General features: G+C 54.1%; 149 protein-coding genes, 6 long non-coding RNA genes and 6 other non-coding genes across 335 annotated transcripts in view; 56 read left to right on the top strand and 105 right to left on the bottom strand.

Moving 5' to 3' along the window:
• Positions 1 to 32,438: 32,438 nt before the first annotated feature.
• Positions 32,439 to 40,146, bottom strand: LOC133163706 (cGMP-dependent protein kinase 1-like). 9 transcript variants are annotated; one of them, XR_009716435.1, is made up of 23 exons: positions 40,032 to 40,146; positions 39,243 to 39,483; positions 38,998 to 39,139; positions 38,690 to 38,756; positions 38,490 to 38,589; positions 38,311 to 38,424; positions 38,080 to 38,185; positions 37,949 to 38,012; positions 37,783 to 37,860; positions 37,540 to 37,634; positions 37,390 to 37,455; positions 36,909 to 36,983; positions 36,741 to 36,837; positions 36,533 to 36,672; positions 35,644 to 35,733; positions 35,372 to 35,513; positions 35,116 to 35,279; positions 34,908 to 35,030; positions 34,528 to 34,590; positions 34,390 to 34,456; positions 33,915 to 34,055; positions 33,272 to 33,418; positions 32,956 to 33,205 (listed from the first exon to the last, which is right to left on the bottom strand). XR_009716435.1 is itself a non-coding variant. In XM_061293866.1 (22 exons), the coding sequence occupies exons 2-21, from the start codon at positions 39,463 to 39,465 to the stop codon at positions 33,957 to 33,959; spliced, it is 2,115 nt and encodes a 704-aa protein (XP_061149850.1). In that variant the 5' UTR covers positions 39,466 to 39,483; positions 40,032 to 40,146; the 3' UTR covers positions 32,439 to 33,021; positions 33,915 to 33,956. The 9 variants fall into 9 exon arrangements, 8 of the variants coding, with proteins under 8 accessions (XP_061149850.1, XP_061149852.1, XP_061149846.1 ...); XM_061293866.1 differs by lacking the exon at positions 33,272 to 33,418 and having other exon boundaries at positions 32,439 to 33,021; XM_061293868.1 differs by lacking the exon at positions 33,272 to 33,418 and having other exon boundaries at positions 32,439 to 33,021; positions 33,943 to 34,055.
• Positions 40,031 to 45,349, bottom strand: wdr45 (WD repeat domain 45). 2 transcript variants are annotated; one of them, XM_061293873.1, is made up of 12 exons: positions 45,280 to 45,349; positions 45,034 to 45,175; positions 44,583 to 44,657; positions 44,413 to 44,517; positions 44,248 to 44,353; positions 44,071 to 44,165; positions 43,915 to 43,994; positions 43,630 to 43,838; positions 43,434 to 43,535; positions 43,209 to 43,354; positions 42,933 to 43,132; positions 40,032 to 40,149 (listed from the first exon to the last, which is right to left on the bottom strand). In XM_061293873.1, exons 2-11 carry the CDS (start codon positions 45,080 to 45,082, stop codon positions 43,023 to 43,025), a joined length of 1,077 nt encoding a protein of 358 aa, XP_061149857.1. In that variant the 5' UTR covers positions 45,083 to 45,175; positions 45,280 to 45,349; the 3' UTR covers positions 40,032 to 40,149; positions 42,933 to 43,022. The 2 variants fall into 2 exon arrangements, with proteins under 2 accessions (XP_061149856.1, XP_061149857.1); XM_061293872.1 differs by having other exon boundaries at positions 40,031 to 40,146; positions 45,034 to 45,324.
• On the top strand, positions 41,884 to 42,853 carry LOC133163709 (EKC/KEOPS complex subunit LAGE3-like). The gene is made up of 3 exons (XM_061293875.1): positions 41,884 to 41,978; positions 42,165 to 42,293; positions 42,361 to 42,853. Exons 1-3 carry the CDS (start codon positions 41,935 to 41,937, stop codon positions 42,563 to 42,565), a joined length of 378 nt encoding a protein of 125 aa, XP_061149859.1. The 5' UTR covers positions 41,884 to 41,934; the 3' UTR covers positions 42,566 to 42,853.
• A 439-nt stretch (positions 45,350 to 45,788) lies between the features above and the next one.
• LOC133163705 (zinc metalloproteinase nas-4) lies at positions 45,789 to 47,345 on the bottom strand. Of its 9 annotated transcripts, XM_061293857.1 has the most exons (7): positions 47,204 to 47,345; positions 47,059 to 47,128; positions 46,884 to 46,998; positions 46,639 to 46,811; positions 46,225 to 46,306; positions 46,030 to 46,151; positions 45,789 to 45,951 (listed from the first exon to the last, which is right to left on the bottom strand). In XM_061293857.1, the coding sequence occupies exons 1-7, from the start codon at positions 47,240 to 47,242 to the stop codon at positions 45,809 to 45,811; spliced, it is 744 nt and encodes a 247-aa protein (XP_061149841.1). In that variant the 5' UTR covers positions 47,243 to 47,345; the 3' UTR covers positions 45,789 to 45,808. The 9 variants fall into 9 exon arrangements, 7 of the variants coding, with proteins under 7 accessions (XP_061149841.1, XP_061149840.1, XP_061149839.1 ...); XM_061293856.1 differs by having other exon boundaries at positions 46,884 to 47,128; XM_061293855.1 differs by having other exon boundaries at positions 47,059 to 47,246.
• On the bottom strand, positions 47,289 to 60,040 carry slc4a5b (solute carrier family 4 member 5b). Of its 3 annotated transcripts, XM_061293848.1 has the most exons (29): positions 59,838 to 60,040; positions 59,612 to 59,662; positions 59,140 to 59,210; positions 58,459 to 58,719; positions 56,908 to 57,037; positions 56,651 to 56,811; positions 56,393 to 56,548; positions 56,159 to 56,257; positions 55,657 to 55,712; positions 55,269 to 55,426; positions 54,859 to 54,946; positions 54,624 to 54,778; positions 54,401 to 54,529; positions 54,161 to 54,335; positions 53,963 to 54,096; positions 53,699 to 53,879; positions 53,538 to 53,628; positions 53,312 to 53,343; positions 53,050 to 53,241; positions 52,448 to 52,561; positions 51,973 to 52,086; positions 51,695 to 51,856; positions 51,398 to 51,576; positions 51,241 to 51,313; positions 50,949 to 51,017; positions 50,676 to 50,849; positions 50,257 to 50,427; positions 48,156 to 48,188; positions 47,289 to 48,083 (listed from the first exon to the last, which is right to left on the bottom strand). In XM_061293848.1, the coding sequence occupies exons 1-29, from the start codon at positions 60,014 to 60,016 to the stop codon at positions 47,991 to 47,993; spliced, it is 3,681 nt and encodes a 1,226-aa protein (XP_061149832.1). In that variant the 5' UTR covers positions 60,017 to 60,040; the 3' UTR covers positions 47,289 to 47,990. The 3 variants fall into 3 exon arrangements, with proteins under 3 accessions (XP_061149832.1, XP_061149833.1, XP_061149834.1); XM_061293849.1 differs by lacking the exon at positions 51,973 to 52,086 and having other exon boundaries at positions 59,838 to 60,037; XM_061293850.1 differs by lacking the exons at positions 51,973 to 52,086; positions 52,448 to 52,561 and having other exon boundaries at positions 59,838 to 60,036.
• Positions 60,041 to 61,970: 1,930 nt separating this feature from the next.
• scarb1 (scavenger receptor class B, member 1) lies at positions 61,971 to 67,473 on the bottom strand. Of its 2 annotated transcripts, none has more exons than XM_061293852.1 (13): positions 67,285 to 67,473; positions 65,305 to 65,465; positions 65,057 to 65,198; positions 64,790 to 64,993; positions 64,504 to 64,599; positions 64,243 to 64,358; positions 63,981 to 64,147; positions 63,690 to 63,808; positions 63,221 to 63,294; positions 63,050 to 63,101; positions 62,801 to 62,950; positions 62,566 to 62,629; positions 61,971 to 62,328 (listed from the first exon to the last, which is right to left on the bottom strand). In XM_061293852.1, exons 1-13 carry the CDS (start codon positions 67,402 to 67,404, stop codon positions 62,321 to 62,323), a joined length of 1,473 nt encoding a protein of 490 aa, XP_061149836.1. In that variant the 5' UTR covers positions 67,405 to 67,473; the 3' UTR covers positions 61,971 to 62,320. The 2 variants fall into 2 exon arrangements, with proteins under 2 accessions (XP_061149836.1, XP_061149835.1); XM_061293851.1 differs by lacking the exon at positions 67,285 to 67,473 and adding an exon at positions 66,343 to 66,735.
• A 2,732-nt stretch (positions 67,474 to 70,205) lies between these two features.
• Positions 70,206 to 77,792, bottom strand: LOC133163634 (seizure 6-like protein). 3 transcript variants are annotated; one of them, XM_061293711.1, is made up of 17 exons: positions 77,631 to 77,791; positions 75,943 to 76,076; positions 75,668 to 75,860; positions 75,050 to 75,235; positions 74,793 to 74,964; positions 74,568 to 74,737; positions 74,149 to 74,343; positions 73,873 to 74,011; positions 73,529 to 73,716; positions 73,254 to 73,448; positions 72,830 to 73,021; positions 72,500 to 72,697; positions 72,003 to 72,038; positions 71,831 to 71,942; positions 71,639 to 71,747; positions 71,506 to 71,575; positions 70,206 to 70,956 (listed from the first exon to the last, which is right to left on the bottom strand). In XM_061293711.1, exons 1-16 carry the CDS (start codon positions 77,701 to 77,703, stop codon positions 71,546 to 71,548), a joined length of 2,322 nt encoding a protein of 773 aa, XP_061149695.1. In that variant the 5' UTR covers positions 77,704 to 77,791; the 3' UTR covers positions 70,206 to 70,956; positions 71,506 to 71,545. The 3 variants fall into 3 exon arrangements, with proteins under 3 accessions (XP_061149695.1, XP_061149694.1, XP_061149696.1); XM_061293710.1 differs by lacking the exon at positions 71,506 to 71,575; XM_061293712.1 differs by lacking the exons at positions 71,506 to 71,575; positions 71,639 to 71,747; positions 71,831 to 71,942 and having other exon boundaries at positions 77,631 to 77,792.
• Positions 77,793 to 78,579: 787 nt separating this feature from the next.
• On the bottom strand, positions 78,580 to 80,578 carry rpl17 (ribosomal protein L17). Of its 2 annotated transcripts, none has more exons than XM_061293721.1 (7): positions 80,511 to 80,578; positions 80,172 to 80,223; positions 79,949 to 79,989; positions 79,427 to 79,561; positions 79,118 to 79,216; positions 78,832 to 79,023; positions 78,580 to 78,655 (listed from the first exon to the last, which is right to left on the bottom strand). In XM_061293721.1, exons 2-7 carry the CDS (start codon positions 80,209 to 80,211, stop codon positions 78,608 to 78,610), a joined length of 555 nt encoding a protein of 184 aa, XP_061149705.1. In that variant the 5' UTR covers positions 80,212 to 80,223; positions 80,511 to 80,578; the 3' UTR covers positions 78,580 to 78,607. The 2 variants fall into 2 exon arrangements, with proteins under 2 accessions (XP_061149705.1, XP_061149706.1); XM_061293722.1 differs by having other exon boundaries at positions 80,372 to 80,514.
• On the bottom strand, positions 78,725 to 78,789 carry LOC133164556 (small nucleolar RNA SNORD58). Its single transcript, XR_009717050.1, has one exon. It is a non-coding gene; the product is annotated as a small nucleolar RNA SNORD58 (small nucleolar RNA).
• Positions 79,334 to 79,399, bottom strand: LOC133164555 (small nucleolar RNA SNORD58). The gene has a single exon (XR_009717049.1). It is a non-coding gene; the product is annotated as a small nucleolar RNA SNORD58 (small nucleolar RNA).
• On the bottom strand, positions 80,063 to 80,126 carry LOC133164557 (small nucleolar RNA SNORD58). The gene has a single exon (XR_009717051.1). It is a non-coding gene; the product is annotated as a small nucleolar RNA SNORD58 (small nucleolar RNA).
• A 258-nt stretch (positions 80,579 to 80,836) lies between the features above and the next one.
• On the bottom strand, positions 80,837 to 85,888 carry mfhas1 (multifunctional ROCO family signaling regulator 1). The gene is made up of 3 exons (XM_061293708.1): positions 82,153 to 85,888; positions 81,338 to 81,505; positions 80,837 to 81,265 (listed from the first exon to the last, which is right to left on the bottom strand). Exons 1-2 carry the CDS (start codon positions 85,565 to 85,567, stop codon positions 81,381 to 81,383), a joined length of 3,540 nt encoding a protein of 1,179 aa, XP_061149692.1. The 5' UTR covers positions 85,568 to 85,888; the 3' UTR covers positions 80,837 to 81,265; positions 81,338 to 81,380.
• A 451-nt stretch (positions 85,889 to 86,339) lies between these two features.
• On the bottom strand, positions 86,340 to 89,014 carry ppp1r3b (protein phosphatase 1, regulatory subunit 3B). 2 transcript variants are annotated; one of them, XM_061293719.1, is made up of 3 exons: positions 88,868 to 89,014; positions 87,715 to 87,841; positions 86,340 to 87,286 (listed from the first exon to the last, which is right to left on the bottom strand). In XM_061293719.1, exon 3 carries the CDS (start codon positions 87,250 to 87,252, stop codon positions 86,515 to 86,517), a length of 738 nt encoding a protein of 245 aa, XP_061149703.1. In that variant the 5' UTR covers positions 87,253 to 87,286; positions 87,715 to 87,841; positions 88,868 to 89,014; the 3' UTR covers positions 86,340 to 86,514. The 2 variants fall into 2 exon arrangements, with proteins under 2 accessions (XP_061149703.1, XP_061149704.1); XM_061293720.1 differs by lacking the exon at positions 88,868 to 89,014 and adding an exon at positions 87,994 to 88,612.
• LOC133163635 (serine/threonine-protein phosphatase 2B catalytic subunit gamma isoform-like) lies at positions 88,897 to 92,586 on the top strand. Its single transcript, XM_061293713.1, has 14 exons — positions 88,897 to 89,033; positions 89,743 to 89,940; positions 90,006 to 90,130; positions 90,208 to 90,319; positions 90,652 to 90,797; positions 90,877 to 91,016; positions 91,118 to 91,195; positions 91,280 to 91,374; positions 91,467 to 91,592; positions 91,674 to 91,751; positions 91,817 to 91,901; positions 91,969 to 92,066; positions 92,153 to 92,179; positions 92,251 to 92,586. The coding sequence occupies exons 1-14, from the start codon at positions 88,985 to 88,987 to the stop codon at positions 92,397 to 92,399; spliced, it is 1,506 nt and encodes a 501-aa protein (XP_061149697.1). The 5' UTR covers positions 88,897 to 88,984; the 3' UTR covers positions 92,400 to 92,586.
• Positions 92,586 to 96,592, bottom strand: hsdl2 (hydroxysteroid dehydrogenase like 2). 2 transcript variants are annotated; one of them, XM_061293715.1, is made up of 11 exons: positions 96,436 to 96,592; positions 95,414 to 95,577; positions 95,243 to 95,341; positions 94,757 to 94,871; positions 94,493 to 94,596; positions 94,191 to 94,289; positions 93,919 to 94,113; positions 93,763 to 93,834; positions 93,543 to 93,689; positions 93,343 to 93,471; positions 92,586 to 92,746 (listed from the first exon to the last, which is right to left on the bottom strand). In XM_061293715.1, exons 1-11 carry the CDS (start codon positions 96,450 to 96,452, stop codon positions 92,637 to 92,639), a joined length of 1,251 nt encoding a protein of 416 aa, XP_061149699.1. In that variant the 5' UTR covers positions 96,453 to 96,592; the 3' UTR covers positions 92,586 to 92,636. The 2 variants fall into 2 exon arrangements, with proteins under 2 accessions (XP_061149699.1, XP_061149698.1); XM_061293714.1 differs by having other exon boundaries at positions 93,763 to 94,113.
• A 416-nt stretch (positions 96,593 to 97,008) lies between these two features.
• ugcg (UDP-glucose ceramide glucosyltransferase) lies at positions 97,009 to 101,261 on the bottom strand. 2 transcript variants are annotated; one of them, XM_061293717.1, is made up of 11 exons: positions 101,047 to 101,261; positions 100,479 to 100,914; positions 99,637 to 99,769; positions 99,447 to 99,549; positions 99,153 to 99,254; positions 98,959 to 99,071; positions 98,657 to 98,835; positions 98,298 to 98,384; positions 98,126 to 98,233; positions 97,958 to 98,036; positions 97,009 to 97,890 (listed from the first exon to the last, which is right to left on the bottom strand). In XM_061293717.1, the coding sequence occupies exons 2-11, from the start codon at positions 100,574 to 100,576 to the stop codon at positions 97,720 to 97,722; spliced, it is 1,173 nt and encodes a 390-aa protein (XP_061149701.1). In that variant the 5' UTR covers positions 100,577 to 100,914; positions 101,047 to 101,261; the 3' UTR covers positions 97,009 to 97,719. The 2 variants fall into 2 exon arrangements, with proteins under 2 accessions (XP_061149701.1, XP_061149700.1); XM_061293716.1 differs by having other exon boundaries at positions 100,479 to 101,121.
• An 11-nt stretch (positions 101,262 to 101,272) lies between these two features.
• Positions 101,273 to 102,660, bottom strand: LOC133163640 (molybdopterin synthase catalytic subunit). Its single transcript, XM_061293723.1, has 6 exons — positions 102,539 to 102,660; positions 102,332 to 102,481; positions 101,916 to 102,048; positions 101,695 to 101,851; positions 101,474 to 101,597; positions 101,273 to 101,391 (listed from the first exon to the last, which is right to left on the bottom strand). The coding sequence occupies exons 2-6, from the start codon at positions 102,353 to 102,355 to the stop codon at positions 101,290 to 101,292; spliced, it is 540 nt and encodes a 179-aa protein (XP_061149707.1). The 5' UTR covers positions 102,356 to 102,481; positions 102,539 to 102,660; the 3' UTR covers positions 101,273 to 101,289.
• Positions 102,661 to 103,901: 1,241 nt separating this feature from the next.
• On the bottom strand, positions 103,902 to 107,172 carry wu:fi75a02 (uncharacterized). Of its 2 annotated transcripts, none has more exons than XM_061293769.1 (11): positions 106,798 to 107,172; positions 106,421 to 106,504; positions 105,874 to 106,101; positions 105,420 to 105,723; positions 105,119 to 105,340; positions 105,005 to 105,028; positions 104,808 to 104,934; positions 104,529 to 104,617; positions 104,389 to 104,460; positions 104,198 to 104,328; positions 103,902 to 104,133 (listed from the first exon to the last, which is right to left on the bottom strand). In XM_061293769.1, the coding sequence occupies exons 2-11, from the start codon at positions 106,500 to 106,502 to the stop codon at positions 103,976 to 103,978; spliced, it is 1,437 nt and encodes a 478-aa protein (XP_061149753.1). In that variant the 5' UTR covers positions 106,503 to 106,504; positions 106,798 to 107,172; the 3' UTR covers positions 103,902 to 103,975. The 2 variants fall into 2 exon arrangements, with proteins under 2 accessions (XP_061149753.1, XP_061149754.1); XM_061293770.1 differs by having other exon boundaries at positions 105,119 to 105,307.
• A 301-nt stretch (positions 107,173 to 107,473) lies between these two features.
• apc (APC regulator of WNT signaling pathway) lies at positions 107,474 to 117,613 on the bottom strand. Of its 2 annotated transcripts, none has more exons than XM_061293765.1 (16): positions 117,373 to 117,613; positions 115,499 to 115,657; positions 115,306 to 115,393; positions 114,956 to 115,097; positions 114,782 to 114,890; positions 114,533 to 114,646; positions 114,394 to 114,456; positions 114,233 to 114,286; positions 114,072 to 114,158; positions 113,826 to 114,003; positions 113,509 to 113,709; positions 113,331 to 113,426; positions 113,020 to 113,159; positions 112,735 to 112,929; positions 112,436 to 112,650; positions 107,474 to 112,370 (listed from the first exon to the last, which is right to left on the bottom strand). In XM_061293765.1, the coding sequence occupies exons 2-16, from the start codon at positions 115,634 to 115,636 to the stop codon at positions 107,720 to 107,722; spliced, it is 6,471 nt and encodes a 2,156-aa protein (XP_061149749.1). In that variant the 5' UTR covers positions 115,637 to 115,657; positions 117,373 to 117,613; the 3' UTR covers positions 107,474 to 107,719. The 2 variants fall into 2 exon arrangements, with proteins under 2 accessions (XP_061149749.1, XP_061149750.1); XM_061293766.1 differs by lacking the exon at positions 117,373 to 117,613 and adding an exon at positions 116,284 to 116,433.
• Positions 117,614 to 117,952: 339 nt separating this feature from the next.
• Positions 117,953 to 123,113, bottom strand: lmbrd2b (LMBR1 domain containing 2b). Of its 2 annotated transcripts, none has more exons than XM_061293768.1 (18): positions 122,948 to 123,113; positions 122,078 to 122,319; positions 121,911 to 122,011; positions 121,735 to 121,833; positions 121,380 to 121,547; positions 121,079 to 121,289; positions 120,787 to 120,861; positions 120,604 to 120,714; positions 120,349 to 120,532; positions 120,062 to 120,243; positions 119,556 to 119,689; positions 119,369 to 119,474; positions 119,184 to 119,281; positions 118,912 to 119,015; positions 118,784 to 118,830; positions 118,603 to 118,708; positions 118,409 to 118,538; positions 117,953 to 118,278 (listed from the first exon to the last, which is right to left on the bottom strand). In XM_061293768.1, the coding sequence occupies exons 2-18, from the start codon at positions 122,249 to 122,251 to the stop codon at positions 118,215 to 118,217; spliced, it is 2,094 nt and encodes a 697-aa protein (XP_061149752.1). In that variant the 5' UTR covers positions 122,252 to 122,319; positions 122,948 to 123,113; the 3' UTR covers positions 117,953 to 118,214. The 2 variants fall into 2 exon arrangements, with proteins under 2 accessions (XP_061149752.1, XP_061149751.1); XM_061293767.1 differs by having other exon boundaries at positions 122,078 to 122,302.
• A 276-nt stretch (positions 123,114 to 123,389) lies between these two features.
• slc25a46 (solute carrier family 25 member 46) lies at positions 123,390 to 126,560 on the bottom strand. Its single transcript, XM_061293771.1, has 8 exons — positions 126,143 to 126,560; positions 125,585 to 125,627; positions 125,454 to 125,511; positions 125,305 to 125,382; positions 125,070 to 125,170; positions 124,944 to 125,000; positions 124,767 to 124,824; positions 123,390 to 124,501 (listed from the first exon to the last, which is right to left on the bottom strand). The coding sequence occupies exons 1-8, from the start codon at positions 126,417 to 126,419 to the stop codon at positions 123,908 to 123,910; spliced, it is 1,266 nt and encodes a 421-aa protein (XP_061149755.1). The 5' UTR covers positions 126,420 to 126,560; the 3' UTR covers positions 123,390 to 123,907.
• A 244-nt stretch (positions 126,561 to 126,804) lies between these two features.
• Positions 126,805 to 130,452, bottom strand: slc31a1 (solute carrier family 31 member 1). Its single transcript, XM_061293774.1, has 5 exons — positions 130,128 to 130,452; positions 128,434 to 128,573; positions 128,263 to 128,335; positions 128,016 to 128,184; positions 126,805 to 127,618 (listed from the first exon to the last, which is right to left on the bottom strand). Exons 1-5 carry the CDS (start codon positions 130,435 to 130,437, stop codon positions 127,417 to 127,419), a joined length of 894 nt encoding a protein of 297 aa, XP_061149758.1. The 5' UTR covers positions 130,438 to 130,452; the 3' UTR covers positions 126,805 to 127,416.
• Positions 130,453 to 131,065: 613 nt separating this feature from the next.
• On the bottom strand, positions 131,066 to 132,551 carry atp6v1g1 (ATPase H+ transporting V1 subunit G1). Its single transcript, XM_061293775.1, has 3 exons — positions 132,370 to 132,551; positions 131,594 to 131,694; positions 131,066 to 131,516 (listed from the first exon to the last, which is right to left on the bottom strand). The coding sequence occupies exons 1-3, from the start codon at positions 132,449 to 132,451 to the stop codon at positions 131,343 to 131,345; spliced, it is 357 nt and encodes a 118-aa protein (XP_061149759.1). The 5' UTR covers positions 132,452 to 132,551; the 3' UTR covers positions 131,066 to 131,342.
• Positions 132,552 to 132,945: 394 nt separating this feature from the next.
• fktn (fukutin) lies at positions 132,946 to 135,880 on the bottom strand. 2 transcript variants are annotated; one of them, XM_061293182.1, is made up of 10 exons: positions 135,634 to 135,879; positions 135,196 to 135,255; positions 134,851 to 135,036; positions 134,641 to 134,787; positions 134,136 to 134,266; positions 133,929 to 134,061; positions 133,722 to 133,851; positions 133,496 to 133,629; positions 133,294 to 133,418; positions 132,946 to 133,236 (listed from the first exon to the last, which is right to left on the bottom strand). In XM_061293182.1, the coding sequence occupies exons 1-10, from the start codon at positions 135,733 to 135,735 to the stop codon at positions 133,023 to 133,025; spliced, it is 1,362 nt and encodes a 453-aa protein (XP_061149166.1). In that variant the 5' UTR covers positions 135,736 to 135,879; the 3' UTR covers positions 132,946 to 133,022. The 2 variants fall into 2 exon arrangements, with proteins under 2 accessions (XP_061149166.1, XP_061149165.1); XM_061293181.1 differs by having other exon boundaries at positions 134,641 to 135,036; positions 135,634 to 135,880.
• Positions 135,881 to 135,923: 43 nt separating this feature from the next.
• Positions 135,924 to 137,873, top strand: capslb (calcyphosine-like b). Of its 5 annotated transcripts, none has more exons than XM_061293184.1 (6): positions 135,924 to 136,042; positions 136,211 to 136,426; positions 136,708 to 136,901; positions 137,101 to 137,278; positions 137,352 to 137,561; positions 137,669 to 137,873. In XM_061293184.1, the coding sequence occupies exons 3-6, from the start codon at positions 136,726 to 136,728 to the stop codon at positions 137,768 to 137,770; spliced, it is 666 nt and encodes a 221-aa protein (XP_061149168.1). In that variant the 5' UTR covers positions 135,924 to 136,042; positions 136,211 to 136,426; positions 136,708 to 136,725; the 3' UTR covers positions 137,771 to 137,873. The 5 variants fall into 5 exon arrangements, with proteins under 5 accessions (XP_061149168.1, XP_061149169.1, XP_061149167.1 ...); XM_061293188.1 differs by lacking the exon at positions 135,924 to 136,042 and having other exon boundaries at positions 136,184 to 136,325; positions 136,397 to 136,426; positions 136,765 to 136,901; XM_061293185.1 differs by lacking the exon at positions 136,211 to 136,426 and having other exon boundaries at positions 135,942 to 136,042; positions 136,765 to 136,901.
• A 186-nt stretch (positions 137,874 to 138,059) lies between these two features.
• Positions 138,060 to 150,320, bottom strand: myo5b (myosin VB). 4 transcript variants are annotated; one of them, XM_061293177.1, is made up of 39 exons: positions 150,107 to 150,320; positions 147,886 to 147,996; positions 147,649 to 147,820; positions 147,426 to 147,570; positions 147,073 to 147,229; positions 146,705 to 146,848; positions 146,529 to 146,610; positions 146,288 to 146,395; positions 146,027 to 146,136; positions 145,329 to 145,594; positions 145,168 to 145,249; positions 144,936 to 145,076; positions 144,620 to 144,742; positions 144,302 to 144,385; positions 144,085 to 144,213; positions 143,917 to 144,014; positions 143,682 to 143,768; positions 143,318 to 143,429; positions 143,016 to 143,227; positions 142,726 to 142,882; positions 142,410 to 142,649; positions 142,094 to 142,348; positions 141,935 to 142,028; positions 141,704 to 141,834; positions 141,522 to 141,641; positions 141,313 to 141,447; positions 141,151 to 141,246; positions 140,865 to 141,077; positions 140,658 to 140,755; positions 140,365 to 140,563; positions 140,185 to 140,278; positions 139,973 to 140,122; positions 139,682 to 139,833; positions 139,537 to 139,623; positions 139,300 to 139,450; positions 138,915 to 139,218; positions 138,632 to 138,806; positions 138,451 to 138,531; positions 138,060 to 138,379 (listed from the first exon to the last, which is right to left on the bottom strand). In XM_061293177.1, the coding sequence occupies exons 1-39, from the start codon at positions 150,317 to 150,319 to the stop codon at positions 138,194 to 138,196; spliced, it is 5,694 nt and encodes a 1,897-aa protein (XP_061149161.1). In that variant the 5' UTR covers position 150,320; the 3' UTR covers positions 138,060 to 138,193. The 4 variants fall into 4 exon arrangements, with proteins under 4 accessions (XP_061149161.1, XP_061149162.1, XP_061149163.1 ...); XM_061293178.1 differs by having other exon boundaries at positions 140,871 to 141,077; XM_061293179.1 differs by lacking the exon at positions 150,107 to 150,320 and adding an exon at positions 148,820 to 149,152.
• A 464-nt stretch (positions 150,321 to 150,784) lies between these two features.
• On the bottom strand, positions 150,785 to 153,613 carry cfap53 (cilia and flagella associated protein 53). Its single transcript, XM_061293614.1, has 8 exons — positions 153,460 to 153,613; positions 152,684 to 152,960; positions 152,449 to 152,622; positions 152,044 to 152,347; positions 151,694 to 151,912; positions 151,374 to 151,596; positions 151,195 to 151,297; positions 150,785 to 151,131 (listed from the first exon to the last, which is right to left on the bottom strand). Exons 2-8 carry the CDS (start codon positions 152,893 to 152,895, stop codon positions 150,870 to 150,872), a joined length of 1,497 nt encoding a protein of 498 aa, XP_061149598.1. The 5' UTR covers positions 152,896 to 152,960; positions 153,460 to 153,613; the 3' UTR covers positions 150,785 to 150,869.
• Positions 153,614 to 162,269: 8,656 nt separating this feature from the next.
• dmtn (dematin actin binding protein) lies at positions 162,270 to 166,458 on the bottom strand. The gene is given in 16 exon segments (XM_061293943.1): positions 162,270 to 162,726; positions 162,857 to 162,937; positions 163,238 to 163,306; positions 163,408 to 163,415; positions 163,527 to 163,566; positions 163,684 to 163,739; positions 163,843 to 163,963; positions 164,035 to 164,117; positions 164,265 to 164,461; positions 164,463 to 164,517; positions 164,590 to 164,698; positions 164,772 to 164,816; positions 164,888 to 165,031; positions 165,117 to 165,176; positions 165,293 to 165,321; positions 165,984 to 166,458. Coding segments are annotated over 15 exon segments (1,191 nt in total). The 5' UTR covers positions 165,302 to 165,321; positions 165,984 to 166,458; the 3' UTR covers positions 162,270 to 162,612.
• Positions 166,459 to 166,530: 72 nt separating this feature from the next.
• Positions 166,531 to 167,969, top strand: pbdc1 (polysaccharide biosynthesis domain containing 1). The gene is made up of 6 exons (XM_061293939.1): positions 166,531 to 166,623; positions 167,012 to 167,077; positions 167,159 to 167,218; positions 167,289 to 167,429; positions 167,552 to 167,663; positions 167,760 to 167,969. The coding sequence occupies exons 1-6, from the start codon at positions 166,594 to 166,596 to the stop codon at positions 167,849 to 167,851; spliced, it is 501 nt and encodes a 166-aa protein (XP_061149923.1). The 5' UTR covers positions 166,531 to 166,593; the 3' UTR covers positions 167,852 to 167,969.
• Positions 167,970 to 168,146: 177 nt separating this feature from the next.
• On the bottom strand, positions 168,147 to 176,463 carry xpo7 (exportin 7). 2 transcript variants are annotated; one of them, XM_061293928.1, is made up of 27 exons: positions 176,284 to 176,463; positions 174,722 to 174,868; positions 174,555 to 174,648; positions 174,254 to 174,486; positions 174,073 to 174,177; positions 173,782 to 173,947; positions 173,408 to 173,481; positions 173,204 to 173,323; positions 172,982 to 173,128; positions 172,714 to 172,886; positions 172,387 to 172,580; positions 172,193 to 172,298; positions 171,981 to 172,116; positions 171,835 to 171,908; positions 171,670 to 171,750; positions 171,436 to 171,499; positions 171,177 to 171,288; positions 170,925 to 171,031; positions 170,769 to 170,857; positions 170,569 to 170,676; positions 170,346 to 170,428; positions 170,039 to 170,253; positions 169,799 to 169,937; positions 169,539 to 169,696; positions 169,357 to 169,455; positions 169,152 to 169,279; positions 168,147 to 168,994 (listed from the first exon to the last, which is right to left on the bottom strand). In XM_061293928.1, exons 1-27 carry the CDS (start codon positions 176,314 to 176,316, stop codon positions 168,865 to 168,867), a joined length of 3,315 nt encoding a protein of 1,104 aa, XP_061149912.1. In that variant the 5' UTR covers positions 176,317 to 176,463; the 3' UTR covers positions 168,147 to 168,864. The 2 variants fall into 2 exon arrangements, with proteins under 2 accessions (XP_061149912.1, XP_061149913.1); XM_061293929.1 differs by having other exon boundaries at positions 171,177 to 171,285.
• Positions 176,464 to 176,924: 461 nt separating this feature from the next.
• On the bottom strand, positions 176,925 to 180,041 carry dusp11 (dual specificity phosphatase 11 (RNA/RNP complex 1-interacting)). The gene is made up of 9 exons (XM_061293938.1): positions 179,844 to 180,041; positions 179,125 to 179,200; positions 178,908 to 179,039; positions 178,374 to 178,497; positions 178,229 to 178,289; positions 178,079 to 178,125; positions 177,924 to 177,996; positions 177,693 to 177,809; positions 176,925 to 177,449 (listed from the first exon to the last, which is right to left on the bottom strand). Exons 1-9 carry the CDS (start codon positions 179,870 to 179,872, stop codon positions 177,191 to 177,193), a joined length of 918 nt encoding a protein of 305 aa, XP_061149922.1. The 5' UTR covers positions 179,873 to 180,041; the 3' UTR covers positions 176,925 to 177,190.
• Positions 180,042 to 180,412: 371 nt separating this feature from the next.
• On the bottom strand, positions 180,413 to 184,177 carry LOC133163730 (transcription factor 7-like 1-A). The gene is made up of 11 exons (XM_061293931.1): positions 183,310 to 184,177; positions 183,166 to 183,238; positions 182,538 to 182,653; positions 182,378 to 182,455; positions 182,163 to 182,271; positions 182,011 to 182,092; positions 181,635 to 181,703; positions 181,373 to 181,529; positions 181,190 to 181,297; positions 181,050 to 181,098; positions 180,413 to 180,956 (listed from the first exon to the last, which is right to left on the bottom strand). Exons 1-11 carry the CDS (start codon positions 183,493 to 183,495, stop codon positions 180,592 to 180,594), a joined length of 1,392 nt encoding a protein of 463 aa, XP_061149915.1. The 5' UTR covers positions 183,496 to 184,177; the 3' UTR covers positions 180,413 to 180,591.
• Positions 184,178 to 184,372: 195 nt separating this feature from the next.
• On the bottom strand, positions 184,373 to 187,949 carry LOC133163729 (drebrin-like protein B). The gene is made up of 14 exons (XM_061293930.1): positions 187,790 to 187,949; positions 187,658 to 187,713; positions 187,470 to 187,582; positions 187,281 to 187,355; positions 187,074 to 187,217; positions 186,885 to 186,962; positions 186,465 to 186,616; positions 186,271 to 186,325; positions 186,122 to 186,178; positions 185,950 to 186,055; positions 185,605 to 185,877; positions 185,183 to 185,340; positions 185,053 to 185,116; positions 184,373 to 184,978 (listed from the first exon to the last, which is right to left on the bottom strand). Exons 1-14 carry the CDS (start codon positions 187,870 to 187,872, stop codon positions 184,842 to 184,844), a joined length of 1,551 nt encoding a protein of 516 aa, XP_061149914.1. The 5' UTR covers positions 187,873 to 187,949; the 3' UTR covers positions 184,373 to 184,841.
• Positions 187,950 to 188,230: 281 nt separating this feature from the next.
• prpf38a (pre-mRNA processing factor 38A) lies at positions 188,231 to 189,931 on the bottom strand. The gene is made up of 2 exons (XM_061293937.1): positions 189,342 to 189,931; positions 188,231 to 189,241 (listed from the first exon to the last, which is right to left on the bottom strand). Exons 1-2 carry the CDS (start codon positions 189,722 to 189,724, stop codon positions 188,671 to 188,673), a joined length of 954 nt encoding a protein of 317 aa, XP_061149921.1. The 5' UTR covers positions 189,725 to 189,931; the 3' UTR covers positions 188,231 to 188,670.
• Positions 189,932 to 190,050: 119 nt separating this feature from the next.
• On the top strand, positions 190,051 to 191,735 carry mrps18c (mitochondrial ribosomal protein S18C). Of its 3 annotated transcripts, none has more exons than XM_061293940.1 (6): positions 190,052 to 190,516; positions 190,591 to 190,646; positions 190,733 to 190,816; positions 190,974 to 191,088; positions 191,157 to 191,216; positions 191,600 to 191,735. In XM_061293940.1, the coding sequence occupies exons 1-6, from the start codon at positions 190,444 to 190,446 to the stop codon at positions 191,674 to 191,676; spliced, it is 465 nt and encodes a 154-aa protein (XP_061149924.1). In that variant the 5' UTR covers positions 190,052 to 190,443; the 3' UTR covers positions 191,677 to 191,735. The 3 variants fall into 3 exon arrangements, with proteins under 3 accessions (XP_061149926.1, XP_061149924.1, XP_061149925.1); XM_061293941.1 differs by having other exon boundaries at positions 190,071 to 190,516; positions 191,031 to 191,088; XM_061293942.1 differs by lacking the exons at positions 191,157 to 191,216; positions 191,600 to 191,735 and having other exon boundaries at positions 190,051 to 190,516; positions 190,895 to 191,039.
• LOC133163731 (BRCA1-A complex subunit Abraxas 1-like) lies at positions 191,473 to 194,515 on the bottom strand. 4 transcript variants are annotated; one of them, XM_061293934.1, is made up of 8 exons: positions 194,074 to 194,512; positions 193,691 to 193,781; positions 193,310 to 193,346; positions 192,961 to 193,224; positions 192,789 to 192,899; positions 192,648 to 192,732; positions 192,159 to 192,270; positions 191,473 to 191,957 (listed from the first exon to the last, which is right to left on the bottom strand). In XM_061293934.1, the coding sequence occupies exons 1-8, from the start codon at positions 194,152 to 194,154 to the stop codon at positions 191,728 to 191,730; spliced, it is 1,011 nt and encodes a 336-aa protein (XP_061149918.1). In that variant the 5' UTR covers positions 194,155 to 194,512; the 3' UTR covers positions 191,473 to 191,727. The 4 variants fall into 4 exon arrangements, with proteins under 4 accessions (XP_061149918.1, XP_061149916.1, XP_061149917.1 ...); XM_061293932.1 differs by having other exon boundaries at positions 191,473 to 191,964; positions 192,160 to 192,270; XM_061293933.1 differs by having other exon boundaries at positions 191,473 to 191,960; positions 194,074 to 194,511.
• Positions 194,516 to 194,669: 154 nt separating this feature from the next.
• On the bottom strand, positions 194,670 to 209,964 carry LOC133163845 (uncharacterized). 4 transcript variants are annotated; one of them, XR_009716457.1, is made up of 7 exons: positions 209,798 to 209,964; positions 205,965 to 209,314; positions 203,330 to 203,539; positions 201,994 to 202,157; positions 199,763 to 199,868; positions 194,898 to 195,025; positions 194,697 to 194,809 (listed from the first exon to the last, which is right to left on the bottom strand). It is a non-coding gene; the product is annotated as an uncharacterized LOC133163845 (long non-coding RNA). The 4 variants fall into 4 exon arrangements; XR_009716455.1 differs by having other exon boundaries at positions 203,330 to 209,314; XR_009716456.1 differs by having other exon boundaries at positions 203,330 to 209,097.
• A 1,268-nt stretch (positions 209,965 to 211,232) lies between these two features.
• Positions 211,233 to 214,644, bottom strand: LOC133163539 (homeobox protein Nkx-6.1-like). The gene is made up of 3 exons (XM_061293562.1): positions 213,912 to 214,644; positions 212,744 to 212,919; positions 211,233 to 212,452 (listed from the first exon to the last, which is right to left on the bottom strand). The coding sequence occupies exons 1-3, from the start codon at positions 214,540 to 214,542 to the stop codon at positions 212,186 to 212,188; spliced, it is 1,074 nt and encodes a 357-aa protein (XP_061149546.1). The 5' UTR covers positions 214,543 to 214,644; the 3' UTR covers positions 211,233 to 212,185.
• A 597-nt stretch (positions 214,645 to 215,241) lies between these two features.
• LOC133163869 (unconventional myosin-XVIIIb-like) lies at positions 215,242 to 228,206 on the bottom strand. The gene is made up of 42 exons (XM_061294145.1): positions 228,065 to 228,206; positions 225,891 to 226,022; positions 225,462 to 225,605; positions 225,031 to 225,396; positions 224,753 to 224,816; positions 224,570 to 224,682; positions 224,333 to 224,500; positions 224,003 to 224,204; positions 223,758 to 223,900; positions 223,587 to 223,687; positions 223,309 to 223,372; positions 223,090 to 223,234; positions 222,653 to 222,823; positions 222,262 to 222,352; positions 221,931 to 222,126; positions 221,737 to 221,817; positions 221,524 to 221,644; positions 221,298 to 221,445; positions 221,046 to 221,229; positions 220,822 to 220,972; positions 220,583 to 220,692; positions 220,456 to 220,521; positions 220,231 to 220,359; positions 220,007 to 220,150; positions 219,770 to 219,859; positions 219,581 to 219,700; positions 219,400 to 219,505; positions 219,093 to 219,217; positions 218,860 to 219,014; positions 218,628 to 218,751; positions 218,371 to 218,565; positions 218,189 to 218,299; positions 218,006 to 218,110; positions 217,760 to 217,918; positions 217,565 to 217,678; positions 217,384 to 217,500; positions 217,227 to 217,310; positions 216,962 to 217,099; positions 216,707 to 216,892; positions 216,514 to 216,647; positions 216,300 to 216,431; positions 215,242 to 216,217 (listed from the first exon to the last, which is right to left on the bottom strand). Exons 2-42 carry the CDS (start codon positions 225,927 to 225,929, stop codon positions 215,389 to 215,391), a joined length of 6,165 nt encoding a protein of 2,054 aa, XP_061150129.1. The 5' UTR covers positions 225,930 to 226,022; positions 228,065 to 228,206; the 3' UTR covers positions 215,242 to 215,388.
• A 568-nt stretch (positions 228,207 to 228,774) lies between these two features.
• On the bottom strand, positions 228,775 to 238,925 carry grk3 (G protein-coupled receptor kinase 3). Of its 6 annotated transcripts, none has more exons than XM_061294109.1 (22): positions 237,318 to 238,925; positions 235,648 to 235,724; positions 234,609 to 234,682; positions 234,401 to 234,520; positions 234,256 to 234,330; positions 234,070 to 234,131; positions 233,917 to 233,968; positions 233,660 to 233,754; positions 233,479 to 233,578; positions 233,334 to 233,412; positions 233,125 to 233,255; positions 232,972 to 233,066; positions 232,793 to 232,900; positions 232,644 to 232,710; positions 232,473 to 232,573; positions 232,340 to 232,406; positions 232,150 to 232,245; positions 231,893 to 232,055; positions 231,687 to 231,823; positions 231,502 to 231,543; positions 230,920 to 231,033; positions 228,775 to 230,717 (listed from the first exon to the last, which is right to left on the bottom strand). In XM_061294109.1, exons 1-22 carry the CDS (start codon positions 237,428 to 237,430, stop codon positions 230,553 to 230,555), a joined length of 2,133 nt encoding a protein of 710 aa, XP_061150093.1. In that variant the 5' UTR covers positions 237,431 to 238,925; the 3' UTR covers positions 228,775 to 230,552. The 6 variants fall into 6 exon arrangements, with proteins under 6 accessions (XP_061150093.1, XP_061150094.1, XP_061150095.1 ...); XM_061294110.1 differs by having other exon boundaries at positions 233,660 to 233,751; positions 237,318 to 238,924; XM_061294111.1 differs by having other exon boundaries at positions 234,419 to 234,520; positions 237,318 to 238,924.
• Positions 238,926 to 239,935: 1,010 nt separating this feature from the next.
• Positions 239,936 to 243,595, bottom strand: cryba4 (crystallin, beta A4). 3 transcript variants are annotated; one of them, XM_061294137.1, is made up of 6 exons: positions 243,298 to 243,595; positions 241,036 to 241,081; positions 240,822 to 240,940; positions 240,609 to 240,750; positions 240,393 to 240,535; positions 239,936 to 240,217 (listed from the first exon to the last, which is right to left on the bottom strand). In XM_061294137.1, the coding sequence occupies exons 2-6, from the start codon at positions 241,072 to 241,074 to the stop codon at positions 240,070 to 240,072; spliced, it is 591 nt and encodes a 196-aa protein (XP_061150121.1). In that variant the 5' UTR covers positions 241,075 to 241,081; positions 243,298 to 243,595; the 3' UTR covers positions 239,936 to 240,069. The 3 variants fall into 3 exon arrangements, with proteins under 3 accessions (XP_061150121.1, XP_061150119.1, XP_061150120.1); XM_061294135.1 differs by having other exon boundaries at positions 243,212 to 243,594; XM_061294136.1 differs by lacking the exon at positions 243,298 to 243,595 and adding an exon at positions 241,281 to 241,416.
• On the top strand, positions 242,059 to 243,105 carry LOC133163868 (beta-crystallin B1-like). Its single transcript, XM_061294144.1, has 3 exons — positions 242,059 to 242,219; positions 242,702 to 242,839; positions 242,946 to 243,105. Exons 2-3 carry the CDS (start codon positions 242,720 to 242,722, stop codon positions 243,066 to 243,068), a joined length of 243 nt encoding a protein of 80 aa, XP_061150128.1. The 5' UTR covers positions 242,059 to 242,219; positions 242,702 to 242,719; the 3' UTR covers positions 243,069 to 243,105.
• LOC133163866 (beta-crystallin B1-like) lies at positions 243,585 to 244,424 on the top strand. Its single transcript, XM_061294142.1, has 2 exons — positions 243,585 to 243,990; positions 244,117 to 244,424. Exons 1-2 carry the CDS (start codon positions 243,905 to 243,907, stop codon positions 244,304 to 244,306), a joined length of 276 nt encoding a protein of 91 aa, XP_061150126.1. The 5' UTR covers positions 243,585 to 243,904; the 3' UTR covers positions 244,307 to 244,424.
• A 96-nt stretch (positions 244,425 to 244,520) lies between these two features.
• On the bottom strand, positions 244,521 to 246,684 carry LOC133163865 (cytochrome c oxidase subunit 5B, mitochondrial). Its single transcript, XM_061294141.1, has 4 exons — positions 246,525 to 246,684; positions 245,378 to 245,448; positions 244,994 to 245,093; positions 244,521 to 244,764 (listed from the first exon to the last, which is right to left on the bottom strand). Exons 1-4 carry the CDS (start codon positions 246,643 to 246,645, stop codon positions 244,652 to 244,654), a joined length of 405 nt encoding a protein of 134 aa, XP_061150125.1. The 5' UTR covers positions 246,646 to 246,684; the 3' UTR covers positions 244,521 to 244,651.
• Positions 246,685 to 246,934: 250 nt separating this feature from the next.
• LOC133163861 (stanniocalcin-like) lies at positions 246,935 to 250,659 on the bottom strand. Of its 5 annotated transcripts, XM_061294130.1 has the most exons (5): positions 249,903 to 250,659; positions 248,458 to 249,761; positions 248,223 to 248,365; positions 247,838 to 248,049; positions 246,935 to 247,561 (listed from the first exon to the last, which is right to left on the bottom strand). In XM_061294130.1, the coding sequence occupies exons 2-5, from the start codon at positions 248,579 to 248,581 to the stop codon at positions 247,267 to 247,269; spliced, it is 774 nt and encodes a 257-aa protein (XP_061150114.1). In that variant the 5' UTR covers positions 248,582 to 249,761; positions 249,903 to 250,659; the 3' UTR covers positions 246,935 to 247,266. The 5 variants fall into 5 exon arrangements, with proteins under 5 accessions (XP_061150114.1, XP_061150117.1, XP_061150116.1 ...); XM_061294133.1 differs by lacking the exons at positions 246,935 to 247,561; positions 247,838 to 248,049; positions 248,223 to 248,365 and having other exon boundaries at positions 248,588 to 249,480; positions 249,572 to 249,761; positions 249,903 to 250,117; positions 250,239 to 250,659; XM_061294132.1 differs by lacking the exons at positions 246,935 to 247,561; positions 247,838 to 248,049; positions 248,223 to 248,365 and having other exon boundaries at positions 248,588 to 249,427; positions 249,572 to 249,761; positions 249,903 to 250,117; positions 250,239 to 250,659.
• Positions 250,660 to 250,812: 153 nt separating this feature from the next.
• ythdc1 (YTH N6-methyladenosine RNA binding protein C1) lies at positions 250,813 to 256,424 on the bottom strand. Of its 4 annotated transcripts, none has more exons than XM_061294116.1 (17): positions 256,229 to 256,424; positions 255,731 to 255,832; positions 255,270 to 255,565; positions 254,750 to 255,152; positions 254,629 to 254,676; positions 254,442 to 254,536; positions 254,136 to 254,244; positions 253,908 to 254,025; positions 253,712 to 253,796; positions 253,460 to 253,614; positions 252,002 to 252,084; positions 251,820 to 251,856; positions 251,705 to 251,744; positions 251,573 to 251,635; positions 251,307 to 251,495; positions 251,077 to 251,240; positions 250,813 to 250,952 (listed from the first exon to the last, which is right to left on the bottom strand). In XM_061294116.1, the coding sequence occupies exons 1-16, from the start codon at positions 256,254 to 256,256 to the stop codon at positions 251,082 to 251,084; spliced, it is 2,010 nt and encodes a 669-aa protein (XP_061150100.1). In that variant the 5' UTR covers positions 256,257 to 256,424; the 3' UTR covers positions 250,813 to 250,952; positions 251,077 to 251,081. The 4 variants fall into 4 exon arrangements, with proteins under 4 accessions (XP_061150100.1, XP_061150101.1, XP_061150099.1 ...); XM_061294117.1 differs by having other exon boundaries at positions 252,008 to 252,084; XM_061294115.1 differs by having other exon boundaries at positions 251,573 to 251,744; positions 252,008 to 252,084.
• A 400-nt stretch (positions 256,425 to 256,824) lies between these two features.
• ufc1 (ubiquitin-fold modifier conjugating enzyme 1) lies at positions 256,825 to 257,692 on the top strand. The gene has a single exon (XM_061294139.1). The coding sequence runs from the start codon at positions 256,984 to 256,986 to the stop codon at positions 257,494 to 257,496; it is 513 nt and encodes a 170-aa protein (XP_061150123.1). The 5' UTR covers positions 256,825 to 256,983; the 3' UTR covers positions 257,497 to 257,692.
• Positions 257,693 to 257,952: 260 nt separating this feature from the next.
• Positions 257,953 to 261,464, bottom strand: prpf4 (PRP4 pre-mRNA processing factor 4 homolog (yeast)). Of its 2 annotated transcripts, none has more exons than XM_061294122.1 (15): positions 261,310 to 261,464; positions 260,656 to 260,839; positions 260,365 to 260,551; positions 260,191 to 260,278; positions 260,038 to 260,117; positions 259,874 to 259,967; positions 259,695 to 259,789; positions 259,570 to 259,628; positions 259,371 to 259,497; positions 259,205 to 259,294; positions 258,864 to 258,986; positions 258,650 to 258,757; positions 258,448 to 258,566; positions 258,231 to 258,337; positions 257,953 to 258,096 (listed from the first exon to the last, which is right to left on the bottom strand). In XM_061294122.1, the coding sequence occupies exons 2-15, from the start codon at positions 260,825 to 260,827 to the stop codon at positions 258,010 to 258,012; spliced, it is 1,536 nt and encodes a 511-aa protein (XP_061150106.1). In that variant the 5' UTR covers positions 260,828 to 260,839; positions 261,310 to 261,464; the 3' UTR covers positions 257,953 to 258,009. The 2 variants fall into 2 exon arrangements, with proteins under 2 accessions (XP_061150106.1, XP_061150107.1); XM_061294123.1 differs by having other exon boundaries at positions 259,371 to 259,494.
• A 107-nt stretch (positions 261,465 to 261,571) lies between these two features.
• On the top strand, positions 261,572 to 263,015 carry cdc26 (cell division cycle 26 homolog). The gene is made up of 3 exons (XM_061294143.1): positions 261,572 to 261,760; positions 262,291 to 262,382; positions 262,475 to 263,015. Exons 2-3 carry the CDS (start codon positions 262,302 to 262,304, stop codon positions 262,661 to 262,663), a joined length of 270 nt encoding a protein of 89 aa, XP_061150127.1. The 5' UTR covers positions 261,572 to 261,760; positions 262,291 to 262,301; the 3' UTR covers positions 262,664 to 263,015.
• On the bottom strand, positions 262,943 to 269,169 carry fer (fer (fps/fes related) tyrosine kinase). The gene is made up of 20 exons (XM_061294108.1): positions 269,010 to 269,169; positions 268,379 to 268,501; positions 267,720 to 267,851; positions 267,450 to 267,623; positions 267,083 to 267,182; positions 266,829 to 267,012; positions 266,496 to 266,633; positions 266,271 to 266,390; positions 266,069 to 266,191; positions 265,776 to 265,974; positions 265,601 to 265,699; positions 265,174 to 265,380; positions 264,958 to 265,080; positions 264,822 to 264,878; positions 264,556 to 264,674; positions 264,358 to 264,452; positions 264,157 to 264,280; positions 263,918 to 264,072; positions 263,518 to 263,640; positions 262,943 to 263,459 (listed from the first exon to the last, which is right to left on the bottom strand). Exons 2-20 carry the CDS (start codon positions 268,448 to 268,450, stop codon positions 263,323 to 263,325), a joined length of 2,481 nt encoding a protein of 826 aa, XP_061150092.1. The 5' UTR covers positions 268,451 to 268,501; positions 269,010 to 269,169; the 3' UTR covers positions 262,943 to 263,322.
• Positions 269,170 to 270,936: 1,767 nt separating this feature from the next.
• Positions 270,937 to 273,154, top strand: rnf224 (ring finger protein 224). The gene is made up of 3 exons (XM_061294140.1): positions 270,937 to 272,280; positions 272,390 to 272,590; positions 272,685 to 273,154. The coding sequence occupies exons 2-3, from the start codon at positions 272,399 to 272,401 to the stop codon at positions 273,000 to 273,002; spliced, it is 510 nt and encodes a 169-aa protein (XP_061150124.1). The 5' UTR covers positions 270,937 to 272,280; positions 272,390 to 272,398; the 3' UTR covers positions 273,003 to 273,154.
• An 87-nt stretch (positions 273,155 to 273,241) lies between these two features.
• pisd (phosphatidylserine decarboxylase) lies at positions 273,242 to 276,519 on the bottom strand. Its single transcript, XM_061294127.1, has 9 exons — positions 276,411 to 276,519; positions 275,640 to 275,683; positions 275,426 to 275,559; positions 275,024 to 275,158; positions 274,792 to 274,893; positions 274,554 to 274,677; positions 274,147 to 274,326; positions 273,866 to 274,026; positions 273,242 to 273,771 (listed from the first exon to the last, which is right to left on the bottom strand). Exons 1-9 carry the CDS (start codon positions 276,452 to 276,454, stop codon positions 273,547 to 273,549), a joined length of 1,149 nt encoding a protein of 382 aa, XP_061150111.1. The 5' UTR covers positions 276,455 to 276,519; the 3' UTR covers positions 273,242 to 273,546.
• A 183-nt stretch (positions 276,520 to 276,702) lies between these two features.
• On the bottom strand, positions 276,703 to 281,368 carry wdr36 (WD repeat domain 36). The gene is made up of 22 exons (XM_061294107.1): positions 281,057 to 281,368; positions 280,936 to 280,963; positions 280,763 to 280,863; positions 280,580 to 280,697; positions 280,348 to 280,480; positions 280,193 to 280,247; positions 279,977 to 280,109; positions 279,725 to 279,897; positions 279,545 to 279,659; positions 279,409 to 279,474; positions 279,174 to 279,263; positions 278,956 to 279,104; positions 278,763 to 278,880; positions 278,537 to 278,702; positions 278,334 to 278,442; positions 278,178 to 278,257; positions 278,011 to 278,118; positions 277,706 to 277,937; positions 277,504 to 277,614; positions 277,346 to 277,427; positions 277,073 to 277,263; positions 276,703 to 276,928 (listed from the first exon to the last, which is right to left on the bottom strand). The coding sequence occupies exons 1-22, from the start codon at positions 281,204 to 281,206 to the stop codon at positions 276,779 to 276,781; spliced, it is 2,658 nt and encodes an 885-aa protein (XP_061150091.1). The 5' UTR covers positions 281,207 to 281,368; the 3' UTR covers positions 276,703 to 276,778.
• A 782-nt stretch (positions 281,369 to 282,150) lies between these two features.
• Positions 282,151 to 285,484, top strand: actr1b (actin related protein 1B). Its single transcript, XM_061294124.1, has 11 exons — positions 282,151 to 282,286; positions 282,937 to 283,001; positions 283,087 to 283,162; positions 283,324 to 283,449; positions 283,522 to 283,646; positions 283,746 to 283,962; positions 284,178 to 284,270; positions 284,341 to 284,515; positions 284,612 to 284,673; positions 284,748 to 284,788; positions 284,945 to 285,484. Exons 1-11 carry the CDS (start codon positions 282,239 to 282,241, stop codon positions 285,045 to 285,047), a joined length of 1,131 nt encoding a protein of 376 aa, XP_061150108.1. The 5' UTR covers positions 282,151 to 282,238; the 3' UTR covers positions 285,048 to 285,484.
• Positions 282,573 to 291,115, bottom strand: LOC133163858 (oocyte zinc finger protein XlCOF6.1-like). Of its 2 annotated transcripts, none has more exons than XM_061294125.1 (4): positions 290,468 to 291,115; positions 288,662 to 290,310; positions 287,734 to 287,803; positions 282,573 to 283,990 (listed from the first exon to the last, which is right to left on the bottom strand). In XM_061294125.1, the coding sequence occupies exons 1-2, from the start codon at positions 290,628 to 290,630 to the stop codon at positions 289,208 to 289,210; spliced, it is 1,266 nt and encodes a 421-aa protein (XP_061150109.1). In that variant the 5' UTR covers positions 290,631 to 291,115; the 3' UTR covers positions 282,573 to 283,990; positions 287,734 to 287,803; positions 288,662 to 289,207. The 2 variants fall into 2 exon arrangements, with proteins under 2 accessions (XP_061150109.1, XP_061150110.1); XM_061294126.1 differs by having other exon boundaries at positions 290,549 to 291,110.
• On the top strand, positions 286,275 to 287,267 carry LOC133163750 (radial spoke head protein 3 homolog). Its single transcript, XM_061293966.1, has one exon. The coding sequence runs from the start codon at positions 286,275 to 286,277 to the stop codon at positions 287,265 to 287,267; it is 993 nt and encodes a 330-aa protein (XP_061149950.1).
• Positions 291,116 to 291,326: 211 nt separating the features above from the next.
• Positions 291,327 to 293,770, bottom strand: LOC133163860 (gastrula zinc finger protein XlCGF8.2DB-like). The gene is made up of 2 exons (XM_061294129.1): positions 292,834 to 293,770; positions 291,327 to 292,446 (listed from the first exon to the last, which is right to left on the bottom strand). Exons 1-2 carry the CDS (start codon positions 293,012 to 293,014, stop codon positions 291,530 to 291,532), a joined length of 1,098 nt encoding a protein of 365 aa, XP_061150113.1. The 5' UTR covers positions 293,015 to 293,770; the 3' UTR covers positions 291,327 to 291,529.
• A 100-nt stretch (positions 293,771 to 293,870) lies between these two features.
• grk5 (G protein-coupled receptor kinase 5) lies at positions 293,871 to 299,116 on the top strand. The gene is made up of 16 exons (XM_061294121.1): positions 293,871 to 294,026; positions 294,451 to 294,540; positions 294,635 to 294,747; positions 294,935 to 295,012; positions 295,085 to 295,182; positions 295,479 to 295,571; positions 295,649 to 295,712; positions 296,115 to 296,255; positions 296,326 to 296,516; positions 296,707 to 296,744; positions 296,971 to 297,060; positions 297,135 to 297,343; positions 297,963 to 298,100; positions 298,200 to 298,337; positions 298,420 to 298,551; positions 298,827 to 299,116. Exons 1-16 carry the CDS (start codon positions 293,975 to 293,977, stop codon positions 298,911 to 298,913), a joined length of 1,752 nt encoding a protein of 583 aa, XP_061150105.1. The 5' UTR covers positions 293,871 to 293,974; the 3' UTR covers positions 298,914 to 299,116.
• A 173-nt stretch (positions 299,117 to 299,289) lies between these two features.
• On the bottom strand, positions 299,290 to 303,885 carry ash2l (ash2 like, histone lysine methyltransferase complex subunit). The gene is made up of 17 exons (XM_061294119.1): positions 303,737 to 303,885; positions 302,920 to 302,986; positions 302,715 to 302,851; positions 302,490 to 302,578; positions 302,316 to 302,410; positions 301,902 to 301,997; positions 301,729 to 301,824; positions 301,560 to 301,644; positions 301,469 to 301,486; positions 301,288 to 301,396; positions 301,002 to 301,219; positions 300,643 to 300,810; positions 300,304 to 300,497; positions 300,139 to 300,231; positions 299,940 to 300,038; positions 299,700 to 299,759; positions 299,290 to 299,505 (listed from the first exon to the last, which is right to left on the bottom strand). The coding sequence occupies exons 1-17, from the start codon at positions 303,793 to 303,795 to the stop codon at positions 299,398 to 299,400; spliced, it is 1,791 nt and encodes a 596-aa protein (XP_061150103.1). The 5' UTR covers positions 303,796 to 303,885; the 3' UTR covers positions 299,290 to 299,397.
• Positions 303,886 to 304,666: 781 nt separating this feature from the next.
• aebp1a (AE binding protein 1a) lies at positions 304,667 to 311,021 on the top strand. Its single transcript, XM_061294105.1, has 20 exons — positions 304,667 to 305,062; positions 305,519 to 305,710; positions 305,792 to 305,866; positions 306,703 to 306,753; positions 306,813 to 306,872; positions 306,953 to 307,021; positions 307,122 to 307,199; positions 307,271 to 307,380; positions 307,544 to 307,683; positions 307,796 to 307,880; positions 307,945 to 308,089; positions 308,181 to 308,260; positions 308,346 to 308,469; positions 308,547 to 308,743; positions 308,816 to 308,989; positions 309,058 to 309,183; positions 309,341 to 309,590; positions 309,663 to 309,802; positions 310,125 to 310,224; positions 310,303 to 311,021. The coding sequence occupies exons 1-20, from the start codon at positions 304,840 to 304,842 to the stop codon at positions 310,851 to 310,853; spliced, it is 2,970 nt and encodes a 989-aa protein (XP_061150089.1). The 5' UTR covers positions 304,667 to 304,839; the 3' UTR covers positions 310,854 to 311,021.
• Positions 311,022 to 311,212: 191 nt separating this feature from the next.
• Positions 311,213 to 314,559, bottom strand: ddx56 (DEAD (Asp-Glu-Ala-Asp) box helicase 56). The gene is made up of 14 exons (XM_061294104.1): positions 314,370 to 314,559; positions 313,889 to 314,050; positions 313,647 to 313,801; positions 313,381 to 313,551; positions 313,192 to 313,282; positions 312,853 to 313,094; positions 312,626 to 312,757; positions 312,426 to 312,539; positions 312,270 to 312,364; positions 312,116 to 312,189; positions 311,915 to 312,004; positions 311,734 to 311,839; positions 311,558 to 311,664; positions 311,213 to 311,494 (listed from the first exon to the last, which is right to left on the bottom strand). The coding sequence occupies exons 1-14, from the start codon at positions 314,424 to 314,426 to the stop codon at positions 311,420 to 311,422; spliced, it is 1,671 nt and encodes a 556-aa protein (XP_061150088.1). The 5' UTR covers positions 314,427 to 314,559; the 3' UTR covers positions 311,213 to 311,419.
• Positions 314,560 to 315,224: 665 nt separating this feature from the next.
• Positions 315,225 to 321,052, bottom strand: LOC133163846 (myocyte-specific enhancer factor 2C-like). 2 transcript variants are annotated; one of them, XM_061294102.1, is made up of 10 exons: positions 320,322 to 321,049; positions 319,310 to 319,401; positions 318,594 to 318,706; positions 318,118 to 318,321; positions 317,090 to 317,239; positions 316,849 to 317,011; positions 316,452 to 316,585; positions 316,224 to 316,344; positions 315,955 to 316,093; positions 315,225 to 315,787 (listed from the first exon to the last, which is right to left on the bottom strand). In XM_061294102.1, the coding sequence occupies exons 3-10, from the start codon at positions 318,645 to 318,647 to the stop codon at positions 315,502 to 315,504; spliced, it is 1,251 nt and encodes a 416-aa protein (XP_061150086.1). In that variant the 5' UTR covers positions 318,648 to 318,706; positions 319,310 to 319,401; positions 320,322 to 321,049; the 3' UTR covers positions 315,225 to 315,501. The 2 variants fall into 2 exon arrangements, with proteins under 2 accessions (XP_061150086.1, XP_061150087.1); XM_061294103.1 differs by lacking the exon at positions 319,310 to 319,401 and having other exon boundaries at positions 320,322 to 321,052.
• A 537-nt stretch (positions 321,053 to 321,589) lies between these two features.
• cetn3 (centrin 3) lies at positions 321,590 to 323,437 on the bottom strand. 2 transcript variants are annotated; one of them, XM_061292652.1, is made up of 5 exons: positions 323,277 to 323,437; positions 322,575 to 322,704; positions 322,312 to 322,426; positions 322,041 to 322,232; positions 321,590 to 321,789 (listed from the first exon to the last, which is right to left on the bottom strand). In XM_061292652.1, exons 1-5 carry the CDS (start codon positions 323,288 to 323,290, stop codon positions 321,746 to 321,748), a joined length of 495 nt encoding a protein of 164 aa, XP_061148636.1. In that variant the 5' UTR covers positions 323,291 to 323,437; the 3' UTR covers positions 321,590 to 321,745. The 2 variants fall into 2 exon arrangements, with proteins under 2 accessions (XP_061148636.1, XP_061148635.1); XM_061292651.1 differs by lacking the exon at positions 323,277 to 323,437 and adding an exon at positions 322,963 to 323,079.
• Positions 323,413 to 327,497, top strand: LOC133163074 (hyaluronan and proteoglycan link protein 1-like). Its single transcript, XM_061292641.1, has 6 exons — positions 323,413 to 324,768; positions 325,537 to 325,677; positions 325,881 to 326,041; positions 326,114 to 326,312; positions 326,553 to 326,855; positions 326,961 to 327,497. The coding sequence occupies exons 2-6, from the start codon at positions 325,566 to 325,568 to the stop codon at positions 327,260 to 327,262; spliced, it is 1,077 nt and encodes a 358-aa protein (XP_061148625.1). The 5' UTR covers positions 323,413 to 324,768; positions 325,537 to 325,565; the 3' UTR covers positions 327,263 to 327,497.
• Positions 327,498 to 327,556: 59 nt separating this feature from the next.
• On the bottom strand, positions 327,557 to 332,985 carry LOC133163065 (aggrecan core protein-like). Its single transcript, XM_061292621.1, has 13 exons — positions 332,788 to 332,985; positions 332,206 to 332,500; positions 331,814 to 332,140; positions 331,529 to 331,703; positions 331,329 to 331,456; positions 330,913 to 331,215; positions 330,069 to 330,452; positions 329,654 to 329,817; positions 328,833 to 329,505; positions 328,668 to 328,750; positions 328,397 to 328,541; positions 328,140 to 328,322; positions 327,557 to 327,817 (listed from the first exon to the last, which is right to left on the bottom strand). The coding sequence occupies exons 1-13, from the start codon at positions 332,983 to 332,985 to the stop codon at positions 327,663 to 327,665; spliced, it is 3,213 nt and encodes a 1,070-aa protein (XP_061148605.1). The 3' UTR covers positions 327,557 to 327,662.
• Positions 332,953 to 335,270, bottom strand: xrcc4 (X-ray repair complementing defective repair in Chinese hamster cells 4). 2 transcript variants are annotated; one of them, XM_061292644.1, is made up of 8 exons: positions 335,118 to 335,270; positions 334,660 to 334,839; positions 334,333 to 334,517; positions 334,053 to 334,219; positions 333,781 to 333,912; positions 333,615 to 333,712; positions 333,344 to 333,470; positions 332,953 to 333,160 (listed from the first exon to the last, which is right to left on the bottom strand). In XM_061292644.1, exons 2-8 carry the CDS (start codon positions 334,799 to 334,801, stop codon positions 333,079 to 333,081), a joined length of 933 nt encoding a protein of 310 aa, XP_061148628.1. In that variant the 5' UTR covers positions 334,802 to 334,839; positions 335,118 to 335,270; the 3' UTR covers positions 332,953 to 333,078. The 2 variants fall into 2 exon arrangements, with proteins under 2 accessions (XP_061148628.1, XP_061148629.1); XM_061292645.1 differs by having other exon boundaries at positions 334,660 to 335,247.
• An 877-nt stretch (positions 335,271 to 336,147) lies between these two features.
• On the bottom strand, positions 336,148 to 338,204 carry zcchc9 (zinc finger, CCHC domain containing 9). Its single transcript, XM_061292647.1, has 6 exons — positions 338,052 to 338,204; positions 337,319 to 337,691; positions 337,029 to 337,179; positions 336,869 to 336,961; positions 336,564 to 336,632; positions 336,148 to 336,342 (listed from the first exon to the last, which is right to left on the bottom strand). Exons 2-6 carry the CDS (start codon positions 337,664 to 337,666, stop codon positions 336,230 to 336,232), a joined length of 774 nt encoding a protein of 257 aa, XP_061148631.1. The 5' UTR covers positions 337,667 to 337,691; positions 338,052 to 338,204; the 3' UTR covers positions 336,148 to 336,229.
• Positions 338,205 to 338,736: 532 nt separating this feature from the next.
• On the bottom strand, positions 338,737 to 343,587 carry LOC133163070 (arrestin domain-containing protein 3-like). 2 transcript variants are annotated; one of them, XM_061292637.1, is made up of 8 exons: positions 342,970 to 343,587; positions 341,368 to 341,455; positions 340,669 to 340,816; positions 340,495 to 340,597; positions 340,071 to 340,327; positions 339,724 to 339,877; positions 339,414 to 339,644; positions 338,737 to 339,293 (listed from the first exon to the last, which is right to left on the bottom strand). In XM_061292637.1, exons 1-8 carry the CDS (start codon positions 343,247 to 343,249, stop codon positions 339,226 to 339,228), a joined length of 1,329 nt encoding a protein of 442 aa, XP_061148621.1. In that variant the 5' UTR covers positions 343,250 to 343,587; the 3' UTR covers positions 338,737 to 339,225. The 2 variants fall into 2 exon arrangements, with proteins under 2 accessions (XP_061148621.1, XP_061148622.1); XM_061292638.1 differs by having other exon boundaries at positions 339,490 to 339,644; positions 342,970 to 343,583.
• Positions 343,588 to 343,769: 182 nt separating this feature from the next.
• On the bottom strand, positions 343,770 to 347,353 carry acads (acyl-CoA dehydrogenase short chain). Its single transcript, XM_061292639.1, has 10 exons — positions 347,161 to 347,353; positions 346,537 to 346,691; positions 346,319 to 346,468; positions 346,065 to 346,176; positions 345,766 to 345,917; positions 345,527 to 345,697; positions 345,094 to 345,231; positions 344,920 to 345,015; positions 344,785 to 344,841; positions 343,770 to 344,631 (listed from the first exon to the last, which is right to left on the bottom strand). The coding sequence occupies exons 1-10, from the start codon at positions 347,192 to 347,194 to the stop codon at positions 344,482 to 344,484; spliced, it is 1,215 nt and encodes a 404-aa protein (XP_061148623.1). The 5' UTR covers positions 347,195 to 347,353; the 3' UTR covers positions 343,770 to 344,481.
• Positions 347,354 to 347,807: 454 nt separating this feature from the next.
• LOC133163080 (dual specificity protein phosphatase 26) lies at positions 347,808 to 349,918 on the top strand. The gene is made up of 4 exons (XM_061292649.1): positions 347,808 to 348,098; positions 348,400 to 348,568; positions 348,943 to 349,157; positions 349,279 to 349,918. Exons 2-4 carry the CDS (start codon positions 348,405 to 348,407, stop codon positions 349,512 to 349,514), a joined length of 615 nt encoding a protein of 204 aa, XP_061148633.1. The 5' UTR covers positions 347,808 to 348,098; positions 348,400 to 348,404; the 3' UTR covers positions 349,515 to 349,918.
• A 337-nt stretch (positions 349,919 to 350,255) lies between these two features.
• ppiab (peptidylprolyl isomerase Ab (cyclophilin A)) lies at positions 350,256 to 351,866 on the bottom strand. Its single transcript, XM_061292653.1, has 5 exons — positions 351,682 to 351,866; positions 351,499 to 351,529; positions 351,113 to 351,201; positions 350,866 to 351,038; positions 350,256 to 350,716 (listed from the first exon to the last, which is right to left on the bottom strand). Exons 1-5 carry the CDS (start codon positions 351,748 to 351,750, stop codon positions 350,581 to 350,583), a joined length of 498 nt encoding a protein of 165 aa, XP_061148637.1. The 5' UTR covers positions 351,751 to 351,866; the 3' UTR covers positions 350,256 to 350,580.
• A 338-nt stretch (positions 351,867 to 352,204) lies between these two features.
• zmiz2 (zinc finger, MIZ-type containing 2) lies at positions 352,205 to 360,592 on the bottom strand. Of its 6 annotated transcripts, none has more exons than XM_061292624.1 (19): positions 359,997 to 360,592; positions 358,769 to 358,850; positions 358,090 to 358,207; positions 357,737 to 357,954; positions 357,477 to 357,624; positions 356,964 to 357,224; positions 356,662 to 356,841; positions 356,507 to 356,590; positions 356,173 to 356,350; positions 355,960 to 356,101; positions 355,641 to 355,851; positions 355,430 to 355,535; positions 354,992 to 355,149; positions 354,839 to 354,906; positions 354,699 to 354,767; positions 354,366 to 354,607; positions 353,841 to 353,956; positions 353,252 to 353,416; positions 352,205 to 353,170 (listed from the first exon to the last, which is right to left on the bottom strand). In XM_061292624.1, exons 2-19 carry the CDS (start codon positions 358,816 to 358,818, stop codon positions 353,063 to 353,065), a joined length of 2,622 nt encoding a protein of 873 aa, XP_061148608.1. In that variant the 5' UTR covers positions 358,819 to 358,850; positions 359,997 to 360,592; the 3' UTR covers positions 352,205 to 353,062. The 6 variants fall into 6 exon arrangements, with proteins under 6 accessions (XP_061148608.1, XP_061148610.1, XP_061148609.1 ...); XM_061292626.1 differs by lacking the exon at positions 359,997 to 360,592 and adding an exon at positions 359,866 to 359,889; XM_061292625.1 differs by lacking the exon at positions 359,997 to 360,592 and adding an exon at positions 359,598 to 359,859.
• A 1,274-nt stretch (positions 360,593 to 361,866) lies between these two features.
• On the bottom strand, positions 361,867 to 363,982 carry nudcd3 (NudC domain containing 3). The gene is made up of 6 exons (XM_061292643.1): positions 363,593 to 363,982; positions 363,207 to 363,493; positions 362,814 to 362,949; positions 362,551 to 362,694; positions 362,268 to 362,456; positions 361,867 to 362,209 (listed from the first exon to the last, which is right to left on the bottom strand). Exons 1-6 carry the CDS (start codon positions 363,788 to 363,790, stop codon positions 362,099 to 362,101), a joined length of 1,065 nt encoding a protein of 354 aa, XP_061148627.1. The 5' UTR covers positions 363,791 to 363,982; the 3' UTR covers positions 361,867 to 362,098.
• Positions 363,983 to 364,160: 178 nt separating this feature from the next.
• Positions 364,161 to 365,635, top strand: mrps24 (mitochondrial ribosomal protein S24). Its single transcript, XM_061292650.1, has 4 exons — positions 364,161 to 364,414; positions 364,594 to 364,659; positions 364,732 to 364,843; positions 364,920 to 365,635. Exons 1-4 carry the CDS (start codon positions 364,307 to 364,309, stop codon positions 365,201 to 365,203), a joined length of 570 nt encoding a protein of 189 aa, XP_061148634.1. The 5' UTR covers positions 364,161 to 364,306; the 3' UTR covers positions 365,204 to 365,635.
• On the bottom strand, positions 365,615 to 369,514 carry gnsb (glucosamine (N-acetyl)-6-sulfatase (Sanfilippo disease IIID), b). The gene is made up of 13 exons (XM_061292636.1): positions 368,883 to 369,514; positions 368,306 to 368,365; positions 368,038 to 368,241; positions 367,895 to 367,960; positions 367,718 to 367,816; positions 367,487 to 367,654; positions 367,342 to 367,424; positions 367,157 to 367,275; positions 366,976 to 367,079; positions 366,786 to 366,887; positions 366,599 to 366,709; positions 366,409 to 366,519; positions 365,615 to 366,314 (listed from the first exon to the last, which is right to left on the bottom strand). Exons 1-13 carry the CDS (start codon positions 369,021 to 369,023, stop codon positions 366,162 to 366,164), a joined length of 1,521 nt encoding a protein of 506 aa, XP_061148620.1. The 5' UTR covers positions 369,024 to 369,514; the 3' UTR covers positions 365,615 to 366,161.
• A 157-nt stretch (positions 369,515 to 369,671) lies between these two features.
• On the bottom strand, positions 369,672 to 373,261 carry ved (ventrally expressed dharma/bozozok antagonist). Its single transcript, XM_061292648.1, has 3 exons — positions 371,040 to 373,261; positions 370,565 to 370,779; positions 369,672 to 370,148 (listed from the first exon to the last, which is right to left on the bottom strand). Exons 1-3 carry the CDS (start codon positions 371,215 to 371,217, stop codon positions 369,804 to 369,806), a joined length of 738 nt encoding a protein of 245 aa, XP_061148632.1. The 5' UTR covers positions 371,218 to 373,261; the 3' UTR covers positions 369,672 to 369,803.
• A 46-nt stretch (positions 373,262 to 373,307) lies between these two features.
• Positions 373,308 to 374,992, top strand: LOC133163077 (transcriptional activator protein Pur-beta). Its single transcript, XM_061292646.1, has one exon. It carries the CDS (start codon positions 373,308 to 373,310, stop codon positions 374,229 to 374,231), a length of 924 nt encoding a protein of 307 aa, XP_061148630.1. The 3' UTR covers positions 374,232 to 374,992.
• Positions 374,644 to 381,793, bottom strand: LOC133163068 (metal transporter CNNM3). Of its 4 annotated transcripts, XM_061292635.1 has the most exons (11): positions 381,037 to 381,793; positions 380,470 to 380,804; positions 380,212 to 380,388; positions 379,928 to 380,085; positions 379,684 to 379,827; positions 379,449 to 379,607; positions 379,202 to 379,371; positions 378,872 to 378,968; positions 378,669 to 378,799; positions 378,421 to 378,568; positions 376,366 to 377,796 (listed from the first exon to the last, which is right to left on the bottom strand). In XM_061292635.1, exons 1-11 carry the CDS (start codon positions 381,790 to 381,792, stop codon positions 377,726 to 377,728), a joined length of 2,346 nt encoding a protein of 781 aa, XP_061148619.1. In that variant the 5' UTR covers position 381,793; the 3' UTR covers positions 376,366 to 377,725. The 4 variants fall into 4 exon arrangements, with proteins under 4 accessions (XP_061148618.1, XP_061148619.1, XP_061148616.1 ...); XM_061292634.1 differs by lacking the exon at positions 376,366 to 377,796 and adding an exon at positions 374,644 to 375,390 and having other exon boundaries at positions 378,669 to 378,968; XM_061292632.1 differs by having other exon boundaries at positions 378,669 to 378,968.
• A 596-nt stretch (positions 381,794 to 382,389) lies between these two features.
• Positions 382,390 to 389,212, bottom strand: LOC133163067 (metal transporter CNNM4). Of its 4 annotated transcripts, XM_061292630.1 has the most exons (11): positions 388,984 to 389,212; positions 388,531 to 388,917; positions 387,597 to 388,202; positions 387,281 to 387,521; positions 386,806 to 386,949; positions 386,556 to 386,690; positions 386,182 to 386,351; positions 385,945 to 386,041; positions 385,543 to 385,632; positions 384,752 to 384,915; positions 382,390 to 384,681 (listed from the first exon to the last, which is right to left on the bottom strand). In XM_061292630.1, exons 1-11 carry the CDS (start codon positions 389,188 to 389,190, stop codon positions 384,313 to 384,315), a joined length of 2,610 nt encoding a protein of 869 aa, XP_061148614.1. In that variant the 5' UTR covers positions 389,191 to 389,212; the 3' UTR covers positions 382,390 to 384,312. The 4 variants fall into 4 exon arrangements, with proteins under 4 accessions (XP_061148614.1, XP_061148612.1, XP_061148613.1 ...); XM_061292628.1 differs by having other exon boundaries at positions 388,531 to 389,212; XM_061292629.1 differs by having other exon boundaries at positions 385,543 to 385,629; positions 388,531 to 389,212.
• A 687-nt stretch (positions 389,213 to 389,899) lies between these two features.
• Positions 389,900 to 392,559, bottom strand: sec14l7 (SEC14-like lipid binding 7). The gene is made up of 12 exons (XM_061292640.1): positions 392,490 to 392,559; positions 392,229 to 392,304; positions 391,733 to 391,776; positions 391,564 to 391,626; positions 391,309 to 391,497; positions 391,151 to 391,246; positions 390,925 to 390,985; positions 390,776 to 390,859; positions 390,600 to 390,706; positions 390,397 to 390,536; positions 390,132 to 390,301; positions 389,900 to 390,041 (listed from the first exon to the last, which is right to left on the bottom strand). Exons 1-12 carry the CDS (start codon positions 392,541 to 392,543, stop codon positions 389,932 to 389,934), a joined length of 1,194 nt encoding a protein of 397 aa, XP_061148624.1. The 5' UTR covers positions 392,544 to 392,559; the 3' UTR covers positions 389,900 to 389,931.
• A 103-nt stretch (positions 392,560 to 392,662) lies between these two features.
• Positions 392,663 to 400,016, bottom strand: zfyve16 (zinc finger, FYVE domain containing 16). Of its 2 annotated transcripts, XM_061292619.1 has the most exons (18): positions 399,649 to 400,016; positions 398,982 to 399,081; positions 397,152 to 398,734; positions 396,772 to 396,868; positions 396,260 to 396,439; positions 396,055 to 396,179; positions 395,818 to 395,986; positions 395,622 to 395,747; positions 395,408 to 395,563; positions 395,105 to 395,329; positions 394,954 to 395,036; positions 394,702 to 394,806; positions 394,360 to 394,510; positions 394,191 to 394,271; positions 393,957 to 394,119; positions 393,721 to 393,826; positions 393,493 to 393,642; positions 392,663 to 393,404 (listed from the first exon to the last, which is right to left on the bottom strand). In XM_061292619.1, exons 2-18 carry the CDS (start codon positions 399,049 to 399,051, stop codon positions 393,243 to 393,245), a joined length of 3,732 nt encoding a protein of 1,243 aa, XP_061148603.1. In that variant the 5' UTR covers positions 399,052 to 399,081; positions 399,649 to 400,016; the 3' UTR covers positions 392,663 to 393,242. The 2 variants fall into 2 exon arrangements, with proteins under 2 accessions (XP_061148603.1, XP_061148604.1); XM_061292620.1 differs by lacking the exon at positions 396,260 to 396,439 and having other exon boundaries at positions 399,649 to 400,015.
• Positions 400,017 to 400,257: 241 nt separating this feature from the next.
• On the top strand, positions 400,258 to 401,628 carry LOC133163084 (ubiquitin-conjugating enzyme E2 L3-like). The gene is made up of 4 exons (XM_061292654.1): positions 400,258 to 400,503; positions 400,849 to 400,944; positions 401,021 to 401,207; positions 401,274 to 401,628. The coding sequence occupies exons 1-4, from the start codon at positions 400,477 to 400,479 to the stop codon at positions 401,426 to 401,428; spliced, it is 465 nt and encodes a 154-aa protein (XP_061148638.1). The 5' UTR covers positions 400,258 to 400,476; the 3' UTR covers positions 401,429 to 401,628.
• Positions 401,629 to 401,839: 211 nt separating this feature from the next.
• Positions 401,840 to 405,802, bottom strand: ckmt2a (creatine kinase, mitochondrial 2a (sarcomeric)). 3 transcript variants are annotated; one of them, XM_061292874.1, is made up of 10 exons: positions 405,652 to 405,802; positions 404,644 to 404,806; positions 404,381 to 404,579; positions 404,187 to 404,282; positions 403,747 to 403,968; positions 403,271 to 403,356; positions 402,788 to 402,911; positions 402,387 to 402,521; positions 402,085 to 402,210; positions 401,840 to 401,995 (listed from the first exon to the last, which is right to left on the bottom strand). In XM_061292874.1, the coding sequence occupies exons 2-10, from the start codon at positions 404,790 to 404,792 to the stop codon at positions 401,882 to 401,884; spliced, it is 1,251 nt and encodes a 416-aa protein (XP_061148858.1). In that variant the 5' UTR covers positions 404,793 to 404,806; positions 405,652 to 405,802; the 3' UTR covers positions 401,840 to 401,881. The 3 variants fall into 3 exon arrangements, with proteins under 3 accessions (XP_061148858.1, XP_061148856.1, XP_061148857.1); XM_061292872.1 differs by lacking the exon at positions 403,271 to 403,356 and adding an exon at positions 403,029 to 403,114 and having other exon boundaries at positions 405,652 to 405,800; XM_061292873.1 differs by lacking the exons at positions 403,271 to 403,356; positions 404,381 to 404,579 and adding an exon at positions 403,029 to 403,114 and having other exon boundaries at positions 404,187 to 404,322.
• An 18-nt stretch (positions 405,803 to 405,820) lies between these two features.
• On the bottom strand, positions 405,821 to 413,472 carry rasgrf2a (Ras protein-specific guanine nucleotide-releasing factor 2a). Of its 5 annotated transcripts, none has more exons than XM_061292855.1 (29): positions 413,036 to 413,472; positions 412,415 to 412,521; positions 412,113 to 412,260; positions 411,903 to 411,992; positions 411,587 to 411,840; positions 411,450 to 411,529; positions 411,127 to 411,320; positions 410,941 to 411,050; positions 410,739 to 410,857; positions 410,504 to 410,658; positions 410,354 to 410,420; positions 410,124 to 410,260; positions 409,962 to 410,044; positions 409,645 to 409,893; positions 409,461 to 409,553; positions 408,902 to 409,371; positions 408,690 to 408,827; positions 408,521 to 408,610; positions 408,336 to 408,442; positions 408,150 to 408,262; positions 408,014 to 408,074; positions 407,911 to 407,940; positions 407,715 to 407,818; positions 407,308 to 407,392; positions 407,032 to 407,229; positions 406,867 to 406,946; positions 406,675 to 406,792; positions 406,525 to 406,593; positions 405,821 to 406,455 (listed from the first exon to the last, which is right to left on the bottom strand). In XM_061292855.1, the coding sequence occupies exons 1-29, from the start codon at positions 413,321 to 413,323 to the stop codon at positions 406,360 to 406,362; spliced, it is 3,933 nt and encodes a 1,310-aa protein (XP_061148839.1). In that variant the 5' UTR covers positions 413,324 to 413,472; the 3' UTR covers positions 405,821 to 406,359. The 5 variants fall into 5 exon arrangements, 2 of the variants coding, with proteins under 2 accessions (XP_061148839.1, XP_061148840.1); XM_061292856.1 differs by lacking the exon at positions 413,036 to 413,472 and adding an exon at positions 412,659 to 413,022; XR_009716347.1 differs by lacking the exons at positions 405,821 to 406,455; positions 406,525 to 406,593; positions 406,675 to 406,792; positions 406,867 to 406,946 and having other exon boundaries at positions 407,090 to 407,229; positions 407,715 to 407,814.
• A 949-nt stretch (positions 413,473 to 414,421) lies between these two features.
• Positions 414,422 to 418,414, bottom strand: oclna (occludin a). Of its 2 annotated transcripts, none has more exons than XM_061292866.1 (9): positions 418,127 to 418,414; positions 417,530 to 417,620; positions 416,780 to 417,443; positions 416,488 to 416,655; positions 415,561 to 415,691; positions 415,337 to 415,495; positions 415,087 to 415,258; positions 414,916 to 414,957; positions 414,422 to 414,759 (listed from the first exon to the last, which is right to left on the bottom strand). In XM_061292866.1, exons 2-9 carry the CDS (start codon positions 417,577 to 417,579, stop codon positions 414,661 to 414,663), a joined length of 1,485 nt encoding a protein of 494 aa, XP_061148850.1. In that variant the 5' UTR covers positions 417,580 to 417,620; positions 418,127 to 418,414; the 3' UTR covers positions 414,422 to 414,660. The 2 variants fall into 2 exon arrangements, with proteins under 2 accessions (XP_061148850.1, XP_061148851.1); XM_061292867.1 differs by having other exon boundaries at positions 415,561 to 415,688; positions 418,127 to 418,406.
• A 358-nt stretch (positions 418,415 to 418,772) lies between these two features.
• Positions 418,773 to 423,130, bottom strand: marveld2a (MARVEL domain containing 2a). Of its 5 annotated transcripts, XM_061292862.1 has the most exons (11): positions 422,962 to 423,130; positions 421,868 to 421,920; positions 421,686 to 421,748; positions 421,176 to 421,410; positions 420,390 to 421,108; positions 420,091 to 420,311; positions 419,942 to 419,977; positions 419,710 to 419,870; positions 419,477 to 419,648; positions 419,356 to 419,406; positions 418,773 to 419,269 (listed from the first exon to the last, which is right to left on the bottom strand). In XM_061292862.1, exons 4-11 carry the CDS (start codon positions 421,391 to 421,393, stop codon positions 419,150 to 419,152), a joined length of 1,698 nt encoding a protein of 565 aa, XP_061148846.1. In that variant the 5' UTR covers positions 421,394 to 421,410; positions 421,686 to 421,748; positions 421,868 to 421,920; positions 422,962 to 423,130; the 3' UTR covers positions 418,773 to 419,149. The 5 variants fall into 5 exon arrangements, with proteins under 5 accessions (XP_061148846.1, XP_061148847.1, XP_061148849.1 ...); XM_061292863.1 differs by lacking the exon at positions 421,686 to 421,748 and having other exon boundaries at positions 421,835 to 421,920; positions 422,958 to 423,130; XM_061292865.1 differs by lacking the exon at positions 421,686 to 421,748 and having other exon boundaries at positions 422,958 to 423,130.
• A 187-nt stretch (positions 423,131 to 423,317) lies between these two features.
• Positions 423,318 to 436,500, bottom strand: pi4kaa (phosphatidylinositol 4-kinase, catalytic, alpha a). Of its 5 annotated transcripts, none has more exons than XR_009716344.1 (53): positions 436,297 to 436,500; positions 435,619 to 435,735; positions 435,455 to 435,548; positions 435,271 to 435,359; positions 435,116 to 435,188; positions 434,779 to 435,056; positions 434,439 to 434,505; positions 434,227 to 434,375; positions 434,093 to 434,158; positions 433,913 to 434,009; positions 433,634 to 433,825; positions 433,452 to 433,552; positions 433,209 to 433,337; positions 433,000 to 433,139; positions 432,828 to 432,923; positions 432,585 to 432,768; positions 432,404 to 432,504; positions 432,167 to 432,335; positions 432,032 to 432,082; positions 431,849 to 431,957; positions 431,623 to 431,759; positions 431,406 to 431,539; positions 431,261 to 431,343; positions 431,121 to 431,191; positions 430,687 to 430,811; positions 430,535 to 430,616; positions 430,378 to 430,461; positions 430,089 to 430,298; positions 429,914 to 430,006; positions 429,689 to 429,845; positions 429,482 to 429,609; positions 429,248 to 429,406; positions 429,013 to 429,164; positions 428,828 to 428,935; positions 428,483 to 428,703; positions 427,691 to 427,855; positions 427,547 to 427,626; positions 427,268 to 427,467; positions 427,118 to 427,205; positions 426,879 to 427,046; positions 426,727 to 426,780; positions 426,535 to 426,655; positions 426,305 to 426,434; positions 426,161 to 426,231; positions 426,016 to 426,088; positions 425,669 to 425,849; positions 425,495 to 425,599; positions 425,293 to 425,418; positions 425,088 to 425,208; positions 424,847 to 425,006; positions 424,682 to 424,771; positions 424,530 to 424,594; positions 423,318 to 424,394 (listed from the first exon to the last, which is right to left on the bottom strand). XR_009716344.1 is itself a non-coding variant. In XM_061292853.1 (53 exons), the coding sequence occupies exons 1-53, from the start codon at positions 436,393 to 436,395 to the stop codon at positions 424,343 to 424,345; spliced, it is 6,408 nt and encodes a 2,135-aa protein (XP_061148837.1). In that variant the 5' UTR covers positions 436,396 to 436,500; the 3' UTR covers positions 423,318 to 424,342. The 5 variants fall into 5 exon arrangements, 4 of the variants coding, with proteins under 4 accessions (XP_061148837.1, XP_061148836.1, XP_061148834.1 ...); XM_061292853.1 differs by having other exon boundaries at positions 424,530 to 424,613; positions 433,000 to 433,132; positions 433,208 to 433,337; XM_061292852.1 differs by having other exon boundaries at positions 424,530 to 424,613.
• Positions 436,501 to 436,555: 55 nt separating this feature from the next.
• Positions 436,556 to 440,406, bottom strand: slc25a1b (slc25a1 solute carrier family 25 member 1b). The gene is made up of 9 exons (XM_061292880.1): positions 440,024 to 440,406; positions 438,658 to 438,765; positions 438,485 to 438,584; positions 438,258 to 438,396; positions 438,099 to 438,183; positions 437,915 to 438,019; positions 437,716 to 437,831; positions 437,577 to 437,650; positions 436,556 to 437,508 (listed from the first exon to the last, which is right to left on the bottom strand). Exons 1-9 carry the CDS (start codon positions 440,136 to 440,138, stop codon positions 437,394 to 437,396), a joined length of 957 nt encoding a protein of 318 aa, XP_061148864.1. The 5' UTR covers positions 440,139 to 440,406; the 3' UTR covers positions 436,556 to 437,393.
• Positions 439,634 to 443,763, top strand: zgc:56235 (Voltage-dependent anion-selective channel protein 2-like). 4 transcript variants are annotated; one of them, XM_061292877.1, is made up of 9 exons: positions 439,634 to 439,752; positions 441,514 to 441,584; positions 441,660 to 441,709; positions 442,214 to 442,366; positions 442,433 to 442,485; positions 442,571 to 442,792; positions 442,873 to 443,023; positions 443,097 to 443,154; positions 443,241 to 443,763. In XM_061292877.1, exons 1-9 carry the CDS (start codon positions 439,697 to 439,699, stop codon positions 443,330 to 443,332), a joined length of 906 nt encoding a protein of 301 aa, XP_061148861.1. In that variant the 5' UTR covers positions 439,634 to 439,696; the 3' UTR covers positions 443,333 to 443,763. The 4 variants fall into 4 exon arrangements, with proteins under 4 accessions (XP_061148861.1, XP_061148862.1, XP_061148859.1 ...); XM_061292878.1 differs by having other exon boundaries at positions 439,725 to 439,752; positions 441,660 to 441,889; XM_061292875.1 differs by lacking the exon at positions 439,634 to 439,752 and adding an exon at positions 440,525 to 441,004.
• A 96-nt stretch (positions 443,764 to 443,859) lies between these two features.
• Positions 443,860 to 446,658, bottom strand: tor4aa (torsin family 4, member Aa). Of its 4 annotated transcripts, XM_061292868.1 has the most exons (4): positions 446,453 to 446,658; positions 446,294 to 446,340; positions 445,110 to 445,535; positions 443,860 to 445,009 (listed from the first exon to the last, which is right to left on the bottom strand). In XM_061292868.1, the coding sequence occupies exons 2-4, from the start codon at positions 446,309 to 446,311 to the stop codon at positions 444,194 to 444,196; spliced, it is 1,260 nt and encodes a 419-aa protein (XP_061148852.1). In that variant the 5' UTR covers positions 446,312 to 446,340; positions 446,453 to 446,658; the 3' UTR covers positions 443,860 to 444,193. The 4 variants fall into 4 exon arrangements, with proteins under 4 accessions (XP_061148852.1, XP_061148855.1, XP_061148854.1 ...); XM_061292871.1 differs by having other exon boundaries at positions 445,646 to 446,658; XM_061292870.1 differs by having other exon boundaries at positions 445,868 to 446,658.
• Positions 446,659 to 446,795: 137 nt separating this feature from the next.
• brap (BRCA1 associated protein) lies at positions 446,796 to 450,412 on the bottom strand. The gene is made up of 13 exons (XM_061292860.1): positions 450,067 to 450,412; positions 449,623 to 449,793; positions 449,368 to 449,536; positions 449,072 to 449,261; positions 448,868 to 448,981; positions 448,646 to 448,794; positions 448,368 to 448,443; positions 448,167 to 448,305; positions 447,985 to 448,094; positions 447,830 to 447,919; positions 447,648 to 447,751; positions 447,427 to 447,566; positions 446,796 to 447,232 (listed from the first exon to the last, which is right to left on the bottom strand). Exons 1-13 carry the CDS (start codon positions 450,143 to 450,145, stop codon positions 447,003 to 447,005), a joined length of 1,761 nt encoding a protein of 586 aa, XP_061148844.1. The 5' UTR covers positions 450,146 to 450,412; the 3' UTR covers positions 446,796 to 447,002.
• Positions 450,413 to 451,111: 699 nt separating this feature from the next.
• On the bottom strand, positions 451,112 to 457,747 carry naa25 (N-alpha-acetyltransferase 25, NatB auxiliary subunit). 3 transcript variants are annotated; one of them, XM_061292857.1, is made up of 23 exons: positions 457,591 to 457,747; positions 456,241 to 456,326; positions 456,022 to 456,160; positions 455,815 to 455,933; positions 455,656 to 455,730; positions 455,457 to 455,564; positions 455,295 to 455,373; positions 455,120 to 455,231; positions 454,950 to 455,039; positions 454,704 to 454,876; positions 454,477 to 454,589; positions 454,205 to 454,403; positions 454,037 to 454,126; positions 453,685 to 453,965; positions 453,455 to 453,606; positions 453,201 to 453,326; positions 452,883 to 453,129; positions 452,689 to 452,812; positions 452,541 to 452,606; positions 452,348 to 452,445; positions 452,160 to 452,270; positions 451,952 to 452,092; positions 451,112 to 451,827 (listed from the first exon to the last, which is right to left on the bottom strand). In XM_061292857.1, exons 1-23 carry the CDS (start codon positions 457,646 to 457,648, stop codon positions 451,705 to 451,707), a joined length of 2,910 nt encoding a protein of 969 aa, XP_061148841.1. In that variant the 5' UTR covers positions 457,649 to 457,747; the 3' UTR covers positions 451,112 to 451,704. The 3 variants fall into 3 exon arrangements, with proteins under 3 accessions (XP_061148841.1, XP_061148842.1, XP_061148843.1); XM_061292858.1 differs by lacking the exon at positions 457,591 to 457,747 and adding an exon at positions 457,314 to 457,559; XM_061292859.1 differs by lacking the exons at positions 451,112 to 451,827; positions 451,952 to 452,092; positions 452,160 to 452,270 and having other exon boundaries at positions 452,414 to 452,445; positions 452,689 to 452,834.
• Positions 457,748 to 458,316: 569 nt separating this feature from the next.
• On the bottom strand, positions 458,317 to 463,951 carry pitpnb (phosphatidylinositol transfer protein, beta). Of its 3 annotated transcripts, XR_009716348.1 has the most exons (13): positions 463,907 to 463,951; positions 462,820 to 462,850; positions 462,582 to 462,727; positions 462,410 to 462,501; positions 462,120 to 462,127; positions 461,770 to 461,844; positions 461,594 to 461,677; positions 460,996 to 461,073; positions 460,822 to 460,926; positions 460,595 to 460,717; positions 460,439 to 460,527; positions 458,697 to 459,902; positions 458,317 to 458,617 (listed from the first exon to the last, which is right to left on the bottom strand). XR_009716348.1 is itself a non-coding variant. In XM_061292881.1 (12 exons), the coding sequence occupies exons 1-11, from the start codon at positions 463,930 to 463,932 to the stop codon at positions 460,480 to 460,482; spliced, it is 816 nt and encodes a 271-aa protein (XP_061148865.1). In that variant the 5' UTR covers positions 463,933 to 463,951; the 3' UTR covers positions 458,317 to 459,902; positions 460,439 to 460,479. The 3 variants fall into 3 exon arrangements, 2 of the variants coding, with proteins under 2 accessions (XP_061148865.1, XP_061148866.1); XM_061292881.1 differs by having other exon boundaries at positions 458,317 to 459,902; XM_061292882.1 differs by having other exon boundaries at positions 458,317 to 459,902; positions 460,448 to 460,527.
• A 191-nt stretch (positions 463,952 to 464,142) lies between these two features.
• Positions 464,143 to 475,460, bottom strand: ttc28 (tetratricopeptide repeat domain 28). 5 transcript variants are annotated; one of them, XM_061292562.1, is made up of 32 exons: positions 475,261 to 475,459; positions 474,491 to 474,791; positions 473,261 to 473,408; positions 472,918 to 473,190; positions 472,732 to 472,862; positions 472,344 to 472,565; positions 472,043 to 472,243; positions 471,881 to 471,977; positions 471,496 to 471,692; positions 471,260 to 471,413; positions 471,018 to 471,189; positions 470,758 to 470,926; positions 470,511 to 470,671; positions 469,948 to 470,439; positions 469,674 to 469,866; positions 469,271 to 469,604; positions 469,096 to 469,205; positions 468,889 to 469,018; positions 468,625 to 468,822; positions 468,403 to 468,553; positions 468,149 to 468,262; positions 467,955 to 468,069; positions 467,294 to 467,892; positions 466,985 to 467,232; positions 466,805 to 466,929; positions 466,645 to 466,722; positions 466,418 to 466,571; positions 466,210 to 466,286; positions 465,999 to 466,134; positions 465,814 to 465,921; positions 465,321 to 465,732; positions 464,143 to 465,207 (listed from the first exon to the last, which is right to left on the bottom strand). In XM_061292562.1, the coding sequence occupies exons 2-32, from the start codon at positions 474,752 to 474,754 to the stop codon at positions 464,382 to 464,384; spliced, it is 6,789 nt and encodes a 2,262-aa protein (XP_061148546.1). In that variant the 5' UTR covers positions 474,755 to 474,791; positions 475,261 to 475,459; the 3' UTR covers positions 464,143 to 464,381. The 5 variants fall into 5 exon arrangements, with proteins under 5 accessions (XP_061148546.1, XP_061148545.1, XP_061148544.1 ...); XM_061292561.1 differs by having other exon boundaries at positions 465,999 to 466,286; positions 475,256 to 475,460; XM_061292560.1 differs by having other exon boundaries at positions 465,999 to 466,286.
• A 907-nt stretch (positions 475,461 to 476,367) lies between these two features.
• ptpn11a (protein tyrosine phosphatase non-receptor type 11a) lies at positions 476,368 to 481,972 on the bottom strand. Of its 2 annotated transcripts, none has more exons than XM_061292566.1 (16): positions 481,686 to 481,972; positions 480,980 to 481,102; positions 480,696 to 480,890; positions 480,436 to 480,628; positions 480,247 to 480,366; positions 480,035 to 480,148; positions 479,856 to 479,952; positions 479,694 to 479,791; positions 479,459 to 479,617; positions 479,232 to 479,363; positions 478,976 to 479,130; positions 478,833 to 478,900; positions 478,620 to 478,771; positions 478,330 to 478,448; positions 478,180 to 478,266; positions 476,368 to 478,112 (listed from the first exon to the last, which is right to left on the bottom strand). In XM_061292566.1, exons 1-15 carry the CDS (start codon positions 481,697 to 481,699, stop codon positions 478,197 to 478,199), a joined length of 1,809 nt encoding a protein of 602 aa, XP_061148550.1. In that variant the 5' UTR covers positions 481,700 to 481,972; the 3' UTR covers positions 476,368 to 478,112; positions 478,180 to 478,196. The 2 variants fall into 2 exon arrangements, with proteins under 2 accessions (XP_061148550.1, XP_061148551.1); XM_061292567.1 differs by having other exon boundaries at positions 479,241 to 479,363.
• Positions 481,973 to 482,661: 689 nt separating this feature from the next.
• Positions 482,662 to 485,883, top strand: tmed2 (transmembrane p24 trafficking protein 2). Of its 2 annotated transcripts, XM_061292568.1 has the most exons (5): positions 482,662 to 483,020; positions 483,906 to 484,098; positions 484,223 to 484,243; positions 484,597 to 484,704; positions 484,823 to 485,883. In XM_061292568.1, exons 1-5 carry the CDS (start codon positions 482,841 to 482,843, stop codon positions 484,945 to 484,947), a joined length of 627 nt encoding a protein of 208 aa, XP_061148552.1. In that variant the 5' UTR covers positions 482,662 to 482,840; the 3' UTR covers positions 484,948 to 485,883. The 2 variants fall into 2 exon arrangements, with proteins under 2 accessions (XP_061148552.1, XP_061148553.1); XM_061292569.1 differs by lacking the exon at positions 484,223 to 484,243 and having other exon boundaries at positions 482,664 to 483,020.
• A 440-nt stretch (positions 485,884 to 486,323) lies between these two features.
• Positions 486,324 to 489,662, top strand: ddx55 (DEAD (Asp-Glu-Ala-Asp) box polypeptide 55). Of its 2 annotated transcripts, XM_061293778.1 has the most exons (14): positions 486,324 to 486,620; positions 486,697 to 486,747; positions 486,869 to 486,955; positions 487,112 to 487,203; positions 487,275 to 487,337; positions 487,415 to 487,564; positions 487,646 to 487,838; positions 487,917 to 487,999; positions 488,141 to 488,272; positions 488,339 to 488,431; positions 488,496 to 488,610; positions 488,673 to 488,841; positions 488,909 to 489,207; positions 489,284 to 489,662. In XM_061293778.1, the coding sequence occupies exons 1-14, from the start codon at positions 486,513 to 486,515 to the stop codon at positions 489,407 to 489,409; spliced, it is 1,761 nt and encodes a 586-aa protein (XP_061149762.1). In that variant the 5' UTR covers positions 486,324 to 486,512; the 3' UTR covers positions 489,410 to 489,662. The 2 variants fall into 2 exon arrangements, with proteins under 2 accessions (XP_061149762.1, XP_061149763.1); XM_061293779.1 differs by lacking the exon at positions 486,324 to 486,620 and having other exon boundaries at positions 486,694 to 486,747; positions 487,045 to 487,203.
• Positions 489,406 to 491,200, bottom strand: eif2b1 (eukaryotic translation initiation factor 2B, subunit 1 alpha). The gene is made up of 9 exons (XM_061293780.1): positions 491,034 to 491,200; positions 490,745 to 490,846; positions 490,535 to 490,671; positions 490,335 to 490,451; positions 490,145 to 490,257; positions 490,008 to 490,076; positions 489,866 to 489,941; positions 489,680 to 489,805; positions 489,406 to 489,590 (listed from the first exon to the last, which is right to left on the bottom strand). Exons 1-9 carry the CDS (start codon positions 491,044 to 491,046, stop codon positions 489,435 to 489,437), a joined length of 909 nt encoding a protein of 302 aa, XP_061149764.1. The 5' UTR covers positions 491,047 to 491,200; the 3' UTR covers positions 489,406 to 489,434.
• Positions 491,201 to 491,588: 388 nt separating this feature from the next.
• LOC133163594 (cytochrome b-c1 complex subunit 9) lies at positions 491,589 to 492,199 on the bottom strand. Its single transcript, XM_061293646.1, has 2 exons — positions 492,027 to 492,199; positions 491,589 to 491,880 (listed from the first exon to the last, which is right to left on the bottom strand). Exons 1-2 carry the CDS (start codon positions 492,165 to 492,167, stop codon positions 491,833 to 491,835), a joined length of 189 nt encoding a protein of 62 aa, XP_061149630.1. The 5' UTR covers positions 492,168 to 492,199; the 3' UTR covers positions 491,589 to 491,832.
• Positions 492,200 to 492,673: 474 nt separating this feature from the next.
• ap3b1a (adaptor related protein complex 3 subunit beta 1a) lies at positions 492,674 to 506,183 on the top strand. The gene is made up of 27 exons (XM_061293645.1): positions 492,674 to 492,976; positions 494,656 to 494,731; positions 494,847 to 494,921; positions 495,033 to 495,128; positions 495,199 to 495,359; positions 495,422 to 495,488; positions 496,654 to 496,836; positions 496,916 to 497,077; positions 497,581 to 497,678; positions 497,749 to 497,803; positions 497,889 to 497,960; positions 498,042 to 498,104; positions 498,190 to 498,322; positions 498,404 to 498,513; positions 498,583 to 498,759; positions 498,834 to 499,020; positions 499,087 to 499,217; positions 499,283 to 499,421; positions 499,505 to 499,688; positions 500,160 to 500,289; positions 500,361 to 500,409; positions 500,558 to 500,676; positions 502,585 to 502,813; positions 503,413 to 503,497; positions 503,579 to 503,676; positions 503,733 to 503,871; positions 505,881 to 506,183. Exons 1-27 carry the CDS (start codon positions 492,858 to 492,860, stop codon positions 506,044 to 506,046), a joined length of 3,303 nt encoding a protein of 1,100 aa, XP_061149629.1. The 5' UTR covers positions 492,674 to 492,857; the 3' UTR covers positions 506,047 to 506,183.
• Positions 506,184 to 511,308: 5,125 nt separating this feature from the next.
• Positions 511,309 to 513,763, top strand: tbca (tubulin cofactor a). 2 transcript variants are annotated; one of them, XM_061292884.1, is made up of 4 exons: positions 511,309 to 511,456; positions 512,613 to 512,718; positions 513,384 to 513,470; positions 513,565 to 513,763. In XM_061292884.1, exons 1-4 carry the CDS (start codon positions 511,404 to 511,406, stop codon positions 513,643 to 513,645), a joined length of 327 nt encoding a protein of 108 aa, XP_061148868.1. In that variant the 5' UTR covers positions 511,309 to 511,403; the 3' UTR covers positions 513,646 to 513,763. The 2 variants fall into 2 exon arrangements, with proteins under 2 accessions (XP_061148868.1, XP_061148867.1); XM_061292883.1 differs by lacking the exon at positions 511,309 to 511,456 and adding an exon at positions 511,492 to 511,635.
• A 1,288-nt stretch (positions 513,764 to 515,051) lies between these two features.
• otpa (orthopedia homeobox a) lies at positions 515,052 to 518,771 on the top strand. Of its 2 annotated transcripts, none has more exons than XM_061294007.1 (3): positions 515,052 to 515,088; positions 515,736 to 516,187; positions 518,250 to 518,771. In XM_061294007.1, exons 1-3 carry the CDS (start codon positions 515,052 to 515,054, stop codon positions 518,769 to 518,771), a joined length of 1,011 nt encoding a protein of 336 aa, XP_061149991.1. The 2 variants fall into 2 exon arrangements, with proteins under 2 accessions (XP_061149991.1, XP_061149990.1); XM_061294006.1 differs by having other exon boundaries at positions 515,052 to 515,127.
• Positions 518,772 to 520,685: 1,914 nt separating this feature from the next.
• On the top strand, positions 520,686 to 523,972 carry wdr41 (WD repeat domain 41). Of its 4 annotated transcripts, none has more exons than XM_061293814.1 (14): positions 520,686 to 520,850; positions 520,984 to 521,061; positions 521,366 to 521,481; positions 521,882 to 521,930; positions 522,043 to 522,156; positions 522,223 to 522,285; positions 522,352 to 522,463; positions 522,551 to 522,613; positions 522,721 to 522,822; positions 522,899 to 523,086; positions 523,163 to 523,284; positions 523,371 to 523,456; positions 523,521 to 523,654; positions 523,755 to 523,972. In XM_061293814.1, exons 2-14 carry the CDS (start codon positions 521,014 to 521,016, stop codon positions 523,893 to 523,895), a joined length of 1,338 nt encoding a protein of 445 aa, XP_061149798.1. In that variant the 5' UTR covers positions 520,686 to 520,850; positions 520,984 to 521,013; the 3' UTR covers positions 523,896 to 523,972. The 4 variants fall into 4 exon arrangements, with proteins under 4 accessions (XP_061149798.1, XP_061149801.1, XP_061149800.1 ...); XM_061293817.1 differs by lacking the exon at positions 520,686 to 520,850 and adding an exon at positions 521,545 to 521,655 and having other exon boundaries at positions 521,036 to 521,061; XM_061293816.1 differs by lacking the exon at positions 520,686 to 520,850 and adding an exon at positions 521,545 to 521,794 and having other exon boundaries at positions 521,036 to 521,061.
• A 367-nt stretch (positions 523,973 to 524,339) lies between these two features.
• On the top strand, positions 524,340 to 525,456 carry orai1b (ORAI calcium release-activated calcium modulator 1b). Its single transcript, XM_061293824.1, has 2 exons — positions 524,340 to 524,641; positions 524,842 to 525,456. The coding sequence occupies exons 1-2, from the start codon at positions 524,519 to 524,521 to the stop codon at positions 525,394 to 525,396; spliced, it is 678 nt and encodes a 225-aa protein (XP_061149808.1). The 5' UTR covers positions 524,340 to 524,518; the 3' UTR covers positions 525,397 to 525,456.
• A 361-nt stretch (positions 525,457 to 525,817) lies between these two features.
• On the bottom strand, positions 525,818 to 527,934 carry morn3 (MORN repeat containing 3). 4 transcript variants are annotated; one of them, XM_061293819.1, is made up of 6 exons: positions 527,666 to 527,934; positions 527,271 to 527,505; positions 527,048 to 527,193; positions 526,808 to 526,967; positions 526,511 to 526,677; positions 525,818 to 526,391 (listed from the first exon to the last, which is right to left on the bottom strand). In XM_061293819.1, the coding sequence occupies exons 2-6, from the start codon at positions 527,431 to 527,433 to the stop codon at positions 526,329 to 526,331; spliced, it is 699 nt and encodes a 232-aa protein (XP_061149803.1). In that variant the 5' UTR covers positions 527,434 to 527,505; positions 527,666 to 527,934; the 3' UTR covers positions 525,818 to 526,328. The 4 variants fall into 4 exon arrangements, with proteins under 4 accessions (XP_061149803.1, XP_061149805.1, XP_061149804.1 ...); XM_061293821.1 differs by having other exon boundaries at positions 527,271 to 527,416; XM_061293820.1 differs by having other exon boundaries at positions 527,271 to 527,419; positions 527,666 to 527,933.
• A 10-nt stretch (positions 527,935 to 527,944) lies between these two features.
• tmem120b (transmembrane protein 120B) lies at positions 527,945 to 531,903 on the top strand. Its single transcript, XM_061293818.1, has 12 exons — positions 527,945 to 528,112; positions 528,903 to 529,021; positions 529,100 to 529,216; positions 529,314 to 529,373; positions 529,457 to 529,552; positions 529,738 to 529,827; positions 529,912 to 529,977; positions 530,068 to 530,129; positions 530,291 to 530,383; positions 530,502 to 530,566; positions 530,655 to 530,723; positions 530,900 to 531,903. Exons 1-12 carry the CDS (start codon positions 528,050 to 528,052, stop codon positions 531,014 to 531,016), a joined length of 1,017 nt encoding a protein of 338 aa, XP_061149802.1. The 5' UTR covers positions 527,945 to 528,049; the 3' UTR covers positions 531,017 to 531,903.
• Positions 531,904 to 531,979: 76 nt separating this feature from the next.
• Positions 531,980 to 535,099, top strand: LOC133163694 (uncharacterized). The gene is made up of 2 exons (XR_009716432.1): positions 531,980 to 532,133; positions 532,211 to 535,099. It is a non-coding gene; the product is annotated as an uncharacterized LOC133163694 (long non-coding RNA).
• Positions 532,286 to 536,018, bottom strand: rhof (ras homolog family member F). The gene is made up of 6 exons (XM_061293825.1): positions 534,721 to 536,018; positions 534,436 to 534,634; positions 534,241 to 534,328; positions 533,571 to 533,680; positions 533,068 to 533,202; positions 532,286 to 532,922 (listed from the first exon to the last, which is right to left on the bottom strand). Exons 2-6 carry the CDS (start codon positions 534,571 to 534,573, stop codon positions 532,758 to 532,760), a joined length of 636 nt encoding a protein of 211 aa, XP_061149809.1. The 5' UTR covers positions 534,574 to 534,634; positions 534,721 to 536,018; the 3' UTR covers positions 532,286 to 532,757.
• Positions 536,019 to 536,354: 336 nt separating this feature from the next.
• On the top strand, positions 536,355 to 549,210 carry setd1ba (SET domain containing 1B, histone lysine methyltransferase a). Of its 5 annotated transcripts, none has more exons than XM_061293811.1 (20): positions 536,355 to 536,584; positions 537,049 to 539,854; positions 540,079 to 540,224; positions 540,396 to 540,494; positions 540,693 to 540,963; positions 541,425 to 541,546; positions 541,657 to 542,790; positions 542,878 to 543,621; positions 544,025 to 544,201; positions 544,282 to 544,375; positions 544,616 to 544,824; positions 544,966 to 545,032; positions 545,106 to 545,447; positions 545,541 to 545,957; positions 546,219 to 546,711; positions 546,931 to 547,096; positions 547,172 to 547,297; positions 547,384 to 547,503; positions 547,708 to 547,845; positions 548,004 to 549,210. In XM_061293811.1, exons 2-20 carry the CDS (start codon positions 539,794 to 539,796, stop codon positions 548,175 to 548,177), a joined length of 5,100 nt encoding a protein of 1,699 aa, XP_061149795.1. In that variant the 5' UTR covers positions 536,355 to 536,584; positions 537,049 to 539,793; the 3' UTR covers positions 548,178 to 549,210. The 5 variants fall into 5 exon arrangements, with proteins under 5 accessions (XP_061149795.1, XP_061149794.1, XP_061149792.1 ...); XM_061293809.1 differs by having other exon boundaries at positions 536,356 to 536,584; positions 545,541 to 545,666; positions 545,796 to 546,711; XM_061293812.1 differs by having other exon boundaries at positions 536,357 to 536,584; positions 545,541 to 545,666.
• Positions 549,211 to 549,400: 190 nt separating this feature from the next.
• Positions 549,401 to 552,800, top strand: plrg1 (pleiotropic regulator 1). The gene is made up of 15 exons (XM_061294081.1): positions 549,401 to 549,564; positions 549,734 to 549,840; positions 550,174 to 550,310; positions 550,391 to 550,447; positions 550,642 to 550,735; positions 550,811 to 550,901; positions 550,986 to 551,084; positions 551,167 to 551,259; positions 551,365 to 551,514; positions 551,597 to 551,698; positions 551,762 to 551,864; positions 551,940 to 552,048; positions 552,144 to 552,283; positions 552,355 to 552,548; positions 552,632 to 552,800. The coding sequence occupies exons 1-15, from the start codon at positions 549,556 to 549,558 to the stop codon at positions 552,689 to 552,691; spliced, it is 1,545 nt and encodes a 514-aa protein (XP_061150065.1). The 5' UTR covers positions 549,401 to 549,555; the 3' UTR covers positions 552,692 to 552,800.
• Positions 552,801 to 554,978: 2,178 nt separating this feature from the next.
• Positions 554,979 to 561,925, bottom strand: dgcr2 (DiGeorge syndrome critical region gene 2). Its single transcript, XM_061293025.1, has 10 exons — positions 561,501 to 561,925; positions 558,254 to 558,376; positions 558,088 to 558,174; positions 557,796 to 558,006; positions 557,638 to 557,714; positions 557,385 to 557,561; positions 557,105 to 557,308; positions 556,825 to 556,977; positions 556,514 to 556,750; positions 554,979 to 556,431 (listed from the first exon to the last, which is right to left on the bottom strand). The coding sequence occupies exons 1-10, from the start codon at positions 561,580 to 561,582 to the stop codon at positions 556,217 to 556,219; spliced, it is 1,566 nt and encodes a 521-aa protein (XP_061149009.1). The 5' UTR covers positions 561,583 to 561,925; the 3' UTR covers positions 554,979 to 556,216.
• Positions 561,926 to 561,975: 50 nt separating this feature from the next.
• On the bottom strand, positions 561,976 to 565,177 carry ess2 (ess-2 splicing factor homolog). The gene is made up of 10 exons (XM_061293035.1): positions 564,778 to 565,177; positions 564,336 to 564,498; positions 564,183 to 564,260; positions 563,928 to 564,100; positions 563,615 to 563,732; positions 563,379 to 563,512; positions 563,130 to 563,232; positions 562,932 to 563,041; positions 562,758 to 562,873; positions 561,976 to 562,539 (listed from the first exon to the last, which is right to left on the bottom strand). Exons 1-10 carry the CDS (start codon positions 564,925 to 564,927, stop codon positions 562,266 to 562,268), a joined length of 1,419 nt encoding a protein of 472 aa, XP_061149019.1. The 5' UTR covers positions 564,928 to 565,177; the 3' UTR covers positions 561,976 to 562,265.
• A 142-nt stretch (positions 565,178 to 565,319) lies between these two features.
• Positions 565,320 to 566,961, bottom strand: LOC133163312 (homeobox protein goosecoid-2). 2 transcript variants are annotated; one of them, XM_061293102.1, is made up of 4 exons: positions 566,568 to 566,961; positions 566,247 to 566,459; positions 565,920 to 566,164; positions 565,320 to 565,477 (listed from the first exon to the last, which is right to left on the bottom strand). In XM_061293102.1, exons 1-4 carry the CDS (start codon positions 566,635 to 566,637, stop codon positions 565,394 to 565,396), a joined length of 612 nt encoding a protein of 203 aa, XP_061149086.1. In that variant the 5' UTR covers positions 566,638 to 566,961; the 3' UTR covers positions 565,320 to 565,393. The 2 variants fall into 2 exon arrangements, with proteins under 2 accessions (XP_061149086.1, XP_061149085.1); XM_061293101.1 differs by having other exon boundaries at positions 566,247 to 566,961.
• Positions 566,962 to 567,100: 139 nt separating this feature from the next.
• rnf185 (ring finger protein 185) lies at positions 567,101 to 569,223 on the bottom strand. Of its 2 annotated transcripts, none has more exons than XM_061293122.1 (6): positions 568,700 to 569,223; positions 568,444 to 568,462; positions 568,190 to 568,302; positions 568,052 to 568,106; positions 567,811 to 567,880; positions 567,101 to 567,684 (listed from the first exon to the last, which is right to left on the bottom strand). In XM_061293122.1, exons 1-6 carry the CDS (start codon positions 568,882 to 568,884, stop codon positions 567,587 to 567,589), a joined length of 540 nt encoding a protein of 179 aa, XP_061149106.1. In that variant the 5' UTR covers positions 568,885 to 569,223; the 3' UTR covers positions 567,101 to 567,586. The 2 variants fall into 2 exon arrangements, with proteins under 2 accessions (XP_061149106.1, XP_061149105.1); XM_061293121.1 differs by having other exon boundaries at positions 567,763 to 567,880; positions 568,700 to 569,222.
• Positions 569,224 to 569,296: 73 nt separating this feature from the next.
• LOC133163279 (chemerin-like receptor 1) lies at positions 569,297 to 575,215 on the bottom strand. 2 transcript variants are annotated; one of them, XM_061293043.1, is made up of 4 exons: positions 575,026 to 575,215; positions 570,857 to 571,064; positions 570,058 to 570,750; positions 569,297 to 569,907 (listed from the first exon to the last, which is right to left on the bottom strand). In XM_061293043.1, exons 2-4 carry the CDS (start codon positions 570,868 to 570,870, stop codon positions 569,601 to 569,603), a joined length of 1,014 nt encoding a protein of 337 aa, XP_061149027.1. In that variant the 5' UTR covers positions 570,871 to 571,064; positions 575,026 to 575,215; the 3' UTR covers positions 569,297 to 569,600. The 2 variants fall into 2 exon arrangements, with proteins under 2 accessions (XP_061149027.1, XP_061149026.1); XM_061293042.1 differs by having other exon boundaries at positions 570,959 to 571,064; positions 575,026 to 575,213.
• Positions 571,436 to 573,158, top strand: LOC133163324 (iron-sulfur cluster assembly scaffold protein IscU-like). The gene is made up of 5 exons (XM_061293129.1): positions 571,436 to 571,599; positions 572,346 to 572,459; positions 572,543 to 572,653; positions 572,720 to 572,798; positions 572,900 to 573,158. Exons 1-5 carry the CDS (start codon positions 571,498 to 571,500, stop codon positions 572,980 to 572,982), a joined length of 489 nt encoding a protein of 162 aa, XP_061149113.1. The 5' UTR covers positions 571,436 to 571,497; the 3' UTR covers positions 572,983 to 573,158.
• Positions 575,216 to 575,942: 727 nt separating the features above from the next.
• On the bottom strand, positions 575,943 to 577,885 carry LOC133163275 (mucin-2-like). Of its 2 annotated transcripts, XM_061293037.1 has the most exons (3): positions 577,696 to 577,885; positions 576,205 to 577,595; positions 575,943 to 576,133 (listed from the first exon to the last, which is right to left on the bottom strand). In XM_061293037.1, the coding sequence occupies exon 2, from the start codon at positions 577,593 to 577,595 to the stop codon at positions 576,231 to 576,233; it is 1,365 nt and encodes a 454-aa protein (XP_061149021.1). In that variant the 5' UTR covers positions 577,696 to 577,885; the 3' UTR covers positions 575,943 to 576,133; positions 576,205 to 576,230. The 2 variants fall into 2 exon arrangements, with proteins under 2 accessions (XP_061149021.1, XP_061149020.1); XM_061293036.1 differs by having other exon boundaries at positions 575,943 to 577,595; positions 577,696 to 577,881.
• Positions 577,886 to 578,063: 178 nt separating this feature from the next.
• coro1cb (coronin, actin binding protein, 1Cb) lies at positions 578,064 to 584,093 on the bottom strand. 4 transcript variants are annotated; one of them, XM_061292966.1, is made up of 11 exons: positions 582,780 to 584,093; positions 581,067 to 581,266; positions 580,709 to 580,831; positions 580,515 to 580,644; positions 580,192 to 580,373; positions 579,997 to 580,116; positions 579,786 to 579,890; positions 579,498 to 579,643; positions 579,371 to 579,428; positions 579,014 to 579,274; positions 578,064 to 578,855 (listed from the first exon to the last, which is right to left on the bottom strand). In XM_061292966.1, exons 1-11 carry the CDS (start codon positions 584,077 to 584,079, stop codon positions 578,733 to 578,735), a joined length of 2,748 nt encoding a protein of 915 aa, XP_061148950.1. In that variant the 5' UTR covers positions 584,080 to 584,093; the 3' UTR covers positions 578,064 to 578,732. The 4 variants fall into 4 exon arrangements, with proteins under 4 accessions (XP_061148950.1, XP_061148952.1, XP_061148951.1 ...); XM_061292968.1 differs by lacking the exon at positions 582,780 to 584,093 and adding an exon at positions 582,145 to 582,719; XM_061292967.1 differs by lacking the exon at positions 582,780 to 584,093 and adding an exon at positions 581,867 to 582,087.
• Positions 584,094 to 585,711: 1,618 nt separating this feature from the next.
• Positions 585,712 to 590,240, bottom strand: ssh1b (slingshot protein phosphatase 1b). The gene is made up of 15 exons (XM_061292981.1): positions 590,109 to 590,240; positions 589,482 to 589,519; positions 589,243 to 589,343; positions 589,110 to 589,174; positions 588,932 to 589,047; positions 588,793 to 588,861; positions 588,647 to 588,712; positions 588,388 to 588,582; positions 588,182 to 588,275; positions 587,974 to 588,102; positions 587,852 to 587,898; positions 587,630 to 587,776; positions 587,344 to 587,544; positions 586,656 to 587,235; positions 585,712 to 586,584 (listed from the first exon to the last, which is right to left on the bottom strand). Exons 1-15 carry the CDS (start codon positions 590,175 to 590,177, stop codon positions 586,210 to 586,212), a joined length of 2,292 nt encoding a protein of 763 aa, XP_061148965.1. The 5' UTR covers positions 590,178 to 590,240; the 3' UTR covers positions 585,712 to 586,209.
• LOC133163346 (uncharacterized) lies at positions 589,178 to 590,600 on the top strand. Its single transcript, XR_009716369.1, has 2 exons — positions 589,178 to 589,373; positions 590,096 to 590,600. It is a non-coding gene; the product is annotated as an uncharacterized LOC133163346 (long non-coding RNA).
• Positions 590,601 to 590,694: 94 nt separating this feature from the next.
• On the bottom strand, positions 590,695 to 594,640 carry svopb (SV2 related protein b). The gene is made up of 16 exons (XM_061293022.1): positions 593,858 to 594,640; positions 593,649 to 593,782; positions 593,502 to 593,587; positions 593,337 to 593,435; positions 593,172 to 593,243; positions 592,949 to 593,073; positions 592,816 to 592,879; positions 592,601 to 592,726; positions 592,406 to 592,534; positions 592,252 to 592,328; positions 592,088 to 592,164; positions 591,915 to 592,019; positions 591,680 to 591,791; positions 591,516 to 591,597; positions 591,361 to 591,450; positions 590,695 to 591,271 (listed from the first exon to the last, which is right to left on the bottom strand). Exons 1-16 carry the CDS (start codon positions 593,917 to 593,919, stop codon positions 591,110 to 591,112), a joined length of 1,602 nt encoding a protein of 533 aa, XP_061149006.1. The 5' UTR covers positions 593,920 to 594,640; the 3' UTR covers positions 590,695 to 591,109.
• A 1,805-nt stretch (positions 594,641 to 596,445) lies between these two features.
• myo1hb (myosin IHb) lies at positions 596,446 to 602,352 on the top strand. Its single transcript, XM_061292948.1, has 31 exons — positions 596,446 to 596,689; positions 596,997 to 597,112; positions 597,175 to 597,370; positions 597,431 to 597,511; positions 597,568 to 597,747; positions 597,821 to 597,919; positions 598,015 to 598,128; positions 598,190 to 598,261; positions 598,333 to 598,452; positions 598,517 to 598,584; positions 598,831 to 598,936; positions 599,011 to 599,091; positions 599,169 to 599,260; positions 599,321 to 599,415; positions 599,472 to 599,518; positions 599,590 to 599,670; positions 599,736 to 599,841; positions 599,915 to 600,032; positions 600,115 to 600,228; positions 600,300 to 600,376; positions 600,440 to 600,508; positions 600,583 to 600,667; positions 600,726 to 600,888; positions 600,958 to 601,041; positions 601,108 to 601,201; positions 601,282 to 601,328; positions 601,399 to 601,534; positions 601,601 to 601,671; positions 601,733 to 601,830; positions 601,892 to 601,991; positions 602,068 to 602,352. Exons 1-31 carry the CDS (start codon positions 596,564 to 596,566, stop codon positions 602,092 to 602,094), a joined length of 3,063 nt encoding a protein of 1,020 aa, XP_061148932.1. The 5' UTR covers positions 596,446 to 596,563; the 3' UTR covers positions 602,095 to 602,352.
• A 421-nt stretch (positions 602,353 to 602,773) lies between these two features.
• Positions 602,774 to 607,763, top strand: susd2 (sushi domain containing 2). The gene is made up of 16 exons (XM_061292977.1): positions 602,774 to 602,872; positions 602,938 to 603,136; positions 603,209 to 603,360; positions 603,427 to 603,594; positions 603,685 to 603,856; positions 604,024 to 604,225; positions 604,325 to 604,410; positions 604,478 to 604,746; positions 605,560 to 605,694; positions 605,753 to 605,902; positions 605,995 to 606,243; positions 606,404 to 606,587; positions 606,751 to 606,845; positions 607,160 to 607,351; positions 607,433 to 607,526; positions 607,631 to 607,763. The coding sequence occupies exons 1-16, from the start codon at positions 602,818 to 602,820 to the stop codon at positions 607,665 to 607,667; spliced, it is 2,439 nt and encodes an 812-aa protein (XP_061148961.1). The 5' UTR covers positions 602,774 to 602,817; the 3' UTR covers positions 607,668 to 607,763.
• A 782-nt stretch (positions 607,764 to 608,545) lies between these two features.
• Positions 608,546 to 612,265, top strand: taok3b (TAO kinase 3b). The gene is made up of 7 exons (XM_061293038.1): positions 608,546 to 608,964; positions 609,406 to 609,642; positions 609,705 to 609,833; positions 610,039 to 610,242; positions 610,312 to 610,551; positions 610,636 to 610,848; positions 610,959 to 612,265. Exons 2-7 carry the CDS (start codon positions 609,457 to 609,459, stop codon positions 611,304 to 611,306), a joined length of 1,320 nt encoding a protein of 439 aa, XP_061149022.1. The 5' UTR covers positions 608,546 to 608,964; positions 609,406 to 609,456; the 3' UTR covers positions 611,307 to 612,265.
• A 2,850-nt stretch (positions 612,266 to 615,115) lies between these two features.
• m17 (IL-6 subfamily cytokine M17) lies at positions 615,116 to 617,010 on the top strand. The gene is made up of 3 exons (XM_061293090.1): positions 615,116 to 615,323; positions 615,433 to 615,575; positions 615,644 to 617,010. The coding sequence occupies exons 1-3, from the start codon at positions 615,131 to 615,133 to the stop codon at positions 616,094 to 616,096; spliced, it is 789 nt and encodes a 262-aa protein (XP_061149074.1). The 5' UTR covers positions 615,116 to 615,130; the 3' UTR covers positions 616,097 to 617,010.
• On the bottom strand, positions 616,125 to 618,962 carry tescb (tescalcin b). 4 transcript variants are annotated; one of them, XR_009716354.1, is made up of 9 exons: positions 618,826 to 618,962; positions 618,311 to 618,380; positions 618,070 to 618,150; positions 617,833 to 617,972; positions 617,684 to 617,745; positions 617,510 to 617,617; positions 617,390 to 617,437; positions 617,159 to 617,302; positions 616,125 to 616,882 (listed from the first exon to the last, which is right to left on the bottom strand). XR_009716354.1 is itself a non-coding variant. In XM_061293110.1 (8 exons), exons 1-8 carry the CDS (start codon positions 618,887 to 618,889, stop codon positions 617,225 to 617,227), a joined length of 651 nt encoding a protein of 216 aa, XP_061149094.1. In that variant the 5' UTR covers positions 618,890 to 618,962; the 3' UTR covers positions 616,999 to 617,224. The 4 variants fall into 4 exon arrangements, 1 of the variants encoding a protein (XP_061149094.1); XR_009716355.1 differs by having other exon boundaries at positions 616,125 to 616,574; XR_009716356.1 differs by having other exon boundaries at positions 616,125 to 616,542.
• A 103-nt stretch (positions 618,963 to 619,065) lies between these two features.
• cabp7b (calcium binding protein 7b) lies at positions 619,066 to 633,437 on the top strand. Of its 6 annotated transcripts, XM_061293115.1 has the most exons (8): positions 619,161 to 619,444; positions 622,773 to 622,834; positions 629,199 to 629,343; positions 629,662 to 629,983; positions 632,076 to 632,219; positions 632,293 to 632,405; positions 632,473 to 632,620; positions 632,689 to 633,437. In XM_061293115.1, exons 4-8 carry the CDS (start codon positions 629,875 to 629,877, stop codon positions 632,814 to 632,816), a joined length of 642 nt encoding a protein of 213 aa, XP_061149099.1. In that variant the 5' UTR covers positions 619,161 to 619,444; positions 622,773 to 622,834; positions 629,199 to 629,343; positions 629,662 to 629,874; the 3' UTR covers positions 632,817 to 633,437. The 6 variants fall into 6 exon arrangements, with proteins under 6 accessions (XP_061149103.1, XP_061149099.1, XP_061149096.1 ...); XM_061293119.1 differs by lacking the exons at positions 629,199 to 629,343; positions 629,662 to 629,983 and having other exon boundaries at positions 619,066 to 619,179; positions 619,343 to 619,444; XM_061293112.1 differs by lacking the exon at positions 629,199 to 629,343.
• LOC133163345 (uncharacterized) lies at positions 628,747 to 629,325 on the bottom strand. Its single transcript, XR_009716368.1, has 2 exons — positions 629,183 to 629,325; positions 628,747 to 629,069 (listed from the first exon to the last, which is right to left on the bottom strand). It is a non-coding gene; the product is annotated as an uncharacterized LOC133163345 (long non-coding RNA).
• Positions 633,438 to 633,500: 63 nt separating the features above from the next.
• Positions 633,501 to 635,509, bottom strand: zmat5 (zinc finger, matrin-type 5). 2 transcript variants are annotated; one of them, XM_061293124.1, is made up of 5 exons: positions 635,374 to 635,509; positions 635,252 to 635,314; positions 635,097 to 635,177; positions 634,230 to 634,338; positions 633,501 to 634,158 (listed from the first exon to the last, which is right to left on the bottom strand). In XM_061293124.1, exons 1-5 carry the CDS (start codon positions 635,498 to 635,500, stop codon positions 634,020 to 634,022), a joined length of 519 nt encoding a protein of 172 aa, XP_061149108.1. In that variant the 5' UTR covers positions 635,501 to 635,509; the 3' UTR covers positions 633,501 to 634,019. The 2 variants fall into 2 exon arrangements, with proteins under 2 accessions (XP_061149108.1, XP_061149109.1); XM_061293125.1 differs by lacking the exon at positions 635,097 to 635,177.
• A 150-nt stretch (positions 635,510 to 635,659) lies between these two features.
• Positions 635,660 to 638,658, top strand: ttc33 (tetratricopeptide repeat domain 33). 2 transcript variants are annotated; one of them, XM_061293072.1, is made up of 5 exons: positions 635,660 to 635,794; positions 635,875 to 636,157; positions 637,213 to 637,294; positions 637,371 to 637,502; positions 638,144 to 638,658. In XM_061293072.1, the coding sequence occupies exons 1-5, from the start codon at positions 635,761 to 635,763 to the stop codon at positions 638,510 to 638,512; spliced, it is 900 nt and encodes a 299-aa protein (XP_061149056.1). In that variant the 5' UTR covers positions 635,660 to 635,760; the 3' UTR covers positions 638,513 to 638,658. The 2 variants fall into 2 exon arrangements, with proteins under 2 accessions (XP_061149056.1, XP_061149055.1); XM_061293071.1 differs by lacking the exons at positions 635,660 to 635,794; positions 635,875 to 636,157 and adding an exon at positions 636,194 to 637,022.
• Positions 638,659 to 638,836: 178 nt separating this feature from the next.
• ptger4b (prostaglandin E receptor 4 (subtype EP4) b) lies at positions 638,837 to 642,026 on the bottom strand. The gene is made up of 2 exons (XM_061293040.1): positions 640,518 to 642,026; positions 638,837 to 640,454 (listed from the first exon to the last, which is right to left on the bottom strand). Exons 1-2 carry the CDS (start codon positions 641,313 to 641,315, stop codon positions 639,975 to 639,977), a joined length of 1,278 nt encoding a protein of 425 aa, XP_061149024.1. The 5' UTR covers positions 641,316 to 642,026; the 3' UTR covers positions 638,837 to 639,974.
• On the top strand, positions 639,841 to 653,437 carry map1b (microtubule-associated protein 1B). 2 transcript variants are annotated; one of them, XM_061292917.1, is made up of 5 exons: positions 639,841 to 639,978; positions 646,257 to 646,358; positions 647,324 to 647,406; positions 647,469 to 647,609; positions 647,700 to 653,437. In XM_061292917.1, exons 2-5 carry the CDS (start codon positions 646,283 to 646,285, stop codon positions 652,593 to 652,595), a joined length of 5,196 nt encoding a protein of 1,731 aa, XP_061148901.1. In that variant the 5' UTR covers positions 639,841 to 639,978; positions 646,257 to 646,282; the 3' UTR covers positions 652,596 to 653,437. The 2 variants fall into 2 exon arrangements, with proteins under 2 accessions (XP_061148901.1, XP_061148900.1); XM_061292916.1 differs by lacking the exon at positions 639,841 to 639,978 and adding an exon at positions 643,909 to 645,249.
• Positions 653,438 to 654,016: 579 nt separating this feature from the next.
• Positions 654,017 to 656,203, top strand: ptcd2 (pentatricopeptide repeat domain 2). Its single transcript, XM_061293051.1, has 10 exons — positions 654,017 to 654,155; positions 654,272 to 654,364; positions 654,512 to 654,641; positions 654,710 to 654,827; positions 654,920 to 654,998; positions 655,066 to 655,157; positions 655,288 to 655,401; positions 655,491 to 655,565; positions 655,640 to 655,756; positions 655,828 to 656,203. Exons 1-10 carry the CDS (start codon positions 654,038 to 654,040, stop codon positions 656,047 to 656,049), a joined length of 1,158 nt encoding a protein of 385 aa, XP_061149035.1. The 5' UTR covers positions 654,017 to 654,037; the 3' UTR covers positions 656,050 to 656,203.
• A 275-nt stretch (positions 656,204 to 656,478) lies between these two features.
• cacfd1 (calcium channel flower domain containing 1) lies at positions 656,479 to 659,064 on the top strand. Its single transcript, XM_061293127.1, has 5 exons — positions 656,479 to 656,889; positions 657,268 to 657,340; positions 657,461 to 657,586; positions 657,658 to 657,765; positions 658,199 to 659,064. Exons 1-5 carry the CDS (start codon positions 656,778 to 656,780, stop codon positions 658,275 to 658,277), a joined length of 498 nt encoding a protein of 165 aa, XP_061149111.1. The 5' UTR covers positions 656,479 to 656,777; the 3' UTR covers positions 658,278 to 659,064.
• Positions 659,065 to 659,254: 190 nt separating this feature from the next.
• Positions 659,255 to 667,849, top strand: si:dkey-34e4.1 (carboxyl-terminal PDZ ligand of neuronal nitric oxide synthase protein). Of its 4 annotated transcripts, none has more exons than XR_009716351.1 (11): positions 659,255 to 659,691; positions 660,710 to 660,781; positions 663,647 to 663,739; positions 663,798 to 663,856; positions 663,941 to 664,049; positions 664,124 to 664,360; positions 664,602 to 664,772; positions 665,077 to 665,281; positions 665,459 to 665,657; positions 666,365 to 666,529; positions 667,192 to 667,329. XR_009716351.1 is itself a non-coding variant. In XM_061293016.1 (10 exons), the coding sequence occupies exons 1-10, from the start codon at positions 659,584 to 659,586 to the stop codon at positions 667,640 to 667,642; spliced, it is 1,704 nt and encodes a 567-aa protein (XP_061149000.1). In that variant the 5' UTR covers positions 659,257 to 659,583; the 3' UTR covers positions 667,643 to 667,849. The 4 variants fall into 4 exon arrangements, 2 of the variants coding, with proteins under 2 accessions (XP_061149000.1, XP_061149001.1); XR_009716352.1 differs by lacking the exon at positions 666,365 to 666,529 and adding an exon at positions 665,754 to 665,845 and having other exon boundaries at positions 667,192 to 667,311; XM_061293016.1 differs by lacking the exon at positions 666,365 to 666,529 and having other exon boundaries at positions 659,257 to 659,691; positions 667,192 to 667,849.
• A 3,378-nt stretch (positions 667,850 to 671,227) lies between these two features.
• On the bottom strand, positions 671,228 to 672,071 carry LOC133163342 (uncharacterized). Its single transcript, XR_009716365.1, has 2 exons — positions 671,804 to 672,071; positions 671,228 to 671,639 (listed from the first exon to the last, which is right to left on the bottom strand). It is a non-coding gene; the product is annotated as an uncharacterized LOC133163342 (long non-coding RNA).
• On the top strand, positions 671,536 to 689,391 carry garnl3 (GTPase activating Rap/RanGAP domain like 3). Of its 2 annotated transcripts, none has more exons than XM_061292946.1 (31): positions 671,536 to 671,877; positions 677,576 to 677,645; positions 680,504 to 680,578; positions 680,698 to 680,797; positions 680,895 to 681,013; positions 681,202 to 681,266; positions 681,494 to 681,557; positions 681,674 to 681,700; positions 681,770 to 681,845; positions 681,915 to 682,013; positions 682,105 to 682,208; positions 682,283 to 682,391; positions 682,457 to 682,502; positions 682,605 to 682,711; positions 682,792 to 682,907; positions 683,410 to 683,514; positions 683,586 to 683,660; positions 683,735 to 683,849; positions 684,030 to 684,056; positions 684,157 to 684,273; positions 684,828 to 684,944; positions 685,011 to 685,168; positions 685,252 to 685,410; positions 685,533 to 685,599; positions 685,673 to 685,780; positions 686,005 to 686,123; positions 686,219 to 686,354; positions 686,428 to 686,487; positions 687,161 to 687,388; positions 687,466 to 687,595; positions 687,682 to 689,391. In XM_061292946.1, exons 1-31 carry the CDS (start codon positions 671,780 to 671,782, stop codon positions 687,836 to 687,838), a joined length of 3,153 nt encoding a protein of 1,050 aa, XP_061148930.1. In that variant the 5' UTR covers positions 671,536 to 671,779; the 3' UTR covers positions 687,839 to 689,391. The 2 variants fall into 2 exon arrangements, with proteins under 2 accessions (XP_061148930.1, XP_061148931.1); XM_061292947.1 differs by lacking the exon at positions 671,536 to 671,877 and adding an exon at positions 674,485 to 675,325.
• Positions 676,683 to 678,148, bottom strand: LOC133163344 (uncharacterized). The gene is made up of 3 exons (XR_009716367.1): positions 677,824 to 678,148; positions 677,554 to 677,733; positions 676,683 to 677,426 (listed from the first exon to the last, which is right to left on the bottom strand). It is a non-coding gene; the product is annotated as an uncharacterized LOC133163344 (long non-coding RNA).
• A 1,342-nt stretch (positions 689,392 to 690,733) lies between the features above and the next one.
• On the bottom strand, positions 690,734 to 692,442 carry ptges (prostaglandin E synthase). 2 transcript variants are annotated; one of them, XM_061293132.1, is made up of 3 exons: positions 691,693 to 692,045; positions 691,444 to 691,526; positions 690,734 to 691,380 (listed from the first exon to the last, which is right to left on the bottom strand). In XM_061293132.1, the coding sequence occupies exons 1-3, from the start codon at positions 691,801 to 691,803 to the stop codon at positions 691,131 to 691,133; spliced, it is 444 nt and encodes a 147-aa protein (XP_061149116.1). In that variant the 5' UTR covers positions 691,804 to 692,045; the 3' UTR covers positions 690,734 to 691,130. The 2 variants fall into 2 exon arrangements, with proteins under 2 accessions (XP_061149116.1, XP_061149115.1); XM_061293131.1 differs by having other exon boundaries at positions 691,444 to 692,442.
• A 111-nt stretch (positions 692,443 to 692,553) lies between these two features.
• Positions 692,554 to 698,473, bottom strand: usp20 (ubiquitin specific peptidase 20). 6 transcript variants are annotated; one of them, XM_061292963.1, is made up of 25 exons: positions 698,209 to 698,467; positions 697,901 to 697,991; positions 697,761 to 697,814; positions 697,628 to 697,690; positions 697,392 to 697,553; positions 697,230 to 697,326; positions 697,106 to 697,175; positions 696,906 to 697,019; positions 696,770 to 696,848; positions 696,284 to 696,710; positions 696,079 to 696,219; positions 695,832 to 695,944; positions 695,599 to 695,771; positions 695,434 to 695,528; positions 695,306 to 695,339; positions 695,175 to 695,220; positions 694,926 to 695,106; positions 694,697 to 694,823; positions 694,456 to 694,625; positions 694,309 to 694,390; positions 694,141 to 694,249; positions 693,978 to 694,080; positions 693,845 to 693,913; positions 693,568 to 693,772; positions 692,554 to 693,450 (listed from the first exon to the last, which is right to left on the bottom strand). In XM_061292963.1, exons 2-24 carry the CDS (start codon positions 697,976 to 697,978, stop codon positions 693,615 to 693,617), a joined length of 2,745 nt encoding a protein of 914 aa, XP_061148947.1. In that variant the 5' UTR covers positions 697,979 to 697,991; positions 698,209 to 698,467; the 3' UTR covers positions 692,554 to 693,450; positions 693,568 to 693,614. The 6 variants fall into 6 exon arrangements, with proteins under 6 accessions (XP_061148947.1, XP_061148946.1, XP_061148943.1 ...); XM_061292962.1 differs by having other exon boundaries at positions 695,599 to 695,944; positions 698,209 to 698,468; XM_061292959.1 differs by having other exon boundaries at positions 693,568 to 693,913; positions 693,978 to 694,249; positions 698,209 to 698,472.
• A 219-nt stretch (positions 698,474 to 698,692) lies between these two features.
• rpl7a (ribosomal protein L7a) lies at positions 698,693 to 701,232 on the top strand. Its single transcript, XM_061293089.1, has 8 exons — positions 698,693 to 698,725; positions 699,313 to 699,433; positions 699,622 to 699,771; positions 699,864 to 700,004; positions 700,369 to 700,448; positions 700,648 to 700,778; positions 700,854 to 700,923; positions 701,091 to 701,232. Exons 1-8 carry the CDS (start codon positions 698,723 to 698,725, stop codon positions 701,193 to 701,195), a joined length of 801 nt encoding a protein of 266 aa, XP_061149073.1. The 5' UTR covers positions 698,693 to 698,722; the 3' UTR covers positions 701,196 to 701,232.
• On the top strand, positions 699,475 to 699,549 carry LOC133164553 (small nucleolar RNA SNORD24). The gene has a single exon (XR_009717048.1). It is a non-coding gene; the product is annotated as a small nucleolar RNA SNORD24 (small nucleolar RNA).
• On the top strand, positions 700,225 to 700,297 carry LOC133164550 (small nucleolar RNA SNORD36). Its single transcript, XR_009717045.1, has one exon. It is a non-coding gene; the product is annotated as a small nucleolar RNA SNORD36 (small nucleolar RNA).
• On the top strand, positions 700,489 to 700,566 carry LOC133164551 (small nucleolar RNA SNORD36). The gene has a single exon (XR_009717046.1). It is a non-coding gene; the product is annotated as a small nucleolar RNA SNORD36 (small nucleolar RNA).
• A 140-nt stretch (positions 701,233 to 701,372) lies between the features above and the next one.
• LOC133163297 (surfeit locus protein 1) lies at positions 701,373 to 703,374 on the bottom strand. The gene is made up of 9 exons (XM_061293073.1): positions 703,063 to 703,374; positions 702,910 to 702,976; positions 702,645 to 702,763; positions 702,466 to 702,548; positions 702,217 to 702,408; positions 702,083 to 702,155; positions 701,844 to 702,006; positions 701,663 to 701,744; positions 701,373 to 701,584 (listed from the first exon to the last, which is right to left on the bottom strand). The coding sequence occupies exons 1-9, from the start codon at positions 703,120 to 703,122 to the stop codon at positions 701,518 to 701,520; spliced, it is 906 nt and encodes a 301-aa protein (XP_061149057.1). The 5' UTR covers positions 703,123 to 703,374; the 3' UTR covers positions 701,373 to 701,517.
• A 24-nt stretch (positions 703,375 to 703,398) lies between these two features.
• Positions 703,399 to 705,508, top strand: surf6 (surfeit 6). Its single transcript, XM_061293044.1, has 5 exons — positions 703,399 to 703,615; positions 703,805 to 703,978; positions 704,166 to 704,339; positions 704,500 to 704,582; positions 704,658 to 705,508. The coding sequence occupies exons 1-5, from the start codon at positions 703,531 to 703,533 to the stop codon at positions 705,363 to 705,365; spliced, it is 1,224 nt and encodes a 407-aa protein (XP_061149028.1). The 5' UTR covers positions 703,399 to 703,530; the 3' UTR covers positions 705,366 to 705,508.
• Positions 705,509 to 705,626: 118 nt separating this feature from the next.
• LOC133163749 (kynurenine--oxoglutarate transaminase 1-like) lies at positions 705,627 to 711,431 on the top strand. Its single transcript, XM_061293964.1, has 25 exons — positions 705,627 to 705,865; positions 705,949 to 706,007; positions 706,365 to 706,512; positions 706,571 to 706,720; positions 706,789 to 706,875; positions 706,958 to 707,083; positions 707,145 to 707,265; positions 707,351 to 707,427; positions 707,484 to 707,573; positions 707,644 to 707,830; positions 707,891 to 707,967; positions 708,028 to 708,114; positions 708,196 to 708,255; positions 708,867 to 708,935; positions 709,015 to 709,054; positions 709,305 to 709,424; positions 709,544 to 709,703; positions 709,784 to 709,873; positions 709,951 to 710,000; positions 710,134 to 710,264; positions 710,330 to 710,402; positions 710,469 to 710,567; positions 710,637 to 710,739; positions 710,801 to 710,948; positions 711,034 to 711,431. The coding sequence occupies exons 1-25, from the start codon at positions 705,803 to 705,805 to the stop codon at positions 711,097 to 711,099; spliced, it is 2,481 nt and encodes an 826-aa protein (XP_061149948.1). The 5' UTR covers positions 705,627 to 705,802; the 3' UTR covers positions 711,100 to 711,431.
• st6galnac6 (ST6 (alpha-N-acetyl-neuraminyl-2,3-beta-galactosyl-1,3)-N-acetylgalactosaminide alpha-2,6-sialyltransferase 6) lies at positions 711,166 to 713,985 on the bottom strand. 4 transcript variants are annotated; one of them, XM_061293066.1, is made up of 6 exons: positions 713,283 to 713,598; positions 713,035 to 713,084; positions 712,513 to 712,719; positions 712,016 to 712,431; positions 711,790 to 711,897; positions 711,166 to 711,678 (listed from the first exon to the last, which is right to left on the bottom strand). In XM_061293066.1, exons 2-6 carry the CDS (start codon positions 713,044 to 713,046, stop codon positions 711,492 to 711,494), a joined length of 930 nt encoding a protein of 309 aa, XP_061149050.1. In that variant the 5' UTR covers positions 713,047 to 713,084; positions 713,283 to 713,598; the 3' UTR covers positions 711,166 to 711,491. The 4 variants fall into 4 exon arrangements, with proteins under 4 accessions (XP_061149050.1, XP_061149053.1, XP_061149054.1 ...); XM_061293069.1 differs by having other exon boundaries at positions 712,513 to 712,645; XM_061293070.1 differs by lacking the exons at positions 713,035 to 713,084; positions 713,283 to 713,598 and adding an exon at positions 713,769 to 713,985.
• A 69-nt stretch (positions 713,986 to 714,054) lies between these two features.
• On the bottom strand, positions 714,055 to 715,940 carry st6galnac4 (ST6 (alpha-N-acetyl-neuraminyl-2,3-beta-galactosyl-1,3)-N-acetylgalactosaminide alpha-2,6-sialyltransferase 4). 2 transcript variants are annotated; one of them, XM_061293075.1, is made up of 5 exons: positions 715,750 to 715,940; positions 715,494 to 715,652; positions 714,933 to 715,342; positions 714,729 to 714,836; positions 714,055 to 714,608 (listed from the first exon to the last, which is right to left on the bottom strand). In XM_061293075.1, exons 1-5 carry the CDS (start codon positions 715,759 to 715,761, stop codon positions 714,542 to 714,544), a joined length of 756 nt encoding a protein of 251 aa, XP_061149059.1. In that variant the 5' UTR covers positions 715,762 to 715,940; the 3' UTR covers positions 714,055 to 714,541. The 2 variants fall into 2 exon arrangements, with proteins under 2 accessions (XP_061149059.1, XP_061149058.1); XM_061293074.1 differs by having other exon boundaries at positions 714,055 to 714,612; positions 715,750 to 715,936.
• Positions 715,941 to 716,336: 396 nt separating this feature from the next.
• miga2 (mitoguardin 2) lies at positions 716,337 to 720,603 on the top strand. 2 transcript variants are annotated; one of them, XM_061293013.1, is made up of 15 exons: positions 716,337 to 716,698; positions 717,313 to 717,519; positions 717,660 to 717,870; positions 717,939 to 718,054; positions 718,186 to 718,324; positions 718,397 to 718,527; positions 718,591 to 718,708; positions 718,805 to 718,917; positions 718,993 to 719,105; positions 719,213 to 719,285; positions 719,450 to 719,536; positions 719,668 to 719,766; positions 719,842 to 719,976; positions 720,049 to 720,219; positions 720,331 to 720,603. In XM_061293013.1, the coding sequence occupies exons 2-15, from the start codon at positions 717,424 to 717,426 to the stop codon at positions 720,520 to 720,522; spliced, it is 1,794 nt and encodes a 597-aa protein (XP_061148997.1). In that variant the 5' UTR covers positions 716,337 to 716,698; positions 717,313 to 717,423; the 3' UTR covers positions 720,523 to 720,603. The 2 variants fall into 2 exon arrangements, with proteins under 2 accessions (XP_061148997.1, XP_061148996.1); XM_061293012.1 differs by having other exon boundaries at positions 718,802 to 718,917.
• A 1,189-nt stretch (positions 720,604 to 721,792) lies between these two features.
• On the top strand, positions 721,793 to 725,547 carry dolpp1 (dolichyldiphosphatase 1). The gene is made up of 8 exons (XM_061293103.1): positions 721,793 to 721,951; positions 722,777 to 722,877; positions 722,951 to 723,035; positions 723,122 to 723,221; positions 723,340 to 723,438; positions 723,516 to 723,644; positions 723,763 to 723,852; positions 723,935 to 725,547. Exons 1-8 carry the CDS (start codon positions 721,876 to 721,878, stop codon positions 723,969 to 723,971), a joined length of 717 nt encoding a protein of 238 aa, XP_061149087.1. The 5' UTR covers positions 721,793 to 721,875; the 3' UTR covers positions 723,972 to 725,547.
• A 4,124-nt stretch (positions 725,548 to 729,671) lies between these two features.
• On the bottom strand, positions 729,672 to 759,591 carry ntng2b (netrin g2b). Its single transcript, XM_061293018.1, has 8 exons — positions 759,200 to 759,591; positions 757,177 to 757,684; positions 750,670 to 751,313; positions 742,861 to 743,033; positions 742,332 to 742,361; positions 733,072 to 733,239; positions 731,773 to 731,907; positions 729,672 to 730,743 (listed from the first exon to the last, which is right to left on the bottom strand). The coding sequence occupies exons 2-8, from the start codon at positions 757,453 to 757,455 to the stop codon at positions 730,517 to 730,519; spliced, it is 1,656 nt and encodes a 551-aa protein (XP_061149002.1). The 5' UTR covers positions 757,456 to 757,684; positions 759,200 to 759,591; the 3' UTR covers positions 729,672 to 730,516.
• LOC133163308 (histidine-rich glycoprotein-like) lies at positions 735,767 to 738,340 on the bottom strand. The gene is made up of 7 exons (XM_061293093.1): positions 737,398 to 738,340; positions 736,983 to 737,322; positions 736,712 to 736,906; positions 736,553 to 736,633; positions 736,375 to 736,458; positions 736,211 to 736,297; positions 735,767 to 736,117 (listed from the first exon to the last, which is right to left on the bottom strand). The coding sequence occupies exons 2-7, from the start codon at positions 737,188 to 737,190 to the stop codon at positions 736,008 to 736,010; spliced, it is 765 nt and encodes a 254-aa protein (XP_061149077.1). The 5' UTR covers positions 737,191 to 737,322; positions 737,398 to 738,340; the 3' UTR covers positions 735,767 to 736,007.
• A 28,489-nt stretch (positions 759,592 to 788,080) lies between the features above and the next one.
• rapgef1b (Rap guanine nucleotide exchange factor (GEF) 1b) lies at positions 788,081 to 803,938 on the top strand. Of its 10 annotated transcripts, none has more exons than XM_061292927.1 (27): positions 788,081 to 788,465; positions 794,495 to 794,640; positions 794,706 to 794,887; positions 795,139 to 795,295; positions 795,367 to 795,455; positions 795,544 to 795,690; positions 795,864 to 795,929; positions 796,399 to 796,513; positions 796,578 to 796,761; positions 796,824 to 797,330; positions 797,735 to 797,937; positions 798,991 to 799,152; positions 800,176 to 800,316; positions 800,647 to 800,739; positions 801,151 to 801,239; positions 801,323 to 801,419; positions 801,795 to 801,870; positions 801,964 to 802,052; positions 802,131 to 802,219; positions 802,303 to 802,488; positions 802,566 to 802,650; positions 802,728 to 802,822; positions 802,893 to 802,971; positions 803,045 to 803,146; positions 803,232 to 803,329; positions 803,407 to 803,535; positions 803,641 to 803,938. In XM_061292927.1, exons 1-27 carry the CDS (start codon positions 788,438 to 788,440, stop codon positions 803,789 to 803,791), a joined length of 3,585 nt encoding a protein of 1,194 aa, XP_061148911.1. In that variant the 5' UTR covers positions 788,081 to 788,437; the 3' UTR covers positions 803,792 to 803,938. The 10 variants fall into 10 exon arrangements, with proteins under 10 accessions (XP_061148911.1, XP_061148916.1, XP_061148915.1 ...); XM_061292923.1 differs by lacking the exon at positions 788,081 to 788,465 and adding an exon at positions 790,526 to 790,686 and having other exon boundaries at positions 795,864 to 795,914; XM_061292922.1 differs by lacking the exon at positions 788,081 to 788,465 and adding an exon at positions 790,526 to 790,686.
• Positions 803,939 to 805,551: 1,613 nt separating this feature from the next.
• Positions 805,552 to 807,707, bottom strand: uck1 (uridine-cytidine kinase 1). The gene is made up of 7 exons (XM_061293084.1): positions 807,477 to 807,707; positions 807,135 to 807,294; positions 806,952 to 807,048; positions 806,709 to 806,851; positions 806,550 to 806,644; positions 806,423 to 806,471; positions 805,552 to 806,273 (listed from the first exon to the last, which is right to left on the bottom strand). The coding sequence occupies exons 1-7, from the start codon at positions 807,567 to 807,569 to the stop codon at positions 806,080 to 806,082; spliced, it is 831 nt and encodes a 276-aa protein (XP_061149068.1). The 5' UTR covers positions 807,570 to 807,707; the 3' UTR covers positions 805,552 to 806,079.
• Positions 807,708 to 807,796: 89 nt separating this feature from the next.
• On the bottom strand, positions 807,797 to 808,784 carry dnlz (DNL-type zinc finger). The gene is made up of 3 exons (XM_061293137.1): positions 808,648 to 808,784; positions 808,438 to 808,563; positions 807,797 to 808,259 (listed from the first exon to the last, which is right to left on the bottom strand). The coding sequence occupies exons 1-3, from the start codon at positions 808,749 to 808,751 to the stop codon at positions 808,112 to 808,114; spliced, it is 378 nt and encodes a 125-aa protein (XP_061149121.1). The 5' UTR covers positions 808,752 to 808,784; the 3' UTR covers positions 807,797 to 808,111.
• Positions 808,785 to 809,097: 313 nt separating this feature from the next.
• lrrc8aa (leucine rich repeat containing 8 VRAC subunit Aa) lies at positions 809,098 to 813,448 on the top strand. Its single transcript, XM_061292978.1, has 3 exons — positions 809,098 to 809,385; positions 810,136 to 812,266; positions 812,335 to 813,448. The coding sequence occupies exons 2-3, from the start codon at positions 810,146 to 810,148 to the stop codon at positions 812,611 to 812,613; spliced, it is 2,400 nt and encodes a 799-aa protein (XP_061148962.1). The 5' UTR covers positions 809,098 to 809,385; positions 810,136 to 810,145; the 3' UTR covers positions 812,614 to 813,448.
• A 143-nt stretch (positions 813,449 to 813,591) lies between these two features.
• On the top strand, positions 813,592 to 816,391 carry phyhd1 (phytanoyl-CoA dioxygenase domain containing 1). Of its 2 annotated transcripts, none has more exons than XM_061293076.1 (10): positions 813,592 to 814,122; positions 814,477 to 814,635; positions 814,951 to 815,026; positions 815,101 to 815,204; positions 815,293 to 815,355; positions 815,443 to 815,464; positions 815,537 to 815,665; positions 815,728 to 815,844; positions 815,936 to 816,062; positions 816,127 to 816,391. In XM_061293076.1, exons 1-10 carry the CDS (start codon positions 814,090 to 814,092, stop codon positions 816,173 to 816,175), a joined length of 879 nt encoding a protein of 292 aa, XP_061149060.1. In that variant the 5' UTR covers positions 813,592 to 814,089; the 3' UTR covers positions 816,176 to 816,391. The 2 variants fall into 2 exon arrangements, with proteins under 2 accessions (XP_061149060.1, XP_061149062.1); XM_061293078.1 differs by having other exon boundaries at positions 814,477 to 814,654.
• On the bottom strand, positions 816,259 to 819,463 carry dolk (dolichol kinase). Its single transcript, XM_061293024.1, has 2 exons — positions 819,324 to 819,463; positions 816,259 to 818,897 (listed from the first exon to the last, which is right to left on the bottom strand). Exon 2 carries the CDS (start codon positions 818,815 to 818,817, stop codon positions 817,240 to 817,242), a length of 1,578 nt encoding a protein of 525 aa, XP_061149008.1. The 5' UTR covers positions 818,818 to 818,897; positions 819,324 to 819,463; the 3' UTR covers positions 816,259 to 817,239.
• A 332-nt stretch (positions 819,464 to 819,795) lies between these two features.
• Positions 819,796 to 830,887, top strand: nup188 (nucleoporin 188). Of its 2 annotated transcripts, none has more exons than XM_061292919.1 (43): positions 819,796 to 819,896; positions 820,208 to 820,262; positions 820,604 to 820,677; positions 820,740 to 820,824; positions 821,691 to 821,771; positions 821,862 to 821,906; positions 821,994 to 822,086; positions 822,164 to 822,283; positions 822,366 to 822,577; positions 822,670 to 822,784; positions 822,867 to 823,067; positions 823,132 to 823,212; positions 823,299 to 823,391; positions 823,480 to 823,599; positions 823,697 to 823,823; positions 823,908 to 824,066; positions 824,646 to 824,772; positions 824,843 to 824,930; positions 825,006 to 825,082; positions 825,165 to 825,279; positions 825,373 to 825,493; positions 825,579 to 825,645; positions 825,718 to 825,843; positions 825,924 to 826,164; positions 826,247 to 826,453; positions 826,561 to 826,730; positions 826,817 to 826,886; positions 826,965 to 827,032; positions 827,202 to 827,400; positions 827,481 to 827,558; positions 827,630 to 827,715; positions 827,781 to 827,926; positions 828,007 to 828,185; positions 828,255 to 828,455; positions 828,527 to 828,619; positions 828,700 to 828,852; positions 828,964 to 829,101; positions 829,181 to 829,255; positions 829,417 to 829,629; positions 829,717 to 829,848; positions 829,912 to 829,985; positions 830,068 to 830,197; positions 830,310 to 830,887. In XM_061292919.1, exons 1-43 carry the CDS (start codon positions 819,868 to 819,870, stop codon positions 830,505 to 830,507), a joined length of 5,262 nt encoding a protein of 1,753 aa, XP_061148903.1. In that variant the 5' UTR covers positions 819,796 to 819,867; the 3' UTR covers positions 830,508 to 830,887. The 2 variants fall into 2 exon arrangements, with proteins under 2 accessions (XP_061148903.1, XP_061148902.1); XM_061292918.1 differs by having other exon boundaries at positions 825,361 to 825,493.
• Positions 830,888 to 831,952: 1,065 nt separating this feature from the next.
• Positions 831,953 to 832,552, bottom strand: part of cdk5rap2 (CDK5 regulatory subunit associated protein 2) — a 26,638-nt gene continuing 26,038 nt past the window's right edge. For all 9 annotated transcript variants that reach the window (XM_061292904.1, XM_061292912.1, XM_061292911.1 and 6 more), the window contains one exon: positions 831,953 to 832,349. In XM_061292904.1, the coding sequence (XP_061148888.1) occupies positions 832,291 to 832,349 (59 nt within the window). In that variant the 3' untranslated portion in view covers positions 831,953 to 832,290. The remainder of the gene's footprint in view (positions 832,350 to 832,552) is intronic.

Raw genomic sequence — 832,552 nt, 5'->3', positions numbered from 1 at the left:
ACCCTCCCCACCCCAACACCCAACCAACACCCACACCCCACCCCACCACCACCCCACCCACCCACCCACCCCACCTACCCACCCACCCACCCACACCCCACCCCACCACCCCACACCCCACCCACCCACCCCACCCACCCTCCCAACCCACCCACCCCCAACCCACCCCAACCCCACACCCACCCCACCCCCAACACACCACACCACACCCCACCACCACCCACCACCACACCACCACCCACCACACCACCATCCACCCCCACCACACCACCACCCCCCCCACCACCCCACACCCACCACACCACCACCCACCCACCACCACACACCACCCACCACCACCCCTACCCTAACCCACACCCCACCCCTACCCACCCAACACCACACCCCACCCACACCACCCACCCCACCCCACCCACCCTACCCCACCCACCACCACCCACCCCCACCCCACCCCACCCCAACCCCACCCACCCACACCACCCCACACCCACACCAACCCCACACCCACCCACCCCTACCCCTCACCCAACCCACCCACCCCAACCCACCCCACCCACCCACCCCACCCACCCAACCCACACCCAACCCCCAACCCAAACCCACCCACCCCACCCAACCCACCCACACCCAACCCCACACCACACCACACCACCCTCACCCTACACCCCCAAACCCAAACCCAACCCAACCCCACCAACCCTACCCCACCAAACCCTACCCACACCCCTACCAAACCCACACCCTACCCAACCCTAACCCAAACCCAAACCCAAACCCAACCCAACCAAACCCAACCCCCACCCCAAACCCAACCCAACCCACCCAAACCCACCCTAACCCTAACCCAACCCCCTAACCCACCCTACCCCACCCCCAACCACACCCAACACCCAACCCACACCCCTACCCTAACCCACACCCCACCACACACCCACCCACCCCTAACCAAACCCAAACCATAACCCTAACCCCTAACCCTAACCCTACACCCACCCCAAACCCAAACCCTACACCCTCACCCAAACCCTAACCCCACCCACCCTCAACCCTAACCCTAACCCTAAACCCAAACCCTACCCAAACCTACCCTAAACCTAACCCACACCAACCCTAACCCTACCACACCCCAAACCCTAACCCTAACCCTACACCCAAACCATCCCACCCTAACCCTAACCCTAACCCAACCCTAACCCAACCCTACCCTAACCCTAACCCTACCTACCAACCCCAACCACTAACCCTAACCACCCAACCTAACAACCCTACCCCACCCAACCCCCAACCAACCCTAACCCTAACCCTACCCTACCACCCTAACCCTAACCCAACCCTACCACCCCTAACCCACACCCCCTAACCCTACCCTATCCCTAACCCTAACCACCCTAACCCTAACCCTCCAACCTAACCCTAACCCTAACCCTAACCCCAAACCCTAACCCCAAACCCTACCTACCCTAACCCTAACCCTCCACCACCCTAACCCTAACCCTACCACCCCACCCTACCACCCCACACCCTACCCCTAACCCTAACCTCACCCCTAACACCTAACCACCAAACCCTAACCCTAACCCTAACCCTACCACTAACCCCTAACCCTAACCTAACCCAACCCTAAACCCTAACCCTAACCCTAACCCTACCCTAACCACTAACCCTAACCCTAACACCTAACCCTAACCCTAACCCTAACCCCTAACCCACACCCTAACCCTAACCCTACCCTACCACCTAACCCTAACACCCTAACCCTAACCCTAACACCTAACCCTAACCCTAACCTAACCCTACCCTAACCCTAACCTAACCCTAACCAACCTAACCCTAACCCTAACCCTAACCCTAACCCTAACCCTAACCCTAAACCTAACCCTAACACCTAACACCTAACCCTAACCCTAACCCTAACCCTAACCCTAACCATAACCTAACCCTAACCTAACCCTAACCCTAAACCCTAACCCTAACCCTAACCCTAACCCTAACCCTAACCCTAACCCTAACCCTAACCTAACCCTAACCCTACCCCTAACCCTAACCACTAACCCTAACCCTAACCCTCACTAACCTAACTACTCGAGCTCTTCTCTCTCTCCTCTCTCTCTCACACCCACTTTTTCCCTCTGGCGCTCTCTTCTCCTTCTTGCTCTCTTGGGCCCTCTTGCTCTCTCTCTTTTTTTCGGTGTGTCTCTCTCTCTCTAACCCTAACCGTAACCTTATCCTAACCCTAACCCTCTCTCTCCTCTCTCTCTCTCGCTCACTCCTCTCTAACCTAACCCTACAACCTTATCCTAACCCAACCGTAACCCTCCTCTCTCTCCTCTCTCTCTCTCTCGCTCTCCTCACACTCTTGCACTCTCGTTCTCTCCTCTGCGTTCTCTTTCTCCCTCTCTTTGGCCCTCTTCTCTCTCTCTCTCTCTCTCTCTCTCTTTCTCTCTCTCTCTCTGGCGCTTTCTTTCTCCCTCATGTGCTCTCTTTCTCCCTCTTGCGCTCTCCTTCTCCCTCTCACCCTTTTTGGCCCTCTTGCTCTCTCTCGTGTGCTCTCTTTCTTCATCTTGTGCTCTCTTTTCTTCTTGCTCTTGCTCTCTCTCTCTCTCTCTCTCTCTCTTTATTTTCTAGCTATTGCAGTGTTATTGTTGTTGGGGAGGAGTTGACGGACAGAATTGACCGGGTTAGCACGATTAAACTATTCAAATCGATTTTTATTCGATTATCATCATTTTGTGGGGCGATTTTATTAATGTTATTGTGTACAGGGAGCCTCTATGACGCGCCGCGGGGGCTTATGGGTACTTCCGGTTGGCTAATGCTCCGATTAGCTACAATACGGGTAAAAGGATTCCATTCCATATATGCAAAACTTTGAGAGTTAGGGATCAAATTCACGAATAAATGAAGCCGGGCGACACATTTGGGAAGTACCAAGGCATTGAATCGAAGTTTACTCGAGTCTTAGCGGTTTATTTGGGTAACTTTGAGAGTGTTAATGTTTGCCGGAATTGCCATGACACAGCACTGGGCTTGTGGGTACTTCCTTTTTGCTAATGCTATGTTAACGGCTGCACGGCTAACAAGAGTTCATTCCGGAAATACGTTGTAATTGACGTTCGAGATTTGATTCACGGTTTAAGGTGAGCAGGCGGCGCGCTTGGACGGTGGCGTGGGGTTGAAGGGGAGTGAGCTGGCCGCTCTGCGAGTTGGAATTTTAACAACGTGGTAAACGATAAAATAATAGGCTAGCTAGCAGGGGCTCATGGGTAGTTTTGGTTCGCTCTTACTTATTTCAGTGACGGTCCGCGTAATGCGATTTAAAATTGGGAAATTTATTATCGTTATGGATTAAAATGATGGATAAAGGAGCCCGACAAATACATTTCAACAATACTAATGTTTTCAATCGGACTTTATTCGGCTCTTATCAATTTTTTGACATGTGATGGTTTGACGAGAGCCGCCATGATACTTAGCTGAGGCTCATGGGAGTGGGCGATTGGTAGTGGCTCCGTGACTTGAGAGAGTGGCGCTGGCAAGGGATCCCCCCCACAAGGTAATATGCATCCATTTTGTATTTGTTCCATTATCAAAGAAAGGTTAGCAATCCCAACTATGCAATAAATGCCTAAAAATTAAATGATAAAGACAAACGGAAACAAAAATAAACCAAAAGTTATAAAACTAATAGCTAAACTTTCAATATATCCAACAGACGGACCAATTGATCTACTCTGTCGGCGTTAAAGCTAGACAGTTGACTGGACAGATAACTGAAATTTCAATTGACGAGGTAGACACACTTCGGGGCTTGATCCACCCCGGCGGGGCCTCCCTTGGGCGAGGGTGTCTTGTGGTAATGGCCGAAACACTCGGTGACCCCAAGGTCCACTACTGATGAGGTGTCTACAAAATTTTGACGTTCAAATTACCCACAACAATGATGACTTAATGGGACCCTTTCTAAACAAAACAGTTGATTTTGTTAAAAAAATAGATGTAAAACATTTTTATTAGTTCAACCACAATTTTGAATTAGACACAATTTAAGACAAGGGTGGTCTGGTATTTAAGGCAAGGGTAGTCTTGTAGGTCTGTACTTTTCTGTCGCTTTTCACTGTTTTTCCCATCTTGCAGGCCGAAGACCTGGGTAGCGCCTCAGCTACTCGGGGGAGGTTCTGGTTGAGGTGCACTTTCACTTCGCCGGCCTTCGTACCCACTCCAACATTAATGCGACCTTGATACGGTGAGGTTTACTGACGGAGACATGCGCCGGCCTGTGCCCTCCGCTGCCTTCTATCTAACCAACTGGATCGGCGGATCCTTTGGGGAATGTGTAGCGAGATAACCTCAGAAACCTAACCCGCCCGAGCCTATCGGACATCCCAGTATTACCTTAAGCCAAATTATCGGGTCGCATACTTTTCCTATTTTGTTCTCTCTCACCCTCATCTCTCCTCCCCTTTTCTGTCCTAGGGGGGGAGAGGTATAAGACCATGTGTCGGGTCAGAAAACTCGGGGTTTTGGTTGAGATGCAGTCCCATTTCCCATTACCTATCCGTGGTCTCTCTCCCTCGCTCGCTCTCCCGCGCTCTCTCTCTTTCTCTCGCTCGCGCGCTCTCTCTCTCTCTCTCTCTCTCTCTCTCTCACACACACTCTTTCTCCCTCTGGCGCTCTCTTTCTCCTTCTTGCTCTCTTGGGCCCTCTTGCTCTCTCTCTTTTTTTTCGGTGTGTCTCTCTCTCTCTCTAACCCTAACCGTAACCTTTATCCTAACCCTAACCCTCTCTCTCTCTCTCGCTCAATCTCTCTAACTAACCCTAAACCTTATCCTAACCCTAACCGTAACCCTCTCTCTCTCTCTCTCTCTCTCTCTCGCTCTCTCACACTCTTGCACTCTCGTTCTCCCTCTTGCGTTCTCTTTCTCCCTCTCTTTGGCCCTCTTGCTCTCTCTCTCTCTCTCTCTCTTTCTCTCTCTCTCTCTGGCGCTTTCTTTCTCCCTCATGTGCTCTCTTTCTCCCTCTTGCGCTCTCCTTCTCCCTCTCACCCTTTTTGGCCCTCTTGCTCTCTCTCGTGTGCTCTCTTTCTTCATCTTGTGCTCTCTTTTCTTCTTGCTCTTGCTCTCTCTCTCTCTCTCTCTTTATTTTCTAGCTATTGCAGTGTTATTGTTGTTGGGGAGGAGTTGACGGACAGAATTGACCGGGTTAGCACGATTAAACTATTCAAATCGATTGTTATTCGATTATCATCATTTTGTGGGGCGATTTTATTAATGTTATTGTTTACAGGGAGCCTCTATGACGCGCCGCGGGGGCTTATGGGTACTTCCGGTTGGCTAATGCTCCGATTAGCTACAATACGGGTAAAAGGATTCCATTCCATATATGCAAAACTTTGAAAGTTAGGGATCAAATTCACGAATAAATGAAGCCGGGCGACACATTTGGGAAGTACCAAGGCATTGAATCGAAGTTTACTCGAGTCTTAGCGGTTTATTTGGGTAACTTTGAGAGTGTTAATGTTTGCCGGAATTGCCATGACACAGCACTGGGCTTGTGGGTACTTCCTTTTTGCTAATGCTATGTTAACGGCTGCACGGCTAACAAGAGTTCATTCCGGAAATACGTTGTAATTGACGTTCGAGATTTGATTCACGGTTTAAGGTGAGCAGGCGGCGCGCTTGGACGGTGGCGTGGGGTTGAAGGGGAGTGAGCTGGCCGCTCTGCGAGTTGGAATTTTAACAACGTGGTAAACGATAAAATAATAGGCTAGCTAGCAGGGGCTCATGGGTAGTTTTGGTTCGCTCTTACTTATTTCAGTGACGGTCCGCGTAATGCGATTTAAAATTGGGAAATTTATCATCGTTATGGATTAAAATGATGGATAAAGGAGCCCGACAAATACATTTCAACAATACTAATGTTTTCAATCGGACTTTATTCGGCTCTTATCAATTTTTTGACATGTGATGGTTTGACGAGAGCCGCCATGATACTTAGCTGAGGCTCATGGGAGTGGGCGATTGGTAGTGGCTCCGTGACTTGAGAGAGTGGCGCTGGCAAGGGATCCCCCCCACAAGGTAATATGCATCCATTTTGTATTTGTTCCATTATCAAAGAAAGGTTAGCAATCCCAACTATGCAATAAATGCCTAAAAATTAAATGATAAAGACAAACGGAAACAAAAATAAACCAAAAGTTATAAAACTAATAGCTAAACTTTCAATATATCCAACAGACGGACCAATTGATCTACTCTGTCGGCGTTAAAGCTAGACAGTTGACTGGACAGATAACTGAAATTTCAATTGACGAGGTAGACACACTTCGGGGCTTGATCCACCCCGGCGGGGCCTCCCTTGGGCGAGGGTGTCTTGTGGTAATGGCCGAAACACTCTGTGACCCCAAGGTCCACTACTGATGAGGTGTCTACAAAATTTTGACGTTCAAATTACCCACAACAATGATGACTTAATGGGACCCTTTCTAAACAAAACAGTTGATTTTTTAAAAAAAATAGATGTAAAACATTTTTATTAGTTCAACCACAATTTTGAATTAGACACAATTTAAGACAAGGGTGGTCTGGTATTTAAGGCAAGGGTAGTCTTGTAGGTCTGTACTTTTCTGTCGCTTTTCACTGTTTTTCCCATCTTGCAGGCCGAAGACCTGGGTAGCGCCTCAGCTACTCGGGGGAGGTTCTGGTTGAGGTGCACTTTCACTTCGCCGGCCTTCGTACCCACTCCAACATTAATGCGACCTTGATACGGTGAGGTTTACTGACGGAGACATGCGCCGGCCTGTGCCCTCCGCTGCCTTCTATCTAACCAACTGGATCGGCGGATCCTTTGGGGAATGTGTAGCGAGATAACCTCAGAAACCTAACCCGCCCGAGCCTATCGGACATCCCAGTATTACCTTAAGCCAAATTATCGGGTCGCATACTTTTCCTATTTTGTTCTCTCTCACCCTCATCTCTCCTCCCCTTTTCTGTCCTAGGGGGGGAGAGGTATAAGACCATGTGTCGGGTCAGAAAACTCGGGGTTTTGGTTGAGATGCAGTCCCATTTCCCATTACCTATCCGTGGTCTCTCTCCCTCGCTCGCTCTCCCGCGCTCTCTCTCTTTCTCTCGCTCGCGCGCTCTCTCTCTCTCTCTCTCTCTCTCTCTCTCACACACACTCTTTCTCCCTCTGGCGCTCTCTTTCTCCTTCTTGCTCTCTTGGGCCCTCTTGCTCTCTCTCTTTTTTTTCGGTGTGTCTCTCTCTCTCTCTAACCCTAACCGTAACCTTTATCCTAACCCTAACCCTCTCTCTCTCTCTCGCTCAATCTCTCTAACTAACCCTAAACCTTATCCTAACCCTAACCGTAACCCTCTCTCTCTCTCTCTCTCTCTCTCTCGCTCTCTCACACTCTTGCACTCTCGTTCTCCCTCTTGCGTTCTCTTTCTCCCTCTCTTTGGCCCTCTTGCTCTCTCTCTCTCTCTCTCTCTTTCTCTCTCTCTCTCTGGCGCTTTCTTTCTCCCTCATGTGCTCTCTTTCTCCCTCTTGCGCTCTCCTTCTCCCTCTCACCCTTTTTGGCCCTCTTGCTCTCTCTCGTGTGCTCTCTTTCTTCATCTTGTGCTCTCTTTTCTTCTTGCTCTTGCTCTCTCTCTCTCTCTCTCTTTATTTTCTAGCTATTGCAGTGTTATTGTTGTTGGGGAGGAGTTGACGGACAGAATTGACCGGGTTAGCACGATTAAACTATTCAAATCGATTGTTATTCGATTATCATCATTTTGTGGGGCGATTTTATTAATGTTATTGTTTACAGGGAGCCTCTATGACGCGCCGCGGGGGCTTATGGGTACTTCCGGTTGGCTAATGCTCCGATTAGCTACAATACGGGTAAAAGGATTCCATTCCATATATGCAAAACTTTGAAAGTTAGGGATCAAATTCACGAATAAATGAAGCCGGGCGACACATTTGGGAAGTACCAAGGCATTGAATCGAAGTTTACTCGAGTCTTAGCGGTTTATTTGGGTAACTTTGAGAGTGTTAATGTTTGCCGGAATTGCCATGACACAGCACTGGGCTTGTGGGTACTTCCTTTTTGCTAATGCTATGTTAACGGCTGCACGGCTAACAAGAGTTCATTCCGGAAATACGTTGTAATTGACGTTCGAGATTTGATTCACGGTTTAAGGTGAGCAGGCGGCGCGCTTGGACGGTGGCGTGGGGTTGAAGGGGAGTGAGCTGGCCGCTCTGCGAGTTGGAATTTTAACAACGTGGTAAACGATAAAATAATAGGCTAGCTAGCAGGGGCTCATGGGTAGTTTTGGTTCGCTCTTACTTATTTCAGTGACGGTCCGCGTAATGCGATTTAAAATTGGGAAATTTATCATCGTTATGGATTAAAATGATGGATAAAGGAGCCCGACAAATACATTTCAACAATACTAATGTTTTCAATCGGACTTTATTCGGCTCTTATCAATTTTTTGACATGTGATGGTTTGACGAGAGCCGCCATGATACTTAGCTGAGGCTCATGGGAGTGGGCGATTGGTAGTGGCTCCGTGACTTGAGAGAGTGGCGCTGGCAAGGGATCCCCCCCACAAGGTAATATGCATCCATTTTGTATTTGTTCCATTATCAAAGAAAGGTTAGCAATCCCAACTATGCAATAAATGCCTAAAAATTAAATGATAAAGACAAACGGAAACAAAAATAAACCAAAAGTTATAAAACTAATAGCTAAACTTTCAATATATCCAACAGACGGACCAATTGATCTACTCTGTCGGCGTTAAAGCTAGACAGTTGACTGGACAGATAACTGAAATTTCAATTGACGAGGTAGACACACTTCGGGGCTTGATCCACCCCGGCGGGGCCTCCCTTGGGCGAGGGTGTCTTGTGGTAATGGCCGAAACACTCTGTGACCCCAAGGTCCACTACTGATGAGGTGTCTACAAAATTTTGACGTTCAAATTACCCACAACAATGATGACTTAATGGGACCCTTTCTAAACAAAACAGTTGATTTTTTTTAAAAAAATAGATGTAAAACATTTTTATTAGTTCAACCACAATTTTGAATTAGACACAATTTAAGACAAGGGTGGTCTGGTATTTAAGGCAAGGGTAGTCTTGTAGGTCTGTACTTTTCTGTCGCTTTTCACTGTTTTTCCCATCTTGCAGGCCGAAGACCTGGGTAGCGCCTCAGCTACTCGGGGGAGGTTCTGGTTGAGGTGCACTTTCACTTCGCCGGCCTTCGTACCCACTCCAACATTAATGCGACCTTGATACGGTGAGGTTTACTGACGGAGACATGCGCCGGCCTGTGCCCTCCGCTGCCTTCTATCTAACCAACTGGATCGGCGGATCCTTTGGGGAATGTGTAGCGAGATAACCTCAGAAACCTAACCCGCCCGAGCCTATCGGACATCCCAGTATTACCTTAAGCCAAATTATCGGGTCGCATACTTTTCCTATTTTGTTCTCTCTCACCCTCATCTCTCCTCCCCTTTTCTGTCCTAGGGGGGGAGAGGTATAAGACCATGTGTCGGGTCAGAAAACTCGGGGTTTTGGTTGAGATGCAGTCCCATTTCCCATTACCTATCCGTGGTCTCTCTCCCTCGCTCGCTCTCCCGCGCTCTCTCTCTTTCTCTCGCTCGCGCGCTCTCTCTCTCTCTCTCTCTCTCTCTCTCTCTCTCACACACACTCTTTCTCCCTCTGGCGCTCTCTTTCTCCTTCTTGCTCTCTTGGGCCCTCTTGCTCTCTCTCTTTTTTCGGTGTGTCTCTCTCTCTCTAACCCTAACCGTAACCTTTATCCTAACCCTAACCCTCTCTCTCTCTCTCTCTCTCTCGCTCACTCTCTCTAACTAACCCTAAACCTTATCCTAACCCTAACCGTAACCCTCTCTCTCTCTCTCTCTCTCTCTCTCGCTCTCTCACACTCTTGCACTCTCGTTCTCCCTCTTGCGTTCTCTTTCTCCCTCTCTTTGGCCCTCTTGCTCTCTCTCTCTCTCTTTCTCTCTCTCTCTCTGGCGCTTTCTTTCTCCCTCATGTGCTCTCTTTCTCCCTCTTGCGCTCTCCTTCTCCCTCTCACCCTTTTTGGCCCTCTTGCTCTCTCTCGTGTGCTCTCTTTCTTCATCTTGTGCTCTCTTTTCTTCTTGCTCTTGCTCTCTCTCTCTCTCTCTCTTTATTTTCTAGCTATTGCAGTGTTATTGTTGTTGGGGAGGAGTTGACGGACAGAATTGACCGGGTTAGCACGATTAAACTATTCAAATCGATTTTTATTCGATTATCATCATTTTTTGGGGGGCGATTTTATTAATGTTATTGTTTACAGGGAGCCTCTATGACGCGCCGCGGGGGCTTATGGGTACTTCCGGTTGGCTAATGCTCCGATTAGCTACAATACGGGTAAAAGGATTCCATTCCATATATGCAAAACTTTGAGAGTTAGGGATCAAATTCACGAATAAATGAAGCCGGGCGACACATTTGGGAAGTACCAAGGCATTGAATCGAAGTTTACTCGAGTCTTAGCGGTTTATTTGGGTAACTTTGAGAGTGTTAATGTTTGCCGGAATTGCCATGACACAGCACTGGGCTTGTGGGTACTTCCTTTTTGCTAATGCTATGTTAACGGCTGCACGGCTAACAAGAGTTCATTCCGGAAATACGTTGTAATTGACGTTCGAGATTTGATTCACGGTTTAAGGTGAGCAGGCGGCGCGCTTGGACGGTGGCGTGGGGTTGAAGGGGAGTGAGCTGGCCGCTCTGCGAGTTGGAATTTTAACAACGTGGTAAACGATAAAATAATAGGCTAGCTAGCAGGGGCTCATGGGTAGTTTTGGTTCGCTCTTACTTATTTCAGTGACGGTCCGCGTAATGCGATTTAAAATTGGGAAATTTATCATCGTTATGGATTAAAATGATGGATAAAGGAGCCCGACAAATACATTTCAACAATACTAATGTTTTCAATCGGACTTTATTCGGCTCTTATCAATTTTTTGACATGTGATGGTTTGACGAGAGCCGCCATGATACTTAGCTGAGGCTCATGGGAGTGGGCGATTGGTAGTGGCTCCGTGACTTGAGAGAGTGGCGCTGGCAAGGGATCCCCCCCACAAGGTAATATGCATCCATTTTGTATTTGTTCCATTATCAAAGAAAGGTTAGCAATCCCAACTATGCAATAAATGCCTAAAAATTAAATGATAAAGACAAACGGAAACAAAAATAAACCAAAAGTTATAAAACTAATAGCTAAACTTTCAATATATCCAACAGACGGACCAATTGATCTACTCTGTCGGCGTTAAAGCTAGACAGTTGACTGGACAGATAACTGAAATTTCAATTGACGAGGTAGACACACTTCGGGGCTTGATCCACCCCGGCGGGGCCTCCCTTGGGCGAGGGTGTCTTGTGGTAATGGCCGAAACACTCTGTGACCCCAAGGTCCACTACTGATGAGGTGTCTACAAAATTTTGACGTTCAAATTACCCACAACAATGATGACTTAATGGGACCCTTTCTAAACAAAACAGTTGATTTTTTTAAAAAAATAGATGTAAAACATTTTTATTAGTTCAACCACAATTTTGAATTAGACACAATTTAAGACAAGGGTGGTCTGGTATTTAAGGCAAGGGTAGTCTTGTAGGTCTGTACTTTTCTGTCGCTTTTCACTGTTTTTCCCATCTTGCAGGCCGAAGACCTGGGTAGCGCCTCAGCTACTCGGGGGAGGTTCTGGTTGAGGTGCACTTTCACTTCGCCGGCCTTCGTACCCACTCCAACATTAATGCGACCTTGATACGGTGAGGTTTACTGACGGAGACATGCGCCGGCCTGTGCCCTCCGCTGCCTTCTATCTAACCAACTGGATCGGCGGATCCTTTGGGGAATGTGTAGCGAGATAACCTCAGAAACCTAACCCTAACCCTAACCCTAACCCTAACCCTAACCCTAACCCTAACCCTAACCCTAACCCTAACCCTAACCCTAACCCTAACCCTAACCCTAACCCTAACCCTAACCCTAACCCTAACCCTAACCCAAAACCCTAACCCAAAACCCAAAACCCTAACCCAAAACCCTAACCCTAACCCTAACCCTAACCCTAGCAGCACTTTGAGCAAAACAACAGCACTTTGCATGAGCAAAACCCTAACCCTAACCCTAACCCTAACCCTAGCAGCACTTTGAGCAAAACAACAGCACTTTGCATGAGCAAAACCCTAACCCTAACCCTAACCCTAGCAGCACTTTGAGCAAAACAACAGCACTTTGCATGAGCAAAACCCTAACCCTAACCCTAACCCTAGCAGCACTTTGAGCAAAACAACAGCACTTTGCATGAGCAAAACCCTAACCCTAACCCTAACCCTAACCCTAGCAGCACTTTGAGCAAAACAACAGCACTTTGCATGAGCAAAACCCTAACCCTAACCCTAACCCTAACCCTAGCAGCACTTTGAGCAAAACAACAGCACTTTGCATGAGCAAAACCCTAACCCTAACCCTAACCCTAACCCTAGCAGCACTTTGAGCAAAACAACAGCACTTTGCATGAGCAAAACCCTAACCCTAACCCTAACCCTAACCCTAGCAGCACTTTGAGCAAAACAACAGCACTTTGCATGAGCAAAACCCTAACCCTAACCCTAACCCTAACCCTAGCAGCACTTTGAGCAAAACAACAGCACTTTGCATGAGCAAAACCCTAACCCTAACCCTAACCCTAACCCTAGCAGCACTTTGAGCAAAACAACAGCACTTTGCATGAGCAAAACCCTAACCCTAACCCTAACCCTAACCCTAGCAGCACTTTGAGCAAAACAACAGCACTTTGCATGAGCAAAACCCTAACCCTAACCCTAACCCTAACCCTAGCAGCACTTTGAGCAAAACAACAGCACTTTGCATGAGCAAAACCCTAACCCTAACCCTAACCCTAACCCTAGCAGCACTTTGAGCAAAACAACAGCACTTTGCATGAGCAAAACCCTAACCCTAACCCTAACCCTAACCCTAGCAGCACTTTGAGCAAAACAACAGCACTTTGCATGAGCAAAACCCTAACCCTAACCCTAACCCTAACCCTAGCAGCACTTTGAGCAAAACAACAGCACTTTGCATGAGCAAAACCCTAACCCTAACCCTAACCCTAACCCTAGCAGCACTTTGAGCAAAACAACAGCACTTTGCATGAGCAAAACCCTAACCCTAACCCTAACCCTAACCCTAGCAGCACTTTGAGCAAAACAACAGCACTTTGCATGAGCAAAACCCTAACCCTAACCCTAACCCTAACCCTAGCAGCACTTTGAGCAAAACAACAGCACTTTGCATGAGCAAAACCCTAACCCTAACCCTAACCCTAACCCTAGCAGCACTTTGAGCAAAACAACAGCACTTTGCATGAGCAAAACCCTAACCCTAACCCTAACCCTAACCCTAGCAGCACTTTGAGCAAAACAACAGCACTTTGCATGAGCAAAACCCTAACCCTAACCCTAACCCTAACCCTAGCAGCACTTTGAGCAAAACAACAGCACTTTGCATGAGCAAAACCCTAACCCTAACCCTAACCCTAACCCTAGCAGCACTTTGAGCAAAACAACAGCACTTTGCATGAGCAAAACCCTAACCCTAACCCTAACCCTAACCCTAGCAGCACTTTGAGCAAAACAACAGCACTTTGCATGAGCAAAACCCTAACCCTAACCCTAACCCTAACCCTAGCAGCACTTTGAGCAAAACAACAGCACTTTGCATGAGCAAAACCCTAACCCTAACCCTAACCCTAGCAGCACTTTGAGCAAAACAACAGCACTTTGCATGAGCAAAACCCTAACCCTAACCCTAACCCTAGCAGCACTTTGAGCAAAACAACAGCACTTTGCATGAGCAAAACCCTAACCCTAACCCTAACCCTAGCAGCACTTTGAGCAAAACAACAGCACTTTGCATGAGCAAAACCCTAACCCTAACCCTAACCCTAGCAGCACTTTGAGCAAAACAACAGCACTTTGCATGAGCAAAACCCTAACCCTAACCCTAACCCTAGCAGCACTTTGAGCAAAACAACAGCACTTTGCATGAGCAAAACCCTAACCCTAACCCTAACCCTAGCAGCACTTTGAGCAAAACAACAGCACTTTGCATGAGCAAAACCCTAACCCTAACCCTAACCCTAACCCTAGCAGCACTTTGAGCAAAACAACAGCACTTTGCATGAGCAAAACCCTAACCCTAACCCTAACCCTAACCCTAGCAGCACTTTGAGCAAAACAACAGCACTTTGCATGAGCAAAACCCTAACCCTAACCCTAACCCTAGCAGCACTTTGAGCAAAACAACAGCACTTTGCATGAGCAAAACCCTAACCCTAACCCTAACCCTAACCCTAGCAGCACTTTGAGCAAAACAACAGCACTTTGCATGAGCAAAACCCTAACCCTAACCCTAACCCTAACCCTAGCAGCACTTTGAGCAAAACAACAGCACTTTGCATGAGCAAAACCCTAACCCTAACCCTAACCCTAACCCTAGCAGCACTTTGAGCAAAACAACAGCACTTTGCATGAGCAAAACCCTAACCCTAACCCTAACCCTAACCCTAGCAGCACTTTGAGCAAAACAACAGCACTTTGCATGAGCAAAACCCTAACCCTAACCCTAACCCTAACCCTAGCAGCACTTTGAGCAAAACAACAGCACTTTGCATGAGCAAAACCCTAACCCTAACCCTAACCCTAACCCTAGCAGCACTTTGAGCAAAACAACAGCACTTTGCATGAGCAAAACCCTAACCCTAACCCTAACCCTAACCCTAGCAGCACTTTGAGCAAAACAACAGCACTTTGCATGAGCAAAACCCTAACCCTAACCCTAACCCTAACCCTAGCAGCACTTTGAGCAAAACAACAGCACTTTGCATGAGCAAAACCCTAACCCTAACCCTAACCCTAACCCTAGCAGCACTTTGAGCAAAACAACAGCACTTTGCATGAGCAAAACCCTAACCCTAACCCTAACCCTAACCCTAGCAGCACTTTGAGCAAAACAACAGCACTTTGCATGAGCAAAACCCTAACCCTAACCCTAACCCTAACCCTAGCAGCACTTTGAGCAAAACAACAGCACTTTGCATGAGCAAAACCCTAACCCTAACCCTAACCCTAACCCTAGCAGCACTTTGAGCAAAACAACAGCACTTTGCATGAGCAAAACCCTAACCCTAACCCTAACCCTAACCCTAGCAGCACTTTGAGCAAAACAACAGCACTTTGCATGAGCAAAACCCTAACCCTAACCCTAACCCTAACCCTAGCAGCACTTTGAGCAAAACAACAGCACTTTGCATGAGCAAAACCCTAACCCTAACCCTAACCCTAACCCTAGCAGCACTTTGAGCAAAACAACAGCACTTTGCATGAGCAAAACCCTAACCCTAACCCTAACCCTAACCCTAGCAGCACTTTGAGCAAAACAACAGCACTTTGCATGAGCAAAACCCTAACCCTAACCCTAACCCTAACCCTAGCAGCACTTTGAGCAAAACAACAGCACTTTGCATGAGCAAAACCCTAACCCTAACCCTAACCCTAACCCTAGCAGCACTTTGAGCAAAACAACAGCACTTTGCATGAGCAAAACCCTAACCCTAACCCTAACCCTAACCCTAGCAGCACTTTGAGCAAAACAACAGCACTTTGCATGAGCAAAACCCTAACCCTAACCCTAACCCTAACCCTAGCAGCACTTTGAGCAAAACAACAGCACTTTGCATGAGCAAAACCCTAACCCTAACCCTAACCCTAACCCTAGCAGCACTTTGAGCAAAACAACAGCACTTTGCATGAGCAAAACCCTAACCCTAACCCTAACCCTAACCCTAGCAGCACTTTGAGCAAAACAACAGCACTTTGCATGAGCAAAACCCTAACCCTAACCCTAACCCTAACCCTAGCAGCACTTTGAGCAAAACAACAGCACTTTGCATGAGCAAAACCCTAACCCTAACCCTAACCCTAACCCTAGCAGCACTTTGAGCAAAACAACAGCACTTTGCATGAGCAAAACCCTAACCCTAACCCTAACCCTAACCCTAGCAGCACTTTGAGCAAAACAACAGCACTTTGCATGAGCAAAACCCTAACCCTAACCCTAACCCTAACCCTAGCAGCACTTTGAGCAAAACAACAGCACTTTGCATGAGCAAAACCCTAACCCTAACCCTAACCCTAACCCTAGCAGCACTTTGAGCAAAACAACAGCACTTTGCATGAGCAAAACCCTAACCCTAACCCTAACCCTAACCCTAGCAGCACTTTGAGCAAAACAACAGCACTTTGCATGAGCAAAACCCTAACCCTAACCCTAACCCTAACCCTAGCAGCACTTTGAGCAAAACAACAGCACTTTGCATGAGCAAAACCCTAACCCTAACCCTAACCCTAACCCTAGCAGCACTTTGAGCAAAACAACAGCACTTTGCATGAGCAAAACAACAGCACTTTGCATGAGCAAAACAACAGCACTTTGCATGAGCAAAACAACAGCACTTTGCATGAGCAAAACAACAGCACTTTGCATGAGCAAAACAACAGCACTTTGCATGAGCAAAACAACAGCACTTTGCATGAGCAAAACAACAGCACTTTGCATGAGCAAAACAACAGCACTTTGCATGAGCAAAACAACAGCACTTTGCATGAGCAAAACAACAGCACTTTGCATGAGCAAAACAACAGCACTTTGCATGAGCAAAACAACAGCACTTTGCATGAGCAAAACAACAGCACTTTGCATGAGCAAAACAACAGCACTTTGCATGAGCAAAACAACAGCACTTTGCATGAGCAAAACAACAGCACTTTGCATGAGCAAAACAACAGCACTTTGCATGAGCAAAACAACAGCACTTTGCATGAGCAAAACAACAGCACTTTGCATGAGCAAAACAACAGCACTTTGCATGAGCAAAACAACAGCACTTTGCATGAGCAAAACAACAGCACTTTGCATGAGCAAAACAACAGCACTTTGCATGAGCAAAACAACAGCACTTTGCATGAGCAAAACAACAGCACTTTGCATGAGCAAAACAACAGCACTTTGCATGAGCAAAACAACAGCACTTTGCATGAGCAAAACAACAGCACTTTGCATGAGCAAAACAACAGCACTTTGCATGAGCAAAACAACAGCACTTTGCATGAGCAAAACAACAGCACTTTGCATGAGCAAAACAACAGCACTTTGCATGAGCAAAACAACAGCACTTTGCATGAGCAAAACAACAGCACTTTGCATGAGCAAAACAACAGCACTTTGCATGAGCAAAACAACAGCACTTTGCATGAGCAAAACAACAGCACTTTGCATGAGCAAAACAACAGCACTTTGCATGAGCAAAACAACAGCACTTTGCATGAGCAAAACAACAGCACTTTGCATGAGCAAAACAACAGCACTTTGCATGAGCAAAACAACAGCACTTTGCATGAGCAAAACAACAGCACTTTGCATGAGCAAAACAACAGCACTTTGCATGAGCAAAACAACAGCACTTTGCATGAGCAAAACAACAGCACTTTGCATGAGCAAAACAACAGCACTTTGCATGAGCAAAACAACAGCACTTTGCATGAGCAAAACAACAGCACTTCGCATGAGCAAAACAACAGCACTTCGCATGAGCAAAACAACAGCACTTCGCATGAGCAAAACAACAGCACTTCGCATGAGCAAAACAACAGCACTTCGCATGAGCAAAACAACAGCACTTCGCATGAGCAAAACAACAGCACTTCGCATGAGCAAAACAACAGCACTTCGCATGAGCAAAACAACAGCACTTCGCATGAGCAAAACAACAGCACTTCGCATGAGCAAAACAACAGCACTTCGCATGAGCAAAACAACAGCACTTCGCATGAGCAAAACAACAGCACTTCGCATGAGCAAAACAACAGCACTTCGCATGAGCAAAACAACAGCACTTCGCATGAGCAAAACAACAGCACTTCGCATGAGCAAAACAACAGCACTTCGCATGAGCAAAACAACAGCACTTCGCATGAGCAAAACAACAGCACTTCGCATGAGCAAAACAACAGCACTTCGCATGAGCAAAACAACAGCACTTTGCATGAGCAAAACAACAGCACTTTGCATGAGCAAAACAACAGCACTTCGCATGAGCAAAACAACAGCACTTCGCATGAGCAAAACAACAGCACTTCGCATGAGCAAAACAACAGCACTTCGCGGCACGTAGAAAATAACCAACGGCACTTCGCGGCACGTAGAAAATAACCAACGGCACTTGCGGCACGTAGAAAATAAACAACCGCACTTGCGGGACGTAGAAAATAAACAACCGCACTTGTGGGACGTAGAAAATAAACAGCGGCACTTGTGGCACTTGCGTAGAAAATAAACAGCGGCACTTGTGGCACTTGCGTAGAAAATAAACAGCGGCACTTGTGGCACTTGCGTAGAAAATAAACAGCGGCACTTGTGGCACTTGCGTAGAAAATAAACGACAGCACTTGCGTAGAAAATAAACGACAGCACTTGTGTAGAAAATAAACGACAGCACTTGTGTAGAAAATAAACGACAGCACTTGTGTAGAAAATAAACGACAGCACTTGTGGCACATAGAAAATAAACAGCCCTTGTGTAGAAAATAAACAACAGCCCTTGTGTAGAAAATAAACAACAGCACTTGTGTAGAAAATAAACAACAGCACTTGTGTAGAAAATAAACAACAGCACTTGTGTAGAAAATAAACAACAGCACTTGTGTAGAAAATAAACAACAGCACTTGTGTAGAAAATAAACAACAGCACTTGTGTAGAAAATAAACGACAGCACTTGTGTAGAAAATAAACGACAGCACTTGTGTAGAAAATAAACGACAGCACTTGTGTAGAAAATAAACGACAGCACTTTTGTAGAAAATAAACGACAGCACTTTTGTAGAAAATAAACGACAGCACTTGTGTAGAAAATAAACGACAGCACTTGTGTAGAAAATAAACGACAGCACTTGTGTAGAAAATAAACGACAGCACTTGTGTAGAAAATACACGACAGCACTTGTGTAGAAAATACACGACAGCACTTGTGTAGAAAATACACGACAGCACTTGTGCAGAAAATAAACGACAGCACTTGTGCAGAAAATAAACGACAGCACTTGTGGCACATAGAAAATAAACAACAGCCCTTTTATAGAAAATAAACAGCCCTTTTATAGAAAATAAACAACAGCCCTTTTATAGAAAATAAACAGCCCTTTTGTAGAAAATAAACAACAGCCCTTTTGTAGAAAACAAACAACAGCACTTGTGTAGAAAATAAACAACAGCACTTGTGTAGAAAATAAACAGCACTTGTGGCACATAGAAAATAAAGAACAGCCCTTTTATAGAAAATAAACAACAGCCCTTTTATAGAAAATAAACAACAGCCCTTTTATAGAAAATAAACAACAGCACTTGTGTAGAAAATAAACAACAGCACTTGTGTAGAAAATAAACAACAGCACTTGTGTAGAAAATAAACAACAGCACTTGTGTAGAAAATAAACGACAGCACTTGTGTAGAAAATAAACGACAGCACTTGTGTAGAAAATAAACAACAGCACTTGTGTAGAAAATAAACAACAGCACTTGTGGCACAAAGAAAATAAACAACACCCCTTTTATAGAAAATAAACAACAGCACTTGTGGCACATAGAAAATAAACAACAGCCCTTTTATAAAAAATAAACAACAGCACTTGTGTAGAAAATAAACAACAGCACTTGTGTAGAAAATAAACAACAGCACTTGTGTAGAAAATAAACAACAGCACTTGTGTAGAAAATAAACAACAGCACTTTTGGCACATTGAAAAACAAACAGCACTTTTGGCACATTGAAAAACAACAAACAGCACTTTTGGCACATTGAAAAACAACAGCACTTTTGGCACATTGAAAAACAACAGCACTTTTGGCACATTGAAAAACAACAGCACTTTTGGCACATTGAAAAACAACAGCACTTTTGGCACATTGAAAAACAACAGCACTTGCGGCACATTGAAAAACAACAGCACTTGCGGCACATTCCGTAAAACACAATTATTTGATTTTTACACCATACCCCAAAATAAAAAGAAAAAAATAAATAAAAAAACCGAATACAAAAGGACACGCAGGGCAACAGCACTTGCGTACAAAATAAACAACAGCACTTGTGTAGAAAATAAACAACAGCACTTGTGTAGAAAATAAACAACAGCACTTGTGTAGAAAATAAACAACAGCACTTGTGTAGAAAATAAACAACAGCACTTGTGTAGAAAATAAACAACAGAACTTGTGGCACATAGAAAATAAACAACAGCCTTTTTATAGAAAATAAACAGCCTTTTTATAGAAAATAAACAGCTTTTTTGTAGAAAATAAACAACAGCCCTTTTGTAGAAAATAAACAACAGCACTTGTGTAGAAAATAAACAACAGCCCTTGTGTAGAAAATAAACAACAGCCCTTGTGTAGAAAATAAACAGCCCTTGTGTAGAAAATAAACAACAGCACTTGTGTAGAAAATAAACAACAGCACTTGTGTAGAAAATAAACAACAGCACTTGTGTAGAAGATAAACAGCACTTGTGTAGAAAATAAACAACAGCCCTTTTATAGAAAATAAACAACAGCCCTTTTATAGAAAATAAACAACAGCCCTTTTATAGAAAATAAACAACAGCCCTTTTATAGAAAATAAACAACAGCCCTTGTGTAGAAAATAAACAACAGCACTTGTGTAGAAAATAAACAACAGCACTTGTGTAGAAAATAAACAACAGCACTTGTGTAGAAAATAAACAACAGCACTTGTGTAGAAAATAAACAACAGAACTTGTGTAGAAAATAAACAACAGAACTTGTGGCACATAGAAAATAAACAACAGCCTTTTTATAGAAAATAAACAGCCTTTTTATAGAAAATAAACAACAGCTTTTTTGTAGAAAATAAACAACAGCCCTTTTGTAGAAAATAAACAACAGCACTTGTGTAGAAAATAACCAACAGCACTTTGCGGCACGTAGAAACTAACCAACAGCACTTTGCGGCACATAGAAAATAAACAGCAGCACTTGTGGCACATAGAAAATAAACAGCAGCACTTGTGGCACATAGAAAATAAACAACAGTTCTTTTATAGAAAATAAACAGCCCTTTTATAGAAAATAAACAGCCCTTTTATAGAAAATAAACAGCCCTTTTATAGAAAATAAACAGCCCTTTTATAGAAAATAAGCAACAGCACTTTTATAGAAAATAAACAACAGCACTTTTATAGAAAATAAACAACAGCACTTTTATAGAAAATAAACAACAGCACTTTTATAGAAAATAAACAACAGCACTTGTGTAGAAAATAAACAACAGCACTTGTGTAGAAAATAAACAACAGCACTTGTGTAGAAAAAAAACAACAGCACTTGTGTAGAAAATAAACAACCGCACTTGTAGCACATAGAAAATAAACAGCCCTTTTGTAGAAAAAAAACAACAGCCCTTTTGTAGAAAATAAAAAACAGCCCTTTTGTAGAAAATAAAAAACAGCCCTTTTGTAGAAAATAAAAAACAGCCCTTTTGTAGAAAATAAAAAACAGCACTTGTGTAGAAAATAAAAAACAGCACTTGTGTAGAAAATAAAAAACAGCACTTGTGTAGAAAATAAAAAACAGCACTTGTGTAGAAAATAAAAAACAGCACTTGTGGCACATTGAAAAACAACAGCACTTGTGGCACATTGAAAAACAACAGCACTTGTGGCACATTGAAAAACAACAGCACTTGTGGCACATTGAAAAACAACAGCACTTGTGGCACATTGAAAAACACAACACAACAGCACTTGTGGCACATTGAAAAAAAAAACACAACAGCACTTGTGGCACATTGAAAAAAACAACACAACAGCACTTTTGGCACATTGAAAAAAACAACACAACAGCACTTTTGGCACATTGAAAAAAACACAACAGCACTTTTGGCACATTGAAAAAAACACAACAGCACTTTTGGCACATTGAAAAAAACACAACAGCACTTTTGGCACATTGAAAAAAACACAACAGCACTTTTGGCACATTGAAAAAAACACAACAGCACTTTTGGCACATTGAGAAAAACACAACAGCACTTTTGGCACATTGAAAAAAACACAACAGCACTTTTGGCACATTGAAAAAAACACAACAGCACTTTTGGCACATTGAAAAAAACACAACAGCACTTTTGGCACATTGAAAAACAACAGCACTTGCGTAGAAAATAAACAACAGCACTTGCGTAGAAAATAAACAACAGCACTTGCGTAGAAAATAAACAGCACTTGTGGCACTTGTGTAGAAAATAAACAACAGCACTTGTGGCACAGAAAATAAACAACAGCACTTGTGGCACAGAAAATAAACAACAGCACTTGTGGCACAGAAAATAAACAACAGCACTTGTGGCACATAGAAAATAACAACAGCACTTGTGGCACATAGAAAATAAACAACAGCACTTGTGGAGAAAATAAACAACAGCACTTGTGGCACTTGTGTAGAAAATAAACAACAGCACTTGTGGCACTTGCGTAGAAAATAAACAACAGCACTTGTGGCACTTAAGTAGAAAATAAACAACAGCACTTGTGGCACATGCGTAGAAAATAAACAACAGCACTTGTGGCACATGCGTAGAAAATAAACAACAGCACTTGTGGCACATGCGTAGAAAATAAACAACAGCACTTGTGGCACATGCGTAGAAAATAAACAACAGCACTTGTGGCACTTGTGTAGAAAACAAACAGCAGCACTTGTGGCACTTGTGTAGAAAATAAACAGCAGCACTTGTGGCACTTGTGTAGAAAATAAAACAGCAGCACTTGTGTAGAAAATAAAACAGCAGCACTTGTGGCACTTGTGTAGAAAATAAAACAGCAGCACTTGTGGCACGTAGAAAATAAAACAACAGCACTTGTGGCACGTAGAAAATAAAACAACAGCACTTGTGGCACGTAGAAAATAAAACAACAGCACTTGTGGCACGTAGAAAATAAAACAGCACTTGTGGCACGTGGAAAATAAAACAGCACTCGTGGCACGTTAAAAACAACAGCACTTGTGGCACATAGGGAAAAAAACAACAGCCTTTTTGGCACATAGGACAAAAAACAACACAGCAAATGAAGTAACATGAGATCTATTCTCATCTACACACAGCACACACAACTTTGGATATTTTGAATGAATGAGTGAGTAAATGAATCTTATTTGTTCATTTAGTCAAAGTCAAAGTCAGCTTTATTGTCAATCTCTTCACATGTCAAGACACAAAGAAACCGAAATTACGTTTTCATTATCCCACGGTGACAAGACATATTACACTATAGACCAGGCATGTCAAACTTAGTTTGGCTCTGGGGCCGGATCCAGAGTTTCTTTTCTCAGGTGGGCCGGATCAGTAAAAGAATGTCAACTCCAACTATTTAGCTTTGTTTTTCAGTACTATGCTTTATCATTCAGCCTACATTTGTAACCTACCCTACATATTATAATCACGGATGACAAGGGATCTTTTCTAAGCATAACACATTTATTCACAAACAATGGAGAAAAAAATGATTTTCATGTTTGGCAGTGAATGTGTTAACAACTGGTTTATTTTAACAGTTGAGTGAATGCAGTTTTACACCTGAACCAACTCACCACACTAAACAAACTCAAGTGGGAGCTAAGAAAAAAAAATGTTTTGCCTTAATTGTCATACTGCTTTGAAATAATAATAAATAAAATGACAAAATAAAGGTTTTAGCAGTGCATGGGCAATAAGATTAGACTACATCAGCTCAAACTACTAGGCTGGGCCTAATGAAGCTGAGAATATACTGCACAATATTAATTGTCTTTAATATGAAACCATATTAATCTTATTTTTAATGATCTGTATTCATGCGTGCAAACAAATGTCGTGTCATCACACTTTTTTCTCTCTCTCACTGCACTCCTGCAGTCTACTTGCTGCTGCTGGCTCCTGAAACTTGGCATTTTTTGCTTTTACAAGTGCGTCGATATCAGGTGTCAAATCCTGAGTAGCAGCACATTTAACAATGTCATTCAAGTGTTCATTTGTTAACTTTGAGCGCTGCTTTGTTTTATTATTGTTCATCACGGAGAACACCTGTTCACAAAGATAAGTAGTCTCAAACATGGAGAGAACCTTTGCAGCCATGGCTGTTAATTTGGGGTAACCTGGCACAAGATACTGATAAAACGTATCCAATCCCACGGACCCAAATGTATCCTTCATAGCGGAATCGCACTGCAAGTCAATAAGCTCGAACTGAATGTCAGCTGGCACACCAGAAGGCTTCACTGTAAATGGCGAGCGAAAAAAGCCGAACTTGTTCTCAAGTTCACTGAAAACCTGAAACCTCCGCTCAAACTCTCGCAGCAAATCTGTTATGTTGTCTTTATATTTATCCAAATCGGGACGATCCGGTGCCTTCGGACGCACAGCTGTGAGACATGAGAAGTGCATGGTGAAGCAAGCTTGCCGGTTTATTTCTAGTTGGACACATCACGTTGCGAATGTTTATTTCCTGGTACTAACTCGTGTCAGTGCCGCATGGTGGACGTGAGCTCTTTTACACATTTACTGCCCTCTAGCGGCCGGAGGGAACATTTGAGTTGTATTTATTTTAAAGAATCATAACTTTTGATAGAAATGAGCTAGTGACTCGCTTCTTTTTTTGACATACTCAGAAATTTATGACGGGCCGGATCAAATCATCCAACGGGCCGGGTCCGGCCCGCGGGCCGTATGTTTGACATGCCTGCTATAGACAAACAAGTAAACGACATAATATAAAAACAAGAAAATGATGACTGTGTTAATACTAGGTATAAACAGAAAATCTCCTGCACAGAATGCCCAGTTTACTTGTTTGAAAAGGTGTGTGAACAAGTAATCTATCCAATTTAAGACAATTGTAGGTATCTCTAACAATGTGTTACTTTAGCTATTGTTGTCTTTTCCGTGAATAAAAAAAGGAAGGAAGGACTCACCGGAGACGTGTTCGCCAACGTGCAAACGTTGTACTTTGTATTTGTATCCTTCAAACATACAGGCAACGAACACTGTGGAACCTAAATGGAATGAAAGAAAACTTTATCATTTGGCCTCAACCAATAATCGCAAATACGGCACCAATGGCACCAATGGCACCTTTAGCTTGCTATGTGCTAAAGGTGCTTTTTATAGCGCACCTTTAGCAACATAGCAAAATAGCGCACCTTTAGAAACATAGCAAAATAGCGCACCTTTAGCAACATAGCAAAATAGCGCACCTTTAGCAACATAGCAATATAGCGCACCTTTAGCAACATAGCGCACCTTTAGCAACATAGCGCACCTTTAGCAATATAGCGCACATAGCAACATAGCGCACATGGAAAAATAGCAAAACAGCACACACAGCAACATAGCGCACATAGCAACATAGCGCACATAGCGCACATAGCAACATAGCGCACATAGCAACATAGCAACATAGCGCACATAGCAACATGGCGCACATAGCAACCACCAACACCGCATCACTGACAAAGAAAGCCCAGCGCAGCCTGTACCTCCTGCGGAAACTCAGGCGAGCGAGCGCTCCTCCGGCCGTCATGACTACATTTTACCGTGGCACCATTGGGAGCGTCCTCTACAGCTGTGTTGCTGTTTGGGGTGGCGGCTGCACTGATAGTGAACACGGCTGGTAAGATTATTGGTGCTTCGCTCCCCTCCTTGAAGGACATTTACACCTCCCATCTCACCCGCAAGGCAACCACGATTGTGAATGATGTGAGTCACCCCGCTCACTCTTTGTTCGAGCTTCTGCTTTCTGGGAAGAGGTACAGAAGAAGCACAAGAGCACAGCGCGCAAGGCAGCACACAGCGCGCAAGGCAGCACACAGCGCGCAAGGCAGCACACAGCGCGCAAGGCAGCACACAGCGCGCAAGGCAGCACACAGCGCGCAAGGCAGCACACAGCGCGCAAGGCAGCACACAGCGCGCAAGGCAGCACACAGCGCGCAAGGCAGCACACAGCGCGCAAGGCAGCACACAGCGCGCAAGGCAGCACACAGCGCGCAAGGCAGCACACAGCGCGCAAGGCAGCACACAGCGCGCAAGGCAGCACACAGCGCGCAAGGCAGCACACAGCGCGCAAGGCAGCACACAGCGCGCAAGGCAGCACACAGCGCGCAAGGCAGCACACAGCGCGCAAGGCAGCACACAGCGCGCAAGGCAGCACACAGCGCGCAAGGCAGCACACAGCGCGCAAGGCAGCACACAGCGCGCAAGGCAGCACACAGCGCGCAAGGCAGCACACAGCGCGCAAGGCAGCACACAGCGCGCAAGGCAGCACACAGCGCGCAAGGCAGCACACAGCGCGCAAGGCAGCACACAGCGCGCAAGGCAGCACACAGCGCGCAAGGCAGCACACAGCGCGCAAGGCAGCACACAGCGCGCAAGGCAGCACACAGCGCGCAAGGCAGCACACAGCGCGCAAGGCAACACACAGCGCGCAAGGCAACACACAGCGCGCAAGGCAACACACAGCGCGCAAGGCAACACACAGCGCGCAAGGCAACATAGCAAAACAGCACCTTTAGCACATAGCAAAACAGCACCTGTAGCGCATAGCAAAACAGCACCTTTAGCATTTTTAACACATAGCAAATTAGCACCTTTAGCACATAGCAAATTAGCACCTTTACCACATAGTAAATTAGCACCTTTAGCCCCTTTAGCACATAGCAAAATAGCACCTCTGGCACCTTTAGCACCTAGCAAAATGGCACCTCTGGCACCTTTGGCACCTAGCAAAATGGCACCTCTGGCACCTCTGGCACCTCTGGCACCTCTGGCACCTCTGGCACCTCTGGCACCTCTGGCACCTCTGGCACCTCTGGCACCTCTGGCACCTCTGGCACCTCTGGCACCTCTGGCACCTTTAGCACCTAGCAAAATGGCACCTCTGGCACCTTTAGCACCTAGCAAAATGGCACCTCTGGCACCTAGCAAAATGGCACCTCTGGCACCTTTAGCACCTAGCAAAATGGCACCTCTGGCACCTTTAGCACCTAGCAAAATGGCACCTCTGGCACCTTTAGCACCTAGCAAAATGGCACCTTTAGCACCTAGCAAAATGGCACCTTTGGCACCTAGCAAAATGGCACCTTTGGCACCTAGCAAAATGGCACCTTTGGCACCTAGCAAAATGGCACCTTTGGCACCTAGCAAAATGGCACCTTTGGCACCTAGCAAAATGGCACCTTTGGCACCTAGCAAAATGGCACCTTTGGCACCTAGCAAAATGGCACCTTTGGCACCTAGCAAAATGGCACCTTTGGCACCTAGCAAAATGGCACCTTTGGCACCTAGCAAAATGGCACCTTTGGCACCTTTAGCACATAGCAAAATAGCACCTTTGGGACCTTTAGCACATAGCAAAATAGCACCTTTGGCACCTTTAGCACATAGCAAAATAGCACCTTTGGCACCTTTAGCACATAGCACCTTTGGCACCTTTAGCACATAGCAAAATAGCACTTTTAGCACATAGCACCTTTAGCAGATAGCAAAATAGCACCTTCGGCACATAGCAAAATAGCACTTTATAGCACATAGCACAATAGCACTTTATAGCACATTGCACAATAGCACCTTCAGCGCATTGCACAATAGCACATAGCACCTTCAGCACATAGCACAATAGCACTTTTAGCACCTTTAGCACAATAGCACTTTTAGCACCTTTAGCACCTAGCACAAAACCACCTTTAGCATCTTGCACAATAGCATTTTTAGCATCTTGCACAATAGCATTTTTAGTATCTTTAGCACATAGCACAATAGCATCTTTAGCACATAGCACAATAGCACCTTTAGCACATGGCACAATAGCACCTTCAGCACAATAGCACCTTTAGCACATATGCACCTTTAGCACAATTGCACTTTTAGCACCTTTAGCACAATAGCACCTAACCACATCAGACCTTAGCACCTAACCACATCAGACCTTAGCACCTAGCCTCTTAGCACCTAGCCTCTTAGCACCTAGCCTCTTAGCACCTAGCCTCTTAGCACCTAGCCTCTTAGCACCTAGCCTTTCGCACTTTACTTGTTTGAAAAGCAGTAGGAAGTAAGACTTATTTCATTTATTTAAAGGGAAGAAGTAGGACGTCTTTATTTAATGGGAAGAATGGATTTGCTGGGATTCCAAATTTCCAAAATGGTTGAATGAAGTCATTTCAAATGTGATTTCTGATAAATACTAGGTGTGAACACAAAAACTACTGCACAAGATGGCCAGTTTAATTGTTTGAAAAGGACTGTGCAGAAGAGAGACTTATTTCATTTATTTAATGGGAAGGAATAAGACTTATTTAGTTTGTTTAATCTATTTTTGTTCCCAGGCAAAATTGGATTTGCAGCAATTGCAAATTTCATCAAAGCACAGTGCCAAGCCTTGACTTGAGACCTGATAGGACGTATTAAACGCTTGGATAAATTGATAGAAGTTGGTCGTATGAGCGAATGGAGTAACATGAGACCTATTCTCATCTACACATAGCACACACAACTTTGGATATTTTGAATGAATGAGTGAGTGAGTGAGTGAGTGAGTGAGTGAGTGAGTGAGTGAGTGAGTGAGTGAGTGAGTGAGTGAGTGAGTGAGTGAGTGAGTGAGTGAGTGAGTGAGTGAGTGAATGAATGAATCTTATTTGTTCATTTAAATGATGACTGTATAAATACTAGGTATAAACAGAAAGTCTCCTGCACAAAATGGCCAGTTTACTTGTTCGAAAAGGTGTGGGAACAAGTAATCTATCCAATTTAAGACAAATGTAGTTACCTCTAACAATGTGTTACTTTAGCTATTGTTGTCTGTGACTTTCCCATGAATAAAAAGGAAGGAAGGACTCACCGGAGACGTCTTCGCCAACGTGCAAACGTTGTACTTTGTATCCTTCAAACATACTGGCAACGAACACCGTGGAACCTAAAGGAATGAAAGAAAACCTTATCATTTGGCCTCAACCAACATTCGCAGATACAACACAATGTGACGTGCGAGGTTAGGGTTAAAGATTGAGGGAGGGGCCCTCGTTTTAAACTACTTTTTTGAAAAGGAGTGGGGAATAGCAAGACTTATTAATTTATTTAATGGGAAGAAGTAAGACTTATTTAGTTTATTTAATTTATTTTTGTTCCCTGGCAAAATTGCATTTGCTGCAATTGCAGATTTCAACAAAGTATGGTGCCAAATCGTGACTTGAGACCTTATAGGATGTATTAAATGCTTAGTTTAATTGATAGAAGTTGGTAATAAGAGCGAGTGGAGTCACGGTGGTTGAATGGATGAATGAATGTTGAAAGTAATTTAAATTATGACTTTGTATAAATACTAGGTATTAACAAAACATCTACTGTGCAAAATGGGCAATTTACTTGTTTGAGAAGGAGTGGCAAGAAGAGAAGTAAGACTTATTTAATCTGTTTGTTCCCAGGCAAAATTGGATGTGCTGCAATTCCAGATGTTACCACATGATGGTGCCAGATTTTGACTTCAGCTCTGATAGGCCATATTAAACACTTAGTTGAATTGATAGAAGTTGGTAATAAGACCGAGTGGAGTAACATGAATGTTCTGAATTAGACAGTTTGAATATGCTTTTGAATATTTTTAGGTAAACAGTTTAGCTTCGCTTTGAGCATCATTTGAGCAGTCTGATAATCAACCAAATCTTTGAATTGAAGAATTTAGGATTTAAGAGTTAGCTTGTTATCATGTTCAAGGTAATCAGATTTGTTTACAATTCGAATGGCCTTCTTTTAAAAACTATTCTGGATTACTACTTTGGATCTTTCTTGAATGGATGAATGAATGTTGAAAGTAATTTAAATTATGACTTTGTATAAATACTAGGTATTAACAGAACATCTACTGCGCAAAATGGGCAATTTACTTGTTTGAGAAGGAGTGACAAGAAGAGAAGTAAGATTTATTTAATCCGTTTGTTCCCAGGCAAAATTGGATGTGCTGCAATTCCACATTTCACCACATGATGGTGCCAAATTTTGACTTCAGCCCTGATAGGCCATATTAAACACTTAGTTGAATTGATAGAAGTTTTTTGAATATTTCTGGGGTAAACAGTTTAGCTTCGCTTTGAGCATCATTTGAGCAGTCTGATAATTGACCAAATCTTTGAATTGAAGAATTTGGGATTTAAGAAATAGCTTGTTATTATGTTCAGGGTAACCAGATTTGTATATAATTATAATGGCCTTCTTTTGAAAACTATTCTGAATTACAATTTTGGATCTTTTCTTATATTACTTTGCAACAATATACTCGGTGACAGATTACACAGTATAATCACATATGTTAATTTGAGAGTGCCCACACTCAATTTACTTATGGTTATGTGTTACATTAATTACTGTTAGACATGAAATAGTGTTGAACATAAATGGAGGAAGAAAGGGGTACTCACGGTTGTGATCAATGAAGCAAGCCTCCAATTGATTTGTATAGGCATTCTTCTTACATTCTTCTTCTTCTTCTAACAGTGGAAAACATACAGCAAACAACGTTGAACCTAATGGAATGAAAATAAACGTTAACATTTAACCTCAACCAACATACGCAGATGCAACGCAACTACGTTTCAGCTAGGGTTAGCTACTCAGCTACACATTGCTATTACACTGGACGCTAGCTACATCGACAACTTTAGTCAAACTTCACAAAAGTAAATCTCTTTAAACACTACGGCCATCTGCTCCTGGTTCCCGGTTCGGCCGGCGAGTCAAAAAGTTTGCCCACCCCTGCTCTAGACGGTCCAGTTGCAAGCAGAAATTAAAGATATTTCTGTTGATAATCGCCGAGTTTGTATTCGCGCCCACGAATTATAATCTCGGCGGGAGTAGCGCCAATTGAAGTCATATCGGCGTCACATGACTGCAACGTAATATTATCTAAAACGGTAAATTAGAGTTAAATAAAGTTCACTTTTTTATTCAACGCGATCATTTACAACCGTTGACCAGGGAGAATCGTCGAAATTCGGCCTCTGTGGTAGGCCGCAGACGCAGAGTTCGACGTAGCCGGCGCACTCACTCGCTTTTCAGGGCAACAAAAGTACTTCTTTTTAAAAACAATGAGTTGTATTTACCGTGTACGCTCTAGACGGTCCAGTTGCAAGCAGGAAATAAAAATATTTCTCTTGTTAGTCGTCGCTGCGTCGCGTTTCTCGGCATTGCCGCCGTCCTACGTCCAGTTGCAAGCCGCGTCCTCGGATTTGAATTTTGGCGGAAGCTCCACCCACCGACGTCACGTCCGCGTCACATGACTGCGGCGTAATATTATCTAAAACGGTAAATTAGAGTTATATAAAGTTCTCTTTTTTAATCAACGCGATCATTTACAACCGTTGACCAGGGAGAATCGTCGAAATTCGGCGTCTGTGGCTGAAAGCAGACGCCGAGTTCGACGTCCCGCCCAACCGCCACACTCACTCGCTTTTCAGGGCTACAAAAGTACTTCTTTTTAAAAACAATGGGTTGTATTTACCGTGTGCGCTCTGGACGGTACAGTTGCAAGCAGAAAATAAAAATATTTCTCTTGTTAGTCGTCGCTGTGTCTCGTTGCTCGGCATTGCCGTCTTCCTGTCGCGAGCCGCGCGCTCGGATTTGAATTTTGGCGGAAGCTCCGCCCATCGACATCATGTCCGCGTCATGTGACCACAACATGGCTGACATCCTATAGCAACCGCTGTTTTGTTTAGTAGACTTACAGTTGTTATGCGTTGAAATAATGGCGCAAACTCAAAATAGATTTAAATACATTAAAAAAGTCTTCCTATTTAATGACCAGCTCAGTGGCAAGATCCGCCCTTCAACGTCACGTGACCACGGTGTGGCAGACGTCATGACATGAAAAATTATGAATCATAACACACACGACATGTCATATTGTACCAATACATCAGAATGATGAGTTAAAAGTTAAATTCCCAATGATCGTCACACACACATCTGGGTGTGGTGAAATTTGTCCTCTGCATTTAACCCATCCCCGTGTGATCTTAATCCATCCCCGGGGGAGAGGGGAGCAGTGAGCAGCAGCGGTGCCGTGCTCGGGAATCATTTGGTGATCTAACCCCCCAATTCCAACCCTTAATGCTGAGTGCCAAGCAGGGAGGCAATAGGTCCCATTTTTATAGTCTTTGGTATGACTCGGCCGGGGTTTGAACCCACAACCTTCCGTCCGTCTCAGGGCGGACACTCTACCACTAGGCCACTGAGCTGGTCAAATAAGATGATCCTTTATTATTCCCTCAATGGGGAAACTCCTGTGTAAGCAGCAGTACACTTAACATATACACACACACACGCATGTGGAGAAGGGGGTAAAAGATTTTAAAAAGTAAAAGATATATATAATTAAAAAAATATGGACAGTATATACACAATATAAATAAATATTAGATAGAAAAATAGTGCAAAGGAAGAAAAAAAAATGTGCAAAAAATAAAGCAGGTAAAAAGAGTATGAGGTAGACAGATATTGCACGTTAATATTCTTTGTGTGTCTTGACATGTGAAGAGATTGACAATAAAGCTGACTTTTGACTTTTTTGACTTTTTGATTATTGCACGTAATTATTGTCCGTTAGCTACAGTGATAAGCCTGGTTGTCCAGTCTGATGGCAGCAGGGAGGAAGGACCTGCGTGCGATGCCTCTCGGTGGGTCATCGTGGGTGACGAAGCCGGTCACTGATGGAGCTCTCCAGGGCTCTGACAGTCTCATGAAGGGGGTGGGAGATGTTGTCCATGATGGAGGACAGCTTAGCCACCCTCCTCCTCTCCCCTACCACCTCCACACGGTCCAGACTGCAGCCCAGGACAGAGCCGGCTTTTTTCACCACCTTGTCCAGCCTCTTTGTTTGCTACTTGGCACTATGATCATTTAGTAACTGTGTAGCTAAATTCCCTTGTCTCCTAAACATACGCATGGGTCACTGTTTATCTTGGAAATTGGCCGCACATTGCTGCAGGCCGCATTTTGTGTGTGTCGCTGGAATTACCAAAGCCGTGTGTTATTATTTAATAAATGCACCCTGTGTTCTATTTCCTGTCTTACAGTCTTAAGTCACCGAAGCGGAATCCAAATGTGAGAGACCTCCTCTGCTTGCGGTTGGAAGTCACGTTATGAAGACGTCACAGCTTGGCTTTGGCCAATTGATCCCTCAGCTCCAGCCAGGCGAGGGTGGAATAGCTGCAACTGATACTGAGTCCGACGTCAGCGCCACATATACTCACTGAGTCGACAGCGGCGGAGGCCGAAGATTTCGATGCATTTAATGATTTGGAGTGACACGGATGTTTTGATCAACGTGTTATTTATGTTATATTTATTTGAATAACTGTTCATTTTACGTCAGTTCCTCGTTTGTGTTTATGTAACGTTACAATACCGTATGCGTATCGTTTAGGCTGTTGTTGCCTATTCGTGTCTGTTCTTGATGTTGGATTTTATCGAATTAAGTTCCGCCAAACATGCGACTTACGTTTTTTTTCTTTTTTATTATGCATTTTATGGCTGTTGTTGCGACTTGTACTCCTGAGCGACGGAAAACACTGTAGTTAGCAATCAGTAGACCAGCTTAAAAAAAATGTATGTTGATGTAACAGAACATATGTCTATACACGCGGTTGAAATGAAAGAGTGGGTTGTTAACACAAATGAACATTGAAATATTAAACATTTCTTTGAAGTTATGGACCTTGTGCGTTCTCCATTGAGCCTCTGACCTGGCCAAGCTGTTTCAGAACTCCAGGTCCCAGCCTGACTCGTCATCAGGGGGAGGGCCCTCGGTGTCCAGGGGGAAGTCATCAAAGTTGCTGTTGTCCAACGGGCCGTCCACCTGATGGCAAAAGCGTACAGCGCCGCAGAGCAAAACACCTTGAGCGGCGGGCGGTTTGTCACGCTCGGCATGCCGCGTCTTTGACGACGTCACAGTTGCTCAGCTGTGATTGGGTTAACTGAACAACCGTGACATTATTTTTCTGCAAGCAGCAGCAAAATGCACAAAGCCCTCCGATGGATCAAAGATTTGGCTGTCGCGTCATATTCTTCGAGCTGACTGCCTCTCGGAGCTCACGTGCAATCTTGGCTGGGGCTACCGTGGCGAGCCCTGCAGACGGCAAAGCGCTTCCAGCCCACGCAACCGAGGTGCCTCTAAAGGGGCGCCAACTCACCCTTGGCATAAAGGGACAGTCCAAGGTTCCCTGGCGGAGGCCATCCCAGTTGAAGCCCTCGAACCACCTGATTGCAGGAAGAAGAGGAGGGACAATGAGGGCGCGGACGACCGCCGGCCTGCACGTTATGTTACTCACTTGTGCTTCTGAATGTCCTTTACGCCGTTCTTCTGGTTCCCGAGACGTTCCGAGGGGTTGTCCCTGACACACACACACGCGCTTGCTTACGACGGCCATATTCAGCACTCGAATTCTATCATCTCCTCTACGTCTGCTCCCTTCTCGCCCAAACAGCTCTGACGTGAGCCGACTGTGAACGAGCCGCAGTCGACACCAACTGGCGCCCCGATGAGCAATTGGACGTCAATCCAAACGGAGCGCGGCGGGCGAGAAGAGCGCCCTAAGTGTGCCTTCTGTGAGCGCACAATTTGGGGCCGCTGCGCAAACTGGCCCTCTTGCGACCCCACCTCTCTTAACTAAGAAGGGCAAATACTTGGTAGCCTTTGCTGGGCCACAACCTGCAGAGTCTCTTGATGAGGTTTGCGGCACTCTTGGTGATCTTTTTGGGGAATTCCACCATGTCGATCCCCCTCAAGATGATGTTGTACGTCTTCATGGGGTCCGAGCCGGAAAACGGCGGACTGCGGGACCGACCGGGAAGGGATCAACGCGCTGCCGAAGCCCGCACGATCACGCCAATGCGCACAAGACCGCCCACCCACCTACCTTCCGCTGAGAAGCTCAAAGACCAGGATCCCCAGGGACCAGCAGTCGGCCGAGCTGTCGTGACCTTTGTTGAGGATGATCTCGGGGGCCACGTACTCGGGGGTCCCGCAGAAGGTCCAGGTCTTCTTCCCCAAGCCCACCTTCTTAGCGAAGCCAAAATCCACCTAGCGGCCGGACGCACGCACGCACGCACGCCCGCGCCGCGCCCTCCGTTAGCGTCACGCCGCCGCTGTTGACGAGCGCCTTGAAGACTCACCAACTTGGCGTAGCCTCTGTGGTCAAGGATGATATTCTCCGGCTTGAGGTCTCGGTAGATGATCCCTTTACAGTGGAGCTCCGCCAGAGCCTCGATAACGCACGCCGTGTAGAATCTTGTGGTCCCGTCGTCAAAGGAGCCCCTGGTGGCACAGAAAGGGACAGCACGCTTGCGACGTCGGCGTTTGGGCCCATCTTTGTGACTTTCAAAGAACGCGGCCGGCGGTGCCTTCGCACACAGCGACAACGTGCTCATCCCGACCCGACACCCACCTGTCTCTTAAGAGCGTCCACAGCTCTCCGCCAAGACAAACCTCTAGCAGCATATACAAGTATTTGGGGTCCCGGAAGGTGCGGTACAACCTGCGGACAGGGACGCATTACTGTGCTTCAGAACAGCTGGCGGCGGCCACTTATGAGTAGGGGTGTGACGATGCATCGATATAATGCTCTACGATTTGTTGGCATCGATGCTAAACGTAAACATCGATCTATATCGCCCGTTTTTGACCTCAGACATTAGACGCGACTTTATTTTGAAATCCAGTTCATTGTTGCTTGCTTCCTCTTTCCGGGAGCAGCGCGCGGCTTGTTGTGTTGTGAGCAGAGCAGGCACGTGAAAGGGGAGCCGACAACTACGCGGCTCCTGGGCTGGTGCTATGTGTCCAAGAAGACAAGGACATTCGTTCCCCTTTGGGCTTCAAGTCATTCATTTGGAAGCACTTTGTAATTTCCTAAATAAAGAGTTTGCAGTACCTTGTTGATTTTGCGTATGAATTGTTATAAATCAGGATATTGTTCTATATTTATCGTAGAGCACTATATCGTGATGTATCGTGAATGAATCACAGCAGGCTTTAAGATATGAATTGTTATAAATCAGGATATTGTTCTATATCGATCGTAGAGCACTATACCGTGATGTATCGTGAATGAATCACAGCAGGCTTTAAGATATCGGCAAATATCGTATCGTGGTTCTTTGTATCGATATATCGTATCGTGACAAAACCCGCGATTTACACCCCTACTTATGAGGGGAAAAGAAACAATGGGCTTGAGGCCGCTGGCACGCGGGCACCTCAAACCTGCGCTTGGCACCCCACGAGCTGGACTTGTACTTTGCCTGCTTTGGACATGAACGGAGGGACTAAACAGTGACCTGATGATGAAGGGGCTGTTGACTTCCATCATGATGCGGCGTTCCGACAGGATGTGCTCCTGCTGCCTGGTGTCCAGAATGTGGCGCTTCTTCAACACTTTGAGGGCGAAGGAGCGCCCGGCGTCTCTCTTGAGCTGCACCTGAAGGCGACGCGGCCACACGTCACCACGCGTCGGCACCACGGCCGCCGGCGCGGGGACCCACCCACCAGCTCCACGCGGCTGAAGCCACCCATGCCCAAGGTGCAGACCACGGCAAGGTCGTCGAGCGTCACGCCGGAGAAGAAGTCGTCCTCAGCCGGGCACCTGCGCACGTGCGTTAGTGCATCGTTGCCTCGACGTCAATAGAGAGTTCGTCGGCGATGTACACCACTTACTTGGCTTTGACGTGCTCGTCGTCTCCCTGCTGGCGGTCCACTTCCTCTAAGCCGCCGATCAGCTGCTTGAAGGACCTGCGGAACAAAGGAGAGTGCCGTGAGGCAGCATGAACCCGACTGAGGAGCGGCCTCACTCCTTCAGATGATGTGGAAAACACACAAGGACGGCAAAGACTCTGTTTTTTAGGACTCTAAATATTCTTTTGATTTTGCTTTGTGTCGAGCAAGTTTCTGCCGCATTTGCTTCCGTGAAGGCATGACAGTGGCTGCTGGGATAAACAATGACTACTCAGCCATGCACGATGTTTGCCTTGTCTGATGTGAAAGGATGGAACGTGGGAGGGGGAGGGGGGGGGGGGGGGGGTTGTAGCCTTTGCATTGCCTGTCTGGAAGAGGGGAATAATGACAGCTGGAGGGAAATGTTCATCTCGGATTCCCAGCCCTGGCCACCCCGGCTTCAAACCAAACCACCAATGCTCACTCTCTGTCTACCACCAGACAGGTGACGGCGCCCTCTGCTGTCACGCTGGCCGTACGCACATCTTCCCTACGAGACAGGAAAGGCAGCACGTTAAATGGATGGCGGGAAGGCACGGGCGACGGCGACGTGAACGGCGTAGCGCGCTTTCACCCTTTCAGCGCTTGCTCGCCAAACCAGTCGCCTTTGGACAGCGTCTTCACCGGCACCTGCTGACCATTGGGGGCGGTCTGCTGCCACACCGTCACCTGCACATGCTCACAAGTGAGATTTTGCACGAAGGAAGCCAAAAGTCATACCTTGTGAGGCCGTGCAAAGTAAAAGTGAGCAGACTTTGCCCAATCCACTTTGGCAGCGCACCTTACGGGCAGGCACGGAACGAGTAGAAAAGCTCACCTGCCCTTCACTGATAATGAAGAAGGTGTCTCCCGTGGCGCCCTGCCGGATGATGTAGTCGCCATTGCTATAGTGAGTCTGATGTGCGCAGACACACACACACACACACACACACGGGGGGGTCAGATGACCAGAGAGTGACACGTGCAGGCGGGTCTGGACTCACCTCTTCCAGAACATCAGCCAGCTTGCTGAGAACGTCCTCTGGAAGGGCCTGGAAGGACGGAACGCTAGCGACAGGGAGACGCCACGTCATTTGGACGTCAGGCTGCTGCCATGTCACGACGTCAAGGTTACCTGCGCAGGAAGTCCGTGTACTGGGAATGCTTGATGAGGCCGGTCCTCATCATAATGGTCTGAAAGCCCTGGCGATCAATGGCCCACAACTTGATGTCGGTCAGAGCTGCACACACGCACATGTGCATGCGCGCACACGCACGCACGCACACGCACACACACACGCTGGAAGATGACGCCTCGACTCCGGTCCTAGCTTCAGGGGGCGCTGTCGTGTGCACTGTGGTGTACCCGTCACTGTAGCCGTGCGCGTGCAGTTGTACAAGATGGCGAGCTCGCCAAAGACTTTGCCGGGGCCGATGGTGCACAGCTTTTTGCCTTCTTTGCTCACCTCCACCATGCCCTCTGTGGACGGACGCAAAAGGGAAAACGGGAGCCGTGACTCGGAAGCAAAAGCTGCAGTGACCCACCCTCCAGAACAAAGACGCTAGATCCGTCGTCGCCCTCCTGGATGACGCAGCAGCCTTTGTCCAGGCTGGTGGGCCGCATGCAGTCCAAGATGGTGAGGATCTGGAAACGGGGCGGACGTCAAAGCGTGAGCAAAACAGACGCCAAGTGGGGGGTGAGGGTGGAGGTGTGGTGGGGGGGGGGGGGGTTGGGGTCTTCTCACCTGTCCATGTTCCAGATGCTTCATGAAGTCATTGTCCATCAGCGCTCTCTGGATCAGCTCGCTGGACCTGCACGCAAACACACCCTGGCTCCAATGGGGCAGGCACCTTTCTCAGGGCCGGCCTTCTCGGTCTCCCACGACCCCGACCGAGAGGCAGCCTCGGCTTGAGGTAGGAAGCGTCGCCTCTGCGCAACACACACTCCTCACGGCTCTTTTTTTTTTTCACAGCGGAAAGGAATGGTCCGAACCGCAGATGTAACGATTGAAAAGAGTCTGCAAAACACAGAACAAAAATAACATAAGCTCACTCTTTGCTCTTGCAGTAGCTGGTGAGCGTGACGTCGGTGAGTCGGGCAGGATCCAGAGCGCTGGGTTCTGCCGATATGGCCTGTCTCTTGGTGCGCTGAGGCTCATCGAGTGACGGTGCTGGCATTGCTGGAGCGCCACCTGCTGGATGCAACAAAAAAAGGTGAAGAAAATGTTAAAAAAAAACATAACCTCCGCCCGGGCGGACCTCAACAGTTCAGTGACTCAGGAGAACGTTTTGTCACACCTGCGTCGGGTGTCTGTGCAGCGGCAGTATCGTCGGTGCCCGGCATCAAACTACGATGACGGTCCAGCTCGGCCCGCAAATGGCCAATCAGGAGATCTTTGGCATCCAGTTCTGACTCCAGCTCCTCAATCAGCGCGTCTCGCTCCGTCAGCTCCTCAATCTTCCGCTGCAACGCCACCTGCAGGTCACGCAGCATGCCGCCGCCTCTCTTTGTTGCCGCCATCAGCCGAGTGCTCGTGCCCTACAAGAAAGAGACTCTTTGTTGCCGCCATCAGCCTAGTGCCCGTGCCCTACAAGGAAGAGACTCGTGTGCAGTCAGACGCGCGCAGACGTGGTTGCACAGGTCAATCCACGGTTTCCATACAAAGGAGCTGATGAGGAGAGCTTAAGTGTGGCTCGGAATAAAACAACTTAGTGTAGGCGCAAAAATAATAATAATGCATTCAATTCATATAGTGTTTTTCAAGGATCCAAAGACGCTTCAATGCTCTGTCTGTTGGTTTTCATTCAGCCTGACCAATTCCGGCTTAAAAACAGCCCAGTTTGGTTCTAAATTGGACCAACCCAAGTACAGTGAAACCTTGGCTTACGAACATCTATGTATACTTGGCAACTTTTTGGGGTCTCGAGATGGTTTTCCCCCTCTGAGTCATTGTCTCCTTTTGTCCTCCCTCTATCGTTCACAGAGTCCTTTGACCATGTGTTGGTTGTTGGGTTTCACTTTCAAAGAGGACTAAGTAAAAAAAAAAAAGTTTTTTTTAAAGAGGACGAAACAAACGCCTGCCTTACCTCCTTGTTGTGACTTCAGCACGCTTCTGGAATGAGGATTTGGAAGAATGTTCTGTCGGCGCGTCCTCGGATGAGCTACTCACACGTGCATGCGCACAGGTGACTTTGACAGCTCCTCCTCAGAAAAAAGAGAAAAAAAAGAGCAAAGAATCTGCCACAAATCTTTGCGTTGAAGAAACCGAAGAACTGTGAGCGAAACATTTAGCTTGTGTCAGAAGTCATCAAAGATACAAAGCGTGTATGATTTGGCAAAGGATAAACATATCAACCCACCCCGAACTATAGGCCTGGGACTGAGGTCCGCCACAAGCTCACACAACTTCATAGTACATACATTTGTGGTCGGTCACTCAACCGCGCAGAAGAAATAAATATCCTCCGAACCATGATCCGAACCGCCATGATCCGACAAATTACAGACCCATATGTCTGACCTCGATCGTTTGTAAGGTCATGGAAAAACTACTAAAGCGGGCTCTACAAAATCACCTGAACGAGCTTGACGTGCTAACTGCTGCTCAGCATGGTTTCCAGGAAGGACGTTCCTGTGTATCGAATCTCTTAGTAGCCAGAGAGAAGTGGGTAGCTGCCGTCGACGCTGGTAAATGCCTTGATGTCATTTTCGTGGACTTTAGCAAAGCCTTTGACAGAGTACCTCACATGCGTCTCCTGCTTAAACTCCAAAGGGTTGGTGTAACTGGGAAGATCTTATCCTGGATTGCTGACTTTCTGGAAGGACGTTATATGCGAGTGAAAGTCAACGACGCATACTCAGCGCCTGTGCTTATGTCTAGTGGAGTGCCACAAGGATCGGTCCTTGGACCCGAACTCTTCAAGCTCTATGTCAACGATCTCCCGCAAGAACTGAACATTGAGTGTTTACTGTACGCGGATGATTTAAAACTTTGGGCTGAAGTTACTAGCGTCGAGGATGCTGACCGTTTCCAAGACGTGTTAGATAGGCTCCAAAGTTGGACGGAAAAATGGCTGCTTCCAATAAACCATGCCAAATGTTCAGTGCTCTCCATGGGAACTCAGAATCCACTCGGGGCGTACCATATTGGAGGATATCTCCTTAAAAACACCACAAGTGAGAAGGACCTTGGTGTCATAGTGTCGTCAGACCTAAAGACTAGTCTTGACACCACGAAGAAGGTCACCGCTGCCACCAGGATGTTTGGATCCATCAGACGGTCTTTTGCCCGTATGACTCCTGCGATTTTCAGACCCCTGTTTATCTCTCACGTGCGTCCCATTCTTGAGTACGGACTGCCTGCAGTATTCCCATTGACCAAGTACGAATCCGATATGCTGGAGCGAGTTCAACGTCGCGGTACGAAAACAGTTGCAAAACTTCACCAGCTTTCCTACGAAGATCGACTGGAACAGCTGAATCTCTTCTCTCTGGCCTACCGTCGTCACCGAGGAGATCTGATATATACCCGGCGCATTCTCCGAGGCGAACTTGGTGAAGACCTGAGGGAGTATTTCATCTTAAATAATGATACATCGACACGTGGTCACAGTTTGAAGCTATACAAACCGAGGAGGTTACGCATCCATGGTGACGCCACTCTCTCTACCCGTGTAGTTAATAGCTGGAACCGCCTACCCGAATCATGTATCACAGCCCAGTCAGAGGAAAGTTTCAAGAGAAGTATTGACGCAGTGTTTAAAGTCTGAAAGGTGATGCTTGGTAGCATCCCTTCAACGTCCGGGAAGTGAAGGAGCTGACAAGGGATTCTTCCCTCTGCTTTCTACCTCTCAATGAAGTCAATGAATGAACCCGATGGTCGACTTTTGTGCGCTGTCTGCTCTGCCGCTAGGGGGCGGCCGCGCGGGAGGGCGACCAACGAGTGTGCTCCGATTACTCGGACGAAGAAGGCTTCCGCAGACAAATAACATGGCGGCGCCCGAGAGCGGCGAGCAAGCGAGCCAATTGGAATTGTATCCTTGGATTGCAGTGATGTTGAAGCGTCGAGAGTTCCCTTTGCAGTTTCAGCCAAACTAGCAATAAGGTTATCGCGTCTCCGACGTCTCTGGGCCTGATTCTCCGCGAGCGAGCTTGGCTTCTTTCCTGAGCGCTGACGTCGAGTCACTCGCACACGTTTCCTTGACCCTCCCCTTTTCTAGCTCGCTGCAAGTTCCCTTCCAGTCGGCGCGCCAGGCCGCTGTGGCTCTGCGCTCGCTGAGTCCCGACCGCGAGCCCCGGCGAGGAGGCGTCCGCAAGCGGCTGACGCTCGCCGGGAGTGTGCTCAGCGCGTGAGGAGCCTTCGCCCGGCCCCGCTGCCGTCGCCCACCCGCCAGTGACCTCTTGTGACCTTTTCAGGAAGTGGCGTGCAGAGCAAGCTCGCGTCCTTCGCGTATCCGTCAACTCCTTCCTGGAGCACCTCGGCCTGGTCTTGGAGACCATGCGTGCCTTTCCCGCCGACGTCGGACAGGATCCTCACAGCGTTCTTGGTCGTCCACCTTCGATGGACACGCGAGGGCCCGCCTTCATGGAAAACTTCAGCGAGCCGATGCTGCGTTCTTGATTTAAAGTTTTTAGCGTTAAGCATGTTTATCCTTTTTTTTCCTAAGTTGATTTCATCGCGCGCTTGATTACTGGCGTCAGCTATTGCCCAAAATGTCGCCACGAGCTGCTGTAGACGCAAGGCAGCCAAGCCAGCGCTCCGTTGGTTTTGCTCTGACCATTGTGCTCGTCTGCGTTGGGGCAGGGTATTTTTGGTTCTTATTTAAATGTTTTTCCCCTGATCTCACGTGTGCTTCATGTGTAAATGTACGTATCATTTTGCTTTGAATAAAAACAGAAGTCGCCTGCCTTTTTCTTTTTTTTTCTGGTTTGCTTCCTTTGTTCAGTTTGTGTCAAAGTACAAATGCAATCGCAGGGGTGTGACGGACCTGCCGAACCGCAAAAGGTGACACCTGGCTTCACTTGAAGTGTCCTGCCGTTTCTTCCTTGGGTCCTTCCCCGTTTCCTTCCGTCCTGGATCAAAAGTCGTCGTCGTTGCAAATGTCCAAGTAGACGTCAAAGGCTTCTCGGTTGCAGTTTCCGTCGGGCGTGAAGACGTACTTGTGGAAGGTGCCGTCCACGCAGATGGCTGCCATAGAGAGCAAAGGAAATGTTAGAGGCGAAATGTGGCCGGTGCGCAGCAAACGACGACCCCTCCCTCGGACCGATGACGGAGTTGACGTTCTTGGATGTGTTCTTCCCGAAGGCGCAGATGCAGGCGCACTCGGCGGGCACGGTGAAGCTGGCCAGCGACCACTGGCTGTCCACGTACTGGCCGATGACGGGGCCCACCTTGCCCACGCGCGCCAACCTGGCAGGCGCACACGCACGTTGAAGAGGGAGTGGGCGAGGGAGCGGGGCGGCGGCCTTACGCGGAGCGGCGGTCTTACGCGGAGCGGCGGTTAAGTTTGGTGTCTTTCAGGGCGAAGATGTGGACCGTCCCTTTGTCACTGGATGCGCACAAGAAGGACGAGTCGTGACTGAAGTTGAGGCTGTGCAGGTGCGGGGAGGGGACATGGTCAGCGGTGAGCAAACCGACAATTCAAAAAAAATGAAATAATAAGGGGGGGGGGGGGGCACGCTTACCAGTAGAGCGTGGCGGGGTCGGTGCCTCGCCGCAGCTCCACCAGTTTGTCGCGGCTGCTGGTGTCAAAGAGGCGTATGAGCGTCCCCTTGCGAGAGGCCGAGGCGGCCACGCTTCCCGGCTGGTTGAGCGCCAGGCAGGCGATCTCGCTCTGGTGCGCGTTGATGGTGAACGGCGCCGACGACGTCCCGGGCTTGCTGTTGGACAGGTCCTGGAGGGCGGGAGCGGACTAATGACGGCGACGCAGGCTCTCCCGCGTACGCTTGGAAGTGTGAGGGGCAATTTACCGCCAGCTGCAGACTTCCACATTTGTGTCCCGGGAAAACCAGCAGCTGCTTGTCCAGACTCGGACACAAGTCGCACAGACCTGGTGGAAAAGCAGACGCTAATAAAAGGAAGCCGCGCGACTGACTGGCCGAGCGCTCGCTGGCTCACTCGCTCACCTTTGGGGTTGTCGCGCGTATCAAACTCAAAGAGCTTGAGCGGCTTGTCGGGAAAGCTGTACACATAGATCCTGTTCTTCAACACCATGACGATCCTGGGAGGAGGCAGCCCGCCAATTTGTTTGCTTTCAACGTTTGCGCTCCTCTCGGCCAGTTTAGCGAGCCGCCGCCACTCACTTGTCGTGTCGCATCCGGACCGCCAGCACCGGCTTGGTGAAGGTGAACTCCAGGACCAGCTTGTCTTTGGCGTCTCGGGAATCGCACGCGTCATCCCAGATCAGCACTGAAAAGTCACACCGGTTGGCTTCATGGTCGTGCTCGCCCAATTCAAAAGGCACCCACCGGATATCTCAGAGAACTTGGGGCTGACTCCGCCCCCGACCACGGCCAGCAGGTTGGAGCGATGCAGCATGGAGCACGACGCCACGCTGCCCACCTGCTCGTGATCTGCAAAGCAGACGGCGGGCCACGTTAGCAGGCGCCCGGCCAGCGCCGAGCAGTAAGACGCTCACCCAAGTGGCCCTTCTCCATCAAAGGCTCCACATTGTAAATGCGCACACCAGACTCCATGGAGCAGCAGAAACAACCTAAAAGCAAAGCAACGACTGTCACATCTCCAATCCGGTCATGCATTTTCAACATGGCGTGTGGCGTTCAGGACTCTCGGCCTAAATTGTCAGTCTGTGGGAATGGCCCGTTGTCTACTTGGTTTCCAGTCCTTGCCCAAAGACAGCCGGGCTAGGCTACAGCGATACCTGTTCTGCGGATGGACGAGTAGGGGGCACACTGCAAACGATTTTGGAGCGATCTGGCAAAAAATGCCCGTCGCATGTTGATCAAATTTTCTTTGAAACATTGCTCGTGCCTGCAAAGACTGGCTGGAAGCGCGTTACAAGCACTATCTCCTTGCAGAGTGCGAAATGTTGAGGTGCCGACGTCATGTGATAAGCTTCTCTTCCTTACTGTGGTCCTGGTTTAACTGCAGACTGAGGACTCCTCGGCGCTGGGCCATGTCTCAACGTTCCAATCTCCAACGGCTGATCCAAAGCGCAAAACGGGAGTTAAGAGCTAGCTAAGCTAAACTTAGCTATGCTCGAGTGAGCCGCTACAAGACAGACAGACAGATAGAGTATTTGTTTTATTCGCAGCTCCACTTGCCCGTCGCGACAGTTGTGAGGGGAACCGCCAGCAGAGCCAGCGTGCACGTACCAAACGGCAAACAACAATGTCGCAACAGGAAGAGGTTTAGTTTGATACGTGACGTCACAGTGACGCTTTCCGGTTCGCTGCCGCCGAATCAAAACAATAAAAAGTAAATGAACGTGAGGAGGCGTTTTTCTGTTGCATCATCATTTTTGGACATACATAAACGATGAAACGCTTATGGATCAGATAAGACAGTGTTCCTTAATGGATTTTTTTTTTAAGCTACTTTTGATGTATTCCACGAGGGATACAATTGACTCTTACACCATCGTTAAGGGTGCTTATCGAGCAGTTTCCGTCGTTGCGTTACACATCGACACACACGCACACTTTAAAGTTCTGGGTCAAAATTCATCCAAGCGCAATCCATTGCATAATTTGCTGTGGATCAACATTCATATCGATTTGGAAATGAGTGAACTTCATCTTTACTCGATGAGCATCCCGAAGCCCATCATCCGTGCATCATCCTCGACTGACGCAAATTCAAAGCAAGGCACCGTTACAGTGAGGACAAGGGTAAAGATTTTATTTAGACGTCGGAGACTGTTGAGTTGCGCTTTCTGGCGCCACGCAGCAGCGACAGCGTGGTATTGCGGGGAAGGCCGACGAAGTCATAAATGTACGCACTGAAGATAGGCGCTGGGGTAGGCTCCGCCACATTGCCCACTCGGTCTGATCAAGCCGGCAGATGAATAGGTCAGGGCACGTTTCCGGCTAGGATCTGAAAGGTGAGCAACATTAGCGACTCACCGCAGTTGTAGAGCAGACGAACTCTTTGGACGTCAGTGTGCGTCATGGTGATGCGCTGGCCCATGTTGTCATCCCTCACCTTGGCCACGATGGTAGGCTGCCCGTTAGCTGAGAAAAAATGGCTGCGTGCCCAATGCGATCAACGGCCACAATGTCAATTTGAGCGAGCGAGCGAGCGGGCAACTGGCGCCTTACCTGCCGTAGTGCATGATGGAGGGCAGGTCGTAGGGAAGCTGGAACGTTTCTCCCGGCTGAATCTGGAAGTTTTTATGATGTCCTTGAAAACACAAAGCGAGGCTGGAGCCGACGTCCCACAAACTGGCACGTGAAGCCGCAATCGCGCACGGAGAGCTCCGATCGAAGGCAGCTGGAGGCCCCGCGACAACGCCAGGCTCAATGTTTGTGCCGAGCTCAAAATTGACAGCCTACCTTCACCACGACGTCAGGCGTGCGCAAGTCTTACTTGCAACTACACGAGAGGGCGAGTAAATTCAACAAACTATCGGCATCGACGGCTTCCTCTCATTGCCGACAGCCCAATCTCATTTCATTTGACAGAGCATCCGAGTCCGAAACGCCACGGTCGAACGAGAGGTCCCGGTCGCCCACCTTGCATGATGTTGCTGGACAGGATGTTGATGTATTTGCCACGGTCCAGCCTGGTGTGTTCATGGAAGAAGCCCAGCGCGTGGAGGACCTCGTGAACGATGTTGCCCACCTTACAGGTGGCGGCCACGTGCACTTCCTGCTTGCCGCCCATGAAGCCCACGTAAGATGCGCACCTGCGGCATGGCAGCAAAGACTTCCCAATGGCTAATCCTCAGACCAAACGACAAAACAAAAACTTGGCGCACCCGAAGCCGCTTTTGAAGAAGATGTAGTCTGCCTCGCTGGTGCGCTGGTGGAAGGACAAGCAAGTGTGGAAAGTGATCATCTTCAGGGCGGCGTCAATGTCGTTGGTGCGGTCGCCTGTGGGACGGACAGCGCTGGTGATTAGGCTTTTGGGCCAGCGGCGGCACTCGCTCTCACCCAACTCGTAGTCAATGCGGTACGGGATGTGTCTGGAAGGCCACGGGCGGTTGGCCGCGTTTCGGTAATCCTGCAAGGCAAAACGATCGATCGGTTGGCCTTGGCGGCGCTCGAAAACGCCGCGGGAAGTCGAAAATACACTCACTGGGAGAAGCATGTCACCTTCCGCCACCGCATCGGCCATCAACCCTGTCCACACGTTTGCACAACAGCACTTATGTTTGCTTTTTCTTTAAACCACGACACCTGCTTAAAATGCAATCATTGCATACTTTTTGATACTTTCAACATTCATATGATCTGTCGACCAGTCATCCGTTTTTTTAGAGCGAAGCTACATGGCAATATTATGTTCAGCATGCACTGAAATGAGCTCTTCACACTTTACTATTAAAAAGACTTGTGGCCTTGAAAACGTTCTTCTCGTACAAGTGCAAACAAGTGACGGCAGAGGGCGCCAAGTTACCTCGTTTAACATGACGTCAAGGTGCAATGCAACGCAAGTGGCTCGCGCTTCAAAAAACACGCGATATTTTTAGGGTTGATGGTAGACTAATGTAAATCCGGGCCAGTTAGTGAACTTGAAAAAAAGTCATAACGTTTGGAGCGAGCGCCATCATGAGCTAGCCCTTTCCCATCCGTCGAAATGCCATGGCGGGTCATTTTGGGACCGCTTAAACGCGCACACACCAACATCTCTAGCAAACGGACACTTAAAGACACGCTGTCACGTTTGAGTACGTCAATAAAAGAGGGAGTTCTAGCACATAGCAAGGAGGGTGACCGGACGTCTTCTTTCTCCCAGGACATGTCCTACTTTTGAGATGTCTGGGGGTCATTTCGAATTTGTCCGGCATTTTGTTCGATTGCCGCCGCCGTCGGCGTCGCGCACACCAACAGCACCAACCCAAATCTGGTCACCCGAGTTACTCTTAGTCATTAAAAGAAGAAGAGAAGGCAAAAGTGCTGGCCTGCGAGCGTCTCCGGGTTGTTCTCGGTGTACTCGAGCGCTTGGGCGACGATGTCTGCGTTGGATGATTGACAGGTCATTAGCATTAGCCAATGTCGCTTGAGCAAAGCTAACATACAAACAGTACCTGGGTCCTGGAGCGGCAACGGTACGCAGCGGCCTGAAACAAAAGAGGTCCCATCAAAAAGCCGTGCAGACAACAAGTTCCACAACGAGTCGCCGTCTGCGACGTTTACCCGCACGCGGAAGGCTGGCGAGGCAGAAAAGTGCAGCGAAAAGCAGCAACATGGCGACGACGCTGGCTCATTAGCGATCAATGCCTCCACCTGGGTGACGTCGCCTTAAATTAGCAAATTGTGCTGATTAACCCCGTAGAGGGCAGCACCTGCCCCCTGCTGTGTGGAGGATTGAAGTGCAAGCCGTCAAAAGAAACGAAAAGAAGAGAAAAGAAAAGAAACAAAAAAAAGGCCCTTTGTGGAGATTGCGAAAACGGGAATCGTGCATTTGGAATGGCTAATTAGCCATAGACGTCTGGTCTCATATAGACCTAATTTAGACGTGTAAAATTGGTTACGGTATAGACCAGGGGTGGGCAATTCCGGTCCTCGAGGACCGGTGTCCTGCATGTTCTCTATGTGATGCCAATTTGCGTGGAATTTTAAATGGTCATATACATAGCTTGCTTGACTCGTACCGGGTACATATTTACAACCAATTAGTTCTTTATTGCAAGAATGAAGGAAAGAAATGGAAAAGTAGACAAAGTAGATTTGAGTGGAAGATAGAAAACGTGGCAAATAGGACAGGCAAAGTAGGTTTGAATGGAAGAAAGAAAAAGTGGCATTTTTGCACAGGTAGATGTGGCGATGATGCCCATGTTTGAAAGGCCGCTGGCGAGGTGCGGCGCCCACGGGCGAGCCCGACTGGCCGGCCGTGGCTGCGCATCTGCTTCTCGCCTTTGTCCACTGGACATTTGAGAGATGGGTGGGCAGGGATTTTGTTTTTTTTCCAGGACGTGTTTTGCTGTCCCCTAATTGGGTCCTGACGAGTTAGCCGCTAGCTACGCACGGTGTTACGCTGACTCCGATGATGGCATCCTCATGAGTCTACCAAATGTTCATTTGAGGAGGTCACATCAGTGTAGCTAAGGGCACGGCTCATGGTTTAGTGTCTTGTGTGCCGGCACTAGGAGTTTGATTCCTGCATATGACAGTGTAAAACAATTTGTGTCGCTAAATGGTTAGCAGGGCGAGTGCAAATGGTTGTTTGTCTCTGTGTGCCCTGCGATTGGCTGGCAACCAGTTCAGGGTGTCCCCCGCCTACTGCCCGATGACGGCTGGGATAGGCTCCAGCACGCCCGTGACCCCCGTGGGGACTAAGCGGTACAGAAAATGGATGGATAAATGGTGAGCAAGTGCCACTAGCCACCAGCAGTGTAACAAGTGTAACAAACAAAACAAAAGCAAAGTTTTTCTTAGAATTTATTTGTGAGTAATACGACACATGAGCGGGTGGGATTCACTGGTTGAGTTGGGGGGGGGCGGGGGGGGGGGGCAGGACGGTTAGTGTGGGCGTGGTCAGGTTGCTCCATGGGGACCGCAGGAGGCGTGGTCACATAGAACGGGAGGAGTCAACATGCTGAGTTGAGCCAAGCCCCGCCCGCATCAGACGAGCAAAAAAGAGATCACCCTAAAGTGGTGTCAGCCCGCTTTCGGGTGAACGCGGGACGTCGCCGCGGACGCGCTTGTTGTCGTGGACACGAACGCAGACAAAAGGCCGTGGCGTTGTGGTCAGGGAGAAGCAAGCGGAAGAAGAAACTGCAGGCAGCAACGTTAGCAACACTGCAGGACAAAGAACACAAGGCACATGAGTCACGTCGCATCAAAGCGCCGGCCGTCGACCTCCGTTGGCACTTGCTCCATTTTGCTCCTCTTATTTGTTATGTTATTTGTTTATTATTTATTCATCACTCTTATTTATTCATTGTTTGTGCCTTCTTGTTTTGACTTTTTGTGTTGTTACTTGTATGTATATTGTGTACTATGTCTTGTCACCGTAGGATAGTGGGAACGTAATTTGGGTCTCTTTGTGTGTCTTGACATGTGAAGAAATTGACAATAAAGCAGACTTTGACTTTGTAGAGCGGAGCTGCCGGTGTGTTTTGACTGGCAAGGGCGTCGGAAGATGCTTTGCCAGTCAAAAGCTCCGTCGAGGACATTTTGGCTCACCTCCTCGTCGCTCTCCGCCTCGGTGGCGCTTTTCTTCTTCTTCTTCTTCTTCTTTTTCTTGTCATCTTCGTTTTTCTTGTCTTTGTCGGGCAGGAGGTCATCCAGCCAGGCCAGGTCATGCTGGGAAAACATCATATCTAGAAGCTTCCGCACCACCATCAGACCCAGGATCTGCACAAGGGAACAAGTGGACCCACCGTGAGCAAGCTCATTGGTGGCCCTGCTGCTGCTGCTGCATCGTTTGGCTAAGGGAGACTACCGGCAAAATATGGGATCGCGCGGCACGCTGCACTTTGGGCGCAACAAGCGGCCGGTGAAAGGGGCGGCTCGTCACGTCCGACCGACTTGCGAGCGCGGCGGCGGCTCGTCCGTTTGTCGCCGACCCGAACTCTCGGAAGGTAAACCGTGCACAAGCTCACCATCACGGGGAAGATGATGGCCAGGAAGGTGGACTTGAGGACCCAGAGGACGGCCAGGCAGGTGATCTGGACCAGGGTGAAAAGGTGGACTCGGCGCAGAGGGACATGACGCAGGAAGGCAAAGTCCGGCTGGTGCTTGGGCGGCATCAGGTACAACTTGATGCGCTCCCAGAACTGGTGGCCAAGCGAGCAAGCAAGCAGGCAAGGCAATTACACACAAACACACACACACAGCCGCCACGGCGCTAGCTGAAAGCTAACGCTGCCGCCGACCTGGATCCCGCTGAGCGACGCCACGCCCATGTAGAGGAAGACGCCGTACAGCACCGGCATGGGGATGTACTGCAAGGTGACAATTGGCGTGGTTAGCGTGCCTTGGCCTCATGCTAACGTTGATGGATAGTGAGCATGCTATGCTAAGACATCGGCCTCAAGAGTGCAGAGCGTGCATGCTGTGAAGCAAATTGCGTGAAGGGAGCGAGAGGCTCGCTTTGTGACAGAGGATCATTGAGCCCGGCCGCCTGGAGGAAATCAGAAACGGAGCCAATGGGCCCTCAAGACTGACCTGCAGGACGGGGGCGAGGAACACAGAAAGCCCCGTGAGGACAAAGACCAGAGTTCCGGTCAGCCTCTGCTCGCTGGCGCCAAGGAAGAGAGCGGGCGAGTTAACGGGGACGCGGAGACGTGGCCTGCTGACACCTGCGGGCGGGCTGATGTCTTACCGGACCCCCAGGAACTGGGGCTGCTCCCCGGGGGCGCTGGACTCGCTCTCCATCTTGAGCGAGTCGATGTGCGCAATGGAGATGACGGTGGCGGCCACGTACCACGGCAGCCCCATGAAGGAGCACACGGCCATCAGGATACCCACCCAGAACAGGTCCAGGTGGTACCCGCAACCTTTCTGTGGGGGCGGAGGATGAGAGCGAGAGAGGGAAAGAGAGAGAGAGAGAGAGAGAGAGAGAGAGAGAGAGAGAGAGAGTGAGCGCGCTTTTTCCGCAAAGCCCCAAAGGCCTTCAGACCTTGAGTTTGTTCTCCTTGCGGTTGACGATGACGGCGCTGATCTGCTGGTCCATGAAGATCAGGATGGTGACCAGCAGCGCCGGCACGAAGCTGGCCAGGTACCACCACCACGGATTCCTCCCGAACGGCATCACCAACCAGCCGCGGTCGGCGCGCGTGGGCTGCAAAGCAAGCAAGCAAGCACCGTGAAGCCTTTCAGGAACGCGTTGTGACAAGTTTGCAAAGTGGAATTGAAGTAGCGTGCCACCAGAGCGGCGAGGTGCGTGCGTGAGTGTACCTTCAACTCAGTGGGAACGATCAGTTTGGGCGTGTCTAAACCCATCAACATATCCAGAGCCACAAAGGACATGATTGACATGAAGATGGCAAAATCACTGATTAGCTTCCTTAGCTTAGCAACGCACAAACACAGTGAAGAGGAGGGAGAAAGGCAAAAGAAAGTGTCAGTTAAATCACTCTGATCAAAGACTGTGATTACGCTAGAAAGAAAGAAAGAAAGAAAGAAAGAAAGAAAGAAAGAAAGAAAGAAAGAAAGAAAGAAAGAAAGAAAGAAAGAAAGAAAGAAAGAAAGAAAGAAAGAAAGAAAGAAAGAAAGAAAGAAAGAAAGAAAGAAAGAAAGAAAGAAAGAAAGAAAGAAAGAAAGAAAGAAAGAAAGAAAGAAAGAAAGAAAGAAAGAGGGAGGGAGGGAGGGAGGTAGGGAGGTAGGGAGGGAGGGACACGCTACAAGGGAAGCAAGGGTCACGTGCCAGGACCTTGATGTGCATGGGAATGTGTAATTTGGCCGTGTCCAGGCCCAGAAAGGCGTCCAGTCCGCAGAAGAGAAGGATGGAGATGACGATGGCAAAGTCGCTGATCAGCTGACGCAGCTGCGGAAAAGGGGCGGGGTCACGGCATGGCACGGGGACAGCGTGCTCTCTGAGACGGTCGCCGGGTTACGCTAGCACGGAACAATCCCGTAGCTTTGCCACTTTGGTTCGCTCGTCTTCATGTCGTTGGAGCCGTAATGCCTAAGACAGCGCTGCCCACTCAATTCCATGGTGAAAAGCCAATGGGTTGACTGAGGTGACGCGTCAAATTCTCTTTCCACGGGAGCAATTCACGGCAATCGGAACCGTCGAGCGGCACCCAGGTCGTACGCTTGTCGGATTGGAAGGGTAAAAAAGCCTCACTTTTGCAAAACAGGACCGCAATTGGACAATGTGACAGAGTCTTGTGCTTTCTCCAAAATGTCTTTGCCATTATCGGTGCAACGACATGAAATCGATGTGCCCGTCCGTCATCACGGTGCGTTCAGTCGTTCATGCTGGAGAGATGTGAGGGTCGGTCGGCAAAGAAGATGGGATTCCCGTCTCACCTTGGTGGGGAAGTAGCGGCTGAACTTGAACTTCTTGAGCGCCACCGTCATGGAGTAGGTTCCGAAGAAGAGGATGAAGGACATGAGGGCCAGATCCGGCACGTACTTGCACGCGTTGCCCACCAGGGCGCCGCCGTACTCCACGCACTCCGTCTTGCTCAGCCGAGTCCAGTCCAGATCACTGGCGTTGAACTGCGGCGCCACACGTGCGACAGCGGCTCGAGACGCGACATTGGCGGGCGCCGCCGACGAGCTCACTCACCGGAAGCGACGCGTTGTCGTCGGCCAGAGGAGCTGAGATGTCGCCGGCGAGATCTACGTAGAGAAAGAGGCCACTCTCGCAAAAGAGGCAAAGTGACGTTGAGGAAGCGGCGCTGATATTGGTACTCACGTGTTCAAGGCACGTGGCCGCCAGCGAGGAGGGAGGAACACAAAAGATGAACGTGAAGAGCGAGGTACTCTTTGGGACCTGTAGGAGGAAAACTCACCCTGGTCTGGAGGCACGCAGTCGCACTTGTAGGACGTGGCATAGTCGGGCTTGAAGGAGCGGTTGATGGGGTAATACTTGAAGGCGCCCATCTGCACGCACACAGGCACATTAACATCATGTCCCGTGCTCGGCTCACATTATGGCGGAGAGCGATCAAACCATCTTTTTGATGGCGTCAGAGATGAAGATGAAGGAGATGAGGCTGGAGAAGCCTTCTTCCGTGAAGCGGGTCATGTACTGGATGATGTAGCTGGCGTCGGACAACACCAAGATCAAGCACTGCAGGCACGAGTGGATCCCGATCCACAGGCGCAGCTCCATGTAGTCCACGCTGTTGTTCCTGCAGGCAATGGCGCAAAGGACTGGCGCTGCTCGCTCGCCGGCTGGCTGGCTGGCTGGCTGGCTCTGCACCTCGGCACTTACTTGCAAAACTCGTAGAGAAGCTTCTCAAAGATGAGAATGGGGCCGGTGGAGCTGAGGATGATGAGCGGCTGCCCGCCGAACAAACAGAAGACGCTTCCAGCCAACGCCGTCCCCAGGAAGCTCTCCATCACGCCCTGAGGACGGAGGAGGGCATGCGTGCTTTCAGGCCTTTCCTTTTTGCCTAACTTTTTCCTTCACCTGGTAGTTGTCGGTGGCGTCGCCCAGCAGGCCGCCGAAGGTGATGGCGTTGGTGATGCAGCCCAAGTAGATGAAGAGCACGGCTGAGATGCTCTGGATGTGGAAGCCGTCGTAGATGTCGCTGCAGTACCACGGCGTCTTCCTCTTCACGTCCAACCACAGGCCACCGCCGAGCCTGCGGGACGGCCGGGTTAGGCTCGCGCCCGGCGGGCCTCCGCCGCCCCCGCTCGCTGTTCTTACCTGCCGGTGAACTTGAGCTCTTCGCCGACCGCGTGCTGGACGGGAAGTTGCTCGTCGTCACCGCCGGCCGCCCCCCCGGCCGAGCCGTTGGTCTGAGCCGGCGGCTCGTTCAAGTTCAGCACAGACTTCCTGCGGGCGGAGCGAAGACAGGACGAGGGTTAGGCGAGGCTTCGGGTGCCCGTCGGGCGTCGGCGGGCGCGCGCGCGCGACCGTCATCTCCTGCCTCATCTCCGCCGACGGAACCTTCTTGGGGGGTTCAATGCGGATTTTGGGGTCCCATTCTCCCGGGGGCAGCACAATGACCTCATCCAGAAACTCGTCCAAGCCAGCAATAAGGTCCTCGCGCTCCCGCGCTTTGTAGGCTACGTCGCTGAAAAGCTGGAGGCGCCGCCGGGACACTTTCGCTCAGACCAGCCCAGCCAAAGACGATGGGGGAAGAGGATGGCGGAGCAATTTACCTCGTCCACCATCAGCGTGGCGATGGCGCGCCCGATCTCGTTGTACGACTTGGTCTTGCCCGGAGGACCCAGGAGGATGAAGAGGAACCTGCAAAAGATGCGTCCGGCTCACAAAGGGCAACGTAGCACTTGCTTGCGCAAGCCAGCCAGCCAGCCAGCCAGCCAGCTGCGGGGTCATGTCGCTCGGCCCGGCCCACCCGCCCTAAGAGGGCAACGCTGGCGCAACGAGAGCTGGGTGCTTTTGTGCGTCGCGGGCCCCCAATGTGTGGCAATGCTGCTTCTGATGCTCGAGGCCCATGGTTGCTCTGGCTGCAAGTGGTTTGCAAAATGCCATCTGAGTGGCTTTTTTTATGGGCCAGGCTTTGACTGGATAGGTGCTCTGAGCGGGCGGGCAGGCGGGCATCACCCACCTGGTGGGCACCGGGACTTCGGTGAGGCCACCCAGCGTCGCGGCCTGAGCCAAGCGCACAAAGGACACGAAAGGCTTGTCCAGAAAATCCACCTCGCCGATCAGCACGTTGGACGCCTCGGCATCGCGGGGAATCTTCTTCATGAATTTGTTCCTCATCTGCACAAGGAGCAAAAGCCGGAGCTGAGCGACGCAGGAGCCGCCCAACCTCTAATAGCACGTTTGCCCTCGCCGCTCGCTGTTCACGGGTGCGCACAAACCTTTCACACAATTGCCTTGGTGAAAGCAGAGCGCGAGGTCTGCGCAAACGCGCGCACGACCCCAGATAAGGCCCCGCTTCGGGGCTTTGACCGCAGCAAGACAACGTACGGCGCGGCGCATTGAGTCACCTGGTCGGAGCTGGGCGTTTCCGAGATGTCGTTCATGCTGCGGCTCTGCGCGTGATCTGCAAATGCCACACAAACACGCAAGCTTCATTTGAACGTCAACAAAGACAGCATTGTGTGTGTCGACACGCACCGATTACATTCTTAATGATTCGAGACCCCGGCCAAATTCCTCCATAATCCTTTTCACGCCAAAACGACTTTTGCAAAGCACCTCCTATCTTTGCTTTGCCCATGTACGGCTTCAATAAACTTTGCGGAAAGAGAAACGGGTATTTGACGATACCAAATGTCAAGAAAAACATCAAAGAGGACAGCACAAAGGCTCCCTTCACTTGGCCTCAACTCGACATCATTTGAGAGAGAATGGAGCGTGGTGTCGGAAGGCACCACGAAGACCGCCCACGTCTAGCCAACGCAAAAGCGCTCTCAGCAAAGAGTTGGTGTGCTAGCGTGTGATGCTAAAGCCAGCGAGCTAGCGAGCATGCGTAACTACGCGACTCACGCAGGCCTCCCAGGGTGCCGGCGCGTCGCGTCGGCAGGTCATCAGTGGAGCGCCGGACGGCCGAGCTGGTGCGACTCAGGTTGGCCTGAGGACTACGGTCTTGGGGTGAAGAGGTCGGTCGGGCGGGCGGGCGGGCAGGTCGGTCGGTCGGGCGGGCGGGCGGGCGGTCAAGCAGCACCGCGTTAGAAGCCCGTAGAGGGTCAGGCACAGAGGTCGCGCGCTGCGCTGGCTTACTGGTGCCGGCGGCGGACGACTTCCCGATGTCGGCCAGCGAGCGATGGATGGGCTTCTTGGTCTGGTGACGGTGTCTACGCAGAAGCACAAAGACGATCTTGTCCTTCACCTCCTCTGAGATCAGGCCGTCGGCGATCTGCCGCTCCACCATCTCGTCTGCGGAGACGCCACGACGACACGTCACGCCATCGATGACACAGAGCGGCAAAAAGCCGCATTTGGCCCTAGGAAAGCCATTCCTTCCGCCCGGCGACTCACCGACAATCTGCGCTAGGGAGAAAGCCTCCAGGTCCAGGAGGATGCTGCCGGTCTGCAGACACGTGCGCAGCTCAAAGAGGCTGTGCAGCGTCAGCGTGGACACGTGCGGTTTGCTCCAGCGCTCGCCGCCCTCCTCCACCTTCTCCTCGAACTTCACCCACCTGTCGATCGCAAGGGCACCAAACACAAGGGGCTGTGCCAAAGTGGAAGCTCACTTGAGGCGACAGAAGAAGACAGAAGAAAGCGGCGGCGCTCACCTGGCCGACTCCTTCCACTCCAGCTCGCCGCCCTCCTGCTGCAGCGTGTCCATCTCAGTGAAGATGGTGGGCGTGGGCGTGCCGTCGTCCTCCCCCAGGATGTGACGAAGCCTCTCGGCCGCCGGCGACACTGCCGACGATAAGAGACGTGTGGAAGCTAGCGGTTGAACTCAGCTAGCGACTGAGCTAAACTGCCTGCTCCGTTCAATCTTGCGCATTTGCAAGAGACAAAAGAGGAGCCGCAATTGCCCTTTGGTTCTCTCTCGCTTTGCCTCGCTATCCCTCAGGCGCTCTTTTGACTTCTACCTTTGGACTTCTCGCCGTCTCTTTCTGTCTGTCTGTCTGTCTGTCTGTCTGTCTGTCTGTCTGTCTGTCTGTCTGTCTGTCTGTCTGCCCGTCTGTCTGTCTGTCTGTCTGCCTTTTTTTCTTTCGGTTCCAATCAACAGCGCGATACTGCTGCAACAAAGAATATGACTGTTTCACATGATATTTGTTAGAGGGTGATTATACACTGTCCCATCCGTCCGTCCATCCATGCATCCGTTCCGTTCTTCCGGCGGGTGGGAACAGTCTGCCATTAACGAGCTGCTCTAATTAGTCTCTGCGGATCGATGGAAAACGATTGGCGAGCCTGGAGGCGCTCGCCACGTGTGCCCATCACGCACGACGTTGCACGACAGTTCAATTAGGCTGAGCGAGAGCAACTGCCGAACATTTGTGGATTAGTTGTCCATCAATTGACGATCATCAATTTGACAATTTAACAATCGCCAAAAGCCGTCGTGGATGTCGGGAGCCTTTGTCGACAGTGTCAATCGACAAACAAAAGAGAGTCGGGCCTTCCTGGTGGCTTACGGCCGGCACGCTCGCTGTTACCTGTGGGAGGGCCCGCCAGCGTCTGGCGGGAACAAGCCATGACGGGAGAGTGTCCGTCCGAAGCCCGCGCAGTTCGATCGCTTGCTCGCTCGGCCTAGACTTGGCTGGGCCAACAGCAACGACAGCACGGCCTGCCACGTCTCGCCTCACGAGGTTGCCGCCCCCAGCCACCCACCCAAAGCGCGTCGAGTTTCACTCAGGCGCTTGACATGCATCAAAGAACTCTCCTCCTCCTCCTCCTCCTCCTCTCGCCCACATGCACGCACGCACCTGACCCAGGCGCACATGCACGTCTTTAATCGGCTTACGGCCTGAGACAGTCGGGCGGCCCGGAGCGGCAGAATGCGGCGAGCTGATGGGACATCAGACGGAGGCCACCCTTCCTTCCGCTGCACAAATGGACAATTTGGTGACAAAGTTTGTCGCGCACCACGAGTGGGATACATTTGACGGACGGACGGACGGTCGGACGGAGCAGCAATTTGCTGGGATTTTCTCTGAAAGCAAACATGCTACGTCCAAATAAGCAAAGGTGCCGCAATGGATTGAACTGACAGCGGATTGAATTGGGTGCTTTCTTTGCGTGCCACTAGGGGAAGCCTGCGTATGCCTTTTGAGAATCTCTGGCCTCTCGCCAACAATTTGGAGCAAAACCCAAGTCGGCGGGCGGCTCACCTGAAAGGTCGGCGGGCGGCTCGCCTGAAAGGTCGGCGCGCTCAACGATCTGAGCGTGGCGGTCGCGGCATTGGTCGTCATCGTTGTCGCTGTCCCGGTAGAAGGCCGGCCGGGCGTGCTGGCTGTGCTCCTGGCAGGCGCGTCGCTCGTAGTGAGAGCGGCGTGCGGCGTGCTCGCCATCGTGCCGGCGTTCCGATGAGCGCCGGCGACGTCGCTTCTGCCGGCGGGAAGCCGGACTGCCCAAGTAGGATGCCTCCACGTCTGCGCACGCAACACATGTCACTGCGGGGTTGTCCGAGGCCAGAAAACGGCCAGCTGTCTTTGACGCCTCCGCCGCCGCCATGCTAACGGTGGAGCTGACCTTTTATTAGCTGGACTGCTTTGGATGTGGAAAACGGCAGGCAGGCAGGCAGGCAGGCCTTGGCATCTGACGCAGGCGACGACCGTGTCAAAGTATACCGCCGTCTACTGCCGCGAAGGACCGGTCCAACTCGGTCCGATATTATGATTGCCTTAAACATCAATTTGGGCCGTCGGCCTTTTGCGCAGCATCGTCGGAGCATTTGGCTAAATGACGGCGGCGGTCACGTCTAATGACGGCGGTGACACGAATCCGATATTGCGCGACAGTGGCATTCCACCTGCGCGATTCGAATTTAGCTTGCGGCCACGCCTACTCACCCTCGTCGCCGTTGTCGTCGTAGCGACAGTGACCCCTGTCTCTGGCGCGCCGCCACTCGAGCTGATCCATCCTGCAAAACAAATTGGACACGTAACGGGTGGATGAGTGGGCCGATGTGACGCCAGCGACCCCTCGCCACCATTGCTACTCCTCAACTCCAACTGTTTCTTCACCATTGACTGACAGGTGCTGCTTCTTTTTTTTTTTTTTTTTATATCTTTGGTACGAGCGGTGGGCAGCTCAAAAATAAATGGCACAGAGTCGTACGATTAGGATTAACGTCAAACATGCGACCCATGTCGGTTCATCTTTAACAGTGACGAGTCGGTGCGATGGCGGAAAGCGGCCCCCCGCCACGACTTCCTGTTTGGGCGCGATCGATAGATGTCATTTGGGATGGCTGAGCCGCCGCTGAAGCCCGCCCGGTCAGCCACCGTGAAGGTCACGTTTCCATGACGAGGCTGAACTTACGTTGATTTTCTGTCAGCTGACCTTCGGCCGCTCACCGTGACGCTCTTAGCCCTGTTACGCACCAAAGACACGAGGCCAAAGGTCAAAAGCAGACAGTCTTCAAGAAGGTTGCCGTTGCACCGACGCGGCAGGTGGGGTCCGAAGCGGCCGCTGGCGGGTCGTCGTGACACACATAATACACCCGCCGCAATGCCAAAAAGAAACAAAGTGAGCGAACGGCACGTACCTGCGGAAGAGCGGAAATGAAAAGGTGGGAAATGCGACGACGTCAAACAAAACAAGAGCAGCAGCAGCAGACTGGCCCGATGGCGTGCTCAGCCGACAGCAGCCGGCCGACAACTGACTCGACTCACACACTGACGAGACGAGGTGCATGTGTGGGCACGTGCACCCCAGGGCATTCATTGATGTGCACTTTCCATTTTCAACTACGCCTCATTGATTGACAGGATTTCCCCTGCGCTATGTTTCAAGGGACACGATTTGGGTTAAAGTGCAAACATCCTGCAAAACATCCTGCAAAACATTTTCAGAAGCGCAAGATCTTCACCAGGGCTCAGCCCACCAGTCTTTGGGGCAGTGGTACACCCTGAACCGGGCGGGCGCAGTCGTGTCTGTCGTTTGCAGCAGCAGGCCAACCGCCGCGGGAACCAGCTTCGCCTCACTCAACTGTAATCATTCTTCAAAGTTCTAGTTTCGTCAACTTCAAAGGCCCGCTACACATATTTTCAGAGTGTGGGGAATTTCTTCTGTGGTGCCCCTGGTGAAAGTGGCTGGCTTGGGGAGGGGGAAAAAAACCCTCAACACACAGCTGACTAGAAAAATATTTTATTTTACAAGCAAGTGTGTCACGTCCAGAGAGAGAGAGAGAGAGAGAGAGAGAGAGAAAAACTAATCGTCCACTAACAAACACGCTAGTTACTGTCCATAAAATCCAAAACACTGCAGCGAACCTTGGGACCATTTCAGAGGTCTCACGTAGAAACAATAGCGCGTCATTGCGCTGCTCGCTCGCTCGCTCGCTCACCCGGGCGCCCAGCGAGTCTTCTCCGATGGGTTTACTTCAGCACACGAGGACAAAGTCCGGTAAGAACGCACATGTCCAACGTCCGGGTGGGTTTCACAAACGGCCGGCCGGCCGGAGATAGAAGCTGAAATCTTTGAGCGCTCTTTTTCCTCGTCTGGGAAAGACAGTTGAAAACAATGCTGCAACTTGTTATGTTTGTTAGCAACGACGGCGAACGGTCAAAACTGTTCAAAACCTCCGCCCAGTCAAGCCAAACCGATCGGGACCAATGGGAGCATTGGACCGGAAGTCTCTTACCGGAAGTTCACCACATTTCTTTCCCCGCAAAACCACCCAAACAAACGGAAAAAAAAAGAACGTCTTACAATTTCGATCTGGATGTTTTCCTCGAATTTACAATGTTCAAAATCCTACAAATGATTTTTAGCCATCAAAAATTTAACACCTGTGTTCAAAATGAGTTTTGAAACGACTCACAAATATTTCTATTAAAGCAAATAGAAACAAAAGGTCGACGTTCTTGTGCTCTCTGTCTCTGCGCATGTGTAGGAAGATGCTGACTTTTTTTCTTTTTTTCTCCGGGGGCGGGGGGTATCACTCACTCTTTCTGGAATTTGTGTAGTTTTGTTTACTTTGAAGAGGATGACCATTGTGCAGTTGCGACATCTGGCGGCCATTTTGTGTCAATACAACGACTTGGCAGTGCGGCGGACAAGTTCAAACGAAAAAGTTTCTCCTCGTGTCCCGTGAATTGTCGAGAAAATAAGAGGCCATTGGAATCAGCTCTGGTCCAAGTTCTTCCCTTCGTCACGGCGTCAGTATCTCGGGTGTTCGGGAGAATACTTTAATTGAATTGGCCAACAATTTGTTGTCTTGTAATTCGGAGTTCACGCAACCTTTTTCTTTTCGTTTGCATTTTCAACACTTCAGGTGGTTGAGTAAGTCAGAAGAATAAGAATCCGCCCGCACGTGTGGACAGACTGATTAGGGTTAAAAAAAAAAAAAAAAAAGTATCTTTGGCAAAACCGAGAAATTGGTTCCTGCCCAACGACACTAGCATTTGCAAGACTGATGTTGTATATCGAATACTTAATGAGCCGCAAACGAGTAATAGTTCCTTCCTTGTTGCGGGATGAGTGCGACACAGCGCCACCTTGTGAAAGCAAGGGGAACGGCTCCGGTCACAATACGAGGCACACCTGACGTTATTACGCACAGGAACTTTTCATCAAGTCCTTGTTTTTCATGGGCTCGGAGTTACAAGCTGTGCCAGTATCTGATAACAAGGGCAAATTTCATCTTGTGCACATTTGACAAATCATAAAAGGCAACTTGCGGCATCGTCACAACGACGTTTATTGTTGCACAAACGCGCGTGCTGTAATCCATACAAAAGGAACCGGAAATCTCATAGCCCCGGCCCCGGAAACAACTTTCAAAAATTCAAAGGAGCAGGTGAGGCGGTTGCGTTTCATCACCGTGACCACAGTCTCAACACTCGCCATATAAAAAAGGATAACGTCGCCCAATCGGCCGCTCCAATTTATGCTCCTTCCCACGGAGACAAAACAAGGTCGGGCGTCAGTCAGGGTGCCGGGAAGTGAATGCCACGCGCGTGCGTGTAGGTCGTAGCGGGCGTCTGGGCTGGGCGGGCGCTTCTCAACGCGTTGCCGCCGTCGGCTTCACTCGTCTATCAAAAACAACACAACGGCTGTGAGGGGGGGGGGGGGGGGGTTCCCAAAGCAGACGAAATCCAATTTTGTTTCCTTCTGCCCATATACGCCACACGTGCGTTTGAAGCCCTTTGGGATTGCAGTAGCTGGCGTTAGGGGGAGGGGATGACACGGGCATCGCAAAGCGCAGCGGCAACGCATGCCGCAAACTCCAACCTACGTGTGTGTGTGTGCGTGCGTGTGTGCGTACCCACCTGAGTCTCCCCGCTTGCTTTTCTGCGGGGCGCCATTGCCGTGAGCCAGATCTTGGCAGGCCACCTGTAAGACGAGCGCAGCGTCTCAGACATGGGAAAAACGGGACGGGACCTTCGTGGAGCTAGGGGAATGGGGAGGACGTACGATGGACCGGGGGTGGGGTGGGGAGGGCTACAATCGGCCTCGGCGCGATGGTCGCACACGTCAGTCAAAGCGCCAGACGGCCGGGCCTACCTTACGGCTCCTGTGCCAGACGACAGCGGCGACGGCGGCGGTGACCAGGCCGAGCGTGATGAAGCCGTACTGCGTGACCTCCATGACGGCGGGCAGCACCACCAGGTTGGTATGGAAGGTGTCCAGGACGGGCCCGTCCATGTAGCCGCTCTGAGGACGGCGAGCAGACAAACTCAGGGTGAGAAGGCCGGGAAGCGGCATTAAGCGGGCCCGGGATTCCCGTGGCCCTTGCCGCGCTGGCTCACCCACCTCCTCAAACCAGATCATGGGCATGACGGTCTCTGGGATCTTGCCCGTCTCGCTGCCAAGACAGGCGGCCGGGCGAGCGGGAGAGAAGAAGAGGAGGAAGAATGGCGGGGGTTAGGCTTTGCGGTCAGCTCGCAAACAGGAACAAGAAAAGCACTCGGGAAAGGCGCCTACGTAATTCCTGACACTCGCTTGACGTAAAGGTTGAGCTGCAGGCGGATGGACACGTTGAGCGGGACGCCCGTTTGCTGCAAAGACAAAAGAAGCACAGCGGCGGGCGGGCCGAGGCGCCGGCCGTTAACGAGGCGCACGGGACCCGCAAAGCCGCGCATACAAAGAGCGGAAGGCCTGCGCCCGCGCGCCATCGCCACTTCCTGCTTTCACACTCCAATTGCCGTCTTTGAATGGTCAGCGAGCGCGTCCGCTGTTATCCAATGAGCTTATCTGCCAGCCACTTTGGTCAACAGTCACGGCCGGCCGGCTTTTATTGTGCTTGTTGTCAGAAAGGTGCTGGTGAACTTTGACCTGCGGCCCTTTGCCAAACTATCTTTAGTAGCGACGCCCACACTAAACACAAAGTCTGCACCGGCACATGCCCCCCCCCCCCCCCATAAAGTTTATCTGGACAAAGATAACAACTCACCGGGTGGATGTCTATGAAGAGTCCGTGCTGGTCCTCGGTGGGCTGGAGCCCGTGCACAAAGTCCAGCAGGACAGGGTCAGCGTTGAAGAAGTGCGGATGCGAAATGAAGACGGGAGAATCTGAGAAAAACCGACAAAGAGACGGACAGCGTCAAAATGTCACGTTTGCTGCCTTTCTCTTTTCACGTATGTCATGGTCACTTTTTGATTTGCGCCAGGCATCCTGCAAACAACCCAGCTCATTTGCATTCTGGGTTCTCAAATTGCCCCCCCCCCCAGAACTACTACTGACTGTGGCGGCAGCTGCTGACGTTAAGCAGACCAGACTGGCGGCAGGGGCAGAATCCCTGGTTGGGGGCGTAGTCGCTGCCGTTGGCGAAGAGCGTCTTGGGCGCCACGTAGCGGTACAAGGGGATACCCTTCATGCTGCCCGCCCGTTGGTACACCAGCTCCATGGACCTGCCGGCGACAAGCGGAGCGTGGCCAAAAAACGGGCTGGGAGCCAGCCCACGACTTGGTTGAAAAGGGTTGGGGTTAGGCGGCAAGGCGGCGACCTGCACGCGTCGGGGCTGTAGAAGGCCAGCGTGGAGTCTCGGGTCATGAAGGGCGGCCACATCTGACCCGCCGTGCCGTTGATCATGTTGCACTGAGGTGTCCGCCAGTAGCTCAGCTGACAAGAGACAAACACGCCAGCGAGCGACTGTTGTTGCACGGGCTGAAGGTTCGAAACGCAGTCGAAGCCAGCGCAAGGCTGGAAAGCTTCACGCGGGTGAAAGCAGTGCAAGATGCGACACCAGGATGCCCTTTGACCTTACCTCAGTGAGGCCATTCCAGGAGTCCACCCTGTGCACGTTGCCAATGTCGTCCTGACCCGTGAAGACGGTGAACAGGCCCGTGTTGGAGTTGTTGAACTGCAAAAAGGCGGGGCGGGGCGGAGCGTCGGTCACTGGTGTCGGTCACTGGTGTCGGTCACTGGTGTCGGTCACTGGTGTCGGTCACTGGTGTCGGTCACTGGTGTCGGTCACTGGTGTCGGTCACTGGTGCCGGGCCGGGCCGGGCCGGGCCGGGCCTCCGCGCGCGCGCGTGCCGGTGGCATCTCACCTCGCTGAAGAGTCCAAATTTGCCGGAGGAGGGCAGCGTCCCAGGCAGGTACTTGTTGAGGAAGTCCACCAGGCCGCTGTCGTAGCCCCACATGAGCTCGCCCACCGTCTTGGTGAGGAAGGGCCCCTCCTTGAACGACTTGAAGGTGGCGCTGATCATCAGTCGCAAAGCAAACGGGAGGTTCTCCATCATCACCGCCGCGCCCTGAATGAGACGGGCAGGGTGTTAGTCGGCTCAAGTCCACGCCCCTTCCAACGCCCCACTCACCAGCACCAGCATGTTGGGGATGGTGACCACGTCAGACTCGTTTCCGGCCGACATGCCGGGCTCAAAGAAGTAGCGCCGGTACTCTAGGTAAGTCACCGTGTTGTTGGCGTGGAACGTGATGTTGTCCTTTTGGCAGCGCTTCCTGCTTGTCGAGGTCACGGGTCGACGTGGGGTCAGGCCGTGGTGTCACGTCGGAGGGTTAGGGCAAACAAACAAACAAACAAACAAACAAAGGTAGCCACTCTGACCTGTACACGTAAGGGCCTCGCTGCTCCAGCATGGGCTTCTCGCCGTTCAGGACCTCCTTGGGGTTGAGGACGTGGAAGAAGTAGACGGACATGTAGAACGGCACCGGGATGTCCTTCCACATGCGGTACGTCATCTGGTTCTGCGGGTCGATCACCGTGTTCTGCGCCCACCACACGCTTTGGGTTTGACGCTTGCTTTCATGCCCGCCGTACACTTTTGGATCGGTCGCAGTCTCGGGGACGCCGACCTTGCGGCGGATCCACGATATGGGCGGGTGGGGGAGCGCGAGCGAGACACGCCCGCTACGGCAACTAATCTAAATGAGCTTATCGGACATGATGAACGGAGGGAGATAAGCAAGCAAGCAAACAACTCCGGAGGGTGAGGGTTCGTCTTACGTGGCACATTGATTGAAAATAAAGCAAAGGGTCTCCTCAAAATAACAGACAGTTCTTCCATCAATTTCAATGAGAGTTTCGAAGCATTCCCTTTTCTTTCAGAAAACATTTCCTTTTGTTCTGGATTCTCCATGGCTGTGTGCGCTTTCCAAATGTTGACTTTGAGACTAGGTTCCTTGACTTGTTTCTTTACTTATTTTGCATATGCATAAAATGGCACGTGTTTTCTTTCGGATCATTGAAGACATCAAGTGTCTATTTCAAAAGGAAAATGAGTCAGTGGAACGCCGTTCCACTCCTCCCTACCGGTAGAGAAACAAACTTCTTGCTGACTGACACATCGCATCGCATCCCATCCCATCTAATTCCGATGTCCATTTTAATCATCACCTGCACGGGAGCATTTCAAGCAAAATGTGGAACGATCACGCACTGACAAATGCACCTTAACCCGGTCGAAAGGAATGCAAAGAAAAAGGTCGAGGCGAATTGCGCGCAAAGAAAAACGTCGAGGCGAATTGCGCGTCGGAAGCCCTCCGAAGTTTGGGATTGACTTGTTGCGTTCACGTGCCGTAGGGCGGCCGGACTTTTCCACCTCTGCGGCCGGGGTTCAGTTTCCGTAGGGAACGCGGGACTCACTTTGACGATCTGCTGGTCGATGATGAGCGGACCCACGATGGCCAGGATGGTCCCAAAGACCAGCGCGAGAACAGTCGCAACCACGAAGCCCCCCGCCACTTGGCTTTTGCACGCCGCCATGCCTGCACTTGCTCTTGTTATTTTCCTTGAAGCTGACTGTTAGCCTGCTAGCGGCCTCGCGGGCCGGCTAAAGAAACGTGCGCTTGAGCGCGGAGCTCGTCTCAAGTGCTCGTCTCGAGTGCTCGTCAAGTCTTCCCACCAGCTACTTTTCGTACGAACGAGTTTGAGGTGCCCGTCCGTCGCCATCTCATTTATAGCCGGCCAGCCGCGGCAACCTCACAGCTGTGTTGGCAGCGCCCGACCCTCCTTCCCGCGAGGCATCCTGGGAAATGGAGTTCACCACGCTGCGCAGCCGCGTCTCCTCTCCGACCAAAAGCTAATTCAATGGTTCTTAACCGGGTTGCGAGAACGCTTCCCAGGGGGTGCGAGGATACCCTGGGGGAAATATACAATTTTTCAGGGATAATGGTGGGGTAACCGAAAAAAGTGAAAAATTCTGGAAATCAAGACGTCATTGTGTTAATTGGCATTCGAGATATGCTGATTAAGCCTTATAGCTGTAAAGTAAACCAATTATTATTATTATTATTATTAGGGTTAGGGGTGCGAGAAGTGGTAGATGATTTGAATGGGGTGCGAACAAGGAAAAAGGTTAAGAACCACTGAGCTAATTGGATCAATGCGCTTGCTCTTTTACCAAACTTTCCCTTGCACGAATGTGGGAATCAAATCTACGAAGCGAAATTTGCCTTGCTAGCACCCCGAACCTTGAGATCCTACAAGCAGCCGCACCCGATCTGATGGGCAGGGGGTTCTCTACACCCCCCCCCCCCCCCCCCCTCGCTCCTTCCCGCACGCACGCACGCACCCTTGCACGCATACCTTGATGATCTGATCGTTCATGACGGCCCGGCCCACAAAAATGAGAATAACTCCGGACAGTGCGGTGAGAATTCCGGCCGCCATGAAGCCCAACGCCACCTTGGACTTGCCCACGGCCATGTCGGAGGGAACCGATGGAGATCCGGAGATAGTTACGGCGGAGGACGAAGCCGCGGTGTCCGGGCGGGCGTCGGGCCGTCATCTTTATACGCACGACGTCGTGGGCGGCGGGCAGGCCGGCTCCGCCCCGCCCCCGACATCCTGCGAGGGAAAGCCATCTACAACTTGTCTTCAAGATTCTCTCGCCCGAAAAGAAAACCTTGCTTTCAAAACAGCTCATTGCTATTTCTCGAGCGCAGTAAATGGAAAGATTGCGTGCGTTCTATCTTGAACGTTGAAAATCAAATTGTCACGGTGCGGAGTGGAGGAATATAGAGCAGGGCGACCAAGTGCAGCTTGGACCAGGATTTATTGAAGCAAACTCAAGAAGACAGACTCGGCAAACTGACGTGACCTACAGGACTGATCGACAAAGACGTGCACAGGAGCCAAACAAACCTCATGACAGTGCCACATGCATGCATGCATCGTCAACAGTGCTCCGACAGGGAGTGACACACAAACAGAACTTAAATACAAGACAGGTAACAAGAGGCAGGTGAATACGATCACACTAATCATGGTCACACAGGAAGGGAGGGGCGAGCACACAGACACACGGACATGAGCACACAGACAGACGGAGACGATTTCAACCTACACACCTAACAAAACTGGGGACGAGACATGACACAAATCCCTGCGGTTGCTTTCTGGCGGCGCGGCGCGGCGCGCGTCTGGCCTTTCGCACGCACGGCGTCGACGAGCACACCGTGCACGGGTGCATGCGCGTGCAGCATGTGGTGAAATGCGCTTTAGTAAAAAAAAAAGAAGAAAAAAAAAACAAGCAGCGGTCGTCTTCCCTTTTTCTCTGATTGGAAGGAAGGAAGTCACATTGTAGTCAGCTGCAGCAGAAACTGCCTTCGCAAGCAAGGCTTTCTTCCTGCATTGCGATTGCGGCCATATGTTGCGATGACGTGCGCAGAGCCCCGCTCCGCGTCCCTCGCACGCACGCACGCACGCACGCAGGTGGCTCCGGTTGACTCCAAGGCCGCTTGTCAAACCTCGCTCATGGCCTGGCCATGCACGAGCGCAGCTCCCACCAAATTGCCCATTCAAGTGTGCCCGCTATGTTGACAACGACCACCAGCAATGGGTGGGTGCGACACGTGTGGCTGTCCTCGGTGCCTGTCGTCAGGCCCGCATCTCCGCCATTTGGACGCATGTCTCCATCAAGCCCTTTCTTGACATCAGTCGTCGGCTTGCATCCAAACGACAGCTGGCAGCCGAGGAGAGTAAGTGTTGGGGCGGCCACGTCACGAGCGTCTCGTTTGGGCAGCGCCCCGCTTGGGCAGGGCGGTCCGGTTGTCATCGCCGCGCCTTTGGATGGCCAGAGGTCACGGCGAGCGACGGAAGCAGGGCCCTCGCGGGTACGTGGCGCCGAGCTGAGACGCCACCAGCCCTACGGCGGCCGGCCGCGTGCTTCCGGCCGGCAAGCGCGCACGCACAAAAGGGTCGAGTGTGCGCCAGCGCAGCCCCACCTCAGCGTCTTTCTCCACGGATGCGCCGCATTTGACGATGAAGGGCTCTTCTCTTGCCCGCCGTGCACATGACGGTCGGCGCGCTCGCTCATCTGACACTGCGGCAGGAAGGCCAGTGCCACCGCTCCCGGGCTTGCCTGCCTGCCTGCCTGCCAGCCTGCTTTCATCCTTGCTTGCTCAACTCAGATATACAGTCCAGTCACTTATGGTCCACCTAGACTCGTTAGGGGTGTCCAAACTTTTTGCAAGGAGGGCCATATTTAGTAACGTGAAGGCCAATATTTTTTTTCGGTTCTCTTCCGGGGGGGTGGGGGGGCTAATGGGACGTCGAACGCTTCGCTTGATTTCATTTGTGTGGCGGGCTCCATCTAGTGTTGAAACTGAAAAGTGCTCAAGCTTCTTGTGCGGGCCATATTCAATTACGTTTTCAGAATTGAAATCGTAAGTAAGGGAAGACCAACGGCAGATTTGCAAGGATTAATTCAAAGTACGGGCCTCCCGGGACGGACTACAACACGTTCGTTTCAAAAGGATTGGTACTCTAACAAAGACTTCATTTACAAGTAAAGGTAAGAATACTGCAGTGGTGTGTTTAAAATGTTACCTTTTTTTTCCCATGTATAATGCGCAAAATTAAAATTAAAATCTGGGCTGCGCATTATACATGGGTACATTTTTATTTTTTTTTAATCCGGATATCATATGGAGGCCGCCATTACAGATGCGCTTTCTTCTCTGCTGTTCACTTCAAACACGCTTCATACGAACACAATGCTCTCGTATCAGACGCTTGCTCAATCACCTGCTCCTTTGCTGTCACAATTTATATAACATGCGGCTGTTCCCAAAGATGATCTTTTTTCTGAAATAATTTTACGTTTACGGACTTAAGTAGGAGTCGAAATTTGGGTGCGTATTATACATGGGTACAGGCTTTTTTCCAGCATCAACATGTCATTTTTAGGGTGCGTATTATACATGGGGGCGCATTATACATGGGAAAAAACGGTAAATTTAATCATGAATGGGATAACAACCATGTATGCTTGTAAATCTGACTTGTGAGTCAGTGCCATACAAACGTACGTAATTTAATTTACAAACTTTTTAAATCTGACTCTGAGTCAGTGCCTCACCAACCCCAAACCTCACCGCACGTCACTGGCAGGCAGCAAAATAGGCGTTCGTCGAACAGAAGATGTGTCAGCGACGGGACCATCGCAATCGTCTGACGGAATGCTCAGCTCGTTTTCCGGTGACGTTTGACAGCTTTCACGCTCATTTGTAACGAGGTCGCATTTATTTCTTTTGTCTCCTGCTCGAGAAAAGGTACAGCACAGCAGTCATCATCACACGACATGAATATGAATGACATCATGAGGAAGTCTTCAATTCCTCGCTTGACACATTTACATGACGTCCGCCAGCCCCTTCCTCAACAGATTCTTTAGCAATCCCGTTGGCTCAGCATCGCTTGCTTGCTCAAACAGACGGACGGCTCTATGGGAAGTGGCTTTCCATTCATTGCACAGGAAGGTGTGTAACAAGAAATAAGGTCATCGTAAGAGCTCCTAATTTGACAAATATCCTTTCAAAGCACCCTCATTGTCCCAATTCTTCCCCGAGTTGCACTTGGCGACCGGTCATTTATTTCTATTTTTAAAAATCACACTTTGATTTAACACGAGTATGCTGCGAGTATGACGCACGCGCACGCACGCACGCGCACACACACACACACACACGCACACACTTTTTAGTTGGGCACGACTTCTTCACCGCTTCGAGATTCACGCAAATGTGTGCCGAAAACAGCTCAGGATTTGGTTTTCGATTTTTCTCGCCTGGTGGCCGAGGGTTCGGCTCTTCGGGTCGTGGTTCTTTTGGTTTGCTGTTTCTGGGCGGCACAAAAACACAACAACAACACCTGCAGGTCATCAAGTGAAAATGATGAGAATCCGGAAGCGTGGTCACGACCACGCCAACGCGATTGCAGCGCTCTTCAAATGGACACTTCATACTCGTGAGAGTCCTGCACACAAAGCAGAAAAGGGGGATAAAGCAAGCTAAACCAAGACATACAAAGTTAAGCTAAGCTAAGCTAAACCCAAGTTAAAGCCAAGGTAAAGCTAAGATAAGCTAAAGCCAAGCCAACTCAAGCTAAACTAAGGCAAAATAAGCCAAGTTAAACTTCAGCCAAGCCAAAGCTAAGCCAAGCCAAGCCAAGCCAAGCCAAGCCAAAGCTAAGCCAAAGCCAAGCCAAGCCAAGCCAAGCCAAGCCAAGCCAAGCCAAAGCCAAGCCAAGCCAAGCCAAGCCAAGCCAAGCCAAGCCAAGCCAAGCCAAGCCAAGCCAAGCCAAGCCAAGCCAAGCCAAGCCAAGCCAAGCCAAGCCAAGCCAAGCCAAGCCAAGCCAAGCCAAGCCAAGCCAAGCCAAGCCAAGCCAAGCCAAGCCAAGCCAATAATACATCAAAGGTATATAGCGCTTTTTTGGACACTCAAAGACGCTTGTACTCAAAGCGCTCCCACTCTGGTGGTGGCAGGCTGACAGAGTGTTAGGGTTAGCCGGCTGCATCATTCATACCCAGTGTGAGCGGCACTGGAGGCAAGGTGCCACACGGGACTCAGACAGAGCTGGGTCGGAATCGCCAACCCTACGGTCAAATGAACGACCACGGGCGTCAGATAAGCCCAAGTTACAGGCGGCGCCCGCTTACCGCGCCGCCCGCCTCGTAGATGGCGCCGTCAAACTCGCCCTCCGCCACAATCTGCCGGTAACGGTGCGGGTACATCAGGGGCAGACCCAGGTCCGAGCCGGGGCGACACCTGACGGGAAGCGACGTCACGCGCAGGTTAGGGTAGGGCTCGCCAACGGGAGCCGCTTCGTCAGTTCCGGCGAGAATCCCCACCGAGTGGCCACCGCATAAATGCCTCCCAGGAGCGCCGAGATCAGCAGAAGCAGGACTAAGGCAGCCAAGGCCAAACTTGCGCCATCCACTGCCGCGCCGCCGGCGTGTGACACTGACAACACACGTTCGCAGTGGCTAACGAGCCCACTCGCGCGCGCACGCGCACACTCACCTTCCAAAGCGTGGTTGGCGAGGCAGGGAGGCTCACCTGCAAGACACAGAGTCAGACATCAAGTCAGACACTTCCTGTTTATGGCTCTTGGCGCTGTGTGCGCCACGACCAAGCTCCCTCCGGACTGGCCCAAGCGTCCTTTGAGAGCCTGTTTTGGAACAGACTGAACCGTGACGTCAGTGGGACTGCAGATGACACCAGACCGAGCGTTCTCGTCCAGGCCGAGTCAAAGGTCAAGCTCGTTAAGGGCCACTTTCTCCTTCCACAAATGCAACCGAGGCGGATGGACCCCTGGACGTGGAACGGACTGATAAATCAGTCTCGGAATGGCAATCCCTGCCTCCCTCCCTCCCTCCCACCACTCACAAGTCAAGCATCGGTTCTTTTTCATTCATTGATACGGCGAGTGGCCACCGTATCCCTCCACCGTCGTCACAAATGCAGCAAAAAAACCTTCAGCATTCACCAAGAAGACCAACGACGGATTGCCGGCTCACCCCTGCAGATGGGTAGCGGTCCGCTCCAGTAGGAGGGGGTTCCCTGGACGCACTCCACAGCGTCGTCCCCAACCAGCTGGTAGCCGCGGTAACAGGCAAAGGTCAGCGTCTCCCCGGGCAGGAATACGCGCTTGGATGTTGTCAGCGAGTACCCGTTGTCGGGGACGCCGGGGTCAGCGCACGTCAGCGAGTACTTGGCTGCAATGCAAACAGACATCAGGAAGCCCTCTTTAGTCAGGCTGCCAGCCGGGCGGCCTGCCTGCGGCCGAGCCGACTCCCGCGATCTGCAGGCTTCACACGCGGCGGGGTCGCTCGCGGCGACTGACTCACGGGCGCATCGCGGGAGTTGCGAAGTCCACACGGGCGTGCCCGGCTCACGGCCGTAGCAGGTGATGGTGGCGCCGCCCTGCAGGATGTAGCCGGGACTGCAGCGGTAGCGGACGGTGGTCCCCACCAGCAGCTTGGTGTCCGACAGGGAACGAGAGGCGTGCTCCACCTGACCTGGGTCTGAACAGTACATGACTGGCACAGCAGAAAAAGATCAAGGTTAGACACACGCACGGGTCGCTCAATGGGCCAGATCGCTTGAACAAAGCGACGGCGGACTCGTGCCGATGACCGCGTTTGGGAGGGTTGGCTCGTTGTCCGATCGCTCGCACCGTTGCGAGCCGGTGGGCGTTCCTCAATATGAAGAGGGCGTAATGGCGGAACAAAACGCATCCGGGGATATATCGATTGACAAAGAGCTACTGACTCTTTTGACAAGATGGCGGCCGCGCGCTCCACGAGAGGTCCGGCTGGCACGTGAGGGTGGCGCCGCCCTGCAGGTCGTATCCCGGGTCGCAACGGTAGGTGACGCGGGAGCCGCGGCGCGCGGCGCCGTCCGCACGTGTCCTCCAGCCGTTTTGGATCTCGGGCAGGTCAGCGCACGAGTCGTTGCGGGAGACCTCTGCGGAAAGGGAGAGTGAAGGGGCCAACCGAGGACAACGACAACAACAACTTGGCTTCCTGCTTTGGCTGGTGCCTCACCCATATAGTTAATGATGAAGCCCTCCCCTTTGCCCAGCGCCGGTCCTGAGCGGAAGGTGACGCTCAGGTCGGGGGTGGCGGAGAAGAGCTTGAAGGGAGCGCGACCCCCCGAGTAGCGGCCCAGCAGGCGGGCGCCGCCCTCGTCGCCATCCGTCACCGTCAAAGAGTCCCCTTGGCTGATGTTGAGACTGACGTGGGAAGGAGAAAAAGCTAGCGCTCGGCTTAGCTTCGAGAAGATGCACGCTATCGCGGGATGCTTTGGTGTCGGCTCAGTCCGTCTGTCAGTCGGTCCGTCTGCCTGTCAGTCAGTCAAGTCAGTCCGCGGCGGGTGTCGTTGCCCTCACAGCTGCACGTCGACGAGCACCCGCTTGTCTTCTCCGACGTGGATGTTCCACGCGCACTCCTCGCCCTCGCCGTACCACTCGGGCCAGTTGGGCGACAAGATGACGCCGCCCGGTCCGCTCAGGTCGCCGCCGCATTGCGCTGACGCAGAAAGCAGACCCGGTCGCCAGGTTGCCTCAGTGCCGCCGCTGCTCTTTTCTGGGCTATCTCGCTGCCGTTCTTGGCCGCTCGCTCGGGTCACCCGGCTTCGGTTTGTTGCAAGACGCCAAGTCGTTTACCTTTGCAAAGCGGTTCCGTGTCGTTCCAGTAAGGGTCTCTGGCACCGATGCACTCGATGACGGGCGGTCCCTGTTCTAGGGCGTGACCCGGGTCGCAAGCGAACTGGACCACAGCGCCCACGCCGTACAGGGGGTCCGATGTAGTGAAGTTGCCATTCTGGAGGTAGGGCTCATAGCAGCGACCTCGCTCGAAGGCTGTGTCGGTCGGTGCAAACGAGACGAGGTGGGCTGCCGTTAGAACCCGGGACGACCGTCCAAAGCGCTACACGTACAATTGGATGGGAAGCAAAACTGGCAATTTTGCAGAGTGGAGCGATTCGCTTTGGGGCGCTACCGGACTGACAAAAGCCAAACAACGTCAGCTGTAGGCCCGCCGGGGCCGGCGGGTCTGAAACGTCGGTGTCGGTCTTGACACAAACCTTCGTAACGGATGTCGAATACGCCCGTGTTCTGGTCGGGCCGCTCTGTGAAGAACTGGATCCTCACGGCAGGACCCTCGCTGATCAGCCCCTCAAAGGGGACGCGCGAGCTCCGACCCGAGTCGAAGAGCACCGGGGAAGTGGCATCCAGGCCGCTCCGCAGAACCAGTCTGAGCGGGAGAAGGCACTGTCAACGATCGTTTGGAGGCCGCCGTTCCGACCCACCTGTCGGCGGGTCCCAGCAGGAGGCGCTCCAGGTGCAGGTGCAGCTGCTGCTCCCCTGCGGCCTCCAGGGACCAGGAGCACGTGCGGTCCCGCCTGGGATCGGGCCCGTGGCGAGGCGAGGGGGACAGCACCCGGCCCAGGGTGGCGTTCTTCACCGTTCCACCGCAGAGAGCTGGAAAGAGGACGCCGCGGCGGCGGCGACACTGAGCTGCGCTCATGGGAAGGGGCAGGGCATCCTGGGCGGGGGTGCCACCCACCTCTGCAGGAGGGCTCCTTGTCGCTCCATGCCGGCCGTGAGGCGTTGACGCAAGTGAGCAGCGCTTGCCCCTGCAGGTGGTAGCCCATGTGGCAGTGGAAGCGGGCGGTGCCGCCGGGCAACAGGTCCAACACGGACACTTCCCCAAAGTGGGGCCGCTTGGGGAGTAAGCAACTCAGGCGGAAGACTGGCAGGGCACACAACAAGGAAGAGAAAAGCCACCCAAAGCGTTAGCCTTGACGTTTCTCATGCTGGCAGCTAGGACACCATGGCTCGCTCGCTCGCTCGCCTTTGCTTTTTACAGCAACAGCAGCAGCAGCAGCAGCAGCAGCAGCAGAAAAAGAGGATTCAAAAGAGGAAAAAGGGGATTCAAGAGTTTTTATTCGCCATGTTTGAGCGTGCCAAATTTGGCACGTTCAAACATGGCGAATAAAAACTCTTGAATCCTCTTTTTCTGCTGCTGCTAATTGGCAGCATAGGTCCTCCCTCTCTTCTCTTGCCCCACGCCTTAGCAGCTAAGCTACGATTTCCTGTCATGCCTCTTTGCGCACGCAGGAGGCATGACAGGAAATCACAAAGTCGGGACGAGATGTCGAGAGCCGTCGCAAACGGCACCTACTCTGGTAGTGCAGCAGGAAGGAGCCGACGGCGTCGCGCGTGGAGCTGAAGAAGACGGCGAGCGTGTTGCTGGGGCTGCGGATGACTTGGCCCTCCACCAGCAGGGTCTGATTGGCCAGCAGCAGCCAGGCCCCGCCCTCGGCCACACCCCGGATGGACAGCAGCTCGCCGTCCGACAAGTTGACGCTCTTTACCTGAAGGCGCAAAGGCAGGCAGGCAGGCACAAAAGTATTGAGACAGCTGGGAACGGCTGCGTCACCACCACGTGTCACGTACCTGCAGCTCCACGCCGTAGCCCGCGTAGACACTGATGGTGTACGTGCAGCGCACATGGCCAGCTGGGGGAAGCGCCTTTGACGAGTCGATGTAACCTTCAGGCTGCTGGAAGGTCGTCGAGCAGCTGGAAGTTTCTGAAGGGACCGAAAGAGCCTTTCACGCAGCAAGTGAAAGTAGTTTGCCATCGTCGTAGGTTTTAATCCTCTGGAGGATTACGCTTGCAAAGATTTGCTGTGCTGTGACTCTGTGTGTGTCCTTGCATGTGTTTGTGTCTGCTAGTTGAGGATTTTGAAAAGAATTAATCTCACTTGCAGTGCGTGCAAAGTTCCCGATTAAGACGAGGTAAAGATGTGGCCTAAGTGCGCCCACGCTCGTGGGTCGTGGACGCCTTGTCGAGTCTGCACACAGCCTGCTTCAGACTTGCGAGTCAACAACGCGTGTGCCTTTGGGCTCATGTGAGACTTTGTTGTCTGAATATTACGGGTTGTTCGTGAACATTTTCTTAGAGGTCTTGAAAATATACTGTGCAGCTATTTTTGTTTGTAAGCACCAAACCAGCACAAGATTGTCATTACGCAAATGATGCGCTAATCAAACATCATTTAGTCATTCTCTCTCCACTCAGGTGTGATGGCGAACACGAGCCAAGTGCACTTATTGCGCGCGCACACGCTTAGCCCCACGTGCACATGGGAATAGAAATGGGAATTGATGTAGCTTAAGCAGTCATGAAGCTCTTTACCAAAAGATAAGATAGCACAGAAAATGTCACATTAAACATTCAAAGCGAACGATCACTCGGTATCACTTCTTTCAAACGGACAATTTGGCAGAATACAGCAAGTCAAACTTGTCCGTCCGTCCATCCATCTATCTATCTATCTATCTATCTATCTATCTATCTATCCGACCGACCGACCAACCAATCCATCCATCCGACCGACCGACCAATCCATCCACTCAAGGCATCGACGTCAAGTTGACGCTAATTCAATGATAGGTTTCTCCGCCGCGGGCTGGAGTTGCGCAACTTGCCGAAGCTCTTCAACCGGAACCCTTTCCGCCGCGTTTTCTCGCAGCTCGCTCACACACGCACAAAAAAAGAGGATGCAAAGGTTTACACACCCCAGTTCAAATGCCAGAACCTTGTGGTTTTACAAACAAGCGCAAGAGAAATCAGACGATCTCTAGTGAAGAATCGCAGTGAAGCTTTCTGAGAGGCTGAACTCAAAGGAACAAGAGGGCTGGCAGGGGGGTGTAGTATTTCTCTATCCCCTGTATATGGGCAGTCGTATTGGCTGATGACCGACCACTAGTGCAAGGTGAGGAAACTAGCTGGCTGTCTGGCTGGCTGGCGGGGTTCCTAATATTGCGACCTGTGGGGGGGTCTGCGATTGTTAAGAGATGGACCGGAGTCACTCAACAGATGCTCGATAACACACGCACAATCGCGCTCACCGCAGCAAGTGTTGACAACCTCGCGCACGCACGCGCGCGCGCGCGCGCGCGCGCATCCGTCCCACGTCGCGGTGAACACGACGCAGAGCAGAGCAAAGCAGGCAGGCAGGCAGGCAGGCAGGCATATGCGTCTAGGGTTGACGGGCTGGCTCCACGGGGATGCATGCCACCCCGTTCAAACGAGTGCAGCTAAACGACCGACCATAGCAATTAAGCAGAGCGTGTCTCACCCGCACGCGGCGTAACGCAGCCGCAAGCCAACAACAGCAACACGCACGTCCGCCGAGACATCAAGACATGCATCAAGGGCGAGGATCCTCACGACGGTGGACAGGCTCCTGCCGCACGTGCAAGCTACAGTCGAATGAGTGCTACAGCAGCTTCCGGTTACCTCCTCACTCACTCGCCCCTCCCCTCGCCCTCTGCCTACACGTCTTTCTTTTGGTCTCTCTGGCTGTGTTGGGCCGCAAGAGAAAGTGAACCAAAGGACGGACAGGTGCCTCAAGCGGCAAATGAGGAGCTTTTATGCCTTTCTTTTGTCTTTGGGACCGAGCGAGTGGATGCGTTTTTTGCCTTTCTCCTGCGCTGTTTGTACTTTGGACTGAGCGGATACGTTTTCATGCACAAAGCTTGCCCCTGCCCTGCAGAAGGAGTCAGTGGCAATCGTGTTGCAATATTTGAATTTGCCTTGCAGCTTTTGAGGGGGGCCAGACCTCCAAAGTGGCCGGCGGCTGCCTCGTGCCGAGCCGGCCAGGCTGCCAATCAGCCCAGGGGACAGCCAGCGGTTGGTCCCGGAACGTCGCGCCTTGGGGCGCCAGGATGCGTGGCGTGCTGCGAAAGCACATTTGCCAGCCAGCACCTGCCTCCTGGTTGGATGTCAATTTACAGGGGTCACTCGCGTCTACGTTGAAAGCTCACATTCATTTCTCTTTGGGAGTTATCCCGGTCTACTCATTTTGGACCAGGACACGTTCCCCGGTCCGTCTCGGTGACACATGGCACGTTCCACCTTTGAGGCACACCTGGGTCCAGATCAAGCTCATCATTTCATTTTGGGATCCGGCGACCTTTTGAAAGCAGACTCGAGCGACTTCGTCCTTTTGGGAAAGGCGTCATCACGCGACCGTTTGGTTGCCGGCGCCAACGCGACTGGATAGAATGGACACGTGAAGTCGGTGGCAAGAAGGTTTTTGCTTTTTATTGCAAGCTACTCGCGTGACATCAACTTCTGCTTCTTCAGCTTCTTCTGGGACACCTGCATGCGCACACAAGACAAGAATTAACACGGCAGCCGCTATGACATCACACGGCGGCGCTCAGCAGCGTCGCTCAGCTTAAGAGTTTTTTCATTGCTTAATCCAAAGGTGTCCTAAGTAGTCATCACGGCAACACAACTTTGCCCCAGCACCCCCGAAATAGACGCAGACCGACCTTCTTCTTTTGCGCCACCTCCTCCTCGGGCTTGGGGACGATCTGTTCCTTCTCGGTGAGGATCATCTCGATGTGGCACGGCGAGCTCATGTAGGGGTTGATGCGGCCGTGGGCGCGGTACGTGCGCCGCCGCATCTTGGGCGCTTTGTTCACCTGGATGTGCTCGATCACCAGCGAGTCCACGTCCAGACCCTGCGAACGCCCCGCCACATTGTCCAACAAGTATTACGAGGGGAACGTCGGGCAACTCGCTTCCGTTCACGGAAAACACGCCGCGTCCACCGACCTTGAGCTCAGCGTTGCTCTCTGCGTTCTTCAGCATGTGCAGCAGGAACTCGGCGCTCTTCTTGGGCCATCGGCCTTGCGTCCAGCCGAATTGCTTGGCCTGAAGGAGATGCAAGTCTTGAGACAGAGCGACAGACAGACAGACCGGCAGGCATACTGACAGATACATAAAGGCATACATAATACAGGCATACATAACCCCCCCCCCCCCATTACAGCCGCTCAGAACAGAGTTTTGTCTCATGGTCAATCCAAAGGTGTCCTAAGACTGTCATCACAGCGGCCTGCGCCGTGGTCACCCTCCACTCACCTGAGCGCAGCGGCCCACGCCGCCGTTATAGCGTCGGAAGGGGACGCACTGATGCTTGACCACCACGTCCCGCAGGTACTTGTTGGCCTTGCGGATGTGCATGCCTTTGATGGCCTGGGCGGTCTCACGCGTGTTCTGCAACACATTAGCACGAGTCTGTAGCCACAAACCTGATGAAATATGGCCAAACAAGATGGACATCCATTGGAATGGAACAGGCGCCACGAGCTCAGGCAGCTTTCTCGCCACAAACGCAAAGTCCAGCCAAAGCGACCCAGCTGTTATGGGCCGCCACCATTAAAATCCAGCCACCCACAACAAGTCAGATAATCAAGACCATGCTCGTTGAACCAAATGTTCTCCAACCGCGCCCGCGAGAAGCATTAAGGTTTGTGCTGAAGGTCCTCCGTCGATTCACTTTCTGATAGAACGTGATAAATACTGTGAGCTTGACAAGATGCGGTCATTTCTATGAAGGTTCGTCAAGGCAAGGTGTGCTCCAGGGTGTTGCGGCCGGCTCACCTTGAAGTGGACCCGCAGGTTGGAGCCTCTCGACTTGCATGCTAGGAGACAAAAGTTGCCGTAAGCAAAGTGTGCTTTGCTGTATAGGCAAAGTGTACGTGCGGTCGGGTCAATGGCGCTCAGTCGCAAGGTTGTTTTCATGGGAATCCAAAGGTGTCCTAAGTGGTCATCAGCGCGCCACCTCCCGACTCGGATAATAACACGGCTTTTTGGGGGTACTCACACTTTGTGGGGTTCTCGGGGTCCAAGGAGTAGCGGACCATTTTCACTCTTCTCTAAGACAAAACAAAGGAAAAGCGGTCAAACACAGAAAAGCGCTCTTCAATGAAACGACTTGGAGCGCGGAAGCACCCGAGTGCGGGCCCGGCCAACATGGCGGACCTTCAGCAAACGTTGACGACAAAATTCATGCCAAATTCCGACCTTTCACGCAAACGGGCGAAGCCGACTGGCGCAGTCGCGTGTCTCAAACACTTCGAGAGCGTTTACAAGGAAGGATGGAGACAATTTGCACAAGATTTCCAAAGGATTGCGTGCCGGCGCGTCGGCTTATCGTCCTTACCGAATAGTCCGCGACGGGAAAAGGAAAAGGCGGAGCCGCAGCCAAGCGCTTGTGCGCCGCTTGATTGGCAGCGCGCCCTGGTGGATGGAGGACGAAACATCGGCTTTAAGCGTGTTCCACCCAGATAGGCATGCAACGAAGGCGAGCTTGCTCCCTGTATCTCCCAACAACTTAACTTGTATGTCTATCGCGTAATATGTCTTGTCACCGCGGGAGAGAGAAAACGTCATTTCGATCTCTTTGTGTGTCTCGGCATGTGAAGACGTTGACAATAAAGCAGACTTTGACTTTGAACATACATGAAAACTGAACTCACTTAGTGGCGATTGATTTGATGATATGATAGAACTTTATTCATCCCACAGTGGGGAAATGTACTTGTCACAGCAGCGCATACGAGTGCAAGAAAACAAGTGCCAAAATATCAAAAAGGATAAATAATTCTTTCTTTTATTCACACGCCTCTCTTCTGATTGTGTAGCAAAATAAAGGCTTTATTTCCATGAAAAAGGCCAGTCATCCACCAGGCACTCTGTCACGTGTCGCCACGGTAACAACGAGGTTCCGTCACAATGACGCACAAAAAGACATTTTGCTCATCTTTGGACACCAACTGAGGAGTAAATAGTCGCGTCGCCTGATGGAGCGTGTCCGGGACGCATCGATCCGTTCCTCGCCGTGTTTACAGCAGTGCGACGCTCTGGCGTCAGGTTCCTGAGAAAGCATCCCCGAGCCCTTCGCAGCAGACCGACAACCTGAAAGCCACACACGTCGCAACGTACGTGCTAGCTCAAAGAGAGGGTCGTTAAGTAACGTGCCAATCGTACCGGCGTGTGAGGTCGGTCGGAGTCTCTGTTGGGTGTGGCGGGGTCACTCGGGCCCAATGTCTGTGGGTGCGGGCGGGTAGACCAAAGCCACGTTAACTCGCTCAGAAGAATTCTTGGGACACGTCAGCTCGCTAACGCCTTCGGGACGCCGCTGGGACAGAAGCTCTCCTGAAATGTGGACACACGCCGTCATAATAAAGTGTGTGCGCGCGAGCGAGTTTGTGTGTGAACATGTTTGACACGCTGGACCAAACTGTCCCAATTCAAATGATTGACAACGCCAAGGCACTTAGAGTGGCCGTGGTCAGGGAGCTCACACGAGACGTTAAATCTCTGGCGTCTGTTCACGTGTGCCACGTAAATCCAGCGTGCGTGCGTGCGCTAGATCAAGGCATGTGGCTGTAACAGGATGGACTTAAGTTGCCATCACTGACACGTGGCTCCGATTGATGCCTTAGCCGTGCGGTCCTGAAAAGTCCACACGCACCCTTGTTGAATTTCTTTCTGTGAACTAAAACAAGGAGACCCAGATAAATCATTTGTGACCTTCAAAAGAGCTTCTGCATGACAGTGGCTTTCGATTTATGGTTAGGGCTTTTTTTTTTTTTTTTTGTACTTCCGTTAGTTTGAATGCAGGCTGCCTGCTTTTGACGGAGTATCTTGAAATGATTTCTCCGGGTCTCAGCTTTTGGCACGCGGTGGATGATGTCCCGAGTTGGTTTTGTGGCCAGATCTTTTCAGGTTTGAGCGAGCGAGCGGTCGGGCGGCCGGGGAAAGTTGCCCGTCATCCTCTGCAACGTTTGCGGCGTTCTTACCGGGGAAGGCGTGCGGGCTGGCCGAGCCTCTTCGCAGGCACTTGGCGCACAGGATGTGCTTGTGGTAGTGCAGACCGGGCCAGTCCTCCAGCAGGGCATCCAGCTCGCGCAGCAGCGGCGTGACAGCCTGCCACGCAGTCCACATGTTGGGCAGCGCAGCGCGGCTGCTGATGGACAGGGTGTGGGCCTGCGGTGGCGCCGGCCGGTGGCTGATGACCACCGGGACTTTTCCGCGGTACGCCAGGACGCAGCGCCGGCCGTCCCACCTGCGGACCACGTGTCGGTCGATGCGTGCGGCCAAGCGGGCGAAGATCCCGGGCGGGAGCAGGAAGGGGAAGCTGTAGCGGATCTGCAGCCGCTCAGCGGCGAAAGGGGGGCCGGGCGGCGCCTGGCCCCCGTCGGGTTCCGAGCTCCCGCCGCCGAGTTTTGTCTCAAAGGCGCCTCGGGGTGGGCTCTCGGTGCTCCCGCCGCCGGCTTCCGTCTCAAAGGCGCCTGGGGGGGGGCTCTCGGGGCTCCCGCCGCCGGCTTCCGTCTCAAAGGCGCCTCGGGTTGGGCTCTCGGGGCTCCCGCCGCCGGGTTCCGTCCCAAAGGCGCCTCGGGGTGGGCTCTCGGGGCTCCCGTCGCCTCGGTGGACGTACCCGGGGAATTTGTACCACAGCTCGGTGGTGCCTTTGGGGGGCTTGCCGCCGCGGGCTTTGTTGACGCAATAGCAGACGCCCATCTTGTCCAGGAGCTCCAGGACCGCGTCCACGTCCCGCTGGGTCTGGACGAGAGGGCGCAGCAGCCAGGGAATGGCGGAGGACGGCAGGAGGCCGTGGCTACGGAAAGCGTCCAGGTGGCGCTGTAGCTTCTCACCGTCCTCATCGGGCGGCCGGGTTCCGGCGGCGGCAGCAGTGCCCGTCCCGTCTCTCTGGAAGAAGACGTTGAGGATGGCGAGGAGGCGCGGTGGCTTGTGAAAAACGTAGTCCTTCAGGGCGGGGCTGTCCTCCAAGTGCAGCAGCGCCCCGCTGCGGTGCAGGTAGGACAAGGCGCTTTGCAGGCGCTCCTCCCCCGTCAGCCCGGCCTGCTGGCCCAGACGCGCCGAGTCGCGGCGGGTCAGCCAAAACTGGGGGGACCGGCGGAGCAGCTCCTCCAGTGTCCGCCAGGACCCGGGCGGCGGCCGGTAGAGCTCGGGGAAGATGTCGGGGTGGCGGGCCACGGAGGTCAGTTTGCGGCAGAGGCGCCAGATGTCAGTCTGCTCGCCGCCAGGCGCGCCGCAGCTGACGCTCAGCAAGGGGGAGAGAATCTGCAGGCGCCGGTCCAGAAGCGCGCGCAGGCCAGCCTTCTTCCGCCGCAGGTTGCTGTCGGAGACGGCGTAGAAGGGGCTGTGCGGACAGGAGGCGCGCGCGGCGTAGCCTTGCTGCAAGGCCTGCTCCACCTTGAGTGCTGAGCCGGCCAGGACCTGGATGTCCCTCCTCTGCTGCAGGCCCACCTGCCGATGGACGTCCAGCTTCTTTTCCTCCAGCTCGGCCTCCCCGCACAGGTCGGCGTGCGTGCCCACCAGCAGCACCACGGCTTGGGGCACCTTGGCGCCCAGCAGGTGCAGGAAGTAGCCCACGTGGCTGTAGAAGCTGCACGGAGAGTAAGCCTGCAGGTTGACCACCAGGATGTAGAGCGCAGAGGGGGACAAGAAGAAGGCCTTGAGCGGGTCCAGCTCGGGCTTTCCCGACAAGTCGTAGACAAGGAAGGCCGGGCCGCCCTCGGCCGCCCAGGTGCTGACTTGGATCCCCTGGCTGGCGTGGACGCCTTCGCTGTCGCTGAGCTGGCTCTCACTGTCGCTGAGGAGCAGGCTCTGGCTGAGCTGGCTCTCGCGTTGGCTCTGGCTGAGCTGGCTCTCGCGTTGGCTCTGGCTGAGCTGGCTCTCGCGTTGGCTCCGGCTGAGCTGGCACTCGCGTTGGCTCTGGCTGAGCTGGCACTCGCGTTGGCTCTGGCTGAGCTGGCACTCGCGTTGGCTCTGGCTGAGCTGGCTCTCGCGTTGGCTCTCGTGTTGGCTATCGCGTTGGCTCTCGCGTTGGGTCCCGCGTCGGGTCTCGCGTTGGGTCTCGCCGAGCAGCCGGCTCTCGCGTTGGCTCTCGTTGAGCAGGCACCGGCGCAGTCGCGTCTTCCCGGCATCCTTCCGTCCCACCAGGACCACTTTGAGTCTGGGCCTGGCTTGCACCTGTGAGCGCGCCGCGTCCCGCTGGTACGCGGCGATGTGCGGGATCCCCTTCATGCACACCTCGTACGGAGGCCGCACCAGCGGGTTGTCCTTCACCTTCCAGATGTTCACCTTGGACAGCCTGCCAAAGTGGTCAGGAAGGACGGCAATTTGGTTGCCCTGGAGAACCAGCTCCTCCAGGTCCACCAAGTCCACCAATGAGGCCGGCAGGTAGGCGATGTCGTTGTTGTCCAGCCAAAGGTTGACCAGGTTCTGCAAGCGCCCGATTTCCTCGGGCACCCGAGTCAGTTTGTTCCTGCTCAGGTAGAGTTCTTCCAGCCCCAGAATGTCCAGAAGAGCCCCAGGGAAGTCAGTGAGCTGGTTGGAGGACAAGTTGACCATTCGGAGCGTTCGCAGGCCGCCAAAGGCGTGCGGGAGCGTGGTCAGGCGGTTCCCGTCCAACATCAGGCTCTCCAGGTTCTGCAGATGGCAGAGCGTGTGGGGCAAGGACTTCAAGCGGAGGCTGCTCAGCCACAAGATCTTGATGCTCTTCAGCTTCACCACGTCCTCTGGCAAAGCTTCAAACTGGTTCCCCGAGCAGTCCAGTTCCTCCAAGTCGCCCAGCGTCAGGATCTCGGGAGGGAACCTGCTGAGTTTGTTGTGGTCTACGTCCAGCGTGCGCAGCCGGGCCAGGCCGCGCAAGGACGCCGGCATGTCGCAGAGCTGGTTGAAGCTGACGTCCAGTTCCTCCAGACGCTCCAAGGCGGCCATGCGCTCAGGGAGCCGCTGAATGCTATTGTGACTTACGCTCAGTTTCTTCAGCCGGCTCAGCCGGCACAGGCCCTCGGCCACGGCCTGGAGCCGGTTGTGGCTCAGGTCCAACTCCACCAGCTGCCTCAGCTCGAAGACGGCGCACGGCACGCTGGAGAAGCGGTTCCTGCGCAGCACCAGCACGCGCAGGTTGCCGAGACTGGACGCCAGGCCTTCGGGCAGCTCCTGCAGGAGGCTGTTTCCCAGGTTCAGGGCCTCCACGTGGGCCAAGTCGGCGGCCAAGTCGGCGGTGGCCGCCGCCGCGTCTTTGGGCTCGGGGGGCAGCTGGCGCAGATCGTTGCGCAGCTTCCTGGAGCGGAGGGCGGCGTCCCGCCACAGCTGGGCTGCCTTCACATTGCTCTCCAGAGGGCTCGGCGTCTGCTCCGCCTCCTCCCCCCGCTGCTTGTTTGTTTCATTCGGAGTCTTCATGGGTCACCCCTCAGCGAGCGAGCGAGCGAGCGACCTGCTGGCGGGCGGCGACCGGCCGGCGGGGAGGCCTTGACTGAGAAGGAGGCGGGGCTTCATGGCCGCCGAGGCGGATGCTGCTGACGTTTGGTCACGGAAGGAGAAAGTGAACATTTACAAAGACGAAAGTGAGGGGCCGCGGCGTCGACATGGCGGCAGGCAGGCAGGCAGGCAGGTTGACGAGACGCGCTCCTGCGCTCCTACTCTGATACTCTTCCTCTTCTCCTCCCCCGTCTTTTCCTGCTGCTGCTGCGGAGAAAGTCGACGTCATCATCTCCCGCCCCCGTCCCGCCCCCCGTCCGTCAGCTTCCTATTCCCAGACACCTACGTATTTTGATTCATTATCTGTTTCCTGGAGTCCGGTTTGTTTGGGTGCGTGGCGTCGTCCTCTACAATGTGTGTGTCAACGATGTCTTCCTAAACTTTGCCCATTTCTAACAGTCATGTTCGCCTATTTTAACGACTGTTATTTTTGAGAACGTGACGCCGTCGGCTTCCTCGCGTATGTCTTTTTACGCTCTCAATAAAGCACAAGGCATTTGTTGAACGGAATTGGACCGCTTGAGTCAAGTGGGGAAGCCGACACTTGCGATTTTTGGTTTGGGGACGCATTTCTGCACGACCTCTAGTGGCCTTCGCGTGTCACTGCAAATTCAAAAGTACAGAAAGTGACGTCACGCCATCGCCTTGCATTTGGAAGCAAAATCTTGAGCCGGTCACGTGACCGGCTCCTTGACACATTTCAATGAGCTCGCCTTTATTATCAAGGATCCTTTCTGAAATTCATTGCGACCTTGTTTCGTTTCAATGAGCACACGCGTGCAAGCAGCGTTTGAGCACTTCATCTGTGTTCGTTCCTTGGCTCAGCCCCTCCGCTCGCTCGCTCGCTCGCTCGCTCGCTCACTCGGGCTTCAGTAGTAGGGGGCCACGTTCTCGTAGCTGGCGTAGCTGGGCCACTCGGGAAGGATCCCCCGTCCACAGGTGAGGCTGCCGAAGGCGTCCAAGCCCGTGCCAAAGCGGCGCCCGCCGTCCCGCCGCTGCTTATCCTTGGCCCAGAGGATGCGGTAGTTGCGCCCGTGGTTGCTGTCCCAGTACTCTGCGCCAGCCACCCGGTAGCAGATGGCGAACTCCACGTGGCGCCGGGGCGCCAGCAGCTGCAGGCTCAAGCTGAAGGAGAAGGTGTCAGCGGAGGCGCTTTGGTACGAATCCCGGACGTAGGCGCACTCCACGTCCGAGTGGCTCGCCCACGAGTCAAAAGTGACGCGCAGCCGCACGCGTTTCTCAAAGGACAAGTTCTTGACCTTGACCGTGCCCGCCAGGGTCCGCTCCCTCAGCACGCACCTCTCCAGGCACACACACTTCCTGTCCACACTCTGGCGGAACAGCACGTAGTCGGACGCCGGCTGGGCGAAGTCCAGGACCAGCTCGTCGTCGTCGTCGTCATGCCGGTCGGCCGGCGGCGCAACGAAGACGCTGGCGGGAATATAGATGGCGTCCTTGAACTGGGAGAAGACCTTGACGCTGGTGAGGGGCAGGCCTTGGTGGTCCGCAAAGGTCACCCGCTTCTTTCTGGAGGCGGGGCTCTGGTCTCGGGGACTGCTCCGGTCCTCCTGGGACAGGATGAGGGGCAGCGCCATGTCCGTCGGCATGTTGGCAGCGTGTGCGCCTCAGCTTAGCATCACCCTAAGGAACAAACGGGGCAAAAACATTAGCTTGACCTTTTGGACGCAAACCCAATGACGTCTTTGAAGAAGCCGTCCATTTGATGGCAAAAACAAGGTTGGCGTCACTCCACGTCAGAAAAGACTTGGACCGAGCGTTTGAATGTGATGGACATTGATTTCCTTCCCAGCCAAAGCAGCAGCTTCAATATCACGCACATAGAAAAAGAAAACAACAAAGAGCAGATGTCCATATACGGGTTGGCAGTATATTTACCTTGACGCGTCCCTGCATAAGTTTGAAAGTTGCACTCAGCCCTCTAACCTCGATGACAACCTGCGCCCCCCCCCCCCCTCTCCTCCCCCTCAATCACTCATGGTGCCAATCAAGTCAACTTTGGAATTGGACCCAAAAACCAACCGCACAGCATTAAAAACAAGTCACCTGACCTCGAGTAACCCGACGTCCACGCGTGGCCTCGACGAAGTGTACGTCCATTTTTCGCCAAAAGTCCTCTCCAGCCAGCCAGCCCGCCCGCCCGCGGAGACGCACATGCAGCTTCAATTCAGCGGCCTTCTGCGGAATAGCCAAGAGCAGAAAGCAAAGAGTCGGATGGGCCAGAAAAAAAGGCGAAAGTGCAGAAAGTGTCAATATTTGTGTGCAGGCTGAAGTTCAACAGAACAAAAGCCACACGTCCGCACGGCGCCGTCCTTGAATGCGGCGCTCACCAGCTGCTCAAAACAGCCGCCGCAGGTGTCAATGGTGAATCAAAGCTGATCAAGTCTATATGCCTAACCCGAATTTGCACGCTCAACAAGCTCAAAGTTGGCAACGGCTTGGTGGAGAAACAAGATGACAATTTGAACAACGCAATGAAGCAAACCAATGAGAGAGAGCGCTTGTGTGATGCGCACTGCATGGGAGGATGGCTCGCAAAACGACGGACTCCACCTTCAACTTTCACAAAGCTTATTTGTTAGCGCTGCAAAAACACGCATGCGCAGAAAGCCAACGTGACGCTCCAAAAAGGTTGCACGCTGGCTCCCTCTAGCGGGAAGACCACGAATGAGTGGCGCAGTACGTGTCACTTGGATTGACTTTACGCATTTCGAGATTGATAGGCTAAGCGGATGGCTGAAGGAAGGAAAAATAAAGAAAAAGGGAGGGAAAAAAACAATCACAACGAAAGATACATCTAAGCGATAAACACGATGGTGTACTGAACGGGAAGCTACATCCAAGGGGTTAAACACGCACTGGCAATGTGCTTTCATGGCGGAGGGGGAAAACATAACATGGCTGCCCTCGGGCAATGCCGTTTGGAAAAGTTGGGGGAGGGGGTGGGGGGGGGGGGGGCGTTCAGGCCAGAACAATCAAGCGCGGAGCGCGGAGCGCGGAGCGGCCGGGGGTGGGGGGGCGGCGGCCGGCCAAGCCCCTCCCCTTTTCTTTTGCTTGCCGTACGCGCTCCCTCCCCAACCCGGCGCAAAATCAGGAAGTCGTCGAATCCATCGGGTACCGGACCCTCCTGGCCCCCACACTCCTCCCCGCCCCTGGACTCAAGTCGAACTCCGTCTCAGCTCGGCTCAGCACGGCTCGGCTCACCCCTCGGCGGCCTCCAAGTGCGGCGGCGGCGGCGGCGAGACGCGCGGAGCCACGGCTAGCTCCTCGGCTAGTCAGGGCGTCAGTTCCCCGAGTTGTCTTGATTCGTTTGGGCGCAAAATGTCCACCAGAGAGTACAAAGTATCCACCACGGAACGGCCCATTAAAGGTGACCGCCGCATTTTCCTCGTCTCCTTCTTCGACGGCTTTATTCGTGTGGCCTAGCTGCGAGCTGGCCTCGTCGGCCGTGTTACGCGCACGATTATGACGTCAGTGGCGTCGACTGACCGACACGCCCCAGAACACGCTTGAATCGAAACAGTCGCTTTAAAAAGATTCCAGTTTTATGTTCTAATGGCATAAAGTTCATCTGCATTTGTCAAAGGACACTTTCCTCTGGTTCAGGTCACCACCTTGAAAATCTTTTTCAAAACTGTATATTCTTTAGAGGAGCGCTACGTAAAAATAGGTGGACGCCAGCCACTGGATTCAAAAATGAGGGTGAAAATGGAGGGTACTTCACGCGGGGTTCATTCCTAGGACTTCGTTTTATGGGAGCCTAAAAACAATGACCATGACTGCCATGCCATCAGACACGGAAATGAATGCACTACTGAAAGTTTCAAAAGGAATTTTTAGCAACACTACTCCTGCGTGTTTGGCAGAGAACTGGCTAAATTATTGGGCCTGTACTGCATCATTGTTTTCGTATCCATAATATTTGAACCAATGTAAATTCCAAGCATGTCAAGTTGAGGGTTTTATCTTCGCATGACCTTTCCTGGCATTTTAGTCATTCAGCCACGGTACCAACGTCCCAATTGTGGTGTTCTTTGGCGCTTGCACCTATGTGTGTGTGTGTGTGTGTGCGTGCGCAGCGGTGCCGTACCCACCGGGGACGCGTCTGTCGGTGACGGAGTTGTACACGGACGGGAAGCCTAACGTGGAGGTGCTGAAGGCGCATCTGCTGAAGGAGGGACGGCTGGAGGAGGAGGCGGCCCTGCGCGTCATCAATGAGGCCACCGCCATCCTGCGTCAGGAAAGCTGCATGCTGGATGTGGACGCACCCGTCACAGGTACATCACTGGTACACCACTGGTACACACGCCCGTCACAAGTTGTAACGCGTGTGTGTGTTTAGTATGCGGCGACGTGCACGGGCAGTTCTTCGACCTGATGAAGCTTTTCGAGGTGGGCGGCTCCCCCGGCAGCACCCGCTACCTGTTCCTGGGCGACTACGTGGACAGGGGCTACTTCAGCATGGAGGTAAGCGCTGGCCGAGCTGCAGCGCTGGCCGGCCGGCCGTCTCCCCGGGTGACGGCGGGCCCCGTCCCTCTCCCCAGTGCGTCTTGTTCCTGTGGGCTCTGAAGATCAACCACCCGGACACGGTGTTCCTGCTCAGGGGAAACCACGAGTGTCGACATCTCACAGAGTACTTCACCTTTAAACACGAGTGTGAGTGTTTCTCATGACGGCAACTTGGCAATGTGTTTGGACTTTGAGTGGGTTTGAAGAGCAGCTCGGAGCGCGGGACTTGGGCAAAGACCCGTCCCGGGCTACTTGACGCCAGCTCGGGAATCTTTATAAACGCGCTGCGGTCCGTATTTGCTTCATGCTGCTCAAGCGTGCTCACGTTTGACCAATGGAATTGCTCGCCACAAGACGGTGGAGTCATGAACCTACCCATACACACAAATACATTTTCCTTGGTTGTGATTTACAAAAAGATCTTCATTTTTTGGGGGGTCAACTTAACCTGGGCCGTGTCCGCCACCCCGCACGCGCAGGCAAGATGAAGTACTCGGATTGTGTGTACGAGGCGTGCATGGAGTCTTTCGACTGCCTCCCTCTGGCGGCCTTGCTCAACCAGCAGTTTTTGTGCGTCCACGGGGGTCTGAGTCCTGAGATCGGCAGTCTGGACGACATTCGCAAGGTCAGCGCGCCGGCCGGCCGGCCCTGCCCTGCCCTGGGCCCGGCCACGTAACGCGCGTGTGCGTCCTCTCTGTGTGCAGCTGGAGCGCTTCAAAGAGCCGCCGGCCTTCGGGCCCATGTGCGACCTGTTGTGGGCCGACCCCGGCGAGGACTACGGCACAGAGAAGAACCGGGACCACTTTAGCCACAACAGCGTGAGGGGCTGCTCATACTTCTACAGGTAAGGTACAGGTGGCGGGACGGACAGGCGGACGGCGCGCCGTGAGCGGCCAGAGCCTTACCTTGCCACACGGCACCCACCTTACCTGTCTGCGCGCGCAGCTACGCCGCCGTCTGCGACTTCCTGATAAACAACAACCTGCTGTCTGTCATCCGGGCGCACGAGGCGCAGGACGCCGGGTAAGGAGCCCACGTGGCCGACACGCGCGCGTGTTGTCCGTACGAGCGCACGTTAACGTGCGCTCGTACGGCTGGTCGGGTCAGTTACCGCATGTACAGGAAGAGCCAGACGACGGGCTTCCCGTCCCTCATCACCATCTTCTCCGCTCCAAACTACTTGGACGTGTACAACAACAAAGGTGAGCCCAAGCGAGCCTCCTGCATTTCTACTTTGTCCGGGAACTGCCGATGCTGCCGCTGCTGGCAAAGTTGTCCTTTTGCCCTGCGTCAGCTGCCGTGTTGAAGTACGAGAACAACGTGATGAACATCCGTCAGTTCAACTGCTCGCCACATCCTTACTGGCTGCCCAACTTCATGGACGTCTTTACGTGGTCGCTGCCTTTTGTCGGAGAGAAAGGTCAGTGGGAAAGGCGCGCCACCCGCCCTGCAGCGGCCCGCCCCACCCCAGCACCCCCTTACATCCGTGCCGCGCCCCCAGTGACGGAGATGCTGGTCAACGTGTTGAACATTTGCTCCGACGACGAGCTCATGACAGACGCCGACGACGCAGGAGAAGGTGCCGCTCGCGACTCACAATGGTCTTTTACAATGGTAAAAGACTCAAAGCATTTCCCCTTGCAGGCGGCGCCCCCGCTGTCCGGAAGGAAGTCATCCGGAACAAGATCCGTGCCATCGGGAAGATGGCCCGAGTCTTCTCTGTGCTCAGGTCAGTCTTAAGTGTGAAGGCTCACTCCGGCCCGATGGGCTGGCCTCCTTGACGTGCGTGTGCGCAGAGAGGAGAACGAGAGCGTGCTGCAGCTCAAAGGCTTAACGCCGTCCGGAACGTTGCCGCTCGGCGTGTTGTCGGGAGGCCGGCGCACCCTGCAGAGCGGTGAGACTTGACCCGACACGCTAACGCGCTAACACTCGCCCTCTCTTTCTTTGCCGAGCGCGTCTGACTCGTCTTTCTGGCCGCAGCCACGGAGGAGGCGGAGGAAGCCGGAGGTAAGCGCGTCGCCGCTTTGGCCCGTCGCCACGTTACGATTACTCGACTGACACAGGTCGTCGCCCGGCAGGCGGCGACAACGACTTCAAGCCGCCGCCGCGTAGGATCCAAAGTTTTGAGGAGGCGCGAGGCCTGGACCGCATCAACGAGAGGATGCCGCCGAGACGAGATGGCCCCCGGGCCGCGCCGCTCGGTGACAGCGGAACGGACGAGGTTTAGCCCCTGGAATCTTGCCCCGCCCCGCCCCACCCCACCACACACAGTCTCACACACACACACACACACACACACACACACATACACAGAGTCACACACTTCCTCATCCACGCTCGGACGCCGGCGGTGGACTTTTTGGTTTGCACCGGCATATGCGGTTTACATCCTCAATAAACAAGGCTAAAGCGCTTCTCGTTTTGACTTTTATTGACGTGAGGATATCATCGTTACCTGATGACATCACAGCTTGGCCATGCGGCCCATCATCTTCTCCAGCTTGATGGCGAGCGTCATGTCGCCGGCGATGCGAAGCTTCCCCGACATGAACGCCATCGTCGGCTTCAGCTTGCCTGCGCGTAGGTGGGAGGGAATACGTCAGCGTGGAAGGGAACGCATCAATCGACCACACCGGCCGGCTCATGGCAAAGAATGCAGTACAAAATGGTTACCACGTGTCCACAAAAACACAACAGAAAGGTGGTCATGCGGCGAGACACCATGGTTACCTACCATGGACACCAGTTAGGCCCTTTAGCTCCTCAACACTGCTAGCACGCAAACAGGTTTCGCTGCCAAATTCGTGAGAATAGCTTAAGCTGTTTCCACTCTGTCCCCAGCTGCCGCTGCGGACGAACCGTGCGTGACGAGCGCCGAGACACGGGCGGGCAAAGCACCGGGGCTGCCGTTGCCACGCAAGACGTGTCACTTGACCAAACGTTGCCAGTCACGGCGCACACAGCAAACTTGGGTGGCCATAAGCAAACGTGGAAACATAACTTCAACTTGGAGATTCTCCGTGCTCGAGTGGGAACAACGGTCATTGATTTCAAAGAAATAAACGGCAGCGCTCCCCCTGCACTGACATCGATTCAAATTACGGAGGAAAGTGCCAGCCGGACGCCCAGGACACGTTTGCGTGCAGAAAGGTTGCCGTGGAAACGCTCACCCGCAAACATTTTGCTAAAGTCGGCCGAGTCCATGGTCATGACCACGTCGGGCTCGGCATGCGGCTGGCCCGGCCCCGCGCTGCCCGCTCCGCTCTTCAAGTCCAGGAACCAAACCCCTGCGTGTTCTCCTGCCAGAGAGGGGGGGGAACAGGTGAGAGAGATGTCCCATTTTCATGTGGGCGTCCAACAGTGAAATCACCTGAAAGGTCAAACCGGTAAAGCGCCTTGGTGGACTTAACCAGATCCTCGTTGAGTACGCCTCGGATCACCTCAAACGTGCTTTCTATGGGGCCGCCGGGAGAAGACGTGGCCGACGCGGATGGCGGCTTGAAGGCGGGTGTCGCCCCTAGCAACGAAGCAAACACTATCAGCTGCCAATCATCCAAATTCAGCAAGCAGGCAAGCGCGACCACCATTACCGTGTTGCTCCATTTGCTGGGCCAGCGCCTCGGGGGTCTCGTCCAGAAAGAAGTCGGGCAGGAGCGGGTGACCTGCGGACCAATCAGTAGGGCAGCGTGAGACTACGGCGGACAGGGCAAGGCAGGGCAGGGCAGGGCAGTCTGCGTGCAAGCGACCTGGCTGGACGGCGTACTGATCCATGTCTCGCACCCCCTCCTCCCGCAGAACGTCCTCATCCACCAGGAAGTGACCGGTAAAGGTTTTGGGCCGCGTCAGGACAGCGTAGGCGGCGTCAGCCATGATGTCCGCAGTACGACACTGCTTGGCCACGCCTTCGCCGCCCAACATGTCCATGGCCGCCGTCTGGATAGCTGCGGCCACAAAGCCACGGCTGCCGTTAGCGCTCGAGCGCCCGGCGCGTTAGCCGAGGTTAGCGCGCCTCGCTCACCGGTTCTCGGCCAAAGGGCGTTCACGGCGATTTGACCTCTGAACTCTTCCGCCATCCCCAGGACGCACATGGACATGCCGTACTTGGCCATGGTGTAGGCTGAGTGCGACACGGGGGCAATGTCAACTCATCATCATCATCATCGCCGCCACGACCCTGGCCGCTCGTCGGGTCTGTTGCTATGGTTATGCGTGCCAGCCGTACCGCCGGTCATTAGCGCAGCCGCGCAACTTCCAGTGCGTCCGCGGTCACCGGTGCATCAGTCGCTCGGGATCCAACAAAAAGTGGGTGGCCTTGCTCACCTGTGTGGTTCTTGAACCAGACGGGGTTGAGGTTGAGAGGCGGCGACAAGTTGAGGATGTGTGCAGACGAACTCTTGAGCAGGTGCGGAATGACCATCTTGGACCTGGTACCCCAAAATTGGTCAGTTACGGAGGGCAAGAAAATCAGAACAGGACAGCGGGGTGAAAGTAGCAGACTCCTAATGGACTGAAAGTGACGTCAGGAAAAGAGGCTGGCTCGCTCACGTGCGTGCGTGCGTGCGGTGCGTGCGGCTTGGTACGTACGTCATGTATGTTCCTCTCAAGTTGATTCCTAGCATGAGGTCCACCTTCTTCATGGGCGTTGACAAGGTTCCCGTCAGGCTGATGGCGCTGGCGTTGTTCACCAAGATGTCGATGCCTGGCGACCGAGATGACAAAGCCGGCAGGCACACCGCGTTAGCGATCCCTCCATATCGTGGCACTTTTGTACAAAATAAAAATCACCGTCGACTGCGCAGTGAGTCGCCGAAGCGAGTGGCAAGCGCACGTTAGCGTATGAGTGGGTAATTTGAAATGGCTCTCATTTTTGTGGGCAAATCATCTCAAGAGCGGACGGCTTCAAATGGATGTTTTGTCTCTACTCGATTCATCGCTTCGGTCAACATATCGGAACCATGGAGCGGACGGACGGACAGCCGCGGGCCCGTCGCCTCTGCGGTCATTTGCAATATCAGCCTGGTTCCCCGTTGGGGATTCGCGGCCCGTTTTGGAGTTCAAAGCCTTCCCGACCTCCAAACTTGTCAACGGCTTTCCGAACGGCGTCTTCAACTTGTCGCTCGTCTCGGATGTCCACCACGCACGGCAGCGCTTTCCCGCCCAAGTTCTCCACTGCAGAGGAAAAGGGCCAAAAGGTCAGGTTGGGGCCTAGCCACGCACACGCTCGCTCACGGTCCAACGCACCCTCCTGCGCGGCGCTATAGATGGTGCCGGGCAGCTTGGGGTGAGCCTGCGCCGTCTTGGCGGCGATGACCACGTTGGCGCCGTCTTTGGCGGCCTTCAGGGCGATGGCCTTGCCGATGCCACGGCTGGCGCCCGTGATGAACAGCGTGCGGCCTGCCAACTTCCTGCGCAGAAACGAGACGCGGGAGGGCTATCACTCGCGAGGGAGGAAGGAAGGAAGGAAGGAAGGAAGGAAGGAAGGAAGGAAGGAAGGAAGGAAGGAAGGAAGGAAGGAAGGAAGGAAGGAAGGAAGGAAGGAAGGAAGGAAGGAAGGAAGGAAGGAAGGAAGGAAGGAAGGAAGGAAGGAAGGAAGGAAGGAAGGAAGGAAGGGCCACACCAAATTCTTCTTTGGCCATATAAAGCAAGCCACAGGCCTTTGGTGCATCCGCTTGAGGGCTCTCAGAAAACGAGCCACAGTCAGAAGCAATGCCGAGCAAATAACCGCTGCAGAGCAAAATTGCTACGAGAACGTACATTTGGAACTATTTTAAGAAAAAAGGGGAAAAGTTCTCCTGATCTGCTTGGCTCATGGAAGCCTTCAGTGTGGAGACGATATCTGGGGTTTTATTTTGCCCCGTCCCTACTTGATGTGCCTTGGCGATCAATACAGGCTTGGACGGACGTCAATCACCGGTGACAAAGCGCACCTGTGCCCATGAGGACAAAGCTATTGCTAAAGTCATGCGAGCGAGCACGTGCTTCTCAAAAGGTGGCGGCGGGGCGCGTCACCTCATTTACCATGTTAATGAGATTCAATTTATAGTCGTTGAGACAAAAGGGGGGGGGGGTCTTCTTCCTGCGGGGGGCAGCAATTGAAAAGTACTGTGCTAGCCTAAGCTAAGCCTGAACGACTCGGACACTCGGTGCTAACGTTTAGTAAAAGCACAACAATCATCAGTGGCAGCCTTGCTTGACACTCATGAGGGTGATTTGTCTGTTGTAATCGCACGTGAAGTTGTCAAAGAGGGCGGCTGCGAACTTACCCGCCGTTTGGAAGCATGGCTACTCCGAAAAACAACCGCGGGGCGACGGTGAACAAAATACACGGGAGGGAAGAGGACAAACGACTTTTCGTCCACCTTTCACCCAGTGAAGGCAACCGGAAGTCCGTCCCTCCCGGCCAGCGGGCTCCATTTCCGGTCTCCTGCCAAAGATCCCCACGATTCGTTGAGACGTGGCACACGTTCACGAACGCGCATCCAAAAGGGAATCAAACAAAGGGAAAAGACGCACTTTGAGCTGGGCTGCGGCCATTCTGTGTGGTGGGTCGCACAATCATGTTGGCAAATGTCACGTGCACACGCAGTGAGGGTCCTTTTTAAAGAAAAAACTTTATTGCTGGCGTGACAATTCAATTGTGCAGTGTGATTGGTCGATAAGCTGAGATGTGAAACGTCTCATTGGACGACAGACAGCCTGGCACGTTCAAGAGTGATGTCATCAGACCTGGTAGCTCTGCTATTTGATAAGGCTAACTCCCTGTGACACTCGACCAGCACTCCCCTCGACCTGTTCCACATATGTCAAAATGGAAGGATGCAAGTGCCACTTCAAAATTCATGGGCAATAGTTTATTCCAAAGGCTAAACTCAATCAAGCAAGTAATGACGCTTCTCGAATTAATTGGAGAAACTGCTGGATAAGCGCTTTCAGTTGACACTGCACAATGGATGGCAGGCGCGTTGTCAATGGTCCCGGAGCAGTCGTTTGGACATCCCTATTCTAAACCAATTGCCCGTCATCTTGTGCTCCAATTGTTTTGCCGCCTCTGCGCTGGCTGGGTTGGCGACGCATCGCTCTCCAGCCGCAGCGGCCAGCGCATTCGAACCCCCGTGAGAGTTCGCAGTCAAGCGGCGGCGGCGGCGGCGGCCCCTCGGCAGCGCTCCGGGGAGGCCGCCCCACTCTGCTCTACACTGACCCGCGTACACGCGAGTTAGTCGCCATGAAATGATACGACACATAACACTGCGCGCGGCGCTCCTCACACGAGCGTAACGCCGTCGGAATAGTTTAGTTACAAAGAAAAGACAAATACAAAAAGACGGCTGACAGCGCCGCCTCCTGATCTGACTGCTCGGGTGGCGTCTTGTCCCTTCACGTTGTTCGGCGTTTCCACGCAAAGCGGGGAGTACCGTGGGCGGGCGGTCAGGGCAGGGCCCACACTCTTGTGCCACTGCTTCTTTGCTAACATTAGCACCAAAAGGAACATAAATAGTCTCCAAAAAAAACAAAAAGAAAGAAACACGCAGGGGTCTCCGCGACAGCAGCTACACGTCCAGGATCTCCTCGGCCGTGCCGCCGCATCGGAGCCGGTACCGGCCGGTCCGCCAGCTGATGGTGGGATCCCAAAGTGCTGACAGGAAGATCTGCACCGCCATGGACTCGCGGATGAACCACGCCACGGCAAAGTCCAACTTGGAGAAGCTCGGCGGCCCGCCCTGCCCGCCCGTCAAAACACGATGAATGACAAATAGCTTCGGCGAGGCGGACTCATCGGGTACGCACCTGAACTCCGGTCAGTTGGACGTAGTCGGCGATGAACCACGCCAAACAATGACACATGAAGAACACCATCATGTCCCATCTACACAAGCGGACACAAACAACATTTGAATGACCAGCGGAGTGCGACAGAGCGCTGGCTCGGTCTGGCGGCCGGCCGGCAGACAAAACCTGAAAAGGTGATGCGCGGCCCAGCCAATAATGAGGCTGGCCAGGAAGCACTCGGAGACGGGTTCCAGCACGGTGCCCGGAAGCATGTTGATGCGCAGCTTGGTCCACCTGCCGTGGACCAAGGGAGGAAGTTAGAGGGCCTCCGCATGGTCATGATGCTCACGGCGTTCACCTGATCAAGCGTGACTGGAACTGGCCGATGGAGTAGGAGCCCGAATTCTGCAAGGCCACCTGCGTCGCCATGGAGAACTTCCAGCCTCTGCGCAAGACCAATCGGGCCGGGGCCCCGCCCGCAAGCGCCGCGTTAACTTGTGTAGCGGACACGCACCCGATTCCAATGCAAAACGCTTAACAGCGTTGCTGCTGGAGATGCCGGCCTGCGTACATTCTCGTTTGGAGTGTGTGTGTGTGTGTGTGTGTGTGTGTGTGTATAGAAGAGTGTGCGTGAGCGGGGGCGTTTGTGTGTGTGTGTGTGTGACAGAAAGCCAGTCAGTGCATGAAAAGAAAGAGCCCGAGCGTGTGCGCGCGTACCTGTCGGCGATGGCCTTGGCCATGAAGTAATCTTCAGCGATGTACTGCGCAAAAGCCACCAGTCCGCCGGCCTGGTCCAGGACGTCCTTGCGCATCAGACACGACATGCCCGTCACGCACTTGATGCCCATCACGTTGGCCGAAATGTACGAGCGAGGGTGCGACGTCCCGAAGTAGACCTGCCGACCAGTTTGCCTCTCGTTAGGCGATCTCGGGCCGCTCCGCTAGTCACCCTCACGGGAGTTAGCGCGGTGCTGATGCGCCTTCTCAAGCTAACTGGGCGTCCCGCTGACGAGCCTCACCTGCTCCAGCGTGGCGGCGAAGCCCTGGCGGTCGGCGACATACGGCAGGCCGTGCACAAGGCCCACCTTCTCGGTCATCTGATTGCTCAGATCGGTCAGGGTGTCGGCTTTCACTGCAGTCACACACAGTTAGCATTGGCGTTAGCACGGGGCCGCCGCTCAGACGGCGCAGGGTCAAGGTGGCGCCGGACGACCTCGGATGCCGCTGTCGCAGATCCAAACCAGGCCGTATTTGGCGCTCTCGTAGCCTGGCATCAGGTTGTTGATCTTGGGGTTGATGCCCACTTTCTTGCCCCCTGCCAGAGACAGGCGCTGGGTCAGGTCCACATTTGGGCCAAAATGGAAACTTAGTTGGCCCAGTTAGATGGCCTCAAATTGCTCAGTACCGAGGGCCTGGAAGGGCCGCCCATTAAGACGCAGACCGCAGACAGAGCGGGCCGTACACAGGCAAGAGAGCGTTTCAATGTGAGGGCGTCGTAAGCGGTTACCGATGAAAAGGCGAGCGTCCACGTTGGGATATTTGCCCAGCAGCTTCTTGCATACGTCCACGGCGGGGTCGTCCTGGTCCTGAACGCACATCAGCACCTCGTACTGCACGCACACACACGAGATTACAACATGCGCGTACGCACACGGTTCCAGCGGTTGGGGGGGGGGGGGGGGGAGGGGTTCAGTTACCTTGGGGTAGTCCATGGTGAAGAAGGTCTCCAGGTTGGAGATGAGGTTAGCGTCCACGCCCTTGAGCGGCTTGAGCAGGGACACGCCTGCCGGCGGCTGAACCTCCGGCCTCGTCTTGTGCAGACGCAGGCGCCTGACAACAGACGGACGGGGTCAGAGGTCGTTTGGAGGACGGCAAAGGCCTGTCTACTTATCCATTGGTCTGCCGATTGTTTTCGCCACGACTCAAAGAATTTGTAAAAAGATCAGGTGAAAAAACCACAGTTCCGTTGTTTTGAGAGTGAGCCAGCGAGCGAGCGATGCATGGCTGACAAAGCCAAAAGTCATTTGTCCCCCTCGCACCATACAAAATGGGTACAAGATGTTTACTAATAAATGTACCTGCCTGCCGTTTGGCTATTCAACGTAGCTTCACGTCTTAACGCGGTTCGGTCGGGCTACCCTACCTTAGAGTAGTACTTAACGCTTTATAGAAAGTCAGCAAAGCATTTAGGTCGGCTTCAGCAACGCCGATGTCCAAAACATTCACTCGGTATTCACTCGACAGAGGATGAAAAAAAAATCTCCGTCGGCCGGCGCTGACCGACCGGCTAGCTACCCTACGCCCAGCCCCAAACATAATGACACTTTTTTTTTTTAAATGTCCGTTTTATCCAATGTGAAAACACAAGGTCGGAGCACTTCCAGCCAGACCAGCGGGATTTAAGTTAGCTAGCGGTGCCGGGCGGCCAGCCCGCGGTGGGCTGGGCTCGGCTAAGCTAACATAGATAGAGTAGGCTAACGTAAGCCAGCCTAGGCTAGGCTAGGCTAAGGTAGGCGAAGGCAGAGCGTGGCGAACTCACACGTAAATGATGGACATGAAGTGCATGAGCCACAGCACGACGAACAGCAGCAAACCGAACACGGCAAGGCCCTGCATGGCGACCTCCGCCAGACCCATGGTGATACGCAGAAGGCGGGGAGGGAGGCACGCCGGACGGGCGTGTGGATGGACGGCCGGGCCAGCCGGCCGCCGGGAGCAGGAGGAGGGAAACGAGGAGTGGGGTCCCGCCCCGGGCAAAGGTGCGCCGAGCGAGCGCAGCTGGAGACTGAGGTCAAAGATTCGGCCGACAGATCCAGTCTTGAAATCCACTCGACACCAAGCGGCCAGTCCGGAGATCCGAGAAGGAAGACAGACGAGACGCCGACTCCGTCCGCCGTGGACCGCTCTCAGTCCCACCGCGCGCGGCCGAGCCGAAGCCGCTTGACAGTCAGCAGACCCGCAGTTGATCAGCTGACCTGCGTGGGCGGGGCGGTGGCGATGAGCGAGCGTCACGTCTCGTGACGTCACGCTGCCACCTTCGTCCACGCCCCCCGCCGGAAACAAACAAACGAAAACCTAAAACTAAAAAGAAAGACAAAAAACTCAACGGAGGCTTGGCGGGGAGGACGAAGAAGAGCTCTCTCTCGCCTTTCACTCCTCCGACGCGTGATTTTACTTTTCTCTCATGATGACACGCTGGCTGTCGTTTGCGACTCAATGTGATGTGACAAACAGCTGCACATGGACACAGGGGGCGGCCACTGGTCCCAGGGCAATGTCCCAATCTGCATGACAACGGACTTGTGTGGACAAACAAGTGATTGGCCGCCAGAATGACAAGTTTGCCGCCTTTATTGATCCATGGGTGTGGAAGCGGTGTGGCTGCCGTGGCAACTGGCCCAGGCACACTCAGCGTTTTCCTTCCAGCTGCTCCCGCGATCCTCGTACACTTCCTGCGGAGCGGGCGAGAGGTGAGCTCGGGTGACCAGACGGGTCGAGTCGGCCGGCCGGCCCAGCAGGCAGGGCCATCCTGACCTTCTTCCACACGGGCACGTTGGCCTTCAGGCCGTCCAGCAGGTTAGCGAGGGCCTGCTGGCCTTGGCGGCGGTGCGGAGACGAGACGGCCGCCACCACGCTGGCCTCTCCCACAGCCACCCACCTGAGGGAGGAAGGAGCGGAGCAGAGCAGAGCAGAGCAGAGCGCCGGGTTAAGAGCGGAGCGTTCACGGCGGCCCGGGGTTGCGGCGTTGGTGCGACCCGAGGCGATGGTGCACGCAGATGTGCACGAGGTCGGGCCAACGCGCCCGCAGGCGCCGGCACAGCTCGGCCAGCTCCGACCGGACCATGGCCTCGTACGCCTCGTACTCCAGACCGATCACCTTCCCGCCGTCCGAGCGGTCCTGGCGCGTGGTACCTGCGACGAGGGACGCCGCATCTTATCCCGGGCCTCGGCAGAGAGCAAGCGATGGCACCAGTACCTATGAAGAGAGAAATGGCGCCGCAGGAGGCGCTGGCGACTGCTGCCACTACATTGTCGACGGACAGCCGATGGCGGCTCAGCTGGAAGATGTTCCGCGCCTCCTCTGCTGCTGCCGCCTCCGCCGCCGCCGCCTTGCCAGGGAAGATGGCGGATGAGAGGAGGGAGACAATTAGGGCGCCATTGTTACCACGGTTAGCTGATGGACGATGATTGTGGCAGCAAACGTTTGTCAGATAGCATTGTTGCGGACGTGCCGTGCCCTCTGTGAGGAGGGGAAGGGAGGCGGCGCTCAGAGGCTCTTACGACGGTGTCCGTGTTCATTGTCAGCAACGTTGCGACGCAAAGACAATGAGTGTCCTTACGCCGTGTTAGCATGTTGCGATTCTTATTGCGCAATGAAGGGAAGAAACTCACGATGGGCGGCGATGGGCTGCTCATCCTCCGCTCAGCGGCGGCACCACGGCGATCTCGTCTCCGTCTCGCAGCGTCAGCGGCTCCCGGTCGTCGACGGCGACGTACTGATGGCGCACGGCCAACACAACGTGCCCCTGCAAGGCCCGCAACCTGCGCGCACGCACATCAGACGCACGAGGCCCCCATTCCGCTGCGCTCGGCTCCAACCTGGGGTGTTGTCCTAGCAAGCGAGTCCAAAGGTCCCGACTGCTGATTGGCGTGTCCACTTGTAAGGGCTCCTCACGCAGGCCGCTGAGCTCGGCGCTCTCAGCAAAGTACAAGACGCACACCTAGAGCACGCGCACTTGGTCACGCGGAGGTTCTCCAATGCAAGCACAACTGCCAGCCAGGCAATCGGAATGATTGGCATTTCTTTCAGATATGGCTTCCATTGGGCCGTGGCAATCATTTGCCGCAATATTTGAAAAGAATAGACGGAATTGTGCAAAACTCTTCCTTGAAGTCGCCGTTTCCTAAAAGATGACTTTCGCAACATTTCTAGAGAAATGCCCTGAACAGGGCCGCCCTCACTCACTCACTCACTCACTCACTCACTCACTCACTCACTCACTCACTCACTCACTCACTCACTCACTCACTCACTCACTCACTCACTCACTCACTCACTCACTCACTCACTCACCTCACTGCCTCACTGCCTCACTCACTCACTCACTCACTCACTCACTCACTCACTCACTCACTCACTCACTCACTCACTCACTCACTCACTCACTCACTCACTCACTCACTCACTCACTCACCATGCGGTCTTAGGAGAAGCACAGCGGTGTTCATTTCTTGCTCATTGGAGACATTAACATCACCCGCGCGCAGATCTCGCGCTTATCTCGTGGACGCTCACGCCACGTTATCTCACTTCACGTGAGCCAATGTTCCGTTTTTTTTTTTTTTTTGCAACATGCAAAAGTGCTCAAAGTACGCGACGTTGTTCGGAGTTTCGGCTCCTGGTTTGTTCGACTAGCATCAGAATGCAGTCGAAAGACAAGAGAAGAACCTTTTGGACTATTTTAAACGCGTCGCTGGCGGCAATCAGAAACTCACGCGCGCAGTCATGGAGAGGAAATGCGCCTCCGGTCATCTGGGGACTCCGGGAGGGATAAAAATGGATTGATTTCAAAACAGAAGAGTTTTAGGGCTAGTGTCCTCACGACAGTCTGCGTTTCTATTGGCTTGCGCGATTTCTTCCACGACCCTTATTTGGGTGCTATTTGGCGCAACACCACCCCCTGGTGTTCAAATGAAGAACAATGCCAACTAATTCGTCACACCGCATTTCCCCCCCCGTCCCCGTTGATTTGGGAAACCAGTATTCAGTGTTGCCCCCCCCCCCCCTTTAAATCGCCACCCCCCTCCACAAATATCAGCGGTCGACCACACCATTCTTTGTCACAATGTGCTCTGAACTTGACATCGACCGGCAACCAATCCATTTCTTGGTCTGCGCGGGTCCCCATCTTTTCTTCAATCTGATGGAGATTCCTGAGAGAAGCAAGTTAGCGAGTCTGAGACCACTTGAGCAAACTTTATTCATTCCAGAAATATACACGTTTCACTTGAACAACTTTTACACAGGAAGTGCGCTCACACGTCCAAACCCTGAGCAGTCAGGAAGTCTTCCAGCGCGCTCAGTCTCTGCACCAGCATCACGTCCAGGTCCGACTGGTCGTCGACGCTGCGCCCCGCGCGGTACTGACGCCGAACGACGCGTTTTCTGGGCACCGCGACGGGAAGTCCAACACCTGCAAACAAAATTGATACGGCAGGTTGCGGCAGGTTGCGGCCGGTCGCGGCAGATTGCGCTACCTTGCGCTCGTTTCCTCTTTCTGGGTTGAGTGAAGTCCGGGAAGAGGAGAAGCCTGCGCCGCCTCTGCTGGCCAATGAGGAGCAAGGCTCCGTCCTTCTCCCGAGGCTCCTCAAAGATGGTCTCCAGAGTCCTGCAGAGCAGAGAAGGTGGCAGCGGGGGAATGGCGGCCCTCCCTCGCCGCTTTACCTACCTGTTGTTGGCGGGACATTTGTAATTCTTGTTGGTGTAAATCTCCTCCACGCTGAACTCCTTCTTATTCAACCTTAAAGGCAGACAAAAGGCCAGCGTGAGGCCTGCGTCGTCCCCGGCGGCGGCGACCTTCTCGCTCACCTTTTGACCTTGGGCAGGCCCATGGGCGTGAGCGGGATCTCTCGCGGCGCCGCTCGGCTGATCCGGATCCGCGAGACGCGTCCGGCTTTCTGACGAGAGACGTAGACGTCAAGCTGCGCTGCTCTTTTGCTTTCAAACAGTCGCCAAAGTGACTGTTGCCATTGGTGGTAGGACAACACCAACAAAATGAAATGGACAAAACACTAGCAAAAATCCCAAAGTGTGAGGAGAAGTTGGCCAGCTGGACATTATGGGCCGGACAGATGCGCACTGCCACACCTGCTTGCACCCACTTGCCGACTGGGCGACCGGGAGCGGAGGCGACGCGACCGCCTCGGCGCAAGGAGGAAGAGGCGGGGCGAGGAGGCGCTTCCGGGAATCGGCTCTTCTGTCTGCTTCTGGCGCCCTGCGGTCACGTCCCATGGCGTGATGAGACCAAAGGTTGCAAATGAACACCAAAAGATATTTGTACCGACCTGAGGTCAGCTTCTTGGATGTAACTGCCAAAAAAAAAAAAAAGGAAAGCGCCCGTGAAGGCGGCGAACACAAACAATCAATCAACCGATCGATCGACCGACCGACCAACCAACCAGTGATCGACGGCGAGACTGGGTGGGGCCGTCCAGTCGCTCAGGGGCCGCCAGAGATTCCAGTGGGTCCCGCCCCCGAGCGTCGCCAGGGCCGTCGCAGACAGACGTAGCAGGGAGGCGGCCGAGCAGGGCAACAGAGGGGGCGGCGGCGTCGAGCCGGAAGAGCGGCGGCAGGCCGTCCATCGGCCGCTGGTGGATCGCAGCAAGTCAAAAGGACAGAAGCTGCGAGGACCCAAGCGTCGCTTTCAGCCTTTCATTTCAGCCAAATGGGTCCAAAAGTGTGCCCAGCTCCCATTCCCACCTGTAACCGTTGCGGCCCAAAACCAGGCTGACACCCTTGAGCGATTGGCCACCTTGCTCCGGACTTCCGGGCTCCAAGTTGAGGAGCGTGAGGGTGGCCCGGTCAGGAGCCCCGTCTCCCGCCGGGCGGACGGCCAACCGGCCTACGAACCTCCCGAGTCGCCGGTCCCCCTCTCCTCCTCTGTGGTTCCTCCTCCTCTTGACGCCCCTCCCCTCCACTCGGCTCTCGCCGTCCCTGGGACAAAGCGGCGGCGAGCTCTCCGGGGCGACGGAAGAGGACGGCGGCCTGGGGAATGGTGCCGGCCCTAAAGACAAGGAGAAGAAGAAGAAAAGCATGGATTCCCAACACAACCACGGTAATGCGGCGGGCGACCCGTGTACGTACACCGGCGGGCGCCGCTATGGCACCGTCCTGACCCGCTCGATTGCTTCGAGGGGGCCTCTGGAAGCATTACCTCTGCGACAGTCAGCTCGCGGCACGGCGCGTCTCTCGGGGCTCTTCCTCCTGCCGCCGCCAGCCGTTCGCTCCAAAGCGTCCACTCGCCGGGCCAACGACGCCAGCGCCCCTCGCAGGAGACGCCGCACTTCCATCCTGTGGGTGGCCAGGAGGCGGGGCAAGAGCGCCGCGCAAGGACAGCTGGGCCGAGGGCCGGGTTGCCGCCGCTGACGACCCTGAGGAGCGACTGCAAGAGCCCACGCAATTTTCATTCAATCTACGTTGGTCAATTGGTCTACAGGCAACACCCGCACGAGTGCTTTTTGCACTCAGTCACGGGTCCCGTCCCGCATGTGCACGTTCTCTAAGACTGTTGGGCAGAAATCTTCTACAAATGGATGCAATCAGTGCACGAGTGTGTTCAGTTCACGTACTCTTGTCTAATCAATCAGAACAACGTGTACGTATTTCTACAGGCAAAAGCTGTTTTGAGACTGTTCAAGTGTGTGTGTGACTGTTTCTGCCACGATGACTGAAAACGTTCTCATTTTGGCTCACACACTTACTCGCTTGCGGGGCTCCGTAGACATTGTTGTCAGCTGATGGGGGTGCAGGTGGCGTCACTTCCGGCGGGGGAAGGGCCAGCATGACTGCATGCAATAGAGAGGTGGGGGTGGTTAAACCGGTGACGTCATATTTGACGCCAAACATGGCGTAGACTTCTCGCGAGACCTGGGCCCCGCTAAACTCAATCCGAGTAGCACTGAAACTAACATAGTTCAGAAGCATGTGCTCAAAGCGTTTTTGTTCCTTAATTACGCATTATAAACAACGCAGGAGCGGGTGAACGCGCGTGCGCGCACGTTTGTAGCACAGAAAGCCACAAGGCGTCGCGCGAGAACCTGCGGCTGTCTCTCACTCATTTGCATTTGACAAAATGTACCTTTTTCGATCCTGGCAGCTCAGCAAACTCCCCGAATTGTCTCGAATGTCATTTGAAGACGGTCAGGGGGAGCAAAGAGTCAAATGGAAAAGGATTTTTTTCCCAGGAAAATGGATGAGTCCAGCGAAGCGGCGTTGCGCTTTTCCGAGACAGCGACCACTTCCGAATGTATTTCGAAATAAAAGATTAAACCAACATGAATTCTGCCACAAACAATAGTACAGTGACCACGGGTTGAGTAAGTGTAATAGTTCTGTAAATAAATGAGCAAATTTCACCACAAGTGCATTTAGAACCCGTGGGTGTTTCGTCTCGGAAGTCGTTTCCAGTAGGTTTGCTCTCTCGGGTGTACGCATGCGCAAGGGGGACGGGAGGGGGAGGGATTACCTTGAGGTTGCGCTGCTTAGCTTCTTCTTCTTCTTCTTTTTGAATTGTCCGGCGGTTGGCAATCTAACAGGGCATTACCGCCACCTACTGTTCCAGATACTTGCTCTCTTCTTTAACTGCGACATGGTTTCATTTTAATACCGTCGGCTGCAACACTGAATCCATTTATATCTTGACGTGAAAGTGTTGCGCTAACGTTTCATAGCGTTGGGACAAAAACACGAGTATTTTATAATGTAACAAATCTATAATGATGGGGACTTGGCAGTCCCAGGATGCACGACAAGTGTTGAGCTAAAACGTCGACTTTTATTCTTGCGTTACGTCGCCAAAAACATTTAAATTAATAAGTTAGGCGTTACAGTGTTTGTCAGTGAAAACATCCACAGCGTCCACACGAACGGAATCGTCTCAAGGGAACGGCGTCTTCTTTTGGGGTTGGGTGGGCATGCGGGAAGACGAGCTAAGCGCTACACATCCTAAGTGGTAGAAAAAGATGACAGCCTGATTGAGCTTTCTGAAACGGAGGGGCCTTTCATACCGACGTGACAATATAGGAGCCGTGTTCGCCGCCGCCGCCGCCGCCGCCTCCGCCAGCACAGCCTCCTTCGCCACCCTTGGGCTCCCGCTTTTTGGTGACGGGGGTAGGGATAAGCGAGGGCCTGGCAGGTGCAGGTGCGCTGGATGTGGCAGCAGAGGGTGATGTGGAGGCAGCCGAGTCAGGGTTGCTCTTCCTGGGACTGGGCGTGTAGTTAAAGGGGCTGACCCTGGCGGCCACGGCGCCACTGCGCTGCTGCTGCTGCTGCTGCTGAAGGCGCTGCTGAAGGCGCTCCGGCGCCGCCGCCGGCTTGTCGTCCAAGCTGTCGCAGCTGCGCCGTAAGTTCAGGTTGGTGGAGGAGGTGGACAAGGAGGAGGAGGAGGAGGGGATTTTGGAAGGGACAAGGCCTGGAATGACAGGCGGGGCGTTGGGAGAGCGCGCCGAGCACGAGGACGCCGAGCGCGGGTTGTTGACGGGACAATCTTCCAGGCGTACCCACACTTCCTCCGAGTCGGCGGCCTGGCCGGCGGAGTCCGAGGTTTCCCCCGCGCCGGTGCTCTTGGCCCGCTGCCACGTTCCTGTGGCTCGGACACCAGGCTCCTCCTCGCTTCGGGCCTTCTCGCTCGACTCGGACGAGGCAGAGAGGACCGAAGAGGAACTTCCGGTTCGCTTCCAGGTGCCCACGCGAGGCAACGAGCTCGAATGTTTGCTCTGCCGCTTCCAGGTTCCCGTACGACCCAAGTGCGATGACGACTCGGCCGCGCTGTCCTGGGGACGCGACGGACTCTCCGATTGCGAGCGGACGGCATCCTGTCTGCGAGACGTGGCGGCGGACTCTTCCAGCTTCCTCTTGAGCGTGGGACTGGGCACCTCCTTGATGAACGTGGACTGGCGGACGAGGGCTGGTTTCTCCACTTCCGCCTTCTCCTTTTTTGAGACATTGTTGCGGCCGACCTGACTGGCCGCGGCGCCAGGTTTGGCGGTGGCGGCGGCAGGCGACGCTGTGCGCGGCAGCTGCGAGGGTCTCCCTCCTCTATGAGAGGAACGCGACGGCGTGGAATCGCGAGACGAGTCGCCGCTCCCTGGCGCCTTGGCGGGCGCTCTGGGTTTGCTCCTCCCCCGACCCGCCATCTCGGCCCTGGGCTTGCCGGTGATGGGGCTCCGATAAACCTTCTTGCCACCCCTCACCGCCGCCTTCGGCTGGTCTTCTTGGCCCTTCTTTTTGTCCTCGGCAGACGGTTTGACCACCCTGGCGCCCGGCTTGGACTCGGCCTGCCGGTCGGGGGCGCTGCTGGCGGGCCCGACCGGCAGGCGGAACGGCGAACCCACCGATTTGAGGGAGAGCACAGAATCGGAGTCGGATGAGCCTTGGCGGGACGGCGATGAGGCGGCGGCGTTGAGGCTGCTGACGACAGAGTTGGCACCTTCTTGAATGGCTTTCCAGTCGAAGGACTCGGAGTCCGGGGAGGCGGGGCTCTGCGGTACATCCAAGGGCTCCTCGTCAGCCAGCATATGTTCCTGCGCTTTGGCCGCAGGAAGCGGCGTGGCAGGGGCACTGGCGGCGGCACTCTTCTTCTTCTTCTTGGGCATGGCCGAGCTGATGCACTCCTGCAGGAGGTCGTCTTCAGAATCAATGCTGAGCGAGCTGAGCGAGGAGTTCCTGGAGAAGCAGACGGGCGTATCCTCCACGTGGAAGGCTTTGGGCGTGTAGGCGCACAGGCGCGGCGGCGCTTTAACGGGCACCTGCGCGGGCTCTGGGCTGCCGCCCTGCTGCTCATTCAGCCGCTGCGGCGGCGGCAGCCGGGGGGCCGCAAATTCATTGTTGTTGTTCTCCTGGTCGATGTCGCTCAGCGAACTGAGAGAAGAGTTCCTGGAGAAGCAGACGGGCGTGTCCTCCATGGCAAACTTCTGCTTTTCATCCGAGGCGGGCGGGTTGGCGCCGCCGGCTTTACTCGGAGGGAAGGCCGCCGCCGCCGCCGCCGTCTTTTTGTCCCGCTCGCGCCGTTTGCGGACCTCGTCCCGCTTGCCGTCCTCGTCCCGCTTCCGCTCTTCGTCCTTCTCGTCGTCGTCAAAATCGAGCGAGCTCAGCGAGTCGTTGCGGGAGAAGCAGCAGGGCGTGCCCTCAATGGGGGTGTAGCGATGCGGCGAGTCGAAAGCGAAGCCCGGCTTGACCTTAGCCGCCCGCTGGGTGGGCTTGACCGGGGAGGTCGGCTTTAGCGGCGCGGCGGCCGACGAGGGACGTCCCGTGGGGTTCTTGTGCTGCTGGGGAATGAAAAGGGGCGGGGCCGGCTCGCCGCCGCTGGAGGATGCTCGAACGGGCTTGCGGGGTTTGGCTTTGGGCATGGCGGCGCTGATGCACTCGGCGAGAATGTCGTCGCCGTTGTCGCCCTCTGGAAGTCCGGCGCGGTGTGCTTGCGAGGAGGAAGAGGAGGGGGGCGCAGCGGCGGGATTGGCCTGCTCGTTGGGCGGCGAGTCGATGGTGAGGTCGCTGAGCGACGTGGCGGTGGAAAAGTTGAGCGGCGTTCCCTCCACACAGTAGACACGGGGAACCTCCTCGCTCGGCGGCTCCTTCTTCTGTGAGGGGAGGAGCTTGTAGACCGGGAGCTGGGTGCCTTTGCCTGGCTGTTGCTGCTTCTTTGGTTTCCGTGACGACTTGGGCATTGCCATGATGATGCACGCCTCCAGGATTTGAGTGTCGTCGTCGTCGCCGTCATCATCGTCGTCGGACTCTTGGAGCACCCGCTGAGATGCCGCTTCCTCCTTGCCCGGGACCCGGCCGCCGTTTTGGCTTTGGTCCCGGCCGCCGTCCCGCTTGGCGTCGGCTGTGATGAAGGGCTCGTCCATACTGAGCGCGCTCAGACTGGAAGCGTAGGAGAAGCCGTGCGGCGTGCTCTCGGTGGCAAAGTGCAGCAGGACATCGGCGGCGCTCTCCTCCGCCTCCTTCTTGGCGGCCTTCTGCTCTCCTGCAGTCATGGCGGAAGGCGGCGGCGGCACCGTCTGCGGCGGTGGCGGCGTCTTGGCGCGGCTGGGGGGCATGGTTTGGCCGGGACTGTCGGGCAGGTCGCTGGGGCTGACCACGCCGCTGGGCATGCCGCTGCACGGCTCGCTGGAGCGCACGGAGCTGGCGATGGAAGAAGTGGAGAAGCTGTCCAGCGAGCTGACCGACGTGCAGCGACTGAACATGAGCGGCGTTTCCTGAGCGTACTGCTGTTCCGGCGGACTCTTTGGGGTGCGGGCGCCCAAGGCCGGCTGATGCTGATGGGCATGGTGGTGGTGATGGTGGGGGTGGTGGGCGCGCCGTCCTCTCGCCGCCGGAGCGGGGACAACGGCCGTCTGGCTCTCCACTTCTTTGCGCTGTCGCTGCTCGTCCCCGGCCGCTCGCCTCTTCCTCGCCGTGTCGGCGTCCTCCTCCTCTTCCTCGGGCGACAACGACGACAGCGAGCTTCCGCCAGAGAAGCAAATGGGCGTGTCCTCAACGCAGTAGGTCTGCGTCGACTCTTGATGACCCTTGGGCTGCAGGTGAGGCGGGGGGCACGGTGCAGAGGGGGCGCTTTCGGGGGCCGGGGCGTCTACAACCTGGAAGGGAGGCTTGCGGGAAACGTCGCCGCCGCCGCCGTATTTCAGGCTGTAGTCGATGGGCTGCTCGGGCGCGGCGGGGTCGCCGCTGCCATAGCGGGAGGCCGGCGGGACGACGTAGCGGGCGGGCTGCGCCGGCGGCACCCGAGCGTTGGCGCCGTCGCTCCTGATCCTCGTGGCGTCGGCCTGCTCGTCACGCCGCTCCGCCTCGGTCCTGCCACGGTGGCTGGGACTCTGCCTTCCGGAATTGAGCTGCTCGTCCGAGTACTTGAGGCTGTAGTTGATGGGCGTGTCCACCTCGGCACCGTCGTCGTCCGCCATATGGTTGACGCTGCGAATCTTGTGAGCCAGGTCGGCCGGGTACTTCCTGTAGACGCAGCACCTGCCGGCGCCGCCGCTGTCGTCCGAGGAGTAGAGCGGTTCCGAGGACGGTTTGGTTTTGCCGCGGTTGCCGTAGCCGTCGGCGCTGGTTACGCTGTTGATGCTGTCGCTGGACGCTCGCACGCTGGCGGCGAAGACGGGCCGCGCGTACGCCGCCGACTCGTCCGCGCTGGCCTTGGAGACGTCGGCATTTTTTGGACTGGACAGAACCGGCGTGTTGGCGTAGGAGCGGGTGGCGTTGGCTCCTCCGCCGGCACCGCCGCCGCAGTCCCGCGCCTTCCCGTGCGCCTTCCCGTGCGCCGCCTTGGGGCTGAGGTTGTCGATGTTGTCAAAGGTCTCAGAGAGCTGCTGAGCGTCCAGCTCCTTGAAGAGCGCCTTCTGCTTGCGGGCGTGCAGCGAAGGCGCCCCGGCGCCCGGCGAAAGCACACTGGCGTCCTTGTAACGAGCCGGGCGGTTGGCCATCAGGTTTCGCAGGGCGGCGGCGCTGCCCATGGCGATCATCTTGTGGCGGGAATGGATGAGGTTGCGCAGCATTCCCACGGCACCCAGCTCCCACAGGGCCTCCTGATCCTTGGCGTCGCGCGCCGAAAGGTTCCACAGGGTTCCGCAGGCGTTGGAGACGATGGTCAGGCTGTGCGATTTGAGGTGCTGCAGCAACGTGGGCAAGCAGCCGTGCTCCCGCAGGATGCGTCTGCGAGCAGATACATCCATCCATCGATAAATAGGGTCAGCCGGCGGCGGGCCGAGCCAACTCACCTGTAGGCCTCGTTGGTGGCGATGAGGCTGGAGACGTTCCTCAGGATGCCGCCTCCGCTCTCGATGATGGCCAAGGTGTTGGTGTGACTGCGGTGCGTCAACGTCCCCACCAGGAAGGCCAGCGCGCCGTCCACCGAGCAGATGTCGCCCTTGTTCTCCGTGCAGTGCGCCGACAGGTTCCAGAGCGCGCTCAGGACCGACTTGAGCGTGGACTCCTGCCCGGGCGGGTGGGTGGTTGGTTGATTCGGTTGGACGGACGCACGCACGCTCAGCGGCTGGTGGCCGGCACCATGACTCACCTTCTGGACGTCCAGGGCGCACCCCACCAGCGCCCGCACACTGCCCACCTCCCGCAGCGTCTGCTTGCTGTTGACGTCCGCTCGCCACGATAAGTTCCTCAGCACGCTGGCCATCACCTGCTGCAGGTCTTCACTCTCAGACTTGAGCTGCTTGACCATGGCGCGCATGCAGCCCTTCATGGAGCACAGCGTGGCCTGGAGGGCACAAAGGGCGAGGGACTCGAGATGACTCAAGACGCCAGCGGCGGGCCGAGCTACGGGCGCGGCGCAGCGCGGCTGCCTGACCTTGTTGGCCACGTCTCCAAAGGTGAGGTTGGTGAGCGACATTCCGGCGTAGCGGCGCAGCGTGACGCTGTAGTGGTCTCTGCTCAGGTCCAACATCTCGCAGTCCACCTGCAGCAGCTCGGCCACCGCCTGCAGGCCACCTGAGCGTCACCGCACACACGTTAGCTAGCGCTGTGCTGTGCTGTGGGATTTCTCATGACACCGCAGCTAGCACTTGTTTCAACTTTTCAGTCCTTGGCTAATTGCGACCCGCCTTGCCCACCTTGAGACCTTCCACCCTCCCCAATCACAGTCATCTTTTGCTCGCTCACCAAGCTCGTTCATGGCGTGCCGATGCTCCTCGTCGAAAGAGAGTTTCATGAGGACGCAGACAGCGGGACAGATCTGATGGTCGACGGGAGAGGGCACTGCCGCGCACGATGAGGAACGGCAGATGAGACGGGGCCATGGCGGCGGCGGCGGCGGCCAGCTGCTCGCTCACTCACTCACCGGGGTTGTCCTCCTGCTCCGCGCCCCTCTCGTGGTTCTCCTGCCAGCTCCAGCAGGCCTCGCAGTAATGGCGCACCTGCTCCAGCAGGTGGAGCACGCGGATCTCCCGCCGGCCCCGCTTGTCATCCGGCTGACTGTGCACAATGTTGTGCAGCGCGGCCGAGGCACGGGCGCGGGCCTCCTTGCTGCCGCGCGAGTTACCTAGGCAACAAAAGGAGAGGGCCGGCGGCTCAGGCGGGGGCTCAGGCGGCGGCTCAGGCGGCAGCTGCCAGCGGCTGCCAGAGCCTCCCGGCTGAGCAACTTGTGGCCTCCGCTACCTAGCAACAGCGAGTCCTTGTCATTGCCGTGCAGCAGTTGGATGAGCAGCGGCAGGCAGCCCGACTGTCGCATGGCGATGCAGGAGTCCTGCGAGCTGGACATGGCCAGCAGCGTGCGGGACATGTCGTCCTTGTCGTGCGTTCCCAGCATGGACAGAAGGCTGTACACCATCTCCACCTGCGGGGGACAGGCGTTGTCAGCCTTGGCGGTGGGCGGGCAGGCGGGCGGTCCAGGAGCTGGCTCACCTTTGTTCCCAGGTGGCTGGTGATTCGCCGGGGCACAGAGTAGGCCGTCTCGTTGGCCGGCTCACGCTCCGATCGAGAAGCGGCGGTCTGCGGACCGAGGGCCAACACGTCAACGCTAGCTGGGAACGTACCCTTTGCAAGACAGCCTCTTTTTAACTGACCTGGGAGACCGCCAGAGCGCCGCCGCCTTCGTTGGAACCGCGGGTGTCTTCCACCTGCACACGCGCACACAAACACACACACACACAGCGGCGGTGGCAGCAGATCAACTGCAGATGAGCAACTTCGGAGCCACCTTCGAGACAAGACACAAGCTGAGCACCTGCGGTCGAGCGCCTAGCTTGCCGATGTCCTTTTCGATCTGGTGGATGCGAGCAGCGCGAGCCTGCAAGCGCGCGCAGGGGCGGGCACAGGTTGAGGGCCGGCCAAACAAGGCACACAAGAGGAGGCGAGCGACGCACCTCGGCTCGCTTCTCCATTTCCTGACGGGACCCCAGCTGCTCTTCCATGGCGGCGTGGATCTGGCGAGCCTCAAACTCCAGCTGACGACGACTCATGTCCGTCTGCAGCGTGAACTGGAAACATAGCAACGTACGTCGTGAAGATGGGCCGGTGGCTTTTCGGGGGCAGTCGGGCGAGCCTGGCGAGCCTGGCGAGCCTGGCGGGCCGGCTGCCAGCCGCCTCAATCCAATTTGAAAGGGGGCGCTTACATTTTCACTGAGAGGCAAACTGTCAATCCTCTCGGTCAGATTGAGAAGTTGAGCGTAGTACCATCCTTTCTCCTTCTCCTCTTTCTCCAGCTCGGCCAATAGGAGAGCTCTGCAGGGCAAGCAGCCGCAGCCAATCAGAGAGAATTGCTAAAGCGCTGGGCGACCGCTGCCCACCTCTCCTTCTCCAGCTCCTCCAGGCAGCGCTCGTGGTAGCCACCGTCTCTGGACGCCGACGGCCCTCTCCGCGCCACCGCCACGCCGGACGGCGCCGGAGGCCTCGGCCTGGCTTTGAAGCCGCCGGGGTCCAAGCTCATATCTGGGCAAACACAAAGGCGAGGACATTTGCTAACCGCGTGCGTCTGCTGCCACAAGCAGCCTCTTTGGCCACGTGGCTTGACGGCGCCGCGACCCTTCTCTTGCTCCGGCCGCAGATTGTCGAGAGAGAAAACGGGCCACTTTCAAGGGTGCTTTGCGTGCCTGCCTGCCTGCCCGCCTGCGTGCCCGCCCGCCCGCGCACCATTCACCTTTCAGCCTGACCACGAGCTCCAGCTGGGATCCCGGCGCCTCCTCCGAGTCGTCTTCCACGCTGCCCTGAAGCTGCTTCAGCGCTTCCTGGTTCACAGAAAGACCATTTGGCGTCAGAGCCCAGTTGGAAGGGTGATGGCTAGGAACACCCTGGTGGAGGCGGGCCCGGCCCCGCCCGGCGGCGACACGCACCTTCATGTTGGACGCCTCAGTCTCCAGTTTGGTGAGGTGGTTGGAGTTGTCCTGCAGCTCCTGTCGTAGGTTGGAGTTCTCCATCTTCAGCACCTCCACCTGCCTCAGCAGCTGGTCGTACGACGCCCCTGCCGACATCTTGTCCCGCTGGCCTCTGACCTAACCCGCGATGACATCATCAAGAAAAAGACGTCAAAGAGCGCTCGGCCGAGAGGCAATTCTGCCAGCACGCAATGGCGATGACGGGCGCACGTTCTCTGGGAGCGTGCACGTGACACCGAGGTCGTCAGGGCGGCACCTGCATCCGATATTTGTCCACTTGAGCATAGGCGCGCAGCAAAGAGCGCAAGGAACGACGGGGCCGCAAAGAGGAGCGACGACGTGAACTATGGCTGCCGGCGTTTCAGAGCGCCCGACCGACAAGGTGGCAGTAGTCTTCACATCCGAATCACAAGCATCCATTTTAGATCGCTTGGGACGACGACTGCATCAAATGAGGCAACTCGCGTCCTCCGTCTCCTCCTGGTTGTCATTGGCGGTCAGCCATTTTCTCTCTCCCCCCCCCCCCCCCCCCCCCTGTGCTGGCTTAGTGAGGCTCGCACAACACCGACAGAGCGGAGACAATGACGGGAGGCTGACAACCCCCCCCCTTGATATCTGCCGTCGCCCTCCCCCAAGCCCCCTCCTCTCACATCCTGCCGGCAAAGCTCGACTTGGAACAAAGCGCAACCCGAAGCAGATGTCGGGCACGAGAAGGCGAATAAAGAGAGAAAATGGCAGCTCACCCCATCGCTGTCGCCTCCATCGGCTCCTCCGCCGCGTCTGACACAAGCGTCAGCCGGACCCGGCGTCAGCCAATCGGGAGCCGCGCTCGCCCGGAGGAGGGAGGGAGGGAGAGAGAGGCTTGGGAGGGAGCGAGCCAGCCAGCCAGCAAGGGAGGGAGGGAGGGAGGAAGTGAGATGGATGCCCCCCACCCCATCGCGCGCTCTCCCGCCATGCTTAGCGAGTGACAAGTCAAAGATGGTGAAAAGGGATGACGGCGAGCCCCGCTATTGGTCTGATGCCGGCTATAATTTGCTTTGGAACAAGTGTGGCGATTACACCAAGAACCATTTGCCTCCCACAAACAAAACAGGGCTGATACTGCAAACAACTTTGTAGTCAATCACAAAAAGGTGCAGGTTTGCAGACTGTGCTGCAAAAACAATCCAGCCAGTGAGCTCTGTCTGATGGAGCAAGCCCATCGCTACCTTCCGAGTACAAATTGTGGACACAAGCATCCATGACTGCATGTTGTGGGCTTGCGGCCGTGTTGCTTGGTGGCCCAACGCAAACAGTTGGTCGTTGACAGCTCACTACCGCTCCCCCTACTAGATCGAATGGAAAAGAAGAGAATGCCTTGATTGTCAACAGCTATACAACCAAACTGGGACTTCCGCACATACATAAGCTGACACGAAGCAAATCCTAAGCAATACAATCGCTTACGTCACGACCACACCATCCTCCCTCCACACTTTCCTCGGCAAAACCTGCGCCAGTAAAAACTTGACAATGAGAAACCTTGAGCCGTGCTAGCACTAGGATGAGAGCGAGAGAGAGCCGCTCCACCGTATTGTGGAGCAGTAAACAAGAGGAGGAGCGCCAGACGCATTAGCAGACGGGCTACTAGCTGCTAGCTGCGCTGCGAGCGACAAGAAGCGCATCACGCCGTCGAAACGCGTCTTCAGCGTGCGCATCCCTACACAAGTATGACACAGTGCATTTGGTGCGCGCTACTATGCTGATGCTAAACGACGTTAAGATCGGCGAAGCTAAGCCAAGCAAAACTAAGCCAAGGCAAGCTAAGCTAAGAGCATGCTGTTTGTTCTTACCTTGTGTGCTCCCGAAAAAGCATCAAAGTGCGGTTAGCGCAAGGCACGTTGACGTCAAGTTTAGCGACGAGAGGTTAACGTGTGAACGGAAGGCGCCCGGAGCGGCGGCGGCCACATGCCACGCCGGCATTCAAACGCTGCGCTAGTCCAACTTTTCACCCAACTTTTCACTTTTCGACTCGGCTACTCGGGCCGCCATCTTGTTTCTGAGCTCGCTCGCTCGCTCGCTCGCTCGCTCGTTCTGGCACTCGCACGCTAAGACTGCGCTAATCGATCCTCGATCAAATCGATAGTCGCAAGGATTCCGAACAGCTGCTATCGACCCGCTACAATTATTTCTAATTTCTCATGGGTTCTTCGAGCAAACGTTTTTAGTACATGTTTATAAGTGTCTGCGTCTACTTACAGTGGCTTGAAGTTACCTGCAGGCCAAGTAGAAACCTAAAAACCTAAATGAAACTTAAACATTGTGTCTGTGTATTGACTCGGTATGGATCGATGTCACGCTGCTCAAAGAAAGAACATAGGAGGCGTCGGCCGTTGGTCGCCAGCCCGCCCGCCCGCCACCCTCAGCCGAGCGTCGATTGACCAGCTTTATTAAAGTTCGACAGCACAAAGGACAAATGACACCTGCAAACGTTAGCTAGAAATATCAGCTCAAACTACAGCTTGTGTGGCACATGGACAAAGGAGAAGGGGACACGCCCTCACATCGAAACTTCTAATCTGTTGGCGAGTGCGTGTCCAAGACGTGGAGGGCAATGCGGACAACGCCCTCAGCGGTCCCGGCCCACGGAGGTCCGAGTCGAGTCGTGGCTCTGGCGCCGGCGCTGTCTCGGGGCTCAGACGTCGTCGAAAATACGACTGCGAGACGACGACATGGACAGGTATCGGCCACCCGTGGCTCTGAAACGCAACGCCGCGGCAATTGGTCGCAGGGGGAGGAGCGAACGACTGAAGCGTGGTGTCGCAATCACATCGCCGTGCCGTGCCGTGGACGGCGGGAGCCCGCCAGGGGCGGTATCTCGCAGCTCACCTCCCCGCGCCGCGGTCGTCCGCCGCGTCGTCCACCGAGGAGTCAGCGTTGTAGTCCAGAGGTTCCTGGTCCTGCAGAAGCTCCATGCGATCGCGCTCCGCTCGACCGGCCGAACGGCATAACTTGCCCGCTAAACAGAAGCGCACGGCTGCGTCAACCAATGCCAAGTGGCCTGCGCAAGCGAACCAACGTACGTCCGCTGTCGGCGTCGTCCGAGTAGCCGCTCTCCTTCATTTCGTGGCCGTTCCTGCCCCTGGCGCTCAATTCCTCCCTGGCGTGGCCGTAGCGCTCCTTCCACTCCTGCAACGCGCGCACGGGGTGGTCAAAGCCGCCGCCCGCCCGGCCGCCGCCTCAGAGGGGGGCCACCCTACTCACACGTCGTCTGGCCTCGCCATCTTCCGTCCTCTGGCGCTTTCGCTTCTCTGCGGGCAGAGACACGCACGGTGGTTAGCGTGCTGGACGGTGGGGCACGGTGGGCCACGGTGGGGCGCGGCGCCACCCACCTCGGCGAATCAGCTCCTTGCCCTCGTCCACCAGGTCCGACGTCAGCTCGCTGTCGCCCATGAACTGCTGGAAGCCGAGCAGGTTGAGCAGGCGGGTGCCCAGGCTGAGCGTGGACACAAGACGGCCGGTAACCGTCCACAGCATCACGGCTCGGGCGCGCGCTCATTCCCAAGCGCGGTGACTTGACGGCTATCTAGCGGCACTGCTGTGCCCGAGTGCTCGCCGCTCCCCGGACATCCTTGCTTTGACAGTTTCCGGCACGTGGCCTTACCTGAAGTAGGTGGCGATGCACAAGATGACGATGAGCATGGGGTAGTAGATGTAGAAGCCGTCGGCCACGAAGGAAAGCACGCGCATGGAGCCCATGATCTGTCACGCACGCAGACGGAGAGCTGAGGGTTAGTTAGGGTTGGCAGGCTGGCTGGCTGGCTGGCAAGAAAGAGGGCGGTGGCTTACCGAGGTGTAGGCCGTCTGCTCTCTGTGCTGGTGGGAGATGGCGGCGTCCATGTGGATGAGACCCAAGAAGTTGAGGCACAGCGGCGGCGTCAGCCGGCAGAAGAGCCTGAAGGAGGCCAGAGCCGGCCGGGCGGGCGAGTCAGACAAGACCCAGCCGGAGGCAGCGGGCCAGGCGCGGGTCGCTCACATGCCGCTGAACTGCAGGCTGTACGCGTCCGTCTGATGATGCGGCGCCAAGTAGTAGAAGTTGAACACGCGGATACGGAACACGGTGGAGTACACGCACGTGCACAGGAAGAAGATGGTGATGAAGCACGCCACCTGGTGGGGACGCACAGCGCAGCAGCTATCGGGGGAGCGAGAAGACCGAGTCGTGCAGTAAATGGGCCTCCGCCACGGGTTCACACCAAAATGTGGCTCTGCCAGAGCCTCCCGTTTCAAGGGCTGTTATTGCTCTCTCGGCCGCTACATAAAGGTAAACCCCCAATGATTGTCACACACACACACACACACACACAACTGGGTGTGGCGAAATTTGTCCTCAGCATTTAACCCACCCCCGAGGGCTTTGAACCCACAACCTTCCAGTGGCAGATGGCAGCAGAGCATTTTGTTTGACGGGGCGTACGATCGCAGCAAAAGGTTCGCCCACACGTTTCTCAGCCTACACGGCGCTCTGGGCCGGTTCCTCACCTGGATGTACAGGTAGTTGTAGTCGCGCTCGGCCAGCCGGATGAAGACGGCAAAGAGCGACAGGACGGGTTTGGTGCTGAAGAAGGTGCACTCGGACCAGACCACGGCGCCGCTGAGCAGGCCCAGCAGCACGGCCAGGACACGGTAGAAGACGCGCTTCAGCAGACACTCCCAGTACCACTCTAAGGCAGAACTTCTATTTTGGCGAGCCGCACGGCACGAGGCGAGGCGCTCGGGAGCCTGAGGACCGCCGCCACTCACTCCCAACTTTTTGCTAGCTCCCATACCTGCGCTGGGCGTGTATACGTATCTGCTGAACCAGCCCGGGGGCCGGGCGGGGGCGAAGCTGCGGACGAAGCGTCGCGAGGGGCTGCTTTCGTTCTTGGCCACGTCCTCCAAATGGAAGGCTTCCTGCAGCAGCATGTGCCACTGCACACGGGTGCGATGGTGTCGCTGAACGGCGTAGATCACCTGCGTGGACGCCAACAGGTTGACGCCGACCGACCGACCGACACGGGGCGCTCAGCCGGACGCAAACTCACCCGTTTGTGGAGCTTGACCAGACTCCTCTCGCTGGGGAAGGTCTGCTTGTCCTCAAAGTCCTCGTAGTCATCCATGTTGCGGCCCAACTTGTCCTGGTAGTCCGTCGGGCACTGAGGGACGAAACCCGGGTGGAAGGGGTAAGGGAAGGGGCGGAGGGTGGCGCCGCGTGACACGCCACTCACCTTCCGGAGGATGGTGTCGACGCTCGTCCTCAGAGGATGGTTGTACTTGACGGCCTCGCTCACCTTTCTCAGCTCCTGAGGGCAGCAGGATGAACTGGGGAATTTACTGAAGCGGCCACGGTGCGGTGGCCCGACATGGGTTTCAAATGGACAAGTATAGTTTTGAGGCAGAGACGTTCCCCCCCCCCCAAGCCTTCCTTACAGTAAGAAAGGATCCGATTCAATTTTGTCTGGAGTTCATTTAATAGGCACGGCATGGCACTTGCTCGGAGCTCCCACACTGCATATTCACCTCCATGACGTCCTCCAGGTTCTCCTCGGCGTCCGCCTTCTCCGTCATAAGCTTGGAGGCCTTGAAGTAGGTCTTGAGGAGCATATGTCCGTGTCTGGAGGAGTTCCAGTAGGAACGCGGGATCTCCACCAGCCCATAGCCCAGCAGCAGAACCAGCAGGAACAAACCCCAGGTGTTGGCCGCCGTGATGCCGATGGTCTGCAGCTCGTACCTGACGGTCGACCGGCAAGCACACGCTCGCCTTAGCGCCGGCGGGGTAGGTGAGACCAGACCGGACGCCGGCTCGGAGTCGGGCTCTGACCAGGACAGGCGCCACTCGGGGTGGACGGCCACGTAGATGAGCAGCGAGCCGAAGATGAGCAGGTAGCTTCCGTAGTAGATGGCGTTCTCGATGAGGGCCGTCTGGACCTTCCCGGCCATGGAGAACCCGCCCGAGCGAGCGTACGACTGCATGAACGGCAGCAGCAACCTGGGTGACATGGGTGCGCCGTCCGTCATGGCCCGGCCATCAGCGGCGAAACCGTCGCTGCCCGCCGTGCCCCGATGGCCAGCCACCGACGTCAGCCCCTCCCTACCTCCCTCCCTGTCAGCACCCGCTGAGCTCCGCCCACTGATCGCCACCGCAGCCACCACCCGGCGCCCTCGCGCATACTGACCAGGTGAGGCACTGCGACGTCCAGTAGACCACCCGCCAGAAGACGGGCATCACGCCGTCTGGGATGTAGCTCCACGGCTCGTAGCACGCCACTTGCGCACTGCGGAGAGGAAGTGGCGTTACGCTGCGCCGAAGCGCGCGCCATCGGGGTGGCGTAGCGCGGGCGCACCCACCGACCTCTGAGCGGGCGCCACAGACGTGTTGCCTGACGTCTGATTAGCCGGCGGCATGCCGGCGGCGTGATCCCGACGGTCCGTCTGGCACTGCTTGTAGATCGTCTGCAACGGGACACGTTTAGACGGACAATTGGCAAGCAGGGCGCCGCCAGAAGAGCTCGGGCCGACCGTGGTGACGTCCAGCGGCAGGATGAAAACGATGAGGAAGCACAGGTACCAGGCCAGCAGCGTCCCGAACAGGACCATGCGCTGCTGCTTCCGGAAGTCTCCGTAGCGATGCAGCAGGAAGAGTGCCAGGAAGAACACCACCACCATCTCCACGGCCAGCGCCGCCCCACTCATCCTGACGCGCCGGCCTCGGGCCACGTCCTGCCCCACCCACTGGCAAAACGCCTGCCCAAAACAATGAGCTGAAATCCAAATGAATTTGAGGTGGCCGTCATCTGAAAAACATGCTAATGGAGGAAAAAGGCACCAAACAGTGGTGCTTTTGCACGTTTTCTGGTGAAGGCGGGTCCTTCGACATGTTTGACCACTCCCCAGTTGGAATTGACCGCAACGCAGACAGCATAACAATTGCATACATAATAAGCACACACAGTAAGTGTAGGTCATTGGGAGATGATGAGATTGTTGTTGTTGTTTTTTTTCAATTGCAATTATTTGAAGAGTGTTAGTATTACTCTTCTTCATGCAAGTCTATATTCTGTTGTTTTAAAAGATATATGTGACCCCGACTCTTGGGTAGTTGAAGAAACACTACATTTCGAAATCAATGAATCAACGTCTTCAGTAATCACATAATATTTATCATTCCTCGCGAAGCGACATGACTGCTGACGTCACCACGAAACGATTTACGACGCGATAGAAATAATTCGTTGGGTTCGTGCCAGTGCGGGTGATTACATTTGATTAAGCAGAAGACAAAGTGAGAGGACAATCTGAAAGAAAACATTCCTGCTAACTCGTTAGCTAGCTAGGTAGCTAGCATGGCATAGCCAGCATTTCATCAAGTGAAGACGTTCAGACTCTTACCGTTGATTATTTGTCCGCTCGAGTCAAAGCGACCACGTCGCCTCGTGGAACGCTCGTCTGCACTCGAATTCAAGCGATTCAGAGCGCAAACACAACGCAAAGCGGAGCGCAAGCTGTCATCGGCCGTAACATCCGGGTTGGCCAGGCGACGTCAAGACGGAGACGCGCATGCGCAGTATTGAACTCCTCGCGAACAAGGCGGGGGGGGGGGGGGCACTACTGATGATGTCCATCATTGTATTTCGCTTCCTTATATATGAACACTTAATTCTGCGCACGGCCCCAGTACTTCCGCGATCCTCGGCTCGTGGGGATAAAGCGGTTCAGATGGATGGATGGAAACACGACTCGTGGAATTCGGGTGTGCTTACACCACACCACACCTTCCCATACATCAACGGCTCCCCTCTTAGTCTGAAAATGATTGAAAAGGAGAGAGTAGTGACATTTGGATTTGAATTTATTCCACTTTGGCTTGATGACCATTTTGCAAAGGTTATTGGCTTCATGCGCTCACACAGACACATGGTGAGGTCATTGTGCTAAATAACAGCGTTGTCCTTCTATACACAACAAACATACAGCGCGGGGAAAACAATGAGAGCAACAGATTTGCATTGGGCAAGTAAACATTCTAAAGGACAATATTTGAGTGTGGAAGTGCCATGAGTCGATCAATGCGGTGGGTGAGCCACGTTTGCGCTCGTGAGGATGGAGGTTTCAACGCGCGCAGTTGCTACGACTGTGTGAGGACCCCCAGAGAAACGGCGCTGCCCCGCCCCCGGCCGGCAGAGCAAAGCCAAAAGAACGGGGTCGTTTTTGCGCGTCATTTGTCCCGACCCAATGACACACAACGCTATCTTCTAGATAAATGTATGACTGTACACACGTGGACCTTTGCCGTTTCCAGGGTGGCGTGAGGAGGACGAGCGTGCAGCCGCCGCCGCCCCTGCGCGCCCTCTAGCCCAGCTTGGCGTCCAGCAGCAGCCTCAGAAGCGTCCGGGCGGCGGCCAGCAAAGCGCCATGCAGCGCAAACTGGGCCGCCAGCGCTCCGAAGCCGCGGTAGAAGGCGACCCAGCCCTCCTTGCGGCGGATGGAGTGGAAGCAGTCGGCCGCGCCGTCGTACTGCGTGTTGACGGGCAACACCAGCGGGCCGCCGTCTCCGCCCGCCACGCCGTCTGTGGCGTCGATGATGGTGCGGGTGCCCTGCAGGCTGAGGCGATGCAGCGCCGTCTCCAGCGGGAAGAGCAGCGCGTCGGCCACCAGCGAGCCCAGCCACGCCGCCGCCAGCTCCGGGAAGTGGGCCTCCAGCGGGTCGGCCGGCGGATCGGCCAGCCGCCGCCCCTCGACGCGCCGGTGCAGCCACAGGGCGGCGCGCTGGACGGCGGCTGCGACGGCGTAGCGCAGGACGGCGTGGCACACGGCCGGAAGCAGGAGGCCGCTGAGGGGGAGCAGGCGCCGGCTGTAGGGGGCGCCCACGCCCAGGAGGCGAGCCAGACCTTCCCGCACGCAATCCAGCAGCCCCGACGACGACTCGTCGCGTACGATCTCGCTCTGCGGGGTCACGGGGACTCACGTCAGCGAGATGCGGGCGGAACGTGCCACAGCTGCAGACGTTTTAGAAACACGGCCTCCGTTTGGCCGCTTTCCGTCCCTCCGTTGGCCTAGCTGCCCCGTGCGTTTTTTGCAATCGGCACAATCCGAGCCCGGCCGACCCACTGACAAATGCCGCGGAGAGTTTCTAATTTGGCATATTTGCCTGACTCCTGCGCACCTGATTGAGCGGAGAGAGAAAAAACAAAAAGCATGGCAACATCACCTGCACGGTCTCGATGAGGCTGGAGCAGTAGAAAGGGAGGGCCGCAGCCGCCGTCAAACTGCCGACAGAAAGTAAGTCAGGCTCAGAGAAAGAAGACGGCGGGAACAACTCGGAGCGAAATTTGGGCCAACTGAAAGCACCTACGACAAGAAAAGCGAAATGAAGAATCAAACAAACCCCTTGAGCAGGAAATGACCGGCCAGCTGCTCCACGCTCCAGCGGTGAGGAATCTCCCTAGGAGAGCACAAAGGCCTTAACTGAGGCCAACTGAACGAGCGGTCCGCAACACAAGCTGCCGCTTACCGAGGCAACGGCGTCAACTCGCCGATGATGCCCTCAGCTGCCAGCGTGACGCCGTGCACGATAAAGGTGCTGCCCATCCCCTTCCACAAGGCCCGGGGACCCTAGAGAGCCACAACGGGGTTGCTGCATTCTCTTCTTTTGGTTGTTCAATCGCAAATGATTGACACCACCTTCTTCAATTGCGCTCAATCAAATGAGCATTTCGCCACAAAACATTTCCCCCGCAGCCATCTACCTGAGCCTTGCCGATGGCGTACATGACGGCGACGGCGCCAAAGGGCGACAGGTGCTGGCAGCGCGCGTGGTAGTTGACCTGCGACACAAAGGTAAAGGTTGCGGGCGCGTGGAGGCGGCGGCGGGGGAGGCCGGCGCCGGCCAGCTCACCTGGCACTGCCGGCGGAAGACCACGCACGGATGAGTCAGCACGTTCTCTGCAAACAGACTGCGCCGGCACGCCGGCGGGTTAGCGGCACGTCGACGACACGCCGGCGGCGGCGTGACGACGTCGTCATCACCTGACCAGTCCGATGCCGAAACCCGCCAGGCGATTCAGCTGCTCTAGAGAGAAAGAGCAAAAGCTCAAATGGCTTGCCAATGGCCTTCCAGTCAAATGCTTGGAGCAAATGTGATGAGTCCCTTCCTAAGAATGCTGCATTGGCCTCTCTCATTTTGGTCCCTAGAAAGAGAGCTCAAATAGAAAAGAAAAGACAAAACTTGAAAAACAACGATGGAAGGAAACCGAAACGTCCTTCCAGCTAAGCCAGTCAAGGATAACTGCCCTCAGCGAACGGAAAACAATCTAGTTATGTTGCCTTGGAGGAAGGTCGGAGGTCGGCCGCAATGGTCGAGTGACGTTACCGTGTCGCCCGTCGGTGGTGAACTTTTGTTTTACCAACGTTGCAATTTCGAACTAAAAGGCATTTCTTTCATCCTTGAAAAGGCTGTCCTGGTGCACTATTACTACTTGAAAGACGCAAAAGCCCCTTCTCGAATCTTGACGGTAGACAACCTACTGGGCTAGGTAGGCTAGGCTAGGCTAGGTAGGCTAGGCTAGGTAGGCTAGGTATCCTCACCAGGCGGAGGCGGGCCGCCGGCCGACGCCGCGTTCCAGTCGCGCTCCCCCGCGGGTCCGCCGGACGCTCCCGGAGCCTCGTCGTAGAGTGGCGTCCGCTCCCCGGTGTGCAGGTTGCGGCTGCCGGGGATGTCCGGCGGCGTGGTGACCCAGTGGAGGTACTGCGGTGGCGGCGGCGGCTCGGCGCTCCGCGTCGAGTAAGCCGCCGAGTAGTGAGGCTCGTCTCGGCCGCCGCGGTACGCGAGCCCGTCGAAGTTGTCCGGTCGTCTGGACGCCATGAAGAAAGAGGACCAAGAGAACCGACGAGGACCACCGCGGTGGGAGGCGGCTCGTCAGCCCGTAATCATGGACAGGACGACAGGGAGGGACGGACGGACGGACGGCGACCTGGCTGGCTGTTACCTCCGACCCGGAAGTGGTAGCACGAAAAGCTCGCGTGCCTCTCACCCTTCAGCGCCACCTAGCGGAGCGTGCCTTCAAACACCACGATTTCTCAACCTGTACAGTACAATTGGGGAAATACATGTGCGGTGTTTTGTGATGAATGTGGAGGTATCAAAGTTCAAATTTGGATCAATTGCCGCCAGCTGACTCCCGTCAATGTATCAAAATGAAGGGAAAATCATTTAAGTGGGATACTGATGCAGGAATGCAGGCAGAATGTTGACACTTACAAACTTTATTCGTTTGAGTGATTCCAGCATTTCTTACTCATTCATGTTTGTTTGGTCCCTTCTTTCGACAACAAGACAATGGGAGTGGCATTTGTCGAACGACAAAATCGAGACTCCCTCGTTGGCCACGTTAAGGCGGCGTGTTTTTTTAAGGCCCGTTTAACCTTTCACGACCTCTAAAAAGTAAACACAGTGGATTCGCGACATACTACATTAAAAACAATAAATCCGTCTGATTGTATCAAAGCCGCTAAACAAATAGATAAAATGTGTAATGGTCGCTTACTATGATCAGCTAGTTAGCATTAGCGTCTGTCATGGCACCAGAGAGCAAAAGAAGAAACACATTTAACAAAACACTCTTACTTGACATAATTAACCGCTGAGACCAGCGTGTACGCTTCTCCTCAAAATGTTTGCAAATTAGTGACCGACTGGGGCGTGCAAATCAAGCTACAAGGTGCACTTCCCACGCCGTTGCTTCAACCACACCTGCCATCTCCCCGAGGTCTGCGCGTTTACCGTCTGACAACCGAGTTTGCTAGCGTAGCCGCCGCCGCCTAAGCAACCCGATGACAAGAAGCGGCAACAACGACGAGCGCTAATGACAGTGCTCCGTGATGTCCACGACCACCGCCTTGCGCCAGCTAAACAAGAAGTAGCCGGCGCCCGCGCCCGCCGCCACCGCCATGCACAGGTAGGCGTTGTACGTCATGAAGACCAACATGAGGAGGTAGCTGACCACCACCTGGATGATGTGCAGCAGCGTCTGCAGGAAGTGCGAGGGGCTTAGCATCCTCTGCCTGATAACACAACAAGATGGCACTCGTTGCTGACAGCGTACGTCTTTGTAACAGAACACAAGAACCTGGACTACTCCTAACCCGTTCAATCGGCAAAGACAAGTTAAGCCACGGACGCAGATAATTGGACGAATCGTCGCATGTCCTCGAGTCCTTCCTCTGAGGAGAATCCAAAAGTGTGCGGCGGCGCTCTGGGTTGATATTATGGCAGTGTCATAGCACCAAAAGAAAACCTAATAATAATCATCTTTTCCCGTGCACCGAGCCTTACACGGACGCACGGACGGACGGACGGGTCAGGCGAGACAAAGGTCTTGCGATTATCTTTGCCTTTTTTTTGGATTGTTGGAACTTTACAATAGACGAGTGTCACGCTACTAACATTGGCGCGGCATACCCGACAGTCTTGTGCGTCTCCATGAGTACGGTGCCGTCGGCGCCGGGCAGCGGCATGCAGTTGTAGCGCACGTTGACCTGACTGCGCCGCAGCAGCGTCTCACGGCCCATCTTCAGACCCTCGTACAGGACGGCCAAGAGGAACACGCCGACGCAGGCGCCCACCATCTCTGATTGGAGGGCAGAAGACCGGTGGAGTCGAATGGAGGCAGGAAAAAGAGGAGGCGTCAAAGCGGCGGGACGCTCACCTCCGACAGAGTTGATGAGAAGTCCGCTGAAAAGCAGCTCCACCTTCTGGTAGCCAAAGTAGAAGGTCATCGCCTAGGCAAGCGCCGGCGCGCGAGCGTTAGCATGTGCTGAGTGTTGGGCAGGCTAACAAAGAGCACGCTAGCTAGCGTGTGGGCATAGGCGCTCCCTACCATGCCTCCGTGTCCCCCGTGACCCCCTCCGGCAGCGCCGCCTCCGTGGTCATGTCCGCTGGCGGGCGTGGTCGCCATGGCGTGGTGGACGTGTTGAGCGTGGTCGTCGTGGTTCATCTGCATCGAGCTGTGGTTCATGACTGACACGACACGCAGGCGCACAACTGGACTTCAACACCTTTACACTCGAATCCAAGTCCACTTCAGTGTAGTCCTCCAGTCTGGTCCTCTTTGGACCTTTAGGTGGTCCGATCCGTGGCTCGAGCCAGTCGAGCCAAGACTAGTCCTGTCAAGTCACGCACGTCCGCTCCAATCTAGTACAAGCTAGTCTCGCTCGCCCAGTTTAGTAGAGTTCACTCCCGTCTTGTCTCTGACCTGTAACAAAGACCACCGGGTCAGGTCTCCACAGAGCGGTCCAGTCTACGTCAGTCGAGGATAAACTTTGAGAAGGCAAGAAAGTCACCGGAGCAGGCCCAGCAGGAAAGTAGAAACGGGAACGCGCCGACAACGTGCGACCGGACGGCGGGGAAAAACAAATTCAAATGAGGCGCAAGTCCAAATTAACCTTACTTCCAGCAGCCAAGCAGAGGCCCTCATCGTCGTCCTGGCCCTCGTCGCCATGACGATTGAAGATGACGCCACCGCATCTTCAGCGACACGGCGCAGGCGCTCGGCCGTAATGCGATTGGCCGAGCGGCCCCGGGCAAAAAGCGGGCGACCGCCGATCTTATCAAAGCTCGTTAAGAGAAGAGCACGCCTCCCTGTAGCCGAGAAGCGCCGTAAGCACAAAATCGTCTTTTATTGGGACGAGGCAGAGGTCGCGCCCGTGCGTATCTTGGCATACAAAGGCTGTTTGGAGAATCGGTCACTTATTTCATGTAGACAATGGGTCAAGAAAAAAAAAAAAAAGACAAAATCCCCCCTTTTATCTGAATGAGTCATCCGCCTGCCATACTACAGTTGACCTCTAGGTGCACTTACTGTTCCTGCATCAACCTTTAACCTCTGAAAATGCTTACAGTTGGTGTATCAGGTGGCAGGAAGTGATGTCAGCAAGTCATCGGGTTCTTTGAGGCAGTGAGCTGTTTCTTTGATGATTCGGTACAATAGAACAATGGCTGTAAGATCACATCGTATCTAAAATTCTAAATATTTGTCGACCCTATAAACACTTCTATATTTGCATTTTTGGTCAATGTGAGAAGATGGAATACGCAAGGCTTCTTTTTTTTTTATTGACTTAAACCAGCTTTAGGTTTCCGAGATATTTAATGGCTATTTTTACTTGGGAGTTTCTATTGTTTCCGAACCCCGTATTTTACATCCAACACGAACCATCCAGATTGCTTTCTGTGTTTTTCAGATGATCACACGTTTTGTTGGTTTGCTTCAGATTTCGGGATTTGACATGAGAATCTGTTCTCAATTTCCCCGCTATGTTTTATCGCACTTGATGCAGGGCTCCATGAATAAAAACGGACCCCTCCGTGACGTCACCGATGCGAAGTTTGCCGACTTCTGGACTGAGAAAAAAGGGACTCATTACAACAGGCTAACGCGAATGCAAAATTGGCCAAAGTGGACAAACTAACCTGTACTCAACTAGTCAGTCAGTCAGTTAGTCAGTCACACACAACAAACACGACGTAAGCGTGCAGAGGTCACTGACACGAACACAAACTCCACTGACCTACCTGCAAGGCTTCCGGGATTTCTTTTCCGAATTCTGCGACGAAGAACACAAAAAGGGAGCGTTGCGTTTTGGAGAAAAGGAATACAAGCAAAAGTGGCCAAAAGGAGCGTGATGCGGCCGAAGGAGTTATGAGCGTCGTCCGTCGCTCGCTGTCTGAGGACCGAGGGGCCGCTTCCGCCTGTGACGTCATCGCGCAGGGCGGACAGGAGGGGCCTGACAAATAAATGGACCAATCGGAAGACGAATAATGCGCCCCCGATATGAGCCGAGCCACGTCGCCGAGTGGCTTTGGCCAAATCACGTGACTTCATTTGGCTCGGAGGGCTTTTAACGACGACGGTTGTCACAGCGACGGATTGGCGGCGGCGGCGGCACTTTGCAATCGCGCTCCACAACCTGGAGCTAGCCATCTTGCAAACAAATAGGCAAGACGCCAAAAAAACATGTCCCCCGTGAAAACAAAAGTAAGATTGGCAAGTGAACACAGTGACGTTTAATGGCAGGAGACTTCTTTCTCCTGGTGGCAAGAACACACTTGGTGTTTGTCAAGAGAGCCCAAGTAATATTCAAGATTCCCATTTCTTTTTTTTCTGTAGCCTTTTCAATCCTGGCCATTGCTTTGGAGTTGCAAACGTACCATAAGTAAAGGCATTACACCGTACACTCCTCGTGTACAGCGGAAATGTCCTCGTCGAGCCGGTCTCGCCCCCCCTCGGTGTCTCGCGACTTTATTGCGCGGATCGTTTGAACGTGGTGTTTGACAAAGAAAGGCTGAGGCTCGCTCGACTGAACCCGGCGGAGGGGACGGTAAACGTACGCTACCGTATGCGTAGGCACTTACATTTTTGCAGCTCACTCCGTCGGTCTATGACAATGAATGGGGGGGTGCTCACTTTTGCTTGATGCTCAAGTGCGTTGAATGATTTGTCTCTGCTTCACTTTTGTTTCAGCACCGCAATGTGAGCCGGTTCATATTTATTAACACCTCAACATGGGCGCCACCCACCCACGCATACAGGAAGTCACTTTGAGCCGTGGAGGAGAACATCACTTTTACAATAAAAGGCTCCAATCGGCAGCCAATCGGGAGAGAGGAGAGACAAAAAGGAACAAATAACTTAATTGGACATGTTGGGGAAATACCACTTCAGCCTAAAATGAACATAAACAGCAAGCAACACATAGGAAGGAGCACTATGCTAGCGAGGCTAACGCATTAACCGGCCACGCGATAATTGGCGTGAAACTCGGGCTTGATGTCACACACGCGGCGCAGGAGGTCACCCAGCACCGAGTCGCGGTTGCCACGGTAACTGGCCTGGATGCGGCCCATGCGCTCTGCCGTGTCGCGGTCCACCTCCACCGCGCTGTTGCCGTGGGAACCCAGCGCCTGGACACAAGCACATGCCCAGCTGTGGCAGCGTAGAACAAAGCAAAATGTCAAGCGTCTGTCGGCTGCGTCCTCACCGCCGCCTCTTTGGTCTTAAACTCTTTGTCTCGCTGCAGCCGGTATTGCTCAATCTCAGCTTGAGCCTCCTCTTTGGCTTGCTTCAGACGCCGGTTTTTACCTGCGATGACATCATTGTGACGGGAGTTTGAATGCAACAGATCTACTTTTCACTTCTTGCTAAGATGACTACGTGGAGCTACGTGCCACTTTCCAGTCTAATTTCCAAATGCTTGCCTAAGTGTCTTTGAAAAGCACTATACAAATGGAATGATTTATTATTAGATATTCTTTCCATTTCTTAGCGGCATTACTCACAATGCAGACAAGTGACTCGTGTAGTTGTTTGCCACTTTGATTCGGCTCAAATTGTACACTCTTGGGTTCAATTGAGCGTCACCCCGCGCGCTTGCACATCCGCCTCATTCTACCCAATTCAATACTGTAGCAGGTCGAGCTAGCCGGCTGGCTGGCTGGCTGGCCGGCTGGCTGACGCGTTTCACGGCGCCTAAACCCGGAGCGAGAGAGGAAGCAGGCTCACGTGACCCAATGCTCTGCACTCTCTGCTGGCTGAACGAACTAATAAATAGTACCAAATTACAATATTAAATGCAACCGGAAAGGTCCCGTCCGTGTCTAGTAGGTGCTGTTGTTACGCACGAAGGACGGATGGAAGCGTCCCATTGCGTTGCGTTGCGTTCCGTCGCGGCCTCCCCCCGCCCCCGCCCGTACAGCGGCTCGGGTTTAGCTTTTGGCTAAGGTGGTTTGCTTTAGGTTTCGGCTTGGATCCACTCACGTTTGCGGGCTTCAGCCACTTTCTCGGCAGCTCTCTTCTCGGCCTGCAGCAGCTGCTGGATGCCCTGCGACTGACTTGCCATCGTGGGAAGAAGACGAGACGAGACGAGTTGACGACGACACGGGACGGGAAGCTCAAGCGACGTCCTCGATGCACTCAAGTCAGCTGACGCGCGTCACGGCGCCTGTCACGTGAACGGTCACGAGACGCTCACAAGGGCCCGGATGTCTCGTAGCCACGCCCCATTTTTGCAACGCGCGTACAGAAATGAATTCGCCGCGTATCAGCGGGGTCTTGTTTCATTTTTTGTGGGAGGGGGTGCCATTTTTTTTAAACCCCCTCCATACCCGAATAGCATGGAAACTTTCCATTTAATGTTTCCCGGAATTGTTTTGTGGATGATTCCCCCCCCCCATTTCCACCCCAACACTAAGCGTCCCTATTGCCCCGAGTAGCGGGGGCGATTGCACTTCATTCCCACATAGCCAATCGTAACACTATACTTAGATACATCCACGATTGTACAAACGTCTCTCAAAATGTTTTACTATGAACGGACTTCAAGTGTGGCTGCAGTTTCGTTTGAAAATGGACAGATTTTATTCAAAATGATGGGGGGGAGAAAAGTATGTGTTTTCAATTTATTTCCAGTGTCAATACACTTGAATAAGCTCCTCCCACTGTGCCAGAGGCCACAGCCCATTTTCTTGGACGTTGCTAGGTGACGACTTCCAGTCCCACATCCTCTGCGGGACGCGCCACGCCGGGCCATAATTGGCCATCACGTAGTCCAGCGTCTCGCAAGGGACTCCCACTCGGACCTCCGCCAGCTCGGCCCAGCACAGCGAGAAGCGAGGGAACACATACCTGCGGTGCCAGAAGACCTGTCAGCACCGCGTTTCAACGCGGCCGCCGCCCACCTACTTGAATTTTCTGCCGCTCTTGGCCTGCGTGCCGCCGTTCCAGATCAGGTCACCGTCCTGGTAGAAGAAGAAGATGTCCAGCTTCACGCCGTCCTTCACAAAGGACAATTCCAGGCTGTCCTCCACCTGGCCGCCAAAAGAAACGCCCACGTGCGCACCGGAGACATTTCCAAACACAAGTCATCAAGTGAAAAAAGGGGCACCTTGCCAAACTTGTGTTTGAGTGACAGTCCGGCATCCAGGAAGGCAGCGACCATGTCAGGGCGGAAGTCGCTGATGAAAATCCCCATGTCCACGTCGCGGCTGTACGTGATGAAGCCGCACTGCCTGAACCAGCCTGCGGGAGGGGAACAGCCGCAACGTTGGCCGCCTCCGCAAGGTGCTCGACCAATCCACGCGGTTCACATCGTATCGAGGGCGTCTCGCTACCTAAGCAGGTTCCGCTGCTGATCCAGAAGGGGATGCGCAGCCGCCCAAGGGTTTTGGCCGCCACTCCGAGCAGAGACTTAGCTTTGCTGCGAAAATCCAGCGCCTCAGGAGACGGGTCGTCGGGGTAGAGCTGCGCACGCGCGTGCACAAACACGCACGCGTCATTGTCGGCATCGCCTGAGCGAACCAAGAGGTCAAAGGTCGGACCCGCAGGAAGCGTCGCGCATCCCGGTACGGGCACTCCAGGAAGCGAGCGCGACGATGCTGAGCCAGGAAGCCGGAGATGTTGCGAGGGACGGCGATGTCCAGACCGTCCACCGCCGTCAGTACCAGCTGCGGCCTGAGGGGGACGCAGCAGAGCGCTGTCACGGGCCGTCGCGGGCGGGCGGGCGGGCTCGGCGCCGTCGCCCTCACCTGTCATAGGCCCCGGCGTGGCGTCCAAAGGCCATCTGCGAGAAGGGCGCAAAGCCACGGTCCGCGTTGGCATGGAGGCGCAGCGGCCCGTGCCACAAATACTTGCCGCTGCGCTCGTACAGAAAGAGCACCTAAAAGGAAAAACAAGTACTTGCCGCTGCGCTAGTCTAGAAAGAGCACCTGCAGAAATAGAAGAGCGCACCAACGACGGCGGAAGGCCGGACAGAGGGAGGGAGGGATGGATGGAGGGAGGGAGGGAGGGAGGGAGGGAGGTAGGGAAGTAGGCGGCGCCGTTCAAGCGAGTCACTTTTGGGATGGACCCTCCTCGACTCGATGCCTAAGGCAAACAAGATCTTCTCGGAACAAAAGTCAAAGACATCCAATTCCGTCTATGCGGCCCCACCAGTCCAAACGTGGCTTTCTCGCGACCAATGAATCGGGCGGCGAAATGTTGCCGCTCTGCTAAGTACAACACGCCCGGCCGCAAAGGTTTGGTCTGGCCCACCTGGATGACCGAGCCATGCCGGCGGAGCAGGAGATGCAGGGGGATGTCCTCGCCTGACAAGAAGTCCAAGCTGGCCAATCGGGGGTCTGGGCCTCGCACCTCCAGCAGCTCAAAGCCTTTCTCCTGGGCGGCCGACAGGAAGGCAGCCTGCCCACAAGAGAAGGGGCGAGTCGGGGCGACGGAGGTGGCGGGCGCGTCGGCGCCACTCACGTTGTAGGTCCACGCGTTGGCCAGCAGGCCAAAGGACGCCGCCCCCGGCCCGCCGCACAAGAAGCCGCAGTGAGCCTCGCGCTCCGGCGAGGCGCCCCGCGCCAGCAGCCCGAGCGAGGCCGGGTCGGCCAGAAACAGCGGCAGGCGGAAACGCCGGGACAGACGCAGGAAGGTCTTCACGCTTTGCTTTGCACGCACGCACGCACGCACACAGCACAGGACAGGACAGGACAGCACACGAGTGCACACTTAGCCAGCAAAGCACCTTCAGCGCCTCTTATATGCACCGATCGAGCGACTTCCAGGGGAACCCAAAATGAACGTGTCTGTCCTACGCCTACTCACCCACTGCAGGTCGCTGGCGGTCACCTGACCCGGCGTACGTCTCAGGATGCGCGAGCCAGCCTGTAAAAGACGTCACTTGTCACAACGAGGCCGGCACCCGTGACTGTGGATCGCCCACTATTTCTTCGTTGCTGACGCCCTTTCTATTGATTGACACAAGAGCATATTCTGCGAACCGTATACTGAGCCAAAGTGCTCAAAAAGGGCAATCCTGAAAGCAGCTGCTAGCATTTGGTCAAACACACATACTAGTCTTGCGAGCTCAGTGCTTGTTACGGACCTTTGTTACGGTCCGTAAGTCATGCGACGGCAAGCACAGAATGCTTTTTCTTTAACGACAACAACGAGTCCAAATTGCAATTTTCGAATCTCTAGCTTGAATAAAGTGCGCGTAAACAACAAAACAGCTTTTCATGATACTGCACGACGTCGTCTGACCTCGCTGACGTAGGTCCGGTAATGGCGGAGTTGAAAGAGTAGAAAGACGAGGCTGCCCGCGACGAGCAGCCACAGTAGCGCCGTCCGGTTCACGCGAGGCATCCCCGCCGCATGTCTGTCCGCCGAACTCCACTTCGGCTTTGGCTGCGAATACAGCAAGAAAGTGTGCGACTTCAGCCGGCCGCCATCTCAATTCTCAGTCGTCACTTCTGCTTCCGCTTGGCTCCTTCTTCTTTAGGGTTGAAATGGCGGATTAAACACCTTTCCGTTGTATTACCGCCACCTACAGAATAACTAAGTCGCTTCCGGTTTCTTCCTCGGTCACGAGAAAATGATCAAACGTCGCAGTTCCATTCCAAGTTACTTTTATTAGCAAATGAAACAATCCTGTATCGAGAAAGTCCTCACGGTATGTTTTTTACCGCCCCCCCTAAAATTAATTAAAATATACCAGAATGTTCTTAATTAATGACATTAATATTAGACCAGGTGATTTATTGCAAATCTGAAAACAAAAGATTAGTAAACGCAACCCTCGTGAGGATAAGTTTCAAGAGCGTCTTTTTGTCCAATCAAGCGCTCATTCGCCGAAGAGCAGAAATGCAGCCAATCGGGAGGTTAGGAAGGCGGTTGCCAAGGGCAGGTTCCCATGGCAATGGCGGTGTTTCTGGGAGCGCACGTTCTCTCATTTGGTGTGACCATTCGTCGTGTTTTTTTTTCCTTTTCTTTTCTTTTTTCATTGTTGGAGACTTCTTCTCGGCAGGAGAGTCTTCCGGCGTGTTGAGCCGGTCAGGTGAGCCAGTCGGGACATGACAGCGCTTAAATGTTTTACAATGCTAAGGAAGGGTAATAAAAAAAAAAACTGGCTGTTTTTTTGTTCTGTTTGTTTTTAGTTTAGATATATACATATGTGTAGATATATATATATCTACACATATACATATGTATATATATTTATATATATATACATAAGCTATCGCCCTGCTTCTGATTGACAACGGAGACGCTGTTGATGCAAATAGTTTGTTTCTTCTAATAAGTGACAGGGACAAATTTGATTTTTTTTCCCAAAAGGAGGGGTGGTGGGCGTGGATGCAGGGTAACGTCACCTTATTTGTGGTGGCGGCACAGATGGCAGGAACCTCCAGACACGACCGAGAGATGGCACTCAACGCGAAACGGCAGCTGACGTCATGCTCCGACCCGCTAGAGAGACTCCGCCTTCAATGTCTGGCCAGGGGCTCGGCTGGCATCAAAGGTCTCGGAAGGTGAGCGAACTTGAGAGCGATGAACAAGCGGAGCGGAGGGAAGTCGGCACCAATCTAGTCCGGAAGCTGTTCAATTCCGTCAAGCCGAGACCGGTTTGGATCACATCGTTGGCTAATTTGCTGTGCTTTGCTTTGGAGAAGCATAGGGGCGGGCATTCTCTGCCCGCGTGCCAGTGCGTTGCTTTCATTTGTCCCCCAGAGTGTTCCGCATCATGGATGACGACGCCAACCGGTCGCTGGACTTGAAGGAGTTTCTCAAGGGCATCCATGACTTCGGCCTACCGATGGACAGGGAGGAAGCGGCGGCCGTCTTCCAGCGCTTTGACCGCGACGGTAACGGCATCATCGACTTTGACGAGTTCCTAGTCACGCTGCGGGTAAAGGCGCTACACGAGCACGTCCGACGCCACGTCCGCTCTCCGGCGATTGACGGTGACCTGTCCCGGGCAGCCCGCCATGTCCAAGACCCGCAGAGACGTGGTGATGCAGGCCTTCCACAAACTGGACAAGACCAAAGACGGCGTGATCACCGTAGAAGACCTGAGGGGCGTCTACAACCCTAAGTGCCACCCCAAGTACCAGAACGGCGAATGGAGCGAGGAGCAGGTCTTCAGGACCTTTCTGGACAACTTTGACTCGCCGTACGACAAAGACGGCAAGGTAGAAAGCGCAGATGAGTGAGACGCGGTCCGGGGAGGGAGGAAGGCCACGCCGACGACGCTCGGCCCGACCCGAGCTGACGAGCTGTGGCCGTTTCCCTCACGCAGGTGACGCACGAGGAGTTTGTGAACTACTACTGCGGCGTCAGCGCCTCCATCGACAACGACGCCTTCTTTGTCCTGATGATGAGGAACGCGTGGAGGCTCTGAAACGGTGACCCATCGCGGCGCAGCGATTTGACGGCGTGGAGCCAAGGCAGGTCACCGTTGCCTACTCGGCCATCGCTTACGGGCGCGTTGAAATAAAGTGGAAAGCAGTCAGTGAGTGGAATGCGTTCAGCGGTGGGTGGGTGGTTGACCGAGACGATCGGCCCGTCGTTATACGGTCGTCGAGCGAGCGGCGTCCCCGGGAGTCGCGGAAACCGAACGGCGACGTGCGTCATCCCATTTTGAAAGCACGGACGGCACAACGAGGCAGCGGAAGCAGAAGGGAACAGAGTTGCGCTAAGACCGACCACCTGGCTGGAAGCCAAATGTATTTTACAAAATGAGTACAAAGGTGAATTCGTGATTAAGGTCAAAGTTGGTCCCTGTAAAAATTGGTCCCCGTGTTCCCGCGGGCGGGAAGTCAGGTCAGACCCTGACCAGGAAGTGCAGTCCCAGCGAGGCGGGAATATGGAGCGTCTCCAGGCCCAGCGAGGACGGCGCGTACGGGAAGAGCAGCGGCAGCGTCTGCTTGGTGTCCACCAGCAGCTGGGAGGCCTCCTTGGCCACGGGCCCCTCCTGAGCCTCGCTCGCTTCACGCTCCTGGAGTTGTTTCTGCACGGACACGCTCGTTACACGCTTGCTCTGCAAAGTCTCACACGCTTGCTGCGCTTTGAGCCAATGACCTGTATGTTCCTGATGAAGGCCACGGTCACGCGCTCTTCAAACTCGTTGAGTGGCGTGTACAAGTTGAGGATCTTGACTATCTGCGCGCGAGCACAAAGGCAGAGGAGCTCGTCATCAGTTGCCAGGGGGAGAGGCGGGCGCTCGCTAGGGCAAGCGAGTGTGTATGTGCGGCGGCGCCACCTGCTGGGAATTGAGAGCAGTGCAGAGCGAGCAGATGGCGTCGGCGTCCTCCGAGGTTTTCTTCTTGACTTGCAGCAGCTGAGCAATTTGAATGATGGGACAGAGCGTCTGCGCCGCCCCAGTCTGGTATAACTTGTTAGCGCGCAGCCATTCTTCCATCTGGCTCGTGTTGTACCTGCACGCACGCACAGCACAGTCATTGACTGACCTTGCCTGACTGACCTTGCCTGACACATGTGGAGCCGCCACCGCCGCCGCCTCCTCCTCCTCCTCCGTCAGTCACCTTAGCTGCATGCCCGTGCTCCAGGAGCAGACGTCCTTGCGCAGCAGGATGTTGTTAAGCGTGACGGCGTTGACGCAGTGAAAGAGCTGGCGGACCACCTGGCCGGCGATCTCGGGGTCCAGGCCGTGCTCTCGCATGATGCCGTCAAAGAGGCTCAGCTGGCGGATGAGCGCCTGCAGCGTGTAGCCGCCAGACGGCGTGCCCTGGCCGCCGTCCTGGTCCACGCTGGACGAGCGGTTGCGATAGCCGGCGGGCTTGACCCCGGCCAGGCTGGGGATGCTCTCGCTCTCCAACATGGCCGACACTGACGAGACACGACGACGGGTTGGGTTGGACGGGCTCCGCGTTTGAAAGGAATACCTTGGGTCGGAAAGAAAGCGCTGACCGATCATAGGCTGGATGGCGGCCTCGGCGATGCGTACGAGCTGCTGGTAGATCTGAATGGACAGGTCGCTGAGCACCTGCCGGTACTCGGTCAGGTCAAAGTTCTTCAGGCAGTGCTCGTTCTGCTTGGCCGTGTTCTGAACCACAAAGGCCTGCGCGGGAGGGAGGGAGGGAGGGAGGGAGGCGCACGTTCACAAGGCCGCGCCGTCACCACCGGGAGAGGCTCGCCGTGCCTCACCTCGTCTCCGCTGTATTGCTTAAGGCAGTGCAGGAGGCGGCTGGTGTTGGCCAGCCAGAAGGACGTGGTCTCAAAGTCCTCGTTCCTCTGCGCACAGCCAGGGTCAGGCGGGGTCGTGGCGTGGCGTGACGTGACGGGCTCTCACCTTAAGGACGCGCTTGACGGCGTTGATGGTGGCGGTGAGCAGAGACTCCACCTTGCCGTCGTCGTTAACGTAATCGGCGTGGCGGACGCACATGAAGAGGATGTACGCCGGGAGACACGGTACCGTCCCAGACAACATACTCGGGCGCATGTCTGCAAAACATCAACAGCGAGCGCCTTTCCTTTCTGCGCGCCATCTAACCCGGTGAAGTCCGACTTGCACGACTCGGGCTCTCCTCCTCGCCGCATGCTCTTGGAAAGCAAGATGCGTGGGGAGGAAGTGAGCTCTGACCTGTGACGAGCATCTGGATGAGCAGAGGTTCGTCTTCCCGGTCGTACTCCAGCATGCCCTCAAAGTCTTTCTCCTTGCGTTGAAGCGTCACGTGACGACCCAAGTCGGACTTGGGATGGCGGTGGCCGCCGGCGCCGGCGCCGCGACTCGCTGAGAAAAGGCGCCGCCGTGAGTGGAACGGCACCGGCCGGTCACGTGAGGCGCTCGCTTACCTTGCAGCTCCTGGACTTTCTTCATGTAGATCCTCAGCTGTTTCTTCAGCTTGCGCTCATTCTTCTCTAGTTTCTCCACTAGTTCCTTCAGGTCCTGCGCGCAAAACGTGACGACACGAGCCGTCAACGAGGACATGGCGGCGGCGGCCAGTTATCAGCGGTCCTTTGATTGGCGCTGACCAGGTTGTCGTCAGTGAGCCTTGTGATCTCCAGCTGCACGCTGTACTCCAGCAGGGCCTGGGGCGACAGGGATGTGGCATAGTTGAGCACCTCCTGCTTCTTCTCTACGTCAGCCTTCAGCGTCTCCATCTCAGCCCGCAGCGCGTCCACTTCCTGGCCGTGCTGGCGCGCTTGAGACTGAAGCTCATGCTCCATGAGCCTAGCGCACAAAAAGAAGGAGGAGGAAGAAGAAGAAGAACGGCGACCCGTTGGGGGAAGAGCCGGGGAGCGAGGCTTTGGGCCTGGAAACCTACTGGTTGGACTGGCACACCTGCCGGTAGAGCGTCAGAGCCTGGTCCCTGTCTGACGGCAGCGTCGCCACCGCGTCGACCCTCTCGCCGCTTTCCGTCTCCTGTGACACGACAGCGGCAGCCGATAACGCAAGGCTGGCCCGCCCTCCCTCAAAGCGCCCCAAGTCGCGCGCAATTCCATCTTTGTGACCCGCAAGGCTTTGGACTAACCAGCACCTGCTGGTGCGTGGGCGGGGCAGCGCTGACAAGCTGCGTCTTAAGCATGACCACTTCTTCCTTGCGCGCGTCCAGCTCCTCGTTGGCCGCCTTCAGCTGACTCATCAGGACGTGGTAGCCGTCACGGGGCGCCTCTCGGCCCACGCTGCGACGCAGCTCCTCCAGGTGCTCCTTCAGCTGCCTGTTCTCCAGCTCCAGCTCCTCACGCTGCACGCGTGCGTCCGTCAGCAAACAGGGCCGTGACCACACGCGCGGAAAAGCTTCATGGACTCCAGGTTACCTTCAGGTTATTGTAGGCCAAGTCAGCAGCCGCCTCCTCCGTGAGACTCGCCGCTGCCGCTGCCACCGCCGCGTCTACCGCCGCGTCTACGCTGTCCTGCAAGCAGCATCCATCCGGTTGGAGCACAAGAGTGCCTTTGATTTTGAAGAGGGAAGGGCCAACCTTGTTTTTGGCCACCTCGTCCATTTTGTCCAGGCTGGCTTGCAGCCGCTTCCGCTCCTGTTCCAAGTCTCGCACGCGCTTCTGCAGCTTGACGAAGATGCCGATGTCCATGGCCGCCTTGTCCGCGCCCACCTCCTGCGGGAACAACATGGCCACCGTCCAGGTAAGGAAAGCGTGCGCACGCGCGCACGCACGCAAGTCTCCGAGACCTCCACCAGCTGCAGGACATCATCGGCATCTCCCGCCTCCGAGGTGGAGATGGACGTGTAGTTGGAGTCCGACTCCAGGCTGCTCTGATTGGACGAGCTTCTGTGGTGGCCCGGCTGGAACTGTGCAGAGTTTGGAGGTCAAAGGTGTCCTTTCTACCATAGGAAGCGACAGAGCCTCCAACCTTGGCCAGAGAAACTTCCTCCTTCAGGTTGTCGTATCTCTGCTCGAGTGCGGAATATTCCTTCAGGAGATTTTGGTAGCGACGTCGTTCGGCGTCCATCTCAGCGCGCAGCAAGGCGCTGCCCACGTCCTCTGCAAGCAATGCCGTAGAGCGTCGGTTGCATGGCGAGGCGGGAGGGCCTCGCCTTGCCACGCCTCGCCACGCCACGCCACGCCTCGCCACGCGGCTGACCTTGAGCGCGCTTCGACTGCTGTTTGATCTTCTGGTTGAGTTCTTCTTTTTGGCTCTTGAGCAGCGCATTCTCCTCCTCCAGCTCAGCGACTCTCTGGCGAGAAAGACGCCGCGTCACGGTCCTGCTAGCGGGCGCGGAACGGCGGTGGGCGCTCTCACCTGGGTCAGCTCCAGCTTCTCAGTGCGGTGGCGCTCCTCCGTCTGGCTCTCGTGGGCCCGAGCCCCCTCCAACTCCTTGCTCAGCGCCTCCAGCTCGGCTCGCAGCGTCGTGAGCTGAGCGGCGGCTGTGGCGCCGCCCTGCTGGCTGCGCGTCTGCTGCAGGTGCTGCAGCTGCTGCTGGACCCGGCTGAGCTCCGTGCCCAGGCTGGTGTTGGCGCGCAGGAGCTGCTCGTTCTGCTCGCGGTACTCCTTACCCTGCGCGAAGGCCACCGACATTGGCCGGGAAGGAGGAGCCAATTGGGCGGCGAGGCGCTACCTGGTCGTCCATCTTTATCTGCAGCTGCACAATCTTGTTCTCCATGCCGGCGTTGAGCTTGGTCAGGCGTCGGGCCACGGGCGCCTCCGTCTTGAGCGTCCGGAAGCGGCGCTGCGCTCGAGAGCGCCTGAAGGCGCACTGCAGCACCACGGCGGCCCGCCGCATGCGGCGGTAGCGGACCCTCTGCAGCCAGCCGCGGACACACCTCTGGATGACCAGCGCCTTGTGGTGCAGCACGAACTGGCGACGAGCGCAGCGAGAGAACGTCACCGTGCGTGCGTGCGTGCGTGCGAGCGAGCGAGCGAGCGAGCGCTACCTCCTGGAAGATCCTGCGCGTGAACATCCCCCGTGTAAAGGCCTGGATGGTGACGGTGGCCCGGCGCAGCTGCAGGAAGGCGCGGCGCTCTCTGGCCATGCGGTAATTCTTCTGGCACACCACGGTGGCGCGCGTCAGCCGCAAGTATTCGGCGTACCTGGGGTCAGAGGTCACGCGACGGCCGCATTCTCAATAAGTGGCTGGCCGTGCACCCCTCGGTTTTGCAACAATGAAATGCAAAAAAGAGAGAGCAGGTGTGCGAGTGCGTCTGTGTGTGCGCGCGGACCGACCTGCGCGCCAGGTAGCCTCGCCCGTATCGCTGCAGCAAAATGGCAGATTTGCGGATCTTGCGGTAGCGCAGCCTCTGCAGCCAGCCGCGCACCGTCTTCTGGATGACCATGCAGGCGGCGCGGAACTTGTCGGCACGCAACTTCTCCAAGTAGGCCACCTGACCGGCCCTGAAGAAGATCTTGCTCTTCCCCAACTGGAACATGTCACCTTCCTGGCCCATCCATCCATCCATCCATCCAATCGTCCATTCCGCAGGCAAGCAATTAGGCCAAAGCGCTGGCACACTTTTGCCGCTTCTCACCTTGATGAGCGTCGCCAAGAGCGTCTGGCACACCGACTTCTTATCCGGGCACGATACGTCCGACTTGCGCATCAACACGCGGTACCTGCTGAAGAAGTCGACGTAGGTCCACCTGCGCGCACGCACACGCAAGCTTCATTTGCGATCCTGCCAGTTAAATCTGTGGATTTGCCGGCCGAGCGATAAAAAAAACCACCATTGTCGACCGATCCATCTTCAAATGGATCATCGACCCGAAGCGTTTTAAACATATTGCAAATTGTCGCTTTCCCCCTCTCGAGCGCAAATGGTGTTCCATCAAAGTGGACTGCTTGCTTTTTTTACCAAAATGGTGGAAAAGAGAGCGCAAGGAGGAGGGCATGACCTGGACGGGTATCCGGCGGCGCTGATGCGGATGGTCTCCAGGACGCCGCACGCCCGCAGCTGCTGCACAGCTCGACCAGAGTCAAACCTGCAAATGACTCGTGTTATGTTAGTTAGCTCAGATGGAAGGTGAGGAAGGCGAGGGCAGTTGTCTTTGGTGGCCAGCGTCTCACGCTTCCCTTGGGGCGGGGCGGGCCAAGGCAAGGCAAGCGGGCAGGCGGGCGGGCGGCACTCACGAGAAGGCCTGCTTGTCGTCGTTGGGTTTGATGCAGCGCACGTAGTGAGGCGTGGTGGCGTTGAGCGTCTCCATCAGAAGATGCAGAGAACTGCGGAACTGGACGCGTACGTACGTCAACACCGGGCTGGGCTGGGCTGGGCCGGGCAGGCCAGCTGGCATTGCTCACCTGAAGGCCCACGCTCTTCCTGTGCTCTTTGTTGGGCGGTCTGGGCGTGGATTTTGCGGGCCGCACGTTGACCCTGGACGATTTGGGGCCGCCGTCCTCGGTGGCAAACAGGTCGGCCACCAGCTGAAGCTGAGGACGCGTCGGGTGGTGACGTGACGCGCTTTGGCAGACGGGCTCCTCTTTCTTTCGAGCCGTTTTTCCGGACCGGGAAGCTCACCTTACTGGCCTTGAGGATGTTGATCTGCTCGTCGTAGACGGTGTCGCGGTTCTTCTCCAGGAAGCCGGCGCACTCGTACGCCACCTGGGGGTCAACAGGCTCAGACAGGCCAAGCTCGCACGCTCGCACGCACGCACGCACGCACGCACGCACTCTTTGGATGCTTTAGTCAAAGCACTATTACTATTGACACTATTTACAGCAGCACTATTTGCAAGCTCGAATGTGAGCGCTGAAAATTGAAAATGTTCAGTCAAGTCGATCCAACTATCGAAGCAAATAAGCCGTTCTCCTGTTTTGTTCTGGGTTTACACTCACCTGATCGGCAAAGTGGAGAATGACGAAAGCAGAGTTGGACATTCGAGGCTTCTGAAAGTGGGCGTTGGAGGAGTGCCGCTTGTACAGCTTCTGGGCCCAGTTCTGATCCGTTCCTTTGGGGACCTGCGAGGCCGTGGAGAGCGAGCGCGTCAGACGTGAGCCGATCCCGCGGGTTGGGACGAGAGGCCGCAAAAAGCAAAAGTCGATTTTGTTGACTCATCCCACAAGCAGAACGGTCACAATGTCGTGGCGTGCCAGAACCGGAGAACAACGTGAGGGGAAAATGCCGAGGAAGACTGCCAACGAGCCCACTGACTTTGCACTCCTCGTCCAGAAGGTCAAGCACGCCCAGTCGCGCCTCAATCAGGTCGATGCACGGCTGGTTGTCGTGGAAATCGATCAGGGTCCACGGGATCTGCTCCTTCATGTACTCCTCCTGCTCCAACTTGAACACGTGCTGCGCACATATGGCATCATCAGCACCCGCCAGGCCAGGCCAGGCCAGGCCAGGCCAGGCCAGGCCCGGCCCATCTGGCGGCGCGCCTCACCGAGTTGAACTGCTGCTGCAGCTTCTCGTTAGCGTAGTTGATGCAGAACTGCTCGAAGCTGTTGACCTCGAAGGTTTCGAACCTGCGGGCGACAGCGTTGTCAGCCGGGAAGGGACGGGGCAGGGCAGGGCAGGGCAGGGCGAGAGCGGGCCAGACGGTACCCGTAGATGTCGAGGACGCCGATGAAGGAGCGTCGCTCAGAGGACGCGCGCAGCGCCAGGTTGATGTGCGCCACGATCCAGTCGAAGACGCGGGCGTAGATGTGCTTGGCCAGGGCATCGCGGGCGTTGGCCGCCCGCTCGGCCGACATGTTCTTCACGTAGGTCTCGCTGGCCGTGGCCAACTTCCTGTGGCACAGCCAGTGCTCCATTTGCGGGAGCTCCAGGCCCAGGAGCCGGCAGAAATGAGCCAGGTGCTCGTCGTCGCTCTGAAAGCACAACGGCCCGCCGTCACGTCACGTCGCCTGGCCATTTGCCGCCAGATGATGTGATGGCGACGGGCTCTTGTGGTTTGCGCGCCTCTGCTCAAGCCCGAGAAAATAGAGGGAACACAAGCTCGGCCGTACGTGCCCGCCGCTTTGCCAGGGGTCGGGACCGCTGAGCGAGAGGCGAGGACGCTGACCGGGAGGGACGCCAGGAAGCAAGGAAGCCGGGATGCAAGGAAGCCAGGAAGCAAGGAAGCCGGGAAGCCGGAAAGTGAGGAAGCCAAGAAGCCGGGAAGCCGGAAAGTGAGGAAGCCAAGAAGCCGGGAAGCCGGAAAGTGAGGAAGCCAAGAAGCCGGGAAGCCGGAAAGTGAGGAAGCCAAGAAGCCGGGAAGCCGGAAAGTGAGGAAGCCAAGAAGCCGGGGCGCGAGCTCGCACCGACACGTGGCAGGACTCGCCGTCCCTCTGGGCGCAGATCTGGACGTTGCCCAGATGCAAGATGGCCGCCAGCACCCTGAAGACGACGATCTGGCTGGCGTCTTTGATACCTGCGGCGCACACATGCACGCGTGAAGGACCCCAACGAGGCCGTCTGCCCCCTTTGCTGCAAAAGCAGGCACTTTCTTTTCTGAAAGGAGTTGTAGGGGGGGTGCCGTTCCGCGCCGCCCCGCCCCGCCCCGCCCCATGCCATGCGCTCACCCAGCAGTCTAAAGGCCCGCCGCGTCCTGTCCAGCTCGTTGGCGTCGTTCACGCCCTCGATGAAGATGTTCTCGCCCGCGGACGTGTAGGCAAAGTCCTCGGCGCTGGCTGGCAGTGGCAAAAGCACAGACGTCGGAACCTTCAAATTGAGTCCAGTCATTTTGTCCTGGATGAAGAGCACGGCGCCCCCTTTTTGTTTTGGGCAGGCAAAGTGGAGCGCAGCCAAGCCGGGTCGACTCACCGAGGCCGAGGTCTCGCAGCTCCGGCAAAGAGGCCGAGGCGCACAGCTGGTAGAAAATGTGGTAATTGCGCTCATCTTCAGCCTGCAAGGCAAAAAAAAAAAAAAGTCAGCGCGCACTTCCGGCCAGCTCCGCCGCTTGACAAAAAACAGCACGGCCACCTGTCGGGCGGACCCACCTGAAAGACCACCCGCGACTTCTCCAGCAGGTACGTCCGCATGTTGGCGCCAATAATGTGGTAGCTGCGGTCGAAGCCGATCTCAATGTACTTGCCAAAGCGGCTGCTGTTGTCGTTCCTGGTGGTCTTGGCGTTGCCGATGGCCTGGTGCAAAGAAAGGAAGCGCGGGGTCGAGGCGGGGACAGAAGCCGCCGCTTTCTTTACGCTGCCCGACCCCGAGGAGACCGAAAGGGGCTCATGGCGGACGAGCGGAGACCAGAGTGGACCGGACCGGCCTGGCCTGGCCGACCTCCGTGGCGCCACGAGCGCCACGACTGCACTGGTGAGACCTGCCGACAAGGCGGCAGACTGGACGGATGCGGACTGACCTCCATGATGGGACTGGAGGCGAGGACTTTCTCTTCCACGTTGGTGTCGTTGGCAGATCCTCCCACAGTGGCAAAGAATCTCATGGCGTACTTAGCGGAGACGGTCTTGCCGGCTCCCGATTCGCCGCTCACGATAATGGACTGGTTCCTCTCGTCCCTGGCGAGCGCAAGGCGGTGGGACGTGACGGCCCGCTGGCGCTACTGCCCGTCGCCGCGCTGGCGCTACTGCCCGTCGCCGCGCTGGCGCTACTGCCCGTCGCCGCGCTGGCGCTACTGCCCGTCGCCGCGCTGGCGCTACTGCCCGTCGCCGCGCTGGCGCTACTGCCCACCCGGCCAGCTTTCCTCCCTCCCACCTGGCCATCTGCTTGTAGGCTTCCTCGGCCACGGCAAAGATGTGCGGGTCCATGTCGCCCATGTTGCGACCGCTGTAGGCGTTGATCACCTCCTCGCCGTAGATCTGCAGCTCCTCGTACGGGTTGATGGCCACCAGGACGATACCTGCGCTCGCACGAGAGATTTACCGTCGCGCCCGCGCCTTTTCAAGCGGGCCTCCTCGGCCGAGCCCTGGCCACTGACCGCAGTAGGTGTAGATGTGGTTGGACTCCAGGAATCGCACTCGGAGGTTGTGCAGCACGGCGGGCTCGTGAAGATAGCTGAGCGCCGTCAGGTCGTTCTCGCCCACCAGGATGTCGGGGTTGCGCAGGAACGGCATGGGGTTGCCGGCGGGGCCCAGCGGGTATTCCAGCGGCTGCGAGGGCAAAGGCCGTTCCCGGTCAGGACTTTGTCCCCCATGGGGTCGCCCGCCCAACTCACCGTGCCATCCTCCAGGCAGAGATGGAGCACAGACTCTCCCTGCTTGAAGTCTCGGCTGATCTCCGCTGCCCGCCACACGGTCTCCGGGTCCGGGATCCATACTCGCGTGTACTGCATGGAGCACAGACATTGGTTACATTTCATTGTTGCTGACAACATGATGCTGAGGAGACTGGGTGTGCGTGTGTGCGTGCGTGTGTGTGTGTGTGTGTGTGTGTGTATGCTTTCAAACCTTTTCATGGCAATGTTACAAGAGCAACGCGAGCTTCACACTTGACAAAGGACCAAAGTCACCATCAAGAAACCACATTGAAAGCAAATGCTTGTTCATTGTTGCTTACTCCCGGTCAGAATTGATAAGAAACCCGATTGCGATCAATCTCTGCGAGTGTTTCCGTCGACGACGTTGCTGTCCATTGGCTATTTCTGATGATTGGTGAGGAGACGGCCGTAAAAATGGCTCACCCACCGCTGCAATTCCCTCACAATGTTGTTGAGCTGATCATTTGGAAAGGTCGACGCTGGCAAACACGTTTATTGGAGCAAATATGTTACTTCCAAAGTGTCAGTACCGTTGCGACCCAAGACGCTTGCTCGCTCGCTCGCTCCCTCCCACTCGCACAAAGGCTAGAGTAACTCAAGTACTCTTACTTGAGTAGTTTGATGGAGTGCTCGCTCTCGCTACTCAAGGCAGCAACTTCCTCAAAACCGAGCAGAGTTGGGAACTATGGCGTCATCTTTCTTCCCTGTTTGCGTCGCCCGCATCTCACGGCAGGTGGGCACTAGCCTCCGCCACCGCCGCCTCCGCCGCCGCCGCCGCCGGTCTTTACTCAATCAACCTGGATCATTGCGAAGCTAGCTAGCGACAACTTGTTCCCTCCCGAAGCAACGAGCTGACTGACTTGTCGAGTGCTCGCTCGCTCGACTGGCTCACCTTCGTGAAGAGCTCGTTGACGGACATGTTTCTTGTCGCTCCTCGACAACCGCCAAAGTCCACAGGTGCGTGCGCGGCGGGCGGCCAACCCGGAAGCCGCCGCTTCCCTTACGACAGGTGCATCGCGGCAGGTGCTTCCGCAAGGGCGGGCGACGGGCGACCTCCCTCCCTCCCTCGCCTAGCCCTAGCAACTTTGCTCTTATCTTGCAAAGACAAGAGTCGACTTGAATTGACGTCAGCGTCAAAGTCCGTCCCGTCCCGTGTCGGAGTTTCTTTCGCGGACGGCACCGGGTTGACTTTGTTGACGTGCACGCGCATTGCTTAAAGCGGCAGTGCACGCTCGAACGCCACGCAGGTGCTCGACAGCCGTGCGTTGTGATTGGAGGGGCGCTGTGACGTCATCGCGGAGGTGGGCACAACAATGACTTCTTTTTTGAGCTTCGAAGTCAACGTTTTCAATGTTTTCAATTCTTTTGTCATATGTCATATTAATAAGCCGGTCAACCAACAAGTTTTATCCTGACTTTGGATAGAGTGATTGCTTTTGTTTTTCTTTATTCATTCTGTCCTCAACTAACCTTTCAAGTTTTCATTCTTTATTCCGGTTTGTTGACCTTTTTAAACTGCTATCAAGTGACAAATTGTAACTCTACATTTACTTTTGTTTTTTAAATAGTATATGAAGCTATTCTCAACCAGGCCTCCTTTTTTTCTTTGAAAATCCTAATTTAAAAAATAAAGCTCCCTCAACAAATGAAAGCATACATCATTCCTTACGAGCGTATTTAAATCACTCAACCAACCTATTAACTTTTTATATATTTGTATAAATAATGTATATATTTTGCCAGCAACATTTGACCTAAGATTCTGAGAGTTCGAATCATAACTTTTCATTGATTCTTTATTGAGCTTCAACTTGATTTTATTTTTTTGGATCATATTTTTGTTGACTTAACTGACAACTTTGACGTTGTTTATATATCTGCGTTGTTTTATCTCTTAAAAATCTTTTATTCGCTTATGTTTTGACCTTATTCGAATCACTTGAACGTTCTCTTATTTAATCCGAACTTTCCAATGTGTGTTTTTTAATGGTTGTTCTTATTTGAAATCAACCTGAACTTCATTTTGTTACTTTTCATTTGAACATATTTGGACTATTTCTATTGACTTTGAAGCCATTTTTGAGCTGTTGTTAAGAAAGTGTGGTCGCTAATGTTGATCCTGTGTTTCAAATCGCTTCCATCCATCCATCCAGCCATAAGGAATGAAACGAGCGCTTACCTTCTTGTAAGGGTTATAATGTGCGCTCATGTTCCTTCCTTCATATGTGGTCTCGACGTTGGCGTGACGCGTCTCGCGTGTGGGAAGCCAATCGTAGGACGAAAGTCTTCCTCCCGCTCCCGGAACACTCCCTCCGCAGGTATGAGCGAGCTCATTCCAGCCGGCCGAGCCAGAACTACTGCCGCCCGCCGCCCGCGCTGCTTTTCCCCTCATGCTGAAGCCAAGCGTCTCATCAGCGCCACCCTGTGGTTGACATGTGCCCTGCGCAGGATCCGCGCGCAATTCCACATCTGCGCATCTCAATCTCGCATCGTCCAACTGATTAAGACTGTTAGGAAAGAGACAATAGCGGTTCTCGGATACCTTGGGTCGTCTTTCACGCTCAGTCCGTCCGTTTGCCAGGCCAAAGGCTCCAAAGTCACTTTTGTGGTGAAATAGAACACGAAAGAATCGCCGCAACGTATTGACAATGATTTGCAGACGCTCGCTATTGCCACGCCTGCATGGCCGCTTCGTATGGTGTCCAGCTAGAAGGGCACGGCTGGGCAGGGCAGGGCAGGCCAGGGCAGGGCACAGCTGGGCAGGGCAGGGCAGGGCAGGGCAGGGCAGGGCCCCACGCGCGCAGTTTTCAGTCGCAAGGACAGAGTGAGGCAGACCTGGGCCACGTACATGGAGAGATTTTAATGACCGTTGGCTATTTTCATCCAGTGTGAGAAAAGCACGCAAAGGACAAAGGCGAGATGGAGCTCCAGCTGCAAATTCCTTAGTGCCAGGGTGAGTGGCCAGGAGTCGCCAAAGCCTCGGGCCGCTGCTCCTGGGCGCCGGCCGCTTTCCGAAAGGGGTGCATGATGCCGTCGTTGGGCCGGGACAGAACCCGGTCCTTCCTCTCCAGCTTCTCCTGCTCCATCTGCTCCAGATGCCGCTGCTCCCTGCGCTCCTCGTCCTCCCGCTCCCTCCTCTGGCGCCGGAGCTGCTCCACCTGCGCCTGGAGCTCGGCCTGGTACGCCACGTAGGCCCGCCGCTGCCTGCGGGGGGGGAAGGCAAGCGTCACTCGCGGCAGCGCCCGAGAGCGCCGACGACGGCCGCACCTCTTGGACAGCTCCTCGTCGGCCTGCTTGGTGTCCCGCAGGGCGGCGTCCACCTCCACTCGCTCCTCGGCGATGTCGGCGCGGCGTTGAACTTCACATTGCTCTACACGTGCAATCAACTCCAGCAACGTGGAACGCCTCGACAACTTCCGGCTCGCGAGGAGAATCGGGCCACTTACGTTTCTGTGCGCTCTGCAGCTGGTGCGACTCGGCCAGCTCGCGCATGAGCCGGTTCCTGGCGTCCTGCTGCAGGCGGTTCTGCCGCTCCCGTCTGTCCCACGTCTCTTTCATCTTCTCGCCCATCATTTGCTCCATCTCTTCCTGGTCCTTTTGGCGCGCCGCCATCTGGTCGGCCAAATACTGGCGAAAGCGCAGCTGCTCGTCCCTCAGGTCGGCCTGAGGCTGGGGGTGGACGACAAAAAAAAAAAAAATCCCCCGCTGGCAAATGCTTCATCGGCGCACAAGCGTGCCAAGAAGTTCCGCCCTATCAGCGGCCTACCCGCTTGTCGGCCGTGTCCCGCTGGGCCTGACTCTCGTCCTGGAGCGTCTGGCGCAGGATGTCCAAGTCCAGCTGGAGCTCGTCTTGGTGCTCCTTGGCCACGCGCTCCATCTTGAGACGCAAGCTGTCGTCCAGCAGGCGGCGGCGGGCCGCCTGGCCCTGGTGTCGCTGGCCGCGCTCGCGCTGCGCCTCCCGCTGCAGAGCCTGGGTCTGCTCCTCCTGCAGGCAACAAGTCACATGCGCAGATTGTGGCCCCGACCACACGACAGCGGCGGCGACAGCGGCGGCGACAGCGGCGGCGACAGCGGCGGCGACAGCGGCGGCGACAGCGGCGGCGGCGTTTGCAGGACCTGCTGTCGCGCTTGCTCCTGCCTGTCGCGGCGCCGTCTCTGCCGCAGGCTCTCGCCGTCGTCCAGCTGCTGGCGCAGGAACTCCATCTGCATCTGGTCGCAGCGCCGAGCCTGGGTGGCCTCGCAGCGCTCGCGCTCCTCCTTGGCGCGGGCGTCGGCTCGCCAAAGCTGCTGGAACATGTCGTCTTCGCGCTGGCGGGCCAGGGCCAGCTCCCGCTGGCTGCGCAGCTGGGCGGCCCGCTCTTCGCAAACCTGCAAAAAGCTCCGCTTACTCTGCCCCTCGCGGAGTTCATGGCACTGCTCCCTGAAGGCCCAAACACAACGGAATGGGGCAAGGGGCGGCTGGTGTCAAGCCCGGCCAGCCAGCCAGTCAGCCAGCGACGGATGTGGAGGCAAGCGGCTGACCTGAACTGCTGCTCCAGCTTTTGCGCCACCACTTGCCGGCGTTGCGCCTCTCTGGCGTCGTGCAGACTTTTGGCTCGCTCGCGCATCTGCGCTTGGCTCCCGGACGGCTTCTCCCTCGCCAGGCGGGCCGACAGCACCAGCTGGCGCTCCTCGTCCTCCAGAAGCTGTCGCAGCCTGAGGACGGGGAGTTGAGGCCGGGCCCATTCTGCCTGAATCCGCCCACGCGGGTGGTCACCTTTGTTGGCGCTGGTGCACGGCGCAGCGTTGCTGCATCATGACTTCATCCACGTCCCTCCGGACGGAGTGGCCCGCGTTGCGAGCCTCGCTGGTCAGCAACCAGCGATTGTTGACCCGGCACGCTTCGCGCTGGCGGGCGCATTCGCTGGCGCGCCGGCGCTCCTCTTCCTGCCTCTGGCAAAGCAGCATGGCGCGTCGGGCGGGAAGCATGCCGGCTCCCGCTGCAGAGTCGTCCTGGCCGTCTCCTCGTCGGCGGGCAAACGCAACAAAGGCGCCTTGGGAACGAGGCGGAAGCAAGGACGTTTGTGTCTGTCCGCTCTGCTTCTCAAATGTCAACAGAGAGTGTGAGCGAGCGAGCGAGTGAGCGAGTGAGTGAGTGGCTGGCTGCTTGCTGCCTTAGGTCTGAAGGAAAAAGCTGGGGAGACGCTACTAAGACCGTAGCACTGAGCAAATGTGGCCCCAACATCCCGTGAGCGAGCGCTTCAAGTTGGCCAAGAGAAGCATGCTTTGACAACACACACACACACACACACACACTCTTCCAAAATGGTCCCCTTTTGTGGGCGTTACGCTAGCGCGCTGTCTGTGGCAGTGAAATGTTGAGTGAAGGTTGCGCAGCGCACATGACGGACGGACGGACAGACAAGCTCTTTTGTGGCTTTCACACTTGTTGCTTAACGCTCTCAAGCTCGCCAATCATGCATTCACGTTCGTTTTCACACTGCGAACGTCTTGGGTTTTTTCTTCGGACGAGCTGCTGGCCAGTAGACTCACCTGGTCGTGCTGCGTGTGCGTGTGCGTGTGCGTGTGCGTGTGCGGCTGCGGCTACGGGTGGCCTGGCCGGCTTTAGTTCCTTTTAGCTCGGCCGCGCCGCCATGGTGACGAGTAAACGGAACCGATGACGTCACTTGCGAACCCACAGACATTCGCCAGCTTTGCGTCGAGAGCACGTGACGAGGGCGACGTCGCTGACTCATTTGCGTGCGTGCGTTGCGGTCGCTGTCCGGCGGGCCAATCTGACCACCCGGTTATTATGATTGGTCTTTTTTTTTTTTTTTTTCTTTTTTCTTGCCCGACTGGGCGTCGACGTTAGATTTGTCAACTCGAGTACTTTCTGTAATTTAAGGCTGAGTGAAGAAAGTTGACTTGCCAAACCTAGCTGTCTGGGCAAAAAAAGCAGAGTGAAAGCAACAAACGCAAAAGAGGAAACAAGACCATCAAAAATGGACGTGGAGACATTAGGCAAAGGACAAAAGCAAACAGATGAACTCAAACGAGGGCACATTTTCCTGGTTTGTCACCGCAAGGTAGAGCAGGCAAAGGCATGCGGCCGCAACGTGACTTGCCATCCATCAAATGTCACCACTGAAAGCCTGAACTTTATTTCACTTGTTTCTTTGTAGCCAAGCCAAGATTGTTGACAAAAACAAAATAGACCTTTATTCTCAACATCCCCTGATCTTAATTAAAGTGGCACATTTTGGCATTTTCACTCGTTAGTTGTTTTTTGTGTGTGTCCTTGGAGTCATTTTGTTGACGAAAATAACCTGGATTGAGAGAGTCGAGCTTGTCGCGGCGTTATCGATTTGACAAAATGTTTGTGCAAGTTTTCGTGTTGATAAGAAGGCAAATGCTTTGTGCAAAACAAACCAATTGACCTGAAATGATTTGGGCTGAGTTTATTTGACGGAAGCCGAGTTAAAATCATTTCAAAGGAACCATTTGGCCCACCCCGACGGACTCCGATGAAGACCGCCGCCGTCGTCGTCCCCGTCATTTTTGGCAGCCTTGGTCACCGCCCTTGTTGCGACCTCCCCCGCCTTCAGCGCCCTCATCTTGAACATGTGACTCGTCGGGACGCCTCACCTTTGGCATGGTCGCTTTGCCTGGCCAGCCTCATCTTTGCCATCCTGCTCATTTCCTTGTGGCCATGTTGGTCTCCTCCGCCGCGTCCGCCGCCGCCCTCCTCTGACCCGGGAGCCGGCGCTGAAGCTGGACTCCCAGTTGTTCTAGGTGTCGATACCGGAGTCGGCGATTGGGAGAAGATGCTCGTGGGACGGACTTTGTCGGAGCTGCGGCGGCTGTGCTGCTTGGGACCTCCGCAATGATCACCGTAAGCCCTAACACTTCTGCGGCGGGCAAAGGCCTTGAGACCTCTGTGTTGACCAAAGCCCCTGCGACCTCTGAAGCGGCCCTCAGAGGTGTAACCCCAGCGAGGGCCCTTGTGACCCCTGTGGCCGCCCTTGTGACCCCTGCGGCCGCCCTTGTGACTCCTGCGGCCGCCCTTGTAACCCCTGCGGCGGCCCTTGTGCTGGTGGTTGTAGCCACCATACATTTTCTTCAGATACGAAACGATCGTAGATGGCGGCGCTACAACTACTCTCTCGTCAGGGAATTTTGAGGACCAGGCAGCAACAATTGGTGTCAAACTGCCGATTGTTTCACGACTTGAGACCGGAGAAGTGGGCAGAAATGGAAAGGTGCGGTGATCCTTGTGACTGCGGTGGAGGGGACCTAGTGTTGGAGTCCGATCGCTGGCAGTTCCATGAATTGAGACGGGAGAAGTTGTCAGCAACGAAGAGGGAGGGATGTAGCCCTTGATTCTTCTAATCGTTGCCGTGATTGGTGAAGATGTCCCAGGTGCTGCCACCACTGGAAAGGCACTTGACAGAGTTTGAGAGAAAAAGGTGGTTCCTGAAGAAGACCGTGTTGACTTGGTTGTTAGGGATGAATCCAGACTTGTTGCTGTGACACTTGATGCAGTCACTGTCCAAGTTGTCCCAGCTCTTGCAGTCACTTGAGAACTTTCAACGGTTACTTGAGAAGCGGTCATTGGGGTTTGGAACAGAGTTCTCGTCGGTACTGAGGTTGGCACGGGCGAAATTGCAACGACCAAAGTAGAAGGAGCGGTCTTTGCTGATGTTTCCGTCACTGCAGAAGTAGACATTGGCGCCGCTGGAGAGGGAAACGTCTTTCTCGGACGCAACGGGATTACGCTTGGAGTCGGCGCGAGAATCGCTCCGAGTGCCACCGCAGCCTCTGGAGACGTTGACCCAGATGTTGCAGTCACGCGAGAGGTTGTCTCTGCTGCTTGGTCGGGAATTCTTCTTGCTGAAGTGGCAGTGCTTTGTATACCTCTGCTCGGCCCAGGTGTCACGGTTGCAGTCCCCGGAGAAGTCGCTGTGAGAACCCGGGAGCTCGCAGTTGTCGTCGTCGCTAAAGAGGCGCTTTTCGACAATACGGCAGTGGTCGGAGCTGGACTATTGCTTGAATTTGCGCTGGGCCGAGACGTTGTGCTTTGTGAGGTTGCGGTCGTCGTTGACGAAGTGGCGCTTTTCGACAATACGGCAGCTTTGGGAGCTGGAGTGACGGCTGCCGAAGTAGTTGTGAGAGCGGCCGTTGCGGTCGGAAGCAGCACAGAGGCCGCTGGCGTTGTGGGTACAGGACGTGATGAGGTAGCAGAGCTACTTGTTAGCATTGTATTTGGAGCAAGAGCAGCCTTCGTGGGAGGCCCACGAGGGATTGTTGTGGTCAAAGCAGCGCTTCTTTGGACCCATACAGGAGAACTTGTGGGTGATGGGCTTTGTGTGAGGCCAGCAGTGGTTGCAGGGTGAAGAGGTGCGCCTCGAGAAACATATGCCATTGAGGGTACAACAGTCCACGGCCTCTGGAAAGAGGCGCTCGCTGGCATCGTAGTTGCGCTCGGAGTAGGAACGACCGCCGGAGCTGTAGGAAGTCTACTTGAAGCACCTTTGGTTGCGCTTCCAGTAGTAGACATCCTTCGAAGTGAAGCAGTTGGAGCGATAGCGGGCACATCAGTAGATGTCGCTGGCAAAGTTGTTGTGGTTGCAGCAAGAGTTTGCATGGCGTCAGTAGAAACGGCTGCAGCAACGGCGGTTCCGGGACTCGTGCTTGGAGAGATAGTAAAAGTGTCTGATGGAGCTGCGGCTACAGCAGTCGGGGTGGTTTTGGCCACAGTTGCACTTGCGCTACAAGACATGCGTGTGGAATTATCAGCAGAGCTCTGAGTTGGTGAAGGCCTTGAGAGGGCTGTGGGTGGAGCACAGGTTGTCACCGTGGCCAGAGATGCTGCAGTGGTCAAAGAGGCAGTCGTCGAGACAATAGAGGTCGAGGTCCCGGCAGAGGCGCTTGTCGGCACACTAAGAGAGGAGCTCGGTGTGGCTTGTGAAGCGGCCATGATAAAAATTCTCATAGTCCTTGTCGGAAGTGAACTTGAAGCCACTGCTGTTGTCTTAACAGAGGCGGTTGTGGGGGGGGTCGTAGAGGGACTTGGAATTGTGGCTACAAGAGATGAGCTTGGAGCAATACCCGTCATTGTGCTTGAGAGTGTCCTCGTGGCAATACCCGTCATTGTGCTTGGGAGTGTCCTCGTGGCAATACCCGTCTTTGTGCTTGGGAGTGTCCTCGTGGCAATACCCGTCTTTGTGCTTGGGAGTGTCCTCGTGGCCGCCGCCGCAGCAGCCGTGCAGGTGGAAGTAGGTGCAAGTAGACTTTTGCTTGGAGAAATGGCAGCAGTCCACGGAGAAGCCACCGCCGCTGCCATTACAGTGGATGTGGTGGGAACTGAGGTTTTGCTGAGCAGTGTGGGAAGAGCTGCGCTCGGAGTAGAAAAGGATAGGCTTTGTGGGAGTTCGGTGCTGGTTGAGGCTTCAGCACCTGTGCTTGGAAACACTGAAGGCGTGCCTCGTACACTTGTGGGTACAACAGTAGGTGAGATCTTCCAAGAGGTGCTCGGGGCTATTGTAGTTGCGCTTGGAGCAGGAATGGTGAGCAGAGAAGGTCCACTTGAAGTTGGGCTTCCAGCGATCAAAGGACCCAAGGTCGGAGCAGCGGTGGTGGTGGTTGTGACGGTAGATGCGGCCAGCGCCTCAGTAGTCACGGCCAGTGACGGCCTTCTCACAGTAGCCGGCATCCCCGTGGCTATAGCTGAGGTCGTGGCCATAGTGAAGGTGCTTTTGTACATGGTAGATGTGGTCGGAGGAAGAATTGGCACTGTGCTTGTAGCCAGCGTTTCAACCACGGGACTGGTGCTTTGAGTCATAGAGACACCATTTGCCTCTGCACCCGAACTCGCCGTGTCCATTCTTTTAGTAAGGGTCCAGGTCAAATTCGAGCTGCTCGTAGTTGTCCTTTTAGCACTAGCAGTGCTTTTGGTAGGAGATGAGGTGAGCGCAAGAGGAGGGCCGCTCGTCGGTGGAGCCCACCATCCCGTCGGAGGTACTGCAATTCCCCATGTGCTTTTCGAAGGCCTCGTGGCGAAGGCAACATTTGAGGCTCCCAAAATGGACGTGCTTGTGGGCAAAAAACGAGACGTCGGCGATACTGCAGTGGACATTGGCGTAGGAGGACTTTTGCTTTCAGAGTAACTTGACGGAGACTGCCGCGGGGCCAAGGTGGTTGCAGGTACAGGAATTACGCTCGGAGAGAGCCTGCTTGCGGGCCGTGGAGAAGCGGCCGTGGCGGTAGATGAGGACGTCGCCATTGCGGCAAGAGTTGTCATTTGGCTCGAACGCACCATCGTGGTGGCTTCGGCAGTCGCTCCTGAAGTTGTGGCGCCAACCGAAGGCGGTGGTGCGAAACCGCCATTCGTGTCTGTCCGGTCCTCATTAAAGAGACCCCGGGGAATTTCATCATAACCCCACAATTCAAAGATGGGGGAGCCCTCCTCGTAAGACGCCGGCGGTGGAGCGCTGGCCTTGCACCGCCGTTGACAGTCGGAGTCCACGTCATCCTGCGCGGAGCTCGGCTGAGCCTCGTGCGCTCTTTGAGTGTCCGCCAGCCCGGCGGCGGCGGCGGCGGACGTTTCCCCCAGAGAGGCAAAAGACATTTCTGCCGTCAAATCCTGTAGGAGAGAGCGAGAGCCAGAGCCAGAGCGAGAGCGAGAGCGAGAGAGAAACAAAAGCCAGTCAAGGTGACGACGGGACGGCGTCCGTGGCTGCGCCTGCCTTGTCGGAGGCTTTCTTTACCATCTTGGCTGCAGCGGAGCTGAGCACAGACGCAGAACCCGCAGAATGACCGACTCCAGCTCCGCCGTCATCCACACCTTGGACCCTGAGCACTTTGGAGCCCAGAGGCAGCTGGAGCAGGATTTGCGTGGCTCCGCAGAGGATCAACGGGGGCGGCGGACGAGGGGCAGTGGATGGATCTTCGCAGGAAGCCAATGCCACCACGTTGGCTTGCATCAGAGCATCGAAATAAAACACCTCCAGCTGGTGGAAGCGTCTTCCGTTGGACACCTGCGCCAGGAAACGCGTCTGGTCACAAGGGCTGTGCTTTGCCACCGCTCGGAGTCGACCAAAAAGGTCGCTAACGCGTGGCAATGTATTGGGGCCGGGGAAGCCCATCAAGCCGGAGCGCCCGAGCGGCCGGGTGTCGCGTTTACTTGAAATTTCCTTTTCCGCTCCTAATCTTTTCTTAATCAGCTGTGCAAAATGAGGCTCGTGTCAACCAAAGCGATCAAGAAAAGAGGGCTGCCATAGAAATGTAAAACACTTGGAAGTGAGTGACACACAGGCTGCTTCTTTGGATGAAGAAGGGGAGGGAGCGCTGGGGGATGCTCTAAGCAACGTGCTTTGAAAAGGACGCAGCAAGTGCTATGGCTACAAGAGTGGGCGGGCGGGCGGGCGGGTGGGCGGACGGACGGACGGACGGACGGGGGCCTTTGCTCGAAAACGCTCATGGAACAAAATAAACGGAAGCTGACAACAGAGTGAGTGAGTGAGTGAGTGGAGGGGAGGGATGGAGGGGAGGGGAGGGATGGAGGGGAGGGGAGGGATGGAGGGGAGGGGAGGGATGGAGGGGAGGGGAGGGATGGAGGGGAGGGGAGGGATGGAGGGGAGGGGAGGGGAGGGGAGGGATGGAGGGGAGGGGATGGGATGGAGGGGAGGGGATGGGATGGAGGGGATGGGATGGAGGGGATGGGATGGAGGGGAGGGATGGAGGGGAGGGATGGAGGGAGGGATGTAGGGAGGGATGTAGGGAGGGATAGCGTGCATGCGCGGGTGCGCGCGCCTACCGCCAGCTGCAGGTGCGCGCTACCGTAGGGCAGCTTGAGCAGCAGCACCGAACCGAACCTCCGAACCGAAGCGGCAGAGTCATCGGGCAGCCCCAGCAGCCGAATCCCGCCTGCACACATGCACGCGAGCGCCACAAGCTGCCTGACACGCAGAGCAGACAGAAAAGAAAAAGAAAAAAAAAAGAAAAAGAAAGGAAAAAGGCGAACCGGAAGCCGCTCACCTGCCAGTCGCGCTTTGGAGTGTCTGACGAGAGACAAACGGACCCAAAGCCTGTCGTCGCTGCAGCACAACTGTGGCCGGGCGAGGTCCAAAGAATCGTCACGTCCTGACGCCGCGCGAGAGCGCACACCACCACAACACTGGCATCGGACCTTTTGCGCTTTGGCTGCGTTCGTCGGTGTCGGTTCCTACCTGCCATGAAATTCCACACGGGGACCGGGAAGAACACGGTAGGATCGCGTGGCCTCCGACGCGCGTACCCGCCGGTCCCGTCCGCTGTACCGAGGCGGACTAGAGTCACCGCGGTGACGCAAAGCCAGACCTCAAGCCACCCAGAAGGTCCCGACATGGTCCGATCGGGTCGGGTCGGGTCGGGTCGGGTGGAATCCGGTCTGTTCTGTTCGATTCGGTGGTTCGGCTTGAGCGTTGCTGCTGGGCTCTGCAAAGAAGACGAGGCAAGCCGCACTTGGCCCGTTTGAAACCGAGCACGTTGGTGCCGATTGGATGATTGGAACCAGAAGTGGGTGGGGACCAATTAGGCCCCGGTCCTCCCACGTAGGTTCTGAAGGAATGGGGTCGAAATACAAAAAGTCCTACAAAAACAGATTTGCTCAAACCTCATTGAATAAAGTACATAAGCAGAAAAGTATATTCACATATTAAGGCAATAAAAGAAATATTTTAAGCATATAATTATACCTACACGCCAAATCAATGAAGAAGACATAAGTAGACATTTTTGATAGGTGGTAATGACAAAGCTTTTTATATCTCGACGATCTGATATATATTTCTGAGCACTTTGAAATAACAAATGTTTTTTGATATACTGCCTTAACAGTTGATTGAGCCTTAAGCAACTCTTTAATGCACGCCTGATGATTCCCTAAATCACGGACACTGCCAGAGTCGTCTAAAAATGTTCAGAACGTGATTGTATCTGATGTTTTGACTCGTGCTAGACGCCAGTTTTTGATGACTACTGAACGTTCTGGACAGAGGGAAATATTTTGCCTAACAAAGAAAAGATACGGTCGGAAGCAGATTAAACGAAGAATAGGATGACCTAAGCAAGTACATGGAGTATCAAAAGAACAAACAAAGAAAGAAAACATGGTAAGTGGTGAGCACAAACTTTGCATATAGTCAGGGAACATTAATAGATTGATGAGGTCACAGCCAAAAGCTCACATCATTCCGTACAAAATGACAAAATTGAAAGAATGATGAATGGATGAGGTGCGACAGTGTAAAACTAAGAATGGAGCAGAATGTTTACAGGAAGGTCACTTGGAGATAAAGCCAGCAGGTGCCAGAGGGAGACAGCCAAGGACCCGGCCAAAGATGATGGCCAAGGCCGAAAGACGGGATGGAAGACAACAGCAACCACACACACACACCCGTCACCCATAATCAGCAACAACCCCCCCCCCCCCCCACGGCGATCTTGCCCCACCCCAAAGACTCATCAGCCATCAAAGTCGGCCCACACCGACCGGCATGTGCAACTGAGCTGAGCAAAGAACCTTGAACGTTGCCTTTTCTGAATGGAGACTTTCTGCTCTTGAAAGGCCCAGCGCTGTATTGTACTTTCCTGAAAACAGAGCTTTCTTAACAAGAATTGGGATTGAACTCAACCAACCTGTGTAAGTGTCATTTCGGCTTCAGTGTCTTAGCATTTTGCAACATCTGAGGAAATCAGACGAGCACGCAATTGGATAACAGGTGATTGGCAACGGCTTTTGCCGTGAGGCGCACATAGCGCGCTCCCTAAATTGGGGACCAAATCCAACAGTTCCAATCTCCTCGGTGGCCACGTGTCACGCAGAGCCCTCCCTCCCGCTTTGTCTCATTGACGAGAACTCGTTTTTTTTCTTTTACATGGACAACAACATGAAAAGTCGAGACTGGAGGCAAAATCCGAAGCGGCCAGTGTCAGCGTAGCGACGCCTAGTGGCCGGCTTGAGAACTAACTGGATTCGCTGCGCCACTCGTGTTGCGTTCGCTGCACTGCACGCAGACAGTTGATCGATTGTCAAGGCAATCCATTCCAAGTTGGCCATTCCTTCTCTGCTTTTGGCTTGCAAAAAAGAAAAAGAAAAGAAAGGAGCAAATGACGGTTGAACAATGTTGGCCAGCCAAGCGAAGCGAAGCGAAGCGAAGCGATGCGATGCGATGCGATGCGAAGCGATGCGAAGCGAAGCCGTTGTAGACCCAAGTATACTTGGGTAGCGTCCAGTACTTGGGAGAGAAAAAAACAAAACACTTTTTGGGCCCCCGAACAAAACGTTTCGTCCCTGCTTGGGATTGAAATGAGCAGCAAGGCCGTTGTTGTGATTTCTTGTCTTTATTACAGAGACGCATATCGGGAGAGTCCACTAGCAGAAAAAAAATGTCAAAGTGGCGAGACGTCGGGCGTTTTGGGCTGCGGCCGCCACTTCCTCTTGCTCCTTTGCGGAGTGATGATGTCACGTGCGCCATGGCAACCCATCACTTCGCGAGCATTCTGTACGGTATATGTCAACGCGCGTTCACATGACAGCTGTAAGCATCGGCGTTGAGGGCATGTTTGCGTGCGTGCGTGCGTGGGTGGGTGCGCGCGCATGGCAAGCTCTGCGTACGCGTGTATGTGAGCGTCATTTTTCCGGCGTGACCGTGACGTCACTTCCTCTCAGAAGAGCGAGGCCTTCTTCTTGAGTTCGTTCCGTTTCCAGAGCGACAGGCGCTCAAATTCCGAGGCGCTCATTCCGAAAACTTGGGGGAACTGCTGAGGGTCCAGATGTCTCTGTGACGTGCCAACGCACACACGCACGCACCGTTAGCGACAGCCGCGCGCCCCTTGCCGGGGGGGGGGGGGGGGGATTTATTGGCTGATTGGTTGGTTGGTTGGCGGCCGCTAACGGCGCGCCTCTCACCTCCAGTCGGGTTCGGTCCACTCCGGGAGGAAGTTTGCAGCGCCCCCTGTGGGTCACCAGCAGCGTTTCGTAGGGATACACCTGCCGACGGCAACGACGGTTAAGGTTAGGGTCAGGTCCCAAAGCACACGCACAGTTGGGTCCTTTGCCTTCTAGAGTGTGAGCAGCGTGTGCTTTTTGTGTGTGTGTGTGTGTGTGTTGCGCCTGCATCTCTGCTGTGAATTTGTCTTCACATTCAGCACCAGCTTGGGACTTCAAGTCAGGCCGGGCGCTAATTGCACAACCTTACGCGGGACTCGTGTACGGGTTATGTTTTTTCTTGGATTTGTTTGGGGCCAGGCCTCCTTTCAAGTTCTCCGCCAACACCTTGCTCGTTCTCACCTTGCGCTCCAAGATGCTGGGCAGCGATGTGCCGCGGTCCAGACCAAGATGGCGCTGCGGCTCGCCGTTCTGCCCACACACACACACACACACAATGCAGACGCACACACCAGAACCAAACACGCACACAGACGGCCTAACCTTGGGGTCACGCACGCACGCACGCTCACCTGTGCCACTGCGGACACACACGCATGCACCCACACACACGCGCACAGTCATCAATCAATCGCTCCGGAGAACTTGCGATTGACAACACGAGACAGGAAGTTCCGCTTGGCCGGCTCACCTGCCTCGTCGGCGGCGGCGGAAAATTCGGCCGACTGTCTCTGTGAACGCAAACGGAGCTTCACGTCAGCATACGCTGGTCAATCATCTAATTCTCACCAAGGCGCATGGAGGAGCATCCAAACAAGATGCAGCCACGAGAACCGCCAAGCACTCACTCTGCTCAGCCCGGAGGCGGAACGCGACGGCGATCGAGACGCGCCGCCAGACAGGCCTGCGGAGAGAGAGAGAGAGAGCGAGAGAGCGAGAGAGAGAGAGAGAGAGCATACGGGAAAGGTGGGCCGAGAGCTTAGGCGGGGCGGGCGCAGTGCGCGCACCTGGGCTCTCGCCGGCGTGCGGCGGGTGCGCCGGCTCGGCCTTCTTCCGCACCAAGCCCGGGTTGACGCCTGTCTCCGCCTTTTCCTGGCGCAGGATCAGGCGACCCAAGTTGGACTTGATCTGGACACAGCGTCGTCGGTCAGGCGCGCTCGGCCACGTCGTCATCATCCGTGACGTCGTCTCGCTCCAACCTTTTCCAGCTCCTGGCTTTCGTCGCTCAGCTCCTCAACATTGTCCTCCGCTTGCTCCATTTTCTTCTTGCGCCACTCGATTTCTGCCGCGAGGCAACAGGATGGCTTAGGGTTAGGGTCGGTGCGGGCGACTCGCCGATGGGCTCTTCCTGGGACGAGGTGGCGCGAGCCCGGGCGAGGCGGCGCGAGCTCGGGCGAGGCGGCGTGAGCTCGGGCGAGGCGGCTCTCACCCATGGCGGCCAGCGATGGGGGGCAGGGCCAGAAGTCAGTCTCTATCTTGGACGGCTGCGTGGGGTCGGGGGGCTGAGCGGCGGGGAACTTGGCCGCTTGGATGACGCCGCCGCCACCCAGTTTGGAAGCTTCTGCTGGACAACGTTGCGAGGCGGACCCACAGTGTGGGAGACGGCAAAAGGAAGAAGAAGAAGAAGAAAAACTCACCTTGTTTATAGATGGGAGGCTTTGTGTAGATGTTGCTCTCGTTATCTGCAAAGCAACATTTCAGCGAGTATCTCTTTGCGTGTGCATGTCCGCATGTTTGTCGTTGCCTCTGCCTACCTGGCCGGTGGAAGTGCTGCAGGCCGGTGCCGACTTTGCGTCCGGCGTGCAGTTGCAGCGTGGAGCCTCCGGGGGAGCCGCCGTCACTTTCCGCTCGCCGCCCTTTGGCCTGAAACGGAACGTCGCGCCTCTTGAGAGCGTTCGGGGGGGTCGCCGACATCGTGCGAGCGCGTGGCTCTTACCTCCGGAGACATGGCCGGCGAGGTGGCGGGCGGAGACAGAGAGCGCTAAGGGACATAAAGCTGCGTCGTGCGCGCGCAAGCGAGTGAGCGCAATGAGCTAGCTGGCGATGTCTCACCTGTCTGCGCGGCGGGTCCAGCGGCGAGAAGCTGAGGTGAGGCTGGTAGGTCATGAGGTCAGGTCGCTCCACCTGCAGGATGGCTTTGTCACGGGGAATGGCCGCCAGGTCGCGGTACGCCACCGCCAGCTCATCCACGCGTGCCTGCGCCGCAAACGCACCCACATGCCAGCCACCACAGACTTAGCTTAACAATAGTAAGGTTTAGGGTTAGCATGTAGCCGTTTACCATGATGGCAACGGTGGCGGGAGACGACGGGACACCGGGAGCGACGACGTGGGCCTCCACCTGACGGCAAGTCGCATCAACCCCCAAAACACACAGACAGACAGACAGACAGACACACAGACAGACAGACAATGCAGCTCACAAAGGTATTGGCTCATGCGGGCGTGGCTTCTCACCTTGTTCATGATTGGTGATCAACGTGAGCCTGCAAAAAGAAACACATGGCACATGACAAACAACTAAATCTTCATGTAGGAAGAAGGGACATTTGGACGTCACAATGTCAGGCATTCACAAAACAAATCAGCGATCACGTGACAAAAGCGACACGCGCAAGTTACACATGTTGCCGACGACAGAAAATGCACACGTCACACAAAGCCAAAATCACGTCACGCCACGCACGCACCCACGCACATGCATGTTGCCCTCCCGCCTTCCCAAAACATGCTAGTATGCTCCTCTGCACAGTGCACACTAACAAATTGGACATCGGTGGGAAGGCGTGGTTTTCCAAATGGCTGGCGACCAATCCGTTTGTTTGCCTCACACGGACGCGCACGAAGGGACACGCAGACGCGCGCACTTGCAGGGCCGCGCACACATCAACAATAGAGCTTGGGCGGTAAACAATCATTTTAATCAAGAATTGGGTGAACCCAAACAGGGCGAATCTCTACATGAGGCACGACAGGAAGATTCAAGATTCGACAGGAAGGATGAATGGTGCGGCGCGCGCGCACACGCAAGCGCAACGCTATCGAAAGCATCGCAGGCTTCGCGTGATCCACAACACAAATGCAAATAAGGAGGACAACATTCAAAACATCCCGTTCGTGTATGCGTGCAGTGCAAAAGTGTTGTCACCTGTGCAGATGCGGGCGGAGAGAGAGACCGGCGTCGGGGATGCGGACAGAACGACTGTCAAGTATCACGTGACCGCGGGAGGAGAGGAGAGGAGAGGAGGGGAGGGGAGTGGAGAGGAGGGCGTTTGACGTCACGTCTACGCCTGTCCCAACAGACACATCATTTGGACTTGTTTTGTCCATGATTTCATGTCATATCTTTGACGGGTTTAAGTGGTATGACGTCACCCCGTCAGAATTGTTCAAGGATTGGAAACAAACAAACAAACAAACAAACAAACGAACGTACAGAGAAGCTTACAAACACCAGTGCCTTCGTCCCGACATTCGTCGTTGACTTGGTTCAAGATGAACTATACATTTTGGACGGGTTGAATTTGTGACGTCACGTAAAGTCAAAGTTGGACGAAAGGAAAGACGTTCGCTCAGACACACGCGAGAATGCAGTCAAAAAAATGTATGCATTATACCAGATTGTTCTATCTGAATTGCAAGTTGAAAAGATTTAAAAATGAGGGATCAAGGTAAAGCTCAACATAACCGAGGATGTCATTCTTGCCCGGAAATGGGTGGTGAATGTTCGCTGAATAGACGAGCTTTGCCGTGGCAAGATGGCGTCGAGCGATGGCCTCTCGTCTTTGGTAAGAGAACGAAAAAACGTCAACAAAACGCCCAAAACGTGTCCACAATAGGTCCAGGCGCGACTGGCGGCCCTTCCATCAATCATGGCGCTGTCGTGTTAGTTAAGGTGGCCAGTGCTCATCGCCCGGGAGCTCGGCACGTGTAGTCGGGTGGGCGATCCGGAGGTGCAAACCGGAGGCGCAGCACGTTGCAACTCCGGATCGCCCGACAACCCCAAGGATCCTCTTTTGACTCCCCTCCTTTAAAAGAAAAAGGCAATTTGCAAAAACTACTTGTTTCCTTTCGGGGATCTTTGTGAGCCTAATTTCTAACTTTGTGGAAGTGAGCGTTTTCCTTCCTACCTGTGAAACTGAGCGATGTCAGGTTGAAGTCACTTTTCATCTTCAGGGTCTGGAGGGAGCTTCGGCTGCCGCGCACGCCCTGTCTCTTCCCGCCGAGGCCTACGGGAATGACGTGAGTAAGGCGGCGAGGGAGCTCTGTCAACTCATTTCTTCCCCCGTGCATGTTAAGCTGACATCTGGTTTTGTGTTTCAGGAGCGGCTGGAGGCCATGTGGGCCATGAAGGCCTACAACCACGCCGAGGTTTACTACAACGTGAGCGCGGCCGCCGGGAACGAGCCCATGACGTTCGAGACTTTGAAAAGTTTGTGTTGTCGTCATTCAGCTCATCTCCTCCGTGGATCCCAAGTTCCTCAACTTAACCAAGACGGACGACCAGATCTACTCGGCCTTCAGGGAGACCTTCGAGGACCTGGACATCAAAGTGCTCGACCCCGAGGAACTCAAGTCGGCGGAGGCCAAAGAGGTCGGCCGCGCGCGCCCGTCTTCCGTGGCGGGTGGGGTGGGGTAGTGCAGCGGCTGTTGCGCCGGACCGCCCTGGCCGAGTCCCGAGCGGTGGCTTACTTGTGAAGTGGCGCTTGTGTCCAGAGGTGGCGCCCTTTCTGTAACCGCTTTGAAGGCCTGGTGGAGGACTTCAACTATGGGACTCTGCTGCGACTGAACTGCCAGAAGGATTACACCCAAGACAACACCATCTTCGGTGGGTTGGCCGTTTCAGTCGCGCCCTTGTCGGCGCTCCAAAATGTCTTTGAGACTTTGAGAGAAGCGTCTGCAATTGTCCTTGCTGTTGTTCCAGCCACCAGGATCCAGTTCTTCGCCGTGGAGATTGCCCGAAACCGAGAAGGTCTCAATGACATGGTCTTCGCATCCAAGTCTTCCAAAAGTTAACTTACAAAAGAAAATGACTTTTGTTATGATGGCGAGTGGAAATGAAAGTGTGTCCTGGAATTTGCGTCTTTGTCATTGAGGAAAATAAAACAAAAAGGTGCGGTGCATCAAAACTCGATCATAGTTTGCGCGTGCGATGGCCAAATAGAAGCAAATCATATCTTGCAAATAGTAGCTAATAATAGCTATGTCCAAACGCGGCTTTGGGGTGAATATCACCTTTGCGGCCAAAGAACAGAGCGGGTCCATCCCGGGCTGCCGCCACCGCCCAACCCGTCCAAAGTCGAGGCGCGTCTTGTAAAAAGGGTGAGGTTTATTTGCAGTCAAACACAGCGGCAACGCCACATTCACATCAGTCACAAAGCAGGAAGTGGACGCGTACCTGAGCGCCTTGCCTTCCTGCTTCCGGGCGGCGCCAGTGTTCCTTCCACACAGCACCGTGGCACGCGCACACCACACCAAAAAGGATTACTACCTGGTCCCAGGAATCCACAAAGTAAACAAAAAGTTGGAAGGAGCACGCTCGGGTAGAGACGAGGCCCATCCGTCTTTGGGAAAGGACCCGGCCCAGGGGGATGCCCGGCCTGGCCCAGCCCGGCCCAGCCCGGCCTCTGCGCACTCTTGTGTGTGTTTCGGCGGAGTGCAAAGTGGACGCGCCTTTGAAGACTATTTACACCACGTCGGTCTGGTTTTCTTTTCGTCCGTCCCATCACTATCATATAAACATGACTGAAAATGTTAGCAAACAAAATGTACACTGGACTTTGTGGTCTTCTGTACAAGGCGGGCTAGCGTGTTGGACCATTTGGCCGCCCCCGCCGCCACCGTGCGTGCCCGCCCTTCTCTCCGGCGTTAAAATAGATCTGTATATATTTATATTTGCTCCTATCAACAAGGGGACGGGGCGAGGCCTGCCGGGGCCAGGCCGGCCGGATGGGACGGGTGCTGATGGGCTGCAGGTGGCGGGCCCGCGGTCTGCCCGGCGCCAGGTGGAGACGTGTCGGCGTGGAACGTCAGCTCATCATGTCGTTGCTGTTGACGCCGCCGCCGCCACCACCGCCGCCGCTGCCGCCGCCGCCGCACGTGGAGTTCTTCATGCTGTCGTTCACCTCCCGCCGGAACACCGACAAGTTCTGCGTGAACCTGCGCCGCCACCCGCACGTCGTTAGAGCCGGCCACAAAGTGGCGTTGAACGTCGGTTCAGCGTTTGCCTCGGTTCATCTTTTGCGTTGGTTGAACTTTTGCGTCGTGGCTCATCGCCGGAGGGAATTTAGTTCCGAGAAAACGACGGCTGTCTCACCTGTCTCTGTTCTTGGTGAGCAGGTTGCGTTCGATTCCCTCCATGAGATTCTCAAAGCAGAGATGCATGGCCTGCTGCTTCTCCGGGGGTTGGCTGTTCACGATGCTGTTCCGCACGTCGGCAAAGTACTGCCGAGCGCAAGGAGCTCTTGTCAACGCGCCATCCGGCGTGGGGTGCGTGCGTGCGTGCGTGCCGGCCGCAGTACCTTCTCGTTGAGGAGTATGAGTCCCAGCAGCGGTCGGGACATGGACCACTGGTTGCGGCAGTCCTCGAAGATGATGATGTTCAGCACGGTAGACAGCATCTGCGTCGGGCGTCATAACCACGTTACGTGGTTGGCCGCTCCACGTTTTCCTTTGCGACTTTGCCAGGCGGGGGCAACATTACCTGCTGGATCATCTCGGGGTGCTGCTGCATGATGTGGAGGAAGCGCTCGTCGGTGGCCATGGGCGTGGCTCGCTTCTTGGTGGAGCGCGACAGCTGCTTGAACAGATACGTGACCATGTGGTCCAAGCTGGAACAGCAGCCCGTGCACACCATCGTGTCTGCGGGAGCACGCCAAACGCACGCACGCACACGACAGGACAGAACGTCAGGCTCCTTGAGCGCGATTTCTCTTTGATTCCTTCCGACTTTGAGCCACGTACCGAGTGCGGTGAGGCCTTCGGAAATGGACGACAGGATGTACATGACCATGTGAGGCTCCAGGCTGGCCAGAAAGTTCATGTGGTCTTGAGTGAGGACCTCCAGCAGGGAGTAGAAGGACTGGCTGAGCTTGGGGTAGTCCTGCGTGTGTGTTTACAAAGAGACGGACGGGGTCACAGCGTTAGGGTTGTTGCTCGCAAAAAGGTCACAGTGAGGAAAGGTGCGTGCCCAAACGCACGCACCAGCAGGTCGCTGTGAGGGATGGACAGCAGCAGCTTGATGAAGGTCTGCAGGGCGTTGTCCAAGGCGTCGTCGCCGTACAGGCGGAAGACGCCAAAGTTGACGTAGTTGCCGCTCAGCACCGCCTTGAGCATAGCGAAGCACACGCTGACGCCCTTCAGCTTGACGGCGTACGCCCGATCTTTTGGCACGTCGCCCAGCGTCAGGATGCGGTTGCCTGAGAAACAAAGGCGACAGACGGCGGCGCCAAACCTCAAATGGTGTGCTCGAGGACGCCCTCCCTCAAAACCTTTGCAAATGCCGCCTCACCGTAGGTCGTGATCATCTTGCTGGTCTCCCGGAAGAGCAGGATGCCGTTGGGCGACGACACGTCAAACTGCAGCCTCTGCGACCTGTGACGAACGAGCCAGTCGGCGGCGGCGGCGGGCACACTCAAAATCAAATATTGGCTACGCCGCCTGCGCGCGCACACGCTCCATGAAGAACACCATGCCGACACCCAAACCAGCAAGCGCACAGACACACAGGGCACCTGTTGTGAACCAGCTCGGCCATGAGCTTGAGTACGGGCGTGGTGCACGCCGGGTCGTGGTACCACAGCTCGACGGCCCGCTGCAGGATGGGCATGTAGGCCGGGTATCTGCCCTCGCTCGTCAAGGACGCATCCGGCACCGCTTTGGCAAACTGGCGAGGCTAGGCTAAGCTAGGCTAGGCTAAGCTGGCAAAGGATACATCCAGTCAAAGAGCATCATGAAGCTGGTCTTGGCGTTGAAGGCAAACGCGATCCCTCGCAAGTCTCGGACCAGGCCCACCAGCGTCCTCTGCCAGACACAGTGCCACAGGGCTCGGCGCTAGGACCGCTGACACTTAAGCAAATGCGCGCCTCACCTTGGCCTCCTGCTCGTTGAAGGTGTTGGTGCTCAGCATCTGGGCCACGGCCTCAAAGGCCACCGTCAGCGGCAGCATGAACTGCTCAAACTGCTCCTCGTCCTCACCTGCATCCAACATTTTCCATTCACGCTAGCGTGAGACCGTGTTTGACGTTCAGCCTTTCAAGCCCTCTTGCTTTGCGCGACGCGAGCTCGCAAGTGACAAAAACCATCTTTGGCACCGAAGCGCGCCCAGACGACAGCCGTTTACCCAGATCCACCATGAGGAGGCGCCCCAGCGCGGTGTAGAAGGTGGTGCGGCACCTCATGTCGCTCAGGTTGGATTGGTTGTTGACGCCCAGGAAGGAGAAGTGCTCGCTCTGCTGACAACGCATGAGGGAGGGAGGGAGGGAGGGAGGTAGGTTGGGAGGCAGGGAGGGAGGGAGACACCAGGGTGGGGGGTGGCCGTGTTGCTTTTTACATCTATATATATATATATATATCTTTTATTTTTTTGCGCCAATACTCACCGTGTGATTGTTGAGCATAAACTGCACGGCGCTCAGCTTGACCAGCTTGCGGACGCTGCTGTACGTGCACGTGGCTGTCAAGGATAAGCAAAGTCCAGTGCTAGCCTAAGTGGCCAGGGCAAATTGAAAATGAGCGCTTCTCTCACACTCTGCTCTACTCTCCCGCAAAGTTGTCAAGCTACCCTCGCGCCAACAAGTGGTTGTTTGTCTCCACGCAGCACGTGCAAAGGATATCCCAAGGAGAGGTCGTTGAGAAGCTGCAGGGTCTTGGAGGTGATAGGTTCACACTGGCCCCAGTACTTCAAGTTGGTGATGCTGGAGGGAGGGAGGGGCCAAAAGGCAGCGTAAGCAGGCGCGTGCGCAGCCGCCATTAGCATCGTCACGGGCGGGGCCGCTCACATTTTGCCGATGAAGACGCTCAGCACCATGGTCTCGTCATTGAGGCCCAGCACCTCCGACAACCGCCGATACAGCTGCAAACAAAGGCGAGAGAGACGGACGGTGTCATCTGGAGCCCGCACTTTGGGGCTTTGAACTTTTCTCACCTTGGAAGATTTCTGCACCTGGTCGCCGATGTAGATCTTGCGGAACTGCTCGAAGAAGCTGAGCACGGCCAGCTCCAGCCTCTCGTTGCCGGCCTGAGCCAGCCGCGAGTCGGTCAGGTTCATCAGCTGCAGCACTCTGCGGGACGCGAGCGGCACAAAGCGCCGGCCGGGTGAGGCCGGAGCCCGGAGAACAGTGACAAGAGGCCACGTACCGGCAGACCAGCTCGCCGTCCATGGCGTCCTGCTCGTCGGTGCTGGCGAAGGACACGCGACCGCCGATCACCGCCCCGATGATGTACACCAGCCAGGTCAGGCGACCTGAGACGGCAGGAGAAGAGGGGAGGAGCGTATCAGCGGTGGCCCACTCAACCCTCCCCCCACACACACACAGGCACACGCAACGCACCCTCCTGCACAGTGACGTCGGCGGCGCCCGAGTTGGTGGACTGGAGCAGCTCCTGGTAGCTCTGCGCCGCTTGATCGAAAAGCTGCACCAGCAGAGCGCACGTCTTCTCATACTCGCACCTGCCGATGGTGGAGAGCTGGTCCAGCTGCTGCTGAACCAGGCCGGTGTCATCCAGCGGGTCCTCCAGGCCGTCCCTGCGCACACGGCCACGGTTTAGACGAGCGCCGGCTCAACCCGGCGCGCACGCTTCTGAAAGCCAAACCCGAGCGCAGCCCAGCCCAGCCTAGCCCAGCCTAGCCCAGCCCAGCCCAGCCCAGCCCGGCCGACCTGAGGATGACGTGGACCGACTCCAGCCGCGACGTGATGTAGGCCTTGGTGACCTCGGGGGTGTACGTCTCCAGCAGGTGCGGCTCAGTGGCCTTGACGTAGGGCACCGAGGCGGCCAGTCGCTGCCACAAGCTCAGCAAGTAGTGAACGCTGTTGGGGGCAAACTCCCAGTGCTGAAAAGACGCACACCGTGGCTGGGTCACGTGGACAGCAAAGGAAGGGGACAGGCAAAAGGCTCACTTTTTTTTCTCCATATAGGGCGGCTCACCTGCAGGCTGGTGACGGTAAAGTTGGCGATGAGGCGGATGACTTCAGGGTAGTTCTCCACCTTGACCAGCTCGCCCAGCTGGTAGTTGCTCTTGAGCCGCGCCAGCAGCCGGCAGAACTCGTGGTAGTTGTTGGGATCCGGCAGACACTGGGAAGGGGCGGGGCACAGTCACGCGCCCATCTGCAGCGACCGCACCGGCGAGGGGCGGGCAAGCAGACCCACCTGCGGGTTGGCCAGTATCCTCTTGACTCCGTCCACCAGGTGCGACAGGAACTTGGCTCTCTCGGCGTTGTTGAAGAGGGACCTCCTGACCGAAGCGATCTGGACCAGACACGACAGCACCTGCGCGCACACGGACGGGGACTGGGTTGGCGCCGCCGGGCCGGGCAGGGAAGGGCAAGGCAGGCCTCCATTTGTACCACTCACCAGCGGGGAGAGAGAAGGCGGGATGGAATGGTAGAGGTTGAAGAAGAGCTGCAAGGTGGACGAATCCAGGAAGGCTGCTCCAACGGGGCCGAAAAAGAGACACAATTGTGGAACTTTAGCCTGGGCGATGGGCAAAATCCACGGCTGTGCATTTGAGAGGCTGAACGCGGTGGCCGCTTTTGGATGGAAGGAAGGAAGGAAGGAAGGAAGGAAGGAAGGAAGGAAGGAAGGAAGGAAGGAAGGAAGGAAGGAAGGAAGGAAGGAAGGAAGGAAGGAAGGAAGGAAGGAAGGAAGGAAGGAAGGAAGGAAGGAAGGAAGGAAGGAAGGAAGGGAGGGAGGGAGAGAGAGAGAGAGGGATGGAGGGACCGGCCTACCTGAGCGCCACGACGTGGGGATCTGCACCGTGCACAGGTCGTCGGACGACTCGTCGGTGGATGTCCCGATGAAGTCGTAGTTGAGGCAGTTGTAGCTCAGCTTGAGCAGCTGCATCAGCAGCCCGTGCTGAGACTCGTCATTCAGGTTCAGGTTCTTGCCCGAGGCCTGTCGCGCACAACGCAACCGTCAGCGCCCCGGACCTGGTCCCGAGCGAGCGAGCGAGCGGAATGGCTTTTTTGCCCCATTCAAAGCAACCAGAGTTGATATGGGCGCTTCCCCACATTTCTGACCTGTTTGAGGAGGTTGCAGGAGAGCGTGAAAATGTCCAAGAGCGACGAGTCCCTGAAGGACGAGGCGATCTTCCTGTGCTTGGTCAGCGGGTGCGCTGCATCCGCCTGCCGACAGGACAGAGAGCGCAGTGCGTGGTGAGGCGGCGCCGTCGGCCAAAGGCGGCCCACAGGAGGTGCCCACCTGGTTGATCTCGTTGGTGAGCTGCGACAGGATGGTGACGCCGATGATGCAGTGCTCCACGCTGTCCCGCAGGAAGCGGGTGACGTCGGCGATGACGTTGCGGAACACGTAGTCGTCCTTCTGCGAGTCGAACCAGCCCAGCTTGGTGATGCGGGCGTACAGCTGGATGAGCGCCTGCGTCACGAAGGCGGCCAGCTTGGGCCGCGTGGCCAGGTAGTTCAGCACGTAGTTCCCTGCCGGCCGGACGGACGGGACACATTTTTGCCTTGCCTTTCCTCCCGTCCGGGACGCCAGAACTCACGGATGTCGATGCGCTGCTCCAGGGGGAGGGGGTTGCTGGTCCTCGACACCAGTTTGGACAAGCAGGTGGCCGCCAGCAGCTGCGAGTACGACGACTGCGGACGCACAAACGCGCCGGGTCACGACGGCCAATCGGCCAACCCGCCTCCAGGTCGGCGGCCCACTCACGCTTCCTCTCTCGAGCAGCAGCTGACACTTGCTGAGGCAGTCGGGCCCGTTGGTGAACTCCACCAAGGCTTTCTCCGCTTGGTGGCGCACGGCCGTGTCGGCCGTCTCATACAGCTGCTTGCAGAGGATCTCCAGCTGGGCGAGGCCCTGCCGGGACACGGGCGGCGCTTATCAGCACAAAACACGCGCGCCGCATCTCCGAGACGCCGAAGCCACGTTTCGGGGCTTGTTGAACTATACTTTCAAGTTGGGCTCCCTTCCCAACTTTGGGCCTCAACTCGGTACTTTGGAGGGTGACACAAAAACGAGAGCGAGTCCGCCTGAGCTGACCGTTGAAACGCCCTGCCCTTTGGCCGGCCGTCACTGTGGCGAGCGAGCGAGCGAGCGAGCTCATCTTTGGAGGGAAACCGAAACAACCTGTTGTTTGCACAGCGTTGCGCTTCCCCTTAGCACACACTAATGCTAATGCTAAGGAAGGCTGTTAACAAGACAGGTGTGCCGGCTGGCTCCGATGATGTCTGACTGCCAACCAGACGACATTTCCTGATGTGATCGAGTGCGAGGGAGAAAAACCAAACAAACACACACACACACACGCGCGCGCGCTCACGTTGACTGAAAGAAAGCAACGTGGGGCGCAGCCGAGGCACTTGAGCGAGCCTCGAACGCCCACGGACTCGTTTGACCTGACGAGCGTGTGGACGCTCGTGGACTTCAACCGAGCGGAGCGTCCCGCGACAGAAAAGCAGCAGTCGCGGGCGGCAGTTAGCGTAGCCTAGCCACCCAGCGGGCTAGGTGGCCGACACGGCGCTGCTTAGTAACCAACATAAACAACGCGGGAGGAAACGGAGCCTTTCGCTCGCTCCAAGCTTGCGACAGCACACGAGCGCACGCCCGCCCGCACGCCCGGTGTCTCGTTTAAGATGACGATGCCAACAACAACAACAGCAACGAAGCAATGAGAACGAAACGGCTTGTTGGCAATCGGGCGGGAAGGGGTGATGGCTCGGCTTATGCTAACTTTAGCATGGCTAGCTCGCGACTCCGAAAGCGCTAGGACGAACCGCGGAGAGAGAGGGGGAATGGGAGAGACATCCAAAAATGCTCAATTGAGGCTTCCGATGTCAGTTGTGCGGGTCCGCCGAGCGACGGCGGCATCCTCGGTCACGAGCGAGCCTGCCTGCAGCCGGGCGAGCAAGACGTAAACGACCGCTTAGCCGAGCTCCAGTCACCCTTCATTGTTGTCTCGACGAAAACAACGGGCGCTCCTCGTCCACGAGCACACGCTTGTCGTCTGCCCGGGGACCCCTCGCGCCGAGAGCCCGCGCGCGCGAGGCCTGCGTCGGGCTAACGTTGCGACAGTAGGCCACGCAGCGGCGGAGCCGGGCAAGGCGGGCGACGACGGCGGGCAAGCGGCAGGCAGCAGCTTCCTCCACTCCTCCGGACGCCGGGCCTTCGCCGCCCGCAACCTCCCCGCCGGGGGCACCGACGCTCGCGGCGGCCTCGGGTTTCCGTACGCACCGACGTCGCCGCGGTCGCAAACATGCCAAGTCCCCGCTCACCTGCACATGATCCGCCATTTTTCCCCATTTCATGCACCTCTCACTGCGCTTATGGCTAGAGCGGGCTGCGACAGCGCCCCCAGTGGCGGCCCGCCACACCGCCGCCGACTTGAAGCCAGCCGTCTCATTTCATCGTTCTTCCTTCCCTGTTGCCGCGTGCGGCCACTTTGAGACTTGCTTGTGATTGATAGACAGTATAAATAAATAACTAAATAAATGAACGAACTTGACTTTCACTTGGCCGTCCCTCCCATTTCATCGTTCTTCCCCCTTTGCAAGAGTGGCCAGCCACTTCCATTTGGCCGTACGGCCCTCCCATTTCATCGTTCTTCCCTTTTGCAAGCGTGGGCGCTTTCATTTGGCCTATTTGCTCTGTTGAGGTGCTCCTCAGTAGCGGTATGGAACGTGCAACACAAATCAAGCTTATGGCCCTTTTCTCACCAGGTTGCAGCATCACGCACAGGAACAGAAGCTAAACGGTCCAGATCCCCCATTTTGCATCATCACACTCCCAACTTTAGGCCGAGTCTATGATTCCATTCTCCTTCAACAGGATGTGACTGATTCAAGACGTCCCAAAAACAAAAAAATCTCTCTTCACACGAATGGATGGGGCTAAATGTGCCAGGACTTGGTTATGGTTCCGTCTGAAAAATCTCTTGAGCCCCATTTGGGGGAGGGGGCTCTCAAGTGGGCATTTTATTTGATTTTCTTAGCGTGTCAAGCTACCTTCAGTTCTGGGAAAGGAACAATCCCAGAGCCGCGGATGCGTTCCAATTGTCCACATTCCAAACGTCTCCATAACTCACATGTTTCCGCTAAAAATTGCACTCAGACGTAAACCACCTTGCACAATAACAAACATTCCAACATCAATCCTCCACTGGGCCAGAATTCAAGATGCTTTTCACAGTCCAAAAGTGCCAGTCCAGCAGGAGGAGGAGTTGTAGCGGGGCTGGGCGGCCAATGGGCGACCAGAAGTGCTTGCGTGCCAACCCCGCCGGGTGGCGCTGCGGGGCCACCCCCGTCCGTTGGATTTGCCGGCGGCATGTGCGGGCGGGACGGCGTTGGGGCCTCCGCTTCTTGGGGGCCCGTAATGCTGGGGGCTGTCGCATTGGGGGCGGCCCCGGTACGGTTGTTGCCTTTGGGCTCTTGGCGGACAAAACCTGCGGGGGTTGAGTGAGTGAGTGAGTGAGTGAGTGAGTGAGTGAGTGAGTGAGTGAGTGAGTGAGTGAGTGACACACTGGAATCTTAGGCACACAGTGCGCCGCCCCGAGCCTTGCAATTTTGTCATTCAATTGCTCTCCCGTCCCGTTCTTACGAGCACGCTTGTGGCGAGGAGAACCCGATTACTGAGGGGTGTGTGTGTGTGTGTGTGAGAGTGAGAGAGCGAGCGAGAGACCACGTACCCGTGGTTGTGGCCTGCACCACTCCAATGTGCGTCTCCAGGCGCGGCCGGCGTCCAATGGCCGGCTCGACCTCGCACCGACGGTGGCGGACGACTGGCCATGCCTGTGATCGTGTTGCTGCCCAGACAAAAGTTTGTGAGAGCGGTCGGGGCATTTCCACGTAAGTGATCAGCAAAACAGCAAAGTAAGCGATACGTAAGACCCTGGCTGGCTGGCCGGCCGGTCGGCTACCTCTTCGGTCTGCTCTGAAGGTCCTCAATGTAGTTTTGTCTCTCGATGTTGTGACCGCGACTTGAGTTGAACACTGAAAAGTACACAGCGCACATTGACGTCACCTGCAGGGGCGCTTGCGCGACCGACCGACCGACCGCTTGCGCGCCACTCACGTCTGATGGCCTCGGTGGGAGCCATCTTGTCCACCTCGATCAGGTACCTGGCATGGCAAAAAGCACAGAAGGTGTGGCGGAGGTTAGAGCGCCGGCTGGCTGCACCTGAGCGGCATGCGCACACGGCTGCACATCATCTGGCCCAGGCACCTGCAGATCATGTAGCCGGTGCGGTTGAGTCCGTGCGTGCAGTGGACGCCAATCAGCTTGTCTGCAACACAAAGCAGATAGGCCGGCTCAGTTGGGCCGCCTGGGCAAAGGAGGCTCAGCCGCGTCGTGAAGCGGCGACCGCCACCGTTGCAGGCGTTGTCTCGCAGGAATTGGCGCACAGCTCTCTTGAAGGTCACCACCACGCTGTCGGCGGGGACCACGTGACCCGCCGTGGGGATCTTGATGAAGCTCAACGAGTTGGGGAGCTCCTGCGGCGGGAGACAGAGCGTGCTCGTCAAGACACCCGCTTCAAAAGTGGCCTGCCTGCCTGCCAACAATCGGCTGGTCGGGATCAGGACCAAGGTCGCCTTTGCAGCAAAAGGTGGCGTCTCAGGCTTGAGGCCTCTGGACACTTTCAACTCTCTTGACTGCTTGTGAAAAAAGCCGGGGAACCTCTCGCAAATGAAGTCCCGCACTCAAAGTTTCCTTCCCCTTACGGTCGGGGAACCTCCCGCAAACGAAGTCCCGCACTCAAAGTTTCCTTCCCCTTACGGCCAGGGAACCTCCCGCAAATGAAGTCCCGGTTACAAAATGACAATAAATAAAGTCGGTCTAAGTCTATGTTTAGGCGTGAAATGGGCGAGCGAGCGATAGAAGGGCATCGGCCGGCCGGCGGTACCTGCGGCGAGTAGTAGCGCGTGGTGTAGGTCAAGTCGATGATGAGGCCCAGTTCTTGCTGGTCTTCCCGCATGACGTCCAGCAGCTCCTTCGGTCCAAAGGCCTGAGCGGGCGCCATATTTTGGGTCAGCGCCTGAGCGGGACGACAGTTAGCATTGCCCGCCGTTAACATTTTGCCTGCTGTGATTTGCCGCAATTTCGGACGGCGGAGGACTCACCTGCTTGAGAGGAACTTTGAAGGCCACAAATCGAGTGGTGCCCAGTCGCTTGCCCACCGCCTTGTAGTCCAGCCACCTGCACGCACATGAGAAGCGCGGTTGGGCCAAGTCCACGCCAGGCTCGGCAAGAAACAGAAGCTCGGCGGTGGTTAAGCCATTACTTGCAAACCAAGCCAATGCAAGCGGTAACCCTTCAGCGAGCGGAGCAAGGGCTCGCCGCCGATAGAGGAGATGCCCGTGACGTCACAGACCGGCTGACGGTTGGTTTGTTTGGGTGGCAAAAAGCCACGGCGGACGCTGGCTGGTGCTAATAGGGCCAAGGCTGGATTGAGCTTTAGAGATACGTGTACTGGGGCATTGTTGTAGCATTTTATCGGTGGAACGAACGGTCAGTCGTAAGAAAAGCGCGATGAATCGTCACCCCAATTGCCACCCACATCAATGTCGTTTTGCTCTATTTCTCGTCTTGATTTTAGCATTAGTGGAGATGGCCAGTGGTCACACACGTTTAGCTTGATGGTAGGTTCCTGCCATTAAGCTTTTTTCTTTCCTTCTTTCTTATTTTACGGAGGGGGAAGCGTAATATTTAAGGCCCCTCGAGTCCAAAAGTATCGGTGCCGTGGTTGATTTGTTTGACATGAAGCCTTTTGGACTGTCCCGCAAAGCTTTTTCAAATCTCAAGCTTGAGCTTGTTTGTACGATCAAGTCGGTCGTGTTACCTGTCGGGAATTTTTTGGAAGGAACGCATCTTTCACTCGAATTTCTTTTCTTCCGTTTCCACGTCGACGAAATTCAAATCGAAGACGATTCCAAACCAACTTTTATTCCTCGGGTCGCTTCGGCCACATTCTTTTCTCTTCTCTTCCTGAGCCACAGCGAGGAGTGGGACGGACGGACGGACGCGTGTTGATGGCGTCAGCAGTTGATGGCGTCAGCAGCGGCCGGAGCTGCTGCGTTCACGAACTGCTACAGAACGTGGGACATGTGACGTCGTTGAGCGCCATGATGACAATCGTCGCTGCTTTTTACTCTACGACCTATTATGCCATTTGTTTCTTCACTTCGCGACTTGTTGGCTGCTCGTACCGAAGCTGGTCGATTATTTTCACTTCACTCCACTTCACTGTATGGAGAACGTTCACCCCAAAGTGTTCTCAAGGGCACTTTCTGGAATAAGCCATCAAATGGCATTGTGGTTGTTTCGTACTGCCGCAGCTCACACACACATGCACCACGCAAACTAACGGGCCAGGTCCACCCACGTACGACATCAACTTCATGTATGCTCTTGCTTCCATTGAGACTCTTTATTTGGGTTTACAAAAGTCTGGATGGAGTTCAAAAGTCAACATGAAGGAAATCGAGTGACGACTTAATATCCATTTATTAACAATGTCAAATATTGACCACTAATTTGCCAAGGGCAAGAAATTGGATTTAAAAACGCTTTGGCGTGTCGACAGTCGCTCAAAGCCCGTGGCTGGAGGTAGAGGAGGTCCGCAGGTCAGAGGTGGCCGCGGGTGGGGCACGCGCCCTCCCGCGTGGCGGCGCATGAGTCGTGAGGGCGAGCGGCTGGTCTGTCGGCGATACGCGGCCGCCCCGTGCGTCCGAGTGTTCGGTGAAGGTGGGTGCCGGGGCGGCGGGCGACGCCAGCGCCGCCGCCGTGGCCGGGGAGTCCACCGAGGAGGCGGGGCTGGCCTGGGACAAGTGCGTGTGTGTGAGATGGGAGAGCGTGTACGGGCGCAAAAGGTGAGCGCTGGTGCCGGAGGGCGACGTGAGCTCGTGAGGCGCCTCGTGGGGCGCGGGCCGCAGCGGGAAATGGTCTGCGGCAGCTGAAAAAAAAACAAGCGAGATACTTGAGTGGCAACAACACCACGCATCGTCGCTCCTTGTCGGACGCGGCCGTGAAAAAATGGCTGCCTTACTGTCTTGGTGGCTTTCGCTCTTGCATTTCTTCCTCTTCTTCTTCTTGCCCTGCTCACGCCACACACACACACACACACACAGACAGGATGATTGAGATCAGTAAAGCAGATGCGAGCGTGCCACAAGTGCATGTACGGACGTAGTTGTCTCTGGCCGACCAGCCGGGGTAAAGTTGCGAGTGGAGCAGCCGCTCTTTCCGGGCCAGCTCGTAGTACTTGGCCTGCTCGTCCTTGCTCAGCGAATGCCACTGGAGATGCATTCCACACCGAGGCGTCAACATAGCGACACGCGCGCACGCACGCACAGGCGGGTGGGCGCTGACCCGCTGTCCCAGGATCTGGTTGATGGTGGCGCTCTCCTTAACTTGGCACTGGGCCACCACTTTGGGCCGCTCGTCCCTCATAAACAACATGAAGGCGTTGAGAGGTTTCTTGATGTGACCTTTGGCCTGACCGCCGCCGTCCCGCGCCGGCGACTTCCTGGGGGCGGAGCAGTCAGCAAAGGCATCAAATCGAGCGGGAGCCAAATTGGGTTCAGTCAATCCCCCGCAAATGGCTGTACCGCACCCAAACATTTGACGTTACCTCGGCGGGCTGCGCGGGCCGGCCTCTCCGGGTTCCCTTTTGACGGCGCTCAGCGGGCCGGGGCACGGGCTACTCCGCGGCAAGTATGTCAGAAAACAACACAAGAAGCGCACGATGATGTCGGGGAGCGAGCGCGTCGGAAAGAAACAGCGAGACGCAAAAGAACGCGCATCACGACGCGCGGAGTCGTCACGGAGTCGAGCGAGGACGCGGCACGGTCGGCCGCCGCCGCCACCGTCGTCACAAGGCTCCAGGCCACGCCCATGTCTCTTTTCTCAGTGGAAACATTCCAGGTCAGGGGGTCAGTCCGAAGCCCTGACTAATGTCGGCTGCTGATGGAGGAGGGATAAAAAAAAAAAAAAAAGGTTGTACTCACAGCCAATCAAAGGCGTGCGCCATCTCAGCCACGGCTGCAGGTGAGACGAGGTGGCGTGCGACCTGCGGCGGCCGGGACGAGCCTGCCGGGGCACATGTGACGCGTGTTAGCGGGCCGGCCGGCCGGCCGGCAGGGCGGCAAGGGCGTCTCACCCGCGTCGGGCGAGAAGTTGGCTGGCACCCTGGAGTGCGGCGAGGAGGCCTCGGGTCGGCGGGAGAGCAGCGGGTGGAGGTGAGCCACAAAGGCGGGCGTGCCGCTAGACTGGAGCCGCACGCACACGTGCGCGCACACACACACACACACACACACACACACACACGAGTGAGCTAGCTGCGTCACACCACCAGCAGGCGCGGGCACGGCTTACCGGGTGAGCGGGCACGGGCGAATCTCTCCCGGCCGCTCCGGCGGGCACATCCAGCAGGGGCCACTGCCACGGCAGATACTACGCGCGCGCGCACACACACACACACACAGCTTGGCCAGTCAGTCACTGAAGCAGGCCCCCGGGGGACCCAGGGACTTACCGCACGCGCCAGGCCCCCGCCGGCCAGATACGAGCCATAAAGGTCAGGAATCATGAAGAAGGGGTAGCCCACGAAAGCCGGCGCTTGGAGGACACCCCCGGAGCGCCGCCTCAGCGCTGCGACAACACGTGGAAGACACACATATCAAAAGCAGGCTCGTGACAGGTCGGGCGGGCGGGGGTTGTCGCCAGACTTGATCTCTGTCCAGTTCTCTCCGTTTGACTTTGTCTTTGTTTTCAATTGGAGTTGGATCGCAAAGCGCATTCTGCCAAACGCATTCTTAACCCGTCGGGGGACAAAAAAACAAAGACAAGCCAATCAACTAGATGGCATCGGCCGACATTTGAATGTTGCAATTGGCCCTTCCTGACGTCTTAATTGGCCGTTTAGATCAACATCATTGGATATGACAACATACATACTATACATAAGCAAGGTATTAACTTTTGATGACCAAAGATTTGTTGGTGACTCCTCATTCATTTAAAGAGTGGCTTCCCCGATACAATACACCTCGAATCCGTCCGATGTTGACACACGTGCGGGGTTGCGTTCACGGCCCTGTCCCGGTTAATGGCCAACTAACCGACCGACCGACCGACAAACCAACCAACACGACGGAGCGTACCTTCGCCAAACGGCTGGCCACGTCCGGGCAGGCCGGCCGCGTCCGGCTGACGTCTGGCTCGCCTGTCCGCTGCCTGCCCGGGGAATAGCAGAAAGAAGCGGGGCAAAGCAAAAGTTGGCCGCCGGCGGCGGCTCGCTCGCTCACCTCGGAATCCGACGCGCTGTGGTTGGTCTCGGACTCGTTGACGAGGGACGACTTGACGTCGTCCAGGTCCCGCTGAGCGGCGGTGGCGGCCGCCGCGCTCGTCTTGTCGTCGTGCTCGCCCTCATCCTTGAACGGGATCAGCTCGTCGTTGGCGCCCAAGTCGCCATCGTCGCTCAGCTGCGGCATGCTAGCGAGCGAGTTAAGCCGCGGACGGAGCGCACTTTCAGCAGGGAGGCGTCACCGTCGGCCGGCGGCTCCGACAAGGCGACTTCGCCTCCTCCACATGCGGCGCTCCACTCGGCCGCCAAACGCGCGTTGGGAATCCTCGCCGGCGGCAAGAGCGAGCGAGCGAGCGAGCGAGCTAGCTAGCTAGCTAGCGCCTAGCTGCTAGCTTCCTGCTTGCGGCGTTCACGGTCGGCGCGGCGCTCGCTGTGGGACAAGTATTACGCGTAATCCGACCAGACGGGACACGCACGACACGTCCAAAATCAAGTTCGGTTCGTTAGCGTCACGAGATGATCGTGTGGAAAGGATCCGCGCTTCAAGTTGGTGCCGAGAAAGAAAAAAAGATAACTTTCCCACATTGTGTGCACTTCTCACAGCGTCCCCGGGAAACAGTACGCGCACGTCCGCGTTCCACCGAGCGAACGAGCGCGCACGCCCGTGACAGTGAGAGGAAGAAAATGGAAACAAATCAGGTGTGACAATCGGGGAGCGGGACCCGTTGCTCACAGCATGCCTGCCTCCCTCCCGCATGCATGCATCCGTCCGTCCGTCGCGCAGATCCGGGATAGGGAACAACAAATCGGTTGGCGAGCCCCGATCGAGGGCCACACTTTGAGGGAGGGAAAAGGCGCCCATCCGGCCGCACGCCCGCCCGCCCGCCCGCCTTCACGGCCCACGCTGCACTTTTTGTTATTTGAATTCCAAAATGGGAGCTGGTGCATTCATTCCATCCTTTCCGTGGCAATGCTGAGTCCGTGCACATGCTCCTTCCCTCCCAGATGGCACGCTTGAAGCCGTCCGACACGTCACGTTCACGTACGAATGCTCGAAGCCAAAGTTTCCTTTGATTAGAATGTATTTGTTCCTTTGTCAAATGGATTGAAAACAAAAAGAATCTGGTGTTAAGTATAAGCTACGATCGCAAAAGCTGCTTTTGACACAGTAAGCCAGGGTTGTCCAACTCATTTTTGCCATAGTTGCCCTCGGAGGGCCATTATGACTGGCAACGTCTTCCCCATACATACTAGTAAAAACATTTCCGAGGACAAATGCTAATTGCCAGCAATGTCTCTCGTTTGTTTTTGTTTTGTGAAGACATTTGTCATTTTAGTAATAACGCAAAGTCAATGCAAAATTTGTCTTGGCGGCCCCCATAAAATGATGCGGCCGGCCGGGGCCCTGGCTGGCTGCCCCCTTGCGTTTAGCACCTATGCAGTCAGCGCTAGCTAGAAGAACATGCGGGAAGGGAACGTTTGGACTTGCGCCGTGCTATCGAGCAGCTCGCCGCAGACGCAACCCAAGCGGGATCACACCAGTTCCACATAATTGGCGGGGAACATGCCGAAACGGCCGTCGGGGCCGAAACCTCGCCACCAGCCTTCGTCCACCATCTCGATGCCCGTGATGATGTCGTCGGGGTCGAAGGTGATCTCCGTGTCGTCGGCTGCGGAGGGCAAAGAGCGCTTGATGGGAGCAGCTCGTTTGTGGTGCGTGCGTGCCAAGTGCGTGCCAACGTACCGGCCTGGTAGTCGTACACGGCTCTGGCGCAGACGTTCATTCCCGCGTCGGTGGCATCCTGGCCCTGAAACGTCATCAAATGTCACGAGTGACGTGCCAAAGATGAGCAATCCCCTTCCTTGCGACTGACCGTGCTTGCATCCCCGCCCACGGGCAGCGGCACCGCGTACTCGTCGTCTCGCGCGTCCGTCGGAAACATGGCATCTGCGAGCGACCTGAGCCGCTGGTCGCCCGGCGGCGCCTCGTACAGGTCTTCGTCAAATTCGTCCGACCAATCGTCGTCCTCCGCTGCAGAGACGTGCGGCAGGCAGGCAGGTTACTCGCTTCAGTAGACTCAAATGTATTTATAATGAATGACACAAAACATCTCAAAGGGCTTGAACATGGCCACAGCCTTAAGCCTTATCCATCCCGCTGCATTGTGGCCCAGCCCGAAGCATCGGGCCGAGTCTTTTTCAGGCCAGGCCCACTTCCTGTCCACCGGTAGCGCCGTCCGCTTTACTAGCCCTCTCCTGCCCAACGCTCGGCCCTCGTTCGCAGAAGGAGACGCACCTGCAGGCCGGGCGGCCGCTCCGCCAGGCGAGGAGGCAGTGGCGGCGACCGCTCCCGGGCGCCCGAGGAAGTCGTCGCTCGTGTCGGGACGAGGCCAGAACGGATGGCTTTGGGGACTGGCGGGAAGCTGGACGGGCTGGAAGGGATTCCGGGCGGACGGAGACTCCGGCGGCGAGACGGAGGCGGGCTCCGGGGGTTGGAAGGCTCGGTGGCCGGGGGGAGCCGGAGGGCTGTCCGAAGCCCGCTGGCACAAAAAGGGGCTTTGCAGCTTCCCTACGGCAAAAAATGGAGCTCAAGGAAACAAAGTCAGGAAAGTTGGGGTTTTAGGCCGGTTGGGGTGCTTACCCGTTCTGGGGGCGGAGCCTCCGTAGGCGGGCGCCACGGCGGTCTCCCGCTGCTTGAAGACGTCGCGAGGGTTGAAGGAGCGCTGCGAGATCAAGGCCTCGGCCTCCTGACGCACACAAGCGCCCGCGTTAGCCGAGCGTGGCGCTTCTAAGCTAAGCGTGTCGGCTCTCACGTTGGCGGCGCGCGCCGAGCTGGCCCGCTTCGTCTCCGCGTCCGGCGCCTGGAGCTTCTGCCGCGCAAAGCGAGGGCCTTTGCTGAGTGCCGCACAATGCAGCCCATGTTTTGGATTGGGAGGGAGGGAGGGAGGGAGGAAGCGCTCACCCTTTGCTGCTGTTCTTTCTCCCGCTCTTCTCCTTCTCGCTGCTTCTGCTGTAGTCTGCCAAAGAGCACACAAGTACCACCAAAAGACACGTCGGCCATCTTCCAGTCTGAAGCCAGCGCCACGTGACAACGGGGGCCCGCCGGGCCGGAGCTAAGAGAGGAGCCGGCGGGAGCCCTCTCGACGGTCACCTCACCTGTTGTGGTCGATGGTCATGTTTCGCTGCTGCGTTTTGATCTCTCTTTCCCGGGCGAGTTTGTCCTCCAAGTCGCGGCGCTCCTGCTCGACCGCTTGCCTCTGGAGCTGCGCCTTCTTCACCTCCTCCTGGCGCCGCGCCTCCTCCTCCCTCTGAGCACAAACGCGTGCATACCTTGCTTCCTTTTTTCAGGGGTAGCCAGCCATCCATTCCGGTCGGGAAACAAAAGCAGGAGGCTTTTTCGGCCAAACGTGAGCACGCGTGAAGGGGCCGCTGGTGCCCCGGAGCTTATTAACGTAAGCAGCGAAAGAAAGCTTGTCACACGGACGGAGCTCGGCCAAGTGTCCAAACGCGAGTCGACGGACGGACGGACGGACGGCCAGCGGTGGCGGCGGCAGGATCCTTCTCACTCGCCCTTACCTGCGCTTGGCTCCAAAAAGAATCTTTGTTGATTTGCAGCATTTCGTCCACGGCGTTTGTTTTGCAATAAACGGAACCCTGAGAGCAAGACACACGCAGTAAGCTTTTTGCCTTGGCCTACGTTCCTCCCTCCCTCCCTCGCTTGTCTGGCGGGCGCAGACGCCGCCGGCCGGCCGGCTTTGCGCTCACTACGGCTCCACGGGGGAAGTCCCCGGCGGACTGCGAGGCCTTGCCAAAGTTGTAGTTGGCCCCCGACGCTTTGGACACTTTGGACAGAATGACGTCAGGGTCCACGTCGTCCTCGTCGCGAGCGTTGATGGTCACGTGGGCGCCCTGGGTGCACAAGGTCCAAAGGTTCCACAAGAGCAGAGCAGAGCAGGCAGGAGTGTCTCCCACCTTCAGGAAGTTGGCCACCGTCCCCAAGTGATTGGCGCACAGTCCTTTGCGCGCCTCCTTCACACCTTCGCCTGTCTGCCGCCGCAGCAGCAGCAGCAGCAGCAGCAACAGCAACAAGTCAGTGGCCGGCCGCAGCCAGCGAGAGCGCAAAGCTTCCATGGCAACTACTTGACACGGCGTCTCACCCACCCAGTTGATCAGCACGTACTTGGGCAGGCCCGAGTTGGGCTCTCGCACTCGGCAGAAGGCGTACATCACCTTGCCGCTGTTCAGCTCCTCCAACATCTCCTGCAGACTGCCGTCTACACCGCGCAGGTCAAAGGTCAGGTTATGGGAACCAAAGGCTCACCCCGCTCGAACCCGCCCGCCGCCCTCACCTCCTTTTGCCGCCAGGCGCATGGTGTTGCTGTTGCCCTCGTAGGTGAACAAAACCCTGAGACGCACGCTCACAAGTTAGGCGGGCGCAAGCAGACCACAGAGGGGGCGGCCGGCCGGCCGGCGCCACCCACCAGTCTATGGCAGAGCGTCCGTCCAGCACGTCCTGGTAGGCCGCCTTCAGCTCAGCGCCGTTTTTGCTCATGTCCACCGCCATGTCGCCCGGATGAGGCAGACCCAGAAAACTGCCGGCGTCTTGGCTCCTTCCCGTCGGCCGAGTCGGACCGGTTTGGCTGCCGAGAACCCGCCGGGCCGCATTCTCTCCGGGTGGCTCCTCCTAAATCCCGCCTCCTGCTCCGGACGCACGCGTACCGGACCTGTGCAACTTCAAATTTGCACGCTGGCTCTCTGACCAACTCTCCGGAAGCTCGCCGTCCGTTCCTGGGTTGCCGGACAATTTCAACAACTCTGAGAAAGGCTCTTAGTTGAGAGTGGTGGCTTCTTTAAGAAAGCGCCGCAAAGCGCCTTTTCGGAGGAAGGATCAGGGGCCGCCTTTCAAAACAAACCAACAGCTCTTGATTTGAGCGCCTTTATTCAAAGTCGGCACATGCTTTCAAATTGACAAGCTTTCTCACTTTGCCCCCAAAAAGGTGCTTTTGTTCCTCTCCGCAGGATAGCAGACAAAATGAGGAGGCATGGCTAAAACAGCTAAGTGATAGCGACAAGGAGTCGCAGGGCCAGCCCCTTTCCTCATTGGAAGCCACAAAATGAATGGAGAGCACAGCCAACCAAAGGCATCCAAACCAAGGCTCGTCATTTTGGGGAGGGAGGAACATCAGCACCAGCAATGAGCAAAAAGCTCACTCGGACGCTCGCAAACGCACCGGTCGGTCCAGTGACAGAATGTACCCATAAAAAAAACAACAACAAAAAAAGGAGGACATGGCTGATGTGGAGCAGTCCCGCGCCAGTCACCCTTACCTTTGGGTCGCCCCTATCTTTGGCTCAACCCTAGCTACGGGTCGCTCCGGCGACTCTTCTTGCGACTCTTCTTGACGCTCTTGTCGGGGCTCTTGGAGCGGCTGCGGTGCCGGCGGCTCCTGCGGTGGGCGGCCGGCGACTTGGAGCGGCGCCTGCGCTCCCGGTGGCGCCGCGGGCTTTTGCTGCCGCGGCGGCGCTCGCGGCGGGCATCGGGGCTCCGGCGGGCCTTGGGCGAGCGGCTCCTGCGGCGTGGCGAGCGGCTGCTGCGGCGGCGGCGGGGGGGGGAGGGCGAGTGGCGCGGCCTGTCGCGGGGGGCCCGCCGGTGCGGCTCAGGACCGGGGACCCCGTCGGGCCGCCCGCCGCCGCCGCCGGCCTCGTCGTCATCGTCGTCGTCGCTGCTCTCGGCCTCGTCCAGGTCCTCGTCCAGGTCCTCCTCCAGGGCGCTGACGCGCGGCTCCAGCATCTCGGCCTCCTCCAGGACCTGGCGCTTCTGCAGCCGCGGCAGGATGATGTCGCACATTCTCTCCGAGTGAAGCAGCTCGTGGATGAACTCGTCCACGTGCATCAGCTCAAACTCGCCGTTACGGTTCTGCGACTTGATCTTCCTGCGGGCATTTCGACGCGTGCGCGAAAAGGAGCGTTGGAGGCCATTATGTATGGCGGCTCTGTCATTCAACAAAGTATGCGTCTCGCAGCCAGTCCTACCTGTAATCGTTGTAAAGCGGCTCCAGGTACTTGTAGCAGTCGACCGTCGTGCCGGTGAGGCGCATGTACATGGCGCCGAGCAAGCGCACGTACTTGAAGTCCTCGTTCTTGATGAACTCGACGATGATGTCCTTCTCGGGCTGGATCTGCAGCAGCTTGAGCACGAGACACAGGAACGGCGTGGGCTTGATGTTGCCCCCGAACACGCCGCCTACGTACTTGAGCTCCATGGCCTTGTCGACCACCAGCTCGGCGGTCAGCCCAAAGCATTCCTCTTTCCAGTACTTGCACTCGTAAATGCGGGTTCGGATAATCTTCTCCACCAAGTACTGCGGGTTGGTCCCGTGGATGCTGTTTGCGTCTTTCACCGTCCTGTTGGCCATTTTGGGCGCCGCGTCAACCGCCTCGTTCTTTTTCGCTGGTTGCCGCTCAAATTGCGCTCGGCTAGAAAAATCCAAGAGCCGGATAGGCGACGCGCGGTTGATGCCCGGTCCAAAGCGGCCAACTTTCGAGCGTTCGTCGCGACAACAGAGGAAGCCGGGGGAGAACGACTTGCACTTCCGCTCGGACGCCCGCGGGGACCTTAGCGCCACCTAGCGAGCTGGGGTGAAGCTGGGTGGGAGGCGGGGCGAGGCTGGGTGGGAGGCGGGGCGAGGCTGGGTGGGGGCGGGAGAAGCCCTCCTCTTCTTCTTTTACTTCTTTGTTAGCAAAGCAATCAAAGAAGCCAAATGTTAGATATACAAACTATTGAGGAAAAAGTCCAGCAACAAAGCTAAAGCAGTCTGGAATCGAGATTGTAAACACACAGGGATGGCTTCAATGCAGAGAACAAATTTCACCACACCCACATGTGTGTGTGACGACCATTGGGACTTTTAACAACATGCGAAAATGTTCTTCCCTTCATTTAGCTAGCTTCCAGTCCGAGTGGCCTTGGGATTCATTGTTTTTAAGTTGAGTTCAAACACTGTGAAGGGAGTTGAAAGAAAAAAAGAAAAAAAAAAAAACAGGGGGAAATACAAATGTTTGCAACGGGACCTTACAGGAAGTAGATGAGTACCACTTCCGAGTCGCATTAGGTCTAAAAAAAAAAAAACAGAAAATGTTGCCTCTCAAGCGAACGTATTTCTTATTCGGGGTCTTTTCGCGCCTCCGAAACGCGAGCAAAGCTGCAGGTGAACAACGTAACTTAGTGGGAAAAGACAATGTTGGTTGGATCGTGCTAATCCTCAGTCTGGTTGTGTTGCAGCTTGCACGGGCAGGCCCGTTTCATCCGATGGCCAAGACCAAGTGAAAGATCACCCGGTGAGTCGCCCGCTGCTCCTTGGCTTTTGGACAACATTCATTCGAGACGTAACCACGCGCTCGCCCCTTGTCATCTGCCATGGCAGTTTGTCAGGATGAACAATCCGTACAAGGAGCCGCACAAAGGCTGCGTCCTCTGCGACGTCACCGTCGACTTCAAGAACATCCAGGTAGGTGCTGCATGCGCTCTCCATCCAAAAACCCTCAAGTCAGGCGACAACCTCAGCGACTGACTCTCCTTTTCAAAGCTCTCGGTTCGGTTCAGAACGGCGACTCGACTCGGTCAAAAAGAACACCTCACTTGCACGTTTCGTATTGTGCCCAAAGCACGCATGTCCGCCGCTTTCTCCGTGGAAGTGTAAACGCCGCGGCGTTTGTGTGCAGCTTCTGTCTCAGTTCATCTCGCCGCACACGGGAAGGATCTACGGCCGCCACATCACCGGTAAGGCCCGCCCAATGGGGCCGGATGCCATTGGACGGGCAACCAACTTACAAATGTGTTGATGCCAGGCTTGTGTGGGCGCAAACAAAAAGAAATCTCCAAGGCCATCAAGAAGGCGCACTCTATGGGTAGGTGATAAGACACCACGCAACTGTTTGCAACTGGTTCTTTCCCCACGCACGCAGCTGTCCTTTTTTCCAGCCGTCGTTGTTTTGCTCTGGCTTGCTTGCTCTTCAAAGAGCCCATTTGGTATTCCAGGCAAGCAACTTCCTCCAGCTAAACGCTGGCACCTCATTTGAGGTGGCCTGATGAACATTTGCACACCAGCAGTGGTGCCGTGCAACACATGTAGACAAACAAAACTGGCAGGCAAGTCAAGTCAAGGCATGGCATTTCCTCTCCTTTAAATGGAATTGGCAGCAGTGCCACAAGATGGCGCTAAGGCAAAACATAGCTCACGTCCATGGGCCAAACAAAACAACAGATTGTGTGCGTGCATGTGTTTGTTTAGGTTTCATGTCAGTGACGCACAAACACCCCGAGTTGATGCGGGACCCCAACATCTGCAGCTTCAAACATGCGGATTAGCCTGGCCTGGCCTGGCCTCCTCCTTTTCGTCGTCGGCCAATAAATGTAAAGTCAAACAACCGCCGACGGTGCCGTCTTTCTTGACATCACTTTGTGGCGTCGCTTCCTCTTGGTTGACCGTTTGGCCGCCGCGACGGGTCGGCGCTTCGTCCCGTCGCACGCAGCCTCCAGCGCGGGAAAGGCGTCGCGCGTCAGAGTACACGAGCCAAAGAGCGGCGAGTGGGCCACCAGTGCGCCGATGGCCAGCCGGAGGCGCAGGTTCCCCGTTGCGACGGCCACGCCTTCTGCCGGGGACAGTCAACAAGTGCATGGTGTCCACCTTTAGACCCACTTCTACCAATATGCCAATAAACTCCAGAACACAAAAGCATTCGTCTTAAAAGAGAAGAAAAGCCAACGAGGCTCGGGCAGCGGCGCCAGCGACTTTCCGAGCGCCGGCGCACTTCCCCATCCTGCCAAAGATTGATACGTTTCAGATTCACCTTTGCTGGCCGCGGCCGACTCGCCGTCACCGAGCTTCTTCCTGAGGGCGCAAACTTCGGTGAGCGTCTTCTGCACGGCGTGCTCGCTGTCTGCCACGGCGCCGCACGCCCTCTGATTGCCCCAGGGAAATGGGAGGGGGTCAGGAAGTGAGGGACACACAGACAGCACAGCACAGCACAGCGGTTGTATTGGGATGGCTTCCTCGCTCACTATGTCGACATTTCTCCAAAGCCACTTTTAATGGAGCGCAAGAAAGGAAAAGATTTTGTAGCGATAGGCCGTCACTCACTCAGAAAGCGCTGTGCCACCAATGTGTTCTTTTGTCCCTAAAAAGCCCCAAACTGAAAGACTTGCCCTCCAGTAGGAAGCTGAAGGCTCCAAGCTAGTTCTCCCTCAACGTGAACGTAGCAAGACAAACGTCGAGTCGATAAAAGGGCCCTGGAAAAACGGCCCGCCCGAGCCAGGTTTCTGCGGGCCAGCTAGCTCACCCGAAGCTCGTCTTGCAGCGACTCGTTCATGCCGTTGACCGCCTCGGCGTCCGCCGCCCGACCGCTGGCGTCCAGCAACGTGGAACTGGGAGAGGAAAGCAAGTCGGGAGCACCGGCCGCATCGGCGCCAGCGCTCCTTACCTGTGGCGCCCGATGGCGCGGCGGTAGCCTGGCGTCCGGCACGGCGGCGACGCTGTCCAGTACGCCCGATGGTCCAGCGACGCCAAGTTGGTGACCACCACGGGGACCTGCCTTCGCACCACAGCATCACGTCAGAATGACGTCATCGCACCGCCGCGACATCCTCCCTCACCTGTTGCCGGAGACAAAGGCAGAGTATTCGGCGCGGTGGGTGGAGCCGGCCTCCGCCAGCGCCGCGGGAGTCACCAGCAGGAAGATGGCGTGCGGCACGCCCAGCGCCGCCCTAAAGTTCTCGTGCACCGCTTTCTCACGCATTGTCATTCGCCGCTCAGAGTTCCTGCGTTGGCGGTACCACCCGATCAGGAGATCCCGATGGTTTGCCCCCAGGAGCCTGCCAACCGCCTCCTCGTCCACCCTGCCCGCCGCGTCGTACCAGCTGCGCGCGCGCGCACGCACACACATAGTCACAGAGTCATGACGTGATCTTTTTTTCTGGCCTCAATCCTGTGACGTGGACTCACGTGTCGAGTTTGTGGCAACACACGTGTTTGTGGACGCCTGCAACACATCGGACAAGTTCAATGAATGAAAGTGGACATGTTATTTTTGACGTCAAAAGTACAACATGGATTTGCACACGTGAAGTGTAATACCGTCATGTACCACAACATGCCGGGGCGGCACTGAGCTCTTTTTAAAAACGCAGCATAATAAAATGGAAAGCACAGACCTGTGGCATTTCACAGTGTTAGCAATTAAAAGGTTATGGCTTGGCTCAACATTTGGATGTCTCAGTGTGCAATTGTGAAGTCACATTTCCACAGGGGCCGCCATCTTGTTTCATCTGTTCGCATTAAGATAGCAGATTGTGCGTGCACATGGCGTTTTCCTGCCGTGCTTACTGGATGTTCGGCGGAGGTGAACGTGGTCCTCTTGCGTGTCGCTGATGGTCACGTGCTCCTCCACATGGTTCTCGCCAAGGATCAAACCTTCCTGGCCAACAAACCGACATCAAGTGCAGCTCAACCGGAGCGCTCTACTTTCACACGTCACTCTTGTTGAGGCCACAAGATTAGAACATGTTATTTCGCGTCAAAGTGCAATGGAGAGTGACAAAGACCGCAAGCACAAACAAACAAACAAACAAACAAACAAATATCGCGACACGTCACTTTCCACGAGACTTTAGCGACCTAAGCGAAAGCATTGTGATGCTAACTCGGCGAAGGCCTGGACACGGCAAGCCGCTCCATACAAAGTGCCAATTGCTCGGCTCTTTCCTCACCACGTCCGAGTCTTTGTTGATGTGCTCAAACAATAAAGAAGACAAAACAATTCCGGGGATTCGAACCGAGGGCTCCGCCATCTTCTTTGCGTTGCTGGGATCACTCGACAGCCTCACTGAGCCGCAAAAGAAACGCAGTCAACCTAGCGCTGAACTGCGCGCCGCTCCGCCCGGCTGAGACAACGATGCGCCAATTCCCGAGCAATCTTGCTCCAGCCACACGCGTTACCGCCACCTACCGTGTTGGAGGGTGAACCAAAGTACCTACCATCCATTATAAGTTTGACAATTTACCTACTTCTTCCCACCAAACTTGTCGATTCTATTCTCTAGAATAATGTCCTACTCTGTATGTAATATGAGAATTGGATGGTTGTATAACAGACTTCTTTTCTTTGAAACGCGTGTTTGAGCGTTTTGGGTTCAGGAGGTGGCGCCACACCACCGCACATGGGTCACGTGACGCGCGCTTGCCTGAACAGGACAAACTGTTGCGGCGGGGCGGCTTGAGGCGGGCGGGGCGGCTTGAGGCGGGCGGGGCGGCTTGAGGCGGGCGGGGCGGCTTGAGGCGGGCGGGGCGGCTTGAGGCGGGCGGGGCGGCTTGAGGCGGGCGGGGCGGCTTGAGGCGGGCGGGCGGCTTGAAGCAGGCGGGCGGCCGGGCTTTACCTTGCAAGCCAGACGTCAGCTTTGGAGTGATTGGCTCGTCACTACTCCCAATGTGGCAATAGCATGATGGCTGGAGAGAAAATATTCATTCGCATGAGCACATTAACTTTGTTCGTCAATGACTAAAAATCAAGAGTATCGTCCTTCAAGGTTCTCACGAGTGTGTTGCATGTCTCAATGTTCCTCGACACTGGTTGGCGTCCAGTCCATGTTTGTGTCCACAAGTTCTTTGCTAGTAGACGACGCCCGTCCCCGGACACTTGCTGGTGACCACTCGGTCGTCTGTCTTCATTTGATTTACACAAGTAAATGGAGAGGTTTTGTTTTTAATCATCATTCTCATGCTGGTTTTCCGACACTGGTGACCACTCTGTTGACTGTCTTAATTTGATTAACAGAGATTTTTATTTTATTTTTTTTAAATCATTTTCAAGCCGGTTTTTCGAGCGCGGCGCAGGAAACAACAGCTTTGGCATCTTTTCATTTCACAGCGCGAGTCCGCCTCGCACCCCGGCGGCACGGCACAGCGCGGCGCGGCCCCGCCCCCCGCGCAGGCCCTCCTGATGGATGAAGTTTTAATGCCGCTCAAAGGATTCATTCTTTCATTCTTTGGTCGGTTTCACTTGCTGGATTTGCATAATGGGCAAAAAAATCTCCCAGCCTCCTCCTCGCAGGTGAGGCGCCGCCGCCCCCGGAGGTGAATCAAGTGGTCCAATCGGACGCTAACGAGACGTTGGCTGTCGGCCATCTTAATTGATTGGCGATCACTCGAGATGTCGACAGGGAGCGGCGGCCGGGAGGACGCTGGAATCATTCTCCCGCCAGATTCATCATTAGCCGCCGAGGACGGGGTGCTGCGGGGGGGGGGGGGGGGGGGGGGCGCTGCGTCCTTTATCCCGGCCGGCGTGTTTTCATCAGCGGCGGGCGGCCCCGGTGAATTATTCAGATTTGTGCAAATGACGACTTTTCATTTTCCGCCGGCGCGAGTGGAAATTGAACGTGACCCCGGCGACCCGCGGCGATACGGCTGACGGCGCGTAAGGTCGGCGAGACGGTGCGGCGCCGCCGAGGCGGTTAACCCGCTTTGTTAACCCCACCCCGACCCGCGCTTGGCCCTTTATGAGCACGCTTTAAATATTCTTGACAGAACAAAAGCAATCGTGTTGGCACAGCGCCGCCGGGTCAGGGGGCAGCGCCCGACACAAGCCGCACTTACGGACAGGAAGTAGGAAGATGCTCGGCGAGCGTCCCCGCGCTCGGCCCTTTGACTCGATCCTCGCGGCAGCGGCGTTTGTTAGCTTGCGGTGGCGCGGTTTGAATATCGGAGCGATAAGACGTGCTGCGCCTTTGTCCCGACGCCCGAACCACTCTTCAAAGTGAAACAAATGTCAGCGGCACGACAGTATGTCGTCGCCGCCGCAGCGTGACGCGTCTTGTGTGCTCGCATGTATTAGTGGCGTGTAGTCAGCGTAGTGGGAACAACCGGCGACGGCTGGTCATCGTCTAAGCGGCCCGTACGGCGGGCAAAGGCTTGTTGGTTGCGCTGTGCCATTCATTCCCAGCTTTGGGCAAATGTCCAAAGCAAACGCCGCAAGGTGCAGCGCGTTGGCCAGCCAGCGCCACGTCCACGTCGGGGTCAAGTGGCCGTAATGGCCTCAGACGCGCGCGGCCGGGCTGATGGATGACACGCCGCGTAAACAGGAAGCCAAAGCGGCGCAAACAGGAAGTGAGAGCAGGTGTCTCATATTAAAAAAGGGAGGGCAGAAAAGACGCCCGGCAAGGCGACGCTTTTGCGCACGCTTCCTTGTCGAGTGGACAAAGTGGCGGAGGAAATTGGAGCGTCTCGTAGATGGCGGCACGTCGGCGGGGGCGGCTGCTTCTGCCGCATTGCACACGCATTGTGCTAGCCGTGTTGTCGACGCGTGCCGTTGTGTTTGTTGTGTCGTGCCGTGCCGGGCCGTGCCGGGCCGTGCAGCTGTGTTGCTCAGGTTGTGCTGCGTCTTTGCGCCCCGGTGTGTTGGCAGTCGTCCGCAAGGCATATGTCGTTGTGTGTACTTGTCGCACGTGTGTGTCGGTGTAGTTGGGAGCGAGCAGCATGTAATTGAATTTGATGCAGCCTGGAACATTTCATTTGACGCCCCCCCCACCCCATCCCTTTCACGTGCACAGATCCCTTCATGACATATTTATTCTTTTTTCTATTAGACACTTTGTGGGTTTGCCCATCTTCTGCGTGTCTGTTTGTGTGTGCGTGTCACGTTTGCGCGCTCCTAATTTGTGCGCATGTGTTGGGGGCGGGGCTTAGCGCAGCGCATTAGGAGCGCGGATCAGCGCAAATGGTGCTTTTAATTTGGAGGGCCGATCGATGAGGAGACTTGAGCGTTCAATGAAGCTTCTGATGAGGTCTTAAGCCGCCCGGGCCCCCGGGGGCCCGAGGGGGAGCCCGAGGGCGGGGCCGTCCACGGGCCGTAATGAAGTGCGGCTATGCGGCGACATGCGGCGGCAAAATAGATTGAAGATGACGAGCTCTTCAAAGTCATTCCTCCGCCCTCCGCCGTCCCGCCCGCCCGCCCGCCCGCCCGAGGCCCCCAACCCCGGGCCGCCCCACCTGCCGCGGATTTACGGCGGCGTTCCGGAGCGAGATGCAATTTTTATGACCTTATTGCTTTTCTAGCACGCTAATCGCTTCGCGTTTGCCGGCAGACATGTTGCCCCCCGAGACCGCCGCCGGGTCATCCCATCATTGCCTCCGCCCACGCGCACCGCCACAATAAAAGCCTCGCCGCGTGTGTGTACGTACGTATGTGTGTGTGTGTGTGTGTGTGTGTGTGTGTGTGTGTGTCCACTTTAAAATCGATGGGTAACGGCCTAACGCTTCCTTCGGCGAGGAGGCCGCACCGATCGACGGACCATCCATCCATCGATTGATTGATTGATTGATGTCAAACATAGCCGTGTTAGCATTAGCCACATTTCTGTTAGACGCGCTATTGATCATCAGGCCCACTCACGTGATGTTTAATCAATGGGTAATTGAATCATCCGGTCGCCGGGACAACCGTGAAGGGGGCGGGGCTACATGCCACCCACATGTTCTTACGAGTTTAGGTCAGCAAAGGTGCGCGGCGCGGTTGCCGACGGAATATTAGCAAAATGTTGGAACAATGCTAATGCAAAATTAACAACACACTAGCACAACGACATAGTTCACAAATGGTTAGCACAAGGCTAACGCAGCATTGTCACAATATCAGAAATTTGTGACATCATCGGCACGGTTAGCACAATACTATCACGATACCAACAAATTGGAAGGCCCATGCTAAGGCGACGTTGGCACGAGGCTAGGAGAAGACTCACCAATTGTTGGCACAAGGCTGACGCAATCTTAGGAATTTTGCCACTCCATACATAGCACAATGCTATGCAACATTAGCACTATATTGGCAGAATGCTATGCCATTGTTGATTGGCAAAGTGACACGCACAACGATAATTAGCATCAGCTCAACGCAGCGGGTTGTCGGCCACCGTAACCCGGTTGGCACCACACCAGTGCAACGTTAGCACCGGCCGCCGGTCTGGCCTGCTGTCACGACAAGCCAAGGGCCTCTACGTTGCCTATTTTGAAGGTCGGCAAAGGCAAAAGTTGGACTCGGGTCACACGAGCGCGCGCGCGCTCGCTCGGTCCGCGGTGAGCGTCGACCTCCGAGCTTCCCAGAAGCTAACAGCTAATGAGATTAGAACGCTAACCAAGCAGGCAAATGTTATTAAATCACGCTAAGTGCTTCTTAATTGATTGATGGCCGCTAACGAGCGCCGCGCTGCGCCGTCGCTTGGCCATGACATCATCTCGCATTCCCGCTCGGCTTAGCCTCAATGCTGCAGCCTCCCGCCCGCCGCCGCCGCCGCGGCCGCCGCACACGTTTGGCTCCGATAATATGTGTGCTCACATGACAATGAAACAGTGAAAGGTGTTTATTATTGGAAGTGATCTCATTTTTGTATTTATTTGAAAGTGTGCGTCTGTAAATGTGTGTCCACGTGTACGTGCGGACGTAAGCGTGTGCATATGAACGGGCCCGTGTGCCTTTTGGTTTGTGTGTGTGGTGATAGAAGTCAAAAGTGTAGAATGTGTCTGCGAGCGTGTTTGTGTATGTACACAATGTGGGTAGTGTGTACATCAGGAGAATGTGTGTGTGTGTGTGTGTGTGTGTGTGCGCGCGGGTATTTGTTAATTGCTTGTGTAGTGTGTGCATCCATCTGCGTGTGTCACATCTGTGGGTATGAGAATGTGTGCGAGGTTATTTGCGCACTGAATGTATGTTCCGCATGTGTGTGTGTGTGTGTCCATGCGTTGCTTTTTGGGACGTCTGTGCTTTTCGCCGCGTGTGCGTGTGTTATGATTGGCCCATCTGGACTCTGACAGATTGTTAATGTTTCTTTTTACCATAAAAGTCCAATCGCCCAGCGAGTCGAGCGAAAGTACAGGGCACGCGTGCGCAAATGTGTTTGACCACACGCGCCGCCGTCTCCCTCACGCCGTGTTGAGACGTGCACGCTAGGCCGAGGTGGCGGCGGCAGCCGGCGTGTGCTCGACTTTTCTGTGTTGACTTCGCTCACGGCGAGTCTGACGTCAGACACGCAAGAGACACAAAAGAGGTTTATTTGAGCACGGCACACCGCGGCGGCGGCGGCGGCGGCGGCAGGTGGGCGTGCATGCGTGCGTGCGGAAGCCGCTGTTTTAAAAGATCACAAAGTCAAATAAAGCATCTTTGTCTTTGACTAGTGGTGGGCGGGGCTGGCTGGCTGGCAGTCCAGCGCTTGTGGGTTTGAACGCCAGCTACGGCCTTTGCACGTGCTCGTTTTAAACGCTCACGTCGCAAAAGCGTGTTTGTCGAAATGTGGCAAGCGACCTGTCTGTCCCTCATTTGATGGCCTGCCGACCAGTCCGTTGTACATCCCTGACGCAAAGTGAACGGAATGGCGACCAATCCTTTGTTTGTCCGCGCAGCGCTCTTACCTCGACTGGCGAACGGCCCATCCGTCGTCATTTGACCACGTGCCCGTCGTCATCGGCGCCGTCACGTGACCGCATGCCCGTCCTCGTGGTCACGCGCTCGCCAGACCTGTTGACCAACACAAGTCAGACACCAGCTTCTGTTGCTCTTTTGTTTGCACCTTAGCACCTATGTGCATTTACATTTCAAACCAACAAAGCCCTGTGTGTGTTGAGTCGTCGCCATGACGATGCATGTGTTCATTGTCTCTTTGAGAATGAGGTGTCACGGGGTCATAGGTGACGAGGTGGTCATCAAGCTCCATTTTGCTTAATGGCGACGAGCAGAGTTGTGTGGGCGCGGCCCGAGGTTAACATCCCCCCGTGGATATGTTTCATCTTTAATAGGTCGATTAATGCTAACGGCAAGTCGGAGCGGCACGCCTCGCCCGAGAGCCGATGGTCATCCGTGACGGTCGTCCATGATTGGTCGTCTCGCCGCGTCTATTTCAACCTTGACGGGGCGGCGTGGAGGTGCTAATGAACAAGCGGAACGCTAATGAAGACGGACGGCGCCTTAATGCAACTATGGCGCTAAGCTTAAAAGCCACTTTGTCTTCTGCTTCATCCGCTCGCTAAAAGCGAACGCCGCGCAACTCTCGACCTTTTGCGGCGGAGGGGCGGCCGGCAAAGTGAGAGGGTAGAGTCCGGCAAATAAGAGCGCAGCCGTCCATTAGCATAATGCCAAGTCAACATTGTCGCTACGCTAACAGAAGGCGCGCATTACACTGACATATTAGTAAATGCTAACGCAGTATTAGCATAGACTAATGCTAACACAACAATCTCTTCACTATGCGCAATGTCAGTGCACTCGTTAGCGTGTTTCGCTAAAGCCCTGCTGATATTAGTGTGCTGGTAATGACGTACTATATACGATCTACTTTTGTGCCTACATCGTGCATAGACTGTGTGCTACTAAACATTTGTTGCTAACCTTACCATAAGCTTATACTGCCCTAATAGCATTAGTGGCGGAAAGTGGCGAAAATCAAGTGTTTGTGTTTGACAAAAGTGGACAAGGTGCTTCATGCTGTGCTCATAATAATCATCATGAAAAGACATTAGAAGACAACAGCTGCTGGAGAGCAGCTTAATAGGACACGTCCATCATTGTCAGCATGGAGATGTGAAGACGTGGACATGGAGACGTGGCCGTGCGTGCGTGCGTGTCTGTGTGGGGGAGAGGGACGGATCAGGGAGGAAGGGGGAGAGGGAGGTATGGAGGGAGGGAGGGGGCCGCCGCCGCCGCCGCCGCCGCCGCCACCGCCGCCGCCGCCGCCGCCGCCACCGCCGCCGCCGCCGCCGCCGCGTGGGACAGATAACGCCGCTGGCGTTGCTAACGCCGTCTTGAGCGCTTCCTGTTTTTTGGCAGCAGCTGTTTGACGCCTTGGTTTGTACGCTGACTAACGAGACCGCTGCCGCCAAACGGTCCCCCGACCCCGCCCATTTTATCTCCCGCAATCTGCACGACGAGGTTATCGCAAACGCAGAAATGGCCGACAATCTGCTGCCATTAAGATGCTCACTAATGTCCCCTTTTCACAAGGTGCCATTTGATACGCACGCACGCACGCACGCACACACGGGCAAACACGCATGCACACGCAAACACGATTGTACAAAGTGCACGAGCAGAAAAGATGGTGTGGTCCACAGGTAGCGCAAGACACGACACTGGCTACTTTTCCAATTGCCGATTCCATGCAAAAAGGCAGGCAATAAATTGTCTCCACTGGCGCTGCGCAAAGATAACAAAATGTTGCTGAGCTCAATGGCTCGTGTTGGGGCACAAAGAGCAACATGTGTTGATTGACAGCTCCTTTGTCCGCTGACCACGCCCACTCCCCCCGGAGCAATAAAAATGGCCACCCTCCATCATTTGTTATCCCGCTAGGGCGCTAATTAGCCGCCACAACAAGAGCATTGTAGCCAAACGGCGGGGCACGCCCCCACTAAACGCCTGCCTGCCTGCGCTGCGCCGATACACTTGTTGGGAGCGCCTTGTTAGCGCGTCGCCACGCCAACAGCGCGACAACGGCCGCGTGCGAGCCAGCGAGCACACACACAAAATGCGCACGACAGTAGGAAAACACGCTCACGCATGACACGCATGTCTTTCATCTGTAAGACTGGAGTGCGCAGTGTGTAGGTGTAGGGTGTCTGTTTTAGTCTGTTTGTATTTGTGTACTTACTGATTTTGTTTAGTGCGTGTCAGATTCTTGCATGCAGGTCTCGTGTTGTGCGTGTATTGCTGCAGACCAGCGTCTACGTTTGTGTAGACACGCATCCTGTTTGGGCGCGTGTTCTTGGCGTGTTGTCGGCGCTCATGCTAATCCACATTTTTAGTTATGCACCGCTGTGGGGATGAAGGCAACATTTAATTTCATTTTCATCCTCGCTGACTCGCTCGCTTCCTTGCACACGTACACACACACACACACATACACACACACACACACACACGTATACACACACACACACGCGCGCACACCCGCATCACATAGGAATTCATGACTTTGTGCCCATTTCAATCCAACATTCAAAAGACAGCTGAACACACGCTCACACTCAGACTACTTCCTGTCCTCCTTCTTGTACTTCCTTCCTGTTTGCTTGTCATGTGACAAACGCATAATGATCCTCACCACCACCACCACCACCACCACCACCACCACCACCACCACCACCACCATCATCACCACCACCACCACCATCATCACCATCTTCACGTGACTTGGACATCCACTTTTTCATTGATTTTCATGTGTTGTATTAATTGTGGCCTCTCTGCATCCATTGCAGCCTGGTGATCCTGAAAGGGGGGATCCTTCCATCTGTCAAGGTTTCTCATTTGGGGGTTTGGGAGTTTTGGACTCCTTGCCCTTTTGGAAGCTTAAGATCAGGGGATGCTTTGGGAAGAATTGTCCATTTCTGTCTATGTCAAGCCCTTTGAGACGGCGTGTGATTTAGGCCGATACAAATCAACTCCACTCGACTTGACGTTAGCCATTTACAAGCAGTTGAGGCATGAGTGACTGACTGTGAGCGTCATGTCAAAAAAGTGCTCATGTTCTGTGGTCAGCTGCTTTGTGCCGTCACCTGATCTCCGGGAATCCCTTGGGGTCCCAGGCAGCAGTGACAGTGAGGATCTGTTTGTGTGCGTGTGTGCGTGTATGCGTGCGTGCGTGCGTGAGGATGCTAACGACTTTGCAAGGTCGCTCATTAACTTTCTGTGAGCACATGCGTTAACTTTATTATTGACTAGACAGGATACACAAGACGCAACCTCTGACATGCACACTCCATCTATACGCACCCACCCACACACACACACACACAAAATCACACACCAAATGGTAAACACTCCATTGATGCGCACACACACACACACACACACACGCGCAAGTCCCAAACAGCAGTCGCACACACGCACACATTATATTTCTACACACACACACGGGCAAAGCAACAACTCAACACACGTGTAAAGAAGGTGAAATAATACAGCAACTATAGTGTCAAACTCACGGTGCGCAGATCGTCTGACTGTGACTAGCGGCACGTGTGACATCACGCTGGAGAATCGAGCTCGTGTTGCGCCAACGTCGCTGATGTGCGAAGGTCGATGCCGTCAACGCTACAGGCCCGGCCCGGCCCGCTCTCTCTCTCTCTCTCGCCAATGGACACGGACAACGCGTTGGACAGGCCGGCGGCTCCACTCTGGCTGCTGTCACGCGCCTGCCATACACACGCACGCACGCACGCACGCACGCACGCCTCACTCCAAGCGCTATCACACGCATGCGCACATGCCTCTGACCTACATGCTCGCTTGAAGGTCACAAGAACACGCGTAGTCACGCGCACACACACTCGAACGCGTTGCACGCACAATCATGCGCATCAACGTAAAGATGCTTTCGCTCACGGCACGCCAGGTATGAGTGCACGTGGTCTGGACAGCGGCAGGATTGGCCCGCCAATGAGGCACTCTGGCGCCCGCCGGGTCCCACCCCGAGCGTCCCGCTGTCGAGGCTAACGGCCCCCGATGGCGCGATGACATCATAAACACGAGACCTCCCCTTCGAGCCTTGCCGTCAAACGTCTTTAAACGGCTGCCGCGCTCACTAATCGCCGCCAATTGCCGTCGTCCTTCTTGACATTTGTCGGTGAACGCGGGGAGGGGGGGGGGGGGGGGTTAGATACCTGTCACTTTGTCAAGGACACTGCCGCAACCACAAGTTGTGTGTGTCCGTGTGTGTGTGCTTTTGTGTATGTGTGTGCTGGGATTCAAACCTGCTCACTCAACTAGGAGGAGTGGAGCTCTTTACAAGCCCTAGGCTTCGTCTCCCTCCTTGCACAGTTATTGATATAATAATATGTGCTAAACAATAAACTAAACTAAACTAACTGCACACACACACACACAATAATGTACGTGGGAAAAATGACAAGGGCAACGTGAGAATGCGGCTAACGCGGTTCATGTGCTGAGCGCCATGTGATGCGGCAACTTTCTCAGCATTCACCACTGGACGTGGGAGGTCGCGACCCCCCCCTCGGTAGGCATGAGGCGTGTCATCATCAAACGTTAGCACAACATTCTCACTAACTGCACTAACACCAACGCTTGTTGTTATTAGCATCAAAGACACATTGAGAGCATGAAGAAAAGAAACACAAAGATTATTTGCATGCTGCTAATGGACACAATTAGCCCACATAGCGGCAGTGTGTGCGTGCGTGTGTGTGTGTGTGTGTGTGCGCCTGTGCGCGCCTGTGCATGCGCATATGTGCGCGTGCGCATGGTTTACACAGCTTGGCGGCACACATGGCGTCAGAGCGTTGAAGGCCAATTGTAATATTTGGACAAGTTTTCAAAGTTTTGGCAAGTCACAGACAGAAAGTTGGGGAAGGGGGGGGGGGGGGGGGCTACAGGGCATGTCTTAAAAGCGTGTCATTTCCTGACACGCCGCCCGCGTCACGCTCAGCGGGTCGGCGCCGGGTCACAAGGACGGCCTGGCCGCAAACACGCTAGCTTTTTAAAGAAGGATTGGTCGCCGCTCGTACTTCCTGCCGTTGTCTCGTTTTTCCAATTGTGTTGTTTTTAGCATTTTTGCAAAAGATGCATTATTCCGTTATGTTATGTTCGCAATGTAAATGACAACAATCCAAAAAGAACACAAAAATGGCAACATTGCACTAATGCACTGTGAAAGATTCTCGTTAGCATTTTGAAGTACTGTGCCAGCATGGTGATCTTGTTCAGTTAGCGTGATGCTAATTTTGCGATCGCATCCTGCGTTTCGCATTCTCCTAAAGTTGCTTTTAACATTGTGCAACTGTAATGTTAGCATGATACAATGTTGCAGCACAATTCCGTTAGCTTTTCCCCTTCCCTTTTTGCTAGCGTTGTGCCAGAATTTTTTGTACGTCGAAGGTTGGCATTGCGTTAGCGTCGTCGTCGTTTGGCTCCCCTTGGCAATGCGTGGCAAAGGCCTCGCCGGAGTGTCATTAGCGTAGCGCTACGTTCCCACCTCGGCGGCGTCAGGACGATTAAGGAGGAAAGCGGCAAGCAAAATAAAAGCTAACGACGACGTTTACGGAGCAGCTGCAAAAAAGCCGCCGCGCTAACGATCTTCATTAAGTCGTTAATCGCGCGGTGACATCGTCAGCTGAGGATTACGGGCCGGTCCCCGGCGGCTGGCGGGAAACAGGATGCGCCAGGCTCCGTATGAATCCAAATGAGGAAAAGTTCATTTCCTGTTTGAAGACGAGAGATGACTTCCCCGATTGGGAAGAAAGAGGAGACGATTCCCGGCCGGCCCTCTTTCCTCCATCCCTGCCTGGCCGGCCAGCCAGGCAGCCAGCGGGCGCGGCGGGCGGGCGGGCAGGCTACCTCGGCGCGGCGCTCCCGAGCTTTCCCGCCGGAATTGACGGCACGCTGATTTATGGGCCTTACTGCGCCGCATAATTAATTTTATGCATATGACTTCCTTTACAATTACCATGGCGACCCACGCCACGTACATCAAGGTTTCTTTAATTGCACATTCATCACGCAAAGTCCCTAAAGTCGCGTGCACGAGAGGCTGGCCCCCGGCTGGCCGGACACGGAGAAACGGAAAGCGGGCGCACCGCTGGAGGAATTGCGCAAGCTCACGGTGGGCGGAAAGCTGATGGCTCCGTCGTGGCTCCGTCGTGGCTCCGTCGTGGCTCCGTCGTGGCCCCGTCGTGGCCCCGTCGTGGCCCCGTCGTGGCCCCGTCGTGGCCCCGTCGTGGCCCCGTCGTGGCCCCGTCGTGGCCCCGTCGTGGCCCCGTCGTGGCCCCGTCGTGGCCCCGTCGTGGCCCCGTCGTGGCCCCGTCGTGGCTCCGTCGTGGCTCCGTCGTGGCTCCGTCGTGGCTCCGTCGTGGCTCCGTCGTGGCTCCGTCGTGGCTCCGCCGTGGCTCCGCCGTGGCTCCGCCGTGGCTCCGTCGTGGCTCCGTCGTGGCTCCGTGTCGTGGGGGCACGTGTGGGCCGGGCCAAGCCAAGGCGACTTCAACAGCGGTCCAGATCTTTGCAAAGGCCAGTTGGCCATTGCGTGCGCCGGCTGCGAATCCAACCCCATCTCATTTCATCCCATCCCATCCCATTCTGTGGGCCCAACGCACCAGAGCGGATTCAAACACACGTGCGCCGCCGGGTCCATTCATCACGCGGGGTCCCGACAGTGACGGATGGTCCCTAATGGGGGAGGGGGGAACGCCTCTCCCCCACGTTGACAGGCGAGCGACACGCGAGTGCCGCTAGCGAGTGCGGCCATTAATAATGGCGGTGTTCGGCCGGTGTCACGGGCGTGTGGCCGCAGTCACGGCGCGTGATCTTTAATCAAGTGCGCGGCGGCGGCGGCGGCGAGCGCTAATGAAAAGATGGCGCCCAAATTGGAGGCGTGCGCTGGCCGCAGCCACGCGTGACACCGGCCGCCGACCCATCTGCGTGAGCGCCTTTCCACGACAACTCATCATCATTGACACCTGCGGCCCCTTTTGGCCGGCCACCTCGGGCCTGTTTGCCATGCCCCCGCCGACCGAGCCGCAATGTTCATGCTGCACGCGGATGGGATTGGGAGCATTCAAAAACAATTTGCACTTTTGGAAGTTGCTCATTATTTGACTTGACCTTTCACGCGACTTTGCGGCGTCAAACATTGAAAAGCTTTGGAGTGTTTTCAAATCCAATCGCCACGCTAATGACAAGAGCCGCAGAGCGGCTAATCCCCGAGCGACGCCACGCTCGGCGTGTGGTTAGCGGGAGGCGGAGCTTCCTTTAATCACATTGCGCCCAGCTAATTGACTTACAAAGCGCAGTCGCTAACTGGCGCTGGTGCTAGTTTGCCCGTCCGTCCGTGGCGAGACACCTTGAGCGAGCTTGATGCTAAGCCTGGCAAACGAGTTCCTTCACCAGCACAATGCGACTTTTGCCTTGTTAACAACTGATCAGCGTTTGCCCACCGCAATAAGCCCAAACGAGAAGAAGGAGACGTGCTCGTTAGCCAATGAGAGGCAGCGGCGGCGGCGGTGGCGGCGTGCCCCCATCGACGAATGCAACTGAAGTGCAATTAGCGTCTATTGGCCTCAATTTGGCTCTATTAGCAGCGTGGTCACGGTGACCAGCGTCCGCCACTTTGTCTCCTCCTCGGTCGGTCGGTTAGTAAACATTGGCGGGGCGGGGCGTGCCGTCACGACCGCCGGGGACCATCGGGACCATCTGCCTTAACTCCCTTTAACTAAGCCGCCGCCCACTTGCCTTAACTCGCCCAGCGCCATCTGCGCTGGCTCTTTTGTGCGGGCTGCAGCGGCGTTCTCCGACCCCCAGCTACCATTATTCAAACGCAACCTGTTAGCAGCACTCATTTATTCATTGCCTTTTCACTGACACACCCACCGTGACCTCTGAGCCCCGACATCCTTTGACTCGCTACACTGGCGTCAAGCCGCCAACTGCCGCCGTGTATCACCTTGTAACCATAGCGACGGCTCATCAATACATTAGGAGACACTGCGAGTTCCCTTCAAAATAAAAGCCTGATCATCTTGGCCAAGATACCCACTCGCGTTGTCAAGGTGCTCCATTTACTCCAAGCAAGACGCCAACACAAACAAAGACACAAAAGGCCCCTAAAGAGACACACGCGCGCGCACCCTTGTCATCTCGTTCCACGGTGACGCTTTGGACGTTGGGAAAAGGGGGCGTGGCTTGGGCCCAATCAGCTGCTAACTGGGCCCTCTGAGCGTTATTTTGGTGCTGATGGCGAAGCGGCCAGGACGCCCGCCGATGCAAATGTGGCTCTGGTATTTCCACGGAGGCTTGCGCAATCTTTTCAATCCTCCATTTAGCAAATGTGAGCCATTGATCCCGCAATCCGGATGCCCGTCAGGAGCCTCGTCACGCATGTCATTGCCAACGCGCACACGCCGACAAACATGCACACTCACGCAGTGTGTGTGTGTGCGCATGTGTGCGGACACAAAAATATGACTGGTGCAAATCCACCTAAACACACACACATTTGGGTGCACGTCACGTTAGCTTCGTTAGCATGCAAATGTTTAGCTACGTGCGCAAAATGTCCAAACAAGGCCGCCGTCGTCTTCTTCTTCTTGAGTTCAATGACGCTAACGAGCCTTTGATGCTCTCAATTTGCATCATGGACCTCTTCATCTTTCCGCGCACACGTGTGTTAAACAGATTCACGGCCGCGCGCAGTCAAAGATGCTAATGGGCGGGGCCGTGTTGGGGGGGTGGCGGAGGATGAAGGTGCGCGCGCAGGGGTCAACAAGGTTGCACCAGCCGTCAAGAAGGCGCTGCGATGTCATCACCATCATCACTAAACACGCACGGCCCGCGACACAGGAAGTAGCCGTGGGGCGACAGGAAGCAGTCAGGGAGCGAGCCGGCGGCGGTCACCAGGTCATGAGTTCACGAGGTCTGCTTGCGGCCTTGCGGGCGGAGCTTATCGATCCCGGTGAGTGCCTCTTGGCAAGATGTCAAAGGTGAGCGTTCCTAGGAAGCTTTCAAAGCACCGGCGACCCTTCGCCTGCCTGATCAATACGGCCAGACCGCAGCGCCCGTGATGTCATCCTGCGTGCTGTGACCCGCTTAGGCTAGGCTCGCTCCTCTCCATGTCGAGCCCAGCCCAATCCCGTTTCTTCCTCTCGCCCTTGCCCTGATGACGCCAACGAGGCTTTCACGTGTGCCCGCCGCAGTTGACAAGTACTCTCGGGACGGTTTGACTTTTTTACTTCCGAGACGCCGACTTTAACGCCAAACGATATGAATTCATTGAATCGGCAGTGGGGAAGCGCGGGTGGGCGGGCGGTTGGTCGCAGACACATGCGCGCGCGCACACACACAAAAACACACACACACACACAGCTTAAGATCAGGGGATGCTTTGAGAAGAATTGTCCATTTTTGTCTATGTGAAGCCCTTTGAGACTGCTTGTGATTTAGGGCTATACAAATAAACTTGACTTGACACACACACACACACACACACACACACACACACACAAAGAAAACGTATTAATTTGACCAGCCTTTTATTATTATTACTACTACTACAATTAATAATAATAATGAACATAATTATTATTATTTTTTTATGACTATTATTCGAGTCCATGTTCAATCACGCTTGTTAGTTTTTAATCACATTTCGTCAGCCTCATCTCGTTTTTATTTAGTCAGGTTTGACCGCGAGTGATCGATGAGGTCCTCTCGGAGTTGCCCGACCAAGCAAGCGAGCGAGCAAGCGACCGAGCAAGCGACCGAGCAAGCAATACGACTCGCCGCTCTGCGCCGCGCCGTGACGCGCCTCAGTTTGCACAAATTCAACTGCACACACAATTGTATCGCCAAGTACATGTTTGAGCATTGTAAGGCGCAAGTGTCATGCGCCGTTCTAAAATAAAAACAACCACGAGCAGCAGCAGCAAACTTTTTTGCTAACTTACCACGACAATGGCTTTGGGGTGAACTGCGACGTGTCTTTGGGCTTGTTTCCATGTCTTCCACTGAAAGCAAGCATAAGGACTTTTTTTCCTCCACTTCCATGTAGCGAAAAAGTGTCCATAGATCACGGTGTCTGTTTCTCCGCCGTTGGCACTTAACAAACGTTATTTCCCCCGTGGATCTCGCGAGAGCTTCATCGGGACAGTGCTCGTCGACATAAACAATCATGGAATTGTCTTGTGAACTAAAATATATGAAATATATCATAATATAATCAATACATATAATATAATGCGTTACATGTATTTTAGCCTAGTCTTTTTAATCAAACTACATTTCCCTCCTATGTTAAAAACGCATATTGTTTATTGATGGAAATGTGAGCTTCCTCTCGTTTTGTGTTCATAAATGGCAAATACAGAGGCCTAAAAACGCTCACAAGCCACAGTTGTGCCAAATACCCGGCTGGCTCGGCTCCACTCCTGCTGCTTGACTTTTGTCCCCCCCATTCCGGGGCAGCAATGAAGTCCCAAGCAAGGCAACCCCGTTATCGATCAATTAGCACGACGCATGACGTTAACAAGTTTCGCTGAATGGGCGGGGCCGCAAAGCTTCGGCGCTCATTGGCTGAGCGATTGCCCCCTGCTCACCCCGCTCGCCCGCTGGCTTGCCCATGCCCGCTTGCCCACTTGCCTCAACAAGGCCCGCCTGCCTATCTCCCTCCCTCCCAACCCGCTTGCCACTGCCCGTTCGGAGCTAGCCTTTAATCGGAGAGAAGCCGGCCGTTAATGGCGCCGCGCTATTTGCATAGAGATGAAAAACGGCACGGCGCGGCGCGGAGTTAAGCTTGACGTGACTTTTAAAAGATGATTGAGGGCGTTATTAGGGCTAGGCTAACAGGTTATTGCAGTGCGCCGGCCGGGCGGGCGGCTAAGGCACAAAAGCCTGCGCTGACCTTTCATTACCTAGCCCCGCCCCCCGCAGTCACCCCCGCCGTCCATCCGTCACCGAGAGGCCGCGACCGCCAACGTCGCCGCCGCCGCCGCCATCCATCACTTTCACGGCTCGGGCCGGCCAGAGGGCGGGGCCAACGATCATGTGACAAGAGAGACACAAAAGCAACAATGAAGGCCGATAAGCGCCGGGAGACGCCCACTTGAACGCCCGCCCGCCCGCCGGCCGAACCCGCCAGCCCGCCCGCCGGCCGAACCCGCCAGCCCAACCCGCCCGAGCACACAATGGCCAACAGGTGCCACACTCGCCAACCGCTAACAGGTGGCAGCCGAGCAATCGCAAAAGCTAGTCCTGCCAATTGAAGTCATTTCATAGAGGCTCAAAATGAAGCTTTCAAAGAAAATGGCTTCGTGCTCAACAATTGCAATAACAAGTGCTGCATTGCTTATTTCATTCCCGCAACATTTTATTTCATCATAAAGACGTGTTTTAGTCTCGAATGACTTAATTCATGCTTTTAAACTTTACAAATGTGCGCATTCGATGTCGTACCATTTTTGGATGACAATTGGGCATTTCTTTTGGAATGCAAACAGGAAAATCTCCGTCTTACATTAGTTTGGAGAAACGCTACGAGATCCAATTGATGCATGCATGGCGACGCGTCGTCATTCGCGAGCCAAAGAAAATCGGAGGTGCCGGTGACGTCACCTCGAACCCAATTCCAATTCCAATTGTTTGAAGACGCTCTACTTTGCTTTCCATGGCCGTGGCCTCGTCACGTCACGTCACGTCACGTCACTAGAGCGTCACAACACTCCAAACTTTCCATCATTAGAATGATGGTCAGAAGTATTAAGCTATTTTTATCCTTATTCACATATCCGTTACATATCGAAATTAAATCAGCAGAGTTGTCTTATTAACGTGACACGGCGCAGTTTAGCCCTAAATAACCTTATTTCATGATTACTAATAGTCTAATCCGTTGTAAAAATATTCGGTGCAGTTTAGCCCTAAATAACCTTATTTCGTGATTACTAATAGTCTAATCCGTTCTAAAAACATTCGGTGCTCATTATAATCAGCAATGGAATTATGGGCCCAATGAGGAAATATTTTTAGAATCATATTTTTTTCTGCGCAAGAATAACGCTCATCATATCTAATAACACTAATAGTAGTAAAGACTGTTTATTGAGTGAAAGTGCTGACGTTACATGAATTAAATTAAATTGAATGACGTGTTGCGTTCACGTGTTTGTACTCATCGTCAAAACATGTTGCATCATCGTCGCAACAATGATAATAACAACAATAATAACAACAATAATAATAATAAGAATAATAAAGCACGTGTGTGTTTCTATGTACAGTCCCAACCGTATTTACAAGTCAAACCAAATGGAAAAAGTCTTTTTTTTTTCTCTTTTTTCTTAAGAGGATGAGCCGCCTGGTTCGGGTGTGTGCACGACGACGAGCGCGTGCTCGTGGAGGAGGCCGTTGAGGTGGGGAGGTTCGTGGTGGGGGGTGTGGTCAGGGTCCAAGGGTTTGTCGTAGTCGTCGTCGTCGTCATCGTCGTCGTCTTCCATGTCCGTGCTGACCTTTAACCTTTCCGTCTGCGAGTCCTGCTTCTGCTTGGCGGAGGCCATCTCGGCCGCGTGCTTCTTCCGCCATTTCGTGCGACGGTTCTGGAACCACACCTGGCGCGTGCGCACGCATGCACAAACACGGGTGATCGATCATTCATCAAGAGTAAAAAAAATGATAGTCTTATAGAGTGGCCGAGAAATGTGGACGCCGCGCCGCAACGCACCGCGCCGGGTCGCGCCGGGTCGCGCCGCGCCGCGCTGCAACGCACCGCACCGCGCCGGGTCGCGCCGCGCCGGATCGAATCGCGCCGCACCGGCTGGCCTCCGGGAGGGAGGAAAACATTCTGTCATGCACTAGCTGCTAAATTGGGATATGCGCGCGCGTGCGCGGCGGCGGCTTACCTTGACCTGGCTCTCGGTCATCCCCAGAGAAAAAGCGAGTCGCGCTCGTTCTGGTCCCGCCAAATATTTGGTTTGTTCAAAAGTTTTTTCCAGAGCGAAAATTTGCTGTCCGGAGAAAGTTGGTCGCGTGTGTTTGCGCTTGCCGTCCTTGCCTTCCACCAGAACGCAGCTGTGCTCTGAAACGCAGCACAAAAAGCAAATAAATAAAGACATCAATAAAAACAACGCACTGGACTCAAATAGCGATCGACATCATCATCATCATGACCAGGATCATCCACGACACACTTTTCATCGAGGTGGTGTTAACTTTTTCATGATGATCATTTTGGTCGCGAGCGATCATGAAAATGCTTTCCTGCCTTTGCGCTTCCACAACATAAATCCCAAACGGCAAAACAAGATCAAAGTAGACTTTCTTTTCTTTTTTTTTTTTTTTTTTTTTTTTTAAACTATCCCGGTCATTAGGATGATGAGTCATCAACACGCAAGCAACTCCCCGAACATCATCGTCACTGTCCGTCTCTATTTTGTGTGCTTTGCCCTTGGCCAACGAATTATTTGGATGAAGAAACATTAAAAGTATTTAATTATTTTTGAACAATGCAGCCGCAGCACCTTCATGAAAATAAGAATACACATTTGAACTACTTTCCACACCATCGTCAACATTTCCGTTTTGCTCCGCCGCAGGCCTCAACCCAATCTCAAGTCATTTCTTTCAAAAAATAAACAAATGTTTGCAGTTGACTATTTTCGCCGTACGAGACCCGTATTTTTGAGCATTTTGAATTAACATTTTGATATTCATCACTTTTTTTCCCCTCCCACATGCAGCCCTCAAACGCAACTGCTTTTTAAAATCCGACGGCGTCAAAATAATTTCAATGTCCGTCATAGGATCAAGCAAAATAAAATGATTGTCATTTACTGGTTGCGTTATAATTTGCAATTAAATAGAGGAATTATTTGGCGGGGACATGCATGAATGAAAACGCGTGTGAAATGTAAAATGTTGTTACAATGCTAGCCATCCACAATTCAATTTAAAAATATGAGAACCATCAAGACGGTACAATGAATAATAAATAATGCAATCATATAATAATAATAATAAGTATTATTATTATTATTAATTATTATTATTATTATTACGAACAAGACTCACGGGGCGAGCATGACGCGAAGCGCGCGTCCCTCCAGGTCGTCCCCTGCATGACCCCCGGCCAGAAGATGGGGGTCCTACCGGGCAGCTCGCTTTGTAGCGGCTTGGGGTAACGGACCATGGCGGCGGCGGCGGCGGCGGCCGCCGGCGAGAAATAGAGTCCGGCCGAGGGCAGCGGCGGTGGTGGGCTGAGGGTGTCGAAGCGCGGCTGCAGGGCGCTCAGGACCCCCATCGAAGCCGAGGCAGGGGCCGCGCGGGGCCGGTTGAGGATGTCGTTGATGCCGTGGGGCGTCGCCGACGAGCACAGCTGCGGCGAGCCCAGGCTGGAAGACTTGAGGCCCGGCGACGCCGCCGCCGCCGCTGCCGCCATGCCGCCCGGGTTGGGCGAGGTGGTGGTCGGGGACGCGCACGATGAAGCGGCGGCGGGTGCCCCGGCAGACGGCAGCGGGTAGGCCGGGTACTGGGACTGGCACTGGGACTGCGACTGGCACCGAGACCGCGGCCGGGGCGGTGGGGTTTGCACGTCAGCCGCCATGCCGTGCAGGGCCGCCAGTGGCGGGGTGAGCCGAGGAGGTGAGAAGCCGCCGCCGAGGCGGGATGAGATGTCCTGCATCGCGGGAGCCGCCGCGAACATCGTCCGCTCCCTGCCTGCGCCGGCGACGGGGCAAAGTCTGCCCGCCGCGCAGGCGACCACCGCGGCTCGGGGTCAGGGGGCGGGAAGTGAGTGTGTGTGTGTGGGGGGGGGGGGGGGGGGGCTGTGTTGGGGGGGGGGGGGGGGGATCAGTGATGTGTGTGCGGGGGGGGGGGCTGCCAGAGATGAGCAGGAGAACGAAGAGGAGGAGGCCTCCTTCAACAAGTTGAAAAAGTGACGTCCTGGAGCCTGAGGTGGAGGGAACGGAGGAGGGCAACTTTGTGCTCTCCTCTGCGTTGATTGGACCGCCCCATGTGACGTCACGTGAAACGCTCTGCCTTGCTATCGATTTGTGATCACAATCAGCATCTGAAGTCATTAAGCAGCGAAGGGGAAAGTCATTACTACTGGACGGGACACTTTCAAAATAAAAGTCATCAGCGCTTAATTTATATTAGGCTTCTTCAAAACAAGTCAGCTCAGAGGACTTGACACGTGGAGACACAAACAAACACCCTTCAAAATAAAAGCCACGTCAGCCAACAGCCAGGAAAAGCAAGCTACGGGGCAATAAATAGTTTGTTCCGCTCGCTCGGGTTTCTTCCGTACGGCAGCGCTCCCTGGTGTCCGTCCACAGAACGTCAGTGCACCTCGATTCCAAAAGTTATTTGGATCCGGACAAAAAAGGATGGGCACGTCAACTCGGTGACAAAAAGGTTTGCTTTTTATTCCATGCGCGACAGACATCAACGTCTGCTTGTTTAGGCGCGCGCACACACACACACACACACACACACACACACACACAGACAAGACGTGAGTGACGCTAACCAACTTGCCAATAGCTGCTTAGTCGCTTTCCTTGTTGAGGTACTTCCTCATGACGGAGGCCACGTCGCCGCCCTCGCTGCCCTCAGCTTCCAGCCGCTCTCCCCTGGGCTGGCCCGAACGCCGTCGGGGCCGCGTCGGCTCCCCACTTTCCGCCGAGCTTCCGGACCCGGACGACTCCGTGGCGGAATCCCTGCCATGCCGAGTGGAGGGAGGCAGATCCCCAAAACGGACGCTGAGCGTCCGCCGGCCGCCACGTACCGAGCCGACTAGGCTGCCGGTCAGACTTCCGGCCAGGCTGCCGGCCAGGCTGCCGGCCGACTGAGCTCTACGGATGGCGGGCGGGATGTCAGACAGGTCGGAGGCGACAGATGCGGCGTCCCATTCGCCCAGGAGATGCCGGTTCTGGAACGTCACGCCTCGGGGCAAACTTGGGGAGCGCTGACGTTGCTCTTCTGGGATGCCCGGGGAGGAGGGGCACTGGGCCAGCGAGGACGCCAACAACGAGAGGCGGGGCAGCGGCGGTGCCGTTGAGCCGCAGGGCGGCATAGCGGAGGATGCGGCGGAGCGGGGCAGGAGCGGTGAGGTCGGCTTCAGAATGCCCGGGCGCGCTTCCGGAAGTTCCCCCGATGCAACGGAGAGCGCAGAGGCCCGGCGGCGCAGGGCCGCCGCCGCCGTGGGTTGACAAACGCCAAGCGAAAGCGCGCCCCCCACCTCGGCAGTGCTGCCCACTCGCCGCTTGCGAAGTCCTTCCAGAAGCTCGGACAGCGCCGAGGAGGACGCCGCCCTGCCGAGTCCTCCTCCCGGACGCCCCGCGCCCGAGTCGGTCTCGTCCGGGTCCTCCAAGGAGCTGCACGTGGCAAACACCGGACCCGACTCACCACGGTGAGCGCCAAAGCTGTCACTCACAAACTACTCGCACGTGGTCTTACCGGAAAGTGCGCGAGCCGCAGGAGTCGGCCGGCGAGCGGCGCCCCGCCTGACTGGTGAGGGTGTCGCTGCCGCTGCCGCGCGGCGAGTCCGTCCCTCGCCAAGCCAAAGCATCCTCCGCCCTGCTGGATTCCCTGTCAGCGCAAAGACTTTGACTGACGAGGTCCCTGAGCAAAGGTCAAGCCGCTCGGGCGGAGCTCAAACGTTTCACGTCACCTGTCGGAGTCGCTGTCGTCGCTGGAGCGGACCTCCTCCAGGGCGGCCTGCAGGTCCACGATGCGGCGGATGGAGGTCTCCAGGTCGGCCTGCAAGGTCTGCCGGATGGCCGTCAGCTCCTCCACCTGCATCTCCTGGTGAGGTACGGAGGTGAGGGCACGGCCGGCAAGCAAGGCTGCGTGGTGGGCCTCACCAGCTCCATGCGGCGTCTGCTGCTCTCCTGCTGCCGTCGGTCCAGCTCCTCCATTTCCACCCGCAGGTCCTGGAGCCGCTGCTGGAAGTAGCGAGCGGTGTCGCGCTGGCGAGCCTCCGACTGCGCGCTCTGCTCCAGCTCCTCACCCAGGCGCACCACGCTGTCGCGCAGCCGCAGCACCAGCACCTGTTGGCGGGTGTCAAGAGGATTCCGGCTCGAGCGGAAGTCGTGCGGCTGGCGACCCGATGGACTCACCTCAAACCTTTTGACTTGACCTTTGCTGAACTCCAGCTTGTTCTCGAGGTCACACACCCGCGCTTCCTGCTTGCTGACAATGCTGCGCCCCACGGTGGACGACTCCAGGAAGTGCATCCTGGACGCCTGCTGCTGGAGCTGACAAGAGGGAAGGAAGGAAGGAAGGAAGCAAGGAGGAAGGAAGCAAGGAAGGAAGGCAGGCAGGCAGATGACGACGCGATGGCCGAGAAGGCGGCGGCTGCACGGTGGTGGTCGCGGCGGCTACCTCCTCCTGGAGCCCCTGTCGCTGCTTCTTCACCTCCTCCAGCTCCGCCTGCAACTCTCGGATTTGACAGATATCGCCGGACGACTGGCGGGACAAAGGTGAGGCTTGAGAGGACAAGCGGGCAGACCAGGGAGGCGCCAGTGTGCTAGCTACCCACCTGCGCAATGAGCGCTTTGTGCTTCTTCATGAGTTGGTTGAGGTCGTCCTGATCCTCTTCCAGACGCTTCAGAAGGTCGACTTTCTCCCGCCGCAGGACACAAAGCTCCTCATCTGCCTGGGAACACAAACGCGACTTCCGGTTCTGGCTCTGGTCTATGGATGGCAAAGATATTTCTGACCAGAGTCTTCTGCTTGCAGATGTCCTCCAGTCGAAGGTGAAGGTCCTCCAGCTCCTGCGTGGAGGTGCTGTGCGCGGCCTCCACCTCCCGGCGTCGGGATTCGCTCTCCTCCAACTAGAAGCAGATCCAGCTGGACTATGCATCCATGGCATCCGGCCGCACATCCCGCGCACCGCCAGCGCCTGCCCGGCAAACCTGACAGTGGAGTCTTTCCAGCTGCTCGGCGCTCCCGCCGTCGGGAGTCTTGCGGCTTTGGCCCGCGCCCAGCAGGGTCTGGGCGTCAGCCAGGAGAGCGTGAGTCCTCTTCAGGTCACGCCTCAGCTTCTTCTCCACGTCAAAGTCGCGGTGGCCCACCTGGAAGAGGCCAGGCCAGGCCAGGCGAGTGGAGTTGAGGCGAGGCGCGTGAGGCGTCACCGCTCGGGCGTGACGTGTGCACGAGACCTGTTCGCACAGCGTGGCCACCAGCGCTTCCAGGTCCTGCTTGTCGTGAAGCACCATCTGCTTCTCCTCGTATTCCTGCTCCAGCTGCATCTCCAGCTGTCTCAGCTGGCGTGATGACAAAATGGCCTTCCGTCACAGGCGGGCGCTGACCGACGATGCGAGCGAGGGCGGCCGGCCACCCACCCGCCTCTGAGACGACCTGTGCACATCCTCCAGCTCCTCCTCCTTGTCCTCCAGCTCCTTCTGGTGCATCTGCTTCACCCGAGCCATCTCCAACTCGGTGCGCACGTGAACCTGAAGAGCAGCAGCCTCGTCCGCTTATCTCTATGCGGCTCCGCTGGCGTCAAGCCAAAGGTGAAAGTGACCTGCCGGTGGCGCTCGACGGTGGCGCTCAGCGCGGCGATCTCTTCCGCCCTCTCGCTGGCCACGCCCTCCAGACAGCGCGCTTGCTTCTTCAGCTCGGGCAGCGACTCGGCCGTCAGATGGACGCTGAGGTCGCGGATCTGACTGCACAACTCGTCCTTCTGCCGCTGGAGGCGGCACGCCTCCGCTCCGCTCTCCTGCCGAGGCAGGCAAAGGGTCGCGGGCGCGTTGGATTGTGCGGGTGGTCCGGCGGGCTCACCTGGAGGTCTCGGCGCAGCGAGAAAATCTGCACCCCCAGCGCGGCGTTCTCCTGCAGGCTTTTTTCCTTCAGCTCCCGCTCGCCGTCTGCCTCCGCCAACGCCGCGGCCAGCTCGCCGTCAAATCTGAGAGCGTTAGCCTAGCTCACTGACGTTGGACTGCGCGTCGCTTCGCCAGTTCACGTGGAGCCCGGCGTGGTCGGAAAGTGGCGAGGTGACGCGAAGGGCACGCACCGTCGCTGTTTGCGTTCCAGCTGGTGGGTGCGATTGCGCAGGTTGTCGCTCATCACCCTGGCGTCGTGCAAGTCGTGGCCCAGGCGCCGGTTGTGGCGCTTCAGCTCTGTCGCCGCGCGCTTGGACTGGTCCAGTTGAGCCTCCAAGGATGCCACCTGCGGGCCGCAGGCAGCCACGCAGGTCAGGCGTGAGACCTCGGATTCAGGCCGGGTACTTTTGGTCGGCTCGCCGACCTTGGCGTCCGCCTGCTGCCGCGCGTCCCGCTCGCCCAGCGCCTTCTCTTCCGTCTGCTGCAGACGTCGGCGAAGGAAGTCGGCCTCCGTCTGGCAACAGTCCAGCTGCAGGGCCAGCTCGCTCTCTGCGGGCCGGCAAATAAAGGCCAGCTTGAAATTTGGTTGTCAGCTAATGAGCTAATGCAAGCTCGCAAGAATAGGCGGCGTCCGTGTTTCTTTGAGGAACACCGCCGAGTTCCATCAGCGAAAGCGAGAAGTCAACAACAATAAGCAAGCGACGCGGTGCCGCCGCCGCTCAGCAACCGACCTGTTCCCGCCAATTGCCGACTCTCCAGCGTGCGAATCTTTTGACGTTCCACTTCCAGATTCTTCTCCAGTGCCTCCATGGCAAGCGCGCACTGGTCCAGGCGAGCCTGTGGGGTGCAGCATTTACCGGGTGCTGCTCGCTGACAGGTCGCCGGCCGGTGCCGGCGGCGGCGGCGGCTCACCTGCAGATCCTTGTTCTCCTTGCTGAGCCTCAGCCTTTCCGCTCTCTCCACGTCCAGAGCCTGAGCCACGGCGTCGCCGTGGAAACGCTCGTCGCTCAGCTCCGAGGTCACCGCCGTCAGCTGCGCGTACGCCACCGTTATGCCAGTGCGCACGGCGCCGCCTGAGCGAGCCAGCGCCCGACTACTAACTTTGGTTTCGCAGGCGTCCACCGTTTGTCGCAAGTCGTTGCGCTCTTTCTCGGACTTTTCCAAACGTCTTCTCAACCCCGAAAGTTCCTCCTGAAATGGTCACGCAGGCTTGACTTGACGTGGCCAGCGCGCGGCACCCATTGGGAATGGGCTCGGCCGTGCGCGTCTACCAGTGGGTGGTGACGCCGCCTGCTTTTTTTGCCGTGTCTGCATGTGTGTGTGTGTGCGTGCATGTACTTCTTTGGCGCGTAGCCTCTCGTTGTCCATGTTGACGTCCAGCAGGGGGCGCACCCGGCAGAAGAGCTTCCACCAGCGCCACTCCGACACGCCGCGCAGCACCCGCAGGTTCCTCTGGAGGCACTGCACCGCCGTGTGCTGCACCTACACGCACCCACAGGGGCCAAAGGTCACCTGTGACTATGTGCCACTCGGGCCGGCGTGTCTTGGCTGCCATGGCCGACCTTGAGCGTGCGGTACTTGCGCCTGGCCAGGTGACCGGCGCAGGCCGCCTGAAGGTGGACTAGCCAGCCTGTCACCTGCAGGTCCCGCTGGGCCTCCAGGTGGCGCAGCACGCCACGCTTCATGAACACCTGATGTGAAGCAAAACAAACAAACAAACAAACAAACAAAGAAAAGGAACAGTTGAGAACGTGACAGGAAAGCCCAAAAACGGCCGGCGTTCACACCCGACTGGCGCCGACCGCCACGCTATTGGGCTCCAGGTCCAAGTCAGCCAGCAGCTCGTCCACGGCCTGTAAAGGACGAGAAGGCGCGGTTGGCCGAAGAGCGTCCGAGGAGTCCCGCGTGACCCACCTTCCTCTCGTCGTGGCTGACAAACATGGAGGCGTAGCGCTTCATGATGGGCGGAGACAACGCCTGGAAGTGGCAGCGGAAGTCGCTCAGAGCCATGTGGTCCGGGTAACCTGGTTCAGGCACAAAGTCGCCACTAGCATGTGAGCGTGACGTGGAGGCAAACATGCTGGCTGGCCGGCTGGCTGGCCGGCTAGCTGGCTAACTGGCTGGCTGGCTGGCTAACCGGCTGGCTGGCTGACCTGTGCGGTAAGCGCGCAACACGGCCAGCGTCTGCGCGGCCTCCAGTTGCGCTCGGAGGCGGGCCACGTCGAAGGCGCCGGCGTCCGCCTCGGCGCCCATGCACTGCAGGAAGACGGGCCTGGCCCGGCGCAGCACGTTGACCAGGGCGTCCTGATGGGGCACGCACGCTCAGACAGACAGCGCAGGAGGCGGAGCTTAGGTACGTGGGGCGGCGCCCGCTTACGGCCTGCAGCTTGACGCCGATGCACGGCGAATGTCTGCGCAGCGCCGCCGTGCCGGCGCTCAGCGTCTTGCGGACGATGCTGCTCCTCTGCAGGGAGCGCTGGCTCCAGCCCTCCAGGCCGCACACGCCGCCGCAAGCGGGATTGGCGCGCCCGCTTGGCGTGAACAGCGACTTGACCGGTCCGCTGGGGAACACGCACGCAATGGCGACATTGGTCGTTTGGTGGGTGTGCGCAAATTTGCCGCTACTCACATGTGGGAGTTGCGCAGCAGTTCGCCGGCGTTGCCGGCGGCCGGATTGTTGCGCAACCTGTCCAACCATCCGCTGAGGTCGTAGCGGACGGCATCGCTTCCCGCTAGGTGCTGAACTTCACAGTGCAGAGGCTGCTCGCATTGACGCACTGGAGCCACACGCGGGCCGCGTCGGCATCAGCATCATCACAGTCATGGTGCTTACGGTAGGTCACCCTAACGCTTACCGCTGTCGCTGAAATGGCGGCACACGTGCTCCAAGGCGGCGCCCTCGTCAGACGCAGGCGTCCACATCTCTTCGTCCAGCGCCCACAGCAGACCGCGAGGGGCGTCGCCTGCTGCGCGCACCTAGCAGGCAGGCAGGCAGCCAGGGAGGCAAAGGTCAGCGTCACTCACGGGCGTGACGCCATCATGGCACCGATGTTAGCTGCTCTGCACACCTGAGGAGCCGGCTGGTCGATGGCGGACACCACGTCGGCCGGCTTGCTCTCGGGAAACTCCAGCTCCACCTGAATGTTCTCCTGCACGCAATCCGCCCCCAGTGCCAGTGTGTGACGGAATGTCGGTGTGTATCTGTCACGTCTGCGTGAATGACCAGCATATCTGTGGCCACGTGTGCGCGTGGCTGGCTCACCTGCGCATAGATGTCCTGGCTGTTTGTGAAGGTGTGAACGTATCGATAGTGCGCCAGTCGTTCTTGCAGGTAGTTGTGACAGAAGTCGCTGAAGTCGGCCGCTCGTTGGTGCGCCGCGTGGTGGCGAGGGTTCCTCAGGCCTGGCGCGTCCGCCACCATGACCGACGCCAGCGCCAACTGCTGCCCGCTCAGTGATCTGCGTACGTGCACATATGACACTAACGAACAGTTGTATGGGCAGACCCTCACGCGAGCACACGTACACACTGTGACGAAGATGCACGCACACACGCACACACACGCGCGCACACACACAGCCTTTATCAGCCACCTGTTGATGAGCGACACGACGGCACTGAAAAGTTCTTCGTAGAGAGCCGACGCCATCCCTTGGAGGCACTGCGCCGCCGTCAGCCTGGGACCTGACCACAAGATGGTCATCACGAGAATGTGGTCACGTGATCACCGCGAAGCGCCAGCGCCTTGGCACCCGCAACCTCAGCCGACCGGCCGCTAGCACAAATGCTACATTAGCATGAGGCTCACCCTCTTCAGCCTGGGACACGCCGCTGTGCTCCCTGTCGCTCCCGGTGGCCTTCCGCAGCAAACGCCTGAGGTGATGCTTGAAGACCAAGGTGTGAAACTCCTCGCTCTCGCAGCCTAGCACAGAGCTGGCTGCCTGAGCGCTGCTAGCACAAATGCTACATTAGCATGAGGCTCACCCTCTTCAGCCTGGGACACGCCGCTGTGCTCCCTGTCGCTCCCGGTGGCCTTCCGCAGCAAACGCCTGAGGTGATGCTTGAAGACCAAGGTGTGAAACTCCTCGCTCTCGCAGCCTAGCACAGAGCTGGCTGCCTGAGCGCTGTCAAAATTCAAAAACTGTCTCCGCCCCACTGGCAACACACACACACACACACGCACACGAGCGCGCGCACAATTAGCCTTCGGGTGAGCGACCATGAAAGTAGCCGACAAAGATCCGAAAGAGAACGAATGAGGATGGTGGAAGCCCCAAGGGACGCGCGATGCCAACATCATCGAGGCGGATGCTATCAACGATGCTAACCGTAATGCTCGCCATTTGGATGACAAAGCAATGCTCCTGCTCCCCAGGACGGTGGCGAGACCTGCTGCTTCAGGACCAATCATCTGCAATTACCTTTGCAGGCCCCTGCGGCCCCCAGATGGTAAATCCCGGCCAGCACGTGCCAGATGGCCTTCTGCTCGCTGGCGCTGAAGCCCAGCGTTTCCATGGCGACCAACAGCTTGGCGAAGGCCACGGAGGCTCGCTGTTTTTCCTCAACCTGGCGACAGACGGACAGATGGCGGCGGGACGGCGGCTCAACGGGCGCCGACGAGGCCAATGCCGGCCGGGTACCTTGGTAGGAGGGGCCATGCCAAAGGCGTGCTGCTCCGCAAGCTGATGGAGCTGCAGTTCCGACCTGACGAGGAAGCCGAGCGTTAGTCTTGGAGACAAAGAGACAAATCTTTTGCCCTCGACATTAGCGTCGTTGACAAAAGCTCGCGGCGGCGGCCGCTCCGATGCTACGGCCGCTCCTATGCTACGCCCGCTCCGATGCTACGCCCGCTCCGATGCTACGCCCGCTCCGATGCTACGCCCGCTCCGATGCTACGGCAGCCCTTGTCAGCACTCGCCTCATCTCCGCGCTTAGTCCCGCTAGCAGCTGCGAGAAGACCAGGAAGTTGCTCTCTCCTGCCGTCACCTGACAAACTCGCCATTTGTCCAACATCATGGTCTGAGGCGGAAAAAGACAAAGGTCAGTCTCGACGTCCACGGTCAAAGGCGTCGGCGACGCTGTTGCCCGCCTGCAGGTGTCCGGCGGCGGCTCGTCCGGCGTGGTCGAAGTCCAAAGAGAAAAGCGTGGCGAAGCGCGACGAGGCCTCGCTGCGCGCCGAAGTCACGCAGCCAAAAGACTTCAAGACCGTAAACATGGCCTGCACGCGAGCCACTGGAAAAAAACACAGCAGCTCCAGCAGCCTTCCCAATTTCCCGTCACGGCCCACTTCCCGCGCGTCAAGTCAACACGTGCCGTCAGCGTCGGGGCACTGACCGCTCAAGTTGGGTCCGGCCGTTCCGGCTTGCTTGAGCAGCGCCACGGCGAAGGCCCGGCAGGCGGCCGTCTTGCCGGTGCCGCTGCGACCCACGGCGCAGACGCAGTGGTCCCGACGGGAGTCCACGAGCGACACGTACACCCGCTTGACCAGGGCGGCCAGAGCAGGCGGTGCGTCCCACCACGCCTCGCCACTGCGAGACTTGGGAGACATCACGGACATTTGGGAAAATGAGGCAGAGCCTGGGTGAGCCTGGGTCCCCAGCCTGGGGCCCAGCCAGGGTCCCAGCCTGGGCCCCAGCCTGGCTCACACAAAGCGGCGTGCGTCACCTTGCTGGAGGTCTGCAGCGGCGGCCACAAGTTGATCAGGTTGGGCCCGGCTTGGGTTAGCGGCATGTTAGCCTTAGCGCGGCTAATTAGCGTGTGGAGCACGCTGCTCTCGTTGACGCTTTCTAGTTCGCTCAGGTCCTCGCACAGGTCCAGGTGGGGGGGGTTGCACTGGGGGTGTAGACATTTGTTCAAAGAAGACTTTCCAAAAGAATAATACGTTAACAGCGTCCCACCGACTTTGTCAACGCTGTCTTCGGCCACGTCGATGAGCGAACCGTCAACGTGGAGGCGGAGTCTCACGTGGCCTTGGGGGAGATCGGGTGTCCCTTCGTCAGGCTTCAGCAGAGTGGCTGAAACGCGGGCAAAGGATGCTCACGCGCCTATGATGGTCACCCTGGCACAGAGAGGCCGTTTACTTACCCGGCGCGAATCCGTCTTTGTGCACGTACCAAACGGCGCCTGCCTCGTACCACACGTCCTTCACCTGACAAGCGCACCCAGTTGCTCCGTGTTTTGATCCGTCCAAAGACCAGAAGGCCTACTTTCTCTGGCTGATACCACAGACGACGAGTGCATGCAAAGGAGGAGCGCTCCACAAAAGCTAGCGGCGCGAAGCGAAGCGAGCGTCCACATTGGAGATCGAGTACGTACTTGTTCTGTGTTGTTTGGGCTGGGCACAATAAGAAAAGAAGAAGTACCTCGCGCCTGCTGTCACATTCCATTCCAGCCGTGTCCGCTGGACTTCCTTCGGGTTCCTGACGTTCCTCCATTTCCTCCTCCCGCAGACCGGGCTGAGGCGCCTGGCTCTCGCTTCCGGCGGCGGACGCCTCCCGTCGGCTTTTCGTCTCACCGGCGCTCCTCTGGGACGAGGGTGGGCGGGGCGAGAGGGTGGGGCCGGCGTCGGGGCCAGCGGCGGCAGGGCCGGCAGGGCCGGCAGCGGCGGCAGGGCCGGCAGCGGGGCCTCGCTTCTCGGCTCGCAGCAACATCTCTGCCTCCAGGATGGGCGGAGTCTGGTCGGGAAGCAAGAACTGCTGCACCAAGTCGTCGCTTAGCTTGCTCGGCTGCTGGAGGGAAAACAACGAGCTTCTAAGATTTGTCCACGTGCTGCCCCACCGCCACCGCCACGCACCGTTTTGTCATCTTTGACGTCGGGCTCTTTTTGCTTGCTTTCCTTCTCGGAATCTCGGACCAGCTGCTTGAGGGAGCCGCCCGGGGGGGCCGAGAGAGGCGGCGGGGGGACGGGGGCCGGCGCCGGATGCTTCTCCTCCTGAATCTGCGGCCACATCACCCGTCAAAACACAAAGCAGTAGGATGCAGGTCGATGATTAGTAGTAGAGGCTTGCCAGTCGCAAGAGCACGCTAGCGAGTTAACGTTCCAAAGCTGTGACACTTCATCCAAACAGACACAACGTTATTGGGATTGTTTGGAACGTTGACCTCGTGGCTTTCGAGCTGGACAACATGGACCTCATGACGATTGGATTATTGGTGGGACGTGCACGCACGCGCCCACACGCACGCACACACACAAACATGCGCATGCATGGAGTGCGCGCACCTTCCTTTCCCAAAGTTTTAAGCGTGATGACAGCGCCATATTTGTGGGGCAGTCACGGGTGGGGTTGAAGGAGTGCAGGGGGGGGGGGGAAGGCAGGGTCAGAGGCACGGCCGTCTGGTGGATGTCACAGACCTGACGGTGACCACAAGTCACACACGTATGTCAACAACATCCCAGTCATGCCGCTCGAGTTTCAGTCAACACGTTTTTAGCTGCACGCCACTTTGATCCTGGAGGGGCACTCGTGGCGACCCAAACGACATGGTGTCAAAGTCTGGTCTGGTCTGGTCTCTTCTCGTCCCGTCCCGTTCGGAGGCTTCATTAGCTGTTTCCAATGATCAGGTGGGTTGTGAGGCTCATCTAGGCCCTCAAGAAAGAGAGCCGCGCGTTGACAGATTGGATTCTTTTCTTGATCATTGGGACTCAAGATTCCGATCCGTTTGGAATTTCAGATTGTTTCTTTTCTTTTCTATACATATACCGTTTTTTTCCGTGTATAGTGCGCCCCCATGTATAGTACGCACCCCTAAAAATGGCATGCTGATGCTGGAAAAAAGCTTGTACCCATGTATAATACGCACCCAATTTTTATGAATTTTTTAAAAAAAAAAATTTTTTTTTTTTTTTTTTTTTTTAAGTCCCAATGACAGTCACACACGCAGGGAGGCAATGGGTCCCATTTTTATAGTCTTTGGTATGGTCTTAACTAGGCTGGATGTAATTTTTTTTGTTGGCGTTGATTTCTCCGACTGCCCGTAAACGCACCACCGCGCTCCGTGCGCATGGAGCGTGTTTGAAGTGAACAGCAGAGAAGAAAGGAACAAGGCAAAGTGTTGTGAAATAAAATATTACCTGTAATACGGATTTAGGTAGAGAACTGAACTCTCGCTCTTTATATAGCTGACGTGTCTTGCTCATCCGTTCTGCGCATCTGTAATGGCGGCCTCCGTATGATATCCGGTTTGCGTGTGTGCGAGAGCGAGAGAGAGAGAGCGCGCGAGAGAACGCTCAACCGTAGCGCGCCGCCGACCGCCCAACTGCACCGGGCTGGTCGATTAGTGTGACAGAGCCGTCGCTGAAATTTAGAAGATATTTTTAAAGTCCTGCTGTACTTTCTAAAATTTGAGTGGACCTCAGTGCGCACTGCGCAGGGAGCTTAATTTGGTGCAGCGCGCCGGGCGCTCACTGTCGCATTGCTTAAAGAGCGCCTTTGTGTTTTAGGATGAACAGCAGAGACCAAAGGAACAAGGCAAAGTGTTGTGAAATAAAATATTACCTGTAATACGCATTTTGTTATTTGCTGATTGAAACTGCTAATTAAACTGTGAATTGAAACTAATAGGAAGAAAACAACTCTCGCTCTTTATATAGCTGACGTGTCTTGCGCATCCGTTCTGTGCATTTTATTTCACAACACTTTGCCTTTCTTCTCTGCTGTTCACTTCAAACACGCTCCATGCGACCGCAATGCTCTCGTATCAGACGCTTGCTCGATCACCTGCTCGTTTGCTGTCCCGTGCGCGCACGAAGCGCGGTGGTGCGTTTAAGGGCAGTCGGAGAAATCAACGCCAACAAAAAAAATTACATCCAGCCTAGTTAAGACCATACCAAAGACTATAAAAATGGGACCCATTGCCTCCCTGCGTGTGTGACGATCATTGGGACTTAAAAAAAAAAAAAAAAAAAAAATTAAAAAAAATTTTTTTTTTTTTTTTTTTCTTTTGTACCCATGTATAATGCGCACCCCGGATTTTAGGACAATAAATTAGTAAAATTTTGCGCACTATACACGGAAAAAAACGGTATCCCCGGCAAGGTGGAATTGTGACGCCAAAGGCCCCGCCCCTTTTTTTCTTTCTTTGGTGGCGGGCGAGCGCCTGTCCGTCCGTCCGTCCGTCCGTCCATTTTGTTAGACCTTTGCTCCTCGAGGTTGACACTTTGCTCATGGTACAGGCGCGCGCGCGCGTGGCGAAGTTTGGAACTAAGGCGGACTCTTTCATTTGGGCCACTTGGCTCCTCTTACTTGACCCACCGGGTAACCGCAACCATCGAAAAATCCCAATCTCTCTCTCTCTCTCGGTCGGTCTGGCCGCGAGGAAAGCCCGGCCGTCGGCCAAAGTGACAAGTCGAGTCAAAGTTAATGGCAGTAGAAAGAATTGAACGAGGGAGGTTACCTTCAAAGACGTCTACTTGAGGAGAGGATTCCAGGATTGGACTGCGGGCGGAGCGGGCCGTTCTGGTGCCTGGCGTGTCCGAGTGGCGTGACTCTCGACAAGCAACACAAGTGTCCTATAAATAAAGTCCGAGGGAGGGGGGGCTGAGAGCACTTTTTTGGGGGGGGGGGCGCCAGACGGGTGCTCAGGGGACTGCTTTAAACGTGAAAGCGTCAACACGACGACTGGGGAATGTTCGAGAAGGACGAAACAGTCCTCATTTGCTTCATCAGACATTTGACGACTTTTGCCTCCTTTTGAGGGCCGACGCTCGGCATGTTTGCTTGCCCCGTGGACGGACGAAGGGCTCACATTCAATGAGTGACGGCCGCAGCCGGCTCACGCGAGGAAGGAAGGAAGGAGGGAAGGAAGGAAGGAAGGAAGGAAAGGCGGGGTCATGTGAGGCAGCTGCGGCCCGCTTCTCACGCGCACGCGCACTGCTGCTCATGAGCCATTCTTATCTGATTGACAACATGGTTCATAGATAAAAGATGAGGTGTCATTCGATTTCGTTCACTTCAGTGCTTGACAAGCGACACACGTGTGCCGTATCCCAGACAGAACCGGTTTGAACCCTCCGACTTGACACGTTTGGACCTGATAAGCTGGCGGGGACTAACCAATCAAGTGGCGGCCAACGATTGAACTCGGATAAAAAGGGCGCAGGAGGCTTTTGTTCTGAAAGTCTTTATGTGCAAGATTGATCACCACAAACATCTGAAAGAAAAATCACAATAAAATTCCCCCGATTTTCTCCGCTTTTCCCTACATAAAATCTCTTAAATAAACCCAAAGCTTTCTTATACACATATATTTCTTTTCGTCTCATTTAATTAAGCTTGAATTTCGTCGCTGTGCTCCCGTCACGTCCGGACAGCGTCAAGGGGGCGACGATGGCGCCCGATTGGTCACGGTTTGGCTTCCCGAGGCCGCCATCTGGTCCCGCTGGCTCCGTTTGGCACATTGAGACTAGCATGTAGCGAGTTAGCAGGCGATGCTAGAAAAAGGCGCGCAAATGCTCCAAAAGTCAAGTCGTTTTGAGAGGCGAGCACCCTTGGCGCCGCTCAACCCTAACCCACAAACCGATCCTACAAGCGGGTGAGCTGGCGAGCGCGTGCTAGCTAAACACTCGTCAGGCTAACCACGCTCACAAAGTCCTCGGGCCGTGCCGACGGCAGCAGCCCGGAGAACACTGGGAAAGACTTGGAATGCGGTAGAGCACTCATCCTGGAATGTCGGACAGCCTCGATCGAGCGTTCCAAAGCCTGAAAGTCCCGCGACAGGCAGGCAGTCTTGTTTGCATTGGGATTGCGCAATCTTAACAGATTGTACCACTCCAATGTCCTTCCCAGGTTGTTGTGAAAAAAAAAACATTCTAGAATGCTGCACATCATTCCAGACTCTTTATTTTGGACTCCGCTACAACATTTGACGACGACATCTCGGATGTTTTAGGATGGTGGGAAACGCACGACGACGATGATATTGCGGAATATTTGCTGATGGAGATGGCGGCCTGCGTGCGCGCGTACGGACGTACATATTATGGGCCGGCCGCTGTCATTGCAAAACGTTCATTGGGAGCTTGCGGTGGCCTTTGACCGCGCTGCGGCAAGGCGCGAGAACATTCCGGGAGAACGTCTCAGGACATTGGAGTACACGTCGGAATGTTTGGACCCTCGACACCCAACGGTCACGGGACGGACCGCTTTTGTCGCTCGCACCGCACGAGGTGAAGGTACCCTACTCGACACCGGAATGCTCTGTTACCTTCTGGTAACCGGCCGGCACCGCATGTTGTGCAACATTCTAGGACATTGTCGACAAAGCATCGGACGAAGAGCGACAAGCTCTCGGGGGTTTCTTAGCATTGGCTAGGTGGCTAACGTGGCTGGCTAGCGCTGGGCGTCACTCCGCTCGCCGCCTTTCAGAGCTCACTTCCCTTTTTTGGAGGGCAAACGGCGCCGCTACTTGTGACTACTTCCTGTCCCAGTCAGCCAGCCCCCCCCCCCCCCCCACAGCTGTTGATGCAAACACTGACGACAAATATACAAGTATCAGTTTGTATAGCGAGAGGCTGCAGGGACAGCTCTCCAGTCCGTCCACTTCCTGCTTCCCGCAGCGGAATGTTCCACCCGCCCCGTGAGTAAGAGTTGGCACTTGATGCACTTGGAATACACGGAGAGAGAGGGGCGGGGCGGGGCGGGGCCGGCCAGGGGTGTCCGATGCCCCCTGCGGCCTTTGCTTCAATGATGGGAGGGCAGGGATGTTACGGGTGTCCCGCTGAGGCGGTGGGGCTTCATGCAAAGTTCTTCACATGCTGCTTCCGCTCCACGACCGGCGGGAAAAATGAGCTAGTGTGTGTTTGTTTGTGTGAGAGTGAGTGTGTGAGTGAGTGAGTGAGTGAGTGAGTGCATGTGTGTGTGTGTGTGTGTGTGTGTGTGTGTGTTCACAGGCCGTTGCTGTTGCGGTGCGTGAGGGGGGGTTTGGAGAGCTCCACCACTCCGGCGGTGCGACTCTTGCCGATGACTTTGGGCGCGCGGCGCAGCAACTTCTGAGCTTCGCTGAAGGCCTCCGTCAGCTCCTTCTTCCACTGCACCAACTCGGGGTCGCTCTGCGGCCGACACGCGTCTCAGTCTGGGTGCTCGCCAACACATGCCGTTTTGGGTGCGCGCGCGCATTTCTATGCATAGCGGTGTGAACGCGTGCACAAACGCGTGCACGGACGTGAGTGCATGGACGTGAGTGCGTGAGTGCGAGTTAGTCCAAGCTGAAATGTGTGTGTGTGTGTGTGTGTGAGAGTTTGTGCGCGTTACCTCACACTGCAGCACAAACTGCTTGCCTCCTTTAATGCGCAGCAGGATGCACTTCTTGTCTTTAATCTGCGTCTCCTCCACCGAGACGATTTGCTCCATGGTCAGAAGGTTTTGCTGGGAGGCCAAAAAGAGCCCGTCGGTCACGTGATCACGCGCCAGCTAGCATAAAGCGCGACCGGCGGCGCAGGTGCCAGGCGGGCCAAGACAAGCCAAGCCACACGCTAACATTGGAGCCGCTCAAACGCAGCGGAAGCGGCAGACGCCCGATAAGTGGAGACTTGTCCAGGGGCTTTTGGGGCCCGAGCGCTGGCTACGCCGCTCTCGGAAGGAGCGGCTGGCTCGGTCGGCCCTCTCGTTGCTTGCCAGCCTGAGCTCGCTTGGAGCCAGGTGTCAAGGCTCAAGAGTCCAAGTCTGACTTTGAGTAGGGGTCAAAGGCGCCACGCCACGCCACGCCAGGCAGCTGTTGCGCTAGCTAGCGGCAGCATGGGGAGGCAAGGCCGGGGCGTGGCCGGCAAGGCCGGGGCGGGGCCAGCAAGGCCGGGGCATGGCCGGGGCTGGAGTCTACAAACCTACAACACTCACCGAGTCTTTGAGTTGCGTCAAGTGTTTGGCCAGCCATGTTTCCTTTGCGTGTTCAATGCGCACACACACAAACACACACACACACACACAGAGACACACAGAGACAGACAGACAGACAGACAGTGAGAGCGTCTGCACTCGCGCACAGCACAGACGTCGTCCGTGAGCGGCATGCGGCGACTCACCCGTGACTCCCCCTCTCCCCGCCACTCCACGCGGTTGGGGAAGAGATAAAAGTAGCGCCTCTGCCACTGCGTGAGGAAGGGGTTCCCCAACTTCAGCATGTAGCCGTGCATGATGCAATCCTTGCCCAGCGCGTAGTCTGCGGCGAGAGAAGGGCAGGTCATCCGTTAGTTCCGCCGGACTGCGTCGGAGGCGGCCGGGTCCTGACCTTCCTCGTGTCCCAGCTGTTTGTTCTTGGCCCTCTTGCGGGCCTCGTTCTTGTCCGTGTCCGAGTTGACGGCGTCGTAGACCGTCTCGGCCACTTCCTGTTGCCAACGCTCGGAAATGACCAGCGGGAAGTTCTTGTACAGCTCCTGGTCGCTGTCCAGCAGCTGAAGACACAAAGGCGCACGCACTCGCTCGTTTGTCGTGCAAATGACGCTCAGACTTTCTTTCTCTGCTCCTTTGTTTGTGCATCCCATTGACCTTGATGCCCTTGGTGTCCTCCTCGTCAAAGGAGCCGATGTCGAAGGCGTCGGCGGCGTTGACTTCTCCTCTGGGCGGGATGAGCGGCGGCGAGTACTGCGCGCACACGCATTGCGGTTGAGCCAGCGAAGGCCGAGGGGGCCCGCCGAGGGGGCCCGCCCCGTGCGTGTGTGCGTGCGTGCCTGCGTACCTTCTGCAGGTAGACCTGCTGCCAGTCCAGGCCCTTGAAGAAGGGATGTCCCTTGACCTCCGAAGCTCTGATGGACAGCGCGCGGTGGGTGAGCGTGACTGAGCTGGCGAGCAGACATGAAGATTGGGCTTACCCTCGTCCCTGGCAGCCCAGCCTCTTGGAAACGTCGCGCTGCAGGAGCCCTTCCAGGAGTTCCTTCAGTTCCGCGGTGAACGAGTCGGGGAGCTCCACGTTCTGATGCGGGCGGGAGAGGAGCGAGATGAAGAGCCGCAGCTAAAGTTCAGCTCGCCACAGTTTCTCTTACCATGGTCAGCGTCATCCTGTCGATCTCGTGTTTGTCTTTGGTCTTGTGCTGCCTGAACGGGCTGTGCCTGAGGACACACACGTGACACTCTGGATAAAAGGTTTCACTCCCGCGCTCCAATTTGGTGGTCTTCTTCTGGACAGACTTACCCTCGAAGGAGCTTGAAGAGCATGCAGCCCAGCGAGAACCAATCGGCGCTGCTGTCGTACGCCGTCCCCTTCTGCAGAACCTCGGGGGCCATGTAGCCGTGGGTGCCCCTGCAACGGGCCCAATCTTAGCGCACCTGCCGCACGCGCCACCTGGCCTTCCCTCCGGCGGCCCCACTTACACGCTGGCGTGCGGTTTCTTCTTGGAGAAGTCGCAGGCAAGGCCCAGGTCGGAGATGCGGACGTGACCGTGCTCGTCCAGCAGGATGTTGGCGGGCTGCGGGACAGAGGCGTGGGTGGGCCGTGGGTGGGGCGCGTTTGTGGGCGGGGCCTACCTTCAGGTCCCTGTAGACCACAAAGCGGTTGTGCATGTGCTCCAGGCCCAGGATGATCTCGGCGGCGTAGAAGCGCATTTCCTTCTCGCTGAAGACGCCGTGCTGCGACAGGTGGTAGTGCAGGTCGCCGCCTGCCACCGCCGAGCGCAGACCGGGTTCAACGCGACGGCCGAACGAGCCAGCGACTTTGGCGATGTTGCCGCGCTTACCATTCATGAGGTCCAGGATGAAGCAGAGCTTGTCGGGCGTGTGGAAGGCGTACGTCATGCACACGATGAACGGGCAGTCCTGGCAAGAAGGCGCAGGTTAGCCCCGCCCCCGTCGGCCCCCCCGTCGCCCCCCGGCGCGCCTCACCCCCGTGCTGACGAGCGACAGCATGATCCTCTCGTTGAGCGCCAGCGTCTCGCCCTGCTTCATCTTGATGCGCTTCTTATCCAGACACTTCATGGCGTACCTGCGTCAGGAGAAACAAAGCGCGTCACGGCAGAAGGCGCGACCCACGTGTAACGAGAGCGGCCGTCCGAGCCAGGCTCACATCTTTCCCGTGTCGGCCTTCCTGCATCCGTACACTTCGCCGAAGCCGCCGCGGCCGATGATGCGGTGGACGCTGAAGTCGTTCATTGTCAGCTGCTGACAAAAGACACCAGAAAGGCCAGATGTGGCGCTTGACTCGGACGTGCGCAAGACACGGGCGGGATGGGGTGTTGACGCCCTGACGTGGCCCGGCGTGGCCCGGCCTGCCCCGGCCCGGCCCCTCCTCTCCCCGCCAGCGAGTCAACATGCGCTACTCACGTGGATGTTGAGCTCCACGTTCTTCCACTGGCAAAATCTGGTGAACTTGTCGCTGCGGACGAGAGGAGGAGGAAAGAGGAAGAAGGAAGGAAGGGGTGAGCGAGAACAGAGGGAGATATGGCGGCTGGTGGGGCTCTCCCTGTGTCTCACTACCTCTCGATGAATTTGAGGAAGATGCTCCCCCGCAGGCTGTCGCAGATCTCCACGATGTAGGGCTGTTGGACACAGCTTAGCGTCATGCCGGAGGGGGGTGAAAGGAGGTGTGTGTGTGTGTGTGTGTGTGTGTGTGTGTGTGTGTGTGTGTGTGTGTGTGTGTGTGTGTGTGCGCGCGCCGCTTACCTGGAAAAGGGCGGGGGGGACCAGCTTCTTGGCCAGATGACCCTGGACGTGGTCCACGGCTTTTTTGGAGAAGGGCTGAGAGGGAAAGCAAAAGGCCAAGGGTCAGTCGGGGCCCCCGAGCGGCTCTACCAGAGGGCGGCTCTACCAGCGGGCGGGTCCTCACGTGCGAACACGACAGCAGCTCCTTCATGATGTAGCCGTCGTAGATCTGACGACTGCGACTGAGTCTTTCCTCCTCCGAGTCCAGCTTCTCGTACTCTTTGATCTGCGAGAGAGAGCAGAAGAGGGACGGCAGGCGGGTCAGCGCCGAGGGGCCGGGTCCCACCCAAAAGCAGAGCCCGACAGTCACTGACTTCCTCATAGAACTTGAGCTGCGGGACGGCCTCGTCGATCTCGTTGGTGCAAAAGTCCTTGAAGAGCAGGAAGCCTGCCGACAAGTCACGCGACACGGTCAATCCGCCGCTCGGACCTGAGTGACAGCTGGCCCGAGGCATTAAGACGGCCAGCGGACACGTGTCGGCCCGCACAACCAAAAACACACACAGGTGGCGAAAAGCAGACAAACGCAATCACAAAACATGACAAGATAAAACACACACACACACAAATAAGACAAGACACGCATGCGCAGTCGTTGCGGTCCCAATGGGTAATCAAAAAAAATGGACGTGCCGCTGGCTGCCAAAAGAGGACGACGCGTTGGCTCGCATGCGGAAACATTTGGTGTGAGCGAGCGCACTGGCCCAATTGAGAGTCCGCAAATTGCGCCTTGTCGCCGGCGCCCGGCGGGAACGACTTGACACCTAACGCCCGGCCGGCTCCGTTTGCCGCCGCTCCCTTTTCCTCATGGCTTGATTTGTCTTTCCGTCAATTTCATTTCTCCCCATCGACCGGTTAAGACACGCGCGCACGCGTTCTTCTACGGGTCCCGTCGCCGTGGCAACCGCAGTTGCCTGGCAACCCACGACTCTCCATCATCCATTCCACAAGTCTGACAGACGGAGAGGGGGGATGCCAAGGCAGACTGAGAACAAGAACAACAAGGGGGGGGGGGGCACAGAAAGAAAGAAAAAGAAGAAAATGCACAGAAAGACAGACACACACACTAGCGCAACATGAAAAGATGGCGGCGCGCAGGGGCACGGACGTAGCGGCACGTAGCTCTCCCACTACTTCCAAAATGTATTTCTTCAGCACTCAAATCAATTGTTTGCAAATAGCCGCAAATACGATGCGGTCGAAGCGTACGTCGTCAGGCAGCGGGCGGGCGGGCGGCGGCCTGCACAGCAAAATGTTTTCCTCCTTCTCGGCGGCAAATGTTCAACTTCCCCTTGCGTAACGTGACACGGCCGGTTACAAAAGCGGAACAGCAAGGCCGCCAGGGGCACTCACCAATCTTCTGGTTGAAGATCTTGTCAAAGGTGAGCTCGTCACGCTCCTCCAGATATTTCTGCATCACGCTGCGGATGCTGAGGACACAAAAGGGAAGCGCGTTTCAGTCGCCATCGAGCGGGACAGACGGGACCCGCGGCTGGCTGGCTGGCTGGCTGGCTGGCTGGCCGGCTGGCCGGCTGTGACCAAAATGGCTCGGAACATTGACAAAAACGGCCCGGCCCCTTTTGGCTGACAATAGGAAACATTGTTATTGTCTGCATTTTCTGGATGAACACACAAACTTCCTCTTTAGAGATAGTCGCCAAGGCAACAGCAGCCCCCCCGCCCCCTTTGATTGACAGGCCACCGAGCGGTCACGAGACGACACAGCGGAAGCCAAACGAGCCGTCGTCGTCGATGCCGCCGCCTTTCTTCCTCATTGCCATCATCCACCGGCGCCGGAAGTCGTAGCGCAAAATGGCGCCCGGCCCCAAAGTCGTTGAAGAAAGACAAACAGCGAGCGGCTCGGCTCGACTCGAGCCGAGCGTCAACAGGCCAGAGGCGCCCGGACCGGTCGCTGTGCAAACGCGCCTTTCAATATTGACACGTCAAACACATGACGCTGGCCGCAAGAAGGCCGTGGAAAACAATCAGCGGCCTCCGTTTGCCCGCGGGTGCACCTTTCTGAAAGCCTTCTTCTTGGTTCAGGTAGACGCGCCCGTTCATTTGCTGCTCGACAAATCGGTGGGCCTCCGTTTGATGGGGGGCGGGGCCTTTTCTGGGTCGCCGTTGGAAACGAAGGACTCTTCAAGCGCAGGAATCGCGCAACAGAGGAAAAGACCATCGCGCAACGGAGGAGAAGACCATCGCGCTTGCGGGTGCCGAGAATAACCTCGGCGCGGGCGCTCTCGGCGATTAGGGCCCGCCGTGCGGCTAATCCTTACGACGCCATTCCATGAGCACACCGGCGACCTGTTGCACGTTATTGGCTCAACGTTACAGAGCAAGAGAGAGAGAGACGCAAGGAAGGAAGGAAGGAAGGAAGGAAGGAAGGAAGGAAGGAAGGAAGGAAGGAAGGAAGGAAGGAAGGAAGGAAGGGAGAGAGGGATGAATGGGTGGTGGAAGCAAGGAAGCAAGCAAGAAAGAACGAGACGGAGGGAACAACCAAGCAAGCGAGGAAGAAAGAAAGGGATGGAGGAAGCAAGCAAGGAAGCAAGCAAGCAAGGCATCCTGCTATTCCGTTGCCAGGAAGCCTCAGATCACGCAAAGCCGTCGGGCTGGGTCCAATCCGGGTTGTTCCGTTGCGGAGCGTATATCGATCGGCGTGTGGTTTGCCCCCCCCCTCCCCTTCCTGTGACTAAACTTGCTCGACTTTGGCGCCGTTTAAACTTCCAGCTGTTGGCGCCGCACGCAGCCAGGCAGCTTTCCCGATGTGCTGTTGTTTGGGGTGCAATTTGGTCGCCGTCAAATTATTTCCAGTCATGTATTGAAACGGATCAAGCAACGTACGGGCCAGAGTCACGGCCTGGGCCGCCGGGAAATGGGCGGGATACAAAGATAGCCTCCGTGTGTGTGTGTGTGTGTGCGCGGTGTTAAAATGCGCACATATGCGTGCAGCGCCTCATTTGGTGTCCCCAAGACAATGAAGATGCAAATGACCTTGGCGTACAGACAAGTTTGACTCGTACCTGGGCTCGGGCAGGATGATCTTCTTGCTGGCTCTGGCGGCAGGGGTCGACTTGCTTTTCTCCATCGCCATCAAGTAGCTGACGTCAGCCAGCACAGCCTCCAGGTCAGCCATCTTCACGCTTGCTCGACAGTCGTTCACAAACGCGGGGCTCCTCCGACGCCAGATGGGACCAGCATCTGGGGGGTGGGGGGGGGGGGCGTTTTGTTGTTGCTGCTGCTGCTGCTGCCGCTGCTCCTGCTGCTGGGCTGGACTGAGTTCCTGCGAATGTCCGCGGCTTGCTCACCGTGTCATGCCGCTGGCGGTCTTCAGCGAATGTTCAATCGGCGATCTCGTAATCCCATTAAGTGCCCTGAGGGATCCTGGCGGCTCGATACAGCATGTGTCTCCTTTCAAGCCCCGAAGACAAGGTCCACGCCGGCCGGCCGGCCGAGCTGCTGGCGGGCGGGCGGGCGGACGCTTTTTCACACGGTGCGCGTTTGCTCCGGTCGAGAAGCTGAAAAGATCCGCCAGCTGCTGCGCCTTTAAAGCAACCCCCCAAAAAAAGGAAAAAATAGAAAAGATTCTCGTCGTAAAGCAAATGTCCCCCAGCGAGTAAACACGCGCGAGGGAGCCTCGTTTGCATTCCACAAACAGTCAGTCCGTCCGTCAGTCAGTCAGTGAGTCCGTCAATCAGTCAATCAGTCAGTCAGTCAGTCAGTCCTGCCCGCACCGACTTCGCCTCCCGGGCCGCGTAACGAGCCTGGTCCTTCTTGCGAGCTCGCGTCAGGATGCTAAACACGAACGACAGCGATGCTCGCTGAGCTCGTTAGCACGCGGCTAGCCAAGAAGCTAAACGTTACGACGGCGATGTTGCCTTAGCATCGGGGCTAGCCAGGATGCTAAGGCGCCGTCGCCCGCCTCGATAGCGTCGCGTGCTGAGCACAATTTGTCAATAAAGATTGCCACTGAAAAAAAGCTTGCCGCCGAGCTAACACGCTAGGCTAGCGGGCTACCCGGCAGGCAGGCAGGCAGGCAGCTCGACGTATGTGTTCGGTTTGGGGGGGAATCGGGCGGCCTGCAAAACGCGCGGGCGTCCCAAGCGACGTCAACGGGGCCAGACAGCTTCCATGGCGCTTTGGGGAGCTTCAGGGGCGACGAGAGGCTGCACTTTACTTGCTCAACTTTGCCTGCCTCCGCGACGCAAATGGCGGCGAGAAGAATGAGAATGTTTAAAAAAGAGCAAAGGGCGGAGGGCACCTGGGAGACCACCGGGGCTTTGGGCGGCCGCGTCCCGACCGACACACGGGAGGGAAGTCTAGGGGTGGGGTAGGGGGGGCTTCGTGCTCCGCCAGCTCCCCGCGCGCGACTCCTTCCGAACGGCTGGCCGAGCTGGGGGCGCCTCTGTCCGGCTCGGGTTCCGTGGCTGGGATTCGGTTTTATCCGTCGGGCTCACCAAGCAGATGCTGGTCGCTGCCCGGTTCCGGTAGCGAACATGTCTCGGCGGCAGTGGCAACAGCTGCTATCCTGCGTGTTTTGGTCAATTTTCGTTCGATGGCGCGGCGGCGGCGGCTGCTGCTGCTGCAGCCGTTTCTGGTGCCTTCACTTCCTCCCACTGCGGCGGAAGAGGACGACAAAACACGGAGTGGCTCATCAGACGGAGCCGGATCAGTGTTCGCTTCGGTAGAAAACCTTGTTAAATGGGACTTGCGTTGCGCGCGCGCGCGTGTATGTGTGTGTGTGGGGGGGGGGGGATGCATCAGACACACGTTATGTTCACCATTAATGTGCAAGAGCCTACTGATGACGTCATTTTCGAGCGTGTGTTCTAAGCATCCTTTTTGGTCAAAATACAAAAAGAATGGAGACACCGGTGGATCCTGTTCCCTTCCCAATGTAAAGGTGACTCGTTCAAACCCGTCCATGTTGAGCCGCTCGGCAAAGTCAATAGGGAGGGAAAGTTCAATACTGGGAACAGGTGTCGGCACAGCACCGAGAAGCAAAGAACAAATAAAAGACAGGAGGAACCAGTTTCCAAGTCCTCGAGCGTGGCTCATTTTGATTCTTTCTTTTTGTCTTGCATACATCAAGTGGGACTTTTCCTTCTCACCAGCACGGACGGACCTTACGGGTTCGCATATTCCGTCGACAGACAAATGAAATGAAAATGTCAGCATGCAGGGGTTGACTGGAGTCATTCATTCCTTCACCCACCGCTAGATGGCAGACATGGCTCAGTAGCGGCCCTCTACTGCAACGTGAGTAGGACTCATGATTTGGGGGCTGCTTTTGAAGTGACAAGCAGAACAAAGAGAGCACACTTGGAGTGCATCGTAGAAAATGGAGTTCTAACACTTTAGGTCGGCTTCTGGTCCAGCGGTTTTGTGCGAGCGAGCGAGCGAGCGCTCCTCATCGATCAATGTGCCAACCCCCGCTCCGCCCCGCCCCCCACGTGTTTGGCGTTTGTGGAACACCGGCCACAAAAGAGAAAGCGCCGACCGACCGACCGACCGACGCTTGTGAGTTTGCCGGCCAACCGGAGGATTCCATCTTCCTCCAAAGTTAGCGAACCCTCAGCAGCCACGGGCGGGATGGAGCGCCCTCGAGCCCGCGCGAAGGACAACACGAGAGGAGCACAGGCATGTTTAGGAAGGACGCTTTATTGTGCTTGCGGGAGGGGAGGGGAGGGAGAAGAGGGGAGGGGCAGCCAGGCCGGACTGGGCTGGGCTGGGCCGGGATGGGCTGGCCCGGGCCGGGCCGGATCGAGCGGGCCTCTACTGCTGGATGCGCCTGATGGACTGGATCTGAGGCGTCTGGCAGTGCGAGCCGAACTCCTTGAAGTGCTTGTATTCGCCGCAGTGGCGGTCGCACTCCATAACGTACTGGTAACCACGGTAACCGGGGTACTGGTAGCACACGAAGCTGGCGACACAAGGCAGCGAGCGCAAGGAGATGGTGTGAGCCGAGGACGGCTCTGGCTACCTCGAGTACAGAACGCCGACAGTACGCCGACTGTTCCACCTGCGCACGCACGCACGCACGCACGCACGCACGCACTCTTTTGTTTGAATCTCACTTCATTTCTTTTTTTACTCACGCTCCAGACTGGACCTTGAGGGAGCCCACTTCGTTGTTGCACCAGCCCATGGCCTGCAGGGAGGGGTAGTCGTCGCTCAGCTCGCCCTTCCGAGCCAGGAAATTCTCACGCTCAAAGATGGTCATGCGGCACTCTCGGTGGTTCTGCCGGACACCAGGCGCACTCAAGCCGGGCCTTTGCGGCAGAAGCGGGCGCTTTTACGGGGGCGGCACTTACCGCGCAGGCGACGGGCCTGAAGGAGGTCAACCTCTCGATGCGGTAGGCGTTGCTGCCCCCAAAGGCGTCGCTCTGGGGGTACTCGCCGCGCTCCAGGACCAACTGCTGGCCCTGGAAGGAGGCGTGCTCGTAGCCCACCCAACTGCAAAGAGAGCAAACGGTCAGCGCGTGGCTGGCCGGCTGGCCGGCCGGCCGTGTGTTGTGCGCACTCACGCGCCGCTCTCCACGCGCAGCGAGCGCACCGTCTCGAAGCCCAACTCCATCACGTTGGCGCACTCTGACGTGAACTCGTGGCGCCGGCCCTGGAAGCATTCCTCGTCGAACACGATGATCTGCCGCATTGTCATCATCATTTTGCATCCGTTACTACTTGTTGGTCATTTTGGGCCACACGTCACGTGATTTGTTGCATCTGCGGCGCACTCACCTTCCAGTGGCCGGAGAATTTGGTGCAATGGTGCGTCATGTTGTAGCTGTGAGGAAGAGCCGCATGGTTAGCCTTACGCCAGCGATGTCAGTTTGTCTGTCATCCTGCCTGCCGCTGAGATTCCCGTTGGCTTTTTGTTCGCAACGTGTTCTTACTGCTTGCTCAAGAATACACCATGTGATGGAAGCGTGGCTCGCTTGCTTACACTCGCTTGCTTACACTCGCACAAATGAGCCAGGACTCACCTCCTGAGCGGCGGATGCTCTTTGCTGCCGATGAGGGCGAATGAGAGGAACCGGGGGGCCCCCCGCTCTTTTAAAGCCTTCCCTGGCAGGGGGCCACCGCAAAAGGCCCCGCTCAGCAAGAAGAGCGGCCGCTCGCTCCTACTTTTGTGTGTGAGCCGAGGCGCCGGCCGGCCGGCCGGCCGGCCGGCCACGTGATAGGACCGCTTCGCCGCATCCCAACCAGGCCAGGTGCCGCCGGAGCGAGTACACGCCAAAGAAATGGCCTCGTGAAGAACAGAAGCTTCAGGCGCACGCAAACACTATATGATCATGCTAACTAGCAAGTAGCGCTCGGGAACTAGCAGGCCACTGGCGCATACTGCTGTAGTCGTTAGCGGGCGAGGCGCTAAGGGAGAAGATGACCCTTTTGCTATGCTAAATGCTAGTGTTGGAGTATAGACAGGGGGGGGGGGCTATTTCCGTCCTCGGCGCAAATCTAGCGCAGTTGAACTTTTCTTTCTTTTGCTATCTTAGAAGGAGGAGGCCCAACAAAACACTGAAGTGTAGAAGAGAAGCTAAAAAGGACACAGGTTTTGGCTTTGCCGTCACTCATTTGAAAGAAAACAAATGCAAAACAAAACACCACTGCTACTTTGTGGAGTTTCTTTGGGGGGGGGGGGGGGGGGATAAACGGCTGACGGAGGGATGACCTCATTGTACCCCCGCAGCGACACCCAACTAACCCCCCTATACATTCTTTCCCTGTCTGTCAAAACAACAGCATCAGCGCTTTCCTCACAGGGGTGGGGGGGCTTCCAGGGCTTGCCACGACCCGGCCCAACTGTGTGATGACGCGGCGTTTTCTTTCTGCGGGCCCTCGGCCTTTGCCAGGCTATAAAAGCGGCGGCGCCGTGTCAAACGTGAACGACGCCGGCGAGACCGCTCCGACGCCACACGCAGGTAAGAAGACGCATTCGCGCAGCAAAACCGATTGGATGGAAAATGTAACTGCCCAAAGCAAAAAAAAAAAAATAGAAAACTGGCAAAACGTCGCCATCGTTGCGGTTCCCCGTTAACGGCGGGGTGGTGGAGAAGGTCGGCTCCACGCCTGCTGGCCTTGCGTGAAAATTTGACAAGAGTTCATTCAAGCCCCGTCCCGCCCCTAAGAGCCCCACCTGACCAAGGTTCCTCCAGCGTCCATCCTCAGATGGACCTGTGCTTGCAAATTCTCTCTTCCCCCCATCCCAACATCCTGCTTCTTTTTGCCCCCGCCATAAAATTGATTGCAATCACGACAGTCGTGGATGTGGTATATCCCTCCCTCCTCTCATGATGTCGTTGAATCCCAATGTTCTCCTGATTTGTGTTCAGTTTGAGATACCCTGTGTTTATTTTCTCTTTTGCCTTCCAAATTTGAATGAGCCTCGATTCACTCCTTCCAGCGCCCCGCCCCGCTCGCCATGTCTCAGACCGCCAAGTCCGCTTCCAGCCAAGGCGCCGACGCCAAGAACAAGGGAGGTGGACCCGCCGCCTCCAGCAAGGTCTCCAAAACCGCCGGGCCCAGCCAGGGAACCTTCAAAGTGAGTCGGACGAGCAGTTGGCACGAGCCCATCCATCGGATGAGCCGGCCGGCTTGACCGTATGGCCAGTAAGCACGCTTGCCAAGCTTGGCATTTTGTCTTGCAGTTGACGCTGTTTGACCAGGAGAACTTCCAGGGCCGCTCGCTGGAGCTTCAGAGCGAGTGCTTGAACATTTGCGAGCGAGGCCTGGAGCGAGTGCGCAGCATCATCGTGGACAGCGGCCCGTAAGAGCCGCACATCTGCCGACGTTACCTTTCTCCGCTCATTGCTCTTCCTCAACCTTTCGCCGCCCGCCCGCCCGCCCGTCGGTCCGACCGCCCCCTCCACCTGCCCCCCATTCTTCCAGCTTTGTTGCCTTCGAGCAGACCAACCTCCGTGGGGAGATGTTCATCCTGGAGAAGGGAGAGTATCCTCGCTGGGACACCTGGAGCAACTCGTACCGCAGCGATTGTCTCACCTCGCTCCGGCCCATCTCCATGGTACGCACGGTCAGCATATTCCCACGGGCTCGAGAGGGTTCCCCTTGTCGCGGTTGGGGCGTGGAGAACTCAACGAGCGTCCCGACGCCCCGGTTCGGACGCCCTGCGGCCCCGGTTGAAAAACATGGAGCTTTTTCGATTCTTCATTTTCATGCCGTTTTTTCTTTCGGTCTTGCGCGAATGTGCTTGCGCTATTCTATGCGCGCGATGTTAGCCATTCCCCGTTTGCCTCCCTGACCCGGATGTTGTTTTAGCCATCAGCGAACGGCGTGGGTGACGTTAGTTTTTCTTCCCTGTGGGCGCGCGCCCCTACTGGAACAATTCCTGGCTACGCCTCTGCTGGATGCTATGGCTAATTGCAATCCAAAGTCAAACCAAGTGTGCTTTCACGTCAATCTCATCACATGGCAATAAAGCGGACTTGACTTTGAGTTCAACGAGGCGGCTCGACGCAAACGGCAGCCACTATCGGCATCGCGCTGGCTGATCGAAAGGACATTGACTTAGCGCTGGTGCTGATGTTGACAGGACAGCTTGGAGCACAAAATCTGCCTGCATGAGCTCTCTGACTTCAAGGGCAACAAGATGGAGATCCAGGAGGACGACGTTCCCACCCTGTGGGCGCACGGCTTCTGCGACCGGGTGGGCAGCGTGAAGGTCCCGGGCGGAGCGTAAGTACACTACGGTACAGCGCAGCGCTAGTCTGCCACCCATACATTCGGGTTACCATCTGCGCCGAGCTCGGGCTGGAAGGGGAAGGTGGCTGCACGCTGGCTGAACGCCGGCTGGGTCCGCAGGTGGGTGGGCTACCAGTACCCCGGCTACCGAGGCTACCAGTACCTGCTGGAGAGCGGCGACTACCGGCACTGCAACGACTTTTCGGCCATCCAGCCTCAGATCCAGTCGGTGCGCCGCATCCGCGACATGCAGTTCCACCAGAGGGGGTGCTTTGAGCTCACCCCCGCCGCCGCCGCCGGCAGCAAGTGAAAGGGCCACGGCCCGCATTTCTACTGACTCCTTCATCCGGCCGGCGTCCAGCTGTCACGGCGCACTCGGCGGGCCGGCTTTCTGTGGTGCTGGTTAATAAAAGCTGTTTGAAAAAGGCTGCAAATATTTCTCATTTAGCCTACGTGAAGCGAAAACAAAGTTGGCAAAAGAGGGAGCACATTGCTAATGCAAATAGAGGCGCAGAGGCGACAACCACCGTTCCACACACGGGCCTTTTTATTTGAACGTCGGCAAGGAGGGAGGGAGGGAATGAAGGGAGCAAGGAAGGAAGATAGGAAGGAAGAAGCCTTTGCCACAACGTCCAGCGAGCGGGTCGGTCCCGTCCTAGTGGGGGAGCTGGTGGGCCACCAGTTTGTAGTGGGAGCCGCACGAAGGGCAGCGCTGGGCCTCGCCTTGGTGGAGCCAAAACCAAACCACAGTGGTGTTGTCCTCCTCGCCTGCGCACACAAGCGACCGACCCGGTTAGGCTCGCTCACTCGCGTCATCGGCATGGGGAGTGCTTGACGGCAACGATGAGGCGCGTCCGCTCTTTGGCTTTGCCTTGAGCTCCTTTCAGCTAGCTTCTCGCCCGCCCACGCAAAGGCGCTTTTCCTTGGGCCGAGCCACCCCTTGCCTTGTTTGGGGTGCCGCGTCAATTTTTGTGGGGTGCAGGGGCTCGCTACTTACACACGCATCCCACGATCCTCTTGTCGGTGATGGAGGGCACCAGGTGAGGATCCGCTTTGGAACCGGCGTACTCTTTGGGCTTCAACATGCTGTAGGGATCCTGAAGCACAGCGCACGTGGTTCCGCCATCACAACAGCAAAGTAAGTTTGCTCCGATACCGGCCCTCTAGTGGTCTGTGGCGGTATCGTAGGTTTGTTCCGCCAAATGGAATACATTTTCCAAACTCAAACGGCTTTAGCATTTGTGAATTATTCACCCATCCAAATGAGGAGAAAAAAAGAAGGGCATTCATGAATTGGCCAGTGAATCAGTTATTGGGATTTCCCTCTGCTGCCAATGATCAGCGTGTGATTGCAAAAACGGCCTGGTTTGCAGATTCTTACCGAGCCTTCCTTCATGGCGTTCATGATGATCTTCTCCAGACCAGTGGCTTGCTCCTCGTCCGTGGGGATTCCTGAAGCCACACGGCGCGTTAGATCTGGCGCCGTTTGGCTTGACGCCGCAACGCTCACATTTGAACAAAGTGGAAATCATTTGGATTCAGCATTTGACAATCGCTGTTGCTATCGATCGCACGTCGAGCGCGATCGAGTTGGATGTTGAAATAATTGGTCAATGTTTTCACCCAATATAATGGCAATTCCCTCCATTTATTCTGAACAAGCCACGGAATGTGCGATGGAGGTTTGGGTCCTCTGTGCTAGCTAAGAGGATGCTCTTTGCCGCTAGCTAAGAAGATGCTCTTTGCCATTAGCTGTCATTTACTCCAATGGTCTTACTTTGCACAGGACTAAAAGGAGGGAGGCCTTTGGGATTGAACAATTCACCTTGGTTGGACTTTTCAAATGCTGCTTTTTGCGCTCTCTCCCGGCCGTTCCAATGACGGCCGGCCGGCCGGCCGTGCGTTCCAATGACGGCCGGCCGGCCGGCCGTGCGTTCCAATGACGGCCGGCCGGCCGGCCGTGCGTTCCAATGACGGCCGGCCGGCCGGCCGTGCGTTCCAATGACGGCCGGCCGGCCGGCCGTGCGTTCCAATGACGGCCGGCCGGCCGGCCGTGCGTTCCAATGACGGCCGGCCGGCCGGCCGTGCGTTCCAATGACGGCCGGCCGGCCGGCCGGCCGTGCGTTCCAATGACGGCCGGCCGGCCGGCCGTGCGTTCCAATGACGGCCGGCCGGCCGGCCGTGCGTTCCAATGACGGCCGGCCGGCCGGCCGTGCGTTCCAATGCGGGCCGGCCGGCCGTGCGTTCCAATGCGGGCCGGCCGGCCGGCCGTTCCAATGACGGCTGACTAGGGCCCTCTTGAAAGGTCGAGCCCCTGCTGCACGCAAGTGCCAACTCCCTTGGCATTATTTCGGGACGGCAAAATGACACTGACTGTTGGACTTCAGTGACGGCTAAGGAAACAATCGCTGTGGAAGCCATTTACAAATGAATGGAAAGGCTTGGAGCGAGCGCAGTAGCTTCTTCGTCCTTGTCGAGGACAAAGCTAGCCGTGCGGCTTGTTTCAGGTTCCGCGGCTCGGCACTCACCTCCTGCCGCCATGCTGCGGCTCGGCGCGGGCACCAGAGCGGGTCGGTGGTGGCCCACCAAGCGCCAGGGAAACGAAGAAGCTCTCACGGACCAACGCGCGAGTAACCTTGCGGCCGACATTTTGATTCTGTTTGGATGCGAAAAGGGCAGAAGAGGCGAAGAAGAAGGGAGGCGCCACGAAGAAGAAGACGACGAAGAAGAAGAAGAAGACGAAGAAGAAGACGGGGCCCCGACTACCCCTGATGGTCTTTTTTTTTTTAAACTAAAAAAAGTCTTGCCATACATGGCCTTTTTTTTCTTTCTTTTATTTAATTAAAAAAAGCCTTACTATGCATGGCATTTTCGTGGAAGGGGGGGGGGGGGGTTAACAAGCGTCTTTTGGGTTTTTGAAAAGCGCTATACAAATTGAATGAATTATTAATTATTATTAAAACAACCTTGCTATGCATGAGCTATTTTTTTAAAGCCATTTCTTAACTTGTATGATCAACCCAAGAATCAATCCCGCACGCACCCACATCCACACACGCACGCACCCAACACACACAAGTGAAGTAAGTGTAGCCCTTTCCTACATGCATTTTGTGGTTTTGATGAAAAAAAAAAATCCCTCATTTTTCGAAGCCTTGACAATATTGAATTCAAACGTACGTTATTTTGATTTCTTATTTTTTATTTTTCTGATTCTGCTTGCTTTGTTGTCCTCCCAATACTCCCACATAGTAAGTACAGCGGCATGTTCTACCCGTGCCGGCCGGCGGGTCCCTGGCGGTCCAGCGAACGCTTGCGGGCGAAGAGGTGGGTGGGGTCGCGTCCCCGGAAGCCGGGCTGCACGTTGAAAACGGGCACGTTCCTCCAGGCGGACGGGTCCTCGAAGGCAGCGGCGGCGGCTCCGCCCGCCTCGCAGTCTTTGTTGCGGACCATCTGCAGGAAGGTCTCCACGTCGGGGCCCAAACGGCCCAGCAGGCCCGTGCGCACCGCCGCCACCGTCTGCTCGTCGCACGCCTGCAGCGTCTGCAGCAGCGTGCTGTAGTACCTGCGCATGGCACACGTGGTGGCACGTGCTGCTATTGGCATTGACTCCAAAGCAGGCGATGGACTGAACAAAGAGCATTTGTGCAAAGGTCCCGCGCACCAATTGGGAGCCAACGTGCGTGCGGTCGGTCGGTCGATCGCAAGGGAAGACCGGCCCGTCCGTCTCAGCCACGCGAGACTGACGACAACGCATTGGCTCGAAATGGGGACGTGACATGCAGCGTGCTCCGACTGGCGAGTGAGGTGAAGGCGGGCGGGGGACGCGAGCGCTGCCAACCTGTTGGGGAAGTGCGTGGGCACTTGCACCACGTCGGCGAAGGCTTGCGGGTTTCGGCGCGCCGCACCGCAGATGTCGTGCGCCACCAAGCATTCCTCCTGCACCTCGGCGATCATCCTCTGGAAGATGTTGCAGCGGCGGATGGTCTGGAACACTTTGCTGCCGATGCCCTGGGCCACGCAGTGCAGACTCTTCTTCACAAACGTCTTGCCCTACGAGCACAGGTCAGGCGGGGGCGCACAGGTCAGGCAAGGGCGCACACGGCAGGCGGGGGCGCACACGGCAGGCGGGCGCGCACACGGCTGGCGCGCACAAGCCGGGCGCAGCGTTTGTCGCCACTCCCATTGCCAAAGGAGCCTCTGTCACTCTCGCCGGCGTTGGTCACCTCCGTATCGAAGGTGGCGGCAGCTTGCAGGAACAGCTCGCAGATCTCGTGCATCCCATCCGTGTCGCAAGTGGAGTTTTCCAGGCAGGAGAAGAATCCGCAACCCACCGCCACCGCGCCGTTCAGGCAGCGCGCCACCTCCGCTACGGCCACGCAAACGGGACGTCAGCATCGCGTCGGACACGGCGGCGACGGGCGTGCGAGCGAGCGAGCGAGCGAGAAGCAAAGCGCTCACCGGGGCTGTTGGAGGAGAAGCGGGCGCGGCGCGGACCCGCCTCCGCGCTCTCTGGCTCCAAGCACCACGCCGAGGACGCCACCACGGCCACCAGCAGCTGACAAGACCACGACGAACGCCACATCTTTCAGCGGGATGCGGGTCGGCGGGCCGCGCGGGCCTTTTAGGGGACGCTCGGGCCAATGGGAGCGCGGATCCTTGCTGACGTCACGGGACGAGTCCAGGGAAGAATGTTCCGTTGGGCGCCCGTCACTTCCCGGTCGTTTGGATTCTGCTCACGTTCCTCTCAAGGGGGGAGTGGGAGGGAGCGATGTGGATCCCGCACCATTTGCACAAGGAGACAAACCTGCAGTCACAATCCTTGAAACTGCACAAATAATCCAGCACAAACAGGCGCACACGCACGTTTCTCTGACAAAGCACTCCGAGTTTATTGCGCAACACTTTGGACTGGCACCTCAAGCGTTTTTCCGCTGGATTTGTATCAGTATTATTAGCCTACTTGGTCACAAATCATTTGGTGGTGTCGGGAAAGGTCCCAGGTGAGCGTGGAAAAAGGGCTGCGTGCCTTATCTGCGCCTCCAAGAGGAAGTGGCGACCCGTGCTGCGGCGGGGTCAGCGCACACACGCAACCCATGCACGGCCGGCCGCAGCCAGCACTGAACAAACTGGGACCGGATGGGACGGGATCCTGCACACGTGGCTCAGACTAATCCGGCCTGTCGGCACATTTGGTAAAAGTGTCCTTGTTGGCGGATGAGCCGCGCGGGGGCGTCCACCTCCACCACGGCGCCGCCGCGCTCCATCACCATGATCCTGAAGGCAAAACGGAGGCGCAACATTCAGCGCTGGCTGCCTGCCGCGCTCACCTGTCGCAGTCCATGACGGTGCGCGATGGTGAGGACGGTGCAGTGGCGGAAGTGGAGGCGGATGGCCGTCTGGATCAGGCATTAACACGTTTTTGGCAAGCCTGCCCAAAATGAACATGGAAATTGTTCTTCGGGCTGCTGTGACTTTTGGCAGCTGACAAAAGGGGAAGGCGTGGGGGGGGGGTCATGCCTGTCACCATGGCAACAGCCAGGCCCACTTGTGTGTTGAACCAGGTCTTCCATACCTGCTCAAGGAGCTGCTCAAGTCTCGCAGAGCGGAGGGGCGGGGCCGGTCGCACGGACGGGACACACCAGAGTGAAGCATCGAACCAGCAGGAAAACGGCGTGATGCTGCTGGAGCTCCTCCTCTTTCTTCTTCACCAGGAGGTCGAAAATCTCCAGGAGGCTCATGGAGGCCAAGGTGAAGCTCAGCAGCTGCGAGCGAGCAAACACCGCACGCATCCTCACGTCAACAAAAAAGTCCTTTTCTTGGCACGTGAGCTAGCAAGCTATCTATCTAGCAAGCTAGCTATCATCCATCCATGCACCCCACCAATATTCATCCATCCATCCTACCATCTTGGCGCAGCACAGCAAGGAGAGCGGGAGGGGCGGTCGGCGGGGCCGCAGGCGCAGGCAAAGCAGGTGGACGGGACAGCTCGCCCACAAGAAGACGCACGGCAAGCAAACCAGGACGGTGTGCTGGAAGCACCGCGTCAGCTCCGGCTCGCTGCTGTACCACGTGGCGTTCCAGTCCTGACAACGTACGAGTGGGACGCGGGCCGCAACGACTGGGCAGACGCCGCGCCACGGTGCTCTTCACTGCGCTCCACATGAGCACTTTCTTTTGTCGTTGCAATTTACACAGTCACAATTGGAAGAAAATGGAAATGCAAAGGTCTTTCAACTCACCCACAGAGGATCCAAAGCGCCCAGTCAGTCGACACAAATCCTCCATGGCTGCCTCGTCCCGAGCGCTTCCCAAACAATGTCTCAGCTTGGCAGCTCCCCACTTTGTCACACCCTGGCGCCAAAGAACGTGCATGCGTGTGTCACACGCCCGTTTGGACCTCATTTCTCCGGTGTGTGTGCTGGGTCGGGCAAAGGCCACAGACAAAGCACTTGCACAACCCTTTCGTCTTGCTTTGAAAGCACCTTGACCACCAACGCAGTGTTGACACGCTACTCGTCCCATGCCATCCACGTGCCACGGAACGCTTTCAGAGCTAAATAGCGCTTTGCCACCATCTGGTTGCTGTACACGGAAGCCCTCTACAGCTGAGAAAGAGCAAGGGATCGCGCGGAAGAACTTCAAGCAGACAAAAGGAGTACTTTACCGCCATCTCGTGACAAGCGTAGCGGTCGGGCGGCTACCGAGGACTTTGCAGACGGCGGGCCGTGCCGTTTAAGTCACGTGATGCCGCCGCCGCCGCCGCCGCCACGCTCCTCCTTCTTCTCGGAAGAACTTAAGACGCGTGCAGGACAGTTACGTGAAAGAACACAAGTCATTTATTTGGTGTTGGCCAGGCAGGGACAGGCATTTTGCAATAAAACAAGCGGAGGTGACGGACAGCAATCCGTTCAGTTGCAAAGCGGCCCCATTTTTCTTCCGTGATGTCACTTCTCCTGCACGGGAGGGAGAAAATGAGAGGAGGGGAGGGGAGGGGAGGAGAGGCAGGCCATCATCAACAAGCAAAAGACAGACGGACGGACGGACGGACGGCGGCGGCAGCAGCATGCAAATGCTCACTTCACTCATCTGCGGTAGCGGCCCCGCTCCTTGTCCCGCTCTCGCTCTCTAGGTCGCTCTCGCCTCGGCGGCGCTCGCTCGCGCTGCCGCTCGCGTTCCCGCCGACTGCTCACCACCGCCTGCGTCCGCCTCAGGAAGTCGTCCACGCGCATGTCGTAGTCGTGCTGGCCGACCAACAAGCCCACGCCGGTCAGTTCCCGCTCCCGCTCTTCACCACAACGGAGACTCACCGGACTGGACGCAAAGGCGCGATGCGGCACCGCCGCCGCTCGCTGTTTGTCTCGGAAGCGAGGGGGCGGGGCCTCGTGCGGCGGCACGGGGTGATGATGATGGTGGTGATAGGCCTGGTGCAGGGGCGGCGGGGCGTGGTAGTATGGAGGGTGGTGGGGGGCGGGCGCCTCCACGCCGGGGTACGTTGTCTGTCGGCAGCGCAAGCGGGTCAGTCCCGAGGCAGGCGGCCGGCGCTGAGAAACAAAGACTCCGCTCCGCGGCTTACCAGGGTCTGCCAAGGAGGCGGCGGTCCCACGTTGTGCTGATAGTCTCTCATGTAGTCGTAAGACTGGCGGGAAACACAAGCCCCGTTAGCCAGCGCCGACGCTTGCGGCCGGCCGCGACCTTTGCCACTCACCCCGTTGAGGAAAATGTCCCGCCTCACGTTGGTAAAGCGCCTGCAAAAAGAACAGCAGCGTGCGTGAGCTTTGCACGGCCCGGCGCTTTGGCCGCTTCTCGGGGCCGGCTCTCACCTGTCCACGGGCTGCTCACGCAGGTCCGGGATGAAGCCTGCCAAGGAAAGCAAAGGAGATTGCTCCGTGAGCGCGGCGACCGACCGACCAGGCCGGGCCGGGCGGGGCGAGCCAGCGCCGCGCCCCGTCCCGACGACACGCAAAAGACAACATTTGAGGCTTCTTGGCCCGGCCTCTCATACCACAACCTGATCGCTGGTCGAAGTCCGGACACTCGGCCCGAGGTCGCTTCCTGCCGTGGAGGTCGTACTCTTGGAGACGACGCCTACGTGGACAAGTTGACACGTAAGACGCACGCATGCTCGCTGCTACGGCGAGGACGAGAGGACGTGTCTTTTGCAAAGAAGTACACCACCTTCAAAGCACTTTGACAAGCCCGGCCGGCGGCCGGGTACAAAAAAACGTCTCGGTTTGGAACGCAAGGTCCTAAAGTCCACGTCTTTGTCTGACTGTTGCCATCGGGTTGGTCTTCCGCCTTCCCGGTCCAGGTCTCTACCAGGGTGTTTATCCCAGTCTACCCTCGGCCGGTCTTTCTGGTCCACTTAGTCGGTGGGAATTAAAGTCAAAGTGATATTTCTTACTGTCGGTCGGGATTAAAGTCTTACTGAGGCTCGAGTCAAATTTGGTTGCTTTGCGAGCCTTGCGGGACGCTTGCTCGAGTCTGCGTAAGGAGTTGACAACGCGTCGGTCGACAATGGCGCGCACGGTAACGCTTCCGAATCTTTGCGAGAGTAACAACAAGAAAAAGTGTCATGGTAGACTTGCAAAAGAAAATCAAAGGCCAGGCAGGGGTCAACATACCGCTTGAGGTGTAAAAGTGGAGTCTACAAAGTTTCTTTCTTTCTTTCCACATCCGCGTCCACCATGATAACGGCTTGTTCAAACAAAGCCTCTTACTTTGAACGGGTGAGGGGGGGGTGGGGGGTCTGCAGTCCTGTCAGTCCCCAAAGACAAGCCCCAACCCCCCAGACTCTCTTTAGTCCATCAAATACACACTTTAGAGTTCGGCAGAGAGCAACACACCCGCCCGCCCGCGCACGCACGCGCACACACACCCACACCGCGACAAAACGTCCTCGTTCGGTGCGTTTTCAAGTGTTCTCTCTCCCTCATTGGGAGGATGCGGGGTCGTTTGATCAGGTCCATGGGTTACCAGACTGGACAAATTGTCCTCCCCCCGCACCGCCCTTTCGTGGGATAGTCCAGTGAGGCCTCCCTGTCCCCCCCCCCCCCCCCCCCCAATCAAATGAGCAAGGCCTTGAAAAAGAAAAAGGCAAAAAAAGAGTCCAAGTGGAGATGGCAGTCCCTCTCCCTCTCTCTCTCGCTTTCATTTTTTCCCCTTCCCTCGCCCCCTCCTGCTTCCTTCCATCAGTCCAGCCAATGCTTTTATTCTCAACAGTCCATCTAGATTTGGCTAGCTTCAACTGGCTACCAGTGAACCTCCTGCAAAGAGACAAAGTCAAACAAACATATGAAACCATTTGGACTCCCACTGAGCAAAACTCCACAGCGAGCCCAGCCAGGCCGAGCCAGGCCGAGCCACGGCTGCCGGGCCCGGCGAGCCCATCGGTCGCCGTCTCCGAAGTCCGGCAGCAGAAGAACAACGGCAAGTGGGAGGCGGGGCTCGGCGGTTGGCTAACCTTCCCGGCTCGCGCAGCGGCGGGCGGCCGCGGGGTCGCGTTTCCGGAGGGGTCTCACGCTTGTGGCGAACGCGCCGGGCCACCTGGTGGATGTCCACGCTTTCGTCCAACGGGAACAGCGCGCACAGCTGGGCGCCCACGTCTGGCTGGATTTCCTGACAAAAGCGTGGCGGCGGTGGCTGAGCGTGACCGCTCTCTCTTTCAGCAGGCCCTGCCTTTCCCTTCCCGAGGGTACAAACATGCAACTCTTACTTGTCCGTCACGTCCGATCTTGACGGGCTTGTGCTCGTTCCAGGGATTGGAAAGGTGAGCCGTCTTTGTGAAGGGGAGCTCCCGCCTGCTGACAGGGAGGGAGGGAGGGTTAGGGCAGACAAAACGTGCGGCGGGCAGGGTGAGTGAGGCAGCCGAGCCGAGCCGAGCCGAGCCGGGCCGGGCCGGGCCAGGTCACCTGCACAGCCAGTCGATCTTGAAGACGCCACCCAGCATCTTGGCGTTCATGCCGGCCGGAAGCACCCAGTGGATGGGCGAGCCGCCGTGAAGAGACTCGGAAGCCAAGCGGGCAAAACCTGCAAACGCGCGGCAGGCTGTCAAGGCGCTGTTGCGGCCGGACCAGCTGGCGCCGTCCGTCCGTCCGTCCGTCCGTCGGTCCGCCCGCGCGACTCGTCCTCCGCCTCACCTTGAAACTTTCCGCTCTCCCTTACGGAGAAGACCAGGATGACGCTGCGAGCCGAGCGGAAAGCCGCGTTCAGCTTCTTCTCGTTGACAGGCAGCGTGGACCACACGCCCTGAAGCGGACGAGGAGAGCGCAGGTCAGCGAAGCCACGAGGAACGTATGCAAGCAAGGAGAGGACAGGAAGAAAAGGACTCCGGCTCATTCATTCAAACGTGAAATGAAAAGAAAGAGCTAAAGAGGCAGTCATTCGTCTGCGGCCGCTTTTCAAAGAAAAGAAAAGAAAAGGCAAAGCAAAGGCGAGCGGCGTACTTTGGCTTTGGCCAGCGAGACGTTCTCGTGGTTGTTGCTCTTGATGACGAAGAAGCGCGAGTCGCGCAGGATGTAGCGAAGGTTGCTGGTGGGATCTGTGAGACAAGGGCAATTCAGCACGCTCAGCCAAAAGAGGAAGCCAGCGAGCCAGCGAGCCAGCGCAGCCCAGCCCCATCGGCCCACTTACTAACAGCGCGCACCGACGACGAAAGCTTCTCCCGCTTCTTCTGGGAACCTGTGAGGACAGAAGGCGCTCACAAACGGGAAGCCATGGCGGCGGTGGCGGCGGCGGCGATGGCCCTCCCCACCTGACGCGTCCGAGGCCGAGCGTGCCGACTCGCCGTCGGAGAAAGTGACGGAGGAGGCCGAGCGGGAATCTCCCGCCTCGCTGCGCGTGTCGTAGTCGTTGCCCTCGGCGCGCCGCTCGTACTCCTCCTCGTCCTCGCCTTCCTCTTCCTTCCCGCCTTCCTCCTCCTCATCTTCCTCCTCCCCCTCCTCCTCCTCCTCGCCGTCCCCCTCCTCTTCCTCGTCCTCCTCACCCTCCTCTTCTTCCACCACCTCCTCCTCTTCTTGCTCTTCGTCGTGCGAGGTGGCGGCGGCGGCGGCGGCCGGGGAGGAGCCTCCGGAGAGCTGCTCCGACGCGTACTCCGGCGCCGCCTCCTCCTCCGATTGGTTGTCCTCCGGATGGTGGGAGGGGCTGCTGGAGCGCTTCTGCGTTGCGCCAAAGAAACAAATACAGACAGATATGTGACATGGATGTCTTTTCCGGCGCTGTTAATAGTCTGTCAGACAGCGGCGGTGAGGTCACGCCCAGCGAGCTGTTAGCACCTGCTTGGCGGCGTCCCTGGGCGAGCGTCTGCATCTGGCTCTCTCGCCTCCGCGGCTGCGCCCGCCGGCGTCTTTCATCCCTCGGCGGCTCTTTCGCTCGTCGTAGTCGCCGCCGCGGTAGCCGCTGACGTGGCGTCTGTGAGGACTGCTCGCCGACCTCTTGGAGGACGAGGAGGAGAGGGGCGCCCCCGAGCCTCGCTTATTGGCCGAAGACGACCTGGAGGGGGCGTGGCTGGAGGAGCCCCGTAGCCGCTTGCGGTCGTGGCACTCTGAATGCTCGCTCTTCCGCTTCGTTCCTAGCGCACACGTGCCAAAAAGAACATGGATGGTTGGATGGATGGATGGATGAGAAAAAAAGACACTTACGCGCACACGTACGCGCACGCGCGCACACACACACACACACACACACACACACACACGTACGCGCACACACACACACAGCACAGCACAGGCGCTACCTTTCTTATCGGTGATGTGTCGCTCCGTCTGAGGGTTGTACAGCTCGTCGTCCTGATCCGGCGCTTCCGTCAAAATGTCCTCTAGCACGGTGAGTTCGCCATCTATCAGGTGACAGAATCAACTTAGGCAACGGGCGCTCAAATTCACAACAAACCCAAACCAGGTTGGACTCAGCACTTCTAGTAAAAGTCATGTCGATCGATGTAGATCCTCCCTCAGGCATGAGACGGCAGCTATCTTTTTTCGATTTTTGGACAATTGGGACTCAAAAGAGTTGCATCTTATCAACATCAACAACAAGGTTGGTAGGTATGCAGGTAGGTGATATGATCAGTGTTTTCCTTGAAATGAAAGCCGGTGCAGTTGAGGAGACAACACGGAGGCTAGAGCTAGATCAATAAGGTGAGTAGCGAGAGCACAACAAAGACAAGCTAACGGGCCAAGCAAGCAAGCGAGCGAGCGAGCGAGCGAGCGAGCGAGCGAGCTAGCCCAACTACCTTTGTCCTCGCGGCGGTCGGCCGCCATCTTTGCGCCGACGCGAGCTCGCTACTTGTACTCGATGGCGACGTGTTTGGTTATCGTCGAAGATGAGCGAAAAGGTGAACAAGTCACAAATTCGAGAGGAACGATGAGAGAGAGAACATGGGAAGATGGCTGTCTGGTCCGGAAGTTCTTCTTGTCTGCTCGGTGACAGCTTCCGCTAAATTTGTGGCGTCACCAAACACTTTACGGCATTCTTACGCGTCACCGTGTACTGCTGTTGTTGTTGTTTTCTTTGATTCTTATTAATATTATCGTCGTGTTGTTGTTGTTGGATTGGTGTTATGTGCACTTTGTTAAAGCCGCATCTGTTGTGAAATGCCAAATGCTGTCGTCATAATAATCGGCCAGAAAACATAAGTGCTCAATATAAGAATATATATATACATATATAAAGGAAATCCTAATTGTGAGTTTGAATTTGTTTGCGAGTGCTTGTTGGAATGATTTGAAGTCGTCGAACAACAAGCAAGTGAAGTCAATAAAGGACAATTCTTCATTTGGGTCGTTTTCATTTAATTCCCAACCCAGGCCAGTAGGTGGCGGTCATACGCCGGAAAGCAGAAGGCTGAAGAGGAGAGGAAGCGGCCGGCGGCCACAAACGTGACGACACAGCGGAACTCTGGTCCACGTCAGCGAGCGTCGCCGCGGATCGTCCCGTTTGTGCTGGCCCACCACATCAGTTGGTCCGCTCGCTCGCTCACTCGTTCCGATGGCAGACGAGGGCACGCGCAAGACGGTGTCTCAGATTCCTCTGCTTAAAACGAAGGCGGGCCCGCGAGAGCGCGCCCTTTGGCCGCAGCGCCTCAAGGAGGAGTACCAAGCCCTCATCCGCTTCGTGGAGAACAACAAGGCCGCCGACAACGACTGGTTCCGCCTCGAGTCCAACGCGGACGGGACGCGCTGGACCGGCACGTGCTGGTTCGTACACGAGCTGCTGCGCTACGAGTTCCGCCTGGAGTTCGACATCCCCGTGACGTACCCGGACACGGCGCCGGAAGTGGCCCTGCCGGACTTGGACGGCAAGACGGCCAAGATGTACCGCGGCGGCAAAATCTGCCTGACCGATCACTTCGCGCCGCTGTGGGCCCGCAACGCGCCTCGTTTCGGCCTGGCCCACCTCATGGCGCTCGGGCTCGGCCCGTGGCTCGCCGTCGAAGTCCCGGACCTGATCGCCAAGGGGCTGGTGATCCACGCGGAGCAGCAGAAGGCGGCGTCGTCGTAGTGACGCCACGCGCACGCGTCAGAACGTTCTGCGTCACGCACGTCAAGCGCTGCCCTGCAAACTTGTTCACCATTCAAATCAAACCCGAAAGCAGTCCTCTGCCAAAGGCTATGTCAGTAAAGCATAGGTGGTGGAGGGGGTGATCATGACTTCAAACGATGAGGAAATAAAATATCCAATCATTTTCAAAAAGAAAGGAACTTGTTTTTCCCCTCACACATTGCACATCGCGCTGCCTCTTCTGGCGTGCCCAATAGTCTCTGCAGAGGATCAAGAACATGTGTAATATGCTAATTGTTAGCCCGTGTTATTATGGCGGGACCGACCATTTCCAGCGAGATAGAGGCTCACTTGGATCTGAAGGCAACTCTTGTCTTAAACCATACAAGTTGTTCCATTGAAGTGCTTTCCCCCCAAAACAATTGTGTAAGAAGTTCAAAGTATGTGAACAGCAACTGAAAAAAGATGATTTTATTGCATAAAGAAGCAGAACTAGGAAAACAAGCAACTGCGTCACTCTGACATCCAAAGTTTAAAGGTTCTGTCGTAGGAGCACGTGGCGATGAGTTTGCCGTCGGGAGAAACGTCCACGCCCATCACCTGGCCAAAAATGAGCTGTCATCATTTATCGCCTTTTTTTTTGGTTGCTTTTTTGCTAAGATAGTAAGGGAGCGCTGAATCCGAGACGCGCTCGTGGCTACTTTGGGGTTGGACAGAGAAGAGCAAAGGTCTACCTTGCCCTCATGGCCGGCGAGCGTCTTCAGCGGCATCCAGCCGGGGTGACTCCAAACCTTGGCCACGTTGTCGTACGCGCACGTCAACAGGAATTGGCCGTCCGTGGCTGCGCACGCACGCACACATGCACGCACGCACGCGCGCACAGGTTGAGAAAAGGCAATCAAGTGGCTTCATGGTAGCGAGATTGAGCAGAAACGGAGCGGCGGCACTTACGCTGGAATCGGACGCCCGACAAAAGGTTATGGTGGGCGGGGATTGTGTAGAGACACTTCCTGTTCCTCAGCTCCCAAACCTTGCAGGTGTTGTCTCCACTTCCTGTGGCCAGGTGGTAGCTGAGTGAGAGGGGGGGAGGTCACTTGTTTGCCATTCTTACAGGAGAAGCGGAAAAAAGGTTGCCGTGGTCTGATTGGCTGACCCGTTGGGGGAAAAGTGCACGCTGTAGATCTCCTTAAGGTGTCCTTCCAGGAAGACCACGCAGCGCCCTGTGCGGAGGTCCCACACTCTGCCAAAGGCATCCAGGCCCCTGCCGCGCAAGACCAAGCCCGTTCAGACGTGTGCCGTCCGTCGGTCACCTCGTCCCAAAGACGCGCTGGCTCCGAGCGCTCGCCTACGTCCAACTTGGCGCTTACCCGGTAGCCGCCAGCGAACCGTCGGGATGGAAATGAAGGTCGTGAACGCCTTTGCTGTGGCCTTCCTGGTGCAGGATCTCCTCCTGCACCTCCATGTCCCAAAGACGCCACGAGTGATCGTAGCTGCACGGCGGAGCAGGGAGAGGGGGAGAGAGAGCGCACCATCATGAAACGAGCAGACCGTGAATGCAGTCACCATGATCGTTTGGCCTTTCTGCAACTTCACCGAAAGCTCGATTAGAAGAAGAAGAAAAAAACACATTTTGTCCGATTCGTCGGTCAGCGGCACTTTTGTGTGCCACTTTTGAGCATGCGCGGCGGCGGCGGCGGCGGCAATTTACCACGTGGATCCCAAGAACCTTCCGGACGGATGCCAACACACGCGGGCGACCCGCTCGCCGTGGTCGTCGATGCTCACCACCGGCTCGTCGCTACGACCGCCGCACAGGAAAGGCTGCCGTTAGCTTTGACTTTGTTTTCCCCTCGACTCCGCCCCGCCTGGTTTACCTGAGCAGGTTCCACAGCTTCACGGAGCCGTCCGCCGCGCACGAGGCCAAACTGACGTCCGACGGGTCGAGAGACACGCCGGCCTGCGGGCGGAAGACCACCGCGCCCACGTTGGTGTTGTGACCTGCTGACAGAAAGGGGCGGAGTCTTGAACAAGAAGCCACAAAGCGCGACGGCGTTCCCCAGCGGCCCGGCCCACCTCGCAGCGTGCGAATCAGGTTGCAGTCGGGGACAGACCACAGCTTGCACAAGCCGCTCCTGTCGGGCAAGTATCGCGTTAGCGTAGCATTAGCTGCCAGCTTCTGCGCGCGGCGAGTATATCACCAGGAGGCGGTGGCCAGCATTTTGGAGTCGGGACTGAAGTGGCAGAAGCTGATGGGCCGATCGTCGCCGATCTGACTGCAGAAGTTGTTCAAGTTCTGAGGAGGAGCGGCACATCAGCAACAAGTAAAAGCCCGTCCGTCCGTCCGCCCGCCCGCCCGGCGATGGCAATTGGCGCTCACTCTCAGGCTCTTGTTCAGCTCCTGCTGGCGGATGGTTTTGGTTGCCTCGCAAATTTCCTTTTGGCCCCGTGCCACCTCCAGACGTTTCATCGACCTGCCAGCCGGCACACGCACGCGCTTCTCATATTTGCACGTCCACTTTGACCGAGTCGTTGGCCACTCACCTGGGCAGAGAGTAACGAGCCAACCAGAGGCGGGCGTCCTTGAGAGAAGCCGGGCCTTCGTGGTACCACGTCTGATGGCACTGTCGAGAAGGCAAAGCAAAAACACGGGCGCTTTGCATCTTCATACACATGGACGTGCCGATTGCTGCTAACCTCCGCCTGGGATCGCTTGGCTCGCTCTTCGTCTCTTCTGGACTTCTTCAGCGCATCTGGACCCACCACGGACAAAATGCCACGCAGCCTGAAAGGTGGACAAGACAGCGGTCAAAGGAGAGGGATGAGGCAGGGGATGCAAGTGAAAGCGCACAGTTGAGGGAAACGGCTAACCTCTCCCGCCGATCCGCCGGCCCCTCCCCAAACAAGGTGATGGGCTCTCCGAGCGCTCGCAGCCCCGCCTTGACCTCGGTGTCGTCGGTGGATACGGTGATCTGCCGCGCTCGCCGCCTTCTCTCAAATTCGGCCAGCGCTTCCTGTTGCCTCTCGTTGACGTGCTCCTCCAGCTCCAGCGTCTCGGCTGCAAAGCAAAGGGGGACGCGGGTCAGGCAGCGGGACGCGGGTCGGGCAGCGGGTCGTGCGGCGGGCGCCCTGCGGCGGGCGTCTTCAAACGGCGTCACCCACAAGACGAGATGTTGATGTTTCCCGCTTCAATTCCTGCCTTGACGCCATCGGATCCCGTCGTCAAAGCCCCGGCGAGCTCCGCGTTCAGACGCTCGCGCTCTTTTTCTTCCAAGCTTCCGTAGAACACGCGACCTTTCTTCGGGGCAGGGGCCAAGTCCTCCTCGTCTGACATCTCGGAGCAAAGCTTCACAACAAAAGAATGGATTACTGTCATGCCTGTGCCAACGGCTAACATTTTACAATCACAGATTTAGTGAGGGGGCACAACAGGAAGTATTTTCACAAGGAACGTGACATGCTAAGACATGAAGGAATACTAAAAGTATGACCATAGTACACCAGCTACCTACCTACCTACCTACCTACCTGCAACAAACAAGTGTCGTTAAACCCAGCATTCACTGGAGCATAATGGTTTTAGAAAAACAATGACATTTTCGCCAGCATTTGAAAACGATGACAACAATGAAGAGCGAGCCTATCAAACAAACGTGCCCCGCTACCGTTCGCGGCTAGCGTTAGCATTAGCCACATGGAGCATCAAAGGAGCGCTGAAATTTCACATGACAACATCTGACCTTCCTTTGAGTTCGTAGCCGCTAGAGTAATGGAAGCCAATCGCGACAATATACATTGAAAAGTCAGGAAACTCACATTTGTACAAAAGCGATGAGGCGCAGTACGAATGGGAGATGGCCCGGATGTGAAAGGATACGTCACATCCTTTGGAGTTCAGAGGTTACACTTGTCGCCGATGAGATGGGCTGCGTCCAAATTGACAGGCTGGCTCAGCGGCCGGTGTCCAAAGTCACGTTAAGGCCGTCCGAATTCGAGAGCGAGCGGGACTGACGTCATGCGACCATCGCAGAGTTTTAATGCTCGCTCGCTCGCTCGCTAGCGATTTCTTCCATCTTGTAGCCGTGGAGGGCAGTATTACGCCGCGTTACGGCTGCACTGCGGAAAATCTGACGGAAGAAGAAGAAGAAGAGGTTGCGCTTCCTGTAGGCGCTGCTACAGCAACGAAAAACGACAACATCTCAAGCCGCAAAAGACTACAAAAGTCATTTCGGCGAGGACACAACGCAACTTGGAATCAATTGAACAGGTACATTTTTGCGTACTTGTTGCGTCAAAGGCGGGAGAAAGCACCCTTTTCGCCGCGTTCACGCCAAACGTTGGGAAATGCGTCAGTCAGCATGGGCTAAGCGCTAGTGTCAAGCGCCTGCCAAGCTCTTCAACCGCTTGCCAAGCTCTTCAACTCGGTGGACTTCTTTGGGTTACTCAAGTAATGGCGTACTTAGAGAAGTTAAATTGCAGCAAACACCCCCAATTCCCATGTTTGGCTGACAAGCATCGAATCCATACGTACGTACGTACATACATACGTCAGCAAGAGTAAGATGCACAGATATAACGTAAGACCGAAACTTATTAAGCCTTATAAACACTTTCACCATTGTAAACTTGGGCTGAAATGGCAGATTTTTGTCAATGATGACTTGACTATGAATATACTGTACATACACAGCACGTAAAGCAAGGTAAACATACGTTCGCACATTTTGAACGATTGAAGATAACCATCGGGATTGAGTCAAGCTCGTGGCTGTTGATTTGTACTGACATTTTCACCAGCTTCCGAAAAGATGTTGAGGAGAAAACCAACTCGTCTGGAGCTTAAGATCGATGACACGGACGAGTTTGAGAGCATCAAGAAAGAGCTCGAGGTCATTTCTCCATTTGCCATCTGACTCACTCTGGTCGGGCAAAGCAAAAGAGCGCATTTGGATTCCCTGCTTGTTGCTTTCCTTTCCTGCAGGCACGGAAACGGCAACGAGAAGAGGTGGAGTCGGGAGCCGGAGTGGGCGGGGACTCTGTGGGCAGCACTGACGTCATTGAAACCCCGCCCAGCTGTACCGCTGCGTCGAGGGCGGAGCGAATTGGCTACAAACCGCACCCCAAAGCCACCACCCTGCCCACCCTCTTTGGAAGTTTACAATTTTCATAAATTCACTTGAGTTGCAATTAGTCGACATCACTAAGGCCTGAATTGGATGTACTTTGGGGTTTTTTTTAAGCCATTATCTTTCGGGAGCTGCTGCCGTAATGGAGCTACAGCCCCGCGCTGTGATCAACACGCAAAGGTTTGATTTACGTCCTAAATGCAGCAATTGCTTTCTAAAAGCTTTCATTAGTCGGCGGGACTAGCGACGTACGGAAAGGCGGCACCGGGTGGCCACTCTGTCCTCTCAAGACTCATCACATCAAGAAATAACATGATTACTGATTGTCTTTTCAAAGTTTTTTAAGATTTGCTGAGAAACAAAAAGAATAAATACAAATAAAAAGTAAAGCATGAATGTACACACATATATATATACTGTATATAAAGCCATTAGTGTGGTTGCTGTGGTTACAGGGTTAGAAAGGAAATCAATTAGTTTCATGTGAAAACAACATTCTAACTGATTTTATTTGTTGTCATTATCGATGAAAGCGCGCACGTTTCCTGTTTGATTCTCCTTTGCCGACGGGAGTCACGGCAGCTGGCGCTAAACCCATTTGGTAGCAGTGCCGCGCAAACGTCCACGTCTGACATTGGTACTGTTCAAATGCCACACGCGCAAAACAAAAAAGCACCCACCGGCACCAAATAAGGAGGCCCCGTCATTTCTTCTTGATGGCGGCCAGGTCTCGCTGCAGTTCGGCGAACTTGGGTCGTTCTTCCGGGCTGTACTGCCAACAGCGCTGCATCACCTTGTACACGTCGTCTGGGCACCGCTGAGGACACGCCATCCGGTAACCTAGCGACTGCAGGGTCAGCGGGCGGGCGGGCGTATTGCAGCGGGAGACAATGCTCACCTTTCTCCACCTGCTCACGGGCCTGCTGATTGGTCATGCCCGGGTAAGGGCACACCCCCAGACTGAAGGTTTCCCACAGCAGGATGCCGTAACTCCACACGTCGCTTTCGGAGGTGTAACGACCTGCGGGTCAAAGGGCCGCCCTTCACTCGCCACTCGCATTGCTTGTCATCAAGCTTGGAAGACGGATTTGATGGATTAAAAAAAAAAAAAAAAAAGGCCCAATGGCTTTGCTCGACGTTTTTAACCAAAGGTTCTTCCGCTTGCGATCGGGGCTTGTCAAACCTTCCTCCAAGACGTCAAGAGTCGGAAGCCGGTGGGGATTGGCCGTCCAGCCAGCCAGCCAGCCAGCCGCCTTTCGAGTGCTCACGACTGACGCTGAGAATAAATGCTTCCTCACCGTAGTTGAGCGCCTCCGGCGCGGTCCACTTGATGGGAATCTGCTTGAGTCCGGACGACGAGTAAACGCCGTCGTCTTCCTGGCGACTCATCCCGAAATCGCTGATCTTCAGCAAAGTGCCTTCGCCCACCAGGCAGTTCCTGGCCGCCAGGTCCCTGGCAGGGCGCAGGCACAGCACAGCACAGCACCGTGTGAGCGAACAAGCGCCAGCAGGGGGCGTGGTCATCGCCGCCACTCACCTGTGGATGCAGTTCTTACTCTCCAAGTAGGCCATGCCCGCCGCCGCGTCCACGGCCAAGCGCAGCAGCTGCTTGGTCTTCAGCTCGTCCTTTTTCTTCCTGAGGAAGGACAGGAAGTCGCCGCCTGACGAGGCGGCCGAGAGCCGGGCTCACAAAGGACGGAGAGGCACGGACAGACGGAGGGACGGCGCGCCTACCTACCTGGAACCAGCTCCATCACGATGTAGATGGGCTGCCTCTGAGTGCACACGCCGATCAGCTTGACGATGTTGGGGTGGTCGTACTGTTTCAGGATCCTGAACACAGGAGGGAGGGAGGGAGGGAGGGAGGCATCAAACGGAAGCTGGCCATGGAAAGGCCCGCCACCACCGCCGTCAATCTGGATGCGGGGGGCCCAACCTGGCCTCTGACAGGAAGCGGATCTTGAGTTCCGGAGGCAAGTCTTCTTTGCAGGTTTTGACAGCCACCGGCGTTTTATCTCGCAGCAACGTCCCCTTGAACACCTCGCCAAAGTTGCCCTGCGGGAAGATCAAGACGGGTTCATCTCCGGCCCGAGCTCGCTGGCGCTGGCCCTGGCCCTGGCCCACCCGCCATTGCATCAATGTGATGAAAACTGTTGTTTATTTTGCTTTTGCACGCGTGTTCTTCATTCATGTCGCACTCACCTTGCCCAGCAGCTCGCCCAGCGCCACGTCCTCGTGGTTGAGGATCCACTTTTTGTCCTGCGCAGGTGAGAGAGAATACACACACGGGTGACACACCTGGGCGACGTCATGGAGTCGCTTGCGGGCCATCAGGTACCTTGACGACGGGGTTGAGGAGCACCACGCCGGACTTTTTGGTGATGAGCTGCTTGGTGGAAAAGTGGTGCTCGATGAGCTGCGGGATATTGGCGAAGCCCGTCCCCTCGAAGCGGTACTGACTCTAGGCAACGAGAAAGACGGCCAGCGTCAAAGCGGGGTTAGGGTGAGCGCGCATCGGTTCCGACAGCGGGCACGCACACACACACACACGTACGTCGGCAAACTGGATGATGAAGTGTCGCCGCTGGTCGTCCGAGAAAACGGACAGGACGTACTCTCCCGGTTTTCCGTGGCTCTCCCTCACCAGGAAGTCACCCTGCTGCCGAAGCAGCTCTTGGGCCTCTGTGCGCGGGATGGCGCCGTGGTACCACTCCTGCTCCGCCAGGGGGCGCTCCGACGACGGGACGACGTCGAAGAAATGCTGACAAAAGGGAACGCGTCATTTGGAAAAGTAGATGAAAATTTGGCCGCTTGAAATGTTTGGCAAAAAAAAATCTAACTCATGGAAAAGACTAGTATGGATCCAAAAATGGGGGAGGGTCCATGATCCATTTTGACATGGAAGACCGCGTGCGTGATTGTTGGCCAAGTGCGGGATTTTGGGACGTGGACGGACGGCAACGTTTTGGAGGGCGTCTCACCGAGGACGAGGAGGCCAACATGGCTTTTGGCGAGCGGATCATTCCGGCCAGCGAGTGACGCAGCGTGTCCAAGCGAGAGCTCTTCTCCTTGCCTCTATCCTGGAAGGAGCAGAGACAAAGCAAGGCGTGAGGCAAAGCGGGCTCTCTCTCTCTCATCGGGGATAAGCGCCCTTACGGCCGAGCCCAGCGAGCGGCTGTCGTCCTCGTAGGGCGGAGCCGGCGGCGGAGGAGGAGGCGGCGGCGGCGGGGCGTCCGCCATCGTGGCGTCCAGCAAGGCCTTCTGGGAGGAGAGGCGGGCTTCGGAGCTGCGCAGCGATTGGACGCTTTGGCGCAGCTCCAGGAGGGACAGCTTCTGACTGAGGAGGAGCACGCAGCTGAGGACACACACACACACACACACACACGTAGATCAGACAGACACACACACACACAGACAGACAAACAAAGAGGCACGCCGCAGACACTGACTCGGACTTCCTGTCCGCGTTCTGCTGGCCACTGCTGATCTTGGCGTCCAGGTCGTCCGCCAGGGCCTCTTTGGTCCTCAGATTCTGCTGAGTCAGCGCCAACTCCTCCGTGGCAGACGACAACCTGTGCACGAGGCAATGCGCAAATTAGGAAGGATTTTCTATTTGGGGGCACAACAGGAAGGATCCTTCCGGCCGCTCACATGGCCCGAAGACCGTCGGCCGTCAGCGTGTTCCAGAGGATCTCGTCGGCCGACAGGTGGTCCGCCTCGTCCAGCAGCGACGCGTCGAACTCCACGCTGGCCTCGGGGCTCTCGGGAGACCTGCGTGGCACAGGCAGGCAGGCAGACCGGCAGGCAGGCCCGCGCGCAGGTCAGCGGCGCTGCTGTCGGGAAGCCCCAAAAGGCCAATCCACCCGCCCGGGCCACCTGTATGCCTCGATGAAGTGCTGGTACTCGGCCAGCGGGTCGATCTGCTGCACCGCCGCAGAAATCTCACGATGGACTTTGACGACCTCGTCAGTCAGCAGACTGCTGATCTCGCAGTACTCTTCCAGAATGTTCTTCCTGCACACACATTTGGCACGGGTGGTGAGCACCCGCCCGCTGCTCATCTATCCTATCCCACCTTCTGGCAATTCCCCTTGCCATTGGAGAGGAATGCAAGGCCAAGCAAAAGAAAGCAAGCGAGCCGAGCGAGCGAGCACTTCTCTCAAATGTTCCCGCCTTTGATGGGCCACACGCTTTGCGGGCGATACTCACAGCGCCAGCGTCATGTCTTCCTGCATCCTTTGGAGGGCGTCGAGGAGCGCGGGCGCCGCGCGCCGGCGATGTTCTTCCTCCGCAGCGCGCGCCCCGCGCACGGCCACCACGTACTGGTTGTGCAGGTTGTGGAGCTTGGCCGTGGCTTTGTCGTAGCGCTCGTGAGCCCGCTCCGCCTCGCGGCCTGCCCAAAGAAATCTGAAGAGACCTTTCGGGGCGGCCCAGTCAACTTTTCGGCCGGCACCAGGGCAAACCTTTGGCGAGAGCTTCCCGATACTTGTCCTTGGCGCTGTTGGCGTCGCGGCTCAGCTGGCGATACGTCGACTTGAGCTTGTCCAGGTCGCTCCTGGTCACCTGGCAGAGAGTGACGTTGCTTTTTTCTCATTTATATATCTCGGCCACTTCCCACAGCGGCTTCATTCGCTTCGACGACAACTTTGGAAAGATTGGGAGCGTTTGTTGAGCGCAAGATTTAAAAGCAGAAAGAGAGAGAGCAGGTCGCTCGGTGGAAAGGGCTATTTTGAAATGCAGCACAAATGACGACGAAAAAGTGCAATTTGGAAATCCCGCAAAAATCAAGGCCCATGAAATGGGAAGCCCCAAAAAAGATTTGCGGCAGACCTTGTGCTTGTGGCTCTCCAGCTGCTGATGAAGACTCTGGTAGCTCTTCTTCACCTGCTGCTTGTCTCTGATGAGCGTGGCCAGGCGGTGCAGCGGACCCGAGTTCAGGTCATCGGCGTGACCCCGCATGACGCGACCCAGCGCCTCCGTCTGACGCACCACCTGCGACCACGACTGTAACGAGACGGGCGCGGCGGTGAACGAAGGTCGGCGGCGGTGACCGAAGGTCGGCGGCGGTGACCGAAGGTCGGCGTCCGCCTCGCCGCTCACCTTGCTGACGGTGCTGACGTAGTCGGCCGCTTCCTGTTTCTCCACCTGCTGCGTCAAGCTGAGCAGCAGGGCGGCGTACTCCTTGTCGCTCTTCACGCGCAGGGTCATGAAACGCTTGACCGTCTCTAGCAGCTGAAGACATACACGATCGGCGTCAACGCGGACGCCGCAGCTGGCGTGACGTTGCCTTCCAGGTGGTGCAAATAATCCGTTCATTAGCAACTTGACTATTTTAGCCGTGACCGACGGTTTCCAAACTCACGTCGGCGATTCCGATATTTGGCACCACAAAATAAAGGTCAGTCAATGAATTTGCAATGAATAAAAGACTTTGCATAGCGCACCTTTTTGTTTGACGAGACAGCGGCAAAGAGCGGACGAGATCAATTTGTTTCAGACATTCGCTTTCTCTTATGTTGTCACTTAGTAACGTGAAAAATCTTTTAAAAAAATCATCCAATAGAATCAGTCAGGCCCTACGTCAAATTGTCGGAATACTCTGAATTTGAGAGCACACAACTGAAATCCTTGAGACATTCCCATGCCACATTTTGCTCAGACTTCTTTTGCGATGATTGTCCGCCGCGGCCCTAATTCCTGCTTGCGAGAAGGAGGAGGAAGAGGAGGAGGAGGAGAGTGTGTGTAAAAGGCCTACATACCTTTAATTCCCAATCCTGCAGTTTGAGTAATCCCTCATGGGAATTCCTTAGATCCCGACCGAAGCCCATCATGTGTCAGGCGGCGTAACGGCAAAGTCGACGGGGGGAAGTTTGCATGATCCACTGAGGAGAGACCCCCAAAATAAAAGAAAGGGAGAAAGAGAAAGAGAAAGGGGGGGGGGGGGGTGTCAACAACGCTGACTTAACCTTCTGGGCACTTGTTGGAATTGGTTTTCATTTCAAACAACTTTCATTCTTCCAATATGTCAACGTGAGATGAACGTGTTAAGTGCTAAACACTCCCTCGCGGTCATACGAATGTTAAAAGCGAGCAACAGCAAAGTAAAGCACATCACAACAATGGCTGCTCGCCCCTGGACCAACTCCCAAGCTACTGCTGCGTCTACAGCAGCCGGAGCCCCAGCCCCAGCCGGAGCCCCAGCCCCAGCCGGAGCCCGAGCCCGAGCCCCAGCCGGAGCCCCAGCCAGAGCCCCAGCCCGGCGACAACACCGAAGCGCCGGCTGCTGGCAAACTAAAGGAAAAGTGCGTGCGGAAGGAGTGAGTCGAGTCCCCGGGTGGGACCATCCGCGCGCGTCTTGTGGCTCTCCTGCCTGCGGCGGCGCCAACGCACCCGGAAAGCGGCAATTGGGTTAGGGTGACACACTCGGTGTCCGGTCACCGCGGTCCTCTGCGGTCCCCGTCCGCGCTCATCTCGCCCCTTGAGCAGCTTTTCTCCTCCGTTTCGCACTTTCTCCCGATGCCGTCCTCCGCGGAGCTAAGAGCTAAGGCTAACAAGGAGGAGCTTCCGCCGGAAACGGAAACGCGATACCAAGACGCCATTTTGCTTTTTTTTCTCCCTTCCAAATCCACGAGTTGATGAGTTGTTGTTTTTTGTCAATCCTCCGAATCGATACTCGTAGACGCAATCGATAGCCAACAGCACACACGACAAACCAACTGAAATACGATATATACTGCAGACGTGGCAAAGTGATCATTTCCAAGCCCAACAAAAGTCTGAATATCACTTTTAATTCTAGTATTTTGCTGCTGGAAGAAAAAAGAGGAAGGGAAAAAAAAAATTGGAAATTGGAAATAAATGTGACTGAACATTCTAAAGTCGTGTCACTCAAGATGCCTCTGCTGATGTGTTTTTCCAAAAGTCCCATGCCATCAAAATGTTGTTGTTTTATGCATACGCCAAAGGAAGCCCCTCCAAATGAGCAAAATATCTGTGCAGGTTGCCACAACCGAATCCAATTGAAAGCTTTCCTTCTTTCTTTCGACGGCAGACGAGGAAATTGCAAGGGGCCCGCCCGACACCCTCATGGTCGAAGGCGTGCGTCCCCTTGGTTGTGCTACGGGCCCACCGGACTCAGCAAAGCTCAAGCGGCGACCGTGCGCCTGAGCAAAGCTCCCAGCCGCTGCCGATGGCTTCAAATTTATTTGGGGAGAAACACGACAAAAGCGTTCGGGGACCTGTGTTTCGTGGATGGGCGTGCAAAATTCAGCGGGCCTTGGAGTGGGCCCGCTGAATTTTGCCACGGCCATCTTGCCGCCGCCTAACGGCGAGAGCGAAGCTGTTTCCAATTGAGGAGAACAGCCATCCATCCATCCAGCCAATCAGAGCAAAGCTTATTGACTAGCGAGTGAGTCGAAAGTGAAAATGCCACCGTGGGTAAGCCTTCTTTCCTGGCTTAATTATTGGCCACTCATATTGTCAACATTCCACCTGTTACGCAAAAGGGGATGGGATGTTGGTGCACTCCGAGGAGGGCGTGTCGTCCGGTTAAACAGGTCCGGGCGGTCGAGCCAGCTTCAAGAGAGAGAGAGGGGGTGAGAGAGAGAGAGGGGGTGAGAGCTTTCCATTGTCTTTTGCCACAGCTCAACTTTGGTCCTGAAGACACGTCAGCTTCAACAGGCAAGTCACACTTTTCTCCCTCAAATCGGACTCCCGTTGCGTCTTTTTACTCCCATTTGAGGCATCCTCATTGCGGGTGGTGAGCGGGAGGCCGCCGCCAAGCCCTAAGCCGAGGCCGAGGCGAGCCTCCACCGTTGCGGAACGCCGTTGGAATCTCAGCCAGCGACTTTTGGAACAACGGCAATAAAATGTCCCATTTGAACAAATTGGCACAAGACTTTGTCAATCATTTGGTGACAAATCTCAGCAGTCACCCAAACAAATTCAGAGCCATCCTTATTCCAATGTGTACTACATTTTGTGGTGGGTTCAACTTTTGTGCCAGAACCAAACCATAAAAAAGCAATTGGCAGACAATTGGAATCAAGAACGGCGGCATCGGCCCAATGTATGGGGTCATGGAGGAGGCCGCTGCCGCCGCCGCCGCCGATACCAGCTGTCGATACCAGCTGCCGATACACACTGCAAGTACAGCAAGCAAGACAGTGGCCCGTTTTTCTTCTCTCTCCTTCACACAACGATTCCATTCGGGTTTCCATCGCAATTTGCGCTGGCTGGCTGGCCGCTCTTACTAAAGACACGGAAGTGCGACCTTTGTTCAACTCATTTGTGACATTTCTCGTCCGTCTCTTGTCAGCTCGCCGGCAGCACCATGTCGTCCAACATTCGCGTGTCGCTGGACAACCCGTACGGTCAAGTGACCATCCCCCGCGCCCATCTGCGCACGTCGACCGACGGCGCCACGGTGATTGGCAACCCGGCGGCGCTCAACGGCAACGACCCCTACGTGGCCCCGCCGGCGTATTTGGTGAAGGAAGCGGACGAGGACGGCGCCGGCGGGCGCTGTGCCTGCTGCTACCGCTGCAGGAGGAGGAAGTGATGTCACTGCGCCGCCGCCGCTGATTGGCCCCGTGGATGGACGATGCCGCCGACTGAAGAGATGTGAAACGGCCGCAGCTTTGTTAGGCTGACCTACCTGCTAGTAGCTAGCTGCAAACGACTACACGCTAGCGACTGCGGCGCTAACAGCTCGCCACTAACGACTAGTTGCTTCCTGCTAGCCGCTAACACCTAGCTGCTGGGTGCTTGCCCATAGCAACTGGGCCCTAGCAGCAGACAACAGACAGGCCTCCCTACCTCCCTCCCTCCCTCCCGTTAATGCAAAGAAAATGAAAGACTGAATGTGTCACTTGGTGTTCTTTCGCCATCCAAATATTGATTTTACGATGTTGGAATGTTTTCAGTGTTTTTATCAGGACTTGACTGATTAACTGGCTGGCTGGCTGGAGAAGCTTATTGGATGATATGACCTCAAAATTGTATTCTTGATGTTGCGATTGTTTCTTTACACACAACACTTTACCCCCCCCCCCCCCCCCCACACACACACACATTAACACACATGATATAATACAATACAAGACAAAGGACATTTTGTCCACTTGGCCGAGTACAAGACTAAAAGTCCAAATCCTTCAAGTGATGGGTTTGTCATTCATCTTTGTCAAAGAAGTTATTGAACAGAATGAACGAGCTATTTGTTTGCTGAATCGATGGATGATGTTGTGAACGGCGTTCTGCCAGACAGAAACATCTGCAGCGCGCATCAGCGTTCCTCGCGACCGTTCAAGGATGTCACAACGGGCTCATCGAGTTGGTCTTACAGGGAAGCCCAATTTCAGTCGCCCTTATTGATCCCAGTCTACACGTGTCCGCTAACAGATGGGATGCGTCTACCGACAAATGCAATTGGGATCAATTGGGAAAAGGATCAACTTGCGAGGCCAACTGCGTCCGATCACAGGCGACGCAAGCCCCTGTTGCCCCGGTTGCTCGGCAACCGCCGCTTACGAGCGCAACCTGAGAAGCGGCGGCCAACGGAAAGAAACTCCTTGAATATTTCATCCAAGCGGCGTGACGGCGAGCGAATGAGCAGGATCCCGCCGCCACCGCCGAAACGGCTAGGATGTGACATCACCCGGTATGTTTGTTTTCGGGCTTCTGGTGGACCTGCACTCAACGCCGCGCCACCTCTAGTGCCATCTGGCAACTGACACGCCGTCAGAATCTCGCCGCACGTCTGCATTTAGCTCATCAGCATGTCCAGCGAAGCCGAAGAGGCGGGTGGCGGCGGAGGCAGCCCGGCGGCGGCGGCGGCGGAGGCAGCCCTGCGGTGCATCGTGTGTTTCGGGCGCTATGACCTGGCGGCGCGGCTGCCGCGGCGACTGCACTGCGGCCACACCTTCTGCCAGGCGTGCGTGAAGCGACTGGACGCCGTCATCAACGAGCAGGTGAGGGACTCCTGTCGGCGGCGGCTACCATCGACTCGGGGTTCCTTCGTTATGACGTTTGGGACTACCTCGCCTCCCATTTGCTCTCGCTCAGGTATGGATCCCGTGTCCTCAGTGTCGCCAGAACACGCCCCGTCCCCGGGGGGGAGCCGCCGCACTGGACCTGGACTTGACCTGCTTCCTGGCCCTCAAGACGCACGCCCACTCTGCCCCTTGCGTCGCCGAGACGTCGTCCAGCGGCGAGGGGACGGCGGCGGCCGGGAAGAGCGCTTGGGCGGGGAAGGACGCAGCCGGCGCCGAGGCGTGGTCGCACGGGGGCCTCGCCCAGCCACGCTTTCAAAGCCACGGCGAGTGCTGCAAGCCGCTTTCCTATTGGCTGTGCTGCTGCTGCTGCCGCATGGGGCGGGGCTAAAGCAAGGGGCGGGGTCAGACCAGCATTGAGACCGTTCAAATGGACCTGATCTTACCGCACGCTAACTTGACTTGAACTCCAAGCCCCGATCGGCTTTCACATTGACAGCGCACGGCCGGACTTCCGATTGCAAATAAATCTATTGAATGAGAGGTGTGGAAACCATGGCCCACCGTGACACGTGACCTATTGCGACGGCAGCGGTGGCAGCCAAAAGCGCAAATCCACTAATAACCGACTTTCATTACAATCCTTTTTTTGTTTTTATTGCAAACAAGCAGAGCGTGCATTCCGACGACACTCATGCACTCGCCCTTTGTCCGTCCGTGCAAGCAAGAAATGCAAGCGAGATGCCCAGGGTGGCCCGCCCGCACACGTCAACCAAACCGCAGCTCTTCATTGAAAAAAAGTCTTTCAGGGGCAGGCCTTAAATCACGAGGCCTTCCAAAAAGCTTCCAAACAAGGACAATTGCGACAACAGAGCCACCGCAAGGCACTAGGGGAGCTCACGCCCTGATATTTAGCGGGCAAAGTTGAAGCCAGCTCAAAGGCTGCCCAGGCCCTCGCCCACCCTGACGCTTTGTCCCGGCTCGACGCTGAAGGTGAAAGCTTTCGGGGCTTCGAAGAGGACCACCACGGTGGAGCCCAAGTTGAACTCGCCCACCGCCTCCCCCCGCTGCAGGGCCACGCCCCCTTTGGCCGGCTCCTCCCCGTAACGCAGGTCGTGGAAATGGCCTTTGAGGTCGCCCGGCGCGTTTGTCCGCAGCTCCTGAAAGCGCCACAAACAGGACACGGCGCGCCACGCCTTAGCCGCGCATTTCCCTAGCCGGCGGCTTCCATATGTGCCTTGGGCGACCACCCACTCGGTCAAAGTAGATACGGATGGAGCCCACGTTGGTGGCGCCCACGGCCGTGAAGGAGAAGAAGCCGTGGCGCCATCGGCCGCTCAGAGCCACGCGCTCGTTGAGGCAGAACAGCGCCTTCACGCGGCCCGCCACGCCCGGACTCACCGACAGCAGCGAACCTGAGCGCACAAGTTCACTCCGTTCATGCCGCATACGTCACGCTCCATGCCTGACGAACTTTGCAACCTTGACTGACACACACACACACACACACAAAGCGGGAGGGAGCAGGAAGTGACCTGTGAAGTGTCGCCTGAGCGCCACCGTCCAGTCAGCCGGCGAGTGGAAGCAATGATAGTCGCCGGGGGCCAGGTACACCACAACGTGGAACAGGTCGTTGTCGGGACTGGTCAGGAGGCCGTCCCGGAAGGACGCCGCCTCTGCACGCGTGCTCAGGCTGGCTGAGAGAGCCGCAGTCACTGGGAAAGAAAGGAATGGTCATTTCGAGGCGGTCACTTCCACACACACACACACACACACACACACACACACACGTGCCTTCCATCACACTTTCAGCCTCGCTAACAAGAGTCACTACGGCTTGAGAGCGACTCACTCGAGGCGCAGCCAAAAGTATCTTGGGGAGTCGGCGGCGGCCGCGGCTATCCGTTTCGAGGGTATCCGACGCAGACGTCGCCCGGCTCACCTTTGTCTCGGCCATCTTGCGGCCCCAAGAAGTCTTCCAGACTGTACGTGACGCCCTTCACTTGCTCCACCTCCGAGCTGGACACGCGACCCAAGTGAACGATCCTGCCGTCCGCCGGAGACACCTGACATCAATCACAAGTCAACGATCATTTCCATCTCGGTTCGTTCTTTTGAACTGCGCCGCCGCCGCCGCAGCAGGAGGAGGAGGAGGCGCTCGTAGCGGAAGGAAGTCTCACCAGGCAGGAGGCGGAGCAAAGCGGCCGCGCCGACGCCTTCAGACGGCGCCGGAAGAACTCTCCCAGATTGCGGTAGTGGCGCAAGTCCTCGACCGCCGCTTCCTATTGGACGACACCAGGGTCCGCACTAAGGCTGCAAATGAGACGGCTAAGGCACGCTCCGCAGCTTCCCGGCACGTGCGAGCGTCCGCGGCGTCAACTCAAAGTGACAAGGCTGGTTGCGTCTTCTGACCTGCATGTTGACTCCAAAGGTCCAGATGTAGAGCGAGTAGACGGGTTTGCGGAGCCACGTCGGGAGCTCCACCCCGTTGACGCGACCCCACGCTCGAGACAGAAGGCGGGTGGGGAAGGAGCGATAGAGGGCCACCTGCGGGACAGGACGCACGCCTGGTCACAGCGGCTAAACGGGGAGCGGTCCAATGACGTCAATCGGTGACTGACTGACTGAGCGAGCGAGCGAGGGGAAGGCAATCTGCCAGCAACGCCAGCCAGGAGGAAGGCAGGCAGGCAGAGCCAGGTTGACCGTGCGGGTCCTCGGCCACTCCAGCCCAGCGAGCGTTCACTGGGCTTTTCAAATAGCCGTGGGGCCACTTCGCCGCCCGCCTCCTTCTGAGGCAAAACGGCAACTTCTCACCTGAGTGGGCGTGGCCAGTGCAGGCGGGGCTCCATCCGCTCGGTCCCGCCTTTTGTATTGCTGGTAACCGTAGTAAGCGCCGCCAGTCGCCACCAGGACGGGGAGGGGCCGGTAACCCGACAGGAAGCCGCGACCTGACAGAAGGGAGACGGATGATTGACCCGCCCTCAGTCTTCCCCGCCTCCTTTCAATGCTTGGGCTTCCTTCAACTTACCAGAGTTGAAGAAGCGTCGCTGGCTGCAGCTCACAGGACTAAATCTGAAACGTACACCTTAGCGTTAGCGTCGCGACAGACACCCCATTCGAGGGCCATTGATCGATGGGATTCTGAAACTGCGTGATTTGTGTGTTGGGTCCATCTTGCGCAACTTGTGTTTAGTGCTTGCTGTGTGTGTGTGTGTGTGTGTGTGTGTGTTTTGAAGTCGCTTGAACAATTGCTTGTAATATTGTTCAATTCTGTTAGCGAACTGCTGAGGGAAATGGATGGCAATAAAGCAAGGACTGACGACTACATGGAGCCAGCCAGGCCATGGGGAGCCAACTCCCGTGTGTTGCAAGACGGAAAAGTTGCCCATAGCCATGATTCAGTGCTACTTGTGGACGTAATCTTGAAGCTAGCTCACAAGTCCAATGCACACCACATCAGCTTTGGACGTCGCAACAGACGTCATTGCATTTCTCGACGGCCAAATGTAGACAGCCGGATGAGCCTTCGTCCACGATGCTTCTTAACTTCACCCTCACTCGTTTCGTTCAGCGGTACACATTGTGATCAATGCTATCGTATCAGATCATACGGCCAGCGATGACTGCATAACGCTCACGCGACAATGACAGGCGCAGATCTAAACGACGTCTTCGACAATGACAAAGAGTGAAGGTTGTCGCCATTCAATTCAGTGCGTCGTCTGTCATTCATGTTCGATCGCACTGCTGCCTCTTGCAAGCTTTTCAAAGCATGGAGAAGAGCCCAAAAAAGAATTACCTGCAAATCGTCCGGCCGCGCGCCGTCCACGAGGACGCCGCCATCTTGTGTGTACGGAAGTGACGTTGGACGAGGCGGGAGTTATGTCCGTTGCACTCGAAGTGACGTCAATGGGATTGAGCACATCGTTTAGGAAAGAAATGGAAAGCTTGACTTCATGCTTCTCTTGCCATACGGGTAACTGGGTCCAATTCGACATTGCCTGACATAATTGATTGCAAAAAAACACTCCGCCCGCTTTTTCCTGCTCTTGGCTGGGTTCAACAACAGTAGTCCTCAAAACACATTGACGTCAAAAGAAACATTTTTGCTTTATTGCTAACAAAGCAGCACATAGACCTGCACATTGACCTGCACAAAGCGCATCTTCACAAAAGTGCGCTCTTGGCGTACGTCAACAAACAAAGCGACTGATTGAAGGATGCGCGGAGCTCCGCCCAACCCGCCTCCAGCCGCGAGGAGAGGCGGACCAACGCTTCCATGGCAACGGCATCCTGGGCCACCGAGCGAAGGTGAAGCTGTCAAAGAAAACACGGTTGCAGAAAGAAAATCTCCCATTCGACCGACTAGTCCTTTTCTAGCCGAGTCGCCGATTTGAGCGACCGGCGCGTAATCAACGAGCGAAGAACTTAGAAATCGAAACCATTCCTAACGCAGTTTACCTTGAGAAAGAGCGACAGGTAGGCGTGCGCCAGATCAAAGTCCCGCCCACTGGCCAGCATGCTCTCGATCATGCGAATGAAGGCCAAAAAGAGGCCGCCGCTGGCTCCGCCCCCTTCAGGCGACAGCCCGGCGAGCTCGACCGACACGGCAGACGGACCGAAACTCTTCAACAGCTCCGCGGGGACGGTGACTGGATAAGATGAAAGAGGAGGCAAGGCGACTCATGACGGAATCGTGACGCACCCGATCCGATTTCGTGTCGACGCACTCACACGACCCCTCGCCGAGACCCGCCTCCAGAGCACAACTGAACTTTGAGCCCCGAGATGGCAGACTGCAGCTCGACACCTTTGACTAACACAAACACACCAGATGATCAATGCGAGAATGTGTCGGGACAAAATTGTGCGCCCGCCCGCCCGCCACCAACCTGCCTTTCCTGCTGCAGTTGGGAGAAGCGCGGCGTCAAGCCCGGCACAGTGGGCAGGAAGAAGGGCGCCGACGGCCCCGACACGGGAGGCGTCGCCGCTTTGTTCCTTCTCTGAAAACACCCGGTCGTCACATTGTCGTCACGGCGGTGTCGTGCGTGACGGGAGCCGCGGCGCAATGGTCGCTCGCAATGATGCGTTCACCTTGATAGTGTCCAGGCACAGCAGATGTTTCCATCTGGACTCCGGCAGCTGCGACAGCGTCACGAGCTCCGCCCCCAACTGCTCGGCCGAGGCGTACGCCTCCTCGTCGGCTCCCTCCTCCGATGTCTCCTCCCGCTCGGCCTCCGGCGCCCCCGGCAGAGTCTCCGTCTCTGGCCGGTAGTCGGGCGGCAGCGGGCGGAGCCCCACGGGCCCACGCAGGCTCTTATTGGTCCTGAGGAGGAGAGGCGCGTGGTGATTGGCCGCGCTCATTTGCGTGAAGAGAAAGCCAATGTTTGGCGGCTGACCACAAGCACACGCCCAGGCTGTCCACGTGCGAAGTCGCCAGGAAGTCTCCGGTAGGGGACATGGACACGCCCACCGGCGCCACGGGAACCAGGAAGCAGTCCACCAGACTGGGGGGGAATGCAGACTTTGATTCCATGCACTTGTTGGAGACGAGCGGGACTCTCACCTGCCGGACGGGAGGTCCCATGTGCGAACGGCGCAGTCCATCCCGACGGTGATCAACCAGCGGCCGTCCGGGCTGAAACTCTGACAAAGGCGAGGCGGCCCCTCAGCAACTTGGAAAAACCTAAAGGATGCTTACGGCTCGGCCCGTCTCGCTCACCATGTCGTTGGTGCTGCCGAGGTGACCCGCAAACTTGCGGACGGCTCGCCTGGTTTCCACGTCAACCGCCAGCAGCGTGAAGTCATCCAGAGCCACCGCCAGCATACCGCTGGTGGCAAGGAGACAGGACCCGACGCCGGTGAGCGACACGATTGGCCGGCGGCACAAAACAAATGTGCTCACGCGCAAGCGTGGCTAGCTACCTTTCCCTGTGGAGCTTCATGCACGCGGGCGCCGTATTTAGCTGGATTTGGTCTTCCAGTCTGCGGGTCTTGAAGCGCCAGAACTTGAGGAGCCCATCGGCCGCGGCGGTGACAGTCTGCTGATTGAGCGTGTCGGTGGCCACGCCCCGCACTGCGCCGTCGTGAGCTTTCGGGAAGGGCCAGCGTCAACGGGAGGGAGATACGCGCAGAGGGGCGGCGGACTCACCTTTCTGCTCGTCCCCATAGCAACCACGGTGAAGCCCGGACTGCAGGTTGTAAACGTCGACGCGGCCGCACGAAGACCCCACGAGCGCAAAGTTCCCGCAGGAAGTGATGTCGACGGCCTGGGAAAGCAGACAGGCGGCAGCGGCGGCATCAACGCGGGAAGGCCGGCGGCAAGGCAAGAGCGCCGCAATTACCGTGGCGACGGCGCCGCTGCCGCCGCACCCCGGCGGCGGCCTGAGGTGGTGCTCCCCCATGGTGCAGCGCTGGTAGCTCCAGGTGGTGGTCGCCAGGCGACCACGGTGACACGCCACGATGCCGTCCCAGTCTGACCGGCGAGCCGCCGCTGTCGATAAACGCGGATGTCATGTTGGTCATCTCGACCCCGAGATCGCATGAGTGCGTGTGCGCCAACCGCAGGAGAAGGCGGTGACAGCGGGCAGCCGCAGCTCTTCGTACGACAAGCCCTTCTTCTTCTTCTGCTCTTTCTTCTTATTGAGCGAGCCTAAACAAGCAACAACAACAACAACAACACGCATAAGCAAGACAACACAAACAGCTCATCAGAAGCACACGCGGGCGCACACACGCGCGCACACACTTTAAGAATGGATCAGGTGGTGCGCAAGTGCAAGTGGGTGGAGTCAGACCGTGTCCGAGGTTCTTATTGAGTCGCTCGTGGACGGTCGAGAAAGACTGCAGTGTCCCGTCTTGACCTGCAGGGGGGAGACATTTTCTTGTGAGCGGCAATGGAAATAGGCCGCTGTCCTTCGTCAAGCTGCTTACCTGCGCTGAGGATGTTTTTCCCATCGTAATGACGGATGACGCTGGGCGGGGCACTGTGACCCTGGCGATTCCTCAGCAACCTGGCTCCTCCCCCTTCCTGGTCCAGGATCCAGACCTGATGAAGAAGCAAAGAAAAAGGCGTGAGGCGGTCGGAGGAAGCGCCGCGGCGCCGGCGCCGACCTTGATGGCGTTGTCGGCGGCGGTGGTGATGAGAAGCGGCTCGCCGTGCAGGAAGCTGGCGTTCACCGCCGTCTTGTGGGCGTGTCTCAGCTGAGCCGCAAGCTGCCGTCGCTCCAGGTCCCACAAGGCCAGGTGACCTTGAGGGCTTCCCGCCGCCAGCGTGGGCGGCCCGTCTGCGGGCGGGTGAATCAGACGTCGGATCAGACACACGCAAGCAAACACACACACACACACACACACTCGCTCGCTCACCTGTTCGAAAAGCCAGCGACGTGATGGGGCCCCAGTCCTGCGTGAAGGCCATCAGCGTCTCGTCCAGTCGGATGTTGTGAATGACGATGCGGCCCGTCGCCGTGCCGACAGCCACCACGTCCACCGCCGGGCTCTGTGGAGGTCATTTGTCAGTATTGGCAAAAATGGACCCCCTACCACACAACCTTAACCCAGAGGGAGCTGCGCGCCACTCACCTGCTGCAGCACAGTGACGCCGGCCGACCAGCCGGCAAACGTGTACAGCAACTTGCTGAAGGCCGCGCCACACGCACAAAGGTAAAAATCCCAACGTTAGCGTGAGGACGGCGACGTTTCTTCTTGGCTTGCGCTCCACTCGACTTGGCGCTCACCTGCTCTTGAGGTTCCACAGCTGCAACGGGCCCTGGCAGCTCCCCAGCAGGACTTTGTTCAGGTAGGTGCTGGGGTGCATCATGGCCGACACCTCGAAGGCGCCGGGCTCAAAGTGCAGCTGCGTGTACACTTCTGCCCATAGGAAGAGCACGACGCGTTGTGGCGATGCAACGGCAAGCATAGCCAGACACACACACACAGGGGGTGGCCCTTGGCCGCGGCCTCACTCACCGCCGCTTTGAACGTCCCAGACAACGAGGAGCCCGCCGCCATCGACCGAGATCAGCTGGTCGCCGAAAGGAAGCAGCAGGCGCACTTCCTGTTTGTGTCCACGGTAACGCATCACCACCTGCGTGCAGAGAACACTCCAGTCAGTCCCTGCTCGAGGACCGTCGAGCGAGTCAGTCGCCCAACCTCTTTGTTCTTAGCGAAGGCCAGCACCAGCGAGCCGGCGGCGGCAAAAGTCAACATCCTGTCTGCCGCCAAGCACGTGATGTCATCCTGGACGCTGTTACCTAGGCGACAGCATCACACAACGTCAGCCAATCGCGGCCCTCACTTTGTTCCTCAACCAGAACAATACTCACTGATGGCCACGATGCCCAAACGATTGACCTGCAGCGTAAACAAAAGCACAAGTCAGAAGGGAACCACACACAAAGTCCAAGTAGGGCAGCGAAAGAAGGCCGTAGCGGCTCTTGTTCTTACGTTGTACGTGTGCAAACATTTGCCCACTGAAGTCACCAGATAGAACTCCCGATGTTTGCGATGGTAGCGGAGCACGTGCGGCACGTGGTTGCAGTAAAGCCCCAAAAGCCGGAATCCGCTGAACAAACTACTTCCGCCTCCTCCCGCCATCAAAGCCGAAAACGTCGGAGCCCCGGTCCAAGAGACGACCACGACCAAGACCAAGACAACGACAGCCAAGCGGGAGAAGACGAGATAGAATTCAGATGAGCCGGAGGAAGACCGGAGAGGAAACCGGGGAAGTCGGCAACACAAAGGGCCCGTGTGGGAAACTGCAACACCAAACCGAACGTTCCGCTCCGCTCATTTCAAGCTAGATCAAATACGTCACGTCACGTCACGCCGGCTCCACTGAAATCCAAATTAGGGGGAAAGATTTGTGTGTCTCAGTGTCTGTTGTATATTTATAATTTTATAATTTTAGATCTTTTTGATTTTGCCAGGTTCAGTCCTCCAAACAAGTTAAAATTCTCATTTCTCGGAGTTGATAAAACCTCAGAGAACGCGTCGACGTTTTACAGTAGTCAGTGCAATGCAGCCTGTTCTGTTTCTTCTTTTTAAAGATACCAACTAAATATCAGTCATCCTCTTCAGATTGTATCTGGAATCTGACTTTACGCTAATGTCCAAGCTGTATATATTACAATACAACTTCATCGAAATCCGTGCGTCACATGAGTTTTATTAAACAAATACAACTCAAATAAAAAAAAATTCTGCAGAGACCGCATCAAAACTAACCAGTCGTATTGCATCTACTTTTTTCAAACAGAGCAGCTAGCTACGACCGAGTGGAGTGGACGGACTAGAATCAGTGGCGGTCGGAAAGCGATCGGAATTGCAATTGGTTCAGCCTTTCGTGTGCTTCGCTGGATGTGATTGGTGAGAGCGGATGAGAGCCCGTCGGGGCGACGTATGGCGGCGCTGGAGGGCGGGACGTGGAAGGAGAGGAGCGTCGGTCGGGGTCGAGCGGCTCAGCGAACCAACCAACCAACCAACGAACGAACGCGAACGAAGCGACGAAGGAACGGGCGCGAGGGCGGGCGGTCTGTCGATGGTCTTTTTTTCCTCCTCACGCCTTGGTCGTCATTGAGCACCGAAAGTGGACGCCGACAGCCGCGCGCTTCAACATTCTCGCCCGTCATGGAGTCCTATGACATTTTAGCTAATCAGCCCGTGGTGATCGATAACGTGAGTGTGATGACGTCATTCACCCACACCCAAACCGAGGCCGTCGAGGGCTAGCTATTAGCTTAGCAACGTTATTGTTTTGGGGCTCGCCGCAGCAGCTTTTTGCTTAACCGCCCCGCCACCCTATTGTCATTGTGCTCGTTATTATGTGCACCGACAAACAAACACGACGAATGACGATCAGCATCAGTGAGGGCTAGCCTCGAATATTAGTTGACCGGCTTCTAGCTAACCTGCCAAATGACAGACAACAAACGCTAGCTAGCGATCGAGCTAGCTAGCCGCATTTAGCTTCAACGTCACAACACATTTATTCTATCTATTTGAAACACTTGTTTGAACATTCACCATCACAACACGTTGCAGTTGTATGTAAGGCATCAGGGATCGGAAAGCTTCCGTTCTCAAGAGACAGTCATCGGAATTGGGGCGGGGTAATGCAATGCACCGACGAGACGATGTTTGCAGAAGCGACCGATCATCGTGTGCGTGCGTGAGATTTGCTTGAAGGGATGCGATCCAGCACAGCTAGCGCGAGCGCGAGGAGGGACAAAGTGGTGGTTTGTTGTTGCGTGGCCTGCAGCCTTGTCTCATGAGCCTCCTCTTCCTCACACACTGTACATTTCATCTTTTCACAATCGTGTGCACAGGGTTCAGGGGTCATCAAGGCTGGCTTCGCCGGAGATCAGATCCCCAAATATTGTTTTCCCAACTAGTAAGTCGGGCCGGCCTGCTCGCTCGCTCGCTTGCTCGCCCTTCTTCGGGTTTGGAAACAAGCATGTGCTGATTGTCTCTTGCAGTGTGGGGCGTCCCAAACACGTGCGCGTCATGGCGGGCGCCTTGGAGGGAGACCTTTTTATCGGCCCTAAAGCAGAGGTAATCCCTACGCGCTTGCGCCATTTGCCAGCCTTCATTGAGCCAAAAATGAGAGCGAGCCGTACCTTGACTTACAAGTCCAACAAAGTCTTGCATCAAGGCGGCGAGGCCGGTTCTCAATGCAGGTGCCTTGTCCCTCCCTATGTGCCTCGCCACCCCAGGAGCACCGCGGGCTGCTGTCGGTGCGCTACCCCATGGAGCACGGCATCGTGAAGGACTGGAACGACATGGAAAGGATCTGGCAGTACGTTTACTCCAAGGAGCAGCTGCAGACCTTCTCCGAGGAGGTGAGCTCGACGGCCGTCGTGCCGCGGGCGGGCGGGCAGGCCTTGTAAAGCTGTCGGCCGTCTGTTTGGCAGCATCCCGTTCTTCTGACCGAGGCGCCTCTCAACCCCAGCAAGAACCGCGAGAAGGCGGCCGAGGTCTTCTTCGAGACCTTCAATGTTCCCGCGCTCTTCATCTCCATGCAGGCGGTCCTCAGTTTGTAAGTTTGCGTCACAGATCAGCGCTTGCTTGTCGAAATTCCGAAAGGCTCGGCGGAATACCCGTGGTGGCCAACGCCGCCGGTTGTCCTCTCGCTCAGGTACGCCACGGGCCGCACCACGGGCGTGGTACTGGACTCGGGCGACGGCGTGACGCACGTGGTGCCCATCTACGAGGGCTTTGCCATCCCGCACTCCATCATGCGGGTGGACGTCGCCGGCAGGGACGTGTCGCGCTACCTGCGCCTGCTCCTGCGCAAGGAAGGCTACAACTTCAACACCTCGGCCGAGTTCGAGGTGGTGCGCACCATCAAAGAGGTAGCTGGCGCCATGTCCCGAGGGCTGCCTAAAAACACACAAGCGTTAAAGACAGCGTTGAAGTTGCCGGCACATTGCACAAACAAATGCTGACATATAGTGGAAATTAGCCTGATGCTAACCTTTCCAACAACTGCCAACTAACAAAAACAACAACAATTCAACTGGCCAAAAAGAAGCGGTGTGACTGACGTAGTGTCGGCTTTTGCCACCAGAGGGCGTGCTACTTGTCGCTGAACCCTCAGAAGGACGAGACCTTGGAGACGGAGAAGGCTCAGTACGTCCTTCCGGATGGGAGCGCCTTAAACGTGAGCGGCCGCCTCTCGGCCCATCCGCCTGGCCCATTCCGGCGCTGACCTATCCCGCCCTTGCGTCCAGATCGGACCGGCCCGCTTCCGCGCCCCCGAGCTGCTGTTCCGGCCCGACCTGGTGGGCGACGAGAGCTCGGGCATCCACGAGGTCCTGGCCTACGCCATCCAGAAGTCTGACATGGACCTGAGGCGCACGCTTTTCTCTACCATTGTGCTGTGCGGGGGGTCCACACTCATCAAAGGTGGGAGGGAGCGAGCGCCTACGAGTGAGTCGGTCTGTCTGTCTGTCACCGAGCACGGCCTGACTCACTGCTGCCCTCCCCTCTCCTCCCCCTAAGGCTTTGGGGAGAGACTACTGACTGAAGTGAAGAAGCTTGCGCCCAAAGATGTCAAGATCAAGGTCAGACTTAGTTTTTCTTTTACGGTTCTTCTCTATTCTTCTCCCGCCACTAAAGCTGCTCCACGTGTTCCCAGATCTCGGCGCCCCAGGAGAGACTCTACTCCACGTGGATCGGGTACAAACTGATTTCTTGTTACCGTGGAGTTCCGTGTTTGCGCGCCCATACAAAGAATAGAATTTAAGATGGAACGACAACCCAGCCCGGTTTTGAGCTTAGTGTTGAGATGAAGTGTTTGTGTCGCTACTAATGTGTGGCCCCGCCCACCCGCAGAGGCTCCATCTTGGCGTCGTTGGACACCTTCAAGAAGATGTGGGTGTCCAAGCGGGAGTACGAGGAAGACCGCGCCCGCGCCATCCACAGGAAGACCTTCTAAGCTGGCGCACACTGACAAGAGCCAGACCCCCCCCCCAAAAAAAAACCTGCTGAGGATGGCTCCCGCCGCGAGAAGGCGTATACGCAACGCCACGTGACAATTAAAGTCCAATTCTTTTTGTTTGTTTGTTCTGCTACGGTTCCATTCCAAAGTTTTCTATGGTGTGAAAAAATTGCCGGCGCTACTAGGGCCCGCTTTGGCCTGAAGAGTTCAAGCTTGCCGGCATCCTCGGTAGCCAGCTCAGGTCCACGGCTGGACGGGTACCCCCTCTGTACTCGCGCCAAAGACGAATAAATTGTGCGCCTGTAAACACCCAGCGGTTCATTTGGTCCACAAAAAAAACATGGGTGGCTGGTCGCTCCCGAAGCAATTTGTTTCCGCAAGCGTTTAAGCGTCGACGGCGGCAAAGGGCCACCCAATAAAGGATATCGGCATTATCATTGTTGGTTCTTGTCATCCCCGTTAGCTAGCGCACACATGCTAAGCGCAAATGTGCTTCCCCTGCCAACGTTGCTGGGAAGTGAAATATTGCCATGGATTGTTTCGGTAGGTTTGACTTAAGTCAATTAGGACTTTTCCTCATGAGAAAGCCAAGCAATTGTTGATGTTCAGTCAATTGCCGCTCGCACCCTTGGGCCTGCGTTGGACAGGCGGGACAAAAATGACATTACTGAAGAGTGGCAACACTGAAAACAGCGACAAATCAAGACGGAAAAAGAACACAATGATTCAAACGCCAGCTTTGCTAGCTTTAGCCCTCGCCCGCCTAAAAGGGTGCTTGCATAAACCAAAACTAGGCGGCAAGGATCTGCCTACGACCGAGTCACACCTCTTGAATGGGAAGCATTCAAATGAATGAACACAATCTGACGGCCAGAGGAGCTCACCAGAGCGCAGAAGACAAAAAAAAAAAGCAGGACCACAGGCAAACGCTGCCGGCGGCGTCTTCGCAGACGCGCGCGACAAAGTTGGGCACGAGAGCCGAAAATTCAAAACCAAGAGGCACAAGTGACTAAATGACATCACAAGGCGTCGCGCGACAGACCAAATGATGTCACAAGGTCGATGCAAGTGGTGACGTGCCGGTCGTACAAAAGCTAACGTGGCTTTTTGGGAAGAGCGCCAACGACCAAGAGGCAAATCCTCAACCGGCAAAGGGAGGGGCAAACCTCGTTTGTGGAGCCAGTGGGTCGCTTCGCCTCGCCACACCTCGCCACGCCTGCCGCCATGGCTTCCCTTTCCCACGCTCAGCGGGAGAAAAACCCAACGTACGTGTTCTCCAGTCGGCCCAGGCCGCTGGAGAGCCGCTCAAAGTTGAACGCCTCGCCTACGGACAACAGCGAGTACGGCAACATTCTGTACGATCGGCGGGTGATCAGGGGCAACGCTCAAGGTCGGAAGGCGGCGCCCCACGCGGCCGACATTCAGCAGCAGCGTGGATTCCGCAGGCGATCGGTGGACTTTGTGCGGTCCAGGGACCACGTGTGGTTCAAGACTCACGACAACCTGCCCGGACGGAAACACGTGGACGTCCAAACCGAGTCCTACCTGGAGGAGCTGAGTCGCATCTTGGTGACCAAGGACAACGACTCGCAAACGGACCCTTTCCTGGACCGACCGGCCACTCCGCTCTTCATCCCCGCCAAATCGGGCGAAGACGTGGCCACCCATATCGAGGAGGGCGACTTGTTTGACTTTGACCGGGAGGTGACGCCGGTGCTGGAGGTCCTGGTGGGCAAGACCATCGAGCAGTCCCTGCTGGAGGTGATGGAGGAGGAGGAACTGGCCTGCCTGCGGGCCCAGCAGAGGGCCTTTGAGCAGCTGCGCAATGCCGAGCTGGCCGAGGTCCAGCGGCTGCAGGAGCAGGAGCGCCGGCGCGCCGAGGAAAAGGAGTGCCGCATCGCCCAGCAGAAAGCGGCGGTGACGAATGAGAAAGAAACGGCCGAGATGATAGCTGCCCAAGCCTGCGCGCAGCAGTTCCTCTCCAAACTCTTCCCCGCCGTCTTCGCCTCGCTCAGGAGACACGGCTACTTCTACGACCCGGTGGAGAGAGACATCGAGGTGAATTTCTTCCAGTGGCTGACGGCCCAGGTCAACAACAGTCTGGAGAAGAGGAACTCAGCCAGGCTGCTCCTGGATGCCATCATCCATGACATTGCCCTGGAGAGGAGGGATTTCTTTGCCCATCTGCACTCGCAGCCTGCCGACCCGGACAAGTAGCGGGTGGGCCGCGCGCACCTGTGCCCTCGCTTGCCCGCCGGCTCGGAAAGCTTCCTGGCCTCCGCTCCCGGTAGCGTAGCCAGCGTTCCAGACACAAGACGCGGCGCACGCTAACGTATTTGGGCTCACAAACGTTCTCACTGAGGGAAAGCGGTTGCTTTGGCAACATTTGGAGAAAAACCTTTTGCCTGCTCAGAATGCAGCCATTGACAGACAGACAGAAACCTTTGTCTCTGGCGAGGATGACGCAAAGAGCCTCAAGCTAGCTGGGCAGAACGGCAGCGCTTATTGGCCGCACCCCCGACCGACCTGGTGGGAAAAGCCACGTGCGCGCCAACTCTCAATCGCGGCAAAAACATTGACGGTGTCGCAACCGCGACGGAGCGGGAGCCGGGCTCAGCGCCGGGCTCAGCGCGGGAAGCAAAATGAGCCCAAGTGTCTTTGGGCAGGCGACAGCGCCTCTTACCGCACTGAAGAAGGACTGCAGCGGCTCGTGGGCTCTTCCGTCGTCATCCCGTCCGTCGCTGGCGTGGCATCTGTTTATGCAACAAGCACATCGGACGCACAAATGTTATTGCGGGTCAAAAGCAGTCTGTCGACATTCAAGGGTGGAATCGGCTGGGGTCCTATCATTGGTTTTTGATTTTCGTCGGGGAGTTTTGGGGGAATTTGTTGCTTTGGCTGTTTGTCTGTGTGTGCCGGCGACCAGTTGAGGGTGCCGGCGACCAGTTGAGGGTGTCCCCGCCCCGCCCCGCCCGGCCCGCCATCCCACGACTGCCGCGAGGGCACGCAAAACGAATGCGTTTGTCCTGAGGGCACAGTTTGCGTCTAGTTTCTTGGAGTTTCCTTTCATTGGTAGTCATCGTTTTTCATTGATAAAACGAATAAACAACTGACACAAAGATGCTTTTAAAAGTCCGGTTTAAGCACTTCAGCTCTAACGCATTTTGCTTTGAATTTTCACTCCATTGCCGTTTTTCAGTTTGAGATGCTTCTTATTGGAAACGCAGTGGACCGACCGACGGACGGACGGACGGACGCTCAGTCAGTCACTCAGCAGGTGGCCGTTCGTTCGTTCGCTCGCGGCGCGGGAAATGCCTGCCAGCCAGCGGATTACCAGCACTCCTTGAAAAGACGTACGAGCAGAGATATAAATACACTCTCATTGCAGGTTTCACTTCATTTCCTTCTTCTTTTCCTTATGCTGCCATGAAGTTCGCGGCTAGCTATTAACATGCTAATACAAACATCACAGTTCCTCCTCAGTTGCTTGCGAGGGGCATAAATAAATAAATGAACCAATAAAAACGGCAGGGGCGCACAAAGGGCAAGAGCTTCTCAGTCAGAGCAGACATTTGTGCGAAGGAAAAAAACTTGAAAAAGAAATGAGTTACCTGCAGCACCTCGCGAGGACACACCGTGGCTGAAAGGAAATGACGTCGGACGTCACCTGCGATGACGTTCGCAGGGGGGGAACGTAATCTCGCGTGACTTCATTCCGTATCGCGAGATGACTGCAAAAAGCCGAATCTCCCCACAAAAGAGCGTCGAACGATGTCGTATAATGGGTGACACAATGGAATCGTTTACCCATCAAAGAGATGCATTCAAATGTTTCCTTTATATTTTCCATTTATGTAGAACGAATGGAAACGATGCAATTTCATTCCAATACATGGATGGCTTGGGGGTAAAATTCTGACAAAGAAAGCAAGTTGGCGAAAGGACGCAACCTGCAGGACAGGCATGTGGACGGAAGCCGCACCCAAATCAAGACAACCGCGCATGGATCCAAAAGGTTGAAAGGTGCAGAAGGAGGGACTTTGTTTACAAATGTGCAAAAATGACCAGCTTTTGCCAAAGCAACAATCGATTGTAGGCCCGACGCCTGGAGAGTCGGCCGATGGACATGTCCGTCCGAGGCCTCGTTGGCCGGGCGGCTAGCGCGTGTGCGTTTGGGCGTGGCTCGCCAAATGGTCTCGTCGAGTGAAGGTCTGGCCGCAATCGGAGCAGGCGAAAGGTCTCTCCCCGGCGTGGATTCTGGTGTGCGTTGTCAAATGGCCCTTGTTGAGGAAACGGTTCCCGCAAACGGTGCAGGCGTAAGGCTTCTCGCCAGTGTGCGTCCTGGCGTGCTGGCGCCAATCTTCCTCTCGAGAGAAGCGCTGGGCGCAATGGGAGCAGGCAAAGGGTCTCTCTCGAGCATGCATTCTGCTGTGCGTGGTCAAATTGCCCTTATTGAAGAACCCTTTGCCGCAAAGCGCACAGGCGTAGGGCGTCTCGCCCGTGTGCGTCGTCGAGTGTTCTCGCAAGTACTTGTTTGCGGCAAAGCTTTTGCCGCAGACGGTGCAAAGATAGGGTTTCCAATTGGCGTGCGTCCGCGTGTGTACTTTTAGATCTTCCTTGCCGGGGAACCTGTCGCCGCAGACCGAGCACAAAAACGAGGTGGCCGCCGCGTGCGTCCGGGCGTGCAGTTTCAAGCTGCCCTTCTCGGAAAAGCGTTTGCCGCAGGCCTGGCAGGCAAAAGGTTTCTCCCCGGTGTGTGTTCGCGTGTGTATTGTCAAGCCCCCCTTCTGGGAGAATCGTTTTGCGCACAGTGGGCATGCAAAAGGTTTCTCTCCAGTGTGCATTCTGGTGTGCTGCTTCAAACTGCTCTTGGAAGCGTACGTTTTGCCGCACACGGAGCATTTCCAGCGCTCGTCCTGACGACGAGCGTGAGGAGGAGAGCGTGACGGAGGGTGGTCGCCGCCGCCGCCGTCCGACCGGGGCGCCGCCGGATCGCCGTCAGCACCCGGGTGGTGACTGCCGCCGGGAAGCTCCGCCCCTCTGCTGGCCTCGCCTGGATCTTTCTCCTCGCTGTCTTCATCTTCACTCTTGAGAGGGACTCCGGCGGATGGCCACTTGGTGACGTCCTCCTCCTGCTCTTCCTCCTTAACGCAAGCAGGCCCCTGTTTCTCCTCCTCCTCTTCTTCTTCTTTCACGCGAGGGGACTCCAGCTCATCTCCTCCCCCTCCATGGGACTCCAGCTCATCTCCTCCCGCGACGTCTGCGTGACAAACAAAGACAAAATGTGTGCTTTGCTGCACTTGTGTATTTGACTTGAATTTGGTGTTGACGAAAGCGGTTCGTATAATAGCTGGATGAACACATTGAACTTGATTTTCATGAAGTCCTTGGATGACGTCTGCATGTGCTTTGCTTACACCTTAGCGTTCCTCCAAGAGTAGCAGAAAGTTGCCCTCGTGGCGGTAAACTCGCGAACAAGAAGCGCGTGGTCAGCAAACCTGCGGTGCTGGCTGGATTGGCGCTGTCGTCCTTTGCTTCCCAACGTTCCTCCTCGAATTTGGCTGTCGCTCTTGTACACATTTTGGCTCGCTCCCGCACGCGCGCGCGCGACGATCACATTTGCTAGGTGCTTTGTTTGCCACTGAGCTGAGCTAGGCTAGGCATGCTAAGCTAAAGTATGCTACGCTAAAACACCGTGCACCGAGACGACGACGAGACTGAACCGCTGAGGGAGGTCTCCTTCACTTGACGACCAGCGCGGAGGGAGGCTTCGCTACGTTCACCGATGACGCATATTTCATTCAAGTTGGGTGAAGCGCGTGTGCAGGCCGCTCGCTCGACCGGCCGGCCGAGTGACAAGAGGAAACGACCGCGACCTAACATCGGCAGCGGACGATGTACGGCAAGTCCGTCGGGACAAACGGATGCGTAACCCACGCGCGCCGCAAGGGCGATTCCTAAAATAATCGATGCATCAGGCATCGATGCACAGATAAGAACTTAAAGTGCGGAAGACAATCGCGAAAAAATCGGAACAGAGCAGCGACGTATGAATTTTGCAACTCGGCCGGCGCGGCTGAGCACCACGGCGAGAACTAGGTTGAAAGCTCCCGCGTGGAAGGCCAGTTGCCCCCCACCCCTTCCGAGAGCAAAGGAGGATTTGGCGCCGACGGCAGCAGAAGCGCAGGCTCCATTTTAAAGCCGTGTAATCGGTCCAATTCGGCAGCGGCTCACGCACGCAATGCGCATCGGTTACAAATACACAGTCAGTCAGTCTCAGTGTTTGAAGAGTTGGATTTTATTAAGATGAGCTCTACAACCTTTTCGTTCCCGGTGCATCACGTCACGTGAGCGCTGGTTGCTCGTCGTGTGAGATTTGAAGAGGGTCCAGCCACCACTAAAAGCTAGGGGTCCAGACGTGTCCAATGGCCTCCTCCTCCCATCCCGGGAACGAACGAATGACTGATTGTCCAGCCACATCAGACAAAAGCTCTCTCCCCAGCGTGTATTCTGGTGTGTGTTGTCAAATTTCCCTTATTAAAGAAAGTGTTGCCGCAAACTGTACACGTATACCGTTTCTTGACAACGTGGATCCCGGCGTGTCGTTTCAAGTCTTCCTTTTGCGCAAACCTCTGACCGCAATCCGAGCAGGCTAAAGATCTTTCTCTAGCGTGCGTCCCCGTGTGTCGTTTTAAGTTTCCCTTCTCGGGAAATCTTTTGCCGCAAACCGAACAGGCAAAGGGTTTCTCTCCTGTGTGGGTCCTGGCGTGTGTCGCCAGGCTTCTCTTGTGAGAAAATCTTTTGCTGCAAAAGGCGCATGCAAAAGGTTTCTCTCCGGTGTGTATCCTCGCGTGACTGCTTAAAGTTCCCCTCTGAGAAAAGCTTTGACCGCAAAGTGAGCACGCAAAAGGTTTCTCCCCGGTGTGCGTTCTCGTGTGCAGTTTTAAGATTTTGGCCTCGGAGAATCGCTTCCCACAGTGTGAGCATGCAAAAGGTTTCACTCCGGTGTGCGTTCTCACGTGCTGTTTCAAACTGCCCTTATAGGCGTAGGTTTTGCCACACTGGGAACATTGCCAGCGTTTGGCGTCAGCGCGGCACCTCGCGTCATCTTCACAGCCATGGTCCTCCCGAGCGTGAGGAGAGCGTGCCGCCGCCGCCGCCGCCTCTTCGTCGTCATCGCTACCTGACACCGGCGCAGAGAGTCCCTCCTCCGCAGGGGACGATGCTCCGTCACCTTGCGTTGTCACACGTCGTCGACTGGACTGGCTGCCGCCGGGAGGCTCCGCCCCTCCGCCTGGACCTTCGTCTCCATCGCCTTCACTCTTGAGCGGGACACCGGCGGATGGCCACCTGGTGACGTGCTCCTCCTGCTCTTCTTCTTTAACACGAAGAGGCCCTGTTGGAGGGAGGGAGGGAGGGACATTTCAATGTAAATGTTCCTAATAACTTTGCTAATAATTGTCAAATAGAAGGATGCACTCCAGCATCAATGGTAAATCAGTGACATTTAATTAAATATTTTTTTTAGGAACAAATGGTCATTTGAGCCATGAAACAATGTGGTTGGTTCTCGCGGGCGGGCCACACCTATCTGGCCCCCGGCCGTGCCTTGAGTTCGATACCTACGCTATAGTGCTGGTTAAAAGGGGTGCACGCGGCTCACTCGAACTTGAATTGTCCGATGCCCGTCCAACTCCAGGCAACAGACATCTGAAACGGGGTGCGGCTTGCCTGACTGACTGTGGGAGAGAGAGAGAGAGAGGAGGAAGGCGTGCAAACAAACCTGCGCTGTGAACTCTTGGCTGCGGCTGCTGCGGCGGCTGCTGATGCTGCTGCGGCTGCTGATGCTGCTGCGGCGGCGGCGGCGGCGGCGTCTCGCAAACGGCGCCGAGCCCTTGTCGCTCCTTGTCATCTTCGGCCCCACAAATGCCCTCCTTGCACTCCGCTGTCCTTGTTGCGCACATTTTCACACGACTTCCACTGGAGTGCCGCCCGGTGGCCGATCACAAGGGTAGCAAGCCTGGCTAGGCTAGGCTAAGCTAAGCTAAAGCAGCTAAGCTCGGCCGGGCGAGACGCTTCAGCGGCTTCCGTCGAAGCCCAACATTTGCACAATGCGGTCGCTTCGAGGCGAGTCGGGATTGGGGCTCTCATGCGCCTTGGCTTCTTTTGACGTCATCAACTCGCGCCCGCCCGCGGTGGTGAGGTGACGTCAGCAAAAACACGGACGCTGACGGGATTTCCGCCATAATTCAAAGTCACATGATTTCTTACCGTGTTGAATTTGAGTAGCAAAAAGAGTGTTCAAATCAAGGATTCCGCTTCCTTCCACACCACGACCAAACACTTTTGGGGTCCACAAGTGTGACAAGACTAAGAAAGAGCAGTGCTTGAAGGGGCACAAAGTTATTTAGTTAAAGTCGCACTGATCGTCTCACACACACACACACACACACACACACACACACACACACGTGGGTGTGATGACGTGTCCTCTGCATTGAAGCCATCCCCATGTGATTTGGATCCATCCCCTGGGGGGGGGGGAGGGGAGCAGTGAGCAGCAGCGGTGATCCAATTCCAAGCCTTAATGCTGAGTGCCAAGCAGTGAGGCAATGGGTCCCATTTTTAGAGTCTTTGGGGTTTGAAGCCACAGCCTTCCAGTCTCAGGGCAGACACTCACTCTACCACTAGGCCACTGAGCTGGTATGTTCCTTTTAGCCCTGTCCACACCCACCCCACCCCACCCAAAGGAAAATGTGCTGCGCCTTCCGCGCAAGGTGTGATGAGGAGAACAAAAAATGGCGTTTCATAGCCAGGTGTGGGGGCGTGGTCCGCCTGCGAGGCCCCTCCCCCTCCCTGGCGCAGGTATTTGAAAGAGCCACACACTCGTCCGCACGCACGCACGCACGCACGCATATGCCTTGATGGAGATTGACAGTCTGGTGGCCAACAGGGCTCTCGTCAGGGCCAGAGAAGGTACGTACGACGCAGCTCGTTTGTCCGATGGCTTTCTTCGGATTGCTAACGCTTCAAGGCGCCCACATGGGGCTGGCCGCAGTTCTTCCGCGTTACCATTGCCGTGGCCCACAAACGGCCAGCGTCTGCCAACTTGACCTGGTGACCTTGTCACCTCGGTGACCTGCTTCCTTCCTTGCTTCCTTCGGTCCTTTCTTCCTTCTGTCCTTTCTTCCTTCTGTCCTTTCTTCCTTCCACGCGTGTTAAAAGCCTTACATTTGGCTTTAGATGTCAGCAGGGCATGAGACAATGTCACGTCACGAAAATGTAGTCACGCAGGCTCGACCTGAGAGGCTAAAAATAGAACGGGCACAGCCAAACTTTCTCGCTGTGTCTCGTACGTTACGGTTTGGGTGTGTGTGTGTGTGTGTGTGTGTGCGCGCAGGAGGCGGGACCAAAGGCCGAAGCTGGAAATGGCAGGAGATGCTTCGCTTCCCGCACATCAGTCAATGCAGCAACCTGGCCGCCAGCATAGGTGCGTGCGTGCGTGCGTGCGTGCGTGCGCCTTGGAGCTGTGCGCACGTGATGTCACTTTGTCACTTTGTCTATGTGTGCGTGCGTGCGTTCAGTGCGGGACTTCTGGGACATATGTGTGGTGCAGCCCATCGGACGAAAACTCTTTGACCAGTTCTGTCACAGCCGAGGTGAACTCCGAAAGTACGGGGAGCTGCGTCAGGCTCTGGTACAGAAACATAGCTGCACACACACACACACACACACACACAGGCACGCACGCACCCGCACACACGCAGGCATGCCCGACACTCCGCAAACAAGGCCTTGAAGTCAGCATTTCAAATGACAGTTGCGGCGTTAGCTTTTTCGACTTTGCTGCGGGTCATTTGACACACGCTTCCTTTTGTCCGCAGGACCAATTCAAGTTGAAGCGGGATGAAGAGAGACGAGCATTTGGACTTGCCATCATTCAAGAGTTCTTCACTATTCATGTGTGTGTATTGGTGCAAGCACGTCCTCCCGCGTGTGTGCAGGTCTTCACCTCTTTGCACACGTGTGTTCAGACGGCCCGCTTTGTCGCCGAGGTGTCCAAACACAAGCGAAGCTGCATGTGGAGTCTGAATCACGAACCCTCCAGCGACGTCTTTGCGGGCTGCACCGAGTACGTCCTGGCGGGCGCTGCCGCCGCCATCGCCGCCATCGCCGCCATCGCCGCCATCGCCGCCATCGCCGCCATCGCCGCCATCGCCGCCATCGCCGCCATCGCCGCCATCGCCGCCATCGCCGCCATCGCCGCCATCGCCGCCATCGCCGCCATCGCCGCCATCGCCGCCATCGCCGCCATCGCCGCCATCGCCGCCATCGCCGCCATCGCCGCCATCGCCGCCATCGCCGCCATCGCCGCCATCGCCGCCGGGCTTTACAGGCTGCTGTTGACGGACGCCTTCTTGTGTTTAGCGATCTTCACGCCTTCCTCAGCCAAGAACCTTTTGAGCAGTTTCAGCACAGCATGTACTTTGACCGCTTCGTCCAGTGGAAGATGCTGGAAAGGTGAGCGAGCCATTGAGCCATTCGTTGATTGACCGACCGATTGCTCGTCAAACGATCCACCCGTATTTGTCTTCCAGGCGCCCGGTCACCAAGAACGACTTCCGGCAATACAGAGTGTTGGGCAAAGGAGGCTTCGGAGAGGTGACTTCCTCATTCCTGCTCTGCTCGTTAACTTTAGGAAAGCACTTCAAAGGTTTAGGGCGCCAACACAGATTGAGAGCGTCACGTTGAACTTTGCGGCCTGGCTTCGGTTTTGGGCTTTGAAACCAGGGAGCGACCCCCTGCAGAGCCCAAGTGCCTTCTCTCAAGTCGCAATACTAAATACTTAGAGAGTCCCTTCTCTCAAGTGAGGTGATGTCACATCCGAGCAAATCCTACTACCGTATTTTCCAGACCGTTGGTCGCTTCGGAGTTTAAGTCGCGCAAGCCACGGCGGCGCTTCCTCTTCTACGCGGCTTACGTTAGACTTGATGCTCAGATGCCGTTCCGATTATTCCACAGGCCTCGGCTGCGCGCAAAAATCTTGACATGGCCTTGCTTTAGGTGTGGGCGTGTAAGGTGCGGGCCACGGGAATGATGTACGCCTGCAAGAAGCTGGAGAAGACGCACGTGAAGAAGCGGCGAGGCGAGGCCATGGCGCTCAACGAGAAGGAGATCCTGGAGAGCGTCAACAGTCGCTTTGTGGTGAGAGGGCAGGCACGGCGGCGCTGGGGTGCCGTTCTTGCCGGAGACTCTGACGCGGCCTCCGCCTCAGGTCAACCTGGCGTACGCCTACGAGACCAAACACGACCTGTGCTTGGTTCTCACCATGATGAGCGGCGGCGACCTCAACTTTCACATCTACAACATGGGCCCGCCCGGACTGGACCCCGAGCGAGTGGGCTTTTACGCCGCTGAGATTTGTTGCGGCCTCATGCACCTCCACCGCAAGTCCATCATTTACAGGTGAGCCTCGCCGACCGACCGACCGCCGGACGGACAGATGGATCCCCGCGAGAATCCTTTGCAATCGTTGTCGGCCATTTTGGTTTTCTTTCCTTCTTTCTTTTTGCGGGACACCCGTCATCTATGCCTGCACGCCACCTATAGGTGCATTCCACCGGCCTCTGACAACAAACGCCATCTTGTCTTTCAGGGACCTGAAGCCCGAAAACATCTTGTTGGACGAACACGGTGCGCAAACACGCAACTATTTTTAGCTACGACACTGCCACGTTTTTCTTTCTTTCTGTCTTTCTCTTTGTCTCTCTCTCTTTCTCTCTTTCTCTCTCTCTCTCTTTCTCTCTTTCAAGGCTAAATTGGGCGTGGTGGCCTACTCTAATTGCCACGTGTCCTCGAAAACACTCGAAGCTCACATTCCCGCTCAATTACAAGGCAACTCCCTCTTCTCTCTGCACAGGGCACATCAGGATCTCGGACCTGGGCCTGGCCGTCCGGGTGTCGGAAAGCGGAGTGGTGCAGGGCCGCGTGGGCACGCTGGGGTACATGGGTCAGTGGGTGCGCTTTGCGAAAGGCTGAAGCGTGCTTGCTTTTCCCACTCCAATCTTCCTTCCTTGCGTCCAGCCCCGGAGGTGATCCGCCACGAGTATTACGGCGCCAGTGTGGACTGGTGGGGTCTGGGCTGCCTCATCTACGAGATGACGGCGGGCCGCCCCGTCCTCAGGATGAAGGGCGAGCACCCCAAAAAGGACGAGATGGAGAGAAGGATCGAGAGCGAGCGGGAGGAGTACGGCGAGCGCTTTGGGCCGCACGCCAGAGACATCTGCTCGCAGGTCGGTAGTGGTGGTGGTGGGAAGCGTTGAACGCTGGGAACTGGACTCTTGGCCGTTAATCCTAAAGTCAAAGTGGCACACAAAAGTCAAGGATTTGGCAATCGTCAATCTAACTCCCGAGCGAGCGAGCGAGCGATCCGACGACTAATTAGTAAGGAAACGACCAAGGTGCCACGCATTCAACCGACTGACTAGGTTATTGAAAGGACTGGTTGGTTCAGATCATTTGGCCATTTTGTCAAGGACTTAGTTGACTGCTCAGCTGATGAGCCGCTTGAGCGATTGGTCGCTTTGGGTAAGAGTTGTCCGTCCGTCCGTCCGTCCGTCCGTCCGTCCCTGGGTGGGGGTGCGCTCGCCAGGCCTCTCTTGACGGGCAGCCAAGGTTGCTCCCGAAGGCCTCGTGGCTTGAGGTAGTCAATTCATCCATTTGTATTGAAGGTGCAGCGCAAGTGCAAGTGCAGTTGGCGCCGCTCAGCTTTGGGGATTGTGCCTGCCTGGCTGCCTGCCTGGCTGCCTGCCTGGCTGCCTGCCTGGCTGGCTAGCTGGCTGGCTGGCTGGCTGGCTGGCTGGCTGGCAGGACTTGAATGAGCCACGCTCCACTTTGCCCTCTTTTCTCAAGCTGCTGGTCAAAGAGCCCAACAGGAGGCTGGGCTGCCAGGCGTCAGGAGGCCGAGACGTTCAGATGCATCCTTTCTTTCGGGAAATCAACTTCCGCATGCTGGAGGCGGGGCTAGTGGAGGCTTCCTTTAAGCCCGATGTAAGCCACGCCGCCGCCGCCGTCGCCCCCCATTTGGTGCTTTTCCCGTAGTCGTGAGTGAGTGAGTGAGTGAGTGAGTCCCTTTGCGGTGGCGCGCAGCCCCGGCTGGTTTACTGCAGCGACGTGCAGGACATCGAGGAGTTTGCCACGGTGAGGGGCGTCACCATCAACCAAGACGACAACAACTTCTACGCCAGATTCTCCACGGGAAGCGTTCCCATCACCTGGCAGAACGAGGCCAGTCACCCTACGCCCGGCATGGCCCGGCCCGGCCCAGTCTGAAGTTGACTCGGTGTCCCCTTTCCCTCCTCTTCCGTAGCTCATCGAGACGGGCTGTTTCGAAGACCTTAACTTTTTTGGACCCGACGGTTCGCGACCTCAAGACTTGGAGTGGACGCAAGCGCCTGAAAGTCCAAAGAACAACCTGTTCAACAAGATCTTCCGCAAATTAGTGAGTTGTTTTTTTTTTTTACCTTCCAATTCCACTGACACGCCTTCCCACGACGAAACAAGAGTCTGGGATCCTCTTTCCTCCGTCAAGCCCTTGGGCCAAGGCTCCAAATCAGAGATGGGCGGGAAGTCGGAGCTCCTCTGACCCCAGATGAGTGGGGGACGCAAGCGGTCTTGTTTTCATTTGCAGGTTCTACTGTCCAAAAGTGCCGGCGGGCCGGCCTTGTCAGGATGTCTTCAAATTGCGTCCACGCTCATGTGTGTGTGTCCCCACAGCACCCCCCAGAGGTGCCAGAGGAGGCACGGCGCAGCCCCACACCCAGCAACTACATCACGTCAGGAATGGTGTGGGCTCCTAACTGAAGGCTTTCCAACAGACACGCGCCATTTGTGCTGTTTGCCGCACTGCTTCGGAAACGGACTAGACAGCGACGGCCGAGGGAGGGCTTGTGTTTCCTTCTGCGCTTCTTTGTCACACATTGCTTCTATTCATGGTTGAAAAGTTCATTTCAAGCTCCTCTTCTCCCGCATTTAGCCTGGCCAATAAACGATTGGATTGGAAAGTGCGCCGGCAATGAGCATCATTTACACGTCCCCGCCTTTTCTCTCGCTCGCTCCGATGTCAAACATGGGCAACTTGAGCCACGTCTCCGGACCTTCCGTCCGTCCGTCCGTCCGTCCCTCACGCCAGAGATGGCTCTGCTCATTTTTCAACCGGCTCCAAATGATCCCATTTGACTTTGTTGCTCCGAGAGAAGTATTTATTTACGACTACGGCAGCGATGTACACAGACGGAACATTGGAAAGCTTTGGTTGGACATTCCCGCACTGAGCCGACCAACCGGCTCATCCCTCCCAGGGCGGGCTGCGTCGTCCGTCCACCTCCGTCTCCACGTGGTACAAGGCGTCGGCCAGCGTGTGCTCGATGACGGCGCCCCAGCCCATGTCGCTCATCTGCAAAGCACAGAGTGTGAGGGAGGAGGAGGCGCCGCCCTACCGCCCTAAGGCCAAGATGGGCGGCCAAGGTGGGCGGCCAAGGTGGGCGGCCAAGGCCAAGGCGAGGCGAGGCCAGGCCAGGCCAGGCCAGGCCAGGCCAGGCCAGGCCAGGCCAGGCCAGGCCAGGCCAGGCCAGGCAGGCGCTTGCTTACCGGCTGGAAGGCCACGTCCTCAGGGGCGTGCTTGAAGCGTGGCCCAAAGTTGACCGACACCTGAAGGGTTGCGGCGCAAGAGTTGACAAGGAAACGTTTGCTTAGGATGATTGGTGCAAGACGGATCATTCAGTACAAAACAAAGACAAACTCCATGTAAACCACAAACAGAATGGGGGGGAAGAAGCGTGAACTATTTTTGTCATGCAACGTTGAGGTGGACTCCCGGTTGGCACCCACCGTGCAGCTCTTGTAGAGGGAGATGGCCGGGAAGTAGATTCCTTCAAACAGGTTCTCGAAAGCCACGCCTTGGCTGGCGCCGTTCTTGTAGAATACCATCTGCCGGTAGGCGGGTCAGTGACAAGCGCCCATCGTCAACTTCTTCTCATTCAGCGCCAAAAATGTTTGCTGAGCAGCGGGCTGGCTGGCGCCTTCTCACCCTGCTGGGGCTCGTGGTCTTCAAGCTCTTCTCGGCTTTGTCCACGTAGTCCTTCTCCTCAAAGTACAAGTAGCTCTTGAACTTGATGAGTGCCTGCAAACAAGAGAGCAAGCGGTCAGGTTGGGGGGGGGGGGGGGGGGGAGTAGTTGCTCCAATGGATTTGACCTTGTCCTTGTAGGTGTCGGGCAGCGCTCGAGCCGTCTCGGTGCGCTCGGGCAGCACAATGAGGAAGCCCAGAGTGTCTCCTTGGCCGTAGCCCGCCGAGTAGCGCTTGCCCAGGGACTGGTGGAAGCGGGTGCCCTTCTTGCTGCGCCACGAGTAGCTGAACTTGTCGTAGCCCAGCGGCGCCTGCAGGTTACCTGCGCACGCCGCAACTTACGAGTGAGATTTCCTTCCACGCTCACAGACAGGCGCTACGTCTCGCCTCGCCTAGCCTCGCCGGCCGTTTCAGCTCCTCGGAGCACGGCCCGGCCATCCCGCAGGCGCCGACAGGCAGCAACTCACCCAGAGGCTGGGACCAGCCGAGGCGGGCGGCCGTGTCGGGCGGCATGTCTTCTACGGACACCTCAAAGTACCAGGAGCCCTTGCGCACGCCGTGGGAGGCGCGCACCATGGAGTAGCCCTTCTCGCCCGTCACCGTCAGACGGTCGTCGGAGATCTTCAGCTGGGGCGCTTTTGGGGAGGAATCATCAATCAAAATCAGGTTCCGACAGGAAGAGGAGCCAGAAGGCGGCCCATTCGAAGCTTCCATTACGGTCGACCAAATCGGCCGCCACACACAAACTCTGCGGTGCTGAGTCAAAGAGCTCCACTTAAACAAAAGCAATGCTTTGGCGCCCTAAGCCCACATTCATTTCATGAACCTCGGTCGTGCAGAGCCAGCAGAACGCGCTCGTACAGACAGGCCCGGTACAGGTCGCCGGGGATGGGCTTGCCGGCCCAGCAGTCCAGCTCCAGCTTCTCGGGGTCAGGGGCGTGCGGGTCCGGCTCGGCCAGGATGTAGCGGTAGCCGTCCTTGTTGAAGGGGTGCTCCAGAGGGTAGCCGTGGGGGGGCAGGCGTTGCGCCGAGAAGAGCGGGTCGCTGCGGAGGAACCGCACCGCAACGCACGTTCACCCAACGTCACCTTCAAAGCGCGGTGGGCGGCGTACCTGCGAGTGCGCTTGGTGGCGCCGGCGGTGGCGCCCTCTTGCTGCTGTTGCTGCTGCTGCTGCTTGCGCTTGGCTCCTCGTCCTTTCCCCGCCACTGCAGCCAGAGCACCTTGGAGCCAGAACGGCGCCAGTCACAACATTTGCCTTTCCAAACGTCGCTGGCGTTGAAAAGAGCCTTCACCTGAGTAAGAGGATCCACCTGGAAGACACAATCGCGGTCAGTGGCGTCTTCCCGCCAAAGGACACTTGTACTGACCGACCGACCGACCGACCGTTGAGGCCTCCGGCGGCGGCGGTGCCGGGCGCAGGGGTCGACTGCCTCTGGGAGTCGTAGGAGGGGCCGATGGTCCCCAGGTCCTGCGCCAGAGATGACAACAATCAATTGGGGGGGGGGGGGGGGGGGGGAGGAGCCTTGCACGCCCGCCGGCCCAGGCTGGTTACCTGGTCCAGCAGGCCAAACTTGGGGTAGTCCTCCTCGGAATCTTTGCTGCCGGGGTCGGGGTGTTCCTTCACCAGAAAAACGTCGCGCTCTTTGCTCTGGAACAAGGGCAAAAAAAAAAAGCAGCAGCGTGAGGGCACGGCGAGGATGCCGAGGACGGCCGGCGAGGCGCTACCATGGTTTTCACGATGTTGTTGGGCCACGTCAGCTTGCCGGGTCTCTGGCGGGTGGTCATGCACTCCCAGTACTTGTCGATGAACGGAATGATGTCCTGCGCGGTCAACCGACATGACAAGAAAAAACAAGCCAGTCCCCCAAAGCGGACGCGAGAAATGAACTGGGATCGGCTTGCTGCTTTTGTCAGAAAACATGCAAAAATGCCCGCAGGTGTGTGTGTGTGTTGTCATCCCAAACAAAATCCTTTTTTCTTTTTTGGGATTGGACATTTGCTCAGCTCAGAAATCGGAGACTACGTATTTGAAATCCACAGCACTCAAAATGGATGAGCAGGCATGTCGCCCTCTGGTGACACACGGTGGTTATTGCTCAACTCCAAACGTTGGCTTTATTCTCTTTTGCAGACACTTACCTTGTCTTTGGAGAACATGGTCTTGGGATGCTCGTCTTGGCTCCTGGACCTCCAGGTCAGGTTGGCCAGTGCCGTCAGGCACATCTCCTTCAGGTCTGCGGGCGCAAAAAGCCGGTGAGCCGCCGCCGGTGAGCCGCCGCCGGGAGGAGCGAACGGCGAGGAGCGCTGACGCACTGGCTTGTTTCCTGAGGAAGTAGGTGTTGCCGCTGTGGTGGCAGACGTTGCAGTGGAACGCGTAGTTGGTCATGAAGGGCAGACAAGTCCTGCGGAGGAGACGGACAGACGGCGGCGCTCATTTTGGCTGGGCGGGACGGGAGGCGAGATCCTTTGCGTTGTGAAAACGCAACGGTGCCGTCACGGCAAGCGTTTGACCTAGCGCGGGAGTTGCGGTCTACGTACGCGGTGTTGATGGCAAAGGTGTCAGCGGTGAACCACTTGGTGCACAAGGCGCACTGCAGCTCCACCTCGCCCAGCTGCCGCCCGCTGTCCTCATCCCCGGAGCCGGTCAGCGCGTCCGCGGCCTCGCTCGCCCCGTCCTGCGGCGGCACGGCCACCCGTCACGTGACGTGGGCTCCAGGCCGGCGGGCCGTGGTGGGATACTTGCCAGACCCTCCTTGCCCCCGGAAGCCTCCGCGTCCATGCCGACCGCAAGCTCCGTCGACGGCGCCTCGCTGCAGCAGAGTGGCCCACTTTTCATCAACGCGTAACAACAACCTATGACTCGGGTCTTTTGAGATCATTAATAAAGAGAAAACTCAGGTTCGTTAAATTGCATGCAAGGTAGGACTCAATATTCCGCTCCAATATTGAGACTGAATTGGCTTCTTTCTTTCTTTCTTTCTTTCTTTCTTTCTTTCTTTCTTTCTTTCTTTCTTTCTTTCTTTCTTTCTTTCTTTCTTTCTTTCTTTCTTTCTTTCTTTCTTTCTTTCTTTCTTTCTTTCTTTCTTTCTTTCTTTCTTTCTTTCTCCAAGAGTCGGGCTGATTGAGCACGTCAATGACTTACTTGTGCGCCGTCATTGAGTCAAATAAATCAAGATGTTGAAAGCGCATTTGTTCGAGGAGGAAAAGTGATTCTCCAGAAGGAATACAAGCGCTCGCTCCACCTCGGGATGAGCAAAAGCAACTCGACGAAGACGGCAAAATGACCACGGTTGATATTTCGCTCAAACTGCCGGTGCCGTCTTCGCCTGAGGTCACTTTAGCGTCACGAGACGACGGTGAGCGAAGCCATTGGCACCCCCTCAAACAAAGCTGGCCACTTGGCCCACCGCCGCCAGCCGGCAGGCAGGCATCTTCTCATCTCATCTCATCTCCTGCACTCACTACGACGACGTCTGCTCGCCAGCTTCAGAGGCCGGACGGCGCCGAGGCGAGGGGAGGGTTACATCTCCCCATTCAAATATGTCGAAAAGCAAACGTACGTTGTGGCTGCGTCCGCTTGGCTCTCCGCAGGGATGCCCGCCTCTCCTGCTGACGCCATGTTTGAATTGGTTGAGCAGGAAATCTGGCGAGAGCGCCAGACGGGACGCGCGAGGGACCCGCTCGGCTCCACAGCGACACCCTCGACGCGGAGGACGAACGGCACTTTTATTTTTTTAGGTTGTGCGGGGGCGTCACGTAAGAAAAGGTGGAAACGTCAGAAGAAACAATCAAATCCCCCAGTCATGACGGCGTAACGAAAACCACAAGTTTTTTCAGTCTCTTGTGAGAAATGGTTGAAATATCCGGCCAGTCCAGCTAGTTGCGCAATGGGTTTTTTTTTCTTCCTCTGGCGTGACAAGAAAAAGTCAGCAATGAGAAACAGATGAAGACCAAAGTAAACAAAGAGACTGACTGCTAGCTTGCATGAGAAGATGCGATAAGCAGGCAAGGAAACGAAAACAGCACGCACATGTCTAATGTTGCATCAAAAGCAGAAGAAATCCAACACAACAATCTACACCGGAGCACATTTAGGGAAGCCTCATTTCAAAGGTGCCTAACCCCGACGTCATTTTAAAAAGCCATCTCTGGCTCAAATCCCTTTAGAAAAAAAAAAGGCCAGTGTTGAAAGCACATTTTGAAAACCCAAGCTTTTATTTGAAGGTCAACGTTGCCTTCAAATTGCAATTGAGGGTCGTGCAGTGAGGAACCGCCTCGATCTTGATTGGAAAATTGATGTGCAAGTCAAAAGCCCGAGCGAGCGAGCAACGTCCATCTTGCCGTAAAAGAGCTAAAGGCATCTTTGGAAAGCAAAAGCAGCAAAATTGCCGAGAGGAGGGCCTCGCTCGTTCTTTTCCAGATGACTCTGCAGTGTATGGGTTTTTTTTTTTTTCTTCTCCCCGGCTGGAATGTCTCGCACGCCTCCGTCCGCAAGCTCCTCCCTTGTCTCTTGTCTGAAGAGGATAAGGAGGAAGAGGAGGCAGCTCGCAAACTTGAAAACTCTCATCCCCTGCGAGGGCCTCACGTCCGCCTTGTCTAGGAGCACATCTGGCCCTGCTGGCTCACTCGCTCGGCTTCTTTCTTGACTTTTCTTCCTGCGGCCATGAGGAGCGTTTGGGCGGCGACCTGCTTGCTCCTGGCGCTGTGGGGCGTCCTGCTGTGCCCCAGAGAGGCCGACGGGGGAGGGGGGGCCGAGGTGAGGGAGGCCCGGGGGCTGGCGGAGAGCCGGGGCACAGCCCGCCCCCGACCCGAGCCCGGGGCTGAACCGGCGGAGGCGGTCCAGCCCAAAGCCAAGAAGAAGAAAACGCCGCAGGAGGTGGAGGCAGGTGAGGGCCATCGAGTCCTGGGACGCAGCAGGCTGGGCGGGCGGAAGGCAGGCTGGGCGGGCGGGCGGGCGGGCGGCAGGCTGGGCGGGCAGGCGGGCGGGCGGCCGGCGAGCGCCTCGCCAATTTCATTCCGGCTACATTTGCAATCAAATCCAGGCCAAATTTCAACCAAGCTCTCCTTCCGCGTTCTCAGACATTGTCAATTGCGTTGCTTCTCGGTACGCCGGCGTGCGGGGCTAGCCAAGGCGAGCCGCTTCCCCAATTGTGGTGTGAAACGCTGGTTTGGAGCCCCCGCCTGCCTGCCTGCCTGCCTGCCTGCCTGCCTAACCGCTCACCCGCCCGCCCGCCCGCTTGAAAAGCAACGGCGGAAAAGCACAACCTCGGCTTGGAGCCCCAATGGGAAAGCTCCAAAGTCTGATTCCAAAGCCGAGCCCGACGTGTTGTGCTTCCGTTAAGCCAAAGCTAGGAAAGCGGCAGAGAAGGAGGCCAAGGCCAAGAGGCAGAAGATGCCCAAGCCTACCAAAAAGCCCAAAGAGCCCAGTAAGAAACCCAAAGCCTCCAAGAAGCCCAAAGCGGGCAAAAAAGCCAAAGGCGCTACAACGGCGATGCCAAACACCAGAGCGCCCACCGCACCCGCCACAGACGCAAGTACGTGCTCTTTGCTGGCCCATCCATCCGCACGGCAGCTGAAGACGGCGAGTGACGACAAACTTGCCCTTTCTTCCATAGCGACCCGACACTTTTCCACCGTACGGCCCATGTGGGAGGAGCCAGAAGAACCAGACCTGGTCAGGAGGATCCCAGGTGAGCGTGCTCAAGTCCCGGCGGTTCTCTCTCTCTCTCGCCCTCTCTCTCGCCCTCTCTCTCGCCCTCTCTCTCGCCCTCTCTCTCGCCCTCTCTCTCGCCCTCTCTCTCGCCCTCTCTCTCGCCCTCTCTCTCGCCCTCTCTCTCGCCCTCTCTCTCGCCCTCTCTCACTCGCCCTCACTCGCCCTCACTCGCCCTCACTCCCTCACTCGCCCTCACTCCCTCACTCCCTCACTCCCTCACTCCCTCACTCCCTCACTCCCTCACTCCCTCACTCCCTCACTCCCTCACTCCCTCACTCCCTCACTCCCTCACTCCCTCACTCCCTCACTCCCTCACTCCCTCACTCCCTCACTCCCTCACTCCCTCACTCCCTCACTCCCTCCCTCCCTCCCTCCCTCCCTCCCTCCCTCCCTCCCTCTCTCCCTCTCTCTCTCTCTCTCTCTCTCTCTCTCTCTCTCTCTCTCTCTCTCTCTCCCTCCCTCCCTCTCTCTCCCTCCCTCCCTCCCTCTCTCTCTCTCTCTCTCTCTCTCTCTCTCTCTCTCTCTCTCTCTCTCTCTCTCTCTCTCTCTCTCTCTCGCTCTCTCGCTCTCTCGCTCTCTCGCTCTCTCGCTCTCTCGCTCTCTCGCTCTCTCGCTCTCTCGCTCTCTCGCTCTCTCGCTCTCTCGCTCTCTCGCTCTCTCGCTCTCTCGCTCTCTCGCTCTCTCGCTCTCTCGCTCTCTCGCTCTCTCGCTCTCTCGCTCTCTCGCTCTCTCGCTCTCTCTCTTTGATGACCCCCTGTGGCCAAATTAAGAAACGCAGCTCGGTTTGAGCTACGGCCCGTTTGCTCGTTTCAGGTGGAGACAAATCTGAGCTGAGCACGCTGGAGCCGATGGCGTCCATCCCAGGTATTCACCTGACTCTCTGCGCTTGATTGCCTTTGGAGAACCTTTTGCTGGCGTTGCAGAAGAGCCCACCGAGGTCCCCTTCGTCATCCCCTGGTACGAGGAGTACGACTACGACGACCGTACGTCCGCTGCCGCCGTCGCCGCCACCAGCTGGGACCAGGTCCTTGGACATCATCAACACATTTTCTTTTCTCTCCAGTCGCCAAGAAGAAGCAAGAGCAAGAGGAGGAGCAAGCGCGGCGGGAAAAGGCGGAAAAGGCGGAAAAAGGTCAGGGATGACCATCTCTGGCATTTTTCAAGGTGGGGAAGAGGGAAAGGACGGCGGGCCGCCACCGCTGACACTTGCATCTCTTGCGCTTCCCACCAAGCCGAGCGCCAGAGGAAGTTATGGGAGGCGGAAGAGGAGGAGAGGCTGAAAATGGCCTCGCAGGTGCCGGAACCCAAACGTAAGGTCACGGCCAGCAACGTGCGGACGGGGACGCCTTGGAGTGTCTGAAGCCCGTGCTTCCGTGTCCAGAATGTCCTCCTCTGGGCTTGGAGTCTCACCGCGTGGAAGACGACCAGCTGCTGGCGTCCTCGCAGTCCCAACACGGCTTCGGCGCTCACAGGGGAAGACTCAACATGCAGGTTGTCTGTCGCCCACCATAAAGTGACCGTCCGTCCGTCCGTCCGTCCGTCCGCCGCATCACAACGGAGCCATCCAAAGCCAATGGCGTGACACGTGCCGGTCCACCACGGTGGAGCGGGCGGCAAACTCCACGCTTGACTAACGCCGGTTGTATCCGCGCAGGCTTCTGCAAACCAAGAAGATCTTTACGGGGGCGCCTGGTGCGCCGAGCCCGAGGAGACCAACAGCTGGTTGGAGGTGGACGCTCGACGGGAGGTGGAGTTCTCGGGCGTCATCACGCAGGGAAGGAACTCTGAGCAGCTGTGAGTCTCTCAAGCACTTTTGCACTTGAACCAAAGCGGAAAGCAACCAGAGAAGAAAGCCCGCCATTTTGTGTTTTTCCTCCTTCGCTTCCTTGCTTCCTTCCTTCCACAGCGACGACTTTGTGTCGTCCTACTTTGTGGCCTTCAGCAACGACAGCCGCGACTGGAGCGTCCTTCACGACGGCTACGCCGAGTGGGTAAGTGGCGGGCCGGCTCCGCTTTGGCGTGGCGGCGAGAGAAACAAACCGTATTCCATTGCAGTTGTTCTACGGGAACGTGGACAGAGACACTCCGGTACTGAACCAGTTTTCTTGGCCGGTGGTGGCGCGCTACATGCGGATCCTGCCGCAGAGCTGGAACGGCAGTTTGTGTCTCCGAGCCGAGATTCTGGCCTGTCAGCTTCCCGGTCGGTATGCCGAGAAACGGCGGCTGTAAATCCTCGCGGCTCCATCCAGGCGCAGTTGACGGACGGCAGGTGTATGACTTTGGCCTTCCAGACAGCCACCGGAGCGAGGAGCAGGTCCAGTCTTCCGACGAGCTCGACTTCCGCCATCACAACTACAAGGACATGAGACAGGTGGCGGCGTCCTTTGAAATGAAGTGTGTCGGCCCGTGTGCCGAGAACACCGTTTGAGCTCGCTCTTCTTGTCGGCCGGCTCCAGATGATGAAGGTGATCAACGAGGAGTGTCCCGACATAACCAGGATCTACAATGTCGGCAAAAGCTCCCAGGGTCTGAAGATGTACGCCATGGAGATCTCCGACAACCCCGGGGAGCACGAGACGGGTAAGAGAGCGATGGCCGGGGCGGGGCGGGGCGGGGCGGGCCAGCTGGTCCAAGCTGACCGAGCGGGGCCTGTCCAGGAGAACCGGAATTCCGATACACCGCGGGTCTCCACGGTAATGAGGTGCTGGGCCGGGAGCTGCTCCTCCTACTGATGCAGTTCCTATGCAAGGAGTACAAGGGGGGAAACTCTCGAGTGCGCCGCCTGGTGGATGGAGTGAGGATCCATCTGGTGCCGTCCCTCAACCCCGACGCGTACGAGGTGGCCTTTGAGGCGGTAAAGTGGAGCGCGCTCCCGTGCCCCTCGCTCGCTCGTTCTCTCGCTCGTCTAATCAGGTCTCTCCTTCAGGGATCTGAGATGGGCAACTGGGTTGTGGGCCACTGGACTGCGGAGGGCTATGACCTTTTCCAGAATTTCCCAGATCTCAACAGCATTCTGTGGGGGGCGGAGGATCGCGGCTGGGTCCCGCGCTTTGTACCCAACCATCACATTCCCATGCCGGAGCACTTTCTCAACGGATCCGTGAGTTGCTTCCCGTTGCGTTTGCTAGTCGGCGACTCCAGCGGGCCACTCTTGCGGCTGCCTTTCAGATGGCTGTGGAGACCAAAGCCATCATTTCCTGGATGGAGCGCACACCCTTTGTGTTGGGAGCCAACCTGCAAGGCGGCCACAAGCTGGTCACGTACCCTTTCGACACGCAGCGGCCGCAGATTTCGGTAAGGCCCCCAGGGGTGGGGGGCGGGTGGGGGCGTCACTCGGGTGTCTCCGCATTTTGAGGCGGGATCGCCGCGATCGGCAAAAAAATCATTTGAATGCGGCTTACGCATTCCTCGGAGCCGTACGGTGGGTGACCCGGGTACGTCCGTGTCCAAGATGAGCGACGACGGCCGCCGCTGGAAGGACGGCGACGAGATGAACGAGGAAACGTGGGCCCGCATTCAGCGTCAGAAGGAGGGCGCCCTGCGGGAGACGCCCGACGAGGTCATGTTCCGCTGGCTGGCTATGTCCTACGCCCACAGCCACCTGACCATGACCGAGGTCCAGCGCGGCTCCTGCCACGGCGACGACGTCACCGGGGGCCAGGGCATCGCCAACGGCGCCGGCTGGAAGCCCGTGGTGGGAAGTAAGCCTCCGTCTTGACATTTGGGCTGGCTGGCCGGCCGGCCCTGTTCATGCCCGCGGGCCTCGTCCGCAGGCATGAACGACTTCAGCTATCTTCACACCAACTGCCTGGAGATCTCCATTTTCCTTGGCTGCGACAAGTTTCCGCACGAGAGCGAACTTCCTCTGGAGTGGGAAAACAATCGCGAGGCTCTGCTATCCTTCATCGAACAGGTCAGAACCAGGGCCGCGTCTTCAGACGGACACAAATGGGCTACAACCTAACTGAGAACCTGCCCTCGGCAAAAAAAAGGGCTAGCGCGAGGACTTTGCGGGCCGGTTCACAAGTGGGACCGCCCGACCGGGATCTCAATGATGGCAAAGCTCCCTCCCCCGAGCACCGCCAATGAAGTCATCGGCTGCCGAGCCAGTTGATAGCTATGACGTCTGGAACTGTCAATGAGTCGAGGACCTCAAAGAGCTTTTGATATTCAGTCGTTTGGGAGACAAGCGAGCGCTCTGGAGCATTGCCTTTCAGCTCTCCTTTTTGTCCCAGGTGCATCGCGGCATCAAAGGTGTGGTCCGAGACACGGAGGGCAACGCACTGGGCAACGCCACCATCTCCGTGGAGGGGATTCGCCATGACGTCATCGCCGGTAAACAGACACCCCAAGAAAGTTCAAAATCAGCACTCATGCCGCCCATTCAAGAAAGTTTCATGTCTCTCACGGCAGCCCCGGGCGGCGACTACTGGCGTCTGCTGAACCCCGGCGAGTACCGCGTGACGGCCAGGGCCGACGGCTACACGTCGCAGACCCGCCTTTGCGTGGTGGGCTACGACGCGGGCGCCACGTCCTGCAGTTTCACCTTGGCCAAGTCCAACTGGGACCGCATCAAGCAGATCCTGGCGCTCAACGGCAACCGGCCCATCCGCGTGGTGGCCAAGGCCGCCGCCACCCCCACGGCGCCCGGCGCCACCGTCTCCCCGGAGGAGAAGCACGCCTCCGCCCAGCGAGCCGAGCGGCTGCGCCGGCTGAGGATCCTGCGGCTGCGCCGGCTACGTCTGGAGAAGCAACGGCCCGGCCTCAGGACCCCGCCCCCGACCACGGCCGCGACGAGCGCTGCCACCACCAGCAGCAGCCCCACGCGGAAGCCCCAGACCACCACTTCCTGGTACGACTCCTGGTTCCCCGTGGACAACTTGTCCACCGAGAATCCCTTTGACAGCATCATCTTTGACTCGGGGCCCACCGAGGACTACCCCTTTCACTTCACCATCGACTGAAAGGAAAGACAACTGGCCATTTCCTTTGCTCATCTAAGCACGCCACTCGAATCAATCGACATTTCACTTCTAAAAGCGTGACGCAAGCTCCACCCGGCAAGACCTCTCCGCACCGCACCGCACCGCACCGCGTCACTTGAAAAACAAAGATGGCTGTTCATTAACCAACCAATGTAACCAATGTTGCTTTTTTGATGCAGTTACTCAAGATTAAAAGAGAAAAAAAAAAAGAGTCCGCCTGCTTTCACCAAAGACTGCTGTCGAGACAATCTCAAGCTAGCGATGCGGCGACAGGACGGGGTGAGCGTGAATGAACCGGGACACCTCCAAACAATGCAAGAATTGACAAATGAACTGGCTCAGGACTCAAATGATTTTACTTGGTTCCATCTGGAAAACGCAATCAAATGTGCTGCAGCGAGCGAGCGCCTGCGCACACACACGCACGCACACACACACACGCACGCAAGCAGGTGGGCAGATGTTCTCTAAGCGTCGCCGCAGCAAAGCCAGACATTTTGTTCCATCTGAAAATTGGCCAATGTTTTTGTGAGGAGGAATGCAGCTCATTCCAGCGAATGGCTGGGCTTTTTGTTGCGCTCCCTTTTGGTGTAGCGGAAACTCCTCAGCGGATTCTTGCCCTTCAACAAAACACAGCAGGCGCCAATGAGTCGGCATAAGGGGTGGGTGGGCTCGCGGCTCACCTTCAAGCTACTTTTGGCCACTCCGTGCGGTTTGGGCTTTTGGCTTGGCCCTCTTCGCCTCCTCCTTCTGGACAGAGGGTCCACCACATCCCTCAGAGCTTCGGGGACTGCGCAAAGTTCACAAAGTCAAGCGAGCAGATGAAAGCACGCTAGGGAGCTAACGTGACGCGACTGACTAAGGTATTCCGGGATGTTCTTCAGGTGAGGCTTGATGACGGCGGGGTGAAGGTCTCGGTCGTGCCGGAGCAGCTGCAGGTCTCTGGGATTGTCCTCAAAGTACGTCTGATTGACAAGCAGAGGCCGCCCGCTCGTGACCTTTGATAATACGGAGCGCTTGCGCGAGCGAGCGAGGCTCACCTTCAGCTTCTCCGAGTTGAGCAGTTCCTGCTTGATCTCTTTCAGCCGAGCTTCTCTCACCGCCTGCTTGGTGACCGATCGCATGGCGTCCTTTGGTGGGTGGCAGATGGCAACATTCATACGTGAGCTTCCTCGGGGCTCTCATTGTATTGTGGGTGACGGTGGGGAAAAACGACGACGACAAAAAAAACTCAGACTCACCCTGCACCTGTACCTCAAACCTTCAATGGTCTCCATCTTGAACTGGTACGGTTTCAGGGCCGATTCTGCGTTGTCTGGAGACAACAGCGAGACCGTTACGCCAACCATCCAATGTGAAAAGGTGCGCGTGCCACTGCTCTCTTGATGGCCTCACCTCCTGTCAGCGTCTCCTCCACCTCGGAGAGCAGAGCTGTTTCCGTGTGAGCGACGAAGGACAAGGCCGTGCCCGGGTTGTCGGCTCTCGCCGTCCTAGAGGAAAGCTAAGCGTCAGCCTTCGGCCTCGCGTGGACCGCGCCGCCGGCCGGCGTACCTTCCCACTCGATGGATATACGACTCCACGGTGGCGGGGAAATCAAAGTTGATGACGTTGGCCACGTTTTGGAAATCCACACCCCTGGAGACGCTGTATTCCTTCGCTCTAGCCCTAGCAAGGCAGCACAGCACAGCACAGCACAGCACAGCTGGAGTCTGCTCAGCCCTCAAGAGTTGTCTTTCACTTTGAAAGAAGACTCACTGCCCTTGCTCTTCTTCTTGCCTCTTCCGGCAGGCTTTGGAGCGGCGCCAGGCTCGGCCAGACTGCGTTCGTCCGTGGCGATGATGTAGTCGTAGAAGCCTTGATTGAACTGCGTGATGATGTGAGACCTGCGCGAGGAACACGGTTTGCGTTTTGTTTGACGGCCAAGCGGACGCAGGTTTCCCCTTCTGTTTCACGGAGTCCAATCCCAGAAAGGTCTGACCTGGACCGGACGGGCAGCTCCGAGTTGAGCACGCAGGCGGGAATGCTGAACTGCTCCAGGAAGAGCTTGAGGCGGTAGCATCGCTCCACGGCTCCCACAAAGACCAGCGTCTTGCCCCGCACCAGCCGCAGCTTGAGCAGCGTGTAGATGAGCAGGAACTTGTCCTCCTCCTCGCAGCGGATGCTGAACTGCTGCAGCTGGCTGCAGTCTGGCAGCTGGGAGCCTTGCAGCTTCAGGGTCACCTGGGGACGGACGGACGGAGGGACATTGTTTTCTTGGTCACGTCGCGTGCTTCACGAGGGTAACCGCCGCTGCCGCCGCAAGACCGGCCGCCTTTACGGGATTGTGCAGCAGAAGCTCCTTCAAGGCCTGAACGTCATCACTGAGGGTGGCGGACATGAGGACGGACTGGTAGATCTTTGGCAGGTGGCTGTAGGGCGGTTGAGCACACAATGTTAGCATTAGCGCGCCATGCCTTCCTCCCTCCAAGCCTCCCTCCCGAGGCAAAGCCCGCATGGCCTCCCTCACCACAGCAGACTCTTCAGGTCGTCCTCGAAGCCGAAAGAGAAGAGCAGGTCGGCCTCGTCCGCCACCAGCGTCTCCAGCGAGGCTCCCAGGGTGAGATTGCGCGCGTTGAGGTGGGCCAGAACGCGGGACGGCGTGCCCACCACCACGTCGGGCTTCTCCATCAGGACGGGCCTGCCGGCCGACAAGCAAAGAGCGGCAGAAATGGGCAGCGGTCCAAAAACGAGGGGAAATACAAATATAACGCTATCGGTTTTCTTTTTTGGGACCTTTGAGCAGACACGTCGGCTTTCCCGGATATGTCGGCCACGCGGACGTCCCTGGAGCAGTACGCGGTCAGCTGCCTCATCATCGTCTGGACCTGCTGGCCCAGTTCCTTGGTTGGCACCAGGATAAGGGCCCTCACGTCCTGCTCGCGAACACTCTGAAGAGGACAACGAGACACGAGCGCTGGCAGCCGGACGGACTTTGGATTGTTCCGGGGCTGCTCGTTTGTTTGTTTGTTTGTCACCTGCTTGGAGGCCAGGATGCGCTGGATGATGGGCACGGCGTAAGCGGCCGTTTTCCCAGAGCCGGTCCGGGCCCGAGCCAGGAGGTCTTTTCCCTCCAGAGCCAGAGGGATGGCCTTTTCCTGGATCAAGGTGGGCTGGGACCAACCCAAATCGGCCACCGCCTAAAAGAGGACATCCCTTGTGTTACACTCACGGGCATTCTCTTCTGGCGCTTCATGACCAAAACAAATGAATTTAAGGGAGCTTTAGGATGATGTGCCCTCAATTGGGCATTGACCTTTTTCTTCTCTATCGTGTCTGCGCAAACAGAGAACGCTGTCTGTCGTACCCGGCCTTATTTTCCTACCGTGTTGACGAATGGCGGCGCAGAGGAAATCCGACATTTTCGAGCGGCTCAACTTCTCGTGGCGCCTTAGCATTCTTCCATTTGGCTTTAACTCGCATGCAAACACGGAGCGGAGCCGAGCGGAGCTGTGTTACCTTCAAAAGACGGTCGTCAAGTCCCATTTGGTGGAATTGGAGCCTCTCAGTCGCCATTGCAGCAGTACCACGGCACGCACACGTGCGTCGCACTGTTACCACGTCACGTCACGCGCATCAAGTAGGGATGGGCGGATCGATACCAAAATAGCGATATATCGATCCAGGCTGCTCATTGTTGAGTATCGAACTCCCTAGCTAAAATATGGATACTTACAATTATTTAGTTCTATTTTTTTCCTCCTTTTTTTCTGCTCCAATTTGACGACTTGCACTCATGCTAGCACTACTTTTCCTTCCGCCTGCTGCACCGGCGTGATGTGAAATATGTCACAAAACCATTCAATATTGTGGCAGGCAACAGCACAAACTTAACAAAACATTGAAGTAAAATTCACCCCACGCTTCATGAAGAGCTGCAGTTGAAACGTGCCGCAGACACTAAGGCAGCGACACCGAGGGAGGCTAAGGTACCAAAGTACCTTAGAAGCAGCGTTTCAGAAAGGCAAGACATATCCAGGTATCAGGTGCTAACCAAAAATCCTAAGCATTTGTGCTTGATGTGCTGCTATTTGAAGCAATCATTACTGCGCTCATTTAGAAATCAAGTTTTCCCCTTTTCAATTTGTGGTCGAACGCCATACGTTGTTTTATTTGTAACTCCGCTTCCTATAAACAACACGAAAGTATTACAATGTTAAATGTAAGTATCCAGTGTCTTTACAAATGGATAGTTTTGCTGCTCATGACCATTAAGCCCTGGATCTCTGTTGGTACCACGTCTCTTTTTACAATATACTAAAAGACAAAACTTTTTCCCAACAACAGAGAGAGAGAGAGAGAGAGAGAAAAAAGTAAAGAATAGCTCCTTTTAATTAAAGTGGTACTATTAATATGCATCTTCCATTCATGGTTTTCTAAAAAGGTTAATAATTCATGTACACTTCCGGTATCGATATCAGATCGATATCGGGTATTTTTGGGCAGGAAATACTTGGTATCGGATCCAATCAAAAATGATTGGTATCGCCCATCCCTACCCCCCCCCCCGCCCCTGTAGTGACGAATGATGGCTTCCAAACGCAGCCAATGAGACACTGGCCTACAGGTGACAAGGCGCGGCCCGTCGGTATCACGCGGCCCAGCCCTCCGTCAGTCGCGTGCGCTTGACGGACGGGCTGGACCGCTCGTCCAGATTGGCCGCCGCCGCCCGTAGGAGAAAGTCGCCGCCGCCGGCAGTGGTTAGGGTTAAGACACGGCCGCCGCCGTCGTCGTCGTACGAGCTCCCGCAGCTGGACGCGCTGCCGGCGGGCGAGCGCCCCGGGCGGGCAACCACACGCTCCCCAGAGGGAGAGGCCGGCTCCGACTTGATGCGGAGGTCGTGGCCCGACGGGAAGTTGGCGTTGTGACACAAGTGCCTGCGAGACACAGAGTAGTCAGCACGGGTGCTGAACAAAGCCATTTTTCGGCAGCGCTGACGTCCAAGCATCTAGAGTTCTTCTCGCCCAGCTTCACAGACTGCTGCCTTTCCATTTCAGCTACGAAAGGGAGGAACGCACTAAAGTGTCTTGTTGCTTTCACTCACCCCATGTGAGCGAGCGGCACGCTGCGCAGGTCGTGCAGGTCGCCGACGGGACGCTGCGGCTGCAGCCAGCCTTCCACGGAGCCGAGCCCGGCCGACCCGAAAGCGGTGAGGGAGGTCAGCTCGCCCGCCATGGAGAAGTCTGAGAAGCGTGGAAAGGTTCCGCTTCAGCTCGGGCTCAAGATGGCGCCGGCCCGGCCGGGCCTGGCCCGGCCCGGCCCGGCCCGGCCCGGCCCAGCCCAGCCCAGCCCAGCCCAGCCCAGCCGACTCACCAGCGCCAAAGGAGCTCAGTGAGGACGGTTGGTAGCCTCCCGCGGCGGCACCGGGAAAAGACACGCACGCGGCCGGACTGGACAGCGTCTGCGCCGTCTGCGAGCGATTGATCATGGCGCTCTGCGGAGACATGAAAAAAAAGAATGGCGACCATCACGACCGCTCGCTCGCTCGCTCACTCGCGCGCTCTTGGCCCGTGCTGGAATTACACTCGCACCAACACTCACCATGGCCACCATGTTGCCGCTCTTGTTGTCGGGTATGTGGCTCATTGGCGGACTTTTGTCTTGGAGGCTCTGAGACACGCCCCCTGGTGACATCTTGGCAGGGGAGGGGCACTGGTTGCTGTAAACGCCATTTCCTGCAGGAGGAGGAAAGAAATGCTTTTCATTGCTCGTCGCTAAATGGCGACGGCGGCAGACACGGCGAGCGTTTGTTTGTCAGCTCAAAGCCCAGCAGGCCTCTTTTTTTTTTTGGACTTGCAATTTCTCATTTAGTCAATGTCAAGCCAAAGGTGCTCCAGAAAGATTTGAGAGTTGCCTGTTAATTGGCCCAAATCTCATTTTGAAGACGTGACAAAAATGACATGCGGAGACTTGAACAGGTTGCCACGCGGCCGCTGACCTTCTTCTTGGCTGCCGGGGGGCCGCTGGGGGCACGCGGCCTTCCTCGGCATGGAAGCGTGATGGCTAGGCGGCAGGTTGTGCTCGGCTGCGGCGCCCCCTATGCCGGCTTGCGGGTACAGCAGCGAGGAGGCGCCCATCTCGTAGCCGGAGGCGGGCAGACCCTGCGGTCGGGCGCATCATCAAATTGCAAGGAGGAAAACGATTTTTTTCAGGTCGTCGCCACGACAACGGCAACTCACGCAGACCGGCTGTCTGTTGAGCATCAGGTGGACGACGTCAGTGCCCATTTGGAGGTACTTGTCGTGCGTCTCGGGGCTCTGGCCGGCAGAGTCGTCGTCCGCCTCCATGTCGGGACTTTTGCTGCCGCTGAGGCCTTTCTTGCGCAAGGTCTGCACACGGGCACACGCAAAATATTCAAATATTTACTTTTTAGGAAACTCTTTTGGGACATTATCATCATTATAACTCTTTCCATCCAATATACGTAGTATGGATAGTTTCTAGAAAACACAACATCTTTTTGGGGGTCAAAAATCATTTCTTCGGACAGAAAGAGTTGCCAGCTTGACGAGAAGTTCATTTTGAGCAATTAGTAAGTGAAAGGCGTCAAATAAACATGGTGTGTTGTGTCAAGCGCCGTTTGGACCGGATGAACCACGTCCCCGTTTAGTTTTGGGGTCATCGGTGACCTGCGACTGAGCTTGTCCTCTTCTGGGAACGTACGAAAGGAAAGACCACTGCCAAGCGCGGACCATTTAGGTGGAAATGGAACAAGACGGAGCAGCAAAAGAAAAGTTCATTCTTTCTGTCTCAATTCTTTCCGTTGGCACGCACAAATTGACGCCACAGCCGCCCTTGCTATTCTTAGCCCTTGTGTTCTATTTTTAGCAAACGGCGGGGAAGGAGCGCGCGCTCCCTCCCGCCAACACAAACCAGCTCCACTTGTTATGTGTGTGCGTGGGCGTTTAACGGGAAAGACGCCACAGAGCAGCACGAGAGCCGCACAAAATGTTGCTTCAGCGACATTTCAACCAAATTCTCAAGAGAAGGCCACGCCACGCCACGCGACCATCATCGGGAGAAGCGCAAAGGACAACATGCGCCAATACAAGGCCCAATGTCCACACAAATGACAAGAGGCCCGGGTTAGGACACATTTGACGGCATGCAAGAGGCCCAATCACGGCCTTGAGGTGGGCGGGTGCTTGGCCTGCGCAGACACACACGCACACACACACACACACACACACACACAAGCTCGACTCACATGTATGATGTCGGCGTTGGTCCTGTTCTCGTGGGGCTCGTTGCACTCGGTGTACTTGAGCAGCACTTTGTCCATGTCTGTGCTGGCGTACTGGAAGAGTCTGTCGGCGCTGTTGAAGACGATGAGCGCAATCTCGCAGTCGCACAGCACGCTCAGCTCGTACGCCTTCTTCATCAGGCCAAACTTGCGCTTGGTGAAGGTCACCTGCGGGGGAACGGGTTAGAGACGCTGCGGCTAACGCTCAAGTCGCACGTAGCCCGACCGACCGAATCGCAACGCTTGGCCTTTAAGTGGTGCAGAAGGGAACACACACACACATGGGGTGTCAGTGGTGCCCCCCCTGCCATCGGGAAGCACATGTGGCTGCATTTCCTGAACTGTTCCCACAGCCAAGTCACTGTGCGTGTGCCTCATGGCGTGATAGGAGCTGGTGCCAAAGTCATGGCTTTGACGTGACGGCGCTAGGGTTCGCTTACGTGTCGGTTGCGTTCGTCCACAATGCGGGCGATTTGAATCTTCTTCCGGCCCATCTCGGCTCTTTTTTGCTCAGCTCAGTTGAGTGTGCCTGCCTGCCACCTCCTTCACCCGTCTGAAAGACAACAAGCGGATGAATGGATGAATGGATGGATGGATGGATGGATGGATGGATGGATGGATGGATGGAGGGATGGATGGAGGGAGGGATGCCAGTGCAATTCATTATTTCGATGATGTGACGTTTGGACAGCTGTAAGTTGGCCACCAAGGGCTTGTGCGACGTCATCAGCATCATCATTTACGGTGAAGCAACAAATTCGATTCTCTGTGGAGTGCCTTGCAATATTCGATCGCAAAGTGTCAAAGGTGCGCGTGCGGTGGTCGGTCGGTCGGTCGGTCCCCCCAAACCTTCAAATGACGTGACGACTACTCGCAGCACAAAAGGCTTCTTTTTTGAGCAGGTAAAACGTTCTAAATTGAGCGATAACAAACGCGGTTCTTCACTAACTCGCTGACTAACTAACTAAGAGTCAGTCCTCTTCCCGAGTCCAATTTGTTCCGCTCGCCATATGTCCGAGTCATGCTCCGGAGCGCAAAAGCAAGCCAGCGTCTGGAAAGCTCGAAGATCGTGCGCCAGGCAGCCACAAGAAAACTCTGGGATGCGACAACGGGTTATCCCTGAAGACCTGCTCGCTCGCTCGGACGCGCGTCTCACCTCTGACGAGTCTTTTAGTGCAGCATGACTCTTCCGTCTCAAGGGTCCGTCCGTCCCGCGGCGATCCAGACCGAGGAAGCGCGCGCAAGCACCTGCACAACATACATACGCACGCACGCACGCACACGACGATCACGTGACAGGCGGTACGGGACAAAACACTTTCAACAAGTGAAACTGATGAACACTTTGGATTGGCGCACGCGCGCCACTCAGTGGACACATCGTGAATAAAAGCGCGCGCATGCGCCCGCACACACGCGCCCGCACACACTGGACGACGCTTCATTAGGTCCAGCCCAGGCGATCTATTCACCCTCGTGATGATTGATTGTACCGCGTCCTAATGTTTCGAAGTCATCACGAGATCAGATTGCAGCCTCGATGTGTCCTAGTCATCTAGGAACCTCACACACGAGACATTTTCCTCAACCAATCCCATTTTAAATTGGTGGACAAGTTTTTTATTTTATTGATTTATGTCCTGTGTTTGACTGGTTGTGAGCAAAATAAGTTTGGAAAGAAGAGACAGTAGTCCATAATTGCGAGCACTGAAGTGGCTATCGGCATCATTTTACTCTAAAAATTCATAATAAATATATATTGGATTGAAAGAGTTATGATGATAATGTATAACTCATTATAAGAGTTATAATGATGATAATGTCCCAAAAGAGTTTCCCAAAAATAAAAACACAACTAGCTAGCGCGTTCATTTGGCCAAGTCAAGTGCATGTCGTAAAGGGAAGAAAAACTTGCACTTGGCTGATTAGGTTGCATTTGGCACAATTTGCACCCACAAAATGAGGGAAAAGCACACAGAAACAGCAGCCAAACTTACATTTGGAAACATTGGGGCCATATGTGGTGCTCGCTCTCTCTGTACCAATCAGGCGCTTTGCGTGCGTGCCTGCCTCAAAATGGCCGACTCGCTGACAGTAGGAACATTTTCAGCTAGTTGCTAAGCATGATGACGTGAAAAGACCCGTTTTTCTTTGAAGTGTGGACTCACCGCTGCGTGCTCTTCCCCAGGAAGACGAGGCGCCGGGTCCAGCTGTGGGTTCCCTATTGATTCCTCGTCTCAAACAGATTGGCAAGCCAGACCAGCTGGCTTGAGGAGGTAAGACGCGCAAGTGGTCGGCGTTCCGAGCCCACTCGGAAGATGTAGTCCATACTGAGTGGATAGCAACTTGCCCCTCCCTGAACAACACACCCAGTCGCACGCACGCACGCACGCACGCACAACCCCTCCTTCGCTCCCTGATGAGCTCACCTGTCAATGTCACTCTGGCTAAATTCAGCTCAAGTGTCACTGATGCTGCGCATACATGCATGAGTGTGTGTGTGTGTGTGTGTGTGCACGCGCGCTTGCATTCATGCCGGTGTGTTTGTGCATGAGACTAAATGTGTACATGCGTGCATTATGTGAGTAAGTCTGTGTTTGTGTGTTGCACGTGTGTTGCTTTTGAATGACGCTGCCAAGTTAGCGCCGCCTTGTATGGTTACGGCGGTTTGTTTGTTGCCGCTTTGTTTTAAAAGGCCCCAGGACAGGACGGGCCCGCCATCCGGAAAACTCTGCGTATTTGGAACCAATCGTGCGGCCTGTGCTTTCCACTTGGGAATTTTTTGTGATCTACCGGATGGAGCTACTTTCTAAACACCCATTTTCTACCAGACCCTGCCATTTCCAAGACACTGAAAGCAGATGGAAGGAAGATGGGCGCCCCGACAGCTTTGCGCAGCGGCAAGCGTATGGAAACTTTTTGGCTCGCCACTGGCTTCTCAGCCAGGGAGCAAGCGCAAGCTGCCTTTATTTCTGGCCTCGCCTCCAACAGCTGAGCATGTGCGAGGGCGGGCGGGTTGGCGGGGCTGAGCATGTGCGAGGGCGGGCGGGTTGGCGGGGCTGAGCATGTGCGAGGGCGGGCGGGCGGGGCTGAGCATGTGCGAGGGCGGGCGGGCGGGGCTGAGCATGTGCGATCGGGCCCACCCGGGCGACGCAACACGGCCGCCGACCTTCAGCGCCGCGCCATCCAGTTCGAAAGACGGGGGCAAATTTCCCTTTTGCCACACTGATCCGCCACTAAAGAGCAATACTGTGATGATGTGCCCCAGCCACATCTCAGATTGTTTTTGCAACTACATTTCCTGTCCTGGGGCTTGACAACGTACGTACGTGCACTACCTTGTTGGGCAACTTGATGTTGCGTCACAACATGCCCTGGCAGTGTACCGAGCTCGCATTCCGTCCTAAAATGGCTGTGTGATCTAAGAGCGCCCGGGTTACAAAGCAAAATCATTTATTTCTTTTTCTTTTTTTTTTTTCTCTCAATAAATAAAACAGGTCGTGCGCACAAGCAAGCTCCCACTCCCGTTTGCTCCCGCACGCATGACATCATCACTTACAAATTGGTCCGGGTGCGAGGAACGACCCGATGTTCAGAAGGCGCCGCTCATGATGGACAGGAACTCCTCTTGGTTGACTGTCGAACAAAGGCAAGACGCGCACGCGCGCCGTCATTTCTTGTTTCTACTCCTACGTACGTCACATTTGCTAGCCATAAAGCGCTCACGTAGCCACGTAAGAAGTCGTATTTTGATGATGGAATTTGGAGAAATCAAAGTAGATGCCAGAGACCCACGTCATGGCTACCAGTTACGGCAAATGGTGACGGGGGAGGGCGACGCTCGAGGGCGGTGAAACGTTGCGGGCGAAGACGACGGCGTGACTTACTTTCGCCGTCGCCGTCGGCGTCAAAGGCGTCGATCATACTGCGCAGTTCCTCGTCGCTGGTGTTCTCGCCGAGCTCCCTGGCCACGCGCTTCAGGTTCCTCAGGCTGATGGTTCCCGACTCGTCGTCGTCAAAGAGCCGGAAGGCCTTCAGGATCTCCTCCTTGGGGTCGCGCTCCTGGATCAGTCCGCTCACTGCGCGCACACCGACACAAATTAGGTGTGGACTCTGCCTATGCATGGGGGGAGTGCGGGGGGGGGACGGTACACTCACCTACTTCATTGAAGTCCTCAAAGGATATTTTGCCCGTTTGGCGCACGTCATAGTCCTTCAGGATCTGCATGACATCCACCTTCTTCACCTCAAAGCCCAGCGCTCGCATCGCCACCTGACGGCCAAACAAAGGACCAGAGAGAAAATGTTCACAAATGATCAATCCGAAAAGGACCAGTACAAGTAATGTTTGGGTATCAAAAGAGCTCAAGTTAAGTGAAAGTCCCAATGATCGTCACACACGCACGCACACATCAAGTCACCTTCAACTCGTGGTAATCAACTTCATTGTCTTTGTCCGTGTCAAAGAGCTCAAAAGCTTCCCGAATTTCACGTTTCTGCTCATTGCTCAGCTCCTTCCTCTTGTTCTTGTCTTCAAACTCGTCACTGGTGCTGCAACACGACACCATAAAAACACAGCAGACATATTATTTTGGGCTCGATCTTTGCAGGTGCCCCCTCGATGACCTTTTGACATTGGGACAAAAACGGTGTGGCTCCAATCACAATTTTAGTGTTAATCCGTGAGCCTTTGCGGCCAGTTTCTGGTTCGCTGCGCATCCACGGGCACAAATCCGCCCCAAATGGACACTGGTTCCGACCCCAAAACTTGGCACGCGTGCACCATGAATGAAGCCATTCATGTCTCACATTTGCGTGACGTCTGCGTCCTCGCGGTTTTCACTCATCGTTCTGCCAGCGAGTCAACTTGAAGTTTCGCCTCATTTGTGTTGTGGCGCAGGTTGACTACAAATCGCCCGCCCGCCCGCCCGCTGTTTGTCCAACGTGACGACATTGTGACATGAACACATTTGTTCTCATCCGGCAACGTCTGTTTGATGTCAGCCACACATTGCGAGCTAGCAGGCTAGGCTAACGTTAGCTTCCGTCAGCGGCGTCAGAGAGGCGCTCGGCTTAGTTTCGCTTGACGTCACCATACTGCATATAGCGTCACCTCGACCTACCCGGACTCGCTCATGCTGGCGGCTTTGGTGACGCTCACGAGGCCACGTCGCGTTTAAAGTCGAAACATTGTCCCGAAGAAAAAGCAACACAAACGTCGCCATTGAGCGCCCGGCCAGAAAGTCCGCGCTCGATTGGAGCTTTCCTATTGGTCGACAAGCCACTAGACTACAATGCGAAAAGCCCCGATTGGTCCGTGGCGAGGAAATAAGCGAGGTTTGGGGGCGGGGCGGGGCAGGGCAGGGCAGTCCGCGCAAAATGTTAGTTTCGTCTCCAGCATATGACGTCATCGTCTACCTATTCTCCGAGTAGGGATGAAAATACATTTAAAAAAGAAATAAAAATAACACTTTATACACACTATTATCAGACGTCATGACGTCATCATATACGTGCTATCATGGAATAGGGATGGAAATACGTTTAAAAAGAAAATAAAAAGAACACTATAAAGTTGATACACACTTAGTATATTGGGATGACGTTCCCACGGGCGCTTGACAACTTCGTTCTGCGTCGCCTACGTGGACCGGATAGGAACCTGCATTCCGGGAAAGTCTAGCCGTTCGCCACTCATTTTGTGGGGGTTGATAATGAAGATAAGTGTTGATTTTCTTTTTTATTGCCACGCAAGTTTAACAGAAAAATCATTTATTTCTACCCATTTCTACCCATTCTCCTCTCTTCCTTCCTTCCTTCCTTCCTTCCTTCCATCACGCCTCATTGGTGCGATTCCGTTTTTTTTAACTCCACTCACTTGTCATTGGTTTGAGTTGACGCCGTGCGGTCTAAATGGCCCGCCGACGGCTGACCTTTATCAAAACTGCTGCCTCGACCTTCCGCAGTAAAGGTCAGTGAGCGACTAAGACCTCGTCTGTCTACTCGCGGCATTTGCTCTGTTCAAGCGCAACGACTTGAGCTCTTTTTCCCCAAAGCTCTTGTGGTTTTTCTGCCCGATTCGGACGTCCAAATAGTCCTTTGGCGGGACATGTCAGCAATGTTTCAGGGGCCCTCAGAGTGCTGCCCAAGATTTCGGAACACGCGGCCCACGTAGAGCAGACCCAGGATGGAAAGGTCGGCCAAGGTAGAAGAGACCCAGAATGGAAAAGTCGGCCTGGCGAGCTCGTTTCAACGCTTCTGCAACGGCCTTTTTGCTTCCCGTTTTGGAGATGGACAAAGACAAACATTTGTTCTGAGTGCAAGCAAAGTGACAAGGAATTGGATTTGGTGACAGAAAACGGCAAAGTCTCACAAGTCCACCTTTTTTAGTAAAGTGATCAACGTCCTTTCTCCCACCTTGGCTGTGTTTGGATTTGTAGCTCCGCCCCCACCCCCCGCACTTCTCCCTCTTCCCCCTTTCCATCTGCGCGTCACTGACCCGTTCGTTCGTTCCCTTACCGTTTGTCCTCAACGAGCATCTTTGCCATCGGAGAGGACGCCGCTGCCGCTGCCGCCGCCGCCGCCCCGCATGCGCTTTCTTCATCCACCCAGCAGGTAAAGTAAGACATTGCTTTTGACGTGCACATCTGGAAATGCGATGCACACCTGACTCACGTAGACATCAGAAGCGCAGCTTGAAGGTCTTGCTTTGTCACAGTGAGATGAACTCGGTAATGGAGAAAGAAGAGAGTGCATGGCAGCTTCGATACCTTTCATTGCTCTCCTTCCAAAGTTGAAATGGTGCAAGCCTTCCTCCGGTTTTGCCCAGCTCTGCCGACGGCTCTTCCTTTTTTTTGTTTCTTCCAAAAAATGCATGTCACTTTTTTTCTCTGCGTCGTGTTCGCGTTGACTCTTTTCAATCTGAATCGCAATCCGTTCAAAATGGTCACGAGATATACTGTGAAACGGTTGAGTTTGTATTCTCTCTGAATATAAGATAAACAATATCACACTTTCCGATGGACGAGAAGCTTTGTCAAGTGAAGTCAAGTGACAAGCAAGTCCTTGTTGGTCTCCGAGACCTGGTGGCTCCACCCGTTCACGTGCACACCATTGAGTCCAATTGATTTCGTGTAATTGATTTCGCCCCCCCACCCCCTAAAAACTTTGCGCTGAGTCGGCGCAGTCCCGCGCGGCGTGTAATACAGAACAGGTGCGTTTGCGTAAAGCCTCAGACGTATACGTTCACAAGGTTGCGCTCCACATCAACCTTGTGGAGGAGACTGGCCGTTTTTAGAAATTGCCAAGCTAGGGGGCCTCTTTTGAAATACTCTTGGAGCGCTCCAAGTCGTTGAAAGAGTCTTTGGCCGTCTTATTTTGCAGTGAAGCGAATCTGCGAGTGGCGAGCGACGATGAGCGACGCCATTCGTGCGCTGACGTTGGCCTTGCTGTGGCTGAGCGCGGCCGATGGCTTCCGATGGTTTTCTCCCGAGCCGGACCTTTCCCCGAACGTCCACGAGACGGGTGAGGCATTTTTCTTTGAGTCGGCATTTTTGCGCTGCGTTTTTCTTTGCGCATGCACGTGAGCGGGCGCTTGTCCCATGCACCAACGACTGGAATTGCGACACGAATTCATGATCCTTCCCATGCAATCGAACCAGACTTTTCTCCAAATTCAACTTGCATCGCGATCAAAAAATGATTTGTCCCATTCGGGTGCGCGGCAGATAAGGCGCTGTCCGTGACGTCACAGCCTTCCCGAGTCTTGTCACGGCGCGGCGGCGACGCCACCTTACCTTGCACCGTCCGCCGCCGCGACGGGTGGCCGGCGCCCGATGGAAAGATGAGGATCAAGTGGACCAAGCTGCCGTCCGGCTTGCTGACGGAGGTCGACGCCAAACACTTCTTTGCCCTCTTCAGGTGCGCTCGGTCACGTGAGTGCGTGTCTGACTGACCACAGGTGGATGTTTTGGCCGCCGCCGAGCAGCACAAGAGAAGCTACGGAAGTTTCCACGGCCGCGTGCGCCTGCGGAGCGCTTCCGCTTGGGACGCCTCGCTGGTCATCCATGACATCACTTTGGATGACTACGGAAGCTATAAATGTGAGGTCATCGACGGGCTGGAAGACGCGGCGGCGGTCGTGTCGCTCGACCTGGAAGGTGAATCGTCCACGCTGCAATTTAATGCGTGCGCAAACTGCTGGCTGGGGCTGCAAATGGGTCGGGAAAGAAAGGGCTGACTTGGTGGTGGTGGCGGTGGTGGCGGTGGTGGCGGTGGTGGCGGCGGCGGCGGCGCCACTTCTTTGTGGCCTGGTCACGTCTACTCAATTTCATGCGGCTAGGCCACTGAACATGCCACATGTCCAGCCTTCGCCTTTTGAATTGCGGACCGCGTTGCAGGGCTGGTGTTCCCGTATTCCTCCCGGCTGGGCCGCTACAACCTGAATTTCCGGGACGCCGAGCGGGCCTGCCAGGAGCAGGACGGCGTGGTGGCGTCCCCGGAGCAGCTGCGCGAGGCTTGGCGAAGGGGCCTGGACTGGTGCAACGCCGGCTGGCTGAGCGACGGCTCTGTGCGCTACCCCGTCACCTCCCCCAGGGAGCCCTGCGGCGGACAGAACACGCCGGCGGGCGTGCGCAGCTACGGCCCGAGAGACAAAGACTCCAGCCGCTTTGACGTCTTCTGCTTCACGTCGCACTACAAAGGTGAGCTGCTGCTGCTGCTGCTGCTGATTTGGCCGGTGCGAAAACAGCGCCCCCCCCCCCCCCCCCCCCGTGTGGTCAAGCTGCCGCCGCCCCTCCTCCCTGCAGGTGATTTCTACTTCCTACCGCGGGTGGGCAAGCTGACGTACGGCGAGGCGGCGGCGGCGTGCCGGCGGGACGGCGCCCGGCTGGCCACCGTGGGCCACATGTACGCCGCCTGGAAGCTGGCCGGCTACGACCGCTGCGACGCCGGCTGGCTGGCCGACGGCAGCGTCCGCTACCCCGTGGCCAGGCCCCGGCCGCGCTGCAGTCCCGCCCGCCCGGCCGTCGGCTTCCTCGGGTTCCCCGACAAGAAGCACAAGCTGTACGGCGTCTACTGTTTTGGGCCCGGACGCCGGGCGGCACGCTAAAAGGCGCCACGCGTGGACAGAACACACACACACGCAAGACAAAAACACCCATTGACCGACCCAAAGGAACGCGCGCGCGCACACACTGGAAAGAAAAAGAAAAAAAACAACCTAAGACGATTCTCTCACTGAATGTTTTGTGTTCTTTTGCTCCAACGACATTCATGGTGTACTATTCATGGATCCATCCATCACAAAACAACGTGCATCCATCCGTCCATCCATCCATCCACCCATCCACCCATCCATCCATCCCATCCCATCCGCCCACCCAACCCATCCACCCACCCATAATTGGAGGGAGAGGCGCTTTAATGCATGGTAAAATTGAAAGGCATTAATAAAGCAAACAATATAGCAAGAGAGGATTGTCTTAATTGGCCACTCGGCGTGTCAAATGTCACCATCGGGGCGCCGACAGCGAGTTCCGCAAGCGCCGCGCTGTCCGTCGTCCCTCTGCCGCCCGCCGGTCACGATCGGTCGCCGCGCGGTGGAGGTGAACGCCGAGCGCGTCGCCCGTCGTCTGCGCGGGAACTTGCGCGTGATAGGTCGCCGCTGAGAGGAAATACAAGACAGAGTGAGACCGCAGACGGAGCAAGTTTTCCACAAGGTCACAGCCCTTAAGCTTGTTGCTTTGACACTTTCAGCTTCTCCAATTGGGATCATCATGGTCTTGCTTTTACTTTGGACATTCCCTGAGCAAGCCTGTACCTCAGTCAAAGTTCTTTTTGCCCTTGCTCCACTTTTGTCTTTCTTTTGGGGCTGCCTTGCAATTAGCTTGCATGGGAAAGGCTGATTGGAGATTGGCGCTCTGAAACCACTCCTACCGCTATTGCCCAGCAGGAGGCGCCCTAATCTGCACCTCCATGGTACTCACGGCTGACACAGGCCACTTTGGGGACTTCCCATCGGCCGTCGGAGCGGCAGCGGACGGCGGGGGCGCCCCTCTGGACCAAGCCCGGTTTGCAGCGGTAGCGCGTCACGCTCTTGACCTCGTAGCGAAAGCGCCGAGGACCAAACACACGGGCGTCCTTCACGGCGGGCGGCGGCCCGCACCACACTGCGGGTAGGAGGGGGGTGTTAGGGTTAGGGTCAGGGTAGCGTGGCGGCATGGGGACGCGGCGCCTGCGGCACCTGCGGCCTTCTTGCAGGTGAAGCCCAGGCGGTAGTTGCACGGGACGTCGTTCCAGCGGCCGCTGTCGTGCCAGATGAGGACGGCGCAGTCCTCGCCGGAGCGGAAGAAACTGTCGGGCTGGTTGGGGCGCCAGTGCTCGAATCGCTGCGCAGGCAAACAAACGTCATTCGCCCCGTGGGCGTCTTCGCTCGTCGCTGGCTAATACGGAGCCCGCCTTCCCCCGAAGCCGTCGTCATATTGGAGCCGATGGAGTCGGCCAACGTAACTCACCAGGGGATTGCCGTCGATCCAGCGGAAGTCTTTTTCAAACATCTTGTCGCTGAGGCCGATCCACTGGTAGTCGCTGGCCAGACCTGAGTGCACGCAGCAAGTGGGAATTGCCACCGGGCCGGGACAAAGCGGCGGGCGGAGGCGGCGGCGGACGGCGCCACTCACCATTGACAAAGTGTTGCTCTCGCAGCGACAGGATGCTGGCCAGGTGAGCAGCGTGGACGCGGCACTCTTGCTCGGCCGCGTGCCAGCTGCGACGCTGCTGGAAATGTTTGTAGCAGTGAGACTGGAACTTGTGCCAGCCGGGGCCGCACGGCCCCGGGGGGACCTGTTGGAGGCCTGCCGACGGCGAGGTGGACTCCGCCTTTTGATTGGCGGGCTCAGCGGGGTCCGTGTCAAGCCAGTTGGCAGCTGGGGGGCCTTCCGTCGCAGCGTCTCCAAAGTCCGGTGTCAGACAAACCGGGACGAAGTGTCCCGCGACAGGAGCTCCGTGCTCCCCCGAAGCCTCCCCGTCCCCCGGCGTCTGGCCGGCACCTGGGCCCAAGGTGGACGCCTGCGCAGCCTCGCCGTGGACCCCGGCGTGGACCCCGGCGTCCCGCGTCGCCCTTTCTGAGAGCAACGAGGGACCCCCGAGTTGCATGTCCTCCGTGCTGGAGTCCCAGGATGAGGCGGAGGGACTGGCCCACCTCGTCCCTGACGCTGCGGCTGGGAAGTTGGACGGATGGCCCAGACGGTAGGCGTCCGTCACGCTGGGCTCCTCGGACGGTGTCGGGCCGGCCCCAACGGGGGCGGCACTCTCCCCTCGTGCCTCCTCCGGCGCTCGCGCGTCAAACATCACCTGATGGGATGGATGATGTGAGGCAAATTTCAAAAGAGCGCCACGTCAAGTCAAAGCACATCCATTGGCAGTCCGGCGATTGCAACTTTCCCCTACTTTCTGACCGAGCGCTTTAGTTTGATTTGTCATGAAAGCCCTACGTTCGTACGATGCGTTTGGTGCCATCGATGAAGCCGACGGTCGGCAGCGGCGCTTCCGCGGCATGGGGGTCGAGGAGCGGCGCGTCCATCCAAAGCGAGCCGTCGGCCATTTGCGCGGTAGCCACAGCGCTGCTCCCCGCGGGTGAGTTGAGGAACTGCAGGATGCGGTCGACTGAACCAAAAAGGTGCAGATTGCAGACTTTACCGCAAATACATTTTGGATGACGACAAAAAGAAAGTGACAAACAAATGCTGACGAAGGCAATCCGGTTGCTGCAACGCGATAATGTCCACAACATCAAATATGCATGGACTTGCTCAGGTCCAGGCAATTTTGACGACACACTCCACCAGTTAGTTTAACCACTGGAAAATACAGCGCAAGTCGCATTCAATTCAAACGCACGGGTCGGCCGGGCCTACCCGATTGATTTTGGTCCTGCACGTTGACCACGATGACGTGGAGCGGTGGCTCCAGCGTGGGCCGCTGGCCCTCTCCGGGTAGAGCTACCGATCGGGCCGGAGCTTCCTTTTTGAAGACCGAGGCTGGGAAAAGCGGCGCTCGAGTCACGCCCAACACTTGCGGGTCGGTACCGCCCAGGGCGGCCCAGCGGAGCGGCCGCGTTGTGGCCGCTGGAGAAGGCGGCTCCGCCTGTGTCGGCCGGTTCTCCGTCATGACGTCATCGCGCGACGCCGGACGAGGAGTGACGGGATTCGTTTGCCGCTCAGAGAAGTCCGAAGCGCCGCCGGGTTGCGGTGCCACTCCGGTACTCTTTGGAGCCGTTAACGTGGCTTCTGGTAGCTTGGCTGCAGAAGAGGAAGAGAGAATTTCAACTTCAAGAGGGACCAAGTAGCATTTTTTTTAGCTTCACGTTCAAAGTAAACAATTGCAAAACGACAGGTGTTCAAAAGCTGCCGAGTTGCTCGGTACCAGAACCTCCGACGACGACGTCGGCCAAAGTCGACAGCGGCGCTCACGTTCCTCCTGCGCGAGCTCACACATTCACGTCGACAGCGCATGTTTGTGCTGGAAAAAATAACGTCACGGCGGGTTCCACAGGGTATCGGCGCTATTCCTCCGACGGCGCTAAAAGGGCCGTAAAAGGACAAAAGGCAGCGGTCCAGACGAGCCCGGCCGACCCTTCTGTTTTGGTTTTGGCCCCGCTCGGACAATCGGCCTCAAAGAGGCAAACGAGACGCTGTTGATTGCGACGCTTTGGCCCCTCAAACTTGGATTGAGTTTCCACGCAACTTGTGCAAAGGTCACCTTTGAAGCAGTAGGCTCCGTGCCTGTCCTGCGGGTCCGGGTACCCCGTCTGGTCGTGGCCCTTGTAGAGCGTGTGGACCCCCAGCTGGCCGCCGCCGCACTGCGGTTGGGGAACGGTGACGGGGTAGCGGACGCTGCCGTCCGACAGCCAGCCGTAGTCGCATCGGTTCAGGCCCGCCGCCCAGGCGGCCAACAGTTGCCCGGGCGACGCTAACGTCGCTTGGTGCTTCCGGCACTCGCCCGCCGCCTCCTGCAGGGTCAGCTTGGCGCCGCCGGCAGCGGCCGGCGGGTAGAAGACCTCCCCTGAATGGAATGCAAACATCAACGGTGACATTGGCTGAGTTGGAGCTCCAGCATCAGCAGCCCATTTCATTTGACTTTTCAGCTGTTAGCACATTTTTAGTAGCCCCGTTTACCGTCTAGTTTGTCAACGTAGCAAAAAACGTCGTATTTCTCGCTAGCGCTTCGGACGCCGTACGTGCGCACGCCCGGCCGACTCTTCAGGTCGCCTTCGCAGCCCGGTCGGGGTTGCCTGATGGGATACCTGGAAGAGAAAGGCGCAAGGAGCATTTTAGCGGGCCCGCCCACAAAAGATCCCGGCCGGACGGACGGCCACCTGACGGTGCGGTCGGCGAGCCAGCCGGCGTCGCAACGCTCCAGCCCGTCGTGGAAGGCAGCTGTCAGTTGCTCCGGCGTGGCGATGACGGCGTCCGCCGATTGACAGGCCACTGCCGCGGCCTGGAAGTCCAGGGAATAGCGGCCCGTGCTGGCCCGGTAGTGGAAGACCGCACCTGGCGCAAGCGCGCACCTTGCTCAACATTTGGCGCTCAAGGGGGCCACATCGCGTAGCCGGGCGGCCGGCTAGTCTTTGGTCTCACCGGGCCAGGAGACACAGACTCACCCCTGACGCTGAGGGTGGTGGCGCCACCGCGCCGCTCCTCCATCCCTTGGGCCACCTCGCATCGGTAGCGGCCGGCGTCACTCGCCCGCAGCCCGACAATGGCCAGGGCGGCCTCGCCTTCGGGCAAGGACACACGGCCCGCAAAGTCCTGGGCCACCTTCACGGTGCCGCCCCGGGCCACCACGACCACCTTTTCGGCGCCAGACTCCACGCGGGTCCATTTGACCCTCGGCTTCTCGGCAGCGGGCGCGGTCAATTGGCAGGGGAGCAGGACGGTGCCGGCCAACGAGGCCTCCACGTGCCAGCTGTGCTCCGTTTCGTCCGCCGCTGCGACGGCAATTTTGACTTGGAATGACCAGCGGCAAGAAATCAAAGAAACGATTTCAAGTCACCTGCATGGGGCCGGCCAGAGGACGCGCACAGCAGAGGCAGCAGGATGGCCAGAAGCGGAAGCATCCCACCCAGGACAGACGCGGGTCGCCGGCCGGAAGACGAGGACGAGGATGGATACAGGCCGCAGCCCTGCCGCATGTCATGGAAAAGAAGTGCTTTGCCGCTCTCTTGTCGCTGGCTCCAAATGGCTAGCTTTGTCAAAATGCAACTCCTCCTCACTCCACGTGAAGTTGCTCCATTTAATTCCAGCCAACGTCGCTCCAAAATGGTGGCTTGCATCAAACCCTCGAGGCCCTGGATGACAGACACAACAAGGCGCTACTTTGAAAATGCGACTCTTTTGGAAAATAACAGAAGAAAGGAAGAAAACTTTTGCAAATCCCCGCAAGGGAGAGAGTTGAGGTCATTTGGCGAAATATGCATGTTGCGTCACCCATCTTTTGTTTGCTTCCGCTGGGACGCATCTTTGGGGAGTGGCCGCATGCGAGCCGGGAAATTGGCATGCGGCCAAAAACGACACAGCAGGAAAAGCATTTCAAAAAAGACGTCCGAAGGAGCCAGCCGGGAAGAATCCCACTCACCTTCAGGAGGTGGCTGAGGCGTGCGCTCCACGGGCTCTTTCCTCCTCCGCTCCAGCCAGCCAAGTGAGCGGCGGCGCGCACACGGCGCCAAGCCCACTCCACGGAGGCGGGCGGGCGGGTGGGCGGTTCCGACAAGAGAGGGCGGTGAAAACAAAGACCCCAACAGGCCTGGACACTTTTTATTCGAGGAACAATCATTTCGCTGCAGCGCACCGTCCCAACGCCCAAGGCTAAAGTCCCAGATGGACAGACGTCCACAAAAGCTGCTTCTTCTCATCCATCTTGCGGCTGTCACAAGTCCTCAAAGAGGTCCTCCACTTCTTCTGACGCCGCCGGCTGCTGCTGACTGGCTGCCGCCGGGGAGTCGCTCTTGCTACGCAAGGAAGCAAGGAAGCAAGGAAGGAAGGAAGGAAGGAAGGAAGGAAGGAAGGAAGGAAGGAAGGAAGGAAGGAAGGAAGGAAGGAAGGAAGGAAGGAAGGGGAGCAGGTCAGTGGGACGACGGGACTCGTTCCATCTGAGAGAGGAAGTGGAGCGTGTGGTTTGCAAAGACCTCCACCTTGCGTGCGCTCGCTCAACGGCCGCATCCAAGGGTCCCGGGCGGTGGCGGAAGCGCCGCTTGCGACTGGGCGCCACGTCGGCGATGTCCATCAGGCTGTCGTCGCACGGGCCAGGAGAGCGCGCCCCTGAAAACAGCACCCGCACGTTCAGCGCGACAGACAAGTCCGACACGGCTCCGACGCTCTGGGTTCGCTATGCGGAGGTCCACCCAGGCTGAAATCACGTCAGCCGCTTGGCTGCATTCCAAAGTATGGGATGCTCGGCCGTACCGCCGGAAGATGCAACGGCCGGCAGCGGCGGCGGCGGCGGCGGCGCCATCGCCTCTCCCTCCGCCTCCTCAGCCGCCCGCTCTCGCTTCTCGCCGCTCCTGCCGAGGACGCCAAGTATGGGCCGTGAGCGGACGTGGGCGCTCCGAAGCGTGGGCGAACGGCGTACCCGGCTTCCCGGAGCTGCTCGAGCGTCTGTCGCAGGCCGCGCATCTTGGCTTTCTTCTCGTTGAGGACGTGAAGAAAGCGAGCGTAAAGCTCCGCCTCCAGGGCCTCCTTACCGCTGGCGTAGCGCTCCAGCCTGAAAACCAAAATGCAGGCAGTGCAGCCAGGACAGGACAGCCACGCCTGGAGGAGCGCTCGCCGCGGGCTGTACGGGCGGGCCTGCGCTCAAGACGCCGCCGCCGCCGCCACGTCACGGCAGAGACGCTAAGTATTTACTCGGCGCCGAAGCGGACGTGTTCTCGTCGTAGCCGTAGGTTGTGCTCCCGAAGCTCCCGGTTGTGCCGCTCCAGAGAAGTGGCTCTCTCCAGACTGCGGGTCAGCAGAGCCCCGACAATCCGCTCGGGCTCGGTGACGGGCCCGAGCCGCGTCGAGCCTAGCCTGAACTGCGGTGCGACAACGAAGAGACGGTGAAACGGCCAGCCCCGCCCGCGACACCGTCACACTCGTTTGAGTAGTGGGGCCCGCGCATTGATCGGGGCGACCGCTCACGCCTCACCGAGATGTCCTTCTGCACTTTGTCGTAGGTCAGTGTGAGGGCGCCGTCGGGCGCGGCCGGCGCCAGGGCGAAGCGGTAAGAGTGGACGCCCGCCTCCCCCGTCAGCGCCTCCCGCAGGTCCTGGACGTACTTCTCCGTGGACATCTCCAGTTCAGCCGCCTCCTGGCGCACCCACGCCTCGCTCGCTGGGAAATTAGAAGAGCCGACCGACAGTGATTCACTGATAATCTGATCGACTCGCAAAAAATAGTGGATGGCGAGGAGTTCATGAAAGTTGGAGACGGAGGATCGGAGGACCGGATGGACCGGAGGACCGGATGGACCGACCTTCTCCACTCCAAGCGTGTCGTCCGTCGCTGAGCAGCAGCTGGAAGCCATAGGCCAAGCCCCGCCCACTCTCGTCCACACGCAGGAAGTAGGAGGAGTCGGGCTCGGACGACAGCGGGATTTCCCTCACGGACGAGTGCATCTCTGCGGGCCGGGCAGCTTCCGGACTCAACCCTTGAGCTTGTGATTGGAGACATGGGGAAAGAGGCAATCACAGAAGAGAGCGGCCGGCACAAGGCAAGCCCCAATTCACGCCAATGACAACAGCCGCCAGATCTGCTGTCAACTGCGCGGATGACGTCATTCCCCGCCAAGACAAATCACGTCAAGTCAAAGCACACGCATTTGTTGAATGCTAAGCTGCTAGCTAGCTCGCACCGGCAAGTTTGAATGGCCTCACTAATGCTTAAAACGGAACAAAACACACTATTAACCGGGCGTTGCACGCAACAACTTACCCACTTGTGTTTTCCTTTTGCCTACCCTTTGGTTCGGATAAAAAAAATGGTCTCACTAGCATCTTTTCCGGTCCATAACTGCGCCCGACAGGCTTAGCAAGTTTCGCCTACGTCATCATCGGGCGACAAACACCGCATCGACTCATTAACGCAAGAATTTAATTGAAAAATTTTAGATGTTTATGATCATAGTACTATTTAATTATAGTCTACACACACACACATAAATATATAGATTTTTTTTCTTTCTTTCATGTACTTGCAGTTCATATATATAATATATATATATATATAATATATATTTAAAAAATTCATACAGCAAGGGGAGACACAAGAAGCTGCTGTATTGTATAAATGTATATATATATATATTGTCTCCTTGTTGTATGAATTTTTTTCTGATTCAGAGGCACAATTTGAACATGACGAGTAAAAAGAGCGAAGGGTTGGTTTTCTGCCCTGAGAGGCAAAGGCAACAAAGCTGCGTGCCTGCCACGCGTTGTCGAGAAGGGAAATGAAGGGATTAGGACGAGCTCAGCTCAGCTCAGGAGCAACGCGGGACTGGACTTCAGATAACATGCGTCTCCTCCAGCAATAATTGCACGCGTTTTAGTGTTCTCCATAAATTCAACACACATGCGCGCCCGCCCATCCAGCCGGATTGCAGCGCATTTTCAGGGGCTTTCCAAGAATGTGAAATAGGAATTGTTTACACAAAGATGGACAAGAGTTGGAAGTAAAAGTGCAAGCAGGTGGCATCGCTGAATGAAGCCTCTGTGCTGCATTTGGAAACAGAAGGCTCGGAGGGGGTCTGAAGTTTCCCTCCCAGGGCGGAGTGCACAAGGTTCTTCTTGTTCTTGCTTGTATTCACGAGCTGTTAACATCTGGACTTGATTAGGTTTGCAAAAGTCTTGTAAAGACCTCATCAATGATGTCGCAACTAACCTTTCTAAATGGTTCTCAGCAGCCAGACAAAGTTGACAGGGCGAGTGGGTAAAAACCAAAAGCACCACAAACCGTACAGAATGACGTCTTTTGATTGATTTACTAGCATAACAAAAGCGAACAAAATGATTTTGGAAAGAGGCAAAAGGGTTGCAGCGGCAACAAGTTCAGAAGACCACCACTTTGTGGCGCTTGGGTTCGCTCTTGACCACGGGAACGTGGACGTCCTCATGGTCGGCGCTCATGTTGTTGGACAACCAGCTCAACGTCACGTTATGACCTGAAAGAAAGAAAGAAAAAGAAAAAACATCAATGCAAGCTGGAATGCCTAAACTGAGTTAATTGAAGAAGGAAAATAAAGCAAGCCACTCTCTTTCTTTTCTGGAACCGTGCATTTCCCCTACTTTGCCCCCTTTGTCTTTCAACAACGCCCTGTTTCTTTCCCCTCCTTATTTGGTTTTCCCCCCAGAAAGAAAAAAAGAAGAGCAGCGTCAGACTCACTGGAGGCTTGATGTTCGGGACAGTCCTTCTGGAAATGTTCCACAGATCCGCAGACTCGACAGCTCCCTCCTGGGAAGCAAACGAGAGCGTCAAAATGGAACGCACGCAGACAGTGGCCATATGCAGCCACTGTCAATCAATAATTCAAGGTCATTTGACCAAATCAAAAACCTTTTGCAGCTATCGCCTCCACCCCCCCCCCCCCCCCCACTCAAAAAAGGGTCAAAAAGAAGGCTAATGGAATACTGCGTCCCCATCTAGCGGCCGAAATCAGAATAACATGGACGATACGTCAACTCACGGACCTTGAGCGTAGAGGCCTTTGGGGTTGTCCTGGCAGGAGCGTGACAAATGTCCCGTCTGACCACAGATGAAGCACTTGGCGTACGGGTAGGCACCTGCAATTGCAAAAGTCCACTCGCTGTTATTAACAGAGGGAGGACAAGGAAACGTCCTTGTCCTCACCGACGGCGGGGTCCACTTTGGCCCGGCAGCGGTGGATTTCGTGCTCGGTGGAACCGCATCGGTAGCAGATGTCGCTACCCATCTCCCGGTCGCCCTCTGCCTCTGGACAGTCGGCCAGGCCGTGGCCGGGCTTCCTGCAGTTGAAGCACAGCTGCGGAGAAGACCCAAACAAACAACAATGACTTGTGAAAAGTGGGCCACGGTCAAAAAAAATAAAAAATGGCAAACAATGTCAGTTGATGCGAAAATACAGCAAGGGCTTTGTCTTGAGAGAGGGGGAAACAGCTCACCATTCTGTTCTTCTTGTCTGCCTGCCTCTTGAGCCTCCTGCTTTCTCTCCTCTGGTCCTTCTTCAAGGCCACCTCCACCTCTTGCCGCAGCTCCTGCTGCCCGTGCGTTGTCGCCGCCGTCGTTTGCCCGCCCTGCTGCAGAAAGGCCAGGAAGCCATTGACATCCTGGTCCGTGTATTCCTTCTTCTTCTTGTTGGCCTTCTTCACCGCCGAGCCGCCCGGTTGCATTCCTCGAGCGTGGCTCCTCTGAGGTTCTTCTCCTCTTGCTCCGGCCCGCAGCCGACTCCAGGGCGTGGCCTCGGCGGCCTTGTGCTTGTGGACGTTGTTGGCCCGCGCCCACCTCGTCATGATGACCTCGTCAGAGTGCAAGGGTCTGGGCAAAAGGCAAGAGATTTCATTCAATGGATGGCTGGCTGGCTGGGCCTGCCACAACCGATCTAACATAAGAGTACATCAATTGGGGAATTTAGAAAAAAAAACTCACTTAATTGCTATGTTTTGGGGCTTTGAATTGGAATTGACAAGATCCCCAAAACAGAAAAACGTAAATGTAACGTACTGGTAAACAGCGCCAGTACGTTAGTTAGCACATTAGCTCAAAACTTAGCACACGTGTTGTGGCGCATTCCTTAACGTGACGTGGGCCCGCAATCGACCAACTTGCTAAGACTAAACGACTATTAGTTCATATGTTGAAGACAACGTTTGATTGAGAAAACCAACACAAGACTACCTTGAGAAGTTGAAACGTCATCCATGTGTTGCTGTTTTCCCCGGAACCTGGATCAGTGTTTCGTTGCTTCTCTTAAAGACCAAATTGCACTCTGGCGCCACCCTCTGCTTCGGAGTACTTGATGCTAGGGATGGGCGATACCAATCATACTTACTTTTTTCTCTCTCTCTCTCTCTCTCTCTCTCTCTCTCTCTCTCTCTCTCTCTCTCTCTCTGTTGTTGGGAAAAAGTTTTGTCTTTTAGTATATTGTAAAAAGAGACATGGTACCAACAGAGATCCAGGGCTTAATCGTCATGAGCAGCAAAACTATCCATTTGTAAAGACACTGGATACTTACATTTAACATTGTAATACTTTCGTGTTGTTTATAGAAAGTGGAGTTACAAATAAAACAACGTATGGCGTTCGACCACAAATTGAAAAGGGGAAAACTTGATTTATAAATGACTGACTAAAGCGCAGTAATTATTGCTTCAAATAGCACATCAACCACAAATGCTTAGGATTTTTGGTTAGCACCTGATATTGGTGGCATTTAGGGCTCAAAAGTAGGACAAGCCCGGGGAAAAGAGAACGTCCGGTCTGTCGGTCGGTCGGTCGGTCGGTCGGTCGCCCTCGCTAACAGGAAATGTGAGTATGTCGATCCTCTTGGGCTTGTCAAGTCACATTGTGCAGGAGAAAAGGCTTTTATAAAATAAAACTTTATTTGTCCTCATCAAAAGTGACAAGAACATCAACAGCTATTGAAAAGGTCAATTGTAAAAAAAATATGAAAAGCTATTGCACTTGAGTCAGCTCCCAAACTTTGAAGGACCTGTGACCAAATTCTTTTGTAAACATTTTGCACATCAGACACGTGGGAATGCGCTCATCGGAATAAAAGTCTTCTCACAATAATCAGGTTTAGCTTTCAGCAAACGTCAAAACAGCCCACTTTGAACTTGCTCGGTGTGCTTTTAGAAAACCCGCACACATTCCAGCACACGCGTGATTTCCCATCCTGACCAGGGGAGGAACGGACGCTTGGGAGCTGGGGGACAGGAGAGAACGGATCGGATCAGAGCAGAGGGCGTCTTGGCGGTCTCGGGTGGTGCTTTTGCAAAAGAGCTTCCGAGAAGAAGGTGGCAAGTGGGCGGCGTCACATAGGACCATCTACCAATCAGGCGGATGCAGTCTACCTCTTCAGCGTGACACACACGTGTCGGGGCTGCCGGGCTCCACCGGCGCGGGATACGGGTCCACCTGATGGGGGGGGGGGGGGGGGGGGGACATACTCGTGTTAGTAACAAGCAAGCACGGCATGAATGGTCATGGACATGAGCGGTTGTGCAATCGGCACGCTGTGCAAAAAGTTGAGCATGCCATCAATGGTTTTGGGCGCACGCAGGAAGCGCGTCCGTCCGTCTGTCTGTTCGTCCGTCCGTCCGTCCGTGTTCACCTCGGCGTAGAGCGGAGGCGGGAGGTATCGGAACTCCGTGATGTACGTAAGCAGCGCGGCGCTGGCGTGTTGCTCCTGCTCCTGCTCGTGGACGGCGTGGAGGAAGTGACGGCGGTGTGACTCTGGGATGGCCAGCTGGCCGTAGCTGGGGGGAGCTAAAAAACGCTCCAATCATTTGAGATGAAAACACGCGATCCCATTTCTTTTCCATCACATATGGCTTGGGCGACTTACTCTCAGGGTGCTCTGCCGCGCCCATCCAGCTGGAGGCGCTACCGTGACTGCTGATGCTGGACGTGCGGGAGGCAGCGGTGTGTAACGGGATGGTCCCGATCACCAACGGTAACGAGAGGGACAAGTTGAGAGCGCCCGGAATGTCCACGTACACCTAAAGGAAAGGAGGTCTGACTGAAATGTTTTATGGCTGTGACTTTGGTTGTACACTTGTTTTTGCCCAATCCTTTTTTTGCTAAGGAGGAGCCGCAGCTGGAGGAGCAGGAGGCGGGGCCAACTATGGCTTTTTTGTCTCAAATTGCAAAGGGCGGGCGGGTCAACCAACAAACAAAATGTCGGGTGCTCACCACGAGGGCGTACTCCACCCGTATGATGGGGCAGTCCAGGATGGACGGCGACACAGGCGGGATCTTGAGCATCCTTCCCTCCCAGCTTTGACTCTTGCCCTGCGCCAGGGCTTCCCCTTGCAGGTGGGACACCAGCTGCTGAATCTCTTTGCCTTTGCCTTTGGCGAAGAAGGTCTGCGTCTGGTACAGCGCCGCTTTGGGCACCACCACTCGGGTGGAGCAGTTCTCCACCTCAGCAAAGATCTGGATGGAGTCGCCTGGGAAGAGAGGGAGGCAAGAGAGGCTGTCGGGAGACCAAGCGGCGGATGGGAAGACGCCACGGAGGCTGAAGACAGCAAGGACGTGACGATGGAAGGGGAGGACGGGCCGTGAGGCAGGGCAGGGCGGGGCAGGGCCGGCCGGCCGGGAGGGAGTCCAGCACTACCTGGCGTGTAGCCCTTGCGAGCCACTTTGACGCTGAGTGAGATGGGACCTGACGCACAGAACCAGCAGCACAAAGTCTTCTCCTTGCTGCCAGCCTGAGGAGCCTGGACACACAACCCAGACGCACTTGAACGGCCACTCCCCAGGCCCCGGGGGGGAGGGGGGGGGGGCCTACCAGCAGCAGGGGCGTGTTGATGTCAATGTGCTCAAAGACCACAAACTCCTTCTTGACCTTGACTGGTAGCATCCACGGTCGCTGTAGCTCCGCCTTCACCCAGTACCTGACGCTGCCGTGTTTGCCCTCAAACGACGTCGCCAGCGCCCTGCGTGAGCGAGCGCAACGTCAGCAATCAAGCAAGCAAGGCAAACTGGGCTATAAGACGGCGTTATTTTGAGAGCGGCTTGTGAGCCAGCGCAGGGGGACTAGATATGCGTCAAGTCAATTTACGGCAGTGCTTCTCAATTATTTTCTGTTACGCCCCCCCCCCTAGCAAGAAGAAAACTATTCGCGCCCCCCCCCCTCCCCACCGTGACTATCCTCACTTGTCTTGTAAGTGGTAAAATGTTGCACTGTCGCAAACGTCACAGAAGTAACAATGAGAGCGCCACTGCCCCCTGCTGTGAAGATGCGCAATTACACTTTATTCTAGTACCCTTGGGGGGCGCGCCCCACTATTTGAGAAGCACTGATTTACGGCAATGGTCGAAAAGCAATGGAATAGTTCTTTTTCGTGTTTTTGGAATTTACTGTTCCCCATCATTTGATGGAGACAAGGTATTTACTTCTGTTTGGGATTGTTTGTGGTTCTGAAGCGGGCGGTCTCTGACATTCATTGTGCAAGAGTCCATTACTCGAGGCGGCGGCGTGACTCACATCTGCGGCAGGTGGAAGCTGAAGGCAAACTCGTGCACGCCGCCGCCGCGCAGCACGGTGACGCCGCCTCGGTTTGCCGCGTCGTCATCTGCGAGCAGGAAAGCCAAAGGTAACTGGCGTTTTGGCCGGACGGGACTTTGACGTACGCCGACCGGCCCTCCCTCCCTCCCTCCCTCCCTCCCTCCCTCCCTCCCTCCCTCCAGCCGTCCTCTTAGGGCCCGTTTACGCCAGACAAATGGCAAGCTGCTATTTGAGCCTTTGCTTTGGACAGAAATGTGAAAGCAAGCGTCCGGGGCGGCTCCCGACGGCTGCAATCCGTGCATGTGCACGCCCGACCGCATTCGCCCTTGGAGCCGCTTGGACGAGCCGCATTAGGACAGCGAAGGCGCAATCTAGACTTGACAGCTTAACGAGTTTAACAATTTGAGAGCGCGTCGGTTGGAAATGGCTTTGCCGGCCGGGCTGGCAACTTGGCTCAAAGGCCAACTTGGTCATTTTGAAAGCCTTTGATGCCTGAACCAGGCTGCCTGCTTTGAAACCATGACGGCTTGTCAAATCCAATTTGCCTTGACTCTTTGTCTGGGCCCGAGTCAACTTGAAGCCCTCAATGTGACTTGTGACAAGTGTAAACCTGAATGGAAAGCAATTGCAGCCACCATGCAGTTTCCATGTGCTTCCTGTAGCGTGCACGCGCCGAGATAAAGTGCAAGAAGTCTTGAGCGAGCGGCCCAGTCTGCAGCAGTCCAGTTTGAACCAGCCCGAACAGCCTCTCTCTCGCCGACCGACCGCCCGCCCGCCCGCCCGCCATTGGAGCCTGGCTGGCGAAGCTCGCTCCTGATTGGTGCTGAGTGGTCCCAGGCCCCGCCCACCTCCCCGACGGCACGTAGAGTGCAAGGGGGAGACCCTCGCGTCAAGTCTTAAATCGCCGACAAGGACGTCCGCTGATGATGTGAAACAAGTGAAAAAGAAAAAAGGAACGAATAGGCCACTTCAATATACGCAGTTCAAGTTTCTAACTCAATGCACGGAACGTGCTGCTGATTGGTAATGTTTCAAGGGTGGACGTTCTTCTCCGAAGCTCAACAAGCACACATTCCTTTCGGTGGAGGAAGCCACCATTTCGCTTAGCCAGCCCCCAAACCGAATTCAAGCGATCGACAATCGTTATATTCCCCATTTAAAAGCCTCAACTTGGCATTTTAGGCAGCGCGCACAAACGCCCTCCCGCTCGCCGTAGCGTCATTGATCAGGTTTGAACCGCTTGGAGCAGACAAAAAGCAGTTGCCCGTTCCTGCTCCTGCTCCTGCTCCTGCTCCTGCTCCTGCTCCTGCTCCTGCTCCTGCTTCTGCTTCTGCTTCTGCTCCTGCTCCTGTTCCTGCTGTTGTCATCACTTGCTGTGTTTGATTAACGTTTGCGCGCTCAAACAGTTGTCGTGCACGTGCTTCGGTTGCCAACATTTTGATGAGGCGGTCACGTGAGGCGCTTGTTGCTTTTGCGTTTGTTTGCTGCTGCCAAGCGCGGTGACGATGATGACGATAACGATCATGATGATGCGCGCGCGCGCGGACAACGATAATGATGATGCGCCGCGCCGCGCCTCACCTCGCTCCTCGCCGATGAGGGTGTCCCGGTGGTGCAGGTACTCCACCTCCTCGTTGTAGTTCTGCGTGTAGGCCGTGTTGGCTGCGGTGTTGCGGGATTCGGTCCAGCGGACCTTGGCCACGCCGCGCGCTGTCACGTCTAGCCTGCGGACGCGCACGTCCCCGGTCACCTCCACCACTACGCGGCCGGACACCAGCTCCCCCCCGGAGAACACCGGCCGGTTGCTCTCGTTCAGAGTGTCAAAGCACACGGCCACCGCCCGAACTTTGCCAAGAACCATGACGACAAGCCAAAGTCCCCCGTGGAAGAGCGTCGGCGTCCGGGCATCCAAGAGCCGAGCCGAGCTGAGCCAAGCCGAGTGGCCCCCTCGCCTCCCGGTGACCCGCACGGAGCTCGCCTCCCGGTGACCCGCACGGAGCTCGGCCGCCGTCCGTCACTGCTGGCTCATCGGGTCCCGCTCGGTTCGCGCGAGTGCCGCCGTGTGCAGCGTGCGCGCTGGCAGGCACGCTCGTCTTAAAGGACTCCGTGTGCAAAATCCTCGCGCACGCGCACGGCCTAGGAGAACGTCTGCGACGCTTGGGCGATCAGCCGTCATCAGAGAACAGCTGCGCTGTGACGTCACTCGACACACGTAACTGGTCATTCGCGTGCAAAAAACCCGGAAGTGAAGCTTCACCTGCGCGCGCGCTCAAACGATTTGGCTGGTCAAAATATTAGGGACAGCAAAAATGAGCACTAGTCTTAGCTTTAAACGTTTGTTTGTCTCTCTGTCTATATATATATGTATGTATGTCTATGTATATAGGTATTGCTATTTATTTACATAAACATGCATACGTGTACCCGATGCATCCTATTTTTTTAACGATGTGCGCGTCCCCACATGCACTTCATCCAAAAAAATAAAATATCCATCCATTTTCGTATATAAATACAGCTTAACATCAACATAGCTTTGTTGTTTTTGTTTTCACACGGGTTTTAGTTTGGTCAGTTTCACTCCTTGGCGTTCTGACGCCGTTTGTTGCGTCCTGCTGCCATCTGCTGGACATTTCTTGCGTCTGCAGGTGTGGCTGGCGCACTGGATGGTGGAGTCTTTGGGCTCCTGCGGGGCTTCTTCCAGATTTCTTCTCATCGATAGGCTACACTATGTGGTGCGGGGCACGTGTTTATTTTTGCTTTGCTGACGTCATTTGCGAGGCGTCATCGTATGGATTGAATGTTCATCTGTCACTGGGGCCAGAAAAGGGCCTGGAGGGAAGGACCTACTGGCGGCTTACAAAAGGGCGTGTATTTCATTTGGCATGTTCCCAATCGGGATTTGGCTTGAGGCACACGTGATTTGTCCAAATGCTTAGCTTGCCAATGGCCATAACAATCCATAAATCAGAGAAAACGAGGCGTTAACATTTAGCGTGAGCCAAACAAAAGAGGCACATGGTCATGTTTTGTTGACACTGTTGTGTTCCGCTAGGATGTTTTGCAGGCGGGTCCGTACGTTGAGGTCTAGCCTTAGGAATAGTCCTTGAGTAGCTGTCCTGCGATGACCAGCCTCTGGATCTCGCTGGTGCCCTCATAGATCTCGGTAATACGAGCGTCGCGATAGTGGCGCTCGGCGGGCATGTCCGTCACGTAGCCCATCCCGCCCAGGACCTGGATGGCCTAAAGGCCCACGACACAAGAAAGGTAAAAGCGGTCGGCTGGAAACAATTGGGCCTGACACAACGGGCAACAAGCGAAAAGCATTGAAAACATTTTTGGAAAAAGAGAGGCAGGTGGCATCGGTCCGCCGAGCACTACGTTGAGCCGCCTCACCTGATGGGAGCAGAAGGTGGCGCCCTCGGAGGCGGCCAATTTGGCCATGGCGGCTTCCTGCGGGCGCACGCACGCACGCACGCCGATGGTGAGAAGCCTCGTCGCAACTTGCTGCCAACCCTAACCGACGCCTACCTTGGTGAAAGGTCGCCCGGCGTCGCGCAGCAGGGCCGCTTTCCACGTCAGCAGGCGAGCGCTCTCAATGGCCAGCGCCATGTCGGCCAGCTTGAACTAGGCGCCAAACAAAGGGCGCTGAGCCGCAATCCGCTCGGAACCGGGCAAAGGCATGTCGCCGGCGCACTTGCTCACCTGTATAGCCTGCAGCCTCCCGATGGGGGCGCCAAAGGCGACGCGCTTGTGCGCGTAATCGGCGGCGCAGTCCAGCGAGGCCTGAGCGATGCCCAGCGCCTGAGCGGCGATGCCGATGCGCCCGCTGTCCAGAGTTTGCTGCAAAGGCAGGTCAGGTAAGGTAAGCCAGCGGGCTCGGGGGGCACAGACGCATCGAGCTCAGTCCGGGTGGCGTGTTTCCGGTGCTACGGCAGTTAGCCGACAACTAAACCCAAATGGGGTCCGGCCCCGGGTTTTCTCGCTCCTCCGTCGTCAGCCGGCAGAAGTGCTCCGGAAGCCGACGTGAACGTTTGTATCGGGCAGAAGCCCGAAGGCGCTCGCGTACTTGATGGATGGCTTCCTGCGCGCGCAAACTGTGGACTCCAAAGAGTTTGATGTCGGGCGATCCGGTTACCATGGCTATCTTGAATCCGGCGCCGCGGGGGCCCAGCATGTTGGCCGGCGGGATCCTGCAGTCCTCCAGAATGATGTTGGCGGTGGACGACGCCTTGATGCCCAGCTTGTCCTCCTTTTTGCCCAGCGACAGGCCCGGGTGGGGCATGGGCACCAAGAAGGCACTAATGCCCTACGCAAACAGGGCAGGGCGTCAGCCATGCCATGCCCGCATGGCCCACCAACATCCCAAACTCTTGCCTTGTGCTTCAGCTTTCTGTCGGTGGTGGCAAAGACGATGGCGGCGGCGGCGTCCCAGCTGTTGGTGATCCACGCTTTGGTGCCGTTCAGAACCCAATGGTCGCCGTCTTGATGCGCCAGCGTGGATGCGGCGCCCGCGTCGCTGCCGTTGCCTGAGGGACGGCCGGCCGGTGGCAGGAAATCAAGATGTGGGCTGGCCGGCTGGCCGGCCGGCCGGCCGGCCGGCCGGCCGGCCGGCCGGCCAGCCGGCCAGCCCACATCTTGATTTCCTGCCACCGGCAGGCCGGCGGCTCGCTTACCTGGCTCGCTGAGGGCGAAGCAGCCCACCCGACGGCCATCGGTGAAAGGAGTGATCCACTTCTGCTTCTGCTCCTCAGAACCAAACTTCAGGATCGGGCCCAAGTAGAGAGACTGACACACGGGCGGGGCACCATGACACGCACAAGTCAGGACGGGGGGAGACAAAGCGAGTCCCGCGGCAACTCGTGACAGACCCACGACAAGAGCGCCGCAGGCTCGGCTGGCCGGCCGGCTAAGGCGGGAAGCCTCTCACGTTGTTGACGGAGACGACCACGCCGGTGCTGGCGCAGCCGCGGCTGATTTCCTCCGTGGCCACGCTGTACGCCAGATAGTCCATGCCGGCGCCGCCCAGCTCCTCGGGGACCTCCATGGCCATCACGCCCATGGCGCCCAGCTCCAGAATCTGAGCGAGCGGAACACACCGGGCAGTTTCCACAAGGTCAGCTCGGCCGGACGGACGGAGCCGCATACCTGCCGCGCCGGGTACGTCTGCTCTTTGTCCAGCCGGGCGGCGATGGGCATCAGCTCCCGCTCGGCAAAGTCGCGGCACGTCCGCCGCAGCATGTCGTGGGTTTCCGGAAGCTCCGCCAGCTGAGATAGGCCGCGCCATCCGCGCAGGCCCACGGCTACAAGGAAGGCCATATCATTTACAAGACTTCTGTTGGGACACCAATGCCTTCCTTCCCACACACAGACATAGTGACGACGACAACAAGGTTGCTTGGCATCATTTCAAGGCCTTAGGCACTTTCCCTAGAACTTTCCACTCTCATTTGCTCATGCAACTGAAATGGTGTCCATTAGCTTCACGCTAACTCGATGAAAGGGTCAAGAAAGGTCACACGTACATATTCACGCCACGTCGATTGGTTGAAATATGTGGCTGCACCAAAGGAGTCGGTGCTTTAAACAAGGGACGGACAGTGGCAAAGAAGGTTGTCCTTTGCCACCACTTTGTTGTTGTGGTTGTTTTTAATCGCTGCAATGACCTAACTTGAGTCTCGAGCGAGCGAAGGGACATCGGAGACTTAGCACCCCGGCCCCGAGTTTTCCATCCGGAATGGTGAGCGGCGTCGAAGTAGTGAAATGGCTCACCTTGGGTCGCTCTGCAGAGAAGGGCCGCCGCCATGTTTGCTCGGACGCCGTGCTGCGTTCACGAACGGTCGGGATCGAGATGCACGCTTTACGGACGCTCGGGATCGAGATGCACGCTTTACGAAACGCAACTCCTCAGCCAATGCGCCCAATGTACAAGGTGATTTGCTCAGGGAAGGCTTACTTTGGTTGACGTGAATAAGCTTCTTTTCTACTTGAAGTATTTTCACTGGGTCAAAGTTGACCAAACCTTGTGAACGTAAAGGCAGCAGCTCGTCCGTCCGTCCGTCCCCGGCCGGGAGACAGACGCCAGCTCGGGGGGCCCGCCGCCGCCGCCGCCACCGCCGCCGCCACCGTTGGTCACCCAAATAAAGCGGACAACTTTGCATGCTTCAAATTGAAATAAAAATAAAGTTTGAAATCCATTAGAATCGGAATAAGGAATGCTTAACGATTTCTTTGATGTGGCGCTTGAATTTCTTTCTTTCTTTCTTTCTTTCTTTCTTTCTTTCTTTCTTTCTTTCTTTCTTTCTTTCTTTCTTTCTTTCTTTCTTTCTTTCTTTCTTTCTTTCTTTCTTTCTTTCTTTCTTCGTTCGTCTCACTTTTACTTTTGTCTGGCTCCATTTGGTTCGGTTCGACTAAGTTCCTTCATGGAGCGGCCGGCAGGCGGCGCCAGAGCGCAGAAGCCGCAGCCGATGACGTCACTCCATCAGTCTAGGCTGGTGATGCTGAGCACGCTCACCGGAAGCCATGTTGTGATGATGTTGGGAGGACTTGTTGACCACGACAAGCACAGGAAGATGATGATGATGATGATGATGAAGAAAATGATGGTCACAAAATGGCGCCAATAAGGATTTGCTCGTGTGGTTTCCGACCTGCGCGCGCGAATTCGTTCGAGTGACACAACAAAAGGACGTCGACGATAGACAACAGAGGTATGCAGGTGGCGCGCCCGCGCCCGCGCGCGCATCGACCGCGAATACGCGCACACAACTCCGCGCAGCCAAAAAGTCGCCCAGCTATGCTGGAGCTCCGGGGGCGGGGGGTCTTCCAGCGCCGCCAGCCATGCCCAGGGAGGGTTCCAGGTGGTCGGCTACACATTTTTACCGGTTCTTGGAGCTTCCAACGGACCTCCAGCTGGAGCCCCGGGGGGCTTCCAGCGCCACCAGCCGCGCACGCGCGCGCGCTTGGCTGAGTCTGAGTATGTCTGACGTGAGGCCGTGTGCGTGTGCTCAGACGGGATGGCGTTCATGTGCGGCTTCTCGCGCTCGCGCAGCAGCTCGCCCGCTCGTCAGGACTCCCGCGAGCGCGTCTCCGTGTCGGAGCTGGAGCGACTTTTGAGCAGCGGCAAGACGGCCTGCAACCACGCCGATCAAGTCTGGCCCGGACTCTACATCGGCGACCAGTCAGTTGGCACACACACACGCACACACACACGCTCGCATTGTCCGATGCTTCGACCACAACTTATTTGATCAATCTGAGCTCAAGGTGGGTTCTTTTGAGGCCGTCTGACAGGGTGATGTCAGAATTAAGCTCAGAATTTGCATTTGGAACAATGATTGAATTACGCTGACAATTTGATTGGTGGAAAAGAATTTGCGCAAATCAAGTTTCATTTGTTGTCGAATGGCTGAAACACATTGCAATGGATAGTGAGTGAGCCATGGCAATGTGCTGCTGCAAACATTTCTAATGGTTTCAGTCATTCCCAACTTTTTTGAAGCAGCCTTTGTTTGCTCCCCCTCCAAATGATCATGTGCCTGCCTGCCTGCTCAGAAACGTGGCGTCGGACCGTGGCGAGCTGGCGCGCTTGGGCATCACTCACATCGTCAACTGCGCGCAGAGCCGATGGCGCAACGGTGGCGGCGGCGCCTACGCCGGCATGAAGGTGACGTACCTCGGCATCGAGGCGCACGACTCGCCCGCCTTCGACATGAGCAAAAACTTTTACCCCGCCGCCGACTTCATACACAAAGCGCTCTCTGGAGGAGGTGAGTGTGCACACATGAGTTAGGGTTGGCGCTGGGCTACGTTTGTGGCCAAACATGTGCAGGGAGGGAGGGAGGGAGCTTCTGTCTCTTTGTCACAAGTGACACTTGCTGGGGCACACAGGGCAGGTTCTGGTCCACTGCGCGGTAGGCCTGAGCCGCTCGGCCACGCTGGTCCTGGCCTACCTGATGATCCGGCAGAACTTAACCCTGGTCGAGGCCATCAAGACCGTGAAGGACCACCGCGGGGTCACGCCCAACCGAGGCTTCCTGCGCCAACTCAGCGGCCTGGACGGCATCCTGTGCGAGAGTCGCCGCACCGCCGCCTCCACGGCAGCGGCGGCGACCAGCTCGTGCTAACGGCTAACGTCAGACAATGTGCGGAAAAGCTGCCGACGTCACCGTCGGAACAAAACTGCCTCCACCATGACGGGCTGCCGAGGACCCGCTCAGAAAACGGACCAAGACGGAGCGTTTGGTCAAATGCTCGTTATCATGACCGCCTCCGTCCAGCATTTGTTAGCAAACGTGTTTTCGTTTTTTTCCCACGCTGAAAAAGCAAACAATGTTCTTGTATTCTTCATCAGAGGCCTTTTTCTTCCTCTGTCTGATTTGTTGATTTGCCTTCGAAGCACCGACGCCTCCCTGGCTTTGTGAACGAGCCGGCCGGCGGGTCGCTCCACTGCCACCGCAACAAAGTCAAATCATCAAAATCAAAACATTTGCCATACGACCCACACCGCACTAAAGAATTCATTAAAAAAAAAAAACTCTGTTGTCGCTGTCGTGCCTCTCTTGTCTCCTTCACAAATTAGGGTTCCGAACTTTGGTTAGGGTTTGAAAGTTGCCTTTTAAACTCAGGACTGGGATTCCCATTGTGCTTCTGTGCTTCGGGCTACAAGCTCTGTGTCAAGATTCCAAGTTGGCTTTCAACGAGGGTTCGGGTTTCACAATCGGTTTTCACGCTAGCCAGAGGGTGTGAAAGTTGGGTCCTGCTTCTTTTCCAGGGCCTCCCTGCTGCGCCGCGCCGCGCCCCGTTCACTCCACAATTGTCGGTGACCGTAGTAACCTCTCGTCAATGGGAAAGAGCTTCTTACCAAGTTCTGGGGAAAATATTCATGTTTAATGGTGGCGGGGAAAAGATGAAAACATAGTGAAGTGAGAAAAATAATGTCGTGGATGTGTGGAGTATGTAGAAATTGGAACGGTGTCAAAATAGGGAGTGGAGTAAAAAAAAGAAAAAAAAAAGTTTTTGGAGGTTGAAAAATGACCAGTGAGTGGTGCAGCTTTTTTAGTACTTTCAGCCCATGTACGTATGGTGAGATTTTTCTTTTTTCTTTTTAATGCCCATGTACCTATATCGTGAGGTGAGGCTTCAAGAAATTTCTTGGAAGGACGAGAGTGAGCTTTAGGGGGCGCTCTGGAGCTACTTGAGCTGGCCGCAGTCTGCGATGGCAACCTTGGCTTTCGGGGTCCCGTTTTTGGTGCCTTGACTTTCCATGGCCTTCAGCACGTCGGTGCCTTCCAGAAGCTTCCCGAACACCACGTGCTTGCCGTCCAGCCTTGGCGTCCAAGAAAACAAGCACGTCAGATTTGTTTTGCTTGTTTCAGACGTGGCCCTTAAGTGGCACCTTCCTTAGCAATCCATTTCTGAACCAATTTGCTCAATAAATCAATCCTATAAATTGTGCCGGTGGCGTCGGCCACTAACCAGGTAGTTTTCTCCGTGCAGAGGAAGAACTGCGAGCCGTTGGTGTCGGCGCCGGCGTTGGCCATGGAAAGCGTCCCAAAGCCGGCATGCTTCAGATTGAAGTTCTCGTCAGGAAAGGACTTGCCGTAGATGGACTTCCCTCCGGTCCCGTTGTGGTTGGTGAAGTCGCCGCCCTGCGTGCGTGGCGGGCGCCAAAACGTTTGGCTTAGGGGCTGCAAAACGACGTCATGGACTGTGGAGTGCGTACCTGGCACATGAATTGGGGAATGATGCGGTGGAAGATGGAATTCTTGAAGCCAAAACCTTTCTCACCGGTGCATAGTGCCCTGAAGTTCTCTGCCATTGAAAAACAAACAAAATGAGAAGGTCCATCATCAACACGGCAGCCATTTTATGTCTTCGTTCTTCTGACAGCCCAAACATAGAAACATCCATTCCTCATGCTCTGGGGATTGGTGGCAGACGCGAGGGGGGGGGGGGGGGGGGTGGGGGAAGGCGGCACTGCGAGGCCGCCGACGTGGTAACCAAATTGTGACAGCAGATCTATTCATTGATGTTACATTTTGGGAGTTTGTTTCGCTTTCTAGACAGTCAGTCAGTCAGTCAGTCATGCGGAAGCAGACGTTGACCTACCTGCAGTTTTTGGAACTACGTCTGCAAAAAGCTGCAATAAGAAAAACAAACATTGACATTGTCATCATTAATATTATTCTTTGTACGAGAAGGAGCGATACGTTTTTGTTGTTGTCGGTACTTGTTGCTTGACACTCGCACGAAACCCATCAAAGACGTACGGACATCATTTCAATCATTTACCTCCATTGTGATTTTGCCCGCGCTGACGTCAGCAATGGTGATGTCAAAGAAAACCACAGGATTTGGCATCTTTTCATTGGCTTTCGGAACCCCGAAGGATTATTCAATTGGACCGAAAATATCAATGTGACGACGACGATAGACGCAAAGCGACATTTCTTTTATCCTACTCTGATATGACGTCATATTCAGAAAGCCAATCGCAGCCGGGTCCTGGGCGACAACCAATCAATCGCGAGAAAAGGTGGGCAGTGGGATGGGTGTTCCATTTTTAATTTCTGGACAATCTTTGCGGGCGGTGTCTGTATTTATTATTGTCGCTAAATGTTATTTCGAACTCGTCACGTGAAAAACACAAACCGAGCGTTCTTTAGTCGTGTCTTTTTTGTAGATGAAAGTGTTGCATTCCATGTTTCTGTTAAAAGCAGAATTGACCAAAAGAGATTTTTCTTTTGTTTTGGCGCTGACATTTGCGGTCTTAAGTATCTTCAAAGTGCAGGCAACAAACATACTGAAATGCTGCTGAAATTATACAATGGGTTTAATCTTCTTTTTCAACCTCCAGCAAGAACAAAACAACTGCGGGTACAATCAACGACGACAATGATTACAAAATAAATAGAAAGCAATGGCAATTAAAATGTGTGTTACAAAATATGTGCAATAGTTTACATCTTAAAAACGTGGTTTCTACTAAATTTGCAATTCAATTGTCACTTTTTCGCCTCCAAATAAAGTCAACAATTTCGTCGTGTTTTTTTTGAACTCTCAAAGTGTCTGTTAGAAAGAAGACTGTGTAGAGGCGGTGTCAAAAAGGACAAATAATGATCAGGGAGAAGTCGAAGAAGTACTGCGACGAAAGGACGAGACGGGAATATTCAGACGAGCGTCAAGGCGACGCTGCCGAACCGGAATAACGGAATGTGGGCGTTGTCGCATTGATTCAACACGTTCACCTCAAATATGCAAAAGCGTTTGAGCATTTATTCCTTAGGCCTTACTAACGTCCACCCTCAGCACACTAGCTCGTTGGGCGAATACGGGCGGGCGGTGGTTTTTAAGGAGTCCACGCAACTGCAAATGACCGCTGCTAGCTCCTCCGGGGCGCGGCTCCTCTTTTCCCACGTTGGACAGAGGAGCCGCTGAGTCGAGAGCAGGAACGAGCAAAATGGCGAGGCGCGCCGAGGCCGTAGTTGTTCGACTCGTGTGCTGAACTGCTTTACTAGCGAGGACAAAATGACAGCAATTGGGAGACGGTCGAGCCTGCCTCCCGAAGATTTGAGGGAGAAATTAAGGAGGAGACGAAAATGACGGAAGGCGACGAAAAAAAAAAAAAAAGACAACAGAGAAAGGAGATGAAGAAGGCGGCCAAAGGCGCTGCTCAGTTGTTCTCAAAGAGCGACAGAAGGTCATCGCTGCTGTTGCTGGGCAGGTCGGGCGGACCCAGGTAGGACAGGAGCTCGTCCGGGTTGGTCAGCTCGGGCAGAAGCTACCCCAAAAAACACAGCAAAGAAAAGTCAGGCAACGGCAATTGCGGAAAATCGCTCTCCTGAGCAGAAAGCTCACGTACATCTAGCGAGTGATCGGCGGCCGCCTCTGCGCCGCCCCCTCCCGGGGGGCCGCCGAGGCCGAAGGAGCCCTCGGCGTGCAGCCGCGAGTTGTGGGAAGCGCCGCCGCTCCTCTCCTCGCCGAGGTTGGGGGTGGCGGCCTGCTGCGGCAGCAAGGCATTATGGGCCTAGCCGTGCGGAAACAAACACCATGAGGGAAGAATAGGCCAGGCGACAGTTGGCCACCAGCTGCCTTTGACAAACGGGAGCAACGCTTGCTTAGTGGCTCTCAGCGTCACCAGCAGGCACAGACAGTCCGTCCGTCCGTCCGTCCGTCAGTCAGCTGTTCAACTTGAAAAACGACGCATTTGCAAGCCAACGTCTTCTTCAAAATTTGAACTCAGCAACTGACTGAGCATCAAGATCAAAACTCAGTTTGCAGTCGGCGATGACTGAAGCAAAAGAAGGAAGCGCTGGCCAAAGCACCTAAAGCGCAGTTATTACTTTTCTCCACTCGGGGGCACCAAACTACAAAACCCATGCGACCGTCCGCCGTCGAATGCTGCCGAAGCGACGGCTGCTGCAGAATCGCCCACGTTTTGTCTGGCTCACCTGCTCGGCCTGGTAGGGGAGCGGAGGTCCCGACGGAGGGTACTCGCTCGCGGTCGGCGTGCCGGGAGTGTTGGGGAATTCCGGGAAAGCCGATAGGCTGGCAAAGCCTCGGCTCCCTGGGAGGGAGGGAATAAACAAGCACGTCAGAGGACGAGGAAACGGGTCCTGGCTCGGTCGGTCGGCTCAGACAACTTTCTTCTTTGGGTTAATCATTCATTTGTGCTCTCACGTCCGCAGCACGTTCATCGCCACGGTTGGCACAAGACAAAATAAAGTACAAATCTAGAGCATAGGTGTCAAACTCGAGGCCCGAGAGTGAGATGTGTCCCGCAAAGGCAAATTGGACTTCATGTATCAATACAAAATTAAAAATGGAGTTATCGCTAGCAATTTTTATTTCCATTCGCTCTTTCAAATATTTGAACAGTTTGCTGACGATTCATGAGTTTGTTGCGTAGCCTTTAATGTATACAATACAAGGCTAATTGAGTCATTGTGACAAGCAGAGCTCTCTCTCTCTCTCACCGGGTCTGCTGTAGTCGGGACTAGCCCTGCCGGCCCCGGCCGGCGCCGCGTAGGGCGAGGAGGCGGGTCCCAGCGCGGCGATCATCTCCATCACGTTGGGCAGCAGCATGTGACTGGGGCTGACGGTGCGGCAGCGTTTGAGCGCCGGCCCGTCGGGCTCCTCCTTCACGTGCAAGTCGGGCTTGATCGGCACCGGCCGCCAGCCGCACAGCGGGTCGATGGTGATCTCCTCGTAGTCAGAACTGGCGGACCCGGGTGGCAAATGAGTGGGCGGCAAAGCGGCGGCGGCAAAGCGGCGGCGGCACTTCCCGCCCGAGAGGGGCGCGGACTTACTTCTGGATGTAGACCAGGATCCCCAGCATGTACTGGTCCACCTCCAGACCCTCCAGCAAAGCCGTCTTACTGCAAAGCACAGCGGCATTTTCAGCCCAGAAACGCCGGACGGACTTAGCCAGTGTTGATAAAGCACCTACTTGCAGACAGGACATCGCCACGTTCCTCGCTCACAGTTGAGCTGCAGGTACGACTCCAAGTCGAAACACTACAGAGAAGAGAAAAAGCGCATCTCTTGCTCTCATTGGGCGCAAGATCCTCCAGGTGGGTTCACGCGAGCCACGTGACCGAACCTGTATGTGCCGGCAGTCGTGCCCTCGCGCCGGCAGCTGGATGCGCCGGAAGGTGATTGGACACTTGAGCGAGACTTTGATGGCCGTTTGCTCCACGCCGTCCTCTCCGTTGAGCCCGGGGGTCCCGGGGATGGTGCCGCTGCTGAAGTTCCTCTTGACTGAAACACACGGTGACACATCATCCGTCACTTGGACAGCTGTTTCAAGACACTTACTCTGCCACTCCCAGCCTGTAGGTGGCACTAATGCACCTTTTAAAGGATTTGGAGGGGAAAAGGATTGTCAAGTTCAAAAGGGCTTTTTTGGGGAAACTTGCCAACATAGCCAATATTTTGTTTTTCCAAATGAGGGGCAAACGTCGGCCACGGAAATGAACGTGAAGCGCATTTAACGTTAACGCATTAACTCGGCGTGCTCGCAATCGAGCGTGCGTCTCACTCTTGGTGATGCAGTGCTCGGCGGGCAGCAACCTCTTCTTCATGAGCCCTTGCAGCACCGACCTGACGGAGGGCCGATGGACCAGCTGCAGCACGAACAGATGGGACTGCGGGAGCAAACGCGCCGTCACACGGAAAGGCAACGCCAAGGGAGGCGAGGCGCGGCGCGGCACGGCGCGGCGCGCCCGCCCAAACGGTTATTCAAAACTCACGCAGCAGCAGGCGGTGACGGTGATCTGGACGGTGTTGCGGCCGGGCTGGCACACTTGCTTGAGGTACAGGGCCTTGTGGGAGGTCTTGTTGTCGCCGCGCTCGATGGACAAGGGCGTGGCGTTGACGCTCACCTGCACCGAGGCGGGCCAGTTGGTGTTCATCTGCCGGTCCTCGTGGTGGTAGCACTTGAACTGCAGCTCCAGGTCCGGCCTGCACAGGGCCGTCACGCCGCAGGCTCAAGTTGAAGCCAACGTTTTCTTTCAAAGGCCGGACGGACGAGGGAGGGAGCGGCCTTCCCGAGCCAATGCGGCGCCTGACCTCATCATGAGCGTTTTGTAGACGGAGTCTCGAAGCTGGAAGGCGTGGTTACTGACAGCCAAGTTGTGCTCCAGTCTGAAAGGCTCCAGCACCACGCCGTCGCGCACGGGGAAAGTTAGCCGCAGGTCGTCGCTGGGATTACCTTGATGGGGAAGAGACGGACGGACGGCTTAGGGCGAGGCTCCGAAACAAAGTTGCGCAGCGCTGCCTCACCCGTGGCAATCTGCGGGCCACCCATGCTGCTTTTCCCGTCGGGGGGCACGTAGGGGGGTTTGACGTCGCGGCCCGGGGACAGGTAGGGCGGCACCGAGGCGCCGGGAGTCACGGGAGGTGTGGGGTTGCCGCCCATGGGCGAGCCGGGGTACGCCTGCATCCCTCCGCCCCGGCCGGGCTGGCGAGGCCACACAGGAGTGTAAGCCGTGCATCAGGACCCAGCCGTGATGACGCAACGCAGCGCAGCGCTTGGGCTGGCCACTTCAAACCAATCATTGGCCATTTCTTTCTTTCTTTTTTCTTTCTTTCTTTCTTTCTCTCGCTCGCCACTTACCCCGCTGGCTGCCGCCTGAGTGAAGGCGTTGTATCCTCCTGGGCCGGCAGGGGGCAGACTCGCCTGCCCATTAAACACTTCTGACTGAAGAGCACAGCCAAAAACAAAAGACTTAGTTTAGGGCCTTCCATCTGCTGGAAAAAAGCCATCATTACCTTGTAGTACTGGGGCGGGTTGCCAAGCGAGCCCGAGGCGTACTGGCCCACGGGGGGCATGCGGCCGGCCGGGTACGAGGGCGAGCAGCGTTGCGGCGCTGTGGGTGGGTAGTGCAGAGGTTGCTGCAGAGGCTGCTGAGGATACGCCGACATGGACGACATCCCGCCGCCGCCGCCAAACTGCCCGGTCACAAGTCAGAGGCAGGGTTAGGGCTGCAAATAAGTCTTGCGCTCGCTCGGCAACTGAGCTCAGGGTCGAAAAATGAAGCGGAGGCCTGGCTTCCGGTACGGTCGCTTCTCACCTCAGAGTGGAAAGTTCGTTTGAGTCCCTGGGCTCCACCGGGATACCCCGCCCCTCCCGATCCGCCGCCGTGCATCTTTTGCACGTGTCCGGGGTGGGGAGGGTACAAGCCCCCGCCAGGGGGTGGCGCCGCTGCCACAGGCCTGCTCGAGACCATACCGCCCTGGTTCATGACCGGGGCTCCGCGAGAGCCCCCGTGAGGGCCCCCGTGAGGGCCCCCGTGAGACATGAACTGGGGACTGTACGAGGAGGCTCCGCCCATCTGCCGGGAAACACAAACTGAGTCAGGAAGCCAGGTGACGCTGCCCTCTGCTGGCCGTGGCCAGCTTTTCCTATGGGGATTACGGGCCCGGCGCAAAGTTGCAAATGAAAGAAAGTAGCAGGCAAGGGCTTAGGGTTTCCACTTGGACCTGTTAAGCTTTCCAATTAGGGATTGAACTCAAGACTTGAAATAAAGGCACCCGTTAGGGTCCCGAGTTTAGGATGGGCTCATTTAAACAAGGCATTTGAGGACCTGCGCGTAGCTGATGTCCTGGTTCTGCTTCTCCTGGATGGCCGCCACCGTGGCTGTGGCGGTGGCGGTAGCTGTGGCGGCGGCCACGGCGGCGGCGGCCGCCGTGCTGAAGTCCGAGGGCGGGCGCACACCGCTGTTACCGGGATAACTGCACAGAAAGGACCGCTCGCTGGGTCATATTTCGACGTGACCCAGAGAGAGAGAGAGAGAGAGACACCATCCGACATGAGCCAAAAGAGCCCCCAGCCCCACTGGTTCACCTGCCGCCGTAGGCCGCTGCGGGGTTGTACGCCGGGCCGGGGCGTCCGTACATGAGCGGCTGGCCGTAGCCTTTGGATATGGCGTCGCCGTACCCCTGCTGGCTCATGAACTGCGGTCCCATGGCGCCGGGCATAGCGGGCCCGCCGCCCCCGCCGGGCATCATGTGACCGCCCGTCCCGTCGCCAGGACCCATAGGTGGCGCTCCTATCACCTGCGCCTCGGTAAAAACAAATCAGACGGGTCATTGCTTTCCAATGCTAGCTTTCAGCCGTGGCATCTCCGCACTTAGCCAAAATGCAAAGTGCTGCTTTTCTTTTCCTTGGCTACTTGACAAAGCGGCCTCACGTGTTACCTGGCTGTGCGTGGGATTGGTCACACCCCACACTGTGGTTACTACAGAGAGAGATCCCGGCTGCTGATTGGCTGCTGGTTGCCAGGAGACTGGCTCATGGAGGAAGGCGCCGTCACCGCTGCGAGGGAAGGGAAAGGAGGGAAAAGAAGAAGAAGAAAAAAAAAAAAAAGGGCCATGAAGGCAGCGGCGGCCCTTAGCGCCCGCTTCCACCACCTCCTCCTCACAGGCTCAGAGCGCGTAAGTGCCATTACAAATGAAGTCATTCGTAAACTGCAGCCGGTCGTGATGCAATTGTAGCCAACGCTCAGACGCGCTCGCTCTTGGGACGCAGCACACGGCGAGCGCCGTGCCCGAGTCAATCGGCATTGGTTGAGCTCTGCCGTTGCCAAGTGCCAAGCTACGTCCGCCAATGGGAAGTTAACGCTTCCAACCCGTGAGGCTCGGAGTATCAAATACAGCCAACGTGCCGCCGCCGGATGCGCTACAAATTGGAGTCAACTTTTCAAATGCTTAATTTGTTGTTATTGTTTTCATTAGCCAATGACGGTTTGCTAGCAGGATTCCAATTTTGGAGCAGTTTCTCCCAAAAGATCAGTCCAGAACACGACTGGAACTTACTAAACGTGTACGCCGTGTTCCTGAGCGAAATGAGGCTCGTTTGCGCGTGGCTGGGAATTACCTTTGAGGAGTGGGATGCGGGGCTCGTTTCATGGAGTTGAGGGGTTTCATTGGAGGAGCATGGGGGTGACTGGGAAGCCCCCCTGAAAAACAAAGAGGAAGAAGCTGAGGCGGACACTTTGGCGTCGTCAGGACGACGGCTTTGACGACGCCTCGCCCTCGGACCTGACGAGCGCCCGCTCAAACACGGCGACTCCAAACTCTTGAATACCGGGCTCGCTATCCCAGACTGTGTATCATATGATTGCGATCCCATTTGATCAAGCCGATAAAAACACCTTACGGACAGGTGGAGTGGAATCTACGTCTGCCGTGACACGTCCAACAGAACGACGATGGCGGGATCACGTTGATGGCCAAAGATGACGCCTTGGAAGTCGGAGGGCTGCCAGTGAAACTGAGCGAGGGCTCTCAGCCAATCGGAAGACGACCCTAGATACGCAATTAAGCTCCCGATTTCCAGTCGACGCAAATGAGTCTACCATGCCTTAGACGAGGTAGACTGAATAACGGCAAAGTTCTATCCGAACCAGCAGGTGGCGGTGTGCTTTCTAAAGAAGTACAACACACAAGCGAGTGACTGGGTAGGCATGATGGTCGTTAAAATGAAAAAGTCAAGCTTTCACCTTTGACATTAGCACTGCGAGTGCGTGAGCGTGCACCTGGAACCGACGCACAAGTCCATACCTCACCCGCACGTGCACAACGTCACGCGTGGAAGTCGCTACAGGTGCCGCATGGTCGGTCACACGCAACCACAAAGAATCCCACAAATACAACCCGAACAAATCACGCAGGCCCGCCCGCACACAAACAAAAACAACAAGAACCTGCTGCACGCGCCAACGCGCTGTGAGTGCACGCGCACGACCCGGCCGGACATGGGTCCGTCAGACAATAGCACGTTTGTGCACGCGCACGCTGTGGAACCGATGACCCGTGCCTCCGCGTGCGTGTGATGGACACGATCACCGTCGAAGTGTACAACGTGCACACGCACAGCTCCTGGCTTTCGCGCCCGCCCGCCACGGGCTCACGGCGGAACAAAGCGGCGTGCACGCGGCGGGATCGGCACGAGACGCGTTCGGTAACGCCTACCTGGCTGCTGTGTGCGTTCGTGCGTGCTCTCGACCCCGCTACTGCGCGTGCAATTGTGCTCCTATATGCGCCATACGAAGTGTACGCACAAAGCTACCGTGCCCGCGTCGTGTCAATCCCACGCAGCTCACCTGTCTGAGCGCGCGCGTCCACGTCGCGAAAGCCAGACGCCTCGGCGAGCTAGCTAGTTTAGCCTAGCTTAGCTTAGCTTAGCTCGGCATAGCAGGCTAGCTAGCTCGTGCGGTGTCGCAGTCGGCTAACGCTGTCGTCAAGTCTCCCCTCTCGACGCTCATTTTGTGCCCAAGGAAGAGCCAGGCGGCGCAGCGCAAAAGTGTTTGGAAGGGCGACTTAACACTTCCGGTCGTCGTCACGTTTAAATTACGCTAACTCGGCGGGCCAATTACAGCTAGCTTGTCGAGGACACGGAGCTCACTTAAGCAAAAACAGACCATTGCACAATGACAAGCTATAATGAATTCGTGACGTCACCGTCACTCGCCCGCCCCTCCGACTGGTGTGCGTGACGTCACCAGGAAATGGTCAGGTATTCGCCGTGCGTCTTTACCTCCGCCATCTTGGGAAAGTACTGACCGTTTGAGCGAGAGAATCAAAAAATACGGCCTCCAAAAGTTTGCAAACATTCATAGCACTATTATAATGTGTGCGTGTTCCGATGTATGGTTCTAGTTCAGTGTGTATGTAAAAGTGTGTCGCATGCATGGGTTTTGTAGACGCGTGTGGCTGCGTCATGTAGTATGTGTGCAAGTACCTGTTCTACAGGACTTTGTGTGTGTCTGGTTGTGGAGGTGTGTTTATAAGCGTGCCACATTTGCTCATCGTTCGACATCAGTCTTATTGAAGTGGGTGTCTTTTCGTAGAAATTGGTGTCGTGTTTGTGCCCTACTTACAAGTGTGTGTGTATGTGCGTGTGTGTATAATAAAGTAGTAAATAAAAGAGTGTCTTGCTGCATGTGTCCGTGCGTGTTTTAGTTCTCGGCCATTCCAAGTGTCGTGTGTGTGTGTGTGCGCATGGATGCTTCTTTGCGTGTTGTAGTCTGTCCAAGTGTGCACGTGCGTGTGAGGGAGAACAATGTCGCAACCCATTGGTGTGTTTTTTCCCCTTCTCTTTCTTCAGAGCCGGGTTGCCGTGGAAACAGGTGCAGAGATTTCCCATTTCTTCATTTTCCTCTGCACACTATCATATCAGCCCCTCCCCCAACGACCTGCCGCATAGTGGCGACCTACTGCAGTCATTACACAATGTCGCCTATCACGCAAGAGCAGAGAGAAAAGAGGGGAGGCAGGCCGGGAGTCAAGGGGGGTGGACAGCTCATTGGGGCTGAACCTCCACCACTCGGAAGGTGGAGCATTTGGGCATGATTTTTGACATTTGTCATTTTTGAGCGCGCGCACGCGGAAACGGCATCTGCGCACACGCCCGAAGCAGCTGGTTGCCATGGTGAGCGGCGCACACGCATGCTTCCTAGCTTGCGTATGCATTCCAATGGGGAGGCTTTGGCAAGCGCTGGAACATTCCAGGGAAATGGCTGCTGTTCATGACCTAGAACAACGCATAACATGACTGATTTGGGGGGAGGGGAGCCATAGATTTGGAGGAAGAAAGGTTAGATAGAAGGGGGGCCGCCGGCCGGGGAAGGCAATTAGGACGCAAGCGGGTAGGAAAGGAGATAAAGAAGGAGGAAGGGAGTGAACGAACGCATGATCAATGACATCGAAGGACCTCTAAGGCCAAATTCATTTGGTCCTCTAATGGGCGTGGCCTTGTGAGTTACGAGGCGAGCTTCGGTTACGAGCTCAGCAGCGTTCAAATTGGTCGTCGCAACAATAACGAGGCGAAAATCTCAACTTGACGCATGCTGCCCTCTCGTGGCTGAAAGACAAATGACATCAGCCTAACTTCTAAGCGTCACATCGTCACGTGTTGTGAAGACGGCACTAAAATCAAATCTAGTGAAACGTTAGCAACCTCGTACAGCACTGTGACGTTTGTCTTTTTATTTCATTTTAGAAATAGCTTTGTCCGTCTGGGTATCAGGCGCTGACGTTTTTTTGCCTCGCTGACGTTTTTTCGAACACGACTCGTTTTTGTCCTCGAGGAAGACGGACGGACGAGATCCTCCATTTTGTCCCCTTCATCCTTTCGCTCTGAGCGATCGGCGATGTCGCCGACCGACAGGATGTCGCAAGCGGCGGGACGTCCGGCGCCGAAAGCTCAGAACTGCACGGCGCCGGGCGGGATGTCGAACATGGACGGGTCGAACTGCTGGCCCTTGAACGGCGAGCCCTGCGCCTCCCAACCCTTCTTCAGCATTTCGTGCACCTTCTGCAAATAAGCATCCATGAAACACATGGGCACACAGAACCCACAGAGAGACACCGACCATCTCGTGGCTCTGCGGCTTGCCCTGCAGCTTCTGGTGGTAGTCAAAGGTGAGGCGGTCGAGGACGGCGTGCTCCTCCTCGTCCACGCTGGCCATGGAGCGCTCGCGGTTCAGCGAGTCCACGTCGATCTCCTCCTCGCCCTCCAGGACGCACTTCCACCACACCTCCGACGACTTGTTCAGAGACAGCTGGCCGGCCGCAGGATGGCGAAAGAAAGGAAGGCAAGAAGAAGACGTGAGACTGTGCGCCAGCCACTGAGGTGCCACGCGCTCGGTCCATTACCACGACGCATTTTCCCGGTTCGAGGCTCCACAGGGAATTCTCCGTGTTGATCTTGTGCGAGAATTTGCCCTCCACCAGCGTCTGCTCTTCGGGCCCCGCGCGCACGCAAACGCGCATGCCGTCGTTGCGCAGGCTCACGCTCACCTGGGAACAATGACATTAGCCACATGAGCGTCTTTGGGTTTTTCAAAAGCGCTATACAAATTTAATGAATTATTATCATCATCATCATCGCCGCCGCCACCGCAAAGGGGCTCGCTCACCTGCTTGCCTTTGAGCACCTCCTCGGGCACAAAGACGCGCACCTCCACGTCGTTGTAGTCCTGAGACCACTGGTACTTGTCCCGCACGGCACCGTTGTAGCTGTCCGAGTCCAACTCTGACCCAATCCTGTTTGGCCTGGGAACAAAAAGAGCAAAGGGTCGTCTCCATGCTGCGCTCGGGGACGCCGGGAAACATCACAGCTCCAACAAAGTGACACCATCGGGTAGAGCGCACTGATGCGCTGCACACTGGGAAAAGTGAATCTTAGTGTTCGGGGACGCTGGGAAATATCACCCTCCTCTTATGCTTTTGTTTCGAATGAATGAATGAATGAATGAATGAATGGGGGGGAAAAAAAACTCTTGAATCTTGAATGACGGGCAAAAACGGACTTGTCTGAGCGGGACGCCGCAGCCTTCCCGTCCATTTGAGCCACGCCGCCAGGGCCATGAGCCTGAGGTATGGCTGAGGGTTCAGAGTCCGCAACGGGATCCGATGACGCCGAGGAGCTCGCCGCTTGCGTCGTCGTCGCTGCTTGCGTCGTCGTCGCTGCTTGCGTCGTCGCCTCAGACGTGACCTCCAGCTCCTGGATCGCCGCTGGAGCGGCTGCCATTTCGTCCCTGTGCTGCTTTTGCGTTTTCCGCATCTCCTCGGAAAACTTCTCAAACACCTTGAACGTCTGCGCAGGAAAAGGGGCAGATTCAACTTTTGAAGACTGTGAACGTCAGTCAATACATTAGTCGTCAATGAATGGAACTGTGGCTTAGAGCGAGCCCACCTTCAAGACCATCTTCTCGGCCACACCTGGCGGGAAGCCCATCTTGTCGTTGGGACCGGAGAGGAGTCGATAAAAATCAGTCTTGCGGTACAAAAAGCCAAAGTAGACGTGAAGAAAGTCCTGAATGTTTCCGACGTGCTGCAGAATGCCGAGCAGCGCGTTGTCGTACATTTCCGTCATCTCGAGTGGCGACGACATGGCGATACTTTCCGCGTGGTTCCTTCAATGTTGCTCTACTGTAGCTCTGTGCGCCGTTGGTGCGAACAAAAAAAAAAAGAAGAAGAAGCGGACTTTTGAGAAGAAAACAGTCAATGTTTACGCCAGGAGCCTTGCATTTCTTCAACGTCCGTGAGGGTTCCTTCCAGAACAATGCCACGCATCCGGTTGGACACTTTCAAAATAAATTGACTTTACGCTGAGCGTGACAGGAACAAACTACCCCGCTACTGTAAACACCAAGAAAATAAGTTCGCACTCAATTATGCATTTAATAGACGAACCTAATTAGTTGACCTATTTCAAGAAATGCGACAAAGTTAACTTTTTCACATTTATTTTAATCTACATCCGGTTGCAGCATGTATAGTCATCCGTTACGAGAGAAATTATATTGTTCCGTACCGAGTTCTCCATTTATTTTCAAGCTTATACGTGTAAATCAAACTCGATTCAAGTAGTTCCTTGGTCAATTCAATTTTATGAATTGCGTTTTGTATGTTGTGCCAAAACAAGGACAAAGTGAATGTAAATTGTGTTAGCCTCGTAAACAGTGAGAGCAAGATGGCGACGCCCTTGAGCAGCACAGGATGCTTGAACTTCCTGGTGGGTAAAGCGATGAAAAGGCATTTCCCAGGAGCATTTGACTGTTCTTCTTTTGACTTTATTCTTTGTTACTGAGCACTGTGCCGCAGCTATCCGGGGGTGGGGTAGTACTATCGTACCAAAAGAGAAACATTCCTGCCTGCAATGCTTGCAAGCCCGATGCTTTGTTTTCGGTGCAGGCTGCAGCGAGCAGGGCAAGTACACTCGGGAGCCGAAAGCTTCACGTCACAGCAGTGTGCTGCAAGGTAAACACAACGGTGACGTCACGCCGTATTTCTCCGACATGATGACCGGCTCGTGATTCTTTTGCCGGGCAGAACCGAGCTGCTCGCATCAGAGTGGGGAAAGGCGATCGTCCTCTGACCTACGAACAAGCCCTGAAACCTCACCACATCGCCCACCACAAAGGATGGCTATCGCAGCACACCAGTGCGTCTCCAAACATGACCTTCGCCAAATCGCTTCATTTTGCCCTTTTGCCCATGTTTATTTTCGTCCCTGCCAGGTAACCTCAAGGGCGAGGACGGCGCGGCGGAGCGCGCCGTCGAAGACGCCTTCATCCGTCGCTTGATGTTCGGCACCTTCCACGGCTGCCTGGCCGACGAGCTGGTGATCAAGCGGCGCGGCAACGCGCTGACGGTGTGCGCCCTCATGCTGCAAAAGCTGCCGCCGACGAAATTCTACTTCCTGATTGGATACGCCGAGTCGCTGCTGTCGCACTTCTACAAATGTCCCGTCAAGCTGGACGTGCAGACGCTGCAGGAGAAGCAAGTGTACAAATATCTGTGACGGCCTTCGACTTCCCCTTTGCTGTCACGCAAAGCCAGCCCTTTCCTTGCTCCAATTTATTTGAGAAATTGCCCATGACGGACACTCACCGGGCCTACTTGAAAAAATAAAAAGGGGGGGGGGGGCGGCAAAAAAAGTGTAGTCATGTTCACGCACTCACTGATTTTGTTTTGTTTGGAACTATGGGTCCTCGTCTTGAAGTGTGTGTGTGTGTGTGTGTTTCACCAAAACCACTGGGTTCTGAGCTAAAAGCGGAGACAATAAGCTTTCTGCTTTTGCACGGCCTTTGCCATTCAGGCCATCTTTGTGACAGACTGTCTACAACAAATCTGATTCTTCTTCTTCTTCTTATACACCAGTTTCCAATTTCAGCCCAATTGAAACTGGAATTTAAAACAAATGTAAAGCACATTCAAGAAAGACTATTTTTCATTTATTTTCATTTGTCACAGTGCAATCGTTCACACGGAAGGCTTGGCCAGTGCAAACACTTGCAAGGCTATGCAATTTGAAGAGTTCACCTTTCATCTGTCACAAGTGAGATTCCTGGTTTCCAAATTGCAACAAGGAGTCATTTGGGAAAAGTGTACGAAAAGGTGGCACCTAGGCCACCAAGTTGGAATGGGGGGGGGTCTTTGTTTTGTCAGGCTGCTGCCTGCCAGTGCCATTTCAGGGCATCCCTTTTGCGCGTGAGGCAATTACACGTGGCTCTTCGCTATCACTTAGCGGGCTCACGGCGACAGACAGCAACATTCAAATTGATCAAAGAAAGAAAAAGAGTGAGTGAGTGAGTGAGTAAGTGAGTGAGTGATTAACGGCGGCGACGCAAGGCCTCATTCATCTCGTGGTGGAATGGGGAACTAAACAGGAAGTGGAGCGCACCTTTCGCCGGCCAAACAGAAGAAGTAGGTCCTCGTGGCCGGTGCTAATCAAAATGGCGGCTTTGGCCGCATCTCCCTCACGAGGAGAGGGCGCGGCAGCCGACGCCCTGGCAGGACTGCAGCTTGATGAGGCGCTGGTTCATGGTCTGCAGCACGGCCGGGTCCACCTTCTTCACAATGTTCTCCAGCTGGTGGGGGTCCGAGCTCAGGTTGTACACCTCCACAAAGGACTGGTGGCGCGAAAAGAGGCTCGTGGACATTTTGCCACACACAGCACCTTGATCGGCTGCTAAGCGACCACGTTGCCATCCCGCGTGCGCTTACCTCGCTGTCGGCGAACTCGCAGTACTGCATGTCGTCGCGTCCGTCCAGCGTCCTGACGCAGGCGTAGGTGTTGTTGAAGGAGTCCTCGCACACGCAGTCGGGGAAACATTGCTGAGCCGGCAAATCAAACCACCGTGGAGTGGAGTCAGCATTGAAAGCATTTCCATCGGACAAACGGCCGGCCGCTCACCGACACGCCGGGCCCCATCTCGGGGCAGCTGGCGTCTGCGCTGGACAGCCCCTCCCCCGTGTGCTCCACCAGGAAGAAGGGACGCGCCGAGCCGTCGCGCAACGACGGCGCCTGCCGCACAACAACCACACGTTAGGCCGGGGCGGGGGCCACGCTTTCCGAGCGGGCGGTGACGTCGCCGGCCGACCATCAGAGGCAGGAAGGACTGCCCGTCCAAGTTGGCGGCCGAGGCCTTGATGCCGGCGATGTCCAGAATGGTCGGCGCCAGATCAATGTTTAACACGGGAGCCTGGGGGGGGGGGGCGACAATCAAAATGATCACCCATTCTTCCCGTTTTCAATCACAACTTCAAATCTGCCGGCGCTTCGTTGGTGACCTTCAGCGTGACCTTGGCTTTCACGCCGGGGCCGCGCACCAGCAGCGGCGTGCGGATGTCAAACTCGTACAACTGACGCTTGTCGATGGGCAGAGAGAACTGACCTGCGGGAAAAGCAAAAAACACAGCGGCGCCGGCGTGTTGGGAACCCGCCCGTGAGCGGAGCCCGCCTTCCGCTCACCTGTGTGATAGCCGTTGTCCGAGGTGAAGATGACGTACGTGTTGTTCAGCTCCTTCAGCTCCTCCAGCTTCCTCACCAGCGTCTCCACCAGGTCATCCACCGACAGCAGCGTCTGCCACCTGCGGGTTCATGCTCCTTCTCACCTCGCTCACGGAGCCGGCCGGCCGTGCTCGCGTTTGCCACACCTTTTGCGGTAGGCGTCGTCCAGGAAGGCCAGCGAGCTCTTGGCCATGGGGTTGGCGGGCTGGCGCAGCAGCCAATGCTTGTCCTGCGAAAAAAAAAAAACAAGCAACCGGGGATGGTTCTGCGCCGTGTGGGTTTTGCCTTCACCTTGGCCGGCTTGTCAAAGCTTCCGTCCCTGGGCGCTTTGACGTCAGCGAAGCGCCGTCGGTACTGCGGGGCGGCGGTCCAGGGCGAGTGGGGCGCCGGCGGCGCCAGCATCAGGAAGAACGGACGCTGAGGGCTGCGGTTGTCCAGGAACTGAAGCGAGCGGTTGGCCTGCGGGCGGGAAAGCCCAGTCGGCCGGCTGGGCAGCGAGACGAGACGCCGTCGACCACTTACGATGAGGTCGGTGAGGTAGTCGTCCGCGTAGTCGTCGCCGTGCTTCTCCTCGACCCCGTTTCTGGACAGGGTGTAGTTGTAGTAGCGGGAGTTGCCCACCTGGGCGCACACACAGCCGCCACCTTCTGATTTATGCGCGCGTGTGGAAAGAAAGGCAGGCAGGCAGGCAGCACTGACCAGGCCGTGCCACTGGTCCCACCCAGGCGGAACGTGGCCGACGCCGCCCGTTTCCTTCTTGCCGTACTGTCGACGGACAAAAGCAGGGTCCGTCGGGCGCACATCCAGCCAAGGTCTCGGCGAGGGAAAATGTGTCGGCCCACCTGGTTCAGGTACTTCCCGGCAAAGAAGGTTTGGTAGCCGCTCTTGCTGAGGAAGACGGGGAAGGCGTCCGACTCGCCTCGGCTCTGCCAGGCCGCGCTGGAGCAGTTCCCGGCCAGCGAGTTGTTCCTCACCAGGTGATTGTGAGGGTAGCGACCCGTCAGGATGCTGCAGCGGCTCGGGCAGCACAGCGGCGTCACCGTGAACTGGGGGGGGATCAGGTGAGGGCGCGGCCGTCGACAGCATTAGCCCAAACACAAGCGGACTCACCGAGTTGACAAAGGTAGCGCCGGCGTCTCCGATCAGAGATTTGGTCTTCTTCATGGGGGTCTGTCCAAGGCAAGGCAAGGCAAGGCAAAATGGACACGGTGGCAAAGAATATTGGCAATTCTGTAGCACATTCATCTGGAAGAGGCTCTAGGCATTTGTTGTCCGCGCAAAAAGGGAATTCCGACCAAATTGGCTCGAAACTAAAATCAAACCGACGTTTTTGGATGCACGGAAGGCGTAGTTATTTATTTAGACAGCGTGGAGATTGGCGGAGTGATCAATCCAAGACAAAACAAAGAACGCGTTGGAAGACGAATACTCGGCTTCAATTCATTTGATTCCAATCAAGGTGACCTGTGCGCAATTATGCCCTGTCGCCAAACCAAGACGTCACGCCACGCCACGCCACCACTTGATGGGGAGTTAACGCCAGTTTGGCTCGACGGAAAGCGCGCACGGTGGCAACAAATCAAAGGGAAATTGACATTTGGCTCGGGGGAAAGTGCACTGCACGCAGGTTTTCCAAAGCAAAGCGTCAAATGTTCCTCCAAGGAGGTCGCTCCAAAGGTCAACTCACCATGCCCCCGAGGTTTTGGTCCTGGTCGTCGGTGACGATGAGGACGATGTTGCTGCCGGGCCCCCCGCCGCCGAGCACGCGCCTCGCGCCGCAGGTGAGCAGGGCGCCCAGCGCGAGCACGCGCAACACTCCCACGGGCATCACCGACGAGCAACACAAAGGGAGACAGGAAAGCCAAAAGCAAGGCAAGGCAAGGCAGCAAGAAAATCAGAAGATGACCGACTTGCCGACGCGTGCGTGCAAGCGAGCTGCGGCTTGAGGAAGTGCCGCTGGTCACGTGGGCGCGCGCCAGTGGGCGTGAAGATCACGATGTCCGAAGTAGACTTTGAACCAAAACTTCACGCCAGTCAGCGAAAAAATAAAAATCAACTCACGCCAGTCAGCTGAGCAAGCCTTTTTTTGGGGGTTACTGGCAAATTTAAATGTCGTTGTGCACGTGTGACAATGACAATAAAGATCTATTCTATTCTATTCTAGTCAATAAACGCCGCTTTTTGTACCACGTGGGTGCACAAATGTTGCATTTCGAAAGTAAAGCCTTCTTCTTCTTCTTTTTTCCAAAAATGAAGCAAATTCGAGAGCAGGCAGTGACGTCAAAGTTCAAGCAGCTGATCGAAGTTTCCAAACGACAAGCGCCCCCTATTCCCTGAAATGTAAGACACGTCATGACGTCAATTAGTTGTCTCGCTGTGCCTTTCCTTCCAGTCAGTGCTTTGAATCCAGTCGCGAACTGGTGACCGCTTCTTGGCTTGTCGGCGACCAGTGGCCCCAGTGAGGACCAGCGCTAGGCAACATGCATGGCTGCATTTTATTGCAATTGAGTGAGAAATACAACAGTCATCACGCAAACAAAAAAGATTTTAAAACACCAAGGTCCACCGAGCGAGACAGAGCCACTGTGTCTGTCTGTCTGTCTGTCTGTCAGTAGTACGCCGCGTAGGCTGCCATCAGAGGAGGCGGAGTCGGGGGCGTGGCGGCGGCGGCGGCGGGCAACACGGCGCCCGGCACTCCACCGTATCGGTAGAGCGGGTCCAGAGGCGAGGCGTACTGCAGGTTGTGCGGCGACGGCTGAGCCAAAGCGCCGTCCTGCAGCGGCAGCGGCACGGGGTGGTGGTGGTAGAGTGGGTACGGCGCCGGCCCGAACCCCCGCAGCTCAGGGTAGGGGCTGAAGCGCGACGCGGCGCTGGCCTGGCAGGCGTGCGCCGCCAGGGCGTCCTGCACCGTCCGCTTCAGCTTCATGCGCCGGTTCTGGAACCAGTTTCGGATCTGCGCCGTCGTCACGGTGACAACAGGGGAGGAAGAACAAATAAATAAATAAATAAATAAATAAATAAATAAATAAATAAATAAATAAATAAATAAATAAATAAATAAATAAATAAATAAATAAATAAATAAATAAATAAATAAATAAATAAATAAATAAATAAATAAATAAATAACAATGTCAGGCAGGAAAAAGATGTGTGCATTCATTCCAAATTGTCGTGGAAATAAACATTGGCACGACATTCACATTTCTTTTGTGACTGCGTGTCGGTGCCACCAGATGGCAGCAAAGCACCCGACAGCGTGCTGTTTGCTAGTTCAAATCTCGGCGGCATTCGAAGCAAAGTGGGCTGCGTGGCTAGCGTGACTAGCTAACATGGGCTAGCCTAGCTCAGACGCGAGCGCAAGCGGACCTGTTTGTCGGACAAGTTGAGTTTGCTGCAGAGCTGCGCCTTGTCCTGCGTGCCCAGGTAGGCGTTCCTCTTGAAGGCTCGCTCCAGGCTGCCAATCTGCTCTGCCGTGAAGGCCGTGCGCGGCCTCCTGCCGGACGGGGGCGTCGTTGGCGGCGGCGGCGGCGAGAGGGAACGCTCGCTCTCGTAGCCCGACGTCTCCTCCTCTGCCTCCGGAGCTGCCAGCACAACTTATTTCTCACGTTGGAATGATTTTTTCAAAATTCAACCAAATTGTTGGATACCATTTTTTTTAGCGTGCATAATTCAGTTTGATATTTCATGTCCAGCATTTCATTCATTTCTATATTGTAGAAAAGAAATATCAGTTTTCAGTTAGCTTAAAAATCATGTAACATTTCATCGTCTGAAAAGAATGACTCAAGTCCATTGTGCGCATGTGTGTGTGCGCGTGTGCATGTGTGTGTGTCAGACTTACCACTGTTGGTGTCCATCTTGGGCCTCTTGGCTGGGGCTCCTCCACTGTCGTGGAGGGCCCTCCGGTAGAACCCCGGCAGGCTCTCGGTGCTGGCGCCGGCGAGAGCCGCCCCGCTGACGCTGGGTCGCTGCCGGCGGCTGCTTTGCGCCATCCACTCAATGGAAAAGTGTCCTCTCATGACGTCTGTGGTGTGTTCAGGTAAGTGAGCGTCCTCCTGGAGGGGCGGAGTGGGGGGGCGAGGGCCTCACGGCTTTTTTTTATAGGCGGCGGCGGCGGCGGCCCGCCTCTACGCACATGAAAGGGTGCAGCCCTTCCTTGGCACCCTCCCCTCACAAGTGCAGTCATTCAGTCTCAATGAGGCTCCAGTGAGTCTAGACCCCCCCACGACCTTCCTGCCGATAGACACACCTCAGCCACGCACCTCCGCGGACATCGAAAGGAGCTTTGGCGACATCATGGCCGCCAGTTGAGTTGGATTGACCTTTTCTTGCCTGACTTCATACTGTCGCCATCACTTGCAACGTAGGCTCGCATTGGCAACATGGGATGATGGCAGACTGCAGGAGTACATGGGGATGAATGTCCATGACCACCCCTAACACACACACACACACACACACACACACACACACACACACACACACACACACACACACACACACAGCCACTGGACTGCCCTTTGATTGGCTCCATTCAGGCTCTTTCATCTCCTAAATGGGCCTGTTTGCTACTGTTATGGACCCCCCACCCCCTGCCCCACTACCCAAGGCGTCTCTCACACACATGCAGAGTTCTTGTATGTCTGTCTGCCAGTCAGTCAAACTTTGCCAAGCCGTGTAGTTGGGAAGCTTAAAGCTAAAAGGCGAGGAGCACCCCAGCGCCGATGGCGACGCGTGCCGCCACGCGTGAGCGGATTGGCCAACGGCGGCCGGCCGGCAGTTGCCGCCCCGTCTGAAAAGGCCTTCTCCGTCCGTCCGTCAGGAGCGCTTCCCCTCGTCCATTGATCCCTATCAAGCCTTCAAAGGCTCCCCGGGCTTTGATGGAGCCGGTGGGACGAGTCGGCGCGGCAGTCAGCGACCCAACCTCCCCCACCGAGACCAGCCAGCACCATATGGGGCTCCACGCTGGACATGGGGCCATGTCATCATTTGCGTGCCATTGCACTGGTGATCATTTTGCTTGACCCTCAACTTCACTTTGGGACGGCATAAGCTCAAACAAAGAGTGAGTGAGCGGGGCGGCTCGCATCACTCCCAAACATGGAGTCATCTGTTTGTGGGTTATTGTTTGCAAATTTTCAGGAGCCACCGCCAGCCGCTGGATGTCACCAGTACTGCATGACACATTCCACCGCGGCGGCCTCAACACGTCGCAGCAGTGAAGTGGGCTGAAATACTTTCCCCGTATTTGAAAACTTTCCAAGCTATAAGCTTTTTCCTTTATCTGCATACCGATACTGTATCTGAAAACGATCCGATTGTTTTTCTTTTGAAATGATCATTGACTTATCGACCCACTTTTCAACATGAGCAAAGGATTTTTTGTTCAACAGGAAAGTCGAGTCAGTTCTTGCTATTATTTTCAAATGATCAAAACGGTTAAAGCCGCTTCAACATACCCTTCCTTACCGAACTTTTACGAACGTTCCCGTATTTTCACTTTATTCTCTCTACTGCAGTACTACAGAGTGTACGTACTCTTGAGAGGAACTACGGATGGATAATGTTGTCATAGGTGCTTTCTAAGTGAGGGGCCAGTCCTGTCGCGAGGTGAAACTCTGCTGCCTCCTGTCGGCACAGGCGCGTCACATGCAAGCAGAAAAAGGCTGCCACGGACGCCATGCGTACGTCGGTCGGTCGGTCGGTCCGCCCGCCCGCCGCCGCCGCCCGGGCCAAGTGGCGGTTCGGTGCTTTGCTAAAGCGGCCACAATGTGCTTTTAACGTCACTCCCCAGCAGCTTTGCCCGACGCGTTGTTTCGTGACCATGACGTCATCATACAAACGACGTTTGACGCAAGCGGCACTAGAGGCTGAAAATAGTTTGGGAAGAACGCAAGCGGAACTTGCCTCTCCGCCAATGGCGCGTCAGCGCTCCGGCGGGGGCGTGACTGACAGGAGGCGCTGGCGAATGGCAGGGCTGTAACCCTGGCGACGCGGGCGAGCGACAGGCGGCTCGGCCAATGGCGAGCCTCCAACCGCGCGCAGCCCCGGCGCGCATGAAGGCGACGCGCCTGCCTGCCAGAGAGGAGGAGATGGGCAGAAGCTGAACATGGCGGATGGTGACAGCGGGAGTGAGCGCGGCGGTAGCAGCAGCGGCGGCGGCGGCGGCGTGGGGGGCGGCTTCCAGCACTTCCAGAGAGAGCAGGAGACCCAGGAGCTGGCCTCCAAGCGCTTGGACATCCAGAACAAGCGCTTCTACCTGGACGTCAAGCAGAATAGCAAGGGCCGCTTCATCAAGATCGCCGAGGTCGGGGCCGGAGGCTCCAAAAGTCGGCTGACCCTCTCTCTGTCAGTGGCCGCCGAGGTGCGCGACTACCTCGGGGACTTTATCGAGCACTACGCCCAGCTGGGGCCCAGCAGCCCCGAGCAGATCGCGCAGGCTGCCGCCGGCGAGGACGGCGGGCCTCGGCGAGCCCTCAAGAGCGAGTTTTTGGTGCGGGAGAACCGCAAGTACTACTTGGACTTGAAGGAGAACCAGCGGGGGAGGTTCCTGCGGATCCGGCAGACCGTCAACCGGGGGCCTGGCTTCGGCATGGGCGGCGGCGGCGGCCCGGTGGGCGGCATGTTGTCCGGCCAGACCATAGCCCTTCCGGCGCAGGGACTGATCGAGTTCCGAGACGCCCTGGCCAAGCTCATCGACGACTACGGCGGCGACGACGACGAGCTGGCCTGCGGCGCAGGCGGCATGGCGGCGGGGGGCTTCGGCGAGCTCCCGGAGGGCACTTCCATCATGGTGGACTCCAAGCGCTTCTTCTTCGACGTGGGCTCCAACAAGTACGGCGTGTTCCTGCGCGTCAGCGAGGTGAAGCCCAGCTACCGGAACTCCATCACGGTGCCCTTCAAGGCCTGGGCCAAGTTCGGCGGCGCCTTCAGCCGCTACGCCGACGAGATGAAGGAGATCCAAGAGCGCCACCGGGACAAGATCTACGAGAGGCGGGACGAGTCGGAGGGCGACGACGTGGATGACGACTGAGAGCGCGCGTGCGCGCACGCACGCCGCCTCCGTACGTGCGCGTCTGCGCACGCGCGCGCGCTACCGCCCGTACAGCCACAGCAGGCAGCATTGGAGGAAAAAAAAAAAAAGAATAAAGAGTACACGAGCGTTCATCGGCCTCGTGCTGCTACGGCGCCATTTGGCACCCAAGTCGGACTCGGTAGTGTTCCAATCGTGACTTAAGTGCGTGTCTTGGAGGCTGAGAGGTTCTCCTCGTTGTCGTTTGCGTCGTGGGATGCTTAGCAGGTTTGGAGGAGCAGCCTGCCAATCAAAGTCTCACACACAGGGGAGAAAATAGAACAAACAAACAAACAAAAAAGAAAGAAAACAATCACTGCCCGCCACACCATTGACGAGGGGGGTGAAGTGAGCCAAAAATTACAGCCAGGGCTCGATTTTAGCAATACCGACAGAGGAGGGCGGCGTTCAGGGTTAAAAAAAAAAAAAAGAAAAGAAAAAGAAGAGAAAACCTTTGCCGTCGGCCTTTCTCACCTCACTCGGGAGTCAGGACAAAAAAAGAAACAAAAAAAGCAAACATCAGCAAGAGATGCTGCTAACACGTCCGTGGATGTTCTTTTTCCTTTTTTTTCTTTTCCAACAACAGAGAACTATATTATTGACACAAGATTATAGGAAAGTTATTACAGCGGCAAAAAAAAGATATTTTCAAATACTTCTAAAGGAAAATGTATCGTGTAAAGGAAATGACAAAATAAAGAGTGTGAAATTCTTTCAACTGACTTAGTTGATTGGCAACATTTGTTTGGTGTGCTTCATCAAGTTTGTCTGGAGCAACAGTGAGCACATGTAAAAGAGCGTGCTTGAACACAAAAGGTGCAGCAGCAACACGGCCGCCCGCCCGGCCGCCCGGCCGCCCGCCCGGCGTAAGCGCTACGATGGGCGCATGTGGCGGCGGCTAGCAGCCGACGATGCAATGGATTGAGTTCATTCATTTTGGATCTTCCTGCCAATGTCAAATACAGCTTAACCTTGGGTTGGAAATTGCCAGCCAGCTCTCTGCAACCGGCGTTTGGTTCTCTCCTTGGACTGCGGCAGCAACCTTTTCGTTCGGGGGCCGAGCGGACGGCGTGCGCCAGCCGCTACGAGCCTTCCCGTCGCGTCCCGTCAACTGCCACGTCTGCAACAAAGAAAGCCATTACAACTTTCTCCACCGTTGCTACTCCGAGCGGCTGCGACATCCGGACCATTGCAACCGCCACACTCAAAACCTGACGCTGGTTTTGTGCTTTACATTTTGTAACACGCGCAGGCACGCACACACAGCGCACAACTTTGCAGCAGCAGCAGCCCCCCCACAAAGGCTGCTTTCAATGTCAAAGATGTCTCTTCACAATGTACGGCATGAGAAGAGTTAGCGGCGCTATATGTAGCACTTGTCAGTAAGTAGTCATTTGTAACATTTCATCAGCCCTTGACATTTTGACGACGGGAACATTCCAACGTGAGGCGGCGGCCGCACGCCGTCTCATCTGTCATTCAAACGGGTGAATAACTTTGTCGGTTGAATTTGAAAGGCCCAAGGCCCAACGCCGTTGCTCTAATCGAAATGACATGGCGTGGGTCAGCACTGCAGATTGGGACTGATTGACCCAGCCGGCAACATGTTGCAGGCTGCTGATATTTCATTGGAGAAAAATGGATGAGTAACGGATGGGAGAGGATGTGCTGGACGGGAAAGAAGAAGGGAAGGGAAGCGAAAGAAGACGCAAGGATGTCAAGGCATTCAAAGCAATCCTGATCCTGCAGGCGAGGGGGCTATTTTTAGATTCTGTTGCCATGTGCCTGCAATGTGACTGGCAGAGGCGCCACACACAGGCACACACACACACAAGGCCGGCCGTCCGCCCGTCCGCCCGTGCACAAAACATGAGGTCAATGAGTTGCCGTGTGCTCGAGCGCCTCACCGTGACCTGACCAACATGCAAACGTGACAAGACGACATCATGCTAAGGCCACAATACACGACAACTCAAAAGCTAGCATGACCAAATGCTTACAGCTATATGAAATCAAGATGACCAGCGTGCGCAGTGTTAAGCTTTTTCCTTTAATCCTTTTTTGGACGCTACAACACAGAAAACTACGACAAAGGTGAATTTAGAACAGGGTTGACTTTATTTCCTAGGAAAATGGAATCATTCAAAGTATTAAATCACACATGGCGGCTGCAGGTCAAACTATAAAAAGGTAACGTGATTGAACAAGTTCAAGCGCCTCTAAAAAACATTGTCTAACTTGAAAATACTTGCACCCCGGGCTGACAGTTTTCTTTTATACATTCACTTTTTATACAAAAAAAAGAAGCAAACTATTTGAACAAATCTTGATATCAAGCAAGATTTTCCGCTGTTCCAAGAGGGGGAACAAACACACAGAATGAGAGAACATGCAACGTGATACTCAGGCTAATCAGTTTGTCATTGGATTCACCTTCAGAAAACTACCAAAACAAAAGTTAGCCTTGTTAAATTGTGCAACGTCGATTGTCCGACCGTATCTTAGGTTATCTTCTCTTAGCCTGTTAAATGCGCACAAGATGGTGACCCATTCAAAAGATCTCTTCAAGGTGACAAATGTTAGTAGAGCCCCAAACTATCTTAGCCTCAGTACCTTAGTAATGACCAGCAAAGGCAAGAGAGCTAAAGTTAGCCCGTTGGATTATGGTCCAAGGTCAATAGGTCAAGTCCACTCAAAGGACGTCCAAAGCGACATGTTAGCTTCCAGGTTGTCTCATTAGCTTTGGCATGCTTTCGTTTCGAGAACTAGAGTCAGCTGGTGCCCCCCCAAAAATAATAAATAAAATAAAATACTGTGCAATGCAATGTGGGCTACGACTTCATTCAGTTAGCATGCTGATGCTAACACTCACGCGGAGGGAAAATGGGACGAGGGTCGAGGTGCTAGCTTGGGCTTCCAGTTAGGGAGGAGTCAGAACGTCCCCACGCAATCAAAACTGTTGTTGCAACAAACAAAACGACAACTACAATGACACTAGCTAGCTACAGCAACTTCAGCACAAATCAAATGTGGAATGAGATCCTTTTGAAAGTGTCCTTCAAGATTCAATGTGTTTGTCCTGTGAGATGTTTGGCAAAGAAAATTCCTATCAAGCACTTGGCATCGCCAAAGGCCGAGCACCCCCTGGGCGTAACCACGGAAACCAGCCCGACCGGTCACGTGACTATCCGGCCTAGATCGAGCGGCTGGCTTTCTGATCGGACGGACGCACGCACGCACGCACTCATCGTTTGGCACGCAAACAGCAAAAGTAACCAATGGCAATGTTAAACTTGGAAGAAAGGCAACAGCCCAATTCACCAAAAGCAAATACTACAAATGTACACACAGTGTTTACAAAACGGAATGGTGATGATGATGATAACTACAATGACATCAACGAAATGGAGCGCAGTCTCGTCCAATCGGGCCAACGCTGCTTAAAGAGGCCATCGCTACGCACGGGCCTCGCCGCCGCCGCCGCCTTCTTCCTGGTCTCGGTCGATTTCTGTTGCATCTGCGCAAGCTGACCAATGAGAGCACAGGACAGTGGAGTCAGGGGGCGGGCGGGCGGGCGCGTGCCGGGACTTGACCAAGAAGGGGATTTAGTCATTGGAAATGATTGAAATCAATTTCAAATTTCAAGATTAAAACTAGAACAGAGTCAAATATATTGGACACATCTTTTGAAATGTCACTCATAAAATGAAATCAATAAAACCAGCACAATGCTAAGATAAATGCTAAAAATAAAGCAAAAAAAAAAAAAAAGGAAGAAACTATTAGATGTGCTCAATGGGAGCGAAGCGAGGGAGGGAGGGAGGGAGGGAGGGAGGGAGGGAGGGAGGGAGGGAGGGGCAGGCATTGTCTGAATTGAACATTCGGGGCGAAGAAGAGCTACAAACACACGCACACGCATAAGCCGAGATGTAGCATGCGCGCTTGCGTTCACCTGCCGCACTAGCGGTAGTTGTCTATGGTGTCAAAGAAAGAGAAGTTCAAGTCTGGACCAGAAAGTCAGCCAAGAAAGAACAAAACAAAACAAGCAGAGAGAGAGAGAGAGACAGAGAGGCCTTGATTAGTACAGCGGACAGGAAAGGGGAAAGAGAAAGTGGCAGAGCCCCCCTGAGGCCGAGCCGGCTCGGCTTACCTTGCGCCTCCGCCGCTGCTGCGTTCCTCTCGTTGAGCAGTTTGGTGTGACTGTTGGGAAGGATCTTGATCTCCGGCGGGTCGGGGCTGGTGCCGCCGCCGCCGCCCCGCGACGCCCTCAGGGCGTTCAGGTACTGCAGCCGGGTCACCTGCGCCCGACCGAGCGCAAGAGCGCCCCGTCACCTCTTCATGCACGCAAAGTCGCCTTCGAGATCTCACGCGCGCTGTGTGTGACGCGCGAGCACGTACCCGGACCAGCTGCAGGTCGGTGAGCGCTCGGACCGTGTAGTCCGGGCAGTAAGTGGACGGCGTGGTGGCCTCGGGCGCATCAAACGGATCTCGCGGAGACTGACGTTGACTCGACACCGGCGACTGATGGACTGTACGAGGCACACGTGTAAAGGGGAGGGGGAAAAAGAGCCTACGAGTGTTGGTGCAGTTCCCACGCTGACCTGAGGATGGCAGCGTGAGCGCCGAGACGCCGTAATAGGTGAAGGCGCCGTTGTCAAACTTCAGGCCTTCCTTGCCGATCTCCACCTCCACTCGACCCTGCCGTCACAGCCCGCGCACTGAGCCCGGCCACTGAGCCCGGCCACTGAGCCCGGCCACTGAGCCCGGCCACTGAGCCCGGCCACTGAGCCCGGCCACTGAGCCCGGCCACTGAGCCCGGCCACTGAGCCCGGCCACTGAGCCCGGCCACTGAGCCGGGTCACTGAGCCGGGTCACTGAGCCCGGGTCACTGAGCCCGGGCACTGAGCCGCCCTTCCTTGCCACGCACGCACCTGCAGCAGCAATATGAAGTAGTCCACCGGGTGGTTGCGCGTGTACAGATAGTGGGCGGGGCTGAGGCGGTTGCTCGGATCAAAGTGCACCTCCTGGTTGACGCTGGGGTGGCGCAGGAGGTGGAAAAGGATCTTCTCCGACACGCGCGCCGGGCCAAAGTGCTCCACCTCTGCGCACGCCGCGTTGAGCGCAGTTGAGGCGTGAGGAAACGTACGCACGCACGCACGCACGCACGTATGCACGCACCTCTGGAGAGGAAGCGGTGAGTGGCCAGCAGCAGCTGCGGCGACGTCCTGATCTTGGGCTCGCCTTCGGGCGTCTTGAAGAGCGAGAACTCGTCGGGGGTGGCCCGAGGCTCCAGGGGGATCTCCAGGGGGGGCAGAGGACGCTTCACCTTCCTGTCCACTGCCAAAGCAAACAAAAGAGCCCAAAGGTCCACAACGCCAGGCATCCAAACGTCGCCGGCTTCAAGGGAACCTACGGTAGCCATCGGACTCGTCCAAAATTTCCGACTTGATGATTTCCTCGATGACGTCCTCCAGGGTGATCAGTCCCAGCACCTCGTAGAAGGGGTCGCCCTCGCCCTCGTTGTTGACCTTCTGCACGATGGCCATGTGAGAGTTTCCTGGAGGCGATAAGCTAAGGTTGGCGCCGAGGGAGGGAGAGAGACAGGGAGGGAGACCGGGAGGGAGTGGAGCGGCCGGCGCCCGCCGATACGAGACCACCTTTCTTGAACTCCTCCAGCATGGCGTCGAGCTTGGTGTCGTTGAAGACAAAGTGCAGCGGGTGGTTGTAGAACTTGGTGATGGTGGTCATGGGCGTGCAGTCGTCGGGGTCCACCAGCGCCAAGTCCTTCACGTAGAGGATCTCCACAATGTTGGACCTGCGCAGGTAAGTCGGCACACGCACTCGGTCGCCTGGCCGCAAAAGTGCCCGACGCCCGCTCTGACGCTGGCCGCACCGACCGGACTGGAGACTCCGAGCCCACTTTTAGCGTCTCGGGACCCACCTCTCCTCCTCGTAGATGGGCACCCGCGTGTAGCCGCTCTGCATGATGTCCGACATGGTGGCAAAGTCCAGCAGGGTGGAGCTGGGCAGCATGAAGCAGTCCTTCAGCGGCGTCAAGATGTCCTCCACCGTCTTGCTGCGCAGCGCCCCGCGCCTGAACTCCTCCTTCACAAACTCACTGCAACGTGGCAACGTGGCAACGTGGCAAGGTGGCAACGTGGCAGAGACCAAAGTCCAGACAACAAAGCAAGGCTTGTACCTGTACGGGTCGTTGACGCTGGTGCGGACCATCTCCATGGCCCGCTCGCGGATGCAGCAGGTGCTGATGTCACGCCTGAGCGCCAGGTCCAGCACCAGGCCCAAGGGGCAGGAGAGCGGGCAGGTGAGCACCATGCTCACCTGGGCCAGCCAGGTGAGGCCCGGGGCCAGCCGGAAGCCGTGGCCGGAGCACACCACGTGGGGCAGCAGCTCGGCCAGGAAGAAGAGCGCCAAGGCGGCGGCGAAGGTGGCCGCCGCCACCGAGCCCAACGCCCGGTACAGCAGCACCGCCGAGGCCGAGTGACCCAGGACGCAGAGGAAGAGCAGCGAGCACGCCTGCCGTGCGCGCCCAAAAAAAAAAAAAAGTCATTAGGGACGGCACTCGCGTGACTTCCGTCACGGCACCACTTTTGGGACCAAAATCTGGAGAAAACTAAAGTTTGGGTTTCCTGCGGTGTCCAATTTCCAAGAGATTTTCATCTTCACTTTACAAGGACCTTATCTTGCTCATAAGAATCATCTCAAAAGCATGTTGGAATGATTTTGCATGATTGTTTGTTTGTTTTACCAGGAAGTTCCCTCTCCTCCTGACCGGCTCCAGTCGCTTGGCAGCGCGCTTCTCCTCCTCGGAACCGCAGCTGTGCAGCACGTAAAGCTCGACCGGGTCGAGCCACAGCAAGCTGAGTTGGACCGTCCTTAGCAGCCCGCAGACGAGCACCAGCATCGGCACCAACACCGCCAGGCCCCACGCGGGGATGGGCTCGGGGGGCAGAGGCTCGTCCGCGGCCACGCGCAGCCTGTCCTCACCGGCCGAGGTCCATATGCCACCGCTCTCCACGCACACGTGATGGAGGTTCTGCTGTTCGGCGCCGCCGCCGCCGCCGCCGCCACCGCTCCCCGGCTCGACCTCCACCGTCAGTAGCCCGCCGCAATCCTCCTCGGCCGCCGCCGCCGCCACGAAGGGCTGCTTCACCTGGAAGGCGGCCTGCCGCCGTCTGTCGTCGTCCCCGCACGGGTCCCCGAGCGCATCCCCGGCCGCGAAGGCCAGCCACGGCCAGGTCCGGTTCCTCAGACCGGTGCCGAAGAGCCGCAGTTTGAACGAGAATCCCCGGGGCGCCGAGATGACCCCCGCCTTCATCCACACGCGGCCCGCGGGGTCCTCCGGGCGCAGGCGCACGACGGGCGGCGGGGCCGGCGCCGCCGCCGTCTGGTCGCACAAGCCCAACCGGATCCCGCACGACAACAATACCATCAACAGCAAGCGAAGACCTGCCAAGCTGGCCACCATATTGGAATTGGTCAGGCTGACTCCGGGGCGGGTCATGTGACTGGTATCCGCGGCAGGCCCCGCCTTCTCGAAGCCTTGCGGCGTTCAAATAGTCGGACAAAGGACAAGTGGACGTGTTGAAAACGTGCGGAAGAAGCAAGGTTGCAGCCAATGGATGATACGGACGGACGGACAAATCACACCTCCACGGAGTCACTCGCATATGTGTGCATATACATGATTTACATCGTGCAAGGGATATATATGCTTGACGAAAAGCTACGGTTGTAGTGGGTTACCACACGGTGCTAAAACGAACCACCGCCTCGTGTCTACGTACTGACTTGTATGTGTTTTTAACACATTTCACACTTCAAGTATGAGGTGAAGAAGTAACTCGACTCAACTCGAGTAATAAATGCGACGGAGGTCTCAAATGTCCTGGCAGGCAGGGAACGCAGCACAAGTGAGCCAATATGGCGCCCGTGAAACTGCGCGCCGCGGCGACCATCTTGGCTCTGCCCTGCTTACGGCCCGCTCCGTTCCGCGGCGCTGGGATGCTTTGCTTTGCTTTGCTTTTTTGCTTTGCCACATTGCAGTCATGCGCACATCCTATCGGACCGTTGCCGTTTGAATGAGCTCACAGCACAGATGGTGTGTAGAGAAAGCTAGTCCAATTTATTCATGAACCCTTGACAGAGATGCCCGATGATCCAAACCACCACTGCATCCGTTGCACACTCCCGGCTTGTCAAACATTGCAGAAGACGCGCTAAATATTCACCACCGGCAAAATCAAACGTGTGTCTTGCCAAAAGACCTTTGGATCCCAAACTTGACTGCAATGCCCAACGCAGAATAATGAGGAGGAGAAGAAGAAGAAAAAAACAACAACACATTGTTGTTGTCAACATTGCGAGGAAGGGAAGGAAGGATGCAGATGTCAATGGGAAGACATTTAGGCCAGATGGACTTGTTTGATGTTGATATGCACTCGAGGTTCACACGAGAGGGTCAAAAGAGTACGAGTGATGGAAGGAAAGAAAGAAAGAAAGAAAGAAAGAACGAAAGAAAGAAAGAAAGAAAGAAAGAAAGAAAGAAAGAAAGAAAGAAAGAAAGAAAGAAAGAAAGAAAGAAAGAAAGAAAGAAAAGCAGAACAATGTCTGCATATAGTAGGGCAACGACTTATGTATAGATCATCTGCTCTTACACCAAAAATAATCTTAAATAATAATAAAAATCTAAACAAGCATAAATCTAAGACGCTAAGATTGCTACAGAACTACTTTTTGGGGTGTGTCTTTGCCTCAGCCTTTCATCACAGTAGTCAATCTGCAAGATGGATCGATCGATCAATCGATCGCCACACGTTTAGCGGCCCAAACAGTGCAAGACGATTATTGTGCTTTCGTGGTGCTGCTGCGTGCGCGTTCCATTCTAAAACAACATTCCAGACGACCTTTAAAAAATAAATAAACAAACAAATGTTCCAGGTCCGTAAGGAAAGCAGTGACTCGTGATTCCCGACCGATTCACCAAATGAATAGGAGAACCGTGATCCGTTTCCACCACATTGTGCGTCTTTGTTCAACAACGTGCAGAAGTGAAATCCAAATGTTATTTACAGTGTGCGCAAGCGCAGTGCTCTTCTCTACTGCACTCTTTCCACTTAAAATGGTTCATTTTTCCCTTTATAGTTTCATGAATAACGTTAGCTACATGCTAGCAACCGTGAATGAAGCTGCCCTAACGACAGCTTACCTTAGCGTTGAAGTTAAAGGTTCAGACAGCATGCGACGACGGAATGTTTCTCTCCGTGAATCTTTGAACGTAAACGTGCTGAATTCTTAACCCGCACAGTTAATAAACACACAGAGAGGGCACGGACACGCTGGTTAAACATGAAGCCACGTTGGGCGTTAGCCTAGCACGCTAACTCGACCGACAGGTTGGAACCCAGAACCTCAGCAATGTGAGTCGGATGCGCTCACCACTACTCCAACCTGCGGGAAAAATTCCCTTTTCGTGGCATTTTGGATTTGTCATTGTCAACGCTAACCTCCCCAAAGCTAGCTGCTGCTGCTGCTTCTCATTAATGGCTGGCAAAACCAAATGCTAATCAGTCACCTTACAAAATCCCACATAAAAAGTCCCCAAATCATGATGGGAGTTTGTGACACAGATTTTGTTGGATGGCGCTGATATCCTTTTTTTTTTCACAGTGATCGAGGAGCTAACAAGACACCAAATACAAGAAATCCAAAGTGTTGTCTAAATATTAAGCCAATGGAACAACAGGAAGAGGCTGGAGAATTTACGGTAAAGTTTCACGCAGCGCCTTGGCAAGCGGGAGAACGCCCCAAAGTCAAGTGTCCGTTTTGATTGGGTCTGGTCCTTGGATGTCTCAGATGAGTGGGCCGGAAGCAGCAAATTTGCACATTGACAATGGCGTGCGTCACCGTTGCACAGCGCCAAAGGGGATGGACGATAGAAGCTTTCACTTATCCAAAGGTGGCATGCAGACCCTTCGCGTGCGCCCTTTCTGGTCACGGAAGAACAGGAAGTGAGGGAGGTGTGTCAGATGGTGCTCTCGGTATGCGCGTGCGCCAGGGGCTGGCCGGGTCGCCGGGGGGGGTCCACGCAGTTGTGTTGCTCGCCCAGCAGCGTGGTGGTCTCGCCCGGGATGCCCTCGGCTTCCCCGGGCGGCGTGGCTCGGCGCGGGCCGGCGTGCTTGCTCGGAAGCGTCGCCTGGCCGGGGCGCGGCGCCGAGCTAGCGGCGGCGTTGCACGGCGGATGCTTGAGGGGAGGCGTAGCGAGGGACAGCGGGGGGCGCCCGTCCGGCGGCGTGGCCGCTGCATCCAGGCGCTGTTGACTTCCCTCGGGGGACTGCGGCGTACTGTCCAGTCGCGACGTCAGCACGGCGTTCTGGTACTGCGCTCGGGTGATCTGAGTAGCACAAACAGCGGCTCCCTAAACGACTCGAAAGGTGCTTGGGGAAGGCTTTTGTTAGTTGCACCTTGACAAACTGCAGGTCGCTGATTGCTCGTACGCAGAAGTCCGGCACGTACTGGAAGGGCGTTCCCGGGATTTGACCGGCGCTGCCCCCCATGGAGCTGCTCTCCGGCCCGCCGACTGACGCCGAGCGGTTCAGGTTGCCCCCGTGCGTGGGCGAACGGAACTCTGCGATTGGACGGCAAGAGCGTGTCGAGGTGGTGTTGATGAAATTGTGTGGTGCGGGCGGGGCGGACGCACGACGGTGGCGTGGAGGCGAAAAGGACAAACATGCCGCCATGTGAGGCCAAGTGCGTTGATGGCGCGCGGCCGTCTCATTGGCTGAGCTGTGTAATGTCAGGGAGGGAGGGGTTAGGGGCTGGGGAGGAGTGAGGTGGGGTTACCTGATGACAAGGTTATCTGAGGTGCTGTCAAGGAAGGAAGGAAGGAAGGAAGGAATCATTTGACATGCTGGGTTTAGCAAGCACTTAGCTTAGCCTAGCCGAGCATGTGAGATGCAAAACACCTCGTGCCTCATGGCGGGCCTTTCTCTACTCTAAGCCAAGAAGAACCTGGAATGTGGAGTTGACTTTGGAAAGGGGGGGGGGGGGGGGCGGGGACTCATCCCCATGGAAACAGATGCTAAGGCCAGGCTGCTGTGTTAACTCTCAGCTGCCCTCTGGTGGACAAGCTAAAAACGACAGCTGTTGTCGTTTGCATCCTCAAGGTCACCCACCCCCAATGAGGTCAAATGCTAATGATGACTGACGGCGACCATGACGACGAGGGTGAAGGATGAACCCGGCCAATGTTTACCTGGGATTCGAGAGAACACAGAGAACCTCTTAAGTGAGAGGCGCCTCGGAGGCGGAGACGCCACCGACGGGGACAGGGGGGGGGTCACTGCTGGGAGATGGAGGAGACGGGGGGAGAAAGATAGACAGGATTAAGTTGTTATTTGGTGACAGCAGCAGACTCCAATCGGAAGCCTCTCCAGACGCTCCATGGGGTGCCGCGGCTCATCAAAGCGCTCGGCCACCTTTGAACCCTCGGCGCTATTTTCAGCACGGGATTAAGACGCGTGTCGGCCGAGCGCCCACGCGGCGTTACGTTACATCGTGCCAGACGCGGCCTGCTTGGAAGGCAAAAAGAAGCGCCTTCCTTCTTTAGAGGAGAACAATCGCCTAAGCTAAGAAGCAGGTGGAAACGTGCGCTCACCTAGCGATGGCGTGCTGAGTGCCATGACACCGTAGTAGGAGAAGGGGCCCGTCTCAAACTTCATGTTCTCGTTTCCCGCCTCCACCTCCACTCGACCCTGAGGAGACACACACACTTAACAAGTCTGACAGCATCTGCAACGCGGGTTCTCCGGTGACACACACACACACAATGAATATTGTATCAGAAGCTGTGGCAACTTTTTCCCCCAAGTTCTTCGGAAAGGATTTGGCATACCTGCAGAAGGAGCACAAAGTAGTCGACGGGCTTGCCGCGCTGGTACAGGAAGTGCTGCGGTGCGCGCTTGTCGTTGTCGTCAAACTTCAGCTCCTGCACCACGTCGGGATGCCTCAAGATCCTCAGCAGGACCTTCTCGCTCACGTGGAAGCCACCAAACAGGCTCACCTCTAAGAGCGCAACAACACCTCGTGACTGACCGGCCGGCAAAAGCAAAACCGTGCCGGGAAACTTGCATCGCCGCGGGCAGGCAGCCGCCAGAGGGCGCACTTGGTCAAGGCCAAAGATTTGCCGGCCAAACGGCAAGAGAGCAAATTTCTTTGCGTCACCGAGGGGCGGAGCTAAGCAAACAGGACGTCAAGCGGGACGCTCACCCGTGGCCAGGAAGCGATGCGCGGCCAGCAAGAGCTGCGGCGAGATCTTGGCCTTGGCGTCGCCCTCGTGCTTGAAGGCCGAGAAGTCTCGTTTGTTCTTGTTGGCGTCCACTCGCTTCTTGTTGCGGTTGTCGGCTGCGACAAACGCGAGCGCCGTCACGGAACTTTTGCAAATGCCCTCAAACGTCGGCCGCTAATCCCAAAGCCGGGCAAAGCCGCTTGCGCCTTCTAAATTTGCTCGCCCACTCACTGTAGAGGTCCGACTCGTCCAGGATTTCCGACTTGATGATCTCCTCGATGACGTCCTCCAGGGTGACCAATCCCTGCACCTCGTAGAAGGGGTCGCCCTCGCCCTCGTTGTTCACCTTCTGCACGATGGCCAGGTGGGACTTGCCTGACGGACGACGAGAGCGCACCGTGTTAGAAAGGGAGGCGAGCGAGCGCAACTTTGGGCCTGGCCGTGACACAGTTGTGACTTGCGCCCGGCCCCAGATTGGTTGCCAGCCAACATCGAGGCACGGATCGACAAACGACGGGCCGCTCGGTGATTGGTCGGTGCGGCCCGTCGATCGTAACGCGGGAATGCCTCAGGCTAGCTACTTCCCGTGTGAAGGTCGAGAAGGGGCCGAGAAGGGGTCAACACACACGCACGGCACGGCACGGCCCGGCCCGGCCGGCGCTCGCACATGTGAACTCGCGCACACGCCCCGCGGCAACTCGCTGACCTTTCTTAAACTCCTCCAGCATGGTGTCCAGTTTGGTGTCGTGGAAGACAAAGTGCACGGGGTGGTTGTAGAACTTGGTGACGGTCTTGAGCGTGGTGCAGTCGTCGGGGTCGACGAAGGCCAGGTCCTTGACGTAGAGGATGTCCACGATGTTGCAGCGCTCGTCGTCGTAGACGGGGATGCGCGTGTAGCCGCTGCCCATGATCTCCGACATGGTGTCAAAGTCCAGCACCGCCTCGGCCTGCCGCGACAAGAAGGGCTCAGCAGCTGCTGGCTCGCGCCCACGCTGCCTACCCTGACCCAAGGGTGACGTCACCTGGATCATGAAGCAGTCGGCCAGCGGCGTCAGGACGTCCTCCACCGTCTTGGTGCGCAGCTCCAGCGCCCCCTGGATCATGTTGAGCTCCTCCTTGTCCAGGTCGTTGTAGGGCTCGGTCACCTTGAGCATCCCCACCAGCTTCTCGCGGTTGTAGACGGTGCCGATCTCCTGGCCCAGCAGCACGTCCAGCAGCTTGCTGACGGGGAAGCTGAGCGGGAAGGTGAGCAGCATGAAGAACTTGGTCAGCGCGATGGTGTTGGCGCCCACCGCCAGGCCGTGGCGCGAGCACAGCGCCTGCGGCACGATCTCGCCGAAGATGACGATGCCCACGGTGGAGGCGGCCACGGCGCCCAGGCCCGAGCCGATCAGGTCGTCCAGCAGGATGGTGAGCGTGGTGTTGACCAGCACGTTGCCCAGCAGCAGCGAGCACAGCAGGTAGTTGCCCTTGCTCCGGATGGGCTCGATCTTGCGCGCGTACTTCTTCTCCTTGTCCGTGCCGCAGCTCTGCACGATGCGCAGCTCCATGGGGTCCAGCGCCATCAGCCCCAGGTTCAGACCGCTGAACATGCCCGACAGCACCAGCAGGCACGTGGTCAGGATGGCCTGGCGAAATAAGAGGCCCGGGTTCAGACCGCTGAACATGCCCGACAGCACCAGCATTGACTGCTGGTCCAGCAGGCACGTGGTCAGGAAAAGAAAAGATTGCTTCTCATTTCTCAAACCAGAATAATAGTAGCTAGAGGAAAGGCCCAAAAACAAACCCAAAAAAAAGCCGAACTCTGCAACCAATGTATTGTATACTAGAATTGCTCCAAGTATTTCTACTTGGCTATTTAGCGGTAGAAGCTGCCGGCAAAAATGTGGCTTGCTAGTTTTCTCAAAGCCACCTGCGCGCGCGCGCGCGCTCGCTCGCGCGCTCGACGTCACTGACCTGCATCCACAGCGGCAGCAGCGGCTTTTTCTCCTCCACGACCAGCAGGCGCCCGTCACGGTCATCCAGCGGCTGCCAGCGCTGGCCGCCGCCGCCGCCGTCCCGGTCGTCCATTCGCGTGCACAGCGCGTACTCGCTGCTCGACTCGCTCTTGCGCAGCGGCTTGACGTGCACGCGCAGCAGACCCGACGTGCCCTGGCCGCTCACATTCATGAAGGTCCCGACCGCAATGTCCTTCGTGAAGTCCGAGCAGGTGCCGCCGCCGCCGTTGGCGTTGGCCGCATCCTCGTCCGAGGATCCGAGCTCCGCAAAGCGGATGAGCGTCCAGGCTCCGGGGTGCAGGCTCAGGCCGTAGAAGCGGAGCTGCACGGAGCTGTCCTCGGTCACCTGCAGCACGCCGTCGTCAGTGGTGCTGGCCGGCTTGTCGCTCGTCTCCAGCCGCATGCCGAGCACCTGCGTGCCGCCGGCGCCGGCGCTTCCAGCTCCTCCTGCTCCTGCTCCTGCTCCTGCCCGTGCTCCTGCTCCTGCTCCCGCTCCCCCTGGTCGTCCCCCGTCGCCGCCAGCTCCGCCGGTCGCCTCCGAGCGAGCTCCGTCTGCGCTGCACAGGAAGAGGAGGACAGTGACGATGTAACCCTGCTGGCCGCTCCATTCCCTCGCCATGTTTGTTTGACTGGTGGCTGGAGCGCGGTGACGTCATTTACGCCAGTCCCGCAGGCCGCGCCCCCAACACCCCCCCTCCCCTCTCCACTCGGCCTACCTCAAAGGACGGACGTTTTCACTTGGGACCAGAGGCTAAAGCGCTTTATGACTGCATTGACGACTGGACTGCCTTATTTTTCTCTCCTCAATTGTCCCAGCTAAAGGACACATCAAAATGGAAATGCGTATTGACAACAGAATTCGCTTCTTGCGGGCCGACATTTGGCGCCTTGACAGCGGTGTGCGAGACTCGTCCTGCCGGCTTCTTGATGACGTCCACTTCCGGGTGGCGTGACATGCGTGACCTTCCACATGTCAACAAACCACCGCGTCAGACGGCTGTGACGTCAAGTCGTGTGGCGCGCCTCCCAAATCAATGCGCCATGTCTGCATTATCCACGCGCCTGAGTGGATAATACGCTCATGACGTCACGCGCGCGCGCGGGCGCTTACGCGGACGTCTGTCGTGGGGTGCGCGTTGTCGACAGCGCCCTCTCGTGTCTCGTTTCCAGCACTACCGAGCTATTCATCACCTTCAATGACAATAGAAATACTAGTAATGGTCAACTTATGTGGCTCAGTGACCTGCAGCGTGCAACAAATGCAAATGGATTTATCTAGCGTGGGCGAAGGAGATAATCCAGATGGGCAAAGTCATGAAATGCAATCATATTTAATGACTAAGTCCGGCCGCTGTGGTCGTCAAGGTGACGGACGGACGGACGGACGGACGGCGGGAGGCAGCACCTCCGCCGTGTAGCTGACCCGCTTGGACTGCAAGATGCTGTAACTGTTGTCGAAAGACAAAACGTCTGCAAACAAACACCGGGAAGGCAATTGGATTCACGGACGGACGGACTGACGGACTGACTGACTGACTTTCTTGGACACGTTGCACTCACACACTCCCGCCTCGGGGCAGGTGATCATGTTGTCCTCGGGCACCAGGTGCGCGTTGTAGCGTTGGCTGGGAAGCACCTCCAACACGTCCGCCGTCTCCTGCTGACCGCCCGGCGCCGCGCGTCGGAACACCCCGAAGCCAATGTCCGCCCCGTCGCTGGCGAACTGCCACCTGCGGGGGGGGGGGGGGGGGGGGAGCGTACGCGCACGCTCAGGCCTAATATAAAGGCAGGGAGGGCGTTTCCGACCTTGATGTTCGCCACGTACCTCAGCAGGCTGCAGGGGGCGCTCACGTGGACGTCCAGCTGCAAGACGGCGCCGCGGCCGATGTTCACCGTGGTGTCGTACTGGACCTTGATTGAGTTCTGGATGTAGTACGACTGCGGCACCGTGCCGCCGTAGTTGATCTGCGGATCGTCACCGCCATCATCATCGTCGGCGTCCTCGCCGTCGCTGCGGCGTGCGCTCACCATGGTTCTGCAGCGAGGATCTCCGTCCGGGTCCGTGCGGGTTCCACCGTACACCACCGGAAGCTGCTCGGCGTCCACGTGCTTACGAAGTACTTCCTGCCAGTTGCCTGCTCACGCGGGAACAATGAGCTCCAAAGAAACACGCCGAGGCGCCGTTTTGGGCCCGACCGCCTTACTTCCGACAACCGTGAGCTTGCGTCGCGTCTCCTCGCAGAGGAAGCGCTTGATCAGGTTGTAGGCCATCGGAAACAGTTTGGGAGCTGCGGCGAAGACGGCCAATGTCAGAGCCGTCGGCAAAGTGGCGGCCACAACGCCCGTGAGCTACCTTTGATGAGGAGGACCCTCTTGAGCGCTTCCGGATAGTTGTCCTCAAACATGGTGAGGATCTGGGCAGGGCAGGGCAGGGCAGGGCACATGCAAGGTCACACGCAAGGTCACACGCAAGGTCACACGCAAGGTCACACGCAAGGTCACACGCAAGGTCACACGCAAGGTCACACGTCGTCGGGCAGGCGCCAACAAAAGGGAGGGCCGAGGCGCCAGGGACAAACCTCGCCGTACGTCTCGATGGCCGGCTTCCACATGTGCTTGAAGCCCAGACCCTCGCAGTCGTAGATGAGCGTGATGGCCTCCACGTTGACGCCCAACTGCAGATGGCGCAATGAGGGAACGAAAGGCAAGCGCTTGGGCAAGGCGCGACGAGCCAGACCTTCTCCGACTGCTTTTCACATTCCCTCTGCAGCATCTCCATGTTGCGCATCTTGGTCCTCAAGAAGTCCTGCTTGCTGGCCGACATCAGAAGCCCTTTGGGGTCCAGCGGGCCCACCAAGTCGTACCAGATGGGGTTGCCTTCCTTGTCGTAGCCGCACATGCCGCCCGACACGTAGCGCGTGATCACCTGCGCACGTGGCAGCAAATTGGGACCACGGCATCGCCGCCACGTCATCTCTCCATTCACGCAAACCTCAGGTGGCGTCCAGTCGGAAATGACGGTGTCCGCCTTCATGTTCCTCCGGAAGTCCAGGTGCTGCATATACGCGCACACACACACACACACACACACACACACACACACGGGGACGTGACGTTAAGCGGCCACATGCAGCAAAGGGCCAATTGTATTTTCAGCTTGCCTTCCTGATCATCACTTCAGCTTTGGGGACATTGAAGCTTCGGGCTGGAATAAAGACAAGAAATCAGAATCACAGGCAACACAAAGCAATGTTGCAATCGTCACGTTGCATTTCCAAGCAACTACTCAAACTAGTGAGTAATGGTAATAGAGCCACCCACGGTGGTCTCAAAGCAGTTGCCAGTTTCACTTCAATCAACAAACAAACATTTGGCTTGACCAGGGTGGACTTTCATCCTCCCTTTTGTGGAATTATTGATCAAAGAACCCAGCTGTGAAGTTGGGCGAAAGAACTTGATGTCCGGCCGCTCGCCTGATTGGCGCCTCCACTTATTTGTGCACGCTGTTTGCTCTTGGGGGGGAAAGTGGGGATCAAGTTCAATCAAACAAGCCTTGCTTGTCTTGCTGATCTTAGTCTTTACACTTCTTATCTTATCTCTCTCTACTCAAAGTCCCTCAGTGCGTGCGTGCGTGCGTGCGTGCGCGGCGCGGCTGACCTCGGAGCCAGCGGAGCAGGTAGTGGTCGTGTTGGGCCGGCAGTTCGGGAAGGATGTCTCCGATTCGGTCGCGAAACTGCAAGAGACGACAAACAATGACTTGAAGACAGGAACGAGCATGTCAAGTCCATCTTTCACAACAAAACCAAAGCAACAAACACTTGGTGGAAGTCCAAACAAGGGAGCAAATGCTTGACAAAAGCAAAAAGTGGAGGCAAATCAAAGGAAGGGGAAAGAAAGGTCAGCAAGAGCCACTTTCACCTGCGCCAGCCAAGCAGCTTGTTCGGCGCTCAACTCTCCAACGCGCCCGCTCATGTTGTCCGCACTGGACACAATGGACGCCGGAGAGCGAGCGGAGACACTGGCCTTGGGGGAGGTCCAGGACACGCCCCCCATCACGCACATTTGGGGGGGAAAAAACACCACGCGGATCATCTCTCTTATGCACATTTATTCAATAAAGACCCGAGATGAAATAAAAGAAGAAAAAAAGCAACACAATGGTCTCACGCAATGCACTGGGGTCCCCGAGAAGTTCGGTCAGACGCTGGCGACAGGGTGACCTTTGAACCCTACACTGTCAAGTTTAAAGCTGCAGGATAAGTACATTCAGGATCAGTCATGATCATTGAAGTGTCAGCGGGGGTTTGGGGGGGGCAAAAAAAGATCCTCGGAATCTGTAATGGCCCACAGGTGCCACAAGATGGCGCAAGAGCAAAACCTGACATGCCCAAGCGCCTCCTCTCGCATCAACGCCGTTCTTGGGCCCCGAGACGGCATCAAAGCAGGTGGGCCAAAATCTGCAACACCCGTAGAGAGGGCGGGCGGGCGGGCGGCCCATTTTGAGTCGTTGCTCTTTGAGTTGGGGACACGCACGTCAATCGAATGTCACCACATTAAAGTTTGGAGTTTGCTGCCAGCAGAACGCCCGACCACAAAGAGAGCAACAGCGGCGGGCTCGTGGCATTTGGTGGCTCCTCAAGCTGTCCTCTTCTAGAACCGCTCCTTTGAGCTTCAGATGGCGTGTGTGATGAAGAAGAGCAGCTCCATGTCCACGGGGGCGGGCGGGGGCACGATGGCGCCGCCCCCGTGGATGACGGGGATCAGCGCGCTGTCCAGCTCGTTGGTGTAGCGCTGGGGGAGGGGGCGCTCGCCCCAACCGGCCTGGTACTCCACCTGCAAGGCGCAAACATGTGTTGAGACGCTGCGCTGCCATACCTGTCGCTCACGCGGACACACCGAGACCACCAAGCCAAAGACCTACCACGTCGTCTCGCGTGGACACACGCAGGCTGAAGGAGTTGATGGCGCTGGCGGCGAGGGCGGCCAGATGAGGTGTCAAAGCGCCGCAGGCGGCCGCGGCCAGCTCCTTCTGGAAGGGGCTGTGCTCGGCGGACGTCGGCTGGTAGAAGACCTGCCGGGAGACCGCCGCCGTCAGCCTCGGAGGCGGCGGGCGGGCGGGCAAGACGGATCACAAGGCGGCGGGTGTCACCTCGGAACACGCGATGACGTGTCCGTCACACTCGAACTCGGCGTCCTGCCGCATCCTCACGGAGCGCGCGCCCTCCAGACTCCGCCCGTCCACGTCACTTGTCATTCTGGCGAGTCGGGGAGTCAGCGTTAGCGAGTCAGCGCGCTGGACTTTGAGTTCAACTTGGCAGACTAAAGTTTCCATGACTGCCCAGTAACTTTAAGACAAATTAGACCAACATTAGTGTCCCATCTTACCCAGTGTTGATGGGCGGCGTCCAGTCAAGCCAGCGCACGCTGACGTTTTCCCGGACGTCCGTCTCGTCCGTCCTTCCGCAGGCGATGTTGAAGTCGTTCTGCTCGCGCAGGGCCGCCCGCAAGGCCTCCATGGTCTCGGGGGGCATCTGCACCATCAGACCGTCTAAAAGGCCCATAAACGTCACATTTTCAAAAGCCAGAGCCGACGGAGGGTGACACCGGTTGAGTGCTGACCTTCTACGATGCTTGACTTGGCGATGAAGCCCGACGAGGCTTTCAGGGCGCCGTTGAAGACCACGAAGCTGGCCCCTGTCACTGGAGGGAGGGAGGGAGGGAGGCAAAAGGCTTCAGTGGCGCCGACGCAGAGTCAAAGGGGAGACGGGCGCCCCAACCACCCACCCACCCGTGCGCGTCTTGCCGGGCACGCTGGCGGCTTGCGTCCGGTAGCTGCCGTCCTCGTTCTGGAAGCACACCAGGTGCGAGTCGGCCCGCAGACTCAAGGTGGCGCCGACGGTGATCACGTGCTCGTTGGCGCCGCTCAACACCCGCTGCATCTGCAAAGCGCAAACATATGGCGTGACCTCCAGACGTGTGGAAGGAAGCGAAAAGAAAATCATTCTTCTGTGGGGTTTTAGCTTGTATTTTTTTATTCTATTGATTTTTTATCTCACGCACTCATCGGTTGGCACTCGTTGTACATGTGTGACAATGACAATAAAGATCTATTCTATTCCATTCTATTCACCTGGCCAAAGCTGCTTTTGGGGATGTCGATGAAGCTGCGGCCCACCTCCATGTGGACCCTCAGACCCTCCACGGACGCCAGGCTGTATTGGTAGTTCCTCAGGTCCTGCGTTCAGACGGGAAAGTCCCAATGATCGTCACACACACACACACACACCGCACTCGGGAATCATTTGGTGATCTAAACCCCCCCCCCCCCCCCATTCCAACCCTTCATGCTGAACGCACGACAACTATGGGCTCGAGGACTCACCGCCAGGAGGTTCATGATGGTGTGTCCCGTCTCGCGATAAACCGATTCCCGAAAACGCACGCTTATGGGGGTGCTGGGGTAGACTGCAAAGTGACGTTGCAAGATCACAATCTTCCCCGCTCTGGGATTTGAATGCAGCACAAGTACACACCGTCGTACTCGGCGCCGAGTCGTAGAAGCAGCCTGAGGGGGAAGACCTTGGCCCAGGGCACCTCCAGCTTTTGGATGAGAAGGCCAAAGAGGAAAGGCCACGAGGGCAGAGTCAGGCCCTCCAGCGGCTGACAGGTGGGAGAGAAGAAGAGCATCCCGCCGTGATCTTTGCTGCCCAGGAAGCTGCCGGCAAAGGTCACGTTGTCCAGCTCGTCCACAAACTTGCCTGCGAGAGGGAGCGGGTGAGCGGGCGGGCGAGCGGGCAAACCAGCACAGACACGCGGCGCGGCGCGGCGCCACCTGCCTCTTTGTGCGTCCTGCTGAATACTGAGGCACAGCGCAAAGAGGTCTCGGGGAGGCGTTCGGTCTTCTGGGACACGCTCCAGGAGGAAGACCAGCTCCCTCTGGCCCAGGGCTCGCAGCCCGTTGGAGCCCAAGCACCAGCACTCACGCTCGCCGTCTGGGTTAGGCCAACGGGAGTCAAGCATGGAAGGCGAGCCCCCCCCAACTCTACTCACAGGTGACCATCTTGACGTTGACCAGCAGGTTGGCGTTGAGGACAAAGGTCAAAGGGCGAGGACCCCCCTCTTCTAAGAGGTGTCGAATCTGGCAAGGCGCGGGGCTCTCCTCCACCAAGACGTCTGCTGAGAAGATGAGCAAGGTCAGAGAGGTCAGGGGAGGAGAGGCCAGGCCGGCCACCCGGGACAAACAAACCTCCTGCTGCGTCCTCCGCCGTGGCAATGAGGAGAGGAGGAAGTTGGTCCTCCGAGTCGGGCAGCAGACTGGGAGCCTTCCGGACCGCAGAGCCCAAGCCCGCCAGCAGCGCATAGTGCCATGGGCCGCAAGGGGGAGGCGGGACCCCCTCTGGGACGCTCGGGCCCGACTGATGAAGACAGAAGGGAGCCGATGAGTGGGCGCCCGACTGGCGTTGCGTCGCGTCGTCGGGCGTACCGCCGTTTCTTCCGACTCGGGTGAGCTCCGGCAAGCGGGCGCCGCCAGCTTGCCGGTGTCGGCCACTTCCCCGTTGGGCAGGATGCCGTCGGCGAACCAAACTCGCTTGTGCTCCCGGGGGCAGCCTGCAGCGGGGACAAGGAGGGGCGACGAGGTGAGGGCGGGCCCGGTGAGACCCGGCGGAAGGAAGGAAGCGCCGTCGCACCGTCGCTGCCGCCGGGGTGCTTGAGCGCCGACACGGGCACCATGACAGTGGGCGGCGGCGAGTTGAGGGTGCCGGCGGCTCGGGCTTGCTGCAGGGGCGGGATGGTGCTGCAGTACTGTGACGGGACGTTGGGGTTGGGACCGGGACCCGTGGGGCTCATCATCCGCTCCAGGGCCTGCGCTGCGTCCGCCAAAAGACCGGTAGCGGTTGGCCGTGAACTCAAGTCAAGCCACTTTAAAAGGCCATTGGCCGGTCGTTTCAAACAGAGCCCGGTTCTGATTCGTCTTTCAATTCAGGATGGCTCTCAGTCAATCGTTAATGTTTCCGATGTGGAAAAGGGCCGCAGTGTAGCGCCACCTACTGACGAGGAGGACTTAGGTCAGGCCACGTCACGTCAGGTCACGTCACGTCACGTCACGTCACGTACGGCCGGTACAGAAATATCGAAATGGCCAGCGCAAGCCCGCTAGAATACCTTGGCCAATCCGGCCCGGAATTTTCCTTTGGCTTACCTCTTTGCAAGGTGTCAAAGCAGACGACGCACACGCGCGCCTCCTTCTCCAAGTACTTGAGCTTGCACTTGCGGTTGCAGCAGCCCGCGCAGTACACCTGCCGCACAAAGGGGCAAAAGCGGGTCAGGACCGACAGCGCTTCCTAAACGCTCCTCTAATGCTCTTAATCGAGAGGATTTAAGTGGAGCTCAGAAGTACAAGAAGCTCATGCTCTCTGCCGCCATTAATCCTCCGGGCGAGGTTGCAAAACAGACCACCAGCTCCGATGGAATTTGACAAATTTCCCAAACGCCGCTTTTCATTTGGATCACAGCCAGCCACAAATGTAAATAGGAATGAATGAATCGCCACACCAAGGTCATCTGTGTGCGTGTACGTACTTTGCCGCAAGCGCGGCAGTGATGGCGCCGCTTGGTGAAGGTGAACTTGTGCGAGCAGTTCATGCAGTTGGGGGCTTCCGAGTCGGGCACCCAGGCGGGCTGCCGGCCGCCCGGCTCCTCCTCCTTCCAGCCGGCGGGCCGAGCGCCGCCCTCGCCGGGGTAGGGCGGCGGCTCGGAGAGCTCCTCGTAGCTGGCCGTGTATTCCGGCGGCTCCGGTGCCGCGTAGAGCGAGCCGCCGAGGGAATGCGGCAGGAAGCCCGGGCTCATGCGTGGCGGACTCTCCTCCTCCTCCTCCTCCTCGTTGCGGTCATGGTTCTCCTCCTGCTCCTCGTCTGCCGATTGGGAAGACGTGGCGGCGGAGGCAGGCGGGAGCGGCTGCTTGGGTCTCGCCCCTCCGTGGGAAATGTGCTGCTGCTCGGTGGGGGGACGGCTCCCTTCCTGACAAGGCGAGTCCCGGCAGAGAGACGGCGTCGGCAGGCTCCTGTCACTTCCCGGAGACGCCGGGCCTCGCAGAGCTTGCGCGCAACTCCTCGGCTCCTCATAAGCAAGGTCCCCGTCGGGCGGCGGCGCCGCCTGCCCCGGCTGGACGGAGACGCCGCCCCGCTCGGCCTCGGCCCGCAGGAAGGCGTCCAGCTCCTCGTCCGTGACCAGCAGCTCAGCCTGGTCGCTCTCGGGCAGATACTCGAAGCCGAACTCGGGTAGGTCCACCGGGCTGGGCTCCGAGGGCAAAGCTTCGGCGGGAGGGACGGGGGCGGGAAGCTCTACCACGCAGCGCTCCTGCAGCTGCTGCTGCTGGGAAATTGAGTGGAGGGGTTCCTCACGGCAAGAAGCGTCCAAAGCTGACAGAGAGTCCGCCTCCGTCCCCTCAGCTTCGCGTCGCTCTCCAGGGCTGCTAACGGGAGCTTCGTTGTCCGACTCTGGGGGCGACTCCACCTTGCTGGGACCCGCCGGGGGTTTCGGAGAGCCTAGCGAGGCCCTCGAGGTTTGAGCGCTCGTCTCGGCCGGGTCGTCTTCCGGGCTCTCCTCCTCGTAGCCTTCGTCTTGGGCCTCGCCGTCATCTCGCGCTTCCGCTCGCACTTCCTCTGCAGGAAGGATGATGTCCAGCAGACTCAGCTGCTGGTGCCAGTTGGAGTTCTGGCTGGGCATGTCGCGGTCCTCCAGCACCAGGTTGCTGAAGTCCAACAGGAGCTCCTCTTCCTCCTCGCTCTCCTTCTCTTCTTCCTCCAACCGCCTCTCGGCGGCGTCCAGCTCACCGAAGGCATCGTGGCTGTCGGCTCGGACGGCCGAACCCGTGTCGTTGACCAGGTCGCACACAGGCTCGAGGGCCCGGTCGGGGCAGGGAAGTGCCGAGCTCTGAGCGGCGCCGCGGTCTACGGAGGAGAGCAGGTCCACGTGGGTCAGAGGCTGTACCGGGGCCTCGCCGTTGCGCTCGGCGCCACCGCCGTTGCGCTCGGCGCCACCGCCGTAGCGGAGAGCGCTGAGGTCGGGAAGGTCGGGGGGCACGCCGGACGCCCCGGAGGAGCCCAAAGCCGTCAACTTGTACGGCGGGGACTTTCCGAAGACCGACTTGCGGGCGACATCATCTGCAAGACGGCAAAAAAAAATATTGTCATTGAAAAGCAATGCTTCCATGAAGCGCAAGGTTTTCTCAAGGGTTGCCTGCCTGCCTTGCCCTGCCCTGCGCTTCGCTTCGCTTCCATCCTATGATGGAAATAAAAGTCCACTTCCATCCTGCGACGGAAATGAAAGTGCACTTCCATCCTGCGACGAAAATGAAAGTGCACTTCCATCCTGTGACGGAAGGAAAGTGCAAAACCTTCAGCATCTCACCTGCGCTCAGCTCAAAGTCGTCCAGCACTTTGTCCAGGTCACAAACTGCCGCTTTGAAGAAGCTGTCCATGCTGCCTTTACAATCAATCCCTCCTAAAGCCTGAAGAGCAAGCAAGAGGCAATCAAATTGGCCATCGAACAGTCAACGAGTCGACCCTTGTTACATAAATTCCATTTAGGGTTACTGATGTCCGTACGTTTCAATGAGGGGGGGGAAGTGTTTTGGGTCACGATTAGAGACACAGAGCAAATTCCGCTCGTACGTTAAGTCCAAACGCAAACCTTTGACAGGATTCCAAATTGACCAAAGACATCGAGCTGTGGAAAAGACTGACAGCCGACTCGGGATTGACACACAAGTTTCTCTATCAATTTCAACGCAGTCGCTTACATTGACGAGGAGATAGCTGTCAAGTCTACTTGTCAGAGTTGTTGTTGTTAGCAGAGATGCTAATAGCTAAGACACAGTCACGTTCAACTTTTGTCCCCGTAAACCCTGTCGACGAGTCCGCTAAGCACGCTACGGGCTTCGGGGGATGGACGCGTCGCTCCCTTCAACGTGAACGAGTTATTTGTTATTGTTCGTTCGTCGTTGTGTGCTAAATGTGGCTAGCAGGATAGCTTCCAGGGTTGGCTGGCTAGTTAGCTAGCTCGGTTTGTCTTTTACCTGCTGGCTTTTGCCATCGCTCTACTGGCGTCGTGCTCGGCTATAGTGCTGCTAACAAACGTCATCGTCCGCTCATGTTGCTAAGTGAGCTTTGAAGTGGGCCGAGGAGAAAGAGCTTTTTTTTTCGCTTTCTTTCGGAGTTTGACGCTACAAGTCTGGAGTCTGTGCTCCGGCGGCCATCTTGGAAACGGACCTGTGGATCAGGCTGAGCTTGCATATTTCCAACATCCTCGAGCTCTCCGCCGAACTTGACAATTTGTCACCTGTGGGTCGAAACGTATAGTGTTTCAAAGTTCAAAAGGTCACTACATTGCTTGCAGACACGGAGAAACCCGCAAAGTGCGAACCGATCGATGAGATCTGACATCGATGTTTGCGCCTGAACAGCGATGCTGGATTTGTTTTGAATTGACATTGTCTATCCAATCGATTGTTTGTGTGTGTGTGTGTGTGTTTTTTAACGATGATAGTACCCCAGTCATTTCAAATTGAAATTATGGAAGAAAGTACCCAACCCAGAACAAGTGGCACTTTCTTCCATTTTCAAAAAAAAAAAAAAAAAAAAATCGTGATGTAACGTGTAATTTCTTCAAAGCTGAACATACAAAAAAAACGTCATACAAAATCTATTTGGCCAATTATGACGAGTTGCTTTGGGACAAGCACAACAAGCTCCTTGATATTTGTGTTTTGTGTGATTCACACAATATGAACGTCACGCGCCGCGACGAGCGGTTGCTGGCCCCGGCTGGCCCCGGCTGACCCGCCCGACCATTCGCCCGACCGTTCGCTACGACGACTGGGAGAAGACTCAACAACTGTGTTAGTATGACTTCCGCCAGGAGACTGGCCAAGGTACATCCCAAAAGACGCCCAGCCACATTCTAGATCTCGAGCGATACACTCACGTGACGTGTCATGGCAACCATTCTTACGTTATTGTACGCAGGCGAACATAGCGTTCAGCATTTTGCGAGGGAGGCCTGCTTGTGCGCTGTAAATGTCCCTTTGCCACGACGGCTCAAATGTCACACATCTCGAGATGGCACGCAAAAGACACCCGTGCCCCTGCCGTCGAGCGTTCGAGTGGAAGCACCACTAGTGACATCTGGTGGAAGAACGCACTCCAAGCGAGCTGCTTCCAAAAGTCCAAAGAAATAAGAGCCCTAAATGTGATGCTCCCGACAAAATACTTTTCAGGAGCTGGAGGAACTGCGCAAATCGGGCTTCCGAGAATTCCGCAACATCCAAGTGGACGAATCCAACATTTTAAGCTGGCAGGGTCTCATCGTGCCCGTAAGTCTGCTTTGCTCCATCTAAAGCGCTCGCTCGTATCGAGCTCCAACTTGTGATGCTTTTTGGTCGCGGCAAGGAAAGCCCCCCTTACGACAAAGGAGCCTTTCGGGTGGAGATTAACTTCCCGACCCAGTACCCCTTCAAGCCCCCCAGGATCACCTTCAGGACCAAAATCTACCATCCCAACGTGGACGAGAAGGGTCACGTGTGCTTGGCCATAATCAGCCATGAGAACTGGAAGCCCGCCACCAGGACCTCCCAAGGTCAGCCGGAGGTCAGAAAGAGCCCGCGCGAGTGCGGCGCCGTTACCGTCTTGTGTTTGTTCGCAGTCATCCAGTGTCTGATCTCGCTGGTCAACGTGCCGCAGCCCGAACGGCCACTGCGGGCCGAGCTGGCCAACGAGTACACGGAAGACCGGGCGCAGTTCATGAGGAACGCCGAGGAGTTCACCAGGATGCATGGCGAGACCCGACCCGAGGACTGACTGCCGGAAACTCTCGTGGCTTTTCTGCCTCGACTTGGCTGACGAGCCGGGGCCGCGGCTGCACGTGGTGTGCCGACGACGGTGTCCAAAAATGTTTTTGTCAAAACATGCCGATCGATCCCTGCCTATGCTGATTCGTGTTTTTCTGAAACCTGTCTAGAAACAAGTAATTATACAAATGTGACTTTGTTGAGCATCAATGATTGTGTCCCACAAATTCTGACTCGCAACTAGTGACTCGTCCGTAGTGTGACTTTGGATTTGCCCAAGTAACGTTACCATTGTTAGCATGAATGAGTGTGTCCCACAAATGATTTCCCCATTTTGTGGGAATGAATGATCCCACACAAATCCTGCCTAGCAACAAGTGACTCATTCCTACAAAAAAAGTGAAGCGAGGGCAAGGTCAAGCATGTTGGAGAGGGCTTTTACTGACGCGCAAAATTAGCTCCATTAGCGAAACATGACGATGGGAGCCGGAACCTTGATGTCCTGGCCCTTCTCCAGCCGCTTCTCGCACTCGATCAGGTAGTTGACGCCGTCCACCACCAGTTGCACCAGCTCCACCTGTGTGCACCAAGAGGCCACCTTTGACTTTTGAACAAATGCAGCAGACCGACCAGAGACAGGTCAGAGACAGGTTGAGAGTCGCTCACCTCTGACTTGCCCAAACGGTCATTATTGGAGATGTCAAAGGTGTCGCCCGTGGCCGCCGTGTCCACGCCGCCCGTGCCCCTTTTCTGGAGACGCAGGTTGTCCAGGATCTTGGAGAAGCGAGGATCCTGCGGGACCCCAAAGGAGTTGACGCCTTTTCTATTTAAAAGCCTGCCTTGGCTTATTGCTAACACATAATGCTAAACACCACAGACGGGCTCATCAAGGCAAATAAATGATGCCACCAAGTGCAATTGAAGAAAACAAATCTGTGAATTGGGCCGTGTGTGTGTGTCAGAGAGACCTTGCTGAGTTTGGGAAGGCGCACATGCACGCCTGCCCTGAGGCCCGTGCCCAGGTTGGAAGGGCAGGTGAGGATGTAGCCCAGATGCTCATTCCACATAAACTCCCAGCCTCTCTCCTGGATCAGATGTTCCACCTGTGGGTGCAAAGCTTGCTTGGGTTTGACCCTCAAATGGCTCCTCATCAAGTCTGCCTTGCAACTTACAAAAATTGGTGACTTCAATATGAGTTTCTGCTTAGCAGCAAGGTAATACATGACATTTGAAGAAAAAGAAGCAACAATTGGGGAATCGGCCTTCGCGCCCTCGACCCCCCCCCCCCCCCCCCCTCCACACACCGGTGGCTGCCTAGCGACATCAACGGGATCTTTCAGTCATCAAGCGAAAACAAAAAGTTGCGTACCTGCTTTAGTCCCCTGCAGAATCTCTCAAAGACCCTCTTCATGTTGCCCCCCTTCTCCATGGAGATGACTCTGGTGTGGTCCTCTTCGTTGATCCAGATCAGGAAGGTCTTCTCGTTGTTGTGCCTGGGGAGGAACATTCTCAACACAGGGACGGAGACGCGGAAAGCAAAGGGGGAGGGGGGGGGGTGCTGCGGCGGGTGGACGGGCAAGCATGGGGCACACAATGCACGCACGGCCTACCAGATGCCCCTGCCGTCGGGCCAGTCTCGCGCCATGAAGGCGCAGGTCAGCAGGGGGGAGACGGGCTTGTCAAACAGGAAGTGGTCCTACAGGATTCATCAAGGTGGAAGAGGAAGAAGACACTCCGATTGACAGAAGCAGAAGGACAGGGGAGGGAAGGGGAAGGGGGGGGCAGTGCACGCGACGGGTGCTAATACTTCACGGCTAACGCTGTGGGTTCTTTTGTTCCGGAACCGTCTTACCAGATACCCCTGGCGTCAGGCCAATCTCGGGCCATGAAGGCCGAGGTAAGTAAAGGAGACACGGGCTTGTCAAAGAGGAAGTGGTCCTGAGAGGAGCGCGGCAGGATTGGATCACAAACCAAACACATGTCACATGACTGCAGAGTGAGCGCCATCCGAAAAAAAAACACAAGCTAGCATCGAATTGCCGAGGTAAGGCCGGCCGTTAAGAAAACTCTTGCAACTTTCCGGGCCACGTAGACTCTGCCAGGCAACAAGCGACTTTTGGACCTCGCCGAGCCTAACGAGTGTTCCGGTCCAAGTCTGCCTAGCAACTGGAAATGATTTGCCTCTGGGCCACTTGCCTTATTGCCCCAGTGCAAGTGAAATCGGCTCTTTAATTGGAATCTGGGGCAGCAAAGATTGTGCCCCGTGACTTCTGCCTGGCAACATGTCATTTAACTTTAGAGCACTAACGATGGCGTGGGCGGCCTTACGTCGATGAGCTGCTGCTGCTCGTGCTCGGTCATCTCTCCCAGACTGTAGTAGCGGCCCGCCAGGTCCCCCTTGAGGCCGGCCAGCGCCGTGACGGCCACGCGCTCCACCTCGCGGCGCTCGGCCCGGCTGCAGGCGGGAGGCAGGCTGAGGCCGCGGATGCTGCGACCCGTGCGCACGCGGGACGACAGCACGTACTTATCGTCAAACAGGCCGCCGCTCAGCTGGTGGGAAAGAAAAAAGAAAAGAAAAGAAAAGAAAAGAAAAGAAAAGACAAGACAAGACAAGACAAGACAAGACAAGACAAGACAAGACAAGACAAGACAAGACAAGACAAGACAAGACAAGACAAGACAAGACAACAACAACAACAAGACGGCGTGGTTTGGAGCAGGAAAGGCTTGGCAGAACGGTGGCTGGCGCAGCAGCGACGGCTAAACACCTTGGAGGCGTCCAGGTCGGTGGGGTGCATCATGGTTCTGGGGTCGTAGCCGTTGTGGCGGTCCTTGATGACCGGGTCGAAGAGATCGGCAAATACCTGCAAATCCATCCGGCACCTTTGATTCTCTAGCCCTTTCCTTCGACGACAATATTGAAAGAAGAAGAAGAAGAAGAAAAGCCCAAACCAAATCAGACCTCATAGCTCTCCTCGTCACCGGCCACGCAGCCCACGGTTTTGATGAACGGGTGTCCGGGGTTGTCCACGCCCGTTTGGATGCACTGGTCCAAGGTCCAGTTGTTGGGGGTGACCTTGTCACGCAGTTTGCCGTAAATGGCAGGTGTCAGCGCCGTGGCCATGCAGTTGTTGTGCTTGCGAAGGTCAGGAAAGTCGGAGCTGCCAAGTGCCCAGAAGGACCGTGTCATTCCACATCAAGTCGTGTGCCTAGATTGCCGCCTACCTGGGAGGGTAGAGCTTCTTCCGCGCCTCGGCCGCCAAAGAATTGCCGTCGCGTAACAGGAAGCCGGTCGCCACCGTGCCCGCCCCCAAGCTGGCCAGCAGGGCGGCGGTGTTGCGCCCCGACATCAGGCGCGTGAAGGAGTTGGCCATCTTTGAGTCACGAGCTGGGTGGAGGGAGGGAGGGAGGGAGGCAGCCAGGGTGGGGACAAAAAAATGAATCAATAAAAAAATGGAAACATCTCGGTAGAAAGTCATCTTTCGAAAAAAGGAGCCGAAACTAAAACGGGAGACTTGTCTTGTGGAGGAGACGTACGACGGACGAGAAGCTTCTCGGAAGGTCATCAGTCGGTGACCTAGCACCAGATTTGCGTCTGTCTTCTAACAAGCTTAGCGGAAGCACGCTGTGACCATCTTACGAGCGGAAGGAGCCTGACAGTTAGCTTAGCCACCTGGACAGCGCTTTGGCGAAGGTCGTCCGGCCGCCTGTGCGCCCACGTCTATATCTGCGTCTCCTATTTTTAGCCCTTCGCAGGACGACGGACCATTTTGCTGCCAAGACAGGCTGGACGTGGGCCTCGCAGGGCCAGCCGCCACCATAACCCGCTCATGAGACCTTTTCCAGGGCGATGGAGAAGAAACAAGGCAAAAGAGGAAGAGAGAGACGCTAAGTCGACTTAATGGTCTTAAGCCCCGCCCCCTCCCATGGCCGCTGAACTTGCAGTACATCCTCCAGCACGTCCAGGTGGGAGTCAAGAACAACTCTTACGCCTTTTCACGACTGAACCTCACAACTAGAAAATGAAAAAAGCTCACGAGATGGGCATCTAGAAAATCCAAAAAGACCCACAGCACCTTTCAAATGGCCATCCAATGGGTCAAGTCTGGCATGGCATCGTGCAATAAAAATGATGAGGCAAAAGACAAATGGATCCGAGCACACAAGAAAGTCAGTCAGTCCCAAGCAATGTTTCAAAGGTCAAAAGGTCGGGCGGGCGGGCGGTCACAGTACCTGCGCAGACGCTGGCTGCTTGCCTGCTTGCTGCCTGCCGTTTGTTCCTTCGGCCCAAGAGTCTCCTTTAATGAGCTTTGCACGCTGGCCTGGAACAAGGCCCCGCCCCCTCCAGCCCCATTCCGACCAATCGCAAGCGCTGTGACCCGCTGGCTTTGACTTTCACACATATTTTCAAGGACTTTTATTGTGACAGGCTGAGTGGAAAAGGACACCCGGTACAAAGAAAAATGAGGCGCTACTATGAACCCCCCCCCAAAAAAACCCGAAATAAATAGCATACGTCTCATCAATACAGCACGTCAAACTACGGAGATATCAAATGACAACATAGTGCAAAGGCGTTAAGCTCGACTAATACGCTCCAGAGGAGAAAGCTAAATATAACACGGAGCTAACATTCAATTCAAATATTCATCGTAAATAATAATGTCTGATTGTTTTGGATGTCACCGTGTCCTCTAGTGCTTCCACTTTTGAAGCAAAGTGACCCTGCGGAAGCCATGTCACAGTGTGATCACTCCACGCAGGAAGTGATGTCACAGCGTGAGCCACAGCCTGCACGCCGGGAAACGGGTGGAGAAAAGGGGCGCCGGTTGCTAGGCAACGAGACCCGGAAGCCTCACCTGATCCAAATGAGCGGGGATTAACCTGGCCTCTGCGTAGGACAAGGCAGGAGGCCAGGCACTTAGCTTAGCTTAGCTTAGCTTAGGCCGGCGGGACGCGCGGCTCAATCTTCAGCGAGAACTCGTACAGTGCGTCTTCATCCATCACTTGCGTCTTGTCCAGCAGGAAGTGAGTCACCTGCGAGAGCACAAAGTGATGCCTGACAGCCGTCAATCAAAGGCGCCGCCGGCCGGAGGCCCAGCTAACCTTGGCCTGGTGCTCGATCCTGTAAGGAGCCTGCTGGAACTGCCGGATCTCTCGGATGATGTGACAGATCTGACGGGGAGACAAAGAGCAGCTTTTGAATTTGCCGCCGCCGCCGCCGCCGCTCAGCGGCTGCTTGCGAGCGCCGGCTACCATCCTCATCTTGGAGAAGTTGACCAGGCCTTCCTCGGTGAAGTTGGGCGTGGCCTCCTCGATGAAGGCCAGGTCGGTGAGGTACATGCCCAGGTAGGGCACGCACGGCGGGTTGCAGCTGAAAACACACTCTGGGTGACACGCGTGTCACCAGCGCGCACGGCGCCAACTCGGTCAGGTGGCCGTTTGTACTTTTTCAGCGTCTCTCGGAGGTTCTTGAAGCGGCCTTCGGACGAGACCGTCCTCTGCAGTCGATCCATCAGCGCCTTGGTCTGCGAGGGGCGACAAATGATTTCAAAAATAATGACGCTGAGCTGAGCTGAGCGCCGTTCCGAACCATACGAGGGGGGCCTGGACCTGCTTGGAGACTTTGGCCCAGGTCTTCTTGAGGCGGTAGACGGCGCTGCGGTTGAGCGCCGAGGTGATCTCCAGCACGCCGTTGTAGTTGTGCAGGCAGCGGCAGATGTCGGCCACCGCCAGCCACTTCTCGATGGCGCCGGCCCGGGCGCCCGCGTCGCCGTGCGTCATGATCCGCGAGGCCACCAGGTTGCTCATCTGAGAGTGAGCCGGCCACAAGACGTGAGCGCCGGCGGCGGCGCAGGTCCGCTTGAGCTCCGCTCGAGCTCCGCTCACCTCGTTGAAGTGCTGGCTGGTTCTCATGATGAAGGGCGTCTTCTCCGTCTTGTCCGCCTTCATCCAGCCCTGACCCAGGAACTCCCTGAAATGGATAGCATTCATACGAGGAAAAATACTGGGAAAATTCATTTCTCAAACGAAATAGTCTCATAAGCATAAAATACCGGAAACTACTTTCATTTCTCAAACAAATTTGGGCACCCATAGGGGATTTTTCAGGCATTGTTTGTTCTGGTGGAAGCTACCTGCATTGTCCCAGCTGACCGCTAGAGGGCGACAGACTACAAGCGCAAGTCGCTTGGCGATCACAATCAATTGTAATCATCATTTCCAAATAAATGCAACATGCTGCAGGTGGACGGACTCTCATGATTTTGGGATATCATTCTCAAAGTTGGACACACTCGTAGGGAATGCTCCTGAAGACGATGTGGTCCAGGAGCGTGATCTGCTCGGCCAGCTCCATCGCAGACAGGGACTCCAAACACTCGGCTTTTGGACTCTCTGCCTACGAGCACACACACACGCACACACACACACACACACACAGATGATGAGGGTGCTAACGTCGCCGAATGAACGTTGGGATTCTTTTCTTACCGCAATGAAGTGAAGAAGAGGAGAACTTTTCTGTTGGTCATAAAAAAAACGACAGTTGCAGTTATTATGCGCTGACAAACGTGTGCAGGCGTGTCCTCAGCACCATTTGCAGAATGTCCTCAATCTTGAGCTGAGCGTCGTCTTGCTCTTCTAGACAAATGGTGCTGATGTGGCAAACAAGTCGCATCGGGGTCAACACGTTTTTTTCTTCCTTTCCGTGCAAGCGGCGGCGGGCCAACCTGAGAATGTTGCCGGCGGCTTTCCTCTCCTGAGGCAGAAGGTCGGGGTCCCGCAGCACTTCCTCCAGGAGGCTGACCACGCCCACCTTCAGCTCCCCGTTGCTCTCAAAGTCCTGCCGGGTGGGTGCAAGCATTTATTCCACAAGGTCAAGAAAGGCGCAGAAGGTTCTGGAGCCACCGGCCGACCTGCACGTGTTTGGAGACCCAGTGTCGCAGCACGTTGAGAACTCGGTTGGTGGCGGCTCTACGGATGATGAACTCTTTGTCGCACGACTTGTCCGAGCCGCTCGACGCTGCGAGAAGAACGCTTTTTTTTTTTTCCCAGCGAGGCCTTTTAAAGCCACGCACACTCAAAGTCACCGGTCGCTCACCTTGGGAGCCGGCGTGTCCGGCGGCGGCGGTGGCGATGGCGAAGGCCGACGCCGGCGACACGGGGCAGCGAGAGTTCTCGGCCGAGGACGCTGCCGAGACGCGGCGGGCGATGAGCGGCGTGGCGTGGCCAAAGGTTGAGGTGCGGCGCTGCGGCGGTGTGAGTGCTACCTCCTCCCGGGCGGTGGTAGCGCAGGTGTCGCGGCGTGGACGGCGAGCGACACGGCGACACGTCGCCAGACTCGTTGCTGCCGACGGTGCTGGGAGATTCCGGAATAAACTTGTCCAGAGACACCGACTCCAGCACGGCTGGCGGGGGAGGCGTGGCCATTACGCCGACATCGCACTCAAATGTACGTTGTTGTTTTTTTCCTACGGCTCACCTCTGCGAATGCTCCTCCTTAGTTTCCCGCAGAGGGCGTCGATTCGAGGCAGCTCGCCGACATCCTCGCCGCCCGGGCTGAGCTCGGGCGAGCTGGGCCCTCGACTGAGATCCAGCGGGGCCTTGGTGACGGTGGGCGGCGGCGACGACGAGGAAAAGCTGAAGCGTGACCTGCAGGGCCCGCCGGCGTGAGGCGGCGACGAGGAGGAGGAGAAGAGGCCCGGCCCGTGCGTGGAGGTGGGGGAGCTGGCGGCCGAGGACGACGGCGTGGAGCAAAGGTCCGGAATTTTGGGGCCCACGGGCGAGCTGAGTGACAATTTGCGGGAGTGGACGGGCGAGGACGTGCGCGACGGGAGGGACAAAGGCGGCGGCGGCGGGGACGAGAACTTGCGGCACAGGCGCGGCGATTTGTTGTTCAGGGGCTCCGCGCCCCACGAGGCCTGGTTGCTGGCAAAGAACAGCTCCAGAGACCTGACAACGCAAGAGAACCTGTCAGCGCATGGGGGGGCGTGGCGTGGGGGGGCGGGGCATGGAGTGACTATGGGGGGGTCTTGGTTTACTTGGACTGATCCAGAGCCAACTGGGTGATCTTCAGAGTGTAGTCGGGACACAGAGACATGACGGACAGACGATCGCACGAGTGCTGCTGGATCCTGAGCGCCCAGATGATGAAGATGAGGAGGAGGATGAGGATGGGAATGAGAAGAGGCGGTCGGATGTGCGTGCGTGCGTGCGTGTCCCTACCTGACGGGGATGGAGGTGAAGGGCTGGCGGTAGATGAGCGCCAGTTTGCCGATGACCACAGCGGCGCTGGTGAAGATCCTGTAGGTGTGCAGGAAGGTGTTGAGGAAGTCGATGGAGAGGAAGCGCAGGTCGGTCAGGCGCTCCAGCAGCCGCTCCACGCTGGCGTAGCGGATCTGCGGGACTTTACACGAGTTCAGTGTCTTGCTGAAGCAGATGTCCACGTCGTCCTTGTGCAGGCGGGCGTCCGACCTAAAGGGGGGGGGGGGTCAGGGTCACGGCTCCGGAAATCCCCTCGCCCGCCGCAAGACACGTCTTACTTGATCATGTGCGGCACCGACACTTTGGAGTTCTCCTCAAAGACGCTGGTCATCAGCCCGTTGCAGCGGATGTTGTCGATGCACTAAAAGAAAGGGGATGATAGGGGCTGAGCCCAACGCCGGGGGGGGGCCGGCGCTCTTTGTGGGCGCTTTTCCGCCGACCTGACTGATGTCGCTGGTCCAGGCCGCCTTCTCCTGGCGCGACGGGGCGAGCAGAACCACCGAGAAGCTCTGGCCGTCGGGAGGCTCCGCCAGCAGCTTGAACTCCAAGTGGCCGAAGCCCTGACCCGCCGCGTTGTCTGCAAAAGAGAGAGCGAGCGAGCGGGCAGGCAGCTCGGGTGGGACGCTTGCTTGGGAAAGCGCTGGGCTCGAGAAGAACAAAGCGCACTCACAGTCGTCGTCGGTGGCGTCCACGTCCTCGATCAGCGTGCACTCCATCAGCGACAGCGTGCCTCCTTGCTGGAACCAGAAACCGGCACAAAGGCTTCGAGCGCCAACCTCGTGCATCCCCCCCCCCCCCCCCCCCCCCCCGAGGCGCAGACCTTGAGCAAGTGCAGCTTGCCTCCAGACGTCCTGGTGCAGACGAGGAAGTGTTTGGTGAAGAGGAAGCACTGGCGCTCAGCTTCCTTGCGCGAGCCCAGGCGCACTTTGCTCAGCACGCCGCGCTCGCTCCCGGACGGCAGCTGGATGAGCGACCCTGCGTGCCGGCGGGGGGACACCAGACGTCCGCTCAAGCCTCGGCCAGGGGACAGGACGTGCGCCTGCGCCTGCACCCACCTTGTCGAACAAAAGTCTGGCTGGTGTCCAGCAGGATGTCGCAGCCCTCCACAATCATCCTCTCGATGGCCAGGTTCTTGCGGATGTTCTCCGTGTCGCTCACCTCGTCGTGCATCATCCTGAGCACACGCGCAGAGCAGACGCACGCTGTCACTCTTGCCCAGCGCCGGCCGGCCGGCACCACGTCGACGTTTGTACGTACTTGGAGAGTTCTTCCAGTTTGGACTTGGCGAAATGCAAACTGTTCCTCTCCACGTGCTCGTGCGGCGTGTGCGCCAGCAACTCGTGAAGAGTGACGATGTAGCGGGGGATCTGCAAGGGCGACATTAAGGACGCATCCGCTGAGCATTGAAGGCAACCAGAGAAGATGCGCTCTGGGCTGCTCTACCTGGAACATGGGGTAGGTGAGGAAGGTCTCCAGCATGCGGCCCTCGCACGCCGCGTTGGCCTCGTACTGCTTGAGCAGCTTGTCGAAGTCTCGGTTCTGCTTGCAGTTGGCCAGGACCTGAAGGCTGTACTGGTGGTTGCGCACAAACTCCTGGTAGATGTTGAGCATGGGCAGGAGGATGTCGAAGAGGTCCGCTGCGAGCCCGACACACAGCCCGAGTTGGGCGACGAGCTCGGTCAGGCGGATGCGCTCGCTCGGTCGCTCGCTCGCGGGCTCGGACAGGCGGATGCGCGCGCTGGCCCGCGACCAGGCCCGTCACTCACCCAGGACCAGCGTGGGCCAGTTGGCCATGCGAGCATTCAGGCCCTGGTGGAAGATCTGGTGCAGGAACATGATGGTCTCGCTGGGCAAAAGAAGAAGCGCGTGAGCGAGCCCAACAACTGGCGGACGACTCTCGCACCTGTTGAGGAAGATGCTGCTGACGTCGTGGTGGCTGACGGGCGGCTTCTTGGAGCTGGCGGCCATGCGCAGCGGGCGCAGGAAGCAGTTGACCAGCACGGACAGCTGGTTGACGTACTCCGTCTCCGCCTCCACCATGTTGAAGACGATGTGGTTGCGCTTGCGCATGCTCTCGGCGTGCGGCGAGCAGATGTAGTCCTGGACGATCAGCTTCCACTTCCTCCGGCACAGCCAGCCGCGCATGAAGCTCTGAACCTGCACGCGACGGGCCACGTGACACCACGTGAGGTCACTTCGCGAGCCGTCCGCCAACTGACCTTCTTGATCTTTTTGATGTCGGGGTCTTCTTCGTCCACGAGGTTCTGGCCGGGCTGCAGGCGCTCTTTGGTCCTGTTGAGCAGCACCATCTGGACACAGCACAACCGCTGTTGGCTAGCATTTGGCAAACAGCATTAGCACTATTTGGCAGTCCCTTTGTTGGGAACAATGAGCAGCTAGCGTTAGCGCAACGCTACGAGGCGGCGTACCTCGGCCTTGAGCCTCTCAATCTCGCTGTCCTGGTCCTCCAGTTGCGCGCGTAGCTGATTGGCTGCGACCTTCTCCGTCTCCGTGATCTGGACCAGGTGGATGTACTTCTGCATCAGGATCTCGCGCTCCAGGAGCAGATCCGAGTAGCTGGCCAAACCCACGCGCACAGTCACGTCCGGTCGAGCTTTGACTTTCATTGCGACTCGTATTCCAAAGGGATTTTTGCATTCGCTAGCATGTAGCATCATTCAACAGGTAAGTTGAAATGAACCACGGTGCGTGCATGCGTGCGTGTGTTCACCTGGCCTGCTGGATGCAGTCCACCCACTCATTGCAGTCGGCTTCCTCCTCGGTGCGAAGCTCGAGAGGCTTCTGCCCATCGTGGCCGAACATCACCAGGAAGTAGTACTGCACACACACACACACACATGTAGTAATGATGTAACATAAGCGAATGAATAACACTTGGTAGCGTGTGCCAGCGTCCAACCAGCAGGAGGCTTAAAGCCTTGCACGCGCGCGCGCGCGCGCGTTGTTGTTCTTACATAAGCAAGGCAGCTTGTGCGCTTTAATGCGGCTTCCCCGGCAGCCAGATGGGTTGAAGATGAACCAAAACAATGAGACACGCACACGCGCGTAAAGCAGAGGGGCCGCGCCCCTTCCACTAAGAGTCTCGTCTCGTCTCGTCTTGTCTCGTCCCGACGTGTCTGCCGGGCGCCCAAGTCACTCAACCAACGCGCCACGAGTCGACAACAAAGTCCGAAGCCATGACAATCCCCGTGTCCCACTCGCAAAAACGTCTAAGCATCTCAGGCTGACGCACGGAAGCCCACGAAAGAAAGCCTGACCCCGACACGTGCACGAGCGCCGAATGCCAGCCAGCCAGGCAACCTGCAGCTTCGGCTGGAAAGATGCCTTATACCTGCATCTTCTCGGGAGCGTCCCTGCTGCCGCCGAGCGAGGAGGCCACTTTGGGCGCGGGGGCGCGCTCGCACGTGCATCCCTCCAGCAGGTACATGCCGGACGGCCGCGCGCTCTGCTCGTTGTCGAAGTAGAAGAGCAGGTTCTGGTAGAGCGCGAAGAACTTATCCGTCCAGCGGACGTTCTCCGAGCTGCGTTTGCCGACCGGGCCGCGCTTGGCGCCCTCCTTGCGGGCGGCCAGCGCCAGGTGCAGGGCGTGGCCCTCGTTGTAGCGCACGCTCTTCTGCATCTGGACGCACCTGGACGCGCGCGCGCGCGCGCACGCCCGCTCACTCGCTTCACTCGCTCGCACTTGCGCGCCTGAGAGGCGAGGGCGCGCTGCCCGGGGAGCCGGCGCGCGTCATGGCTCCGTCGGCAGGAATCCGCGCGCCCGACGTGGGAAGCAACGCACAGCGACGGCGAAGGAGGAGAGGCCAGAAGGAGGTCCGCTCGGTCGGCAAAAGTACCAAATGGGGCTGTTGAAGTCGGGAAACGAGGCGGGATGAGCGCTAAGCGGCTTTAGGGTCCTCTTAAAGGGACAGCGGCAGGCGAGCGCGAGCACGAGCACGAGCCGCGCCGATCGAAAACGCCACTCGGGATCCCAAACCCGACTTTGAAAGTGCCTGCATGCTTGAAAGGCTCGTCCTGCGTGGTCGGTCGCGACCAGCAACGGCGAACATGGCAGCTGATGCACAAAATGCATTTTTTAAGTGTGTTGACCTTTGTGATATTTGCCACGTCTCCATCCCTTCGGTTCATACGTTCTGAAGATGAATTCAGAGCACTCAGACGGTAACAGGAACCAATTCAACGAGAAAAAAACTTCACCGGGAAGTAAACGCATGTGGCCATTTCACCAGATCAACATGTTCACGTGACCGTCTCAAAGTCAGCCAGCCAGCCAGCCAGAATGGACAAACACATGTCGACGACCCGTGTGCGAGTAGACAGATGTTATCCGTGCGCGCGCGTCTGCTGGTCTTGATTGGCGGGGGAAAGACGAACCCGGATTGACCTCAAGTGAGACACAATGTGAGGCGCGCACAATGTGCTGCTAATCTGTTTAGGCTGCTTAGCGTTACGCGCGCGCGCGCGGACACCGTCCGTGCACAGCCCTGGTTGAAACCACTTTTTCTTTTTTTCAAACTTTCTCCAAAGTGCTGCCTTCAGGGGCGGCGGGGAAGTGAGAGCGCTCCAATGAGATCTTCGAATTGCTGCAAGGAAAACAATTGACAGTTTCACTAGCTACAAGTCAAAACAAGGAACCTTGGCAAGAACGGACTGAAAGCTTTCACTCGCTACAATGTGGCACCGAATTTCTACAAATGCCGCACGGGAAGTCAATGAAAACATTTCTTGCCATTTTATTCTCATAAAAAATACAGCCTTAAGTACACAAGTTGGTTAAAAATAGCTTGTTCGATCCATACACGTGGACCGAGTTGTCATGCGGAACGTCATGCAAAAATTCATCATGACGAATATATAGCTTGTTGTTTAAAAAGGGTTCACAGCTGGCAGCCATGACGTGGCTGGCCGACCCCTTCGGGCTGAGCGAGCGTTTGTTCTGACGGCGGCGGCGGCGTCTCAAGCTCTGCGGTCGTAGTCGCTGACCATCTTCTTGATGTGGTTGAGTTTGGCCTTGAGGTATTTGCTTCGCCGCTTCTTGGCGCGATAGTCTGAAGACTTAAAACACAACGCAACAAACACGGCGATTGTCAGCAAGGCCACCCTCTAGTGGCGACTGAAAGAATCGCTGTAGGCCAGCCTTATTCGCCTTAGTCGGTCAGACACATTTCACTTTGTTGCAAGTTTGGTCATGGCTGTTGACCTCCTACTCACCTTTTTCATGTCCTTGATCCGGTTGTACTGGTCCAAAGCGTCCTGGTGGAAAACACATCACCTTGCATGATGCCTTTTCTGATGTCTTTCAAATGGTGGCTTAATTTATAAACTAAACGGCAGGGCCAGAATTTCACACGTGTTGCGCGACGGCAGAAGATGCCGACTCACCAGGTACTGCGGGCTTCCTTTGTGCAGCTGGTCCAGTTGTCGGTCCGCGTCGCTGAGTTTGCCGTTGATGGCGTCAAGCTCGGACTGGAGCTCTTTGTACTCGTGGTGGTTGCGGTCAAACTCCCGCTTGTACTCGTTGCGTTCCGGCTCGCTGGCGACGGGCGGGAACTCGCTGAGGAAGACCACGGAGCGTTGAGAGCCGGGGGGGGGGGGGGGGGGGGCGCACCAGGCGATGGGGGCGGGCACCCACCTGTAGAAGTCGGCGTCCTCGTCGTCCAGCTCGTCTCCCGAGGACGCATAGTCGGCGTCGGGGTCTCCCCGCCTCCCGTTGGATCTGCCGGCCCAGCTGGGAGCGGCCGAGTCGGCGGCGCTGGAAGGAACGCCGTTACGGACATCGTCCTCCACCGGCCTGACCCAGGATGACAGAACAATGAGAGCCATCAGAAGCGGTCATCCCGAGCCAGCCGGACTTACGCGTAGCCGTATCGAGGTTTGCTGTAGTCGGTGCTGCGGTCGTCGTCCAGGCGACCCCGCGAGCCGCGCAGCGTCTCCGGGAAGTCGGCCATGGGAAGTTCCTCGGGCGGCAACGACACGTTGTTCACCTGCTGGTTCAAATATGCACACTAAAACAAAAGCCTTTTGTAACATTGCAACTTTCTTCCTGAAAAGTCCTTCACGTTACTCCAAATGAGTTGAAAAGAAAATTTCTTTTTTTTTTTTTTTTTTCCATCTAGAATGTTGGAAATGTTCTTCAGAATACAGACTATTTCATCCAGTCTTTTCTTTTCTTTTCTTTTCAGCCAGCTGCGGCCGGCGCTGGAATGACGAGCGTGCGCAGACCCGTCGCGTCAGCCCGTGTGACCTCCAAGAAAACAACTGGCTTTTCCAAACTTGTTATACCTTCCAGCACGCGAGTGAATGAACCCCCCCCCTTGAGAATGTGACACCATGAAACTGTCGGTGTCACCGTGGCGACACGCCTTGAAACCAACAGGCATCCCGCCCGCCCGCCTCCCCCTCGTCCCACCCGCCTCCCCCATCCGTTTTTGCACGCTGCCAAACTGGTCGGACCGCTTCGGAAAGCACGCTAACAAGCACGCTAACCTGAGGCAAAAATCAGACGGTGCTTTGTGAAGGCAACATCCCACCAATTTGTACCTCTTCACTGGTTTCAACTCAAAGTGACAATCCACGATCCAAAGGTCACCTGATGAGTTGCGCCCCGACCAACATGGCCGCCGCATTAGCAGTTACTGGGCTAAATTGGCATTTGATTCTTTTTCTGCTTGTATCAAACGACTTAACCACGGGCAAATTTGGGCGCGGCGCATTTGACGTATCAAAACATTGCGCCGATCGATGTATATCGCCGACGAGAATTTTGCGACGGCCGGCGCTGACCCAGGCCTCGACGTCCTGCGGCGGTTCGGCGTCCTCCAGCACCTTGACCCGCTTCCACAAGATGTTGCTCTCGCCGAACTCGTTGATCTTCTTGCGCGTCTTCACCGCAAACACCAGCATGATGATGAGGGCGGCCACCACCAGGAAGCCAAACACCACCGCGATGGCCTGCCGCGCCAAAAACAACAACATGAGCGTCCGTCCCGTGGTTGCACAAGTGCGCACAGCCGCTCAAAAGTGCCAATCCGACATTTCCAAATGGCGACGGCAGCCGCGGCAGCAGAGAACCCACCTCCTGTGGCTCCACCACGCAGTAGTGGTAGAGGTACTGGTTGACCATGATCCCCGACAACTGCGGCTGCTGGAACTGGGCGCACAGGCCGGCGATCTGGCTGCCGTAGGCCGAGCCTTGCGACTGCGCCGTGGGGTTGACGGCCACCAGGTACACGATGGTGGCGATCAGCATCAACAGGGCCAAGATGGCGCAGACGATGATCGCAGCCAGGTAGAACTTCCTGCTCTCCGAGACCCTCTGGTGGGACACCAGGATGATGAAGATGGCCAGCGCCGCCACAAAAGTGATGGCCGCCATGGCGATGATGAAGCCTTTGGCCGAGCGGGGGTCGTTGTAGTTGCCGCCCAGGTTGCCGTAGCCGTAGTTGTTGCCGGCTCCGTAGGCGCCGCCTCCGAAAGAGCCAAAGCTGCCGCCGCCGCCGCCGAAGCTTCCGGGATAGGAGCCGCCGATGCCGCCGCCGCCGATGCCGCCGCCGAAGCCCGACAGCGCCCCCTGCGAGTCCCACGCCAGAGTGGAGGCCACGCAGGCAAAGATGGCCACGCACAGCACGATGACAATGATGGCCATGATCTTCAGCACGCCCGGCGGCGACGTCCAGCGGTAGAAGTGTTGGAACTCGTCTTCCGGGTAGTACGAGTACGCCGGCTGGGGGGCGGCGTTGCTGCCAGGGGAGGGCATGGTTATGTTCACCTTCCGTAGGTTCAGCTTCCATTCAAAGACGTTGCTTGAGAGAGCTTTGGGACTTACTAGCCATCCGACGCGTAGGGAGGCGGGCTCCCCTTTGGCCTGTTGGACATGGCTGCTGCTTCTTCGCTTGTCTTTGACTGCGCCCGAGTTTCTGCCAAAGAACAAAAACACATCAACCATTGAATTGTAGCCAAAGTGCGGCTCCATGACCACCATCGCTTTAAAACACGAGCCCCTTTCCAGTTCTCATCCGACCGTCGCGAAATCAAACGAGACATGATTCAAAATGTCCATTCCGTTACTCCACGTCCAGAATGTAAGGCAAGGGGAACAATTCTTTCCCATGACAGAAACCAGTTGGCAGCCATGTTGTCAGTGGAAGCACAAGACAAACAAAAAGAATAAAAACAATCAAGATGCATTTGGAGTTGTGTACCCAATTTAAAAACATCAGAGAAATGGTGTTGTGAGTTTTTTTGGAGACTCACAACAATCACGTCATATTTGTGCTGACAGTACAATTATTTCGAGACATAGTTGTTTTGTCACGCCAGCTTATAGAAAGAAAGAAAGAAGAAACAATGGGAATGTTTATGGCACAAAAACAACAGCAAGCAAGCAAATAGAGAGGCGGACAAGTTCGACGCACTCACTCACCCGAAACTTTGTCCACCGCCGGGCCGGCTAGATGTCTCCTCCAAGTGAAATCCACACAATTTAAGAAACAGACCACACCTCGACAAGGTAGCAGCCTGGCCACGCCCACTCAGGTATCAACTTACGTCACGGGAAATGCTGAGTTCAACACACAAGGAAACGCCAAACACGGAAGTCCGAAATGCCTTTTTCAAGTTCAACATGTGCAAAATGAGTGAAAACGAAAATCACTCACTCGAGTCTATTTTACTTGGACTTCTTTTAAGACGTATCAAATAATGAACCCGTGTTGAAGCTGTGAAAGCCGAGAATAGATGCAACTCCAAATGCGGAAGGATTGTTGACATGCAAGTTGCGCAGGCTGCTTTCGTCACGAAGTGAAAACCAAAACATTTGATCGAAAGCAGGGGTCTCCAACTACAGTCCTTGCATTCCTCCATGTTTTCCAAGTTTCCCTCGTCCAACACACCTGATTCAATGATCAGGCTCCTGCAGAACGTGAGGATGAACTGATCAGAAATCACCATTTCTTGCAGGAGTTGAGGAGGCACATTCTTTAGTGAGTCACGGCGCGTAACTCACCTAGTTAGTCAATGTGAAATGGGCAAGTTTTGCCATACGACCAAAAAGAACTCATCAAGACACACACGTTCATGAAGTTTATTCAGTGTTAAGACTCTGTACATCGCGGATAAAAAAACATACGCTTCATATTAGGCCAGAAAGAATTCAATCAGCGCGATCAGGAGCTAGTGATGGAAACTGGCCTTTGACGTTAAATAGGAGAGAAGGTTTTGGCTTTGTCCCAGCGTTTGCATCTGCATCGTTTAAATGAGCGCGCCCATCGTTTAGCATGCGTCGAGACTTTTTGCAGCGCATTAAGAAGTGGAGGCGGCGGATTTCAACCAGCTTTGCGATTGTCGTTTTGATGTGTGAAATGGTAGAACAAAAGGTCAAAAGCACAATGAAACAACACGGAAGACAGCCCCAAGACATTTGGGATTCAGCAGCTCCATCCGCCCTTCAGCCGTAGCCGTCGTTCCATTCGGCCACTTTGTCGTACTCCTGAATCTTCTGCTTGATGTGCGACAGCTTGTTCTTCAGGTAATCGCAGCGCTCCTTTTTCTCCAGAAAGGTCGGGTCCTGCCGGGTTGCCAAGCAACCAATGTAATGCCAGCAAGATGCGCCTCGAGGGAGGGAGGGGGGGAGGGAGGGAGCGACGCACTCACGTTTTTCTTCCTCTGGAACTCCTGAAGGATTCTGCCGATGCGCTCGGCTTCCTGGAAAAGACGAGGAGAGGTTGGGGCGTGGCAAAGAGGGAGCGCAAAGAGCGTGGTCGGGCGTGGTCACCATCTGGCTGCCGGCCTGCTGCGGGAGGCTGCGCATCATGGCGTCCATCTCGTCAAACTTCTTGCAGGCAGCCTGAACGTCGGCGTGAAGCTCCTTGTACTCTGCGTACTGGTCGTTGAACACGGCTCGGTACTGGTCGCGCTCCTCGTCCGAGCGGATGCTCGGGTACTTCCTGCGCGCCAAAATTCTTACACTCTGCCAGCGGATGGAAAAGCCACTTCCAAAGCACTCACGCGATGTAGTCCGGCACGATGACCGGCTTGGGGATGTGGCCGGACGGTATGGCCCCCTGCAGGATCTTGGGGGCCACGGCGATGGGGACGTCCCCGACGGATGCCAGGGAGGATTCCCGCAGGGGGAGGTTGGCGCCCGCCGCAGCGCTAGCGGGAACCAGCTAGTGAGAAAAGAGGCGCGTGAGAACCGAGCGGGCCGCCCAAATGCGCTCGGCTGCTTCGAGACGCTCACCAGCGACCGAACCGCTCCAAACTCGGACTGCTGCATCTGAATGAACGGGGAGAAGAAAAACCAAACCAAACCAAACCAAAACGAGGAGTCAGGTGCAATCCGGTGAGCATTCGAAATTGGGATTGAGTTTGGATTCAGAAAAGCGGCACCTCGTGCGCGTTGCTCTGGCGGTATCGGCGCGCCGCCTCGTGGCGCCACAGCTTGAGGCTGACGCCGGCGCTGATCAGGTAGATGACCATGGTGAGGAAGAGGAAGATGATGGCGGCCGTCTGGCCCGCCTCCGTCCTGCAGAAGGCGCCGCTCATGCCGTTGTTGAAGACGGGGTAAGAGCAGAGGCCCCCGCGGGTGGTGTCGCGCACGTACACGATGCCTGCGCAGACAAAAGGAAGGAGGGGCGCGTTAGCATCCGGCTCATTTTGCATTGGACTCGGCTCCGCCCCCTACCTACCCGCCGCCATGTAGAGCACGGCCAGCACCAGGTTGATGACAAACTCGGTCAGCGGCCACCAGGTGGAGTCCAGCAGGATGGTGCGGTAGTACATGGTCATGCCCAGCACCAGCACGATGACCGTCACCAGCCACGCCAGGCCCGCCACCACCAGCACAAAGGGCGTCTTGGGCCCCGTGTAGGTGGTGGCGCTGCCGCCGTAGAGGCCGCCGCCGTAGGCGCCGCCCGGCGACGAGTAGCCGAACATGTTGAACCACTCGTTGTCCTTGTGGATGTACGCGCAGACGCAGGCGAAGACGGCGGCGCCCAGCAGCAGCTCCACGCAGCCCAGAATCCTCAGCAGCCCCGCCCAGGACTTCATGTAGGCGTAGCGCTGGTTGTACTCCTCCACGCGCTCGCTGTAGGTCAGCGCCGTGCGGTAGGTGCGGCCCGAAGCCGACGCCGACTCGCCCAGGTCCAGGAGCTCCTTGGCCGAATTGTAGCTGCCGGCCGAGCCCCCGTAAGGGTCCCGGTAGGACCCGGAGGTGGTGGGGGGAGGCGAGCAGCGCACGCCCTCGCTGGTGCCGTTGTTGTTGTCGTTACATGACGGCGCCTCGGGCCACGCCCCCTTTTTGCTGCTGCGATCGCTGGCCCGGAAGAAGTTCTTCCACGAGTCCGGGATGAAGCGGTGCACCGGTTTGATGTCCAGGGCCGGGTCCAGGTCCCGCTCGGTCCCCTCGCTTGCGTGGCAAACGGCAAGTTCAAACAATTACGCACGCAAAATCGCCCCGAGCGTCGCCAGCTTACCCGTCGCTCGGGTGGTCGAGCCCGACGGGAGGATGGTCGGGCAGGGGCGGCGGCGGGAGCGGGTCGGCGCTGAGGGCAAAGTAAGGCGCCGACTGGGCGCTCAGAGGCTCCGGCTCGTAGGGCTGGTCCCGGGGCAACGTGCCCGGCGGGACCTGGTCGTAGTGAGGCGCCTGGCGGACATGCTCAGTGCGGCCTAGGTACTGGTCACCATGGAACATCAGGATGATGGGGGGCCCTGACGCGAACGTTACACACACACACACACACACACAAGTTAGTCCACAACAATGGACACAACCACCCACCCACCCACCAACACAAATGCAAGTCGTGAAAAGACAGAGTTTGTAACATTATCATCAGTGGTCATCAGTGAAGCCAAACGTGGTTAACTCATAGACATCAAATGTTTTGCGTGTGGACTTTTTATACTGCATCATTTGATGTCTCGGGTCGCACCACGAAGCAAGAGAAGGTGACAGAAGACGAGAGGGCGAAACCACAAGTTACCCAGAATCCTTCATGCTAGTCACAGTGCGTCTCCCGGCCAGCAGGTGGCGACGCGGAGATGCACTGCGTACGGTCAGTCAATGGGCCGAAGGAGAGCAGGAGCGGCCGGCCGGCGGGCGGGGAAGAAAATAGCAAATGCTGTTCAATACCTCGCTGACACGCAGTCACTCGTCACCACTTACATTGAGCGCCCGCCGCCGCAAGCCGGGCTGCTTAGCGCGACGCCGGTTAGCACCTAGGACGCAAACAAAACCACAGCAATCAAAAGTCAACCAAAATACTGAGAAAAAAATAGCAAAGCCAAATACGTGATGCCATCAGTGCCAATGTTGAACGTTTCCAAACGAAAAGGCCGAGATGACGTTCGGCCGCGCTTTGGGACGAGTACCAGAGCGACAAGTGGAAATGCTTCAATGGTCTTGCTAACGTATTCATAAACATGCATCCATGGCCAATAAAAACACACGCACCTAAATAAAGCGCTGTCAAAATCAACTAGTACGAGGGATATGGGGATGGATGGATGGATGGATGGATGGATGGATGACTGCTTATTAAAACCCTTTTATACATACATAATAATGGAAGTCAGAAATCAAGATTGAGACAAGGGTCATTGAACATAACGATAGCAAGGTGGACAATGTGAGCAATTTGATGAGAAGTGGGATTCCCAAGGTTTCACAAACGCATCATTTTGAAATCTTTGGACGACAAATTAGAACAAACGTTACATTTCCATGTATTTGCATGAAGCAAAATAATGACTCCAATTCACACAACGGTGAAGGCCAAAATACAAGTTCGCTCGCTCGGTCGTTCGTTCACAGGATGAAATGACACGTACTGGCGAGGAGAAGTCATTTGGCCGACATTCTGAAAGTTGGCGAACGCATCATTTTCAAACCCAAAAAGTCATGCTGCTCAAGGAAGCAGCAAATTGGGTGCGAAAGGGCGAATTGGGTGCGAGTTGGCTAAAAGGGCTTTAAACGCGCCACAGGAAAAGCAAAGAAAGTCGACAAATCTGGCAACAAGTGCGCTTCACACACGAGAACGAGGTGAAAACATTGTGGAAGCGGAAGCCAAGTCAAATGAAAATGGTCTAGTGGTGTCAAGTTGGAGCGGTGCGGTGCGGTTCGGTGCGGCGCCGTCCCGTCCTCTCCTGTTGCCTCAGCGCACTTCCTGTCTAACGAGGCTCACTTTTGTCGCGTCAACTTTTGCTCTTTGGCCGATAGCGAAGCTCATCGCTACTGCTTCCAAAAGTTGTCCTACCTACCAAACTCGCTCGCCTTCTAAGGTGTTTCCTTCTTGTCTCTTGTCTTCTTTCTTCTCCCGCTGCTCTTCTTCATGACCCAAAATCGACGGCGGAGCAAGGCAACTCTTTTCAGCGCTCCCACCCCGACATTACGTGGCCACCTGCCCATCCCGGTGACGTCACTGAAGCGCGCCGGAGTGGACTTGTTTCATTCAGAGCAAGTACTGTACACTTCTGTCCAGTGAAATCCACTTCAGTGCAAATGTACCTGGACAGGTGTTTTCTTATGACATCTGAACATTGATCTGATGGATGTCTTCTTTTCAAAACAGGCTCGTGACGTTTTAATCTCGGTGTAGGAAAAGAAAAGGAAGAGCTTTCAAGTGAGGCTTTAATCTTTTCGAATCAACAGAAAAGTGGAATGAGCCGACAAATATGGAAAAGAAAACCATTTCTCGGGCGCAAACGCGGGCCTTTTTCACGAAGGATGTGTCATAGAGCCAAGAAGATGGAGGAGGGCTCGCGTTGGCGTGATTTGGACCTTGAGAGCTCAAATGGCCAACATTCATCCAAGTTGCACCTCGAAGACCAACGAGTCAGGATACGAGGGCACTTTGACACTCCAAAAAACACAGCACACGGATAGATAGATAGATAGATAGTTTTTGCATATCGCTTATCGGGTTGCTCGCTTGCGTCAAGTAGGACATGGCTTTGTTTGGGGGAAAAGTCATCACATGACACACAACAAGGAATGTTTCCAAACAGGTTCAGCACGCGTGCAGGTGTGTGTGTGTGTGTGTGTTTGCCGCAAGCATTTTGAGGGACCCTCATACTTGGCTTTGTGCACACTACGCTTACTACTGGGAGGCCGAGCAAAATCAATCCCCAAATTGGCCATTTGTTGTGGTTGCTGAATTTTTCCTCAGGTATTTTATCAGCCAATTTTTCTCCTCTCACTCGGAGTCAATTGTTTTTAAGGGTCAAATGACTTTCAAGTGTTTCTGGATAGTTTGGGACATATTCGCAAGAAGTCATAATAGTTCAAAACCATTGCACAAGGGCCAAATAAAACTTGAGATTTTCTAGAGCTCAAAACGAGTTGGCAAACACACACACACGCATGCATACACACACACAACACACAAAGTTTCCAGAACACACTAGAGTGCCGCTGCGGAATGATTTTGCAGCGATGACTCGTCCTCGTGGCCTGAGAAGTAACACACAAAGTAACATTTGATCTTGATTTGATCTTGAAATAGTGCGAGAAATAAAGTGCACGGAGGTGAGAGGTGGTGATGATGATGCTTGAAGGGTGATAGCACTTTGACTAAAGCGCTGTTGCTTGAAGGGTTTGGACTCGCTGCTGCTGCCGCCGCCGCCAGCAGCTCAGCTCAGCTCAGTAGGGAATTTGGTTCTGGTAATATTGCAGCATATCGTAGGTTTTGCTCCTGGAGGGGCGGGGGGGAAAAAAAAACAACAACCCAAAATGGCTTCTTGTATCCTTACAAAGGGACAGTCAAAAAGTGAAAACGTCTTATTCAGCGTAACGCTCCGCTAGGTGTTAGCATTCGCCCTGCACGTACCTGCTACTGAGGAAGCAGCTTTGGATGACCTTGATGATAAACGCCGCCGCCTCTTTCTCGCTCATCTGAGGATTAAACCTGCCTCTGAGCGGGAGCAAAAGCACACCGTTCCTTTCCGTCCGCCAGTGGGCGTTGACAATTTGCCCACTCACTTGAGGAGCTTGATGGTCTGTCCTCGGAAGCAGGGCAGCCCCGTGTCCAGCATGAGCGTGACCAGAGACACCACCGCGTCCATGTAGGGACTGCGGGGCAGACGGCCACATTGGAGAGCCCCGACCGACCGAACCGGACCGGAGAGCGGACGGGCGTTTTCCTACCGAACGGCCAGGTAGCCTCGCACGCACATCTCCATGAACCACTTGAAGGGCGTGGCCTCCATCTTGCCACCCATGATCATCACCATTTCGTCCGTCAGCTTGATGTCGGGCTCCCAGCCCAGGTTGCCGCCCGGGGAGCTCTCAAACATGAAGCCAAAGTCTGCCCAGACAAGAGGACGGATAGACGGACCGCTGTGTTAGCGTAGCGACTGTTAGCACTTGTTTTGCTTTTGTCATTTACCGATGTGGATGAGGTGTCCCTTGCTGTCCAGCATGATGTTGCCGTTGTGTCTGTCTTTAATCTGCAGCAGGAAGAGCAGCAGGCTGTACGCCGCCATGCTACGGATGAAGTTGTAGCGAGCCTGCGGGAACCGGGAGACGGACAGGTAAACGGAGACACGGGCGGGACCGGGAAGATAAAGCGAGCGAAGTAAAGGCGCCACCACCTTCTGGAAGGCCAGCGTGGATTCGTCGCCGTATTGGTTGCGGAAGTAGTCGTACATGCCAAAGTCCGTCTGCCTGCCCAGCTGGTCGCGGGACTTGCAGTCCGGGATGCACTCGATCACGCCGCACTGAGGAGGCCCAAAGCGCCACGTTGCCCGCAGCCTGCTCGCGAGGAATAAAAGGCCGAGTCGGAGGGAGACTCACCCCGGGAGCCGTGGCCACCACCCGGTAGGGGAAAACAAAAAGGTCCAGGCCCACCAACTGGAAGATGTTCTTGAAGAGTCCAATGATCTGCAGCGCCAGCATATCCTGCGCCCCAGTAAAGAAGAAATCAATGGCTTTGCACTCTTCCAAAGGCAGCGCAAAAGCGAGGCTCACCTGCCGGCAGTCGTCGCCCACTTTGAAGATGGCCGCCTGCCAGCAGACTTGCCGCGCCGCATCCGGGTTGTCCCCGTCCTCGTCCAGCGAGTCGGACGGGCAGCGCAGGCCCTCGCGCTCCAGCTCGCTCACGCCGCAACGCTTCACTTTGAACTTGGCCAGGTAGGGAGCCTTGGCCGCGCTGCGGAGGAGGACGGACAGATGGCGGCAAAGCACTACTTTTGTCAACTGGTTTGGACATGGTTTCTTAAGGAAGCTCCCAAAGTCCCGTAAGAACTACCAAACGAAGCTCACAGCAACAGTTCCAAAGCGCTTAGCATCATTAGTTAGCACTCAAGGGTTCCGACCTCTGCATGGGTGTCCCGGACTTGTAGTCGATGTCCAGGACGATGGCCTCGGGGTTGCTGGGCAGGTAGCACCCTAGCGCACACACATTTTGCATTTCTCTGTTCACTGTGACGACGACGTCAGGGTTAGCGCCATTGAGGTTACCTGCTTGAACTTTGATATCCGCCAGAGCCTTCAGACAACCCCGTTTCCGCTCCTCCCCTTTGGGGATTGGCCTGAAAGATCAGGTGGTCACCTCAACAACGTCCAGCGATGCTTTTGTTGACGACGCTCGGGGCGCCGACTTACTTGATGATCGCCGACACGTTGGTGATCTTATTAAAGAAGTCAAACTCCCGCTGGTAGAAATCTTTGGCCGGACCTGACAGCGATCCCGTGATCTCCTCCACCATTTGCTCCAGCAGCTCACCGATGTCGGCTGAGCGGCCGATGGCGCCGAGAAGCCGGCCGGACCCGACAGACGGGCAGGTCGTTTGTTTGAATTTAAGAAAACCAACCAAAACGATTTGAGAACTCACGGTCCTTCTGGTGCGCCTCCTCGTCCATGAAGATGTTGGTCTTCATGTTCCAGATGAACTGGTGAGCCAGCAGCTGGGACTTTTGCGCGGCCCACAGGATGTACTCCCGCACGTAGCCCATCTGAGGTCAACAATTGCACAAGCGTCCCGATATTTTTGGAGCTGGCTGCGACTCGCCACGTGAATAAATACCTTATCGTAGCGCAGCGCTTGAACAATCTGCGGGATGTAGAACAAGATGGCGTCCTGAAGAGGGGGAGAAAAACAAGGAACAAAGAGAAAGAAGCATGGCTGGGCCGGGTCGGACTCGGCGGGCGGGGCAGGTCGGGCCGGGTCGCACTCACCGGAGGGAAGGAGCGCAGCACCTTGACGCCGTACTGCGCGGTGAGCGGGTGCGGCGGGTACATGCTGCTGAAGTAGGACAGGCCCGTGGGCGGGTCGGCGGGCGCCCAGCACAGGATGTGGCTCAGCTCCGGCGAGTCGGCGTCGATGGTGTGCCACGTGACCAGGAACTGCCACCGCGCGGAGCGCTTGAGCGAAGCTGCCAGCCATTTTGAAGAAGAACAAAAAAAGCGGGCCTGACCTTAACGGCTTCCGGGACGTCGCTTACGGCGCCGGGGTCCAGACGCACCAGGCGGGTCACCTCGGCCGTGATGGCGTCGTTCTTGAACCTTCCAAGGAAGGCGCAGGTGTTGGCCGCGTTGTTTTTTTGGAACGGCGCAAGCGCACCGACCTGCTGGGCAGCTGCATGGCGAGGTAGGGCGCGATATTCCAGGCCAGGTTGACGTTGTCTTTCCACTGCTTCTCGGTCAGGCTGATGTATTTGGACCTCCAGTTGGCGATGCTGGTCTCCACCGACTGCTCGGTGGCGATGGCCAGCTCCTGAGCGCACAGCGGGTTGTACCAGGTGCTCAGACGCTCGATCTCGCTGGCCTGGCCGCCAAAAGAGGGAAGAGGGCGGGTTGGAGCCGGCCGGGGGTGGGAACGGCCGGAGAAATCCACCGACGCTCACCAGCAAAGCCAACAAGAGCGTCCGGCGCTTCATGTAGTACTTGTGCAGCTGCGTTCCTCGGTTGCTCTTCTTGGACGCTCCTGCGAGGCACGGCGTCACGCCATCACCAAATGAGGCTTTCCACTTTGACTTTGGAAAACCCACCGGACTTCTTGGAGGCGCTGGACATGCCGCTGGAAAGCGGGTAGGTATTGATCCATCCCTGGCCGCTCTGCTGCGAGCGAGCGCTGGAGTCGATGCTGCCGCCGCCTCCTCGCATGTCGGCGGCGTTCATCACCGACAAACTGTTGAGCGACGGGTCCTGGTTGTCTGGCCGGGGGTACAAGAAGGCGCGTTTAGCGCGCCGTCATGGCCGCGACACAAACGGCACACGAGTGATGATGGAGATGTCGCCATGCCCGCCCTGAATGGCGCGGATCCTGGACTCGCCTGAGCAACCTGCCCGGGGATTCCTTCACAAGTTTGCCTGGTGTCCCACAAGGCAGGCTCAAGCCCTTCCCCTTTTTCACGGGCTGCCCCAGCGGGCTGCTTGCTTGCCTTTTTCTAGTCGTGGCCACTTGCCTCGTTCGTTCGTCTCTCTGAATTGATGAGGGGAGGATTCAAGTCGTACTGGATTGGGAAAGGGCGGGCAAGCGGATGGATGGATGGATGGATGGACGGATGGACGGACGGATGGATGGATGGTTGGACTGACTGACTAACTGACTGACTGACTGACTGACTGGATGATGAGGAGTCGTGCATCTCCACACAGGTGACACATTTGTGCTTCTCGTCCTCAGGGCTACTCAAAGGCTTATAGAGAATCAAGTCGGAATGGAGAGCATCTCGGAGCAGCGCGCTGAGGGTCGAGCAAAGCATCAAATGTGCCACGCGCGCGCCCGCCCGCCCGCCCGTCACGCCACACATGCTCTCGCCGTCGAGGCCGAGGCTTACTTAAGATGGATATCGGAGAAGTGCTGGACACGATAAGTGATCCGAATATCCCGGCAGAGAGCGTGCTCGGGGCCGGGGTGGTGCCAAGCTCACCGGGGGGCACCAGGTGGCACGCCGCCAGGTACTTCTTGTCCGACAGGATGCCGGCGTAGAAACGGATGGCCACGCTGATGTCCTCGCGCAGGCGCTTGTCACCCTGGGTAGGAAACTTGGGAGACACGCTGCAGACGGAGCACAAGCTCAGCTTAACTCCCGCTCGGACATCCATTTTGGCTGGCAGCTCCAAATCAAAGGAAATAAAACATGCAAGTTGGCGGGGTCACTGCCACAGTTGCTCGTGCGCACCTGAAGTAATCAAAGGCTGTGGAGTAGATCTTCTCTCTGAGGACGTTCTTGACCGTGGGGTTGGTGATGACGTCAGAGTGGAGCACGGCCAGGCCCAGCGTCAGCAGCCTGCGCAGAACAAAGACAGGAGGAATTAGAAAAAGAAAAATCCCGTCCGTGAGGGCCTGCCAAAGCGCGAGTCGCACCTGAATCGAGGTCCGATGGCCGCGACGTGTCGGTTGAGGTTGCTTTTGGCCCCGCCCACGTTGAGCGAAAGCGAGCGCTGGAGCAAACTGCAGAAGATCTCCACCTGGTCGGCGCTGCAGTACTTGGCGATCTCGAACCTCTGCACCAAAAACTGCACGCAAAGCGCCAGGCCCAAGTGGGGAAAAGGTGAGTAGGGGAGGGGGGGGGTGGTTGAGTTGACGCCGGCAGGCGCACCTCAATCCAGATGTGGTGGGGCGTGACGTCCGGCGGGCAGGGTACGGGTTGGCTCTCCTCCGACGCCGCCAGAGGGTCGGCCTCCTGCTGCTCGTCGGAGAATAAGCCCATCTTCAGCTCCACCGTCATCTGCCACGCTCCTGCCATCTCGCGCATGAACTGCAAAAAAGAAGAAATGAGCACAAACGCATTGCAAAGTGATGCTAAAAAAAAGGTTGCTTTCTTTTGGGTTACCGGTACTTCCACGCCAGCACGCGCGGCCAGCAGCCACTCCCAGCAGGCGACGGCCGTCTCCATGCCGTGCTCGCTGAACATCTTGAGCGGAGACCAGCAGAGGTGGTGCAGCAGCTGAGGGTCGCACTCTACGCACCAACACGGGCGGACGTCACAACACGAAGACGGACGGCCAAGCCAAGCCGAGTGACCGAGCGAGCGACCGACCTTTGCTGCTGATGAGCAAGGCGGCCAGCTTGAACATGACTTCCGTGAAGCCTTCGGGCCGGGCCGAGTCCAGAGCCTCTGCCATCTGCTTGACCAGCAGCCGGCCCAGGTCCGGCTGGCCCCGCAGCGCCTGCGCAAAGTGGATCATGCCCGACACCTGCGGATGGGAAAGGAGGAGCTGTAGGCCTTGGCTTTGATCCAGAACGGGTGGGACGGCGCGCCCACCTCTCCGGCGTATCGGTTCCTCAGATTGAGGGAGGCCATGAAGTTGGAGTAGTCCTTTTTCACGCACGCCGGCCTCTCCGTCAGCTGAGTGGACTGCGGGGGGACGAGCGGAACGCCGTCAAGTACCGAAACAAGCTAAAGCGGCAAAGCTATAGCTCGCTAGCTATGGAGCTACCCCCAGCGCCGTGCTCTGCCGGTTGAAGCCGGCAAAGTGCAGGATGCTCTCGGTGGCCATGGCCAGACCCGTGTGCTGCGACAGACCCGACACCCAGTTCTGGTGCTTGTTGAGGTACTCCTGCAGGTGGGATTTGGTGACGGACGGCGCCCACTTCATGGCCTCCTTCAGGATCTCCCCGCAGCGGGCGGCAAAGTCCTTCACGATGCTCTGCAAGCATCGCCAAATGCGGTGAGAACGCGCAGCCTCTCTTGAGTTGATTTGGTTTGCAAAGTGGGGAGGAGCTGACCTCTCTGGCCTCGTGAGTGTCGGGAACCGTGATCCTGTAGGGCGTGTCGGGAATGTCGTAGTACGGCTGGTCCTTGTGGATGTCCTGTGTTGGACAACATCATTGGTTCCATTTTCCACACAAGTGGGAAAAAGTGACTTGGGCGGGGCCAACTTACGGCGCTGAGCGAGAGCGACAGGGTCTGCAGGATGTCCAGCATGGTCTTCAGCACGCGGCCGCTCCACAGCAGGTGAGGGAAGCTGAGAAAGCAGCCGCACCAGGACACGTGAGAGCGGACCGGGCCGGGCCGAGCGCCCGTGCGGTACTTACGTCTCAGCCAAACCGGACAAATATTTGTCGGCCACTCTGCGGATCCTCTTGTGGATGTGGTTGAAGTTGACCAGCAGGAACTGGGCGTGGCGCTCCAGCTCCTCCTCGTGCACTTTGGTTTTGGCCTGAAGGAGAACACCAGATGAAAGCCGCGCCCGGCGAGATGGGCCCACCGCCGGCCATCGCCGCCCGCTCCAGGCCTTCTGACTGTCTGCACACTTGCTGCATTCTTATTTATTGTCTTATTTGTTTATTTAATTATTCATCACTCTTCTTTATTCATTGTTTGTGCCTTCTTGTTTTTATTTTTTGGTGTTGTATGTATATCGTGTTCTATGTCTTGTCACCGTGGGATAGTGGGAACGTCCTTTCGATTTCTTGGTGTCTTGGCATGTGAAGAAATGGACAAGAAAGCAGACTTTGACTTTTCTTACCTTCTCGATCATCATTTGCAGGAAGACCTCAAAGACTTTGTCGCTGACGGCCACCACGCACTGCATCATGCCTGCTTAGGACGTTCATGTTACGCAAGCTAACGTGGGGGGGGGGGGCTCGCTTGCTAAACGGCTCTTACCCGATTTGTCCTTCTGGATGGCCCGGTCCTCAAAGTAGCGGAACATGACCTGGAAACGTTCCGAGTCGGGCGAATTCAGCATCCTGATGGCAAGCGATTGTTATTCGGGCCACTTTTTCGGGTCTGCCGCAAGGTCCTAACCAACCTCATGTACTCCAGCCTGTAGACGGACAGCAGGTAGGTGGACATGGCAAAATCCAGCTTGTTGACCAGGGCGGCGCCCTCTGGCGGCGGGTCCAGCAGGTTGATGATGGTGCCGCGCAGCTCGTTGAGCTCCGCCTGGGACGGACGGAGACGGCGGGTCAGGCGGCCGCAAGGCGCCGCCGCTCGCTTGCGCCTTTGGAGCGTCGCCGCGGCGCTACCGGGGTGACCGTGTCGTTCTTGAGCGCCGAGTTGTACTGCAGCTCCGAGCGCAGCGGCTCGCCGCTCGGGAAGGTCAGCAGCGGCGATTTGGTGGCGATCTCGCACACGCCCTCGTACCACTCCTCGGGCCACAGACCTAAGGGGGGGGGGGGGGGGCGCGGCGGCGGCGAGTCAGACAGCCGGCGTCTCTCTCCCCGAGACAAATACGGGCAGACCGAGGCGCACCTGAGCCTTCCACGGCGAAGCCCATCACCACCGAGTAGAGCCAGAAGTCCCTGAAGAGCTTCTGCAGGCGCGGTTTGGCCTCCTTGATGGGCGCCAGCCTTTTGGTCAGCTGTTGGCACAGGCCAGCGTTTCAAGAGGCGGAGGGAGACGTTCCGACACGGCGTTCGGGGCGGCGCCGCTTACCACTGCGATGACGGGGATGAGGACGCCCAGGTTGCCGGCGCTGCTCGATGCCTGCGGCGCAAGAAAAGACGGCGCTCAAAACAGCAGGCAGAGCCAGCCCGGTAAAAAGCTGGGCCGGGCCGGGGCCGGGCAGACCTTGAGGGCCGGGCCTTTGTCGGCCGCCCGCTCGCTGGCCCGCTTGCCCTCCAGGCCCAGCTGCACAAAGAGCTCCAGCAGGTTGACCAGCAGCTCGTCCACCATCTGCTCGGCCTGCAGGTTGGCCGCGATGTTGCCCAGAGCGTTGATGACGGCCAGAGAGCAGTGCCTGCCGCCGCCGCCGCAATGCGGTTAAGTCAAACAAAAAGAAAGCCTCGCGGGCTCGACGAGGCCCACCTGTAGCCGTGGTCCTTGTAGTCCTTGGTGGAGTAGACCATGGAGCTGGCCTTCACGCTGATTTGCTGGAACAAATTCCACACCTCCTGGTAGATGTATTGCTGCAGGGGCACAGCGCGAGCGCCCGCGTCAGCATGTCAGCAAAGAGGTGGCGGCGAGGCGAGGGGGGCGGGACACTTGCGTTGCCCGTGATGACCATGCAGCCCAGCTGGTCCACGATCAGCACGTCCAGCTGCGACGGCGGCTGGCAAAACTTCTGCTGCAGGATCTGCAAGATGGGCTCCATCACGCGGGGCGTGTCCCGCAGGGCCACGGCGATGTGGCCCAGAGCCCGGATGGTGTGGTCCGGGATGAGGTGGGCGTCCCTGTGCCACACGCAGACGTGAGTGGGGGCCCTCGGAAGGGGACGGACGACAGCCATTACTTGTCGTTCTCCTGCGAGATGTACAGACGGTTGGACAGGCTGGCCAGGAAGGCTTCCACGATGACGTTATCCATGGTCAGCCCCGCCTTCAGACACCTGAGGGCCAGGTCACACCAGGTCACGCTTGCACCTCCGCCCGCTCTGGGGTTTTTCTTTCTCCAGGTTTTTTCACCTGCAGATGTTGTCGATGGAGATGTCTCTCAGCTGCTCGTACATGGAGGGCTGACTCTTCTTGCTGGCCGAGTTGGCGCCGACGGTGGACTGGGAGTGCTCGTTGGTCACGTGGATTTTGATCTCGCCGCCTCCTTGAGCAACTCGCACACAGGAGGAGAAGCATGAGCCGAGCGAGTGGCGGGAGGGAAGCGGGAGGCGGGCCTTACCCGCTGAGCACTGGCTGTGGTATTTGTAGAGCTTGACCAGGACGGGCGAGGGCACCACCAGGAAGTCCCTCAGCGACGCGGTGACCGAATGGGCCACCACCGGGAAACGCTCGCACAGGCGGCCCAAGCCCTGCGCCCGCACAAACGCGCCAAGATCAGAGCGGCGCTGCCGAGGGAGGGAGGGAGGGAGGCTGGCTAGGGAGAGAGGGAGGGAGGACGGGAGCGAGCGCCACTGGTGACTCACCTGCAGGCAGCAGATGAGGAGGGGCATGTGGGCGATGATGACTTTGCTGGAAGTCTTGGACTGCAGCTTCTCCGACAGCTTGCTGCAAAGGTTCTCGGCTCCTGCGGCGGCAGTGAAAGAAGATGAGGCGGCGCTGCCGGCCGGCCGGCCGGGCGGAGCTGGCGACGGACGGAGGCTCCCACCTTGCTCCTCGGTGACGGCCCACACCATGAGGTCCACGCAGGCGGCGTTGGCCTGGCAGCGCAGCTTGAGCGGGCTCAGCTCGCTCTGCAGGTACTCCACGTCGTGCAGGATCCTCTGCAGCTCCGACTGGCTGCTGCTGAACTGCTCCAGCACAAAGTCGTGCACCTCCTTCACAAAGTCCGTCCGGAGGTCTTTTCACGCGGGGAAGGTGGGAGGGAGGGAGGGTGAAGCGGGGGAGGCCCACGGGACGAATCCAAAAAGAGGGCGGCGGGACTGACCTTTCAGGTTGTACAGGGTGTCTCGGAGCATCTTGAAGATGGCCACGTAGAGCGGGTCACTGAAGCTTTTGTAGTACACGTGAAGACCGGGACTGGACTGCAACCAGAGCAGAGCAGAGCCTGGCGAGTCAAATAATAGTCCCCGTGTTTCGGGACCAACGAGTCAAGCTGCCGTCTTACCGCCAAAAACTCGGCCAAGGTTTCGTCCAGCGACTTTAAAAAGGACTCGGAGACGATGTCTTCAACCTGGTGAAGGTGAAAACCAAGATGTGTCAAGATGGCGCGCTCAGGCGTGCGTGCCGTGCCGTGCGCACCATCTGCAGGAGCTGCCGGAGCGTGTCCAGGGCCACGTGAAACTCTCCGCGGCTGCTGCCGGTGAAGAGAGGCGAGACGGAGAAGCTGGAACTGATGGTGGAGAAGTAGTAGTCCGGGTCCACGGAGCTCCCGTCGGGCAGGTACGAGCCTGCACAGAGGTCGGGCGTTCGGCTCGATCGGCTGCGTCGGTGGAGGAGCCGCCGGCGCTCACCTTCAAAGTACGGCGCCGAGGGCTCCGCCGGGGAGCTCGGGCTCAGCATTGTCCTCTCTGGACTGGCCTGAAAAGAAAGGATCGTGAGAACGTCGGGCCCGTTGGAAGCTAGCCGGCAAAACAATTCAAGTCAAAATGTCTTGCTTTTGGGCAAATCATTTGCTCAAATCTTACTATGCATCCAGCCAGCCAGCCAGCCAGCCGCTAACTCGCTAGCTCGCTGACTAGCTGCATTATACATTCGTCGATGTCACGTTCTCACACTGACACATTTTTAACAAATCAAATCATATGTTCCTATCTTCTTGTTCTCCAGTCATACCATTTTTTTTTTTCGTACCTGTTGAGACACGATGGATACGGAGGAGCCCTTGCACCTCAGGGTCTCCGGCGGACACACGGTGAGGAAGGAACTGGGCAGGATGGAGCGGAAGTCATTGAAGGAGCGCCGTCGCGCCGCGTCGCCGTCGTCAGCCGCCGACGGGGCGGCCGCAGCCGGCCGCGGGAACAGCTTGGACAGCAGCGGCTCGCTGGTGTTGCTGTAGCGGCCGAAGGCTCGCGCCGCGCCCAGCAAGGTGGGCACCGTGTAGCGACACGTGTACTCCACGTAGGCGGGAGCTGAAAGCAAAACACAAAGTCAGCAAAACGGAGGCCGGCTGACCACGGGGAAGGCGCACCTTTATCGTGAGACTGCGGGTTCTTGCATAGCTCCTGCAGGACTTGCATGACGTCCATGATGCTCTCCACAATCTGACGCCACAGTGACATCATCACACCACTATGACAAAACGCTCACACATAGATACACTCACGCGCACACAAACACACACACCTGTCCACGCAAGGTTTCATCTCGCTGGGCGACGTCCGACAGCAGCGTCACGAAACAAAAGCTGAAGTTCTCGGCCACGGGAAGCGTTCCTACAGGAGTGGAGAAGGAAGCGCACGGGTGGTTGGTTACGTGCGCCGCAGTTGTGCAGAAGAAGGTCGGAAGACAAGCGGCGCGCCCATTTGACCTGGTCCTTTCCGTTGCGAGCCCTCCTCGATCCAATGAACTCGGGGAAGTCCTTTGAGCAGTCCCAGGAGGTAGGGCACGATGGCGTCTTTGTGCTGAGAGGACAGCGCCGCTTTGAGAGCCCGCCCGGAATGAGCCGGCCGGTCCCGAGAGCGTCGCGCTCACCTGCAGGTTGGACTCCACCAGGAAGACGCCCAGGGCCAGCACGGCGTCCCGACGCCTCTCGTCCAGCTGGAAGACGCCTCGCACGTCCACGGGACACATACATTGCAGCTTTTGCACCTGCCGGCGCGACAACACGGGACACCATTTTGCACCGCGGGACGTACATTGCGTCATCACGGCGAGATCTTCTCCTCTTGCTTCTGGACTGTCTTGATGCCGCATTCGTCTGTTTGGGGGCTTTTAGATTCTTCTAGGTTGCCCAGGTGTGTGTTTGGCCATCTTTTAAATGCTACAAGTCTGACGTGGTAACATTTCAAAACAAGTCACATCTTGTTGACTTTCCAGTTTGACCTTGGCCAGAAATTGCTGCATTTTTTTTTCCTTCACTAAAATGATACTTCGAGAATGGAACGCTGAAAATGTCAATCAATTCATCCTTCACATACCGCCAAGTAAGTCATGTAGGATTATCATCCATTGGCCGACTTCAGCTTAACACTAAGGCCACATTCGACCACCTACGACCTGGCTGATCGCCAATCAATTTCACCATGACCTCGTCTTGACTAAAATAATGTCACATTGCTGACAGTAAGGCAAAAGGAGACACGATGACGTCACTCGCCCGCTATGCAAGATGAACGCTTAGTTAGCCCGGATGCTAAGCAAAGTGCTAACCTTATCGAGCGGCGCCAGCCGGTGAGCCGCCAGCGAGCGAGCCAGCGACAGGACGGTGTTGAAGTAGAAGCCCCGGCTGCTCTCGACGTGGACAGCCATGTTTACACTTTGCCACTTTCAAGCAGCAGCAACATCTAGAGCAGCTGAAGCATCTTGCGCTTCTTTTGCCTCAAACCAAATGACGCGACGACATGTACGGCGAGAGCGCAGGTCCAAAACCGCCAAGGCAGCAAAAAAGCACCACCACACACACGCAGGGAACTTTTTCAATAAGAGCCATAGTTTATTTTTCTTTGTCAGCCCTTACAGCATAACCAGTGAGAAAGACTTAAGGCACAGGAATGAACAACCAGGAAGAGAATCTTCCCAAAAACTTGAAGAAGCCCTGCGTAATGGAATATGTTAGTCATGATTAAGGCATATACTGTATACAGGTAGGTACGTGTAGGCCAGGCCAAGGTCAGACTAGGCCAGGCCAAGGTCAGACTAGGCCAGGCCAAGGTCAGACTAGGCCAGGCCAGGCCGGGCCTGCGCTGAGGTTATCAAGTAAACACCTGAAGTAGCATGTGCACCCAACGCACATCCAAACTCTGATGTGGCACACTAGACATTTAAAAAAAAAAGGCAATTAATATCATTTCGTTCATCTGATAAAAACTCTTAAAAACACCCAGATTTGGCGGAATGGCATAGAAGGCACAATTAGTGGAATTTTGTGATCATAAATCATTCTTTCATATAATCAGATGACACTGACTGGAATGGTGAAACAAAGAAAAACCTAAGAGGCACTTTGACAGCTGAATCCTTTCCAGAGCATCGTCTAGCTAATTGCATACATAAGAGGAATCTTCAAGTATCATTTCTTGGTCCTTCCACGCGTCACCTGCTTTCTTGCCTCTTTTTAAAAGAAAGTTGTCGTTGCCACCGCCGTCCGTTCAAACGCTTCCAGAGTTACAAGCCTTTTCCTGACAACGGTGCTTCTGCTGCACGCTATTATACCTTAAATAAAATCAAAAATCACTTTTCATTTGCACGCCTCCGCTCAGAATTCAGCCGAAAAAGTGAAGGAACCCAGAAGTGTCCGTCCGTCTGTGTCAGTCTGTCTTCCAAACTACGTTGAGAACCTTCACCACCTCTTCGTAGATGATGAAGACAATGGCCACGTCCAAGCACACCCGACCCAGGCGAGGTACGGTCCCTTTGTAGAACCTGGGCAAGCGTTGCGCAAAATGTTAGCTAGCACTAGCACGGCCAGCCGCTCCAAATGGGCCACTTACCCCCGGGGCCCCTCGTGTTTCATGATCTTGACGGCGCAGTCCACGGTGCCTTTGTACTTGTGCGCTTCCAGACCCTGTTGACGTGCACAGAAACAACCGTCGTTGCCTGCCGAGGGGGTCACCCGAGTAATAAACCCACCTGCATTCGGGTTTTGATCACATCCAGCGGCGTGTTTCCCAACACGCTGGCGGCGCCGGCGAACGCTCCGAACATTCCCGTGATTAAGGGGTTGATGTATTTGTCGGGGTTGTCACCTTGTGGGCAAAACAAAAACCCCCAAAATGAAAACATTATGACATCGCTGCTCCGGCGTGCTCATCGTGAAAGGAGAATTCACCTTTGTACCAGTTCCTGAGCGAGGTCATGACGTAGAAGCGGATGGCCTGGTTGGAGCCTTGCTTGAGCACGGTGGCCGTCAGACCCTGGTACGTGCCCCGAAGTCCTGTGCGCCGTCCACAAACAAAACTTGTCTTCACGACTTTGCTTCCCCCCCCCACCCGATATGTGCATTTTTGTGTGACCTTGCGTTCTGATGATCTCGCGCACGCCATGAAAGAATCCCTTGTACTTGGGGTTGGCCGAGGTCTGGTCGTGGATGAATTTGACCTGCGAGGCAAAGGGCAAATCAGAGCAGAGCGCCCGCCGGCCGCGCGGATGGATGCTTGATGGCGATGCCTGACCTTGACGGTCTCCATGGGGCAGACGACCAGGACGGCCTCGGCCACGCCGGCGCCCAGCCCGCACAGGAAGCCGCGTTTGCTGTCCAGCTTGCCGCTGCCGTCGCGCATCTTGTTGCTCAGGAACTCAAAGACGCCGAACCTGGCAAAGGGGACGGCCGCTTGGCACGTCACTCGCTCGGGCCCCCGCCTGGGCCGAGCTTCGGTCAGTCGGAGGCGACCCGACTCACCTGACGGCGGCTTTGGGGATGGAGCCGTAGAGCAGCGAGCTGAGCCCGCGATAAAGACCCCGGACGCCGTGGCCGCTGACCGTCTGCTTGACGCAGTCGCCTGAAAGGGCAAGCGTCAGCGGCGTCCGCCGGGGGGAGCCGGCGGCGGCGCCGGCGGCCGCGGCTGCACTGACCGATGCCCTTGAACTTGGGCGGGTTGGCCTTCTCGTCCAGCTGCAGCTGCGTCTTGACGTACTCGGTGGGGAAGGTGATGCAGATCTCGATGCCGCCCGCGATGCCACCTGCACAAAAACCCGTGAGAAATTGTGGCCGCAAAGAAACGGAACCGCTTTGTCATCATCTGCAATATTCCATTTTTGGGGGGGCAAAAAAGAATCCCATTCAAACATTTGGACACTTGAATGTTTTGATTCCAAAATGCGGAAGGACCTGAATGGAACGGGTGAACTGTCCCAAAAAGTGGCTGCACAGATTGACGTTGAAACTCCCTCAGCCAGTTCCAGCATAAGTCGCTGCTGCTGCCGCCTGCAGCCCATTGGCTGAGCGGCTGGCGGCCTGAGGACACGCCCCCTGACGCCATTCCACATCAGAGCTGAGCTTTGCCACCCGCATGTCATGTTTTTCTGTGCTCTCTAGCATATTGAATAGATGCTGAAATGCCTTCCATCTTCTTAATTGTCCATCTTGAAGTCTGGACATAAGGTGTCAATGACTAAGCTGTTTTTAGGCCACGACACAGCTTGGATTCTTTTCACGACGCCCGCTGCTACACAAAATGAGGCCCACTGTGCTCAGGCTATTGTGTTTTGTCATCGCAGTGTGCATGTGTGTGTGCGTGTGTTAGGGGGGGCTCTCTCGGCACACAGTGCAAAGGTCATGGAGTCAACATAAGCAAGAAGTTAAGAAGAACTTTTGGACTCTCTGTTTGTGCAAGTGTCAAAGCCATGTCATAGTAATGATTGAACTGAACCATTTGAACAAACTACTGGGCTCCTTTTGTCAAATCAAAATGTACAGTTAAAAGGTTATGATATTAACCACAATATCTGCGTTAATATTTGGTGAAATATCAGGGCAAAAGTGAATATAGCCACCCTTCGAAGCCTATGGCGACATACACCATTATATTACATCGCCGCCTGGTGGCATGGAGGATAGACAACAGGTTTTCCTCGATTTGGAACGTCATATGATTTGGCTCCATGGCCAGGCATGGAAAAAGAAACATTTTCATCAAAGAGAACGAACGACACCAGTGCTACCCTGAAGTAAGTGTTTTAAGGGGCTTCTATTCATGCTAATTCAAGTCATTTCAAGAGGGAACTTTTATTCACAACTCATTCGATAGACGAGGAAACAAACTCAAGTAGGGAGAACGTCAAGTATCATCAGACTTAAAATGCATGCCGAGCGAGCGAGCGAGCAAGCAAGCGCCTTCTGTTTTGGTACTTTGGGCGCGCCTTTAAGAACTTTGGGTTGACAACTTGTGCACGGAGCAAACTTGCCTTGCACCGCCCGTCGGCCCGCCGAAATTCTTACCTGCCAGGATGGCCTTGCCAGGGTGGGTCAGCTTGGCCTTGCCTGCAGGGGCGGCGGCGGCCAGGCTGTGCGTCCTGCTGTGGAAGGGGTTCACGAAGCGCGGCTGTGCAGACATGACTGCGATCGGTCGGTCGGTCGGTCGGTACTCAGTGCGGCGCCGTGGGATGAAAGCTCATGCAGCCCCGCTGCAGCTTTGTGCACCGGGCGCGGTCCAAAGTGCAACGTTCGGCCCTGACCATTGGACTTGGGACTGCACTCGCTCGCTTCTCTCTTTCGGCCTTGTTGAGGACTTTTGACAGGCAACTTTTCCTCTGCTGTGCTTGGCTGGCTGGCTGCCTGCGTGCCTGCCTCCTTGCTGGTAAACGTCGAGTCAGGCGCGGGGCGGGGCGGGGCGGGGCGGGACCGCGCAACCCACCCCAACCACCCACCTCCTTTTTAAAATGCGACCACTCACATTTAAGTAAGGGGGGCCTGCACGGGGACTTGAACGAGCCACAAAAACACGTCAAAAAACATGAAACCATGTACGTGCACTTCCCGTTTACAAAGGACACTTGAAGCATAAAGATGGATCTTGTTCTCACTGAACTACCCATTTACCCGCTCGTGTGACAGTTGACAATATATATCCGGATATAAAATAGGAGATACGCAAACATTTCGGCTTTGACATTGTATTTATCTTCTAAGTAGCTCTTTGGCCATCGTTCCGGTGACGTGTTTCCGTAGATGGCGGCGATTTGGCTCTTGGCCTCGTAGTTGCTCTTTGAAATGGGCATCACCACGGCGCATGCGCATTGCGTTGCTCGACAGCGCCCCCGTCCGTCGTGGCGACTTGGAAAGAAGCGAGCTGTCAATCCGCTCAGCATCCTCACGCAAACCGCCGCGACCAGCACACGAGCAGCACAGGAGCAGCACAGGAGCAGCAGGACTTTGCCGGCTCCCTCCGCTGACGCCCCCCACCCCCCGCCATTTGGATCGGTGAGCTGGGCAGAGCATGCGGCATCCGCGCGGCCCCTTTGGCGTCTTGTTGTGGCCGCTCGCGCACGATGGCCATTTTGCCTCACTTTGATCGCGTTCTGTCCAAGGTTAGCCAGGAGCTAAGGAGCTGGAGCTAACGCTTGCTGGCATTATGTAATGACGGACGGACGGACGGACGGACGGCTCGCCAGCCTGGCATGCATGGCTTAATCCCGCTTCTTTTTATTCGCCTCTCGTCGCCTTCACTTGGCATTTTGCAGGCTGGGATTTGACATCAGCAAATGGGGGGAGGGAGAGAAGCTCGTTGCTGGGTGGGCCGACCTAGCTGTCAACCGCGCGCACGCGCACCCTTTGTCCCTTTGTGTCCTTTGTCCATCAGTAAAGATGGTCCTCCATCGAGCATTTGTTCAAAGTGCAGCCGCAGCAGCAGCACCCAGAAGGGGATTATTCATCCTCTCTTGTTTGCCTCCATGTGACGGACGATAAGATAGTTGCGTCTTGCCTTGCAGCATCATGGCTGTGCCACCTTGCTACGCAGACTTGGGCAAAGGCGCCAAGGACATCTTCAGCAAAGGCTACGGTGAGTCGCGAGCGGCGTGGCGTGGCGTGGCCCTGACTCGTTTGACACGTTCTTTGACCAAGTCCCTTCTTGCAGGCTTTGGACTGGTCAAGCTGGACCTGAAGACCAAATCTCAAAGTGGCGTGGTGAGCGTCTCCCTTTCTTCTTCTTCTTCGTTTTCCTTTCCCCTCCAGATGCTTCCCAGCAAGCCCACCAACACGTCTGAGGGTCTATCTGCTCTTTGTCCTTGTACCCTTTGACCCCCTCCCCATCCTCTCCTTGACTCCGCCCTTCTCCTCGACCACCACGGAAACGCGGCGTAGATGGTAAGACCGCTGTCGTCGTCGTCATCATCGCGGTCACCTCTGTTTGCTTGAGTTCATCTTTTTCCTAATTTTCATAATAATTCTAATTGACAATTTGTGACAAAAAGATTTCTACTGCCCGCCTCCTCCGCTACCACGCCATGAGGAAATATCTGCCTGCCTTTTGCATCTTTGTGCGTTTCTTCATTTCCTAACATGCCTGTCAACGACCTTTTGTATCATATCAGCATTGCGTAAGGGCATATTGCGGTGGCGGCGGCGGCGGCAGCAAACGGAGCGCTGGCTGCGGAAAACGTGCCATGGCTTGATTTTTTGTGGCTGCAGGAGTTCAACACGTCGGGCTCCAGCAACACCGACTCGGGCAAAGCGACGGGCAGCCTGGAGACCAAATACAAGATGAAGGAGTTGGGCCTGAGCGTCAACCAGAAGTGGAACACCGACAACACGCTAGCCACCGAGGTCACGCTGGAGGACCAGGTTTGTGGCGCCGACAGGCTAGCGCTAGCATGGCGTGGCGTACGCTTGATAAATGTATGCCCGCAGCTAACTCAAGGCCTGAAGGTGGCGTTGGAAACGTCTTTTGTCCCAAACACGGGGTGAGAGCGCGTCGGCCTCGTTCGCTTGTGTTCCGAGCGAGCGGTCGGTGTTGAAAAGCGGGCCGGACGGCCGGTTCTGTTGCAGCAAGAAGAGCGGCAAGCTGAAGACGGGCTACAAGCGCGACTACGTCAACTTGGGCTGCGACGTGGACTTTGAGGGCCCCGTGGTGCACGCCGCCGCCGTGCTGGGCTACGAGGGCTGGCTGGCCGGCTACCAGATGGCCTTCGACACGGCCAAGTCCAAACTGGCTCAGAACAATTTTGCGCTGGGCTACAAGGCCGGAGACTTCCAGCTGCACACCAACGTGTGAGTCGGCAACGCCGGTCGTTCGGTGCGTCCGCGTCGCCGCGTCACCTTGCGTGACATCATCAAATTGCCTTTGTCAGTAACGACGGCACCGAGTTCGGCGGCTCCATCTACCAGAAAGTGAACGAGGCGCTGGAGACGGCCGTCACCTTGGCCTGGACCGCCGGCAGCAACAACACTCGCTTCGGCATCGCCGCCAAGTACAAAATGGACGCCGACACTTGGCTGTCTGTAAGTGGACAGACGCCGGCCGGGCGTGCGCACGCCTCGTTGCGCTCCTTCTAACTTTGATTGCGTCGCGCAGGCCAAAGTCAACAACGCAAGTCTCATCGGGGTGGGCTACACTCAGAGCCTCCGACCAGGTCAGCAGCAACCCTAACCCCTGACTGGCAGGGCGGTGCGCTAGCCTAGCTTGCGGCTAACCCGTGGCTCTCCCCTCCCCTCCCAGGAGTCAAGGTCACACTGTCGGCGCTGATCGACGGGAAGAACTTCAACGCCGGCGGCCACAAGGTGGGCATGGGCTTTGAGCTGGAGGCGTAGACAAAGAAGACAAAGAGAGGCCCGTCATGTAGCTCCTCCCCCACACGCACCGCATCCCACCAATCACACGCAAGCATGTTGAGCATGGAGATGATGATGAGCATACGCTGCTGGTGCTCTTTGACTGACCGACCGTGTGCGAGTGACGTCTCTTCCTGTGTGTGTGTGTGTGTGTGTGTGTGTGTATGAGTGACATGTCTTCCTGTAGAAGGTGGCCGCGACTAGCTTACGCAGGGTGTCGCTAGGTGAAAACAATCTCCTGCTTGTTAGCCTTGCTAGCGAGTCGAGTTTGCTTTTCGACCCGATTGTTTTCATCTACTGTGGCCCCCCCCAAAAGTGTTTTTTTCTTTTTTCTTCCGGGTCTTATCATCAGCGTGACGTCGACCTGACTTTTCCATGTCATCAACTATGATTAAAGCTATTTCAAATCAGAGATGCTCCTTTGTCATTTGACACATTCATGGTCTTCTCTCGTGTGATGGGGAAAAAGCTCCATTTGACTGGATTTCTGGAATAATTCCAAAGCCTTTGGGTCTTTGGGAGATGTTTAATGGCACAAAAGTTTCTTTCCAAGTTGACATTGAGCTAGCTGCCAAGGCTACGTAGCGCAGTGATGTCACCTCCTCCCGTTGAATTCACTTCCCGGTTGTCTTCATGACAACGGAGAGAAAGCGTGCGTGCGTGCGTGCGTGCGTGCGTGGCGCTCGTGTCCTTCCTTCCTTCTCTTCTCGTCGGTGCCTTTTGACGTTGCCAACGATCGAGTGCCAGGTGAGTCTCGAAGCTGACTTGAGATGTTTGCAGATCAAAGGAGCGGCTCTGTCCAACTCGGCCGAGCCCACGGTCGTGTTCTGTCCCATTTTGTCACAGCAAGTTGACCTTGGCCACCACCTGCTTGCATCCGGTGACAGCGTACTCCCTCCCCCCCACGGCGGGATAATACTCCATCTCTGCCGCCAGCTGCTCCATGTGGGAGCGGTCCGGGTAGAATCCCTCGCGGCTCATCTCGTCCAAAAAGCACTCCGTCACGTGACTTCTCTCCAGGAGGCCCAGAGGCACCACGTTCACCTCGGCCCACAGGGGGTGGCGGCCCTCCAGATGGCGCCGCAGCTCCGGCGCCAGGAGCTCGTGACTGGAGGCGTTGCGCAGCAGGTGGCGGGTGATGCGCTCGTGTCCGAGGTTGCCGAGGATCACGTAGACGGCGTTGAGGAACTGGTTGGCCTGGGACGGAGCCAGCAGGCCCAGCAGGGCGTCCAGGATCTGGCCGTGCATGTGCTCGGCCTCGTCCAGCACAAAGAGCGGGATCTTCTCCTCTCGCTCGCCCAGCTCCACCGCCTCGGAGACCAGCGAGAGCAGTTGCTGGGCGCAGCGCGGGGCCTCCGCCTCCAGGGGGCAGTGGTGCAGCGCAAAGTACTGAAGCACCAGGGCCTCGCCCACCACCGAGCGAAAGTGTCCCGCCAGGAGGCGGCCCAGGTGGCTTTTGCCCACCCCGCTGGGCCCGTGAACGGACAGCACCAGCGGCCTGTTGTGCACGTAGGTGGATAAGAAGTCCTTCAGGTGCCACGTGAGCGCCTCCACCGCCCCCTGCTGGCCAAACACCTCTCTGCGCAGCGTCTTCTCCAGACCCTCCAGGTCGTAGCGGATCACGTGGTCGTCCAGGTTCTCGATGGCGTTGTACACCTGACGCACAACAAGGATCGAGCGTGTTGATCATTCCGGTGATAGTCGTGACCCGGCCGGCCGGGCGGGTGGGCGAGCGTGCGTGCGCGCGCGGGCTCACCTGTACAAAGAGTATGGCGCTGAGCAGGTAGAGACAAAACTCGGCCGGGCTTTGCTCCTCTCTGGGGGCTTTCCGGCGCCTCCTGTAAGGGTAGAGCACCCTCCTCTTCCTCTTCTTCTTCCTGGGAGGGAAGCAGGACACCGGCGCGGCAGCAGCGTCAAAGGTGAAGATCTTGGGGCTGGTGCGGGCCGGGGCCCCCGGGAGGCCCCCCATGGCCAGCGCCATCTCCTGGCGCCGTTTTTTCAGGGCCTGGTACTTCTGCTTAATGCGGATGACGGCGTGCAGCGTGGACGACACGCCCAAGAGGCTGGCCGCCGGCGCCATCATGGGCCGGCACCCGCCGCCGCCGCCGCCGTCCTCCTCCATGGTCTCCTCCTCTTCCTCCTCTGTGTGGGAGGATGACAAGCTGCTGTCCTGATCAGTCATCTGCCCAAGAATTGTTCAATTATTCACAAAGTGCTTTTGCTCAAAGCAGCCAAGGTGACGCCCAGCCGGCCAGTCGGATTGGCCGTCGGGAGCGCTGACCTGCCGCTGACCTCTCACAACCTGTCATTCGACAACGTTTTGGTGGTTTTGTCTGTTCTCCAACGTGTTTGTACAACACACACGGCACCCAAAGGTTACGACGACACACGCGCGAGCACACACACACCATTTTGACCCCTCCACCATGATGACATCAGCCACTTCCTGCTGTGACACACACACACACACACACGGAGCCTTCACGGCAGCTGGCCTCTCGCCGCTTCACTTACACAAATCAAGTGTGACGTTGTTTAAAGCATTTTGTTGAATCCTTTCAGGCAAACAAGTGCTCTTCTTCACTTTGCTGCCGATACTACGAGAAAGAGGTGCGAGCGCTCGGGCGACGGCTTGGCTTGGCTTCATTGCGTAATCCAGAAAAATGCGGTTTGAATGGAGCCACTCGTCTCTCGTCATTTTTGCGGCCGAGCGAGGACTTGGCGGCATCTCCTTCCTGCTCGATAACGCTAAGACTGCTACTTGTTGAAACGTTCAAAGATGACATAGCAAGTTGATTTGAAAGCCAGGTCCCGCCCCCAGCAAAAGACCGTGAGATGGACGGACCATCTTGGCCTCAAGAGAAATTCAAGCCATGATCTGGCTGGCTGGCTGGCTGTCTGGCCGGCTGGCGTCACGTTCAGGTTGCCGCAAGCGCAGACCTGACGAGGAGGCCGCATTCCAAACGTCTGGCGGCTGGCTCCGCTTCCTTCCCCATCAACACACAAAGTGCAAGCACAAGCAGCCAGCGGCGACCTTTCTTGCTCAAGTCTCACGCCAAGAGAAGGCGTCAAACGTGCAAAAAACAAAAACGGACTCACCTCTGTTATGACTCGAACGTGCTCACGCTACTACTCCGCTGCACACCATCGTGCACTCTGCAGTGTGTGTGTGTGTGTGTGTGTGTGCGTGCGTGCGGGCGCGCTGGCAGCTCCGCCTCCTTCATCCTGCTCTCATCTCATATGACAGCACATTACAACACTTCCTTCTTTTGTTCCACCTCATGGAAAACAGTCAGCTAAAAAAAAAAAAGGAAAAAAAGAACAGCTGCAGCAGCAGCAGCAGCAGCTCTGCTCTGCTCGTCTCTGTTGGTTCACTTTAAAGTGAGTGCACTTTCACTTGGGGAGAAGGAAAGGAGACATCAAGTCAAAGCAAAGGAAGCCATTGGAGGAGTAGAAAGGCCAGCCGGCCGGCCAGCCAGCCAGCCGGCCGGCCAGCGACGGCCTGAATGAGCTCTTTTATTTGCTGCGGCCACGTTTTGACAGCGTCATTTGCAACACATCATTTCCAAAGGTGCATAAATAGGTTAAGAAAAGACGGACGTATTTACATGCTCCAAAGCGCGGCCTTTCAAAAGTCTCAGGACGCTTTCTACTTCCTCTTCCTGCCTCGGCCCCTCCTTCCTCGGACGGCGTCGGGGGGGCCGGCGTCGCCCTCGGCGGCAGCGGCGGCGGGTCCCGCCGCCATATTGATTTGGCCTTCCTGGATTTCGTTCCGCGTCTCGTCAGGAAGATGCTGGATGTGCTGCTGCGTCTCCAGATAGAACATGACGTCGCGCAGCTGCTCCTGAAGCTCGGCCATGGCCTGGTCCTTCTGCTCGCCTGAACACAGCAGCAGCAGCCGCGGCGGCGGCGCCATATTGTATATTGTGTACTATGACTTGTCCCCGTGGGATACTGGGAACGTCATTTCCATTTCTTTGTGTGTCTTGGCATGTGAAGCCCTTGACATGACACTAAAGCAGACTTTGACTTTGAAGTAATTTGCATAGCAGCAATTTCGGCGCCTTCCTCACCGCTCTCTTTGGCTCTGCGCTCCTCATCAGCTAGTCGGGTGTGAAGCTGCGTCTGGTTGGTTCGCAGATATTTGTTCATCTCCTGCTCCTCTTTCAACTCGTGGCCGAGTTTCATGACGCGGGCGCTCAGCTGCGCGCACCTGCCATGACACGTGAAAGCGTGTTTTTCGAGCCAAAGCTTGGACGGACGGGTGCCTCGGTGGCGCTCCCTCCGAGCTTACTTCTTCTCCGTGCTCTGCTTGTCCTTGCTGATTTCTCCCAGTCGGCGTTCCAGGTTGTCGCAGCGCTCCAGAGTCTCCTTGAACTTTGCCTTCATGTTGTTGATCTGTCGTCGCACACACACACGGAGGGAGGCGAGTGACCCCCAAACGCCATGACAGCAAGGACATGGCGGTTCGTTCACCTCCTGGGCCGTCTCTTTCTCCAGATGAACAATCTTGTTCTCCCAATAGACTCGCTGCGACTCCAGCTGGCTGGTCAGCAGATACGAGTACTGTGGGGGAAGCGCGGTGCCCGTTAGCATCCGAGGCGGCGAGGGGAGCGGGCGCCCTGCCGTACCTCCAGCTGCAGGGAGTCGATCTTCTCGGCCTGGCAGGTGTCCCCCTCGCACTCGTACTGAACCATCTTGCCGTCCGACTTGCTGGCCACCAGCCGATGGACGTAGTTGTCTGCCGTGAGAGCGACGTGCCAGCATTAAAGGCGCGCGTGCCAAGTGGCAAGCGGGCGACGGTCGTCGCTACCTCCGGCGTAGTCCCACACGCGGTGGTTGGTGAGCTGCATGGCGTAGGTGTGCTGCGTCTCCTCAAAGTGCTTGTAGGCGTGGCGGCTGACGTAGCGACCGCAGCCGATGTGGCCGCAGATCAGGCAGATCCACAGGTTCTGGGGGCAACAAGGTTACCAAAGGCACGACGAGGGAGGAGCCAGACTCGGGCCTTCCTTACCTCCTGCACGCCGCACTCAAAGCATTTGTTTTCTTCCACCGGCTCGGGAGTTTGACAGTAGCGGCATACGGGACACCTAAAGGGGACACCAGAAATCAGCTTTTGGCAAGAGGGCGCCAACTTATTCCATCAGTACGGCAGATAGGAATGGGTGGGGACGAAAGGCCCCTCCTGAGCTAAGCTAGGAGGGGCAAGTCGTCATGCAAGTTGGGAGGGACGCAATGTTTTGGCGTGCCGCACGCCCTGGTGCGGTGAATGCTGCGGCGCCGGCCGCTTACGATGCGTCCTCCCATCGCTGCAGACACTGACTGTGGAAGCTGTGGTTGCACAGCGTGGTGAGGACGCCGTTGACCGACTCGTCCATGCGCTCCAGACACACGGTGCATTTGGGAAGCTCCGTCAGCTCCATCACGGGCAAACTGGCGCCCTGGAGGAGGAAGCGCAGCAACTTTGTCAACAGCAAGATGGTGGCGGCGCGGCGCGGCGGCGGCGCCGCGCACCTCGTCCGACTTGATGACTTCGGCTCGCTCCACGTAGACCAGCTGACACACCGCCTCCTCGATGGAGTTGAACTGGCGGCCGTTACACGTGGCGTAGAAGCTGTCTGCGTCCGCCTGAGCCAGGGTTAGCGTCTTCTATTACACTTTGGACTTTCTTGACTTTTTTTTTTTTAGGTGATTTCACATATTTTTTTTTTTTCAAACCTGCGTGCTGAACTTGATGAGCACCATGTACTGGTTGGGGGTGGAGTCTCGGATGATCTTCATGTGCTCCATGACGTCATTGAAGGGCGCCATCAGCTTCATCAGGTCGTGACTGGTCATGGTGGCAGGAACGGTGAGGATGCACACCATGGCGCTGCGCCTCGCCTCCTCCGTCAGCGACGTCATCTTGCTGCCGGGGAACAAAAGAGAAGGATGAGGAGAGCAGAAGAAGAAAAAAAGTCGGTGAGCGCGACGCCACCAAAATGACGACGCATGCGTGCGTGCGCGTGTCCAACTTGGTCTTGTAGAGGTGCAAGATCCCGTGCACCACCTCCACTGACGGGTTCCCGCTGAAGAAGGAGATTTGCTGGGGCAGCTGCTTGGAGGGAGAGTCTGGGGCCGACGCCGACTCGGCTCGCTTGCCCTCTGCGCATCCTCCTGGTTCTTCGCCACCGCCACCTTTGTCTACACCGTGAAGCGCATCTTCGATTGGCCAGCCAGGCAAAGAACACGCAAAGCTACTACGCCCCAAAACAAAAGGAGGTTTTCACCTGGGCTGGGTTCAAAGGTCTCGATGACCATGTCTCCCATGGATCTGCTGCCCATGTGTTGGTGCAACACGGCGCTCCTCTCCAGCTCCGATTTGCCGCTCAGGGCCAGCCTGGCCAGGCCCAAAGATTTGTCCTCAAGTTGCTCCTCCGACATGCCGCCGCCGCCGCTCGCTGAAAGCAGCAAGAGTGAAGGTTAGCAGGTGCCTGCTGCAGGGCTGTGAGGAACGTTTGAAGGCAACCATTGGGTTTTCACAGATGACAAAACTTCATATGGCATAAGTAACTAATAAGGAGCGATTCGCCTGGCGTGTGAACAGGTAGCATGATCCACTCAAACGATTGCGGTGTGTGTTGTGACAATCCAGCTCGTTAGCCGGCCGGCTGGCTAACGTCAACGTTCGTCGCGGTCCGGTCCGGCCCATCTGCCCTGCCCTGCGTACTCACCAGCCGAGTAGCGGAAGCCTTGCGGGGCTGGAGACTGGGCGGCGATTTCCAAGCGGATGACCACCAGAGACACGCTCATGTGTTTTGTCCACGCAAAATGCCACACAAAGAGACAAAGCAAGGCAAACGATGACAGCTAGCTTCGCAAGGTAGCAAACTTCAAAACATTAACGTCGTGCTCCTAAACGTCACACGAGTGGACACTCAAGCGCAACTATAGCAATCCAAGTTAGCTTTTATTGGGCCACATATTCCACAGAACGGACCTAACGGACAAACTTCAGGAAGCTTCTGAAGCTCTTGAACTACTTCATCTTCTTCTCCTCGTTGGCGGATTACTCAAGGAAGTCGTGAAACGCTATCGCCACCTAGCGCCTCACACGTGTATGGCAGTGTGGATGGGCCTGTTTCCAACACGGAGCTCTAAATTCGGTTCAATCGGATCACTTGCGACTCAGACGAGGTCAAAGGCAAATCATGTTTGTCGAGGAGAGCAAATACATTTTTCACATTCAGCATTTTATTTAAAAAAAAAAAAAAAAAAGCTTTGCCATTCCAGTGTTTCTGTTTTTCCATTTTCTAACAAAAGGTGGTGGTGAGTGACAGTCCAGATTGTCAATCGAGAGCACGCTTTTTTTTTTTTTTCTCTTCCTGCGCAACTTGGGTCCAGTCTAAACGGAAATTCCTCATGTTTGCAGCTTGCGTGGCGGATGGGAAAGCGGCCAAAAGTAGAGCTCTGACGCCCGCCATCTTTTCCCCCCCAGGTCAGACAAACGCACAGCGGCTCGCTCAAACATGCATTCAAAACAGACTTTGGTTCCCACACATGCAGGCTCACGCTGACATCTCCAACAGCCACATAAGCTCACACACACCCTCTCATAGGCCAAAGTTCTTTCACCTTCTTCCTCTCTCTCTCGCACGCACACACACACACGTGCTCGTATGACACACACTTTGTCTTCATGTACACAAGCTTTGACATGCACATGGGCTTGCAGCCTTGCACGCACGCACACACAGCAGCTTCCTGGGCGATTTACAATTAGGTCCAAAGTGTGTTTTATTGTAAATGCCCCGCATCCAGGACAGAACTGCAGAAAGCCTCAGTGCCTTTCTTTGAAGCGCTGGCATCAGTCTCGGCACCAAACAAAATGCGCCTTTGTGGGGCTGGGAAGAAAAACAAACAAAAAAAACATTTGCATCCGCCACGTGCGGGTTTTGCTGCTTGTTATGGACGTGAGCGAGCCACCCTGGCTGCCGTTTTGAGGAGGAAGTGACGCAAGCTATCTATTATTTCCATTTTTTTGCGTGTAATACTGCGACTACGGAGGTGCTCGACTTCATTCAGACACACATGGAAAAAAAAAGAAGCACCCCGGGGGGGGGGGGGGAATATCCTAAATGAACCTCTGATGGAATCTGGGCCAAATATGGCGCCTTTGCACGCCGACGCTACAGCGAGGAGGGCACGCGAGTGATCGAGCAAAGGAAATAGTGGTTTCTCGCACTCCAAGCTATTCAGTACAATAATTTACTAGTCGGGCTAAAAAGGGGCGTGTGAATGTCACCGCGCGCCTGCGTGAGTGATGACAGCGTTCCGGAAATGTGCTGACACGACGGGTGTGACGGCGGCATTCAGATTTTGAGATTCTTCAGAGAGTCCGCTCGCTTCTTGAGCAGTTCCGCCGCCTCCTGGAGCGAACGCAGGTGACTGCTCTGCAGCTTGTCCATGGCTGCCCTGGCAAACGCCGACTCCTCCTGAAAGACACAAAGTCAGGGGAAAGATGGCCGCCGGAGTTCGACGGCTCGCTCGCTGGCCGCTAACTCCTAGCCCGGTGTTTCCGTTTGCTACGCGCTCACAAACAATTTGAACGAGACTGACCTCCGTGGATCCTTCCAGTGACAAATCGGCCAGTTTGAGCGCGGCCATGCCCACCTCCTGCCCTTTGACGTGCTCCAGGGCCCGGGCGAGCACGTCCTGCAAGCTCGCCGTCAACCCCTGGAAGCCGCACACCACCGCCGGCTGCGGGAAAAGCAAAACGATGGAACCTATAGCGGCGGAAGCAAGGGTCGGAGAGCGCAGCGCGTACCTGAGCTGTGCTGGCATCCTTTTTCTTCTTCTTCTTCTTCTGGAGGCTGGACTTGAGCGGCCGCAAAACCTTGGTGATGTAGCCGGCGACCCACAAGACCACGCATACCGTCTGCAAGCGGCGCAAGAGAAGATGAGCGAGACGCCCGGAGGCGGCCGGCCGGCGTGCGTGCATGCGGTAGGGGCCACCTCCACAAAGAAGACGAGGTTCTCCAACAACCACGGCCGGATTTTTAATTTGCCCTCTTTTGTGTCCAGGAGGTCTCCTTTGCATTTATTCAGCATTTCTGCAACAAAAGAGCAGGGAAGACGACGACGACGATGACGACGACGACCACCACGTGGCCGCGGTGGCAGAGCAGTTGCGTGAGACGGCGGCCACCTTGAAGTTGAACGGCCAGCGACTTGAAGGCGTTGCACATTTGCGTTTGCAGCTCCGACGACTCGTCTGGCGGGGGCAGAGCGGTCCAAAGAAAAATAAAATTAAATTCAATCAATCAAAAGAAGGAGGAGCAGGCGGCGGCGCTCACCGAGACCGACGGCGTCCAGTTGGTGCACGTGGAGCGACAGCTGCAGCGCTGCCGCTTGACACTGGCAGCTGCCGCTGGAAAGAGCGGCGGCCAGACGGGTCGCGGGCGGTCCCAGGAAAGGGTACTGTTGGGGTTAGCGCATTAGGCTACGTTAGCGCATTACGCTACGTTGGGCTAGCAGACTTTGAGGATACCTGCGTGCGTCTCTCGGCTAGTTGCGTGGCCGTCTGCAGGTTTTGGCCGAGCTGCGTCAAGAGCTGGCGCAGCGGCTCCGTCTTGTCCGTCACGCCGTTCTCAGTGGCCGTGGGCGAGTTCTGTGGCGGCGAGGCTTTGCGTCCCATGGCCGCCACGGCGGCGAGAAGGCGCAGCGTGAGCGAGCGCAAGCGCAACCACACACGCTCTTCCTCCAGGGAATGCCGCCGATGCTCCTCGTTCAACTTCCTGTCAGGCGGCGGCGGCGGGAGCGCTCGTTTACGGCCGGCTAGCCAATTAGCGCTTTGCGTGTTTTGTACCGCTCGTGGGGGTCCCAGCAGGTGAACACCGTGAGGTCTCGGTTGTCCCTCATGTTGTCCCAGGGAATGTCATCTTCCTCTGCGGACAAAGACATGGTCTTCACACTCTCCTCCAGACTCAACACACTGCAACACATTTTAGGGAAGACAAAAAGAAAAAGAAAAAAAAAAGGAACACAAAAAGGTCACAAAGGTGAACGCGGGCGGACGGACGGGCAGGCAGGCAGGCGCCTCGGGGGCGTGCGCTCGCTCACATGTCGGCTTCGAGGAACAAGTCGAGCAGCATCCTCTCGGTGCGGACCTGCGCAAAGTGCAGCGACTGGTTCAGTCGGTTCCTGAGGGCGATGAACTCGGGGATCTTCTCAAAGGCGCCGTACTTGTACGCTTGGATGATGTACTCGGAGGTCTGGGGGCCAGATGGCACGTTTGGATTTAGGGCCGATGGCTGAGAAGAATCCCGTTTGGGGAAGGGAGGGAGACTCACATCTTTCTGGTTGGAGTGGAAAAACCTGAGCGAGAAGTTGCAGGCCTGCGAAGCAGCGGCAAACTGTCCCAAGGACTGAGCGTAGCGCGTCAGGAGGAAGCCAATGGTGTCGTGCTGGACGTGCTTGGCGTCCAGGCTGGCGTAGAGGTCCACCACCGGTTCGAAGGCGCCCAGGCGGCAGTAGAGGAGCAGCAGCAGCAGCTTGAACTGAGCGTTGGACGGGCTGTTGGACAAACCTTCCTGGAGCAGGCCCAGACCGAGCCACGCCATCTTCCCGTCCCCTGAGCGCAGCCCGAGAGCACGTCACCCGGGTGGACCGCGTGAAAGCGAGAGGGAAGGAAGGACCACCCACCGGTTTCCGTCCACAAGTCGATGTAGACGTGAGCCGCCATCAGGCAATACATGTCGGAAAACTGCAACTCCGTCTTCAGAGCATTCTTCCCTGTAGGAGGGAGAACGCCAATAAAAGAGAAAAAGGCCAAAACAGAAACATTTATGTGAGACGGTGCGTGCTCCTCACCAAACTTGAGGCCGTGCCGGTAGTGCGCCTTGAGCTCGGCGACCAGCCTCAGCTTAGCGGCGGCGTCCAGGGCGTGATGCAGGCCCAGCGCCCGGCTCAGCTGGCACACGCACAGGTGCCTCTGCAGCGCTTCCGTGTCGTCCGGGAAGTCCGAGCCGTCGGGTCCGGCAGGGGCGGCCCGGCGCAGCCGCTCCACCAACTGCAAGGTGCCGAAACGGAGACATGCGACTGCGCTCCGGTCCGGGCCAGGCAAGGCAAGGCGGTGTTCTCACCTGCTCGTGCTGCTCGGCGGCCAGTAGGTGGAGATAAACGTTGAGGTCTGTGATGCAGCAAGGCTTGTCGCCAAACTTGACAAAAAACTGCACCATCAGCTCCAACGGCTCTCCTGCGACCACAAAAACAAAGAGAGGAGGTCGTGATCACCTTGGATTTGAAAACTAGAAGGAGTTCTTATGAATCCAACGGTGTTTTTTTTTTTTCTTCTTATTCTTCTTCTCACCGAGCTGTTTTTCTTGGGGAAGGCGGCGTTGCCGCAGCCGCTGCATGAGCTCCAGTCGCGCCAGGTAAGGACCCCGCAGCGAGCGAGCGTCTTTGCCGTCCTCGCCGGCGATCCTCTCCTCCACGAAGTTCACCGCCTCCGTCACCGTGTGGTGCACGGCGCCCTCCGAGCAGCTGAGCGCGGCGCCGCAAGGCAACTTTTGTCTACTTGGTACTTTTTGCCACCCACTGGGCGCATTGTACTCACTGCTGTTCATCGTCCGGCGGACTCCACGACTGATCCATGAGATGAAAAAGCGAGTCGAAGTAGGCCAGGTAGAACTGCCAATCGTCGGGACTGCGAGCGAGCCCGCAATGGAGTTGGGGGTTAGACAAAGGCAGTGCTTTGCCGCCATTTGCGCAAAAGACGAGGCTCACTTCTTGAGCAGGAGCTGGTGCGCCAGGGCGTTGCACTCGGGCCAGCGTCGGAGTCGGCGGTACAACATCATGCACTTGCTCTCTCGACTCTGAAGCTCGCTGGTCAGCTTCTCTGCGGCAACGACGAGGCACGGTGAGGATCGGGAGGAGGAAGAGCGAGGCGCCGTGAGCTTACCTCCGAGGGGACCCTTGATCACTTCCAGCGCCTCCTCGCATTTCCCCAAGCGCTCCAGGATCATGAAGTAGAGCTGCACCTGAAGAGCACTCAGATTCACTGTCCAAATACTTTTGTCCACAAGATTGGGATGGGAAGCTTTAAGCGAGCAGGACGTCTTACTTCTGCTTCAGCTTCGATTTTGTCCTCCTTGACCATCTTCTCCACCATGCGCTCCGCCAGGGGCAGGAACATGGTTTGGGACAGTTTTTCATCCTGCGCCGAGATGGCCTGTGCAATTTGAAGAAGAAGAAATCAAGAAATGAAAAATGGGAGACGGCCGCCTGGTCCCGGGCGTCGAGACGATGCCAACGGCATGTACCTGCATGACCAGACTCATGACGGACCAGAAGTAATAGGGATTCTTGGGCACGATTTTATACAAGGCCATTCCTGCCTGAAGCGAAGGAAGCAGAAATCACATGAAAAATGTTGGCGGTCTAGGCTAGCATTAAGCTAGCCCTCCTTAGCTCTTCGTTACCTGCTGCATTTTCTTGTACTCGCCGACACGCGCGTACGCCATGAAGAGGTGCGAGTGATACTCCTCGCTGAGCGGGACCTTCTTGACCGCCGCCTCGTACAGTTTGGTCACCAACTCGGCTGGAAGCAGCACATCGATGCACAACACTCGGTCGGTCGGTCGGTCGCTGCGGTGCCGCGCGCGGGCGCCGGCGGCGCGTGTACTCACGCCGATGCATCTCCCTGTAGAGGATGGTGAGCGCTTGTAAGGAGTTGTCGTCCGTGGGCTCCAGGGAGGTCACCTCCTGGGCCAGGGAGAAGGCTTCGTCTTGCTTGCCTGTCCGCTGCAGGCCGATGGCCTTCAACACCTGGAGGAGGAAAAGAAAGACGGCCCATGAGGAGAAAACGGCCCATTGGGGTGAAATGGCCGCCGGGCCCCCGAGCGTACCTTGGCGCAGTGCAGGTCTCTGTGCTTCTTCAGCAGCTTGTCCGCCTGCTGGATGGCCATCTTGTTGTTGCCGTTGTCAAGGTAGTCTGAGGGGGGGGAAAAAAAAAACAACAACCGCTCAAGCAAAATCAAAGACAATAAAGCCGTCCTCTCTGCTCTCAAAGACGCGTCACCGTTTTCATGGTTGTGAAGGAAGGAAGGAAGGAAGGAAGGAAGGAAGGAAGGAAGGAAGGAAGGAAGGAAGGAAGGAAGGAAGGAAGGAAGGAAGGAAGGAAGGAAGGAAGGACGTCGCATGGTGAGTATGCACAAACGCAGTTAGGCCACTCAGGGGACAGCTGCCGGCCAAAATTAACTGCAGCAGACCGACCGCGATTGTGTCACGTTGCTCTTCTATGGCTGCCAAGAGGGCAAACTTTGACTGACACTTGCCAGCATTGATCCAAGTTGCATTGAGCTCATGTTTGAACTGAAGCACTCCATTCCCCGGTGTAGGGTGTGCAAACTTGTGCAAGCACGTGATCTTGGTTGGGGTTTTGATATCAGCCAAATATGGCATTGGTGTCGAGCCTATAGATTTATTTTTATTTCAGTGGATCAGTTACTTGTGGAAACCGGCCTATGGTATCAGAATAAAGCAAAACTCAAGGGGGAAAGGCAACTCTTGGTTTTTTTGCCTACTTTGTCGATGTGTCCACGGTTAAAGTTTGGGAGCTGTGATAAGTCCACGCGAGATAGCCGGCCGGAGCATTGTCCGCGGCGATGCTAAATGAAAGCTAACCACTTAGCCGCTCAACTGCCGACACGAGAGCGAAAAAGCCACATCGCGGGCGCACCCGCGGAGGCAAAACTCGACCGACTGTCAGCCGACGGGAGAACCGGCACAGAAAGGCCAAGTTCGGATGGGGGAAAAGACCTACAGTCAATGAAAGAAGCGTTATGCGGCGACATATTAGCCGCTGAAGCTAGCTGTCAAATAGCAACCGAGATAGCCAAGGAGACGACAACCCTGCAAAGCAGTCAACTGTTCGAATGGCTTTTCTTGTATTTCACACATGTTAGCACCGGAAAGCTACCGGCAGAGAACCGCAGCACACCCCCGAGTATGGTCTGGGAGGCAAGCCCGGCAAAGGTGCACTGTCATAGGGCGCCGCGCAGCGGGGCGACGGAGCCAGCGAGCCAGCCAGCGGTCGAACCAGCCAGCCAGCCGTTGGTCGACGATGGAGGGGCCCCGAAAAACTGCCCCTGCGGCTGGAAGCTGCTATTGTTGAAAGGCGGCATGCGCCGATGCTCAAGCCAAGCCGACGTGTGTGCGTGCGTGCCTGCGTGCATGCGCCCGCCGAACGAGCTCACCGTATATGGGTCGGAGTCTCCGGTCGTTGGGGTCTTGCACATGGCCTCGCGCCGCCATGGTGGTTTAGTTTACCTGCTGTTGGGGAAGTGTGCGCGCATGCGCACTGAACTCCAGTAGCATGCCCGCTCAAGCAGCATCCGAAAAGTTCTCTTTTTACATTATTCGAATGTTACATTATTCACGACACCGACTTACATTCCAAATTTTTTTTATGTTTGCTCTCGAGTTTATCTATTGTGTTCATTTGGATGCATTGCTTCCAGTGTGTCTATGTGGATGTGATTTTTTTTTTTTTTTGTCCAATCAGATCTCCGCCTCTACTCGTTGCCATGTAATTTGCTCAGGGCCTTGTGCGCGATTGGTTGAAGCAATATTTGATAACTGGCAACTTCGGCACGAAAAACATATTCAATAACCTGCATCTTTGATGGCTATGATGTATTTTATTAATGGGCTTTATACCGCAAAACTTTGGGGTTGTTTTATATCAACGTAATTCTCTGCATTGTATCTTTTGCTAGATATTACATTTCAGCTACATGCGGCCAACATCCCCAAAAACTCTTCAAACAAGTCCTTTGTATCATGAGGTATCAGTGTGGAAGTTAACGCAAGCTCAATGCTTGGCAAAAAATAAAACACAAAAACTGGAAATTTGATTTTTCTTAGACCAATCATATCAGTCGACTGTGAGCGTGCAGGTGATTCAAAAAACACAAGCATGGTAGACTCATTGGTTGAAATTTATTCAATATTCTGTTGTGTTCCGTTGTCTAGACCTTCAGTCACAAGCTTGGCAACTGTGAAAAGTAACCAAATAAAATCATAATTGTACATTCACTACTGATACCCCTGAATGTTGCCTTTGCGTCCAGTCCTTCCATCAATCAGAAAAATACTACATGGCAGAAAAGATTTGTTTTTTGCCAGCGCTTCAAAAACACGCAGGCGGCAGCGGCAGCAGCTGCCTGTTTCTAGTCCTCGCCCGCCTCGCAGTCAAGCCTCATCTGGCAAAGGAGTTTTTCCCTTTAACAAATGCACAGAAACCAAATCAATCAAAACATCAAAAGACGAACAAGAGAGAAGTGGGTGAGAAAATGCTAACATGTCATCTGCTGTGATGCTGTGTGAGGTCTCAGCAGGTTGGGAAGGGGAGACAAAACACCCTGCATTGTTTCATTGTTAATGTAGACATCACATGAAAGCCATCAAACCCTTTATTCCTTTATCCTTGATATCCAGCTTAAAGTTCATTTACTAAGAGCATCTTTGTCCAAACTAGAAAAAAAAAAAAATCCAGGATGGATATAAATAAAGAAAGGAGACTGCGGCCACCCCCCCCCCCCCCAACCCGTCAAGCCTCACGTGAACTGTGTTAGCCGTACAGTATAAAATCACATGTGAAAATGCTAGCGGCCCCAAAAGTACACTTAAACAAACAGCGCAAGCTCAAAAGTCTCCCGCTAGTTAGCCGGCGACGCTAGCAAAAACAACATCCGGAGTCGACGTGGTCGCACGCGCTCCGGCGCATTCGCACGAGGCCATTCCAACCGTGTCTGTTGATTATTTCGAGATGCCGCCCGGCTTTTTGTTTCTGTTTTAGAGTTTGTTACCCACTGTAATGAACAACAGATGCCTGTAGATGGCGGTGTTGCATGGCTGCTGGGGGGGTTGAGATCAGCACAGCTTTTCAGCAGAAGCTAAAGAGCAATCAATTCCTTTGAGTTGAAATGACTTTTTAAAATGTGTTTTAAAATGAGGGGGAGCCGAATCCAAACCGGCCTCGATGACGAGCCGTTCTGAACGCGGCGGCGGGCGGTCCCGCGAGCGCTCGGCGGCCGTATGGGCTCCCTCCCGCCGACACGCGTTCAAGTACAGACAGACGCTGAACGACGACGGGGGAGATCGTGGTAAAAATGGTCCAAGGGCTGCCCGATTTTGGTGAAAGCACATTCGTCTCCTAACGGTCAATCGAAAAGGTTTCATGTACGAGCGGAAACGAGCCCGTTTGTCATTTACATTTCAGGCAAATTACGTCTGTTTCTTTTGTCTTTGTGTTTGTACAGAATATGTATGCGTGTATGCAAAACCAGTTTGTTGTTTTCTTGTTGGAGCGGAGCGAGGAGGGGAGGGGAGGGGTCTGTACAGCAGCGGGGAACCAGGGCCACTTCCTCCTGGTGGCGGCAGCGGCGACGGCGGTGGTGGTGGTGGTGGGCGTGTCTCCGATGACATCGTCAAGACAGGGTCGGGGTGGTTTGGCTCATTGCTCGTGAGCTGCACTGGTGCCTCGAATCGGACCGGTCTTACGCAGCTGGATGAGGTGAACAGAAAGAGACAAAATGAAAATAGAAAAATAACAACATACATGACGAGAAAGCGGCGGCAGGCAAGAGAAAGCAATGAGAGAAAATGATTGGATGGATGGATGAAAGACAGACGGCAACCCAAGTTGAGGGTGGAAAAGGCGCTGGGCAGAGCGTCCATGTTGGAGGGAGGCCAGCTTGCACAAAAAGGACGTTTGACCTGAGCTCATCTACTTTCTGCCGCGTCCAGCGGAAATTGGCTTAGGGCTGACTCAAATGGTGTCCATCCTTATTTCAGTGTACACACGCAAGTGCCATTTTAATTTGAAGTCCCCGTTGGGCTTTTTCCAATGCAGTGACTTCTCCCCAACATCAAACATTGGCTCAAAAACGCGGCAAGATGTGATGACGAGGATGAGGGCGAGACGCGTTGAAGCGAGTTCCAAACGCGGTGAAGGACAGACAAGGAGCACGGCACTCCCCATGCAGGCAGGCAGGCAGGCGGGCGGGCGGGCCGGCCGGGCGCTCTGTGAGCGCAACTTACTGGACCTGCCTCTAGACTTTGACTACAGCGACGGACGGCGTCTACTCGTCTGTCGCCGAGGTGCCTCGCACGTCGCCCTTCTGACGCATCTGATGTGACATGACAAGGTTAAGAAGCTCCGCCGGCCGGGCCTTGTGGGGCGCCCGTGTGGGTTACCTCCTCCAGCTCCCGCTGGGTCTCCTCCTCCATGCGCCTGATGTCCTCCATGGTCAGACCCACCCACTTGTCCACCCAGCAGAAGAGCTGGCGGTGGAAGTTGGTGAAGATGCGCTTTTCTTGCTGTGGACACAGACACACACACACGCGTGCACACACATGCACGCACACACTCCCATCAACAACTTGTGATGGTTGAAAATCGAAAGGGAGCAGGCGGCGCTTACCCTGTGGATGAAGTTCTCCACTCTGGTTTGAAAGCCCCACCACCGGAACTTGACGGAGACCAGCTTGTACGCGCACATGTACGGACAATCCGTCTTCAGCTCGTTCTGCGAGAGGCAAAGAGATGCTATGCCACGAGCACGACCGGCGGCGTCCTTTTCGTCCTCCACGCTTACCTTCCACTCGGGGCCGAGGGGGCCTCTTCCGGTTTTGACCGAGCGAAAGAGGGACGGATCTTCTTCTTCTTTGTAGTCCTGCAAGGAAAGAACCAGTGGCGAGTTGAAAAGAGGTCACTTGACATCCTCGGGTGACATCGCTGAGACTTTGTCATGCGCAAATTGTTTCTTTTAGCGCAGCAACTACGGCAGAAAACAAATGTCCACCTCCAGTTTTCCGGGGCAAAAAAACAAAACAAAAGGAGAAGCGGTAATCGGACAGATTTAATACGATTTATTTGTTTTGAAATGGTTTGGTTTTGAAACAGGGCTACGTCAACCAGGAAGCTAGCAGGGGTTGCGCTGCTGCTGCTGCTGCTGCTCTTGCACGGTGGCGTTTTAATCCGGCAGGTCAGCGCGAGCCGAGCCGAGCCAAGCGCCGGCCAACGGCAGATGGGCGTGCCGCTTCAGCCGCACCTCAGCGCTGATCCACTTAAGTCATTACCGCAAGCGTTATGTCGGCGCCACGCGATCAGGAGGCGGGGCTTACAAGATCCTTTCCTCAAAAGTTGACGACAACGGAAAACGCTTAACCCGCGCAGGGGTCAACACAACTCACCCCCGGCGCCACCTCCTCTTTGTTGGCGATGTCTATGGGAACCACCTCCACGCTTCTCCACGTCTGCTCGTCCAGGTCGTGCACCTGACGCAGGGCGGGACGGGTCCACAGTCGGTGACCCAAAAGGCGAGGGGCCCCGTGTTTGTTTTGGCGCCGCTTTGCCCCCGTGTACTCACGTTTTCCACCGTTCCCATGTCGGGCTTGTGCCACGTCTCGATCTTGATCTCAAAGTCATCTTTCATGTACTCGTTCTGGGAGGCGGGAGAGCAGCACACGCGAGTTAGCGGGCCCGTTATTTCCCCCAGAACAATACGTGATCTTCTAATGTGACACCGTGAGGCGGCGTTGACAGCTGCGGCTAATCTCAGCCAAGTGACTTAGCCACGCGCTACCAACGGAGGCCAGGACTTATGGCTCAATCCAATCAAGCAATAAGACGTTGGGCCGGCCCCGGCCGCACCGCTTCCAACGGAAGACAGGAGGCGCCAGTGAAAAGGTGTGCGCCCGAGAGGAAGACGACACTCACCGTCACGACTGCAGTGGCCGGGTGGGGTGAGGTGGGGTGGTGTGGGGGCAGAAAAACAAAAGCTGTCACTTTGAAGCGCACGCACAAAACCATTTCACTTTCAAGCACACCTTTCTCCCATTTTCAAGACAAACTCAAGCTGTGGAATTTGCAAGAACTCTGGCGCCGTGACGCACTTCCAATAAAGTCTTCACTCGCTGTTAAGGTCACAATTTGACACTGGTCACACATTTCTTTGGAGTCCAAACAAAGACCCGGAGCGCCACCGACCGGACACCACGGCGACTCACCGGTACGGCAGTACGGGTACGCGTTCCAGGCCTTTTCGTGAAAGACAAACGCCGACTCCGGTGCGAGCAGCCTCACGTATCCCGGCACTTTGCTGCAGGCGGCAAAAGAAGACCAGAGCGTGAGAAAGCGGCGGAGGGCGATCCGGTCCAAAAGCGCCAGCGGCGCACTGGCCTCTTTAAGTGGTAGATCTTGTGCGTGAACTGGCCCTTCTCGCCATCCTCCTCGTAGGGTTCGTTCTTCAGCACCTCGATGCCCTCGCCGCCTCCCGTCTCGTTCTTGCTGGCCTCGGCCACCGAGTAGAGCTGGCCCACTTGATACTGGCGGAGGGAAGCCAAGGCCCCCGGGTGAAAGCGGCCCCGGCAATCAAATTCCGAGCGAGGCTCGCTCACGCTTAACGTGCGACACTCACCTCTTCGACAGAAATGGGCAGCACCACGCGACTGCGAGCACAAAGCATAAAGAGAGGCGGCGTTACGCAAAATCAAAGACACAAATCCTCCTCAACATTCCACAGACGTACACAAAGCGTCACGTGACTTCCACTGAATGACTAAACCGTTGACAAGCCGTAACATCATGGACACAAAAGCGTATGGTCTTTGTGATGCGTCGCAAACGCCGTGTACACATTTGACCTCAGCCGACATTAAGTGTGTCAGGGCATTCATTTGGAATCACTCAAAGTGAATGTAGGCCATCACAGTCATCATAGTGCCTCCCTCAAAGCCGCTCCTGCGCATTTCATGTATTGTTTGCATCTTTTACGGTTACAATGACGGACGACATTTGTAGCCGCAAGACGTTTATTACTGCCGGTTTTGAAGCTATCCGGCCAGTCGCCAGTTTGTTGCCATGCTAAGAGTCGGCATTTCATGGCAAACGGGGCCAATTGCCACGCGACAATGTGGCAGCCCGCTTTGCGCGTCCTCGCTGAAAACCGTTAGCAAGAGTGCCAGCCAGTGCCGGACTCCTCTCCGTCGAGGTGGCGCCTAGCTAGGGAAGGAAGTGTTGTGCTGCTGGCTGTCAAGCTGCGAGCAAAGCTCCTAGCCTAGCCTGCTAGCGTTTGCGGCTAAATCCGACGGAGCCTTAATCTGTCCCTCAAAAGCTTAACATTACGCCACTTTGGGGCTGTAACGAGATGCTAGCCGGTTAGCCGAAGCTCGAGGCGTTAGCACGCCTACTCGGTGTGCGTGCGTGTCTTTCTTTCTATGACGTGAATCAAATTGAATGCGAGGCGAACTGGCCAGCCTAGCCTAGCCTAGCCTAGCCTAGCAGTTAGCGATAGCGTCTCACTAACAACGCCTTAAAAAGACCGGTGCCCCGTTAAGCACGTCCGTTATCCTGCCCGCCCGTAGCATGTCTTTTGGAGGCTTACAGGTTGAGGGAGGAGCCCAGCAAACCAAAGCGATCACGACTCGCTAATAAGGAATGGCTGAAATTCCCCCGAACGATGATAAGGGGGGAAAAAGCCCCAACCAAAAACACGTCAGACTCACTATTCCTTGATGAGCACCATCTTCATCAGCCGGTCTGCGCCTGCGCAGTAGCAGGCGAAAGGAGAAGGCACGGTCAACAAGTTGGCCCCGCCCTCCACGAGACATCCGATTGGCTGAGCCGATCGACGGCCTATTACCTTGAAAGCAAACGATCGATCGATCAATCAATCGATCAATCAATCAATCATTAGCTCATCTCGCCCGCGACTGCAAAAAATGCAAAGACTTGCACAGTGTTGGAATCATCTTCGTATTTATGACAGGAGTGAAATAAATGACAGACAGCATATATCATCAAATCTGCCACTGAGATAGTGTAAGTATCTTCTGTCAAACTATAAGTACAGTGTTCTTTCTTCCTGTCCACTTGACCCGCACCAGCATTTGTTAGCTAGCAAGCAATACTTTCTCAACCTTCTGAGAACATCAGGGTCAATCAATCACCATGGCAACCGGGTAGGTGCCAATATTCATGTCAACACTTAGAAGAAGGGAAAAAATGCCCTGCTAGAAATTTGTAGCCAGAAGGAAATTTAGTGCGTTTGGAAGCTTTGGAAGCGGAAGGCGCTTTGCTGTCCACACTGGGGAGACGGTCTGAAGTCTCGCTGGACTTATGTCGCGACGAGAGGTCCAGCAAACCCAGAATGTCTTTCTTCACCGTGCTCATTTTCTTTGCCGGAAGAAGGCGGGCGGGGGAAGCGCCTTCGTCTTGGCGGGCCGCCTTGAAGCTTTTGAAGCGAGGGACCGTTGCAGTGGCGGTGGTGGTGGAGGAGGGGGGTGGCGCCAAGGAGAATTTGGGGTGGGACTCGCTGCTGACAGCTTTTGGATGACACTTGCTCCCAGTTGAAGGTTTGACCCGGGACTCGGTGTCAGGTGAAGGTTTGTCGTGACAATCTCTGGCAGCAGGTGCTTTGAGGTGAAGTGAAGACGCTCTGCCAGCCAGATGTTTGGGGGATGAGGGTGGAGCCAGCTTCTGCAGGGAAGAGGAGCGGCACGGCGGTCTGGGAGAGAGAGGACCGAGCGACGCCGAAGCCAGGCTCGTCCTACTCGGGGGTCTGCTGAAGGCGCTGGTCTCGGACGGCTGGAAGGCGCGTGCGCCTCTGCTCAGGATGGGAGTGACGGGTGTCGAGAGAGAACGCCGCCCAGGGGTCCGCTGCAGGATCTCCACGGCACGCATGTGGACCCGGGTCTCCTCCAGGATCTTGCGAGTCAGCTCCTCGGGGTCCAGCTGTCCTGCGGGTATGCCGCCGCCCGCCTCCTCGCGGCCGCTCATCTTCGCTTTGCTCCTCTGAGGAGACGAGCTGCGCAAATGAAGAATCGGATCGGAACCGGTGAGTCGGCTAGGAAAGCTGGGGAGCAGCCGATTGATTGGCGGCGTGTCGCATTTCGAGGAGAGATAAACATTTGAACCTACACTTCCTGCGTGCGTCGCGGCTCTTTGACGGTGGCGCAACGGTCCTCTGGCCTCAGAGGCTCGCTGCTGATGATGGCGTAGCCCCGGTGGTCCTCGTCGCCCGCCTCCCCTTTACCCAGATTGGCCAGTCGGCCGGAGCGGCGAGGCGTCGCCGCCCCCTCCTGCGCTTGCGAGCACCGGCTGACCACATCGCTTCCCGCGGGCTCGGGGCGCGGCCAGAACCCGAGCGAGGAGGCGAGCGAGCCGAGGCTGTAGACGGAGATGGCGTCGGCGCTCGGCGCGTCTGGGCAGAGGGAAGGACGAGGCGGCGAGGCGGGATAAGACGTGGGCTGAGGCGTCGGCGGAGAGGGCGACAGAGACTCCAACGAGGACGAGCCGTAGGTGCCGACACGCTCGGGAAGGTCTGCCGAGTCTGAAACGGGACCCGAAGACTCGTGTCAGGCGCGATGGGCTACGAGAAGGGTCGCAAAGAGAATGAATGAGGCGCTCTCACCGAAAAGCGCCAGCAGTGAGCGGAGGGCCAAAGCCATGACCCGCCTGCTGGCCCGCTTGCCTGTCTTCAGCACAACGTCCTCCCGACCCACCTGGCACAGGTCGAACCCTGAAGAGCAAACAGGAGGCGTGGTTGTCAGTGCCGTCCGTCCGTCGCCTTTGTTTGTCTCCGTTCTGCTGACCGACCGAGGGCCGCCAGGAACTCGTGGCATCCCGGAAGCCTCCACGCACGCACGCTGAGCGACACTAAGACGTCGGCCGGCGATTGGTCGCTCTGGCCGTCACGTGACTGCAGCTGCAGCGGCAGCAGCACCTGATGGAGCTGCCGCGTATGGAAGCAAAGGAGAAGAAAGCAAAAGTCGGACTGACACAAGCGCAAAGCCGTCGGCTCGCTCACCTCGCGTACGAGTGGCTCTCCCGCTTGGGGCGCCGACACCAGTTTGCACAGAGCCTCGAAAGCTGCCGCGCTAAGACCTGCACACACAAACGAGATGCCGGTCATTTGAACCCAGAACCCGCAGAACCCTGAAAAGCCGTCTCGAAACGCTCGTCCTGGCTCGAAAGGCAAATTCCAAACCCGAGCAAATTTGAAACCTTAACCGTACCGAGCAGGGCTTGCATGGTGAGACTGCAGCGCTGCAGCCGTTCTCCGGGGTCCGACGTGGGGAAGAAGACGGCGGCAGGGCGGCCGGAACCGCCCGCGTCCAGACGGAAACCCACCGCCGTCAACAAGGGGCGCCACCCGGGCACGCCGCCGACCTACAACGACCGAGAGAAGGTCACGCCATCACCGCAACAGCTGGCTCGGATCCAGAAGCGCCCGCCCGCCCACCTTATCGTCTACGCTCTGCTGCGACGTGTACAGGAGCTTGGTGTGGCCGCTGTGGATGCGCTGCAAAGATTTCTCCACCTGCGCGCGGCAACGAAACCCGCCGTTTGCTTTTATTTATTTGATTCGATTCCAAAGGTGCGTCGGCGTCTTGACTTCCAACCAGGTGCAGAAGAACCCTCAAGGTGTCCCTGGCCCGGTCGGCGTGGCAGAGAACCTCCGCCAAGGCCCGTCGCAGCGCCGACTCAGGCCCGTTGAGCCGGACGTCGCCGCCCATCAAAAGGTAACCTGAGCGACGTTCGGTTTCATTGGAAAACACGAGGGGGATTTGGAGTGTGCTCACCTGCCCAGTTGAAGGGGTCCGCAAAGTCCTTGCTGTCGCGGAGTGTACTCATGGCGCCGGCCAGCGCGGCGCTGGCCGCGGCGCCCTCGAGCAGCGCCGAGTAGAAGCTCTGCATGAAGAGTTTGGCAGCGGGCGGCGGCGTGGCCCACAGGGACACGCACACGCATCGGACGCCCGCCCACAGGAAGGCCCCGGTCAGACCCGACAAGCCGTCGCACGTCAGCCGCACGCCGGACTCGGGGTAGGACCTGGGAGGATCACGGACTTTTGAGTGCGTAAGAACATGAGGGCAGAACCTCCGTCACCAACCTAAGGACCACCAGCTTCACACTCAGGTTGAGCTCCAAGATCTCCTCCGCGGTGAGGAGGAAGTCTCGAAGCGGAGGACGGCTCTCGCACGCATCCTCGCCGACGCAAGCTTTCGTTCCTTCCGGGCTCGCTGCCGTCACGCACCGGCCCCCCTCTTCCTCCTCGCCGCCGGGGTCCAGCACCAGGGCGGCCGGCTTCCAGGAGACGTGAGTGGCAAAGTGAACGCACTGCGCCTGCGCCAGGGCGGCGAGGGCGCGCTCCTTGGTGGCGTGGGCGAGCTGGACGCAGCCCAGACGCTCGCCTAGACACAGAGCCTCGTCCCGGGCCGACGGCGGCGGAGCCCACGAGTGGCCCCGCCACGGGCCAGGCGCCCCCACCAGGACCAGTCCCGAGCCGGCGAGCCGGCAGGGCGGAGCAGGTGGCCCGGAAGCTCGCAGGCTGGCTAACGACGGCACGCAGAGCAGAGTGAACATCTGGTACAGGAACTCGGCGGACGAGCTGCCTTTGAGCAAGGCGAAGGGCACCAGGTACAAGTCACCATCCAGGACCAGAACCAGTTGCCGGCGTGGACCCGCCGGACCACCGGCGCGCAGCAGGGCCTGACACAAAAGACTTGACGCAACTTGAAAGAACTCCACGGATGCGGCTCGATCGGACGTACCGCTTCCATCGGCGCGATGAGCAAGTCGTAGAGGGCGGCAAGAGGAGAGGCGTCCACGCCGAGGCGGCGGCGGCGAGGAGAAGACGAGCCGTCCTCGGCCGGAGAAACGCCGGCGCTGCGACAAAGCGGATAAGCCTGTTGGCCCGGCCGGCGCTGACTTTGATGGACGAGCTGGTGCGACGCCGGGCTCGCACCTGTTGGAGACGTTGTCGGCGGACGCCACGCTCAGGTAGCCGTCCAGCTCGTCGTCAAAGCGTCGCTCGGCGGCCTCTCCGGCTCGGCTCTCTGTCTCGCTGCCCACGTTCATCCTGCGAGGAAGGAAATGAGATATTTTCCGAATTGTGACCTTTGATCTCCCCATGATCCCGCCTCCCCAGAACTACCGAACCGATGAGTCGCCTGCTCGCCCAAACACAACAGTCCTCCAAAAGGAAATGGGTGTTGTTACCTGCTGAGGTTTCCGTCAACTCCCAGAACCTCTCTGGCGGCGCAGACATACTGCTCTAGAGATCGCCGGCCGCCCTCCCGCAAGCTGGATCCATCTCGGAACTCCGGCGCGTCGTCGGCTCCGAGACGGGCCTGGTTGAACTCGACGACGCCTACGGCATGACGCGACGCTAGCGACGCTAGCGACAAAGGGCTCCGACGCGGTCGGGAGACGTTCTCCTACCTGAGCCGGGAGCCAGCAGCCAGCTGTGCAGGAAGCCTCGCGCCAGCGAGAAGTAGAGCACCGTAGCCTTCTGGCTGTCGACCGTCTCCAGGATGCGCTCCACCGTGACCGAGGCACGCCGGTCCGAGCCCACCGGCAGGTGGGCGAAGGTCCGCCTCCGGGCTCGCTCCGCTACGGCCAGCGCCTCCTCCACGTGGCCTGCGGACAAAGCGCCGCCGATGAGTGGAAACGACAGAGACGGTCTCGGCGTTGTATTTCAGCTACCCAGGCTGACGAGGACCCTCTGGAGAGCCTGGTACGAGTCCGTCTGCAGCTCTAAGAGGGCGCGCTTGCGGTCGGCGCCGTGCTGCGTCTCGCGGCCGACGCTCTCAAAGAGAAGCGAGGCTCTGTGAAGCTGAAGCAAACGCAGGCATCGGTTGTCGCCGCCGTGGCGAGTGGACACGCGGCCGGCCGGTCGGACAAAGCGCAGACCTGCCGCCGGGCCTCCGCCAGGTTCCCGGCAGCCCACAGAGACAAGCCGAGGCGGTGGCGCATCTCGGCCTCGTCTTCTCTGCCGGCTGACCGCTCGGCCAGGCGAAGACCTGAAAGCCATCCCGCCATTGTAGTGGATGATGTCTGGCCGCTGCCCCGCCGTGAAGTTGCTGACCTTCCCGGAGGTACGCGACAGCCTGCGTGGCGTTGCCCAGCGCGTGGTGGATCCTCCCCAGGCCGCCGTAGGCCCGGCTTTTGGACAGCAAGTCGCTGGTCTGCGCCGCCATGCTGAGGTGCTGCTCCTGGAGAAGCAGAGCCTGCTGGTAGTCGCCCAGAGCCTCGTAGGTCACTCCCAGGTTGGCGGAGGCTCGCGTTTGGACCCTGACGCATCCCGCCCGCTCCGCCATGTCCAGAGATCGTCTGTGCCACTGCAGCGCCGTCTCGTAGTCGCCCATCAGTTGGTAAAGTCGGCCCAGCTCATCGCTGGCCTCTGCTTCCAGGGATTTGTCCTGAGCGGGTTCAAAAAGAGCCATTTGCCGAATCGCCCGGCCGCCGACCGGCGTCGACGTCAAGCTCACCCCGGCCGAGCGAGCGATGGCGAGTCCACGCTCCAGGCAGGACAAGGCCGGCTCATAGTTGCCCATCTGGCCGTGCAGGGCGCCCAGGTCGCCGTACGCCCGCGCCTCGCCACCCACCGGCCCACCCAGCTGGTGAGCTGCCACCAGCCTCTTCTCCAAGCACACCAAAGCTTGCTGCAGGTTGCCCGCCGACCTGCGTGCGTGCGTGCGTGCGTGCGTGAGACAGGCACGGACGGATGGGGCTGGTTACAAACTCAGAGTTGCCGGAAGAAACCTGTGAGCGTCGGCGAGTCCTCTGTAGGCTTCCGCCTGGTCCTGAACTCGCTCCAGACTCCGAGCCACCGTCAGGGCCTCGTGGTAGCACCGCACGGCCTCGTCAAAGTCTCCCAGGGCGACGTAGCATTTGGCCATGTTCCCGTAAGCCTGCCCCCGATGCTGGACGGCGTCTCCGGAACCCGAGCGCCGCAGGGCGGCCAGCTGCTGCTCCAAGAAGCCGACGGCTTCCTCAAAGCGGCCCGCGTTCATCTCGGCGTTGGCCATGTTTCCGAGGACCTGGGCCTCCTGGCGGGTGTCGCGCAGCCGCTGCCGCGCCAGGCCCAGCTGAGCCTCGTAGCACTGCAGGCTGGTGTCGCCGTCTCCCAGGTCGGCGTGAACGGCGGCCAGGCGAGCCAAAGCGCGGCACTCCCCGCCGGGGTCGCCCAGATCCTTGCGCAGGGTCAGTTCCCGGCTGTGGAAGGACAAGGACGTGTCCGGCTGGCCAAGCAGCCTGACGGAGAGGGTGACCGCGTGAAGGCCCCGTCCGCTTTGCTCAACCATTCGGGTGGGTGGACTTTTCACCTGTGTACTGATCCGAGAGCCGAGTAGGCGTCCGCCTCCATCTTCTGATCGCTGAACTGGTGAGCTAAAGATAACTGCTGTCGGTAGAAGCCGGCGGCTCCCTGAAGATCGTCTTGACAAATGCTGACATCTCCGAGGTTGCCCAAAGCCCTGAAGATTGCCTACAAACGCAGCACGGGCAGCGCGGGGAGCGCGGGCAGCATGGGCAGCACGGGCAGGATCTCCTCAAGTGCTCTCCGACCCCTACCTTTGTGTTGTCCAGAGCTTTTGCGATCTGGAGCAGATGGTTGTGACACTCCTGCGCTCTGCTGAACTCCCCCAAGGCTTTGTGGGCCAGGCCCAGGTTACAGTAGGCTTTGGCCTGGGCCAGCTTGTCCTGAAGTTCCATGGCCAAGGCCAGATCTTGCTGGTAGTACCTGGTATGCGGAACGTTTTTGGTGTGACGACTGGCCGCGATGTCACCGAAGGCGACCGCTGCGTCCGACTCGGCTTTCACCGAGTCCTGACCTGACGGCATCTTGGTAGTGTCCCAGGCAGAAGTGGCCGTAGGCGAGGTTGTGGCAAACCTTTCCCTGGGCCTCCGGATCCCCAAGGCCGGGAGCCAGAAGCAAGTACTGGCGGTAGTACGGCAAGGCCTCCTCGTAGTGGCCTCGGCAGCAGTGGAAGTTGCCCAAGTTTGCTGGAAAGGGAAGAAGGAGTAAGTCGTGGCGTGGCGTGTTCACGTTCAAGTTGACCGACGGCCCACTTGCCTAACGCTCTGGCTTGGCTCTGAACGTCGCCCAGCTCCCTTGAGACGCTCAGGTGGCGCAGGTAGTGTTGGAGGGCCCGGTCCGGAGCGCCCAGCGCCTGGTAGGCCGCCGCCAGGTTGCCGTGCGTGGAGGCCTGGGACGCCCGGTCGTTCACCTGAACGGAAGACACCCGAGCGCTCGGTCAGCGGCCTCCCCTTCCCTTGGGAGTACACCCTTTCCTCGCGCCCGAGCTTCACCTCCAGAGAGATGTTCAGCTCCTGCCGGTGGAAGCCGGCCGCTTGCTCGTAGAGGCCCAGGGCGTGGTAGGCGTTGCCCATGTTGCCGTAGGCCCGGCCCTGGGCGGCGTAGTCCCCCACTTCCTGGGCGCACAGCAGGTCAGCTTTGTGGGACTTCAGGGCGAGGTGGTAGTCGCCGCGCATCTGGTGGACGATGCCTGAGGGGACAAAACGGTGGCCGAGAACTCGACAAACAGGCAGGCGCGCGCAAAGACGGACGGCAGCCCCGGCCGGCCCAGTCAGGTGACGCGGAGTCCGGTTGTAGCGACGGCGAGTGGAGACGCTTGCTACGTAAATAAAAGATGAGTGCGGCGGCTGGCGACACGCGTGTAAACCCATCACCTACCCAGGTTGGAAGAGGCTCTGCCTCGAGCCCCCGGGTCCCCGAGCTCCTCGGCGATTTCCAGTTGACGCCGGTGATAGCGCAGCGCTCCGTCCAGGTCCTGAGCACCAGCGCACGTACGATTGGAGGATGCGTGCACATGGCGCATTCAAAGCGCCGGCTGACCTGCACGCATCGGGCGGCGTGTCCCAGGCCGGCCAAGGCCCTCATCTCCACCCTGCCGCCGCCGTCGCCGTCTCCGAGCTCCCGGGCCAGCTTGAGAACTCGGCTGTGGTACGTCACGGCTTTGTCGTAGTCGCGCTGAGCGTGGTAGGCGCTGCCCAGGTTGCTGTAAGCCCGAGCCTCCTCGCGCCGGTTCCCCAGACTCTGACCCGGAGTGAGAGGTGAGATTAGACGATTGTTTTGGACCTTCCAAAATTCAGCCCCACTGCCTGACGCAGAGTGCAGAAAATAAGGACGTTGGCACCTTGGCGATGTCCAAGTGTTCCTGGTGGCACCGCAGGGCGCCGGCGACGTCTCCCATGGCGGTGTACACAGCGCCCGTGTCGCCCAGCTGCCGGGCCTCGGACAGCCGGCAGCCATTTTGCTTGGCCAGCGCGACGCACTGCTTGTGGCTGGCTAGCGCATTGGGGTAGTCGCCCATGGCCGTGTACGCGTGGCCCAACCCTCGGAGAGCTTGGAACGCTGCCTGAGGTAGGCATTAGCTATTAGCGTGCTCATTGTGCTATCTAAAGTTTAGGCAAATGAACGTTCTCGTCCAGAACCATCGAGTAAAGCGGCGACGTTCGAAGCAAAGGCGTCATGGAATTAGCAGCATGCTAATACAACGGCTCATGTTGATGCTGATCACAAACCTCTTTGTGCTTCAGCTTCATGGCCAGAATCAGTTGCTGCCTGTGATTGGCCAGCGCCTCTCGGTAACGGCCTTTGGAGAAGAGGGCGGCGCCAAGGTTGCCGCGGGCTCGGCATTCGCCCGCTTGCTCACCTGCGGAGGCGTCAGGTCACGCGCGTACGCCCAGTACAACCCGACGGTGACACACCTAAGGTGCGGGCCACGTCCAGGTCCCGTCGCATGTAGGCCAGGCTCTTCTCGGCACGGCCGAGCGACCAGTAAGCCGCGCCGAGCGCCGAGAAGACGGAACCGCGCATCTTCAGCGAGCACGTGCCGATCTGCAGGGCCGCTTCCAACGCCTCGGCGGCGGCGGCGTGCAGGCCGTGCGTCAGCAGCTCCTGTCCGACCAGCGACACCACCATGAAGGGGCTGCGCTCCAGCTTCAGGCTTTGCAGCTGCCGGTAGGCGGGCTCCAGAGAATCTGGAGGCGGGCCGCGCAAAACGGAGCGCTCAACTCGGGGGTCGGGCGGTCGAGTCGGACACCGCCTCACCTCGGAGGGGCGACTTCATGGCGGCCTCCATCATGGCCGTCAGAAGCTGCGGACTCTTGGGGTCCCGAGCCAGGCCCGAGGCAAAGGCCGCCAGGGCGTCTCCGTGGCGACCCAGGTGCTGCAGCGCCACCGCCTGGCGGAAGTAGGCCTGCAGACGGTGAAAAGAAACGGTCAACTCCTGGGCTAAAACGAAAAAAGCCCACTCACCTTCCTGCGGGGTTGCCACTTGATCATGTTTGCCCGACAACAAGCAGTTCACCTGTTGGCTCAAGCTGAAACCTGATAGGCTGCGAAGAGCCTCTGACCCTGCCCCCCTCCCGCTCTCGCACACAGCTTTAGAGGTCACGTTACAAGGTTGTTACAGCAGGGGCAGCAGAGGTCAACGTGAGCGGCCGCGACTGAGCTCTGATTGGCTGAGTGGGGAGGAGGATGAGGAGGATGAAGCGGCGGCGCACTTGGCCCACTTGGCTCGCTCAGTCAGCCGAGTGGCAAATAAAATGGATGAATGAGTGCTATTTGAATGTGCTTGCGCAGTTGCCCTCGCATGATGGTCCCAGGCGAGCCAGACAGCGGCGCGGCCCGGCCCGGCCTGACGGTGACCCCGACCAAACGTTCTAATCTCATGGCGGCTGGTGTCCTGCCTCCAGCAGCCAACGCGCCGCCGGTCCAACGCTAATGACAGGGCGGGCCTCGGGCGGCGCTTTCCACCGACACAAACACACAAAGACCAGTTGCGTGCGGGCGTGGGAAAAAGGCAAACGGAAAAAAACTTGGCAAAACCATTTTTGTTGATTTCTCCTTTTGTTTTGACCTCCATTGCCTCCATTTAAAAGGCTGGACTTCACGCACACACACGCAAAGCAACACAGCTTCTGTTATTGTCTTTAAAAGCCAAGGCCGAGCGCCAACCCCCCCCCCCCCCACACACACACACTTCCGCCCATTCTCTGTCGCAGAGGAAGGAAATCCATTTTCTTTCGCACACACACACACACACACACACGTTTTGTACACTCTTTTGTGTGCTCTGCACTTTGCTTGTTATTTGATTTCACCATTTGTCGACATTAAGCTCCTCAACTCAACTGACTCGGTCCGGTTTTTTCGGCCCGGACTGTGGAGCCTGGTGGAGTTGTCGCAAACGCCACAAAGGATTTGGGCTAAACGGCTCCCCTAGTGTCCCTTTCCCGTCACGGCAGCGCGAAGGGCAAATGGGCGAGGAGGTGGTACCTGCGTCCATTTTGGGTTGATGTCTCGGGCCTTGTTGCCATCATGCAGGGCCTGGCGGTAGCGGCCCAAGCTGAGGTGGGCCGCCGAGCGCATGCTGTAGAGCACGCAGTTGAGGGGGTCGGCGGCCAGGGCCTCCGTGCACAGGCGTGCCGCCAGGGCGTAGTCGCCCTGCTGGCACGCCCGCTCACAGCCACGGATGCCACCTGACGTGGCGTGGCCTTTGCCTGGACCTGAGTCATGTGCTGGCCCCGCCCCTTTCTGCATGCTGGCTGAGAAGGAGGAGCAGGAGGAGAACGGTGATCTGAAGAGGAGAAGCCACAATTGAAAACTTTCAAATAGAATGGAATGAGGGAATTTTTCTTTTTACAATGATTCAAAACGGCTTTTCAGAAGAACTTTCGGTTGCGGGCAATTCGTCTCGGTGATTTCTTCTCATTTGAATAAAGTTCAATTGATGGCACAGACTGTTACTGCATGGGAGAATATGGTAGGTAAGAGAAACATGTTCCTATGCGGATGGGGAGACTTGCGTGCACTTTCTACAACAACAACAACAACAACAACAACGAATTGTGGACTGGATTGTGACGTCACCAATCCGGCTTGCAGGCTAGACTTCCACAGTCGGAAATAATCAGCAACGTGAAAGTAAAGACAGAAAAAGCGAGCAACTCCATAGAAAAATAGAATCATCCTGAAATAACGCGAGTTGGCTCTCTGGACCCAGCAGAATATTTGGATTGGATTTGGACGCGTACTCCTCACCTCACCTAGTTCTCCTGGGAAGTTGGGCAAGTTTCCATCAAGCTGAGCCCGATAAGAGTGAAGTGAGTGAGACCAAAGTTCGGACTGGAGAGTCCAATCATCGTCGAGTCGAGTCCAACGGGAACCATGTTTGTCGGAGTTCACCTCCTCTTCCCCTCGATGCCTATTTGTCGGTGTGTGTGTGTGCGCGCGTGCGTGTCGCTCAATTCGGCAAACTTTCTCGCGCTGACGTCATTGAAGTGCTCAACAGTGGGCGCGCGCACGCACGCACGCACGCAGCCTCTGCATTCTATGTACTGTATGTATGCAGGTATGTAGATGTGTATAGTTTAAAGATGAATTTTATTTCATCTTTTAGTTTCACGATGAATTGGATGAGACAGTGTGTCCTATCTCTTAAAAAGAAATAGACGCAAATACATTTCTTTTTCAAATGTATGTATATTCAAAGCATTGACCTCTTAAAACCATCGGAAATGGACAAATGTTGTCCAGGGCAGGCATCAAGTGTTTCGCAGAACATCCACGGTAGAACTGATGCCGGCTGGCCGTCCGTCCGTCCGTCCGTCACCCCGGCCGGGTCTCGTGAGCAAAACACTTGTACTAAGCATCCACGGGAGGGCGCTCTAGACTAGTAAATAGAATTTTTTCTGTTTTAATTCATTTATAGTTGTCTTTATTTTGGTTTTATGATAAATTGGATAAGACAGTATGTATGCATGTGCGACAGATATTCATTTGTTTGTGTGTATAGGTATTTATTTGTTACATTTATTGATGTGTCTATATTTATTTAATATTTATTTGTCTTTCACTCTCTGTCTTTCACCTCGCTCTCTTGCTTTTTTTCAATTTTACCATGATAAGACAGAGTATGTATGTATGTATGAATGTATGTGTGAATGAATGCACTGCGCTGGGGAGCTGACATGTTTAACATTTCATGGAGCACATCAGAAACACCATTGATTGGTCGCCGTCCATTTTCCAAACGAAAACTTCTCAGGCAAGCATTGTGCCTGAAATGAAAGACTAAGAGGACGTGGAAAAAGGCTCGGATTTTGGTTGGGAGCAACCCACAAAGGGAATTTTGTGAACACAAAAGACGTGACTTGACGAGTTAACTTTTGTATTTATTATAGCGTACGACAATATGACTGAGAAAAGTGCAAAAAGACAAATGAAAAGTTCTTTACAACGTTTTCTTCCAAAAGAAAACAAAACACTGTTGTTTATTTTGTCAAAGGCATTTTGGACTCGGCCAAGGGTTAAGTGTCAATTGAAAGCGGCCTGCGTTTGGGCCTCGACAAAATTTGCCCTGGAAACTCAAGTAAGACTTTTGAAAGCACGTCATTTAGTTTGGTCCACTTATTGGAAAAAGAAAATCAATAACTCCAAAACACAGCGGAGAATGAGCTGGCCGTTTATTCTTACGTTAGCGTTGTTAACTGCAATTTTTCTTGTCGTCGCTTTCTTAAATATTTAGAATAGACTCTGGTTGGTTGCGCGCGCGTCAACACTATGTATATGGCAAGTCGATATGTTCTATTGTTTCGACGTACATTCTGTTCGTGTACAATATAGACCTTCAAAAATAGACTTTAGTTTTCTTCTTCCACCCCGCCCCGCCCGGTCATGAAAGAGTCACAGAAGGCATGTCCGCGAGTCGACGCGGGCTAATCCATCGCGGCGGATGCGGACGCAATGCAGCCCGGCCCGGCTCGGCCCAGGGCCAAGGCGTAGTGAGGAAATCTCCAGGCCACATTTGAAATGAGCGGATGAGGACAGACGAGAAGAGCGATAGCGCCCTGTTAGCCTAGCATAGCGCCACCAAAAACTGGAAAGAGTCCAGCGTGTCTGCGAGCTCCAGTTAGTTCCACTAACCTATTGCTTGCCAGATCTATTTGGAGGTGGCTTGAGGAGCTTCATTCAGACCAACGTAGAGCTTTGACGCCAACCGCTGATAACCGGGAAACTTCTGGTGGCCTTTCGGGAGACTTCCTTGGTGGGCTAGAAGGAAGGGGGGGGGGGGGGGGGGCCTTGGGCTGGATTTCAAGCTAAATGAGGCTAAGCTAGGCTACGCTAATGGGCAGCCATAACGGGCTTCTCGTCACCTCTGGAGGCAACGAAAGGCATTTAGTCACGTGTGGTTGAAACAAAACAGACAACATACGCGGGTCACAAAAAGTTGCTGACGCTGCGCTTTGGGCTGAAAGTTCAGGAGGAGCCTAAAGTGCAGGTGAACGTTATTGGACCTTCTGTAAACTTTGAAATGTTCAAATGTTTCAGTACGTTTTTTTTTTGCTGTTCTCTAAGGAGCAGCCCAATGGCAAAATTCACAACGAGTATCCTCAACTTTTCTTCCCAAGCTCCAATCGCCGCAAAATCTCGTGACCAGTGTACAAGATGCGCTTGAGAAAAGAGAGGGGGGGAGAGGAGAAAGAGAGAGAGAAAAAAAAAAAGAGCAACTGCGCGTCATTCCTGACTGGATGAGGACGAGGCTCGCAAAGGCGGCGTGAACGTGAGAGGACGCGGGTGGCTTTTGTCTTCAAGGCAGTTGCGGCGAGGTCAAGCATACCAACGGTCAGGACGTCTGACGCACAACCTTGTCTGCTAACTCTACAAACTGTTCAAAAGAGAGAGAAGAAAATGGGGGTTGGGCTTGGATTCCACACTTGGGTTTGCTAGGCGGGGGGGGATTTGGCGTCGCTCGGTGGCCGGGGTGAGCGTCACAGTGGTTCGGGCTTGGGCTGGAGGCCCAAAAAGCTCTCCCCCCACTCTCTCTCTCTCTCTCTCTTTGTTGTACTGTGGTGGCGATATCCCGTCGTGGGCTGAGCCGCTCGGGCGTCGGGGGGTCCTGCGGTGAAAGCGGGTCGGTCACTTTGCGGCCGGATCACCTCTGGTCAAATAGCGCCGGAACTCACGTGTGGGCGGGCGGATCTCATCTGAAGCTTTTCTGCTGCTGCATCAAGCCGACGTTCTCGTACACTCGGGAGTTGTCCTCGCGCATCCTGAGGACACGGCCGTTAACGCCGACCCACGGAGCGAGCGCGTGACCGACAAGTCGTGCTTACTCTGTGCAGGTGGGCGTGGGCAGCGGCGTGCACGGAGGAAGCGGACTCTGCTCGCCGCCCGTTAGGTCCGACAGGGAATACTTGATGTTGGTGTACTCGCGACCTTTGATCTTACTCTTCTGCCAAACACAAACAACCAACAAAGGGTGACGAAGGAGCCTGGAGAACATTCTGTTGTTTTTTCTACGTAGCGCTGTTAGCATGCGGCTGAAGTGAAGGTACATGATGGATGGAGCGTGTGGCTAGCAAGCACATTGTTGCTGCTGCGGTGAGCAGACGTGAGTTGTCACCTGCTCCTCCACGATGCGCTTCTGTAGCGTTTCAATGTAGTGCTGCACGGCCCTGTAGATGAAGCGGTACTGAGCTTCCGTCTGGACCATTCCGGAGCGTTGAGAACGGACCATCTGGATGCTCTTGGGAACGTCGATGTCGCAATCCACCCCTGGAACGCGCACCGACAAACGTAAGCCCGCGGCGGCGCACGCGCGCGCACACACGCGCACCTTTTTCTCTGATGATGTCGATGAGGATGTCGATGACGATGAAGGTCCCCGTCCGCCCGATCCCTGCGCTGCCGACGCAAGAGTAGCGCAAGTTAGCTAGCTTGCATGTGCGTGCGGGCCGGGCCGCGTTGCCAAAGCCAAACCTGCAGTGCACGGCGATGGGCCCGGCGTCCACGATGCTCTCCTGCTTCAGGTTGACCTCTTCCAAAAAATCCAAAACGCCGCCCGGGTCGGCGGGGACGCCGTGATCGGGCCAGGCCTTGAAGTGGTACTGCCAAACCGTGCGCTCCGTGTTGCCCTGTGGGGCAAAGGAGGAGGGAAAAAAAACGATGGACAAATTCAGCCTTTTCCTTTGAAAGGTCGAAAGAGGAGAATATATTGAAGAGGAAGGAAAGTGACCTGTCCCACTTTGGAGAGTTTGAGTTCTCTGAGGATGTAGTCGTGCGCCGACGTCTCTCGGACGTTGCGAACGCGCATGGCGCCGTATTCCTTCAGCGCTGACACGTCAGGCCAGTACTTGACGCATTTACTCTGTGGACAGGCAAAACTAATATGACGCAAAAGAAAGGACGGGCGGGCGGGCGGATGGACATGACGCCCGGCCCAGGCCGGCTGCGCGTCGTCACCTTGCCCCTCTCCACCTCCTTGGTGGTCATGACGATGACTTGCGAGTTCTCCTGGAACACCATCCTCCAGAAGTCGCTGATGGTGTTCTGCAGGCAGCCCTGCGTGGCGATGTACGACTTCCTCAGCTTGGCGCTGTTGCACTTGCCGTCCTGCACGGGCTGAGCGCCGCACGGCCACAAAGGTCAGCGGGCGCGCAGAGCCAGCGGCGGCGGCGGCGGCGCCGACGACGATTACCGGGCTCGGGGATACCACCGCGATGATGTTGGCGTTGATGTAGTCGGAGCCCGGCTCCTCGGGGTCCCCGTCGGTCAGGACCACTCGGGTGTGGTCGACTGGGGACAAAAAGCCAGGTGTGAAGGCCACGAGGCGGACGACGGCGGCGTCCGAGATGCTTACAAGGCAGAATGTTCTTGTAGCGGTTCTTGTTCTTGTTCTCGGCCCTCTGGCCCTCCTTGCGGCTGTAGAGCAGCTTGCACTCCTGCTGCTGTAAGGTCTGCGCGGGAGCCAATAGCGGGTCAGACGCTGGCAGAATTCACAGCAAGCTCACTGAAGGGACTCGCCTCGCCTCGCCTCACCTCAAACTCCTCCCAAAAGCCTTGCTTGACTTTGTCCGTGGCCTCGGCCAGCTTGCTCAGCTCCCGTACTCGACTTTCGATTTCGGCCGCGTTGATGCGAGTGGTGTTGAGCGGCTGCGGAGGGGGACCCATAACAAACGCGATGACAAAAAGGCACGCCTCCCCTCCAGGACCACCTTCTTTTTTTTTTTTTTAAGAAGCAACGCCGCTACCTGCTTGAGCTGCAAGACGGTGCCGAGGGTCTCCACCATGGGGTTCTTTTTGTAGTGCTCCACCAGGTCTGTGAGGGAGTCAAACTTCTCGCCGCCGCCCACGTCGTACTTCAGGTCGTGCTGGAGAAGGGCGCAACGTTGTAATATTTGTATAAAGGCCCGAGAGAAGTTAGCGCTCTCGAGGCTGACCTGGCATCGGATCATGACGTGCGTGACTTTGGGCTTGCTGTCGCTGCCGTCCGTCTTGTCGTCGCCCGTGCGCACCGACAGCACAAAGTCTCCGGGGTGGCTCTGGCTCTCCCGCACCAGGAAACTGCCGTTCTTGCCTTTCTCCGTCAGGAGCTTTTCCGCCTCGCGGCCCGACAGGTGCCCGTGGAACCATCTGCGGTTAGGTACCTAATGAAGCGGCCCGCTTTGCGTAGCGACCGGCAGTCGCGCGTCGGTCTCACCTCTCCGACGTGGGGTCGGCGCAGTTGAGCGGGTATTTGAGCTCGATGACGTCGCCGTTCTTCTCCTTGAGCTGCCCGTGGTGCTCCATGTAGTATTGCACCAGCTCGGCCAGCGTGGCGAACTTCTCGCCGCCGTATAGGTCGTAGTAGTCGCCCGTGTTCTGAATCTTGATGTGGGTGACGGCGCCATTCCGTCTGCGCGTTTGGTTAGGAATGGCATTTTTGCAAATGCCCAAAATGCTTTCCCGATTTCGGACCGGACCGATCGATCGATGGTCACTCACCGCACTGAGAGGGTGAAGTCTCCGAGGTTACTCTTGCTGGGTCTGGCCAAGAAGCTGCCGTCCACGCCGCGCGTCAGCAGCAGGTTCTCCGCCTCCACGCCCGTGATATTGGGGTGGAACCACCTGTTGAGACAAACGCAGTCTGATCAGCTTCTGTGTCCATCTTCAGGGCCCAGCACTGAGAGCTGTCAGTTTCCGTGATTGGACAAAGATACTCCGTGACCCATTCCATCCACCTTGTCATCCTCACAGATGACACACCAGTTGTTCGTTTTGCAGCTCGCCTGCTTGAAGGGCGCTTTTCTTCTTGCACATAAAGGCTCAGAGTTGCTCTGCGGTTAGTGTTGCCACATAATACTGACATCATGAGCCTCCCTCGGATCGGAGTACAGCCCAACGAACGCTAGAACGTCTCGTAGGCAATGAGGAGGAAGCCTTGTGCCTTTTCATCGCATCGATATTTAGGGTTAGGCTGGAGGTGAATAGTCAACTTGAAGTCACTGGTGGAGACGAACGGTTCGCGGCGGGCGGGCGGGCGGTTGAGCGAGCCAGCCAGCCAGCCAGCAGCTCCCCCCGGGCCCCACACAAAACGTCGCACACATGATACACAAAACGTCGCGCTGCCCCCCAAACCTCTCGGCGAGAATAAATGTCGAAAGCTAGGCTAACGCCGGCGGCGGCCGGTGTTTTCCAGGGAAGCGGTTACCTTCGAGATGTCATTTTTTTCCGCTGCTCACTTCCTTCCCTACTTGGCAGCTAGCAGTAGCTTCCCGGCAGCGAGGTGACGAGCCTTCGCGACCGTTTTCCCCTCCAGTTACCGGGAAAGGACGTTCATCGGCTCGTGCCCGGCCAATGTGTGTGCCGAAATCACGACATCGACGAAAAAGTATGGGGAAGTACTCCGTCAAAAGTGCTTTTAGGCCCGTCTCGGAGACTTGAGAACAAGTCGAGGGTTGGACGTCACCGAACCTGCGACGTACTAAAGGGTACGTTGCTTTTCTGGCCTGGTGTGCCCGCTTAATTGTGTTGCACCACCCCTTTACGTTAAAACAACGGCTCTCGACACATCGGGGCAACGAGAGGTTAAAATGGAAGACTCCTTCCATGTTCCGTCTGTGCGCATGCGTAGAAAAGTAATCGTATGTTTTCCAAGCGGACCAAAGAATGTGCAAGATGAAAAAGAAGGGAAAAAAAAGTATTGCTAATATGAGTTGTATGAGTCAAAACAACATATAATAGTATAAAAGTATAATAGAAATAGTTTGACATTATATATTTTTTTACTTTATTGCCGGAGGGAAAATAGTGTCTTTGAGGTACGGCGTTTATTGGTGTTTATGTGATGGCTGCGGGTGTTGATTTACTCATCATGTACTACAGTAGTATAAATGCGCTTTTCGTACACGGTTTCATTAAATCACTTGTCTATCCTCATGTACAATAACGCTTAAACGTTAAGTTAAACGGAGTGGCACTAGTACTTTGAGATTCCCCCGAATGTAAAGTGCGTTATATATATAATTTATTATTATTATTATTAGTGCATTTATTCGTGTTGACCTTTATTTTATTTTTTCCCCATTGATTGTTTCATTGTGAAGCCCGGTTCAAGCGTGCGCTAATGTCGTCGTAAGGTCAACCCGTGCGTCTTTACGAATCGCGCTTTCTCTGAACTGACCCTCGCCGCTTACCGTTTAAGCCGTACGTGGCAATCGCACGGCGGCCGCAGTTCGCCACTTGGGCTTTTCCACTCCGGCTCCAAATCAGCCGCACGGCATTGAAGCCCAGCAGGGAAGACAGCGCACCGCGGATACAATTGAGTTCAACGGAGTTCTTTTTGTTTTCCTGAAGTCCAGCAACAATGTTCACCGCGTCGGAGCTGGTTGTCCTGCTGGCCGTCCTATCCGCTACGGCGTCCGGCTACTTCGTTAGCATCGACGCCCAGGCCGACGAGTGCTTCTACGAGCGAGTCAACTCCGGCACCAAGATGGGTCTCATGTTCGAGGTAGCCGAGGGCGGCTTCTTGGATATCGACGTGGAGGTGAGACGCCCAAACGAGCGAGCCACTCGGCGGAGCAAGACGTTCGCGTTGGACCAATGCTAATCTGCGGCAAAGGAGGCGAAGGCCTAGCTGTCCTGCCATGTCCTGTCAGCCGCGATCTGTTAGCATTAGCGGCGGGGCGACTAACTCGGCTTCGCTTTCGTAAAACTGGATTATGATGTTTCGATTCCCTCGCTATAGGGGCAGCGTGTCCATTTTCAAAGCCATTCATTGTTTGCAGAGAAATACAGTAGCCCAAGGTTTCGACATGCAAGCGATCGTTTAGCCACTTGATGGTACGGCAGTGGAGATTGCATTCATTCATTTGTGCTATGTGTTTCAAGTGTGCATTTTTCTTTCTTTTGAATGTACGTGTTGGTGATTGTTTCCGTATATTTGTTAGGCTCAAATGTGGACGTCATCCCGCCATATGTTTGTCAGCAACACATGCAAAGCAGTATTATTGCCATATCCGGATGTATCTTAATTATTGATAGCTTATGAACTTCATGTTAAAATAGATGAGTTAAGGTGTTTAGTAAATATTCGGAGGTTTCCAAATTTTGGGTCCTTTCTTTCTTTCTACATTGCTATGAAATCACGCGGCACACTACAAAATATATATTTTTTAAAATGTCTTCTCCCCAGTAGAGTCAAGCGTTGTTCCGGTGCAGCTCCATATAAGGTGCACCTTAAGTGCAAGGGTGCTGATTTGTATGTCGACACTTCTCAACCTGTCATGCCTGTTGAGCTAGAGCTGTGCATCACGCACGGGTCGATCATCTTGAGCAGCGCGTTACAGCAGTCCATGTCTGCGCTGCCGCTATTGCGTTCCATTGTTGGATGGCATATAGAACGACTAACGAACGCAATCCCGGCTTCCAGATCACCGGGCCGGACGGCAAGCAGATCTACAAGGGCGACCGGGAGTCGAGCGGCAAGTACTCGGTGGCGGCGCACATGGACGGCACCTACAAGTTCTGCTTCAGCAACAAAATGTCCACCATGACGCCCAAGATCGTCATGTTCACCATCGACATCGGCGAGGCGCCCAAAAACCAGGACATGGAGACGGAAGGTAACGGAGGAGCCCGGTTTGGCTTTTGCAAGCCCAGACCGATGCTGCTCTTTTCTTCTCACTCATTGCGGCGTTTCTTTTTGTTTGGCCGTCTTCTGGACGCCGTCTCCCTCCTTTGCTCCAGGTGGCGGCGTCACTTGGGATGGTAGGCGGATAGAATGTAGACTTTCTCTGTCGTCGCTCACCCACTGATTCCTAACCGCTGTGCCGCGGCACATTGTGTCACGCTAACTGATCACGGGTGGGAAAGTACCGGAGTTGTTGTTTGAAGTGAAACGCCACTAATAGTGCACGTTGCAACGTGTGAGCGATTGGAGTGGTTTGACCTGTCGCACTGCTCGCGCAACACCCCCGGCATTAATGGAGCTCCGGATTCCGCAGGTTGCCGCTTGTCTCGTCTCTGGCCACTCGTGGAGGAAACCGGTGTCGTGCATGTAGAACAACGCGCCTTTGTGTTGGCGAGCCATGTTGTGACGTGTCTTTGCGTGTGTTCGCTAGCGCACCAAAACAAGCTGGAGGAGATGATCAACGAGCTGGCCGTGGCCATGACGGCCGTCAAGCACGAGCAGGAGTACATGGAGGTCCGCGAGAGGATACACAGAGCCAGTGAGTGCGCACAAAATACACAACACTCTCTATATTGTACAATATTGTTGTCTGATGAAAAATGGAATAAAAAGCATGTCACTTACAGACTTGTCTTTCTGCTTTCACCCCCGTCTAGTCAACGACAACACAAACAGCCGAGTGGTGCTGTGGTCCTTCTTCGAGGCTCTCGTCCTGGTGGCCATGACGCTGGGACAGATTTACTACCTGAAGAGATTTTTCGAAGTGCGGCGGGTGGTGTAGTGGCGTGGCGTGGCGTGGCGGCACAACGTGGAGCGAACCCTCGTCCTCCTTGAGACAATTGTTTGCAACGCAGACTGGTAGTTTTCACCACTTCTGATTTCTCAATTAGGTTGTAAAAAAAATGGCCGCAGGATTCTGTCAGGTTTTTTTTCCTAAATATTCTTTTTTTTTTTTTTTTTTTTAAATCCGGTTGTCTTCAACCCCCCCTCCCCCCATGTGGTTTCATTAGTTTGCCAGTACTGTTTTGTGACATCATCTGCGCATTTTAAATCAAGACAGAAGGCGCTGGAAATATCAAAGGCGAGTTTTGTTATTTTTGGGGTTGTTGTGTGGTGCTTTGATCTGAATGGCGCTTGCGTTTCCGAGGTTATAAAAAGTCAAACGGGCCATTTGAATTGGCAGCATTTCTAGCAAATAGTTTAATCTGAGGGGAAAAAGACACGTTGGTGGTGGGGTGGGGTGGGGGTGCGGATCTACTGACTGCTGTGTTCTTTCTGTGGCTGCTTACTATGTCGGGGGATTTTAAATGAATGCGATTGTACAACAGTTGGGACTTATTTTGTCATTGTTTTGGAGCACTTTCCCTAAGACGCAGCGGTCGGATGTCATTTTTGTTGCGCCCGATTCGACATCCTTTTTTATGTGTTGTTATTTCGGCTCCTTTTCGAAACGTCCAAAGCCGCCGTGGCTCTCTTGACTTTGGCGGCTGCGTCCTGTGCGTTGCATCTCAACTGGAAGTGCTCCTAAGCTTTTGTATTTGTAAAAAAAACACCCAACCAACCAACCAACCAACCCTTGGTGTTTGCTCAGGCAGGAAAACTCCTCTGCACTCAGTCTCCCATTTTCAGACTCCGACCCTGATGCATCCTTCTGTACAAATGTAGAATGGTTGTTGAAAACAAGCCCCAGGTTTCATAATAAAGAAATTCTAAACCACATCTGCCTACAAATGTTTTAATCCTGGAAAAGAAAACATCTTTGACAAATTACTTTGAAGTGTTGTTCCATACACAATATCCACTAATATGAAGTAATATGTAAATTTGCATATTGAATTTTAAGAAATATTCTAGAGTTAACCAGTACTTATTCCTTAATTGTATTGTCTATTGGTCAGTTTCATGTGGAATATTCTGATACTGTACACACACCTAATTTTGTATTTTAATTTATCTCCAAGGCCCTTTATCTACCGTGGGTATTCATTTAGAAAATAAATTTGGCTTTTTTAGGAGGCGGATTAAATTCCCACATTAAATAACGCGCTCCGGTTTGACTAAAAACGTAAACATTGACGCAACCCGGAAGTGTTCTCATCAATAAAACAACGACTTCTCTTTAACGAATTCGCTAGAATTCAAGGCGGGGGAAATTTATTTTGTCGATATTTTAGAAGTACGACAATTTAAGAATTATTTTAAGAGTTTTAAGTTTGTTTTAAAAACCTACCGCTTTTGTCGAAGCTTTTTCCCCCAACGTGACTCGCAACCCGGAAGTGTAATCTTCTCGTGGGGTAGTACGTAGCGTGGGCTAATCCTCTTCGCGCTGTGACACTTTTAGCTAATATGGAAAACACAACCGACGGGACGTGGGAGAGTTTACCTGTTCGATTAAACGATAATATCTTAGAGACGCTCCGCGAGCTCAAATTCACGCACATGACTCCTGTCCAGGTAGGTTTCATTGACGCACAACTTGAAGAACAAGAGTACAGTACATTCATTGTTTTGTGTGTGTGTGTGTGTGCAGGCTGCCTGTATCCCACTTTTTATGGGCAACAAGGACGTGGCTGCCGAGGCAGTGAGTGACCCATTTTTCTAAAAAATAAACACATCCAAATGGAGCATTGTCCATCCATCTTTCTAGATGTCTGTCTGGAAAGTTGCGTTACAGTTGTTTTTGTGTGTGTGTGCGTGTGAAGGTAACCGGGAGTGGGAAGACACTGGCGTTCGTCATTCCCGTCCTGGAGTTTCTGCTCAAGAGAGAGGAGAAGCTGAAGAAGATGCAGGTGTGTTTTGAGGCTACTAGCCAGTGAGGCTGAAGATATGAAAGCTTGACCTTTAATAAGATGTTTTAATCTGAAATTCACATCTTCAGTTTCCGTGGCAACGTGTTCATTGCTCACGGGTCGCTATGCTGTCCATGTATGTCCTTGGACACGTAGGTGGGTGCGCTGGTGGTCACGCCCACGCGTGAGTTGGCGGCGCAGATCAGCGAAGTGATGGGACACTTTCTTCCAAAGTTTCCGCAGTTCACGTAAGACGACCCGTTAGCCAGGTGAAAGGAAGCAGTCGTAGGCAGCAGGTTTCCGTTTTGTTTGTTTCCAGGCAGATGTTGATGATCGGAGGCAACAACCCGATGGAGGATGTCGAAAAGTTCAAAGGAAGCGGGTAAAGGCACACGCCAATGCGGTTAGGGCTGAAGAATTTTCAACAAATCAAGGGCGGCGACGGTTTTGGTGTTGCAGGGCCAACATCGTGGTGGCCACCCCCGGCCGCCTGGAGGACATGTTCCGCAGGAAGGGGGACGGCGTGGACCTGGCCGCCTCGGTCAAGAGTCTGGACGTGCTGGTCCTGGACGAGGCCGACAGACTTCTGGACATGGGCTTTGAGAACAGGTAAAGGCTACGTTCACCAAAACTCTTCGGCTTCACTTGGCCGCTAACGCGCTATTGCTAACGATGGCGTTTTCCCGGCAGTCTGAACGCCATCTTGAGCTTCCTGCCAAAGCAGCGGCGCACGGGCCTGTTCTCGGCCACGCAGACGCAGGAGCTGGAGAAACTGGTCCGCGCTGGACTCAGGAACCCGGTCCGCATCGTGGTCAAGGAGAAGGGCGCGGCCGCTGACGGCGCCGCCCGCAGGACGCCCTCCAGACTGTGCAATTATTATACGGTGGGTCGGTCGGTCGTCATCACACGGGCCCGCAAGCGTCTCGCACGTGTCCCGCCGCTGACGTTGGCTGCGCTTCAGGTGTGTCGCGCCGAGGACAAGTTCAACCAGCTGGTGGCGTTTCTACGGCAACACAAACACCAGAAGCAGCTCGTCTTCTTCAGGTGCCATCTTTCTTCTGATCTTTCTCCTCCTTTTGTCTTTCCCCATTTCTTCCTCCTCTTCTTCCCCGTCCGTCCACCTTGTGCACCTCCCGCTTAACGTTGGCAATCTTCTTTCTTCTTCTTCTTCCTCCTCCTCCTCAGCACGTGCGCCTGCGTGGAGTACTTTGGCCGCGCTCTGGAGACTCTGGTGAAGAAGGTCCCCGTCCACTGCATCCACGGCAAGATGAAAGACAAGCGCAACAAAGTCTTCGCCGACTTCCGGGCTGTCAAAAGGTGAGCGAGCGTCCATCCACTCGGCCGTCCGGAAGTGGAAGCCTCACGCCGCCGGTGCCGTCGCAGTGGCATCCTGGTGTGCACGGACGTGATGGCGCGGGGCATCGACATCCCCGACGTCAACTGGGTGCTGCAGTACGACCCCCCCAGCAGCGCCAGGTCAGTCGCCGTCCCTCTTTGCGGCCGCCGGCGAGTCGGCCTAACGTCGGCGCCTTCTTCTCAGCGCCTTTGTGCACCGCTGCGGTCGCACGGCGCGCATCGGTAACCGTGGCAACGCCTTGGTCTTCCTGCTGCCCATGGAGGAGTCCTACGTCAACTTCCTGTCCATCAACCAGAAGGTGAGCTCCAGTGGTTTTTTTCCCTTCAGAACAAATCCAAATGGCAACGTTTCCTCCCGCAGTGCCCGCTGGAAAAAATGCCCGCTGTGAGCGACGTGGTGGACGTGATGCCCAAAGTGAAAGCGCTGGCGCAGGCGGACCGCGCCGTCTTCGAAAAGGGCATGAAGGCCTTCGTGTCGTACGTGCAGGCCTACGCCAAGCACGAGTGCAGCCTCATCTTCAGGGTTAAAGGTCAAATCGTCAACATGAACAACAAGCCTGGTTTTTTTTTTTTGAGCACGTTCTTTGCCCCCAGTAGATTTGGACTTTCCCTCGTTGGCTCGCGGCTTCGCGCTCCTTCGCCTGCCCAAGATGCCGGAACTGCGCGGGAAGAGCTTCCCCGACTTCCAGCCGTCAGCGTTGGACACGGACGCCATTCGCTTCAAGGACAAACAACGCGAGAAGCTGCGGCAGAAGACGCTGGCAGAGCTCAAGTTGAGGCGGCTGGACGGCGACGAGACGAAAGCCAAGAAAAGTAGCAGCAACCAAGCGTGGTCCAAACAGAAGTCGAAGAAGGACAGACGCAAGATGAAGGCCGCCAAGAGAAAACGAGCACAGGTGAGAGCCAGATTGACCCCGAGAATCGTTTTTGCACACCTACCAACGCCGCGCCGCGTCCCGTCTCTGTCCTCAGGGCTCAGACGACGAGCGGGACATGGAGGAGCTCCTGAAGGACACTCGTCTGCTGAAGAAACTGAAGAAGGGGCAAATCCGCGAGGACGACTTTGAACGACAGCTCACCGGTGGGGCGGAACATTAAAGACATTTCTTCATTTATTGACGTTTCATAAATAGAGCTTGATGAGCTCGTCGCTGACGGCCGAAGGCGTGAGCACGCCCAGGTCGGTGAAGAGCAGCGTGATGAGGGAGGGTGGCGTGTAGTCCACCAGGGGGTGCTCCTCCGATAGGTTGGAGCTACTTTTCAACGTGTCCGCCTTGTACTGACAAAACACACACATGCAGGCGGGGGCATGGGCACATTTTGCGGGCCACAATAAAAAGAGTCCACAGTGTTCCCGGGTCATCTCACCTTGAACTGGTCAGGCACGTCCTGCTGGTTGAGCGGGTAGAGGCGCACAAACTTGAAGCTCTCGGCCACCACGTAGAAGGCTTTGTTGTGGGCTTTGGCGCACGCCGCCATCTGGTAGGTGCCGATCTGCAGTCCGGGAGGGGGTTCACGTAAAAAAAGGAGATGGAAGGAAGTCGAGATTCAAACCTTGTTGATGATGCCGCCGCTCTCCACCACGCCTTCAGCACCTACGATGACTTGATCCACCTTCTCCAAGACGTACCTAACGCACGAGACAGAAAAGTAGAAAGGCTTCCCTGACAAAACAACGCAAAGGCTTTTTTCTCACCCCACGGCAGCGTCCAGGATGATGGTGACGGGAACGTTGAGTTTTCTCAGGTGCTTGGCCATCAGTCGCCTTTTTTTTTACAACAGTGAGGATGAGAAGAAAAAGTGCCAGGGTGGGAGGCGGCAGCGGCAACTCACCCGGCGCCGTCGGGCTGCGACTCTGTGACAAAGACGGAGAAACGTTTCTTCTCGGCCGCCGCCTTCTCCAGGACCTTGAGGACTACCCGCGAGTATGAGTGCGTCAGGATTTTCTGTCCCGCAATAGACAGGTGGGTCACACGTCGTCGATCCACCAATGTCGCTTTTGTCGTTGCGGTGTGACACTTACGGCTCCGTCCTTGATGAAGGTGTGACACAGCTTGGCCACTTTGCCCCTAGACATGGAGATCTTGTCCACAAACAGCTGCCCGCGCTCCTCCATCACTTTCTTGCAGCGCGACAATTCCTGCCGAACGTTGCCATGGCAACAGCAAAAACAACGCCGGTTAATACCCACGCTTTGGCTGCGCGTGTGGCTCGGCCTCCCACCTGGTGCTCGAGCGACGTGAGACTGATGAAGCGCAGGAAGAGCTCGCCGCCCGACGACACGGCCACCGACGAGTCCACGCTGGTCAGGCGGTCGGTGGCCCACGTCAAGTTCTCCCTCAGGCCCAGAAGGGTCTCGCCTGAAGGTCACAAGGTTGTCAGTCATAACGGCAGCAAGAGCTCAAGCACCCGGGTGAGCTGGCCTCGCCTCGCCTTCATCTCGCTTGAGAAACTCCAGCAGCGTGCGGATGGCGGCCACGGCCGAAGCCACGTCGGGGTCCTGCTTCAGCTGGCCGCGAAAGTACTCCAACAGCTCTGCGCAACAAATGGCACGTATTCAAAATGATTTGGTTTCTACCGAGTACTGCATGGTATTGCCTTTTCTCTAGCTTGTATAAAGAAGAGCATCACATGCAGTCAAGAACATCTGGAGTTGTCCATTTGGACACCAACTGACACGTGCAAAGACTCCAGCGTCCGTCCCTCTCACTTCTTGCCTTACCTTGTTCATTCATTATTTGAGCGCAACTCCCTCGAGTCAAATGAGCAAAGCGGCGACTGAATATTTTCGACGTCCGCTCAGAAACGGGACGTGCTTTGCGTGGGCAACTTTCGGATGTGACTTCGCTGCGATTTGACGTGTCGCACAGAGATGACGTCAGATGCGGTCTTCTCTTCCTCGATCGCCAGTTGATTCCGATGGTTTATGCGAGTGGATTACTTATCGCCACCTTCTGGACTGGAGCTGCTTCGTCGTTTGAAAAAGGGCAAGCGTGTGTTTTAGGAACGGCACATCTGAATGGGAATTTTAAGGCGCTCTTTTTTATTTTATTTAAATAGATAGTTGGATAAACATTCAGCCACCAAAGTTATCGCTGTGTCAACTCAAATATTTCACAATAAGTGCATTTGTGAGTAAGCTGAGACAAAATGTTGACTATTTCCGCTTCGTGACAATTTTAAATGTGTCTTGGCTCTACGCGGGTAGGAAAAGACGGAGATGAATAATAGTAACAATAATAATAATAATGCAAGAAAACAACGGTAGCACAATCCCTTGACAGCAACATGTTTAATCATTTACAATATGGGGGGATGACAATAATCGCAGCACAAATGACAGGAGTGGGGAGAATGAAGTGGCGGGGGTCCACTGCTCTATCTTGGCGGTGGTCTGCTCAAACTTTGGGCCCGATTTGAAGCACATCGGTCCATGTTATTTAGTTCGGTGGTGGATAAGTGTGTGAAGTCCAAGCAGGCAGGATGATGTCACCTTCAGCCTCTGCAAAGCGGTGTCCCCATTATTCCTCCTTGCTCTCGTAGTTGTGTTGGATGTGTTTCCATAGTTTCTAACATAAAACACAAAATGTTCCGAATAATTAGGTTCAATTGGACAGCACAGGCGATGCTAGCCTAGCTAACGCCTAGCAGCTCTTCGCCCTCTGACTGCATGCAAGGTCAGGATAAAAGCACAAATTTGGGTAAAGCATCTTACCCCGCGATTCATTTGCTCAAAGATCGCGTCTCCGCCTTGGTCAAATATTCGCTCGAAGAAGACAGCGCCGACCATGATGGTGACGGCGAAAGTGGACGTTCTCCTGAAGAGCAGATTGTACACCGACTTTGCTAGCGCCATGTTGACAGTGGAGTGATGCCTTTGCGCTTGCGCGGTGACTCATTTCCGCTACGACAAACATCGAGGTTAATTCCACTTGACAGCAGGGGGCGCCAGTGCAGAACCCAATTTGGGCAACCCTGATCTAAAAGGATGAATTCATCAGTTTCATTTTTATTCGACAAACTCGGTCATAATCAAAACGCCGTGTTTAAGTAGTGGGGCATATACATACAATATACGATTGCAAGTAAAATTCCAGGTTCTAACCAGGGTTAAGTTTAGAGATCCAGTACTTGAATTGCTCGAACTTTTGGTGTTCGAAGAAAGGCTACAATAAATCATGAAACGGTTCTTAATTCTAAGAAGAAGAAGAAACTAGTCTTCCCGAGTGAAGATGTCACATGCAGTCTTCTGACCCGGTCCAGCACGCGGAGCATAGAAATATAATAGGAGAGCGCCTCCCGCGGCATAAGCCAATGGGAGATGACCTCTGGTTGCCACAGATCTACGTTCCGCACTCGCTAGACCTGTCATATGACGCTCGCTGCGGACTTCCGGTCGTGAATCTTAAAAAAGAAGTTGGAGGAAAATCTCGAAAAGTTTGTCCGCCGCTTCCCTTTCAAGTTCCGCAACAGACGCCGCGCCGACGTACTGACGATACTGGAAAGTGGAAAGTTGTTTTTTACGTGGGGGAACCAAGCTTGGAAGATGTCGACGACAGCTTTGTACAACGACCAAGGTGGAGGAGCGGAGGCTGCGGTGGAGGCTGGCCAGGAGAGCAGCGTCCCCGGGGCCGCCTTCGGGCTCTTCAGCGCCGACTTTAAAAAGTAAGGCCACTTTATTCGTTTTGTTTCATCCCTACTTTGGGGAGAGCCGAGGAGATGCGTATGCCACGTCGACGTGCTTTCGGCGGAGGCTAACTGTTGCAGCTAGCTCCAACTCAAGTGATGGCCAATGGCAGTCAGCTGCCAAAGTTGGCTCAAAGTGCCCCATTGCGCCTCCCTCCGTTTACCGGGGGAAGCACGGTTCACCCCCACTTTCTGCTCAAAGCCGCGATACACAATCCAAGTAAAAAGGCATGCAAATCTTAAAAACAAAGCTTTAATTGACATTTATTAAAGTTTGTTTTTCTTTTATTTATCTTGGGGGAGTAATCATCGGTTATTGGAATTTGATTCCGCCGAATATCAGAATCGGCGTCGGTCTTAAAAAAATCCGTAGGCACTATTTCTTTCCCCCCTCACGTCAAGTCTAGCCTTGGCTCAATAAAGTTTGTGGACCGTGCAGAACGTTCCATATTTAAAGAGGCACACTTTGAGGCGTCATGTCAGCTAGTGTCCGCCAGAGGGCAGTGTTTTGTTTTTAGTCGTCCACCTCAGCGGAGCATCTCGGGATTGTTTCCGACTGCAGTTGCGTGGCAGCGTGGAATGTCACACGGTTCTGCAAACAACTCACAAGAACACACGTTGACATTTTTGCAAACACCAACGACGAGTTGGTTTCAAGCCAGAGTTGAAACTCCAACTATTTACTTTTCTCTTCAATAACTAGGACCTTAAGAAAAGGATCTTTGTTGTTTTTAGGATACCTGAAATTCTGAAAGAGCATTTTGTTTTCACATGCTTGAAATGCTAAGACAAGTTTTGGACTCAGATTTTTAGGATGTTCTCCACCAATGTGGAATGATGGAGATGCAATCATTTTCCGTGCCTTCCGGCTGTCAGACTGGAAAAGAAAGCCGAGAGAGACGTTTCGGAGATGTTTTTCCAGATGGCTAAAATGCTAAAACAAATTATCGTTGACTATAGTGAGCCCAGTGAGATATCCACGGAGACACAATGCATCGATTCAGGAGGCAAAGTCGAGGAGGTCACGTGGCCGTTGGCAATACGTTCTTCTCGTTGTTCGGGTTTGCCAAACAGAGCGCGAGGTGTCTGGGCAAAGAAGTAGCGGAGCCTCCAGAGGAGACAAGACATAGCAGCGGCCGATTTTTCCCGCTAGATCAAAGAAGGACACGGTGCGAGCGGCTCGGTGATTTGTTTTGCCATGGACGCGCGTTTGTTGAGCTTCCGCTCGGAGGCGGCCGTGGCCGTCAGGTCGGCCGCCGTGTCGGCCGAGCACCTGCAGCTCTCCTTGAAGGCCCATCTGAGCCAGGAAGAACGCACCCTGACGCTCTCCGCCAACAGGTCGCCCGCTGACAGGTACGAAGGGCCGCCCCCGAGGACGTCGCGAGGTGTCTAGTCTGGACTTCTCGAGCATTTACGAAGCCGCTTCATGGAGTTCTGCCCAAATGGCCACTTTGTATTTGCGCTTTGCAAATGTGCCGTTGGCGAAAAGTGCGACGGTGGCGTTTTTGCACTCAGCCAATTGTGTTGAGCACAACACGCCTCTGTGTTGTGGCTCACAATGCTGGTCTTAGCGTTAGCTCAGGAATGAGTGAGTGATGACTGCCACCTTCTTTGTTTTTTTTCTTTCCCACGTCCATCTTGTGTCCTCTTGTTTTCAGGAACGAAGACCTCAAAGAAATGCTGGAGAGCAACAAGGAGTCGCTCAAACTGGAAGCCATGAAGCGGGTCGTCGGGGTGAGTTGCCATTACGGGTGCGCGCGGCCCGGAAAAATGCCGTCGGCAAAGAAACGCCCACCTATCAACGTTCAGCTTCTCGGGAAGCTCAGCAGACGCTCCGTTTTCTCCGCAGCTGATCGCCAAAGGAAAAAACGCCTCGGAGCTGTTTCCCGCCGTGGTGAAGAACGTGGCCAGTAAGAACATTGAGGTACACCCGTTGCCGCCGCCGCTGCCGCCGCCGCGTCCCTTTCCCACCTCGTCAGCTCGGAACGCGGGAAGAGCTTCGGTTTCCAAGTGCTTTCTTCTTTTCGTTCCCCAGCTGAAGAAGCTGGTGTACGTGTACTTGGTGAGATACGCCGAGGAGCAGCAGGACGTGGCCTTGCTCTCCATCAGCACCTTCCAGCGGGCCCTCAAGGTCTTTTGTCTCTTTACCCATCAGCATGTGGCATGTTTTTCCACTCACTCAGTGTCAAATTGTGCAACAGGACCCAAACCAGCTGATTCGAGCCAGCGCGCTGAGGGTCCTGTCCAGCATCCGCGTCTCCATCATCGTCCCCATCATGATGCTGGCCATCAAGGAGGCGGCGGCCGACCTGTCGCCTTACGTCAGGAAGACTTCTGCTCACGCCATCCAGAAGCTTTACAGGTACCCGCCCACGCCGCCAAGATATTCTCGTCTTTTCCTTTCTCATCTTTTCCACTCCTCAGCCTGGATCCCGAGCAGAAGGAGCACCTGATCCAAGTGATCGAGAAGCTCCTGAAGGACAAGAGCACGGTGAGTGCGGGCCACCGGAGGGCGCCACAGTCAAGCTTTTTGCCCCCCCCCCCCCAAATCCGGCCGTTGTTAGCGGCCGCTTACACGTCGTCTGTCGTCTTGGAGCTTTACACGGGTGTCAAATTTCAAAAATCCAAATGTTTCTCGTGGGACGTCCGATTGAACGACGGCCCACGCACAGCGCGGCGCCATTACGTATTCCCAGCATACCACCCCAACAAATAAAGCGGCTTAGGGCAAGCGCTGGCGCGGGATGGCCAGCCCGAGAGCAGATGCGGAGCATATTTAGCTGCGGCCCGCTAACGAAGACAGATGACTTCTCTGCGCGGGGTGGGGGGTGGCGCTGCTGATTGATGGCCCCGATGAATATTTAATAAACGTCACAAGTGCCTTTGTGGAGCGGCTTTGTCACTTTGTTTGTCGAAACGCAACATGCAGTGTGAATCGCACGAGAGCTGAAAGTTGTCGTCGTACTTTCCAAGGGACCTCGGCAGACTCGGCGGAACGCGCTTTCCGAATCTGCCTGCTTGCTTGTTGAAATGGCGGGGAGGGGCGGGGCGGGCCGGGGCGGGGTCGTTCCCCAGACAAAATGGGACGGCGTGATGACGGACGGCGGAGTTTGTGCAGCTGTTTTAATGTGATGGATCTATTATGTCGCCATTACAAGATAAATGATGGATCCGTCCTACGCCGCCAAATTGAAAGCAAAGGATGGGAGGGGGGGAGTGATTAGGAGCTACTGTAGGTGGGACAAACATTCATTTGAGGTGGAGGGAAGGATCGTCCGACCCCGCCACGCACCATCCATCAAAAAAAAAAAAAAAAAGTCTGCAGTGTTGTTTGACGTCATGACCCAGCCCTGCCCGCCTTCCCGTCAGCCTAATTAGAATTCTTTGCAAAACATATTCAAGGAAACAATTCCTAAAAAAAAAAAAAAAAAAATCATCCTTTTAGCTTAGCTGTAGCTAATCTTTTTTCTGGTCGCCCTTAAAACTCAAACGGAGTAAAAAACAAAAGACTTTTTGCACCTGAAATCGCTTTGATTCGTGGCAAATCAAATCCGGCCGCAATTGATTGCTTTTCTTCTCGCACAGGTGAAAATGACTCCATTGAAACTTTTAAGGGCTGACATTTTTTCCCTCTCATAACGAAATGTACCGAGCAGCTGGTGGCGGGCAGCGTGGTGATGGCCTTCGAGGAGGTGTGCCCGGATCGCATCGACCTGATCCACAAGAACTACCGCAAGCTGTGCAACCTGCTGGTGGACGTGGAGGAGTGGGGCCAGGTGGTCATCATCTCCATGCTGACGCGCTACGCCCGCACGCAGTTCGTCAGCCCCTGGCGGGAGGTGGGCCAGCGCCCGCCGGCCGTTTTGACCTTCCGCATCGGCGCTCGCGTCTCTTTGAATGACTCGCCGTCGCCCCCAGGGGGCCGTGTTTGTGGAGAACGACGACAAGACCTTCTACGACTCGGAGCCGGAAGGGAAAAAAGAGGAAGAGGAAGCGGAGGCCAAAGCTTACGCGATGGACCCGGACCACCGGCTGCTGCTCCGCAACACCAAGCCGCTGCTGCAGAGTCGGAACACGGCGGTGAGTCGGCGCCCTCTCCGTGCGTGTTGGAAACGGCAAACGGCAAAGGCAGATTTTTCCAATGGACGTTTGCTAGCTTGAAAATGGCGCTGCCTCCGAGTCCCCGCCGCTTGTCAGCGCTGATGTATTTCTGCCTGCCATTTTGTCGAAACGCCAAAAGGCGTAGACGGGCTGCTCGCTGTCACAAGATGGCCGCTTCTCCATCACGCGGCGCAAGCTCAAGGTCTCCTCGCCGCTTCGCAATCATTCAAAATGGGACACGCGTGGCAGTTTTTTCCTTTTCCCTTCCCCGACGGTGACAGAAGCGCAGCGCCGTTCTCCATCTTCATTGACGCCTTTCCACACACGTGTCGCGTCTGGAAAAACGAGTCGTTTGCTCAACATCACATCTTCAAACATTGCAAACTTGCGCTTGTCGGGAAAGCGCAGCATCGCTGGTTTCTTTTATTTTTCATTTTTTGCTTAGGAAGCTGCACCTCTAGTTTTTTTTTTTGGAGTTGCAGGTGGTGATGGCGGTGGCGCAGCTTTACTGGCACCTGGCGCCCAAAGAGGAAGTCAGCGTGGTGACCAAGTCGCTGGTGCGCCTGCTGAGGAGCCACAGGTAAGACTTTGAGGCCCCCCCCCCACCCCCCACACACACACGGCCAACCGCCATCTGTCGTGTGCCGCAGGGAGGTCCAGTACGTGGTTCTCCAGAACATCGCCACCATGTCCATTCAGAGGAAGGCGAGTGCCGCTCAAACGCCAGCCGGCCGGCCGGCCGGCCGCCTTGCTGCTTTTAATTTCCGATTTTTCTTTTCAATCCACGCAGGGGATGTTTGAGCCCTTCATGAAGAGCTTCTACGTCCGCTCCACTGACAACACGCACGTCAAAACACTCAAGGTGTGAGCAACACCGCTAACGCTAAATGGCTTTATTAAAAACGATAATAATAAATTCACGTCCTTTTTGTTTTGTTTGCAGTTGGAGATCCTGACCAACCTGGCCAACGAGGCGAACATCTCCACCATCCTGAGAGAGTTTCAGGTTTGCTTTCTTTTCCGCACGTGGGAGCGAGCGGCTGGCCGGCCTTGACCTTGCTCGTCCGGCCTTGACCTTGCTCGTCCGGCAGACGTACGTGAAGAGTCAGGACAAAGCCTTTGCGGCGGCCACCATCCAGGCCATCGGGAGGTGCGCCACCAACATCAGCGAGGTGACCGACACCTGCCTCAACGGGCTGGTCCTGCTGCTGTCCAACAGGGATGGTACGGCTGAGCTGCACCTGATAAGAAGAATGAAAGGCCACCTCCTAATTTCCTACCCGTGTTGTCCTCTTGCGTGCGCAGAGGGGGTGGTGGCCGAGAGCGTGGTGGTCATCCGGAAGTTGCTGCTGACCCAGCCCACCCAGCACAGCGAGATCATCAAGCACATGGCCAAGCTCTTTGACAAAATCACCGTAAGATGCCCGCCCGTATTATCCCAGGCATGGAGCCGGCCGACCGACCGAGCCAGCCTCCCGCCGCAGGTGCCCATGGCTCGCGCCAGCATCCTGTGGCTCATGGGCGAGTACTGCGAGCGCGTGCCCAAGATCGCGCCCGACGTGCTGCGCAAGATTGCAAAGAGCTTCACGGCGGAGGAGGACATCGTCAAGCTGCAGGCCGTCAACCTGGCGGCCAAGCTCTACCTCACCAACTCCAAGCAGGTGCGAGGACTGCCCCGACCGATCGATCCCATGACGAGTTCATTTTTGAACCTTTTTTCTACCGTCTGGTCCAGACCAAGCTGCTGACCCAGTACATCCTCAACCTGGGCAAGTACGACCAGAACTACGACATCCGGGATCGCACTCGCTTCATACGGCAGCTGATCGTGCCGGGCGACAAGAGCGGCGCCCTCAACAAGTACGCTCGGCGCATCCTTCTGGCCCCCAAGCCCGCCCCCGTGCTTCAGTCGCCCTTCAAAGGTACTCGGCGCCGACGGATCTGCGCCAAGAGTGCAAATTGCAACAATCTCCGCCGCCGCCTTGCAGATCGAGATCGTTTCCAACTGGGCACGCTGTCGCACAGTCTCAACAGCAAAGCCGCCGGATACCAGGAGCTGTCGGACTGGCCGGCGGTGGCGCCAGACCAGTCCGTCAGAAACGTGGAGGTCCTTGAGCCGGTAAGTCACGCAAACAAAAGTGACCGGGATAAGGTGATGCGTGGAATTCTCACGACCGGCTTCAGGTGAACGAGTGGGCGCCGCCCGTCGGGAAGGCCAGGCCTCCCAAATCCGACGACAAGTTCTACTCGGACGAGGACGAACAGGACGAAGCGTCGGAGAGCAGCAGCGACGACAGCGGCAGCAGCGGCGGCAGCAGTGAAGGTTGGCAACTGGTGGAGCAAATCTTCCAGTCGTCCAATACAGATTGAGGCAATCTTGCGCTCCGCTCCGGTCCGTGCGCGCAGCGTCCGAGTCGGCGAGCGACAAAGAGGACGAGGGCAGCGACGAGTCCGATAAGAGCTCCGACGACTCTGGGAAAAGTTCCGGCGAATCGGAAAAGAGCTCTGACGGCTCGGAGCGGAGGAAGAAGACCGCCGCCAAAAAGAAGACGGGCAAAGCTCAGGTGGAGAAATGCCACACAGCTGACAGGTACTCCAAACGGCTTTTCAAATTTCCCCTGCGCTCCATTTTGGCCCTTTGCCGGCGCCATCAATAGCGCCGCTGGCCGCCCCCGAGCTCCACCAGTGTAACAAACGCGGCATAACGCCCTCATTACGGGCTCAGTCTAATCGGGCCCGCCGTGATGAATGTGACTTTTTCCCCGTTGGCCGCCAATGAAATGCGTAGGCCAAATGAATAGTGGCTTCTCATCACGGCTCACGCTCCAGAGCCGGCCGGCCGGCCAGCGTCACAATTCCCCTCATTAATTTAACGGCCAAAAGTCGGGGGTGGAGTAAACACTCATTATGGGGACAAATTGAAGAGACTGCCAGCCGGCCAACCAACCAGCAGACGGGCCGGGAGAAATTAGCTTAGCCAAGGCGTCCATCTCTTTGCTCTCGTCCGGGAATTCCCCCGAAAGCCGTCGCCACTTTGACGCTCGTCTCTCACACCTTTCAGCGACTCCGAGCAAAGTGGCGAGCAAACCAGCGGCTCATCCACCCAAAGCTCCTCCTCGGAGTCCGGCTCGGACTCTGACGAGCTTTCCGCTGTGAAGCAGCAGATGAACGAGGCGGAGTCCAAACCCAAGGTAACGTGGGGGGAATTTCCAATCTGTGTTTTTTTTTTTTTTTTTGAAAACACGTCGTCTTGGTGTTGCAGGTGCAAAAGACAGCTGAGAAGGAAGTGTCCTTGCTGGATCTCCATGACTGTGAGTTTGTCGTGTCAACCGACTGTGTGTGTGTGTAGATCTTCTTTCACGCTCTTCCTGTTCCGTACTGGGACGTAAAAAGTCAGCTCGTACGCTAGCAAAGGAGCCTAAAACGTGCCGTCTTGGTGTGCTCTCTCTCGCTTGTCAGTTTTCCCGGCGCCCGCAAACACCAGCGAGTCTTCGGGGCTCTCCTCCAATTTGCTGGCTGACCTGGAAGGACTTTCGCTCTCTGCCGTCTCCTCCTCCTCCACCACCACCAGCACGCCGGTGAGCAAGTGTGTGTGCGTGTGTGGGTGTGTGTGTTGTTGGCACATGATAAGAAGTGTCAGGCAACAGCCCCTCCATCAAGGCGTGCATTGTTGACCTTTTGCAGCGGCGGCGGCTTCTATTTATGGCCCGTCGTGTCTGTCCCGCCCCCTTGAACTCTATTTGGCTGAGCGGGCCTTGCGTCTCTCCGTTCTCCCGCGTGTCCTCCTTGTGTACATCTGACGCTCGCCCTTTCCCTCGTGTGTACTTTGTGTTTTATTCCTAAGAGGGAGGAAAAGGCCCAGATCACCCCCACCCCGTCCGCTGTCACCATTTTTTTTTAATTTACACTCAATAAATCTGTAGTGCGACTAAATGAATGAACCCGGCGTTGGCAAAGACAAAGTTTATATCCACTGGTTTTATTTCCACAGGCGACTCCGCTGCGCCGATACAAATGCAGATGGACGATTCCATGCATACGTAACCACACCATGTGCGCGGCGGCTAGATGCGCTCACCTTTTTGGCCTCCGTGTCATTTCTAGTTTGCCCATAATTAATTAATTTGTTCATTTGCAAACCTCACAGCGCCAGATTGGGGGGAAAAAGAAAAGCGGCGGGCCGGCCGGCTTCGAGGAACGTTTCCGTCTTCCCTCGTAAGCTTTGTTTACGGACTCGACGAAGGGCGGCCTGTAAGCAGCGCTAGCGTGCGTCTCGCCAATTAACAGTGTCAATTGGCATCAAGGAAGTCAGCCGGCCGGCCGGCATGGAGAAGCCAACTCGCACGAGTGAGCGGGGCACGCTCGGCTGTGACAAACTTTGATTGAATTCAATTTGCCACCAAGGCACCTTCCCCCCATCAATTGTCATCTCCACTCACCGGAGGGGACAATTAGGCCCCAAAGTTGCCACCGGAAGGCACTGCGACAAGCTAATTTTTTCTCTCTCTCTCTCTCTCTCTCTCTCTCTCTCTCTCTCTCGCTCTCTCTCGCTCTCTCTCTCTCGCTCTCTCTCTCGCGCCCGCCCGCCTGCCCCGAAAGCAGAAATGGATTTTCAATCTAAATCTCCTCCCCTGCATCCCTTTCTTGTAAATGGGCCGTCAGACGCGCACGAGCGAGGCTCCGCCCGGCTCCCGTTAGCCCCTTTCGGATATGTCAGCGGGATTTTCAGGTCATTTGCCACCGAGGCGTCGGAAGCGCATCGGAAGCGCATCCTCGCCGGGCGGGCGGGCGGGAGGGCGGGCGGGCGGCCGTCCCTCCCTCTGAAGGTGACTGGCGGCGTTGCCATCCATCACGCCGCCTTCCTTTAAGTTGACGCATAATAGAGCCTCTCAATCAGCGTGTTCCCTCGTTGTCACCTCGCTGTCCGCCGAGTGAGGTGGTGATGGCGGGGGGGGGGTGGGGGGCTGACAAGGGACTCAAGGTTACATCCCTCTTGTTGCCTTTATTTACACTTGAGGTGTTATGGCCTGTGGAAGAGGACAAGCGCTCACGTCGTCGCACGTTAACTGCCCGCTGTGTCAAACGGGCGATGACGAGCACTCGCAAAGCTGACGGGCCTCCCTCCTGCCTTTGGACCTTGAGCCCGACGGCTAAATCTCCGGCCCGCTTTACGGCCGCCTTTATTGACACCACCGACGTGTCCCAAAGCGGCCCGATAAATTTGCCGGCAAATGTTTGTTTAGGCTTTCTTTACGACGTGTTGAGGAGATTGTTATTGGAGCGGCGTCAAGGACGTGAACTTTCCCATCGTCCTTTTCAAATAACACGAGGCGCCCCGTCAAAACGGGAGCTGGCAAAATAAGTTGGCCGTTTTGTTTGGACGTGGCAAATGAATGGCCCGTGATTAGGAAATAAATTTTTCCAGCTCGAATCTGCTGCACTGCTTTTTCGTTTGTTTGTTGAGTTGACATTTTGCCCCTTTCCAGGTGACGAGTCGGTCTTTTGTGCCGGTGCAAAGCTACGACCTGCTTCACCACATGAGCGGCAAGGGCCTGTCCGCAAAGTACCACTTCCCCCGCCGGCCGTGCTTGTACGGCTCCGGCATGGTGGCCGTGCAGGTCACGCTGAGCAACTGCTGCGAGCGCCCCCTGGAGGAGATCCACGTGGGAGAGCGCGGCCCCGCCGGCCTCCGGATCCACTCTTTCAACACCATCGGTGAGCGCGCGCCTCGCAGACAAAATCGATTTGTGGCATTTCAAAAACGGATTTGAGTTACACGCTTGCTCACGGAACAAATACAACGCGTAAGCCAAGGTACCGCCGTCGCGGTTTGTAGAGTCGGTCAATGAGCGGATCCCCGCCAGTTCGCCCCGCGCTGGTTCTCTCGCCCAATTTCCAGATTGCGCCGCACGGATCATGGATGGAGGCGGGTGATGGGGATCGATGGCTTGACGCCAGCAGGAAGAAAAGGCGCCGCGCCGTTCACGCAGACAAATCTTTACTTGCCGCTTGCGTGCTAATGGGGGCGCAAGGATTTTTAGCTTTTCATCTTATACAGCATTTTTGTCTGGATGGTATCCACGCTTGCGTGGCACCTCATCTCCTTGACACCGATGCATCACCAGCTTGTTGTCGTGGAAACGTGAAGGACAGCCTTTACACGCACGCCCGTGGCCTTGCCAGTACGGGCCGGAGACGTCAGTTCCACTCTGCCGGGCCCCCCCCCCACCTGCTCCTCCTCTTCCTCGCCACCCTTGTCACTCACGGCTCACTACCCCCCCCCCCCCCTTTTTGTCTTTCTTTCCCCCCCACAGAGCGCTTGGATCCGGAGGCTTCCGTGACGGTCTCCATGGGCATCGACTTCAATGACTCCACGCAAGCGGCCAACTTCCAACTCTGGTAGGAAAAGGAAAAAACAAACAAAATCTTTTTAAGGAACAACCTATCAGACAAAAAGCCAATGTTCTCCTTACTTCTCAGCACCAAAGAGGAGCGCTTCGCTGTATTCATCCAGCCTGCCGTGGGCGAACTTCTGACGCCCTGCGGCCTCTCTGAGACGGACTTCTGCAAAGAGCAAAGTGAGTCAGACTGGAACCAAAAACCTTCCGGTCCTTCTAAACGTTTGCGCTCTCAGGTCAACTCCGGGGCATGAACGAGACCTCGGCGACCGTCGCCGTGGCGACAAACGATATGTCCGGCCAAGCCGTCGCCAGGCGAGTTCTGTCCGTGGCCAACGTGGGCGCCGTGGCCTCCTCCGAGAGTCATCTCCACAGGTGAGCCAAAATAGGAGTCGTTCCCACGGCTCAAATGGGCCACTTAAGCGTGCGTGCCTTTGCGGAGGAGGCGGCGACAAACACACAAGGAAAGTAGAAAATCAATGTCGACGTCGGATAGCCGCCGCTCCGTCCGTCATCGATCAATCCACCTGTGAAGAGTCACAGAAGCAGTTCTGGTGTTGATCAGCAGGGGGCAGCACTGCTTCTCCCAAGCTGAGCCAAAGCCCCCTGCCTAATTGATTGCTGCCGGAGGAAGGGAGGATGGCAATAAATCAAGCAGGAAAGCAAAGGCTCTTCTTGGTTGTGCCTAAACAAGCGGAATAAAAGAAATGCCTTCCATTTTTCAGTCCGTTTGAAGGCAAATGTGATGGAGTGCGAGCCGCCGCCCCCCAAATCCGCCGGCGCTTTGCTTTGTTTAGAAAAACACAATTCAATTAGCGGCCAAGTGGCTCGCTCCCTGGCTCACTCTGCTCTGCTCTGCCTTGCTGCCTGCATTTCAAACCAGACAAAATGAAAAGTCTGGTGTTCTTCACAATTGGCCCCCCAAAAAAAAGAAATAAACGGCCAAATTAGGAGGGCCGACACTTGTCGTCGGCCATCTGGCCCGGCCGTCCGCTCGTTTCCTGAGTGGCGCCGGCTTAAGTCTTGTAAGGTTGCCGTCGGCACCCCACCCCGGACCGGCCCGGCCCGGTGTAAAGGTGAGGCCGGCCGGCTTTATCCCAGCTGACGAGGAGGCAGATGGCGTGGGTGGGGTGCGCGCTTCTGTCGAGCGAGGAGAAGGAGCGGCGGGTAATTGGAGAGCCCCGCCGATCGATGGCGATCCGCCCGCCCGGCTTTGCAATTAAGGCGCCGTTTAAGGCCCAAGCTGTGGCGAGTGCACGGGAATACCAATGACCCGTTTAGCGCGCCGCTGGAGAAGGGTGCCGGGTCGGCCGCCCTAACACGGCTACGCGCGCGTCGGGTGGCCCCGGTTTATTAACGAGCCCAATTTGGACTGCTGCCATTCAACTTGCTGCGTCTTTCGTTCAGTTGGACAAATGCTCGTCCTGGCCACAATGGCGTAGAACGGCCTCCCTCCGTTTGCTGGTAGCATTAAGCTAACACCGCAGCGACATTCCAACAAAACGCGGCTAGCAAAAGAGTCGACGTTCCTGCCTGCCTGCCTGCCTCCGTCTGCAGTTGAGTAAATAAAGTGGCCTTCTCCAGAGGGCTGCAATCAAAGCGGCCTCGGGCTGCTGTTAACAGGCCCGGCAAATGGAACATTTATTTCCCAAATCCATTAGCGGGGGGAGGGAGGGGGTTCCGTGGAAGGAGCGCGCCGCGCCAGCAAGTGCTTCTCAGGCCTGAAGAGGCGTCGAGACAAGTGGCTAATATTTTAATTAAGGCTGAGGCGGATGATAAACTCCCTCTGCTCTGTTTAGACGCTCCCTGGAGAGCGCCGCAGACACTTTGGGAGCCGGCCACGCTTGCTTTGTGTACGCTGACACCCCCCCCTCCCTCGCGTGCTAATTGGCGGACGCCTAGTGCTTTGGGGGGGGGGGGGGGCTTGTCGTGCTAAATGGAGGCAGATGGCAGGGACGGGCGGGGGCAGCGGGAAGGCTGGGGGTTCACAGCGGGTCGCAGCCTTCTTGTTAGAGCCCTCAATGGCGGGGAGCATGTGCGCCGGGAGCATTTCCATGGAAATTGCGACCTGGGAATTCCCCCAGTGGGACGGGCCCCCCACCCACTCAATAGACGGCCACAGTCCATAAAATGAGTTTTTAACTCGCCTTTGAGTGGCGGCTGGGGCGGCCGAGCCGGGCCGGGCCGGGCCGGGCTGCACCGTCAGCTGTCTGTCACTCCACGGCAGAATAGACGCTCCTTATGCATTTAAAAAAGAAAAAGGGGGGGGCAAGGGGGGTGCTACCAAATCCATCCACTTTTTTCCCCCCAACAACTTTCTTTCTGTTTTCCTTGGGAGAAACCGAAATATGCATCACCTGTTCTGATGTTGTTGCCCGGCGCAGGTTTGCGGCTCGCACGGTGAGCAGCGGGGTCCTGGTTCTGGTGCTTCTGGATTTGAAGGAGGAGCCGGGCGCCGGCAGCGGCGCCAAGTTGACCGTCAACACCGAGAAGAGCGTCATGGCGTCCATGTTGCTGCGAGACCTCAAACGGGCCCTCAGCCAGGCATAGAGCTCAGCTCAGCTCCAATTTATTTTTTCGTCTTTTACAAAATCATTTGCTAATGTTTAGTAGCACACGTAAGCTTTGTCGGTGATTGCATTTCGACACCTTTCTTCCAATACAGGACGCCGTTTCAAATGCTCCAATCTCTTTTGCCTTCTTCCCGACCGACCACATTTGAGTTTGGTCACGTTTGCCGCATTTCTTCTTTTCATATCGCACGAGGGCTCAAATGAAGCGCTTGACTCAGCGACAGGCGGCGGCTAACACCTGTTAGCTCGTCCGTCAGTCACGCCGTCTCCACCCGCATCCATCACCTGCGCGCCGCACACAGCTGTTTTTCTCGCGCCGACGCTTTCCCAGCACATTCCGTTCTGTTTCTCTGCCGCGGAAAGCGCAGAAGGATGATGGTTGGAAACATGTTCCCGGACCGGAGCGTGGCTAACCAAGGCTTTTAAAGTAATACGAGCTAACACAATAACTTTATCCAGTCAAGCACAAACATCGTTGGTGGAAACCGCAGACGGTATTTGGATGCACTTGTGTCTGAATGCTAATTGGCCTTTTCTAAATCCTCACTTGCAGGCTCACGCAGTGACCTTCAATTAACCTACGCTCAGGCCGGTGTTTTTCTTTTCTTTTTTTTGAAGGTTGGTGTCCCGGTTGGGGAGTTAAACGCTCCTTTTGTCCCTGAGACGGACGGGCTAAATGGGGAGTGAGGCGGAGGGATTTTGTGGATGGACTCCCCGTCGGGACAATTATCCGGCTAGTTAGCATGTGAAAAGGCCGCGCACATGTGGCCAAACACACGCAGGGGATTACGCCCTGGGATCGTATCATCGCTCGCTAATCCAGTGATAATCCTGTTAACAAACTGGCCCAGTCCATTAAGAGCTCCCCCGTCCATGCTTGAAAGCACCCACGGTAACAAATCAATAGCGGTCGTTTCTTTGAGTCCCAAAAATCGTCCGGTTTGGCAGGAATAAAATTGCGAGTAAAAATGTGAATCTTACAAAAGTACAATTCGTTTTTTTTTTTTTTTTTTTAGAAGATGCTTTTGAAGAGCAACAACAGAGCATTTTTTCTAAAACACAAGTATTTTTTTTAAAAAAGTCCAACAAAATGCCTTTTTTTGTTGCGTTTTTGGGAGCGGTGGCAGCCTGGCAGGAGCATTTGCTTTGCCTGGCGGTGGTCTTGCGGCCAGGATGCAATCAACGTGCGTCCTATTAGGTCCGCTAATTGCTAATGCATACTAATTAGGCTGGCAGGAGGAAGTGATGGAAGGAAGGCGCTGGCTAGAAATTGATTGACGCCACATATCGGCTCAGCGGGATGCATGCTTTCAATGCAGTGGAGACTTGTTTATTGGCATAAATTCCGATTTTTTTTTTCCCAAATGGTTCTACGCCTTTGACGCATTTCAAGTGAAACTTGATCCAAAACAAAAGAGAATACTGACTCAATTTAGCGCTCCAAGCTGTTTGATTGGTCGCCGCCCTCCATTCGGCAGATAAATAGCGCAGCGCTAAACTTGGAGGCTAATATAGGATTCTAAATTCATTCGGATGCCATCTTCTCCAGGGAATTTTCGACCCCGAGGAAATACACATTTTGATGTGTGGCGCCCGTGCGCACACGCGTGTGTGTGTGTGTGTGTGTGTGTGTGTGGTCCGCCTGGACCTTGCGATGTCGTTTTTGATCAGCAGCCATGCCGTCAAGAGCGTGGAGGAAGGAGGGGGGCTGTCATGAGAAGGCAGCGGAATGCATTATTCATACGCTCACCTGGGGGGGGGGGGGGGGGGAGACACAAGACAGCCCCACAACACACACAATTACATACCCACAATTTACCTACAGATGTGCACAAATACAGATCATAAAGCTAAGGGAGAAAATAAAAGTAAAACAACAAAGTGAGAAGTCATTCTTTTGAAATTCCAAAAAAGACAAAGTACTCTGGCCCTTATTTCCAAGTGTCTGCCCGGTGACCCGTCGGCGCATACGGATGCCCGCCCGCCCGCCCGAGCGTGGCGGCGGTGGATCGGCCGGCCATTTATCAGCGAGCCTTCATAAAGCAGCGGCTGTGATGACTTGATTCCGCAGCGCGGCACATCACGCACGTCGACGCAGCCCGAAGACGCGCCGAGCGTCTCGCGCAAGATGGCCGTAAAGCCAATAAGCGCTAACGACTGCGCCGTTTCACCCTCCATTACGCCAACACCTCGACAGCGTGGCTCATTTGCATCCCGGCCGCCATCTTTACCTGCCGGCGCCAATTTATGCATGGGGCGAAGGAAGGCGAGGAACAACGGCGGCCGGTCGGTCGGCGGCCCTCGATGATGTCACCATTTTGCCGTCGTCTGATTGGTTTGTCAGAGCTCCGGTGAGTCTGCCGTCATTTATTGAGACTTGTGATGTTTTTGTCGACTTCTTCAATTATTATTGATTATGAACCTCTCCACATGTGTGTGTTGTATTCCGTTTGCTTTATGAAGGCTCGCTGTAATTGGGTCGGCCCGACATAAGAGGCGGGGTGCCGAGTGGCCGTGGCGAGTCAGAAAAAGAAAAAAACACCCAAAACAAACGTGGCGGCGGCGGCGGCGGCGGCGGCGAGGGGGAAAAAACAACAAGCGTATTTTACGGGCGTATAGTTAATGGGAATAAAGCAGGCAGGCGGGCGGATGAGTGCAGATGTGTTTGATCCAAATGGTCATTTTCCTATTTGTTGCCTCATTGAGCATGATGAACGAGGGCCGTCAGCCGAGCGGCGTGATGAATGGCGGCACCTCTGCGCCATCGCACGCCCTATTGCTTCGCCTTCTTTATTACTCCCGCAACCTGCCAAGGAGGCGTTCCCCGCCCGCTCGCCCGCTCACGCCGGGGCCTTCGGGGTCGCGAGCGAGGCCAACAATTCGGACCACTGGACAAAATTGAAATTTGGAAAATCAAACGAGCGGACAAAATAATATCCCATTTCTTCAGGCAAAAGTAATGATTTGTTATTGAACTTATTGACTTCAATTGTGATCTGGATTCCAATGATGTCACTCATACTTTTATCCATAAATATATTTTATTCAGCGTTAGGGTTGCAGTCTTTTATGAAATGTAGTTTAATTGCAATTAATTTACTTGATGAAATAAATGGTTTTTTTCGCTGACATTTTTGCGTTTTGAACATAATTCATATTTTGTAAGTTTATTTTGATCAATGATGTAACAAACGTATCAGATGAAAAAAAAACTGAAAATATTTGAAATGTATTTTGTCACAACATGAATTGCAAAGCAAGAGCGTTGGAGCTCAAGGTGGACGGACTCTGTTTGACTTTTTTATTCCCAAGTTTGCCGAGTGCTGTCATGGTGACAAAGTGTGTGTGAGTGTGTCGACTCCGAGTGGACCTCAGGGAGCCAAACAGGCGCCTCCAGTGAAACCTCTGGATCATCACAACATTCATCTTGTCAGGGACACACGGGGCCCCCACGGCCCAGCCCCGCCCGTCAAAACAAACGTTTATCCAGCCACGAGACAGCACGGGCCGAGCCAGCGAGCGAGCGAGCGCGCAGGCGGCCATTTCCGTTATAGGCTTCGCTTCAGAAAGTCAGAAAGAGGTCAGCACAAGGCTGAAACTGCAAGTCTCCCATTTTGCTTGGCCGTATTGGCTCAGTCACATACAAAGTTGGCCAAAAAGTCATGGCTTGAAGTTCCGATCTATTCTGCTCTGCTCGGACGTGTCAGCCATTTCTGCTCGCTGACCTGAAGTCTTGCCCCTTTGGCTGAAGGCTTCAGCTGCGCGTGCGAGCTGTTTACATCCCGACACGCTCGGCGACCATGCCCGCATGCACGCTTCCCCGTCTGCAATTACAAAGCTTGCGTGCGTGCGTGCGTGCGTGCGTGCGTGGGGACATAATGAAGCGGTGCGCCGCAGCGCGCCGAGAGGTAATTACCCGCCGGCCCCGGCGAGCGAGCGAGCGTGTGAGGCGGAGGAAGATGAATAGCGCAAAAGCAGTGACCCCCTCCAAAGTTTCATTTAGCCACCCGTCACCCCCTTCGCCTTCCCTCCCTCGCACGCACTGCCGGGAAGCTCGGAAGAGGTAATCATGGGTGGACACTTCTGCTGACGTGATGAATGCACGCGTGTGTGTGCGCTCGCACATTTATCTGTTCACGTCGACGAGTGCATGCGCGCCACCAACACACTTATTGAGACACACACAGATGAAGGAGGGAGGGAGGTAGGGAGGATGGAAGGAAAGGATGTGTGTGAGGGAGGGAGGGAGGGAGGATGGAAGGAAAGGATGTATGTGTGTGTGAGTTCTGCTTCCTTGCTAAGCGCTAATTGAGCCAGGGCCTTCCTGCACACATTTCGAGCTAATTTCACATTTGCTATTCAGATGGTGGGCCGGCCGAGGAGCCGCGTGCCGTGGAACCCGTCTCAGCCCCTCCAAGCCACGCTCGCTCCCACAACAGCAGTGTGGGGTGTGCTCTCGTTGTTATTATTTTATGAAAGACCTCATTGGACTATTTGCCAAGATCGGTGCGAGGCGAGGGGCATTCCAATATCCCAAAGTCATCCCGTTGCCTCTAATCGCGACAATTAGCAGAGAATTATCACCGGACTCCGACAGACGTTCCTTGTAATTCTCTTTTATTTCCAACCTGCGCTATAATCAGCGTCTCATTACGAACGCTGATTAAACGGCAAATGAGCCAGTGGCGGCACCTAGCCGCCCCCCCCCCCCCCCCCGCTCAATATCAATTAAGTCCAGCAGCCCGCGTGCACTTGGCAAAAGCTTGATCGTACCACTTATTAGTTTAGAAAAGTCGGAAAAGACCATGCAACAATCAACATGCAGCCAGCCAGCGCCTTGAGTGTTGCCCACGTGATTTTCCATCCATCGCATGACTGCAAGTCGATACGTTTCCATGCAAGCGATCTCGTTCGAAGCGTTAGTGCAGGGGCTTTAAATCAGACGATGGGGCCATGCGTTCGTGGAGTAGCCACTTTAAAAACCATGAAGCCAACATACCGTGTCATTTTAATTGGTGGTCAAAAGACACGCGTTTACGAGTGGTGACGTCATTGCAAATTATGAGTGAAAATGAGCCGAATTCGTATTTGGAAGACTTTCATGTCGCATATATATTGCTAATAACAATGCAAAGTCTTTTCTATGAGTCTCTTATGTTGGTAATCGACTCTTTCCTGTGATCGATTGCGCTGCCATCATCTAGTCACGCCTGCCTGCCTGCCTGCTGCTCTGTTGTGCTGCTGTGCTGTGCTGTGCTGCTAACTTGCCCCCCTCCGCTCCAGCACGCCGCAAGCGACAGCTCGTCCTTCTACCTGCCGTCAGCACCCGCAGCCATGGCTGACCCAAGAACACGACAGATTAAGATCAAAACCGGCGTTTTGAAGCGGTAAGTTTGCCTCCCTCCAGCCCTCCCTCCCTCCCTTCCATCAGGGAACGCGACGATGACGCGGCTAGCAGGGTAGTTAGCTTAGCCGCCCTTCGCGCAATGACAGGCAAGCGGCCGGCCGCTCTGCTGCAGAGCAGGCGCTCGGTAACTGCGACCGACGGCTTTTCGCCCCTCTTCCGGTACTTTGCCCATTGGACACAGCAATATGTCTTTACTAACGCGCAGCGCTGTTTGCCTTTCTGGCTTCTTGTCCGCATGTGCTATTTGTTTACGAGTTAGCTCCCGCGTGGCTAACGACGAGCTGCTCTGCATCCATCCATCCATCGTGACTCCTACTTGACATTTGGAGAGCATTTTCAACGTCTGGTTCGCTTGCTTTTGTTCACAATGTGTTTTGGGACGCTCATTGTGGGACGCAGCCGTGTCACATGACTAATGGATGAGTCGTCGATTCCAGAGAAGCCTCCCCTTTCCCTTCCTTATCAATGAAATGATGTCAAATGTGTCACTTTGTTGGTTTCACAAGCACAGAGAGACCGTTTTTTCCCCCAAGCTTTTGTTTTTGTCCGCCCTTTTCAAATGCTGAGATGTAGAATGTCTGCTCCGTCTCGTCTCTTACCTATTGTGCCATGTCATCACTTTATTCGAGTCTTCTGTGGGCTGCCTGGCCTTTAATAAAATGTCATTTGCCTTTGTCATTGCGCTCTTGGCCACACAGCGCCTCCGAAATACAATGTGGCGGGATGTCGGGCTGGCTTTAATTCCCTTTTTTTTTTTGGTGGTGATCCTATTTTCCAGCGAGCTGCCTTTTCCATTAGGCGGGAGGTGGCAGGTCTATTTAAAAGCCACCGCCACCGCCGGTGCTCTGACTCGGTGAGGAATAAGAAATTAACATTGGAGCTGGGAGAAAGCGGAGGTGCCGACATTTTGTTATTAGACTGTCTTTGGCTTTTATTGAAAGGATGCACGCTTTTTTTTGTGTTGTTGCGTGTGTTCCAAACATGCGACAGCGCACACTCAGCATCCATGGATGAGGCGTCACTTCCTTCCCTTCCCTGTGTTGCTCCCTGCGGTGTGCGCACCTCGGCCACCGGGGGCAGTGTTCTTCAGACATGCATCCACTGAGACGTGGCAAATCAATTGTTTGTGTGTGCAGGCTGGCCAAAGAGGAGGCGTCCTACAAGGCGGAGGCCAAGGAGCAGGAGGAGAAGATTGAGCAGCTGAAAGCAGCCGAGGCCGACGTTTACCTCATCAAGCAACACGTACGTTACATGTCTCACGTACTGTACTGTCTGTCACCCACAACGAGAACACGTTGAAGATTGATTTTTCTTCAAATGGAGTCAATCCCTGCGATGGGTCAGCCTGCGTGTCGTATCGCTACCGACGTGAAACGCGGCCAGTTAGCGTAAACGTTACGGCAACCCAAAACGCCTTACGGTAATCACTTCAGGTCCAATTCCCTCGACTTTTATTCCTCGGGCGGCAGCAGCCATGTTTACCGCTCGTGTTAAAATTCCAAGCGTGTTTTTTTTTTTTGTTCATTCAGAGCGCGGCGGGCGGTCGGGTGGCGAGCGAGCGAGCGAGCGAGTGGCGGCACGCTTGGCTGGCGTTAATGGCGAGGCCAGATGGATGATAGTTGGAGATGATGCGTCTAAGGCAGGATGGATTAGAGCTTCTTTGTCTTCATGGAATCGATAGCCGGCCGAGCGTCATCTTTTATCCCGCCGGCGATGGGATCATTCCACCGCAGCCAGGGGGCGCCGTGTCTTTTCTTCGCACTTAGCTTTGCGTCGCATAGTGGCACTAACGAAACCAAAACTCCAAAATGTTCACGCCTGTTGCAACGAAACTCGCCTAGCTTGATGCTAACGTTGGACGCGCGGCGGGCGCTATATTCATGCTAAAGGCGGCTGCTGTTTTCCAGATGGCGAGCTTGCAAGAGACCATCATGATAATCCCGGACACCCGACGTCGCATGACCATCGCCCACGGCGACCTGCAGCAGTTGCTGGTCAGTTGTCCAGCGTTGTCCAATTTCTCGTTAGCGTACGTCCACATTGTTGCTAAAAGAAGCCAACCGTGTGTCTCGTTTGTCGTCCTTTCAGGAAGCGGAGGAGGAGTTGTCGGAGTCAGAAGAATACCAAGAAGCCAAAAACGTATTGGACTCCGTTAAGCTGGACGTGTGAGGTCTTGCGTCAAATATTCATTCCCCGCTTTCTTTTTTTTTTTTTTTTTTGCCGTCTTGTTGTTCTGATGATGTTGCCACATAAATACACTGACTGCAGTGACTGCAACATCCATCCATATCTTGTCTTGTCTTCTTTTTTTGCTGCACCGCATCCCGTCCTGAACTCTTGTCCTCTAATAGTCTTTTTTTCTGAGATTGACATCTGGCACTTCCAAACAACTTGACACGCACTTGCATATGACAGAAATCAATGGAACCACTCTGACAGTTGCACTGTTTTGTCCCACTTTGAATGGACATTGTGCTGCTCATTGTGGCCACTTGGGGGCAGTGTAAAGCAGAACTGATCAAAACCAAAAGAAATAGGAGTTGATCTTTGCAGAGGAGAAAGATGTCCATCCCTATCTGATTGACTTCATTGTTCATGAAATAGTGATTTGAAAAATGCTTGGACTATGAGCACCGTTGAACAGAACTTTTTTGTTTCTTAATCCCAGCTATTTCTCACCTCCATTTAAGTGAAGATGATGACAATGCCTCAATCCTGAATTAAAATACATGCAAGAAATTCCAATAAAATAATATACACAGTAAGAATATTGTGTATGTTTTAAAAGCCTTTAGATATCTTTAGTCAATATCAAAACCTGGAAAGGGTATTTTTTTGTTTTTCTTTAATCTGAATAAAATTATCCTCGATGTAAAAATATAAATAGCAAAGGCTTTTCAAGCATTATTAAGAATGCTCTTATTTGTCCTCATTATCTTTGGGGATATCATTTTTTGTTTTTTGTGGGGAATTGTGCGTCAAACATTTAATTTTTACAATAAAATAAACCTAATCAAATGGATTCACTTTACTCATGCTAACGGTCACTTTCCACCTGGTTATTATTATGCAATGATGCACACTTTTTTTATTTTAGAGTCATATATTTTGGATGGCTAATTTATTTGATATGTATTTGGTAGCTGGAAATGGCCACGTTAGCATAGCGGAGCTTACGTTTCGCTTGGTCCATCACTTGAAGACCTTGTTGGACTTTAATTTGGGGTACAAATCAAAGCCAATTAAGGGGAACCAAGTGCTGCTGCATGGCCGGGTGGATTGGAGGGAAGGTGCTTTTCGGTGGGGGGGGGGGGGGGGGGGTCCTTGGCCTCTGATTGGCCGACGTCCTGTCGTGCACCGGAGCCTCGGCTCCGCTCCGCTCCGCTCGTCCGTTAGGCGCCTCCCCGTCCGTCCAAGGTGCATTATAATGCCACCCGGGCGTCTTTTTAAGCGCAAAACGAATTTGCTTTCATTTAAGAACAACGACATTTTCTAAATAGGCGTAGAGGTTTTTTTTTTGTTTCGTCCCCCCTCCCCCCCCCCACACACACTTTTTTCTCCCCTTGCGGCGCGCAATGCTTTCTCACGCCGACCTCCTGGATGCTCGCCTGGGTGAGTTGTCCTCACCCAACTCGGCGCTTCAACTCTGCTGTAAGCTCCACTCACACACTCGCACGATCCTCGCTGTCTTCATGTGATTCGCCGCGCTTTAATTCATTGGAAAAGCAAATATTATTATTATTATATTAAGTGCGTAATTTGATTTCATAATGGTGGAATGGAAAACGCTGGACAGACATTATGTCCTGACTTATATTTCTACAAACTTTTATATATGTGTGTGATTTTTTTTAAATTATTTTATTATTTCATTATTTTCTCTCAGATTAATGGGGACAACAGGAAAATAAGATTTGCTCATTATAGTTGTCCTTTTACAAACCTTGCTCGACTATACTAAAATGTTGACACTTGGGGATATGTTAAGGGACTATCCCTCGTGTTTTTTACGTTGTATTCAATCCTTGTACTCAAATAGGTTAGCTGTATTTTAATTGGATTAAAAACATCTAATCGATGTGTTTTTGTTTTTGTTTCTTTTTTCCACGGCTTTTTGTTTCAAAGTCATCTCGGGTGTTGCCAAGCTCAGGAAATCCCCTGAGCTGAGCTCAAATGGACACAAAGTACTAGAAAATGCGCGTGCGGCCGGCTCGATGTGAAATGAAGATGTTTTGGGTTTGGTTTTTGCACGTGCACAGGGATGAAAGATGCGGCCGAGCTCCTGGGCCACCGCGAGGCTTTAAAGTGCAGGTTGTCCGGAAGCGGAGAGGACCCGGGACACTCCACTGAGCTGGGCCCGGGCGCCCTGGGCCCGGGCTCGGGCCCGGACGGCGTAAACGGCGCCACCATACTCCCCGCCGACGACATCACCTCCTCCGGGCCGGCAGGAGGAGTCGGGGGAGGGCCAAACCCGGTGCAGGTGATCAAGGAGCAGGATAAGCAGCAGAATGGCGGCAACGGAGGTCAGCAGCAACAACCGAATCAGAACCAGCAGCAGCAGCAGGCCCAGAAGCAGAAGCGGCACCGGACCCGCTTCACGCCGGCGCAGCTGAACGAGCTGGAGAGGAGTTTCGCCAAGACGCACTACCCGGACATCTTCATGCGGGAAGAGCTTGCCCTTAGGATCGGCCTGACCGAGTCCAGAGTGCAGGTATTGCAACGCCATTGTCATAATGGACAATTAACTCAGTTGAGTCATGCGTTCCGGAAACCAAAATGGTGTGAGCGCGCGCGCGCGCGGCAGGTCTTCACACAAATGCATTGTGTCAAATTGCCCATTCTGCCGTTTGAGAAAAAGGAACATTTTTGTTGACAAAATGCAATCGTCATTTAGGATCAACATTTGCAGAGCGAAAACAAAAAAATCATATCTTTTTGTCTCGTCATTTATTTCCAAAGCCAAATAAATCTGGTGCGGTGCTTTAAATTGAAGAAAAGACACACTTAACTAACGTGCCAAAACAAAATAGTTTTGAAATGAAAAAATGTGCTCTCCTTTTGAAAAGATTGCCTATTCTGTCAAATCGGCATCAAATCATTTGAAAAGAAACGAGATGAGTTATTTCATTTTGGTCAAGAAAATTTGAAAGGATTAAAACGCAGATCTTTGCAAAAGGTATTTCATAAACATCACTTTGATTAAGTCCCGATTCTATTTTAAAGCCTGTACATGCGCGTATTTTGGGTTCAAATAAATAGTAAACACCACGTGGCGCAGAAATGATGCTTTCATGCTTATTCCAATGTATTATTATTGCGATTACTGTTGTTTAACAATTATATGGCTGCGTAAAAATATCTAAGACGCACGTCAATGTACGAACAATAGAATCGATCAGAATATCCTTAAAGCCAAGCCAAAGGGGCCTCGCCGGTTTTAGTATCATGATCATCATCCTCATCCATTTTATTGTTCTTTTTATGACGGTGTGGGCAATCGGACGGCAATTTGCATGAAATGATAAAGAGTCAAATGATGCTCATCCCATCGACGAGGCGAGCGTCATTTGACTATTACTTTGACTTGTTTGCCATTCTTGTGAATAGCAAACGATATCTGCGTCCATGTCGATTTGTTTGATTGTTATGTTATGCTTTCCACGCAAATGTCGCCTCCATCCATCTTGTGACGACGAGTCGGGAAATAACCTCATCACCATTTGTCACCGGTGCTTTTCCTCCGCGTTAACGCCACACAATATGCCTCACTTTCATTTCGGAACTCATTATCGTGCACGGATAGACAGGCATTTTTCTCTTGCTTTCTTTCAAAATCCTCCGCTAGTGACCCCGTTGTGAAAACAGACGATTTGGCCTTATTGCAAACCCAATTATTTCTCCTCGATTGGGTGCGCAAACCGCAAAGAAAGACAAATGAAAATGTGTTCAATTGATTATGTGGGTGCAATTGGCTGCTTTTCAAAATAAAATAGTGCTCATAAATAATGAATCATTCGTTCAAATTGGTCGAAATGTTCAAATAACAAACAAGGGAAAAGAAAATATCAGTTAAAACAGTAACGAAAGTGCTTTGTAAAGGCGAGTGCGCTTGCTTCGGGTGACGCAAATTATAAACGTCATCAGTAACATAATTGATCCCCCCCCAAATTGTCGTTTGGAGAGGGAAAACCTCGACAAAGACAAATGTTTAAGGGAAATCCCAAGTGTGTACTTTCAAAGCAACACACAAAAGTGCATCTGTGAAATATGTTAACAACATGCAATCATTTCCAGATCATTTTAGATTTATATCCAAATCTCGTGTGTCGAGTGAATAGTTGCCCTTTTTTTTTTTTTTTTTTTTTTTTTTTTTTTACATAATATACGTTTTATTACAGTGCAACTATTTCGGGGTGGAACCTTTTGTATGTAGCAATTAACAAAGTTCAAGGCTAGCCGTCACACCGAGCTAACGAGCTAGCATTTGCTAACAAGATCCCAAATGGATGAAATGAACATTTCAGTCTGATTCATTTGGATGAGGCACAAAGAATTTTTGAAAACCAACACTGATTTAGATCAGAACCAAAAGCCCATCAACGTCATGAAAAAACATTCCTGCTACTCCTAAATAAATAAACTCACAGCCTTTTCCCATTGACAACATTTAAGTGCTCACTGAAATAGTCTCCTGCCCACGACTGATTTTTATTGATTTCTTTTTTTGCTCATACATATCTGTCTGTGACATGCTCTCGTTGACCCACGTGCAGGTGTGGTTCCAGAACCGCCGGGCCAAGTGGAAAAAGCGCAAGAAGAGCACCAACGTGTTCCGGGCCCCGGGCACGCTGCTGCACAGTCATCACGGCCTGCAGCAGTTCACCTCGGCGGCGGCGGCGGCGGCGGCAGCGGCTGCAGCGGCGGCCATGGGCGACGGCCTGTGCTCCTTCCACGCCAACGACGGGCGCTGGGGCCCCGCCAATATGTCCCAGCTGCAGCTGCCTCCGGCCTTGGGGGGCCGCCAGCCGCCTATGGCTCAATCCCTGGGCCACTCTCAGTGCGGCGGCCTCCAGCCGCCGCCGCCTCCGCCGCCCACCTCCATGGGGCTGTCCAACATGTCGGGCGGTGGCGGCGGGCTGCAGTCTCACCTGTACCAGTCCCCCTTCGCCGGCAACGTGAGCGTCTCGCCGCAGCTGTGCGCGTCTCCGCCAGACAGTGACATGTGGCGGGGCACGAGCATCGCCTCGCTCCGCCGGAAGGCTCTGGAGCACACAGTGTCCATGAGCTTCACCTGATGCCACCGCTCGGATGTTGGCCGATTCCTGTGTCAATGCTGAAAGAAGAGCCCCCCCCCAAAAGAAAAAAAAGATGGTATATGGTACTTTTTCTTCTCCCACCAATGTGCAGTTCTACTCCATCCACATTCAGAGTTGCTGATGGTCACAAAGGTCAGGAAAAGTCTTTTCTCCGGTCTCAAATTGCTACTTGTGCTTAAAGGGGAAGAAGTCAAGTCAAACAATTTGTTGAAAGCAAATGTGTTGCACTCCACTAAAATGGAGATCACCCCGGCCGGCTCAGGGCACGACCAATCACAGCTCGCCTCTTTTCCGACTTGAAGTGCGTGACATTTGCAATCCGCTTTCTGCTTGGTCGTGACCTGAGCCTCGGGCAACCGTGATGTCATTTGACAAAATGGCCGCCGTCCGAGATGGGGCAAAACGGCGGCTGCATGTGGCTGCTGAATTCCTATTCCACAAAGGCAGTATTTATCCAAATGGCCTGTTTAGACGAGTCAGGCCTGAAAGGATTTCCAAAACATGCACATGGATGTTTTGGTGCCGCTTCAAGTCGTGAGCCTCCACATTCAAGAATGTCTTTATTTATTGACTTATTTATTCAGTCTAGCTTTGATTTTCACAGCTCAATCATTTTGCCCTTGTGCTTATTTATTATCTTGAGCTCATTCTAACTTATTGACTTCAAAGTGGACTTTTGGCACTATGGCTGAAAAAAGAAAAAGAACAAAGCTGAAGAAAGGGACTGTCAGTCAGGTGTGCTGGTGATGACGATGGTGGGGTGGCGGCCATTTGGGGTGGGGTGGGTGTTTCATGGACATGTTTTGATCGATAATTTCAATCACATGATTGGACAGAATTAGAAACGACACATCACGTGATTCTGTTATTGTTTCATTCTTTTCTACCTGTGCATTTTTATTGGGTTTATTATGACACAAATCATAGAAAAGCTGTTTGCAATTACCCATCATCCATCCATTATCTGAACTGCTTCTTCTCACATCGTCTATTAAAAAGATTTTTCAATATTTTCTGATGCTCATATTTTACAAACAAGATTAGTAATGAATCCAACTAGATCCATTTAAAATTTAAATGAATTTAAATTTCTTCATATTTTCTATGAAGAAAATAGAATACATATTTTCTGGTGCACAATCTTGAGCCGATGAAAAAGAAATAAAACAACAATCAATTAAAAGTATGGAGTTCAAATCATGCGAAACCTATACGGCCCGTGTCCACGCGAGATTTCTTCTTCTCGTCCCTCATTTTCAAATGCTCTCCTCCTCCTCGTCGTCCTCCTTTTGAGCAAAGCACGCCCTTGAGCTTTTCTATTAGCGCGTGGAAGGAAGGCACCCACCTCACGAGCCTGCCCTGACAAGCGCGGTGGATCGACACTAAATCACGAATCAGCATCTGAGCCTCCGTGAAGGTCACGCACAGGCTTGGCGCGGCCGAGTGAGCGTGTGGGCGGGCGGGCGGGCGGATTGAAGAGAGACAAATGTGGAGAGACAAACAACCCATTTCAACGGTAAAAGTTGCAATTGTCCAGAGAAAGTGATCGCTGGCACTTCCCACGTCACATTTGTTGATTTTTAGTCTCATTGAAGGTTTTGTCACCTGCAAGTAAAGAACAAATGTGACGTCGGGTGTACAATTTTAGAATTGTAAAATTGGCACGTAGTGCCACCTACTGCTTACTAGCAGAATGACTAGCAGTGCTTTCGTCTGAAATCGAAACATCACGCTCTGCAAAAGTCATTGTTTTCAAATATTATCCCTACTCAAAGTATAAAATAAATACAATAATAGAATAATCTGTAGTGTTGTTCTTAAGTGACGTGTTAAAATCTTTTCCTCTGCGGCATTTGTGTCAGCGTAAGGGTTAAATTTTGTCCACCACAGGCTTCCGTAGTTAAGTCATATGGCTGATTTGTTGTGCTCGTATCTGGAGCTCAAGTTCTCCTTTTAAAAGCTTCCTTACCGTCATACTAACGAGCCGAATCGTCTCTCTAGGTGGGATTTATGAAGCTAACCTTGAAATAAGCGAGTCACATTGATGACCGATGACCGGTAAGCCAAAAGGCCCTGAAACGCGGCACAACAAGATAGTGTTAGATGTTTTGCTTTAACTAAACGTTTAAGGTCCGTGATTTCATTGATGCCCTAAATGCGAGTCTAGCTCATTCCATCTTCATCCCCGCAGCTAACGACATCCGCTAAAAACACAGCAGTCATGCTTCGGTGGATTTTTGGCGGCCGTGAAGCTCAAAGCTCCGTGGAGGTGAGATGTTACGTGAACGTCACACATTGATTGATTGATTGATTGATTTTAATACAAAAGTAGTTGTAGACATTATCAACACAATTAATAGAGGTCCAAGTATTACACACGTTAAAAATGATATGTAGATGATGACAAGGTAAACATGAGCAAAAATTGACAAATTAAAGTGGTGGAGCTCAAAGTGTACGTTTTAACCTTTTCTCGTGAGGATAAGCGGTTCAGATAATGGATGGATGGATGGATGGATGGATGGATGGATGGATGGATGGATGGATTAAAAAGAAAGTCCTTACATCTGCAGAAAAGCGGAGTGCTGTGCATCGGCGAGGAACAGCCCAAAAACTGCTTCACTGAGCTGCAGGTGCTGAAAGGACATTTTGACATTGTTCGATTTCTGGTGCAGATTGATGACTTCAGGTAAGCGAGTCACCCCCGCTCACACACACCCTCAACCACTCCATCCCTTACGTTGATTGACAGGGGAGACTCACTGCAGAGAAGTAGTAGAGCATGACAAGATCACCAGCAGCACCGGCAGCGGCAGCGGCAGCGGCAGCAGCAGCAGGGGCGGCATCGGCCTTGTTATTGCGTGTGTGTGTGTGTGCGTGTGCCTTCACGCTTCCCCAGGTGTCGAGAAAAAAAATCCATGATTGCTTTTCATGTATTGTCGTGATTTCTGTCCTATCGCATTGGTGTGAAGCGCTGGCCGGGGCCGACAAAGTGGAACACGGTCACACACGCACACCTATTGTGATGACCTCTCAGGTGAAAATGACCTGACGAAAAATAATGTTGACCGTCTTTTGCGTTTTGCTAGATGTGCGTCGGCCGGAGACGATGGCCTGGTGCTGGTCTGGAACGTGGAGGTAATGGAAAGAGAAAGGGGACGGGGACGGAGCCCTGCCGTCAAAATCTGCCAGTCATTGTCAGCCGCTTCCTTCGCATGGCCATGTCAAATTGCCGCGGGTCCATTTTCAGACGGGAGAGCGTGTGCAAGAGCTTCGGGGTCACTCCCGGCAGATCACCGCCATGGCCGTCTTGCGCTGCGGCGACGTCCGCCTCATCACCGCCTCTTCGGACCGCAGCGTCAGCGTATCCTCGCGGTCGTCACTAGGGGGCGCCAAAGGGTTTGTTTCGGAGTGTCCTTAACTCCGACAGTTGTGGGACCCCGACACCGGCAACAGACTGCACACCGTTCTGGACCTGCAGTCCTCTGTCAAGGTCAGTGTGGCACAAGCGTGGTTAATCACCAGTCAGTCATGGCAAAAGTCCCAATTTGTGTGGCAGTGCATCCTGGTGCTGGATGGCATGAGCGCGTGGATCTCAGGCGGCCAGCAGTTGTGCGTGTGGAGCCGCCACTTCCGTCTGCAGTGTCTGAAAGAGCGCCGCAGCGACACAGGCCAGCCTCCGAAGCACCTTTGCGGCCGTTGCCATTTGCCGTAGCCGGCGCTCATCTTGGCCGGCCGTCTCTTCTGCCTTTGGACAGGAATCACCTTGCTCATCCAGCTGCCCGAGAAGCGCGTGGCCGCCGCCGTGGACAAAACCATCGGTAGGCCCATTTCTGCTCTGTGTGCTTTGAGCTACGTTTGATTTAAATTGACCTTTTACCGTATGCAAAAGCAATTTCGAGCAAAAAAAGTCATTGTATGCTGTCAGTCATCTACAAGCTGATGGCGAGCGGCGACACCCTCGCTTTGATGGAGGTTCGTTGCCTGGCCGACCATCAGGACCAAATCCGCGCCCTGATCAACGTCGACGGTCAGTAATGAACTGCCCCCCCCCCCCCCCCCCCCTATCAGCTGAGCCGCCTCCCCCCAACAGTGTTTTTCCTTAGACGCCGCCTTTGCCAGCGGCTCGCACGCGGGCGAGCTGATTGTGTGGGACGCGCTGGACTGCAGCATGCTGGCCTATCAGCACATTCTGTGGGAGGAGCCTCAGAACCAGGCCGAGCAGTCCCACCTCCAAACGGGCGGGCCCAAAACCAGCGAGATGTCCATTCAGCACCTTGCCTCCAACAGAAACGTCAGTTACACGTCGTCACGCAGAATTAACAAGCTATTCTTCAAAACGATCTCCTCTTTGTGATGATGGTTTGCAGCTCGTGGCGGCGGCGGTGGGCAGCGGCGTGTACGTGTTCGACCTGGCCAGCAAGACGGCGGCGGCGTACCGGAAGCGCGCCCACGACTCGGACGTGCTGCACATCTCCATGCCCTCTGACAGGTCGCTGAGGCCCAAAGTCACACACACGCAGAAAGCGCCTTTTTTTTACTTTTATTTTTGCGACTCGGCTGTCCTTTTGGTTTCAGCGAGCTGATGTCGTGCTCGGAGGACGGCAGCGTGAGGATGTGGGAGATACGAGAGCTGCCTTTAGCCGGAGAACCCGCCTCTCCAGGTCACATTTTCTCTCTTCATCATGAAATGTGGCTCCTGCAATAGTCCGCATTTGTTCCTTTCAGGCTTCTTTGGAATGTGGACCTTGGGGCGCTCCAGCCGGCAGGCGTGTCCGCCGTCAAAGAAGACCTCGGACGTGGCGCCCAGCAAGACGCTGGAGTTGACGGGCGACCTGATTGGACACTCGGGTGCAGTCCAGGTGTGTCTTCTTGGCACGTGAGCCAAGGTTCCCGAAAATTGCCAAACTAATCGAAAACCACCTAACAAACGCGGTCGGTCCTCGTCTCGTCGTCGCTCAGATGTTTGTGGCCTTGCCGGAGAACGGCCTGCTGACGTGCTCGGCCGACCACCAGCTTATCCTTTGGAAGAACGGCGAGAAGCAGTCGCGCCTCCGCAGCCTGGAGCTCTTCCGGAAACTGGAGGAGAAGGGCGGACTGTGAAAGACGCTTTGGCTTTTCTACAATGAACAATACTTTATTTATAGATCACTTTTCAAATAAAAAAGTAGATCAAGGTGCTCTGCATGAAAAGAATTTTATGAATGAAACACACAGAGCTTGACCTCTCATTTAAATAGTACCGAGCGTGCGCGCGCATTCTTGCCAAGGTTCCTTGTTTTGACTTGGAAAGCACATCACGACTTCCGGGACGGCGTAAACGCGCTCGCTCGATTGGCCGAAGGAAGATGAGCGCTATTTCCGTTGGCCGAGCGCAGTCACGTGACACCAAAAGTTTTTTACCACGGACTGAACAATCATATATATATATTTTTTTTAAAAAGACCGTGGCTTTGACAGAAAACGGTAATACGTCTTTCTTCACAGTTCCTTAAACTGTTGATGACGCCAAAGTATAAATGAAAAAAAAAAAAAAAGTCACGTCCTTGTTGTTCGCAAAGACTTGTGGGTAACGTAGAGCCAGAGCGCAGCACGAGACAGCTGACGGTAAACGCTGTTCCGCTACTTCTCATTAGCCAATGTTTATGTTGGGCCCACTTGATGTGAGGATGCTCCTCGATAAGTGTTGTTCGGAAGAGTAACGAGCCGGCGGCGCTGTGACCTTAATGCGCAACATGAGCATCAGCGAGCATTCCTTGCAAGCTCTGTCCTGGAGGAAGCTCTACCTGAGCCGGGCCAAACTCAAAGCTTCCAGCCGGACCTCGGCTCTGCTCTCCGGCTTCGCTATGGTGACGTATTCCATGATTCTTGTCATGCCAAGTCAGTAATTGCATCACATCTATGCACGGGAATAGCTGAGATTCTTCTGCCCGGTCAAAGTTCATGTTTGTTGCTAGGCAGAGTTCGGAGGGCTCGCTCGTCCAAATGCCAAAGTTGGCTCGTGCGCCCTCCCAACTGTTTGAATGATGTGTTCCGGCTCCGTATTCAGGTGGCCATGGTGGAAGTGCAGCTGGACAACAGCTACCCGTACCCTCCCGCCCTGCTGATCGCCTTCAGCGCGTGCACCACCGTGCTGGTGGCCGTGCATCTTTTCGCCCTGATGGTCAGCACCTGCATCCTGCCCAACATCGAGGCGGTCAGCAACGTGCACAACATCAACTCGGTGAGCGAGTCGCCGCACGAGCGCATGCACCTCCACATTGAGCTGGCCTGGGCCTTCTCCACCGTCATCGGCACGCTCCTCTTCCTGGCCGAGGTGGTGCTCCTCTGCTGGGTCAAGTTCCTGCCCGTCAAGCCGAGCAAGCCGGGCAACGACACGGTGTCGGCCGGCGTGGCCGCCGCCATCACCTCCACGTCCATCATGGTCCCCTTCGGCTTGGTGTTCATCGTCTTCGCCGTGCATTTCTACCGCTCGCTGGTCAGCCACAAGACGGACCGGCAGTTCCAGGAGCTGGAGGAGCTCTCCAACCTCACCAGGCTGCAGAACCAGCTGGACAATCGAGGCGAGTCCATTTTACATTCGCCCAGCTCGCATTTCCCGTAAGATGTGCGTGAGTGAGGGAACTGCCAGCTAAATAGGACACGGATTTAGGATTTCGAGACTGTTTCAAAGTCAAAGTCAAAGTCAAAGTCAGCTTTATTGTCAATCTCTCCACGTCACAACACACAAAGAGACCGAAATTACGTTTTTCTCTATCCCACGGTGACGAGACACATAACACGATAGACATACAAGTACGCGACACAATATAAAAACAAGAAGGCAAAAAATTCAAACAATCAATAGTAAGAGTGATGAATAAATAATAAATAAACAGATAACACAATAAATAAGAGGAGCAAAACGGAGCTGATCCAAATATTGGTATTATTTGTACGATTGTCCAACTCAACTGGGGACAAAAAGATCTTTCTCAAAGCACATGAGAACTTTGTAGAGACGCGTTAGTGTCTTTTGCCCCCACTTGAGAAAGACGGACGGCGCCTTTCCTTCATGAGCTCTCGGCTGTGTTGTGACGGACCTCATTTGAAGAATCTTGAATTGGCAGATTACCCCAAACTTGAAATTTCAAGTCTTAACTGTGATTTTTTTTGGGGTTCTTTTCTCCTAAATCACTGGAACGAACTCTTGCCTGCTGCTTTTCAATTAGGCGTGATAATGAATCGGTTTTAAATTGCACTTGGACTTTATTGTCGTTTTGATGACTGTTTTATTTGTACATCTCATCTGGCTCGATGGGCCCAAAAGAAAAAAGGGACCTCTACCACTTGGGGTCAGCGCCACTTTTTACACTGGACTTTTTTTTTTCCCTCCAAATGTGTAACAGTCTGATAGTGTTGGTGTGTCCAAGCGACTGGAAATGTCTTCCGGCTGATTTTGAGCACCGGGAAAAATAAAGCAGCCGCTCCAGTGCCTCTTAGGAAAATCATACAAATGAGTTGAATTTGTTTTGGAACCAAAGTTTCTTTCAGACCTCAACAATCAAAGTGAGCCCGCTGGGCTTCTTGCAGAACCATCTGCACATCCACTAGTTTGACCTAAGAGGGAGAAAAATGCGCTGAGTTACACAGCTTGAAGTCAACAATTAACTCGTGATTGGAGCTACTTTTGGCGCGTACGACAAAAGTCAGTCGTGAGCTTTTTGTCTTCATCGTACCTGTGGAATGGGAGAGTTTGCGGGCCGCAAGTCCTCCACGGTCCCGCATCTGGGTTCCCCTCGCACCCAGAGGCCCCGGTACAGCTGCCCTTTGTCACAGTAGAACAATTTCCCCATGCCGCTTTTCTTGCCCTCTCTCCAGGAACCTTCGTACCAGTTGCCGTTTGCTGGAGACACACGGCCGAGAAGTGTGCCGACGCTAACCTTGAAACGCAACCCGCATCGATACTGCCCCCTCGTGGTGCTTTATAGGTATTGCGGGAATCAAAACGTGTCGTGAAAAAGAAGCGGTGTTACCATAGCGACGGATGCCGAGTCCATGCTCCTTATCCTTCATCCACTCTCCCTCGTAGACGTCGCCGTCGTCAAAGAACATCGTCCCCCAACCGCTCCGCTGGCCCTCGCTCCACTGGCCCTCGTACGTCGCGCAATTGTCGTAAAAGTAAATACCGTGACCCTAAGGAAAGAAGCAGCGCCATACAAATCTCTGGGAGAGAAAAAAGATCCACCAATATTGTGAGCAAATACATGACGCACATGCTTCTTCCCGTTAATCCATTGACCGCAGTACTTTTGGGCGTTCGCTCCGAGTACACTGCAGGTGCCGTATCCGTGGCGTTTTCCCATCTTCCACTCGCCATTGTAAAGGGTCCCGGACTTCTTCCACACCTGAATGCCCCTCCCTGGAATATGGTTGCAAGGCAAGCCACTTTGGTCAGTCAGCCTTTACTTCATTCCTGACTCTTGCAGCGCAGCGCACCGTGCTTCTTGTCGTTGAGCCACTCGCCGGTGTATTCGTCTCCGTTGACGGAGAAAACCGTCGCGCGCGTTCCGCATTTGCTGGACTTATTTTGCAGCGCGGCTGAACGGGACGGGTTGATTCCAACTGCTTTCGGGAATGGCATGCTGCTACAAAGGCGCATAACATGATGATTGAGCGGAGGACAAAGGACTATTCGGAAATCAGCCTTCTTTCGTCCAGATTTGCAGATAGACTACGGATCAGAAGCAAAAGAAGATGAACGGATAGACACTTTTTCAAAAAGTATGCGAAGATTCGAACACGCAACTTGAGGACTGCGCTAACCACCGTTATTTTACCTCGCACCTTACAGTCTCTAGTTTTCTCCACTAAGTCAAAACAACCAAATGTACCTCGATTTGGGTTGGTTGGTCCACCTTTTTTTCTCTGCAAGCTTGTTTGGAGCCGGGAGGACATTCCTTGTATCCCAGCAACAGAATTGCGTCAAGAGTTTGCAATGATTGTGCGCTTTAAAAAAAAAAAGATTTTTCAAATCATTCACGTTTTATGTTTTTCGTGGCAATTTGATTTTGAAGTGAACTTATTTGATGACTGCGACACAAGTTAGTTGCGCTCCGAGGTTGTGCGCATGCTCAGAAGCGTCCTGGTCTGCGGCAATATGCGCATGCGCAGGTTGGCCCAATGAAAGCACGCCTGAGTGGACGGACGCTCATCCATCCAACAGCAGCAGCTTTTGTCCTATCTGCTGCTCATCCTCTTTTCTCCACATTGGCACCATGTCCATAGCCAAGTTCCAGGCGGAGTGGCAAGAAATCGACGAGGAACATCAACAATTGCAGGTCACTTGTCTTTTTCTTTTAGTTTTAGATAGCGTCGTTAATCGGCGAGGAGGTCTAAGCCGCTACGTCATGCGGTGGCTGACACTGACAGCTAGCTCCTGCTGCACTGGAACTGGACCTGGACTTGGAGCTAGAGGTTCCGAGCCGGTGCTTGCCATTGCCAATCGTCACTAAAAGCCACTTTGGAGCAAGTTGTCACGGGGAAATAGCCTTAAATCACCAGCCGGTGTTTGTCTACTTCACGGCCGACATTTGCAGCCCGAAAGGAACCGCCTGCAAAATGAGCCCTGACGCTAAATGAACCTCACGACACATCATCGTTGCGCTTTATTAGCAGCAGTAGCAGTAGTTCTGCACGGGTTTTTGTTTTTTAAGTTTAGGATATGCGTTCGTCGACCTGTTTCCTTCACGAGTGGGAAGTCTTCCACAGTCCCTGAATGCATCGTTAGCACGCGCAAGCTAGCTCACGTTAGCTGGCTAATCGGGAGCAAGTGTACTTTTGGCTCACCAAAAGAACACAAGACCGCTAACTGTTCCACACCGACAAAGACAACGCAAGTAATATTGACATATATAGTTTAAGGAAAGCGCATCCGGCCATGGTTTCGTCCAACGACATGTGGTGCGCTAGTGGTTGGCACGTCTGCATCGCAACCGAGCTGGTTTGGGTTCGAATCCGGGTAACCCAACTTCCTGGCATTCTCTAAAACAATGCATGGTGCTTTTAGCAAGACTCTAAATCATCTGTGAACGCCAATGGTATTTTTTTCTGCTTTGTGTACAATTACAGGAAACTCACAAACTGTACAGGCAAAAATTGGAGGAGCTGACCAATCTTCAAACCACATGCAGCAGCGCCATTGGGAAACAAAGGAAACGTCTGAATGAGCTCCACTGCAGCTTAACCAAGTAGGAAATTGCTTGAGCGGTCGAACCATGGAGGCCCATGGAAGCGCTCAGCATCTCGGGTGTCTGACTTTGTTGCAGATGCTTGCAAGGCTGCGACGACAAACAGACGCAAGTGATTGCCGACATCCAATGCCAAATCAAAGAGAAAGAAAATGTCTTCTTTGACATGGAAGCATATTTACCAAAGAAAAATGGGTCAGTCCCCCCCTTGATTTGTCCACATTTCTCACTAGGTCAAGGGAAGCAAATGTGCACCTGATGCCAAAAGTCTTTTTGTTTGTCTGTCTGTCAGACTGTACCTGAACTTGGTCCTGGGCAACGTGAACGTGACGCTCCTCAGCAACCAGGCCAAGTAGGAGCCTCTCTGGCTGGCCGGCCTGCGCGTCGTCACCTTTGGCGGCCGCACGTCACGGTCTGCTCTGCTATTTGCCGCAGGTTCGCCTACAAGGACGAGTATGAAAAGTTCAAGCTGTACATGACCATCATCCTCATGTTCGGGGCCATCACGTGCCTCTTCCTCCTCAACTATCGGTGAGCCACGACCGGGGAGGGACCCTTTTCAACGCTTAGCGTCCACGTTGACGTCACAGTTATTCATGCGCGTCTGGACTTTATTTAATCAGGCAATATTCAGATTTTTTTTTTTTTTTTTTATATATCCGCAGTTGTGCCCCCCAAATGAATGAATGAATGAATTGTTGTAACTATTGTGTCAGTGTCACAGATGAAATTTTCAACTTTTTGCTGGTGTGGTACTATTGCACGTTGACAATACGAGAAAGCATCCTCATGAGCAACGGGTCCAGGTCAGTCGGGTCGCCACGCCGTTCTTCTCGCAGCGCCGTAAGCGTCTGTCTGTCCGACCGACCGCTGTGCTTGTTGTGTGTCAGGATTAAAGGCTGGTGGGTGTCTCATCATTACGTGTCCACCTTCCTGTCCGGCGTGATGCTCACCTGGTGAGTAGGAAGCTCTGGAAAAGTCCAAACGGCGATGAGTTGCGTGGTGTTCACGAAATCTTGCGCAAACGCCATGTGGTTTGCTCCCAGGCCGGAGGGTCCCACGTATCAGAGGTTCCGAAGTCAGTTCCTGGCTTTCTCCATCTATCAGAGTAAGTGCCACAATTTGCTTGGTTCCATTGAAGCAGCGTTGGGCGGCCCATTCATCGGCCGGTCAGCCGCTGGAGGAAGCCCGAGTGTCACCGCTTGAGAATCCCTCCGCCTATATTTGACGTCATTGTTTGAAAACTATCGCTTCATTTCTTGTGTGCAGGTTTTGTGCAGTTCCTCCAGTACTACTACCAAAGTGGCTGCTTGTACAGACTGCGGGCTTTGGGGGAGAGGAATCAGCTGGACCTCACCGTGGGTGAGTGGCGCCCGGCTCGCGCTCCCCTTTGAGCCCAGCGGCGACATGGAAAAGAAACGGAGCTGCGGTTGGTTGGTGGAGGCAGCTGGCGACACCGACATCCTTTGTGTGTCTGCAGAGGGATTTCAGTCGTGGATGTGGAGAGGCCTCACTTTCCTTTTGCCCTTCCTTTTTTTCGGACACGTGAGTCGGACCTTTTGACCGTATTCACCTGGCCGAAAGGACGCGCCCATCAATCACGCTTTGTTTTTTTCTTTTTTCCCTTGTTCAGTTTTGGCAGCTGTATAATTGCGTGAGCTTGTTTCGCTTGGCGGGACACGACGATTGCAAGGAGTGGCAGGTGAGGCTGGTCTCCGACCCGACCCGAGCCGAGCCGAGCGCCGTCCGTCGCGCGCTTCCATGGGTGCTTGGCAATGTTTGCGAAAGTCCCGAGTTGCTGGAATTTGCCCAAGATGGCCGCTTCACACCAAAATGGCCGGCCCACTTCCCCGACAGTTGTTGCCATTTGTCTTTCAGGTGTTCATGTTGGCTCTTACGTTCCTGGTCCTGTTCCTGGGTAACTTCCTGACCACGTTAAAAGTAGTCCAGCAAAAAGTGCACAACAAGCAGGACAGTGTCAAAAAAAGCAACTGAGACATTGCGCACAATTGGATTTTTTGGGGGTTGTTTTTTTTTTTTGCTCTTCTGGGGAAGTCGATCGACTCAAGGCCGGCCGGATTTAGCACGCGGGCGTACTGTGGATTTTCTCGCTCTTTCTCTCAGGTGCGTTGGAGTCCCGGCCCCTGGCCGACCGACATCCTCCTCGCTGCTCCGTGGCGTGCATACCAAGCACACGCTTGACTGTTTGTTGTGCACTAATGGACATATGCAAGGAGCAGACGGACCCCAACTTTGTCACGTCCACTCATTGTGCGCCTTTCCTGTAGCCTCCGCACCCAGACCGAGATGTGTCTCCCTCCAGGGCGTACGTACGGTGAACCCCCACATATTTTTTTGGTGAAGGTCCCAATCCTACAGAAAATTCAATGTCACTTTATTACATGAAACCTTTTACCTTCCTAACTTAAGTTTGATGGAATAATGTGATCGTCGTGTTTGTATTCTTTTGAACCTATCGGGATGAGCAGAAATGAACGAAGGTAGCTTCATTTCTATTGAAGTAGCGCTCCCGTGCTAACTTGTGACAGTGATTGGTATTTTTCCATTTTTTTCCGGGATTTTCCTTCGTATGTTTTGGGGGTTTGCTGTACTCCACTAAAGGTTTCTCTCGCTCCAAGTCATTTCAACAAACCGCACAGCGTTTATGTTGTCGGCACGATGGATGTGTTTGTTTGAATTGTGTCAAGGGGTCACCACTTGAAGGCATCATTGTGATGATGTCATGTTGCACATTTGATTTTCTTTCCCTTGAGACGGACGGCAGCGCTCTGAAACGCCGTCACGTACGGACACGCACGACAAGGAAGGGACTGGACTCTTTGCCCTAATTACGCGCAGCAAATTAAATCTTTCTAACTTGAGTTCATGCAAAGGTGTCTTTCTTGCCGCTCAGCCAGCTTGGATTTGCCCTTCCGACCCAACCTCAGGTAGGAGCGCGAGGGCTCATTGGTTGATATGTGACTGATTGATTGCCAATCACACGTTTGTGTTTGTGTACCAGACGTCACGAGGAGGACGCACAGCGGAGATCATGAAGGCCGAGTGGAGGTTGCGTTTTGCTCACACTCTCGCTCGGGCGCTGCATTCAAAGGTACGTTCAACTTTTTCTTTGTGTGCACAACCGCAAAAGAAGGCAAGGCCGACAATTTCATTCTTGCACATTCAAAGCGTTTTGGCTGTTTGCTTTCCAATTCGGAGAAGACCAGAGAGGGAAAATGACACAAGAAGAAAGAAGTCTTCAAATGACGTGAAAAGATTTGCAAGTCAACATGTTATTAGCAAAAACGGTTCGAAAATATATCTATGGAATGGTTCAATTCAAATGTTTGCATGTAACAGATAAATACATTCAAGTTGTACCCAAAAAGTAAGCTTCAAAATCTCTTCAAATGAAATGCAATTCAAAGTGAAACACAACTGAAGCGGACTTGGCCAGTCATTCATTGGTGCACCACAAGAGGGAGCCTGAGGGTCACACATTGAGAACCACTGGTCTAGTGACGCACGACTCAACTCCAAACTCCTTGGCAAAAGGGAAGAAGTGAAAAGTTGAACAGGTGAAATTAGAGTCTCCGCGTGTGGTAGGCAGGCAGGCTCCCTCTAGTGGTATGCAAAAGAATCACTGGATTAAAGCTTCAAACTGCTTAAATGGCTTCACCATCCAGTGCAGTACAATTTACTTGTACTTTAAGACGAAAGGCACATCTGAGTGCGCTCATAGAATTTGACAATTCCTCTTGCGCTTGAAGTGTCTTTGCTTGCGGCGGAAAGCCAAAGCCTTCTTGGCCGCCTCCCGGAACACGTCGTCCACGTTCTCCTGGCACTTTGCCGAGCACTCCAGGTAGAGCTCGGCGTTCATCTGCTGCTGCGCGGCCAGGCCCTGCGTCCCAAGGCAAAGCACACCGGATGAGCAGACGGCCCGCAGGTCAATAAATAAACCAAAGGGCTAATTAAATGAAGTATCGTTTGCGAGGCCATTTTCAAATACGCACGCGTTTAAATAGAAAGGAGCACTGGGTCGTCACCTGCGTGTAGGTGACGGGAGCCTGCTTGACGGCCTTGAGCCTCCTGCAGCATTCTTTGTCCTTCCTGAGGTCCGTCTTGCAGCCAATCAGGATGAGCGGGACGCCCGGACAAAAGTGCTTCACCTCCGGGTGCCACTGAGCACATGCGCACCTTTTGACTTTTTTGGCCGCGTTCCTACCTCGGCGCAATTTGGAATCTTCGATAAAACTAAAAAGCATTTTTCGCTGAGCGGAGCCCGATTGAATTTGTTTGAATATTCATTGTGTCCCAGGGCCACAACTTGTCCCGGTACGTCGGTTCAAGGCCCCAGCGCACCTTTTTTCCGAGAAGGCGGCGGCAGTGGCGGCGGTGGCTTCCCAATCTGCTTTTGGGCTCAAAGTCCAGCCACAGCGAATGGTAAGTTAATCATAAGTCAAAGAATGCGTGCATGTGTGCCACTCCCAACTTGCAATTCCCGTTTGAAGAGTAAACGCGAGGCGAGGCGAGGCGAGGCGCCTTTTACCTTGATGGTCACGTTGTCAAAACTGGTAGGGTTGGTCACGTCGAAGCACACCAGAATCACGTGGGCCTCCGTGTACGACAGCGGGCGCAGCCTGTCGTAGTCCTCCTGGCCTGCGAGCACAAACGTGACGGCTGATGGCAGTCCGACTGGTGGCAAAGGCCAGGCCCGAGGGCCAGATGTGGCCCGCTGTGTCATCTTACATGGGCCGCAAAAGCAAACTTTCAAACCAAATTCCAACTTTGGAATAACTGATGAGATTTTGCACCATGTTTGAGCAAGTGTGCAACTGCAAAGCGGCCTGCGGTAAAAACCAGCTTGCCACCCACAGGCTCGGAAAGCGACAGACGTGCGATGACACGCGGGCGATGTTAGCGTACGCGCGACGTGCAAGCAAACCACATCCTGGCTTCGGCTTCCTCTTGGCAACCATGTCACTCTCTCTCGGCACGACCGTTTGCAACAGACGCGTCCGCTCACATTGGAAATAAAATGTTCAAAGTAGTTGATTTTGCGGTCACTGTAATAAAACTTTTTGCAGATAATAGGAAGGGACTTGAACACCCAAATCAAGCAAAACTCGACAAGTGGCATTGTCATGCTTGTCATTCATTGGCAGCCTGCGATATTCCTCAAGCAACTTTGTTCTTTTTGTTGACTACTTTTGCCTTACCTGCGGTGTCGTACATGTTGAGCACCACTTCTTTTCCTCTAAGGACCACCGTGGTGGAGACTTTTTCAAACACCGTCGGGGCGTATTTCTGGTGAAAAGGGGAGGACAGTGACTATCAGCGTCTACATCCGATGAGCCAGCCATGACGAGCCCGTCTGGTTAGAGCACGCACGCGGCAGATTGTCATGGTCTCACCTCTGGAAAGTAATCTTTGGCATACACCATGAGAAGGGAGGTTTTCCCACAGCCGCCGTCTCCCACAATGACCGTCTTGAGTTCCTCACCCTCCTTGCCGGTGCCGTTAGCGCCGCCGGCATCCTTATTTTGGGTCATCCTCCTCGTCACTCACAGGACCAACTCTCCGTCAAGGCCGTCCGTGCATGGCAAAGAAAGCCTGCGGAAAAAAATCACACGGGCCGCTGTGGATGTCGGAGCACTTTAGTCCGCTCGGCGTGGAGCTGCCGACAGATGGGCCCTCACCTTTGGAGCCCGCGTGCCGGTGCTCAGCATCCGAGCGCACCAACGGCCGGCACTGGAGCGGCCCACGCCACGCACTGCCGCGCCTACTTCCTTTTTTTCTGCAATGTGTCATTGCATGGGCGGGAACTCCTTTTTGAGGCAGCTTACTTTCTGCCATGCAATCCGGAAGACCATCTTCTTGGACGTCCAACCATTCGGCTCCATTTGAGCTATTTGGGGACATCAAAATGGTGGCGTTTTGCCGTCTGGCCACCGGGCCGCAGCAATCCACTCCTGTCTTTATTCCAGTCGTTTAATGAGCTATTGTTTACTTTTAAAACTGCAAAATGATGTTTTTTAATTCATTCTTCTCCTCAATAAATCATTTGTTTGTTGTAAATGTATTTGATTCATAAAGTCAATTTAAAAATAGAACGTTTTAGATCATTGGTTATTACATAGTCATTAAGGTGAGTAAATACTGCAATTTAAATAGTATTAGAATGAGCATGAAATATTTGATTACAGTCCCCATTTTGAAACTGACCCAGATACTGTAGTCCCATTTGAAAATGAAACATGACCCAGCTATATATAGAGTACTTGGTCATGCACCCACAAGTTTATTTCCAAAGAAAGACATTCGTACATGCAAGCATTTAGACATCGAATAGCAAGCTCCATTAGATTCTTTTAAAGCGATTGTCAGACTAAAGAACAAATTGATGTGACAAAGCGTAAAATAAGCTTAATAGAAAAGAGAGGGGGGGGGGGGTGATGATTCAAATGATAACGTTCTCCATCGATTAAAAGGGAGCCATTCGGTCAACATACAAAGCATCCATCCAACCACGGGTCTTTTGGGTGAAAATCCTCAACAAAGATTGCCTTGTGTTCGCCTCGCCACGCAGGGAGCCGTCCAAGCACACCCCACCCGAGCCTTCCACTTGTGTTCAATGGCGCAGCACGAATGGGCGCGTGCTTTTTGCTTTTTCTTCCTCTCCCCCAAAGACAATAGGCGACAAACTCGCTCGCTCGCTCGTGTTGTTCACCTCTACGCTTCTTCTTTGCTGCATGTGCATGTGTTAGATTTGGAGGGCGGGGGCGCGAGAGCGAGAGTGAGCGAGCTGGGGGATGGTGGAAGTCGAAGCTCGGAGAAACGACAACCCCGTCCGTGCGCGATCCATCCGCTTCCTTCGTGTCGGAATGCCCAAAATAAACATGGTGAACCGGAAAAACAGGCCGCCCGCCACACAAACGAGAAGACCTTCAAGTCACACCCACCCAGATACGCGCATCGGATTTGGTTCTATTTGTGTTTTGTGGCCCGTTGACATCCATAGGTTGTTTTTCTTTGCAGCCCGGTCAACAACAGCCGCTGCAGCCGCCGACCTCATTTGGCAAGCTTGCTAAGCCCGATGAGCCGGCCAGGCGTGTTGCCCTGGCAACGTGCACAACAGCTCCCCTTAGCGCTTTCCGGTTTGGGTGTGACCTAGCCAACCGTCGCCATCTTTTACAAGCCTCGATTCCATTCCTGTTCAAATGACAGACACGCCGAGTAAAAAACGCCCCGTTTGAGAGTGGGAACGTGGAGAATTTCCCCTCCCCCATCGTCCCTGACGTGCTCGAGGAGGACCTCACCCACCCAGTCTGAAGAACAAGACGCAGCGCTGCTGCTGCGTCGTGTGTGTGCGTGCGCGCGCGCGCGCGCCGAGAAGCCATTTTGAGAGCGAGCAGAGCTGAGAAAGTGCTCGTCACTTTGAAACCTACAAGCCACCCAAATGACTATTGGACAAAGGGAAAGCAGTGAAAAGTGCCAAGATTTCTCCCCATTAAGATTGGTTTGCGTTTCACAGGCTTGGATGACGTATTTTGAATACCAGCTGTAAGTCGACAATATTCACAAAAGTACTGTTACATGAATTGTATATGGAAAAGTGTTGATGAATCTCACTTGGCAAGTGTTCACTGTCCTCTCATGAGAATGCCTAAATGTAGATTTCAAAAAAGGAAAAACGGGCAAAACCATGAAAAGTGTCTAGAAAAGAAAATCAATTACCTTTTCAAATAACATTTCCTTGTACTTTGAATGCGGGCGCTGATGCTTAGCGAGCGGTCCATGTGGAAGACGGTTGAAAGGTGGATCTTTCTTATCCCGTCTTGAAGGAGAGTGAGAGAGAGATGGTTTGCATATTGCCCAAACAGATGATGGTTGAAGATGCGTTATTCGCAGGCTGGGGGGGCAATGGCGAGACGCACGCACGCACTCACTCACTCACTCATGATTTGATCTTTTTTTCGTTTGGAAAGAGCGCTACCTTTTGCCCTAATGGATTCCTTCCTTTTCAGGAGACCTTTGCCCAACCCTTACTAATGACATTGTCGGAGGATCCGAAGATGGAGCTGAAATTGTTCCTCCTGCTTTTGCGTCACGTAGGCCTGCTCACTCCGTTTGAGGTAAATATCTTCAAGCGTGCTCCCTTCTTCTCTGTCCAGGGACGCTGTCGACCTGGAAATTAAATGTGCCCTTGAAGCAAGGTCATTTGCGTCTTTTAAATGGCAAATGGGGGAGCAAGCACAAACCAATCGTGCCCAGAGCAAATCTCACCTGATTCTGTTGTGGGAGAAAATGTTCAGAGCCATTCATCAAGGCAGTTGTGTTCTGAATTCAATGGGGAGGGAAAGCGTAACCAAGGCCACCGACGACCAACTCTAGTATTCACCTCGAGGCTAGCATATTGAATAATGATGCTACCAAAAAAAAATTAGAAAATCTTACTTGGTTTTAGGACAAGAATCGTTTAATGAGCAATACCTTGCATGCCTTCTTCACATTACAAACATGGTAGATGATCAAAAACTGGACTTACTCATTGCCACTCATACAAGGCCTCAACTACACATTCAGATAGTTAAACTGTGTTTCTCCTGCTCCTCCTCCTCCTCCTCTCAAAGTCATTAAGCAGTTTATTTACATGTATTTTAAGAAGAGAAAACTATTTGGGAGTGCCACGTGGCCTGGCTTAGGACAAAGACGGATGATTCCGAGCAGAGGAAAAAAGGCTGAAAATGTTCACAGGGTAATAACATCCAGTACATTCTCTTCCTTCTTCTCAGTCCCTTTCAAAGGAAGCAATCTTAGGATCTTATCATAGTCCGTGAGAGGTGAGGAAATCGAGTGTAAGATCCCTTTTTGGAACAAAGGAAACCCATGTAGGCCATTAAGTCCCTGTGTTTTTCAGGAAAATGGCTGCTGAGAGAGAGCTTTCAGGCCCTCTCTCTCTCTCTCTCTGCTGTGTGTTGAAGGACTTCTTGTGCCTCCCTCTAATAGCAGACGGCGCCTCGTGGTGCTGCACGCTGATTGGCTGGCCAGCCTGCCCGCTGTTAACCAGCCAATTGCCCGAGCACTGGAGAGAAGAAAACAGCAGGCAATGTCAAATAACACTATTGGCCTGCCTTAGACAAAACAAAACTTCCAGCAATTGGAAAAAAGAAGAAAACCCTGTCCAACTCAATGCAATCTAGAGGCATCGGCTGCAGACACAAATTCAGACTAGTCAGACAGTAGTTTTCTGTCAAATGCTTTTATTCACATTTTTGATCATGTGGCTGAGCGCTGCAAAACCAGACAAAAATCAGCAGGCAGTGAAAAAGAAAACTCCAAACCAAAACCAACTAACCAAAGACAAGAACCAACGCAAACCATGTCAAATGAATATGCAAATATGATCAGGGAGGCGGCCAAAAGGGAAACGGCAACATCGAACGTGCTGCAGAATTTCTGCAAATGCTGGCTCTATAATATGGGGCAACAATCTTTAGTCATATGTCTGGCTTGCTTGGTCAAGGGAACAAACAGGAGCCAGTCTCACAAAGAAGGAGAAGAAAAAACAAAACCGAACAAACTCGTGTGGAGAAAATGGGTCTGGCAGGGTCTGATCAAATTGTGAACTTTGGCCATCATTGCAAAAGGTCTGTTTTGATGCAAATGCGAGGGTGCTCTTAAAAAAAAAAAAAAAAGTCAGGAGAACATCTGAATTTTATTTGGAGTTCAACTGTGACAGCTTAAATGGTGGCAGATGTTTGTTGACTCCCATTTGACATGACTTTGAATGGGATTGGTTAATTCTGAAAACAAACGCAGCGATAAGACGGGCGCTTGCGCAACCACATTCTACCCCGCATTACTTGCCCCTCAAAGATAAATAATAACGAAATAAATAAGTCTATTGAGTTTCAAAGTCACATTTAAATATCTACATCAAGATGGGTTTTGTTCATATTTCATTGGCGGTTCTGATTTGGTTTGGTAGCCAGTCAAAAGAAAACTCTTTGGTAAAGCAAGTCACATATAATGTTCAAATGAAACGTAAACACGGCTGACGTCAGCTGACGTTCGCTATGGGAAAAGACACTCCAGTATTTCTTTGGGGTGATGCAGTAAGCAGCTCAAAACAACGGCCTTCTGTATTTCAAATGTATTCTCAGATTTGGACTATTGCTGTTTTGTCAAAACAAGGAAATTGCCGTTCGATTTGATTCACAGTCTAACGAGTTCATATCGAACGTTTGGTCAATGCGAGTAGAAGCAGATTCGTCAAAAGAGTGGAGAGACGGTCAACCTGACACGGACAAATACAGACACATATTCCCGACAAAGTCACACGCGCACTATATATGTATATATATATGTGTGTGTGTTTGTGTATATTTTTAACGGAGCGTATGACGTTACACGGCGCCTTTGTCTTTATTCCACGAGCGGGTTGCAGTTGTCGTGGCGAAAGTGCGCCCGCCGTTTCGACGTGGGGCCAAAGCCTAAGCTAAGCTAAGCTAAGCTAAGCGGTGTATTGTGGGAGAGACAGAAAGAAGCTACCGTACCCTGCTGAAGCTCCTCACAGCAGCAGCAGCAACCGGAGCAGCAGCCGGAGCACAGACTCGAGCAGCAGCCACACAATATGTGCGGGCTCTCGCTCAAAAAAGAGCCACTTCCACCCTTCTTCCAGCCAAATCATGTAATGTGAGCGGGGCGAAAAGCGAGTCCCCTTTATCTCAGCGATTCAACAAGAAAGGATCCCTCGATCGGGGCGAATCATGTCCAAGCCGGGGGAGAGAAACAAATTGTGCGAGGACCATGGCAGAAAGCAGAGTTCAAGTAAGCTCCCCTTTTCTTTCGCCACCTTTCTCTCAATTGCCTTGGCGAGCCGCACCAAGTCACGCATGTGGAAGGAACGATTTTAGTGCAAGTGCCGCGGACGAGGAAGGGGCTGGTGGCGGCGGTGGTAAAGGGAACGAGCGGGCGGGCGGGCGAGCGTCCGTGCTTTAGCCGCCGCCGCCTCACGTTAGCTCGGCTTTGCCTTGCCGTGTGTGTGCTTTCAGCGTTGGCCAACGGCACGGACGGGCACCCCGGGCCGACGGAGAAGCGGAGTCACAACTGGAGAAGTTTCAAGTTGATCATCGACCCGGCGCTCAAGAAGGGATCTCACAAGCTGTTTCGCTACGATGGACATGCTTTCAACATGCCCGTAAGTGGACGGCCGCCGCCGAGCAGCCGAGCTCCCCGATCGCTCCTCCGGACTCAGCCTCCATCATCGCTCACGCGACTTTACGCGACTTTGTTTACTTGTCGTCGGAGTGACATAGTGCTTTGGGTGGATGACAGTCAGCAATGTGCTCCCTCCCCGCCTCCTCCGCAGAACCCGGGGATGCCACCGGTGGACAGCGTCCGAGACCCGAGGATCGGTCGCCTTTGGACCAAATACAAAGAAACGGACCTGCCGGTGCCCAAGTTCAAGGTAGTCTTGACAGCGAGTCTTTCCCTTGGGGTGAAAGGTGGGTGGGAAAGCAGGGGTTGTCATAAGTTCCAGACACACCCCCTTGCTCTTATTTGGGCTTTCTAGTCCAAGAGAGGGGAACCTACAGTAGCCGCTCTCTACTTACCAATCCAACTGTTGCATCGTTGAGTCCCCTAAAAATCCACTCTCTCGCTGAAGATCGACGAATATTACATCGGCCCCGTGCCCCCGAAGGAGGTGACGTTCGCCCGCTTGAACGACAACATCCGCGAGGGCTTCCTGACGGACATGTGCAAGAAGTTTGGCGACATCGAGCAGGTGGAGATCCTTTACAACCCCAAAAACAAGAAGCACTTGGGCATCGCCAAGGTGGTCTTTGAGAGCGTCAAGGCCGCCAAGACGGCCGTGCAGATGCTGCACAACACCTCCGTGATGGGAAACATCATCCACGTGGAACTGGACCCCAAAGGTAAACAACTCCGCACCTGTGACGGCGTCTGGCTTACAGCTGTCATGTGATCACCTGCATTGCTCGGGAACTGAGGGCTAATTGAATTTGATTGAACCTAATCCCTGCTCCCTCAAGCCCCTGGCTGAGGGCGCCGGCGACTCCCCACTGGGCCTAATTTCAGCCCTGTAAACAAATCCCGCCCCCAGCAAATGGCATTGAGTTGAAATGCGTGCGTGCGTGCGTGCGTGCTTGTATTTATTGACACTTTCCAAGGGTTTAGCTCATCCGTGGATTTTCCATGAATTTGTTGCGGCCCTCCATGAAACAAAAAACGTTTGTGATGCCTTCCGCACACTGTACAGCATTCACGGTACATTTTAAGCTCGTTTGAAAGACTCAAATGTTTTTTTTAACCTTTTGTTCATTGGTTGTGCATTGTTAAACCGCGGCGTGTCCATTGTCTCTTAACTGTTCCTCAGGTGAGAATCGCCTTCGCTACTTCCAGCTCCTGATGAATGGAAGCTACACGCCGCGGACGCTGCCTGTCGGCGTGGAGGAAGCCAGAGAAGTTTCCCCTCGTAGCCTGGCTGAAGCTTTACTGGTAAAAGTCGCCTCTGATTGGCTGTTGTCGCACTGAGCTTTTTATTTTGCGTGCAATTCTGGGTCAAATGTTGTCTTCATAGCGCCATTTTTCTGTGTCCCCCTCCAAAGTCATGCGAACCCATCCGCCGCTTGTCGGAGAGCAGCTTGTCGGCCGCGGCGGGCCCGGTGCCGCCCGGCGGCGGCGGCAGCAGCACCTCCACCACGCCGCTGTCCCTGGAGACGGGCTACTCCAGCCTTCGGCAGGACACGCCCCAGTCCCAGGGGACGCCGCGCCAATCGGGCACCCCCTACTCTCAAGACTCCAGCTACTCCAGTCGCCAGTCCACACCCGCGTACCAGTCTGGCCGGGCGGAGAGCTCCGGAGGCTACAAGTCGCGGCGACACGAGAGCAAGTTCCAGGACGCCTACAATCGCCGACCCGAGAGGCCTCAGTACCGCAGCAACATGTACCGCGGCGCCACGTCCGAGCATGCGCCCTCGAAGCAGCAGCAGCCGCAGCAGCATCAGCAGAACCTCACCCCGCCCGAACCCGCACATTCGACCCCCTCTTTCTCCTACACGGCACCTCCCCCCACCACGCCCAACTTCAAGTCGGCTTTCTCGCCTTACCAAGCTCCCTTACCTCCCGCTTTCCCGCCGTCGGAAGCGACGTTTCATCACCCGTCCCAAAGGGAGGGCGAGTACCAGCGACAGCCTCAGCCGCCTCTGTCCGCACCCGCTGAGCTTTTGCCCTCAAAGGACGGACCCGAAACCCCTCCCGTCCCCGAGCCCCCGCCAGAACCGGGACCCCATCCCAGCACTCCTCCCCCGAGGACGCCCGAGCGCTGCCCGTCGCCGGGCTCGCCCGCCGCTGCCGAGCGCAATAGCCTGGACTCGCGCAATAGCCTGGACTCGCGCATCGAGATGCTGCTCAAGGAGAAAAGGACTAAACTGCCTTTCCTGGCCGAGCGAGACTCGGACACTGAGGTGCGAATGGAGGGCAGTCCCATTTCCTCCTCGTCCTCGCAGCTCTCCCCCATCCCGCCGTACACGGGCGGCGGAGCGCCCGACTCCCGGCCCTGTAGCACGGGCTTGGAGGACATCAGTCCCACGCCGCTGCCGGACTCGGACGACGACGATGAGCCCGTCCCCGGAACCGCCTCGCTGGTCAAGAGGAGCGGTTCTCCCCTGGAGCGCGACAGCAACGGCCAGGTCAAAGAGGAACATCCACGAGCGCCCGCGGTCACCGACAAAATGGAGACGGTAAGCGCCATCCGTCGTCATCGCGTTCATTGTCAGGCCAGCGTCGTGGATTTGCGGTGACATCTTTTCCGTCACACACACACACAGAGTCATCAATCGTCCGGAGAGGACATGGAGATTTCTGACGACGAGATGCCCGGCACGCCCAACGCCGGCGGCGACTGTAGCAAAGGCATCGTGGTCAACTCGGCCGTGTCCCCCATCCAGACCCTGGCCTTGCCCCCACCGGGCTTCTCCCACCTGGCCCACCAGGCGGGCTTCGCCATGGCCCACCACCACCTGGGCACCGTGCCGGGCCATCCGGCTCACCTGGCCGTGCACCCGCACCTGCTGCCCCACATGGCGGCCGCCTACGCGCCCGGCATGATCCCCATGGTCCAAATGGAGCTCATGAACTGTTTGCGGTGGGAGCAGTGGAGCACGGTGCCCATGTCCTTCCAGATGCAGCAGCAGATGCTGAGCCGTATGGCGCAGACGCGCGGCCCTTACCCCTACCCGCACTTCCTGGACGGCGCCGCCGCCTCCGGGCCCTTTGCCCCGTCGTACCAACATCTATCCATGGGCGGCGCCGCCGCCGCCGGCGCGCACGGCGGGGCGCCGCCGCATCAGTGGCAGCATTCCGGCATGCCCAAGTTCAACCCCACGGTTCCTCCCCCTGGATACGAGACGAAAAAGGAGGACCCCCACAAGGCCACCGTGGAAGGGGTGCTGCAGGTCATTGTCAAAGAATTGAAGGCCATCATGAAGAGGGACCTCAATCGCAAAATGGTGGAGGTGGTGGCTTTCAGGGCCTTCGATGAGTGGTGGGAAAAGAAGGAACGCTCGGCAAAAGTAAGTGGCGCGCTTTCAAAATTGCTTTCCCTGGATTGGCCTTGAGGGGATGAGGGCAAGGGGGAAACGACTCACAATTCTTTTCCACTGCTGTTTATAGCGACCGATACCCAAACTGGCCTTTGACCACAAAATGAATGGCCATCAGTTAAAAAACGTGACTCCACTGAAATAGAGCCGCTCTTTCTAACCTCATGGGGCCGCTGTAGTGTTTGCTTGAGAGTACACGTTTCCCGTATTTATTCAGATCAAAAGGTCAAAGTCAACTTTATTCAAATTAGGAAGACTGCGCGGAGGACTGTAATAGGACGTACTTGTGGCCTTTTTCTTCTTCTGTATTTTGAAGTATTTTGCTGCATTTTCGTGTTCTATCCTCACGTTGTTCCAAATGTTCCTGTCCCAGGCGCCCTCGACTCCAATCAAAGGTGCGGAGGGGAAGGAAGAAGAGCGACCTAAACCCAAAGAGACTTTGGGCTCAAGTCTGCTGGAGAACTGGAACAAAGGCGGCGAGGGTTTGGGTTACGAAGGCATGGGACTGAGCATCGGCTTGCGAGGAGCCATCCGCTTGCCCTCCTTCAAGGTGGCCAAAGCTCCGCTCCGCTCGGCTCCTTTCCTTTCCAAACTCGCCTTTGGTGTTAAGCTTTGGAATGTGGCACGCAGGTGAAAAGGAAGGACCCGCCAGAGGCCATCGCCGCCGGGGAGAACAAACGAGCGCGGCCCTCTACTCCCGTGGATGACGAGTTGGAGGATGAAGGTAGTCATTTTGTACTGGATTGTTTTACGATAGCTCAAATCACTGTTCATTTATTGTATATATATATTTTTGAATAAATTCAAATATTGCTAATTAATGATCAAATAATATCATTTTAATATTTGAATGATTCAATTTGCCTAATGATTGGATTTTTTCTCCGTAAAATGGCAAATTAACTGTATCCTGAAGGTCAATGAATTATGATTGCACTCCTCATTTGTCATTGATCTTGGTCAGAGCGCGATCAAGATACGGCGGAGCTCCCGTTGGACGACTCCAAAATGGATGGCGACGGCGTTCCGACAAAGCGGAGACACTCGCGCCCGCTTGACCTGGACAGCGAGGGCGAGGAGGAGGCGGACACATCGGGCAAGGAGGAGTCGCTGGGCGACCGAGACGAGCGAGCGGACGAGACGGCGCCCGGTGACAGGCTGTCGCCAAGTCAAGTAAGTGCGCTCAAGTCTTGATTGTGATGGGAGGTCAGTCGGGGTGGAAGAAAAAATCATTTCCTCACACCTATAGTGGAGCGACACCTTTGTTGAGTTCTTTCTTCAATCGTGAAGCCACCCTGTTCTTTGTCTTGGCAGAGCGTCGACGAGGAAGCCAACAGAAACTCGTCCAGCGACAGCGTATCGTTGGACTCCTCCGACGACGGTACTTCATTTTTGCCCCATGCCGCGCCTTTGCCGTCGCGCAGCGTGTCATCTGACGCCATCGTCTCCCGCAGAGTCGTCCCAGAGCAGCTCGGACGCCTCGTCGGCCAGCTCGGACTCCTCCGAGTACGAGCTCAGCTCGGAAGAAGAGGTCTCGGAGGTGGAGCTGGAAGACGACGACGCGGGCAAAGCCGCCACCAAGACCTCCTCGTCCTCCTCGTCCTCCTCTTCGTCGTCGTCATCGTCGTCATCTTCGTCGGACGAAGAGGGAGAGACGGACTCCAAGGCGGCGAGTCCGCCTCCGGTCCTTATCGGGGGGGCCGCCGCCGCCGCCACGGAAGAGCTGAGCAGCAAAGCTAAATTTAGACCTCCAAGTCCTGAAGAGGCGGAGGAAGCCAAGCCACCGTCGCCCAAAGGTAGGATCTCTCAACTGCACCATTTGTTTCCTTGCGCCTCACTTTTGGCTTGGTGACAAAAAGTTAAAGGCAAGCACGCTTGTGACTTTCTAGTCAAAGAGGAAGACGTCAGCGGCGATGAATGTGGCGCAGCCAGGTCGGAACCTCGGGAGAACCTCCGTCCGCCCACGCCGACGGGCGCCCTCCCGTCCGACAGCGAGCAGGAGAGCAAAGTCAAAGGTAAAGCGGCGGTTGAGGGAGCGGCCGCCACGCCCGTGGGAGTAACCCCGTCCCACCTCCGTTCCAAAGCCCCCCTGCTGGCCGCGTCCACCTCTTTAATGTACCTCCCTCTCCCACCTCACCCCGCAGTAGAAGGTCGTTCCCTCCTCCACCCGCCCCCGGAGCTCCCCCAACGCGCTCGTCTGCCCACCACGGACGAGGACGTTCCCCGCACGCCCGGCCGAGACCTGATGGAGCGAGCCCGCGGTCTGGGCAAGTCCCAGAGCACGGACACGGTGCCCAACACCCCAGGTAGCGACGCCCCGCTCACGGGGAGCAGCAGCCTAATGCTGGGCTCCCCGCACGTTCCCGGTAGTCCTTTCTCCTACCCTGCTCAGTCTCCCGTCCTCAGCGCCGGAGTCCCTCGTACTCCGGGGCGAGACTTAACCTTCACCCCCGTCTTCCCTGACCCGGCCGCACTTAATCGAAAGATCTCCTCCGAGAGCCTGGACGAGCGTCCCGCGTTTAAGGAGCCGCCCGTCGGCGCCTTCGCTAACCGAGCCTCGTCAACAGGTACGCTCGCCCCCTCCGGAGACGCCGGGTCCGAGATAGCGGACGGCGTCGTCCCGTCCAAGCGCAAACCGGGACGGCCCAAAGGGAAAAAGACCCCCCTGGCCTCGGAGTCTTCGGAGCTGTCGCCCGACTCGACTCCTTTGCGGGACGGCCCCGAATCGGGGGTTCGGACGACGACGACGACGTTGCCGCCCGAAGACGGCTTCCTGTCCTACGAAGAGGAGGCCCCCGTCGTGGCCACGAAGCCGGCGCGGCGGGCGCGGCGAGGCTGGGAGGAGCTTCTGCTGGACAGCCTGTCCCCCGTCACCACGCCGCCTCACGCCTACTTCTCCAGACGCAGCGACTTTGAGGAGATGACCATCCTGTACGACATCTGGAACGAAGGCATCGACGAAGAGGACATCCGGCTCCTGCAGGTCACCTACGACGAGATGCTGCAGCAGGACAACGGCAACGACTGGCTCAACGACACGCTTTGGGTCAATCATCCGCATATCCTTTCAGCAGCGAGCCTTGCTCAAGCCTAAAGTCAACTTCCTCAAATTTGTTGTAAGGTGATCTTTCAAAAAGTCCATTTTTGAGGAAATGTTGGGAGGTGGGAGATGCAAGTTGTGTCCGAGTCACGTTGTGTAGCAGCGCCCTCTGTTGGCACCAAGGCATTGGTTTCCCTGCGCCCCAAAAGAGTTGTTTCCTTGACGGCCGGCCCCGCACAAACCAACATCCCCCGAGTGAAGAAGAAGAGGCGAGATGACGGCATGAGGGATCACATGACCGGCTGTGCCCGAAGCGAAGGTTACTACAAGATTGACAAGAAGGACAAGATCAAGTATCTGCAGAGCACGCGGCTGCAGTCGGAGGAGCCGCCCGTCGACACTCAGGTGGGGATGCCATGCCGCTCGCGCTTTCTTCGGTCCAGGAATGCGGCTGACGTCTTCTGTCTCTCTCTGGCTCAGGGTATGAGTATTCCTGCGCAAGTCCACGCCTCCACCAGGGCGGGCTCGGAGCGGCGCTCCGAGCAGCGGCGCTTGTTGTCGTCGTTTGCTTGCGACAGCGACCTGCTCAAGTTCAACCAGCTAAAAGTGAGCGCCCGCACGCTGGCACGCTGGCGTTTGTCTTTTTGCCGCAAAATGGCCTCCCGGTTACCGACAAATGTCTGCGCTTCCAGTTCCGTAAGAAGAAGATCCGATTCTGCAAGTCGCACATCCACGACTGGGGTCTGTTTGCTCTGGAGCCCATTGCCGCCGACGAGATGGTCATCGAGTACGTGGGGCAAAACATCAGACAGGTGAGAGAGAGAGAGCGCCCGTGGCAACAGCCAAAAGTCAAATCATTTGGGAGTAGCTTGTAGTTTTGGGAGGGTTAAAGTTGGGCAAGGTCATTTGACCAAAATAAAATGACTATATGTATGATGTATGTATTTTTAAAAAAATTGTATTTTGCAATCCAACTTTGCGTGGACTCAAGTTGTGCGTTTGGTGGGGGCCTTTAGGTGATTGCGGACATGCGTGAGAAGCGTTACGAGGAGGAGGGCATCGGCAGCAGCTACATGTTCCGCGTGGACCACGACACCATCATCGACGCCACCAAGTGCGGCAACTTTGCGCGCTTCATCAACCACAGCTGCAACGTAAGGCGGGCGGCCTCACCCACAAGCTTGCTTCCTTCCTTCCCACCTTAACTCCTTCCTTCCTTCCTACTTACTGACCATTTGGATTGCACTGTGCCAAACACGAGACAGATTGCATGTGGGTCGGTCATGCGTTTGTTTGTTTGTTTTTGTTCCAGCCCAACTGTTACGCCAAGGTGATCACGGTGGAGTCGCAGAAGAAGATCGTCATCTACTCGCGGCAGCCCATCAACGTCAACGAGGAGATCACGTACGACTACAAGTTCCCCATCGAGGACGAGAAGATCCCTTGCTTGTGCGGCGCCGAGAACTGCCGGGGGACGCTCAACTGAGCCAAACTGCCAACGTTTACCATTTACGGTGCTGTTCCATCCATTTGACTTGTTCACCAAAAGAGGCCAGAGGATTTTTTTTCTCCAACACCGATCGACCTGATGAACGTTCACCATCCTAACGGGGCTCCGAATCTCCATTCGCACTTTGTCTTTCGAAATCAAACGAAACGCGGCCCAATCCAAAAGAACGGACGGCCATCGCGTGTGGTGTCGCTGGCAAAAGTTCACTTCGAGATTCTGTACATCAATGAAGCGAGTCCCGTCGCTGTATCGGCGAGCTTCTCTTCACGTGTGATTCCGTACGGCGGTGTTCTAACGGTTCTTGCCATCGCAAAAGAAAAAAGTCAAATGCACTTCCGCCTTGCCGGCCGGGCAGACGCGACTTGTCTCTCTCTCTCATGGACTCGCTGTCTGTCGCATTACTGGAGCCTTGCTTTCTGTTTGGATTGTAAACTTGTGGAGAAAATCTGCAACTTTTTGCAGGCTCTCACTTTTAAGCTGTTTTCTAGGACAAAAAAAGACTGAATATTTAAAAAGAGAAAAAAGAAGTATTGTCAGGGATCTGTAAAAGGAAAGCAAATGACAAGCAAAAGAAAAGAAGGTCCACTGTGTACAGGAAGTCACCTTCCATCGCCCCCCTCTTTGGAAAGATTGTTTCTTGTAGAAACGTCTTTATTCCTGTCGCCTGTCTCAAACGTGTACATAACGCTAACTGTGAATACGATATGAATATATCTATTTTTTTGTTCCCCGAGAATTGGCTACACCATCCGAGCTCCGAGAGCTGCGTGACATTTGATGCGAGCGAGCGGTGAGCTTGTAGCACCACATTTCAGCTTGTGTCAAGCTTTGGGTTTCTTCTCTTTGTATTCATTTTTGTGTTGTAAATTCGATGAAGATTGTTTTGCTGTGTGGAGAAAGCGAGGGTGGGAAGAAAAAAAAAAAAAAGTGCTGAATCGGCGTATAGGAAGAGGACTGAATAATCAGCCAGCTCCTCGTGTCTATTTATTATGTATGAAATGTTTGGGAAGGGGGGGGGGGGGAATAAAGGAATTTTGCATACAGCCATAAAAGTCACTGTGCCATTTCAGTTATTAACCAGTTACAAATTTGTACAATTACTACTTTATGGCAGCCACGGCTGTTGAATAAGAAGAATGCAAGTCAAGCGCCACCCCTTGCCTCTAGGTGGCGCAAAGACAAACCAACCGTGCCTTGGGCATTGTGCTAGTTTACTTCCGGTTCGCCGAGGGTCGGCGTGCTTTTGAGCTCTTCGTTAGCGTTGATCTCAAAGTTTCATATCAAACACTTGTATTTTTTTTACTCTTTCATATTTTTGGCTCTCTAATACGTTTGTACGACAATTATCGTCACAATGACTGAGGTAAGAGGAACATTTGGTACTTTCCGTGGCTCTTTTGGGGCTCGCTCCCACTCAGACACCCGGGGCCCGACTACTGTCTGGCGAGAATGAGCTGCTTCCGAGTTTCCATTTTTTAAAAGTGTTTTTTTTTTTTTTTTTAGAGGTTTCAATTTGTTTGATGTGTTTACAGGACGTCCAGAAGCACTCTGTCCACACGCTGGTCTTTCGCTCGCTTAAGAGGACTCATGACATGTTTGTGGCCGACCAAGCCAAGTACATTGCATTGGACGAAAAAAGGTCCGAACAAACCCACTGTTAAATGACACCAAAAATGATTTAAAAAGAGTTCCCAAGCCCTAATCGCTTGTTCTATTAATAGTCAACGGTAAATGACTTTTGCAAGCATCTGCATACCTTGAAAAATAGTCTTCAAGGTTTCTGACCTTTTTCCAATCAAGTCGTCTATTTTTTTGCTCTGTCAATTTGAAATGTGTTGTTTGTGAGTAAAGGGAGGGAAATAACTCAACAATTGTTCAAGAAAAGCTTCAAACTGCGGTGCTCTTTGCTATGCCACGTAGGGTTGCTTGTCTTTGTGTTTGCTTTGGGTTCACGTCGCTGTTGTGCACGCAGTCACAAGATGAAGATGGCGGTGAAGTTGAAAGCTGACTTTGAGGCTGTCCTCCACATGCCCGTCTTGAAGGAATCCAAAGAGCGAGTCTCTCAGCCCGTCAACAGCATGCAGCTTCAGCTCAGCTACACGCATCCAGGTGATCGCAGATGAACGCATCGGAAGGCTCGTCATCCGTGTTGTATTAAATGAATACGCCGTGTCCTTTTTCTAATCTAGTGTCCGATGAGCCGGAATACGCAATCGCCGGAACACACGCTTACCCCACTGGGCCTGGTAAGTCCTACAGGAGCTTTACCTGCTTCTCCAGACTTCAGATAAATAGAGCAATCTTGTTTGGTTGATATGTTTTTATGGAACACCGTGAGATTTTTCTGTATTAAGAACGCACGAGGGAAAAAAATGTCACGTTTCAATATCCAAACATCTCTCGCGAACTTGCATCGATTCAATTGCAATCAAATGATCAGGAGTGGCGCTGACCGCCGACACAAAGATCCACAGGAACCCCAGCGAGGCCGGCGTTCACTCCATGGCGTTGGCGCTGCCGCCGTCACAGGCCAGGTGAGTCCAGCATCGATGCCAAATGACCTCCGTCGGTTGTACCATGAATTTGTCATCAAGCGTGCCGCCTCGCAGCCAAGACGCCGGCCGCAGCGCCGCCAGCGTGCCCGAGATCCATCGGCACGCCGGGGCGGCCGAGCGATCGCACCCGCCTTCCGTCGTGTCGGTACGTCCCCAGATTGGTGGCCATTCCATTTGGCGTGTCGCCGCCCGTCTCCCTTCCCAAATGTTTTGCCCTTCCTTCTTGCAGACTGTCATGGAAAGTGGCGGCAGCAGGACTCTGTCGCTCATGAGGCGAGCGCCCACCATGCCCAAGCCGCAGTGGCACCCGCCGTGGAAACTCTTCCGGGTGAGCGAGCGGGCGAGGGAGGGAGGGCATGCCCGCCGTGCCCGTGTTGAGAATGGATAAATAAATGTTGTCTGTGCCGCAGGTCATCAGCGGTCACCTGGGCTGGGTGCGCTCCATCGCCGTGGAGCCCGGCAATCAGTGGTTTGTCACCGGCTCGGCTGATAGAACCATCAAGGTGACTTCTGCCTAAATGGAACACGCGCTCGCAGCTCTTTTGATGAAACGGTCTGTGCAAATGCTTTTGTTTTCGCTAATAAGAGTGCTGGTTTTGTCTGGCCAGATCTGGGACCTTGCTACCGGGAGGCTGAAGCTGTCACTAACCGGACACATCAGCACGGTGCGCGGCGTGGCGGTCAGCAGCCGCAGCCCCTACCTCTTCTCCTGCGGCGAGGACAAGCAAGTCAAGTGCTGGGATTTGGAGTACAACAAGGTGGGTGGGTCGCCTCGGCCTGGCCCGGCCCGGCCCCGTCGTCTGTTTGGTGGTCCCAATGTGTCGGCGGCTTCCCCCGCAGGTGATCCGCCACTACCACGGCCACCTGAGCGCCGTGTACGGCCTTGACCTGCACCCCACCATCGACGTGCTGGTGACCTGCAGCAGAGACTCCACGGCCAGGGTAAGCCCCTCCCCTTTCTTCCCTCCCCTGCCTGGAAGGCTGCATTTTCTTTTCCTCCCTTAGGTTTGGGACATTCGCTCCAAAGCCAACGCGCACACGCTGACGGGTCACACCAACACGGTGGCCACGGTCCGGTGCCAAGCCGCAGAGCCGCAAGTCATCACCGGTAGCGCAATCTCACCGTAATAGCCTGCTGAGTAATACACAAGTGTCGGTGCTGATCAAGGCTACCTCCGTGCAGGGAGCCATGACTCAACCATCAGGTTATGGGATTTGATTGCCGGCAAAACCAGAGCCACGCTAACCAACCACAAGAAGTCTGTTCGCAGCGTGGTCCTGCATCCCCGACAGTAAGTTGCAGACCTCGCGAAAGCCTTGGCCCCGTCCCGTCCCGTCGTGCTCTCAAGCCTCTTGTGGTGATGATGCCTTTCCCACCGCCCTCCAGGTACACGTTTGCCTCCGGCTCGGCCGACAACGTCAAACAGTGGATGTTCCCCGAGGGCAAATTCATTCAAAACCTGTCGGGACACAACGCCATCATCAATACCCTGGCCGTCAACTCTGACGGCGTTCTCGTTTCCGGAGGTAGCCAGGTCGAGCGAGCGCGTCGCGTCGGATGCGGCCTCGCCGCTCATGCTCTCCCTCTCTGTGTCCAGCTGACAACGGTACCATCCACATGTGGGACTGGAGGACGGGCTACAACTTCCAGAGGATTCACGCCGCCGTGCAGCCCGGCTCTCTGGACAGCGAGTCGGGCATCTTTGCTTGCGTCTTCGACAACTCGGAAAGTCGTCTGATCACAGCCGAAGCGGACAAGACCATCAAAGTGTACAAAGAGGACGACACCGCTGTACGTAGTACTTCTATAGTGTATAAAATACGCGTTAGGGTTCGCCGATATGCTTGCTGAAGCTGTTTCTTTGTGTCCTGCAGACGGAAGAGAGCCACCCTGTCAACTGGAAACCGGAAATCCTGAAGAGAAAACGATTCTAATGTGCCCACCCACCGCATCTTTTGATTCCTTGCAGCACAACAACTGCATTCATTGTGTCCCCCCCCCAGCATGATTAAAAACTTTTGCGTATTGGGGTGAACGCTGTTATTTTTGCTGTCCGCTCATTTTTTTATGCTTTTTTTTTTTATGTCTGTTGAGTGCCTTGAAAGGCGCTGCCTTATAAATAAAATGTATTATAATTAAGTCTAGGGTGAACAGATTTGGGTTTCTGAAAAAGAAGACCCATTTTTTTTGGAGGGGGCTTTTGGGGGGAAAAAAAAAAGGCTCCTCTTTAGTCCCTCTGGCGTGCCCACGGTAATTGAAGAAGCTCCATTCAAATCGAAACAAGTGCCTGCCTTCTTGCCAAGGTTCCTTGTTTAGACTTGTGTCACTGACGTAGCAGATAATGACTTTCAAACTTGAATACATTTCCCCATTTTGCTCACATTTACAAATGCAATGAATGGCCTGTTATTAGCTGTGGCCAGTTTGTGGTGTACCTAATGGAGTGTGACATCAAAGAGCCAATCAGAAAGTGGGGGTGTGGCACTTTTCACTTAAACCAGGGGTGTGGACCTCCAGTCCTCGAGGGGCCGCGTTCCAACATGTTTTCCAAGTGACCCTCGTTAAGCGCACCTGCGGGAAAACTTTTAGCTCTTTTCACGTTCTGCAGTGGCTAAAAGTTTTCACGCAGGTGCGCTTAACGAGGGAATCACACGGACACTCCATTAGGTACACCGCCATTTTCAAGTGGACCTAATAACAGGCCACTTTATTAGGGAAATATCATGGTCAAAGGTCACACGTGTCAAGCTCTAGTCCTCAGGGCCGCGTTCCAACATGTCTTCCAAGTGACCTTCGTTAAGCGCACCTGCGGGAAAACTTTTAGCTCTTTTCACGTTCTGCAGTGGCTAAAAGTTTTCACGCAGGTGCGCTTAACGAGGGAATTACACGGACACTCCATTAGGTACACCGCCATTTTCAAGTGGACCTAATAACAGGCCACTTTATTAGGGAAATATCATGGTCAAAGGTCACACATGTCAAGCTCTAGTCCTCGGGCCGCGTTCCAACATGTTTTCCAAGTGACCCTCGTTAAGCGCACCTGCGAGAAAACTTTTAGCGCTTTTCACGTTCTGAAGTGGCTAAAAGTTTTCACGCAGGTGCGCTTAACGAGGGAATTACACGGACACTCCATTAGGTACACCGCCATTTTCAAGTGTACCTAATAACAGGCCACTTTATTAGGGAACTATCATGGTCAAAGCTTAAGTGAAAGTGAAAAGTGCCACACCCGCCCTCACCCCCACTTTCTGATTGGCTGCTTGATCTGTGATGTCACTTGGACACTCCATTAGGTACACCGCCATTTTCAAGTGTACCTAATAACAGGCCACTTTATTAGGGAACTATCATGGTCAAAGCTTAAGTGAAAGTGAAAAGTGCCACACCCGCCCTCACCCCCACTTTCTGATTGGCTGCTTGATCTGTGATGTCACTTGGACACTCCATTAGGTACACCGCCATTTTCAAGTGTACCTAATAACAGGCCACTTTATTAGGGAACTATCATGGTCAAAGCTTAAGTGAAAGTGAAAAGTGCCACACCCGCCCTCACCCCCACTTTCTGATTGGCTGCTTGATCTGTGATGTCACTTGGACACTCCATTAGGTACACCGCCATTTTCAAGTGTACCTAATAACAGGCCACTTTATTAGGGAACTATCATGGTCAAAGCTTAAGTGAAAGTGAAAAGTGCCACACCCGCCCTCACCCCCACTTTCTGATTGGCTGCTTGATCTGTGATGTCACTTGGACACTCCATTAGGTACACCGCCATTTTCAAGTGTACCTAATAACAGGCCACTTTATTAGGGAACTATCATGGTCAAAGGTCACACGTGTCAAGCTCTGGTCCTCGGGGCCGCGTTCCAACATGTTTTCCAAGTGACCCTCGTTAAGCGCACCTGCGTGAAAACTTTTAGCCACTTTCACGTTCTGCAGTGGCTAAAAGTTTTCCCGCAGGTGCGCTTAACGAGGGACTCTTACGGACACTCCATTAGGTACACCGCCATTTTCAAGAGGACCTAATAACAGGCCACTTTATTAGGGAAATATCATGGTCAAAGGTCACACGTGTCAAGCTCTAGCCCTATATGATATTTAATGAAGTGGCCTGTTATTATGAACACCTCAAGAACACTTCAATAGGTACACTACACGAGGTTAATAACTAACTAACTATGTCTTTTGTGTGCAGTTTCAAAGATGAACGAGTACCTGAATCATTCTGCACGGCGTCATTTATTTGGCATTTAATTAGACGTACAGTACATCTAGTTGAGAAAAAATACAAACGCCTCCTATACAAACAAGAGCATTGCTTCATTCCAAGGCTAATAAAGAATCAAAACAAAATACATTCAACAAAAAAAAACTAAGAACAAATAAACATCAAAGTAAATGAGGGGGGGGGGGGCTACAACATCACTTACGTGCAGCCACAAATAAAAAAAAAAAATGTACAAATTAAAAGTATTGGTAATGATCATTCCTTGACATTTGGCCTGGGCTACAAAAGTGCACTTCCACACTTTAATTAGCCAGATGTCCCGCTTTCACAAGGTTGGTATATTGGCTGCATGATTTGAATGCAAATTTAGGTTTTGTCATATCATGTCTGGCTGGGGCTTTGTACAAAAAGAGACCTCAATGAACAAAAACATGCATCGCCAAAAAAAAGAAACACACATGCACTCCACTGAGGGATTGTCATGGCTCAAAACAAAATGGCATCACCAGAAACGGATGACGGGGAGATGATTGTCTACAAAAAAAAAAGATGGGGGGGGGGGGGGGGCGAGCAAGCGAGAGGAAGTTGGTGTGGAGAAAATGATACAAATATTTCATTTGCAGTGCACAGACGTCAGAACTTAACATGAAGTAGTCATTGTAAGAGAATAAAGTTGCAACAAATGTTGATTTTATGGGAATAAAGTCAATGTGGTTTGCAAAATGACTTCTTATCCCCCCCCCCCCCAAAAAAAGTCACGTCATTGTACACTAATGCAGCTAGCTTGCAAACTTTGTTCATGACTCCATTTTTTTTCTCTACTAAAGTTGATGATTTAACAAGTGAAAAAAAGCACATCGCCATAACACATGACAGGGACGAAGATGATTGTCGAACCAAAAGTGAGCAAGAAGGAGGGGGGGGGGGGGGACTTTTGTATGGAATTGAATATTTCCATTTTGATGATGCGTTCAGCTTCCATCCACGTCAAGCAATCATCAGTTGAAAAGGAAGTGGAACGTCAACGTACCGACTTGCACAATCCATACAGCGTAAGAGTCGAGACAGGACGGCCAGCGGCGAGCGGCGAGCGGCAACGCGTTTAACTACCCCAGGGGCATATTTACATTCTGGAGATCAGTAAAAATGCATCCTTAAATTAGTGTTCTTTGTACACAAACAGTCCTGTCCGTCTGTCCATCCATCCGTCCGTCCGTCCGTCCGTCCGTCTTAGACAGCTGTGCTGAGGGAGGACGGCGAAGCGCAGTCAGGCGGCGTGGCGGCGCCCGGCCCGTCCATGGTGGGGGTATCGGGTCCCACCAGGAGGGTGCTGCTGTCCACCGAGTCCTCCCGGGCCTGCGAGACGGTTGCGGGGCTGGCTGCGGCAGGAGCCTGCTGGAGGAGCCCGTCCACCGCCGTGCTCATCACTGGCATGCTGCCGTGTCCTGTGAAGGGCGCCGACATCGTATTAAGGGCGGGGGCCACTTTGGGAACGCAAAGTGTCCGTGTGTGTGTGTGCGGACTTACTGAGGTCCACATAGAGGAGGCTATCGGGGTTGATGGAGGCCTCGTAGGGGGGCGGGGGGTCGTCGGGGTGATGGATGTCGGGGTACTTGTACGCGGCGTAGGGCGGCGGCGGCTCCTGGAAGTGGAAGGCGCCGCCTTCGCCATCATCGGACAGATGCAGCGGAGTCAGGCCCGTGCCAAAGGCGTCCGGGCCGTAGTCGAAGCCCGGCACGCGTCTGCCCAGGTTGAAGTGGTGCACTGAGACAAAGCCAGGGCAAATCGACTTAGTAGGCTGGACGTAGGCATGTACGGACGGCGTTTGCGGCGCTCACGGTTGCCTCCGATGAGCGTTTCGATGCGCTCCCGCCGCCGCTGTCGGAGGCGGTGCACCATGAAGAGCAGCAGCGACAGGATGAGGAAGGACGAGATGCAACTGACGATCAGACGCATGCCGCTGGCCATGGAGTCAAACAGGCTGCTTCCGTCTGAGGGAGGGGGGGAGGGAGGGAGCGAGGGAGGGAGGGAGCCAGGGAGGGCCACACACACACACACAAAGGCACTTGGAGCCACCGCCGTGTTTGCAGACGGACCCGAACCACGCGGAGGCGTTACCTGGATCCAGGCAGGTGAACTTGCAGCACTCTTTGGGGTCCTTGCGGAAGTGCTGGCACCCCTGCGGCCGCTCGCAGAGCGCCGCCACACACATCTCGGGCTCGCCGTCGTGACACGTGCAGCTCAGGCACGGGTCGTCGCCTTTGGGCGTGAAGTAGTAGCCCTCGCCCACCACGTTGTCCTTGATGTCCACGCACGTTTGCTCTGCGCCAAAAGGCCACATTTTCACAACGGGTTCCCCGCAAAGTTCTTGGGCTCTCTCTCCGGGTGGCCCACGTACTGCGTTTGCAGAGGAAGGGGAACTCCTTGTAGCAGTTCTCGGCGTGCCAGCTGTGCAGGCCGCGCTCGTTCATGCTCTGCAGCTGGAAACGCTGCAGCTGGGCGCAGAAAACGTTGTCCTGGTTGGCCTCGCCCAGGTTGGGGAGCCCGTCCGGCGGTAGGAACACTTGCACGGGGCCTGCGTGGAAACATTTCAATCGGATCAGATCATTCCAAACAAAGACATTGGAGGAAATGACAGCAAATGCGGATACCGTTATAAACCACCTCCCAGTGGCCCTCGGCCGAGTGGTTCTGGTTGGTGATCACGTACTGGTAGCCCACCCAGAACCTGCAAAAAAAAAAAAAACGTTAGGCTGGACGGAAATTGGAACCGCGCCGAAACCAGTGCGCCTCGCTCGCTCGCACTCACTTGCACTGGTCCCTGAGCTCGCACGCTTGGTCGTCAAAGTCCACTTGGATCTTGAGGATGAACTGCAGCTCCTCGTCGGTGACAAAAGTGGCCAGGGAGCCGTCCACCTTCTGGCACGTGTCGGCCGCCTGCCAGTAGTTCTCGCTGCGCAGGTACACCTTGTAGCAGCTGGCCGTCTTCTCGTAGTGGTGCCAGCCGCTCGGGCATTTCTCTGCTCGCGTGTGGGGGGGGGGGGGATGGATTCATCGATTATTCGGAGCGCGCCTTTCTTTGTTTTTAATTCAACACTCACTGTTGAACCGCACGGGCTGAGCCACGCCAATGACGTCGTCCACCTGGTCGTAACCTTGGCCGAAACGGAATCGCTCTTCCTTTATGGCTGGGAACATTTGGAGTCATTATTAGAAGTGCATAACGGTGGCCTCCAAACAAGACGCCGTGTCATTCCAAGTACTCACGGGGGCAGTCCATCTCGTCGCTGTGGTCCTCGCACGCCGTCCAGCCGTCGCACTGCCAGGACATGGGGATGCACTGCATCTTGCCGCTGCGGCAGGCAAACTGACCGGGGCTGCAGCGCTGCTCTGAAAGGCAAGAGCAAACTTGAGCACGGCGGGAGGAAAGGTCAAGCCGGTCGGTGTGAGCCCAGAAGTTCTCTCCGGAGTGACGTGGAGAAGGAAGGGAGGCAAAGGTGTTGGATGATTGCAACAAGACGCCAAATGCAAGCAGACTTGACACAGTCTCGTGCAAGCAGAGTTGACACAGTCTGCCCACACCGGGCCGGGCCGGGCCGGGCCGGGCCAGGCCGCCAACATCCTCAGCTGACCCCAACTGTTATTTATAGAGCACAACCACTGCTCGCTGCTGCACTATAATTGATCACCCTAGTGTATCAGCGACACGTGACTGACTGATCAAAAAAACAACGACCTCCGCTGTACGGCATCGTGAAACGGCCACAAGAGGGCGCCTGATATCCTCTTGAACGTGGACTTTTGTACGCATTCATTGTTCCTGACTTGCAGCAAAAAAACTGTGACCATTTGTCAAATCAAATTGAGGAGAACCTTCTTAGTGACTAAAGGCCAACAATGCTGCTTGCTTACCCGACAATAATCTTGCCAGCGCTAGCCGGGCACCTGAAACAAATAGAAACAGTTGAGTCGGGTAAGCAAGCAAGCAAGCACCTGCGTGCGGGTTGACGGCCTTCAAAAGTCTCCACTGGCGACCTACGAGGAGCTTTGGCTTCTTGCCTCACTTGCTAGCACAAGAAATCCGAATTTCAGAGTGCGTCTCCCTCGCTCAACAGGCAGGTCCAGTTCCAGCTTGCCGCGCCTCAACAACGAGCTTGATGCCAAAAGGTTCCCACGCTTTTTCAGCTGATGTGACGCCAACGGCGTTCTCGTGTTGGCTCGTCGTATCAGAGTCACGAGTTTCCTCAGAGCAGTGCTTCTCAAATAGTGGGGCGCGCCCCCCTTGGGGGGCGCGGTGCTATTCCTGGGGGGGCGCGTGTGACCCTGGGAACAGGCTTTTTTTTTGGCAGTACTACAATAAAGTGTAATTGCGCGTTTACTACAGCAGGGGGCAGTGGCGCTCTCATTGTTACTTCTGTCACGTTTGCGACAGTGCAACATTTTACGACTTACAAGACAAGTTAGGATAGTCACGGTGGGGAGGGGGGGCGCGAATAGTTTTCTTCTTGCTAGGGGGGGGGGCGTAACAGAAAATAATTGAGAAGCACTGGGTTAAATAAAGGTTAACCTAAAAAAAAAAAAAAAAAAAGTGAACCCTGAACTTTGAACCCGCGGTGACCCCGCGGTGACCCCGTGGTGACCCCTGGGTGACCTTTGAACCCTGAACTTTCAACTCTAGTTAAAAATCGAAAATGTGCACATGACCCCGTGAACTTTGAACCGACCTTTGACCCCTGGGTGAACTTCGAACCGTAAACTTTGACCTTTGACCCCTAGCTAATTTTTTTTTTTAAACCGGCATAGCAGAACGATCCATGGTTTTCAGATGCCGCGCTGTCGCCATCTCCTGGTCAGTCAGTGAAATGCTTTTGCTGATGTTTTTTTTTCTCTCAATTAAAACAAATCAATTAGCCAGTTGGTTTTCTTTATTTAATATCTATTATCAGACAAAACCAAATTGTGAATCAGTCACCTAGGCTATAGCAGAACAAACAATCCATGGTCTTCAGATGCCACGCTGTCGCCATCTCCTGGTCAGCTAGTGAAATGCTTTTGCTGTTTTTTTTCCCTCTCAATTAAAACAAATCAATCAGCCAGTTGGCTTTCTTTATTTAATATCTGATATCAGACAAAACCAAATTGTGAATCAGTCACCTAGGCTATAGCAGAACAAACAATCCATGGTCTTCAGATGCCACGCTCTCGCCATCTCCTGGTCAGCTAGTGAAATGCTTTTGCTGTTTTTTTTCCCTCTCAATTAAAACAAATCAATCAGCCAGTTGGTTTTCTATATTTAATATCTGATATCAGACAAAACCAAATTGTGAATCAGTCACCTAGGCTATAGCAGAACAAACAATCCATGGTCTTCAGATGCCACGCTGTCGCCATCTCCTGGTCAGCTAGTGAAATGCTTTTGCTGTTTTTTTTTCCTCTCAATTAAAACAAATCAATCAGCCAGTTGGTTTTCTTTATTTAATCTCTGATATCAGACAAAACCAAATTGTGAATCAGTCACCTAGGCCAGTGCTTCTCAAATAGTGGGGCGCGCCCCCGCGTGTGTGACCCTGGGGAACAGGCTTTTATTTTGGCAGTACTAGAATAAAGTGTAATTGCGCGTTTACTACAGCAGGGGGCAGTGGCGCTCTCATTGTTACTTCTGTCACGTTTGCGACAGTGCAACATTTTACGACTTACAAGACAAGTTAGGATAGTCACGGTGGGGAGGGGGGGCGCGAATAGTTTTCTTCTTGCTAGGGGGGGGCGTAACAGAAAATAATTGAGAAGCACTGCCTCAGAGGATGGCTAGAAAGATGGGAGACCGACCACAAGTGAAGAAGAGTGTGCCATTTCATTTCTTCTGCAGATTGCAGCTTTAGCAAACGAATCCAACTGGCCCACCGACGTCCGCAAGAGACGGAACCGACTTCCAGTAGCCTGCCGCATGGGATTTTGGACTCATTTTAGCACAAACCTAGGAAGGAGCCCTCTATTGTACATCATTTCACCCAACCAAAACATGCCCATAAAGCCGACATTTGGAGCCTTGTCATTTGGACCGTGTTTGTCATCTTTACGAGTCAATAAAAGGCGCAGTGTTGTGAAAATGTCGAACGCTCGCATTGGCGAATGGTAGGAGGTCCTTTACCGATGAGGCAGACGCTTAATAGATGGATTCAAATGCTTTTTCTCAGGCTTGCAATCTCTGCAAGGTGCTGCTGGGGGGGGGATGAGAGCAAATAGGCTGCTAGCGGCACCGTGACTCTTCCATGCAAATCAGGAATTAGCACAAGGCTAGCACAATACAGGCTAAAAATGCTTCAGGACACTTGCACCAAAACGGACACAACACAATTTGCTGCGAAAAGACACAAATAGTTTCGCTAAGAGAACATTGGTGAGCAAATGCTTGGTGGGCCGCTCCGAATAACAAGTCGAGGCCGCGCGCGGCTCACATAGGCCTCGTCGCCAAACGCAAGCCCGGATAACTTCTAGGCGGAGCGGAGCGGCTTACCTGGCCGTGGCGGGTCCGTCAACGTGAGGACAAAGAGCAGAGAGAAGAGGACGAAACTGCCGCTGTCAGCCTTTGGCAACATTTATCCTCCATTCATAGTCACTCCTTTATCCAGAAATAGAAACCATGTACAGGCAGGGGAAGGGGGAAGCTGCTGCTGCCGCTGCTGCTGCGACGGCTGTCGTCGTTCAACCTCGTCCGGGATTTATCCGGTTAATCGTCCGCCTCGACGTTGGCCCATCGTGTTTTTTCGGCGTTCAACGAGCAAAGTATAAACGTTGGCTGCGCATCGTCCTTTGGACGGACGAAAGGAAGGAAGGGAGCGAGGGGCGGCGAAGGTTTGTGTTTGCTTTTGTCGCACATCCAGTGGGCCGCCGTCCTCCGCTCAGCAAGATGGCCGCCTCAACCCATCTCAACAATCCCAAACACGCAACACGCCAAGCGCTCGATTCAACTCCGAGATTCGACTCCCAAGTACGGCCCCGCCTACTGTATTCTTTCTTTTTTTCTTAATACACAAGGGAATATAGTTACAAAATAAGTACACGATTCAGACAAAAGCTCAATAAGCAATATCTTCACCTGGGAAACTGAGTGACGTTAGGACGTGCTTTTGATAACAGCGCTTGGATAAGTGTGGCACTGGCTATTTTGCTAAGTGTCAACAACACTGAGGAAATACAAATTGGTCACCACCGTGAAAAATAAAAAAGGATCAAAGCAAATCAATTTGTGCCATCGCATTAGGTCCATCAAAATGTCCTGTTAGAAAAAGTCTGAAGCTTTCCGTCTCTTGGGCAGCTGCAAGAGATTGTCCGTGAGCGACGACACGTCGTGCTCTCCGGGCGTCTTGGCCTTGTCGGGTGTGGTCGAGGGCGTGGCCGGCCCGCCGAAGGGCGACTTGCAGCCGACGGCGCTGTGCGAGGGCGACGGCGTGTAGCTGGCCCGCAGAGCTTTGTCTGTGTACTTGCTGGACGTGCGGTTGACCAGGCGCTGCAGGGCCGGGGTCAAGGCCGGGCTCAGGCCTTTCGGGGTCAGGCTGCCATCGCAGCAAAAAAAAAAGAAAGAAAGAAAAGAAAACACAAAAGGTAAGTCATGCGGTAAATTCATTTCAATAATGTGAAGAATAAAACATTTTGTGCGTCACAATAATTCAGTGGAGTTTCGGGTGATAGGGCTTTGGCCACCAGGGGGCAGACGGCACGGAAGAAGACCAGTGCAACTAAACTGCAAAAAGATGACAGACATTTTTTTTACCTGGCCAAGTTTTCTGTAACTTTCCTCAAGGCCTCCTGTTTTTTGGCCCGATTTTTGGCGGCCGCTTCGTTGGCCATCTTCAAGCCCAGTCGCTCTCGTCTCCCCGGCTCGGGAATCTGTCGGAACAGGCGGATAACTAGCTCCGATCTAAAACACCGCGGAACTTTCTGGTACCTTAAAAGAGGGGCCGTGGTTCCTCTCGGCGTAGGGCGTGTCGGATCCGTCCAAGCGGAACGGCGTGCTCTCGATTTCTCCCCATGTCATTAGAGGCGACTCGGCCACACCTGGGGGGGGGGGTTGTATATATATTTAAAAAAAAAAAAAAGGAGTCCCCGGGATGAGGAGATTGACTCGGCCTCCAAAAAAACTCACCAGGGGCGGGGGAGGGCGTCCTTTCAAAGCCGTAACCGTTCACCGTGGGAGAATCATGCGCGATCAACTCTTTGCCGTCCGGGCCCACCTTACCCTGCTTGAACTGGAGCACGGAGTATCACACGTGAACAAGGTTACTCGGACCGATTGATCGGAGACAGTGAAAAATGCAATTGTGCTATGGAGACTCCCGGCTAGCGTTTTTCAATAGGGAAAAGTCTCCATTGGGTGCGCGAGCACGACGGTCACCTGCGCGTTGAGCGCCGCTGCCTGCTGAATCTGGCTCTTGTTGAGCGCCCTGCTGAAGGGGTCGCCGGTAAAGCGTGTGTTCTTGTGAACCACCTCGCGGGGCTTCTTGAAGAGCGCGTCGTCGTCTTTGACGCCTGATGAAAATGGAGTGCCAGTTTGACGTTGAAGTCATGATTATGGAGCACAGAGGTTGCCATGGCTTGTTTTGGGTGCCTTTTTTCAATCATCAAGTGTACCTTCTGGATAATACATCAAGGCGTTCTTTGCTTTATATTCCCACGTTTCCAGGCCGGCTTTGACACACTCAAGAGCAGCCTTCTCTGCTTGTGGTAAGGCGAGGTTCTGCTCATGACGCTGAGGAGTGGGGGGGAAAAAAAGAGTTAGAACAATAACAATAAAAGTCGGTTTTTGCATGGTGTGCTTTTGGAACCGGTTGAACAACCGCATGTTTGAGAACAATGAGAGTCCTCTTTTCTCAAGAGTGAGACTTCGCAACAGTTCCGTTCTTCGTAACGGCAAGAGTGAGAAGATCAGCATTCGCTGTATTGCCTGTTTGAACTCGGCTTCGGCCTCGTACAGCCACGCGTGCTTCATCTTCTCCTTGTCCTCCGCCAGTTCAATGATCTGCTGAAACGAGACGTTGTCCCCGCTGGTGTTTTTGGCCAAGAAGCGATCCAACGAGGGCAGCTCCTTCTCCTCGCGCTGGTCGCCCGCCACGCTTTCTGCAGGCAAGACACCATCCACAGACATCAAACGCACGTCTCGTGAAAGAATATCAGCCGCACGCACGTCTGGGCCGCTCACCGGCATCTGCGCCTCTGGTGGAGAAGGATGGCGACCCCGCACGGCCCACTGGCGTGTCAAAGCTCGCCGGCGTCACATCTGACGCGAAAACCGGCGTCATTTAGCAATCATGATACAAGACCAATACAAAACAGTCCGGATTGTTGCACTCACAGGGGGCAGAAGATTGAGGGGTGTTTTTGGACTTCCCGTAGCGAATGGAGATTTCTCTCATGCGCTCCAGGTCTCCGCTCTCTTCTGCATCCAAATAGTCCTTCTGAGCCTGCAGTTTAGTCACATCCGGGAAAAAGTCCCTCTGGATGATCTTCTCCAAGCTCTGTTCAAGCCCGTCAAAAACAGCAGGCAAAAAATACATCAAGGGTGACTGAAATGTTAAGTGTGGTGACAATTTCAACAATTAGTTTTTAGAATAATGCTTTAAGGGGGATAAAGGGGAGTAGTTTCTCATTACTCAATCATTGCACGTTTAATAAACGCTTGAAGCCTCTTTGTTGACTGCACACAAACAACAGATCAATAGAGAGCCATTTAAAAGCTCGTCCTGCGCATGTGCAACAGTTCCAATGACGTCGCCCTTGACGTTGGCGCGACTTACCTCGATGTAATCCTCCTCGTTGAGGACCTTTTGGGGCGGCTTCCCGTCGTCCTCGTTTTTGGGCTCCGGCATGAGAGCAACAACGGTGAGGGCGGTGGCGGGCACCAGAGTGCCGCACAGGGCTCTCCTCACGCTGGCGCTGCCGTCCATGGCGCTGCCACTGGCCTCCGAGCCGGAAAGCGAACTGTAGCTAAGCTAAAGGCTAACCTTCTCGCGACAACGGCCTTACGATCTTGTCCAGTCACAGCACACGCGACCGCGTAAATAATTCCTTCAAGTATTCTCGTGCAGTATCAATTCCGTCTCTTTTGAGCAAAATGGCGTCTTTACCCTGACGTTACGATGACGAACGCCTCGGATTTGGACCAGACACACACAACGGCAATAAACAGACTCGCTTGTGACGTCACCGGAAGTAGTCTTCTTCTTCTTTTTTTAAAAGTCTTCTTCTTGAGGACATGCGCGAGAGGCGCACTTGACTGCCAGCAGGACAATAAGAGAACTTCCACGGCCGTCCTTTAGAAATAAATAACTATAAAAGAAAACATTTAAAATAGTCTATAATCGTTGATGACCTTTAAATGGTACAAAGTGTTCATAAAAGAGTTTGTGACAGTCACGGGCAGTTTTCTGTGTTTTCTGCATTAAAAGAGAGTCTTTTCTGGCGCCTCCACTTGGCTCTGCGGTTTTTAAACCAAACCTGAAAATAGACACAAAAAAGGTGAATTTGTACTTTGATATCACAAGAAATAATGATATTTTAATATCTACATGATTATATTTATATATTATAAAAACAACTCCAAATGTTTATTTTTTTTCTATGCCCAAAACAATGCAATTGTGACTGGAATGCATCTCTGCCCCGTCCAAAAACCCGTCTCCAAATCTTGGGGTTTGTGTGTATGTATCCCAATTTTATTTTAAAGTAAAGAAAAAAAAATTCGTGCTCAAAAATCACTATAAAATCACACTAACAATATATTTTGAATCTCGAAAAAGAATAACATGCATTCATTTCATATATAGGAAAAACACAATAGTACATGCTTATTGTTGGACATTTTGTTTGGCTATTCAACATAACAAATACCAAGATTAAAATGGTCTCTCACTCCCTGGCCACCGTAGCTGGCGCTTACCTCCACCCTCTCTTCTCTGAGGCGAGTGCTCTGCGCTAGCTCTTCCCGAGCGTTGACATCTGGGTAGTGGTTCTGCAGAAAGAGTTCCTCCAGCGCGTCCAGCTGCTCCTCAGTGAAGATGGTTCTGTGTCGCCGGGTCCTCCTCGGCGTCCGGGCCTCCGCTTCTTGGTCTTCTTCTCGGACGCCGGCCTCCGACGTCGCTGCCCACGGCTCTTGGGAGGGAAGCTCGGCGAGAGGTTGTGGTGCTGAGACCACACGGGAGCAGATCTCAGTCATGTTGCCGTGTTGTCCAAACAGCCTGGTTTGCAAAAACATGTGGACTGTTACCTTGCCGAGGACGGGCGGTCCTCCCGTCTCCGCAACAGCGGCGATTGCAACAGCAGCAGCAGCAGCAGCAGCAACAACACAAACACCACAGCGCTGGATTATCCTGGCCCGGGTCTGGATAATTCCTCAGGATGTCTTCGATGGTGAAGGGGAACTTTTGTCTCTCCATGTCGCCAGCCTCCGCAACACTGGGCCCAGTTTGCAGAACACCACCTGGAAAATGTAAAGAAAGAAGAAAAAGAAAAAAAAGGTAAAATCCCCCCCTTCCAGACATAAACCAGCTAATCTGGTCTTTTTTTTTTTTGAAAAGGTTAATCTCACCTTCTTCATTCCTTTTCATCAGATTTTGGCTGCATAAAATGAGATGTGGAAAAGCGCCAAAGATCCTCATTGTTGGCGGGTTTACGGAGAAAATCTCCGTATTAGGGAGGCGGATTAAGACGGTGAAAAAAAAGAGCAAAGTTTTCACTCATCGTTTGTGATTTCCGTCGTATGATCCGACGGACGTGGATTACGATCCGATGCGGATGGACGATGAAGCCGTCCCGTCCGTGGCGTGTTCACAATTGGCTTTTTGGCCATGTTATCAGCGCGGCGCCGATTCCATTTCATAGCAGGCTGGCAATGGCATTAATGGATTTCTACAATGCCTCCTAAGCTCCTCACACGCGGCGGCGGCGGCCTTTGGAGAGCAGATAACGACAAACGCCATCTCCTCCCTTTGGCGACCGGCGCCTTTAATAGCTTGCCAGATGCTATCTGTGCTCATTGTCCGCCTCGCATTTCATTAGAGGGGATTAGGAGCAGCCATAGCCGCCGCTCGCCGACACTCACTTTAGTAACTTGCAGACAAATTTCAAATCGATCATTTTAATGGATCACAATAGAATTTCATTTTGATTTCAAGAGTTGACAAAATGAGACAAACCTCATGGCGCATTGGATTTACAACGCGGCAAAGGGGTCAAAAGGACTCACTGAAGCATGTTGAACATTCTCTTGAACTCTATCCGACACAATGATGACACCCCCGCCCTCCACTAAAAAATGTTAAAACTGCCACAAGATCAAGCAATGTGAACATTCTCCTGATAGAGTTCCTTAGTGTCAAGCACCATCGAATAACAAAACAAAATGTGCCGAATCCCCCAAAAGGCGACCGGAGGGGTCACGGAACGACTCGGCTCTCGCGCTCGCCTGTGTTTATGCATTATTATTGGTGTGAATGCATCGGGGCCATCGCTCGTGTCGGCTCTCATTTGTGGATCTGGCGCGGGGGGCTGCCTATAAAAAAGGAAGAGAGTCTTATCTTGTCTCTACGAATGAATCCCATCTTGGGTTCAGGCAATGAGGAGCCAAAACATGATGACCAGCGCCACAAAGAGGAAGAGTCGGGACAGGAACTGTTCGTCCGTGTGCTGCGGGGTCCCCGGGGCGGCTGAGCGGCGGACGGAGGGAGGGAGGGAGGGAGAAGATTAAGATTGCGAGATCATTTGTGGACACGTACGGCCAATACCTGGAGGGGGTCGGCCGTCGTTGATGTTAAAGGCGGTGGCAAAAATACCAAAGGGGAAGGCGCCGATTCCAAAGGACATCTGAAAACCTCCGTCCCCAAAGCCGAAACCCTGGAAGCCCTGAAAACGTGGAGAACTTTAAGGCGGGGATCGGGGACACTGCCCCCTGCTGGCCAGGATGCACAAACAGTGGCACTGTTCCATTTCACCGAAGCAGAAGTGAAGTTATCTTCCGGTTGGAATGGGGCATAACACCATCACAAATGAACATGCAAGGGGCGCTGTACTTACGCCGCGGTTTTCTGGCTCGGGCCTTTGGCCTTGTGGTCGCGGGGGTGTTTTCTCTCTTGGAATAAAACAAGAGCGGCTTTGACTCGAGTCAGGTGTCACTATGACCCCGTTGCTGTTTTGTACTCAGCAGCTTCCTACCTGGGGTCCTGCTGACTGGTGCTTCCGCGCCCATATAACGGGATGACTTTGTCCCTGCTGATGCCGGCTTTACACACCGGGCACACTTGTCTGCTCGGTCTCGTCTCCAACCACTTGGAAAACAAACCATCCGGAAAGCTTTTATTTTGCAGTTGAAACCGGAAGAGTACAAACAACCGGTCAAAATATTCATAGAAAGGTTTCAGTGGGAGATGATGACTGCAAAGTGTTTATAAGAAGACCGTTGTGCTTACCTGGTGCAAACAAGGCCAGCTGATGGGTGGGAAACAAGTCGGCCATGGCGGACCGTTGGGAAAGAAACACGTCGTATTAGATACACGAGAAACGGCACGGACAGCAAACTCAACCAGGCTTTCGCTCTCCACATTTGACGTGGAGCAGACAAAAATGCTCGGCAGCTTTGCATCGACCAGCTGATTGATGGCCTCGCGAACGTCACGGCCCTCAACTCTTCAAAACAAGATGCATTAGCAAAGATGGACGTCCTACCAGAAGAGGTGTCCACACAGGCTGATGACGGCATCCTTGGCGGTGTCGAGACAAATGTTGCACTCGAATGTACTGTCCTGGTTGCTACCGTCGCCAGCGGTCGTGCTGCTGGATCCGGGGCTCGCGTTCTCCGCGGAGGCCGCTCCGGCGAGCGGGGAAGGTGAAGAGGGAGCCGCGCTGGCCATTGACGCGAAGCTCCAGTCGGTTAACAACTACGCACAGTCGGCTGGCAAAGCTACGCCGACGTCCAACACGTCAAAAGGCGCACATTGAGACACCGGGAACGGGTTCAATTCTTCCGAGCTAGATAGCTGTTAGCTTGCTTCCTGGTGTGAAGCCGTTGTACGGGCCAGGCGAACAGCTGAGCGATTCACCGGCGGTGACGTGAGCTTAACACGGCAAAGTTTTCGAAAGACGCGTAAGCTAAAGTACGAGCTTGTTGTTTGGAGTTGGCAAAGCTAGCTAGCTACGTCACATAGCGGGAGAGCTAGCCTTCTTCTTCTTCCTCACAAAAACAAACAAGTACACAGCGTCACCTAGCGCTCGCAGGACGTCCGTGAGGAAATGAAAGTACACAGCGCCGTCTAGCGCCAGGAGGACTGTAGCGTCGCTTTATTCCGGAAATGTAGCTGAGAAACATGAAATGCAGAGGTCACATTTTGTGTGCACGTTCACTTGCCCCCCCAAAAAAGAAAAAGAGTAAGGTTAGCGTTGGGGAATGTGTACACTCATAAACGAAAGGCTTGAAGAGGAAATGAAAATGAAATGGAACAAAAGACAAAGTGAAGTAGTCATGACACTCCGTTTCGAAAAGTTCACCAGAGAACGGTGTTAAGCATCTCATGTTGAGCGAATGACTCATGTCGAGCATCAGAGCCACACCAACAGCATCCATATGGACTCAAACATTTGGCATGTTTTGCACTGACTGAGAAGGTCCAGTCCGGACATCCATCACTGACTCCAACCTTTCCGTCAGCGAGCGTCTTAACATTCGGTTGAAGTCGTTACCGATGAAAATATAAAGAACGGGTGATAGAAAACTGTTTGCCGCAGCCAGAGTGGTGCCCACTCGCATGCCGGTATGAAGACTCTCCAGGCTGACTTTCTTCACGTCCAACTCCAGGAGAACAAAAGTGTGGTAGGGAACCCAGCACACAAAGAAGCAGCAGATGAGGGCCGCCATGATTTTGTAAGGCTTGCTGGATCTAAATGAACAAGACGCACGCACGGCTAGGTTAACGCTTTGACGTGCCCAAGCATTTCATTCCGAAACGAGACCAGCGTCATCAGAATTTGACAGCTTTGCACGTTTTTGGCGAAGCCTAAAGCCAGCGGGAAGGAAGAAGAGGTCCCACCTGATGCTCATCCCTCGCAGCTTGGCCGCCAGCACGGCGCTGCAGCACACGATGGCCAGGAAAGGCACCAGGAAGCCGCACAGGAAGCGGCTCAACGCCACCGCCTTGTGCCTGGACGGCGCCGTGTAGCGCACGTAGCATCGGACCACGTCTCCTTGGAGCGCCGTTTGCCGGACAGCCAGCGAGGGCAGGGTGAGGAGCGCCGAGAGCACCCACGTGAGCGCCACGGCCGCCGAGGCCCCGCGGACCGTGCGGCGGTTCCGCGACCACACCGGGAAGCAGGTCAGCACGCATCGGTCGGCGCTGATCACAACTAAAAGGAAGACGCTGCTGAACATGTTGAAGAAGAGCGCCGAGGACGCCAGCTTGCACAGCGCTAGTCCGAAAGGCCAGTGCGAGGTGAGCGTGTAGGCCGCCTCCAAGGGCAGGAGGGCGCAGAACAACAAGTCGGAGACGGCCAGGCTCAGGTACCAAGTGGTGATGACTGTTCTTTTCATCTTCCAGCCGCAGATCCAGATCACCAGGGAGTTCCCGGCCAGGCCCACCACGCAGACCAAGACGTTGACGGCCACCAGGAAAGGAGTCAAAGACGCTTGGTTGCCGCCAACATTCACCGTGCCAAAGAGGCTGACATTTTGTTCGCTTTCGTTGTCGGCGGTGTAATCTCCAAACTCGATGTAATCCACAGTCATCCTAATATATCATCGTATATTAGCACTGAAATATTTCATTATATATTATTATTTTTGAGGTAGTTAGCCCGCAATATTATTTCATTGATCTGACAGGCGTCACACACCTAAATGTGAACATTCCTGGATCCTAAGCAGTCCTCCAAAGAAAGTTTCCAATTGAACTTGTACCACTCTAGTCAAGACAAAACCAAATTGTTCGTACTTACTTTGTGTGCTGGTCTGGGTTTGAAGCAATCCACACATAAAGCATATTTCTGCTGACTCCCATGCAACTACATAACTTCCCATATTTTTTTGCTTGCAGGCCAGTTCCTGAAAAAGTGGCACAATATGAAATTAGCCCCACCCCCCCCGTTATAATTATTTTTTGTTTTATTGTCGAGCATTCACTTTATTTTAACGCAGCAGCATGGACCAGAGTTCCACAAAGCGATGATGGCAGGCAAACGGTTGTTTAAGAATGCCGTCAAAGTGATCATTTCAAAATATTACCACTTGCGGGTATTTGAGGATATAAAGTAATAATATATAATGTCTTGTAAAGTATAATGTCTTGAACATGATCGTTAATTCTAACCTAATTGAAGGTCATTTGAGAAACTGCGTAAAATAGGCGCAGTCGTGAGTATCCCCGCCCCCTTGTGGTGACGTATGTTACGTAAAGCATTAGCCGTTAGCTGCCCTTAAATAATCGCCGTGTTTCCAAGTGCGTCACTTCGGTTGTGTTGTTATTGAATTGAAGAGCATGGCGTCCGCTGTGGTGATCAAATGCCTCAGTCCTCTCACTTTACTCACGAGGAGACTTTCTGTTCCCGAAATCTTTTCCCAGTGTTGCTATCACCAGAAGGTAGGAAGTACCATTATTTTATTTGATTTGAAATGGATTTTTTTTTTTATACTCATGATGGCGTTGTTAGGAAGTGGATCTGTGTGGATAACAAGTGTCACGTTAGATGACCTCCAAATTATTTTTATAATCGTGTAAAATCTTCATTCATTTTAAAATGTAATGGAAAATATATTTCCAGGTGCGTCACAGCGATTTCGGATGGTCAAATGTTTGTTTGTTTTTAAGAAAAAAAAACATTTCAATGTGAAAGTATCATTTCACAATCATTTGCATCTTGAGTTTCATTTTCAGGGATACGAAAGTCCTGTAATATATGTTCATTTAAATTTCAAAAATCTTTCTGCTCTACAAATGTAAACTAAAATATAGTTCATTTGGGGTTTGTTTTTACAGTGTATTTATTGTAAGTGCAAATATTAAGAGCTATTTGACCTCAAAATGTAGATTTATTAAAGCAAACCAATTGTAGCCAAGCAGCTAAATGTGCTTCTTAGACACATGCTGATTACAACTAAAAAAAAAACCAAAAATAAACATTCGAATGGTCGCATGCCTTGGTCACTGTGACTTGCAGAAAGTTGGCGGCAGGGGTTCAGGGGGAGTTCAGGCTGCAGTCGTTGTCATGGCAACGAATGATATCCTGTCCTAATGCGTTTACTCCATTGTGACTCACGGAATGGAGTCCGTGAGGGAATTGGGGGGGGGTAACTTGATGTCTGGAGCTGACCCGAGTTGTGTCGAAGGTGGTGGATCATTACGAGAACCCTAGGAATGTGGGCACCCTGGACAAACACTCCAAGAAAGTGGGCACCGGCCTGGTTGGGGCGCCGGCGTGCGGCGACGTCATGAAGCTTCAGGTTTGCCGTCACGTCTGTCAGGCCCTCTATCGTCAATTGAATTCACTCCATTTGAGGGTTGGTGTCTTTTTCCCCGTTGACAGATCGAGGTCGACGACGAGGGCAAGATCGTGGACGCCCGCTTCAAGACGTTCGGCTGCGGCTCGGCCATCGCCTCCAGCTCGCTGGCCACCGAGTGGATCAAGGGCAAATCTGTGAGGGGCGGTCGACCCAGACTACGACGTGTCCTGTTGCTGACGGTGTAGCGTTTTCTCTTTGAGGTGGACGAGGCGCTGAGCATCAAGAACACGGACATCGCCAAAGAGCTCTGCTTGCCGCCTGTCAAACTGCACTGCTCCAGTACGCAACACAACATATCTCACTTCATGCTAACATCCAATGCAAAACATCCGCTAACCTTGGTTCCATTTTTTGCGTATCAATTGACGCCTCTCTCCTAGTGCTTGCCGAGGACGCCATCAAGGCGGCGCTGGCCGACTACCGGCGCAAGCAGCAAGACGACCAGCAGGTGGCAGCCAATTGAGCAGCGCTTCCCGTTTGGCACAACCCGCGTTACTTCCTGCACCTTATAGAAGCGGACCCGGTGTGTGATGTCACCCAAGTGAACGTCGCCTGTCACGCATGCGCACAGCAACTTCATGTATGTAACCAAGCAACAGTGTGTCAATTATCAAAATAAAACCAATCCAGCATGACAAATTGTCTGAGATGTTTTAAAAGGAGCGAATATCTCAAACAGCATCAATGCTAAATGTGTTTGCATGCCTATGCTGTTTTTCATTATTTATTAGCATTTGGCTAAAGGAGCAACACTATGCGCTTATTTTAAATGCCCAATATTTCATGATCTATAATCCGATCCAGTCCAAGGCACATTGACAGGAAATGGACCATTAGGCACCTCAATCACAGCAGCGATTCGAAGGCAGAACTTCCAAACTGCTGGCCGATCATGCTGCCCAATGTGTCGTATGTTTCAAACTCAATCAGCAAGTGAACGGCAAGGCCGACATGCTAAGCGCTAGTCCCGCCACCGCCGTGTACATCGCTTTCAAAAAACTCAAAACGTGCTTTGTGGTATGTCCGGGGTGGGGTGTCCCTTTTAGAAGGCTGTTTTCTCCCCAGCGATAAGCTGCAGAGTGGCTGAATCGTTGTGAAGATGCAAAGACGGAGGTCGCAGATTCCGGCTGCTAGCTGGCTCCCGCAACTCATCTTCGGGCTGCTCCGCCCCATCGCCCTGCGGTGACGCTTCGGGCGCCTCGCCGGCCTGGTCCGCAACCGGATGCGGCGGCGGCTCATCCGCCGGCGTCTCTGTCCTGGAGCTGTCCTCCAAAGTTTTGGTGGGAGTCCTCAGACTCTTCGCCACCCTCGTGATGTCCGCCTGGAGCTGCTTGTTGGAATCTGTTAGTTGGCTTTCCCGATGGGTGGCGGCCGCCGTCTTCTCCTTCTCGGGAATTTCATGAAATCCCCTCGCCCCACCGCTCTTGTCCTGCTGGTCTACGTACATCCTGGCGGGGTACGACGACGGGTAGTAGGTGTGGAACTTCCGCCGCCTCGTCAGGAAGACGGCGCCGCACACGGCCAGGAGCGCAATCAAGACCAGGGACGCCACCACCAGGACCAAGACCATGTGGTCCCGCAGAAAGTCCACCACCTGGCTCAGGAAGTCTTGCGGCGTGAATCGGTGGTCCAAGGCGGCGCTGGAGGTCGTGACATCGTCCGGTTCCTCGAGGTCGCTACTGCCTTCCACCAAATTGTACAAGAGCAGTTTCATTGCGCTCCAGGATCTGGAGACAACAACACAAGTTACATCCTGGAATTGTCTGGAGATCAAGATATGCTCATCCATTATCTGAACGGCTTATCGATCAATGGGCTCAAAGGTGACATCACGCACAGAAAAGAGAAAAGCTCTGATGTCCAAATGATTCAGTGACATCACCTCAAAGCGCCGATTCCTCGTCCAATTGGATCGCTCGCGAGCCAAACCGACGGGATTGTAGGAACGTAATTGTTACTCTGCAAGGGGGGGGGGGGGGGGGCATACTCACTTCCTGTTTAGACCTTTTTGTGGGTCTTGCTATCAGAGACATGTGCACCTAATTTGGAAGTGATCGGTGCAACTGATGACGGGCGGGGGGGGGGGGGCACGACTTTTTTTCCCTGACCATCTGGAGACAACGTTTGAGTTGATCCACTTCAAAACAACCACGTTTGACTTCTGGGTGAATCGGCAAAATACAAAAGAAAGAAAGGCGTGATGATGAGGCTGCTTTTTGGGGAAATTCTGCAGCCCGTGCTCAAGCTAGGCCAAGTGAAACTTTATCTGGCTGAGGGGGCTGAGTTGATGTCCCCCCCCCCCCCCCCACACACACACACACATGCGCATGCCTGGGTAGTGTGACCCATAAATATTCAAATGGAATAATAAAATCCGTCCCAATAAGAGAGACAAACAACTTGCAAAGTCAGCAAAAAGCTTCAAGATCCTCACACTGGAAGCATCACTGGAAAGAGTTTGCCTTCATTTTGGAATGTAGCGCTACGACGGATGGAAAATACTCACCAGCCACCACTGAGGGAGAAGAAGAAGGAGAAGATGAGTTCCTGTAGGTAAAGAGCTCAGATGAAGAACGGAAAAGTGGAAGCATAAAGGGCCAGCGTGGCGAACTGGTCCACTTTCCTTGTGCGGAATGGTCGAAACAGACGGCGCCGTTCAAAGGCATGAGCGGACCTCCCTCCCTCCCCGTCTCCCTCCTTCCTTCTTCATCAGTACTCCTCCCCCCGTTGACTCTACACAGATTGTTCTTGTTAGCCAGATGTTGACATTGTGCTGCTGAGGTGGAGGTAGGGCCAAGTCACGGCTTGGGCGCCTCCCCAAATGGAGGAACGAAACATGTCACTTTAATGCTCTTGTTTGAGTAAAACCCTCAACTTGTCCTTCTCAGTGAGCCCCAAAAAAGGAAGAGAAGAAAAAAAAAAGACTCAATCAGTCGTCTGAGGCAACTAATGCAGGAAAAGGTGAATGTTTCCTGTGTGGCCTTCCTCCAGAATGGGGGTTGGAATCCAAAGTGTTTGCCTCTTGGACTAACATTTGACACTTTATATGGTCATCATCAGCGACACGAGGCGTCGGCAGACACCTCCAAGGCGCTGCAGAGAATTTGTGAGGAGTCAAAGCGCAAACGACGGAACCCACTTTGATGGCGACGGTTGACAAATAGATTCATTTCCTCCTATAGGCTAGCATACCGACTTGGGCTGATAAAACATTTGACTCGTCCTCTTACCTCAACGCAAATTTGTTATTTGTTCAACTCATCAAAAAACACAGCCAAACAAAAGGCTGCTAGCTCAATGCTAACACACAATGAGAAATGCTAATGAAACGAGCATCTAAATTGTACTTCAGGAAACCAAAACAGAATCCAGCCATCATGAAAAGAAATAGTTTTTGTTTTTCAACAAAATATTGACCCAGTATTTGCATACAAGTCTTTTTATTATTATTCAGCGTTTAGCCACTTAGCATTTACACAAAGAACCTAGGCTACATTCAGCTCCTCTACATATGTCCTCCAATCGTTTCTTTTGTCTCTTGGTAGAGATGTGAGATCAACATATAGTTCCTTGACACTTAGCCAGAACATTGGCGCCAAAGTCAACCAGCAAACCTGAGAACCCAAAGGCGGACGTGCTAAGCGCTCGTCCACCGTGCTAGCAAAAGGCGCGACGGAAGACTCACCATCCATCCGGACAAAGTCGGCCTTTCTAAACACACCTGTCACCCTCGGGAAGGAAGCTGCTTAGGGTGAGGTTGTCGTCCATGTCATCGTCGCTGTCCCCGCCGGCGCCGTGAAGCACCAAGACTCCGTTGGAGACCGGGCTGCGCTGCCGCCTCACGCCTTCGTAGTTCCTCACGGGCAGAAGCGACGACATGAAGGTCATCTCCGTCTGGTCCTGGACCTTCCTCGGCTTGTAATTCCTGGTGGAGAGTTTGGCGCAGAGGACGATAGTGGATACCATGAAGATGGTGGCCAGGGCGGCCAGGCAGGCGATGGCCACCAGGCAGGGCTTCACCACGCCACGGGGGGAGCACGACTGGTTCTCCGAGACGGGGGGATTCTTCGGGCTGACGCAAGGCGCCCGAGTGGTCGTCGGGCTCGAGGACGTTCCCGCTGAGGTGGAGCTCGGGCTTCTCGTAGCAGTAGGAGCTCCGGGCCTTACCGTTGTTCCGAAAGCTGGAGGACTCGTTACCGGAGGCCCACTTGGTAGCTCAGGGGGTTCTCGCGTTGGAGTTGTCCCAAAACCTGGAGGAGGTCTGTGACTTTGGCTCGGGATTGGCGTCGACTCAGAGCCGGATCTCGTTGATTGGGGAGGGTCTGCTGTGGAGACCAGCCTGGTAGGATTGGAGTTAGTTGTCCAAGATGTCACTGGGGGGCTTTTATGACTTTGGATTGGGAGTGGAGTAGACCAGATAGTGGCCCTTGGTGCTTCTGGTGTGGAAATGGAATTGGCCAAAGATGTGTTCGAAGCTGACAGAATGGTGTGGCCTTGGATCGGGGTTGGAGTAGCATCTGGGACAGAGCTGGAGGTCTCTGGTGAGGAGAGTGGACTTCTTCGAGCAGAAAGATCCTCAGGTTTCAAAGAGCCAGTAGGAGCCGGTCCCCTAGAAGTCTCTGGAGAATGGACTGGAGTTGAATTTCCCTTGGAGCCAGAGATGGAGCTGGTTCTTGCTGCTTCTGGTGTGGTGGTCAAACTGGAAAGATTCCAGTTAGCAGGAGATGTGTACGCGGCGGTCTTTTGACTTTGAGTGGCCACTAAAGTGGACTGGATTGTGCTCTTTGAGGCTTCAGGAGGCTTTGCTGGTGTGGAGATCAGACTTCCGGAGGAGGAGTTGAAGATAGGATCGGAACTCTCGGGAGCAGATGTTCTTCCCGTTTCAAAACCCGGAGTGTGATTCTGGATTGGCAACGGATCCGAATCCCTTTTGGTGGCATCTTGACCAACTTTGGAAACCTCTTCAAAGGTCAACCTGGTCTGCGTTTCATCCGTGGTAGGCACCACCGAAGCGCTGGAGACCAAAAGCGAAAGGCAGCCTGACAGCAAAAAGCAGTTGATGCCGAGAGCCGCCATCTGAAAGAGCAAACAAACCGTGGTTTGCCTCCAAATGAGGAAACGCCGCGTTGCTTGCAACATGTTGAGCAACAAAGATGGAATATGGAAAGCCTCTTACCTGAAGTCCCCAACAGAAGCAAGCGCTCAAGTCATGCCAGCGCCGACGATGACTCGTCCGCCTCCGCCGCGTGTCGACTGTGACACACGGCCGACAGAAACAGGAAATGTTGGCGCTGGAGGAAAAAAAAAAAAACACCGAGGCGCTTGCGGCCGAGGCGCTTGCGACCGAGGAGGGAGGAAGTGGCCTTCAATTGTGACACGTTGCGCAAGGAAGTCGATCACTCACTTCTGCAAATGCCAGGCGCTAGAATCCGTATACCGGGCTTTGATCGGGCCGGCTCAGCCATTTTGCCCACCACAGCTGATTTGTGTTGGTCAAATGTGTGTGTGTGTGGCGTTTGAGAAAACTCCCCGCACGCTTTGCTGTCACTTTTTGAGTGTAAAATCTTTATTATGTGCACAGAAGTCATCATCATCATCAGCGGCGGTGGCGTGAAACACAAACCGACCAAACGGGGTGCGAGCGAGCGAGGGCTTCCTCGTCCCAACCCCCCAAATTGGCTTGACTTTAGTTTGGACTCCGCAAAGATCCACACCGACCGACTGCGCGAGCGAGCGACAAGAGGCATCACTACAATTTGCACGACATTTTACACCGGATATGCAAGCCCCGCCCCCGCCGCCCACCTGGCGAAAAGCCCCCAATGTGACATTTCTTACACGTTTCAAGTTCTTCCACATTCATTGATGGACAAAAAGGTTGCTTTAAAAAAAAAGGTCTACCTGGAATGTACGTACAACAGGACAGAAAATGCAAAAAAAAAAAAATAAGTGCATGAAACTGCACACGAGTAATATTTGGCAACACGGAAGATGAGAGGAAATACTGATGCTACACAAACGGCACATGACATTAAGACTCTTTCTTTTCCGTCTGTGTGTCTAAGCGTGTGGAGGAGTGGAGAGAAGAAGAAGAAGGGGCGGGCGGGCGTTGGGAAATGGAAGAAAAAGTTCATCTTGGAATGTTGGCCTGCCTGGCGGCTCCAAATTGGGTCCAGCGAAGGGGGGGGGGGGGGGGGGGGTGAGCTGGGGGACTTACATGGCAACCTTGGCGACCTGCTCTTCCAGTCTGGCGATACGCCGGTCCTGCAGGATGACGCGGTCCCGCAGAGACTTGAACTCTCGGAGAACCTCTTCCAGTTTGTCTTCCATCTTTTGCTGGAAAAAAAACGACACGGGCTTTGAAAGCGGCGCCGCGTCGGCGCTGATTCGCCACTTGTCGCATTTCTTCCGACCGCATTCATTCCGCTACTCCAGCAAAAACGAGAAAAACGGGCCGCTCCGATGGGCCGTTCGCTAGCAGCTCGCGGACTCACCGTCGCCGGCTGCGCGGGAGCGTGAGACGTAAGGTTCTTCTGGACGTTGGCGGCGTTTTCGCTCTTGGCGGTGGCGGCAGCTTTGCCGTCCAGGATGTTGGCTTTGACCACTTTGAGGTCTCGGCTCTTGGTGGGCACGTAGCCGTCTTTGAGCGAGATGAGGACCGGGCCGCCGTTCTTGCCGGCGAACCACTCTTCCGCCTCCAGGGCGGGGTCGGGCCCCGCCGTGTCCGGGTACAGGTCGTCCTGGAACAGGTCCGACTGACAACAAGTTTTATGAGTTGCCGTGTTCCTTTTCATTTGTATTTCCTTCATTTCCTACGTGTGCACTTGTAGCAAACATGAATTGAGCCTCACCTTCCGAGGGACGGTCATGATGATCGGTTCACATTTCCTCTCCTGTAATTTGTAGAACCTGTCAAGAGGACATTCGGCATCAATCGAGGCCAGCCCGATGCGTGTTGAAAACGGCGGCCGTCCGTACCTGGCAATTTCACATTTGTTGACATCCAGCCCGCGCTTGGGCATGTAGCCCATGCCCCTCTGCGGCTCCTTGGTGGTGAAGGTGTTGAGGTAGTGCACGTACGGAGCCTCGTCCGTGATCTCAAAGTAGCGAATGCTGCTGTCGCCCTGCCGAAGGACTAAGCGTGAGGCGCGGCAACGGCGGCAGACGCAAGAACGGCGGCAGACGCAAGAACGGCGGCAGACGCAAGAACGGCGGCAGACGCAAGAACGGCGGCAGACGCAGCAACGGCGGCCGCCCGACCCTCACCTTTCCGCAAAGGTACACGATGTTGGTGTCCGGGTCAAAGAAGGGCAGCAGGACTCCGTTGCTGGAATCCATCTCCTGAACGCAAATGGGCTCCTCCATGTTGTCCTGCAAAGTCAAGTCAGACGTGAACCACGTTGCCCTCTGACGCCCCCCAGCGGCCATGGCCAACATGACTGAGTGACATTCCAGGCAGGCAGGAAGCATGACATACGGTTTTCCAGAGCGCGAGCTGGCGCTCGCTCATGCGGCTGAATCCGGTGGTGAAGATCTTTCCGTCTGCTAGGAAGATTGCTCGCATTGGCCGAGCTCCCTCGTGGGCTTTGTCCTTCTCCTGAAAACACATCGACGCTCGCCGGCTCGTCACGCGGGACAACTGCTTTTCGCACGCAACGGCCAGCGGGCTCACCGCCACAATCTTCTTCTTGCGCGGGTCCACCACGCGGACCTTCTTGTCCTTGCAGGCGGTGCACAGTAGGCTGCCGTTGCGGCTCCAGCTGACGCTGAAGATCACGTCGGGGTGCATGTCGTCCAGGGTGATCATGGCCTCGCCGGTGCCCACGTTCCAGATGATCACCTGGTTGTCGCACCCTACGCAGGGGTCGCAAAGACTGCTCAGAATTGACCCCGCGAGTCAGGTCGGCCCGATTACCGGACGTCTCGTAAAAAAAAAAATCAAGCGGGGCTTGTTTCCTCCCTGAAAAGGGTCGGTCGGGGCCCTGTGGCACTTACCGGCGCTGAGAAGAACGTTGCGAGCGGTGGGGTGCCAAGACACAATGCCCACCCTCTTGGAGTGGCCCTCCAGAACCACCACGGCCTCAGAGAGGGGGGACTCCAGGCCGTTCTCGGGGATCTGCCAAACCTGGGACGTACACGACGGCAAAATGATCCGCTTTGCTTCTCAGAGGTCCAAAGGGCCTTCTTACCATGACGGTGCAGTCCTCGGAGCCGCTGGCGATGACCAGGTCATTGTGGGGGCACCAGTCGATGTCCAGCACCGGACCCGTGTGACCGCACACGGTGGGGAACACCTTGTCGATGCGGCCCGTCTACGGCACACAGCGAGCGGGCGAGAGAGTGAGCGGGCGGGCGGCATGCTTTCAAAAAGGCCGTCACGTCCATTTGCTCTTTTATATCGATACAAATTTGAAATGGATCAAGCGGCCGAAGCTGATGGCGTGCTCATTGATGGAAACGGAACACGCCATTGATGAGTGCTCTAAAAGCTATCCAGCCCCACCACAGGATGGTTTCTTGACTCGTCTTGGATTTTTTAACGCTGACCTTGTGCAAAGGCAGGACGAGGAAAGCGCCGCCGCCGCTGGCCTCGATGATGATGGCCACAAACTTGGGGTTGACGGCGCAGAAGGAGCTGTCCCATGTGACCCGAGAGACGCGGATGTCGTCGTAGCACTGGTCGTTCCTCAGCGCCTGGCCGAAGACGTGGCGGAACTTGCTCTGTCGCACAACCCGCCGCAACATGTCTGCCAAATACGACGTTGAAGCGGTTAGTGAGCACAATGACAACAAGGCGCCGCCGCCGCCGGGATCACAGAGCGCCGTGGGACGGGCCAGACGTACGCCATGGTACAAAATGCCCCAAATGGGCCAATAATAAAAACATCTCTTGCCACATGGGCTCAATTACATTCAAATATGAGGGAGGTTTTAATCCCACGCGTTGGACTTTCTTCCACTGCAGCTTTCCCCCCCCTTGTCTTCTTCTTCTGTTCTTTTTAGCACAATGTCCTCGCTCGCACACAGATGTGAAGTCATGGAGGCAACATCTGCACCGGGCTAACTTAAACAATGGTGGTGGCTAGCTGCTAACGTTAGCCTCCATCGAACCACCGGGGGCTCGTCGTCGTCATTTTGTACAATTGAACCCATTTTACGAAGTAGAGGTGTGCGTGGTCGTTTAAGCGCCACGCACGGTGGATTTGAGTCCATTCAACCACACGGGACGCGTTTAATAGCGAGCTGGCTAGCCACCCAAGCTAACATTCATTGAAGAGGCTCGGCTCGGCTCGATGTTGAGTAATGACATCCAGATGCTTGCCACAAACACTTTGCTGCTGTTTTACGCGTGTATGAGTATTTAATTGCAGGAAGATGAGATATGATGGACGCTTTCTGTTGGACTCCATCACCCGCTCTCAGCATCTGGCGGGCTGGGCTGGGCTCGCCTCGCCTAGCCCATTTTAGCCTAGCCGCCTAGCCGCTAGCTGCTGCCGCCGCCGCGGTGGACCGCCGCCAGCTGACGCAAGTGCAGATATTTCCACCCAGCCCAGCCTAGGAGCTAACGGATGCTGCGGAGCTCCCCGACCGTCACGTCCCCCGAAAAAGCACACGGCCGTCTTACCTGTAAAATCGACGCCGCAGTTCTTTCCCGAGGACAATCAATCACGACACATGAATGAGTGGAGTTTTTCGGCGCGCCCTTCTCCTGCAGGACGTTGGTTCCTCCAGTATCCCTTGTCTCCACGCACGCACGTGAAAATCCTCCTCGTACTATGCTTGTGCGCGTGTCAGGATGTTCGAATTTCGCACGCCCTTTGCGCTCATCCCCTGCATGAAAGTGTCGCTTGCTTGCTCGCTCGCTCGCTCGCTCGCTCGTTCTTCTCCCCCGAAAAAGCACCGTTATTACATTCAACGGGGTTTGGCGATGGGCTACTGCACATGCGCACACCGAGGCGCTGGATGCCACGAATGTGTGAATGGAGGGAGACGCGACGCAATGACGTGACGTGACGCGAGGGGAGGAGGGAAGCCGAAAGGGGCAAGAAGATCGCTGGATGCTGCCTGGGGGAGAACCACAGCGATGGTGCACCCTTGCGACACATTTGGAAAGCTCAAGTTGACAAAGGCATGGAAAGGAAGACCTCCGTCCTTGGAAAAATGGCGCACATCCATCCATCCCTTTTGAGATCCTTCACCCTGGCCTGGTTTTGGAAACACTGTAGGTGAGGAGATCTGGAGGAGAGCATGGCAACATACCTTTTTTGGGAGACGGTTGATTTTCTCGCGCCCTCTCCTTGGATTTCTTCGGGACGTCAAAGGCGTTCTTCATCTGGGACACTTTGACGCTGGGGTTGCGCTCCAGCACCTTGGCCTGGCTTTTGGCCCCTTCCGCTCGAACTCGGTCCTCCTGACTTCTCCTGACGCTTTCCTTGACCAGTTCGGACACCGGCTTGTAGGAATCGGCTTTGTCGCCGTCCGGTCGCCAGTCGGTGGAATTGTTTCGCGGGTCCGTCCTTTCGGGCGGAAGCGCTCGTCTCAAAGGTTCTTGGCTTTCCTGGTCTGCAAAGGGATTTCGGGGCTTTGACGCAATCGGTGGCGGCGGCGGCGGCGCTGCTGCTTTTTCAGACAGATTGCGTCTCTCCAGGAAAACTCTCCTCCGCACCATGTCCAAGTCGACGGGATCTTCGTCAGGAGACAACTGCGCCACTCGGGCGCAGTACTCAAAGTCCACCAAGCCTCCGTAGTCGTTGTCCGTGCGGTCCCGCGGCCAAGAACCAAACTCTACCGAGCGACGACGTACGTCGGAGCGCGAGGCGTTCCTCTCGTCCCACAAGGGGCACATGTCCTGATTGGTGGCGCCGCCCGTGAGGAAGCCTTTTTGAAGGTCCACGGTGTGTCTCCTCCTGGCCCTCTCTTCGGAACGGAGGTGATCTTTGCCTCGTCTCTCGGCGGACATCAGCTGAGCCGTTTTGAGCTTGATGAAGGGCTTTGGCGGTTTTTTGGGAACCGGCGGAGGCGGACCTTTGCTTTTCGCCTTCTCCTCCGACAGCTGTAATTCTTTCTCCGACGGTGGAGGAGTGACCGGCGCAGCCTTCAGCCTTTTTGAGACCGCGCCGGCAAACCCGTCCTGGGCGACTTGCCCTCGGCTTTTTCCGACCGCGGCGTCGACCTCGTCTCCATCCTTAACGGGCGATTGACCCGCTTCTGTTTGAAGCGCAAAGTCCTCCTCGTCCGGAGGTCTGCACATATCTTCACCGTGCCATCTGTTCCCGCTGGCCTCCATAGCCCAAGAGGCGTCGCAGGCCGGAAGCTTCTCCGATCTGGTCTCGCCGAAGTTCAGAGCACATTTTGAGTCCTCAGCCGTAGCGGCGTCCTGCCGACCCTCCCCGTCTCCACCCACCACAGGTCCGTCCCTCGGAGCGAGATGCCCGATTGGCCGCTCCGTTTGGGGATCCGAATGCTCCCCCGACCCGGGGGAAGCTCCCGGGGCGGACGCCACGCCCTCCCGGCCGTTGCGCGACTCCTCGTCCTGCATCTTGTCCACCCTCTGACCCATGTTAGCGGTTCTGTCTTACAATCAGAAAGGCAGGCGGCGGATGTATTAATAGCAGCGTAACAAGGGTGACATCACACATCAGGCGTCGCTGTCTATCTTTAAAGCGTTCCGAAGCCCCTCTTCTCTATTTTGGTCCCCCCCCCACCCGCCGACGGCCTTCCTATCTATCTTCTGCGATGCAGGAATGCGTTGGCGGCTAAAATTAGGCGACCCGCATGCGGCCGGCCGGTTGAGTCAGGAGGCCAATAAAGGCAAGCGGATACGCGAGATAAAAAGGTCACGTTGAAATTTCGGGGGAGTCCCGTTTATTGGAAAAGTGATCGGAGCGAGCGCTTTGGATTCTTTGGTTTTGTCAAAATAGCTTCAGAGATGGCGTCAATCGGCTAACGTCGTATTGACTGATTGTTTGTCACCTTTGAACTCATTCGGTGCCATTGCCGGTTGTAGATGTCAACGATATTGACTGGGTTGAGTTAAGCAAGCTGGAATATCGGCATTTGACTCGAGTACACGTGCTGAAACCTGTCCTGCTTTGTTTGTTGCGATGCTTGTTTTGGTTACGGCGTCCCGCGCAAAGGTCAGCCAGAATTGGCGGGCCCAATCACAGGTGCCGCCGCCGCCGCCGCCGCCGCCGCCGCTCTGAAGCGCTTGTCTGGCGGATGGCGAAAGGATTATTGCACAACGGCGAGGACAAAGCTCAGCTGACCCGAGTGGCACGCAGAGGAGCGGCGTCATGGTTATTTTTAGGCTCGGGAGAAAACGCAAAACAACGGCTTGGATTTTTAAATAGCCGCCGGCTAACCATCATTGAGCATCATGTTAGCGTGTGTCACAAGACTTCAGTTCCTTTGCGTTGTTTTTTCGATTTTTTTTTTCTCTCAGCTGTCTACCAGAAAACGTGGAAATTAATGAACAATGAAGTTCAGCGGGAGGGACACAAGCACTGCGTGTAAAAAGACAAAAATGTTGGAAGGAATACTTACCAAGCGAGAAGGACAAAAACAGCAGGACGCTCTTCCCTGACTGTTTTCCTGCAAGAACTCAATAACCCAATTAGAGTCCCAAGGGGGAGGCACAAGAAGACATGGCGCCGTTTGTTTGCATGTTGCTCACACACCTTTTTCATCGTAAAGCCAAAAGCGTCAGCAATGTACAGTTGTGAAAATTGGAAAACAGCAGCCGTCAAACAACCAAATCCTTCCTGACGTGATCAAATCAATAATCAAATCAAAATACATTTGTGTTTTACGTCCTTCCTTTGGCCAGCAACCTAACTAAGTTAAGAATAGCGTCAAATTGTGTCCATTTGACCCGTCTGGCGCAAAAGCGGGCACCGGTTTCTCGGTTGCGTCGTGCAAAAGGATCCACTTCAGATGCCGCAAGGGGTTAAACGCAGAGTGAAGGCAAAACCAAATGAGTCAAATAGAACTCGTGGAGCAGTTTCTGGGAGCCACTTAGCGTCGGCCAAGGAACAAGGAGAAGTGTTGTTGTTTGTCTTCAAAAAAGGAAGCCTCATCTCATTTACACACACACACACACACACACACAAACTAAAAGAATCTCCCTCGTGGTGGTGCAATAAGGAGCACGCCAAAAACAACAACAACAACAAGAACACGTCAGCCAAGCAAAGACGGTCAAGAATATCTTTGGAGAGGTTGCACTTTTACAAAAACAAAGCTGTGACGAGGATGCTTTGCACGTTTTGCCTTCCCCCATCCATCCTGGAAATGTACGTCTGCACAAAATGTCTCCTTGGCCACCTTGCCGTTTGAGTTGGGCCTTTCAAAATAAACTCTTGCGATGCAAAATGACGCGAGATATCGTCTGAGTAGCGGCGTTCTTTGTCATATGCTTAGGGAGAAGAACCGCTTTCGGAGGTTTGCCTTCAAATTGCAACTCCGAGAAGCCCACCGCGGCTTGGTCAAAGTCACACGACGCTACGCTACGCTACGGTAGCCTTCCAGGGAAAGACCTGATGGTCCTGTTTGTGTTTCAGCTTCCACAAAGTCCAAGCAGCCAACCAGCTCACTCGGATTCCAACTTCAGTTTGAGCTGGAGCTCCGCTGCCCCGCCCAGGGCCGGCGCCGCGTCAAACCACATCAGCCATCCCGGCGTCCGCTCCCCCATTCACTCCAGTTGGGCCATTTCCGAAGCGCTTTGTCCTCCGGCCTCCGCTTGGTCCGTGACGTCGTGCGTGGCGGCGGCGCCGGCGGGGTCTTCGCAACTCATGGGCGAGAGCGGCTTGTGGCGCAAAAGCGGCACCTCGGAGGAATGGCAGCACTGGACCGAGATGGGATCCGGGAGGGAGTGCGAAATGAAAACGGTCCCGGGTGGATCCACGCAGATGGTGGGTAGGGCGCAGTGTCGGGAGGGGTTGAGGCGGTGGGAGCGCGCCCCCGCCGGCCGCTCGCAGCGCCGCCCTTGTGGTAGACGCAGGCAACAGTCTTTGCAGGACTGGTAGGAGGGTTTGACTTTTAAGGGGTTGCCCGTGCTGGCGCTGTCCTGCGGGGAGGAGAAAAATGCCAGCGTTTGCACACAGCCATGTCGTTTGGACACGGGCCGCAAGAACTCACGTCAAAGGCAGCCGGGCAGCTCCGCTTGGCGGCCAGCCGGTTGCTGTTGTTGGTGTTCAAGTTGGCCAGACCCAGCCGGCTTTCCTCGGCGTGCTTCTTGCCCTCCAAGGCGGCCATCTCGGCCTCCTCCTGCTTGGCCTCCTCCTCGTCTTCCTCCTCCAGCGTGCTGAACTCCAGCCTCAGTCGCATGTCCTCCAGGGGGTCCAGGCGTCCGCACGTCTGCGCCCCCGTCCCGCCCCCTCCGCCCGGCAAGGCCAGGTGGGCCACGGGGAAGCCCTCGTCCTCCAGGAGGGCGTCTCGCTCCACGTCCTCGATCTCGATGAAGACCCTCTCCATGCCCAGCAGGGGGGGCCCACGCACGGGGGTGGAGGGCTCGCTGTCCAGCGCCGAGTCGGACAGGCGGCGAAAGTAGTAGTTGTAGTTGAGCGAGTCCAGCGGCTCCATCTCCAGACCTCGGCAGGGGGACGCCCCGCAGAGCCCCCAGGCCTCCTCCTCGCCGCCGCCGCCGCCGGAGGCTGCCAAGTCGTCCGAGGCTTCCTCGTCCGTGCCGGGTCGCCACAGCTTGTTGTGGCGCTGTTTGCTTTGGAGAACAAAGCAAAAAAAAAGAATCCATGCTAATTTGCGTTAGCCGCCGATGGCCTTTGGCATTATACGTTAGCAGTCGGCCAGTGGTCGTGTTGCTTTGCACCTGGCGTCCAGGAGGCTCTGGTAGTCCGCCAGCTGCCTCATGAATCCGGCGTTGGGCTGAGCGATGCCGCGCTTCTGCTTGACAAAGTTGTAAGCTTTCTCCAGCGGCCATCCGTACTCCTTCATGGCGTACGCCATGACCGTGGAGGCCGAGCGGCTCACGCCCATCTTGCAGTGCACCAGGCACTTGGAGCTGTTCTTCCTGAAGGGAGGGAGGGAGGGAGGGAGGGAGGGAGGGGCCTAATGGATCAGCGCTCAACTGCAAGTCCGATTCCGAACACGCTCACCTGGCTTTGACAATGAAGTTGTAGGTGTCGTTCCAGTGGGCCAGCAGGTCGCTGGCGTCCTCGTCGTACACGCGCACGTTGTGGTAGGAAAAGAGGCTCGGGAAGAAGTTGTCGATCTCTCGGCTCACGTTCACAATGTAGCCCACGCTGAAGAATAAAATAAAGGAAAAAGAGCAGCATTTATGGGACGTCAAGCTTGAAAAGACTCCGTCATCCTCTCACCCGTAATCACGAAGTTCCTCCAGGTTGGAAGCGTTCCATTCCGAGCCCTGCGGAACAAGAAAGAGCGTCGTCGGGCGGGCGGCCTGCAGCGTGAGCGTGTGTTGCGTTATTGCCCTTCTGACCAAGTAGAGGTGGTCAAAGATGGGCGTGGCCTTGTCCATCTGGCCCAAGATGAGCAGCATCTCGTTGTCGATGAACTCCTTGAACTCTTTCAGGTTGCAGCTGGTGTCTCGCTCCAGCTCGTTGCGGATCTGCCAAAGAAAACAAAGTTGCAACACGACTCGGATGTAGCGCCACGGGCTCGCTCGCTCGCTCTCTCGGGGCGCTCACCTCCTTGGAGGTGACGTTCTGCAAGTCTCGGACGGTCATGATGCCACGGAGCTTGGCTTTAATGGCGCTTTCCGTTCGCTCCCTTTCGGTGGGCCTGCGGAGACGGCGCAACCTCAGCGACCGACCTGCGCTGGTAAGCTAGCTAGTAAGTCCCAGGTTGGACTTGAGTCGAGTCATGCAACCGGACTGCGAGACTTTGGACTCACTGGTCCCCAAAGACGGCAGGGGAGTCTGGGCGGGTGCTCTCCAGGTCCATCATGGCGTTCCACTCGTCGACGCGGCTCTCCTCGGACGACATGCGGCTCTCGTAGAAGGCCGTCCAGGCCAGGGACGGGCCGCCGGGCAGGTAGCCCGAGCGGCGAGACACCTCGCACGCCTTGTGCACCACCCGAAGGGCGCACCTGAGCAACGCGTGGGCCGCCGTAAGCATAAGGGGCAAATCTTTGTGCCACTTTTACGACTCACCACATGGCCTGCACCGACACGGGCTTGAAGGCATGCGAGCGCCCCGTCGTCTTTACGCTGAAGCCTCTGCGAGGCAGAAAGAAAAATCGACAACAAGAAGCAATTCGTCCTCCTTTGACTGGCCGTCATGATAAAGCTCGTCTTACCCGTCTCCATCCAAGCGGATGTTGGTATCGCTCCACAGTGGCAGCACCATCCCGATGGAGCAGCTTTTTCTGGAGAGCCCGGACGACATCCATTTAAAACGCGGCAAAACGGGCCGACGACACGGCGGAGATGCTCAACCTGTCTTGCGGGAACAAGTCCACCCCGAGGACGACGTCCTCCTCCGTGTCCTGATGGCCGACGGTGTACACCAGCAGCATGTAGCGCTCCGACCAGCCGCTCTCCAGTCGCACCGCCTGACAAACGCAAGGACGTCATTTCCAAATTCACCCAACGATGGAGCGCCAAAGAACCGTACCATCTTAATGCGGTCTTCCGAGCGCAGTACGGTCAACATGACCTGCAAGTGTTCAGGCAAGTCGCCTGGAAACAAACACAAACGTGCACGTTGCCAACGTGGACACTTTTCGCGGGATGACTTTTGAACGTACCTGCGAGTGCGTGTTGGGTAGGTGTGTCGGCTGCCTCTGCGCTGCCGCCCTGCTGGAGGAAGAGGGCGGCTCCCTTCACCACGAAGAAGCTCTCCTTGAGGCTAACGACAACAACGACAACACATATCGGAGTGAGTATTTGACAGCAATAGGCAATCAGAGGAAAGTCCGTTTTAAACTATTTTTTGACTGTGTTTGTTACTGGCAGCATCAAAATGTCAAAAAGAGGACAGACTCACCATTGGTTATTTTTGCGATCCTCGTCGCTCCCAAAATCCTGTGCGACCGAAAAAACAACAAAATAAAAAAAAAACAAGGGAAAATAAATACATCAAATCCTCTTTGTCTTAAATAGGTGGAGAAAATATTTCCTTCTCTTTTTTCCCCTAATAACCCCCTCAAAACTCGAATGAAATGTGTTTTCCACAAAAAACATATTCCACGGAGGAAAAAAGAAAAACACAAACAAACAACAAAAACCCGTGTCACGCTCAGAACGAGTCATCACTTGTGTTTGTGGGGCTATGCTGCCCCCTGCTGTTCGAAGGCCTTAACAAACAAAACATTCAATCACTCGCAATCAAATGTAGGGCCAATGTGTGGAGGCGCCTTTTTAATAGTTTGGCCCTTCGCGTGAGCCCAAATATTAGGAACCACTCTCAGCCAATCAAAAGCAGCCTCGTCGCCATTAGGCAGCCACGCAGGCGTAGCGAATAAAGTGACCAAAGGAACACTTTGTTGTTGCCTTGGCTAAATCCGAAGCGACGATGCTCGCCCCTCCCCTCCCCACCCCACCCCACCCCACCGCACCCTCGCCGCAATTTTTAACTCCACATTTGCTTTCTTATTGGAGCGCGTCCACGTACCTCCCCCGCGCTGCTGCTCGAGGATGCTGCACTCGGGCTGGGGCAGCGCTGCAGAGTCACCAGGGCCATAGCTGGACGTGGACGTGGAGGAGGAGGAGGGGGAAGATGCGGGAAGATGCGCCGAGTTGCCCTCCGCTGTCACCGGGGAGAAAATGCCGAGTCAGGCCGAGCGACGCGGCTCCTCCACCGGCGCTTCCTGCAGAAGCAGGACGAGGAGCACAGGCGTGATAGTGACGCCGCTCGTGTCACTCGCGTGCGCATGGATGGCGAGAGACAAACAGAACGTAGGTGCGTGCGCGCCCGCGCTCGAGCGCGTGTGCGCGCGACATGCAGCTTTGTGGATGCCGCCTCTGATTGGCTGGCCTGGTTCGCGTCTGCGCTGTCATTGGGCCAATGTTGTCAAGGTGACTGGACAGACTCAGACCACAACCGCCCCACTAAAATGAATCATAATCATGATAATAATAATACTAATAAACGATGATGACACTTTGTCAGGATCTCTGTGTCATCGGACAAGTAATGTAATTCAACTGAACAGAGCCACATCAAACCAGGTGTCAAATGGTGCAAAAAATGAGAGCGATTCATAAACACTTCTAAACTTTATTTCACGTTATTCAAAGGCACTTTAAATCGTATCTAGCCACCCACGCGCTCTGGTCAAAGCTAAAGGAAATCTTGCTTTGGCGCCACCTGGTGGCATCTTGTTGAAACGAAGAGAAAAGCTTTATTTGGGCGGGCAGTCACTTTTGGATAATAAAATGTGCTTTGGCGCCCTCTTGTGTCAGCTACAGGCAGTTACGAACCTTTTTGAGCAGGCGCGTCATTTACTTGCACATTTTCACGCTTGGAAACATCGAGAAAGTGTGTCAAGAGCAAAGTTTTGGTGTCAATGGGCTTCAATTGACATTTGAGAAATAAACGCGGGTGTCTGCGGGAATGAATGTAACTGTGCAAAACCACTCCCACGCGTCTTGGCTCCTCCCCTTCGCCGACTTTCAGGTAAGCCTTTTAGCAGCGCTTAGCGTGGGGGTGCGCTCCGACTCCTGCAGGGCCCTTCCCGACGTCTCGATGGGCAGCAGCAGGCACAGGACGCCGGCCAGGAAAGAGCACAGGCAATACACGGCCAGCGTCAAGGACACGGAATGTCGGAGCAGCACCTTCGGTCAAAACAGCGGCGATGTCAGCGCCGGGCACCTTTTCGTTTGTGTACGCGAGTTGGAATTTTTCGGATTCGCCGTTGGCTCACCTGTGCCACAAAGGGTGTAATGAGGGCGCCCACCCTGGCCATGGCGCTACAGGTGCCAACGGCCAACGCTCTGGTCTCGGTGGGGAAGACCTGACGAAGCGCGGGGAAAACAGTTTGACCCCTGGCCTTTCCACATCGCGGCAAAATGCTGTTACCTCTGGCGTGTACACAAAAGCCACTTGGTATCCACCCGAGATGAAGGCTCTCCCGATGAAAATGAAAACGGTGAGCGCCACCCTGGAAGACCAAAGGCAGACTTTTGAAAGACGTTTTGCGGACACATTGGCTGGCTGGCTGCTTGCTCGCTTTCGGCCGTTACCTGCCGATACACGCGTACAAGGGCAAAAGGCTCAAGGTGAAGATGAAGAGGGGCAGGGCCATGCTTTTTTTCCTGCCCAGACAGTCCACTGTGCCCAGAACCACAACCAGGCCTGACAGGAGAAAGGGAACATCAATAGTAAACAAATAAAGGGAGAAAGGAAGCATCAATAAATAAATAAACACAAAACCACACAATAAATAAATCACGTCAACTGCGACATCCTAAAGCTCACCTGGAAATTCAGCCAAGGTGGTCCACAGCAGGTCTTTGTAGTCCTCCGATGTGAGCAATTTGCATCCCAGACGACAGCCAGCTTCATTTTTGGCCCCCTGGGTGACTGTCACGCATTCACATGGAGGTTTGGCGCCGGTGGGTGCGCGAAAGGCAAAGCGGGCCTCCACTTACCCCCGCACCAATCTCCAGATTGGAACATCTCCGTCGTCAGCAGGATGATTCCGTAATAAGAGAAAGCGAAGGAGAACCTTGAGGCGACACAAAGAAAAACTTTGCGTTGCGCCGTCGCCCCAACCATGCGAGCGGGCGGGCGGGGAAAGGTTTGTCAAGCCAACCAGATGAACAAGAGGAGCAGCATGGTTCTGCAGTAGCGTTGCGTGAAAAGCTCCGAAAGACGCCCGCGGCTGCTTGGCTGCATGCGTTCCAAAAAGACGAGCGGATGGATGAGAAGCATCAAATGACATCCCCCCCCCGGCCGGCCGAGCTCACCGCCAGGTTGCAGACCATCCTCCCCGGAGGTAGGGCCTTGCCGTTGTCCTTGGCGATGCGTTCCAGCGTGGCCATCACTTTGGTTACGTTTCCGTTCAGCAGGTCGAAGCGAGGACTCTCGGGCAGCCACTACACGTGAACAAGTCCAAAACAAAGTGAGGAAAAGAAAAGGCACGTCAAATGCGCCGGCCTCACCAAGCAGAAGCCGAGAAAGATGGCCATCGGCACGGCGGACAGGCCCACCAGCCAGCGCCAGCCCAAGCCCGGCATGACCCACAAGGCCAGCAGCACCTCCAGCACCACGCCCACGGTCCAGAAGGCCTGAAATGGAGAAGAGCGGTTCCCTCCCTCAGAAGGATCCATAAGACGGACGGATCCTTCAAAAGGTTTGGTGATGCGCGTGCGCCAACCGCCATCAGGACCACCGACAAGCCCCTCGCCTTGGACGGGATGAATTCAGAGTACAGCGTCAGCCTGCAGAAGGTCAAATGTTCCTTTGAGCACAAATTGGGGGAGGAGAAAAAAAAAGAAAGCCCATCTCACGATTGATGGGCTCCTCCGATGCCTACGCCCACCAAGCCTCGCAGCAGCAAGAGCCAATAGAAATTCGGCGCCAGGGCGCTCAAGACGCTGTAGTAAAAAGTCCAAGCCATGCACATGGTCAGCCCCTGCCGTCACACAAAGACGCCGGCCGGGCGGGCCGCTCAGTGGCGCCGTGGCGCAAAACCCAGCCCAGCCCAGCCCAGCCCAGCCCAGCCCAGCTCACCTTTTTCCTGCCGTGCTTGTCCGACAAGTTGCCCCAGAAGGATGAGCTGAAGCCCATTCCGGCAAACACCACCTGGGGGAAGGAGGACAAACAAGGCTCGCTGGCGCAGTACTTCTTTGTGTCTTGTTAATAGAACTTTTTTTTTTTTTTAAATGACACCGGTACCGAGGTTATGAGCGCCACTTTGTAGCCTTCCAAGCTCCAGTCGCAGTGCAGCTGCGGGCCCAGGATGCTGAGGATCATCATCTCCATGGCGTCGGCCACCTGAAATGGCAATTTGTCCGTTTGCCAAAACCCAAATGGGGACCCAAAGGCATTTTTCTTTCTTACCCAGGAGAAGCCGGTGAGAAATAACAATTTCCACTGGAACATCCCAAAGCCCAGAGCGTCCAGCGCCTCATCCAGAGTGAAGGTTTCTGCAAGAAAGACAAATGGATCATATTGGGCACATTTAGTCTGAGCTCATTTTGCACAAACCTTGTTTGGGAGGAACCACGGATGCGCACGCTGACTTTCTGCGCCCGAGGGTCAAACCTCCAATGGTCACACAGCCCTCATCCTTGATGGAACCTGAGGATTCGGCAGTGTCATCCACATGCTTTGCCTCCATACTAAACAAAAAGACTTATCATTATTATTATCGTGTGCTTGGACGAGAGCTCGAGCGGAATGGAGTCGTTTCTAACCTCTGATCGGGATTTCTCCAGCGCTTGTACGTGACGGAGATGGCGGAATTCCACTTGTCCATCTCGTCGGCGGGCCTTTACGGTGTCCACGGGACGGATGGAAGGGACGAGACGACACGCAAAAAGCATTAGCGGTAGGACCTGCTGTTCGACTTTGACGACCGGTCCCGGTGGATCGTGAAAGGATAACAACAAGAGTACCTGTAAAAAAGGGCGGGGTCACACGTACCCGGAAGCAAAACGCAAGCAGGTAATTTACGGAAGAAAAAAAAATTGTACTTATTTAATCACCCATTTTGTTTAGCCTCGCGGCACTAATTCATAATGTCATATTCGGAGGATTGCGCACAGCAAGTTAACGAAATGAATTGAGTAGAGTGGGCGTCATCCTTTTCACGGCAATGAGATGATTGACAGTGACTTTGGCCAATCACATAACGGGAAATACTTTCGGGTTGACTCGCATTGACGAAGTCTATAAACATGACGTCACCTTAAACAAATGAGAAATTCTTTCAATTCTTCAAAGTTAGTCCTGCTAAACTTTCAAATCACTTGGAACTAAATGACGGTTCATTCGTAGCTCTGTCAAGAGTTGGGAAACATCCCTTTGTACAATTGCAATACTTGCCATTGTTTGTCAAAGTGGAATTGCATTGATGTGGATGAAATAAAAAGGGAAGAAAAGTGCGGTGGATTCTTACCTTCAACTCTGTGCCGAAACATTGAACATTGCGCATGAGCGTTCCAAAAGTTTACAAAAGGTCAAATGGGTAAGGTCACCTTGTCGTGTACATCCGGAACTTGTGTATCTGTGGACGTGACGTATATTTGGCTGCTTGATAAAGTGAGCGCGTGCCACATAAACATTCATAAAGTAGCCACCATCAGCAATAAAAGGCGAACGAGCTGAGTTGCAAATCTGGAGCAGAGTATTTACGGCAATGTTTCGGGCGTAATGTTTGAAGAAGAAAAAAAAAAAGGTGTCCGCACGCTCATAAATACAGTTCAGCGCTGGCGCCCGCCTTCAGCTTGTTTGGACTCACCAACAGAGTAGAAGGCGGCAAAGCGGAGCATCATCGCTTCAGCATGGACGCAAAGGTGAGACGCATCACAATTTGGCCCGCGCTTGATTGACACTTGTTGCCCAAGTTGCTAGCCTGGTGTGTACTTTAATATGTATCTCAATCTTTTACACTTTCTTGCGTCACTGTAGCCAATTGTAATTACCGTGGAAGAGACAGCGTGCGTGGAGAGGCGCCATTCCCGCCTGGTCTGTTTATGTCATGCGATAACAGCACGTTGCTGCCGGCAGGCGTTCTCGCAGCCTCGGCGGCGGCCGGTAACCTTAGAAGCCTCGATTGATCCCCATACAGGAAACCTGTGTGTTAAATATTAAGCAGAGGCCAAAGACGTTGTCGTTGTTATTGCTAAAAATGAAACAAAATGGCCGCTGCCGTGAAAGTATATCACGGGCAAGCAAATGGTCCTTGTTGAAAATGGGAGATGGATTACAAAAAAGAAGGAAGACCTATTTTTCACTGCCTGTTCTTAGATCTGTCTGGACCAATCATCTCCGATGAAGGCGACTTGGCCTACTGTATAATGCAGTTAGTTGTTCTTTGTCTTGCTGACATGGCGGCTCTCAAGTGCAGCTCATCATTAGCTTGAAATCCATCCGTCTAATCAAAGATCAGTAATCAAATACCTGTGTTTTAATTTTACGGAGAGCGCTAAGGACGGACGGACGGACGGGGACCCTGGAAAGATCGCCTTTCTCCATCCTTGTATTACACATAAACACACACAGATCCCGCCTGAGGCTCCATCAATGTTTAAGTAGCGCGGCCGCCGATGCGAGTCGTGACCGCCTCATTAGGTCGGAAGTGCGCGCTCTTGGCAGATGGAGGGAAGACTCACTTGATGACCGGCTGGGGTTCCACCTCGGGACCCCTGAACCTGTCATTGGCGACTTTGTAGACGCTGACTGAAGTGGAAGAGCTTTAGGTCTGAGCGGATTCAAGCGACGACACCGACTGGACCATGACTCACGTGGAGGTGACAGAGGTAACGCCAACTTTTTCATCATCTCGCGTACGGACGTCGCTACCTGAGGCAGACATTTTTAGGAGAAACCTCCCGAGCGGGGGACCCCCTGGAGCGTGAGCTAGCGTAGCATTGAGTCACGTTTCCCTGGACACGGCGCAGCTGTTCACTCAAAATGAGGTTAGCGTAGCGCTCTCAATCTTCAACTGGAGGATGTTTTCCAGTCATGTTTGTGTAGCACATTGGTGCTTCCCCATTGGAGGAAGCGGAGAGTAATCCGTGGTTGTTTCCTCGACGAAGTTAGTCCTTTGAGAGTGTCATGTGAGAACATTTGGCCTCTCACCTCAGCATAAGCGGAGAAGATTAGATAGCTTTGTCTGAATATCGATTCATCACCAGCAGAGAGGACGCCGGCAAGGTCCTGTCCGGGAAGTCACAAAAATAGGGACAGACAGTCAGATAAGGAGCAGCCATGTCAGGCATATCCGCGATATGAGATCCAGCTCAAGGCGCATGTACGTGCAATCACTCTGTTTGTCCAAATCAAATGTTCATCATCTTGCAACATTGGCTGCAACAGAAGCGGGCTAGCTCCAAAACATTGTGATTTCTTGTTTGCGGCAGAGCCTGGAGGAGCGCTGCAACCGCATCCTGAGGAACATGGAAGCCTCCCTCACAGCCCGGGACCGCGTGGGGATCCAGGATTTTGTTTTGTTGGACGCCTACACCAGCGAGAGCGCCTTCCTGGACAACCTGAGGAAACGCTTCCAGGAGAATCTCATTTATGTAAGTGGCTGAAGCGAGCTCACGCTAACCCGTACGCGAACGTTGAGTTTCCGCTTGACCACTTCTTCCTACAAATCTCCTATTTGGACTCGACTCTTATGACAGTTCATACATTGCCCTGGCGGCTAAATTAGGCAAGTGGCCTTGCTGAAACGGCAAGGTCCCGGCCCGGAAGGTCACCGCCACCATTTAGCAAAGCGATTGTTCCCGATGGGGACAACGTTAATCACGCAGAGGGCACCACGAGACTTTAGCGAAGGCAGACGTACGAGCTCGCGGCACCAGGTGACCCCTGTGACCTCTGCAGACCTACATCGGCACGCTGCTGGTCTCGCTCAACCCGTACAAGGAGTTGGACATCTACAGCAAGAAGCAAATGGACACCTACATGGGCGTCAACTTCTTTGAGCTCCCGCCTCACATGTAAGTTCTGCTTTGCCAACGTCATCGCGTTCGCCAGCGACCCGCTTCTGTGTGCCGCTCAGCTACGCGCTGGCCGACAACGTGTTCCGCACCATGATGTCGGAGTCCAACAACCACTTCATCCTGATTTCGGGCGAGAGCGGCAGCGGCAAGACGGAGGCCTCCAAGAAAATTCTCCATTTCTACGCCGTCAGCTGTCCCAGCAGCAAAATCCTCAGCGTCAGAGACCGGTTGCTGTTGTCCAACCCGGTTCTGGAGGTCAGTGAGCGAGCTCGGCGCCTTTCCCCTTTCCCGCTCTCCACGTTTGCCGTCCTCCAGGCTTTCGGCAACGCCAAGACCCTGAAGAACGACAACTCCAGCCGCTTCGGGAAGTACATGGACATCCAGTTTGATCACCAGGTAGACTCCAGGCACCTCCAAATAGCCAAGCCCCGTTTCGAGCAAAATTCTTTCAGGGCGGGGCAGCCGGCGGCCATATTCTCAGCTACCTGCTGGAGAAGTCCCGTGTGGTCCATCAGAACCGCGGCGAGCGGAACTTTCACATCTTCTACCAGATGCTGGAAAGCGGCGACCAGGAGCTGCTGCGCTGGCTGGGCCTGGAGAACAACTGCCAGCATTACAACTACCTGGTTCAGGTCAGGCCCGACCGAGCGCGCCGTGCCGCCTGGCGGCCATTTCGGCCACTCACAGAGCGCGCATCTCCTTCAGGGCAATTGCGCCAAAGTTCGCTCCATGGACGACAAAAGCGACTGGAAGACGGTGCGCAAAGCTCTCGCAGTCATTGACTTCAGCCAGAGCGAGACCGAGGTAGCAATCCCATTTTTGGTGTCTTTCCACAAATTCTGCCTAGCAACAGGATATAAATAATATTTTTGATGGCATGTTGTGTGGACCTGAACCAGCACCTGTTTGGAATCATCGGCAGCGTGCTCCACTTGGGGAACATCACGTTTGAGGCGGACGCCCGCGGCTACGCCGGCCTCCGCGATGGCCGCCAACTGCACTGGCTGTCCAAGGTCCCGCCCGGAGCAAAACGTCCTCACTGACTCATGGTAAAACTGCGTCTTTGTCCTCCAGTTACTCGGGATTCCCGCTCAGGTGCTCCAACAGGGCTTGACCCACCGCAAGATTGAAACCAAAACAGACGAGGTGACAACATCCGCGCAACTAGCCTGCAAACGCGGTTCGTCTCGCTAAGCGCTGAAATTTCTCTTGCAAAGGTGTTTAGTCCCCTGTCGGTGGAGCACGCCGTGTATGCCAGGGACGCCCTGGCCAAAGCCGTCTACGGACGCACCTTCAACTGGCTGGTCAACAAGATCAACGAGTCCTTAGCTAACACGGTGAGCGACAAACAGCATTGAGCATGAAGCAACGATGACGTCATCAACGCAAAAATGTTGATAGGATTCCTCCAGGAAGACTGTGATTGGGCTTCTGGACATTTATGGATTTGAGGTTTTCACTCTCAACAGGTGAGATCATTTGACGTCACTTTTTAGATTTAATAACAAAAGAATTGAGGAAAAAAAAGGCACGCTCGAGCACCTGACTGAGAAAAATGCTCCCATACTGTCACACCGATACCACTTTTCTTGTTTTCTTTGTCTCATTTGGGCTCCTTTTACAGAGCGCCCCTAGTGGTCAGATTGAGACACCGCATCACTGAGCGCGATTTGATTTCTTTGTCTTGCCCCCCCCCCCCCCCCCCCCCTCAACAGTTTTGAGCAGTTTTGCATCAACTACTGCAACGAGAAGCTGCACCAGCTCTTCATCCAGCTCACCCTCAAGTCGGAGCAGGACGAGTACGAGACGGAAGGCATCGAGGTGCGTCCGGTCCGACGGCAACGCTGCCGGTCGACAAGCCCGGTGACGTTGGATTTGTCCTTTTGAGCGCGCAGTGGGAGCCGGTGCCATTTTTCAACAATCAGATCATCTGCGACCTGGTGGAGGAGAAACACAGAGGAATGATCTCGTTATTGGTGAGGAGGATGACGCCGCAAAACAAAACAAAACAAAACAAAACGGAGGCCCGTCTCACGCTCGCCTCCTTGTGCAGGATGAAGAATGTTTACGTCCCGGAGAGGCCAGCGACCTCACGCTGTTGGAAAAGATGGAGGACGAAATTGGCGGGCATCCTCATTTTGTCACGTAAGAAACTTCTTTCCGAGACTCGAGAGCAAACGGCAACGAGCTCGCCGTTTTCCGCAGACACAAACTGGCCGACCAGAAAACCAGAAAAACTCTGGCCAGAGGAGACTTCCGCCTCCTGCACTACGCCGGAGAGGTCACGTATCGCGTCGGAGGTGGGGAAAGCCGGCGTCCGGCGTCCGCCCATCATTAACATCCGATCCATTTTCAGGATTTCTGGACAAAAACAACGACCTTCTGTACAGAAACGGAAAAGAGGTCAGTTCTGGGTGGGAAGTCCTATGTGCTGGCGCTTTTGGTTCAGATCCAGCTTCCTCCCTCCCCTCAAGGTCATGCAACAATCCAAGAACGCCATCATCCAACACTGCTTCCCCCTCAGCGAGCCGGACCAAAAGAAGAGACCCGAAACCGTGAGAGATCCGAGACACCTTCTCCCATTTTTGCTTTTCCTCCTCCCGAGTGTTTTGGGGCGCAGGTGGCGACTCAGTTCAAGAGCAGCCTGGCGGGCCTGACCGAGATCCTGAGGAGCAAAGAGCCTTGGTACGTCCGATGCGTCAAGCCCAATGAAGCCAAAGAGCCAGGTGAGGCCCAATGGTGCTGGCCGGCCGGCAGCACCCACGGGGTTGACCGAGCTGCCAACCTCCCTTCCTCCAGGTCGCTTCGATGACGCGCTGGTGAGACACCAGGTCAAGTACTTGGGTCTGATGGAGCACCTGAGGGTGCGGCGGGCGGGCTTCGCCTACCGCCGCAAATACGAGATCTTCCTCCAGAGGTAAGCTGGCAAGGGCCAGTCAAAACTGATGGGGAAGTCCAAAGAAGGTCACATTTCCCAAAAAGTCTGCCGACGTCGGCAGGTACAAGCCCCTCTGCCCGGACACCTGGCCCAATTGGAGCGGCACGGCGGCCCAAGGCGTGCGAGTCCTCGTCCAGCACCTGCGATACAAACCCGACGAGTACAAAATGGGCCGGTAGGGAAACCCAGTGGCCTTTTGAGAGCCAGGCGAGCGACATCACGCGGCGGCGTCTCCTTTGCCTTCAGGACCAAGATCTTCATCCGCCACCCGAGAACTCTGTTTGCCACCGAAGACGCTTTTCAAGTTTGCAAACACAAGCTCGGTGAGAATCGGCACCATACTGGTTTTGTTTTTGTTGGTACCATTTTGCCGACGTGTGTTGCAGCGACGACCATCCAGGCCAAGTACAGAGGCTACCGAGTCAAAGGCGACTACCGGAAGCAAAAAGAAGCCGGTGGGTATTCTCGCGGCTTCCCCCCCCCGCCCCCCCCCCCCCCCCCCCTCGACGCTGACAAAGCCGTTATGCAGCCACCAAGATCGAAAACTGCTGGCGAGGCCTGGCGGCCAGAAAGGAGCGACAACAGAGGGAATGGGCCGTGGGGATCATCAAGAGGTACGGCCGCCGCCGCCCACCCGGTAAACGTCAACGGGAGCCGATTCTGCTACGGCAGGTTCATCAAAGGCTTCATGACCCGCCACCAACCGGGCAGCGCCGTCAACCGGGAGTACCTGGCGTACGTAAGGCACAACTACCTGACCCGGTTGAAGGAGAACCTCCCCGAGACGCTGCTGCGCGCGGACTCGTGGCTCACCCCCCCGCCCGTCATGAAAGAGGTCCGCCGGCGGCCATATTTGTTCACGGCCATCTGGAGGTGCTTAGTCCCGCCCCCTCCCGCTTTGCAGGCATCCATGTTCCTGAAGCAACTCTTCATTCGCCACATGGTGCGCAAATACGTGCGAGGAATTTCCCAGGAGAGGAAGGCGCAGGTAGGTCCCGCTCTGGCATTTGCGCGGCGCCAAATGGCCAACGTGATCTTTTGGGCTCGCCGGCAGCTGGTGCTGAAAGCGCAGACCAGCTCCATGTTCAAGGGCAGGAAGGAGAACTACCCGCTGAGCGTGCGCTCACCTTTCCTCCACACCAGAATAGGCAGGTCCAGTCGGGCGAGCCGTCAAATGACATCCACCTCCGCCGTTAACGCTTCCATTTTGTCCATCTGGCCTTGACAGACATGAACGTGAAAGTGTTGCAGATGATGGAGCACGAGAACGTGAAGGTAAACTCGGGCGCCGTCTAAATGCTGGCGACGGCCATTACGCAAGGGGATTTTGACTCGCCGCCGGCAGTACGGCGTCCCGGTGGTGAAGTACGACCGCAACGGCTTTCGACCTCGTCCTCGCCAGCTGGTCTTCACCAGAGAAGCCGCCTACCTGCTGGACCGGGCCAAGATCAAGCAGAGGATCCGCTACGGCTCGCTGAAAGGTCCGGCTGCAGCCGAGGGCCGCTCCTCGAGGAAGTGCTCTTGACGACCTCTTGTTGTGCCTTCAGGAGTTTCCGTGAGCAACCTGAGCGACAATGTCCTGATTCTGCACGTCACCTGCGATGACATCAAGCAGAAGGTACAAGATGTTTGCCAATTGGCGCCTTTTCTCGACTCGAGTATTTTTTTTTTTGCGCTAGGGGGATCTCGTTCTGCAGTGCGACTTCCTGTTCGAAGCCCTCACCAAGCTGAACGCCATCGTCGACAAGCGGGACTTCATCCGGGTGGTCCAGGGCAGGTACGTGGGGGAGGGGCGGAGCTTTCACGGTCCTACTAATTGAGTCCAATTTGAAACCCAGCGTGCGATTTGACATCCAGCATGGCAGAGAAGGCTTCGTCGATTTCAGGAGCGGTCACGAGTCGGCGGTCTACCGAGCCAAAAACGGACATCTGACTGCGGTAAAACAAAAATTAAAAAAATCCGAATCTGTTCGAGCAAAAAAAAATAAACACAATGATTCAACGTCCTCCTCAGGAATCCACCAGCGCCAAATCCAAATGATTTGGGACGACGTCGCCCCCTGCCGGCAGAGTTTGCAAACAGCCACGCTCACTCAAGAAACTTTTTTTCTTTTTTTTACTTTTTGCCACTTAATCTCATCCAACAGCATATTAACTGTTACTGCCAGTATTTCACTCGAGGATCGAGTAAAAAAAAAAAAAAAGATTTACAGCACACTTGGTAACCACCATGTCATCGTTGTATTGGAAACTTGTGTCACTGTTGATGACAATAAAAGCAGATGCTTCTGAGATTAAATCATTGAAGGTATGAGTGCTGCCCCCTAACGGCGCTCTCCTGGTTCTGCGGGTTCTCAAACTTTTCCATCAAATAGTAGCACCTACTAAAAACACAAAACCTCACCATTATGAGCGACAGCAGGTAGAGTAGTAGGCCTAAGCGTTCACGTGAGGCCTCATTCCATTGCTGCTTTCTTTATGGCCATGGCCTCAGATTGATACGTGCAGCTGCACCCACATAAAACTTTGAGTGGGGTCAAAGGTGCTCACGAGAGCAGTAAAAGACGCCGGCCAGCGGCCATGACTTTTTCATCTTGAGAAGAGTGGAATAAAAGCGGGCCAAAGTCCGGCGACGGCGCGATGCGGACCTCCGCCGAGCCTTCTTTCAAAGCGTTATCTAAAACGACGGGCTTCAGTTGATGATTGAATGTCACCCGGAGCGGGCCGGCCGAGTTTCGTCGGCCGCTCGCACAAAAGCCCAAAGATGCAAAAGTCTGCCATCTTGGTTCTTCTCCTCTGGTGGATCAGCGGGACACTCGGTAAGCGGATCTTTTGTCACTTTGCGTCCATCAAATGTGTGAAAATTTTTTTTTTTTTTGCGGAGGCGAGTCATGCGAGGGCAAATGCCGCCAATCGTCGGGGTCTTGTTCGTGCCGGCCCACGTGCGCGTCTCTGGACAACTGCTGTCCTGATTACCGTCAATTCTGCGTGGAATTCTCCCCGCAGTCGGGATCCATTTTGGGCGGCACCGACTTTGTCCTACTCCACGCCACTTTCAACCAAAGTTCTCAAATCCTCTGCAAGTACGACTTGAGTTTATTCACGCAATATCAAAAGTGAGGTGACCCCGAATGACCCGGGTGGCCCTCGCTCAGGTTCGTGGACAACATCAGGACCAAGGGTTACGTGGACTCGAACCAGCGCGCCCACTGCGTCTCGCCCCTCCTCTACCAAACCGGCTGGATCCCCGTGGAGGTCTCCTCCAATTACGGCATCACCTTCAACAGAGCGGGCTCCTGGCTGGCGGGTACGTGACGTCCCCGTTCCGGCGTCACGGATTCGGACCCCGGCGAATATTTTGCGTCTTGCGCAGTGCATACCGGCAAGCTGGACTCCAAGTTCAAGGCGGTTTTGGTGAACTCCACCAAGTGGCAGTACTACGGCACACCCGGGGTGGGCGGCGCCTTGCAGGTGACCTGGAACACGTCGCTGGTCCAAGCAAAGAGGGTCAACATTGAGCTGTGGGGCTACAGGGAGATTGGTAACCGTCTAATTGCCGGAACACTGTCCATTTTTTGGACTTACTAAACCACTTGAGTACTTTTTCAACTATTGCGCAATTGTTCTCCAGGAAAGCCCTACTCGGAGCAGTGGCGTGCCGAGTGGAGGTACCTCTACTCCCTGGCCACGGATAGCGGCAACACGGGCAGCTACACTTTTGTGCCTCAACCTTCAGCCAAGTTCTCAAGTTGGGAACTCGGAGCGCTCCGGATCAGTTCGAGCGCAAACCCGAATGGTTTGGTGTACGTTCAAGTTTCTTTCGAACGACGTCTGTCATTTTAGAAATGGAAACAATCGATGTAACGCACATATTCATGATATCGATCTAGCTAGCTCGCTCGCTAGCTATTAGCTGAAAGGGAAAATAAGCATTTTCAAACTGACATGACGGCTAATCATATAACGTTAGGAATGTGGAAGCGGCGTGGACGGAGGACCACGCCCTGGCCTGGCACCTGGACCAGAAGTTCCGTAACGACTCTGGGGCTTGGGCGCTGGACAAATGTTTAGCGTGGGACATGCTGGAAAACGACCTGCCCAACTTCCTGGACGAAATTATCGACTGCCCCTGCACCCTGGCGCAGGCCCGGGCTGACACGGGAAGATTCCACGTGAGGCCAATTTCAAACCAAACGGCCCTCAGGCGCCATTTCTTCGGGGGTGGCTGGCCCCAATTAAAAAAGGATTTCTCTCTGGCTTTGCACATTCAGACGGATTACGGCTGCGATATGGAGAAAGGCAGCGTGTGCACGTACCACCCGGGCAGTATTCACTGCGTGAGGGCCGTGCAAGCCAGGTAAGTCCATTGGGAAAATGCTCAGCGCTCCTGACAAATAGGCTCACGTCGGACACGGCGTCCGCAGTCCCACCTACAGGGCGGGTCAGCAGTGTTGCTACGACAGCAGCGGCGCTCAGGTCCTGACGGCCGACTCCATCGGAGGGAGCACCCCGGACCGGGCCCACGACTGGGGCTCGCCCCCCTACCGCGACCCCCCTCGGGTGCCCGGCCAGTCCCACTGGGTGTACGACGTCCTCAGCTTCTACTACTGCTGCCTCTGGTCTGACAACTGCCACTACTACTTCAAACACAGACCCTCCAGCGACTGTCGGCGGTACCAGCCTCCCGCCTCAGGTCGGGAAACAAACGTTGACGTTTGCATGATTGCCACCCTTTTCGGATGAGCTCACATGTTCAATGACGTCATGTGCACACGCCTCAACACGGATTCATGCTATTGAAACATACAGATGGTTCGCTCAGTCAGGACATCAACATTCCTCAAATTTCCACCTTCTTACAGTACAATCCAAAGTTTTAGGAGTAATCTTGCATATTTACCTCCTACTTCCGCATTTGTTCACCAATTCAGAGCAAGATTATTATAGTTTGGATATCTAGTTAGTTTTTATTTTACTTTGAGTTTTTTTTAAATTTGTTTTCAAGACAGCTTTGTTCGTTTTGTTTTAAATGCTTAGTTTTACTTCCGTTTCAGTATAAGTTTTCTTTTTTCTGCTACAGTGGAGACATTTGAAGCATTCTGTAAAAGCAAAGCGCTCCTTACCTGGCGCTGCGTGTCCGGCCGCGTACGTCAACAAAGTAGCTGAACCACACGCGAACTCGTCGATTAGGCGTGACGTCATCAGACGGCGCTTCTTTTATTGGCTGTTGCTATATGACGTGACTTCCGCCTGACGCACATTAACGGGACTACAACTCGCAGATTAACGTTCGAGCGTTCTCCCAATTTACGGCCGTAAAAGACATGAAAAAAAAACACAAAGGCTCGTGTATTGAATGAATTGCCAAAGACAAAAAACAAAGGACATCTGTGACATAGTTAAAGTTTTGGAAAGGCAAAATGAATTGAGTGATACCTTCACGTACCGCTAGAGGGCGCCATCGTAGCACTTTTTGCAGCTCACTCATCTCCGTTTGCACCCCCAGCTGTTGTGTTTGGAGACCCACATTTCATAACGTTCGATGGCGTCCGCTATTCTTTCAACGGCAAAGGCGAGTACACTTTGCTGACGTCTCGCGGAAAGCATCTGACAATCCAAGGCAGAACCGAGCCGGTCAACGGTAAGCTAAATACGGTCGCGTTCCTGGAGATTTCCTCACGTTGCTTTTCGCCACACAGAAAATGCGACCAAGCTGTCGTCCGTGGTGATGAGAGAAGCCAGGTCGGACATCATCGAGGTGCGTCTGGTCCCCGGTGATTCCAACCTACAAGTGCTGCAAAATTTTAAGCGTCTTCTGTTCAATGAGCAGAGCTGGATGGACCTGGGTGGTGAGGAAAAACCACCTAAAGATAGCCGGGCTCAAAAAAAGGCCCCAAATATCCAATTGGATTTTTGCAAATGCGAAATTGTGTCTTGTCAGGTGTGTTTGTGTTTTCGCCTTCCGGCGCCAACGTGACGGTGATGTTCCCCAGCGGCGCTGGCGTGGAGGTGCGTCTCCGCGGCCCTGCCGTTACGGCAACGGTGCTGCTGCCGGAAGAATTCCACAACTCCACACGGGGCTTGTTGGGCAACTTCAACGGCGTGGCCGGCGACGACCTGCTTCCCGCCCACGGCGGCTTGGCGGCCGGCGCCAATAACGCTGAGGAGGTTTTCAACTTTGGGGCTAGCTGTGAGACAATCACTTCATCTCTGAAATGAAGTTGACATTGGCATGAGTAGTATATATTAGAATTTTTACAAATACAATCAATGAATAACAACTATAGTTTTTCGAAAATGACAATTTCCATCCGCACGACTTCCATATGAGTGTCGTCGTTGTTTTCCAGGGGCTGTCTCCAACACATCCGCCTTGTTTACGTACGATTCCAAATACCTTTTGGACACCTTTTACAATTCTCCGAGACACGACCCCGACTTTATTCCAGCGTTTTCAGTCCCAGACAATCCCAACGACCCGCTCTACAATATTGCTTCGGACATTTGCTCTGGAGACGACTCTCTTTTCTGCAGGTATGAATCCCCCAAAAGCATAAAAGAGACCAAATTGGATTTGTTTTGTCTTTTCAAATTGAATGTATCAGTCCCAGTTGAGGTTTGCAGTAAAAATGTTTGAATATAATGACTGCTAACGTAATGCTAACACGTCATGATTTTGATGGTGATTTTTTTGCAGGTATGATATTTTGGTGGGTCGGAGTTCGGAGCTGGGAAAGGCCACCAAAGCCTCGTTGGCTGGTCACATTTCTCTTGTGGGAGACTTAAAGCCTGGTAAGTGTTGACTCATTGAAAGTATTTGCCAGAGAACAGTCAAGTCATCGATAAAATATTCTAACTTCACACATCAAACAGCAAAGATTTAGCGTAGTATAGATTCGTATCAAACACAATTAGCCGAAGGCTAAATCACATGCTAAGCTAAGGTCACTAAGTTTTACATGAGTGTTTAATCGCATGAAGCTAATTGCTAAGCTAATGACGCTGTTAAGTTATATATACAGTATGCATTGCACGTTAGCATTAGCATGTCACAATCCAATCCAACGGCGTCACGGTGTTTTTGTTGACTTCCTGTCGGCGTGCAGTCATTTCCTGCGGTTGGCTGGCGCCTCCGACTAACGGCAAGAAGGAGGGCACCACCTACCTGCAAGGGGCCACGGTGCGCCTGCTGTGCCACGACGGCTTCACGCTGCAAGGACCGGCCCAGCGCACGTGCCAGGCGGACGGCACGTGGTCGGCGGGAGGCGACACCGTTTGCGTTCCCAACAGTCCCACTAGTGCGTCCGCGTGTGTGAAAACAAGTGTCGGCCTTCCTTTTTCACAATTTGCATCAGCTTGGTTTCTTTTTTTGTCGACAGGTAACAACACGGCCGTAATCGCCGGTTCTGTGGTCGGCGTTCTACTGGGGGTCGCGCTAATAACGACGGGGCTCGTCCTCTGGACCAAAAAACGGTGAGGGTCAAGCAGCATTATTCTGATTTGATGATGTCATCCCGTTTGTGATGGGATGAAACGTTACGATGATCTAATGATTTGGCGTTGTTATTCGTTTGCAGGTCGAGAAGGTCAACGGGCATGAATGTCAATCTTTAACCGAGAGCGGGCCCTCCCTCCCTTCCTCCTCCTTTCAACCTTTGTCATAGAGCACGAGTAGTACAGCGGCTTAATTGTATTCTGCTGACATTGCACAATGACTTCCAAAAATGGAAATAAATTCTTTCTTGCTTCTTCAGTGCAGTTTTACTTTTGGGCACCCATTGATCGATCTAGCTGTCCATCGTTAGCTAGCTTGCTAGCTCTCCGCTCATTTGTTGGGCGAGAATTTCTTCTTATTTGAAATGATGTGTATAGATACTTTTATGATGTTATTTTATTTCCCCCCTCCTACTTATCCATCTGCCCGTTTTCATCTTCACACCTATCCGCCATCACGAGAGTGAAGCGCGTCATAGTAAATTGAGCGCCTGCGCGCGCGCGCGCGCGCGCGGCGTAGTATTGCGCGGTGTCTCTTTAAGGGAAGGGGGAGTGTAAGAAAAGCGGGACCAAAAAAAGAAAGAGAGAGAGAGTTGGGGAGATGAATAGAAGGCACGAGAAGCACCTACCATGACCAAGTGCGCTGTAAATGTAGGACACACAGCCGAGCCTTCGAGCGGCGTCACATCGGGACGCCTGGGCACCATGTCCGGACTCGCCTCGCGGCACCGGCCCGCCGCCGCTGCCGCCGCCGCCGCCGCCACCGCAAGCGCCACCGCCGTCCTCCCGGCGAGCATGGCAACCGTCACCCGGGGAAAGCCTGCCTCCTCTCCGGTGCCACTAAATTACATCACATCTTTCCGCGATTATCAATGGTAGGCATTGCGTAATTGCCTCCCCGTCCCCCTTGCTCCGTATTATTATTATTATTATTTTCAATTTGTCACCCCCGCCCCCTCCCCCCCCCCCTCCCTCTGGAGAATCACGGCGGCCTTTGGTTTTGCATTGATTGGCTGGAGGATGCCCTTTTCCCCGCGGCCAAAAAGGACTCGCAGCCCGCGTTGAGCGGAGCTGCAGGATGCGCGTGAGGCCGGCGGCGGACGTGTGCTGCATTTGCGGACGTCGGACACAACGAGAGCGGGCCTGCTGCGCCGGCGGGCCGCTCCAGCTCCAGCTCCAGCTCCTCCTCCTCCTGCAGCGGCGGCGGCGGCGGCGGCAGAAGCGCGGCACCTCTTCGGCTCCTCCTCTGCTCCTCGTCCCCCCTCCGCGGTGCAGGAGCATGCTGCCGGCGTGAAGAAGGGATGAGGCCGCGCACGGGGACTCCAGCGGGCCACAGCTGCGGCCTTCTTCTCACCACAGCCGGCGGCAGCCGAGCCACTGCGAACGCAACACCGCCACCGTCACATCAGCATCTTTGGTACTTGGCACTCTTCGTCCGTCGATTGCATGAACAACAAGAACAAGAACAAGAACCGGGGGGGGGGGAGAAGTGTAATGCGCGTGCATGTGCGTGTGTGAAGAGGGGGGGGCGAGGAGGAGGGGGGGGGGGGGGAGCGCGCACACTCGCGCGTTATGCGATGACTCCATCCATCCGTAGTCATGGCAACCACATCCTGTTAATGGATGTTATTTTCCCCCTCCTCCTCCACCTCCTCCTCCTCCTCACTCACCTCCTTAAAAAATCGACTCACGCTGTTCAAATGAATTGGAATCTGAAAAAAAATTCCACCGTTCGTAACCGGCGAATGAGAATTAAAATGCGGTTGCAAAAGTGTGCACACCTTCCGACAAACTGCCAGCATTCCACGTCCAGATCAAATAGGCTGTTTGCGACATTGTTTTTTTTGGGGTTTTGCAGGTCATCAGGCAGATCCAGGAGCATGAGCAGAACTTTGAGCTGCGGGAGCAGATGTCTGGCTACAAGCGCATGCGGCGGCAGCACCAGAAGCAGCTGATCGCCCTGGAGAACAGGCTCAAGGCCGAGATGGACGAGCACAGGCTGAGGCTGCACAAGGAGTTGGAGACGCAGGCCAACAACACGTACGCCGAGCTGGAGCGGCTGGCCAAGCGCCACGCCGCCCAGACCGACAAAGAGGTACGGCCCGTCGTCCGTCTCCCTTGGCGGAACGGCCATGATACGACGGCCATGCGTGGCAGATGAAGTCGGTGGCGGCGGAGGAGAGGCGCATCCAGCAGCAGATCGGCGCTCAGCAGAAGAAGGAGCTGACGTCCTTCTTGGAGAGCCAGAAGAGAGAGTACCGACTCTGCAAGGACAAAATCAAAGAGGTGAAAAGACGCACTACTCATTAGAATGGATTTTAAAAAAGGGCAGGAACAAATATCTGCCGATCAATACACACCGCTCAACAACGAATGTATTTTTTAAATGAACCTATCCTAAAAAAGATGGTGAGCCTTCCTACTGTTTAGCGCCACTAGGCGGCGCCTGCTAGTTATCGCTGCTGTATTTGGGGTGTCGTTGAATTTGCAGGAGATGAGCGAAGAGCCGTGCACCCCGAAAGAGGAGAAGCAAGAGCGTCTTTCGCGCCACAAGGAGACCATTCAGCGCTCGCAGGCCGAGGAGGAAGCCAACCTGCTGGCGCAGCAGCGGCTCGTCTACGAGCGAAGCTGCCGGGCCCTCAAGCGCCGAAGTCTGCTCAGGAAGCACGACTTTGAGCAGGAGCAACTCAGAGAGGTAGGTGAGCATGTCGCTTCCTAGCGGGTGGCACGGCGCAAATCCAAAATGTCCTCCCCTCTCCACCAGGAGCTGAACAAGAAGAGGAGCCAGAAGGAGATGGAGCACGCCCTGATGATCCGCCAGGACGAGGCCACCCAGGACCTGGAGCAGCGGCATCTTCACGTCCTCCACAAGCTGCGCGTGGAGCTCATGCGGCTGCAGCACCAGACCGAGCTGGAGAACCAGGAGGAGTACAACAGCCGCAGGCAGCACGAGCTCCTGCGCAAACACGCCTTGGAGCACAGGCAGCAGCCCAGAGACCTCAAGGTCACCTTCGTGCACCTTGAAAAAGTGGCAAAATGAAAAGAACGTGAAAGGGTGAATTGAATTTGCGCGCGCGTCCGTCCTCAGGCGCTGGAGCTGCAGATCAAGAAGCAGTTCCAGGACACGTGCAAGGTTCAGAACAAGCAGTACAAAGCTCTGCGCAACCACCAGCTGGAGGTCTCGCCCAAAGCGGAGCACAAGAGTCTCCTCAAGGGGCTGAAGGAGGAGCAGACCCGCAAGCTGGCCGTGCTGGCCGAGCAGTACGAGCACTCCATCAACCAGATGACGGCCTCGCAAGCGGTACGCGCCGCCCGCCGTGCCGTCACCAAACTAGCGTCCGTGCCGTGCTAACAACGGAGGCGCAGCACACGTAGACAGACGATAAAGCAAGCCCTATTGCCGTTATGCAGATGAGGCTGGAGGCGGAGCAAGAGGCCGAGTGCGAGGCCTTGAAGCAGCAGCTGAAGCAGGAGATGGAGCTGCTGGACGCCTACCAGAGGAAGACCAAGTCCCAGATGGAGAGCCAGCACGAGCGAGAGCTGCAGAAGCTGGAGCAGAAGGTCTCCATCCGCCGGGCCCACCTGGAGCAGAAGATGGAGGAGGAGCTTTCGGCTCTGCAGAAGGATCGCAGCGAGAGGATCAAAACTCTGCTGGAGCGTCAGGAGCGAGAGATTTTGTCCTTTGACAGCGAGACTCGCATCCTGGGCTTCGGGAGTCTGGGCTCTTTGGACTTGTTCCTCAAGGACGACAACAGATGAAAGCGGACCAGCCGGCGGCCACCTTTTCCTTCCTTCCTTGCTTCCTTCCTTCCTTCCTTGCTTCCTTCCTTCCTTCCTTCCTTGCTTCCTTCCTTCCTTCCTTCCTTCCTTCCTTCCTTCCTTCCTTCCTTCCTTCCTTGCTTCCTTGCTTCCTTGCTTCCTTGCTTCCTTCCTTCCTTCACGCCGGAAGCCGGGCGGATCCGGCCACTCGCCGTCTTGGGATTAGGCGTCCGTCCGTCCCCCTTTGTCTGGATTTTTGGTATCAAGTGAATAATTCAGGAATTTTTTTGCTAAAATGGCCACTTTGATATGTTTCAGTGGAACTCCATGGTGTGTGCGTGTGTGTGGAGAAGGGGTGGGCAAAGTGTGGCCTGGGGGTCAACGGGGCCAAATCTCTTCTCCAATCGGGCCCACGGTGGGCCAAATGACTTTTTTTTTTTTCTGGATGACGTCATTGTAAAGTGCTGTTTTTCCCACCCACGGCACAATCCAGATCTTCTTCTGCTCTAATGAGGCCAATTGTCAGCAAAAGGTCCAAATGTTACTTGAGAAGCAAGATCCACTTTTGATTTTTGACCTCTGCGGTTGAAAATCCAAACGTGAGCACAAAACCTTTGCCCACCCCACGCCCGGGACATGCTGGAATGTGAGCTGACGACACCCACAACACCTCCCCGTGACGTTCTTCTTCTCCTTCTTCTGGTCCTTCTGGTTCTCCTGCTTTTCTCGTCATCTTCTTGTCTTTCTTCTTCTGGTTCCTCATCTGGTCTTTCTTCTCCTGGTTCCTCATCTGGTCTTTCTTCTTCTGGGTCATCCTTCTTTGTCTGAAGCTGCTTTCTTTTTTTTTCTTCCACTCCTTGTTGTTTTTCCGGAACGTGAACGTCGGCGCGGCGGCGTCATGGCTTTTCTCATTGCATGCACTTTATTAGGGACACGTGACGCATGGCTCCGTTTGTAAATAAAGTGGCTGTCTGCGGAATTTTTAGGTTAACCCCCCCCCCCCCCCCCCCAAAAAAAAAACCGGACAAGCTACGATGGATTCACATCTGCCTTTCTTTGAGTTGTCGTGCCTTTTCTCCAAATTTGATTTGCTGTTCTTTTGTCTCCATTCGCTCATCCGACGTGTTGTCCACGACCAATGGTGACAATTGTGCTGTTTTTGATATGAAATCAATATTTGTACTTGAGCATAGCATTAGGACACGCCCACCCAAACCCGTCTATTTATTCACGTGACGGACCTTACAAGTTTTTCTTTTGGGATCGTGTAGTTGTGAGACTCCATTGGAACGGCGGACGGAACGACACGCGCACACGCACGCACGCACGCACGCACACGTGGCAGATTTGCAATTAGGATGATGACGACTCGGACACTTTTCATGGGAACGCAAAGTTTTGATTTTCAGTAATGGGTGGAGTCCCGTGGAAAGCGCAGAATGTTCCAACAGTTGTGTCGGTGGCACTGACGCAATATTTGCCGTGACGTTCGCTGAGCAGGTTGCACAATTTCCATTTTTCGGACGTTTGGTGCTTCATTTCTTACGCCGGTTTTAGCCTTGTCGCCCCGTCAACGACACGGACACATTGAGCCAACGCCATTTTTTTTTGTCCAACTCATTCAGTGCCGTTGACGGTTATAGACGTCAACGATATGAACTGGGTTGGCGGTGAGTGAGTTAAGCTCCGGCGGGCCAACTCTATTTTTGGGTGCAGGCGACCGTTTTTGCTCCTCGAAAAAATCTGGGGGCTTTAGCGCACATGTGATTTGGACTTGGACCTTCCTACTTACGTCGATTGGATGGGATCGCTCGCACTTTGATTCCGTCTTTATCTCCGTCGTCGAGGTTGCCTAAAAACAGAGAAGCAAATCGGAATTAGAAAAAAAAGAATAGCGCAACAGTGGTCCAGGTCCAAATATCCCGTGCACTTAGCAGAGTTTAGCATCGGGCCAATAGCGATATCGGGTAGTCAAGGACGCTGCTGATATCAGACACCGATACTCAAAGCAAAGTTGAGTTAGTCCTCCTCGGCAGTAGTTAGCGCTATCCTATTTGACACAGTGAGTGCGATAGAGTACTGCCCCCTAGAGGCTGAAACTGGAACTTCACCTTGATTTGGTTAAAAACGGAGTTGGGTTCGCAATGATTCTTTTAACTTGATTTCATGTGCTGGTCTGGACTTGAATAAGAAGAAAAGGAATTTGAAGGCAATAGAAAGGAATCAATCTGAGCCTCGATTGACCTAAAAAAAAAAAAATCATTTTCACAATACGGTGATGATGATGATGATGTTCCTGGTATGCAGTAAGGCCTTTTTTTTATGCGTGCAAGTCCAAAAAGTGCTACGAGGTTCATTCAGTGGCTTCAAATGACAACACGCCCGTACACAAAACACACACACGCATAGAAAAGTGCAAAAACCAAGAAAAGGCTTGGCCGAGTGCTTCAGAACCAGAAGCGTTCCCGACTCGGCCGACGGCCGTGCGAAATGATTTGAATGACGATGATTTTCATAACGTAGAGGATTTGGATTTTGATGATGTGTCTTTCTAGAAACGTGTGTTTAGTTAGAACTTCAATACGAGGTGACGGTTGGACGGATAAAGGGGAAGGACCCCGGCCGGCCGGCCCGCCTGCCGTTTCCTGTGTGGTTCCAACACAAAATAAAAGACTCTCTGTTCAGTTCTTTGTCGTAGCGCATTCCCCATTTCCGTATTTGATGACAAAGGCAGAAAATAAAGCCTTTAAAGATACTGTATGGAGGATATGTCTGGCCTCAAATCAGTTATCAGTTACATTATTTTCGAAATAAATCTATATTTTATTGAATCGAAATAGTTTGGAGAATTGTAGATTTCCAAAATTTGTTTTATTATATAAAATAAGGAAATAAACTCGAGGAAGTCATCAATATGTCATTTAAAATTGAGAAATTGCTTTAGTCTGTCCAATTAGAAAACTCACTCAATGTTACATTTAATTTATAATCCTTCATATTAATAGTTAAAATGAATATGAATAATTGTTAATAATTCATTTTAAATCACGTACATTTTGGAGAAATGTACATACAAATTCTCAAGTTAAAAAAAATAGAATAAATACATTTGAATTCAACAAAAGGATACATCCTATTTTTTTCTATTTGAATGAAAGCCATCATGGCAAGCGCATCATTAAAAGATTAAAAGTCATATTAATCGTGAAGCATTTTCCAACTCATGTGTCCGCTAGCGATTGTTGAATTGACGTCACGGGATCCCCTCCCGAGCGGAAGTGAGCGACGAGGTGTTAACCACCACCATGACACCTTCAAGTCGCCCCCACCCAAAAAAAAAAAATCAAGATTGCATAATATGCCATCCCGCCGCGCAGGTTGCTTCCTCATTGGCCGAGTCACGATGAAGCGGCGGTGCTCTAACGTGACCTCAGCCTGACTGCCATGTCCTCATCGTCGCCCCCCCCCACCCGGCAGCTCTGCCACTTTACTGCACAAACAAGTTGAAGATTGAGAAAGAAGCCTTCCGCCATTTCCTGTTAAGAATGCTCACAAAAAAAAAGGGGCGGAACACACGTTCTTATTTTGTCCTCAAAACACAAACGATCAATCATTATTTATCGATGATGCCAACAAGCGAGGACACGCAGAAGACACGCCTCAACGTGACCCGGCGGGCATGTACGGGCATTGCCCCCGGCCGGCCGGCCCTGTCAATCAAGTTCCATACAAGTCACAAGCAAAAGGCCGCATCAGCATCACGCAAGGAGGAAATTCTGGGAAATTTGGTTGCCTCACAAAACCCTTTCACGTCACTTCCCGACATGACAAATATACCCTTTGCGAGCACTTCTGTAAAAAAACACAAGTTGGCCCAGGCGCGACATGAAGAGCCGCGAGCCGGAGCGCCGACGCTGACCCCGGGGACCAGCGTGGCAAAAGGGACCAGAGTGACGCTTGGCGCTGCCTGGAGGAGAATGATTGACGGACGCCCGCTTTGGACGGCAACACCCGCAAGTAAGAGACCACTTGAAAGCAAACAGCAAGTTCAAAAGACACACACACAAGCTATGATAGACACACTCACAGTGGACAGACAGACATGCGCTTCCACCTGTCTCTCCAGCATTGCTCGCCCTCCTGCTCCTCCTGCTATCCACCAATCAGGCGTCCTCGGGCAGAAGTCGCCAGTGCTCCGACTCCCTCCAACGGATCCTGAAGGTGACCAGGCTGGCGCAGAAGGAATCCGCCGACCTCATCAAAACCTACGTGAGTCTCTCCGGTCACACGCTTGAGGATTGTTCTGGTTTCTTAAGCGCGTGCGTCTCTCCTTCCAGAAAGACTCCCAAGGGGACATGTCGGACATCTTCTGCCAGGCGTCCCTCCAGGACGTCCCCGAGCCCTCCATCTCCGGCCTGGAGCATTCCGAGCGGCTGGAGAGCCTCCTGGAGCATCTGCGGGCTTTCCTGCCGCACCTGAAACGCGTCTACGAGCAGCAAGCGGACCTCCAGGCCCCCGGTAGTCCGGTTCTGGTCCAGCTGGGCCACGTGGGCCGACGCGGCCAGGACTTGGGAGCCCTGGTGAGGACCTTCTACCGGAACACCTTCCCCAACCTGCAGGAGCCGGCCGAGGGGCCCGTGGTCCTGGAGCTGCCGGCCCAGAACGTGTTCCAGCAGAAGGTCTACGGCTGCGTGGTGGTCAAGACCTACAAGGAGTTCCTGGGCAACGCGGCTCGGGAGCTCAGGAGCCTCAGGGGCAGAGTGTGCAGAGGTCGGAGGGCATTCAAGTGACGCCGGAAAGACCTCAGAGGACAGCAGGCCTATTTATGATATTTATATTTAATATTTATGACGCCAACGCTGCATGGGAAATTGTTGCACTGGGACGTCGTGGAAATGGACTCGGGTTGTAGCGCGGATGTTCGAACGTGGCCCGGCATCTCAATAAAAAGAAGAAAAAAACAAATGGACATTTTAAGACGGTGAGGAAGAATCTTTTTTGTGCTGGAGGCGGGCGTCATGTGTTGCACCCGACCGACGGTGTCCAAAAAGAAAATCAGGAAGCGTCCGGAGACGTCTGACTTTGTGACGTCACAACGTCTGGCCGCTTCTCGCCGTTATTTTGGAGCAATCAGGCGACGATTCCTCATGCTTGGCCATCCCCGATGTAGGTCATCCATTGTTGGCATGATGTAAGAGAAGGGGCAGGCCCTTTGAGATCACAAGCTGTCTGGAAACTGGAAGTAGTCGGTCGGCTGAATCAAGTTCCCTTTAATAACAACTGGCTGTTATTTCAAGAAGCGCAAGCTCAACGGGGCAAAAAGTCACTCTCGGGTTCTCGGAACGGAAAAGGCAATTGGCGATTGATGATCAACATGAAACGTATGTCGAGAGCCAAGTTTTTCGATTGGACTCAAGCGCCACCACATGCATTTCGTGTTTAATCCAGCAGAGGGCAGCAGACGACAAGTCCTCATGGCCACTTCCCAATCGAGTGACCATTTTGGCGTGCTTCCTTGCAACTCAATTCCTTTGTCCTTGTTTCCTCGTTTCCTTACCTCCATCCTTCCTCCCTTCCTGAAATCATTTCGACCTACTTTGATATTGATTCGCCACAATATTAGGGACGTCTGTGTGATCTTGTTCATATTCTTATCATTGCACTTTATATTTAAGAGTCAATAAAAACCATATTGGACAATCAATTTTTTCTTTTTTTTTTATACAGCTCGTTTTGGATCTCATTAGTGGCCACGGATTGTTGGTTGAAGACAAGCGTGTCATCCCGAAGAGACAAACGAATGTGTCACCGCTTCTTCGATTGTTGTAAAAAAGAAAACATCTTTGACTCACATGATGTCAGTTGAAGATTGTTGGGAAAGCAAGAGAGCCTTTGTCCGACGACGGTGACCATCCTCGTTAGTAGCACACCGTGGAGGCATTCATATTCAAAAAGCGAACGTTCATCTTGGCTTCAATCTCAAAGCTGTTCAGCAGCTGATCAAAAGACACAAACAAATGAATCGTAAAGGATCCATCGATGACAGTTGCGACGAGTGGATTCCCATCGTCACGACGACCCACCTTAAGGAAGTGCTCGAACGTGATGCCCTCGTAGAATTCGTCGGGCTCCTGCCGGTAACGGGCGCAAAATTGACCACCGAAGGAGGAGCGTCGCAATGGGCGCGATCGGCCCCAACCTACCATGTGACCCATGGATATGGCCGCCACCTCCAACATGGCGGCGTCGGCGATGCTGTCGGCGGCTTCCTTGCTGATGTGCGCGCTGCGAGAGAGCAGCTCCTCCACCACCTGCGGGCGCGAATTCACGTTTGAGTCGGGGTCAAAGAAACACGCCGTGAAACGCACTCGACTCACGTGTCGGTACTCTTCCAGGGTTATGGTTCCGTCGTTGTCCGTGTCGTGCATGTGGAACAAAACTGCGCGGGAAAAAAAAAAAAAAAAAACAGCGGGCGATTTGGAAAAAATTGAAAATTTGAAAGATCCAAAGCAAAGAGTCAGCGCACATCTGAGCTTCTCTGTACGGACGCTATCCCTTTCCTCGTCCGTCATGCTGAGTGGTGGCGGTTTGAAGTGGGACATGATCACCACAAAGTCCTCCAGGTGGATCTCCTCCATCCGGCCTTCGCCGGGCGGGATCAAGTTCCTGGTCAAATGAGAAAAGTGGTTCTGGAATATGTCCGGAAAGTTGGATTGAGTGGAGAAATGTGCAAGGAAAAGGCTGAGGCGTCACGGCTCGCCACCTCCTGTCAAAGAAGGCTTCTATGATCTGCACCCGGATGGGATTACAGCCCAGATCGTGGATGGCGTTGAAGTGTTCCCTCCTGGAGCAGACAGCACACAGACACACCGGAAAAAAAAAATACAAATAAATCAATGGCCAGCGGTGGAGGATTCCCACAAGGCCTCGCGGCTGTCACGCTGAAAGTTGCGGTCTGTCGGGCAGCTCTGGAACTTCCAGCGCACAGAAAGAATTCAAAGTACCGCAGGGTGTCTTCATTGTGGCTCAGCTGCTTGAATCTTTTGTGGAGAACGCCAATCTGCTCACAAGTGACTGGAAAGAGACAAGCGCAGCATTGACTTGGCAATATTGTCATTTTCGGCTTAAGTGAACCCGAGCGCCCCCTAGCGGCCAAGGCGCACACAACAGAAGGAGCCGCACAAAGAATTCAATTGAAATAAACGCACAAAGCACCCTTTGTACACAATCTACAAGAAGTCTTCTTTTGTTGCTCTTGTGTCTAACGCTTCATTTGATGCAATAGAGTTCGGTTACACTTGTTCGGCTGCCATTTTTAATTATTTACGAGTCAACCGAGCGAGCTGAGCTCACTGGACACTTTATTACGCGTGACAGAAATGTGTCTCGAATATTTTGGATAGACAAAATATTAGGCACGCGCGAAGCATGATGAGCGTCTGTGCCTAATGAAGTGGCCGCTGAGTGGAAGTTCTACAAAGAAGTCTGGCTCTGCAGTTTTTGCAAGACAAATACTCACAGCCTGTCTTTTCCGCCAGTTGTCGGTACTCGGGAGGACCAGATAGTGACTGCCAAATTCCCATCTCGTCCACAGACCAGTTCAAAAAAAAAAGAAGGAAAAAAAGTTCTAAACGAGACCCGAGCGGGACCAGGTGGTAGTTTCTAGTTGTGTTAGATGGACGCCTCCCCAGCTCGCTGTAAACTCGGCTGAACGTGCATGTTTGCGAAGCACCTGAATGCGCCTGCCTGTTGGCACACACAAAACTTCATCCCGAGGAGCAAGCAGGACTTCCGTGATAGGCGTCTGTGACGTCACGCGCCCAGGCTTCGACTTCTCTGACAGTTGTTTCCATTTCAATTTGACACCAGTCACGTGAGTGCAAAAAAACAACAACACATTTCATTTTTAAAACAAACAACACATAAGCCATTTGGCTCTTTTTTAAAACGACTTTTTCATACTTTTTGCAAAAAAACAACAAGACATAAGCCATTTGGCTCTTTTTTAAAACGACTTTTTCATACTTTTTGCGCAGAAATGTCACAGGTGTGCCCAGCAGGGGCCGCAGAAAGACTCTCAATTGACTGATAACACGGACGTGGACAAATGAGACAACAATGGACAAAGAGGAAATACGGTAAGATGAACAAAAGAGCTTTTGTCCGACTTCCATATTGTTTAGTCCTCACATGTTTGAGCTAGTTATCAGTGGAATTCAACCCTAGTAAAAGCCCCAGATAGCGTCCATAAAGTATTTCAAACATTAACGTTGCGTTACAAAATGGCTGCTGAATGTCAGCACCGCGGTTGATGTGTTTTTGCAAGTCAATGTGCTGCTCTTGGCCCCCCGTGGCAAAATACCTTCTGCCAACAGGGTGTGGACTTCAACACACCACGCTGTCACTTCGCAGCAGGTTTCAACAATGTGTGTTTACAAAAAAGAGCAACACAATGAGCCGGCCGGGCCTGGAGCTTCTCAAGTGTCTCCATGTTGGTGATATATTTTAGACCAGATACTTGGGATATATTTGATTCTTTTGGAGCTGGTGGAGGTTTTAGGTACTTTGGACTCTGGGTTGATTGGTCATTCTGCTGCAAAAGCATGTTTTGAAGTCTTGGGTTGTGCTATCAAGTCATGCACGAAGCAACTTCTTTATTATGTCTGTCTTTCCGGTCTTGCCGGTTTGTTTTTGTCTGCGGCACGTTAACGAGCAGATCAGGTCTTAACGGAATGCCGAAAGGTTGCCAGATTGCCTCGCAGCTGTTTGGCAGCCCTGACAAACGCTCGGAACGGTGCCGGCAGCTGTCATTCCAAATTGGAAAAGTGCGACGCTCTCATTAGCATTCGGCAAGTCACCTAGCGCTTCCGATTAAAGCTCGATGTCTTCCTCGCAGCCGTTGGATTGCCTTCATTGCTGCGACGCGGCCTCGCAACATGGCGGCGCCGTAACAGCCAATCAGGAATGGCCTATGGCGTGTTGTTACACCAGACAAATCACCAGCCAGCTCCTTTTCAATGATGGGTGCTTGGATCACGAATTTGAGTTTTGAAAAGCAATGTAATGAATTTGTATGCTCATTTCATACGAGCCATTTTTCTGGCATTATTTGACAGCTGAGTAAAAAGGAAGCGCAGCGAGGATGGATGCTGTTGGTCCTCCACCATCAATCTCTCTTCAAACGGGGAAAACAGACCCCCCCCCCCTTCCCGGTGTCCTTGATCCGCTCTTCCTCGCGATATCGCCTTCACCTTATTTGATGACACGCCGTGCCGGGAATCGATTTGCTGGAGAAAACCATGTTTACGGCAGAAGGGGACGCTCAAGGAGAAGGGGCAGCTTGGTATGCGAGGGGCGGGGGCGAGAAGTCGACGGGGCGCCGCCGCTGCAGAAGACATCTGCTCACGTAGAGGGGGGGGGGGATGTCCTAAGGGGGGTCACGTCCTTCTCACCTGCTTCGCGCTTCACCGAGTCTGCCACATCTTTTACACAAGCGGTCAAACATCACCAAGCGCTCCTTGTATTTATTCAATTGTCAAGTTGCAAGGACATGAATCATATTTGTCTCATGAGAATCGGCGTCGGCGCAAACGGCAGGTGCGCCTCGTCGTTAAGAATTGCGTCTCGGCGCGCAAGGCGAAATAGTCATAAATCAGCCGCTCCAAGTGCTCGTGAAGAAGAATCACGGGCCGTTTAATGGCAATAAAATGGCGCTTCCCGCTTTGTGCGCCGCGCTGACACAATGTCGAGCCAACGTGCAATTAGTTCTCCCTCCACGCGCGTGACAGGCCGGCCGCTATGTATCACGCGTGGCTCCTTCAAACTCGAGTTGCGGGCTAATGAAGCCGAGTGCGTGCTCGAGTTTTATGAATTGGTCATTGGCTGATTGCAATGTTAATGACGCTCATGGCTTTGGAGGCCACCGGCTTCTCAAATAAAAACTGCGCCTCTTTCCTGTGTCGTCACGCGGCCAATCCAAACACATGTCGGGAAACGTTCTGATGATAAATGCTTGGCTGCAAGGTTGGAATTGTTAGTCATCTCGTGCGGCGAGCGACTGTGGGAGTTTGCCCTTAAGACGGACGGACGGACGCACCGGCGGCACCAAAGGGCACGCGGGCCTTGTTAAGCAAATGGATCCGAGCGGAACGTTCTGCTTCTTTTGCCCCCCCCCCCTGTGTCGAGTCCCATTTCTCAATAGAATGATCTAAATACCGAGTCCAAATAAAAGGCCGACTGTGCGAAAATGGAGACTTTTAAGTCGATTTCACGGTGACGGCTGCAAAGGTCGCGTCTGGGAAGGACCAAAGACGGAAAATCCTTTCTGGCTTGGAATATTATTGCTGAAGGCAAATGTTTGTGATGAAAAAAAATGGACATTTTGAAAGGCACGATGGAGATGGAGGCTACGTACGGGACACCTTTGGCCCACCTTTGGCCCACCTTTGGCCCACCTTTGGCCCACCTTTGGCCCACCTTTGGCCCAGCGGCCTTCCTTTTCCCACCCTGCGACCTGCAAAATTGGCACGCTGCAGCCGTGTGTGTTTTTTTTTTTTTCCTCCATCTCGTATGTAAATATTCCACTCTAGGATGAGGCGTGACACGCATACACATTGAGCGGGAGCATCTGCCCGGAGCAAGACGGGCGCAATTAAGGAACGCGGCCGTTCCCTCGGCGCGTCCCAAATTGCTCCCAATTGAGATTCAGCCATTTTTTTAGGTGCTGCAACAGCGGAAGGTGACTCGACTCAGAAGATTGACTTTTGGTATTCATAATCCAAATGTCGGTTGCTCATCTTGAAGATTTCTGTTGTCCTCTTTGTTTTTGTGTCCTGTATCCCCTCTGTCCATGATTGATGGGTGCTGTTGACACAATGGCAGTTTTTTTTGTTTTTTTTTGTCGCGCCGTGTCATCTTGAGCGACGAGGTGGCGCCGTCCGCCGCCGTCCGCCGCCGTCTGCCGCCGGCCGTCATCTATATCGGCAAGGTCAACCAATCGCTGATGGCCGTTTCCCAACTGTCAGGTCCGGGTCCTCACGCTGGCGACGGCGAGTGAGTGGGATGGATGAGGATTTGGTGGTTGAGGGTGCGGCGGTGACAAAGTTGACAGCCAAATGTCCAAATGAAAGCTTAGGCGGAAAGCATGGGCTGGATGAAAAGGCGGCCACTTTATCAATATTCCCTGAGCTCAGTTCGTAGCAGCAATATTCATCCGCGCAATACGGTTTGGATTAAAAGATGCGGTGGATAGAAAAAGTCTACACACCCCTGTTGAAAGATCAAAAAATAAGAACATGTTTATTTTTTCCATCATTAATGTGACCTATATGTCCAATTAAATTGAAGAGTAATACAAATACTGATGTTGCGCAAGTGTACACACCCTCACGTTAAATCACACGCCAGCTCCGATGAATGTCATTTCAGATGATGCTTTTTCTGACTTTTCGCTTTGCTTGCTTGCAGAAGCCTGAAGATTTTGCGTCCTCGATATGGCACGTCAGTGATGTTGTCCTGTGCCGTTGCAGGTAGGTGAAAAAGTCTTTGCATGCCATCTGTCGTTTGACCTCATTAAAACTCCTCGCACGTCGTATCTTCTCGGCTGGCCGTATCACAATCTGATTTTGTTTACCAGGGCGGTTATCATTCCGCCCGAGCCGCAGATAGATCCAAAACGGCGTCGAGCCGCAGTCATCCGTCACGCATCATCTCAACTCCGACAGGCGGTCGCGCTTAAAGCTTCGCCGAGCCACTCTGGGGACGAGCGAATATAAAAGCAACGGGCTTTTTTTACGAAAGGCCGGCCAATTAGATTTGGACGGCAGACTTGTCCAGACAGCAGCACTCGAGCTTCTCCATCTCGCTTAAGTCTATCGACCATCAAATTCTTATTTGAGCTCAATCGTGCAGAAAACGAACATGACTTTTTTTCCTTTCCTTTCATAAGAGTTAGTTTTATTTCTCTATAACCTATTCACGGCTTGGGCCGGAGCCTTTCCTTCCCACAGAGTCTCAATAATTCATCTTTTGTGGCAATTCTGCTCTTTGCATGGCCCATTAAAAAGCTCCACTGGAGGAGTTTATTGCGCAAGGACGCCAACGAGGACAAATTAGCTGCTTGCGCCGCCTGCCTATTCAAACTTGGGTCGGCGGGCCAGTTTTTGCCCAGAATCACGTTAATCCCGGCTCATTCCCGCGAGCTGGTCTGGGCGGATTTGCCTGAGCGCTTTTTGAGAAAGCTCCAATTTGATAAGGTCAATTTGGAGTTTGTCCGGTGCAAGCGTTATCGCAAAGCAACCCCCGAGAAGTCATCGTCGACGGCCGAACGGAGATAAACTTTGAGGATTTTTCAAAATTCAGAAAAAAAAAAAGTCACGCTGTCTCACTTTTTTTGCGATAAGCCGTCTTCATATGCTTACAATCGGCGCTTTGTTTGGACCGGCGGGCGCTTCCCACGTAGTCCCGTTTCTTATCTAAAGGCGGCAGCCGGCGTCTTTGATTCCTCTGACGTGGCGTCACCTTCGAGGCAAGTCGCGCAAAAAAAAAGAAACGACGAGACCGTTTGAAAAAAATAAAATAAAAAAAGAGCGGCGTGTCTGTTTTGGTGTATTTGCTGTGAGTGAGCCATGAATAATTTTCCATTTTCAAGTGAAGCTCAAGCGTGTCTGCCACAGCGAGAGGCCAAAACAAATCCACTTCATCTCAATTGGCAATATCGTGTTGACCGACATGATTGAATTTTTGGGGGAATCGTCGCACACACGCGGGGATGGGGGGGGGGGGGATTTTTTTTCTTCATGTCAGTGAAGCATGCGACAGCAATCTGAAGGATTTCAGGGAGGGCAAGCGGCTCTTGAAAACAGCCATCATCTCGGAGAGACATCTTTGATGGCTTGGAATCATCCCACGGTCGCTTCGATACGTGTCCGGCTAGGATAATTGCCAGAGCTTATCTGTCCGAGCGAGACGAGCAGGTACGTTCGGGAATGCAAATGGAAACAGATGTCATGGCGGATCCCAAATGCAGTTCTGCATTGTTATTCATTGAAAAACTCGGCTGGATTAAGGCGCTCGCTCGCTCGCTCTCAAAAACCGACGGCCATGTGTAGAACGTGTTGGAGCAGGCCAAAAATCCACAGTGACAGTCACGGTCCAAAAATCCTTTTTTTTCTTCTGGTCACATGGCACCAATCTGCTGGCTGCTCTCCTATCAGGATCCGGTGTGTTGTTCTGCAGATAAGGGAGGGCACAACCAATAAGCCCAAACCAGAGCGGCTTGAAGCGAGCACGCTGGGCCTCTTTTATTTGGGAGATTGAGGGCCCTCGCTAGGGAACTTTTATTTAAAGTGCGGTAAGCGAAAAATGTTTCCCGGAACGGCCATAAACAAGCCTTGCCCGCTGCTCGCTGATATTGTAACTTTCCATCACGGTGGCCTTCCAGCGGGTCATTAGCGCAAAATGTACTGGCATGTCCGGAAGAGGAGGGGAGGGAGGCGTCAATCAGGATATCAGGCGGATGCTTGTCTGCTGTCATTTAGCCCCGTCTGGCAAAAAGAGGGAGGGAGGGAGCCCGCGTTTAACGGCACGCCGGCGTCCTGGGCCGCTATCACGTGGCTCCCTGACGGAATTCTCGGCGGGGAAATGTATTGGCCCGTTTGGCGCGCTCGCCATTCCCGAGGAGGGAGATTGCGTTCCCGCTGATAAAATATGAGTGTCCAGGAGCGGCTCTTGTAAGGTCGGGCTTGCGCTCCAAGATGCTCATTAAACGCTGACAAAAAGGATTTTTCCATGCGCAGCCAAGGTCAAGGATAATTGATTTTTTTCTTTTCCTCCATTGCAAAACTGGAACTTGTTTGCATTTTTCACTGGTGCTATTTCAAATCGAGTGGCCAACATGTTGAGCTCGCCGCTTCCTAGCCAAAAGGGCGACCTTCACGTCCAAGCGGCCCTTGTTCCGGCTAAAGTGAATTAGCTTGCGCTAATGCATTACGCTAGGCGGCATTCGCGGGACAATCTGTGGTGTGTCTTCTCATCCTGTCGAGTCTGGTAGAAATTCCAAGGGGCGTTTGCGAGTCCGCTCACAACGGCCGATCGATGGTGTTCCTCCGCTCGCTTTTAGTTTCATCACAGCGGAGGAGCAGAAAAGTGCTTTTGCCAGCACCTCCAACTGACCCACGGTGACATTTCAAAATTGGCCTTTCAAGCGCCGCAAAAAAAAATGGCTTGTCAACGTTGGTCTCGGTTTAAACGGCTAACGTCGAGGATCATATCCGTGCCATGCAAAAAAACCCAGATTTTTTCGTTTTCCACCCGATTTTGATGTTAAATAGCGTCGTGCTGAAGATAAGAAGAGGGATGAAAGGCTCCAAAGTTGCCAATGACCTTTGAAAATTGCCATCAGCCGCATAATTGCATTCTTTGACGTCCTTTTGTGCAAAGCTGTTTGCCATTGTCTTTGAGCCAGTCCGATTTAATTGGAAAACGAGACATTGTTCTGGCTCCAAGGGCGATTTTTGTCGTTTTTCTTTTGGGTGGCCTTATCGCTTCGGTCGCCGCTCGCCATCTTTTGACCCGTCAGCCAAAAACGCCTTCAGTTGGGAAGCAAACACTCTGACGCTGCAAAGATAAAAAGATGCTGTCGGGAAAAAAAAATGAATGACTCTTTTTGAGGCTAATGCTAATTTAGCAAATTAAATTCGGATAACTGATTAATTGGCCTGTTAATTCAAAAAAATGGAATGAATGTAGTCCTCTTCTTCTTGCTGTTACTTGTGTTGCGTGTTCCCTGGTATAGCTCAGTGCTGCTGGCTGGCATGTGGTGGCGCAACCTGGTACTGCAACTCTCAATCGCAGTCTGCGATCTACTGTATATTCCCGAAACAAAAGTAACCGGAAATGATGAAGCCTTGTGTGTTTCTCTGAACAACCTTGGCTGCTTTAGACTTAAGATGGTGACCTACATTCTGGGTGGTGGGGGTACACCCATTTGTGTATTTGAAGAATTGGGTCAAGAAATGCTTGTGTTTTGGCCGAGATAAAAAAAAAGAAAGAAAAAAATCTGCGGCTAGAAGTGAGTCTCATCGGGCGTTACATAATGCGGGCATGCAGTGCAACGGAGGTGCGAGAACGGCTCGGTCGGGGCGTGTATTTAGCGCTCTAATCTTGATTAAAACTATTAGGCTGGTCCCCCACCCTGCCCCTCCTGAGGATGAGTGCCTTTCATCACTGTGTCATTGGATTAAGTCTCCGAATCGGGTAAAGATGAATCCTGTCGTGCGCTCGGCGCCGGTGTTTTGATATTAATATTGGCGACCACAAGCCGCAGCTTTGACGTGCGGCTCGGCGACACCCGACTGACAGACGCCCAATTTCATGGAAATTAAAGACATTGCAGCCTTTTGAAATGGAAATTAGGGAGGGGGGGGGTCTATGCGGTACGGCTTGATGGAGGTATGAATAGGAGTGGGTTGCCCCGGTTGACGCAGTGAAATAAGATTTGCATCACTCAGTGTGTGTGTGCGTGCGCCTGGCCACGAGAGGAAGGAGTGGAAAAAAACAAAACAGGAAGCCAGTCGGTGGTTAACAAGTATTTGTCCCAGTTGAGGCAGTTGAAGCATAATCGCATTTCTTCCTTCCGGTCCTTCTGGGGACGCCAACGCTATCATCGCCACGCCGAAGCGGACCTCGGCCGGCCGGCAGTGGAGCCAGCCTCCCTGCGGAGCGCTCTGCCAAAGCTGTCAATTAATCACCGCTCGCGGTGTCGAAGCAAGTCGGGATGTCATACGGCTCTGGCAGGCCCGCCGGGTTTTGGGAAAATGGGTCAGGTGAAAGCGCTCGCTACACTAATGAAGTCCCACAGCGCCGTACATCACACCTGCGCACTTTCAATTAGCGCCCCGAAAAGAAAGAAAGAAAGACAGACAGACAGAGAGAAAGAGAGGGCGGCAAGAAGATTTCTGCACGGGCTGGCCTGGGCAATTCTTCTTCTCGACGCGGCCCGTCCGTCCTTCGCCGGGCCAGCGTGCCAACCCGCGGCCTCATTATGTTTTAATACATCACTCGGATGTGTCACTCGCATGTCTCGACATTCAATAAAAAGAGGCGGGGCGGCGATTATCGGTCGGCCCGATCCGGGATGAATAATTGACGGCAGCGTCCCGTTAATGACAACGCGTGCCATCTGCCTGAGCCGCAGGTAATGAAGGAGATCCGTCATGACGGACGCCGGAGCAGAATCAAGAAAGTCTTTGTGAAAAATCAATAGTGGCACTCTGCGGGACTGGGCAAAATGAAATTTAATCCATCCATAAAACATCTGGCAAGCTGTATCTTTCATCTCAGCCAATTGTGTTTTGGGCCTTCCGTGATGCAGCCAACGTCGCTAAGCTATTAGCAATCCGCTCACGAGCCTACGTCGCCTGTTGGGCGACCTCGTATTTTTCTGGAACCCAAAAGGTCCTTCACTCAATTACCCACACGATCAATAATCCCAAATGAATCCTCGGCGCCGCCATGTTTGGATGCAGCGGGCCCTGATGGGATATTTCTTTCTTTCTTTTCAGCCTTCAACTTGTAGCTTGAAGGATTGGATTGCGTTTGCCGTTGGTCGGGGCCAGCCAGGCTCTTGCAAATTGTTTGTTTTCAAAATGAGCCACCTGATCGCGGGAGATGGAAAGCGTGCTCCTCCTCCTCCTCCGTCTTGTTTTCGTGAAGCGAATAATGAACGTATGCAGCAGTGGATGAATGTCAACGTCTCCCGATGCCGACGTAAAGTCACGACGTCCGCTATACGACCTCGTTAACTCGTTGTGTAGAGGAAGAAGCCATGAATTGTAAAATGTCCTTTTTTCAAAATGGCGCCATTTATCCACGTTGTTTTCCACCTAACGAGCAAACAGATGTGGTGGCTTGGGTAAAAATTTGCTTTCTTCCTGTCACAAAAATCACTCGCTCGATAGCTAATGCCATTCCCTTCACTTTTTGCGAAGTTCATCTTGTCCATTTTGTTGCTTTTTTCATGCTCGCTCATATTTTTGGCGGTGGCACACTGCGCACGCCCCTCAGGCTGGCTCGGTTTGATTTTGATTGGCCGTACCATGGATGTGACATTGTGCGCGGTCCCCGCGGGGGTTTGGCGGGTCGTGGGGGTTCACCTTCTCCTTAATGAACTTAACAGTAATGACTGCGGAGAGAGTCGGGCCAGCCGGCCGGCCGGCTCAGTGCTTGTCAGAATGGAGTGGCTCCAACTCGATGGCGCAGGTTAGATGGCTGTTGCTCTGCCAGATATTCAAGTGGACATCTGTGCTTCCATTTGTGGGAAGAAGGGATTTGCAGCAAAATGTGTGTTGCCACAACACAACTTGGACGCAAGTCAGCTGCTGCCATTGTTATTCAGCGTGACGCTTCCTTTTGCTCCATTTTGTTTTTTGACCAAATTGGATCTGAAGTAACCCAAAAGCAAAGTTGAGCAGACGTTTGTTTGTTTTCAAATCAAAATGCAAATTTACTTTTGTGCCTCCAACCAACCCCTTTCATTTGCTGAGGTTACAATAAAACAACACACCCGCACACACACATTCGGTTAAAATCTAATTTGGTGAGGCAATCAAAGAGCGCAATGATACTCCAAAAGAAATGGACAATTAACGAGCGTCCACTCATCAAAAGATGGTCCAATTAGGAAGAAGGCGAGAATGCTTCGCATAATCCCGTCCGTCCTCATCATCATCCGTCGACGCAAAAACAAAGACCGGGCTCGTAACTCTGCAATAATAAAAATAACGAGGGTAATAAAAAGCGATGGGAGCGCCCGTCGTTAGTGAAGGGTAAACAGGCATTCATGAAAAATGCCACTCATTAAAATTGATTTTTCTTACATCCATTTGTATACAGTGGTCGTCTCCCGACCCACAGGTGGCTGGAGGGTTCCATCCTCGGCCATTGTGGACCACCGCTTGCTTGTGACGCTGCGTCAACAGGAAGCACGTCGAGGGCCTTGACAGCTGCTACGCAACTCAGCGGCCCTTTGTGTGGAAATGTGTGTGTGTCTTGTGGATATCACTCGGCGTGTTTATGTGTGTGTGGAGAGAGCGAGCGCAAGGGAGGGGTGGAGAGAGAGAGAGAGCGAGCGAGCGGGTGAGTGGCACTCAGTCGTGAGAGGGGCAGACGAGAGAAGGGGGTCCCCAGGAATCCCTGGAAATGCTGCTTGCCTCCCGGGAGTGAGCGTTCCGAGGCGCGTTCATGCCGCACCGAGGAGGCGCCAAGTAGTTTGCACGCACGCAAGAAGCCGCCACAATGTGATTTTTTTTCTTTTTCTTTTTCCTTCTTCTTCTCCCTGGCCGTCGTGTTTTTGCAGACATCTGCCGATCGGGGCTGCGGTGTTGCACCAGCTGACTCTGTCATCGAATAGACTCTGCGGCGGGCGAGAAATCATGCAGCGCTGAAGTGGCAGCCCCGGAGGGAGGGAGGTAAGGCGGGAGAGCATCCAAAGGAGGATTTTTCGCCGCGCCGCGCCGGGGCTGCATGAGGATCGTGGCCCGGCGCTCGGCTCGCTCCCCTCGACGCAGAGATGCCGGTGCGCGCTGTGACCACCAGGTTCATGTACAAGGGGCTTTGCACCATCCCGGATGTTCTCACCTACCGGACCCCCGTCATTCTCCCCGAGGATGAGCTGGAGGGTGAGTCGCAAGCCGCCATGGGAACTTGTCACATTCAACGAGTCGGAAAAATCGGATTCAGCCAAAAGTCGTTTTCCTCCCAAATCGATTTGTGTTTGTCAAGCGCTTGGAACTTGTGAGCTGAGCAGAAGTCGAACCGAATGCGACCAGACGGCCGCAGCTCCCTTTCGTCTTCGGTTCGAAACTTCTGTCATGGGTCTTTTCATCTTTGAGGTGCATTCATTCATTTGGAGGCTCCTTAAATGATTGTCCTCAAAGTGAGTTTGGGCGACCGGTCGGTGTGCCCCGGACTGGTCGGCGCCCAATCGCGAGACGGAAACAGACGAACGAGCTTCGACGCATTTGTGTGTGTTGCTGATGGATGCTAACTTGATGATAGCGTGAAGCTGGGCGCAATCGTTTGTCACGCTTGGCTCGATTGCTGATTGTGAGGGTGTACCTAATGGAGTGGCCAAGGTTGCTTTGAGTTCTTGTATGCCGCATATTGATGCGCCCATCCGCATTGAGACATATCCATGACACGAGGCCGCTCGCTCGCCCGCCCGCTCGCTCGCTATGTAATAAGCATGTCATACGTATGTATGGCGAGTTGCCTCGGGCTGTCAAGTGATGCATGCTAATGGAGAAAGGGTGTAGAATTGGCGGCGGCGACAAGTGACATTTAGCGCCAAATGTTGATGCACTGCAACGATAGGTCGCCGCAGCCGCACCTCAAAGAAAAAAAAATAGAAGTGAAGCAAATTGGAAGATTTGAAGCGCGTGATTCATCCCCCGCCGTCCAGACTCCTTCGGGAGGTGGACAGCTGATTCGATTCGCTGCTCTGTGTTTTGGGGGGGTTGTCAGTTGGGTTAGTTTTTTTTTTTTTTTTTTTTTTATACATTGTGACGTGCATGGCAAATGAGCAAAAAGGCGCATTTGTGTTGTTGTTTAATTGCCCTCCAAAAGCGGCGCTCAGGTGACGTCCTTGGTGCTAAGCGGTTGACGTGAAGCTCCCCGAAGGCCACGCGGAAGGTCACGTGGAGAGCAGAAATAAAAAGCGCTGGGACAGGAGTTAGCGCGGCGGCTAAGATAAAACAAACAGGAGCGGTGCGTGTTGGCTTTTTATCATGGCTTTCAATCTGCTGGCAAATTGCCCGTCCATATTTGAGCTTCTTATGAATGACAAAAGTGTGTGACTGCTGCTATGGGGAAAAAAACAAAAGACAAAAAGAAGCCCTCATGGAATTGAACTCTCCATATTTAGCTTTGCACAAACACAAATGACAAAATGAAAAAACATGCTTCCAAGAAACGCCATCTATTCTTTATCGTCCGCCGAGAACGCTCCTGACCTCCGATTCATGCCATTTTATTTGTGATTGTGTCCCTCCCTGCGCCTCCCTCCTAATTAGTCTGAGTGTATTTGCTGACCTTGGTTTTCAGCCTTTTGTCCTTCTTTTGTCGTTCACCTCCACCGTCCAGCTAGCTTAGCGTTAGCATTCAGGAACTCGGCGAGCGTAATCGTGCGCAGACGTCGATCAATAAAAACGGAGCGTTATTGTTTGCAACGACGGTGTTTTGCGCCTTCAGCTCATCTCGACCTAGGTGGCGGCTAGCGCGGAAAGCTAACATAGCGGCCGGCCTTCTGCGCACAGGTCGCCTCTGAAACGGAATCAAAACCATTGGGGCTTTTCACGCCGGATGCTCTTTGTTATGGCTTGAAAGAGAATATAGGGGATGCGGGTCGTTGGAGCGGCGCGGCACGGCGCGGCGGGAGGGAACGCTTGCCAAAAGGCACTTAATGAAATGCCGTCCGTCCGTCCGTCCGGCCCTTCTGTCGCAAGCAATTGTGCTTAGAGCGTCTTTGTCTGGCAGCTTTTTGGCTTCTTGGCTGTGATGTGTGCTCCCGCTCCGCCGGGCTCAGATCAAACGTAAGCTTCTGTTTCACACCAGCAGCCCCAAAAAATCAATCAACTCTTGCTTGATAAAGGCCTCCACACAGCGCTAAGCCATTCCGGGTCCATGGCTTGCTGTGTACTAGCACATTTTGGCAACCCTCATTTGATGTAGTCCACAGCGTGATCTTTTTTTTTTCTCCTCGCCGTCATGCAGAAATCCGAGAAGCGTTCAAAGTGTTTGACCGCGACGGCAACGGCTTCATCTCCAAACAGGAGCTGGGCATGGCCATGCGTTCCCTGGGCTACATGCCCAACGAGGTGGAGCTGGAGGTCATCATCCAGAGACTGGACATGGACGGTGAGGCTCCCTCAAAGGAGGTCTCCTCAAAGGAGGTCTCCCGTTTCATTTCATGTCATGTGGTGGCTCTCAGGTGACGGTCAGGTGGACTTTGACGAGTTTGTCACCTTGCTGGGTCCCAAACTGTCCGCGGCCGGGATGCCCAACAAGTTTCACGGAGCGGATTTCGATTCTGTCTTTTGGAAGGTAGGCCGCGGGAAAGGTCAACGCTCTCCTCCAAACGGGCAACAATGTGAGCCAATGTTTTTGCCAGTGCGACATGCAGAAGCTGACGGTGGACGAGCTCAAGCGTCTCCTGTACGACACCTTCCGGGACCACCTCACCATGAAGGACATCGAGAACATCATCATGACCGAAGAAAACCATCTCAACAGCCCCGAGTCCCACGTGGACATTGACAGTGCGTATACCGACCGCTACGCGCTCAGCGTACGCGCTAACGGCTAAGCGCTCACGCTGTTCCCGCAGCGAGCCCAACGCAACAGGAGAAGCACACGTGTGTGCGCAAGAGCCTGATCTGTGCCTTCGCCATCGCCTTCATCATCAGCGTCATGCTCATCGCCGCCAACCAGATGCTGCGCCGGGGAATGAAGTAACGCCCGCCCGCCCGTTGAAATGTTTCATTTACGCTGGATGGTTCGGAATCCAACTGAGCTGAAGCGATTTAGAAAGCATTCACGAGCCCGATCGGAATTCTCATCTTCTTTCTCGTCTCGCCAAAGAGACGCGCTGCCGACGTAACTGTGCCGCTTGTCGTAAGGTGCCGCCGCCATCCGAACAAAAGGAGGCGGGGCCTCACAAGAAATTTGCAGCAAACTGTGACATAATTGCTCTTCCTTGCCATCGCTTTGATTTGGATCGTCGTGAGGGAAGACTGACAAATATTGTGTGTGTGTGTGCAAAGTACTACTCAATTCAAAAAGTGTGCAATATCATCGACGTGGATTGTATGCAACGTGTGTGCGTGGAATTATGCAACAATGCGCGAGTCAACTTTGATGTCGGGATCGTTTCTCCGTGACGGTCACTTGAAGTCGTCCACACGAATCAATTGACATATCATGAGAAAAGTGAGTTCACGTATGCATTCCGCTTATATTTTCTTACTGGAGAAGGTCAGGCGCTCGCTCCGAGGCGGATGATTTTATAACAAAAAGACCAAAAAAAGAAAAAAAAAAGAAACACAATTGTTAGCAAAAGCGTATTTGTGCCGCTAATGGTGACCAAAATGTTTGTCAAGAGCGGGATGGGTAAGGAAATGCTCAAAGTGGACGATGGTGCACTTTGCAGACTTGAATCTCTTTTTATTTTTCGGATGCAATAAAACCAATGTAACGTGTACGCACGATGACCAAGATTGTGAGCGTGGCATGACATTCGCCGTTTACCTCCTCATCGGAACATATCATGTCAAGTAGCAGCTTCGATGCCAATGTACAAACGACGCAAAAATAGCGACCGGGACACCAGATCTTACTGTCAATGTGTATTTTGTCTTGGAGTGTTCCTCGAAAAGTATATATCTATCCTTTCTGTCAGGTGCCTTTTGTCACGTATTTAAAATGTGAAATCTGTGGAGCACTTTGAAAAATGTAGTTGGAATGCTGGATCTACGGATTGCAAAACTAGCAGCAATATACGAACGTGTGTGTGTGTGTGTGTGTTCGATCTGACTTCTTTGTGTAAAATTGACCGTATCAGGTGTGTATTGTAAAAGCTGTCCAAACGCATGACACCTAATTAAAAGAACAGAAAAAAGAAATTGCACAACGTCAGGTGGTTTGACTTGAAGAAAATGTTCATCCCCACTGCGCACTGCCCTCAGCCTTCCAGCCACCCGGAGGAGGCGGCACCAGTGAGGGTGGCAGGTCCGGGATGGAGAAGATCTGTGGCGGGAGGTCACCTTGCGTGCGCTCCTCCTCTTGCTGCTCTTCCACACTGAGCAGAGGAATAATGCAATTGAAGCCATTCGGCGGGCACCAGGGCGGCCTGGCGTGATCCATCCCTACCCTTTGCTGGCCCGGCCGCTTCTCCTCTTCTCCCTGGTGGTCAGCCACGCGGCCACGCTGGGCCGGGCCTCGCTCGGGTCCTCCCAGCCCTCCGAGCGCCGTCTCTCATCTGCGAGACAGGCTCATGATTTATTCACCCACGTCTGGACTAGATTGTTAAACATTCGGCGGCGGGGAATCATGGGCTTGGAAAATGACCGTCATTAGGAATGTCCATTTCATTTCAGAAAAATAGAGTCATTTTTTTTACATTTGTATCGTTCCGATAGAATTGAAAAGTTGGTGCGTCATGATTTGATGGGCCTTTGCACATCTTGGTCGCAAGGGGGCAGTATAATAGAGATGCATATGACGCAAGCGGTTTCCGTCCGCTGCCATTCATGCAAGAGAATAATGGTGTTCAAATAAGCAGGCTGCAAATACGTGCCTTGCCTTGCCTAGGCAAACACTGCATTAGAGGCAAAGAGCCAGCAACATGACTTATTTACAAACGTCTAGACGGTATTTGTCTTTTGATTTAATAAGCAGCGCGTGCTCTGCAGCTCTCGTATTTGTCTAATCAAGTAACAAATCCTCACACGGCTCCTTTTATGGTCAAAATACGTCAAGGAACAACGCGCGTCTGTCAAATTTACAGCAATGGCGCGCAGGGGGGGGGGGGGGCGTCGCTCGCTACCTCATGCGCGCGTCTGTCATTTTCCTTTTGTGTAAATATTACGTTTTAAAATCGATTGCTTGGTTTACACGGTCCAGATAAATGGACAGATGGACGGACAGGTCCATAGAAGGTGCTGTTCAAAACGTGAAAGCGCAATGATTTTCTCTCTTTTCAAAGCCAACAGCGCCCTCGTGCGGCCAACTCCCTACCTTGCATCTTCCGTTGCAAATCGTACATCTCTGCCTCGGACATGTGAGAAAACCTGCAGCTCGGGCCAAAATCGCAAATGCCTGAAACACACACGACACCCTCGAACTTTTCATTTCCGTTTTAGCTGTCAGCAACAGCGGCGTTTTGGTGTTACCTCTTTGGAGAAACTTCCTGCAGGGTTTCTTTGCCTGTTCGTCTTTCCAAATATCGGCGTAGCCTGGCAAAAACAATGAGGACATTTTGGAAAGGGAAATCCAATGACAAGCATGGGCTTACTTCTGAAATGGTCAAACCAGGCCTTCTTGGCTCGTTGGTGCTGCACGCCGAACAGATGCTTTTTCCTGTTGTGCATGTTGTCCTGGAAAGAGCGCTCACAGTAGTCGCAGTAATATCTTTTGCCCATGATCTCGCCGCTTTTTGATTTGTTGGTTTGTTTTGCCACGATCACTCAAATGAGTTGCCTTTCAAACAGCCCCTGGATCACATGATAGAAAAATAGAAATGAACAAGTGCTGTGCCGAAGTACTCAAGTCACCCGATTCACTTTATTTTTAAAGCAAACCAAAACGAAAAACAGCTGTCGCGTGTTGATGACGTCACCGCGGTCTCCAGGCATAACTAGTCGCATCCAGCTCTGTCAGGATTCTTTCCTGGTCATGATGAATGCGCGTGCGTTTGTTTGTCGAGCGCAGACATAGTACGTGTCCACATTTATCAATCAATATACATGATCACGCCGACGTCGCGGGCTAAATCACGTGTCTCTTTTCTGTACAGTTAACCCGAACACACCGAGCATTATCCGCCTCGCTCGCTCTCTCCCCGGGCATATGGCATCCTTTGGCTGGAAGAGGAAAGCGGGCGAGAAGGTATCGAGGTCGGCAGCTCAGCATTTCGAAGGGGCGGACGACAACCACGCGGCGGCGGCGGTGTCACGGCGCGACGGGGAAGTGGACTGGCAGCAAGCCGTCAAACGCCGCCGGGATATCTTGCTGGAGGAGTGCGCAGCCAAGAGCAAGACGCTAAAGGACCAAGGCGTCCTGCTGGCCGAGCAAAACAGGTGCTTACTTCGGAGGATTGCTCTTCTTCTTCTTCTTGTTTGTTGTTGTTTGAACGGAAAGCGGCCAACAGGTGGCGCCATTGTGGAGGAAAAACGTCCACCCGTGCCCTGACTTGCGAATTTCTTTCGTGACCACGCTCGTCTTTTCCCTCTTGAAGTGTTTCCTGGGCCATTTTAAGGCCATTTTGACTGGAAATGTGGTAAACGTGTCGCTCATGACTTGAGCCACCTCAAAGTCTCACACATCCATGGCTGATAAAAGACAGAAAGTCTGCCATTTTGGCCATTGTCAAATGTCCTCCAAGAAAGTGGCCGAGATTTTGTCCCCATCCCAAACGACGAGCGGTTGCTCATCTGATCTTTCCGGCCGGGTAGCTGACCCTTCTAACTCGATGAGTCCAATGAGAGCTCAAATGCTTGCTGTGTGTTGCCACGGGCAACGGCTGATAATCACATTTGTACGGAAATGATGCCCGGTGACCCCCTCTTTGACGCACATTTGCAGGCCCAGCTATTTGGCAGATCATTGCTTTTGAATGGGGGCTGAACCACGGGTGGAATTCAAACGCACGATATGTCGCCCAACTCAAATGGTGGGAAAACGGCAAAACGACCTCGGGGATTTTTGCTTGTTGTTCCATTCTTTGTCCTTTCTGTGTACACAGAAACCCGTTTTGTTTTTAGCGTGGGCCTTTCACACCGACTATAGGAAGCGCACACACACATATTGCTTCATTTCCTCACACGGTGCGTTTGTGGTTTGCCGACTCTTTCGACACTTCCATTTGTACCGCAAGGAACATGAGAGAGCGCCCAGTGACTGTGAGAGGACTGGAAGCCATTTTGCTTTCAATAATATGACAAGGTTGGGCAAGAGCAATCTGTCAATAAGAAGCCATATCATCATATAAACACACACGCGGGCCTTTTGTTAGCTTACATAACATTAGCTTACATCAAATCTGCCTTGCGTTGAAGCCGTCGCTAATCCCGGCAGATGTAAAAAGACAGTAACCTGTTTTTTTTTGTTTTGTTTTTTCCCCCCTTTCCCCCAGGCACAGGGACGCCGTTAAGAAGTGGGACGAGGCTATTCAGCTGACTCCCGACGACCCGTTGTTGTACGAGATGAAGGCCCAGGTGACTGACCGATGGCTCCTACCCAAATAGCGCAAACTTGAATTGACGACATGACTTGTTTTGGGGCCGGCCGCAGGTGCTGACCGCGCTGCGGGAGGCCTTCCCCGCCGTCAAGGCGGCAGAGACGGCGGTGAAGCTGCGCCGCGTGTGGTGGGAGGCCTGGCAGACGCTGGGGCGCGCCCAGCTCACCATGGGGGAGGTCGACCTGGTGAGTCACAATGGCCTCAGCTCCCTTGTTTGGTTTTTTAGGATAAGCCGTTAAGATCAGTCACTTGAGCCTGTTGACTGCAAACATCACTGCTAGCGCTCCAGGCGCCGGCCGTTGCCGCCACGCTAAACATGTCGCCTCTTGAATATGCTGGGCGTGCGTGTGCACAAGTTGCAAAAGTACGCACACTCTTAGTACAGAAACATGTGTAGTAAAAACAAAAACAACCCCGAAACTAATCCGCTGTATTTTTAGTCGATTGCTTCCCGCCGCTACTTTGAAAGTTGCACGGCATATCGTCCGGGGTGGGGGCCTCCAAAAATACCCCCCCCCCCCCCCCCTTTCTTCTTGCGCAACTCGCTTACAGCCAATACAATAGGAAGTGGTGAAAGTCAAACACAGACACACAAAGCCAGGCTGTCAGCTTGTGTGTGTGCGCATCTATTTTTGACCCAGGCATGTCCAGTCGCGTTTCAGCGTTTTGCAAACTTGGAAACATTTCATCACCAACTGTTCTTCGCTTGATGGAACATTGATGCTACTTTCATTAGTTTGCATTGCGTGTTAGCATCAAGCTAGCGGCGTTGCCTAAGGCAACGTTAGGCGACGTGTCATTGAGTCTGGATCGTTTTTGCGCACAGGCGCTGCGCTCCTTCCAGGTGGCCGTCCACCTGCGCCCGTGGGAGCCCGCCCTGTGGCAGGAGGACCTGGCGTGGGCGCGGACGCTGCGCCGGCGGAAGGCGGCCGCCGGGGAGACGCTCGTCCGGCGAGCCGAGAGCGACCGGCGGCTCGCCGATCCCCCGGAGCTCGGCGGGGACTTTGACTTTGAGTCGGACGAGGTGGTGGCGGCGTGCGAGGCCGTCGCCCGGCGCCAGGCGGGCCGTCCGCTCAGCCCGGGCGCCCTGGTGGTGGATGCGGCGGGGAACGTGCTGGAATCAGGGGCGGACGCGGCGGGGGACGCGGCAGCGGAGCCCTTGCGGGAAGACTTTGTCAAAATGAGAAGACTCTGAAATACGCGTCAAGACGTCATTCGCTTAGTTTCCAAGTCACTCCTATCTCGCCTTGGCTTTACGCCGGTGACTTTCAAAAGTGTCTGAGGCTCGCTTCCTGTCACTTGGACACCAAATAAAAGAAATGCCCTGGAATCCAAATGAAACGTTTCCCTTTTTTCATCTTCTCCTTTTGTATGCGTGATTGTCACGTCCTCATGGTGTTGCCCCGCCCTCTCCCTCCGAGTTGCGTAATAAGCAGATGAATTGATTTTTTGTGCGATTGGCGCTGCGCCTACGCTGTAAATCTTCATCTTTAGGAAGTCAAAATAGAGGCGGGGGAAAGAGGTTTAACAGCAACTTTATTCTTGCTCTCATTTTGTACAAGGATAAGAGTTTTCCTGCAGGCGCTTTCTTTCATACATTCAAGGCAAAGTGAGCAACATCGGCGGTGGCGCTGATACCCCGAAAGCTGGCCTCCAAACCTCTGCACCTTCTCACGGAGAAGACCATCGCGTGCACGTTAGCATACGCAAAATACATTCGCTTCTGGCAACAGCAGCGTTCACATTTGACTAGCTTACTGGTCACGTAGCACGTGGCTAACGCTCTCGGAAAAGGAACTTTTTGGCAAATGGGATGGGAGAATAGTTCTGTTGAGCCAACCCCCTGCTTGATGAATGTAGCATACCTTCGGTGTAGCGCCACCTTGCGCCACAAGACGGCAGCGCAGAGCGCTACTTGAGGTGATGCAGTGGAGTTAGCAGAGAGAAGAAGAAACAGAAGGCGAGATGAACCTCTAGCATGTGGCTCTGCTCATTTTTGCCACTTGCTATTATGTTAACATTTTAAGCTAGCAGACTTTTGTTGGGATGACGCTTTTGTTGACTGTTTGATGTCTGATTGTCGTTTTGTTTTCTACAGGCGTGACTCGAAGCGAGCAGGCTATGCCTCTCCTTTGGACAACTATGCGGCCGAGAGCGCCAAAACAGCGAAGGTAGGCTTTGTTTTTGTTTACTCGATGCTAAGCTAACACAGACACATTTGATGACAAAATTCAGATCAGGCAGTACAAACCCGAAAGATTTACAATTGTCACACTCCCAGAAATATTTGGAATCGCCATAGATGCCACACGATGGTAACGAAGCACTACTTTTGTCCAAATGAAGCTCCTCAATGTATCTCAACGGAATTCCTTGGCAGTAAAAGGCCACAAGATGGCGACAAGTCATGAAGAACAGGTCCCCGAAAAATGCGCTTGGTGCCGGGCTTCACTGTACTTGGTTAAATGTGCGATTTCTTTTTTCTCTTTGGTTTTTCGATATGGCCGACTTTCTTCCTGAACCCCGCAATAAACGGGGGTTGGCTGTAAGTCCGGTCCAGGCGCTGAATCACAACTGGCCATGAAGCTTCATTCAAAAAAAGTTCGGCTCCGGCCGACGAGATGTAGTGACAACTTGCGCCAGCGGAGAGTCTTTGCTCAGGTAATCCTCTCCTGGATGTTTGCCGTCCCGTCCGTAAGTGACACTTGCAAATCCGGCTTGGGCCGCTCGCTCGGGCTGGGCGGCTCGCGTCCGCCCCCGGCCGCCCCCTCCCGAAAGGAGCCCGTCCCGCCCTCGGCCGGCCACAGGAAGGTCTGCGAGGTGCACGCCGTCCCCGGGCACCCTCGCGACACCAGCGAGGGCGAGTCGCGCGACATCACGGAGGAGGAGGACAGGGGGACGCCGGCGCAGCGGAAGTGTTTGCCGCCGCGGCCTCCTCGCCGGCCCCGCCCCATCCTGCAGAAGAGACATTTGATCTTCTCCATGAGCGTGAGGACCACCGTCTTCCGCAGCAGGATGTAGACCCACGGGTCCAGGATGGGGTTGACGGAGGCCATGCGGATGGCCAGCAGGTCTTTGTTGAGCCCCGTCCACTCTTCCTTCTGCTTGCTGTACAGCTGGTTGACAAAGATCCTCAGCTGGAGACACAATGTTAGTCAGATAGTGACAAGAAGGCGGCGCTAACCACCGAGGCAACTCACCAACAAGGGGATGGAGCAGACGAGCACCACCGCCGAGGTGGCGATGAGCAGGATGACCATCTGGATCTCGGCCCCGGCCAGCCGGCCCAGGCTCCTGCGGGGGGCGGGCTGCTCGCGGGCCGCCTGGCGCCGCCCGGCCCCCAGCGAGGTGCGGCGGACGAAGCGGCGGTGCATGAGGATGAGCGCGCCGCACACCATGACGTTGCACGCCACGGTGGCCAGCACCACGGCGGCGTTGACGCCGGCGTAGGCCAGGTTGAAGGCGGCCACCGCCGTGCGGTTGGCGCCGCCGTGCCAGTCGATGAAGCACCAGCTGCCGGGCCGCTGCAGCTTGACCTGGCCCAAGCCCACGCTGGGTAGCGCGCACAGGCCCGCGTTGCTGACGTAGATGGCCAGCAGCGCCAGCGCCGCCAGCCGCTGGTTGACGTAACGGTTGTAGAAGTAGGCGTGGTTGATGGCCAGGTAGCGCTCCACCGACATGGCGCACAGGATGCACAACTGCGCCAGGAAGAAGAAGAGCAGGACGAAGCCCGAGTACTGGCAGAGCGGGCGGGCGCCGGGCCAGCCGCCGCGCACGTAGGTGGCGATGGTGACGGGGCTGGCCAGCAGCGTGCCCAGCAGGTCGGTGACGGCCAGCCCGCACACCAGCGTGTAGAAGGTGGACTCCTTTTGCTCCTTGCGCGAGATGCGCAGCACCACGATGGCCGTCACGTTGCCCACCACCCCGAAGATGAACATGATGACCGGGATGGTGGGCGGCTGGAAGGTCCTCGGCGGCGCGTGGGCGCTGGCGTTCATCTTCCCCCTCAAGCTTGCTTGGAAGGAAAAAGTCACATCCCAGCGTGGAAAGGTTTGTGGCGCCGGCCGTGCCGTGCTGCTGCCGTCTGCGAGCGCCGCTCAGGCGTTTCTGACGGCAAGTGAGTGCAGGGGAGGTTGTTCCCACTCAGCTCCTCCTCCTGCTCCTCCTCGAAATGAAGCTCACTTTGCCTTGGGGGTTGCACTTTCTACTTCACTTCTGCTTTTGCTTTTTTTTTTACGTGCAAAGAAACATCCGCATGTGCCATGCGAGTGGCCGTTTTTGGAAATGGGCGGAAAACTCTGACATGGCAACATTTGGGCTGGTTTTGTGACTTTGCGCATAATACATAGAGAGAGCGCCCAAATGTCAAAGTGGCTTCAAAACATTTCTGAGGCTGAACCCTTGCAACCATGTTGAAGGTCTACTCACATTTTTTGTCATTAAGCCTTCCGGCCAACCTCAACGTGCTCAGCACACGAGGATCAGCAACGCGGAATTTCCGGGCAGCCCACCCCAATGCCTCAAAGTAAGGCACAAACAGGCGCTGCCCCGGGGGACTCATCGGCCCCAATATTTGAGGTTAGTTTTATCTCCTGCTGACGTATATCGGCAAGAAGTTGGCAGCGCGCGAACGGGATGAACGGAGCCGGCCTGGGAACGTCCCCGTTCTCCAGTTGCGCTCGGCAAAAGCGGGTCATGTGACCTAAGGGCCTCTCCGGGGAGCCGATCAAAACACCCCGCTTGAAATTTACGGCCCGGCCGAGCGCACTTGCACCTCTGATGCCTGAGAATGTTGATTATTTGGATACACGTGCCCCCCCCCCCCCCCCCCCCGCCCCCCTCGCTCCAAGAGAAGGACAAGTCTCAACGCGTCGGCGCCGCTTGCCAAGTTGAGCGAGATTCCAAAGAAAAAACAAACAAACAAGATGGCCGCCGCATTCCCAGCTCCATGTTGTCGAGTCTGGAGTGAGCGCCCCCGCCCTGCCTCCGTCAGGTTCCTCCCCCAGCCACGGGTTAAAGGTGCAAGTCGGAGGAAGACACCAATAAACGTTTGTCATGTTTATGACTAAAGCGGATGAGCGCTTTCCGCACAGAGCCGTCGGGCTCGTATGAAGATTGGCCTTTTCTTTTCAATGACCCTTTGACCCTTTCCCATATCGAAAATTGATGTTTGAGTTGCACGCCTTCAAATCTGCACACGCTCAATTTGGTTCAGTCATCAGACTTTTTTTTTTTTTTCTTTACTGAGTTGTTATGGAAAAAGATTTGATCTTTTTTTAACCGAGTTATGTCAAAATGGCCTTTCCTTTTGGGCCGCTGACTTTTATTTGCTGGTCGTGGAGCCACGTTATCCAGCAAGCAGGATGACATTTTAGCGTAAGCTTTAGAGGAACAAGTCCTGACACCTGCAAACTATTTCCCCTTCGGGAGCGCAAACAGCACACGCCGAACCTCTCCAGCGTGACGTTGTGTGTGTGTGTGTGTGTGTGTGTGTGTGCGCGTGTATACGAGGGAGGGAGGGAGGGTGAGGTGATTTATTTTTGTATATAAAGATAATGACACATGGCAAAAGTTTGGAATGCACGCGGAGCAAACATGCCTGTTGGTCTTTGACTGCATGCTCGCTGATCCTGCGTTGACACTAAAGCATCTTTTTTTGGGTAAACTCCCAACGGGTGTGTAGACTTTTCCAGTGCAGAAGCAATACAATGGAATCTTTGATTAGATTCCAGCGACATAATCACTTGAATTGGGTTGCCTCTTGCTCGGGGGGATTTCTTTTCATACGCAAAATCATAGCCTGTCCTCACCTGAACATAAAAGCCGTCCGCCCGGGCCTCGCTTGTTGATTCGCGGTTTTTCTTTTTTAATCTCAGCGCGCTTGAGGTTTCTCGCCTCTGGTCGGCGGAAAGTAACGATGACTCATTGGCGGCGTGTGAAAAAGAAAATCCCCCCTCAAAAATTGCTCGGCTCGAATTTGCTCTTTATTGCTTGTCCGTGTTGATTGAGGAAAATATTTCACACTTTAGCACAATGTCAAATTTGGCACCAATGGGGAAAAAAAGAGGCTGTGTCGCTTTGTGTGAACAAATTAGCATGATCATATTGTCGAACTCTGCGTGGTGGATCCGAGATCAGCGCGTTCCCAGGAAAAACGTTTTCAAGAGCTATTCCGCCGGGGGCGGAATATTTGCGGCTCAGTGCGATAACGCAGCTCTACGGAAGAGGATTAGGGCCAGTGAAGAAGAAAAAAACGAGGGGTGACAGGATTCTGACTTTTTTCTCAGAATTCTGACTTTAAAGTCAGAATTCCGACTTTAAAGTCAGAATTCTGAGAATAAAGTCAGAATTCTGACTTTAAAGTCAGAATTCGCAATTTCTGACTTTAAAGTCAGAATTCTGACTTTATTCTCAGAATTCTGACTTTAAAGTCAGAATTCTGACTTTAAAGTCAGAATTCCCAATTTCTGACTTTAAAGTCAGAATTCTGACTTTATTCTCAGAATTCTGACTTTAAAGTCGGAATTCTGACTTTAAAGTCAGAATTCTGAGAAAAAAGTCAGAATCCTGTCACCCCTCGTTTTTTTTTTTTTCACTGGCCCTAATCCTCTTCCGTACAGCTCAGCCTGATATTTTTGTTTTTTTTTATTTTTTATTTTTGGATTGTCCTGTGTTCTTTTTTGGGGCTCTCTCTCAATGAAGACAAAGTGAGCAATCAAGCCCCATGCACATGATGGGAAGGACAACTTCAAGTGGCTCACAAGAACTTGCCAAAGCACTGGGGACAGTGGGAGGAAAAGGTGGACCAAGAAAAACAACAACCGAGCGTTGGCAAGAAAGGCTGTAGCCAACTATCGCCGCTAGGCGGTGCTGTCGGCACCGTAATCAACGTGAAGCCCTGTTATTGAGGCAAAGTTTTCCGATAAATGCGAGCGGTATTGTTGAGTTATGAAAGCTATTCTCTCGATCTGGCATTGGAAAGTCTATTGATCCATATGATGACTATGCAATACACGTGACTTGATGATCAGCACAGCTATTTTAGTTGTTGTCTGTTGGAAAAGCGTTTTTGATGTTGGCTGTCAAGCTAGTTTAGCATCCCCTCGTCTTGCTTCCTTTCTGTGTGATCGCTTGCTCTTTTATCGTTTGCTTTCAAGCTCCCTGCCTGTGCCTGTGGCTGTGGCTGTGGGCACGCCTTTTGATTTTGCTTTAAAAAGGGAGATTCCTGCTACCGGTGTTTTTTTTCTCCCCCCAAAATGTTTGTTTGATTTAATATTGGCGGTTTCAGAGCATTTTGAAGACTTCTCCAAGGTTCCGACCCCACCCAATTTGCCCAGGCAATCTTGATGGACTTATTTCGTCCATTTTTTCAAGGGAGCTCTTTGTCATAGGAGGGTCCTACGGGACCCGAGTAGCACTGATGGGAAAACTGTGGGGCACCTCCATCATCGTTGAAGTGAAGATCGATGAGAGATGTACACGGAATTGTCACTCTCCTCATCATCCTCCTCATCTTCCGGGAGGGTGCGTTTGATTCGTTGCCCGTGACATCAGCTGTGCGGTGAGTGTGCAGAAAAAAAAAAAAAAAAAGGGGTGGTGGGGGGCTTGCAGGCAGCCGGAGCCACTCCTTGTCCCCACTCGTGCGCCGACCGCAGCACAAGCAGCATCCAAGAAAGAGCAAAAAGAAGAAGAAGAAGTTAGAAGAGGAGGGAGCGACTGCCAGGATGTCCGTCCTGGTGCAGCAGAGCGTTCATGCCATGCCCGAAGCGATGCCGACGGCCGAGCCGATGACGGCACCCGGCTCGGCCGCCGCCGCGGTGGCCGCCAGCCCCGCGCGACACTTTGTCGACTCTAAATTCTACCTGCTGGTGGTCCTCGGCGAGATGGTCGCGGAGGAGAACCTCAAGTGCGCCGTGGCCGACATCGAGAAGGGTAAGCCGGCGAGCAACAGGGCGAGACGGCCGGCCTGGGTGGGGGTGGTCTCCGTGACGCACACGCACTTGCCGCTCACGTTTGGCGTGTTTATTTGCATTATTTGTTCTTTGCGGCGCTCTCCGGCCATCAACCGGCGATTGAAGCCCTATCCCGTGGGAGCATCATGCTCCCATCTCTTCCTCCTCCTGCATCCAGCTCTCTCATCCCACACCGGCCGGTGGGCGTGGCCCAGGCCGCACTGCGGTCCCTACGGAAACTCGCGAGGATCAATCGAGCCGTTCGCTTTTTCTTCTCGCTTCCAGAGGTGGAATAGTAGCGATTAGATTTTTAAAAAGAAAGAAAGAAGAGTCAATGTCGGGACAGACGAAGAATGATTAGCGTAAGAGAAATTGGCCCGACAGTGGCGCTTGACTTTTCCATCCTCCACCTTCGCTTCACGTCGAGGGTGGGGTTCATTGGGTTCTCGCTGTCGTTTAGTAAACATGGAGATGAACATCGAGAGCATCTTCAAAGTGTCAAATTGGGCCGAAAAGCGTAGTTGAATTTTCACATACAATTTGCATCAATTTAAAAAAAAAAAACACGATTTTAGTAACCTAAATATTGCTAGTTTAAAAAAAAAAGCATTATGCAAAATCATTTCTTACTGATTAAAACTGAGATCACAACCAACGAGGAGGTGGGGTGGTCCAAATACATTTAGGCCTGGATGTGACTGTGCCAATTTATCGGATCCCCCTGAGTCATTTTCCCCCTTCTGTGCACTTGTGGCTTATGGATCGGACCCAGGCGTCAAAGCACATGTTGTGCCCCACCCCGATTGCATGCTTTGTTTTGAGAAGAAGCGCTTTCATTGTGCTGACGGAGCCGTGACTCAGCTCTGTTCTGATGTGATCCAGTCCAAAGCTGCCTCAAACAGATTAAAAAAACTGCAAAGTGATTTTCTTTGGAAAAAAAAAGCTTCAATGCTTCTTCGTGTTTGTATATCTTTTTTTTTTTTCCAGGCATCCGCTCATGGGACACCAATCTGATGGATTGCAACCTGGACCAGGAACTCAAGCTTTTCGTATCCCGCCACTCGGCGCGTTTCTCCGCCGATGTCAAAGGTGAAACGTGCATTTCTAACAGATGACTTGATAGGATGGCATGTTTCCCGCGGCACTGTCTCTCGGGTGTCTTGGGCGCGGCATTTATTCAGCTGAGCGCAAGGCAAATTGGGCCTGCAATTATTGAGCGGCGGGCTATTTGAGGAACGGCGGCGGATCGCATGGCACAAATGAAAGTGGAGACCATGCGGCAGCACATCAATATCTTTTCGCTCGGCGCTGCCTTTGTGTCATCTGTGCCAAGGTGAAGGCAAACAATGGCGTCCAAATGGAACAGCTCCAAGATGGCAATCACTTGAGAGCAGAGCGGGCCAAATTAGGATAAGACGAGCGAGCCTTCCCCTTGAGAAAGCAGTGACTTGACGTTTTTTAGGGACATTTTCCGTGGCCGTGCATTAGTGATAGTGGAACACAAACACACTTGCCGCCGCTTAGAAAAGATGGCCGACGGTAAATGGGGTCAGTAGACGCCATCACCTGCATCAGTGACTCTGCATGTTTTTTCCTCTCCGTTTTTGTTTTTGCTTCATCATTGTCTGTCTGGGCCTCCCTTTTGTTGGCGCGCCGTTTTATCCTCGTGTTTTAGGTTTCTTCCTTTTTATCAAAGGGGTTGCTCATCCCTGCAGTTGTTCCACTGATCTATTTTTGGTCCGGTGCCTTCCGCATTGATTTCTTCCCGTGTGCTTGATTGTGTGACAGGAAGCTAATGGTGGTGGGGGGGGGGGTCGGTTGGAGGTCGAGTTTTTTGCTGGCTAATTGCCGGCAGGGGTCACGCCCTCTCCGATGCGCCGATCTCGACGCACGATTGGCCGCGCCCATTCCCAGGAGGTGAAGGGAGAGGAAATGAGGCGCGTGTACGAGGACGCTGTCGCTTTAAGGACCGAGCGAGCTCCTTGTGGGCTCGCACCAAAGATCAGAAATGACAAGTCATTTGTAATTAGCGCGTGCGACGTGTTTTTTGGCAGGCCAGAGAATCCTTCACCACAAAAGCAACGTGCTGGAGACGGTGGTGCTCATCAACCCCGCCGACGACACCGTCAGCACCGAGGTAAAGCCCAGTCCCGTGGTGGCTTGTGAGCGAGCCGTCCCACTTCCACCTGTTCTTTTCAGGTGCGATTGATGATCTCCAACTCGGCCAGACACAAGCTTCTGGTCCTGTCGGGCCAGTGCACGGAAAGTAGCGGCGAGCTCCTACTTCAGTCCGGCTCCTTTTCCTTCTCCAAGTTCATCGACATCTTCACCGACCAGGAGGCACGTGGGGCCTTTTCTTCCTCGTGTGTGCGTGTGAGTGAGCGTTTGAATCCCGCAGCCAAATAAGCACATTTTTTTGCCGTCGCTCAGATCGGCGAACTGCTGAGCACCGTCCACCCGGAGAACAAAGCCCACCTGACGCTGTCCTGCCCCGATCAAGGCGAGTGGAGAAACTCCCAGCTGGACAAGCACAACCTGCAAGACTTCATCAACATGAAGCTGAACTCGCCGCTCATCCTCCCCGAAATGGAGGGCCTCTCCGAGTTCACCGAGTACCTGTCCGAGTCGGTGGAGATCCTCAGCCCTTTTGAGCTTCTGGAGCCGCCGGCCTCGGGCGGCTTCCTCAAGCTCTCCAAGCCGTGTTGCTACATCTTCCCGGCCGGTCGCGGCGACTCGGCTCTCTTCGCCGTCAACGGCTTCAACATGCTGGTCAACGGCGGCTCCGACAGGAAGTCGTGCTTCTGGAAGCTGGTCAGGCACCTGGACCGCGTGGACTCCATCCTGCTGACTCACGTGGGCGACGACAACCTCCCGGGCGTCAACAGCATGCTGAGGAGGAAGATGGCCGAGCTGGAGGAGGAGCGCTCGCGGGACTCCGCCTCCGACGGCGACTGGCTGAAGAACATGATCTCGCCCGACATCGGAGTGGTCTTCGTCAACTTCCCGGAGAATCTGGACGTCCCCGAGCCCGATGGCAGAGTACGCAAGAATCTGGAGGAGGCGGCGGCCGCTCGGCAGCTCCTGGCCAAGCTGAATCTGAGAACCGAGCCGCTGCAACGCCCCGTCGGGAACACCGTCGAACCCACGGTGCTCTTTCAGAAGATGGGCGTGGGAAAGCTGGAGATGTACGTCCTCAATCCGGCAAAGAACAGCAAGGAGATGCTGCATTTTCTCAAGCAGTGGACCGGGAGCCCCGAGGACACGGCGTCCATCTTGCTGCCCGACGGGAAGGAGACCCAGTTCCCCGTGTCTCACTTGACGTCCATCGCCTCGCTCATCGTGTGGCACCCCGCCAACCCCTCGGAGAAAGTCGTGCGCGTCCTCTTCCCGGGAAACGCCACGCAGCGGCACATCTTTGAAGGCTTGGAAAAACTCAAGCACCTGGACTTCCTGAAGCAGGCGGTGGTCACGCAAAAAGCGCCGCCCGCCCAAGCGCCCAAAGCCGCCAAGATGAAGAACAGGACCGACAGCAAAGAGAGCCTCAAGTCCATCAAGTCCACGCCCAAGCCGTCGCCCGCCAAAGACGGCAGGAAAGAATTCAAGGAGGAGGCGGCCAAGGCAGATGCCGACCAGCAAAAGAGAGAAAAGAACCCGCCCAGGAAGGAACGAGCAAAGGCGCCGGAGAAGGAGTCCAAGGTCAAAACGGAAACGCCGGAGAAAAAGCCCACCCCGATCAGAAGCAAAGCCGAGAAGGAGCGCCTCGCCAAGAAAGACGTGAAGATGACTCCCGAGAAGAAGAAAGAGGTGAGAAAGGAAGGAGCGAAGAAAGAGGACACGCTCAAGAGAGACGAACGAGTGAAGAAAGAGGACGCCAAGAAAAGGGACGTGAAGAAGGACCTCAGGAGAGATTCTCCCATCAAGGAGAAAAAGGACGACAAGAGGGAGCTGAAGAAAGACGGCAAACGGCTGACCGCCAAAAAAGTCGAGGACAAAGTCCTGTCCCCCAAACCAAAGACCCTGAAAAAAGATGCAGGCGCGCCCTCCAAACTGAAAGCCAAAGGAGGTCCCAAAGTAGCAAAGACGGCCACCGCCGCCGTCGCGCTCCGCCCCGACGACGAAAGGGCGACCATGTCCTCGCCGGAAGACCTCACCAAGGACTTTGAGGAGCTCCGAGAGGAAGATCCGCCGGAGGAGGCCGTGGCTGCGCAAGAAGAGGAGCCCACCGTCGTCACGCAGAGCCAAGAGTCCCCCGAGGCGCCCGAGTCCGTCGACGAGGGCATCGCCACCACCGAGGCCGAAGGGGAAAACGGCGCCACTCCGGACGAGCCGGCGGCGGCGGCGCTCGAGGCTCAGATGGACAAGTTTGACGACGAGGGCGCCGCCATGGAGGAAGCGTCCGATTACGAAGAGAAAGCGGAAACCGAGGAGCTGGACGAACCGCGCAAAGCGCCGTCCCGGGGAACTCTTGATGATGATGAGAAGAAGGAAGAGGTTGCGTCAGCTCCACCAAAAGAGTCTTCGCCCGTTTCCCCCGCCGCTCCCTTCCACGACGACACATTCCCGGCCGGCGTCGAGACCTCCACCGCCTCCGACAAAGCGCCCGAGGAGTTGACCGTCACCTCCGACCTCCCGCGCTCCACCGCGGAGCTCCCCAGCGCGCACGCCCCGTCGGACGAGACGTCAACTCCGACGACGTTGATGATGTCACAACCCGGAGAGTACGATAAGAGCAGACTCGCGTTACGAACGGGCGACTCCAATAGCGAAGGCACGCAGGGCCAAGACTACAACCACAGCGCCGCCACCATATCGCCGCCATCGTTATTGGAGGAGGACAAGTTGACTTGGGACGTTGGAGAAGACTTTGGAAAGCAGGACGCGGCACCTCTGGTGCATTCCCCCCCGAGCGAGCAGAACTTTGATTCCCCGTCCACGTTGGCCGCCGCCGCCCCCCCCGTCGAGCTGTCCACGACCTTGGCGGGCTACGGCCGGGCGGATCCCGCCCTCAGCCCGGATGACAAGACGTTGGAAGGGGCGGGCTCCCCCCAGTCCTCGGGTCACACGCCTTACTACCAGTCCCCGGTGGAGGACAAAGCGGGAACTCTGCCGCCCGTGTCAGACGACGAAGAGCAAGGTCCCGTCATCGTGGAGGTCACGAGTGACAAAGAGGAGGATGACAAGCTGGCGCGCTCGTCCCGAAGCCCAAAGGACGACATGGACAGAGGCGTCTTTTTCAGACAGGAATCGGAAGCCCCCTACACGGCCGCTTTTAAAGACGAGAGCAAAATGTCCATTTCGGAAGGCAGCAGCGCTTCGGAAAAGTCCAGCACGCCGCTGGAAGAAGCGGCGGCCGAGGACATGTTTTCGCACTTGGCCTCGGCGTCCACCGCCTCGCTGGCCACCAGTTCCCTGCCCGAGCCCACCACCGACTCGCCGTCCCTTCACGCCGAGGTGGGCTCCCCCCACTCCACGGAAGTGGACGACTCCTTGTCCGTTTCGGTGGGTCAGACCCCGACGACCTTCCACGAGGCGGCCTCGCCGTCCAAGGAAGACTGCCCTCGGCCCATGTCCATCTCCCCGGACGTCTCGCCCAAGACCAAAGTCAACGCGCAGACGCACGACGCAAAATCACCGGAACATTCCACCATGTCGCTGGAGTCTCCCGATCACTCGTTGGCCCTGGACTTCAGCAAGCAGTCTCCGGAGCACCCGTCGGCGGGAAGCAACTCGCGCGCCGCGGAGAACGGCCCCACCGACATCGACGACGCTCCTTGGGACGTGGCGGAGAAACCTTTGCTCTTCCAAGACTGCCATTCGGCCCGCGCCGCTTCCGCGACACCGTCGGACGCATCGCAGTCCACTCCCTCCGTCACCACCCCGTGCCAGATGACGGAGATGCCCCTCGTGGTCGACGCCGCCCCTCCGGACGTCGGCCACATTTCGCCGTCCGCCGAGGAACTCGCAAAAGGTGTCGAAGAGACAAAGCCGGCCTCTCTCTCGCCGGGCCGTTCGTCCCATTCCAGTGAGTCTTCCCCGGTTTCGGGAGGTCCCGTGGAACGAACGTCTGTGGATGGCGCCCGGCACGAAGCCGGCTCCCTCTCTGCCTTCTGGTTTTGCGACCAAGGGAAACCTTTACCGGTCAAGGAGACCAACCCGTTTCTCTGTGACCATTCACCGCTTGGAGTGGAATCTCCTGTCAGCCCCAAAGTGTCTTCCCCGCCGCCGCCGCCGCCGGCGTCCTCACACGCAGCCTGCAGCTTCAGGGAGCCCGCCGACTCCTCCGAGATCAGTCCCACGGGCTTCTCCAAGACACAAGTGGACCTCTGTTTAGTCACGTCGTGCGAATACCGTCATCCCAAGACGGAGCTGTCGCCGTCTTTCATCAACCCCAACCCTGTGGAATATTTCCTCAACGAAGCGGAAGAGAAGGTTCTGGAGACGGCGGGGGGCGGGCCTCCCCCTCCAGGGGGGAAGCTTCCCGCAAAGCAATGCGAAGAGACTCCGCCCACATCCATCAGCGAATCCGCACCCTCTCAGACCGATTCGGACGTTCCGCCGGGGACGGAGGAGTGCCCGTCCATCACGGCCGACGCCAACATCGACTCGGAGGACGACTCGGAGACTCTGCCCACCGATCGAACGCTCACCTACAGGCACCCCGACCCTCCCCCCGCGCCCATCAGGGACTCGGCTCCGTCCGCCGGCCCCCGTGACGTCTGCATGGTGGATCCGGAAGCCCTCAAGGCCGAGGAGAACCGCCACAACGCCAACACGGACGGCGGCGAAAAGCCCAAGAAGAAAAAGCTCACCAAGAAGGCGTCGTCGCCGGCACGCAAAAGCGCTCTGTCGAAAGCCAAGGAGTCAAAGACGACGGGCTCTCCCAAGAAGAATGTGGGCGAGGGCAAGGACGCCAAGAACGCAACCAATACGTCGGCGTCCCGCGGTTCCGGCGGGAAGGTGTCTGCTCTGGCCAACTGTCCCCCCATGTACATGGATTTGGTCTACATCCCCAACCACGGCAACGCCAACAACGTGGACGCGGAATTTTTCCAGCGGGTGCGCTCGTCCTACTACGTGGTCAGCGGCAACGAGCAGACGTCGCGAGAGCCCAGTCGGGCCGTGCTGGAGGCGCTGCTGGAAGGGAAAGCCCGCTGGGAGAACAACGCGCAGGTGACGCTGATACCCACCCACGACACCGACGTGATGAGGGAGTGGTACCAGGAGAGCCACGACAAGCAGCAGGAGCTCAACGTCATGGTCCTGGCCAGCAGCAGCACGGTGGTCATGCAGGACGAGTCCTTCCCGGCCTGTAAGATCGAAATGTAGGACAAAACGGAAAACAGAGTTGAGCCAAGGGTCATTTAGAGCCCCCGGATTTGCATAGCCACGCCTCCAAAACGCAGACCGGCCAATCACATCTCGCTCCAATTCACTTTGGTTTGCACCCAGCTAATAATGCACCTTTTGGGGAAAGAATAGTTAGCCGGTTAGCCAAAATGCCAACTAACGTGCGGCTCGGTTACCATGCATGGCACGAGCGGACTAAGTTTAGCACTTGTTTACCCGGCTAATAGGAATTAGCATAGATGTTAGCGTAATAGCCATGTAACCCTTCAAAGTACTTCAACATATACGGAGCAACAACAAACGCAAAGTTTCTCTCTTTCTCTGCTTGTGGGAACAACTATTGCTGGACGAGACCTTCTCTGCTTTTCTGTCTTCTTCTTATTAATGACACTCCATTTCTTCCAGTAGAACTGAGTGCTGCTTGGCATGGACTTGCCCGTAACAAAAACCAAAAGAAAACACGAGTTGTTGGGGATTCACCATCGTCACCACTTTTGTCTTACGCAAACGTCAGTGCAACAAAAGACCAATTTTGAAAGACAATACAGACAACTTTCTCTTCTCTTTCTTCTTCTAGTCAGTCTAATAATCTGCCTTTTTCTTCCCGTCGACAATGTTAACCTGCAGCGGCCACGCCGTGTATCCTGTACGTGTCTTGTGCCCTGAAAACCTCCGTCTCCAAACTCATATTGTACGTGCGCTCTCGCCATTTGTGAAAGTTTCCTTGCGTGCTTTCTGACTGTTTGTGTGCAATGTGTATCACAACCACTGCTGAATGACTCCAAATGCAAAACACAAGAATAAAAAGGACCTTGACCTTCCCTTTTGTCTTCTCAATGTACTTTTATTGCCATTATTTCAGTTTTGGGTAAGAGAAAATAACCCTACGGTCGTCCCTTACCGTAGGCGTAAAAAGCAGGATGTGACAATTAATAATTTTGCAAAAACTAGGCTGAGCTTGATCTACTTTCTGGTTTGACTCATTTTACCAGTGTAGTGTCAAACACATTAGCGTGGCGCCATCCCGTGGCCAACAGTGGAAAGACCCAAAATAACCAGGAGGGAGGGGAATTTACGATTTGGAACATTGGATTATACCTTTTAAAAATGCGTTTTTCTCTTTAAAAAAACATAATTGAAGTATGAAAATCTATATTATTACATTATTATACACATCTAGTGTTAAAAGAAAAGAAAGTTGGTTTAGACTGTGCCGTGTTGGAATGTACCACATTCCCGTCAAGCTTAAAAACGCAAAACAGAATCATTGGGCAAAATTAACATATTTATTGCACAAAGGTTTGTTTTTCAGTGTTTAAAAATATAATAAATTTCACACAGTGGAGAAATGATGACCACACTGCGTAGTTGTCATTCGTCCCCCCTCTGTGAACGCGGTGGTGGTACAGTCTTGGGCCAATATGGCGCTGCGGAGCTTTTCGTCATCATGGTGTCGCTCGTTTCTACGTGCCTACATTTCTCCTAAAGCGACACTTTCTGCTTTGCAACAGCCAAGCTGGATTGAATCTCGTTCAGGAGGTGAATTCAACACATTTGCTGTCAAAGTCATTCGTTTGTCCACATCTTTGAGGCCACTGGCGGAGTTGGTGTGCAGATCAGGGGTGACCCTAAAATGCATTGTATCAAATGTGCAGCAAAAAGGCATCTGCTGTCAGAGGATGTCGTCAAACTTGAGGACTTCCAGCGAAGGAAGGTGGAGGTCGCTCACCTCGTCACTGGATCAGATGGTGAAGTACCTTGAGCGAGAAATTACTGGAGGATTTTTTTTTTTTTTGGAATCTACATTTGACTTATTTAATTCAATGCATCTTTTGCACACCATGAGAGCAAGTCCCGTGTCTGACCTGTTTTTTTCTCTCTCTTCATATTTGCAGGAAATTTTATCGAGCTGTTCGGCCACAAACTGCGGAGGAACAACCTGATTTTGCGAGATGAGCTCAAACTGCTGCTTCACTTGTGTCAGTCTGCAGAGGACATGAAGACGGCCCGAGATGCCATTCATAGGTCCGCTTTGGTGTGGTCCACTTAACCAGCCCAATGACTTCACACTCAACAGCGTCACCTGTTGCCAGGTACCACGCAGAAAACCGCAACGTGGCCCACGGCGAGTTCAAGTTTGGCCCGCTCTTCATGAGGCTATGCTACGAGTTGGGCCTGGAGAAGATGGCCGCCGCTACACTTACAGATCAGGTGGAGAAAGTGATGCGCACATACAAACTTCTTTTTTTTACACCTCAAGATGCTCGGCGTTTGCGCCGTTGGTCTTTTGTCACCCCGAACAGGAAATGAGAGGCTTTTTCGCCGACCCCACCTCCTTCAACATTGCCATCGACATGTTATTCGTCAAGGGCTATCACGAAGGTCAGTCCTCAAAAAAGCCGTCCATCTTCTTGACTGCTGTGTTTTAAAATGACAAATGGCATTTAAGACGCTCTCGAGGTGTTGCGGTGCATGAGGAGCCAAAGCGTGCCGTTCAACAAAGACACGCTCTTGCTGGCGTCTGCTGTCTGCTACAAACTGGTAACTGAAAACACCTTGTTTACACAAAACAAAACAAAAACACTGTTGCTAACCAAAACAGCAGCAAGTTTTTTCCTTTCAAAAGACGATTACAATTGACGCGCGTATTTTTTTTTTGTGCTTGTATCAGAACACGAGCGAGTCGCACGCCATTTGCACGTCGCTCATGGAAGAGGCTCAGGCCAAAGGGCAATTTGTCCCCAGGCACGCTTACTGCTTCGCTGTTGCATTGGCGCTCCAACAGGTGAGTGTGTCTTTCTGCTTATGCAGTCAGTGACAATCCACAATGTCATTGCAATTCATGGTTGCACCCTGTTTCTTGTTTCTTCTCAGAACGACGTTGAAAAAGCCCAATGGTTTTTCGCACAAATCATGAGCACAGACAGCCGACTGTGCCAAAACTTGAAGGTGAGTCTTCGTTGAAAAGAAATCTAGAAAGTGAGCATCATTCTACATCTTCCGCTCTTGATGTGAATGATCAGATTTTGTTGCTGGCGCTAACCGGAGCGACCGAGGAGGCTACGGCGGTCCTTTCTTCCGCAGTCAAACTCTCCAATAGGCCGTTCTTTGTCAGGAAGCCGGAATTTTCTCAAGAGGTGGTAAGTGGAGGCAGTCGGTCGCACGTTTGAGAAGCACAAGCGTCCTCGGCATTGCCCCTATCGCTTCCCAGCTGGATCGGTTGCGTGTGCATGTCGAGGGCCAAGCGCTAGCGGAGGAAGCGGATGGGCTCATTTCCCAGCTGGAGCGCGCCGGTCAGGTGATGCGGCAGAGCCTGGACGACATGCTGTGCCACACGCCGGCCCCCAAGAGGAAAGTGGCCCCCATCGTGGCGGACAGGCGCGTCAGCAGGAGGACACTGAAGCCGCTTCACTCGTCGCTGCTGTCTGAGTGATTTTGTCAATTCAAAATAGATCGAATAGTATAAAGAAATGTGTTCAGAAGCCCGTTGGTTGTTTATCCTAATCAAAGGCTTGTATTTTGTTCATGGTTTCAATTCTATTGAAAGGATGCACAGTGTAAATTCATTTTGTTTATCCCAAAGATAATTTGATGTCTATTTTTTTTACCTTCAAACTATAAAAACACAACAGCACGATCCGATTGGTGTGGCAGAAATCCCGCCCACCTTCTGTGATGAGTCTTTCTGATTGGCTGAAATGAGCTGTCACGCAATAATGCGAATAATTTGAAATATAAATTTATATTATAAACAATTAATTCCTATATTTAGTTATTTCGTTATATATTCAGTACATTTGCCCTGAACAGGAATCACAACAAAATGATCCTCGCGACGTCGTCCCACAATGCACCGCGGTTGCGGCAAACCGGAAAAGGAAACCACAGCTTCCGCCAAAACAAGCCAGATAATTCCGAGTCGTTCTTTTACATTTGCAGTACTGGTATTACAGTTGCGAGAATTAAACACTTGTTGATGATTTTGCTGTCAGCGTACATGTTTTGGTCGGCACTGGTAAGCATTAGCTGCGAGCCAGAAGCTTGCTAATAGAATAACAAGGACAGGCTCCATTTCGGCTCCACGGTTCGGCGTCCGGAGCGGCAAGTCAGTCATAGAAATCAAAGTGTGGTGGGCTTGGTAGTTTTCGCTCCAAACAAACGATGAGCTCAGAGGAGACCGCAGCGTCCAGCAAAGCTTCCCCTCCGGAGGATGATGGCATGACGTGGTGGTACCGGTGGCTTTGCAAAATAGCCGGTGTCCTGGGAGGAATATGTAAGTTGACGACTTTTATTCCCATTTTGTTTGTCATCACATTGAACAAGTAGAATAGCTATTCATGGCGTGCTTGGTGACACACCAACCTATCGTGACGTCAGGGCACCCCGACTTGTAAATTCGGCGTTCGCGGATTTAACCCCCCCCCCCCCCCCCCCCCAGCCTGTTTGCTGAGTAGCATCAGCAACAACTGACACCCAGACCCCATCCCGCCCGTGTCACTTAAAGCCCGGCCGGCTGCATATTTGATGACCTCTGCATCATTTATTAAGCAGGAGCAGGACGACCATCAAGTGCCAGTGGACACCTGCCAATCCATAAATCCTTTCTCCACATTGTGTCCGTGTTCTTGCAATAATTCTTTGTGTTGCGCAGCGTGCGCCATTGCAGGAGTCTGGAACTGTGTCACGGTGAACCCTCTCAACATCGCCGCCGGAGTGTGGATGGTGTAAGTTCCCTATTTAGAATGCATCGGCTTTGACGCCAAAATCCATTTTCCGCAAATTCACGGATGGCATAGTTGTTGAGATTTTCTAAAACATGAGCAAGTTGTCACTGATGCGTCCAGGTTGAACGCCTTTGTGTTGTTCCTGTGCGAGGTGCCCTTCTGCTGCCAGTTCATCGAGTTCGCCAACGCCGTGGCGGCCCGCGCCGACCGCTTCCGACCCTGGCAGAAATCCTTCTTCTACTGCGGGTGAGACGTCGTCCGACGTTGTTGGAGTTTGGTGGCAGAAGTTGAAACGCTCTGACCTGTGTCGGGCTCAGGATGGCGCTCTTCCCCATCTTCCTGAGTTTCTCCTTCACCACGCTGTTCGGCAACGCCATCGCCTTCGCCACCGGGGTCCTCTACGGCCTGGCGTCTCTCGGCAAAAAGTAAGAGCGCTCCGAACGCGCCACTCTTTCACTTTTTAAAGAAAAGAAAAGAAAAACATCTGACTGTCTGCCCGTTTGTGTAACGCCCACTAACAAGCAGCAAACTTTCATTTTAAGTCCACTTACTTTCCTTGCGTAATCGACTTGAATTTTTATTTAATACAAATTGATGTGTATTCTTTTAATCTGTGAAATGTGTGTTGAGCAGTGTAACTCGTTAAATTTGCCCAAACTAAAAAAAAAAACGACCTCCTCCCTGATTATTTGCGTTTTAGCATTCATAAATTTTCAGAATTATTTTTTTTTCCATAAAGTCCATCCTAACATACTCCCGGGCGGCATTTCAAGCCTGGCCTAGGGAAGCCCCGCCCTTCAGCCCCGCCCCCCTGCGCTACGCTAATCCCCTAACCGCGCTCGCTGCCTCACCTCTCAGGGGGGACGCGGTGACGTACGCCCGGTTGCAGCATCACAAGCAGGCCGACGAGGAGAGGATGAGCGGCGCCGTCGAGTGAGGCCCACCCGGCCGCCGCCACCTTTGGTCCCGTCCTCGCCGGCGACGCTCTTCCCAAGCCCTCCCCTTATTTATTTCTCTCCTCCTCCTTTTAGCGGACATGGATGTGAGTGGAGTGAGCATGATGGCGATGTTTGTCATTGTTCCAATTCTGGTTTGCATTCTTTTGGCCGCTCGCTTGTTACGTGTGAAGCGGGGCGTCCGTTTTGCGACGCCTCTCTTTCAGGACCCGAAGCGTCGTCGTGTGGATTGTATTGTTTGTGCGCTAAAGATTTTATTGTGGCTTTATTGCACCTTTTAAGTCTCAACCTCTGCCTTTCCTGATCCACGACTTGGAATGTATTATTTATTTTTTAACCTCAAAAATTAAAAGAGCGTTTTATTTTTGCTTAACGGATGATATCAAGCTCGACTTTTGCTCGCTCGGAATGGAAACCGACACTCTTGAAAAAGGATGACACTATTTGAGGAAATGCTATTGAACTCGCTCTTACTGAACTTTGAGTCCATTGAAAAGGGACTAATTGATTGATTGGTGTGTTCTTATTTGTAATGTATTATTTGTGTCTTTGCTTGTGGTTCTCCATAACATTAAGGGAAGTTTGTCAGGCAACGTTTACAGCAATTTTGTCAGCTAACGTCCGTCTCCTTGGCCTCTCAGGTACGCGGGCACCAGTAAACACACACGCACATATTGTTAAGCCTCGTGTTGTTTTGGTCTTGAAATCCTGACATTGTGTGCTGTGACATGAATCCTCTTCTTGCTCAATTAAACCAATGTGCGACTAGTGGATTATTATTATTATTACTTCATGAATTGAATCATCCTTTTCATATTTATTTTGTAATTTCATCCAGTTGTGTTATTCGAAGGAGTGTGCCTAATAAAGCGCCGCAAGCGCCTCCACGTTTGGTCTCCAGGGGGAGCTCGAGGGTGGACAACAGCATGCGCGCATGACGCACAATCACAACTGCCCTCCCGCTCGCCCCTCCCGTCCGGATTCGGTGCAACTTTGCCCCAGAGCTTTGCTTTGTGCGGGAAGCCGAGACAAGTGCAGCCACACCGAGCCATCCTGCTTTCCTTGCAGAGCGAGCCCTCCGTCCCCCTGCAGCCCACCATCAGCCCAGCCTAATTTACGAGCACCGCATTGACGCTTCTCCTGCACGTCTTCCGGTTTGGAGCGACAACGATGCGCACTAGCCGCCGGGGCGTGGAGGAGCGCCGAGCCGGACCCTTGTGGTGAGGTCCGCGCGGCGCCGCGGCTGCGAGGGATCCCCCCCGGCCTGGGATCCCCCCCCGCCCCGCCATGCCAGCCAGGAGGAACCGCTACAACCTGGTGGACGACGTGGCCGACGCCAGGCTGCCGCTGCACAACGAGGAAGCTTACCAGCATGGCATCTCCTTCCAAGCCAAGGTAGGCGTGGGGAGAGACAAAAATTGGAAACAAGGAGAGCCACTGTCTCTTCTCAAGTCAAGATGAAAAAACTAAAAAAAATCTCCAAGTGCTGAGTAAATGGTGAGCATGGGTGGGTTACTTTACACTGAGTCAAAGTAAAAAGTCCTCCTCCTAATCATTAGTATTCACTCAAGTACGGGTGGAAAGAGTAAAGAAATGTATTTATTCATTACTTTCGAAGAATCCAAAGTAAAAAAAGTAGTCCTCCCAAGTATTCAATCAAAAACAACTTTCAACAACTAACTGCAGAGTAGAGCATTGAATGAAAAATGGATGTGGGATGAAAATACGAAAAGTCACGTGCGTTGCATTCCAACTCTTCTTCATCGTGCAATTGATCAGAAAAGTTACAAAAGTAAATGTGATGACGTCAGTGCGTGCAAGCTTGACCATTGTGTCTTTGGCAGAAAATTTGCTTTGGGACGGACGGACGGACGGACGGACGCAGCGCAAGCGACTTTGCTTTGCACCAGCTGTCTTTGTGCCATCAATTATTCAGCTGTCAGCTAAACAGAATTCAGCTTTTAGAGGACCCGAGTATACTTTGTAATTACCTTCAATATTAGAGTGGATTGCTTGTCTTGTCTCGCTTGCTTACTTATTTAGGGGGCTCGACCCATTCGCCAGAGCAGCTGTCATCATGTGCTGGGTGCTTTGACGCAGACTCGCAACACGCATAGGAGGACGGACGGATGACGTTCCATTTAGGATTTTGCGCTGAAATTCACCTTAATCAAAAAAGCTCGGAAGTTCTGCCATGGCCAAGGACATTTTGAGGGCCCTCGAAAGGAGCCCTGAGGCATCTTCTCATGGGGCAGATTATTTTTCGAACCTTTCGGTGTGAGCGACAGAACAACTACTTATTTGTCTGTTTTTTTTGAGGGGGGGGGGGTGATGAATAATGATAATGTGTTCAAATGTGCTGCTTTGTTAACCATTGCTCCGTTTGGAAAACCAAACGACTTTTGTGTTGCAGTATGTGGGGAGCCTGGATGTGGCCCGGCCCAACAGTCGCATGGAAATTGTGGCGGCCATGAGGAGGATCCGGGTAAGGAGATAGCATCATGCTCAAGACACTCACACTTTCAAAATATTCGCCCAAACTGGATGAAAATGCACAGCCACGAGCTCCATGCTAACATGCAATGAGAAACGCCTTAGAGGGGCTAACAATAACAAGGATGCTAACTGACTAGCGGCCCCCGGGGACTGTACGAGATGAGTGGGTTGACGGCGTGATTTAAGTGAGCGAGCGGCGGCGGCGGCGGCGAGGCTCCGACACGACAAGGCTCTTAAGCGCGCTCCGACGGCAAAATGCGCGCTTATCCTCTGAAGCACGTCTCATGGCTTGCCAACTTAGGTGGGGAATCCTCCAGACTCATCTGGGAGCTCTTTGGGTGTGTTTGCAAGGTGGCAAGCGTTTTATTTATTGTTTTTTTCAAATCCAACGGAAGGAACAAGAGCTGCAAGGCGCTCTTATTTCCCCAATCAGGGCCAGCTCACGTTACAAAACATGCGATTAAATAAATCGCCCCCCCCTGCCTTTTTTTTTTTTAGTTAATCTCTTGATTCCGATTGGCCGGCTCAGCCGCACACCTGCCGTTCCCACGGCGAGACACAATGTCTCCTCGCACCCCCCGCCGATCCTTTTGGACGCGCGTGAGGCCGCTCTCCATTGTGGCGAGGAGTTTTCGTGCTTTCACGTGGCCCAGCGGCGCCTTTGAATGGATGGTGCACTTTTAGTTGAGGAACGCAAATGGAAGCCCTGGCTCCCTCCCTCCCTCCCTCCCTCCCTCCCTCCCCTCACTGTTGTGCCACCAAAATAGCGCACCTCCATTTAGCCCCTATCTGCTCGGCGTGGACAGGAATAGATGGAGGCTGAGGGCCAAAGAGGCGCTTCCCTCTTTGAATTCCGATCGGCCCCTAATGGGATTTTTTTTTTCTTCTTCTTCTCCAAGGCCTCCTTTCTCTGACTGCCAAGAGTCTCCCCCGGGGAATGGCATTCTTTTTTTACCCTTCCGTCCGCCTGGATCACCTTTTGTTAAGAGCACATTCGGAAGGAAGGAAGGAAGGGGGAGGAGGGGGGAGGAATGCTTGCCGGCCGGGGTGATAGAAAAGCAACAGAAGCCGTTCAAGTGAGTCAAAAAGGAAAATGGGGCTCATGGCGAAGCCTGATTTACCCACGTTGGCCGTGTTGTTGACAGAATTTAGGGCAGTGAGCGCCACATGTTGGTCCAATCCTATCAATAAAACACCTTATGATGAAGACAGGAGGCGACGGATCAGTGGAAAGGGGGGGGGGGGGGGGGGGGGAGGGAGGCTGCTTTTTGTTCTATGTGCACTCAAAAACACCAGCTATATATTAAGGCTTTTATTTGTGGGTTCTCGGGAGGGGCTTCCCATTGTTTTCACGGCAAGCTAATGGCTGACCTAGAAGTGCAGCGGATCAGCTTGGAGTGTTAAGTCGCCTTTTGTTTGCCCCGCGCACGACACAAGTGGCGCTTCGTCTTTTTTGCATCCTCGCAGGTCACACGCTTGCGTTTGCGTTTTATTAACTGTCCAGCTAGCTAGCTGTCTGGCATTAAATGAATGGACTGATTATCGGAATTTCATTCTGCCAAATATCACAAGTGGCATCAGCCTAAAAAAAAAAAAAAATCGTTTTGACCGGGCCTTGCTTTTCCAAATTCCAAGTTTAATGCCGGCTTCTTCGTAAAGTGGACCGGCGGCGTCTCGACACGGGACTCTTTGCGCAAAGAATGGCTCCACGCCTCAGTGCCTCGCTGACAGGCGCCGAGAAAGGACGGCCCGTCCCTCGGGGGAGTAAAGAAGGGTCGGGGGGGGGGGGGTAAACAAAGGAGCAACCCTCGCATAGCAAGCATTGATGCCAGCATGGCCTCCGTAAAGCGGAGTGCCTTGAAGCCAACGTGGCCACGGGCGCTCTCGCCAGCAAATGTGGCAAAGGCTCTTCCCATTTGTCCGCATTTGCCTCTAAATACCAGCACGCTCAATAATGCACGAAGGCCTCGGGGCAACATTGATTTTCTGCTGGCATCTTGCATGTGAAATGAATTTGCGCCGCCACGCGTGTGAGATGCAGCTCTCGCCCTCATTTGAGAGATTTACAGGCGACACTTGAAACTCTCGTTAGGTGACCGGGACCACGTTTGCAAATCCCACACGTGCTTTTATTTATTTTTTTCCCCCATATTTCACGCTTGAAATCAGCGGTTTGGCAAAAGCAAAATTTGCGCTTTCAATGACTACTTTGCTATATGTTAGCATGTTACCATTGCGCAAAAGCACAATTTGCACTTTCAATTACCGTTTTTTTCCGTGTATAATGCGCGAAATTTAACTAATTTATTGTCCTAAAATCTGGGGTGCGCATTACACATGGGTATAATTTTTATGAATTTTTAAAAAAAAAATTGTTTTGTTTTTAAGTCCCAATGATCGTCACACACGCAGGGAGGCAATGGGTCCCATTTTTATAGTCTTTGGTATGGTCTTAACTAGGCTGGATGTATTTTTTTTTTGTTGGCGTTGATTTATAAATTATAATTATTATACATGGGTACAGGCTTTTTTCCAGCATCAACATGCCATTTTTAGGGTGCGTATTATACATGGGGGCGCATTATACACGGAAAAAAACGGTACTAGTTTGCTATATGTTAGGATATTGATGGCTAGCATGTTAGCATTGGTACAAAAGAAACAAACCAAAACTTTGCATTTTTGAAGGCAAGAAGGCGGTTCTCCCAACAGTCACCTCATTGTAACCCACCCCCCCCCCCGAAAAAGGAGCAAAATTCCAGGAAAGTCCCCAAATGCCGCCGCGCATTGTAGTGAAGCCGTGGCTAGGTGGCTCACTCAAGCAGCGCTCCATTCTTTTCCTCTGCTTTTTCAGTACGAGTTCAAAGCCAAGAACATCAAGAAGAAGAAGGTGAACATGGTGGTGTCGGTGGACGGCGTCAAGGTGCTGCTGCGCAAGAAACAGAAGGTGAGACGCTTGAGCGTTGCGGCTAATGCTAACGTGCTAAAGACGTTTCCGCCCGTAGAGGAAAGAGCGGCCGTGGGATGAGAGCAAGTTGCTCATTATGCACGACCCCATTTACAGGTAGGTTGCCCACTCAAAGGTGGACATTTCAAAATGGCGTTCTTTTGGTTGAGTTCTGCATTTTGTTTACGTTCACCGCGGCAGGATTTTCTACGTGTCGCACGACTCGCAAGATTTAAAGATCTTCAGCTACATCGCCAGAGACGGCTCCAGCAATTGCTTCCGCTGCAACGTGTTCAAATCCAAAAAGAAGGTCAGTCGCTGGCTCGGCTGGGCTCGAGGTGAACGCGGCTCACGTCCGTCCTCGCGTGTGTCCGTTTGGCGCAGACGCTGGCTATTCGCATCGTGCGGACGGTGGGTCAGGCCTTCGAGGTTTGCCACAAGCTGAGCCTGCAGCACGCCGACGGGCAGAGCGAGGAGGACGCTGGAGGAGGACCAGGCGAAGAGGAGGAGGAGGTGGAAGACGACCTGGCGTCCGGCGCCTCGCTCTGCGAACAAACGGTCGGGGACATCCTGCGCAGTCTGGCTGAGCTTAGCGTGGTCAAAGCGGGCCACACCATCATGGTGAGTGAGACACAATTTCGATTTTGTTTCGCCGAACAATGTTTCATTTTTGGAGCCACACTGGTCTGTGCCAGACAAAATGATCCTTTGCTGCCCTCTGGAGGCCAACCAATAGAGGTGCAATATGTTTTATCTGATTTTTGAAATGATTTATTTACGAGGAGGGTCGCGTGTTAGCAGGTCATAAAAGCAAAACCGTGATGTGTGTTTTTTCCTTTCCATATTTTGTGTTTGCTGTCAGGACCTTTCCGGAAAGTCCTTGTTGACGGTGACATCGGTGGCGGCGACTCCCGGCAGCCCGGGCTCGGCGGCAGGCTCGCTGACGTCGCGCCACTACTTGCAGCTCCTTCAGCAGCAGCTACAGCAGCAGCTACAGCAGCAGCAGCAGCACACGCAGGCGGCTGTCGCTCAGGTAAGGGAGTCGCCAAAGAGTGCTTTGGCGCCATCTGGTGGTATCAAAGATGTGCCTTAAAGCCAGTGGAGATGCTTTAGATCAAAGTAGTGCTCTGTCGGTGTGTTCTTTCATTGATTGGGTTCTGATTGGACGCTCAGAGGTTATTGAAAGGCCTGTGTTGTGGCACTAGGGGGCAGCACTTCCCCTCTTATGACAGCTCAAACAAAAAATTGCTGAAACAGAGCGATGATGTCTTTGTCGGGCATTAGCAACTGTCCATTTTTCCCTCCCTACCTCCCCCCCTCCCATCATCGGTTTGCAGGTGCAGCTGCTGAAGGATCAGATGGCGGCCGAGAGCGCCGCCCGCATGGAGGCGCAGGCGCGCTCGCACCAGCTGCTCCTGCAGAACCGCGACCTGCTGCAGCACCTGGCCCTGCTGGTGCAGCAGCTCCAGCAGCTGGAGGCGGGAGCCGGCGCCAGCCAGGAGGCGGAGCTTCCGCCGCCGGAGACGCCGCTCGACGGATGCGGTGAGTGACTTGCCTCGTCCTGTCAGCGTTCGACTCGCGACCCAAGTTGTGAACTAAAAATAAATCCACACCCCCTCAAGATGATTTATTGATGTGACATGACGGCGGCAAAGCACTCCTTTTAGATCACCCTGTTAGCCGACCACTGGAAGGACAATTTCTTTTTCACTTTTATAGCACACTTGTGTCTCGCAGCGCTTTCCGCTTGGACCAGGCCTCTCTCGCTCAACCTCAAGCATCGCTGCGGCGACGCCCTGGAGCGGCTCATCCCGCCGGGCCCGGGGGACGGCCGCCTCGTCCCGGCGGCCGACGGCGGCGCCGCGTCTGACGAGGTGGACCCCGTCGTGAGCAGGAGGGCGTCCAGCGTGGAGGAAAAGTACGGCTTTTTTGGGGGGCAAAAAAATGACAAGCTGATTCTCCTGGCGCCCATTGTGAAAACAAATGGATGCAAACGTTTGTGTTTCCCTCAAAGAAAGCCTTGAGTCAACATTTAATCTGCCTAAATTGCCCCAAGACGTTCCATTCTGATGTTTTTCCCCGCCGCCGCCGCCGCAGCAACATCAAGTACGCAATTACTTTTTAATGAGCTTTTAATCCCCTTAAAGCCGAAAGCGCCAATGGGGGAAAACATTCCCTCAATAGCAGCCCCTCCCCTTAATGTTTTTCCTCTCGCAAGTGTGAAGTCCCGGCGCGATAAAACAGATTGCAACACCACGAGGAGCCAATGGCATCGCGTTCTTTCAAGCGTCTGCTTCCACTCAAAACCTTGTGCTTTGCTTACCTCAACAAAAATTCTTGTGATAAGCTAAACACAAGTATGAGGAAAAATAGTTTTTTAGAATGATTTTTTTACATTTCATCACATCTTTTTAAAATTATTTCGTAGACGTTTGCTTCGTTTTAATAAACAGTCACACGTCCAGCTCAGTGCTGCCACGCAGTTTGTGGCACGACACGGTACTGCACATTGGTGGCACGCAACCGTTTTTCAAACGCGACGTCGTGGAGGTTGACGGTTTGAGTTGCTCGGATTGCGTTTCGTAGCAAGCCGGCCGCGCTCTAACTCTGGCCTCTTTTCGTCAGGTGCCAGGATCCCGTCCTGCTCGTCCTCTTGCTCCTCTAATCAAATCAAAAACATGCACCCAAAAAAAAAAAAAAAAACCTGCACCTGCCCACCTTCGTCTTGCTCATCTTCCTCATCTCATCCTCTTCTCCCTTCTCTTCCTCTTCCTCCTCCTCCTTCTTAATGTGAGTATCGTGCGCGACAAGCAGCATGCAACGTTACAATCGCGTTTAAAAATTGCGCCCATCGGCCAATCGCGTGGCGGCAAGGGAAAAAACGAAATCAATCACTCATCAATGTGACCAATAACCTGTGCATTACAGTCCCTTTTCTTTCTCAAAACATTTCAAGGGATAAATGATGTGGTTGCAAAAGTGTGCACACCCTCGAAATCCCGCCACCGTTTAACACGTAGAAATCAAGAAAGGCGCTCCAAAAAAAAAAAAGAAATCTTGTTCTGCTTTGCCAAAGTCACAATGAAGCCACCTTAGACGATATTAAAATATTCTCCTTTAATAACCTGGCCAGCTGGCACTCCTCGCAAGCGTCTTTTCATCAAGAGCAAAAACAAAATGAAAGAGCAACAATAGCCAACAATTGCAAGCCGCTAATCAAATACAAGCGAGCACGGCGAGCGCTCGGCCTTTTGAATAAAAACGTTGGGGGATGAAAAGGAGAAAAAATGAGCAAGCAGACCATGAAGAGGCTTTCACCACAAAGCGCTCTTAAGGCCCAGAGTGCTGGGTGGGGGTGGGGGGGTCTCCAAATTGGTTTTGGTCACCTTGGCTGTTTTTTATTTCTACATTAGACAAGTCCTATTTAACATGACGTGATCTGTGGTCATCAGGTATCAAGCGCCCGTCCCAAAGCTGGAGCCTCCTCCTCCCTCCCTGAAGCGAGCCAGCCGGACCTTGTCCCCGGGCTCGGTCCAGGACGGCGTCCCGGGCCGCGAAAGCCTCCGCTTCTCCTTCCCGGACGCGACGCCCGGCTCGTTGTCGTCGGCCGACTTCCACTCGCTCAGCAGCTCCTGCTCGGCCAGCGACGACTCGGGCGTGCGCTCCGAGACCAAATCGCTGCTGTCGCCTCTGCGGGACGACGACCCCTTCGGGGACCGCGGGACTTTCGGGACTCCGGTCCGCAACGGGCAGGAGGAGAACCCGGACTCGACTCAAAGCTGGAACGAGGGCCGGCCGCCCGCCTCGTCCCCCGTCGACGACACCTGCCTTCACATCAGCTTTTCCGAGGACGAGCTTTTGGACAACTGCCAGGACGAGCACGCCGTCCCGCAACGGAGTTAAATCGACACCTTTGACGCTTCTCCTGCTTATTCCGGCCATTCGTTCCACCGCACGTTCGCACGTGGACGGATTTCGTATTTTTCTAAGGAGAACCGACAGCACGCAAGATCCTCTTTCCAAGGAACCCGCGTAGCACTTGCATTGCACCACGTTGGCTCCCATTCGCTCGTTCTTAAATCGGCGAGACATTTCGCTGATTTTTTGGTCTCGTTTATCGTTCGTTCCAATCGGTAGAAGCCGAAGCACCTGATTGGACTTCACTTGAAAACAATTGTAACATTCAAATAAAGTTTCAAGAATATGAACCGTCCATGAAGGGAAAATAACAGTATGTTAAAAAAGCTGAGTAAAGTCGGAACGTTGGGAGAGGAGTTTTGGGAAAAAAAGTTCAAGTCGTAATATTGAGAGAAAATAGTCGACAGAGGAAAAAAAAATCGTCTTCCATAAGAAAACTGCGAGATTTCTTCTGATGCGAGTGTGAGCCAGTGATGGATTGTATAGCTTCAAAAGTTGCAGGTGTAAAATGTCGGTGATGCCGTAAATAAAGCAATAATAATACCAAAATAATTGGGATGACTTTGTGTTGTTTTCCTTTGATTCATTTTGTATAAAATATCTGTCACGGTTATGTTGATATTTTATACACGCTCCAGAACAGTAGGGGGCGCTCTCCGCTCTTCTGTCACTGCTTTGGAAGAACATTCGAGAACAAAGGTCGGTGAACAGGATTTTTTTATTTTAGTTTATTTTTTGCATTTTCAGTTCAGATGATGCTTGTGTTTGGGTCTAGGCTAAGCTACCTAAAATTTTTGTGTCAAGACGTTCACCGTGTGTCACAAAGTTAAACTATAAGCTAAAATGCTAACTGTAGCGTCTTTAATTAAATGGCATCCACTTGGGAAAAGCTCATTACTTCGATTCGTCGCGGCTAAAACACTACCAGGAACTACTTCTCCTTCTTATTTAAAAGTTATTCCTCTCTTTTGCTCATTTATTGAACATCTTTTTTGACTGTAACTTGTGATGTGGAAACTTCGACCCAGCCTGTTTTGAATGCTAGCTATGCTAACCGCGCTAAGCATCCTGATTGGCAGCTACTTGAGGGGTCAGTTCTTTCTTGTCTTCCTAAAATGGAGCGTCTGAAAAGCTAAGTGGCTCGTGTTTGGTGCTAAATAGAGAATTAGGCGCAGACCAGTGATGTTTGCTTTACTTTCCTCCGTTCCAGAGAAAGGAACACCTGCGCTGAGGTTTTTGTCCATGACGCGCCGTCTCGTCGGCTGACGGTCGAAGGCCAACGAGGTGAGTGAGCCATCATTTAGGAGAACACGCTAGACAGTATTGGCAGAAATCCATCCATTGTTCTATTCACTTTATCCTCACGAGGGTATATTAATGGATATCGTGATAAATGACAATTGTTACAGGAATGACCCATCAGTCGACAATCGCTTCAACGATACGGTGATAATTGACACGTGACGAATCTGACATTTGGCTGCCGTCGTTTTCTTTCCCGTATTCTGCCGCCGTGTCACTCGTGAGTCATTTTCCGCCCTGCTGAAGGTAATCGGATTATTATTCCGTTTTGGCGGCTGATGAATCGATTGGCGCTGCATGCACAAAACATGGTGGGCCATTTGCGGCCGTCAATCTTGCACGCACACCCCTCAGGACACGGAGCGAAGGAACAAGGATAGATTATCTCCAGGAAGGCTATTTTATTTAAGGTCTCCATTTTTTGCAGTTTTATATCTGATCGCTGCGTCACATGGCGCAAGCGCTCCGTCAACGGCGCCACCTTCCGATAATCTCCTCCTCCCCAAGTCGCCGTCATCTGCCGAAAGATAAACGCTGGCTTTGGCAGCCGCCGCGACCTTGGCGAAAGTCGCTCGTCCTTCCCACCTTGATTTGCATGGCAACGGCGCGCTAATTAGCTCCGATGCTGCTGGGCACGCCAGTCGCATGATGATCTTGACTCGAGACTTAAGTCCCTTTTTATTCAAGACCTCTGAAAGACCGTCCTTGAGTTTCAATTGGTATTTGCGAGACTCGACTTGAATTCAACGACGGCAACGCTCTGTAACTTGCTAGCTGGCTTTCTAGCTAGCAATTAATCTAGCTTGCCCATGGCGAGATAAAAGGCCGCCATTGGCTCGTTTTTCATGTACTTTCTCTCTCATGTGCTCTGGCTATCTTATCGCTTTTTTTTGGGGGGTGGGGGGGAGGCATCAATACAACATGCTAATGGCTTCGTGCCGATTAGCTGGGAATGGACGGAGCCAGATGCATCCCGGAAGGCCCGGTAATTGGTTTACTTGTAATCGGCTGGAATCGACAGCGTGCACGGCGCAGTCAAGCTCTTGGCTTGCCGCATTTCACTCATGATGCAACGGCCGTTGCCTGATCCTTGATGTGCTCCTTTCTCATTGTTTTATTGCGACGAGCGAGCGGTAATGGCGCTGCGCTCACCGACTGACACTGCCCAGGTGTCCGTGACATCCGCTTTCAATTAGAGGCCTCATCAGCAGCAGGATGGAGAGCGGGAGCTCGGCAATTACCGCCCCACTCTCGCTCTACATAATGACCGCACGAATGTGTGTGCGCACACACACATGCGCGTTCTGGGCAAACAAAAGCCACCGCAGATGTTTGGCCTCTGACTCACTCACTCACTCACTGGCTGTTCTAAACAAGATTCTTCCAAATCGGGCTGTTGGACTTCAGACTCAAGCCAGTCTCTGGATAAACCTCGAATGCACCAAAACATTTGCAGGTCACCTTGAATCAACCTTTAAAATGGTCAACCTTTCACTCTTTATGCAAAACGTGCCATTCTCCGTAAAGTGCTCGAGCCATGGAAATTTGCCAGCAGGTCCATCTCGAGCGAAGTATTGCGGCTCTTGATTTTTTTGCAGAATCACAGCAAGTTTTTAATAATAAAAAAAATAAATAAAAAAGAAATCAAATGGTTTATACACTTGAGTGTATTTTGTGTCTGTACTGTAGTTCTCACGTGTGGGACGTGTGCTTTTTTAAGGGACGCGGCCTCGTGAGTGACATCACAAGATGGAGTGGCATCTGCCTGTGAGCGTCTTGGTGTGAGATGTGGCCTACAGCAGCGCCTTGTGAGTTTTGCCCTTTTCTTTTTGGCATCTCTAGCGTCATGCCCACGTTTCGAAACCAAAAGTCGGCGCACACTCGTGACGTATCCAACGGAAGCGGCGTCTCCCCCCGCGTTCTTCATTTAGTGCCAAGTTGATTTTCTTTTCTTCTGTTGTTGCTCTTTGCACGCAAAGCGCTTGTTTACGACGATTTAGCGGCCGGCCGAGAAATGCGACGAGGGGGCGGCAGCCGCCAGGCATCTGCTCTTTACGCAACGGCGCTCGCCGGCAAAGCTATTAAAAGCTTTTTCTCTTCCATAGTCATTAGCGGCCCAGCAAAAAAGCACAGAGTATTTGCGTCAGGAAACGGTGATGCAATATTTTTTTTTTCTGCTTTTGTGACACCTCCAAAACAAAAAAGGGAAGCACACTTAGAAGGTCAAAATTGCACAAAAGACTGACTAAATGCAAACAAGTCGAAAGGTTCAACTTCAACTTCGCTGTAATGTCAAGATTGACAAAATGTGAACGATTGGAAAACAAAAACAATTTTTAGACCGACCCTGAAAAGAGAGCACAAAATTGTCCAGGTGCACTAAGAATGTGGCCTCTCTCCCTCTCTGTCGCTCTCTCTTTCTTTCTCGCTCTCTCTCCCGCTCTCTCGCTCGCTCACTTTCTCACGTCTCTGTGTACGGAGGCAGCGTAGTTGTCCCCAGCTAGGGAGCAACTCGCTACCCTTCGGTCGCTCGCGCCTGGAAAGCCCCAAGTGCCCCCCGCCCGCCCGTCGGCCCTCAGCCCACCCTCAGCCTCAGTTCCCCGAAAGCTCGCATGGAGGCGTTGACTGGCCGGCGACGGTGCGCGCTCGTCGGCTCCCTCACCAAACCTTTTTGTCCTGTCTGAAGAAGAAGAAGAAGAGGGAGGAGGAGGGAGGAGAAAGTCTGCAAGATCACTTTCAGCCGCAAAGGATTTTTTCAATTTTTTTTTCAGGGGGGGGGACTTTTGGGGAAGGGGGACGGAGTTCACTGAGTGCGCGCTCATGAATTCGGATAAAAATGTTTACCTCGGCAGAGACAAAGGCATCATGCGGAAGAGAGCGCTGCTCCTCCGCAAGGGCTGCAGCTTCGAGATTACCAGGTAGGCTCGGCTCGGCTCGGCTCAGCTCTTTCCGCTTGCCTTCCTTTAAGGAGGACCAGAACCAGGACCCATGTTTACTCTGCCATGTGGCACCAATGTGTGGAGAATTTTGCTCGTCACTTCTGCTCACAAAAACATCCAAGTATCGCGTTTTTTTGCACACCTTAACTGCTGCAGAGCGGATGTCAAGTCATGCTTCGTTTTGTCCGGGGGGGGGGGGGGGGCAGGGGGGTTACCGGCTGGTCCAATCAGGGATGAGGGCACCCAACCGTCAAGCGCACGGGGACACTGAGGGGGTGTCACTGGCTGCACCACTGAATCGACCAAGCCATGACACAACCCCCCCCCCCCCCCTTCAATTAAACACATGGAATTGTAATTGCTGATAGGAGCCACAAGATGGCAGCAAAGATCACTATCTTTGCAAAATAGGTAAATGCTAATTAGCAGAACGGCAAGCAGGCTGAAATGGAAAGTTTGGGCAATGTTGGAGGTGTTTAGATTAAGGTTGGGGTCTATTTTAGGAGTAGTTTGGGATCCTTTGCAAAGTCTGAGGGATCTTTCTGCTCGTGAGGCGAACGCTTCCTTCGCCCAGAAAAATAGACGCAAATTATGAGCTAATAGACGAAAGGCCAACAAGCCCGAACGCTTTGATTGGAGCGCCGCGTGGACGTTTGCTCGTCGTTGGCGACATCTGCTTCCATTTAGAGCCTCGTTCGCTCGCACCGAATGAAAAAGCACTCCGGGAAGGCTGGAAAAACATAGGCCGTTCTCGTCGGCTGGAACCGGGCCAGCGGACGCTGGGAGCTATTTGGATGCTTTTCAACCGCCGATGACGCAAAGAGAGTGAGCAAGCTGAGCGGGTGGGAATGTCTGTGGCATACACCCCCTGGTGGTGACCCCGCCCTCGCCCCCAAATGATAAGTGTACAGTTGGCTTGGCGCTCGAGGTCACCAGCGCTTCAAAGCGGCTCTTGGTGTGTTTTGCTTCAAGGTCGGCCGTTACAGATGTTTCATTGAAGTTATTAATATTTCGCTTTGACTTTGGTCTCAGTTCAGTTTCGACTATTTTAAAGCAGTTTGTCAGGTTTGATTTTATTTCAGTACATTTTTAACAAGCATCTGGTTAAGGATTGTTTTTTTTGCTCATTCATGCTGTGGAGTTTTTTAAAAATAGTTTGAGTAAAATGTAATAGATAAGAACATTTATATGTAACAGGCTTAGGGTTCAGTTGCTGGATTGATTGATTGATTGATTGATTGATTGATTGATTGATTGATTGTTGGACACATTTTCAAACAAGATGAACTGATGTGATTTGGCTGTAATGAAAGTTTTTTACCACAGGAAGGCAGGCTCTATCAAACAATTGAGACCCAAACCGGCAGGCAAGTCAATTCCAGGGTCAACACTAAACCTAAATATATTTAAAACATTTTTAAGAGTCATTAATGAAACGTCATAAACTACTTAGTCTTCAAGGAACGCAACATTTCATTTAAACGTATGCTTTTGCATCCAATATTATCTATAGGCGCATATTGTTACTGTTGCTGCTCTAAAATTGGTCTTGTTGGCGCTAGCACACTCATGCTGACGGAGGGCACCAAAAGCAATTCAAATGTCATTTGGGTAATTGCGCTCAATGACATTTTCCCCGGCAACCCTCTGGCATTTGACGCTCGATGGGCAACAGGCCAACTTTTGTTTGATTGACCTAACCAGCACGAGTAATACGGTGGCCTGAAATGACCAAAAGGCCAAAGTACGGTGGCCATCAAAGGCCAAAGTTTTTTTTTTGTTTGTTTTTTTTTTTTTTTGTCAAAGGCTTCATGGTTCGCGTCGGCGGGAAGGTTACTTTCCAAATGTCAAACTCAGCCTTCAAGGCGAAAGCACTCAATTGATCTGCGAAACAAAGCCCCCTGGTGGCCGATTTGACCGCTGTCAGCTGCTACCTATCGACGGAGCGAAAAACATATTGACCCCAGCCAGTTTTTCTTTTTCTCTAAAATGAATCGTAGCGGGCGATATTCCAACAATGTTCATGTTGCGCTTCTTTTAATATGAAAGCCTCAAAAGGCCACGTTTGGCAACATTGTCCATGTCAACTGGTTTGTTTTTCCGCTATGGTGGTGTTGAAGGGGCAAAAATTCAAAATGGAACAATTCCTCAATTAGCGCATACCGTCGTCGCCATGAGAAACAAATTGCCGTCCCCAGAGTTGCCGTGGCCTTACTTACGCGACCTCCTTGTTGACGCCGACGCAAAGGTCACGACGATGGGGGCGCATTGTTGTGCGTAAGCTCGGCCCTGGGGTCTAATTAGTCTGCTTGTCAAAGGATTCCGACGGCAGGCTAAGAAAAGGCGCTATTTTCGGCATCCTCGCCACTCTGCCAGCTCGGGTGTCATGACAAAGACGAGAAGAAGTCGCTCGCGTAGCTTTGGGTGTTTTCCCATCACGCGCGTGGGGGGGGGGTTCTGTTGATGAAATATTGATGAGCAGCAGCCCAGTGGCGTCTAGCCTGAGCTGAGAATTCCTGGATGCGCTCACCTCTACTATGTGTGTGTGTGTGTGTGTGTGTGGGGGGGGGGGGGGGGGGGGTCTTTTGTGATGGTGTCAGGCGTACTACAGCTCCCATTTCACCTGTGTGTGTATTCACTTTTGAGTCTCACTGTTGATGAAACTTTTGACCCATTTTTCAAGGTTTGTCCTTGTGAGTTTTCTTCCTCAGCAGTATGGAGCTAGCATAGTAAAAATATGCAGTGGATGTTTTGAGCACGATACTGGATGATGGACAGAATAGATGATTGATTGGCTGAATGCTCGCTTGTTGCTGTCCATCTTCATTCGTTGAAATCCTGGAAGATGTTTTTATTTGTTTACTTTGCGTTGCATTTCCTCGGGATACCATTATGTCATCCGGCATCCTGACATCACTTTGGGCGAAGTGCAAAGAGAAAAGCTTGACGTCACAAGGGGGGAGGGGGGTGATTTCTGCCGTGGACCGACCGGGTGCCTTTTCCACTCCCACAGAGCCAGCAGCCGAAAAGTGTCGCGTTCACACACACGCATGCAAGGGGGTCAGAGGGAGGGCGGCATGCGGCACTGAACGCACTCTCCTCTCCTCGGGCGCTGCGGAGCCACCAATTCACGGCAGAGTGGCTTTTCTTTTTTTTTTTCTCTCCCCGTTTTGGATCAGCCAGTGTCGGCGGGCGGGCGCCGCAGTGTGCACAGATGATGAGGATGAGGATGCTGCTCGCTTAGCAGGGCGCCGGAGAACAACAAGAAGAAGCAATAACAGGAGAGGACGACTTTGCATGGAGGAGTAGGGGGGCTTGTTTTTTTTCTTCTTTATTTTTTTTTCCCCCCCCTTTTCCACCAGTCTGTTGGAGTAGACATGAACAGCGTGGATCCAGCATCCAGTAAACTGTTGACTTTCAATCAGCGGTAAAAATCCACCATGTTTCTCATCCGTCGTGCAACCCCCGCTGTTGTTTGCACCTTGCATCTGTTGCATGTATGCGCCTCCTCTTCCTCCTCGTGCTCGTCTTACATGCGCCAGCGAGGTTTGCGTTGCACTCCTGGAAGTTAATTCAATCAGCGCCGTGCTGCTGCTGGAGTTTGGACACCACGAAGGCAACATGTGCCTTTTTGTGACGCATGCTCCATGTGCAAAACTGTCTTGCCATTCGGCGAAAGTACAACTACTGTTGCTTTATTCCACCCCACTTTTGGTCTGCAGCAGCTATTCGATCAAACAACTGGGCTGTGTCAGTATAACGAACACGCAAGAATGTCTGAACATACTCTGGAGGTGCTGCTGTTTTGGTTAGCGACAGTGTTCCAACGGCATCAGCCTGTCATATGAAACAAAATGTGTTTCGCTAGAATCATCCCAGAAAAAATGCTGTTTTTTTTTTTTTCACGTGCGTGTTATTTTTAGCATCATGGTTCCTCTGTTAGCTAACAACACGATAGCGACTGGTTGAATGTGTGAACTTTATTCCGCCACCTTGTTTTTAGGTGTGACAATTTTGCGGCTTGTGAGGTTGTGTCGCAGTCGCAGCAGAGGTGTGTGCGACAGCTCCTCCGTGTGGGGCTTTGCTGCAATGTCATTGTAACTTTTGACCTTTGTGTATGAAGAAATACCGTTTTTTTCCGTGTATAGTGCGCCCCCATGTATAGTACGCACCCCTAAAAATGGCATGCTGATGCTGGAAAAAAGCTTGTACCCATGTATAATACGCACCCAATTTTTATGAATTTTTAAAAAAAAAAAATTTTTTTTTTTTTTTTTTTTTTTTTTTTTTAAGTCCCAATGATCGTCACACACGCAGGGAGGCAATGGGTCCCATTTTTATAGTCTTTGGTATGGTCTTAACTAGGCTGGATGTAATTTTTTTTGTTGGCGTTGATTTCTCCGACTGCCCGTAAACGCACCGCAGAACGGATGCGCAAGACACGTCAGCTATATAAAGAGCGAGAGTTCAGTTCTCTACCTAAATCCGTATTACAGGTAATATTTTATTTCACAACACTTTGCCTTGTTCCTTTCTTCTCTGCTGTTCACTTCAAACACGCTCCATGCGACCGCAATGCTCTCGTATCAGACGCTTGCTCGATCACCTGCTCGTTTGCTGTCCCGTGCGCGCACGGAGCGCGGTGGTGCGTTTAAGGGCAGTCGGAGAAATCAATGCCAACAAAAAAAATTACATCCAGCCTAGTTAAGACCATACCAAAGACTATAAAAATGGGACCCATTGCCTCCCTACGTGTGTGACGATCATTGGGACTTAAAAAAAAAAAAAAAAAAATTTAAAAAAAAAAAAATTTAAAATTTTTTTTGTACCCATGTATAATGCGCACCCCAGATTTTAGGACAATAAATTAGTTAAATTTTGCGCACTATACACGGAAAAAAACGGTAGGCGGCCATCTTGTAACGACATGACAGGAACGAAAGGAAGAATTTACCAAAAAAGAGGCCGAGTGTGTTTGCTTCAATTGAATTCTTTGTCACCCCCAGATGAAGTTCACTATAAAACTGATCCGTAAAACAAAACAGAATGAAGAATGTTGAGCCGAACTATTTTGTCTAACCAAAGTCAGTGAAATGCTAACATGTCATTGAGCGGCGTAAACACTACGGTGTGTTTGAGCCCTCAAGCGACTCAAACGCACGCAGAGTAGCGGAGTTACGCAGCAGGCATACAATATATTTTTATCGCGCTATAGCGGGGGCGCTAATGAGTCACCGCATCTTGGCGGCAACTGCTGCAACGGGAGACGTCTTTTTCATAAGTGAGCCTCTCTGCTGTCGTTTCATCTTGCGTCTTGAAAAAGGAGCGCGGGCGTAGTAGCCGGCCGGGTCCGACCCGCCCGCTGGATGCGAGTGAGGCTGGAAAAAGCTCCGAGCGTGTATTATGTATAAGCGCCTCCATTTCCACCAGGAACCTGAGCAGGGTGGCGTGGCGTGAGCTGGGTCTTTCTCAACCATTGTCATCTCTTTTCTTCACGCATTGAAAAGAACAGCAGCATTATTCCCTACCTGCAGCAACGAAACAAACAAAATAAAATGGCCATAAATGTCATACATTGATTTTCAATGGATTCATTTTGGTTTGAAATCAAAAATGTTGCCAACATCCTCATGTATCAAGGGATTTTGTCTTTACCCAGCGTGTGTTTGTCTTGCAGCTCAGCCTCGGAGGACTTGGGCTGCCGGCGTGGAGACTTCAGCAGGAAGCACTACGGCTCTGTGGAGCTGGTGAGTCATAGCCACCGTCAACCATACTGATTATGGATTGAGACAGCGGCGCTCGCTCGCTCGCTCGCTCGCTCGTCAGGAGAGAGGCCTGTCGGAAAATCACATCTGGAGTAAACCTCCAGTCAATCTGAAACCGGAAAAGTAGCGTACTGAAAAGGGAATGAACGCTGTGGCATACTGGGAACGTATCGTTTGCAATCGGAGCGAATCGTATTTCATCGTAAGCACGCTTCGCTGCGGCAAATCTAGGGGTAGCTTTGTTGCTCTCCCTCGTCTTTGTCCTGCTCTCCTTCACTGGACTGACCCGGACAGACGGGCCGGCCGCCGTGGGCCGATGAGTCAGCGTGCGCTGGGCGTGGTCCGTGCCCACCGCCGCCGCCTCGTCTTCCCCCGCACTTGATTCGTGTTGTCGCTGTGACGACGCGGCCAGGCATGAAAGGAAGTATGCAAGAAAGCTGTTGCGGGCTCCTACTAAGCTGTTGAGTCACTATTGCTTCTTGCTATGCTTCCTGGGAGGACGCTCATTTCTGGACCAGATTAGCCTGGAGGGAAAAGCGCACGCTGCCAATCAGCACCGACAGACGGACGCTTCACTCGGGGTGGGCGCACGTGTGTGACAGTGCTGTGTCAGAGTCAGGATGAGGTCACTGACAGTCTTAAAAAAAAAAAAGTCCAACGGGTCTCTCAAGACGACTGTTGCGGTAAAACGACACAACTGCTACAATGGACGAAGACTAGCCTAGCTTGCTAGCATTGTGTTATTGTTATGTTTCGATTTCAAAACGACGGAAACAGACGGCACACCCGTCTGCTGGCCGCCACCAAACCGGCATCGTTGCCTCTAAGGCTTTTTGTCCGCTTTGTCACTTTGGATGACGCGCGTGCACGTCTGACACCCGAGGACGCCTGCTGAGTTGGGCGGCAGCAGGCGCTCGAATTCCGCATGTTCACTTCTAGCTTTGCTTTTTCTGCTGTTGACACAAACAACAAGAGAATTGCTTCCTGCAGGAGATGAAACTCGGAGCAGATGATTCCGCAGTTATTAATATGAACTACCTCGGCTTACTGTAAAAATAGAAAAACAACGAAGCCAAGTCACTGTAAAAGTGTTTGATAGTTTTCACCCCAGCATAAAAGTCTTTAAAGGCAAGTTTGGCTTCACAAACATCTCCTTTTCTCCATTTTGGATGAGGAACCGTTGTTTTTGATGAAACAAATGCATATTGATTACAAAGGAAGGCAAACGAATGAGTTAATGAGGGCAGAGGAGCAAATGGGGCTGTCTGGTCTCACTGCCCACCCCCCCAACTGTAATACATAAATCATCTTGTAAAGCAGACCAGCGCCATGCTGTGACACATCTGTCCCCCCCAAGTCCCCTGAGGGCCATCCACACGGCCACACCCTGCCAATGTCTCGTCATTTATCCCAGCGCGCCCGCCCGCCCTCCTTCTCCGGGGAATCGTGAGGCTGCATCCGCATGTACGCTGATGAGATCCCATATCAATAACAAGACGCCAAATGTAGTCATTTAGCACAGCTTTGTCACCTCCCCGCAGAAATGACGTCAGGGGTGATGCCAAAGGGATTCAAATCTTGCTAGCTTAATGCTAACATATCATACAAAACACCATAGAGCGGCTAATTGAAATGAGCAGAAGGTGGCTTTATTGACGGAAAAAGAATTTCAATCGGCGTCACTTTGATATCGCACAGAATAGAAATGATGTCATCCTGCAGCTGCGACCAGTCGATTGCATTTTCATTCCTCGCGTGAAAAACCCGAGCGGATTTTGTCAACCTTTCGGCTTCACAAAACAATTTCAATTCCGTTCCGCTGTATTTGTTTGGTGTAGTCTCTCCGCGCCAGGAAGGCTCCACTCTGGTGTTGCATAATTCAAAGACTTGATTTGTGTGCGTCTCTCTTGTTAAAACGTCCAGCCCGCTCGGTTTTCAGGCCATGCCTTTGCCTCCTCCGTACGGATGGCGAGGAAAGACTCAGTCAGCTTCCCCTCCATTATCCCACCATTAGATGCTTAATGTTGCACGAGGAAGATGGGGCTGGGGGGGGGGGGTGGATAGACAGTTTCCTCATGCACTTTACAGTTTGAAATGGAACGGCAGCTCTGCCCTTTTTCCCGCCTGCATCAATATGGATGTTGCCAGGTCTTGGACACGCGCCGCGCCGCGCCGTTGTTTATTAGCCGGGCGGCCACCTGCTCGCCTGCAATGACAAAACACTCGCACGCATGGCCGCTTGAATAGAACCAACTAGATTCCCGTTGGTGCTTGTATTAGCCAGGGTCGGCAACATGCGGCTCCAGGGCCCCCCCGTGGCTCCTTGTTTTTTTTTTTTTTGATGACTTAGTCATTAGCAATAATCACCTTATACATTTGTGTACTTCTTTCAATAATATGGACGGATTGTCACAGACAAAATGGAATTGTGAAAACCAACTCTGAAATGCCGCTTTGCCTCGCCGCGTCTTCACAATGATCTCTGTGGAGAAGGAGGGAGGGTCTAATTGGGCGGCTGGGTGACAGGGTGATGGTCAAAAGGCACAAGTGATACGTCCGGTTGCCTAGCGACCAAACATGCAGCGCAATTGTGATGATGATCCACCGTACTTCTTTGTCCTCTTGTGTATTTGTGAGCGTCCTCATTACTCAGCGCGTGCGTGCGTGCGTGCGTGCGAGGAGCCATCAGAGGCATATTTGCGGATTACCTCTCATACACACCTCGCAAATGAGCGTACTTCAGTCTGATGTCCAGTTTCTTCAGCTGTGAGAAAAATGTCAGTCGTGTGTGTGAGAACATTTTTGTAGTAGGCATTTTTAAAATGATGTTCTCCCGGCAGCTGATATCCAGCGACGCAGACGGGGCCATTCAGAGGGCGGGGCGCTTCCGCGTGGAGAATGGCTCCATTGATGAGGTACCGACCATGTGGAATTTCTGCCGCCCCCGAGAAAACCAACAAAACATTTTAAAAGGATTATTCCATGTATCACTTCAGTGACTGACTTATTTGGGCCTCATTTGTGTGATGAGCAGAATTTGGACTACGCTCCCGGTACCTGGAGGAGAACCGACGTGCACTTGGAAAATCCCGAGTACCACACCAGATGGTTCTTTAAATACTTCCTGGGGAAAGGTCAGTTGGACAAGCAGCAGCAGCATCCCAAACACGGCAAAGTTGTTCAACTCTTAGTACAAGGCGTAACGTATTTGACTCATTTCTTTTGTTTCAGTGCACCAAAACTACGTGGGCACGGATGCGGAGAAGAACCCCTTCTACCTGTCGGTAGTCCTGTCCGACCAGAACAACCAGCGGGTTCCGCAGTACCGAGCCATCCTCTGGAGGAAAACGGTACTGACCCACTAAATGTCCGCTAGCTTAGCGCCTGCTTGGGTGTGCTCATGTTGATCAACATCTTGAGTCGTGGATGGAGGTGTACATACATCAGAGCACCATGACTCGGCAACATTGTGCGAGTCATTTGTCACGTTTTTGGATTTAACCTTGCATTCTTTTCTTTGTGGTTCATGCGTGCACAGGGCACCCTGAAGATCAGCCTCCCTTACAGCCCCACCAAAACACTATCGGTCAAGTCCATCCTCAGGTGAGGAGACGCTTGCTCAAACTCGGACAGCAAGATGAAATGTGTTGGGAATGGATTAAAAAAAATAAAAAAGCAAACACACACACACACACTCATCAATATTGGAACGCACGCAGTCAACCGTGGTGCTTTGTGAAAATGTCCGCATGTTAAAGGCCGAGTGGCTTAGCATTTGCCTTCAGGCTATTTGCCCCATGCTGCTCTTCTCTTCTCTTGCGTGGTGACAGCGCCATGAACATGGACAGGTTTGAGAAAGGCCCGCGGGAGATCCTCAACCCCGACATTCAGAAGGTTAGCGGGACGTTCAAGCGCACGCCTAGCATAATGTCAAGTCGTGAAACGCCGTGCAAAGTCACGTCGTGTAGCGATAGCCACCGTAGCTAACTTTTATGTTTTCTGCTCCTCAGGATCTGCTCGTGTTGGAGGAGCAGGAGGTAAAAGATGGCGCTTACTGTCTTTTTTATTTTTCCACGGCTTTCATGATGAGTGTCACCTTTCCGCAGGGCTCCGTCAACTTTAAATTCGGCGTCCTGTTTGCTAAAGACGGACAGCTCACGGACGACGAGATGTTCAGCAATGGTAAACTCGCAAATGCTTCCCCGCTTGGCGAAACATTATATTTCCACGCCATTTGTCTGTCACCTGTAGAAATGGGCAGCGAGAGCTTCGATAAGTTCCTCAAGCTCTTAGGCGACAGCATATCCTTGCAGGGTTGGGCCGGCTATCGGGGGGGCCTGGACACCAAGAGTAAGTGGTGTTTTGCTATGCTAAGCTAATCCCTTCATGAGCTAGCGAAGAAGAGCACGGCATTATTTGAGCGGCTTGCTCGTTGTTGCAGACGACACTACGGGGATCAAGTCCATCTACACGGTGTATCAGGGCCACGAGCTCATGTTCCACGTGTCCACTATGTTGCCCTACTCCAAAGAGAACAAACAACAGGTGCGCGCGCGTGGGCTCACGTTACGCCCTTTGGGCATTTATGACTCCGCTGTTTTTGGCGCCCCCTGCCGCAGGTGGAGCGCAAGCGCCACATCGGAAACGACATAGTGACCATCGTGTTCCAGGAGGGCGACGAGGCGTCGTCCTCCTTCAAGCCGTCCATGATCCGCTCGCACTTCACCCGTATCCTTGCGCCGGCCGCTTCGTCTCTGTTCTTGTCCGTGTTTCCTTCACTCACACGTGCGCAGATATTTTTGCGTTAGTTCGCTATAATTGCCAGACTGACAGTTACAGGTAAGCGAGCACCTCACAAACATTTCCAAGCGGTGTTCTTCTTCTTCTTCTTTTTTTATTCTTATTTTTTTTGGTGACTGTTTCCGTTCTCTCTCGTTGCAGGTTGAAGATTTTTTCCGAGGAGAGCGTCCCGCTGTTTGGACCGCCTCTGCCGTCGCCGCCGGTCTTTACGGATCACCGCGAATTCAGGGACTTTTTATTAGTCAAACGTAAGATTCTTTTGGATATATTTATTTTTTGTTACAGTGGATTGAGGAGCCACGTCAATCGATGCGATTTCTTCGCACAGTAATCAACGGAGAGAAAGCCACACTGGAGACGCCGACGTTTGCCCAGAAGCGTCAGCGGACCTTGGACATGTTGATCCGCTCGCTCTACCAGGACCTCATGCCCGACCTGCACAAGGTACCAGAACCAAAAGGTTTTTGGGTACCCCCCCCCCCCCCCCCACCTCCTCTTCTTCTTCCATGTCACCACTGCGACTTGAGAAGCTGCTGACTGTGTTCTCCACTGCGTCCCACTGCGTACTGCACCACAGCGCATGCGCACACACATAATACACACACACACACACAGACTTCCCAATTCCACTGCAGTGCCCCTTTTTTTTGTGTGTGTTTCCTCCCTGCTGACTCTGGCTGTCACTGTCAAGCCGAAAAGGCAAAAGCTGCTCACGCACGCGCGCACTTAAGTCGCACGCGCCTCGTACTGTCCACAAAACCGATGAACGTAGATTTTTACTTATAGTCGCTCCGTTTTATTCAGCATGTTGTAATACAGACGACGGAAAAATGGACTTTTGTACAGTGTGCCGTGCCGTGCCTCTCTAAGACGCCTCTTGCGCTGTCTTCCACCTCCATCGTGTTTGTGCGCCGGCGCCACCCATTAGGTCCCTTTCTCCCCGCAGAACATGCTGAACCGCCGCTCCTTCAGCGACGTGCTGCCCGAGTCGCCCAAGTCGGCGCGCAAGAAGGAGGAGGCGCGCCAGGCTGAGTTTGTCAGGATCGGCCAGGTCAAAGCGCAAGCGGGATTGCCACGTAAGCACAGAATTGGAACCAAAATCGAATGCTCTGCACCGCGCAGGCTCTCAAGCTAAAGACCATCGTGAGAGGCGACGCCCCCACCAGCCTGGTCACCACCGGCTTGTGCAGAAAAGAGGTGACGCCTTTCGGCTCGTGGCTGCAAAGAGCCCCTCTGACGTGTGTGTGTGTGTGCGTGCACGTGTGCGGCAGCCGTGGGAGTCGCAGTCGTTCTGCAGCGCGTTCCCTCACGAGGTGGTGTGCGCCGACTCGTGGGGCCAGTCGCTGCTGGTGGCCACCGACACGGCAGGGGTCCTACTGCTGGACGGTGAGTTCATTGCAATTGTCCTCTCTCTCAATCCCTCTCCCCTTCAATTGGCAAGCTCATTGATACGGACGCTTCTTTTTTTTTTTTCTTGTCCAGCTTTGTGACGTTTTTATTTTCATTCATCTCCTCAACTCACTATGACAAAAATGTAACCGTGTGTTTTTCTTTTTCCCCGTCCAGGCCCTGATCTGCCTTCATCCAGCACCGGTGAGCGCCACCAACGTCAACCATTCATTTCCTTTCTTTCTGGTTAGCTTTGACCTTTCCTTTTTTTTTTTGGCTTACGACTGGCTATTGTGTGCGGCAGAGGCTCAGGCTCTCCCGGCAGCGGCGGCGGCGGCGCAGGTGTTTGACAAGACGCTGGCGGTGAAGCAGATGCACATACTTGAGCCTCAGGACCTGCTCATCACCAGAGCAGACAAAGGTGAAGGCAGTTTAGCAGATTTTTTTTTTCTCCCCCAAGCTAGGCGAGGATCCGTCACTGTGCAGCGTTTTGCTTTGGCGGCGGACGGACGCGTCGGCGGCAGCCGACCTCCTTTGCTTCACTGAACTTATCGACCCGATGTCGCTAGCGTGCTGTCGTTTGGCTCCGTTCATCCTTAAGGAGCCAAAGGAAATGTGTCTGAAGAACACACGCGGCAGGAAAACGGCCGCATCCGAAGAGCGCGTCATCAATTTTCCCGCTCGGCCTCATCCTGACAAATGTGATTAATTTGCTTTTGATGGCGCCACGCCACCGCAGCGCCGCATTTACCCCGACATTTTACGGCTCCTTGACGGGCTTCTCCCAGGAAACGCGCATCTTCCAGGATAACCAGGCCCGACGGTGTGATGGCAATATTTTGTTGTTCTATCGATACTGTCACTGCAGGGGCGGGGCCAAATATTCCTACTCGTTGTTTCCCTAGATAGACAATCAGTATTTTACAGCTACTTGTGCTGACGCAGCGTAAAAATGAAGGCTCGTTTCTGTCCCAGGGAAGGACGCTCGACTGTACGTCTTCCGTCTGAGCACGCTCAGGAGAAGCCTGGAGGAGCGCCAACAGGCCCGGGGCAAGTGCGATAGCCGAGAGAATAAACTGGAGAAAACCAAAGGTGGGCCCTGACCGGCCGGCCGATGGCCGCCCACGTGACTCTGACAGCCTCGGCCCGTGCCGCCAGGTTGCCATTTGTACTCCATCAACACGCACCACGGCTCAGAGCTGAGGATCGTGGCGGCCATCCGGAACAAGCTGCTCCTCATCACCCGCAAACGCTTCGAAGGCTTCAGCGCCGTGGGCGGGGTCGACTCGCCGGTGGAGGAGTTTCAGTACATTCGGGTACGGCGCCGCCGCCGCCTCGCACGGGCTCAGACCGCGGATGACGGAAGTGTCATCCGATGGGTTTGGCTCCTCTCCGCTAGGAGATCTGCCTGTGCGACCCGCCCGCCGTGATGGCGCTGGTGGACGGGCCGACGGGCGAGAACGACAACATGATCTGCGTGGGCTACAAGCATCAGTTTGACCTGATCAACGAGAGCACGGGCGACGCCTACCGGCTGCACCACGTCGACGCCAACAGGGTGCGTTTCCAGCAAACTACAGACTTGTTTAGCCAACGTCTGCTAGCATAATGCTAGCGTAGCAGGTGAAATGCCACGGAAGAAAGCTTTTCATTGTTACAATGGCGCTTTTCTCTTCTCAGGTCAATTTTGTGGCAGCTATCGACGTGTACGAGGATGGCGAGGCCGGGCTGCTCTTGTGTTACAATTGTGCGTACACTGAGGTCCCTTTTTTTTTTCCCACAGCCAACAAATTCTCATTGTTAATCCCTTCTTTTGGCAGATATTTGCTCGTACAAGAAAGTGTGTCCGTTCAACGGCTCCACGCCCATGATCCAGTCCAACGCCTCCGACTTCCACTTCAGCTGGAACCAGATGCCCAACGCTATTGGTACGTTGCCATGGCGATGCCACATGCGCTTGCCGTCGCCATGAAGCGGCATGTCGCACATGTACGCTTATTAGCGGCACCGTATTCACATACACATTACACGCTATACATTCAAGCAACTGTTTTACAAAATGTAATGAGCATTTTACACTCCAGATCAGTAGGGGGCAGCATATCATGTGCTGATCTATCATCCTTCCGCCGGTGTTTGTTTTTTTCTCCAGTGTGCGCCTTCCCATACATCCTGGCTTTCACCACCGACTCCATCGAGATCCGCCTGGTGGTCAACGGCAACCTGGTGTACACGGCGGTGGTCCCGGAGCTGCAGCTGGCCTCTTCGCGGGTCAGTACTGGATTCTTTGCCGGGCATTAACAACACGCTCGTGTTTCATTCACGCACAAAGTGAAGTGTGCTCTCCCTCATTTCAATCTTGGCAGTCGGACATCTACTTCGTGTCTTCGGCTCCGGTGAGCTCAGCCTCCAACTGCAGTTCCAGGGACGCCAGCTCGCAGAGTTCCCCGCAGACGCCCACCGGCTACGAGATGCCCGTTTTCCCCTCGCCCCTCGGGGACGGTAAGCCTTCTCGGAGAATAAAAATCCCACCAGGTGCTGATTTTGCCCAGTAAGGTATTTGGTTTGCTTTCAGATTCCATACGGATCCCCTACGGTACCAAGCTTTCGCTTTACACGTCTAAGGACGCTGAAGGTATCGTGAACGACGTCGCCGGAATGTTACGTGAATGTCTCGTGTCTTATCTTGTCCTATTTTTCCACTTACCTCATCATTTGAAAGCCTAACCCCAATTTAAAAGCATTACCCAGATTGGAAACCCCAAGTTTGTGTTGTCCTGTTTCAAATTGAATGATTCGAGCGACGCTTCAGTCAGCGCTGCGATGACAAAGCTCCAAATAGCGTGCCGAGTAGTTGGTGCCTGAAAGCAGATGAGGTCGCTATGGAAGGGGGGGGGGGGGTGATTTATAGATTGCACTGTCGCCATGGAGACTTTTGTCCGCCCCAGTCCAAATAACGACGCCTCCAAAAGGGAGGAGGAAGTGGATCGGAGCTCCTTGGGGGAGGGGTCAGGTGATGTCATTGCAGCAATTAGCACTAAGAGCCCTCGTAAAAAAAAAATCAAATAAAATCCCATCTCATTGGCCGGATGACGCCAATCACCCGACTGACCTGAATAAGCCGCAAGGCGTGTGCTGGCATTTTATCAGCTAGCTCTTGGGAGCGACAGCAGCAGCGCCCCCCAGTGGCCACTGGCAACTGCCAAAGCTTGTTTTGGCCGTGCTCCGAAGAAACCCACATTTTCAAATGCTTTGTTTCCCTACGCATATTTTTCTTGTGCTCAAGCTCTCTTGTGTCCTCCTCCCAGGCGAGTCGGCGTCTAAGCACATCTTCAAGATCCCCCTGTGCAACCTGGTGGGCCGGAGCGTGGAGAGGCCGCTCAAATCGCCGCTGGTCAACAAGGTGCTGACGGCGCCGCCCGCCGCTCCCGTCCCGGTGGCGTGCGCCGGCCCCCTCGTCTCGGCCACGCACTCGCTCTCCCTGTCCCGCATGGAAATCAAGGAGATAGCTAGCCGCACGCGCAAGGAGCTGCTGGGTAAACATACTTTGCGCTTCTTTCTGCAATATCGTTTATGTAAATAACACACACACACACGTGCATCTTTTTAACAGGTCTCACAGAAGAACCCAGCAGTAAATCAGACGGCGCCGGCGGCGTGTCCAAAGCGAGGAAAGCCAGCAAAAAGAACGTCACGGCGGAGGAGCCCAGAGAGCGAGCGCTAATGTCCACCAACAGCGACAGGTCAGATGCCGTCCAACTTGGGCTGACAATATGAAACCGTCCCATGCGGCGCGTGAGCTCATCTGGGCAATTTACCCGTTCATCAGATTGGACTCGGAGGCGGGCGACGCCGACTTGGACGCGGCGTCTATTTTGGAGGCGGAGCCGGAAACATCGGTGCTCGGGGCCGAAAGTCCTCCGTCCCTGGCCGGCGCCTTCGCCCTCGCCGCGTCCTTCGAGGAAGACGTCCTGGACCTCAAGTGAAGACAATCCCCTTGTGCACTTCTCTCACTCGTGTACCTTTTGACACTGCTCACAAAAAAAAAATGGGATTTTGGGCTGACATTTCAAGACATGAAGAAGAAATATAATTATATGGAGGGAGAGAGTGTGTGCGTGTTACGGTGTGATTGTAAGACCCCGAAACATTCAACAACCAGATAAAGGCTTTGAAAAGGTCACCAGTATTGATCCTGAAATTTCCCCCAAAAGCTCAATAATCCAAATTTTCTGTGAGTAGTAGACTATTGTAGTTTTTCTTTGTTGTTGTTGCCGTTTTTTTCTTTTTTTTTAATGCAAATTGATTTCAATTTGTTATTTTTGTCTCCCCTCGTTCAAGATGGCCACCACGTCCGACGGATGTGTCGGTGTGCGAGTGTTGCTAATCAATACCCAAAGAGTGGCCACCGGTGTCAGGTTCAAGCCCAATTTGATGATTTAAGTGTGGTATCACGAGATGCGCTGATTCTATTTTGGAACAAATGTCGCTTGTAGAAGTCTGTTTGTACACAAAGTGGCGCCATGAAGCGTATTTCTAGATGTATTCTATCAAAACAAATCTATTTTATTGTCTTATTTCGTAAGAAGAGCAGAAATGGTCTCTTCTCTGGCTAATTGCCCTTTCACAGGTTGAAAGGAGGGCTGGAGGACTTTCCTTCCCTAAAGTGCCAGCAGCCAGCGCCAGTGGAATCTGCGTCACCTCCTTCAGGGCTTGGCGCTAGCAGCCATGATTGTAGTCCTTTTCCAGGTAACCTGAGTCCTAATTCGTTACAAGAAATGCGCACCAGAGGTTTTTTTTTTTTTTTTTTTTGCCCAACATCTCAAACAAAATCGGCACCAATTGGAACTGAATATTGTAAAAGATCGTTTTGAAACGAAGCGCGATATAGCAACGGGGTTGGCTGTATTTATCTCTCTAATGCACCCTTTTGAAAGAGCTCAGCATCCCAATCTGAAGTCCAATCAATCCAGCTTTTGAAGGGCCAGTCCCCGCAGCAGCCTTGGTAGAACTTTGCATGACCTCGTCACTTCCTCAAACCAGGAAACGTTAACACACACACGCACGCAAAATGTTACGCAATGTTTACAAAGGTCCTCCACTCTCATGTCTATTATGACGGCCGGGTTCCCGTCTTATTGCTTCTTTGTTTGTTTGTTTTCCTTTGTCTACCTCCCTTTGGCTCTTTTGTTGTTGTTGTTGTTCTTGTTGTTGGATTGTTGCTGAACCTCTTTGTCCTATCCAATGAAACAAAACACCACACACGCACACACACACGTGGAAAAAAACCAACACCAAGTGTCTTAAAAATATTGTACCGCCATTGTTTTTAATGCCAAGTACTACTTGTAAATGTTTGTGTATCAAATGTGGCCTCGAATTACGAAGCAGAGCTTATTATGACGATGATGATGACTATTATTATTGTTGTTATGACGATGATTATTGGAGCAGTTATTTGAAACAAGTGCTGTAGACCACCGCTGTGAAAGTAAGTCTTTCTGTTTATTGATATGTCATAAATATTTATGACATTTCAGCCCTTTGTTTTTTTTCAAGTGCTGACTCATTTGTCGACGTGCTCGGGTTATTTCCATTCCAAGAATGACTTTCTCTTTGCTTCCCGCTCGTTTCATGGCCTCTCGCCGAACAATCCGCTGGCCGTTCCAACCCAAACAGGGCCTCTTGACGGGAAGCGGCCTGGAAAATCCAGGGAGGGGGGAGAGCAAAACATCCAACCCGCACTGGACCAACCGCTCAAATGCTAAAAAAGCATTTGAAAAATCTTTCAGATTGGAATCCAATATTTCTTTGAGTGGCATCTTTCATTTTGCTCTGCTACGGTGCATTAAATCACTCCATTCCAGAAGGTGGCGGTAGTGCACCGCGAGTTGTTTGACAACTGTCATAAAACAGAAGAAGAAGACGTTCAAGGTAAGCACCACGATTGGATCTTTGCAATTAAGGCCGCACATCCTTCTGCTTAAAGTAAGCGAAACTTTTTGCGATTTGAGTCAATGTGTGTCATTTAATGCGCGCTTCAGGTCAATATTGTGTTAATCTGCTCTGTGAAATGATGTCCGTAAACAGGTTTTAATGGAGGCCGCGTTTGGTTCCAATTGACTCCAGACAGGATCAAGAAAAAAAAAAAAGTCATAGCTCATATTGAAGCACACAACGAGGGCTTTCTAAATGTGTAAGTATTGTCCCAATATGCCCACATTTAATGACACTATCACCCCAAACTACGTTTTTTTCCTTGATCAAAATATGAAATCAAATTTCTATGATGATTATGATTGGTATTGCAACCTCTGGATAGTAGTTTAGTATGTACAAATTTACTCATCAAGGGCATTTTGCCATGTAACAGTGTTAAATGTGTCATCACTGACTACTAATCCAACATTTTGCACGCTGACGCATGTCAAAGTTATGGCCACGCCCATTTCTTGGATTTTTTTGCCTTCTCCCTCACGCTCCTACGCGCTCCTATTTCCTTTGTCCTTGAGGAAAACTCCATAATGGCCCAGAATTCCGGCTCGGTAATATGACTCACAGCTAGTTGCAAAATCACTGTGGAGAAACCCCCCCCCCCCCCCCCCCTTTTTTTAAGGAATATCATAAAACATCCCCTCGAGGCAGGAGGTGGTAAAAAGAACATTTCAGGTCGATGCCGTAACGGCTGTGCCGGCTGACCGCCCTGGCTCGGGGGCCCCTCGGCATATCGAGGCAATTGCATAACAGGCGCAGGAATGCCGAGGGAATTGGACAGAAAGCGGGGGCCCCCCGCACTCGCTAGCTACGTGACCAGAAGATGCGGACAAGAAAAATCCGCATTTCTTCCCAGGCACATTGAGAAAGAACACGTCACTAAAGCGGCCATTCTCAACACGTGTCCGCTTTCTCAGCTTTTATTTTTCAACTTGCACAAAAACGACCTAAATGTTAAATAATAAATAAATAGAACAAAATATTCAGCTTCCTTCGAGTTTTCAAGTAGAGAAAAATACAAATGGGTCAAAGGAGCCAACGTGACCCCCATCCTTGATGCTGTCACAACAAACAGACCAAATGTTTGTGTGTAAACGTGCGCCAGGGTTACAGTGCGGGCTTCCCCAAAAAGGTTTCCATCATAAATGGCGTCACCTCATGTCTATGAATCGTTACGAACGAGACAACTCCATCTTTTGGATGTCGCCTTCCAGGTTGCTGAGAAGGAGCAGCTCGGGGGAAACCGTCGTCCGCCACCTTCGAGAAAGAGTCGGGCCGGCGCGGCTACGCGTAGGCGCCCACCGCCGCCAGGATCTGCAGCGCCATGGACAGGCAGGGCACCTGCGCCGCCACGTAGGCCAGCGAGCGGGTGGGCGCCGGCAGAGCGGCCAGGTAAGCCACGCTGTGCAGCACGCGGGCCGCCGTGAAGGCCACAAAGTGGAGGCGGGCCGTCGCCAGGGACGGGCCCGTCATGGAGTAGATGGCGCCCAGGAACAGAAAGGGGAAGATGTTCTCCATGTCGTTCCGGTGAGCTCTGCGGTGCGAGAAACAGTGTCAGCAAAGTCCACCAACGCTAGGACTAGCGTGTCCAACTTACCGACGGCATCGTTCCACGTCGGGGTCCAGCCTGTGATATTGCGCTCCTCCGTGCCTCATTGCGTCTTCCGGGTTGGCGAAAGCCTTCCATTTGCAACAAAAGAACACAAGCGTCAGGAAAGTTCCGGGACAGATTGAGCATTCGCTCACATGTCCATTCGTCCAGACATCCGCAAACCTTTCGTTCCATCCATCCATCCATAGAGAGCCTCACTCAGTCACTCACTCACTCACTCACTCACTCACTCACCTTCTTGCGCAGCCTGACTTGTCCGGTGACGAAGGCCAGCAGGTACATTTTGAGGAGCAGCACCACGGCGTAGAAAACAAAACAGGAGAAGACAACGTTGTTTCTCAACATGACGGCGATGAGTTGAAGTTTCCTTGCAGACTTCCAGAGAATCGGAGACAAGAGCAGGAGTGCGGGAGAGTGAAAGTGGCAGCAGAGGGGGGCTGCTATTTGTAGTGCGCCTGAGCCCGCCCCGCAGCCACTGACTCAAAACCATGATGATGACGGCGCCGTATTATTCACGGTGGCTGTCTGAGGTGGCGAGCCAAAGAATTCATTGAGGATTCTGCCGTCTTTTCCCTACACGTGAGGTGTCCAAACATGCATCACCGCTGCCCCCGCGGGGGACGGAGCCAATGAGGGCGCACCAGATGTTTTGTTTTTTTACTTTCCGGAAAACCTTTTGCGGTCCGGCTGGCAAAATACGATGACTGCGGGCCAAATAGGAGCTCGCGTGCCTCAGCATTGCTTGCGACACTTGCAAAGTTTCCACTGGAGATCAAACTAGGATGTTATTACTCATGACAACATCAGAGAAACACAGTCAAACACATTTTTATATTGTATTTCTCATTAGGATGACAATCCAGGTCTAGAAATGAAAGTCCAGGCCACGGTTTGGATTTAGCCGCAGATGCCTCCGATCAAGCTCCGACTAGCACCTCTTGACCCGGCCGGACCTTCCCGGACCTGGATCCAAAGAAGCCGTCGCACGGGTGAGTCAGGCGTCGGCCGGGTGTCCTTCATGCGCTCGGGTTCAAGTCGCCCCACAGTGTAGTGAGCGGTTGTTCTTCTCCAATAATGACAGCGAAAAAGGTGACATGATTTGATAATAACATCTTTAATCGTTTAAGTACACCATGTGCACACATACACATTAAGACATCCCACCCGTTGAAATGAGGCCAACCACTGTTGATGATTTCAAAGCATTTGCACAAACACCGTCATCAAATGATTTCCACATTTCCCGCCATGCTACGTGCTGCCACACCAGCAAAACGCACACAAGCATGGAAAAATCAACTTCTTATTGACGCTTTGAGGTGAATATTTATTTGTGTCGCTGCAGCGAGTGTGTTAAGGCAGCATTCACTTTTGGAACTCATTGATGTGCTAATCTATGCTAATTCACGTGAGCCACTCTATGTTAGCATTAGGCTAGCCTGACAACCTCACAAATTTCTCTCAAGTTGAAAAGGAGCATACAAGTAAGGTGCATTTTTATCATTTGTTAATAGAACTTGTTTTTTTTGTTGACACTGCTGTCAGTTCAGTCTTGATCATCGTGTCAGACATTTTTCAACAAGAGTGCACGGAAACACCAAAAGAGGGAAACCGTCAACTTATCAAACACTGAATGTATTGCCAAAATGTTATTTTGTACTGCACGTGTGCATGCTAGACACTTGTGAGACATTCCTGAGGGCGCCGACGTGTGTTTGTTTGATTGATTGATGGTGTTGTGGTAGCAGGTTGCTACGCAAGTTAAAAATAGGCGCCCTGACAACAAACAAAAAAAACAAGTCGTTCACATCTCTGGGCGGCGTCGCCTGCGCTTTACAGCCGTGACATTGTGAGGTTTGAAAAATAGATATTAGGGGGGAACGAAAAACATTGCGGCCCGCACGTTTCCAATCTACTCACGGCGGTCGGTCACCCGTCCGTCTTCATCCAGGCGCCAAATTCCTCAGCCGCGTGGGAGGGAGCGGGAAGGCGCTGTCGGGAGAAGCAATGGAAGAAGGGGGGCGACATTGAGGAGGATTTGAAAGGCAGCTGTCTGTCGTGAGAAAAATGCTGACGTCAGCCACTTGAAGAGTACAAAATTGTCATCACCGGATGCACGGGCCGGCCACAAGAGGGCGCCGTACGCCAGCGCGACGTCAAAGCGCTCTGGTCTCGGCTTCGATCTTCCTCTCCCCGTGAAGGCCGTCCGGGTCGGCCGGGACCGCCGTCTGCCTCACGGCGATCTCCGGACCCCCGCCGTAGATCCCCGACAAGTATTGCCAGGTCTCCTCGGAAATCTGCCCGTAGTCGGCACCTGAGGGGAGGGGGGACGGCATCATTCTTGAGCGGCGGCGGCGGCGGCTGGATTTCCTGGAGACTGACTGACCTTGCTTGAGCTGAACGTGTCCTCCCTTCATGACGGCGATCTTACTGTTGTCGATGGCAGCGGGGGGCTCTGCGTGCGCGCAAAACCAGGAGGCCTTTATTCTCGTAATGCGGCCAGAGTGGGAAGAACTTACCGTTGTCTTTGCCTTTCACAAAGTTCTCCCATTCGCGGAACCACTGCATGCTGATGCACAAGATGACAGCGGGCGCCTCCTCCGCCTGAAACTCTTTGTTGAGCTGCGCCAATTGAGCATTAGAATCGATCTTTCTTGTCATGCGTGGTTGACACGTTTTTACCTTGATGAAAGTGTCGATTTCCGTTTTCCTGCGTTTGCCCAGCGCCTCCAGCTCCACCTGGCAGATGGCGCACACGTACAGGTGGTTGACGGCGGGACCGCCTCCGAAACTGACAATGGGAAGAAGGTCAGCGCTTCGGGCGACAAAATGAGTGGAGGAAACATCTACCTGTTGTATAGGTACTCCCACACGTTCTGCGGCACGATGACCACCAGGTCGTCCACGTAGTGGGATTTGTTAGGAGGGATGCCTGGGAAAGGATAGAGTGAGGAATGTGCTCGTCGAGGCGTTCAAAGGCAGGAGGACGCCACGCACCTCCGTGGTGACAAAGAAAGGTGTGATTGGAGATGGGGCCCGGTTCTGCAAAGGTGTTGAACTTGTTGAGCCACTCTCGCGAGATGTAAAACTGCAGCAGGCTGGGCTCCTTGGCGCTGGCCAGGGCCACCACCTTCTGCCGCTCCCTCACGGACTCCTCGCTGCTTTTCCTGCGCCGATTTCGGGTTTCTTTCCAAGACGCTAAATTGAAGCGAGCACACTTATCGGTAAAAGAGCTTACCTGTAAAAGAGCACGTACGCTTCGGCGTTCTGCACCACCGTCTCGTGGACCTCCGTCACGTACTGGTCGTCGAATTCGTACCACTGACCGTTGATGACGTTCTGGCAGTAGGCGATGTAGTGTCCGCCTGCAGGGGGGAGGGGAGCGCAAGCGGGGTTTCTTTTGGATTTGCTGAGCGGGCGGGCGGGCGGGCGCAAGCGGCTCGGGCGCTCTGCTGGCGTCGTCGTACTTCCGGCCGTGCCGTGGTGGCAGATGACGGAGAGCAGGTCGTACGCGGTGACTTGGGACGGGCTGTCTTTGGCCAGGAAGGGACGCATGTCCAGGCCCTCCAAGGGGAAGGACACGTGGTTGCTGATCTTGAACGAGTACATGACCTCGTGGCGGAAACGCTTCAGGTGGATGCACAGGATCTGAAAAGGGACGCCGACAAAGTTGGGACAAACTCCTTCCGCGCCTTCCCCCGAAAAAGAAGTCCAACCTCTGGAAGTCGGAGGACTTTGCAATATTTGATGCCGTTTCTCAACCTGCAAAATGATGACATGCATTGAATGAAAAAAAATAATAATAATAATCGCCGCGGCAACGTGTCGTGAGCGTCCACATACTCACTTCTTGCATCTCTCACAGCTGTACATGTTGTCGCCTGCAAAATGAGAAGAACAGCAGATGCGCGTTCAAGGCCGACCGAGTCTTTCCCTCCGCAAATGGGAGGCGGGCGGGCGAGCGAGCATGTCCACCTTTGAGTTCGTCGGCGGCAAAGAAGGCGGCTAGGCAGTCCTCCAAGGTCACCATGGGCCCCCAGAACCAGGTGGGTATGCACGAGACCACGAAGCTAGCCCCGAGCAGACGCCACGTTAGCCACGTTAGCGCCGGCGAAGGTCGGCGGCGTTGCTGTGACCGACCGGCGAATGGAATCCATGAGGAAGGAGATCCAGCCCTGAGAGCCGTACGCCTCGGGACACGCGTTGGTCTTGACGGGCAGGTTCTGATGGATGGAGGAGTGGAGCTTGGCCAAGTCCTCTTTCCCAGGGATGGGCAAGGACAGGTCTTGGAAGGTCTCCACTGTCGTAGACACCTGCCGGGGGCGGCGCAGTTCTCGTACCCGTGGACGATGTCGCTGGGTGAAGTCACTCACCCTGTCGCAGGTCAGACACTGGACCAGGCTGAGGATGGAGCCGTCAAAGATGTCGGAGATGACGCTGCGATAGAGACACTGTTTCTTCTTCCGGGAGGTCAGCGGCGGGTAAGCTGGGCAAGGGGAAAAAAGAAAAAAAAAGTTGCTAAGGAAGGATAAATTGCGCCCTCATGTTCCAATGCAGAAAAAAAAAATCTCTGATGCTTATGTCGTTACAGATGATATTTGAATAACTGGAGCCAGCCACCTTTCTTGTACAGGTACGAGGAGGCCGCGGAGCGCAGCGGGCTGGAGGAGAGTTTGGAATGAAGCTCCTGAAGGCTTTTCACAGGGCTGCAGGGGCTGGAACGCGGCAGCGGCGCCGGCGGCCCCACTTCGTTGTCCGGCTCTGGTCAAATGCATTTGCTTTGCATGGTTTTCTGAAAAAGTAATCATCTGACAAATGTTCTCACGTGCGGTGCCGCTTCCTTCTTGTCCTTGATTGTTCTCTTGGTGTTGGACTTCAGGAAGCTCCTGCACCAGCTCTTCCTCCTCAGCGCTCGCGGGAACCGCGGTGTCCACGTCGGCGTCCTCGTCCATGTCCTGGGAGGTTCCGCGAAGGGGCGAGCCGGAGACCCGCCTCTCCTTCAGCCTCTCCTTCTCCGAGATGCCGCCGCCCACGGGGCCGTCGCGTTCGTCCTGCGCCGCCGTCTCGCCGCGGTCGGAGCTGGAGTCGCAGGACAGGAAGTCTTCCTCGACAGGCGAGCGGTCGCCGTCCAGCCTCTCGTCGCCGTCCAGCCTCTCGTCGCCGTCGCTACTCCCGCCGCCGCACTCGGTGAGTGGCGCCTTGAGTTCCTCGTGGAGCTGGTCCATCAGACAGCGCAGGAACTCTTGCGTGTCCTTTTGAGCAGTGGCTAGTCATTGCCGGATGGAGACGAGCGATTGGGGAAAGCGCTTACCTGTTGGGCGTAACCGCGAAACATGGGGTTCAGAAGCTTGATGCCGTGGGACAGGCCGGTCGGGACCACGTAGCTGGGCCTGCAAAAGCGTGGTCAGACACCCGGGCTCGCCGTCCAAATGCTTTTGACGACTTACCGATTTTTATGCCACAGCTCCGAGATGAGTTTCTGGTAGCACTTGCAGAGAGCCGGCTTCTTGTCGGTGCGGACCAGCCCGGCGCAATCCAGGAAGTACTGCGTGAGAGGAGGACTGCTCGCAAACGACAAAAAAAAAAAAGGGAACGCAATGATGGCTGATGATTTACAAGATGATGCCGGACGGCCCGACGAACTCACCAGTTGGACAAGGCTTGAAGAGCTGCGTTCATGTAGCAGGAGTTGCCGATGTTTTTCATTCCTGTTAAACCTACAAAAAAATAAAATGTGATGATGAGGATGTGGAGTGTTCAAGGAAGCATACCTCTGGGTTTAAGCTCGTCCTCCTCAGACTCTGAGCCTTCGTCCTCCCCCATGGCGATGGGCACTGCTTTTAGCGGGTAACCAAGCGGCGCTGCTTCCTGCCGGGGGAGAAAAGTGCTCTGTGCTGGTTCTGCAGATCACAACTGGCTAAATGGACTCACACCTGCTCAGGTGTTATGTGGTGGTGGTGGTGATGATGGGGGGCGGCGGCAGGCACCGGGGCTGGCGTCACGGGGGGCCTGGGCTCCAGAAACACTTCCCGCTCGCACACATAGCACCAGATCCTGAAGGTGGTCAAGTTCACCGTCAGGTTGTGCTTCTTGGCCTGAATGAAAGGAAAAAGTGGCCATTTACCTCCGAGGCGCTTTTACAACGTGGCTGATCCAAATGTACCTTTACCTGTGCGTGCAGGGTGCTGTGATCCGAGTAGGATTCTCCACAGCCAACATACGGGCAGTCGTTCTAAAGCAAGAGAGCGGTAAGAAAATATATTTTTTTTTAGAATGGGATTTTTTGTGGACCTTAAAGATACCTCAAGACAGGCCCACAGGTTGGGACCCACAACGCCACATGATTGACAGGTTCCCTATATGAAGAGACAACACACACACGTGTTCGTTCAGTCATCTATTGATCAACTTCAGTAGCCAAGCTGACAAATGCATGATCCACCTTGGATTTGTGAAGAAGATCGTCTTTGGTAACCTCCCCGATGGAGTCCAAGTGAGGACAAAGATCTTGTTCGGCCATTCTCGTAGATGAGCTGGAAAACAACAAGTCAGACGACAAGCTAACACTAGCTTTCAACGATGGCATCAAAACGCGACCTTTCGTCATAACGACATCATGCCATGCTCAAATGTAAACAAAGAAAATAAATGAAGGGGAAATAGAGGCCCGCGGATCGCTCGAGGAACAAGATCCTTCTCCAAATGCCAAATCACCGGCCGCAGCCATGACATTTATAAATTCGTAATTACCGTAAGGTGGGACACTTGTCACGGGGAGATCACTTTCATAATGCAGGGAAACAAAGCACCGTGGATGCAGACGAGGCGATTGAGCCGAATGACAAGACAAGAAATTGCCCCCCGTTCCGACCCAAAACAACTCCCTCGCCCCCTTCTGTCATCCAAGCGGAGCGCACGTCACGTCGCAGGGCTGGCGACGTGACGTCACGCCAACGCATGATTAAAAAAAGAAGAAATACAGAAAAGACATCATCGTTGTAGTGATTTGAAATCAATGCTGTTAAATTAATATGATTTAATAAACGATCATGTTATGCGACAGTTAAAATGACGTCGAGTATTTTATACGCGGTAAAGCTGATCCTGAGTATGCTAGAGACGTCTTTTATTTGCACGAAAGAATCAAGAGCAGCCGTAAGAACTGATTCCAGATCGGCCAGACCAAACCACGTGGGCAGTAGTGAAGCCTCGCGCTATTTCCGTTTCGCAGCAGCGAGAGCTCCTCCTTTCTGCCTGAACCGACATGGTGAGTGCACGGTGGCATTTTCTCAGCCCGTCTTGTCGGTGTAGTATCTGCTTGCATCCTTGGCTCATCGTCCCGTTTTAAGCCGTTTAGTTTGTCGGAAGATTACGCGGGGGTTGTTTTACGTTTACGCGGTGTTATTTTTCGCCACCATTTGTTTTTGCATTTGTGTTGGGCTTGAAAGCGTCCTCTGTGATTACCGGTACTGGCGCTAGCTTGAATGCTAAGGTTAACACGCGGTGAAAATGGTTCATTTTTACGTGTATTTCCCTTCCTCCTCGTTACTTTTTTTTTTTAACCGGTACGTTGACTTTTTTTGTTGCGTTTGAACTGCTTAATTTGACGACTGCGTTGCGTCGGAGGCTTGCCAATGAATAGCACAACGAGGCCTGCTAAGTCGTTTGGAAATGGTCAAATCGTTTGACGGGTGAGACGGTTCTTTCTCAATTGAAGACTTTTGAGGTTTTAAGATTGTCCTTTGGGCCAAAGTTGAGCCATTTCCTCACTCCCGTCTTGACTTTATTGGACCTTGCAATGCAACACGTTTCCACAATCATGAATCCATTTGACCTGTTGTCTTTGTGTGACAGCCTAAAGGAAAGAAGGCAAAGGGGAAGAGGGTGGCACCGGCCCCGGTGGTGGCCAAGAAGAAGGAGGTCAAGAAAGTGGTCAACCCCCTGTTCGAGAAGAGGCCAAAGAACTTTGGCATCGGTGAGTCGGACGACCAGCCTTTGCCAGATCACGAGTTGCCGCGCAGATGATGATTTCGAATATTTGCTATCTTACCACCACTGAAGACAACTTTTTCCACCAAGATCGCTGATGCGCACTTGCACTTAAGGAGTTTGAGCGTGTGTTCAATGTCCCGCTTGAGAACCTCTCTCGTTGTCGTCCCGCAGGTCAGGATATTCAGCCCAAGCGTGACTTGACACGCTTTGTGAAATGGCCTCGCTACATCCGCCTGCAGAGGCAACGCTCAATCCTCTACAAGCGCCTGAAGGTGCCGCCCGCCATCAACCAGTTCACCCAGGCCCTGGACCGGCAGACGGGTACGAGCCAGCCCCGTCGCCAAATTTCCCCCAACCGGGTCTTGGCAATGTTAACGCTTGTCTTTTTTTTTTTGGTGTGCTTGATCCCGCAGCCACGCAGCTCTTCAAGCTGGCACACAAGTACAGGCCCGAGACCAAGCAAGAGAAGAAGCGGAGGCTGCTGGCCCGCGCTGAGCAGAAGGCGGCCGGCAAAGGAGACGTTCCCACCAAGAGGCCCCCCGTCCTGCGTGCCGGTAAGCGATGGATGGAGTGCGGTGCGGCTCGGAGGCCGGGTCCACATGAACACGGGGGTTGAGTTGAGTCTGCTCGGCAAACACAGAAGCCACCTGGTCAAATTTGCCTCCACTAGCTTGATGCTAACATCGAATGGGAAATGATGTCGGTGGGGTAACAGAAATGAGCGGACCCGTGTCATGTGAACCCGGCCGGCCCCTCAACGTTCAAGTGGCCCGAACGCAGTGATGACTCGAATTTCTTCACCTGAAACTCATCGTGATGTTTTATGAGCTTTTTAACCCTGAGCGTCGCAGGCGCTAGGCGGCCCGTTGAAAACCTTGTCGAGCGTTCCGATGTGACCTCTCTTCTGCTATTCGCCAGGCGTCAACACGGTCACGTCTCTGGTAGAGAGCAAGAAGGCCCAGCTGGTGGTCATCGCCCACGACGTGGACCCTATCGAGGTAAGCGCGCGCCAAAGTTTGCCTCGTGAGACCCTCCCTCCGGCGATGATGTCTGAATTTCTTCACCTGAATGATCACGTGTGGATCCAAACATACGAGCTTTTTAACCCTGAGCCCAGCAAGCGCCGCACGGAGTCACGTGCTTGGGGGGAGCGATGCTAACCTGGAGTTTTGTCGCCCCCCCCCCCCCCGTTCTTAGCTGGTGGTCTTCCTGCCCGCCCTGTGCCGCAAGATGGGCGTGCCTTACTGCATCGTAAAGGGCAAGGCTCGCCTGGGCAAGCTGGTACACAGGAAGACGTGTTCCTCGGTGGCCTTCACGCAGACCAACCCGTAAGTGGGGAAAAGCCAGAAGGTCCCGCCCACTGCCGCCGCCGCCTTGCTCACCCATGCCGCTTTTCTTTCCAGTGAGGACAAAGGTGCCCTCGCCAAGCTGGTGGAAGCCATCAAGACCAACTACAACGAGAGATACGAGGAGGTAAGAGCACTCCACTTCCCTCGCCGTAATGAAAAGGCCGCTCCACTTATTGTGGCCTTTTGGAAACGTGACCTCGGCCATGAACGTGGAAGCGCTTTTGCGTCTTTCTACAATTTGGCGAAAATGGCGAGTGATGCAAAACGTGGGTGGCCCTTGTGCTTTTACAGATTCGTCGTCACTGGGGAGGCAACATCATGGGCCCCAAGTCCACCGCTCGCATCGCCAAGTTGGAGAAGGCCAAGGCCAAAGAGTTGGCCACCAAGCTTGGTTAAAATTGTTTGCAATAAAAATAGAAAATTTATGTTCCAACTTGGCAATGTTTTTTTTTTAATTATTTATCTTGCCTACTTTGAGGCGTTTGTTTATGCTGACGGACGGCTAAATTGTCACATGACGCCACAAACTGGACCGAGTGGAGGTTTCTACCAATCAATAAATTATGCTCCTACTATATTTAGCATTCTTTATTCACGGCAAAGAGTGAGCGACACGTGTAGTCCAGAAATAAATCAGTTTTTTTGCTTTGTAGCAATTTTATCACATAATTAAAAAAAAAAAAAAAGCTGACACCAAGACAAATTCTGCAGATGCATTTTAAAGTTTGATCTTCTTGATGAACTTTGCGTACCACATGTAGGCGGTGGTCCCACACAGGCCGTACCTGAAAGACACAAACGCACACGCTAGCTTTCGAGAGCTCGCTAGCTAATCCAAATATGGGACTCAAAACACCACATGCCAGGTGATGATGTACTGCAAGTGCTCATTCCTCAGCGTCACCCTTGTCTGCCCGCCGACCGGCCCGCCAGGGATGGTGCTGGCTGGAACACATTGCCTTTTTTCAATCCCGTTTCTTGGCGCCACAAGATAGCAGCAAAGCACTACATTTGACTCCAAACTCTCTGGTCACATCACGTTACCAAAGTCAGCATCAATGAAGATCGGTTGAGCTCCCGTCACGTCCGACATGGCTTCCAGGTCACGGAAGTGCCATCGGTTTCTGTCGGGGTCGTTTTTAGGCATGAAGGGCTTGCGGGGCTCCGTCACACGGACCACTCCGACCACCTCCACCTCGTCGGCCACCTGCAAACGTGCGTGTATTTCGCTTCGATGAAAGTCCAGGGGCGAAAGAGAAAACCCCCAAACATGAGGTGCTCACCTGGCCCTTCATCCTGCTTTCTGGTTGGATCTTCTGCCTGGGGACGTAGCCTCGGTTCACCAGAATGGTGATGCTGAGACGTTACATTATAAATGAGTGTTATTTTTGTTGCGTGTTACTCAATCTTGGATTACCCGAGGTCCGTGCAGCGAAAGGGCGTGACCACGTTTGCGCCCGTCTCGCCGCTGGACGTCAAGCGCCCCGCCTCCCTGGCCTCCTTCTCGGGGTCGACGGGCGAACGCGGCAGGACGTACAGCTCCTTGTCGTGCTCGTAGCGGCCGCGTACTCGCACCCGCCTGTACTCCAGGCCCGTCAGCTCCAGGGGGCTACGGAGGGGAGACGTTAGCGCGCTTACGGCAAACGTCAAAGGGCGGCGCTCTTACTCGACGGGAAGCGGAATGGGCTCGGCCGTGGTCAGTCTGGACAGCTCGTCGATCAGCTGTAATTTCCACTGCCGACGCTTCACCTTGATGCAAATAAAAATCGATTTTCTCCGACTTCATCGATTGAAAACCTTTGAATCGATTGATTTTTGCAAGCGAGGGAGGGGCGTGATGCATACCTGCCAGGTACCTAGGCCAAAGGTGGTAGCCGGGATGAGCAGGAGGAACCATTTAAGGAAAGTGTCTTCTCCGGTCACTGCCACCGAACTGGACGAATGCCGCTGGGCCAGCCACCTGACTGGAGAAGTAACATGAAGTATAAATGAATAGTTAGAACCCTACCATCTTATAGGTTAGTGAAAGTACCATGACATTGCCATCTTGTATTTGTGAAGAATGTAAGGTAACGTCAGAGAAACAATCAAATGAGAAAAAATGAATTACCATGTGTTGGTCTGTCGAGGGGCGTTCTCCGCAGGTAAAGAGTCCTCTTGACGTGAACGACACTCGTCTGCAATGATATTCATCCAGCAAACATTTGATGAAGGAAAACCATACACGCTATTGTTGATTTGAAGCCTCTATGGGAAAACTTACGTGTTTTAAAGTCGTCAACGCTCTGCTGTAGCAAACCACGAGCGTTTTGAGCGAAAACATACCGAAACAAGGTCCAAACTTGACTACTGAGTCAGCTACGTAAGGAACATGTTACTACGCTTATGTACTACCCCCAGGGCACCCCCCTCCCTCCGCTCTTTTATTCATGTTTTTAATATTTATTGTGACTTGTTTGTTAAATTTTCGGTATTACAATGTCAACAGTGTATTATTATGTTCATTCGCAAATAAAGAAATAAAGAAAATAGAGTTACGGTGCTAAAGCTAAGAGAAACCGGGGAGTTATTTTTTTGTTACTACTTCCGGTACTTTTAGCGAACGAACTGCTTCCGGGTCCGTCACCCTCATAGTCCCGTCCACACGTGTGCTTTCGCTTCGCCATGGCCATGGCTACGATTTCGATGTAAAGAAACAATTGAATTCAATTAAAAAGCGTCCCTTTCTGACATGGATCTCGCGGCAAAGGACTCGTACATCCAGAAACTGACAAGTAAAGTGCTACATCAGCGGGAACCAAAGAAGAGGCCATTCGGTAACGTTTGTTGATGTATTTATTTTTTTACACATAGTCACATGAATAGATCTCGGGCTTTGGGAAAATGCAACTTAATGCACTACTTTGTATTCGATCACACCTCGCAAGGATTATTCCCGGAGGTGGCAAAATAAACGTGAGGTATTCATTTTATTTTTTATAATTCCGATTTTCTTTCTCCATCAGTTCCTTTCAATGGCAAGAAAGTCGGCGGGCCACCACAGAAGAAGAAAAAGTGCAAAAAGAAGTCATTCAAAGATGAGAAGAAGCAGAGTGTGACACCTCCGAATAAGTCCGGTCAGGCACCAGCGCACAACGGACTCGTGAAAGTGAATGCAGCACAAATAGCAGAGAAAGGAGGTACACACTTGATTTTTTGTTTCTTCTTCCTTTTATTGTTGTCAAGCCAACTTAGGTTTGTTTCTCCAGCTCTTAAGCACCAATTAGATTTTCTTATAAAATGCATGACAGGTAAGATAAAAATGTTAGTTTTTTTATCGTTCAGATAGTGGATAGATGGATACTCAAGATTCTTTTCCTCCATCAGTTCCTTCTAAGGGCAAGAAAGACGGCGGTCCACCACAGAAGAAGAAAAAGTGCAAAAAGAAGTCATTCAAAGATGAGAAGAAGCAGAATGTGACTCCTCCGAATGCGTCCGGTCAGGCACCAGCACTCAACGGGCACTTGAAAGTGAATGCAGCACAAACGGCAGAGAAAGGAGGTACACACTTGATTTTTGACGTCTTCCTTTTATTGTTGGGTTTGTTTCTCCGGCCCTTAAGCACCAAAGAGTCTTTCTTCTCAAATGTCTGCCAGGTAAGATAAAAATGACAAGAAGTGAGCTGTGTTGTTTAACACTATCCATATGATTTGCTTTTAAGGAGTAAATGTGAAGGCCACCTTCTCTACCTTCGATGTTCTACGGAAGAAGCTGCACGACAAGATCGAAGAGGCCAAAGCGCAGGTATGACGATAAGATGGAGGCTAACGAAGGGCTTTCACCATAAGAAGCATTGGTCGCTCATTTTATTTTGGGCAGGCCGGCCCCAAGAAGGCGCTGTCGGAGGCGGCCCAAGCCAAGCGGGCTCGGCGCATAATGGAGCGCGAGCGCAAGAAGCGAAAGAAGAAGGAGTTCCAGATCAAGCGGGCCGCCGAAGCACAAGTCAAACGCGAGCAAGCCGAGGAGAAGCCGCAACAGCCGGCGGCCGCGGCCCCGGCGGCTTTGACGGGCGCCGCCAAGCGGCAAGAGACCGCCGTCATCTTCAACACGGTGGAGACGGTGGAGGACAAGTACGTGGACAAGACCCTGAAGAAGGCGGCCAAGAAGCGCAGCGTCAAGGGTCAACTCACGCCGCTGTCGGGACGCAACTACAAGCAGCTGCTGAGCCGGGTGGAGGCTCGCAAGGACAAAGTGGATAAGCTGCGGCAGACGGACGAGGCCAAGGCCCGAGAGCTGGAGGCCAAGATGAAGTGGACCAACGTGCTGTACAAGGCCGAGGGCGTCAAGATCAAGGACGACGAGGGCATGCTGCGCGCCGCCCTGGCCAACAAGGAGAAGAAGCGCAACAGCCGTAAGAAACAGTGGGAAGGGCGCAGCAACGCCTTGGTGGAGAAGATGCAGAAGAGGCAGGACAAGCGGCGTAGGAACATCAACAAAAAGAAGGCCACCAAGGTGGAGAAGAAAAAGCACAATGCCAGGAAGAAGGGCAGAGTTCTGGCCGAGGACCTGAAGAAAGCCAACTTGTAGTCGCATTGCAAATGCTGGCTCGTTTCATGCGAGAAGCAAAATGAGACCAAGGGCCAGCTTTTGTTTGAGTGGGGCTCTTTTGTTTTTTTATGTGGTTCATTGGCTCTTTGTGTGTTAAAAAATAGATACTATATTACACTGGTGATGGTTGAATGTTTCATATTTATTTATCACACTATATGTGTAATTTTAAAGACCTTAGATACATCTTTATTTGATTTGCTATTTGCCGTATTTTCATCGCGTTGGATCTTGCCCCGCCCACCCCGGAAGTGATGACGTAACCATGGAATTTGAGCTCTCGCTTAAGTGTCCCCCGCAACTATTCGCTAATCTGTAACATGAAACTTGTTCGGTTAACTATATACGGCACTATATTGTCTATTTAAAAGTCAGTCACTCTTGTTAGCCATAACCTAGCAATGGTTCATTAGCCCATGGGAGTCCTCGCCGGGAGTCTTGCAAGTCGCTGCGTCGGTACGCTTCGAAAGTTCCCAAAGGCATGTGATCGGAAACGTTTACAACCTTATTGTTTTGGCACTTTTATTTCTTTTTATCCTCTTTGGTCTTCTTCCTCTCGCAGACAGTCATGTCACGAAGATTTCACGCGAGCCGGATCGAAGGAGTGGACAAAAACGTTTGGTAAGAAACCGACGACGAGGTGCGTTCAATCAGAAGCAACTCATCATTTATTTTCAATTCATTTGATCTTCTTTCCTGTGGGCTCATTGCTTCAAGTTAAGAACGATGCAAAAGCAACTTGTCGTTGTAGAAAACATGCCGTAACGTGCGTTGCAGAAACTGTCCACAAGGGGTCGCACATTTGCACCACAAGTATTCTTTCTGCCTATATCACAGCTTCGCTGTCAAATAAAAGATATTACATTACTTTGACTTTTAATACAGTGAAGGTTCGCCACCCTAAATTCAGACTTTTCCTGCACCCTATTAAAACAATTTGTTAAAAAAAAAAAGTATTTCGAATTTCCCATCCAACAGGGTGGAGTTCACCCAATTGGCAGCCGACTACAATCCCGTCAACCTCGGGCAGGGTTTCCCGGACTTCGGCCCTCCGGAATACATCCAAGAAGCCTTCTGTGAAGCCCTGCGCGGCGGTCCCTCCATGCACCAGTACACGCGCGCCTTTGTGAGTACGCTGCGTTGGAAAGCACTCCCGAGCCGCCTCCCGAACGTCTTTCTCTTAGGGCCACCCACGTCTGGTAAATAGTCTGGCCAAGTTCTTCAGCGGCATCGTGGGCCAGAAGATCCATCCCATGGAGGACGTCCTGGTGACGGTGGGCGCTTACCAGGCGCTCTTCTGCGCTTTCCAAGCGCTGGTGGACGAGGGGGACGAGGTGGACGCTCTTACTGAAGGCTGCTGCTCTTTTTGCGCGGCTAATGCGAGCAAACGCGGCCCCGCCAGGTGATCATCGTGGAGCCTTTCTTCGACTGCTACCAGCCTATGGTGAAGATGACGGGCGGGAAGGCCGTTTACATCCCTCTGAGGCCAGTAAGTGCCCTCAACCGTTATCTCATGAGGAAATCTGATGGCGGCTAAGCGCGACAACGCGTCTGCCTCTTCACCCTCGCAGAAAGTCGAAGGCGGCGGAGCCCTGTCAAGCGGCGACTGGGTCCTGGACTCCGACGAGCTGGCGGCGAAATTCACCCCACGCACCAAAGCCGTTGTCATCAACACGCCCAACAACCCGCTGGGAAAGGTCAGAAGTCGAGCCGCCCCATTGCGGCCGAGTCCGGCCGTGAATCTTTTTGTCTTGGCAGGTGTACACCGAGGAAGAGCTGCAAATGATCGCCGACCTGTGCATCAAACACGACGCGCTGTGCTTCAGCGACGAGGTGTACGAGTGGCTCACTTACGACGGAGCCCAGCATGTGAAAATAGGCGAGGCGTTTCTGGCCGTCTGCTAATTGCTCAGCGTGGCAACTCGAGACGGTAATAACGCAAGCGTGTTTGCTCTGGTCCACAGCCAGCCTGCCCGGCATGTGGGAGCGGACCGTCACCATCGGGAGCGCCGGCAAGACCTTCAGCGCCACCGGATGGAAGGTGAAATCCCAATTTTTGGTGCGGGTGGGTGGCAAAGATGATTTACTTTGGTCCAGGTGGGCTGGGCCATCGGCGCTGGACGCATCCTCAAACACATGAAGACCGTCCATCAGAATAGCGTGTACCACTGCGCCACAGCTGCTCAGGTGACGGCAATCGCCACGAGGGCCCCGACGGGAAGCCTCACGTCATCGTATTTCTCAACCCCCAATGCAGGAAGCGGTAGCTCGCGGCTTCGAACGTGAGTTGGAAACGTTGGGCTCGGCGGACAGCTACTTCCGCCAGCTGCCGCGCGCGCTGCAGCGGAAGCGGCACAAGCTGGCCTCGTGTCTGGAGAGCGTGGGCCTGAAGCCCATCATGCCGCAGGGGGGCTACTTCATGATAACCGACATCTCCTCTGTCGGTGAGCCCAAAAGGTCATTTCGGTGACGTCGCGTGGCCTGAACTTCCTGCTTCTCCGCAGAGGTGGATCTCGCTGACCCGGGCGCAAAAGACGAAGCCTACGACTTCCGATTTGTCAAATGGCTCATTAAAGAGAAGGTAGGTTCAGAGCCGGCCGGATTTATTTGATGAGGGTTTTATTTTATTTTTATTTTGCAGGGCTTGGCAACAATTCCCGTGTCAGCCTTCTACAGTGCCGAGCACGGCAAAGACTTTGACAAATACATCCGATTCTGCTTCGTCAAGGTAACATGGCATTCCTTTCCATTGTCTTCTTTTGTATGGGGCTGACGGCTTTTTTTTTTTTCCTGTGTGTCCAATTCAAAGGAGGACTCCACTCTGGATGCAGCAGAGGCCATCCTGAGAACGTGGAAGGCTGCACGTGACGTGTGACCTCACTTGCTACTACCCGTCCCGCCGTCCAGATCTCAGTCTCCTTGCCGACAAACCATATTCATCGTCCAAAAGTGTTTGATTTAGCGCTCTGTTTTTGCGAGTAGTGTATTTGTGTAATACATCCTTCACCGTCCAAGCCTTTTTTGCCACGGAACAAAAGTATTGCAGACTTCTTGAGTTGTGTATGCCTAAATGTTGTCACTCAGGCTTTGGGATTTTGTTGTGCAATGATTTCAATCCACTGTGAAAAAAAACTACATTCAAGTATTACTGTGCTCCTTGTCGCTTTAATTCAAATGAAATGTTGTTCAATCTATTAAAATCAAGCAACGTTTTAATGAAGTTCTTTGTTTCTATTTAATGGCAATTCTTTCTTGTCTCAGACACACTTCGAAATGTGTAACTTACGTCATCAGAAGCAGTTCACAATCGGGATAAACAATTGATCTACTAAGGTGACAAAAACTGCTAAATTAATTAAAAGATCCAACAGTCATTCATTTCCTGCACGTCTTCTCACGCTTGGTGGCGCTACCGTACTTTGGAGAGGGTTTGCAAACAATAAACGTAAAAGAAGAAGATGACCCGGAAGCAAATAAACGTCACGTGTTGTCGCGAAAATCATGTCTCCCGGCGTCGCTACGAAGAGATCAAAACCATCCTCCTCTCAGGTACTAAAGGGTGCTACTAAAAAAATCTGCGTTAAGCTAGTTTCTTAATCTTTCATTTTGTTTTTTTATTTGCGTTCAGCCGGAGGAAAAGGTTGACTGGAGGAAAAAGAAAGCACAACGTGAGTATACACTTAGCCTGATGCTAAAAATGCTAAAAATATGGAGGCTACGCTTGACTTTTTTTAGTCAATAGACTATTTTTTTTTTCAGGGACAACTATTTCCTCCAAACATGTTAGCTATGTGTTTGTTTAGTGTTTAAACAGCACACCTCTGAATTCCACCAAGCATAGTTTTTAGCCTTCTTTCAAAATGTAAAAGTCATTTTGAATGGAGATTTTGTTTCCCCCCCACTGGCAATCCTGAGCAGTCAAGGAGGCCAAGAGGCAGAGGAAAGAGGCCAAGCTGATCAAACAGCTAGAAAATCAGAAACAAAAAGAGGCTGCTGAGAAGGAAAAAGCAGAGGAGACGCACACACACCACAAAGAAGGTATTTGAAAATAATCGGGATCATTTGGAACATCTCGTAACAGTCCCCAGTATAAATATTTATTATCTAGTTCATTCAAATGCTATTTGCAATCGTGCGGTTTTGTGTGCGCCCTGTAGGTCGAGCGTACACGGTGAGCGTGGCTCTGCCGGGCTCGGTCTTGGACAACGCTCAGTCCGCCGAACTACGCACTTACCTGGCGGGACAGATCGCCCGCGCCTGCGTCATCTTTTCCGTGGATGAGATTATCGTCTTTGATGAGCAAGGCGAAGATGTCAAGTGGGTTCCTCTGAGGTGGATGCACCAGAATCCACTGCTCGCCATTAATTTTAAGGTTTTTTTTTGGGTGTCTGCCGCAGGAGCGTGGAAGGCGAGTACAAAGGAATCGGGAAGAAAGGCCAAGCGTGCGTCCAGCTGGCCAGAATCCTCCAATTCCTGGAGTGTCCACAGTGAGTCGGAGGAAGCACGTGTTGGGTGTTCCTATTTGCTCTTTGTTATGACTCACGTGAAATTGAACGTGTCCAAGGTACCTGCGCAAGATGTTCTTCCCAAAGCATCAAGACTTGCAGTATGCAGGTAAATACGCAAAATCATTTGGATTAGTTGTCACGCGGGTGGCGTGTCCACCTTTTTATTTTGGGTGTCACCATAGTAACTTAATTCAACGCTAGCTCGATTTGATGAACGCCGGTTGATGGGTTCCTCGTAGGACTTCTGAACCCTTTGGACAGTCCGCACCACATGAGGATGGACGAGGAATCGGAATACCGGGAGGGCATCGTCCTGGACAGGCCCACCAGAGCGGGCAAAGGTTCTTTGGTCAACTGCGGCATGAGGAAGGTAAGAAGCGGCAAGCCAAATGGCGTGACGCGGCCGCCATGTTGACGATGGGCGTTCCGCCTCAGGAGGTGCAGATCGACAAGCAGCTACAGCCGGGCTTGAGAGTCACCGTTCGTCTTAACGTGCCGCTGAAGCAAGGTGATGGTCACTTTCAAAATTGAAACTCTTTTAAAAAGGATGTGAAGTCTGACCTTTGTCCTCCAGAGGGCAAGACATACAAGGGCGTGGTGGTTGCTCCTCACGTGCCCACCACGGAAGGCGGCCTTTACTGGGGCTACAGCGTCCGCCTGGCATCCTGTCTCAGTAGGTGTTCCAACAAACGCCTCCCCACTCTTTTGCTTTGAGATTTGATTTTCTAATCTGATTCCACAGGCGCCGTTTTCACAGAAAGTCCCTACAAGGACGGCTACGACGTGACGGTCGGCACATCGGAAAAAGGCAGCAATGTGGACGAGGCCTCGCTGCGGCCATTCAAGTAAGCTAGCCGCCGGCGCTGCCGGCGCTCGTCCGCTATTCCTCATGGGCCACTTTTGCAGGCATCTTCTGGTGGTCTTTGGAGGAGTCCAGGGACTGGAGTCCAGTCTGGATGCCGATCAGAACCTGGACGTGACGTGTCCTAGCGTCCTCTTTGACCTCTACCTCAACACGTGTCCTGCCCAGGCCAGCCGCACCATTCGCACGGAGGTGAGACGCAACTTGGAAACGGGCTTGGACCGCTGGACGCGCCCCAGACGTCAACTCATCCTCTCCTTGTCTCCTTTTCACCCAGGAAGCCATTTTAATCTCCATGTCCACGCTGAGGCCGAAGATAGCGGCTGCCTTTTCCAGTACCTAAAAATGTCACAGGTCCTTCCTTTTTTTTGCAAAGATAGATGAAAGTAAAAACACCACAACGTTATAGTCAAATCAATACGATGTTTACTTCAGCCAAGTCAACAAAAGCTCTGCTTCCTTTCAAACGTCAAACTAATCCAGCAAGTCATTAGGCGAGCGGCTTTGGCCATCCGTCAAAACGGGAAGCGCCAGCATGCACTCGACGAGCTTTCCTTCCCCTAATTGATGCTGGGAAGCAAAAGTGCATCGTGATAAATAAGATCAAGATAAAAAGACTGCAAAGTTGTAAAAAAGAACTCACAACGAATCAAGAACAAAACATTCCACACGTCAGTATTTTTTGTTGTTGTTGTTGTTGCCCCCCCTCCCCCTCATCCAAGGGTCCATCTGTCCTCACCACGCGGGGTGCGCGAAGGTGACGTTGTAGTGCTGCGCCCAGCGGCCAAACACCTGCTTCTCTGTGATGAAGCGGTGGTGGTTCCCTCTTTGGTTGTTCTGGTTATGCATGTACATCACGCATTCATCCGAACCGCGCGGCTTGTAGTAGTGATACGGCATCTTCTTGGATCTTGTCCGATTCCTGTAAGAAGAAGACTGCTCAAAAAAAAAAAAAAGCCCCCGTTTGCCACCAAAACACGGCCGTGTTCTTCGGCTCACTTGTAACCCAATGGAATAACCCCGACCTACTCACCCGCAGTAACTGGACGGAACCATCCCGTACACCTTGATGTTGTCACATATTTCGATGGCGATGACCATGGTGAACCAGCCCGTGCTCAGCCACGAGTTTGATTTGATTCTGAACAAGGAGAAAGACGGTGACATTTTAGGCCGGCCTAGCCTAGCCTAGTCGTCAGGGAAAAGGCGAGCTCTGCTGCCACCTTGTGGCTGAAGAGGCATTCTTGTTCGCAACTCACCTGTCTCGCCCCGTCTCCAGTTCAAAGAGCTTGTCGAATCGGAACATTTTCTCCGGTGCCACGGTAAAACACGCCGCCCGCTTGTATGTGGCGCAAATCCTCTGGATGGATCTGTACAAGGTGGCTTTGGAGTTCTTGGCGATCCTGTTGGGGGGTCCCCAGAAGATGACAATGGGATGGTAGTCGGCGCCCCCGACCATGAACTCGTCGGGGCGGCGGACCAGCCGGAACACGCTGGAGTGGGCCACCACCCGCAGCGTGGTCCGATTGCCCACGTCGGCCTCGTAGCCCGTCGTGGGCGCGTCGTTCATGCGGATCACGCACTCGGTGGCGTCGATCTCCTTGCCCGCTTTGGTGCCCAGCACGTGGCTGGAGCTGGTGACAAGGGCGCAGTACTGGCAGTGCTGGCTCATTCTCTGGGGTTGAAAATGAGGAACCTTTATGACCAACTCCAAATCAACCATGGAATGATTCCACGATGGCACGGTGGGCCTTACCTCATTGCCTAAGACGGCCACGTAGTCGTCTTTGGTGGCCCACGTCTTGAGGTTGGTGGGCCGGGGCGTGTGGTTTTTGGCCATGTGGAAGGGCCCGTAGGCTGCCTGGCTGGCGCTGGTGCTGGCGCTGGAGCTGAACAAGATGAAGAGCATCATCAGGATGAAGACGGCCACTGCGATAGCCACCCGCCGGGTCTGCGCTCCCGCCTGAGAAGACCAAAGTCGCATCAGTTACAAATTGTAGTCCATCAAATTGCCGCGTGAGCGCCCTCTAGTGGAGACCTACTGAATTTGATACTTCGTATGTGGTAAGTTTCTCATTTTAACACTTTTTTTTTCTCTGTCGTGGGTTGGTATTCATTTGACTTGAATCCTTCCTCGTAATGATTCTTGTATTAGTTTATTAATAATGCAATAATATCATGCATGATTTATTAATTGTTTTAGCTGACCTTCTCAATCAACAGGGAGGATGTGCGGGCCACGCCCTACCGAGCCCTCGCGGGTGCGTGTGTGTCATACCTTGAGTGCCATGCTTTTAGTTGTGTGCGGACACGCTGTCTTTGGTGGTCCTGCAGCATATTTGGGAAGGGGGGTTAGTGGAGAGGGGGGGGGGGGGGGCAGTGTTTATTTACAGCTCATGCTCGCCCATACTCGGTGCTACGCAAGCCCCTCGGTAAACATGCTCGCTCACATTATGATCAATCGCATCGCCCTTAATACGTGCAAGGCAAGAAAGACAAGAATGAAATAGGAGCAATTCAAATTACCATGTCACTGACTCACTCCGCCCCGCGTGATTGACTCGACTCGGATTTCCCTCGAGCGGCATGACCACGAAGCTTAACCGTTTTGCTCGGGTGTTTTGTGGTTGCGCTGCGCGAAGCGGTCCGAAGGCGGGTTCCGAGCGAGCGCGCGACGCCTCGACGGGCTCTCATGGTCATGCTTCTGTCTTGGGAGAGCGCAGCTCCGGCTTGGCCGCCGCAGCTGCCCAGTCCATTTTGCTGCGACACTCGCTGACGTCAGCTGACGCGCAAGCAGGACCGGCGCGATCTCGTTGTAGCGGCAAGTCGACGACCCCCAAACCGCACACGCCCCTTTTGGAAATTGATCCACCCAGATGTGTGTGTGTGTGTGTGTGTGTGACGATCATTGGGACTTGTGTGTGTGTGTGAGACGATCATTGGGACTTCATCCGTATATAAACTTAAATGTATAAAGTATACACATTAAATACAAAAGTAAAACATACATACCACTTTGGCCTTGCCAGTGAACAACTGGCTACTTTACTTCGGCTACTTGACTTCAACAGTTTGAACGTGCGTCTTTGAATCCCGCGATGAGAGCGAGCGGCAACACACAGGACTGACGAGTGTCTTTGAATCAATCCCGCAATGAGAGCGAGCGGCAACGCACCAGACTGACGAGTGTCTTTGATTCCGCAACGAGAGGGGCAACACATCCAGACTGACGAGTGACGATTCAAAAAGAACAAACGGGGGGGAAAAATAAGCAGCGGTGACGTTTTTTTCTTCAGTCCTTCCTTCCTTCCTTCCTTCCTTCCTTGCTTCCTCCAACCGGCCCACCTCAACATTAGTGACTCCGATAGAAAACAAGTACTAGTTGTATTAAGTTCATCTTGTTTTTCCTTTTTAATCACTTCACTGGTTCTTTTATATCAAACACATTCTTTTAGGCTGACATGTTTCGGCGGTTTTAATATATCATTTGTTTGATATAAAAGAACCAGTGAAGTGAGAAAACAAGGGCCGCCTTGATTTTGATGAAGTAAACCACTTTTTTTGTCATGTGATTAGAATCGGAAAAATCTATCCAAGTAAATGGTGGCAGAAATAAGAGCGTTGATCGCTCACTGACTGCCGACAAGTGAATAAAGAAGAAATTCACAAATTCCACGAAGGGTGCGTGAACTCCATTTTGTGGCGCGCGGCCCACTTGGCATAGATGGCCTTCTCGGTGATGAAGCGATGGCCGCCGCGCCGCTTGCGCTCGTGGGCCTTGTACATCAGGCACTCGTCCGCCGCCGCCGCCGCCCGGTCGTAGTAATGGTATAGCGCCGCTCTGCGATTGCTCTGTCTGACCACAGGGGGGCAGCAAAAACAGCGCATCATTAGGGTTTCCCAATTTGAAAAGTCGCAAAGCTTCCCTGGGAATTTAGGGGTATAGATGAATGCGATTGCTACGTGACTGACTTGCAGTAATCGGCGTGAATCATCCCAAAAACCCGAATGCGCTCGCACATCTCCGTAGCCAGCATCATGGTGAAGAAGCCCGTGCTCAGGTACGCCCCAGACTTGATTCTGAAAAGGAGGTTCAAGAGGGAAAAGCAGAAAGACCACAGGGTGGCGGCCAAGCGCTACTTTTACTTCCTCACGTCACTTGGAATCCGAGTGTACCTATTCTTTCCAGTTTCATTCTGGAACACGTCGTCACAGAGCCGGATCCTCTCCGGGGTCATGGCGTAAAGTCTGGTGCTGGGATAGCGGGTGGCGATCCTCCGCAGCGCGTTGAAGATGGCGCCCTTCCCGTCCGTCCTCATGTTCCTGTAGGGCCCCCAGAAGACGTAGGCTGTGTCGGCTGCCTCTCCAAAGTAGCGGCGCCCGTCTTTGAGCAGGCGCGGCACGCTGGTGTGCGAGACCACGCGCACGCTGGTCCGGGCCCCCACGTCGGCCTCGTAGCCCGCCGTGGGCGCATCGTTCATGCGGATCACGCATGGGATTCGGTCGATGTCGGCGCCAAGGCCGGCGTCGCGCATCTGGCCGGAGCTGGAGATCAACGCGCACTGGTTGAAGTGCAGGTTTAGGAACTGAAACGCATGCAAAAAAATAAAGGAAAAAATTGTGAATCCAGCTTGAAAACAAGTTAAATTTAGACAAAAGCAGTGATTTGCTGCCCTTTCTCTCGAGGCAATTAAAAGAGTTTTACAAAGTATCATGTAAACGCTTGAAAGGTGTCACCTGGTCCACCCTGTCAGGCCGGATCCTGACGTAGCCCCAGATTCCTTCTTTGGGCTTCGCTGCAGGGCGCGGTGGTGCACGGTCCCCCCGGCTGATCACATGTCCCAACCACAACACCGGGAGGCTTAGGAGGCTGAGCACGCAAAGCCAGTGCAGCGTCTGTGTGCGCGCACACAAACATCGATGTACACGTCGAAGAAAGTTGATGAAACGAGCATGAAGTGCAAGTGATGCATTCAAAGACACGCGTTCTTACCGTAGATTTCATGTCACGGGCTTTGGAGGTCCCGGGACCGTTACCTCAGCGGGACTCATCTTATCCGATGTAGTCAATCGCAGGGTTGCATTAGCGCAGAGGTTCCGGTCCATCCAGGCGTTTCCGACAGCAAAACAAAAGTAAGCCCGAATGTTCATGGTTTTTATTGCTGAATACACGGAAATGTCAGTGTTGCGATTTCAGAGTCGTGTCGGAATACAGAAACGTCAGAAGCACGTGTTATGTAGGATACTTTTATTTTGAAATACATCACCGTTTTTGTGACAAACTGAGCCCAAGTTCTTGTGTCGATCGAACTTTACTTCCGGTTTGCTTTTGCAAGCTTTTGCGTCGTGAGTCAACATTGACACATCTGATTGGATTAAAGAAATACGTAACCGCCTACTTGCTTCATCCGATTGGTCAATAATGCGGAAGTTCCCCCTACACCCTTACGCAATTGGCTAACAGTCGTGTCAGTATCCCCACCACACATTTTGTTCTGCGGGACGGTTCCACCGTGACACAAGAATGCCCTTCCTTTGCACGTCGGATGCGCACGGTATAGCCAAAATGCCTCTACAGTCATTCTTATTCAGCTGCTAATATGATCCCGAGTTGGAAATTGCTGTAAAACGTGTCAGGCGTCGCACCGGGTGTGATGTTCTCTGACAGGAGACGTGAGCTAGGCTAGCCAACTTGATAGCTAACGCCGCTTACCGCAATGTCCATTTGTTTTCCTCCAAATGCTGTTAAACCTAAAGAGTGTGAAGATAAACGTGGAGGCTTTCTAGCGGGTTGCCAACCGCCTAGCTTGAGTCGTGCAGGTTTCTCTTGGCATCGCTCATATCATTTTGAACGGTTTCTGATTTTCATAAAAGCCAGCCATATGAGCTGTCATGTTTTCTAACATTTTTGTAAGCCAATATAGCCCATAAAATGGACTAAGGTGTGTTATACTTCGCTATAATCTCGTTTTGAAGTAGTCACAAATGTACTTATTCAGTTGCACCTTGTTTGTAAAATTTAGAATGACAAAAGGTTTGTCTAATGCCATACTGTGCATTATTTGCCCACCTGACATCTCACGGAAGTCTGTGCAAGTATCTTAACTAATTCTATTGATAGTTTGTGGTGAGTGATTTAACCGCGAGATAAAATATTTAACTCAAGTGTTTGTGTTGGATGGAAAAGACCGTCCCTGCTTTAAATGTTTTGTCGCCCTCTTGTGGCACCTAGGCGCAACAGCAAATTATTCCTGGATTTTTTTTCTGCAATTCGTAGATAAAAAAAATGGGTTTGCTCGATGTATCTAAAAATTCCCGGGGAATTTGAAGTCCCTGTGTAGTGTTTAGGGACCAGGTAAACGTTCCAGAACACAGCCGTAGTGTTTGTTTTCTTAATTTGTCTAAGTACCTGTTTTCTGGCCACCTTTCCCCCGCCGCTAACCGGTTAATGCAAGCTTAATTACCTCGCCTTGTGTTAATACCCTGTCTGGAGCAGCGGGAGGTGGCCTTCCTGACAGGCTGAAGACCTTGTGCTGATGTATTTTTTGCCTTGCAGGCTAACGTGACAGATGACGGCAAAGTAAAAGGCAAATCTCCCGAGCTTGGCTTCAGGTGAAGGCTTTTTGGCGTTTCTCCGGAGAGCGGTTGCCACTCGGCTCGCCCGGAAATGTCCCTGAGAAGAACGGAGGGCGTGTCCGTCGCACAGGCCTTGGCCATGACGGTCGCAGAGATACCCGTGTTCCTCTATTCTACCTTTGGCCAGGTAAAGAGGGCTACGGTGTCGTTACCGGAACCTGTTTTCAGTCCAGCCATGTTTTTAGCGATTTGCGCTGGCTGCTTTGTCATCAAATACAAACAAAATGTATGTTGAAAAAGACTAATGTGACAATCATTTCCTCTCAGTCCATCTTCTCGCAGCTGAGGCTGAGCCCGAGCTTGAAGAAGGTGCTGTTTGCGACGGCGCTGGGCAGTGTGGCCTTGGCGCTCACCGCCCACCAGCTGAAGCGGCGCGGCAGGAAGCGGAAGCAGGCCGTCCGCACCGAGGAGGACCGGGTGCCGACGGGCGTGCCCGAAGCGCTTCTCAGGACGGGGAGGCCGTCGTCGTTGAGGAGAGGTACCTTGCTGGCCGCCCGATATTTGCCAGTCGTACTTTTCCGCCGTGACGTCGCTCCCACCCCGCAGTTCCGCCGACGGGCCGACAGGTGATGAGCCCCGGTACGCGCAGCAACGACACGCTGAGTGGCATCTCCTCCCTGGCGCCCAGCAAACATTCGAGCTCCTCGCACAGCCTGGCGTCCGTAAGTTTCCATCATCTCTCTGCGAAGATGACTATCGACAGCCACTCTTAAAGACACCAGCTGACGTTCTCGCTCAGATTTGAAATCAGCAGCCATACATGTCGTCGAATGAGTATGTCCCCCTCCCACAGATGCGAGTCGCGAGCTCGCCGAATCAGTCGGCCAACCCGCCGACGCCCTGGGAGGCTGAGGAGGCTGCGGCGGCGGGGGAGCCGTTGGCGGCGGCGGCGGCGGCCGAGGACGCCAATGCGGAGAATCTCTACTTAATGGGTAAAATCAAATTTCCACGGACGCATGACGGAGCTTCCCTGTCAGTGACAAAGCGAGGCGGTTGTGCGTCAGGCATGGAGCTGTTCGAGGAGGCCCTCCGAAAATGGGAGCAAGCGCTGCATGCTCGTCACACCCGCAGAAACTTGAGTTCCAGCAACAGCAGCTTGGCACTGCAGGGGACACCGTGCGGGGATGCTCCCACCGTAAGTTTTTTGAAAAAAATATTATTATTATTTTTTTGAAACAATTGTTCTCACTCCTTTCAGATGGAAGCTCACAACAAAGTGTTTGCCGACAAGCTGGAGACGCTGCTGCACCGGGCGTACCACCTGCAGGAGGATTTTGGCGGCAGCATTCCCACAGAAAGCCTGCTGGCTGACTTTGGTATGACAACCAGCAAAAAAAAAAGCAGACCAACATTAAAAATGGGCATCCTGCATTCCATTGCTAAATGTCCTGTCACCGCCCCCGTCCCAGTAGAGAGCGAGGGCACGCTCATCTTCCCCCCGCTGGAGAGTTTCCGCATGGCGGCAAGCGACGACGACGACGCCGCCACGGTCTCGTCCGATGACTCCTTCTTCTCGGCCGTGGAGGTCGGCCACGTTCGCGGTCGCCGCCGTTGCGACTGCAACGCCATATTTGAAGGAACTTGTATTTTTGGCGTGCAGATGTTTGACGCCATTTCGCTACAAGGCCCCTACCAGCTCCTGAAGCCCGCCGCTCTCTACGAAGAAGCTCTGGCTCGTGTCAGGGAGGACCGAGTAGCCTACAGGTCGCTGAGGTACACAGAGGAAGCACCATTTCTTCCATTTCTGAATTCAATTCTCCGGCGTTTCAGTTCAGCATTAGCCAAATTGCATTCACTAGTCCAGATTTGTTTTTTGCCAGGACTGAACTACTTGAATGTTACGGTGACCAGGACTTCCTGGCCAAGCTGCACTGTGTCAGGCAAGCATTCCAGGTGGGTGCGCACCTTCCCAGCCGCCATACCTGTGCGACAGGAATACAAAGAGAAGCGAGCAAAAGTAAAAGAATGCTAAACTATTTATAAGCACAAATCAAAAGTCACTTAGTCTTTTGTAATAAGTAACATAATAAGTCCAAAGACTCCCACTTGTGATTCAGATGCTGTTGCTGGATGAGACGCACCGCACGTTCTTCATGGAGACGGGCAAGCAAATGATTGCCGGCCTGATGGTGAAGGCCAACAAGGTGAAAACAACAAGCCAACATTTCGAGAATGATGGAGGGAATTGACACGCTTCAAAAGTTGCCGTCAAATGGAGACTCGCTCTTCTTCTTGGCTTGAGATTAAATCTAGCTATTTTTGCCGTCGCGTTCAGAGTCCAAAAGCGTTCCTGGAGAGCTACGAGGACATGCTGCTCTACATTCAGCGAGAGGAGGCGTGGGCCGTCACCAAGATGGAGCTGCAGGGCCGCGGGGTGAGCCGTCCTGTGGCCGTGGCTTACTCGGGTCGATGAGCGGTGATGTTTCATGTTGGATTGCACGTTTTGAAGGTGGTGTGCATGACCTTCTTTGACATCGTGCTGGACTTCATCCTGATGGACGCCTTTGAAGACCTGGAGAACCCGCCCTCGTCCGTGGTGGCCGTGCTGAGGAACCGATGGCTCTCGGACAGCTTTAAAGAAACGGTGAGGTCGGCCGGCGGGCGCCCGCTCTCATGCTGGCGGGCTCCATCTGAGCCCGTTGCGCTTGTGTTCCAGGCTCTGGCGACGGCTTGCTGGTCGGTGTTGAAGGCCAAAAGGCGACTTCTCATGGTTCCCGACGGCTTTATCGCCCACTTCTACGCCATATCGGAGCACGTGAGCCCGGTTTTGGCCTTTGGCTTTTTGGGCCCCAGGCAGCACTTGAGCGAAGTGTGTACCATTTTCAAGGTGAGGACGTGTGTGATGTTTCTCGACCCAATCGCAATCATTTGACATCCTGAAAGAAAAGCTTGTCAGCCGCTACTGGTGAATGACAAAGCTCCACTCCACTGTCTGCAGCAACAAATCGTGCAGTACCTCAAGGACATGTTTGACCACGACAAGGTGCGCTTCACAACAGTGCAGTGCTTGGCAGAGGACATCCTGAAACTCTCACACCGCCGCAGCGAGATCCTGCTGGGCTACCTGGGCATCGACGCCTTCCAGGAGCTCAACGGCGGCCCGCACGGCGACATGCATGGACCCTACTGAACTGCACCAGGTGTGTGTAAGGGACGGGGGGTCATTCTCATCCCCCCCTCCCTCCCACTCACTCGTCAGGTTATCCGCTACTATCAAGAAGTCCATCACGGAACAAAGGACGGCAGCTCTTCAAACGTCATCCGTATGTACAGCACAAGCCGTTCCTGCGTGTTTGTGCATTTTATATGAAATCATTACCGATTTCCAAGGATGATAAGTTGCCCTTAAAGTCGACTTAAATCTCGTTGTACTGCAGCTATTTATTCCGGTCCAATTGCGAGAGCGCGAACCGAACGCGTGTCCTCTGCTGTAGGCCGTCAAGCTCCTGTTGAAAGTTTCAAGCGGAGGTTGATGACCTGCGGGCCACTTGGTCAATCAAACCTCAGAGACATCCAAAACATGTCAACCTACAAATGCGTATACACTACTCACAAAAAGTTTGGGGTATTTGAGGGAAATTCAAGGTGAACCTAAAATGCACTCGGACATTTACAGGTCAGTGTATATTGACTGATAAATATTGATGTATTTACGAGAAGGTTATGCAAATGTTTGTAGTGGATGAAAGCGACATGTCAGCAAAACCTCGTTCAGCTCCGCGGTCGCTGGTCAGTGCCATGGTAAAGGTGTGAGTTCAAAGCAGGAGTGCTACGTGTGGCTTGGGACGGCACACGATTGACACTGATACATATCTTTACCTTTGTTCATGCCATATGTGTTTAGGCTTAAGATAGGGTGAACATTGTACATAAGAGATATATATCCAAAACCTGCCATTGTGGTTTGTGAATTTTATGCTTTCCCTTTTATTTAAAGTCTTGGTCTGCGTGTGCAATTCAATCTCCCAGTGGAAGGATCCATGCTCATCTAGTAAGTAACGTGCATCAAAAATGGGCAGTTTCATACTAAAAAGTTAGTTTTTCTTTTTTGGCTTGCATGGGAAATTCATATGAACAAAATGAGACTCGGCACAGCTTACCCAATGGTGTTGATTTATAATTGCCAAAACATTGAAGGGGGGGGGGGGGGGGAGAAAAATCTGTTATTTATTGTGTTGTCACCCTGCCTTTTCTTTTAATTCTTTCATTTTCCATGTTTGTAAAAATTGTAAATTGACGATGGTTCTCTGTATTAAATGTTAATTTTTGTTATTAAACAATACTATACCACTATTCAGATGATTTAACTAACTCGACAAAACTGCTTGTGTTTGTATTCCTTGTTCATTCAATAATTCTTTGGACTTCCGGCTCGCCGCTCCCCTCGCATTGTGATTGGTTGGCCCCAAGGACTCTCGCTGCTCGCCATTGGCTGGCCTCACGCGATGGGCGTGTCTTGACCGGTGGTTGCGTCCGGGTAAAGATGGCGTTGGAAGAGCAGTGCTCGGCGCCACCTCGATGGCGGTCCATATCGCTAACACACGTCGAGTTTGCCGAGGGTAAGTGGATTCGACGTTTTTTCGCCTGACGACCGACCCTCGGTTGACTCCCTGGCGTCTTTTCGTGTGTCGTTCCCCGTGAATGGAAGCGCACAGTTTCCCGGTGTTGCTAAATTGTGCGACGCCGCGAAGCGCAAAACGTCACCGTGCTTGCTAAATTGTGAGACGACGCGCATGCGCACTCTGTGACAGTGGGCACAATGAAGGCTAGCGAGTTAGCTTAAGAGAAGAGTTGATATAGGCGTTTGTTTTCCCCCCTAGGGAATTCAACAAACATCACACGTCCCGAGCTCCTCTCACATTTAATACACGGTGAAAGGTGAAAATCAAAGTGTTGCTTTATTTGAATGAGCTCTTCCTTCGAGGACTTACTAACACTGACGCTAGCTCACCGGGCTGATTGTGTTAGCATTGCTAGCCCCTAACATAAAGAAGAGCATGTTTAAAAGATGATCATTTAACATTTCAATAAAGGACTAATGTGCTTTAATTGTGTTTCCCAAAACTAAGCTCAGTGCGCTAAATAGGACGCGGTTGGATTTCTAATTAGGTCAGAATCTAGCATGTGTGTGCGTGTAAAATAATTATTGCAAGTTTCATTTTTTTAAATGATATCGTTCACTGTAGTCCACCTAAAAGCAGAAAAAAGTACGGAATAAGTAAATGACTGCAAATACAGCACTTGAAAGACTCAGTACCAAAGAATATTTAAGTTGTATATATCTTTGTTTGCAGTGGACCTAGATAGCTCCTTCCTTACATTGTGCTTTGTGCTTAGGGAGTGAGTGACTTCCCACGTCTTATCGTTGTGGTTTATCGTTTCAGATGACCTGACGGGACACCTGCTGGCCTACATCAGCCTTCTGCCTCTTGCCATCCTGGTGGGCTTTGTGACCCTCATTGTTTTTAAACGGGAGCTGCACACGGTAGGTGGAAAGCGCAAGTCGAACATGTTGCAAGGAACCTTGGCTAAACAAAACGGCTTGCCTTTCTCCGCAGATCTCCTTCTTTGGTGGGCTCACCCTCAACGAGGCTGTGAACTGGATACTCAAACACCTACTCCGAGAGCCGCGGCCATGTGCAGGTACGCGAAACCGCGCCTTCCCTTTTAGCAGCCGATGGAAGTCAAAGTGGGCCCAGCCAGTGACTGAACGCGCGGTTTGTCGGCAGGGACTCATTCGGCGATGAGCAGCGACTATGGGATGCCGTCCAGTCATTCCCAGCTCATCTGGTTCTTTGTTGTTTACTTTTTTCTTTTTCTTTATTTAAGGTGAGTGTGACACACGTGTGCGTGGGGTTAGAAAAAGTCTGCACGCCCCTGTACAAATCCCAGGTGGGTGTGATGGAAATAAAAGGAGGTCAAGATCTTGTCTCACCTTGGCCCTCAGAATGCACCAGACCAACAACGCTCGCTGCGTGGACCTCCTGTGGAGACACGTCCTGTCCGTCGTCCTGTTGGCCGTGGCCTTCGCCGTCTCCTACAGCAGGTCTGCGCCCCTGAAATCCAGACTGCCCTCATTTTGGGTCCTGCGTGTGCACTTAACTTACTGTTTGCGCTTTGCAGGGTGTACCTGCTGTACCACACGTGGAGCCAGGTGTTCTACGGCGGCGTGGCGGGCAGCGTCATCGCCGGGCTCTGGTTCTTCATCACGCAGGAGCTGCTCACCCCGTTGTTCCCCAAAATAGCGGCATGGTAAGTGGCGTTGCATTCTCAGTCACAGATAGGACAGCCGAATGTGTACCTGCTGCGAATTCTCAAATGATTCAATAATGACCTAGACAGCTCAATATATCTTTGTGTTTTGGGGCAGGCCTGTATCCGAGTACTTCCTGGTGCGCGACACCAGCCTGATTCCCAACATCTTGTGGTTCGAGTACACGGTGACGCGTTCGGAAGCCAGGTAAGGCTCGCCGCAACCGCCGCCGCCATCGCGCCGACAGCCGCTTCTTACATGAGCCCCTTGCCTTGCTCACCTGTTTCAGAAACAGACAACGAAAGCTGGGCACAAAACTCCAGTGAGCCCCTCGCACGCATTTGACAGAAAAACACTGGAGGACTTGCGGACTCGAGTTGACGGGTAGAAAAAAAACCAAGCGGGGAGGCACTGGCTTGTACACGCACACGCACGCACACACGCACGCCTCGTCCTTGTACAGCTCGTTGGTGCATGCCACGCCGTGCGAGAGGCCAACTATTTAAACAATAGATGAAATATTTGAAGTGAGCGCACACTGATGGGGTCACCTGACCTCCCAGGAGCTGAACTGCAGGCTTTTCTTCACAACTAATTGTCACACTGCAGCAATTTTTTAATCTTCTGACACAAACCTGAGTTTTTCCCCTTAATGCTGAAGAAATTTGTGATTTCGAGGGAAACAAATGCACTTTGTAAAAAAAAAAAAAAAAAAAGAATGACGCCCCGGTTAAATGTTAAGGAACCATTGGAACAGTCTGCCGACGGGGTGGCCCAACACTCGCGGACGGTGGGGCCACCGTAAAGTTGGATCTCCCTGTCGTGCTTTGCTTTGCACACTTATCCAAATTGCGCTTCGATATTAACGAGTTCTTTTGGTATCACCGAACTTTCTGGAATTTGCGACAACCTTGAATGGTAATGACTTTTTCTTTCCTCATCATCCTTTTTGAATGTATTTGCAGTTTTTTTTTACAAGTGAAATTGTAATACAAGAAATGAAATGTAGCCGTACATTTCAGTGAATCGGTGAGTTCATTTCAGTAGTTCGCTTGAGACGGACAGTTAGCGAAACGATTATTTTCTCCAACTCAAGCCCAAACCGTTTCCGCCGGTCAGTGTCATACACCAAACCAAACTTGAAGCGTAGTGTAAAAAGAATACCTACATTGACCATATTTGGACGTGCAGTGTTTTTGCCCGATAGCGAAGATAAGAAACAGTCAAATAGATTTTGAATTGTTGTTAAAACGATGTTTCATTTTCTCTTGAGTGGATGTCTCATTTACACATTTGGCTTTTGAGCTACTGAAATGAAGCTTTTTCTATGAACTCAATTCAGTATTTTATAACTTTTTTTTTCCCCGTTACCTTCTTTGAGAAGAATTACTGCAGTAAATTTCCTTTCATTGCCATTTATTTGTCCAATTTCAAGATTTTTCTTTCGCCCCCCCCTCAGTTTTACTCTTCATGAACGTTTGTGTGCAAATCCAAGTTTACAGAGAAGCAGGTCATTTTTGGACCAAGGTGATTTTGATTTGCTTTTTATGCCTCATTTGCGTCTTGGAGTTTTTTTTTTTTTTTTTTAAAGAATTTTGTAATGATCATGTTCTTGTTCATATAAGTTTTTTTTTTGTACATTTCTAAGACAACACTCTGCATCCTTTTCAAGAGCGCTTAAATCCTGTTTTTTTTTTTTTTTATATGAAAAAAAGAATCATTTTTGAAGAAAGGGAAAAAATGAATAAAAATCCATAAACAAGGCTGGTTGTAGCATGTGATGTGGAATTCCGACCACTCCCGATCCGAGTGTCATATCAGTATCAAAAAGGGAAAGAGAAATATTATTTCCTTGTGTATTCTCTATCAGGCTGAATAAACGTGTTGACGTACAAAGTTCCACTTGATATACGACGTCTTCTCTTTTACCGTACTAAATCGTCACTAGCTCAAACATTAGAGACCCAGGAGCGTAAATATGTAATCCCCCCCCCTTCCAGAAACAAATGCTCTAAAAATCCAGTTGCGTTGAGCGCTGAGAAAACCCCTCCTTTGTCCGCCAGAGGGCGACATACTTTCAACTAGCGCTTGTTTTTAACCAATACTTTATTTTGCTCTTGTAACCTTAACATTTGCTATTACTGTAACTTACCTTTAGGCAAACTATTTTAAAAGCGGTTTAAACATATGGAAATATACTTTTAAAATGATACACGTTTGTGTCAGGACATGTATTGTGAAAAGGTGCAGTTTCTCGCGCAGCATCCATTTTGACAGCTCTTTGTCCTCAGTGCAAAAGGCCACACGCTTGGTTGGATACCTTTGCTCAGTCCCGTGATTGTTTCTTTCTGCCCCACCGACTTGCCGTGATCACATTCATGGAATATATTAAAAAAAAAAACCACAACAAGCTGGGCCCTCCCTCATCAATTTTTTATCAGGCCCCGCATCGAGTTTGTGCGATGATCGCACCGGCGCTGCTAAAGAATCAAAACGCCCTGATGAATATAAATGCCTTCCTGATGAACAAACCAAGCGCAACATTTCCCCCAGAACAAACTAGAGCATGTCGCATGGAAATGTGTTGGTCTCAGGTGCTCCCATCGAGGTCTGGCGACGACCTCACAATCGCGTCCAAAAGGTCCGACGATCATTTCAAAACAAATCAAGACTCGTAAATGGGTTATTTAGGGAAGCTTATGTGAACTCCCCCAAAAGTCATTTCCCCTCATCAACTTGCTGGAACGTTGAGCGAGCGCATTTTCACATCTAATCCTTCCAGCTCCAACTTGACCTCCAGCCGGAGGGAAGACGGCAAAATGCTGGCGGAGGTGTTAATGAGCTACGTGTGAACATTTGGGAAAGGATTCCTGTTGTCCGGGATTATAACTGAGAGCGTTTTCTCGATATAATGAGGGCCGAAAAGATGGCTCGTTGGCAAAGGCTCTTATTATAGCAATCACGATTTTGGAGACGTGCCTTCTCATTCAAAAACAAGATGAAATGCTTTGTATCGTCACAAAAGTCTTTTTTGCTTGTTTCTTCGGCTTTTGTCTTCACAAAAACTCACAGGCGTAATATTTTAAACCCACAACCAGCAAAAAAACGACTTTTACTGCATCTTAACGTATGTTTTGTACTGCCCCCAGGTGGCCAACGTGCGCACTACATACTTTTCAGCGCAATACATTGAATACATTTTCGTGTACATTTTGATGAAAAAATATCACCCGTGCGAAAACGGCATACGCTGATAATCGAGCATCCTGCCAAAGATGGAGCACAAGTCCGGTCCAACATGCCACAAACGGCGAAGCAGACCTGCTGGCAGATGGCGCTCTCAGGCGCCCCGGAGGCGGCCTGCTGGCGAGGCAAGGCGAGGCAAGGCGAGGCAAGGCGAGGCAAGGCGAGGCAAGGCGAGGCAAGGCGAGGCGCTCGGCTTACACAAGTAACCCTGTTATGCGCCATTTCCGCTACACAAGAGCCAAATTTCATCCAGGAAGAGTTGGGCGCTTGAAGCAGGAACATTTATTTATTTAAATGCTGTACTAAAAATAGCCCCCCCCCGCCCCCCTAGATAAAAGTGACTAGACTGTTGTTTTGATATGGTGGCGGCTGATCTTTTTCGGAACGTACTGCTAAACGGCTGTTGCAAACTGCCCGAGTCCATCTGAAGCGCACTTGACAGATCTCATTAGCTCCAGACATTTTAAACGAGGCGATTACATAAACGTGCCCCTCGTGGCCCTTTTGCAATATTTGGAAGTTCTCAAATTAATCAGAAAATTTAAATGCCCGCCTGCTGTGTTTATGTGCGTGGTTTTTTCCCCCCCATAACCCTGGAAGACTTTTGCAGATCTAAAGTCTGCCATAGTTGGAGAACTCGCGTGAAGCTCTGTCCTCGCGTATCTCGACCAAAACTTGCAAGATGGGACATTTCATCGAGGTGAGTGACGAAAGCACATAGCCAACACCTTGGGATGAGGAAATTCTGGAATAAATTATAGAAAGGAAAATGAATTTACAGCATGAATTTGATTTTGGGGCGTTCTTTTAGCCCACAAAAGCTGTAATTGTAATAAGGTAACTGTAGAGGGCCATCTTGTGTTTGTACTGCCGGAAAAAGAAGAAGAAGAAGAAGACAAGTTTGTACCGACACCGGCATGGAGTATTTGTATTACGTGAACCGGAAGCCATTTTGCCTCTCGACCGACTATGTTGCTCACAGGAGGTGTCAAAATCCAGTCCTGGTTTTCTTTGCCTCCCCACTGCAACGCACCTGGAGCCAAAATGCTGGTGACGAACACAATTCAAGGCGCCCGGGGTCGCCCGCGTTTAACCGAACTTTCTGCTCGTCAAAATTTGTCTCGTCTTGTTTTAGGTGTAGGACGGAATTAAGATTTTTTAAAATTGAATTTATTCGTTTATTTTTCTTGAATGAATTTGCTTGCGTTATGACATTTCATCCCTAATTTACTTTGTCGCTTTTTACGCCGGTTAATTAGCATGCTAGCTCGTTAGCTTCACTTTGGACCTGTTGTTGGAAGTGACGACCGCCAAATATCGGACACAAAACGCTTTCCTGTTGACTGAGGTACACAATAGTAACAATAATGTGTGGTAGGAAGTAAAGTATATGTACTTGACCACTGATATTTAAATGTAATTTTCAGCTATGCCAGCACGTTAGCTTCATTTTGGACCAATTGTCGGAAGTGACGACCGCCAAATATCGACACAAAATGCCGTCCTGCTCCTGATGACTGAAGAACACAATAATAACAATAATGAGAAATTAGAAATAAAGTATTTATACTTGGTTACAGTTATTTAAATATAATTTTCAGCTAGATGTACTTAAGAGTTTTTAATTTTCTGACGCTACTCTTTTACAGAAGTCTTCCATTTGTTGATATCAAGAAAATGAGAAGAGGTGCTAAGAAAAACACTGATTCTCCAACTCTTTTCCTCTCCACCAAGCACCAACTCAACTAATTGTTAAAAAGAGAAACGTAAATGTTTTCAAGTAAGTTACGACTGAGCTGTACTTGGACACGGATTATTTGACTTACCACTAGAGGGCGTCCGCGAACCGCTAACTGGTACCACATTCATTCATTCATTCATTCATTCATTCATTCATTCATTCATTCATTCATTCATTCATTCATTCATTCATACATTCATTTTCCGAATCCCTTATTGTTTAATTTGAAAGCCTCTGGAAAGAGTAAAGGTGTACACTGTAATTGATATACCTGAATCTAATTACATTCTCTGTATTGCAGATTTGTGGACCAAATCTGTTTATTGTACTGGATTTCAAAACAGTCCAAATGGAGTCACACTTGGATAAAGTTGGAGATGACAATCTCCAAAGCTGAGCGAACCAAAAAAAAAAAAAAAAAAAAAGAATCCTCGACGCCACGTCGGTGGTTGTGAAAATGCCATTCAGAAAGCAGGTCTGTGGAATTTCTTATTTTTGCTGCCGCCAATCAATTTGCTCTTATCGCTCGGAGGCGTTGCAAATCGGATTTGGCATCATGTTTTGACGATCTGATGATTGGTTCTATTGTGTTGACAAAACGTTGGAGAGGATGACTGTGTCAGTGTAACGAAATGTATTAAGTGAATGACAGAAGGTAAGTCACGATGTGGGTGGAATAACATGCTTGCACTCTGATTGTTGCAAAGATCAGTTCTGGTATTTTTTTTTTTTTATTACCTTCATTGTTTATTGTAACCTGAAAGGGAAAATCCTTTCTACAAAAAATATTCAAATAATGCCATATATTATTCATTCTCGCTCTTGTTCCCATTTACTGTGTGAAGATTAAATCTGGCTAAAGTGTGGCGGCAATCACTCATTCCCATAGCAACCGTAATACTGTGACTAAATCTATCTGCCGTGGCCCGTTGGCTATGATATCATAGAATAATATATGTAGAATCTCAGCGAACCGTTAAGTGGGCACATTAGATACGTACATGGACTTGAAATATGCTTGGAACACAAAATGCAGCAGAAAGAGTACAAGTCTGTGTTGGCGCTGTTTTTTTTTTTGTTTTTTTTTGACAAGAAATGAAACCCGGTTCTTACAGAGCGCGTAGGCTTCGGCACAGGGATCGCAAGTCCCTCCCACCAAAAAACAAACAAACAAAAAAAAAAACGTGTTGACAGCCATTCCATTTTCATGTGAATCAGTGGTGATTTAAGTGATTCTGCTATTTTTAATTCTTTTTTTTTGGTTTGATGCACATTGCTCCTGCTCAGGAATAAAGGGAACAGTGGTTGCTAGGATTATATGTCATCTATATATCTCTATATATAATATATCTTTTTGTCTCTTTCACCTTCGCGTTGGTCATTGTCATCTTTTTGTCCATCTGGCACCTGAGCACACACTCTGTCAGTCCTGTAAGGTGTGTGTTAGTGGGTTTGTGTGTGTGTGTGTGAGGGGGGGCGTGAGTGCTGCGGTCGCACACTCGTGTACACACAATTAATCAAAATTTGGGGATATTTGGCTTTAGGGTTAAATTTCTGGATGAGCCCAAAATGTACTTGAATCTTTCCAGCCCTGAGCTGACCCACATGAAGATCTTGCTTTGGGCCCTAAAGAGGACTTTGGTAGTGTTCTACAGGAGCCTTGATGTGGTTTGTTAGCCCATATTCCATTATTTTTTATTGATGACACTCAAAGGCAGAAGTCTGGAGACACGCAAACTAAGTTCCCCCTCTTTAGGTTCCGGCGCATTTTTAGTTCAACATAAAATCCCAACGATCAAGTCAAATATCTCCAACTTTCCGAGAGCAGTGTACAGACACTCGTCGGTTGCGTGCGGCGGCGGCGGCGGCGGCGGCGGCAGCGGTTCAGTGGGGCGGCGGTGGCGTGGCTAGCAGGCGAGCGAGCAGAGTGCAAAGTAGCAGGGTGGCGGCGGAGGGCTGCCACGCGGTGGCACCGTTGCAGTCCTTGCCCGCCTCGCAGCGCGGCTGTTGGCACAGCACCCCCTTGAAGTCGGGGGCGCAGGCGCACTTCTGGTTCTGGTAGCACGTTCCGCCGTTCTGGCACAAGAGCATCTCCTCGTCACACACGTTGGCTGCGGGTGACGCAAAGAAGAATGCCGGTCACAATTGGATTTGCAAGACGTCTTTTGGTCTCGTAAGGCGGTGTCTAATACATGTCTGCCACCTAGCGGCGATGAGTGATATTACATCTTCAAACTACAGTCAACCCCTGCATATAATTTCCACGGCCCAAGCCGGGAGCAAATGAGAACCAAAGGAGCGACCCAGTAAACATACTAAGAATTTAGGACAAGAAGAAGAAAGATGGGAGGGGCGCCAGAGGATCAAGATAAATTCCCTCCGCCTTTGCCTCAGGGACAACATCAGGCAACACCTGCGTCTTTTCTCCCCCGTTGAACACATTTTTCTTTCTTTTTTTTTTTTTTTTTTCTTTCCCCACCAGTATGTTGTCATCGCGCTCCTTTAAAAACTATTGCTGTCACTTTGCCCATTTTCAATGCTACTTCTCAGTAGAAAGAGGAATGAAACTTTCAGGCGCCAGAAGTATTTTTCTTTTGATCCAACTTTAGATTTGAAAGTAAAAATTCACTTTTGCGTCTTATTTTTGAACTCTATCTTGAGTGAGGGATTTCTAATTGCCTATTTATGATGAAAAGACGGAAAGCCACGCAAGATGGCGGCCAAGCTGCGTCGCAGTATTTGTCCTCCTACTTAGCTACAGGGTGTGAGCACTTTTGCACACGCTAAGATACCGAAGCAGCGCGCGTCCAGGTGGACGTCTAATGAGTGTTTGGGGAGGCGGTGGCCCCTTCCCCGCCCCGCCCTCCCTCGGCTTCCCCGTAATGGGGTTAAGGTGTGAAGGCGCCATCAATCCAGGCAATGGCGGCTAATGAGCGACGTGATCTATTCCCCTCGGGGCTGGACAAAGCACACGCGTCGCCAGACCTTTAAGGTTGCGGCGCTGACATTTTAGACGCGCAAAAGCCCCCGCCTCCCTTGTGTATAGCACTCCATCATAGGGACTTTGAAGATATTTGGAGAGGGCAGATGTGGCAAAAGAGGACATTTGAAATAATGAGGTGTGTTTTTCGGTGACTTACGGTAACAGCCTTGTTTCCAGTAGTATCCCGGCAGGCACTCGTCACACTTGGCCCCGGTGGCGCCGTCCTTGCACTGGCAGAAGCCCGTTCCGTTGCAACGGTCGTGGACGGAACCCATCTGGTTGCAGTTGCACTCTAACAAAGCCAAAGAAGCGAGGGAAATGTTTGTTAACGCGGCGGCCTCCATTTGTATTCAGGGCGAGCGGACTCGTATCCGAGCGCGCGGCGCCCTTTGGCACAAAGTCATTGTTCCCGTATCGCAACGAGCAGTCTGGACAGTTTGTCGCCATCTGAGGCGGGGCCTGTCCTCACATGCCCCCCAGTGCAACCGGGGGACCAAGAGAAGGTCCGCAACTGAACTCTGTCAATCGAATTGAAGCACTCGATGGGATTCCAACCCCCTCCAAAAAAATGGTGTCTAATCTTCTCATTCTATTTATTTACTCTGTGTGTTAAGTAAGTGCAATGTCCGAGATTAGGAGATTAACAATATTTCTATTTCGGGAAAGATGATTGGAACGCAAATGAAATTCACTGGCGAAGACACAACCGCCGTGATGAAAATGTGTCGAGGAGCTGTAAAAAAACAAAAACAAACGTCCCCTGCGAGCATCTGTCACAGGCTCTTTGGATTTATTGAAATGAGAAATGGTCAGCGAGTTGCGCTCATTAATCTTTGGATTAGTTTTACATCAATTCGTTTGACGTATTTGTCGAAGCTGACTGATGACGGCCTCGGCAATAATTATTCGTTTTGATCGCGAGGCGCGAGACTCGAGTCGTTTCGTGGTGACGGCGACAGATTCAAATGGAATCCTTGACTTTAAAATGGAATATTTACACCAATCCAGATTACGCAATCCGACAGCAAAGCGGTGACTGCATGTTTTTTGGGTTTGTGGGTCATGTGCATTAATATCGGGATTATAACCGGCGGCTTGGCTTAGTTGGCGGCTTTTCCCAGGAGACTTTGAACCGGTTTCCGTTGGTTTTCTGTGGCCTTTTATCGGGGTCTCATTTGTGCTGACTCCAACCTTGCAAGACGGTGACGAAATTACACGCACGATGACTTATCGGACAAGGTTTTTTTTTTTTTTTGGAAAGAGCACCGTTGAATTCTCCGTTAAGTCTCGGTTTGACTCTAAACCTTAACCTGTGAATGTTTTCCCAGATTTTCTCTGCGTTGAACACATTCTGCCGTGCAACGTTCACAAACACACGCAGGCACACACACACACACACACACACACACACACACACACACACACACACACACACACACACACGCGAGTTCCCCACCGATGCAGACATTCTCGTCGTCCAGCTCAGCAGAGGCGTTGCGGAAGTATCCCAGTCTGCAGTGTTGGCAGTTCTGGCCCCTGGTGTTGTGTTTGCAGGTGACGCACGTGACAATTTTCAGGAAGTCGAGGTAGGTGCAGCGGTTGGAGTGGCCGTAGCATTCACAGTCTAAATTCAAGAAGAAGAAGAAGAAGAGCAAAGGGGGGTGAGATGAGTTGAAGGAGTCGCTGCTCAACTTTCAAGAGCGAGCGAGCGGTCGGCCGACCGACTGACCGGCGCGCTCTAATAAGATTCCTCGAGAGCGGCAAGTGTCGCAAAGTTTTGGACCTCAGCGATCTAGCGGACGGCGCTCGGCCTGCTTTACGAGCCCCGCGTCGGCTCTTTAAACACGGGCCACTCCCTCACCGTTACGACGGCTGGCTCGCGGTTCGCTGACTCGGCTCGACTGCCGCACTGATTACTGCTGGGACCTCCGAGCCCGCCCGTTGGCCTCCCGCGCTTGTTTGCATCGGCGCCAGTCAAGGCCCGCTAATTGTGTTTGGGGAAGTGTAATGTCGTGTCATTAGCCCATTAGCTGATTAGAAGCTAAGAATGAGGCCAATGATGTTTGTTAGCACGTTTGCGCTAACCCTAACCCCCACGCCGCCCGATGATTTTGAACGCTAGCTTTCGCTGCGATGGCCTAATTGCGCTTTTATTAAGCTTCACAAGTTGCCTCCGACCCACGGTGAGCTGCGAAGCATCCCCCCACGCTTTTTCCCACGTCATTACCCAGGCAGGTTTATGCAAATACGCATTTAAATGGGCATTAAAAAGTGGCAGCTTAGCTGTTTAATCAGCCGTCACATTATTATTTTATTATTGTTGGTTGACGACGCGGCGTGAATTATGAATGAGCAGGTTTAAAGGAAGTCGGCGAATGCGGTGCCGTAAAGTGCCTCTCTCAGCACAGAGGGAGGCGAGCGGTGGTGTGGGGGGGAGTGCCTGATTAAATATAAATGACCAATTACGCCGCAGACTTGAGAGAGGCACCGGGACCCCGCTCGCCGAATCAACGCCACTAGTCAAGATGTTGCTTTATTGCCATTTATCAATCGCCCGCGACCGTCTTGCCCAGCTAACGAGCATCTTTTATGAAATGGAAAGTCGCCGCTTGTCGGGTTTAAGCGTGCAAATTGGTTTACACTTACCTTGATCATGCACGGAATGCAAAGACAACCACACACAGATGCATGAAGATGGAAAAAAAAAAACATGCAATGAAGGAATCTTCCCACAGGTTTTTTTTTTTTTTTTTTTTAAATACCGCTGACTCAGGTTAAATCAAACATTTACTTAATGTCACATTTGCGCCAAGCTCCCTCCCGCCGTGTAGCGGCTGACCGACCGTCCGTCCGTCCGTCCGTCCGTCGGTCCGCCTGCCGCTCTCTTACCTTTGAAATGATCATATATGATTCCAAACAAATGTCTCGCCCCGGGCTGGCTTGACATCAAGAGTTTCAGGAGGCCTTAAGGAGTGAAGGAATACGCTTGAGATTCTGCAGACAAACGCTTCCCGAAAAATGGCTGCTTTGATATAGCAAGCTAATGTCTGTGCAAGTTCACATTTAAGTAGCATTGATGTTAGTTTGATTTGCCTGTCTATGGTGTTTCCCTTTACGGACTTGTTTTTTTTTAATATACAACTTTGTAAGCAAGGAAATGTTTTTGTAACCTCATCGTGACGATTCTGAATCCCAGTGTGACGGCTAATCCGCCCACCGCCTGTTTCACTTCTACCTTTCTGCTTTCTCTCTCTCCCCTCCTCCTCCTCCTCCTCTTGCTCTCCGTCTTGATGGCGGTTCCCAAAGGAGTCCGGCGTTTCATGAGCGCCTCCATCCCTCTCGCCGTGGTGCGCTACAAAGCAGCAACATCTCGCAAATCAATTTGTATCGACGCGGAACACACCAGCTCAGGCTGTTTTACCGGAACCGATCGGCAAGACTGCAGCGTCTAACGATTTATGACAAGCTCACCTCCCCGTCACCCTCCAATCAAATCTTTCTCCTTCCCGTTTATTTTCAAATGCCAGCAAATCGCGCGGCGCTTTCATACAATCGGATAGCTTTCCTCTCGGGCTTTCTGCGTCGATGCCTTTCCTTGTCGGCAGAAGTCGATTTGCGACTGTGCGTCTCCTGCTCGTGTTCTTTAAGATTGCGGAAGACCCAAACAGCCGCCGTTGTCATTGACCTACGTCAGAAGCTTGCGCTCCAGATCTGAACAATAAAATCTTGTCGCCCCAGGGGACCGCCGCAAGTCGAGAGGCCATCCGTTCTAGAACGTGTTCATGGCGATAAACTGAGCTTTGCGCTTTTGTTGTACAGTAAAAAAGAGGCAGCATCAGCCAAGAGCTTGGGCTGAATTTTGGCCAGTCACCCTCCCGTGTCTTCTAAATTGCAATAAAAGCAAAACTTCTCATAGAGTAAGTTCACCTTGTTTGAATTCAGTGCTCCAGGATTTTCATGACCTGGTTGACTGACAATCTACACAGACAGACAATCAACAAAGTTCACTCTGTCTCCCTTTGGCCCTCAGGCAGGATAACAATGATGCTGTTGTTTTGTGAAAAGTTGATGGCTGCAGCTGTCAGTGCAGCAAATCATTTTGTTTTTCTGTACTTCCAAGCCCCCCCCGGCACCCCTTGTCATATGTCGAACATATCTAGCGCCTCATTGTTGTGTTTCAAGTAAACAGGCAGTCCAGGGACGCCATCGTCGCCGCAAATAAAATGGCTGGACGCCTCCCTTTGTGGCATTCCACGCCTCCTCCCTCTCTACCCGACGATAAAGGGAAGCGTTTTGTTGCGTCGACTGTAAGCACTACTTTCCAAAAGCCCAGAAATACCTCTCCATCGACTGTAAAAGAAAACCACATTCAAGTTGCATTGAAACTGAAAACTATCCAGCTCGAGTACCTCTCATTTGTCCCAGTTCTTCCTCATCATGTCTGCCACTCTCATGCTCAGATGAGAAATGGTGGCTGAGCCCATGAGTCTCATGAGCATGTCCTGCAGAATTATGGGAAACCATATGAGGGACAAGCCAAACGAGAGTGCAGATCAGAGCTCACTGCTCGTTATTCTCAAACTTTGAAATGATACCATGTCTGTCATTTTCATGCTCGGATGAGAAATGTTTGTGGCCATGAGTTTCATGACTGTGTCCCTCAGACTTGTGCGAGACTCTCACTGAAAAGCAAAACAGGAAGGAGTACACGTTTTCATTCTGCTACATTCCGCTCATTTCACTTTGTCTTCTTGCTCACCTTCCCTGTCATTTTCATGCTCGGATGAAAAATGACCATTGTGGCCATGAGTCTCATCCCCATGTCCCTCAGACTTGTGGAAAACTGTCAAATAAACGCAGAGCAGGTGTGCAAGTTTTGGTCTCGCTAGACTCTAAAATGACACCTCTCATTTCACTTTGGCAGAGTTATTCCTCACCGTCCCTGTCTTTCTCATGCAGAGATGAGAAAATGTGATGTCCATGGCTCTTATGCCCATGTCCCTCAGACCTGTGAGAATCTATGTAAGGGACAAGCAAGGAAAGAGTTCAAATTCCCACCTTTCTAAAAATGACAGCAAGGCTATCTTCTCGCTCACCATGTCTGCCATTCTCATTCTCAGATGAGAAGTGGCTATTGTGGCCATCCGTCTCATGGCCATGTCCCGCAGACATGTGTGTACCGCTCATTTGACTGTCTTTGTCCTCAACCTTTCTGTCATTCTCATGCTCAGTTGAGAAATGGTCATTGTGGCTATGAGTCACGTGTACATGTCCCTCAGATCGGTGAGAATCTATGCGATGGACAAGCAAAGCAAGTGTTCAGAATTCCGTCTTCAAAAATTACAGCAGGCCTGTCTTCTCGCTCACCATGTCTGCCATTCTCATTCTCAGATGAGAAGTGGCTATTGTGGCCATCCGTCTCATGGCCATGTCCCGCAGACATGCGTGTACCTCTCATTTGACTGTCTTTGTGCTCAACCTTTCTGTCTTTCTCATGCTCAGATGAGAAATGGCCATTGTGGCCACGAGTCTCATGTGCATGTCCCTCAGACCTGTGGAAAACTGTCATGGACATAACCAGTTATTTCCATTATGCTGGACCCTTAAAAGATAAATTGACTTTGGGCGACTTTTTCCTCACCTTCCATGTTATTCTCAAGCACATGTGAGGAAGTACTGTGGCCATGACTCTCAGACTTGTGGGACACTGTCAATAAAAGGAAAGCTAGGTTGCCGCACACTATCCAATAATTGAAGAAAAACATACCTCTTTTATGCCTACCTTCTTCAACTTCATCCTCATGCTCAGATGAGAAAGAACGTTTCTGGCCATAAGTCTCATGTTCCCTAAGAGCATTAGCCACTAATGCTATAAAGAGTGAAGTTTTAGTTTAAGGAAAGGGTTTCTACTTTCTACAACACTAGCAGATGACAATACCTGCAACTATCATTTCCTCCTCATGACTGAATGAGGTTGTCGTCCCATGGCCAAGATTCTTGGGAGGAAGGGGAACTCTTCTATCTTTGCCTTCCTCGTGCTCAGGTGAGAAAGTGTCTTTGGGGCTATGAGGGTCATGGTCCTGAAGTGAGCGAGAGACTAGAATGCCAAAGACAAGATATTGATACAGTTTCTTCTCATTTGTAGCTTTGCTGAAAGACCGAGTCTCATGTACATTCTCATCTCCAAGAATCTGCTGAGGTGACCACTACACTACTTTGAAAAGTTTTACCTTCATTTTCCAATAGCTTCTTTGTGGGAATCTCCTCATGGTTCTCATGATGAGACATGAAAGTGCCTTTGTGTCCATGATTATCATGTTCCTCTAGCACATGAGAAACTAACACTACAAATAGTGAACATTTAGAGTGAGGTGAAGGTTTGATAGAAGACCTTTCACCGTCTACAGCGCTGTCTCTATGGGAGATATCAATACCTTCAGATGAGGTTCTCATTCCATGGCCATGGTTCTCATCAGGAGCAGAAACTCTTCTATGCGTGTCTTCATGTTCAGATGAGAAAGTGCCTCTGTAGCCGTGAGTTTCATGTCTCTGAAGAACATGAGAAACTAATACTACAAATAGTGAACATTTAGAGGGAGGTCAAGTTTTAAAGGGAGGGCTTTTACTGTCTACAGCGCTGTCTCTGTCAATACCTTCTGATGAGCTTGTCATCCCATGGTCATAATTCTCAAGAGGAACAGAAACTCTTCTATGCCTGTCTTCATGTACAGATGAGAAAGTGCCTCTGTGGCCGTGAGTTGCACGAGTCAGCCATAGTCACTATAATCCTTAGAAAAGTCATACCTTCTTGTTCAACTTGTCGTTCAGCCTCCCCGTGGCCCTCATACCGCGATGAGAAAGTGCCTTTGTGGTTGTAAGGCTCATGTTCCTCGTGAGAGACTAATACAAAAAGTGATGACTTGGGTTCAAGTGGAGGTAGAAGGTACGAGGGCTTCAGGTTTCTATGGTACCAAGGCGGAGTCTATGGGAAGCTAACGATCCCTTCGGGGCTTCTTTTCCTCTCAACTGACACATCGGAGGTGAGCGCGACGACATGAGATTGTGTGGCCATGTTTCTCAACATCTCCTCTAACGTCTTGAATCAGTATAGGCTCTAAAGAGCAGCCCGGACGTACGTACGTACGTACGTACGTACGTACGTACATGGCGCTACTGCATTTTTAACTCTCTCAGCTTTTCCAGCCCTCCCCCACTGCTCTTTTCCATGTTCTGCTTTTCCCAGAGGGAATTTTGCCGTTCCCAGCATCCTTTGCGTCAACTTCTCGGGCTATTGTGTGTGTCGGAGAGAGACGGGAATCTAGTTCAGATGGAGCTTGCTACTCCTCACGCTTGTTCATAGAAGAAACGTCTGACACCCCAGCGGGAATATGAAACCCGGAGCTAAACAACCAGGTGATTCTGGTCACCGTTTCCTCATGGGTCGCTAGAAGACGAGCCTCGAGGCTCAAGAGCCGACTGTCGCGACAAAATTTGATCTGAAGCTAGCAATTTGGGGATTCCCTAGTAAAATATCAATCCCACCCTATGATGACATCATCACGCCGTAGTGAAGTTCACGTCTCAGTGACAGCGAGCTAGCAAATTGAGGCATACAACTCTTGACAAAGGCAGAATATTGTTTTGAACTTTTTATTTTTTTTAATTTTCCACTTCTGAGGAGGCGGGAGGGGGACGATGTGGGTACGCTTGCGAGGCAAAATACATGTTGTCAAGCGGCCAGCGCTTCACAGCCCACTAGAGACCTTCCATCTGTACATCCTCACCCCCTCGAGGTGTTTTGGCCCGGGCCCTGCCGGTCCCCAGAGATGGGCATCCTGTAAGCATCCCCCTTCCGGCCAAATCTCACTGCCAGCTGTTTTGACTGCGCACGGATCGGCGTGATTCTATCACTTTTTAAGTAGAGCGGTAACTCCATGTAAGAGTCTGGAAGCGGTACCACGAGGCTCCTCAAGGGGGAGACACAAGTTCCAGGACGCTCCTTGCACATATTGCATGTGGGCTGCATTCCTGCTTGTGTGCATCCTCGCAAATGGACCGGCAGAGATGCGCGGTCTGGTGGGCCCTTTTAATTGGCCATGAAAGTGCTTTTTTTTTTTTAAAGCTGCCCCGCATCGGTTAGACGAGGACACGGCATGTAAATGCAACGAGGAGCTGCTGAGCGGGCTTGCGAATTAACATAGGAGATGCTGCCTCAGATTGTTTATCCAGAGAACGCCTCATCCTTTTTTTCCCTCTTCTTCAAACGCACGCACACATGCGCTGCGTGACAAGCGTTCACACAGTGAAAAGTGCGATTTCACACTGCTGACAAAGACTGAACTCCAAAGCTGTTCCACAAGCCTCCCATCGCTGGCAGAATATATAGGTTTTTATCCTGCAGAGAAACAGCGCGGCTCTTGGAGGCTAACGTGGCCATCAAATGATACCTTGCCATGTATGGCAAAAGCCCTTTCTTTCCCCCCTGTTTTGGGGGGGCGTGGCCTAGCGAGTGACATCAGCAGCATGCGCTTCACTGTTCACACAATAATGACTCGGTGGTCGGGGCTTCCCTCATCCAAAGGGACTTTGAGGGCATCCAATTGCGTTAATGTCATGGCAAATATTAATTGGCCTTAACCCCTGGTGGTGGGACTCCATCATTAATTAGTCATAAGACGGAGAGTGGTGCAAGCTCCACTGCGGGCGAAGCGTTAGCGTAGTCGCGAATGACACAATTGGGGCGACGCAGGGTGTACCGCGCGCGACCTCTAGAGGTCCACATTTGGCCGTTTTAGCCGCCGCCGTCGTTCCCGCCGAGCCGTGAATGCGCGGTAATGTTGCGCGGTAATGTTGCGCGGTAAGGCACTACTTTTGTCTAAATGAAGCTCTCATCTCACTTTGACATAATAGCTCGGCACTAGCCTGTCAAAAGATGGTGACAAAGCACTACTCGTGTCTAAATGAAGCCCTTGAACTCCCTGCGTCGTACATCTGCTCATTGGCACAATAATGCCGCCCAAAAGGATCCCGCCCTACCCTAGCGACCATAGGCACAATGGAAAACAGGACTAGGTTGTATTTTTCTTAAGTGGGTTATGACAACCTAAGCGGATTTATGGCGTCGTTGTTTGACAGGTGCCTGCCTGTCTGACTGCGCAGATGGACTGTCTCGCGCACACCCGCACACGCAGACTTAAGTGAGCGCACAGCATCGGGCGCTCGTGTGCTTTTCCTGCGCACACACACACACACGCGGTCGTAGTGCATTTGCATATAATGAGACGATTTGTCACGTCGCCCCGCCAAACGCTCCCAATCATTGCCCTAATGCTAGCCGTCACTCGCAGCATCCTCATGTCTTATTACGGCGGCGAGGTACGGCGTCGATTCGGCCGCCGACTAATGAAGACATTGCGATTCGGCCGCCCGCCGGTTACCGCCCACGCCTTAATGCGTCACACCTTTTTCCAGGCACGCTCCCTTTCGTTGGACGTGCTCCGTCCGACTTTTGTTGTGTTTAAAACATCACGCCGTCACGTGAGAGTTGAGCTCTCTGTTCTCCGTTTTGTGATGTCTGAAATGCCCTAAACTGCCACATGGTGGCGTTGCAGCCCTGTCTAAAACAAGTGAAGCTTTGGCACCATCTTGTGGTGTCTTTGCGCCAAGGAACTATGTCGAAGTGAGTTTCGGAGCTGACGCCTCGTCATCGGTCTGTATTGTGCAAGCTGGAGTCCGGGTCACGGTGAGTGGCGTGAGTTTGTTCCTGTAATACGTACGCAGATGAGTCGGATTTGGCGGCGCTGACCCATCTGTCCAGCCGACCAATAGGAAGCGGGCTTGCCGGATCAGACTTTCCAGCCAACCTAATCCTCACGCGAGCGTGCTCGCTGACGTAAGCGTGGTGACTTGGATTAGTCGGCACGGTTACGGTGAGCGCCGAAGGCAGGCCGGGCCGGCCCGTGCGTCGGGTCCGGCGGTGCCATATGCTCGCCGCGCGTTCTGTCCCCGCCGACTCTAGCTTGAAGATAAATTCGCCCCTGTGCGCAGGAGCTAAAATGAGGAAAGCTTCCAAATCTGCGGGGGATTGCGGGTGACCCAGATGTTGATGAGTACCGATTTTGTCCGCCTCTGCCACGACTTGCCAAAGTTGCAAAATTGCCATGGACGGGGCTGGCTCCGCCCCTTCGGCGTCGCTGCATAAAAGCCGGAGTCAACGTGGGCACTTTGACGCCAGCTCGTGTGGAAGAGACTCTCCGCAGAGAGAATCCCTAATCACCTCGCCTTGTTTTATTCCCGCCTCCCCCGAGACCCTCGCCCGGAATCGCACACAATCGCTCTTTCTTTCTTTCTTTCTTTCTTTCTTTCTTTTCTTTTTTGCCAGCGCCCACTCGGGCGACAGCTCTGCGCTCCCCCTTTTCCTTCAGTCCGTCAACGGCTAGCGTCTGAAAAGCAAACTGTGGAAGAATTCCTCCTGAGCAGGTTTGTGTGATGTGCGGCGATGAAAGGACACGGCCGACAGAGGGGCCGATTAATAATGAAGCAGAGATGGAAAAAGCCAGCGAGAGAGAGCGAGGGAGATGACTAGCGGGGGAAGAGAAGAGAAGCGAGTGAGTGCAGGGGTTGGGAGTGTAAGGAGCCTTCCCGACGGGGTTCAAAGTTGGGAAAGGCAAGAAAAGCTATGCAGCGAAAGCTCTTCCGCTTTGCATTATTACTTACTAGAACCGGAGGGCGAACCAGCAAGCGTACCTGAAAAGGAAAAGAAAAGAAGAAGATGAGTTGACTTGTATGCGTTGACCTTTCGTCTTGATGATCACATTGACTGCAACATTTGACACTGACTACGCGTGCTTTGGCTCAATAACCTAAAATTTGAAAACCCGGTTTCTGACCAAAAAGCAGAGCAAAGTTCTAAAAAAAAAAAAAATCTATCTATCCGTGCAACTCAGTGAATGTCACGAATTTTGCGTGAGCCGCCACCGCTTCCGCTGAGCAACGTTTTGAATTTTTAAATGCGGCTAATGGGATGCGTGAATGTAAAAGCAACGCGTCGCCAGGCTGACAAGTCGAAACCGCCCAGGTGCGTTTCCGTGTCGGCTGCGTGCGTCTCTTCCAGTGTCGCTCGGAAGGACAAAACCGAGGAGACGCTGCTGCCCTAGATTATTATTTCATCATCACGGCAGCCTTCTCCTCCGGGATCCCCCCTCCTCCCGCACAGACTCGGGAAGCAGACACGTTGGCTACTTACAGGTGTTGGGGGTCCCGTTGGGCGTGGGCAGGTAGGAGCCGGCCTTCCACGACTTGGCCTTGAAGCCCTTCTTGCAGCGCTGGCAGTCCTGGCCTGTGGTGTTGTGCTCACACTGGCACTGCAGGTTGCCCTCCTGCAGCAGGCACTGTGAGGCGTGCAGGTTGCACTTGCACCTTTAGATTCCCCCCCCCGAAAAAAAAGGCAGAGATGAGGCTGGCGTTGCAGACGAGCTTGACGATGTTAACGCCGCAGTTTATTAAAGTGGCCGTTTTTTCCTCCGAGGAAATCAAAAGCGCAACCACTGCCAAACTCATCTCGCCGTGTTGTTGTTTGGAGGGACTGACGGAAGCAGCCGCCTCGTCCCTTTTGGACTACGCCGCGTACCTTTCAGATGCACGCACACCACGGCGAGCGGGTCAAACTTTGAGCCCTTTTAAACTTAACCAAAAAGAGCTCAAGTATTCCTTCGAGCCTTTTTTAATTCTCACACTGTCGACAATCACGCTATGACATTGCATTAACTCAATGAAAAGAAGGCAGCGGGTTGAGGGGGGGAAAAAAAAAAAGAGTAGTTTTGGTTCCTGGGTTCAGATGGGCGCCTGGATTCCGATTGCAGTTTGTTCCACGGCCGTCCGTTTCCATTAAAAATCTGCCGCTGATCCCCTCTCACTTTATTTGCATAATTGGTCTACACCACCGGACTTGACCTCGCTAAGTTATGTTCCAAAAGTTTTTTTTTTAAAAATCTATACCTCTTGTGTCTGATCAAGCGCTTGAGCTGACGGGACGCGGCAGGCGCCATCCATCAGACGGGTGGGGAAACGAGCTGTCCGCCGAAACGACGAGGGAAATTGAACATTTCTTTTTTTTCCTGTGTGTTAGCGTACACGCCACGGGAGCTCCGACGTTTTGGCGAAATGAGACAGGTGCGTTCCAAACGGGCCGCCAGGCGACAAACGCGAGTGAGTGACAGCGGCCGATTCATCGCCGCGTCTACTCTTCTGAAACTCTCCGCCTGTCTCGTTGCAAAAGTTCGACTGTGTCGGCCGTCACAAAGATTAAAGCGTTACGTTTTAAACGCACTTCAACTTATTACAACAAACTTTTGCGGGTATCCCTTAGCGAGCGCCGGTTCTCACGCCGCCGTGCGTGTACTTCCTCAAGTTTGTTGTCAGGAAATCAGAGAAGCGTGATGTATTGAAACGGTTTCATTCCGCGTGAGCTTAATGCTAACGTATACTGGCAAACTCCGTTTACGGAAATTAGCATCGACGCGACGCCGATTCAAACGAGCGCTATCGCAACACCGGCCGAGCAGCTTCGACAATCAAAACCATCGTGTTGCGGGCACTGACGTGAATTCGAGATCGCGCAATGACGGCTTTTGCCCCGTCCGGACCGTGGCTGCGCTCTGAGCACGTGTCTGCGTGAAGTCGTGTCCCTAATGACGCCGCCGCGGCCGCCGCCTGTTTTCAGACGCGTCGCAATTACGGGTCGAAATACGAGGAAAGCTAAACAAACATCAAGGGGGAGCTGTGCGCTGCTGGAAGCAGCCGTTAATGGGCCTTTATGGCTCTCTTTGCTGTAGTCGCCCATTCGCCATCTCGCCGCCCCGAGGCGGAGAACGCGCCGCCGCTCTTTCTCTCAAACTCCGCCTGCCAACTTGTGCTGCGCCGTGTCACATCTTTGCCGCTTTGATTGTGCGAAGCCCCGAAGCTACGCGGCGACTGCAAATGCCTTCCTGCGTGCTAGCTCCAGTCGGAGAGTTTGTGTGTGTGTGTTTGGGGACGCCATGCTCGCCCGTTTTTCAAATAGAATTTGTACTCATTTTTGGAGTCCAATGTGGATGCCCGAGCCAAAAACCCGAAAAAATCAGTCCGAATCAGGCCACGTCTTGCATTGCGCCTCCTGCTGGGGCTGCTTTCCGTTTGCGGCCTATCCCTGCTACATAGGTCGCTGCGGCTTCCCGTCGCCAGTGCAGCGGGAAGCGACCGAGCGAGGCGAGGGAACCGCGTCAAGCCGCGATCATTGATCGCTCGCACGCCTTATTGCTTTCAACTCAAGTCTTTATCGCCCCCCCCCCCCCCCCCCCGTCTTTGCCCCTACCGCCCCGCCCCTACCGCCCCTCCGCCTTGTAAATTCCCAGAGGCTAATTGGACATGACTGCGTTTATGTTGCAGCTTCATAAATTTCTCCCGCCGAAGGGAGACGATCGATTTTCCTCGAGTAGCGCCCAGCATCGCTCCTTCTCCTCACCGGCGGGCTTCCGGAACCCTCTGCCTCAGCTTCCCTTTTCTGCCAAAACGCTTCAAATGACCTCGCTCGACCTTGGACCGGACGCGCTCGTCTTTTGTTCATTATTTGTTCGTCGTCTAAAAGTTGCGTTTGCTCGCAGACGATATTCCCTATACGTCAACTTTGCATGTCGAGGGCGACGCTAAATTATTCACAAGAGAGTCCGTAAATGGCAGCGGCGTTCGTGCCTCGGCACGCACCCGAGAGCTCTCCGATCCGATTGGTCGGATCGCGGCGGGCCCGCTTTGAGCCACCGGCGTTGTCAAGTATGCACACTACACGCTGAATAATGGAGGCCGGCCGGGCACATGGTGTCCTCAAGTCCGGACCTCAAAGGACACGCCAGGCGGGCTCCTTCCGTCTTTGGCTCTTGCGCTAAAATGCATGTTTTCCTGCATTATTATAATTTTTTTATTCAGTGCCGCTTTGTTTTGTTTGTCATCTTGCCATTTGCTGTTTTGGTCATTGCTTTTGATTGCTTTCTGCCTTTTTCCTTTACACAGCTTCAAGCATTTAAAAATATATTCATAGTTTACTGTCATCGTTCATTCTTTGACTTCTCGAATGTTTTATTGTATACAAAAAAAAAGTTGAGACGGCAGTTGAGGAGCTGCAACAAAGCAGCACATGAAAATGCATTCTGCTGCGCATAGCGTTAGCCCGGAATGGAAGGACCTTCACAAGTTGCTGACCACTGCACCAGTGACCCTCATTAATTCATCTACACATGCCGCTCCGGCTAAGTGCTAATGTTAGCTTTCCCCACAAGGTCCGCCAGGCCAAAATCGCATCCGAGGGCTGAATCTTTACTATCTTATTATTATTTCTTTTTAAACTAGATTTTTACTGTCTGGATTTTGCCAGCAGCATCGATGGCAACCGTTGACGCAAAGAGAAAAACACTTAAGATACTAGTCGCGTAGGCAAACTGTAAAGCACACCAAGAAGTGAAAGTGAGTGCAAAAGTGATGAAGAGACAAAAATGTCCAGGACGGCAGCCGGGAGTTTAAGCCGAGGTTCTTCCTATTGTGCAAATCCCCCAACGGGTCCTCAAAGCCCCCGAGGTGATGGATCTCGCGTCGGACCGCCGAGCTTTGTTGTCGACAAGAGAAGAGACGCGGGCCCCGGCTTTGATGCAAAGTGGCCGCCGCGCGAACTTTGTGGGGGATTCGCGCCGGGCGAGAAAACAACGCCGAGCTCCTTTTCAATGACAAAGCCGAGCTAACGCCTGGGAAAAAAAAAACACACACAAGCGCAGGGCGCCCTTGCTTGTATTAACTTGTAATTCCGCCGAGACTGTGTCAAGAGAGGCTGTCCGGGAGAAGGAGCTGAGCCGGCCGGGATCAGCCAGAGGACAAGGGTTAATATAATTATCCCGCTAAAACCTTGAGACTGAGAGAACATCATTAGTCAGAGCGAGACGAGAGCTTCCCAAGCCGCAAAGCGGGACGGGTGGGGCAAAGGGGCCAGGTGATGACACCGCCGTGCAGTTTTTGTATTGGGGGGGAGGCAATCTGAGGACGTCTCATCAAAGTAGGTGTGGTTCGTCAACTAAAAACGGCGCCCGCAGTCCCGCGACAAGCGTCGCCTTATTTATGCGCTTTGAAAGTTGAGGTGCCGCTAATGATGCCACGCAAATTAGCGTTCAAGCCGAGGACAACCTCCCCCGGGCTCGTGCTGGCTTTCAGCATCTGAGCGCCGGCGGCAGCCAGAGATTCCCCTCGTATGTCAGATGCAGCGCAGTTGCCAGCGGGGAGCAGTTTTGATTGTATTTGCGTGTTTGAGAGAATGGCCATTTTGCGGCTAAGCCTGGAATTTGCTGACTTTGCCTTTCCTCAACCGCGATGATCAAATCACTTACAAGCGTCGTCTCATAAATCATCACATATGAGGACGCTTTTGACACGGGGCCGTTTTTCCGGCTTGGGCTCGTCAATTTGCCATTTTCAACTCGGATTCCCGAGGGATGGCGAGCCGCCGTTTAGGGGTCCGGAAAATAATTTGTAATCCAATCATTTGGAACCGTATAATGCCAGCGATGAATATATTTGTCAAGCCTGATTTCCAATCAGAGTTCTCGTCCAGCTCGGAATTCCGATTTGCAAGCCACCGGAATGACTCACAGTGCCCTGTAGGTGGCGACCTTACGTTGCTTTGGCTTTCGCAGTTTGGCGAAAAATGTCGCCAAGGGCGAAAGAGCGCAAAGGGTCGGCCGCGTCAACGGCCTCCCTGGCAATATTGAGCCGGCCGGCCGGCTGGCCTCACATCATTTGCGGCGCAATGGCGCACACGCATGCGCACGCGCCCGGCTCGTCCCGTGAAACTAGCAGCTAATCCATCATCTGCCTCCCTCGTTCTTTCCCGCTCTGCCTTTGATCCGGGCTTATACCTCCCGTACGCTCACCTTCACGTCGGCAGAGGACACGCACGGGGAAAACTTTTATTCCAAAACAGTCCCTTTGCAAAGTCAAAGCCGCGGCTAATCAAAAGATGAGGGGGGGGGACAAAGGACGCCGGCCACGTGTTGACGGAAGACGGACGAGCCCTGGGGCGGCGGCGGCGAGCTCAACAGCGCCCGGACAATAAACCTTTGTAGCTGGGGAAGTCCCCGTAAGCCGGTCAGGGTCTAATTAGTCTCACTCCGGAGGCGCTGTGACTGAGTCATTCAAGGTTCTCGGACCTCTCCAAGAGGTTGTCTACTTTTTAATCATCTCGGCTAACCCCGGGTGTTCCACGTTTACTAGCGGGAAACTCGCTCACCGCTTGTTCTCGACGAGAGTGTCCAAATCATCGCTTGCGCTTTTCCTCAGGCGGCCATTAAAATCTTTCATTGTTGACGGCGTGTTAGCGAGACAACACGCTAGCTGCTGTCAGTGGTGAAAACGGAAAGCCGAATCCCGCCTGGTGTCAATCGAAGCCGCCGTCTCCAGCGTCGTCAGCAGATAAGCAAAGTTCTCTGCTATTTGCAGAAGTGAATCTGGTTTTGCGGAAAAAGAAATGGAGCCTTCCAAAAGGCTCGGGTGGCACCTGTCGCCACGGCGCCGCGGCAAACAACAGCGCCTGCCTCGCCAGGAGCGTTGGCTTTGGCTGCAACTTTCAAAATGGCCGCCGTCTGTCTGCTGCTCGCATGTGAAGAAACGCTGACTAGCGGTAGCATTTGAACGCGGTGCTAATTTCCAAGATGAACCCGGGTAGTAAATTCGATTAGAATGAAAACATGGCCGAAATGAGAAAGAAAGCTGCCGGCTGAGCTGGAGCCGGCCGAGATTGTTGTTAGTCTTTCCTGCTGACGGCGGCCGGCTTCCTTCATAGATCATCTGCTCGTATCAAGCAGTCAAAGCAAAGTGTAAAGTCAGCGGGTAAGCGACACGGATAGGGGGGGGGGGGGGGGGGAGAAAAACGATGGTGACTTCCTGGTCATTGGGCTCAATCTCCTTGCCTCCCTCCGTCTTGGGCCTAATCCACTTAGTCGGCTCTTCCTGAGCTTCCAGCCTTGGCTTGATTCCATTAGAAAGACCCGGCGCATGACCCGCGTCTTATTTCATTAAAACGCTCCAATCTCCGACTCCGAGTCGTCTTCTCTGTCTTTTGATGTGATATGGAAATGGCCCCAACGGGAGGAGAGGCACGGACGGAGAAGGCCCAGATGCCTCTCGTTGTTGTTGTCAGATAACCTTGAGTGAGCAAATGCTTGCGCAATCTTCTATTGATTCTCCTTCAGTTTGTCTTTTCGCACTTTGTTTGACCTTCTCCAACTTTGACCGCTCTTCAGTTGAACTGCCGAGTCTTTTGTTTTGGAAGCTAAATTTACAATCGCGCCAACGTCCGATCGGGTGACGCCGTGCCAAAAAATACGAATGACTTTTAACAGTCCAAAGAAGCGAGCTCCCTCCTCTGCGTCCATAATGGCGCCGTATCTCATTACCGCCGCGACCTGCGGCGCACCGCTGTTCGGCCTCCGTCGTATAGAAAACCCATTTCGCAGGAGCGGCGGCGGCCGGGCCGAATATTCATTATTCAAATTGGAGGCATTGCGAAGCCCAACGTGTTGCTACGGCCACACCAGATGAGATGAGATGAAATAGCTTAGCCTTTTGTCCGGGGAACATTGACTAATCGTCCTGCCCCCCCACCCAAAAAAATCAATTCCACAGCCGTAAGCAGCAGGCGGCCCTGATTGTACAGTATTGCTCAGTACCCCCCCCAAATTCCCACAGCACCATCATCTAATACTCCCAGCAGCCGCCCAGAATAACTTATTGATAGGCGATTACATTACGGGGCGGAAGGGACGGAAGAGCGGCGGCTTTCTGTCATCTCCGCGGGGGCTATATTTGGAGCCCCGTTACCGGATAAGGCCCACCCGGACGCCACGCGCCACCTGCTGCCACCGGCGCGCTGCCACGCATCAACAGTTGCATTATCAAAGGCGGAGGAAGCCGAAGATGGCGTCCACCCGGCCATCCATATTTGCCACCTTGGATTGGTCGGCCTTTGAGGCTCCGGCCCCGCCTCGCTCCGCCTCTGTGCCAAGACTGAAAAGTAGCCATGATCAATACCTGCAGGCCTTTTACGGGATGCCAGAGGCTTGTTTGTGTGTGTGTGTGTGTGTGTGTGCTGTGTCAGCATCCAGCCAAGACTTCATTAAACAGCAGCCGCCCGCGCACACATGCACGCACAAAAGCCGCGCCCCTTTACCCCCAACTGTCGCTCATTTTCACTTTCCCTCCTCACCCCGAGACCCTCGCCGCACGAAAAAGCGGCGCCGGCCCCTTCCGCCGTCCGAGTCCAGGCTGGTCCCGACAAGGCTGTTAAATACCATTCAAATGTCAGCGTGCCATATTGATTGGAATAATAATTCTGAAAGGTTGGAGCCACGCGCCGCGGTTGCTAAGCGGCCCGCGTGACGGCCCCGAGCATCCTTCACTGTCACAAAGTTGCCACGTAAGAGATCCTCGCACAGACACACGCGCACGTTGCTTTGCGACCGACTACCCAGACCGCGTCTTTGTGTCGTTAATCATCGTCCCGGCGGGAGCGATGGGGTCGTCGCGAGTCGGTCCGTCACGGCAGACAACGCGTCGATCGGCCAGCCGCTACGCTTTCTCTTGAACGTTCCGGACGTGGGAGGGGCCCGACGATCGATTGATCGAACGTTTCGCCGGGTCGTCACTTCCGGCTGGCCAAAGCCAAAGAACTTCTGTGCCATCTGACAGAGGAATTGAGAAAACAGGACAAAGGGCTTCTTCTCCTCCACCAAAACCTTCCGTCCGTCCGTCCGTCCGTCCGTCAAGCAGCCATTTTATGACGTCGCCATCTCATCTGCTTTTCTACTTCCTTCAATCCAACCAAAAACATTCCGGCGCCATCACTCGGCCCTTGTTATTTTTGGAGAAACCTTTTGACTTTTTTTTCAAAGTTCTCTCCACACCCCAAAAAAGCTCCTGCTCAAAGTGGCTTTACGTTTGTCGTCACAGACAAACGAGAGGCGAAAAAAAAAAATGGGCGCCTCACCTGGCAGGCACCTCGATGTTGGAGATGGCGTAGAAGTACTTGTGCAGATTGTCCCGCTGCACGTACGTGCCCCCAAGGGCGGGCCTGAGGAGCCTCAGCCTGAGGTTGGTGAAGGTGAAGAAGTCCTTCAGTCCCTTCATGCTCTCCATGCGCGTGTACAGGCTGTCCATGTTGTGCAGCCGCGAGCCGGCGAAGACGGCGAAGCGCGCCCGTACCTCCAGCGTGACGTTCTTGTTGCTCTTGGAGCCCACCCAGCGCGAGTACTGCTCGGTGCAGATGACGCGGGTGACGTTGGCGGGCGTCAGGTCGTGCACGCGCTTGGCCGGCATGTTGAAGTTTTCCAGGCAGTCGTCGGCGTAGTACTGGTACGCCTGCCATGACTGGCCGTGGTCCAGCGACTTGTCCAAAATCATGACGGTGGGCCGGCCGTACTCGAAGGTGACGTGGATGTCGTCGGTGAGCTCCAGGCTCTTGTTCCACGACATGGAGATGTTGGCCAGCAGGGGCTCCGGGTGGCGCCTCCAGGTCACCGTCTGCCAGTAGGTCAGCAGGCCGTTGCGTTCGCGGTCCTGCATGAGCTGAGGGGGGTGCGCCAAGTCGGGGTTGGAGGCGTCGCACTCGTCGCTGCACAGGTACGGGTTCTCCTACCGGAAGAAAGACGAGATGAGGCCTTCCGTCAGATCACAAACCTATTCTTTCGTTTGGTTGAGGCGGTTTCTGAATGTGCTAGCCCGATTGCTAATAGCATTTTCTGTACCGCTGATCTGGATTCTCCAGCTCACTACGGACATGCAGGAGATTTGAACCCAGATCCTTTGACTGTGAGGCAGACGTGCCAACCGCAGCCTCGATGAGAAAATTCCTTTCACTGGCCCACTAGTGAACGCGTGTCAGCTAAGCGGACTTCATCATTTCACTCCGTTACATCCCGAAAATCCCGGGATGCCCCGGCGCGGATTAGCCGGCCCGACGTGTTGCGAGCCTGCCGGATATTTCTGTGAGATAGACGTAAGCCGCTTGTCTGACATTTTACACGGGCGCAGAAGTTCAATATTGACACAAGGAGATAGCGGGAGCTGCCGCGCCGTCGTCTCTCTTTTGCTCTCTTCATTTGCGCAATAAAAGATGCTATCGCTGTGGTAATGATCATCAAGCCCCCCCACGGGGACATTCGCAAGACTGGCCGATTATCATCGCAACATTTACTTATAGCCATTGGTCGGATCAAAGAGGGCTCGCTAATTGCCATCATTTGTACGGCCGGGTTAATCGTCCGGCAGCGATGACATTGTCCGCCGTCGTTATTTGGCATTATTGGCGTTTCCCCGCTCTGTACCTGCAACGAAATTTAATACCGTCTGTTCTTCTTGGAGCCGCGGCTCATGCAATATTCTTTTTGGATGTTAACAAGCTCCTGATGGAGAGTCTTAAAATAAGCCTCCTGCCTTTCGCACGCTCGCTCTTCTGGCACGCTTCCAGCGCGACATGATAAGCCATATCGTTTTATGGCCGGCTTTTATGGCGCTTTTACGTTGCCTTTTACGTCTCCGTTTTGGGATCGATTTGACCGGGAGCAAGCGCGGCGCTAGCTAGGCCCATAGCGGGCGGGTGACGACAGTGTTTTACCAACTTGCGTCATTTCTCGATTTCATCTGGAACTTCCAGAAGCTTTTGTTGTTTTGAAGCTAGTCGTAGCGACCCCCTCGCTTTGCACAAAGCGCGTTTCCCCCGCAATTCGATTCCATCCGGAATCCACCACGTGCCGGTTCCCTCACCCCCCGCCGACATTTAATATTGTTTCTACTTTTGTTCTTTTTGTCGGCAGCGACCGCCGCTCGCTCAGCGGGAGGCGGCGACTTGAACCTGCGCGACAACAACGCGCAAAGCTAGCTAATGAGCACGAGGAACGAGGATCTTGGAATCCTGCCTAACGATGAAACGGAACACGCTTTTGTTCTTTTCCTTCTCTTTTAACAAGCGACGGCAAAATGAATTTTGCGCGCGTTTTACGAGCGACCTAATGTCAGCTTTCGAGAATCGTCCGCGCCCTGATCTGTCCATCTTTGAGAGATTCTCCGAAAGCGGCAGCGCTTCCAAGTTTTACGAGCGCCGTCGTACATCCGTTTCTGGGAAGCGGCGCGTACGCTTGTTTGTGCAAGTGAGCCGTCACTCACGACCAAGGTAGCCAAAGTGAAATTTACAGCGCCAGCCTTCGAGGCCCGGCCCACACGCTCCATCATCTGATTTACGTTGACGGCGGCGAGCGGGAAAAGTCGGGCGGAAGAAAATGCTTGGAGTGCGTTCCGTCGCCTCGGCTGACCTCGGCTCGGACGCGCGTTTACACACAGAGGACGGGATTAGCCGGCTTGTTGTTCTCGCGGTGACCCTCCACCTGCAAATCCTATTGAAAGTGATCCCGCCGGCCCAGATGCCGCCGGCGTGGACACGAAGGCTCCAAATAATCATTTGCAAAGTTCCTCCTTCCAAGTCAATAGCGACAATGACAATTCCCGTCTAAAAAATGGCAATGGGGTTACATCAGATAATGAATTGCGCTCGGCTCCCGTCAATACTTCTTAAAGGGGAACTGGATTTTATTTCCGCCGTTTGCAACGCACTGTTGTGATGAATGTTGCACCCGCGAAAGAAGAATCCATGCGCTTAATCATGAATCCATTTCCCTCCATCTCAGCGGGCGGCCATTTGGACCTGCACGGCCTTCTGCCATCGCCTCAAATTGACGTCAGGCGCGCATTGGGAACGTCATTGGAACAAAGAAACAAAACGGGTCATTTGATTTGATTTTGCCGCAATCACCGATGCATATGTTTTGACTCCTACACAATTGGAACATGTCAAATTGGAATGGTGGAAATGACACATGCTGCCATTCCTTCTGACCTTCTATGAGGATTAACTACAGTGGATGTGAAGTGAAGTCGTATACAGTACGCCAGAGAGGGCGGGGTGGGGCGCCTTTTATTTATTTATTTATTTATCTATTTTTTTATGATCCCTCCCATGAGGGACGCAAGGTTGCGTTTAAGCCCTTTGTGTGCCCTGCATGTCCTTCGTGTCCTGCTCTGCCAGCATCGGCTCAGTCTATCTATGCCAGGACACACACGCACGCACGCACGCACACACATGCGCGCTCTCGCCGAGTTCCCAGCCAACTGCTGCGGCAGGTGGCCCGCATTGCTAAGCCCCTCCAGCAATTATCCTCCCCGCCATCCCGTCCGTCTCCACGACAACAGGCGTCACGATGCCGCGGCTCTAAGCCACTTCCTGTTTTGGTTGATTTGAAACAATTGTCATATCTTGAACACAATCGGTGCGGCAACCACGTAGACAGACAATATCATCCTCGATGCGGAAAATAAACAGCGAGTCAACATTGGAATTATTCATTACGCGCAAATGTTTTAATTCTTTACAGTATTTGTTTGATATGTAATAGTACCAAGTGCTTTTTTTCCTGACTAAAATACACTTTTCCGACATTTTTGAAATGTTATTATGCGGAGAGAGAATCCATAAAAGGTGTCTGCACAGCCCAAAGTACATGTTGTAAAACATGCAGACTTTTTGAATATTGTCAAAATGTAGGCCGGCGGTGACACAGCATTCCTGCGTCTTGCTCTCCGTCCTCGTCCCCTCGTTGTCCCGGCCACTTCCGGGCTCTTATATTAGCGGCGAGGGGAATATAGCGTGTAAGGGACGCGGAGCAAAACACGCAATATATTTTGTTTGGGGAGGGCATCAAGTGAAATGACCCTCCTGTTAAAAAGCCCTCGGAGGGGCCAAAGCCAAGGATATTGCTTTTTCATTTATGACATTCATCGTGCTGAGAATGTTATAGCGGCCGCACGAATGTTTGCCGCACTTTTCACCAACTGCAAATCATTTGCGAGTTTGCACGCAGATGGCGGAGCCGCTTCCCCTCCACACTGCGAGCCGTCGGCGCAAAACACTCCATCCGCCCAGCCTAAGCCCCTGTGGCCGATCCCTCTTAGTCCTGCCTCGCTCAGGCACAAATCTCACTTAGAACTGCCCTCGCGTTTTGCCAACACCAGAAGCTGCATCCCTTCTCGTAGGCCCCGCCCACTGTTGGCTTGGGTCGGGTGGGGGTGGGGGGCATATAAGGACGCTGTCCAGGGGAGGCGCAGTGTACTGGGGGCTGCCCTTTCGTGTGGCCTTGAAGGCCCACAGCTGGACGGGAGGGTTGGGGGTGGCGAGTCCGCCCATCCACTCCAGCAGCTGTCATCGTCCTTTTCTTTGCTTCCTCACCGTTCCTGCTTTTCTCTCCATTCTCCTTCTCATGTCTATTTTTAGAGCTGGCTGCTTTCCGACTTCTAAAACGGGCGTTGTGGAGCAGGGAGGCAGGCGCGTTGTTTTTTTGTCCCTTTGACGTGCTCGCTGGCGCGTGCGCCGATATTCCCGCGCCGGCATGTTGGCGACCGCTGGGCCGGAGCTGGACGGAAATGGCGACTGGGAAGCTTGGCCTTCAAAACCCAAATAACAAGCGAGCCTAAAATGTTCTATCGTGCCAACGCCACGGTTCTGCTTTGCAAAGGTGTGCTCAACTCCGATTTAGCGACTGATTTCCGATATCCCAGCGGGTTGTTGCGGCGCTACGAGGCGCCCCAGAGCGGCCACGCGCAAAGGGAGTCAAAGCTAAGCTAACGAGCCAACAGTGTTCTTATTTGGTGGGGGAGGGGTGATCCGATTGAGCCACGCCCAAATCTCAGGCTAAGCGTTTCATTTGCACGGGAATTGGAACGTCTCCGTTTGTGCTCGCCGTCGACGGCCATCTTGCGCAGTACGGCGCAGTAGCGACTGCGAACGAGCCAGGACGCTGAGCGCGCTAACGCTTGGCAGAGTTTCTTGCACTCCTGGCGAAAAAGAAGAACAAAAATAACGAGCAGTATCAAAAAAAAAAAAAAAAGCAGCCTCCCCGTGGAGGAAGTACAGTAAAGCGAAAGCAAGCAGGCAGGCGGGGATGGCGCAGCCTCACATCAAATCCTCTCCAGTTTTTAGGAACGCGCAGACACGGGGTGATGGGGAAAGCGAAGGGGGGGGGGGGGGGGGTACAACAAAAAAAGCCGCAATTTTGCATCTTTCGCCGCAATCGCTTGTGTGAAGTCTTATTAATGACGAGCAGCTCTGCCCGTGGGGTGATTCCCCCCTCCCCCTTTTTCCCGTGCCCAACTTTTCCCTCGACTGGTGGGATTGCATGCAAATGCGCGGCAATTAAATAAGAAGTCCAACTTTTCTGTACAGCTGCCAAATCCTTCAGGCGGGGGGGAAGCTTCTTTCCTGTAAATAAATGATCGAGGGAGAAGACCAACGTGGCTCCATCCCAACGTGCAAACGCGTCGACGAAGCATCTGACCAATGCTGCCCATCGCATTCCGATGAAAAACGGCCAAAAGTAACACGCAGAGAATGGATCGGCACCAAACTAAATATTTGAAGTGAAGAAAACAAGAAAAAGACAGTATTTCGATAATTGACTTCGACCCCGCCCTCAAATAACCGATTTGAAACTTTGATGTTTTATTTGGCAGCACGAGACTTAGCAACTTGTGTTCGTTTTTCTTCATGAAACAAATGTCGGAAGTTAAAAGTCCACGCATGTGGTGGCTATTTCCCAAAGTGGAAGAGCAGACATACTGTGAAAGTTTTCTTTTTTTTGGGCAAAAGTGGCCTTCAGCATAAATTAGTCAGCGAATGACGGCCACACGAGGCGGCGGCGCTGCCAAGGAAACTCAGCGCTCGGCTTCACCGTCTCGGCCTCAGACGCCGACATGGCGTTAAAGCGCTGACTCGGACCCCGCTGCTCCCCACCCCGCCCCACCGTGGACGGGCCGTCACCGGGCCGACCCTTCTTGCAAGGAAGCCCATTAAGGAGCCCATCAATATTTCATCAGAGCTCACTCAGAAGCAGAGCCAGAGAACTTTCCAGGCCCGAGCCATTAGGGGGCGGACGTCAATACGTCAGCTGCGGCCCCCCCCCCTTTTGGAGGAGTCATCTGAGAGCCTTTCCGGAGACTTGTTTCCGCCTGGTCTACATGAAACAAATTGTTAACCGTTAAGCGTCCGCCGCATCCTGTCGGACGCCAATGATGGCGGAAGCCCGCGGGACGGGAGACGGCGGTTTGTTTGTTAACACATCCGAGTTTTGGGCTCACGGCTGCCCGGACGGTTCTCTCCTGACGAGTTAGCTGCTTAATTCTCGTCCATAAAGGCTGAATATATGAATACCGTGAGGACGGTTGCGGGCCGCAGGCTGGGCCGCGTTAAATATTGCTGACATCTTAACGAGTTTTCCCACCGAGCTTTGCCCTTCATTGTCCTTGCCGCGCATCTTTGCATTTTAGTTGAAAAATCACAATCTGGGCGTGGCCGAGTGGACGATGTCACCGGCACATTCGGGAAAGCAAGACTCTCACCCCTGCCCTGCCCCGCCCCGCCCCGACCGAACCCTCGGCGGCAGCAAAAACTCACCAGGGTGCAGAACTTCTCGGGCGGGTTCCCGCAGGTAATGCCGGCCGGTTCCACCTTGATCCTCATGTAGTCCTTCATGGACTCGGCGCGAGGCTGGCACGCGTAGTGCTCCCACACGGAGCCGTCATCCGTGCTCACCAGGGACTTGCACAGTTCGTACTGGCGCCCCAGCGCGGAGGCCCAGCAGTGCAGCAGCAGGAGCGCGACCCGAAGAAGCATGGCGGGGCGGCGGGCGGGCAGGGCGAGGCGGAGGGCCGACGCGCATGGGGCGCCGATCATAGGGAGACCTGGGGCATCCTCGGCTGACTTTCACTGGCCGACGACCACGAAGCGACTGGGGGGGGATCCGGGACGGGTTTCCTTTCTGGCTCGGACTTCCTGGAGCAGCTTTTGGGGAATGACCCGGGCGTGCGCTGTGAGCATAGTGCCGCTCACGCAGATCCGCGCCTCACGTCCGCCGCGGGCGGGGGCGCTTCTCCTCCGGCTTGATCCGGACCTCCGGATTGTCCTGCGAAGGTGCAAGATGACAAGTTTAGACGCTTGTTTGTTGCTATCAAAGCAAATCCTCTTGACGTGATCCTCTTAGGGGGGGAGCTGGCGCACGCCCGAGATTGGTCGCCTTTCAAGATGACTTCCCAGTGGAATGATAATGAAGATGGGACATTGTGGCCAAATCAATGACAGTCTTGCTTTTGTGCCATTGGAAGCAAGGTCCAAAACTTGTCTGGGAATTTTGGCCTTCTTAGTGGACGTGGCAGAGGAGCGACTTCAACTGACGGCAGCCAATAGAAAAGCGCCGCCGGATGATGTCACGCCGAGGCAGCAAAATATCTTGGGAGGTTTTGGTTGAAAATATTGAGAACTAACAAGGTCGTTCTGAAAACTATTTCAAGCCAACAAAATTGAAAAAGATATACGTATATAACGAAAAGAAAGAAAAGGTCACGTCAGAAAGCCGTTGAGGCACGAGATTTGTTCTTTGCGACGGCAATACTTTTAGTTTGGGATATTTGGAGTGAGTATTTCTTCAATCAAAATAATCATTTCCAATGAAAACCTCACAAAAGCACCCAGAATATAATTGTCTTATTCCATTTAGTGCAGAGGTGTTCAAAATGAGGTCCGGGGGCCCATTGGCGTCCATCCTCTGTTCTGCGAAATATTGAAAATTCAAACTATGAAATGGCAAACGAGTTTAGTTTCGAGAAAAAAAAAGGGGTTTCGGGACTTTTTGTGACGACCGCATCTCATGGCATGGGGCGATGTGCTTTTTTTAAACTGTTTACTTTGCCTTAGAAATGCCTTGCTTTGTAAAATAGTAGCATGTCAAAATTGATTTTCCAAATGAAAACGATTTTTTCCTTCACTTTCTGCGTGACGCTCCGACTAGTGAACACGTCGTCAGGCGAAAATGCTGAACTTGCCGCATAATTGTGAAACGTGGAGATGAGACTGAACTGTTGTTTGGTGCAGGGGCGGACCTAATCTAATTAGAATACGGGACCGAGCCACCCCAAAATCTGTCAGAACCGCCGGCACTGGCTCTGTCTAGTCGTGAATTGACACTTTCAATGGCGCGTCTTCCGAACTTTTGTGTCGTTGATCGATATTCAAGTGGTGGAAATTCAAATTATTCCATGAAATGATAAATGATCTATTTGTGGCATAAAGCAAGAACGGATTGATTTCATTCAAATTCGTCCCGCTCATGTGTCGGACTCGGCCTTGAATGAAAAGTGAGAATTTCAAAGTGGCATTGAAAGACATTTTTCTCCCCCCAACTTTGGCCAGCCCTGATTTGAGCTGAACGAACCCCCGCCTGTCCGGGGCGCCTGCACCCCCCTTGCCCTACTTAACACAGCACATGGAGTTGTGTCTCGGTTCAATCCAATCGGGCTGGCAAGGCAGCCCGTCCCCTTTTGTCCCACTCCAAAGTCCAAAAGCCGCACGTTGGGCCGTGCGAATGGCCGCCGAGCCGAATGAGAAAGTCTAGCGAGCGCTCGCAGCGTTGTCGTGCACTTACTAGTGGCAGCGTGCATCCGCGGGACGCTGGCCGTCCTCCCCTCTCTTGGCGGGACCGGCGCCGATCATCCGCTCTCGCCTCTCCTGCCCGTCGTGAAGAGGCGAAATCCAAGTGAAAATTAAAAATGAGCTTTGCGAGGACGTCATGGAGGGTGCGGCGCCAGAAAGGAGTATCAAAAGTAGAAAATGTTGACTTTGAGGGAAAGGCTCGCCTGTCGTCCTCCTCTCTCCCTCCCTATCTCTCTCTCTCTCTCTCTCTCTCTCTCTCTCGCTCCTCTTCTTTCTCCTCCTCTTGCTCACTTTACGAGCTTCACGCGGGATGCTGAAGGGCGCTCGCTTGTTTGTTCGTTTGCCTCCCTCCCTCCCTTGCTCTCTCTCTCCCTCTCTCTCTCTTTCTCTCTCTCCGCCCCTCTCTCTAATGCCCAGGCTAAATCCTTCTGCCCATCACTTTCAATCACTATCCGGTCCTGACGTCCACCCCCGGCCCGCCCCGGTGCACCCCGCCCGGTCCCCCATCCCGAGCGGTCGCGAGCTGCAACGATGCAAAACCTGCACTCGTTTCTGCCGCACGCACGCATGCACGCACACCTCCTCCTCCGCTTCCTCGTCCTCCTCTTCACAGATGTCTTTTTTTTCTCCCCCGCCCTCACCGCCTCCACCCCCCACCCCCTCCCCTCACATAATGACCTTATCTAACACATCTTTTTACACTTGGGAAAATGATATGAATACATTAGCTTTCGAGTGGCGAGCGGTGTAATAACGTTGCGGTTCAAAGTTGCAGAGGTGAGCCCACGAAATGATTCCCACCTCACAGCCAGCCAGATAAATGAGTGAAATCACGGCAAACTTTCGGGAGATTTTTTTTTGTGAAGAAAAACCAAAATTGTTGATCTTTGGATTTGAAAGTCTTTCCACCTGTGGTGATGTGCTTTGTTGCACCTTTTGTGTTCACCTCATGGCAAGTCACAGCCAAGGCTCGATAGTTTGTTGTTTGCGGCCGGACGGCGCTTGGCGGGCGACCGGTCAGTGCAGTGCAGGGTGTACCTAATGTAATCTCTGTCCGCGTATGTTTAAATTCAGGCGTCATGCTTCAGGCCTTTTGTTCCCCATATTGGCCAGAAATGAATCAGACGACGCGCCACCTGTCGTAGCGTGCGCTTCAAACAGGAAACAACCACACACACACACGCCGCACGCGTGTCGTGGTTTCCTAGCAACTCCTAGTTAGGAGTTCCACCTTGGAAGCCGTGCTCTCTCCACCTGCATCAGGTGCGTCGCCGACCAGGGAAGGCCAAAAATAACCCCCGGGTGACCCCAAAACACAGACACACAAGGCAGAGCCGTCGAGGCGGTTGGAATTGACGCTTGCCTCTTGTATTTTTTGGGGTTTTTTTCCTCCCCCAACTTTCATTCTTGTGTTTCCACGATAGTCTTTTTTGCTGATATTTTGAAAACAAAAATGCTACAAAGTTAGTATTCTTTATCCTCTGCGGAGAACATCCTTTTTCCCCATAAGAAAACAACATTTTTGTTGCTAACCTATGACGCCGAAATGAGGATGTTACTGTGTGTGTGTGTGTGTGTGTGTGTCTGTGTGCGTGCGCGCTCGTTTGAAAGGCACCTCCACAAGGTTTGCATCGATCACCGATCGTGCGATGACACCCGCGCACACACACACACACACACACACACACTGTACATGCGCACACAGAGAAGTCGAGTGTGTTTATTGCAGACATCGGGCGTGGCCGCTTCACAGCTATTGAATATTTGACATGATTATTATATTATATTTGAAATGAACTGAAAAATAAATTCTTATAGGTCAAATATTTCTGCGTTTGTACGCGTCGCTGTCTTGTGAGCCGGACGAGCCTCTTTCACACTTCCCGTCAAAGAAACTACCCTCTGAATCCTTTTTTGAAATCAATTCATTGAATTAAATATAGATTCATTTGTTATTATTATTATTATATTGTTTATTCTTTTTTATTAATTGATAAACAATTGGCGAGAAATCAAATGTTCACTCGCACTGAATCCTTTTTGAAATCAATTCATTGAATTAAATATAGATTCATTTGTTATTATTATAGTGTTTATTATTTTTTTATTAATTGATAAACGATTGGCGAGAAATCAAATGTTCACTCGCGCAGCGGCGCAAACACCCCTTTCTACAATTGAACTGCACTTTGCGCCGTGCACAAAAATAGGAACACTTCACGTAACACACAATGCGTTATTTAGTCACCGGACTTTAAATCACTTAAAAGGGGACTGGCAAAATTGGTCCAGTGAATGGGTGCAAAGTGCGACTTTATTGACGGTGACGCCGGTGTCAGATTTATCGGCTGCCGCTCAGCTGCAAAGTGTTGCTCACGCGCAGGCTCCCCCCACCCCCCCCCTCCCCGAGATGGACGGGAGATTTACCGGCCCGGCAGCCGCCACGCTAACAGCGCTTCACCCATTATGTCCTTCATTAACCGAGCTGCTGAGAGAGAGAAAGATTTATTCCGCTGCTCTCGGGTCAAGCGGGTTACAGTTCCTCTCGTCGACTGCCGGGGCTTTGTGTTGACTTTGAGGGCATGGGATGGGGAGGGGGGGAGCCGTCGCAGGGGCGGGATAAATCCAGCTGGATCGATAGCAGCGTTTGGTCGCATTGATCTGCTCACCCCGCCCCGAAAAGTCGCGACCCTGCCGTTACTCACTCGTCCGAGCTGCGTAAAACGCCCGTCCGCTTGTGTGCGGGAAAGGTCAGGTGATGTCATCGCTGGGGACAGGAAGTGACTCTTTAGGCCGTACAAGCTGTTTATTTATTTTTTTTATTATGGAGTGGCCTTCCAATTTTTTTTTTTTGCCGTCCTTCCGGAGGGTCGAGGGGTAAACGTGAACGAGCCGAGGATTGCGTGTAATGAGGCTTCCGTCTTCGGAATCTCATGGATCGGGGTCACGGGGTCGAGCTGGGATATATGGGAGAGAAATGGATACGACGGCGTGTAATGGCATTATGGGCTATTTTTAAGCCGTGCTCTCGCTTTACAAACACATTTACACCAGCCGGTAGTTCCATTTGAAAGCGGACCCCGAGCAAATCAATTTGAGTTCCGGATGGGCCGCAGCAACGGAGCCATGCCTTTTTGACTCGGAAACTTTTCGACTCATTACTGTCCAGTTTTGCGTCGTCTGGCCGATGTGGACGTTTTAGTCGTTCGCTGGCCACATGCGGCTAAATCCAAAGGTACGAGTTGGCCTAATTGGCCTGGCAGCAGTGTTTCCGTAGCGTTTCAATCGCACGATGCATCCCAGCGAGCGCTAACAAGCCGCTGACCAGCGCACGGCACAACTGCTGTGTGTTTGAACCGGCCAGAGCAATTTTTTCTCTTTTCATGAACATCTGCTGATTATACACAGCGGTGCTTTTGCATGAGGCCTTCACGTATGAAAATGTCTGTTGGAAACCTGCTGTGCTTAAATGATTCCTGGATGTATTTCCTTTTTACTCTGCTAGATATTTCTCGGACAAATCTTTCATTTTCAAAGTCTGTATTTGGTTACGTGGTGAGTTTTCGGTGTTCCCAATGGCTTCTGATGTTAAACGTCTCGGCAAAATAGCAGGCTAGCTTTAGCGCCGCTGCAAACGTAAACATGTCGGTAGCTTGCAAACGCCCCATCGCGGCGCAGCGTGTCAGCACCTTGACCTCCTTTCAAGGAACTTTCCCACAGCTTTCAGAGTCAGGGAGGCAGCGTGGGCGGGCGGGCGGAGGCGGGTCCGGAGCTTAGCCCCTGAGCCGCGAGATGATGATGATGATGCGCGGCTCCAGACTGCGGCGCAGGCAGGCATGACATGCAGGCTCGGCCTCTCCGCCGCTGCACCGCCTGTGTAGCCGTTAATGTAAACACGATCGATACGTTTGTTGGGAGCGCCGCGCGGCTAAAAGGCAAGACGTGCAACTACTGGGGCGTAAGACTGAAATCTTGCACACTCACCCTTGCTATTAAGCTGAAGCAGCTCCAAGCGGACGCCCGCGTGGGAGCAAAGTTACACTGACACAAGATGGCCGTGCTTTTGTCGTCTGTTTGTCATCGCGGCAGGCAGTCAACAGGAAGAGCTGCCACGGAAGTCGCTCGCTCGCTCGCTCTTTACATTTGTTTGCTCTTCCGACCATCTGTCGCCCACCGCACTTTGGCCGGAGAGATCCTCTCATCACAGCTAATAAGCTACGCTAATAAATTGTTAGCACACCTGCCGGTTGAATCAATGTAAATCTTCAAGAGAACTCATTTCTAGGAGCAAGTGTGCAGAGACGCTAACCACTCGCTGTCGATATGCTAGCGTTGATCTTATTGTGCTTAGCTTCTCCTTTTGAAGACGTTAATTGACACGAGGCCGGCCGGCCGGCCGGCCGGCGACCAGCGCGTCGAGTCAGCGTTGCGGTTCGATGCTATCCGAGGCATTAGCGCGCACCACTCAGCGGGCGCCGTAAAAGCCGTGAGAGAGTGATCGGAAGGGAGAGAGAGCGGCCCAAAACGACGGTGACTAGCAGCATGTGACTCGCCGTTAGCTAGCAACGTGAAGTCTTTTTGGTCCATCATGGTTTTTGGCAAGCGTCTGACGCTAGGTAGTGGCTTTTCTTCTCCTCTTCCTTCTTCTTGGAAACGTGCGGCGAGTGTTTGATGGCGAGGCTTCTTCAATCTTTGCAGCCTGGCATGTGTGTTTGCGTCAAAACAAATCAAGCTGAGACAATCTCGCAGATACCCGGCGAAGCGCGTCTTCTTCCAAACGACGGGAGTTGTTTGCGGGGGATACCAAATGTATCGTGCTTTCTATTCACAGCTTGTGATCATGCCCCTCTTGCCTTTTTTTTTTTTTTTTTAAAACACCTTTTCTTTAACATCTTGCTGTTACGTATCAAGCACACCAGCACGCCTCCCCCAACATGGGTGGAAATGAGCTGGAAACTTTCTGATTGAGCAGAAAGGTTCCCGCTTCTGATGCCTTCCTTCCTTTTTGTTCGTCGGGCATCAGGGGAAGACTTCTCATCCGTTGATCGCTCGCTGTACGATCGGCAGTCACATGACGCTCAAAAAGAGCCGCTTAAAATTCACCCCCCCGCGCGCACTCGTCAATCAACGCTAACGACATCAGAGGCGAGTTTTGCCGGGGATCAGTGGCTGGCAGAAAATTCCCCAGGCCCGCCACCGTACCAGGAAGGTCACTTTGCCGCTGGCGCTCTTTTCCTTTCCGCCGGATGGGAGAAAAAAGGTTGCGTGGGAGCGGCCGGCCGGCGTTCCTGACTAATGAGCGGCAGGAAGACGAGGTGAAAAAGCGGCGGCCATATTAGCCTCGCTCGATTGTGCGGGCGCCACATCATTAGCCGGCTTTCTGGTCGCCAAATATCTTCTTGCCTTTTTCTGATCAAAAGCCGCATTTGCGTTTGTAGCCTTCAAGGAAAAAAAGTTGCGACCGACCCACGTGTGTTGACTGTCTTTTTTTTCTTTTTTTCGGGCGGGCACGGCGCGCCTCTTTTCTGCTCCTCGGCTAATGACCCCGCGAGGCGACGTAGCGACAAAGCCCGGCCGGCACCGAGCGAGCCGCTAATAAGCAGCCGGCTCACACGCCAACTGGTGTGTGAGCCTCAAAGAAATCAATGAGAACACATCCAGGCGTGAGCCGCAACAAGCTCGTGACCATCGCGCGGCCCTGCTGGGCTCTTTCTTCCTTTTTTTTCCCCCCCATAACAAAACATGATAAGACGAGCCTGGTGATGAAACTAGTAAGAATTTACAGAACATTTTTGCTGCTATTAGGGATAAAAAAGTCCCTTGTACTGTTACGATGTGAGCTATCTCGTTAAAATGTGTCGCGTTTGACTTGTGCGTTGCATCGCCCGCAACTTCTGTTTTCAAGACGAAAACATGAGCATCTCATTCGAATGTTAATATTGACATGTTTTTCTTCTACATTAAACGCCGACAAGGCATTGTTATGAAATTCAGGACTTGTTTCCTGCTGTGCCGAAGCTCGTCGTTCTTTGAGACAGCTGGATTCTCCTTGGGACCCCTTAGCCCATTTTTCTGACATCGCCTTGAAAGAGGTGTACTGAAAAAGCGTGTCATGGCGAACTCAACTTCTCCAGGAGCGAACGGGCTGACGTGGGACGTGTCAAAGAACGCGGACGCAAAATTTGCCTTGAATCGTAGCTGCAGCCGGCGGAGGGGGGGGGGTGTCTTTTGATCCCCATCGACTCGGCATTGGCTCGCCTTCTCTTAAACGGCCCGCAGAGCACCGCCCACGCCGCGTTGTTTTCCCGCCGATGCGAACCCTTCCGCCGAGGCTTTCATCAGTGCGACTTGTAGCCGCGCCACAAGTTTGCCTTTGAATTCGACGGGGGGGCCCACGACACCAGGGGTTCCCAAATGGTGGCGTGCGCACCACTGATCATGTTTGCCTTTGCAGTCCACCCCCGTTTGGCCTGTGGGATATCTACGAGACCCGTCCTCAAAACCTTTCTAAGAAACGATTCAAAAACATAAGCGCTAGCAAGCTACGACTGTGAAGCTTAGTAGCTAGCAAATGAAGCCAGCTAAGCTAATAAGGAGAACTATTTAGCTATGCTGCTTTCTTTGCTCGCAATCTTGTTATGCTAATGTGAGGAGGCCTGGTAAAATTCTGCGGGGCTACCAAGTTAAGCCAGCTGAGCTAGCGGCAGCGGTGAAAGCTCCGTTTATTGCCGGGATACATTCCAGTCTCAACGACAATAGTTCAAAACATTTGCGAGTCGAATAAAAGATGGAAGGACGCGGCTTGGCTTTCGTGTTGTCGTTGCTGCGGCAAACGCGAGCGGGCTGCCGTTACTCAGCCCGCATTGACTGGAGCTCATTTGTCAACGCTCCGCAGTCCGGCTTTTAATAAAGTCACGGGGTGGAAGGTGCGGGAGAATTAGGCGACCGTTGGCTGCAGGCGGCCGCTCGCTCGCCGCTTTGCTGTCGCACGCGCGCGTCAACTTGCTCAATCACCCCGGCGACACAAAGACGGCGACGTTTAAATCCCAAATGAGTTTCTGGCCACGGACTCACTCGCTCACGTCCAAATGTCTGATGAAAGTCTGATTTATGGCCCAGCGGGCAAATGGCACGCGATTGTTTCTTGTTGCCGTATTAGACCGGACCGGTTGTTCGGACACGGCGCCGTTGCTGCCCCGACCGAGTGCACCCTTCTGATGTAATGCTCGTATCCCGTTTACTTGATGAAAAGTTCGAAAAGTCCTGATGGAAAGTCAATCACTAGTTGCTGGGTTGTATCCGCCCGTTGCTTACCGTACTGTACTCTCATTTCCCCTCCTCCCCGCCCGCCGCCGGTGCCTCATTAAGGGTCCTGACTTTGCTGTATATCTGCCACGGTATGATCATTAGGACGCGAGGGGGGAATCAATCCCGCCGGCCGGTGCATTTCCGTTGCGCTCGCACCACCATCAAATGACCTTGATGACTGGCGTTGGCGTGGAGTTGAGAGGCCGCTGAGATTTGGCACCTTTTCTTTTTTTTTTTGCCTGCTTGCTTACCCGCTTTGGATTTTGGGCTGTCTGTTTTCATTTGAAAGTAAGATGTCTGCCTTTTTGTTTACTTGCGCGTGGACGTTTTAACAAATACATAGCAGCCGTCTTACAATGGCGAGTTCGGCGCATCCCATCGACGGCAACGTATCAGCTCCGCTCCGAGCGGCTTAATTAAGCGCCAGAAGGCGATACGAGTTAATTAAAAATAATTCCCGGCTACGGCGGCTCGGGCCGGCCAAGCGACACCGGGGGAGCGGCGGGCAGCGGCGCACCCCGGGCCGTGGCCCGCGCCTAATTAGCGGCGCAGTCCAAATGTTTCAGATCAAATTAACATGCCGCTCTTTCGCCCCGCCCGCTAATTGACGAGCCTCGTCCGAGGGCGCCGCGGCGCCATGCGCGGAATGTTTAACCGTTGTGTAATTAGAGGGAATCAAAAACATAAAAACAGCTTGTTTTGTGGCGGACTTAAGTGGATTTGCGCCGCCGTGTCATCCCATGACCTAACCCTAACCCTAACCCTAACCCTAACCGCGCCCAAGCAGGTGGGAACGTGGAAAGGGTCGCGGAGGGCGAGCGCGCTAAATATCCGTCGGGACTCCAAGACAGCCGCATAACGAACGCGTTTGGGCCCGACTTAATAATCCCGACGAATATCGAGGAGGCATCGGCCAAAGTCCCTTTGTTGAATAACGTCAAAGCCGCCAGAGAGCTACAAAATTAAAGGTGCTAGCCGCTAACTGCGCACAGTAGTTGTAGTTTTATTCCTCCCTAAGATGCAACGGTGACGAAAAACGACGCTCGGAAACCCGAGAGAGCGAAGCATCATTCAATACGAAATCCCAAATTGTTCTCAGTCTTTGCGCGTTCTCACTGGCGTATTAAGAAACCAAAAACGCATCTATCTCACTGCTGTCCTCAGCATTTTGTGGCAGAACATGGTACTGCACCCAACTCTGAAGTTGGACTTGCCTGTACCAAAGCATGAAAAAGGAACAAAGGCGTCTCTTAGTTTCACAACTGGGCTTGTAGTATGTTCCACCCAGCTGTCACTCGATGATCTGACACATACAAGAGAGAGGAAAAAAAAAAAAACGCCATTGTGTCCGTGCTGTGATAATAAAAGCACAAGCGTGAAAGCACACACACACACACACACACACACACACACACACACACACACACACACACACTGAGAGGAGAAGGGAGCCCCCCTTTCCTGACACATGAAAGCCGACACAGAGTCGAGGAGGCTCGGTGGACCTCGGGGAGCTCTAATGGCCTTGTAGAGTGCAGTCAGGGGGAGTGAGGGTGAAGAGCAGAGCAAGGTGAACCAACGCAGGCACACAGCGCTGCGAAAGCCGAGAGAAAACGCCTCAACTAAGAGAAAAAAAAAAAAACCTGAATTGACACAGCCGAGGCGCTGCAGCGCGAGAGTGAAGCACGGCGTCCTGACGAAGCCAGCCGCTGTTTCTAAAAGGAGCTGAACATGAATTATGCACGTTCCTCCTCCTCCTCCTCACATGAGGGGCTTCTTCGTCTTCCTGCTGCACCAAAGCAACTGCTTTCTCCTCATCCTTGGAGCAACTTGAAATCCAGCGGCGGCAAGTTGAATGGCCCCGCCATCGCCTTGCAGTCGGAGGCCAAGATTAAAAAAGACAAGATGATTGGCAGATTCAGAAAAATGGTGACGTCCAATTTGTAAAACTTTGTGATGTCAAATGCGGCAACCATTGCAATCTAGCTTTAAATTTCAGCTAGCGGCATAAAAGTGTGTTTGCACTAGCAGCATCCCTGACCCATCTTACCGACACCCGATCTCCATCACTTTACCTTCATGTTCCTCACACACACACACACACACACACACACACACACGGGCGAGTTGGCCTGCGGCGCTCGGGTGCTATCGGATTCTCATAAGCAGGTGAAAGAAGAGAAGCGGAAGTTGAATGTTTTGTCATCCTCGGCCCGTCGGGCTTGCGGTGCAGGAACGGGCGACCTTCAAATTGTTTTTCTTGCTGTGTTCAAGAGCAAGAAGGAGAAAAGAGGGAATCTAATGTGGCACGTGTGCTCGCTCGCTTGCTGATCTTCCCGTTTGGACAGTGGTGACCAAGTGCAAAGACGTCCGCTTCCATTTCCGACTCCCGAGACAGCCGCAAGGTCACCTCCCTCCTGACCGCTCGGGTGGGAAGTCACCGGCGGGCCATTTTCACGGAAGAAAAGCTGGGCCCCGGCGGGACGCCTGCAAAGTGGCGCCGTGGCGTCCTTGTCAGCCGCGAATCCGCTGCTACTTAACAGCACCCAATTACATGTTCCCTCGACCTTCTCTGGCTAACCTCCGGAATACCTGTAGAAGTGACGGGTTGATCCCTCCCAGACTTGGTGTGAAGTCCATCATTGAAAAACGGACAAAAAAATGAAACATTGTTTATTTAAAGAGGAAAACGTTGAAGTGCAATTTCACCCAATGAGTTTGTTAGCGTCATGCTAACATATTATGGCAAAAGCTATAGACAGGCTAACAGAAGCGTTGCCTTACCTCATCACCTATTTTTCTTTTTTTTTTTTTTTACCCCGCCCTTTTGTTTGGTGTAAATTGTGAAGCTTGAGGCGATTAAAAGGGGGATTACATACGGTGGGATTACGCCGACCTCCATATCGTGAGGCCTCGGGGACGAGATGAAAGTGTACGCCGGGTCAAGACGGGAGGGAGGGAGGGAGGGAGGGAGGCAGGCTGATGTTGTCTTGATGGCGGGAACATTGCGGTTAGCAAAAGCATCCGTAGCCTCAAAAACAAACAAAAAAAACGTTCCGCATCATCGTCTCCGGCAAGGCAAACGATCCTGAAATGTCTCTTCAAAGGTTGAATGGAAGGTAGAAAAAGCCAAAGAAGAAGCAGAGCGCTGTCGCGTCGGCAAGCAATTTTCAACTCTTTAGATTGGTCACTCTCTATATTTTTTTGTTTCCTCGCAAACAGCCCCGTGAACTCCTCGAGCTGGTTTTCCGCAGTTACCAGGAATGCTGAGGCGGCGTTTTCCGCCAGCGCTTAGCCTTAAGTGCAACCAACAAGGCGGCGGAACGACCGCAGGAAATGCACGGCGCCCGTCAGCAGGATTAGCGCTGACTGTCATCGCTCATCGCACGCTACTCAACAGCATTTTTCTTTTTTTTTCTTTTTCATCGTAGGATTAGTTGTGAACATTCAAACGGGACATATGGGAGCCTCGGCCAATAATGAGCAGAGATGAGAGGAAGCGCAAACCCGCAGTCGGGTGCGGCCGCGTTGAAAGGACGACGGATGCTAATTATCGTCCCGGGAAAAATAAAGTCACGTATGCCCGTGTAAGCCGACAAAAGAAGCGTCTTTGCTAACTTTGATATGTAAATGTTCCGACAGTCCGCACGCCATCGACGACGAACCTGTCATGTTTTTTTTCTTGACATGGCAACCGTTGCAACGTTGCGCCGAGAACAGATTGATCGTGTTGTGAGAAGAACGCACGCCAAGGAAGGCTTGGAGAGCGCCGCGTCATTCCATCACACTTAGCGCGTTGCTGTCGGCGCCTCGCCACGCCACGTCTCTCCCTGAAAACTTGGGCCGGCCGGCCGGCCGGGTCTACTGACTTCAAATGTGCTTGCTCACGCCGGGAGCATCTCTCAGCAAACTCACGGCCTCATGCATATTCAAGGCGACAGCAGCCGGCACGGTCCGGATCCACCTTATTGCCGCCGCCGCATTGCTCAGCGGCGGCAGACGCTCCCCCCCCCCCCCCACTCCCTCTTTTGCATTGGCCACGATATCTGTGTGTCACCTGTCCATTGTCAGCAGTTAGTGCGCTTTGTCCTGATTAGCATACAATTAGGATTGACCCGCCGCCCCTGGGATCTCACGGAGGGTGGCGAGGGGGGGTATTGATGGAGGGCTTTTGCAGCCTGACACGGCGGCCGGCGTTTTTTGCTGACGCGGGCAGCGGGACGTCAGCGAGGTCTTTGCGGGGCCAAAGTGCGCCAAAGCGATATTGACACTGCCAGGAGAGACTTGTCTCTTGAGCCGCCATGACTTAATGAGGGAAAAGTTGGAGGAATGAGATGGAAAACAATTACATTGACATTGACCACTTTTATCCCATCCCCGAGCAAGATCGTCACGCTACTCACAAAGTCGACTTTCGCCGTTGGAATGAATGAACTCATTCGGTGCCTGATATTAACTGTGAATGAATTAAAATGTCATTCCGAAAATGGTTCATGATTTGTTTATGTTTTGAAAGGACCCTCGGCCGGCCGGGATGGTGCTCAAATGAGTCTAAAATGGCCATTCCCAGCCAAGATAGCTGACCTGTGTCTTTTCAGGTAAGTCCTATTTTTGTGCGTCGTGTTGCTAAGTGAAAGAGAGCGGAATTTTCCAAATGTGCTCACATTTTACTGAGAGCCGGCGAGCCACATGCTGCTTCACTACGATATTACGCTCAGCTCTTTCCGTCACTGCAGTAGTTGCACATGCAGATTTATAAATTCGTAATCTCCTCCGATATGAATCTTCGTCCGGCGCTTCATCGGAAGCACGCATCGATAGTACGCAAGTCCGAAATCCCCTCGCGTGCCTTTTGATGCATTGACGCGCTATCGATAGAAGCGGGACGGCCCGGCCGCTGACAAATTAAAATGTCAGGCGTGGCAAAGGTGAGGCCGCACTCTCCCGGCGGCGTCCTTAAGGCGCGCTGACAGGCCATCGGCTCAACGATCGGAGAGAAAGCGCTGACTCCTCCCGTGAGCAAGGACGCCGGCACGCCAGGCGAGGGGAAAAGTTGCGGATCGACTGTGACACAAAGTAAATGAAAGGGATTTGTCATGGCGCCGATGCCTCATTTGCATTTGGGACCTAAAAGTGCACACCGAGTGTTTGCTGTGCGCGGCTGGTGTCGAAACTGCAGCCCGGGGGCCGCATTTGGCCCAAGATCTCATTTTATGTGGCCCGCCGACAGACATGAAATGGATTTGTTGACAACAAAAAGCACAGAAATACTGCGCCTGGAAAGGTGCGCTAGTTCTCCAGATTTTCGACATTGGGGCAGCTCCGTTGTGCCAGTGCTGTACCCTGAAGGAACGGCTCTTGCAATATTAAGCGCCCATCCAGTCGTCCTCCATTTGTGCACCGCCGTGCATTTTGCACACTTTGATCATTAGCTTAGCATCCGTCAGCACACGCCCCCAATTTGGCCGCAAAGAATGGCGCGATGTGGCAATTTCTGCAAATGCCGGCGAGGGGGGCGGGCGGGCGGGCGGCGGTTGAAGAACGAGGCCGGTAATGACGCCGCTGCCATCGTTCACCCAAATCAGTCACACAAATGGCTTGTAAACAAAGGCAAAAGGGCTTTATGACTTGTACCTGACAAAAGATTTCTGCATCCATTGCAAATAAATTATGATGGCTCTCTCATCAAATACGGGGAAATGAAGAGAAAAAACAAAACAAGCTAAGGGCCAGATCTGTCCTTTTGGCCCCGCCCCCCAGTTGCGGAGCGACGGACGCGGTCCTACCTCAGGGGGGTTCTGGGCGGGAACACGATAAGCGGCAAAGGACAGGCGAGGGAACGGGGGATTTGCTTAGCAGCCCAACCTGTCACTTCCCGCGTTTTCGTCCTTAAACAGTCCGCGGCTTGTTTTCCCGAGCGCTTCCCCGCCCCAAAGTCGGAATGTCTCTCCAGCTGACAAAGATAACAACTTGAAGCCCGCAACGCTTTCGGACCATCTTTCCGCTAAGCCAGACATCACAATTGTGCGTAATTCGCTTTTTAAAAAAACCCACACGTGACTCAATATCTGGGAAGTGCTCTGGTCGAAATTCATATTTAGCCTGAACTAATGAATGAAGATGCCTGCTAACCCTAAAATGGAAAGGTTGTCCGGGCCCAAGTCCACCCTCTTTAGCCCCGCCCCTTCCCCCCATGTAGCCCTCACTTGTTTGTGGCTAGCGTGCACACTGGCAAGGAGGAGCAGCGAGCCGGCTCGTGATAATTGGGACAGAAGATCGGGGTCGGGAAGAATAGTGGAGGAAGGGGGGGGGGGCTACGCGGGGAGGCCTCCCAGCCCTCCGGTGGCTCGCTCCGTTTAATGATGCGTCTCTCTGGTAATTAGCAGACGGTAATTAACGCTGGCATCACCTGGGTCTCTGCGGGTCACGTTCTTTCTCTGCGAGCACTTTGGTCCCGGCGGCCTCGCTCCGACGGCCCCCACTGCCCCCGACTTGGCTAATAAAAGCTCTCTTGCCATATGGGCCGGCTGGGTGGACGCACATTGTTTGCATTCATGTTTGCAAAGCGCACGACAGGTTTTTGGGGGGGGGGGGGGGGGTCCTTCGCAATAAACGCGTTAGGAGATCAAAAATAAACGGATGATTTTTGTGTGCGGTTGCTCCATATTGCGGCGTTGGGTGAATGTGAAATAAACCAGCATCCGCCGCATTTCCATATTCCTTTAAGGCAGGTGTGATCAGGAGACGCTGCGCTTGCTTGACTTTATTATTAATCCAATTCCAGTGCGACCTTGCTGCGGCGGCCGTATCGATCCACACTCCGTGGAACATGGCCGCCTATCAAGGTGAGGGGGGGGAGGGAGGGAGGCCAGGTGTGCTGAGTCGTGCATTAAAGACAAGGATGAGGAAGGGAGCAAACGCGAGCAGGATCGCCAGGTGTGAGGCAGAGAGGCGCATCCTCTTCCTCTGACCTCATTTGGGCGCCCCTCCTTGCTGGCATCGCCCTCTTCTGGTCCAAAGCACTCAGTGCAAATGTTAACTCATGAATGTTGTTGTTGTCGTTGTTGTTGTATCTAATCCAATTCCCTTCAGAATTGTCCAAACTTTTGCTTTTGTATCCAGTGGTAGAGATGGTTCCGAGTCAGTCTGCAAAATCCCCAGCTAGCAAATGGAAGTTGACGGCGGGACATTAGCCGCGTGACGTCTAGCGCGGCATCCGTCAGCCCCCGCTTGACGCCGACGGGCCGGCTAATGCGTACGCGCGAGGGTTAACGGCCATCGATCGGCCGCCGTTAATCACCGCGCTTTGCCATTACCCGGCGGGCCGCTATCGATGCGCTATTGATCGCCGCATGTGAGCTCACTGTCGTTTAGCGCATAGCCGCCGCAATCTTGTCACGGCGACACCTCCGAGGTGTCGGCGCGGCTCCCGGGTGGCAAACGAGCGCCGGGAAATAGCGGCCGGCCGGCGTTTGATGCAGGCGCAATTAAGGCAAAGAAAGAGATGGCAGCGCGGAGGCCAAGTTCATGTGTGGATGGATGTGGTCCTTTCCTCTCTTGCTCCTCTACAATGTCAGAGAGGCGAGATGCTTTGCTTGTTGACCCACTTGTCGTTAGCTTTGTTGCTAACTAGCGAGCATTTGAAGTGAGTTGGACACGTGGTGCGACGACATTGCGGTGTGTGCGTGCGTGCGTGCGTGCGCACGGCCGATGTCAAGAAGATGCACCGCAAGTCGTTCATATTTCATAAGCACGTGAAAGCCACACGCCAAATGCCGACCGCGCCGACCCTGCACGCTCGCGCAGCGCTGCAATCTCCAAAATGGAGTCCTCAGTCGCTAAAATAGTTTGCGTTACGTGGGACCGCTGTTGTCGTCCGGGCTCGCAACAAAAGCACGCCGTTGCTCCAGCCGCGGGGTGAAGAAAAAGGCAAACAAGGTCAGCGTAGCATCAAGTCACCTTTTATTTGGCCGCCATCATCCCGGATGCCCGCCACTTGTAACGCGTATTCATCAATTCCACCCCCTCAACCTTAAGATGAGAGGGAGCCCTTGCGGTCCCACAAGAAGCCCCCCCGCCCCCATTCCTTAGCGAAGGGTGATGAAACACTCAAGAAAGTTGTATCACAAGAGTGAATCCCGCTTCTCTCGCCGCCGCACATCACCCCCACCCCCCTCCGACTAACCCCCTAACTCCCCCCCCCCCAGCGGCTGCCGCTCGCCGCAGTGTTGGGTTTAACCCGTCCACCCCTTTTCTTCAAGCCTCATTACACACGTGCACAGAGTTTCTACCAGCAGCTGCATGCTCAATAGCCTTCAAACCAGGGGGAAAAAAAATAAAAATCATGATGGCTCTCATTAGCAGTCTCATGCTGGTAATGTGGAGATTTAAAAGACAGCGCACCCATGTGTGTGTGTGTGTGTGTGTGTGTGTGTTTGTGTGTGTGTGTGTGTGTGTGTGTGTGTGTGTGTGTGTGTGCGCGCGTGTAGACTTGGGGCATTGTTAAAATCTTCCTTGTGGCAATGACGCGTGTCTTTACTAGCTAAACTAGCAATATTGCCGCATTTACCTGAATAAAAGTGACTCGGTTATTTACGGAGACTTAACCTAATTTTCAAAAACAAGGAATCTTGGAAAAAGGAAAAAAAGCTTCGAAAGAGCATGAGGTGAATTATGCATAGAAAAGAAAGAATCTCTGCGTGAGGTCACAGACGCAGCAGTTTTGGGATTTTTCGTCCTTTTTTTTAACGTGAACCATCGGCAGCGTCGCGTCATGGCGCCCGTTAGATGCAGTGACGCAGAGTAATGGGCTGGCCTCTTTCTTTTCCTGCACATTCCATCCTTCTCCTGCTTTTCCATGGAGACTCTGTGAAGTGCTAAAAGCTAGTAGTCGGTTCCGTGTTGCCAAATAGGTTTTGAAAAAAAGGGCACTCCACTGCTAAGATAAGAAAACAATATCGTATATTCGACAACGGCTATTATTAAAAATGGGTCGCATAAAGTCCTGCTACGCTGCCCGTCCTTGTAAAATTGAAAAAGGCGGCCGCTCTGAATTGACTGGACGGACGGATGGCGTGATGAGCCGGCATTGCACATTCTGTCACTTGGACTCCTTTTGAGGAACCAGGACCCTTGATCACGCTTAACCATCTGAGTCGGAGGTGGGCAAACCTTTGACTTTTAAAACGGGAAGACAGGCCAGAGGGAAAAAAAAAAAGTTAAATGTATGTGTATCAATTCAGAAATGTTTGAAATTTTAGGGGTAAGATGATGGATGGCTCGGTCACCTTGGCACAAGCGGTCCCGCCGCGTTTCATCTACGACGAGGCTTCAAAATGGAGGCAGCTGTCAAAGCGCTTCAATGAAATTCCGTGTCTAATGAAGCGCAAGCGTTTTATCATGCGTGGGAGCGTGGCGAGCAGCCACCGACAATGGCGCGCGTGTCATTACGCCCCGATTCAAATGACTTGCATCATCTCCGAGGAGAATGATCCCAGCTCTCCGGTGGTTTGACCAAGAGGAGCCCGTTGACGATCATTAGCCGGCCCTCAGATCTCGTCCGTGACGTGGAAAAGAAAAGAGAGGAAAACTCCAGGGGAATTTGACACTTTCCAAAAAGTCCAAATTTACATGAGTAGCTAGTCTCATTAGCTTCGCGTAGCATGAGCATTTGGCTGTTGCCGCAGTGATAACATTAGCGTATGTTAGCATTTTCCCCGGCTAATCTCAGCAGCTAGCCGTTAACTGGTCTGGCCTGTGCCACGGATCCTAACTTGTCTTCGCGTTACTAGCAAATGCTATTCAGGACGTTGCCCTCTATGCTTGCGGCCGCTCGTCCGAAATGTTTTTCCGGCATGCGAGTAATCCCGTCGCTGCGTAGGTAAAAACAAAAAGAGAAGAGATGGCGGTGCTCGGTGCGCTAGCAAACAACGCTATCAAAGGAGCGCTTCAAAGCCGCGCATCCTCGTCTCCCGGGTAATTTGCCATCCCGCATTCTTCCCACTTCAAAGCGCCGCTGCGTGTTGGAATGCTGCAAGTGGGAATAGTGGTAGAAAGGGGGAGGCGGGGCCAGGCGGGGCGAGGCGGGGGGGAGGAAGCCCAGTGGCGTCGGTGAGCGATACCGATGTGATTCCTGTAATAAATGCTGACATCGAGCCCGTTTGATATGGGAAGAGTTTGATTTGGTATCGCTTTTGAGCGTCTTTGCCGCGTCCTTCAGAGAGAGGCCAGGCCGAGCGATGATTTCACTGCTAGGCCCGAGGATGACTGTGAATCTTTGGCTCTTACATCATAAAAAGGAGAAAAGAAAGTCCACGCGAGAATGGCCCCGAGACATGGTCACCCATCCTTCTTTGAGTTTGTTACAAGACAATAAAGGTATTGCCTCTTTCCATAACACGCTCACGGCGGATTTAGGAAAATCAGTGGAGCCGCGCATGGAGACCGATCGGAATTTTGAATCATTTCAATGGCAATGCTGGATGTACAGACACACACACACAGGCCACAAACTTCCTCGGTGCAACTCAGCAAATGTGGCGGAGGAGGTTTCATTTTCTGACCCTACACACACACACACTCATGCTACCCCCCCCCCCCCCAGCCTCTTTGCACCACCTTGAAGCGCTGCGCTACGCCACCGCCCCTGCTCATGCATTTTTCATCAGCGCCACGGCATTCCCACCCGGGCCACCGCCGCGGACCGCTATTGATTGGCGATTAAGCCATCAGAGTGCCATAAAAAGGTTAATATTTTAAAGCTGCTGCAGTTTATAAGAGTTTTTTTTTTTTCTGGCTGGGGATTATGAATGTTTGATGTCATACCTTTCCTCCACGTGGCGTTACGTTTGCTGACGACGGCAAAGGTCGAGGGTCGCACGGCCTTAGTGATGGCTTAATTGTGGACACACAATGTGCAGGCTCATCTGATTCCTCATTTCTGGCAGCTTTACTTTTCTTGTTCACAGTCACAGTTTGACTGAGAAAACCTCGTCGGAATATTAGTGGAAAATATGCCTGTGAGTATTGTTTGGCGCTTTTGTTTGGATGGGTTGGTGGAAGCTTTTTAATCTTGTAAGTGAGATGATATCATTGATGTTACCACTTTGAATGTTAACGATGAATGGCGTGTGCTTTTCACATTTTCCTACACACACACACACACACACAGACGAGTCGCTTTAATGCTCGTGTCATCGTATGCGGCTCGAACGTGTGCGGAAACGGCAAACTGAATTGAAACAAATGTGGGCGATGACGCCGGAGAACGCAACTTTTGTCAAAGATCAAAGTTTAGATTTGCATCCATTGCTTGCCGCCGTAAAAGTCAATAAAAGTGAGCCGCCGCTATATTGCAATTTTGATCTTTTTTTTTTTGCAGGGGGTAGTGTAATACCACATTGTGCCACAACATGTCCTGGAAGCACTGAGCGATATTTGGATTGCGCTGCACAATACAGCAACATTTTCAGTGAAAAGGAACATTTTCAAATCAATGAATTATCAATTTAGAAAGACGGATTGGATAATGAAAAAAATCAAATTCACCTAAAGATTAAAACTGAAAATGCTGCTGACTTTCCCTTTCGAATCCAAAGATGGCCGACGATCATGTCACTTCCGAAATTGTACGAGTCTACAAAAGCGTTGGTGCTGTCCGTCAACAGAAAACCGACGTGATTTTGTCACTTTAATTGGTGCTGACGGCGCCTTTAATCTTTGATGACCCGCTGTGGAGGCGAAGGCCTTCCCGTCCCGCTAAAAATAGATGGGAGGGTCACCACCACTGTTTGTTTGCCAGGAAGACTCGGACTTGTTTTGGTCCTTTTAGTTTGAAAGAAAAAATGTCACAGTGACCTTTAGATGTTTTATGACAAAGTCAAATTTTCTTGATAAATGGTTGAAGGATGTCGCCAAACGGCTCTGACCACGCACAGCGCTTTTATTTCAAAGGCAACACGGGAGCTCACGACGGCTCCCGCTCATTAAGCGCGAGCTTTGCGCTGGAGTCATAAATGCGCGTCGTTACCTTTTTATTGAAACAATACGACGACGGCCTTTCCAAGATGGGCTTGGCGGGACCATCCGGTGTTGTTTAGCCCGCCCGCCGCAGCCTACCCGATCCACGCCACGCCCCCCTCGGCGAGCGTCCCACCGCTAGCTGTCAGATCGGATTTGGGAGCAGGTGATCCGAGGCGGCGCCTACCTGCCGCGCCTGCCCGCCGCTTTCACGCTCCAGTTGGCAGCCTCCTGCGGGGACAACCGTTGCCGGGGAGAAAAAAAAAAACACATCACCTGAGTGATGTCACACTTGGCGACGTGCCGCCGGATTACCGGCAGATAAACGATCGTCGAGCGTTCCCAGGCGGCGCGGCCTTGAACGCACCGTTGGGCCGCTTTTTTCCCATCAGCCTGCCTGAAGTGAAGGTATTTAAAAAAAAGCGCCTTGTCATTGATCGAGACGCTTCCTGCCATAACCAAAATAGCGTCGGCATTGATCTAAATAAGGAAGACTCTTTGATCCTTCTGCAGGACGACACCTGAAGAGGCCGACGCAAAATAGGAACAGTGAGCGCCTTTATAGCGGCGAGAGGAAAGGAACGTTTTGCCAAATCAACTGGCTCACCCTTTCCATTTTTTCGACACCGCACAACCAAGTGGTTTTTGCGAGGGAATCAATTTGTAGAAAAAGCGCAGACGTCAGCGAGTCAGGTGGGGCAAAAGGTTCCCCGTCCTTTGGGAGGAAAGCTTAAAAGCAAAACGACGCATTTGCCGCTTCAGGTCAGCTGTCAATAATCCAACTAAACCCGGGAGCGCCGCTTAGGACCTAGCTAGCTCCATGCTAACAAATAGTCCAATGGGTCCATCGCGACCAAATTCACGTGCGTGGGCTGCAACGAACAAACCAACCAACCAAAGTGTCCTTGAAGACAGATTTGATAAAAGCATGTCAAGATGTGCACCTGCGAGAGAGCCATTTACAAATGTACCCGGGCACAACGTGTTAGCGCGCTAGCCCAAAAGGAGCCCATGTTTTCGTTTGCCCGTGGCTTAATGAGCGGCCGGTAAAGCGGCGACTCGTTAGCGTTCGTTTTCTTCAGTACGGTGTGAACGGAAGCTCTCATTTGGGGTTGCGCATCTTTGTTCCCTCGTCTCTTCCTCCGCTTCATGTCAAGGCGCCCGGCCCCCGCTGCGCTTGCCTCCGAACCGGCGCCCGCCCACCTACGCCGCCGCCACATGCCCTGCGCCAGTTTGTCCCTCATTATCGGTCCTTACGGCACCCAAAGCGACCTTCCCACCCAGCATGGTGTCATGGCGGCAGCCTCATTATCTCGGCAGACCACGCGGGGCATTGTGGGACTTCAGACCTTCCCGGGAGGCTGCGCTTAAATCGGCCAAAGTCAAAATCGTAATTATTATGCTGTGGGAGGGGTGGGAGGAAACTAGTCGAGTACACATGCACTCGTTCAATGCGCTTGGGGGGACACGTTTAAAATTTTTGTGGGTTTTAGTGCATCGGAGCAATTTCGGATGCCAATTTTGTTTGGTGTGGTGCCGGCAGATTTTTCTGGTCAAATCTGACGTTGATTATTTAGCAAACTTGTGTACGTACAGCAAAGGAAGAAAACTTTTTTTTTTTTTACTAAGTGTACCAAGATTGAAAAAAAATAAACTCACCAATCGGCAACTGTCGCTCACGTCGCCTCCATCTTGGCGGGCCTCGCGTTGGGCTCATCGCCCACGTGAATCATCCCGGCAATATTCCCGCCGTCCTCCTCCTCGTGCACACTTTGGTGCCACCGTAGGGCCGGCTATTTTTTTTTTTTTCCTTGTCGAAAGAGGAGGAGGAGGAGGAAAGACGGAGGGTGAAGTCGTCAGTCCCGGGAGACAGATGGCGCGGGGGGCCGCGGGCTGGCCGGGCTCCATGTGCTGCAGCGGGTAACCGGCGGCCCAGGGTGGGACGTGGGCGGCGCTCGGATCCTCGACGCCGCAGTATTCCTCAGGCGCAGGAGTCCGCTTCCCCCGCCAATCTGTTCCTTGCGTCTCTGCGCCGCACACACACATGCACACGCACACGTATACGTCACGTAACATACACTTTGGGGCTGGCTGGCGACGGCGCCAGCGCCTCCTGAACAAAATTAGCCCGCCCGCCAGGTCGGCCGGTGCCAGCTGACGTGTTTTTTCGGTTACTCAACAGTTTGTCTCATTTCCACGCAATGTGCCGTGCACACATGCTGTACCCGCTAATGGCCGCCGCGTACGAGTCATCGGCGCATCTGACGGCGCCACCTGTTGAGGGCCGAGCAGGTAGACGGCACATGTTTTTGTCACTGACGGCGGCGCCGCCGCAAATGTCGTCATACCTGCGCCCCATTGAATTCTCCGTTTCTTTTACGAACATCTGTTGAGGAGCAGCTGTTGGAAGCTTTACAATCATCCTGCGTGTGAACCCATCACTTGGGTTGGGTTACACACCAAAGAAAAAAATGGATCAGTATCAATTTGTCATGCTCATTTATTTTGCTCCATCCGTGTTTTAGGATTGTGTGGAGAGTGTGTCACTTTTGGACACAACAATCTCCTATTTTTTTTTTTTTTAGCACAGCTCTATGTTAGCATTAAGCTTGTGGAGCGTTATATGTGAAATATTCATGTCGTAGTCAGCCGTTGTTTGCGTGCCAGGTCGTTTGTCACGCTGCTCGCCGTGACACAAAAGTTCAAACAACAACACGGAAGCTTTTGTCGACTGGTGGCAGGCAGCACGGCGCCCTAGTGGATAGCTCGTCTGTCCCGCGGTGCTGAGGAATCAAAATCATTCAATATGGGCTTGCGCGGGTGCAAAGGTGTGTGTGGGTGTGTGTATCTTGGTGCATTGCGTGTCATTTTGTCAATGGACGGCAGTGTGTGTTATTGTGTGTGTGGATTTGTTTTCCCCCCTTAAACTATTGTCATCTTTTTCTAAGCGCTAAATCCACCCAATGCGCCTTTAGTTGCCTGTAGAGAGTTGCAGGAAAGACACAAAACATAAAAAGCATACAAAATGTGTTGCTGCGCCCCCCCCCCCCCTCCCTTTTTATTGCTCTCTCTGTGTGAATCTTCCAGCAACAGATGGCCGATGGCGAAATCAGCAACACGTTTATTTTCTTCCGACGCTTATTTTAACAAAATGTGTCGTAATTGGACATCGGCGCACGCACGCACATTTCAGTGGCATCCGGATATTTGTTTTGTAATCTTACATCACTCGGCATTCCACAAGGTGGGCTGGCTCCGTGTCAAGTTGAGGCCCACCTTAGTCAGGTCCAATGTTCACGTTTTTTTGTTTTCTTGAAGTACAGAGGGCAAGTCAGTTGGTGTTGCGCCTTCGGTGTAGTACCGCTTCGTGCCACCACATGCCTGGGCAGCACTGAGCTGGCTTCCTTTTCACCCCTTGTTTGAAGCCACACTCGCTCCATCCATATTTCTTCTCCATCAGAAACGTTCCTTTCCTCCTCCATATTTGGGGGAATTGCGTCTGGTCAACGAGCCTTTCGGGAGGAGAAGGAAGGAAGGAGTGCGTTGCACGCTGGTCAATGATGTGGATCTTATTGATTTCCACTTTCCTGACAAGTGTTCAGTGATTTCCTGTCCCGGCCAGAAATATTGGCGCAGTGTTTGTGAGAGCGTGTGTGTGTGTGCGTGTGCAGGGTCAACGCAAACGGGATACCAATAAGCCTGTGCTAATCAATGCCTGCTTAATCAGCTATTCAGCTTGGAATGGACAGGCAAGAGAAAGAGAGAGGGATGCGGAGAGAGAGAGAGAGAGAGAGAGAGAGAGTTCATGAGAAAGTGCAGCGCTTTGTGAACATCTCGCTGCTCCTCTCGCTCGCTGAATGCACATTCACGCTCCCTCCTTCCCTCCCTCCGTGAGGCCGAAAAGGAAGAATCTTTTAATTGACCCTCAAGGGAGAAATTCGCTTTTATTTACTTGATTAAATTTGCATACATGTAAACACACACGCGCACACACACACACACACACACGCTCGGGATATTCAGTACATGCAGAAGGAAGCACTTTTGGGCATGTAAACTTATTTTGCTCTTTTTCTCTTGTTATGAATATATGAAAAAAAAAGTCTTTCCCACTGTCACTATTGTTAATGTTTGTATTATTATTGTTATGACTGTGAAATGAGCCCATTTACCAAAACGACCTTTGAGCCGCCCGATCGGCTCTTTCGCTGCTCGCAAAGAAGGTTGCGACTCAAGAGGAAGGAATGCAGCATGAAAAAAAAAACCAGACGGTCAGAAAGTGGACTCGCTAGCTTTGCATCCAAATGGTCATCAAATTAACGTCGGCGTTTTGTTGTTCGTCAAAGCCGGCGTACTTTTCCCCCCCCCCCCCCAACTTATTTGAGTGACCTTTGTGGCTTTCTCTTTCTTTCCCAACAAATTCACCCGGAGGCCTGCGCTCGCGTTTGGCTAAAGCCGAGCTGCTGTCACTGGAACGGCGGCGGCGGCGGCGGCGGCTCTAATGACGATGAAGATGATGATGAGGAAGAAAAAGAAAAAAAAAAAAGAACATGACTGACTTTGAGCCCTTTGAAGCATTTGAGAAATCCAGAAAAAAAAAAAAGATGCATTTCCAAGTATGTCTTCAGGTGGAGAAGATGAAGATGATGATGATGGCGGGATTTCTTTGGTGTGCAGAAGTTTATTTCGATTTTCATGCGAACGGGCTTTTAACATGCGCCGTCGGTTCGTCCGTCCGTCCGTCTGTCAGGCGCGCTTTGATGTCGCACCTCCGCTCGCCCATCATTAAGCGCTGGCACGTCCAAAGATGACTGACGCCTCCCTTTTCTTTTTTTCTTTCATCATCATCAGGAGAATCCAGAGGAGTTTCACTCCTTATCTTATTGAAGAGCCCATCAGCCTTTTTTTTTTTTTTTTTTTTAGACGCCATTTTGGAATTGCGAGCAGTCACGAGGTTTGAGCGACGGGAAGATAAAATCAACAGTGAGCCCTTGAATATTCACACCATGCATGAGCACTACTTTTATCTAAAGCGGACCTTGAAGATTTTAATGAATTGAGGTGGGCTGACTTGAGCTTGATTGAAATAGTTTTTTCTTAAAAATCCAACCGCCTCCATCGTAGAGTGGACGACTAAAGTGGAGTTGTTGTTTTTTTGGGTGCTGTCTGTAATATATATCTATTTTGATGTTGCTGAAAATGGCAGCCCTTGCGCTGGGCGCGATGAGACGTAATGTATGCCTGTCACCGAGCGGCAAACGCAAGCCGGCTGAATACGAACGAGACATTAAAAATTCTTTTTGATTGCACACTGCAGATTCTCGCCTGGGGGGATTTTTTTTTTCTCTTCTCTCTCTCCTTTAAGCTAATGTGCTGTACACAAGCACACAGTTTAACAAATAGTCCTCCCCCGGAACGACGTCGGCCCCATCGGTGCTTTTCTTGCCGCCGCTTGTAATCCCAAGCAGCGCATCCACCCCGAGGATGGGCGGGGCTACAAAGGCAATTATTGGCATTATTAATCTGTGTTTACAGTGGGGGGGGGGCTTTTCTGCGTGAGGTTAGGGCTCGTCAGGCACGTCGTGAAGAAAGTGACCTTGAGGACGGCCGCTCGGCCGGCCGCTCGGCCGGCCGCTCGGCCGTCTTTTACTAATGCAGATGGGGAGACTTTCGGGAATACTAATGTTGGTCAGGGCAACATCTTAGGCCTGCTTGCAGCTCTCTTTTTCTTTTTTTTTCTTCCTCCCCAGGAGGAAGGTTGCGTTTGAAAGCGTCCACCCTCTCATCTCGGCTCCTCGTCTGAAAAGCTCATTAGGAGGCTGCGGATCAAAGAGCGGGCCGCTTGGCCTTTGAACTGGGCCGCACTGACAGGCGAGCTGAGCGACTTTCCGCGCTCTCGCGGGCAGCCTGCCGCGGGCGGCGCAACGCTCGCGCCGTGAACATTTCACTCACATTGTGCTTTGTTTGCCAAGTTTGCATCTCAAGTGGGCAAGCTTAGGAATGTTTTTTTCAAATCACCAAAAGTGGGCCCAATTCCAGTCCTCGGGGTCAGGTGGACCGCAATCGGTGACCATGGATTGGATTCTAGGGGCGGGGATTAACTGCGTACAGAGACTGGCGACAGGGCTATATCTCGTTTGATTCGGAGAACAGCTATTTAACAAAAATGGTCCATTTTTCTCCCCAAATGTCCTTTTACGTTGAAGCAAATGGCACACTGATGTGAGCAAGAAATGAACATGACCCGCGTGTGCGGGCGTTTCTTTGGCCGATTTGTCCGGTGGCCAATTAAACGAAGCTTAATATACACGACCGTGCCTGGCGAGAGGGGCCGCTAACTAGGTTAGTGTGTCTACATAAAAATGTCCATCAGTGTCGGGGAGCGGGCGGCCCACTGGCTCAACGCGTACGCCAGTTTCCGCCGCCTTTTTCAATTATATTGTCGTCTCTTCTTCTTTGGCTGTGGTGAGATAATGAGCCGAGTTGTTTCCTTTTTTTTTTTTCTTTTCCCTCTTTTCTCGCACCGCCATCCATGTCCTCCTTCAATTCATCTTTTATGTGGCTTCAGAAGGGAATCCGAATAGTTCCTTGTCACTCCGTGGCTAATTTAGGCGCTTTTCACCTGTGCGCACTCTATCAACGCGACTAAGCTCCAAGAAAATCCTACCGTTCTGGTCAGACATCTGCTCACTAACGGTCATTGTCAAAGCTTGCCTTGCATTGTCTGAGTGCTCATCAAGTAGCTTGACTTGGTTTTCGTCCAAATTCGAGATAGACGGTTGGGATTGTCACAGTGTGTGCGAGTAAGCCAAACCACCGCGGGAAGGACTCGATGGAGGCTGCAGGTTAAAGGCCCGGCCGGCGACCTCGCCTCCAGGGGATCGATGCTGCTGAGCTGGCCCCTCCTCTTCCTCCTCGGCGCTTCCCCGAGCGCTCATCGCACACAATCAGGCGGATTAGAGACGCTAAATTTCCCACAGGATTGTCCAGGAGCTTTTGATGGTGTTTATCTGTCAATCTGTGTTCACTCGCAGGCTTTTCTTGCCTTCTGCCGCTCTTGCCGTTATCCTGATAAACCGGCGTGAGCTTCGGGCGCTCCACCGCTAGATGGCGCCAAGCAGACTTCACAACATCGGTGAAAGGACAAATAGGTATGACTTTCATTTTTTGGTCTTGTGGCTTTCCGTTTTGCCAATTTGATTTTTAATTATTATTTGGATTAATTATGTGAGTGCTGAGAAAAAGTGGATGAACAAAATATTTGTATGCAATTAACTCGTCTAAGGGTCGCCGCACTTGCATGTGTATTTACACTTCAGGCAGTGGGCAAAAGGTCGCCTCAGAGAGAGACAACCCCCCCCCCCCCCTCCTCCATTCCCCCCCCAGAGATGGCTAATGGCGGCCGAGGTGCGAGTAGGCGGGGGCGTTTTCGCCCGGTGCTGGTTCTGGTTTACTGCCCTTTGGCCCGCTTCAGTTAGATGTCACTCAGGAGTGCGTCTCGGGCGAAAGGAGACGGCGAGATGCTGAAAGGCGCCGCTTCCATAGAGCAGTCCAACAGCGCCTGCATCAGCACATAAATAATTCCCGCCCAGCCCAGCACGCGTTCACGTCCGTCGTCAAGCCTCTTCCAAACATTCCATTTGGCTTGGCTTCTTTTTCCTTCCCGCACCTCCTTGTCGTCCGCGCGACCTTGTCAACACGCGGCACGTTAGCTCTTGGCAGTGACAGAGTGTTCCATTCTCATGCAGTATTGAGCAGGTTATGACCCAGACATCTTGTCCTCTTCATCCAGCAGCTCTCTATCCTCACTCACACACACATATCGAGGGCCATTCATCTTAATTCCACCATGCAAAAGGACAAAAATAGACCACTCGTGTGTGTGTTTTTTCTCGGTTCAGTCAAAGTCTGACGAATCCCCCACTTATGATCTGGCCGCCCGTACGAGAGGTCGTGACCACCGACCAAGGTTAACGGAGCTTTAAAGCTGCGTCTCGGCTCGCCCTTTGGAAAAAAAATACAAATAAAAAATGGCTGCCAGGGATCAAATGCCATCCTTAATATCTTCGGCTGGACAGGGGAGCCCCCGCCTTAACGTCGTTTACTTTCCTCAAATTGTTCTAGTGTACACTGAACCCAGAACATTCAGTGCTCCCTCCCTCGCAACACGTTTGTTTCAATGAATCATCATCATAAGAACAGAGAGCGAGGCCAGCACTTACAGCGCCTTTCCATTCGGAGACCCGCCGCATCTTAGATCACATCTCATTAGCAGCATCTCTCTCTGTCCAAGCGACAACAGCGCTTCAGCAAGACGCTCTCAAAAGAAGTACTTGCCCGCCACCTTGTGGCCAAATGTATGACGGCGGGATTGTATGCACAGTAAAGATGAATGTACATATCACAGGCCTCGGCATCACACTGCGGACAATTTTGACACTTTCACACAAATAGTAGTTTAATAATTGATCCAGTATTGCATTGGATCGCATTGAAAGCTGTGCAAATGGACTTCAAGTCGTCTATACGTGCATATGGCCAACAGGTGGCAGCAGAGTCACGTTGCATCTCTATGAAATGGACAGTGAGGTGCACAAATATGGATGCAAGGACGCTGTCAAAACGACCCCTGCAATATCTATCATACACGTCATGTATAATGTCTCGTACTTTGTCCCCCAACTATTTCATTGGGATTCAAACAGGCTATTGCTATTTGCTATTTCCGGGTCGGCGTGGAATGGGGCTCCACTGTACACTGAATCATTATTTTTTTTTTAAATTCCCGAAATCCGCGAGTATAAATGCCGAGGAAGCAAGCGAGCGTAAAGAGTGCAGGTCCATCCTGCCCGAACAAGTCTGCTAAGGAGCTCATTGTCTTGCCTGTGTGTGACTTTATCGTAGCCTCGGGGAAGGAATTCCGCTTTTCACGGGCGCGGCCTCCTGCCGTGTGCGAGCCAAAGGCAGGGAGCGCTTGCATTGATCGAATACGGGCCAACGAGCAACCGGGCCGATCACTAATTCAACACATGTGACGTATGCATGGGCGCGCGTGCCTGCACTTGAACGCACGAGCTGACCTAGATCACTCGAGCAATAAAAGAAGCGAGTCAATAATTCATAAAGAAGGAAATAAGAAACACTCGGGACACCTCCGGCGGCCTTTTTCACAACTGCTGTTGGCTGGCTCATGACTATTTTCAGGGTCAACAGCACGGCCAGTAGGATGCATGGACGGGAGGCTTCCCAAAAAATTTTTTTTCAACATTTACCCTAAGTTTTGGCTGGTGCCATGTTTTCTACACTAACAATTTTCCCCGGTGCCCCCCACTGTGATCATACAGGCTAGCCGCAACAAGGGGCAGAGCTGTGGAACACTACGCAAGTGGTCCCCAAGCGTGTTTACCAGGCCGCGGATCGGCGCACTTTGACCCTCAAACTTCAGCGGGCGCGGAGCTCCCTCCACACACGCCCATCCCAGTGTTGACAGATTGCAGTTGCTCATTCCTGCCACGGCGCGTCGCTGTCGCGTCGGCTGAGCGCTCGCTCGCTCGCTCGACAGTGGCTGACTGGCTGGCCGGCTGCTCGCTCGCTGTGTTTTCCCACTCGCGAGTTGACGGGCACCGCCAGCAGACGTCAACGCGTCCGCGCGTTGTGTGGAGCTAGCGGCAGATCACTCAGCGACGGAGCGACTCGAGTGAGGAGCGGCCTCTTTTCGTCCTCCCTTCGCCTGGACCCGCACCATGTGTGTGGAAGACGGATACGGGAATTCGAGCCCACCGGAACCGTCTGACGGACACTACGGTGTACGGAAAAGGAGGGAATAGTCGGTGGCGACGAACCAGCTGCGAGGCGCCAGCGTTTTCGTCGGAACCACCGAGTGCGGGCCACCGAGAGGAGGAAAATGTCGGGCAAAATCGAGAGTAAGCAAGGTAAGACTCGGCCGTGTAACGGTACTCCGAGGCCGGGGATGCTCGCTATGCTACCGGGGGTAACATTCATTGTGTACGCTTGTCCAATCGGGCCTCGTACGTCTTGCTTGTAGCTTATTAGCTCTTTAGCTTTTTTGTTTTTTTTTCCCCCTCCATCACCGGCATCCTTCCTCGTAAGCGCGCACACAGCGATAATGCTAACCCTAACTTTCACTTTTCGCCCAAGATTTAGCAAGCCGACGGGCCAGCTAAGTCCGTAGCGCGGGGCGGTGTTTGGAACGGGAGCGCGTCGCGCGGCTAACGGTTAGCTTTGGGCTCGGCTGGCTGGCTGGCTGGCTGGCTGGCTGGCTGGCTGGCTGGCTGGCTGGCTGGCTGGCTGGCTGGCTGGCTGGCTGGCTGGCTGGCTGCCTCCCTCGGCTCGTTGACGTGTAGGCTCCCGAGAGCACCACGCCACTGCACTTGTGGTCGTTAATCAAGTCGTACGTGCTTCAAATGGTTCCATCTGCAATCCCCGAGTCTCAAGAATGTTCAAAGTCTTACCGCAAGTCAATTCCTCCAAGTCAAGTCTCCACTTGACTTGACTTTTTCCAAAAGCAGAATCAATACAACAAGCAAGGAGAGTCCAGTTGCTTCAATTGGACCTTTACAGGATGATTTACAATGTTGTGTTTTTCCTCATTCCGTTGGTTTGCATTTTCACCGTTTTGACGACTTGTGGTCAGCGAGGTTTGTTTTGCATGCGAGGCAAGTTGAGTGACAATACGAGCGACTTTTAATCGTACAGGCTTGCCAGCGTACAAAAAGTCTTTTGGGGGCTTCTGTTGTAGTGCAACTCTGCCCAAAATGCACCACGCCAAACGGTTGCCATAGCGTGCGGAGCAAGAGGGCCGATCAATGCGCATGTAAACTAACTTGACGGGAGACGTCCAGCCCGTCGGCTCGCATCAGCATATTCCCCCGTCGCCATGGTCACCGTGTCACTCGTTTGTCCTGTTTTGGACAATTGCTGATGTATGGGACGAGGAATGCGTTGTCGCTCTCTCGCTGTGTGGCACAGCATCACTTTGAGGAAACGAAAAGACTCTGGCACGGTTCTTCCGTTAGGTGCCGAGTATGCTTGCTTCGAGCTGGAGCGTGCAAGCCATCCATTGCTGTTATTGTCAGTCAGCATTATTACTAACGCACAAGGGGGACGGACGGACGGACGGACGGACTGCTTGTCATTTTTTGGTGAGTGTTTGTATTTTTTTTGGTGCATCTCTGACTTCATGTTATTTTGCTGTCTGTTGGAAAAAGTGATTGGACCCCTCCAGAGTGACACAACAGCTTTGGCATGTGAGCGTTGCGAGGAGTTGTGTTTTATAATTAGCCCTTGTGCGTCTGTCAGCAGTCGATGGGAGTAGACAGCCACATCCTATTTTTGCCCCCCCCCCCCCTTAAGGTGGGGAAACGGCAAACAACCCAAGGGGGTGCACCCTTGACAAGCCTCGGGCAGCTCATCTTGAAGGTTTGACGGCTGCAAAGCGCTTCAGCCACTACATGAAAGACTTTTTTTTTTTTTCTGCTAGCTGGCTGCACTGTAATTATTGTGATTTGTATGGGAAAGCAAATAGAGGGAGGCGGGGGGGAGCAGGAGTTCCGTCGGGAAGCGCTGGGAATCTCCGCGCAACAAGGAGAATGGCTCAGAGCAGCGGCCATCGCTAGTGATTAGCCACACGAAGCTAACGGCGAGGCTTCGGCGATGGTCGCTGGCCCGAGAAGCACGAACGTGGACTTAGTTTCGGAAGGTGCCGGATCTCGCGCACGGCTGCGACTTCTTTGCGTTTGTCTCTGAAGATGAGTCATTTGTTGGTGTCAAAGCGGGCCGTTTCCAACCCCTGCCACGCTTGGCTTGCCTAGCTGGCTGGCTGGCACCTGTGGCGGCACCTGTGGTGGTGGCCTTCTGCTTTGTTGAAGCGCTACTTCCTCCTCTGCCCAGCGCTGCTATTTGTGGAGCTTCCTTGGAAGAGGGTCAAGCCAGCGTGATCACCATGAGCGAGCGGTGACTCATTCTCAGCAGGCCTGCGAAAAATGCCAGCAGACGGCCGGCCGTTAGTTAGCAGACAAAAAGTGTCGGCGGAGCGCTCGCTCGCTCGGATGGGCAACGCCAGCCGGAGGAGCCGAGCCTCCTCCGAGGACTCGGACTCTTCTCTACCGGGGGACCTGGACGATGACTTTCCAGGTAAAGCGGGCCGGACGTCTGTTAACCGGAGAAGCCAACGGCTCGTGACACTCCAATAGCTTTTGTGCCACGAGAATCCAGCCAAGCATATTTGATTTGGACTTTTTGTTTTTGTCCACGCTGGCCGGGCCCAGAGTGCAAAACGGGCTCTGTGGCACGCTGAAATGCAGCAGGGGACATTCCTCGCCGGGCTTTCGGTGCCGTGCGGCTTTTCACAAGGTGCTCATTTGCTGGGCTCCGAGCCTGGGCGGAGTCAGCCGGGCCACATCCTTCCGTCGTGGGCCTTGTGAGTGTGGCGGGGGCAGGGTGGTGGAGGCCATGTGGCCCGAGGGGGGGGCATTGAGATGACTGCTGCTCCAATATGAAGGGTGTGTGTGTGTGTGTGTGTGTGTGTGTGTGTGTGTGTGTGTGTATGGCTTTTCACTCCAAATTCTCCTACTCCTCCGCTCTTCACCTGACTGTCACTGTAAACTGCCTACCGAGATATCATCTGGCCGGCACGCTTCGCTCCTCGGGCAAGGTCGCGTTAGCGCGGCGGCAGCTCGATTTTTACTTCTGGAAGTGTGCGTACTTGTGCAAAGCGTGAGTCGTTTTGCCGCTTAAGGCCGCTCGCTCTCCGGCAAAGTTGTTTTATGGGGCCTCTGGCTCGGATCGGAGCAGCTGCCGTCTGGCGGCGGCGCCTCCGAACTCATCGCTTTGTTTTCAGACTTGACGCTGGCGCGGCGGCTGACAAGCCGGCTATTTATAGCACCTGGCGCTTCTCTTTCGTCTGCTGCTTTTCACCCAAAGTGAACCGACGAACGAACGAACGAACGTCTGCCTGTCAGATGGGAAAATGGAACGCGACAAACGATATCCCGAGTAGCTGCGTCGGCACTGGAATGTTCACTTCCCGCGCCCGGCCAGACCACTCCGTTTAACAGAAACCGACAGCCTCCTTGTTTACATGTGAGGCCACCAAAGTACCTTAATTGCTCCATGTCATTTAAAAAAAAAAAATCTATTTGGCCCGGCCCGTCTCGGTGAGTCAGGTTCCGACACGGTCCCGCCCGCTGTGAACAGATTGTGTCGTCATGTCCACAAAAGGGGGAGCGGCGCTCTCCGAGGGACAGGAAACGCAGCCGGCGGCCTCGGCGTCACGGGGGAAGGAACGGGAGGGGGAGCGCCGAATTAAAAAAAAAAAAAAAAAAGACAGGGTGTGTTATTTCCCACTTTGAATGCTCGGCACCACGTGCGAGCTTGTCCGCGGCCCCATTTGGCCGGCGCTTTCACGGGACAATTTGCAGCTCGGCTGTTGCCGGGTGAAATTCGGTAGTAAGTTGAAAGCGTCATCCCGGCGGCGACGTGGAATCGTGCGTGCACTGACATTCCAGCCACGCGCTGGCACATTTCTCAACGTGTCCCGTGCTCAGAACCAGGCCCTGCGGTATCCCCTTGTTTGTGCGTCAAAAGGTTCACTCCGATGCAAACGGCGAGTGCGCAATTGGCCACGCCAGAGCGGAAAGGTGTGACCTAACGAGCCATGAATGACCACGCAGATGGAAGAAAGCTTGCACAGAGAAGGAGCTTTGGCGCCGTTGACCTGAAACAGACGCGCCGTTCAAGCCGGAGGGGGCGGGGGGGGGGCTGTAAACGCATCCGTACTCAACTCAGGTACTGCCTCCGACCTGGTGAATGGAGCGTTTTGTCAGAACCGGGATGAAGTGGTCTTTTCTCCGCGATGTAATATCATTTCACACTGAAAGGACACTTTGTGTGACGCAACAATCGGTATCGGCGTGGCCACGCGGCCATGACGGCGGAGTGATTGGGCGGTCGCCAGAGTTCACGTCCAGCAGCTGGGGAAAGCCGGAGAGAGAGGCAAACGCGCCGTCGCCATAGCAACACTTTGTAAACAGCGACACAACATAACGGGGGCGTCCGCCTTGCTCATCACCGATGTCCGAGGGCTCCGTCATGTCAAACCTTTTTTTTTTTGGTCACTTCCTCTCTGGGACTCGTCATCTTTTATCTCCACCACTCCTGTGTTTGAATGTAGCATCAAGCAGGGCCTGGCTCCAACCCGAGGCCCGCCCGCCCGCCCAGCGGTGACCCTTCAACGCTCCACCAAGGAGGCAATAAATGATTGACTTTGCACTCGAGCGTTTCCTGTTGAATTTCGCCACCTTGCTGTTTGCATCCGCTCAGGCGCTCGGGTCTCGCTCCAAATTCCGTCCTGGCGCCGTGTCCCGGCGATTAGCCACGACGCAAAACGGGTCACCCGCCCGACGTTGACAACTTTTCTGAACCGAAACGGCCATTTTGGATTCTTCTATTGGCTTGTGACGTTTTCTTTCCGACGCACTGCGCACCTCACCTCGCCAGCTGCTATGCCGGCCGACCGACCGACCTTTGTGACGCACACGTGCACACTTTCAGCGCATGGACGGGAACTGGGAGGGAGGGGGTGTGAAAACCAAGCTGTGTGCGTAACCTTGAGCGCATCCCCTCGCTCGCACCCATCAAGGCTGATGACAGCGAGGCCTGAAAACGCACCTGGACACACACCAGAGCGGGCCGGGCCGGGCCTGTCCCAAGCTCAGACGTCACCTGTCGCTTGTTTTGATTTGTTTTTGGTCAAAGATGCAAGGAAGTTCATCATCGCTTCTCCTTCCTGTTCTTGTGAGAAACAAAACAAGCGATGCAAATGAGACATTTTGGGTGACTTGCATGATTTAACGGTCTGAAAAAAACCATAAAAGCAGAAGGCCAGCAGACCAAGCTCTCAACACGGAAGCGTGTCGGTTCAACTCCATTAAAAATAACATTCACAAATGTCCAATAGCAGAAGTGATAGCTGGCCACAGTGAGAATCAGGAACAGGTTTGAGTGATGACGTGCACAGCAATCGGGCTTCTTCCGGTTCTGTTTCATACTAACGAGACTATTTCCAGTCTTTGCTCAGAGTAGTAAAAAAATAAATAAATAAATCATCACTATGACGACAATGACTACAAAGATTTCTACTGGGCTGTGAAAGCTCGGCAGAATATAAAGGAGAAAAGAAATGTTATGACACCGCGGTTCGCTATGCTCGGTGCGCCGCGCTTTAAACTGAGCGCCAGACAAGTTCTAGTCGATGACCTCAATGCCACTGAGGTAGCCCGCTTGCCGTGTGCATGCTAACGGCGCTAGCGTGACTTTGGTGGGCCGGGTACGCTCCACTTGTAAATCCCGCCGATGCACGGCGGGCGGAAGCGGCGCATCGATTATGACTCAGCGCTGATGTCACTCACTGCCGGGCCAAGTCAAGTTTCAAGTCAAGTTTATTTGTATAGCCCTAAATCACAAGCAGTCTCAAAGGGCTTCACATAGACAGAAATTGACAATTATTCTCAAAGCATCCCCTGATCTTAAGCTCCCAAAAGGGCAAGGAAAAACTTAAAAACCCCTAGCAGGGGGAAAATGAGAAACCTTGAGAAGGGACCACAGATGGAAGGATCCCCCTTTCAGGATCACCAGGTTGAAATGGATGCAGAGAGGGCACAAATGATACAACATGAAAATCAATCAGGCGGTGAAACGTGGTCCTCCAGGGCCTCTTTAAACTTTGGAGTGAACAAAGGGGTCCAGTGTGAGCGGATCTCGAAATCTAGTTAGCACGAAAAGTTTCCACCACTGTTGCCGTAAAGGCCACACGTTACGAAAGACGAGATGTTTGCGAGCCTCGTGACTTTTTTTCCGGGTCTGTACAAACACAGTCGGTACCAAACGAGGACGAGGGTTTGACTAGAAGAAAGTTTTCTGACCAAGAGGTTTCTTCCTGTAGACTCGCAGCGGTCCCACCTGTCCTCATTTACCATGAAGCTGATGGACAAGTTCCATTCTCCCAAGATCAAGAGGACGCCATCCAAGAAAGGCAAGCAGCTGCAGCCCGAGCCCGCCGCCAAGAGCGCCGAAAAGCCCGTCAACAAGGTAAAGCGTGCACTTGCCATTTGCACGCATTTCCCCCGTCTCACGTTTTGTCCACGCCAATCCAGAAGGTGAGTCGACTGGAGGAGCAGGAGAAAGAGGTGGTCAGCGCCCTCCGCTACTTCAAGACCATCGTGGACAAGATGGTGGTGGAGAAGAAGAAGGTGCTGGAGATGCTCCCTGGCTCGGCCAGCAAGGTGCTGGAGGCCATCTTACCTCTGGTTCAGGGGGAGGCCCGCATACAGCACAGGTGACTAACTCGTTGCCGCCGGACTGCAAGAATGCGTGCATGTCGAGACTCGTCGGGACTGATGAAGCCGATTCGAATCTCGGAAGTGCGCGATGACGCACTCCGTCTGGCACGTCAACGGCTGCGTCCTTCAAACCCATTTGATGTTTTTCGCAAGTGTCGTAATGAATCCTTGAATGGGTCATGTTTGTTCTTTGTCAAACTTGAACGCTTCTAGCGCAACTTTCCTTCCATCTGCCCGCTCTCCGCAGTTCGGCCTTGTCGTCGTGCCACAACCGCGTGTACCAGAGCCTGGCCAACCTCATCCGCTGGGCCGACCACGTGATGCTGGAAGGCATCGACCTGGACGACAAGGAGAACGTGACGTCGGTCACCAACGTCATCAAAGCCGTACTGGACGGCGTGAAGGTAAGACGAGCCGGGCCCGACGCGTCTGAGCGCGAGGTCGGCGTTTCAAATGCGGGTCGCTGCGGCAACAGGAGCTGGTGAGGCTGACCATCGAGAAACAAGAGCAGCCCTCGCCCACCAACCCCAACAAAGCCACACTGCCCGTCAGCGCGGCCGAGAGGTGAGCTCACCACATCTTTTGATGGTGCGGATCTTTGCGTACATTTTGGACTATTCCGTTCTATTTTTGTCCTCCTTTCCCACGGCAGCGGCGTTCCTTCGGAGTCGATAGAGGCGGAGACGGCGGCAAAAGCGGCCCCGACGGCGGGTCCCGCCGAGGCCCCCTCGGACGCGGCCGACGAGGACGTGGCCCCGCCCAAACCTCCGCTTCCCGAAGCCAAGATGGCGGAGCTCAGGTGCACCTTTTGTTGTCTCCCTGAACCAAGTTCAAATGTCCAGAGGACTTTTGTGAAATGCTCCAGCCAACCTCTACTTACGCAGGACTTTTTTTTTTCTTTTTTTTTTTTTCCTTCTCTCTTCCTCTCAACCTGTTTCATCCTTTTGTCTCCTTTGTGGGTTCTGGGCACAGAGCACAGTTGAGTTGTGACGCTGGCCAAAGGAAGCCCACTCCCAAGGAGAAGTATGTTAGCCCAATGTGAGCATTTAGAACATCTCCCCCCCTCATCAAGCCTCTGGATTGGATGACCTGCATGGTTTCATTCCGTCCAGCGTTTTCTTTTGTATTCCTTATTTTCCTGTTTCGGGCAGTCCTGCGAATCCCCCGCCCCACCGAAACGCATGAATGTGTGCGGCTGACCCGTTGCAGTGTCCCCCCTCCATATTACACGCACGCGGCCTTCTGCTGGCGTCCACCTAACTCATGTCGCCGTGAAGAGCGCAAGGCGCCAGCGGCTAACTTGCGCGAGGACCACGTGCAGTGGAACCTCCGTTTCCGAGCTTAGTCGGTTTCCCGTTGAAGGGGACTGAAAAATTTCATATCCAGACAAAATATCTATTTTGGCTTAACCAAGGCGGTACCGAGGTTCCACCGTGTGCTGTTTGCGGGCGTGCGCTTTGACGGTGTGGCTTCGCTGTCCTCCTCACCGATTTCCTTCCGCCAACAGCCCTCCGCCGGCCCTCCCGCCTAAGAAGCGGCAGTCGGCGCCGTCGCCCACGCGCGTGGCCGTGGTGGCCCCCATGAGCCGGGGATCCAGCTTGCCCTGCGGCGTCCACAGACAGGTCCGTCGGAGACGCGCGCGTTTGAACGGAGCGGAAAGTTCAACCGTTGGTCTCGTCCCGACAGCACGACCACGAGCAGGAGTTCCTGCAGCGGCGCTTCTCGGGGGGCAGCCAGTCGTACGGGGGCGACTCGCCTCGCCTGTCTCCCTGCAGCAGCATGGGCAAGCTCAGCAAGTCGGACGAGCAGCTCTCCTCCGTGGAGCAGGACAGCGGCCAGTGCTCCCGCAACACCAGCTGCGAGACGCTCGGTAAGGCTCCGCCGCGCTCCGAATTCTCGGCGCCGACCGACCGCCGTCCTTTCTCTTTTCAGACAACACGGACAACTACGACCACGACTACGACTTCCTCCACCAGGACCTGTCGGTGGGGGACGGCCTGCCGCCCGTGCCGGCGGGCGGCTGCCTCAGCCCGCTGCCCGAGTCGCACAGCGAGTCGTCCTCGCCCGTCCCCGGGCAGCATCCGGCGCACCCCCGCTTCAGCGCGCCTCCCCCCCAGCATGCGCCCGAGTACTGGACGCCGCAGCCCGGCCACGGCAACCCGCTGGCGCGCATCAGCGCGCCGCCCGCTCTGCCCCAGAAGAAGCGGCGCAGCACGCAGACGCCGCCCTTCCCCGACGGCGGCTGCAAGGTGTACGAGCGCTACCCCTCCCAGTACGACAACCTGTCGGAGGAGGAGCCGCCGCCCTTCCCGCTTTTCACGCCCATCTCGCCCATGCCGCAGACCAACGGCGGCGTCTTTGTGGCCCAGTACATTTGCGGCGACAACGCCGACATGGGCGCTAGCCCGCCGCCGCTGCCGGAAAAGAAAAGCAAACACAGTGAGTATCTGGGGAAAGGGGATGGATGACTTTTTCATATTTGGAAAATGAAAAGAACAACTTGAGAGCGTGACCCGGAGCAATTTGGGAAGGGGCCGAGGCGTAGACGGTGACGAGGAAATATTCGGACAGGAAGAGAATAGCAGGATGTACTACAATGGCGCCAGCTGCGCAGGGCAGGGCAGCGTAGCGCAGGGCTCATTTCCTGACACGCCCTTGACATCACTTCCTGCGCATTGAGGTCATTCCATGCATTCTTCTCGCTGTAGGAGGGCCAAAAGAAGACAAGATGTTTCAAATCTTTTGGAATGGCTTGAGGAATATTGCATTTCACTTCTCAACTCATTCCATCCAAATAAATGTGCTCTTGCTCACTCACGCCTTTGTGCGCTCTGTCTGCCCAGTCCTGCAGTACATGCAGTTCGTGGAGGACTACTCTGAGCCGCAGCCGTCGGTCTTCTACCAGATGCCGCAGAGCGAGAGCATCTACGAGCAGCGCAACAAGCGCTTCCAGGAGGTCTACGGCTTCAACGACTCTTTCAGCAGCACCGACTCGGTCCACGAGCCGCTCCTGCCGCCCGCCCTGCCGCCCAAGCAACGACAACTGGTAAGAGGGCCTTTTATTGTGGGTCGGGACTCGCAAGTCCAAAAACGAAAGGGGGTCCTTGGTTTCCACGAAAAGCCTGTTTCCCGGGGATGTGCTCCACACGCAATAGCGTGATGGCGGCAGGTGTCGAAAGAACGTCGGCGGTGCAAAGTCGTTATCCGCTTTTGTCGGAAGCCGCTCCCCCGTCCGGTCGGCTCCTCTGACGCTTTGCCTCCTTATCGCCGTTCACGCGACTGAAAGCAAACATCTGCGCATGGATGGTGTCGTTGGGAGATAAGACTTTATCAGGCGCTCCAGTCGGGCTCGTCTCGAGCTGAGCGACAGTGGAGAAAAGAGGAAGCGCTTCGTTGTCACTTTTTTCTCTTTCTCTTCCCTTCCCTCCTCCTCCTTACTCGCCTGATCCAGTAGCACATCGTGCAACCAGCATCGGGACATAACGTCTTAATCAATTTGACACAACTGGCAGAAGACTCCACTTTCAAATGACTGTACGGCACGCCATCGCAAAGAGAGAAAGATTGGTGCAAGTGGATGTCCATCTTATCTGGACTGCTAATCTGATTGCCTCGGCCGTAAGCCCGTGCTTCAACTTTACATGCTTTGGCGACTTTGCGCGGCTTTGGCAAGAAACAAAAGTCGTTTCTGCCGCCGCTGTGCGCGCGTGTCGGGAGAGGGAGAAAGAGAGAGAAAAAAAAAAAGAAAAAAGCAAAGCGAACGGGATCATATTGACCGTGTTCGGAAAGTGCTTTCGTGCAGTTGGCCTCAATTCCGTAAGGCTCTTAAAGCCGCCCGCCGCTTCGCTCCAGCGTCACCGTAAACGGCAAAATGGCGAGATGAACCCAGTGACACGTTGGAATCAGTCAACCGGTCCCTCATCACTAAATATGGATTTTTTTTTGAACAGCGCCAGCGAAAAAAAACCCGCTTCACTCGTTCATTTTCCTCCCCGCTTACTTGATTTCTACTACTAATGGCTTCACTCGTTTAATCAACGTTGTCCTCCCCTCATCTCTGGCTCCCTTGTGCCTTGTGCGGACTTTCTGCTTTCTCCAGGCCTCGCACTCCTCCTCCCCCTCTTCCTCCTCCTCTTCCTCGCTCTCCTGCCACCTCCAGCCGTCCGCGGCGGCCTCGGAGGAGGCGGGCTCTGCGCTGGGCCTCAGCATGTCCGTCTCTAACTGCCACCTGATTGGCCAAGCTGCCGTGACCACGCCCACGGTGAGTGCCTGCGCGCTACAACTTTGAGGAGCGTCTTTTTTAATTTTTTTTTTTTTTAAGTCGACCCCCCCAGCGTCCGATTTTCTCCCGCGTGTGCGTCCATGCCGCAGCAGATGGAAAACACATTCCTCTCGCTTTTGCTCATCTTTCCACGTGGCTTCTTTTCTCCCTCGGTGCTCCAACCCCCCTTTCTTTGCGTGTTTGTGCGGAATGTTTGCATTCCTCGCACCCCCGGAGGGGAGGCGTGATGTTTGGCCCTCAGCGCGGACATGTCAGGGGAAGGTGCTCAACGTGAGTCAGTTGGCCGGGTTCTTCCCGTGTGGGCGTGTCTCATGACATCATTTGGAGTGACCCGCCAGTTTTTTTTCGGATTGCGTATGTGTTGCCGCTCTGTGTTACCTCCAAGTAGCGTCGGTTCACGTTTCATCTCGAGCTAGTCCAAAGAGCAGAGCAGCATTTTCCCAAGAATATTTCTGCACGCCTGTCTCTGTGCATTTGTGTGTGTCTGCCTGTGTGCGTGCTGGTATGTGTTGAAACACAGCCGGTATGTGCAACACGTTCACACAGGTTTGCGCTTGTGCGAGTAGACAGACGTCATTTTCGTTTTGAGCGCGCACACATTGGCTCTTAAAGGTACAGCGTCACTTTCTTTATGCCTTTGCATGAGAAAGCACCAAAACGTCCGTAATCATTGGGATCGTCAAATTGCAGTTGACCTTTGCCAACACACACAAAGGCGTTGAAGCCCGCAGCACCCCCTGCTGACGACACTGGCGAATCGCAAGTTGGAATTTGAAGGCCCTGTCCGCTAAAGCTGAGCTGCCGCTTGAGGAGATGTTTGTCTTGTCCGTCGTCATTGCTGTGCGATCCGTTTGCGTTCTCGTCCGGGTCCAAGCCGTTCCTCCGCCTGTGGCGCTCGCTTCTGTTTCCTCCTTAAAGCGACCTGATCTTTTTGGCTCTTTGTTTTCTTCTTGCTTCTCCTCCTCTTGCTTCCGCGCTTTCCGCCGACCCCCCTGGCCGCAGAGCGTGGACCAGGCCGCCTTGACCAGCGCCATCGTTCCCGACGGCAGGGGGGGAGGACCCGGGCCCGCGGGCTCCCCGTCCGCCTCGGCGACGGCGGCCCGGCCTCCCTCCGAGTCGTTCCTCGGTGACTCGCTCCAGGCGGTGAGCACGGATGTCGAACGCGTTGTTGTGGACATTGAACGGGCGGGACGGGCTTGTTCCATTCTTACGTAGAAGTAAAAGGAGGGCAGGGGAAAAAAAAAAAAGTAATTGGCGATGACCGGTTGACCCGCTGGAATCTTGCTCGTGATCATCTTAACACAGCCTGCCCATCCATCAAAGATCTCAGGGGAGCATGACTTGTGACTCTGCATGAACTCTCGTGGCACCTGCTGGTCGTGATGATGCTGAGCCAGGTTCCCCGCCCGCCCCTCCCTCCCTCACGGCCCTTTCACGCTGCCTCACGTCTCGGTTTTTTCCCCCTTCCCGTAGAGCGAGAGCGCAAATGACGAGGGCGGGGAGGGCGAGTACGTCAACTTGTACTCGTCCAGCCGGGCCAATGGCGAGCCGCCTCGCTCCCTCAGAGTAAGTAGTAGCGGTGAGGGCGCCACCAGGTGGCAAAATGCGCCGAGCATGGCTTGCTCACGGACCGGCTCGCGCGCTTTCCTCCGAGGCCGCTCCGCTCGGCTTTTCCAAAAGAAAGCCTTTGCTGCTAATGTCGCTAGCCTCCAAGCTAACACCTCCCGTGTCCGCTTTGCCCCCCTCTCCTTGTCTTGTGCATGTTGGGTGCACTGTGCGCCGTTGTCCTCATTCCCTTTGACGTTGGGGCGACGGCGCGTACTGTAGCATGTCGTGCTGTGTTGTGTTGGGTGTTTGCCGTCGGGCAAACGGCGGCGGTGGCGGCGGCGGCGGTTTGTCTCGCTTGCCAAATTGCAGCGTTTCCACGAAGCTTTCCAACTCCCGAGTTTGAGCATCCGTCTGCCTTCTTCCGATCAGGAAACGGTCACGGCCGACGGCGTCGTGCTCCAAGACCCCGCCCCTCCGACGCCTTCCGCCAATGGCAAAGAGGCGGTGAAACTGGAAAGGTAAGGCGTTGAAGTAAATGTCATCATGTCTGCTCATTACTTTGCTGTGGTGAATGATGATGACGCCAATTTTTGTTTTTCAGGAGGCAGGAGTCAGCAGAGGAGAGCGAGGAGAACGTGGACGAGCTGTCGCTCATCGATCACAAGGAGATCATGAGCAGGATAACACTAAAACAGGAAGTAAGACGACCGAAACCTTTTTTTTTTTTTTTTTTTGCTTTTCTGTTTTTAGCCACCAGTCTGCAACGGAAGCGCATGCCACTGCAACGCCAGCTTGATTTTGTTGGGGGGCAAAGGTCACTGTGAGTCAGTGACAAGGTTATTCTAGTTTATGAAAACTATCAAAGTAAAACATTTTTGACAGGCATAAAGATGCGTTTCAGACGGTGGCAAAGCACTACTTTTGTACAAATAAACCTTGCCCGTGTCAGGATGTCAGCAAAGCCCTACTTTTGTGAATCCTCAGCTACAAGATGGTGGCCAAGCACTGCTTTTTTCTTAATGTAGCCCCCTCCCACTTGGCTAAATGACATCTCTTGTCCCCCCCCCCCCCAGAAAGACGACGGGCCGGATGTGCGCGCTGGATCGGGAGACATTTTATTAGTCCACGCCACAGAGACGGACCGCAAAGGTAAAGAGCAATCCTCACAGGTTGTCGTCTCGTTGGCGCTCGCTCGCTCGCTTCGTGACTAAGCCCTCCTTCCCTCCCCCCCCCCCCTCACAGATCTGGTTTTGTACTGTGAAGCCTTTTTGACTACATATAGGACGTTTATAAGCCCCGAGGACCTCATTAAGAAGCTCCACTACAGATATCCTCTCACTCTTTGCCACTTTTGCGTGGGCATGTGTGCTCCAAAGAAATCTGATGTTCCTTGACCACCAAGCACATATACGAGTTTTTGCCACAGTCCAGACACGTTCAAGAAGCGAGTCAGCAAGAACACCTTCTTTGTGTTGGTGCGCGTGGTGGACGAGCTCTGGTGAGTCATTGCGCCTCCGAAAAGGATCAAATGAGACCAGCGGTACCCTGACGCCGGCCGGCCGGCCGGCTCTGCGCTCGCAGCCTGGTGGAGCTGACGGAGGACATCCTCAAGCAGCTGATGGACCTGGTCTTCACGCTGGTCTGCAACGGAGAGCTCAGCCTGGCCCGCGTCCTGCGCAAGAACATCCTGGACAAGGTGGAGCAGAAGAAGCTGCTGCGCTACACCAACTCGCTCAAGCCGCTGGCCGCCCGGGGCGTCTCGGCCAGGTACGTCCGATGGATCCGACCTTCGGCGGCCATCCAAAACGCCGTTCTAAACAAGCGTGTCGGCGTCATCCCGCCAGGCCCGGAACGCTGCACGATTTCCGCAGTCACGAGATCGCGGACCAGCTCACGCTTCTCGACGCCGAGCTCTTCTACAAAATTGAGGTGGGGCAGATCGTGCGTCTGCAGTTGACTAACCCTTTGGTCTGTCATTGACAACTTTTTTTTTTTGTCTGCTTCAGATTCCCGAGGTGTTGCTTTGGGCCAAAGAGCAAAACGAAGAGAAGAGTCCCAACTTGACGCAGTTCACAGAGCACTTTAACAACATGAGCTACTGGTGAGTTCAAAACGAAATGTCAGGAAGCTCCCACCGCCCGCTTCCTCTTTTAACCGTCTGCGTCCACCAGGGTGCGCTCATTAATCATTCAGCAAGAAAAAGCCCAGGATCGAGAGAAGCTGCTGCTCAAGTTCATCAAGATCATGAAGGTGGCTCCTCGCACGCCCGCAGAGAAAATCCAACTTTATCGTCCGTCGGTTTCATGATCCTTTCCTTCGACAGCACTTAAGAAAGTTGAACAACTTCAACTCGTACCTGGCCATCCTCTCCGCCCTGGACTCCGCCCCCATCCGAAGATTGGAGTGGCAGAAGCAGACGTCGGAGGTGATCACGCGCATCGAGTCGGGTGGCTCGTGATTATCATGAATAAATAATAATATTTGATCACTTGTTTAAATCTTTTCACCAGGGATTGGAGGAATATTGCACGTTGATTGACAGCTCGTCGTCCTTCCGGGCGTACCGGGCCGCTCTGGCTGAAGTGGAGCCTCCCTGCATCCCGTACTTGTAAGTGCAGCGCGGCTCGTCACCTCAAACGGTATTTAAAGTTTTTGGTTTTTCTGGCTTCTCCTGCCGCCCTGCAGGGGTCTGATCTTACAGGACCTGACCTTCGTCCACCTGGGCAACCCAGACCTCATCGACGGCAAAGTCAACTTCTCCAAGCGATGGCAGCAATTCAACATCTTGGACAGCATGCGCCGCTTCCAGCAAGTGTGCGTGACCAATCGCTATTTGCAAACGATGGGCGTAAATTTACGACATGCCCTTAAACTGGGAAATTGTAAAAAAAAAACAAATTTGATTGTTTTTGTTTGCAGGCACTACGAGCTGAAACGCAACGACGACATCGTCTCCTTCTTCAACGACTTCAGCGACCACCTGGCCGAAGAGGCGCTGTGGGAGCTGTCGTTGAAGATCAAGCCGCGGAACATCGCCCGGCGCAAGACGGAGCGGGACGAGAAGACTTAAGCGCGGCCGCGGCCTCCCACCCCCCAGCACCGCAAAAAATCAAAAGACTTGACCTCCAACTGTGCTTCAATGACACTAACCCCACTTTAATAGACCCGCCAAATGGACGCTTTGAATTTTGGCGGGAGCTAACGGGAGATTCGTTGCAGGAGAGCGATTATGGGAAGCGCTAGTGAGGTTTACAAGAAGCCGTACCAGGCTCGGAGATCTCTTGCGAACTGGGAGCGAGCGGACACACCGCGGCGGGAAAACCAAAGTCCGCCCTCTTGTCAAGCGGAGACGGCCGGCCGGCCGAGTGTGTGACAGACAGCGAGGTGAGAAGGTCCATTTCGCTTTCAACTTTTTCAACATTTTTGTATTCTTCTATGTCGTCGCTGTCGGGCAAAATCCTGGCCTCTGGAAAATCACCGGTTACTTCAAGGGGAACTCGAGGCATCAGTCTCAGGGTGCTGTCATTTTGTAGGCCAGTGCCCCCTGCTGGCCACCGACATTGATGTCCACGCGCCCCTCGGGCTCCCACGCGTCGCCACGGCTCACCGGTTTTCTAGGTTTGCCGACGTGTGACGTCGCCGATGCGAGCCCGAGGGCACTTGGATGTTGATTTGGGTTGACGGATGGCAAAGGGCCGGGTCGGACAAAACGCCAGATGGATGTTGCGATCTGCCTAATTGTGATTCGTTTTTTACCTTGAGTTCCACTTGAACGCCATATTGTTCAAGTACTACCGCTATCATACATCAACACACCACAGCACCACCAAAATTGTGTACAAACAATTGTTCACATGCTAAAATAGAAAAAGTTATATATTACACTCCGTCCGTGACAAAGTCCGCAATTACTGCCGACTTCCCAAAAGCAATTACATTATCATGCCAAACTTTGATGAAATGAAATATGACTGAGTCATTGCAGTATTTTTTTTTTTTATATATACAGAACCGGCTTACTCAAATGTATATAACCTATTTTGCGTCGTTATTGTCTTAAAAAAAAAAAAAAGAAAAAATGCCCGATTTCGGATCTTGAGGCAACATAATGCTGCCCAGCTCCTGCAGAACAAAGAAGCGTTCACATATACAAATTTGCTCTCTAGTTTTATTGGGCAACGTGTAAAATAAAAGTGCCGAAGAAAGACCGATCGTGTCATGATGTGAAAAACTGAAATTGACCATATTTGGTCATGGCGGGGCTTCCGCCCAACAGCGACGATATACACGCACTACTCGCAAAAAATGTTTTCACCCAAAGCCGAGAGTCTATTCCTTTTTGGAAGTAGTGTGTGTAGATATTGATGTAGGTGTGTTTATCACGTGTCGTCGAGTTGGTCGCCTCAAGTGGCGCACGCCGCTCCCCTCAAAACAGCAGCGCCCCCTGCTGCCGAGGGGAAGGTTTGCTCATTAGCTTCTGGAAGAATCACGCGTGGTCATGAAATGTATTTTATACACACGGCGCTCCTTTTGTTCTTGAAAAGGACGTCTGCGCGTACCGGGAGAACTCGGACGTCTCTCCTTCAAGTGGCGTACGCACGGGAAAACGAGGAGAAAGAGAAATGACTCAAGATGCTGTGATCTGTTACGTCATGGTGTGCTGTGGTCATATGTTAAAAAAATAATAATTACAAACACATAAAAACAATCACGTCATGTTCAGGATGGGGGGTGAGCTCATTTGTCATTCCAATGTGTAAATCTTTTTTTTTGGGAGAGCAGTCAGAAGCAATGCCTCACACTGTGCCCTCAATAAAAACAAAACAGCTGTTTCTATACATGAACACTTTATCATCATCATCATATATATATATATATATATATATTATTCACACACAAAAAAAACATTCCTGTTACATGGAAAGTGTTTAAGGCATTGAATAATCTCCAGTGGACAAAAAACATCTCTCACTGGGTTCAAACTTGAAATAGATTAACAAGATGGGTCACAATCAGTGCAAAAGAAATCGTTAAATCAGCTTATTAGTCTAACAACAAGACCGACCGAGCGTATGTATGCTTGCAACGTTTTTTAAAATTGGAAACTTTCAATGGGAATTAAGCACAATGGGAAACTGTTTAGTGTTCTGCCGTCCCCTGGTGGCCAAAGTGCGCACACCAGGAAAAGCAGCACAACGTGGATCTCTGTTTAGGAGGGAACGAGATGTTTCCCCAAAATCCTCATTGAAGGTTTCCACATTTTTCAAATTTCCCGGTTGAGTGTTATCAAATACAACTTTGCCTGTGTAACAGCAAATCCCAAAATCAGATAAAGGTCTCTGGAAACGGTGTTGGCCGCTAATGTGGCCGAGTGCTGGGCTCCAGCAGGGCCCGCTTTCCAGGCGGGTTGGCGCTCTGCAGGTGGCACTCGCCCGCCATGGCCCGCTTCAAGGGGCGGCCCTGGCCCTGCCCGTTGACGGCCCCCCGCTGCCATTTGCAGATGTCGCCGTTGAGGATGTCCTGGATGTGCTGCACAATCAGGTTGATGGCCACTGGAGGCACACAAACAAAAGAAAGGTAAGCTGGAGATGATGCTGTGTGTAGCTAGGTGTTATTAGATTGATCAAAATGAGTGCTCAGGAGTTTGCTCTGCAATGCCTGACAAGGTTCTTTTGCCATTTCAAAAGAGAAACCAGCTCACCCATGTTGTCAACTCCCCTGGGAATGATCACGTCCACGTACTTCTTGGTCTAAAACAAAGCGAGGAGAAGGAGGGGGAGATAGCCTTCAAGAATCGAAGCGAGGAACCTGTTTGATCAAACGCTTACAGGCAGGCAGAACTCCTCAAAGGCGGGCTTGACAAAGGTGGTGTACTGCGACAGGATCTGCTCCAGGTCCCGGCCTCGGGTCATGTCCCGTAGCACTGACGAAGCAAAACGTTCAGCTCGGCAAGGCACCGCCAAAGAAATCCAAAGCGCGGCCCGTACCTCTGCGAGACAGCCGCACGTCCGAGTCGGTGTCCACGAAGAGCTTCATGTGGAACATGTCTCGCACTTTCTGCGGGTAGAAGACCAGAATGCCTTCCAGGAGGACCACGTCGGCCGGGTAAACCGTGATCCTCTCGTCCAATCTGAACGCATAGGGAGCAAGAACCTGTTGCCACCTCCTTTGCGCTTATGTCCTCAAATAATGGCCTCCTTCGCCCTGGACCAGAAAGTCCAATATCTCACCTGGAATGGGTGACAAAGTCGTACGTGGGGACTTGAACCACTCTGCCCTCCACGATGTCCTTCAGAGTTTTGTACATCAGCTCGTTGTCGAAGGCTTCTGCAAGAGTTGCAAAGTGTCGTGTTATCTCAAATGATTCAATATCGAATGCCTTGACACGCGGTGACCCCATAGAGGCAATCTACCTGGGTGGTCAAAGTTGTACTGGCCCCTGAGAGCTTTAGCCTTCTGCTCGGCAGTGAGCACGCGATAGAAGCAGTCCTGGCTGATGATGGCAACCTTCCTCTGGTGGTGGTCCACCTTGTTCTGGCCCAGCAGCTCCATGATCTTGGCACACACCGTCGACTGGAACGCCACCGAAGAAGGAAGGAACGCACCATTCAACAAGAAGAGACTCTAAACATTATTATGTACGTACTACATTTTTAGTTTCGATTTTGTGTTATGTGCGCGGACCAACTGTCGTGACAGGCAACGCTAGCTTAGCTAACGCTAATAACCACGAGAGCTAATTAGTTCGAACAAACCTTCCCGCTGGCGGTTCCCCCGCTGACACCGATGAGGAACGGCCGATGATGCGGCCTCTCCTCGGCCTCCTCTCCGGCCGCGAGGACCTCCATCGCAGTCCGAACACGAAGGGGGCAAAACGAAAGAGTTGACGCGCTAGCCCGCTTCAGAGGCTACACAGTTAGCCAACAAGCAGGTTGCGTTCTCGCGTGACGTCAGGAGATCATGTGACCCACGTTACATGGAAAACACCGAATTTGCTGTTTTCTGTTCCAGAATAAACGGAACTAAAATTTAAACCTAAACCATATGCCGAGGGAAACGAAAATGCATTTAGTGATTCTTTTGGGTTTACGGTTTTATTTTATTTTTGCTTTTCTGTTAAACCGAACAAAATGATCCTGAGAAAAGTCAAAGTCAATTTCTTCACATGTCAAGAAGCAGGGTGGTCCAGTGCTTAACAGTATGTTCTGGGTCCAAACCTGGAGTTGGCAAATGATTCCCTCCTGTGCTTGTGTGGGTTTTCTCCAGCTACCTCCATCACATCCATGTTCACTTCAACAAAGGCTTGAATGGACTCAAATAGACAACAAGCTCATCCGCCATCCAAACAATGACAACCACTATAGAAAAGAAAACTCGATGATTCACACATTCATGTATCTTTGTCCGTGTCCTTGTTTGCAGTTTCCGACGGAGGACATTTCTCCTGGCCTGACTCGGTCAGAACAACTTGGAGAGCATCCGTTCCTCCCAGCCTCCTCACCGTCTCTCCTTTGGCAGCCAAGATCTCCTCAATGTTCCTGACAACGTTAACAGCGAGGATGCAAAGTCAGACTCACTCAATTTGCACATTGGAGCCATCTAAGCATTACTGCTATTAGGTGAGTAACCTTTGAAATGAAACTTTTAGGATGTTGTGGAGGAAGTTTATAACGACTAAAATGTCTCCAATGAGCCAATCTTACAAATCGGACCAACCTTTTCCCTTCCAAATCGGTGAACCAGCCCAAGTTGTCGGCGATAATGTGGTGATTCTTGCATCCCGAACATGTCACAATAACGACACCGTTGTGATACGCCTGCTTGGAGATCTTTTGCGTGGATCTGGCGGAGCATACCTGCAAAGTTTCAATTTGCATGAAGTTCATCACCAAGCTAAGCTTAAAGAATATGGTTCAACCAAAATACCTTGCATGTGTACACCAGGTGGTAATGCGTTGAATGGATTTTCCCAACGGCCTCGCTTGAAAAGCTTCTGCAAGGGGTCTGGACTCTTTCCTGAAGACGACCATTGCAGCGGTCCAAATTAGAAAGGCTCGCTCTCGGCCCAAACGCAGGGTAGCAGCGGGGGTCAAGTCGACAAACGGATGAACGACATTGCCAACCCTGAACGAAACCCATCGTCGATTTGGAAATGTGTGGCCATCGTAAACGAGCTAGACAGCCGTGAAACGCCATGAGGTTGTTTACGTTTGCAGCTGCTGGGTCGTCGCATGTCTATGACGTCATGTTCATGCTACGCGCTTTCTTTTCACTGGAGCGTCGTGTTTTGATGTTGATTCATACAACATTAGTTCTATAAATATTTGTCACGTCTCAATGATATATTGTGTAAAACAATCTGAGCGTTGTGTTTTTGTTTGAGCGAGCGGAACCGACGTTGCTGTTTTTGTATTCCGCTGTAACCTTGCGCTTTAATTTGGAAAACAGAGCAGGAAATACGCTACTTCCGGCAAGCGCGCGCTGACTGACCAATCAGCGGCGATCTTAGAACCGACTCTTCCGGCCTTTCGTTTTCCCGAATCTGGCTGTCCAACTGGGTCCCCACCCAACCCACCGAAGCGATGTCGTCCGGCCGGCCTCGGGGTTGAGAAATGTTTCCCTGGCGTGTGGGAGAGCTGAGAGACAGCAGCCTCCTTAAAAGTGGTGAGTTGTTTTTGTTGTTGTTGTATTAGTTGTTATTGTTTTTCCTCCCGGAAGTGAAGAGCTCTGGAGGGGTGGGCAGCCTTTTTATTCCAGGTCTTTGATTTGCCCTAACGTGTCTACGGCTCTGCTTTCGGCCTACTTGTACGTCATTAAGCTGACTCGCTGTTTTGCTAGTGAGGACAAATAGCATCATGAATATGCACCTTCAATTGAATGAGTCGTATAAAAGCCTAGACGGCTTTCATGGATGTCCACAAGTTTGAAAAAGTCAGTTCATTGGGAATTTGCTATCCGTAACCCACTGACACCACCTGCTGTATAAATGTAGATTTGCAATTAGTATTTGAAGAAAGGACCCCTGTGCTTTGAATGGCATCACATTGATTGATTGTGACATCACCATCTTGTAAAAAATCTAGTTTGACCTAGTTCCCCCCAATAGTCTCCCACATTGAATCAACAATTGAGTATTGGATTGTGCTTTGACTTTGAGCTCTGAAGACTGGCACCATGTTTAAGATTCTTATCAGAAGGGGAAGTAGCTGAGCGCGGTTTGATATCGATGACCTAGACAGAAATTTCAACCGACGCCTCGTCACGGAGCCATGGGACAGTTGAGACGGTAACTTTCCGCCTTCGGAGGCGGTGTCAGAGCAGCGACAAAGGCGGGACGAGCCCGGTTCCGTGCGAAAGGCACGCGGCGTGCGGTCGGAGGCTAACCGTCCGCTCGTGTCGTTTGCATCCCCGCAGGTAAGCCGTCATGATCCCCATCACAGAGCTGCGCTACTTTGCCGACACCCAGCCGGCGTACCGCATCCTGAAGCCGTGGTGGGACGTCTTCAACGACTACATCTCGGTGGTCATGTTGATGATCGCCGTGTTTGGCGGCACGCTGCAGATCACGCAGGACAAGATGATCTGCCTGCCGTGCAAGTGGGTGGCCAACGAGTCGTGCGAGGCGGCGCCCAGCGGCGCCCAGCGGCGGCCGGGGGAGCCCCGTGGCATTCAGAACGACCTGGACCGCCACCAGTACAGCTACATCGACGCCGTGTGCTACGAGAGCAAGCTGCACTGGTTCGCCAAGTACTTCCCCTACCTGGTGCTGCTCCACACGCTCATCTTCCTGGCCTGCAGCAACTTCTGGTTCAAGTTCCCGCGCACCAGCTCCAAACTGGAGCACTTTGTCTCCATCCTGCGAAAGTGCTTCGACTCGCCGTGGACTACCAGGGCGCTGTCGGAGACGGTGGTGGAGGAGAGGGACTCCAAGCCTTTGGGGAAGGCCAACGGCTCGAACGACAAAAGGACCCTGTACCAGCCGCTGGCCGCCAGCAAGGACGTGGAGGCCAGCGTGCCCATGCTCCAGAGAACCAGGAGCAAAATGGAGCAGGGCATCGTGCAGCGGTCGGAAACGGGCGTTCTAGACAAGAAGGAAGGGGAGCAGGCCAAGGCTCTTTTTGAGAAGGTGAAGAAGTTCCGCATCCACGTGGAAGAAGGCGACGTCATCCACCGTCTGTACGTGCGTCAGACGGTCATCAAAGTCATCATGTTTTTGTTGATCATCAGCTACGCCAGCTACTACGTCTGCTACATCCGCTTCGGCGTCATGTGCACGGTGGAGACGGAGAAGCTGACGGGCTTCGGCACCTTCTACTGCGCCCACCCGCTGGCGACCCTCTTCCAAATCCTGGCCTCCTTCTACATCAGCCTGGTGCTGGTCTACGGCCTGATCGCCATGTACACGCTGGGCTGGATGCTGCGGCGCACGCTCAAGCGCTACTCCTTCGAGGCCATCCGCGAGGAGGGCAGCTACAGCGACATCCCCGACCTGAAGAACGACTTTGCCTTCATGCTGCACATGCTGGACCAGTACGACCCGCTCTACTCCAAGCGCTTTGCCGTCTTCCTGTCGGAGGTGAGCGAGAACAAGCTGCGGCAGCTCAACCTCAACAACGAGTGGACGCAGGACAAGCTGCGGCAGCACGTCTCCAAGAACTCCCAGGAGAAGTTGGAGCTGCACCTGTGCATGCTGAGCGGCATCCCCGAGACCGTCTTTGACCTGCCGGAGCTGGAGAGCCTCAAGCTGGAGTTCGTCCCCGACGTCACCATCCCGCCCATCGTGGCCAAGCTGTCCAACCTGCGCGAGCTGCGCCTCTACCACACGCCGGCCAAAATCGAGTCGGCCGCCCTCACCTTCCTGCGAGAGAAGCTCAAGTCCCTGCACGTCAAGTTCACCGACGTCAAGGAGATCCCGCTGTGGATCTACAGCCTCAAGAACCTCAGCGAGCTGCACCTGACGGGCAACCTGAGCGCCGACAACAACCGCTACGTGGCCCTGGACGGGCTGCGGGAGCTGAAGAGGCTCAAGGTGCTGCGGCTGAAGAGCAGCCTGTACAAGCTGCCGCAGGTGGTGACCGACCTGAGCGCGCACCTCCAGAAGCTCTCCATCAACAACGAGGGCACCAAGCTCATGGTGCTCAACAGCATGAACAAGATGGTCAACCTGAGTGAACTTGAGCTGGTGCACTGCGACCTCGAGCGCATCCCGCACTCCATCTTCAGCCTGTACAACCTGCAGGAGATCAACCTGAAGGACAACAACCTGAAAACCATCGAGGAGATCATCAGCTTCCAGCACCTGCGCCGCCTGGTGTGCCTGAAGCTCTGGTACAACCAGATCGCCTACATCCCCATCCAGATCGGCACCCTCAACAGCCTGGAGAAGCTCCACCTCAACAGGAACAAGATCGAGAAGCTGCCCGGCCAGCTCTTCTTCTGTCACAAGTTGCGCTTTCTGGACTTGAGTCACAACAACCTGACCGTCATCCCGCCCGACGTGGGCTTGCTTCAGAACCTGCAGCACTTTGCCGTCACGGAAAACCGAGTAAGAAGCTCAGTGTGCAGATAAGCCGAGGTTCGCTGCCGAGGTTCACGCCTTCCTTCCTCCCCCAGATCGAGGCGCTGCCCATGGAATTGTTCCGGTGCTGCAAGAAGCTGCGCGTGCTGCAGCTGGCCAACAACTGCCTGGAGACGCTGCCGGCGTGCGTGGGCCAGCTGGCCGCCCTGACTCAGCTGGAGCTGCGGGGGAACAACCTGGAGAGCCTGCCTCCCGAGCTGGGCGAGTGTCGGCTGCTGCCGCGCGGCGGCCTGCTGGTGGAGGAGAAGCTCTTCAACACGCTGCCGCCCGAGGTCAAGGAGCAGCTGCTGAGCGCAGACAAGGAAAAAGCCTGACGCCTCGTCTCGTTTGGATTGCCTCCACGGGGTAAGTGGGACGTGACACTCGCTAATGTACCCGAGAAGCCTTAAATGTTCCTTGCTTAAGCCTCCAAGGTCAATCGGAAGCGCCTGTGGCGTGCCACCTGGGCTCTGTGCCAAGCCTTTCTTTTTTTTAATCGGCACGTCAAAGTGATTTTCTTCCTTTTTGCACTGCCTACGTGCCAATGGACCGGAATGGGACATCCGGAAGGAACTGCTTGAATAGAATCGGAAGATTACAGAGGGAGGGCTTTTTATGGAGCCCACTCCAAAGTTCACTCATCAAATCAGAAAGTGGTGGACGTTTCTATTTGCCAAATGGACTCTGCCCGTTTACCGCCGTATGTTTTGTTTTTGAACGGGTAGGTGAGAAAGGTGCGGCCTCGCAAAATGCGGACAAAGGTCGCTCGCGTCGTTGCTTTTTCTCTATCGGCTGCCGTGACGCACGGGCCAAAGTATTGCTTTTGTGCTGATCGTGACCATTGTATGGAAATGTATCGTGAGCGCATCTACGGGCGGGGTGGCACTTCACCCTCACTACGCATTGCAACACTACTCCAAAATGGCCGCCTCAATATTTCGTGGATGTTTTTAGCTTTTGCAAGCTAAATGGACATTTTTTAGCTGCTCACGTCCACTGCTTTGAACCGCTTCACGTGGCTTAGCATGTTGCTAACATGGCCTTAATTGGTGTCTTTAAAAACAAAAAAACTTAAGCTGCGCACTAAATGTTTACCCAATTACAGAATGCGTTCTTACAGTTGCCTGATTGTTTTGTATTTTGATTCTAATATTAAACGTTTTGACACAATTAGGGGTTTTGTACAATAGTTGATGGCAAGAAAATAGATATATACTGTATAACTGCCCCCACACTGAGTTTCTCTGCACACATGATCAGCTAAGATTGGGGGAAGATCCAGAGCCACTTTCAAGTTGCCAGATTGTGACACCGCAACTATCATGACAAAGCCAACAGGTAAGCAGAGCTGCGTTGTATTTTATTGGATGCTCAAGTTAAAGTTCTGGTAAGTGGCGCAATGCATTTTGCAAGTGTGAAGTATAATGTACGTTGAAATGTAATTGGGGGAAAGACACAATAAACTTTTTTTTTTTTTTAATCATTGAGTTTCAACATTGTTGAGTTAAACACGGCAGCTTGTACAGGTTGCCATTCATTGTGTGCCACTGAATTTAACTTGTAGCGTATAACGGGGATTTGTAACGCAACAAAGTAGCCGCTAGAGGGCGCGAGGCAATTGAGACGCTTGTACTCCATAGCCATGCGCAAAAGAGAAACTGATCCGTTACATCGAGGCGTGTTGACTTATGAGGTAGGTCACGTTCCCGGAAGTCCGCTACTGGCTCAGCCAACCAATCAGCAGAAGCCTTTATGGCTCTTCCTCCTCTCAGGAGGCACACAGTTTTGTTTTTCAGAGCCGTGAAGACAACATGGACTTCCTAAGTGACCGAGATGTGCAAAAGGTGAGAAATGCACATCATTTGAGAAAGATACCGTGTATTCTTTGTTTGAGTTTGATTACATAAGTAGTTTGAATGCGCAGCCAATCAGCGACGCGAATGAAAGCTGCGAGTACTTCCAATATTTTTGGAGTTACTGGAAATATTTTCTTCTTGAATTATGCATATTAATGTACAGTAGCAAAAGGCCGAGCTGCGCATTCAGTTGATTAGAATACATTTTGTACCAGTTCAGTGTGATGATAACCACAGAACAGGAATTCAATTATTTTGGAAAAAAAAAAGTTTAAAAACAACTCCAAAAGAATCAAGTGTGAGTGGAACTTGGTGCTGTCTCTGACGTGTGGTTCTTTTTAGTACTTTGAGGACGGCTACGTGGTTCTGGACGGGTTCCTGACGCCCGGCGAGTGCGACGAGCTGCGTCAGAGGATGTCGGAGATCGTGGACGCCATGGATGTGCCGGCGCACTGCCGCACCACCTTCTCCACCTACCAGCAGGAGCAGCTCAGAGAGCAGGTCAGCGGCTTCGGTGCTGGCAAGTAGTCAAGTACATATACTTAGTTGGCGTTTTGATCCAACTCGGCGGGTTTCTGTCAAATGCCTTCCTTCATGTCACACTGCAGATGCAGGTATGTGACCTTCTTATTTTATTTTAGCAGACCCAATCGAGAAAGAAAAACATCCAAACATTGTCCGTATATTTTTTGCATTACTTGTTGCTAGGCAGAATTTGTGGGTCACACTCGTAAGCATTTTTTCCCCCCCAATTCTTTTTGTGAATGTTGAATGCGTTTGATGAAGTCAATCATCTGCTGTGCTTTTGACCCGCAGGGGAACGCCGACTATTTCATCACCAGTGGAGATAAGATCCGTTTTTTCTTCGAGAAGGGAGTTTTTGACGATAAAGGTCAGTTGGCGTATGTATTGGCTCCTCATCATCTTCAGTGAAGTGACTTTTCTTATTCTATTTTGCACCCGCAGGAGAGTTTGCGGTGCCCAAGGATCGATCGCTCAATAAAGTGGGACACGCCCTGCATGCTCATGAACCTTTGTACGAAAAAGTTACCCATTCAGACAAAGTTCAGGTGAGAAAATGGTTCATGTGTATGAGAGCGTTGCACTCTCGTCCGTCCCATTTGTGAATGTCTTGCGTGGCGCTCATGATCCTCTCAGGGAATTGCCAGGAAGCTTGGCCTGGTTCATCCTGTCATTTTGCAGAGCATGTACATCTTCAAGGTCAGCCTGCACAACAACTCGATTTTCATGCAGACGATATCAATGAATAGTACTGTCATTTTTTTTTTATGTGTTTCGCCCTTCCAGCAACCCAGGATTGGCGGAGAAGGTGGGTCAGGAAAAGTACAAGGCTTGATCTGATCTTTTGATGTCATTGAATATTTGCTGTTGCGCCCCCTAGTGATGTCACACCAGGATGCCACCTTCTTGTACACGGAGCCCCTGGGAAGGGTGATGGGCCTGTGGGTGGCCCTGGAAGACGCCACCGTCAACAACGGCTGCCTGTGGTTCCTGCCGGCCTCGCACAACAGTAAGCGGACACGTTTATCGGCAGGCCCGCGCCATCCAATTGTTCGCCTCCCACCCGGCCAGGCGCTGTGACTCGACGGATGGTGAGGACGCCGCCGGGCACCTTCCCCCTGACGGACTTCATCGGCACGGAGCGGGACTACGACGCTGACAAGTTTGTCCCGGTAGAAGTTAAAAAAGGTCTTCTTTTCAGTTTCTAATGTTTGGCTGGCATTTCAACTGGAGTGTGTCGACTTTTGATAATCACTAAGGCGCAGTAAATGACCTGTAGGTGGCGTGGTGCTGATCCACAGCCAAGTGGTGCACCGCAGCGCCGAGAACGTATCCGAGGACTCGCGCCACGTCTACACCTTCCATCTCATGGAGGCCCACCAAACCCGCTGGAGTCCAGACAACTGGTCAGCCTTTCAAACACAAAGACCAAAGATTTTTGACTTGATGGCTCCCCTTTTTTTCTTTCAGGCTGCAGCCCACCGAAGAACTTCCTTTCCCACCCCTCTACACCAAATGACGGTTTGTTCCCAATTCTTCTTCAAAGCATTCATACAAATGATTTAGGGCCAAGGAAAAAAGAGGAACGAGAAACACACCTGATATTGGTGCATGTACTTTAATGATCGTGACAGAACGGTTGTACAAATAATTTCATTTCGATACTTTCGATACTCAAATGGAAATAGATTCAAAGCAAAATGACACGATGAAATAAAAATGCAGGGCGATCTCGCGTTCGGAGGAAACATTCAATGGTGATGAATTAACGGAGAAAACACTCCTTAAAGTGCTTTCAGAAAAGAATTCATTGAAAACTAAACATGAAATGTGCCAAAAGTGGATTATGAGGAAACATCACATTGTGATCAACTAGGACTAAGATTTTTTTTCTTTTTTTTTTCAAATATTTTTTTTCTTTCACATGCAAGATTAAAAATATAGGGAAAGGCTCATATCTTAGCATTAAACTTAGCTTAAACATTCAGTCGTGATCATTTAGGGTGGAATGGGGCAATTTTAAATAATAATAATAAATACCAAACAGGGTCCCACGAAAGCTGAAAAAACAGCATCTACTTTAACCGTCTCGCCGTTTAAGGCTTTGATACCAGGACGTTGTTCACGACTCGCAAGCTTTGGGAAATTGGCTGAAATTTCACAATGAAGCTAATGAATAATTCGCCAATTTGTTCATACGTCGTATTCGGAGAATTTTTCATCCATCCTTGACTGAAAAACGAACTTTGTTGCATGATTTCTAGACAATGTACAGTTGAATTGTATGCAAGTAAGAACGGATGTTTTTTTATTTGAAATATTGTATTTGTACAATATATTTTCATTGAATGGTTGGTTAGGTACATTTAGAATCAAGGTTCAAACGATGCATAACGTTTCATTTCCTCATTGAGTTTCATTCTGAAATTTCAACCCAAAGCGTCATAGCCCTGCCTTTGAGTCGTTCATGGCAGAAAATGTTTTCCAAGGCCGTCTGCAGGCACGTCGACAGCCTTGCGCTCCTTCCGCTTTGAGTTTTGCCGTCTTTGGCGCCGTTCCTGGCCCGCCGCTCTGGTCGTCCTGTCAGAGCGTGAGCAGGATGAGCAGATAGAGCGGCAACAGCAGGTTGTCGATCTGCGAGGTGTACGCTTCCAGCATGGCCACCAGCGCCACTGAGCTCAGGATCCACGAGTAGGCGCCGTTGAGGTTGACGCCCACGTCAAAAATCAGCAGCAAGGCCACGCCCACAATCTGGGCCAATACGGACGTGGCCGTGCCCTCCATGGTCTTCTTGGTGCCCGGCCATCGGATCTCGCCCACGGCGCTTCCAAACACCGAGGCCGCCGTGTCGCCGATGCCCACCGCCAGCACGCCGGCGTAGGGCACCAAGCCGCCGGCCCCGGGGAGCGTCCCCTTGGGCGCGCAGGCCCCTGGGAAGATCCAGATGGGCAGCGCCATGCCCAGCAGGAGGTAGATGTGGGTGAGGATAAGCGGGCCCGAGTCACGTTCGTCCAGGAACAAGGTGAGCATCTGGCGAAGAGGGCGGCCCAGCGGCTTAATGCGGAAGTAGCGCACGTACTCCAGGAAGAGGAAGGCGGCCAGGCAGCCCGCCGACGCCACGTGCAGCAGCTGGCTGTCGTAGAGGAGCCCCGGGACGAAGGTGGCCACCACGATGACGTGGAAGTACTTGCGCACCGCCGTGGAGGCCTGGTGCTTCTTGGAGCCGGCGCGGCGCTGGTAGTTCTGGTGCAGCACCACGCCGGTGGCGGCCAAGCACAGCGCCGCCCAGTACGCCACCAGTCCCAGGCGGCGCCGGTTGAAGGTGACAAAGTCCCACAACCACATGATGGGATGGCGCCCGATGAAGAGCGACAGCCACGGCATGAGGATGCCCAGGCCCAGCACGGCCGTCATGGTGTGGAAGAAGAGCGACGACACCCACGTCTCCGACTCCATGAAGCAGAAGAGCAGCGCAAAGACCACGCCCAGCAGCAGCGAGCCCACCACCAGCACGGGCAGCAGGTAGTGGACCGGATCGGCCCCCTTGGCCTCGGCCCAGCTCAGCGAGCGCTTGATGAGCTGGTTGACCATCAGGCTGACGCCGCCCACCACCAGGAGCGCCTCGCCGGGCGTGAAGCAGCGAGGCAGCAGGTACAGCACAATGAGGCTGAGGTAGACGAAGATCAGCAGCACCTCCAGCACTTCGATCACCTCCGACACCGTCAGGGTCTGCTTGGCCGTGTACAAAATGGCGCTGGCCGAGAGGCCGGCCACCACGCAGGTGTTGACGGGCACCGGTCTGGTGACGCCCAGCGCGATCAGAGACAGGAAGAGCGCCAGGACCATGCCGCTCACCGTCACCACCATGGTGAAGCGCTCCAAGTGGACGCTGCCCGCCGATGCGCATTTGGCCCGCAGCACCAGACCCAGGAGCGGCATCACCATGGAGGCCGGGACGATGCCGCTGTTGGCTGCGGGGCGGAACTGGAAAACGGCGCCGCCCGACTTCAGCAAGCGGTCCCACTTGTGCTGCACGTAGAAGGCCTGGATGAGCAAGGCCACGGCGCACCACGAGTGCTGGTTCCACAGCGCGGCGTGGACGCAAAGAACCACCGCCGACACCACGCCTGACTCCACCAGCACCGGGTTGACGTGAGGCATCGTGGCTGCAGATGGGCAGGCGGGCTCGCGATCAACAAAGGCCGCCGTCTGTCACGTCTTCATTTGGCCCACGGCTCACTCTAAAAACAGTGGATTTGGCAAAAAAGAAGAGACTGTAAGGACTGAAGCAAAGGGCATAGAACAGATAGTAGAAGTGAGTATGTAAATGTGGGCCAGGTGAGAAGGCCTCGCTGTCACTGCTTCCCACCGGGGTGAACCTTCCTTCACACACTGCCCTTTACACACGCTTTCATTGCACAATAACCTTTAGTCCCTGCGATGGCTTGCTCGTTACACTTGAGGCTGCATACTTGTTATTAATGGCTATTTTGGGCAAGAAGCAAGCAGATGATTTTTCAGCTCTTTTATTTCTGATCTGAGGCTTGCAGAGATGCTGCAGGCTAGCGACACAACACAGCGTTATCCTCAACGAAACACTGCACGCGTATAATGGTCGTCATAACCACCGAGGATGCACAGAGAAACCGAATGCTAATTATACTTACTGCGTTATTGTGTTGTCATACGGACGAGGCGAATGGAAGGGTGTCTTCCCTTTGTCAGAGAACGTTCGTCTCCCAGCCAGTAGGAGGCCGCCATGTTTGGATAGCCGGGTCACGTGGTAGGGCCACTTTCCATTGGTTCATTTGATTGATTGGTTTCTTTTAAATGAAATTATAATTTGGTGTAGCTATTGATTGAGTAAATAATAGTATTACGGTAGATATATGAAGTCAATGTAATTCATAATTGATACGATTTGATGGTTTCGCCGTCCACAAGATGACGGCAGTAACTGCTCGAGGACAGCCCCGAACTCCATTGCTATGTTAGATTTATTTATTTATTTTTTTAAACAATTTATACCCATTAAGATAGTGACGATCATTTATTGCGTACAACTTCCATAAGTACCCGTGTGGCGTTTTTATATTGTTGTCCACAAGACGGCGATCGAGTATTGCATCTCGACGAGTATAACCACAAAGAAGTCGAGGGTTGTTGTTGTTGTGACGTAAAGGCCTACCAGCCAATCATAGCGCAGCATCGATGATGGCGGACTCCACGATGAGTTTCAGGTATGAGCCGCAAACCTGGCTAACTTTTTTCGTTTGGCCGATACGCGCTGTGAAAATTGACGAACGAACTTACAAAGCGACCTTCGTGCTGCACTTTCTACCTCAACAGACCGCCTTTTTATGGCATATTTCCCCGTGCAGTCGACGGCTCTTAGCGTCACGCTAACTTAGCTTAGCAACTGTGCTAACATTTGAACCGTTCGAATGGCTCGGCGGTGTGGAGACTGTCAAGGCTGCCAAGCATGCGGCATTTCCGCCTTTCAAGTCGAGATAGTGAGTTGTACTTTATTGGCCTTGTTCCTTTCCCGTAGGAGCTGTCGAGAGTTATGGACCATTTTGCTGGGACGTTCTGCGCTGAGAGAGCCAGTAGGAGTTTTCTTTATTGTAATCTCTCGTCGAAGTGGCCAATTGAATGGCCGTGTTGGCTGGATTTGGCTGTTTATTTACCTAGCTGCTAGGATATGTGCTTACATTTACCGTTACATACTCCTAAAACAACTAGCATGAATCTAATCTCTATATTCAAACCCCCTAATGGCCGGTCAACCAAACCCTTTAATTTAGTACTGAAAATCTGCTTCTATAACGTGAAACTCTATTCAGGAGCCAACTGAGTTTATCATTGATTTTATGCTAAGTACAAATCCAGCCATTTTCTTGACACAATGCACGACTAAAAAGATGAATCAACCTGATGTTTTCTGAAGGCTCAGATAGAATCGGAGCTGGAAAGACACTGGGAGCGACTGCATCAAGGCTTGAGCTACTACAAGCCACCCAGGTATGACTTCTGATCTCAAACACGGGAACAAGGGAAGTAACTGTGCGATTGGACCCGTCTAGCTCTTCCTCGGCCAGCAAAGTAAAGGAGAAGAAAGATGTCGCTCAGCCGCTGAAGGATTTTGGTCTTCGGCTGAGTAAGCTCCTGGTAAGATGTGCTTCCAAGCGCCCTTTGATTGATTGATTGATTGATTGAATATTTATTGATCCCCAGGGGTGGGGAAATTCAGGCCCCAGCAGTATTCATACCACAGAGTGGGTATACAAAAGACACACAGATGGCATGAGCGCAACTCAATAGGCTCTCATAAGGCTGCCACACAACGGCGCCACAAAGAAAGCCAGAAAGTGCTAAAGATAAAAGCCATCAAAGCAAAACAAAGCTAAAAGACAAAGGGAAAAAAAAACTGTGGCCAACCAGCACCCCTCAATACAAGAGAACACCCCAAAACACACAAAATAGCCTCCACGGGGTCCATAGACAGGTGTAACGGCAGTCCAGTTCAACGGCGCCCAATGGACCGTGGTCGTGAATCGGTGAAAAACATCACAAAGCAGGCAAACGTGTGAGCAGCGTCCTGGGCACCCAGTCGGATGCACATGCAGATGGTCACCACGGTGCTAGCATGGCGAAAGTCGTTGGTTCCGACGAGCACGAGGGAGCGGAGTCCCCACAGGGGTTGCGGTTGCAAGGCCAAGGCGAGGGACCCGGTCATCACTGGCCGGATAAGCAGGAAGCCGCCGTAGAGTTACGCCGGTCTCGACCGATGATCCCGGTCCCAGGAAGAAAAAATAATAATACAAAATATCCGATCCGAAGAGATACCGAGGTGCGGTAGAAGGCACCAGCATCGCCGAATGGACAAAAAGACAGAAGGAAAAAAGAGAAAAGAAAGAAATAAAGAGGAAAAGAGAGAACACTGCTGGGAGGCAGCCACTTACGGCGCCATACCGAGAAAAAAAAAAAAAAGTTTGTCAGTTTGTTTGAACCCGACTGGTGCCATGTGATGGCAGGGCCTGGATGAGGTGCAGAGTGTGGAGCTGCTACAGTGTTACCTGCAGGAGGACTACAGAGGAACCCGGGATTCTTTAAAGGTGACCTCTCACTGCACGTCGTGTCCGCTCTGAAATAAACACGCAGGAGGACTCGAGTGACGTTGATACAATTTGTTTGTGTGCGCGCAGGTTGTGCTAAAGGATGAGCGGCAAAGTCAAGCGTTGCTGCTCAAGGTCTGTAGATATGTGCTGCTGCTGCTGCTTTCAAAAAATAACACTTTGTTCAAATCGAGTGTGTTGTGTGTGTGTGTGCGTCCACAGGTAGCAGACTATTACTACGAGGAGCGCATGTGTCTTCTACGCTGCGTCCTCCTGTTGCTGACGTACTTCCAAGACGAGCGTCACCCCTACAGGGTTAGAAGATCACCACCCACCCACACACACTCGTCCTTGTTTGGTTTTGTGACGTGGCTTATCTTCTCCTTGGCAAGAGCGAGTATTCCAACTGCGTCAACAAGCTAGAGAAGGACCTGGTGAGCAGCTACCAGACTCAGTTCCAAAGCCTCTTCAAAGCCGAGGCGCCCACGTGGGAAAGTCACGGGAACCTCATGGTGACGCTCGGCCGCCGCACATCCAGTGGAGACGAGTTGAAAAGATGGCGCGCTAACGCTTTTTTTTTTGGCCGTCCCTCAGACAGAGCGGCAGGTGTCGCGCTGGTTCCTGCAGTGCCTGCGCGAGCAGTCGCTGCTGCTGGAGATCATCTTCTTGTACTACGCCTACTTTGAGATGAGCCCGTCAGACTTGCTGACCTTCACCAAGATGTTCAAGGAGCAGGGCTTCGGACTGCGACAGACCAACAGGCACCTGGTGGAGTGGAGCATGGATGCGCTGGTCAATCGCATCGGGTCAGAACCCAATCAATCGATGTGTCGAATAAAAAAGCGCTTTGATGACAATGCAGCTCATGTCGACGACGTCTTGTTTTGGTGCAATGCAGCTACTTGAGCTCTCTCATCCTGGTGGAGGGCATGGATGTGGACTTCCTTCACAAGTGCGCCCTGGAGGACTGCACTGAGCAGCATCAGTTCTCCAGCGTTCCCGACATTGTCAAGGTTTGACGATGGCCACCGAAATAGCGCTGCAGCTTTTCTTTTGCTTTTATCTTTTTATTGGATTTCTGTTCATCCCTGTCAGGAGACGGACCAGCTGTTGTTGACCTTTGGGGACATCCCCCACCACGGGCCGGTACTGCTGGCCTGGGTCCTGCTGCGGCACACCCTCAGACCCGACGAGTCCAACCCCGTGGTACGGCGGATCGGCAGCGTGGCCTTGCAGCTGGAGGTCTTCAAGTACCTCGCCGCCATGCTGAAAGGCCTGGGAGTTTCCGGGAACAACGTAAGACCTTGGTACCTACTGCCGGTTGGACTCAACTAGTCTTGATTTGAAATCTCTGCCGCAGTGCACAGCGAGCACAGCCAAGATGTGCGTCTATGGCCTTTTGTCCTTTGTCATCACGTCTTTTGAAGAAGAAAGCCTGCAGGTATGCGAGTTAGCTTCAAGCCAGATAATTATTGAGTCATCCTAAAGTGAAGAAACGACGATAACGTGTTTTTCTACTTTGGACAGACTGGCAGCGGCGGGTCACAGAGCTCCCACCTGATCGACGCCGCCTGCGAGGTCCTCTCCGCGCCCAGCCTGGCCGAGGTCATTTGGGAAATGGTAGGCGCCGGCCGACTTGCATGGCCAAAGAATCTCGCAGGAAAGACTTTCTTCATCTTTGCCTATTTTGTTTGGAATCCCGTAACAGAAACCCAACATGGGCTTGGGAATGATTCTTGACAGCGCCGTCGGGATGTTCCCTCACAAGATGGCGCCTCTTTTGCAGCTCCTCACTGCGCTCTTGTCTAACAAGTCCACTGTCAAGAAGGTCAATTGCAGGAATTAAAGGGGGAAAAAAGTCAATAAATGTTGGAATATTTGATTCTGTACCAATGTGGAAAAAGCAAAAAGCTGTGTTGTGGCAGGTGTACAACTTTTTGGATAAGATGTCCTTCTACACGCAAGCGTACAAGCACAAGCCCAACGACATCATCGCCAAGGAGGACGAGACACTGTGGAAGAGACAGACTCCTAAACTTCTCTACCCGCTTGGTTTGTTCATTCAGATCCGATTTTTTTTTTCCTTTCCCCCAGGAATGGTCAAACATTCTAACAAGAGTTTGTCTACATATGCAGGCACGGGCCAGACCAACCTGTGGATGCCACAGGGCATTCTGGGCCAGGTGATGCTTGGCGGCGAGCAAGGTTACGTGGTGCGCTGGGACTTCCCGTACAGCTCTTGGACGCTGTTCACGTGCGAGGTGGAGATGCTTCTCCACGTGGTCTCCACAGCAGGTATTATTCAGTCCTATTCTATTCAGTCCTGGGACATTCCCAGGGCTCAAAACTAACGATTGCCCGATTGCCCGGGGCAAGTAGCGATGGCAGACGGGCAAGTAGAATTTTTTCCTCACTTGCCCGAACTTGCCCTGCCATAATACCATGTTTTCAAGCTGTAAAAAGACGATTTTGTGCATAATTTCTCGCAACTTCTGCCGCTTCTGGTCCGACATTTTGTTTTCTAGGGAGCGGTTAGTTTCTCGTGTAAGTCTGCAATACATTGATAACGGCAAAGCGCTTCGTAATTAAATGCATCCTCCCTCACCCGTCCCTGGCTCTTCTGCGCCTGCGCACCAGCAGAGCTTGTTTCCGGTTGGCGGATACGAAGGCATATGAAGGCAAAACTTATAGTGTTGTCTTTTTTATTGCAAAAATGTGTCGGGCAAGTAAAAATCCACTCCAAAAAAATTCGGGCAAGTAAAATTTTGTTTCGGGCAAGTAAAATTTTCTCCAACTTGCCCGAGGGCAACTTGGGCAAAAAATAAGCTTCGAGCCCTGCATTCCCCCCGCTCATCTCATTCCTTCCGTGTGCAGACGTCATGGCACACTGCGCCCGCGTCAAGCCCATCTTGGACCTGGTGCACAAGATCATCAGCACCGACTGGACCGTGTCGGACTGCCTGCTGCCCCTCACGTCGCGCATCTACATGCTTCTGCAGAGGTAAAACTCTTTCACCCAAAGAAGTCAATTTGGTCTTTGAAAGAAGTAAAGGTCACGTGTCTTGTGTCAGGTTAACGTCAGTCATCAACCCTCCGGTGGACGTGATCGCCTCGTGCGTCAATTGCTTGTCAGTGCTGGCCGCCAGGATGCCCGGCAAGGTTCTGACGCCTCGCCTCTCCTCGCCGCCACTTGTCCCCGGGGGCACTCTCCTCACCTGCTCCTTGTCTTTTCAGGTGTGGTCCAGCCTGCAGCGCACGGGTTTCCTCCCGTTCTCCTCCCACCCCGTGAACAGCATGGCCCAGTGTGTCAGGTAGGTGCCGTCCCGTTTCCCCCTGGCGAGCTGCAGCGGGCAGGAGCGCTCTTGAATTTCTCGCCATCCTGTTCCCCTCCAGCGCGGAGGGCATGAAAGCGGGTAACTACGGCAACCTGCTGGTCCAGATCGAGCAGCCCAGAGGGGAGTACGCCGTGACCATGGCCTTCCTCAAGTTGGTCACCACCCTGGTCAAGGTGAGGCGGCTCACCTTGCGCGGGCCCGTCGGTGTCAGACGTACACGCAAGCGAGTGCCGCTGTCGGTAAGACTGCTGTAGCCTTGCCTTCAGGGTCAGCTGGGCAGCACTCAGAACAAAGGACTCATCCCCTGCGTGCTGCTGGTGCTGAAGGAGATGCTGCCCACCTACCACAAGTGGCGCTACAACGCCTACGGCGTCCGAGAGAGGATCGGTGAGGCGCATTTCAGCGAATGGTGCTTTTGTCGTTTTTGGCTTCCACGTTGGCTGTGGAAAGCCAACTTGCAGTGTTTCCTCAGGCTGTCTCATTTTGGACCTCATCCATGCCATCCTCAATCTGAGTCCAGAGGGCGGGGACCAGGGCAGGTAGGGCATCAAGTGGAGATGTCGTCGTTTTAAAAACCCAATTCCATTTTTTCCCCTTTCTTGTGACTACAGCATGCCCACCCTGCAGTGGCTCTGCATCTACAGTCTGGCCAACACAGAGGCCGGGCAGGCGGTGGTCAACATCATGGGAGTGGGCGTGGACAAGATCGACATGGTTCTGGCCGCTCAGCCCAGCAGGTCCACGCCGACTCCTCGGCGCCGCTTTTGTGTCCTCCCGCAATGGTCGACAACTCACCTTGTCCGTCGCCTTTGCGCAGCTGCGGCTCCGAGGGCCCGGGTCAGGTGCTGATCCAGATGGTCAAGCTGGCCTTCTCGGTCAGCAACAATGCCATCCGCCTCAAGCCGCCCTCTGATGTGGCGTCGCCCCTGGAGCAGGCCCTGACGCAGCACGGCGGCCACGGCAACAACCTGGTGGTGGTGCTGGCCAAGTACATCTACCACAAACATGACCCGGCGCTGCCCAGGCTGGCCATCCAGCTCCTCAAGCGCCTCGCCACCGTAACTTGCTGTTGCTCTTGATTCATTTGTTTGTTTATCCTGCCTGACGCACGTGCGCCTCTGGCCCCCGCCCGCCCGCCAGGTGGCCCCCATGTCCGTCTACGCCTGCCTGGGCAGCGAGGCGGCCGCCATCCGCGACGCCTTCCTCACGCGTCTGCAGAGCAAGACGGAGGACATGCGGCTCAAGGTGATGATCCTGGAGTTCCTGACGGTCGCCGTGGAAACGCAGCCGGGCCTCATCGAGCTCTTCCTCAACCTGGAGGTGAAGGACGGCAACGAGGGCTCCAAGGTTCGGACCTTCGCCGCTCCAGATGGCCTTGCGTTATCGCTTCACGACGACGCTTCCGATTTTGCCGCCAACGTGGTCACCCGTTGGTCTTGTGCACCCACCCGCAGGAGTTCTTGCTGGGCGAGTGGAGCTGCCTGCATGTGGTGCTGGACCTGATTGACTCCAAGCAGCAGGGCAAGTACTGGTGCCCCCCGCTGCTGCACCGCGCCGCTCTGGCCTTCCTGCTGGCGCTGTGGCAGGACCGGCGGGACAGCGCCATCTGTGTCCTGCGCAGCAAGTACAAAGTCGTCGTCGCCGCCGCCGTCGCGCAACGGTGACCGATTGTAGCATCATCATTTGACTTTCTTTCCCCTCCAAACACAGAGAAAGGTTTTGGGAGAATTTAACCATGCCGCTCTTTGTAACGCTGGCGCCGCCTTCAGACACCACTGAGGTACGCTCTTTCAAACGCTCACCAAATGGAAGATGTAACCTAAGCAAGTGGACTCATTCATTCATCCATTCCCTTCAGCCTTCCCTTTTGGAAACGTGCGCCTTTGTCATGAAAATCGTCGGCCTGGAGGTCTTTTACGTACATAGGTAAGTTGTCTCTCTCAAATTTGAAAATAGCATCATTATTAGACTCCAGGATAGATGTAAAAGAGGAAGGAAAAAAATAGTGACGTCAATACTCATCGAAATGGAGAATTCAGCATATGAGATGGAGCGATGAGCCAGGCCAATGAAGCTCCTCCTTTCACTTGAACAGCGCCTCTCTGGAGCAGCCTCTGAAGGACGCCCTGCGGAGGTTGGCCAACGCGCGGCGTTACGGGTACTGGTCCCAGTACGTCAAGTCGCTGGTGTGCCACGTGGCGGCCATGGAGGACCAGGGCGTTTGCTACTTCCCCGAGCAGACGCACATGCTGTTGCTGGCCTGGCGGATGCTGCTCATCCTCGCCACCGGTCACGTGAGCGCCGTCGCCATTTTTAAACTTTGTGTTTCATCTTCCCATTTCATCTTTTTTTTCCCCCCTCCCTTCTTCCTCAGTCCGATGTGATGCAGCTGACGGACAACCAGACGAAGCTGAAGCTTTTCATGGACGTGCTGGATGCCACCAAAGCCGCCGTAAGTCGCCGGCGTTGCGGCCCTCGCCGCTCCGCCCGCTGTGGCGTGACCTCACCTTCTCTGTCCTTTAGCTGACCAGACCCTCGTCTATGGCGTGCCTCCGCCTGGGCTCCATGACGGCCACGCTGCTCCTCGTTCTCCTCAAGCAGTGGAGAAGGTACCAAAGACAACGAGGAGGTCGATTTTGGAATGAGCTGATGTTTTGTGGTTCCTCCTTCCCAGCGTGGTGGCGACCGCTCCCGACATCCTGCCGCCGCTCTCGCTCATGCTGGAGTGCGTCCTGCAAGCCGACCAGCAGATGATGGACAGGACGAAAGGCAAAATCCTGTCAGCGCTCATCTCCGTGCTGCAGATTCAAGGACTCAACGGTATAAAAGACACTGGAAAAGAATAGAAACATAATATGAACACTCGCAAGGTGGATGATGTGAAAATGTGTCGGAGGCAGGCGGCGAGGTGTCGCAGCTGCCCCAGCTGCTGTTGTGCGTTTGCGAGACGGTGAAAGACGAAGCCTCGTCGCTGAGGGACAGCACCCGTCAGGCGCAGCGCGCGGCCGAGCCTCCGGAGGACGACGACAACATGGAGACCGACTTCGCCCGCGGACCCCACAAGGACCAGAGGGACGGGGTGAGTCCGCCTCAGCCCGTTGTTCTTTCGGACAAGCTGGCGTCTTTTTTTCACGCCGGCGCTCTTCAGGTGTGCGTGTTGGCGCTGCACCTGGCCAAGGAGCTGTGCCTTAGCGACGAGGACGGTGAGCATTGGGTGGCCGTGATGAGGACGGTCCCTGTGCTGCCCTCCGTGCTGAGCGCCCTGGAGCTCAGTCTGCGCTCCAAGCAGAACCTCTACTTCACCGAGGCCGCCTTACACCTGCTGCTCACGCTGGCGCGCACGCCGCAGGTCATTGCAAACGCGCATTGCCGCCGCAAATGCGCTCAGAGGTCTCAAGCTTTTGTTCCTCCCTCCACCAGGGGGCAGCAGCCGTGGCTGGAGCAGGAGTCATCCAAGCGATATGTCTTCCTCTCCTCAGCGTCTATGAAGTCTCCAGCAACGGAGCGTCCCAGGTAGTACGGTCGGTCGGTCGTTTGTCTCGTCTTGTCTCCCTTTTGGCCTGTGCTGTGAAACGGCGCCCTCTCCTGTGCAGAGCTTCAACCGCAAATCTCAAGACTGCGCATGCTGGCCCGGCGTCTACCGCCTGTGCGTGTCCCTGATGGAGAGTCTGCTCAAGACGCTGCGCTACAACTTTATCAGCGAGGCGCTCGACTTTGTGGGCGTGCACCAGGAGCGCATCCTGCAGGTGCGTCGGCATCGAAGGACTTTTCCCTCACGACTCTGGCCGGCCAGCCGGCTAGCCTGCCAGCCAGCCTGCCAGCCAGCGCTAACTTGCCGTCTCCTCTCGTGCGTGCAGTGTCTGAACGCCGTGCGCACCGTGCAGACTCTGGCGTGTCTGGACGAGGCCGACCACACCGTTGGCTTCCTGCTGCAGCTCTCCAGCTTTTCCGACGAGTGGCAGTTCCACCTGCCCAAGCTGCTCCAGGATGTGCAGGTGAGTCCCGGAGGAGCCCTCCTCCTCCTCATGCAAAAAGATTTTGTTCCTGAAACAATGTGTTTGAATGTGCTCTCAGGTGAATCTGTGCTACCTGTGTCAGACGTGCACATACCTGCTGCACAGCAAGAAGATGCTGCACCACTACCTCCAGGTGACCGCCACACGCCACGCCACCTTCATCTGTCATGTTTTTGCCAGCAGCATGATAGTGACTTTGACTTATTTGACAAGCGGCGGCGGCGGTGGCACGCTCTTCAAAAATGGTGATTTTATGCTCTGCTGTTGATGCAATTGCAATTGTTCCTCCTGCAGCCTAAAAACGGCGAGTCGTTGCCCCCCGGGCCCCTCCCCAGGACGCAGCGCCCCTCCAAGGAAGTGGCGCTGTCAGCGGGGCGATACGAGTGCGACGAAGTGGAGCAGAAGGCCGTGCTGGCCGTACAGTGCGCTCTGCTCAGAATCCTCAGCAAGACGCTCGCCAGCCTGCAACATTTCACGCCCGACTGCTGCCAGATGATACTGGATCAGGTACTGGGCCCGCTTCTGTCTGTCTGTCTGTCTGACTGCAGTTTGTTTTTGCTATCGCAGCTCTAATACTTTGAAAACTGTGTGCAGTGCATGGACCTGTCGTCCTACCAGACGCTGTTTGCGCTGAGCTTCACGGCCCCAGCCTTCGATCCCGACGTGGCTCCGTCCTTTGGGACCCTCTTGGCCACTGTCAACGTGGCGCTCGAGATGCTCACCGAGGTACCATCAACACGCGTGAGAACGCGCGTGCATGACGCGACAGCCTTGTTTTCTTTGTATCAGATGGAGAAGAAGAAGGAGACGGCCTTGCTCAGCATCGTGGCTCTCGCCTCCTCCGAGGAGATCCAGGCTCTTAAGTGAGAACTTTTAACCCATGCAAGCAATACTGCCTTCTTGTGTAGATGCCCTAAATAGGCACTTTTCTCTTGTGTTTTGGAGGTCCCTTTTGATGTTCACCATGGAGAACTGCTTCTACGTGTTGGTGTCACAGGCGTTGCACTGCCTCAAAGACGTCGGCACCTCGCCGCGAGACAAGCAGCGGCTCAAGCAGGAACTCAGCTCAGAGCTGGTAACGTCTCAAAACGTTCTCCTAGTCATTCCGTGTTTTCATTGAGCCTCTCAGCCTTCCTTCACATGCAATTTCTCTCTCTTCTTTTGATAAGTTCTTTGTTTTTCCACAGGGCACTGTCCTCTCCAGCCTAGCGCGCCATTTCCGCCGCGGCTCGCCTTCGTCCCCAGCAGGGGGCAGCGGTGCAGCGGCCCTCCCGTGCCCCCTGCCTCAGTCCAAACCGCCCACCCCAGGCTCCAAGGGGATCCACGAGGGCCAGGAGCCGATCATCCAGCTGGTGCAGGCCTTCGTACGACTGGTTCAAAGATGAATGCAACCATGGAAATACCACAGCCAGTGTTCGTTTAAAAGCTGCCCAAAAGGCAACTTTTGTTTTTTTTCTACAAGGCCTAGTTTTATAGGTCCGTTTGACGACCTTCACCATTCACTTTGGATGCGTTGCCAGTGTGGATGAAAAATGTGCACAAGTCATGCTGCATTTATAGCATTGAGCGACAAGTATGTTTGAAAGTATTTGCAAGCTAGTTTCCACTTAACATTGGCGATTTAGCACTTGCATACTACTTCACAGCTTTTGTTTCAATGCTAAAAAAGATGTTTCTGAAGTTTTGAACATGTTTGAAACTTGCTTTTTTTATGCACATACAAAGCTTTCATTTACTCTTTACTCATTAAACTCATAAAACCAAATGAAGTGAACTGAATCCTTAGAATTGGTTATGTGTTTAACGAGGGTCTCTTGGAAAACATGTTGGAACGCGGCCCCGAGGGCTAGAGCTTGACACGTGTGACCTTTGACCATGATATTTCCCTAATAAAGTGGCCTGTTATTAGGTCCACTTTAAAATGGCGGTGTACCTAATGGAGTGTCTGTGTGATTCCCTCGTTAAGCGCACCTGCGTGAAAAGTTTTAGCCATTTTCACGGTCTGCAGTGGCTAAAAGTTTTCACGCAGGTGCGCTTAACGAGGGTCACTTGGAAAACATGTTGGAACGCGGCCCCGAGGACTAGAGCTTGACACGTGTGACCTTTGACCAAGATATTTCCCTAATAAAGTGGCCTGTTATTAGGTACACTTGAAAATGGTGGTGTACCTAATGGAGTGTCTATGTGATTCCCTCGTTAAGCGCACCTGCGTGAAAAGTTTTAGCCACGGAGGAACGTGAAAGAAGCTAAAAGTTTTCACGCAGGTGCGCTTAACGAGGGTCACTTGGAAAACATGTTGGAACGCGGCCCTGAGGACAAGAGCTTGACACGTGTGACCTTTGACCATGATATTTCCCTAATAAAGTGGCCTGTTATTAGGTACACTTGAAAATGGCGGTGTACCTAATGAAGTGTCTGTGTGATTCCCTCGTTAAGCGCACCTGCGTGAAAAGTTTTAGCCACTGCAGACCGTGAAAATGGCTAAAAGTTTTCCCGCAGGTGCGCTTAACGAGGGTCACTTGGAAAACATGTTGGAACGCAGCCCTTTGAGGACTGGAGGTCGGCACCCCTGGTTTAAGTGAAAAGTGCCACACCCGCCCTCACCCCCACTTTCTGATTGGTTGTTTCATCCGTGACGTCACTAGGACACTCTATAAGGTACACCGCCATTTTCACATGTACCTAATAACAGGCCAGTTCATTAGGGAAAAATCACCCCCACCTCCTGATTGGCTGGTTGATCTGTGACGTCACACAGACACTACATTAGGTACAGCACCATTTTCAGGTCTACCTAATAACTTTGTATTTTTTGTACGAGTCAAGAATGTGTATTTGACTACTTGCTCTTTATTTTGTGGGACACCAACACGTTACACAACGTAAAACACATATACATATCATAAAGCAGTTAACCAAATGTCAAATTTTGGTATTTAGTATTTATTTATTTTTTTTCAATTATTCGACTCTCCATACATATATAGGAATAGAACTTTACGTCTTTTGTTGTAATATAACTGATCTTAATATAGAAGCTGGTGTAACACTTAACAGATTTTTGTTGGTGGTGTGCCTCGAGATTTTTTTCCAATGAAAAGGTGTGAATGAAAAAAGGTTGGGAATCACTGGGCTAAGGTGACAACCGGAGAGGACCAGGAAGCGTGATCACAGCTCGTCCGAGGAGTAGACTTCGACTCCTGCTATTGGCCATTTACAGGTACCTCCTGGAAGATGAGGAAAATAGGTGTGTTCACTACCAAGGGTAAACAACAAAACTGAAACACATGCAGCAAAACTCCATCCTCTTTCTATCCATCTTATCCAACATATACATGTTATCCAACATATCTATTTCTCGATCATGTATGTATGTATGTATGTATGTATGTATGTATGTATGTATGTATGTATGTATGTGAATGTATGT

Source organism: Syngnathus typhle, linkage group LG12 (assembly GCF_033458585.1).
Source record: "Syngnathus typhle isolate RoL2023-S1 ecotype Sweden linkage group LG12, RoL_Styp_1.0, whole genome shotgun sequence".
Taxonomy (NCBI): domain Eukaryota; kingdom Metazoa; phylum Chordata; class Actinopteri; order Syngnathiformes; family Syngnathidae; genus Syngnathus; species Syngnathus typhle.
The sequence above is the reverse complement of the archived record's forward strand: the minus strand, read 5'-3'. Positions and strand labels throughout refer to the sequence as shown.

Coding starts and splice junctions, on each gene's coding strand:
- marveld2a (XM_061292863.1), bottom strand. CDS start 421,393: ATGTTCCATGGTGACCAGTACCTAGGCCGCACTGAGCATGTCCGCCAG. Junction 421,109..421,175: donor CTCGACCACCCGAGCGACGG/GTAAGCTGGCGA, acceptor TTGCCACGCAAG/CGAGGGGACCGAGCGGGACC. Junction 419,649..419,709: donor ATCGTGCCGGACTACATCGC/GTGAGTGCTTTG, acceptor TTTGGCGCGCAG/GAAGTACCCGAGCATCCGCT.
- eif2b1 (XM_061293780.1), bottom strand. Junction 490,258..490,334: donor CCTTCATCAAGGACGGAGCC/GTAAGTGTCACA, acceptor ATTGCGGGACAG/AAAATCCTGACGCACTCATA. Junction 489,591..489,679: donor ACGTGCCTGACCAGTTCAAG/GTGAGATGACCC, acceptor GTGTTTTGTCAG/TACAAGGCGGACACGTTGAA.
- hsdl2 (XM_061293714.1), bottom strand. Junction 94,114..94,190: donor CGCCCTTTGGCCGAGAACCG/GTGAGCGAGGCG, acceptor TTGTGGCCGCAG/CTATCCAGACGGCGGCCATG. Junction 93,472..93,542: donor TTACCGGTTTGACCTTTCAG/GTGATTTCACTG, acceptor CCTCTCTGGCAG/GAGAACACGCAGGGGTTTGG.
- ptges (XM_061293131.1), bottom strand. CDS start 691,640: ATGGATGGATGGAACGAAAGGTTTGCGGATGTCTGGACGAATGGACAT. Junction 691,381..691,443: donor GACGTGGAACGATGCCGTCG/GTAAGTTGGACA, acceptor CTCGCACCGCAG/AGCTCACCGGAACGACATGG.
- LOC133163065 (XM_061292621.1), bottom strand. CDS start 332,985: ATGATTGTTCCTCGAATAAAAAGTGTCCAGGCCTGTTGGGGTCTTTGT. Junction 332,501..332,787: donor GCCTCAGCCACCTCCTGAAG/GTGAGTGGGATT, acceptor TCTGTCATCCAG/GGCCTCGAGGGTTTGATGCA. Junction 328,751..328,832: donor AGAGCAACACTTTGTCAATG/GTGAGTGGCGCC, acceptor GCGTGCACTCAG/GTCTGGCCAGCGACTACCAG.
- m17 (XM_061293090.1), top strand. CDS start 615,131: ATGACAAATATACCCTTTGCGAGCACTTCTGTAAAAAAACACAAGTTG. Junction 615,324..615,432: donor TTGGACGGCAACACCCGCAA/GTAAGAGACCAC, acceptor CTGTCTCTCCAG/CATTGCTCGCCCTCCTGCTC. Junction 615,576..615,643: donor CCGACCTCATCAAAACCTAC/GTGAGTCTCTCC, acceptor CTCTCCTTCCAG/AAAGACTCCCAAGGGGACAT.
- uck1 (XM_061293084.1), bottom strand. CDS start 807,569: ATGGAGGTCCTCGCGGCCGGAGAGGAGGCCGAGGAGAGGCCGCATCAT. Junction 807,049..807,134: donor GTACAACTTTGACCACCCAG/GTAGATTGCCTC, acceptor CAACTCTTGCAG/AAGCCTTCGACAACGAGCTG. Junction 806,852..806,951: donor GACTTTGTCACCCATTCCAG/GTGAGATATTGG, acceptor CTATGCGTTCAG/ATTGGACGAGAGGATCACGG.
- prpf38a (XM_061293937.1), bottom strand. CDS start 189,724: ATGGCCAACAGGACGGTGAAAGACGCAAACAGCATCCACGGGACCAAC. Junction 189,242..189,341: donor CCGCTTTACAACGATTACAG/GTAGGACTGGCT, acceptor AAATGCCCGCAG/GAAGATCAAGTCGCAGAACC.
- oclna (XM_061292866.1), bottom strand. CDS start 417,579: ATGTCCAACAGGCCAAAGGGGAGCCCGCCTCCCTACGCGTCGGATGGC. Junction 417,444..417,529: donor CCCTACGCGTCGGATGGCTA/GTAAGTCCCAAA, acceptor CTCCCCTGGCAG/CAACGCCGCCCCCCAGCCGG. Junction 415,259..415,336: donor GAGGACGCCGACTTCTACAG/GTGGGTGCCCGC, acceptor GGTCTTCCTCAG/CGAGTTCCCGCCCGTCGCCA.
- LOC133163868 (XM_061294144.1), top strand. CDS start 242,720: ATGTCTCAGACCGCCAAGTCCGCTTCCAGCCAAGGCGCCGACGCCAAG. Junction 242,840..242,945: donor CCAGCCAGGGAACCTTCAAA/GTGAGTCGGACG, acceptor TTTGTCTTGCAG/TTGACGCTGTTTGACCAGGA.
- LOC133163749 (XM_061293964.1), top strand. CDS start 705,803: ATGGGAGTCCTCGCCGGGAGTCTTGCAAGTCGCTGCGTCGGTACGCTT. Junction 707,574..707,643: donor ACTGCGCCACAGCTGCTCAG/GTGACGGCAATC, acceptor CCCCCAATGCAG/GAAGCGGTAGCTCGCGGCTT. Junction 707,831..707,890: donor AACCGACATCTCCTCTGTCG/GTGAGCCCAAAA, acceptor GCTTCTCCGCAG/AGGTGGATCTCGCTGACCCG.
- rhof (XM_061293825.1), bottom strand. CDS start 534,573: ATGACCCAAAATAAGGATGCCGGCGGCGCTAACGGCACCGGCAAGGAG. Junction 534,329..534,435: donor CCAAAGATTACTTTCCAGAG/GTGAGACCATGA, acceptor CCTTTTCACCAG/AAATACGCCCCGACGGTGTT. Junction 533,681..534,240: donor CAACATGTACGACACCGCAG/GTAAGGCAAAAG, acceptor TTGTGCTCGCAG/GCCAGGAGGACTACGACAGG.
- LOC133163594 (XM_061293646.1), bottom strand. CDS start 492,167: ATGGCGCTAGCAAAGTCGGTGTACAATCTGCTCTTCAGGAGAACGTCC. Junction 491,881..492,026: donor TTGAGCAAATGAATCGCGGG/GTAAGATGCTTT, acceptor GTTTTATGTTAG/AAACTATGGAAACACATCCA.
- pisd (XM_061294127.1), bottom strand. CDS start 276,454: ATGGCGGCGTCCTCGTGGACGGCGCGCGGCCGGACGATTTGCAG. Junction 274,678..274,791: donor TTTGCTCCGCCTCCTGCCTG/GTGAGACTTCCT, acceptor GATTGATGTCAG/GTGTCTCCGGCGGACGGCAG. Junction 273,772..273,865: donor TCCGTATCTACTTTGACCGA/GTGGGTGGTCGC, acceptor TGGCGCTTTCAG/GAGCTGCGGACAAACGCGCC.
- si:dkey-34e4.1 (XM_061293016.1), top strand. CDS start 659,584: ATGCCAGCCAGGAGGAACCGCTACAACCTGGTGGACGACGTGGCCGAC. Junction 663,857..663,940: donor ATGCACGACCCCATTTACAG/GTAGGTTGCCCA, acceptor TCACCGCGGCAG/GATTTTCTACGTGTCGCACG. Junction 664,361..664,601: donor AAGCGGGCCACACCATCATG/GTGAGTGAGACA, acceptor GTTTGCTGTCAG/GACCTTTCCGGAAAGTCCTT.
- taok3b (XM_061293038.1), top strand. CDS start 609,457: ATGTCTGGCTACAAGCGCATGCGGCGGCAGCACCAGAAGCAGCTGATC. Junction 610,243..610,311: donor AGCAGGAGCAACTCAGAGAG/GTAGGTGAGCAT, acceptor CCTCTCCACCAG/GAGCTGAACAAGAAGAGGAG. Junction 610,849..610,958: donor AGATGACGGCCTCGCAAGCG/GTACGCGCCGCC, acceptor GCCGTTATGCAG/ATGAGGCTGGAGGCGGAGCA.
- ash2l (XM_061294119.1), bottom strand. CDS start 303,795: ATGGCGTCAGCAGGAGAGGCGGGCATCCCTGCGGAGAGCCAAGCGGAC. Junction 302,411..302,489: donor CTTCCTCAGGAAACAAGCCA/GTGCGTCAGCGC, acceptor TTGCGCCCGCAG/ACCTGAAGGAGATGTGCCTG. Junction 299,760..299,939: donor CCCTCTACAAGAGCTGCACG/GTGGGTGCCAAC, acceptor GCAACCCTTCAG/GTGTCGGTCAACTTTGGGCC.
- rnf224 (XM_061294140.1), top strand. CDS start 272,399: ATGTCCAGCGAAGCCGAAGAGGCGGGTGGCGGCGGAGGCAGCCCGGCG. Junction 272,591..272,684: donor ACGCCGTCATCAACGAGCAG/GTGAGGGACTCC, acceptor GCTCTCGCTCAG/GTATGGATCCCGTGTCCTCA.
- cryba4 (XM_061294135.1), bottom strand. CDS start 243,336: ATGCTGACCGTGCGTACCATGGAGATGGGCCGGAGCGAGGTGAGACAA. Junction 240,536..240,608: donor TCAGGCCCGTCGCCTGCGCG/GTAAGTGCCGCC, acceptor GGTGTCCGGCAG/AACCACCGAGAGTGCCGCAT. Junction 240,218..240,392: donor CTCAAGGTCCAGTCTGGAGC/GTGAGTAAAAAA, acceptor TTGTGTCGCCAG/CTTCGTGTGCTACCAGTACC.
- wdr41 (XM_061293814.1), top strand. CDS start 521,014: ATGCTTCGGTGGATTTTTGGCGGCCGTGAAGCTCAAAGCTCCGTGGAG. Junction 522,464..522,550: donor AGAGCGCCGCAGCGACACAG/GCCAGCCTCCGA, acceptor GCCTTTGGACAG/GAATCACCTTGCTCATCCAG. Junction 523,457..523,520: donor CGGAGAACCCGCCTCTCCAG/GTCACATTTTCT, acceptor TGTTCCTTTCAG/GCTTCTTTGGAATGTGGACC.
- grk3 (XM_061294109.1), bottom strand. CDS start 237,430: ATGGCTGACCTGGAGGCTGTGCTGGCTGACGTCAGCTACTTGATGGCG. Junction 233,755..233,916: donor ACGTGGAGCTCAACATCCAC/GTGAGTAGCGCA, acceptor GTCTTTTGTCAG/CAGCTGACAATGAACGACTT. Junction 233,067..233,124: donor TGGTCTACAGGGACCTGAAG/GTAGGCCCCGCC, acceptor TCTGTCCCGCAG/CCCGCCAACATCCTGCTGGA.
- ttc33 (XM_061293071.1), top strand. CDS start 636,694: ATGGGGGCTGAACCACGGGTGGAATTCAAACGCACGATATGTCGCCCA. Junction 637,023..637,212: donor GCTTTCAATAATATGACAAG/GTTGGGCAAGAG, acceptor CCTTTCCCCCAG/GCACAGGGACGCCGTTAAGA. Junction 637,295..637,370: donor TGTACGAGATGAAGGCCCAG/GTGACTGACCGA, acceptor GGCCGGCCGCAG/GTGCTGACCGCGCTGCGGGA.
- dnlz (XM_061293137.1), bottom strand. CDS start 808,751: ATGGTCGTCTTCAGGAAAGAGTCCAGACCCCTTGCAGAAGCTTTTCAA. Junction 808,564..808,647: donor ACCTGGTGTACACATGCAAG/GTATTTTGGTTG, acceptor ATGCTCCGCCAG/ATCCACGCAAAAGATCTCCA. Junction 808,260..808,437: donor ACCGATTTGGAAGGGAAAAG/GTTGGTCCGATT, acceptor TAACGTTGTCAG/GAACATTGAGGAGATCTTGG.
- st6galnac6 (XM_061293066.1), bottom strand. Junction 711,898..712,015: donor CTGGAGACGGGGCGAGACAG/GTGAGTTGCGAA, acceptor CTCCTTGTTCAG/AATCAAATCAAACTCGTGGC. Junction 711,679..711,789: donor GTTCCGTCCAGTTACTGCGG/GTGAGTAGGTCG, acceptor TTCTTCTTACAG/GAATCGGACAAGATCCAAGA.
- slc31a1 (XM_061293774.1), bottom strand. CDS start 130,437: ATGAAGTCACGTGATTTGGCCAAAGCCACTCGGCGACGTGGCTCGGCT. Junction 128,574..130,127: donor AAATCCCGGAAGCCTTGCAG/GTAGGTCAGTGG, acceptor GTGTCGTGTCAG/TCATGAACCACAGCTCGATG. Junction 128,185..128,262: donor TCTCATCAACTCTGTCGGAG/GTGAGCGTCCCG, acceptor CCCTCCAATCAG/AGATGGTGGGCGCCTGCGTC.
- LOC133163858 (XM_061294125.1), bottom strand. CDS start 290,630: ATGTGTACAAGAGCGACAGCCAAATTCGAGGAGGAACGTTGGGAAGCA. Junction 290,311..290,467: donor TCTTGGAGGAACGCTAAGGT/GTAAGCAAAGCA, acceptor TTTGTCACGCAG/ACGTCGCGGGAGGAGATGAG.
- ugcg (XM_061293717.1), bottom strand. CDS start 100,576: ATGGGTCTGGCGGAGGTCGCCATGCAGGGCCTTGCCGTGTTCGGTTTG. Junction 99,072..99,152: donor CTGCGACAGCGGCATCCGAG/GTCGTCCGGCGC, acceptor GTGTGACTGCAG/TGAAAGCCGACACCCTGACC. Junction 98,234..98,297: donor TTCCAGTCACGCTTGATCAG/GTGAACGCCGTG, acceptor GGTCCACGGCAG/GTGGACCAAGCTGCGCATCA.
- slc25a1b (XM_061292880.1), bottom strand. CDS start 440,138: ATGTCTGCACAGCCGCGCTTCGTGAACCCCTTCCACAGCAGGACGCAC. Junction 438,766..440,023: donor TGGCAAGGCCATCCTGGCAG/GTAAGAATTTCG, acceptor GTTTTTGTGCAG/GTGGCATCGCGGGCGGCATC. Junction 437,509..437,576: donor AAACACGAGGGGCCCCGGGG/GTAAGTGGCCCA, acceptor ACGCTTGCCCAG/GTTCTACAAAGGGACCGTAC.
- atp6v1g1 (XM_061293775.1), bottom strand. CDS start 132,451: ATGGCAAGTCAGTCGCAGGGCATCCAGCAGCTGCTGCAGGCCGAGAAG. Junction 131,695..132,369: donor AGTGGCTGAAGCCCGCAAAC/GTGAGTGGATCC, acceptor ATGTCATCGCAG/GTAAAAACCGGCGTCTGAAG. Junction 131,517..131,593: donor TTAAGACCAAAGAGGCGGCG/GTGAGGACGCAG, acceptor GCTTGTGTCCAG/GCGCTGGGTTCCCACGGCAA.
- LOC133163275 (XM_061293037.1), bottom strand. CDS start 577,595: ATGGCGGCTCTCGGCATCAACTGCTTTTTGCTGTCAGGCTGCCTTTCG.
- map1b (XM_061292916.1), top strand. CDS start 645,042: ATGTCCGTCCTGGTGCAGCAGAGCGTTCATGCCATGCCCGAAGCGATG. Junction 646,359..647,323: donor TTTCTCCGCCGATGTCAAAG/GTGAAACGTGCA, acceptor GTTTTTTGGCAG/GCCAGAGAATCCTTCACCAC. Junction 647,610..647,699: donor ACATCTTCACCGACCAGGAG/GCACGTGGGGCC, acceptor GCCGTCGCTCAG/ATCGGCGAACTGCTGAGCAC.
- prpf4 (XM_061294122.1), bottom strand. CDS start 260,827: ATGTCAGACGAGGAGGACTTGGCCCCTGCCCCGAAGAAAGGTCGCGTG. Junction 260,118..260,190: donor CCAAGCGATCCCAGGCGGAG/GTTAGCAGCAAT, acceptor CCTTCTCGACAG/TGCCATCAGACGTGGTACCA. Junction 258,338..258,447: donor GTCGGGCGTCCGATTCCAGC/GTAAGTGCCGCC, acceptor GTGCGTGCGCAG/CCACGGACGGCCAATTCCTG.
- ess2 (XM_061293035.1), bottom strand. CDS start 564,927: ATGGACGGCAGCGCCAGCGTGAGGAGAGCCCTGTGCGGCACTCTGGTG. Junction 563,733..563,927: donor CCGAAGCCGAGTTCAAACAG/GCAATACAGCGA, acceptor CCCACTCCTCAG/CGTCATGAGCAGAACCTCGC. Junction 562,540..562,757: donor GTTACAGAAAACTTGGCCAG/GTAAAAAAAATG, acceptor CTGCGATGGCAG/CCTGACCCCGAAAGGCCTGA.
- ppp1r3b (XM_061293719.1), bottom strand. CDS start 87,252: ATGCCGACGGACATGGCGCTGCCCCTCATCCTGTCCCAGGAGGACCGG.
- ptpn11a (XM_061292566.1), bottom strand. Junction 479,953..480,034: donor GCTTTTGGGAGGAGTTTGAG/GTGAGGCGAGGC, acceptor GCTCCCGCGCAG/ACCTTACAGCAGCAGGAGTG. Junction 479,618..479,693: donor CGGTGGTATCCCCGAGCCCG/GTAATCGTCGTC, acceptor TGCGGCGCTCAG/CCCGTGCAGGACGGCAAGTG.
- xpo7 (XM_061293928.1), bottom strand. CDS start 176,316: ATGAAATGGGGAAAAATGGCGGATCATGTGCAG. Junction 174,178..174,253: donor TCACCAACGAGATCAACCAG/GTGGGCACCTCC, acceptor TCCTGTCGGCAG/GCGGATGCAGCGCACCCGCT. Junction 171,909..171,980: donor AGGTGCAGAAATCTTCCAAG/GTGAGAAAAGTT, acceptor CTTTGTTTGCAG/CTGTATCGGCGGTTGTCGGA.
- ttc28 (XM_061292561.1), bottom strand. CDS start 474,754: ATGCAGAAAGGGGCGGGGCCAGCACATGACTCAGGTCCAGGCAAAGGC. Junction 473,409..474,490: donor TCAACCCAAAATGGACGCAG/GTACCACCTCCT, acceptor CACCGTCTGCAG/GCCTACTTCCGCCAGGCGGT. Junction 468,070..468,148: donor GCCGACAACGTCTCCAACAG/GTGCGAGCCCGG, acceptor GCTTTGTCGCAG/CGCCGGCGTTTCTCCGGCCG.
- mfhas1 (XM_061293708.1), bottom strand. CDS start 85,567: ATGAAGACTCCGAATGAAACAAACAAGCAGCGGGGGGAGGAGGCGGAG. Junction 81,506..82,152: donor CAGCCCGCACGCCTTCCCCG/GTAAGAACGCCG, acceptor TCCACATTTCAG/GAGAGCTTCTGTCCCAGCGG.
- ptcd2 (XM_061293051.1), top strand. CDS start 654,038: ATGGCGCTGCGGAGCTTTTCGTCATCATGGTGTCGCTCGTTTCTACGT. Junction 654,156..654,271: donor GATTGAATCTCGTTCAGGAG/GTGAATTCAACA, acceptor TCAAATGTGCAG/CAAAAAGGCATCTGCTGTCA. Junction 655,757..655,827: donor CGGAATTTTCTCAAGAGGTG/GTAAGTGGAGGC, acceptor ATCGCTTCCCAG/CTGGATCGGTTGCGTGTGCA.
- zfyve16 (XM_061292619.1), bottom strand. CDS start 399,051: ATGGACAGCTTCTTCAAAGCGGCAGTTTGTGACCTGGACAAAGTGCTG. Junction 396,869..397,151: donor ACTGCCGCGCTTGCGGCAAA/GTACGTACACGC, acceptor TTTGTGCGGCAG/GTGTACTGCGCGGGCTGCTG. Junction 395,987..396,054: donor CCGAGTCGGAAGAAACGGCG/GTACGCCCGACG, acceptor TGTCTTCATCAG/TCGGGCCCGAGCGTCCCAGA.
- tmed2 (XM_061292568.1), top strand. CDS start 482,841: ATGTTCACCGCGTCGGAGCTGGTTGTCCTGCTGGCCGTCCTATCCGCT. Junction 483,021..483,905: donor TCTTGGATATCGACGTGGAG/GTGAGACGCCCA, acceptor CCCGGCTTCCAG/ATCACCGGGCCGGACGGCAA. Junction 484,244..484,596: donor TGGCGGCGTCACTTGGGATG/GTAGGCGGATAG, acceptor TGTGTTCGCTAG/CGCACCAAAACAAGCTGGAG.
- grk5 (XM_061294121.1), top strand. CDS start 293,975: ATGGAGATTGACAGTCTGGTGGCCAACAGGGCTCTCGTCAGGGCCAGA. Junction 295,183..295,478: donor GTCTTTGCGGGCTGCACCGA/GTACGTCCTGGC, acceptor TCTTGTGTTTAG/CGATCTTCACGCCTTCCTCA. Junction 298,338..298,419: donor CCATCACCTGGCAGAACGAG/GCCAGTCACCCT, acceptor CCTCTTCCGTAG/CTCATCGAGACGGGCTGTTT.
- ptger4b (XM_061293040.1), bottom strand. CDS start 641,315: ATGAACGCCAGCGCCCACGCGCCGCCGAGGACCTTCCAGCCGCCCACC. Junction 640,455..640,517: donor TCTGCTCCATCCCCTTGTTG/GTGAGTTGCCTC, acceptor TTGTGTCTCCAG/CTGAGGATCTTTGTCAACCA.
- myo5b (XM_061293177.1), bottom strand. CDS start 150,319: ATGAGGGGAAAAGCAGCGCGGGCGGCGGGCGGCAGTAGTTCTGGCTCG. Junction 146,611..146,704: donor AGTCGCGGGTGGTCTTTCAG/GTGGGTCCGCCC, acceptor TTTGCCTTGCAG/GCTGAAGATGAGCGCAATTA. Junction 140,123..140,184: donor GAAAGTCCAGGAGCTGCAAG/GTAAGCGAGCGC, acceptor GCCTTTTCTCAG/CGAGTCGCGGCGCCGGCGCC.
- pitpnb (XM_061292881.1), bottom strand. CDS start 463,932: ATGAAGATGGTGCTCATCAAGGAATA. Junction 462,728..462,819: donor TGCCCATTTCTGTCGAAGAG/GTGAGTGTCGCA, acceptor TCCCTCCGCCAG/TATCAAGTGGGCCAGCTCTA. Junction 460,927..460,995: donor CCCTCGGCCCCGAGTGGAAG/GTAAGCGTGGAG, acceptor TGCCTCTCGCAG/AACGAGCTGAAGACGGATTG.
- LOC133163070 (XM_061292637.1), bottom strand. CDS start 343,249: ATGGTTCTTGGCAAAGTTCGGGCGGTGGCCGTGTGCTTTGACACTCTG. Junction 339,645..339,723: donor CGCGGCAGAGCACCCTGAGA/GTAAGTCGCCCA, acceptor AGCGTTTTTTAG/CTCCCCCCAGCTACGGCCAG. Junction 339,294..339,413: donor TGCGCCCAAAACCATTGATG/GCATGCTCAACT, acceptor CCCCCCCATCAG/GTGGACCCGTATCCCGCGCC.
- LOC133163866 (XM_061294142.1), top strand. CDS start 243,905: ATGGAGATCCAGGAGGACGACGTTCCCACCCTGTGGGCGCACGGCTTC. Junction 243,991..244,116: donor GTGAAGGTCCCGGGCGGAGC/GTAAGTACACTA, acceptor CTGGGTCCGCAG/GTGGGTGGGCTACCAGTACC.
- LOC133163068 (XM_061292632.1), bottom strand. CDS start 381,792: ATGACCCGCCCCGGAGTCAGCCTGACCAATTCCAATATGGTGGCCAGC. Junction 379,828..379,927: donor GCTGGAGGAGTTCAAGAAAG/GTGGTCTCGTAT, acceptor TATCGCCTCCAG/GAAACTCTCACATGGCCATC. Junction 378,569..378,668: donor CCGACCTGCAGCTGGTCCGG/GTACGTGCTCGC, acceptor GGTCGGGCGCAG/GTGACCCGGCTGCAGTACCT.
- morn3 (XM_061293819.1), bottom strand. CDS start 527,433: ATGCGCCTTTGTAGCAGCATGCCATTCCCGAAAGCAGTTGGAATCAAC. Junction 527,194..527,270: donor GCTCAACGACAAGAAGCACG/GTGCGCTGCGCT, acceptor ACCATATTCCAG/GGAGGGGCATTCAGGTGTGG. Junction 526,678..526,807: donor ACTCGGCATCCGTCGCTATG/GTAACACCGCTT, acceptor GTGTGTCTCCAG/CAAACGGCAACTGGTACGAA.
- usp20 (XM_061292958.1), bottom strand. CDS start 697,978: ATGGCCGAACAAGATCTTTGTCCTCACTTGGACTCCATCGGGGAGGTT. Junction 697,327..697,391: donor ACCACATAACACCTGAGCAG/GTGTGAGTCCAT, acceptor CTCCCCCGGCAG/GAAGCAGCGCCGCTTGGTTA. Junction 697,020..697,105: donor CTTCAAGCCTTGTCCAACTG/GTGAGTTCGTCG, acceptor GTTTGCGAGCAG/TCCTCCTCTCACGCAGTACT.
- cacfd1 (XM_061293127.1), top strand. CDS start 656,778: ATGAGCTCAGAGGAGACCGCAGCGTCCAGCAAAGCTTCCCCTCCGGAG. Junction 656,890..657,267: donor CGGTGTCCTGGGAGGAATAT/GTAAGTTGACGA, acceptor TGTGTTGCGCAG/CGTGCGCCATTGCAGGAGTC. Junction 657,587..657,657: donor AAATCCTTCTTCTACTGCGG/GTGAGACGTCGT, acceptor TGTCGGGCTCAG/GATGGCGCTCTTCCCCATCT.
- myo1hb (XM_061292948.1), top strand. CDS start 596,564: ATGGAAGCCTCCCTCACAGCCCGGGACCGCGTGGGGATCCAGGATTTT. Junction 597,113..597,174: donor TTTGAGCTCCCGCCTCACAT/GTAAGTTCTGCT, acceptor TGTGCCGCTCAG/CTACGCGCTGGCCGACAACG. Junction 599,261..599,320: donor GGGCATCCTCATTTTGTCAC/GTAAGAAACTTC, acceptor CGTTTTCCGCAG/ACACAAACTGGCCGACCAGA.
- orai1b (XM_061293824.1), top strand. CDS start 524,519: ATGCGCAACATGAGCATCAGCGAGCATTCCTTGCAAGCTCTGTCCTGG. Junction 524,642..524,841: donor TGCTCTCCGGCTTCGCTATG/GTGACGTATTCC, acceptor CTCCGTATTCAG/GTGGCCATGGTGGAAGTGCA.
- aebp1a (XM_061294105.1), top strand. CDS start 304,840: ATGAGGAGCGTTTGGGCGGCGACCTGCTTGCTCCTGGCGCTGTGGGGC. Junction 307,200..307,270: donor GCAGGTGCCGGAACCCAAAC/GTAAGGTCACGG, acceptor TTCCGTGTCCAG/AATGTCCTCCTCTGGGCTTG. Junction 308,990..309,057: donor AGCACTTTCTCAACGGATCC/GTGAGTTGCTTC, acceptor GCTGCCTTTCAG/ATGGCTGTGGAGACCAAAGC.
- gnsb (XM_061292636.1), bottom strand. CDS start 369,023: ATGCCCGTGGGAGTGTTGCGCGTGCTCGCGCTGGGCGCCCTGCTCACC. Junction 368,366..368,882: donor ACCAAAACCTCGGGGGCATG/GTGAGTTGACCT, acceptor TGCCTTGGACAG/ACCCCCATGAAGAAGACCAA. Junction 367,080..367,156: donor GGACAACGGCTATCACACAG/GTGAGCGGAAGG, acceptor CTTTTCCCGCAG/GTCAGTTCTCTCTGCCCATC.
- LOC133163640 (XM_061293723.1), bottom strand. CDS start 102,355: ATGAGCAGCCCATCGCCGCCCATC. Junction 101,852..101,915: donor CGCCATTTCTCTCTTCATAG/GTACTGGTGCCA, acceptor CCCTCGTCGCAG/GTACCACGCGCCAGGACCGC. Junction 101,392..101,473: donor ACGTGCCCGTGTGGAAGAAG/GTCAGGATGGCC, acceptor CCCGCTCCGCAG/GAAGTGTACGAGGATCGCGG.
- scarb1 (XM_061293852.1), bottom strand. CDS start 67,404: ATGGCCGTGGGCAAGTCCAAGGTGGCGTTGGGCTTCATGGCGGCCGGA. Junction 65,199..65,304: donor CGAGGCCCTTACGTGTACAG/GTCAGAGTGGCT, acceptor CTCGACAAGCAG/GAAGCGCTGCCAAAAGGACA. Junction 62,951..63,049: donor CCATGATCTGGTTTGAGGAG/GTGGGTGAGCCA, acceptor CGCCGTCCTCAG/AGCGGCTACATGGACGGGCC.
- wu:fi75a02 (XM_061293769.1), bottom strand. CDS start 106,502: ATGCTGGCCCTTCCCCCGCCGGAAGTGACGCCACCTGCACCCCCATCA. Junction 104,329..104,388: donor AAATGTCCCGCCAACAACAG/GTAGGTAAAGCG, acceptor TCTGCTCTGCAG/GACTCTGGAGACCATCTTTG. Junction 104,134..104,197: donor AAAGAGGAAACGAGCGCAAG/GTAGCGCAATCT, acceptor TTTTGTTTGCAG/GTGTTGGACTTCCCGTCGCG.
- LOC133163279 (XM_061293042.1), bottom strand. CDS start 575,185: ATGCCTTTGAACGGCGCCGTCTGTTTCGACCATTCCGCACAAGGAAAG. Junction 571,065..575,025: donor TTCTCCCTCAGTGGTGGCTG/GTGAGTATTTTC, acceptor CCACTTTTTCAG/GAACTGGCCTGCAAGCAAAA. Junction 569,908..570,057: donor CTGCGAGGGATGAGCATCAG/GTGGGACCTCTT, acceptor TTGTTCATTTAG/ATCCAGCAAGCCTTACAAAA.
- dolk (XM_061293024.1), bottom strand. CDS start 818,817: ATGCCTCACGTCAACCCGGTGCTGGTGGAGTCAGGCGTGGTGTCGGCG.
- LOC133163705 (XM_061293854.1), bottom strand. CDS start 47,242: ATGGCCGATGCGGTGGCGGAAGGTGACATGCTTCTCCCAGTGAGTGTA. Junction 46,812..46,883: donor TTCTTCAAAAGCGGCTTCGG/GTGCGCCAAGTT, acceptor GCCATGCCGCAG/GTGCGCATCTTACGTGGGCT. Junction 45,952..46,029: donor TCGTCTGCTCTACAACTGCG/GTGAGTCGCTAA, acceptor CGGCTTGATCAG/ACCGAGTGGGCAATGTGGCG.
- acads (XM_061292639.1), bottom strand. CDS start 347,194: ATGGCGGCGGCCCTTCTCTGCAGAGCGACCCAAG. Junction 346,692..347,160: donor TCTCTGCAGAGCGACCCAAG/GTGAGCCATTTC, acceptor CCTTCCTTGTAG/CCGTGGGCCTGCGCGGATGG. Junction 346,177..346,318: donor TGGTCGTCTCCGTCAACAAC/GTGAGAGGCTTC, acceptor CCCGTGTGTCAG/TCTCTCTACTTGGGCCCGAT.
- tbca (XM_061292883.1), top strand. CDS start 511,556: ATGACAGGCAAGCGGCCGGCCGCTCTGCTGCAGAGCAGGCGCTCGGTA. Junction 512,719..513,383: donor TTTACCTCATCAAGCAACAC/GTACGTTACATG, acceptor GCTGTTTTCCAG/ATGGCGAGCTTGCAAGAGAC. Junction 513,471..513,564: donor GCGACCTGCAGCAGTTGCTG/GTCAGTTGTCCA, acceptor TCGTCCTTTCAG/GAAGCGGAGGAGGAGTTGTC.
- ythdc1 (XM_061294115.1), bottom strand. CDS start 256,256: ATGGCGGCCGACCGCCGCGAGGACAAAG. Junction 255,833..256,228: donor CGACCGCCGCGAGGACAAAG/GTAGTTGGGCTA, acceptor GTCACCTGATAG/ATGGCGAACTCACCGTGCTA. Junction 251,745..251,819: donor CGTGAGCAGCCCGTGGACAG/GTGAGAGCCGGC, acceptor TTCTTTTTGCAG/GCGCTTTACCAACGTGAGGC.
- ntng2b (XM_061293018.1), bottom strand. CDS start 757,455: ATGATCGGCGCCCCATGCGCGTCGGCCCTCCGCCTCGCCCTGCCCGCC. Junction 751,314..757,176: donor CCGAGAAGTTCTGCACCCTG/GTGAGTTTTTGC, acceptor TTCTTCCGGTAG/GAGAACCCGTACCTGTGCAG. Junction 733,240..742,331: donor TGGTTCGCCCTCCGGTTCTA/GTAAGTAATAAT, acceptor TCTTGAATTTAG/ACTGTGAATGCTACGGCCAC.
- susd2 (XM_061292977.1), top strand. CDS start 602,818: ATGCAAAAGTCTGCCATCTTGGTTCTTCTCCTCTGGTGGATCAGCGGG. Junction 603,857..604,023: donor GCAAACCCGAATGGTTTGGT/GTACGTTCAAGT, acceptor ATATAACGTTAG/GAATGTGGAAGCGGCGTGGA. Junction 606,588..606,750: donor GACGACTCTCTTTTCTGCAG/GTATGAATCCCC, acceptor ATTTTTTTGCAG/GTATGATATTTTGGTGGGTC.
- rpl17 (XM_061293721.1), bottom strand. CDS start 80,211: ATGGTCCGCTACTCCTTGGACCCCGAGAACCCCACAAAGT. Junction 79,562..79,948: donor ACCTGCGGGTCCACTTCAAG/GTGAGCCGGCCG, acceptor AATGTGTTGCAG/AACACGCGTGAGACCGCCCA. Junction 78,656..78,831: donor AGGTGGCGCAAAAGAAGAAG/GTCGGTCTGCGT, acceptor GTGCGCATGCAG/GTGTCCCAGAAGAAGCTGAA.
- LOC133163861 (XM_061294130.1), bottom strand. CDS start 248,581: ATGTGGCGTTCGTCGTGGTCTTGTCAGCTGCTGGTGGCCGTGGTGGCG. Junction 248,050..248,222: donor CCGCCACCTTCGATACGGAG/GTGACCAACGCC, acceptor CTGTGCTCGTAG/GGCAAGACGTTTGTGAAGAA. Junction 247,562..247,837: donor CCCACGCACTTCCCCAACAG/GTTGGCAGCGCT, acceptor TGCCATGCGCAG/GTACTACAGCACGCTGCTGC.
- mrps18c (XM_061293940.1), top strand. CDS start 190,444: ATGTTGCCTCTCAAGCGAACGTATTTCTTATTCGGGGTCTTTTCGCGC. Junction 190,517..190,590: donor AAACGCGAGCAAAGCTGCAG/GTGAACAACGTA, acceptor GTTGTGTTGCAG/CTTGCACGGGCAGGCCCGTT. Junction 191,089..191,156: donor CTACGGCCGCCACATCACCG/GTAAGGCCCGCC, acceptor TGTTGATGCCAG/GCTTGTGTGGGCGCAAACAA.
- naa25 (XM_061292857.1), bottom strand. CDS start 457,648: ATGGCGGCGCGAGGCCATGTGCAAGACCCCAACGACCGGAGACTCCGA. Junction 455,040..455,119: donor CACCAGCTCCTGCTCAAGAA/GTGAGCCTCGTC, acceptor GCTCGCTCGCAG/TCCCGACGATTGGCAGTTCT. Junction 452,607..452,688: donor ACTGGACGCCGTCGGTCTCG/GTGAGCGCCGCC, acceptor TGCCCCCGCCAG/ACGAGTCGTCGGAGCTGCAA.
- st6galnac4 (XM_061293074.1), bottom strand. Junction 715,343..715,493: donor GGCCTGACAGGGTGGACCAG/GTGACACCTTTC, acceptor CATGCGTTTCAG/TTCCTAAACCTGCACTTCAA. Junction 714,613..714,728: donor ATTCACGCCGATTACTGCAA/GTCAGTCACGTA, acceptor CCCTGTGGTCAG/ACAGAGCAATCGCAGAGCGG.
- LOC133163731 (XM_061293932.1), bottom strand. CDS start 194,154: ATGGCGGAGCCCTCGGTTCGAATCCCCGGAATTGTTTTGTCTTCTTTA. Junction 193,782..194,073: donor TCAACAAAGACTCGGACGTG/GTGAGGAAAGAG, acceptor TTTGTTGGCCAG/GAAGGTTTGATCCTTGGCGA. Junction 191,965..192,159: donor AGTCGGCCGCGGCCAGCAAA/GGTGAATCTGAA, acceptor TGACTGTCCCCG/GCAGAAGGCGTGGCCGTCGC.
- actr1b (XM_061294124.1), top strand. CDS start 282,239: ATGGAGTCCTATGACATTTTAGCTAATCAGCCCGTGGTGATCGATAAC. Junction 284,674..284,747: donor CCAAAGATGTCAAGATCAAG/GTCAGACTTAGT, acceptor ACGTGTTCCCAG/ATCTCGGCGCCCCAGGAGAG. Junction 284,789..284,944: donor CTCTACTCCACGTGGATCGG/GTACAAACTGAT, acceptor GCCCACCCGCAG/AGGCTCCATCTTGGCGTCGT.
- LOC133163729 (XM_061293930.1), bottom strand. CDS start 187,872: ATGGCGGTGGACATGAGCAAAAACGGCGCTGAGCTGAAGGCGGCCTAC. Junction 185,878..185,949: donor AGGCTCCGCCCCCAGAACGG/GTAAGCACCCCA, acceptor TTTTTGCCGTAG/GGAAGCTGCAAAGCCCCTTT. Junction 185,117..185,182: donor TGGGCGGGGATGCAAGCACG/GTCAGTCGCAAG, acceptor ATGACGTTTCAG/GGCCAGGATGCCACCGACGC.
- nudcd3 (XM_061292643.1), bottom strand. CDS start 363,790: ATGTCGTCGCCACTCGAGATGACGGAAATGTACGACAACGCGCTGCTC. Junction 362,950..363,206: donor GCGGCGTCCCGCTCAGACAA/GTCCGTTTTTGC, acceptor TTTTGTTCCCAG/GCCAAACAGGATTGGGTCAG. Junction 362,695..362,813: donor AGGTGCTCAAAGGCAAGCAG/GTGAGCGAGCCC, acceptor CATTGTTCCCAG/GTGAGCGTGAGCCTGCGCAA.
- ssh1b (XM_061292981.1), bottom strand. CDS start 590,177: ATGGCCCTGGTGACTCTGCAGCGCTGCCCCAGCCCGAGTGCAGCATCC. Junction 589,048..589,109: donor CGGAAGACCGCATTAAGATG/GTACGGTTCTTT, acceptor TGCGTTTGTCAG/GCGGTGCGACTGGAGAGCGG. Junction 587,899..587,973: donor TCTTTGACCACCTCTACTTG/GTCAGAAGGGCA, acceptor CTTGTTCCGCAG/GGCTCGGAATGGAACGCTTC.
- LOC133163750 (XM_061293966.1), top strand. CDS start 286,275: ATGGCTTCCCTTTCCCACGCTCAGCGGGAGAAAAACCCAACGTACGTG.
- otpa (XM_061294006.1), top strand. CDS start 515,052: ATGCTTTCTCACGCCGACCTCCTGGATGCTCGCCTGGGTGAGTTGTCC. Junction 515,128..515,735: donor CTCGGCGCTTCAACTCTGCT/GTAAGCTCCACT, acceptor GCACGTGCACAG/GGATGAAAGATGCGGCCGAG. Junction 516,188..518,249: donor TGACCGAGTCCAGAGTGCAG/GTATTGCAACGC, acceptor ACCCACGTGCAG/GTGTGGTTCCAGAACCGCCG.
- ddx56 (XM_061294104.1), bottom strand. CDS start 314,426: ATGGCGACTGAGAGGCTCCAATTCCACCAAATGGGACTTGACGACCGT. Junction 313,283..313,380: donor GACCTGAAGAGTCTGCTGTG/GTGAGGGAGGCC, acceptor ACCGCCCTACAG/CCACCTGCCAAAGATCTACC. Junction 312,190..312,269: donor GGAGGAGACGCTGACAGGAG/GTGAGGCCATCA, acceptor TGTTGTCTCCAG/ACAACGCAGAATCGGCCCTG.
- ppiab (XM_061292653.1), bottom strand. CDS start 351,750: ATGCCAAATCCTGTGGTTTTCTTTGACATCACCATTGCTGACGTCAGC. Junction 351,202..351,498: donor CGTAGTTCCAAAAACTGCAG/GTAGGTCAACGT, acceptor TTTCAATGGCAG/AGAACTTCAGGGCACTATGC. Junction 351,039..351,112: donor TTCCCCAATTCATGTGCCAG/GTACGCACTCCA, acceptor CCACGCACGCAG/GGCGGCGACTTCACCAACCA.
- LOC133163846 (XM_061294103.1), bottom strand. CDS start 318,647: ATGGGCCGGAAGAAGATTCAAATCGCCCGCATTGTGGACGAACGCAAC. Junction 317,240..318,117: donor CCAACGCCGACATCATACAT/GTGAGTCGAGCT, acceptor GCCCGTGTGCAG/ACCTTGCGCAAGAAAGGCCT. Junction 316,094..316,223: donor ACTGAGCTCCTTTGGCGCTG/GTGAGTCGGCTG, acceptor CACGCTTCTCAG/ACTTCTCCATGGCGGGCGAG.
- setd1ba (XM_061293808.1), top strand. CDS start 539,794: ATGTCCAAGCCGGGGGAGAGAAACAAATTGTGCGAGGACCATGGCAGA. Junction 540,964..541,424: donor CGTGGAACTGGACCCCAAAG/GTAAACAACTCC, acceptor ACTGTTCCTCAG/GTGAGAATCGCCTTCGCTAC. Junction 544,202..544,281: donor TCCGCTTGCCCTCCTTCAAG/GTGGCCAAAGCT, acceptor TGTGGCACGCAG/GTGAAAAGGAAGGACCCGCC.
- rpl7a (XM_061293089.1), top strand. Junction 699,434..699,621: donor GCCAAAGAACTTTGGCATCG/GTGAGTCGGACG, acceptor GTCGTCCCGCAG/GTCAGGATATTCAGCCCAAG. Junction 700,005..700,368: donor GCCCCCCGTCCTGCGTGCCG/GTAAGCGATGGA, acceptor GCTATTCGCCAG/GCGTCAACACGGTCACGTCT.
- brap (XM_061292860.1), bottom strand. CDS start 450,145: ATGAGCGTGTCTCTGGTGGTCATCCGCTTGGAAATCGCCGCCCAGTCT. Junction 449,537..449,622: donor GACCTTTGAACCCAGCCCAG/GTGAAAACCTCC, acceptor TTCACGGTGTAG/ACAAAGGTGGCGGTGGCGAA. Junction 448,095..448,166: donor CGTGTGGGACTACGCCGGAG/GTAGCGACGACC, acceptor CTCTCACGGCAG/ACAACTACGTCCATCGGCTG.
- ddx55 (XM_061293778.1), top strand. CDS start 486,513: ATGGAAAACACAACCGACGGGACGTGGGAGAGTTTACCTGTTCGATTA. Junction 486,621..486,696: donor CGCACATGACTCCTGTCCAG/GTAGGTTTCATT, acceptor GTGTGTGTGCAG/GCTGCCTGTATCCCACTTTT. Junction 488,611..488,672: donor TCCTGTCCATCAACCAGAAG/GTGAGCTCCAGT, acceptor TTCCTCCCGCAG/TGCCCGCTGGAAAAAATGCC.
- lmbrd2b (XM_061293768.1), bottom strand. CDS start 122,251: ATGAGTGGGGCGGCGCTGGCCGTGGAGATGGTGGTGGTGTTCTTCCTG. Junction 119,475..119,555: donor AGCCTGCAGTTCAGCGGCAT/GTGAGCGACCCG, acceptor GGCCTCCTTCAG/GCTCTTCTGCCGGCTGACGC. Junction 119,016..119,183: donor TGCATCGCCACCTACTTCAG/GTAAGGCCACGT, acceptor GTCCACGCTCAG/CCTGGGCACCCGCCTGCTCA.
- cfap53 (XM_061293614.1), bottom strand. CDS start 152,895: ATGCTTCCCGCCCGACGCGCCATGCTGCTTTGCCAGAGGCAGGAAGAG. Junction 151,913..152,043: donor AGGAGCAAGCGCGACAGCAG/GTCCTGCAAACG, acceptor TGTTGCCTGCAG/GAGGAGCAGACCCAGGCTCT. Junction 151,132..151,194: donor GACGAGGAGCTGTCCAAGAG/GTGCGGCCGTCG, acceptor CCCCCCCCGCAG/GCAGCGGCGGGCCTACGTGG.
- dolpp1 (XM_061293103.1), top strand. CDS start 721,876: ATGGCGTTGGAAGAGCAGTGCTCGGCGCCACCTCGATGGCGGTCCATA. Junction 722,878..722,950: donor TTAAACGGGAGCTGCACACG/GTAGGTGGAAAG, acceptor CTTTCTCCGCAG/ATCTCCTTCTTTGGTGGGCT. Junction 723,222..723,339: donor TTTCTTTTTCTTTATTTAAG/GTGAGTGTGACA, acceptor CTTGGCCCTCAG/AATGCACCAGACCAACAACG.
- fktn (XM_061293181.1), bottom strand. CDS start 135,735: ATGCCTCGCGTGAACCGGACGGCGCTACTGTGGCTGCTCGTCGCGGGC. Junction 135,256..135,633: donor ACCGGACCTACGTCAGCGAG/GTCAGACGACGT, acceptor CGTCTTTTACAG/GCTGGCTCGCGCATCCTGAG. Junction 133,419..133,495: donor TCAAACACAAGTTTGGCAAG/GTGCCCCTTTTT, acceptor TTTGGCGGCCAG/GTGGAGGACAGCCTGGAATT.
- plrg1 (XM_061294081.1), top strand. Junction 551,260..551,364: donor CGGCTGATAGAACCATCAAG/GTGACTTCTGCC, acceptor TTGTCTGGCCAG/ATCTGGGACCTTGCTACCGG. Junction 552,549..552,631: donor ACAAAGAGGACGACACCGCT/GTACGTAGTACT, acceptor TGTGTCCTGCAG/ACGGAAGAGAGCCACCCTGT.
- coro1cb (XM_061292966.1), bottom strand. CDS start 584,079: ATGGGTCAGAGGGTGGACAAGATGCAGGACGAGGAGTCGCGCAACGGC. Junction 581,267..582,779: donor TCAACCGTCTCCCAAAAAAG/GTATGTTGCCAT, acceptor CGTATTTGGCAG/ACATGTTGCGGCGGGTTGTG. Junction 579,891..579,996: donor AGCTCGCGCTCTGGAAAACC/GTATGTCATGCT, acceptor TTGACTTTGCAG/GACAACATGGAGGAGCCCAT.
- svopb (XM_061293022.1), bottom strand. CDS start 593,919: ATGGACAAGTGGAATTCCGCCATCTCCGTCACGTACAAGCGCTGGAGA. Junction 593,436..593,501: donor TTCTCACCGGCTTCTCCTGG/GTAAGAAAGAAA, acceptor TTGCCATTTCAG/GTGGCCGACGCCATGGAGAT. Junction 592,020..592,087: donor ATCTGGAGATTGGTGCGGGG/GTAAGTGGAGGC, acceptor AATGCGTGACAG/TCACCCAGGGGGCCAAAAAT.
- dgcr2 (XM_061293025.1), bottom strand. CDS start 561,582: ATGTTGCCAAAGGCTGACAGCGGCAGTTTCGTCCTCTTCTCTCTGCTC. Junction 558,175..558,253: donor CGACGAGATGGACTGCCCCC/GTGAGTACTTGG, acceptor AAATGTTCCCAG/CCATAAAGGAAGAGCGATTC. Junction 558,007..558,087: donor TCAGCCCGTGCGGTTCAACA/GTGAGTGTTGAA, acceptor ACACGCGAGCAG/AGAAATGCCCGAGCGGCTGG.
- zcchc9 (XM_061292647.1), bottom strand. CDS start 337,666: ATGACGAGGTGGGCGCGGGCCAACAACGTCCACAAGCACAAGGCCGCC. Junction 336,962..337,028: donor CAAAGTGGACCCCGCCGTCG/GTGAGGACAAGG, acceptor TTGCAATTGCAG/GTGCCTACCCGTACGCCAAG. Junction 336,633..336,868: donor CAAAGGCCTCTACGCTCAAG/GTCCGTGAGTTG, acceptor TTTGCTTCCCAG/GAGGGAGCTGTCGAGTCTGC.
- phyhd1 (XM_061293076.1), top strand. CDS start 814,090: ATGGACTTCCTAAGTGACCGAGATGTGCAAAAG. Junction 815,356..815,442: donor AGAGCATGTACATCTTCAAG/GTCAGCCTGCAC, acceptor TCGCCCTTCCAG/CAACCCAGGATTGGCGGAGA. Junction 815,845..815,935: donor CCCGGTAGAAGTTAAAAAAG/GTCTTCTTTTCA, acceptor AATGACCTGTAG/GTGGCGTGGTGCTGATCCAC.
- LOC133163865 (XM_061294141.1), bottom strand. CDS start 246,645: ATGTCGGCCGCAAGGTTACTCGCGCGTTGGTCCGTGAGAGCTTCTTCG. Junction 245,449..246,524: donor CCGCAGCATGGCGGCAGGAG/GTGAGTGCCGAG, acceptor GTGTGGCTTCAG/GAATCCCCACGGACGAGGAG. Junction 244,765..244,993: donor GAGGATCGTGGGATGCGTGT/GTAAGTAGCGAG, acceptor TTGTGTGCGCAG/GCGAGGAGGACAACACCACT.
- LOC133163084 (XM_061292654.1), top strand. CDS start 400,477: ATGACTTCCGCCAGGAGACTGGCCAAG. Junction 400,504..400,848: donor CCGCCAGGAGACTGGCCAAG/GTACATCCCAAA, acceptor AATACTTTTCAG/GAGCTGGAGGAACTGCGCAA. Junction 400,945..401,020: donor GGCAGGGTCTCATCGTGCCC/GTAAGTCTGCTT, acceptor GGTCGCGGCAAG/GAAAGCCCCCCTTACGACAA.
- zgc:56235 (XM_061292875.1), top strand. CDS start 440,814: ATGCGCATTGCGTTGCTCGACAGCGCCCCCGTCCGTCGTGGCGACTTG. Junction 441,005..441,513: donor ACCCCCCGCCATTTGGATCG/GTGAGCTGGGCA, acceptor CTTGCCTTGCAG/CATCATGGCTGTGCCACCTT. Junction 442,486..442,570: donor TCTTTTGTCCCAAACACGGG/GTGAGAGCGCGT, acceptor GTTCTGTTGCAG/CAAGAAGAGCGGCAAGCTGA.
- fer (XM_061294108.1), bottom strand. CDS start 268,450: ATGATGGGCTTCGGTCGGGATCTAAGGAATTCCCATGAGGGATTACTC. Junction 265,975..266,068: donor AACGCGGACAGGAAGTCCGA/GTCAGTGTCTGC, acceptor GTGTGTCCTCAG/CTGCGTGCTCCTCCTCAGTC. Junction 264,675..264,821: donor TGGGCGAGCTGCTGGGCAAG/GTGAGTGCGACA, acceptor ATCTTCCCGCAG/GGCAACTTTGGCGAGGTGTT.
- tmem120b (XM_061293818.1), top strand. CDS start 528,050: ATGTCCATAGCCAAGTTCCAGGCGGAGTGGCAAGAAATCGACGAGGAA. Junction 529,217..529,313: donor TATTTACCAAAGAAAAATGG/GTCAGTCCCCCC, acceptor TCTGTCTGTCAG/ACTGTACCTGAACTTGGTCC. Junction 530,130..530,290: donor GGCTTTCTCCATCTATCAGA/GTAAGTGCCACA, acceptor TCTTGTGTGCAG/GTTTTGTGCAGTTCCTCCAG.
- LOC133163539 (XM_061293562.1), bottom strand. CDS start 214,542: ATGTTCGCGGCGGCTCCCGCGATGCAGGACATCTCATCCCGCCTCGGC. Junction 212,920..213,911: donor CTTCGCGTCATGCTCGCCCC/GTGAGTCTTGTT, acceptor GCTGCGTTTCAG/AGCACAGCTGCGTTCTGGTG. Junction 212,453..212,743: donor TGACCGAGAGCCAGGTCAAG/GTAAGCCGCCGC, acceptor CGCACGCGCCAG/GTGTGGTTCCAGAACCGTCG.
- apc (XM_061293765.1), bottom strand. CDS start 115,636: ATGTCGGCAGGGGCGTCGTACGACCAGCTGCTGAGGCAGGTGGAGGTG. Junction 115,394..115,498: donor CTGAGGCGTCCAACATGAAG/GTGCGTGTCGCC, acceptor TCTGTGAACCAG/GAAGCGCTGAAGCAGCTTCA. Junction 115,098..115,305: donor GCTCGTGGTCAGGCTGAAAG/GTGAATGGTGCG, acceptor GTGTTTGCCCAG/ATATGAGCTTGGACCCCGGC.
- LOC133163730 (XM_061293931.1), bottom strand. CDS start 183,495: ATGCCGCAGCTGAGCGACGATGGCGACTTGGGCGCCAACGACGAGCTG. Junction 181,704..182,010: donor GCGCACGCCTTTGATTGGCT/GTGAGTACAACC, acceptor GCCGCGGAGTAG/CCCGTGCCCCGGCCCGCTGA. Junction 181,298..181,372: donor ACCAGATCCTGGGACAGCGG/GTCAGCGCCCAC, acceptor ATGCATCTCCAG/TGGCATTCGCTGAGCAAGGA.
- LOC133163706 (XM_061293866.1), bottom strand. CDS start 39,465: ATGGCGGCAACAAAGAGAGGCGGCGGCATGCTGCGTGACCTGCAGGTG. Junction 38,425..38,489: donor TAGCGTCTTTGTTCTGGAGG/GTGGGTCACTGC, acceptor GTCCGTCCACAG/AGGGCATGGTGGAGGTGAGC. Junction 37,456..37,539: donor GGCGAGCAAGCGCTGAAAGG/GTGAAAGCGCGC, acceptor CCTGTCTCGTAG/GGAAGATGTGCGTACGGCCA.
- LOC133163067 (XM_061292628.1), bottom strand. CDS start 389,190: ATGGCGAGGGAATGGAGCGGCCAGCAGGGTTACATCGTCACTGTCCTC. Junction 386,042..386,181: donor ACTTTGTGCTCCTTCTGCAG/GTATGCCAAATC, acceptor GTGTCTCCTCAG/GGTCGAGTGGAGGTGGAGGC. Junction 384,682..384,751: donor GCGACCTGCAGTTTGTCAAG/GTGCAACTAACA, acceptor TGTGCTACTCAG/ATCACCCGAGCGCAGTACCA.
- cabp7b (XM_061293112.1), top strand. CDS start 629,875: ATGCCGGTGCGCGCTGTGACCACCAGGTTCATGTACAAGGGGCTTTGC. Junction 632,220..632,292: donor CCAGAGACTGGACATGGACG/GTGAGGCTCCCT, acceptor GGTGGCTCTCAG/GTGACGGTCAGGTGGACTTT. Junction 632,621..632,688: donor GTCCCACGTGGACATTGACA/GTGCGTATACCG, acceptor CTGTTCCCGCAG/CGAGCCCAACGCAACAGGAG.
- LOC133163077 (XM_061292646.1), top strand. CDS start 373,308: ATGGCGGATGGTGACAGCGGGAGTGAGCGCGGCGGTAGCAGCAGCGGC.
- capslb (XM_061293184.1), top strand. CDS start 136,726: ATGCAGGGTAACGTCACCTTATTTGTGGTGGCGGCACAGATGGCAGGA. Junction 137,279..137,351: donor AGTTCCTAGTCACGCTGCGG/GTAAAGGCGCTA, acceptor TGTCCCGGGCAG/CCCGCCATGTCCAAGACCCG. Junction 137,562..137,668: donor CGTACGACAAAGACGGCAAG/GTAGAAAGCGCA, acceptor TCCCTCACGCAG/GTGACGCACGAGGAGTTTGT.
- rapgef1b (XM_061292922.1), top strand. CDS start 790,536: ATGCCAGCAGACGGCCGGCCGTTAGTTAGCAGACAAAAAGTGTCGGCG. Junction 795,456..795,543: donor CCCGTCAGCGCGGCCGAGAG/GTGAGCTCACCA, acceptor TTCCCACGGCAG/CGGCGTTCCTTCGGAGTCGA. Junction 802,053..802,130: donor AGAAGCTCCACTACAGATAT/CCTCTCACTCTT, acceptor CCAAGCACATAT/ACGAGTTTTTGCCACAGTCC.
- wdr45 (XM_061293873.1), bottom strand. CDS start 45,082: ATGGCCCAGCGCCGAGGAGTCCTCAGTCTGCAGTTAAACCAGGACCAC. Junction 44,658..45,033: donor GCAGTTAAACCAGGACCACA/GTAAGGAAGAGA, acceptor CTTTGCTTTTAG/GTTGTTTCTGCTGCTCCATG. Junction 44,354..44,412: donor CAAGTTCTCTGAGATATCCG/GTGGGTGCCTTT, acceptor GTGACTTTTCAG/TGCTGATCTGGGATGACGCG.
- ufc1 (XM_061294139.1), top strand. CDS start 256,984: ATGGCAGACGAGGGCACGCGCAAGACGGTGTCTCAGATTCCTCTGCTT.
- tescb (XM_061293110.1), bottom strand. CDS start 618,889: ATGGGAATTTGGCAGTCACTATCTGGTCCTCCCGAGTACCGACAACTG. Junction 617,746..617,832: donor CCGTACAGAGAAGCTCAGAT/GTGCGCTGACTC, acceptor TTTCCCGCGCAG/TTTTGTTCCACATGCACGAC. Junction 617,303..617,389: donor CGTTCGAGCACTTCCTTAAG/GTGGGTCGTCGT, acceptor TCTTTTGATCAG/CTGCTGAACAGCTTTGAGAT.
- cetn3 (XM_061292651.1), bottom strand. CDS start 323,000: ATGAGTGAAAACCGCGAGGACGCAGACGTCACGCAAAT. Junction 322,427..322,574: donor TTGATTACCACGAGTTGAAG/GTGACTTGATGT, acceptor TTTGGCCGTCAG/GTGGCGATGCGAGCGCTGGG. Junction 321,790..322,040: donor CGCCGACGGCGACGGCGAAA/GTAAGTCACGCC, acceptor TTTGTTCGACAG/TCAACCAAGAGGAGTTCCTG.
- ved (XM_061292648.1), bottom strand. CDS start 371,217: ATGAGAGGACACTTTTCCATTGAGTGGATGGCGCAAAGCAGCCGCCGG. Junction 370,780..371,039: donor CAAGATGGACACCAACAGTG/GTAAGTCTGACA, acceptor TTGTGCTGGCAG/CTCCGGAGGCAGAGGAGGAG. Junction 370,149..370,564: donor TCAACTTGTCCGACAAACAG/GTCCGCTTGCGC, acceptor ACGACGGCGCAG/ATCCGAAACTGGTTCCAGAA.
- pi4kaa (XM_061292850.1), bottom strand. CDS start 436,395: ATGGCTGTCCACGTCGAGAGCAGCCGGGGCTTCTACTTCAACACCGTC. Junction 435,360..435,454: donor CTCGCAACGGAAAGGACCAG/GTCAAATGGGCG, acceptor CCACTCCTGTAG/GAACGCTTCCCGTGGCCGAG. Junction 433,133..433,207: donor CCACAGCCAGTGCTCAGCGG/GTAAGGCCCGCC, acceptor GAGTTGCTCAAG/GAGGCGGCGAGATCAAAATC.
- LOC133163308 (XM_061293093.1), bottom strand. CDS start 737,190: ATGTCCATGACAGTTTTCCACAGGTCTGAGGGACATGCACATGAGACT. Junction 736,907..736,982: donor GAATGAGAATGGCAGACATG/GTGAGCGAGAAG, acceptor TCCATCGCATAG/ATTCTCACCGATCTGAGGGA. Junction 736,298..736,374: donor GCATGAAAATGACAGGGAAG/GTGAGCAAGAAG, acceptor TTTGCTTTTCAG/TGAGAGTCTCGCACAAGTCT.
- surf6 (XM_061293044.1), top strand. CDS start 703,531: ATGGATCTCGCGGCAAAGGACTCGTACATCCAGAAACTGACAAGTAAA. Junction 703,616..703,804: donor ACCAAAGAAGAGGCCATTCG/GTAACGTTTGTT, acceptor TTTCTCCATCAG/TTCCTTTCAATGGCAAGAAA. Junction 703,979..704,165: donor ACAAATAGCAGAGAAAGGAG/GTACACACTTGA, acceptor TTCCTCCATCAG/TTCCTTCTAAGGGCAAGAAA.
- LOC133163635 (XM_061293713.1), top strand. CDS start 88,985: ATGTCCACCAGAGAGTACAAAGTATCCACCACGGAACGGCCCATTAAA. Junction 91,752..91,816: donor CGCCGACGACGCAGGAGAAG/GTGCCGCTCGCG, acceptor TTCCCCTTGCAG/GCGGCGCCCCCGCTGTCCGG. Junction 91,902..91,968: donor CGAGTCTTCTCTGTGCTCAG/GTCAGTCTTAAG, acceptor GCGTGTGCGCAG/AGAGGAGAACGAGAGCGTGC.
- lrrc8aa (XM_061292978.1), top strand. CDS start 810,146: ATGATCCCCATCACAGAGCTGCGCTACTTTGCCGACACCCAGCCGGCG. Junction 812,267..812,334: donor TTGCCGTCACGGAAAACCGA/GTAAGAAGCTCA, acceptor TTCCTCCCCCAG/ATCGAGGCGCTGCCCATGGA.
- miga2 (XM_061293012.1), top strand. CDS start 717,424: ATGTCCCTGAGAAGAACGGAGGGCGTGTCCGTCGCACAGGCCTTGGCC. Junction 718,055..718,185: donor CCTCGCACAGCCTGGCGTCC/GTAAGTTTCCAT, acceptor CCCCTCCCACAG/ATGCGAGTCGCGAGCTCGCC. Junction 719,977..720,048: donor CGGACAGCTTTAAAGAAACG/GTGAGGTCGGCC, acceptor CTTGTGTTCCAG/GCTCTGGCGACGGCTTGCTG.
- sec14l7 (XM_061292640.1), bottom strand. CDS start 392,543: ATGAGCGGGCGCGTTGGAGAGTTGAGCGCCGAACAAGCTGCTTGGCTG. Junction 390,986..391,150: donor CCATCGAGACGTACGGCGAG/GTTTGTCCCTGG, acceptor TGCCCTGCCCAG/ATCCTCACCATGTTTGAGGA. Junction 390,302..390,396: donor GCCCCCTGCAGCCTGCTGAG/GTACGTGGCGAA, acceptor CCCCCCCCGCAG/GTGGCAGTTCGCCAGCGACG.
- zmiz2 (XM_061292622.1), bottom strand. CDS start 359,023: ATGGGATCGCAATCATATGATACACAGTCTGGGATAGCGAGCCCGGTA. Junction 358,208..358,768: donor CCGCATCCCACTCCTCAAAG/GTAATTCCCAGC, acceptor CTTCCCTCGCAG/CGGTGACGGCGCCTTCCTCC. Junction 356,842..356,963: donor AACGAACTTTCCACTCTGAG/GTGAGAAGCGAC, acceptor GTGACCGGGCAG/TTTGGCGGCGGCGGCGGGAT.
- xrcc4 (XM_061292644.1), bottom strand. CDS start 334,801: ATGCACTCGTCCGTGAGGGAAATCCCGCTGTCGTCCGAGCCCGACTCC. Junction 334,220..334,332: donor AAGTGCAGAAGGACATCTCG/GTGAGGCGTGAG, acceptor GTCGCACCGCAG/TTCAGGCTAGGCTCGACGCG. Junction 333,471..333,614: donor GGCCGTTGCATCTTCCGGCG/GTACGGCCGAGC, acceptor TGCTGTTTTCAG/GGGCGCGCTCTCCTGGCCCG.
- LOC133163312 (XM_061293101.1), bottom strand. CDS start 566,637: ATGAGGATCTTTGGCGCTTTTCCACATCTCATTTTATGCAGCCAAAAT. Junction 566,165..566,246: donor GACCGCCCGTCCTCGGCAAG/GTAACAGTCCAC, acceptor GTGTGGTCTCAG/CACCACAACCTCTCGCCGAG. Junction 565,478..565,919: donor TCAGAGAAGAGAGGGTGGAG/GTAAGCGCCAGC, acceptor GTCTATTTTCAG/GTTTGGTTTAAAAACCGCAG.
- rnf185 (XM_061293121.1), bottom strand. CDS start 568,884: ATGGCCAGCGCGGCTCCCTCTTCACCTTCCCCGCTCGCCGGAGCGGCC. Junction 568,107..568,189: donor ACCAGTCAGCAGGACCCCAG/GTAGGAAGCTGC, acceptor TTTTATTCCAAG/AGAGAAAACACCCCCGCGAC. Junction 567,881..568,051: donor CCGAGCCAGAAAACCGCGGC/GTAAGTACAGCG, acceptor CCACGTTTTCAG/GGCTTCCAGGGTTTCGGCTT.
- ap3b1a (XM_061293645.1), top strand. CDS start 492,858: ATGTCGACGACAGCTTTGTACAACGACCAAGGTGGAGGAGCGGAGGCT. Junction 494,922..495,032: donor TGGCCAGTAAGAACATTGAG/GTACACCCGTTG, acceptor TTCGTTCCCCAG/CTGAAGAAGCTGGTGTACGT. Junction 495,489..496,653: donor TCCTGAAGGACAAGAGCACG/GTGAGTGCGGGC, acceptor TGTACCGAGCAG/CTGGTGGCGGGCAGCGTGGT.
- LOC133163074 (XM_061292641.1), top strand. CDS start 325,566: ATGAGCGACGCCATTCGTGCGCTGACGTTGGCCTTGCTGTGGCTGAGC. Junction 326,042..326,113: donor CGTCCGGCTTGCTGACGGAG/GTCGACGCCAAA, acceptor GACTGACCACAG/GTGGATGTTTTGGCCGCCGC. Junction 326,856..326,960: donor CTTCACGTCGCACTACAAAG/GTGAGCTGCTGC, acceptor TCCTCCCTGCAG/GTGATTTCTACTTCCTACCG.
- LOC133163634 (XM_061293711.1), bottom strand. CDS start 77,703: ATGCATGTCTTGATGTCTCGGCGGACGTGCGTGTTGCTGTTGTTGGCT. Junction 74,965..75,049: donor CAAGGAGCCCTCCTGCAGAG/GTGGGTGGCACC, acceptor TCCTCTTTCCAG/CTCTCTGCGGTGGAACGGTG. Junction 71,748..71,830: donor ATTTATGCGGTGGCCACTCG/GTGGGGATTCTC, acceptor GCTTCCCGTCAG/GTGTCGCCCCGGCTCGGACC.
- mrps24 (XM_061292650.1), top strand. CDS start 364,307: ATGTTGTGCCAAAACAAGGACAAAGTGAATGTAAATTGTGTTAGCCTC. Junction 364,660..364,731: donor TCACAGCAGTGTGCTGCAAG/GTAAACACAACG, acceptor TTTGCCGGGCAG/AACCGAGCTGCTCGCATCAG. Junction 364,844..364,919: donor ATGGCTATCGCAGCACACCA/GTGCGTCTCCAA, acceptor CGTCCCTGCCAG/GTAACCTCAAGGGCGAGGAC.
- nup188 (XM_061292918.1), top strand. CDS start 819,868: ATGATGGCGGACTCCACGATGAGTTTCAG. Junction 825,844..825,923: donor CTGGCCGCTCAGCCCAGCAG/GTCCACGCCGAC, acceptor GCCTTTGCGCAG/CTGCGGCTCCGAGGGCCCGG. Junction 826,454..826,560: donor ACGGCAACGAGGGCTCCAAG/GTTCGGACCTTC, acceptor ACCCACCCGCAG/GAGTTCTTGCTGGGCGAGTG.
- LOC133163324 (XM_061293129.1), top strand. CDS start 571,498: ATGGCGTCCGCTGTGGTGATCAAATGCCTCAGTCCTCTCACTTTACTC. Junction 572,460..572,542: donor GCGACGTCATGAAGCTTCAG/GTTTGCCGTCAC, acceptor CCCCGTTGACAG/ATCGAGGTCGACGACGAGGG. Junction 572,654..572,719: donor AGTGGATCAAGGGCAAATCT/GTGAGGGGCGGT, acceptor TTTCTCTTTGAG/GTGGACGAGGCGCTGAGCAT.
- slc4a5b (XM_061293848.1), bottom strand. CDS start 60,016: ATGAATGCCCTGGGGTGCACGTGCCCACACATGCACCTCGTCTCGTCA. Junction 54,947..55,268: donor GAAGTCCCGGTGCCCACCAG/GTGGGTGATGCC, acceptor CATCTTTTGCAG/GTTCCTCTTCATCCTCCTGG. Junction 53,344..53,537: donor CTGCGTGCCTCCAGACCAGG/GTGAGTTTTCCT, acceptor GCGACATCTCAG/CTCCTCTGGCCGACGACAAC.
- rasgrf2a (XM_061292855.1), bottom strand. CDS start 413,323: ATGCAGAAGAGCGTGCGCTACAACGAGGGCCACGCCCTGCACCTGGCG. Junction 411,051..411,126: donor TCACCTACCCCATGTTCCAG/GTAGAGCAGCCC, acceptor TCGCCCTTGCAG/ATCCCCCGCTACATCGTCAC. Junction 408,443..408,520: donor CGGACACGCCGGCTCCCAAG/GTGAGCGACCGG, acceptor TTCTTCTCGCAG/CGTCGAGCGGCTCGGACAAG.
- slc25a46 (XM_061293771.1), bottom strand. CDS start 126,419: ATGGCGTCCAGACGACCGGACAACTTCGACGGGCTCGCGTACCGCGGC. Junction 125,171..125,304: donor ACGCCATCGGCAAGGCTCAG/GTAGATGGCTGC, acceptor GTGGCTCTCTAG/GGTCCCCGGGCCTTGTGGAA. Junction 125,001..125,069: donor GAGTTGACGCCGTTGCCTCG/GTAAGCGGCAGC, acceptor GTGCTCTCCTAG/GGAGATTCCTCACCGCTGGA.
- LOC133163297 (XM_061293073.1), bottom strand. CDS start 703,122: ATGTTTTCGCTCAAAACGCTCGTGGTTTGCTACAGCAGAGCGTTGACG. Junction 702,549..702,644: donor TTGGCCTAGGTACCTGGCAG/GTATGCATCACG, acceptor ATTTGCATCAAG/GTGAAGCGTCGGCAGTGGAA. Junction 702,409..702,465: donor CCCATTCCGCTTCCCGTCGA/GTAAGAGCGCCG, acceptor TCCCCTCCGTAG/CCCCCTGGAGCTGACGGGCC.
- ckmt2a (XM_061292874.1), bottom strand. CDS start 404,792: ATGGCCAACTCCTTCACGCGCCTGATGTCGGGGCGCAACACCGCCGCC. Junction 404,580..404,643: donor AAGAAGCTCTACCCTCCCAG/GTAGGCGGCAAT, acceptor GGCACTTGGCAG/CTCCGACTTTCCTGACCTTC. Junction 403,969..404,186: donor CCGACCTGGACGCCTCCAAG/GTGTTTAGCCGT, acceptor CTTTCCCACCAG/CTGAGCGGCGGCCTGTTTGA.
- wdr36 (XM_061294107.1), bottom strand. CDS start 281,206: ATGGCGGGAGGAGGCGGAAGTAGTTTGTTCAGCGGATTCCGGCTTTTG. Junction 280,698..280,762: donor CCTTCGCTAAGAACAAAGAG/GTTGGGCGACTG, acceptor CTCTGCACGCAG/GTGGTGATGCGTTACCGTGG. Junction 279,898..279,976: donor GTCGCTGGCTTTTCGAACAG/GTGAGCGAGCGA, acceptor ACCCGCCCGCAG/ACGGGCCGCCCACGCTGGCG.
- pbdc1 (XM_061293939.1), top strand. CDS start 166,594: ATGGCGTCGAGCGATGGCCTCTCGTCTTTG. Junction 166,624..167,011: donor GCGATGGCCTCTCGTCTTTG/GTAAGAGAACGA, acceptor TTTCATCTTCAG/GGTCTGGAGGGAGCTTCGGC. Junction 167,219..167,288: donor ACGCCGAGGTTTACTACAAC/GTGAGCGCGGCC, acceptor GTCGTCATTCAG/CTCATCTCCTCCGTGGATCC.
- LOC133163080 (XM_061292649.1), top strand. CDS start 348,405: ATGGCGTTCATGTGCGGCTTCTCGCGCTCGCGCAGCAGCTCGCCCGCT. Junction 348,569..348,942: donor GGACTCTACATCGGCGACCA/GTCAGTTGGCAC, acceptor CTGCCTGCTCAG/AAACGTGGCGTCGGACCGTG. Junction 349,158..349,278: donor CAAAGCGCTCTCTGGAGGAG/GTGAGTGTGCAC, acceptor TGGGGCACACAG/GGCAGGTTCTGGTCCACTGC.
- dusp11 (XM_061293938.1), bottom strand. CDS start 179,872: ATGCGTTCCTTCCAAAAAATTCCCGACAG. Junction 178,290..178,373: donor GCGAGACAACGCCTGCAACG/GTGGCGGTCGCC, acceptor TTTGTGTTGCAG/ACAAGCTGATTGGCGTCCAC. Junction 178,126..178,228: donor ACCGGCTACATGATCTGCAG/GTGCCTGGGCCA, acceptor TTGCCATGCCAG/GTACCTGATCGAGGTGGACA.
- LOC133163860 (XM_061294129.1), bottom strand. CDS start 293,014: ATGTGCGCAACAAGGACAGCGGAGTGCAAGGAGGGCATTTGTGGGGCC. Junction 292,447..292,833: donor GCCAAGAGTTCACAGCGCAG/GTTTGTTTGCAC, acceptor TCCCTCCAACAG/GGCCTCTTCGTGTTAAAGAA.
- LOC133163709 (XM_061293875.1), top strand. CDS start 41,935: ATGGCGGCGCCCGAGAGCGGCGAGCAAGCGAGCCAATTGGAATT. Junction 41,979..42,164: donor CAAGCGAGCCAATTGGAATT/GTATCCTTGGAT, acceptor CCCCTTTTCTAG/CTCGCTGCAAGTTCCCTTCC. Junction 42,294..42,360: donor GCCGGGAGTGTGCTCAGCGC/GTGAGGAGCCTT, acceptor TGACCTTTTCAG/GAAGTGGCGTGCAGAGCAAG.
- tor4aa (XM_061292868.1), bottom strand. Junction 445,010..445,109: donor GCGCCATACTCTTTGTACAG/GTGAGCCCGCGC, acceptor GTTGTGCGTCAG/GTGTACAACGCCATCGAGAA.
- garnl3 (XM_061292946.1), top strand. CDS start 671,780: ATGAATTCGGATAAAAATGTTTACCTCGGCAGAGACAAAGGCATCATG. Junction 671,878..677,575: donor TGCAGCTTCGAGATTACCAG/GTAGGCTCGGCT, acceptor TTTGTCTTGCAG/CTCAGCCTCGGAGGACTTGG. Junction 686,488..687,160: donor CACGTCTAAGGACGCTGAAG/GTATCGTGAACG, acceptor TCCTCCTCCCAG/GCGAGTCGGCGTCTAAGCAC.
- LOC133163869 (XM_061294145.1), bottom strand. CDS start 225,929: ATGGCGCTGTCATCACGCTTAAAACTTTGGGAAAGGAAG. Junction 221,230..221,297: donor CTGCTGCGCAACTCCCACAT/GTGAGTAGCGGC, acceptor CGTGTTCCCCAG/CGGACCGGTCAAGTCGCTGT. Junction 216,893..216,961: donor GTCAAGTCAAAAGGTTTGAG/GTGAGTCCATCG, acceptor ACCCGCCAACAG/GTGCTGGTGCTGCGGCTGCG.
- zmat5 (XM_061293124.1), bottom strand. CDS start 635,500: ATGGGCAAAAGATATTACTGCGACTACTGTGAGCGCTCTTTCCAGGAC. Junction 635,315..635,373: donor CTGGTTTGACCATTTCAGAA/GTAAGCCCATGC, acceptor TGTTTTTGCCAG/GCTACGCCGATATTTGGAAA. Junction 634,339..635,096: donor TTTGCAACGGAAGATGCAAG/GTAGGGAGTTGG, acceptor CCTGTCTCGCAG/ATGAGAGACGGCGCTCGGAG.
- cdc26 (XM_061294143.1), top strand. CDS start 262,302: ATGTTGAGGAGAAAACCAACTCGTCTGGAGCTTAAGATCGATGACACG. Junction 262,383..262,474: donor GCATCAAGAAAGAGCTCGAG/GTCATTTCTCCA, acceptor CCTTTCCTGCAG/GCACGGAAACGGCAACGAGA.